The sequence below is a fragment of the Lissotriton helveticus genome, chromosome 2_2, assembly GCF_964261635.1.
Source record: "Lissotriton helveticus chromosome 2_2, aLisHel1.1, whole genome shotgun sequence".
NCBI classification, from domain to species: domain Eukaryota; kingdom Metazoa; phylum Chordata; class Amphibia; order Caudata; family Salamandridae; genus Lissotriton; species Lissotriton helveticus.
Window position 1 is genome coordinate 188,344,326 of NC_136060.1, and position 853,045 is coordinate 189,197,370.

The 853,045-nt window shown below is 46.6% G+C and overlaps 1 protein-coding gene and 1 pseudogene across 2 annotated transcripts; one reads left to right on the forward strand and one right to left on the reverse strand.

Annotated features, from left to right (window-relative positions):
• Positions 1-26,773: 26,773 nt before the first annotated feature.
• Positions 26,774-767,179, reverse strand: WDR19 (WD repeat domain 19). 2 transcript variants are annotated; one of them, XM_078678328.1, is made up of 38 exons: positions 767,068-767,179; positions 750,276-750,367; positions 733,025-733,090; positions 721,077-721,202; positions 707,386-707,501; positions 704,365-704,480; positions 700,211-700,288; positions 697,910-698,022; positions 697,643-697,816; positions 676,516-676,586; positions 663,822-663,994; positions 653,611-653,725; positions 649,701-649,807; positions 631,261-631,383; positions 623,506-623,655; positions 604,144-604,291; positions 578,177-578,381; positions 577,721-577,846; positions 540,124-540,283; positions 515,392-515,502; positions 498,700-498,809; positions 497,816-497,873; positions 492,100-492,246; positions 491,911-491,993; positions 490,604-490,687; positions 477,723-477,869; positions 398,986-399,110; positions 394,892-395,004; positions 374,318-374,386; positions 309,964-310,041; positions 265,452-265,548; positions 228,944-229,068; positions 199,019-199,100; positions 165,480-165,630; positions 106,172-106,295; positions 93,909-93,985; positions 89,673-89,797; positions 26,774-26,910 (listed from the first exon to the last, which is right to left on the reverse strand). In XM_078678328.1, exons 1-37 carry the CDS (start codon positions 767,071-767,073, stop codon positions 89,686-89,688), a joined length of 4,158 nt encoding a protein of 1,385 aa, XP_078534454.1. In that variant the 5' UTR covers positions 767,074-767,179; the 3' UTR covers positions 26,774-26,910; positions 89,673-89,685. The 2 variants fall into 2 exon arrangements, with proteins under 2 accessions (XP_078534454.1, XP_078534455.1); XM_078678329.1 differs by lacking the exon at positions 577,721-577,846.
• On the forward strand, positions 217,920-218,194 carry LOC144821780 (large ribosomal subunit protein eL43 pseudogene; annotated as a pseudogene).
• Positions 767,180-853,045: the final 85,866 nt, after the last annotated feature.

Sequence of the window (853,045 nt, forward strand, 5' to 3'; positions counted from 1 at the left end):
TGTCCCACACATAGTAGAGTGCAAACACTTGGCCCGCACATATTCGGATCGCTCTCCTGTTAGATTTCAGATAAAAGTAGATGGGATAATACGCAGGGCCCGGATGTGGCGGTTCCAACAGTATTCGCTGCTGGACACAGCGTTTAGGGAAGAGCTCTTTCAGGAAACAGATCATTATTTTAATAGTAACATTGGCAGTGTCCCCAAGATGGCTACTATTTGGGAGGCATTCAAAGTCTATATTCGTGAAGTGGTCATATCCAAACACTCTGGAGTGCTTCGGTCCATTAGGGGAAGATTACAAAAATTGCAAGTCGAAATAGCTGACCTAGAGAAGGAAACGCTGAAAGCCTCCTCTCCAGAGGTGCTGGGCCTCATTAGGAACAAGATAGACAAATACAACAAAAAAGCACTGGCAGAGGTGAACCACTTGGGTAAATATGCGACTGCCAGGGTATATGGGGAAGGTGAAAGACCCAGCGCCACCCTGGCTGCATTGACCTGAACTGCAAAAGGCGCAAACGTGTTTACTGAAATAGTTGACGGCCAAGGAGCGTTGATCCACAAGGTGACAAAAATAGCAGATAGTTTGTGTGAATATTATACAGAACACTACACATCCCGCCCCTTGACCTCAGAGGAAACAGCAGAAGAATACTTAGCATATTTTAAATTAGCTGGTTGTCAGGCGCTCACAGGGAGGGGCTATTGGCCCCTCTACGCCCCATCAGATTATTGCTGCGCTTAAAGATATTCCCAGCCAGAAAGCTCCTGGCTCGGATGGGCTCAAGGTTGCTTTTTATAAAGAGTACCAGGACCAATTAATACCACACCTGGTAAACCTATTTGAAGAAATGGCTAGAGATGGTGTTATGCCCCCCACTATGAGAGAAGCAATAATAATCACATTGTTAAAGCCAGCTGAACAGTGTTCATCTTTACTTAACACGGACACAAAATTGTATCCAAAGGTGTAGGCAAACAGGCTTGCTCCTCTGCTCCCCTTGGTGGTAGCCCCCGAACAATCAGAATTTGTCCCGGGCCAATCGCTCACCAGTAATGTACACACGATTTTTTGCACAATTAATCGCCTTGATCCAACAGTCAGAGCTGCGGCAGTATTCCTGGATGCCGAAAAGGCTTTTGATTCGGTGGCGTGGGAGTTGTTGGCAGTGCTTGCACGAATTGGGGTAGGGGAGGTGTTCATTCAACTTGTTAAGGTATTATATGCAGAACCTATTGAGCGTATACTTGTGAACAGGCTGTTCTCGTCCCCCATAAATATTACTACAGGTACAAGACAGGCATGCCCGCTTTCTTCTCTGTTGTATGCCCTAACAGCTGATTCATTATCCTGTGCCCTTAGGGAATACCATGGCCACAGCGGACTGCGGTTTCCTCTATACACATTAATAATATCTGCTTATGCAGATGATACTTTACTATATGTGCGAAACCCTGAAAGTAACTTGACTCCTATTCTACAGGAGGTGGAACGATTTGGCCACCATTCAGGCCTTAGAATAAACTGGAGTCATTTGTTAGTGTATCCACTAACTACAAATACCACCCCACATCAGGCGGACTACCCAATAATGTGGACCTCAGATCCCATACGATACTTGGGTGTGCAGATTCATACAGACCTGGAAGTGGTGGTTCGGGACAACTATGGCCGGGCCATACAGAAACTCACAGATGTGATCAAGAGATGGATCAGATTACCTTTGTCATTATTAGGGGGCATATTGCTCATGAAAATTATTGTTCTTCCAAGACTGTTATTTTATGGGAGTAAACATCCCAATCCCATTACCAGAGACATTTCTCGCACATTAGGCACCCTTATGATTACGCTTGATTGGGCTGGAAAGTAACCGCGAGTGCAATGGGAGACACTGACTAAATCATACTCAACAGGGGGGCTAAATGCACCAGACTTTGAAATATACTATAGTGCTGCGCAGCAAATGAAAGCTCTGAATTGGATACATGGCCTCCATGATGCCCTGCACCTATATATAGAAAGAGAAGAGGTAAGCCCGATTACACTGCCGCAATACCTTATGGGGAAAGCACACAGGAAGTATCATGTCATAAAACCTGTAGGAACCACACAATACCAGTTACATAAAGCGGCAAGCCTGCAGAACATCAAACTGGTATATTCCCCGAAACTGCCAATAGAGTGGTGCGAGTGGCTGCAGAACCAACGGGACAAAGCATTTATACATGCAATGCACAAGCTAAAAATAGAAACATGGGAGACTACTTCACTGAGGGGGTGGTTAATAAAGGGGACCAACTACAAGACACGACAATGGAAGTTACCCAACTCGAGAGATATCACTTTACGGGGCGAGGTTTGCACTCTGGGGGGCGCTGGGGGATAGTATGCAGGAGCCATGGAAATACGAGGTATTACCAATTTCTGCTACAAACAGGCTTACCACAGCGAGCAATATCTGTGCTATATCTATATCTGTGCTATATCTACTTATTAGATCGGGTACTAACTCTACACATCCGAAAGGCCTTACAGGAATGGCGAGACGAACTAGGGGTAGATATTACAGAGGAGCAGTGGCTATACTGCTGCACCAGCACCAAAACTGTATCACAGAATGGCAGTCATTGCCTTATACATTTCAAATACTTGCAGAGAGTGTACTATACACCGGCTAGGCTACACAGATATGAGTTGAGAGAAGATGACAAATGTGATAGATGAGGGGTGGCCGCGGCACACTTTACACACTTGGCTTGGGACTGCCCAGTAATTTAAAATATTGGTCTGAAGTTATAGGGGCATTACAGGATGCACAAGTTACTACTTGTGTAACGATATACCTGTAAGAGACATTAGTTAGTGACAGAATCCTTACCTTAGAATATCCCCAGGAATCAGACTAGATCCAGAAAGTTTTCGCTAGCAGTACCTCTGCGCGTCAGTAGGTGGCATTGTGCGGCTCCACGTCCATCGCTGGCGTCTTATGCGCCGAGATAACATCACAGAGACTACTTAGGCGCCACTCATGCGCGCTGTCAGCTCTGTATATGACTTTCTGCGCCAGGAATGCAGAGCCATGCAAGATACTGACCACTGGTGTATAAAACTAAAGCCCTAAAAGGGATGACCTTAACCCTAGAAATCAGTTCGCAGAACGGGGAGGATGGGTGGGGCGGAAAGGAATCTATCACTAACCAATGTCTCTTACAGATATATCGTTACACAAGTAGTAACTTGGGCATCTGAAAGAGACATGTTAGTGATAGATTCCTACCGTAGACTAGATACCCCAGCAATACCAACCCCGGTGGTGGGTCTGCGAACAAGATTACACCAGAAAGTCACGGAGGACAGAACGGCCAAAGAAGCCGTCTTTCCGGACTTGACTGTCAAGGCAATAATGCTTAGTAAAGGTATGCAGCGAGGACCACGTAGCTGCCTGACAGATATCCTGCAAAGGGACTCCCCGTCCCAGAGCAGTAGTGGCTGCCGTCGCCCGAGTAGAATGGGCATGCAGCCCCACAGGAGGCTTCTTCTTAGCCAAGGAGTAACAGGCTTTAATACACAGAATAACCCAGCGAGAGATGGTTCGTTTGTGCACAGGCCGACCTCTCTTGGCGCCCAAGTAGCCAACAAATAGTTGAGCATCCACCTGGAACTGTTCTGTGCGCTTCAGCTAGAACGAGCGCGCGCGTTTCGTGTCCAGATGGTGGAGCCTCTCTTCCTCTTTCGAAGGATACGGAGGCAGAAAGAAGGTGGGCAAAGTGATGGTATGCCCGATGTGGAAGGGCGTGACAACCTTGGGCAGAAAAGAAGGACGTGTCCTTAACACCACCTTGTCCGGATGAACAGAAAGGAAAGGAAAGGAGGTTTAGAAGAAAGAGTCTGGAGCTCACTCACTCTTCTGACAGAGGTGATAGCAACCAGAAAACAGTCTTTAAGGTGAGAAGACGTAAAGGGGGCTCGAAGGGAGCGCACATCAAAAAAGTCAACACAAGATTCAGGTCCCACTGAGGCATTATAAAGGGGACCGGAGGGAACGTGTGTGTAATGCCCTTCAAGAAACGACTAACATCAGGGGACTTGAAAAGAGAAGGCTGATCTGAAAGCCTTCAAAAGGCGGAAATGGCCAAGAGATAGCCCTTGATAGTGCCCAGAGCAGAGCCCTGCTGGGCCAGAGAAAGGAGGAACAGAAAAACTTCTGAAAGAGAGGCAGAAAGGGAATCCACAGTCGTCGCTGTGCACCATGCCACAAATTTATTCCACCTGCATATACCGTTTTAGTGGAGGGAAGCCCGGCTGCCAGAATGACATCACAGACTTCAGGAGGAAGATCGAAACCAGTCAACTGTCGAAGCTCAATCTCCACGCATGGAGGTGGAGGCTGGACAGGTTCGGGTGGAGGACCGTCCCCTGTTGGTGCGACAGAAGATCCTCCAGAAGAGGCAGTCAGATCGATTGCCATGCTGAATAGCTCGGGATACCAGTATCTTCGTGCCCAATCCAGAGCCACAAGGATGACTTGGGCCCGGTCGCACCGAGTCTTCTTCAGTACTCGCACCACTGCTGAAAGAGACCTTGCGCCACGTCCGAGTTCAGACGCCATTCTTTTTTTTTGTGAAAACTTTTTATTGGTTTTATAACACAAACACAAACAACTTGCAAGGAGGAAGAAAAAGAGACATCAATATACACAACGTTGCATTACATGGTGCTGGAGCGGGAAGGACAATCCAATGAGCGTTCGTTCTATCGGGAAAGAGTTATACAGTGGAGGGGGGGGGAGGCAGAAGAAACAAATTGCAATCAGTATACAATAGTGTGTGGAGGAACCCTCGGGTTACGGGGACATAGGTGCAACATCAGGGTCAGGAAGAGGAGGGGCACATATATCACCACGATAAGTGTTCCACTGAGTCCATATCTTTCCCCATTTTCGGGGGGTACCACGAGAAATATACACAGTTTTTTCTCTGAACATGCACCAGTCCATGTTTTGTTTCCATTTCTGAAGTCCGGGCGGGCCCTGAGCGCCCCACAATTGCGCAATGTCTCTTTTGGCAATCATGTTGCCCAAGGTCACCCACCGAAGCTGCGACACGGAGTAATCATTCGGTTCCCATACGTTCAGCAGGCATCTCCTAGCTTCCGGCATCGATCGCACCCCGGTAACCTCACTCATCACCTCATGCACACGGGTCCAGAATCGCACTATCTCAGGGCACTCCCAGATGATATGTAAAAAGGTGCCCAGGAGACCACAGCCACGCCGACACAAACCATCCACAGAGAAGCCCATATGCACCAGACGGGGACCAGTGACATACACTCTATGCAGGATTTTAAGTTGCACAAATCTAAGGCGCGCCTGGATGGCCACCTCTTTAGGGGAGGAGATCGCCGCCTGCCAGTCCTCATCGTCCAGCTCCAGCCCATCACCAGTCCAGACCTCTCTAAGTCGAGACAGGAGGTCAGACCTGGAGTTGATTAACTTTTTATAAATAAGCGAAATCGTACTATCAGGAACATGTCCGTCCAGTACCCTGTCCTCAAGCGGGGACGACTCCGGAATCTCCACACCCGAAGGGAAGATCGAGAGCACCGCGTGGCGGATCTGTGCATAGCGAAAGAATTCGCGATCGCTCAAAGCGTACTCGGTTTTCAATTCCTCAAACGTCTTCATTCTCCCCTTAGTCCAAACATCATCAATCCTGCTGATACCAATCAAGTCCCACCTATCAAACCCCCGGGACTGCCAAAGTGAGCCAAGTCTATCAGAGGCGTACAGGGGGGTGGCACGAGTCAATTTATCAGTCCACCCAAGCGCCATGGAAGCATGCCGCCATACCTGGACGGCCGTCCTAGTGGGGCCCGTCACGTTGCGAGGGGTGAGTTTCGAGTAGAGGGCTCTATTGTAGTCGCCCCCCGCTAACAACCATTTGTCCATCGCGAAGGCCGGATTTAGCAAAGGGCCATACATGCAATGATTTATTGCCCCCAGTTGAGACGCCCAATAATAGCGACGGATATCAGGCAAAGCAATTCCACCGTCATACCACGGGAGCGACAATTTAGCAATGGCAATCCGGGGCCTACCCCCCACACCAGTCGTCTCTGTAAACCCTCGACCTCACGGAAATATGTAGCCGGGACAACGTCAAGCGTGTTTTGCAATGCATAGAGGAATCGGGGCAGTGACATCATCTTAAACAATGCCGCTCTACCCAGGGGAGAGAGAGGAAGTTTCCCCCAGGCGACCACATCTGTCCGAAGGCGCTGAAGAGGGGGCAGTAAATTACGGTCGAACCGCAGTGCAGGGCTCAGCGAGATAAAAATGCCTAGATATTTAAATCCATCTTCCACAATCGCGATAGGACAGCCGCTTGGCAGAAGGGGGGCGGTACCCGACAGGACGTATACACAGGACTTCGACCAGTTGATGACAAGACCTGAGTTTTTGCGGAAGGACGTTAAGACATCAAATAGCACAATGAGGGATTTACGGGGTGACGTAAGATAAAGCAGAATATCATCAGCGTAGAGAGATACACAGTCCTCAAACTCCGAATTCCATCTAATGCCCTTCAGGGACGGTTCCCACCGCAACCAGGCCGCCAGTGGTTCCAAGGCAAGAGCAAACAACAAGGGGGACAGGGGACAGCCCTGTCGCGTCCCTCTGCTCAGTGCAAAGGGCGCAGAGACCCGACCATTGACCGCCACCTGGGCCATGGGACCGGCGTAGAGCAATTTGACCCATCGAACGAAGTCCGAACCGAAACCAAACTTAGCAAGAACCGCCCACAAATACGGCCATTCTATTGTATCAAACGCCATCGTAGCGTCCAAGGACGCCAAGATGGCGGGCTCACGCAGCGTCTCAGCCCGTGCCAGAACTCCATGCAACCTTCGGAGGTTAAGCGCCGTGTTACGATGCGGTATAAAGCCGGATTGATCAGGGTGAACCAGGTCCCCAATAACGGACGCCAAACGTGTCGCCAGCAGCTTGGCCAAGATTTTAGGTTCCGCATTAATCAACAAAATGGGTCGAAAAGAGGCGCAGCGATCCCGAGGTTTACCATCCTTGTGGATGACAACAATAGTGGCCAGTCTCTGGTCTGGCGGGAGAAACCCCACCTCCAAAGACTCAAGAAACATAGAGCGCAAATGAGGAGCTAGCGAATCCGGGCGCATTTTATATAGCTCAATGGGGAGCCCATTAGGGCCCGAGGCCTTGCCGGATCGGACCGAACGGACAGCAGCGGCAATCTCGTCCACAGTAGGCGGAGCATCCAGAGTATCCCTATCAATATCAGACAATCGGGGAAGTGCAATATCACGCAATAACAGGTGGGAGTCCTGCTCCGATCGATCAGACACCTGGGAGTACACCTCGCGGAAATAGTCAGCAAAACATGCGACAATATCAACAGGGTCCGTACAACACTCTCCATTCTCCGCAACAATCACAGGGACGACACGACTCGCACTTTCCCTCTTATCCAACCAAGCAAGCAGTTTCCCAGCCTTATCACCCACATCATACAGGCGTCCCTGCTGTTCCCTCCCCATTTCCTTAGCAGCGTCAGTGACCAGAGCTCTGTATTCATGTTGTTTCAACTCCAGTAGATGTAACCCCTCAGCGGTAACCCCAGATTCCAAGCCCTCCTCCAGGGCCGTTACCTCCCCCTCGAGTCGAACCGTCTCAGCACGGTTGGCCAACTTCACGCTACCAATCAATGAGAGGGCCTGGCCACGAATGACAGTCTTGTAAGCTTCCCAAAGTATACTAGGGGAGGAAACAGAGCCCACATTTTCCTCAAAATAACAATCGTGTGCTTTAACCAGCTCATCCCTGACCCTGGGGTCCTTCAAATACCAGGGGTTGATCGGGGCCACTCGGCCCGCCGAACCCTGCCGTGCATCAACCACCAGCCAAAGCGGAGAATGGTCCGAGATACCCCGTGCCAGATGTTTAACTTCCCGTATGAGGGATGCATGGGCCGAGGGCAGTAAAACGTGATCAAGCCTCGAGAGACTACCATGAGCACCAGAATGATATGTATATTGCAACTGTCCCGGGTGAAGCAACCGCCAGCAATCAGTGAGCCCCAACGTCTCCAGGAAGTCGCTCAACCAAGTCTGGGCCCTCGGCAATTCCCTGGGAGGGTGACGATCATGCATTCCCGAGACCACCGCATTAAAGTCACCCCCAACCAAAAGCAAACCCTCGGGGAGGCCCAGGATAAGTCCACTCAGATCAGCAAAGGTGGTGGCCTGGAGGCCCGGGGGCACGTACACAGAAATCAGATTAAGAACCTTCCCCTCCCAGCGCCCCACAATGGCGGCGTATCGTCCCTTATCATCCAATATGACATCATCAACGGCCAAGGGGAGGGAGGCCCGAACCAGAATGCCCGCCCCCCTAGAGCCCGAAGTGAAACCCGAGTGCGCCACAAGGCGATAACCACGCCTATTCAAAGCGTAGCACTTGTTGCCGAGCAAATGAGTCTCCTGCAGTAAGACAACATCTGGAGTCAAACGTTTCAGCAATTGTAACACCACCCTCCTCTTAATCCCATCCCCCAACCCGTTCACGTTCCAACACAATAACCGAAGTCCCCTACCCCCCATCCCCGTGCCCAACCCCTCCCCGCACCCAGAGCAACTGCAGAAAACAGGAGTGCGCCTTTCCCTCGCCTTGCAAGTAACAAGAAAATTCAAACAAACAACCCAGCCCCCCCAACAATGTCAAAACAACTATACCCCCCACCCCGCACCCCTGCTGAAGACCAAAGAGCCCCATAAACTCGCAGTGTGCCTGTCGCCCAACCACCCAACTAATCTACGAAAAGAAAACCCAGGAGGAGAAAGGACCCGTTCACCCCCCACCCACCCCCAAAAAAGACTACTACTACTTGCAAACATTAAGAACACAGCATAGCACAGTTCAAAGCCAACGGGAAGGGTACGGGGTCAAAGTCAACAGTTACTCTTGCTCCGTCGGGCCACCTTCCGCCCGATCCGACTTGCCAGAGTCCTCAAAAGGTTCATGATCCATAGGCAGCGTGTCAAGCCAGTCACTCACAACCCCAGGATGGTCGAAGAAAAAAGTACGATCCTTATGTACCACCCGCAGACGGGCCGGAAAGAGCATGGCATACTTCATTGACCTTTCCCGGAGTCTCTTCTAGACCCCCTGAAACCCCAGCCTCTGTTTCTGGACCTGTTGTGTAAAGTCCGGATAGAAGCTGACAGTAGAGTTCTCAAAGGTAATGGGACCTGACTGCCGCGAAGCCTGCAGGATAGCGTCTCTGTCCCGGAAATGAAAAATCCTCGCAATGATAGGTCGAGGGTTAGCACCCGATTTAGGTGTGCCGCCGGGGATCCTATGTGCACGTTCGACAGCGAAAAACTTGCTGAGACCCTTGGGCGCCAGGTGATTCAGCACCAGGTCTTCCACCAATAGGTCCGTCGAGGCAGCAGTCGATGATTCCGGGACACCAATCAGGCGGATGTTATTGCGCCTGGCACGGCTTTCATAGTCCTCTAGGCGCCCAGAGTAATAATCATTGGCTTTCCTCAGATTCCCGACTTCAGCCTGCAAATCAGAAACGTCGGTGACCAGGCTAGAGGTCGTTAGATCCAAGGATTTGACCTTTTCGTTTGTCTTCGCCAAGTCCGCCCTGATCAGATTGACGTCAATCGCCACCGTATCCAGTTTGAGAGTCAAGGCCTCATATTGTTGCCCCAATGAGGCCTTCATACCAGTGATGGCGCCCATGAGATCTCGCAGCGAGGGCTCGTCCTCAATCGATGAGTCCTCCGGCATTGTCGTCGAGGTTTTAGCTGCTGCTCCCGGCGATCCCTTAGCTTGAGTGTACCGGTCCATAATGTTCGTTTGCAGAGCACTCCCTCGAACGCCTGGTTTAGGCCCGCGCTTCCCACCCTCAGGCTTGGTGGCCATCTTGGATCCTGGACCCGTACGGGTCGCCTGTTGACGGGTAAAAATGGTGACTGCGGTGGCAAATGTAGGACCAAAAGGGCGAAGGTGGTGCCAGTCTCAGATCTGGAAACCGCTACAGATCGGCAGTAGGAACGGAGAGACCAAGGGTGTAGGAGTGTCCGGCCGCCCACGGAGCCAACAAAGTCAGGTTGAGCTCCGGACAGAAATCGAAACCGAAAACGATCGCCAGCCCACGCAAATCTGGCAGTCCGTTGTTGTTCACTTACTGAACGGCAAGCGAGACAAGATAGCGCGGGGCGTCACCATGGAGCAGGCCAGAAAACTGCGACAGTCTGTAGCTCTGGACCCCGAAGTCCAAAAAAGTTTGTTGAAGCAAATAAATGAGCAGTAGAACTGTGCCAATAAACACCCGTCGTCTGAACCAGGATAAAGTACAGGATAGGCGATGGAGGTGGCGAGGGTCCGGGAGCCCTGTGCTCACGCGACCATCTTGGGTGCGCGCGAAGCTCCTCCTTCAGACGCCATTCTTGATCCATCAAGCACCGGCGGCTGAGTTTGTCCGCCCTGGCGTTCAGAGAACCAGCCAAGTGTTGAACCACCAAGGTAATGCCTTGAAGTTCCAGCCATGTCCAGAGGCGCAGAGCCTCCTGACATAGAGTCCAGGACCCCGCCCTGTTCGTTGCAATACCACATGGCGGTGGTGTTGTCCGTGAACACCTGCACTACACTTTCAAGGACAGAGGGAAGGAATGCCTTCAGTGCAGGTCGGATCGCCCAAAGCTCCAAAGGTTGATATGGAGCCGGGACTCCGCCGGAGACCAGAGGCCTCTGATCTTCGCGTCTCCCAAGTGGCCTCCCCAACCCAGGAGGGACGCATCTGTCACCACTGTGTGCTCCGGGTGGGAAAGGGAGAGGGATCTGCCATTGACCCAATCGCATTTCGCGAGCCACCACTGCGATTGTCGTGCAGTGCCCTCCGCGATCTGGACAGGTTGCCCTGATGCTGTGCCCACTGGAACTTCAGGTCCCACTGCAGAGCCCGCATATGCCATCTGGCATGTTGCACTAGCAGGATACAGGAGGCCATCAGGTCCAGGAGCCGGAGGGTAATCCTGACTGAAACCCGGGATAGAGGCTGAAAGATCGGAATCATAGCCTGAATATCCCGGACTCGCTGCTCGGGAGGATAGACCCAAAACCGCATTGAATCCAGAACCGCTCCGGTGAAGGGGAGCTTCTGGGAGGGACTCAGGTGCGACTTCGGCACGTTGATAGAGAACTCCAGCAAATGCAGGAGGTTGGCCATAGTCTGAAGGTGGGAGACGACTGCCTGGGGCGAGCCCGCCTTCAACAACCAGTCATCGAGGTAGGGGAAGACTGACACCCCTGACCTGCCTAGGTGAGCTGCGACCACCGCCATCACCTTCGTGAACACCTGAGGGGCCGAAGAGGCGCACAGCAAATTGAAAATGCTCCTGGCCTACCGTGAACCGCAGGAAACGCCGGTGGGCCGGCAGGACGGGGATGTGAAAATATGCGTCCTGCAAGTTCAACGCTACCATCCAGTCTCCAAGGTTTGAGGGCAGCCAAGACCTGAGCCAGAGTCAGCATCTTGAACTTCTCCTTCCGGAGGAAGCGATTGACGTCTCAGAGGTCCAACATGGGACGCAGACCCCCTTGTCCTTCTTGGGGACCAGAAAGTAGTGGGAATAACAACCACTCCCTACTTCTAGCCCAGGAACGCACTCAATGGCCCCCTTGGCCAAGAGGGCCGTGACTTCCTGCAGGAGAAGCGCAAAGTGATCCCCCGACATGCGGTGGAACTGAGGTGGCATGGCTGGGGGGTAGACTCGAAGGGGTTACTACCTTCGGGCAATTTGCAGTACCCACCTGTCCGGAGTGACAGAACGCCAGTGGGGGAGATGATGTTGAATCCTGCCGCCAACCGGTGTGGGGTGCACCTGAAAGCTCGGACTAGGAAGGCTTTGAGGCGGATGCTGTGGGAGCGGAGGAGGACTGACCCGCACGCAGGCCCCCTGTGCCGCCACGGCGGCCTCCACACCCACGGCCATGCTGAGGTTGGGTCTGCGCAGGTTTCTGGCTGAATGAACGTGGAGGGGCGCCCCTTCCGTTGCCATGAAAGGTAGACGTGGATGGGCATGTGGTGGAGAGAACCAAGGACTTGGCTGTAGCCCGAGAGTCTTTGAAACGCTCCAGCGCACTGTTTGCCTTATCGCCAAACAGGCGAGTACCATCAAAAGGCATGTCCATGAGGGAAATCTGGACATCCCTCGAAAACCCAGTGGACTGGAGCCAGGCATGGCGACACAGGCCCACTGTCGTGGAGATTGCTCTCCCTAAAGAGTCAGCGGTGTCCAGCCCACACCGAATGACTAACTTGGCATCCATACCAGAGGCAACAGCTTGGAGCTCTTCAGGACACTGAGGCAATACCTGTGCAACCGTATCCCACACCGCGTGGTAAAAGCAGCCCAACAGGCATGCTGTGTTCACCGACCGCAGCCCCAGGCTGGTCAAAGAGAACAATCGCTTGCCAAACTGCTCCAGCTTCTTAGAGTCTTTATCCTGTGGAGCCGTGGGAAAAGCACTCTGGGAAGTCGAAGCTTGGATGACCAGACTCTCGGGCATAGGGTGAGTGGTCAGAAAAGCAAGGTCACCCGCCGCTGGGCGATGATACCTGGTGACGTTCTTATCCACAGAGGCCCCTATGGCCGGCCGTGACCAAGTGCCCAACAAGACACCAGTGAGGGCGTCATTAAACGGCAGCAGGGTCTCCGACGAAGTGGACACCGTCCGGAGCACCTCAATGAGGAGATTAGTTTTGAGGGCCACCGTAGGGAGAATAAGGTTGAGGACCTCAGCTGCCCAGCAGAGCACCATCGTGTAAGAAGCGCCCTCCTCCATGGTAGGCGGGGAGAGGCAAACCCCGGGTCAGAGGAGATGTTGAGGTCGCCGGCATCCTCCAAGTCGTCCGCCCAGTCCTGCTCAGAGTCACACTGACAAGCAAGAGGGTCCTCGGACCCCTCCCAGTCGTCCTCCACCTCCGCCGCATGTGGCACAGACCGCGGCGGCAGGGCAGGAATCGGGGAAGGAAGAAACGGCGCCGGGAACGGTGCAGAGAATGGCGCCGGTCGGGGCCAAACCGGCGCCGCATCCCAATGCAGACCCCAAGTAGGAGCAGAATTGTCCTGGAACTTGGGCATGGGTAGGACAAATGGTGCCCACTGCGGCGCCGAAGGTGGCACTGGGGCCAGAGCCGGCAGCGTTGGACCTTGTTGCGCCGTGGCGCGAGCCAACGGCGTAGGTTCCTGCAGCGCCGAAGTTGGATCCGCCGGTGGGCCGACAGGATCCTGACACGGGACCGATGGGGGGACATCGGAGAGCGACAACGCTTCTTCGACTTCTTTTTGTGTTGTCTCTTACCCGAATCCGAGGGTGAAGACTTGGAGCCCGAGAGCGATGACTGTGGCGTTCTCTGGAGCAGTCCCTGGACCGGGAACGGCGTTGGGACGAGTGCCGAACCTCCAGCAGCTTCAAGTGCCGCTCCCTCAAGGCCTTCGGGCAATGGCCCGACAGGTCAGACAGGACCGGGAGTATTGGTTGTCTCCAGACAGTAGAGGCAGAAGTTGTGGGGGTCCGCCACCGACATATTGAGACGGCAGGCCCCACAAGACTTAAACCCAGGCTTCCCTACGTGCACCAGAGTGAACCAAAAATTACAGGAGACAAAAAGTCTCAAAAAGGTAGTCAAAACGTGACTAAGGTACGTGCACTAACCTGACCTGAGCTTACTGGCGCGGAAAAAGAAAGAACTGATGTCAGCGTGCATGGGTGGCGCTTAAGTAGTCTCCGTGATGTCATATGACGCCAGCGACGGAAGCGGAGCCACACAACGCCATCTACTGACGCGCAGAGGTACTGCTAGAAAAAACTTTCCGGATCCAGTCTGGCGCCTGGGGATATTCTAAGGTAAGGAATCTATCTCTAACGTGTCTCTTTCAGATATGGCGGATACTCACATACCCAAGAAATCGCTAGTGCCCTTTCTCGGATATGTCAAGACATTACCTAAAAGCACTAGAAAACTGAAAGCATTGGGATATTAATAGTAAAAGAAGACTCGCTATGAAATGGATGAGAGGCCCAGTTCCCACACTAAGAGAGTGGTGTATCGATCTAACAATTATAATGCACTCATACCAACACAATGCAGACCACAGAATATTTGGGGACCAGGACAGCACTGGAATTGGCTAGATATAACTGTAGCTGTGAAGTCTGTGTGGGACGGGAATCCCGTTGGGGGTGGACGTGGTCCAATAGAATGTAGGGAGCCCGTCGGAAGGCAACATAATCCCACAATGATGGCGAAGCCAGCCTCTGATCTGCCTTCAGGATTATGATGGCACTTTCCACAGACTTTCCATGTCGGTCTTCCAGACATGGAAAGGTTGTCAGAAAGTGACTTTGGGGGGCGCTAGCAGGGCCCCCTTCCCCATGGCCATCCCCTATGGTGCCCCCTAAACATCCCTGCTCCATGTGTGCAGGGATGTTTACAGACATCCATTTTCAAAATGGCAGCTTGTGCTGCGAGCCTTTTCCGCCCGCCGCACAAGATACCATTGAAAGATGGCTGTTTCCAACCGCCCAAAGAGAGGTTGCATCCAAATTCTGCGGTCAGAACTGCGACCTATGGTCGGGCGGTTCCAGTCTGTAGTGGTGTCGGTCAGGTACAAGTCTGACCGACATCATAATCGGGCCCTATATTTTTGCAAATTATATTAATAACTTTGATATTTAAAAAATCTATATTGCTTAACTTAAAATCAGTATTCCTAAAGATATTCTTACTGATGATATTTCCATATCACAATATTTTGGACACAATATTTTGATATGGCAATAGTTGTTTTCTCTATATTTTGTCTAAAATACCCTTTTTGTTTGTTAGCTCCTACATACCCCACGGAGAGTTAACTGTCCACCTGTAACTCATTTCTCTGGCCAAGTTAGAATAACAATGCTTTTTTTGGGTCCAGACGGTGGATTCTCTCATCCTCTTTGAAGAGGTGAGACAAAGCAAAGAAGGTAGGCAGGGTGATGACCTGGCCTACACGGAAGGGAGTCACTACCTTTGTAAGGAAGGATGCACGTGTCTGGAGGACACGCTAGTCCGGGTAGATGGTGATGTAAGGAGGGTGAGCCAAGAGTGTCTGCAATACACTGACCCTCCAGGCCAATGTTATGACCACTGGAAAGGCAGTTTTGATGGTCAATAGCCTAAGAGGGCAATTGTGCAGTGACTCAAATGGTGCACACATAAAGAAAGTGAGAACAAGATTCAGATACCACTGGGGCATGATGAATGGCTTGAGGGGGAGCATTTGCTGTAAGCCTTTAACAACCGAGCCACAACAGGTGACTTCAATAAGGAAGGTTAGGCTGGCAACGATGCAGAAACAACTGAAAGATAACCTTCAACTGTGGCCAGAGCAGAGCCCTGCTGAGCCAACAATAGAGCAAACAGAAAAACATTGGATAAAGGTGCAGAAAGGTGGTAGAGGTTGTGGGAATCACACCATGCCACAAACGTACCCCAAAAGTAGGCGTAGACCATCTTTGTGGAGTGATGCCCAACTGCCAGAATAACATCACAGACTTTGGGAGGAAGGTCAAAAGCTGTCAATTGTCGGAGCTCAATCTCCACGCATGAAGGTGAAGGGTTCGCCTGTTTGGGTGCAGGACCCTCCCTTGCTGCTGCAACAGAAGAGCCTCTCAAAAATGGAGCCTGATTGGAGTTCCGATGGTCATGCTCGACAGCTCAGGATACAAGACTTTCCATGCCCAAACTAGAGCCACAAGAATTACCTGAGCCAGGTCATTCCTGATCTTCTTGAGAATTCTGGGCAGGAGTTTTATTGGAGGAAAGGGGTACAGGAGGCCGGAGCCCCACTTGCGACAAAAGCATCTCAGAGCGAGTCATCTTAGTAGCTCGAGTACGCAAAACTGATGACATTGTGCACTCTTGGCGGTGGGGAACAGATCTAACCATGGCTCTCCCCACTGCTGAGAGTCCTTGCACTACCTCTGGATGGAGACGCCATTAGTGATCCACTAGGCATCTTTGGCTGAGTTAATACGCCCTGGCATTCAGAGAGCCCGCCAGGTGTTAAACCTCCAGGGAAATGCCATGGCGTTCCAGCCTCATCTAAAGATGCAGAGCTTCTTGACAAAGGTCCACAACCCCATCCTGCCCTGTTTGTTGCAGTACCACATGGCGGCGGTGTTGTCCGTGAACACCTGCACCAGCCTTTCCCCTGATCAAAGAAAGAAAGGCTTTCAACACCATGTGAATTGCCTGAAGCTCCAACAGATTGATGTGGAGCTTGGAGATCGCCAGAAACCACAGTCATCTGATCTTCAACTCTCCCAGATGGCCACCCCATTCCAGAAGTTGCACACCTGCCACCACAGCCAGCTCTAGATGAAGAAGAGAGAGGGGTCTGCCACTGCCAAAATTGCTTGAGTAACAAGCTGGATGTAGGAGGCCATATGGCCTGACAACCTCAGGGTTAATCTCACCAAAAACCACAAACTACTTCTGATACCGGCATATAGCTCCCTTGGCCAAAAGAACCAGCCCTTCCTGAAGGAGCAAAAATAGGTGCTCCTCTGTCAGCCGGTTTTAGGTGGATGGCCTGGGTGGAGGGGTAGTCATGAAGGGGAGGGAGTTGCCCCTTTGTACAATCTGGAGAATCCAGCGGTCTAATGTTATCGATCTGCAGTGGCGCAGGTGATGGCATATCCTGCCTCCCAGTGGTTGTCCATGAGACCAAGAGAGCAAACTAAAGAGGTTTGGAGGCTGTGGGTGCCAAGCTGGTGGTGGGCTAGCCCGACTTAAGGCTACCTGACACACAGGGTCTCTGAGGGTACTGCATCCTCGGCCACAGTGGCTGGGGAGCTTGCGTGCCATGGTGGCTGAGCAGGTAAGTACGCAGCTGGAGCCTTTCCATGGCCATGAAAGGAGGACTGGGATTGGCGGGGGTCGTGGAAAGAGCCAAGGACTTGCTGTAGATCTGCTATTCTTGAAGTGCTTCAGCACTGCGTCCGCCTTGTCTCCGAAGAGACAAGACCTATCAAAGGGCATGTCCATAAGCGAGGCTTGGATATCCCCTGAAAAGACAGTTCTCAGCCAGGCGTGGCGCCGTAAGGCCACCGGCAAAGAAACCAATATGCATAGTGTGTTAGTTGTGTCCAGCCCACATCTGATCGTGAACTTTGTTGCATCTCTCAGGTCTGCTATAGCTTAGGAGAGTATGGCCCGGCTGCCTCCGGGACCATGGGTAGTGCTTAACCGAATCCCACAGTGCATGAGAGTAACAACCTGAAAGGCAAGGGGTGTTGATGGACTGCAGTGCCAGGCTAATGGAAGAAAACATTTTCTTCCCTAAGGTGTCCAGCTTCTTGGATTTCCTGTGCGGTGGGGTGGTAGGTAATGCGCCAGTGTTCACATGCGATGTGGGGGCTTGGACCACCTATCTCTCTGGGGTAGGGTGTTGGGAGAGGAAATTGGGGAGGGGCGATGGGGGCGGGGAATTTTTCACAAGATCCCCTGATCTGGGCTTGGACCAGGTTTCAAGTAGGACATCAGTAAAAGCTTCATTAAATGGGACACGTGGTTCCGAGGGGGTCACTCCCAGCTGAAGCACCTAGGTCAGGTTGTTGTTCTTGACTACCACTGAGGGCAAATTAAGGTCCAGGACCTTCTCACCACCACAGCAAAATAGGCTCCCTTCTCCATAGCCAAGGTAAAAGGAGAGACCATACCAGAATCTGGGGAGGTAGCCAGTCCACGTATGTCCACCAAATCCTCACACCAGTCCATGTTGGGATCTAGGGGCTGATATTTCTCAGGGTCCTCCCAATCTTCCCCAAATGGTAACCAGAAGAAATAGGGCTCAGGCTCCAGTCTTGAGTGTATGGCTCCAGTCAGCTTCCGACGACGACCCTCTGGCTGTGTGTCGGAGTCGAGGATGGGAATGTGGATGGCGCAGATGGCGGCACTGGGAGCACCAACATTGGGACCGGCGTTGGGTAAGGTCAAGATGATACGACCAGCACCAGTCCGATCCGTGGATCCAAGGAGTCTGACTGGTGCTGGGGGCAGACCTGCCGGCATGGAACCAGTAGGGGCCCCTCCCACCCCCACAGGTACCCAAGGCACACCAGCAGGGACTGACTGCCCAAAAATGAGGTGCATGGCCTCCTAAAACTAGCGCAGGTGGGCAGGGGTCACTCCGACTCCCGGAAACTTGGGGAGGTGCTGAGCTTGCCCAGGCTCAACCGTGGAGCCAGCAATGGAAATCAACACTCCCAGGCAATATATAACAGATGCAATGTGGAAAAAGAGTTCAAAGGCAAGCGTGCATGACCTCACTAGACCAATTAAAGGCCAGCTTATATAAGACGGCCTCTAACACAGGCATCTGTTTCAGTGACGCCTGCGCCAAACCAACTCCGCAACGGTAGAATACAGGAGGCTTTCATTGCCCCTAAAGGTATTTTTTTAATATAGAAGTATCTTTTTCTTTTCATTTATCAGCATGAATTAGATCAATTAAGTTCTAGCATTGCACATGTCCCCCTATTTTAGATTGCACGCTAATCCAAGGAGCCAGCATACGCTGTCCCATTTGTGCATCCATCATTATAACCTCGTCTCTCCGAGACTGGTATTCAAACCCGCGTTCCTCCCAGCTCGGAAACCATTGCGTATGCCAGGTAATCGCCAATATAATTATTTCCATCTACTTATGCAGCGCTGCCGTCTTAACTGTTACAATGCCAATATAATTGACAATCTTAGCTTACACTGTGCCTCTGTCTTCTCTTCTCAGAGTGTTTACCTATTTAACTAATGAACACATGTCACGTGTTCAGTTTGAGTCTTAACGGAAAATTAAATTCAAACGACAATTGAGCCTTCAAATAGCCGATAATATTAACTCGAAGCTTTCTACTCTGAGGCGATCGCGCCCCACAGGTATTTACACTAATACAAACCCTGCATGCTTAATGCTGCCAAGCTACAAAGTTACTCTGCCCCATAGTTTATTGTCTAATCATAGAACATGATCGCTTTCGTTACAATGTAGAAATTTTTGTTTGTTTAAACCATTAAAGTCATCAAAGACAATGTTCGAGATATAGTCCATTCGCATAAGGTGAAATGATAATCGAGAGAATAATGAGCACTTCTTTTAAAATCGTTCATACCAAGGCTGGATATCCAGCTTGGTAAACACTATATAGAGACTGTAAATTTTCCAAAATTCTCCTAAAGTTCTGATGAATACGTCGGAGTTTCGTAGTATCGCACTTAAGGTCATAGCGACCTGTGGTATTACCAGTCATTTCAATAAACTATATTAAACAGAAATATCAGAACTAACATACCACTGACATTATTAAATATTGTCGTATTTTCTATTTTGTAATTTTTTTTATGAACTATACAATAAAAAATGTACAGACAGTCACTGACATTATGAGTGCTTTAGTCAAATAGGTACCATTAAGCAAATGGGGTATGACCCAAAAAGAGTCAAAGGACCTGGGTACCGTATAGTATAGAAAAACAAAGTGGTCCTAGCCACAATTTATCTAGTACATTTCAATGCAATATTAATTTTTGCATCTAAGTAATCTTAATAGGATTCGATCCTAAAAGGAAAAGCAAAACAACAACAAGCCAAATGTGTATGCAGTCTTAGCACAAAATTATATATATATATATATATACCCCATTACAATTATTACCACACTGAGTTTTGTATGACAAAATACATTCGCATTTTATTTCATATTAATATATACATGTTTATAAAAACAGGAATAGGGAAGTTCTGCCAGTGCAGTAGAAAGTGCAAAAGAGTGTGCTCAAGTGAGACAAGAAAAATAAGGAAAGGAAATTCAAACGGTTAAAACAAAGGCTAAGGTTCTATTCTCTTAGTTTTAAGCCTGCCCCTCGTATATTGTTCATACGATTTCGTTATAATATTTCACATGGCGGGGGAAGGGGTGCAGGCATCAGAAAAGGTGGGGATCGTCGACGTAAATTCATCAATGTATATTTCTGTTTATACTGCGACTGTCGAGCGATATGATTAAATATGCATGCTTTGTTGATAGTCTATACACTAATCTGTATTTTTAAGATTTGTCTAACCTTACTAGAACAGCTGCAAAAAGGTTGTAAAAAAAGAGCAATGTATTGGAAAAATGAGTTCTAAATATTGTTTCACTTGATTTTAGGTAATTTTTTATGGTAATTTCCTGACGAAGACACCTTCAGTGTCGAAACGCGTGTCAAAGAAACCATCACTACTAATATTAAATTGTTGATTTGTGTAATGATTTTATGATATGTATTAATGAAAGTCATTGACTGTTGTTTTTTAAGTACAAATATATTTGTTGAGACAATTAAAATGTATGTTTTTTTTATATATTTTTTAACTCTTTTTCCACATTGCATCTGTTATATATTGCCTGGGAGTGTTGTTTTCCATTGTATGCTTTACTCTGTCCCAGGAATTGTATCTACTTACAGGGGGTCCTTAATATTTTCAAGTTTTTTTTTGTGGTTTTATTTTCAACCGTGGAGCCAGGCCTCGAATGACGATGCTTCCTCGTCTTGTCGGATGACTATGATGGATGGGGTAAAGCCGAAGACCTCTTTGACTTCTTGGTCTTTTCTTTTTGTGGGACTTACCCAAATGCCCGGACAACTTCGACAAAGATCGATGGATCCATGACCAATTCCGGGACCTTTCACTTGACTGGGATCGAGACCATCGCTGCAGCATCGCTCGTCAAGTGGCAAGGAGCTTGAGGGATTTTTCCCTCAAGACCTTGGGATCCACAGTGCAGCCATCAACACAGGTCTCCACTTCCTGGTTGCGCTCAGGGCACCAGCGGCAAACAAGATGCAGTCAGTAACAGGTGCCACAGGGCTTGAAGCAAGGTTTTCTAGTGGATAACCCTGCCAAACTAGGAGAAAAATTCTCAAAAGACTTTAATAAAAGGTCGAAAAAGGGTCAGTTATAAAGCGGCTGGGGTTGCTTTCTCCAGGTCCGTGCTGACTGGCGTGGAAATCAAATAACTGACTTGAGCACGCTCGGATAGCGCCTATATAGGCACAGCGCACAACACTTCTGATGCAGAGGACTCCACCTACTGGCTCCGATGCAGAGGACTCCACCTACTGGCGCGCAGGGGTACTGCTCACAAAAAATGTCCAGATCCAGGCTGACCCCTGGGGATAATTCTAAGGTAAGGAATCTGCGGCTAGAAGTCTCTATCAGATACAGGCTTCTGAAGGTTCACTCCCCACTCTGACTCTTAGGTACTGGTGTAATGGCTCTGAAATGTCCTGAGCCCTGAGAAACAGGACTCTGCATGTGCTCTGACCCTTAAAATGGTGTATGTTTTATTGGCTTGTCCCCAGTTGGCATAACCCGACTTGCTGGTAAGTCCCTAGTATATAGAACCAGGGGTAACTAGGGCCTGTTGTAAGTTGAGGTGTCTCTCGTAGACTGCAGCACTAGTGTGTACCTCCACAAGTACTATAAAGTAAAACATGGCTCCGGATCTGCCACTGCCGTCTGGAAGGGGAGTTTAAAACTGCTAACTCGACTTTGACATTTAAAGTAATGGCAAAGCCCAAACCTCCTGTAGAAAACCAAGAGGAGCCAATATAGGAGATGTAAGTGAGAGGTCTTTATTTCTAATTCTCTTGGGATATAACACAGTAAATTATAGCGTGACAGTCTTTCCTTGCTTCAGGATAGCGATAATGCAGGGCGTCCTGGATCCCTCCTTCTTCCCCGAGGTCAGGTGAGGACAGCCGTCATGGAGAGTAAAACAATAAAGAGAAAAAGAAAAAAATGGTGGTCACGCTTGGATTCTGGGCACACAACTCGAAGGAGATAGGGTGTGAGGCAGTGACACCGGGACCGTCACCATAGGTAGTGAAACGTGCATAGGGGCTCTTTAGCGCATCTTTAAACCCATCCCTCCTTCGCAGGGGGCCTAGCGCCCGCTTCCCCTTTCTTCCCCACCTCCTGATTCGAGCCAGAACCTCAGGGAGCCATACTCCTCCTCCTGGAGTGTGGCTGGAGTGCTGGCGGTACCGGATGGGATCTGGCTCCCTTCCACTGGCGTCGGGATGGTTCCTGGAGTCGGATGCTGGTCCGGCCATGTCGGACTCTCTTCCGGGATTCGTGCCGGGGTCTCCTTCCTTCGGTCTGGTTCTGGCTTCACTAGACGTTAGGCAGCCCTGGTTCCAAAAGTAAGCGACACTCTGCTGGGCCGCCTGGCTGCTTATACGGTGTTCTTCCTCCTCCTCCTCCAGCCTTCCGAGTGGGTCATGTGACCCAGTCACATGGACGGGGAAGCTGCTGGATTAAAGGGACCGCAACAGTCTGGACTCGCTAGATCCCAAGGCGACTGTAAGTAGAAAACAGGGGAGATGTAAGGGGGCATTACATCACAGTTTTCGCCCTCCTCGAGGGCAGGTTCAGGCACTCCATGACACCTCCCTTATTATTAAGGCACAGTGTCGTATGTTAAAAAGTGATACCTGTACTTTTACATGTTCCTGGAGTAAAAGCCCTAAATTGTCGTTTTTACAGTGGAAAGGCCAGTAGCTCCATTGGCAAGTATAGCATTACAGGCTGGCAGACCAGCCCTGCTAACTTCTGAATGGAACTCCTAAGATTCGTACTGCTTGGTCTGTTTGGTATTAAAAGAATCAGTACATTCAATCAGATTCAATAGTTAAATTAAATTTAATGTCACTGGTAGGCAAAGTGCAACTTTAGAAGTTGTCACTTTAGTTGCCCAAGTTTTCCAGCACCTGTTTACTGATGTACATGGGGTTTGTCCTGCAAACAGCTTCCAGCCCTCCTGTGGAGACGTGCTAATGAGACATAGGAAAGGACACAATAGGGGCCTGCATGGGAGAGAGGTGTTACCTCCCTAGTGCATCCCTTTGAAGGGCAAATGGGTAACATTTAGGAGCGGGGCACTCTATTGTTTATGCAGATAGGCTGGAACTGGGGACAAGAAATGATAAGCCAGCTATCAAACCGGTTTTTCCAGGGGTTTGTAGCCCCTTGACAGACAGCCCTCTAGGGGTGGGCTAGGAAGCTCTGATTGTCGAAAGAGGGGTCTTGCCATGTTGGGAGTGGGCAGAATGGTGCACCCTGGGATATCCAGATGCCACACTTCCCAGGAAGTGGTCATCTGGTAGACCAGTGGCTACCAAACGTATCCTACCCCGAGGACATTTTTTGAAGATACCCAGAACTCATATCTCGACTGACTTGAAAGATGTGATGAAGAAGGACTTCCCTGCTGCACCAATGAGGTCTGCTCACCATCTAAGAGAGACACTGTACCTGCCATGTCCTGCTCAAGAAAAAGCAGTCTCCAGATCCCAGTCAAGCCAAGAGAGCTCCAAGGGCCAGCTCACTGGCCTCCTGTTGCAGCACAGGGACACAAGAGATGACAAGCCTTCTGGGGCAAGTTGGTAGCCTAAAGTCTTAAAGTTGCTACCACCACCGCCGTGCAGCACCAAGGACAAAGGTCCGACCCACAGAGTTGAACGCGGGTTCGCTGAGCCTGGTAGAGCTGTCTGAGAGTTGCTGAGACCCTCATGAGGCCAGTTATCAACCCAAGTACGATTGGCCTGTGTCCACGACAACGGGTGACTGATAGTCCAGTGGGCAACTGGACTTCGGCTAGACCGGCGTGGACTTTGTGAAATATCAACGCTGCAATCAGGACACCACAGGGTCGAGGAATCCCTTCAAGAAGACCCCCGTTGATCACATTGCATACACAGTATCCTTAAAGCATCTTAAGCATTCTTCATCCAGTGCATCAGGACCACTCCATAGGAATCCATTGCACAGCAGATAAAGTGCCTGGAACTGCTGAAGGAACGCTTCTTCTGTGAAGGTAACTGTTCTTGAGGACGTTGCTCGTCTCCCTGACAAGCTTCATGTCGGAATTGGTCACCCCAAGTACTTCTACCGACTGAATTCACACTTACCTACGTTTTCCTCTGAAAAGTTTCTTAGTGTCTGAACCAGATGGGATGCAGGCACATGTACGCCGACATCAGTTCCTTTCTTTCCACACCTCCAGATGCCGATCAGTGAGCTCCACTGGTCTCTCTGAGACTGTTTTTTTCCTTCGAGCTTTACATGTTAAATTCTAGCGTCAGTGCGAGGGACATGTCCCTCAAAAGGTTTTTAGGCACTAAGCTTTGAGGCGAAGAAGTAGCCTTCTGATGGCTTACAGGCTTTTTGGACCAGAGCCAAGACTGCTATTACTGCGTTGGCACGTAGTCTGCCCAACCTGGGCTTTTGCCAGGTTGCAACGTGGGCGACTCTCCATGCGTTCACAAAGCACTACTGTCTGGAAAGCCCGGTCCGGCTAATTGAGCATTTTGCCTTTTCGGTCCTGCAAGACTTTTTAGTTTGAGCCAGTTAACAGACCCACCTCCTGGGAGGTACTGCTCAGTTAACCATTCTAAGATGAGGACTCTGCAGCTAAAAGCCACTGTCAGAAGAGAAGTTACTAACCTATGGTAACACCTCTTCTAGAAAAGAATTTGTCTAACTGTAGATTCCTCAGCGACCCACTCATCCTCCCCATTCTGTGTACTGTACTCTTTCACCTAGAAAGATCCCACTTTACGTACCTGCACACTAGTCATGACAAGTTACATTTTTTGCTCCACATCTAAGAGCGCGGAAGCGTCAGGAAATTAGATGATTCAAAAAATAGGGGTCACGTCCATTATGGGGGCCTGGTAGGACGTAATAAATTCAAAATCAGAGGGAAATTACCTGGCCACCAATTCACATTACTGCATTCTTATTCATCAGATTTTAGGATACAACACAATCTGTTATTGTACCTTACTTTACTAGTTGCATTTTATTTAAATCACCTTCAAATACCATAATTTTTCTTTGATGAATTCAAAAGATACATAATCCATTTTTCAGAAAACAATTCATCAACAAAGTAAAACAAATGTGTGCTCGATATAAAAAAAACATTAAAACATGTCAATATATTGCAAGATATGTATCTTTTGAATGCATCAAAGAAAAATGATGGTATTTGAAGGTGATTTAAATAAAATGCAACTTGTAAAGTAAGGTACAATAACAGATTGTGTTGTATCCTAAAATCTGCTGAATAAGAAAGCAGTAATGTGAATTGGTGGCCAGGTAATTTCCCTCTGATTTTGAGTAAATTAGATGATGGCAGCACGCATGGGTGACATCTATATAGGTCAACTGACATCACATCCAGAGTGGGTGATGTGATTGAAGAGCCCCAGGCACTACTTCCTAGCATGCAGGGGTACTGCTTCAATATTTTTCCAGATCCAGTCTGAGTACTTACTACTAAATGGGAGGATATTAGATAAGGTAAAAAGGGATTTAGGGAGGGATATGAAACTACACCCACCCACAAGTGTACCCACTGCGATCCACAAACACACTTCGAAAGTTACTACAGTCACAAAGGTCTCCAAACACTATTAAATGTACTCCAGTGCCGCCTTTGAGTACGTTCAGCCCCACACATGGCCTCTCAGACACTGCAACACACTCCCACACAAAATAATGGAGACAGAGGCTTAATATAAAACCAGATAGGAAAAAATGTTAATTAAAAGAATTTTGACTGACAGAAATATATTTTTGTTTAATGTTAGCAATTATGAGCACAATAATTATTATATTATAAAATGTAATATTTTTAAAGTTATAGTTAAAGATTTAAACCTTTAAAAAAAATTATACGTAACTTAATAAATTTGATTGTATGTTAAATACAAATAAAGTGCTAGAGGTATGATAAATGTTTACATTATTTTTAATAAATTACATTAATTAAATATACATTACATTAATTAATGCACATTTAAATTAATGTGCTGTTGCATTTTATTTTATGTGCTCTAGGTTTAAAAGAAATAGTACAAATATTTTATTCTTTTTTTTTAGCTATTTGTTTTAAAAGTTTAGAAAACTTTCCTTTTTACTTTATTTCACAGAGACGTCTGCCGAACTGTGAAAAATTAATAGTAGTAACTTTACACGCATAAACATTTCCTAGTTTCAGGGGTTTCGAGACCCATATGTGGACACTCGAAAATGGCAAATGGCAAACAGTAGTAAAGTGACTGCTGAGTGTTAGGATAAATTTACACATAGGTAAATCTACAAGTAATAGTTTACTTTTGTGAATAGGCCCCACGGGTTCTAGTCCCACCATAAAGGTACCTTTGTCATTTTAGTTTTACATATTTCAACAAGCCTGTACATGTCTCAAACTAACTGAATTTTTATGCTGGAAATAACTACCTCTTGTACAAGCATTAGATCAGCAATATTTTTTAAATGGCAGCAAACAACTGGCCCCAAACACCTAGTTTGGGGGAATAAATGGCAATTTAGACATAAATAAGAGGAATATTAAAGCATTTTATATGGAAAATATGTAAGCTTTAATTAAATTAATGCCATTTCTACATAATCTAACTGAATTAAATGCAGAATATCAATAAAGGTTCAACAGATGTTTATGCAACAATTTCAACAATGCCTGGAAGAGAAACAGGCTTTTCCACAATTAAAAATATACAACTTTGACTCAACACAATTGAATAGAATAGCCAATATTTTATAAATACACTATACAAATTGCATGGCACAGAAACATTTCTGAATAACCAGAAATTCAGTTACATGCATGTTTTCATCCTTTCATCCTTGAAGACTGAAATATTCTTCTTTAATGCCCAGTCCAGAAGGAATTTCTCCTAGGAAGAAAAACAGTAGTATAATTACAAACTGTGCATAAAAGATATACAACTTCCCACCTCCTCATTCTGTTCTTTTGTTTCCAACTGGTCGCACTCGCCACCCTCAGAAGCTGGGTGGTGGTGTCAAAACCTGGTAATTACCAACCCCAACCCCTGTTCTTAAAGTCAGAAATCTATTTGTCTAATATCCTTCCAACTTTCTAAGAGATTTCCAACTTCTATAGGATTCACACAAGTACATATGAACATTACATCTATACATTTCCAGTAGTATTGCAACTTTCCAAAAACTGATCCTACTGGATTTACTAATATGTGAGAAATAAGAAACACATTTTTCTTTTATCTCCTCTTTCTGCTGCAATCGCATGCCTAAAAGACACTATTCCTGCATTTAACAGGAGTAGGTTTACATGACTTTCTTGGGTGGGAAAAAGCCTGTTATAAGTATTTGTAAGTGCACTATCACCTGAGATGGTATCCTGGGTCTGAGGCAGGCGAGACCTGGCCTACTGAGGCATGTCGAGTGGGCTATTCCAAGAGCCAGGTCTTCAGCTTCCTATCTAATTCAAGAAGTGAGGAGGAGGCTCCAGGATATGTAAAAGCAAGTCTTTTCAGGTCTTGGGAGGGATGTGTGAGAAGGCCAGGCTGCCACTTCTGGTTCTGCATATGCGTGGGGTATATGGTAGAATTGTGAAGACATTGAAGAGGGTCGAGCTGAGTGAGGATTTTTGCGGTACTCCATAGATGAGATTGTGGGCATCCAGTGTGTACGGAGCCATACAGTTATCTTGCTGAAGAAGAATTGTGATAGTCTGTTGAGGGGTCATGCTTTTGGAAGCGGCTGCTGGGGACATGAAATCCTTCACAATACAAAAGATCTTTGTTGCTGTTGAAGCGGAGATTGATGCGTGGCACGTTTGGTGGCCAGGATCTGTCCGTGTTAGCGTATCAGGGTGGATTTGAAGATAGTCCAGTCCTTGTTATCTTAGGTCACTCTTCATCTGCCCTGCTGTTGTCTGCAGTGGCGTTTTGACATTCTGAGTGCTGTGTTTCAGCTGGCTTGTGGTCTGGATCTCATGATTTTGGTGGGTTTGAGGTGAGCCAGGGGGTCAGCTCAGGTGTTGATCCAGTTGTTGAGGTTGGTGATGGCATCTATTAGGCTGCTGTTATGTTCAGGCTGGTGTTCCGTGAGTAAGGTTATCTAGTCTGAAGGTTATCTAATCTGTCTCTGTTATGCTGTTCCAGGCTCTGCAAGCTAGCCTGGTGTCAGCGGCTGTATGATGGTGTGGGACAGGAATGTTGGATTTGATGAGGGCATGGTTGGTCTAGGTGATAGGCAAGAGCTTGTTGACAGGAATACTGGTGAAGATCTGGTCCAGGAGGTGTCTGGCGGAGTGTGTGGGCTTGTCACTCATTGGGTGAGGTTGAAGTTTCCTAGCTTGTCGAATAAGGCTATTATTTCTTCAGATTCATGGAGTCTACTAGGTGAAAGTTCTGATTGCCCAGGAGGAAGTTATTTGCGTTGAGAATGAGGGGCGCAATTAAGTCAGTAATGGTCTTAACGTAGTCGGTACATCACCGGGTTCGATAAGCACATCCAGTATCATCAGCAGTTTGTCTCCGAACCCAACAACTTCCCCAACAAGTAACCTATCATCAACAATATATCCCCAGATTGAGCCAAGCCAACCACTAAAGCTCAATCAGCTAGTACCATCAAGGAATGTTCAACCTCAGTCTAATGAAGAGTGTGAAGTCGATCTGGAGCGATCTCCCACCTGAACCCTCTAGCTGCAAGCCCAGAAATTTGAACACCCCCCTCGACAGCAGTAAGCAAGACCAGACCAGTACAAAGAATGGTGGTTTCAGAGCGTCTCATAGGGAAGTCAATTAAAGGAGACAAAGAAAGACCCTTGACAACACTAATTAAGAAACCCGTCTCAGTGACCTTGTGCAAAACAGTCACTAACAAAGCGGCCTCACATCCTTATAGTGAACTAGTAGCCCCTCAGCAACGCCTACCTTCAGCTCAACGGAGAATGGACCAAACTGCAAAAAAGACTGAGTCCCCCATCACTGTTACAGAGCATAACTTGGTTACAGATAGCTCTCTCACCAAACTGTTGCTAATTCGGGAGTAAACCTCTCCAGGCCCGCACAACATCTTAAATCGAGGAAACATCCTCAGACTTTTGAAATCAATTCCAGAACTCGTAACCTGGACTCTAATGACATAACTTCAATTGAATTTAAACCCTGTGACAGCAATCAAGAAACCGAAATAACACTAATTACATTAGCATCCGAGGCAATAAAGGAACTGGTTCAATCAAAGGCAGATCAATTCAACAGTTGAGGCATTAAATTAATAACTCCCAGTGTCCTATGGTATCCATCAATACTTGCAAATCCCCCGGTTCTCCCCAGTCATTGGGGAAATCCACTAAAATTGGCTTGAAGCCGCACTGTAGATGGAAATGATGATACAGCAATAGAGTGTCAAGCCACCTCAAGGGCCATCTGGACCTGGTTGCCAGCAGCCCTGTTCCGGGGTTCAAAAGATTGAAACATCACCCCTCTTGGTCTAACAATATGTTCTTGGAACATCAATGGCTTCATGATGAAATCTCATTCTGTCGATACTCTGGAATTTATAAAAAAAAACACACAACATCATATTTCTCCAGGAAACTTGGTTGGTGACAAGCATTCCAATAGAAGGCTACCAGGAATTTAGGTCTCCTGCCTCAAGACAGCACAAGTACTGCAGACCTCGGGGAGGGCTTTCGATTTATGCTGCCTGTAAACTAAACTTAAACTTCAACCAGCTAGAATTTGATGAAGACTGGATTATCTGCATCAGAGTCAGAATCGTTAATTCGACAAGACAGCTGCTCTTGCTCAACATATACATTTCTCTATATGCCAGAGAGAAAAAGGCTAAATTGGATCGTCTGACCCAGATTGTGTGTAAATTAATAGGCGAACATGGAAGCAAACCCTGTGTAATTTCAGGTGATTTCAACACAAACCTCTTTCAAAACATTACAGAGGACTATAATGATATACATACAGTGGTCCCATTACATCTAGCGGCCCAATCGAAACCTGCAGGTAACAGGCCGAGCAAATTAGGAGAATATACAGTTATACAACTTAACAGGGTGTGTTACACTATACTGAATGACCGTTTTCCCATGGATACTCCACCATCCTGTACAAGAACAAACGGCCACACCCATTAATTTTTGGACTTCACGCTAAGCAACAATGAAATGCTTCCCCTGATAGAGAATTATTTCATCGCATCACTGGGAGAGAGTGATCACCATCCTCAAATAATCAGTTTACCCCTCAATGTCACACGTCACTGGGCAACTAGTCAAACAACAACCGGAATTCGCACAGGGAATCTCAAAATGCTATAAAGGTCTGATCACTCAATCCCGGCAATAATGACAAAATGCAGAGCTCTCCTAGGAGCAAGGAGAGAAGTTGACACAGCACCAATAGAAGCATGAGAGTTGCTCTCAAACCAACTACTCAGTAAATTACTGTCAATCTCACCAAAACCGTCAACCAGCAACCAATTACGTATCTCAGCTGAGACAAAAAAAATAAAAACTCAACGTAACTTAGCCCTACGTTACACCAGGAAGAGTACAGGAGCTGATCTGTTACTTAAAATTTACCAGCAAGCCCAAAAAGCATTTGGCAAGCTATTTAACAAGATATACAAAAACAGCCAATCAGTTTTGGCTGAAATTAGTACATGCCAGCAAAAACCCCAATCCAAAGTTATTTTGGTCGCTTGTGAACACGAGGACTCTGGGCTCATGAGGGCAAACATAAGCGAAGCTAAATGGGTACTGATTTTAACAGACCACTTCAAAGAAGCCAAAAATGGAGAGGACCGATTCAGCATCTTCATACCATCTGAACCTTCGCAGCCCCTATTGGAAACAACGAGTGCTGGTAGGCAAGTTCTGCAAAATGAACCGGCTATTCACGCTCAAGTTACTAACACTATCGCTATTGTGAACCAGCAAGAAGATCTCCTGTTAAAGATTTCAAAGGCTCCGGAAGTTCTGAGATTAAAAATAGCACACATCATAAGCAACTCCCGGTCAGATGGGGCTCCCAGGCCCAACGGTCTTCTCCAGACCCTGTATAAAGCAGATCCTAAGATGTGGTCTGAACATTTAGCCCCTTTATTCTCTTACTGCTGGCTCAGCCTTCACATACCAGAGTCATGGAAAGGAGTCATTATCCACCCCATCTTTAAAGGAGGTAGGAGAGCCGATCCCAAAAATTATAGGATGATAGCTCTCCTGGACGTCGAATCCAAACACTACGCCAGTCTGTTGCTTGAAGAGATGTTGTCTTGGGCACATAAAAACCATTGTCTACCTTTTAATCAGACCAGATTTGTGGTTAAAGGAGGAACAACCAGTAATCTGCTGGCTTTATCTGTATTGACAGAGAAAGCAACAGTTCTAAGAATGCCACTCCATTGTTGCTTCGTCTACTTTAAAGCAGCCTTTGACCGGGTGCCCAAGGGTTTGCTTTGGCATAAACTGCAGAAATGGGGAATCCCTCCTGTCCTCTTAAAGGCAATAATCCAACTCCACTCAAATACTTGGCTTCCTATAAAGCTGGGAGAGGGATCTCATGTCTCAAGAAAAATACAAACCTCCTGCAGCGTCAAACAAGGATGTGTGCTGGCTCCCCTCCTTTTTATCCTTTTTATTTCTGATTTATCACAGTTGCTGGACAATGTCAACTCCCACTCTCTTCAACTTGGCGGATCCTGCATAAGGAATCTGCTATATGCAGACAACCTTACTTTACTCAGCCACACAAGGGTCGGTCTACAGAGGCATCTCGATCAGCTGCTTCCCTATACAACAAGTAATGACCCGGAATTAAACTTATCGAAAACAAAGTCAATTTCTTTCGGGAATCAGAAGCAGCCGAATGGTGGGTGGCTTTTTAATGCTAAACAATTGAAACTGTGACATTATATGAATATTTGGGGGTCTATATGGACTCAAAGGGAACTTTCTCAAAACAGAAGGAAGTGGATGAGGCAAAAGCCCTGTCAATCGAGGCAGCATTAACGAAGCTTGCGAGGCAGATACTTGGTCCAAGCTTAACTCCACTTTTAACAGTTATGAAAGCTAGATTACAAATGACCTATCTTATGGCCAAGAGATAATGCTGGGGAGCAATTTCAATATGGAGAACAAAATAATAAAAACAACTTTTAAGCGAGTACGACACCTGCCGAAATCCTCATCCCCAATCCAGATCAGAGTAGAGTTCGGCCTATTAGATCATCAAGGGGTTGGGGCTGGCGCCTTCATCAAGTTGTGTAACAGACTGCGTAATTCGCGGGAAGGATTTCTGGAGGCTAGGCTGTGGCAAGAAATATCGGCCAGCCAAGTTGGACAAAAACATTGACGGTACCTAGAACAAACACTCCCTGCAATTGCTTGACGTAAAAGAATACTGGAGAACTAACCCACCCCAGCAGGCACTAAACATATCCATTAAAAGAAGAGCCTGACTCCGGTCTTTTCATTCGGATAGGGCACAACTGGCAAAAAGAAAACATGCCTGGACGGTCCTTACGGGGTTTGAGCCCGGAGCAGAGGCACCCTATTTATCAAGCAATTACGCAGTTGCATGGAAAAAAACATTCTTGGCCCTGAGAAGTGCCAACACCGAGTGCAGGGGGAGCGGGCACCACTTGGAATCGATTGAGCATGTGGTATGTGTCTATTCTGCCTTACTCAACAACTGAAGGATTCTGCTGCAGGGCGAATGGAACAAACTCGGGGTCAGATCGTCCCGACAAGCCATCATAGCAGCTGTGAATCCAGAAAACACGATCCTTAACATTCGGTTTGCCAAATTCGATACAAGAGCAGCCAAACATTTTAGTGCAGCAGGATCACAAGTAACCCTGCTTCAGCCTGTACATTCTTGATGATACCTTTACATTTAATTTTCGAGTCTCTGAAGACAATCACCAAGTTTGCCTCCCTTTTTCTTCTCTTTTCTCTTTTTTCGTCTGTCTAACCCGGGCCTGTCCCCCCTTTTTAATAATGAAGCTTTAGTGTCTGCTGGCCTACACCCTTCATTAGACAAATGAGGACGCTGGAAAATTGTGCACATTTAGTGTCCGGGACACTATGCCTTCTACAAACTTTTTAGAAACATTATTGCTTTCTTCATAAACGGTTCGCTTTTATTAAGTTCTTTTCATACAAATGAAGTATTTTCTAATTGTTTTAAATAATCAAACAATAAAGTCAAATTCAATAGTTGGTGCATTGTCCTGGAGGTTTGGAGGTGAGGGTGCAGTTTGCGTTGAATTTGTAAGTGATGTGGAGTTTGGAGGGCAAGTGTTCCATATTGTTGGGGATTGTTTCTGAGGAGGAGGTGCAGCTAATGGTGTCCTTGAACATTATGGCAATTCTGCAGACAGGCTTGTGTTGCCTCTCCCGGCTACAAAATAGCAAGGCAGAAGGGACGTCTGTAGCAATGTTGAGGGTCGATGCAGGGTTAAGCCAGGTTTCTGTGATGATCCGCAGGTCTGGTGCATAGTCGTACAGCAGGTTCCATACACCTGTGGAGTGTTGGCTGAGTAGCATGCTGAACAGCGAGGTGTGCTGTGCTGTTGGTGGGTGGAGAATGTGGGTGAGAGGGGTGGTAGCAGCGTGGCGAACATTGGCTTTAGTTGAGAGTGGAGAGTCATGGTGGGTGGGCCAGATAGGTTTGCCTTTGACATGCCAGCACCATGCCCACTTCGTGAACCCACTACATATGCCATTAATTAAATGGGTCCTGGGAGGGTCTGGGGGCGGCGCAAAAGAGTGCACAGTGAGGCAGTCAGGAAAAAGAAGGCAAAGGTTAAAGAAAGGTATAGAGCAATGAAAGAGCAAGAAGGCGCCAAAAGTTGCAAAAAGAATCCGCAAAATACTTCACACAGAGTCAGATCCACTCTGTTTTGCGGATCCAGAAGACTGATTGATGTCCTTGGATTTGCGAGGCTTGTATCGACAAAGAGGAGTACGTGTGACAACCAGAGAATTTGCTTCTTCGGGGGCACTAGCCTGCACCCCAGCTGGGGTCCCACAAACAGGACCGGGGCTTACCAGCTGTTATAATACTTCACAGTGGTACAGTTTTGTACGCAGTAAAATGTTATCTCTTCATAATTCTTATATCTTCAATTTCTACTGAAACCATGATATTTCAAACCTCTATTCTATGTATGTTCTGCATTAGTTTTGTGTCTAATAAAAACCTCTAATGATACAAGACCAGTTTCTTGTGTGTGGTTTCTTTAGTAAAGGGGTGAAAGGAACCCAGAAAAAAATACCCATCTCTGGCAGGTTTGTCTTCACCTAATCTGTATCTTTTTCCAAGTATGTTTAGGTGTTCACGAGACACCAGTCTGTGTTCCACACTCCAAATTTTAAGTTGTTATACTTGTATTTTACTGGACGTGAGCAAGATTAGCTTGGACACATGACAGCATCACAATCTTCCTGTCACTAGACATTGCGCAGAGAAGACTTCCTTGCTTTTGATTTCAAGACGTTTGTGGTGGCCTTCAATGAACACATATGTCACTTCAAGGCAATGACAAACAATGACTGCGACAACTGTTATAAATATATGACATTTGTTAGGACTATACAGGAATTTACTTTCCAACTTACCAGATCAGATGGAAGCACGCTGACAATATTAACACTAGATACCCCTCCCTAAGATGGTCCATTTCAGTTCGTTACCCAAATTACCTACAGCTCCTGAAATGGCTATTGTCTTTTTCATGAAAATATTTCATCTTCGTAGTCCACGACAGTAGACAATCTCAGTCCATGGTACACTTCTAATTGGAAGGCTGCTTGCAAAAATTTTGAGAATCGAGAGTGGGATTTTATACAAAGGCCAACAGCAAAGCAGAGTGAATAAACCAAGCTATTGAGCAAAGCCTAATGCGTTTCATTAAGACTACTTAGTCAGTGAAACACCTTTCTTATAATTCATACTTCCACAGTGTTTTTCTGCTTTCTTTGCTCTCTATGATCACTATCCTCCTATTTTACCAAACAAAGTGATTATTGATGTCATGTTGCTGCAGTTGCTGATCTCTTTTCTGTTCTTCAGGCGACAAAGAACTTAGTGACCTCTAAGTTTACCTATCAAGCCTCAGCAAATACAATATTCTACAGTATTAATTGCCTGTCAAAAAGTCAATTTATCGTCCAAATTTTTCGTGCCTGATGTGTCCAAAAAGCATTCACCTCTGTTTTACAGTCCATTTCTTATTTTGGAGTGGTTTTGTTTATCTGCAGTAAGGATTTATTTACTCCTTAAATAGAGGATCTATACAGTCTCATGTTTATCAGATCAAGCCTGTTCTGAGGCCATTTCTGGCATGGTTTTCTGATAGGTACATCTGCCGTGTGGATTCCTCACCTTGTGAATATCCCCTTGCGTCAGCAAAATTCGGAAATTCTTTTTGTAGCTTGCGCCGACGTGGACTTGGACGTCATAGAGACACGGCATCGCACGCGACTCCGCTGACGTCACCGACGCCTACAATAGGCCCACGCCGGAGTGATGACATCAGTTCCCTTTTTTCCGCGTCGTCGACGCTAACGGTTTCGGGATACTCGGTAGCTTTTGGTAACTCTGTTACTTTTTTCTTCGTTTTCTTTGTTCTCTTGCCTCTTTGTCTCCCTATAATGTCGACAAAGAAGACTGGATTTAAACCCTGCAGGGAGTGCGGGAAAATGATGTCCGTTACGGACCCACACCAGGACTGTATTTGGTGTTTAAGCTCCGACCACGACGTGGATGGATGTTCGTCGTGCCAAAAAATGAACCCAAAGGCCCTGCGAGAGAGGGAGACCAATCTTCTTGTAGCGAAGCTGAAAGCCGATAAAAAAAGGAAGACTTCCCGCTCGAGGAAGTCGAGATCGAGGTCAAAATCAAGATCTCGAGAGGCATCGGCTTCGAAGTCCTCGTCGGATCATGCTTCGAGGTCGCATAAGAAGCACAAGAAAAGGAGGCATGAGTCTCGACGTCATTCGGGTGAGAAGTCGGGCTCGAAGTCGAGGTCGCCCAATAAGGTTAGATCAAAGGTGATCCCACCGCAAGAGACTTCAGATCGGGAAGGCGAAGCCTCACCTTCGGAGTCACAAGTTCAATCTCTGACTCCGGTTTCCAATCCGACCCCGACTCCGTCTCCGACTCAAGAAGAGGTGGAGGAAGTTCCTAATGAGGAAGAAGAATCGGCGCCTGTTGAAGAGCCGAATTCGAATCTGCCTCGAGATCAGCCTGAGGGTGATCATCCACCTTTTCCTGCACCAGGTCAGGATCCATCGGCGTTCCTGAACGCTATGTATGGGGTATTCTCGAGATCATGGTACCCCTCTGGTGCACCTTCGGGTCCCATGGGTCCAATGGCATTTAACTTGGGTGTTCCACACTCTTATGCCCCGGCACCTTTTATGCCGTATATGCCAGCCCCGACTCCGCAGTGGCAGTACCCGGCTCGGCCGAGATCGACGCCGAGGTCGACGCGGATCTTTGGAGCATCCATCTAAGCCTTCGGATTCTGTACCGACGTCGGCTCCGGCGCCGTCGGAGTCGGTGGTGGATTCGACTGCGATCCGTGTAAAGGAGAGGTCCAGGAGGGAAGCTCAACGCCTCCTGGAGGAACGGAGGTATTACGAGTCTCACCCAGACTTGGAGGAAGGTGAACTGGATGAGGATTGTTTCGAAGAGCTGGCTGATGCTAGTGGCCTTGATTTTTCCCCTGAGTGGGTGTTACCATCAGGTCCGGATACGCCTTCAAAGGATGTCCAGCCATATCACGTGGTAATGGGGAAGGCAGCAGGACTTTTAGGTTTGACATTACCAACTGTTGAGTTTAAGTCAAATCTGCTTACAGAAGTACTCCATTCACCAAGCTCAGCTGTGGAACTGTTACTCCCATTTAATGAGGCATTAACTGAACCTATTATGGAGGTGTGGAAAAAGCCTCTTTCTGCTCCTGATGTCTCAAAAAGTGTGGTGAGGAGATATAGGGTGGCTCCCGAAGACCCTGCCTTTTTATCATCTCACCCTTCTCCTGAAAGCCTAGTGGTTCAGGCTGCGTGCTCTAAAAAGTCGGTTGGTGCTTTTCCCCAAGTGCCTGGTGACAAGGAGGCCAAGAAACAAGATCAAGTGGCCAAGAAAACTTTCTCCTCCGCACGTATGGCGTTAAAGTCAACGAATGCCACTTGTCTTATGGGAAGGTATGTGCACGCACTTATGGACTCAATGCATTTGATTGATTCCTAAGGTTCCAGAGGACTGCAGGGGTGACTTTGAGGAGGTGTTATCTGATACTCAAGCGGCAGCTCGTCAAGTTATCCAGAGCGGTCTAGATACTGCAGTTTCTGTGGCACGGATCATGGGCACTGCGGTTGCCACAAGAAGATCAGCTTGGCTGAAATCCTCGGATTTTTCTGCGGATGTGCAGTCTGCACTATTTGATTTATCTTTTGATGGAGTTGGACTCTTTGGCAAGAAGGCATATACAGCCTTAGAGAGGTTTAAAGACAGCAGAGCGACTGCTAGATCTCTTGGTCTTCAAGTAAGAGGTTCAACGACCAGAAAGTTCAGAGGTTTTGGGCGCTCTTCTTTTCGTACCTATAGACAAGGTCAGCAGCAGCAACAACAGCAGCAGCAGCAAAATACCTTGTATAGGTCATACAGGGGAAAGCAAAGGGCACGTCCTCGAGGGCGTCAAGCCTCTTCCTCCTCGACCTCCTCCAACCCCCGAGCCACAGAAAAGCAGCCCTAGATCCGCCATTCAGGATCATGCGGGTCCGGTGGGGGGTCGGCTTACCCACTTTCTACGGGATTGGGAATCGGTTACATAAGATCTTTGGGTTCTCAATCTCGTAGAAAATGGGTATGCCCTTCCCTTTCGGGAATTCCCTCCCAATTACCCTCCTTGCCAAGGTCTTTGCACGGAGGAACATCTGTTGCTCCTTCAGGAGGAAGTTCAGACTCTATTAAGAAAGGGTGCGATAGAGGTGGTCCCAGAGCAGGAAAGGGGTCAGGGATGCTACTCCCGGTATTTCCTGATACCCAAGAAGGATGGCAGGCTTCGTCCAATCCTGGATCTCAGGATCTTGAATCTCTATCTGAAACAAGAGAAATTCAAGATGCTCACCCTTGCTCAGGTTCTTCAGGCAATGCTGGAAGAAGATTGGATGGTGTCGCTCGACTTGCAGGATGCGTACTTTCACATCCCCATCCTGAAGTCGCACAGGAAGTATCTCCGTTTTACGGTGGGATCGCAGCACTATCAGTTTTTGGTCCTTCCGTTTGGGCTTACTACTGCGCCTCGAGTCTTCACCAAGGTGATGGCAGTGGTGGCGGCGCATCTCAGAAGGTCAGGGATTCCTGTATTCCCTTATTTGGACGACTGGCTGATCAAAGCAGAGTCGTCAGAGAGAGTGCCCCATCATCTGCGAGAGACAACCCAGTTGTTGTACAGGTTGGGTTTTTCAATAAATGTACCCAAGTCTCACCTGGTGCCCTCCCAGCGCAACCTGTTCATAGGTGCTGTACTGGACACAACTGTATGTCGTGCATTCCCTCCTCCTCAAAGGATTCGCGACATACTGGAAATGATTCCTTTATTTTACAATGGAGCGGTCGTTCCAGTCCTTAAGGTCCTTCGCCTGCTCGGTCTGATGGCTTCATGCATTCTGTTGGTCAACCATGCATGCTGGCACATGAGGGCACTCCAGTGGTGCTTCCGCAGGCAGTGGTATCAGCACAACGGAGATCTCAGGGAGTCAGTGAGGATCTCTAGAGAAGCTGCGGCGGATCTGTCTTGGTGGGGCGTGGAAGGCAACCTGTCTCAGGGGAAGCCTTTTCAGTTGCCTCCTCCGGTGGCCACAGTGATAACGGATGCATCCACTCTAGGATGGGGTGCTCATCTGGGGGATCTGGAGGTCAAGGATCTTTGGTCTCCAGAGGAAAGGTTGCTTCACATCAACCTTCTGGAATTGCGGGCGATACGTTTGGTGCTCAAGGCCTTCCTCCCTTCCCTTCGCGGTCGTTCGGTCCAGGTCCTTACGGACAACACGACCGCGATGTGGTACATCAACAAACAGGGAGGAGTGGGGTCGCAGTGTCTCTGCAGAGAGGCTCTGCATCTCTGGTCCTGGGTTCAGGACCATCAGATTTGTCTGATGGCAAATCATCTGGCCGGAGTTCTGAACGTGCGTGCAGACAGTCTCAGTCGGCAGTTTTCGGCCGACCACGAGTGGAGGCTTCACCCGGCGGTGGTTCGTCACATCTTTCGGACGTGGAGGACTCCTCAGGTGGACCTGTTCGCCACTCACGAGAATGCTCACTGCCTGTCATTCTGCAGTCTCCAGTATCCGATGCAAGGAGCCTTGGGGGACGCGTTTCAGTTGAGTTGGGGAAATCAACTCCTTTACGCGTTTCCTCCCATACCTTTGATTCCTCGGGTTCTGAGGAAGATTCGCCAAAACCGGGCCCAAGTCATATTGGTCGCCCCGGACTGGCCAAGAAGGGTGTGGTATACAGATCTTCTCCACCTCTCCTCTCACCCGCCGATCAGCCTCCCTCTCAGGGAAGACCTCCTCTCTCAGATGGAGGGGCAGGTTCTACACCCCCACCTCCAGACATTACACCTTCATGCCTGGAGATTGAACGGGGCAACCTGAATTCCTTTTCTCTCCCGCCTGACGTGGTGGATGTCATTTTGTCGGCCAGGCGTGACTCCACTAAGTCCATCTATTCATATAGATGGTCAAAATTTGTCACTTGGTGTGGAGGAAAATCTATTGACCCTTTGAGAGCCCATTTGTCTGATGTTCTCCAATTTGCCCTTTCTCTGGCGCAGCAAGGGCTTGCTGTTGCCACTGTTAAGGGTTATCTTTCTGCGCTGTTGGCATTTCTCTGCTTGCCTGACCAGCCATCTCTTTTTAAATCTCCTGTGGTTTTAAGGTTTTTGAAGGGTCTCACAAATAAGTTCCCTCCTACTCCTTTTATTGTGCCTCAGTGGGACTTAAATCTTGTCTTGACCTTTTTGATGGGTGCTCCTTTTGAGCCTCTTCACAAATGTCCTTTGAGGCTTTTGACTCTTAAGACAGTCTTCCTCGTTGCAATTACCTCTGCAAGGAGGGTAAATGAGCTTCAAGCTCTTAGTTCCAAGCCCCCTTTCTTGACCATTCATGCTGATCGAATGGTTCTTAGGACCAGGGCTGCTTTTCTTCCAAAGGTGGTTACCCCTTTCCTTTTTGTGTTAGAAAGATTTGTTTCAATACAGTGTTCTGCATTGAATGTTTTATGCACTTTGTTTCTTCCCTATTTATTTGTTTTGTCTGAAAATGGATCTACATCCTGTTTCGAACTATGAAGTCAGGAGAAGGATGTTATCACTATATCTCAGGTGATATTTTATCTTTTTCACTTATTTCTTTATAAGCAGTAGCGGTAATGGTCCTGAGGAAGCAGCTGGATACCACGTGGATCTAATTAGTCTGCAGAAACATGTCGACCTTCCATCTTTAATAGTGGTTATTTGTTTAGACCACTACGCACTCTTTTTATCTTAGGATCGAAGAGAATCTTAATAAATATTTTTTCTCTTCTCTACCTAATTTTATAGTCTTTTTCACAACTTCACTTTGCACTTCACTTTTAGCACTGCTTCCAGTCACCATACTATACATCATCTGTTCTCCTCACACTGGGCACCACATGTAGGATTAGGCTTTAAACATCTCCCAGTCCACAGTGGGTCTCACAATCTACCTTCGAGGGTGAAGGATCCCAGATGATGAAGGGCGGATCCGAGTGGTGACTGATGGGAATCTTTTCACAGAGATGAGAGACCCTATGTGTGATTTCCACAACACACTATTAGTTTCACTCCATTTTCCCTCCATTCACCACGTAGGAATTTAACTTAGTTGCATTTGCGTTGACCCCTTGCTATTTGTTGTTGAAGTGGTTACTCCTTTCCACCTTGGTCAATCCATTACCCTCCCTACCTTTTATCCTCCCCCACACCCTTCCAAGGAGGAGGAGAGGTTGCATCGTCTGGACCCCAAAAGGGCGGTGTCTTTTTACTTGGACAGATCTAAAGACTATCGTTTGGATGACCAGCTCTTCATTGGGTTTGCTGGCTGCAAAAGAGGAAGAGCGGTCCTTAAAAGAACTTTGTCAAGATGGATCGTCCTCTGTATAAAGATCTGCTACTCTTTGGCCGGTAAGGAACCACCAGAGGGTATAACGGCTCATTCTACAAGAGCTAAGTCTTTAACCTCTGCATTGGCTAGAGGTGTTCTTGTAGAGGATATTTGTAGGACGGCAACTTGGTCTTCCCTCCACACTTTCGCGAATCATTACTGCTTGGATACCGAAGTGAGGAGGGACGGCCACTTTGCGCGCTCTGTCCTCCAGGATTTGCAGGTTTAGAAGAGTGGACGCCCTCCTCCGGTAGTGGGGACTGCTGTGGGACTCTATTCACAAGGTGAGGAATCCACACGGCAGATGTATCTATCAGAAGAACAAGTTACTTACCTTCGGTAATGCCTTTTCTGGTAGATACAATATCTGCCTGTGGATTCCTCACTGACCCCACCCACCTCTCCATTTGTCTACTCTTCTATACCAGAGTTTCTGTAATGTATTTATTTTATTGTCAAGGAGTTGTTTATTTCAAACGTTTTATTGCATTTGCTTCACACTGTGTGTGTTACCTTGATATTTGTACTGCGTATACTGTGTATATGTCTACTGTCATTGGTCCGTCCGTGTGCCTCGAAGGCACGGAAAAAAGGGCGGAACTGATGTCATCACGCCGGCGTGGGCCTATTGTAGGCGTCGGTGACGTCAGCGGAGTCGCATGCGATGCCGTGTCTCTATGACGTCCAAGTCCAAGTCCACGTCGCGCGAAGCTACAAAAAGAATTTCCGAATGTTGCTGACGCAAGGGGATATTCACAAGGTGAGGAATCCACAGGCAGATATTGTATCTACCAGAAAAAGCGTTACCGAAGGCAAGTAACTTGTTCATCTCCTCCACCTTCATCTGTCCAAGTGGATGAGCACCTTGAGTAAGAAGTTGAGGGAATAATGTGCGTTTTTGGTACACCACTGCAGTTTGCAGTTTTTAGTACACTGGAAAGTTTATAGAGTAGCAGAACAGTCTTGCAATTTATTTTCCCGTTCACTGCCTTCTGTTGTGCAGAATCATTTTTTCGAGTGAGTCAACTCTGAGTTCACAAGAATTTTAAAGGAGTGGTATAGTGTCACATTGCAGCCTTCTTTGGTTCCCTGTGCTCATGTCCAATGCAGCACCAGTGCAGAAGTTCAAACTCAGCTCTGCAGGGGGATAGTAAATTTAAGAAAATGGGTCACAGTGCTCTCTGGCAGCAAACAGTGGTAAAACAACCACTGTTACATGTCACCTCTTGATGCATTTTGTACAGTTAACCCAGATAAGCATGGCTACCAACAACTTCCTGGTCAATGGTGGTAGAGCTCAGAGCTGCGCTAGAATAGTGCGAGTCTATTACCCTTGTGTAACTGTGAGCGGACCCCCAGCCCTGGGACCGGCCTGGCCGTGGTGTTGCTGCTCTTGTAGCCCCCCCTTGCAAAGAAGCCTTTCTGCGGTGCTGGATAGCCCGACGGAGGCCTTGTGATCGAGGTGTGCCCGCGCCATTGACTCCTTTGCGGCGGGGAGCCCGGCAGACCAGAAGGGGGCCGGTGTCAGATGCGGAGTGCCCCCCCGGGCTTCTGGATAGCGACGTACCTGGGCCCAAAGTGCAATCCCTACTGACCTGGACCGGACCCGACCGGGGGGTCTCGACACGGGAGTGCCCTAGTCTGCCACACTAGCTTTGGGAATTGCCTCACCAGAGTGCCTGAGGAGAGCCCTGACGGTGTCCTGGGTGGCCTAGTTACATCTAGACCATCAGTCTGAGTACCTTCTCGCGAGAATTGGTGTAAGAGGGACACTGGAGACGGAGGGGTGAGGTCTTGACTTCCGATCCCTCTGCTGTTTGGACACCCTTCCCTTCTACTACTACACAGCGCTTCTACGCGCTTGTGTCAGCCTATACTAAACATGGGCAAGGACAGGGAACCGAAACCACAGCGACAGGGAAAAATGGACCGCTACACCAAGGTCATCACCCCGCCCCCACCCAGAGGAGCGACCGGCTGCCGGCACCAACACTGACACTCTTCTCCAGGCGAACCACTCGACCAGGACGGCACTTGAGGGGAAAATAGGTGCAATGGGCACGGAGGTGACGCTCCTGTGGCAGTATTTGCGGAATCTGGCGATCAGGGTCCCAGAATCGGAGACAAGACGGGGAGAGGCGGAAGATACCCTACAAGATCTACGTGAGGGTATGGCAGACTTGCAATCATCGTGGCAGGTAGATGATGCGGAAAACAGGGCACGCCACAATAATCTTCGATTTGTGAGCTTTAAGGAAAGAATTGAGGGATCAAACATGTCAGACTTTCTTCATTCTTGGCTCCTGCGCATATTTCCGAAGGACAAATTCTCCACCTGCTTTGTCATGGAAAGAGCCCATAGGGCATTGATGGTCCGACCACCAGTAGGGGCATAGCCACGGCCTGTCATGGCCCGCTTCTTAAACTTTCTCGATAGAGACATGATCCTTAGAGAAGCTAGGAAGCTCGGGGAGATCCGACATGAAAATGCAAGTATAATGATCTTCCCTGACTACAGCAGAGAGGTGCAGAAACAGAGATGCACTTTTGGCTCGGTGAAGGCAAAGCTGCGAGAACACGAGATCCAATACATGCTACTCTTCCCTGCAAAACTGAAAGTGATATACCTAGGCAGATCTAATTTCTTCCAGACACCGGAGGAGGCATGGTAGTGGCTAGAGGAACGACCCGTGCTGGAGTGGCTAGAAATTCCACCACGCCGTAAGCAGTCATCATCGGGAAATGCCGGGCGGTTCCCTGGCCCTCAAAGATCGTTGAGACCCCAACAAGCCCGCAAAGAGCAACTTCGGGAGGCAACCCCTTATGCAGCAAGGTATATTGGCAGACCCCGAAGACGCAGTAGCCGATCACTGGACTCTCACCTCTAGGCGGACTTGCGCACTCTCCGTCTCTCTTACCATCCGGATCCAGATACAGAAGCTGAAACCAGAGACACTACCTCCAGAGAAGAGGAGGACGATGGGCCCTCTCTGCACCCATTGGCGGCCAAAATAGTGGCAATGGAGCAAGACACAGCAACAGACGCCCTGGCTTCACACTCGCACTCGTGAGCATGGGCTTGTGAGGTTGTCCGAGGGAACAGACTGAGACTACGGAGTATGCCTGTTGGACACTCAGCCCCCCCTGCCCCCCTTGCTGCTCCACCTTCTGAAACCTGCGGAGTGTTTGAAGACCTCCACTGTACTGCGGGCGAGAGGCATTGAGTAGCCGCAGACTTGGGCTGCTTGCAGCCCTTCTTTTCCATTTCTTCCTTGCTCGTCTGTGTGTTTCTCTTTCTCCTTTCTTAAAGCAGTGCTCCTTTTTCTTTGGACCGCCACTGTTTGGGGAGAAGCTTTATCTAAGAACTTCTGGGAATGCTGCAGGAGTTTGAACTTGTGGGGTAAGTTGGGTTTGGGGAGGGCGATAGACTTCCACCACCCTAATGCTCATCCTCGAGCGCCTGGCAGGGGATGCGACATTGGGGAGGAGGGAGGTGGGGTGGGGGGGTGAGAATGGGGGGTTTTCAACAGTTGTTATTACATGGTTTGTTTTATTTTGTCATGTTTTGTTGCGCAGCAGTCACAAATTTACAAAAGCCTGCACAAGTATCCATTTCCCCCATAGCATAGCCACCCATGCTTATGTGTCCAGAAATTGCTCACAGGCACCCCGTGATTGAGTTAGGCTCTAGCCCCTCTCACTTGGAACGTGATTGGCCTGGGGGATAAAATTAAACGAGGGCTGGTGTCCTCATATGTAAAACGGATTCGCCCAGACGTGGGCCTCCTACAGGAGACCCACCTTAGGGGCACGAACTGCAGGTTTCTGGTGAGGGTAGCCTACTCAGTTACAGCGCATGTGGGGTACACCTCCGGTTCTCGGGGTGTAGCCATTCTGATTACAAAGTCCCCTCCTTATAAGGTGACACACACGTGGACGGACCCCCAGGGAACGTACGTGGGAGTGACAGCCACATGGGGGAGACTGAAGGTCACTATAGTATTAGTTTATGGTCCTCCAAATCTACAGGCAAGGACTCTACATGGGTTGACTGACATCCTCTTGGAGACACCGGGCACGACGCATATTATTGGGGGCGATTTTAACGATGTAAAGTCCATCCCCAAGGACCACTCCGGGGATCATGCTGACCCCTCACCCCCCGACTACACAATTGGCTCGACTGACGGACACCCTGGGTTTGGTGGACGTGTGGCGACATCTACATCCAGACAAACAGCAGTATTTGTATTATTATGGGGCACACAGGATTCACTCACGACTAGACTATGTCTTGCTTCCTCAGGGTGTTTTTGAGAATATCTACGAGGCGTAATATCTGGCCTGTGGACTTTCTGACCACTCACCCCTGCTTTTTAAGGTAGGGGGAGGTCTCAGGTGGGATGACGGAGCTTGAGGCTATCACCTGGGATCTGCAGAACAAAGAGTTGTTACAGGGACTACGGGCTGACACGAAAGTCTACTTCGCCCGAAAATCTGGGATTGGTACAGTCGGGTGTCATATTGTGGGAGGCCTACAAGGCAATGCTTTGTGATAAGGCCCAAAATCGAATAGCCTGGGAGAAGTGGAAGGAGCAAGAAGCGCTAGCCACATTGGAGACTTAAATCCTTGATCCTTAGAACAGCGCTATCATACATGCAAAGACCCACTGGTTCACCGACAGCTGTCAGACACGCAACAGCACTACAGGGCCCTAGTGACAGAGGAGGTTAAAGCACAGGCACAGGCGACCCTCCATAGGCTGTATGATGTGGGGGATAAATCTGGAAAACTATTGGCTTGGCTTAGTCGTAAGGAAGCGGAAGCCCGATGGGTGGAGAAAGTAGTAAATCCCCAGGGAAGGATACAGACGGGAGACGCACAGATAGTTCAGACCTTCGCCTCCTACTTCCAGAACTTCTATGAGGCCCGGGGGCTGGGAGCCACGTCGGAGATTGGACTGGAATTGGACATAACAGTATATGAACTTAAGGACACGATAACTAGATTGCGTCCTGGGAAGTCCCTGGCCCGAATGGACTCCCTGCGGAATTCTACAGGAAAGGGGCGGACCTCTTGGCAGTGCACCTCTTGGCGATTTCCCTCCTTAACATAGAAGTCAAACTCTTGGCGACTATCCTGGCTCTCCATCTCCGCCAGGTCATCACTACCCTGGAGCATCGGGACCAGACGGGTTTCCTGCCGGGTCGGGTGACTAGACTGAACTTACGCAGGACTCACAATTGACTCATGGAGGTGCAGGATCGTGAAGATCCACATATGTTCCTCTCCTTAGACGCTGAAAAAGCGTTAGACGCTGTACACTGGCCTTTCCTAGAGGCTACTCTGGTCAAGTTTGGTATTGGCCCCAAGTTTTGACGCTGGATAGGCCTCCTATATGCGGACCCTCGCGCTCAGGTTAAGGTTAATGGGCAACTGTCCGAAGATTTTCCCATCAGACGGGGGACCTGGCAGGGCTGACCACTATCCCCCCCTACTTTTCGCCCTCAAAATAGAAATAGTGGCATGCGAGTGGAGATACGAGGGTTCCAAATCACCCTGACTGACGTGGGGGAAGAAAAGATCTCACTCTATGCAGATGACATCTTATTATATGTTACCCAATCGGATGACACAATTCCCGCCCTGTTTGAGCTCATGGGCAGATATGGGTCCTTCTTGGGATATGCCATTAACTGGCACAAGTCGGTCATTTAGAGCCCAAGAGTCTTAGATGTCTGGCCCTCTCTCCCTGGGGCCCTTCAGGTAGCGCAGGCAGGGTTCACGTATTTGGGGATTTATCTCACCATGGACAGAAAACTCTCTTATCAGAATAATAACGAGCGGGTCATAACTAATTTTGCTGCCGAGGAAATTACAGTGGAAAGCACTCCCTCTCACGATCCTTGGCCGGGTGGCGATGTGTAAAATTTTCACCTTGCCCAGCTTCCAATAGGCTCTACAAAATGAGTATTTGCCCCTCTCCAGGCAGATATTCCGGGTGATAGACGCGGAATTGCGCTCTCTGCTGTGGCTTGGTAGGCAACCGAGGGTCGCACTGACCACACTACAGCGGAACCAATACAATGGGGGGACATCCTTGCCAGTTATTGAGGCTTACTATTGGGCGGAACACCTGACACCAGTGAACGAATGGATACATGCTGTGGCAGACCACCCCACTTATGGACTAGAGAGAGATACCATGACACAGCGTACATGCCTATATTTCCTATATGGAGAGCGAGGTAAGGGCCGCCTACTCCCGGCCACACAAGTCACACTGGAAGTCTGGGAGAGAGCGACTAACATAACTGGCTGGGCATGCAAACCAACAAAGCAGACGCCAATCTGGCACTGCTCCTGGTTGAAGGAGCTCCACAAACTTAGGGGCTTTGGGAGATGGGATGACATAGGCATCTCCACCATAGGAGATGTAGTGGCCAAGGGAGAACTCAAAAGTTTCAGGACATTAGCGACAGAATTCGGATTACACACTTCCCAATTTTTTTAATATGCGCAGCTAAAACATGCTTGGTTAGCTGAGAGCTCGCTCTCCACTTCACTGCCGGAATATGCACCGCTGGAAGGACGCCAGGTATTCGATAAGGCAGTCTCTCTAACAGTCTTTCGGGTTTATAAGCAACTACTGTTCACGACTAAACAAGAATATTTTTCTGACCAAATCAAACTAGCTGAAAACTCAGCTAAAGAATTATTTAAAATTGTTTGTAAATTGGCAAATCCACAAGCACCACAAGTGGTGGAGAGCCAGGAACTATGCGATAAGATCGCCAGTTTCTTTTTGGATAAAGTTGAGGAAATTTCCTCTACTTTTAATAGAGCCAATAGTAACTCTCCACTTAAATCTTGGATCGACAAGAAGACTGCTCCTCAGACTCAGAACTCCTTGATAGAATTCCCTCTGCTAACCAATACAGATACGGTTAAACTTCTGCAAAATATGAAATCAGAATCCCCTTATGACCCCTGTCCGATTAAAATAGCCAAACTGGCCCCATTAACTTTTGCTGCAGCCCTTACCCCTCTTTTTAATTTAATAATTGAAGCAGGTAGGATCCCTATTAGTTGGAAAACAGCCTCTTTGATTCCCCTTCTAAAAAAAATCTAACTTAGATCCTAAAGATGTTCATAATTTTAGACCGGTTTCCCGCCTCCTATTTCTGGCCAAAATGGGTTAACAGTCACCTGAATAGGTACCTTCAAGATGCTGAGGTACTTGACTGTACCCAATAAGGTTTTCGGGAGGGCCACAGCACTGAAACTGCCCTCTTGAAGTCCACTGATGAGATCAGGAAAACTTTGGATCAGGGGGGCAGAGCAGCGATGATTATGCTGGACCTTTCTGCAGCGTTTGACACGGTCCACCATGATTTTTTGATGGACCGTTTGTCAGCCTGCGGTGTACAGATGGCCGCCTGGAGGGTTTTAAAATCTTTTCTCTCTGACCGTCAGCAGATAGTGACCCTGGGTGATTTTTGCTCCCCTCCTTTCCAATTGCCATGTGGGGTGCCACAGGGGTCATCATGGAGTCCTACCTTATTTAATGTCTACGTATCGTCGCTGGCTCCATTTATTAGATCCTTTGGTTTTCATCTTACCTCCTATGAAGACGATACGCAGATAGTGGTATCACTTCTCCCATGATCTGAAAGGAATATAAGCCATAAGCTATACGACTGTATGGAGGCAGTCGGTTCCTGGATCACCAGCAATTGCCTTAAATTAAATTCAGGCAAGACTGAAGTCATCTTATTTGGGAATGATCCTAACCTGTGGACCCCTGAATGTTGGCCTGACTCCTTGGGGGCCCTCCCATCACCTTCTACGCAAGTGAAAAATTTGGGAGTGTACTTAGATGATAAATTGTACATGAAAAGGCAAGTTAACGCCATTGTATCATCTACTATGTTTACTCTCAGGACCACTAAGAAAATTCTTCCTTTTTTGCCTAAGGAGAGTCTGCAGACGGTGGTTACAGCATTGATTATGTCACGCTTGGACTATTGCAACAGCCTCTACTTAAACATGCAAGAGAGTCTGCTGCATAGACTCCAGATGCTGCAGAACACCGCTGCTAGGCTGATATCTGGCATACCAAAATTTGCCCCGATTTCTAATGAAATCCGCAGACTTCATTGGCTGCCAGTAAGGCAACGAGTGCATTTTAAATCCCTATGTCTGTTTTTTAAATCACTTCATAATCAAGGACCACGTTACCTGCAGGAACAATTTCAATGGTACATACCTTCTAGGCCGCTACGTTCATCGGCTCAAAAATTGGTCAAATTCCCACCTGTAAAAAAAGTTTGTTGAGGTGGGAAAAGCTTTGTGGTAGGTGCTGCAAAGAAGTGGAGCCAGCTTCCCTTTTTCCTGAGGAACAGCACTGATTTGCTGCTGTTCAGGAGAATGCTTAAGAATGCCTGGTTGTTCTAGTCTCCTCCTCAGCCTCTCCTCTCTTCAGGAAAGCAGTTTGCGCCAGGACACCCAAGGGTAACAGATGCGCTTAATAAAATAATTAACATAACATAACATACCGGACCCTGAATAACAACATGCAAGACAGACTGGGGAAGCTGAGGGAATCGTGGGAACAGAACCTGGGTACGTTGGAAAACATTGACTGGGAAGCTGCTCTGATGCACCACAGGGAGGTGGCCATTAAATCCCGCCTCTGACTTATCCAATATAAGACATTACACAGAGTATACTACGACAGGGCCCAACTCTATCGCATGGGCTGAGCCAGCGACCCAAATTGAATGAGATGTGGACAGCCACAGGGGGACTTCTATCATACTATCTGGGACAGCCCCGTCACCCAGACATACTGGGAACTAGTATTGGGAGAACTGGGCAAAGTACTTGGCGAAACACTACCCCTAGACCCCATATTTATACTATTGGGCATATCCGGAAATGTAGATTTAGGCCGCCCACAGCTTATTTTTGCAATTTTGGCGCTGGTGGTAGCAAAACGAGACATGGTCCGCACTTGGGGGGCAATGCTACCTCCCCAGCTTCGAGAGTGGAAGATGGGGATGGACATGTATATGGCAGCAGAAAGGGTCACATACAAAGCGAGAGGGTGCCCGCGAAAGTTTCGTAGGGTATGGGGTAAATGGAGAAAATATTATGGGATGGATGGAGGGCTGGGAGCCGACTAGCCAGCCACTGATTGGGAACATGCTGTATCTCTGCCGAGGTGGCCAACGGGCCTGTTGTTCAGACCCTCGGGGAAGACGCACGATGTGGGGGGGAGGCCTTTGCAAGAAGTAATAATTATAATAATCTCTCACTGGCATCCAATATTTTTGTGCATTTGTGGTACTGAAATTCTGCACCCATGTCATAAAATCGCCGTATCATGACGATTTTGGTAACATCAGACCGAAAAAGACAAGTGTAAGGTGTGCGAGTATTTTCGTCATATTTGAGTGGCGAGATCACCATGAAATCAGGGATTCCGTTCTGAACCCTCGGGTTCCATTTTGTGTACGGCAGCCATTTTGAGGTTGCCCTCACATAGGCCGATGTCTAAGGCCGAACGAGTCTTAGGGACACGTACACTTTCTGTTTGACTTCTGTGTGACCTGGGCAAGCTGACTCCACTGCCCGAAGCCAAACCTCTTCGACCAGTTCCTTTTCCAGTGGCCGATCGAGATTAGGGATCAAGCCACAACATGCCATAAACCCTGTATTGCACACAACTATGTCTAATCTTACTCACACCTGTCTCTGTTCCTTTCTTTATGGCCTGCTTTACGATGAGGAGGTGCCCAATTTTATTAGGGGTCCGTCCGATTATCTGATGAAAAGTGTTGGGCCTTGCTGGGTAATTGATTGTGGGCTGGACAAACTGAAATATGGGCTTGTCATCATGATTCTGCTTTTTCTTTGTCGTGAAAATATGTGAATGGTCAACTGTAAATAAGAAAACGAGTTACTTACCTGTAACTACGGTTATCCAGTATTGGTATCTTTCATAGATTCACATGCCTGAATCATTCCCCGTCGTCGAGGCGGGAGTCCCACGGTAAATAAAATATATAATAGCAGTGCCTAAAATTTCTTGTAGTAGGCTAGAAAAGCCTAAAGGCCTAACTAGGCCTCAAAACTTAGCAGCCTATCTACATCATTATGTAAAAAGACCTGAAATATTAGCCTCAGCCAATCAGCTGTCCTCACCCTCTAGAACCTTCCCTGCTCAGGCAGTTCTCCTCAGATTTTCCCAGCACAAGTGAGAAGTAGTATCCATAGCCAGAACTGCCCTACCGGGGAGGAGGGTGGGTGCATGTGAATCTATGAAAGATACCAATACTGGATAACCGTAGTTACAGGTAAGTAACTCGTTTTCTTATCCAGTATTAGGGTATCTTTCATAGATTCACATGCCTGAATCAGAATAGCAAGCAGTAACATCATGTCTGTCGATAGAGGAAGGTGGGAGACAAAGAAAATATAAATCAATCCCCACACAACCAGGAAGGTAATAGAGTACAAAACATGTCAACATAACATATGCATCAAAACCTTCGAATATAACAGATAGGACAGCATTACAAATATGTAAAGTTTAAAATATATAATCTTTCCAACCTTAGTGAAGAAGATGCTGCAGCACTGCATCACCAACAGCTGTGTCATCTTGAACTGCCGACTGCAGACAGTAATGTTCGGTAAAAGTGTGCACACTTTTCCAAGTAGCAGCTCGGCAAATGTTCTCTAGAGTCACTCCAGCGAAAAGGGCCGTAGAGGTCGACACTGTTCTCGTGGAATGAGCTTTGACCTTCCTTGATAAAGGTCTATTGGCCTTGTCGTGACAGAAGGTAATTGTGGAGGACAACCACCTGGCAATAGTTGCTTTTGTGACAGCTTGACCGAAGGTGGGTCTTCCATAGGCAACAAACAGTTGTGTAGATTTACGCATGTCTTTTGTCTTTTGCAGATAGAATTTAAGACATCTTTTGACATCTAGAGAATGTAAAACCCTTTCTGCAGGAGTTTTCGGATCCGGAAAAAAGGTTCTAAGTTTGACCGGTTGATTAATGTGGAATTGAGTTGGCACTTTAGGAATGAATTTAGGGTTGGTCCTAAGTGTAACAAAGTCCTTAGAGAACTGCAGAAAAGGGGAAGTAATAGTGAACGCCTGTATTTCACTAACTCTGCGAGCAGAAGTAAGAGCCAACAGAATTGCAACTTTCCAAGTCAGAAATTTCAGTTCCGCTTTATGGATTGGTTCAAAGGGCCGTTTAAGAAGTTGGGAAAGGACTACATTAAGATCCCATTCCGGAGGAGGAGGACGAACTGGAGGAAAAACTCTGAAGAGACCTTTCAGGAATTGTTTGATCAAGGAGGAAGAACATAAGGATGGTTTGTTGGAGTGCTTCCTGAATCTGGAGATTGCTGCCAGATGTACTTTAATGGAAGAAAAAGCTAGACCTGATTTAGCCAGAGAAAGCAGGTATGGAAGTATGGCTTCAGGAGGAGCCTGCAGCGGATGAACATCATTATCTCCACACCATGAACAAAACCTCTTCCACTTGAAACGGTATGTTCTGATGGTACTTTGTGCACGTGCTTGCGACAAGATTTTCCTGCATTCCGAGGGAATGTTTAGGTCTTTGAACTCTAGGAAATCAGGAGCCAAGCGTGCAAGTGCAGCGATTGAGGATCTGGATGTTGAATTTGACCGTCCTCTCTTGTCAGCATCGATGTAGTCGGTTTGAGCCGAAACGGAGGCTGTTGAGACAGCAGGAGAAGCTCTTGAAACCAATATTGTCTCGGCCAACGTGGAGCAATGAGAATGAGAGTGCAGTGTTCCCTCTTCATCTTTTGCAGAACTTTCGGAATGAGCGGAATCGGAGGATAAGCGTACGCAAACATTCCGGTCCATCTCATGAGGAGGGCGTTTCCTCTTGACCCCCGACCTGGGAACCTGCTGGCATAAAACAGGCACTTGCTGTTTTGCTGCGTGGCAAACAAATCCAGCGTTGGTCTCCCCCAAAGACGAAAGACTGTGTCTACTTGATGTTGTTCGAGTTCCCATTCGTGACAGTCCACAAACGTTCTGCTGAGACTGTCTGCTAGAGAGTTCCGAATCCCTTGAACATGCTCTGCTTTGAGGGATATGTTGTGCTGTAAGGCCCATTCCCACATTTCCTGAGCTTGCAGTGACAGGGTAAGAGATTTCGTTCCTCCCTGTTTGTTTATGTAGAACATGCTGGTGGTATTGTCCGTGCGCACCAGGACGGACGAATTCACGATCCTTGGTAGGAAAGCTTGCAGGGAAAGAAAAAGGGCCCTGAGTTCCAATATGTTGATGTGCATCTGTTGGTACTGATGAGACCATCTTCCCTGGATCTGAAGGTCCTGAAGGTGACCTCCCCAACCTTCCATGGACGCATCCGTAGTCAGAGTGTAGTCCGGAATCTCTTGGAGGAAGGTGAGGCCCTGCGACAAGTTGTGTGTCTTCGACCACCAGAGAAGAGCCTGTTTCATTTTGACAGTGACTTTGATGCGGTCGTCGAATGATCCTTCGACCTGCTTCCACTGACGAAGCAACTCTTCCTGCAACGGTCTCATTCTGAGTCTTGCCATAGGAATGAGATTGATCGCAGCTGAACACATCCCCAGAAGGGAAGCATACATCCGAACTGAAAGTGACTTTTTTGCGGATATTTGTTTTGCCAGTTTGACGAGCTTGTTTTGACGCTCCTGTGTCAAGTATGCCTTGCACTGGCATGTGTCCAAGACTGCACCCAGAAAAGTCAGTCGTTGATGAGGGTGGAGCTGAGATTTTTGAGAATTGAGGGTCAATCCTAGGTTCGAGAACAGTGAAAGTGTTTTGTTGACTGCCTCCATGGTCGAATGACTGGTGGGACCCTTTAACAGCCAGTCGTCGAGGTATGGGAACACCTGGAGTCCCAGGGACCTCAACATTGCAGCCACTGGAGCTAGGCATTTCGTGAAGATTCTGGGGGCCGATTTGAGGCCGAATGGGAGGACTTTGAATTGTTAATGGACGCCGGCCACTTGAAATCTTAGGAATTTGCGGTGGTTGGGGTGAATAGGGATGTGAAAATATGCGTCTTGCATATCCAGAGAAGCCAGAAAGTCTCCTTCGTTTAGACAATTCAGAATGTCCTTCAACGTTACCATGCGGAAACTCTGTTTCTTTAGATATTTGTTGAGTTTGCGCAGGTCCAATATTGGACGCCACTCTTCTGAATTTTTCTCCACAAGGAAGAAACGTGAATAAAAGCCCAGCCCTTTCTGAGAAGGATGGACTAGTTCTATTGCGTTCTTGTGTAGCATCTTTAAGGCTTCTTTGAAGAGTAAGCGCAGGCGAGGGGAAGGGGGACCCCTGGGCGGCATTGTTGGAGGCTTCTGCAAAAACTCCAAAGTGTGTCCCTTGCTGACTAAATCCAGGACCCACTGATCTGAAGTTATCTTCCTCCATTGATGGTAAAAGGCGGAAATCTTGGCGCCCACGGGAAGGGAAAGAGGAGTGGCCGACATCCGGCAAAGCTCATTGGCGCTTGTTAGAATCTCTCCTTTGATTGCCTGAGCGCCGTTGTCCTCCTTGCCGAGAGAAAGAACTAGAAGCAGGCTGCCGGTTAGAAGATTGGTAGTATGGTTTGTTGTAGGAAGATTGATACTGTCGATTTTGTTGGTTTGAATAATTTCCTCTGGAGGAGTAACCACGACCTCTTGCACCTCTAAAGGACCCCCTCTTGTATTGCAGGGTTCCCAGAGATTTCGCAGTATCGGTATCGGTTTTAATAGCCAATAAAGCGTCATCAATGTGCTTTCCAAACAAGGACTCACCATCGAAAGACATGTCCAAGATCTTGGTTTGGACCTCAGGTCTAAAGGTGGTAGCCTTGAGCCAACCCTGACGTCTAAGGACAATTGCTCCAGCCAGTTGTCGAAAGTTGGTATTAGAAATGTCTAGGGCGCAATCAATAATTTCTGAGGCCGCCCTTTCACCTTCCTGCACAATTCTGCGTACATCCATCTGTTGATCCTCCGGGATCAGCTCAAGATATTCCGAGAGCTCAGACCACATTTGCCTGTCATATCGAGCCAGGATAGCTAAGGAATTAGCTGCTTTAATGGATGCTGCTGCGTTTGCAGAAAATTTCTTCCCAATGGCGTCAAGCCTTCTTCCCTCCTTGTCAGGTGGCGTTGAGATGGGAGCAGAAGGATTCTTGGACTTTTGCTGCGCCGCCTGAGAAATGACCGAATCCGGTCGAGGATGGCCGATCAGACAAGCAGGTGTATCGGATGGTGCTCGATACTTTTTATCAATCCTTTGTAAAACTGCTGGAATGGAGGCTGGTGTTTTCATTATATTGAGGCCTTCCTTCCATATATAGTCAATAATAGGTATGGCTCTGATCACTCTCCGATACCCTTCCTTAAAGTCATGTAAAAAGCAGTCCGACTGCTCAACTGTGACAACCAATTGAAATCTATTAGCAGCTCTGTGCATAATATTGTGAAAACCCCCAATATCTTCAGGCGGAGAGTCTGAAGGACGGGGAGGAGGCGGAGAAGGTGTAGGGATGACATAATCCTCCCAAGGATCCACTGGAGTGTTATCCGGTAATTCTCCCTCCTCTCTACTTTCGTCACCATCAGAGGAAGAACTGTCCACAACCTGAGGAATTGGTGAAGTACGTGGCTGTGGAGACAAAGGAGCTCTTGGCGACGGAGGTCGTGGCACAGTAGCCGGAGCAGATGACCCAGCGGGCGCACCCTCAGTGGGTGGAAATCTCTGTCGATAATCTGCCAACATAGCTTGCAAGTCCTGTATTAAGGAAGTAGGCAAATGTGTTGTGTCCTCAGACCGAGGAAGTCTAGAACGAGGTGACTGATATGGAGTGGAGTAGACGTCATGCGTATATTGCTCCTGAAACTCCTCTTCATCATCCTCTTGAAGTTTAATATGCAATTGAGAAGGGTGACAGGCAACCCCAAAGGGGTCATCATCCTCTTCCCCTTCTTCTGACTCACCTTGCAGGTATGTCTCCAAAATGTGCGATGGCAAGAGCGGAGATATATGCGAATAATCCTGCCTTTTGTAAGCCTTCATTTGGAAATGAGTGAATTGTATCTTAGCTGGCGGGGAACCGTGCAGCCGATGAGCAGAAGCCCCAATAAACGGATTCTCCGTCGACGGCGCTGTCAACGCTAAAGATTTTGCCGTCGACGAGGCCGTCAAAGGTATTGTCATTGACGAGTCCCTCGATGTTGAGAGTGTCGATAACGCCGTCATCGACGAGGCCGTCATCGGCGGGTCCCTCGTCGTTGAGACCGTCGCCGGCGTCTTCGTCGACGGGTCCCTCGTCGACAGGGCCGTCGATGGTATCTTCGTCGACGGGTCCCTCGTCGACGGGGCCGTCGATGGTATCTTCGTCGACGGGTCCCTCGTCGACGGGGCCGTCGATGGTATCTTCGTCGACGAGTCCCTCGTCGACGGGGCCGTCGATGGTATCTTCGTCGACGAGTCCCTCGTCGACGGGGCCGTCGATGATATCTTCGTCGACGATTTCGTCGGGGTCGTCGATGGTGCTCTCGGCGACGACGCCGTCGTCGTCGACGTGTCCGATGTTGGCGTCTTCGTCGACGAGATCTTCGTCGACGAGGTCGTCGATGATGTCTTTGACGACGAATCATTTGGAGACAATGTTTTCGTCGACGACGGCCGTGCGGTCGTCGACGGAGCAGACGGAGCAGACGTTTTAGACGATGGAGCCTTCGTAGAGAAGGATTTCAAAGACTGTGACTTGGCTTTCGATATCAAAGGTGTAACAGACATCAAAGGTGAAGTGATAGTTGAAGTGGTAACCACAGAAGTAGAAGAGGAGGTAGAAGTCCAAGTAGTGGTAGGTACAGACACCAGAGTTAAAGTTTTGGTCTGGGTAGTACTCACATGTGAAGAAGCCGATGCACTCTTAGAGGGTTCTGAAGCTTTCTGAGAGGATTTCAACATTTTCTTTCTCTCAGGAGAAGCATTGTCCGTGGATCTAGCTCTCTTGCTAGAAGTTGAGGCTTTGTCCTCCTCATCAGTGGATGAAGACTTCAGCCACAAAAGAACCCTTGCCTCCCTATCCCTGATGGTTTTCTGAGGGAAGGTACGGCAAATTCTACATTCCTTCACCACATGTGAAGGGTGTAGACAATAAATACAATCCGAGTGCTTGTCATCCACATGGACTCTCTTCTTGAAGCAGGTTCCACAGGGTTTGAAAAGAGCTTTCCTTTCAGACATTTTAAGCTTGAAAATCCAAAAACTGAGTAGGCACTCAGGGAGACTCCCTTACACACGAAGTGCGGTGAAAATCTGAGGAGAACTGCCTGAGCAGGGAAGGTTCTAGAGGGTGAGGACAGCTGATTGGCTGAGGCTAATATTTCAGGTCTTTTTACATAATGATGTAGATAGGCTGCTAAGTTTTGAGGCCTAGTTAGGCCTTTAGGCTTTTCCAGCCTACTACAAGAAATTTTAGGCACTGCTATTATATATTTTATTTACCGTGGGACTCCCGCCTCGACGACGGGGAATGATTCAGGCATGTGAATCTATGAAAGATACCCTAATACTGGATAAGGAATGTTTGCCTGAAGCATAATATTCTGTATAAAAGGGATGACCAGCTTTGTAAAGTTGAGCAGTCGCCTGAGAATATACACCGTGTTGTACTTCTAGGATACCTGTTACTGGCTGTAGCCAATAAATTTGATCTTTGACATCACCAAGAAGTCTCTGAGTTTCTGTAGTCTGAGACAGGAGAATCCGAAGTCTTTGGGTGTGTCCCCTTGCACCGCTGGGTTCTAAATAACCCGGAACTTCATTTGGAGCCCAACGTGGGGCGATTTCAGCGGTACCGGTCCAAGCCAGAGGTTCGTGAGGAGCTTCGTGTGAAAATTCTGGAGGAAGGCCAACCACTTCATCGACCCCTGTATGTCGTCGTGGTACGAAAGTTTTTGCTGCGCGGTTCCCCGCTTTCCAACGGCTACGAAGGACTGCTGCCCTGACTATCGCCCTGTCTTGGACCCTTTGATGATTTGTAGAGCGAGACGATAAACAAATCTTCTGGTGACGCCATCGATACCTCAGTTAAGTATGAGTGGAGCGTCTCCCAGTCCTTAGTTTTGGTTCTTAGTTTTTGGGTATCCCCTTGGGATCTTTGATTTGGAACTTGCAAGTACCAAAGCCGAGGGACTCGTGTATTCACGAGACTATCGTATTCGATATTCCCTTGAAGTTTGAAGCTAGACTAGTGAGCGAAGATGCCTGGCCTTAGCAGACTTGGAAATTTGTTTTGTTGTGGTTATAATAGAGATTCCCGATTGGAGGACTCGTGTCCGGTTCCTCCGATTGGAACTCCAACCTATGAACTGTATGTGAAGCATGGCGTGGGCCCCATCGCATATAACGAAGTATGGATTCGTTACACAAAAAAGGACGGTGTCCTACAATGGCCCCGATATGGTAGTTTTGACACGGAAATTTTAGATAACCTAAAGGTTAGACTTTTTAAGAAGAAAGCCCGGCCGGCGATGTTTGACTCCTTCCGCCTATGGCGAAAGGAAGCCAAACAGAAAGAAATTAAATTAGCAAAGAGAAATAAAAGAGAAAAGGGTATCTCGATAATGCAAGCTGCTATGCAGTATAAAGATAATGAAGAAGAACAAGCGAGTGAGCAGTTGCACAGGCAATGTAAAATGGCGATTGATAAATGCTATCCAGTTTTGCCACCTCTTCAACAAGATGCAGCAAAGGAACTTGAGAAAGATCCTTTAATGTCACATCTGTTGAGTTCACCACCCCCTTATGCGCAGAGTGCTACAGCACCTCCGCAACCTTTAGCGGCGCAACCTCTTGTTGCTTTGCCTCCTGCTATTGCACAGCCGCCAGCCCCTCTTCAGCTGGCTCCTACTCCTTTAGGGCAGCCTTCTCAAGGGCCGCCGACTTTGCTACCTGCTCCGTCTTTAATTCCTACGACTTTTTCACCTGTTCTTGCTACCTCCTCTGCTACTGCTCCTACATTAGCTTCTTCTCAATCCGCTTTATCTCCTGTCAACTTCTCCTTCTGTCCGACAGAGAATGACGGATACTGTTACTAGTCTTTTGTCTCCTTTCTTTGGGTCATTAAACATGACCCCCGTTTCAGAGCGTAAAGAGTTGCGTAGCCAACTGCCTGATTCTAGAGAGAAGGGAGTATTGGATCATTTGGCGCATAAATGGGTTACCGACTCTGCAAGATATGAGTTAGAGTCTGTTATGGATGTCTTCCGCCAATGGGAAGCACCGAAGCAGAGATATGTTTTTGATAAAATGTGTGTTTTTCTTTGTGAAGAATTGGAGGATAATGATTTGGAACCCAATCCACCTGAGTTGTGTCGTGTACGGTTCGAGTTCGCGAAAGGCACGATTGTGGGTTCTGATGTTGAGAGAGCAGTTGCGACATTGTTGTCATTTAGGAGTGAGGCTATCTCTCGGTCGTTGTTTGAACCTGATCCCTCTGCTAGGAGAAAAGCGCGACAATATCCGATGAGAGAAGTTCCCCCAGTTTGGAAAGAAGGGGATCTAGCAGCTAATCCACCTGTTCAGCCTCATTTTCAGCATGTTTGGGTACATGTTCCATGGAAGCGAGCTGAAGTTTTGGCTCTTAAGCAGACCTTACCTGACCCCCGTAAAAATCCTGCAGGGTATTATAAGGAATTATCACAGACCGCAGACTCATGTGTTATGAATCGAGCTGATATAGACATGTTGTTTGGAAATGTGGTTCCACAGCCTTTATGGGGATTGATTCGTCACACGGATCATGCACAGGAGTTAGGTGATACCTGGGTTAATATTGCTGCTGCAGATGGCCGACAAGTTGGTGGTGCTAAACCTGAGCCTTTAGTTGCAGAACTCCCTGGTAGGATCGTTACTTACATGAAGACTTTAATGCCCGCGATGCGTGTAAATTGGGATAAACTGTCTGCGTGTAAGCAGAAGAAAGATGAAACGGTGTCCGATTTCTTCACTAGGTTTGAAGAGACGTTTATCGACCACAGTGGTCAAGACATGAGTACAGAAGGTGGTCAACAGTTGTTCGTTGACAAGTTTGTGCACAATTTACTTCCCGAGTTGTGTAAGAAATTGAAAGATTCAGAGAGTTCTTGGGCCGTTTCGTCATCAACCCAGATATTGGCTACTGCACAGTACTACGAAAATAGAGATAAGGATGAGAAGGATAGAGCAGACAAGAAAACTAAAGAATTGAAGACGAAGGTTCTTTTACAACAGGCGTATCCGCCTCGTGGTGGTCAGCGTGACTATCAGCAACCTCAGCAGTTTCAGAGAAACTCGCAAAGGGTTGAGTTTTCTCAACCACGTTTTCCTGTAGGCCCTAATCAATGTGCATATTGCAAAGAGGAAGGTCATTTCAAAAGTAACTGCCCTGTTCTGTTACAGCGTATGAATGGGTTTCTAGTACAAGAGGCCGAGGTGTTCCACAAGCAACTAGAGGTAGAGGACGTGGAGGGTTCCCCCAGAACGCACGTTCCTTTCCTCCACAAAATTCAATGAATAGTTTTGATCAGCAGAATAACGCGTCTGGTAGGACGACTCAGTACTATGCTGATGACTACAATGCAGAAAGTGAGAATATGGAAGGTGATGATTGCTAGGACAGCCATAGACAAAGAGAGGGAGTTGTTTCAGTTCCAGTAGATAAGAGTGGACCTTATGTTGAGGTGATTACATCAGGTGTGTCAGAACCTTTTCTGTTGGATACTGGTGCTACAAAGAGTTCTATTATGCACTCTAAACTCCCTGGCGCACCTTTGTCTGGCGAGACGAATGTTTCAGTAGGTTTTTCTGGCGTCCCGGTTAGGAACCCGATTTCTAGTCCTATGTCTCTTTCTGTTGGACCGTGTGAATTCGAAGCACCCCTTATTTTGACGACAGGTTGTGGTGAGAACTTGTTGGGATTGGATCTGTTGAAAAGATTGTATGCGACATTGTATTGTTCACCTTCGGGAGTACAACTTACACTGGGTAAGAAGGTGGTCTCCTCGATGTATTTGTCAAAAAATAAACTTCCGACAGAATTGTCGTCCCTCCCTGATATTCTGTGGGCTACTGGTCCTAATGATGTGGGTCTTTTGGAAATACCGCCATATGTTGTGACGTTAAAAGAAAATGTTAAAATGCCACGCATTCCCCAATACAAGATCTCTGGTGAAGGTGAAAGGGCGTTGCTAGCGATTATTCATGACTTGATTGAGAAAGATGTAATTGAAGAAACAAGAGGTAACGTTTGCAATAGCCCCGTTCTGCCTGTTCTGAAACGAACTGACTCTTCTCAGCCACCTGTTTACAGGTTTGTGATTGATCTTAGAGAGGTGAATAAAATAGTTGTGCCACAGTTTCCAGTTGTTCCTGATATCACTGCCCTACTGACCATGATTCCAGCTTCAGCCACTTGGTTCTCGGTGATTGATTTGAAGAATGCTTTCTTCAGCATCCCGATTGCCGAAGAGAGTAGAGATATCTTTGGATTCTGTTTAGGAGGTCGAAGCTTCCGCTTCAAACGCGCTCCTCAAGGCTATTGTGAGAGCCCATCAATATATAGTCAGACTTTGAAAACACAGCTTGATACGATTGTTTTACCTGATGGTGCTGCTCTTATTCAGTACGTCGATGATTTGCTACTCGCTGCAGATACTGAGGAGATTTGTAAAGAAGCCACCTTATCGTTGTTACGTCATTTGTCTGATCTGCATCATAAAGTGTCCCTTTCTAAATTACAGTATTGTCGACAAGAAGTGACCTACTTAGGACATCTCTTATCAAAGGAGGGAAGAAGATTGACCCCAGAACGAATTCAAGCGATTGCAAAATTGAGTGTGCCAATTACACAGAGAGAAGTGCGCGCTTTCTTGGGTATCGCGTCATATTGCAGACAATGGATACCGAATTTTTCCCTGCTGGACAAACCTTTGGTGGCATTGACCCGTAAAGATACGCCAAATCCCCTTCCGTGGTCTGAAGATTGTCAGAAAAGTTTTTCCGAATTGCGTGATGCATTGTGTTCGGCTCCTGTGTTGGGTACCCCCGACTACAGTAAGCCCTTTACACTGTATGTCCATGAGAAAGAAGGATGTACGTTTTCAGTGTTGACACAATCTTTTGGGGACAAGCAGCGTCCATGAGCGTATTTTTCGTCAACTTTGGATCCGGTAGCTAGAGCGTTGCCGAGTTGTTTGAGAGCCACGGCGGCAGCAGCTGTTTCTATTCGGCAGTCTGCTGGTTTGGTGATGAATAATACGTTGATTGTAATGGTTCCACATATAGTGGATACTTTGTTAAACAGGACCAAGACACAGCACTTAACTAGTTCTCGATTGTCAGGTTATGAGTTGACACTTTTAGCGAGTCATGTGCACATAAAGAGATGCGTCACGTTGAATCAAGCTACGTTGTTGCCGATTGTAGCAGAGACAGATGTTTCTGAACAGCATGATTGCTTTCTTAGGACAGAAGAAGAAACGAAAGGGAGAGTAGATCTTAAGGACACTCCTCTTGTGAAGTGTGATGGTACCTTATGGGTGGATGGTTCATGCTTCAAGCTTCCGAATGGTGATACGACTGCAGCATATGCTGTTACGACTTTGCATACGATTGTTGAAGCTGCACGCATCCCATACAATTCAGCCCAAGCAGCAGAGTTGATTGCACTTATGAGAGCGTGTGTATTATCAAAAGGAATGAAAGTGACCATATATACTGACAGCCAGTATGCGTTTGGTGTGGCTCATAGTTTTGGACGATTGTGGAAAGAGCGTGGGTTTCTAACCTCGCATGGAGCTAAGATACAGCATGGTCAGTTGGTGAATGAGCTTCTTGAGTCACTTACCTTGCCATTGCAAGTCGCGATTGTGAAATGCAGTGCACATAAGAAGGTTACTGACGACGTTGGTCGCGGTAATGTGTTTGCTGATGAAGTGGCGAAAGAAACAGCAAGAGATGTGATGAGTCGAATGTGTGTGGTGGGCCCTGCAAGATGGATTGGTGACGTTGGAATGTGTGAAGATACGATAGAGTGTGAAGTCTATTCAAGCTGAAGCTACAGAGAAAGAGTTGAGTGTGTGGAGAGAGAGTACGGGTAAATTAGACTCGAATGGTTGTTGGGTTGAATTGTCAGAGCATCAGCGATGGTTGTTACCCGATGCGTATGTGCTTGCAGTGGTTACGATGGCGCATGGAATGGCTCATATCAGTGTGAAAGGGATCTGTAAGTTGTTGGCTCCAGTATGGCAAAATGCTGGAATTCCTAAGTGTGCAGAGAATGTGGTCAAGAATTGTATGGTTTGTCTGAAATACAACCCTGGTAGGGGAACTCCAACTCCAGCTGGTCATTTTGCGCCTCCAACGTATCCGTTCGAGGTTTTGCAGCTAGATTTCATCCACATGGAGAGGTGCAACAACTTGAAATACCTACTCGTTGTTGTTTGTGCCTTTTCGAGATGGGTAGAAGCATATCCCCTGAAAGACAACACTGCCTTATCCACAGCTAAAGCCCTTGTCAAAGAATTTTTCCATAGGTTTGGTGAGAATGGTCTGGAGTGATAATGGGAGTGAATTTGTAGGTCGAGTGATGAAGAGAGTATGTGAAGGGCTAGGAATCCGGCAAAAATTTCACGCTGCAAATCACCCCCAATCAGCTGGACTAGTAGAGTGCTATAACGGCACGTTAAAACTGAAACTGGCCAAGATACAAGCGAGCTCTGGTCTTAAATGGCCTGACGCTTTGCCCCTAGCACTTCTATCGACAAGAATGACTGTGCATTCACGAGTGGGACTTAGTCCGTACGAGATTGTGTTTGGTCGCCCGGCCAACATATGGGGAGTGCCGAGGCCGACGAAATTCAGCGAGATTGAACACCCTGTACTGCTCGATTACTTGTATGATTTGACAGCTAAATTGCGTGTTTTACACCAACAGGTTCACGATACTCTGCCTCAGGCATCTGAAGATCCAGGACACGTCATCGATCCTGGTTCATGGGTTTTAGTCAAAAACTTTCAGCGGACAAAGAATGATCAGCCCCGCTGGAACGGCCCCTATTTAGTCCTGTTATCAACGAGATCTGCAGCACGAGTGCAAGGAAAGAAGAACTGGATCCACGGCGTACACTGTAAGAGGGTCCCTTTGCCTCTGCCGTACGACCGGTGGGTCCAGGAGGGTTTTGCAGATTCTGAGACTGAGACTGTGCCTCGTTTTCTGCCTTTCAGCAATGCACGTTTAATTGGGACAAATTCTGAGCGTGAAATCGACGATCTTCTGCAAGAAGCCGTGCCATCTGCAGTTCGATTGGACACTACTGAGCCTGACCTGTTGTTTCGAGATGAGACATTACCAGGAAAAAGCCGTTATAATTTGAGGCCGAGAACTATGGACAAATAAATAAAAATTCCTTTTCTTTGCTATTTTTGAAAGTGCAGCTCTCTCATCTGAGAAACTATTTTGATTTTTGTTTTTCGAACCACCATCCGGGTTCAGCTGTAGGGTCGCGGCGTCAAGTCTTTGGAGTGCAAGCCGAAGACACAAGGTTGACGGTTCTGGTTGGTCCTTGGGAGTTCCCTGGACTGACAGGCGCATTCCTTAGCACGGAACACCCTACCTCCGCGAGCAGCAAGGTTAGAGGGTGGAGTTTTTCGAGATGGAGAGACCTGCCAAAGAGATTAATTTTAGAGCCAAAATGTGTATAATGATGACTAGAAAACGTTTTCTGATATTATGCATTTTCATGTTGCTTAGTGTAATGATGTTTTTTATAGGATATGTTTTATTCTCTTTTCGGGTGACGTTTGCACCCACCACGCAGCCAATACCTCCTTCTACTGTTTCCTCGCATTCTTTTCACCCTCTACCTGAACATGAGTCCGTTAGAAGATTAGAGTTTATCAATAACTCCTTCGTTCAGCTTCTGCACCAACACCAACTAGTAGTGAACACGACTAACTGTTGGGTGTGTGGTCTTATGCCTCATACTACTGATAAAGGTATCCCTTATCTGGTCCTGCCATTCAGCTACAATGGTTCTGTATGGGCATACAGAACGATGTTCATCTATGCTCGTGAAGTCCAACCCCTACGTTCTGTGAAGGATAATCCAAAGAATAGTGCTCTAGTAAAGGGAATAGTTGACATGATAAAGGGAGCTAATTCCTATAAGGCTATCCCGAAAGATGAGACACTGGCGTATATTGGATGGAACGTGACTGGATATGGAGCGAGTCTGAGTAAGGACCAGCGAGCAAAAAGATCCTCCCCGATTTGGATTGTACCCCATCAGGGTCATCTATGTCTGTCAGGTAATAGCAGGAATCCAAGAGCTCATTAGGAAAGAGTATATGCACTGAGACGTACGTTTTTGCGTCCTCGATTTCCTCATCGTTCCTAGCAGCTAAGGGTACCTATTTCATCTGTTTTGATAGAGCATACACATGGTTGCCCCCTGATTTCTCGGGCACATGTTTTGTTTCGTTCCTGTTGCCTCCCACCTACACCGCAGCGGCAGATTACCACAAGACAAGGGTAGTTAGAGGTGTCTTCAGTAAGGAAGATACTGCAGGACAAGAATTGGGAGATTTCTTGAAGGGTTTTCTGCTGTTTTGGGGACCTATGGTGAACAGCAGGAACATACGGCAATTGACAAGAGTGGTTGAGTCCACCGTAGTTGAAACTGCTGGTGCCCTTAGTAACTTGACTGCTGAGCTCCAGTCGGATCGTCTTATGACTCTTCAGAACAGAGTTGCATTAGATGTCATACTTGCAGACCGAGGTGGGGTATGTAAAGTGATCCAATCCAGCTGTTGTGTTTTCATTCCAGACAATGCTTCGACAGTGTACCAGGCCATTTTCAAGCTACACAAAATCTCTGAGTCTATACATGTGGACAAAGGAGATTGGTCGTTGATGGGATGGTTCTGGGAACTGTTATCCACATGGGGATGGAAGATTCTGATGGTCATTGGGGTGATCTTAGCCATTCTTTTCCTGTTCTGTCTTTGTGTACAGTGTGCTCCTGCTATATGTGGCCTCTGTGCTACATCATGTGTAAGGAAACCTGTATCAAGAGACGAGCTAAGTAATAGGATGATGCTACAGCAACATCTCAATGATTTTATGAATATAGACCTAGACTCAGAATAGCGTGAGTGTAGGTTATTGCCTACGTAAGGGCAAAAGGAGGGTCTGTGGTACTGAAATTCTGCACCCATGTCATAAAATCGCCATATCATGACGATTTTGGTAACATCAGACCGAAAAAGACAAGTGTAAGGTGTGCGAGTATTTTCGTCATATTAGAGTGGCGAGATCACCATGAAATCAGGGATTCCGTTCTGAACCCTCGGGTTCCATTTTGTGTAAGGCAGCCATATTGTGGTTGCCCACACATAGGCCGATGTCTAAGGCCGAATGAGTGTTAGGGACACGTACACTTTCTGTTTGACTTCTGTGTGACCTGGGCAAGCTGACTCCACTGCCCGAGCCAAACCTGTTCGACCAGTTTCTTTTCCAGTGGCCGATCGAGATTAGGGATCAAGCCACACCATGCCATAAACCCTGTATTGCACACAACTATGTCTAATCTTACTCACACCTGTCTCTGTTCCTTTCTTTATGGCCTGCTTTACGATGAGGAGGTGCCCAATTTTATTAGGGGTCCGTCCGATTATCTGATGAAAAGTGTTGGGCCTTGCCGGGTAATTGATTGTGGGCTGGACAAACTGAAATATGGGCTTGTCATCATGATTCTGCTTTTTCTTTGTCGTGAAAATATGTGAATGGTCAACTGTAAATAAGGAATGTTTGCCTGAAGCATAATATTCTGTATAAAAGGGATGACAAGCTTTGTAAAGTTGAGCAGTCTCCTGAGAATATACACCGTGTTGTACTTCTAGGATACCTGTTACTGGCTGCAGCCAATAAATTTGATCTTTGACGTCACCAAGAAGTCTCTGAGTTTCTGTAGTCTGAGACAGGAGAATCCAAAGTCTTTGGGTGTGTCCCCTGGCACCGCTGGGTTCTAAATAACCCGGAACTTCACATTGACACTGCCTTGTTACTGCTCAGATTATTTTTTTTTTTGTTCAGTCTAGGTCATGCTTGCAGTGTTGTTAGTTGCAGTGCCTGTATGTTGTATTGCTGTTGAGTTTTCCATAGCCACCTTTTCTTTTGCCTGACAAGTTTTTTTATTTTAGCTTCTGCTTTTTATTGTTAGGTGGTGCTTTGTGGTTCTTGTTCCATGCCTGCTCCTTCTAAAGTTTCTGTGTTTTTGTAATATTCCTTTCTATCAGTTTTCCTGCTTCACTTCGCAAACTTGTTTTCTTAGGCCTAGTGTCATCCAGAAGATGTTGCAGTTATCACCCCTCCAGCCAACATCAGAGTAAGGTAAGGGTTAACTTAAGGGTACCACTTGTTAACGGCAGCCAGAAAGATGCAAGGTTCTCAATCATGCTTGGTGCACAAGTTACTACTTGTGTAATGATATATCCGTAAGAGACATTAGTTAGTGATAGATTCCTCACCTTAGAATATCCCCAGGCATCAGACTGGATCCGGAAAGTTTTTCGTCAGCAGTACCCCTGCGTGCCGGTAGGTGGCGTTGTGCGGTTCCGCGTCCGTCGCTGGTGTCGTAGGCGCCGAGATGACGTCACGGAGACTACTTAGGCGCCACCCATGCGCATTGACGTCAGTTCTGTACATGATTATCCGCGCCAGGAACGCAGAGCCATGCAATAAACTGACCACTGGTGCCATGAAGCTAGGGTTCTGAAAGGATGACCTTAACCCCAGAAATCAGTTCTCAGAATGGGGAGGATGGGTGGGACGGTAAGGAATCAATCTCTAACTAATGTCTCTTACAGATATATCGTTACACAAGTAGTAACTTGTGCATCTGAAAGAGAAACGTTAGTGATAGATTCCTTAACCTAGAATAGATACCCCAGCAATACCAGCCCCAGAACAAGATTATACCAGAAAGTCATGGAGAACAGAACGGCCAAAGAAGCTGTCTCTCTGGACTTGACTGTCAAGGCAATAATGCTTGGTAAAAGTGTGCAGCAAGACCCACGTAGCTGCCTGACAAAGGTCCTGCAAGGGAATGCCGCCTCCCAAGGCAGTAGTGGCTGCTGTTTCCCTGGTAGAATGGGCACGCAGCCCCACAGGAGGCTCCTTAAGTTTAGGTTTAGGGATTTATAGAGCGCGTAGCTACCCTTAGGCATCCCAGCGCTGTATGAGACATGAAAACATGCTTTGATGCACAGAACGACCCACCGAGAGATGGTTCGTTTGTGAAAGGCCCGACCTTTTTCGGCACCCACGTAGCCAACAAAGAGTTGATCATCCACCCGGAACTGTTGTGTGCACTTTAGATAGAACCAGAGTGCACGTTTTAGGTCCAGACGGTGGAGCCTCTCTTCCTCTTTTTTTAAATTAAAAAAAAACAAACATTTTTATTATTTTAATCATAACATCGGTAAGACAATCAGCTTGAACATAATCATAGGTTACAGTTAGTGTAAAACGTTCTTGACATATATTCTCAACTTTTCCCATCTGTCCCCAGCTGTCCAGAGTATAAACCAGATATATCCCTCCCCAGCCAACCCCCCTAATCCTCTCCTGAGTCGTCTTCAGAACTATCATTATCAGAATCAGGTATTGGGTCACAAATGTCCCCTCTATATGTGTTCCATGCAGTCCATATTTTAGTCCATTTCCGGGGGCATCTTCTATTAACTTAGACAGCCCTCTCAGTTAGCATATTAACGTCCATGTCTTGGCACCAAGCTGCTAACGATGGCAGTTCAGCGGCCCCCCACTTCTGTGCTATATTCCGCTTAGCTACCATAAGGCCTAATGTCACCCATGTTTGACCGTGTCGTGATAAGTCGTTAGGTTCCCATATGTTGAGAAGGCATCTACGTGGTTCAGGTAGCAAGGAGACGTGTACAGTTTGTGAAATCGTTCTCATGATCTTCCGCCAGTAGTCACTAATTAATGGACACTCCCACACAGTATGCAGGAAAGAACCCTCGTCCCCACAACCCCTAAGACAGTATGGATGATGGGTCCTGCCTATTTTATGAAGCGTGCTCCTGGTGAAGTAGGAGCGGTGCAAGATCTTGAGTTGCACAAGCCTAAGCCTTGCCGGGATACCCACCTTTTTGGGTGAGGCTAGTGCTTCCTGCCATTCTGCCTCGTCCATGTCCCCAATGTCGGCTGCCCATCTATCTTTCAACCTCGACGTGGGATCTGGTAGGTTATTCACCAATTTGCGATAGGTGAAGGATGTGGCACGTTTTGGCATGAAATCAGTGAGCAGTCTGTCCTCTAGAGGGGGGAGGCTTCAGGTATGTCAGCGTCTTGTGGTAATACTGCTAAGATTGCATGGCGAATTTGTATGTAACGGTATGTTTCAGTAGGTGCAAGCTCATATTGCTGTCTAAGCTGGTCAAATGGTATGACTGTCCCCTTGTCCCACAGATCGCCCACTGTGGAGATGCCTATGTTGTCCCATTGCTCAAAACCTCTACTGTTCCTGAGTGTCCCCAACTCCCTAGCGTCCCAAAGTGGAGTGAGTTTAGTGATGGTCTCCTTCCAGCCCAGCCGCGCCTGCGCTGTGTACCATATCATGACTGAGTGCTTTGTCGGTCCCTCCAGCTTCATTGCCTGCCTTTTATTATAAAGGGCGGCCAGTATAGTACCTGTGCCCAGTTGTGCCTGTCTGCCATATATGCCGGATCTGCCTGAGGGGCATGTATCCAGTAATTGAGAATTTTGAGATGCGCAGCCCAATAATATAATAGGATGTTGGGGAGTGCAATGCCGCCATCATACCAGCTGCGTTGCAGTTTGACTTGCGCAATACGCGCCGGCCTGTTGCCCGATAAGTGTGGACACTAGCGCTGCTATTTGCTTGAAGTAATTTCAGGGTACGGGGAACGGCGTGTTTTCTAACGCATATAGAAACCGGGGCAGGGCCTTCATTTTAAATAATGCCGCTTTCCTCAGCAGTGTCAGGAGGAGTGATTCCCAGTGCACCACATCTCTCCGAAAGCGCTCCAACGGGGGTGTTAGATTCTTGGCTGTGAAAGCCGCGGGGTCTACCGTAACGTGAATACCCAGGTATTTAAAAGAATCCTGGGACATTGCCAGTGGACAGTCCGGGGGGAGCTGCGGCATTGGTCCCTTCAGGATGTATAAAATGGATTTAGCCCAATTTATAGTATAACTGGAGATGTTCCCTAAAGCAGATTTCTAGGAGCACCGGTATAGTGTTTTCTGGATCCATCAGGTACACTAGAATGTCATCAGCGTAGAAGGAGATTCGGTCTTCCCATCCCTCCACCCATCTTATACCCCATACTAGAGGGGTCCCTCGAATCCACGTCGCCAGGGGCTCCAGTACCAGCGCAAAAAGAAGCAGTGATAACGGGCACCCCTGTCGTGTCCCTCTTGCCAACGGCACTGCTTCCGATAGGTGACCATTTACCGCTACACTTGCCATCGGCTCGGCGTAGAGGAGCCGAATCCATGCACAAAACTTCGGGCCGAAGCCCAAGTGCGGCAGCACAGCAAAAAGGTAGTTCCATTTTACCATATTGAAGGCCATTTTTGCGTCAAGGGAGAGGACTGCCGTTGGTTCCGATAGAGTGTGTCGTCGGGCTAACACGCTATGTAATCGCCTGAGGTTGTGTGCCGTGTTTCGATTTGGCATGAAGCCCGAATGGTCCGGATGGATTAAGCACGGGAGGTGCGGTAGTAATCTGTTTGCACTCTCTTCCTCTTTTGAAGGATGCAGAGGCAGAAAGAAGGTGGGCAAAGTGATGGTATGCCCATTGTGGAAAGTCGTGACAACCTTTGGCAAGAAAGAAGGACGGGTCTTTAAAACCACCTTGTCCGGATGAACAGAAAGGAAAAGAGGTTTAGAAGAAAGAGCCTGGAGCTCACTCACTCTTCTGGCAGAGGAGATAGCTACCAGGAAAGCAGTCTGCAGAGTGAGAAGACATAATGGACAGTTATGAAGGGGCTCCAAGGCAGCGCACATCAGATAGGTCAAGACAAGATTTAAGTCCCATTGAGGCATTATGAAAGGCTCGGGAGGGACCGTGTGTGTAATGCCTTCGAGGGAGCGGTTAACAACCGGGGACTTAAAAAGAGAAGGTTCATCTGGAAGCCGTAGAAAGGCAGAGATGGCCGAAAGATAACCTTTGATAGTGCCCAGAGCAGAGCCCTGTTGGGCCAAAGAGAGAAGGAACAGAAGGACCTCGGAAAGAGGGGTGGAAAGGGGATTCACAGCCTTTGCTGTGCACCATGCCACAAATGTGTTCCACCTGCAGGCGTATACCGCCTTAGTGGAGGGACGCCTGGCTGCTAGAATGACATCACAGACTTCTGGAAGAAGGTTGAAAGCTGTCAACTGTCGCCGCTCAATCTCCACACATGGAGTTGGAGGCTGGACAGGTTCAAGTGGAGGACCGTCCCCTGCTGCTGTGACAGGATCTTCTGTAGTTGGGTCTGGGGATCGATCGCCACACTGAGTAACTCAGGATACCAGTATCTTCGTGCCCAATAGAGAGCCACAAGGATGACTTTGGCCCGTTCGCGCCGAATCTTCTTCAGCACTCTGGGCAGAAGTGGTATAGGCGGAAAGGCGTACAACAGACCGCAGCTCCAATCGTGACGAAAAGCGTCGCCGAGCGAGTGCCGCCTTGGAAATTCTAACACGCAGAATTGATGACATTGTGCATTCTCTTCGGTGGCGAATAGATCTAACCAAGGCTCTCTCCACTGCAGAAAGAAACCTTACACCACGTCCGAGTTCAGACGCCATTCATGATCCATCATGCACCGGCGGCTGAGTTTGTCTGCCCTGGCATTCAAAGAACCTGCCAGGTGTTTAACCACCAAGGTAATGCCTTGATGTTCCAGCCATGTCCAGAGGCGCAGAGCCTCCTCACATATGGTCCACAACCTCACCCCGCCCTGTTTGTTCCAGTACCACAAGGCGGTGGTGTTGTCCATGAACACCTGCACTACACTTCCCCGGAGAGAGGGAAGGAATGCTTTCAGTGCACGTCGGATCGCCCGAAGCTCCAAAAGGTTGATATGGAGCCAGGACTTCGCCGGAGACCAGAAGCCTCTGACCTCAGCCTCTCCCAAGTGGCCCCCCCATCCCAGGAAGAACGCATCCGTCACCAATGTGTGCTACGGTTGGGGAAGGGAGAGAGATCTGCCATTGACCCAACCGCAATTCGTGAGCCACCACTGCAACTGCAGCACAGTGCCTTCCGAGATCTGGACATGATCAGACAGGTTGCCCTGATGCTGTGCCCACTGGAACTTCAGGTCTCACTGCAGAGTCTCACTGCAGAGCCCGCATATGCCATCTGGCATGCTGCACTAGCAGGATGCAGGAGGCCATCAAGCCCAGGAGCCGGAGGGTCATCCTGACTGAAACCCGGGATAGAGGCTGCTTGGGAGGATAAACCTGAAACTGGGTCGAGTCCAGAACTGCTCCAATGAAGGGGAGCTTCTGAGAGGGACTCAGGTGCGACTTCGGCACGTTGATGGAGAACCTCAGCAAATGCAGGAGGTCGGCCGTAGTCTGAAGGTGGGAGACAACTGCCTGTGTCGAGTCCGCCTTCAACAACCAGTCATTGAGATAGGGGAAGACTGAACCCCTGATCTGCGCAGACGAGCTGCGACCACCGCCATCACTTTCGTGAACACCCGAGGGGCACTGGTAAGTCCGAAGGGGAGCACGGCAAACTGAAAGTGGTCTTGGCCTACCGTGAACCGCAGGTAACGCCGGGTGACCGGCAGGACGGGGATGTGAAAATATGCGTCCTGCAAGTCCAACGCTACCATCAAGTCTCCAGGGTCAAGGGCCACCAAGACCTGAGCCAGAGTCAACATCTTGAACTTCTCCTTCCGGAGGAAGCGATTGACGTTCCTGAGGTCCAAGGTGGGGCGCAGGCACCCTTGCTCCTTTCCTTGGGGACCAGAAAGTAGTGGGAATACCAACCACGGCCTACTTCTGACCCAGGAACATGCTTGATGGCCCCCTTGGCCAAGAGGGCCGTGACTTCCTGTTGGAAAAGCGCAAAGTGATCCCCCGACATGCGGTGGAGCTGAGGTGGCATGGCTGGGGGTGCAGACTCGAAGGGGAAGGAGTAGCCCCTTCGGATGATTTGCAGCACCCACATGTCCAAAGTGACAGAACGCAAGTGAGGGAGGTGATGACAAATCCTGCCGCCCACCGGCGTGGGGTGCACCCCAAAGCTCGGACTAGGAAGGCTTTGAGGTGGATGCTGCGGAAGCGGAGGTGGACTGACCCACATGCTCGCCCCCTGTCCCGCCGCTGCAGGAGCCACGTCCGTGGCCGCGCTGAGGTTGGTTCTGCGCAGGCTTTTGGCTGAACGAACGTGTTAGGGTGCCCCTTCCGTGGCCACGAAAGGAACGAAAAGCAGACGTGGCCGGACGCGTGGTGGAAAGACGCAAGGACTTGGCCGTAGCCCAGGAGTCCTTAAAACGCTCCAGCGCATTATCTGCCTTGTCTCCAAACAGGCAGGTACCATCAAAAGGCATGTCCATAAGGGAACTCTGAACATCCACGGAGGGCCACTGTGGTGGAAATTGTCCTACCCAGTGAGTCTGCAGTGTCCAGTCCACTCCGGATGGAGAACTTTGCAGCATCTTCCCCCTCAGCCACAGCTTGGGAAAGCACTGCCCGAACCTCCTCCAGATACTGAGGCAGCGTCTGCACGAACGTGTCCCACACAGCATGAGAGTAACGGCCCAAGAGGCATGCAGTGTTCACCAACTGCAGCCCCACGCTGGCACAGGAAAACTGTTTCTTGCCAAACTGTTCCAGCTTCTTAGATTCCTTTTCCGGCCGGGCAGTAAGGAATGCGCTTTGGGAGGTGGAGGCTTGGATGACCAGGGTCTCCGGAATTGGATGGTTTGTCAAAAAGGCAGGGTCACCTGGGGCCCGGCGATGACGCCTGGCCACGTTCTTATCCACGGGGACCCCAGTGGCGGGCCTCGACCAGGTGCCCATCAACACATCAGTTAACGCCTCATTGAACGGTAGCAGATGCTCCATAGACCTTGTCGCCGGCTGAAGGACTTCAGTGAGGAGGTTAGTTTTCAGAGTTACCGTAGGCTGGTCAAGGGCTCAGCTGCTCTACAGAGCACCACATTGTATGTAGCGCCCTCCTCCATGGCCACAGCAGGAGGAGAAAAGAAACCAGGCTCAGAGGTCAAGGCCACCTGCATCCTCTGACTCTTCTGCCCACTCCTGTTCTGATTCGCACTGCCGTGCAAGGTGGTCCTCAGACCCCTTCCCGTCGTCCCCCTCCTCCCCTACCCGAGGCACAGGCTGTGGGGTTGGAACAGGGGGAAAAAATGTTCCAACGGCGCTGGGAACTGTGCCAGTCGGCGCCGGTCCGGCTCCATATCCCAGTTAGGGTCCCAACCTGGAGCAAAATTGTCCGGAAACCCGGGCAAAGGCGGGGTGGAATCAACGGAATCCATTGGGGTGCCGGGAACCGGGCCGCGTGAGGCACTGGGGCTGGAGCCGCCGGTGGACCCTGCGGCGCCGGAGCCACCGGCGGAAGACCCTGCAGCGCCGGGGTTGGAGACGCCTGCGGCGCCGGTAGCAGAGCGGAGCCAGCGGCAAGGGCGGGCCCCCAGGTGGGACCACGGGGCCCGAGCCCGAGACCTGAAGGGACAGTCCATGGCTGCAAGAAAAACTTTCACCTGGGCCAGAGTCGCTGACGGACCGCGATAAGGTGGGTAGGCCGCGGGTCTCACTGGCTCCAACAGAGCCGCGCGTGAGGTACTCCCGGCACCCCGTCCGCGTTTAGAGACCGACGGTGGGACGTCGAAGAGCATAAGCACTTCTTCGACTTCTTTTTATGACGTCTCTTACCCGACTCCCAGTGTGAAGACTTGGACCCCGAGGAGCGGTGATGAAGGCTCCGCGGTCAGTCCCTCAAACGACCCCTGGACCTCGAACGGTGCAGAGACGACTGCCGGACCTCCAGCAGCTTGCGGGACTACTCCCACAAGGCCTTCAGAGCCATGGCCAAACAGTCGGAACATGACCGGGAGTCATGGTCGCGCTCCAAACATTAGAGACAGACGCCAGGAGTCGAAGACTCAAAAAAGCGGAGACAAAAGTCTAAAAAAAGTTAGTAAAAAAGTGACTAGGGTACGTGCTCTAACCGGATCTGCGCTTGCTGGCGCGGAAAAAGAAAGAACTGACGTCAGCGTGCATGGGTGGTGCCTAAGTAGTTTCTGTGACGTCATCTCGGCGCCTACGATGCCAGCAACGGACGCAGAGCCGCACAAAGCCACCTACCGACGGTCAGGGGTACTGCTGACGAAAAACTTTCCGGATCCAGTCTGACGCCTGGGGATATTCTAAGGTAAGTAATCTATCACTAACGTGTCCCTTTCAGATGAATGATGCTAATAATGTTCAGTTGCTCAGGGCAAAGGCAACTAGTAAAATCCAAACCTGAGATACATGACTTGAAAAGCTCAAACTTCTAATGATTACAGATGAAGGGCGAGGGGGCACGGTTTGTGGCTTGGCTAGGCTAGACAGTGGACACACTTGCCATAGTGCTCCCAGTGATAAACTATGGTATCCTTAAAAATCTTATAATTTCAAGAGAGTGTGGCTTTCGTGAGAGGCTAGGGCTACTGGAAGCAATCATACAATCCCAGAAATTAGTGGTGAAAAGCAAGCAAAGGCACTGATGGGGCTCACTCAGCAAGCTGAGACTGATGCAGGGAGAAGAGATACCACAGTGCCAGATGGCCAGGTGGTACTAGAGTGCCGAGTCAGCCACTTCCCTCTGACACAACTGCACCCTGGTTGCAGAGTGAATCACCAGAGATGTTGGCACTTGTATGGTTGGGTGGCAAGGACTGCACAATGTTGGTGGTGTGATCCTGATGTGAGAGGGCCAGAGAGGTGCACTGGAACTGGGGGCAACAGTGTGGCACTTGGATGCCAAGCCAAACTACCTTTGTCTAAGTTGGTGCATAAAGGCTAGGCCTGGAAAAAGCAGCATGCTGAGACTGAGTTCCCTGATGCATCTTTGATTAGCTGAGTGTCTACTACATAAACAAAAAGCAAAGGGCAGAAATAAAAACAAAAGGAATGCACACTGCCCAAATGGACGAATGCTGGCACACAGCATTCACCTGACAGAGGACCCATAGGAGTTTGCTGGGGCGAACCTGAACAATGTATCAACTCCTGTCTACATTCTTTGCTTGGTCCAAGGGAACTGCCTACATTCTTTGTGGTAAAGCATGCCCATCGGCCCATTTTCCCCGCCATTGCCCCTGAACCCCACACCGGTAGGTGCAATACCACCTGACTCCCTAATTTCAAGGACTGTGTTGAACAAATTTCTTACTTTTGGTAATGCTCTTTATGGTGGACCTTGTGAATCTCCCTCCAGAACCAGAAAACTCACTGCAATAGGTCCTGAGCAACGGCAGGTGGAGTCATCAGCCTCAGTCATGACTTTCCACTTCCAGAAGACATGGGACGCATGTGAAAGAAGTCAGCTGTGGAGAGCATGCACAGGCAGCCTGGGTTGAGGGCAACATCTGTGGGATACAGAGTGGGGTGATGTAAGTGACATTGAGATAGTTTACTTGAACCATGCGCAACCGGGAGGAAATCGCTAGCTCTCGGGGTGCAATGCAGGCCTCTCTCCAGTCAGTTTCATCCAGCTCAACCACCCAATCCACCCACTTCTGGTGGAGAGAATCAAATCCATCAGTGGCATTGATGATCAGGATCCAATAGATCGTGGAAATGGCTCCCTTTCCCAGGCACCCCAGGAAAAGTTTGGCCTCAAGCGGGCTGTTCACAGGCAGCAAAGTGGTTATGGGAATGTGGGATCCGAATGCACGTTGCATCTAAAGAATTTGATAGAATTGTGTACTGGTAAGGGTATATTGGTCTTTTAAGTCTTGGAAGGACATCATGTTGTCACCCCTGCAGACATCCCCCAAATATGAGATGCTTATATGGTCCCCGTGGGTAAAGCCCTCGAGGGTGGAAAGATGCTGGAGCCACGTACCCTGCCATAGAGGAGTCATACAAATCAGGCAGCAGTTCCAATTAATAAAACGCAGAGCCGCCCTCCAGCACAAGACCAATACCCTGGTGCAAGGTGATAGTGCCCGGGGCAGCCGAGGAGGCCCTCAAAGCCAATAGGCCGGGTCATCCCACCCCTGGTATACCATTAATTAAGAGGCATAAACTGCGCCGCCAAGTAGTACATATAGATGACAGGCCAAGACATCTGTCAAAGGGTGATTCACTTGCTAAGTGGAATGCCACTCTGTGGTGTTTGCTAGCCCATATAACGGCAGTAAGTCTAGAGGTCAGGGTCTGGAACTGTCTTTAGGGGACAGGTTGAGAGAAGCTCGCCAGGACGTATAAGGAACGGAGGAAGCAAAGCACCTTGAAGAGTGCCAGTCAGCGCTTATTTTAAATGGTAGCTACGGCTCCGCAGTCGACAGCTCAGGTTGTAAGATTTCATTCAAAGCTTAGCCTTAGTTCCCCTGGGGGCAACTGTAAATCTAACACCTTTTCGTTTCTGCCTCCCACCACTGCAAAAAAAGGCACTTTTCTCAGTTGAAGCCCAAAAGCTCATTCAAACCATTTCTAGTCAAGTGTCTAAGCCACTGGCATTTTACAGGATAAGACCTAAGCCAGTTTCTGAATAATGAGAGGGAAACAAGTTGTCCACCTTCTCCTCATCGTGTTCATAGTGAAGAATATGTTCATGTCCTTGAAGAGCCAAGGGGAACCTCCATCCTCTTTAAGTAGTGCTTTGGAGACAAGTGGGTAGCAGGAGAGTCATCCTCAACTTGAAGTGGTGCCATGGTAATTGTGTAGTGCAACATGGGCCCCTTCTAGCTGCCACCGTCTCCAAATCTTTCTTTAGAGCCAGAGCGGAATCCGCAATTGGAAGCCCTGGGGCCTGGGCCAGATCCGAAACATTAACAATCGTTCGAGCCTCCAACAAGGGATTCTAATCACAGCACAGTGCTGGAGGTGGAATGGGCTGAGACCAAAGGGATCAGTCGTTGCCAGGAAAAGACTCACTTATGTAAGTCCATATGAAGGCTCTGGCAGATCTGTGGGTGCAAAAGAGCACAAGAGGGATTTGCAACCATCTTGAAAAGTTGGTAGCATGGTCTCCTGGAAGGCATTAATCCACTGTGGATCAGTGACGGCATCGGAAACTTGGGTGCATTTGTTCCAAGCTAGAATCTCATCTGAACTGGATGTCAGCTCCATGAGAGTCAATGATGAGCCTAGCTTGGACTCTATGTTTACTTTTTCACTTGTCCTGGCTTACTCATAGATGGTGAATGGAAGCAGGAGTGACCTCACATCTCGGAGCAGAACTGGTCCCTCTGGGTATAGGTGATAGGGTGCCGACAGATATCATACCGCCATTGGCGAACACTGTTCTAATAAAGTGTTCAATTATGCAAACCCTCCTGCAATTAAGGGCAAATCAAACAATTCAATTGCAAGGATGGCAACATTAAGCGCGACCTGTCAACTCTGGACAGTGCCTACTAGCACCTTCCACGTCCTCGCATACGTAAAACGGCCACCCACAGCCCCACCCACCCTGAATTGTGAAGTGTAGCTGGAAGCTGTCAAACTATGGTTTGGAGATAATAGTCAGCGGGTGTAATCAGTCTCTTATTGAGATCATCCTTATCGCAGCCTTAAGGGTGCTGCAGTCGGTTATTTGTGCCTCTGGGTGGGTGCGAAACAAATTGGAGATTAATAGGGCTTGTCTCTGCTGCACAGTTTTATGCTTAGGATTTTTTTTTTGTTAGCTGAGCTTTGGGAGTAATAAAAAAAATTAAGTGACTAAAGGGAACAGTCGCAAGATGTATGCATGGAAAAGTAAACAATACCATTTGCATACATATGCATATTTAGTGTAAGTAGGTTCAATCCACAGTACTTTTCAAAGAAAATCCTGTGAAGTAACAGGATCGCAGACACTCAAGGGTAAGACAAAACACAAAAGGCAATTAACAATGCACACAATGGGAAAAAGCACAATGCAAATAAGGACTTGTTCCCCAGTGCTCATAGAATGCTAAAGATAACTATATTGCTATGTATGTTTACATGTTCCTCTTCACTGCAGGTCACATGTGAAGTGCTAGATAGAGATGGTAATTTTCTATACATCTCATTCTGAAGATGACTCCTTACATCTACTGTCTCGTTCCAGGTCTGCTACGTAGCTGCACACTCTCCAATTCTCTTCCCCCCATTTGGCCAGTCTGAACATTAGTACTTCTGTCAGCTAAGCTGATGCAGTTGAATGGTGGGATTCTGGGAGCATACTGACTCAGAAGAATATGAGTTAGATAGCATCACGTAAATTATAGTGAATATTGCGCCCAGGGAGTAGGGCTTGGGAGTGCACGGACTTGACAAATGAACAAGTTACTTACCGTCTGTAATGTTCTTTCTGCTGGATACTTAGGCTATCCTGTTTTAGATTTAAAACTATGACAACTGATAAATCCCCACTGAAAGGGAAAAAAGCCCAGCCCTCATCAGAGTAAACATATAAACACTTGCACAACCACAAACTAAAATGCCATTCAAAGAAAGGAAAGTGGGAGAGAATGGGTCATTTTTACTTCTTTCTTAAGGGGTCAACGCAATGTAACTTTGTTATACAAGGTTGCAGCAAGAAAGACTAATTTAGGATTACACTGCTTAAGGTTTGTAGTTAAGGAATGCCACTAAAGAACAAGTTACTTACCTTCGGTAACGCTTTTTCTGGTGGATACAGTATCTGCCTGTGGATTCCTCACCTTGTGAATATCCCCCTGCGTCAGCAACGTTCGGAAAATTCTTTTGTAGCACGCTAGCGTGGACAACGTCACAGGAGCACGGCATCGCGCGCGACTCCGGCTGACGTCACTGACTCCTTATTAGGCCTACGTCGGCATGATGACATCAGTTCCACCCTTTTTTCCGTGCCTTTGAGGCACCCGGACGGACCAATGATAGTAGACATATACATATACAATGTACCCAGTACATAATTTCCAAAAATACACACATAGAATGAAGATAATGCATGAAAAACACCATATATAACATATACATATATATAAACACTTCAATGCATTTAAACATTATCATAAACTCAGATATAGAAGAGTGAACAACGGGGAGGCGGGTGGGCATGTGAGGAATCCACAGGCAGATACTGGATCCACCAGAAAAAGCGTTACCGAAGGTAAGTAACTTGTTCTTCTGATGGATACATCTGCCAGTGGATTCCTCGCCTTGTGAATAGATTCCCACAGCAGTCCCCACTCCCGGAGGAGGGTGTCCACTCTTCTATACCAGAAAATCTTGAAGGACAGAGCGCGCAAAATGGCCAACCCTCCTCACCTCGCTATCCAAGCAGTAATGCTTTGCAAAAGTGTGGAGGGAGGCCCATGTCGCTGCTCTACAAATGTCCTCTACAGGTACACCTCAAGACAAAGCAGATGTTGATGACTTTGCTCTAGTAGAATGAGCCCTTGTACCCTCTGGAGGTTCCTTGTCAGCCAGGGCGTAGCAGATTTTGATGCATAGTATGATCCATCTTGAGAGTGTGCGCTTGTGCACAGCTATTCCTTTTTTGCAGCCAGCAAATCCAACAAAGAGCTGGTTATCAACTCGATAGTCTTTTGTCCTATCAAGATAAAAGCTCACCGGCCTTTTGGGGTCCAGACGGTGAAGTCGCTCCTCCTCCTTGGAAGGGTGAGGGGGAGGATAGAAGGTAGGAAGGGTAATGGACTGTCCTAGATGGAAGGGATTTACCACCTTAGGCAGAAAAGCAGCCCTGGTCCTAAGAACCATTCGTTCAGCATGAATGGTCAAGAACGGGGGCTTCGAACTAAGAGCTTGAAGCTCATTTACCCTCCTTGCCGAGGTAATTGCGACAAGAAAAACAGTCTTAAAGACAAAAGTCTCAAAGGACACCCGTGTAGAGGTTCAAACGGAGAACCCATTAAATATGTAAGAACCAAGTTAAAATCCCATTGAGGTACAATAAAGGGAGTAGGAGGAAACTTATTTGTTAAACCCTTTAAAAATCTCAATACAACAGGAGATTTAAACAAAGATGGTTGATCTGGTAAACAGATAAAAGCCGATAAGCTGATAGATATCCCTTTACCGTAGCTACAGCAAAACCTTGCTGCGCCAATGAAAGAGCAAATTGAAGTATTTCTGACAAACGAGCTCTCAAAGGATCAACAGAATTCTCCCCACACCAGGATACAAATTTAGACCACCTATAAGAATAGATGGACTTGGTGGAGTCACGCATGGCCGATAGAATGACATCCACCGCATCAGGTGGGAGAGAAAAGGAATTCAGGTTGCCTTGTTCAATCTCCAGGCATGAAGGTGTAAGGTCTAGAGGTGGGGGTGTAGAACCTGCCCCTGCAACTGCAAGAGGAGGTCTGCCCTGAAAGGGAGACGGAGCGGAGAACACGAGGAGAGGTGGAGAAGATCTGTGTACCACACCCTTCTTGGCCAATCTGGGGCGATCAATATAACTCGGGCCCGGTCTTGACGTATCTTCCTCAGAACCCGAGGAATCAAGGGTATGGGAGGAAATGCGTAAAGGAGTCGCGAGCCCCAACTCAACTGAAACGCATCCCCCAATGCTCCTTGCATCGGATACTGGAGACTGCAGAATTACAGGCAGTGAACATTCTCGTGAGTGGCAAACAGGTCCACCTGAGGAGATCCCCATGTCTGAAAGACATGACGAACTACCTCTGGATGAAGCCTCCACTCGTGATTGGCTGAGAACTGCCGACTAAGACTGTCTGCACAAACGTTCAGTATTCCGGCCAGATGATTTGCCACCAAATCTGATGTTCCTGAACCCAGGACCAGAGATGCAGACCCTCTCTGCAGAGACACTGCAACCCCACCCCTCCCTGTTTGTTGATATACCACATCGCAGTGGTGTTGTCCGTCAGGACCTGAACCGACCGCGAAGGGAAGGGAGGAAGGTCTTGAGTGCCAGATGTATCGTCCGCAATTCCAGAAGGTTGATGTGAAGCAACCTTTTCTCTGGAGACCAAAGACCCTTGATCTCCAGATCCCCCAGATGAGCACCCCACCCTAGAGTGGATGCATCCGTTATCACTGTGGCCACCGAGGGAGGAGTTTGAAAAGGCTTTCCTTGAGACAGATTACCTTCCACTCCCCACCAAGACAGATCCGCCGCAGCTTTTCTGGAGATCCTCACTGACTCCCCGAGATCCCCTTGGTGTTGATACCACTGCCTGCGGAGGCACCACTGGAGTGCCCTCATGTGCCAGCGTGCATGGTTGACCAACAGAATGCAAGAAGCCATCGGACCGAGCAGACGAAGGACCTTCAGGACTGGAACAACCGCTCCATTGTAAAATAAAGGAATCGTTTCCTGTATGTCGTGAATCCTTTGAGGTGGAGGGAATGCACGACATACAGTTGTGTCCAGTACCGCACCTATGAACAGGTTGCGCTGGGAGGGCACCAGGTGAGATTTGGGTACATTTATTGAGAAACCCAACCTGTGGAACAACTGAGTTGTCTCTTGCAGATGATGGAGCACTATCTCTGGAGATTCTGCTTTGATCAGTCAATCGTCCAGATAAGGGAATACTGCAATCCCTGACCTTCTGAGATGTGCAGCCACCACAGCCATCACCTTGGTGAAGACTCGAGGCGTAGTAGTAAGACCAAACGGTAGAACCGCAAACTGGTAGTGTTGCGATCCCACCGTGAAGCGGAGATACTTTCTGTGCGATTTCAGAACGGGTATAAGGAAATAAGCATCCTGTAAGTCGATTGACACCATCCAGTCTTCTTCCATCAGCGCTTGAAGAACCTGCGCAAGAGTGAGCATCTTGAACTTCTCCTGCTTTAGGTAAAAATTCAAGATCCTGAGATCCAGGATTGGACGAAGTCTGCCATCCTTTTTGGGAATCAGGAAACCTTTCCTGCTCCGGAACCACCTCTATCGCACCCTTTTTGAACAATGTTTGTACCTCTTCCTGTAGGAGCAACAGGTGGTCCTCCGAGCAAAAACCTTGGCAAGGAGGGTAATTTGGGGGAAAATTCCCAAAAGGGAAGAGCATACCCATTCTCTACGAGATTGAGAACCCAAAGATCTGATGTAACCGATTCCCAATCTGGTAGAAAATAAGTAAGCCGACCCCACACAGGACCTGCATGATCCGGAATGGTGGATCTAGGGCTGCTTTGCTGTTGTAGGCGGGGGGTGGGTAGGAGAGGAGGAAGTGGAGGAGGAGGAGGCTTGACGTCCACGAGAACGACCCCTTTATCTGCCTCTGTAGGACCTGTACAAAGGATTTTGCTGCTGCTGTGGCTGCTGGGTCTGCTTATAGGTAAGAAAATTAGACCTTCCAAAACCCTTGTATCTTTTGGCAACAGAGCCTCTAGTTTGCAAACCCAAGATATTGCTGTTGCTCTGCTATCCTTAAACCTTTCCAAAGCAGCATCAGCTTTCTTTCCGAAAAGGCCTGTGCCATCAAAAGGCAAATCCATCAGAGCAGCCTGAACATCTGCAGAAAACTCAGAAGTCTTTAGCCAAGCAGCCCTCCTGGTGGCGATCGAAGACCCCATGATCCTAGCCACTGAATCTGCTGTGTCCATACCACTTTGTATGACCTGCCGAGCTGCAGCCTGCGTGTCAGATATCACTTCATTAAAGTTCTTTCTATCCTCCTCAGGATGCTTAGGAGATAGCTCTTTCACTGTATCCATCAAAGCATGGATATATCTGCCTAGCAAACAAGTAGCATTTGTCGATTTTAGGGCCATACTGCCTGACAAAAACACTTTTTTCGCATTTTGATCCTGCTTCTTAGAGTCTTTATCTCGAGGAACCTGGGGAATAGCACCTGCAGATCTTTTTGAGCAAGCAGCCTGAACCACCAAACTCTCTGGCAAAGGATGAGAGGCTAAGAATTCAGGATCTCCAGGTGCCACTCTGTAGCGCCTTGCCATTGACTTTAAAACTGCAGAAGCAGTAAGAGGTTTATTCCATACCTCCAATATGGGATCAGTAAGAGCCTCAGTAAACGGAAGAAGTGGCTCAACCACAGAAGATGGAGAATGGAGAACTTCAGTAAGAATGTACTCCACAGATGGCAAAGTCAAATTTAAGAGTTCTGCAGCCTTCTTAATTACCACATGGTAAGGCGCCACATCCTTAGAAGGAGCATCAGATACCGTGGGCAACCCCCATTCTGGTGAAAATTCTAGACCACTTGCATCATGCAACTCTTCAAAATAATCCTCCTGATCCTGAAGCTCGCCCTCTTCCATTTCAGCTTCTCCATAATTTTTCTCCTCCAAAAGGCGCTGCGCTCTACGACTCGACCACTCCATTCGAGCCAACGTCGTCAGATCCGGTAACGACTCCGATGGAGTCAGAGCTGGCGTTGAATGAGGAGCCGGAGCTGCCTTGGAATGTGAAGCTGGTACCGGCGTCGAACCTCGATTTGGATCTCGAGGTCGTCCCGGAGCCGGTGAAGCCGTGCACGGAGTCGATGACCTCGGAGGCGCCGATAGAAGCCATGGTGGAGTCGGCGTCGGCATAAACGGCAGGAAAGGAGTCGGAGCATAAACCTGCGGCACACCCAGATTATAAGCTAATGGACCCATGGGACCAGCCGGCACACCAGAGGGGTACATTGCTCTCGCATATACGCCATACATGGCGTTCAGAAAATGCGAAGGGTCCTGTCCAGGACCAGGAAATTGAGGGTAGGAACCCCACGGCTGCTCCTGAGGAGGCTGCACCGGATTGGACTCCTCCTGCACCTCTTGTTTCTCGGGATGATGTACCGGAGTCGCCGAACCCTGAGGAACTTCTTCTCCTTCATGCTCCGAAGACTGATACGGATCCGGGGACGGATTCGATTCCGGAGCCGGAGTAGGCTCCGGAGATTGCAAAGGCGTAGCCTCACCTGCAGGATTATGAACTGGAGAGGGAAATATCAAGACCTTATGATGTTTTCGTGAAGTTGACTTATTTTTCGAGTCCGACTCCCTGCTGGAATGATGTCTCGAACTGTGCTTCTTTCTCCTATGCTTCTTTTTTGATGAACCAGAAGCATGACCCCAAGCCGACTTCGAAGCCGACCTCGACCGGGACCTCGACCTCAAGCGTCTCGATCTTGACCTCGAAGCTCTCTCGGTATCCTTACCTTTCAATTTGGCAACAAGCAGTTTTGCCTCTCGTTCCCGAAGAGCCTTTGGGTTCATTTTAAAACTGGATCGACAACCCTTGACGTCGGGATCCAAACCCAGACACCATAGACAGTCACCATGAGGATCGGTAATGAACATCATCCTTCCACATGTATCGCATGGTTTAAAACCCGTCTTCCTCGATGACATCTCGACAGAAGACAGCAACACCAAACAGATACAGAAACCAGAAATCCACAAAAGTAACAAAGTTACTATCCATACAACAGAAGATCCCAAGAAACTGTTAGCGTCGACAACGCGGAAAAAGGGAACTGATGTCATCACGCGACGTAGGCCTAATAAGGAGTCAGTGGCGTCAGTCGGAGTCTCCGTGATGCCGTGCTCATGTGACGTCGTCCACGCCGGCGTGCTACAAAAGAATTTTCCGAACGTTGCTGACGCAGGGGGATATTCACAAGGTGAGGAATCCACTGGCAGATGTATCCATCAGAATATTGTTTCTTATTTTTTTTTATTGTGCATGGTTTAAAGGTGCAGGATTTAGAAACATGTTTTAGGTCGATCTAATTATTTTATACACTGTTGAGAATCTGGGAATATTAAAATTATATTTGATCTTTTGGCAGTGTTTAATTCTTTCACTGATTGGTAACATGTCTGCCTAATAAGAATCTTGGCTAATATACACTATCATCTTTACTCGCAGACATGGAATGTTTAAAACTCTTTGATACATCAACTCCTTTTCTAACAAGTCAGTATTGATAGCAAGTCATCTGCCAAACACCCCAGGCTTTAAACATTCAATGCAAGATATAGTGACTGATACCTGTGAAGAGTATTACCACCACACCCAATGGGATAGTGGCGAAAACAAGACATAAATTAGTACCATTTTATGTTTTTACTTTTGCACTGCGAGAAAGCAGTGAGGCGACCCTCCTCCGCCATAGCGGAAGAGCCGCCACTGCCCCTGGAGGAAGTAGCGGATTCTGCCTCCTACAGAGTGGGTATGTACCACAAAGGGCACCCTAAAGAGATTCTGGAGTTGTTGTTGGAATGGTGGGGGAATGAGATGGTCGCTGTCTGGGATGACCTGGTCATTGTCTGTTTGGGCCAAGGCCCAACCTCAAAACGTAAACCATTAAACCTAGGCTGTTCCACGAGACAGCTGTCTGCCTTTCTGGAGAGACGAACCAACAACTCTCATAAAGGAGAACAACGAGAGACTGCAGACCAGGGAGGGGTTCCCTCCCTCCCACAGGAAGCCACTTGGGTGTTAGCCCCAAAAGGGAGACTTCAAAGGAGAAGCTGCCTTTGAAGGGCAAATGTTTAACACTACGGAGGAAGGCTTCCCCATTGTTTAGACAGACAGTCTGGCATGGGAAGGAGAGAGGGAAAAGCAGTTGCCATTGGAGTGGGCTAGGGAGGTCTTAACACCGGGAGAAGGGTGTCGCTATCTTGGGAGTGGGCAGAATAGTGCATCCTGAGGAAGTCAGATGCCACACTCCACAGGAAATGGTGACCAGGTGGAAGGGAGCTAAGTAGCCCATTGGCTACCAACTGCACCCTACCGTCAGAGCACTTTCCAAGCATAAAGGGTCAGCAAAGGCACCTAGACATCAGAACTCAACCGACTTGGAAGAAGGAACACAGCACCAAAGAAAGACTTTCATGTGAGTCCGTCACTGAGTTTTGTTTGTGGCAATCCCTGCAGGGCTTGAATGCTGTTGGCGTTGGAGGGGAGGTGATATGCCCTTGGCACTTTTGGAAAATACAGTCTGTTAGGCTTAAGAGAATTTGATTGAGAGAGCTCTGGATCTGTATGTTATGTTAATTATATTTTTAAAACGCAGCGGTTACCCGGGGGTGTCCTGGCGCTAGTTACATCTCCATTAGGCAACTGCAGGCCTGAGTTCCCTTCTCTATGCGCCTTTGCATTATTAGCCCTGGTACACACAGTGCACATCACAAGGCACTTTACTAGTAAGGCAAACACAGTAATCATTGCCAACCAATTACCATTACATTTTACATAGGGAACACTTGTACTTTGACACTGATCAGCAGTGGCAAGTACCCAAAGCATCAAGATTGCAAAGGAGGCAGAGGCAAAAAGTCAGGGGTAATCACGCCAAGATATGCGAGGTCTAGCAGTACATATCTAGACTCGAACAGCGAGTTTGATACTTGCAAGATGCGGAACAGCAGGTGAAGTCACGGAAGAAAACCTCAGTGCCCTAAGAGTGCTATCCGAGCCAGACCTGCACTGAAGCAGCAAGAGAGGTCCATCCCCCAAGGGAAAGGATAACGAAAGCTATATGAAAAAAGTCAAAGACAACATACATAACAAGGTTAACCCCTTCGACGCTCATGACGAGCCCAGCTCGTCATGGAGTTTCCATTGACTTCAATGGAAATTACATTAAAAGCCATAAAACACCTTAGTATCCAAGTGGTTAATCACCCAACTCAAAGGTACCCCTAGTTATCGACCTCAGAATGAAGAAAAGCTGAGTCGCCAAGATATAAACCTGTGACCATAAGGTTAAACACAGGCCGCAACAATGGAAGTTTAGTCCACTAAGTCACCATACCCAAAAATAGCAACTACGGGCACAGAAGCAGTCATATCACTAGAGAGATAATAAAAAGAGGGAAAGAGTTTTATTGGGCAAAGAGTCAGGTTTTTAAGCCTTTCCTGAAAGTTAAAAGTTCCGTGGCATTTCTCAGGGGAAACGGCAAATCATTCCGAGCTTTTGCCGAACAGTGAGCAAAACTTCTACCATCCCACTGAGCTTTCTTAGTGTGTGGCACTAAGACCAACTTGGCACCCAGTGAGCGAAGTATTCTTTTCGCTATGTACCAACGATATACACCAATGGAACTGCTGTTTTAAATAGTTTGGTCCTGTACCTTGAAGCGCTCTAACCTCTTTGCTGCTTGAGTCCTTCTCCCTGCTGTGCTGGACAGCAATGAAAATGGGTGTGATCATGACGAGCTGAGCTCGTCATGAGCACACGAGCACTGTGCTGCATGACGAGCTGAGCTCGTCATGAGCATGGATGGGGTTAAAAACCAAACAGAGGGATTTTAAAAGCCCCCGAATCCTTACCGGGAGCCAGTGCAATGTTTTTATTTCCTTGGATATGGGAGAGAACCTGGACGTGCCAGTAAGAAGTCTGGCGGCTGCATTCTGCAGCAGTTGAAGTCTGTTCAAGAATCTTTGTTGTATCAGAAGATACAGAAAGAAAGGAACTGATATCAGCGTGTGGAGTGGCAAACTACGTATGGATCCCAATGCTTATTTTCTAGAGAGGATGGGCTGCAAAATATTTTGATGCTGGAGGCTGAGAAGATGGCCAAAACGTCTATGGGGAAGGATAGGGTATTTTTCAATTAATGGAGCATTTAAATAATCTACCTTTTTGGGATGACTTGAGGTAGTCAGCAACTATAGCTAATCTTTCTTAGAGTGATTCACTTCAGCCTGTTATCAATGATTCAAAGGTTGTTCAAAGGCATGGGTAAGGGGAAAACCAGGCCTGGAACCATCTCAGGAGGAACCGCTAAGCGAATGGGAGAGCTAGAAATGTGAGGGGTTAGTTCTGAGTGAGTTAGTGGTTCTATTGGTAGCATTACCTTATACAGATTAAAGCAGCTATGCAATGTAAAATAGGATAAAATATATTGGCATTTAAATAGAATAGAGCAATTATTCTAAATCTTCCCAAAAATTCAAGGCTTGTATTCATGAATGGCATTTGTCATTTTAATCTTCATTGACAAAATGGTTGATGGTGTTTTATTCCTGGTTAATATTAATTCTGCAGTGAAATATAGACCACTTAATGTCTTGTATGTTTCGTTACTGATACGTTCCTGTTGATTACCAATTAAAACACTTAAATACGAAATAAATGTTTTTGGGTAGAAGGTTGTCTTTATGCATGAAATGTATGTTTTTGTGGGAAAGCAAAATATTTAGGATCATATCCGATACTCACCTAAAAAAATCTTTTACTCTGCTTCTTCTGGCTTGAGGTATGGTGCACAGTCAATTACACGTTTAAGTTGACTTGCATCCACTTTTTCGGAACACATGGGACATACACTTTCTGTATCCAACATCCTTGAGGAAGAAACAATTGAAAGACAAGATAAATAGTGTATATTTGATCACAAACTTTTGATAATGTGTGACATCCAATCATCTCTGCTGTATATGGATCTGAAAACCATGGACTAGACTCATAGATGACTTTACAATACGCATACCGTATTTTCTGGCATATAAGACGACTTTTTAACCCTTGAAAATCTTTTCAAAAGTCGGGGGTCGTCTTATACGCCGGGGTCATTTTATAAGCTGGCGAATATAGCCCAAACCCTACATTTTAACAGGAAAAGTAGGGGGTCGTCTTACACGCCCAGTCGTCTTATACGCCAGAAAATACGGTACATCTGTCCAACAAAATACACTTTTAAAGAGAAGTTTTATATCTGAAGGAATATCCTTTGTACCATTTGCATGCAGCCATTCGGTTGTCTAACTAGTTCTGGAAGTTATCCTTCGTTAGCAGGTCCCTTGCATGAGCATATTGTCTCTTTGTACGCCACAGGACTCAGCTCAGCTTGGGACAACTCCTGGTGACCTTCCACTCTGGGCACAGCACCCACACCCACAGACCATGCACGTAACCTTGGCTTCATCCTAGACTCCTCTCTCTCGATGTCCAGACAAGTCAACGCAGTCTCGTCCTCCTGCTTCAACGTACTTCGCATTCTCAAAAAGATCTTCCGCTGGATCCCCCTCGAGACAAGAAAGACTGTCACCCACGCACTGGTCACGAGTCGACTGGATTATGGTAACACACTATACGCCGGAATCACAGCAAAATTACAGAAAAAACTCCAGCGCATCCAAAACGCATCTGCGAGACTCATATTAGACATCCCTCGCCAAGATCACATCACCGGACACCTAAATGGCTTCCCGTCAACAAAAGAATTACTTTCCGCCTTCTCACCCACGCACACAAGGCCCTCTACAATCTAGGACCCGAATGCCTCAACACCCGCCTGTCCTTCTACAAACCCACCCGCCAACTGAGATCGTCCAATCAAGCCCTCGCCGCAGTCCCGCGCATCCGAAAATCCACCATGGGTGGCAGATCCTTCTCCTTCCTGGCTGCCAAGACCTGGAACTCACTCCCCACCCACCTCCGCCTTACTCAGAACCACATCTCCTTCAGAAAAGAACTTAAAACCTGGCTATTCGACAAATAATGAACCCCTTCCCCTAGCGCCTTGAGACCCTCTGGGTGAGTAGTACGCTATACAAATGCCCGAACTTGAACTAGGACCTCAGAATGTAGGGACTGCGTCACCATACCACATCAGTATCTATGGGCCCAAATCTGACTAGCTCACGGTGCCTTACTTGCCCTCTTAAACTTTCCAGAGTAACAGGTAAATTGGCATTCTAGAACCCAATGCTCTGGTCTCCAGGTGTACCGTGGAAATAGATCATCGCCTTGCGCTTTCTCACTCGTGCAGGTCCATATTAAATAAAAGAAATGACACGAGGAAAGTTTACAATATTTATTGAAACTGTTGTGCTCTATTATGAAGCAACTGTACTGCAATGATAAAATATATACAACAGAACAGAGTAATTAGCATTACGAGTAAACTGTATACAATGAAAAGCCCTACCATGGTAGCTGGTATATCTGACTAAGACTACCCTCACTATGTGAGCACAGGTATATATTAGTGACCTTGTGAATTAGATCTGGATGGATCCCATACCTGGCATGTGTAGTTACGTGGTGTGCATCTAAGGTTGCGCAAGGCTGTCGCACCTGTTCCAAGACCTTTTCCCTCTGCTAGAATTCTCCTCTCTATTTTGCAACAGGTACGTCTCAGTTTATATGGTAAGAAGTGCCGTGTTGGAAAACAGGAGCTGCTCTTGTGTTGTCTCTAAATGTTAGAATATGTTGCTGATCAACCTCAAAAAAACAGGGCACACTGTTGTTCGACATTCTATGAAATGTTCAGACTGAATCCCAGGAAGCAGTATTGAATAATAAAAACATGTGCAGCGTATTTCTAAGATAATGTTGTAACACAAAAACAAACGTGTTATGTGTAACTGTGCAAAGCAAAGCGGCCTACAATGTGTAGTTAGGCTAAAATATAGGAGAACCAAGTGGGCCCTAAAGGGAACTTACGTGATCAGCCTTGCTCTTATTGGAGAGTTCTGATTCCAAGTGACTCTTGAGAAGGGCATGATCAGTTCCCGATAGCGGGTAGGAATCAGATAAATAAACGTTGGTGGGGTGAGGAACAGAATGTTTCGGTTGTGCATTGCAGAGTGACCATGTGAGGATTCCTTTGCTAAATGGGCAAATCCCATGTTTTCCCTATCATCCGCTTTTCACTGAATGCAGGCACTAGAGGCAAGTTCACCCAGAAGAGCACATGTTGGCAGGGTCACTAGTTATTGGGTTGAGTCAACAAGATGTACATGGAAGGATAGGAAGTTTTTTGTGGGGGGGAATGGGGAGTAGAACAGTGTACAGGTGGAGGTGGTTAGGCTGCAAGCATCTACTTAGAAGTCATTTGGAAACTCATAGATCACTCACATCACACTGGCTGCCAATCCACAAACGAGCCTTCTTCAAACTCATCAAGCACAAACAGAGCCTTACATAGCATTGGCCCCACGTACCTCAACTTACACATAATCCTGTACAAACCTACCAGACAACTCCGCTCAGACGGATTCCTGTTCGCACACACCCCTCGCGTTCTTACACCTCACTCCTAAAGTCTGGAACAACCTGCCCCTGCACATCAGAGCCACCTCCTCAATTCTTGAGGTCCCGCAAGAAACTAAACACCTGGCTTGTCATCTAGCCTCAACCCTGGCTCTGCCCATACAGTTCCCGATTCCGCTACAAATACAAAAAAAACCAGAAATAAAGAATGTGTTACTTACCTTCGGTAACGCTCTTTCTGGTGGATACTCTATCTAACCGCTGATTCATTACCTTCTGAATACTCCTAGGTGCTAGAATAGATCCAGAGATTTTTTTCAGCAATTCCCTTGCATGCCTGTAAGTGGCATAATACGGCTCTGCATCAGGTTTATCCTGCCCCAGAAGTGATGCCATGGCCACAATATAACCGCCACCTCCGCGGGTCAATGTCAGATTCTTTCTGATGTCGGTTAACGCAGTCGGACATGCAGCCTTTAATAAACAGATTATGCCAGTGCACAGATCTCTAATTAAAAACTTTAGTATGAACCAAAGGATTCAATTCTACATAAATGTGTTCTTCTGATGGATACTTTTTACAGTAGTTCCCTCAACCTTATGAACAGATACCAAAGCTGACCTGTCTGACAAGCCTGTCGGGCACTGCCTGACTGCCCGATAGGCTAGTCCTATAATGTTCTAGGGGTACAGGGAGTGTCAAAGGAATGGCTGAAAAACTTTGCAACACACAAATGTAAATACCTATAAATGGACTGTACAGATTCAGCAGTTAGGAAATCAAAAATGAAGCATATTTTTGTAACTCTGAAGTGTGATGGAAACAAGCATTTTAACAGAATTAAAACCAATCTAGACACTTTACTTGGAGATGCACAAATGATAAATATTCACAAATCCCGATTTCAATACATTATATTTTGTGTGCAATATAGTTTTATCAGTAAAACTGTATGTCTGCGCAAATATAGTGGCTATTTCAATGGAAAATGTGCTACCACAAGTTGCTTTAGTTACATTCAAATAATGCCCAGCTTCATGTCCACTAAAGCTAGGTGAGCTGCAAACATTTGTCTTTCTCTGCATTAGGTCGTGGCTCCAAAATGTTGGGGAAGCACCGGTCTAGTCGGTCAGGGCCTAGAACTATCAGGTCTTGAATTTTCAGACTTGATAACTCCAGGCCTGGAGATACTGAGAATTGCAGATTGCAAGCTTTCATCCAGAGTAATCGGTCTGGGGATAATTCCACCACTCTACATGAGGGTCATAGTGTGTAGCTTAACAAACACATTACAGATTCCAAATAGAAACATATGCGTTGATAGACTTTGATCTGGAAAAACGGAAATGTTCTACATTACCAACCAATTCCAATCAAATATCAATACATTTGGTGTGAATTTCCAGACAACAAATGTTATTAAGTATCATGCAAACTAAAATACAACTCATACTTACATTTTGAATTCAGAGTACAGAGCTGAAAAGTCACAGTGAGGGCAGACTGTCCAGTCTTCTTTGACCATGTGTCGACCCTGAAAAATATTTTTTGGATTAATATTTTTCTATTGACAACTGTCATAGATGCATCAAGGGTGCAATCAAAAAAACTGAGAAAATCAGCACCATGTAGTGTATTCAATCAAAGCAGCTCATCTAGTGCTGGCCTCAGTATTAAGCCACATCTAATAGAACAAGACAATAACAAGGTTAGCAACTGGCAACACCCCATAACACAAGAAGAGAGAAGGAGGTTAGCCACTGCACACCCCCTGTGATGGAAAAAAAAAACAACAAAGTTCACTGGCCAACTATAAGCAGGACATAGACTGTCCTCCTTAACCAGCCGCTCGGTAATGAAGCACGCCACAATTACTCGGTGAGGCTTCATCACTCAATAGAATTGGCACTTCAGGAACTTTATATGTTTTTTTATGATCCCGAATAGGGTTTTCTGCGGGGTTCCTTTTTCAAGGAGAAATTGTTTGGGGTCAAATTGGCTGCTTACAGTTGGCCAACCCACTTTTATGTGGTTTTTGAGCAACTGGCAACAACCAGCACCCCTTCACTTGCTTCAGAAATGAAGAGTTAAGTATAGTATCTGTAAGAAAACCAACATTTCTTAGAAGTCAATTTTTCATCTTAAGAAAACAATGTCCTCCTAGTTCTGAACACTCTACTCTGCAACAGAACTATAAAAATTACCATGCAATGATGTCTCTTGCACTTCTTAGATAAAAGAATTTTATAGTAAATCCCATTGTAACTTCTGAGGCAGAGAAAGTCAAACTGCTTAAAGTGGATATGCGGTTGAAAGAATGTGGAGCTCTTTGAAATGAATCATCATACTTGAACAGGAAACCACAGATGTGTATTGTTACGATCTGTGTGCAGGAGAGGCAGATTAAAAACAAGCACTGGGAAAGACTATAGGGGAAAGTCAATAGGTACCACCTTCAGGACCTATTGGCTTTGCCAATGGTTTTTAGAGTTGTTGTAGAGCATCCCCGATGCTAAAGAATACTGAATTATACATTAAGGGGCACCTTTACTATTTTTTCACGCAGCGTGGTATGCAGGGGAACTTGCTGTGCTGCATTGCATGAAAGGGAGAGAGCAGAAATGCCCCATTGTGTGCTGCCTAGCTCCAACACAGACACATTTGCACCATAGTGCAAGCGTGCCTGCGTTACAGACATACAGGGAATCCTTCCAGCACAAAAACAATCCTCAGATACCTATTCCTCTTTCTATGTGTGCAGAATGCAGAACAAATGGAAAGATGAAGTAACAGGGAGTGGGCGGTGGGGAACAACTAACAAGGTTGAGGCGAGGGGGCAACATGGAGCACGTAGGGGGAATGAAGGAGCAATTGAGAGCAAGTGGTAGAAGCAATGGATAAGCTGGCGTAGGAGCAACACAGAGTGTGAGGATGATGCATGAGGGAGAAGCACACAAGCGAGAGAGCAAGAAAGCACATGCACTCTCATTGAGTGATGAATGATACAATAAATTCCGTGAATGTGAGCAGTGAAACATTACAAGTCATCTAGTCCAAAGGATGGGAAGGAAGATATGATCCAAGGTAGGCCAAACTCAAGAAGATGAAAGAAAGCCATGGAATAAAAAGCAAGCAAATAAGAGTGACAGTAAAGAAAACAATGGCAATAAAGGGGCTGGCTCCAAGCCCACTGTGAGGTTTTAGTATGGAGCACTAGAGGTCTTTTGACAACAGACAGCTAAAAGCAGTCTCTAGGTGAGACCTCAAAACTTCATTTGAGCAGGCAGCTCTTAAAGTAAATGTAAGCGATGCAGCGATTGATGGGCCTCCCTCTTCTCTGGTCCCCAATGCCACTGCATCAGCTGCACCACTAACAGCTACGCACATGGATCAAGTAATGGCAAAGAAATGGGGGGGGGGACTTTCAATACATTAAAAAAAAACTTTTTCCAGAGAATGCACAAATAAAACGTTCTGCCAAAATTAGGATTCCAAGATGTGCAAACATTACTGCAGAAGGAGTATTTTCCTCAGAATAAAATGATCTGTCATTCAGTTTTGCAGCATCATTACATAGCCATTTCAAACATAAAGCACGAACATCATGCCATTTTCCCAATTATTACCCTCCATATGAAAAGCATAATTGGCACACCTCTCTTCTCAGTATGTAAAGTTCAATTATGATACTAGTTACCATACACTCCAGCATCCCCTTAGAGTGTAATGCAAAATGACCATACTAGTTGCCACGCATTCCACCGCAGAATTCAAAGCACAATTGTGCCAATTTCCTCATACCACTTGCCCCCAGTAGGTAAGCATTATTGTCAACCCAGCTCCAATCCTCCCTTCCCAGAGGAGCCCTAATGTCAAGACAGATTTCAGACCTAGGCCTATCCTATGTAAAATATTTTTGATATACAATTTCCAACACCCAGAATGTGAAGTGCCATTGTCATAATGAAAAAAGTTACTTACCTTTGGTAACACATTCTGCAGCAGACATAGAAAGAGCAAATCGCCATTATTGATTGTTTATGTGCAGGGAGTTGTCCTTTCCTGCACATAAACAATCACCCCTACAGCGCAGGTACCCTTGCCAATCGTGGCAGGGTGCCCCCGCTGGCTCTAGGAAGCTTTTTTTGCGCTAGCGCTAGGAGAAACATAGCGGTGTGCCTTATTCTTGTGAATATGGCGCATCCCTGCGTTTTAAAAAATGGAAGAGCTCGGTGTTGCCAAATTTGGCGCCGCACTGCGCTCTGACATTTTTTGTAAATATGCTCCTGCTCATTGAAACATTGTGCTAAAATAAAAGTTATCCTTGTGTCCGATAATCACAGATTTTCTTTTAAGGTTGTGAATACCACAATGAACTGTGTGAAACCAAAGAAATCGCAGTTCGCAGAGCGGGCGGATGGAAGGGTTGTTAAGGAATCTGCTGCTAGATCGGGTTTTTACCAGATAATGTGTTACCAAAGAAGTAACTTGTTCATCTGATAGAGACATCTAGTCGCAGGTTCCTTACTTTAGAATCAGATACCAAAGTCATACCATCCACAGAGAAGGGTCTGCTAACTGATACCATTAAAAGCCTCTTACTAGAAAAGAACCAGTCTAGACCAAGGGAAAATGACTGGACATTCATAGTAATGTAGATGAGCAATAACATACCCTATCACATAAATTCTAGTGGTAGGAACCCGAGGTACGTAAAGTCGTAAGACAGTAAAATCTTGGTAATAAAATATCCATGTAAGTATGACAAATCTGGGTCCAAACATGCATTCTCATCCCACAATAACTGTGGACAGGACCACGGTAACAAAAGTCATACAAACACTAAAAGCATGGGGAGAACATTACCCATGACAATAGGACAATTTTGCCAAATGACCCCTTGAATATAAACCCATTTGGTCTTCTATCCAGGCCCAAACCACATGTTCAATACTTGTGGAACACAGAGCAGTAGGCCATGCCACTGAACAATCCCTCTACACCATATTAATGCCCGTCCTAGCCAGAACTGCCCTGATAAATTAATAGAAGTCGAAGACAACAATATCTACTATTGGCATAGGAACAGTCTTTCCTTAGGAAAAAGAACTAGAGATAATACAAATACCACTAGGATATCCCTAATATTTATACTGACATAGAAGTAAAATAAACACCTATGCATGAACAAAAGAAAATTCCTTTATATAGATATAAATAAAAAGCAAATAATCAGCAGAGAATACTGACATAGCAGTATGGAACTATAATAGGGTCATACCACTTAGCAGAGCAACAGCCATCCAACCCGTCAGAGTAATGCACATTGCCTGAGACACTACCATTAGGTAATAGTAGTACAAAGTTGAATCTGATATTAAGTATGAAAACGAAAAACCTAGGATAACCTAGCGAAAATCAAGGTTAGTACGTGACCTTACTCTATGAATAGAGCCCCATCTACAGATGATCCAGAAAAAGTCCCCGATACTGAAACTGGAAATTTGAAAGGATTCCAAATTTAAAGAATCCGACTGATCTATTAAATAAACATCAATTTGTTCTTCTTGCCTGGAAAGTGTCAGGCAATCTAACCAATTGTCTGGACTTTCGTCTTCGGCTCTCACTCTCCTTGGAGAATCTTGGGGATCCTGGAACACACTACAGATATAATAACATCTGGAAAAAATGGTCTAGTTGGTGCTTGGAAAGGGACTTGGATCCCGTGGAGGCTCCTATCGTCAATATAGTGAATTTCCTGGTGGAACTTTTCGACAGTGGTCTTTCCTATAGATCTATTAACTGTTTTAGATCTGCAATTTCCGCAGGACATTCTCTTGTCAACGGTAAGACGGTAGGTAAGAACGTTATCATTTGTAGAGTTCTTAAAAGTATCAGGCTTAAACGGCCCCCTAGGCCTAAATATCAATCTGTTTGGGATGTTAAACTCTTGCGTGACCTTTTTTGCTCCTGGCCTGATAACTCCCTTCTTAACAGAAAATGTCTTTCAATTAAACTTGCCTCTCTTTTATGTCTGATTTCTTGTCGCAGGGTATCCGACATCAAAGCTTTAGATATCTCATACATGTCCTATAGATGTTATGACATGTTTGGTGTTAAATTTGAAATCTATAGAAGAACTAAGACTATGTCTGATTTCATTTTTTATCCTCGTTTTGATTTCTGCAAAAAACTTTGTGTAGTTGATTGCATGAAAGAATATGACTCAAGAATGAAAGACCTTCGTCCACCTGATGCAAATCAACTTCTTGTCTCCTATGTCAAACCCTTTAAACCCATTTCATCCTGCTCTATTGCTAGGTGGGTTAAGTTGGCTATGAACCTTGCTGGTATTGATCTTTCTAAATTTCAAGCTCACTCTCTAAGAAGTGCTATGTCCAGAAAATCTTTTTGGTCTGGTGGTAAGTTGGATGTTATCCTTAAGTCTGCAGACTGGTCTAATGCTTCTACCTTTGCGCATCATTACTGCAAACCTATTGAACATGTTTCTGATGCTGTTATTCAGGACTACCAACATGCATAATGTAGCCTCCTTGTCTTGTAATGAAATTGCGATTCTCCTATTAACATGACCAGAGAATCTGGATTTCATTAAAGACATAGAGCCTAACATTATCCCCCCCTTCCCTCCCTTGGATGGAGTATACTTTGGATATTTTGTTCAATTAGACATTAATAACATTTAATGTTTTAGATGTGTATTCAATTTTAAAATTAAGTTTGCTTACATCGAATGTTATCACTAACTTTCTGAATTCTCCTTGTATGTTAACGTTTCAAATTTTTGATGTTCTTCATTTTATTTTCAGATAATTCAAATTAATGGATCTTCACGGTTTTTACTTCACTTCCTTCCATGGATTTCAACATCTTCACCATCCTTGGACCAAGTTGCAGCTTGATTAGACTTCTCATTGTTCGTTTCGCATTTAAAAGAGGCAGCTCTACTCCTGCTCATGGCTTATATCGATGGCGTGATGTCATCTAGTTCTTTATTGTTCCTTTATGATGTAAGCGGCTGTTGTGAGTTGGCATTAAAGTTGGCATTAAAGAATTAATGCATAATGTTAGCCTCCGTGTCTTTAATGAAATCCAGATTCTCTGGTCATGTTAATAGGAGAATCGCAATTTGCGTATGTCATCGGGGGCCCACACTTCTCAAAGTGTGAACCCCACTAGAAAAGCAACTAGAGTTGGGTAAATGATGAAATTAGTTGTCTCCTAGAAGAGTAATGATCCTGTGTAATAGGAATGCACGTCATCTACAAAAAGTAGAAGCTATGAGGCAAATGCCTATTCCCCTCATGGACCAACATATATGAACACCTTCACACAGTAGCGTAGCAGGGTGGGGGGGATGGAGTTGAACAAGTTGCATCTGTCTACTACCACCATCCCTCCGCCTCGAGAACAAGTCGTCTGGTGGCCGCCACCCCCGCTCTTAACTGCACTGGGTGGCAAACTTAGGGTCCGTCCCAGGTGGCAGTAGGTCTAGCTACGCTACTGCCTTCATAGAGAAGAAAAGGTACACCATTAGGGACAAAGACACCCCCCCCTCTTACCTGCACCAGGCGGCAAACTTAGGGTCTGCCCTGGGTGGCAGTAGGTCTAGCTACGCCACTTCCTTCATAGAGAAGATAAAGTACACCAATAGAGGGAAATGTCCTTCAGAAAAGAAGAAAATCTTTAGTATAACGCTAAGTGTTAAAACAACCCCAAAAGAGTGAAGAATATTAAGTGCCCTTCATAAAGAACAAGTTACTTACTTTCGATAACAATATATCTGTAAGAAACATAGGTTAGTTATAGATACCTTACCTTAGAATTACCCCCAGGCGTCAGACTGGATCTGGAAAGTTTTCTTGTCAGCAGTACCCCTGCGTGTCGGAAGGTAGCGTCTGTCGACTCCACGTTCGTCGTCGTGGTCGCCGGGATGACATTGCAGTACCTTCTTAGACACCGCCCTCGCGAGCTGACGTCAGTTCTGTACACGACTTTCCATGTCAGAAGCGCAGAGCCATGCAAGACACTGACCACTGGTGCATAAAACTAGGGTTCTTAAAGAAGTCCTTAACCCTAGAAGTCAGTTCCCAGAACGTGGAGGATTTTTTGGGTGGTAAGGAATCTATAACTAACCTATGTTTCTTACAGATATATTGTTACCAAAGGTAAGTAACTTGTTCATCTGAAAGAAACAGTTAGTTATAGATTCCTTACCTTAGAATAGATATCCCAGCAATACCAACCGCGGAGGTGAGTCTGCAAACTAAGTTCTCACCAGGACGTCCTGGAGAACAGACTGACCAAAGAAGCCGTCTCTCTAGACTTGGCTGTCCAGGCATTAGTGGTTGGTGAACGTGTGCAGCGATGCCCATGTAGCTGCCTGACAGATGTTATTTAGGGGGACTCCTCGTCCCGAAGCAGTAGTAGCTGCTGTCGCCCTAGTGGAATGGGTGAGCAGCCCCACTGGAGGCTCGTTCTTTACCAAAGAATATCAGGCTTTGATGCACAGAACGACCCACCTGGAGATGGTAGTTTGTGCACAGCCCGACCTTTCTTAGCACCCACATAACCAACAAAGAGCTGGTTGTCCACCCGGAATTGTTTGGTGCGATCCAAGTAGAAGGAAAGTGCATGTTTTGGATCCATACGGTGGAGCCTCTCTTCCTCTTTTGAAGGATGCGGAGATGGAAAGAAGGTGGGCAAAGTGATGGTTTGGCCAATGTGGAAAGAAGTAACCACCTTGGGAAGAAAGGAAGTTCTAGTTCTAAGGACGACGTTGTCCGGATGGACAGCCAGAAAGGGAGGCTTGGAAGAAAGAGCTTGTAGTTCACTCACCCTGCGTGCTGAGGTGATGGCCACCAGAAAGGCAGTTTTCAAAGTGAGAATTCTGAGAGGACAGTTATGTAGTGGGTCAAAGGGAGCACACATAAGATAGGTAACAACCAAGTTCAAGTCCCACTGAGGCATTACGAAAGGAGCAGGAGGAAAAAGATGAGTATTTCCTTTAAGGAATCTATTTACAACAGGGGACTTGAATAGAGACGGCTGATCAGGAAGCCTTAGGAAGGCTGAAATGGCAGAGAGGTAGCCCTTTAGAGTGCCCAGGGCAGAGCCCTGCTGGGCCAAAGAAAGTAGGAACAAGAGAACCTCAGATAGAGGGGCGGAAAGGGGATCCACAGCCTTTGCTGTGCACCATGCCAAAAATCTGTTCCATATACAGGCATATGCAGGTGTTAGTGGAGGGACGCCTGGTTGCCAAGATAACATCGCAGACTTTGGGAGACAGGTCAAACCGCGTCAACTTCCGCAGCTCAATCTTCATGCAAGGAGGTGGAGACTGGACAGGTTCGGGTGGAGGACCATCCCCTGCTGCTGCGACAGAAGATCCTCCCAAGGATGCAGTCGGATCGGAGGATCAATGGCCATGTTGAGCAGCTCGGGATACCAGACTCTTTGCGCCCAATCCGGAGCCACAAGAATGACTTTGCGCTTGATCTTCTTCAGCACTCTAGGTGGAAAGACGTGTAGAAGACTGCAACTCCACAATAAAAAGTGTCGCCTAGCGAGTGCTGCTTTGGAGATTACAATGCGCAGAACTGCTGACATTGCGCGTTCTCTTCTGTGGCGAATAGATCTAACCAAGGCTCTCCCAAATGCTGAAAGAGACCTTGCACCACCTCCGAGTGAAGACGCCATTCGTGATCCATCATGCACCTGCGGCTGAGTTTATCCACCCTGGCGCTCAGTGAACCTGCCAGGTGTTGAACCACCTGATGTTCCAGCCATGTCCAGAGGCGGAGGGCCTCCTGACATAGGGTCCACAACCCTAACCTGCCCTGTTTGTTGCAGTACCACATGGCGTGGTGAACACATGCACTACTCTTCCCCGGACAGAGGGAAGGAAAACTTTCAGTGCAAGACGAATCGCCTGAAGCTCCAGAAGGTTGATGCCGGATACCAGAGGCCTCTGATCTCCGCCTCCCCCATCTGCCAGCCCATCCCAGAAGTGATGCATCGGTCACCATCGTGAACTCTGGTTGGGGAAGGGAGAGGGATCTGCCGTCGACCCAATCCTGGTTCGTGAGCCACCACTGCAGCTGGTGTGCAGTGCGCTCCGAGATCTGTACGCAATCGGACAGGTTGCCCTGATGCTGTGCCCACTGGGACTTCAGGTCCCACTGAAGAGCCCGCATATGCCATCTGGCATGATCCACTGGCAGGATGCAGGAGTCCATCAGGCCCAGTAGCCAGATGTTCATCCTAACCAAAACCAGGGATAGAGGCTGAAAGATTGGAATCATAGCCCAAATATCCCGGACTCGCTATTCGGGAGGATAGACCCAAACTGCACCATGTCCAGAACCGCTCCAATGAAGAGTAGCTTCTGAGAGGGAGTCAGGTGTGACTTCGGCACATTGATGGAGAATTCCAGTGAATGCAGGAGGTCGGCGGTAGTCTGGAGGTGGGAGACGACTGCCTGGGGTGAGGCCGCCTTCAGCAACTAGTCATCAAGATAGGGGAAGACTGAAACCCTTGATCTGCGCAGATGAGCTGCGACCACCGCCATCACTTTCCTGAACACCAGAAGGAAGCTGGTAAAGCCAAAGGGGAGCATGGTAAACTGAAAGTGCTCATGGCCTACCGTGAACTGCAGGTAGCGTCGGTGGCCCGGCAGGACGGGGATGTGAAAATAGGCGTCCTGCAAGTCCAACGCTACCATCCAGTCTCCAGGGTCGAGGGCAGACAAGACCTGAGCAAGGGTCAACATTTTGAACTTCTCCTTCCGGAGGAAGCGGTTGCCGTTCCTGAGATCCAAGATAGGATGCAGGCCCTTGTCCTTCTTGGGCACCAGAAAGTAGTGGGAATAGCAACCACAACCTACTTCTGGGGCAGAAACTCGTTTGATGGCTCCCTTGGCCAAGGGAGACGTAACTTCCTGTTGGAGAAGGGCCAGATGATCCCCCAACATTCGATGGTACTGACGTGGCATGGCTGGGGGTGTAGTCTTGATGGGAGGGAGCAGCCCCTTCGGACTATCTGCAAAACCCACCTGTCCGACGTGAAGGTACACCAGTGGGGAAGGTGATGGCGAACCCTGCCACCCACTGGCGTGTGATGAGCCTGAAAGGTCAGACTAGGAGGGTTTGGAGGCTGCTGCAGAGGTGGTGGACTGGCCTGCCCGCTGGCCCCCAGAACCACGGTGGTGGTTCCCACATCCCTGGCCGCACTGCAGCTGAACAGCTTGCACCGGCCTGTGGCCCTGGAAGGAACATGAGGCGGCACGCCTTCCGTAGCTATGAAAGGAGAGAAAAGCAGACTGTGCAAGTGTGTGGTGGAGAGGCCCAAGGACTTGGCCATAGCCCGAGAGTCCTTGAAGCGCTCTAGTGCACCGTCTGTCTGGTCGCCGAACAGGCGACGGCCATCAAAGTGCATGTCCGTCAGGGTGTTCTGGACATCCCCAGACAAGCCAGTTGACCTAAGCCAGATGTAGCGTTGAAGGGCTACAGACGTTGAATTCGTCCTACCCAGCATGTCGACGGTGACCTGTCCACAGCGGATGGTAAACTTCACTGCTTCTCTCCCCTCAGTGACTGCACGGAAGAGGATGGCCCAGGCCTCCTCTGGGCACTGGGGAAGCACCTGCGCTACCGTATCCCACACAGAGTGGGTGTAACGGCCCAACAGACATGCAGTGTTTACCGACTGCAGTCCCAAGCTGGAGGAAGAAAACATTTTCTTCCCAAGGTGGTCCAGCTTTTTGGATTCCCTATGGGGTGGTGCGTCAGTGAATGCGCCTTTGGACATGGAGGCTTGGACGACCATATATCTTTATGTCAAGTGTCAAGCCTCTGTCATCCTTGACAATGAGTGCTTCAACCTTGACAAGGAATTGGAGTGCAGTCGCATGAGGGAAGATCTGCAAGTTTGGGAGTGGAGGACAGTCTTGATCACACCTGGGGATGATGAGAATGATGGTGACGACTCTCTCGCCCTTGTGGTAGAGCCAAATGTACTCACTCTTCTTCCCCCATTTCGCTCCAAGGTACCCTCAGTTTCAAGCCTTGAAGCCTCCTGTAAGGAAACAACAGAGTAGCTCTGTGCATTTTTATGAAGTGCCAGTCTGTAAGGGATTGATGCCCACATCATGCTCTTCCTTCCAGGACTTCTTGCTCTCCACAAGAAAGCGATACAAAAGGGGGTGGTGATGGACGGAGCATCTGAACCAATCAAACACTCACACCCAGTCAACAGATCTGGGTTTGATCCATCACCGTTCTTTAGCCCACTCTGCCACCCCAGTTCAGACATGGCCATATGCAAATCAGTCTGACCCTGTGCCTCATGGGATCAGTCCAGCCCGAACTAACAAGCCATGCCTTCCCTGGACCAGATTCAAGCTTCCTAGGACCGGTTTCTGGCATTCCAGCCGTCTTCAGCCAGGCTTGCTTGAATCCAGTGGCAAAGTGAGCAAGGGACTCACGTCTGAGAATACCCTGCCAACTTATGGCGAACAAAGCGATACAAAAGGGGGTGGTGATCAGCGATACAAAAGGGGGTGGTGATAAGCGATACAAAAGGGGGTGGTGATACAAAAGGGGGTGGTGATGGACGGAGCATCTGAACCAATCAAACACTCACACCCAGTCAAAAGATCTGGGTTTAATCCATACAAAAGGGGGTGGTGATGGACGGAGCATCTGACAAAAGGGGGTGGGGATGGACGGAGCATCTGACAAAAGGGGGTGGTGATGGACGGAGCATCTGGCAAAAGGGGGTGGTGATGGACGGAGCATCTGACAAAAGGGGGTGGTGATGGACGGAGCATCTGACAAAAGGGGGTGGTGATTGACGGAGAATCTGACAAAAGGGGGTGGTGATGGACGGAGCATCTGACAAAAGGGGGTGGTGATGGACGGAGCAGAGTGGGCTAAAGAGCGGTGATGGATTAAACCCAGATCTTTCGATTGATTCAGATGCTCCGTCCATCACCACCCCCTTTTGTACCGCTCCACAAGAAAAGCATTTTATTGAGGACAGATGGCATAGTGAATCAGGAAACAGGCTTACGAGAGGTAACAACTTGAAAAAAAATTGAGGTAAAAAGGCATCTAGCTTAAAAAAAAGTAGTTCTAACAAATAAGATGCAAACGGCAAGAAAAATGTAGCTTTTCAATGCAAAAATAGCCATATGAAAGGCTGCTGCCTTCGGCCATCCTTGTTAGTGAGCCAAAAAAACGCATTTTCTGCCTAACTCTGTAGAGCATGACGGGAAGTTGAGGCCTCAGGAATTCTTAAAGATGTAGTATCAGTTTCAAAGCTTATGTCAGTCTACTTCTTCCCTTTATTTCTCGGTTTTAAAAAACTGGAAAGAAATACTGGCGTTTTCAAGTAAATATACTTTATGGCTTGATTTGACCAACTGGTTTCATCATTTAAAACCAGAAAAACCTTTTTAAAAATGCAGCCTATGAATGCATAATTCTTTTGTCTCTATTTTCAAATTAAAATAAAATATATTGGAAAAAAGTGTTCCATGGATCCTAAATACCCATTGAGATACTCAAAACAGTTAACAGATGGATGAAAGAATCCTAACAGGGAGAAAAAAATGTCAACTTTATAAGACAGATACTTCCAAAAATTAAAAGAAAATGTAATGTGCCTACACCGTAGAAGAATGCTTAAAGATACTTACGGTTATGATACAGTAAGGGAGATTGTTTTTACATCCCGGACAAAGAAGTTCACATTCTGGCAATTGGAATCCACAAAATGGACAAGGTGCTGTAGCTTCTTCTGCCTCTGACGTATCAGGCCGTCTACAAGGAAAGTACATTAATGTTTATGTTGGGGAAAAAACTTTTTTTGCAGAGTAAATTTGATTTATATATGAAATTAAGCCAATAAAGGTTTAATTTATCATCCAATGATGATCAGAATGTGAACTAATCTTCCATTTGCCTGAGCTTGCGACAGAATGTCAGCAATGGTTGAAACACGCTTTTACCATTTATGTTAGGTGGTACAAACTACTAATAGAAAAAGCATCTTTCAGGTGCGCCTGAAACAAATGAACCTGCAATGTCCTGTTCTTAAATCACAGTGCTGTCTACGTCTCACCTTAACTATGATGCATCTTTCTGAACAGACTGAAAACAGAGGAGCTGAACATAGGCCGGTTAAGCACTCACATTTCCCTTTGTTTTGGTTAAATGCCATGATGGAGATGGACTACAAACTTTAGAATGATCTATGCAGATCTCTCGCACAGCCAGCTATAGTGGTAGGATTTGTGGAGCTCAGACAAAACAAGAGGTTGTCAGTTTGACCATATCAGCTATGCGGTGGTATAAATGAAAAGGGAGGGAAACTGATGTGCAATGACCTCTAGAACCCTATATCTCCTCTGCATGTCAAAAGCCAGACAAGAATATCCAGTCCCCCTATTGTGCTGGTCCTATTGGAGAGGGTTTGTGTGATGGATCGTAGAGGCCAGGGTTGAACTTGACTGTTTTAATTCTGTACAGAGACTTCCTTTGACACTGCTGGGTGGTATCGGTGGGAGTGAGGGCCATATGGGATTCTTCTTTTTTGGCTTTGGTGTACTGACTGTGTTCGACAATGGGATTTGCTGCCTCTGTTATGTCTGGGGCTGGGCGGGATGGTATTTTCTCTCCTGGTGATTTCTCCATCAGTTTGCTTATAAGTCTGCTTTACCTCTCTTAGTACCATGGTGGGGAACATCTGTTCGCGGCGGGGGGGAGGGGAGTCCGGGAGCTCGCATTGGGTCGTAAGATATTCCTCCTCCGTCTTTTCCCTTCCTTGGGGTGTAGTTTAGGGGGCGACAGGCACACTGCTAGTGGGGTTAGGTCGTAGCCATCCACAGGGGTGCAGGGTGGGGGGTTGTGGTTTTTTTTTTTTTTTCCTTTCTTTTGTTCTATGACCTATCTTTTCCCTTTTCCCCTCTCCACAAGAGATGTGGCATATTCTCCTGAGCCTGTTGTTATGCATATTCGGGTGTCGAGTGTCTAATTTTATATCCTGTATCCTTGGTGGGCAGATTCTGATAATGTTTGCTTATGATTATTTGTCTTGTATTGTTTTGACCCAGCTTCGGCTGGTATTGATGCTTTCCAGAGGCCTACAATTGGATTGTATTTCTTTATTCATCTGCCCGTTCGCCACTGTAATATGTTATACCAATGATACCCGAAATGTACATTTCTACTCTTGTGTTATAATTAATAAAAATATATTAAAAAAAAGAATATCCAGTCCCCAAGTGTCATAGCCAAATGAAGTGCTGACACCAAAGGTTAAGCAAGACATATCAATTAAGTAAATTAAGTAATTTAAATTCATTAATCTCAGTCACTCACACACCCTTATTAGATCACACTATCAGGAGTACATAACAGAGCAGTATATATCCACAAAGATGGGTGCTGAAATAAATGGCAAATAGTCACCCTCACAAAACATTGTTATGGTTAAAAACATGAATTGAGTAATCACACCAGCAGTAAAATCACAAAAATAAACAGACTCCATAACTATAAGAAATGTTCAATATAACCCTGACCCATAATACAAGTGTCTTCTGGTATTTTCTTATTGTACGGTGCACCATGTCACACATAAGAAAATAAAAGGAAAAACGTCAGCAGAGACTGTACAATGTAATACAGGAACAGGAAGTAATCAGGAAAGGCAGAAGAATGGGTGATGAGAATGTTTGAGGACAAATGGGACAAAACAAGTGGGGGAACATCCTCTTACAAAGATAGTTTCTTATCAAATAGTACATCTAGAGAAGCTTCACCTTGTCCCCTACAGCCCTAAATGACTTGGGAGCCTTCAGGTTCCAAGTTCAACTGCAGTCAGGCACCATCAGATTAAAGTCAGCTTTTCCAAAGGTCATGCTCTGTCCACAGCATGACCTTTGTTCAGTGACTCCAGAAAGGTTTATACCTGAACAAAGACAGAGGGTTTCCCCTCCTTTACCTCTCAAACAGGCAACCTTTTGCACACCACTACACCTTTTCATGTGAGGGGTGAGGGATGGTGCAGGATGGTGCTCATTATCGGATGGGTCCGAATTGAGCATATAGGTCTGCCCGGGGTAGAAGAGGCGATTTGCAGCGAAGAGCAAAATTATCCTGCATTTGGGTTCCTGGTGTTCAATGATCACGCCAGGTGGCTCACAATCAGGGTGATGCCCTGACGTTCCGACCACTCTAACAGGTGTGGAGCCTCCTGGCACAGGACCCAGGACTCCTCTGTGCCCTGCCTATTGCAGTACCACGTGGCAGTGCTGTTGTCTGAGAGAATTTGTACCAGCCTCCCCTTGATTGATAGTAGGAAGGCCATCAATGGCAGATGAGTGGCTTGTAACTCCAACAGATTGATAAGTGTCAATGTTCCGATGCAGTCCAATGTCCTCTGATCTTCACCTCTCCCAGATGAGCTCCTCAAACCAGCAGTGATGCATCCATCACCACTGGCAGATCTAGGTGGGGATAGGAGAAGGATCTGCCGCTGATCAGGTTGTGGTCGAGCAGCCACCACTGCAGAGCTTATGGTGTCTTCACTGAAACCTGGATGACATCCGACAGGTTTCCTTGGTCATAGGCCCACTAAGACTTCAGATTTCACTGCCCAGCCCGCATATGCCACCTAGCGAAGTGGACAAGCAAAATAAGTGTGGCCAACATGCCAAGAAGCCTGAGAGCTGCTCTCACCACGATCCCACACTGAGGCAGAAACATGGGATCATAGCCCAAATGTCCTGGATTCACTGCAATGCATTAAAGTCTTTGAACTGCACCATTGTCTAGAACAGCTCCTCTAACAGGAAGCCTCTGTGAAGGAATCAGGTGTGACTTTGGCACATTGATCAAGAACTCAAACAATGCCAGGAGGTTTGCCATTGTCTGGAGGTGGTCTACTCCTGACTGTGGACAGCCTGCTTTCAACAGCCAGTTGTTGAAGTAGGAGATAAATGGCACCCTTGACCTCTGAAAATGGGTGGTGACCAACACCATTATTTTAGGGAACGCCTGAGGGGGCTGGTAAGGTCGAAGGGGAACATGGCAAACTGAAAATGCTCTTAGCCTACATTGAAACACAAGTAAAATCTGTAGGCCTGAAGGACAGACACATGAAAATACGTGTCCTTCAGGTCTAAGGCTACCATCCAGTCGCCCAGAAATAGGGCAGCCAGAATGTGGGCTAGTGTGAGCATTTTCAATTTGTCCTTCTAAAGGAAGGAATTGAGAGAGCGTATATTTAAATTAGAACAAAGGGCACCATCCATCGGCAGCACAAGGAAACAGAGGAAGTAATAACCCATCCTGATTAGGTAGGTTGCTAATCTGAAAGCTGCTGTGATGTGGGCACAAGTTGTAGTGGGTCAGAAGGAAAAGGAAGGGCATAGTCATGCCGTCAATTTGAAGGACCCAACAGTCGGATGTGATGGACTACCACCCTGGGAGAAAATGTCAGTTTCTCCCTTCCACAGGCTGGTTGTGCGCCAGTAAAGGCAAACAAAAGCGGATAACCCAGAGGAGGGGGATTGGGAAGATCGGTGCCTCTGGTGAACTGCACATTGTCTACAGTAGCCTTGGAAAGACCGAAACTGATGAGGGAAAATGAACTGTATGGCATAAGTCAAAAGATCTAACAAGCATACTGTGCCCTGGCATTACTTGAAGCTCTCCAGGCCAGCATGAGTTTTTTTGCAAAAAAGGGAAGCTCCATCAAAAGGCATATCCATAAGTGCTGCCCACACATCTTCTGACTAATGATGACCATTTCGCCTAAACAATTGGAAGTATCCAGGCCAGCCCAAATCATGTAATCCGCGGCATCCTACCATCTTGAATGGTTTGTGCTAAGGAGACTCTAATCTCTTCCAGGACCGTTGGCAAGATCTCGCTGGCCAAGTCCCAGAGGGCATGTGTATAATGGCCTAGCAGACAACTTGCGTTGACCAACCTCAAAGCTAGGCTGGCTGAAGAGAACGTTAATTTCCCCATCACATCAAACCTCTTAAAATTCCCGTCAGGGAGTTCATGGGGAACAAATTAAGATTCATCTTGCTGGTGGAAGCTTGTACCAGCATACTCTCAGGAGTAAGATTCTTTATAAGAAAATCAGGGTTGCCAGGTGCCGAGCCGTGGCATCTGGCCACCTGCCTTTTCACTGGTGGGCAAGTGCAAGGTTTAGACAAAGTGCTCAGAACAGTATCAGTTATGTCTTTTTTGAATGGTAGTAAGGGCTGAGTAGAAGCCGGCCCAGGCTGCAGTACTTCAGTAAGTACATGTATATTAAGCTCAGACTAAGAGAGTTGTATGCTCAGGGCATGAGCAGCATGTCTAATGACTACTGTTAGAAAGTGTCCTTTTTGTCATGGTCACCCCCCACTTTTTGCTCTAGATGCTGTCTTTATAGATCTGGAAGTGCAGTGGGGCTTGCTAACCAGGCCCAAGTGCCAGTGCTTTTTTCCCTTAAACTGTAACTGTGTATTGGCACATCCAATTGGCAAGGCACTTATCACTCCTTGTAAATCCCTTGTATATGGTACCAGTGGTACCCAGGGCAAGGGTGATAAGAGGGGTCACCAGGGCTGCAGCACTTTATCATGCCACTCAGTGTGACCTGAGTAAACGTTTGCCTGCCGGTTTGCCATTGTAGCTCTGCACAAGCAGTCTGTCTGCTCAAGAAGAGCTCTGCACACACCAGGTGCTGCAGAGCCACACCACTACCTTAATATAAGCAAGTGACTCTAAAGGTTGTCCTCATAAGCCCAGGAAGTAGAGTTCATTATATTGAAGGTGTGGATATATATGTTCATACATATATATATATCCCTACAGTAACCCTGTAAACCAAGGTTTACTGTAAGTGACCAGCGGTCCACAGAGTAACATGGGCTGGCTACAGGATGCTAGCCTGCTCCAATATGATACCACTGAATTGTGTCTGTTTGGTATAAAACACCGTGCTTTTTCACCCCCAACATGTTTTTTGTGTCGAGGGTGATCTGGCATGCACAGTAGTGCCACCCTGTGTGGGTGCCCCCGTCAGGATACAAAGATCCAGTGCCTTGGCGGGCTTCCCCAAGCCGTTTGCCGCCAAGACAAGAGTCTGACCTCCTGGTGGGATGTGCCAGCACTTCCCCAGGATGGAGGCAAAGGTCTTCGCTGGAAGGAGGTCACACCTCCTCCCTCCCAGGATGGCTAGTGTTTACAGTCATCAAGGCAGTGAGCCTAAAAGGCTTTCACCGCCCTTAATGTGTAATTACCTTGTTCACCACTCGAGGACAAAGACCTTCCTGTGTCGGTAGCTCAGGCAGGAGGGGAAATTAGTTATTAGGGAGGCGTACACCTCCAAAAGGCTAGCCACACATTTAGGTGTGGGCTGGGAGGTCTGTGCAGCCAAGAAGGGTTCTTCCCTTTTGGGAGACCCTGAAATAGAGTATTCTGGGTAGCACAGTGATGTACATTTACAGGGTGTTGCCACTACAGGGGTGGGTTAGCCGCAGGACCAGTAGCCCATTGGCCACTGTCCCTCACATCATTAACACCACCTAAACTAAGATTTAAGGGGCTCCTCTGAAACCAGAACCTCAGTTCTAATTTGGAATCAGAGAAGAGGCACAGAGAAGACGCTGTCACCGAGAACAAGTCTTTGGAACCAAAAAGCTAGTGGAGAAAGTGATGACAGTTCTGTGGTAGTTCTTTGAATCTGACTGTTCAGGAACCAGGTGCAAAGAAGTGGAGTCAGAGCTCGACCTCGGTCACGGTCGAGATGGATTCGGCTGGGGGTCGGACACCAGTGTCAGCAGAGGACCTTTCTCTAGCACAAGCGATGTTGGTAAGGGCGTAAACAAAGAAGGAACAAGTGCAGTTCCTGGAGTCCGAATATAAGTCGGCACCTGAGTCAGTGCGATACCCAAGGTGGGTTACAGGGGCTGGGATTGCACAGAGGATGGATCCACTGGCGGCAATCTGTCTGGAGGCCCCTGAGGATTCTGGGGCAAGAAGGCGTGTCAGAGAGAGCTAGAAGTGCCAAAGAAATGCTGCAAGACCTCCTTAAAGGCCTTGACCTGCTGGGGTGCTGCTGATAGCCCAGGGGACTTGGGGAGCATCGGGGTCAACAGTGAGATTGGTTTCTTAATCTGTGATTGGGAGCAAGATCGAGTGGTACCTTGACCCTCTCACGACTTCTCTTTAGATAGAGAGTGGCAGGATGGGTCGGGTTGTTCTTCGATATGGACTTTGACTTACCAGATGACCTTGCTGAGGAACTATTGTGGGATCAACCTTGACAGCAGGAATGGTCCGCACACCCGATTTAGAGTGGGAGCAGGACTTACATGGCTACTTTCAATGTTCGGTAACATACAGCTTCGAGTCATGGTCCCAGATCACCTTAGGCCGCATGAGGGCACACTCCTCACATGACTTGGAGTTGTGCACAAGCCCAAACACCAGATGCCCATCTTGTGCTTGCCCATCACCAACATTTGTTTCTGACAGTCACACCTTGGTTTGAACCCTGCAGTTTTAGGTGGAGACATTGTTCGTTTCAACACTGAAATTCAGTTTGTAAACCTCAAACAAAAGTAAAAGGGCGGGGTTGTGAACAACCGCCCAAGATGGCGATTGCAGGTTAAGTGCGCTCCTGTCTGCAGCTTGGAAAATACTCTTCATCTGTGGTGAGCAGCTCACTATCCGTGAGGCCCCAAGGCATTGGAGACCAAAGAGTGATGGGCCTGGCAGAGGTGAAGGGGGAAGTGTGCTTCCTCAGGTGAGCTCCTCACAAAGCGCACACTCGATGGTATGAGGTGAGTGACCTGGTGGAGAGCGGAGCAACGGGAGACAATTGCAGTTCACCCTCCTGCGGGCGACCAGATGGGCATTGCAGTGAGCGCAGAGTTGCAGGCTGAGCCGCTCATGTCCTATCAAGTAGCGGCACCGAGGTCGGCACTTTAAGAAAAGGAGGGATGGCCCAACCAGCGGTCCTGGCTGTATGGGAGGAAATTTGGACTTGACGCTAGATTCAGACTGGTACTGAGCATTGCATGAGCATCTTGCCACACCTCTTGGGCAACCTGCTGTTGGGGGTGACTGCGATGGGGCCTATTTTTCTGGCTGTCCGCTGCGGCGCACCATTGCCCAGGGCTTTGCCCATAACCCTGCTTCCTTCACATAGATCGGTTGAGTGCTAGCGTATTTCATCTTGCTGACCCCATGTGCCTAGAAGGCATGACAAGGGGGCCCTAGATGACTTGTCTCTCCTTATGCCCTCTGAGCAGATTGTGGACCTCTACATCAGACAGAGGACAGCCTGTCTGTGCCGAACCCACTCCTCTGGCGTGGCATCAGTAGAGGAGTGCACAGTGCCTGGCTGTCCCCAATGCATCAACGGATTTCCTCGGACTCTGAGACACAGAAATTGGTGGTGACAGGGGGTGTAGAACACTCCCGCGACACCCTTCCTGGCTAAGTGTCAGTGCACCTCCCAACTGCCAAGGGGAAGCATATGGTGGGGAGTGCGACCATCCAGCATAATCGAGGACCCATAGTAGATGTGACATTGAAGGGGTGTCTGGGTGATTTGGAGCAGTCAAGCTCCCCGGCTGAACTGCAGATAAACTCAATCCTGTACTAATGGCCATTAACAACATCAGAACTGCACTGGAACACAAATAGAAATTATGGCCCTGGACCTGGGAGTCCTCTCTGAAGACCAGAGCAAGCTGTGGAAGAGGGTGCGGTACTGAAGCTAAGTTCCTTGTTCATCTGATAGAGTCTTCTCGCTGCAGATTCCTTACCTTTGAATTAGATACCCATGCCATACCATACGGGCGGTGGTTCCGTACCAATACCTCAAACTAGAAAGTCCTGTAGGACTGAATGGGCAATATGCCCATCCTGCGGACATGGCTGTCTAGGCAGTAGTGCTTGGCAAACGTTTGCAAAGATGCCTACGTTGCTGCCTGACAGATGTTTATGACTGGGACACCCCAAGCCAAGGCCGTAGTTGTAGCCTTTCCCCTGGTGGAATGTGCCCTTAATCCCTCAGGGGGCTGCTTCTTCGCCAGGGGATAGTAGATCTTAATGTAGAGAACGACCTAGCGAGATATGGTCATTTTCTGCACTGCCCTTCCCTTCTTCGCTCCCAAGTACCCCACAAAGAGTTGGTCGCCCACCCAGAACTCTTTTGTGCGGTCAAGGTAGAACAAATACTCTCTTTTTGGGTCCAATTGGTGGAGACACTCCTCCTCTATAGAGGCATGTGGGGAGCAAAGGTGGTGGGCAATGTGATGAATTGACCTAGATGGAATTGTGTCACGCCCTTTGGTAAAAAGGTAGCCCGTGTGCAGAGCACCCCTTTGTCTGGAGAAGACATCAGGTAGGGAGGCGTGCAAGGTAATACCTGCAACTCACTCACCCTCCAGGCAGATGTAATCACCACTAGAAAGGCTCTGTTGATGGTCAGCTGCTGAAGGGGACAGGTATGTAAAGGCTCAAAGGGAGCACATATTGGATAGGTGAGGCCAAATTAAGGTCCCACTGTGGCATAACAAAGGGGGTGGGTGGAAACAACTGAGCCAACCCTTTTAAAAACCTATGTACAATTGGAGACTTAAAGAGAGAGGGTTAGTCTGGCAGCTGCAAAAAAGCGGATAGAGTAGAAAGAATAACCCTTGGGAGTTTCCAGAGCCCTGCTTGGCAAGGGTTAGGATGAATAAAAGGGCAGTGGAAAGTGAAGCAGAAAGAGGGTCAATAGACCTTTCTGTACAGTATAATACACATTTCTGCCATCAGCAGGCATATACCATCTTAGTGGAAGGACGCCTGGCTGCCAAAATAACATTACAGACTTCGGGTGGAAGGTCAAAAGCCATCAACTGCCGCTGCTCAATCTCCATGAATGGAGGCGCAGAGTTTACAGGATCAGGTGTAGAACCCTTCCATGCTGCTGCGATAGAAGGTCCTCCCAAGAGGAAGCTCATTTTCAAAAGCTCTGGATACCAGACTCTACTCCCCAATCCAGAGCCACAAGGATGACTTGGGCCCGGTCGTTTCTGATCTTCTTTTGAACCCTGGGCAGGAGTGATATGGGCGGAAAGGCGTAGAGGAGGACTGAGCTCCACTCGCGTCGAAAGGTGTGGCCGAGGGATAGCCCAACTGCTGAAAGAGACCTTGTACCCCCTCCGACTGGCGACGCCATTCGTGATCCGCTAGGCACCGATGGCTGAGTTTGTCCACCCTGGCGTTCAGAGTAACTGCCAAGTGTGAATGCCCTGCCGTTCCAGCCATGTCCAGAGATGCAAGGCCTCTCGACAAAGGTACCACATGGCGGTGGTGTTGTCAATGAACACCTGCACTAACCTCCCCTTGACAGAGGGAAGAAATGCTTTAAACGCCAACTGAGTCTCTCTTTGCTCCAACAAATTTATTTGGAGCCCTGACTCCACCAGAGACCAGTGTCCCCTGACCTCTACCTCTCCCAGATGGCCGCCCCATCCCAGAAGTGACGCATCTGCCACAACTGTGAGATCTGGTTGGGGAAGAGAGAGGGGTCTGCCGTTGACCCAATCGTGGTTCATTAACCACCACAGCAGATCTTTTGCAGTTCCTTCCGAGATCTGAACCACGTCGGTGAGATTTCCTCAATGCTGTGCCCATTGGAACTTTCAGTTCCACTGCAGAGCCTGCATATGCCACCTGGTGTGCTTTACCAACAGGATGCAGGAGGCCATGAGGCCCAACAGCCTCAGAGTCAGTTTCACCAAAATCCAGGATAGAGGCTCAAACATCGGAATCATAACCTGAATATCCTGGACTTGCTGCTCCGGAGAACAGCTCAGATGAAAGGGAGTGTCTGAGAAGGAGTCAGGTGTCACTTTGGCACGTTGATAGAGAATCCCAGCGAATGCATGAGGTCCTTAATAAGCTTTGCCAAAAAGGTACAACTAGAGATTTTTGCTTTCAGAAGATTTTACAACGACATGGGTAAAGGGGGGAACCAGTCTATTTCGTGGTGTTAAACACTTATTTTGTACGCTTGTTAACTGTAACTGGATGCAATACATCGGAAAAGAGGACCAAACTCTGAAACACCTGAAGGCACAATATTCAATTTCGCTATTTCTTGTCTGACTTTATTCACTTTAGTCGAAAAATATCTCAACAGGTCTCTGAAAGGAGTAATGTTACTTCCGTACATAATTCCCAATCAAACTGAATAGGTAATTTTTTTTTACATAATTAATGAAAATATTTTACCAAAGTAAGAATTTCTGAAGACTTTCTTTTTTTCTAGCCTAGTAAAGTTCATATATGTTTGTGTTTTTGACCACAATAGCATGATTTTGTAGTCGCATCACAGTTCTTTATCCATTTTCTTTTCAACTTAAACAGTAAAGATTTTGATTTTTGAGTTAGGAAATAAAACATTTACATTTCAAAAACTTTAATATGGGGCTGAAGCATTTAAAAGTGTATTTTGGAAATACTGAAGAAAATTTACTAGTCCACTCTTTCTGGTGATTGGCATTAAAAGAACCTATGGAGAGAACAAATTCTGCGTAAAGTGAAAAAAGTCTTCATCAGATTATTTCTCCCATGTATGATTTTGATAGGATAAGGAAGTATCAGACACCTTCTTCTTTGCATTACCTAAGTCTAAAATTTCAAAGAAGAACATTTTGTGCTCAGACCACGAAATGATATGAAAGGAACTTATCTTAGGCCTGAAAGGAAAACTAAAACTCAAATCTAGAGTGTGGCTACCATTATGGATGGCAGCAACTACTCTTTGCTTAAGGTTTAAAGAGGCCATAGTCTCAAACAAACCAAGAACAAAGGGATAATTTGCATCTTCTCTACAATCATTAAAATCCCGTAAACCAACCAGTTCCTTAAATTTAGTAATATTGGCAGCCAAAATTTCATTTAACCATGTAAAAGTCCTACTGAGCAGTTAGGAGTGTGATAAACTTAAATGATTCCTATTTTAGAATGAAAATAGGAAAAGAAAGCACAGACATTTCTATGCCTGGGGGTTGCGTGCAAGTACTTACTTCAAAAGGAAGTTTCTGAGTCAAAAACCACAGCTATTTCTCTACCTTTTATTAGATTTCAATCCTGTTTAAGTTTCACAATGTATCAGTTATAAGAAGTGCTTGCAGTTTCTTTTCTTGAATGGTCACATTTAGAAGTTGGGAATCGGCCAGAGCCGAACCATCATTATTAAAGCCAGCAGTAAGGACGGGTCAGTTTTTATTTGCATGCACCTGCCACCCATGTTAGGACCATATTTTCCCTCCTAATTGCTGGTGAAGCCTCATCATTAAGGGGATAATCGGGACAGAACAACCAAAGAAGGGACTTACCAAATAGGTTTGTATTGAGGAAACCCCAGTAAATAGCAAACACCACCTCTGATCACCTAGGCTGCAATAGGCACAGACAGGCTTGCTTTAAGCATGCATCTGGCAAGCCAATGGCCGCCCATGGGCATATGAGCAGTGACCAATACTAAATGGCATGTAGTTGCCCATCTCAAGGCAATCAGGGTAATGGCCATCCTTGTCTAAGCTATGTCAGGCACAGATAACAATAGGCAAACATAAGGTATACTGATAAATAAAACAATCAATATAATAAAGATAACACAAGAAGAAGCATATGGCTAGGTACTACCAATCAAGGGTTACAAAGGAAAACTATATATAACAACGAAAAGAAAACTAAATAAAAGAAAAGCACAGGTGGATCAGTCATACCTCCTAGGAGAAATGACACGCCACAAACCGAGCTAATGGAATGGTCAGTGCAGGGTTAAATGACAGATGCATAAGCTCTCACAACAGGTTTTATAATTTTCTGCAATGATGGGTGAACAAACTAATAGGGCTGAACAGCTAGCAGGAGTAATTGACGCTAAGTTGAACAAGGCAGCTGTCCATCGGCTAGAATAGAGATGCCATCAACAAAGTCAAAATAAGTTTCAAATCGTAATGAGGAACAATAAATATGTAAGAGAACAAGTAAAGCAAACCTTTCACAAAGTGCCACACTAGTGACGATCTAAACAGGGAAGGTTGATCAGGCAGACACCATCAGGGCCTACTCAGGGAGGGACAATATAATCTTAATAACATCAGAAAGGGATTGATATTGTCTGACTAGAACTAATGAAAGAAATTAGTCTGCAGCCTTTTCAGGAAGGCAAAAGTACTCAGACAGACACCATTAAAAATACAGGTGTGCAGCCAAAGCATTTGGGAATTGGGGTGGATTGGGGACCATTATGCAGCAAAAGTAGATCCACTCAAGAAAGGGGTGGCCAAATACTGAGTACTGACATATCAGTGTACAGATCCACCTTGCCTAGACTATGGGTGATTAGAATCGGCTGTCTTATATCCTCCAGCAACGTATGCAGGACTTTTGACAGAAGCAATGCATACAGCAAGCCCTGACACTAGTCGAACCTGAAGGCACCCCACAGCAAACCATTCAAAGGGAATTCTATGGCACAGAACCAAGGACATGTTTTACTCTAAGCAGTGTGTGAAGAAATCCACAAAAGGAAACCCAAACGTACAAAATATATCCGTTTGTCACCTCATGGTGTAGTTTCCACTTATGTACACAAGAGACGTGCAACTGAGAGCATCTGTCCTCACATTGACAGAGACGGCTAAGTGACTGGGAAGAGTTTCCGTTGTACAGCTGAATTGTTACCTTCACACTACCCTGCCTGCTCATATAAAGGGCAGTGGCGGTGCCATCTGACAGAATCATCTGGATAGATGAGCATCCCAGTCCAATAAGAAGACATCTGTGGCCAGAGGTGCATGAGCTAGCAGAGAGCTGAATGGGCGGCCCCTTAGAAAGTTGGAGTGGTACGATGCTATTAAGAACGATACATTGACTATTGGCACCATCATTTAAAACTGACTCAATTTTCTGTGCTCTCACACAGTTGCAGGATGGGGAGGGGATGTTTTCGCTCTTCATTTATTTTCGCTCCTTCCCGTGCAGAGTAAGCAGGAACATGTTGTGTTGGATGAGCGCTGGGTCATTTTCAGGGCAGAGATTGTTGTTTGCCAGAGAAACTTTCGGAATGTACAGCTCTATCTCGGAGTCAAAATACATGGGCCTGGCCAGCTTCTGTCTTGATCCTGACATAGACCAGTAAGGTCAGCTCGGTTTTCGTACCAGAAGAAAGGGAGCGAGGTGTCTAGAAACTTCTCCGCAGGTCAAGTAAAAGGTATTAAAGGCAGGAAATCTTAACGATCAGACAGGAGCCTGCTGTGGAGCAGATGTGGTGACACAGGGAAGTTTGAGGGTCCCGATCAAGACTTCCCCCTGGCTTTCAAGGGCTTCTACAGCAGAGTTGGCAAGAATGTTGAACACTCTTTTGAAGATGTATTATTTTTATTTACTTCATGAATATAAGGTACAAGTTTCTCTGCTCCATGTATATATGCCATTTGTTATGTTGTTTTTGTGCCTAAGGTACGTGATATTTGGGAATTTGCATTAACCAATATATTTTGCCTTCCTTCGAAAAGTGTTGAGTTAATAAATACACATATTTTATTTTAAATGCACCTGAATCTGTTTTCTTGCCTCATCTTGAGAGTGCTGAGTCCTTTTTGTACATGTGTCATTTAAAGGTGCAGTGATACATTTGCCTCCTCTTGCGAGGGCTGAGTTTAGGTGTGTCCTATTGCTTCAAATCAAAAGCAATACAAGGGGTCCATCCACCAGTGCAGAGACTAATGCACGTACTGAAAGACCTGTACCTGAGCAAAATACTTCTTTGGCGTTGCTATTGCCCCAACAGACACCACTGGAGGGCTTTCAGCCACAATCAGGTGTGGGGAACCTATACTATGAAAACAAACTAACAGGTGCAAGACCTGTAGGACCTAGATCCAAGTTTGAGGAAGGTACATTGAGATCATCGTCCGAATATCCACCATATTCTGATGAAAAACGATGACCCCGGACGGGTCGAACGTTCCTAAAATGGTCAATTTCGATGAAATTTTAACATTTAATTTTTTGACTGTGAATTACTGTTGGATGTGAATTATTACTTTTTCAACTAAAATCAGTGTGTTTAAAGTCATTTCTGTGCCTGAAATTGGTCAAAATTTAAGCTTCTGAGCAAGCAAAACTCTGTAAAAATTGTGTTTTTGGTCACTGTGAGGGTTTAAAAAGTGGTTATTCAACATGAGGCACGATCCAAATGACATTTTGAATCATTTTTGGTACAGTCCAAAAAATCCATTTTCTGATGAAAAACAATGACCCCCCGGACCAGTCGAACGTTCCTAACATGGTCAATTTTGATGACATTTTAACATTTAATCTTTTGACTGTTAATTACTGATGGATGTGAATTATTACTTTTTCAACGAAAATCAGTGTGTTTAAAGTCATTTCTGTGCCTGAAATTGGTCAAAATTGAAGCTTCTGAGTAAGCAAAACTCTGTAAAAATAGCAATTTTGGTCACTGTGAGGGTTTAAAAAGTGGTTATTTAACATGAGGCACGATCCAATTGGCATTTTAAATCATGCGCGCTGGGGCCGACGAGGGGCTAAATAGCCTTGCAAATGCGGAGGTCTAGAGCGCTAACCGCTCGACTCTCCGTGTGGCCCGTCTCTGCCCCGCCCTCCACACACCGCGATTGGCTGCAGTGCCGGTTCAGGGGTCAGGAGGCAGAGAAACCAGTCCCACTCTGGTAGCCTAGATGTATGCAAGTAAGTGAATATTTATAAACAGCGTGCCTCTAAATATCTGTCCAGGAGCACATTTTATACTTTTAAAATCAGTATTCAGGAATTGTAACAAAGTGCAAAATTTTTAAAACGAAGTGCAAAATTTTAAAACGAACTCGAGCTCCCTCGATAAATTTCTAAATTAGCCCAGCGTGGCTGCTCTGTGTGCGAGGTCGGCGCCAAGCGGGGTGAGAGAAGCTGCCACCAACTCCTTACCGGAATGAAAGGCAGCCGATTGCTGGCGCGGGCCGAGAGGCCCAAGGACTTGGCCGTAGTCCTTAAAGCGATCGAGCGCATGGTCTGCCTTGTCGCCAAAGAGGTGACGGCCATCGAACGGCATGTCCATCAAAGTGTTCTGGACATCGGCCGAAAAGTTGGCGGACCTCAACCAGGCGTGGCGTCGGACCGCCACCGTCGTTGCCATCGCTCTACCCAGTGAGTCGGTGGTATCCAGCCCACACCGTATTGAATATTTGGCTGCGTCCCGACCCTCCACAAGGGCTTGGCCGAGTTTGGCCCGTACCTCAAACGGACACTCTGGCAGCACTTCCGCGACCGTATTCCACAGAGAGTGGGTGTAACGGCCCAAGAGGCATGCGGTGTTGGAAGACCGCAGTCCCAGACTAAGGGACGAGAAGATCTTTTTGCCGTACTGCTCGTACCTCTTGGATTCCCTGTCCGGCGGCGCCGATGGGAATGCGGTCTGGGAATTGGAGGCCTGGATGACCAGGCTCTCAGGGGTAGGGTGGGTGGACAGGAAACATGGGTCGCCCGGGGCAGGGCGGTGGCGTCTGGCCACGTTCCTATCTACGGGCGAACCCGTAGCGGGCTTGGACCAAGTGCCCAGAAGAACGTCGGTCAAGCCCTCATTAAAGGGCAGCAGAGGCTCGGCTGAGCTTGACTGCGGTTTAAGAACCTCAGTGAGGAGGTTAGTCCTCACGCCCGCGACGGGGAGCTCAAGGCCCAAGGCCTTGGCAGCCCTCATCAACACCACACTGTAGGTTGCCCCCTCCTCCAAAGCCACGGTAGGAGGGGAGACAAAACCAGTGTCTGGAGAGGTGTCCAGGCCACTGGCCTCCCCAAGGTCTCCTGCCCAGTCCTCATGAGACTGACACTCTCGGGTCAGAGGGTCCTCAGACCCCTCCCAATCCTTTTCATCACCCATCTCCTGAAACTCAGGGTTCTCAACCAATGGGGCCTGTTCATAGAAGTGAAACTCTCCAAACGACGTCTGGAGCGGCGCCCATAGGGGCCGCCCCGACGTCGGAACAGGAACGAAGGAGGCATCGGGGACGGCGCCGCCCGAGGACGGCGCCGGAGGTGACACCTGATGGTTCGACGCCGGGGAGGTCGTAAGGTCCACCGGCGACGATCCAGACCCCGAAGAAGGTCTAGCAGCGTCCCGCGGCGCCGGGCCCGAAAGCGCCGGCGGCGCCGGCACAACTGGACCCCGCGGCGCCGGGCTTGAAGGCGCCGGCGCCGTCGGGAGAGCATGAACCTGCGTCGCAGGGCCCGAAGGCGTCGGCGGCGCCGGGGCCGAAGCACCCGATGGCGTCGGGGCCGAAGCCCCCGACCCGCTAGGGATCCCAGACGGGTCCGCTGGGCCCGAAAGCGCCGCGGAGCCCGTTGGAGGAGAGAGTTTCCCCATGGCCATGAGGAAGCGCTCGATCTCCTCCGGCGTCGCGTTTAGCCCAGGGACCGGAGGGTGTGGAGCTGAATGCGGCGCCCGCGACTCTGACGGAGCCGCATGGGCGGTGTCACCCGAACCCCCGGCCGCATCGCGCGAGCGTCGGGGGGAGTCCGCAGAGCGATGACGCCTCTTGGACTTCTTGTGCTTCTTACCTGAGGACGACTTCGACCCGGAGGAGTGCGGCCTACTCCCGGAGCAGTGGTGGCTCCGAGCCCGCGACCTGTCCCTCGACCTCCCGTGGGACCGAGACCTCTCGCGGCGCGGGACCGACTGCCGGAGTTCGAGGCGCCTGCGGGACCGCTCCAGCCTGGCTTTCGAAGAGAGGGCCCGGCAGTCGGAGCAGGCCTTGTCGTCGTGATCGACGCCGAGACAAGTTAAACACAGGTGGTGAGGATCCGTGACCGACATCAGGTGGTCGCAATCCTCGCAGTGCTTAAAACTGGGCATCCCTACGGCACCAATCGGAGTCGAAAGACTTTGAGAAAAGATCAAAAAGTGAGTCAAAAAGTGGCTAGGGTTACTGCTTTTTCCAGATCTTCCCTTGCTGGCGCGGAAAAAAGAACTGACGTCAGCACGCGGAGGCGGCGTCTAAGTACTCCGACGATGTCATCACGGCGCCCACGACGCCGACGACGGACGCGGAGCCGCAGACGACGCCTACCGACGCGCAAGGGTACTGCTACGCAAAAATTTCCGGATCCAGTCTGACGCCTGGGGATATTCTAAGGTAAGGAATCTAATACTAACGTGTCTCTTTCAGATTTGTGCATCTGAAAGAGACACGTTAGTGATAGATTCCTTTCCTTAGAATAGATACCCCAGCAATACCAACCCCGGTGGTGGGTCTGCGAACCAATAATCACACCAGAAAGTCCTGGAGGACAGAACGGCCAAAGAAGCCATCCCTCCGGACTTGGCTGTCCAGGCAGTAGTGTCTTGCAAACGTGTGCAGCGATGCCCACGTAGCTGCCTGACAGATGTCTTGTAAGGGCACTCCCCCGGCCCAGGGCAGTTGTAGTCGTCGTGGCTCGGGAAAATGAGGCCGCAATCCAACAAGGGGCTCCTTTCTAGCCAAGGAGTAGAATGCCTAGATACACAAGATGATCCACCGGGAGATGGTCCTCTTGTGTACCGCTTTCCCCTTCTTAGCGCCCACGTAACCAACAAAGAGTTGGTCATCCACCCGGAACTGACGTGTGCGATCCAAGTAGAATGAGAGCGCACGTTTTGGGTCCAGACGGTGGAGCCGCTCTTCCTCTTTAGAGGGGTGCGGTGGCGGAAAGAAGGTTGGCAAGGTGATGGACTGCCCGATGTGGAAGGCTGTGACAACCTTGGGCAGGAAAGATGGCTTAGTACGCAACACAACCTTGTCCGGATGGACAGAAAGGAAAGGAGGAGTACAAGAAAGGGCCTGGAGCTCACTCACTCTCCTGGCAGAGGTGATGGCAACCAGGAAAGCAGTCTTCAGAGTAAGAAGGCAGAGAGGACAGTTGTGAAGCGGCTCAAAGGGAGCGCACACAGAAAGGTAGCCCTTGATAGTGCCCTGAGCAGAGCCCTGCTGGGTAAGAGGAAGAAGGAAGAGGAGAACCTCAGAAAGAAGGGCAGAGAGAGGATCCACAGCCTTTGCTGTGCACCATGCCACAAATCTGTTCCACTTGCAGGCGTATACCGACTTTGTGGAGGGACGCCTGGCTGCCAGAATGATATTACAGACTTCAGGAGGCAAGTCAAATGGCCTCAACTGTCGCCGCTCAATCTCCAAGCATGGAGGTGGAGACTGGACAGGTTCGGGTGGAGGACCGTCCCCTGCTGCTGCGACAGAAGGTCCTCCCGAAGAGGCAGACAAACCGGGGGATCGACTGACATACTGAGTAGCTCTGGATACCAGTACCTTCGTGCCCAGTCCGGAGCCACAAGGATGACTTGGGCCCGGTCGCGCTTGATCTTCTTCAGCACTCTGGGCAGAAGTGGTATAGGCGGAAAGGCGTACAATTGTAGTGTAGTTCCTATTATCCCAATAGGCTCTGCGCATTGGAATAATACCTCCAATAGTATAGACCTAGACCAGACGTTAACTAGGTCTTCTACTGTCGATATTAGACTTAAAATTTTGGGTTTGCCAGCTAGCTCAGAGTTCACTAGAAACTTTCTCGAATAGACAAGGAGGAGTTGAACCTCCCTGGATAGACAAGAAGGGATTTAGTTTCTGACAACCATAGAACATGACAACTTTGCTCTCCCCTAATCAAGAGTGTATCTCTAGAGTCGTGTGAAAACAAAAGACAACTTATTTTACTCAGTCAGTACGTGCATTCTTAGTTTCACCAGATTGTAGAGAAAAGTAAGAGACGGGCGTGTTCAATAAAAGATGTTATTTATTGATCAGTCTCTTTTCTCGTACAAGAGAAATGAATCGATATTATTGCAATACTTATGGTTAAGTAAAGTGCATACAATAAAAGCAGAAGTATAAAATAATACTGTAAAAACATTGATATGGTTTCTAAGCCATACGTTATTTAAAATGGACAGAATAGATACATACATATAAATATTTGACTAATCGTACTCAACTGGTGCTTCTAACTACGCCTACCCCGGTGTACCTGACCTAAGCCTAATACGTGGGCGGGGATAGAAAGTAGTAGTTTAAGTTAAGTTTGTTTTGCCAAGTGACTGATTCAAGAATTCTCTGCAAGGGGTTATTCAGTTCCGTACCTTGAATCTAGGATGATTGAGGGATGGTATCTCTCATCTTTGGTCTCGATATTCCAGGCTGCCTGCAAGGGCTGCTCGGAAGCGCCGGAGCTGGATTTCTCGGCAGGAGAAAGGCAGCGTCTCGTTCTCAGCGCGTCAGGAAGGCGGGGCAGCTAGTGGGCTTCGCTCTCTGCTGGGCTTCGGGAAGTCTCGCTGCTCCGATCTCGTCACCACCGCGTGTGTTTGCTTAAGGCAATATCGGTAATATTTATACCTGTAAGGTGCCGAGATTGACGTAAGGATGGACATAGATACGTCAATAAGGATGTCATACGAGCTGGTCGTTAGCGCATTCTTTTACTGAAGTTCTCGGTGAAATCAAAACAATGGCCGCAGGGTTTTTCCCAGGTTGTCATAGGTTTGATTTGTTTTGAGAACTCCGTATGCGTTATCAGGGGCTGGAGGAATATTGCTTTGCCTAATTAGATGGCAAGCGTTATGACCTAATCAGATAACGCGCTCCTGTGCCGTGGTCTGGCGTAATCAGATAACGGTTTCTGCATCATGGGATGGCTGCTAGTTAACTCGTTAACCAGAATAGGGTCAGGAATAGGGGGATCGATACAGAACCTATAGGAATACATCACACCCACTCCACGCTAACTATGGCCATATTTACGAATCTAGGCATAGTAAAACATACTGTAGAGTATCGTGTATACCTTACCACCCCAAAATACACATAATGCATTTTGAAATTATGTAACATATGGGAAAAAAATAGTCATATGTACTATATGCACTCAAGCAGTAGAATAATGCTAAAATAATCACGCATATGTATACATTATTAGTAATTGAATATTAGAATTACACATGAAATGGCTCTTAATACAGAAGAAAAGTTCGAGACCACTTCATCACAGTTCAAAAATATTTATAAACATACCAGCGGGCAGCTAATGTCTATGAAGTTTCTAAAAATAGAAATTAGTTCTCTAAGAATAGTTCTTACTTTAAGCAGAAGAAAAGTGTCCCGTAAAATTTAACAAAAATATTTTGGGGCTGCTAAAAAATTGCTGTCCGTGAACTGGAGAAAAAGTCGATCTTGCTACTTTATTATTAAAGTTGAAGGCCAAATTCAAGGTGTCGGGAACGCCGTGTGCTAGCTTGTTCAAGAGTCATTATTTCTGCTCTGGTGAGAACATCATATCGTTGAGACTGCTGAAAAAGCTGTCAACAGCTTCCTGTGAGAGTTCCACTAACTCGGAAAAGGATGTAACCATGCATTCATGTGCATGATTGTCTCCATTGACGTTTTGATTAGTATTGCTGACAGAAGGTTGTACCTGATCGATGCTGCTTTCATCTTGATCTTCACTACCCCTTAATCGTAGTGGTGAAGTTTCCACGAATGCCGTCATCAGGATTGGCAGCCGTTGAGGGCAGCACAATGCATGAGCCTTTACCGGACCCAACAATGTTTCTGCATCCATTGGCGCATCCGATTGTAGCGTCAGACAGGTGTCCAACACGCATTCTTCTCCGCACAGCATGCACCTTAATACAGGTAAAACACATCTTTGCCATATCGGCCGAAATGAAAGAAACCAAGTCATGTTCAGGTCTCTAAGCCGGGTTAGTCCCAGGATTTTTGATATCCGGTCCCGGTATCCAATGGCTCGGATTGTTTCTTCCCTTGTCGCAGGTGTTTTGTCTGTGACATGGTTTGCCATAACGAAATATAAGGACTAAGAATAGGATTCCTGCAATTAGTCCCAAAATGAGGGGAACTCCTCCAAAAATCGAATGGACGAAGTCTGGAAAAATACCCAGTATGGCTTTGAATGGTGTTAATGCCATCGAAAATACTGTCTTAAATACATTTGAGACTCCACTGGTATCAGAAATATTTAAGATTTCATTCAGGATTTCTGCGAAATGTATGGGGGAATTAGTTGATAACAATGAGTGAATCTCTGCAGTCGTCCTTGCGACTAGGAGATCATACGTTTCTTTTGATGACGTGAGCCTGGTCGGCGTCTGAAGAAGCACTGTTTTCATTCTGCTTAAAGTATCAACTCGAATAGAAGTAATTTTCACGTTAGGCCATGCCCTTGCCTCCCTGTCTGGAAATGAGCTGGGGAACAATAAGCGTCCACAGCACATGACATTCGCAGTCGTACTGATGAGATAAGGAACCCCGGGCTGTAGACTACAACATCTGCGATCCACAATTAGAATGTAACTCCTGTTATAGAGTCTTTTAAAGAATGGTTCTATCTCTGTTGCAGGTGTGCCTAGCTGGTGACATGAAAGGTTATTTGAGTTCCCTTCACAGGCTCCATGCAAACTAATTCCATTACACAGAAGTGTACCGCTTAGTGACATCGCACAGTTATTGCCACTAAGAAACACTTTCTGTCCTTTATTACTGACACATGCATGTGAATAGGGCAAGTTCCATGTTGTCTTAATGTACCCTTTTCCCAATTTTTCGTACATGCCAGCCTGTATATATTTTTGGCAGTATTGAAACCTGAAAGTAGATATCGGAATATTAATTATCCCATGTATTATCCATTCAATGACAGGTCGTTCTGACATTGTCAATGGTAATCTCTCGAGTTTCTCAATGCTCAGGATTGTATAATCAGCACCCTTCTGTGCCATACTGATCTGTTTATCAGTAAGGTTAAAGATATGGAATAGTGACGTTGTGTTGATTAAACGCCAAGGCACATAGCCTGAACGCAGATTTTGTAACGTCCAGCCAAGCTGTACAATAGAACGCAATTGAGACTGACCGTGTTGTAACAACAGTAAGTCTTGCGATATTATGTCGATTGCTGATGACACAATGCTGTCCAATGAAAAGATTCTGGAGGACAGAGTCATTAACCCATTGTCCACTACAGAAAGCGATTTTTCCAAATTAATACGGTCAATTTCCCGTATACTTTCTGCTGTCTCAATTTGAGTTATCTTCCAGGCTTCGTTGTAAGCTGCATATATAGAGGCTGCTATGAAGCGTTTTTGACGCTGTTTGCATGGTCCCATAATGAAATCACGCAAGTCAGCACCATCAGTAAGTAAAGTTAGGTGTTGCTTAATTTCTGTCAGTGTGGAAGTTTTTAGCCATTGAAGGCAGAGTTTGCCCACACTGTAGGTGGTGATTATCCCTGGGTGTTGTCTGTGGGAATATCTAGGGTCTGGCCTGGTCAATGTGAACCCCTGTGTTTTGTTCAGGAATCTGTCTTGACAGTTATTAGTATCTGTGGGCCAGATCAACCATTGTTTCCAATCAGGAGTTGTTCTGTTTTGGTTTAATACATAGTTTACGTCTATCTCTTCATCTGCAGAGTTATTGCTGTTCATTGGTTTTTTTTTTGTTTTTTTTTTTTGTTAAAACCTTTATTGTGCAGAAATTGCTCACAAATACGGGCCTACAACCCATCGGGCCGGCCACCACAATTATAGAAACACATTGGTCAGGACAGAAGCTCCAGCAGGGTACCACAGTGATCCAAACGGGAATCAAAGGCGAAACGCCACAGAGCAACCACCACGAGCAGGATGAGAGAAGGTTGATTTTATAATAGAAGAAGGGGTATAGCAGAATAATGGCAATCATTAAGGTCCAGAGGGCCGTGGCGGGCCGCGAGCAAGCAGTAATACAGAACACAGGAAAATTCAAAAAGAACAGTTACATTTTAGCAAAGGCAGAACGTGGGTCCCACATTAGTAAGCAATTGCAACCGCTGCCCAGCGCCCACCCACCACTACGAGAACACACAATGATACACAGAACGGAAAATGGGCTTGCAAAACAAAGAGCCCTCCGCTACAACAACCCAGGGGAGGGAAGAAAGAAAAAAAAAAATAGGGGTGGGGGAAAAAGGGAAAGGACATCGGGAAAAAAGGGGGGAAGAAAGAACGCGGCATCACAGCATGCGCCCCATGGCTAACAAAGCACTCAGAAATAGACCGGCACAGGGAACCAGTGGTAACAGGAGTAATAGATGCGTAGTAAACCGTGACGGCAGGGAGACCAGAAGGCCCAAGCTAGCAAAAAACACCCCAGGGGGCCCACATGCAGACACCGCGTCCCGAAAAAAGGGATACATAAGAGCCATAGAACCAAAAAAGGAAAAAAAGGGGGAAAAAACAAAATGACAGACCCCCCCACCCCGCACACCCCACCCTGCACCCCTGCAGAAGGCTACGGCCTACCCCCCAGCAGCGTGCCTGTCGCCCTAACCAGAAACCCGAAATATAGAAGAGTTAAAAGTAAAGAAAGAACCACAAAGACAAAAAGAAGAAGGGGAAATAGGGAAACAACGACGGGAGAGGAGCCACATAATCAAAACCATCAGCTCCCACCCCCCCGTCCGAACATACTCAGTGCCCACGGGAAGATAATAATTACAAGGATAAGCTCCAGGAACATGAAGGAGAATCGAACATAGTCATACAGTCACAAACGGATCATCCGACCATACCGCAAAATAATAGTCCACCGAGGCAAGTTCATCTCAACCCTGTCCTCGTCTATCCAAAGCCGTAGGCATCCAACGCACCAGGAACCAGATCATGAGGAACCAGAGGCGAATAGCAGGGAGTCCAATCGTCAATCCACACAAGTCACATCGATTTCGACCCAGATGAACAGGAAAAAACGGCAACCACCGCAGGTAGTGCAGGCACAGTTCCGCCGACAACAGGAGGAAAGCCGTCTCGGCGGAGCAACCACAGGATCTTCGTTCGGCCATGCGAGGCAGAAAAGGAATGGGAGATCCAACGAGACCGGTCCGGACGGGACCCGGCCGGCGGACCCCCAGCATAGGGGAAATCACATGATGATTGAGAGCAGCGGGTATCCGTACACCCAAACAAGCGGCAGCCGCCGGGTCCACGACCTCCAGGAAAGTCCCAGCAGCACACAGCTGCGATGAAGCCGCACACACCGGGGGGGGCCCAGCCGGCCCAGCAAAATGATCATCATCCAGTCCAGCGATAGGTGCGGTCATGGAAGCACTCCAGGAGCGCAAGGCGGCGAGAATGTCGCCAAGCGTAGGCTCACCTTTACGGTATTCAGCAAACGTGCCATGCGGCGGACCAGCGTTGCCAGTCTCGGCCAGGCTGAGAGACACGGAGCCGGCCGCCATCTTGAAAGCCCGGCGGGGCCGCGGCAATCTCCAACCCCCGTCCGGCCACAAGCGGGGTCACACAGGATACAGCCGACCACAAGCAGAGGCACCCCCAGGGCAGGAAGGCGGGCCACCAGGATAAGGAGGGTCGCCGGCTCCCCCACGCCACCGGCTCCGTTCTCAGAGTCCGGGCGGAGGGAATCAAGATGGCCGGACAGGAGAACAAAGGGGAGACGAGCCACATACACGGTCAACCCCCGTCCATGGAAGGCAGCGCCTCAACACCAGGCCGCAGGATCGCCGGTCCAGGCCCGGAGAGCCGTCACCGGTCTAATTTGCACATCGGCCTCTCCGACCGAGCCCACACCGCCACCAAGGGTCGGCTACAGCGCTCCGCCCCGCCCGGGCGCCGCCGAGGAGTTTCAGGCCCGCCCGCTCCGGAGGCCCCGAAGCGAACAAGGGCGCAGCTCAGGATCCGCGGCACCTAGGAACAGACGGATCAGACAGTAAGTGCCAGCAAAATGTCTTAGTTCCATAGTCTACCAAAGAATACTTCCCGGGGCAGGATAAGACACAGGATAGACGTTCCAGGCAGGAAAGCGAACGGAGCCGAGCTAAAACGCGGCCATCGCGGACGCGAGCTTGGCTCCTCCCCCATTGCTGTTCATTGTTGGTTTTGGAATAGACGGTTTATTTAAGTCTTTGATTTTGGCTAATCCAAGACAGGTAGTTTGTTGAATAGTTTCATTCAAGAATATAATTTGTTCTGGGATCATGCAGGCTCTAAACAATGATTCTATACCTTGTACTTGCCATTCTTTTGTACCCCAAACACTTTTCACTTCAACATTTTTGTCCCAATAATCAAAACCAAATGTATTAATTTGTTCAAAAAATGAGTCCGAATATATCAATTTTGTGTTTGTAAGCATGGTTTTTGTTCCTGTCTTATTTGACAATTTGAAATAAAATGTTTCAGCATTACTTGTGTTGAACCCTGAAAAGTATGAATATTTGTCATAAAAGGTTCTTGAGCTTCCTTTTGGAGGGGTTGCACAATGTTCCCATTGATTATAATTTAAAACATTTCTAGGTTGTGCTGATTTATGTAAAAAATGGTTACCATAGTGGTTGTAGCAGTACATACTATCATAATTAGATGAACCCTGCAAATAATCATGTTTGGTAAATTTAGCAGACATCACTAGATCAGACATCATGTAATTAATACTTTCAAAGTCCCAATCATCAGCAAATGAGTTTGGTTTTACAAAGTCACTCAACGAGATCTTGATTTGGTGTGGATATTTGAGGATCTCAACCGGACCATAAATTTCATAGTCAGTATTGTCCCATGCTACCCCACCCGGTATAGGATTGGCTGTGAAATTGACTGAAGAAAGTTCTCTTTTCTTGACGTGTGAAGACGTGTGTGGCTTGAGGATCAAGTTGATTTTCTGGCTTGCTGTGTCCATTTTAGCATATTTTCCCTCAATGAAGCGTCCCAAACATAGTATCATGATGAGCCAAAGTATCAGGATAAATACACCAAAGGACACCCAAAATTCAATCCATGGAGAAATCAGATAGGTTTCTTTCAGCTGTTTCCATATTTCCTTAGCTTTATCTTTAAAAGTTTTTGTTGATGGCTGTGTCTTTGATTCACTTAGATCTTCAGAAGAATCTTCAAAGTTGATGAAGTAGCCGGATGCCGTTCTGTCTATTGTTCCAATTGCTTCAGGATTACTGTTTCTTGCAGCTTCAGCATATTCATTTGTTACTTCATTGTAGGTTGGTGTGTCTCTACTAAATGTTTTTATTTGGGTTTTCAGAGGTGTGAGTTCCATTGCATTGTTGCATAGTCCTTGTTGTTGTTCTGTAGGCGTTTCGAATGTGATTAGCCTTTTAGTTAGCACCTCTGTACTTGTAGCAAACCTCGGTGTTCTACTACTTATCGGGAGTCCACTTGGCCTACTGTTTGTTATCGGCCACATGATTGTGGTTTTACCAGGTCGATGGATACAACTCGGTTCTCCTTTTTACCAGCAAGCGGCGGTAGTACAACTGATCTTGTCCCGTTGATGGACAAGACAGGAACTGCTTTTCTGTAAGAAGGCCCAAATTCCTTCTTTACCGCGATCTTTTCTCTGACTAGATCCCCGATTTTTGGAATCCAGACAGGTCTTGCTGGGACAGGTGGTGGTTCTTCAGTGGTTGTTGGCTGCTGTTTCAACTTTATGTTGCTCAGGTCTTTTCTTGTTTCGTTTAAGTCCTGTAAAATAGCCAAACGATCTTTGATATCAAAGCTTTTTTCTTTTACCACTGAAGTCTGACTGTCAAGATCTAAGACTAGCATCCTAGTTCCAAACAGTAATTCGTACGGACTGAATCCCCTCAGAGAATTTCTTGGCAAGTTGTTTAGACTACGTTGGACACTTATTAGATGTTTGACCCACCCAGCTCCCGAACCTAATACCTTTGCTGTTATAGATTGCTTTATGTCACGTTTTTTACTTTCAACAATTCCGTTTCCCTCGGGATGAAATGGACAAGAATACCGCAATGCAACGCCCATGCTGGCCATGGCCTCCTTATAAGCTCTAGAGCTAAAAGCAGGACCCTGGTCCGAATGCAGCATGCCAATTGCGTATGTGCCGATAAAGACTCGCAAATCTTTTATAACAGTTCTGGCGTCAGCCGTTCGCTGGGGCCACATCCATATGAATCTCGTGCATGAATCCACTGCGACCAAGATATATTTATAGTTACCATCCCTTTGTAAGGGACCACAGTGGTCCAGGTAAACACAGGCTAATGGTTTATCCGAGATTAGAAGGGGCGTCTGTGCTGGTCGTCTCACTGTTGATACTTTCATTTTTTGACATATTTCACATTCTAGAACATAGTTCCTGGTTTGTCTTCTCATTTGTGGCCACCAGTATCTCTGTTTTAATAACGATACTGTGGCTGAGACGCCAGCATGTACAGAAGCAAGTCCTTCGTGTGCCGCTATGATGAGTCCTAACCTATGTTCCATGTTTGGAATTACTCTATCCCCCACTCCAGGGATTCGAGCAAATGGAACATTATTTGCATCAGTTATGTATGAGTACTTTACTGGAAAGCCTTTCGGGAGTGTTTCTATATCATCTTTTACTGTAGCGCTGACAGCTTGTAATATATCGCTGTCTATTTTTGTTTTTGACCGAGTGATGGCAGCTACGGAAGCCGTTTGCACAGCTGCCTTCGCGGCCTCATCAGCCAATGAATTCCCTGCAACGTGAACGCCATCACGTTGATGACTCAGTGTATGTATCACGTGAGTCTTTGGTAGTTCCTTTTGTAAAAGAACTACTTGTTCCCAAAGCATTTTATGCTTGATTGTGCCTCCTTTTGCATCCTTAAAACCATTCTGAAGCCAGATCTGCAAGTATTCATTGTAAGACTGAACGCAATAATACGAATCACACACTATGAGTGTGGGGAATTCTCGATCGGCATTTTCAAGCGCCATCTTGAATGCTAGTAGTTCTGCTCGCTGAGCTGTACAATCTCCTAGAGATTGTGTTTTAGTGACCGCTGGTTTGAATTTCCCATCGTGCCAGCAACCTTTTACAATCGCACACGCAGCACTGTAAGCTTGTTTACCTCCTACTGCGGGTTGTGCTGATCCGTCTGTATATATTATACAGCCGTAATGTTCTAGAGGCAGAATTTCGGTCGGCGGTGGACATTCGAATTCGTATTGGAGAAACTCTTGTGTTTTTAAGTTAGGATCAAATTCGTATGCCACGTCTGTTGCAGCAAGAGAATTAGCCCATTGAATCCATCTCGGATGGAGCGCTTTAGCATTCGGTATGCTTGCTTTTGTTACAGCCTCTAGGGCTGGTATCGGTGTAACGATTATTATTCGTTTACCTTGTGAAAGGGCTCGTTCTTTTGCTATAGCTGTCTGTGTTGCAGTAAGAATTTTTTCCGTTGGGCTAAATTTCATTTCAGCTTTAGTGTACAAGTGTGATTTGAATGCAATTGGTACCTTTTCTCCCTCATTCGAGGTCAGGTATGTGAATCCGCATCTTCCTGGGATGACTCGAATCACAAGGTTGCGTGTGTTATCACGTGTTTCTAATTTTGTTTTAATTAACATATCTGTTTGTAAGGATCTCAGAATTTCTGTGTGTTTTTGAGTCCAATCTGATTTTTTAAAATCTGGTTTTATTAGATCATAACGGGGTTTGACCCTTTCTGCGTAATTTGCAATGTATGTTCTTCCGAAATTTAGGAAGCCTAGAATTGACTGTAGGTTTTTTAGTGTTCTAGGTGCTTGGAGTACGGCACATTTCTCTAGGAAATTGTCAGCCAGGCTTTTGCCTTCACTTGATAATTCATATCCTAAGAACAGGACTGTTAGATGGGCAATTCTAGATTTTTTAAAGTTGAATTTGTAACCCTCTGCAGCGAACCCAAGTATTATGGTGTTCACTCTCTTCAAATGAGTATCCAAGTCATCGTCTGTTAGGTATATGTCGTCGACATACGATAATGCTTCGTCATCATATGTTTGTAGTAACTCTGTTACTCTCGCTGAGAATAATCCTGGGCTGTTCTTGTACCCCTGGGGTAACCGACAGAATTCTTTTTGAGCGCCATTTATTGAGAACGCTGATAAGTATCTGCTCTCTGGTGCTATATTTTGACAAAAGAATCCATTAGAGATGTCTAATGTTGTTTTATATTTTTTGCGCACTATGTTATTCATTAGTGCAGCACTATGCGAGTTTTGTACTGCAAAAGTTTTGCAACACGAGTTAAGGTGTCTGTAATCCAAAACTAGACGATATGAATTGTCTGGTTTGGAGACAGGAAACAAAGGGTTGTTCATTTGTGAGGTGCAAGTTTCAATCACCCCCTGGTATTCTAGTTGATCTAGAATTTCTTTTACCTGTTTTTTAGCTTTTTGCTTGATTGGATACTGCCTTTGTGCAGTAGGTTGTGATTTTAACTGGATTTTGTGAGGAGGAGAGTCCTCATCCCATCCTACATGATTTTTATATAAAGCAGGAGCTTGAGCTACTGCCCACTTTCTTGCAAGTGTATATTTTTTATGAATTGGAATATGATTTGAGAAGGCAGGCATAATTATTTCTTCGCCATGTGGGCACTCCCTGACGAACTCTGGTGGCCAATCTTTTTCAGCTAGAAGGATGTCATAGCCCTTGGAGAGATTATCCCAAAAAAGGCCCCTTATTTTCCTAGTCTTATCCCCTTCTATACGTAAAGTTATTTCATATATTTTGTGAGGTTTGCTAACTCTGGTGTCTGCAGTTTCCACCTGAATGTATTCATTCGGGTCCACTGTCTCCAGATGATTCATAAGGACTTTACGTGCTATGCTCACTTCTGCTGCGCTGTCTAGCATTGTCTGAGCCCACTCTCCGTTTTTCAGCTGTGTCCTCAGTATTCTCGGCATTGTTGAATACTTTAATACTGGCTACCTTCTTTTTTGGAAACTGTAATTTTTTATTTGGATGAGCAGGTTCCTTGTTTTTGGACTTGACGTGCCCTTCCCTGGGTTCCGATCGTCCTCTTCTTTCCGATTTCTGCGAGGAAGTCTGAAAAGATTGAGAGGGACGTGTATCAAAGTCTTGATATCTATCAGGTTTCTTTATGTTATCCCTATTTCTAAGGTTGTATTTTTTCACAGAGGGCTCCCTTTGGGGAGACTTGGGTCCTTGGTCCGGAGATCTTTCTCTCCGCCGAGGAGACCTTCCTCTGGACTGGAATCTCTTTTCTTTTGGATTGGATTGTTTGTTTCCATCCCAGTTCTTCTTTTGACTGTTTAGATTATTTTTAATAAATATTTTTTCAGGACTTTCAATTAGTTAGGCTTTACTGGTATTCCACCCAAACTATCTCTACCTAGTTCTTCATAGGATTTTTCTATAATTCTGGCAATTTCAGCTGGTTGGTCTGCTATATCTGTCTCTTTTAACCTCTGGCGGATCGCCACATTCGCTGCTTCTCCTTTTATGTTGGCTAGTAATATTGCCGAGACCTGCTTGAAGTCTTTTAGTAATTTCATACCAAGAGTTAAAGCGGGTTCTGGACCGTATTCGTCTTGAATTTGTTTTAGCACATCTGGTATTACTGACATGGATGGAACTCCATGTGTTTTTGTGTAAATGGAAGCAAAGACTGTACCCCAAGTGTCACAGTCCTCCACGTGTGGTGCGATTCCCATTGGAAGACAGATAGTCAGAATCCTGTGTTTATCCACAGGGGTGGTGTCTGGAAACACCGCCTCTATTTGGGTGATTTTTTGTGCTAACCAGAATGGTATTTGTTCCCGTTTAGCTGGTACTTTACCTAGGCAGGACTGTATGTTCTGTGGTGTAATTTTATTTGTGTTCCCCTGATGAGGGGTCAGCTGTGGGATTTTAACTACAGGTTGCATGGTTGAAGTCCGCATTACATATTGGACTAGTTGTCTATATATTTTAATTAATTGTTTTAGTTGTACTAAAACATCTGCTGCAGACATTCTTTCGATGTCTGGATGTGGTGTGTATCCGGCTAGGACCGGCCACGTTGCTCCTGGTCTACCTAGTGGACCGAGCCTGGTGATGTGATTATTATGTTTTAGGGCGCCATTAAACAAGAGCAGATGCTCTTGGAATTTGAGTGGTACTTCCACTTCCTCGAAAGGAGTGTAGGTATCCGGAGGTTCCTCTATTTTATAACAGTGGAACTCCTTTGTTACAGCATTTGCTGCTGGAAAGTTTATCCATGAATAGAATACCTCTGTCTGCCGATATTCGTGTGCCTCAATTACGGATATGACTGTACCACCTCTTGGTGTCAGTCCATTTTCTATAAGTTTTAACGTTATAGATCTTCTTATGTTGACCGGGATGAGTATTATATCCGGGTCTGCTTCTTGCATAGTATTATCAGCTGCTATTACTTCAGCTGCTACTCTAGCTCTCTCTCTTTCATCATCACTGTCTGGCATTTTACTGTCAGGATGGTTATTCTGTTTGTTTGCAGATCAGGTTTCTTGTGGAAACAAAGATGATGTTGTGTATTTCTATAGGTTCTGAATCGATCCCCCTATTCCTGACCCTATTCTGGTTAAACTACCTAGCTAGTTAACTAACAGTCAGCCCATGAGGCAAGAAATCCCCCATGATGCAGATACCGTTATCTGACGCAGTCACACTACGGCACAGGAACGTGTTATCTGATTAGGTCATAACGCTTGAGATCTAATTAGACAAGCGACATTCCTCCAGCCCCTGATAAGGCATACGACGTTCTCATAACAAATCAAACCTATGACAACCTGGAAAATCCGTGCGGCCATTGTTTTGATTTCACAGAGAACTTTTGCAAAAGAATGTGCTAACGAGCAAGTCGTATGACATCTTTATTGACGTACCTATGTCCATCCTTACGTCAATCTTGGCACCTTTAAGGTATAAATATTGCCGACCTTGCCCTATGCAAACACACGCGTGGTGACAAGACGGAGCAGCCATACTTGCCGAAGCCGAGAGCAGAAGCAGACCCCGCAGGCAGCAGCCCCGCCTTCCTGACGCGCTGAGAGACGCGCTGCTATCTCAAGCCGAGAGACCCAGCACCGGCGCTTCCGGGTAGCCCTCGCAGGCAGCCTGGAATATCGAGAGCAGAGAAAGAGATACCATTCCTCATTCATCCTAAATTCCAGGTACAGAACTGAATAACCCCTCCTAGAGAATTCTTTAGTTATTCACTTGGCAAAAACAAACTTAACTTAAACTGTAACTTTCTATTCCCGCCCACGCATTAGACTTAGGTCAGGTACACGGGGTAGGCGTATTTAGAAACACCAGTTGAGTACGTTTAGTCAAATGTATATGTGTATGTAAATATATTTTAATCATTTTAAACATCATATGGCTCAGAAACCATATCAATGTTTTTACAGTATTATTTTATACTATTGCTTTTAATGTATGCACTTTACTTAACTATAAGTATTGCAATAATATCGATCCATTTCTCTTGTACGAGAAAAGAGACTGATCAATAAATAACACCTTTTATTGAACACGCCCGTCTCTTCCTTTTCTCTACATTCTGATGAGACTAAGAATGCACGTACTGACTGAGTAAAATAATTGCCTTGTGCTCACACGACTCTTGAGATTGACTCTTGATTAGGGGAGAGCAAAGTTGTCATGTTCTATGGTTGTCAGAAACTAAATCCCTTCTTGTCTAATCAGGGGAGGTAATTCTTTCCTGAACATTCGAGAAAGTTTCTAGCGAACTCTGAGCTTAGCTGGCAAACCCAAAAATTAAGTCTAGTATCGACAGTAGTAGACCTAGTTAACGTCTGGCCTAGGCCTTTACTGCTGTAGGTACTATTCCAATGCGCAGAGCCTATTGGGAAGATAGGAACTACACTACATGGCGCCCAACGCGTTTGGAAAGGGCGATAAAACTAACGTAAGACATTTAGAGTAACTCAGTCGTGCTTTCTCACTCAGACCCCTTTTTCCATTATACTCCAAAGACGTCTGGAGTGGGTGAAAGGTAATATCCTCCAAAACCTCGCAGGAGGGAACTCCTATGTATGGTTCTTGGTATAGTCAACGTTGAAGGATAAAAACATTCCCAAAATATTGTGCATCTAATCTCTGTTTCCATAAGAAACCTGATCTGCAAACAAACATAATACCATCCTGTCTGTAAAATGGCAGAGAGTGATGATGAAAGAGAGGCAATTAGATTAGCTACTGAAATAGCAGATGCTGATGCTACCATGCAAACAGCAGACCCGGATATAATACTCATCCAGGTCGCCAAAAGGAGATCTATAACCTTAAAACTTATAGAAAATGGACTGACACCTAGAGGTGGCACAGTCATATTCGTAATTGAGGCACACGAATATCGGCAGACAGAGGTATATTATTCATGGATACATTTTCCAGCAGCTAATGCTGTAACAAAGTACTTCCACTATTACAAAGTAGAGGAACCTCCTAATGAGTACACTCCTTTCGAGGAGGTGGAAGTACCACTCAAATTCCAAGAGCATTTGCTCTTATTTGATGGCGCCCTAATGCATAACAATCACATTACAAGGCTCGGTCCTTTAGGAAGATCAGGAGCGACGTGGCCGGTCTTAGCCGGATACACACCACATCCAGACATCGAAAGAATGCCTGCAGCAGAGCTGTTAATACAGCTAAAACAACTACTAAAAATTCATAGACAATTAGTTCAGTATGTAATGCGGACTTCAACAATTCAGCCAGCGATTAAACTTCCACAGCTGACCCCTCACCAGGGGAACACAAATAAAATTACACCACAGAACATCCAATCCTGCCTAGGTAAAGTTCCAGCTAAACGGGAACAGATACCATTCTGGTTGGCACAGAAAATTACCCAAATAGAGGCGGTGTTTCCTGACACCACCCCATTAGAAAAACACAGGATTCTGACTATATGTCTCCCAATGGGAATCGCACCACACATTGAGGACTGTGACACTTGGGGTACAGTCTTTGCTTCCATCTATACAAAAACGCACGGTGTTCCATCCATTTCGGTGATACCAGATGTGCTAAAACAAATTCAAGATGAATACGGTCCGGAACCAGCTTTAACTCTTGGTATGAAATTACTAAAAGACTTCAAGCAGGTCTCGGCTATATTACTAGCCAACATAAAAGGTGAAGCAGCAAACATGGCGATCCGCCAGAGGTTAAAAGAGACAGATATAGCAGACCAACCAGCTGAAATTGCCAGAATCATAGAAAAATCCTATGAAGAACTAGGCAGAGATAGTCTAGGTGGAATACCAGTAAAACCGCAACTGACTACAAGTCCAGAAAAAATGTTTTTTAATAATAATAATAATTCACCAAAAAAGAACTGGGATGGGAACAAACAATCCAATCCTAAAGAAAAGAAATTCCAGTCCAGAGGAAGGTCTCCTAGGCGAAGAGAGAAATCTCCAAACCCGAGACAAAGGTCACCCCAGAGTGACCCCTCTGGGAATAGATATAACCTTAGAAATAGGGATAATATTAAAAAACCTGATAGATATCAAGACAGTGATACACGTCCCTCTCAATCTTTTCAGAATTCCTCGCAGAAATCGGAAAGAAGAGGACGATCAGAAGAGCACGCCAAGTCCAAAGACAAGGAACCTGCTCAACTGAAAAAGAAATTACAATTTCCAAAAAAGAAGGTAGCCAGTATCAAGGTAGTTAACAATGCCGAGATTACTGAGGACACAACTGAAAAACGGAGAGTGGGCTCAGACAATGCTAGACAGCGCAGCAGAGGTGAGCATAGCTCGCAAAGTCCTTATGAATCATCTGGAGACAGTGGACACGAATGAATACCTTCAAGTGGAAACTGCAGATACCAGAGTTAGCAAGCCCCACAAAATATACGAGATAACATTACGTATAGAGGGAGATAAGACTAGGAAAATAAGGGGACTATTTTGGGATAACCTATCCAAGGGCTATGACATCCTTCTAGCTGAAAAAGACTGGCCACCAGAGTTTGTCAGGGAGTGCCCTCATGGCGAAGAGGTAATTATGCCTGCCTTCTCGAATCAAATACCGATTCATAAAAAATACACACTTGCTAGAAAGTGGGCAGTGGCCTTAGCACCTGCTTTATATAAAAATCATGTAGGATGGGATGAGGATTCTCCTCACAAAATCCAGTTAAAATCACAACCAACTGCACAAAGGCAGTACCCAATTAAGCAAGAAGCTAAAAAACAAGTAAATGAAATACTAGATCAGCTAGAATACCAGGGGGTGATTGAAACTTGCACCTCACAAATGAACAATCCTTTGTTTCCGGTCTCCAAACCAGACAATTCGTACCGTCTAGTTTTGGATTACCGACACCTTAACACATGTTGCAAAACCTTTGCAGTGCAAAACTCACACAGTGCTGCACTAATGAATAACATAGTGCGAAAAAAATACAAAACAACCTTGGACATCTCCAATGGATTCTTTTGTCAAAACATAGCACCAGAAAGCAGATATTTAACAGCTTTCTCAGTAAATGGCACTCAAAAACAATTCTGTCGGTTAGCCCAGGGGTACAAGAACAGCCCGGGGGTATTCTCAGCGAGAGTAACAGAATTACTACAACTATATGATGATGAAGCATTATCTTATGTCGATGACATTTACTTAACAGATGATGACTTGGAGACTCACTTGAAAAGAGTGAACACCATAATACTTGGTTTCGCTGCAGAGGGTTACAAATTCAACTTCAAAAAATCCAGAATTGCCCATCTGAAAATCCAGTACGGAGGATATGAATTATCAAGTATTGCCTGGTTGACAGTCTTTTAAGAACTAGAAGAATTAAAAAATCTAAAATATGAAAAGACGTATCCTCTGCCAATCGACATTCTGCCTCTACGACATTACGCCTGTGTAATCTATACAGACGGACATGCTCAACCCTCCGTTTGGGGAAAACATGCATACAACCCCACATGTGAGATTACAAAAGAAGTGTGGCGCGGAGGTAAACTAAAACCTCTATTAACAAAATCACACTCAGTAGAAACTAATTCAGAACTACAAACTGAAATAATAGCTTTGAAAATGGCGCTAGATAATGCGGATCGCGAATTCCCGACACTTATAGTGTCAGATTCATATTTCTGCGTCAAAGCATATAACAAGGATTTGCAGACATGGATTCAGAACGGTTACAAAGATGACACAGATGCACCAATAAAGCAGAGACTGCTCTGGGAACAAGTAGCTCTTTTGAAAAAAGAACTACCAAAGACTCACGTGACACACTCACTGAGTCACCAGCGTGATGGCGTTCACGTTGTAGGGAATTCATTGGCTGAAACAGCCGCAGCGGCAGCCAGTAAACCGGCTCCCGTAGATCGAAAAAAGCGTACATTAAAATACATTGACGGCGAAACATTGCTGGCGGTGAAAACGTCATCAAAAGGCGACTGCTCAGCGTTACCGATCAACTATCCACTCAATTATACATACATAATCGATGCAAACTCCGTCCCTTTTGCTCGAATCCCTGGAGTGGGGGATAGAGTGATTCCAAACATGGACAGGAGAAACTTGTTAATCGCAGAGGCACACATGGGCGAGGGTCTCAGACACCTTAAATTAAAAGATTCTCTGGAAGAATTACAATCACGGTACTGGTGGCCAGGCATGAGCCTGCACTACACCATGTTTGTAAAAAACTGCCCAAACTGCAACAGAGATCGCAGTGGGGAGAGAAGCAGTTTAATACCTCGTCGTAGCAAGGCAGATAATATTACCAACAAAAAGAATGGCTTGCGATTAACATACACAGGTTAGTTCCACTTATCATGTAGATCCACAGCACTCGGCTGACGTCCGGACTATTATACAAGATTTGCGAGTCTAAATGGCATATACGCTAAGAGCATGCTACGTTCGACCATTTCTTTCACTCAGGCAATCCAGCCTGGGGAGGAAACATGGCCAAATGAGCACAGCCCAGCGGGAATCTTCTCACTTCCTTCCTGAGGGTATGGGATGGTGTAAAGAAAAAACCAAGGCAGAAAGCAATCTATAATGGAAAGGACATTAGGTTCGGGAGCTGGGTGGGTCAAACATCTAATAAGTGTCCAACGTAGTCTAAATAACTTGCCAAGAAATTCTCTGAAGGGATTCAGTCCGTACGAATTATTATTCGGAACTAGGATGTTGATCTCTGACCTTGATAGTCAGACTTCAGTGGTAATAGAAAAAACCTTTGATGTCAAAGACCGTTTGGCTATTTTGCAGGACTTAAACAAAACAAGAAAAGACCTGAGCAACATACAGTTGAAACAACAGCCAACAACCACTGAAGAATCACCACCTGTCCCAGCAAGACCTGTCTGGATTCCAAAAGTCGGGGATCTAGTCAGGGAAAAGATCGCGGTAAAGAAGGAATTTGGGCCTTCTTACAGAAAAGCAGTTCCTGTCTTGTCTGTCAACGGGACAAGATCAGTTGTACTACCGCCACTTGCTGGAAAAAAGGAGAACCGAGTTGTATCCATCGACCTGGTAAAACCACAACATGTGGCCAATAACAAACAGTAGGCCAAGTGGACTCCCAATAAGTAGCAGAACACCAAGGTTTGCTACCAGTACAGAGGTCCTATCAAAGAGGCTCATCACATTCGAAACGCCTACAGAAGAACAACAAGGACTATGCAACAATGCAATAGAACTAAGACCTCTGAAAACCCAAATAAAAACATTTAGCAGAGACACACCAATCTATACTGAAGTACCAAGTGACAATGCAAAAAACAAGAATCCTGAACCAATTGGAACAATTGAGAGAACTGCATCTGGTTACTTCATCAACTTCGATGATTCCTCTGAAGGTTTCAGCGAACAAAAGACACAGCCATCATCAAAATCCTTTAAAGACAAAGCTAAGGAACTTTTGAAACAACTGAAAGAAACATATCTGGTTTCTCCATGGATTGAATTTTGGGTGGGTTTTGGTGCATTTATCCTCATACTTTGGCTCATCATGGTATTTACCTTGGGACGCTTCATTGAGGGAAAATATGCTAAAATGGACACAGCAAGTCAGAACATCAACTTGGTCCTCAAACCACACACATCTTCACACGTCGAGAAACGAGAACTTTCTTCAGAACTTTCTTCAGCCAACTTCACAGCAATTCCAATACCTGGTGGGGTAGCCTGGGACAACACTGACTATGAAATTTATGGTCCGGTCGAGATCCTGAAATATCCACACCAAATCAAGATCTCCTTGAGTGACTTTGCAAAACCAAACTCATTTGCTGATGATTGGGACTTTGAAAGTATAAACAATATGATGTCTGACTTAGTAATGTCTGCTAAATTTACAAAACATGATTATTTGCAAGGTTCTACAAATTATGATAGTATGTATTGCTATAACCATTATGGTAACCATTTCTTGCATAAATCTGCACAACCTAGAAATGTTTTAAATTATAATCAATGGGAACATTGTGCTACACCTCCAAAAGGGAGCTCTAGAACCGTTTATGACAAATATTCATATTTTTCAGGTTTTAACATAACTAATGCTGAAACATTTTATTACAAATTGTCAAACAAGACAGGGATGAAAACCATGATAACCAACACGAAATTGATATATTCAGATTCATTCTTTGAAAAAATGAATACTTTTGGATTTGATTATTGGGACAAAAATGTTGATTTGAAAAGTGTTTGGGGTACAAAAGAATGGCAAGTACAGGGTATAGAAGCTTTGTTTAGAGCCTGCATGATCCCAGAACAAATGATATTTTTAAATGACACTGTTCAACAAACCACCTGTCTTGGCTTAGCCAAAATCAAAGATTTAAATAACCTGTCTATTCCAAAGCCAACAATGTTTAGCAATAACTCTGATACAGATGAAGGAATAGACATAAACCATATACTTAACCAAAACAGAACACATCCTGATTGGAAACAATGGTTGATCTGGCCCACAGATACAAATAACTGTCAAGATAGATTCCTGAATAAAACACAGGGTTTCAAAATGACCAGGCCAGACCCTAGATATCCCCAAAGACATCACCCAGGGATAATAACAACCTACAGTGTGGGCAAATTATGCCTTCAATGGCTACAAACTTCCACACTGCCTGAAATTAAGCAACACCTAACTTTACTTACTGATGGTGCTGACTTGCGTGATTTCATACTGGGACCACGCAAACAGCGTCAAAAGCGTTTCATAGCAGCCTCTGTATATGCAGCATACAATGAGGCCTGGAAGGTTACTCAAATTGAAACAGCAGAGAGAATACGTGAAATTGATCGTATTAATTTGGAAAAATCACTTTCTGTAGTGGACAATGGGTTAATGACTCTGTCCTCCAGAATATTTTCATTGGACAGCATTGTGTCTTCAGCAATCGATATATTATCGCAAGACTTACTGTTATTACAACATGGTCAGTCACAATTGCGCTCTATTGTACAGCTTGGCTGGACGTTACAAAATCTGCGTTCAGGCTATGTGCCTTGGCGTTTAATCAACACAACGTCACTATTCCAAATCTTTAACCTTACTGATAGACAAATCGGTATGGCGCAGAAGGGTGCTGATTATACAATCTTGAGCATTGAAAAACTAGAAAGATTACCAATGACAATGTCAGAACGACCTGTCAGTGAATGGATAATCCACGGAATCATAAATATTCCAATCTCAACCTTCAGGTTTCAATACTGCCAAAAATATATACAGGCTGGCATGTACGAGAAATTGGGAAAGGGGTACCTTAAAACAACTTGGAACCTGCCCTATTCACATGCATGTGTCAGTAACAAAGGACAGAAAGTGTTTCTTAGTGGCAACAATTGTGCTATGTCACTAAGCGGCACGCTTCTGTGTAACGGTATTAGTTTGCACGGAGCCTGTGAAGGGAATTCATACAACCTTTCATGTCACCAGCAAGGCGCACCTGCAACTGAAATAGAACCATTCTTTCAAAGACTCTATAATGGGAGTTACATTCTTATTGTAGACCGCAGATGTTGTAGTCTTATGCCCGGGACTCCTTATCTCGTCACCACGACGGCGAAGGTGAAGTGCTGTGGACGTTCTTTGTTCCCCAGCTCCTTACCAGACAGGGAGGCAAGGGCATGGCCCGGTTTGAAAATTACTTCTATTCGAATAGACACTTTAAGCAGAATGAAAACAGTGCTTCTTCAGACGCCTACAAGGCTCACGTCATCTAAAGAAACGTATGATCTACAAGTCGCAAGGACGACTGCAGAGATACATACATTATTATCAACTAATTCCCCCGTACATTTCGCGGAAATCCTGAGCGAAATCTTAAATATTTCTGATACCACTGGGGTCTCAAAGGTATTTAAGACAGTATTTTCGATGGCATTAACACCATTCAAAGCCATACTGGGTATTTTTCCAGATTTCGTCCATTCGATTTTTGGCGGACTTCCCCTGATCCTGGGACTAATTGCAGGAATCCTATTCCTAGTCCTTATTTTTCGTTATGGCAACCCATGTCACAGATCAAACTCTCGCGACAATGGAAGATACGATCCTAGCCATTGGATACCGGGACCGGATATCAAAAATCCTGGGACTCTCCCGGCTTAGAGACCTAAACATGACTTGGTTTCTATCATTTCGACCAATGTGGCAAAGGTGTGTTTTACCTGTACTAAGGTGTCTGCTATGCGGAGAAGAATGCGTGTTAGACACCTGTCTGACGCTACAATCGGATGCGCCGGTGGATGCAGATACACTGTTGGTTCCTACCAAGGTTCACGCACTGTGCTGCCCTCAAAGGCTGCCAATTCTGATGACGGCATTCCTGGAATCTTCACCACTACGATTGAAGAGTAGTGAAGTTCAAGATGAAAGCAGCATCGAACAGGTACGACCTTCTGTCAGCAATGCTAATCAGAATGTCAATGGAGACAATCATGCGCACGAATGCATGGTTACCCCTATTTCCGACTTAGTGGAACTTTCCCATGAAGCTGTTGACAGTTTTTTCGAAAGCCTGAATGATATGATGTTCTCTCCGGAACAGAAATAGAGACTTTTGAGTAAACTCGCACACGGCGTTCCCTGAATTCGGCCTTCAACCTTTAAAAATAAAGTCACATGAACAATTACAATCCAGTTCACGGACAGCAACTTTTTTCAGCAAGCCCTTAAAATATTTTTCTATATATTTTTTCCCCGGGACACTGATCTTCTGCTTAATGTAAGAAACTATTCCTAGAGAACTAAGATTTCTATTTTAGATACTTTATATAGACTTTAGCTGCCCACTGGTATGTTCACAAATATTTTATTATGTGATGAAATGGTCTCGGACTTCCTTTCTGTATAGCTATATTAAGAGCCATTTCATGTGTATTTCTCATACACCAAAAAGCAATAATGCATAACAATGCGTGTTTACTTTTGCATTTAATTCATAGCTTAAGTGCATACAATATATATGACTGCAATTTTTCAGTATATTTGAAAATTTCGAAATGCATTTATGTATTTTGGGGTGGTAAGGTATACACTATACTCTATAGTATGTTGTACTATGTTATACTATGCATAGATTAGTAGATATGACCATAGTTAGCGTGGAGTGGGTGTCGTGTATTTCTATAGGTTCTGAATCGATCCCCCTATTCCTGACCCTATTCTGGTTAAACTACCTAGCTAGTTAACTAACAGTCAGCCCATGAGGCAAGAAATCCCCCATGATGCAGATACCGTTATCTGACGCAGTCACACTACGGCACAGGAACGTGTTATCTGATTAGGTCATAACGCTTGAGATCTAATTAGACAAGCGACATTCCTCCAGCCCCTGATAAGGCATACGACGTTCTCATAACAAATCAAACCTATGACAACCTGGAAAATCCGTGCGGCCATTGTTTTGATTTCACAGAGAACTTTTGCAAAAGAATGTGCTAACGAGCAAGTCGTATGACATCTTTATTGACGTACCTATGTCCATCCTTACGTCAATCTTGGCACCTTTAAGGTATAAATATTGCCGACCTTGCCCTATGCAAACACACGCGTGGTGACAAGACGGAGCAGCCATACTTGCCGAAGCCGAGAGCAGAAGCAGACCCCGCAGGCAGCAGCCCCGCCTTCCTGACGCGCTGAGAGACGCGCTGCTATCTCAAGCCGAGAGACCCAGCACCGGCGCTTCCGGGTAGCCCTCGCAGGCAGCCTGGAATATCGAGAGCAGAGAAAGAGATACCATTCCTCATTCATCCTAAATTCCAGGTACAGAACTGAATAACCCCTCCTAGAGAATTCTTTAGTTATTCACTTGGCAAAAACAAACTTAACTTAAACTGTAACTTTCTATTCCCGCCCACGCATTAGACTTAGGTCAGGTACACGGGGTAGGCGTATTTAGAAACACCAGTTGAGTACGTTTAGTCAAATGTATATGTGTATGTAAATATATTTTAATCATTTTAAACATCATATGGCTCAGAAACCATATCAATGTTTTTACAGTATTATTTTATACTATTGCTTTTAATGTATGCACTTTACTTAACTATAAGTATTGCAATAATATCGATCCATTTCTCTTGTACGAGAAAAGAGACTGATCAATAAATAACACCTTTTATTGAACACGCCCGTCTCTTCCTTTTCTCTACATTCTGATGAGACTAAGAATGCACGTACTGACTGAGTAAAATAATTGCCTTGTGCTCACACGACTCTTGAGATTGACTCTTGATTAGGGGAGAGCAAAGTTGTCATGTTCTATGGTTGTCAGAAACTAAATCCCTTCTTGTCTAATCAGGGGAGGTAATTCTTTCCTGAACATTCGAGAAAGTTTCTAGCGAACTCTGAGCTTAGCTGGCAAACCCAAAAATTAAGTCTAGTATCGACAGTAGTAGACCTAGTTAACGTCTGGCCTAGGCCTTTACTGCTGTAGGTACTATTCCAATGCGCAGAGCCTATTGGGAAGATAGGAACTACACTACAATGAGATGCACAATATTTTGGAACAGTGTATCCTTCAACGTTGATTGAACCAAGAACCATACATAGGAGTTCCCTCCTGCGAGGTTTGGCGGATTTTACCTCTCACCCACTCCAGACGTCTTTGGAGTATTATGGGAAAAAGGGGTCTGAGTGAAAAAGCACGACTGAGTTACTCTAAAGTCTTGCGTTAGTTTTATCGCCTATCCAAACACGTTGGGCGCCATGTAGTGTAGTTCCTATTATCCCAATAGGCTCTGCACATTGGAATAATACCTCCAATAGTATAGACCTAGACCAGACGTTAACTAGGTCTTCTACTGTCGATATTAGACTTAAAGTTTTGGGTTTGCCAGCTAGCTCAGAGTTCACTAGAAACTTTCTCGAATAGACAAGGAGGAGTTGAACCTCCCTGGATAGACAAGAAGGGATTTAGTTTCTGACAACCATAGAACATGACAACTTTGCTCTCCCCTAATCAAGAGTGTATCTCTAGAGTCGTGTGAAAACAAAAGACAACTTATTTTACTCAGTCAGTACGTGCATTCTTAGTTTCACCAGATTGTAGAGAAAAGGAAGAGACGGGCGTGTTCAATAAAAGATGTTATTTATTGATCAGTCTCTTTTCTCGTACAAGAGAAATGAATCGATATTATTGCAATACTTATGGTTAAGTAAAGTGCATACAATAAAAGCAGAAGTATAAAATAATACTGTAAAAACATTGATATGGTTTCTAAGCCATACGTTATTTAAAATGGACAGAATAGATACATACATATAAATATTTGACTAATCGTACTCAACTGGTGCTTCTAACTACGCCTACCCCGGTGTACCTGACCTAAGCCTAATACGTGGGCGGGGATAGAAAGTAGTAGTTTAAGTTAAGTTTGTTTTGCCAAGTGACTGATTCAAGAATTCTCTGCAAGGGGTTATTCAGTTCCGTACCTTGAATCTAGGATGATTGAGGGATGGTATCTCTCATCTTTGGTCTCGATATTCCAGGCTGCCTGCAAGGGCTGCTCGGAAGCGCCGGAGCTGGATTTCTCGGCAGGAGAAAGGCAGCGTCTCGTTCTCAGCGCGTCAGGAAGGCGGGGCAGCTAGTGGGCTTCGCTCTCTGCTGGGCTTCGGGAAGTCTCGCTGCTCCGATCTCGTCACCACCGCGTGTGTTTGCTTAAGGCAATATCGGTAATATTTATACCTGTAAGGTGCCGAGATTGACGTAAGGATGGACATAGATACGTCAATAAGGATGTCATACGAGCTGGTCGTTAGCGCATTCTTTTACTGAAGTTCTCGGTGAAATCAAAACAATGGCCGCAGGGTTTTTCCCAGGTTGTCATAGGTTTGATTTGTTTTGAGAACTCCGTATGCCTTATCAGGGGCTGGAGGAATATTGCTTTGCCTAATTAGATGGCAAGCGTTATGACCTAATCAGATAACGCGCTCCTGTGCCGTGGTCTGGCGTAATCAGATAACGGTTTCTGCATCATGGGATGGCTGCTAGTTAACTCGTTAACCAGAATAGGGTCAGGAATAGGGGGATCGATACAGAACCTATAGGAATACATCACACAATAGACCGCAACTCCACTCGCGACAAAAAGCGCCTCTGAGCGAGTGCCGCCTTGGAAATTCAAACGCGCAGAACTGATGACATTGCGCGTTCTCTTCGGTGGCGAATAGATCTAACCAAGGCTCTCCCCATTGCTGAAAGAGGCCTTGCGCCACGTCCGAGTTCAGACGCCATTCGTGATCCATCATGCACCGACGGCTGAGCTCGTCCGCCCTGGCGTTCAGAGAACCTGCCAGGTGTTGAGCCACCAGGGTCACGCCCTGGTGTTCCAGCCATTGCCAGAGGTGCAGAGCCTCCTGGCAAAGGGTCCACGACCCCACCCCGCCCTGTTTGTTGCAGTACCACATGGCGGTGGTGTTGTCCGTGAACACCTGCACTACACTCCCCCGGACAGAGGGGAGGAATGCCTTCAGTGCTAGACGAATCGCCCGTAACTCCAACAGGTTGATGTGGAGCCGGGCCTCCGCCGGAGACCAGAGGCCTCTGATCTCCAACCTCTCCCATGTGGCCTCCCCAGCACTGGAGGGACGCGTCCGTCACAACTACGTGCTCCGGTTGGGGAAGCGAGAGGGATCTGCTGCTGACCCAATCGCGGTCCGTGAGCCACCACTGCAGCTGTCTCGCAGTGCCCTCCGAGATCAGGACGTGGTCGGACAGGTTGCCCTGATGCTGGGCCCACTGAAACTTCAGGTCCCACTGCAGAGCCCACATCCGCCACCTGGCGTGATGCACCAGGAGGATGCAGGAGGCCATCAGCCCCAGAAGCCGCAGCGTCAACCTGACCGAGACCCGGGAGAACGGCTGAAAGATGGGAATCAGAGCCTGAATATCCCAGACCCGCTGTTCGGGTGGATAAACCCGAAACCGCGCCGAGTCAAAGAACCGCTCCGATGACGAGGAGCTTCTGGGAGGGGCATAGGTGTGACTTTGGCATATTGATGGAGAACCCCAGCTGGTGCAGGAGATCTGCCGTAGTCTGGAGGTGGCTGACGACTGTCTGGGGCGAGCCCGCCTTCAACAACCAGTCGTCGAGGTAGGGGAAGACTGAAATCCCTAACCTGCGCAGATGAGCTGCGACCACCGCCATCACCTTTGTGAACACCCGTGGGGCGCTGGTAAGGCCGAAGGGGAGCACGGTATACTGAAAGTGCTTGTGGCCAACCGTGAACCGCAGGTAGCGCCGGTGGGCCGGCAGGACGGGGATGTGGAAATAAGCGTCCTGCAAGCCAACGCTACCATCCAGTCTCCTGGGTCCAGGGCAGCTAAGACCTGAACCAGCGTCAGCATTTTGAACTTCTCCTTCCGGAGGAAGCCGTTAACGTTCCGTAGATCCAAGATAGGGCGTAGGCCCCCTTTGCCCTTCTTGGGTAACAGAAAGTAGTGGGAGTAGCAACCACACCCTACTTCTGGCCCAGGAACGCGCTCGATGGCCCCCTTGGCCAAGAGGGCCGTAACTTCCTCCTGCAGAAGTCCCAAATGATCCCCGGATACACGGTGGTTCTGCGGTGGCATGGCTGGAGGATTCGCCTCGAAGGGGGAGGGAGTAGCCCCTTCGGACGATCTGCAGCACCCACCTGTCCAACATGACAGTGCCCCAGTGGAGGAGGTGATGGCGAACCCTGCCCCCCACTGGCGTCACATGGGCCTGAAAGCACGGACTAGGAGGGTTTTGAGGCGGATGCTGTGGGGGAAGGTGTGGACTGACCTCGCCGCTGTCCCCGACCGCCGCCACGGCGGTTTCCACAGCCACCACTGCGTTGGGTATTACCCCGCGGAGCGTGGCTGGCAGCACGTGTGGGTACACCCCTTCCGTGTCCACGAAAGGAGTGAAAGGCAGCCGATTGCTGGCGCAGGGCCGAGAGGCCCATGGACTTGGCCGTAGCCCTGGAGTCCTTAAAGCGCTCAAGCGCATGGTCTGCCTTGTCGCCAAAAAGGCGACGGCCATCAAACGGCATGTCCATCAGTGTGTTTTGGACATCGGCCGAAAAGTTGGCGGACCTCAACCAGGCGTGGCGTCTGACCGCCACCGTTGTTGCCATCGCTCTACCTAGTGAGTCAGTGGTATCCAGCCCTCACCGGATAGAATATTTGGCTGCATCCCGGCCCTCCACAAGGGCTTGGCCGAGTTTGGCCCGTACCTCCAACGGACACTCTGGCAGCACTTCCGCAACCGTATCCCACAGAGAGTGGGTGTAACGGCCCAAGAGGCATGCGGTGTTGGAAGACCGCAGTCCCAGACTAAGGGATGAGAAGATCTTTTTACCATACTGCTCATACCTCTTGGATTCCCTGTCCGGCGGAGCCGACGGGAACGCGGTCTGGGAATTGGAGGCCTGGATGACCAGGCTCTCGGGGGTGGGGTGGGTGGACAGGAAACATGGGTCGCCCGGGGCCGGGCGGTGGCGTCTGGCCACGTTCCTATCTGCGGGCGAACCCGTAGCGGGCTTGGACCAAGTGCCCAAAAGAACGTCGGTTAAGGCCTCATTAAACGGCAGCAGAGGCTCGGCAGAGCATGACTGCGGCTTAAGGACCTCGGTGAGGAGGTTAGTCCTCACGGCCGCGATGGGGAGCTCAAGGCCCAAGGCCTTGGCTGCCCTCATCAACACCACACTATAGGTTGTCCCCTCCTCCATAGCCATGGTAGGAGGCGAGACAAAGCCAGTGTCAGGCGAAGTGTCTATACCACTGGCCTCCCCAAGTTCACCTGCCCAGTCCTCTTGAGACTGGCATTCACATGCCAGAGGGTCCTCAGACCCTCCCAATCCTCCTCATCACCCATCTCCTGGTACTCAGGGTTAGGAAAGGATGGGGCCGGTTCATGGAAAACAAACTCTCCGAACGGCGTCTGAAGCGGCGCCCAGCGGTGCCGGAACCGGGTCGAGGGAGGCGTCGGGGACGGCGCCACCCGAGGACGGCGCCGGTGGTGACACCTGAGGGGTCGGCGTCGGGGAGGTCGTCAAACCCACCGGCGACGACCCGGATCCGGAACCGGATCCAGCGGGGCCCTGCGGCGCCGGGCCCAAAAGCGCCGGCGGCGTTGGAGCCGAAGCACCCGACAGCGTCGGGACCGAAGCCCCCGACCCGCTAGGTCCCCCAGACGGGACCGCTGGGCCCGAAAGCGCCGCGGAGCCCGTCGGAGGAGAGAGGGACCTCATGGCCATGAGGAACCGCTCGATCTCCTCCGGCGTCACGTGAGGCCCAGGGACCGGAGGGTATGAAGCCAGACGCGACGCCTGCGACTCGACGGAGCCGCGTGGGCGGTGCCACCTGAACCCCTGGCCGCATCGCGCGAGCGTCGGTGGGAGTCGGAAGAGCGATGACTTCTCTTCGACTTCTTGTGCTTACCTGACGACTTCGACCCTGAGGAGTGATGTCGACTCCCGGAGCTATGATGGCTCCGCTCCCGCGACCGGTCCCTCGACCTCCGTCCGGACCGGGACCTCTCCTGGCGCAGGGCCAACTGCCGGAGTTCAAGTCGCTTACGGGACCGCTCCCGTCTAGCCTTCGAAGTCAGGGCCCGGCAGTCGGAACAGGCCTTGTCGTCATGGTCGACACCGAGACAGTGGAGACACAGACGGTGAGGGTCCGTGACCGACATCAGCCGGTCGCAATCCTCACAGGGCTTAAAACCAGGCATCCCTACCGGCACCGTTTCGGAGTCGAAGACTCGAGAAAGGATGATCAAAAAGATCAAAAAAGTTTTAGTCAAAAAGTGACTAAGGTACCACTTTTTCCGGATCTGCGCTGCTGGCGCAGAAAAAAGAAGAACTGAGGTCAGCACGCGGAGTGATGCCTGGGGATATTCTAAGGTAAGGAATCTATCACTAACGTGTCTCTTTCAGATATTCAGTTTGTAAACCTCAAACAAAAGTAAAAGGGCGGGGTTGTGAACAACCGCCCAAGATGGCGATTGCAGGTTAAGTGCGATCCTGTCTGCAGCTTGGAAAATACTCTTCATCTGTGCTGAGCAGCTCACTATCCGTGAGGCCCCAAGGCATTGGAGACCAAAGAGTGATGGGTCTGGCAGTAGTGAAGGAGAAGTGTGCTTCCTCAGGTGAGCTCCTCACAAAGCGCAGACTCGATGGTATGAGGTGAGTGACCTGGTGGAGAGCGGAGCAACGGGAGACAATTGCAGTTCACCCTCCTGCGGGCGACCAGATGGGCGTTGCAGTGAGCGCAGTTAGCCCCCTGGAGTTGCGGGCTAAGCCGCTCATGTCCTATCAAATAGCGGCACCGAGGTCGGCACTTCAAGAAAAGGAGGGATGGCCCAACCAGCGGTCCTGGCTGTATGGGAGGAAATTTGGACTTGACGCTAGATTCAGACCGGTACTGAGCATTGCATGAGCATCTTGCCACACCTCTTGGGCAAACTGCTGTTGGGGATGACTGCGATGGGGCCTATTTTTCTGGCTGTCCGCTGCGGCGCACCATTGCCCAGGGCTTTGCCCATGACCCTGCTTCCTTCACATAGATTGGTTGAGTGCAAGCGGATTTCATCTTGCTGACCCCATGTGCCTAGAAGGCATGAAAAGGGGGCCCTAGATGACTTGGCTCTCCTTATGCCCCCTGAGCAGATTGTGGACCTCTACATCAGACAGAGGACAGCCTGTCTGTGCCGAACCCACTCCTCTGGCGTGGCATCAGTAGAGGAGTGTACAGTGCCTGGCTGTCCCCAATGCATCAACGGATTTCCTCGGACTCTGAGACACAGAAATTGGTGGTGACAGGGGGTGTAGAACACTCCCGCGACACTCTTCCTGGCTAAGTGTCAGTGCACCGCCCAACTGCCATGGGGAAGTATATGGTGGGGAGTGCGACCATCCAGCATAATCGAGGACCCATAGTAGATGTGACATTGAAGGGGTGTCTGGGTGATTTGGAGCAGTCGAGCTACCCGGCTGAACTGCAGATAAACTCAATCCTGTACTAATGGCCATTAACAACACCAGAACTGCACTGGAACACAAAATAGAAATTATGGCCCTGGACCTGGGAGTCCTCTCTGAAGACCAGAGCAAGCTGTGGAAGAGGGTGCGGTACTGAAGCTAAGTTCCTTGTTCATCTGATGGAGTCTTCTGGCTGCAGATTCCTTACCTTTGAATTAGATACCCATGCCATACCATACCGGCGGTGGTTCCGTACCAATACCTCAAACTAGAAAGTCCTGTAGGACTGAATGGGCAATATGCCCATCCTGCGGACCTGGCTGTCTAGGCAGTAGTGCTTGGCAAACGTTTGCAAAGATGCCTACGTTGTTGCCTGACAGATGTTTATGACTGGGACACCCCAAGCCAAGGCCGTAGTTGTAGCCTTTCCCCTGGTGGAATGTGCCCTTAATCCCTCAGGGGGCTGCTTCTTTGCCAGGGCATAGTAGATCTTAATGTAGAGAATGACCTAGCGAGATATGGTCATTTTCTGCACTGCCCTTCCCTTCTTCGCTCCCAAGTACCCCACAAAGAGTTGGTCGCCCACCCAGAACTCTTTTGTGCGGTCTAGGTAGAACAAAGACGCTCTTTTTGGGTCCAATTGGTGGAGACACTCCTCCGCTATAGAGGCATGTGGGGAGCAAAGGTGGTGGGCAATGTGATGAATTGACCCAGATGGAATTGTGTCACGCCCTTTGGTAAAAAGGTAGCCCGTGTGCGGAGCACCCCTTTGTCTGGAGAAGACATCAGGTAGGGAGGCGTGCAAGGTAATACCTGCAACTCACTCACCCTCCAGGCAGATGTAATCACCACTAGAAAGGCTGTGTTGATGGTCAGCTGCTGAAAGGGACAGGTATGTAAAGGCTTAAAGGGAGCACATATTGGATAGGTGAGGCCAAATTAAGGTCCCACTGTGGCATAACAAAGGGGGTGGGTGGAAACAACTGAGCCAACCCTTTTATAAACCTATGTACAATTGGAGACTTAAAGAGAGAGGGCTAGTCTGACAGCTGCAAAAAAGCAGACAGAGTAGAAAGAATAACCCTTGAGAGTTTCCAGAGCCCTGCTTAGCAAGGGTTAGGATGAATAAAAGGGCAGTGGAAAGTGAAGCAGAAAGAGGGTGAATAGACATTTCTGTACAGTATAATACACATTTCTGCCATCAGCAGGCATATACCATCTTAGTGGAAGGACGCCTGGCTGCCAAAATAACGTTACAGACTTCGGGTAGAAGGTCAAAAGCCATCAACTGCCGCTGCTCAATCTCCATGAATGGAGGCGCAGAGTTTACAGGATCAGGTGTAGAACCCTCCCATGCTGCTGCGATAGAAGGTCCTCCCAAGAGGAAGCTCATTTTCAAAAGCTCTGGATACCAGACTCTACTCCCCAATCCAGAGCCACAAAGATGACTTGGGCCCGGTCGTTTCTGATCTTCTTCTGAACCCTGGGCAGGAGTGATATGGGCAGAAAGGCGTAGAGGAGGACTGAGCTCCACTCGCGTCGAAAGGTGTGGCCGAGGGATAGCCCCACTGCTGAAAGAGACCTTGTACCACCTCCGACTGGAGACGCCATTCGCGATCCGCTAGGCACCGATGGCTGAGTTTGTCCACCCTGGCGTTCAGAGAACCTGCCTAGTGTGAATGCCCTGCCGTTCCAGCCATGTCCAGAGATGCAGGGCCTCTCGATAAAGGTACCACATGGCGGTGGTGTTGTCAATGAACACCTGCACTAACCTCCCCTTGACAGAGGGAAGAAATGCTTTAAACGCCAACTGAATCTCTCTGTGCTCCAACAAATTTCTGTGGAGCCCTGACTCCACCAGAGACCAGTGTCCCCTGACCTCCATCTCTCCCAGATGGCCGCCCCATCCCAGAAGTGACGCATCTGCCAAAACTGTGAGATCTGGTTGGGGAAGAGAGAGGGGTCTGCCGTTGACCCAATCGTGGTTCATTAACCACCACAGCAGATCTTTTGCAGTTCCTTCTGAGATCTGAACCACGTCGGTGAGATTTCCTCAATGCTGTGCCCATTGAAACTTTCAGTTCCACTGCAGAGCCTTAATATGCCACCTGGTGTGCTTTACCAACAGGATTAGGAGGCCATGAGGCCCGACAGCCTCAGTGTCAGTCTCACCAAAATCCAGGATAGAGGCTCAAACATCGGAATCATAACCTGAATATCCTGGACTTGCTGCTCCGGAGAACAACTCTGATGAAAGGGAGTGTCTGGGAAGGAGTCAGGTGTCACTTTGGCACGTTGATAGAGAATCCCAGCGAATGCAGGAGGTCCTTAATAAGCTTTGCCAAAAAGGTACAACTAGAGATTTTTGCTTTCAGAAGATTTTACAACGACATGGGTAAAGGGGGGAACCAGTCTGTTTCGTGGTGTTAAACACTTATTTTGTGCGCTTGTTAACTGTGACTGGATGCAATACATCGGAAAAGAGGACCAAACTCTGAAACACCTGAAGGCACAATATTCACTTTCGCTATTTCTTGTCTGACTTTATTCACTTTAGTCGAAAAATATCTCAACAGATCGCTGAAAGGAGTAATGTTACTTCCGTACATAATTCCCAATCAAACTGAATAGGGAATTTTTTTTTACATAATTAATGAAAATATTTTACCAAAGTAAGAATTTCTGAAGACTTTCTTTTTTTCTAGCCTAGTAAAGTTAATATATGTTTGTGTTTTTGACCACAATAGCATGATTTTGTAGTCGCATCAGAGTTCTTTATCCATTTCCTTTTCAATTTAAACAGTAATGATTTTGATTTTTGAGTTAGGAAATAAAACGTTTACATTTCAAAAACTTTAATATGGGGCTGAAGCATTTAAAAGTGTATTTTGGAAATACTGAAGAAAAGTTACTAGTCCACTCTTTCTGGTGATTGGCATTAAAAGAACCTATGGAGAGAACAAATTCTGCCTAAAGTGAAAAAAAGTCTTCATCAGATTATTTCTCCCATGTATGATTTTGATAGGATAAGGAAGTATCAGACACCTTCTCCTTTGCATTACCTAAGTCTAAAATTTCAAAGAAGAAAATTTTGTGCTCAGACCACGAAATGATATGAAAGGAACTTATCTTAGGCCTGAAAGGAAAACTAAAACTCAAATCTAGAGTGTGGCTACCATTATGGATGGCAGCAACTACTCTTTGCTTAAGGTTTAAAGAGGCCATAGTCTCAAACAAACCAAGAACAAAGGGATAATTTGCATCTTCTCTACAATCATTAAAATCCCGTAAACCAACCAGTTCCTTAAATTTAGGAATATTGGCAACCACAATTTCATTTAACCATGTAAAAGCCCCACTGAGCAGTTAGGAGTGTGATAAACTTAAATGATTCCTATTTTAGAATGAAAATAGGAAAAGAAAGCACAGACATTTCTATGCCTGGGGGTTGCGTGCAAGTACTTACTTCAAAAGGAAGTTTCTGAGTCAAAAACCACAGCTATTCCTCTACCTTTTATTAGATTTCAATCCTGTTTAAGTTTCACAATGTATCAGTTATAAGAAGTGCTTGCAGTTTCTTTTCTTGAATGGTCACATTTAGAAGTTGGGAATCGGCCAGAGCCGAACCATCATTATTAAAGCCAGCAGTAAGGACGGGTCCGTTTTTATTTGCATGCACCTGCCACCCATGTTAGGACGATATTTTCCCTCCGAATTGCTGGTGTTGCCTCATCATTAAGGGGATAATCGGGACAGAACAACCAAAGAAGGGACTTACCAAATAGGTTTGTATTGAGGAAACCCCAGTAAATAGCAAACACCACCTCTGATCACCTAGGCTGCAATAGGCACAGACAGGCTTGCTTTAAGCATGCATCTGGCAAGCCAATGGCCGCCCATGGGCATATGAGCAGTGACCAATACTAAATGGCATGTAGTTGCCCATCTCAAGGCAATCAGGGTAATGGCCATCCTTGTCTAAGCTATGTCAGGCACAGATAACAATAGGCAAACATAAGGTATACTGATAAATAAAACAATCAATATAATAAAGATAACACAAGAAGAAGCATATGGCTAGGTACTACCAATCAAGGGTTACAAAGGAAAACTATATATAACAACGAAAAGAAAACTAAATAAAAGAAAAGCACAGGTGGATCAGTCATACCTCCTAGGAGAAATGACACGCCACAAACCGAGCTAATGGAATGGTCAGTGCAGGGTTAAATGACAGATGCATAAGCTCTCACAACAGGTTTTATAATTTTCTGCAATGATGGGTGAACAAACTAATAGGGCTGAACAGCTAGCAGGAGTAATTGACGCTAAGTTGAACAAGGCAGCTGTCCATCGGCTAGAATAGAGATGCCATCAACAAAGTCAAAATAAGTTTCAAATCGTAATGAGGAACAATAAATATGTAAGAGAACAAGTAAAGCAAACCTTTCACAAAGTGCCACACTAGTGACGATCTAAACAGGGAAGGTTGATCAGGCAGACACCATCAGGGCCTACTCAGGGAGGGACAATATAATCTTAATAACATCAGAAAGGGATTGATATTGTCTGACTAGAACTAATGAAAGAAATTAGTCTGCAGCCTTTTCAGGAAGGCAAAAGTACTCAGACAGACACCATTAAAAATACAGGTGTGCAGCCAAAGCATTTGGGAATTGGGGTGGATTGGGGACCATTCTGCAGCAAAAGTAGATCCACTCAAGAAAGGGGTGGCCAAATACTGAGTACTGACATATCAGTGTACAGATCCACCTTGCCTAGACTATGGGTGATTAGAATCGGCTGTCTTATATCCTCCAGCAACGTATGCAGGACTTTTGACAGAAGCAATGCATACAGCAAGCCCTGACACTAGTCGAACCTGAAGGCACCCCACAGCAAACCATTCAAAGGGAATTCTATGGCACAGAACCAAGGACATGTTTTACTCTAAGCAGTGTGTGAAGAAATCCACAAAAGGAAACCCAAACGTACAAAATATATCCGTTTGTCACCTCATGGTGTAGTTTCCACTTATGTACACAAGAGACGTGCAACTGAGAGCATCTGTCCTCACATTGACAGAGACGGCTAAGTGACTGGGAAGAGTTTCCGTTGTACAGCTGAATTGTTACCTTCACACTACCCTGCCTGCTCATATAAAGGGCAGTGGCGGTGCCATCTGACAGAATCATCTGGATAGATGAGCATCCCAGTCCAATAAGAAGACATCTGTGGCCAGAGGTGCATGAGCTAGCAGAGAGCTGAATGGGCGGCCCCTTAGAAAGTTGGAGTGGTACGATGCTATTAAGAACGATACATTGACTATTGGCACCATCATTTAAAACTGACTCAATTTTCTGTGCTCTCACACAGTTGCAGGATGGGGAGGGGATGTTTTCGCTCTTCATTTATTTTCGCTCCTTCCCGTGCAGAGTAAGCAGGAACATGTTGTGTTGGATGAGCGCTGGGTCATTTTCAGGGCAGAGATTGTTGTTTGCCAGAGAAACTTTCGGAATGTACAGCTCTATCTCGGAGTCAAAATACATGGGCCTGGCCAGCTTCTGTCTTGATCCTGACATAGACCAGTAAGGTCAGCTCGGTTTTCGTACCAGAAGAAAGGGAGCGAGGTGTCTAGAAACTTCTCCGCAGGTCAAGTAAAAGGTATTAAAGGCAGGAAATCTTAACGATCAGACAGGAGCCTGCTGTGGAGCAGATGTGGTGACACAGGGAAGTTTGAGGGTCCCGATCAAGACTTCCCCCTGGCTTTCAAGGGCTTCTACAGCAGAGTTGGCAAGAATGTTGAACACTCTTTTGAAGATGTATTATTTTTATTTACTTCATGAATATAAGGTACAAGTTTCTCTGCTCCATGTATATATGCCATTTGTTATCTTGTTTTTGTGCCTAAGGTACGTGATATTTGGGAATTTGCATTAACCAATATATTTTGCCTTCCTTCGAAAAGTGTTGAGTTAATAAATACACATATTTTATTTTAAATGCACCTGAATCTGTTTTCTTGCCTCATCTTGAGAGTGCTGAGTCCTTTTTGTACATGTGTCATTTAAAGGTGCAGTGATACATTTGCCTCCTCTTGCGAGTGCTGAGTTTAGGTGTGTCCTATTGCTTCAAATCAAAAGCAATACAAGGGGTCCATCCACCAGTGCAGAGACTGATGCACGTACTGAAAGACCTGTACCTGAGCAAAATACTTCTTTGGCGTTGCTATTGCCCCAACAGACACCACTGGAGGGCTTTCAGCCACAATCAGGTGTGGGGAACCTATACTATGAAAACAAACTAACAGGTGCAAGACCTGTAGGACCTAGATCCAAGCTTGAGGAAGGTACATTGAGATCATCGTCCGAATATCCACCATATTCTGAAAAGGAGAAAGTACTGTGCTGTGCCAAAAACCACCCCAATAAAAGTCAGCTTCTGTATGGAAGTGAAGTGAGACTTCTGGACGTTGATGGTAAAGGCCAGGTTGAGAGGAGGAGAGCCATCCTCTGCTGACATGTACAAGGACCAGTCTCTGGGACTCAGCCTTCACTAGCCAGTCATGTAACTATGGAAATGCATGGACTCCTGACCTCTGAAGTGAAGCTGCTATGTTTGCCAGCACCTTTGTTCAGACCTATGGTGCTGTCATTCATCTGAACAGGAGGACCACAAACTAATAGTGTTGGGATCTGACTGTGAACCTCAAACATAACCTGTGGGTGGGGAGAATTGGAATATGGAACTAAGTGTCTTGGAGGTTCTCAGTTCAAACCCACCAGGACATGGCCCAGGGACTGCATACTGAAATGGTCCTGCCAGATGAACAGGTTCAGAAGCCACAGGTCTAGGACAGGCCTCAGGCCTCTGTCCTTTCTGGAGACCAAGTAGTAAAGGGAGTAAAATCTCATGTCCCTTTCTTCTAGAGGCACCATTTCTATGGCCCCTTGTGCCAACCTGAAGGAAGAGGGGTTGTCCAGTGGGGAGGACATGAAGGTAAGGGCATTGACAGATCATCAGGGCAAACCAATGGTCTGTCATGATAGCCCCCAATTTGTGACAACTGGGAGATCATCCCCTCACCAGAAGAGGGTCCTATGAGGGGGAGGAGTCCAAGGGGCTTTGATGAACCAGGGTAAGGTGAGGGATGGTGGTGATGATACTTACGACGATGCTGCCTTCTAAGGTGACTCAACAGTCTGAGATAGTTTCGATTGTTGTAACTGCATGGCCTTAGAGTAACCACTGAACATGAAATATTGTTAGTGGGATTGACATGAAAGGTAGGCCAAGACCAGAGTACCGCCAACAGACCTGCTGTTCTTGACGGTTTCCAAGGAAGAGTTGGCTTTCTCTCATAACAGCTGTTCTTCATTAAAGGTCATGTGCATAAGCCTGGGCTTTTTTTAAATGCCAGTGGAGCACATCCGAATATGTTGTCACAACATGACAGCCGAGCCCACAGACCAGACAATGGTACCTGCATAGTCAAAGCCACATTTCCAGATCTGTTTTGATGCATCTAGGCAGTCACTTACAAGATCAGAGAAAGACTTCTTCATGTTCTCTGCAAGGTTGATGATTGTGAGTTATGTGATTTCCCACAAGACATGGGAAAAGTAGGCCAAAATGCAAGTGGGGCTAGCTGTGTGTGTAGCGTCAAGCTACAGGAAGCAAAACATTGCACCAACTTTCTTGGAGTCTCTACCCAGAGGGGCCGTAGGAAAGGCATTTGTGTTCTGTTTTGAGGATGATGTCTGAACCACCAAACCCTCCAGTGACAGATGGGTGTACACAAAAACGTGTTAATCACTGGTACAGACCAGTGCTGTCTGATGATCTGACTACAACTTCCTAGGATCGAAAAGTTATCCTTCCATGCAGCATTTATAGGGTCTAGGACAGCCTAGTTAAATGGGAGCAAGGGCTCTGCGCCAACTGTAGAGAGTTGCAAGACATCCAAAGTGTTTGACTTTACTTCTACAAAAGGCAAAATCAGTTCCAAGGCCTCCATCACTTTCTGAACAACTGTTGTGAAAGACATGACCTCCTCAAAGACTGGGTTCAAAGTTGCTGGACTCACGAAACTCACAATAACAGGCCGCTCCCCAACTATTCCTACACACTGGGGAAATACTATTCCTTCAGGCCTGGGGAAATACGTCCCTTTCTGCAACCCAAGATCATCCATGGCTGGCCAACTAACCTGCCCACGGTTTAACTACACAACTAAAGGAGGGCAAGCCTTCTCCGTCCTCATCCTGCAACTGTGGAATAGGTTGCCACACCACCTTCGGTCCGAAAAAGCCCTCCTTCCGTTCAGGAAGAAACTGACGACTCTCCTCTTCACTGAAGTCTGGGCATAACACAGCCCAGTCAGGGGTCACATTCACTCGTGGGGAATGTAGCTACTCTTCTCTCAGCGCTTAGAGACCTGCTGGTATTAAGAGCTCTACAAATCACAATTAACATTAACACTCCACCCCCAAAAGGTAGCCCAGTGTTTTTTAGGGCCTTCCTAAAAAGATCCAGCATTGCTAGCCAGAGAGCCTCAACCTAAGCAGGATTGGCAGAAGGACCGGAGAACTCTGATCTCGACTTGTTAGGCGTTGGAGGCTCACCTGACGCCCAGGAGTGTAATGTCAGCGAATGGGGTCAAGACTCCGAACGGTCCATCAGAAAAGCTGTTCTCCATCTACTCCATGGCTTCTACTTGCTGTATGAGCCATGAGTGTGACTTCTGTTATCCTTCCTCTAAGCATCCACCTCAGCTCTCCTCACCCAGCAGATGTGGCATGTCCCAATATTACTATACCCTCAGCAACACTGCAGGTACCCACTGCCAGTACAACTGCCATCTCTTCTAGGTATGTCCTCTTCTGGTCTGCTCTGCACCTAAGCATACAGTGCCAAAATACAGGGAAGGGAAATAAAGGGAGCCACAAGTGTCAGAAGAACTGGCAGCACGCCTTTCCCTAACCCCTACAACATGGTCACACTGTGCTCGCCTAAGGTTTATTCAGTCACAGACATTAACACATTTTCCTGCTCATGAGGGCTTATATGCTTCTGTTTTGTTAATTCATAAGGACCACCAATGTATGTGATCTCTTCCCACCAGTCTAAGAATGTTATGTTCAGGCTTTAAGCCATACATCATTTTTGTTTACGCACATACATATAGGAGATAAAATTAGCACCATGGAAGACAACATCAGGGAGAAAGGGTGGCTTATGATTCATGGTAACGCTGCCATTTTTTTTTAAAGGACTCATTACATACCTCTGGACTATTTAGCAAACTACTTCCACTCATTATCATGTCAGCCTCCTCCAGCACTCCTCCTCTAATTTCTAGTGGAGTGGCAGTTCGTTTTTTGGTGCGTGCTCCATGCAGACACCACAGATAATAATCTATTCGCAGCCCAACATCAATATTATTTGATGAGGATCTTTGTGAGCTACGCTGAGACATTTAATTTGTTGGTTCAGTAGCAGTTATCCTTTTTTTTGTTTTTTTTAAATAAAAAAAAGCTTTTTGAATCTTTCATACACACCTACACAATGACTAGGACAACATGGAATTAATTAAAACATATATAAAGTTGTGTTTACCTGACCATTGCCTCTATCTTTTTTTTGTATTTTGTATCTATTTTATTGCGGTATTCAGGTCTCATTAACATTGCAGCAAAACTGAAGGCAGAGTTTCTCAATCCTGCTCTGTGACATTCAATTACCGTGGAGGTAAGGATTGGGACAATATCTGCAAGCAGCAAAAAAGAAAACATAAGATGTTACTGAAAATGTACATGGTATAGAGAGTAAAGCAAAAAACGAAAGGCAATGCAGCTTTAACTCACTCTCGGAACAGGGGAAGTTTGGACTCAGCCCTAATTCCAGTGTTGAGAAACACACTTTCAAATACTATTAATAGGCCAGATTACGAACCACTCTGTAAATAAGGTTGTAATAGCTCACTGGGATTATCACTACAGCCAGTTATAGAATGGACATTAATTTTTAGGACTAACTGGTGATGATGTCGTTACCACTAGTCATTTACAAATTCTGACTCTAACAGACTTTAGCTCTCAGAAGAATAGGTTATTTATCTTCAGTATTCTTTTTGGTGGGTACTCTACCTACATATTTCTCACTTTATGAATCTCCCAAGGCACCAGAAAGGATCTGGAAAATTTAAATAGCTCTTGGTGGGTGGTTGGCGCCACATTTCAAGCTCTACTGCAGTGCCTCCTTGTATGTGATGCCACTGAGCCGTATATGGCAAGGTCCCAGCACTCTGATGTCATTTATTTATAGTTTTTTCCCATGCACCAAGACTGAAGAAAATGAAAGGAATGGATTGTAGGGAACTCACTTGGAATCTTATAAAAACATGCAAGACCACTCACTCAGAAAGGGGAGTTGGCTGATTCATTGGGGGATCAGCAAGTAGACAGAGTATCCACACCAAATGATCATTACCAAATGGTAAGTAACTTATCCTTAATAAACATACTTCTATAAATTCCTCATCGCATGAATCAATACCAAAACAGCACTCCCCAGGAGGAAGGTATGGGAAGATAATTCAGTTAAAAAATCTTGACACATGGACTCATCAGGTGTCAGTCCAGGTATCTGGCGCCTTGATGCTCCTTGGAGTGACTGCTGCGCGGTACAAATGCCATTTTACATTACATTACATTACATTACAGTCCTTGCAATCCTAGGGCCAAGATACTAACATCTGGCAAAGGCATGAATCACACATTATAGTTCAACTAATGGATTAGCCACGAACACTTCTGGACAGTGCCAAAGAAACGTTTTTTCCCCCCAAGAACAACGATGTAGCAGGACACATATGTGCTTATAACTCCATGTAACTAATCTATCCAACAAAGATCAGTCAGCCAGAAAATTGTCACGGTCAAAGAATATGAAACTTAAAATTCAGAAAAGATGCATGTAGTATAGTCTCTTTCTCTTCTTTGGAATGAGGCTCCAGCTAAAAGGCCTATAGAAAAAAAGCTAAACCTAGGTTAGAAGTACCAACATGTTAGTCTAAATGAAGCAAAGCATGGATTTACAGACTACACAAGTAACACTGAAACATGTCAAACAGACATTGAGTCCAGACAATATAAAGTCATAAAATAGAACAATAACAAATTCAACTCTGCTTTGGGCCACATCATCAACCCATCAGAAACAATGAAATGTCTTGGTCCCATTGTGGTCTGATAAATGGTGAAAAAGAAGGCATAAGCCAGTCCTATCAAGAAAAGAAGGATGCCTGATCAGGTGAACAAGAAATATCTTTGCCAGCCCAAAGGTTACATGAAGCTTGTCAGCAAAAAGAAGCAAGACTGCCTCTTTAGCACATCACACGAAACAAATCCTAAGACCCACTAACATAATTTGCAGTACCAAAAGAAGGGCAGCACTAAGCCAATATCATTTAATCACCTTAGAGATAAAGCAGATAGCTCAGGTAGCCTCAGCCTTGACCTTCAAATGAAGCTAGCCTGTCTGAAGGCTAGTCTGAAGAACCTACAACTCTGCAATGAAAGGAGACACATCATAAATGGAGGTGGAAGACAAACACAGATGTGTAATAGGTCCTCGTGCTGCCCCTTTCCCAGTTGTCTTGTTGCATTTAAAATTGCCTCACATAAAGCATGACAGCAGCACACCAACATGAATGTGGCATTCGATGGACAAAGAGCCTGGCATCTTGATCCATTGTGACTCTCTGCAGGAGGAGGAGGAGGGAAATGAACCAGTCTTAATTTTGGAGCAATAAAGGGTCCGAAGTACCAGACTCTTGAGCAAAGGCTGAAAGGATAGAAATGTTGGCTCTTCTACAGGCAGGCAATGATGATGAGCAACCAGGCTGTGGACAGACTGGGAGGAGGCTAGCTTAACTCAAGCAGGTATAATAGGGTCTAGGAGAGCTTCATTAGAAAGCAATAAGAGTTCTGATTAGGAGTATATGGGCTAGAGGATTTCTGACAGTAGGTTAGTGTTTACCTCTGCAACTGGCAAAGTCAGTGAAGGACACCAACCACTTTAAATAGCAAAGTCTTAAAATAAAGAATGTCCTCCTACAGGACCTTATAAAAGTATTTACATCGCTGCCACTTCATAATATGAAAGCCATGCCCCTAGGTTAACTTCAACAGTGGATCCAGAAGTGGCACATGGATGATACTGGTACTGTTGTCAATGGCAGAAAAGTTGTCAGGGAATTCATTGGCAAAAGTCGGGCTGTTGTGAACACTGTGCAGTTCCTGTTCAAGTTTCTCTACTTCAAAGTTTTTAGCCTTATCAGGCTATACTGTTGTCATTCTACGCCTACCTTCAGACTCTCTTATCACTTTTGTAGAAAGTGTGATGTTTTCAAGACACGCATAGAACAGTTACTATCATGTCTCCTTAAGACCTAAGCTGACATATTGTCATGTCCCGTTACATGTCCCCTTACAGCCTAAGATGACATTGGGATGATGCATGTGTCGCTATGACTGTTTTAGTCTGGTTGATATTTTAGTGTTTTCTGGTCTTGCATTTGTTTCATAACATATGATTACATTGGCAATGAGATTCTATGAAAACCCAAGTATGGAACCATAGTCAGAGAAGGAATTTGTGCTAACACTATCACAACAGAGGTCATGCCAGTTTGCAGCGCTAAACAGCCTCAGTCGGAGGCGACATTGGAGAAAGCAAGAAGAAATGGCCTTCAGCCAGTTGCTCTTAAAGTCCCAAACAAGCTGTGATAGGGAACAGTTGACTTGCTATATCATAACGAAAGCTCAGATACATTAATATTTTATGCTCTAGGTAAGGATTTTAAACATAAAACATTTTAAAATACATTTTATGTTTCTTAGTACTATTTTGAGTGTGTTTTTTATTTATAAAAGGGGGCTTGGATTCCACTGTGTCTCTGACCTCATTTTGTGGCACTGATCGTTACCAGAAAACACTTCCTGCCCAGTGTTGCTTAGTGGGTTGTATATGGGTTGCAGGTCAATTGGATTTTTAATTTGCATTGGTGCTTTGAAAAAGTTCTTGCTCCAGGAGGGTTAGAAATCCAACCCTGTGGCTCTGGGGGGAAGCTTCCAGGTCATATCAGAGCTGTGAGGTTTGGAACAGGGTCATGAGCATCACCTGGTCAACCACTGCTAGGGTAGACATCACTGGTGTGTGGTGTTTCTATCTAGGACCCTAATTCGATATTCCCGATTTATGCCCTTATGTGGTTATAATAAATAATATCCTTGTAAAGGCATAAGAATCATGTCCATATCTAGTCATAGCCCGTGCAGTCCAAATACGACAAGGCTACTCCCATAGACTCCTAGAAAGCACAACGTGTTCTTTAAACAAACCAAGCCTCCAGCAGCCCGGGAATTCCCACTGCTTTTGTTTTGATTTGCACAAGAACTCCTGGAGTCCAGAAAGAACTGTTAGTTCTTAGTGACGTGTTATGTCCAACCTTACGTCAAACCCGGCACCTTTCAGGTATAAATATACCAACGTTGCCTTAAGCAAACGCACGGTGGTTTGGAGCAGAGCGACTATCTACTTGCCCGGAAGCCCAGCTGATGCGAGAGCCGAAGGAAGCCGACCCTCCCTTGACGCACTGAGAGAGACGCTGTCTTTTCTCTTGCTGAGAAATCCAGCTCCGGTGTTTCCAGTCACCCTTGCGGGTTGCTGGGAGATCGAGTCCTGAGAGAGAGATACAAGACCTCCTACATTCTAGAACCAAGGTACGGAGCTGACTAAACCCGTAAGAGATTTCTTGATTCAGATTCTTGGCAAAAACCAACTTAACTTAAACTGCAACTTACTTACTCCTTCCCACGTATTAGGCTTAGGTCAGGTGCACCGAAGGATGGCGTATATTAGAAGCACCAGTTGAGTACGTTAGTCAATGTTTTTATGTATGTATATATTTTATCCATTTTAAAGTGTCATATGGCTAAGAAACCATATCAATGCTTTTACAGTATTATTTCATAATACTCCTTTTACTGTACGCACTTTACTTTATGATAAGTATTGCAATTGTGGCAATTCATTTCTCTTGCATGAGAAAGAAGACTGCTCAATAAATAACACCTTTTATTGAAAACGCCCGTCTCTCTATTTCTCTGCACTCTGGTGAAACTAAGTACGCACGATTGACTGAGTGAAATAGTTGTCTATTGTTTTCACACGACTCTAGAGATACACTCTTTATTCTGAGGGAGCAAAGTTGTCATGTTTATGCGGTTGTCAGAAGCTAATCCCTTCTTGTCTAAATCAGCAGAGTTAACTCTTTCCTGAACATTCGAGAACGTTTCTAGTGACCTCTGAGCTAGCTGGAAAAACTAATTAAGTCTAATATAGTCAGTAGAGACCTAGTTGACCTCAGTCCCACGTCTACACTGCTGTTTATATTATTCCAATGCGCAGAGCCTATTGGAAATATAGGAACTATACTACATGGCGCACAACGTTTGGTAAGGCGATAATCTAAAGCAAGACGCTAGAGTAACTCAGTCGTGTTTTTTCACACAGACCCTTTTTCCCGTAAATACTCCAAAAGACGTCTGGAGTGGGTAAAAGGTTAATATCCGCCGGAACTTAGTAGGAAGAGATTCCTATGTATTAGTTTTTGGTTTAGTCAACGTTGAAGGATACAGTGTTCCAAAATATTGTGCACCTAATCTTTGTTTCCCTTGAAACTTGATCTGCAACAAAACTTTCTGTCAGTAAAATGGGGGAAAGTGAAGACGAAAGGGAGAAAGCTAGAATAGCAGCTCAACTCCTAGCGGATGACACAAGTCTCCAAGATGAAGCCCGAATGCTATACTCATTCCGGTAAATGTAAGAAGAACTATAACTAAAAAACTTATAGAAAATGGAGTATCATCACGAGGTGGTACAGTCATATTCGTGGTAGAGGCCCATGAATATCGGCAGACAGAGGTATTCTATTCATGGATACATTTTCCAGCAGCACACGCTGTGACACACAAATTCCACTATTACAAAATAAGGGAACCTCCGGAGGAATACGCTCCTTTCGAGGACGTTAAAATCCCACTAACTTACCAAGGGAACCTGCTCTGGTTAAGTGGCGCCCTAAAACATCAAAATCACATCACCAGGCTCGGTCCACTAGGTAGACCAGGAGCAACGTGGCCGGTTCTAGCCAGCTACACACCACATCTCGACATTGAAAAAATTTCAGACCGGGAACTTTTAGCTCAGCTAAAACAACTAATCAAAATACATAGACAATTGGTCCAATATGTCATGCGGACTTCAACAGTCCAACCAGCAATAATAATTCCACAGACCACCCCTCACAAGGGGAACACAAATAAAATCACACCACAGAATATACAATCAGCAATTGGCAAAATACCCGCAAAACTAAAACAAATTCCATTCTGGTTAGCCCAGAAAATTACTCAAATAGAGGCGGTATTTCCTGATACTACTCCTAATGAGAAACACAGAATTCTGACTATCTGTCTTCCAATGGGGATCGCACCACATGTGGAGGACTGTGACACTTGGGGCACAGTCTTTGCTTCAATTTACACAAAAACACAAGGTGTTCCGTCCATGGCAGTTATATCAGACGTACTAAGACAGATTCAAAATGAATACGGTACAGAACCTGCTTTAACTCTGGGTATGAAATTACTGAAAGACTTCAAGCAGGTCTCGGCTATATTATTAGCCAACATAAAAGGAGAAGCAGCATCTGTGGCGATCCGCCAGAAATTGAAAGAAACAGATATAGCAGAACAACCGTTTGAACTTGCCGGAATCATAGAAAAATCCTATGAAGAACTAGGAAGAGATAGTTTGGGTGGGAAACCAGTAAAACCCCAACTACTTGAAAATCCTGAAAAAACATTTATTAAAAATAATCTAAAAACTCCAAAAAAGAGTTGGGATGGAAATAAACAATCCACTCCCAGAGAAAAACGATTTCAGTCCAGAGGAAGGTCTCCTCAACGGAGAGATAGATCTCCAGAACGAGGTGGCAAGTCTCCCCAGAGGGAGCCCTCTGAGAAAAGATACAACCTTAGAGATAGGGAAAAATTAAGAAAACCTGACAGATGTCAAGATATTGATACACGTCCCTCTCGATCTTTTCAGACTTCCTCACAGAAATCGGAAAGAAGAGGACGGTCAGAACACAAGGAAGAGCACGTCAAGTCCAAAGACAAGGAACCTGCTCATCAAAGTAAAAAATTACAATATCCAAAGAAGAAAGTAGCCAGTATTAAAATAAAACATGCCGAGGATACTGAGGACACAACTGAAAAACAGAGAGTGGGCCCAGACAATGCTAGACAGCGCAGCAGAAGTAACCTTAGCTCGCAAGATCTTGATGCATCTTCTGGAGACAGTGGACACAAATGAATACATTCAAGTGGAAACTGCAGACACCAGAGTTATCAAACCCCATAAATTATACAAAATAACATTGCGTATAGAGGGGGACAAGACTAGGAAAGTAAGGGGTCAAAAGGCTATGACATCCTGTTAGCTGAGAAAGACTGGCCACCAGAGTTTGTCAGGGAGTGCCCTCATGGCGAAGAAATGATTATGCCTGCCTTCTCAAATCATATTCCAATTCATAAAAAATATACATTTGCTAAAAAATGGGCAGTGGCCCAAGCTCCTGCAATATATAAAAATCATGTAGGATGGGATGAGGATTCTCCTCCTCACAAAATCCAGTTAAAAAATCAACCCACTGTACAAAGGCAGTACCCAGTTAAACAAGAAGCTAAAAAGCAAGTCAGGGAGATCTTAGATCAACTTGAATATCAGGGGGTGATTGAAACATGCACCTCACAAACGAACAATCCTTTGTTTCCTGTCTCCAAGCCAGACGATTCATATCGTCTGGTTTTGGAATACAGACACCTAAACTCCTGCTGCAAAACATTTGCAGTACAAAACTCACACAGTGCAGCACTAATGAATAACATCGTGCGCAAAAAATATAAAACAACATTAGATATCTCAAATGGATTCTTTTGTCAAAACATTGCACCTGAAAGCAGGTATTTGACCGCGTTCTCAATAATGGGGTCGCAAAAACAATTCTGTCGACTCCCACAGGGGTTCAAGAATAGCCCAGGATTATTCTCAGCAAGGGTAACAGAGTTACTACAAATATATGATGATGAGGCATTATCTTATGTCGATAATAATAATAATAATAATAATCCACATTTGTAAAGCGCACAATCACCCGTAAGGGTCTCTAGGCGCTGGGGGCCGTCGGGAAGATTAAGCAAGCTATTGCCCAGAGTCACATGGTGCTGGGCTAACCTGCCGCCGGAGCCGGGGATCGAACCGTGATCCCCAGATTCCAGCGTCAGTCGCCCTGGCCGCGGCGCCACACCTCTCCCCTCGATGACATCTATCTCACAGATGATGACCTGGAGACTCACTTGAAAAGAGTGAACACCATAATACTTGCGTTCGCAGCTGAAGGGTACAAATTCAACTTTAAAAAGTCACAAATTGTCCATCTAACTGTCCTGTTTTTAGGATATGAATTATCAAGTGAAGGAAAAAGCGTAGCAGACAACTTCTTAGAGAAGTGTGCTGTACTCCAAGCACCTAAAACGCTGAAGAATTTACAATCAATACTAGGCTTCCTGAATTTCGGAAGAACATACATTCTAAATTATGCAGAGAGGGTTAAACCTCTCTATGAATTAATAAAACCTGATTTCAAACCAATCAATTGGACTCAGAAAAACACAGAAATTTTAAGATCATTACAAGCAGACATTTTAACTAAAACAACATTGCAAACACGCGAAAACATACGCAACCTTGTAATCCGAGTCATCCCAGGAAGATGCGGATTCACGTACCTGACCTCTAATGAGGGAGAAACGGTACCAATAGCTTACATATCACATTTGTACACACAAGCTGAAATGAAAAACTTCTAATAGCGGTTCAAACTGCTGTAGCAATAGAAAGAACCCAAGCCCAAGGCAGGAGGATATCTGTTTTAACAGCAGAATCAGCCCTTGAGGCATTAACAAGCCCGCGCAATCTAAATGCAGTGGCATTAGATCCAAAATGGATACAATGGGAAAATTCTCTTGCTGCAGAAGACGTGAAGCACTATTTTGACCCGAAAATGAAAAAACTAGAAGATCTAGAATATGAAGAAGAATATCCTCTGCCAATCGAAATTCTGCCTCTCGAATAGTACACATGTGTAATCTACATGGACAGATTTGCACAACACTACGATGTAGAGGAAAAATCCTACAACGCATCGTGCGTGATTGTTAAAGGTCACTGGCGCTTTGGTAAATTCAGACCGATAATCACCAAAACTGAATCACTCAGAAACTGTTCAGCTCAGCGAGCTGAAATAAGATCTTTAAAGATGGCACTCGAAAATGCTGATCGCGAATTCCCCACACTAATAGTGTGCGATTCGCATTTCTGCGTCAAATCTTACAATAATGACATGCAGACATGGATCAAAAACGGTTACAAAGATGACACAGGTGCCACAATAAAGCATAAAAAGCTTTGGGAACAAGTAGTTCTTTTACAGAAAGAACTACAAAAGACTCACGTGATCCATACACAGAGTCATCAACGTGATGGCGTTCACGTTGCAGGGAATTCATTGGCTAACAGAGCCACAGCGGAAGCGGTTCAACCGGCTTCCGTAGCCACAAAAAAGCGTTCTGAAAAACACATAGACGGAGAAACCATGCTAGCAGTAAAAGCCTCACTAAAAGGCGACTATGCAGCATTACCTCTCGGCTATCCACTCAATAATACATACATAATTGATGCAAACTCCGTTCCTTTCGCTCAAATCCCTGGAGTGGGGGATAGAGTAATTCCAAACACGAACCGGAGAGTCTTATTAATAGCAGACGCACATATGGGAGAGGGTCTAAGGCACCAAGAGATCGTGAAATCTCTAAAAGAATTACAATCGGAATACTGGTGGCCGGGGATGAGCCTGCAACATTACAAATTTGCAAAGGATTGTCCAAACTGCAACCGAGATCGCAGTCGTGAACCGGACCAGACTACTGCCAGGACACCTCTATTAGAAAGCATAAGGCTATCTATACGCAAAAATCCAGCAGGAGAAACGCGATCCCATAAATATTAAGACTAGATTCACTTAAAATGCAGGCCCCAGCACTCAGCTGACGCCAGAACTGTTATAAAAGATTTGCGAGTCTTTATCGGCACATACACAATTGGCATGCTACATTCTGACCCGGGTACTGCGTTTAGCTCTCGAGCTTACAAAGAGGCCATGACCAGCATGGGCATTGCATTGCGGTACTCTTCTCCCTTCCATTCTGAGGGAAATGCGGTAGTGGAAAGAAAAAACCGTGACATAAAGCAATCTATAACGGCGAGGGTATTAGGTTCGGGTGATGGGTGGGTCAAACATTTTAACAAGTGTCCAACGTAGTCTTAACAGTCTGCCAAGAAATTCTCTAAAAGGTTTGACTCCTTACGAACTATTGTTCGGCACTAGAATGCACATCCAGGATCTTGATTGTCAGACTTCAGTGGTAGAAGAAAAAGCCTTTGATATCAAAGATCGTTTGGCTGTTTTACAGGACTTAAATGAAACAAGAAGAAGTCTGAGTAATATAAAGTTAAAGCCAACAGCCACTGAAGAGAAACCACCTGTCCCAGCAAGACCTGTCTGGATTCCAAAGATTGGGGATCAAGTCAGAGAGAAGATCACGGTGAAGAAGGAATTTGGGCCTTCTTACAGAAAAGCAGTACCTGTCTTAGCTGTCAGCGGAACAAGATCAGTTGTACTACCGCCCCTTGCTGGTAAAAAGGAGAACAGAGTTGTATCCATCGACCTGGTAAAACCACAATCATGTGGCCAATAATAAGTAGTAGGCCAAGTGGACTCCCAAGAAATAGCAGAAGACCAAATCTTGCTACAATCCAAGAGGTTCAAACTGAGAGACTAATCACTTTTGATAAACCTGCAGTGAATAAAAAAGGACTATGCAACAAAGCCATGGAACTTGTGCCTCTTGAAACCCAAATTGCAACAGTTTGTCTAGAAACACCTGTCTACAACGATGTAGCCTCAGACTATGCTAATGAAACAAAGAAAAATGCAAAGACTAATGAGAATCAGGAATCAATTCCAACAATTGACAGAACTGCATCTGGCTACTTCATCAATTTCGATGACTTTTCTGATGATCCAAGTGAACATGAAGAAACGCCAGCAACAAAAACTTTCAAAGACAAAGTAACTGAACTCTTTCATCAACTAAAAGAAACATATCTGATTTCACCATGGATTGAATTTTGGATTGTGTTAGGTGTACTTTTCCTCCTGCTTTGGCTCATCATGGTTTTATGTTTGGGTAGATTCATTGATGGAACATATAGTACAATGGACACAGCAAGTCAGAACATCAACTTGGTCCTAAAGCCTCACACATCCTCTCACATCGAGAAAAGAGAACTGTCACCAGTGAACATCACAGCCAATCCAATACCCGGTGGGGTAGCATGGGACAAAATGGATTATGAAATCTATGGCCCGATTGAGCTCTTGAAATATCCACACCAATTTAAGGTTTCCTTAAGTGACTTTGTGACACCGAGTACTTTCTCTGATGATTGGGACTTTGAAAATATTAATAAAATGATGTCAGATTTAGTAATGTCAGCAAAATTTACAGAACATGATTATTTGCAGGGTTCATCAAATTATGAAGAGTTATATTGTTATAATCATTTTGGCGATCATTATTTGCATAAATCTGCTCAACCTAGAAATGTTTTAAATTATAATCAATGGGAACATTGTCCAACACCGCCAAAAGGCAGCTCGAAAACATTTTATGAGAAATTCACACACTTCTCAGGGTTCAACACAAGTGATGCAGAAATGTTTTATTTCAAAATGTTAAATAAGACAGGAATGAAAACAATGTTGACAAATACTAAATTGATTTATTTTGAAACATTTTATGACAAAATGTCTACATTTGGTTTTGAATTTTGGAAAAACAACATTGAAACAAAAACCATCTGGGGTTCAAAAGACTGGCAGATACAAGGTTTAGAAGCATTATTTAGAGCCTGCATGATCCCAGAACAAATAATACTCTTGAATGACACCATTCAACAGACAACCTGTCTTGGCCTAGCCAAGATAAAAGATTTAAACAAACCGTCTATTCCGAAGCCCATACCTGATAGTAATAGTACTACAGATGTGGAGATAGACGTATCCCATATTTTACACAAAAACAGAACAAATCCTGATTGGAAAAAATGGTTGATCTGGCCCACAGACACAAATAACTGTCAAGATAGATTCCTGAACAAAACACAGGGGTTTAAACAGACCAGGCCAGACCCTAGATACTCCCAGAGACAACATCCAGGGATAGTTACAACATACAGTGTAGGGAAACTATGCCTCGAATAGCTACAGAAATCCACAATGGCTGAAATTAAGCAACACTTGACTTTACTTAAAGACGGTGCTGACTTGCGTGATTTCATACTGGGACCACGCAAACAGCGTCAAAAACGTTTCATATACACGGGTATATACGCTGCTTACAACGAGGCTTGGAAATTGAAACAGCTGAAAGAATACGAGAAATTGATCGTATAAATTTGGAAAAATCACTTTCTGTAGTGGACAATGGGTTAACGACTCAGTCCTCCAGAATATATTCACTGAACAGCATTGTATCATCTGCTATTGATATACTAGAGCAGGACTTGCTAATGTTACAACATGGTCAGTCCCAATTACGTTCTATTGTACAGCTAGGCCGGACGTTGCAAAATCTGCGTTCAGGCTACGTGCCATGGCGTTTAATCAACATAACATCATTATTCTCTATCTTTAACCTTACTGATGATAAACAAATCAGTTTGGCACAAAAAGGAGGAGACTATATGATTCTGAGCATTGAAAAACTTGAGAGATTACCATTGACAATGTCAGAGAGACCTGTCATTGAATGGATAATACATGAAACGATTACAATCCCAATAACAACTTTCCAGTTTAAGTATTGCCAAAAATATATACCAGCAGGCCTGTATGAAAGGTTGGGTAAAGGATACATCAAATCAACCTGGGATTTACCCTACACACACAAATGTTATAGTGAAGGGAAAAAAGAGGTATTCCATAGTGGTAACAATTGTAAAAAATCACTAAGCGGTACACTCGTGTGACAAGGTATTAACTTGCATGGAGCCTGCAAAGGGTCTTCAAATAACCTTTCATGTCACCTGCATGGCACTCCTGCAAAACAGATAGAGTCATTTTTCAGACAGCTTTCCAACGGCAGTTATGTTCTAATAAGTGACCACAGCTGTTGTGGCATGGTGCCACGAAAAGCCTATCTCGTAACCGTCACTTCCAGGGTCATTTGCTGTATGCAAGTATTGTATCCAAACAGCAATCCAGACATGGAGGCTGCGTTATGGCATTCTTTGAATATCTCTTCTAATCTAATTGATACTTTAAGCAGAATGAAATCCATTCTTTTACAGACAACTGTGCCTTTAACCTCGTCCAAAGAGACGTATGATCTGCAAGTTGCAAGGACAGCAGCAGAGATCCATTCCCTATTATCAACAAATTGCCCCGTACATTTCGTAGAAATGTTAAGCCAAATCTTAAACATGACTGATACCAGTGGCATCGCACATGTATTTAAGACAATTTTTTCGGGACTGTTAGCACCCTTTGAAACAGTTCTGGGCATTTTCCCGAATTTTGTCCATTCTGTATTCGGCGGCCTGCCTCTTCTTTTGGGACTCGTAGCAGGAATTTTATTTTTGATCCTTCTGCTCCGATATGGCAAGCCAAGCCACAGACAAAACTCCAGCTACAATGGAAGAAACGATCTTAGCAATACGCTACCGAGACCGCATCATTAAAGTGCTCGGACTAGCCCGGCTAAGAGATCTAAGTGCAACATGGTTTCTTTCATTCAGACCTATCTGGCAAAATTGCATCTTACCTGTGCTTCGATGTCTGCTATGCGGAGAAGAATGCGTGTTGGACGTCTGTCTTACACTACCATCAGCAGTACCAATGGATATCGATACTTTGCTAGGTCCGGTAACGACTCATGCAACGTGTTGTCCCCAGCGGCTACCTGTTCTGATGACGGCATTCGTTGAGACTTCACCATTACGAGTAGGTGGCGGTGAAGTACGAGAGGAAAGCAGCACCAAACAGGTACAACCTTCTGTGAGCATTGCTGATCCTGACATCGATGATAGCAATCATTCTCACATATGCACAATTTCAGCCTTTTCGAACTTGATCGAACTTTCACCTGATGTTGTAGACCAATTTTTTGCAAGCCTGTCTGAAATGATGTTCTCCCCTGAACAAAAAGAATAACTTTTTAAAACAACGAGTACACTGCGTTCCCTGAACTCTGAATTCGGCCTTCAGTTTTGATAAACAAGACTACTGAAAACATTTGGAACTATTTTTTCCCCTGAAAACAAATTTTTTTTTTTTCTCCACTTCCAAAATATTTACCCTTTTTGGCACACAGTAATCTGCTTAAAGTAGAACTATTCTTAAAGAACAGAGCTTCAATTTGTAGAGATACTAGAGACAATATTTTACCTCAGCCTCTAGCACATGTATTGTATAAATATGTGATGAAATGATCTCGACCTTCTTTTATGTATTCAGAGCCATTTCATGTGTAATTTTCGCAATTCATTCAGCTGATACATATATGCATTTTTTAACTGAATGATAACACTGCTTGAAAAGCGTACAGTACCAATACTCATTTTCATGTATTTACCACATACCATTTCAAATGCGAATTATGTATTTTGGGGTGGGTTGTAAAACACACATGCATCATTATATGTTTACTATTGCTTAGTTTTTAGTAATGATTGACATAATACGTGGAGTGGGTGTTGTGTTCCGATCTAGGACCCTAATTCGATATTCCCGATTTATGCACTTATGTGGTTATAATAAATAATATCCTTGTAAAGGCATAAGAATTATGTCCATATCTAGTCATAGCCCGTGCAGTCCAAATACGGCAAGGCTACTCCCATAGACTCCTAGAAAGCACAACGTGTTCTTTAAACAAACCAAGCCTCCAGCAGCCCGGGAATTCTCCCTGCTTTTGTTTTGATTTGCACAAGAACTCCTGGAGTCCAGAAAGAACTGTTAGTTCTTAGTGATGTCTTATGTCCAACCTTACGTCAAACCCGGCATCTTTCAGGTATAAATATACGAACGTTGCCTTAAGCAAACGCACGGTGGTTTGGAGCAGAGCGGCTATCTACTTGCCCGGAAGCCCAGCCGATGCGAGAGCCGAAGGAAGCCGACCCTCCCTTGACGCACTGAGAGAGACGCTGTCTTTTCTCTTGCTGAGAAATCCAGCTCCGGTGTTTCCAGTCACCCTTGCGGGTTGCTGGGAGATCGAGTCCTGAGAGAGAGATACAAGACCTCCTACATTCTAGAACCAAGGTACGGAGCTGACTAAACCCTTAAGAGATTTCTTGATTCAGATTCTTGGCAAAAACCAACTTAACTTAAACTGCAACTTACTTACTCCTTCCCACGTATTAGGCTTAGGTCAGGTACACCGGGGTAGGCGTATATTAGAAGCACCAGTTGAGTACGTTGGTCAATGTTTTTATTAATGTATATATGTTATCCATTTTAAAGTATCATATGGCTAAGAAACCATATCAATGCTTTTAAAGTATTATTTCATAATACTCCTTTTACTGTACACACTTTACTTTATGATAAGTATTGCAATTGTGGCAATTCATTTCTCTTGCATGAGAAAGAAGACTGCTCACTAAATAACACCTTTTATTGAAAACGCCCGTCTCTCTATTTCTCTGCAGGGAGCGACATTGAGAGAAAGAAGAGTCCTCCAATCAGTACTTCTTACATGTGGTGCGGAAGTTTTTCTCCTTAAATGAATCCTTTCCTCTGTACTAGTCTTGACATTGGAAATTTTATCCAAATGAGGACAAGAAGGCTGGAATAAGGAAGGAGTCCTAGGGGACTGATGACATTGCTGAACAATAACCAGTGGGAGCCTGCTGAGCATAACCTCCATCAGACTTTGTTGCTTTAGCATACGAAGTTGGCTAGTGGGCCATTTGCCTGGACTCTAATCTTCCCATGTAACTGGGAGGCCACTGCACATGGCTGAATAAGAGTAAATACATTGACAAGAAATTCCTATACACCGGAGCAAGATATAGAGATAGGAGAATCCATTGACCCACACCAAACATCTAAGTAAGTGTCTGGCACTCAAGACCAACTACATCACTTCTTGATACCGAAGACTGACACAGTAACTCTCAATGTTTTTCTGTTACATGCCGACGAATTCCATGCAGGGATTCAAGATCACCATCTTCAACAAGTGGATCAGGAGAAGACTCCATCTCTCCAAAGGACTCAGATGGGCAGTCTCTGGCGGATCAGAGGGATCTGTAGGTCAGCCGATGACTTCGGACTTAATTATTTAATGAAGGTCAGAGTATGCGGATAGGAGTGTCATTTAAACTTTCTGCTATATTCTTTGTAATTGTTTTTACTATTCCTTCAGACAACTTCATTGTTCGAGTCGTACATTTGTGGCAGGTTTGTATGACACGCTTGCAGAGGCCGTAGATCATGCCCACACAGGAGACCATTAATCATAAATCCACACTCCTCATGGGGGTACTTAGTTCAAGTTATCCCTGGTGGCTAGCATTTGCAAGGAAACACTGTGGTTTTAAATCATTGCCCTGTATTATTGGAGTATTTCTACTGTGTTGTGAAGTTCAAAAGTCAATACCTGAAAGAGACCATTAGTTATAGATTCCCTACCTTAGAATTACCCCCAGGCGTCAGACTGGATCCGGAGAATTTTTTCTGTAGCAGTACGCCTGCGCGTCGGTAGACTCCGCATCAGTTGTCGGTGTCGTGGTCACCGGGATGACGTTGCGGTGTCTACTTAGACGCCGCCCCTGCTTGCTGACGTCAGGTTTTTTTTCCGCGCCAGCCAGGGCAGATCTGGAGTGTACTTTGCCCCTTAGTCATTTTTTTACGTAACTTTTTTTGACTTGTGTTGACGTCTTTTTGAGTCTTCAACTCCTGGTAGCACAAGGGATGTCCCATCGTCAGACTGGCTTCAAACCTTGTGACTCCTGTCACAAATTGATGTCTGTCACAGATCCGCACCTCGTGTGCATTTGGTGCCTGGAGCACGACCATGACCCGAAGTTGTGCTCCGTCTGCCGGGCCATGAATGAATCTTTGCGGGAGCAGTCCAGACAGCTCTTGGAGGCCCGGCAGTCCGCTCCGCTTCGTTCGGGGTCCCCGAAGAGAGGAAGGTCTCGGGACAGGTTGCGGAGCCACCACCACTAGTCATAAAAGTATTCGCACCCCTCGGGTAAGTCGAAACACAAGAAGAAGGCGAAGAAGCATCGTCGCTCTTCGCCTTCTCCTCGTCCGTCGGCCGATGCAACGTGGGAACCGGAGCGTCAATGCTCTCCAGAGCCCGCTTCTGGGACTGCTCCGCACTTCCCTCCCTTTCCTGGAGCCAGAGCGTCCCCTTCCCAGCTTCGAGCATTTCAAGAAGCACTTCATTGCATTTGTGGGCAGCCTGACTCCGCCGACGAGCCTTCAGGCCCCTCGGCTGAGGGCCCTGGGCCTTCGATACTGGTGACTTCGGCGCCAGAGGGCTCCTGAGGATCCAGGCCTGGATCCGGATTGGCGCTGGTCGACCTCACTGTACCTTCCCCGGTGCTGATTCCAGTGACAACGCCCCTGACGTTGGTTGCACCCCCAACCGGCGTCGACTCCAGCCTCACCCCCGACTTGGACACGGTGCTGGACTAACGTCGCCCGATGTCGGTAGTGGCGCCGGAGGGAACTTTTGTACCGCTGTTCATCCCTGGCGTTCCCTATCGCCCTTTGTGGCAGCCAGAGGAGGGTAAGGAGGACTGGGAGGTATCTGTAGACCCTTTAGCTGATCAGCTTGAAGAGCTGGACTGGCGAGAGGACCTGGGTGATGCTAGTGGTTTGGATACCTCTCCAGACCTTGGCATGCTCCCCCCCTACCATGGCGTAGGGCAGCTGAGGCCCTGGGCCTGGAGCTTCCTACAGTGGCAGTCAGGACTAACCTCCTGACAGAGGTACTTCAACCAGCAGCAGCCTCTTCAGAGCCCCTGCTGACTTTTAATGAAGCCTTCACCGATGCCCTTCTGGGCGCTTGGTCCAAGCCCAGCACAGGGGCTCCTGTGGACAGGATGATTGCCCGTCGCCACAGCCTGGGCGACCCACTTTTCCTCTCCCAACACCCTACCCCTCAGAGCTTGGTGGTCCAAGCCTCATCTTCTAAGGGCGCATTCCCTACTGCTTCCCCAGATAAGGAATCCAAGCAGCTGGACGACCTTGGGAAGAAGCTGTTTCCTTCTGCCAGCTTACCGCTGCGGTCGGTGAACCCTGCATGCCTCTTGGGTCGTTATACCCATACAGTGGGGGATATGGTTGCGCAAGTGCTGCCACAATGCCCGGAGGAGGCCCGGGCCGTTCTCACCCACACAGTGGCAGAGGGTCGAGAGGCAGCCAAGTTCACCATTCTATGTGGGCTGGATACCGCCGACTCTCTGGGCAGAACGATTTCCATGTCAGTAGCCTTGTATTGTATTGTATTGTATGGCCTACTTGTATAGCGCAAAACTGTCACCCAAAGGGTATCCTGGCGCTTGACTTGATCAGCCCTACACAACTTTATGCTACTTTAAAGACTTTACAGTGACCTGGGAAAAAGGTATGTTTTTAATCCTTTTTTAAAGGAGGAGAGGTCCTCATTGCTTCTCAGTGACAAAGGTAAAGCATTCCACAATTTAGCTGCGGTGAACCTGAAGGAGCGCCCACCCATCCGCTTTCTCATGATTTTAGGAATAACCACCAAACGAGCGGAAGAGGAGCGGAGGGATCTGGCAGGAGTGTACCAAGAGAACATCGTCTGGAGCGAAGAAGGCCCCTGGCCATGAAGAGCCCTAAAGACAAGGCATAATGCCTTAAACTCAATACGCCGGGCAATTGGCAGCCAGTGGAGATCCATGAGCGCCGAGGAAGATGAATCAAGGTGCCGTCTGGAGAGGGCCAACTTTGCAGCCATATTCTGCACCCGCTGTAGTTTACCCATTAGGGTGGCTGGCGCGCCCAGAAGTAGCGTGTTGCAGTAATCAAGACTGCTTAAGATGATACTACACACTACCTCTGGGCGGGCAGGCTCCGGGAGAAAGGAAAGGATCTTCCGTAAGGTTCGGAGCAGCAGCATGCACGTTGCCACGGTTTTGTTGACAAACGCGTCCAGCTGTAGATTGGGTTCGAATAGCACCCCCAGGTTCTGGGTGGACACTGCCACTGCCCCCTTGCTCTGGAAAGAAGAAGGCCAGAAGTCTGGTGGCAAAGGCCGAGGGACGCAATCCAAAGAGCAGTGCAGTACCTCGGTCTTTGAGCTGTTGAACTGCAGTGAATTGAGGCTAAGCCATTCTGCAGTGGCAGACATGCAGCGATGGTAAGTCTCTTGTGACACAGCATCCTTACCCTCAAACGAGAAGATAAGTTGCGTTTCATCCGCATAATTGATGACCGCAATGCCATAGGACTTGATTAGACTGACCAGGGGACGAAGGTACAGGTTGAAGAGAATAGGGCTAATGGCCGACCCTTGAGGCACGCCCTGCCCAACCCTCCTGATGTCCGAGCGGTAGGGTGGCAAGGCAACCACCTGGTGTCTGTTGCCAAGGTACGAAACCAACCAGTCGAGAGCCAGGTCGGAGACCCCAATCTCCTCTAGTCTCCTGATCAGAATGGCATGGCTGACCATATCGAACGCGGCCGACATGTCGAGCATCACTAAAAAGGCTGCTCGACCAAAGTCGACACGCGAGCGAAGGTCGTCCAAGGCGGTCACCAATGCGGACTCAGTGCCATGTGCTGGCCTAAAACCAAACTGGGCCGTATCCAGGCAGATGCTAGTCTCCAAAAAACTGGACAGATGTTTTGTCGCCAGCTTCTCCAAGATCTTAATTGGGAAGAGGAGCAGGGAGATAGGTCTATAATTCTCCGGGCAGGTAGGATCCAGTGTGTCCTTTTTCAGAAGTGGCGATACCACGGCCAACTTCCAACAATCCGGAACCTGAGCAGTGCTAAAAGACTGACAGCAGGTGGCGTGAAGAGGGGGGTAGAGCTCCTTATGGAACATTTTCCAATATTTTTGTGGCAGTGGGTCTAGAGGAGACCCCGACGAGATCCCATCCGCCACAGAACAGAAATCCTCGAAAGAGGTTAGGGGGAAACTGTTCAACTGAGCCCGCCTAACATCCGGCTCTGAAAGCCCAGAAGTAGTCCCCCCGACTGGCAGAGGCAAAGCTTGAAGAGCTGAGGTGACCGGAGTCACAAGATTACTCAGAATGAGGGAGATCTTATCCTCAAAGGCCTTTGCCAAGCAATCGCAAAGCAGTTGGGAGGCCAAGATGTCCTTAGAGGCACATGCGGGCGAGATAGATCCCTAACAATCTTAAACAATGCCTGAGATTTATTTGCCGCTGTTAGCAATGTTTCCTCAAGGAAGCTAGCTTTAGCGCACTTAATCTCAGTTTTGTAGACCGCTAGCGCTTGTTTAAAAACAGCCTTATCGGACTCAAGATATTGTCTCCTCCAACGGCGCTCAGCGCGTCTACACTGGAGTTTTAACTGAAAGAGCTCCTTGGAGAACCAAGGCATAGCACGTTTAGCCCTGTCTCTAATTTTCCGTAGTGGGACTAATTTATCCAGTGAAGTGGACATTTTCTGACAGAAGGACAGGTAACTCTCCTCCACATTGCCCCCCAAAGAGAAGCCTTCCGCTAGCAGGGTTGGCAGGCTCGACTGTTTCAGGAGCCTAGACCATTGCCTACCCAGCTATGAGGTGGCTCCTGTCGTGCCCCTCTCCACAGAATCAGCAGGCAGTGTCAGGGAGAAATGGACCAAGAAATGGTCCGTCCAGCATTGAGGAATAACGGTCCGTACCCGTACCTGACTAGCATCTGCCAGGATCATGTCCAATACATGACCCTTAGAGTGGGTCGGAGTGAGTACCAATTGCTGCAGATGGATATTGCGACAGGACTGAATCAGCTCTGTATAGGCTAGGTTCATAGATCCATCCGGCCACAAATTAAAATCTCCCAGGATTAAAAGTCTGGTATGTGAGTTGGAGAGCTCGTAAATCAGATCAATCAACTCAGGTATAGCAGACAAAGGATTAGCCGGGGGTCTGTAGCCCAGCAGCCCGGTGCACAAAACACCTCCTTGTCCTCTTAAGGAGAAGCTCATTAGTTCGCACCCCCGGACTTCTCTTATCTCTAACAGAGAGACATCTAGACTTTCTCTGTAGATAAGACCTATGCCCCCCCCTCTCGACCCAACCCGAGGCTTATGTCTAATTTTATAGCCCGGAGGGCAGGCCAAACCCAGTTCCACCGAGCTGTCTACTGTAGTCCATGTCTCTGTCATGCAGAGCATGTCTAAATCCCGAGACTCAATGAGTAGTGCGATTTCATCGTGGTGTCTGCAGAGCGACCTAACGTTAAGCAGCTCACAGGACAAAGTTTCCTGACGAGTGGCAATAGTGCAAGCCTGACCGCTCGATGTTGGAGAGGGGTCCAAACTTATGAGCTGGTCTCTCGTGTAGGTTATAATAAAGGGAGGAGGCAAAGAGGCAGCATTCCCGGCACCCGGCGCGACCAGTGCGCGAACGGGCGCAAACGGGCTTACCTCTGGCGCGCCTACGTCGCGCCCGCTGCGCGCCAACGCTGCGCGCTTGAGAGGTCGCCATCTTTTATACCGTAGAGCGCGTACGTCCTGTGAGGGCAAGCCAGTGGCGCCTCCACCAAGATGGCGCCTGAACTGCGTCGCCTCGTGTAACCCTCACCCAATATGGCGGCGAAGGAAGACGGCGCGATGCAGACCCACCCTCCCTGAAGTCCCTCTGTCCCGCAAGTGCGGGTGAACAACTATTACAGTGCAGGTGAGAGCTAACAGGGATGCCCGATATTCCTACTAAGGCAAAGTGCCAGCAAGCGTCTATGTCCAGCTATCGCGCAGCGCGGCGCCAGTGCCACGACAATTTAACAATAGGGGTTTTAAAAGCAACCAGGTGCCGGTCAAAAAGAAAAATAAATTAAAAGCAGCGCGAGTGCGCCTTGAGGTGCTACGCCTGGTTGAGGACGTTTGTTTTCTCTGGGGATGTCCAATCCACCCTTTTGGACATGCCCTTTGATGGACGTCAACTGTTCAGTGACAAGGCAGACTCAGCGCTCAAGCACTTCAAGGATTCTAGGACTACTACTAGATTCTTGGGTCTCGCGGCAACATCTTGCCCCGCGCAGTCTGCTTTTCACCCCTTTCGTAGCTACGGAAGAGGTGCCCCACCACGTTCCACCCAATCTGCACACAGGGCAGCGCAGGCTACACAGCCTCTGCATGGCCACGGACGAGGGACCAAGCGACGTGGGTCTGGGGCCAGCGGGCGAGCCATGCCATCCGTGCCCCCCCTGCCGCAGCCTCCAAACCCTCCCACTCCGACCTTTCAGGCACACCAGAGGCCAGTGGGCAGTGTCTGACATTGGGCTGACTTGCTCCCCTAGACAGCATGTGTATGGCCTTGTGTGTTGGCAGCTTGGTCATTAGGCTGGATGTGGTTATCACCTCCCACACTGGTAAAACATCACATCGGACAGGTGGGATTTGCAGATAGTCTGGAGGGGCTACTCTCTCCCCTTTGAAACTACCTCTCCCTCCATGCCACCAGCATTCCAACACATGTCGGAGGATCATATGGCCCTTCTCTGCCAGGAAGTTGCAGTTCTCTTGGCCAAAGGAGCTATCAAAAGGGTCCCTGTGCCAGAAGTAGGTTGTGGTTGTAACTCTCACTACTTTCTGGTACCCAAGAAGGGCAAAGGCCTAAACCTCAGGGCTCTCAACCGCTTCATCCAGAAGGAGAAGTTTAAAATGCTCACCTTGGCTCTGGTCCTATCTGCCCTCGATCTCGATGACTGGATGGCAATGTTGGACTTGCAGGACGCCTATTTACACATACCTGCCCTGCCAGCCCACAGGTGTTACCTACGGTTCACGGTAGGCCACGAGCATGTTCAGTTTATCGTGCTCACTTTTGGCCTTACCAGTGCCCCTCAGGTGTTCACGAAAGTGATGGCAGTGGTCGCAGCTCATCTGCGCAGATCAGAGGTTCCAGTCGTCCCCTATCTCGACGACTGGCTGTTGAAGGCGAGCTCGCCCCAGGCTGTCGTCTTCCACCTACAAACTACGGCGGACCTCCTGCATTCGCTGGGGTTCACTATCAATGTGCGAAAGTCACACCTGATTCCAACTCAGAAGCTCCATTTCATCAGAGCAGTACTGGGTACAGCGCAGTTTCGGGGTTATCCTCCCGAGCAGCGAGTCCGGGATATTCGGTCTATGATACCAATGTTTCAGCCTCTATCCCGGATTTCAGTGAGAATGTCCCTGAGTCTGCTGGGCCTCATGGCCTCCGGCATCCTGCTGGTGGATCATGCCAGGTGGCATATGTGGGCTCTGCAGTGGGACCCAAAGTTACAGTGGGCGCTGCACAGGGAAATCTTTCCGATGTCGTCCAGATCTCGGAGGGGACTGCACGTCAATTGTAGTGGAGGCTCACGAACCAGGATTGAGTCAGCGGCAGATCCTTCTCCCTTCCCCAACCAGAGTTCAAAGTAGTGAAGGGTGCGTCACTCCTGGGATGGGACGGCCACCTGAGAGAGGCGGAGATCAGGGGTCTCTGGTCTACGGTGGAGTCTAGTCTCCACTTCAACCTGTTGGTGCTCCGGGCGATCCGTCTTGCACTGAACGCATTACTTCTTTCTGTCAAAGAGAGAAGTGCAGGTGTTCACAGACAACACCACTGCCATGTGGTACTGCAACAAACATGGCGGGACGGGTCATTTACCCTATGCCAAGAGGCTCTTCTCCTTTGGACATGACTGGAACATCAGGTCATATCTCTAGTTGTTCAACACCTGGCAGGTTGTCTGAACGCCAGGGCGGACAAACTCAGCCGCTGGTGCATGATGGATTACGAATGGCATCTTCACTCGGAGGTGGTGCAAGGTCTCTTTCAGCAGTGGGGAGAGCCTTGGTTAGATCTGTTCGCCACAGAATGGGTGGCCGATTTAGGGGATATACCGGATGAGGACTGGAGGGAGGCCCCTGCCATCTCCCCGGGAGGTGGCCATCAGGTCCCGATTTCAACTTATCCAACTAAAATGACTCCACAGAGCTTATTATACTTCCACAGCTCTGGTTAAGATGGAATTCCTAACCTCCCCACTTTGCCCTCGTGACTGTGGTGCCATGGGTACTTTTTTGCATTAGTGGTGGGACTGTTCGATCCTCCAACACAACTTAAACGAGAATGTAGCCCTTATGTCCCAAATATGTCGGAAACCAATAGAACTCTCCCCAAGGTTATGTCTCTTAAACATTTGGGACGCTACAGATCTGAATCGTACCGAACAACTGTTTGTCTCTCTGGGTTGTATTGTAGCAAAGAGGAATATTTCCAGAACATGGAAGGGAGGAGTCGTGCCCCGAAGTACAGATTGGGCTGCAGATATGGACTGGTGCATGCAAGCTGAGAGTGTGATATACGAAGGCAGAGGCTGCCCGGGCAAATGGACTAGAATATGGGGCCAATGGAACGAATACAGAGGACTTTTGTGTACCCACTTTGCAGATGATGCTTCTTATAATGTAGATGGAGAATCCCTTTAGAGATCGAAAACTATGATCTGCCTATATGTCATTGTTACTGTCTATTTTAATTGTTATTGATCGCTTGTATAAGACATTTATTTTCAGTGATGTATCCTTCTTGATGATTGCTTCATTTTTTGTTGTTGTTCTTTGTTGTATTGTTAATTTTAGTTCTATAATAAAAAAGATTAAATTAAAAAAAAAAGGGTATACTTGTATTTTATTTCTAGAAGCAAGCAGGACTTAGTACAGGTAGGTAAAATATACTTTCTATTGTAAACCTTTACACAGAAATACAATTGAGGATGGATTTTCAATTGTTACAGATTTGTATCACTTTAAAATGCAGTTTGAATTACACAATAATTACTTTCAGATTACTTTTTCATTACTTTTGGATTACTTGAGAGGTGGTATGCCTAGATACCACACCTGAGGATCTCACATTACAAGGTTGGTAAGACTTTTTATACTTTGCAGTTTAGTTCTTCTTTTTCCATACAAACATCAGTTCCACAGAACATTTTAGGCCCAAAATCTCTTAACATGGGTTCCTACGGGAGAAAAATGGTTATCGGTTTTACAGGTAAGTATACGTCTTACAAGTGGGAGTTTTGGGGGTTAGGGCCAAGGTTCACCAAGTTCCAGGTAGGTACTCAAATTGCAACACCAGCGACACTAGGGCGGCAGGGTGCAGAGTGCAGGATACCAATGTTAGCCAATGTGGCTTGGGGGCAACTCGGTTGGGGGCTGCTCACGGGCAGGCCACTCGGTCGCGGGAGCCAAGCTCCTAGAGTTAAGATCAGGGCAAAGGGGTTCCCAGGTCAGCACTAAGCCAACACCACCAGTGGCGTAGGGGAGGCAGGGTGCTTAGGAGGAGTCCTGAGCCCAATGCAATCCTACAGGTGTTGCTGGTTTTGGATTTTGGCTGCACGCTCGGACCAGGAAAAATTCTGGGAGGAATCAACAGCTGGGCAGGTAAGATGGAGGGCTTAGGGACGTAGGTGCACCTCAGGTCCTCTTCTTCAGGGCGCAGGATGCAGGGGTGCCTTTTGAGGTCAGATTTCACCTTACCGGGCCACTCACGGTTGGGGTGGTCTCTGTGCAGAGGCTACAGGTGATGTCAGGGAGTCATGGGGTGGTCAACCCACGGTGGACTCGGGCTCTGGAGTCCTGAGGGACTTTGCTGGGGCAGGTGGGCCACTTAGACTCGGGCCGTAGGCGGGGCGGTGCAGTGGTGGTTCTGGGCGTTGGGTTTCTTCGTCCTCAGGAGGCTCAGTGGCTCTCTTTGGAGTTTCTTTTGAACAGAGAAGGTGTTTGCAGGAGATCCGATCTTTGTTTTAGTCAGTCAGCACTCCCAGGGGTTTTGGAGGTCACTAGCTGCAGGACAAACCGGCTTTTGGTGCAGGATGTCCGGAAACTGCAGACTGGTCGGTAGGGCTGGGCCCAAGTCCGTTCTTCACTGTAGTCTCCTCTTCTGTTCAAATTCTTCCGTCTTTCTTTTCCTTAGGCTGCAGAATCTCCCTTCTGAGTTCAGGGATGCCCCTAAATACTGTATTTAGGGGGCGTTTAGTGGTCTTGAGGTAGTAGCCAATGGGCTACTGACCTTAGAGTGACTACACCCTTGGTGTGCTCACCCCACGTGGGGGAGTGGGCACAATCTCTAATCCTGATTGGAGAGTGCCTAGCATCTGCAAGATTGCGGGCACTGAAGTTTGAGCTTCACCTCGCCCCCCCTACCTGAGGGTTGGGGTTGGCAGATGTGGGCACACGTTCTGGGCTGTTCTAATTTTTCCACCGTCTTCCTTCCGAAAAGGGAGTGAGACAGGAAGAGGTCCTACTCCTGATAGCAGGAGAGGCTGGGGGCGCGCTGCAAAGGCGGCAAGGCCTTTGAAGCTCCCCTGCCACAGATGGCTCTTCCTGACCTGGGGAGGTGTGAAAAGCTCCGCCCAGGAAAGGCCTTGTTTCTGGGCCATGGGGTCCAGAAACTTGTCTCATGGTGGCAGGCTGGTGTTTACCAGTCGGGGAACCCACCAGAGGCTGGTGGTTTTTCAGGGAGCATCTCTAAGATGCCCTCTGAGTGCATTGTATAATAAATACCACACTGGCATCACTATGAGTTTATTTTCTTAGAGGTTTGCTAACAAACTTCCCAGAAATCAGTTAAGCCATTATGGTGCTGTGAAGTTCATAATGACAAACTCCCAGACTATATACCCTTTATGGCTTTTTCTGCACTTACTATGCCTAAGAATTGACAAAGACACTTCAGGGGTATAGTGCTCATGCAACTGTATCCTCACCAGTGGTATTGTGCACCCAGCTAGAGGGGTGACTTACCTATACCAAAGGCAGTGGGTTGCAGGCAAGGCTCACAGGTATGAGACAACATATACATTGGTAATAGATAGTCTCATAATATTCAGTTGAAATACAAAGCTTTGTTGAGATTCAAAATGAACCACAATTTGAACCACACTTTCTGAAAACACAGATTCAGAATACCCAGTATTGGGCTTTATACAAATGTATTTATTGAAGCATGATCACTGAAATTAAAGAGCCCTTTGCAATTGTACAAAGCCTTTCATGGTTTCCAATAGGAGTAAGTATGCACATCTAGGGGGTCTATGTCACCTAGACAGGGCTAATAATGGTGTCTCAAAGGATTGATCTATAGGTGGGTTATACCCCTTAAGAACAAGTTACTTACCTTCAGTAACGCCTTTTCTGGTAGATACAATATCTGCCTGTGGATTCCTCACCTAGTGAATATTCCCCTGCGTCTGTAGCATTCGGGAATTCTTTTTGTAGCTTCGCGCCGACGTGGAACGACGTCACAGAGGCACGGCGTCACGCGCAACTCCGCTGACACCACCGACACCATATTAGGCCCACGCCGGCGTGATGACATCAGTTCCGCCCTTTTTTCTGTGCCTTCGAGGCACACGGACGGACCGATGACAGCAGAAATATACACAGTATACACAGTACACAAATGTCAAAATAACACACACATAGTGTGAAACCAATGCAGGAAATTAAAACATAATAAACATTTCCTTTAACAATATAAATATATATATAATACAACAACACAAGTATAGAAGAGTGGACAACGGGGAGGCGGGTGGGTCAGTGAGGAATCCACAGGCAGATATTGTATCTACCAGAAAAAGCGTTACCGAAGGTAAGTAACTTGTTCTTCTGATAGATACATCTGCCAGTGGATTACTCACCTTGTGAATAGAGTCCCACAGCAGTCCCCACTCCCGGAGGAGGGTGTCCACTCTCCTATACCAGATAATCCTGGAGGACAGCGCGCGCAAAGTGGCCCTCCCTCCTCACTTCGGTATCCAAGCAGTAATGCTTCGCGAAAGTGTGGAGGGAGGCCCAAGTCGCCGCTCTACAAATGTCCTCAACAGGAACACCCCTAGACAAAGCAGATGTTGATGACTTTGCTCTAGTAGAGTGAGCTCTTGTACCCTCTGGAGGGTCCTTACCCGCCAGGGCGTAGCAGATCTTAATGCAGAGGATAATCCACCTCGAGAGCGTGCGCTTGTGCACCGCCTTCCCCTTCTTGCAGCCAGCAAAGCCAACAAACAGCTGCTTGACCTCTTAGGGTCCAAGCGGTGTAGTCTCTCCTCCTCCTTGGAAGGGTGAGGGGGAGGATAAAAGGTAGGAAGGGTAACGGACTGCCCCAGATGGAAAGGAGTTACCACCTTAGGCAGAAAAGCAACCCTGGTCCTGAGAACCATTCTCTCAGCATGAATGGATAAAAATGGGGGCTTAGAACTAAGAGCTTGAAGCTCACTTACCCTCCTTGCCGAGGTAATTGCCACCAGAAAAATAGTCTTGAAAGACAAAAGTCTCAAGGGACATGTGTGTAAAGGTTCAAAAGGAGAATCCATCAGGAACGTAAGAACGAGGTTCAAGTCCCATTGAGGTACAATAAAAGGTGTAGGAGGAAATTTAATGGTAAGGCCCTTAATGAAACGTAAAACAATTGGAGATTTAAACAAAGACGGCTGGTCCGGCAAACAAAGGAAAGCCGAGATAAGGCCGACAAATAACCTTTGATAGTTGCCACTGCAAAACCCTGCTGGGCCAAGGAAAGAGCAAATTGAAGTATTTTGGACAAACAAGCCCTTAAAGGCTCAACGGACTTCTCCCCGCACCAAGCAACAAATTTAGACCATCTATAAGAATAAATGGACTTGGTGGAGTCACGCCTGGCCGATAAGATCACATCCACCACATTGTGCAGGAGAGAAAAGGAAATCAGGTTGCCCCATTCAATCTCCAGGCATGAAGGTGTAAGGTCTGGAGGTGGGGGTGTAGAACCTGCCCCTCCATCTGGGAGAGATCTGCCCTGTGAGGGAGACGGAGCGGAGGGCACGAGGAGAGGTGGAGAAGATCCGTATACCACACCCTTCTTAGCCAGTTCGGGGCGATCAATATGACTTGGGCCCGGTCTTGGCGAATCTTCCTCAGAACCCGAGGAATCAAGGGTATGGGAGGAAACGCGTAAAGGAGTTGCGAGTCCCAACTTAACCAAAACGCGTCCCCCAAAGCTCCCTGCATCGGAAACTGGAGGCTGCAGAATGACGGGCAGTGAGCATTCTCGCAAGTGGCGAACAGGTCCACCTGAGGAGTTCCCCACGTCCGAAAGACGTGACGAACAACCTCTGGATGAAGCTCCCACTCGTGGTCGGCAGAGAACTGCCGACTGAGAGTGTCTGCACGAACGTTCAGAACTCCGGCCAGATGATTTGCCATCAGGCAAATCTGATGGTCCTGAACCCAGGACCAGAGATGCAGAGCCTCTCTGCAGAGACACTGCGACCCCACTCCTCCCTGCTTATTGACATACCACATCGCGGTCGTGTTGTCCGTCAGGACCTGAACTGACCAACCGCGAAGGGAAGGGAGGAAGGCCTTGAGCGCTAGACGTATTGCCCGCAATTCCAGAAGGTTGATGTGAAGCAACCTTTCCTCTGGAGACCAAAGACCCTTGATCTCCAGGTCCCCCAGATGAGCACCCCACCCTAGAGTGGATGCATCCGTTATCACTGTGGCCACTGATGGAGGAAGTTGAAAAGGCTTTCCTTGAGACAGATTGCCTTCCACGCTCCACCAAGACAGATCCGCTGCAGTTTCTCTCAAGATCCTCACTGACTCCCTGAGATCTCCGCCGTGCTGATACCACTGCCTGCGGAGGCACCACTGGAGTGCCCTCATGTGCCAGCGTGCATGGTTGACCAACAGAATGCAAGAAGCCATCAGACCGAGCAGGCGAAGGACCTTCAGGACTGGAACAACCGCTCCATTGAAAAATAAAGGAATCATTTCCTGTATGTCGCGAATCCTTTGTGGAGGAGGGAATGCACGACACACAGTAGTGTCCAGTACCGCACCTATGAACAGGTTGCGCTGGGAGGTCACCAGGTGAGATTTGGGTACATTTATCGAAAAACCCAACCTGTGGAACAACTGAGTTGTCTCTTGCAGAAGATGGAGCACTATCTCTGGAGATCCTGCCTTGATCAGCCAATCGTCCAGATACGGAAATACAGGTATCCCCGATCTTCTGAGATGTGCTGCCACCACAGCCATCACCTTGGTGAAGACTCGAGGCGCAGTAGTAAGACCAAACGGAATGACCGCAAACTGGTAGTGTTGCGATCCAACCGTGAAACGGAGATACTTTCTGTGCGACTTCAGGATTGGGATATGAAAATACGCATCCTGCAAGTCGAACGACATCATCCAGTCTTCTTCCAGCAGCGCTTGAAGAACATGAGCAAGGGTGAGCATCTTGAACCTCTCCTGCTTCAGGTAAAGGTTCAAGATCCTGAGATCCAGGATTGGACGGAGCCTGCCATCCTTCTTGGGGATCAGAAAATACCGGGAGTAGCATCCCTGACCTCTCTCCTAGTCTGGAACCACCTCTATCGCACCCTTTCTGAACAGAGCCAGGACTTCTTCCTGCAGGAGCAGCAGATGGTCCTCCGAACAATAACCCTGGCAAGGAGGGTAAATGGGGGGAAATTCCCAAAAGGGAAGAGCATACCCATTCTCCACGAGATTGAGAACCCAAAGATCTGATGTAATCAATTCCTAATCTCGTAGAAAATGGGTAAGCTGGTCACCCACTGGGCCCACATGATCCGGAATGGCGGATCTAGGGCTGCTTTGCTGCGGTGGTAGGGGGCTGGGAAGGGGAAGAGGAGGAGGAGCAGGCTTGACGACCTCTAGGACGAGCTCGTTGTCTTCCTCTGTACGACTTGTACAGCGTATTTTGCTGTTGTTGTGGCTGCTGCTGCGATGTTTTATAAGAACGAAAGGAAGACCTGCCAAATCCTCTGAAGCGCCTTCCAGTAGTACCCCTGGTCTGAAGACCCAAAGATTTTGCCGTGGCCCTGCTGTCCTTGAAACGTTCTAAGGCAGCGTCAGCCTTCTTGCCAAACAATCCAGAACCATCAACTGGCAAGTCCATCAAAGCAGACTGAACATCTGCTGAGAACTCCCGTGATTTTATCCATGCAGCTCTCCTAGTGGCCACCGAAGAGCCCATGACTCTCGCCACCGAATCAGCCGTATCCAACCCACTCTGAATCACTTGTCTCGCAGCAGCCTGAGTGTCCGAAATTACCTCCTGAAAGTCCTTTCTATCCACCTCAGGAATTTTTGGCACCAACTCCTTTACGGAATCCATCAAGGCATAGATGTACCGCCCCATCAGACAAGTTGCGTTAGTAGATTTTAATGCCATACTGGCTGAGGAGAAGACCTTCTTGGCAGCCTTCAGAAACGAAGTTGACGGATCCGGAACCGACTCCGCTGGGGTCGGAGCCGGCGTCGAACCCGAAGTCGGGCGAGGAAGTGTCAACCGAGGTCGAACAGGATCCTGCATCGAAGACGTGGGCAAAAGCATCGATGGAATCGGCGTAGATGGAGTCGGCGTCGAAGGCTTCGGCGTCGAAGGCCTCGGCGGCGCCGGAAAATGCCACGGCAGAGCTAAAGCCGGCATGAAGGGCGCAGGAGCATAAGCCTGGGGAACGCCCAAGTTATACGCCATAGGATCCGTGGGACCAACAGGTGCACCAGAGGGGTACATTGCCCTTGAGTAAACCCCAAACATGGCATTCAGGAACTGGGATGGATCCTGACCTGGAGCCGGAAAGGCCGGATAAGGGCCTCCAGGTTGCTCTCGAGGAGGCGGAGTCGTCACAACGTCGATCTCCTCCTCGGGCTGCGGTACCGGGGTCGACGAACCCGCAGGCACCGGAACCTCGCCTTCACCAACCTCCTCCACCTCACCTTCATCCTCCTGACCAGAAGGATTAGATGGATTTGGAGAAGGGTTCGCCTGCTGCTTCGGTGATTCTGGCGAATTTGCATGTGAAGCCTCACCATCAGAGTCCTGTGCTTCCGAAGCCGAAACCTCCGCTTCCTTACGAAGAAGCCTCACTTGCGACTTCGGCCTAGAGCTCGAGTCCTTCCCCGAGTGATGACGTGACTCATGGCTCCTCTTCTTGTGCTTCTTCCTCGAGGACTTTGAAGCATGTGCTGATGACGACTCCGAACGCGACTTCGACCTCGACCTCGACCGCCGAGACCGAGTCTTCGAAGCCTTCTTATCTTTTTTATTTTTCAGCTTCGCCAACGAGGAGCTTCGTCTCCCTCTCCCGAAGGGCTTTCGGAGTCATCTTCTTGCAAGATGGGCAATCCTCGACATCATTGTCGGAGCTCAGGCACCAGACGCAGCATTCATGCGGGTCAGTTATGGACATAGTCTTGCCACATTCTCCGCAAGCCTTAAAACCAGTCTTCTTCGAAGACACCTTGATAGAAGACAAAGATACAGTGAAAATAACCACAGAGTAACAAAGTTACTACAAAGCTACTGTACGATCCCAGAAAACCGTTAGCGTCGACGACGCGGAAAAAAGGGAACTGATGTCATCACGCCGGAGTGGCCCTAATATGGTGTCGGTGACGTCAGCGGAGTTGCACGCGATGCCGTGCCTCTGTGACGTCGTTCCACGTCGGCGCAAAGATACAAAAAGAATTTCCGAATGCTGCTGACGCAGGGGGGTATTCACAAGGTGAAGAATCCACTGGCAGATGTATCAGAAAACCCACGATTCAATAAGGAACAATAACCAAGGATATAGGTTAGTCATGTATGGTATGTAAATGCAATTGTCAAATCAGAATTATTCTGAGTATGCTGAAAACAAAAAGTCCATATGTTATCATATTGTGGTGAAGTGTTTTATTAATCTTGAAGCTCTTGCTGATCTTCGATACATGGTTTCAAAAACAGTGAGCGCCAACAAATGTTTCAACCTCATGTGGTTTTTTCAAGGCTGTGTATAGGTTCCAGAATACCATAGGTGAATCCCATAGTAAAGTAATTTGATAACATGCGTAAATAGTGGTTTAAAATAGACAAAACGAAAAGTATCAATTGCATCATTTCAGCGCCTTTAACATATTTAATGTTTGGAAAAGAGAGTACAATAAAATTTTAAAAAGTTATGATGAACATAAATCACGAACACCATGATAGGACAAACAGAAAAAGAAAAAAGAAAAAATATCTGTATGAGCATTTAGTTATATCATATCATAATGAGAAAAGTTTGTATGCATTGGGCGTGCACTACAATCGTGTCAAAACATGCCACAGAACGTGGGACGCCGCACACTGATGGTCAATCAATATGAGTTCTAAATGATAAGGTGGCATAGTGGTGCTAGTGTCCTTGCTTGCAGTAGTCATGCATGGATAACCTCGTTATTGGATAATGCTTCATCTCGATTGTGCTTCATACAAGTGTCATTTGAGTATAACTGTATTAGGACCGTTGAACAGTATTCGGGGAGTAGAGGCCATTTAGAACTGAACTGGTCAAAAACTAAACAAAATTGTGTCGTACATACATAGGGATAATTGTCATCCTAAGTGTTACTGGTAGGAGGGTATGCCTACTGATAAAGCAATGGGTATGGATGGTTTAATATCTTCCGAAAATGGTAGGTAAAAAAGTAGTACATTATAGTATATGGCAATCAAATAGGAAAGAAGTCTCAGCCTCAGGTTCAATGGCTCAATGTTGACGTGTCACAAGAAAGAAAATAATTATAAAAGAAACAAAAATTATTTGATTTTATAGAGATTCTTTACACAGTTATGCAAAAACCTTACAGGAATATTGTGTATCTCTTTACTTACGTGAAGGGAATTTACTTATGTTGTTAGCAACACGAATTAGCATCCTTGCCCCTTTCATGTGATCACCACGTTTAACATGAATCTAAAATGTAATAATAGAAAATTATAAAAGTGTGGCAATACTGTTTAATACACAAAAATAAATGATGGTAAAACTATTTTTCAAAATGTAAAATTTCTCTAGGTAATTCATTTATTTGGCTGTAAATTACAGTTTTGAGTCACTTCCAAAGCCTAAATCTCACTTTGTAAGCACAGGTTATAGGAATGGGAACATTAGTGTATCCCCTGGGAGAAGCCATTGGGAACGTGGGTTGGAGCCATGGGAAGGTGTGGAACAATTACAAAGTGATAACTTTAATGCCATAACAGCTTTCACAATAGTTACATGTGAACAATTTTCACACCTAACTTTAATGGTAAAATAATAAAACTGTGAAATTGATTATTAAAAATGCCACCAAAGCCAAATATTTTAGCTGGTTTAGGAGAAAGGATTTTATCTATAAAAATGTTTTTCATATGGGGAAAAAGAATAAAAAGTTAAGGTACATCAGTACTTTAATGCTAAACTTGATGATGGTCTGCCATTTGAAGTTCCAACTATTTGTGTTACGCATTTTCATGAAAATCGATTTACATAGATTATATTACATAGGGGCTGATATTGAGTTGGCGGGCAGAGGGTACTCCATGAGGATGATAGAGAACAATGTTCCCACCATCCTGAGTGACCTCCAACTGCCATATTTAGACTGGTCTGCCAGTCTCACAGACCAATCTAAACATTGGTACTAACTGCTCTGACAGCGGTTCCTATCATTGTTGTAAAAGTTTGACGGACGGCTCCATCAAACATTTACAAAGTTTTTTATTTTTCAAAAAGAAAAACTCCCAAAGCAGGAGTTTGCTTTTGAAAAATGAAACATTAATGATCCCCCCACACCATCAGTGTTTTCTCCCAAGGTGACAGACAGTATAAAAAAAAGATCTTAATACCGTCCACTCTAAATCGGGTGGACAGTGTTTTGTGTTAACCTCCGATGGCCTATACTCATTCTGGCAGTCGGAGGGGTATGTCAGAAACATACTCTAAATAGGGCTGGCAGGTCTTGAGTTTGGCGAAGAGGGTGTTGCAACAGAGTATCCTCTATTCCGCCACACTGTTAAGCAGCGCCAGAGATGGAAAACTACGATTTACAACAGAATGGGAAGAGAGAGGAATCTGCGGTTGGATAGAGTATCTAGCAGAATGAGCATTAGCAAATAGAGGTAATTTGTTCTTCTGAAGGTACCTCTACCGGCAGATTCCACACCTTTAGAACACATACCAAAGCAGTTTCTCCAAAGGTGGTTCAGATTAGAGTCCTGCACGACTGAACAAATGAAATGCCCTTCCTGTCGGACCAGACTGTCAAGTACTGCTTCATGAATGTCTAAATGAATGCCCAAGTCAGCTATGAGTACTCTGCATGCCACCACGGTGATAGCAGCGTTGGTCCTTGTAAAATGGGTCCTCTATCCCTCCGGAACTAGCTTCGTGGGTAGCGCAGAGAAGGCTATCCTCCTTTACAAAGTCCTCTTCTGTACTGCCTTACCTTTATTTGCCTCAGAGAACCCAGACCTGATTGTCTACCCAATTGTCTTTGGAAAAGTTCAAAGCTCTTTTAGGGTCCAGCCAATGGAATCTCTCCTCCTCTTTTGAGGAGGAAGGCAGGGCAAAAAATGTTGGGAGATTGATGGAAGTGATGGATTGTCCAACATGAAAAGGAGTACCACCTTAGGGAAAAAACTGCATTTGTATGCAGTACCACTTTGTCTGAGAAAAATGTGGTGTAAGGTAGCTGCACTAAGGCAGCCTGCAGTTCACTCACGCAACAAACGGAAGGCACCGTGACCAGAAACACAGTCTTCCAAATCAGGGGACAAAGTGGATAGCTAAGAATGGGTTTGAATGGAGTGCACATGAGGAAAGTGAGAACCCAATTAAGATCCTACTGTGGCATCAAAGGGTTTTGCTGAAAATAAATGAGTAAACACTTTCAAAACAGGTGATTTGAACAGGAACAGTTGGTCCAGTAAGCCTAAAAGGCCAGAAGGGCAAACAGATACCCCTTTAACAGTCCACAGTTTTGCTGGGGCAAAGACAAGATACGCAAAAGGACATTCAACAGTTTGGCCTGCAATGGCTCAGTATTGCAGGTCCCACACCAGACTACATACTTGTCCCAGAGCTCGGCATACACAGACTTATTAGAGGTAGACCTAGAAGGCAGGATGATATCCACAACTGCAGGATGTTGCATGCCGTAAACTGCTGCTGCTCAGTCTCCAAATGGAGGTGAAGACTGTGCACATTCAAGTGCAGTGCCCTGTCCAGTTTCTGCATCAGGAGGTCCTCCCAAAGGGGTAGCCTGATCGAAGGTCAGATGCTCATGCCCAGAAGTTCTGGGTGCTACATTCTCATTGCCCAGTCTGGAGCCACTAGGATAACTTGAACCCCTTCATTCCTGAGCTTCAGAAGTGGAGGAAAGGGAGTTGCCATGGAAAGCATAGAAGAGTCCCATGCTTCACTCTATTCGAAATGCATCTTTGCTAGAAGCCTTCTTGGAATTCCTAAGTGCATACCTGTTGACATTACAAGTTCTCTTCAGAGGCGAAAGGATTCACCCCATAGCTGGAAGATGCCCTATGCCACCTGGGAATGCCTCCCTGGGCTGAGTCGACCGTGTAGATTGAATCCAGATCGTGTTTTGCGAGGAGCTGAGTACCGGAGAGGGCTGCAGCGGCGGCGTGTGGTGTGCGCTGTCTGCAGAAACTTCATTGAGCCCGCCGAGCCCAACGCTGAGCTGAATCGCGCTGAACTGTGCTGAACCGAGCCGCTGCCGTAACCGCAGCACACCGGTGAGCGGGGGACTGGGTCTCCCTCCCTTGCTGGCACCTCCATAGCTCCCAGCTCAGGAAAGCTGCAGTAAGCGCATGGGTCTTGTGCGTTGTAGCGGGAGTGGGAGCGGTCAGACGCGGCAGCCAGCGGCTTATTCACACCCCCCTCACGCCCCCTTAATGCAGGAGCAGAGCAGAGCAGGGGAGTGGAACGGAGGAGAGGTGAGGGTTATGAAGGGTCGCAAGCAGCCAGCTCCCCTCGGCTCCCCTAGTCCCCCTACAGAAGGCCCCTCCACGGAAGGAGAAAAGGAATAAAGCAAGGCAGAAAGCTGTGGGCCAACTCTGCCAGCTCGGTCCTCTGCACAGACACTTTGGGGGCCCCCTCCGAGCCATTGTGCCACTTGTACCTCAGTACCACCGTGCCAGCCAGCCAGCACTCAACAGGAGCTGTGGTTGGGTTTCACCGTGCCGTGCTGGACCACTCCCACTCCTAGACTCCAAGATTCCTAGACTTCAAGACCCCTAATACCCCAGTACCCCATCCTTAAGGGGATACAAAAAGACAAGGAGGTGCAGGGAAGTGCACAAGGAAGCGACAGCAGCGCAGACGTGGATTAACCAGTGGTGGTAGCAAGCGGCAAGCTGCGACAAGAAGACCCCACTGATGTACAGAGGGAATTAGGTCACACTCGCCACACCTGCCGAGGCCCAGAACTGCACACGGTTCCCCGCGGGGGAGTTAGGAAAAGCAGCAAGGAGGAAGGAGGCACGAGGCAGGGGTACAGCGGTATCAAGCAGGAACCCTAACCTCACATAGCCAAAACAGTAACTCCGGTATTATTGTGCCAACTCACCGACTCATTCTCGCTTCAGCACCCAAACTCCTTAACCCTCTTCTCCTCGGGACTGTCATGAGATCCGGAAGAGTAAGAAGATCCCTCATAAGGCTATCTCCCAAACCGAAAAAGAAGGCAGCCTTCCAGGCAAATTATGGGAGTAAAGTAGCCTTAGTAAACGATAACCCCAGTGGAATCACGATCAAGGATAGTGACACCACCAGTAAAGGGAAACCCAAGAAACGAAAGCTTGCCTAACGGTCTGTCCGAAAGACAACAAAGCAAACAGTCCATCATTTGCAACGGAGTTAAAAGGCGTAAACCAGTCAAACTGAACATCCGAAAGAGTCAAAAGGAAAAAACTGGACGAGATTGTGGACATAAACATAGGACAACCTCCAAGAAAGTCCACAAGCCTCTACCAGCCAAAAATCTATACAAAATTCACTTTTCTCAAAGATCCCGGCAATGTAATCTACTCAAACAATGACACCATAATGGGCCTACAATCCCCACTGCAACCTGATGTAGCGGAACGTCACTCACCCCAAGCGCCATTGAAAACTAGAACGGGGGACGGAGTACAAGGGGGGCAAAAAGGCAATATTGTAGAAGCTATCGAGGTGGCCTGCGGCCAAATCAACCCTCCAACACACCCAGGGCACTTGGTATAGAACTTTAGGGGGCTCACGCCCGAGACCGAGAAGGATCTAGAAAATAATCAGACCGCACATCTTGAAGACCACCCAAAGCACCAGAAGGCCAACGACCAGAGAGAATACTTACCCTCTACTCAAACTTCCCCATCACACCAGAACTCCCAGTGTAAATTCGTTGGAGCAATTACAACATTCCACGTAACAAACTGTTCCCCAAACAAGCAATTAACCACACATCACGGCACCCCAACAGCCGGGGAACAGCAAATGAGCCTTGACCTAATAACTCACCCTCCACACCTGATAAATGTGGACTCGAGGCTTGCAGACAGTGACATGACCTTCCTGGCGTCACAAGAATGGGTGGACCTCATACAACGTAAAACCTACCCTCAATAGCTCTGCAGATGAGCTCGCCTCTCCGCTTACTGAAGGGAGTAATGGTCCCACCAACATATTTTGGGTCAAATTTTAAACACAATTCAGTTGTCAGCCATAGCACTGCAGTATCAATCAGACAAATTGGATATGCAGCTGACTGTCCTCCAGGCGCTAGCAGAAGCTATCTCAGGGATTGAAAGTAAGCTTGCGGACCTTAATGGTATTATAAAAAGAGGACAAGAAGCAGCAAAACTATCCCAAATAATAAGAACTGATTGCATCTGCTCCCCGATAATTGACAACACTACCAACGATACTGGGGAACCTCCTGGTGGATTTAAAAGAAAACAAAACTGCGCACTTAACAGCAGAGGCCAAGACTAGAAGAACCGGTTTCGGCGAAAAATCACCAGGAGCTGGCAATATCTACCAAACTGCCATCAAGCGAGGGGACTTGTCCCCTAAACCCAAACACACATCAGAAGAATCCCTCTTGAGCACCTCAACCAATGAAAGGGACGGCGCTGATATACCTACGAACTCACGTGCCCGTCGCAAACAAAAAAGGAAGTGCAGGAACAGAAAGACAATAGGAGCATGTTACACAGATGAGACCCAGCCAATAACAACACCCAGGGACAAAGAAAAAAGACGAGAAACCACGAAGTTTATGGAGGGAAAAAGGTAATCTCCCCCAGACACCAAATCAACAGATACAAAGTTTCTGAAAAAAGCAGAGACTGACACAACCTAAAGAGAAAAGTGGCAAACAGACTGTGCAGAAAGACACCGGCCCAGTCAAACATAAGCAACTTACTTCCACAACAGATTCTGCATACGACATACAGAGTAAAGGAAGGAAAACGGAAGAATTACAGTCATTAGTAACATCACAAATAACACAACGTGGAATACAAGTCATAGCGCAGGCCCTAGAAGATTCGACCCACCTCACCACACACGAAACAAACACCAACCACCTAACAAACAGAGTTAATCCTCGCAAGTGACCCATCATTCAGGATCAACTGATGCTAAGCACACAAAGCAGGAACAAGCAGGACTTTGAACAAGCAAAAGAGGATCATCACGGAGTCTTCACTATTAACAACGATAAATCATATAATACTCAACCCCCTCACAGTGTTAAACAACAAGCGCCAACTGCACATCAGTGCACACCAAACCCCGGAATAAATGAGACAGACATCATTCTATTCATTCCCGAATTCAAATACAGAGGAAGAGTGGACACCCTAAATAGGGGCAATATATTAAGACTCATCCACTCAATTGAAAGTCTATCACACACTAATACAGCAGACCTGCTTGCAATTGAATTTCACTCTTCGCCCGACCAACAAGCCAACGAAACAACAAAGTCAGTATGGAAAACAAAAGACCTAGTGGGTCAAATCCAAGGGGAAACGCTTAGATTCTCCAAATGGGGAATAAAACTGGAACCGGAAAAAGACCCGCTTATCCCACTCCACTCCTAGAAGGAAGTAAAAAAGGTAGCTTGCAAAGAGTCAAATCAATTCTAAAAGGAGCACGTAGCAACTCGCCATGACCGAACAACAACTTAACACACTTGACAACTCATCAACCTGACTCAAACTGGGCAAACATACGGCGGACAATAACCGCAGGTGTCACAAAGTGACAAAGGGCATCAAGCAGTCTTCTATAAATGCTGACATCTCAAAAATTAAAATATGTATTTGGAATATAAACGGTCAGGCTAGTAAACTGGACGACCCAGAAACATTAAAATATCTAAAATCATTTGACTTGATTTTTCTCCAAGAAACTTGGGAAGAGAAAGAGTTCACCCTACAAGGATACTAAACTCAAATCCATCCAGCTACTAGATGCTCGTCTTATGGTCACAGCTCAGGGGGCCTGGCATCGCTCGCCTCAATATCTACAATCGGAATAATGGAAACGATAAAGGTAAAAACTGCACCTCCAAGTGCCATACAGGAAATAGCCCTAACAATTAAAAATAATCAGGTAGCCCAACAACTACACATAATAAACAAATACCTACACCCCAAGCAAAGATTAAAAGGGCCGAGAGAACTGGTCACCGTGGTGACAAGATTGATGGAAGAAAGGGAAATGGAGAACTTACTACTGGCAGGCGACTTTAATCTTCAACTCTTCGGAAATAAATCAGAAGAAGAAATAGTACAGGATCTTAACATCGCGTGGGGAATACCTAACCAAGCCTCAGTCATTCCTAACAAGCAAACAAGATGCTTAAGTCAGCTACTAAAAGATCTGGAGCAGTTAAACCTGAGGGTACTAAATGGTTGATTTATAGAGGATACACCGCCAGCACTTACATATTTTTCCAAAACTACCTCTTCGCACCTTGACTTCACCCTCGCAACACTCCCTCTGTTCGACACTATATGTTCATTCAAGATCGGTGTAAATGGTCAAAGCGACCATCTACCACAAAAAGTGGAACTACGTGTCACCAGTGGGAATTACCTGGATGCAAGAAAAACTGTCAGCACGGAGCACACCACCAATTTCAGACAGATAAGGTGCAAGACTAACAATGTAGAAGCATTAACAAGTAATGCAAAAACAATTCTCCACCAGATCACAAGCTTGTCAACGAACCCATTAGAGGCTTTGGAAGAATTTGTAACGGAACTCGGAACAAAAATCGCCACAGAGCAAAAAGTCAACAACAGGAGCACATCAACGTGCACAACAGCAAAAGTAACCTCACCAGAGATAAAAATCTAAAACGGAAAATAAACCAGACCCTTAGGAAGCTCTGCAAACAATCGAACAACGATGCCCCGCACAAGGAGCTGAGATCCCTAAAAGCTCGGCACAACAAGCTGATCTGTGAAAAAAAAGGCAAATCAACGAGGACCTCTGGGTGAAAATCGTATACGAATCAAAACAGAAGAACAGCGCCCGGTTCTGGAAAACAATTCAAAGCCTCCAACGTCCAGGCCACAATGGAATAAACTCGAACATATCTGAACCCGAATGGGCACACTACCTATCAACGAAATTCAACGACGAAAATCCTGAGGGGGGCCTACTCAGAGGAAAAATCCTGACAACCACGAGAAATACAAAGATTAATAGGAAAGCTACAATCAATCATCAAGCAAACAATGAAACTATTCAGCTGGAATCCTTGTGCAACCCCGTAACTCTAGAGAAAGAAGGGACAATTAGCTTTAAAGCACCTTCAGGCAGGGATGGAAAAAACATACAGTAACAGCGGGCAGGATCAAGCTACAAATATCCAAAGGGAAACTGGAAGGAGCTCCTGGCCCTAATGGAGTCCCGCCAATAATGTACAAGCACGAGGCCGACTTCTGGACCGAGACATTGGTGCCACTTTTTCGGGAAGTCAAGGAAACGGCGACATGTCCTTCAACCTGGAGAGGATCAATATTAAGTCCGATCCAATCCGCCTCATTGCCCTAAACGACACAGAGGCAAAGTACTATGCGGGACTCCTCCTGGAGGAACTAACATCTTGGGCACCTCTAAAACACATCATCCCTGTAAACCCAACCGGATTCTGCAGAGGACAGGGCACAATTACAAACATCATGGCGCTAACCCTACTGACAAACGCTGCCATGGTAGCCAAGAGCTCACTATTTCTATGCTTTATAGACTACAGTGCAGCGTTTGATCACGTAGACCGAAGCAAACTCTGGCAGAAACCGGACAACTGGGGGATACCGGGGCCACTCCTGAAGCAGCTGATATTACTCCATACCAACACCTGGGTCAAGATCAAACTTGGAAGCGGGACGCACCTTTCCAGGCAAATTATCACCACTAAAGGTCTCAAACAAGGATGCGTCCTTGCCTCCATGCTGTTTAACCTTTTTCTCGCAGACCTGCCCGGAGAATTGGACAAAACCAATTCATATGCCCCACGGCTGGGAGACATCTCGCTATCAAACCGCCTATATGCTGATGACTTAGTCCTAATAAGTCGGTCCCCAATTGGACTACAACATCTCCTAGACACTACAAACACATTTTTAATAAATAACGCCCTAAAAAGTAACTTAAATAAATCTAAAGTTATGTCAGTGAATTACAACAAAACAAAGAAACTGGCATGGTCCCTGGATGGACAGAGGTTGGACCGAGTCACCAACTACAAATACCATGGCGCATTATTAGACAGCAGAGGCTCGCTCAAACCCCAACTAGAGGCAATAAGACGGAAGGGTACTACATTTCTAAACTTGCGCTTCGGCGTTCTACCAATTCTACTTCACTTGGCACCCTGGAAAAGGAGGCCAGAAGATCATCTTTGCCGTCTTTGTAGATCAGGGAATGAGGATCTAATACACATAATCTGCATCTGCCCTAACCTGATAGACATAAGGCGCACCCTACTTCGACCACTATGGAACCAAAAAGGTATAACAAGCTTCAGGCAAGCTGTGATGATATGCTTCAAACCTGGAGAGGTTCAGCTAAATTGCAGACTGACATTGTGGCAATAAGACTTAAGAACCAACCACATGGCACAGCGATAAACAGCGTGTAACAGCTTGCTAATCAAGGAACAGTCTGCTCAGGATCAGCCAATTAAAAGGCACGTACCAGCATACGGAGTCACTTTTTTAAACTTAGAGAAGGATCACAAACAATGCAACCGAGAACGATGACTTTACAGGGTTTTTAAACATCTTTTTTCTTTTTAATAAAGTATTTGAAATTAAGCTTTAAACGATTCTAATGAGGAAAGTTTTAACATTGTGAGTTTTAATTAACTGTACAATAAAGCAATTTCTAATTTCACCTGGGAATGCAACCATCATTCGTGATCTGCAAGGTGCCACTGGCTGAGTTTGTCCACCCTGGCATTCAAAGATTGCGCAAGATAATTCCAGCCAGCTCCAGAGGCAAATCACCTCTTGCCACAGGACCCAGGACTCCACTACGCCCTGCTTGTTGCACTACCACATGATGGTCGTTTTGTTAGTGAGTACTTGCACCAGCCTTCCTTTGATGGACGGTAGACAGGTGTTCAGTCCAGATGAATTTCCTGCAACTCAAAAACTTTGATGTGGAACAGGTTTCTGCCAGAGACCAAAGTCTTCTGACCTCCAAATCTCCCAGATGACCTCCCCATTCCAGCAGTGAAGCATCTGTCACCACAGTCAGCTTGGGGTAAGGCTAGGAGAGAGGTCTGCCACTGGTCCAACTGCAATTGGAACACTGAACATCTTTTGCAGTCTCCTCTAAAATTTGAATGGAATCCGATAGGTTCCCCTATGGCTGGACCAACAAGAGTTCACGTTCCACTGCAGAAACTGCATATGCCACCTGGTGTGATCGACCAGCAGGTTGGAGGATGCTAAGAAGCTAAGAAGCCTCAGAGAGACTCTCCCGAGACCCAAGATCAAGGCTGAAACATTGGGATCACAGCCTGAATTTCCTAGACTCGTACTAGAGGAAAGGCCCAAATCTGCACCCTATCCAACATGGTTACAATAAAGGGGGACCTCTGTGGAGGAGTCAAGTGTGACAGAGGCACATTGATCCTGAATCCTGATAATATCAGGAGGTTTGCCATCATCTGGAGGAGGTCTAAGACTGCCTGTGAAAGGCCCTCCTTCAAAAGCCAGTTAAAGAGGTTGGGGAAATCTCTCACCCCGACATCAGGATGTAAAGCGCAACCACTATCATTAATTTCATGAACTCTCGAGGGGTGCTGTTGAAGCCGAAGGGAAGAACAGCAAACTAAAATTGCTCATGGCCCACCTTGAATTGCAAGTAGCAGCTGTGGGGCTGCATGAAAGGTACATGAAAGTAACTGTCCTGCAGGTCCAAAGCAACCATCCAGTCACCTGGAACTAGGGCGGACAGAACCTGGGCCAGCAGGAGCACACTCAATAGGACAAAGTCCTCTGTCCTTCTTCGGAAAGAGGAAATAACAGGAGCAACAGCCAGTTCCATACTTCCTAGGCTAGGACCCTTTCTATGGCTCCTTTAGCCAAAATAACTTGCTCTTCTTGGAGCAGGATGGACAAGTGCTCCGCTTAAAGATGTTCTGACATAAGAGGGAGGTGGGAAGGGTCAAAAAGCACTAGCAGGGCATAGCACTGCTTGATGACCTGGAGGCTCACCTGTCAGATGTTGTATTTTGTCTCCCATGGAGAAAATATTTGATTCTGTCTCCCTAACTTGCATTTTGTAAATCCATATAAAAACTGTAATCATCAAGAGGGTGGAGATCACTATCTCCTACCCACCATCATCAACTTCTTCTGGTGGTGTACCCTTCTCAGAGTCAAAATCTGAAAAGATAATGGAGCCTCTGTTGGCACGAAAACCCTGTGGAGGCATTTGGGAAGAATCAGGCTGTATAAAGACTGCTTGGTCTTTGAGATCGGGCTGTAGATGGTTTTCAGTCAGACAGAATCAGAAGCAGGTCGCCTTCCAGTACCATTGGCATCGGCGAGTAGCAATCTGGCGCAGGTAGAGGTGCCAGATTAGTCATCTGTATCGGAGATGTTGAAGGAAAAAGATGTGTTAAGCCTTTCAAAAAACAGTTAACTACCGGGACTTGAAAAAAGAAGGCTGATCTGGCAGAGGAAGGAAGGCAGATATGGCCGAAAGGTAGCCTTTGATAGTGCCCAGAACAGAGCCCTGCTGGGATAAAGAGAAAAGGAACAAAAGTACTTCAGAGAGAGGGGCAGAAAGGGGATTTGCTGTGCACCATGCCACAAATTTATTCCACATGCAGGCGTATACCGTCTTTGTGGAGGGACGCCTGGCTGCCAAGATTACATCACAGATTTCGGGAGGCAGGTCGAAAGACGTCAACTGCTGCCGCTCAATGTCCACGCGAAGAGGTGTAGACTGGACAGGTTCGGGTGGAGTATCGTCCCCTGCTGCTGCAACAGAAGATCCTCCCGAAGAGGCAGTCTTATCAGAGGATCGATGGCCATGTTGAGCAGCTCCGGATACCAGACTCTTCGTGCCCAATCCGGGGCCACAAGAATGACTTGGGCTGGGTCGCGGCTGATCTTCTTCAGCACTCTGGGCAGAAGTGGTATAGGCGGAAAGGCGTACAACAGGCCGCAACTCCACTCGTGACAAAAAGCGTCGCCGCGCGAGTGCCGCCTTGGAAATTCCAATGTGCAGAATTGCTGACATTGCATGTTCTCTCCGGTGGCGAATAGATCTAACCAAGGCTCTCCCCACTGTTGAAAGAGACCTTGCACCACCTCCGAGTGAAGACACCATTCGTGATCCATCATGCACCTGCGGCTGAGTTTGTCCGCCCTGGAGTTCATAGAACCTGCCAGGTCTTGAACCACCAAGGAAATGCCTTGATGTTCCAGCCACGTCCAGAGGCGAAGGGCCTCCTGACAAAGGGTCCACGGCCCTACCCCACACTGTTGCAAAACCATATGGCGGTGGTGTTGTCCGTGAATTCCTGCACTACTCTTTCCCGGACAGAGGGAAGGAATGCCTTCAGTGCAAGACGAATCACCGGGAGCTCCAGAAGGTTGATGTGAAGCCTGGACTCCGCCGGAGACCAAAGGCCTCTGATCTCCGCCTCTCCCATGTGGCCGCCCCATCCCAGAAGGGAGGCATCCGTCACTACAGTGTGGTCTCGTTGGGGAAGGGAGAGGGATCTGCCATTGACCCAATCTTGATTCATAAGCCACCACTGCAGCTGTCGAGCAGTGCCCTCCAAGATCTGGACGCAGTCGGACAGATTCCCCTGATGCAGAGCCCACTAGAACTTCAGGTTTAGGAGCCCGCATATGCCATCTGGCATGATCGATCAGCAGGATGCAGGAGGCCATGAGGCCCAGCAGCCTCAGGGTCATTCTGACCAAAACCCGGGACAGGGGCTGAAAGATCATAATCATAGCCCGAATATCCCGGACTCGTGGTTTGGGAGGATAGACCAGAAACCGCGTTGTGTCCAGAACCGCTCCGATGGAAAGGAGTGTCTGAGAGGGAGTCAGGTGTGACTTCGGCACATTGATAGTGAACCCCAGCAAATGCAGGAGGTCCGCCGTAGTCTGGAGGTGGGAGATGACTGACTGGGGCGAGCCCGCCTTCAACAGCCAGTCGTCAAGATAGGGGAAGAATGAAACCCCTGATCTGCGCAAATGAGCTGCGACCACTGCCATCACTTTCGTGAATAACCGAGGGGCGCTGGTAAGGCCAAAGTGGAACACAGTAAACTGAAAATGCTTGTGGCCTACCGTGAACCGCAGGTAACGCCGGTGGGCCAGCAGGACGGGAATGTGAAAATAAGCGTCCCGCAAGTCCAATGCTACCATCCAGTCTTGCGGGTTGAGGGGAGACAAGACCTGAGCAAGTGTCAACATTTTGAACTTCTACCGGAGGAAGCGATTGACGTCCCTGAGATCCAAGATAGGATGCAGGCCCTTGTCCTTCTTGGGAACCAGAAAGAAGTGGGAATAACAGCCACAATCTATTTCTGGGACAGGAACGCACTTGATGGCTCCCTTGGCCAAGAGAGCCGTAACTTCCTGCTGGAGAAGGGCCAGATGATCCTCCGACATGCGGTGGTATTGCGGTGGCATGGCTGTAGGAGTAGTCTCGAAGGGGAGGGAGTAGCCCCTTATTATTATTATTTGCAAAACCCACCTGTCCGAAGTGATGGTGCGCCAGTGGGGAAGTTGATGGCGTATCCTGTACCCACTGGCGTGTGATGGGCGTGAAAGGTCGGGCTAGGAGGGTTTGGAGGCTGCTGCAGAGAGGGGGTTGGTCGACCCGCCCGCCCGCTGGCCCCCAGAACCTTGCTGGTTGTTTCCACGTCCCCGGCCGCATAAAGGCTGGGTAACTTGCTGCGGCCTGTGGCCCTCGGCGGGATGTGACTGGGCACCCCTTCCATAGCCACAAAAGGGCCGAAAAGCAGACTGCGCCGGACAGGCGGAGAGGCTGAAGGACTTGGCCGTAGCCCATGAGTCCTTGAAGCGCCCTAGGGCGTTGTCTGCTTTGTCGCTAAAAAGGCGACGGCCAGCAAAGGGCATGTCCATCAAGGTGTTCTGGACATCCCCCGAAAAGCCAGTGGACCTCATCCAGGCGTAGCATTGAAACGGCCGCGCAAGCGTCCAATATGGCCGCTTGTGCTTGAAGCTAAGCCGGCCGGGCTCGTCTTTCGCTCCATTCCAACATGAGGTGCCCCAGTTAACGAACCAGAAAGCCCTCAGCTGATTTCCTGAGACAAAGCGGAATCAAATGATACATCCCAGTGGCGGCTGCGATGATCTGAGCCGGAGTTCCAGTCTACTGCGCACGACCGCGCCAGGGCTCTGAGCCGCGGCCCATGCCTTGGACGGGAGCTGCAGAGAGCGGATTGTGAGGTGGGCGGTCCGCTGCAAAATCAGGTACCGCTTCCCCTGCAGTTGCGCGGCTACCCTCGCCCCCACCCTCCCTAATGTGCGCATTTCACCAGACTACGGGCGCGGCGTATCTTGAACGCGGCCCGTTCCAGCACTGACAGCCATATCTGGAGACTGAGTCGGGGACAGGGCCCTCGGTCTCCTTGGTTCCTGGGGGGTGCGGTGGCAGCCCTCTTGGCTCCACGCTCGGGTCGGGACAATTGCTGGGCTGGCTGTGTGGCGCCTGCTCCCTCCTCCGCTTCTCGGACCTGCTGGATTCAACATGACTGGCTACCGGATCGGGCTGTCTGTGAGAGCCCCGGGACCCCCTTCACTGCTACAGTCGGTGCCTGGCTGGCTGGTGACTTTTTGGAACTGCGGCTGCTGCTTTACCCATTTGATACAGGCAACAACTGCACTCAGCCATAGACACTTCTCAATAATCCCTGGCACAGTTCACTGTTCAAGTGCTGCAATTTACCCCCCATCGTGGCCCCAGGCATCTGCTGCATTCATTCCCCGGAGGGCACGAGTGGATTGCTCCTGGGGGGCCGCAGCTCTTCAGGTTGCCCTGCATCTTTCCTGTTATTCGCAGGCCTCTGCAAAAGCTACTAACCTGGGTGTCACTGATCCTGCGGGGGCCATTCCTCGCATTGTTTCGCCTTGGTTGCTTTAGGGGATGGGCAGACTGTGACACTCAGGGCCTAGAGCTCTCTGGTCATTTTGGCAGGCGCACGTTCCAACCTATCAGTGTCGGATTCGGGCCGCTTCCAATTCTGGGCGATACTGGGTGGCCTGCAAGCTGATGACACTGCCCTGATCTCCATCTGCGACTGCACGGCTTGGGTGGGGTCCACTGGCCCCTGCCCACACATCAAATCCACCTGTCCTCCCTTGGTAGTGCCTCTTCACTTCCTGTGACATGGGCCGTAAAGATCTGAAGCAAAGGACCTTACCCTTTGGGAAAGTTGCAGATAACGCGTCCGATGACCCTACTGACATGGTGGACGAAACCCATGGAGCTGAAGATATGGAGGACCCTCAGTCCCCGACAGCTGCCATGCTCCAGAAGATGAGAGCAGTATTTCGAGCCCTGGAATGCAGATTTGACGCACTTAATAAAAGCCTGGCAGACATGGGTGCTAAGGTTCAGGTGCATGATCGACGGCTGGATGTGGCGGAGGCTAGGATATCGGATGTGGAGGATGGCTCAGCACAATCACGGAAGGGTCTGGACAGAGTGGAGCGAATCTTGAAGGTGGTGTTGATTAAGAACGAGGACTTGGAAGAGCATAGTCGATGAAACAAAGTTCGCATCCTAGGCGTACCAAAAACAGCCACAGCCGGTCGCATGGATGTCTTCATTGAACAACTGCTAGCGGATCTATTTGGTAAAGACTCCTTCACTCTGGGATTTGTCGTAGAACGCGCCCACAGATCACTGGGCGCCCGCCCCAATCCGGGCCTACCTCCTAGACCCATCATTGCAAGAATTATGAACTTCAGGGATCGAGACTCCATTCTGCGTGCCGCACGTCAGCGTGGTGAAGAGCAGTGGCAGGGTTCCAAACTATTCTTCTTTCCAGATTTCATTGCGATGGTACGGTGCAAATTTAATAGAGTAAAAGCTGCCCTGAGAAATCTGGGGCTGCGGTATGGAATGCTATATCAATCTAGACTTAAGGTCGATGTGGGAGGCCGTTCCCGTATATATGACACCCAAAACGAAGCGCAGGAGTTCTGCCATTCTTACAAAAAAGACGGCGGCAGGTCGGTGGCAGCAGTTAGAGTTTCATCTCCTCCCCAGAGGAGTGCCATGCTGGCTCCGAAGCCAGCATGGAACTCTTCTCCAGTACAGGGACTGGATAACGTGACAGTAATGTATGGGCTTCCTGGGTTTGATGCTTCAGCTATATGGTTTCTTCTTCTTCATTGTAGTTATAACTTGTATGTCTGGCCAGCGTGGCATTGCCACACCTCAAGGTGGATACCTGGTTTTGGTTTCTAATTGTTCAGAGATTGCGGTGCGGGTTTGTTTTATCCACTACTAGATTTGCATACTGCTGGCACCGCCAGAAGTTCCGGTGGGCATGGTTTTGCCTCACATGGAGAAGGGTGAGGTTGGGTGGTCGGGGGGACACTCGCATTATGTTCAATATCTCCAGGGAAACGTTACACAGGTCATTGTCACATGGCTGTTGGTTAACTCATCGACCCACAGATTTAATATCCCAGTTGCAGTATGGCACATTTAGGTAACTTGCCTGGTCCTTCCGGGTTGTCCCTTATGTTATGGAATATCAGGGGCCTAAATAACACCCGTAAAAGACGACAGGTGATCAACTACTTATTATTCCATAACGTTGATGTAGCCTGCCTCCAGGAAACGCACTTGTCTAAATCTGACAATACCCCAGTGTCCGCTAGCTGGGGAGCACACAGGTATTTCTAGAACTATATCAGTTATGCTAGGGGGTTGCCATTCTAATTCACAGAAGAATCCCCTTCTCACCGGGCAAAGTGATTGAGGATAGCGAGGGCCATTTTTTGATTGTCACTGGTACCTTAATGGGTCATTATGTTGCAATAATAGGCATCTATGGTCCCAATGTAGACTCCCCAGAGTTCTTCTATTCCTTACAAATACACTTGTTGACATTAACTCCCTGTTTAATTATTATGGGTGGAGATTTTAATGTACTGCTGGATCCTGTTAGAGACTGCACTTCTTCCTCTACAGACACTAAAACCAGCTCTCGCCTTGCATTGCAAGACATTTGCCAGCAATTCTCTTCAGTAGATATTGAGCGCACACATAATTCTGCCACTACTTCATATACACTATTCCGGCTACCATAACACCTGGACTAGGATTGATTACTGGTTGGTCTCCGCTGGAATAGCGGGCTGGGTCCAGGCGCGCATTACCCTACCACAGACCTACTCAGATCATTCCTCGGTGGTGCTTAGGCTTGCTGTGCCGCGTCCCGGGGGGTTTGAACAGCAGTGGAGATTTCCGAGTAAAGCACTTCAAGACCCGGTGTTTATTGAAGAAATTAGGACTGCCATAGAGGACTACTTCGAAATCAACACCGGATCGGTGGATACATGGGCGGTCCTCTGGGAGGGTTTTAAGGCATACATTCGTGGGGTTTGTATTGCCAATAATTTGGGTGTTCTTGAAGACTTTCGGAACTCCCTAGCGCGCATTGATAATGACATATTTGCACTAGACGCAGAGATTCTTGAGAATGCCTCTGCAGAGGCGAAAAGTCGACGTCTGGCTCTATTGGTGGAATTCCGGGATGACGCAGATAGGGAATTATTATATTTGGGTAAATATCGCACGGCCAGGAGATATGGTGAGGGCGAACGTCCTGGTAAAATCCTAGCACAAATACTTCGCCCCCCCTATAGCAGGGCATACATAACTGAAATCAAAACTCCCGCTGGTCAGTCAGTATACTCTAAATCCCTATACAATTCCAGATTAGATGGAAATCTAAGCGCTCAGGAAGATTACCTATCCAAAATTGCACTGGTTTATCTCGAGAAACATAGGCAGGACTTCCTGGCCATCCCAATATCCCAAGACAGTATTGTGGAAGTTCCTGTGCTCCGGGTCTAGATGGGTTCACAGCAGATTTTTACAAGGCATACAAAGACATTCTGGTCCCCCAGTTGATAGAGGTATACGCAGAAGCGCTGGAAAAACATGTCCTTCTTCCCACTTTTAGAGAGGCCGTTATTATTCTACTTCCTACACCTGGCAAGGACTCCTCTCAATGTGGCTCGTATAGGCCACTTTCTTTATTGAATCAGGAATACAAAATATTGGCCAAGGTGATAGCAATCAGACTCGCTTTGTTAATGGAGTATATTATTTCCCCTGCGCAGTCCGGGTTCTTTCCTCATCGCTCCACTTTGCTTAATCTCCGGACCCTTTTCTCAGTAATACATAGGATAGATCCAATGGTCCCGGCAGCGGCAGTACTATTAGGCACCAAAAAATCTTTCGATTCCTTGGAATGGCCATTTTTTATTTCAGTAATGCGCCGCATGGGGATGCCGGACGATTTTGTTACCACCACAGCTCTTTTATACACTAGCCCCTCTGCTAGACTGCGGGTCAACGGCACGCTGTCTCAACCCATTCGCTTGGCCCGCGGAACACGCAGGGATGCCCTTTATCCCCATTATTGTTTATTTTAGCCATGGATCCCTTGGTAAGACACTTCCAGGAACGACACCTGCACCGAGGATTACAGTTCAATATTGGTCCGTTATTGGTATCACTTTATGCAGATGATACTATCCTATATGTGCGACATCCACAGACTAACCTTGAACCAATAATTAGGGAAATTTGCGGTTCGGCCTTTTTTCGGGACTTGGCATAAACTGGCACAAGTCTGTAATCTTTGAATGACGCGCAGCACGGCACCATGGGACTGTGGGTTTCCGTTTGAGTGGTGTCACGACACGGTCAAATATCTCGGCATATATATACATATGGACACCTCTACTATAATCAGGCTAAATTATGAACGAGCTGGAAGCCCCTTGGAGGCACAGGTTGAGAGATGGCTTCGTCTTCCTTTGTCAATGGCAGGTAGGGTCGCCATTATCAAAATGATGGGTTTTGCCTACATTCTTATATCTTTTCAATAATATTCCCATTCCCCTCACTCAAGCCTTCTTTCTGCAGCTGCGCCAACACCTTATAAGACTGGTTTGGGACTTCTTTCCACTCGATTCCTGCAGCAAAATGGCCAAGCGCACCAAGAAGGTCGGGATTGTGGGTTTGGAGCCTACCTCAGAAAAATGCTGAAGAAAATTTAAATCAGTCAACATGCTAAATACACGTGTTCCTTCTGTGGCAAGACAAAGATGAGGAGAAAAGCTGTGGGAATATGGCATTATAGATCCTGTATGAAAATCGTTGCTGGAGGTGCCTGGACCTACAACACCACATCTGCAGTGACTGTGAAATCTGCCATCAGAAGACTTAAGGAATTGAAAGACCAGTAGAAAATTGCACCACCATCTGCTTGTGTACATTTCTCACTGTGCTCAATAAATATTTGGAGGATAAAAAAATAAAAAAATTAAAATAAAAGACTGGTTTGGGGCGGCGGGCGGCCTAGGGTCGTTTGACAGATCTTGACTCTCCCGTATGAAAGGGGAGGCTTCGGCGTTCCAGATATGTATTTATATTACTTAACAGCACAGTGCAGTTATGCTTATGCTTGGTATCACCCGGATTCCCAGATCCCCTTCCTGAGACCGGAGGCGGACCTAGTGCTCCCTCGGAAATTGGCAACGGTACTTCCCAAGGGGATTCCTAGAGACCCATTTGACATACAACAAGTCTCCACTACTAGCTGGGCATGAGAGAAGCTGGGTAGACTGCTGGGGCTGGACTGGATCTTCTCTATTCACCGGCATTGCCACTTCCGCAATTTAAAACCAACTTCAAGTTAGTGGTAATTTGCAATTTTCTAGAAAAATAACTTTTTTGATTTTTTCAAAGTGCCATCTGGCGCACATACATGCCCTTAGGGAATGTATGTGCGCAAAATGTGCACACATGCATATTTCAGGGGTGCAACAGGGTGCATTCTCAATTTTTGATTCTCTAATTGGTAATCACAAATTGAGAATGTCTTCCCATGCATTCCTAAGGACCTCCTAGCCCATAGAAATGAATGGGAAGGTATTCCTTATTTGCGAATCACAGTTTGCGATTAGCAAATAAGGAATATGTAGGATTCGCAACATTTTTTGCAAATCCTACATACATTGCATATTGCGATTCTCTAATTGCGATTCGCTAAAAATCGCAATTTGATAATCGCAAAACTCTTTTTTGAGACATGTGGGCCCTGGTCCGGGTGGAGGATGAGATCCGTCATCTCGAAGACTTAGAGGCAGGTGATCCCTCGCCAGAGGCGCTCCACAATTTGCAACTCAAGCGAGAGGAGTACAGGAGCATTGCCACGGAGATGGCCAAAACACTGGGGAGAGAGAAAGCCGTTAGACTTTACGGCCTGGGCGATAAAGTGGGGAAATTGTTAGCCTGGCTGGATAAGAAGGAACTGGCTAACAGGCTAGTCCCGGAATTGACGTTCGAAGGGGGGCACACAATAACTGACCTAAAGGCAATCGCAAACACGTTTGCTGACTATTATTGCTCCGTGTATCGATCCACTTCCAGCCTCTCTGTGGGCAGACTCGGAGCAACTCCTCCGAGATATCAGAATGCCGACTCTCACGGCTGACGAACGTGACGTGCTTGACAATGCCCTTAAAGATGACGAACTGGCACAGGCTAAGGGACTCCTTCCTTACGATCAGCGTTTTGCCACCCTCGTGATGATACACAAGGATGGTAAGCCTCAGACCCTCATCTCCTCATACAGGCCAATTTCCCTGTTGAATGCCGAGCCGATAATCCTCACCAAAAGGCTGGCGAACCGTCTGATACCAGTAATCTGCAACCTCATCCACCCTGATCAGTCGGGCTTTATGCCCCACCGCAATACTGCATTAAATCTGCTGCGCGTACATGGCGTTCTGGGCAGACTCAACACCATCCGAGAGATGGCAGTCGTGGTCTCGATGTAACCCCACAGTGGCATTTGATACAACTGAGTGGTCTTATCTCTTTGTGGTCCTGACCAAGTTGGGCTCTGGCCCGGGCTTCATTGTCAGAGTGCAGCTTCTGTATTCAGAACCCCTGGCGCAAGTGGTAGTCAACAACAAACAGTCTGGGACTTTTGGCCTGAGCCGGGGGATCAGTCAGGGGTGCCCTCTTTCGCCTCTCCTTTTTGCCCTATCCCTGGAGCCGCTGGCGGCATGGATCCGCTGAAGTCCCTCAATTTGAGGGCTCAAATGAACGGAGGAATGGGAGGATCGCATTTTCCTCTATGAGGATGAAATCCTTCTATTTTTAGCCTCCCGCAGGTCCTCCATACGGGTAGTACTCAATATCTTCAGTGTCTTTGGGAGATACTCGGGTTACAGAATAAACTGGAGCAGGCCTCCACCCCTGCCCCGTGACTGCCCCATGCACGTGGCAAGCTGGGGATTTCGATACTTGGGCATATTTATCGAAGCTGATCCTCGGCTTCATTATGAGCACAACCTACTTCCCCCCTTGCTTGGACTCAAACATGACGTCAAGGTGTGGGGACAGCTCCCGCTCTCGCTCCTGGGAAGGGCAGCATTTTTTGAAATTATGTCACGGCCCCGTTTTCTGTACGCTCTGCAGAATTCCCTTGATTTGGTCCCGACCAGTTATTTCAAAGAAATAGAAGCCCTGCAGAGCAATTAGATGGGGGAGGGAAGGCCTCGGATAGCACTCCAAAAACTGATTTCAGGTTGGTGTGATGGAGGCATTGGTTTACCGGACATACGAAGGTACTATTGGGCCGCGCATCTGGCGGCTATCAATCACTGTGTTTATAAAACTGAGGATGACCCTGCCTACAGGATGGATAAATGGTTGCTTCCTGCGGGCACATACCATAGAGCGCTCTATTTCAGACCTAGCCAATATCGACTCATTGGCCCGACCAAACACTCGGTGTTGGTGTGGCACAGGTGAGCAAAAGCCTTGGGTGGGATGGGAAACTCTCTTTGGCAAACCCCCTAAAGGATTCGGAGAAGTTGGGCACACTCGGCACCACCAAGGGATTCGACAGACGGGATCTTATTGGGCTCTCAACCATTGGTGACCTGTGGAAGGGTGGGAATGGTGAAGTTCGCGGACTTGCAGCATAGCCACGACATTGCGGACTCAGGGTGCTTCCACTATCTACACGTCAGACATGCACTACACTTGCATATTACTGTGGGTACTTCACTGTCGGAGGCCTCGCCGTAAGAGGACAGATTACTGGATGGCTATTTACAGGATAGGATCATAACACTGACGTATACGAAGTTGGTCAACAACACACCTGACCCCCTGGCACTCCTGAGGCAGCACTGGTAAAACAATGGGCTCAAGATAGACGATGAGGAATGGCAGGAGGCCCTGACCTCCCCTAAGGAAGTGGGCCTCTCCAAGATTGCGTCTCGTGCAGTTAAAGATCCTTCATGGGATTTATATCTCTGGTCCAACAGTGGTTAAAATGGGCAGGATGGATGAGGGTGATTGTCGGCGTGGTTGCGGACAGACTGGCTCCTTTATGCAAATAATCTGGGAGTGTCCCCTCATTCAGTCTTATTGGTCCAGGGTGCTTGAGTGTGTGAGTCGGGTTACAGGGGTAGTTACACGTCCAGAGGCAAAGCAGTGCCTCTTGAATATCTGGGGGCCCACAGACCTTAACAGCAGGGATAAATGGTGGGTCACTTTGGGCCAGATGATAGCCAAGCGGTCCATAGCACTGGCATGGGGGCAAAGGAACCACCCGGGGTGATCTCCTGGAAAAACGACATGGACTGGTGCATGTTTAGGGAAACAAACTCTATATATTTCCCGTGGGTGTCCTAGGAAATGGTCCTCCATCTGGGACAAATGGAACAATTCTCAAGGGTTTTTTTTGTGCTTCCCCCTGGACCCTGACACTTATGATCAACTTACGCCTTAACATCCTATTGGACCTCTCTGTAATATGTATGGTTGTACCTGAGATTACCGCACGATTAAAAGCTGATATATCTGCATTTCTCAATAGTGTGTACTGTCGACATTGTCGGATGTTAATAAAAATATAAATATTTTTTTAAAAGATGGGGAAAGACTGGTGCCACCGATTTCTGCAGATGAGCTGCAAACACCGCCAACACCTTGGTAATCACCAGAGGAGGCTAAAAGGAAGAACAGCAAACTGAAAGTGTTCGAGGCCCAATGTGAACCACAGGAAATGTCTGTGGGCAGGCAGGATGGAAATGTGGAAATATGCATCCTGCAAAACCAATGCCACCATCCAGTCTCCTGGGTCCAAGACAGACAGGACTTGAGCGACTGTGAGCATTTTGAATTTCTCCTTTTTGAGGAATAAATTGGGAGGGTGCAGGTGTAGGATAGAATGAAGGCCTCTGCCCTTTTTTTGCGACCAGAAAGTAGCAAGAATAACAACCAAGACCTACTTCTGACATGAGCACCCTCTCTGGCTCCCTTGGCCAAGAGAGCTGCCGCTTCCTGGAGGAGTAAGGAGATCTGGTCTTTCGTGAGCCTGTCGCAAGTAGGTGGCATGGGTGGAGGGGTAGTCATGAAGGGGAGGGAGTAGCCCCTTTGGACAATATGGAGAACCCAGCAGTCTGATCTTATTGACCTCCAGTGGTGCAGGTGATGGAGTATCTTGCCTCCGACTGGTTGCCCATGATGGCTGGAGGGCAATCTAAAGAGGTTTGAAGGCTGTGGCTGCCGGGTGGGTGGTGGTGGTGTCGGAGGGAGGGGGGAAATAGAAGCTATTAGGCCTGATTGGTGGTTGAATGTTTGAATTTTATTGAATAGGCCAAGTGGGCTTCCAATTACAGGTGATATGGGTGGTTGTATAGACGTTCTCCTGCTAAGTCTTCTGGCTTCTCATCTTCTTCTTAGTGTTCTTCATAGGTCCTAACTTGAATGACGTCTCCCCGAGGTCTCTCCAAAAGAAGAAAAGAGCGGTCAGTTGACCGGCCTATCTCTACAGTAGTTCAACCGTCACCACACCCAAAAGTGAAGGGCTTTAAAGGAACACAAAAAAAAAGGAATAGAAATGTGGCTTAGACTAATCCTCTGAGTCCAGCCAGGACAACATGGGCTCTCCACACATGGTCTGGTAGGGGATATCTTCTCCCCTAAGCAAAATAGCCGACCGGACGCCAAAACAGAGGATAATGGAAGGAAAACGTGGGAAAGAAAAACGTTTAAACAAAATAGGAGGATCACAGGGACTCTCCCTCTCACAAGAACTGTGATGATAGCTACATGGTCTTTACAGAAATATTGGGGCAAAGTCAGCTCTATCTAATTTACCGGGTAACTTATCGGAGAGTGTAGGATAACAAACACCAAAGACCCAAGGTGCAATACTGGCATAAAGGGGTTTGTATGTTATGTTTCGGTTAAGTGCACTCACCCCTTTTAACCTCCTCCCCCCCTTTCCCGGTCTGTGTCACTCATCGCATCTGCCGCAACTCTCCTGAGTTGCGGCGGCTTCACAGCGTCCTCCGGGGGCGTCCACCAATCTTCGAACGAGCTCTCCACGTCCTCCCCAATGTCTTCTGCTCCTGTAGGTGCCTCCTCGATCTCCCGGTCCTCCGGCACTCCTTCCTCCATGCGTTGATCCCTTGTCCCCTTGTTCGGCTTGGCTTCTTCCTCGTTCCGTCTCCACGCCACTTCTTCCTGCGTCATCTCCCTTAAGGCCGGTGGCCCCGCCTCTTCCGATTCGTCCCCCTCACCCATTCGTTGGGCCCTCCTTCATCCGCCGTTTCTTCTTGTAGAGAGGAGGGAGGTGTTGTGCTTAACCCTTTCCGTCCCACGATCGTGTCCGGACAGGCAGGAGCGGAAAAGGGTGAGTCTCTGTCCTCATCCCAGACCACCCTCTCACAGGAGGACTGGCCTGACCTTTGACAGACCAACCACGGAGTCTGGAAGTACCATATACTCTGCCCTGAAGAGGCTGGAGAGCTTGCATGCCATGATGGCTGGGCAGGTAAGGACGAGGCTGGAAGCCCCATCCATGGCCCCGAAAGGAGAGAAAAGTGAACTGGGGTTGGCGGGGGGCCAAGGAAAGTCCCAAGGACCTGGACGTAGCTCTGCTATCCTTGAAGCACTCCAGCATTGAATCCGCCTGGTCTCTGAAGAGACAGAAGTCATCAAAGAGCATGTCCATAAGTGAGGCTTGAACAGCCCCTACTAAGCCAGTCATTCTCAGCCAGGCATGGCGCCGTAGGCCACTGATGAAGAAACCGCTGTCAGTAGTGAGTTGGTCATGTTCAGCCCACATCTGATTGTGAACTTGCCTGCAACTGTCCCGTCTGCCATAGATTGGGAGGGTTTAGCCAGGGCCTCCTATGGGACAATGGACTGCACCTAGACAACAAAATGTTACAGTGCATGGAGGTAACCGGCCAAAAGGCAAGCGGTGTTTAAGGACCACAGTGCCCGGCTGGTGAGAGAAAACATTTTGTTGCCTAAAGTGTCCATCCTCTGGATTCCTATCTGGTGGAGTGGTAGAGAATGTGCCAGAGTTTACAGGGGAACTGGAGGCTTGGACCACCAAGCTCTCCAGGGTAGGGTATTGGTTGAATAAATTAGAGTCCCCTGAGGTGGGATAATGGTGGCTGGCAATAATCCTGTTCATAAGAGCCCCTGTGCTGTGCTTGACCAGGTCCCAATACAGGACGTCCGTAAGGGCTTCATTAAATGGGAGAAGCGGTTCGGAGGGGAGATACTCCCGGCTGAAGCACATCTGTCAAGATGTTAGTCTTGACTGCCACAGAGGGAAGGCTAAAGTCCAGGACCTCGGCCGCCCTTCTCACCACCAAAGCAAAAGAAGCTCACTCCTCTTTAGCCATGGTAGAGAGACCATGCCAGTATCTGGGGAGATGTCCAGTACACTGTTGTCTGCAAATTCCTCACACCATTCCATGTTCAGGCCTAGGTGTTGGTATTCCTCAGGGTCCAGTGGCCTCTCCCAATCCTCCCTAAGTCCTAGCCCATAGGAATAGGGCTCAGACTCTATTCTGGAGGTCAAGGCTCCAGTCAGCACCGGAGTGGGTTGAATCAGGGATGAGAATGGGAATGGCGCCGCAGGGAGTGTCGACATCGGTACCAGCATTGGGGAAGGTCAAGGTGGTATGACCAGTGCCGGTCAATATCCATCTGTGGATTCAAGGGGCCTGACTGGTGCCGGGGACGGACTCACCAGCGTGGAACTAGTAGGGGCCAATCCCAAACATATGGCGCCGGAAGGCGCACCAGTGGGGACAGGCTTCCCAATTATGAGGTTCATGGCCTAGTAACATTCAGAGTTGGGCGTTGGTTGATCTGGCTCTTGGGAACTCAGGGAGGCAAGGAGCCATCCCAGGCTCAACCGCGGAGCCAGGTTTTGAATGACGATGCCCCTTGTCTTGTCGAATAACTTAGACGGACAGGGTACTCTTTTTCTCCTTGAGGGACTTACCCGAATGCCCTGAAGGCTTCGACTACAACGAAGATTGATGGCTCCGCGACGGATCCCGGGACCTTCCTCTTGACCGGGATCGAGAACGTTGCATGTTGAGTGGCAAGGAGCTTCACCCATCTTCCCCGTTCTGCGAACTGACTTCTAGGGATAGGGACTCCTTTCTAGAGCCCTAGTTATGTGCACCAGTGGTCAGTGTCTAGCATGGCTCTGTGCTTCTGGCATGGAAAGTCATGTCAGAACTGACGTCAACGCGCAGGGGCGGCGTTTAAGTAGACACCGTGACGTCATCCCGGTGACCACGGACACAGAGTCGACCGACGCCATCTGCCGATGCGCAGGGGTACTGCTATGAAAAAATTCTCCAGATCCAGTCTGATGCCTGGGGATAATTCTAAAGATAAGGAATCTATAATTACAGTCTTTTTCAGGTAGGCGCTGCAGGGCTTGAAGCCAGCTTTCCTAGTGGACATCCCTGCCATACCAGGAGAAAGATCTCAAAACACTTTGAGAAAAAGTCGAAAAAGGCCAGTCAAATAATGACAGGGGGTGGCGCTCTCTCGATCTGTGCTAACTGGCACAGAAAGAAAAGAACCGATGTCAGCATACTGGGATGGCAGCTACATAGGCACCGCGCATGCCACTTCCTGCGTGGATGATGCCCTCAACACCACACGTAGCTGACCAACAACACCTACCGGCGCACAGGAGTACTGCTCATGAAAAAAGTCTGGATCCAGCCTGATGCCTGAGGATAATTCTAAGGTAAGGAATCTGTGGGTAGAAGTCTCTATCAGAAGTATGAGGTATTTCTCAAACACTTTAAATTCTCAGAGCAGTACATTTGTGCAGTTATTCTGATTCTACGCATTTTCCTAATTACTGGGTATTTTAAATAAGAGTGTGGATAAATAATAAGCACAAAGTCACTAATAGCTTTGGAACATACTATCTGCAAGTCCATCCTACAACACTGAAACCTGCTACAGCTTTGGAGCTCTGAATATTTTTTTTACGGAACTCCATCTTTGTGAGTAACTATGTAAATTAAATGATAGGGAATCAGAGCAACCAAGACCTGCAGAAGCCACACAAAATGCTAACCAATACAGAATCTTCCACCAAGGGGAGCCACCTTTACAGGCTATATATGCATTCAAGTGTCTGAAACACTCGTTGCCAACCCAGTTGAAAAATTAAGGGTTCCACCAATTAGAAGCCCTTACATTAGAAAATCAAAATAAAATCATGCTAGGATATTTCAGGAATCAAAACCATTCTTGTTATGACTGGCTCATGAAAGCAAGAGGTAGTTTCTGATGTCACATATTCTACTCAGCACACTGAATATAAATTAATCCATGCATGGTCCACTGCCTGTCCAAAAACAATCGGTGAAGGTAAACCACTAATACAAAAGTTCACATACAGCAAACGTGACAGAACAAAAATTGTTAATTTACAGTAAAGAGACCACTGTTTTGCTAGATCATTTCTACTCTTTTCACTCAATCACACTTTGAGGCTTTTCGGAGAATATCCATAGAAAACTGGAGCTGTTCATTGAATCAAAATGAAAAACAAGGGGGGAGGAGCTACGCTCGTAACCAAGATGGTCGCATAAGCTCCCGGCTCCGTCGACCTCCGCCAGAAGCTCATAAATCCTGAACTTTATCCTGAACTCCCGCCGGACTCCCGTGCTGGTGAACAGCATCTGATTCGAAAGGTGCAACCCCAAAATCTCTGGCGGCCCGGACGGCGAAGTTATACGGTGCGCCATTCTTGGCCTGCCTCCGATCTGACGCCGGGGCCTCGAGTTTCAACTTGGCCGGGTTGGAGTCGAACAACATCGGCTGTGAAAAGTGGGTGGATCCGGTCTCCCGAAGCGGCTTTTTTGTTTCTCCCTTATTGGATGGTGCTCCGGTGACGGCTTTACCTTGCAACTACAGTGGCCTGTTAATATCGTCTACTTGTTCAGGGATCCGCTTCCCGGAGACCCAGTTGGGCTCCCGGTGGTTCTCTGGGCTCGGTTCCTCGTTGGCGGCGACGGTGAATCTACTGTGCTGTGGACGTGCGTTATAGTGGTTTTTACAACGATTCTGCCCTGTGCCCCGAAGAAGTCGACCTCTGGGGTCCGGATACCCGCCCGGTCGCTCATTGAGGGGCGATGGAGCGGACTGAAACTACACCGTCGCTACGCACTGTAATGGCCGCCATTTTGCAGCTTCACGAACGGTTCACCGCCAACATCCAAGGGATGATCGTAACTGCAGACCGTATAAGCTCGAGACCGGATTCTGACCCTTTGTTGTTAGAAAGCCGAGATACTCCACCCAAGGATACCGTCTTTATTGGCACCGAGGTCCCCGTGCAGAGTACTGATTTGGACCCTCCCAGCAACCCTAAGATGGCGGCTATCGAGGCCGAGAGGACTGGATGTGTGTTAAGCCCTACATTGAAGCCGCCCGAGTTGGATGTGACTGCCATTGTGAAACAATGTGCCTTCTACTACGACTGCCAACTTCGACCTTCGCCTCTTTCTGTAATCGATCGTCACCGCCTTGCTGCTTTCTCACCGGTGGATAGTGGACTTGCTCTGACTTTTGAACTTTGCGTACGTTTATCCTGCTTTTCCTCTCCTTGCATTAACTTTGACACTTTACTGTTTTCTGGTATTCCTGTTGTGATGGCGGTTAGAATGGATGTACTCAACGTGAAGAATCATGGCGATCTATGTGTGCTGGAGGGGCTTTTCGTGATGGATCGTGAGGGTTTGGGCTGAACTTGATTACGCTTCGATGCAATGTCTCCTTTTGTTTTTGCTGGGTTGTATCTGTGGGAACGGGGCCGGCTGTACGTTTGATTAGCCTGGTTACTGTTTTTCTGATGTGTCTGGACGGGGTTTGCTATTTCTGTTGAGCCGGGGTCGGACGGGATGTTCTCTTCTTCTTTGTTCGCGGCTCCCCTACGGACTATCTCTTGATTTACAGCGATTTGCTATTCTGCCGGTAGGGGGTGTCTGCTTTTGGCGGGGGGATGGGAGTCTGGGAGCTCGTATCGTACTGTAACATTCTCCTCCTCCACCTTTTTCCCCATCCTTGGGGTGTAGTTTAGGGGGCGACAGGCACACTGCTAGTGGGGTTGGGTCGTAGCCATAAGCAGGGGTGTAGGGTGGTGGGTTGCGGGGGGGGTTATTTTTCTATGACCTTTCTATTTCCCTTTACCCTCTCTGCAAGAGCTGTGGCTTATTCTCCTGTTTTTCCTAGCATATCTGGGTGTCACGTGTATGCATCGTATATCCTGTATTTTTGGTGGGTGGATGATGTGGGGGGATGCCTGCGGTCATTGACGTTTAACTGCTTGCTCCAGCCTTTGCTGGTATTGATTTTTCTCCTGCTCATGACTGTATGGTGTTTCATTGCTTCGTTCGCACATCCACAGCTGCGCTGTGTTTCGATTGGTGGCACCCGATATGTGTATTATTTCTCTTGTGTTAAAATAATAAAAATATATATATAAAAAAAAAGAAAAACAAGCCTACATTGAGATATAGCGCATATTCTTTTCTTAAAATTACAGCATGATGGAAATTAAACTTTTTGCGAGTAAGTGTATTATATCTTAAAAGTATAAAAAAGATGAATGTACAATTCATTACCTTCACTAGAATGTAGCTGTGCAAAATCATCAAGTTTGTCGCCATCTCCGAGGGGATTTTAATTTTCTGTGTTCTCAGTTCTGTATACATACTGAATAGTACATCATGAGCATTCCGATAATTTCCTAAAATGGCAATGAACAGAAATTCAGAAGTTCAACTTGCATGTTACTGCACTGTATTTGTACACTGTAGGCAGTACACAATTATCATACTCTGGTCAACTCACGCTTAAATGGATCTATTCTAAGTGATTATCTATAGACCAGTAGGATGTTGGAAAGTTGACTATGTGGACCGTGTTGTGACCTGACCATCTAAGCAGACTATAATCAGTGACATGTGCAATGATGGAAAAGAAGAAGATTCTTGTGCAATGGCATCAAGCCTCCAATAAACATTCTGCTGTTCATAACGGTGTACTGAAAGCAGTAGAAAGTGCTCTGATGGAACAAAATATGGGTAGTAGAACCACAAAATGTTGTTAGAATTCCGTGAAGACGTTCCAGCGTCCTGGTGATACATAAGGTGTGAATTCTGCCACTTGCCCCCACCCACTCCAATTTGCACGCAAAATATGCATGTTTTGCAACAGCAATTGCTGTGGTACACCACTGAGAGGCTAATAAGCGGTCAAAGCTGATTCTGGAATCAGATGTTTTTAGTGATGGACAACTTTTGCTCTGTGAAACATAGCTGTGGCAGCAGGCAGGAGCAGGCAGAGTTCCTGAGAAACACAGCATGCTCGCTAGGATGCCATTTGCAGATTGTCTATTTTAGTTTTTTAAATATGCACTCTGTAAGTGCGGTCACGTCACTGTCAATGAGATGAAAAATTACATTTATCACAAGATCGTGGGCTCTAATATGCAGTTTTTTCTTGCTGCTTAATATTTTCATGCTTTATAAGACAAGGGGACCCAAATATGATTGGTCGTGGACCTAAGGGATTGCTAGTTTTAGACACCGTGGTCCCCAGACAAGGGCAATGGACAAGACAAAGGATGAATATAGATTCAATAACAGTCATATATTTAAAGGTGTCAAACCGGACAGGGATATTTTTAATATAAAAAAATTGGAACAAAAACAATAACGTGGGACACAAGCCTGTGCTATCAGAATGTGCAACATACAAACAAGCTAATCTGCATGAGCCTTATTTGTTTTGTTACTTCGGTCTGTATTTTGTTTGTGTTTCATATGTCTAGTAGGATGCAGGCTTGAGTCCCACTTTATTGTTTTTGTTCGAATTTGTGAATATTAAAAATGTCCCTGTCCAGCTGGACAGCTGTGAGAAGTTGGCCTGGTATATGATGTTCACTATGCTAGTGAGCACCTTGCACCAGTCCAAACAACCCTTATGGTGATGGTTGTAAAGCCAACCTTATAGACCAGCTATCCTAGTGGTAGCATGGACAAAAGCAGTCTTAGGCTAAACTCAAGAGGGCATGTGAAGCCAGCTGTTTTACCAAATGCAAACCTTTTAATACCAAATGAAAGGACACCACACAGGTTATATATTCAAAATATATATGTATTTATTACTAAATAAATCCCCTTAACTCTTTATGAGCACAGGAGCACAAGCGTATAACAAGAAACTTAATATAGCATACAAAAGTTGCACAAATATGGATAGGCCCTGGTGGCCCGTAAAACCATATACTAAAATAGTGGTATAAGAAGCACGTCACGAACAATGGTAAGGCCTAGGGCCTTGGGAATCGCTGGGGCTACACTGGGCTAACAGAAGTTAGGACGTAGGAGGCCAACAGGATGCGGGTGCAGTGTCTCAATGCGCACGCGTGCACCAATAGAAGTCAATGGGTGCGTAAAAATAGAAAGTTGCAGATCTGGAAGTCTTCCGACTGGACTAGAACTTAACCACTTAAAATTAGGACACTAAGGATGTAAATCTCTACAGGAGCACCATAGTACTCTCGTTACCTCACCCACAGGAAGCGGGTGCATAGGTGTCAAAGTGTGTCGGGTTTCGTCGTGGAGTTCTATGGAGCCTTGGAGAAAAGATGCTGCAGGTGACCAGGACAGAAGAGTCCGGTTGGATCCAAGGGTGGATCGAAGATGAAGAGTACCTGAAAGCAGAGGGGACAGAGTCTGGGTCACTAGCCAGTGACCAGGAAGGAACCAGGCGATGTCGGGTTGCGATCAGGTGATGTCGTGAAGCTTGTCTCCGCTGCCACGTGGACCAGGAGGTGTCGACGATGACCAGGTGGTGGACACGGACTGTCCCACGAAGGCTCTCGCTGTCGGCGGTGTCGGTCCTCGATTCGGAGTCAACAGGCCTTGGCAAATGCAACCCACGCAGGAATCGAAGATGGCTTCTGGATCAGACTGTAGTGTAGTTCCTATATTCCCAATAGGCTCTGCGCATTGGAATAATATAAACAGCAGTGTAGACGTAGGACTGAGGTCGACTAGGTCTCTACTGACTATATTAGACTTAATTAGTTTTGCCAGCTAGCTAAGAGGTCACTAGAAACGTTCTCGAGTAAACAAGGAGGAGTTTAACTTCCCTGGATAGACAAGAGGGGATTAGCTTCTGACAACCATAAAACATGACAACTTTGCTCCCTCAGAATAGGAGGGTATCTCTAGAGTCGTGTGAAAACAATAGACAGCTATTTCACTCAGTCAATCGTGCATACTTAGTTTCACCAGAGTGCAGAGAAATAGAGAGACGGGCATTTTCAATAAAAGGTGTTATTTTATTGAGCAGTCTTCTTTCTAATGCAAGAGAAATGAATTGCCAAAATTGCAATACTTATAGTAAAGTAAAGTGCGTACAGTAAAAGGAGTATTATAAAATAATACTGTAAAAGCATTGATATGGTTTCTTAGCCATATGATACTTTAAAATAGATAAAATATATACATACATAAAAACATTGACTAACGTACTCAACTGGTGCTTCTAAATACGCCTATCCCGGTGTACCTGACCTAAGCCTAATACGTGGGAAGGAGTAAGTAAGTAGCAGTTTAAGTTAAATAAAATGGTTTTGCCAAGGATCTGAATCAAGAATTCTCTTTAAGGGTTTAGTCAGCTCCGTACCTGGGTAATAGAATGCAGGAGGTCTGGTATCTTTCTCTCAGGACTCGATATCCCGGCAACCCACAAGGGTGGCTGGAAACACCGGAGCTGGATTTTCTCAGCTGGAGAAAAAGACAGCGTCCTTCTCATTGCGTCAAAAGGGAGGGGCGGCGTCCGTGGGCTCTCGTATCATAGCCGCTCTGCTCCAAACCACCGTGTGTTTGCTTAAGGCAACGTTGGTATATTTATACCTGAAAGGTGCCGGGTTGGACGTAAGGTTGGACATAAGACGTCACTAAGAACAAACAGTTCTTTCTGGACTCCAGGAGTTCTTGTGCAAAACAAAACGCGTTGTACTTTCTAGGAGTCTGGGGAAGTAGCCTTGCTCAATTTGGACTGCATGGGCTACTACTAAATATGGATATGATTCTTATGCCTTTATAAGGATATTGTTTGTTATAGCCATATAAGGGCATAAATCGGGAATATCAAATTAGGGTCCTAGATAGAAATACAACAAGACCAGCAAGGTCTGATGGGCTGCTCCTTTTCAGGGGAGCAAGGGCCAGTCTGGAGCAACCAGACCAGCGTTGAAAATTCGAAGGTTCGTTGTAACAGAGGCCACTAGCCAACGGGCAAGTGACCGGACAGACGCGTCGAGCAGGAAAATGCAAAAGGGCCCCACGCAGCACTCGGTGAGTGTGGAGAGGTGATCTTCGGTGCAAAAGCTGCTCGGGCTGGGGCTTCTCAATCCCCAATGCACAGCTTTGAGGGTGCCTCAGGAGCTGCACAGGAAGCACTTCGCTGGCTTTCCAAGATAGCCGGTCCCACGTCTCACGTCACCTCCACGGGTCTCAGCTTTGCTGTGGCTGTGGATCGGGCTGTTGGATGTCTGGAAGTCCGGTTCTTGTCGGTCTCTGTCGTTCGAGCTCCGGCGGGAGCAACAACAAAGCAAACCTTTGAGCACTTGATGGTGCCTGCTTGCACAGGGTGGTCACTCCTTGACCACAAGGGAGATTCTTCAGTCTTCTACGTCGAGTAGGATGTCGAAGGGTCCAGAGTTCCGTTTCAAAGTTTCAGTCAGGATTATCTAAAGTCTATGGATACAGCTCCTACCTTTATTCCAAATCAAGGGGCTGGATTACCTGCTAGGTCCCTCCTATGGGTGGGACCCAGGAAGGGGGTGGTTACACCCTTTTCCCTTTGCCCAGTTTCGCGCCAGAGCTGGGGCTGGAGTGCCCCAGCACCGGTTTGAACTGGGCTATGCATGGGACACCTTGTGTGCCCCAGGCAGTGTCTGGTTTCATTCAGCCCTCCCTGCCCCAATCCACTATCTCCTGTCTGGGGTGGTGCTAGCACCTCCCTGTGACAGGAAACCTACTGTCCAGGCCTCCCCTACCGGAGTTTCGGTCAGCAGCAGGAGGCCAGACTTGTGTCTGTGGCAGCAGCATCCATTTTGTGATGCTGAGGCATTGGTTAACTTTAACCGGGATTAAGGTTAGTAACATGTCTTCTCCCTCTAAAAGGGTGGAATGCTACCCCCGTCACCAGAACTGGCGAGGGGGTAGTATTCCAAAGCGTATGACACTTTACACGACATGTTTTGATAAAGCCAAACCAAAGATAGCATCTAACCGCGAGGATTATAATGCACTTAAGAGTATATGGTATGGCAGTATCCCAGAACAGCTATAAGGACATGGTTCCTAAAGCTGCAGACAGGCTCAGCTCATGTTAAAGCACCATCTCACATAAAACCAAGCACTCTGCCTCCAGGATTGTTAAGGCCTGCCATAGGAGTGACTTATAGGTGTATATGTGTCCAGATATAGGTTTAGACATAGGTATACTGTATCTAAGCAAGGGGTGATTACACGACCTTGCCCCAGCTGAGTGATCAGCCAGTTGTGTCAGTTTGGATGGCCAGCCAGGGGTGGCAAAAGATATGCTGCAGCCCCTGGTAGGCCTTGGATGCACCTATGCCCTGGGTATCTATAGTACACTGTACAGGGGCTCATAAGGTGACCCAATCCCAACTGGTGATGTACCTAAAGTACATGGTTGTGAATTTAGAGAGAGAACAGCAGGGCTGTGGGTCTGATTAGCAGGCCCACAGCCACATTAAGTCGAAAACCAGTGAAGCAAAAAGCAAAAAAAGGGGTTGACCATAGGATAGCAGACCCTACTCTCCTACAACAGCTTTAAATATATGACTAACTTTGAGTCTATATTCATCTTTTGTCTTGTCCATTGCCCTTGTGTAGGGACCACTGTGTCTAATATTTTGACAGCAATTAGTAAAGTAAAACTACAACACCAATAATACTGCTCTCCCTGAAAAGAACTAGAAACAAAAAGGAAAGGCTAGCTGTCCATATTTCGAGGCTGCTCCACAACACTATACTCCATGAAAATCTACTCCACTCTATGCCCCTCCACTAAACAACACTCTACACCACTCTACTTCACTCTGTGCCACTCCACTCTACAACACTCCACTCATACAACTCTTCAATCTGTGACACTTTAGCACTCTACTCTACAACACCCCGCTCTATGCTACCCCACGCCACTTTAGTCTACTTTACACCGCTCCTCTCTACAACACTTCACTATACGACCCTACTCCATTCTAAGCCCTTCCACTGTACGTCGCTTCTACATGGTGCACATGCATCAAAATAGAGAACAGCGATTCATTAATTGCGATTTTTAAGGAATCGCAATTAAAGAATCGCTATTGCCTATGCATGTAGGAATCGCAAAACAATTTGCGATTCCTACACATTCCTTAATTGCGACTTGCAAATTGCGACTTGCAATTAAGGAATTGATTCCCATTCATTCCTATGGGCTTAGAGGCTCAAAGGAATCAATGGGAATTGCATGCGCAATTTGCGAGTACCCAATAGGTACTCGCAAATTGCGCATGCAATTTCAAGGGTGCAGGGGTGCTAAAATGACACCCTGTTGCACCCCTGAAATTACAATTTATCCACATGTTGTAAAAACACATGCCCAAAGGGCATGTCTGTGTGTGTAACATGGGACTTTGAAAAATGCATTTTAGTGCATTTTTCAAAGAAATCGCAAATTACCATCAACTTTAGATTGATGGTAATTTGCGATTCAAATTTGCGAAATCGGCATAAAAATTGTTTAATGCATTGCATTTAAGGAATCGCAATTTGTGATTCCTTAAATTCAAACGCAACTTAAGTAATCGCACATTTTGCGAATCCTTAAATTGCGGTTTTTGCATTTGGGATGATGCATCCCAAATGCAAAAATACCAGTTGCAAAGGGGCAGATACTGCGAATCTGCCCATTTGCGAACGGATTTTAGGTTGATGCATGGGGCCTAATGCCACTAACTTTTAGCCATGCTGAACAGCAGCCATGCTGGTGTACAATATGGCTAAAACAGTTTGTCAAAACCAATAGCTCTCGCAATCGCAAGAGCTATTGGCTTTGCCAATGCTTGCGTTTATGTGACATTGTTTCCCTCCCATCCACGCACGCTACATTTAAGCTAAAGAATGGAATTACTATTGTCATAATGTTGTGCAAGCTTTGATGCTACACTGATGCGAGTCTCATCTATTTCATCCTGGGGTAGTAACGTCAGTACTGGTGTTAGACTAGGTGTATAAAACTGTACAAATATTTCAGAATATATCAAAATTAAGAAATCACAACTGAAGCACATTTCTTTTTGTAATTCTGAAGTGCTGATAAAGCAAATATTTTAATACAACCAAAATAAATCAATACACTCTGTGATGCGATTTCCACATATTATCGTTTGTGTGCTGTAAAGTTTTAGCAGTAAAACTGTATGTCTGTGTAAATGTAATTCCAAAAGAAAATTTGTTGTCTTTAATGGCAATGTGCTACCACATCATACATACTCCACTCTACGACACTCTGCGCCACTCCAGTTTATGCTTCTCAACTCTATGCCACTCTGTCCTACGACACTCCATTCTAAGCGACTCTACTCTACTCTTCGCTACTCTACGCCACTCCACACCACTTTTGTCAACTCTACACCACTCCACTCTAAGCCATTCCATTCTACATTACTCCATGCCACTTCTCCAGTCTACTCCACTCCACGCTGAAAATTTACTCTATTACATTCCACTTTACTCCACTCTATGCCGCCACTCCACTCTACATCACTTCATGCCACTCTCCTCTATTCCACTAACTATTAGACACGCTGAATAGCAGCCATGCTGGTGTACTACATGGTTAAATCACTCTGACAAAGCCAATAGCCCTAATCAGGTGCTCTCATTGCTGGCGTTAAGCTAGGCTTGAGCCTGGATACACCGTTTCCTTTTGTCACATAGTTGCAGTGTAGTTGGCATTTGTCTGAACATCAGCACTACTGCTCATGTTAGGCTAGGGTTCAGCCTGGATGGAAATATTACCTACTATTTAAGCATATGTTCATGGCATATAGTGCTGTAGATTCACAAGCTGTGATCAACTCCATTGCAAGATTGATTTATTGTATGGTGGGTTAAGATGGAATATGAAGTGAGTGTATATATATATATATATATATATATATATATATATATATATATATATATATATATATATATATATATATCCATATCATCTATGGACAGCAGGAAGCACTTACCAGGACTCTCTGTCGGGTGAAGGGCGCTGAGGAAGGCAAATGCGCCGAAATGCATTCGCCGCCACCGGACTGTGCGCTGCTGTCAATTAAAGCTGCTCTGAAAAGTATCTCCTCTGAGGTTGTCGCCTTCTTCTTTTTGTGGATGGCTGTGTGGATATATATATATATATATATATATATATATATATATATATATATATATATATATATATATTAAACACACGGACCTGACTGCATGCAATTACTCCAGCAAACATGAAGGAACGGATCACCACGCGGGAAAGCGTTTCTTCAGTGCTTTATTTCTCCAAACTGTAACATGACGCGTTTCGACCGTGTTTCCCCAGTCTTGATCACATGACATGTCGAGACCAATCGTGACTTAAATGCAATTGCACAGATATAATCTCCACCCTTTCAGTTCATGGAGCTAAACAACAGACTTTCGATTTTTAACAAAAGCTATTGAGGATCCTATAAAATACAATATCTATTGACACAGGGTAATCTTTTTTTATACATTTGTCTAATTGTCACCATATTGGACACTTCTCATTTACATCACATTGTATGCCTATAAAACATATCAGAAATATAGGGCAAGTTCCCAATTGCTCTTTGGCATCAGAAGTTTGCCAACGCAAAGCCATTAAAAATCTCATTCGTCTGTCGAAATAATAAAGTGCATAGTGCAAAATTCTAAGTCTTGATACCGGACTAAAGTGCATACTAAACCTAAAGGGCAAATAAATGCAAATTACCTATAAAGATCATAGCCAACTTGCTAATACAAAAATATAATTAATAGAATAGGTGATGCAGATGCTTAAAAAATACATCACATAAATATAAAGTGCTTAAACACAATCATGTTTAAGTGCCCAACAACCATATATCATGTTGTAATAAATAGATCACGCAAATGCCCATATGTGCAAAAAAAATTCAGCATAGAAAATGCAAATCGGATATACTTAAATATGTGCAAAAAACGCTGTGTCAGAGATCAGATCATATATACAATAAATATCGACAAAGTTGAACCATAATATACACATATATATTTGATTATTTAATCAATGGTGGAAGACCAACCACTACCGGATCCCAATACCCCACAGACACCAAATAAAAACCAGTAAAACTAGGTATCTAGAAAAACCAGTTAAAACTCGATAAAAGTAAGGCTAAAATCCTAATAAATAATCTGTTCCACATAAAAAAAAATATGTAAAAAGGTGAATTCATTATTACAGTAGCAGCAACGGTTCTCAAATGAACAAGTCACTTACCTTCGGTAACGCTTTTTCTGGTAGATACAGTATCTGCCTGTGGATTCCTCACCTTGTGAATATCCCCCTTGCGTCAGCAACATTCGGAAATTCTTTTGTAGCTTCAGGCCGACGTGGACGTGGGCGACATCAAAGAGGCACGGCATCGCACGCAACTCTGTTGACAGCACCAACACTACAATAGGCCCACACCGGTGTGATGACATCAGTTCCGCCCTTTTTTCCGTGCCTTCGAGGCACACGGACGGACCAATGACAGTAGACATATACACAGTAAACGCAGTACAAAAATCAAGGAAACGCACACAGTGTGAAGCAAATGCAATAAAACATTGAAATAAACAATTCCTTGACAATTATATAAATACATTACAGAGACTCTGGTATAGAAAAGTGGACAACGGGGAGGCGGGTGGGTCAGTGAGGAATCCACAGGCAGATACTGTATCTACCAGAAAAAGCGTTACAGAAGGTAAGTAACTTGTTCTTCTGTTAGATACATCTGCCAGTGGATTCCTCACCTTGTGAATAGAGTCCCACAGCAGTCCCCACTCCCGGAGGAGGGCGTCCACTTCTCTACACCAGAAAATCCTGGAGGACAGAGCGCGCAAAGTGGCCGTCCCTCCTTACCTCAGTCTCCAAGCAATAATGCTTTGCGAAAGTGTGGAGGGAGGCCCAAGTCACCGCTCTACAAATGTCCTCAACCGGCACACCTCTTGAAAGTGCAGAAGTCGAAGACTTAGCTCTAGTAGAGTGATCCCTTATACCCTCTGGAGGATCCTTACAAGACAAAGAGTAGCAGATTTTTATACAGAGGATGATCCGTCTTAAAAGAGTCCTCTTATGTACCGCTCTTCCTTTCTTGCAGCCAGTAAACCCAACGAACAGCTGGTCATCCATTCGATAGTCTTTAGTTCTATCAATATAAAAACTCACCGCCCTCTTGGGGTCCAGACGGTGTAGCCTCTCCTCCTCCTTGGAAGGGTGAGGGGGAGGATAAAAGGTAGGAAGGGTTATAGATTGACCTAGGTGGAAGGGAGACACCACCTTAGGGAGAAAAGCAGTCCTGGTCCTAAGAACCATTCGATCAGCATGAATGGTCAAGAACGGGGGCTTGGAACTAAGAGCTTGAAGCTCACTTACCCTCATTGCCGAGGTGATCGCAACCAGGAAGACTGTCTTAAAAGACAAAAGCCTCATGGGACACTTGTGCAAGAGTTCGAATGGAGAACCCATCAAGTAGGTTAAAACAAGGTTTAAATCCCACTGAGGAACAATAAAAGGAGTAGGAGGGAACTTATTTGTGAGGCCCTTCAGAAATCTCAAAACCACAGGAGATTTGAAAAGAGACGGCTGATCCGGCAAACAGAGAAATGCCGACAACGCCGAAAGATAGCCCTTCACCGTAGCAACAGCAAATCCTTGCTGCGCCAAAGAAAGAGCAAACTGTAGTATATCAGATAAATGGGCTTTCAAAGGGTCAACAGACTTCTCCCCACACCAAGAGACAAATTTAGCCCATCTGTAAGAATAAATGGACTTAGTGGAGTCACGCCTAGCTGATAAAATGACATCCACATCGTGTGGGAGAGAAAAGGAGTTCAGGTTGCCCCGTTCCGAACCCGAGGAATCAAAGGTATGGGAGGAAACGCGTAAAGGAGTTGCGAGTCCCAACTCAACTGAAACGCGTCCCCCAAGGCTCCCTGCATCGGAAACTGGAGGCTGCAGAATGACGGGCAGAGAGCATTCTCACGAGTGGCGACCAGGTCCACCTGAGGTGTCCCCCACGTCCGAAAAACGTGACGAACCACCTCCGGGTGAAGCCTCCACTCATGGTCGGCCGAGAACTGCCGACTGAGACTGTCTGCTCGCACGTTCAGAACTCCGGCCAGATGATTTGCTATCAGACAAATCTGGTGGTCCTGAACCCAGGACCAGAGGCGTAGAGCCTCCCTGCAGAGACACTGCGACCCCACTCCTCCCTGCTTCTTGATATACCACATCGCGGTCGTGTTGTCCATTAGGACTTGAACCGACTGACCGCGAAGGGAAGGGAGGTAGGCCTTGAGCGCCAAACGTATCGCCCACAATTCCAGTAGGTTGATGTGAAGCAACCTTTCCTCTGGAGACCAAAGACCCTTGACCTCAAGATCCCCCAGATGAGCACCCCACCCTAGAGGGGATGCATCCGTTATAACTGTGGCCACCGGAGGAGGTAGATGAAAAGGCTTTCCCTGAGACAGATTGCCTTCCACACTCCACCAAGGCAGATCCGCCGCAGTTTCTCTGGAGATCCTCACTGACTGCCTTAGATTTCCGTTGTGTTGATACCACTGCCTGCGGAGGTACCACTGGAGCGCCCTCATGTGCCAGCATGCATGGTTGACCAACAGAATGCAGGTAGCCATCAGACCGAGTAGGCGAAGGACCTTCAGGACTGGAACGACGGCTCCATTGTAGAATAAAGGAATCATTTCCTGTATGTCGCGAATCCTTTGAGGTGGAGGGAATGCACGACATACAGTTGTGTCCAGTACAGCACCTATGAAAAGGTTGCGCTGGGAGGGCACCAGGTGAGACCTGGGTACATTTATCGAAAAACCCAACCGGTACAACAACTGAGTTGTCTCCTGCAGATGCTGGAGCACCTTCTCTAACGACTCTGCCTTGATCAGCCAGTCGTCCAAATAGGGGAATACTGGAGTCCCCGACCTTCTGAGATGTGCTGCCACCACCGCCATCACCTTGGTGAAGACTCGAGGCGCAGTAGTAATTCCAAAAGGAAGGACCGCAAACTGATAGTGTTGTGATCCCACCGTAAAACGGAGATACTTCCTGTGCGACTTGGGATGTGAAAATACGCATCCTGCAAGTCGAGCGACACCATCCAGTCTTCTTCCAGCAGCGCTGGAAGAACCTGTGCAAGGGTGAGCATCTTGAATTTCTCCTGTTTCGGATAGAGATTCAAGATCCTAAGATCCAGGATTGGACGAAGCCTGCCATCCTCGGACTACTGCTTTTCTGTGGCTGGGGGGTTGGTGGAGGTAGAGGAGGAAGAGGCTTGTCGACCTCGAGGACGACCCCTTTGTTTTCCCCTATAAGCTCTGTACAAGGGATTCTGCTGCTGCTGCTGACCTTGCCGATAGTTGCGAAAGGAAGACCGTCCAATCCCTCTGAACCTCTTGGCTGTAGAACCTCTGATTTGAAGCCCTAAAGATTTGGCAGTAGCCCTGCTGTCTTTAACCCCTTCGACGCTCATGACGAGCTGGGCTCGTCATGAGGTAGCCTCCTGCTACGCTCATGACGAGCCCAGCTCATCATGAAACATGCGTTTTTAAAAATCTCAGCACTCGAGCAGAATTCCGCTAGCGCGCATGCGGTTAAATCTTTCTAAGGCTGTATCAGCCTTTTTGCCAAAGAGACCAGATCCATCGAACGGCAGATTCAGCAAAGCAGCTTGAACATCAGCTGAAAAGTCCGAAGATTTCAGCCAAGCCGATCTCCTTGGAGCAACAGCAGTGCCCATGATACGTGCCACCGAGTCTGCAGTGTCCAGTCCACTTTGTATTACTTGACGTGCCGCTGCCTGTGCGTCTGATAACACCTCCTCAAAATCCTTCCAGCTGTCATCAGGAATCTTAGGAGCCAAAGAACGCATTGTATCCATAAGGGCATGTACATACCTCCCCATAAGGCAAGTGGCATTAGTTGACTTCAACACCATACTCGCAGAGGAGAAGGTCTTTTTAGCCACCTGATCTTGTTTTTTGGCATCCTTATCTCCAGGCACCTGAGGAAACGCACTCATAGTCTTTTTGGAACAGGCTGCTTGTATGACCAGACTCTCAGGAGAAGGATGAGACGTCAGAAAAGAAGGGTCTTCAGGCGCAACCCTGTACCTTCTCGCCACACTCTTGGAAACTGCCGGTGCTGAAAGTGGCTTTTTCCATACCTCCATAATAGGCTCCATTAAGGCCACATTAAACGGAAGCAATGGTTCCACGACAGAGCTGGGTGAATGTAAAACTTCCGTTAGAAGATTGGACTTAAACTCCACTATGGGTAAAGTCAATTGCAGAAGTTCCGTTGCCTTCCTCATCACCACATGATAAGGCTGGACATCCTTTGAAGTCGCATCAGAACCGGATGGTAACTCCCACTCTGGAGAAAAATCCAGGCCACTAGCATCAGCTAGATCCTCAAAACAGTCATCCTCCAGTTCACCTTCCTCCATTTCAGGATGTGTCTCAATATATCTGCACTCCTCCATAAGGCGCTGTGCCTCCCTCCTGGACCTCTCCTTAACACGCCTCGCCGCCGGATCCACCAACGACTCTGACGGAGCCGGAAACGACGTCGGTATCGAATCCGATGGTCCAGTGGGTTGCCCTCGAGGTTGATCTGGAGCGAGCGACGCCGGTACCGGCGTCGACGACCTCGGCGGAGCCGGGTATTATCATGGCGGCGTCGGAGCCGGCATGAACGGCATGAATGGAGCCGGAGCATAGGAGTGAGGAACTCCTAAATTGAAGGCCAGAGGACCCATGGGACCCGAAGGTGCACCAGAGGGGTACCACACCCTTAAAAAGACACCATACATAGCGTTTAGGAACGCTGATGGGTCCTGGCCTGGGGCTGGGAAAGGTGGCTGAAGACCCTCAGGCTGTTCTTGTGGAGGGTTCGGATTCGGCTCTTCGACAGATGCAGAATCCTCATCCACATGAACTTCTTCCTCATCTCGGGCCGGGGACGGTGCCGGAGACGGATTCGAAGCCCGAGTCGGCGACTGTGCTTGCGACTCCGAAGGCGAAGCTTCACCTTCCTGATCCGAGACATCCATCGAGACCACCTTGGAACGTACCTTCTTCTGTGACCTCGACCTCGAGACCGACTCCTTACCGGAATGATGCCAGGACTCATGTCTCTTCTTCTTATGTCTCCTCCTTGACTTCGAAACATGGTCTGAAGCGGACTTCGAAGACGACTCCTGGATCTTGACTTCGATCTCGACCTCGCCCTTCTCGAACGAGATCTCGAAGATTTTCTTCCCTTGTCACCCTTCAGCTTCGCCACCAGAAGTTTGGTCTCTCTTTCCCGCAGGGCCTTCGGGTTCATCTTCCGACAAGATGAACATCCATCCACATCATGGTCAGAGCTTAAACACCATATGCAGTCCTCGTGCGGGTCCGTGATGGACATCATTTTCCCGCACTCCCTGCAGGGCTTAAAGCCGGTCTTCTTTGTCGACATCGTGTTGAAACAAAGAATCAGAAAAGCGAAGATAAAGGCAACAAAGTCACTAAATAGCTACTGAGATTCCCCGAAACCGTTAGCGTCGACGATGCGGAAAAAGGGAACTGATGTCATCACGCCGGTGTGGGCCTATTGTAGTGTCGGTGAGGTCAGCGGAGTCGCGTGCGATGCCGTGCCTCTATGACGTCGTCCACGTCGGCGCGAAGCTACAAAAAAAATTCCGAATGTTGCAGATGCAAGGGGGATATTCACAAGGTGAGGAATCCACTGGCAGATGTATCTATCAGAAATAAACATTACAGAAAATTATACAGATCTTCCCCAGTGTTCAGGCCATTTGGCATCTTAGTATCTAACCGTAAAATGTATTGACTCTCTATTGACTCTCTAATTGACGCCATTTTTTCTCCCCATTTCCTCCCCTTATTGATCTAGGGACTGTATTGGTTACAAAATAGCTGAGGTCATTTAGGTTGTTATTGTGCACTAATTTAAAATGACGCGCAACCGGATACGTAGAATCCGAATTGACAATCGCGCGTAAGTGCTGCAAAATACAGTTAAATACCTGAAGCTTAGTGCTTCCTATGTATTGTGGATGACAAGTGCATTCCAAAACATAGATGGCATGGACAGTTTTGCATGTATATAGGCCCTTGATCTTGTGAGGATAGGCGAAAAAGCATCTAAAAATTCTTGTTTATTTACCCCAAACTTGCATGCCCTAAAAGAACTGCACTTATAAAACCCTGTTCTATTTGATAACCAATGTCCGGTTTCACATACTTCTGGACTGGTTCTTACTAGAGCATCCCTCATCGAGGGTGCCTTTCTAAAAGTAATAGCTGGCAGAGCTGGGCAAGAGTTATGTCAGATTTTAAAATAGACCAATTCTTGTTTATGATCTTTCTGACCTGCTCCTCCTGACAACTGAAAGTAGTAATCAGCCTGACCACTGGTTTTTTACTTACCGGGGTTTGTGATCTCTCTACTGATGCCAACTCGTCACTGTATGACCTCAATGATACATTGTCTTGATCATGTATTTTCAAAACAGCAGTCTGTAAATCGCTGATTCTATAACCCCGGGCCATAAACTCCCCATAGGGGATGCTTTTAATAAGGTGTCTGGGATGGGTACTGCTAGCATGTAATATAGAATTGCCAGCCGTGGCCTTTCTATGTAACTATGTAACTTTGTATTGATAATATCGTGTTCCACATAGATCTCTACATCCAAAAATTCAACTCTTTCATTGCTTATGGTTGCCGTGAATTCCAGGTTCAAATTGTTCTTATAGATTTCTTCAACAAAACTTTGAGCTGACTCTTTCGATCCCTGCCACACCACACAAATGTCATCAATAAAACGCCACTACTTGATGACATTGTTGTAAAATGCGTCACTGTGCGTGTGTGTTCGAGGACATGCTTCTTCCACCAACTGACGTGTAAACACGCTTAGCTGGGGGAGAAGCATGCCCCCATAGCGACACGCCTCAGTTGCTGGTGCACTTCTTTGTTGAATGAAAAGAAGTTATTTGTTAAACACATTTCTATAATTTTTAACAACATCTTGTTGTGCTGATAATAACACACACTTCTACTTGAAAGAAACTGACGTATAGCATTTAAACCATCATAGTGATTGATACCAGGTGACTCTTCTCAGCTTCTCCAGAAAGTGGCCAGTATCTCTGATGTAGGAGGGAAGGCCTTCTACATGTTCATGGAGGAAGAAGTCTACATACTTAGACATTGATTCTAATAGCCCCGTTGTGCTGAAATTATTGGTCGGCCAGGCGCAGGAATTACTTGTTTATGCACTTTTGGAATAAAGTCCAAAGTTGGGATGATAGAATGGTCTGGTCACATGGGGTTATTGAAATGTCTCGTAGTCTCCTCCAAATAAGCATCACGAGGCCAAAGCACTATATTGCCCCACTTGTCCGCTTTATTCACTATGATGTTTTTGTTGTCACTGATCTTTCGAATATTGCTGTTCAACATGATTTCTGTGTTTATTTTTTTGAACCCAAGATCTGTTGAGCACCTTTAAATTCTCAATAACACAATCTCCAAATATATCAATGGCATCCCTCGGCATCATAGGGATAAACGTTGTTGGAGGGCAGAAAGGAGTTTGTACTGCACTGGCGCTAGCAATGCCCATATTTTGAAGTTCATCCTGCGTGTTTAAATGTAATGTAATGTGTAATGTAATGTGTATACTTGTAAAGCGCACTGTTGCCAGTCGGCGCTGTATACCGCTGGGGAACCCGTCCTGGCTTTCCCTGTGGGATGGTCCCTGCTGGGAATCCCCAAGGTGGAGGCAGGCATCCCCGGCGTTGATGGGGCCGTTGTGGAGATTAGGCAAGCTAATGCCCAGAGTTGCCGAGTGGGACCCCTGGTTAGAGTAGGCACCGAGGCGAGAATTATCGAGTCGGCTGACCCTGGTTCACGACCCTGCCGCGTCGAGAATCGAACCCTGGTCCCGGGCCGACTTCTGCTTCCGGGTCTGCCGCCTCTAACCAGTGAGCCACACCACTCCAAATTAGATTCATCAGAGAACCCGAATATATATATATATATATATATATATATATATATATATATATATATATGTCAAAGCTCCACTTACACCTGCCAGACGCACTCCTAGGCTGGTGCCTGCTCGCCGGGGGTGCACCCGACCTTAATATCAGCTCGACAGTCCCTCCCCGCAAATTCCGGGAATTAGGTAGCAGCACTCCGGGGTAAATTCACAGTTAGGTTTTATTATTCAAAACGCGCTTTCGGCACTCGGCCTTCGTCAGTGTTCAAAGCAACAGTACAGCGCAAAGTCTCAATGCTTTTAAAATCGTCACGTGATATTTTACAAGACACAAAGATAGGACCACGAAAATAAAAATGGTCGCCATCTTTGAATGGGTAAAGTGTGTTCAATGTTGCTTGCCGCTCCAAATAGCCGGCAGTGTACAGCCACGCATACAAAGATAAATCAACAGTGAAACATACAGAGAGTCTAAATTCATCACTCAATGTTTGCCGTTGACATAATGCCCACAAATGGGCTATATACATTCGATGCTCGTTGCACCCCCCACTCTCATCCCACGAAATCACGCCCAAGATTGCTATGATCGTCAGTGCCTTAGATGGGGTGGAAATCATGTTGGAGCCGCAGGAGGAATCGAGCAGACGAGGAAATAAAATGGCGATCCAAAATGGAAACGAAACTCAAGAGGTATGGTGATGTAGCAGACGACAACCAAGAAGAATAATAGCATCACCAAACAAAGCACGTTGCTCCAGCGGATCACCCCCATATGGCATGACCACTTCAGCCTAGTAGACGGAGCACCTGAGCATTCGGAGGCTACGGACCCGGCAGCGTCGAAGTTTACAGCAGGTAGTGAATTCACTGATAGCCGATCGCCGATAGCTTAAGATACTGCACAGCCGCCGACGCAACAAGCGACTCACATAGGAACAAAGACTAGCGGCAATCAGCGCTAAAGAGACAGCGTCAGGGGACACCGGGCTCGGAAAACAACAGACTCCAGGGACGGCTGAATTAACTATGCCTGACCCCAAAATGGCTGTTGCGAGGTCAGCGGCCCACAGGTAACACTTCTGCCGCAAGAGTGCGTCCAGAAGGGAGATCTCCGCTCGACAACGAAGTTGAGGTGCTGCATTGGGGGAATAGGACCGGCAACCTACAGCAGGCAGACACAGAGATTGGGGATGGCGGAATAGCTATCCCTGACCCCAAAATGGCTGACGCGTGGCCAGTGACCTACAATTAACTATCTCGAGTCCAAAGAAAAGCCGCCCGACATCGTGCTGGTAGCTGACCACGCCTCCCGCTCGCAGAGGCACCGATCTATTCTCACCTGGTACCCGCACTGCAGATAAGAGAACCAAAGAAAGAATGCACTGTCCTTACTTGCTTGCTTGCTCTTTCCAGCTTCTGTCCTCTGCCCTCACCTGCCCTTGCCCTTTGTCCCCACCCTGTTTCTCTGCGAACCTCTTCCCTCGCCTCCTGAGACCGAACTATTTTGTCTGATGCCCGATGGAGCTACCTGGTTTAGCTATACGGGAGACGGACCATGGATTCCCTCCTTGGTCGTCACCTACCCAGTCGGTCTTTAGACAGACTTCCTTCCGTCTCTCCAGGTTTGCTCGTCCCTTATCCTCCCTTTCTCACCTCCCCTACCCCCCTATGCCTTTCTCTCTCCTTTCTCTCCTCCCCCAATGTATTGCTGATTGTTTGATGTAATTGTTGATCTTTCTCTGTTATATTGTTAAACCACATTGTTGCACTTTTTGTCTCTCCTATAGTCTCCTCCCGCATCCTCCCTCTATTTATGTCTCTCCTTCTCTCCTCTTCAATGTATTGAGACCAAACTATTTAGTCTGATGCCCGATGGAGCTACCTGGTTTAGCTATAGGGGAGATGTACCGTGGATTCCCTCCTTGGTCATCACCTACCCAGTCTGTCTTTAGACAGACTTCCCTTCGTCTTTACTGTTGTCTCTTCCCTTATCCTCACTTTCTCACCTCCCCTACCCCCCTCTGCTTTTCTCTCTCCTTTCTCTCCTCTCCTAATTGTATTGCCTATTTTTTGATGTATTGTGTAATTGTTGATTCTCTTGTGAAGCGCTCTGATGCCTTCGGGTCTAGCTAGCGCTATATAAAACTCTTTGAATAAATAAATAAATAAAATAAAATAAACTGCAAGGATGCAGCCCAAAGAGCGGGTCTTAGCAATGACAAAAGCTAATACCGCTTTGTTCTCTCCTGCTACAAGAATGTATGCTCGGCCTGCAACTTTGGCATGTGCTTTCGCTCCAAAGCCTGTGCGGTGCCAGATCCCCACTGCGTTACCTCTGACTACCATTTCCAGTGGACTGCCTCCTCCTGCAGAGCAGCGGAGCTTCAGTGGGGCCAGGCTGACTTCTGTGGCACACCCTAGGACTTGTAGTTTTTGCTTGCACATCTAGTGTATGCATTTCAAGCGTGCTTGGGGATGTGTCTAATTACCCCTGGTTGAGTGATGGAATTTCTGAGATAATTAATTCTTGTAGACCAAGCTACAGGCTCAATATTGTAAGAAATATTTTCATTTGTAAAATGTGATCAACTTTCTCATATAAGAACTCTTGTGCCAAGAGCTCATATAGAACACTGGGGCTATAACTGCTTGAAGCATCTTGGGTTTTGGTAGGATGTGATGCCGAAGGAAGTGCCCAGCATAGAGCTCTTCTTCCAGGGATGGGATGCAGACAGGCCAAGCAGGGACTTGGAAAGCAGTACAGACGAAGTATGGAGCCCAAAAACTGAATCGTAGGATTCCAGTAAATAACCTTTTTCCTTATGCTTTCTATTGCTCATAAGTAGAAAAACACAAAATCCAGCTACGGTTTGTGGTGTAAGTCAGAAAAGCCCTACTAACCATGACGGCTTGAACAACGCAACTCAAATTTGGCAGATCTGATTCAGGAATGAAAATGGGGAACTCGGGCTTTCAAATGAGTGATCTTGCCACTTTGCTAATTGTTTGAATCCACAACTCAAAGCATGCCCAAGTAAATGGGCAGAGAATTGTCCTAGAAATCCACGGATGTTCCAATCACATCTTCATTGTTGGTCTTTGACAAGTATGATACCTCATTAAGTACTTGGTTCCTGTCACCTATCATTCACGCTACCTCATTAAGTACTTGGTTCCTTTACCCTCTCACTGAACTTTGATGACTTAAGAGATAGGGAATGGTGTCTCAGAGAAATCATCCCTAATTTTTTAAATGCACCAAAAAATGAAAAGATGGAGGTGCCTTGGATCAATTCTGTCACATGTAGGTCATATGCAGGTCAGTTAAGTTGCACACTAAGGTCAGTTTCTACACGTGGCAACCATGAAATTGTTTTAAATAGAAAAAGATGGTCAAATTTTGAAATGTAAACATATTTTGTTGCTGCTGAACAAGGGAGAAGTCTTTTTGCAAAATGTTAAACAAAAAGGTACTTGAAGAAAGTAGCCTCTGGGTCATGAATATTACAACCATGAACACTTGTAATTAGAAAGAGTAAACTAATATCCATAACAGCAGTCAGGGGAAAAATTTAACTAAATGCCGTGAGCATAGAAGAAGATTAGACAGGACACACAGAAAAGCACAGTGCTTAGTCTTAGCTGCTTTCACTTTAACAATTTTGTAGGTATTTGCTGGACCTACCACAAAGAGGCAGTAATTTCCTTACATTAGGAAAAGTTGGAGCAATAAATATAGTTTATTAAAAAAATATGTTTGATGGTGTATCATCACCTGCTAGGTATCACTACTTGATTGGCTCTGGATGATTTCTTGGATATATTAATTGTGTTTCTGGTCTCTGCTTTGCTCTCCGCTCCTCCACTCAATCTTCTTTACTGCTTCTAGTTTTTATACTGACCATGATAAACATTGAAAACAGATTACTGCAACCTCGCTTGTTAAATCTTGCTTCTTATTCGCCTTTGTGTAACCAATTTACAATGTTGTAGACTTTATTGCTCTTTTTCATTTAATCGAATAATTACTCTTGACTCCGAAGCTGAAATTTTATAGCCATTCTGTGGTTTTTCTTGTATTTAGTTTTGATGAATATACAAAAACATAGCCTAATTTCACACTGACTCATCAGATGACTCGATAAATAGGGCGCCTACTAGAACTGATTTTGCAAAGAACATATAAGTCAGTTCTCTTGATGTCGAGCAGTCTCCGTTACAGCTTTCTGCTCTTTGAATCTGAAGAAAGAGAAGCTTGGTCCTCTTTCCTTGCGTCTTGCATGTGCTAGGACTACTATGTTTCTGTAGCTAAAATTGTGTCTCAGTACCACAACTTCTATTTCTAAAAAGGCTTCTCTGCATAAGTGTACTGCTGTTTCCTGTAGTGGTTGTGTGACTGTGTCAAAAGCACCTGGCTGACTCCACATAATATCTTTTGCTCCTGGGGGCTTATGTCGCTCAGATAATTTTGCTCTTGCATTTACATCTGTCACCACATGCGTCTGGTCTACAGACATTCATGAAAAGCATGTTTAAAAATCTTCTTTCATATATACTTTCAAAATATGTTTTGCCACCATATTCGTAGCCTGATATGTGGTAATTTGAGTTTATTTGGTCACAATAAAATGTGTTTTATTTTTTTAATAGATATTTTTAATGGCACAATGCAACACTTTTTAAGCAAATGTAATAAAATGACCAGGATTGCTTCCACAGCATTATTATCCATTGGAGCGGATATTAAGGCACAACAACTGATCTCAATCCATCTGTTCATCAATGGATGCATAGGGTGGTTTTATCTATTCTAATAGGTTATCCTTTTTGTTAGAATTTTATTTTTATTGTGCCTGTTTTCGCTGCCCTTTTCCTGCCGCTGCTGCCCCCGCTGCCCTTCCCCCTGCCAGTTCCCGCCTCGAGCTGCGTTTCCCTCCCTGTTTCCTATTTAATGGCGGCCGCTGAGCGAGCAGTTCAGCAAAACCTCTGACCTCCTGGTCAGAGAACTCTGCTCTCTGCCCTAGCAGCTTCGTTGTTGCGCCACTGCCCCCTACACCTGCTGTCCAGGTTGGTGTTTGAGTCCCTCCTACACCCGCAGGCTCCTGCCTGCGCCTCATCCCTGGTGGTCCAGTGGGAGAGCCTAGCTCTTCTGCTGGTACGCTCGACCAGCTTTCTCTGTTTTGACTGTCTTTTGTCAGTCTTTTCAGTTTTTTACTGTTATTGTGCCTGTTTGACTGTCTTTTGTCTGCCTTTTCTGTTTTTACTGTTATTGCGCCTGGTTTTCTGTATTTTTTGCTATTTGTTGTGTCCTCTGTTTACTTCTATTGTGCCCTTTTTTGCTGCCCTTTTCCTGCTGCTTCTGTCCCCGTGGCCCTTCCCCACTGCCGGTTCCCGCTCCTGCCTCCCAGCTGTGTTTCCTTTCCCGATCCCTATTTCATGGCTGCCGCGACAAAGGCAAGCTCGTCTGCGCCCGTGCGTGAACCGACCACGACCCGCCTAAGCGATACTGGTAATCCGACCACCCACTACTACGAATTAGCTGCCCTCAACACACTCAACCCCAGAAGGAACAACAACTGTCAGCTGTCTACGCCGAACACCACCCACGGCTAGTTCTCCTGCAGACAAACCTTCACCAACCTCTGCACTCCCACGGCCACAGCCCTCCAACCGGACGCCAGCACACCCAAAGCCTTGAGGTGCATCCTCCTCAACGTACGCTTCCTGCACAAACACGCAGTAGAGATCTGGGACCTCCTCAACACCCTCTCGCCAGACGTCGCCTTCTTCACGGAAACCTGGACCAGCTCCACCTCCGCCCTGACATTGCTACTAACATCCCAGACGGGTACAAGATCCAGAGGAAGGACCGCCCCACCAAACAGGAGGAGAACTTGCCATCGCACACAAGAACTCGCTCCGCCTCACCACCTCCAGATTGAACAACTCCTCGTCCCTTAAGGAACACCTCCATTTCCAGATCCAGACCCAGAACGTCCCTACGCTGCACCCTCGCCTACAGACCTCCCAGACCACAAACTGCGTTCACACAACCGTCACCACTGACCTCACTGCGCCCCCCACCATCGCCCCCATGGACTACATGTTATGTTATGTAACATTTTTAATGCGCACAGATGCTCCAGCGAAGGAGCGTCCTGGCGCAGGGAAAGGCAGACACAACACAACACTAAAACCAGCAACAGAAAAGCAGAACACTTAAAACAGTGGAAATTTAAAACAGAAAGGTTTTCAGGGCCCTACGAAAGGATATTAAATCATCCAAGAGGCGGATTTCCAAAGGGAGCGCATTCCAGAGGGTTGCAGCTTTCACTCGAAAAGAGCGTCCCCCCATCCGACTAAGTCTGAACCGGGGCACAACCACCAAGGATTGTCCAAGGGACCGGAGTGAGCGAGTTGGCACATAGGGAGAGATCAATTTATTAAGTATCACAGGTGCCGACTCTCGAAGAATTTTAAAAACCAGGCTAAGGGCTTTGAAATGAATTCGCTTATTCATCGGAAGCCAGTGTAGGGACCGCAGAGTATTAGAGGTGGGGCAGGTCCGGGGCAAACCGACCACCGCCCTAGCCGCAGCGTTCTGGACTCGCTGTAAACGGAGGATCTCAGCTTGGTTCGCTCCTAAAAGGAGTGAACTAGCATAGTCCAGGCGAGAAATAATCATTGCTTGAATGACCAGCTGTCTTGTAGGAGCATCAAAAAATTTGAGCAGGGGTCTTAGCCCGCGTAATACTCCAAAACAGCAGGCCGCCACTCTCTTCGTGTGAGTCACAAAGCTTAACGTGTGGTCAAGCCATACTCCCAGATTCTTGAGTTCCAGGACAGGGGCTGGAGCTGATCCCAGCTCAGGAGGCCACCATCCATCTCCCCAGAGGTCCGCATCCTTTCCAACGATCATCACCTCCGTTTTTGTCGCGTTCAGCTGGAGACAGTTGTTATTCATCCAGCTGGCCACCTCTCTCAGTCCACTGCGGAACCTGAGGGCATCCTTCTTGGCATCCCCGCTGATCGTAACCGCCAGCTGAGTGTCGTCGGCATAGGAAACCATGGTTAGGCCCCATTGCCTGGCGACCTCAGCCAGCGGCTGCACGTACAGATTAAAAAGCGTGGGACTCAGCGAGGAGCCCTGAGGCACCCCCAGGTCCAACGGATGGTACTTGGACTGAAAGGGAGGGGTGGCAACGCAGAAGGAGCGATCACTAAGGAAGGAGCGGAACCACTGCAGAGCTGAACCACAGAGGCCAATGTCCTGCAGGCGGTGTAGAAGGATGCGATGGGAAACAGTGTCAAAGGCAGCACTCAGGTCTAATAAAATAAGCGCTGCCGTTTGACCTGCATCCAATACAATCCGCAAGTGCTCAACCATTGCCAGAAGGGCCGTCTCAGTGCTGTGACCAGCACGAAACCCATTCTGCACGGATCCAGGACATTAACTTGGGTCATATGCTCTGTGAGGGCCAGATTTACATGGGCCTCCATGACCTTGGCCGGCCAAGGGAGCAAAGATATAGGGCGGTAGTTTTCTGGTTTCGACGGATCCAGAGATGGTTTTTTCAGGATCGGGGAAACCACCGCTTGCTTCCACTTGGCAGGGACAAGGCCAGAAGTCAGGGAGAGATTAATCAGAGAACACACTATTGTGCGTCCCTGAAAGGCAGCATCCCTGAAAAGGGCCGATCTTACCGGGTCTGCAGGCGAGCCAGATTTGACTCGCAAGGCCCATTTCGCGAACTCCTCATTAGAAAGAGTTGGAAGGGAGTGCAGCGATGGACAGTTACTGGAGCCGCTCCAGGGAATCACAGGTGGCAATGTGCTCGGAAACGCCTGGTAGATTTTCTTAACTTTGTCCAGAAAGAAAGTGGCTAGGACTTCGCAGTGGGAGATGGAACTGTCCAACTGCGGAGGAACTCTCTTTGCCATCAGGTCTTTTATGGTTTTAAAGATGGTTTTGGTGGGATTGAGGCTATTTCGGAATTCAGCTGCGTAAAACGCCGCCCGGGCCCTACATATAGCTCGATGGTAGAGCTTAACTGAGGCCAGGTAGGCGGATTTCCTATCGGCGTCATACGTCTTGCGCCACTCCCTTTCTGCCCGTCTACAAGAGGACTTCATGGCACGCAGCGCACTGTCATACCAGGGGCTAGCCTGCCGGGGACTGGACTTACTGGAGATGATAGGTACCAGGGCGTCAAGCGCCCTGGTAATCCAGTTACAGAACCGATCATAGCCCGAGGTAGCATTCAGCAAAGGACCCAGAGGCTCAGCACCCATAATGCAGTGAAGTTCCACTAGCCTAAGTTTGTTCCAGTGGCGCCGAGGTATCCGCAAAGGAGGTGGAATAATAGGGTTGGCAGGGAGGGGAAGCCAAGCAGACACCAGGTAGTGATCAGACCATACCACAGGATCAACCGCCACAATCTGGACATCCGAGAGAGTCGTGAAAAACGGGTCAAGAATGTGGCCGGCCACGTGTGTAGGCTGAGAGACAAGCTGGATCAGCTGCAGGGCCTCTAAGTCGGCCAGAAAACCACTGATGGCCAGAGACTCCAACCTATCGAAGTGGAGGTTGAGGTCGCCTAAGATCGAAAAATTAGCGCAACCACTAGCCAATAGGCTCACAGCCTCCGGAAAAGCACCTCTAAAGGCTACGTCGCTGCCTGGGGGGCGGTAAACAACCATCCCTGACAGCGAGAACTGGGGGCTGATGGTAACCTTAAACAGCGCGCTCTCGCATCCAGCAATCTGCAAGACCGTCCAGGTACATGTGAAAGCGGATTTAATAAATAAAGCGATACCTCCACCTCTAGAATGGCGATTAGATCTAAAACATAGATAGCCCGGAGGACAGGCAAGATTAACTATAGCGTCGTCAGTGTCTTGAAGCCAGGTTTCAGTTAAAGCCAGCAGATCTGGTGTCTCATCCAGAATAAGATCTGCCACGGACAAGTGGTGTTTTACTAGAGATCTGGTATTAAGATTAAAAAATCGTAGACCAGATCCCAGGCTACCAGGCACAGGAAAGACACCGGGACGAGCTCGTAGAGCGGGAGAGGTAGCGAGCTCGCGAATACCTACAGGCCGGTCAAGCGACCACATATTACAGACACACTGACACGGGCCACATAGCGGATGGTATGATGCGGCAGAGCAGCGTGGGAGAGAATCCCTGATGGCTCGAAGCGAGGCACTGGAATAAACAATCATCCTATCAAACCAGAGGATGAAGGCATACAGCGATCTAACAAAGTAAATCCCCCGGCGACCCGCGCGTACTTAGCGCGGACGGGCGCAGACGGGCAGACTCTGGCTCGCCTCCGGCGCGAGTCAGGCGCGACCGCTGCGCGTCACCGCTGCGCGAGCAGAGTGAGCATTAAGTAGCAGCTCACCCGGGCTACAGGAAGCGCTAGAGCGCTCAGGCAAATGGCGGAAGGAGGCAGAGACCACCCCAAGATGGCGACCAAGCGCCACGAGGAAGCTGCAAAAAGACGGTAAGCTCCGCGCTAAACGCGGTGGGGGCACTTTTTAAAATGCAAGTATGTGGGCAAGAGAATAATACAATTAAAAGCAAGGCTCACAAGAAAAAATTACACAATGGTCAAAACAAGCATTTAAAATACTGATAATAAGCGCAACACGCTTAAATGATAGCCAGCACAGCGCGCATGCAAGCACCTTTCCCAAGAATGAGCAGCGGGAGAGCTCGCCTTAAGTAGCAGCTCACCTGGGCTACAGGAAGCGCTAGAGCGCTCAGGCAAATGGCGGAAGGAGGCAGAGACCACCCCAAGATGGCGACCAAGCGCCACGAGGAAGCTGCAAAAAGACGGTAAGCTCCGCGCTAAACGCGGTGGGGGCACTTTTTAAAATGCAAGTATGTGGGCAAGAGAATAATACAATTAAAAGCAAGGCTCACAAGAAAAATTACACAATGGTCAAAACGAGCATTTAAAATACTGATAATAAGCGCAACACGCTTAAATGATAGCCAGCACAGCGCGCATGCAAGCACCTTTCCCAAGAATGAGCAGCGGGAGAGCTCGCCTTAAGTAGCAGCTCACCTGGGCTACAGGAAGCGCTAGAGCGCTCAGGCAAATGGCGGAAGGAGGCAGAGACCACCCCAAGATGGCGACCAAGCGCCACGAGGAAGCTGCAAAAAGACGGTAAGCTCCGCGCTAAACGCGGTGGGGGCACTTTTTAAAATGCAAGTATGTGGGCAAGAGAATAATACAATTAAAAGCAAGGCTCACAAGAAAAAATTACACAAGGTCAAAACGAGCATTTAAAATACTGATAATAAGCGCAACACGCTTAAATGATAGCCAGCACAGCGCGCATGCAAGCACCTTTCCCAAGCTGCTCAGAGACCTTAATTTCCACCTCGACAACCTCAGCGACCCCAATTCCACTGCCCTCCCCAACACTGGACTGAAACAGCTCATAACTACCCCTACCTACAAGGCAGGACACACCCACTACCCCATTTTCGCAGGAGGTAACAGCATCCACCTTCAGCCACACCATGCAACCCCCCCTGGACAGACCACCACTGCATACACTTCTCTTTCGACAAAGCCACAGCTCACAAACCTACACCATGCCCTCCGCAAAGAAACTGGAGCAAAGTCACCAAGGAGCAACTCAACACCACCCTCCAACCTCAACCATTGTCAACTCTGCAGCTAACAAACTGTGCAGACAAGCTCGCCCCTCTCAGCGACCCCGACAGAAGGCTCCCCATGAAATCCACCTGGTTCACCATAGACCTCAGAGAATCCAGACACACATGCAGACGTCTCGAGAAATTATAGAAAAACAGCAAAACCTTGGAAGGACAGACCACCTACAAGAACGCCATGACAGAATACCACCAACGCATCGGATCCACCAAAGGGACTTTTATCCAGAACAAAATCCTCACCAAGTCCAGCAACTCGAAGGAACTCTTTAGCATCATTCAGGAATTTACCAAAACCCCCAGCGTAGCCTTGGACGTTACACCCTCCCAGGACCTCTGCAGCAAACTAGGCTCCTATTTCCATCTGAAAATCAAGTCCCTCTACGACAACTTCAACTAACAGATACCAGACACCGAAACCACTCCTTCCTACAGAAACGCCAGCCAGCCTACCATCTCCACCCGGACCCCGGTCACCATCGAATCCACCACCACGACCATGGCGAGAATTCACACTGGAGCCCCCACGGACCCTTGCCCACCGCACATTTTCCACGGAGCCGCTGCTGCCATAGCACCCGAGCTACGATGCAACATCAACGCCACCTTTGAATCCGGCACATTCCTCGACAATTGGAAACTCGCAGAAGTCAAGCCCCTCCTCAAGAAGCCCTCTGCAGACCCACCAGACCTAAAAAACTACCGACCAATCTCTCTCCTCCCCTTTGCGTCAAAAGTCACAGAGGGGGCGTGTCCAAGATGGCGGCGTGATCGGACGCAGGTCTCCGGTGCTCCCTGCCCGATCCCGCCATATCGCCTAGCATAGCCGCAATTCTCCGCTCTTAGCACCCGGAGGTCGGAGGAATTACTTGCCGGTGCTCAGCCGACCGAGAGGCGGACGCCCATCGCGCCTGCTGCGGTGGAATCGCCGGAGCCCGGACTTGGCGCCATAGTGCGGCGGCTGCACCGCTGGACCGGAGGGGGTCCCGTTGGCGCCCGCCGGCGACTCGCTGCCCCCCTGTGTGGTGGGACACTCCTGGTCATCCAGCGAGGCTTCGCTGGGTCCCGCTGCCGCCGCTCGGGCCCTGGGGGCTTGCCGCTACGCCAGCACCTCTGCCCGGGCCGCCCTGATCCTGACCCGGCGGCGGACTACGCAAGACCCCGGCTTCTGGCCTACTCGCATACCGCGGGTGGGCCTGTGCACCGGGCCGGCAGCAGTTCCGGAGGAGAGCCGGCCCGCCCCTTCTGCAGCGGACCTCCTCGGCTGCATCTCAGGCTGTCACGCACGTCGCCCGAAGCGGAGGCTGCCGCCCCAGCGACCCAGCGGGCGGCCCGGCGGCTGTGCACATCGAGGCCCCGGCTTTGGGCCTGGCTCACTCCCCCACCTGCCTGGAGTTCCGTTGAAGGCCGACCGGAGCCCCGACTGGCCCCGCATCCGAGGGGGCTCTGGACACTGCCCCCCTGGTTTTCCGGTGACACGGCTGTCCTGGCCTGGCGACCGGAGTCCCTGAGCACGCCGACCCACCACAGGTGAGGAGAGTGGGAAAGGGAGTGGAGGAGCTCGGGGGGCACGACCGAGTCCCCGGCGTACGGACGTCCCTGTGGGCCCCCGCTACAGAACCCTGACTGGTACCTTTGGAGCGCCTCTCTGGGGGGGTGGGCCGCACTCCACTCATTGCGGTCTCTCGCCGGTCGGGCGGAGGCTTTCACCTTGCCTCCCCCCCCCCTGGGCCTACGGTCGTCTGAGGCCGCCGGTCCCTGCCCGTGCACGGAGGTCTGGACACTGCCTTACCCCCCGCTCCCCGTCTGCCTCCTCTCCGGCCCCTCTCAGCACAAGCGCTCCAATCTTCAACTGCCTGTCGGGGCCATACCCTCTCCCGCGCCATGGCAGGACAAAGAGGCAAAAAAGGATCGCAAACTCTCCCTGAACTGTTGTCTAAATCGCAACCCAAGCCTGGCAAAGACCCGCCGTCCCCTGAGGCCGGGAAGGCGTCATCGGCAGTCAAAGATGACCAACTGCCCATCACCAAAGCCTTTCTGGAGACGCTCTTCAACTCGCTACGGGACGATTTCAAATCCCTGCAACAGGAGGTGGCGGGGGAGGTGAGGGAGCTCCGGCGGGATGTGGAGGGCCTCGGCGAACGGGTGGTCGCGGTCGAGGAGGCTGATCAAGCCAGGAGCTCCGAGATCGAACTGCTCCAGCAAGAAGTCCTGCGACTCACGGACCAGCACCTTGACCTCCAGGCCCATACGGAGGACCTTGAAAACCGTTCCAGACGGAACAACATACGGGTCCGGGGGGTCCCTCAGAAAGAAGAGGGGGCTGATGTCACTGCGTATCTGCAAGCCCTCTTCAGGAGCATTCTGGGGGAGGCAGAAGATTTCCACATCCGCATTGACAGGGCGCATCGCGTAGGACTGCCACGCAGAGCCCCAGCCCCCCCGCCGGACATCTTGGCCTTCCTTCCAGACTTCCCGCTTAAAGAGAGGATCCTCCGGGAAGCCCGGAGAGCTCAGCCCGTCCAGTTTCGAGGCCATCCCATTGCCCTTTACCAAGATCTTTCCGCCACGACTCTACAGAAAAGGAAGGACTTCAAGCCGGTCACGGACTTCCTGCGGGGAAAAGAAATCTCATATTCTTGGGGGCACCCCTTTCGAATCATATTCAAATGGAACGGACGGCTACAACAGCTCCGATCTCTTAAAGACGCTTGTGGTCTCCTGGGTCTTGACCAAGTAGATGATGAACCGGTTTTCAAGAGCTCGCAGGGCTCCTCCAGAGGGGGCTGGCAGACTGTAAGCCGCAGACGATCCCCTCCTCAGCGCTTCAGGCCCGATGCCTCTGCCATCTCCCGGGAGCGTGAGACTGCGGTGGCGGAGGTGATCAGAGAGACCTCCTCCCCAGAGTGATACTACCTCTTGCTTTGGAGATTGTGTATCGCACCTGCTCAGCCCTGACGACTGGCGGTTCGGGCGGGGGGCCCGGTGACGCTGCCATCGGAAATGACCCCTTCATTGTTCTTAACCACGATCCTGTGTGCCTTGACGGGATTGGGACTACAAGTTTTCCTTTTGTTAGGTTTGGGTGGGGGGGAACTGAGTTTGGGGTTTTGTTATTATGCCGCGGCCTACTACTGTCCTTATTTGCCTGTGCTGAGTTGCATACTTTGGTGGCTGCCGGCTGTTTCTGGGAGGGATGTTGGGTTAGGGAGGGATCCGGGGTGGGGACCAGTGTGCCTCGCTACTTCAGCTTTCGCGCGAAGAGGCCCCTCACCAGGGTGCATGTGCCGACTTGGAGTCTTCACCCACACAAACGGCTTATACCTGGACACAAACAAGGATCATACCATACACTACTCACCGAGGACTGCCACGTGCTCCCTTGACGTGCCTATGGCCCCCTCAGCGCTGCATCACACACCCACTGCGCGATGACAGACAACTCCCTTAAGATTATAACGCTCAATGTGAAGGGGCTCAACAACCCGATCAAGAGGAGAGCTGTTCTCTCTTACTTGGAAAACTCTGGAGCCACTATTTGCCTGCTACAAGAGACGCGTCTCCTCCAAAAGGACTGGCACAGAATGCGCTCGCGAGCCTTCCCGCAACAATTCTTTTCCTCCCTCCCAACAAAGAATGCTGGGGTTGCGATCCTAATCTCTAGCTCATTTAGGGGGAGGGTGGGTAATAAGGTGGGGTAAATCAAAGGCCGCCTCCTTGCATACACTCTCACCGTGGGTGACACAACGCTCACGGTCGGCACCCTTTACGCTCCAAACACAGGTCAAGAGGCCTTCTTAAAAGGCGCCATTTCCGAAGCCCTCCAGACACCACACACACCCCTACTCCTGGGTGGGGACTTTAACATTGTTATGGATACACATGCCGATCGATCTGGCCACCGCTATGGGGACGTTGGGGCCCTGTCACCTGCCGGGCATGTTTGGCTATCCGAAAGGGGCTTGGTAGACCTCTGGAGGACACGTCATCCGACGGCCTCACAATTCACGTTCTACTCGCATGTGCACCACACCTACGCCAGGCTCGATCACTTCCTGGGTTCTTCAGATCTCCTTACGACCATTGAGGACATTGCCATCACACCCGCAGCCCTCAGTGACCATGACGCGGTGGAACTCTCCCTCGCTCTCCGAGCACCTCGACGCCCTCGAGGCCCATGGCGCCTCCGCGAACCCTTGCTACAGCGCCCTGATGTCACCAAACGTATTGGGGAATGCATAGACACTTACCTATCTACCAACGACACACCGGGCATCTCAGCGACAGCTCTTTGGGGGGCTCTGAAATCGGTCGTGCGGGGCGAGCTCATAGCTATTTCGGCTGCGGAAGCTAAAGACCGCAAAAGCAAGAGGGAGGAACTTACAGCGCGGGTGGCGGAGCTGGAACGGGTGCATAGCCGCACATGTGCCCCTCGTGTGTGGAAACAGCTAAAAGCTGCTCGGGCCCAACTCGCCAGTCTGGACACGGACAGGGCGGAGTTTGCGGCTCTTCGCCTACGGCATACTTATTATGTTGGAGGGAACAAAACTGGGCGACTACTGGCCAGTGCTCTACGGGCTAAGACCCAACGGGCCAAACTCACCTCTTTGGTTGGCACCAATGGTGAAGTGCTCACAGACGATGCCCAAGTGGCTGAGGCGTTTCGTTCCTACTACGCTTCCCTGTACGGGGGGGAGGATGTCCCGTCCGGGGATATTGAAGCGTACCTCAATACTGTGGCTATCACAAAGATCCCTGAGTCTACCGCGGAAGCTCTTGATGCCCCCATAAGCCAGGAAGAAGTCTTAGCTGCCATCTCTCGACTGCGCCCCCTTAAATCCCCGGGCCCGGACGGCTTCTCGGCGGGCTTCTATAAGCTCTTCAATCGGCGTCTGGCCCCGGTGCTCGCTCGCCTCTTCAACTCTTTCGAAGGGGCGGCTTCCATACCTCCGGACATGCTAGCCGCTGAAGTGGTAGTGCTTCCTAAACCCGGGAAGGAACCCACGCACTGCTCTGCGTTCCGCCCAATCTCGTTACTGAACCTGGACCTGAAGCTTTTTACAGGCATCCTCGCTGCCCGCCTTGGTCCGTGCCTTCCTGGTCTTTTGGAACCGGACCAATCTGGCTTTGTTCCAGGCCGCCAGTGTGCAGACAATACCAAACGGGTGCTCCACCTTATTGACAAAACGCATTCTCGAGCTTCGGACTCTGCGCTTCTAGCCATCGACGCGGAGAAAGCGTTCGATCGCGTGAACTGGGATTATTTGCAACTTGTACTCCGCCGGTTCGGTCTCAGTGACCGTTTTTGCTCGCGCATAGCGGGCTGCTATCATCATCCACAGGCCACGGTTCGCCTGGGGAGCCTGCGCTCGCCCCCGTTCGAGATCCAACGGGGTACCAGGCAGGGGTGCCCCCTCTCCCCCCTCCTATTCGCGATGTATATCGAGCCTCTAGCACAGAGAGTCCGCGACAACCCGAGGGTGGAGGGCATCGACTTCGGGCGCGAACCCCATCCTATCAGTTTATACGCGGACGATGTCATAGCCACTATACACAGCCCTGCTACTTCGGTGCCTGCCTTCATGGAGGAACTTGACTCGTTTGGGGCTGTTTCAGGCTTCCGCATTAATATCGCAAAATCCCTCATCTTACCTCTAGGCAAATATGCGCGCCCGCAGGCCCCGACATTGGGTCACCTCAGCGGCCTACAGGTGGTCGACCGGGTACCATACCTAGGTATCACCCTGACTCCCTCAACTGACCTCACGGTCTCCACTAATTACGCAACTCTTGTCACCCGGATCCGCTCAGACCTGGCGAGATGGTCCAAACAACCTCTTTCTCTGCTGGGGAGAGTGGCGGCTATAAAAATGTCAGTCCTGCCGCGGATTTTATATTTATTTCAAACGATTCCCATTGTGCCTCCTGCGGGCACGTTGAAAACCTTACAAGACTTACTGTCTGGCTTTATTTGGGAGGGGAGGAGAGCCCGACTTCACAAATTGCTTGCATACAAGAGCATGGATGAGGGCGGTCTCGGAATCCCGGACTTGGCGCGGTACTTCCAGGCATCCCAACTCCGGTACCTGGTGGAGTGGTACAGGCCTGAATCGGAAAAGAGATGGCTTTTCCAAGATAGAGCTATGGCTCAGACGCCGCTGTGGCGGATTCCATTCCTGGCCAAACGCCACAGGCCCAGTTATATGTCACGGTCCCCGATCACTTGCACGACCTTACAGGTGTGGAACCGGGTAGCGCTCAAATGCAAACTGACTACTTTCCCTTCCCCTTTCACTCCCCTTCTGGACAACCCTGACTTCCCCCCAGGTGAGGGCCCAGGTGCATTTTCTCAATGGCGGGGCTCGGCGTGCCGAGCTGCGGGACATCTTTTTGACATGAACGGATTCCTTTCCTTCGACGACATTAAACAAGGATACGGGATAGAACACCCCCACTTCTTCCAATACCTCCAGCTCCGACACTGGCTCACAGACCCGAACGTCATTGCCCTGGCGGGCCGCCCCATGACGGACTTCGAGAGGTGGCTGATTACTAAGTCAACAGATAAGCGCCTCGTCTCCGAACTCTATAAAATGCTTGCCCCTTCACTCTCTCAGGCTAAATCACCTGGTCAAAGGCGCTGGGAGGCTGAACTTGGGAGGACCTTGTCATCCAAAGAATGGGGATACATCTACCATAGAGCCTCACACACTACACGAAACACCAAAGCAAGGGAAACTGCAGTCAAACTCGCCATATATTGGCACCTTACCCCGGTCCGATTACACCAGGGAAACCCGGGGCGCAGCGACCTTTGCTGGAGAGGGTGCGGGGAACAGGGTACCTTGACTCACATCCTCTGGGGGTGCCCCGAGCTGGGAGATTTTTGGAAACAGGTCCTAGATGACATAGACTCCACTTTCGAGACTGAAGTCCCGAGATTCCCAGCATACACCGTGTTGGGTCTGCCCAATGCTTTAATGTTTCCCCTCAAATCACTACGCGGCCGGCAGATGGGCATCGCTATGCAGGCAGCCACACAGCACATCTTGTCACTATGGGGCACTACCACTAAACCTACGCACACGGGATGGCTCCACAAACTGTGGTTCACCCTTGGGATGGAGCGTATCCATGCCACTCTCACCAGCTCCACAGACGCCTTTCGCAAGACATGGCTCCCCTTGCTGACCCTCTTATCCAAGGAGTTCAATGAAATCACCTGCCCCAGGTATCTTAGGGTTTTGCGTCTCACTAACACCACCGGTGACTCCCGGTGACTCTACTAATTATGGCCTCGTCTTGCTCCCGCGACTCAATGCAGGTGTCACTGACCTTCGTGGGCACACTGGTCGGGGCGGAGGGAGGGGGGATTTTGTGGGGGAGGGGGGGGGGGGTTTTGGTTCGTGTTTTCTTCCTTATGTCAATCTTTTGCTCTTCCATGCGTGACATTGCATCGCTAATTGGGCGTACCTTCCTTGCTTCATCTGATACACAAGGGAAGACATGTTTGTCTGTCCCGCCCGCACTGTACGCTCTGAGTTTACTTCTCTCACAGAACTGTCTTATTATATGCCTGTTACGAATTTCAATAAAAACACTTTTGACACTAAAAGTCACAGAGAAGATCATCAACATCCAGCTAACAAGACAACTCCATCTCAACCTTTGCCAATCCGGATTCCAAAGCAACCACAGCACCGAGACCTCCCTCCTCGCTGCCACAGACGACATCAGCACTCTCCCCGACCAGGGCCACACACTGCCCTCATCCTACTAGACCTCTCTGCAGCCTTTGACACATCTCCCACCACACTCTCACTGCCAGACTCCACGACGCCAGCATACATGGAACCGCACTCAACTGGATCTGCTCCTTCCTCACTGGCTGAACCCCAAAAATCTGACTCCCGCCCTTCCTCTCCAAACCCACAGAGATCAATTGCGGAGTACCCCAAGGATCATCGCCCAGCCCCATGCTCTTCAACACCTACATAGCCCCCCTCGCCGCCATCGTCAGACATCATGGACTCAGCATAGTATCCTACGCCGATGACACCCAGCTCATCCTCTCCCTCACAAAGGATCATCACACCACCAGACTGAGCTTCCAGGAAGGAATGAAAGAGGTCGCATCCTGGATGAGCAGCAGCTGTCAGAAGCTCAACTCGAGAAGACAGCTCGGGACAACACATGGCGGCCCACCGCCCTCAGCAACCCCCCCACTCCAACGGACCACGTCTAAAACCTCAAAATCATACTCCACTCCTCCCTCACAATGACCCGACAGATCGACACAGTCATCTCCACTTGCTTCAACACCCTCCGCATTCTATACTAGACCGTCAAATGGATCCCCCCGAATCCGGAAAGACTGTCACCCATGCACTCATGACAAGCAGACTGGACTACGGAAACGCCCTCTATGCCGGAATCAACAATTCCCTGCTCCACAAACTCCAGACCATTCAGAACACAGCGGCCAGACTCGTCCACGGCATACCAGGACATGAACACATCACCCAGCACCTGCAAGACCTCCACTAGCTCCCCGTCGAGAAGAGAGTAACCTTCACGCAACTCACTCATGCCTACAAATCCCTCCACAACACCGGACCCCAATACCGCAACAAAAGAGTTTCCTTCCACATACCCAAGAGAGACCTCTGGTCCGCCGACCTCACCCTGACCGAAACCCCGCGCATCCGCAGAGCCAGAACAGGTGGAAGAGCCTTCTCCTACATCGTGGCAAAGAGCTGGAACGAGCTCCCAATCAACATCAGTCGCTCCCCACTCTGCACACCTTCAGGAAGAACCTCAAGACCTGGCTCTTCGGCAGACTCGGCGCTGCACGCCCCACCCCCCATCGCCTTGAGACTCTCACGTTGAGCAGTACGCTTCACAAATCCCTGATTGACTGATTGATTGAGAATACATCATTATTTCTAAAATAGGATTCTATGTTTGGTTATGTCAATGAAAGAAAGGAATGATGACGTACCTGCCGATTGATCCTCCCTGGCAATAATGATGGCTGTGCGAGCAGCTTCTCTATATTGCTTTAATGCCATATATAAACGAAAGAGGTACTTGGCGTCCTTGAAGGAAACAATAATGAAATGAACTCACATTTATTCTTGTACAAGTAAAATCACAAATAAGAAAGTTAAATCGGGTATTTGAAGTCAAACAAAATGAACAGCAAATGCTTTCAACTTCATTATGATACAGCTTTAGAAAGTCTAGTCAAAAGAAATCGACATGTGAAATGTTTAATAATGGATACGCTACATGATAGGCATGGAATGGGAAAATCTATTTTTATAGAACGCTTCTAGGCACTCTTAGGTTTGTCAGATAAAAGCATAGAAGCAAAGCGAAATAAAGCATTTTCCCAGTCGCAATCCTTCAGTTTGAAGGGTTGTGCTCTACAAGTCTATCACTAAACAGAGTAATTTGCCAATTAAAATAAAAGAGTCCTACTACTTAGTAATCAACGTGATGTTAGGAATCGAGCATGCAATACATTTTCCTTTTAAGCAGAGGGGATAGTTATTTTCAGGGGACTTGAGTGAAAGCTCTTCCATATTTTATTCCAGTACAGTCCTGTGTAGAACAACTATAATCAAGCCTTGCTACAACTAACGGAATACAAGATTTTCATGACACTCTGGTTTTACTGCTATAGTTGTACTCGGAGTATAGAAATAAAAGCTACTCCAAGATTCCTTGGATCATTGTACATAAACTGAGAAAGGAAATAACAGTGGAGTCCTAGAGCCTAGTGAAAAAATGAAGCAATGTGTTGTATAAGATCAAAATATATTTAACTGGTGAGCAACCCTTGAAAGGCACTGGTCTTACATATACCTGTTAATCTCCTCTTTGTGTCACACTAAATAGACCTATGCAGTTTTGCGGGTTCTGGAATCGTCAGACACACTTGAGATCCTCTACCTCTCAAGAGAAGCGTGGCAAGATAGTCTCAAGTTACCATATCTATGTAATACATGCTCTGCGTACCAGATTCATGTACCTATCCACCAGGACTAATGTGGCAACATCTACTTATGACTACTTTAAATGACTAAACATTATCTCAATGGAGATGACAGTCAGTCAACTGTCCATAAAGAGCACTGGGTGGAATCAGTGCCAAAGAAAGGCTATCATGGTCACTTTCGAGACTCTTACTACAGCTATGCCCTCACCTGCTCCACAAAGCTCAACATTAATTGCTGGATATTATTCACTCAGGCTTTAGCCACTATCTGCTATATAAGAAAGCTCTGCCATAGTGTCAGAAATAGTTGTTCATCTATGGTTATACCATATGTTAGGGATATCTGATGGAGGATGGAATGTACATTAATGGTACCCAAGGCATCCACATGTGGTGCATTTAAAGAATCATCCATCAAGGACAAACATTCCTGTTGAGACGGGGGACGTGGCTTAGCCGGCTGCAAGATGGCCGCACCTTGAGTGGCCTCTGCCAGCCAAGTCTACAATCCACTAAAGATCCTGCAGACTCAACACTCATTGTGACCTGGAACCCTGCCATCATTTCCTACCTGACCCTTTGGAGCAGTTTGGTCATCTCCCGAGACCCTACGACCTTGTTGTGCTGGGCCCCGACACCGCATGTGTTCTGGTACCGGGCCATACAACCTGTGCGCCCTGCCTGGTTCTGCCTGTGCTGCTTGCCAGCGGCCTTCTGGGGGCTGCCCCCCTGCCCAGCACTCTGCATCTGCGACGCCGCTGTAGGGGCCGGTAAGTGCTGCTGTAGTGGGGGCGCTTTGTGGCAGGGTTGGAGCGTGCGAGTCGCATCGCCCGGCCTGCTCACACGCGGGCGCCTCCATCCTGACACTGGCTCCTGCTGCACAGGCCTTCCACTATCGGGCCTGGAGACGCGGGTGGCACGCTCCCCGCGACTCCCCGCGATTCCCCGCTGCGAGCTGCTCCCCTCCTGCTGTGGCTACCCTGCTCCTGGAGGTGTCCTCCTGAGGCCGCCGAGTCGGCGGTCGTCCTGCCCTGGGCATTCCCACTTGCCGCTCTACACTGCTGCCTGCGTGCTACGGTTGCCTTGCCCGGTGTCTTCCTGCTCTTCCTGCCAGGCCCCAACCTGTCTGCCTACAATTGCTGAGGCTTGCTATCGGTAATAGGTGTAAGTGCATGTGCTGCGGGGACTGCCGCGGCAGGGTTGAGAGCGCACGCGCCCACCACGGGGCCTCGCTTTTAATGGCTCGCATTACTTCTTCTGCTTCTCCCATAAGCCCAGTGGTTCTGGCCCCGTGGGAGTGGACCATGCACCCTCCTTGCATCCCTGCTGCCCCGTCTCCCTCGGTCGCACTCCCCTTCACGATTGCCCCGGGTGGGGGTGAAGGATTCTGCTGGAAATATAATCTTCGGACCCGCTCTGCCCACGTGGTGGCACACCTCCCTGGCTCACCTGCCTTACTGACCCGGAGGCCCTGGCTGGCGCCCCTTGAGTCGGGCGGACTCGATTACTAACACTGCCCCTGGGATCCTGGCAACCCTCCAACTCTGCCCCCGACTCCTCAATTCCTCCACCTGGGCCGCTGCTAGTTTGGACATTTTTCCTTTGCCTCCAGTCGGGCCCACTGTGCGCTCTTCATTTCGGGTGGCTGACATGGGTAAGGCTGACCCCAAGCAATCCAGGCTCACATTTGACCAGCGCAGTCAGACACACCAGGAAGGCGCAGTCGCCGACGGAGGTGACCCAACTACCCCCGCAGAGATGGCCTCCTCTCGGGAAGTTGACCTCAACTCCATCATGTTGGAGGTCAAATCTTCGGCCTCTGGCATTGCTACCCAGTTGGAACAGCTGTCCTCTCACCAGGATGTGATCAAATCTCGAGTGGATTCACACGACAATCGCTTGCTGCATGTCGAGTCGAGGGTCTCTGACGTTGAGGATGCCGCCACTCAAGACCGTCAAAAACTCCTCCAAATGGACAAAATTCCTGGACCTAATAGGCACCAAGAACGAGGATTTGGAGGCTCGCTCCCCATGGAGCAACCTCCGTATCACAGGGGTGCCTGAGTCCACCAACATTTCGCGAATGGAAGACTTCGTGGAGCAACTGGTGCGAGAACTGTTTGGTGACGTACTCTCCCCGGTCTTCTTTGTGGAAAGAGCGCACCGCTCCCTCGGACCTCGTTCGGCCCCAGATTGCCAGCCTGCCCAATCATCGCCAAAATCCAAAATTTCCGGGATTGTGATGCAATTCTCCGGGGGGGGCCAGGGAAAAAGGTGAAATCCATCATCAAGGCAACTCATTTTCATTCTAACCCGACTACACCTTGGCGGTACAGGCTGCCCGCCGCAAGTTCCTGCCTGTGAAGCGTACTCTCTAAAAACATGAGATCCTATACTCTCTTGCTTATCCGGACAAATTACGAGTCAGGCAGGGCTCTAAGACTCTGGTCTTCCCGGATCCTAAGGACGCCCTTGTCTTCGCCAAGAAACTTGATCGCACCCATCGCTCCAACCCAGCTAACTGCCAGGACTCAGGCGCTGCCAATCTGAGCGACAATGACTGACACGATCTTCTCCATTGCCTTTGGTTGTTTATGTCTGCCCCCATGATTGCCTTTTTACCTGTCTAACATGGCCTCATTGCGCCCCCTGGCCTCCTGAATATTTGCCTCATGCTGCATGCCTAGGCTCCTTTTTTTAGGTATATGATGTATCCTGAAGTCAGCTTCCACATCTGGCTTGGCTACCCTGCCTTCGCCGGCAGGGGTGTACGCTGAGGGATGCCATGCCTCCGCGGGATTATTCCCACTTTGGCTATTGACTGTCCCTTCCCAAGTTGTGGTTCCCGGGGTGGCTGCGGGTGGTTTCTCAACCTGTTTGGGGGGTTGGAGTGGGTGAAGGGAGGGAGGGATTTGGGTGTTCGCATCCTCCTTCTGAGATGCTTTTGTACTTGACTGTATGCTTTCTGCTGTGTTTTTTAGCATGTCTCACGTTGCTGTATTTCATTTTGGGTGTGGGGTTAGTGTGGGTTGGGGGGTTCTTAGGGATGTATGGCCTCTTCTTGAGCTGTTTTTTTTTTAAACAATAAAAAAAAACATTGCTGTTGAGACTTCCCTCCCACCAGGACAGCACTAAAATCAATATTAATTGCCTTCAATGGCATATCTAGGAGATGTTCGAGTCTGTTCCCTTGAAAGCCAGTCAATTTCTCAATTGTCTCAGAGTGCCCTAGTTGGAATTTATGATATACAGAGTTACCACTACCCTTATTGCTATCAGCAAAAGAACTACAACTCAAAAATGTGTTAATATGCAGGGTAAAATGTTGATCCAGATCTACTGAAAGCCATGCATCAATTATATTTGATTAGCTATACTGCTTAAAAAACAAATGTGGAAGTTGCTCATAAAGGTTTGACAGTCACCATATCTCAGGTTTTGTGCCTTAATTCTCTATATGTTGGCCACTTAGTGGCAGGGGATACTTTCTCTGGGTGGTAGTAAACACTGCAATAACACTTGAAACCACCTATGGGAGAGTTTCCATTACAACCACTGATGTGTAAGGTGAAATCCTTTGCAATGCACTGTACTGCATTTTGTTGTCCACACTGCAGTACTTGTACCAAGCAGGACAGCAGTAAAGGGCAATGAAAAAAGAGGAACAATGTCAAGGAAGTTAAGAAAATGAAGGAGAAAATTACGTCAGTATGACAATGAGTGAATGAATAAAATCAATTAGAATGACAATGTAGTAGGGAAGTTGGTCTTTACCCTTTCCATGCTGGTGAGGGAGGAGTGAACAGAGAAAGGTGGAAAAAATCAACATTTAAGAACATTAAGGTTAACAGGGAGTTTGGTCTTCAACTTCAGCATGCTGGAGAGGTAATCTAAAATGTTATATTTTTAAAGCTAAGCTTCAGTGTATTGTCTAAGATGAAAATTCTCCTTCACAGGTCTTGGTTTACTTAGTTGGTGTACCCTTGTTGTACCTCTGAAACATGATGATCCTATAAGTGAGGTTCTATATTTGGTGGGGTGTTAAAGAGACATGCTTGGAGTGGGGAAGAGATAATAGCAGCCTATCAGATAACTGTTAAGTACTGAATAAGATTTGAAGATCAAAAACAACTCTGGGATTCTTGACAGATTAGAAGAAGTTGGGAGTTCACCTACGTTACCCAGACATGAGGAAGGGAGTCATGAAGATAGAGAATACCCTGAGATATAAATTTCAGTTTTATTTTCATGTAAGGGTAGGCTGCCAGCTGACACCAGAGGCCATATTGAAGTGGATTTCATTAATGATAGCGAAAATCATTCGTGGTTCATACCACTATGCAAAAGGTAGGTTTAGTGACAAAATGGCATTAACATTACTACTCAGATGTTATCAGACATGATCTAAAAAAATGTGCATTTCTTAACCATGTTTTTGCTTCATTAACAGCATCTAACATGGAACCTTGTAAAATAGCCGCACCTTGGATGGAGAACCAAGGGGCACTGATGTCAGCAAAGACCTAGAGAATGTCATCAAGTTAATCTCCTCACACTTAATGCATAATAGCGTATGGATCTAGTAAAGGGCTGGGAAAAGTGATCTCATACTGTACTTGTTAAGGTGTTAAACCCGCTTGGTGGATGTGAGTTCTTAAGATAGGTGATAACCTCAGGCTGTCCTTTCATCAAATTACTGCTGGAACAATTCTGAATTAGGAGACTTATGCCATCCACCCCCAAAAGCACATGACATCCATGATCTCCACTGAGCAAGTGGTTTTACATTTCTGATAAAAAGAAAATCATTGAAGATCTTTATGACTAGTGTTCCCTTCAGACCCACAACATTTCATTCAAAATGAAAAATATCCCACCATGTTCATTAGATTGTTTTTGGCACATTATGCATTGTAGTCATTACCCTAGGATCATCTATATATTGTACAGAGCACACAATCAAAAGGTGAAAAATTAGAGATTGAAGGTCAAGGACGTCACACTACTTGATGTGGGTAATGTACGTTTTGGGGAACAAATCTAATCTCAGTTACTTTTGGTATGCTCGCATGTGGTTTACAGCCACTAACTATCCCAAAATCAATTCTCCATTCCTTGTGGGTTGGAGAATAATAGAGGGAATGGAAGATGGTTGGAGGATAATAGAGGGAATGGAAGATGAGTGATCAATAATGCTGATGCCAAGAGAATGACCATCAGCCTGACCACCACCAACATGTTGTGCTCCAAGCGGAATAGTACTGTGGTTTTCTATGGGCCCAATGTGTCTAAGTAGTCTTATGTTTCATGTGCCATATTTGTCTTGTTTCTTATACTGAGGCTACCAGAGAAACAATTGGATACTACTTAACATTTAGCAACTCAACACCTCCAAGACTGACATCCTTTTATTCACCAAAAACAAACAATGAGCCCACATCTGGTTCAATGGCATAACCTGGAAGGCTTCAACCCCCAACTATCTACCAACATTAAGTAACTATGATTCACCTTTGACACCAAATGCTCCCTCAAGGAACACATACGTTGACCAAGATGGCACTAAGCCAAGCTCTTCCTTATGAAAATGAGTGATACCGTTCCTCTTTATAAGCAATTTCAAAACTGCTGATCAAGTCCTTGTACTTTTGCAACTATCAGGCTACCATAAACATTCCCTCTGTAAGGCTTGGCTGACCAGCTAACCTTCTCTGGTGGACCCCAGCACACCTGCAAGCCAGCCTGCCACCCTCATGGGAGACAAAGAACTGTAAGGAAGAAACATCCAGGTAACAGGCTTTCACCACCGAGGCACCCAGAATATGCAACTGCAGCTCCTTAATGATGAAAACTTCCCCAGCTCTTGCCTAATTCAAGAAAGAACTGTAAATGTGTCTCTTCAAAGAACACTACATGTTGACACCTTAGAAAGCCCGTTCCTTTTACTGTCACTTTCACCCACTCTATAAACAATCACGGATCACAATCTTTGACCTTGGGCAGATTTGCGATACACAAATACCCAAATCGGAGTACTTGTTGTCAAGATTGGATGCATCACTGATAAGGTCGTGCTAGTTTAAAGCTTTTGGAGTTGCAACACACCAAAGATATAGTCATCTTTCTTCAATTTCTTTTTAAGTATTATCTACCAAAAAACTCTGTTTTGCAATAAAATATGTAGAGGTTTGAAATGTATATTAAGAGAAATATCGGAAAGGGGGCGGCCAAGCTATATGGTTAACAACACACCTTAAACAGAGACTCTGTGAGCCCCTGGCACATCCTGCAGCATCCTGGGTTACTCTTGGCCAATACAGTGGTGTCACCAGTCAGCACAGGTGGCGTAATGATGAGGAATCCTATGGCAGAATGAAATGGGCTGAGCAGAAACTGCACTTTCGAGCAGACAGGCATGCCGGGACGTGTATGCAGCAAGATGGTGGGCGCCGAGTGATAGTGTCATCCAGGGGTCCAAATCTGGAGCTGGCCTGCCCTGTTATCAGGCGTGGGCGCACTGAGTGGAGAGTATCCCTGGGCATCGAAGCAGGCCAAAGTGATCGAGTGCTTCCCAAGATGAGAAGTTGAAGAGTTGGACTGGTGCTAAACTGCGGGCTGCACATGGTTGAGCGGCTGCTGGCATGGATCAGCGTCCCTGGAGGTCAACGGGGCAGAAGGAGCAATCTGCTTGTCGATGAGGCTGCAGCAGAGCTTCTGCATTGGAAAGCGGAACCTGAGCCAGTCCGACGAGGGTTGGAGCTTGTTTTTGAGGCACAGAGGTGGGGCGCAGTAGAGCTGCCGCAAGTGGCAGCTGATTGCAGTGAGCTACCCATTCTTGAACTGGGTACATTACTCCTGGTAACTACCATGGTGGGCCTGGGGACACCACTCTTGAGGCAAATCTGTCAGAGTCTCACAGCAGATGAGAATGGATCGATTTACCAATTCTGTGAGGTCTGGTGTGAAGCAAGCGAGCACTAGAGCAGATCTGCTTTGTAGAAAAAGGAGGATCTGCTTTCATGGTTACCCCCATTTTTTGCTGGTGTTATCTGTTTTCTGACTAGTCTGACAGGGATCCTGCAAATCAGGACCCCAGTCACTGTGCTTCCTCCTTACATTTTACAATGGTAAGTACTTTGTTACCTTCTCAATTGACTACTGGTATACCCATATAAGTCCCTATTACATGCTACTAAGGCATCCAGGGGATTGGTACACCAGGGGCCTCCCATCGGCGGCAGCATGTATTATGCCACCCAGGAGAGACCACTCAAACTGTGACTACAGGCCTGCCATTGCAGCCTGTGTAAGCTGGTGCTAGCACTACGTACAACAGATATACAGTTCCTTATATTCGAGGTCACTGCACAACCTATAAGTTACAGCTATGGCAGGCTCTTCAGTCCTGAGGGCATGGTGCTTGGTTACAAGTGTTTGGGTGCCCCTGCATGAGTAGGGCCCTTCTACAAACCCCAGAGTCGATTTGCCAGGCTTTGTAAGTGCGGTCAGCCATTTAATACATATAGTGGTCATTCAGTCAAATACGAGATGTCTAACTATATATTGGCTGCACCGAAACCGGTCATGTTTGATATCAAACATGTTGGAATCCTACCCAAACACCGATTCCATTGTTGGGTGTAGGATCCCATGCCCTGGGGGGCTCCCCTAGGGAGGCCCCCTGTATTCTCGGTACCAGCCTTTTACGGTTTACCAGCAAGCTAGTGCTAATGCCTACCACAGACACGATTCTGCCCTCCAGCTGCTGAGCCAAGCTCAAACAGGGGAAGGTAGAACATAAAGGGCCAGATGTAGGTGGCCAATTACCGGTCGGTAACGGCCGAATTCGGCCGTTACCGACCGGTAATTGGATTTTGAGATGTAGGAGCATGCTTTACAGAATCGGTATTTTACCGATTCTGTATTTACAGATTCGGTAAAATTACCGAATCGGTAAATACAGACTCGGTAAAAATACAGAGTCTGTAAAAGCATATGTAGGTAGCACATCTTTGAGTGCCGCAGGCCTTTCAGATTCGGTATTTTACCACCCAATCCAATTGGGTGGTAAAATACCGAATCCAGGTGTGCATGCACATGTGTGCATGCACACCTGTGCCATGTGACACACAGACATGCCCTTAGGGCATGTCTGTGTGCCACATGGCGCACATGCCTATTTTTGGGGTGCCAGAGGGTGTCAAAGTGACACCCCCTGCACCCTTGCAAAAATCGGTATTTACCGATTCTGTAATTACAGAATCGGTATTGCCCATTGATTCCTATGGGCTGCAAGGCCCATAGGAATCAATGGGCAATACCGATTCGGTATTTACAGAATCGGTATATACCGAATCTTAACGATTCGGTATTTACCGACCCTGAAATACCTACATCTCCCCCCCTCTATTTTACCACCTCTTAAATACCGATTCGGTATGAATCAGTATTTAAGAGGTGGTAAATTAAAATTACCTACATCTGGCCCTAGGTTTCCTGTCACAGGGAGGTGATACCACCTCCTTGGAAAGGACTTAGTGTATTGGGCTGGGGTGGGGGCACTTGCCAGCGCCACCAGAATGCTTTGAAGGGCAAATATGGTGCCCTCCTTGCATACTATAGTTTGAGCCAGTTCAGGGAGCCATTGGCTCCCGCTCTGGCGTGAAACTGGACAAAGGACAGGGGAGTATCCTCCCCCCTGTCCAGGTCCTCCTTTTTTAAGGATCCTTAAATCGTCCCAACCCTTTCCCTTGGGTACTTAAGGGCTTACCTGTGGATGTCTCTTCAGCTTCGTCGTGGGACAAGATTCAAACCCAAAACCACTTCACCTTTAGCAGTCTGGGCACCTTGGACTTTGCCTAAAACCGAGAATGCATCAAGGAAGACTCCTGTTGCTCCTGGTCTCGTCGTCCTGCCAGTCTTCTGCGTCATCTGTGCCTGTGCCTCTCCAGGCCTGGGGCATCAAATACTCTAGAAGGAATCTCCCTTGAAGTGCAGGAGTCACTCCCCTACATCTGCAGGCACACCAACCAAGCTGACTGGTCTGCTCCTCTGGATGTCCTACGGACTCCGAAAGGCTCAGCAACACAGGTGGTGGTTCTGCAACTCCCTCGAGGCCTGCACTGCCTTGTCAACAAGTTTGAGGCCAGTATCCCTCATCGGAACTGCTGGAACAGAATCGCTGTGCACAGCGTCGACTTGCCGTTGCCAAGGCTTTTTGACTCTGTCCTCCAGAGATCTTCAGGCTGCAAGAAGCTCCAGCCTCCAACATATCTTCCTGCCAAGATCTTCGTCCTCACCGCATCCTCTGCACCATGGGCCTGCATCTTTGGTGAGATGCTCAAGGTCCTCTTGCGACTCCTGTGGCTCTGGCCTGTGGGTCCTCTTGAGAGTCTTCTTTGGCTTCAGTGGGCTCCCCTGCTTGGGCCTGCTCTGACTCTCTTGCAGTAGGTGAGTCCCTTGCACCGTGCTGGTCCAAACGCTGCACCTTTTCCTTTTGGCACATCTGTTGCTGCTGCCTAGGCTTGTTGGTGTTCCCGCCAGACACCGACCCCCTGGTTCTTGACCTCTGATGTGGGACAACTCGTGAACAGCTCCTGGTCTTCCACAATGTTGCTTTGTCCTCAGAGCTGCAGCGACAAGGTCACCATCATCTCTCCTGCATCTTCCGTCATCAGTGGTTATTGGTCTGCAGTGTCTCCTGGTCACTTCCAAGTGGCATAGGTTCTGTCCCCTCTGCTTGCAGGTACTCCTCTTCAAGAATCCATCCTTGGATTCCACTGAACTCGTTCACCTTCTTCACCAGTGGCATCTTTTCTGAAGTCCTGCATTGTGGTCTACTGCGGATTCCGACGTCAATTCACAAATAAACACCTGGCTACCTTGGTGTAGATATCCTGGTTCCTGGGGTATACATGGGTGGGGTGACTCTCCAACCTTCTGTCTTCAACAGGGTTTCTGGGAAAGGTTCTTCTTCTTAAAAATTGCAACTGTGGGGGAGGAGCCAAGATGGCGATCGGGATGGTTGCATAAACGCTCGGCTCCGCGCTCCCTCCCGCCCTGCACGTATATCCTGGCGATTATCCTGAACAGTATTTGCTAATCTGAGTAGGTGAAGGAAAGTATTCACTTACCATCTGCTTCTGAGGCTCCGCCGTGCAGTAGACCCAAAGAAATGTCCCCGACTGTTTGGCGGCCTTCGAGGTGCTGAGACCGGGATCTCGAGTGAGGAGAGTGTCCGGCCGGAAGTACAACGCCAGCGGCCGCTGGTTGCACTGGGAAGCCGGTCGGAGAGAACCTGAGATCCGCGAGCCGAAAGAGAGGATGTCAACCCACTCCCCATAGTGGGTTGACCTGCGGAAGGTGCGATATAGCTGGGCCAGAGAGAAATTCGTGATGCCCAGCTCCCCTTCGGCGAGATACCCGATCATGTTCATAGCCCACCCCGGGAACCTGTGGGTGGCTCCCGAGGAGCGACAGGGGCTTATTTAACCTTTCGGTGACTCTCCTTTCTGTTACCGGCCCCGACTATTGAGATCCTGCTGTGAATCCTGCAGTGTCCGGGAGCTGGGCCAGATTCCGCGGTGAGGTGGAAGGAAGAGAAACCGGAACAGCTGAAATGGCGGATGATGCCCTCCTGCACGCCCCTCAACCGGGCAGAGAAGCCGATGTACGAGAAAATCCCGGGGTTTGGCACCATGAGAAAACACCCACCCCCAGAGATATCCTGGCTGCATTAACAAACCTGCAGATTACCCTGACCCGGGAGACCTGAGATTTGGGGAACAGGATGGCCGCCTTTGTTGTTCCGCCATTTTGTGACGGCGCGGATCGCTCTCAAGGAGGCGCCGCTGTGTCTGCCTTTGATACATTGACGTGTTCCTCGGATGAATCTGCACTCGTGGAGACGCGGATAGCTTTGGTTCATGAGCTGGCTGTGGATACACCTGTTACATATGTGATTGTCTCCTTGGGGCCTATCTCAGAACTGCGAGTGGGGGAACGGCATTGGTCCATGGTTTGGGCGGCCCTGGCGGGGTTTCGGCGCTTCCCGCTCCGTGTGATTCCTTTTTCATGGCTGGCGGGACCGCGTTCGGACTTGAGACTGTCGGCGATGTTGATATTGTCGCGGTCCGTCTTCTGCCATGCATCATCGGCGAGATTCAGATGGCTCGTATCCTCTGGAATGACGGCACCGCCAGATCCTCCTGGTGCAATCGGACCTCTTGTACTATTTTGTATCCTGTCTGAGAAATGGTTCAACGTTGGTAATATCGACAGAAGAGGCCAGGGGTGACTTTGCTTGGGGCATGGAGGGACTCACGGATGGTTCATGGTGATTTAAGGGGCGCTTCGCGGAGCTGTAATTGATTGCGTTCTATGTGACTGTTGCTATTTGTATTTTTCTACCGTTGCTGTTTCGAAGCTTTTTGAATGCGGAGGTGGGAGGGGCCGGAACGCTGGATTGAGGGCCCTTCTCCTGTATTTTTTCTCTTTTTCTTTTCTGTATTTCGGGCCTCTATTAAGGGCGACAGGCACGCTGCTGGGGGGGGGGTAGGCCGTAGCCTTCTGCAGGGGTGCAGGGTTGGGGGTTGGGGGATGGGGTTGTTATTTTGTTATTTTTTCTGTCTCTATGGCCCTTTGCCCTTTTCTTTTTCGATGTCGTCGTCTTTCATGTCTCCCATAGTGTGTTTTCCCTTGAGGGGTTGGACTAGTTCGCCATGATTGCTTAGTGTTTATTGCGTCTCTCCTTACCCCATTGCCCCTCCCCCGTCATTCTCAATCTATGTACATCGCTAGCGTAACCTTTTGCTTTTAGTTAGCTGTGCTGGGGGAGTGTATGACTGTGCGACATTGATTTCTAATTCATTTTTTCGTTATGGCAAAATGAACCGTCTCAGATCCTTATTATTGCGTGGTAATTTACTTATATGTCATATCCTGGATGCTAATCAGCCTTCGACCTCCGGACCGCTGTATCTTATACGTTATATTACTTTTTTTCCTGATTTGCGTAGCGGCCGGCCGGCCGGATTGGTTGTAGGCCTACGGTTGTATTTTTGTGCTGAAATAATAAAGGTTCTTTAAAAAAATAAAAATAAATTGCAACTGTGACTTTTCCATTGACTTGCATTGAGAACACAGCTGTTTCCACTCTGCACACAGCCTCCGTAGGGTTCTTGGGTGCCTGCTTCGGGTGGTTCCTTGTGTCTACACTCGTCTGAGTCTTCTGGTCCAAGTACCAACTTAGTTTGAAGTTCACATTTTACTTCTTTAGTATATGGTTAGGTCTCACCCTGGAGACCAATGTGTATTTGTGCTTCCTTACATGTTTGCATTTGAAATATTGTCTGTATTGTGTTGATATTTCCGGGTAGGAGATATACCAATGTGTTAGTGAGTGTGAATAATAATTATACTTATGTTTATAACTACACTGTGTGGTTCTTTTTCATGTAACCCTCACTTTATGATTAGTTCTGGTAAAACAACCTGCTTAACACTCCTTCTGGACTAAGCCTGAAAGCTGCTCTCCACAGCTACCAATTAGAGAGCTTTCTATGGTTGTCTAAGACCCCTAAAATCACCAAAAGGATTCTCTGGATTAGTGCAAGGCGCTTCACTTAAATAAGTGTGCAACATATACTAAGCCAGCATCCTACACCCTTGAGCTTGGCAAGCCAGAGCCCACAGCAGCGCACATTATGGCGCCCATAGAGGGCTGCAATCAAGTGCTGGAGCAAAACATGGACACTATTACATTGAAAGTCAATCTTTTTACACACTGCCCTGCACAAGGTCAATCAATGTTCTTTGGAAACTGAGGAAAATACACGCAGGTTAACACTAGTAGTGAAGGACCACAAAAACAAAAGTTTGCATTCTTGCCAAGAAAATGAAGAGGTTTGACCAAAAATTGGAAGACTCAAAGGTTCGGTCATGGCAATGAAAACTCTGATTTGTTGGATTTTGGAATGTGAGGCAGGGAAGGCAACCAGGAGTTGCTTCTCGACCAGTGGCTCAGTGAGACCATGGGGATGGAGGGATTGTCCGCTTTTTTTGCAGTGGACGGAACTCACCGTAGCTCTGGTTCCCCGTTCGCCACCGGGTATTCCCCTGCGTGCTATAATTGTGAAATTCACTAATTATAGGGATAGAGATGGAATCCTTCAATGGGAGCACAAGCATTGAGACTCCAAGTTGAAAGGACAAACCATCAGAATTTTTCCAGAATAAACATGCAAAGCCCTTACTGATGGTACAGTAGAAATTGCACTCACTAAACACCCAGATACATGCTCCTCTTCTCTGCAAACAAAAGAGTGGTAGGGGGGTGTGAGGGGGGCATTCATACTTTTTTCTCAGTCCTGAAGAAGGGTGAGACTGACTTGAAAGGGGACATCAATCTGGAGAGTGCAGCAGCACTGGCTTGGATACACGCAGTAGAAGGAGCGGGAACAGATCGAGTGGTTAGGCTGAGATGAGGCACTGGGGTATGGTGGTGGGCCAGATTAGTTCCCAGATCAAGGTGCTGCAAGATGGAACGCTGACCATTGTTGAGCAATGGGCTTCAGGCTATGTAGTGGATCAAGACGAGTCCCCCTCTGACAAGACATCTCAGGATGCAGGAGAGTGATAAGTGCAAGGTCTACACAGACCTATGGAATCAATGGAATGATGAACACTGACGAACACAAGATTTCAATGATTTCAGTGAGGGACTGTATATTGATGGAGCAGCAGTGTTATTAGAACTGTGCATATGGAATGCCTCCGTGAAGCACAAGTTACTTACCTTCGGTAACAATATATCTGTAGAAAACAGTAGTTAGTGTTAGATTCCTTACCTTAGAATCTCCCCAGGCTTCAGACTGGATCCGGGAAGTTTTTGTCAGCAGTAACCCTGCGCGTCGCTAGGCGTCGTCTGTGGCTCCGCGTCCGGCGTCGTGATCGCCAGGATGACGTCGGAGTACTTAGACGCTGCCCTCGTGTGCTGACGCAAGTTCTGTACATAGCTTTCTGCGCCAGGATCGCAGAGCCATCATAGAAACCGACACTGGTGCCATGAAACTAGGGCCCTGAAAAGGATGTCCTTAACCCTAGATATCGGTTCACAGAACGGGGGGGATGGGTGGGGCGGTAAGGAATCTAACACTAACTACTGTTTCTTACAGATATATCGTTACCGAAGGTAAGTAACTTGTGCATCTGAAATAAACAGGTTAGTGTTAGATTCCTTACCTTAGAATTGATACCCCAGCAATACCAACCCCGGTGGTGGGTCTGGGAAACAAAGATCACACCAGAAAGTCCTGGAGAACGGAACGGCTGAAAAACCCATCTCTCCGGACTTGGCTGTCCAGGCAGTAGTGTCTAGCAAACGTGTGCAGCAAGGCCCACGTAGCTGCCTGGCAGATGTCCTGCAAGGAGACTCCCCGACCCAGGGCAGTAGTAACCGCCGTGGCCCGAGTGGAATGGGCGTGCAGCCCAACAGGAGGCTCCTTTTTCGCCAAGGAGTAGCAAACCTTGATGCACAATACGACCTACCGAGAGATGGTCCGCTTGTGCACCGCCCGTCCCTTCTTTGCGCCCACGTAACCAACAAAGAGCTGGTCGTCCACCCGGAACTGTCGTGTGCGGTCCAGAAAGAATGAAAGCGCACGTTTTGGGTCCAGACGGTGGAGCCTCTCTTCCTCTTTCGAGGGATGCGGAGGCGGATAGAAGGTGGACAAGGTGATGTACTGCCTGATATGAAAGTCTGTGACCACCTTGGGCAGGAAAGAAGGAGGAGTCCATAGAACAACCTTGTCCGGATGGACAGAGAGGAAAGGAGGTTCAGAAGATAGAGCCTGGAGCTCACTCACTCTCCTGGCAGAGGTGATGGCAACCAGGAATGCAGTCTTTAGAGTCAGAAGAAGAAGAGGACAGTTATGAAGTGGCTCAAAAGGAGCGCACATCAGATACTTTAGAACAAGATTCAAGTCCCACTGAGGCATCACGAAGGGAACAGGAGGGAACATGTGTGTGATGCCTTTCAAGAACAGTGGACTTGAAAAGAGAAGGCTGATCAGGAAGCCTTAAGAAGGCTGAAATGGCCGATAGGTAGCCTTTGAGAGTGCCCAGAGCAGAGGCACTCTGGGCAGACGTGGTATAGGCGGAAAGGCGTACAACAGACAGCAGTGCCGCTTTGGAAATCCCAACGCGCAGAACTGATGACATTGCGCATTCTCTTCGGTGACGAATAGATCTAACCAAGGCTCTCCCCACTGCTGAAAGAGACCGTGCGCCATGTCAGAGTTCAGCAGCCATTCGTGATCCATCATGCACCGGCGGCTGAGTTCGTCCGCCCTGGCGTTCAGGGAACTGACCAGGTGTTGAACCACCAGTGTGGCGCCCTGGTGTTCCAGCCATTGCCAGAGGCGCAGAGCCTCCTGGCAAAGGGTCCACGACCCCACCCGCCCTGTTTGTTGCAGTACCACATGGTGATGGTGTTGTCCGTGAACACCTGCACTATACTTCCCCGGACAGAGGGAAGGAATGCCTTCAGTGCAAGTCGGATCACCCGCAGCTCCAGAAGGTTGATATGGAGCCGGGACTCTTCCGGAGACCAGAGGCCTCTGACCTCCCTCTCTCCCATGTGGCCCCCCATGCCAGGAGGGACGCATCCGTCACCACTACATGCTCTGGTTGGGGTAGGGAGAGAGATCTGCCGCTGACCCAATTGCGGTTCGTGAGCCACCACTGCAACTGACTCGCAGTGTCCTCCGAGATCAGAACGTGGTCGGACAGGTTGCTCTAATGCTGTGCCCACTGAAACTTCAGGTCCCACTGCAGAGCCCGCATCCACCACCTGGCGTGATGCACCAGAAGGATGCAGGAGGCCATCAGCTCCAGGAGCCGCATCGTCAATGTGACCGAAACTCGGGATAAAGGCCGAAAGATCGGAATCAGAGCCTGAATATCCCAAACCCGCTGTTCGGGGGGAAAAACCCGAAACTGCTCTGAGTCCAGAACCGCTCCGATGAAAAAGAGCTTCTGAAAGGGGCACAGGTGTGACTTCGGCACGTTGATGGAGATCCCCAGCGACTGCAGGAGGTCGGCCGTAGTCTGGAGGTGGGAGACGACTGTCTGGGGCGAGCCCGCCTTCAACAACCAGTCATCGGGATAGGGGAAGACAGACTCCTGATCTGCGAAGATGAGCTGCGACCACCGCCATCACTTTCGTGAACACCCGAGGGGCGCTGGTAAGGCCTAAGGGGAGCACGGTAAACTGAAAGTGCTCGTGGCCTACCCTTAACCGCAGGTAGCGCCGGTGGGCCGGCAGGACGGGGATGTGGAAATACGCGTCCTGCAAGTCCAACGCTACCATCCAGTCTCCTGGGCCCAGGGCAGCTAGGACCTGAGCCAAAGTCAGGATCTTGAACTTCTCCTTCCGGAGGAAGCCGGTCACGCTGCGTAGGTCCAAGATAGGGCATAGGCCTCCCTTGCCCTTCTTGGGTACCAGAAAGTAGTGGAAATGTCAACCACGTCCTACTTCTGGCCCAGGAGGCGCTCGATGGTCCCCTTGGTCAAGAGGGCCATAACTTCCTCCTGCAGAAGAGTCTAGTGATCCCCCGACATGCGGTGGTACTGCGGTGGCATGGCTGGAGGGGTCGCCTCGAAGGGGAGGGAGTAGCCCCTTCGGACGATTTGCAGCACCCACCTGTCCGGCGTGTTGGTGCGCCAGTGGAGGAGGTGATGGTGAACCTTGCCCCCCACTGGCGTCAAATGGGCCTGAAATTCCGGAATAGGAAGGCTAAGAGGCAGATGCTGCGGGAGTGGATGTGGACTGACCCTGCCGTGGTCCCCCGGCACCACCACGGAAGTTACCAGGTCCGCGCCCGCATTGAGACTGGTGCTGCGGCCTGTGGCTGGATGGATGTGTGGGGGCACCCCTTCCTTGGCCACAAAAGGGCGAAAAGCGCAAGTTTGCTGGCGCTGGCCTAGGCCCAAGGACTTGGCTGTAGCCCTGGAGTCCTTGAAACATTCCAGAGCACTGTCCGCTTTGTCGCCAGAAGACGACGGCATCGAAGGGCATGTCCATGAGTGAGGCCTGGACATCCCCCCAAAAGTTGGCGGACCTCAGCCAGGCGTGGCGGCGAACCGCCACCATCGTTGCAATCGCTCTACCCAGCGAATCCGTGGTGTCAAGTCCACATCTAATTTAGTACCGTGCTGCATCCTGCCCTTCCGTCAGGGCTTGGGCCAGCTTTGCCCGGGCCTCCTCCGGACACTGTGGCAGCACGTCCGCAACCGTATCCCACAGAGAGTGGGTGTAACGGCCCAAAAGGCAGGCGGTGTTGACAGACCGCAGCCCCAAACTCAGAAAGGAGAACAGGCCTGGATCCTGCGGAGCCCTGCGGCATCGGGACCGGAGTCATTGACGGTGCCAGGGCAGAAGCACCCGACGGCGCGGGGTCCGGAGCCTAAGCAGGTTCCGATGGAGGACAGCGTGACCTCATGGTCGTGAGGAAAGCGCTGACCTCCGGTGTCGCGTGCAGCTCAGGGACCGGCGGGTATGGAGCTGGACGCGCGAGCGTCGGGGGGGAGTTGGAAGAGAGATGACGCCTCTTCGACTTCTTTTTCAAATGCCTCAACTTACCTGAGGATTTGAAGCCCAAAGAGTGGTGGTGGCTCGTCGAGCGGCGTCTCCGTGACCGGTCCCTCGACTTCCTCCTCGACCGGGACTTTGAGCGGCGCGGAACCACCTGCCGGAGCTCGAGCAGCTTATGTGAACGCTCCCGTCTAGCCTTCGAGGTCAAGGTCCAGCAGTCGGGGCACGACTTGTCATCATGGTCAGCCCCGAGGCAATAAAGGCACCGATGGTGGGGGTATGTAACTGACATCAGGCAGTGACAGTCCTCGCAAGGTTTAAAACCAGGCATCCCTAGCGGCACTGGCAGTCGAGGGTCGACTCGAAAAGTGATCAAAAGAGATCAAAAAGTTAGTCAAAAATTGACTGGAGTACTGCTCTTCCCGGATCTGCGCTTGCTGGCGTGGAAAAAAGAAGAACTGACGTCAGTGCGCGAGGGTGGCATCTAAGTACTCCAACGACGTCATCCCGGCGATCCCGACGCCGCCACTGATGGACGCGGAGCCGCAGACGACGCCTTGCGACGCACAGGGGTACTGCTGACAAAATCTTTCCGGATCCAGTCTGACGCCTGGGGATATTCTAAGGTAAGGAATCTAACACTAACCTGTTTCTTTCAGATACCAATGATTATTGTGTATAATATATGCCATTGGGTCTAGATGGGGGGAAACCCGCGTTAGTAGTATTGGATGTGCTGGCGGAGGGAGGTGCAATCAGTGAGCCATTGACTAAAACCCATTTCAGACTCAGTGGCCCACAGATATTACAGCTTTTATAGCCAGACAAACGGGGGTTACTTTCTCTCTCTCAGGCTAGGTCCTTTCGGGAAGCTGGAGGAGTCTCCACTCTGTAGTCTGCGAGGTGCCCCACTCGGTTGCTTGGTGCCAGGAGTGCTGGACCCCTCCTGCATTTGCAGATATACGTAGAAAGGGATTATTCAAACACATATTGTTGAAGTTCTGTTTATGACTCATTGACAAGGGGGAAGGACGGGGGTGGATCCGATTGCAGTTTTGTTGGGAAGCATCAAGGATATACAAGTGAGGGTGTTTACCAAGGGGGAGAAGCGTTAATTTTGAAGTTCCTTGGATGCTATTCTGGCGGGCTTGGTGGAACATCTATTATATAATAATGGGGTGACCCATACTAGTCCACGGACCTGGGTAATGATCGGTATAGAAAACAATGGTCCTAGACAATTTTCTTAGGAAGGTATTCATTAAGTCAACATCTATAAACATGGTACACATAGAAATCAAGTTGCATCATCAATGCACCCCAGTTATTTCTCAATTTAAGTAAGTATATCCTCAAAATGACACACAAGCACCATAAATAGCTCAAATCGTGACTGTTTAATTTCACAATTATAACAGATCACTGTAGAGAATGCTTCAAAACAGAAAAAGATTGCTCCAGGGGGAGTGTGAAAAAAGGGAGTGTGCTCGTGAGAATAGAACAGATATCTAGGGAGGGAAATCAAATAGTAATTTAAGCAATCAATTACATTTAATAATGTCCTTAGTAAACTTCCCCGACGGGAGACCTGGTGTACACTCAACAGGGGATAAATAGGCTGTTTTAAGTCTATTATACCGAGTTGTACCGGAGCAAGTTACGGGTCGCTGGGGACGCTATTGGGTAATTCTTGGCAAAAGTAGTGCTTCCGCAACTTGCAAAGACACAGGCAGACTTGCTAGGGCAGGAGATCACGCTAGGTGAAATTCGGAGTGCGGTTAAACATATGGCACGTAACAAAACGCCGGGAATGGATGGGCTACCAATAGAGTTTTATTCGACCTATGTTGATGTATTGGCCCCTAAGCTGTTGGCTGCTTTAATGAGGCGAATCAGGTTGGAATGCTGCCGCCCTCTACTCGAGAGGCTGTCATTATTACATTACTGAAGCCCAGGAAGAACCCCTCAGATAAAACAGCTTATCGCCCCTTGTCCATGCTTAAATCCGACAATAACATTCTTTGGTAGGATTATTGCAACTAGACTCCTCCCTCATATGGTGCAACTGGTCCACAGAGACAAAGAGGGATTTACCCCAACTCAGAATAGTGCCACAAGTGTGCGACGTCTACTCCGCATATTGGGTAGTCCTACCACTTCTGCTGCCGTTCTATTGGTGGATATCGAAAAGGCATTCAATAGCCTGGGATGGCCATACTTGTTCCAAGTTATGCGCGCATTTGTCGGTGGGGATGCTTTTGTGGGGTGGACAGAGATTCTTTACAAATCGGCGACAGCTCGGGTTCGGACAGGAACTCTGGTTTCTTCCTCTTGCTCTGTAGGGCGCGGTACGCTAGAGGGGTGCCCGCTTTCCCTGCTGCTATTTGCGTTGGCCATTGAGCCGTTGGCAGCACATGCTAGACTGGGACGGCACTATCTCGGGCTAGGCTTATGTGGGGTTGTGCAGTATATTTAGCTCTATGCCGATGATCTGCTTATGTTCTGGCTAATACAACGAAGGCCCTGGACGGAGCGACGACCCTTCTTCGCGAATTTGGTAGTGTTTCAGGGCATGGGGTGAACTGGGCGAAGACCTGCCTATTTCCAGTGACCCTGTAAGAAGCTGGCTCCACTCATACTAACAGCATCCGTTGGGAACCTCGGTGTTTGACTTATCTCGGAACCAACATCTAACATGCATCTGCTGACCTATTTGAAGGTAATATAGGCAGAGCGGTGCGAGGGCCTCGGGTTAGCTTAGCATTGTGGGGCACCCTGCCACTCTCAGTGGCCAGACGAGTGGCGCTGTTAAAGATGGTAGCGCTTCCCCGTTTGCTGTATTACTTTAGGACACTGCTGATTTGGATTCTGGGATAAATTTTTAGGCAGCTCTGCTCAATGATCAGAGGGTTTTTATGGGCGAATGGTAGAGATGGGTGGCACTGGATATAAAGATGCGCCCGAGGGCTGATGGGGGACTGGCTGTGTCGGACTTTGAGTTATACTACCTGGCGGCTCAATTGCAGTGGCTTACTCAAGCAGTGGCACTGGATTTTAGACGGCCCTAATGAATGATGGATCCAAAGCCATGTATTGTCCTCTATTGTTCTTCAGCAGCAGCTGCGACTTGGGACGCATCCTAGCGAGGTGCGGACGTTGCGGCTGTGCTGGAACCGGAGCCAGCATAGGGCTGGAATTGCCCGTGCATATGCCTCGGAGATACCTTTGGGTATGTGTACCGCCTTCCCACATGGGGTCGATTGGACCGCTTTGTCTGAGTGGGAGACACTGGGGATACAAGTAGTGGGTGATTTGTACGAAGATGGCACCCTGCTGCCTTATCAGGCTTTGCAGGATAGATAAGACCTCCCTCGTGGGGATTTCTTGCTACACTCTGCCCTCGTTTTGGCAATACAGCGTCATTGGAGGGAGGGTCTATTGGAACTGAGGACGGCTATGGCATGTCAGTATGTAGTGATGGCAGTAGGGACCTTCAAAGCAATTACATGCTTATACAGGCGCATGATAGATAAGGGTATAGAGCCACTGGGGGACTTGCAGCGGAAGTGGGAGGGGGATCTAGGCAAGGAGATCCCTGAGAAGACGTGGGCCCAACTAGTTAGGAGAACATGGAAAAGCACTAGGAATGCCAGGTTCCAACTAGTTCAATTCTTTATACTACATAGGGCATACTTCACCCCTGCTAGGATTAATAAATACTTTAAAATAGACACCGCCAAGTTCCCACGTTATAATCTAGAGGGTGCGGAGTTTAATCATATGATGTGGGGTTGCCCACAACTAGGAACATATTGGGAGGAAGTGGTGGACCTGCTCTGCGAGATTACGGAGCGAAGAGTAGAGCCTGACATGGGTACCCGTTTACTTCACTGGTTCCCACATACGCCCAAAACGAAGGTAACAAGTACGTTTTTAGATTTGGAATTGCTGCTGGCTAAAAGAGATATCACAGCGCACTGGAAGACCATAAGAGGACCCAACTTTAAGAGGTGGAAAGCAGAATTAATTAAGTGGGCAGCGAGCGAATGTACAGTTCGGCTTCAGCTTGCTAAATGGACTAATAATGATAAGGCACTGGAGACCGCAAGGGCATGGGAAACCTTAGTTGTGCTACTGCAAGCGCCAGAGGCAGGGTCAGATGCAAGCTCAGTGCTGGACGTGCAGACGGGGTCACCCTGAGCCGCGTAAAGGTGGAGTCAGGATTACATCCCCTCGTGTGGTGGTCTGCATAATTTCAGCGGTGAATAGAATAGGTATGGAGAAATCAATAAGCAGAATACAGGGCAGCAGTGTTGATTGTATCAGAACACTGGTAAAACAAGGCATCTCAGTAAGCCTTCGCGGCGCAGTTCTCGAGAATCAGCGCTGTACTCCTCGAGCCAAAGGTGGAACATCTAGGCAGAAATTCTATATGACACAACACAACACTCCCACTGAGGCTGCATCAGAGGCACACATGACGACCTAGATGCTGAAGAATATGTCATTCCTCTCTGTCAGGATATGAGGGGGAGGGGGGTCATCGCTAATGGTGGATTAGCATGGTCGGAGACACAAAAGTTATTTCCTGAAATGTTAGAGGCCTGCATGACTACACTAAGCGATATAGGGTACATTCCAACCCTCATGCAATACAAAGTGAGTATAGGAATGCTGCAGGAGACTCAATTAGTTCATGCAGAAGCCAATAAGTAAAAAAAAAAATGAAAAGGGCAACTGTACTCCTCAACTTATTCTACATATTGTAATTGCAATTGTATTTATATTGTGCTTACTACCCCATACGAGGTGTTGAAGCACTTTACAGCGAGTAACGCGCTACTCCAGAACCCAAGGTTAGCGGTTAATCTAGTGGTTATTGACGGCCTTGGTCACCGTGATGGGCAAACTTAGAAGGCGGTCACACAGGGGTCAGTCAGCAGTACTTATTCTGCTTGACCTGTCGGCGCTTTCGACACGGTCAACCATGGAATTTTGTTGAGAAGGCTGAGAGAGGTGGTGGTAACAGGTAGTGCCATGAAATGGTTCCAGTCTTTTTTACTGGACAGACAGCAAGCTGTGTCTCTTCCCCTTTTCAATCTTCATTCACCAATATTATGCATGGTGTCACCTATACTATTTAATATCTATATGAAACCGTTAATGACGGTCATCAGAAAACATAAGATTAACATCATAAACTATGCTGATGACGGGGGCGTGGCTTAAGCGCCGATGTAGGTGGAAGCGGGACTCCGGAGCTCCTCCACGCCCGCCTCTCTCCGTCCTATATCCTGACCCCCGGCTCGAGCCCCAGACCCCCAGGCACGCATGGGAGGATCCCGGGAGCACAGGGGAAGAAATTGATGGCCCTGGAAGCCCTGTGACTGCTTGAAACGGTCTCCCTGCACGGAGCGGAGCGACCGGAGGGGCGAGCGCCTAAGATGGCGGCTGGTGTCCCTGCCTGCTCTGCCTGACGAGGAGGTGCTGCCGAAGGTGGGGGGCGCAGGAGTACAGCAGGAACAATCCACGTTGCAGCGGAGGTCCTCCCGAGGCTGTGGGAGGTGGGAGCTTCGCCTGGCGTCGTGGTATAGGAGCGACCAGAGGGCGAAGAAATATCGGCCTGCCTGACTCCAAGATGGCGCCGCCCGCGAGGTGGAGGCTGCCCTGGCTCTAACGGCCACAGAATCCCCGGGCCATTGTAGCGTGGTGGGTTTGCACTGCTACTGGGGCGGAGACCCTGGTGCCACTCGCCCTGGGGAGAGTGCCACTGACATACTGACCAAGCCGGCGGGGCGCTGCATTCGGCGGTGGGGCACAAGGAGGCGGCAGGGATTGCCGTTCGAATCCGAGAGGCTCCCGGGCTGCTCGAGGTGGGGGCACGCTGCCTGACCAGGGGAAGTGGACTACTGGGCGCCCGCGCACTAGAGGCTGACTCGGGACTGGCGTTCGGAGGCGCCGAACAAACTACGACTCCCCGGTGAGCCCTACGCCCGAAGCGGAGATCCTGGTGGCCCCCCCTCTTCCTGGGAGTGCGACGGCCGTCCCCTGAGTCTGCTGGCGGCCTGGAGCACCGCCTTGTGAGGGACGCGAAGGCGAGGGAATGCCGGGCAGCTACAGCGGGACCGAGATAACGACCGACGGTGCTTTGAGTCCCTGGGGGACCCAGAAGAGGCACACCAGTCTTACCACTCGACAGAATGGTGAATGGCGAGAGGAGGCAAAAAGAGGGGCTTCGACGCACTGAAACTGGATGACCCGGGGCACCCCTTGGAAGTAGAGGAGCCGGCGCCTGGGCCGGGGAGCTCGACGCGCTCACGAGATCCGTCCTTGGGTGATATCATGCAGGCGATAGTAGAATCGCGGGAAGCTCTTGAAAAACGGATGGACACCATCGGGTCGGACCTGTCCCTCTTGAAGGACGACCGCAGGAAGCTGAAGGAGCGAGTGACGTCATCAGAGGTAACACTGAAGGACCTACCTGGAGATGTGGCTACTCTACGAGCGTCTCTGGCGGAGGTGGTGCAGAAAGTTTGAGTGCTGGAGCTCAGGGCTGAGGACAGTGAAGGGCGCTCCAGATGCAACAACCTCCGCCTCGTGGGTGTCCCAGAAAAAGCGGAGGGCCAGGATGCGGTCTCCTACTTGGAAGGTTGGTTGCGGACTGAGGTGGCCCCAGAGGGACTTTCCCCGTTTTTTGCCCTGGAACGCGCCCACAGAGTCCCGGCGCGCCCGCCCAAATCAGGAGCCCCGCCGAGACCAATGGTGATGCGCCTCCTGCACTTCCGGGATCGGGACCACATTCTCCAGAGGGCCAGGGACCTGCCGGACTTGCGAATTGACAACAGCAGGGTCAGGATTTTCCCGGACTTCACCAGAGACGTACAAAGACAAAGGACCTCTGTCCTGGGGTGTGGGAATTGAGTTTAGTTGATCAGGTTGGGGGGAGATGGGGGTGGGACCTGGGCGTGTCGGGGGGGTTGCTGAGAGAGTGGATGAAGCACGATGGGATCTACAATGGGACCCGACTTAGGCTACAAATGTATCACGTGGAATGTAAGAGGGATGCATACCATGCATAGGCGCCACAAAATTCACGCCTATCTCGTCAGACGGGGCATTCATTTCGCCTTCCTCCAGGAAACACACATATTAGCTAAAGAGGGCAAGGCGCTGCAACGGAGGTGGAGGGGGCAGGTCTACCACACTGATTACTCCGCATATGCCAGGGGGGTGGCCATTTGGATAAGGGCGGGGGTACCGTTCCAATGCACACAGCAACTAATAGACCCAGAGGGGAGGTATGTTATGGTGCGAGGCAAACTGGATGGGAGGGACCTGACACTGAGTTGTCTGTATGCCCCGAATGTTGAACAACCTGCCTTTCTCTCCTTGCTGTCCAACAAGCTGGCCCCGTTCTTAGTGGAACCAGTGCTCCTTGGAGGGGATTTCAATAGCGTGACTGACACTGCACTGGACAAATCGCACCCCCCCCTACCGAATGCACCGGCTGGCAAACTGGCGCTTGCGCGTTCTGCCTGGCAATGCCATTGGGATTTAGTCGACTCCTGGAGAGCGAACCACCCGTCGGATAGGGACTACTCTTTTTTTTCCGCCCTCCATGACTTACACGTCCGCATAGATGCCTTCCTATGCTCCCAGGACGTGAACGCAGAGGTGTGCCACAGTGAGTATCTTACGCGCACGATCTCTGATCATAACCCGCTCCTTGTGCAACTGCGCTGGTCGCAGCGTCGCCAACGAATCCCCGCCTGGAAGCTGCGCCCAGAGGCGCTAGACGATCAGCCCTTCCGAGCCACAATAGCCTCGAACATCGAGGAGTACTTTCAGATCAATGCGGGCACCGCGGGGTTGGCCGCGATTGAATGGGACGCCTTCAAATCGGTAGTGCGGGGACAATGTATGGCGACGGCGTCGGGGGTTAGGAAAACGCTACTGGCGGACGTTACGCGGGAGGACGAGAAACTTACGGGGGCTGGAGAGAGCAAGGCCTGAGCGGCCGGACACTCACGAGGCCCTACTTGAGGCGCGGGAGCTGGTGGCGGCGACGGTGGAGCGTCTCCGGTGCTTCGACTACCAGGCCTATCTCACACGCGTGCACTCGGAGCGTGATAAAACGGGGGCTCTTTTGGCCTGGCTGGCCAACCCAGCTTGTCGGAGCTCGGTCATCCTTGAACTCAGAGATCACCTGGGGGTGGCACGATTTGACCAGCAGGGGATCAATGAGCTATTCCACGACTACTACACGGAGCTTTATCGCAGCCGGGTCCTACCATCAGTAGACGACTTCCAGGGATTCCTGGAGGGTCTAGATTTGCCGGAGCTGGTGGCGGAAGACGTGAAGCTACTCGGGAGTAACATTGAGGAGAGGGAGGTGAGAGTCGCCATCAAGAGTATGGCAAGGAACAAGACGCCGGGTTCTGACGGGCTCCCCATGGAGTTCTATCTCACCTACGTCGACCTCCTGGCGCCCCGACTGACGTGGCTGTACAATGAGGCGAAACGGATGGGCAGCCTTCCGGTAACCACTGGCGAAGCACTTATCGTCCCATTACTAAAACCGGGCAAGCAGCCATGGGACAGGGCGGCATATCGCCCATTGTCCATGCTCAATCTAGACTATAAGATATTGAGTAAAATCTTGGCGTCACGCTTGCTCCCCCATATGTCCACGTTGATCCACGCGGACCAATCAGGCTTCATCCCGACCCGCAACACAGCGCTCAATATACGAAGGCTCCTGCATGTCTTGGAGGCTGACACCTATGACGGGGATGAAGCAGTGGTGTTCGCAGTTGACATGGAGAAGGCCTTTGACAGCCTGGAATGGCCTTACCTTTTCCATGTCATGCGCACAATGGGGCTAGGCGACGACTTCGTAGATTGGACAATGCTGCTCTACCGGAATGCAACGGCAAGGGTCCGGACTGGAAGAATTATCTCGGAGATGTGGGCGGTGGGCAGGGGCACCCGTCAGGGGTGCCCTCTCTCCCCCCTGTTATTTGCCATAGCGGTCGAACCCCTTGCGGCGCGAGCCCGGCTGGGACTGGCATATCAGGGGTTGGATGTCTATGGACAGGTACACCACATCGCATTGTATGCAGATGACCTGCTGATGTTCCTGGCGGACTCGGCTGCCTCTCTGCGAGGGGCTAAGTCCCTACTAAATTCATTGAGCAGGGTGTCCGGCCTCCGGGCGAACTGGACGAAGTCCTACTTGTTCCCGGCTCGCCCACGTAGAATGTGTCCGCAGTCTACGGACGGAGTGGCATGGGAGGAGAGGAGTCTGAGCTACCTCGGTACCTCGATCTTCCATGATAGGGCAGACATCCTTGAGGGCAATATTGGGTCGGCGATCAGGCTCACTAAGGCGAACTTCGACTTCTGGAGCACGCTCCCATTGTCACTAATGGGGAGGGTGGCGCTCCTTAAGATGGTGACCCTGCCGAGACTGCTCTATTTCTTCAGGACACTCCCGATCTGGATCCCGGTGAGCTACTTCCGCCGACTGCGGTCGATGGTGATTGGCTTCCTGTGGGGGGCGGGCAGGCGCAGAGTGGCGCACGATACACTTCTCCGCCCTAGAGCAGCAGGGGGACTAGCGGTGCCAGATTACGAACTATACTACCTGGCGGCTCAGCTGCAATGGCTGACACAATGGGTCGCGAGAGCCAGGGGAGAGGAGGATGGGTCAGGGGAGCCGGCGGGCCGGGTCCAGGTGTTATCCCAGATTGTTCTGAGACTCCCGATGGGATTCAATTTCAATTCAATTCAATTCAATTTATTTTATTATGTTTTGGCTCTCAAAAGAGGGCCACATAAAGTATACAGAATAAAAAACAAAATCAAGACAAATACATTGCATAAAAAGAAATGTACCACTTACAAAAATAAAGATTAAATACAAAACTAACATACAAAACACTACTACAGAAGATCGGAAAGTCAAAACATCACCAAGGACATATTAATAAATAGCTAAAAAACCTTTAAAAAAGTTAAAAATATGGAAGCAGAACATTTCATTAGGAGGACAGTAAAGTGCATGAAAAAAGCCATTTAAAGTGACGATGCCAAGGCGGAGACAAATAACTTTTAACCATCTGGCACGCAATTTGCGGAGCACAGGGCAAATCAGTAGGACATGCGTGCAGTCCTGAATATTCAATTTACATAAATTGCACAGGGCAGAGGAACCATACCATTTGGATAACAGTAGATTTAAAGGTATTAAGTCATAACGTAAAAGAAACCAGAATCTACGGATACCATGCGGTAGGTTCCATGTGGCGTAGGTTTGAGGTTGCTTCATCACATATGAATCAAGGAGAAAATCAACATTCCTTTTACCAGAGATTAACTTTTTATCAGACTGAAAACTTAAGTCCCACGAGGCCGCTTTTAAAACGAGTTTTAACTGTAGGGGAGAGTACGAGAACAAAACGTTTTCATCTAATTTTAGAAGGGCTACAGCTTTTCTAAAATTACAAACAAGTTGGGAAAACTCGTTGAAATTACCCAATAGTTCACTTCGGAGAAGAGCTCTTATTGTCCCTACTTTTGCTCTAGCAAGGCAGGCCACCCATCTTACAAGGGCACATAATCCCTGTACCCAGCTACTCCTGATACCAAAATCAAGCCTGCAAGCGGCCAAAGAGCATGCAGTGTTAAGAGAAGAAAGAGCTCTAAGAAGTTTCCCCTCGATCTTATGGCAAAAGTCCCAGTTTTTCACTTCTATAAGTTCGATGCCATACAGAATTGTTGCGGGGATTTTCGATCTATACACTTCCAATAGACTCAGGAAGTGTCGCTTCCCCGTTGCCTGGTATAGGGACTTTAAACCTTTACCATGGGCTAGAGCTTTGCGTGTACAGTGCTCAATATGGAGCCTCTCACTTAAATTAGCCATGATGATTTTTCCCAGGAAGGTATAGGACTTCACAACCTCCAGTTTTTGGCCCCCAATAAGCCAACCATAATCTACGGATCGGCACTTCTTTTTACCAGCTATACACATCACCTTACTTTTGGAAATATTAATCTTCATGCAATGGGCTACAGCAAAAGCATGAAGAGCATGTAACCGATTTGCAAGTCCTTTAGGGGTCAGATTAAGAATAAGGACATCATCGGCAGGATATAGAGGTCCCCCCCACCACCGGGGCGATGCCCTCGCTGGCGGCCACAACGGCAGGTAAGTCTGCCGTGTACAAGGAGAACAAAAGGGGAGCAAGTAGACAGCCTTGTTTAAGGCCATTCATAGATGGAATTAAAGAAGAGATTCCCCTCTCGCCCCCCATCAGGACCCTACACCAGGTCTCTGTATGCAGAGCCCGCACCAGCTCCAACGGATAGGATGGGAGACCAAGCGCTGCCAATTTACTCCACAGCGTTCTGCGGTCAACTTTGTCGAACGCTGTGGAGAAATCAATAAAGGCGGCATACACTACCCCTCCTCTCACCTGAACATATTTATCTGTCACTACATGCAGAGAGGTGAGGTTATCTAACGTACCGTGATCCCTACGGAAGCCCGTCTGTTCAAGCGGCAGGATATTATACTCCTCTACCCAAGCGGAAAGGGAATGTAGAAGACATTTCGCAAAGACCTTTCCGATAGAGTCGAGGAGAGCAATCAAACGATAATTGCTAGGGCTATCCCTAGTTCCCTTCTTAAAAATAGGGACCAAGATACTTCCCCTCCAAGAGGCGGGTACCATTTTAGACAGAAAACAGGCTCTATACAGGGGATACAGAATTTTACTCCACCTTGAAGGTTCCTGTTTCAGGACCGTCATGGGGAGTTCGTCAGGGCCCATTGCCCCAGAGACACGCATGTTTTTTATAGCCATCTCAATTTCTACTTCTGTGGGGTAATGAATGAGTCCTTCCAGAGTGGCATCAAAGACAATATCATCACCTGAAATCCCGTTCCCTGCATACAGATCCCGAATATAAAGAATCCATACCTCTTCTGCTATAGGGATAGGGGAGGGACTTAGTCTAGAGCCGCACCCCTTACCGATTATTGCCCAAAATTCTCTGATCCTACCCTGAACTACAGATTCCCTCAAATTTATCCAAACATCGTCCTCCCTTGCCTTTTTTATTTTTAGCTTGAGTCTGCATCTTTTTCTTTTTAGCCTGGAAATTTCATTTTCACGTTCCATGACTCTATCTACATATTGTTCACGGACTAGTTTATTTATTTCTTTATTCAGGATCCGCAATGTACTAGGGACCACTACCCTTTTACTTGGTCGAGGAGTTTTTTTAGCATAAAAGATAATATTTCGCATAAATTCTTCAAAGTATACTATTTCATTCCCATGCCACTTATTTAATACCGATAAAGTATCAGATAAAAAAATCCTGTATCCCATTAATGGCGGAAGGATTCCAGACACACCTTCCCGAAGAAATATGGAACGCAACATCACTGCCATTAAGAGACCAGGGTGCAGTGGACATGGGTTTTAAAGAAATAGTTATAAACAATATGCTGTGGTCACTCATAGAAGTAGATATGATCTTGAGATCCTGAATAAAAGGAAACAGACCATAGTCAGCGATTGCATAGTCCAAGATGGAAGACCCAAAAGGAGATTTGTGAGTGAATTTTGCAGGCACGTCGGAAGGGAATCTCCCATTTAATATAAGACCATCGACCGCCGCTAATTCTTTTAACAAAATCTTCCCTCTTTTGTTTGTCACTAACTTGTCAGGGAAGAGTCCCGATGGGAGATTTCCACCTCACCCAGGAATTTGCAACGGCCAGGAAATGTTGGAACAGATATCTCCGGAGGGGCCGTATTGCAGTCCCATACGCTCCTGAGATCCCGCTCAGGCTGTGCGGGGCACTCCCGCATGGGGGCTCGTGGCACCGATTGGAAAGCTGGGACCTACTGTGGCTGAAGTCCATGGGAGACCTTTATGAGGATGGGGTACTGCTGCCTTTTGATCTTCTGAGAGATCGCTTTGAACTGGCGGGGTGGGACTTCCTCCTACATGCGGCACTGACAACGGCAATCCGCAAGCACTGGAAAACGGGCATGACAGAACCGCCACTGTCTTTAGGGTGCCAATACGTGGTGATGATGGTGGGGACGGTCAAAGCTGTTACGTGCCTGTATAGGCGCATGGTCTCGGAGGCTATCACCCCGCTGCTGTCTCTGAAGGCAAAATGGGAGACTGACCTGATGGTGGAGATCCCTGAAGAGGCGTGGTCTAGTATAGTGGAACGGGCCCGGAACGGGACGCGCAACGCTAGGTTTCAGCTGGTGCACTTTTATGTCCTGCATAGGGCCTACCTGACTCCTGACAAACTGCATAAATATTTCCCGACTCATCCGGCGGCCTGCCCGCGGTGCCCGGCGGTCTTGGCTGATTTCCAGCATATGTTCTTGTCCTGTCCGGAGTTGAGTTCCTTCTGGCAGGAGGTAGTGGATTGCCTGAGGGAGGTTACGGAGAGGGACTTGCAACTCACCATGGCGCACTGCATCCTACATTGGTTCCCACACACATCAAAGAACAAAATTACTAGCAAGTTTCTGGACCTGGGTCTGCTTTTAGCGAAACGTACCATAACATCCCAATGGAAAGCGAGTAGGGGCCCCACTGCAGAGAGATGGAAGGCTGAACTTAAAAAATGGGCCCGGTGTGAGGGGGAGCTCCGTTTGCAGGCTGCACTTCGAGCGGGCACCTACACTGCGCTGGAGAGGGCCAGGGCATGGGAAAAATTGGTCTTAGACCTCACACTTTTGGACCTGGATGATGAAGGCACCCCCGCGCCTAGTCCTGACCTGGCGGCGGCGCCGCCTGGGGTGGTGTTGTCCTAGCCTCCCTCCCTTGTTTCCCTACTTCCTACGTGATGACTGGCAATTTTTGTTGATTACTCCTGATGGTCTGTTTAGGGTCTGGTTTGAACGGGGTGGATGCAAGCTCGCACTGGTGATACTCTGGCACGCCTGGGGGTGTTGGGGGCGGGGAGAGGGGCGGAGGGGGTAGGACTAGGGGAGGGGGGATGGGAGAGTTGGGCGGATAAGGGGATGTTGTTCGGAGAGGGAGGGGAGTGACTAGTTGGGTTGTTAAGCAATTGCGGAAATGGGGGGGGGGGTGAGAGGACCGAAAAGCATCCCTGCAATTTCCCGGACTACTGGCTGTCGCTGCACTATGCTGTCTTCACCAGCTCATAACTTTCTCCGTTCTTGCGCCGCTCGACCTCCGGGTGTGAGCTAAATGGCTGTGTGGCACGTGTACTGGAGATTCATAGTTCTGACAGACAACTGTTGAAATGGCATATGTGACCTGCTTGTACACCTTATTTTGCTGCAATAAAAAGATATGTACAAAAAAAAATAAACTATGCTGATGACACTCAGTTGATCATCTCTCTGGAGGGGGACCAGTCAACTTCATTGGAAGGGTTTCATAGCTGTTTGCGTGACACGGCACTGTGGCTTAGGGAAAACTCGCTGCAATTTAATGCTGACAAAACTAGGTGCTTTACTATACTTCGGAAAGGCTTCCCCCCCAGGTTGCCCAGCAACTTCTGGCCCTTGGACACCCGACCCCAGTGCAGCCTGTAAAGACAGTCCGTAATCTGGGTGTGATCTTTGATAGTCAACTAACTTTGGAAGCGCAGGTGACAAAAACAGTGGGCTGCTGTCTTGCTATCATTAGATCATTGAGGAAGATTTTTCCTCTGCTTCCCTCTTTGGCTCGCACTATGATAGCCCGCAGCACTATTCTCAGTAGATTAGACTACTGCAATGCCCTGCTGCTGGAGTCTCCTAACTTCTTATTTGATAGGCTGCAGAGGATCCAATCCATGGCAGCCAAATTAGTCCTTGGCTGGCCTAGAAGGTCCTCCTCCTCTTGGGCGTTAGCGGAATTACACTGGCTGCCACTGAAATAAATAGTTCAGTTCAAATCTCTTTGCCTAGTGTTCAAAGCCCTGAAAGGGTTGGGGTCTGTTTCTTTTCAAAAGAAATGTTCTTGGTATGTTCCCATGAGAACCCTGCGCTCATCAGGGGCAAAGTTAGTGAAGGTCCCTAAATTTAGGAAGGTGAGGTCAGGTGGCAGATCCTTTGAGGTGGCAGCTGCAAAGCTCTGGAATGCCCTGCCCCTGGAACTTAGACAAGCTAGTGACCTTCTGCCTTTCAGAAAAAGGCTAAAAACCTGGCTCTTTCCGAAGAGTTAGTTAATTGCTGTTGTGTGGCCATACAATTGCGTATCTCTGAAAGTGTTAGTGCCAGGATGCCTGCAAGGTGACCGTGCGCTTTAGAAATATAATAAATAAATAAATAAATAAATATTGTGAATAGTCATGTGTTCAAGAAAAAACTGCATGCGTTTACTCCAGTTATATTGCTACAGATTATATTAATACTCACCTTAGTGAGAGCTATGCAGTTTTAGGTGAATGGTTGGTAAAATAGGCTGGCAGAGATTAGGTCAAATAGGCTGGCAGAGATTAGGTAATGTTAATTTACAGGTATAGAGTTTTAAAAAGACGGGGTTGTGATCAATGAAATGAGGTAGCCAATTGCAAAGTTACAATAAGAAGGATTAAGGCAAACAGGCAAGATACTGAGATAAGACTATACTCAGAAATAGAAGGCATGGAGAGGATGGAAGGTAAGAAGAGGGTCACTCTGCAAAAAGAAATTAGAGGAATCGTGCGGGAGTCAGTGAGGTCAATTTTCCATGCAGGGTTTTAGGAGTACAGTGGAAGAAGTCATTCTGAGATAGTAAGCAATCAGAGCGTATAAGCTGTGGAAGGAAGCAGCGTTATACATAGTGTTCCATTTGTGGAGCAGGCAGCCTAAACATGTGATTCCGAGTGTACATATCATTTAAACATTGAGAGCCCTAGCCTGTTGAGTACCAAGCCAAGGCAGCCTTTTTAAAAATAGTCTGGAGTATCCAAACCTTGGTATAAGGTCAGTTCACCGCACAAGAGGATTTGGCGCTGAAAAAAAGAAAAGGTCCCATTTACAGATCATCCCTCACTATTCTGTAATTAAAGTTTTTTGATAAACTCACAAAAGATGTAGTTATTTGGCACTCACCAGTGCACAGTCAGATTTATACTCTGATTTCTCATCTTATCTCATCCAAGTGTATGTTTTGCAAGTTTGTGTATGTGGCCAGTGTAGTATATGCATATTGCGTATAAGTGAAGCAGAGTGATGGAGGCCTGTGGGTTGTGTTGTTTACCCAGATAGAGAAAATGTCAGGAGACGGCAGGAGGGAGCAGACCTAGACAGTAAAGTGAGGACAAAGGAGACAAGACTCATATAGAAATATGATTAAGTCATTTGCTCAGAGGGGCTCCTGACTAATCTTCCTGCAGCACTGCCACTTGGTGGATGATGTGGGTGAAGCGGGCTACAGTATTGTGTGATCAGAGTGTGATGGGTCTTTTAGGTGAAACCACCATTTTGTCTTCTTCCTGTATCTTTGTGGCTATTCAAAGCTAGGTGCAGATAGTTCACGTGTCTTTGTGCCTCTGTTATGGGTGCTCCAGGCTGGAGACTACCCTGTTGTGAAGAGCACCACCTCACACAAGGGCTGTCTCTGCAGAACAGAATAGAGAGGCAACTGAAAACAGAACCCACCCAAAACCAGTTGTCCTGCCTGCAGATTTCATGCACAACCAATAAAGTATACATACAAAACAGACTTTGTACCATAAACATGGGACATTTTCGAGCAATAAACAGTGCAATCAGCACAAAGGTCTACACATGAAACATTGGCGGTATTGTGTGTTTTGGTTGCACTTTCATTAGAATACAATTGTCACTTGAGTAACTGCATGTGCAAAAGCAGTGTCTATCTAGGTGACTACTAGGGTACCTTTTCAATAAAGATAGGCACATACCGATGAGGAGGATACATATATTCTGTTGTATGGCCTCCTGGATAGGGTGGAAATGTGCCCATTGATTGTATATGCCCCCAACCATGACAACAGGGCCTTCTTTGCGAAGGTACTGAATGCCCTTGGACTGCATATGGGTATTCGTCTCCTATAGGGAGGCAACTTACAATTGTATTCACAATGGGAACCAGGACAGGTCACCTGCTAGGAGTCTTACAGAGCCAGGCATGGCTGAAGCGCTCAAAGAAATTATGGCACAAGTGGACTGCATAGATTTCTGGAGGTCACTGCAGGTCACTGCACCCCACTGGCAAGGTGTTTCACTGGCAAGGAGTTAACATACTTCTCTCCGGTGCACAATATGTATGGTAGATTGCACATGGTGCTCATATCACATAGTCTGTCGAATTATGCACCACTGCTACTCATCTACACTTGGGACCGCAATAACCTGGCCATCCCTGCCTAGGTGTATTTTATGGATAATTGGGGTACAACAACCATTAGGGCCAACAAGTGTGAAACCTTGAAATTAGTCCTCTGAGGGGAATGCATCAGCGAGGTGTGTGGCAATAAGCGCCAGCTACAAAAAGACTTAGAGTCAAGAGTCACGCCTGGCACATTTGCAGCAGATGACTGTACCAAAGCTCATGCAGCATCTAAGGCGTGCGACCAGTATTAGACTAGATATCACTATACTACATTGTTGGGGTAATCCCACGTCCCAACAGTCAGAAGGTGTGATACAAGTTAGCACAACTGGGGCTATTATTCACCAACAAATGTATTGCTATTTGAAGGATGTCTACCTCATTGGTTTGGACTAGGGATATGTCGTGAAGGTGTTGACTGAGGAGAGAAGAATGAGGGAGGTGAGGGTAGACAAGCATGCAGAGGACAACTGTTTAGAATGGGCAACGATGTTGCAGAGTCTGGTGACCAGGAAGAGGCCGCCTCCCTTGTGCCGAACTCAAGTGGACTGTTCTTGACTGGTAGACAGGAAGCAATGGCTATGGGTCATGTAGAAGGAGATCTTGGTGGAGTGGAGGGAGTGAGCTGTCAACAGAGAATGCAACAATCATAGATGGCAACAGGTGCAGGCTTGTGTAGTGAGTGTCTCCACAACATTTTAGGCTGAAGGTAAGGTTGGCGGCAGAAGTTTGTAATACATGCCGGGGGAACCAGCTGGAGTGATCTGGGTAATTATACCTTTGATGAAAGGGATGTGATGAGAAATCTATAATGTGTATGCCCTGCCAGCTGGGTTCACTCTGGATTATTTGCTGAAAAAAAGTTGCATCACTGTTGTTGACTGATATCCATGCCAAAAAAATTTAAAGAAAGATTTAATACAAAAAAAGAGAAATACCAGAATTAATAATCAAGAACTTCCTAATATTGCAGATTAAGCCACAATTCTTCTAGCTATGGAATCCACATATTATTATGTGCTTTGACGAATCTAGACCATTGGATAGGTCTGGCTTCAAAGTCCCAGCTTGCTTCAGGCATATGATCTACAAACGTTTCCTCCACCAGCCTAAGCAAGTACTGGCATCTGTATGCATTGCCTGCAGCACTCACATTAAAATGTTATGGTGTTGCTTCTGTGGCTTAGTTATTTAAAAGCAAGAATTTGAAGAGCGATTCTGTGTACACCAGAGTGGATCGCACTGCAATACAGCATTGCATCATTACTCTGTTCAAGAGTTCAGTAAATGTTTTAAATGATCTTGGGTAAAAGGCATAAATGGATAATAAAGACTGTGCCGCTCATAGTGTCCTTCCTGCTCCCTGCTGACGGATTGAACTTTTTCCAATTTGCCGCATCTGTGGAAAGCAAGCCTCCCCACCGTAGCGCATTCGCTGGTGTGAGCGTGTCCTGCAATCGGCAGGACCCGATATCGCTCCCAGCTGTAATCCTGTGGGTTGAGGCTCGAGGCGAGTCCTAGTGAGAAGGGTACCGACCGGGGGACTGCGAGGACCAGCATTCCACAGTCAGCCCAGCTGGTGCCTCTTCCCCCGGCGGCCACGCCCACCGCCTCCCGGTTTCATTACCTTTCGCGACACCCGCTTCGCGGGTGCCGCTCACAGTGTCCTTCCTGCTCCCTGCTGACGATTGAACTTTTTCCAATTTGCCGCATCTGTGGAAAGCAAGCCTCCCCACCGTAGCGCATTCGCTGGTGTGAGCGTGTCCTGCAATCGGCAGGACCCGATATCGCTCCCAGCTGTAATCCTGTGGGTTGAGGCTCGAGGCGAGTCCTAGTGAGAAGGGTACCGACCGGAGGACTGCGAGGACCAGCATTCCACAGTCAGCCCAGCTGGTGCCTCTTCCCCCGGCGGCCACGCCCACCGCCTCCCGGTTTCATTACTTTTCGCGACACCCGCTTCGCGGGTGCCGCTCACAGTGTCCTTCCTGCTCCCTGCTGACGGATTGAACTTTTTCCAATTTGCCGCATCTGTGGAAAGCAAGCCTCCCCACCGTAGCGCATTCGTGGGTGTGAGCGTGTCCTGCAATCGGCAGGACCCGATATCGCTCCCAGCTGTAATCCTGTGGGTTGAGGCTCGAGGCGAGTCCTAGTGAGAAGGGTACCGACCGGGGGACTGCGAGGACCAGCATTCCACAGTCAGCCCAGCTGGTGCCTCTTCCCCCGGTGGCCACGCCCACCACCTACACGCACTTTACTGACATCACCTCCTCCGCGACACGGGACGCGCGCGGGATGGAGCTCGGGGCGAAGACCGGGCAAAGAGCGGGCCGTTTGAGGCCGTTCGAGGATCGGAGAGCCTGGCCTGGACCCCATCCCCCAGGTTCTTCAGTCCTCCTGTCAGTACACCTCCTATTCTTATTACACACTAGTTTAGTAAGCCACGTCAGAACCAACCTAGTACTATGTGCACACGGGCTAGCCGCAGCAAAGCCGCGAAGGGTGGGAAGATGGTAAATGGAACGCTGGATGACTTTATTACCAGAACAAACACCGCTATCGATCACAAAATTTCCAAAATGCAAACACGTGTTTCTCTGGACCTAGAAGCAGCTAGAAGACTGTCACAAAGCTTTGCAATGTCTAAGAAATCTTCCCTAGGTCACATAGCAACAGTAAAAAGCCCCGTGCACCCATTAATGCCTCGCCTTATTACAACGCACGCCGAGGTCCACCAAACCCCACCCCTATCGCCCGGGATGTCTGTGACCTCAAGTCTTTTCCAATTGCAAAATAGCCAAATTTCTCCTCTGCATGTTAGTGACCCGGTTCTTGCCACCCATACTGTTACAGCCCCTATCCCGATCTCCCCCAGTACCATTGAGGAGTATGCTAATCCCCAGGGTTCCCACTCGAAGGGCACAGCTCACAAAAGTAAACGCACTGTAAGGTCTGCTTACTCACGGAAGAAGGCCAAAATTGCCAGGGTACACTGCTCAACCAATGCTAACTTACTTAAACAGGGAGTAGTAGCAAGAACTGTTGCCCAAGACTTGGTCCCTCCAAGCGCTGTCGAGAACTGCCCAAGCCTGGACCCCAAAGATATTGTCGCCACACAGGTGAATACTGGGGCGCAACCAAGTGAGGTTGGGGGAAGTGATGAGGAATTTCTAAGAATAGTTTGGAACTCTCTTAAAAAGCTACTTACCCCGCTAGACCTAAGACTCTCCCGCATTGAAAACCACCTTTTAGAGGTGGAAAAAAGCATCTTAACTCTAGCAAGCCTTAGTCTTCAAAATAACAAAGGGCCCGCCACAGCCGAAGAGGACTCATCCATCACTATGCCAACTGTACTGCCCTCCAGTAAACCAATACCCAAACCACGTACAAAGGGCTTTGAACTTAAATCCACCAATCCCCCCGTTAAGCCACCTTTGCAGCCCTCACAACAGTCAATCAAACCAAACAAAGAGGTCGTTGCCCAAAGGGCGAATGACATCAAGTATAACCAAACTACCAAGCAGGGCCCACGTAATGCCGAACATTTCCGTGGGGGATATATAGATTTACCCCCGGATGCAAGGCCTTATGTGGTAGTATTAGCGGGTGTTCCCGAACTGGGGAGTCCCTACCAAGAAAATTACTGGTCCCTTAAAAACAAGGTTATCCACTGGTTGAACACTAACAGGCAGATCCCAAGGCATCTGAGAAGCAAAGTCCTAATGGTGCGTAGAGTTCCCTGGATAGGACTCTCACGGAAAACTATCCAAGGCGACTGTATTGTAGTCTCTTTTGAGGATCCACAGACTGTACAACATATTTGTTCATCGAACACTGGGGAGGTCAAATCACCTATTGCTGTAAGACCCTTAACATTCTTTTACCCCCGCGTCCTGCTTTAAATTATGGGGGCGACTGGTCTCATCCTCGCTATCCGGCTCGTGGAGGGGCGAGAGGGGACTGGCAAGGTTCCAATAGGTGGTGGCACGGAGTAGAAACCGCCAATAGATTCGGTTGTTTAGAAGAGGTAGACTGACTCCCTCTGCCTCTCAATTTACCCTATGAAGCCAAGGTCAAATTGCCACCAGCAACCATAGCTTCCCTTATCCCTGAGAGCAGCCTAACTGGGTGTAGCCCTGCTATGTGCTTAACAGTGAAGCCCGTTAGGTCACTGTCCAGCGCTCCAATTTTCCACCTTCCCAATAGCCATCCACCCGATTATCTAATCGTAGATGTTGAAGCTGACATGGGGCTGATGAGTAATGCCACCCACAAGGAAACCCAGACACTAGCTATTTCGCCCCAGTCTAACTTACCATCATGGCCACCCATACTTCCACCAATTTATAGTGACAAGGTAGTCCTTGTACCCGCTCCCACGGTAGGCAAACATTCAGCTGGGGTGGGGTCTCATCCCAAAGTGGATAACTTTATAGTAGATGTTATGTCGCCACCTGTAGTTAGGAGCCTGGGCCTTGAGCCCATTCCCCTTATAAATGTTCCAACATCGGGAGCGAGGGCTACTGGGAGCACTGTATTGGGTACTGCGCTCCGGATTCTGAGTTGGAACGTAGCAGGTCTTGTTCGCAACCTTGATATTCCCGACTGGAACACCTTTGTTGAATCCTTCGGGATTTGCATATTGCAGGAAACTTGGTGTTTAGAACCCCGTCACAAGGTGGGTTATACTACCTACTTTGTCCCTGCATTACAACCTTCTGGCACCAAAGGGCGCCCATCAGGTGGCCTCTTAATCTGGGTTAGTATTTCTCTGGGCCTTTCTATCAGGCACTTACCTACTAAATCTCCTGATTTACAGAGAATACTAGTTAAAGGCCCGGGGGGGAAAAATCTGGAAATATTTAACATCTACCTAAGGGGGGCAAGGGGTGGTGTCTCCACGTTGCCACTGACAGGTATAGAGGAAGAACTTGGAACTTGTAATGCCAACTCTTCTGTTCTACTCGCTGGGGATCTTAATTGTTCCTTCGAACCTCTCTCCAGCGAGGACATCCTAGACACTTGGGAGGAAGACACTAGGAGAGGTATCCCCTTACTAACACTCAACCCTATTAAAAAATGGTCACAGGGGGCCATAGATCTTAATGCCCTTTGTATGGAATTTGGCTTAAGGGCAACTAATGGCAGATCCAAATCTGATCCCAATGGGGCACATACTTACAATAGGGTTGGTTACACTTCTCGGATCGATTATATCCTCCTTAACCACAAGCTTTGGGCTTACCTGCTCGATATGGAGGTCTTAACAACCACTGATAGTGATCATAACCAACTAGCACTGACACTGTCCTCTCCTTGGAGGGGTTCGAAGCCAAATCCTCCCCCTCACTTATGGAAATCAACGCATGATGTGTGCCTCTCAAACTGTGGAAGGAGGCTTAAATGGAGAAAAGTTGCTACGGACGAAGGAAAGATGACCTTAGCAAATTCCATAATGTCCAACGCTAAAGCGGGGCTTGACGCCATGAGCCCTGGAAACGCGGATGTCCCGCTCCTTTTCGTTGAAACAACTAAAGCTCTGGGAGAACTGTTTACTATCGCCCCAGCAGAGGGGAGACGAAAGGAAAAAAATACCGTAAAAGGTGGAGCATCCTGGTTCTCCCCTGCCTGTCGCTCTGCAAAATGTGAACTCATCAGAGCAGTGAAATCCAAGGATGCCAACCTCATAAAACTTGCCAGGAAAAGTTATCGGAAGGCACTAACCACGGCTAGGCTTGAGCACGAAACTCAATTCTGGATTGACCTTAAAGTGGCGAGCTTCAGGAAGGACTCGAAGGGCTTTTGGGACCTGGTGAGATTGAAAAACAAACCCGAAGACTCCCTTATGACTTGTAACATTACTGGGGAGGTGTGGTTTGCTCATTTTTCCCAGCTTTATTCTCCAACTGGGGGTCCCACATCTAGCCCCATGGACCACCAGCCCGGCGCTCACTCTCACCCCAACAGCTCAGTTCTCAACGAGGCTGGCCTTTTTACCATCAAAGAAGTTGAGGGGGCAATCAAGTGTCTGGTCCCGAATAAGGCCGCTGGGCCCGACGGAATCCCAGGCGACTTATTAAGGGTCAGTACACTAGAGTGGAGCAGCCTAATCGCCGCACTTCTGAATGCTGTTCTGATGGGCGGGTCCCTCCCGGACTCATGGAAGGGAGCGGAGGTCGTCCCTATTTTTAAAAAAGGGACCCGGGACGACCCTGCAAACTATCGCCCAATCAGTCTGCTTGATTCTACGCAGAAGATAGCGGGCAAAGTAGTTCTAGGAAGGATTCAACAGTGGATTGAGGAGGAAAGTATCCTCTCGGACTATCAGGCGGGGTTTAGATCAGGCACTTGTACTATTGAGCAAACTTTCCGGCTCTTAATGATCCTCTGGAAAGTGGTTGTCCTGGGTAAGGGCAGCTTGTACCTTGCCTTCATAGACTTACGAACTGCGTTCGATTTAGTCCCACGAGACCAACTGTGGTGCGTTCTGGACACAATGGGCATTCCCCAGTATTTACTAAATATGCTCATAAAACTACATGAGGACAATTTTGCTCAGATCAGGTGGGGAGACCAGAGCCAAAAAACATCTCGTATCTCTGTGAATAGGGGAGTCCGCCAGGGTTGCGTGCTTGCCCCCACTCTATTTTCCTTATACGTTAATGGAGTGGTGGAGCATCTTCTTAAACATCCTGCTGACGCACCTTCCCTGGCTGGCAGGAAAATCCCTACTCTCCTCTTCGCAGATGATACCCTCCTGATCTCAAAAACTCCAGCAGGTCTGCAACGCCTACTCACTGGCATTAAGGACTTCTGCGACGCCAGGGGTCTATCAATAAATGTGAGCAAAACCAAGTTCCTGGTCCTGAACGCTCGGAAGAAAACTGTCATCCCACCATCTCTGGATTCTGTCCCACTTGAAAGGGTAAAGGAGTTTGACTATTTGGGCATTCGTCTCAGTGACTCAATGAGCTGGCAACCCCACCTTCAAAGGCAGGGCTGACCGACAAGAAGGTGGTAGGGGCACTTTTGAAAGAACAACGGGCCTCGGTTCTCAAACCCTTGGTCCTGTATTGGACATCTACAGGGCAAGGGGGGTGAGCGCAGCCCTTTATGGATCCGAACTATGGGGCTTCCAGAATACAGACCTTTTGTCCAGAGCGGAAAACAAATTTCATAGAGACCTTATGGGCCTGCCGCATAGCACTCCTGTTCTTCCAATCTTTCTAGACGCAGGTACTCGTCCCATAGGGGACCAGGCGAGGTTGCGCCCTCTCCTCCTTTGGGCACGCATCTGGAGGGTACCAGAATTGTCTAGCTATGCTGATGGTCTAAGGGAACTGCTCTTAACACCTGGTTGGTCCAAAATCCGTTGGCTCAAGGAAGTCAAGTGCCTTCTCATCGAACTTGGCCTTGAGGACGCGTGGGCTAATAGATCTACCCCGCCCAAACAGACATTAAAGACGCTATATTGGTCATGGGTGATGGACACCAGAAATTGTAATTCCAAACTCTGTAGAACTTCTGTCGAATTTCTCTTGATCAAGGATGTCCCTTACTGTGAGCCATATTTAGACCTGATTACTAAATTTTGGGACAGGGCACTATATATAAAATTCAGGTTGGGGTTACTGCCAGTGGGAAAACTGATTGCCAGCTGGAGGGGATCGTCGCATTTATCTTCATTTTGTCCTTTTTGTAACAGTAGGCTAGAGTCTGTGCCCCACTTACTTTTCGTGTGCCCAGCCTATTTTGCCCCCCGCCGCATCTGGCTAAAGCCTTTGTGCCGGAGTCTCGGAACTAGATCCCATCTTGAGGCTCTACGAATTTTAAGATCTGACTCCTGCCCTCTGTTTGCTTCCTGTCTTGCTAAATTTCTGGCTTGGGCATGGCGGATTCGATCATTGAGGCTATCAACACTACCCTAATAGCCAGCTGACTATCCCGTACCAATGTCCATATCGTCTTCATGTAAATAATGAAATGAAATGTTTTAATATTGTACTGAGTTTTTAACATTTAATATATATGTGTTTTTGTAATGCTTTTTAAGATATGTGCAATATATCAAAATAAAGCTTGTTTCAATCAATTCAATCAACACTTGGATGCTAAGGCTATTTTGGATCTTTAATGCAATTTCCATTGAAATCAATGGAAACTCCATGACGAGTTACCCTTGTCATTAGCATCCAAGTGGTTAAAGACTGTTACTTAAGCTCAGCCCAGGTGAAAATCCTCCCATCCAAATGAAAATCAGGCTCATTTTTAAGTGTATAGTTTAGATTGCCTTTTTCCACGATCTGGATAGAAAGTGAAAACAGAGAAGCTCAAGAGCAAGTTGTTTGAAGTGAAACTTTCTGTCCTCGGTGGGACAAAGGTTACCTTCGTATGCTCTGCAAACGTGGATGCCAATAACAGAGCCAATGTAACTCTAAACATACAACACAAACAATCTAGCAGAATGATAAGCAGAACACAGAGGACATCTGGGAAGAAAATGAAAAGATATCACAAGAAGGAGGAATGAAACTAAAGCGAGCTAAGAAGTTTCTAATTTTCAATATTCTTCAATTGTTTTACCTTAGGCATGCCATCACTCTCTCCCATAAGATAGTCTATAAGCTGGTTTGTTAAAAGTTCATCTTTCGCTTGTCCAACCTGATTGATGGAAGAGGCATGTCAACTAGGTGCATCAAACATAAGCAAACATATTACTTGAACATAAATTATTAAAACAAGCAGTCTTTACACTATTTTTCTTTTTCATAGGAAAATATAGTTTTAAAAAGCTCTAGAACTAGAATAAAAAGCATAATTGTATCTATAATAAAACACCCATTAGGAACCACAAATTGCATTCTAACATTTAAACTAACAAAATGTAATCTAAATACCTTTAAGAAAGCTAACCTTGAACACAATTTCTCAGAAATAACTGCGAATACTTTTAATGCTGCATTAGGAGTAAATCACATACTTAAAAAATAACATAACAAAAAATGAACCCTAATAAATTTACGAAATCTTGCTTTGAACAACATCTCTCAGTAATAATTAATAGTACTATATACATTATTAAACAATTATGCAATTTTAAGAAACATTCAAAATAACATTTCATGAAGCATTATGATAAAATGTATGAATAACCTTGACAATAACCTTGGAAATAGTCTTAAAGACTTTAAAAAGGAACCTTAAAATAAAATGTTCTTTTTCTCATGTATCAAGCAATGTTGCAATGTAAAAAGCCTTCATTAAATAGAACCCCTTACCCAATACTGCTATAACACACATCTCTTAGCTGAGAGGTCCATGCTTGTATATTCCACTCCTGGTAAAAATATCCACATTAAGCTAAAATATCACAGCAATGAAAGATTATAGGAGAACTCCAGTCATAGAATGTAGGTAAGCTGAAATAATAGATGCATATCTTTTCACCCGAGGCTAGGGTAATTTTCCATAGGCTTAACTGCAAACTGAAGTATATTCAAAGTTTCAGCATGCAAGATATCTGAAGATTGATGGCAGCACTATTTGTGTTATATTATGCTATGTAGATTTGTGAGCGTGCTAATCACCTATGAAGGTATGCAGGCATTTCAGCAGGAGCGTAGGCACTAGGCCCTGCAGTATTAGTCGGAACAGCCATGTTATCAGCTTCTTGCAGTATTCAAGAAGCAAGGAGAAGGCTCTGATGTGTCGAGGAAGGTTGTTCTAGATTTGGGGTGCAATGTAGAAAAATTATTGACACCAGTTCAACGTTTGTTGGTGCGAGGTGAGTGTGTGTGTGCATGCGAGTGACTGTGTGGCTGAGCCTAGGTGTCTGGTCAGCTGGTTAAAGTGTGTATGGTTGATAAGGTATGCTGATCCAATGTTGTGCAGTGCTATGTACCCGTGTGTGAGGAGTTTGAATTGGCTGTGTTTGTGTATACGGAGCCAGTGGAACTCTCTGATGTGTGGTCAGCTGTAAGGGCTATGTGGGAGGATGAGAATTAGTCTTGCTATAGTGCTCTGAATGGTCTAGATTCTGTGTAGGAACGGATTGGACATCCAGACACAGAGTGTGTTGCCGTAGTCGAGCCTGCTTGTGATGAGTGCTTGTGAGATGGTATATCTGGTATTCTGGGGGAGCCATTTGAAGATCTTCTGTAGCATGCATAGGATGTGGAAGCAAGAGCAGCTAACTGCATTGACATGCGCTGTCATGTTAAGTTTATCATCCAGTATTCTGGCCTGGTTGGTGGGTTTAGGTGTGGGTCCTAGCCCTGTCGGACCCAGGTAGTGTCCCAGGGAGAGTTCTTGTTTCCGTAGACCAGCACATCTGTCTTGTCTGAGTTGAGCGTCAGGCAATTGATTCTCATCCATTTTGCTAGCTTGATCATGCAGTTGGTGAAGTTGGTGGTGGTTGTCTTGTCTGCCAGTTAACGGATGAGTTGGGTATCGTCAGCGTAGGATATGAAGTTATGCCTTGGGATCTGATGATGATAGTGAATGGAGTCATGTAGACATTGAAAGGGTGCGACTAAGAGATGAGCCCTGAGGGACTCTGCAGATCATGTTCTTGGATTCCGACGTGGAGGATGGTAGCCTGTGTTCTTGCCGTGAAAAAGGAACCTATCCAATTTGAAGAACGGTCCTTGGACTCTACACTCATAGAGTCTTCTTAAGAGTGTGCGGTGAAAGACTGAGTTGAAGGCTGTGGAGAGGTCAAGCAGTATGAGGGCTGCGATCTCTCCTTGGTCCAGTATGGCTCATATGTCGTCTCTGGTCGTAATGAGTGCAGTTTCTGTGCTATGCTTACGTCTTAATCCTAATTAGGTGTGATGCAGAAGGTGCTGTAGTTCAAGATGGCTGGTGAGTTGTTGGCCTTCTCCAGCACTTTGATTGAGTAGGGGAGCAGTGAGATGGGACGGAAGTTGCTCAGCTCATTTGGGTTGGCTGATAGTTTTTTGAGGAGGGCGTTGCCTGATGCATGTTCCCAGTCTTCCAGGAAGTTGGAGGATGTGATGGAGGTTCTGGTGATGTGAGTAAGGGTTTTGCTGATCGGTGATCCTCCTATATTGTAGTTGTGGTGAAGGCATGGACCAGTTTGTGCCTTGCAGTGGAAAGTCAGCATGACTGCTGCTGTGATTCTGTGGTGTTTTCCATTCAATCAAGTGTCCATCCTGGTTGGTGAATGTCAGGTTGGGGATGAGGACTCTGGGGTCTGGTTTTTGTTCAATCTTACTGTAGATGTTTGCTATTTTGCTGTGTAAGATGTTTGATAACTTATCGTAGAGTTCCTGTGAGGGGGTGATGTTGTTGACTGCAGCCTCTGGGGTGGTGAATTCTTTGACAATGGAGTAGATTATCTTGCAGCTGTTGGTGCTTGCCTAGATGTATTGCACTAGTGCTCTTTTTTCGTGTTTCTTAGTTGCTGGTGTTAGCATCTGTCCTCAGCCTTGTATGTGGTTCTGGCAGTGGTCTTGTGATTGTTTCTGCATTTCCTTTCTAGCTGTTAGCAGTGACATTTAGATTCTCAGAGGTTATTTGTGTACCAGATGACTTGTTTGTAGGCTCTTTTTTGGCTGTTTGTTTTGATTGGTGCATGGGAGTCTGCACAGTTTTTGATCCAATTATTGAAGTAGGTGATGTCCTCATTGAGGTTGTAAGTGATGTGGGGTTGGTCCACGTTGAGGGAATTGAGCAAGGGAGAACATTAGCTTGTGGTGTGGTGATTTGTAAGTGGATAATGGAGTGGTCTGCCCATGTGAGCTATGAGGTGGAGTTGTATATGATCCTGTCGCTGGAGGTGAAGATTGGGTCCAGTGCGTGTCCTGCGATATGTATTGGGTCTGTGACGAGCTTGGTGAGGATGATGATGTCCAGGCTTTCAAGGAGAGCTGAGGAGCACAGGTCAGTTCGGTCCTCCAGGTGGAAAATGAGATTGCCAGATAGTATGAAGTCCCTGGAGTTGATGATGAAGGGGTCGATGAAGTTGTTGATAAGACTGCTGAAGTTGGTCTGCAGTACAGGTGGTCAGTAGACAAGGGTTCCCTTTAGGGTGAAACTGTAGATGATTTGCAAAGCAGGCTGGAGCGGATTTGCAGTTTAAAGTGCATGTGTTCTATGAGGGGGTTTTGTTCTCCATGGATGTAGAACATTTGACGTTGTCCTCCTGGATGAAGGGGAGACCTCCTTCTGGCTTGTGAAGGCAGTCCTGTTGTGCGATCTTGTAGCCCGTTGGGGAATAGATCCATCAACTCCTGAAGAAGTGAGTCATGACATAACACTAATCTTTCAAGTTCCTAGCCTAAATAATGAAGATTTGCAGAACGTGATTCAATATAAAGCAAACACAAGGAGATGATGGACGGAGCGCTAAAATGTTTCAGACACTCACCCCCAGCCACAGATCTGAATTGAATCAATCATCATTCTTTAGCTCACTTCACCACCTCAGTTCAGTCCCAGCTATATGCAAATCAGTCTTGACCCTGTGCCTCATGGGAACAGTCCAGACCGAACTGCCAAGCCAGGTCTTCCCTGAACCGCAAACAAGCATTCTGGGACCGGTTTCTGGGCAACACCCTTCATCAACCAGGCTAGCTTGAATCCAGTGGCAAAGGGAGCAAGGGACCCAGGTCTGGGCATACCCTGCCAATTTAGGGCGAACAAAGCAAACACAAGGAGATGATGGACGGAGCGCTGAAACTTTTCAGACACTCACCCCCAGTCACAGATCTAGGTTGAATCCATCATTATTCTTTAGCTCACTACGCCACCTCAGTTCAGCCCCAGTTATATGCAAATCAGTCTTTACCCTGTGCCTCATAGGAACAGTCCAGCCAGAACTGCCAAGCCATGTCTTCCTTGAACCGGAAACAAGCATCCTGGGACCGGTTTCTGGGTAACACCCTTCATCAGCCAGGCTAGCTTGTATCCAGTGGCAAAGGGAGCAAGGGACCCACGTCTCGGCATACCCTGCCAACTTAGGGCGAACAAAGCAAACACAAGGAGGTGATGGACGGAGCGCTGAAACTTTTCAGACACTCACCCCCAGTCACAGATCTGGGTTCAATCAATCATTAGTCTTTAGCTCACTTTACCACCTCAGGTCAGACCCAGCTATATGCAAATCAGTCTTGACCCTGTGCATCATGGGTACAGTCCAGTCCAGCCATGCTAGATAAAGAATACACTGAAAGGTAATGGGTAGGATGGGACATAGCTGGCGTCTAGCAAGTCTTAAGATCAAGGACTTATTACTCAGACTAGGGAAATCAGGATGATCTGAACTCTGTGTTACTGGTAATTTTTAGATTACCCTTGTGATAACATTTTGGGAAAGAAACAACCACTACTGCAGTGAGTCTCTCTCCAGGATTTCCACTAAGCACTGCAATTGACATTACGTGTGCTTTGTAAGCAGATTCTAGGAGAAGTTCCCATTTGAACTTTGCCCACATCTGTCTGGCCAGTCAGTGTGCTGTTTGACTTCCGAATCCCCACAAGATGAGCTATTGATAGACCTAAATCTCTCATCTATGAAGCAAAAGCCACAAGTTCATAGCCTCATGGACTTCTGGGTTGTGGACAGCTGATACAGGACTCAGGTGGCTTGTCACTTTCGCATGCATTTCTAAAGCACTAACTATCCCACTATCCCAAGAGGTCTCCTGGCCTCGAGTTTAATTAGCCTAGTTACCAATGGAATTTAAGCTTTGCCCCGAAGTCAGTAAGTAGATTAGTCTGTATTAGTTCAGCCAAGAAGCTAATCCAAAATCAAGGTGCTTAAAGCAAAAAAGAATGACTCCCCCATATAAACAGCCAGAATTTTGGGACTTCTAAGAAACTGCAAAGATCTCAAGCAGTTGCATGTGACCTACGTTTAGCAGAGAGATAGACAGTGGTGAGATGTGTGAGGCATTGTAAGGCCAGGCAACCTATGCTGAAACAAATAAGTGTGGGCACTGGAAACCAATAAAGAGAGACAAGTGGAAATCTGATAATCTTCTCCAAAAAAAAACTGCTCGAATCACTGCATTTTGAAATAATACTAGCTGGCCTATCAGGCTTTTCAATAGGTCTTTATATAGAGCATTACAATTTATCAGAGCTCCGATCAATACTGCTCTATTGGACAAATAAAAAAGATGGGTGTGATTTTTATTTTAGTTGGCAGAATAATAAGTTACTTACCTTCTGTACACTTTCTGGTAGACACTCTTTCTAACTGCCGAATCCTCACCTTGTGAACAATCCCAGGCTAGATTGTGATATTTTTTCAAAGATCTGCTCTTGCACGCCAGTAGGTGGTATTGTGTAGCTTGACGTCCACATTGTGCTGCTCCGGAAGTGGCATCAGAGCTGTTTATGAGAGCCACCCTTGCATGCTGACATCAGTTTCTTTCTTGACTGTCTGCACCCTCAGACGCTGAGCTCAATAACTGATCAGATGTAAGTGTGCAAATCTCTAGATTGGCACCTTTTTAAGTATGGAAAGAGAGACCACTCCACAAAACAGGGAGGTGGGAGGGTTGTCGAAGAATCTATGCTTCGATAAGAGTATCCACCAGAAAGAGCGCTACTCAAAGTAAGTAACTTGCTCTTCTGATGGATACTTCTAGCCACAGGTTCCTCACCTTGTGAATAGATACCAAAGAAGTACCTCACAAGGAGGTAGGTCAGGGGAATGGCTGAGAATAAAAAGTCCAGGAGGCCTGCACGGGTGAAATGTCAATCCCAATGGACCAGACAGTCATGACAATAGTGCTTTGTGAATGTGTGAATTGATGCCCACATAGCAGCCCGACGGATTTCCTTGAAGGCCCTCTGCATGTCAAAGTAGTGGTAACAGGTTTGGCTCTGGTGGAATGAGTCCTGAGACATTCTGGAGGCTGTCCCATAGCCAATGCGAAGTAGATATTAAAGGAGAAGGCTATCCATAATGTTTGTTTTCTGCAGTAGGGAGGAGATCAAGCTAGGGTTCTCCCCATTGCTGGCAGACACCCGTGAGACCTCGGGCTGTAACTGCCATTCACAATCAGCTAGGTGTCACTGGCTGAATTCATCTGCCCTGGCATTCAAAGATCCTGCCAGGTGGTTGACAATCAGGGAAATGCCAGGTGATCCAGCCAATTCCAGAGGAACAAGGCCTTTAGACACAGGACCCAGGACCCCACCCCACCCAGTTTGTTGCAGTATCACAAGGTGGTGGTACTGTATTGAACAAGTCTCCCCTTGATGGATAGCAGGAAGGTTTTCATCCTCAAGTGAATGGCCCACAACTCCAACAGGTTGATGTTAAGCAGGGTCTCAGCTGAAGATCAGAGACCTCTACTCTCCACCTCTCCCAGGTGACCTCTCCAACTCAGCAGAGATGCACCTGTCACCACCATCAGCTGTGGGTGGGTTAAGGAGAGGGGTCTGTCGCCGGACCAATAGTGGCCGAGCAACCATCACTGCATGTCTTTGCAGTCTCCTCCAAAACCTGGATGGAATCCGACAGGTTCCCTTGGTGCTGAGCCTACTTTTACTTGAGGCCCCACCATAAAACCAGCATGTGGCATCTGGCATAGATGACAAGCAGGATGCAGGATGCCAAGAAATCTCAGTCAATTTCACTGAGATCTAAGACCAAGGATGTAACATCAGGGTGATAGTCTGAATATCCTGGACTCGTGAACCCAAAGAGAAAGTTCAAAACTGCACCATAGCCAGAGTGACACCGATAGATGGCAGCCTCTGTGCAAGAGTCAGGAGTGGCTTTGGTATGTTAATTGAGAACTCCAAACATGTAGGGAGACTTGCCATCATCTGGAGGTATTCTATGACCGATTGGCAAGCACTCTTTAAACAGCCAGCATTCAAGGTATTGGAACGCTGGTATACTCAATCTTTGAAGATGTGCTGCGACCAATGCCATCACTTTACCGAACACCAGAGGAAGCATGGGAAACTGAAAATGCTATTGGCCTAGCTCGTATCACAGGTAATGTCTGTGAGACTGCAGGACAGTAATATGAAAGCAAGCATCACGCAAATCCAGCACTACAATCCAGTCTCCTGGATCCAGGGTAGTAAGAAGTGGGCCAGAGTCATCATCTTGATATTGACCTCTTTCAGGAAGAAGTTGAGATGGGGACGAACTAAATTTGGACAAAGGCTTCTGTCCTTCGGCGCCAGGAAATAAAGGTAACCAGACCCTATTTCTGATGCTAGAACCCTCTCTATAGCTCCTTCATCTAAAAGAGCCCTGATTTCTGCTGAAGAATGGACAAATAGTCCCCACGAAAGCTGCTATGATTTAGGTGGAATATGCAGCAGATCAGATAGGAAGGGCAGAGTTGGACTATTTGGAGAATTCACTCGCCAGATGTAATGCTCTGTCACACTTGGAGGTAATAATTTATCCTGCCTTGTATTTGGTGCCATGGTGCCACCAAGGGCAAACTAAAGCAGCTTGGATGCTGAAGAAGGAGAGACGGGATACAAGGTAGTACGCTGGGCATGGTACTTTGAATCTTATTGACTGAATCCCTGACACCAGCCCTAAAAGCACTAGGGAGCTCTCTGTTGAGGTGGTGGGTCTTGATGCTTGTTTGTAAGCCATACCCCTTCTGAAGCCTCAAAAAGGGTGATATTGATGGGGATACTGCTGCATGGGTGCAGAAAAGCGGAGGAAGCGCCCTGTGACCATGCTTTCTTTAAAGGTTTCCAGTGCTGGGTCTCTGTGTCCAAATAGACGGGTTGGTTTAATGGCATATCCATTAATGACACCTGAACATCCCCTGAAAAACCTTTGAATCTCATCCAAATAGGGCACTGAAGGTTGTTCCAGTTGGAGTGGAATTCATCAAGGAAAGCTTGATGGATTTTTCGGACCATGCCCCACAATGTATTTGAGTACCATCCAAGGAAACAGTTGACATTGACAGAGCAATGAGCTAGACTGGCTGAAGAAAACATACTATTCCCAAAGGCCTCCGTAGGTTTTGATTCCCTAATGGGAGGAGTTGTAGAACTTAGTTCAGGCTCACCCTACTTGCACGTGCGTGGACTACTAGGCTCTGAGGCATGGGATGTTAAGTGAGGAGAGCAGGGTCACCTGGGGCAAAATTATGGAATCTGGTCCCTTGCCTGTTTACCCACTGGCAAGAACAAGGCTTCGCCCAAATGCCATTAACATGCCTGTTAGGGCACCATTAAAAGGTAAAACTGGTTCTGTCAAAACCTGGCCAGGCTGCAGAACCTCTGTCGAGATATTAGTTTTGACTTCAATCATTTACAGCTACAAGAGTATAACTTTGGCAGCCTGCCAAATCACTATAGCAAGTGATGCTAATTCTTCTGTCAAAGGATGGCGGGAGAACACATCCCGGTATCAGGGAAAGTGTACAATGCACTGGCCTCTTATACATCTACAAGGAGTTTGCCATCATCACTTTGGGATGCATCCTCTCCATTGTTATCACCCAGGTAATGTTGGTTGTGCTCGGAATAGGTTGTGGAGTGTTTGTTGACCACCCCTTGGAATGACAAGGTAATGTCAGAGTCTGAATGAGGTTGTGTCAGGACTTGAGTGGAGCACGATATCAGCTGAGGTCATGATGGATCTGTTTCAGAGTCAGACAAAACTATCTAGTCCTCCAGCAGCATTGACATGGCAGGAACCAGTGTGGAACATGGAGCCAGAATCGAAGACAGCCCCAGACTCAGGCAGACCCTGCAGCAGGGTTAGGAGGGCCATATGGTGCAGAGGACAGATCTGGAATGGGGCCAAGAGGAACGCCAGAAGGAGGCGGAAGGGTTGCCAAATTTGCACATTACTTCTTTGAAAGTCTCTTTCTGTTGCAAAATTGACAACAGATCCGGGAACTCAGGGTGCATTGGGATAAGTTGGGGAATCTGTTCCTCTGTAGGAGACCTGGACCAAGATCAAAGGCGCCTTTGGTCTAGAGTAGCTGGTCAGGAAGGGAATCCTGCTTTGTTTTTTACTTTTCTTTTACTTACCTGAGGATTTAAGATCTGAAGATATTTCAGGGGGAAAGTATTAAGAGAGGGAACAAGTGTGCACGAGACTTTGACCAGGACTTGTATGCTTTCCACCCGTGCTCGGCGATATAGAGTGCTGCTTCGCAGTCCCATATCGCCTTGAGGTTCCTCTAGGGGCAGTCCTCACAAGACTTGGACCATGCGACAACCCAAAATACCAAAGACATACCTAGAGGGGATCAGTCACAGATATCTGTTTGCCCTAGAAGGCTTAAACACTGTGTTTAGGTGGAGACATATGACCTTGCACACTGTTGAATAATTTTAAGCACAAAAGCTCATCATGAACAGGGTAAAACTTTGGGAGTGAGCTCTGGATTTGCAAACAAAGGCACAGAAAGAAAGGAGCTGATGTCAGCTCGCAGGTGTGGTAAACATATGAGTCTTCGATGCCACTTGCAGGATGGGATAAAGCCAGCACAGAGCTGTCTGATGCCATCTACCGGTATGTGGGAGCAATGCTCTGAAAAACGTCCAGATCCAGTCTGGCACCTGGGGACGTTCATAAGGTGTGGTTAGAAATAGTCATTAGAAGCAACTCCTAACGACAGATTTAATTTTAGAAACCAGGATTGCGTCAACATCAAAGATAATTCCTATATTTCGAAGTCTGACCTCAGGCTGTAGGCGAGGCAAAAGATGCCTGGAGAGCTGAAAGGAGTGAGAGAAGTTCTGCCTCTTTGATCAAAGGTCATAGTTTCTGTTTTTTGGCATTGAAGTAAGTGTGTTGGAAGGTTTGATTTTTTTAAGGGGGTATAAGGAATTAGAAAAGGGTGATGATCCCACTGTTGTCTAAATTCCATTACTCAATAGCTCTAATGATTTTTCTTTATGGAAGACAACCATAAGCTCTGCTGCCCAGTTCTACTAATAAGTTGTGTGCTTACTGCTCGTGGGCTAGGTGATCAGTTCTACATCATGTTTGTCACCCAACGCGGCTCCTTCCTGACCTAACCTGAGAGCCACTGCTGATGGCTCTGTTGACTGCCTGGTGACTGTGAGATCCCTATAACTGTTAGCTTCTTGTGCATCAGTACACAGGCCTCAGACCAATCTATTTTCTACATACAAACAGCTGACCACTTTCACTCTGTGCTACCTTATTCTGAGCTGTGATAAGAAACTCACACAAGGTGTCAAGAGATAAGGTTCTCCAGCACTGCAGGACCATGATAAACCACTGCTCCAAGCCAGCAAAATGACATACAGGTTGGGGTGAAACCTTGGTGGTGTGGCTAGCTAAGGATGCTTGTTTCCAGTTCAGGGAAGACCTGGCTTGGCAGTTCGAACTGGACTGTTCCCATAAGGCACAGGGTCAAGACTGATTTGCATATAGCTGGGTCTAAACTGAGGTGGCGAAGTGAGCTAAAGAATGATGATGGATTCAACCCAGTTCTGTGACTGGGGGTGAGTGACTGAAAAGTTTCAGAGCTCCGTCCATCATCTCTTTATGTTTGCTTTGTTCGCCCTAAGTTGGCAGGGTATGCCCAGACGTGGTCCCTTGCTCAGTTTGCCACTGGATTCAAGCTAGCCTGGCTGATATGGGGTGTTAGCCCAAAACCGGTCCCAGGATGCTTGTTTGCGGTTCAGGGAAGACCTGGCTTGGCAGTTCGGACAGGACTGTTCCCATGAGGCACAAGGTCAAGACTGATTTGCATATAGCCAGGTCTGAACTGAGGTGGTAAAGGTGGTAAAGAATGATGGTAGATTCAACCAAGATCTGTGACTGGGGTTGAGTGTCTGAAAAGTTTCAGTGCTCCATCCAGTATCTCCTGGTGTTAACTGAGACAATGGGTACTGGTTAGTCCAACAATTGTTTTTACTGAAGTTCTTAAAGCCATATATGTCTTAAGAACTATCTTTGAAATTAAAATGAGCATGATGACTGTCGATGTGAATCTGCTGCGCTGTGATATTCAGAAGGTTTTGAGCCATGTCGCGGAAGTGGAATCAACCACATACAGTCTGGAGTTCAAATAGTCGAAACTAAAGAGCTAGGTGGATTACCTGACTGGCTGAACAAATTTTTAAAATATATATGTGAGGATGTTGAGGGACATCTATGATGCAATACGGTTCACTGGATGGGCTTATTTGAAGCAACTGAGTAACAGAATATAGAACTGTCCAGATTCACAGTGGAACATGCTCACAGGTTTCCTGCACTCCTCCCAGGACTTTACCACATTCCGTCACAGTAACACTACAGGGTATTACAGCTATGCCCTGATTTTCCTGATTACATGCACGCTGTAAAATATCGACAAAAGTCTTTTACTGTGAAGTACATGCTGATCTCCCGACAAAATTAGAACTGCACACGGTGGACAGGCAAGGTTCTTTTCTTCTCCAGCAGCTCCCGAATATAGCATGGTAGGCTCTCACAGCCATAATCCGGAGCTATGTGTTGGTAATGAATGTGGGGGCTGTGGCTCCCATTATGGCTCTTTGAACCATAAAATCACTGGAACTGGCTGAAGTACTACTAGGTCATGAGACAGAACGGTTCTGAACATGCATAAACAGAACAGTTTTGTCTCATAACCTAATACATCAGCCAATTTCACACGTCTGTTTCACATCTTGTTGGAAGTGGTGAATGGGAAGTCTCTCCCTTTGGTTACCCTGATTTACTTACCACGGCCTTTGACACATTGGCATGGGTCTACCTTAATAAAATACTCTGGTTCACGGATTTTGGGACAAACGTTGAAGCAGGAAAGCGTGTTATGCATGGATCCCTTGGCACAGGTCAAACCAGGGTACTAACTTCATAAAAGTGGAAGGTATCCTTTATTGCCCACCCTGTTTGTGCTTCCCATGGAGCCACTTACTAGTTCTATTAGGAGATGTGAGGTGCACCAGGAAATCTCCTGAGGAGGCATGTTGCCCCGGATTTCACTTTAAGCTAATGTTATTTTGTGTACACCAAAGATTCACCTGTTGCATGCCAATCCTCATAGGGATGTGGCTCGATCTGGGCTGCTTTAGTAACTCTATGTAAATTGGGCCAATTCTGCTTGTTCCTGCTTTGAGATGAATTGCTCCATTATTCGACCATTGATACTTTACATCATATGGCTGTACTATAAACAGGAACAACTGATATTTGGGTAACCTGACCAAGATGGTGAATGTACTTGGAGAATCTGTAAAATACAATCAATGTATCCCCCACTTGGGAACTGAGAGGGTGATCCTGGCCAAGACAGTAGTTCTCACTAGGCTATAATATTACTTTCAGTGACTTCCATCATACTAAGGGGTTCTTTCTTCAAAGACTTAAATACTATACTTTCAGATCTAGTGTGAGTCTCTTGTAGGAGTATAGGGATTCTTGTTAAGTTGTAACATCTGTCAGATCAGGAAGGCATTAGTAACTGTAGTAAGTAGCTGGGACAAGATAGTATGCCAATGTAATGTCAGTGATTCCTATCTACCTGTGCTAATAGTGAAGGCTCAATTTTTCTAGAACAGAGTAGAAGGCAGATTTCATGAGGATTGCTGAGCTGATCAGTATTCTAAAACTGATAGAGGCTGGGTTTCTGAGGGTAAACTAAACCTTCCCAGAGGTTATGAACACATTTCAGATACTAGGGCAATGCCAGACACACAGGCATAGTATGTATGCAACATACGCAGCAGGGCTTACTTGAAAATCAGTCTTTGAAGACTTGGAAATCAGTCAACGAAGACCAGGTAATGCCAAAAGCGCTCTATATACTGGATGACTAGGGTTGTGGCTGAGGGAGGGGTCTCTGATTAACTGTACTATACAGATAAACAGGATAATACTCTGGAGATAATCCATATAAAATGGCCCAGAGACCTTAACAAGATCATTTGTGATGTAGATTGGAGCTGCTTAAATACATGTATTTCAACTAATTCCACTGCGACCCTCTAAACCCATGTCTGGTTCTGATGCTGTAGAAAGATGTATCATCAGGAGAGGATCAGAAGCCTCCCTAACCCCTGCCAGCCAGCATGTCAGACTTGACAACAAAGAAACGCTGTGATGCAAAGGAGCTGAAATGAGACAACGGCAAAAATCTATATGATGTCCACTTTGAGGCTATGTTCTAAATAATACACCCTCCTGCCCCAATGCTAGATTCCCAAGTGAACTACCTGATCCAAAATGCATTAGTGTTGATAATCTGAACCCAGCAGCAACTTCAGAGAAATGGTGACGTATATCCCCTGGAGAATCCTAAGAAGTGCAAACAGTTACAAAATAGTGGAGTTATTCAAAGGGAACACGCAATGTATAGCTTCAGTGGATCAGGAGTGAATGAGTCAAAATAGGAGGAAGGATGAGAAAGGTGCAACGCAGAGCAGACTTGGAACCAAGGGAACTCTCCATCTGGAGTATGGAGAATAAGGGATGACCTTGAACATGGTCAATCCAAAGTCTATCTGCCAGATTCATCAAAGACCCGTTTTGCGAGTCTTTAATAGCGATTTATAAGAAATCGCTATTAAGGACTTGCAAAACGGGATTCATGTAGGAATTGCAAAAAATATTGCGATTCCTACATGTTCCTTATTTGCAATTAGCAAATTGCTAATCGCAAATGAGGAATAAATCCCCATGCATTCCTATGGGCATATAATGAATGGAGAGTTATTCCTTATTTGCGATTAGCAATTTGCTAATCGCAAATAAGGATGCGATTTCAAGGGTGCAGGGGTGTCCAAAGGACACCCTGTAGCACCCCTGTAATGTGAATTTACACTGATGTTGTGCACACACATGTCCAAAGGACATGTGTGTGTGTAACATGCAACTTAGAAAAATGCATTTAAATGCATTTTTCTAAGTTTTCGCTATTTACCACGAGGTTTGACTTCGTGGTAAATAGCGGTCCTAAATTGCGAATTCGCAATTTTTAAATGTTTCATGAATAGCATTTAAGGAATCTCTAATAGAGATTCCTTAAATGCTAATCCTCGCAAATTTGCGAATTCTTTATTAGCGATTTTTGCATTTGGGATGATGAATCCCAAATGCAAAAATTGCACTCGCAAAGGGCCAGATTCTCAGAATCTGGCCCTTTTGCGAGCGCATTTCGCTTGATGAATCTGGCTGTATATGCCTAAGCAGCCAAAGCGGGAAAGCAGCAGCAGGTCTGGCCAAAAATATGCAGCCTTTGTAAGTTAAATGTAGAACAGAGGAAATTACTGAACACTGTTATTTTGTGGCTGTGCCTTCATACAGGCCTTTCCCCGATTACTAATTAGTGTTAGGTGCACTAGAGTGACTTGCACTACAAAGGCAGAGTTTACTTGCCAGCAGGTTCCAGCTCCATGCGTGATGTCTGTTTCCTGGAGCCAGGTGCAGCATGTCCTGTCACCCTCCACACTGGGCACAGTGTCCATGGTGCTTTTGCCCACTACTGCAGTCCCCTGATGCCAACACTTCCCTATGACCAGGCTGTTTGGATGAATGGACTGGTTGCAATGGTATGGGGGAGGGTTGGTAGTGGGACAGTGTAAAAGCACTCAATCCTAAAAGTTTGCCTTGTGGTGTGGTACTGCCCGGTTATCACGATCTATTGGACCGACATATTACACGCCCTCAAACATGCGATTGGCTGGAAGGTGCTGCATACAATTAAACAATGCGTATTTGACCTCCTCGCCGATAACCCAAAGAAGAAGTTGTTCAGACTCTTCACAGTACTGAAGCTGATAGACGTATAGTGATAAGCTGGCTCAGCCCTAAGCCCCCTGAGCAGAGAGACTGGAGCAGGGATCTACTGGAATGAGCTGGGGCAGAAGAAGCTCATATGTGGAAAACCCAAAGAGACGAAAAGGTTGTAGATGATTTACTCTCCTGGGGAGTTATGACACAGGCATTACTGTAGCCTCCCGGTGGTGTTCACCTGGAACAGATTGGATGGGTGGAATATGAGGAGGACAGGTTGGGTGGGGGGATGTGAAGTTGCCAGCCAATACCCATGGGACATTCAAAATATATGCTCTGTGCACACGGCCTAAGCAGAGGGTTAATGATATTCCGTTAAAAGAACTCTGGTAGGCGATTGAAAGTGGGGGTGGGGGGAAATGGGTGGGGGAAGCAGTTGGATACACTAAACTTTATATTTGTTCATTTAGCATCTGCTGTGATTTATGGAACAATGCTGTTCTGCATCATTTTTTTCTGCTTTACTCCCACCAGTTAAAGGACAATGGAGATGTACCACATGTTTATAACGTGGACTGGCCCTGTACCAGAAGGCTGTGTAACAGCTCTATGCCACGAGGGGAGGTAGAGGGTATGGCTATTTCGAAAGTATGCTGAGAAGCTAAATGTATAGATAATGTACTGTGGCACTGACATACAGTAACATCCAATAATGATTGTTGCTTTTTGATCCTTATAATGACAATAAAGAAATATGTTGTCTAAAAATCCTAAACGTGTTCTCCCTTCCACAGGACGTGCAACAGCACTTAATCCTAATAGTCTGCTCCTTCTCTCCAAGTCATCTCCTCCTCCTCAATGATCTAGGCGCCTCTGACTGCAATCTGTAATAGGCATTAACCAGAAGAAGGGCATGAACATGATTTTCTGCAATCCAAAATTGATCGTCTGGCCCTTTTCCAATCCAAGCTACCACAAACTGCATACCTCTACCCAGATGTCTGGCATGACAACTGGTCAAGTTATTCCACTTGTACTAGAGGGGGCTTATCATTGGGGGCATAGAAAGCACTCAGATTCGAATATAGGCTAAAATATATACAGATTGATTCCAATTGGTACTTAAGGTGTGAAGGTAAAGTCAACCGTACTGCAACAGAGAATGTCATTTATTCCAATTTGAATAGGGTTATTTATTACGGTTTTAGCTTGGAAGAGACTCCTAACAGTTTTAGGTTGTGGTTAACAACCAAACAGATTGTCCAGGGATGGGGGCCAGTGCATTTTCCTAACAAGGGTTAGAGCATTGCTTGGCATCTTCTTTAGACTTTTGAAACAAGGAAGTACATTTCTTACATCTATCTGTAAGTGGCTGTACTAAATCACTGGTGTTTAGAACAGGAAGAGGCAAACACAATGAAACAGGCATTATAAATGGATGATATGGATAAAATCCAAAGAAGGGGAAACTCCAATAGATGAATGAGTAGGTTTGATCAGTGCAAACTCGGCCACTGGTAGTAGATCAATCCACTTATGGTCCTGTTGAGTGCAAAAACAATGGAGATATTGCTCCACTGACTGAATGGTTAGTTTGGATTGTCAGTTGCTAAGAACTGGATTACAAGCAGTCTGTGGATCTCTGTCCAGGACTAGAGAGCAATTGGGTTTCTTGAACGAACACCATTTTGACTAGTAATCCATGGGAAGAAAAGAGGTGTTGGACGTACGACTGAGCAAGAGCCCTGGCAGAAGAACCATCTGGGGTATGAAATGGGCCATCTTAGTGTAGGGATCTATCACAGTACGGATGGTGGTGCATCCTTCTTGCAAAGGAAGGTCTATGATAAAAATCCTTGAAGCAGGTATGACAGCCGCCCTTAAAATCTTTGGGTCATGGTTTTGATCAGGCACAAACCTTACAATTGTTTAAATAATGCTTTACAACTTTTGTCAGGGTTTCCCATCAGGCATAAGGAATGACAAACTAATGGGTTTTATGTATATTAAAATGCACTGTCTTGATTCAAGCAGCTGGTGTTGGCATTCCAGGTTAGGGAGCCATTCCCCATCCTCAAGAAAGTAGATCCTGTCATGGCCATATGGGAAGCATTATAGTTCTGAAAAGCTAGTCCATTCATATTCTGATAGGCTTGCAGAAGTATTTTTTCAAAGTTCTCAACAGGGCTTCTTCGTAATGTCAAAGACCTTATCCGTGAAATAAATGGAATTCCTTCGATTTCATCTTCTATTTCTTCCGCCTGGATCCATGACAAGGTATTGACTTTTGTGTTCTATGAAACTCGTTTCAAGGTGACTATGAAGTCAAAGTAAGAAAATAAGTAACTCTAACTGGACCGTAACTGATTGCAGGTTCCGACTGTATTCGGAAATTAAAGGATCTGATGGTCCGTAAACACAGTGAAGGGAAGATGTGCGCCCACCAGATAATGTCTCCTAATCCATACATGCCATTTTGATAGCTTGGAGTTCATTCTTTAATTTTTGAGCAGTTCTCGTCAGTAGTGAGTAACTTTTGTGACAGAAAAGCAATGGAAAGTAGCAGACCTGTAGCCGAGTTCCTCTGTGAAAGGACTTCTCCAACTATACTATTGGAGTCACCCTCGTGCACTGTATAGCAGGGCTCCAAAAATCCACTCTCCCACTCACATTTGTGAGCCAGATTTAATTAGGACGAGCTATTTTTACGTTCTACTCGCCCTTTCTGACGAGTAGGAAGACAAACTGACTTTTGAGCTCTGTCTCTTGAAAGCAGAGCAAATGTGACAAGATAGCAAGATTTTAAGGCATCTTTATTGCTCACAAAGTGAATGAGCAATAAAAATACATTTAAATCTTGTTAACTTGTCACATTTGCTCACAGAGGTCAAGTACATTACAGTTAGGTCGGGCAGATTTTTTAAGTTACTAGACCTGCAGGTCTAGTAATTTTTCGATTTTTTTTAGCCATTTTCCTGCCCCAAGACGCCGCGTCAATCGAGCGCTTTATAAACCTGTTTTTCATTTTTTTTCATGTATAGGATTCTTCAGGATCCAGATGCTTTTAGACGGTAAGGAGTCGGTGGCAGCTTCTCCCTCCCCGCTTGGCGCCGACCTTGCATTTATATCAGCCACGCTGTGATAACTCCGAAAATCCTGAGGCGGCTAGAGATACTGAATGATTTTAAAATTCACCTGTCACCACAGTGATTGTTTTTAAATGTATAATTGTACAATTGTGTACCTGTTAGCTGTGTAGCATCACACTGTACCTAAAAAATCCACTTACCTGCACTCATACAGGGTTTTAGAAGTGGGACTGTTTCTTCTGCCTCCTGACCCCTGAACCGGCACTGCAGCCAATCGCGGTGTTTGGAGGGCGGGGCAGAGACGGGACACACGGAGAGTCGAGCGGTTAGCGCTCTAGACCTCCGGCATTTCAGGGCTATTTAGGCGGCGAGGAGGCTGGCGCGTTTGCGGTAAGGAGTCGGTGGCAGCTTCTCCCTCCCCGCTTGGCGCCGACCTTGCATTTATATCAGCCACGCTGTGATAACTCGGAAAACCTGAGGCGGCTAGAGATACTGAATTATTTTAAAATTCACCTGTCACCACAGTGATTGTTTTTAAATGTATAATTGTACAATTGTGTACCTGTTAGCTGTGTAGCATCACGCTGTACCTAAAAAATCCACTTACCTGCACTCATGCAGGGTTTTAGAAGTGGGACTGTTCCTTCTGCCTCCTGACCCCTGAACTGGCACTGCAGCCAATCGCGGTGTTTGGAGGGCGGGGCAGAGACGGGACACACGGAGAGTCGAGCGGTTAGCGCTCTAGACCTCCGGCATTTCAGGGCTATTTAGGCGGCGAGGAGGCAGGCGCGTTTGCGGTAAGGAGTCGGTGGCAGCTTCTCCCTCCCCGCTTGGCGCCGACCTTGCATTTATATCAGCCACGCTGTGATAACTCTGAAAATCCTGAGGTGGCTAGAGATACTGAATGATTTTAAAATTCACCTGTCACCACAGTGATTGTTTTTAAATGTATAATTGTACAATTGTGTACCTGTTAGCTGTGTAGCATCACGCTGTACCTAAAAAATCCACTTACCTGCACTCATACAGGGTTTTAGAAGTGGGACTGTTCCTTCTGCCTCCTGACCCCTGAACCGGCACTGCAGCCAATCGCGGTGTTTGGAGGGCGGGGCAGAGACGGGACACACGGAGAGTCGAGCGGTTAGCGCTCTAGACCTCCGGCATTTCAGGGCTATTTAGGCGGCGAGGAGGCAGGCGCGTTTGCGGTAAGGAGTCGGTGGCAGCTTCTCCCTCCCCGCTTGGCGCCGACCTTGCATTTATATCAGCCACGCTGTGATAACTCTGAAAATCCTGAGGTGGCTAGAGATACTGAATGATTTTAAAATTCACCTGTCACCACAGTGATTGTTTTTAAATGTATAATTGTACAATTGTGTACCTGTTAGCTGTGTAGCATCACGCTGTACCTAAAAAATCCACTTACCTGCACTCATACAGGGTTTTAGAAGTGGGACTGTTCCTACTGCCTCCTGACCCCTGAACCGGCACTGCAGCCAATCGCGGTGTTTGGAGGGCGGGGCAGAGACGGGACACACGGAGAGTCGAGCGGTTAGCGCTCTAGACCTCCGGCATTTCAGGGCTATTTAGGCGGCGAGGAGGCAGGCGCGTTTGCGGTAAGGAGTCGGTGGCAGCTTCTCCCTCCCCGCTTGGCGCCGACCTTGCATTTATATCAGCCACGCTGTGATAACTCTGAAAATCCTGAGGTGGCTAGAGATACTGAATGATTTTAAAATTCACCTGTCACCACAGTGATTGTTTTTAAATGTATAATTGTACAATTGTGTACCTGTTAGCTGTGTAGCATCACGCTGTACCTAAAAAATCCACTTACCTGCACTCATACAGGGTTTTAGAAGTGGGACTGTTCCTTCTGCCTCCTGACCCCTGAACCGGCACTGCAGCCAATCGCGGTGTTTGGAGGGCGGGGCAGAGACGGGACACACGGAGAGCCGAGCGGTTAGCGCTCTAGACCTCCGGCATTTCAGGGCTATTTAGGCGGCGAGGAGGCAGGCGCGTTTGCGGTAAGGAGTCGGTGGCAGCTTCTCCCTCCCCGCTTCGCGCCGACCTTGCATTTATATCAGCCACGCTGTGATAACTCTGAAAATCCTGAGGTGGCTAGAGATACTGAATGATTTTAAAATTCACCTGTCACCACAGTGATTGTTTTTAAATGTATAATTGTACAATTGTGTACCTGTTAGCTGTGTAGCATCACGCTGTACCTAAAAAATCCACTTACCTGCACTCATACAGGGTTTTAGAAGTGGGACTGTTCCTTCTGCCTCCTGACCCCTGAACCGGCACTGCAGCCAATCGCGGTGTTTGGAGGGCGGGGCAGAGACGGGACACACGGAGAGTCGAGCGGTTAGCGCTCTAGACCTCCGGCATTTCAGGGCTATTTAGGCGGCGAGGAGGCAGGCGCGTTTGCGGTAAGGAGTCGGTGGCAGCTTCTCCCTCCCCGCTTGGCGCCGACCTTGCATTTATATCAGCCACGCTGTGATAACTCTGAAAATCCTGAGGTGGCTAGAGATACTGAATGATTTTAAAATTCACCTGTCACCACAGTGATTGTTTTTAAATGTATAATTGTACAATTGTGTACCTGTTAGCTGTGTAGCATCACGCTGTACCTAAAAAATCCACTTACCTGCACTCATACAGGGTTTTAGAAGTGGGACTGTTCCTTCTGCCTCCTGACCCCTGAACCGGCACTGCAGCCAATCGCGGTGTTTGGAGGGCGGGGCAGAGACGGGACACACGGAGAGTCGAGCGGTTAGCGCTCTAGACCTCCGGCATTTCAGGGCTATTTAGCCCCTCGTCGGCTTCAGCGAGCAGGGTGGCGCCTAGTCCTGCGTCTAAGACGAGCCAAAGACCAGCCCGTCTGCGCCCGTCCGCGACAGGACGGGGCTAGGGGCAGGAGGTTATGGCGATTCTCCCTGTCATCTCGGAGACCCCCTGCACTAAGCGGCTTACATATACTCCGCAGGCATTATTTGACTTACGTAATCACCTACCGGTTGCTTGTGACGTAAAGATAGAACCCCACTTAGAAGGACCATTTGCGTGCATGGCATGTCGAACACAGTTCTGCCTTGATGCAGAGGAAACTGGTCAACAACAAGATCCTGCCGCTAGGTTTATTACAGTGCATAATATTGTCCCTGGAATTATCAGAAAGGACAATCCCCCTTCGAGGAGCAAAAACCTGCTCTGTAATACACGATCGCTAGTAAAGCATGCCATACAGGTCTGGGATCTGATAGCTACAGAGGGACCTGACCTATGTTTCCTAACAGAAACTTGGCTCAAGCCTCACTTAGTCCCAGCAATCACGCTGGGCATCCCGATGGGATATAAAATAATCAGAATGGATCGCCCTAATAAAATAGGAGGGGGGGTGGCAATTGTTCATAGAGAGGAACTAAATATTACTATTCTGGAGGAAATCAGCACCCCACAGATGGAACTTTTAATCTTCAAACTTAGTTCCACATCTAGGGAACAGAGTAAGGGCGCTTTGGTATATCGCCCTCCAGGCCCGAGTGGGAATTTCTCCATTGCCCTCATAGAGGCCCTAGCACCATTTGTAGAGGAAAATCCGAACTTCCTGCTTGTAGGGGATTTTAATATGCACGGGGAGTTAGAAAAATGCACGGAAGTTAGAACCCTCCTAACAGATCTCGACTCCTTAGGTCTCAAAAAGATTAATCATGGACCTACACATGAGGCAGGCCATACTTTGGACCTAGTGTTCTCTAACTCACCCCAAACTACATGTACAGTACCTACTCAGGTAGCATGGACTGACCATTTCATACTAAAGTTCTACACCGATGCCATGGATAAGCCACGTATACAGACCACCTTGGCTACTAAAAGAAGACCCTGGCATAAATTAACAGTGGATACTTTCAGAGAGGTGTATAAAGCCCCCCTGCCTAATGACTACTCAGGAAATATGACCACTGAGCTCCAGCGGTTTGAGAAGACAGTTAGTGAAGCAATAAATTCCACCATCCCGCTGAAAACATACAAACCCCGCCAGGCAGATAGACAAGAAATATGGTTCTCCGAAGACCTGAGACTGCTGAAACAAAAAACCAGGAAGCTGGAAAAAGTATGGAGACAGTCTCGTAGGCTGAATGACAAGGAACACTATAAAACCTCACTTAGGGCATACCACAAAGCCATTAGGGCAGCTCGGAAAAACTACATTGCAACACAACTAACAGAGGCTGGGAAAGACTCCAAAGTGCTGTATAAAATCTTACAAACATTTACCAGACCAGCAGCATGTGAGACCATAGAGGTTGCATCCCAAGTTCTATGTGAGGAGATTGCACTATTCTTCATGAAGAAGATTGATACAATCTATGAAAAGATAGTAGCCTCGAAGGCAAGTGAGGCAGCTGAAATAAATCTTTCTCATAACAACATACAACAGAAACCAAATCCCGACTGCCTTAAAAGCTTTCCCCCTATCTCTTTAGAAGAGGTCACTGCATTAATCACTCAGATTAAGAGTGGTAGTCCTCAGGATATCATCCCAGCCCGCATTATGCCTATGTTGGCAGAAGCCCTTGGGCCAGGAATTCAACAGCTAATCAATCTATCTCTTAGTACTGGAGAAGTTCCGAGAAATTGGAAAAGGGTGCTAGTGAGACCTTTGAGGAAGAACACCGCTATTCCCTGGACTGAATTTGCCAACTTAAGACCTATCTCTCTTCTCCCCTTTATGGCCAAAATCATAGAGAAATATGTCAATAGACATTTGTCAAAATACATCGAAGAGACAAATGGAATGGACCCCTCCCAGTCGGGTTTTAGGCCAAGACACAGCACAGAGACCACTTTGCTGTCAGTTGCGGACAATCTACACAGGTTCCAGGATAAAGGCTACTCTGTTATCCTGGTTCTGTTGGATCTGTCTGCGGCGTTTGACACCGTGTCATATGACATCATGACCACCAGGCTTGTTAACATCGGCCTGGAAGACAAGGCTCTGGCTTGGTTGAGGAGTTTCTTGGCAGATCGCACCCAAACAGTCACCTTGGGTGCTTATCGGTCAGAGGAGTTGGGAATCTCGAAGGGGGTGCCACAGGGCTCTTGTTTGAGCCCTACCCTTTTTAACATCTATGTGGTCCCCCTAGCGAACATCATGAGATCCCATGGGTTTATCCCTGTGTCATATGCGGATGATACCCAACTCCTCTTTCCTTTAAATTCCCTTACGGATGAGATCAGGAACTCCTTTTCCCAGGGGATGAAGGCAGTGGCCCACTGGATGGCATCTAACCTCCTGCAATGCAATGTTGCAAAGACGGAGGTGATGCTGTTCGGTGAAGCCAAACTCTTGTGGTCCCCCGACTGGTGGCCGCAAGATCTTGGCCCAGTCCCTGAGCCCAAGCAGGTGGTTAAGAACTTCGGTGTTCGCCTAGACCAGGAACTTTCTCTCAAGCAACATACCAATCAAGTGGTGGGGTCTTGTTTCCACATTATTGGGATGTTGCGGAAAGTATTCCCTCTGCTTCCTGATTCAACCAGGAAAACTTTGGTACAGGCCTTAGTGTTGAGTCGCTTAGACTACTGCAATGGGTTGCTTCTTTCAGCTAACGAGGGAGTAATCTCTAGATTGCAGGTAGTCCAAAACACCGCTGCTCGCCTTGTTCTTAATCAGCCCCCTCGAACCCCCTCTAAACCCCTCTTGACCACTCTGCATTGGCTTTCCGTCAAACAGAGGGTGAAGTTTAAGGCCTGTTTTATTATACACAAGTGTCTTCAGAGGAAAGGCCCTATGTACCTGTCCAATAAATTCTCTCTCTATGTACCCTCGCGATCCCTGAGATCTAGTGAACAAGCTTTGCTGCGGGTACCTAGAGCAAAAAAGGCAAGACAAGGCGATAGAGCACTTTCCATTGCTGGTCCAGCGCTGTGGAACACCCTCCCACTTTCCTTGAGACTCTGTAAGGGGCACTTCCCCTTTAGGAGACAGTTAAAAACCTTTCTATTTCAAAACTAACATGTTACACTGCCAGTACTGTTTATTTGCAATAAGGCTGCCAAAGGCGCGAAGATAGTCCTTCGGGATGTGATCCTAGCGCGATATAAACCCGATATAAACGGGGGCTGTAGTAAAACACTCACTAAAAGTATGAAAGGCAGATTGATAAGAAGAGGACCTGAGATAAGACTGCATCTTTCAAATGAGCTGATTTAACTGAAGGATCAAATGTGACTAGCTATAACAATTGGCAATAATACATTTTAGTTTGGATTAACAGAGACAACTTAACCTTCCCAAAACAAACTTCAAATGGGTCACATGGAGGTCTACAGAGGAAAAGAAAAAAATTTAATTATCATCTAGATAGATCATGACATATTAATCCAAAATGTTCTGAAATATATTGTTAAAAAAGTTTTAGAAGGCAGAAGGGGAACATGTACTGCTGGTGGTGATGTGGAATGCCGGATGAACCACTAGTCCAAATTTCCCTCAATGTATTTCTGCATTATCCGATTTTCATTTTTCTGTGATAGCGTATGCTCTCCCATAGGAAAGAGAAGCTACTAAAACAAGATCTATTGCGAAATCATTTTCCATAGTAGAAGTCACGGTGTTGTTCTTCTTTGGCATCAAAGACATCGAGGTATGGAAAATGGATCACTGACATAATATCGAGGGACATAATATCGAGTAGCAAAAATATCGTTGACAAAATATCTACAGACAGAATACCGAGTTTGTATCTACAAACAGGTAAGTACAAAAATATCGAGTAAAAAATATTGTTTACAAAAATAGTTTATAAAAATATCGACTTTATTAAAAACAGTGTTAAATTAAATTAATATTAAAAATTAATTACTAAAATATACGTAAAAATACTTAAATTAACTTATAATAATTAAATAATTAATGAAAGTTATAAAAAAACAATTTTACAATCATATTTCTTAAAACATATATATATAGTAACATAATATAATAAAATAATATCCAATATTATTACCGTACAATAGCGGAAGTGAAAAAATTACTATTCCCACTCCAGAGAGTGCAACAGTAGGGAAAGCGTTGGATAGCGTAGGGGTAAAAATTACTATTCCCACTCCAGTGGGTGCAACAGTGGGGAAAGCGTTGGATAGCGTAGGGGTAAAAATTACTATTCCCACTCCAGTGAGTGCAACAGTAGGGAAAGCGTTGGATAGAGTAGAGGTAAAAATTACTATTCCCACTCCAGTGGGTGCAACAGTGGGGAAAGCGTTGGATAGCGTAGGGGTAAAAATTACTATTTCCACTCCAAATAGTGCAACAGTAGGGAAAGCGTTGGATAGCGTAGGGGTTAAAATTACTATTCCCACTCCAGTGGGTGCAACAGTAGGGAAAGCGTTGGATAGTGTAGGGGTAAAAATTACTATTACCACTCCAGTGGGTGCAACAGTAGGGAAAGCGTTGGAAAGCGTAGGGGTAAAAATTACTATTCCAACTTCAATGAGTGCAACAGTAGGGAAAGCGTTGGATAGCGTAGGGGTAAAAATTACTATTCCCACTCCAAATAGTGCAACAGTAGGGAAAGCGTTGGATAGCGTAGGGGTTAAAATTACTATTCCCACTCCAAAGAGTGCAACAGTAGGGAAAGCGTTGGATAGCGTAGGGGTAAAAATTACTATTCCCACTCCAGTGAGTGCAACAGTAGGGAACGCGTTGAATAGCGTAGAGGTAAAAATTACTATTCCCACTCCAGTGGGTGCAACAGTGAGGAAAACGTTGGATAGCGTAGGGGTAAAAATTACTATTCCCACTCCAGTAAGTGCAACAGTAGGGAAAGCGTTGGATAGCGTAGAGGTAAAAATTACTATTCCTACTCCAAAGAGTGCAACTGTAGGGAAAGCGTTGGATAGCATAGGGGTTAAAATTAGTATTCCCACTCCAACGAGTGCAACAGTAGAGAAAGCATTGGATAGCGTAGGGGTTAAAATTACTATTCCCACTCCAAAGAGTGCAACAGTAGGGAAAGCGTTGGATAGCATAGTGTTAAAAGTACTATTCCCACTCCAGAGAGTGCAACAGTAGGGAAAGTAAATACTTCATATATTATTTAAAAAAATATAAATTAATATCTTTAAAAAATTATTTAAAAGGAATTACCAATTTAATATAATATAATAATTAATCAATTAAAATGACAAATTAAAATTAATTATTACAATTACCTATTAATACAAATTAATTAAAAATTAACAATTAATAATGTAACATTTAAAAATTAATTAACAATTAATTCAAATTAAATACAATTAAATATATTGATTTATTTATTTAATTATAAATAAATTACTTCCCACCCTATTCCCCTATAAACTCACAACCCGCTACAGAAAATAAATTAGTAAAATTGACATAATTAGCAATTAATCAATTAAATAAAATTAATTGGCAATTCTAATTTAATTAATTATCCATAAATAATTAATTAACAATTAATTCTAAATAAATACCAATAAATAATTTTACACATTTAATTAATTATAAATAAATTACTTCCCACCCAATTCCCCTATAAACTCACAACCCGCTACAGAAAATAAATTATTAAAATTAACATAATTAGCAATTAATCAATTAATTAAAATAATTGCCTATTAAAATTTCATTAATGACCAAATATAAATTAATTAATTATTTAAAAATGAATACCAATAAATAAATGTACATATTTAGTTAATTATAATTAAATTACTTCCCACCCTATTCCCCTATACACCCACAACCCGCAACAGAAAATAAATTAGTAAAATTAACATTAGCAATTAATCAATTAATTAAATTATTTGCCAATAAAAATTTAATTAATTACCAAATATAAATTAATTAACAATTAATTAAAAATGAATGCCAATAAATAAATTTACATATTTAATTAATTATATTTAAATTACTTCCCACCCTATTCCCCTATAAACCCACAACCCGCTACAGAATTAAATTACGCAAAAATTAAAAAAACTAAATTCATTAATTAAAATAAATTATAACATAAATACACACTTTTCACACATATAATAACATAAAAAACACTATAAAAAATTTGATATTATTAAAAATTCTATAATTTTAATAACCTATATTATATACTTCGATATTTTAACTTTCTATATTTTTAACATTCGATATTACATTACTTACCTTAAAAACGATATTTTTAATGTCTATAATCTGTCCATTCGATATTTTGTCCATTCTATATTTTAAACTCGATATTATGTCCATTCCATATTTTGTAGTCGATATTTTGACTGTTTACCATGGAAAATACTCAGATGGAATATCCCCTAACGCAACAAAATAGTTACTTAAAAGTAGTAGTTTTGCAGCTTGAGGAGTTTTCTGGATTGACACTCTGGGGATTTGTCCTTGTTCTTGTTCTTTTTGGTTTTTTTTGTGGGCGTCATCAACCACCATTTAGTGGCGGTGCATCCCTTGTGTTGACAGAAATGCCTGTGCATGGTCGCCATCTTGAGATTTTTTTATTCTTCTTCAATATTGTTTTTCCTACCTGTTTGCTTCATCTCCCATTCCTGGGGAGGTGGGTGGGTCGCATATAAATCTAGAAAACTCTTCAAGCTTCCAAACTACTCCTACTGGTAAGTAACTATTTTGTTTTGCAGCATACTTTTCTGGATTCACATGATGTGCATTACATTATGTAGCGGTATCCTGTTCCCTGGGATGGTTGGGTTGAAATGTGGTTGTGTAGGCATACAGATGTTGTAGTACCTTCTGTCCGAACTGTGCCTCCTTGTTCATTTGGATGTCCATGCAGTAGTTTATCGTGAAGTTGCGTTGTGATGAGCAGTTTGCTGCCCTGCAGATTTTGTCAATGGGTACGTTTGTTAGGACTGCAAGTGTTGCACCCTTCTTCCTGGTTGAATGTGCTTTGGGGCACAAAGAAATGTCTTTCCCACTCTGGGGTAGCAAGTTTGTATAGTCTCCACTATCCAACGTGAAATTGTTCTCTTGGTCGCATTTGCAAAGGAGACAAATATATATATTTTTTTTAATGAAAACTATTTGTTCTGTAGATTGTACATTAGTGCCCTTCGCACGTCCAGTGTGTGGAGGGCTCTTTCTGCTGCTATCTTTGGTTTTTTACAGAAAGCTGGTATTTGCAGGCTTTGGATGACGTTGAATTGTGATACCACTTTTGGTAGGAACTGTGGCTTTGTTCTGATGACCACCTAGCCCTTATGCATTTGCAGTTATGGTTCCTGTATAGTCAGTGCTTGTAGCTCGCTGTATTTAAGTTCCAAATGGTGGTGGTACTGCTCTTTGTGGTTCAGCTCTTTTTGATCCTTCCAGGAATCTTTTAACTACTGGAAGTGTGAAGAGGCTACTTCCTGACATACCTCTGGTATAAGCTACTATGGTTGCTAGCTGTACCTATAGCGATGCGTAGGTCAGACCCCTGTCCAACACGTTTGAGAGGTACATCCTTCTGTTAACTGTGCACTATGGATATATCTGGTCCATTTTTCTGTGTAGCATTTTCTTGTGCTAGGTTTCCTTGCTTCCCTAAGGATTTCCACTGTCCTGAGGGGTAGCTGTAGGTGATCAAATTCTAGGTGTTTAGAAGCGATGTTGCTAGGCTAGTATGGCTGGTTCTGGATGGTACACTATTCCATTCTGCATTGTTAGTAGGTCCAGTTCTGCCGTGATTGGGATCATGTCCCTTCTGTGAGTCTCCAGCAGGTCCGAATACTAGGTCGTTCTGGCCCATTGTGCGGCTATTAGAATGAGCATTGTCCCTTGTTGTCTGCCCTTGACCAGTACCTGTGGGATCAGGGTAATCAGTGAAAAGGCTTATGCAAATGTCCCTGACCAGTCAAGTGACTTGGCATTCCCTTTAGATTGGTGGTGTGGAAACCTGGAGGCAAAGTGTTTGCATTTTGTGGGCTTGCAAAAAGGTCTAGTGCCCCAAACCTTGAAAATGTTATCTAGCACCTCCTGTTTTTTCTTGTCTGCTTAGTCTGTCCGCCTCCGTGTTTTGTTTCCCTAGCAGGTGAATCGTCTGTAGTGTGATTCTTCTTGGAATCGCCCACCTCCATATTTCCTGAACTTGCTTGGCCAGAGAGAAGGACTTTGTCCCCCCCCTTGTTTGTTGAGGTAGTACATAATTGTTGTGTTGTCCATTTGGATCAGTACAGTCTGACCTATTATATGCACTTGGAACACTTTCAATGCAAGAAAAACTTTCTTCATCTCCAGATAGTGTGTTTTCATGGCATCCATGGGATTCCAGAGTCCTCTGACCTTCAGGCTGCCTGTAGTGTTCCCCAACCCTTGTGGGATGCATCTGTAGTTATAGTCACTGTGGGAACTGGTGTCTTGAATGGTCTCCCTATGTTCATGTTTGTTGAGTTCCACCATTCTATATCACTTTGTACTTTTGCTGTGACAACCACTAGATCCTCCCAGTTCCCAGTGGCTTGTGATCATCTGTTGCAGATCCATTCCTAAATGTGGTGCATATGCAGTCTTGCATGTGATATGAGTAAGACGAACACTGACGTCTGGATCTGCTGCTGGCCACCATGCCCGTCTTTGTCAATTTGGCACTTTACTCATGAAGCGAGATTACTTTTCTCATTACATATTGGAAAATCACCAAAACATCATTCTTGAGCCCTGAAGAAGTCTCGACAGAGACTAAACGCGTTGGCTAAAAATAAGAAAAGAAACAAATTTTGACTATTTGGATTTTAAAAGACGTTTTTGAAGTATATCAATAAAGAAGATTTTTCTATCACAAGTGGATTGGGACCTGCTTGTGTGCTTTTTCCTTTGGACATTTGATGCTGTGTAAATTGTGGATGTTATAATTCTTCATGGGTGCTAAATCCAATTTGTTCATTGTTTTTATTTGGTTTTCCAAATAGGAAGTAAAGAGGGGTGTTCTTCCTGGTTTTGAGCACCATTACCATACTAAAATTAGCCATTTGTAATAATTAGGTGCAAGTCTTTCTTTGCCTCAACCCCTATTTTTCTTGTTGTCTGGTATGAGTAAGAAATATGATGCCATCATGACTGTCAGTTTCATGACAGTTCTCATTGTCAGAGACCGATCCCTCTGGTAAACGCGACTTTGTTCCGCAATCGCCTTGCTCTAGTCTGGACCCAGGATGCTTGTGCTGTCTTTGAGTTTAAGGTTGCTCCCAGGAACACTTTCACTTGTTCCGGTTGTGGTGAGTATTTCTTGAGGTTAATTGTAAATCCGAGACGTTGTAGTGTTGCAATCACTGTATGCAAGTCCCTGTGGATGAATACCCTTGGTGCAGATTTTATACCTAAGTGTATAATCCTAAACTGCTATTGTACCTTCTCTAGAATGAAGTGAAGATGCTTCTTGTGTCTTTAATTCATAGGTATGTGTAGGCAGGCGTCCTTTAAGTCTAAGGTGGCCATATAATACGCTTTCTTTAAGAGTGGTATTACTCCTTGCAGTGTTGTCATCTTGAAGTGTGAAATGTTGAGTTTGTATGAACTAGTTTAAATTTGGAGGTCTAGGATTGGTCTTAGTGTAAAATCCTGTTTTGGTACCAGAACATATGGAAAGTAGATCCTATTGCCCATTTCCCTAGGGGGAACTCTTTCTATGCCTCTCTTTTGGAAGAGGTCTTTGACCTCTTTTCTAAGTTGTGTGAGTTCCTTTCCAAAGAAGTTTTTTGTCTTCGGGGGCAAGTATGAGAGGGTTTAGATGAGTTCTATGCAGTATCCATGTTTAATTATGTTCAGGATTCATCTGGTGTCCGGACTTTATCGACATCTTAAGGGCTCCAGATCCGGACTGACTAATGCCTCTCATGTACAATGGGCTACTGACTTAGCAGTGGAAATTACTGACGAGCAGTGGTTATACTGCTGCGACATTACAGCAAGAATCTCTGCTAGCTGTAGACTAAAAATGATCCATTATAAGTTTCTACAAAGACTGTATTATACACCGGTGAAGAAATATAGATTTCATCTGGCTGACGATGATAGATGTGAACGCTGCCGAGCGGAACACGCAGGCTTCCTGCATCTCTCGTGGGAATGTCCTCCAGTTCAGGCTTTCTGGCATCAGGTGCATGATGCTATAGTGGCAATGATCGGTGAGCCTGTACCCCCAGATCCTTTAATGATGCTCCTGGGACACACGCCACACATTCCAAAGACCTGTAGAAAACTCATAGATATAGCTTTACTACTAGCGAAGAGACGTGTAGCATGCAGGTGGGGTCGAGGTAGGGCCCCAAAGTTTAGGGACTGGCTCACAGATGTGATTTACTGTCAGGAGCAAGCTGCTATTTTTGCACAAACACAACCGATATCCAATAGACCTCGAGACATATGGGGGCCTTTGACCGCGTATTTAATTACCCACGGGAGTGAGGGGGGAGAACCACTTGCTGAAGACAATCACGCAGGGGACACGGTACCAGCAGACACACAGTAATACCCGCTTAAGAATGGTGTGAAACATTAGTCAGTTAAATAGGACTGAGAGGTTTGTAAAGAATGAGACCTGTTGTCAACGGAGATTGGCATTGAAGTATACAACCCTGAACACGCTCTATGTGTCATATGTGCGCCTGTTGATATGTTCCATACTTCTTAATATGTATGTGGAAGAAATGACTAGATATGATACATTACTAGGATGTCATTTAGTATGCCCTTCGCTATGTACCTTAATTATTTGTTGGTATACCCATGTACTGATTTTCCTAGATATGATGATGATATACCTGAGTTGGCCCATATGTAGTACCTTACTGTATTGAAAAACTCAAAATAAAGGTTTAAAAAAAAAAAATTATGTTCAGGATTCAGTTGTCTGATTGTGACTGTCCTCTACGTTCCAGAGGAACCCCCTATTCTACCCCCCACAGGTGTTTGGTGTTGGGGCTGAGTGACAATTGAGTCCTTTGCCTGCTAAACCTCCCTATCTGTGAGGCTGACCTCGGCCTGGTTTAAAAAAAAATTATTTTAGCCAAAAGTAAAACCAGCATTAGACAAGTTACATTAGAAGTGTGGACAAAACATAGATCTATATTGTTAACTTAAACCGTAGTCAAGAAAAAGAGATGACAATTAAATCAGATATGGAAAAAAACAAAAAACAATCCTAACCAAAGTTTTGAAAGAAACAATAAAGTTTTCCTAGAAAAAAATGAAAAAAAGAGAAAAGAAAAACAGGTTGGTATTTGTCAAAGGGCCATGAGACAGAATATCGCCTTGTTACTCCCATAGTAGATCGGTCCAGATCCAACTGAATTTCAGTCAAGAGAGTGGCCCTCTAGCTTTATCCAAAGCGAGTTCCATCTTGTAGACCTGTCTGAATAATACCCAGAAGTCAGTGACACTAGGGCTGACGAACAAGTTACTTACCTTCGGTAACGATATATCTGTAAGAAACAGTAGTTAGTATTAGATTCCTTACCTTAGAATATCCCCAGGCGTCAGACTGGATCCGGAAATTTTTGTGTAGCAGTACCCTTGCGCGTCGGTAGGCGCATCTGCGGCTCCGCGTCCGTCGTCGGCGTCGTGGGTGCCGTGATGACGTCGTCGGAGTACTTAGACGCCGCCTCCGCGTGCTGACGCTTTTCCGCGCCAGAAACGCAGAGCCATGTTAAAAACCAACACTGGTGCCATTGAAACTAGGGCCCTGAAAGGGGATGACCTTAAACCTAGATATCAGTTCGCAGAACGGGGAGGATGGGTGGGGCGGTAAGGAATCTAATACTAACTACTGTTTCTTACAGATATATCGTTACCGAAGGTAAGTAACTTGTTCATCTGAAAGAAACAGGTTAGTATTAGATTCCTTACCTTAGAATAGATACCCCAGCAATACCAACCCCGGTGGTGGGTCTGCGAACCAATAATTACACCAGAAAGTCCTGGAGGACGGAACGGCCAAAGAAGCCATCCCTCTGGACTTGGCTGTCCAGGCAGTAGTGTCTTGCAAACGTGTGCAGCGATGCCCACGTAGCTGCCTGACAGATGTCCTGCAAGGGGACTCCCCGGCCCAGGGCAGTGCTAGCCGCCGTGGCCTGAGTGGAATGGGCCCTCAGCCCAACAGGAGGCTCCTTCCTTGCCAAGGAGTAACATGCCTTGATACACAACACGACCCACCGAGAGATGGTCCTCTTGTGCACCGCCCGTCCCTTCTTAGCGCCCACGTAACCAACAAAGAGTTGGTCATCCACCCGGTACTGGCGTGTGCGATCCAGATAGAACGAAATCGCACGTTTTGGGTCCAGATGGTGGAGCCGCTCTTCAGTGGCGGAAAGAAGGTGGGCAAGGTGATAGACTGCCCGATGTGGAAGGCCGTGACAACCTTGGGCAGGAAAGATGGCCTAGTCCGCAACACAACCTTGTGCGGATGGACAGAAAGGAAAGGGGGTTTAGATGAAAGAGCCTGGAGCTCACTCACTCTCCTGGCAGAGGTGATGGCAACCAGGAAAGCAGTCTTCAGAGTAAGAAGGCGGAGAGGACAGTTGTGAAGTGGCTCAAAGGGAGCGCACATCAGAAAGGTAAGAACCAGGTTCAAGTCCCACTGAGGCATCACAAACGGAACAGGAGGGAACATGTGTGTGATGCCCTTCAGAAAACAAGTTACAATAGGGGACTTGAACAAAGAAGGTTGATCAGGCAGCCTTAGAAAGGCTGAAAGGGCAGAAAGGTAGCCCTTGATAGTGCCCAGAGCAGAGCCCTGCTGGGCAAGAGAAAGAAGGAAGAGAAGAACCTCAGAAAGAGGGGCAGAAAGTGGATCCACAGACTTTGCTGTGCACCATGCCACAAATTTATTCCACCTACAGGCGTATACCGATTTTGTGGAGGGACGCCTGGCTGCCAGAATGACATTACAGACTTCAGGAGGCAAGTCAAATGGCCTCCACTGTCGCCGCTCAATCTCCAAGCATGGAGGTGGAGACAGGACAGGTTCGGGTGGAGGACCGTCCCCTGCTGCTGCGACAGAAGGTCCTCCTGAAGAGGCAGACGAACCGGGGGATCGACTGACATACTGAGCAGCTCGGGATACCAGTACCTTCGTGCCCAGTCCGGAGCCACTAGGATGACTTGGGCCCGGTCGCGTTTGATCTTCTTCAGCACTCTGGGCAGAAGTGGTATAGGCGGAAAGGCGTACAACAGACCGCAACTCCACTCGCGACGAAAAGCGTCTCCGAGCGAGTGCCGCCTTGGAAATTCCAACGCGCAGAACTGATGACATTGCGCGTTCTCTTCGGTGGCAAATAGATCTAACCAAGGCTCTCCCCACTGCTGAAAGAGGCCTTGCACCACGTCCGAGTTCAGACACCATTCGTCATCCATCATGCACCGATGGCTGAGTTCGTCCGCCCTGGCGTTCAGGGAACCTGCCAGGTGTTGAACCACCAGGGTCACGCCCTGATGTTCCAGCCACTGCCAGAGGCGCAGAGCCTCGTACACTCCCCCGGACAGAGGGGAGGAATGCCTTCAGTGCTAGACGAATCGCCTGTAGCTCCAAAAGGTTGATATGGAGCCGGGACTCCGCCGGAGACCAGAGGCCTCTGATCTCCGCCTCTCCCATGTGGCCTCCCCAGCCCTGGAGGGACGCGTCCGTCACAACTACGTGGTCCGGTTGGGGAAGGGAGAGGGATCTGCCGCTGACCCAATCGCGGTCCGCGAGCCACCACTGCAGCTGTCTCGCAGTGCCCTCCGAGATCAGGACATGGTCGGACAGGTTGCCCTGATGCTGGGTCCACAGAAACTTCAGGTCCCACTGCAGAGCCCGCATCTGCCACCGGGCGTGATGCACCAGAAGGATGCAGGAGGCCATCAGCCCCAGAAGCCACAGCGTCAACCTGACCGAGATCCGGGATAAAGGCTGAAAGAGTGGAATCAGAGCCTGAATATCCCGAACCCGCTGTTCGGGGGGGATAAACCCGAAACTGCGCCGAGTCGAGAACCGCTCCGATTAAGAGGAGCTTCTGAGAGGGGCACAGGTGTGACTTCGGCACATTGATGGAGAACCCCAGCAGGTGCAGGAGGTCTGCCGTTGTCTGGAGGTGGCTGACGACTGTCTGGGGCGAGCCCGCCTTCAACAACCAGTCGTCGAGGTAGGGGAAGACTGAAAACTCTAACCTGCGCAGATGAGCTGCGACCACCGCCATCACCTTTGTGAACACCCGTGGGGCGCTGGTAAGGCCGAAGGGGAGCACGGTAAACAAAGTGCTCGTGGCCAACCATGAACCGCAGGTAGCGCCGGTGGGCCGGCAGGACGGGGATGTGGAAATAAGCGTCTTGCAAGTCCAATGCTACCATCCAGTCTCCCTGGTCCAGGGCAGCTAAAACCTGAGCCAGTGTCAGCATTTTGAACTTCTCCTTCCGGAGGAAGCCGTTGACGTTCCGTAGGTCCAAGATAGGACGTAGGGCCCCTTTGCCCTTCTTGGGTACCAGAAAGTGGTGGGAGTAGCAACCACACCCTACTTCTGGCCTAGAAACGCGCTCAATGGCCCCCTTGGCCAAGAGGGCCGTAACATCCTCCTGCAGAAGTCGCAAATGATCCCCCGATACGCGGTGGTATTGCGGTGGCATGGCTGGAGGGGTCGCCTCGAAGGGGAGGGAGTAGCCCCTTCGGACGATTTGCAGCATCCACCTGTGCGACGTGACAGAGCGCCAGTGGAAGAGGTGATGGTGAACCCTGCCCCCCACTGGCATCACATGGGCCTGAAAGCACAGACTAGGAGGGTTTTGAGGCGGCGGATGCTGCGGGGGAAGATGTGGTCTGACCTCGCCATTGTCCCCGACCGCCGCCACGGCGGTTTCCACGGCCGCCACAGCGTTGGATATTACCTTGCGGTGCGTGGCTGGCAGCACGTGTGGGGGCGCCCCTTCCTTGGCCACGAAAGGAGCAAAAGGCACCCGATTGCTGGCGCGGGGCCGAGAGGCCCAAGGACCTGGCCGTAGCCCTGGAGTCCTTAAAGCGCTCAAGTGCATGGTCTGCCTTGTCGCCAAAAAGGCGACGGCCATCAAACGGCATGTCCATGAGAGTATTCTGGACATCAGCCGAGAAGTTGGCGGACCTCAACCAGGCGTGGCGGCGAATCGCCACCGTTGTTGCCATCGCTCTGCCCAGTGAGTCGGTGGTATCCAGCCCACACCGGATAGAATATCGTGCCGCATCCCGACCTTCCACAAGGGCCTGGCCAAGTTTAGCCCGTACCTCCAACGGCCATTCTGGCAGCACTTCTGTGACCATCTCCCACAGAGAGTGGGTGTAGCGGCCCAAGAGGCAAGCGGTGTTGGAAGACCGCAGTCCCAGACTTAGGGATGAGAATATCTTTTTGCCATACTGCTCATACCTCTTGGATTCCCTGTCCGGCGGGGCCGACGGGAATGCGGACTGGGAATTCGAAGCCTGGATGACCAGGCTCTCGGGGTGGGGTGGGTGGACAGGAAACATGGGTCGCCCGGGGCCGGGCGGTGGCGTCTGGCCACGTTCCTATCTACAGGCGAACCTGTAGCGGGCCTGGACCAAGTGCCCAAAAGAACGTCGGACAAGGTCTCGTTAAACGGCAGCAGAGGCTCAGTCGAGCATGACTGCGGTTTAAGGACCTTAGTGAGGAGGTTAGTCCTCACGGCCGCGACGGGGAGCTCAAGGCCCAAGGCCTTGGCCGCCCGCGTCAACACCACACTGTAGGTTGCCCCCTCCTCCGTAGCCACGGTAGGATGTGAGACAAAAGCAGTGTCTGGCGAGGTGTCCAGACCACTGGCATCCCCAAGTACACCTGTCCAGTCCTCCTGGGACTGACACTCACGTGTCAAAGGGTCCTCAGACCCCTCCCAATACTCCTCATCACCCATCTCCTGAAGCTCAGGGTTGGTAACGGATGGGGGCGGTTCGTTGAAGTAGACCTCTCCAAACGGCGTCGAGGAACCGGATCGAGGGAGGCATCGGGGACGGCACCGCCCGAAGACGGCGCTGGAGGTGACACCTGTGGGACCGGCGCCGGTGCGGTCGTCAGTTCAACCGGCGACGACAAGGATCCAGAAGCGGATCCAGGGGGGCGCTGCGGCGCCGGCGGCGTGGGGGCCGAAGCACCCGACGGCGTCGGGGCCGAAGCCGCCGACCCGCTAGGGCCCCCAGACGGGTCCGCTTGGCCCGAAGGCGCCGCAGAGCCCGCAGGAGGAGTGAGGGACCTCATGGCCATGAGGAAGCGCTCAATCTCCTCCGGCGTCGTGTGCTGCCCAGGGACCGGAGGGTATGGAGCAGGTCGCAACGCCCGCGACTCCGACGGAGCCGCGTGGGCGGTGTCACCCGAACCCCCGGCCGCGTCGGGGGGAGTCAGAAGAGCGATGACGTCTCTTTGACCTCTTGTGCTTAACTGACGACTTCGAACCTGAGGAGTGATGTCGACTCCCGGAGCTATGATGGCTCCGACCCCGCGACCGGTCCCTCGACCTCCGTCCGGACTGGGACCTCTCGCGGCGCGGGGCCGACTGCTGGAGTTCGGGCCGCTTGCGGGACCGCTCCTGCCTAACTTTCGAAGTCAGGGCCCAGCAGTCGGAGCAGGTCTTGTCATCGTGGGCGACGCCGAGACAGTGTAGACACCGGCGGTGAGGGACGGTAACCGACATCAGTCGGTCACAGTCTTCACAGGGTTTAAAACCTGGCATCCCTACCGGCACCGTTCGGATCAAAAAGATCTCAAAAAGTTTAGTAAAAAAAGACTAAGGTACCACTTTTTCCGGATCTGCGCTTGCTGGCGCGGAAAAAAGAACAACTGACGTCAGCACGCGGAGGCGGCGTCTAAGTACTCCGACGATGTCATCACGGCGCCCACGACGCCCACGACGGACGCGGAGCCGCAGACGACGCCTACCGACGCGCAAGGGTACTGCTACGCAAAAATTTCCAGATCCAGTCTGACGCCTGGGGATATTCTAAGGTAAGGAATCTAATACTAACCTGTTTCTTTCAGATGTTATTTATCCAGACTCTAGCGATGCATAAGTGGGCACATGCTATGATAATAGTTGCCAGCAGACTCGTATCACCAGCTGCCTCGGTTCTATCCCCAGAAATATTTCTTTCTCAGTAAGCTGGAACTTTGGGCCCAGAAGCGAACTGAGAATACTGGAGACCCCACTCCAAAACCAGTGAAAGCTTGGACAGTCGGCAAACATATGCCTGAGGTCTGCAGCATACAGATGACATTTCGGACAGAATGATTTTTTGGAACATCGGGAGGCCCACTTAGATATAATTTCAGGTATATAGGACAACATATATACTACCCGATACTGTTGGAACTTTAAATTGACGATGTTACCTCTCGGTTTAATACACCCATGGACTCCTGTATATCCTCTACCGTTATTTCAGCCCGGAGAACCCGACTTAATTTAGCCGCTGTCTGTAAATAATCATGTACAACAAGGGGTGGTGATGGACAGAGTCTCTGAATTAAGCAGAGTACTCTCACCCAGTCAAGAGATCAGGGCTAGATCCAACACCGTTTTTTAGCTCATTGCACCATCCCAGTTTCAGAACCTGGCTGTATGCAAATTAGTCTGTCCCTGGCCCAGTGCATCATGGGAACAGGGCAGACCAGACTACAAAAGCCAATTCTTACACTGGGAAGGAAACAAGCTTCCGGGGACCGGTTTCTGACATTACAGCCGTCTTCGGCCGGGCTTGCTTGAATCCTGATGGTGCAATGAGCAAGGGACTCACATCTGAGTATACCCTTCCATGCTTAGGGTGGACAAAATTATGTACAACAAGGGGTGGTGATGGACAGAGTCTCTGAATTAAGCAGAGTACTCTCACCCAGTCAAGAGATCAGGGCTAGATCCAACACCGTTTTTTAGCTCATTGCACCATCCCAGTTTCAGAACCTGGCTGTATGCAAATTAGTCTGTCCCTGGCCCAGTGCATCATGGGAACAGGGCAGACCAGACTACAAAAGCCAATTCTTACACTGGGAAGGAAACAAGCTTCCGGGGACCGGTTTCTGGCATTACAGCCGTCTTCGGCCCGGCTTGCTTGAATCCTGATGGTGCAATGAGCAAGGGACTCACATCTGAGTATACCCTTCCACGCTTAGGGTGGACAAAATTATGTACAACAAGGGGTGGTGATGGACAGAGTCTCTGAATTAAGCAGAGTACTCTCACCCAGTCAAGAGATCAGGGCTAGATCCAACACCGTTTTTTAGCTCATTGCACCATCCCAGTTTCAGAACCTGGCTGTATGCAAATTAGTCTGTCCCTAGCCCAGTGCATCATGGGAACAGGGCAGACCAGACTACAAAAGCCAATTCTTACACTGGGAAGGAAACAAGCTTCCGGGGACCGGTTTCTGGCATTACAGCCGTCTTCGGCCCGGCTTGCTTGAATCCTGATGGTGCAATGAGCAAGGGACTCACATCTGAGTATACCCTTCCACGCTTAGGGTGGACAAAATTATGTACAACAAGGGGTGGTGATGGACAGAGTCTCTGAATTAAGCAGAGTACTCTCACCCAGTCAAGAGATCAGGGCTAGATCCAACACCGTTTTTTAGCTCATTGCACCATCCCAGTTTCAGAACCTGGCTGTATGCAAATTAGTCTGTCCCTGGCCCAGTGCATCATGGGAACAGGGCAGACCAGACTACAAAAGCCAATTCTTACACTGGGAAGGAAACAAGCTTCCGGGGACCGGTTTCTGGCATTACAGCCGTCTTCGGCCCGGCTTGCTTGAATCCTGATGGTGCAATGAGCAAGGGACTCACATCTGAGTATACCCTTCCACGCTTAGGGTGGACAAAATTATGTACAACAAGGGGTGGTGATGGACAGAGTCTCTGAATTAAGCAGAGTACTCTCACCCAGTCAAGAGATCAGGGCTAGATCCAACACCGTTTTTTAGCTCATTGCACCATCCCAGTTTCAGAACCTGGCTGTATGCAAATTAGTCTGTCCCTGGCCCAGTGCATCATGGGAACAGGGCAGACCAGACTACAAAAGCCAATTCTTACACTGGGAAGGAAACAAGCTTCCGGGGACTGGTTTCTGGCATTACAGCCGTCTTCGGCCCGGCTTGCTTGAATCCTGATGGTGCAATGAGCAAGGGACTCACATCTGAGTATACCCTTCCACGCTTAGGGTGGACAAAATTATGTACAACAAGGGGTGGTGATGGACAGAGTCTCTGAATTAAGCAGAGTACTCTCACCCAGTCAAGAGATCAGGGCTAGATCCAACGCCGTTTTTTAGCTCATTGCACCATCCCAGTTTCAGAACCTGGCTGTATGCAAATTAGTCTGTCCCTGGCCCAGTGCATCATGGGAACAGGGCAGACCAGACTACAAAAGCCAATTCTTACACTGGGAAGGAAACAAGCTTCCGGGGACCGGTTTCTGGCATTACAGCCGTCTTCGGCCCGGCTTGCTTGAATCCTGATGGTGCAATGAGCAAGGGACTCACATCTGAGTATACCCTTCCACGCTTAGGGTGGACAAAATTATGTACAACAAGGGGTGGTGATGGACAGAGTCTCTGAATTAAGCAGATTACTCTCACCCAGTCAAGAGATCAGGGCTAGATCCAACACCGTTTTTTAGCTCATTGCACCATCCCAGTTTCAGAACCTGGCTGTATGCAAATTAGCCTGTCCCTGGCCCAGTGCATCATGGGAACAGGGCAGACCAGACTACAAAAGCCAATTCTTACACTGGGAAGGAAACAAGCTTCCGGGGACCGGTTTCTGGCATTACAGCCGTCTTCGGCCCGGCTTGCTTGAATCCTGATGGTGCAATGAGCAAGGGACTCACATCTGAGTATACCCTTCCACGCTTAGGGTGGACAAAATTATGTACAACAAGGGGTGGTGATGGACAGAGTCTCTGAATTAAGCAGAGTACTCTCACCCAGTCCAGAGATCAGGGCTAGATCCAACACCGTTTTTTAGCTCATTGCACCATCCCAGTTTCAGAACCTGGCTGTATGCAAATTAGTCTGTCCCTGGCCCAGTGCATCATGGGAACAGGGCAGACCAGACTACAAAAGCCAATTTTTACACTGGGAAGGAAACAAGCTTCCGGGGAGCGGTTTCTGGCATTACAGCTGTCTTCGGCCCGGCTTGCTTGAATCCTGATGGTGCAATGAGCAAGGGACTCACATCTGAGTATACCCTTCCACGCTTAGGGTGGACAAAATTATGTACAACAAGGGGTGGTGATGGACAGAGTCTCTGAATTAAGCAGAGTACTCTCACCCAGTCAAGAGATCAGGGCTAGATCCAACACCGTTTTTTAGCTCATTGCACCATCCCAGTTTCAGAACCTGGCTGTATGCAAATTAGTCTGTCCCTGACCCAGTGCATCATGGGAACAGGGCAGACCAGACTACAAAAGCCAATTCTTACACTGGGAAGGAAACAAGCTTCCGGGGACCGGTTTCTGGCATTACAGCCGTCTTCGGCCCGGCTTGCTTGAATCCTGATGGTGCAATGAGCAAGGGACTCACATCTGAGTATACCCTTCCACGCTTAGGGTGGACAAAATTATGTACAACAAGGGGTGGTGATGGACAGAGTCTCTGAATTAAGCAGAGTACTCTCACCCAGTCAAGAGATCAGGGCTAGATCCAACACCGTTTTTTAGCTCATTGCACCATCCCAGTTTCAGAACCTGGCTGTATGCAAATTAGTCTGTCCCTGGCCCAGTGCATCATGGGAACAGGGCAGACCAGACTACAAAAGCCAATTCTTACACTGGGAAGGAAACAAGCTTCCGGGGACCGGTTTCTGGCATTACAGCCGTCTTCGGCACGGCTTGCTTGAATCCTGATGGTGCAATGAGCAAGGGACTCACATCTGAGTATACCCTTCCACGCTTAGGGTGGACAAAATTATGTACAACAAGGGGTGGTAATGAACAGAGTCTCTGAATTAAGCAGAGTACTCTCACCCAGTCAAGAGATCAGGGCTAGATCCAACACCGTTTTTTAGCTCATTGCACCATCCCAGTTTCAGAACCTGGCTGTATGCAAATTAGTCTGTCCCTGGCCCAGTGCATCATGGGAACAGGGCAGACCAGACTACAAAAGCCAATTCTTACACTGGGAAGGAAACAAGCTTCCGGGGACCGGTTTCTGGCATTACAGCCGTCTTCGGCCCGGCTTGCTTGAATCCTGATGGTGCAATGAGCAAGGGACTCACATCTGAGTATACCCTTCCACGCTTAGGGTGGACAAAATTATGTACAACAAGGGGTGGTGATGGACAGAGTCTCTGAATTAAACAGAGTACTCTCACCCAGTCAAGAGATCAGGGCTAGATCCAACACCGTTTTTTAGCTCATTGCACCATCCCAGTTTCAGAACCTGGCTGTATGCAAATTAGTCTGTCCCTGGCCCAGTGCATCATGGGAACAGGGCAGACCAGACTACAAAAGCCAATTCTTACACTGGGAAGGAAACAAGCTTCCGGGGACCGGTTTCTGGCATTACAGCCGTCTTCGGCCCGGCTTGCTTGAATCCTGATGGTGCAATGAGCAAGGGACTCACATCTGAGTATACCCTTCCACGCTTAGGGTGGACAAAATTATGTACAACAAGGGGTGGTGATGGACAGAGTCTCTGAATTAAGCAGAGTACTCTCACCCAGTCAAGAGATCAGGGCTAGATCCAACACCGTTTTTTAGCTCATTGCACCATCCCAGTTTCAGAACCTGGCTGTATGCAAATTAGTCTGTCCCTGGCCCAGTGCATCATGGGAACAGGGTAGACCAGACTACAAAAGCCAATTCTTACACTGGGAAGGAAACAAGCTTCCGGGGACCGGTTTCTGGCATTACAGCCGTCTTCGGCCCGCGTTGCTTGAATCCTGATGGTGCAATGAGCAAGGGACTCACATCTGAGTATACCCTTCCACGCTTAGGGTGGACAAAATTATGTACAACAAGGGGTGGTGATGGACAGAGTCTCTGAATTAAGCAGAGTACTCTCACCCAGTCAAGAGATCAGGGCTAGATCCAACACCGTTTTTTAGCTCATTGCACCATCCCAGTTTCAGAACCTGGCTGTATGCAAATTAGTCTGTCCCTGGCCCAGTGCATCATGGGAACAGGGCAGACCAGACTACAAAAGCCAATTCTTACACTGGGAAGGAAACAAGCTTCCGGGGACCGGTTTCTGGCATTACAGCCGTCTTCGGCCTGGCTTGCTTGAATCCTGATGGTGCAATGAGCAAGGGACTCACATCTGAGTATACCCTTCCACGCTTAGGGTGGACAAAATTATGTACAACAAGGGGTGGTGATGGACAGAGTCTCTGAATTAAGCAGAGTACTCTCACCCAGTCAAGAGATAAGGGCTAGATCCAACACCGTTTTTTAGCTCATTGCACCATCCCAGTTTCAGAACCTGGCTGTATGCAAATTAGTCTGTCCCTGGCCCAGTGCATCATGGGAACAGGGCAGACCAGACTACAAAAGCCAATTCTTACACTGGGAAGGAAACAAGCTTCCGGGGACCGGTTTCTGGCATTACAGCCGTCTTCGGCCCGGCTTGCTTGAATCCTGATGGTGCAATGAGCAAGGGACTCACATCTGAGTATACCCTTCCACGTTTAGGGTGGACAAAATTATGTACAACAAGGGGTGGTGATGGACAGAGTCTCTGAATTAAGCAGAGTACTCTCACCCAGTCAAGAGATCAGGGCTAGATCCAACACCGTTTTTTAGCTCATTGCACCATCCCAGTTTCAGAACCTGGCTGTATGCAAATTAGTCTGTCCCTGGCCCAGTGCATCATGGGAACAGGGCAGACCAGACTACAAAAGCCAATTCTTACACTGGGAAGGAAACAAGCTTCCGGGGACCGGTTTCTGGCATTACAGCCGTCTTCGGCCCGGCTTGCTTGAATCCTGATGGTGCAATGAGCAAGGGACTCACATCTGAGTATACCCTTCCACGCTTAGGGTGGACAAAATTATGTACAACAAGGGGTGGTGATGGACAGAGTCTCTGAATTAAGCAGAGTACTCTCACCCAGTCAAGAGATCAGGGCTAGATCCAACACCGTTTTTTAGCTCATTGCACCATCCCAGTTTCAGAACCTGGCTGTATGCAAATTAGTCTGTCCCTGGCCCAGTGCATCATGGGAACAGGGCAGACCAGACTACAAAAGCCGATTCTTACACTGGGAAGGAAACAAGCTTCCGGGGACCGGTTTCTGGCATTACAGCCGTCTTCGGCCCGGCTTGCTTGAATCCTGATGGTGCAATGAGCAAGGGACTCACATCTGAGTATACCCTTCCACGCTTAGGGTGGACAAAATTATGTACAACAAGGGGTGGTGATGGACAGAGTCTCTGAATTAAGCAGAGTACTCTCACCCAGTCAAGAGATCAGGGCTAGATCCAACACCGTTTTTTAGCTCATTGCACCATCCCAGTTTCAGAACCTGGCTGTATGCAAATTAGTCTGTCCCTGGCCCAGTGCATCATGGGAACAGGGCAGACCAGACTACAAAAGCCAATTCTTACACTGGGAAGGAAACAAGCTTCCGGGGACCGGTTTCTGGCATTACAGCCGTCTTCGGCCCGGCTTGCTTGAATCCTGATGGTGCAATGAGCAAGGGACTCACATCTGAGTATACCCTTCCACGCTTAGGGTGGACAAAATTATGTACAACAAGGGGTGGTGATGGACAGAGTCTCTGAATTAAGCAGAGTACTCTCACCCAGTCAAGAGATCAGGGCTAGATCCAACACCGTTTTTTAGCTCATTGCACCATCCCAGTTTCAGAACCTGGCTGTATGCAAATTAGTCTGTCCCTGGCCCAGTGCATCATGGGAACAGGGCAGACCAGACTACAAAAGCCAATTCTTACACTGGGAAGGAAACAAGCTTCCGGGGACCGGTTTCTGGCATTACAGCCGTCTTCGGCCAGGCTTGCTTGAATCCTGATGGTGCAATGAGCAAGGGACTCACATCTGAGTATACCCTTCCACGCTTAGGGTGGACAAAATTATGTACAACAAGGGGTGGTGATGGACAGAGTCTCTGAATTAAGCAGAGTACTCTCACCCAGTCAAGAGATCAGGGCTAGATCCAACACCGTTTTTTAGCTCATTGCACCATCCCAGTTTCAGAACCAGGCTGTATGCAAATTAGTCTGTCCCTGGCCCAGTGCATCATGGGAACAGGGCAGACCAGACTACAAAAGCCAATTCTTACACTGGGAAGGAAACAAGCTTCCGGGGACCGGTTTCTGGCATTACAGCCGTCTTCGGCCCGGCTTGCTTGAATCCTGATGGTACAATGAGCAAGGGACTCACATCTGAGTATACCCTTCCACGCTTAGGGTGGACAAAATTATGTACAACAAGGGGTGGTGATGGACAGAGTCTCTGAATTAAGCAGAGTACTCTCACCCAGTCAAGAGATCAGGGCTAGATCCAACACCGTTTTTTAGCTCATTGCACCATCCCAGTTTCAGAACCTGGCTGTATGCAAATTAGTCTGTCCCTGGACCAGTGCATCATGGGAACAGGGCAGACCAGACTACAAAAGCCAATTCTTACACTGGGAAGGAAACAAGCTTCCGGGGACCGGTTTCTGGCATTACAGCCGTCTTCGGCCCGGCTTGCTTGAATCCTGATGGTGCAATGAGCAAGGGACTCACATCTGAGTATACCCTTCCACGCTTAGGGTGGACAAAATTATGTACAACAAGGGGTGGTGATGGACAGAGTCTCTGAATTAAGCAGAGTACTCTCACCCAGTCAAGAGATCAGGGCTAGACCCAACACCGTTTTTTAGCTCATTGCACCATCCCAGTTTCAGAACCTGGCTGTATGCAAATTAGTCTGTCGCTGGCCCAGTGCATCATGGGAACAGGGCAGACCAGACTACAAAAGCCAATTCTTACACTGGGAAGGAAACAAGCTTCCGGGGACCGGTTTCTGGCATTACAGCCGTCTTCGGCCCGGCTTGCTTGAATCCTGATGGTGCAATGAGCAAGGGACTCACATCTGAGTATACCCTTCCACGCTTAGGGTGGACAAAATTATGTACAACAAGGGGTGGTGATGGACAGAGTCTCTGAATTAAGCAGAGTACTCTCACCCAGTCAAGAGATCAGGGCTAGATCCAACACCGTTTTTTAGCTCATTGCACCATCCCAGTTTCAGAACCTGGCTGTATGCAAATTAGTCTGTCCCTGGCCCAGTGCATCATGGGAACAGGGCAGACCAGACTACAAAAGCCAATTCTTACACTGGGAAGGAAACAAGCTTCCGGGGACCGGTTTCTGGCATTACAGCCGTCTTCGGCCAGGCTTGCTTGAATCCTGATGGTGCAATGAGCAAGGGACTCACATCTGAGTATACCCTTCCACGCTTAGGGTGGACAAAATTATGTACAACAAGGGGTGGTGATGGACAGAGTCTCTGAATTAAGCAGAGTACTCTCACCCAGTCAAGAGATCAGGGCTAGATCCAACACCGTTTTTTAGCTCATTGCACCATCCCAGTTTCAGAACCAGGCTGTATGCAAATTAGTCTGTCCCTGGCCCAGTGCATCATGGGAACAGGGCAGACCAGACTACAAAAGCCAATTCTTACACTGGGAAGGAAACAAGCTTCCGGGGACCGGTTTCTGGCATTACAGCCGTCTTCGGCCCGGCTTGCTTGAATCCTGATGGTACAATGAGCAAGGGACTCACATCTGAGTATACCCTTCCACGCTTAGGGTGGACAAAATTATGTACAACAAGGGGTGGTGATGGACAGAGTCTCTGAATTAAGCAGAGTACTCTCACCCAGTCAAGAGATCAGGGCTAGATCCAACACCGTTTTTTAGCTCATTGCACCATCCCAGTTTCAGAACCTGGCTGTATGCAAATTAGTCTGTCCCTGGACCAGTGCATCATGGGAACAGGGCAGACCAGACTACAAAAGCCAATTCTTACACTGGGAAGGAAACAAGCTTCCGGGGACCGGTTTCTGGCATTACAGCCGTCTTCGGCCCGGCTTGCTTGAATCCTGATGGTGCAATGAGCAAGGGACTCACATCTGAGTATACCCTTCCACGCTTAGGGTGGACAAAATTATGTACAACAAGGGGTGGTGATGGACAGAGTCTCTGAATTAAGCAGAGTACTCTCACCCAGTCAAGAGATCAGGGCTAGACCCAACACCGTTTTTTAGCTCATTGCACCATCCCAGTTTCAGAACCTGGCTGTATGCAAATTAGTCTGTCGCTGGCCCAGTGCATCATGGGAACAGGGCAGACCAGACTACAAAAGCCAATTCTTACACTGGGAAGGAAACAAGCTTCCGGGGACCGGTTTCTGGCATTACAGCCGTCTTCGGCCCGGCTTGCTTGAATCCTGATGGTGCAATGAGCAAGGGACTCACATCTGAGTATACCCTTCCACGCTTAGGGTGGACAAAATTATGTACAACAAGGGGTGGTGATGGACAGAGTCTCTGAATTAAGCAGAGTACTCTCACCCAGTCAAGAGATCAGGGCTAGATCCAACACCGTTTTTTAGCTCATTGGACCATCCCAGTTTCAGAACCTGGCTGTATGCAAATTAGTCTGTCCCTGGCCCAGTGCATCATGGGAACAGGGCAGACCAGACTACAAAAGCCAATTCTTACACTGGGAAGGAAACAAGCTTCCGGGGACCGGTTTCTGGCATTACAGCCGTCTTCGGCCCGGCTTGCTTGAATCCTGATGGTGCAATGAGCAATGGACTCACATCTGAGTATACCCTTCCACGCTTAGGGTGGACAAAATTCTGTACAACAAGGGGTGGTGATGGACAGAGTCTCTGAATTAAGCAGAGTACTCTCACCCAGTCAAGAGATCAGGGCTAGATCCAACACCGTTTTTTAGCTCATTGCACCATCCCAGTTTCAGAACCTGGCTGTATGCAAATTAGTCTGTCCCTGGCCCAGTGCATCATGGGAACAGGGCAGACCAGACTACAAAAGCCAATTCTTACACTGGGAAGGAAACAAGCTTCCGGGGACCGGTTTCTGGCATTACAGCCGTCTTCGGCCTGGCTTGCTTGAATCCTTGTTGTAAATATTTTTGTCCACCCTAAGCGTGGAAGAGTATACTCAGACATGAGTCCCTTGCTCATTGCACCATCAGGATTCAAGCAAGCCGGGCCGAAGACGGCTGTAATGCCAGAAACCGGTCCCCGGAAGCTTGTTTCCTTCCCAGTGTAAGAATTGGCTTTTGTAATCTGGTCTGCCCTGTTCCCATAATGCACTGGGCCAGGGACTGACTAATTTGCATACAGCCAGGTTCTGAAACTGGGATGGTGCAATGAGCTAAAAAACGGTGTTGGATCTAGCCCTGATCTCTTGACTGGGTGAGAGTATTCTGCTTAATTCAGAGACTCTGTCCCTCACCACCCCTTGTTGTAAATATTTTTGTCCACCCTAAGCGTGGAAGGGTATACTCAGACATGAGTCCCTTGCTCATTGCACCATCAGGATTCAAGCAAGCCGGGCCGAAGACGGCTGTAATGCCAGAAACCGGTCCCCGGAAGCTTGTTTCCTTCCCAGTGTAAGAATTGGCTTTTGTAGTCTGGTCTGCCCTGTTCCCATAATGCACTGGGCCAGGGACAGACTAATTTGCATACAGCCAGGTTCTGAAACTGGGATGGTGCAATGAGCTAAAAAACGGTGTTGGATCTAGCCCTGATCTCTTGACTGGGTGAGAGTATTCTGCTTAATTCAGAGACTCTGTCCCTCACCACCCCTTGTTGTAAATATTTTTGTCCACCCTAAGCGTGGAAGGGTATACTCAGACATGAGTCCCTTGCTCATTGCACCATCAGGATTCAAGCAAGCCGGGCCGAAGACGGCTGTAATGCCAGAAACCGGTCCCCGGAAGCTTGTTTCCTTCCCAGTGTAAGAATTGGCTTTTGTAGTCTGGTCTGCCCTGTTCCCATAATGCACTGGGCCAGGGACAGACTAATTTGCATACAGCCAGGTTCTGAAACTGGGATGGTGCAATGAGCTAAAAAACGGTGTTGGATCTAGCCCTGATCTCTTGACTGGGTGAGAGTATTCTGCTTAATTCAGAGACTCTGTCCCTCACCACCCCTTGTTGTAAATATTTTTGTCCACCCTAAGCGTGGAAGGGTATACTCAGACATGAGTCCCTTGCTCATTGCACCATCAGGATTCAAGCAAGCCGGGCCGAAGACGGCTGTAATGCCAGAAACCGGTCCCCGGAAGCTTGTTTCCTTCCCAGTGTAAGAATTGGCTTTTGTAGTCTGGTCTGCCCTGTTCCCATAATGCACTGGGCCAGGGACAGACTAATTTGCATACAGCCAGGTTCTGAAACTGGGATGGTGCAATGAGCTAAAAAACGGTGTTGGATCTAGCCCTGATCTCTTGACTGGGTGAGAGTATTCTGCTTAATTCAGAGACTCTGTCCCTCACCACCCCTTGTTGTAAATATTTTTGTCCACCCTAAGCGTGGAAGGGTATACTCAGACATGAGTCCCTTGCTCATTGCACCATCAGGATTCAAGCAAGCCGGGCCGAAGACGGCTGAAATGCCAGAAACCGGTCCCCGGAAGCTTGTTTCCTTCCCAGTGTAAGAATTGGCTTTTGTAGTCTGGTCTGCCCTGTTCCCATAATGCACTGCGCCAGGGACAGACTAATTTGCATACAGCCAGGTTCTGAAACTGGGATGGTGCAATGAGCTAAAAAACGGTGTTGGATCTAGCCCTGATCTCTTGACTGGGTGAGAGTATTCTGCTTAATTCAGAGACTCTGTCCCTCACCACCCCTTGTTGTAAATATTTTTGTCCACCCTAAGCGTGGAAGGGTATACTCAGACATGAGTCCCTTGCTCATTGCACCATCAGGATTCAAGCAAGGCGGGCCGAAGACGGCTGTAATGCCAGAAACCGGTCCCCGGAAGCTTGTTTCCTTCCCAGTGTAAGAATTGGCTTTTGTAGTCTGGTCTGCCCTGTTCCCATAATGCACTGGGCCAGGGACAGACTAATTTGCATACAGCCAGGTTCTGAAACTGGGATGGTGCAATGAGCTAAAAAACGGTGTTGGATCTAGCCCTGATCTCTTGACTGGGTGAGAGTATTCTGCTTAATTCAGAGACTCTGTCCCTCACCACCCCTTGTTGTAAATATTTTTGTCCACCCTAAGCGTGGAAGGGTATACTCAGACATGAGTCCCTTGCTCATTGCACCATCAGGATTCAAGCAAGCCGGGCCGAAGACGGCTGTAATGCCAGAAACCGGTCCCCGGAAGCTTGTTTCCTTCCCAGTGTAAGAATTGGCTTTTGTAGTCTGGTCTGCCCTGTTCCCATAATGCACTGGGCCAGGGACAGACTAATTTGCATACAGCCAGGTTCTGAAACTGGGATGGTGCAATGAGCTAAAAAACGGTGTTGGATCTAGCCCTGATCTCTTGACTGGGTGAGAGTATTCTGCTTAATTCAGAGACTCTGTCCCTCACCACCCCTTGTTGTAAATATTTTTGTCCACCCTAAGCGTGGAAGGGTATACTCAGACATGAGTCCCTTGCTCATTGCACCATCAGGATTCAAGCAAGCCGGGCCGAAGACGGCTGTAACGCCAGAAACCGGTCCCCGGAAGCTTGTTTCCTTCCCAGTGTAAGAATTGGCTTTTGTAGTCTGGTCTGCCCTGTTCCCATAATGCACTGGGCCAGGGACAGACTAATTTGCATACAGCCAGGTTCTGAAACTGGGATGGTGCAATGAGCTAAAAAACGGTGTTGGATCTAGCCCTGATCTCTTGACTGGGTGAGAGTATTCTGCTTAATTCAGAGACTCTGTCCCTCACCACCCCTTGTTGTAAATATTTTTGTCCACCCTAAGCGTGGAAGGGTATACTCAGACATGAGTCCCTTGCTCATTGCACCATCAGGATTCAAGCAAGCCGGGCCGAAGACGGCTGTAATGCCAGAAACCGGTCCCCGGAAGCTTGTTTCCTTCCCAGTGTAAGAATTGGCTTTTGTAGTCTGGTCTGCCCTGTTCCCATAATGCACTGGGCCAGGGACAGACTAATTTGCATACAGCCAGGTTCTGAAACTGGGATGGTGCAATGAGCTAAAAAACGGTGTTGGATCTAGCCCTGATCTCTTGACTGGGTGAGAGTATTCTGCTTAATTCAGAGACTCTGTCCCTCACCACCCCTTGTTGTAAATATTTTTGTCCACCCTAAGCGTGGAAGGGTATACTCAGACATGAGTCCCTTGCTCATTGCACCATCAGGATTCAAGCAAGCCGGGCCGAAGACGGCTGTAATGCCAGAAACCGGTCCCCGGAAGCTTGTTTCCTTCCCAGTGTAAGAATTGGCTTTTGTAGTCTGGTCTGCCCTGTTCCCATAATGCACTGGGCCAGGGACAGACTAATTTGCATACAGCCAGGTTCTGAAACTGGGATGGTGCAATGAGCTAAAAAACGGTGTTGGATCTAGCCCTGATCTCTTGACTGGGTGAGAGTATTCTGCTTAATTCAGAGACTCTGTCCCTCACCACCCCTTGTTGTAAATATTTTTGTCCACCCTAAGCGTGGAAGGGTATACTCAGACATGAGTCCCTTGCTCATTGCACCATCAGGATTCAAGCAAGCCGGGCCGAAGACGGCTGTAATGCCAGAAACCGGTCCCCGGAAGCTTGTTTCCTTCCCAGTGTAAGAATTGGCTTTTGTAGTCTGGTCTGCCCTGTTCCCATAATGCACTGGGCCAGGGACAGACTAATTTGCATACAGCCAGGTTCTGAAACTGGGATGGTGCAATGAGCTAAAAAACGGTGTTGGATCTAGCCCTGATCTCTTGACTGGGTGAGAGTATTCTGCTTAATTCAGAGACTCTGTCCCTCACCACCCCTTGTTGTAAATATTTTTGTCCACCCTAAGCGTGGAAGGGTATACTCAGACATGAGTCCCTTGCTCATTGCACCATCAGGATTCAAGCAAGCCGGGCCGAAGACGGCTGTAATGCCAGAAACCGGTCCCCGGAAGCTTGTTTCCTTCCCAGTGTAAGAATTGGCTTTTGTAGTCTGGTCTGCCCTGTTCCCATAATGCACTGGGCCAGGGACAGACTAATTTGCATACAGCCAGGTTCTGAAACTGGGATGGTGCAATGAGCTAAAAAACGGTGTTGGATCTAGCCCTGATCTCTTGACTGGGTGAGAGTATTCTGCTTAATTCAGAGACTCTGTCCCTCACCACCCCTTGTTGTAAATATTTTTGTCCACCCTAAGCGTGGAAGGGTATACTCAGACATGAGTCCCTTGCTCATTGCACCATCAGGATTCAAGCAAGCCGGGCCGAAGACGGCTGTAATGCCAGAAACCGGTCCCCGGAAGCTTGTTTCCTTCCCAGTGTAAGAATTGGCTTTTGTAGTCTGGTCTGCCCTGTTCCCATAATGCACTGGGCCAGGGACAGACTAATTTGCATACAGCCAGGTTCTGAAACTGGGATGGTGCAATGAGCTAAAAAACGGTGTTGGATCTAGCCCTGATCTCTTGACTGGGTGAGAGTATTCTGCTTAATTCAGAGACTCTGTCCCTCACCACCCCTTGTTGTAAATATTTTTGTCCACCCTAAGCGTGGAAGGGTATACTCAGACATGAGTCCCTTGCTCATTGCACCATCAGGATTCAAGCAAGCCGGGCCGAAGACGGCTGTAATGCCAGAAACCGGTCCCCGGAAGCTTGTTTCCTTCCCAGTGTAAGAATTGGCTTTTGTAGTCTGGTCTGCCCGGTTCCCATAATGCACTGGGCCAGGGACAGACTAATTTGCATACAGCCAGGTTCTGAAACTGGGATGGTGCAATGAGCTAAAAAACGGTGTTGGATCTAGCCCTGATCTCTTGACTGGGTGAGAGTATTCTGCTTAATTCAGAGACTCTGTCCCTCACCACCCCTTGTTGTAAATATTTTTGTCCACCCTAAGCGTGGAAGGGTATACTCAGACATGAGTCCCTTGCTCATTGCACCATCAGGATTCAAGCAAGCCGGGCCGAAGACGGCTGTAATGCCAGAAACCGGTCCCCGGAAGCTTGTTTCCTTCCCAGTGTAAGAATTGGCTTTTGTAGTCTGGTCTGCCCTGTTCCCATAATGCACTGGGCCAGGGACAGACTAATTTGCATACAGCCAGGTTCTGAAACTGGGATGGTGCAATGAGCTAAAAAACGGTGTTGGATCTAGCCCTGATCTCTTGACTGGGTGAGAGTATTCTGCTTAATTCAGAGACTCTGTCCCTCACCACCCCTTGTTGTAAATATTTTTGTCCACCCTAAGCGTGGAAGGGTATACTCAGACATGAGTCCCTTGCTCATTGCACCATCAGGATTCAAGCAAGCCGGGCCGAAGACGGCTGTAATGCCAGAAACCGGTCCCCGGAAGCTTGTTTCCTTCCCAGTGTAAGAATTGGCTTTTGTAGTCTGGTCTGCCCTGTTCCCATAATGCACTGGGCCAGGGACAGACTAATTTGCATACAGCCAGGTTCTGAAACTGGGATGGTGCAATGAGCTAAAAAACGGTGTTGGATCTAGCCCTGATCTCTTGACTGGGTGAGAGTATTCTGCTTAATTCAGAGACTCTGTCCCTCACCACCCCTTGTTGTAAATATTTTTGTCCACCCTAAGCGTGGAAGGGTATACTCAGACATGAGTCCCTTGCTCATTGCACCATCAGGATTCAAGCAAGCCGGGCCGAAGACGGTTGTAATGCCAGAAACCGGTCCCCGGAAGCTTGTTTCCTTCCCAGTGTAAGAATTGGCTTTTGTAGTCTGGTCTGCCCTGTTCCCATAATGCACTGGGCCAGGGACAGACTAATTTGCATACAGCCAGGTTCTGAAACTGGGATGGTGCAATGAGCTAAAAAACGGTGTTGGATCTAGCCCTGATCTCTTGACTGGGTGAGAGTATTCTGCTTAATTCAGAGACTCTGTCCCTCACCACCCCTTGTTGTAAATATTTTTGTCCACCCTAAGCGTGGAAGGGTATACTCAGACATGAGTCCCTTGCTCATTGCACCATCAGGATTCAAGCAAGCCGGGCCGAAGACGGCTGTAATGCCAGAAACCGGTCCCCGGAAGCTTGTTTCCTTCCCAGTGTAAGAATTGGCTTTTGTAGTCTGGTCTGCCCTGTTCCCATAATGCACTGGGCCAGGGACAGACTAATTTGCATACAGCCAGGTTCTGAAACTGGGATGGTGCAATGAGCTAAAAAACGGTGTTGGATCTAGCCCTGATCTCTTGACTGGGTGAGAGTATTCTGCTTAATTCAGAGACTCTGTCCCTCACCACCCCTTGTTGTAAATATGTCTGTAAATAATCGTCACTGGCGTTCGCCAGAAATTTCTGATAGGCTAGACCGATAGCTCCTCGGCCAAAGCACGTATATATTCCAACCAATATTCCAGACGGGTTCGGCATTGTTAATAACTTTTTGCCTTGTGTGAAAAAGTCCCTAACCTGTAAATATTTAAAAAACATATTTTGCAACAGACCAAACTCATCTTAAAGCTTCGCCAAAGGAAGAAACCCCCGTCCATCATACAGTTGACCCAGCCGGGTAATACCCTTACATTGCCAGTCTTTCTCAATACAGTCCTGAAATATACTAGGCAGCATAGGATTACTCCATAGCAATAAGCTTGCTGGCTGAGCCTTCCTCTCTGTGAGGCTGACCTCTTCCTCTTGTTCTCACTTGAAAGGATTGTCTCGCCGTGTGTTGCCATTGATGGTGTGACATTTGTTGTGTAGGCAGGTTCATGATGCTTTGGGGCTTATGTTGTTGCTATCCCATTATGAATGCCGCCCTGCCTGGGGGCCTTCTGTTTGTGGTCCCTGCTCTCCAGAAGGTTCCTTCGAACTGGAGCACTCCCATAGACTTTGCAGTGTCACTATCGTTTTTCAGCTACTGCAGTGCATCGTCTACCGCCTGTCCGAATAGTGCTGTTGCATTTGAGGGCATGTTGATAATTGAGGACTGTACCTCTGTCTTGAATCGGGAGACCTTTAGCCAGGTGCGTCTCCTGAGTGTTGCCCCTGTGCATATCTGCACGCCGGCAGTATCTGATGCATTCAGTGTGGATTTAAGGCAGGTTTTGGCAAAATATTTGTCTTGGCCCTCTTATGGAACTCTTCCAGAGGGTGCTGTATCAGGTCCTCTATCTCGTCACATTGCTGGTGCCCATAGCATTTAAGAAGCTTGTTGGACTTTGCCGTTGGGCCTCCTAGTGATGGGGGATGCGGTGGTGGACGGGGAGATGGACAGACACCCGGCCTGAGCATTGAGACCGGTGCGGAAGTGGCTTCCCGAGTTTCTAGAAGCAACAGATCTTGTAGATGGTTGGAGGCTACGTAATCCGTCTGGGGTACATTATACACACATGTCCGTCGCACACCACAGCCTGTCTAGAATAGACTATATACTGGTACCGGCGGCCCAGGCTGCCGCGGTTCGGGAGGCGCGACATCTGGGGAGGGGGATCTCCGACCACTCTCCCGTCTGGCTCCAGTTGGAAATTGGTCAAAGTGATGTTGGTAGGGTGGCCTCTATCAGCGCATGGCACTTGAAGGACCCTGCCACCAAGAAAGAGGTCATCAAGATCACGGAGATATACTTCCAAGAGAGTAGGAATATGGTGGACTCGGCACAGACCCTGTGGGAGGCATATAAAACCACTATTCGGGGGGAGGTTTTATCGCTGGTTGCGGGGAAAAAAAAGAAACGCCAGGCAGAAATGGAGAAGGCGGAGGCGGAAGTGACGAGGTTGGAATTGGAGGTGTCCAGGGCAGCAACCCCAGAAGGTATACACCGTTTAAAATTGCGACAGGATGAGTATAGCGGCCTCACTAGGGACAAGGCTAGAGCGCAGAACAAGGATACTCAAAGCAGGGTATAGGAGCATGGAGATCAAGCCGGTAAACTAATAGCGTGGCTTGAGAAGGGAGAGTGGGCGTCGCGGCTGGTACCAGAACTGCAGGGAGCAAATTCCAATATAGTCACGGACCCACGGAAGCAGAGAACGGCCCGGGACCAGGGTTCAATTTCCGACGCGGCAGGGTCGCGGACCAGGGTCAGCGGACTCGACAATTCTCGCCTCGGCGCCTACTCTAACCAAGGATCACACTCGGCAACTCTGGGCATTAAGCTTGCCTCATCTCTACAACGGCCCCCCACAGACGCCGGGGATGCCTGGTTTCACCTTGGAGATACCCAGAAGGGACCATCTCACAGGGAAAGCCAGGATGGGTTCCCCAGCGGTCTCCAGCGCCGGGACGCTTACGGGCAGCCGTGCGCTTTACAAATCCAACACACATTTACATTACACATTACACACACACAAGCATTAGCGGATGAATTCTCGGAATATTATGGTGGGGTGTATACCTCGGTCGGGGGTACACGGAAGAGGATAACAGTGCAATGATAAAGGACATCCAGATGCCTATGCTATCGGATGACAACCGTGAGTATTTAGATTCCTCCCTCACAAATGATGAGGTGGCGCTGGCCATCAGAGGAGTGCACTCGGGGAAGGCCACTGGCCTGAACGGAATTCCCATAAAACTGTATAAACTGAGAGCTAATAAGCTAGTTATGTTTGTTCGGTCCATGCTTGAAGAGAGTAGAGAGAGGGGCCGGCTCCCTTATGACCAGCGGGTGGCAAATATTGTGGTTATCCACAAAGCGGGTAAACCCAAGACGCTCTGTTCATCATACAGACCTATCTCATTGCTGAATGCTGAGCCTAAAATACTGGCGAAGCTGCTTGCGATGAGACTAGCCAAAGTAATCACTACCTTGATACATCCGGACCAATCCGGCGTCATCCCGCGCCGAAATACAGCCCTCAATCTGCGCAGGCTGCATGGGATATTGGGCAGGACCCCAACGATCCAGGAGCCGTAGGTGTTGGTGTCACTGGACGCTACCATGGCATTTGATAGGCTCGAGTGGCCCTACCTGTTTGCGGTTTTGGGGAAGATGGGCATCAGACTGGAGTTTATTAACTGGGTGCGTCTATTGTATACAAATCCCCTAGCCAGAGTGGTTATAAATAATCATAAGTCTGACGACTTTCCCCTTGGCAGGGGCACGAGACAGGGATGTCCCTTGTCCCCGCTCCTGTTTGCTCTGGCCTTAGAGCCCTTGGCGGCGTGGGTTCGGTGGGACAGATCAATATGAGGCCTGAGGTGGACGTTGGAGTGGAAGGTAGAGGCAGCTTTTCTGGGACAGTAGGCCCCGAATAGCGTTTTCTAAGCTTACTCTCCCCTGGTATGACGGGGGGATAGGATTGCCGGATCTACGAAAATACTATTGGGCCTCCCAGTTGGCGGCAGTGAATCATGTCATATACGGGCCCCCCGGGGATCCGGGATATGCTATGGACCGCTGGCAGGTGCCTGGGGGCGACTTCACTAGGGCGCTATACGCCAGACCTCGCCGGTTTCCCCTTGCAGGACCAATGGCACACGCCGTGCTGGTGCGGCACGCGGCCAATAGACAGCTCAAGTGGGAGGGGATGCTCACACTTGCCACCCCATTATGGAGTTCGGAGAAGCTTGGAAGTTTATGGAAGTCCAAGGGATTTGACAAAGGGGATCTCATTGGGGTCACGCAGATCAAGTATGTTTGGAGGGAGGGCACGGTTCATACATTTGATTCCCTCAAACAACAATACCACCTACACGACAGTGAGCACTACCGTTACCTCCAGATTAGAAATGCTCTGCTTGCACATATCTCCAGAGACACGACGCTCCCCGACGCTTCCCCTCTTGAAGACCGAGTGTTAGACGGACACCTCCCAGAGAAGACTATCTCACTCAAATATAAAAAGCTCATAAATAATATGGAGGACCCGTTGGTACTTATCAGGACGCACTGGAGTACTGATGGGTTGGAGCTAGATGACGAAGAGTGGCGGGAGGCGGTCTCCTCTCCAAAGGTGGTAGCGATACAGATGAGGCTCAGATTAATGCAACTGAAGATTTTACTCAGGTCATATGTTACGGGGCCGCGTCTGGTTCGAATGGGTCGAGTGGAGAGTGGGAAATGTCGGAGGGGGTGCGGAAAGCTTGGGACCTTCATGCATATTTTGTGGCACTGTACGGCGGTACAGGAGTATTGGGTGAAGATCCACGATACGCTGCGAGATGTCCTACAGGTGGAGATACGACCGGAGGTCCGTGGGTGCATCGTAAACGCCTGGGAACCCACAGATCTGAATGTGTATGAGAGGCAATGGGTAACGCTGGAATGTACGGTAGCTAAACGTAACATTGCTCAGCTGTGGGGAGCCAGTCAGCCGCCTCAGGTTGTGAAGTGGGTAGAAGATTTGGGTTGGTGCATGTTCAGGGAGAGGTCAGTTTATGTGGCCAGGGGTTGCCCTGGGAAGTAGGGGAATGTTTGGGGGACTTGGAATCGATACCTTGGAGATATCTGTACCCCCGATACGTCTAGAGGCAGTGGAGGCGCATGAGTCCCCGTGATCCATCACCTATATTATGTATTTATTATCCTGAACGTATGGAAATGTAACATCGACAAGTATGAGAGCTGCTAATGTCACCTGATGTTTTTCTTTGTTGTTTTGTTAATGAAAAGATTTTTAAAAAGAAGCTTGTTGGAGTTTGATATCCCCCAATGTGTGGCTGCCTTTCTCGATCTTCCTTCGCACCAGATTAGCCTCTTGCTCCCCTTCTATGGTGGTGGCCCCATTTATTTGGGGGTATTGTTTCTCTTCCACGCGCTGGAGACAATGATGGAATCTGTAGGAACATTGCCTTTTATGTATTTGGGGTTCTGAGTGGAGTGTTTGTATTTTTTTTCCACTCAAGGCCTTAATGCTCTTGTAGTGGGAGGTTTGCTAAAGGCCTCTTTCCCCTGGTTGAGGACGCTAGGGAGCATGGGTAAGTATAAGTTAGCCTTTTATAAAAGACATCAGGGTTTCTAGTAGGAAGCATGCTTCCCCTTTCTCCTCTCCAAGCAAAAAGGCTGCATTGGCATCTGCAGCCCTTTTGATGAGGCTGTTGTACAGGGACAAGTCGTCGGATGGCAAAGATATCGAGGAATATCTTTCTGCCCCTTCCTCCAGGGGACTCTGGATTGAGGTCCTGTCATGTGTCCTCGAACTGACTTTCTTCCTTAAACATCACCGCTTCTTTGTCTTCTTATGAAATTCCTTCAAGGAGTCATCAAACTCCTTCTTTCTCATAGAATGGACGTACTTTTGACCTTGAGTTGTAATTTGTCTCACACTCTTTTTCTATGTTGAGGGCTCTCCAGGCCTTGAGTCCTTGCCCTTCTCTCTTCCTCCCTCTCGAATGCTTAGTTGCATTGAAGATCTTGTCGACGATTTGCCCCAATCTGTGTCTTTTTGTCTGTATCTGTGTCGTTTTCTTTGTTTCTGCTGACCTTTGGTCGTTATGTGCTTCAACGCCCAGGCTGCCTTTGAGGACATAGAGTCCGAGGACTTAACGTTCATGCTTTTCAGCGGTTTGATTACCTTTTGCCTTTTCTTGTTTGCGTCCTACACCGATTTCCCCGGTGCTTGTCTTTTTTCAATGTCGGTTGTGAAGTCCTTGATGTCGGACTCCCCTCCTCGTGTGATTCGGCCTCTTCAACATTCGGCTCATTGTCGCTGGATAACCTGAGATCTTTCTGAGATTCCTGTGTCTTCTGAGTGCTAGACATGGTGCAGTGTTCTAGTGTCTGTCGATGTCGTATCTTGAGTGTCTTGGGTACAAACTCAGCATAGGCCTCACAGTCTTCGTCCTTATGGTTCCACAGCAGACAAAAGTTGCAGACCTTATGAGGGTTTCTTTGCGTAAATTTGTGGTGACAGTTGGGGCAGAACTTAAAAGGGATCATTTCCATAAACCTCTACTGTCTCTTCCCTCTTCATTCTCTGTAAAGTAGATCTTACTACCAGGGTCCCCCATTGGGCCGAGAAGGCTTCCCTTCTCAGTTCCTTAGATCTTCGTGTGGTCTTCTGTGATTTTTGATTTATCTACTTGTTGGCTCACTTTTCTCTGTGTGGACAAAGACAATCTGAAGGTGGCTGTATACGGCTGTCCTGGCAGTTCCTATGGCACCCGTAGGAACTGCCAGGATGCCGTCTGAATTCACACCAGGGATGGACTTACCACCAAATGGTGGTAAAGACGCCCACAAAAAAAAAGGACAATATCGGACCCAACCACCAGATGAGGGAATAAATGCACAGCATGTGAATCCAGAAAAGGATTCATGCTGCAAAACACCAACTTCCATAAAGCGTGTAGCAACAGTAGGGTAGAAGTAGATTATTATTATTGCTTTTATAAATGTTTCCTAAATAGGAGAACAGAATCAAAGTTCATTTACAGTCTTGAATATACACAAATATTGAGCATGATTAGAAAAAAAACATGATCAATAATTTCATCAGTATTTACATTATATAGTAGCTTATTCATGGGGGCTTGGGTGGGTACAGCCTGGTTTAAAAGAAAGAATAGAGATTATAGAGAATAAAAATTAAGGTGAGAGGTCACCCATTTCAATACTTCCGGGATATTCTAGCCGTAAGTTAATAAGTTGATTAAAATAAAAGGTCTACTATATACAAGGGGCGGGGGATCAATAAGACCACTTTAACTGTTCAGCCAAACCGACATAGCGGACTAGGTTTTCCACCCCAGCTTCCTAGCCTGCCTACCCTTGCACATTTAAAGCACAATTGCTTGACTGTATATACCAATCAGTCGGGCAATCCAGGCCTGAAACGAGGGAGGCTCTGGGTCCTTCCATCTAGCTGTAATTAGAAATCTAGCAACTGTAACTGATATAAAGACAAAGTAGGTCTGGATCGCATCCAGTCTACTACTATTGTTGTGATCTAGAATCATCAGGGAGGAGCTGAGGCAGATCCTTCGCCCAAACAGCCTCTCCCAATATGACTCCAGACCACAGAGAAGAGAGCCTGTCATAGCTGTAGAACATATGAACCAATGCACCCGGGCCATCCCCGCACCTGGGACATTTATCGTCTATCCTTTTTGGCCACCCAAACATCTTGGCCGGGGTAAAATAGAGATAAAATACAGTTTTGTAGTGTTATGCCTTCAGGCTAGGGCAATCAATCTATCAATCAGAACATTTGTAAAGAGCACTACTCACCTGTAGGGGTCTCAAGGCGCTGGCGGGGTGGGGGGATGCTGCTACTGCTCGAAAAGCCAGGTATTGAGTAGTCTTTTGAAGGTTAGCAGGTCCTGGGTCTGATGTAGGAGGATGGGGAGGGTGTTCCAGGTCTTGTCGGTGAGGTGGGAAAACGATCTGCCGCCGGAGGTCGCTCTTCGGATGCGGGTGCAGAGGGCGAGCTTGGCGGAGCAGGGCTGGCGGTTGGGGGTGTAGAAGGTAAGTCGTCTGTTGAGGTAAGCTGGTCCGGTGTTGTGGAGTGCCCTATGTGCGTGGATGAGGAGCTTGAAGGTGATCCTCTTGTCGACGGGGAGCCAGTGCAGGTCTCTCAGGTGGGTGTGATGTGGCTGCGGTGAGGGATGTCGAGAATCAGGCGTGCAGAGGCGTTCTGAATGCGTTGTAGCCGTTTCAGGAGTTTGGCCGAGGCTCCTGCATAGAGGGCGTTTCTGTAGTCCAACCTACTGCTGACGAGGGCCTGGGTGACCGTTCTTCTTGTTTCGGTGGGGATCCACCTGTAGATCTTGTGGAGCATGCCAAGGGTGTTGAAGCAGGAGGACAAGACGGCGTTGACCTGCTTTGTCATGAAGAAAGTACAGTCGAAGATGAACCCCAGGTTGCGTGCGTGGTTGGTGGGTGTTGGTGCTGTTCCCAGTGCGGTTGGCCAGCAGGAGTCGTCCCAGGCCGAGGGGGTGGAGCCGAGGATGAGGACTTCCGTCTTGTCCAAGTTTAGCTTCAGACGGCTGTTCTTCATTCACTCGGCGACAGCTTTCATTCCTTTGTGGAGGTTGGTTTTCGCGGTGAGGGGGTCCTTGGTGAGGGAGAGGATCAGCTGGGTGTCGTCGGCATAGGAGATGATGTTGAGGTTGTGCAGTCGGGCGATGTGGGTGAGCGGTGCCATGTAGATGTTGAATAATGTCGGGCTGAGGGATGAGCCCTGGGGTACGCCGCAGATGATCTCGGTGGCTTCGGAGCGGAAAGGGGGGAGGCAGACGCCCTGGGTTCTGCCGGAGAGGAAGGAGGTGGTCCAGTCCAGAGCCATGTCTCGGATCCCAGCGTCGTGGAGGCATGTACGTAGGGTGCGGTGGCGGACAGTGTTGAAAGCGGCTGACAGGTCCAGGAGGATGAGGGCCGCGGTTTCGCCGCTGTCCAGCAGGGCCCTGATGTCATCAGTTGCAGCGATGAGGGCAGTTTCGGTGCTGTGGTTGCTGCGGAACCCAGACTGAGATGGGTCCATGATGCTGTTCTTCATGAGGTAGTGGGTCAGTTGTCTGTTGACGGTCTTCTCGATGACCTTCGCCGGGAACGGGAGCAGGGAGATGGGTCGGAAGCTCTTGAGTAGATTAAAGACATATACATGATATCTTAATTTGAACAGTAACATCCATGGCAGTATTAGTTCAGGAAAGTAGGCCTTTTTTGACCGCCAATTCATTAAAAGGTTGGGTTTGCTTAACCACTGCATTCCTAGGAAAACTTGAAAGCTGGGAGCATCTGTGGTAGTTGGTAGAGGTGTAATTCCTGGGTGTGGTAAGATGTGGACCCGGATGTTAAGGTAAATCCATCCACTAATGACTTCAGGTCCAGTTTTAGTATGGGTTGGGATATGTTGCTGACCTACAGACCTGGTGTCAATGAAGTTACAAGTGGCCGCACAGGCCACTAAAGGCTCTAACCCATATACCTGTGGCTAAGGAAAACCATAACATGAAAAAGGAGAGTAGAATGCTATCACAAGGCACCACAAACATTCGAAATGAAGGTCACTTTCTGTCATCTGTCACTGATATTTCGCACAGGCCTGACGACTTAGGAAAGTATAGCACTGTATGAAATATATGTTTTCTGATGTAATAACTTTGAAAATAACCATGAAAAAGTGCAAGGACATTGGGAAGCTCTGGAAGTTGTGTAAGACTGTAGAAAATACTGTGCCAAGGTGTCAGATAAAGGTGCTTTGTGTTGACCCACACAGCAGATATATATATATATATATATATATTGCAGAACACAAGGTTGCCCAAAATGAGGAGCCGCGCACGTCAGGACACACACCACTCCGCAGGCGGCAGTATGGTTGACAGGCATCACGCGTTTCAAACAGCCATACGCGTTTCGAGCAGGACGCTCTTGATCACTGGCAATTGAAGAGGCAGGAAGCGAGATTGAAGAACTGCTTTTTATTAAACAATGTGAAGTCCCGCCCCAGTGGGCGCTGCAGGCATGCTGGTTATTGTAGTCCATATTCTGCCGCAATTAGACTAGAAGTTCTCTCCCCACTGGGGAATATTGGCAACTCAGCAGCGCTGTGCACTGTTTTTCAACCCACTTGGGAAAGACATTTTCAAACGGAGTACAGAGGCACCCACTGGGGTTTTTGCACGGAGTCTGGCAACAAGATACAGCAAGTACCACAATGCTTTGCCATAGCCTATAGGGGCGGGACTCTACATTTTCAATAAAACACGTGCATGTAATAAAGCAGACTGTTTCCCCGTTTGTGCAGCCAGTGATCAAGGGCGCATCGGCGCTCGAAACGCGTATGGCACTTAGGAGAGGAGTGTGATAGGCTGTGAAGCTGCTGCCAGTGGCACGTGTGTGGAAACCCCTTCGTGTGTGGCATTCCTTCCAGGGCAACCTTCTTTGTAATATATATATATATACACACACACATGTACATTTAAAACATTCATAGTTATTTCCTGCATCCATTGCCATGCATGCATACCACCCATAATCTTATTGTTAGTACACATGTAAATAAAAGCAAACACACTGAAATACAACTAATGCCTTTGTCCAAAAAACATTCATACATAATGATGAAAATAATCGCTTTTCTGTGGGAAAAAATTTCACATTTCTAAAAATAGAAATAATTTCATTGAACACCACACATAGTAATACATGCGCTTACTGTTTCAATGGCCATTTCTATTGCAGCGTTATCTTCAGTACTTGGACATTTCAAGAAGTGCTTTAATGCCTGAAAAGTATTAAATTGGACAAATGAGCTAAGACAGTCAGCAAGTTAAATAAACTATAATTAATTAAAAAACGATAGAAAAAACTATAACATATATGACATTCTTTCTAATAGTTAATACTAGTAAAACAAGTATGTGCTGTGGGTAAATATGAACACTCAAATGTCTAGTTAGACAGTCTGTACTGTTGCAGAAACCAAACTAAGGTTCACAACTGGAGGGACATTTTAAGCTTCTGAACTTGCGTGAATCTTTGAAAATTAAGAAAAATAATATCAGTTATTCTCTTGCCTATGTTTTTTTCCTCTTTCTTTTATATTGTTTAATCTGTAATGCACATTCTGTGCACCAATACCATTCCAGGGTATTCTGGGGTTGGTGATCAGCTCTAACCCCAGTTCCAGGAAAACTGAAAATCTGTAAAGAAAGTTAAGGTTCTTGCAATTAAAGGTTACACAGTAGGGGTGAAGAACAAGGTACTCACCTTTGGTAACGCTCTTGCTGGTTGATACTCTATCCTACATTAGATACCTCGCTGTAGAATATTCTCCAGGCCCTAGACTGGGTCCAGAACATTTTAAAGCAGTGCTCCTGAGCACTGCTAGGTGGTGACGTGTGGCTCTCTGTTGGCCTTATCCTGCTTTGGAAGAGATCAGGCAAGATCTTGCTGTCAATGTCACAGAGGGTGCTTTTATAATGGGCGAGCAGGAAGTTTTCAATGACGAACCTCAAGGCTAGGCTGGCCGAAGAGGACATTTGCTTCTAAAATGCCTCAATCTATTTTGACTACCTGTCCAGAAGGGGGGGCACAGGGCTGACGGGTCATCGTAACTAATTCAGATTCACCCAGCTGGCTGAAGCTTTGAGCACCAAGTGCTTTGTAAGAAAATCAAGGTCACCAGGCACTGGTCTTTGGCTTCTGGCCACCTGCCTGTTAACTGGTGGAATACAGCAAGGTATACACCAAGTGCTCAACAGATTATCAGTAAGGACTTTGTTGAACAATGTGAGAAGTTGGCCTGGTATATGATGTTCACTATTCTAGTGAGCACCTTGCACCAGTCCAAACAACCCTTATGGTGATGGTTGTAAAGTCAACCTTATAGACCAGCTATCCTAGTGGTAGCACGGACAAAGCAGTCTTAGGCTAACACTTCAGAGAGCATGTGAAGCCAACTGTTTTACCAATAATAATCCCTTGAATACCAAATGAAAGGACACCACACAAGGTATATATCAAATATATATGTATTTATTACTAACACAACCCCTCTGCACTCGTTATGAGGCCAGAGTTCGAGATACAGCACAAGTTACTCAATAAGCATACTATAAGTTGCACAAATACAATTCTGCCCTAGGGGCCTCACGAACCATATACTAAAGAAATGGTATAAGAACCACTTCAGGAAAGGTGAATAGGCCTAGGGCCTAGAGAATCGCGGGGGCTACGCAGGACTACCAAAGGATTGGGAGTAGGAGACTCACAGGACGCGTGCAGGGTCTAAACACACACGCGGGTTACCATAGAAAGTCAATGGGAACGTAAAAGTCACAAAGTAATTGATTTAGGACACTCCAGGATGGACCACGGGAAAACCCTGTTAAACTAGGACACTTGGATAGTTACTACCCACGGGAGCACCGGAGTACCCAGGGAAGCCGGGTGCATAGGTGTGAAGTTGTGTCGGGTTTCGTCATCGAATCCTATGGAGAGCTGCAAGAAGATGCTGCAGGCGACCAGGAGGAAGATGTGCGGGTGGATCCAAGGGTGGATTGGAGTCGAGAAGAACCTGAAAGCAGAGGGGACAGAGTCTGGGTCACTAGCCAGTGACTGGGAAGGAACCAGGAAGGAACCATGCGATGTCGAGATGCAATCAGGTGAAGATGCGAAGCTTGTCTCTGCAGCCACGTGGACCAGGAGGTGTCAACGACGACCAGGAGCTGGATACGGACTGTCCCACGAAGGATCTCGCTGTTGGCGGTGTCGGCTTCCGGATTGGAGTCAACAAGCCTTGGCAAAGGCAACCCACGCAGAAAGGGAAGATCGGCTTCTTGTTCAGACCAGCAAGGTCTGGGGAGCTTCCCCTTTACAGGAAAGCAGGAGCAAGCCCAGAGCAACCAGGCAAGCGGTGTTATTTCAAGGTGATGTCTTCAGGAGGGCCACTAGCCAACGGGCTAGCAACCGCGAAGACGCGTCGAGGAGAAATGCAGGCACAGACCCCACGCGGCACTCGTTGAGTGTGGAGGGCTGAGCTTCGGTGCACTTACGGCTCAGGGTTGGGGCTTCTCAAACCCCAATGCACAACTTCGAGGACACCTCAGAAGCTGCACAGTTAGCAACAAGCAGATATTGCAGGATGTCCGGTCCCACGTCTCTCGGGTCCGCCACGGGTCTCAGCTTTGCTGTAGATGTGGGTCGGAGACAGAGAAGTCTGGAAGTCCAGAGACTGCGTCGCTAGGTCGTCGGGATCCGGCTGGAGCGTCGACGAAGCAAACCGGCAAGTTACTGGTGATGCCTGTTTGCACAGGGTGGTCACTCCTTGACTACAAGGGAGATTCTTCAGTCTTCTAGTTGCAGTAGAATGTCGAAGGTCCAGAGTTTCGTTTCAGAGTTTCAGTTCAGGATAATCTAAAGTCTCTAGACTCAGCTCCTACCTATATAATGATTTCAGGGGCTGGATTACCTGCTAGGTCCCTCCTATGGGCGGGACCTGAGAAGGGGGTGGTTACACCCCTTTCCCTTTGTCCAGTTTCGCAGCAGAGCTGGGGCTGGAGTGCCCCAGCAACTGGTTTGAACCGGGCTATGCATGGGGCACCTTGTGTGCCCCAGGCAGTGTCTCATTTCATTCAACCCACCCTGCCCCAATACACAAGAGCCTGTCTGGGGAGGTGCTCGCACCTCCCAAGGCAGGAAACCTATTGTCCAGGCCTCCCCTGCCGGAGTTTCGTCCAGCAGCAGGAGGTCAGACTCGTGTCTGTGGCAGCAGCATCCATTTTGTGATGCTGAGGCTCTGTTTAACTTTAACCGGGTAAAGCTACAACTACATGTCTTCTCCCTCTAGAAGGATGGAATGCTACCCCTGCTGCCAGAACTGGCGGGGGTGGGGGGTGGGGGGGGTAGTATTCCAAAGCGTATGACACCTTACACGACATGTTTTGATAAAGCCAAACCAAAGTTAGCATTAACCGCGAGGATTATAATGCACTTAAGAATATATGGTATGGCTATATCATAGAACAGCTGTAAGGACGTGGTTCCGAAAGCTGCAGACAGGCTCAGCTCGTGCATCTCACATAAAACCAAGCACTCTGCCTCCAGGATTGTTAAGGCCTGCCGTAGGAGTGACTTATAGGTATATATGTGTCTATATGTAATGGTAGGTATAGGAATACTATACCTAAGCAAGGGGTGATTACACGACCTTGCCCCAGCTGACTGATCAGCCAGTTGTGTCAATTTGGATGGCCATCCAGGGGTGGCATAATACATGCTGCAGCCCCTGGTAGGCCTTGGATGCACCTATGCCCTGGGTACCTATGGTATACTATACAGGGGCTCACAAAGGTGATCCAATACCCAATTGGATATGTGCCTAAAGTACATGGTATGAATATAGAGGGAGAACAGCTGGGCTGTGGGTCTGATTAGCAGGCCCACAGCCACACTAGAGTCGAAAAACCGATTGATCAGAGCAAAAAGTGGGGGTGAACATAGGAAGCAGACCCTACTCTCCTACAAACAGTATTATGGGCTCAGGAGAAACCGGCCTAGGCTGTAGAACATTTATAAGAACATTTGTTTTAACTACAACAGAAGGGAGTTGTAGATCCACACCTCAGCTACCTGTCTGTTGATTACGGCAAAGGAAGCACTCTCTTCCATTGGTGGGTGAAAGAGAGAAATCAACCCTGTATCAGAAGAAGTGTCAAGGCCATTGGCCTGTTGCAAACCCATATAAAATAGTCATCATCATAATGTGGGAGAAAATCATTCGCATCATTTCCACTGCCATCACCTAATAGCGGCATGTTCTGGTCAGAGTTGGAACTGAAAAAGGAGGAGGAGCAACTGACGATGGCTCCATGGTAGAGGAAGTGTTCTGTCAGAATCTGCTTATACAAGCTCGACCTCAGTTGCATTCAAGATTGAGTCGCGTCAAGGTTGGACAGAGTCAAGAGAGAATTCCCTCCGGTGCTGGTTTAGTTGCCCACAGCAAGAAGGCCGCACTTTGGTGATGCTCGGCTGATCTGGGCCAAAATCCGTTCATTATCCGGCAAATGGACCACCATTTATCCTGTAACAAAGGAGGAAACAAGAGACTGTAGCATACGGAATAATGCAACGGCAGTAAGGCGATTGTAAGAAGGATTGCAGATCCGGGACGCATGGAATCCAGACAAAATGACGACGCTGATGCCTCTTGGGCAGGTATAGGGGATGAATCGGCGAGATGAGACAGTGACTGGAACCATGGTTGGCAGCTCTGAAAGGAGGAAGCTGTTGCAGAGCCCATACTACACGGAGCCGGTGAGTGCAATTCACTGGGAGAACTCACCCGATCCAGTGCATATTTATTTATTTATATCATTTATAGAGCGCACTGTTACCAATCGGTGTCCTGGCGCTAAATGAAAGCTCCCTGGTCTAAACTGTGCTTACTGAACAACGAGCCAAGTTTTCAACTGTTTGCGAAAGGTCATTAGGTCTGTCTGAGTGCCAGAGGCAAGGCATTCCAAGCCTTAGCGGCACCCAGAATGAAACTTCTGCCGCCCCATCGCATTTTTCTTATCCACGGGATGGTGACCAGCCCCAGCTTTGCCGACCTCAAATGTCGACCCGGTAGATACCATTGAAAGTGCTGTATCAAAAAAGCAGGGCCCAGCCCACGAAGGGCCTTGAAGACCATGCAGACAGCTTTAAATAAGATCCGCTTCCGCACTGGAAGCCAGTGCAGCTTCACCAGCTCATGGGAGATAGCAGCAAACCTAGGAACGCCTGAGATCAGGCGAGCCGCTGCGTTTTGCAGGACCTGCAGTTTGTTAAGAAGGCCCTGTTGTGCATTAAGCAGCAAGATGTTGCAATAATCAAGTCGGGATAGAACCAATGCCGTCACCACCGTTTTCCTGCAGTCGTCAGGAATAAACGGAAGAATCTTCCTGATTGGTTTCAGCGTGAGGTGAACGGCCGACGTCATGGCATTAACCTGGGGCCCAAAGGTAAGATTATCATCAAACAGAACCCCCAGGTTCTTTACCTTTGTGACAGGAACGGGGTTGTGCCCAATCCATCCGGCCACCAAGTCGGACTCCAGAAATTGACCCTGGAGCCAAAAAGGAGAACCTTGGTTTTCGACGAATTCAACTTCAAACAGTTTCTGGCCATCCAATCACTGACTGCTGACATACACTCCTGAAATTTATTAGCAATACCTTCCTCTCTGCCAGGTAGCAAGGAGACCACTATCTGAGTCTCATCCGCGTATGATGTAAGATCGAATCCGTAGGATCGGATGACCGGGGCCAGGAAGGAGACATAAACATTAAACAGGGTTGGACTCAGGGAAGAACCCTGAGGGACCCCAAAGGGCAGCACGAAGGGACTGGACTCGAATTCCCCCAGAGCCACTACCTGAATCCTATCAGTAAGAAAGGATTTCAGGATCTTCAGGGCTTTCCCCTGAATCCCGCAGGCCTCCAGACGGTCCGCCAAGATCGTATGGTGGACCGTATCGAAGGCCGCAGATAGGTCAAGCAGGATCAGGGCCGCTCTGCCCCCCAAGTCCATCACCTTCCTGATCTCCTCAGAGGATTTAATTATTGCGGATTCAGTACTATGGGCCTCCCTAAGACCATGCATACAAAGCGCGATTGGCGAGCTCTGCCTGGAAGGGCGGAAAGTGCAGCAAAGGCGGCCACCGAAGAGAGGTGAGAGCGAGCGCCGCAGTGAGAAAACACAGGTAGGCCGCGAATCCGGGAGCCGGCTCACAAATACTTTCAGAGCACACCGTCGTGGGCCCATAGTGCAGTGGTAAACATGCCGGTGCGGCGCTTGCTGGAATAACCCGGTACAGTCACAAAGGACAGCATGAACAATATCCGCGACCATAGGTGTGGAGGGCCGATACGGGGTGATGCCACAAAGAGAACCTGGGTGCTACACTGAGGCCCTTGATGCATTTGTAGACAACAGATACCTGACCCCACAGATGTGGCAGTCCTGATGAGCTGGAGAGGGCCCTGCAGATTGCACAGCAGATGAGCATGGCAGGCTGAAAGACTAGGCCTCCCTCAGACTATCGGAATTGACAGTGCTGGAGATAAAGAGGAACTACAGTGCATGATGTGGCAGAGAGGTGACTGGTGATCGCACATCGTGCACACCAAAGCGCATGTGACACTACGACCTGGCAGAAAGGGTATAAACTAGGACACCAGTTGGGGAAGCCCTTCACCTAGATTATACCTGCCCTGAACTTGGTAGCGAGGGGGCAAAGAGAGGCAAGCAAGCAATGACAGATAAACAGCAGATGAAGCTAACATTCGAGTCCAGGCAACTCACTAAATCGCAACCCCAGATTGGGTCGCATTCTGAACAGGATATGAAAGCAGGTGGTGTCACTACCCCGGAGAGCACCCTGCTGGCAATACAATATAGTCTGCAGTCCATTGACAGTAAGATAGAAACCCTTAACTTAAGAATGGACAATACGGCGGCAAAGCTGGATATAGAGGGGGCCTGTATCAGAGAAGAAGAACAGAGGATATTCGCGACGGAGTATACCCTAGGCACTGTGCGCACCTCATGTGGGCAGATGGAGAAGCTACTAGTAATTATCCAAGCCAATAATGAACACCTGGAAGCCAGATCCAGACGGAACAATCTCTGCATAGCTGGGGTGCCTTAGTCCACCAATACTGGCAGATTGGAGCTATATGTAGAATACATGCTCAGAGACATGTTTGGAGCAGAGCACTTCTTACCGGTTCTCATGGTGGAAAGAGCCCACAGATCGTTGGCCCACATACCGGTGCTGGACACTACCCCGACACCCATTATTGCAAATCTATTGAATTACCGGGATCGGGACACAGCGCTCAGACTGGGTGGGAGTGTCACAGCATATCAAGGTAACAAAATAGCCCTGTACCCGGACTTTACGATGGCTGTGTAGCAAGCAAGACATGAATTTCAACAGGCCAAAATAAACTTGCAAACACTAAATATTCAATACGCCATGCTTTATCGAGCTCACCTCAGAATCCAGCACAGGGGCAAGTCGAAGATTTTTTTGTCACCTAAAGAAGCAATGACATTTATCAAGCAGCAGGAAAAGACAGAGTTGACTGCGCGACCTGGCGATGACAAAGACGATGTGGAATAAGTCTTTGAGACAGAGGAAGCCACCGCTGAGAGTTAACAGGCACTCTATGGGGTGAGAAGTGGGGACCACGGTTAAGGGACGCTGAACTTAAACAACAGACCGTCTGCCAGCCAGTTGAATGCTACAGGAGGTATGTCAGGTGGAATGTTGGTCACGATGACTACTAACTGGCAATGTAGGTACCTTTGCAGCATACAGTGAAAAGACATATATACATGATGGCGTGAACACTGAATTGTGCCGGACCAATTAGTTTGCACTGTCAATTCAAGACATGGTCCGAGAGAGTATCCCGACTGCCCCCCAACTACAGGGAAGTGTGACGGCCACTAGCGGCCCCCAGAGGGGATACCCTAAACGTTAAAGACTCTGAATAAGTTTTCCAGTAGTCAGGCTCCAAGTAGGTTTAACTGTTTTATAACTGTAGTGCTCTGGTTGCAAGGGAATTTCTTTAGAAGGTTTGGGATGCTAAGGTGGGTGCGTAGGATGGTAGAGGTTCAGCATTTAGCCATAATTTATTACGATCACAGTGCATGCATCAATAATATAGCTGCGATACTGCAATTCATGATATTTGACAATATCGACAGGCTGAATGGGTGATACAGCGAGGAACGTTGAGGGCTGCAATAACGTCAGGGGCCTTAACAATCCCAAAAAATCGAGACAGGTGCTGGCATATTTAGAGCAGTAGGGCATAGAGGTGGCGCTCCAGCAGGAAACACACCTCACGTGACATTCAGAGAACAAAGTGGCTGAGAAGTGGGCTGGGGTGAAGATAACCTCCTCTTACTATTCATACTCGAGAGGGGTGATTATTCTCATCAAAAAGAATTTGCATTTTGAGCTTATTCACACTGAGACAGACGAGCAGGGTAGATATATCATTGAACAGGGCAAAATGTGGGGTACATTGATTACTGTTGTTAATGTATATGGGCATAATACTGATGATCCTGAGTTCTTGGATTCAATATGGTCAAAATTCCACGCTCTGCCACCCTCTGTATGGGGTGGAGATTTTAATGTTTCACTGAACTCACATGAAGATCGTTCACCCTCAACAGGGGGAATAACTAAATAGACGACTAAGGCACTGATGGGGGGAATGAGAAAGATGTGCCTTATTGATATTTGGAGGCTGCGAAATCCTGAAAGTAAAGAGGACAAATATCATTCTTATGGTTATAACTCCTGGTCCTGACTAGACTACTGGTTAATCACAAAGTACGTAAATGCATAAACAACGACAGTTCAACATTTGTCCAAAACGCTAGTGGACCATGCCTCGGTTTTGTTGACAATGATGATTACCACATACACCCCATCGACATTCCGGTGGAGACTGCAGCCATCCTCACTACTAGATCAGGTCTTCAGGGAGGGAGTAAGACCAGCAATTGTAGAATATTTTGATAACAACATAGGGTTTGTCCAAAACATGGGAACTGTCTGGGAAGCATTCAAAGTTACAATACGAAGGACTTGTATAGGTCTTTAAGCTGTGATTCTCACATACACACGTGGGAGTCTCAAGCAAATTGAATTGGCGCTGGGGAAATTAGAGAGGACATACTAGGCCACTCATGGGGAAGACACGCTGGCAGAGATAAGAGAAAGAGTCACTGAGTAAAATGAAACAGCAGAGCAGGAGATACAACACATGTCACGGAGGTGGCGGGCCTGGGTCTTTGGTGAGGGGGGCAGGCCGTGCCGCGCGTTACCCAATAGAATTGCAGAGTCCTGGGCAAAAGCATATATAGTGAAGGTGATATCTGTAGACGGCGGCATAAGACATGATACACCGGGCATCTTGAATATGTTTGTGGAATACTAAGAGCGTATGAATGCTGCTCGTAGCTCAGCAGAGGAGCTGTAAACCGCGATATATCTTGAGGACATCGCCATGGTTTGGCTCTCACAGGGACAGTATGAATTCTTAGCCCAGCCACTCACGGTGGGGGAAGTTAAGGGGGCCATTGCCACTTTACGTAATGGAAAGGCTACTGAAAGTGATGAGCTACCCGGAGAATTGTATACAGAATACGCTTCTCTACTAGCCCCATACCAGCATGCTATGTATATAGAGAACTATCAACGTCACTGCTTACCTGACACGGTCCGGGAAGCCCTTATTATCACACTATTGAACCCTGACAAACCCCTCTAATAAATGCAACTCATACCGCCTGCTATCTCTCATAAACACTGATGCTAAGATCCTAGCGAAGGCCCTGGCCACTAGAATCAGTCTTTTACTGCGCGTTATGGTGCTACCGGACCAATCGGGGATTGTGCTGGCAAGATCAACCTCGCATGATTTGCACACATTGTTCGTGGTCCTGCACCAACTGGATCCCACGCTTCCGGCTGAGGTGGTGTTACTAGACGCCGCCAAGGCTTTTGATTCAATTCAATGGGTGTACATGCTTGCAGTAATGCATCATAGGGGGGTACCATTAGCAGGTACGCACTGGATTTGACTGATGTATACGGACCCGGTGGCTCGAGTACACCTAAATAGACACACATCAGAGACCTTTTCAATCTAACGCAGTACGCAACAGGGATGTCTACTGTCACTACTGCTATTTACAGTGGCATTGGAGCCCTTTCCATGTATACTGCGGCAGAGTCATGCAGATACGGCATTACTATTTCGTCAAAGGCCATTGGCGATATCACTATACGCTGATGATATGGTGCTTTATGTCAGGGACCCTGGAGAGAATCTAGAGCGTCTCATATGGGAATATAGGCTGGGTTACGTGTAGGCAATATTCAATTAAATATTAGCGGGAATGTGTCAGTAGTGCAACAGAAGTGAACATTGCCTCCTATTAACCATTCGATAAACTCTATTTTTTGCAGTCGCTACGTGCCCTGTCCTGAAGAGAGGCACATGTGTTCTGCTATTTTAGGTCGAAAAGTCACAACTAGTGACAGTACTAATTATCTCCCTCTAACTTGACAAATCCTGTATAACCCACTAGATTGGAGTCATTTCAGTATACTTACATTCAACCTACTGTTAACGTTTGTTGCACTATTGACATTTACTTAGTTGAGCTCTTTCTTTTACACTGCATTGCACCTATCAGATTACATCTGTATAGATAGATGCATGTCGTATATTCACCTCAATGTAAGTAATTAAGTTTGCGAAAAAAAGTTTTTCCTTGCCTAGTCCTTGCTTTGTTCTCCTATGTAAAGCTCTCCACTTCAAAACCCCCATCTACCTTGCACAAAAACTAGAACTATCCGGAGGGGTAGACTGTCAAGGAGTGCTAATTCCCTTCTCTTGAAACCACAGATCTTCCGCAAAAAGAGAACATGACAACAAGCCTTCTCTGGCTCTGCTCCAAAAATGTGGAACTCTCTTCCACCGGAAATTCGGAGGATCTCTTCCAGGATGCTTTCAAACTGGAAGCAAAAAGATTCCTCATGAGTAAGCTCTTACCTTAACATGAGGTACAATTGTTTGCTCTAAGCGCATCGGACATACCATATTATAGGTTATTATCCCTGTACAAGATTATTATTTTTGTGTTGGTTATTATTCCTGTACACGATTATTGTATTAATATGTTTTTACTCCCCTTAAGTCATTATGCTCCCTCGTCTAGCCCATTCTTCGTTCCCCCAGGTGTATAAATGTTCTGTTAGGTGTTCACCATGTGATTCAATGCCTATTAGACTCCCCATTTGACTCATGTTTTGATTATTGTTTTGATATTGGTTTTTATTCCTGTATATGATTATTGTACCTACTCCCCTTATGTCACTATGCTCCATCGTGTAGCTCATTCCTCGTTCACTCAGGTTTATAAATGATCTGTTATGTGTGCACTATTTGATTCAATGCCTATTAGATTCCCCATATTGGACTCATGTTTTGATGTGTTACCTCCCTTTCCCTCAAATTGTAAAGCGCTCTGATATTCTTTGGGATCAAGTTCACGCTATATAAAACTTTATAAATAAAATAAAAATAAATAAATAAAATAAATGTGCCTTTTGAATGGCTTTTGGTTTTGGTTATTAATTGGTCGAAATCAGTCATCTTTCCTCTGACCAGTGGCACAATACCCCATGTGCTGGAATACCCCCTGAATGGTGCGAAGACCCTGTCAAGTATTTGGGGATATGCATACATAAGGATCCCCAACTGCTAGTACAATACAGTTACGGCAAAGCAATCTCACGCCTTGAAGAGCAGGTTTCGAGATGGATATGACTCCCATTGTCCCTAGCTGACAAAATAGCCTTGATAGAAATGATAGTTCTGCCTACATTTTTATATTTATTCACTAATATCCCCATCCGCCTAACACAATCCTTCTTTACCACATTGCGCTCACTATTAATTAAACTGGCCTGGGTGGAAAAACAACCCAGACTTAGATGGGAGATATTAACACGGCCATATGACCAGGGAGGATTTACAGCCCCAGATTTACAGTTATATTATTTATGTGCACAGGCACATTATGCCTACCACTGGTGTCATGCTCCGGACCATATCCCGCAATGTAGCTGTTGAAAGTGATGGTCACAAAGGGAATCGGGTGTGTTGATCACCTTGAAAGAATCGGGGCTCCATACCATGGGAGATGTCTATCGAGAGGGTAAATGTATAGCCTCCTCTGCACTACATACAGAGGACACTATCTCCCCCATACTTCTCTTTACGTACAGCAAACTATGTGCAGCACTTCGCACACTGTACCCACAATTCCCAACTGAGCCGAGGACCCTGGGAGATCTAAAACTGATACCTACAACAAATACAAGAACCCATTTAATAACGCACCTACATAACACATCACAGATAGACGAACAATCAATGGTAGATAGGCCCTTGTCTAAATAGAATAATACCATTTACACGCAAATTTGCATAGAATACTGGAGATTATGCTCTAAACTCACAGGACAGTTGATAACAAACTGTAACCATAGAATTATACATTTCAAATACCTCCACCAATTATATTACACCCCAACACAACTGTATAAATTTGGATTACGAGAGAAGGTGGAATGCGCCCGGTATGTAGAACCAGAAGCAGATTTGATACATTTAGAGGGGCATGCCCGAAGGTGCAGGTTTATTGGGAGCAAATCACAAGTACACAAACTGAAATAGTTATGGGGCAAGTCGAGTGCAACCCGCAGATACACCTACTAGTCCTGATCAAGCTCATCCAGCTGTCAAACTATAAATTAGTGGCCATAGCCTTATTGCTAGCTAAACGGATGGTCTCTATTCACTGGGTGGTTGGGGGGAGACTAGCCCTAAAACATGAACACTGGTTGCGGGACATGGCATATTGTCGAGATCAAGTTGAATATTCTGCTGAAGAACTACCCCAGGTGTCGCACCCCCAAGATATATGGAGCCCTTTTACTACGTATTTGCTTGCCAGGGTTGACAACTGATGAATGCAAGTGTCGGTCATAAAGAAATGGATATTTTGCAATGCTGTTATCCTATTTTATGGGAAACTAGACCTATGATTTGATGTATTGAATGATTAATGCTAAATAATGATATGCAAGAACAGATGTCTATGTTGACTAGATGTTGGTATCTGAAAAACCTTAATAAACAAATATATTTAAAAAAACTTTGAGTGGGAGATGTAGCTAGAGGTTTCTTTCGATGCACGTTCCTGGATCATCTTCAGGTGCATGAGGGCACATTCAACGCACAACTTGGAGTCGCGCCCCAAGTTGAAACACCAGAGGCACATCTTGTGCGGGTCTGCCTCGGTCGTGTGTTTATGACATACTGGTCACGGAATGGTTTGAGCTTTGTAGTTTTAAGTGGGGACATTGTTCCTTTCCACATGGAAATTCAGGTTTGAAAAAGGTGTCAAACCGGTGAAAAAGAGAGCAGTGCTCTGGATCAGCACTGAAAGGAACAGAAAGAAAGTAACTGCCATTGGCGGTGAGGAATGGTGCTTACACACTGCTTGGTTCCATCACTTTCAGGGCACAACAAACCCAACACGGAGCTGCGGGCATCACCTAAGAGTGCTTGGGAGCACTGCTGTATAAACCTCAGGATCCAGTATGGTGTGTGAGGAACATGTGGTTAAAAGCATCGATTAGAAACAGTTTTCATAGTTACTTTTATCCTCTTGAAGCTTCACATTTTGTATTATTCTGGCAGGTGCGTAGGAACTCTGTAAACTTATTCACAGTGGTGTGTTAAAAGATAGCTCGTTAAAACCTGTGGTAACAGCAGATAACAACACCCTCATTATAAACGTTACATCCTACACATCCCTTCTTCCCATGACTGAAGTGACAAGGATCTTTGAGAATACACTTTAAAAGAATACACACATTGCGAAACAGACATTCATAAACACATTGTTACTCATTTAGAAAGAAATATTAACAAGAATAATAAAACACTCTTGAGGAATCAAAGGTGTATTTTACTTTCTTATTTTTAAGCACACCAAAAACAACAAGCCAGTAACCTGACACTGGGAGATGAGTGCACATCCTATAGCCTCCTTGTGGCACCAGTCACTGGCGATTTGGACTGCAGTTGAGAGCAGCACCCTCAGACCAGACAGGAACAGGTCAAACAACACAGGTAGTGCCTCATTTCCCAAGGTTGGGATGAACTACTACTAGTGTTCCAGACAAGCAATAAAGATGATACCCTTTCCTTCCTAAGTATGCCATTTGGTATACAGTAGCCGCGCCTTTTCCCTAATCTGGACACAATCAGCATTGCCGATATTACTTTGATTAGTTATACATTCAGGTTCCTTTGTGTGCATCGTGGAGAACTCAATAGTTGTAGCCCCATGAGCTCTAATGCCAGAACTCCTCCTTTTATTTTTCATATTGGGCCCTGTTAGACCTAAATCCTTGGCATGTATTCTCCCACGTTGTTTGCTTTCTCTCTTGCTTGCTGAATTCAATTTTGTTCGCTTTAGGACTTGGTGCACTTTACCACTGCTAACCAATGCTAAAGTGCTTTTGCTGCTCTCCTTCAAACAATGTAAAATTGACCTACACTTATTGTCATATTTAATGTACTTTTAAGTCCTGAGGAGCTAGTACTACATGTACCAATGGCCTGTAAATTAAGGGGGCTTGGATGTGACACGATGAGCCATCCTGACAAAGTGACCGGGAATGAGCTATACCCAGATCCACTTACACTTCGAAGGGCTTTGCCTCCTGCATCCACAAAGGAACCTGACACTAGGCCTTCTCTGCTTTCTGTCACCCCCAGACAGCTTGGAGCCCTGACAGGGGAAGAACGTTCCAGAAATCAGATTTTAGGGTAGGACAAAGAGTCCCCCGACACAAAGGCTGACACCAGGAATAAATAGTAGACCTCCAAAGCCACTCATCAGAACACTCCTGGAAATTATAGAAGAAGAACGGCCCTGCTGCTTGAAGGACTGCCTTGCTGTCTCAAAAGATAAGACTGTACCTGCTTCCCTTCATCCCAGGCTAACCAGAGTGACTCGAACGGTCTGTTGGCTATCCGCCGGTGTTAGCTACAGGGACACAACAAGCTTCAGCGGCCTCCCTGTAACTGACCTGCTGCAACTGGACTTGCCTGGAAGTGCAACTGGATCTACCTAAGCCATGTTACCTCTGCTGAAGTTGAGTCCCTGATACCCAAGACGTGCCGCCTTAGATCCTGGACCCTGGGCTGGCATCAAAGTGTATTCCTTTTAAAGAAAAGGTGAAAATACTGAAGTTTTTGCTCATGGCGAACGGGCCAGTTTCTGCTGAAACTTACCATCTGCAACAACTGCCAACGTGAAGCTCCGGTGACACCTGCTCTTCATGCCAACGACAGTTCGCGGCGAACAGCAATGCCCGACCTGCACTTGAGGCTACAGCGATAACCAGCTGTGAAGCTCAGACTCCTCGCAGCTTCCTCCAAAATGAATGGAACTCTTTGTGCTGGACTGGGAAGATAACTTTTCAGCTGGACTAACCTGGTCCCTGAATCTAACCCTTGCCCCATCATGGTCAGCCTGAACTTGTTACTTTCCCGCGGTCTAGCACAACCAGATGACTGCAAGCAACACTTTTAGGGGCTATTTTTACTTAGAACATTTAAACTGTATATCTCCGGTTCTACTGAGTCATTCTGGTAGCATTTTATTTATTAAAATGTACTCTATTTTTCTAAGTTGGTTTAGGATTTTTTCTTGTGTTGCGTTTTCACTTTATCGCCGTTTGTCTACTGCATTATTAATTTACATATTGCCTCTAATTAAGGTTGACTGCTTTTTGTGCCAAGCAACCAGAGGTTTAAGCAGAGGTTAATTGAGTGACTTTTAATTTACGCCCTGACCAGGACTGTGGTTGTTATTTGAGCGGAACTTCCACCCCCTCAACTAATAGCCCAATTTCTTACAAGCCCATTACAATTGCCACACAATTATTCCTCCCAATGTGCCTATGCTAGGGATCACAGTTTCCTGATCTACACGCTTTGTGCAATTTTCACCTTTCACATAACTAACCAGCCACTACTCAAAAGCTGCCACAGCCCTCATGGTTTCATGTTAAACTCTAATGTAATTGATGTGTGCAGTTCCTTCACTATTACTCTGACCAGGGCAGAAGAGTTTACTAAATTGTACCAACTACTGCTTAACAATATAATAATATATCTATGATATCGCTGATGGTATGATCTGGATATCAGGAATACTGTATTTCACAAAGCACAAAGTCTATGTAATGAGAGAACACCCCTCATTCGTGTATCATATACACTACGTAACAATGTTGCCACCTGAAAATGTATCCGTTTTGCTTTATTTAAAACTTAGTAAAAAAAAGAGAACATTTAAAATAACTTTCCTATAGATGCCCCACTTTCCATTCCTTATTTCCAAGAATGTAACATCGGCAGGATAAAATATTCAAGTGCTTATTTGTTAGCATGTCAATTGGGGAGAGAATGTGGTCAAACAGCTAGGGCGGTTGACCTCCAAGCTGGGGAACCGGATTGGAGTCTCTGCAGGGACACTGAACATTCTGTGATTCTGGGCAAATCACCTAATCTCCCTGTGCCTAACAAAAATGAATGTGTCCGTCTGTTACATAAAACAGTTGATGGACAGAATGCAGAACAATGTCATACATTCTCCCCAGTACAGAGATCTGAGCCCAAATCCATCGTTTTTTTTGCTCACCATGCCAGAACCCAGCCATATGCAAATCAGTCTTGACGCTGTGCCCCATGGGAACAGTCCAGCCCGAACTGCCAAGCCAGGTCCTCCGTGGACTGGAAACAAGCATCCTAGGACCGGTTTCGAGCTTTCGGCCGTCTGTAACGTAACTGGTGCTCATGTAAATCGCTCTGATACCTTCGGCGCTATATAAAACTCCACAAACAATGTATTAAATTATATTGATCATCATTAAAACTAGCTCCTCAAGCATTACGCATATTAACCTATTTGATCCGTCTTTCCTGTTCTTTCATAATTTAAGTTGGCCAAGTTAACTACTGGCCTAAATTTGCATTAGTACTTTCCTCTTACGGGCGTGGCCAGCAGTCGATAGCCTAATACATGTTTCACTCATAATAAAATCCCTTGAATTAATACAAGAGCACAGTAGCTACTTTGAGTCTACCAGGAGTCAGGAAACTGGTAATATCATAATAAGGGAACAGCCTTTAAGATGGCGCCTGACCTTGGGGTTCCTGTGAATGCACAGGCACAGTGAATGGTCTAGGAAGCACCAAGAGGCCATGGCTGCTGACAAGGGCACTTCATTACTCAATGGTTTCCTTTCTAGCAGAGCAGCAGCGCTGGACCTGTTGGCGAGGACACACTGAATGAACACAGCCTCTGTTTCCTGCTTACACACACTCAAAATGCTCTAGAAGATCTTCCATGGTTCTTCAACAACACTTGAAGAACCATCACCCAACACCCTCATCACCATCAAGCGGGACTAACAGCAACACACTCTATGCTGGCATCAATGTTTAACTGACCAGAAAACTCCTGACAATACGTAACAGCCCACAGGCTCACCCTAAACCTCCGACCCCACACACACATTACCCCACACGTCATAGAGCTCCACTAGCTCCCAATTCACAAATGAGCTTGCTTCAAATTCCTCATACCCACATACTGTCTCAACCAACATCGGCAGCATTTGCCTCAACAACCCCATAACCTTCCATAGAGCAACCCGACTCATGCCATCCCCTGCCTCAGTCTAAAAGACTGGAATGGCCTGCCCCTGCAAATCAGAGCAGCCTCCTCAGTTCTTGAATTCTACAAGAAACTGAAGACCTCCTAGCCCCAAGCCAGGCTCTGCACATGCAGCTCCTGCTTAAGAGTCAGGGAGAGGTGCGAGCACCATATCTCCTGATTTGGAGGGGGCTTTATTTCTACTTCAGCAGCTGATGATGGGCCCATTTGACCCTTCCCTTTGGCACTTATCCCTTCCCCACCTCACCTAGACACCAGCGAGAGCAACTGTTATTGAAACTATTGTGCCCAGAGGGTGGAGACGTTTAAGGGGAAAATCATCTTACTGCACTGCCAGCAAGTTAATCCCTAACTCTCTGGATGAGGTGATTTCTTCATCTCCCCGAGTTGTGGTGAATACTGTAAAGCCAATTTGAATATGGTGCTTGGGCCCAAGTCAGTGGAGTAGCCTACACCAAAGATTTTGGCTTATCCTGGGCCGAAACAGACAAACCTAAGCAGAAAAAGCTGCAATCACTTCTCTCAGCACCTATGGTACAACTAAATGGCGCACTCCTTCAGACATCAAAGTCACGAGAAATGTCCTCAGAGAGGACTGCGATACAGGCTCCCCTGCATAACTATACTGGGTGTTGCAAAAGACACTCAGGAGACACTAGAATGGAAGATACGCATGGTGTACCTGAATCTGGATTGTGAAGGGTGGATGTGAGTAAGCTGGCTGAAAGAGGAACTGAGAAATAAAGCCAATGGGCTACATTTTGGCCCGGTGCACAGGGATTATAAATGCAAGTGACAGTGTTAAAATGAAAGAATTTGGTTCCCTTAAATATTGTGCTGAAGACGTGGACAGATATTCCCAGAGAAAAAATATACAATTAATAGCCCTAACTGAAAAGTGGAGGGGGGTAACACATGGAATTGTTTTTCGAAAGATTGGTTCAGCAGGATGGTGGCACTTGAAGGGCCTCTATCACTTCTTCACAGGTTAACTCACCTGCAAGGTCCACGCCACCCTTCTGGTATCAAGGGCACCACCCTAGTCAGTGGTGGCACAACTACTTAACTATAGGGACTAACACAAGCTGTTTCAGGGGGCCTGGTAAAACAGCCCTGGTTACATGGTGACTTTGTGGAATAGTAGAACTTATTTCAAGACATCAAAGTAAAACTCTGCAAACTTCATCTCAAGTACATGCTGCTCTTCCCAGCCGAACTAAAAGTCCTAGATGAAGGTGACACATTCCTCTTCACAGACCCCGCAGAAGAAATTAATTAGAGATAAAAGTGTGCAGCTTCAATGGAGGAGACATTGACATGGATTTCTATCCCAACCCAAAAAAAGGAGACATTTGATGGTGATTGCAATATAGAGGAGGTCAGTGAAATATTATTCAAGAGACTTGCTGTAGTATCAGAAGTAATAGTGTGTTGGGGCCGTTCACAATATATACTAGGAGTTTGAGAAAATGGGCTACAACTCCTCCTCTAGGGTTGGCATTGGCGTCGATGCAAAGGGTACTGGTGCAGGGAGTAGTGCAGAACTCAATGTAATTTCAAGGGGGACATGAGGTGCCAGGGGTGGACCTGTTGGTACAAGTCCGTCTGGAAGCCCCTGTAGATCCTTGAGCCCCAAAGGCACACTAAACAGAACCAGAAAAGTGCCAAAAATGTGCTGCATGTCCTCACTAAATGTCTCCATTCGCTGCAATGTCGCCAACGGACCTGAAAACTCAGGACGCTTTGGGATTTAACTCTGAATTGACTACAATGGAGATCAGAGGGGAGATATGATGACTCCCTCACTCCCACTCTGGAATTTGAGAGTGGCAGGACGGGGCCAACTCCTGCTTTGATTGTTTATGCTTTTTCTTGGAACTACACTAAGACTTCGACTCCGATGATGATATGCAGCAGGAACAGGACCTTCTTTTCGACTTTGACCAGTGGTGGCATGGAGTCTTCAATATTTGGTGTTGTACAGTTTGGCATTGTGGTCCCCTGTATGGACTTCGGATTCTTCTGGAAGCAGTCAACCTCAAGTCCTAGAATCATACTGTGAACTTAGGCACCAATGACACAATTTGTGAGAGTCTGTCACAGACATCTGAGTGACAGTCCCTATACTGCTTGAACCCTGCTTTCTTAGTGGGGTGACATTTTCTCTTCAAGAGGTACATTTTTTAATGAAAATTGAGTCTTGAAAACCAAGGAGTAACTCAGATCGTCATAAAAAAACACAGAAAGAAAAGCAATTCTACATGGGGGCACTTAGATGTAGCTCTTCTAGTCAATTCTGGAGCGGAACAACATCACAGTAGAGCTACACAACACCACCTACCGGAGTCTTGAAGTACTGCTTCCGGATTGAATCTGATGCCAGGGAGAATTTTTACAAGGTGAGGAATCTGTAGTTATGTGTATCGATCAGATATTATAATACACAAAACTTCCCAATTACATGGTCTCTCCCACTTGCCCTTTACACTCAGTCTTCTATATTCCAGTTTCAACAACAGTGCTCTATGTACAGCACCTTCTGTTTACGATTGTTCCTCTTAGAATACAATGTTCTCTCTATAAGAATACCACTGCTTTTTGGTGCTGGTTTTCCACCTTACTAAGGAGAGACATGTGGGCAGACATCAGGCACATTTCTTAATCATTAACTGACGTACTCCTGAAATTATGTTATCAAATAAAAAAAAATTAAAAATCAATTGAACGGTTTGAGGGAAAACATTAGGTTAACATAACTACTACAGTAAACAATAAAAACATGGACATTTAGCTACCACATTAAGTACCTTGAGCTTCTTATTGATGTTGACTTTTTCTGTCATTACTACTATCAATCTATTCCAGTAGTTATGTGCATACTTACTCGAGCGTGTTGACCACAGAGTAAAAAGAACTTGCCCGCCTGAAAATGTTTCTTCTCCCCCTCAAAGTAAAGTGCAATACTTTGGTAGTCTTCAGTGGTGGTATTTTCTGAACCTGTAACCAAAGCACATTGACAGTTCAATTTCTAACAAAACAATGCATGGTTCATAGAAAGCTTTCTACTTGTACCAATCTCCGCTACTATCCTTCAATTTGTCAGGACAGCTGTAACTGTATTTCTCCTGATCAAATGGTAAAACAGGCCTTAGCAAAAGAATAGCATGGAATAGGCAGGCGCTTTTTTAAAAATAATTTGTTTTATTGAAAACGTTCTGATAACATACAGTTTGACTGAGCACAGCAGTTGCCAAATTGTTACAATCATATGTGCAAAGTGTTGTGGAAATAGCAAAACAGTATAGTGCACATCAGGGTGATAGGTTAATCAGCAAGTAATTCAAGTGCAACAAAGGCGTGGATCACAGTACAATAACAGAAGAAAACAGGCACTCAGAAGAGCATAAAAGATGCATTGGCAGTGCAACATGCGTTAAGTATGTAATCAAAAAGGCGTACACATATTATTACTGATTACTTGCATTACATCGCCATCCAAGGGCAGTGCGTTCAGCTACCATCACTCATCACCTACAGCAGATAAATTCTCCCCCTGTCTCTTAGCCAACTAGGTTTGACTGGTAAAGACCCTAATGTTTCCTGGGGCAGCTCGGGGTGAAAGTAATTCTCTACACGTGTCCGATTGTGTGTTTCAGTATACCATATCAGCATTCCAATCCTTATGGTCGGTAGTGGGCCACAAGCCCAAACGTAGTCACCCGATGTCTTGCAAGCAGTAAACCTCCCAATCAATGTCCCCATCATTGCTAGCATCAGAGTAAATTCTAATGATGCCCCAGTGATGTTCTCAAGCTCACTAAATACCGCCTGCAAAACTCATGTACTATCGGGATGTGCAAGATGTGGAAATCTAGCTACACTCTCTCTGCATCGCTGACACTCCGCGGTATCTCGTAGTCCATATCTGAATAGTCGTTCTTAGTCCATATCTGAATAGTCGCTCTGGAATGTAATATACTTGGTTAATATATTTCAAATGTATCAACCTAAGTCTACCATTCAATGAGATAGTCTTACCTACAGAACAACAGTATTGCCAGTGTTTGTCACTTATGCCTGTATCGAGATCCTTCTACAACTCACGCCGAGCCTTATTCAACCCAGGTTTGTGCACTTCTGGAGAAAACGCATAAAGTCTCGCCACTAGCCTGATAGGGACGGCAACCTGCAGAAGAGAGGACGGTGCTTCATAAGATCGTCATCCAACAACTTTCATCATGTGTGTCCAGCTCTGTAAAAATGGTAGCAGGTCAGAGCCTTTGGCCCATCACTCAGTTTCTGAACCAACTCCAACTTGCACATTGTGCCATCTTGGAAGAAATCTCCCATGGAGCCAATCCCGAGCGTGAGTAAGGCTTGCATCGCTGTTTTCTCCCGACCCATAGGAACATGTGATGAATACAATATGGAACCGGCTTGGCACTCCAGTAGACTATGCCTAGTGTGTACTGTAACATTTAAGGAATCTAAAACGCAATGCTGCGTGTCGGGTTACAAAACAACGTTTGAGGTAATGTGCAGGGGTCTGAGGTGTCCCTTTCAAGATCCAGGTGTGGCAAATCACATGGACCATAAGAGCAAACATACTATGTGCTGCTTTGTAGTATGTCTCCAAGTCCGGAGCATTCATGCCACCCACATCATAGGGCAGAGTAAGTATCTTCCGGCATACTCTCAGCTGTTTTCTTACCCAGGCTAATTTTATCATGAGGGACCGTAAATTGTCAAACACTGTTCAGGATGAGAGACATCAGAATATTATGATACAGGAATAAAAATCTGGGTAACACTACCATCTCCATGATGGCTATGAGCTCAATTAGGGATAACAGCTATTTAATCTAGCGGTCAACCGTCTCCAACAGTTTTTGTGCTGCCCTGCACTAATTATCGAGGAGGACCACAGCTCTGTGTGCACCTGAATCCTCAGGCAATGCACTGATTCCATCAACCACAGAAAGGGATATTCAAGTGTTTTTGGCGTCATGGCTGGGGTGAATGGAAAAATGATGTATCTGTCCCAGTTCACATGGAGGCCGGAGAATCCTCTGAAATTCACTACCTCACACAGTACAGAGGTGAGATTACGCTCAGGATGGCGCATGTATAGCAATGTATCATCCACGTACACTGGGAGTATCAGGTTGTAACCTGGGAGGCGCAAGCCCCGATGTCGATGGTGTCATGAAGAGCAGACATCAATGTTTCTGCCACCAATGCATATATGTCCCTATTAAAGCCTGGCACATGGATGTAGGTATGATGCCTGTCTCCACCATGTCCATGTACAGTGTGACCAATTGAGAAACCAGTAGATCCTAGTAACCCTTGTAAAAGGTTACCGAAAGCCCCTGTGCCTGGCACTTTTCTCGATTGCATACACTCAAGTGCAGCTCGTATCTCGGTCGGTTGCAGCAGTCCTGGCAAATGATCCCTATGTTCAGTGGTAAGCCAGGTTATATCTATATGTGTTAAATAATCAGTGGTTGTGGCATCATCGTGTGGAGGTCGTGACTGGTATAAGTCAGTATAGTATCTACGAAATCTGTCGGGTATCTGGTCTGGGTCGCTTAAAGGTTGTCCTTGCTCATCATTTATTTCTAAGAGTACATCAGACATCCTGCTGAGGTGCAGCAATGCAGCTAATGTAGCACTGGGGCGTTCTCCCTCACCATAAGTGCATACAAAAGCATATTTTCCTAAGTGATGAACTTTACTTTTGGCTGTCTCGTGGAACTCGTCCAACTTTACTTTAAAGCTGCCCAGCAGGAGGTCGCCAGCGGAGCTCTGATGTCTCCGCTCCAAATCCGATATCTTCCCTTCGAGGTGAGTCAAACAGCCCCGTAGTGAGCTAAGGACCCCTGCATGTTTAGATAGCGTACACCTCTGATATCGACCTTGTAAGTCTCCCAGACCATTGCAAACGTATTTCTCTGTATCCACGTTAATACGGAAAAACTTCTCAATGGCTTGGGCTAATTCAGCTCTGTATGCTGAGTCTAATAGGGAATAGGGGGTAAGTGGCAGGTAAATGCAGTAGCTCTTTGGGTTCAGCGCTCACGTTCTAACAGCACAGGCGAGTGATCAGAGTAGGTACGTAGCAACAGTTCACATCAGTTGACTCGAGACACCAATCCCCTCCATATAAGGCAAAAATCAATTTGTATGTGAATGACATGCTCTGTGGAACAGTGAGAGTATCCCGTACTGGTGGGGGACCTATGGTGCCAGATGTTAAGGAGGCCTTCTCTGCCAGCAATGTCTGAGAGCCCGCGCTGCCGTCAAAAGGTAGACGCTATTATGTAAAGGCCATGAGCTGTGTGGCAATACTCAGGTCTAGCAGAAACCTGCATGCCAGGACCCTGGGAAAATTGCCAGGGATCCCTCTTGCACTGTAGGGCTTACAATGAAAAGGGACCGCTGAATGTTACCCTGCTTCCACTCTGCATGAGGCAGTAGCCTCAAGTGCTTGCTTCCTTGCAGAACCTCCAGAGAATCAAATTTTAAAGGCCGCACTGAGAACAAAATAACTCAAAACAATCACACATCTCAATGGGCACAACATCCCACATTGGAATGAATTGGAAATTCTATAACTGCAGTTCGCTGAAAGTATAGGACAATGAAAACCATCTTTTATCTGAGTACCTATTTGAAATAATCTCAGTAATTGGGGATCATTACTACACAAATCACATACTGCATGGCCCTCTGTCTTTGACACACATGATGGATCTATTAGCCAATAGATTAAGCATAGTAAACAGACTGGTTTAACCACTTACTAACAACATAGAAATGAGCTTGAGACAGTTCATAAGAATCAGTGACATTCGGTAGAAGGCAAAGCTGATAAGTAGCAAAAAGCATGGGAACTGCAGATGCACCATGCATGATGAATCCATTAACAGTTTGCAAAATGTTGCGGCGCTAATTAACGCACTAAGTAGCACTCACCAATGATATCAGCATAAATCTCCATCTTGTTATGCTGTTGAGCCAACTGGAATGCTTCATCATTACATTTGGACATGACCAGAAACTGAATTGCTGAACCATAATCCCCTAGTCGTAGAAAGAACCTAACCAGACAAAGAAGTGTTGTTAGAAGTGGACTAGAAAAATATAAAAACACACACAGGATTATTACACAACAAAAACTACTACAACAGCATTTACTGACACATCGTATTAAAGGAAAAGATGCAAGCTAAGCAGGTGGCTATAGCAAGGGGTCTAAATACTTTGCATTAATACACTGTTATGTTACAATATGCTCCAGTAAGTCTAAAGAAATACATCAACTACTTTTGACATTGTGAACATACACTTCCAAAGAACTCATGACTTTCAGCTACCAGGTACGGATTCTGATTGTTTGGTAAGGATATATTGGCTCTAAAACCCCAATGTTAATTGTTACCCAACTCAGTGGCACTCACTTTATTCAACCTCAGAAGATGAAAAGCTGAGGGGACCTACAGGAATTCAAACCTATGACCACATAGATTCATGCATTAGTTTACCACACCCAGCTATGTCCTTGTTTGACAAAAAGTTGACGACACAGCCTAAGTATTTTTTTAGGTCTGAGTAAAATCTTAGGCCCATTCTAACATTTAAGCTGTGGAGACATCTTTCTGACAGTCAAGTAGTACCGGCAAATAAGTTGTTTGATTCACACAAAAATCCGAATCTAACACTCTGAGATAGTGTCTTTTAGCACATGATCACGAATGATCGTTTCATGACTTTTTTGTCTGTTGCGAGCATCTGCCGTAAGAGTTCACAATCCCTAGGAGATGCAAAGCATTTTTGTAAAGATTTCTAGGAAAAATCCACTTCCATACTGCTTGCACTTCCAAAGATAGTGGTTCTTGATCTGGTGTTTCCTTGTTTACTTAATAGTACATGGTAGTGGTATTGTCGGTTTGAATTAGTATTCTGTTTGTTGCCAAAGAATACAAGAAGGCCTTGATGTCTAATGGACTGCCCTGGTCACAGGTGTGATAAATAAATTCCCACTCTGACCATTAACCTTGCATTGTGGGACTCGCCTGTGTTTTATGCACCTTAACAGGAAGGTGGCTGAGACTACCATTTGGGACAGTAGATCTTGATGAAATGGAACTTCCTACCAAAGTCTTCTTTGCCGGCACAACAGGGGTAGAGACCGTCTAACAGCTTGTAAGAGACAAAGCTTGTCTTCATGTATTTGTCTAATTGGCTCCACTGATACTCCTGACACTGGTATAGAGGTCATATGCATATTCATTCAGGCATTTGGTAAAATGGAGCTCAAGAGGGCTGACATTTGTTTTGCTGGTGGACTCTGGCTTTCCTGTCGTTGGGGATACTTCTTACCGTTAGTTACAAGTCTCTCCTCTGAAACAAACCTTTCCTTAGCATATATCTATGCTTACAAAGCGACTGGAGTGGAGGAGAATTTCAGGAACCTGACCTGAAGCCCCTGGTGCTTAAGGTGTTGTGTTGTGAAAATCACTGAAGGTCCTTTCGTAGATTGTCAGCTGTGATCTGCAAGTTGTCTAAGTATCATTAGAAGAATAGTTTTGGCTTCCATGGTTGAACAGCCACCAAAGCCATGCATTTAGAGGAGTTCCAAGGAGCAGATGTATGACCGATGGAGAGAATATTGTATTGAAAATGCACGTTTTTGAACAACAGGTACCAGTTACATCCAGAATGTTTGAGGAAATACACATCTAGTAGATTTACTGCACACTCTCACTTTGGGTTGTGGGGCTATCTGATGGAACACTCATTTGTGAAATGGTTCCCTTCCGATTCTCTTGTTAGCAGTATTTTGCTTGTTTTCATAGTTCTAGAATTGGCCTGTATTCTTTCTGTGGACCCTTTTCTGGACAAAAACTATCTTGATACACCCCTTTCCCTATGTGAAAGAGGGAAAGGCTCTCTGACTGGTGTTTGAAGGGGATAGATGTTGCTTTGAATAGCAGCTCCAGCTGAAATGTGTGTGATTTTCTTGGTGGACTAGCTGATAGTGGTGGCTAGTCATTTTGCACAATATTCAGCTCCCATTTATCTTTGGTTATGTTCCACCAAATGTAACGCTGCAGTGTGACACTGCCCCCTGCTGGAGTGATACACTGGGGCAGGGCTGAGGGGAAGTCATGGTCTTCAGTGCAGGGGGCTTCCCTACAGAAAATTATTCTTTTTTTGATCCTGCAGCTGTGGTACTCCGCCCTAAATGATGCCCCCTTTAAGTAAAGCTGATGGTTTTGTAGCTGAAAATATGATTAATGAGTTGTTTTTAAGCTCTGCAAGTGATGTTGGTGGTATCCCCAATCTCTGTTTGTTTTGAGATTTTAATTATTTTCTTCTCTGTAAGACCTACAGCTTTCAGCATCTTTGTCTCACCCTTTATGATGTGACTCTCACCTCTTCTTCATGAGGATCACACAATGATATCTTCATGATTTTCAACCGAACGTCATGCCTGAGGGATGTTAGTCATAACCACAGGGATCCTCTTGATGCCATTCCAATTTAAAAAATCACCAGGCCTGCATACTTAATAGAGGAGCTGATCACCTGATTCCTCAGTGACTATCTTACAGAAGTCTTGTATTTCTTCTTTGGAAAGTTCTTCAGTAAACCTCTGCATGGTTTCCAAAGGGGCCGGTCATATCGCCCCACAACAGCTGCAACTCTTGACGTTTTCATGGCTTTTATAGCTGCACCATATATTTTCCTTCCCATTGCAACCATTTGCTTTCTGGGTCTGAGGTCTGCATGTCTATTTCATACAGCTAATAATAATATGCCAGAGACCAGCTTTTGGTCAGAACAAGGGATGGAAGGATCATTTGTATTTTAAGGCTGCCTCAGGGAGGTTTTACAAATCAATGTTGAAGTGATGAGCGGAGGCCTTGAGAAACAACGATCAATAAATGGCGTAGTATGAAGCAATGTCGCGTGGATGGACACTTGAGTGAGCTTTGCCATCAAATAGCACTTTCGCTTTGCCATTGTGTCTAACAAATAACTGGTTCTTGACAGAGAGCTTGTCTAGACCATGCAGGTTTTTGAGGGCAAAGCATCTAATGGCGAATGAGAGTGGTGTGAATGTCAGGCATGTCAATATTTCTTGTGCCTCCCCTCTCTAGGAGTAGAAAGCTGGATAGCAATAGAGAAAGCAAATTGGGTATCAGTGGAGGAAGCCAATTGGGTAGCAATAGAGGAAGTCCATTGGCCAGTATCTCTATTTTACTCCTATACTCCAAGTTCCACTCCAAGGGACCAACACACAAAATCCACACAGACTGCCATTGCAGGCTGCGTGACATGGTGCGGACCATGAGTAAAAACATGGCATGACACACTCCTGTGTGCCATGCCAAAGTCACTGCATCTAATATATGTAAGTCATCCATACAGCTGGCCTTTAAGCCCCAAGGCAGGGTGCATTATATTTTATGTGAGGACATATATGCATGAGCAGATATGCCCCTGTGATGCCCAGTTCTATTACTTGACATTACAAGTGAGCAAGCCATCTTAAGGTATGTACTGGGCACTGGTCAAAACGAGTTCCCCAGATACATAATGGCTTCTCTGAAACCTATGCAGTTTGGTATCAAACACTTCCTATTAATAAACCCACATTGTTATAGTGATGGATTTAGTCATACATTCACCCAGAGGGTACCTTAGAGGTACCCCCTGAAACCTACCAGCCCTCTAGTGTCCTGGCTGACTGGTACAGTCCAGCCTGCCACAACAGATGAGTTTCTAACCCCCCAGAGTGAGAATCCACACACTCAAGAGGTCAGGAACAATGGCCGCTCTGGAAGGAGGAGTTTTACACCTACTCCAAGAAGGCTGATACATAAGAACTCCAAGTCAGGGGGTTCAAAGAGCTAACCGCCTTTGGTATGTCAATCTGGCTCCCTCTCCGACCCCCAGACCAGGACCTATTTGGCACCAGGTCAGGTGGGAAAATTGGTAGTCAGAGAGACATGTCCGCCCTCATGCTAATTCTGTCCCTGAGGTGGGCTACCTGATGTGGATACAAAATGTAATAGTCTGCCATCTTGGTGATGGTAGAATGTTATGCCCACCTCCTACAGGAAGTGGTCATGTAGGGGGCATAATGACCCCTGGGGTAAGGAGCCCAATGTCTACTACCTGAACACTAGATAAACAATGTGGACTAACCCACTATGTGATAGTTTTAGTCACTGTTTTCGTGGCCTGAAACTGGGACCCATTTGCTGCTTTCCTGCATCCTGCAGGCACTCAAAAATAACTGTGAGGACTCAGGACTGCTACAAACCCCACACCCAAAAGCACCACTGCATTTGTGCCCCCTAACCCAAGTTGAAGTTGATTAATGGTGCCAGCATGGTCCCCCGACTCTCCAAAGACAAAGCCAACCATAGGTTTGTGGACAGTGTACTCACCATCGCCACCTGCACCATCGCCACCTGCAGCCTCTTTGTGCAGGCCCTCTCTACCACTAGTGTCTCCACAAAAACCCGATGCCTCAAAACATCTCTGCACCGAGCAGCCCTGGACCGAGGAGAAGAGGACCAAAGGTGTCCCTACGTCCCCGAGCATCACAAAACCTGAGCCCCATTGTTGGTTCAGCCTGAACAGGTTTCCCAGTCCCAGCTGGCAGCCTCTTTGCAACCAGACTATTCCCCATTAAAATAAATAGGACACCGATGCTGTAACACACCTCTGCACCTGGCCCCCCAGTGCGGCCCGAAGTGACCTAAAGATACTGCCTTGGACCTTGCCCCATACTTACTTTAAGTACAGGAGATTGGTCCCATAAATCGCTGTGAAGTGTCTGAAGGCAGTACATGCTTTCCCCCGTAGGATAACATTGGGTACCCGACGCTGAAAAGCTCCTCTGCACCTGGCCACCCTAGTGCTGCCTGAGGTGACCAGTTTGTGCTGCCTTGGACCTTGCCCCATACTTACACTAAATCCAGGAGATTGGTTCCATAAGATGCTGTAAAAGACCTGTAGGTAGTGCATGTTTTTCCTCCGTAGGATAACATTACAGCTTCAGAAATTGCTCAGAGTCAATTTTTTTAAATTGTAAAAATTCATACCTCGAAAAGTACTTACCTGATTCTGATGATCTTGGTATTTAACGTCATAAAAAAGTATGTGTTATTTTTATAAATCGGTGTTGGATTTCTTTATTAAGTTGGGTCTCACTTACTGCCTTTGTGTGAGCAATAAATGCTTAGCACTACCCTGTGATAATATATGCCTAACTACTCGCCCACACTACCACATAAGAGACCATTTGGGGTGTCATTTGTGCCTCTGCAGTTCCTTTGGTGTTTGCCTGGACTCTTAACACACCATACCTCTTTTTGATCCACTATATAAAGAGCCAGTTTCCCAGTGCCTAATTTGTAACATTGCTGTCAATGACAGTACCAAAACAACTTCTAACAATCATATTCTTCTACGCCCCAAAGCTGTAGGAATAGCTTTGACGCAATGCACTAGTTATTTGTAATCAATTTTGAATGAATAAACAACTGTTGTTGTGCTCATCTCCAAATCAGACAACAGCGCCGCCATGGGGCAGACAGCCTTAAGTACTGGTGTTGACAATTAAGTGCTGGTGCCGTGCAACAGAAACCACTGGCACAAATTAAGCACTGCAGCTTCTTACATTCATCATATGAAGCCACAAATGTTTTGATAAAAGGAAAAAGTTCCCTAAAAAGGGGGTGATCAAAACCCAAACAAAACAAGAACAAAACAATGAGGCTGTGAAGCTGCAAAACATAATATTAAATGGACAATGATAGCTCCTTACAGAAACACACTGTATATTTTCCAACTTTTCTGTGGATGCTGCCTGTTTGGCTGCATGTGTCTGGGTATGCCCAGAAGTGGGTCCCAGGCTCACTGTGCCACTCGGTTCAGGCTAACCTGGCTGATGAGGGGTGAAATCCCGAAACTGGTCCTATGATGCTTGTTTCTGGTCCAGGAAGGACCTGGCTTGGCAGTTTGGGCTGGACTGTTCCCATGAGGCACAAGGTCAAGGCTGATTTGCATATGGCCAGGTCTAAACTGGGGTGGCATGGTGAGCAAAAGAACAATGGATTTAACCCAGATCTCTTGACTGGGGTGAAAGTTTTGATTTGTTCTGCATTCCGTCCATCAATTGTTTGTCTTTTGTGTCTAATTTCTAGCATACTTATTTCTCTACATTTCCATAGGCTGCAAAGTAGATTTTGTTGATAATTAGGTTTTATTCTAGAAAAGAGAATGTATAAAATGTGGAACATTTAGCTTTAGGCTGAACTGCAACAACCTTGGGCAGGAATTCAACAGGGTAACTGGGATGTTGAAAGCAAGCACATCCGTTGGTACATGGAAAGCCTAGTCTTATTGATTTATTGCACAAGAGCCCTGTTATCTTATTAGAGCACAGGACCTGTGATTTACTATTTCCTGAAGGATTTAGGGTTTTTTGCCAATTCCTTTCCACACAGTCCCTGAAGAAAGAACTATTCCACAGAATATCTGCTTTTCTGAAAATATACTACTCTAACCTAACTGACTACTTCGCGAAATTTAAGTAAAGAGCTTGTTTCCATATGATCTCAGACTTTTCAACAAAAGCAAGGTATGGTGGATCGCTAAAACCTGTTTTGGAACAGTAAGAAAACTTATGTATGCATGTCATCTAGTTTATTGGCACATCTAAAAGATCAGAGCGGAAGACTCCTTACTCCTCTTCTTATGCACGCCCAAAGATTTTAATAGAGCCTGAAACCAGACTTAATACATTTCTTGCTCTATCTGGTCACTCAAGCTTTTTAAATTTGAACACCTTACTTTTCCTTTTCACACTCACCATTGTTGATCACTGATCACTACTGTTGTAACCAGTGGTTTACCTCCGGGTGGAGGAAGCATAACAACTAACTTGATGATGAGGCTGCCACGTACCATTTAAAGGCGGAGAACCAAGATATACCACCATCCGAACCTTGGCATGTGATTGAGGGTTTTTTATTGGTATCGTGAAACGACAAACAAAAAAACCCTGGTGACCCAGGACAAGTGATCCGTTCCCTCTCTGATTTTTTTTAACCAAGTACCAAGGAAGCTGAATGGATCACAACGACTTCCTTCTCCCTCCTTTTTGATTTGATACATCTCAAAGAACACAGAGGGCCTGATTACGACCTTGGCGGATAGGATACTCCGTCAAAAACGTGACAGATATCCTGTCCACTGTATTAGTCCCATAAGATATAAGTAATTGTAATACTGCGGACAGGATAGCTGCCACGTTTGTGACGGAGTAACTCTGTCCGCCAAGATCGTAATCAGGGCAAGAGATCAGTGATATTACTTGTAGTGAGTGATATTTTGCATGCTTCTGTTTTTTGGCTAAATGTCAGACATTCTGTGTTGTAAGTGAATTATGGGTCTGAAACCATTTTAGGATTAATTAAACGCACCCACTATTTTATATTGATAGATGGCAGTTGAATTCATGGGAATTTAAGAATCATGAGACTGTTGGCAGTCTGCAAAAAACTACAGCTCACTAGGTTAAGGAAAATAAGGTCTCAGTCTAAGAGATTGGTATATTTGGGGAAGCATACAAAAGGGTACTTAGTAGGCACACAATTGCATAGTTGTACCATATAAGAAAGATGGCATCAGGGGGTCAGTTCTGTTGAAGAAGCTGTTGAAGAAAACCTTTTGAAAGTGGAAGAGGCACTATGGGAAGCCCAACTACTCCATAGTGTGTGCCTGCTTACCTGCACGTGAAGAATTTAAGAATTAAGTGATGTAGCAGCCAAGGCACACCATGGTATTACAAAGGGAAAGCTCTATAAAATTGATGACACGCTGAGTACCTAAGAGCATGGCCAAGCAAAAGGGACTAGAAATACAGATGGGTTCTGGTATTCAGAGACTGTATGGGGACTGACAACCCAGATGATAAATGTTTACTGAATTATTCAAGGCACTGTATCAAACAAGGTCAGAGAGAGACATTGTTGTAATAAGAGACCTGCTTAATGTGGTTTGGATCTTGAGCTTTACAGATGGCGGCAAACGAACAAGTTACGTACCTTCGATAAAAACCTTACCTGGTAGAGACTCTACCTAGCCGCAGATTCCTTACCTTAGAACTATGCCCAGGCATCAGACTGGATGAGGATATTTTTCATGAGCAGTAGCCCTGTGTGCTGATAGTTGGCATCTTTCAGCTACGCAAGGGTTCTTTTCACGACTTTCCACACCAGGAGCGCAGAGCCACTAAGAACACTGACTACTGGTGTGGAAAACCAGAGACCTGAAAGGGGAACAGCCTTGGCCCTAGAAATCTGTTCCCAAAGCGGGAGGATAGGTGGGTTGGATCTGTGGCTAGATAGAGTCACTACCACGTAAGGCATTACCGCAGGTAAGTAACTTGTTCATACAGATTTCTACGCGCATATTCCTTACCTTAAAATAGATATCCAAGCAATACCTTCCTGGAGGTTGATCTGTGAACATGATTTAACCCAGAAAGTCCTGCAGGAGCGAATGGGCAAAGTGCCCATCTCGATGGACCTGCAGGTGCAGGCAGTAGTGTTTGGTGAACGTGTGCAGGGAGATACACTTTGCTGCCTTGCAGATGTCTAGGGCTGGAACTCCACGTGCTAATGCAGTGGTCGCAGACTTTGCTCTTGTAGAATGAGCTCGCAAACCCTCTGTGGGTTGCTTCTTTTTTTTTTATTAAATCTTCTTATATATGTACAATAAACAACAATACAGATAGCACTTAGTACATTCTTCAAATCACTTTGATGATGAAGTGGAACTTGGGTCGACCTTTTATAAATAACATATCTCTTGCTCAGAGCAACCTGTCTCGCTACGAATCTAAGTCTTCTTGGGACGCTTCCGCTGGTAAGCTGGGTGGAGTACGTATGTTCCCTCTGTAATCATTCCACTTGCTTCACATTTGTACTCACTTCTTCGGGCACCCCCTGGATACGTATACTGTTTTCTTCCAAAACATGCACCAATCCATGTCTTTTTTCCAGTCCCGAACTGTCGGGAACTCTCTTACTCCCCATTTCCTCGCTATATTCCTCTTAATCACAATTTGACCCAGCGACACCCATGTTCTCTCCTTACCAACCAGATCTGTTGGCTCCCACACATTCAGTACACATCTTTTGGCCTTGGGTATTAGTCTATTCCCCAGCACCTCCCCCAAGCATTTCACAGCCCAATCCAATATCTACCAACGTGTGGGCACTCCCACATAATATGGAGGAATGTACCTTCCCGACTGCACTGCCTCCTGCAAATAGGGTCTTCCCTATATCCCATTTTGACCAACGCTAGCCCAGTGACATATATTCTATGCAATATTTTTAACAGCACTAGCCTCAGTTTCGATGAAATCGCCACCTCTTTTGGCGATGCCAGTGCCTCTATCTAGACCTCCTTCTCCAGCCCTGCCAAGTCACTCTCCCATTTTGCAAGAAGCTGCAGCAGGGAATCCGGGGAATGGTTGACTAGTTTTGAGTACGTCAGGGAGATTGCATTTTAGGCATGTACCCATAAAGGAGCATATCATCAAGGGGAGAGGCCTCAGGAGGGGTCTCTCCACTCCGGATCACCGTCCGCAATGCATGACGTATCTGCAAGTACCTGAATCTCTCAGTCTCCACCATTTCATATTCTTGTTTTAGTGTCTCGAATGGCACCACCACCCCCTTTTTCCTAAGGTCACCCACCTTACTTATTCATTATCCCATTTGTCGAACTCTTTCGTCCGCCAGAGGGAGCCTAGTTGTTCCGTTTCCCATAGTGGGGTGGCTAGTGTTATTTTTTGCGTCCAACCCATACTCTTGTGTGCCGTATGCCACACCTGGATCAACTACTTTGTGGGACCTGTCAGGTTCATTTTCCTGGGCTTTGAAGAGAGCGCACGGGTGTGATTACTCCAAGGCAATAGCCATCTGTCGATTGTATATCCGGGGTCAGTCGGAGATCGATACATGCAATGGTTGATGGCCGCTAGCTGTGCAGCCCAGTAGTACTTTCTGATATTAGGTAATCCAATACCCCCATGATACTAACCTTTGACAAATTTTGAGATTGAAATTCGCGGTGGACGGTTTTCCCAGAGCAGCGCCCTCTGTGAACTTTCTACTTCAGCAAAATAGGACGCGGGAACCGGGTCTGGCGAATTGTGTAGAACATACAGGAATCGAGGCAGCGACAATCAATCAAAGCATTTATATAGCGCACTACTCACCCGGAGGGTCTCAAGGCGCTAGGGATGGGGGGGGTCCGCTACTGCTCGAACAGCCAGGTCTTGAGCAGCTTCCTGAAGGCAAGGTGGTCCTGGGTCAGGCGGAGGTGGGTCGGGAGGGAGTTCCAAGTCTTGGCGGCCAGGTAGGAGAAGGACCTTCCTCCTGTGGTGGCTCTTCGGATGCGGGGGACGGAGGCGAGGGCATGGCCGGTCGATCGAAGCTGGCGTGTGTGGGCGTAGAAGTTGAGGCGGCTGTTGAGGTATCCTGGGCCTTGGTTGTGTAGGGCTTTGTGTGCATGGGTGAGGAGACCGAAGGTGATTCTCTTGTTGACCGGGAGCCAGTGCAGATCTCTCAGGTGTCCGGAGATGTGGCTGCGTCGGGGGATGTCCAGGATGAGTCGTGCAGAGGCGTTCTGAATCCGCTGGAGTCTCTTCTGGAGTTTGGCGGTGGTTCCGGCGTAGAGGGAGTTGCCGTAGTCCAGACGGCTGGTGACGAGGGCCTGGGTGACAGTCTTCCTGGTCTCGGTGGGGATCCACCGGAAGATCTTACGTAGCATGCGCAGGATGTTGAAGCACGACGAGGAGACGGCGTTGACTTGTCTGGTCATGGAGAGGGAGGAGTCCAGGATGAAGCCCAGGTTGCGTGCGTGGTCTGTTGGTTTGGGTGCGTTGCCCAGGGCGGGGGGCCACCAGGAGTCGTCCCAGGCGGAGGGTGAAGATCCCAGGATGAGGACTTCCGTCTTGTCCGAATTCAGTTTCAGGCGGCTGTTCATCATCCACTTGGCTACGTCTGTCATCCCTTCGTGTAGGTTGGCTCTGGCGGTGGCGGGGTCGTTGGAGAGGGAGAGGATCAGCTGGGTGTCGTCGGCGTAGGAGATGATGTTGAGGTTGTGTTGGCGTGCGATGGCTGCGAGTTGGCTCATGTAGACGTTGAAGAGGGTTGGGCTGAGCGAGGAGCCTTGGGGAACGCCGCAGATGACTTCGGTGGCTTCTGATCTGAACGGGGGAGGCGGACTCTCTGTGTCCTTCCGGCGAGGAACGAGATGATCCATTCCAGTGCCTTCTCCTGGATTCCGACGTTGCTGAGGCGCCGCACTAGGGTACGGTGGCAGACAGTGTCGAAGGCCGCGGAGAGGTCTAGGAGGATGAGGGCCGCTGATTCTCCGTTGTCGAGCAGGGCTCGGATGTCATCGGTGGCTGCGATCAGGGCGGTCTCGGTGCTGTGGTTGGCCCGGAAGCCAGACTGCGAGAGGTCGAGGGATCCGTTCGTCTCGAGGAAGGCGGCCAGCTGCTTGTTGACGGTCTTCTCGATGACTTTTGCAGGAAACGGGAGCAGCGAGATGGGGCGGTAGTTCTTGAGGTCGGTGGGGTCGGCTGATGGCTTCTTTAGTAGAGCGCTGAGTTCGGCGTGCTTCCAGCTCTCCGGGAAGGTAGCGGTGTTGAAGGAGGTGTTGATGATGTCCCGCAGGTGGGGTGCGATGACAGCGTCGGCCTTGTTGAAGACGTGGTGAGGGCAGGGGTCGGTCGGAGATCCGGAGTGGATGGAGTTTATCGTGCGGATGGTGTCTTTGGTGCTGATCGGAGTCCAGGCGCGGAGGGTGGTGGTGGGGGGCGGTGGTTCAGTCGTGGCGTGCGTCGGTTGAGTGCTGAAGCTGTTGTGTATGTCCGCAATCTTGTTGTGGAAGTAGGAGGCGTGGGAGTTGCAGAGGTCTTGCGAAGGGATGATGTCGTTGTTTCCGGCGTTGGGGTTAGAGAGCTCTTTAACGATGTTGAAGAGTTCCTTGCTGTTGTGTGCGTTGTTGTCCAGTCGTTCCTTGAATGCAGTTTTCTTGGTGGCGTGGATCAGTTGGTGGTGTTTTCGGGTGGCGAGCTTGAGGGCAGTCATGTTGTTCGGTGTTGGGTCTCTGCGCCAGGCTTTCTCGAGTGCTCGGCAGTTCTTCTTGGAGCTCTTGAGTTCGTCGGTGAACCATGGGGCTTTCTTGCTGCCGGGTCTGCTAGGCGGGGTCTTCAGAGGGGCGAGGACGTCTGCGCAGTTGCTGATCCACTTCGTGAGGTTGGTGGCCGCCTGGCTTGGGTTGGTTGCGCTGGTGGGAGGGTTCATACTCAGGGAGGTCGCGAGCTGGTCGGATGTAATCTTGTTCCAGCTTCTGCGTGCAACCTGCTGTTGGTGGTGGTGGATAGTGGTCCTTCTGAAGCTGAAGTGGATGCAGCTGTGGTCCGTCCAGTGGAGTCCGGTGATGTGGCTGAAGGTGATGTCCTTGCTGGATGAGAACACGGGGTCGAGTGTGTGTCCGGCGTAGTGGGTGGGGGTGGTCACCAGCTGCTTGAGACCGAGGTTGGCGAGGTTGTCCAGCAGGGTGGTGGTGTTGCGGTCGTTGTTGTTCTCCAGGTGGAAGTTGAGGTCCCCGAGGAGGATGTAGTCAGTGGAGAGGAGGGCGTGCGGGCTGATGAAGTCGGCGATGTCTTCGCTGAATTGTGTGCGTGGTCCTGGGGGTCTGTAGATGAGGGTGCCTCTGAGGGTGGTCTTGGGGTTGATGTGGATCTGGAAGTGCAGGTGTTCGGCGAGGGTGTCGTCGGTGTTGGTCGTGATGCGGATGGTGTTCCTGTGGATGATGGCGATGCCTCCTCCTGTCTGGTTGATCTTGTAGCCGTCCGGGATGGCGATGGCGATGTCGGGCGCAGAGGAGGCGTTCATCCAGGTTTCCGTGAGGAAGGCGACGTCTGGGGCTGTGGTGTCGAGCAGGTTCCAGAGCTCGACGGCGTGTCTGTGGATGGAGCGGGTGTTGAGCAGGATGCACTTGAGGTGGTTGCTGCTCGGCTTGGTCGGTGCTGGTGTAGTGCAGGTCCGGATGCAGGTGAACTTGCAGGAGTGGCAGCAGAAGGGTCCGTCGGTGCGTCTCGGGGTGGCTCGATAGCAGCCCGGGATTCGGCCGGTGTTGAGTGCGTAGAGTTCGGTGGCGTCGTAGGTCCGGCGGGTGGGCTGGTGTCTGCGGGAGACAGAGGTCCTGGCACTGGGCGCGGGCCAGGCGCTGACGGGCACAGACGGGCTTGCCTTAGGCGCGCCTTCGGCGCACCAGCAGCGCGCCCGCTGCGCGCGTCCGCTGCGCGGCCTCCATATGAGTGGGAGAGGGAGGGAGGAGCAGCTGGGAGGTGGGAGCGGGGCGGCCAATAGGGTGTGAGGGGGCGGAGCTACGGGACGCGGCGGCGGGAAACGGGCGGCGAGGGGGAGACGCGGGGAATGACAGAAGAAAAAAAGGGACACAATCTGGGCACCAAGGAAAGGGGAACAATCAAGGCAGCAACATACACAGGTACAGTGGGGGAGAATCACTCACTCGTAGGTACAGAAGAGAAGGAGGGCACAGTCACTCTGAACGCAGGCAGACACAATGCAGCAGCGGTCAGTGGTCACACAGGGAGCTGTGTGGCGGTGAGGGGAGCGACCTGCCTGGTAAACAGGGTCAGAGGTCATTTTGAAGAGTGCCGCCCTTCCCAGTAGTGATAGCGGAAGACACTTCCAATGCTCTACATCCTGTCTGAGTCACTGCAGAGGTGATGACAAATTACACGTATAATACAATTTGGGATTTCTCCTGATGAACAGCCCTGGATACTTGTATCCCTCTGTGGCTATTGTCACCTTGCAGCCCCTCGGTAAGGCGGGTGGGTTCCCGTGTAATACAAACACAAGCGGTTTTGACCAGTTGATATTGTAACCGGAGTAGGTACCAAAATTTGTAAATATATTTAACACCCTGTGTAGAGATCTCTCTGGCAAGGCCCGATACAATAAAATATCATCAGCGTAGAGTGAGCTACGGCTTCCCAATCCTCCGCCCAACGCAATCCCCTTATTATTGGGTCTTTGCGGATCCAGTAAGCAAGAGGTTCTAAAGTCAGTGCAAATAAAAGTGAGGGCAGAGGGCAACCCTGCCCTCTCCCTCTGTGTAGCGTAAAGCCGGCTGGACTTTTTGTTATTAACTACCACTTGTGCAAGAGGGTCAGCATAAAGCAGTCTTATCCAGCCGATGAATTTTGGACCGAACCCTAGTGCTTCCATGATGGCAAAGAGATATGCCAACTCCATGGAATCAAATGCCATGGCAGCGTCCAGAGACACCACCACCGCATCTTCCCTAATAGTGTCTAAGTGCCCCATGACCCCATGCAACCGTCGCAGATTTAATGATGTGTTTCTGGACGGCATGAATCCCGATTGATCTGTGTGGACCAACCCAGTTATGACCCGGACCAGCCAGGAAGCCAATAGCTTGGCCAATATTTTGGCCTCTGCTTTTAACAAAGATATCGATCTGTAGCACGATCATTGATTTTTAGGTTTAACATCTTTGTGTATCACTACCAGAGTTGCTATTCTCTGATCTTTCGGGAGATATCCTCTCTCTAAGCATTCTTCATACATTCTCTGAAGGTGGAGCGCTATGCCACTAGGCCTCAGTTTGTAGAGTTCTATTGGGAGGCCGTTCAGGCCCATTGCTTTCCTGGATTGAAGGGTTTGTATGGCCTGTGCAATTTCTTCCTGCATTAGGTCAGTATCTAGCAGAGCTTTATCTTCCTCAGCTATCACTGGTAGATGCATTTCAGACATTAACACCTTCACTTCTATTTCCTTCCTATTGGTTTCAGAAGCATAGATTAGATCATAGTATCTAGCAAATTTGTCTGCAATTTCTTGCATGTCTTTCAGCTTGTCTCCTGATTCTGATAGTAGTTCTGTAACTAGTCGGCTCGACTGCTCCCTCCTATCTAGCCATTCCAACAGTTTCCCAGCCTTATCTCCCTTCTCGTATATTCTTCCTAATTTGTGTCCGTATAGTGTTTTCGTCATGTTTCACGCCTCACTTCTATTGTGTTCTTTTTTTAAGTTAAGAAGGTGTACGCTGTCTCGATCTTTTGTTCTGGTAAGGTCGCGCTCTAGTGCTAAGATTTCTCCTTCTAACCTAACTAGTTCTGCATTCTTTTCCTTTTTAGTTCCTGCTATCTGGGACATCGCATGCCCCCATATTACTGTTTTGAAGGCTTACCAGAGGATCTGGACCGAGTCTACCAATCCCTCATTTTCTCTAAAATAATTGTCTATTTCCTGAATGAGCTTCTTTTTAATCTTTGGGTACTGGAGATGCCAGGGGTTTATTGGCGCTATTTTGGTCCCGCTACCGTTACCAAATTCTACATGCATCCATTCTGGGGAATGATCAGAAATGCCCCTCGCTAAGTGCCGGATCTCCTTAACATATCGTACCTGATCTGCCGGAGTAAAAATATAATCAATTTAGGAAAGACTATCATGGGCCCCTGAATGAAATGTGAAATGCGTGTCAGTCGGATGACGGACCCTCCATACATCTACAAGCCCCATTGCATCCAGAAAGTGCTGGAGTATCATCCGCGATGGTGCTAGATCTCGTGGGGGATGTCGGTCTAATCTCCCCGACATCACAGAATTAAAGTCTTCCCCTAATACCAATTTCCCCATTGGGAACAATAGTATCACTTTTCCCAATTCTCTTAATGCAGCCTCCTACAGGCCTGGTGGTGCATACATTGATATTACAGTCAAGGTTTCGCCCTCCCATATACCAGACACTGCAGTGTATCTACCCAAGTTATTCATGCATTTTTTGTTCTATTGTCATGGGGAAAGATCGTTTCTTCACTATACCCACACCCCTGGAACCTGTGGTGAACCCCGAGTGTGCCACCAGTCGATAGCCCCATCTAGCCAGGGCCTTGCACATGTTCCTTACGAGATGTGTTTCCTGGAGCAGTATCAATTCTGGGGCATGTCGCTTAATGAATTGCAATACAATCCCTCGTTTTAATTTGTCACGTAATCCATTTACATTCCAGGGAAGGAGTCTGAAACCTTTATCGCCTGATGTGACCCTATCTTTGCTCATAACTCTCCTTCAAGCTGGCAGCCCATCCTTTATCTAATAGCTTTGGTGTCCAACCAAAGGGCTGGATGTGTTCGGCAGGTTCCACTGATCTTACACCCCCTCCCAACCTCCCTATCTCGTCCCTATTGCCATTTGTGCAGCTGTGACCACATAACAATTCTATTATTTCAAAAACCCCTGTACCTACTTCCCTGCACTCTGGGCTTTAAACTGCCCATGTCCCCAACTATGCAGAGTGCCTGTCACCCCATAATCACTAACTATAAGTAATATTGGAGGGGACTCCCTCCCTCCAGGCTCCCCCGCTCCCGCCCCTCTACTTGATATGTACTCATGTCTTTAAAGTCTAATATTCAATGTCAATGGAGGTACTCTGTGTTCTATACTGAACTCAATCCAGCAGAAACATCAGTTCAATAAGTCTTTTCCTCCATATGCGTCAGTCTCCTCCTTTGCCTTTGCCAATGGATTGTTCCGCTCACCCTGCTGTGAATCTTTGTTGTGGTAAAGGTGTTCTCTTCCTTTGCGGTGATTGTGTTCTCGCTACAGTCTCCAGCCAGTCTGTCGCTGCTTCTGGCGTCTTGAAAAACCAGGATCTTCTCTCTGCTTCAACTCAAAGCTTTGCTGGGAACAGCATCGAGTATCTCATACCTTTTTCTCTTAGTTGTTTCTTAATTTCCAGAAAAGTTCTCCTTTTTTCTGCACAGCAATAGTAAAGTCCGGATAAAAGGTAATTTCGCTATTTTCATATTTGACCATTGGGGAAACACAAGCCATCTGTAGTATAATGTCTCGGTCTCTGAAATGTATTAGTCTCGCCAACAGGGGCCTGGGAGGGGCGCCTGGTTTTGGCCTGCCTCCGGGAACCGTGTACGCCCTTTCAACCGTGAAAAAGGTAAAAAAATATTTTGGTTCCAGATAATCGTAAATTAGCCTCTCTACAAAGAGGTCAGCTGCTGCCCCCTCAGCCTTCTCAGGGACCCTAAGATCCTAACATCATTCCTCCTCGTTCGGCCTTCATAATCGTCCAATAGCTCTCCATTTTCCTACTGGCAACTTGGAGTTCCTTAATGTCCTGTTTCATGTGCTTTGTACCCTCACTTAATTCTGTAGTGATCGCTTCCATGGTCTCGACTTTTGCACTTATGTTTTGCATATCTGCTATCAGGAGCGTCACCTCTGTCGTTATCATATCCATTGTACTTTCAAGAGACGTGCGCACTCCCATTATGGCCTCCATAATGTCTTTTAATGACATTATGGAGTCGCCTTCGACGCCCAGGTCTGCGGCTTCTCCTACCTTGTTTGGGCCGTCGGGATCAGTATGTTTCTGCAGCGTGTATTTATCCAATTTGGTTTGGAGGGAGCCTTTTGCTCCCTTGCCCCAGACATGTTGGCCAGTCAGTTGGTGACCAGTTGGAATTAGTGTAGGTATTTATCCTTCCCAGACCTTTCGTTTATTTGCTTCTCTCTATTATTTTTCTCTGGCAACTAGTCAACACCAATGTAGATCATCCTGGGTAGATGTAATTGCCACCAGAAAAGCCATCTTGATGGTGAGGAGCCTAAGAGGACAGGCATGAAGTGGTTCAAAGGAAGTGCACAGTAAGAATATGAGAAGCAAATTGAGGTCCCATTGAGGCATAACAAAGGGAGCTGGGGGTAACGTGTTGTAGACTTTTAAGGAATCTATTTACAATAGGGGTCTCGAAGAGAGACAGCTGATCAGGCAGCCGCATAAAGACAGAGATGGCGGATAAATAACTCTTCAAGGTGCCCAATGCAGAGCCCTGCTGGGCTAGGGTAAGGATAAATAAAAGAACTTGGGAAAGGGAAGCAGATAAGGGATCAATCTGTTTCTCAGCACACCATGCAATTTATTCCAACGGTTGGAATATACAATCTTGGTGGAGGGACACCGGGCTGCAGACTTCGGGCAGAAGGTCAAAACTGCCAACTGTCGCCACTCAATCTCAACGCATGAAGGCGGAATGTTGACAGGTTTGGGTGGAGAACCCTCCCCAGCTGCTGCAACAGAAGATCCTACCGACGGAGCCGCCTATCGGAGAACCAATAGCCATGCTCAAAAGCCCGGGATACCAAACTCTCAGAGCCCAGTACAGAGTCACAAGTATGACTTAGGCCCAGTCATTCCTGATCTTTATAAGAACTCTGGGTAGGAGTGGGATGGGCAGAAGGACGTCTAGGAGGCCTGAGCTCCACTCGAGACAAAAAGCGTTGCTGAGGAAGAGTGCCTTAGAAACTCCAGCACACAAAACTGTGCCAATTGTGCATTCTTGGCAATGGCGAACAGATCTAACCAATGCTCTTACCACTGCTGAAAGAGACCTTGCATCACTTCCAGACGGAGACGCCATTTGTGATCCACTAGGCACCTTCGACTGAGTTAGTCCACCCTCAAGTTCAGCGAGAACGGCAGGTGTTCCCATTGGCTCCTCATTGAAAAGAGAATAACCTTCAAGTTTCTCACCCACGCCCACAAAGCCCTCCACAACACCGGACCAGCCTACCTTAACTACTGCCTCTCATTCCACACCCCTCAGAGATCCCTCTGCTCAGCCCATCTCTCTCTAGCTATGGTGCCACGCATCAAGAAAATCAGAACAGGAGGACGGTACTTCTCCTTACTTGCACCAAAGGCATGGAACACCCTCCCGCTCCACCTCTGGCAGACACTAAAACTCTCAAAGTTCACGAAGGACCTCAAGACCTGGCTCTTTGACGAACCTTAATGAACATCCTGGAGCTCCACCCACGCCCCCCCCCCAGCGCCTGGAGACCTTACGGACGAGTAGTTGTGCTTCCCCAACCCTTGATTGATTGAGGTGTTGAACCACCAGGGGTATACCCTGACGTTCCAGTCATGCCCAGAGGCGAAGGGCCTCTTGACAAAGGGTCGACGACCCCACCCCACCCTGTGGGTCAACGACCCCACCCCATCCTGTTTGTCGCAGTATCACATGGCAAAGATGTTGTTCGTGAACACCTGCACTAGCCTTCCCTTGATGGAGGACAGAAAGATTTTCAATGCCAGCCTGATTGCTTGGAGCTCCAATAGGTTTGTGGAAAATTAGTGCGTTTTGGTGAACATTATCTGCGCCATCTTGCCTCTTCCCCTGATGCCACACTTTTGTCGTACGCGCCCGCCATTTTAAGATGCCCCGATCAGAACCAACCCTTTTGCATGCCGCTGGCCCCTGACATAGCCCTTTGCCTTCGCTAAGCCTGCCCGCTGACCACCCCCCTGCTTGCACCTGCCTGGAGTCATAAACCCCTCTTCGGCGCTGCTCTGCCCCCGGCCCTCATCCTGTTCCCAGCGCGACACCTCCCTGCTTTCCTTTCATGATCTCCGGCCCTTAGATGCAAACCCCCTTTTTCCCCGTGTGCCCGTTTTGTCCTCCCCGTTCCCAAGCCGACACCCAGCTCTGCCGATACCACCCTCGCCCCTCCCCGTACAATAGAAAGCTTCCCCCATCAAAGAAAATCCCCGGGTTGATCAAAGCCCCCACCCCATGAGATCCAATCAGACTCCCCTCATCCCGTGAATCGGCGGATTATCCAGCTGCGCGATGCTCACCACCTGTTGTGATTAGGGTGGGGATTTCAACTGTAAATGTGTGTGGGAACGGGCCCCAAAGGGGGATTCCGGGTATGTCTTTCCGTATATCAAAGCTTTGTCACATATATGTAAACTGCAATAAAAACCATAAAACACTGTATATAAGGGGCCAGGCCTCAAACGTAAGTTAGAGCACCTCAGAACGATACCTTCTGTCCGTTTCGTTGTGTTCTCCTCCGGAGAGAATAAAAAAACCTTGTTTCCTGCCTTCCAGTCTCCAGCGCCTGCCTCTTCAATGGTTTAACTTCTTTGTGGGTTCAAGAGGCGACATCGCCGGGCAATAATTGAGGATCTTATATTCTGGTTGGTAGTGCCCCCCCCAGTTTGTATTTTTCCACAATTGGCGTCCCAAGCGTGGGGCCCATCAGCGACTCGTGGATCCAGTGGGAGAGGTCCCGACGACAGAGTGAACGACTGCAACGATCGGGAGAGCTCTTGCCCAATAGACCCTCGTCTGGCAGCCGATCATCCGAACTTCACTAGTTCCGAACAGACCTCTCTCGAGTGATCTACGGTCCTGACTGGGAACCATCAGGAGTGCCGTGAGAAATACGAGAAAAAGAGGACGATCGGGCGCTGGATTCGGAAGACAAGAAACTGTCCACATGGTCCGGGTAAGGTCGTGTTGCCACGACAAATTGCGAAAGAATTTGTTTTGATTGATTGTCAAAAAATACTAGTATTGCCTTGTTTATTTTTATTTAGAGATTCACTGTCTGCAAACGGAGAAGCAACAGGCTCTCTCTCCCTTTGCAAGCAGTGGAGGATAAGTAGGGTAGCAGCCGTGCTTGTTCTTTTTCTCCCCCACTCAATAATTGCTTGAAACTGAACTGTTGTTCACAAACTATTGTTTCCTGGAGATTCTCTGTCTGCAAGCAGGGAAGAGACCATCCTTTTTGCAGATAGTGAAAAGGGTAGGTGACGCAGATCTTTGCGGTCCTACTCATTCTCCCCATTGTTATTTTGTTGGTCTATTGGTTTTTTTGGGATCCATGAGGTATTCACTGCCTGCAAACAACGTAGAATAGAAATATTCTGTCTAGTCTTTGCACCTAGTGATAAGATAGGCAGTGCTGACTTTTTAGTCCCTCGTTACGAGCCGTCATGTCTGTCTTCTCCCCATTGATAAATAGCCTGTTTAGCCCGGACCGGGTGTTAGAGGTGGACCATATGGCTCCACTAGAAGGCACCCCTAATAAGGACATGTTCATAAACTATGGGTTAGTTACCATAGCTTATAATAAATTATGGCACAGGTATACCGAAGATAGCCAAGACAAACAGTGGCCACTGGCAGGATCCTTCGACCTTGATAAAATAGAAACGTTAGAAATAGCCCTTCGAAATAATAAGACGACGCCAATTATGCTCGACAGTCTCGGTATGTGGCGCAGAGAGGCTACGAAACGACAGAGAAAAGACGAGGATAAACCAAGTAGGGAAATATACCGACAGGACAACCCCAGGACACCGCTACCCACAACTTACCCCCCGACACTATACCAAGGACGACCAGACTTAGGGTCAGACCAATGCGCTTTTTGTAGGTATGTCGGACACTGGAAAGCCCAATGCCCGACTCTACTGAGCGTGAGTAGGAGCAGAGGACCGACAGGAACGACAGACCGACAGTACGAGAAAAGGCGCGAGACAGAGAAGAACCCGACTTACATAGACAGGCCAGACAGAACCACCACGTTTGATTATGCCCGATGGCACAGATTTCGCCAGGAAAATCTCAGCGGCATGATCAAGTTCTCCTAGGTCGGGCAATGTCAAGACGGGAACCCAGCCTCGTTTAAAAACTTACAGACGGAAAGAGATAATTATGACCGATAACTGTTTTTATATTTGTCTTGGGTCTTTGTATGTCGTACTTGTACTGTCCCCCGTCTGAGTTCGTGTGTATGTAAATGTACAAATCTGCGTCACCCCTCTACACGTGTTTCCGTGTTACTCGACCCCTGTTAGCAGAAACTTAGCATAAAAGCAACCTGGAAAGAAAGAAATGATAAAACAAAATCCGTAGAACATTAATAAACTTGAACTTTTAATTTAACACAACAAACAAGGAATAATAACGATAAACTGTAGAAAATGGAAGTCAAACAGAACATTCGCCCCCCCCCCCCATTCTGGAACCTTCCAAAATAGGGCAGGGTTACGGCTACGCCCAACCAACGGCAACCCATATAAGGCGAGCCCCGCCGCCAACTCTTGGTCAGGAAATCTTAACGTATGGGGGAGCCGGAGAAGAGGCGGGAGCCCGCAGCCTGGGCATTTGCAGGTAGTCCCGCCACATGTCTCTTTGGCCGGCCGCAACGGGCCTGGAAAGACTAAGGTAGTCCCGCCACATGTCAAGAGGAGAGCGAGGCACCTCTTCCTTTTCTCTTCCGTCACGGCCGCAGCAGTCCTGGACGGCGGGATGTCCTGCACGTACCTCCACAACAATTTGTCCAAGTTGGGCTGGGAGGGAGAGGCGACGCGGACGAGCCTCTCCCACCTCCACCGGTAGGAGGTTTCCCAGCCCCCAGCCCGGCGCCGAACACCCCCAGTCAGGCGATGGTGCCCATACTTCCACAGCACCGGACACACCATGGTGGCACCCCAGTACTTGCGCAGCACCGAACACACAATGGTGGCACCCCAGTATTTGCGCAGCACCGAACGTACAATGGTGACGCTTGGGGAACACCGGATGTGGAGAGGCCTTCATGCAGGGCGATGAAAAGGAGCGGCATGGAGTGCACCGGGAGAAGGAGACGATGTGAACGAGTCTCCCTCGCCCCCCCAGGTGGGGGCATCACAGCTGCACCCCAGCTGAACGTCCCGCTCTCACGAAACAGGGACCTCTTCCCTTCACTCCAAAGGGTCTCTTCCATTCTTGCAAACTCGACGAGAGTGGCCCCTGTAGGGCCTCAAAATGGCGTCTGGATCCGCTGGAAGGCGGGCCCCGGCCACTAGAGTAACTTTGGCCAGCCATACAACTCGAACATTTGTCCCATGGAGCACGAGCCCCCATCTCCGACAGCATCTCCGCAGCCTTGAAGATCATGCAAAGGTCCCCGGCGGAGCCTTCGGCCTTAGCAGGTTTCCGGTAAGGGACGGCTGCTTCGATCGCCAACGAAACAAACATGACATTGCCACACCTTCTGTTAGCGTGAATTCTAGAACTGCCGAAAAGGACTCTGGTCCAGAACCGCCGAAAAGGACTCTGGTCCAAACTGCCAGTAATGGAAACATTTCCCCCTGATGCTGCTTCCGGACTGTGCCGGCCCCGCCCAAAATGGCGCTGGTATCAATCGGAACTTACGAACACCTCGTGGTGTTCCTTCGCACTAATATAAACTTGATGTTCTGAGATTTTTGTGATCCTTTGTACACTTGGCTAGAAAAGACAAGGAGAGCTCACTCGACGAACAGTATGAAAAGATCCCCGTTACAAACGTTGATTACGAATATACAATGTATTATATTTTTATAACTGATGTAAACCTCATTTACGATACATGCGTACGGTATGTATATAGGAAATCTGATTACAACTGTTATGATTATGTTTCTAAATTATGAAAATATATGCCCCCGAACCCCCGGCCAATTAATAGACATTTTAGTCTCTTACAAATGAATGAGTAAAACTTTCCGATGTTTTTTACTGTCGCAAACGACGCCCCCCACTGTACGCACTTTAGCCATTGCCACGACCGACCAAATACGACCACACCCCCCTAATCCATATGCTGAAATGAATTTGCAAATTAAAGTCTTTGAAACTATGGACGGGTATTGCATGTTTTATTTTAAAACAATATGGGATGGGTAGGAAAGTTCTTTTTCTGTGCACGCTACTCTGCTCTCTCTTTAAGGTTAAAGGAAGATGGTTGCCCGGCCTTGGAGGACGGATCGGATCGACAACCCGACGCTCCGCATTAAAAGTACGCGACTGACTCATGAACTCTCGCGTAGAGGAAGACCGTGACTTCCAAGGATGGGTAAAACGAATGGTGTAAATGAGGGAATGTAAAAGGAGGGTGAAATGAAATAATGTAAATATTGTAAAGTACAACGTTCCGAAGTAGCAGGGACCCAAGAACCGAAGAACTTTAGAACGCCACGGCGTCGAAAGAGGTTTAAGGATCCCGATAGTGAGATATATCCTTTGACTAGATACCTCGCACTAGGCACCTCTGGTTTCCTTTTTATGTTTCCCCGCACACGCCCTACATGAACACACTACCCCCCCTCGACTCCGAAAACCATATCCCCGGGGACCCTGCCCCAAGGAGGAAAAGACGAGTAAGAGGTAAGTAAAGGACTTATGAATCCATGTATTTGAATGCGCGCGAATGCTGTCTCCCCCACTTCCCCTCTTTTCCTCCCTCTGCAGGTTACGTCAGAAATTACAGCCGAGGTGTGGCGAAGATCTGAGACCTTGCCATGTCCAAATACACGAAACGGACTAGCGCCGCAGGGTAGTGCCCAAGCACGCCTGCAAACTACTCACGTATCGAACAAGCCCGAAAAATTAGCACAACCTGATAAAAAAGTGACCACCCTTAAACCAGACCGGAAGAATGAACCCATGTCACGTATGATGCGAAACTGTGAGGGAATGTGTGTGTGTGTGTGACTGAAGCATTGACCCAACTGGTCAAAGGACCGAGAATGCGAGAAAGTGCGACAAAATGGTACCTCCTTTTTTTCTTCTTTCCTTTTCCCAAAGCACGTCCCCTCTACCCTGTCTAATGCTCAAACTGCATGATTACAAGATTCTAACGTGGACTCGTGAATACCCTTTACTGTGTAATGCACTAAATAGCCTTTCTTGAATGCACTGCCGCCCTCTCCGTTGCACGTGCACTATTTAGCCTGCCGTTGCACTCTCTCTCTCTCTCTCTCTCTCTCTCTCTCTCTCTCTCTCTCTCTCTCTCTCTCTCTCTCTCTCTCTCTCTCTCTCTCTCTCTCTCTCTCTCTCTCTCTCTCTCTCTCTTTTTGCACTACCACTCTCCCGAGTGGTTAGCCCCGAAATTGGCAGATCGCCACCCCTAGCACACCACCTAATTGGCTTCAAATACCGTCAGTATTTGCACAAACATTTGCCTTTAATGCAATCACCCTGAGGCCGCGTCATTACCTCTCCTTTTCCGCTAGAAGTCAATGAACCCAGGTTGGGCCGTAAGGGAAAGGACAGGTAAGACAACAGAGGTTCCCTAATCTGGCCCGAAATAAGGGAACTACATGTCAACGGCTCCTATAGTATAAAACAAGGACCTCAGAATACGCGACCCTCCCCTCCCCGAATCGTCGCAATACCGAAACCAGAAAAACGATCACCCCCGTTGCCTCCCCTGTCTATGTCCCTGGTTGTTTCCCATAAATCCCCTGTCCTTCCTAGTTAAGTAACCGGGCGGTAAAAGGTTACGTAGGACCCAGAATGATGTTTTACAAGGTTAACAGACTAGAGCAAGGTAAAAGAAATCGTCAAAATGAACCTCGCAGTAGCTGAAAAACAGGATGCGCCGATAGAAAGGAAATGTTTAGCCATGTTCGTCTCTCAGCAAAATACCTGTGTAGTACCATGTTGACGACTCACTGTACCCTTTTGTAAATGTGAAACTCTAGAGAACGGCATATCTTTGCCAGATTTGTCTCCCGAAGGTGGGTTACCATCAGATGAACCGTCATGCCTGTAATAAATGATTATGAAGGAAGGTCATAGTAAATCCAGCAGGTCCGCCACCGGTCATTCATATGCCAGTTGTGAACGTTAAAAATGACGGACATTTTCATTCTTTGCCTGGAGCTGGGAGAGAAATAGACTTTTTTGATTATCTTCATCCGAAAATTTTCTAAAAAAAACTGTCTTTTCAAACTTGTTTAAGGGTACTGCTGTTGGAGGAGAGAAGGACCGGATGTGGGAGCACGAGGCCCGACCGCAGACTAAGGGACACCTGCGACATTAGCCAAGGCGAGACCACGACTGAAAAGAGCTGCAGGACGAGGCACTGTTTTCGACAGCATGAAAAGAAAGGGTCGACCTGATGCCCCTGCTCGACGTCCAGTGCCTGTCGACAAGTCCCCGCTCTCCGAATTCCGTCACACGCCCGCCTATTTGAAGTCTCTCGTTCCCCTAGTTTGTTCCTAATTTGGCCTTGCTCCATCCCCCTTTTTCCTCTGACCTACCCTATGGACTGTCTTGAACGCTCTTCTTCCATCGGAACTTTCTGACAATCACCTCAAAGGACACGGGGCGAAAAGGACCTTTCCGACCAGAAACGCGAGGAAAGGGTCGTGCCCTGCAACGCAGAATTTAGAACAGAGCCGGACTTGTAGCTCCACCGCCGGTGCTCAACAGCGCTAACGAAAGACCACAAAGAACAATGAGAACTCGTAAACTTCGAACATTTGACATCCTCAAACCACCGTTTTTTTTCTACGCCTCATTTCTCTCCCAGCCACCATTGTATTGATCCTGCTCCAATCCGAATCCGAAATATGTATTAACCTGCCAGTTTATGTTATGATATGTACTTGCTGCTCGCCGTTTTTTGTATTTCATTCCTATGACTTTCCTGCTGAACAAATTTATCAAAGTTCATCAAATAGGTGCACCTCCTAAAAACTAGATCTTGGGTTTCCTACCGTTTTCTCTCTCATGCTCACCACAATAGACCCGAGTAGAAAATGAACCAACAAGATGTCTTGAATATGTTAAAGGAGGGACTGTGGAAAATTAGTGCGTTTTGGTGAACATTATCTGCGCCATCTTGCCTCTTCCCCTGATGCCACACTTTTGTCGTACGCGCCCGCCATTTTAAGATGCCCCGATCAGAACCAACCCTTTTGCATGCCGCTGGCCCCTGACATAGCCCTTTGCCTTCGCTAAGCCTGCCCGCTGACCACCCCCCTGCTTGCACCTGCCTGGAGTCATAAACCCCTCTTCGGCGCTGCTCTGCCCCCGGCCCTCATCCTGTTCCCAGCGCGACACCTCCCTGCTTTCCTTTCATGATCTCCGGCCCTTAGATGCAAACCCCCTTTTTCCCCGTGTGCCCGTTTTGTCCTCCCCGTTCCCAAGCCGACACCCAGCTCTGCCGATACCACCCTCGCCCCTCCCCGTACAATAGAAAGCTTCCCCCATCAAAGAAAATCCCCGGGTTGATCAAAGCCCCCACCCCATGAGATCCAATCAGACTCCCCTCATCCCGTGAATCGGCGGATTATCCAGCTGCGCGATGCTCACCACCTGTTGTGATTAGGGTGGGGATTTCAACTGTAAATGTGTGTGGGAACGGGCCCCAAAGGGGGATTCCGGGTATGTCTTTCCGTATATCAAAGCTTTGTCACATATATGTAAACTGCAATAAAAACCATAAAACACTGTATATAAGGGGCCAGGCCTCAAACGTAAGTTAGAGCACCTCAGAACGATACCTTCTGTCCGTTTCGTTGTGTTCTCCTCCGGAGAGAATAAAAAAACCTTGTTTCCTGCCTTCCAGTCTCCAGCGCCTGCCTCTTCAATGGTTTAACTTCTTTGTGGGTTCAAGAGGCGACATCGCCGGGCAATAATTGAGGATCTTATATTCTGGTTGGTAGTGCCCCCCCCAGTTTGTATTTTTCCACAGGTTGCTGTGAAGCTCGGATTTTGCTGGAGACCAGAGGCCTCTGATCACCACCTCTCCCAGATGGCCGCCAAATCCCAAAACTCATCTGTCACCACTGTCAGATCTGGTTAGCGAAGGGAGACGGGTCTGTCGTTGACCCACTCTCAGTTCATTAACCACCACTGCAGATCTTTGCGGTGCCCTCAGAGATCTGGACTATTACAGAGAGATTCCCTGATACTGCACACACTGGAACTTCCTATCTTAATTGCTACCACATATGTGGTAGAACTGCTGTTGCCAACTCACATAATTCCCTGATTAAACGTGCCGGCTTACGCAGTGGCTGTCAAGCTCTCTTTACGTTTTAAATAAGAAAGTATTTCTCCCCTGCTGCTTTTTTGACATCCAGGCACCATTGGAAGACTTTGTTCTTGACGAAAACCTGTCCTTGGTGAGTTGAGGACCGTGACTTCACAGTCGTTTTTAAATGTTTTTAATGTTTCAATTACAGAACATCCCTTTAATTATTACATAACATTTCTTGATTTTTTAGTTTCACTTGGGGACCAGCAAGAAATTACTCCTTGTAATTTTTGCTGTATGTTAAAATTTTGAAAGATGAGCAATTTGTTGCCTTCTCAAATACATCTTAAACAATATGCGAGATACAGGTATCCCACTTATTGCACAATCTTGTTTTTATGTATTTTGGACAAATAGTTATGGGTACTTGTGGATCTGTGTTGTTGACTACATTCAGGCTTTGAGGAGTTCTTTCTTTCCTTAAATCGTACAGCATTAAGGTGAGTCATCATTGGCATCCTCCTTATATTTGTTCTTTTAACACAACACATGTTTCTCATGTGATGTTTTATCTCCCCTACAAGCTGTCCATCTCTAGTCCTGAGGAAGACCCACCATGATGACTAACTAATAACACATAGACCTTATGTCGAAACGTCAACGGGAATCCTATTGGTTCATGTTTTCTGTCAATCATGTGTTTGTTGAACTTTAGAGATGAGAGAGAACAAGCATGTTTTGTAAGAATGTCTATATATATCATGTTAAGATCAGCATGTGTTTGCACTGTGTAACGTTAAACTTATTTTCTTCACTTTGTATCACTTTACCACCAAGTCACGTCATTTGATATATTTTCTCGTTTCCGACAGCCTTATATGAGAAAGAGAAATTTGAATATTATTTAGGTATATGACTGTGAATGTACTAAATAAGTATATTTGTTGTTGTTTGTTTTGTTGATTTGCTTTTGGGGGTGTAAAACAATGGTCAGCATAGGCCCACACTTTCCCAGCAATTTGAAGAACATACATTAGACCTAAATCTGGTATTTGTAAAGAGCAAACTAATCACCCCTAAGGGTCTCAAAGAGTTGGGGGTTGTCGGGGAGATTAAGTGAGCTATTGCCCAGAGTCACATGATGCTGAGCTGCATCCAGTGTCGGAGATCGAACCGTAAGCCCCATGCTCTGGAGTCACCCGCTCTGGCCGCTGCACCACACCTCTCATTTGATCGATCTTATATAGGTGTGACATTCCAACACCTATTTTTCATGCAAAGAAATTGTGACATACAACAGAAAACATTGTAGCTTATAATAATGGAACGTCAGGTCACACTGCCGAGCCTGCATATGCCGATGGCCATGTGTCACAAGCAGGATGCATGAGGCCCAGCAGCCTTCAGAGACTCTCGTAACCAGGGATAGAGGCTGAAACATCGGTATCATAACTTGGATATCCTGGACTCATCGTTCAGAACAGCTCAGCAAAAAGGAAGTGTCTGAGAAGGGGCCAGGTGTGACTTCAGCAAGTTGATACTGAACTCCAGAGAGTGCAGGAGGTCTACCGTAGTCTAGAGGAGGGAATACAACTGCCTTCGATGAGCCCGCCTTCCACAGCAAGTCATCGAGATAGGTGTAGACTGTCAGCCCTGATCTCCGCAGATGAGCTGCAACCACCGCCATCACCTTGGTGAACACCCGAGAGGCGATGGTAAGGCCAAAGGGTAGCACACCAAACTGAAACTGCTTGTGGCCTACCGTGAACCACAGGTAACATCTGTGGGCAGGCAGGACGGGGATGTGGAAATAAGCATCCTTCAAATCCAACGCTACCATCCATTCTACCAGGTCCAAGGCAGACAAGACTTGTGTGAGTGTGAGCATTTTCTTTTCTCCTTTTTCAGGAAAAAATTGAAAGGGTGCAAGTCTAATATAGGACAAAGGCCTGTGTATTTCTTGAGCATCAAAAAGTAGCAGGACTGCTGTTGTTTATTGGGGAGCGACACCGGTCAAGGAGGGGATTGGTGTTTTTTTTTTGGCAGGTTGTGCGCAGCGAGGGGGGAGGGTTACTCACGCCATGGTACTTAGTGTAGGCACGTGGAATGTGAAAGGTATGAACTCCCCGCAAAAGCGTCAGAAAATCTGGAAATACGTGCAGGACCAACATTTAGATGTGGTGGGTCTCCAGGAGACTCACCTAGCGCGCAAGGACGAATTGCGCTTCAAACATAAAAACTTCCCCCTTATATATAGATCCTCGGCCACCTCGAAGCATAGGGGGGTTGCCCTTCTCTTCCGATCTACTCTTCACTTTCAGCCCTTAGATGTGCGCAGCGATAAGGAGGGACGATGGCTGATGGTCAAGGGGTTGTTATTTGATAGGATGTGCTCCTTTGTGGTGGTGTATGCTCCGAATGTGGGCCAGAATAGCTTTTTGCGGGATCTACTGGGGAAGGTGGAAGATTTTGTGGAAGGTGCCCTGTTTGTGTTGGGTGATTTTAACCTGGTTTGGTGCAAGGATGTGGATAGCTCCCACAGTCAGAGATCGGACACTGGGGTATTCTCTGCTGCTACTCAACGGCGGGTGGGTGACCTGGGGCTGGTGAACGGGTGGCGCTCTTTCCATCCCCTCTCCCGAGATTACACTTTCTTTTCCCATGTCCACCACACCTATTCCCGCCTGGACCACATTTTTTTAAGCCAGTCCCTTAGAGGAGATGTCCGCGACGCACGTGTGTTCCCGCTCTCGGTTTCTGACCATAGCTTGCTAGTGCTAGGCCTCCACTGGGCAGCGAGGGGGTATGGCCTCCGCAAATGGTATTTTCCGGCCCCGCTTGTCCGGGATGACACCTCTTGTAGGGAGCTGCGCAAGTCCATACGTGAATTTTTCGATCTTAATCCCGTGTCTGACACGTCGGTGTTTACAATCTAGGACGCCTTTAAGGCCTCCACGAGAGGCACCTGCTTGGCCCTTAACGCCCAACTTAACAGGCTGCGCCGTAAAGAACGTGAGGATTTGGAGAGCGAACTCTCCGTTCTTGAACAGAAGCATAAGCAGAACCCCTCTCGACTGACCCTTCGCCCATTAACGGCGGTCAGGGGGAAGCTTAGAGCCCATTATAATAACAGGGCGGAGTTCACCCTCTTGAAACTTCGCCGCCTCTCCTAGGCCCAGGGGAATAAGGTGGGGAGACATTTGGCTCGTCAGCTTCGAGACAAACAGGAGCGGGACTATGTGGGGGGGATTCTGGATTCGGCAGGGACCCTGCACCATCGAGATGAGGCCAAGGCTGAGCTCTTCGGCCGTTTCTACGAAGCTCTTTACAGGGGGGAGCCCTCTGACCCTGGTGCCCAGCGGACCTATTTGGGGGAGCTTCCGCTGCTCCGAGTCTCCGCGGAGTGGAATGGATTGTTGGAGGCCTGTTCACTAGAGAGGAGGTACTGGCTGCTATTGCCAAATTAAAGCCCCACAAGGCCCCTGGGCCGGATGGCTACACCGCACTCTTTTACCAGACCTTTGCGTCTGAGATAAGCGACTATCTGGTATCCCTCTTTAATACCATGGCAGACGCTGGGGAGACACCGGGCTCCATGGCCGAAGCCGTGGTCTCCATTATTCCGAAGCCGGGGAAAGACCCATCCAAGTGCTCCTCCTACCGGCCGATTGCCCTCCTCAACATCGACGCCAAATTGTACTCTTCCATCATAGCAGGGAGGCTCCAGGACCTGATGCCGGCTCTCATTCACCCCGATCAATCTGGCTTTATTAAGGGGCGCCAGACCCATGATAACACGAGGAGGATCATCCATCTAATTGAGAAGGCAGATTCCAGATTCCGGCGATCCTGGTGGGTCTTGATGCCGAAAAGGCCTTTGATCGGGTGGACTGGGGCATTTTATTTCACACCTTGGAGGCCTTCGGTTTTTCAGCTTAATTCATCTCGATGGTGAGAGCAAACTACAGCGCCCCCCACTCGAGAGTTGCGGTGAACGGTCACCTCTCGGCCTTTTTTTCACACTCGAGGGGCACCAGGCAGGGCTGTCCCCTCTCCCCCTTGCTCTTCGCCCTCAGTATCGAACCGCTGGCGCTGGCGATTCGTGAACATGAAGAGATACGGGGCCTCCCATTCTCCGGGGAGCAGCATAAGATCACCTTATTTGCGGATGACGTCCTCCTCTCTATTGAGGACCCGGCCCGTTCCCTCCCACACGTCCAGCGAGTTCTGCTACTTTTCGAGGGCGTGACCGGCTTCAAAGTTAATTATGATAAATCCTTTATCCTTAATCTTACACTCTCCGAGGGAGAGGTGGACAAACTACGGCCCTTAACGCCCTTGGCGTGGGCATCTCGATCTCTCCTGTACCTTGGGGTCCGGCTGACTCCCTCGATTGGGCAGCTTTACGCCGCTAACTTTCCCCCGCTGCTAGCGCAGACTCGTGCAGAGCTGGAGCGCTGGAAGCCGAAGTACATCTTGTGGCTCGGTAGGATCCATGCCCTTAAAATGGTTCTTCTCCCAAAGTTTTTATATCTTTTCCAGGCCCTCACTATACCGCTTGAGGCTGATTTCTTCCGTCTTCTTAAGACCCAGATGCTGCGGTTTTTGTCTGGCAAGGAGGTAGGGCACGCTTCTCTTTTGCCACTCTTCGCCGACCTTCGGAAGGAAGGAGGAGTGGGCCTCCCTGACATGCACTTATATTACAAGGCTGCGCAGTTGAGGGTATTGGTGGAGTGGTCCCAACAACTCTCGGAAAAGCACTGGCTGCACACGGACAGGTGTGTGGCGGGTCGCTCGATTTGGGATTTGGCATGGAAGCCCAAACACAACAGGCCCAGGAATGCGTACATTAGTACACCCACTAGCACTACTTTAAAGGTTTGGGACACGGTGACTGGTGATGACCGCTGGACCACATTCCCCTCTCCCTTCACTCCAATACACTTTAATCCGGCCTTCCCTCCGGCGCTGAATGAAGGACCCTTTGATGTCTGGCGGGAGGGTGGCTGTCGCGCTCTCACACATCTGTTTCATGGCCACGCTACTCTCACCTTTGACAATTGTATGCGAGACTATGAAGTGCCGCGATCCGAGCGCTTCCGCCATGTCCAGATGCTTCACTGGGCTACGTCCCCTGCGGCGGCCACGAGACCCCCCTCCGTCTTTGAGGCCTTCCTTTTGCGCACCTCTTCTATGAAGGGAGTCATTTCATTCCTCTACAATCTCCTGCTCACTTCCGCGGTGGCGCCTCGGCCCCGTTATATGAGTACCTGGGAGGACCTCCTGGGTAGAGACATCTCGGATGCTGAGTGGTCGAGTTTATGGCGGGACATTGCTGCGCATAACCATTCCGTGGAGCTCCGGGAGGCCCACCTTAAGACTCTCATGGATTGGTCTCTGCACCCCGCTCGCCTACATCGCATCTTCCCAGCTGTTTCTGACAGGTGCTGGAGGGGCTGCGGCCTTCTTGGGGATTTCCGCCACATTTGGTGGGATTGCCCGATTATCCGACCGTACTGGGAAGAGATCTTGTCCCATATCAAAGACATTCTAGGTTACCCTGTCGCTGACTCCATGGCCCATGTTCTACTGGGTCTTCGAGACCCTGCGCTCGAACACCAGACCCGAGCGGACAAACGAATTCTATGGTTGTGTATCGGTGCTGCTAAACTCACCTTGGCGGCAGCGTGGAAGAAATTAGAGGCCCCGGCGATCTCCCTGTGGCATGCGCGGTTATGGAAACTGCTGAGCATGGAACGGGTGGCGGACAGCTTCCTGGGTAACTTCAAGAACTTTATGTTTCGCTGGGGACCCTTGGTGCGTTTCCTCTCCAGGAGACTCCCGTCCGCTGTCTGTCCGGCCACGTTTCGAGCCCTCTACCTATTCCAAGTCTGAGTGTTGTGTTTTGGTATGCCTGCTGAGATGAATGCTGTCACCACCACTGGGGGGAGGGGGGAAGGGGGTTTGTTCCTTGATCTCTGTTATCATGCGTCACATCTCGTAGCATTGGCGGTGGACTTACGCACTGCACTATCGGCTACGATGATTGCTGTAGCCTACCCTCTTATATGACTGCCCTGCACTGCCTTGCCTTTGCTTTATGCCTCTCTCTTCGGACATTGCTGGGACTGCCTAGAGACCTCCAGTTTCGGCCCTTTGATCTGTATGATGTGCACTCTGTTGATAGTAATGCCTTGCGCCCTAACCACTATGATTACCTCCTGTGTGAGGGGCTGTGTGGGATTGTCGCTGATGATCTTTTTCTTTCTTCCTTCTCTCTCTCTTTCTTTTTTTCCTTCTTAAAACGAAAAATAGAAGTTTTACAACAAAAAAAAGTAGCAGGAACAGCAACCACAACCTACTTCTGATGCTGGCACCCTCCCTCTGGCTCCCTTGGCCAAGAGAGCCGCTACTTCCTGAGGGAGCAAAGATAGATGCTTCTCTGCCAGCCTGTCGTAAGTGGGTGGCAAGGGTGCAGGAAAAGCCATGAAGGGGAGGAATATTGGACAATATGGAGAACCCAGCAGCATGATGTTATTGACCTCCAGTGGTGCAGGTGATGGCATATCCTGCTGCCCACTGGTTGCACATGACAGTCAGAGGACAAATTAAAAAGGCTTGGAGGCTGCAGCTGCAGAAGGGAGAGTGGATTGGGCTGACATATGGATGCCTGACCCACTGGGTATATGGGTGCTGATCCTCGGCCACGCAGGGGCTCGGAAGCTTGCAGGCCATGGTGGCTGGGCAGGTAGAGACGCAGTTGGAAGCCTGTTTTGTGGCACCAAAATGAGCGAAGGTAAACAGGGGTTGACGGGGAGCCATTGAAATGCCCAAGGACCTGGCCTTAACTCTGCATTCCTTGAAGCGCTCCGGCATTGAGTCCGCCTTTTCTCCATAGCGAGAGGGCCATCACAGGGCATGTTCATAAGTGAAGCTTTGACATTCCCTGAAAAGCCAATTGTCCTCAGTCCGGCGTGGGGCTGTAAGGCCATCAACGAAGAAACCACGCGGCTCAGCAAGTCGGTCGTATCCACCTAACATCTGATTGTGAACTTAACTGTGTCTCTCCCATCAGACATAGCTTGGTAGAGTATGGCCCAGGACTCTGCAGGGACCACTGGCAGCACCTGCGCAACCAAATTCCAAAGGGAATGGGAGTAACAGCCCAAAATACATGCAGTGTTCGCAGCCAGGCTGGCGGAAGAAATATTTTCTTATTCAAGGGGTCCAATCTTTTGGATTCCCTATCCGGTGGGGCAGTAGGGAATGCACCAGGATTTAATCAGGAAGTGGAGACTTGGACCATCAAGCTCTCTGGTAGTGTTGGCTGAGGAAAGAGGGGTCCCCTGGGGCGATGGCAGCAGGTAATTGTTCTGTTCACAAGAGCCCCTGTTCAGGGCTTGGACCAGGGCCTGAGCAGGCCATCCATAAGGGCTTCATTAAATGAGAAAAGCAGTTCTAAAAATGTGACTCCTGATTGAAGCACCTCGATTAAGACGTTAGTCTTGACAGCCACAAAGGGCCAACCGAAGGTCGAGGACTTCAGCCGCCCTGCTCACCACCATAGCAAATTTTGCACCCGCCTACATAGCCACAGTAGATGGAGATACAAAGCTAATACCTGGGTAGTGTCCAGTCCACTACCATACGCCAATTCCTCACACCAGTCCATATTTGGGTCTAGGGGCTGGTATTTTTCAGGGTCCTGTGGCTCCTCCCAAACTTTCCTAAGTTGTAGCTCATAGGAATAGGGTTTAGGCTCCGGCCTGCAGGGAATGGCTCCACTCAGAGCTGGAGTCTGGGTAAGACAAAGGCCCTCCAGCTCTGTGTTGGAGTCTGTGATAAGAATGGGGACGACGCCACTAGAGGGCACAGGTGGTGCTGGGAGCGTCGACAGTGAGATCGGCATTGGAGAGGGTTGAGGTGGCATGAGTAGCGCAAGTCCAGATACATATGTCCCTGAGGAGGTTTTTCCAACTGCTTCCGCAAGCGGCGAAAGAGACGATAGTCTGTGCCTTGATTCTTTCGCGCTTAGATTATGCAAACGCCCTTTACATCGGCATTCCGGCTTATTTGCTCAAGCGTCTCCAGGTCGTGCAGAACACAGCGGCCAGACTGCTGATAGGCCTTTCGTCTAGGACCAGTGTTCAACACCATCTGCACTCTCTTCATTGGCTCCCCGTGGCGCACAGAGTCAAGTTCAAAACTTTGGTCTTGGCACATCGTGCCTTACATAAGCTTGGTCCTCTATACCTGCAGAGACGCTTCTCTTTTTATCTGCCTACACGGGCTCTTACTCTCAGTCCCTTCGCCTGGTTGGAGTGCCTCGTTATAGGCTTCAGCGGCTTGGAGGCAGTTCCTTTACCGTGAAGGCCAGTGCGGTCTGGAATGCTCTCCCTCTCGAGCTTCGTTCCATCCAGGACACAGTTTTGTTTAAACGGAAACTGAAGACCTATCTGTTTGTCTAATCTTGTTGCTCTGTTCTTTTTCTTTTGATCTCTCTTTCTCTCTCCTGTAGCATCGCGCCGGGACACTCAGGAGTAGCTGTGCGCGTAACAAATTGTAATAACATAACATAACATAACATATGTGGATCCAAGGGGCCCAACTGGCGCAGACGGCGGACCTGCTGGCGGTGAACCAATAGGAACCCCTCCCGAACCCATGGGGCCCGAAGCTGCTACAGCAGTGTAGGCTGCCCAAATATGAGGTGTATGGCCTTACAGAAGTCTAGCAGTTGGTCGGGAGTCGTTCTGGGGAACTCAGGGAGGTGCTAAGACAGCCCAGGCGCAGCTCAACTGCAGAGCCAGGCTTCGAGTGAGAATGCTCCTCGCCTCGTTGGATGACTTCGATAGACGGGGTGAAGTCAAAGACCTCTTAGACTTCTTGCTCTTTTTGTGTGACTTACTGGAGTGGGACAACTTTGACTGCGATGAAGATCTATGGCTCAGCGATTGTAGTGCTAAAGGCATGCCTATGGTTTGAAACCACGTGATGACCTTTGACTACCATCATTTTAATTGACTTTTGGTGTTTTATTTTACCCCAGCCTAATTGTATGACATTATTTTTCCCTGGATGTGCCTTTCTTGCCTTGAAGATTTCTTTCGTATCTCTTGTAGTTTTAAAGTGGGAGCTATCACAGAGTTGAACAGTTTGCCAAGAACAGAACAAGTTGAATGTGCATTTGAAAGCATGAGAGAGAGAGAGGTGTGGAATGTACTTTTTGGTCTCGAAGTGCAGTGTTATGAGCAGTGGTGCTCAAATGTGCATTATGTTGCACATTGGGAGATGACGTGTGCAGTGCTATAGGCAGTGGGCACAAGTGTGCATTGTGTTGTACATTGGCAAGTATAATGAAGTTCGTATTATTGGCTTTGACATGCCCTCATGTCATCCTGAATTCTGACTCTGTCTTGCTTGAGCATTTTGCGTGCACGGGCAGGCCCCCAGATTGCTCAAGTTGTTTAGGTTATCCATGTTCAAGGTTGCTTTGTTTTTTGATGATTGTTGAATTGACTGCCACAGACTTTCGTAAGCTTCGTTAAGATAAAGGCTGGAACACATGGGAATGCAGAAGGAACGTGGAAACTCCTTTGGAATGCTTGCATGGAAAGTGGACAATTCCAGTAAGTTTCCTTGGCGCAGACGGAAGGCCTCCCGGAACCTTCTAGTGTGTTTTGAGATTATAAAGCTGAGGTTTGTTGACTTGGAAACTGGAACTGCTTGAGCCTGAACGGTGGACGCATCGTCGGTGCAGGCATCTGGTTGCTGAGTCTCTTGACCCCCGGTGTGAATCCCCCAGTCGGGAGTGGGCCAGGAATGAAGTTTGCACCAGGTGAAGTGTTTGATTTTTGACTGTTGCCACTGTGATATGTGGCTGTTTGTGTGCATTTGCCAAGTGTGTTATTACTTCATATATATATATATATATATATATATATATATTCAATGAAAAAACCATAGGTTTCAGGCCTTATATAGTTAGGAATTAGCATTTAAAAAACCTTGCAAATTCACTTAAAAAACCATAGGTTTCAGGCCTTATATAGTTAGAAATTAGCATTTAAAAAACCTTGCAGATTCACTGAAAAAACCATAGGTTTCAGGCCTTATATAGTTAGGAATTAGCATTTAAAAAACCTTGAAAATTCACTGAAAAAAACCATAGGTTTCAGGCCTTATATAGTTAGGAATTAGCATTTAAAAAACCCTGCAAATTCACTGAAAAAAACATAGGTTTCAGGCCTTATATAGTTAGGAATTAGCTTTTAAAAAACCTTTGAAATTCATTTAAAAAAGTATACGTTTTAGGGGTGTTATAGTTAGCTGGACATTTCACTCATACAAAACCATTGAAATTGCTCCTATATAGTTAGTTGTACTAACTATATTTCGCGCACCCGTAATCCACTGCTGATGATGTCACATATTAGATCATTCATGACATGGTCAGTGATATCACTGATGACATCTCAAATGACATCACTGATGACATCACTGATGACATCATCCAGTGAATGTGGTTTGGTTCGTTATTTAAATAGGCCTTATGTAGTTAGGAATTAGCATTTAAAAAACCTTGCAAATTCACTTAACCACTTGGCTGCTAAGGCACCTGAGGCACTTCCATTGACTTTCCATTGAAATCAATGGAAACTCCATGACGAGTTACCCTTGTCATTAGCACTGAAGGGGTTAAAAAACCATAGGTTTCAGGCCTTATATAGTTAGAAATTAGCATTTAAAAACCCTTGCAAATTCACTGAAAAAACCATAGGTTTCAGGCCTTATATAGTTAGGAATTAGCATTTAAAAAACCTTTGAAATTCAGTGATGTCATTTGAGATCTCATCAGTGATGTGACCATGTCATGAATGATCTAATATGTGACATCATCAGCAATGGATTGCGGGTGCGCGAAATATAGTTAGTACAACTAACTATATAGGAGCAATTTCAATGGTTTTGTATGAGTGAAATGTCCAGCTAACTATAACACCCCTAAAACTTATAGTTTTTTTAGTGAATTTCAAAGGTTTTTTAAAAGCTAATTCCTAACTATATAAGGCCTGAAACCTATGTTTTTTTCAGTGAATTTCAAAGGTTTTTTAAATGCTAATTCCTAACTATATAAGGCCTGAAACCTATGGTTTTTTCAGTGAATTTGCAAGGTTTTTTAAATGCTAATTCCTAACTATATAAGGCCTGAAACCTATGTTTTTTTCAGTGAATTTACAAGGTTTTTTTAAATGCTAATTCCTAACTATATAAGGCCTGAAACCTATGTTTTTTTCATTGAATTTCGAAGGTTTTTTAAATGACAATTTTTAAATGTATTAATTGTTATTTTTTTTTATACTGATTTACTACATTTTTGCAGGCAGGTGTTCAGAGGGCACGCCCCCTTTTTACAACGTTCTGCAGCGCAACCCCTGGCGCGTTTGCAGAGGAGGAACTAATTCCCCTTGCATACTGGGGGTCCCTGGGGGTCAACTAGCCCACCAGGAGCCTCCAGTATAAGCCAGGGAGCTGCATTACAGAGAGGTGTAATGAGGCCACACCCTTTTTTACACCTCTCTCCAACGCAGCCCCCGGGCGTGTTTGCAGAGGGGGAACTAATTCCCCTTGCATACTGCGGGTCCCTGGGGGCCAACTAGCCCACCTGGAACCTGCAGTATGCGCCAGGGGGCTGCATTGCAGAGAGGTGTAATGAGGCCACACCCTTTTTTACACCTCTCTGCAGCGCAACCCCTGGCGTGTTTGCAGAATAGGAACTAATTCCCCTTGCATACTGGGGGTCCCTGGGAGCCAAGTAGCCCACCAGGAGCCTCCAGTATGCACCAAGGGGCTGCGTTGCTTTGCCCCGGGGCGGCGGTCCCCGTGGCAGTGTGGGGGGATTGTGGACCTCCCACACTTCTTTATCACTATGCCGCCTCGATTTGGTCCCCCCGGGGGGTAATTTTTAAAAAAAACAGACCAGGTTTAAAAAAAAAAAATCTGGGCCTTTTTTGTCCTTGTGGGACCACCTGGGCAGGCCTAGGGGGTCAGGGTGTATCTACCCTGCCCCCTTTTTGTGTTCTTCACGTTTGTTTTTCTGTTTCTTGTGCCTCGGTCTATCTACACGCACACATATACACATATATATATATATGCATATATATATGCATTTATATATATGTATGTGTATATATATATATACATACATATATAAACATATATAATCTGCATATCTATATAAATACAAATATAAATGCATGCATACATATACATATATGCATACATATGCATGTTATTTACATGAAAGTTAGAAAAACACTATTAAAAGCAAAGCTAAAAAGCCACCTCATTACAAACAGAATGGCTTTAACTTAAACGAGGGCGAGATCTATTGCATTTTCAATGCTTGTTTACTTTGGTTCCATCAAGAAGGCATTCCGATGGGTCACACATTTGCCATAAATTCTGAATGTTAGCACTCTAGTTGCTCATTATATCACTGTAGTAAATCTACTGCTCACCAGGGAAGTCTGCTACTGGTATTCAAAGTGCATGTTTCAGTCTGCATGTCAGAATCTTTTTAATGAAATAGAAGAGGATTTGAGAATTCACTCAAAATGTGCCCTAATTTTTCTTTCTGAAGCACTAATCATACTGTCTATGGCAAAATGAACCCCCGCATTTTGTTTCTTTTTAAATTAAATGTTTTCAGACTTACCACTTCATTCCAATCAAGATGGCTTCTGGTGTGCCATACTTTTGTCATGAGTAAGACTGTTAGCGCTCTAGTTGTTCTTTAGAACACTCTGGGACATTCTGTCATTGGGCTATACTTGGGCTACATCTGGGTGCTATTTGGGCTACATTTGGGCTCTTTTGTCTCTGGTGGCCATCTTGGGAGACTGTATGTCAGAATTTTTTTTAATGAAATAGAAGAGGATTTGAGAAGTCACTCAAAATGTGCCCTAATTTTTCTTTCTGAAGCACTAATCATACTTTCTATGGCAAAATATACCCCCTCATTTTGTTCCTTTTTAAATTAAATGTTTTAAGAGTTACCACTTTATTCCAATCAAGATGGCTTCAGGTGTGCCATACCTTTGTAATATATAGGATTGTTAACGCTCTAGTTGTTCTTCAGAACACTCTAGGAGGCTGCAGTAGAACACAAAGGAATCAACTGACAGTCTCTGTACTTGTTGTATGTACATGTTCTACTGAGAATGTCAGACTTCATTCTCACATGACTGAGAAATATAATGTGAATTTACAGAAAATATGCATTCAGTTTAGCTTATAGATCCCCTTCCAAACCACTGTGGGAAAAGCATGAGATAATAGTTTTCTTTCAAACATGATTCATGATATCCCAGCAGAAGGCTTTTTCACATGGTAAAATCACCTTAGAACACACCACAATTCCTAAAATGAGTATGGTACCATCAACAAATGATTTATAATGTAACTAAAGTCCTAAAACCTTCTATTAACTGAGGTGCTATCATGTATATTGGTCCCAAGATGGCTGCCAACACTTGGATGAAGAATTTGAATTTTGAAAACAACTTTTTTTTTTTGCCTTGGGGTCCTTGTGTGGAAAATGATTATTTATCGTACAGTTATGTCCCATCATACACCCTCTTCCATCATGTCCCCGAGCTCAACATGCCAAAACACGAGCACACGAGAACACGAACACCTGAGAACACGAACCGATCAAGCGCTGATCGTGCGCCTCATGTAGTCACACACGCGCTCTCCTTCCCCAAAAAGTCAAACGCTCATCCTTATGGTCAAAACGACTCCGAGAACCAACTGCCTCACTCAAACCGTGCATTACTGTGGTTAAGCCGATGCCGAGAACAAAACCCCCCCATCTGTAACCATTTCCCTATAATCGGGCCAATTCCGAGAAATAGGCCCCATTCTGTTAAACCACGATAACCAATTCCGAGAAGAAGAGCCCCGAATGCTGAAACACGACAAACAGACATCCTGTCACGACCGCCTCTCCCTTATCTAAGGAACCAGCCTAGTGTTATTTCTCCACACCTTCGCCTCTCTTGTGCTTCCTCATTCTAAATCATGACTCAGCCTTATCTCCTCTACCATGTCTTCACTCTTTTATGACGCTGCCTCCTTTTTTGGTCATGACTGCTGTTCTATTGCAACATATGATCCGGGCCTACATGACTTCTGTTTTTTGTTTACGTATGATCCGGGCATGCATTGAAGGGAAGCTCCTTCCTCTTTTTCTGTTATAAATACTATGTGTTCAGACAATAAAGTTAGAGATTCTTCCGATCCTCCTCAGGTGACGGAGCTCTCCCTTAACTCGAGTTACTGAATAAAGACCTTGAATTTGAACCGCCACGGACTCTGCTCTTCATACTTGACCTTATTGATATAGAAATTCTGTTCAAGGTAAATTACTAAAATATTTACCACAGCAAATTGGCGCCCGAATAGGGACTTCCCTTTCTCCCCACACGCCGGTGATGCGGACCTAGACCGGTCTCTTCAAGACATCGACGGACTTCCAAGTGCACACTGCAGGGTGTTCCTGCATGAACTCCTTCGTGTCGAAGAGGGGCCGAGCCACGGCTTAGCCATCCATACGAGGCGGTGAGGACGACAGCGGAAGTCTCGACCCAGAGCCCGAAACCTGTGAAGATCGCCGAGTCCGAGGTCGTCTGAAACCCGACCAGTCCCTGTCCACGAGCGCTGCGTAATCAAGTGTCCAGATCTTCCAGATCTTCATGTTCTCTGCACCTCGGTGAGTACAGCCGGGGGTGTATAAAGACGGGTTCTGAATTTTCAGAACACGGTAAAGACGGGTTCTGAGTTATTCAGAGCACGGTAAAGACGGGTTCTGAGTTATTCAGAGCACGATAAAGACGGGTTCTGAGTTATTCAGAGCACGGTAAAGACGGGTTATAGGTTTCTAGAAAACGGTATGTTTGTATTCTGATACTCAGAATATATCGAGTTTTTTTCAAGTGTAAAGTTTTTATTTGTATCTGATACAATGCCTTTGTTCTCTAAGCTGTGTAAACTGGGTACCCGGAAGGGGTTACTGGAACAGTCTGTACCAGTCCCCCCGAAGGATACTCCTGGTTACTTTATGTACACAAAGTATGGGATTGGTGCCATCTTGTATTTGGATCTTTGGGAAAGTTATACCAAAGAATTAGACATTGAGATCAGATGGCCAAAAAGTGGCACCTGGGATTTAAACCGTATCATGGCAGTTGAGAAAAGATGTTGGGAAAAGAAAGCGAGACCCTCGATGTTAGAAAGTGTTGATATATGGCGAAAGGAAGCACATCGAAGGGAACAGAAAGAGCAAGGGAAAGTTGAGAAAGCAAAGAGAATGTCGGAAGAAAGTAAGGTGAAAAAGTTACAGGATCAAGATGATGATATTTGTTCTGAACAAAAGAAAAGGGAGGTCTCAGCCTCAGTAACCGGTATATATCCTGTCCTCTCACCAAAAACAGGGTCCGAGATTAACTCAGATTCTAGTACCCCTACGGCACCTCCACGTCCTAAGGTTCCCTCTGTACCCGACGACTTTATCACTACTTACTTGATGGAGCCTCCTCCTGCTTATACGAATCAGGTAACAGCCAGACGAGTAGTTACTCGGACGGAATCCATCCCTGACACTTCGGGTGGTGTTCCACCTATGCTAGAATGTGACTATGACCCAATCCCAGGGGAAGGTTCACAAGCAGATATTTCCCTTCGCTTATGAGAAGCTCTAGAAGGTATACGAGAAGTACCGAATGTCACAAATTGCCTAAACAAAATGTATGAAGCACTTCGAACAGGAGAAAATTTAGAAACTCTGTAGGAAGCTATAAAAAATAGACCCATAGCACATAGAAAATGCCTCTCACGATTCATGATCACTTGTTTTATTAGAATGATAGCTAGTGCAGGAAAAAGAGTTCCTGATGATTTACTACAACTAGACCAAGCAGTAGTCGCAGGGAGTTACAATAAAATAAAAGAAATAGATCTTTTTATTCCACTCTTCATAAGCAAGGTTTCCGATTCCCATCACAAAGATGCCCCTACCCAGGGAACTGAGAATGAGAGTACGAGCAAAGATAGGGACGAAGGAACTGTTTTTCAGGGTGCAGTACGTCCCCCGTATCTCTCGTTCTCAGAATAACGGACAAATCAAACTTAGAACTAAGAAATTATCAGCCCCCACAGATAGGTTGTTCCAACAAACGCAAGAAGCTCTAGATGATTGGATGGACGACGAGCCTCCACTCACCACACAAGAAAAAGAACTCGCTAGATCAAGCACCCATTGGGTATCCCAGTACTCCATATATGGCTCTGATATAGTTGCTCAAATGTTTTTATCGATCCCTTTAGCCTCTCAAAGACTAGCCAGCATCTATATGGTTCAACACCTCATTACAATGTACGAAGACACTGGTTGCCCACCAAAAAGGTTACATCCTCTCTTACGAGACTGTTTAGAAGGGAGGTGGGTGGCTAGGGGACAAGAATTTCTTAATATCTTCCTTGAACTACGAGAGCGGTATATCCAATGTTTTACAGACAGTTATGATACAAATCCCCATCCCTATGACCAAGGACAGTTCCCCCTCCCAGAAGTACACCCCGTTGCAGATTCCGATGGAAAGTTGCAACAAACATTTGTGTACACTCCTTTGACGAAACTCGAAATACTCGAGATGAAGAAAATGGTCCCTTCCCACGAAAAAGACCCTTCGGGTTTCCATAGGGAACTCAAAGACATTCTTCAAATGGGTTCCTTTACCTATAAAGACCTCAATATTCTCCTTAAAGTCCTGTTACCTCAAGGAACGTACGACAAACTAAAGGGAAAAGATTGGGAAATTGAAGGGAAAAAGGTAACATGGGCAGACTTAGAGAGAGAAGATGCCACTCGTAATCCCGGACAAGGTCTGGGACCTCTAGTTCAGGAACTCCCTCGCTGTCTCCCTAAAATACTGTCTCAGTTGCTGACCACTAAGAAAGAAGATTGGGACGCTATCTCTGCATGTAAACAGAAACCAGATGAGGATATAGGGGACTATTATACCAGGTTAGAGAAATGTTTCCTCATCAACAGCGGCCTCTCCTCCGGTGGAGATGCCTATAGTCGATTATTTGTTTCCAAACTCGTAGAAAATGCCTTGCCCACGATCAAAAATAGAGTCCTTAAGGTAGAAAGTACGTGGCAAGCAAGCTCCCCCTCACAAGCCCTTCAGATGCTCCAATATCACCAAAATAGAATTAGGGATGAACAAGAACAAGAAAAGAAGAGAACAAAAGATACTAAAATGAAGGTATTAGTAGCACAAACTAATACGATCCAACAGACCCCTAAACAACCCCAAGTATCACAAGAAAAAGTTACTTGTAATTACTGTAAAAAGCCACGACATTTCGTACGTGACTGTCCAGTATTACAACATAATATTGCCACTGGGAAGACACAACCTCGCAACTACCCCCCTCGTTCTTCTGCTCCTCCAACTGATGCTAAAAATGCCACCCAACTCTATCAGTACCCAGTGTCATCCTATCCTGAATTCCCCACGATCTCATGAAACAGCTGGGAGGAACACGATAATCGTCCACTAATACCGGTCCCGGTTGACCAAGAGGGTCCCTATGTACATGCTAAACTCCTAGGTAAGGAAGCAAAATTTCTGATTGACACCGGGGCTAGTAGGACGACCGTGCAGCACAACGAAGTTCCCAAGGTACCCCTCTCTGGCTCAAATAGCATTTCCTTGGGTTTTTCTGGTACACCTGTCATCAACAAAGTTTCTGAACCAATTTCATTTAAAGTTGGTCCTCTTACAACTTCCACCGATTTAGTGCTTACAAAGTCCTGTCCCGAAAATCTCCTTGGCATCCAGACACTAAAAGAACTAGGTGCTATAATATGTTGTTCCCCAGAAGGAGTCCGACTATTCCTCCGAGATTTTAAAGGTCATTTCACCTCACGAGAACTAGATGTCAGACTAAGAGACATTCCTGTTACACTATGGGCTACTGACCCCACAGATGTAGGATTCATGGATATTACACCACACTTAGTGACACTGAAGGAAGGCGTTGTTCTACCTCGCATCCGTCAATACAAATTACCTCCAGATGCAGAACAAGCCCTTATTCAGATTATCGATGACCTGATACAAAAAGGAGTAGTCAGAGAAGTACCTTCCAACACATGTAACTCGCCAGTCCTGCCAGTTAGAAAGAAAACTGATGATGGTGCGCCACCAGTCTACAGACTCGTGGTTGACTTACGTGAACTCAATAAATGTGTAGTACCACAATACCCTGTGGTCTCAGATATCAGTACTCTGTTAACAGCCATAGATCCTGAGGCTACACATTTTACTGTAATCGACCTGAAGAATGCTTTCTTTAGTGTACCCATCCACCAAGACAGTCAGTACCTATTCGGATTTTCCCTACAAGGTCGTAGTTTCTGTTTCACAAGAGCTCCCCAAGGATATACAGAAAGTCCCAGTATCTACAGTCAGGCACTCAAAAGACAGCTAGATGACATTGTTCTGCCCGCCAACACGACATTGCTACAATATGTCGACGATCTACTGATCACCGCACACTCCGAACCAGAATGTGAACAAGCTTCACAAATTGTACTAATGTTCCTTGCACAACATGGCCACAAGGTGTCACCCTCAAAATTACAGTTATGTTTACAGCAGGTGGCCTACTTAGAACACCTGCTGTCAAAGGAGGGTAGGGCACTCACACCTGAAAGAATTCAACTCATTTTTAACATTCCTGTCCCCAAGACACAGAAAGAAGTCCGTGCTTTTATTGGTCTCACATCCTACTGTAGACAGTGGATTCCCCAGTTTGCATACTTGGCCAAACCCCTGATACAGCTAACGACCACAACCTCTTCCCCATTGCCATGGACACCTGAGCACACTTTTGCTTTTGACACCCTCAAACAAGCATTATGCTCTGCACCTGTTCTAGCTACACCTGATTATGCCAAACCTTTTGTCCTCTTTGTCACAGAACGGGAAGGTACAGCCTTGTCAGTACTCACACAAACACAAGCTAACAAACACCGTCCCTGTGCTTATTTTTCTAGCACTCTTGACCCTGTTGCACAAGGTTTGCCGGCCTGCTTGAAATCTGTTGCAGCTACAGCTCTAGCAATACGACAAAGTGATTCCATAGTACTAGGACACTCCCTTGAAGTACAAGTTCCACATGCAGTAGAATTGCTTTTGAATAGGACACAGACACAACATTTAACCATAGCTCGCCTCACAGGTTATGAAGTCACTCTGTTCCAACCCCATATTATCATCAAAAGGTGCAATATCCTCAACCCAGCTACGCTACTACCTACTGTCAAAGTTGACAACCAAATTCATGACTGCTTAGAGGTAGTCGAACTAGTTACAAAACCCCGGTCTGATCTTACAGATGTCCCTCTAAATACACCAGAACACACACTGTTTGTAGACGGTTCCTGTATGCGCCTCCAATCAGGCGAACTCTCAGCAGCCTATGCTGTCACTACAGAAAACACCGTCCTTCTAGCAGCCAGAATACCTGTACATTCTGCACAAGCAGCAGAACTAATAGCTCTCACCCAAGCATGTGAATGGTCCAAAGGAAAACAAGTCAACATCTACACCGATTCACAATACGCATTCGGGGTAGTTCATAATTTCGGCATCCTTTGGAAAGAGAGAGGTTTCCTGACCTCTCATGGAACCAAGATCCAACATGGAGACCTTATCCTCCAGCTACTAGAGTCAATACACAAACCCACAGAAATAGCCATACTGAAATGTAAAGCACACACCAAAGTTGTAGACTCTATCACCAGAGGTAATGCTCTGGGCGTCGCCACAGCTAAAAATGCTGCTCAGACAAAATCACTAAACACCGAAACCACCATTAGTACTATCTGTCCAGTTATCGATCCGACCAAGGATGTAGTAGACATCCAAAATCAAGCCACAGAAACCGAAAAGAGAAAATGGGAAGAGGAGGGAGGTTCACACACAGATCAAGGTTGGGTAACACAGGACAAGTCCAAATGGTTTCTCCCTGACCTAATGGTTCCCATAATGATAGAAACTGCTCATGGTCCCGCACATCTAGGAGAGAAAGGAATGTTAGACAGTCTGAATCTGATATGGCACAACAAGCATCTGCGTGCAGCAGCCAAACAAAAAGTACGAACCTGTATGATTTGCTGTCAGTTCAATCCCGGGAAAAGTGTATCCGTTGAACAAGGAGGGTTCCATCCTCCAGATCACCCCTTTGAAGTCCTACAAATGGACTACATACAGATGGAGAGATGTCGGGGATATAAGTATGTCCTCGTAGTAGTCTGTACCTTAACTCGATGGACTGAAGCATACCCCGTCCCAGACTACGGTGCCCAGATGACTGCCAAGCAATTGGTGAGGGAATTCTTCCCTCGCTACGGGTTGCCAAGAGTCGTTTACTCTGACAACGGACAACCATTCTCCTCAAAATTGATGGAAGCTGTCTCCTTACTGCTAGGATACACCTGGAAGTTCCACTGTGTTAGGCATCCCCAAGCAGCAGGCTTAGTTGAACGACACAACCAGACATTAAAAACAAAATTAGCAAAAATATGCGCTGACAAGCAAATAGACTGGGTTACAGCTCTTCCGGTTGCCCTCTTCTATATGAGAATGGTGGCACATTCCCGGACGGGTCTGTCCCCCTATGAAATTACATTTGGGAGGCCCCCGAATATCTGGGGTGTCCCATCTCCTAAAAAGTTGATTGACATTGATGCAAATGTACTGACAGATTACTTGGCTTCCTTGATGTCTGCACTACGCTCTTGCCGTTCACAGGTGGCTGCAGCCTTTCCAGACAAGACCGCGCCCGATGAGCACCCCCTTCAGCCTGGTCAATGGGTGCTCGTCAGAAACTTTGATCGAACCAGCCCTCTGGAGAAAAGGTGGACGTCCCCCAAGCTGGTGCTGCTGACGACAAGGACCGCCATCAAGGTCGAGGGACGAAAAGGATGGTTGCACGTGTCGCACTGCAAGCCCTTCTACGGACCAACTCCGGACACTGTTGCTAATCCTGAGACCAGAGACATTGAAAAACCAGATTTTAAAGACACTGAAACGACAGACTTTATTTCACCCCTTCCAGAACTTTTACGCCAAGAAGAGTACAAATCGCGGCTGCGATCCTACCCCTAACAGACTTGAGACATTTGCATTTGAATCCGGCCTGCCAGTGGCTATTTAAGCCCAAGACGGACGCTTGGTGAAGCGGTTGCTGGGAAGAGTCCGGTTACTGGTGCATTTTTTCCCTCTCAAAGACTAAGCAGCCCAAAATTATGAAGATAAAGACTCATTGTGCGAAACTGTTACATGACAAAGTTCCCCTTTTCCTTTCTATCATGATTCTTATTTTCTGCATCATGGCTTGTCTAGGTTGGTTCCTTCATCTAGCTTTCCCACCGTCTTCCCCCGCGCCCTTGAACAATACTGCTATGCATTCACACGTAGATCTTCCTCCACATCTCATGAACAGAAGAAAAGAGTTCTTCAATAACACATTCATCTCCACACTCCACCAACATCAGTTGGTGATTAACAAAACAAATTGTTGGGTCTGTGGTTTAATGCCACATTCTGTGCACGGAGGAATGCCTTTTATTCCTCTCCCTTTTGGCTATGCTGGATCTACCTATGCACTCTCTATGATATTTTCCGCCTCTGTTAGGAACATTCCTGAGACCCCGATCAAAAACACTAGTACCTGGAATGAGATAAAAGCAAAAACAGTACGAGCCGTCGCAAGGATGGTAACTTTCACAACAACATGGGGACGAGCAGACATTAGTGAAAACACCAGTTATTCCCTCTTTAATGACACCACCTCCTTTAGGGAGACATTTTCAGTCCAGAAAAGACAGACAGACCAGGGAGGATGGGCCGTGCCCCACCCGGGCCTATTCTGCGTAAGAGGAAAGGGCAAGGGTCAGAAAATGGGAGATAGTGAATGTAACAGGACCTACACTCTACCTGATCCAAATTTCCCAACGATGGCCACTGCCCCTAACACCTACTTTATCTGTGGACCTCACGCGCGCACTTGGCTACCTCAAGGCTGGTCTGGAAAATGCTACATTGCATTCCTCCTTCCCCCTACCTACACCGCCCCAGCAGATTATCATCTCAGTGACCCTCCGACCGTAATTAATAGACGGCGAAGGGGGGCCATAGATGCTGAAGATACAGCGGGTCAAGAGGCTGGCGATTTTTTTAAAGGAATCATCCCATTTTGGGGGCCTATGATCAACAGCCGCCACATAAGACAACTGACTCATGTAGTCCAGGGAGCCATAAACGAAACAGCCGGTGCATTAAGTAACATCACCGCTGAGATGGCTGCCGACAGACTCATGACGTTACAAAACCGTATGGTCCTAGACATCATATTGGCTGACCGTGGTGGTGTATGTGAACTGATCGGGTCCAGCTGCTGTATATTTATCCCAGATAATGCACCCTCGGTGTATGCCGCTATTTCCCGCCTTCATATACTTTCCAGAAAACTAGATGCAGACACTGGTGCCTGGTCCCTGACGGGTTGGCTCTGGAGCCTCCTGTCCTCATGGGGATGGAAGGTGCTTACAGTCCTAGGTCTTGCTCTAGCTACTCTCTTCACTTGCTGCCTCTGTATTCAGTGCGGTCCAGCACTCTGTAATTTCTGTATCACTGCCTGCATTCCCAAAACCCAGTCCAGAAAGAAAGAAAGGGAAAGAATCATGTTACAGGAACAAGTAAACGACCTAATGAGTATAGAGGTGGATTAGAAAAAGGAGAAGAATTTTAGAAGGGTATATTATGGGACAAGGAGGGAATGTGGAAAATGATTATTTATCGTACAGTTATGTCCCATCATACACCCTCTTCCATCACGTCCCCGAGCTCATCATGCCAAAACACGAGCACACGAGAACACGAACACCTGAGAACACGAACACGAACCGATCACGCGCTGATCATGCGCCTCATGTAGTCACACACGCGCTCTCCTTCCCCAAAAAGTCAAACGCTCATCCTTATGGTCAAAACGACTCCGAGAACCAACTGCCTCACTCAAACCGTGCATTACTGTGGTTAAGCCGATGCCGAGAACAAAACCCCCCCATCTGTAACCATTTCCCTATAATCGGGCCAATTCCGAGAAATAGGCCCCATTCTGTTAAACCACGATAACCAATTCCGAGAAGAAGAGCCCCGAATGCTGAAACACGACAAACAGACATCCTGTCACGACCGCCTCTCCCTTATCTAAGAAACCAGCCTAGTGTTATTTCTCCACACCTTCGCCTCTCTTGTGCATCCTTATTCTAAATCATGACTCAGCCTTATCTCCTCTACCATGTGTTCACTCTTTTATGACGGTGCCTCCTTTTTTGGTCATGACTGCTGTTCTATTGCAACATATGATCCGGGCCTACATGACTTCTGTTTTTTGTTTACGTATGATCCGGGCATGCATTGAAGGGAAGCTCCTTCCTCTTTTTCTGTTATAAATACTATGTGTTCAGACAATAAAGTTAGAGATTCTTCATATCCTCCTCAGGTGACGGAGCTCTCCCTTAACTCGAGTTACTGAATAAAGACCCTGAATTCGAACCACCACGGACTCTGCTCTTCATACTTGACCTTATTGATATAGAAATTCTGTTCAAGGTAAATTACTAAAATATTTACCACACTTGTGGGACCCCCTGAGCAGGCCTAGGGGGTCAGGGTGCTTCTACCCTGCCCCCTTTTTGAGTTCTATACGTTTGTTTTTCAGCTTTCCTGTGCCTCAGTCTGTCAGAGCCCGTCTAAGCGCCTGCATTACAGCACTGTGCGGTAGAAAAGACTGCTTTCATTTTCTATGTAGGAAAGACTACATTTCCCAGAGGCCTCGGCTGAGGCTACTTCAGTCTGTGTGACACGCTTCCTGTTGCGTGTTATCCTGTTTCCTGATCTCGAGCCGGAGAAGGGAGGTCGCGTCTTGCTGCTTTGCTTGGGGCCCGTTTTGGACGGCTGCAGTGGTGTATTCTGCTTTCAGGTAGGAGCGGCCCCTCGCCTCTCGTTAATCCGCCATTGAGCGGAGCGCTGTGGTGCTCCCACGCGTTGCCGTTTCCTGAAGCGCGCAGTGAAGTAACTGCCGCGCCTTGAACTTTGTTTTGGATTTCGCTGAAGAGCGGAGCGGAGTGGTAAGGCGCCACACGCTGCCGTGTCTTCTTCTTCTCTTTGTTTATTATTGTGGCCATACTTGTTTCTCGACTACCGAGAGTAGGTGGTGCGCGATGGCGGTCGCAGCTCCGCGTATCCAGAACAAGCGCTTGTGGTTGTTCTTTGTATTGGACCTTTGGTTTCTATTTACTCGTGGAGCGCGGTGGCGGTCGCAGCTACGCGTTGCCGTGAGAATCATAGGCACGTCTAAGAAGGTTGTGTTGTTCTGGCGTAGCCTGTATGTTTACTTATCAACAACCTTCAATCATTTTTTACGTTGAACTCTTCCTTTGTTTGGTACCTGAGGACTGCCTTGTGTTTTGGGAGTACTTTTCCCGACGGAGCGGAGTGCAGTGGTTCTTGCTTCCCACGCATTACCGTGTCCTGGATGTTTGCACTTTTACTGCTACATTGTTCCCTCTCTGTCCTGTTATTCTTTCATGGTGGTAACTCCCACCCGGAATCCCTTATTTGTGCAGGCTTAGACTATGTTTCAGGTATGAGAGGAGGTATCCTGCCTGGTTCATGTGTGTGTCAGTAGTTGATATCAGATTGATGTTAACCTACGTATGTTCCCTATAGGTCTCAAGCTTGTCGATCTAAAGGGGGAACAGAGAAAACCTATAGAAAAGTCCTGCCTTTTTCCCCACAGGTATTTAGTCTACTACAAAGTGCTTTAGATATTACGGTGTTGCACGAATGGTGGTCTTACCCCTGTATGTTCTGTCATTTCAGGTACATCCCTTTCCCAGCTGTTCCCTTCCTTCCCTTCCCTTCCCTGTTTATTATTTTACTTTTCCCCTCGCCTAATGGCTCAAATCCTCTGTTGACAAGTTTATCAGAGTGTTTGTGACGTTTGGAGGTGGGCCTTATATTCGACATCCGGATCCTGTGGAGCGTACCTGACACAGTCTGCCGAGGTACAAGATGGCTGCCAACAATTTCTGTTTTGGAGTGTTGACAGACATTGGCAGCCAATCAGAATGCAGCTCGTACTCAGGAAAGTACAGAGTACAGTAAGCTTATATAGATATATATGTGTTTTTGAAGTTAATTTTCATAAAAACCACTGGAGCAATTTTCACCAAATATAGAAAAGGCACTTCTGCGTACCAGTCCTACAATTTTGCAAAGTTTGGTGTAATTCCATTCACCGGTCCGGGCTGTATCCTTGTCTATTCGTCCTATGGAAATTAACATGGGGAAAACACGTTTTGGGACCCCCCTTTTTTCTCGGCCCCCACATGACGAATCCCCCCGAAACTTCCAGGGTATTACTTTTATCAGGAGGACCGGCGGCACCCACTTGGGGAAAACAGAAACTACAAAGACCAAGGGGCAATGCGCCTGAGTGCCGTGCCCACGCCCAGAAGGGTGGAACTTTGAGAATAAGAAGACACGAGTCATTTGCTGCTGGTGTTCTCGTATTAGTGAGCCTGTGAACAAGGACGAGCGGATGGAAACTGACACGCTGCAGTCTTCAATAAAGAATGGAACTAATTCCCTGTGAGTGGCGTTTTCATTGAGGGCGACCTTGAACTGTGTGGATATATATATATATATATATATATATATATATATATATATATATATATATATATATATATTACCTACTGGCGGTCGCCAGTAGGTATATATAGTTAGGATTTTTTCTCTATGGGGTTTTTGAAAATTCTATGTCTAATAACTTTGGCGTTTGTGGACGGAATTGGCTGAAATTTTCAGGAAAATGGCACATTTTGTTTCTGAGCAGCCCCTGAAAATTGGGGGGGGGGGTTCGTCCAGGGGGGGTCGAGAAAAAAGGGGGGTCCCAAAACGTGTTTTTAACTTTGAGTTTTCCATAGGGCGGTTGGCCTCACTTTTAGCCCGAACGGCTGAATGGATTTGCACGAAACTTGGCAAAATTGTAGGGACTTGTAGCCCGATGTGCCTTTTGTAGGTCTCAATATATGTGCTACAGTGGATTTTGAGAAATTAACGTTTAAAAAAAGATATATATCTGTAACAGCGGACCGGGCAGCGCTCCAGGACGCGTACTTTTCGCGCAACGGAGCTTTGTGAAGCGAAGCTGATTGGTTCTCCGGCGTCTGTCAACATTCCAAACAGTCCGTAGCGGCCGCCATCTTGTCTCTCGGTAGGATCGAGAGACAAGAGGAGGCCAAAGCGAAGGGGCAAATGACCATAAGGGGGAATAGTAGATCCTCGCTGACCCCCTAGGTTTGATGTGGAGGTTTTAAAAGGGCCCCGCGGGGCAAAAAAAAAAAATAATAATAATAATCGAACGGCTGAATGGATTTGCACGAAACTTGGCAAAATTGTAGGGACTGGTAGCCCGATGTGCCTTTGCTAGGTCTCAATATATGTGCTTCAGTGGATTTTGAGAAATTAACGTTCAAAAAAAGATATATATCTGTAACAGCGCACCGCTTCGCGTACTTTTCGCGTTACGGAGCTTTGCGAAGCGAAGCTGATTGGCTCTCCGGTGTCTGTAAACATTCCAAACAGTACGTAGCGGCCGCCATCTTGTCTCTCGGTAGGATCGAGAGACAAGAGGAGGCCAAAGCGAAGGGGCAAATGACCATAAGGGGGCATAGTAGATCCTCGCTGACCCCCTAGGTTTGATGTGGAGGTTTTAAAAGGGCCCCGCGGGGCAAAAAAAATAAATAATAATAATAATCGAACGGCTGAATGGATTTGCACGAAACTTGGTAAAATATTAGGGACTGGTAGCCCGATGTGCCTTTGCTAGGTCTCAATATATGTGCTTCAGTGCATTTTGAGAAATTAACGTTCAAAAACAAGATATATATCTGTAACAGCGCTCCGCTTCGCGGAGATAAAATTATATCTGTATTACCTAGCTGTTGCTAACACCAGTTAGCGACGGCTAGTAGGAGATAGCGACCATCTTGGGCCCCACTTTGCATGTGAGTGATATTTATCACTAATGACATGCAAAGTGGGCATGCCAAGATGTTAGCGACTGGAAACAGTCGCTAACATCGCTATCTCCTATTATCAACTTTTGGAAATATTCGAGATAAGCGCGAATATCTCCAAAAAGTAACAGCTGCCCTGAGCAGTTCTTAGCCATGTTATCCAATGGGAGGTGGATAACATGGCTAAGAGCATTAGCTCGGTAATGCATGAATAGCGCTGAGTTTTCAGCGATATTAATGCATTGCGGTCGTTATTTTATCGTATTTGCGATAAACCTTGATAATAGCAAGGTTTATCTGCGATAATTTCTGACGGTAAAAAAATCTTTGCAATGCATCGTTAGGGATAAATATCGCTTAACTTTGGTAATATGCCCCAACGTCTGTTAACGTTCGATTCGAAGGAAATCAGGAAGTGTTGAAAAACATTGTCTGCGCCATCTTGTCTTTTTTCAAATGCCACAGTTTTGTCGTGCACGGCAGCCATTTTAGATGCCTTGACCAGACCCACTCTGTGCACGCTGTCGATCCTTAGCATGGCTCCCCACCCTCGCAAGCATCTCACCCAGGCAGTGGTCACCCCCGCTCTCTGTCTTATGCATGGGTAATAAACCTCCCCCCATCTGCGCTGCTCCTCCCTGAGAATCACACCCTGTGCCCGCCCGACACCTCCCTTTCGCCCTATTCACTACCGCACCCTCTGACACTCCTTTTCCTCTGTGTCCGATTGTCCAGGCCGGTCCTAGGCTATCAGCTAGCCCTGCAGATGTAGTTTATGGCCACAGCTGTAAAGAATCACCCCTCTTCAAAGGAGTTATAGTAGATCAAGGCCCACACTCGATGAGATCCGTCACAGCAGAAGCGTTGCTATTATCTGAAAACCATCCTGTATTGTGATTGGGGAGGGGACCGAGCGTGAAGCGGAAGATTCCAGGGATGACTCTTTGTACATCAAAGTTTTTACAATTATGTGTCACATTAAAAATATATAGCACTCCGACAAAGTAGTAAGATTATAAAACTTTAATAATTTATAAATATATACAAGAAAACAAAAATAGTAATAACATATAAACATTTTTAGGGAAAAACAACGAAGTAGCGGTCGGCTGTGCGAATAGTCCCAACGCAGCACAACGTCCAGATTTCCGGCGTGGGGCGTCGCGGGGGGTGGGTCATCAGTAGCAAACTGTTGTGCGAATAGTTCCAAGGCAGCAGAACGCGCCGAAATCTAGATGACACGAAAGTGATGTCTAGTAAGTTGCCACCCAGCAAATAACGGCGTGGGGCGTCGCGGGGGGTGGGTCATCAGTAGCAAACTGTTGTGCGAATAGTTCCAAGGCAGCAGAACGATGGCACACAGGTGATGTCCAGTAAGTTGCCGCACTGGTTTTGGTATCCTACAATGCTGCTCCGAATAACGGCGTGGGGCGCCCCGGGGGAGGCGGCGTGAACGGGCCTCTCCAGGTGGAGTGTCATCTGTTGTAGTGGGGCGCCCCTTTACCGTTTCAGTTGCCATTCCGTCCGTTTTTGGTCCACTGTGTCAAAAGCCGCAATTCAGCTGAGTTGCGCCAACTCTTGCGGTGCAGCGATAGGCGGCTGTCACAGGACTCTCAAAATGGCGGCAGGCTCTTTCCTTTTTGGGCCTGGTCCACTGAAATGGCCCTGGGACACCTTGGAAATCGGACGCTTGTCTGCTAGGTCTTGGACCCCATTCTCGAAAGCGTCCCCTCCGCCTTGAGAATTCATCAAAAGTTTTGGGGGCCCCGACTCCTGCAGGCTTCTGGTGGGGAGCGGCTGCCATGATTGCTCGCGGAATGACCACGACGGAGCTACGAGATGGTGGTGCTCTCATGCTGACGCCAGTTTAGTCTGAAACATCCAGAAACAAGGTGGGGCTTTCATCGTTTGGGAAAAAAAAAAAGTTTTCATCCAATGAAAAGTGTTGTTTTTAGGTCATATGATCAAGCCTTCCATCATTAGGAAACCAAAAGTAAAATGAACCAATGAAAAGTTTTATAAACAAGTCAAATGACCTGTTATGCGGCATAGGGTATAAAATGCGGAGAAAATACGTTGGCACGTGAGGCGGCGTCAGTAGCGGACCGATGTGCGAATAGGCCGAAGGCAATACAACGCGCCAAGATCCGGATGGCACCGAGGTGGTGTCCAGCAAGTTGCAGCACTGGTGTGGCCATCCTACAATGCTGAAAGTCGGCGTGGGGCGCCCCGTTGGCCTGTGAGTTTGCGTCAGTAGCGGACCGATGTGCGAATAGGCCGAAGGCAGCACAACGCGCCAAGATCCGGATGGCACCGAGGTGATGTCTAGTAAGTTGCCGCACTGGTGTGGCCATCCAACAATGCTGAAAGTCGGCGTGGGGCGCCCCGTTGGCCTGTGAGATGGCGTCAGTAGCGGACCGATGTGCGAATAGGCCGAAGGCAGCACAACGCGCCAAGATCCGGATGGCACCGAGGTGGTGTCTAGTAAGGTGCACTGGTGTGGCCATCCTACAATGCTGAAAGTCGGCGTGGGGCGCCCCGTTGGCCTGTGAGTTTGCGTCAGTAGCGGACCGATGTGCGAATAGGCCGAAGGCAGCACAACGCGCCAAGATCCGGATGGCACCGAGGTGGTGTCTAGTAAGTTGTCGCACTTCTGTGGCTATCCTACAATGTTGAAAGTCGGCGTGGGGCGCCCCGTTGGCCTGTGAGATGGCGTCAGTAGCGGACCGATGTGCGAATGGGGCCAAAGGCAGCGCAACAATATTTTCTGACTGACACCACAAGGCACTGAGATGCCAAGATCCGGATGGCACCGAGGTGATGTCTAAGTTGCGGACTGATGTGCGAATGGGGCCAAAGGCAGCGTAACAATATTTTTTGTATGGAAGATACCACTAGGCGTTGAGATGCCAAGATTCGGATGGCACCGAGGTGATGTCTAGCAAGTTGCTGTACTGGTGTGGTCATCCTACAATGCTGAAACTCGGCGTGGGTCGCCCCATTAGCCTGTGAGATGGCGTCAGTAGCGGACCGATGTGCGAATAGGCCGAAGGCAGCACAACGCGCCAAGATCCGGATGTCACCGTGGTGGTTTCATAGTTGAGAGGCACTTCATCTGCAGTGGGGCGCCGAGATCCGGATGGCACCGAGGTGATGTCTAGCAAGTTGCTGTACTGGTGTGGTCATTCTACAATGCTGAAACTCAGCGTGGGTCGCCCCATTAGCCTGTGAGATGGCGTCAGTAGCGGACCGATGTGCGAATAGGCCGAAGGCAGCACAACGCGCCAAGATCCGGATGTCACCGTGGTGGTTTCATAGTTGAGAGGCACTTCATCTGCAGTGGGGCGCCGAGATCCGGATGGCACCGAGGTGATGTCTAGCAAGTTGCTGTACTGGTGTGGTCATTCTACAATGCTGAAAGTCGGCGTGGGGCGCCCCATTAGCCTGTGAGATGGCGTCAGTAGCGGACTGATGTGCGAATGGGGCCAAAGGCAGCGCAACAATATTTTCTGAAGAGAAGACACCAAAAGGTGCTGACATTCCAAGATCCGGATGGCACCGAGGTGGTGTCTAGCAAGCTATGCAGTTGAGTTGTGTGCGCACTTGCGGCGAATAGGTCGAAGGCAGCATAACAATGTTTTTTGAATAGAAGACACCACAAGGCGTTGAGATTCGGTTACCACCGAGGTGATGTCTAGCAAGTTGCCGCACTGGTGTGGCCATCCTACAATACTGCTCCGAATAACGGCGTGGGGTGCCCGCAGGGGGGGGGGAGCCGGCGTGAATGGGCCTTCCTAGGTGGAGGCTCGTCTGCTGTAGTGGGGCGCCCCTTTACCGTTTCAGTTGCCATTCAGCTGAGTTTCGGCTGCTCTTGATGCTACAGCGACAGGCGGCTGCAAGAGGACTCTCAAAATGGCGGCCTGTTCTTTGGATTTGGGCCTGGTCCACTAAAATGGCCCTGGGACACCTTAGAACTCGGACGCTCGATTTTTTTTTCCTTTCCTGTACATGCAAAAAAAGGTAAATGCCCGGTACGTTACACGCTTCATCTGCCACGATGAACTCTCCAGAGGAACCGAAAAAAAATATAGTTGTGGTAACTATACCATGCATCGTCATATGGAGAGGTGGCACCAATTAATTATAGTGCTGCATAAAAGAGAGATTTGGAGGAGAACCCCTGACCTGCTAGTACATTCATCAAAGAAGTGGCACTGAGAGCTTCAGAGGCAAGGGAAACGGTCCCAAATATTTAGAAGAACTTTGGAAAGATTAAAATGACATGTTTAGATTGTGGCAAATTAATTTCATGTGGACAGATGAGTGTTACTCTAATAAATACAGCATATGAACATCATCATAGTCGATGGTTGGTAGAGACATTTTGACTATATCCTGGACCTGCCCGTCCTCGCCCAAAATGGCGCCGGAATAAATGGGACTCGTAACTCCTTGTTGTGTACTGGTTGCAAAACCTTGAACTCACGAGATACGTATGCAGTTTTGAAGCACATGGCGGGCGGGGACGAGAATTGATTGAATATTTCGACATCCCTATTGATATTAAGTTCTGATGTTTTATTGATTACTGTACTGTTGAAAGTTCGAATTAACGTCACCCATGGTACTTGCCCGCAAATGTATATCTAGATAATTTTATTGTAACTGGCCCTGTCGTATTTTAATTATAAAATGTACGTCCACCGATTCCGTAACTGTTAGACACCTTAGTTCTTGCAACCTAATGGCCCGCCCGTTACGTTCCTCTACAGTGTAAATGTCTATTCATCATATACGATTACAGTTTGCTCCGTGGCAGGCCCACGTGGTTATAGGCTCGTATTTGTATAATGAAATTTTCACAATAAAGGTTTTTAAAAGAAAACATGGTAGTAGTATATACATTGGTAAAGTTTTTAATAATAGTGACTGTTTTAGAATCATTAAAAGGCAAGTGAAATAAAGCAGACCAATTACATGAAGGGTAAAAGGTATAATACGAAGGAACGCAGTAAAGATAAATGGTCAAGGGCTGTTGTATTTTCTATTCCTGCAACATAAAGTGATCGATAAGAATCTCCTATTCAGGCGTATCGGCGACTAAGACAGCAGGTCGACCCTCTTTTGCTCAACGGCTCCGTCATGGGACGAAGAAACGCTCTTTTTCTCGAAAAAAGAATATATTTTACTTGCAGGACAGTTGTAAAATTTCCGGGAAAGTACATTAGCCTGGAACATTATAACATATATTTAAGAAAAAATAATGTTCGGAAGTAATGAAAAGCGTAATTTTTAGGTCATATGACCAAGCCTTTCATCATTACAATAAGAAAAGTAAAATGAACCAATGAAAAGTTTTATTAACAAGTCACATGACTTGTTATGCTTACGTTACGCGCTGCGCGCCCCGGATGACTTCCGGATGCGCTAACGCGGCGCGTCATATGACGCATTACGCGACAACGCAGGTACAGAATATAGTCAAAATGTCTCCACCAACCAGCGGTCGGAACACAACCCCTTTCAGCAGGCTAAATAGTTCTGTTAAATGACAACAGAAGGGACAGGCAACAAGAACCATCAGTCAAAGAGGGGAGGGCTAGTTCTTCTCTACCGGGTTACATTGGGGCGCTACCGGAACTGATCGAATTGGTAGTCTACAGTGTTTCTGGATGTTTCAGACTGAAGCTGGGGTTAGCATGAGAGCAGCACCATTTCGTAGCTCCGTCGTGGTCATTCCGCAACCAATCATGGCAGCCGTTCTTTATCGTTATTTTGGGCGGGGTGGGTGGCGGAGCCGAGCTGTTTTGCAGCCATCATTGTGTGGAGTTCAGTTCATCTCACTAGTTTTGTATTTGTCATGAGGGGTTGTTCCTAATGTTTCTATTTTAGCGAGGTCAAAAAGAGATCCCATTAGTGGCCTACTGATTTTGCTCGATTCCTTTTCTTTTTTTTTACACGATTTTTCGTTATCTGCAAAGACTAAACAGAGTATTGCGACTCTGTGTTTGTTTGTAAATAGAGAATGAACCAAAGAGAACTAATTCTAAAACAGTAAATACTTGGATAACAATCAATCAAATGGAGAGAGAAGCAGGCACGACGGATTACAACGGGGGCAAAGGCCTGCGTTAACTACCTTTCACTATCTGCAAAGAGAGAGTACTCCTAATAGAAATGAGGGTGGGGGGCACCATTCAAAGCAGATCAGTGTGCATAAACACGAAAATGTTTTCACTTACCACATACTTGACATTCGACAGCTTATGATATTTGCTATTAAAAAACCATTGAAATTCACTGAAAAAACCATAGGTTATAGACCATATATAGTTAGGAATTAGCATTTACAAAACCTTGAAGTGTGTGAGTGTCTGTATACACTGAGTGTATCTAAGGTTATATTAGAGTCTGAAGAGGTTTATCGTATTAGCACAAGAATGATGTCAAATGAGATGTCATCAGTGATGTCATCAGTGATGTCATTTGAGATGTCATCAGTGATGTCATCAGTGATGTCACTGACCATGTCATGAATGATGTAATATGTGACATGATCAGCAGTGGATTGCGGGTGCGCGATATATAGTTAGTGCAACTAACTATATATGGAATTTCAATGGTTTTGTGTGAGTAAAATAAGGTTTTTTAAATGCTAATTCCTAACTATAAATGGTCTATAACCTATGGTTTTTTCAGTGAATTTTCAAGGTTTTGTAAATGCTAATTCCTAACTATATATGGTCTATAACCTATGGTTTTTTCAGTGAATATATATATATATATATATATATATATAGAGAGAGAGAGAGAGAGCGAGAGAGGAGAATGCCTTTTTAAATCACTGTATTGCAACACTTGATGCCTGTGAACAAGGAACAAGGACCAAAGGCTCTGAAACGTGTTAGGCGACGAGAATAATCTGAAGTGCAGCCATGCAGGTGTGCTGTTAATGAGCCTGCTATAGAGTGCGCTTCCCATCGAGGATAAATTGGTTTAATAAAATATGGCGGCTGTCCAGCCGCAAAAGCTGCACCACCCCAGGAATGAAGGAGGGGGCCGCGAACGCCTGAACCTGTCCTAAGCTCAATTGTGGACTAGCAGACTGCTTAAATTTACCGATAAACTGTAATTTGGAGGCCCACTGGAGGCAGAAGCAATAAATTACCAAATGTGCAAACGCTGTACCTACTAAAGGGAACAATAAACTTTTGAAGGCACTACAAGTACCAGCAAGCAATACTTATTGTATCTACTATAAAGGCCCCCTAGAGGGCTCCAGAATCAATAAATATATGGAGAAGAAAGCCTTCTTAAATCACCGCGTTGCAACAGTTGATGCCTGTGAACAAGGAGCAAAGGCTCTGAAAACGTGTTAGGCGACGGGTATAATCCGAAGTGCAGTCATGCCGGTGTGCCTGCTACAGAGTGAGCTTCCCATCGAGGACAAATTGGTTTAAAAAATATATATATGTGTATATATATATATATATATGATGCTCCGCTGCTTGAAGGCAGAAAGGACCAGCACTCACGTCAGTTTCAAATCCACTTAGGATTTATTCCTGCAACAAATAACAATATATATATATCCTCCTACAAGCTGATCCAAGAACTCAAAGCGCACAGCAGCGGGTGCTCTACGTAGGGGCCGGATCCTGGCCCAAAATTCAATTTTCATACAAAATGACGCGGCACTCCAGAGGTAGGTGATGCTTATTTAATATTCACACAGGTCTTCAACCAACACGTTTCAGCTCTGCCACAGCCTTTCTCACAGAAAGGCTGTGGCAAGTCTACAAAAAGTTGAAAAAAGGTCAGTCAAAAATGATTGAAAATAGCTCTCTCCGGATCTGCGCTGACTGGCATGGAAATAAAAGAACTGATATGAGCACACTGGGGTGGTGTCTATATAGGCACTGCGCACTTCACATCCGTGTGGGCGCTGCCACGCGGACCTGAATGACGCTACCTAGCGAAGCACAGGAGTACTGCTCCTGAAAAATGTTCAGATCCGGTAAGACGCCCGGGGATAATTCTAAGGAAAAGAATCTCTGGCTAGAAGTATCGATCAGACATAATGTATCGGTTATTCTCTACGACAATGACCTCACACAAGCCATTATAACCCTAATAAACAAGGATGGAAAGCAGGTTAGTGACTGATTATAATGGACAAAATATTAGCCAAGGAGCTGGCCAACAGACTTCTTCATGTGATGACTTCCCTCATACATCCTGACCAGTTTAGCTTAATGCCCTTTAGATCTGCTAGACAAAATCTATATAGATTAAATAATTGCAAGGAAAAGGCAGGGAAAGATGAAGAACACTAATTCATTCTGTCTCTGGATGTGGAGTGGTGTTTTGTTTTCAAGATGTCAAATAAACTGCGGCTTTAGATCCTAGGTAATGCTGCTTTATGCAGAACCTATCTTATGTACAATAAAACTGGTTTCAACAGTTATTCCTCTGCAGAGAGGACTGGCAATAATACCTTTCATGAATGCATTTCGCTAATAAGAGTATCTCTGCAGCAGTGTTTTGGCAAGGGTGCAACAAGGGCTAATGTAAGCAAGGAAAATGGCACAAATATTAGGCTCTATGAACAGCCATAATATGGGTGTTGAGGGTCCCTTCGTCTTCTATCCATGTGCTATTGTACCTCCTGCACCATGGAAAGATGTGTCCATCTCTATAGCCTTCTAAGGGCAACTTACAGAAGGAAGATTATGAAAATGTCTCTGAGCATATGGTATAAGATTAAGAGTTAGCAGCTGTTCAAATGGTTTCTACCAGAGGAAGAACACGAAGAAGAACAGTACAACACTCACCCAGTGTTTTGATATTAACAGGAAACTTCAGGTTTTAATAATGAGAAAAGAGAAATGGAATATCTAGAATGTCTCTCAGCATGACAATAGCATTATTATTCACCACCTACTTACCTATCTATCTACCTACCTACCTACCTACCTACCTAGGCCTGTGCTTAGCAGCTACTTCAGGGTAGGAATACCGCACCCCTTCCATGACAACTCCCAACTGATCTCTCTCCTTCACTGAAAGAAATACTCAATGTCTACCACCATAGATTCTCAAAATCATCTATTCACGGACAAACCAGCAGGGACAACTTCATTGCAAATATTAGTGAATAGTCCAATCACAGGAAAATCCACCAGTTCGTCTCCGTAAGCTTCACAGTAAGACCAGTCTCACAAGAGACTGAGGAGCAATGCATGGATGATTTTGGGCATGGTCTGTGGTGATGATGATGACTGCTTGGAAAAAGACCTAGTAGCGAGCAAAACCTTGCAAAAGAAGGTTTGGGGACACTACCTTATGACAGAAACAGTTCTCTCCGCAAACCCTTTTGGGAACTCTTCAGCAAATGTAATTGCAAAATTCCACTCCTTAACGAAAGCTCTTCTGCTTAATTTGATCTCACTATAATATTAACAGGAATTCATATATGTATTATACTGAAAAAAGAGAAAATCTATGAAATCAATAATATTTTGGCCATGTATGAGCAGAAGTTGTTTTTTCAATGAAAACCTATTCACACTTTTGACTTAGTACAGTGAAGAAGAGCAGGTTTTTTTACATTCCGTAATACTTTTTTCTGGTGGGTACTGTATCTACCTGCAGATTCCTCACCTTTTGACTATCAAAAGCGTCAGTCTGGATCTGGCAACTTTTTGACAGCTCTCCCAAGCCGGTAGGGAGTGCCGGCTCCATCTTGATGCTGCACGTGACCCCTCGTGACATCACTAGAGCCATAAAGCGCTCCAGTCAGCATGCTGACGTTAATTTACATCCACTTTTTTAGCTTGACTTCAAGGCAAAAGAATGAAATCAACATCTTACTCTATTAGACACAGTTTCAGTAATATTTAGAGCATGTAACAGGACAATTGGTATTTGCAGCTATGTAACATGGAGGTAGGAGGGTTGGTGAGCAATCTGCAAGTAGATTCAGTATCCATCAGATTAGGCGTTATAGAAAGTAAGTAACTTGTTCTTCTGATGGATATTTCTACCTTCATATTACCTACCTTTTGCATACATTCTCAAAGCAGTCCCACACCCGGAGGCAGATGCATGACTGGTTACACCAAAAAATCCTACAGAAGTGAACGGGAGAAATGCACATCCCTCCTCATTTCGCAATTTTCAAACAGTTCTATGTTAACCCATGGAGGAAAACAACAATGCGGTTTCACGGATAAGTCCCCAACTTACAGTTCCAGTCTTCAGGGTTTAAAGGTCAGCAGAGGGCCAGGTTCAGGTAAGCACAAAGTCTGCACCACCAGGTGTACATTGGTGGACGGGTGCAAATTTGGAAATAGGCCTAGTGTGTTTCAATGGAGACTGGGGGTTCTTGAAGCCATGCTGCTTGCGGTTAAGTAAATTGGTTGCAGGGGTCAAGCTCCGGGGATTAGAGCATGCACAGGGGGTCACAAGACAGCACCAAACATACACTGCCAGCGGCACAGAGGCAGCCAGGTGCAGGGTGCAAATAAAGCATCAGCTGCCTAATGATTTTCAATGGAGAAATTCGGTTGGACAAACAGGCTGCAGGCGTCAAACTGGGGGCTGCACGAAGGAAACCAGCATCAGCAGAAGTAAGTTGAGTTGTTGCTGGTCATAGGGATACCATTGCTTGAGCTCCCCAAGTCCCACAGGCTTCAGGTGCAGGGGTGTCCTTTGACGTCGGAAATTATCTTTCCAGAGCCGGTTGCAGACGGTGGGAACCTTTGGATTCACACTGCAGGCATCGTCGTGGAGTCTAGGAGGGGTAAGCTAACACTGGACTTGGACTCAGGATTGCTGGAAAACCTTTTCTGGATTGGTGGGCCACCTAGACTCAGGCCGGAGGTGTCGGGTGCAGAGGGGCCAAGGATCGCAGATCGGGAGGGCACCAGAGTCCTTGGGGTTGTTTTTTTTGTGAACAGAGCCACTGTCCTCGGGAGTTCTGGTTTTCTGCAGAGGCAGGCAGGCAGTCCTCCCAGGGTTTGTGGAGGTCGCTGACTGCTGGAAAGGTGTTGTTTCTTCACAGAGTTTTCGAGGGCTGCAGACAGGCCAGTAGGGCTGGGGCTAAGTCACAAGGCGTCATCAGTCTTCTTCTGCACAGCGTCTTCTTTATCCTTTTTCTTCTTAAATCGGCAGGAACTAGTTTCAAGGTCTGAGGGAGCCCCCTAAATACTAGATTTACGGGCATTAAAGGGGAGTAGCAGGTAAGGGCTGATGGGTGCCTTACTTGAGGTGACTACACCAACTATTATACAACCCTCCTGTGGGAGGGGGCATGATCCTAGCCCTGATTGGAGGAGTCTCCCGACCTTCAAGATGGAGAGGACTGAAAGGTATACTTCGCCTCTCCCCTTCACCTTAGGGGTGGAGTTGGAGGAGGTGGCCACACCTCCTATTCTTAATAGGCTTTCCTGATAGTTTTCCCACCCAAAGTGGGGGTGTAAACCAGGGGCTGCCTCCTGCTGCTAGTAGCAGAGGCTGGGGTCATATCACAAAGGCAGCAGGCCTTTCAAGTTTTCCTTTCGAGCACTGTGCCCATCATGGAGGAGGAGGTGTGACACTTTCGTCCAAGAGGTGCTTTGTTTCTGGTCCCAGAGAGCAGAGGCTCTCGACTAGGGTTCCGGAAACATGTCTGGTGGCGGCAGACTGCGTAAAGCCAGTCTGGGGACACACAAGGGTTGGTAGGCTTGGAGCGGGCACCTCAGAGGTGCCCTCTGAGTACATGTTTTAATTAATACCAAACAGGCATCAGTGTGGGATTGTTGAGAGGTGTAGTTTGGTACCAAACACTCCTGAGTTCAGAGAAGCCATCATGGTGCTGGGGCACTCAAGTTGTCGAGTTTCCAGCCCATGTACCCTATATGGCTTCCCTGGCACTTACAATATGTAAGAATGGACTTAAATATTGGAGAGGCATATCTGCTCATCTAGATATGCCCACACTTGTGGTAAAGTGCACCCAGCCTTAGGGTTGTTAGGCCTGCTAGAGGGGTGAATTAGCGAATACCTTAGGCAGTGCTAGTTGGCATGGCACACAGGCAGTGTGCCATGTCGACTTTGTCATTTTGTCTGCATCAGGCCATCCATACAGCAGTGGCAGTCTGCATAGCCTAGGTGAGGGGCCCCTACGGGGCCCTCTTCAGTCCCAACGTCCTAGGTACCATTTGCTAGGGACTTACAGGAGCCTGAAGGGCTAATTGTGGAATAGTTTTAGGGAAGCAGCACTGGCACAGGGGACCGGTTTGGCAGGGACTCTGTGCACTACAATCAAAGCCACATCAATTTCCAGGCAAAACACTGGAGCTAACCATGTAAAAAGAGGCACTTTCTCACAGATAGGTAAATAAAAACAAAAATCCTGACTCATGCCAGGATCCAAGCTAGGGAGCCAGCAGAAGCTTTTGGGGCTCCCACCTAATCCCCCAACTATATCTAAACTATGGGTGTCCTAGGTGGGACCAGGACCCCAAAGAAAAAATAATGAGTGTCAGAAGCCATTATTATTATTATTATTCACTTCTCCATCCCTGAAGTGCCCCATAATGCACTTTAAGGGCTTATGTACTTAGTTTTCTTTGTTTTGTGGCACCCCAATCTGGCCGGCACCACCAACATCTTACTAAGACATTGCAGGGGACTTCAACAACCACAATCGTGTTTCTTTTTCTGTTTTGGGGCACCCACCTGAATCCCATTTTCAAAAACCCCTTACCTCCCTTTATCTCTTCCTGTCATTGAACCCTAATAACTCCTCATCTCCCTTTCCATAAAAATCCCTTATTTGCCTTTATCTCTACCCTCCTTTGAACGCTAAAAACCTCATGCCTCCCTTTACCTCCACCCTTGCCTTAAACTCTAAAATCCCCTTACCTCTACCCACTATTGAACCCTAAAATATTCTTACTTCCCTTTACTAATACCCTCCCCTGTACCTTAAAAACCCTGTATCTTCATTTACTTCTACCCTCGCTTACATTAACCACTCAGATCTTTTACCCATCGCTTACCCCTCAAATCCTCTATTTGTAAATCATACAATAATTCTGACATTTAAAGTACCAAAAAAAGGGTTTGCAAAGTACTTATCTGGGTGATAACGTCCTGTGTGGTAAAGACATGGAATACAGGCTGCACACATTATCCTGCAGCTCACAAGTCTGAGACCGCCAAAAGCAAAACTCTTTAGGCTTTAAAGGAGTATGAGTCATGATGAGCCAGCATAAAGCTGGCAAGATTCAGTGGCAGAGCTCCTTAGAACTGATGGCGCTTTCTACATACAAAACTAAGATACAGCTAATAGAACTGCCAGATGGATCCTTGAAGTACACTTCCTGCAAACAGAGAGAGGAAACAATAACCTTCTCAGAAAGACAGTAATTTGGGTCAAGATAACCATCTTTGATTTTCCATGAGTGATGTGTTTATTGACCAATCTGAGACAAAGGAAAGGGCGTAAACCTTTGTGTACTTTGGAGAACAGAAAATATCATTTATACAACACTACAGACATTCAGCTTTAATGAAGAAGTAGATGGAGAAGGAGAGAATTCCTCAGGTGGCTGTTATAAACAAAGCAGTGGCCTCCAGAAAATAAGGGTCTTCTGAATAGCTTGCAGCCTGTGATCGAAGGAGAATTTTGCTCGACTGAGGAGACCGGGTACTCAATGGAGATGCGGTTCTAAAGGATTCATCTAATTGTATTAAACTAGGTCCAGGAAAGCTTATTGTTAGGCTCTAGAGGAGGTGTGGCTCGAATAACATCTTTAAACGTGACAGCAGGTTTTATAAAAAACACGTAAAATTACTGTTTCTTGGAGACCATATAGAATGACTGCTTGCTGGACTTGAAAAGTGATATCAGAAAAAAACACATGGTAGATATGATTAATATTTGCGTCTTAAGTAGTATAGCTGAAGTAAAATACTGTGAAGCATAGCTCCTCTATACCACATTGAACCATGGCACTTATGGTGGATGTTTGTTAATGTTAATTGCATTCATAAAGTGCTGCTGCTACCAAAAGGTGTCATTGTGCTAGGGTAAACTACCTAATGAGGGAGCTGGGAAATTAGTTATGAAAGCACCTGCAGGGGGAGGAAGTTCCAGGCTTTGGCTGCATTAGCGAAAAAACTTCGGCCGCCCCAGTTGTCTTTTTTCATCCACGATATAATAACCATTTTGGCATCCGAAGATCGGAGAGTTCTTTTAGGCGAGTACCATCAGAAATGTTTTTTAGGAACTCTGGTCCTGTTCCATGCAGTGCCTTAAAAACTAGACACAAGGCCTTGAACTTGGTACGTTTCCTCATAGGCAGCCAGTGGAGCTTTTTGATCGATCCTGTGAGAGATGCGTATTTAGGCGTTCCAGTAAGGAGTCTGGCAGCTGCGTTCTGGAGAATCTGAAGTTTGTTCATTGGGCCTTCTTGTAACTTGAGGTAGAGACTGTTACAGTAGTCTAGTTTAGACATTACTAATGCCGTTACCACCATTTGTTGTGCTTCTTTAGGAATAAGGGGCATGATTTTTTTGCAGGATCTCAGGGTGAATGTGGTAGAAGATGCCACTGCGTTCACCTGGTCCTTGAAACTAAGAGTGTTGTCAAACCAGATTCCCAGGTTTTTCACATTCCTGGACGGGACTGGCTGTGGTCCTACTGAGTTCGGCCAGCAGTTTGGTGTCCAGAAAGGGGGGTTGTTCCCAAATAGCACCACCTCGGTCTTATTGGAATTCAACTTTAAACAGTTTAGTGCCATCCAGTTTCCTACCACGTACATGCAGTCCTGAAATTTGGCAGCAGTGTCTTGTGGTTGTTCTGGTTTAATAGCCGCGACGATTTGGGTGTCGTCAGCGTACAATGTCAAATTAAAACCATGGGATTCAATAAGGGGGGCAAGAGAGGATACATAAACGTTAAAAAGTGTCAGGCTCAATGAAGACCCCTGCGGGACTACACATAGTAGGGTGAAGGCCTCCGCCTCAAATTTGTCTAATTTGACAGTTTGGGTTCTTTCTAGAAGAAAGGATTTCAGGAGTGTTTGGGCCTTGCCCTTAACTCCTAACTCATCTAAACGGTCCACCAGTATTGCATGGTGGATACAGTCCAAACGCTGCCGACAGGTCCAACATAATCAGGGCGGCCCTACCACATTGATCTAGAACGGCTTTGATCTCTTCCGTTGACTTAATAGGAAAATGCTACTTACCAGTATGCATCTGGTCTTGGCATGTAGGGCTGCAGAACCTCACACTATTGCATAGATCACCATCTGGTGGTGGGCCCGGATGATTACACTTTGTTTTTGTCTTGGAAGAGTCTTTGTCTGTTGGATGACTCCTCCTGTAGATCGTAGTGCGCATGGGCATCGACTCCATCTTCAGATTGTTTTCGCCATTGGGAAAATGATGGAGTTGTATGACTACAGAGAATGATGTCCATGTCTTGTGTATCTAATTAAGATATTACTGGAACAGATATAGGTAGCTGGGGAGGCGGTGGGCGTGTGTGGTTCTGCAGCCCTACATGCCAAGAACAGATGCATACTGGTCAGTAGCATTTTCCGTTCGAGGCATATGGGCTGCAGACCACACACTATTGCATCGATTGCACAGCAGTTTTCTCCCTTAGCGGCGACCACCTGTATCTGTTGCAGTAGTTTGAAATAATGTTTTGAGTACATCCTGGCCCACACTAGCTTGTTGTTTTGCCTGCACATATACACAGTAGTGTTGTGTACATGTGTGCGGTGTAGACCATGTAGCTGCTTTACAGATATCAGCTAGGGGTATATTTCCTAGGAATGCCATAGATGCCCATAATTTACAGGTGGAATGAGCCCTAGGGGGAATGGATAGAGTGCATTTGGTTTTTTGGTAACAGATTTGAATGCATTTAACAATCCACCTTGCAATGCCCGATTTTGAAATGGGATTACCTTTGTGTGGAGGAGAAAAGAACACAAACAGTTTTGTTTTACGAAACACTTCTACCATATCAATGTAGTAGAGGAGCGCTCTTTTTACATCTAATGTGTGTAGAGCTCTTTCCCCAACTGTTTGCGGTTGAGAAAAGAATACTGGCAACTCAATAGATTGGTTGAGGTGGAACTGTGAAATGACTTTTGGAAGGAATTTTGGGTTTGGTTTAAGAACCACTTTGTTGTGATGGAGTTGTATAAATGGTTCTTGAATTGTTAATGCCTGGATTTCACTTACTCTTCTGAGTGAGGTAATAGTAATTAAAAAAGCAACTTTCCATGTAAGGAACTGTAACTCACACGTATGTAATGGTTCAAATGGAGGCCCCATAAGTCTAGTGAGAAGAATATTTAAATTCCATACCGGAGAGGGTGGTATTCTGGGAGGAATTATTCTTTTGAGTCCTTCCATAAACGCTTTGATGGCAGGTACTCTAAACAATGACAAATGCTGTCTGTTTTGAAGGTAGGCTGCTATAGCAGCAAGATGTAACCTGATTGAGGAGTACGCTAAATTACATCTTTGTAGATGGAGCAGGTAGCATATGATGTTTTGTATGGAAACATTTAATGGGTTAATGTTGTTATTTGGGCAATACACAGCAAACCTTTTCCACTTGGCTGCATAGCATGCTCTAGTGGTGGGGCGTCACGCTTCTTTTATGACATTTATGCAATCAGCCGGAAGTTTGAGGTTTCCAAATTCCAAGACCTCAGGAGCCAAATCGCTAGATTGAGCTGCATTGTGTCTGGATGCATAATCTCTCCATGGTTCTGAGTTAGTAGATGTGGAGAGAGTTTTAATTGTTGATGTGGTAGTACTGAGAGCTCTAGTAGTGTGGTTACCACGGTTGTCTTGCCCGCGTTGGTGCTATGAGAATCAATGTGAGGGAGTGTAGCTGTAGCTTGCGTACCACTAACGGAATTAGTGGAAAAGGTGGAGAAGCGTATGCAAATTTGTTTGACCAACTCATCCATACTGCATTGCCTTTGGACAATGGGTGTGGGTATCTGGCGGCGAAGCTTGGGCATTTGGAGTGGCGGTGTGTGGCAAACAGATCTATCTCTGGTTGGCCCCACTTGTGAAAGAATGGTTTAAGAACTTGAGGATGAAGTTCCTACTTGTGTATCTGTTGTCTTTGACGACTTAACAGATCTGCAACTTGAGTGTGAACTCCTGGTAGATATTCTGCTAACAGAAAGATTTTTTGAGGAATGGCCCATCTCCATATGCTCTGCGCCAACCGGGAGAGCTGTAAGGACTGTGTTCCTCCTTTTTTTTGATCTAATACATGGCTGTCATATTGTCTGTACGGACTAGTACAGCCTTGCTTGACAGGTAATGTTGAAACGATTTTAGAGCTAGAAAAATCGCTAACAACTCCAGATGATTTATGTGGAGTAACTTTTGTTGCGGTGTCCATATACCCTGTACTGTGTGTTCTTCCAAATGCGCTCCCCATCCTGTGAGAGATGCGTCTGTGGTTAGCACCACTTGTCGAAGAGGCTCTATGAACAGCCGGCCCTTGGAAAGGTTTTTGGTGTTCCACCACTGCAGAGAGCGATATGTCCGGTCATTTACCAACACCAGATCTGTTATTTGTTGCTGAGCCTGATTCAACTGACTTGCTAAGCACTCTTGTATGGGGCATTTGTAGTCTTGTGTATGGTACTATGAAAATGCAAGATGCCATCATTCCGATTAATTGCATGAACACTCGAGCTGGTAGTGAGTGTTGTGGCTGGAATCTTTGTATAAGAGCTTGCATTCTTTGTATCCTTGTTAGATTGGGGAATGCAATTGCTTTGGAGGTATCTATTGTGGCACCTAGATACTGTTGAGGCACGGATGGTTGGAGGTGTGACTTATTTTGATTTACTGTGAATCCTAGTTTGTGCAACAGGCAGATGGTCTGATGCATGTGCTGTACACATTGGTGGTATGACTTGGATTTTATTAACCAGTCGTCTAGGTATGGGAAGACATGAATTTTGTCCCTTCTCAAGTGTGCTGCTACTACTGATAGACACTTTGTGAACACTCAAGGTGCTGTAGTTACTCTGAAAGGGAGTACTTTGAATTGGTAGTGTTGACCTTCTAGTACAAATCGTAGGTACTTTCTGTGAGATTGATGGATAGGAATGTGGAAGTAGGAGTCCTTGAGATCTAATGTGGCAAGGAAGTCGCCTTGTTTTAACAGCGGCAGAGCTTGTTGTAGTGTGACCATATGGAATTGGTAGGATTGTTTGTCCAGGTTTAGGGGCCTTAGATCTAGTATAGGTCTGAGGGACCAATCCCTTTTGGGTATGAGAACGCTTAGGGAGTAAACTCCTGTGTTTTGATGGTGTTTTGGGACTGGTTCTATTGCATTCTTTTGCAGTAGAGATGCAACCTCTTGTCTTAGGAGTATGAGATGTTCCTGTGACATGGGACGCTGCCTGGGTGGTATTGTTGGAGGAGTGGAAGTGAGCTCCAGGCAATAACCTGACTGAATTATTTGTCTTACCCACCTGTCTGTGGTGATGGAGTTCCAGACAGGTAGGACTGTTGTAATCTCCCCCCCGACAGGAGTGGAATGGTCAGGGGGAATGGAAGGGAAGTTACTGTTTGGGAGTAGAGGCATTGCGTTGTTGGTGCCTCTGCCTCTGCCCTTGTTGTTACCTCTGTATCCTCCCCTGAAATACCCTCTACTGAGCGAGGTTTGGGTGGGCGCTTTATAAGAAAAGGATAGAGAGGGAGAGACGGTAGTGGTGTATCCAAAAGGAAAGAACCGCACATTCACTATTAACAATGAGATATACAATAAGTACTGGAAATGTAACAAATCTTCAGTTACGAAGACGGAGTGCTGCACAGACCACTATCCCCCACTACCAAGAGAGATTAAATGACAATCAAAAATTGGCAAAATACAAATGAAGCAAGAGGGTCCAATCTAGCACATTCCTAACATCCAAATATACAAGGGCAAACTATTAAGCCTCCTGATCATTTCTTGATAAACAAAAAGTTTTCCAATAACAGTGACGGTAAGTCTTTAGTACTTACTCCTAGTACTGACAAAACACGTGTCGGCTGTTTTTTGGTCAAGCATACTTCTATGGAATTTTGAATAAAGAACATGAGAAACTGAACTTTTTGCCATTTATGATGTCCAACCGTCACTGTTATTGGAAAACTTTTTGTTTATCAAGAAATGATCAGGAGGCTTAATAGTTTGCCCTTGTATATTTGGATGTTAGGAATGTCCTAGATTGGACCCTCTTGCTTCATTTATAAGAAAAGGAGGTGTTGTCAGTTTGAAAACACTTAGAGGCGCCTCTATATGAGGAGCGATGAAAGGACGCTCTATGGGTCTGAGTTTGTAAAGCTCCCATGGATTTTGCCATATCCGTATTTTTTTTTACTTATCTAGTGCATTATCAACTGTTGGACCAAAGAGATGTTGCTGGTCAAAGGGTTGATTTAAGATACTGGCCTGTACTTCTGGCTTGAACCCTGAGATGCGTAGACATGCATGTCTACACAACAGTACTCCCGTATTTATTGCTCTAGAGGCTGTGTCTGCAGTGTCTAATGCACAGAGGATTGAGGTATTTGTCATAACCTTGCCTTCTTGTATTAAGTCAGAAGCCCTGGTCTTATATTGCTCTGGCAAATGTTTCATGAGTGATTCTAACTCATCATAATGAGCTCGATCATATCTCGCTAACAAAGCTTGAGTGTTAGCAATTCTCCAGACATTGGCTGCTTGTGAGATGGTGCGTTTCCCTGAAGCATCTGAAAGCTTGGACTCTTTATCAGGGGGTGGAGATGCTCTGTTGTTTGCGAGTTAGCTCTTTTCCTCGCATTTGATACCTCTAATGAGTCCAATGGCAGTTGGTTGACCTTTGATGTATGCTGGGTCGGTTGGAGCAGCTTTATACTTTTTTTCCAGTCTGGGGTTACCCTGGCTCTGGCGGGGTCTTTGAATACCTCTGGTGCATGTCTCACCACTCCACTAAGTATTGGTAATGTGGTAGTGGTTTTATGTGATGAAAATAGTGTATCCATGAGGAAGTCCTCTTCCACTGGGTCTGTGTGTAAATCTACTCCATGAAAAGTGGCTGCTCTGTGAATGAGCTGTGTAAACCCAATAGTGTCATCTGGGGGAGATGGTCTAGAAGGGTATGCGTCATCTTGTGGCAGATCTGGTGCATCTGGCGCATTATAATCCTCCCAGGGATAATCTGATGGCCCAGAAATTTTGTGATGCTCACTTTCTACCCCCTGTGAATAATTGTCTTCATCATCATCATCCTGTGGTATAGGGCTATGTGTGCTGAATGGTGAGTGTACAGGAGAAATATCTGTTGGCATCTCTATCAATGGTGAAGGAATTCTTAAGGGGGAAGTTTGTGCATGCTTTTTGAGAGGAACTGGAGGTGGTTTGGGATAGTCCATTTTCCTCTTTTTAGGCACTGTAATGACATGTCCAGTCTTTGGATTAATACGAAGTGTTTTTTGCTTTGGGTCTGGGTGGAAAAGCTCTTCTGCTGAAAAATCCTTTTTCTGTGCCGATTTATCCTTTTTGGGACCGAAATGCTTAGGTTTCACAGTGTCTATTGTCTTTGGAGCAGATTTTGGCTTCGGTTCCGAAGACTTGGTATCATGCTTCTTTCTCGGGTCTGCGCTTTTTGGATCCGGAATTGTTGTTCCCAAGTGCGTTTGGAATCATCGACCATCGGAGCCGAAGTGTGTTTTGATGCCGAAGCAGGCTTCGGGTCGACTTTTTTCGGAACCGGAGTTGTCTTCGGTTCGGTAGACTTGGGAAAGTTTTTCGGTGCTGAACTTGTTTTCGGCTCGACCAATTTCGGTACCGATGGCTGCTTCGGTGCCGGGGTTAATTTTGGTTTGAGAACCTTTTGCTTGTCGGGACCGACAGACCGACCGACTCGAGCCTGAGTCGACTGGAGGCTTCATTGGAATCTTCGTTGCCGAGCCAGAAGGCGGGGCGTCGGAAGGTTTTGGTCGGTGTGCACCTGGACCTGGAGGTGGAGGTGGAACCGAAGCCTGTTCCGGTATGGGGGGTGAACAGGGTCGATGCTTGTACAAACGACCTGTTGACCAGCTGGAAGAAGATAGTCGCCTTCTGATTGATCCTCGGCTCCGGAAGCTAGATTCTCTGCTTCGGAAACGATGTCGTCCTGCTGTTGTTCTTCGGACTCTACTTCGATCGGAGACTCGTCTATGATGAGGTCTGGTGTTGATGAAGATGACTACGCCATGAATGACTCTTCGAGCTCGACGGTCCCTGATGGTCTTCTTGGACTGGAATGAAGCGCAGGCCTCACAGTCGCGACTCTCGTGCTCTGGAGACAAGCACAGATTGCAAACCTCATGAAGATCAGTGTGAGGAAATTTGTGTCCACACTGAGGGCACTTCTTGAAGGGTATTCTTTCCATGAGCCAAAGGCCCAGTGGCGCAGTTGGGCCCGACAAACGCTGGATTTGAGAAGCGCAAGCCTTTCTTCGACGCGGGTAACTGAATTACTGTCAAAGACGATACCGATGGTATGTTGTAGGACTGGAAGTCGAAAAGAGATGGATAATAGGACCGAACGATAAACACATCCAAGCCCGATGGTGGAAAAAAACAATCTGAAAATGGAGTCGATGTCCATGCGCACTACGATCTACAAGAGGAGTCATCCAACAGACAAAGACTCTTCCAAGACAAAAACAAAGTGCCTTGAACAGAGCTGTTTCCGTACTATGGCTTTCTCTAAATCCATAGTTGGGTGGGGTCAAGCGCCTGAGCAAGTTTAAGAAACTGGTTAAGCTGATTATCATATCTTTCTCTATTATTTCTGCTGGAAGGGGAAGTCTAGAAATGGGCCTGAAGTTATTAGCGTCAGTGGGATCCAGGTTGTTTTTTTTTTAGTAGTGGCAGAATCGAAGCCCGTTTCCAGTCCCTTGGAAAGTATCCATCTTTGTACATAAGGTTAAAGATAGAAGTGAGTTTACATGCCACAGTGTGCCCAGCTAGTTTTAATACCTCTATCGGGCAAGGGTCATTGGGGGAAACTGATTTGGTTTTAACAAAGAGATTGTAAGTGTCCCCTTCAGAGAGGGGGCTGAAACAGGTAAGTTTGTGATTAGACTTTTTATTTGAGTCTGTCCTTGGGCGGGTAGCGGGGTCAGATGTCATTCCATTGGATGAATCTAAAAAAGTTGAGAAGATGACATTAACTTTATCAAAGAAGAATTTAGCAATTTTATTGCATAGGTCTTGGCTTGCCGGGATAGCAGGGGCTGTAGGTTGGGCAAGGAAATTTATAGTTTTGAAAAGTACTCTGGGCGAGTTTTTGGCCTCAAGGATCTTGTCCGTGTAGTATTTTTGTTTAGTGTTTTGCAGCATCTGTTTATATTGAGCTAAACTTACTTTATATTCCTTTTTGTCTTTGTCCTTGTAACACTTTCTCCAGTTTCTTTCTAGGTGTTTACAGATAGGTTTCTGGTCTTTGAGCTCCTGTGAATACCAAGGTGCGGAGGGTTTTGTTCCATGGAGTCAAACTGTTTTTAAGGGGGCTAGAAGAACAGGGAATAAGCCCCTGTTCTTCTAGCCACTTTGAGGAGGCTTTAGTAGCGTGATCCAGGTTCGTGGGAGATGGGGTGTCAGTAGATGTTAGGAGGCTGTGTATATCCTCCGCTACTATGCTTTTCCAGGCTCTGGATTCAACGTATTTATTAGAGGGTTTAGGGCCCGAGTGGTTGGGAATGGTAAGCTTGAAAAGTATTTTTATTGCCGAGTGATCCGATGATGTTTGTAGGTGGTGGAATCAAGTATACCAAGAGAAGGCTCAGTGCAGAATAAATATTTGTGCAGTTGAGGATATAAGTCAATTCTAAGAGACTGGCAGCATTGTTACCTTATAGTAGAATATACATTACAGGTGTCGACATTATCTGTAGGAACTCTAGGCTTAGCTCTGTAGTTGCAAGTACCAAGGAGGCAGGGGAACCAAAGTAAGAAATCACTATAGAACGGAGCGACTTGAGATTACCAACGTATGAGAGTTTGAAAGGATCAAACTACTTTGATGTAGCAAAGTGCCAAGACAATTAAAATGGTCTTTAAGTCACTGGCCAGCTACTTGAAGAGGACAATGATATCCAAAGTGTAACATGCTAGGGTAATGGGTAGGAAGCATGGCATAAATGGGATAACTGTAGCTTCTCCTTGATCAAACTTTGTGGTTGAAATTTAGTATTGAAAGAAAAAAATCTTTTGTTCCAATGTGCAAATATGTTTACAGACAAATCAACTTTTGATTTAGAAACTGAAGCCACATTTATCTTGCTATTCTTGTGAACTCAGACTTCAAACAATACAAGTAAAGTAACATTAAGGACCGAATTTAGAGTATGGTGATAAAAGAATTCACCAATTAATGAAGGAACAAGCTAAATTCAGAGAAGTATCTAACGGCTGAATTTTACTCCACCATATGCATAATGTGGTTGAGCAAATTGAGGCCGCGACTTTTCCCTTTGGATGAATAATGTTTCTAAAGAAATTAAAGGACTACAGCATCAATAGTAGGTTGAATTTACAGTCAGATTAAGAAACATGTATACAAAAAGCACATAAATATATTTCCTAAAACATTCAGTGACTATATCAAATATCAGTTACCTCGCTACCATTTTGGCTCCATCAAGAGACTGAGTTTCCCTTACTATACCAACAGCCTTTTCTGGATTATTAAGGTGATCGAGATGAATGCGGATGAGGTTGTCCCAGTCTTTAGCATTTTCATAAGCAACAGCTGCTTCCTTGTATCTGTACAAAACAAACACAGTTTCAATTCATCAAAAGACCACTGTGGCAACAGTTTTTCGGTTCATTTTTAATATTTAATCCCATATAAATTACCATGGCATTCTGAAATGCTGCATGTTATTAACATCCAATGACACTCAAACAGAAGAGTCAGAACATTGTGGGAGAAGCGAAAGGAGCTATTACTATAAACATTCTTACAGTATTGAGAAATACTCTGGCCTACAGCTACATCCAAAATAAACACTTTTGAGAAGGAAGGGTTCCACCAGCATTTCATGAAAAAGTGCTACCAATAAGAGAACACATTATTAAGATCATGTTGATACAAAGAAATCAGGATCTGAATAACAAACTCTCAAGAAGGCAGCTCTACAGTCAGATTACCACCATCACTGCAGTGAAAGACAGCATGTAACAAACATAATGAAAATACAAGGTATCATCCTAAAGGTATACAACTTCTAAAAGACGCAAGCCGCTGTATTCACAGGAGGTATTGTTATGAAAATGGGGCATCAAGGGGACTAATAGTGTTTATGATTCTGGGGGCAGCCACAGTTCTCGAATATCGTGCCTTCAATAAACATATGCTTATCCATTCTCTGGGATCATTTCCTAATAGCAGACACATCCTTATGGTGCCAATTCTGCACAGTGCATCTTTTAAAAAAGAAGACGACTAGGTGGATAAATGTTTTAGTATGTATGTTTGCATCCAAAACCTCAGCTTGGTGCAAGTGTAATCATAGAACTACAGACAAACTTCTAAGAGACCTTCTGCCAAAAAGGTTGAAAAACGCTGTAATATGATGCATGAAATCACCTTGCTTAGTGTGACAACATGTATCCCATTTATCACGCCACAACTGGGACTCAATAAAGAACATTCTATACAAACAATTACATTCAATTAGGTGGTGTCACACCAAGATAGTTATTTCCCAAGGTGTTAGAAGTTCTTTCCTCAAGTCCCCCTAGCTGAAGTCCAATCAACTTCTTGTGAAAGTTACAGGTAAATAAGTACATCAGATGAATTAATAATCAATGTCTTTGAAACACCGTTTTTTTTACTGTCCTACTTATTAGTTATGAGATTAGCTTCCAGAGGATTGAGATGCCAAATAGTACTTTTTCTAATTAACATATTTGCTCATAGGAACTTCTGGTACTCCTCATGGCCATACAATTAAACAAACTTGAGCCACTTACATCTGAAAAAGATTTATTGTGATCATGACAGTTTTAAAGGGATTAAAAGAAACTTGGGAAGGAATACTAATTTGATGAACAGGTTACATACCGTTGGTACAATTGTTTCTGATGGGCAGGTCTACTCACATAGATTGCTCCCATTACCAAGCGGGAAATGAGACATGGAATTTTTTTCATGGACCTCCCCTTCACCGGAGTCATTGGAGATAGCAACGCTATTTCAGCGGTGTCTTACAACTCAACTGGTAGGGAAATTCATAACCATAAAAGACACCATGTATGCCTATGCAGTTAGTTCCATCTATTTGGCATGCATCAGATAACATAAGTATGTAAAATGATGGAGCACAAAACTTAAATATAATAAAGGCAGGGAGGATGGGAGCACGCAAGAAACCTGCAGAAGTAATCATATTATCAGAAATAATGTTACCAAATGTAACTAACTTGTTCTTCGAATAGATATTAACTGCCGAGAATGCTGACTTAAACACTCCCAAAACCTCATTCCTAAAGCAAAGGAGGAAAGACCAGGACAGAGACCAAGCTAGTCCAAGAGGACTGTAAAACTGCCTTACTAAACTGAGACTGAGATAGACAACCTATCCCATCTCCAGACAATCATTTTGAGAAAGAGAGACGAAAGAACCAGACGGTAGCGTTGGAAATAAAGTTCATGTGAACATCCCTCAAAAGAGCTAAAGTTGCAGAGATGCCCCCGAGGAATGAGACCCACATCCCTATGCAGGAGCGCTCTTAAATAGTTCAAAAATGAGCATGACAGCAAACAACCTTCTACGACAAATAATCTGCTTTCTAACAGCATATCCTGCCAATAATCATTTAAAGGACATAAATAAATTAACACTGTTCTGAAAATCCCATGTTCATTGGATATAAAAACGCAAAGCTCTTTTATGATTCAACTTATGAAGCCTCTCCTCATCCTGGTTAGGATGGGATTGAAACAAGAAAGCAGGCAATGAACTAAACTATGATGCATGCAACTCTGACACAAACTTGGGTTAATAAAAAAAGGTTTGACCTGAAGCACTATTCTATTTTTCTGGAACACTGTTAAAGGAAGAGAAGCAGATAAAGCTCAATTGGCCTAGCAGAAGTGATCAGTACCAAAATAAAGCAATGGCCTTAAGAGAAACTTTAGATCATAGGAACGTGTTGGCTCAAAAGGGGAAGTCATATTATTTGTCGACACCACTTTTAAATGAAAGCTGGAACAATTAAATAAAATAACTTGTGCTCACATGAGATTCAGAGAATAATTACTACACACCAAGCAACAAACAAAGACCACCTACTGGCACACACTGCCTGTATCAATAGCCTACGTGCTGCCAACTAAACATCTTTTTCTTCTTCAGGAATCATAAAGCAGATGAAACTACCTTTCCAGGTAGAATGCATCTCCCAAAATGCCCCCATGGAAACTCTTGGGCTCCACTTCCTCCGCATGGGACGACTCCTGGTGGCCAGCAGCACTTGGAGCCCCCCCCACCCACACCCACTGACCACACATGCAATTGGCATCATCCTCAACTCCTCACTCTCTATGAATCACCAAATCAATTCCACATGCTCCTGCTTCCACATGCTCTGCTTGCTTCAGACGATCTTCAAGTAGATCTCCATAAGTCCAGGAGAATGGTCACCCAGGCGCTCGTCAGTAGCAAGCTGGACTACGGCAATGCCCTCTACTCCGGCACCACCCAAAAATTCCAAAATAAATTCCAATGCATTCAGAGCTCGTCTGCCAGACTTATCCTGGACATTTCCCGCAGCAGCCACGTCTTCAGTAACCTGAGAGATCCTCAATGGCTCCTGTTCAACAAATAAATCAGCTTCAAACTCCCCACGTCCCCTACAAAGCCCTCCACAACACCAGACCCAAATATCTCAATCACCGCCTCTCCTTCTAAACACCGACCAACATCTCCACTCTGCCAATCCAACGGATCTGCAAGAACTCGGCTGGAGGAAGATCCTTCTTCTACCTCACAGCAAAGAGCTGGAACTCCCTGCCTCTGCATCTCAGGCAATCCCTGTCACTGCGTCAATTTAGGAAAGACATCAAGACCTGGCTTTTCGAATGAACTGCAGACATCCCCCCCGAATCCCCTCCACCGCTTTGATACCCTTACAAGTGATTAGCTGCACTCTACAAGCGCCCTGATTGATTGAGCACAACCGGAAACCAAGTGACTTGTTTTTGTGGCAAAATCATCTATATGCAAAAATCCACCACTGTGTGACTCATGAGTCATTAGTGTCGTCCTTCTCAGACAGGCACGATCTCATTCTCCTTCCCCACCAGATGAACAGCTGACAGTCCAATCTAAACACAACTGTAGGAGACTTGGGGTTTCCAAGCATAGAGGACAAGAACCCAGACCCTCTTGCTTGTTTGGGTACAAAATAGTATTGAGGTTTTCACAGAATACAAGCACATGCTTAACTGAAGCAGTGGTAGAAAGACATTTAATGTTAGACACCTATGTCCAAAACCATTATGGCAGATTCTTTTAGTTTGACCACAAGAAATTGAACGTTGGATCTTGAAAGTGAGCACCACAACCCAGAAGACTTGCATTTGTCACCAAAATCAATTCCAGCCAAGGAGGATGAAACTGCTCCCCCTTCTACCTTTGGAAGGTGTTTTGCACAGTCCTAACACTTGAATACTGAGACAAATTGTGTCCTTCAAGTTTCCAAAGAACAGATTCCACTGGGCGTTGAGATCTCAGTAAAGGGACTGCATCTTCAGATAAGTCTGCAGGACTAGGATGCAGAACAGACTTGGATGGCCAGAAATAGTTGCCTTAAAAGCAACAGAATCTCTTGAATGGACCATATCTTCTCTGAAGGGAGAAATACCTTCATAAGACAGGTATCCAAGACTGCTCATAGGTACCAAATCATCTGAGATGGAACAAGAAACTACAAAAGGGTGATTGTAACCAACAAGCTCTCTGTACACCAAAGAGGGAGAATTGGCTTTGATCAACCAGTTGTGCAGGTAGGGGTAGATGGAAATGGACTTACGTCTCAAATGAGTTGCCACTACTGTCATGACTTTGGTAAACACTCAGCGGGGCTAGTATACACTTTGAACGAAAATGAATGAGGAAGTCATGCTCTTCTCAACTGCAGTAGAAGAGTAAAAGTAGAAGAAACAACAAATCCTTAAAAATTGGCCAACGAAGGAGACTTGAAGAAAGAAAGCTGATCAGGGAGTTAAAGAAAGAGAAGATAAGGCAGCCAGGTAGCACTCAACAGCAACAGTAGAAACTAAAATGCTGCAAGGGAAGAAAGCAGAAAAAAAATCAGACAGATGAGCAACAAAAGGACCCAATTTATTTTGCATTACACCAACACCAAACATGTCCCAACAGCCAGCATAAATTGACAAGGTGGAGGACTTCCTAGTAAAGATAGCATCTAATACCTATAAAGGTAGATCAAAGACATTCGGCTGACCTGGGCCAATCTTAACATATAGAGCATTAACGTCCAAGGACTGAGCTGGAAGGCATGATTGCCCTCATATGACAGAGTATTTACTCTGTTTGGAAGTTGAGAATATATAGAAGCAGGATGGGGGGAACTCATGTAGAAAGCCTTGTTCCAGAAAGAGGTATAGTGGACAGCAGAGTACAAAGGTCAACAGACAGGTCTTGTTGAGCTACACAAACAGGCCAATGCAAGTGTACTCTATGTGTGAAATTATAATTTTTGCCACCTTGGAATGAAGTTCCTAGTGGTCTTCCAATCCTGACCTGTTCAAAGGAAAAATCCAATTCTCCAGGAATGACTGCCACAGATGTAAGGCCTCAGAAGAAGGAGTCTTCAATACGATTACCACTTGCATGTCCAGATATTAGGCCGCTATAGTGTTGTCCAAGAGAACCTGCACCACCGGACCCATAACACAGGGTAGAACGGCCTTCAAGGAAAGGCAGATGGCCTGCACCTCCAGCATCTGTATGTGCATGTGCTGTTATGCAAGTGGCCAAAGACTGTGAACCATAATGTCCATCAGGTGACCAGCCAAGCCTCAGGAGGAAACACATCACCACATTAGTTTGTGTCAAGGAAGGACAAAACTGCCTACTTATTGTAAGATTGGAGGGTAACATCCACTATTCCAGAGCCCAAAGCACCACCATAGATATCCTCAAGGTGGCAGAAAGACTGACTTGGTGCTGTGAACACTAACTCGGGAGACACCATTGGAGAAACATCACCCTCTACCGGACATGAGAAACAAGTACGCTACACAAGGCCATGAAGCCCAAGTGAGGGAGCACTTTCAGACCAGGTAGAACTGTTTGAGTCTGGAACATTATGATCATATCCCGAATGTGCAGGATCCTCTGAAGTGAGGGAAAGGTCCTCACACAGACTAAGTCTAGGTTTGCTCCAATGAAGAGGTGGCGCTGCATTGAAGAAAAGTGTGTTTTCTGATGCACTTGCCTTCTGCAGCCTGTATTCGAAGTACAGCAATATGGGGATTCATGATCTGCTGTGGAAAACGACCACCACCGCCAACACCTTGGTGAAAACATGAGGTGTAGTCATCAGGCCTAAATGCAGCACCATAAATTGGCAGTGCTGAGAGCACTCTATGAAGTGATGCTAGGGCTGGTATGACTTGGATGCAAAGGTCGGCGCCCAGGAGAGTCACCCAGTCCTGGTAGCTGTATCCCAAAAGGACCTGTCTTGGGGACACCATTTTCAAACCATGAGACGCACGCCCTTGAAGGACAAGAAAGTAGCAAGCATAAAATTCTGCTCATCTCTCTTTTGGGGAACATTTCTATTGTTCCCCTCTGTAGCAGGGCATGAACCTCTCCTCCAAAATCAATGGATGATCGCCAAAGCATTGCTGGTTAAAAGGTAGGTGCTAAGGCCGTGTTTGTTTAAAACACTCCAAGGAAGAGTCTGCCTTCTCCACGAACAGTCTTTTTCCATAAATGGGTATGTTTATGAAGGAAGTCTGCATGTCTCTGGAGAAGTCAGCAGTGAGCAGTCAGCCATGCCTGCCAAAGACCATTCCTGTGGACTTAAAGTATGCCACTGTACCAGCAGCATCAAGGCCATATTTCAGTATCTGTTTGGAGGCATCAAGCCCATCATGGACTAACTGGGGATACTGTACCCTTTATAAGTTCAGGAAGGCTATTGGTAGCCAAAATGCTATTCTCCAGGGGGTGTGGACATCTCTCTCTCTCCAAGACACAGGTGTTATATGCAGAGAAAGGCTCTCTGACGCAAAGAACTTCCATTTCATGACATCTAGGAATTAGGATTCAAAGTCTGGCAGTGTGGGGAAAGCATTTAGATTCAGCTTTACAGAAGATGCCAGCACTATCAGGCAGTCTAGTAAGGTTTGGGGTGACAGAAATTATGAGTAGGCCAGTGCAGGCCTGTGGTGGTGTGCCATCTGTTTATGGAAAATAGGCTCAAAAAGGTTTCTCCTAAGCTACTAAAACAGAGTCAAACTGTATTTCATTAAAGGGGAAGAAGCGTTTTGAGAGTCTTGGAAGATAGTTTCAAGATTTCTGTCAGGAAATTTGAATGTGTTTCAACTGCTGGCAGAAGCAACTCAAGTAATTCTGCAGCTTTGTGCACTATAGTGGTGAATAAGCAAACCATTTAGGAAAAAAAGGACCTGAAGGGTAATGAATGTCCTCCTCGGGTGTGTGTCCACACTGCTTGCATACAGGCGGTCCAGATATTTAGGCCAGCATCAGTATAATGTGGAGGAAGGAAGTTATAGGCTCCGGTTAATCCTCCTCAGCACCCTGGAACTCCATGTTTGGTACCTACAGTATCCAAGACTAAGACAAAAAGCTAATCTATGCGGGCAAATCTCTGTTAGGGATTCCACCAATGGTTGGTTTTCAATGGATGCCTGGACTTTCTGTGTATCACAAATGATGAAGAAGCAAAATGAACGAAGAAGGGTGCAACTTGGCCATTGGAGACATTGACTTGAGAGAAGACATCAAAAGCACCATGAAAGTTTAGCTGACAAGCACCAATAGTGGCGTGGCCAGGTCCGCAAAGATGCAGTGATGAGAACAAAGCCTGGAACAGCACAGAGCTGGGAGGCAATAAGGAGAAAGCCATCAAAAGCAGCAACCCTTCAGGACATGTCACACCTTGGGAATTTGAGGGAGCCTGCATGGAGGTGGGCCAGACGTGAGTACGTCTAGCATAGTCAGACAAAAAAAACTCCACATTATAAGCATCAGCTGACATAGGCAGAAACTCTAGTCAGAGCTTTTTTAGAAGTGGAGCCAACTTCAAAGAGGAACATGAAGGTGTGGTTTGGTGAATGGTAAGATCTGAGCAGGACCTTTTTCCTGCATATCTTTTTGTTTTTTTTATGGGAAACCCCATTGGAGGTCTGCTTTAATCTAGGGACTTGATGGGACATAAGGACCCTTTAGGGGTCTGCTTACAGGTCCTAGTCAGGAACAGCTTGCCCTTCCACTCCCTTAAATCCTTCAAATACAATGAACCACACAACTCCATGAATTAAGGATCATGTTCTGGCCCCAATCACCACATGCATATGTCATGGGGGTTAAAAAGAAACGTGTCTCGCAGCATTGGCAAAAAGGTTTCAACCCATACACCTTAGGAGATATCATTTGACCATGAAGTGGCAACAAATGTTCATCAGCAGTAAAGACCAAATAGGAGCACCAGACCAACAATGGTTTGGCTTCGAAAGTCAGGAATTTGGACTAGAATGCGAGGCATGCTATATGTAGGCTGATGCCAGTCATATCTGGGAGTTGTGTGTTATAAACCTGGTGATGCTGGGAGGAAATTGCTTGAAGAGTATTTATGATCAACGCTAGGATATTCGTAAGGTAAGGAATCTGTAAGAATAAGTACGCATATGCTTTGGTGGTTTTTGATGCACTTTTAGGGTGTAATTCTCTGGGCTCTCACTTTTACAGTCCATCAATAAACCCTCTCCCGGAGTCCTTCTTACACATTATCCAAGCTGTACCCTTCACTCAGCCCTGTCCATAGCTTACTATGGAGTGGAAAGTGCTGGCTACCGGTCCTTGGCCATCTCATAAGACCCCCCCCTCACCTTTGCAGGCTATGCATTCCCCTCTAACTCAGGAGGAGCTTTGACTCAGACTTAATCCTTTAACTCCTACAGACACCAGATAAACAGGACCGGTACAATCTGGTAAAACTCACTTGTGTGGGATATCCCCCCAGTTCCCAGGAGATAAAGACACACCACTCTTTCTCCTGCCTAGTGCCTAAACAGGGAATGGACTCTCTTTAGATACAGCAGAAGTGTACTTGAAAGCAGCAGATTTCCAGTGTTCCATCTGGAAATGGGCAGATTCACAAAACGTTCTCCATGAGTAAAGTAGACCGGCACCTATAGCAGGTTTTAATGTTTGTATGTATGACATGTTCATGGTTCACAAAGATACATTGAATAGGCATTATAATTGGGTGTACTCTAAACAATGTTTGTGCATCACACATGTAATTTCACCTGGGTATGTAAAAGTAGATATTCAGACAGAAGTGCTAAAAGAGTGGTGGAAGGAAATGCCTCTTTTTGTATGGTCACCTCCAACTATTTCGACTGATGCTGCTAATTTTATGACTCTGAGAGTGAATTGAGGCCTGCTAACCTGACCTCAGTGCCCTGACCCTAAAGTGTATTTCGAATTGGCTATACACAATTGGAAATGGCTAACGTACCTGAAAGTCCCTAGTAAATGGTACCCTTGCACCCAGGTCATGTAAGTTAGAGGGGTATCCTAGGGCTTGCAACACCGATTGTGCCACCCTGGAGGTCCTCCAAGTAAAAGAAGTCCCAAAGCCAGCCACTGCAGACTGATAGCACAGTCAAGCACTGCTAGCCTGACTTTGCCATTGAAAGCTATGGCAAAGCCACTACTTCCCCTGGACATGTGTGTAAGTCATCCCTCTGGCAGTTCTACCAAGCACCTATACTATCACACACAAAAACACCTGGGTCTTAGGGAGGTACAGAAAGAATGTAACCGAGCTTATCGGGGATATTCCTTTTTAAGGATGAATTCCCTCACCCACCATAGGTGGCAAGCTTTATCACTGGGAATCTCCTTGCACAGTAACAGCTATTCACGGTGTGGATTAGAACTTCCTCACTAAGAAGGAGCAGCTCTTCAGATGTTTTCAGAGTGTAGAAGAAACCCTGTAGTGCACTAAATGGTGGTGAGGTATGCATATCGTGAAAAAAGTGATATGGTGATTAATACCGACTTCAAGACAAGCGTACAACTTTATTCATGCGCTCCTGGGTATGATTTAAAAGAAAGACACTGTAGAGGTTGATTACCCCATCTTAGGTGAATCGCTTAGAGTAGGTCAACATGTTTCTGCCATTTCAACCTTCAGAAGAGGTTTATTGGTATTCGGAGGCACTGAGAGTATGGCAAGGAAGCCTGACATGGGGATGGTACTCTCTGTGCTCGAGCCCCACGCCAGGTTCCCTCGAGCTGAGGCACAAAACCTGACGATTCCGGGCTGTTTGACAGTGGATCCTCTTTTTTTTAATCTGTTTTTTTAGTTTCATTAAGAACTTCGGCAGAAAAGTCAGGTTATACAAAATTACATTTTACATTCAGCATACATAACCACAGTAGCCACTCATGTTTGATGCCTTTACATATCTGTCTGATCAAAATCGATTCTTCAGGCATTCCATGAAAACTTGTCGTAATACATACATTATTGCTCATCTTCAGAACTTTCTTCATCACAATCTGGCGGTGGCTGACATATGTCCCCCCGGTACCTATTCCACGCTCCCCATATCTTGCTCCATTTCTGGGGACTTTCTCGATTGATAAATACCGTCCTTTCGGCCATCATGGCCAGGTCAATGTCCGCACACCATGTCGCCAATGACGGTAAATCTGCCGCCCCCCATTTCTGTGCTATATTACGTTTAGTTATCATTAGCCCCAGTGTGGCCCATGTTTGTGCTGGACGTGTCAGATCGTTTGGTTCCCATACATTTAGCAGGCACCTACGCGGTTCTGGAACTAGTGTAACCCCCTCCGTCTGCGACATTGTTCTTAGTATCTGTTTCCAGTAATCAGTTATCTTGGGGCAGTGCCACATAGTGTGGAAGATGGTCCCTTCCTCCCCACATCCTCTAAGACAGTATGGATGCTGTGCTTTGCCCATTTTGTACATAGTGCATCTGGTGTGGTATGTGCGGTGGAGTATCTTGAGCTGTACCAGTCTAAGTGGTGAGGGTACAGCACCTTCTTTGGGTGAAGCCAATGCCTCCTGCCACTCCGTTTCATCCAGGTCTCCTACGTCACCCACCCATTTCTCTCTTAAGGAGGTTGTAGGGTCCGGTAAATTATTGATTAGCTTACGATAAGTGAAAGATGTGGCTCGCTTTTGCATATAGTCCGTTAGCAGTCTGTCCTCCAGTGGGGAGGCCTCAGACACCTCCGTGCCCTGCGGCAGAGCTGCGAACAGTGCATGTCTAATCTGTGTATAACGGAAGGCTTCTGATGGTGCAAGCTCATACTGTCGCTGAAGTTGTTCAAACGGGATCCCAGTCCCTTTGTCCCACAGGTCGCCCACTGTGGAGATGCCTATGGTGTCCCACTGTTCAAAGCCCTTGCTGTTTCTGAGTTGTCCCAGTCGTTTAGTATCCCAGAGCGGAGTAAGCCGGGTAATGACTCCCTTCCATCCCAACCGTGTCTGTGACTGTGTGCTTCGTGGGCCCTATCAGCTTTAAGACCTGGCCTTTGTTATAGAGGGCCGCTAGTATATTACCTATTCCCAGCTGAAACCTATCGGCCCTATATGCCGGGTCAGCCTGGGGGGTATGTATCCACTGATTAATGACTTTTAGATGTGCCGCCCAATAATACAACTGGCTGTTAGGGAGTGCCACTCCTCCGTCGTACCATCCCCGGTTCAGATCGCCTGCGCTATACGTACCGGTTTATTGCGCCATAACAGCGTGGAGACCTGTGCGGCAATTTGCTTAAAGTATTTCAGAGGTACAGGATGGGGCGTGTTCTCAAGAGCATACAGGAATCTGGGCAGCGCCATTATCTTGAACAGTGCCGCCTTCCCCAGCAATGTTAATGGAAGTGATTCCCAGTGCGTCACATCCCTCTTCAGACGCTCCAATGGGGGCGTCAAGTTTTTGGAGAAAAATTCATCAGGGCTGGTCGTGACATGAATGCCCAAATATTTGAATGAGTCATGTGAAATTAAGAGCGGACAACCGGCGGGGAGGTGTGGTGCGGGGCCATGTAGTATGTACATAACAGATTTGGACCAGTTGATGGTGTATCCGGACATCTTTCCAAAGCATTTACAGATCTGAAGGAGTATCTGTATAGAGTGTCCGGGGTTAGTCAAATACACTAATATGTCGTCTGCGTAGAGGGAGATGCGATCCTCCCACCCTTCCGTCCACTGAAGGCCCCGCACCATTGGCTCCCCTCTAATCCATGCTGCCAAGGGCTCCAACGCCAAAGCAAAAAGTATCGGCGACAAGGGGCATCCCTGGCGTGTTCCTCTCGCTAACGGGATATTTTCAGAGATGTGCAGTGTATCCTGTTTTAACCTAACAGCGGACCACTGATTGGTTTAGTATTTTCCTTCTAATAGTACCCTTCTCACAAGTCCTGATGAAGCCCACTAGGACATAATTGTGGACAAGTTGAGTAAAGTAATTTGTTTATGTTTACACAGGGAATGTGCAAGCCCACTGGGACATGATTTATATTATTATTAACTCTTTGAATGCTGAATATAAATATCATGTATCATGTATCATGTATAATCCCACTACTGCATAATTGTTGACAACTTCAATATGAAATGCGAAACCTTTGTTTTACTTGGAGCAAGTAAATGACAAATATGAAGGGTAAAATGTTTGTAAACTAAATATTCGTACAAAATATGACTGAAATTAACGAATACAATGAATTTATGTTGGCACATGAGATGGTAAAAAAAAGCACAATGAAATGTGACCGCAGAGTATTTTGTTTATGTTCATACAGGAAATGTGCATATGAACACTTTAAATACAACCCCAATAATGATGATGCTCATGAGTAAGCAAGCCTGCATGAAGGTCGAAATGGGGAATTGCCTTGGTGTGCTGGCATCTGGTTTCGTATGGAGGTGACCAGAGAAGGAGGATCAAAGGATAACAACTGCTCACAGTATCTTTTTTTGATTCTCTGGTAAAGGAACAGGTGTACACTTCAAAGGATACCCTGAAAGGAACCAATGACATTAAGATCTGCATGGTTCACCCACACAAGGTGAGGACGTTTTTGGATGTGCAAAGTTACTTTCTGGGTCAATGGAGCAATTTACAGCTGGTAGAATCCAAGTGATGCATAAATGCACAAGGGAATCGTCATCAGGGTTATCCCTTTCATTAGGGCCTGCTAGAGAGCAGCAATGAAACTTACCTGCCATCTGCTTCCTTTGATTTGGCATACTGCAAATGAATCTTGGGAGATGTAACATGAGGGAGTAGCTCACCAACCTTTGCCCTAAAAAACATAAATGTTTGCAAAGTTATACAGCAGTACCTGGTATAAATGCAACAACTAAATGTGAAGCACAGAGTGTCACTAAATAAAGCATAGGATGCAAAAACGCCTTTTTGACAACTGATCTTTAGGAATATATTGTTGGATCAGAATTGCAGATTGCGGGATAGATGAAGGCTCAATGAGGAAGGTTAAGAATTTGTCCAGCTCAACAATGAATCTACAGCATTTCACTTGAATAATGAATCTGCTCTTATTTCATTAAAAACCATTACTATGTGTTTACTGGATAGCAGATTTATGTACAGAATGATACTGGCAAGAACTGCACAAGGTCAATAGGTAAGGGCCTTTGAGATGGTAATTTCCTTTTGAGATGGGCTTCCTAAACAATCACTAAGTTCTTATTTGAACCATTTTAAAAGCAGGATCATTTGGTTATCATTGAAAATATAGACACTTCCAAAAATGACTTTCATTGTGAGAACTTGTTTGTCATGTGCAATGGAAACATAGCAAGAGAATTATTTCTTTATAACTGAATTCAATACTGACATATAAAACATTGATTTCTGTACTAAAGACATGTGCTGGTAAGCAGCAATAAAGAGGATAACGTTTATGGTTAGAGACTGTGTAAACATACAATCAGATTTTGCTTTCTTTCTGGAAATACATTTTTTAACTACTTAATTTGTCAAGATGACTATTTGTATTACATAGGGTGAGGGATAGTAATTTTATTTTTTAATTAAAGGGCCTTTACTATGGAATCCTATTATTTTGTGTTTTGTGCCCAACATATACATTTTATGTTCCTCTAGTATAGTTGATAATGCCAACAAAATTCCATTTGAAAAAAAAACAAGTGACTGCTGATTGTGTAGTAGATTCTTCAATCTTGAAAATATGGAATGATATTTGGTATCTCAGCAACTGTTAATAGAATCGCAACCAGGCTGTGTTTAGACATACCCAGTAATGCTCTGCTCCACCATACAGAATAACCAAAAGCAATGATGCCAAGAAATGTCCTAGCTGTTCATGTGCACTGGATTCTTGAACATGTATAATAAGTGATGTGCTACGCAGGGAAGTTAGTCTCATCAAGTTACTACAAATGATTCGAGCAAGCTATACAAATCAATGAAGTGCCTATTTATAAATGTGTACTTATTAGAAATATAAACAAAGTTAAATTCGCGTTAGACATATAGACTTACCAATTTTTACAGCGGATATATACAGAGGCTGCTTTGTCATAATATTGTCCCTTCTCATATAACTGGGCTGCTTCTGAAAATTGCTGCAGGAGGGAAATGTGTACTTCTTTTTTAATAATGTTCTTTTTTTATTAAGTATTCGTTTTTATTTAACAATCACATTTCTCAAATACAAAAAAGTGCAAAGACCTTCATGCTCTCTAAAATGGCTCCACAGTCTTTTTTCAGCAGTCGGCTGGGGTGTTTGATGGCCTGGTTCACACCTCTACGGATATCACCCATTCGTATTGACATACGTGCTACTCCAGCTAGACAAGCTTCATCATGTTCCAGAAACTGGTTTTTAGAAATGAAACCAAAGAAAACAAATTATCTTTAAGCAGTAAACAGATCTATTTTTGGACACTATAGATAACATTGTAATAATCTTTTTTAGTTTTGAAATTCACATCAAAAGATTCAGATGAAGATTTCTATTTACTTTCATAGCAGGCGAGCTCAAGAAAGTGATTTGCACAGCATAACACAGTATAACACACACATAGGGACGTCAATCATCTTCACTTTAGACTTGAATAATTAACCCTCATGAAGATAAAAAATTGACACTGAGAATGTCTCACTTGAATAGATTTAATTTAACAAAATACTACTTTAGTGAAGACAGACTAGACAGCAGTGCCAGACATGGAGGAAATATACCTTTATTTCAAGTAGAAGTGGAGGGAGTTGTTGCTACATGGAGTTAAACACTGAGGAGCTAAATCAAGGTAAAGAGGAAAATCAAATATGTAACATTTCATGTATGACTTAAGATAGGTGATGGAGTTTGCCTCTATATCACAAAGAGGTCAACATTGCATTATTTGTGTGTCTTCGAAACAAACTTCTAAAACAGAGGGCTGTTTTTGAGAAACAAAGAAATCATTATTCTTGACATACAGTAAGTTCTCTTACTGTTTGTGGGAGCCATTGATTATTTTTCCTGCCTGAGACTGCGGTCTAAGGCACGAACAAGGTACACTGGAAACTCTGCAATAAATAGGGTGGGTCTTCTGGGAATATAATGGTGGTCCTGCGACAGATTGGTCACCAGGTCATAGGTTTCTGATGTGAAAGCCAGCTGAGGCTCTCCTGTCAAGAACCATGTGGTTTCCCTGCCTCTAAAGCATACAGGGGAACTGCAGTTCTGGAGGGGCTCCCACTCTTCCAAATTAAATATTACCATGTTAAACCTCTTTAAAGATCAGTGAAAAACCTGTCCAAAAAATTTTTGGGCCCATTGGGAAACACATACGTGAAGGTCAGAAGTAGAAGATTTAACAAGCACCTATATTATGGCAAAAAGGAATGCTAAACCCCCTAGCTTCAATGAAGACCACAGCAATACATCTGAAAAACTCAAAACGAAGTGCTTACAAGATTTGAACAAAAGAAGAGCAAGGAAATTTGAGAAACTTCCACAGATCAAATAATCCTATTCCTGAGAAGCTAGAAGGAAAAGAAAAGATCCCAGGTCTAATACTACATGCAAAGGCACAGTACTATATATATATAGATACAGCCAATGCCACTAATCACTGAAGGATGCTGCTCAAAGCCAAACAACAGAGCACAAACCCAATAAACATGACCAAAGACACTATATTATACCCTTCAGGAACGATTTTCAAAATTAGACTTAAGGGGAAAAAATCACAATGAAAGGCTATCTTTCGAAGATAAAAAAGTTCAATGCGTGTGACTTCACCACTACTTTTTTCTCCACATCTGCCTCACCAGTTCTCAGTTTCTGCTTGTGTTCTTTCACTAAACAAACCTCTCATCCCTGTCAGGTTACACCATTAGCTCAAAGTTGTAAATTATTATCAAAGGAGAATATAAACTAATACCAGACCCCTAGTTGGTAGGTCTAACACATTCCTTTTTAGCAAGAGAAGATGCGTTTCAAGTGTCTAAGGCCAATCAGTGAAGTGATTTTCCCAAGAATGTAATACAAAACAGCAAACATAGCTTAATGTTTCCCCCCTCACCCTCCCATTGCATACATGAATGGGGACACTGTTGTATTTATTCACAAATGAGGAACACTTTAGGAATTGAATGTTCCTATATGGTGAGAGAGAGGCATTCTAAAAACCGGAGCTGAAGTATAGGAAAAAGAATAGGAGGCATCTCTGTAATTTGCTTACAGCAGGTTTCAACTTCAAAACACTTACATAGATTTAGAATTCTAAAAGTATCATATTGTGGAAGGTTTGCAAACTTAAAACTGAACATCTATGTGGGAGGGTTGGCACCACAATGAGTACAAGGTTTCTCGGCTAAAACAAAACTAAATGGGTGCACAAGTATACACAAATTTTATGGCATGGCAGGTACACAAGATGAAATAGTTACTTACCTTTAGTAATACTCTCCCTATAGGATACTCTAACTTACCACATATTCCGCACCTTAAGAATATCCACAGGTGCCAGACTGAATCTGGAGAATGTTCTTAGCAATGCTCTTGCATGCTGGCAGGTGGTGGTATGGCCCCACAATTGACAGAGCCCCATATAAGCACCACTTTGGATGCTTATGTAAGTTTCTCCTGGAGGATTGCCTTCTGAAATGATGCTCTGTTGCTTCTGCTACTTCCATAGACGTAGGGCCTCCTAGCACAGGATTCAAAATCCCATTCAACCCTGCTTATTGCGGCACCACATGGTGGTTATGTTGCCCCAGAGAACCTGCACTAACCGCCCCTTGATGGATGGCAGAAAAGCTATCAAGACCAGAGGGATCAAAAGGAAGAATTGGAGCGGGCCAGGAGTAGGGGCCTCTGACCTCCACTTCTTTCATATGAGCTCCTCCACCAAAGCATTGACACTTATATTACATTGGTGAAGTCTGGGAAAGTGAGAGGGGCCGCCACAGTTCAGGCTGGCGCTTGTCTGCCATCACAGAAAATCATTAGCTGTCTTCCGTGATACCTGAGCTCAGTGGGAGATACTGATGATTTACCCCTGCTGGGCCCGCGTACACCGCCTTGGAGTTGGAATGAGAAGGATGCACAAGGCAAGAAGCGCAAGAATCCTCAGAGCAGCCTTCTCTGAGACTCAGGATTGAGCCCCATACACAAGAATCATGACCTGAATGTTGCAGACTCGCTGCAATGTTGGACGGGCACTGATTACTAGTGTCTAGGACATCCCCTGTGAAGGGACTCCTCTGCTTGGGTCTCACAAGGGACTTTAGCACATTGATAGAGTCCCCCAAAGATATCAGGAGTTTGGCCATTTTCCGGAGGTGGTCCATGACTGACTCCATGAGCCTGCCTTAAGCAGTCAGTTCTCAAGATACAGGAACATATTTACTCGTGACTGCCAAACATGGACAGCAACCATCATCATCACTTTTGTGAACATCCGAGAGGCTGAGGGGAGGCCAAAGGGGAGCACCACAAATTGGAAGTGTGCACCAGGATGATCTAGTCTCCTGGTTCCAGAGCAAAAAGACTTTGAGACAGTGGAACATTTTTAATTTGTCTTTCTGCAGAAAGTAATTCTAGGGTCAGAGGTCCAGCAAAGGCCGGAGGCCTCCATCCATTTCTGGTAGGCGGAAGTAGGGCAAATGTCACCCCCTCCTCTTTCAGATTCTAGCACCCACTCAATGGCACCCATGACAGTAAAAGGTTCACTTCTTTCATCAAGATGGTGGCGTAATCTTTCAAAAGTTGCTCTGCTGTGGAGGTATGATGAGGTAGAGAGGAAATGAAAGGCAAGGTGTAGCCCCTTTAGATGCTTTGCAAGACCCATCTGTCTAACATAACAGACCTCCATATTGTCTGCCTACTGGCTGAGTATGAACCGGCAAGGGCAAGTTAAAGCAGCATGGCAGCTGCCGCAGTACAGGACAAAGAATTAGAGAAGAGCTGTCCCTTCTGCTTCTAACAGGCTCGTCCATAAACATGACATTACTTCTGCCCTGAAAGGACTGGGCCTGCGTCTGCTACACAGTTTGAGAGGCCTGGTGTTGACTGTACACCAGCCCCATGGAATAACCCCTATCCTACTTGTACTGCTGGTGAAACTGTTTGGCACAGAGCTTGTGCTGTAGATCAACTGCCCTAAATTGTACAAGCACGGAGTTAGACTTGTCCCCAAACAATGTAGTGTCATCAAAAGAAATGTGGATATGGAACTCCTGAACATCCCCTGAAAACGTGGATGAAAACATCCAGGTGTACCTTCTAAGCGCTTTTGTAAATAGCTCTTCCAATACAGCAGGGGTGTCAAAACCAACAGGCAGGACTTACTTCAACGCATCCTAGCCATCATGTATCATATGACCCAGCAAGGTCCTCGGGTCTACCAGGATGGCCAGCAAGATTTTGCGGCCCATTTTCCATTTGTGTGCATCTAGCCACAAGCCACACTGCGTTCAAGGACCTCCCGGCCAAACTAGCCAATGCGTTTCTACTCTCCATCTCGAGGATTGGTCGGAAAGGATTTAGGATTTACTTTACTCATTGATGCCTTTACCACCAGTGCCTTGTAATAATAGTGGATCATCAGGGGGTGCAGCATATGTTGCCTAGCAAAAGGTCAACTGACCGGAGGCCCTAATCATGACATGAACTAGGTTGCCATAAGAGTGTCTGTAAGAACCTTGTTGGATGGCAAAAGTGGCTCAAAGTAGTTGGGCCTTGATGCAGGATTTTAATGTTTGCTTTGGTTTCTTAAGTAGCAACTTTAAATAAGACACTTCTGCTGCCCTTCTCACAACTGCTGAGAAAGAGTCGCTTTCTTCAGTTAGAAGCCTAGTGGCGAGTATTCCAGAGAGGAGGTATGGAATGGCATCGGAATGGGCCCAAAAATGGGAACCACAGCATTAGTTGGGGCAGAAGGAAGGCAGGCACGGAAAAAAAATAATCAAAATGTTTTATGTATCATTTATCACGACCATATGATGTGTGCAAGGACTAAATGTGGGTCGAGATAAGAGTCAGAAAATGCTTGTGGGGTATTTGTATTTGTAGTTGAATTTATAGGGCGCGCGGCTACCCACATGGGGTCTCCCGGCGCGTATGATCGTTAGATGGTGATAGCCTGATTTCGAGTGGTGTGATGGGTCAACTACCGTTTAGCTTTCTTGCACTTATGGCATATCTTTGACTTACAGGAAAACTTGAATGTGAACAGGATGGGACTGAATCATTGAAAGGCAATGCTGATGGCTTCGCATCTTGGCACAGGAGTGTGATTTATTTTTCGACCGCAAATTCCTCTTATTTTTGGTGACGCAGAGTTTTACCTTCAGCCCATGGATAACTTTTGGGTGCATAAGGGCACATTTATCACACACCTGTGAATCGTGAATGGTATCAAAGCACCAAAGGCACACATCCTAGGAGCCATGACCAACATAGGCTTCCTGCAGTCATGGCTTGAATCCTAAAGTTTTCAGGGGAGACATCGTATTAGGCAAATATGTGTACTTTCTGGAGTTGTTCGAAAACCAACAAGTTGGGAGTGGAGCTCCAGATAAGGATCAATGGGTGTGGAAAGAAAATAACCAATATCAGTGTGCAGGGCTGACGATTACATGCAGCTCTGCCCTGTCACTCCTGGGGTGGTATGATGTCACCTATTGGCACGTGAGAGCATTGATGAGAAAATTCTACAGATACTGATGCAAGTGGATAAGGTGAGTAATCTGCTGTTAGATGGATCCATCAGAGTAATGTTTAGTGAACCATTGGTATTGACATGCTTCACAGAACCTGGCATTGCCAAGTGTATTTAGGGACCAGAATCAATAGTTTAAAAGTTACCAAAATATTTTTTTGTCTATAATTTTTAGTTGTTACATCTGTTCTTGAACACAGACAGTCCTTTATCATCATCAATACAATTACCTTATTGTCTCCTGTGATTCCCTTTTCATAATGAGCCAGAGCGTTAACGTAATCACCGCTGTCAAGCCAGAACAACAAAAAAAAAAATCAACATTTTTATGTATTATTCAATTATGACTCCACACTAGCAGAAGAAACATCAGCAGAACAGTTATAAAATAAAGGACATAACATATGCAGTAATAAACAGGTTACAGCATACACGAGAAACAAGAGATCCCAAAAATAAAAACTACCAATACCTTACAACACAATAACAGGATGATTTATTTTTTCTCCTGTTGCAACTGGAACTTTTTCTATCCCCAATATAGGCGGTAAGAAAAACTGAATTCAATGTTTACTTTAGCCCTCCTTCAGGGGAATGTTATTTAACATCTACATTTGAATAGTCTCATGGCTGTAGGATCCCAGAACGGTATATATACATACATTTATTAAACAAAAACTGGACATTTTCAAAATGCAGATCAATTATATAATAAAGTCTATTCTAGACTATGTTTGCTGGATTTAGGTTTGTCTTTTACTTAACTGTACTTAATATCGCCAGTTAAACCTAAAAATTATTAGACAGATGCTTATATATACAAACATATACATACATACAAACACGCGTATATAGACACAGTTATCATAATTGAGATTACGATGCAAAATCAGGAGTCACATAAAATAATTTCAAGCAGGGGGCTACATGTGTGTATGGGCATAATCACTCTTCCGAATCTATATCTGCAGAACTGTAAGGAAAGCATTAATTCTCAAACAAACAACCTGATATCTCTGTGTAATGCTTTACGCCATGGTCTAAATAATTAAGATGTGCCAAGAATATCAGTTTTTTATGAAAATCCAACACACGTTAACCGCCAAGAACCTACGTGAATTCAAGTTGCATGGCATACTCCTTTGATATGAAAGAAATCTGGTTGGGAGCCAGCCGTTTTGCCAGTTGGAGGGCACTATCCCAGTGCTGCAGATCTCGCCTCATCTGAAAAAAAGATAACGGAGTTGTTTATTGAGTATGGAAAACCAACTCTGCAAAAAGAAAATCGCATAATGCTGTACAAGAAGTTCTATGTGCTCGCTAAAAGAGCTTTTATCAGATGGGCTGAGGTAGACATTTTTAAAGTGACTGAAAGAGACATTCAACAAGATGTCAAGACACTCGTTTCATTTGTATACATGACAAAATAGTATTTTACACCACCATAATTCTACAATGATTTTCAGTGTTAATCTAATGAGGCACATGTTCATGCTGCAGCACCAGCATGAACAAAATATGCCTATTTACTGGATGCGTAATCCTAAAAGCCCTACAGCAAATTAACATTCCCTTTAGGGTGACTTTTTTACTCTAAGTTTGTAAACGCTTACACATTATCTACCTTGAGGCTACTCTGCCACTGAGTGGTCAGACCATAGAGTGTGTCAAAAGCTGTCAACATTTGATTTAATAGCAACATGCATTGCAGTTAAATAACCAGATAAATAAAATACCCTCCACTTGTATCCAAATGCCACTGAGCAAATGAGGCGTGCAGCCTGGCGCTCATTCGGGATTTGCTTCACCCAAAGGGAATTTAGAAAACAGTGGGCCCATGTAGGAAGCTGACTCTCTATATAGGGCACCTCAAAAGATGTACACTGTGCAGAGAGTCCAGTGAGTCCCCAACTTGTTTGCAGAGGCAAAAGTAGATAATAGTAACGCTCTATTTGTGGTAGTGGGGGGGCAGTTAGGTTTAACAGTGGGTTGTTCTAAGCATTTGTTGTACTCACAGAGGCAATACATGAGACGCGCAATCGAGAATAAATCTGAGACCAATTTATATAAATAACAAGTCTTTTTATATATATTTTCAAACCAAAAACTATGTTCACAGGTAAGTACTGTATTTCCTATGAAATTCTCAAAGTTACTAAATAGTTCAAAATTGTGTACAATTACGCACCACACAGTTCTATGGGAAGAAAAAGCAGGTAAGTAAATGTCACAGATAGTTGGCACATTTCGTGCTGCAGCCATTAGGGACCCTCTTTAGGTCCCATACCCTAGATACCAGAGGTACCGCTTAATAGGGACTTACAAGGGCCGTAAGTTTGACCAATTATGGAAAACTGTACAGGTTAGGGAAAGAACACTGGTGCTGGGGACCTGGTTAGCAGGAACACAGCACACTTTCAGTCGAAGTTGCACCAGATACCAGGCAAAAAGTGTGTGGGGGGGGGGTACTGCAATAAAACCCCAGTTGCCTACAGCCCTATTAACAAAAGTAAATTTACATGTGCAGATTTACTAATTTGGCTCCTCCCTATCTTCCTAAATCACGTACATTTTTTTTACCAAATATTCTCAATTTTCCTGCTACTCCCCCTCACATTCACTACAAAAAAGTATGTCTATGTGTGTAGAGATCTCTGCGTATAAAATATAGGAGATACTGAGGTCTCCACATTTAGGCTTGTGAATAGCATTTTGTAGTATGTGAGTAGTACTATTTTAACACTACTAAATATACTATCAAGTGCACTTTGTGAATAAGCCTCAATGTGGAGTGACAGTTCATTTTACACCCCACCTGTCACAGAATTTTAGCAAAAAGATAGAGGCTTTCTAAGTAGCTCTGTATGGACACACATGAAATATTCCCATTTGTCAAGTCCTACTACTGTGGCCACCCATTCATGCTTATTTATCTCTCTTTCTATCCATCTAACCACCCATCTATCTATCCACCCTTCTCGCCATCATTTTTCTGCCTTCCATCCATTCATTCACCCTGCCTTCCTCCGTCATCCTTTTGACTCATTTCCTTGCTTTTATCTCCATCCTTCGATCCATTTTTTCCCTCCTTTCTTCCTCTCTCTATCCATCCATTAATCCTTCCTTCTCTTCATTCACTCTGCCTTTTCTCCACCTCATTCTACCTTCTTTCTCCCCATCCATACATACATCCCATTCGCAGTCCACCCATCCATTTGTCCATCCGTCCATCCATGCACTCATCCATCACGCCATCCGTTCTACCCCATCTTTCCATGCTTCTGTCAAGGCATCCATCTTTTTCTCCTTTTCCATCAACTCATCTACTCATGGATCTATATCTCTACATCGCTCATTCTCTCCATCCATCCATTCATTGTCCCATACCCCATCCTTCTCTCCAACTATCCATCTATCCTTCTCTCCAGCTAACCATCCAGTCATTCTTTTCTATGTTCACACAGCGGGGAGGCATGGGTGGGGCTGTAAGGAATCTGCAGCTAGATAGAGTCTCTACCAGATAATGCGTTACTGAAGGTAAGTAACTTGCTCATCTGATAGAGTTGGTCGTCCACCTGGAACTCTTGAAAGGTCAAGGTAGAAAGACTGAGTTCTTTTTGGGCCCAGTCAGTGGAGACGCTCCTATTTTTTACAGAGATGCGGCGGAGCAAAGAAGGTGGACAACGTGATGGATTGACCCAGATGGAATGGGGTCACAACTTTTGGAAAAAAGGAAGCCCGGGTGTAAAGCACCACTTTGGTCGGAAAGGACATTAGATAGGGAGGCAAGCAGGATAACGCCTGCAACTTACACCGTTCGGGCCGATGTAATCGCCACTAAGAAGGCTGTTTTGATGGTCTACAGCCGGAGGGGACAATTGTGTAGAGGCTCAAAGGGAGCACACATTAGATAGATGAGGACCAACTTAAAGTCCCACTGTGGCATAACAAAGGGCTTGGGTGGAAACAAGTGGGACAGCCCTTTTTAAAATATTGGTAAAATAGTAGACTTGAAGAGAGAGAGTGGGTCAAGCAGCAGCAAAAAAGCAGACAAAGCAGAGAGATAATCCTTGAGAGTTCCCAAAGCAGAGCCATGTTGGCCAAGGGTTAGAATGAAAAACAGTACAGTAGAAAGAGAAGCAGAAAGAGGGTCAATAGACCTTCCTTACAGTATAATAGAAATTTCTGCCAACAGTAGGCATATACCGTCTTAGTGGAGGGCCGCATGGCTGCCAGAATAACATTACAAACCTCAGGAGGAAGGTAAAAACCCATCAACTGCCTCCGCTCTATATATAAAAATACAAGTTTATTACAACTGCCTCCACTCAATCTCCATGCATGGAGGCGCAGAGTTGACAGGTTCGGTGGAGAACCCTCCCCTGCTGCTGCGACAGAAGATCCTCCCAAAGGGGCAGCCTGATCTGTGGATCGATGCTCATCTTCAGAAGCTCTGGCTACCAGACTCTCCTCACCCAATCCGGAGCCACAAGAATGTCTTGGGTCTGGTCACTCTTGATCTTCTTCAGACCCCTGTGCAGGAGTGGCATGGGTGGAAAGGTTTACAGCAGGCCTGAGCTCCACTCACGATGAAAGGCGTTGCCGAGCGATAGCCGCCTTGGAAACTCCAGCACTCAGTATTGCTGACACTGGCCGTTCTCTTTGGAGGCAAACAAATTTAACCGGAATGGCAGACAGCGTTGATGTCCCCCAGGGAAACAGCGATCAATCATCGCTTCCGGTTGATCCAGCTGAAAGACTTACATAGAGCCTATATGTCTGCTCCCCTCTTGGCTAGGATAGGTAGACGTCCTGATGACCTATGTCTTCGAGGATGTGGACTAACCGGCACCTTTTATCACATCCTGTGGGACTGTCTTGGGATCCAGCAGCTATGGGAAAAAGCGACCCGGAAAATGAAAGATGCACTGGGGAAACCCATCCCTCTGTCACCTAAAGGGGGGATCCTTAACATTGGGACGCCACAGATTTGACTGACGTTGAGCTTCAATGGGTGGCCCAGGGATACTTGCTTATAAAACGCGCAATAGCGATGCATTGGGGCGCCTCTCAACGGCAACTGTTAGTTGGATGGTTAGCTGAAATGGATAGATGTATGCTCGCTGAGAAGACCGTGTATAAACTATGGGGCTGTCCCAAAAAATGGGACAAGAAGTGGGGACATTGGAATACCTATAGAGGTGAGCTTTGTAGTTCCCCCACAGCTGACATGGCCATGGACAGGGCTGGACCCCTACAACGAAATAATCACTGATAAGCTACGTTTTTATTGTATAATGCCCATTGTATTGATTCTGCTATGTATCGCAATGCTATATAATGATTGACTCTGCTCTCTTTATTTCAATAAAATGTAATTATAAAAAATAAAAAAAAATTTAACCAAGATTCTTTCCAATGTTGAAAGAGACCTTGCGCCACCTTTGACTGGAGATACCATTTGTGATCAGCTAGGCATCGAAGGCTGAGTTGGTCCGCCCTGGCGTTCAAAGAACCTACCAGGTGTTGATCCATCAGGGTTATGCCTTGCTGTTCCAGCCATGTCCAGAGCCCCATGACCTAACGACAAAGAGTCTATGACCCCCACCCCGCCCTTCTTGTTGCAGTTGCACATGGTGGTGGTGTTGTCCATGAACACATGCACTAGCTTTCCCTTAACAGAGAGAAGAAATGCTTTCAATGCCAATCCAATCGCTGGGATCTCCAACAGATTTATGTGTAGCCTTGACTCCACCAGAGGCCTGTTTACCCTGATCTTCACCTCTCCCAGATGGCAGCCCCATCCCAGAAGTGACACATCTGTCTTCACTGTGAATTTTGGTTGAGAAAGGGAGAGGGGTCTGCCGCTGACTCAATCGTGGTACGTCCACCACCACTGCAGCTCTCTCGCAGTTCCATCAGAGATCTGGAATATGTTGGTGAGATTTCCTTGATGCTGTGCACAATGGAACTTCAGGTCCCACTGCAGAGCCTGCATACGCCACCTGGCATGCTTTACCAACAGGATGCAAGAGGCCATGAGGCCCAACAGCCTCAGAGTCAGTATCAACGAAATCCAGGATAGAGGCTGAAACATCGGAATTATAACCTGGACTCGCTGCTTGGGAGGAGAAGCCCGATACTACACTGTGTCCAGAACTGCTCCGATGAACGGGAGCATATGAGAAGGAGTCAGATGTGACTTTGGCACGTTTATAGAAACAAATGCAGGAGGTCCGCCATAGTCTGAAGGTGGGAGACGACTGCCCGGGGCGAGGACACCTTCAATAGCCAGTCGTTGAGGTAGGGAAAGACTGACACCCCTAACCTGCGCAGATGAGCTGCGACCACCGCCATCACGTTAGTGAACACCCAAGGGGCACTGGTAAGGGGAGCACGGTAAACTGAAAGTGTTAGCAGCCTACGTTGAACCGCCGGTAACACGTGATGCCTGGCAGGGTGGGCATGTGAAAATACGCATCCTGCAGGTCCAACGCTACCATCCAGTCTTCTTGGTCTAGGGTAGACGAAACCTGAGCTAGAGTGAGCATCTTGAACTTCTCCCTCTTGAGGAAAAGATTGACGGTCCGAAGATCTAAACCCTATGCTCTTCTCCAGAATCAGAAAGTAGTGGGAATAACTACCACTGTCTACTTCTGAAACCAGGACCCTTTCTATAGCTCCTTGGCCACGAGAGCTGTAACTTTCTCTTGGAGCAATTTCAGATGATCCTCTGTCAGCCGTTCCGGATTTGGCAGAATGGGAGGAGGAAAAGAAAGGAAAGGCAGAGAATATCCCTCCTTGAATGATCTGCAAGACCCACTTGTCTGATGTTATGGATCTCCAGTGGGAGAGATGGTGATGTATTCTCCCGCCAACTAGGGTATCTGCAAGACCCACTTGTCCGATGTTATGGATCAACAGTGGGAGAGATGGTGATGTATTCTCCCGCCAACTGGGCTAGTGTGGTCTTGCAGACTCAGACTAGAAGTGCTTGAAGGCTGTGGCTGCCGGGGGCAGGATGGTCGATGACTTCTGGCCTCCATTCCTGGATTGGAATGCACGGCGTCCACGTACTCGCACGTCTTGGGTAGTCTTTGCAGGACGGTGGCTGGGATAGGGCTGACGCTGCTGGAAACCCTTCCGTTGCAACGAAAGGAGTGAAAGGAAGATTGGCCACGAGGAGCAGAGGGAGGCGCTATGATCTGGCCATAGCTCTAGAGTCCTTGAACCTGACCAGGTCCGAATCTGACTTTTTCCCAAAAAGACGAGTTCCCTCAAAGGACATATCCATGAGATTGGCCTGTACATTGCCCGAGAAGCCAGTTGTCCTAAGCCAGGTGTGGCGCCTTAAGGTCACTGTCATTGAAATCGATCGGCCCAGCGAATTTGTCTATTCTAGGCCACACCGAATGGTGAATTTTGCTGCATCTCTCCCATCCTTGACTGCTTGGGACAGCACAGTCTGGGCCTCCTCCGTGACTTGAGGCAGCACTTGCACAACTGTCCCCCTAAAGGGACTGGGAGAAAAGGCCCAATAAGCATGTAGTATTCACCGAACGCAATGCCAGGCTGGAGGAAGAAAACAATTTCTTCCCAAATGCATCCAATCTTTTGGATTCCCTGTCCAGGGGGCAGGAAGGGAACGCACTCTGGGAAGTAGAGGCCTGCACCAATAAACTCTCTGGGGTGGGGTGTTGGCTGAGGAACTTCGAATTACCAGGTGCTGGGCGATGGCGGCGTGCAAAAATCCTATTCACAAGAGCCTCTGTGCTAGGCTTGGACAACGTGCCAAGAAGGACATTTGTAAGAGCCTCATTAAAGGGCAAAAGGGGTTCAGAAGTGGAAGGCCCAGGTTGAAGCACTTCGGTCAGGAGTCTAGTCCTTACCTGCACTAAGGTTACTTCTAGCCCTTGGACCTCAGCTGCCCTTTTGAACACCATGTCATATGATGCCCCCTCCTCCATAGTTACTGTTGGTGGAAAGAGCATTCCAGTATCTGGAGAAGTGTCCAATCCACTGGCTTCCACAAGTTCCGCATACCAGTCCAACTCCACAGAGTCATCGTGGTGTTCCAGAGAGCCCATGGACCCCTCCTATTCCTCTCCTGAGCCTAGCACATCCTTAAAGTGCTTAGGCAACAACATAGAACCCCTGGGTTCAATTGACGTCTGAATCGGCGTCGAGCAACGTCGTTCCGACTCTGTGTCATCAGGGATGAGGATGGGGCTGGCACCACCGATGGGCACTGGTGACGCTACAGGCACAGAGTTCGGGTCCGACGACAGAGGAGGTCGCGTTGGTACGACCAGCGTTGACCCGCATCCGGGATCGGACCTTTCCAACGCCGTGGCCGGAGCAGATGGCGTTGAACCTGATGGGACCTCTTCTGACCCCGCAGGGCTCACCAGTGGGGTTGGCCCGCTCAAATACACGACGCATGGCCTTGTAAAATTATTTTATCTGAGCGGGGGGTCACTCCGGCTCGTGAAAAGGGAGGGAGGCGTGAAGTCGACTCAGGCTTTGGCTCGTCGAAACCGTGCCTAAAGCGTCGGTGCTCCTTACCTCTCTCGTCGACGGACGACAGCCGAGGTGAAGATGAAGCCCACTTGGACTTCTTCTTCTTATGTCTCTTCCCGGAGTGTCCCGAGGACCTCAAATGGGACGAAGAGGACTTAGGGCTCTGGGAGCGGTCAAGCGACCTCCTCTTCTTCGATAGGGACCGGGACCTCCACGGAGTCTCGCTTGATGGTGTCAAATGCCGAGCCGCAAGGATCATCATTGCCTGCTCCCTCAAGGCCTTTGGAGCCTTGGCACGGCAGTCGGATCACGACGTTGAGTCGTGATCGCGCTGGAGACACCAAAGACAGACGAGGTGGGGGTTGGTAACCGACATCATGCAGTGGGACTGCACCGCTTGAAACTGGTCTCCCTCTAAGACATCCCTCGCACACAAAGATGGACAAAAGTTTTAAAAAACTGTCAGAAGCGGCAGAGGAGTAGCTCTTCCCAGATCGGTGAATAACTGTCGCGGAAAGAAAATAACTGACGTCTGCGCATCTGGGTGGTGCCTTTATAGGTACCTCGACATCATAACCGATGCTACCGACGCCGATGATGTCACGCGGAGCCGAATGGAGCCACCCAACGGTGCGCGCTGGGGTATTGCTCAGCAAAAATTTCCAGATCCAGCCGAACGCCTGGGAAATTCAAAAGGTAAGGAATCTGCAGCTAAAAGTCTCTATCAGATTATTTTTGACACCTACCACAGACTTAAATCAAATTAAAAGTGTGGTCCTTTCTGCCAAGGGCTTTCTGACCATGCACCTATTGAACTTAAGTTATATGGTAAACCCATGACTAGCCCCTAAAGATGGTGGATGAGCCCCCGGTGACTTAAAAACAAGAAGGTAATGGACTCCTTGGAAGAATACATGTCACCGTATTACAAAGCGGTAAATCAGGGTAAGATTATTAGCATAGTATCACACCAAAAGAAAGTACACATAGTACAATTGGTGGAGGAGGTCCTTAGGGCCGTGGGGGAATACAGAATAGCAATTACACAAACTGCAAAGTGCACCTTAAACAAGTTAGAAAGAACCTGGTCTATATGCCATGGTTGGCTAGGAATGGAGGAGGAGTCTAGATACATTCACCAGATATTAGAAAGGGATAAGAATCTCAATACACAACCAGATGAATTAGCAAACAAATTTGAACTCTATTATCGCTCACTATATTGGAAGAATACCACAAGCCAACTAGACCACCTATATGTCTATCTGACCTCTACATCCATGCCAAAACAATCCGCTACAGAATTGACTCAAGTTGAGGGGCCTGTAGCCATATCACAGGTTATAGAAGCTGTCAAACAGATAACCTTAGGTAGATCCCCACGACCAAATGGATTCCTGATCTAATTCTATAAATGTCTTGTACCTCCTCCTGGAGCAACCAATTCTGGATTTGTTTTGAGAGTGCCAGAGCCCAGGAGAGTCTCCCATTAGAACTAAGAGAGGCACACATAGTAAATATACTGAAACCGTAACCCCTTCATAGAGGAGAAACTCACATAGAGCAATCTCCCTGATTGAAACAAATGCAAAAATCCTTGCATAGATTATGGTAATGGGCCTCACTACAATTATATCTAACCTGATTCACCCTGACCAAGTGGCTTTATGCCAAACCGGGCAACTGGGCAGAAATTCCGTCAGACCTCTGATTAGGTCAGAGGCTGAATGAGCCCCTTGCACTTCAATCTAGAAAAAGCCTTTGACAGTATATCATGGGATTACCTTTTCACACTTCTGGAATACATAGGCTTTGGATTACAATTTGTTCCTATCATCTGCACACTGTACTCGGGGCCATATGCCTGTGTCAGGGTGGGGGTGGACACTATTGTCCTCCTTTCCATAGGAGATGGGGGCGAGACAAGGATGTCTCTTCGCCCCATTATTATTTGCAATTACAATAGAGATCAGAGACCCTGAGCAGGTCACTGGGTTTCGATGGTAGAGAACTTAGAGGACAAAATGTTACTCTAAGGTGAGAACCTCCTTATCTATTTAAGGAATCTATTAATCTCAGGCCCTACTGTAATGCAGATACTGAATTAATTTAGTTAATATTCAGGATTTAAATGTAACTTTATCCTTTGTGTCCGGAGGAGGCATATGGACCGTGGGTCAATGAAATTGAGATCAGAGTAAACAGAGTACAAAATAAATTGGCATACTTCTCACTCATGTAGAAGGGTTGCAGGAGTTAACAATATCACCCTTCTGCAGGAATGCGTCTGAAGGGATTCACAAACCTGAATGTTTCTCCCTTTATCATGATGGGAAGGATCCTTCTGCTGAAATCACCCTTCTTATAATCCTTTACACACTACAAAACTATGTATACACCCTTTTTGCACGTACACCCTGATTTCATTTCTGGAAATAAATTCATGGAAAATACATTTGTGGAACACAGTAAGTAAGTAAATAATTTTATTTGTGTGATTAATAAAAATGATTACAAGGTTCAACATAAAACAATACAGTTGAGTATAAAAATGAGAGCAGTTTCGTCTACACAAAAGGCAGGGCTTGAAGAAGCATGACCTAAACTAATTCAAACGCTGTAATTTTTTAAGAGATACCTTCCATACAATCCTGGGAATGCGGTCTTAGGATGACCCTTTCAATTTCTCTGATGGCTAGGTCAAAGTATATGACCAATCTGCTAATTAGCTGCATGTAATTGCCCAGAACACTGGGTGGAGTTGCTTCTTTTATTGCATGGAAACCCAATCTCAAAAATCATGTCTGAAGCAATTCAACATAAAGGTCTAAAGGGCAGGGACAAATACATAATATTTAAGGAAAGGATTCAGGCTTCTCACCACATCCTCTATACATCATTTGCAGCACATAAGACTTTGGGATGTCCAACTAGCTCAAAAATCTGCTACGCAAGAAGTTGGAACCTGATTTGCATGAATTCCATTGTAACGGATGGTTTCAAATTCAATTACATGTAGTTCTAGGCTGCAAATGAATTAAATGTCAACAACAACAGAATTGATAAAGACTCTAAATTTTCCTGAAACAACATCAATATCGTTGACCCTTTAGCCTTTTTTTGAAGAAATAGTAGTTTTGGTTGTTGTTACATTCCTCAGTCAATCCCAAACATAATCAAGTATTCAGGTGTGGTTGAGAATACAGTTTGTGAGTGTTTTTGAATTGTCACAGAGCTCCTTCTAACTCAAATAATAAAAAATAAAAAACAATGGCAGACTTTTTCAGACAAAAACAGTACTTAATACATGCAGATTGGCCAAAGATCTCAGGTCTCATTTGCCAAATGATGCAAATCAACAGGAATGTTTGGCTTAGCAATGCTCGACCCCATGTCTTATTATAGTGCTGCAAAAATTTGATTTATGTGAACAAATGCATCCACTTACCCCAGATTTTTTTAACACCAGGTCCAATTTATGTTGCCAAGCTGTGGGCCTTGGCACAGGGGCTCTGAAATTCTATGTCTGTGTGGAAAGACATTACCCGCTAGAGCCGGACAATAACTAAGGGGCTGGTGGAAACAAAGAAGGCCTACAACAACAAAATGGTTGGACTGCAAAGCTGAAAGACCAAACTCCTTTGTAGATCTACAAAGGAGATTTGCCCTTGGTGACTTCCCTCAAGGGCTTTGAGGATGGGCTGACCTGGGGATGGAAACACAGGAAGATACAGTGACTAGATGTTATTTGTATCCAAGAAACACATCTGCCCTGGTTCAAGAAACACCTGCTAAATCTTAAAGGGTTTGAGCTTGTGGGGTGTTCAACGCAAACATCCACGATTAGGGGGTGGCCATATTGACTAAAAATAACCTTGGAGGGTGTAAGCGCTCCCTACGTTTGGGGTAGATGGGCTATAGTGGAATTAAATATAGGAATTACCCTTTGCACAATCTATGGCTCAAACCAGGAGGAATCTGATATATTCGATATATTGGAGCTAGAACTACTAAACTGGCCATACCCACTCATAGTCTGCGGGGATTTTAATATTTCCGCGGATTTTACTGGAGGAGATAATAACACAAGCTATGTTGGCCGTAAATCTAAGGTGTTTAGAGCTTTATCAGCATTAATCAACACCCATAATATGCTGGATGTTTGGGGCTATAAGGAACCACAGAACCCAGGCTTTACCTATTTCTCATGCCCCTTAAAAAAATACACCAAGCTCAATTATTTTTTCATTTCCCAAACGGAGGCAGGAAGGATAGGGATTCGCAAAATGCCCAAAGTGATATCTGACCATAGCCCTCTGATTTTAATGTATGAAAAAGACAATCTAGCTACTCCGCCATATAAATGGACGTTTGAGAGGAGATTACTAGTTGACCCTGAATTCGTAAATCATCTCAAGAATTGGGCACAGGGTTACTTTGATACAAATAGGTATAGTGCCTCTCACAACAGCGTTTGGGATGCCTTTAAGGCAGCGCCAAGGGGGGAGACTATTAGTTTTTCAGCATGTCAAAGGAAAAAAGCACGAGGGATCCATGAATCTCTCCTGGCTCAGTTAGCTCAGGGAGAAGAACAACACCTAAGAGATATTGTACAGGGGAAAGATGCAAACGAAAGTTTATGCAAGATTCTAGCCATTAAGGCGGAAATTTACAAGGCAGATGCCCAGAAAAGTGCGGATGATTTCCAGGTATTTAAGGGAAAAATGTACGAGACAGGGGAACAGGCCGGCAAGTTATTAGCCTTGAGGATTAAGCAGGGGGTTAGTAAAAATCAGGTAGCTAAACTTCAGGTGGATAACCAGTTGCACACAGATCCAGTAGGCATCAGAGGGGTGTTTAAGGAGTTTTATCAAAACTTGTACCAAGAAGAGGCCAGGGCGGATCCCCCTAGATTATCTTTTGAGGATTTTGGACATTCTCTGTCTCTTCGGGAGGGGAATGTACTAGAAAGGGACATTGAAATGGACGAGGTCATATTGGCTCTTCAGAACTCACCAGCTGGCAAGGCCGCCGGGCCTGATAATATCCCAGTTGAAGTTTATTTATTTATTTATAAATAAATAAATAAATAAGTTTATAAGTGTTTACAAGAAGTTTTGGCCCCAATATTACTGGACTTATTTACTGGAATAGTATGCACCGGAGTTACCCCAGATTCATGGAAGGAAATGAACATCATAGTCTTCTACAAAAAGGGTAAAATAAGGGAGGACCCCGGGTCGTACCGTCCAATATCCCTTATAAATGCAGACACGAAAATCTATGCTAAGGTCTTGGCCAATAGGCTGGGAGGGGTCATTGGCGGACTGGTCTCCCCTTGGCAGCATGGGTTTATCCCGGGCTGGGGCACAACGGACCATATAAGATGCGTCATTACGCTGTTTGACGCTCTTGCTGCTTCGGGGGTCGGATCGCCATGATCCTTCTCGATGCCGAAAAAGCCTTTGACCGCGTCACTTGGCTGTATTTGTGGGGGATATTAGAACGGAGGGGCTTTGGCCCTAAAATAATCAAGGCCATTAAGGCAATGTATGTTGACCCGTGCGTCAGGATCCAGTTAATGGGAGGAGCATCAGATAGAATATTCATCTCCGGGGGACCCGTCAAGGGTGTCCCTGCTCCCCAATCCTCTTTGCTTTATATATAGATCCGTTAATAAGAAGGATTTTGGGAAGCGGGGGTATCAAACCAGTGATACATAGGGGATTCGAGACCAAGTTGTTAGCTTATGCGGACGACTTGGCAGTCCTAACCCCAGAGCCTGATGCCGCAATGTCCGTTCTGGAGGCAATCACCGCAGAGTTTGGCCGATGCTCCGGATATCTACTTAATGTAAATAAGACCCAGATAGTATGTTCAAGTAACATCATAAAACGGGATAGTAGATATACAGATTCGGCAACCTATCTGGGGGTTAGAATCAGTCCCTCAATGGAGTCTATCGTTAAAGAGAATTATGAGCCACTGATAGACTCAGTCATAATGGAGCTAAAGCGGATAGATCCCATCCATCTTTCATTAATTGGGAGAATTAATGTTCTAAAGATGACTATGGTGCCGAATTCTTGTACCTTTTTCGTGCGATTGCGCTTATGGTGGGGGAGAGTGTGCTTAAATCCATTGAGTCAGCGTTTAGTAATTTCCTGTGGCAGTATGGAAAGACAAGGCGCTCATTAAAATACTTAGCGTTACCACAGGAAAGAGGTGGTTTGGGGGCCCCTAATATTAGGTGCTACTTATTAGCTTCACTGTTTAGCCAAATGGCGATATTGTTGGGTAGTACCCCAGTATATGTTAACAGGCAACCAGGGAGCATCTTTCCACCGTCTATTTATGAATTACTGGTGGGGAAAGAGGCAATGGGGTTATTGCTGCGTAATACAGACCGGCCTTACTACAATAAAAAAAGATACAAGGTATTGGATAGCGCGTGGTGGGTGTGGAAAGAAGTTAAGAAGGCATTAGGAATCCTGAAATTTAATTATTACACACCCTTATGGAATTCTAAACTCTTCCCGTATTTGAGCTGTGATGGAGGGGGGTCAGTTTGGGAATCACAAGGAATTAGTAGAATAGGAGATATATAGGAAGGGGCTGCCCCGATGGGTTTTGCTGGGCTTCAATGGAAATTTGGGCTGGAGATGAAACATAGTTTCAAGTTCATGCAAATATACCAAACTTTAATGTCATCAGACCCCGGATCAGCCCAGGAGGAAGAATTAAGATTCTTGACTATGTTTTGGGTGGGGGGACCAGGATTGGTATGATCTATGGGGCCCTTTCCGATACATGGCAAGATGATATGGAAAAGTTCGAGGCTTCATGGGCGGTAAAACTCGGGGACCCAGATGTGGATCTGGATAGAGCGTTGCAGATGGCAAGCAATATATTCGGTCCTCAAACCTTAGGGCACAACATTATAAAACATTATTTAAGCTTTATTACACCCCAGCTAAGCTCTTTGAGTGGGGGAAAAGAGACGATGATAGGTGCCCCAGGTGTTTTGGGGGGCCGGCAAATTTAGTCCATATGTTTTATGACTGCAGCGTTCTGAAAAAGCTTAGTTTGGAAATGGAAAAATTCTGGGAGGGGCTGCTAGGGATTAAAGTTACCCTATCCCCGGTCCTGATGATATTTGGAATAGACGCTAAGCTAAGATTGAAAAACGAAGAGGAAGCCTTTGTATTTATTTATATTTCAGTTTTAAAAATACTGTTGGCGGCACGTTGGAAGGATCCCACGGCCCCCTTATTACAGATGTGGTTATCCAGATTGCTAGGCATCCATAACATGGAAGCCTCTTTAGACTCTTGAAGGGGCAGAAGGATGAGGGAGTTGAGGCAGAACATCTGGGCCCCTTTCAAAAGCTGGAGGGATGCTATAAAGCCATAAACACGGTCCTTCTCTTTTTTAGCTATAACTGGGATAAATATTGACTCAGTCTTAATCACGCTATATTTACCTATTTAAGATATTTATGATGAATTAGTGGTAACCTTTCTAAATGATGTAATGTGTTGTATTGGAAACTGTGTTTTAACTGGGAAGATGATTTTTGTATACACCTGATTTCAATTTAAAAAAAAAAGGAAGATACAGTGACTTGGGTTACGTTTAAAGCCTCCCCTGAAATTAAAGACAAATTTGGGATATTTCACATTAAGGGTCTGATTTGATCTTGGGCGGTCAGGTTACTCCATCAAAATAGTGATGGATATCCTGTCACTGAAATATAAATCCTATTATATCTTATGGGATTTATATTTCTGTGGATGGGATATCCATCATCGTTGTGATGGAGTAAACCATCCGCCAAGATCTAAATCAGGCCCTAAGTTCTACTGATATCTGACACCCTTATGCCCTGATTAAGAGACCTTAGGGATGTCTTTCTCTAGAGGCTAAACTTACAATTTCTTCCCTCACTTCATCAGGGAAGATCTCCGGTCTCTCTAAAACATGGATCATAAATTACACTGAAACATGTAACAAACTTAGGGAGACGGACATCAGTCACTTCGAGGGTGAGGAATGGGCCATTGCATTTATAAGTCAGCAGGGAGTAACAATTACGAATAGGCTCCTCCTGATTCAGTTGAAATACCTGACCCCCTAAAGACAGTGGCATTTCTGTGGAGGCTCTGGGCCTGATTGTTTGAGATACCGGGAACGGGGGGGAGACATCACCCACATGGTAGGGGCTTGCCCAATCCTCAAGACTCTTTTGGGAAGGGCTTTTTAATACTTGTTGTGACATACTGAAACGGCCAGTTGAACTGAACCCAAACATTGTTCTACTGAATATATTGTAAGATGAGGGCTTCACTGAGAAAAATCTTCTGACATTAGTGTTAATGCTGGGGAAAACAGTCATTGCACTGAAGTGAGTGAACCCAACAAACCCCAGCGTGGCCGGATGGAACTGCAGCAGAAAAGGTGCCGCACATAATCTTGAGGTCCATATGTACAAGGCTGCGGGTTGCCCCAAAAAGTATAGTAGTTTGCTAAGTAGACGCTTTTTAGGATTCAACGATCTAAGAACTTGCATGCTGCTGCTCTCCCATGGCTTGTGTTTATAACTGATCTTTTGTGTTCTATGAAAAAACATTTAAAAAAATAAATTAAAAAAATAAAATACCAAAAGAAAGCCCCATCATTTTGGTACAAACCACTTGCAAGCCTCTGTAGCTTCCGTTAAAAACAATGGCAGTATCCTGATCACTGTAGTCCCAGATTCAGCTCTGAAAAGCATTCCGTGCAGATGAATGCCTCATCAAACAACCTAAGAAATGTATCTACATATTAACCACCTCGAAGGGCAAACACAGGTTGCCTTCCAAGCCTGCATAATATGTAAACATGCTGCATCACATACAAATCAATAGCAAACAGCACATCCCTCCTAATCATCTGGTAGAAACGTTGCATAGCAATAGCTGTCAATGCTTCACAGGAAAACATTTCATCTGCAGAGTGCAAAAAAAGCTGCTAAAATACCTGAAATAACCCTTCATCATATAAGTACCCATATCTGGAACACTTTCTTGCCACATCCCAGACTTGCCCCATTACTCCTGCACTTCAGGAAAGCTCTGAAGGTATACATCTCCAAGGAGCATCTATTCATAGGATAAAGGACACTATTTCCCTTGCACTCTGAATGATTAAGCAACCTTTTTGCTCCCTCAACCCTCTGATCTTGAATAGTCTCCCTTCCCAGTTCCTGTATTTTGATGCCTCAACATACAGCGCTTTATCAACATACCTCAAGTGCAGCAATAGGACACGTAGATGCCAGGTATAGATCCTGTGCCAGATTGAAATCACCGGTAAACATGGCAAGGTGACCGGCTATGAGGTTGTGATCTTCTATACCCTGTTAACAGAAATACTGAAGTAAGAGTATTTCTAAATTCTGATTTGTTCAGCTTTGCAAACACTCATTTTCAATTTTACATCGTTGTATGTTTATTTATTTATTTATGTTACATGTTATGGCAAAAGCAGATTTAGTTCTAGGGAAACAAGATGGTAGGACTGCAGACAACAAGAAAATGGGTAATCACAGAATGAAACTGAAACTATAACATGTTTCACAACCTAAAATGCATTGTGATGTTGGGAGTAATAAAGGAAACCGAATTTCACAAGATATCTAACATTCGTAACATTTTATAACACATAGCGTCTTGAAAATCTTGAATGTTTTTCTTGAATATTCTGAAATTATTAAAGTTTCAAAGGGCATCTCATTAAGTAGGGTATGTCTATGCAGCACACTGACAGATTTCAGTATATGGCGTTCTTGGTGTTAGGAACTGGAGCCTGTGAAAGAGTACCTGAGCTTAGTAATTTCAAGCAGGTACAATTATTGTTCGGTTTAACATGTGACTTTTTGGTAGATGGAAATAATGTTTGTAATGTTTAATTGTTTTAATTCCTAAACAAAATAACTCGTACATTATACACTTTAGCAGCTGATTGGATGCTTGTAACATATATGAGAGTTATTGATATTGCTCTACATCACTGTATAATGAACATATGACTGGCAGAGGCTAAAAGGTGCGACAGCACTATTGTATTTGCACACTGAGAGACACTACTCCCACTGTTTTGCCATTCTTCACAATGTAGACTTGGTTATCAAAAAGGTTTATATTATGAATTAATCACAAGTTCGCAATTTCAATGGTTGCTCCAAAGTGAAAAGGTGAGTACGGTGCTCGAGGTAGTGCTCGTGAAGGGATGGGGATGTGATAGTAAAAATAAAAATGCCAATATTTACAAAGATGAAAGCGATCTGCCTAACAACGTATCAAAAGACTCACTAAACAACCCAAGTAATGGGATGCCATGAATGCATAATGAGTTCTCGGTTTCTGAGCTGAATGGTTAAGTACAGGCCTGAATGTAAGCAAAGTTGACGTTTCAACCCCAGAAACTAGAAGAAGGTAATTTGTTCCTTACAACGGGGTCTTCATCAGGACCATTGGAGAATCAACCTCAGTAGAGCCCTGCCCCATCGACAGAAGAATTTTTGTGATGGGGCCAAGTGGCGCCAGGTATATGAAAATGTAGGACACTGCAGGTACAGAATTGAAAGATAGAAAGGCTTCACAGCAATTGGTGAGGGTAAGCTTTGGAATTACTCAGGCATAGAGGATTGAAATCAACATGTGTGAATATGTGCTCAAAAATTCAATGCAGTGCAGGATAAATCAGCATTAATCTGGTCAAGATCGATGAGTCAGCTCGGGTGTCTCGAAGCACCATACTCACCTTTTCACTTTGGAGCAACCATTGAAATTGCGAACTTGTGATTAATTCATAATATAAACCTTTTTGCTAACCAAGTTAACCTGGTCATTTTTCCATTCAATTATTGTGGGTTGTTCTCTAATTTTGTTTTTCTCCTTGAGAAGTTCACCTGTCAGTTGGACCACTTATTGTACGTACTATTATTGGCCCTGGACCAGCTGGGTAGTGGGTATACCCTTTTGACATGTAACAAACACATTCTTCACAATGTGGCAATGAGCCATATACCCACACTGCACCATGACCCAGCAGTTGTCAGACCCTAAACACGGCAAGAGAAACCCTAATAACAGTACGCCGTCCTGTTGTCAAGCAGTTTCCAGACTACCTTTTCATTTTAAAATAATGCATGCACAACAAATGACTTCAGTACAAAGAACTTTGAAAGTGATTCCACTTTTGAAGTGTGGCCAGTGCTGTCACCCAACTGAGGTACGCTGGTTGGCTAATGCAGTATGACTCTATCCCTCACCTAGGGTCCCCTGAACAGTGATATGTGTACTTTCCTAGGTGAGGCTGAGGACACCATATCAGCATTTGCTGATTATGTTTATAGGAAATTTGCAGGATTAACGGCATTTACTATTTCATGGAAACCAATTCATAGAAGCTCTTTTTTCGAAATCGGCATTTGCATGCCTATTTTATTTTAAGGTGTAAATGCAATGGTTGCAGGTCTTACTTTCAGAAGCATTTTCGTCTGAGATATTTATTTCAGTTCTTTACCTCAGGGGACATTATTTCAGATGTATATCTTTTACATTGTTATATGCTTTTAATTCACTGACCCCTCACATCCCCTAAACACAATTTATTCCTGACTCTTTCACAACCCCTAAACACCATCTACCCCCGCCCTCCACAAACCTTCCCTACATTTAAACTCTACCCATCCTTGTAGAATAAAAAACACATATCACACCTAAACTACACTGTAAGGAGAGACGGGTTCTGGGGTGAATTCCATCATGGCTGGCACCATAGGCCATAACCATGAGATCAGCAGCCCCTTTGTGCTTCTAGGGAAGGAGACAACGGAGTGGCCGCACCCCCCTGGGGTTCAAAAGGAGAACGAGGAGAACAGCAATCTCTCGGAGGATCTAAGCAGAAGAATAGACGCTTGCAGATCGAGACCCGGTGGATCAGCTATGGACGAGGAACGTGGGCAGAAGGACAGCAACAAGACCGAAACTGCTGCTTTCAGAATCAGCGGAGCAGGAGGAAAAGTTGGAGAGGTGACAGTGGCGGAAAGGGATATCAATGTGGTCAGACTTGCCTGTCGAGTAGAGGACGCCCCAGGACAAGACTGTTCAAAGGAAGCAGTCGGCTTCCAGGCTGAAATTGGAGGGATGGAGGCATCGGACGACACAGTGCTGCAGTACACTGCTACTATGCCGGGCAGCCAGGAGAGTGACACAGACGTCCCAGGTCTCATCGCCACAACCTCGGAATACGGGTGACGGGCATAAATTTATTTTGGTGGGGTGCACGAACGATCAAATACATGGGGAGTCAGCGATTGTACCATGGTTATCTACTTAATATAGGTTCATGCGGACAGCCTAGGCACAACCTCATAGTGATGGTTGAACTGTTGTCAGGTGACAAAAATAACTGAACTGATCCTAGTTTGTTTGGGTTTGATTTTGAGGAGGGATGTGTTGTGGTCAGGATGCCTTGGGAGAGGATCCTACACATACCTACGAAGTTATCATGGTCAAGAGTAACCTGAGAATCTTGTCCTGGATACATCACTAAGACTTGACTGTTGCTACCTTGTTCTCAAATCCTTACAAAATAAAAGCCTTAAAAAACTCCCCTTAGTTGGATCTTAACATTTTCACTACTACTTTCACCCATCCAGGATGCCTAAACTCCACTCATCACTGAACCCTAAAACCCCTCAATATCCTTACACACCATCCATTCCTGAATCTTAAAAAAACCTTTCTGCAGCCTAACCAGCATAACCTTAATCCCTAATAAACCCTCACTACCATTGAACACCTTCTATCCAAGAGCCCTAAAAAATACCCCACCACTCTTAAACTCCACCCATCCAATAACCTTAAAAGCCCTTTTTACATCTAAACACCACTCATCCTTGAACCTTTAAACCACTCTCCGCCCTAAACTCAACCCATTCCTGAACCCTAAACCTATCTCTGCATATAAACTCTACCCATCCCTGGCCCCTAAAATCCCTCAACACCCCTAAACCAATCTCCTTCTTGAACAAAAAAATCCTTACCACCCATAATCTCCACCCATTTGTGAACCCCTAAAACGCCTCACCACCCCTACACTCCACCCATCCCTGAACCCTAAAAACCCATCACCACCCCTAACCTACACCCATTCCTGAACCCAAACCCCCTCACTACCCATAAATTCCATCCAAGTTTCACGTAATTTTGGATCTTTTTCTTAAATTGAAATTTCTTTTAAAATGTTTCCTTTACTTCTTGATTTATTTGTTTTTCTGTAAAATTGTCTTTACTTAAAATTGTTTTTGCACAATTTAATTTCCTCCAATGTGATTTCTTACTTTTAATTTTTCAATTAATTCACATTTATCATTATATGCCACCTCTTCCTGCTCAATGAAGAAGAGTCCATAGTACTGACCAAGATAAAAATTTACAAAATACTTTGCACATCACTGAATCAAAAGTGATGGCAACACTGTCCCAAGTTGAGCATTAGCAGGAAAAGGCTGCTGGCATTTAGTAGCCTATATGAGCAGCCAGTATGAGTTTTTTTGGGATTTTGCAAACTGTAAACGGAAGAAGAGCTAGTGAACTTGGACTAGTAGTTTCTAAACAAAGATATCCAGGGTCCCACTCAGAACAAAAGTGTTTACGGTATTTTGAAATACCACAACAGGCACTGGTAGTACTAACCTAACAGAAAGCACAATGACAGTACTTGATATTAAATGGTAGACCAGTAAGGGACATCAATATCACAAGAGAACTAGACAGCACTGTCCTTTGTCACCTATTTTATTTGCAACCTTTACCGAGCCTCTTGCAAGTGCATTAAGATCAACATAGTTGATTAAGACAGCTGTGCTGGGAGGAGCTACGCTAGCAACCAAGATGGCCGCGTAGGCTCCCGGCTCCACCGACCTCCGGCTCCCGCCTGAAAATCCTGTCATTTATCCTGTTCTTGCGCCCAGCCACCATGTGTATGAACTTGCCGTGACACTAACGGTGCTATCCTGGGATTTCTACCTGTTCGGCAGACGAAGATATGTCGAGTGGAAGTTTGTGGCCTAGATCTGCTTGGAAGCCGGGGTCTCGAGTACTGGCCCATCCGGGTTACAGTTCAACAACATCGGCTGTGGTGGTGTGATTGGGTCCGGTCAACTGAGGAGGAAATTTTTTTTATTTTTATTTTTTTTTTCTTCATTCTTTCGGACTGATGTGGATGACGTTTGGCTGCCTTGGTGAAAGTCGAAGGAGGAGTGACGACCTACAATTGCAGCTGTGGACGGGGGTCCTGCCTGGTGACCCGGTAACGGGCCCGCTGGTGTTCGCTGGGTTGGGATCTCCGCCTACGGTGGCGGACCCAGGATATTGTCGAAACAACCGATAGGTCCACCTCTGCTGTCGTCTGTTCCCTATTCACCTGTCCCCTCTGAGAGATCGAACTCACTGGGGAAGCCATTATGACCGACACCGAGCGAAGAGCGGAGGCACTGACCGAGAGTGAACCGTCCCTACGAACTGTGTTGGCAGCCATAGAGTCAATTCATGTGTACGTTGAAGGCCGCATTAAGAAGATGATAGTGCGCTTGTCTGAGACTGTACAAATTGGAACGGACCCTACTCCACCACCAGAAATGGGAAAGACCGAGATACCCAAGATGGCCGCATTGATGGAGGAAGCAGACCCCGTACTATGGGATGTGTCGGTGTCTTTGACAAGTTTTTTGGGCGATGAGACCAAGCTCGATGCCACAGGTGGATTGTTAAGCCTACGATCGTTGCCGACAATGGAAGGACTAATTGATGTTCCCCCTCCAGAGACTTTTGATGAGAACTGTAATCGGACTCAAACTGCGTCACTTCCCTATACATCGGTGCTGCTAAGATGGCAGACGGCTCAACGTCGGGAGTTCATAACGGAGAGGGGAGTCTCTAGACCTGACGATGTTCACTGCACATTTGTACTTCTGCTGGGTCCTGCTCTGATTGTTATTACAGTTTCTTTGTACTCAGACTGTCCTGTTGAAGAAGGGGTTTGTCCGGAGGAGGCTCACACGTTCGATCAGAAGGGGCAAGGTTGAAATTGAAAAACTGGGTTTGACTTAAAGTAATATGGACACGGGGTCTGCTAAACTTATGCTTTCGGATGGCTGGCGGTGTTTGAAGTTTCCCTTATTGCGATAAATATTCCTTGTCAGGTAGATCTTGACTTCATTCTGGGGATTCTTGGTTCTGGCGGGAGGGAGGGGTGACCGGGAGCCCGTACGAATCTGCCCTCCTCCACTTCTCTACCTTTGTAGGTCTCTTCTTTTAGAACTTAGTTAGTTGGGGCGACAGGCACGCTGCTACTGGGGGTTAGGCGATAGCCGTTTGCAGGGGTGCAGGGTGGGGGGATGGGTTTTTTGTTTTCTTTTTGTTATCGCCCGTATGTTTTTTTCCCTTTCTCTCATTTTTTTTTCTTAGCCTTTCCTTTACTCGTAATCTTTGCGCAATCTCCTGACTTTGGTCCTTAAATTCTAGTATCTGGTTGCTATGACTCTCCTGTTGCTCTGATTTAATGGGTGGGACGGTTTTGAGGATCCGCATCCAAAATGTTTCTCGATTATACGGATGCAAATCTTATTTTGTACACAATTCCGTGGACCTCTCGAAGATTCTCTGTTGCTCTACGAATATCCTGTTATTGTACCAACCCACCCTATTATCATTGTATGTATGTATGGCACCGGATATGTCTGTTTATTTTCTTGTTTTAAAAATAATAAAAAGATTTATAAAAAAACTAAAAAAAGACAGCTGTGCTGAGCCCCCCAAGCTTAAATTGTATACAAACTATATAGTTGTATTTTTAGATTCTAATAGAGCTCGATAAAGGCCCTGCCAAGGCATGTGGAAAAAATAAGCATGAGCAAAACTAGATGCTTTTGTTGAAATGGGCATTTCTATCTCTATCTCAGGATACCAGTTGTATTACATGAGGACACATTCATTTTTGTTAGGCACGGGGAGATTAAGTCATTTGCCCAGAATCACAGGATGTTCAGCGTCACTTCCGAGACTCGAACCTAGTTCCCAAGATTCGAGGTTGACCGCCCTAGCCATTAGGCCAACTCCTCCCCCCTTCTTACGGAGTGCTAATTGCGCCCTATCTATTGAGAAAGGCAGGTCTCCTTTCATCAAAATCGACCCAAAACTTGGAGATGTGGACTCTTCAGAAGCAGGGGTGATTGGGCAAGGGGGGCTTGTTTGGTGACCTGATACCTGCCAACTCACATGGTGTCACCGTGTGACCAATGATATATGCTCCTATCACACGTTCGCCCGGTGAGGAGCCAGTGTCACACAGTAGCATGGAGCACGAGCTAAAAACCACAGTAAATAGTCGTTTTCCCAGGCTTTGAACAGCCGACGTCCATTAAGGGGTGTGAAAACATCCCAGGACATCGGTACCAGCCTAAACAAGCTTTTTCTTCTTTGGGAGGGATGGCTTAAGGGTGGTGTGGGGTTCAAAAGTGCCTCTTAGGTACTTCTTGGCACAAGTCCCCGCTCCCTCCTTACACTATAGGATTTTTAGGTCGAAGCCTAGCATAAGACTGTGCATATGCGCAGTCTCGCTGGCAAGATTTAGTGATATTGGGTTGCTTACACTAGCGGGCTTTAAGCCCCGCCCCTCTTTCCCCTTGGCCGGCGTCACCGTTTATGCTAAAAGATGGCCGACCATTGGGAAAGAGGTTAGTGTGACATACACTTTTCTCATTTTCTGCCGTCCCACTTTGACAGACTGCCCTCACTTCCTGCTGGCGTAAAAGGTTTGTTATCTTTATGGGGCTAATAAAAACCTTTTACGCCAGAATGAAGTCCGGGCTGTTGTCCAAGTGGGAGGGCAGAAAAAGACAAAAGTGTATGGCACAACCGCGGCTGTCTGGTGAGCGCTTACAGACTTGTCTACTTAGCTGGTCGGACCCACCCGAATTCGACAGAGGAAATGGAGTTGAGGTAAAAGGTTGAGCGCGAGCTGCATGACAGAAGCGCAGAGGTACGTATTTTTCTTGGTTCCAGGCTGTTCTTTGCCATCTTCCTCTGGGCTTTGTTTAACTGGCTGCCAGGAGGAGGAGGAGGAGGAGTGTCTTGCGTATGCAGGCAAGGAGGTCTGGCCTATCAGTTTCTTTGTCCCGGCTGTCGGAGAAGACTGTGGTGGTTACAGCTGGAGGCTAGAGAAGAAAATAATGTCGCACAGCATCCTTCACCACCTGCTAACAAAACCTATGGGCCTTGCGGGTGCATGCTTGTTTATGAAATTATAAATGTGTATTGATGATTTTTTCCCTGTCAAGTTTTTGTAATGTATTCCAGTGTGTTTTATTTATTTTTCATTGCGCTTTCTTATATTGTAATTTTATTTTCCTGTCCTTCATGTAACTTCGCCTCTAGATAGTATTTAAGAAGCAAATTGTGTTTTTGTGTGTGTAAACGCCACTTCCTTTTATTTTTATTCAAAATTTGAACTGTTTAAAGCAGCGTTCCAGAGTGCGGTATCTGTGCCCTGTGCCCCGGTTGAGTCACGAGGTCTGTGATTAGCGCCATGGGTGCTGTAGGGGGCACTGAGCCAGTACTGTGGTAAACGCATTAAAGTGCTGCCTAAGAGAAGGCCGAGGAAGGGCGTCTTAGGGATGAAATCAAAATAAAGGTCTAGCAGGGGGTTGTGTTGGAGAATAAAAGGGAGTCTTTACCTAGAAACATGAGGGTGGGCCGGGGTGCACCAGTCTGCCACTCTTCTAGTGATGACCTCCCGTGCCTTTGATCTCGCCCCTCGCCAGGAAGTGACGAAAGGCGGGATTGTTCCTCCCTCACGCAGAGTGAAACTCTCGAGTTTGTAAAATGGAACTGATTGGCTTTGAAATGCTGAGCGCACCCTTGGAGTAAATTGGGGGTCAGCGCGGCCTCATTGTCACTCAAACAGCACTCGCCGGCCTCACCTTGATAAAATGCTTCCAGGGAGCCTTCCCCCAGGCCCAGGACAAAGGGCCACTGGTGTGAATGGCTCGCCCCGGGGGTGTTGTTCGAGCAGGACCCTACTATGGGCGGCATGGGATGAGGCGCTGGTGTTTGAGGCCTTTGTCCCCCAGGATATCTTATGCATGTGGAGAGACTCTGCTATTGAATTACCCAGACTGTTTCACTGCTGGGGGAGGGGCCAGCAGTAACCGGAACCTGGCCAGGTCTAACAGGACGAAACTTGGGCCTGGTGCCTGGCATGCCAGCACTTGGGGTTTCTGTCACGTGGCAGCTTGCCTCCTGCTTCCCACCTGGTGTGCTCCCCATCACTTATTTGGATTGTGTTTAGCAGTACTTAGTATACCACCGGTGATTAGTTCGTGTCTGCCTGCAGAGTGACCCGTGTTTACGGGCATTACCTGCAGTGTAAACTATAGATGGGAGCTGCATTGTCTGCAGTGTGGAATGTAGTGTCGCAACACCCTTCAGTTCTCTTAAACCGAGCTGACCTGGTAGCGCACCTCGCTGTGCTCCTTTTAATTCACTTGAGACAAAGTCTTAATTGTTGGCTGGAGGCGGCCTCCGTGAAAAGGTATCTGTTGGCCAGTGGCTCTCACTGCAGGCAGAGCCATGGTGGAATCGGGCACATGGGCACTAGTGAATCCATTAAACACACACTCTTCACTCTCTCTTTATGGAGTTACTTGAGTGTCCTTGCTTGGAGTACTGAACCAGACCACTCCGTGTTCTGTTCTGCTGCTTCCAAGCCCTGTGCGTTCTGGCCCACATCCTGGAGCAGTGCTGGAGCTGCCCTAGGCAAAGGACCGCTGTCCTCTCCACCACCCCGTACACATACATCTGATGCGTACAGGGGTATTGTGGGGCGCCACAGACCTCTTCAAGGACGCCCCATGGTGCCCTAGAGTCAGCCCTGCACCGCAGGGCTTCACATCCGTAGTGTGGTTCAGGCAGGCCGGGTTAGCTGCTTTCAAGGGCCCTGTGATAGGGCTGTGGAAGGATGTGGTCTGGGCAGGTATTGGTGGTTGTCTGTGTGACCACCTCCCGCCAGGTAATTGCAGACTCTTTCCATTTCGTGCCTTTTGTTCATTGCTTTAAGGCATTCTGGGTGTTGAAGTCTTGTGTTGCTTCTATTGAACTAATTAGACTATCAGACCTGATCCCCCGTGATTTGAGGGTGAAACCTTCAGAGAAAGGGTCGGTGTCAGTAATAACCTGGAATGAGGCGGCCACCCTGTTTTCAAAGGAGAGCACGGGGAGGGGCTCTGACGTGTCCTGGGTCTGTCGTTCAAACTGAGACCTTACCCACGGGGCTGCGCACCCGAGGTGCCGCTCTGGCCTCGGTGCGCTCCTCGCTGCAGCTTCGAACGGTGATTAATGACGGGAGCGGAGTAATCTCTCTACTACTCACTCTCTACTAATCTCTGTACTACTCACACTCTACTCCTCACTCTCTACTCTACACTACTCACTCTCTACTCTACTCTCTACTACTATTTACTCTACTACTCTCTACTACTCACTCTCTACGACTCTCTACTACTCACTCTCTACTAATCTCTCTACTACTGACTCGCTACTAATCTCTCTACTACTGACTTGCTACTAATCTCTCTACTACTCACTTGCTACTACTCTCTGCTACTCACTCTCTACTCTACTCTCTACTCTCTACTACTATTTACTCTACTACTACCTACTACTCACTCTCTACTACAACTCTCTACTACTCACTCTCTGCTACGACTCTCTACAACTCACTCTCTGCTATGACTCTGCTACGACTCTGCTGCGACTCTCTGCTGCAACTCTACTCCTCACTAGCTACGATTCTCTACTACTCACTCTCTACTAATCTCTCTACTCCTCACTTGCTACTACTCTGTACAACTCTCTACTACTCACTCTCTACTAATCTCTCTACTACTCTCTACTACTCACTCTACTAATCACTCTCCTCTACTCTCTACCTACTAATTTCTTCTACTCACTCTATACTAATCTCTACTACTCACTCTCTACTCTACTCTCTCTACTACTCTCTCTCTACTCTCCAATACTCTCTCTACCTCTCTCTACACGCACACATATGCATATGCATTTATAGATATGTATGTGTGTATATATATATATATATATATATATATATATATATATATATATATATATATATATATATTCACTTAAAAAACCAAAGGTTTCAGGCCTTATATAGTTAGGAATTAGCATTTAAAAACCATTGAAATTGCTCCTATATAGTTAGTTGTACTAACTATATTTCGCGCACCCGCAATCCACTGCTGATGATGTCACATATTATATCATTCATGACATGGTCAGTGACATCACTGATGACATCACTGATGACATACCCCGCGATTTAAAAAAAAAGAAAATTCCCTTGGGGGTCTTTTTGGGACCCCCTGAGAAGGGCTAGAGGGCTGGGGGGTCTCTACCCTGCCCCCTTTTCGTGTTTTCCACTCTTGTTTTGGGCTCTCTTGTGCCTCAGTTCTCCTGAAAAACAAGATGGTGGCCAACACTTCCTGGTTGGGACAGTTTGGAATGTTGACAGTCGACTGCCAGCCAATCAGAAACTCGCTCGCGCACGTAAGGGTACGCGTACCGCACGCGTACGGTGCGCGTACGGTGAGCACATATAGATATATAATTTGATCCAATTCAATTTTCTCAACAACTACTGGAGGGATGTTCACCAAATATAGAAAAGGCACTACTGCATACCTGTCCCTACCATTTTGACAAGTTTGGTGTAATTCGTTCAGCCGTTCGGGCTGTAGCCGTGTCTAAAGGTCCCATAGAAAATGCCATTTGAAAAATTTCAAATTCCATTTTCTCAAGAACTACTGGAGGGATTTTCCCCAAACATAGCAAAGGCACATCTGCATACCAGGCCCTACCATTTTGCCAAGTTTGGTGTAATTCCATTCAGCTGTTCGGGCTGTAGCCGTGTCTAAAGGTCCCTATGGAAATTAACATGGGGAAAACACGTTTTGGGACCCCCCTTTCGGCCCCCGCTTGACGAATCCCCCCGAAACTTTCAGGGAAGGAGCGGAGCAGAGCTGGCCAAAATTCTGGAAAATTACACACAGATTCCTCAATCGGCGCCAAAGTTATTCCCAATAGAATGTTGAGCGCATATAGATATATAATTTGCTCAAATTCATTTTCTCAACAACTACTGGAGGGATTTTCACCAAATATAGAAAAGGCACTACTGCATACCTGTCCCTACCATTTTGCCAAGTTTGGTGTAATTCCGTTCAGCCGTTCGGGCTGTAGCCGTGTCTAAAGGTCCCATAGAAAATGCCATTTGAAAAATTTCAAATTCAATTTTCTCAAGAACTACTGGAGGGATTTACACCAAACATACAAAAGGCACTGCTGCATACCAGTCCCTACCATTTTGCCAAATCTGGTATAATTCCGTTCAGCCGTACGAGCTGTAGCCTTGTCAGAATGTCCCTATGGAAATTAACATGGGGAAGACACGTTTTGGGACCCCCCTTTTTTCTTGCCCCCCGCTTGACGAATCCCCCCGAAACGTTCAGGGAAGGAGCGGAGCGCAGCGAGGCAAATTTAAGGAAAATTACAGGCAGATCCCTCAATCGGCGCCAAAGTTATTCCCAATAGAATGTTCGGAATTTCCTATGGTAACTAGGTCCTAACTATATATACCTACTGGCGACCGCCAGTAGGTAATATACATACATATATATACATCTGTATAGCTATTTAAATACAAATATAAATGCATGCATACATATACATATGAATGTTATGTACATGAAAGTTTGAAAAACACTAATAAAAGCAAATCTAAAAAGCCACCTACTTACAAACAGAATTGCTTTACCTTAAACGAGGGCGAGACCTATTGCATTTTCAGTGCTTGTTGTTCAGGTTGGCAGGTATGTGACCACTCTATTAAAGAGTTGTTGAAGTTCGTAACAACCTTTACTCCCTTGGTCACGGCAATAAGGATAATTTTTGCCCCAGGGTTTTCTTCAAGTGGCAGTCATGGCAGAAGGCACTCGACTGGCTATTCCCTCTTTCAAGACCCTGCAAGAGGCCAAAGCTCCCAACGTGCCCAGAAGCAGGATCAGTCAAGATTTGGGGGATTCTCCCCCTCCAGAGGCTTCTAGCGTTACTGAAAAAGCAGAGGCAGTTTCTGTGAAAATTTGCTAGGAATTATTTGCGGTAAAAGTTCTCCCTTTTTCTCAAATAAAAGTAGAAGGGCAGATGGCACATTTCATCCACAATTGGAGGAAACTAACATCCGACGATTGGGTCCCTTAGACGGTCAAAGGTTTTCAAATAAAGTTCTATGGCATGCTGAGGCAAACTCAGAAACCATGCCACCTCTCTTTTTCGGATCAAGAGACTTCCTCCATCACATGAGAGGTAACACATTTTCAAACAGACAGCGCAGTTTCTGCAACCGATATCCAGCCAAAGGACTGGTAAGCCATCTCTTTTTAGCAAAAAAGAGGGATGAGACCCGTCATCAATGTCAAGGAGTTCAACATGTGACTGGTTTACCACCACTTACAGATGGAGGGCATCCACCATCTCAGAGACTTCCTGAGATCACACCACTGGATGGTGCATGTGTATTTCACAGTATTGATTTATCCCACCCATTGACGGTTCCTACAATTCATCTGGGAAGGCAAGACGTATGACTTAAAAACACTTAAGATCATCCTATCGTTGGCACCATAGTGTTGTACCAATGTGCTGCATTGGTCTATGGAGAATCTTCACTCCCTAGGGGTATGTCTGATAGTGTATCTGGCCGAAATCTTCTTGTTGAATTAATGTCTGAAGAAACTGTTGGAATAAATTCAGGTGATGGCGAACCTTCTGGAAGGCTTGGGGTTGTTCTTCAACGAGGAGAAATCACTTATCACACCAGCACAACAGGCAACATTGATGGAATTTGTAATAGCCTCCAACAACACTATTTTAAGCTCCACTACAGGGCCTTCCAATGGGTAAAGATGTATCACACCTATGTAAGACTCTGAAGTACTCTGAGGTGGTCCCACTGATTGAGGACACCAAGGAGGAGATGCAATGTTATGTTAAAATCATTTATGTTATGTTTTATGTTAAAATCATTTGTAAACACACTTACACCAAATGGTTTCATGGCGCTGTGAGCAGAATGAGCAATGAGATGGTGACAGAAGCTTACTCGTATGCCTGTGAGAACAGAAGTGTTTTAAGAAGAGTTCTGAACTGAGTGTAGGAGGTTGCTGATCTTAGTTCGGTGGGAAGGGAGTTCCAAAACTGAGGGGCCAAGACGGAGAATCTAAGGTCGCTGTGTTTTTTCGTTTAACAGAGGGAAATATAAGCAAAATCAAGTGGGAGGAGCTGAGTTCACAGATAGGAATACAGCGATGTATCAAGGAAGAGATAAATGCCGGTCCATGGCCAGCCAGGGCTTTAAAGATAGGACATCCCAGTTTAAATATACAACTTTTAGCCACCGGGAGCCAATGAAGGCTCCTCATCAAACGGCCGACGTGTTGGTATCTGGGTTGGTGGAAAATAAGCCTGGCTGCTTGGTTTTGTACCAGTTGTAAGCAATGAAGTTGAAATGCTGGAATGCCAACGCAAAGTGAGTTGGCATAATCAATCCGGGATATGACCAGAGCAAGAAGGATCAGAGTTAAAGCTTCGGTAGTTAGGAATCTACCGATTTTCCGGACTCTTGTATCTGGTGATCATGCCAATCTGAGATTTCATGGACAGGTCCTTGCTTATTATAACCCCTATACTTTTTACAGATTCAGCTGGGCAAGGTGGATTGCCTAAGAGAGGAGGCCAGAAGTTGGAGTTCCATGGATTGGAAGTGCTTCAAGTCAGGATCAACTTAGTCTTATCAAGGTTAAGCTTAAGTTGGCTGGCATACATCCAGTCGCCAATGAGGTTCATGGTGGATTGAAAGTTGGAAACTGAAGTGGTGGAGGAATCAATATCAAACACCAACTGAAGATCATCGGCATAGTTGAAGGCAGAAACTTTACTGTTGCGAAGAGACCAGATCAGAGGTGACATATATATATTAAAAAGAAGGGGTGAAAGAGAGGGCCCCTGGGGAACTCCACATGCCAGCCTAACTAATGGTGGCTCATGCATATGGAAGCTAGGATTAGGAGAGAAATCCCGATATCGCCATAGACTCGGACACCAGCAAAGGTGGCTGGGATGCCAGGTGTGTTGAGTTGTCCTTGGGAGGAAAGTGATCAGAGTAAGAGCAACAACTACAAATCAAATGCCTGAAACTACTGGCAGGTTCCTTTATAATACAATGTTGGACCAACATAAGGAACAGGGTTGCGTACTGCCAAAGATGGACCTCTTCTCAGTGTGTTTCATCAAACATCTGGGGCAGGGAGTCACAATCGAAATCCCAATCAGAATTGTCCATGAACATCTGCCACTTTTGCCTTGACAACAAGATCTTTGTAACAGCAGTATACCTCCGGCGCAAGGGCAACAACATGGCAGACTGGCTCTCATGCAGTGCACAAGATATGAGCCTATGGAAACTGACACAAGGATCTTCAAGGATATAGAAAACAGATGGGACCTTTTCACAGAAGTCCTGTTCGTCTTGAGGCTGGACCATCAGGTGAACAAGAACTTCATTTAGAGGTCAGATCTGCAAGCTTTGGCGATGGATGCCTTCCTTCAAGACTGGACTGAAAAGGCGGGGTATGCTTTTTCCCCATACGCAACGATCACAAGGTTGTCAACTCAAGTCAGAAAACAGAAGGCGAACTTGGAGGTCATCACATCGATCCAGGTCTGATGGAACTTTCTTAAGATTCTCCAATTCATCTTGCCTGGTTTCAAGAACTTTTCCTGGATCCTCTAAGGAACCCACACCACCTTGTGGTGAGTGGCAGACCACATCTGATGCCATGTTAGATTACAGGGAATGATGGAAAGTCCCTGAACTTTCATGAGAAGCATAATGACTTCTGTGAAACGCATGAGCAGATGGAAGAGTTAAGCAATACAGAGCCGCCTGGCCAAGATGGATGGGCTGCTGTCTGCAGAGTGCCATGGATCCAGTGGGGTCTGAAGTTGTGCGGATATTGAATGTCGAGTCGCTCTTGGCTTCTGAAGGAATTGCTTATAAATCAAAGAATATGTCCCGGTCAGCCATGAAGAACAGCCCAATAGAAGGATCTCCAGTCAGGGAACACCGTTTGGTAAAGAAACTGATGAGTGGAATACGTTTAGCTCTTCTCCCAGAACCCAAGTATTCATCTCAATGGGACACGAATAAAGTCCCTAATCTTTTTCTTTCCTGGAGGATTAACACTTATCTCTACAGAAAGGAGCTTTTGGGTAAGCTAGCCATGCTGCTGTGTTTTATCTCCTGCAGAAGAGCCTCCAACAGTGCTTAATTTGTAAAAGACCTATGTGCCAGGGCTCTCTTCACAACATGAATGCCCCTGCCATGCTGCCAATGATAGTAACATCACAATTGCTAACCATCACACTTCTATAAGTGTGACAATTCGGACTGTTTCTGGCCCCCAAAGCTATAAGAATGGCTTGAGCGACAGGGAATAGTCATTTTTAGGTCTCGCCTGAGCCACCGCGCTTGCGTGGAGGCATTTAGTAAGGGCTTTAAACTGGAAAAACACACGCTTGTGCGTGTGCTTTTTTTTAAATCTCCCGCTATTGGCCTTTGCTTGCGTCTTTCTAAGAAAGAGAGCAAGCAGTTGACCCAAGGCGGTGCATGTCCCGCCGTCTCTGTCCCCTGGCCTAGGATGCTCAGGAGCAAGCAGCAGCGTGGCCAGGTGCCAGCTGCATACCTCGCATTCCTGGCAGTGCACGCGCACCGCGCTTGTTGTTTTTGGGAAATGAAGCTATTTCCTGATAACCATGAGTGTCACAAATCGTATGCAGTCTAGCGACGTCTGATGATTGATGCAGCTCCTACAGTATTATGACATTGCAGGCATTTAAACCACAATCATCTTCTGAAGTGCTGACCCTTGCATGACACACTATGAAGTAATCATCTTTGCAGACTGCTTGGTTTTCTTATATGCTCAGGGTGTTTGAAGTCCAATATGAAGTTGTACTTCTGGGGGGGGAGGCATAAGCTTGCGATTTATAAGAAGATAATCACAAATGTACTTGTTTTCTCTTGTTCTACCATACTCAGACGGCCGCTTTTAATTTTTTTTCCATTCCTTCTTTCGCGCTATTGTTTCGTTTTCCAAATTTTGAAGTGCCTACGCTGGTCGCATTCTACAAGCTTGGATAATCTTTTGTCTGTCGCTTATCTCTAATTCAGAACTTTTACTCTGCATTGCTTGTGGTGTCCCCAGCTCTGCTTTGGGGGGCATAGTTTCCCATAGCCTTTGAAGATCTAAGCTACAAAGTGCCTTACCAACATGGCTATGGCATCACAGATAACCTACAGTGAAATTTGAAGTTTATATGTTTAATTTTCTGCACTTAAACGTAACACGCGGCTAAAAATATTTTTTAAGCACACTGTGTTTCTGTTCTGTATTGTGAGCAATATTTTTTGTTCTTGATAACACCTCTTCTTAATTTGCCCCTAGAATTATTTTTGTCTATTGTCATGATATGGTTTGCTTCATGGACTCTCCTGAATTGTTCACTCAAGTTTGTCTTGTTTTTTTTGGGGGTGTCGCACCCTGTAGTGCCTGGTGTCGCCACTCCCCTCGCCCCACCAGATGTGAAGGAATGCCCAATGGATCCATAGCAGGCCTCCAGCCCGTTCTCCTTATCTTAAATTCCCCCTCCAGGGCAACCTTGTAATTAGACCCTTCGCTGCCTCTTTCTCAAGCTGCCGAAATGAGGGCCTTTGCCTGCCCCCCACCCGCTGCTCCCACTCATGCGCACTTTTGTCTCCCTCTAACCCGACTCCAGTACTAAAGCATTTTACATGAGCATCCATTGAGTTACACCAGAACAAATTCCTTTTTGTGGTACTCACGGGGAGATAAAATAATTTCCCCAGGATGATGAACTATGCCGAAAAACGAACCTGATTCCTCCACTCCAAAGTCAGCAGCTCTGAGCATAGGGCAGCTCCCTTCCCCCTAAATCCCGCTATTGTCTTGTGTAATGACCTTGTGCTCCTGATCGTGCCCAACCCCCTCTTCAACCATACTCACTGTGCCTATTCCGATTCCCCTGGTGCCCACCCAAGCTCTACCTGGCAAGGACACAACTCCTTACTTATGGTTTCAACACAAGCTTGTGGCAAGCACCACAACTCTTGCCCTCCACCACCTAAAGAATGCGCTCTTTCCCAGAGATCTCCTGTCACCCTGTCCGCAACTTAGAGCCCGGCATGTCATATCGTGCGCTTGTGTTGTGTGTTTTTCAGATTTTATGTCGACAGCATTTAAAAACGTAAACATCCTGAGCAGCAGACAGACCCGTTGAAGACTCCACCCTTTGGAGGTCAGACCTGTGGATCCTGCCCCCCTACCGTGAGTATGTGTTTTTTGAAGCTTCGGGGGTGGGATGGCTGGTGTATTCTGGGCCAGAGGCAGTAAACGCCCACTCCCATGTGACCCTCTTTCAACCTCACTTGGTTGCTCCGGAGAACACATCAAGCTGTGAAGAGAGTGCACTGCAGAGTAAATATTTGTCCCTTCTGTGCACACAAGCCTCCTGCCCGTAGTCCACGCTCCTCCTGCCCTGTCCTTCTTAAAGAGCCCCGCTGGGTCGCAGACATATTGCACAAGTCCAAACATGGATAATCCAGGTCACCAGGGGTTTAAGTGGGATGCAAAAAGTGTGGGGAATCTTTAAAACAGGCAGGGCCTATATAATTAAGGGCGTGGCTTAACCATATACACAAAAATGTGCTTAGAGTGCCACCGTACCTACACTTTTGCATAGACTTGCAACTGCAACTGGCATTGGATGAGCACGTATTCTGAGCATCTTTTTGACAGGCACTGAGAGAAACTCACACTGCCTTCAGCCAGAACTCAGTTGCACCCTGTTGTAAACACATGGAGGCCACTACGTTCGAATTATGCACCACAGGGCTTTAAGTGGTCGGAGTCGCTCCGGGTCTCAGACCCGGTAGTATTTTAAAACGGACATTGAAATGGGTCTCTTTCGGGACCCTGTATTCATGTCCTTAACTCTTAGTGAAAAAGGCACTGATCTATTTCTGAACAAAGGAGGTAAAAAATGTAAAAGCATTCCATGTCGCCCTGCCTTATATATCACATCCTTTAATTAAACTTGCATTCGCTGTGAGTGTTTCCTTATCCACGATGCTGTGTTACTTTGTTTTTTCTCTGACGACATATTACTCTGGTGCATCAGGGCTTTAATTGCGATGAAAAAAGTGGGGGTCTTTCAAAGGGGTGTGGCCTGTATAATTCAGGGTGTGGATTAAAAACACTTAAGCTAAAAAAAAACTGTGCTTGGCAATGTGTGCCACCCAAATGGTATTTTGCTGTTTCAGTCAATGCATCCAGATATATAACACAGCAAGTAACATTATACCTACAAACCAGGACTATTGGCTTTGTCAGTGGTTGTTAGCTGCATAAGATATTTAAGCAACACCTATGGCTTTGTTGTATAGAATATTGAAAATGCTTCAGTTTCGAAATGATGAGACTATGAAAGAAATTCAAAGATTCCATTTGAAGTTACCCCAAAGGCAGTGAAGAGTGGTAATGCTCCACAGTTAAGATTTTTAATTTCAATCTGAGGGTGAGGGCAGAAATGGAGAGCCCGATAGCGACCTGTCTCAGCACCTGCTTTTTAGAACTGCCGGTAGGACCCGGCCCATTTGTGCACCGCCGAGACCCAGAGCAGTGCATTGCCACTTTCGTTCCATTAAAACAAATAGCATGTCCTTTTGTTGAAGTTGCAGCAGTCCACTTTGTTTTGTTTGTTTGTAAGGACAAGGTCTCAGAGACTTCAGTGCAGCAGCGAGTCCTGAACACCGCTTGATTCATGCAAATGCTGCTGAACATTTGGGTTTCCCAACCTCCAAACCTCCCCCCCCATACAATGAAACAAACTATAAAGAGTTGTGGAACAGGCAAGAAGTTGCCAGCACTGCAAGGACAAAAAACTAGATTTTTTTTTAATATTCTTTCTTTAATAGGGTCGTTCGGATATACATAATGTCTTCTTGGTTATATTTAAAGTAACAAAAATGCTTATAGCACTTTTATATTACACCTTTTCAACAAACTGCACAGTAGCCACACTGCTCTACAACATAGCTTAAAAACATTGGCAAAGTCAATAGCTCTTCCTAAACACTTATAAGGTCCCACAGGTGAGACCTACTGGCCATGCCACTGCTTGTTATGTATAGTGAATTAATAATTAACTGTTTTTGTAGTCATCTCAAAATTAGCCAAACAGCCCCCCTTTTGTCAGACTGTAACAAGCGGCGGTGTTGACGATTAAGTGCCGGTGCCGGGCATCGGAAACCACTGGTTCAAATTAAGCACTGGTCCCCAATGTCAGGACCCTGGATATTATAGATAGAGTATTTACCCCTGATGGGGTTACTTTCATGCTTCTAGAAGAACAAAACGTAATTCCAGGATCAATTGATATCCAGGCTTTAATGACACCCCAGAATTGTGTGTATTTCGGTTTATCAATGCCTATGAAGACGCGACTATTGAATTCTGTCCCCCAAGTGAGCCACAGTTATTGCTTTCAATTTGTATGCCTTTCAAGGAGGTTTCATCTGCCAATATAGCAAGATGAGGCAGGCACTGAAGTCTCAGTTTTAGGGACACACTTTGACAGCGGAAACATGGCTGCAAATGCCTTCTCCTTTGGGCCTCATCTGGAGGATATTTTGAATCCTGCTAATTTGTCCACGGACTCTACCATTAAAAGGTTTTACTTTAAACTGGTTTTGGATATGGCCACCTTGGTAGTAAGTAAGCTTTGAACGAGCATAATCCTCATCTCCGGCCTGACATAGGAAATATCACATTCTATCTTTCGAAAAGGAAGCTTTCAATTCTATTAAGGACACAAAGGCAAGGATTATCCCACCAACAATCAAAAGGAACAGTATCACCACCCTATCATGATAAGGAATAAGAACTGCTGGATTGTGTCAATGCATATACATAAGAATTTGATGACTTTTTGTACCTGTCAACATCTTATGTTTAAGAAAGTTCTTTGTACATTATATGATGCAGGATAAAAATTATGAAATGTGTGCAAAAGGTCAATGTATGGTTATATAACTGACACTGTTCACTGATGGATTGGACCAAGGTACATTAAAGGAGTTTACTGTTGTAGGAAACAAAATCTCTAAACAGGAGAAATATCAGGCACAAAGAAGGCCTCGGTTGCATGCAGAAATCGGGCATACGAGTTGAAAAAAGACTGTAAAGGACAGCAAGCTCTGTGATTGGATAATAGTTTGTTTCTTCCTTTCCCTGTAGTTTCTGGTTATATTAAGGATGCTGGACATTAATGAAATAAAGAAAATTGAGAATAATTATTACCTCCATGTCCTTAATAGAACTGGAACCTCCATTAATAGAGCTGGGAATTTTACACTCCACAAATTCTCCCATGCTCCCAAGCCCTGTACTACATTACAGATCGAAACAAATATCTAAATATTTTGGTTATTCAAAATTATGACTTTTATAAATTAATTTATGATCAGTTAATTCAGAAAATTAGATGTTAATTAGAAAGATTGAGCAACCTTCGTTTATCAATCAAGGGTAACATTTTGATTGTTATAATTATTATCATCTTTACTTTACTTACATTTTATTTCTCTACACTCACTGTCATTTTGGAAAATATCGCTTGAAAAAAAATGAAGACATGATTAGTAGCTTTCTATGGAGCAAAGGCCACCCTAGAATGATTTTGAAAAAATTATACTTCCAAACAGAAAGAGAAGGGCTGGCCATTGTAGACTATTAGAACTGTTAATTATACGCGTATTTAATGGCGTACCCTTTACAATGTATTAAAATTAAAAACCTTTGATAATTATTTTCTAGATATAATAAAGGAGATAAATACTAATTCCCACCTTTGTAAAAAATAGAGGATCTGAAATCCCTAACTTGTACAATATCGTCCTTTAGATCTCGATAAGACAATACGTATTTCATTCTTTACAGATACCCAATGTACATGTAGAGACAGCATTAAGAACAATCTGTATAGAACTGTCATCAAGGGAAAGAAATCACTGAGAAACAATAGGCTTATGCAATGGCATTTATATCTTGGCAATATGTAAAGGAATCCGGAAGCAAAAATAGGGGCCATTTCAATTTCCCTATTGTCAAAAAAGCAGGATGAAACATCCAGAGCCACAGTAGTCTCTTTTTAAGGTGGGCCCAGTGCAGCAGTGGTTTGGCCACTGGGTTCTACATTTGAAGAAGCAAAAAAACACTAACGTGCTGATTTAGAAAGTGGCAGAATTAAATCTGGTTAGTGATTAATTCTAGAACTTGGAGTGAGGCATGTGAGTGTAGTTTAAACACTAACCATAGGAGGATGTGCACAATGTCTTATTCTACTCCTGCTTATTTGTATAAGTGTACTCCAAACTTAATGGACCAATGCCATAGGTGTGAATCAACTAGAAACTGGGTGCATATGTTATGGTTGTTTGAGCTGCTAAGAGATTTTTGTGGTAGTGGTTTTCAAATGTATAATGAACTGTTTAGTAATTCAGGTAACACTAGATGATGTCTCTATGTTCAGTTGCATTCGAACTTGGGAGCAACCTGAAGCGGCACGCCGGGAACTCAGGGATATTCATGACAAGATACCTGCATTATAAGACATAAAAAGGAGTGACTGTTTCGTTATAAGGTTGGCGCGTCGCACGGACTGAACCCCAATGTGGGTTGGAAATATCACCACATTTCAAAGAATACGGTTTTGAAGCTTGAGCCTTGAGGAAGTCGCGGGCCAGGCCCCCCGATTGCGACGAAACACGTGTTGGCTGTTTTTGACTACCGTAAAGAAAAAAATTATGGAGTAAACAACGAATAACTAATAACCGATTGGAATTGTCAACAAAATTATTTTACTTGTTTGAGCATGATTATGTGAACTGTTTTCAATTACAATAGGGAAACCCTTTAAGATAAATTTTGATGTGTGCTGGGGAGTGTAACAATTTGTATTTGAGTTTAGGCTCAGGGTTTATAGAGTTTGGTGGTTCTCTATACCTTTCAGCACCGTCCCATACAAGTATCTTTACCAAATACATATGTGTGAATTCCACCTGTCAGCGCCGATTACCTAGGATTAATACCACAATTCGAGATTTGATGTTTCTATGTTATCAGGCTGTACAAGTGACATGGAAATTACATCAAAGCTGTGTTACATTGATGTTTTTCAGTAATTATGACAGCAATATCAGGGATAATACCTCCTGTCTTCCTAAAGATCCTCCACATTTTGATATGTGGGTTAACAATGTCTTTTAAGTTTACAGCATGGAAAAACATATGTAAAGTGCACTGGTGCTCTAAATAACTTTGATACAGATATCAGAATTTTATACAAATGACTTAACTGGTTAAGTATACATTTAATATTTAAAGCATGACATTTTTGTTACATTTGAAAAGGAAAGTTGCATTTTGAACTTAATTGTACCAATTGGGGAACCTAATAAAAAAACAAATAAAAAATGTGTTTTAACCAGAGACAAGGTAAGATTTACATCTGAAGATTTACATTTAAATTCGGATTTAATGTAGCATATTTTCCAATACTATTTGCCTAATGTGATGTTCTATAAAGCTAAATGTTTCAGATAGGTTTTTGCTATTTGGAGTAGAAAATGCTTTCCACGTTTTTATATTTCTGAACTGGTAAGGAATGCTGAACCTGTTGCCTACATTATCAGGAATTTCTATTATGCCTTTTGTTTAGTCTCTTTTTAGCAGAGCTGCATTTATTTGGTTTTACTCAAAACTCCTAGCCTGGCAAGAAGAGATTCTGGGCTAGGACTAGCCAGACAAGTTCTGCAACTTAGAAATCATCCTAAAAAAGACTACACTATGCACTGGAGTGAGAGCGATGTTTTGGCATCTATGAAGGTTGGCTTCTACCTGCATTCATCAGTATTCAAGATGTAACCCTTTATTTTATGCAGGAGGTCAGAGATATTCTAATCCAAGAGTAATTTAAATGTAGAATTGTGAATCTGAACTAAAATCATGTTTTGTTCCTACCCCAATTTATCCTGTATGTTATACGTGAACAAACCGTGTTATTTGGATGTTCATTAGAATGTTTCAGATGTATATTTTGAGTGTGTAGGTGAGCAACATATATCAAGTGTATATTTTTACACAGATACTGGTAAGTTTCAACTATTTCAATGAATAATTGTAAGATGTGTTGAAACTCAAAGACATCTAACCATGCTGTGGTATGGAGATGTAGATGCAGGGGTGGGGTGATGTGCAGATTGTTATATATATTTAGAATGGTTTATGATACTCTAAAGAACAGCATTTCATTTTTTTTCTCTCCATAAACTGTACTCAAATAACCACACTTGGTGACATCGCAGAGACTGAAGTTCACTCTAATTTTCTTTATTGAGAGCTGATAGCGTATCACAACACTCAACATGACAGTGGACTATCTACAGAGAACAAGTAAGTACTTGGTGAGAATACATATTTACAGTGAATCTTTTCATACAAGTTTAAACTGATTTGATGTTCTGTTACTTTGTAGCAAATGCTGCACAATAACACCCCACATTTCTGAAATAATATGGGAACCAATAAAAATAAATGGCTCACATATGGACATTAATGCATCAACATAATTACAAATTACAAAGAAATTTTGCTTTAAATTACATATTTTTTGCCCATGCACAAATGTATTTTTACCTTGATCTGTTCCAAGGACATCACCATGCCAACATTTCCAATTGTCCGGTAAACACGTACTGCAAACTCTACCTCCATGTGGTGAAGGCATGCTCTGGCCAGCTCATTCCAACCTGATTGCTCATTTCGAATTTTACAAACTTCCCAGGCTTCCGAAAACCTAAGAAAGAACAAGGTGGCAGCACTATTTTATTTTTATTTTGATTTATTGAGAAGAATTACATTTTTATTTTGATATATTAAACAGATAAATGAGATATGAAATGGAAAAATTTAGATAGTAAGAACATCTCATAAAGTTTTAGTTTATTGGTATTCTGCATCATCTGATCTCACTGGCATCTGTGAGGAGATCACTGCCGATCCAGGCCTTAGACTGTAAAATCAGGTTGTTCTACAGTTTACTACAGCACTGCTCAAACTAACCTAGAGTAACACTTGTCAGTACTGCAAACTGGGTTTGAGATGCCACAGTGACCAGTATGTGATGTGCAGATAGGCCTGGCCTCCTGGGAATCCAGCGCGCTAGTCATTTTTCACATCTCTAAACAGGTACCGGCACACAGACGCTTTGTAGCCTTAGCGCTGCTACTGGCGAAAAGATGTATAGCTATGCACTGGCGATCTCCGGAGGGTCCCCCCATAGCGGCATGGACAGGAGCAGTCTGTAAGTGGGCAGCGGCCGAGGAAGATGCCTTCCGGGAAGAGGAGGCCAGGGGCGCACGTAAACATCCCATTTCTATGGAATGGGCCATGCTCCTCCATAGCTTCCGGCAGTCCTTGCGCACTGATGACCCGCCTATGCCCCCCCCCCAACACGGGCTCTGACTATCCCCCCCCGCCCACTCGAGTGAGCTCATAGTCCTTGACTGATGCCCTTTTTGCCTGTGTCGAACCCCGGTACTCCACGCCCCCTCGTCAACGCCCCGTCCCCCATGTCGACCGTCCCGTCACCTACATGCACGGGACGCCTCCACCCTCTGGCCGCTCTACCTCACTGTGAGCGGATACTATGGACCCCCTTGCCACCCATCGCCCGACACCCGTCTCCTCCTGCTATGCTCTTGCTACCACCTACATGCTCCCTCCCACAGTTCTGTCCCCCCAGTTACCTGGCACCACCACTATGCGAAGTATACAGGCCCTGATCTAACGACCCCTATGGCGGGGACTCACATGTCTACTGTTCATCTCCTTTCTCCCTTGCGGAGTTCCTGTATCCTAGCCTGAATACTTGTTTGAGTGGTCTGTAATGTTCAGTGGATGAAATGCCAAATTACTTAGGTTTATGTACAAAAAAGTTGCGCGCATGGCAGGCCACGGCTGAATGTTGACGCCACGCCCGCAGATGATTTACTCTGTTCTCCTGCTTGATGATGCAACAATAAAAACAAATTTAAAAAAAAAATGTGATGTGCAGATAGGGTCGAGAGCATAGATTTGATTGGAAAGTAATTAAAAAGTGTTCATCAAATAGGTTCCTATCAAATAGGTTCCTATTGAACCCTACATTCATGTACTGTACAGCAAAGACTGTAGACAGCCTTGACGTAAGCAGTAACAATGCATATTGTACTTATATAAAAAAAATGGTGAAACTTTTTTAAAACAATATGTTTTTTTTTATGCTGCATGTCTGTAGTACTTTCATCCTATGTGAAATGAGTCGCCTCCAGGTGTCTAGGTGAGTTCTGGTTGTGGGTGAGTGTTTATGACTGCACAAGTGAGAGCTCTGAAGATGAGGCTGAAGATAGTATGAATGTCTGACAGTGCCTGATAGAGGGTCATAAAAGGATCAGACTTCAAACACATGCAATCATTAGCATCTCTGCAAAGCGCATAGAGCAATGGTCACTTATGTGCCAATTGAAATTGTGGTTCTAAAGTGGGTGAAAGAGGTACACATTTGTCAATATATTGACAGCACCAAGGGACAATAAAATGTAGTGCTTAAAGTTGGTGGTTTGTGTGTTGGGGGTGGTGAAGTCAAAGAAATAAACAGAAGTATGTGCAGAAGAAGTGGCAAGATAGATGTAGGAAGCTGGCTCGCTATATAATGTAACAAAATGAGGTGCACTGTGCAGAGTTTAGGTGCCCCCTTATTAGTGTACATGGGATTGCTTTGACAATCCCAAGGTGCTCTATTTGTAGTAGTGTGGTTGAGCAGCCTTAGGCTTATCTTAGGGAATTGTTAGGCATTTTTTGCACACACAGAGTCAATAAATGAGACACACATTCAATAAGGAAATCAGACACCAATTTAGAAAAACATCTTCGATTTTTATATAAATGTAGACACCAAGATCTACAAGATTAGGTAAGTACTTTTTGAGTTAGCGATTATCCAACACTTAACATAGATTTTTATATAAATGTAGTCACAAAGATATATGAGATTAGGTAAGTACTTTTTGAGTGAATGATTTTTAAACACTTAGAAAATACAGCTGTCAGATTTGAGGCATGAGGCTCGAACACAGTAATGTTATTCTATGGGAGAAACATACAGTCAATAGAGCCACTGAGCCACTTGCAAACGACTTACAGGACTGTTCTTCTAGACTTAAAGTAAGTAGGAGCCAAGGTCCTTAGAACCACCAGCAGTTTGGGTTTACCTGCCCAGGTGTGTCTGAGTGCAGATGTGCTGGTCGCAAGGGTAGCCTTGAACGCTACCGCTGAAATCTATGGAGAAACCTCTAAGCAAAAAAATGTCAGTCGGAACCCAAAGGGGGGCTTGGTTCTTGAAGGTCTCTGGAGTAATAAATGTAGTCACAAAGATATATGAGATTAGGTAAGTACTTTTTGAGTGAATGATTTTTAAACACTTAGAAAATACAGCTGTCAGATTTGAGGCATGAGGCTCGAACACAGTAATGTTATTCTATGGGAGAAACGTACACTCAATAGAGCCACTGAGCCACTTGCAAACGACTTACAGGACTGTTCTTCTAGACTTAAAGTAAGTAGGAGCCAAGGTCCTTAGAACCACCAGCAGTTTGGGTTTACCTGCCCAGGTGTGTCTGAGTGCAGATGTGCTGGTCGCAAGGGTAGCCTTGAACGCTACCGCTGAAATCTATGGAGAAACCTCTAAGCAAAAAAATGTCAGTCGGAACCCAAAGGGGGGCTTGGTTCTTGAAGGTCTCTGGAGTAATAGTGCACTGTCGGTAGGCTCAGACTCGGGCTGTGTGGGCTCGGGTGTAGATGTGTTTTGTCCGGCGGGCAGCTTGCATTGTAGGGTCTCACTTTTGGGGTCAACCTGGTATGGAAACAGGAAAGCTGGACTACTCTCAATGAAGTCCTCTCTGGCGCTGATGTCCCACGTCGGAAGGTCGTTCTTGGGGGTGCTGGTGTCCAGGATGGACACTGAACAAGCCTTGGCTACTGCAAGGGGTCCAGTACCTGGGGTATTGGTGCAGGGCAGCTCCCCGGGGTCCTAATGTTTCGAAACGTGGTGGGCACACTGATATGACACCCTGGAGCTCCGTGATCTCCTCCTGGGAGGCTGCTGCATCTGTGGAACTAGTGGTCATCAGATCAGTGACCCGGATGTTGCAGTCAGTGCCTGCAGGCAAGTGGCTCCTCCACTTCAAGGGAGATGCTGACAGGTTGGCGAAGTGCTAGCAGCCCTCCAAGGCTTTTGGAGGATGTACAGCTGCAGAACAAGTCTGGTCTTTGCAATTGTAAGGGCAGGAGCAGACAGGCAGGGTTTGGTGCCAAGTCCACAGCTAGTCCACAGTTCTTGCGTTCTTCGTCCTTCTTCTTTAGTCAGGTGAATCTGAGTTCCTGGTGTCAGGAACTGAATTTAGGGGAATGAAGGGTAGTAGCCAATGGACTACTTACGCTTGGGGTGACAACACCCCCTATATGACCCCTTCCTGTAGGAAGTGGGCATAATCCTGAGTTTCTAATTCCACCAAAAACAAAATGGTGGAACCCTTCTTTTGTCAAGCACATCAGGCAGCCCACCGTAGGAGTGTGACTAGCCTGGTGGTGCAACAAGCCTACTTGCATAGCTAATCTCCCATCTGTCTTGGTGCCAAATGGGCCTCTCGCAGCGAGTGGCATCTCCCAGGTGTGGGGAAAGCCAGGGTAGCATATCAAAGTCAGCAGGGACGTTGAAGCCCCTGGCCTTAGTATGCAGATTCACTAGCCATCCTACTGGAGGAGGTTTCAATACTTTCCTACAGAGCAGGCATTGTTTCTGGTGGACTCGGAGACCAGGGGCTCTGACCTCCAGGGGTCAAAAACCTGTCAGTGGTGGCAGGCTGGTCGATACCAGTCAGCCAGCACTCTAGAGGACTGGAATGGTTTCAGAGGGCTCTTCGAATTTGCCCTATGGGTGCAGGTCATAATAAATCTTGTAAGGCATCAGCTCAGATTAATAAGACATGGTCTTTGATACCAAACACCATAGGTTTCAGTAAAGCCATCATGTAGCTGGGGAACTCGTAATTACCTGAGCCAAGTACAAATACTTAATATGGCATCCCTGTTCACTGGATCCATCTAACAATTGAACTAGACAGCACAGGGGCATATCTGCTCATGCAGATATGTTCTCACATGTAATATAATGCACATTGACTTAGGGCTACAAGGCCTTTTGTAAGGATGAATTACATAAATTACATGCAGTAACTTTGGCCTGGCACACAGTGAGTGTGACATGCGTGTTTTCACTCACACAGTCTGCAATGTCAGGCTGTATGCAATTTGTATGGAGGTCACCTAGGGTGGCATAATACATATTGCAGTCCTTAGGGACCCTCTTTGGTACCCATGCCCTAGGTACAGGGGTACCACTTACTAGGGTGCCAAAGTGTGTCCCAACTGTGTTACAATTAGAACCTTTTAGCTTGATTAAGGGAAAGAGCACTGGCATTAGGGTCTAGTTAGCAGGCCCCGGTGCACATCAGTCGAAAAATATCAGTACCAGTGGCAAAAAGTGGGGGTGACATGACAAATAGGGGCACTTTCCTACAATAGTGTATGAGGAAAATGATGTGTAAGATACACAGACAGAGACTTTGAGAAAGATGTGGGGAGTAACTGTCTAATAGAGTGAGAGATGGCAGAGGAAAGTGGTGTGAAGGGGAACAGAAGTGACTGAAAGAGTTTAGTTTGAAGACCACCTCCCCTTGCACAGATATTCATAATGTTTAATTCAGTTACAAATTTTGAGAAATGAAACATTTTTAATTCTAATTAGTAAGAACAAAATCCTTGTTGTTACTCATTTATTTGATACTACTAACAAGCATTGTCAAAGCTAATAGGTCTGGTTTGTTCTAAGCATATGTCCCTTGTTGTGTTATATGTCTGGATGCAACAAAAAAGCTCAAAGAAAGGCTGCCAAAACTGGTCAGGGCATGCTTTGTAAACCACATGATTTTAATGTTCATGTTTTAAGCCACATCCTGAATTATGTAGGCTATAACACTTGAAAAGAATTCCTAGTCACACTTGTATGTCTATTCCCCTTTTACAGATCCTCCATCCACCTTTTTAATCACTCTTAAATGATGAACACATTCATCTGACCAATGCACAGCATTGAACTTTTACACCACACTCAGGCTATTGTGTGGCACTTGAAACCCAGTGCTTCAGGAATTAAAGTGGACTCATTTTTTTTTAAACGTTATTTTCATTTTGCATACAAACTGAAATCTAGACAATCATCACATTTAAGGCAACAGCAAACCTAGTGGTCTGATAACAATATAACAATTATCTCTTGGTTACAACCATTTTGTTTGGTACATTTGAAAGTTTTTACACACACCTGGTTACATACACGTTGCATTTTGGAAACCACAGCACATTTTTACTTCTATAAAGAGGCTAAAGGCCTAGTCCCCCATACCATACAGTGTTGATGACATCAGTGGTGTGTCTCCATTATTTATATGTTGGTTGAGTCAACCGACCCCTGTCCTGTCATGTTCTTCCCCTGAACCTATGGACGGTGTATGACGAGTAAGATAGGCCTTGAATGGGTCCTATATATCTTTTGGCTGACACCTGATGGGCATAAGAGCATTGACATTTTAAGACTGTGTATTTCAGTATAAAAGGGGGTGGTGATGGACGGAGCATCTGAACCAATCAAACACTCACACCCAGTCAAAAGATCTGGGTTTAATCCATCACCGTTCTTTAGCCCACTCTGCCACCCCAGTTCAGACATGGCTATATGCAAATCAGTCTGACCCTATGCCTCATGGGAACAGTCCAGCCCGAACTGCCAAGCCATGCCTTCCCTGGACTGGAAACAAGCTTCCGAGGACCGGTTTCGGACATTACAGCCTTCTTCAGCCCGGCATGCTTGAATCCAGTGGCAAAATGAGCAAGGGACTCACGTCTGAGCATACGCCATTCCTGCAGAGCCTTCGCATGGACAGAGCTTGGACCTGTGCTGGAGAGCTGGGTTTATGACGTGATAGCGCCTGCGAGGAGTCCCACACAGAAACTGCAGTAGTGTCAAGGGAAACACAGCCTGTCTTTCAAAGTGTATTTGCGGACTGTCCAGTGGACCATGCAGCCATAAGTGAACATGCATCTGTTGCGCAGCACAATAATAAAGTTCAAAATCAGGGGCATTGCGTCTGCCTTTAGCATAAGGTTTGGTCAATATGTCCCATGACACACATGCTTGTTTGCCTGCTCAGGCAAGGTGGATCAGGAGAGAGCGAAGTGTACCAAACAACGACCTGGGCAACAAAATCGGGATGTTGGCAAATAAAAACAAAAATCTCGGGAGTACTATAATTTTCATGAGTGAGATTTACCCAAGCAGTGACAATGGTAACCAAATCCATTTATCAATCGATTCCGAAAGTTTCTGTATTGCTCTGCAGTATTTCTCTCGAACCACAACCTCAGGGTCAGTGTGCATTTGTATGCCCAAGTACCTGGTGGGCTCTGATGTCCACTCAATAGGGAATGTACTCGCTACTGGAAGCGTATTAGGGGTTAGTGGAAACGAGACAGTTTTGTTCCAGTTAATACGAAGACCGGAGTCAGTGTTGCCCAAATCGATCTACTGTTAGTTTCTGCGCTGGTTCATGAACATATAAAAGAGTGTCGGCAGCTTAAGCCGTAATTATTAAGTTGTACTGCGGAAAGGGTATGCCTCGGAACCAATGGTATTCCCTCAGCGCACATGCAAGATTTTCCGCGCCCAAAGTATACAGCAAGGGGGTCAGAGGACATCCCTGTCTCGTGCCTCTAGTAATAACTATTGGGTCTGAGAGAAGCCTATTTACGCGAACATGTGCAGTAGGCTGTTTATACAGCACGTCCACCGATTTAATAAATATCTCGCCCACTCCCACCCATTTCAATACTGCCCTAAGAAAGCACCACTCTAGGGAATCAAAAGCTTTCTCAGCATCAAGAAAGACCGCCGCAGCACGCACCTCAGGGTCTATGCCAGCAATAGTTCCAAAAAGGGTCAGCGGATTACTAGTCAACAAGCTTGTGTTTACAAAGCCCGACTGTTCAGGGGCCACCACGAAGGGGAGCAAAGGAGAGAACCGGTTTGCAAGTATTTTGGCAAACAATTTGGTATCTGTGTTTAACAACAAGAGCGGCCTGTAGGAAGAACACTGTTGTGGGGGTTTATCTTTTTTCAGAAGCGTTATCAAAGTGGCCTCTCTCATACTGGGGGGCATGATACCATCCGTGGCCATCTCCTCGAACAGGCTGACCAGATGGGGGAATTTAAGTTGACTCTTAATGTAGGTGTTACCTACTATAGAGTTGGTTTTCCTCTGTCTGAATCCCCTCATGTATATAAGAAGTATCAGACATAGTATCTGCATGTCAGTGATTTTATCTTGGTGCTGTCAAGTCCTAACAAAATCCGTCTTTGTTCACTTTCAGTTGGTTCATGTTGGGTCTTTAAAGCCTTCAGCACTGCACAACTGCTTCTCTTAGGCATTAGTTGAACTGTTACCCATTTGTCTCTCCAATGCAACAGTGGATCACTTGGCCACTATGTGTGGTGGTTCTAGATGTACCCTGAGAATAGCAGCACAAACAGATACACTTTACTGACAGTTCATTAGCTTCCTGATGATTAGTTCTTCTTAGGTCTCATTTAGGATTATTCTGAAACCCTAAAAATAATGAATGCCTCGATAAATCAGGGCACATGGTTAACACAATTGCTGGAGTCACACTCATGTGATGTTAATACTAAAATGTACATGTCAACAACATATTAAACACCATTCTGAGATGGTTCACTCCTATTCTTTCGGTGTTGAGCTTCGCGCACTGGCCAAATCATAGTGTCACATAAAATACATCATGTTTATAGATATGAAATTTTCTATTGCTGGTGAATGACAGTCACTGTGTAGTATCAGAGATTTGGTAACTGTGCTTCCCCATCATAGAGATGTATGGCACGCCATTGCCCAGGTAGTAGGGTAAATGCCCCACAAAGTCACTAGCTACTTTTTACAGCTCAGCATGTGCACAAGGGGAGTAGCTCCAAAGCAAGCAGCATCAAGTTCATTTACACACATTCATCTGGGAACACATGCATACTCACACACAAGTTCCATGTACATATATATATATACCACATACACAAAGTGACTGTTAATCCACCCATACACAAACCTGTCCATTATCCATGCTTGCACAAATACCCATCAATCCACAGACATTTTCCTTTCATATGCATTCTCCGCCCACAGATATTCACCATTTGTCTACTCATCCACGTAGCCACACAAATTCAGCATCCTTCAAAACATAAATTCATTAGCCAGCTCATCTGCCACTCACCCAAATTTCCACAAGCTCACTCCACTCACTCACTGATGTATCATTACAGATATTCACCTCTCCACACATAACACAACATGACATATATATATGTAAAGTGCACATTCACCCCCGGGGCATCTTGGTGCTGAAATGACAGATGTTTGTATTCCATCATACATACTTAACCATTAACGTGCTCAACCGTCCATGCACTTACCAATCCACACAACCAAACTGATACATTTTTGGGGGGAAAATGTCTTTATTTGCATTTTAACAAACATGATTGCATACAAATCTTAGCATGATCAACATGTTGCATATCTGTTTCGACATATGGCCAGACTGTCAACATACCGCTGGCTACAGATCCAATACCATATGTGGCAGATACAGGTAGTTCTAAGAATATACAAAAAATACATCAGGCATCAGGATCACATATTTATAAGAAACTTTCTATAGTAGAAACAAATACTTTTGCGATAACTCCTCTACCCATTCCCACCCTCCAGGCTTCCATCTAGAGATCAGTCATCAGGTATACAATCAGAGATCAGAGCTGGCTGGTCAACCAAAGCAGGTGCATGTCCTGAGGATAAATCTCAGGCTGTTGGGAAATTCAGGGAACCGGCCAGGGCTCCTTATTTGGAAACTTGTTCCAGTTTTTGAAAGTGTCGATCATGGTTTGGTAAAATAGTTTTTTTTGTTAGTCACTTGTGGCTTCCTCTATTAGATTGGCTAGAGCTTGTGCCATTAACCCAGAAGAGAGTAAATTTTCCGTCATCTAGTCATCTCGTCTACCGCATGTGGGCCTCTTCTGCACCCGCCCATTCCAGCAAGTAATTTCTCCAAGCCCATGTTGTAGGGGGTCTGGTACTCAACCATCCTATTGCAATACATCTCTTGGCCACTACAACGCCTAGAATCGCAAACTGACTGCTTAATTTCTTTTTGTGATTCTTCGGGATCAGGCCCAACAGACATTATTTTAATATTACTAGTGAACTCCCACTCAGTGATGGTTTTAATATGGGACAACACCTCTGCTCAGTACATTGTAATGGCTGAGCAGTGCCACACAACATGAAAAGTCACCATTGGCGCAACCACACCTAGCGCATTCAGAAGATCTATCAGGATATATACTGTGTAATCTCCACGGGGAGAGGTAGGCGTGGTGTATGCAATTATAATGTATTAGTGTGAACCAAGTGTTTATGGAGACCCCATATACAGTCTCATGAATTTTGATCCATTCCCTAGAAGTTAGTGGTTCCTCTCAGGCCTGATGCCAAAACTCCTCTAGTTGGAGCAGTGCTACCTGCTGATCTGCATGGAGTTCCGAATATATGTGTCTTATGTATTTACGACCTCCACCTTGGGAGAGTATAGTAATCATGGTTTGCGTAGGTTCTGGGGCCCCCGGGAATGATGGTCAAAGCTGCCTAGCTGTAGCTGCTATCTTGGCATACTGTAGAAACTGCCCTTGCCCAACGCCCAAACGACTCAGAGGCGTCTTGTATGGTAACAAAATGGCCCCCTGGGTAGAGGTCAGAGAGCATGAGACATCCACCCTCCTTCGATTTTTCCGTTGACATAGCCTGGGCAATCTGTGCAAAGGGACGCACAATCCATAAATCTAAGTCTGGGGAGTAAGGCGCCCGTTGTAGCACCCGCCGCATTGTCCATTTCTCATAGTCGGCATAACAGCCGGATCACATGTGTCAATGAGTCACAGACATTTTTGCCTCTCATCAGCAGCACACTCAATTGGATCTGTGCCCATTGTGCATACCTGCTAGGAGGGACCTCTCCCAGTTATCATCATCATTGAACCAATGAATGGCATTCTGAAGGTGTGCCGCTAAGTTGTACAGCTAAAGGTCTGGGACCTCCATACAGCCCTTTCACTAATCCCATTCAAGAGTAACTAGGCTAATCCTGCACCTTTTCCCAGCCCATAAGAGTTGCACCAGCACGCCATCCGGCTCCTTAAAGACCCGGTGTGGAACCTCGTACATGGCTCCCTGCAGAACATACAATGGGCAAAACTAATATTTTGATATGTGCTATCTTACTCATAAGTGACAGCTTCAGAGAGTTCCAAAATTCTATTAAGGACGGAGATTACATATTATCCGTCCTAGATTTAGCTTATGGGCCTTTTGCTGCCCTTGTGTGACATAAATACCCAAACATTTGACAGTATCAATTTTCCATGGTATACCCTTCTCTGGTAGCTGTGTAGTGGGTAATCTAGTCAAAAATCCAATTGGGAAAAGGGGCCACTTAGTATTATTAATGAGCAGGTCCGAATATTCACTGAAATCTTTCAAGGCCTTAAATAAAATTGGGACTGGTATATCGGGTTTGCGCAGGTATAGCATCGCATAGTTAGCGCAGAGCAAAATTATGTGATCTGTGTGGCCAATACGTACACCTCAATTAAGGGGTACATTTCTAAGAAGACACAATAGAGGCTCCATTGCCAGAGCAAAGATCAAGGGTGACAACAAACATCCCTGTCGTGTGCCGAGTTGTAGTAGAATCTCCGCAGAAACATATTGGTCAGAGCACACTCTCGCGATGGTGTGCTCACACTATAGCTGAACACATTTTATATAATTGCGACCTTGTCCTATCTAATCCAACACCTGCCAGACATAGTCCCAGCTGACTGATTCATAACTGCTCTATCTCTAAGAAGGGGTCTTCCACCAGCTGGGGCGCATGGAGGTCATAAACTAGGCAACAGAGGTTGCATAAGGTATTACAGCAGGGAATGAAACCTGACTAATCAGTATGCATTAGTCGTGGAAGGGAGGGCAGTAACTGTGCCGCGAGTGTGTGACTGAGAATTTTTTGATCGACATTCAGCATGAATAGCGGACAGTGCAAGCTCGCTTCCTTTGGCGCTTCCCTCATAGTGTCTAGCAGGGCCTCTGTTTCCCATGCCTCCAAGTACACAGTCAGGAGTCTAAACCCCGCTGGTAGTCCTTCATGCCCAGGTGTTTTAGAACGTTTTTGCAATTTCACTACCCCCAATAGTTCTTATTTGGTCAATGGTGCACCCAGAGACTAACAGTCCTTAGGTGTGAGACGTGGCATGTGGAGTCCCCACAAATAACTAGGGAGGGTTTGGAGATCAGGGTCATGTGGCATTGTATACCCTGCCCGCAAATGACCCTCAAAGACCCTATTCATCGCATGTTGGGTGTTAGCAATATGCCCCGTACAATCTATCAGTGCCAATATAGGCTAAGTCGAGGTCTCTGACCGTATAAGGCATGCCAGTAGATGTCCCAAATTGTTTCCTTCCATGTATAATCGCCTACGTCCAACTAAGCGTGTAGGTCTATTTAGTTTATCCCTCAACGTGCATACCAGGTGCCACTGCCTATCCCATTCTGCCAGGACTCCGGGGCTGTTAGAGAGTGATTGTGCTAGGGTTCTCGGTATCTCCACTCCCTGCGTCAAGTCCCTCTACAATGTATGCCCACCGTCATCACTCTATAGCCCTATTGCCCGCACTATCTCAAGTAGTCACAAAATAGCTATCGCTAACCTCCATAATGTGTTGGAGAAAACTGGATCTGTGAGGGCTTCTACTCTGATTCACCACAGTGGTACCTTGGAAGGTGTGCGAAGCAGTGAGTATGTTAACGATAAGGGGGAATGATCAGAAATGTACTGTCCCAAATAGGTCGGACCTAGTACACACTGTGAGGTAGTCGATTAAATAAGAAAGTAATCCAACATGCTATGTTTTTGTGTCACCAGGTGAGAAGGTGCGTGTATAAGGGTGCTGTGTCCACCATATGTCCACCAGTCCCATACCTGAGCGCAGCTGCGGAAGGGCCGACGTCATTTTTGGGCTTTGTGGCCTGGTGTGGGGGGGACCTATCTGGCTTTCCATCAATTACACAATTAAAGGTGCCAGACAGGATTATCTCAGACTCCAGGTGCAGCTGGGCTGCCGCCAATACCTTGCCAAGAACGTGCCATCATCAAGCATACGCATTTATCAAACATAAGTCATGGCCATCCAGTGTCCCCGCTAGTATAATACAACGGCCATCTGCTTCTACCTGTACTGATGACTTTAGAAAGGACACTCCTGGGGCACTCGATATCAGGATCCCACGTGCATACCCTGACTTAGGTGTGGCGTAAATTATGATCGCGCCACCTTCTCTTCAAGCACCTCCCCACACGTGTCTCCTGAAACAAGGCCACCGTCACCCCATATCATCTTAGGTTTGCATATACCCTGTTCTTCTTTTCAGGTTTATTTAGGCCTCCCACATTCCAAATGACAAATTTGTATTTGGTCCCTCTGTCTGCCATAGTGCACTCTAGTATCACCACTAAGTCTCTAAATGTCGTACATTTGACTGCAATCTTGTGAATCGTGCCAATCAATGGTGGAAGCCCCCAAACAACAACAATACTAGCTGTATCTTGGTTCCCCCAATTCCCTCTCCAGTCCTTTCCATAGGCAGGACTAACAGACCCCGCCCGACACAACCCGTGGCAAGTTGGGTCCCGATTCACGCCCCACGATTCCACCCCCTGTATCCCAACTAAACCCTTATAAAATTGTAAGTGTAGATATTGTCTGAGACACCTACACCTCAAAGAATAGCCAGTCCTGGGAGTGGTTCTCAGTGACTCAGAGGAAATGTAGCTCCCAGAAGCTACCACTCATGGAGTAAATTTTAACATTTGTTAGCATTTTGTCACAGAGGCGCTACAGAATCAAAAACAGTAACAATGAAAATGTGAACTGTGCACTAAGATACCCAGTAATATCCAGCACTTCTCCCTTTGAAGTGTGGAGCATACAACAAGCACAGTTTAGAAAGTCCGTTGTTACCTGACAGTTTTTACCAGTTTAATATCTAGCACATAAGTAGACTCAATCAGCATGCATCCATGCTTTCGCTAAGGACGTCCAGAACAATTTGTAGTTGTGAAAAGGAGTTTTCTGTTGCTAGGTCTGCCGTCTTGTTTTTTAGGGTCCCACCTTTACAATTTATATTTACCTAGGCAGACCAATATACGTCCACTTATCTACCCAGCAAATTCCCAGGAGTGGTCCCTCTGTTGCATCTTATTCCTGTTGGAGCTGCGAACTCCCTACCGCGTTAGTTCATGCCATTTTGGAGTCTGATGTTCTTGAGCCAGTCCTAAAGTATCAAACTAGCCAGCCACTGCCTGGGGTGACTCGAAGAATTGGACCCTACCATCATGCTGAACTCTTAGCTTGAATGAGATTATTAGACTGTGCTTGATGTTGTGTTCTCGTAGGAGTTTTTTAACCGGTACAACGTTTTTACGTAGGTCTTGGTCCTTTCGGGTAAATCAGGGAAGATGAATATAGTCTTGTCCTTGGATTGTGGGGGGCTATGGGTGCCCACATGCTGAAGTATCTCATCCCGATCCCTGTAGTTGAACAGGCAAGCTAATAAGGCACGGGGAGCAGCTGTTCGAGGCTCTGCCACCAGACTGTTCAACTGTAAAAAAACTTTAAGAGGCTTTTAGATTTGAGCATATTGACTAACCAATACTCCAAAAACAACTCAGGAAAGGCCCTCTACCCACACTGGAAACCCTATGAGGTAAATGTTATTTGTTCGTGATGGCTCCTCTGCATCTTTGGTGCGATCTGTGTAATGTACCACCCCTGAGCTCTGCCACAGTGGCTCGAAGGGACTCGATTTCTGTTTTTAGGGTGGTTATGTCATCTTTAGTGCCTGTGACACGTTTGGCCACTTTCTGGAGGTCCAAATGCAAATGTTTAAGGTCAATAGCTATACTGTCCATCTTGGCCTCAGTGCGGTCCTGAAACCCTGTATGGCCGCCACAATCTCAGTAGTGGCTGGGGCCTGGGCCCCAGGCCCAGGTATTGATCAATTTTATTTGATTGCGCAAGTTTAATGCCTTTGTCTTTTCCCATCATTAGCTCTGTTTCACAGTACCAACAGCAGGTTTCACCTCCAACATCACTAGTGGTGCAAACAGCTCAGGCCGGCAGCGTCCCCAGCCCCCTCCCCCCCCACCCAACCCAGAGTCGCCCCCTCAGAGCCAAAACTCTTTTATGTTCCAATGCAGGCAATACAGGTCAGAGCCTATCCATCACTGCACATCGTCGCCCTCTCAGATGTTATGTTTCCAGAGGTATCTTGTCTACAGCATTTAAGGGGGAATATGAGAGTCATGTAGTTCACAGTGTCCCCCACATCTCTCTTATAACTGCACATTATTGGTGGTGGTAATGGGACTCATCAGTGACAATGCCTGTGTCAAATGGGTTGGAAGGGGCAGTAATAGCAATAGAAGTCCCTGTCCTCAGCCTCAGGAGGCACACAGGCCAGTCAAATGCAGCCTCCACAGTTGCACCCAGCCTGTATCATACATTACAGGAAATTCATTGGACCAGCTTTTTTCAGTAGGGGAGGGAGAGGAGGCTCCACACAGCAGCAGGCCACCTCAGTGGGCCTCAAAGCCCCTCTCTGCCCTGCAAGAGACTATGGCTAAGATCCCTTCAGTTATGACCATGATGTGCCAACAATCAGGGGTGGTGTTAATGGGCAGTGTAACCCCAATGTGGTCTGAAATTCAGGATTCTCAGATGGCCTTTTCAGCAGGGAGTCGAGCCCAATCTGTCCATAGCGTGTCACGGGGGAGCAGCCCTTGCGCTGCCTTCAAGTGCATGTGAGTCAATGGAGGTTATCAGCCTCTGTTACACTCGCCATGGCTTTCCCCAGTGCAAGGATCAGATCAATGTGGGGGGTCTCACCTAGTGGGCCTCAGTCTACCAGCCCCCACTGCCCCTCACCTCGCCGTCCAGTTTCCTCCGACACACCAGGCAGTCGGGAGTTTCAGCCTCAGCACCCCCGGTAACAGCAGGGACAAGGGGATCTCAGCAGCAATTACAGGCAACGGTCCAGCTGCACATAGCACGCCAAAGCTGCCTCTACACAGTCTATTATCTTTGTTCGTTCATCAGTTGGATCCCAAGCATTACTCTCACACCATTCACCGCTCTCACCTCATCCAAGCAAGCGCTCCAGTCAACACCGCTGATATGCCTGAGGTTGCCACCAGGCCCCTGACACTATCCCAGTCTCCAGCAGCTTCCCAGTAAACGTGCTGTAATCACCCTCTAATCACCAGCAACATTGTGGGGAGAGCAGATTCTGCAGATGGGCTCAACACAGGTGTGGCTAGCTTCACCCCCACTCATCTCCTAGGGCTGGGTAGAGCATCCCCAAGGCGCTGCAGACCCCCCAGAGCCGATCCCTCTGTATTTGGGCAGGAGCAGTACCTGGCAGCCTTCGTCTCCTCCTGTCACTGTGGTGGCCCATCGGTGAACACTGCCATGCCTCGGGCCGCGATCTGGGAGCCAATATGCTTTCAGTTTGGCACCTATGAGCCCGTCAGGGGACTATACCACCGCCCGCCCCAGCAAGGAACCAGATGCCACGGAAAATAGGGGTGCTGCAGGATTGCAGGATTATGTAAGATTCTTTTTTCCACAGCGGGAGCGGTAGCAGGGCACGTCTAGCCGGCCATCTTGGCTGGCCACACCTCACCATACTGAAACATATGTATCAAATTGCCAAGAGGATTTCAGCACATCTGCTGTAGCTGTTATGTGACAGAGGAGGCGCCACTGATACTTCCTAAGCTTTACCTGTTCTGCAACAGAATAAAGCATGTATTGCTATAAGTGTTGTCAGAAGAGTGGCTTCCACTGCTGTGTCCATTCCGTACCTGTTCTGTGACGGAAGGAAGCATGCACTTTTTACCATGCTGTACCTGTTGCATAAGAAATTGGAGCATGCACTGCTGATGCCCAACAGTACCTGCTATGTGGGGCATGATGTGGGGCATGATCAGCTGATTCAAATAGTGTACCTGTTCTAAGCGAGTAGGACACTTGCACTGCTAATGTCATGCTGTGCCTGTTTTGTGAGTGACACTTTTACTGCTGATAGTGTGCTGTTCTTCTGTGAGGGAGAGAACCTCCTTCACCTGTCTCACTGAAGCTACTCCTCTAATGTTTCAGGAGTATTAATCACTCCCACTGTTGTGGACCTGGCTATTAGTGTCATTGAGTTGAATCTGGCTGTTGGTTGTAAACATGACTGTGAGCATCCAGATGGTGTCCAAGGTTGCACCAGTCTCAGTAAAACTACTGTTCGTTTCTGTGTATTCTGAGGTTATGGGAGGACCAAGATTTGGTACCTAAATTGCAGATTGTGTAAAATAATCTATATTCTTTTTGTTTAACATCAATTCTGCCTTGATTTGTATTAAACAAATTTAGGAATTCTCTAGTAAGGTCTAGACTACTTTGGACCTGTTGTCATCTTGTAGTTACTGTTTTATGTTAATATTTTGAGGGGGAAATACTGTACTTAAATTACAGCTTGTGTGAAACATAATGTTTCCTTTATTTACATTAAAAAGCTTTAGGAATAGTCTAGACTGCTCTATAATACTTCTGATATGTTATTATTTTGAAGTTGCTGCTTTATGTTTATAATTTAAATGGGAAATATACTAGATTGTGATTTTCATGATTTTTTATTACCTAACTTGGCATTAAAATACTGGTCAGATAAATGGTCCCAGTTTCAATCCTCTTTAAGTAGCTTGTATAGTTAATGTACTTGCACCAAAGCATTCCATGTAAAGTTAGATCTCACATTTTTTGTCTAAGTAAGATAGTATAGAGGGGGTAATCCTTTGTTACAGATACCCTTAAGTAAACACCTCCTAGCTTCCTTCCGTTTGTGTCTACCTAAAACCTCCCCATCGTTCTGATGCAAAGTGGGTAGAGGTGGGGTTGATGATGTGGACTTAGTGTCTCCCATGTCCTTCCTGCCTCTGCCATTTTCCATCTACCCTTTCTATCATTATCTCCCTTCAAATTATCGCATTGTGGTGTCCTGTATCATATATATCAAAAGAGGGAGTGGAGAGGAAATGCGTCTGTACAGACACAAGGGGCGGATTCAATCTCCCCAGTTACAGTTAATAAATAAAGAGAATCCACCCATAAAAGATAGGTGAAAGACAAGACAAATAAGGGGGTGTGCCTCCTACGATGGTGGTATGCACACAGTGTTCTTTAAATACCCCTCACACACCAAAAGGGCCCTTGGTGTCATGCTTCATCACAGGGGTCTTCGCGCCCCTCTACGGAACGCGGCGTGCTACTGACCAGCGAATACGCGGGAGCACTGATATAATCGCTATGTGTAGTGTCTGAGGGTAGTAAAGGTAGGGTCATAGGTGAATGCTAAGTGAATGTCTAAAAAATACCTGGCAAGTGAGGGCTATGAAGAATTTTAATATACCTCTGTGCTGATATTGTTAACAAGCATTGGCATAGCCAATAGGTCTCGCCTTTGGGACCTTATGAGTTTTTAGCCAAGCAGCACATTACTCTTGGTGCTTAATATTTACAGGTTTTACTACGTTTAGCACTAGGTGGCTATGTGGGTGGTATTAGGCAGATTGCAAGCAAAACAAACGTACGCCTGTAGGCTACCTTTCATAGCATTGTAGGTTTTGAACTGCTCACATATGTTAATGGCGACAGGAAACTGCTTCACCAGATTTAAAGTCTGCAACAGTAGCTTTAAAACCACGCCTGCTGTTGCTAACATATATGTTATGCAGTATTATCCTTCTTTTATTGTCGGAGCAATGATATCAGAAAATAAAACGCTAAAAATTCAGTAATTATGACAATTTGTTAAAACTAACGATTCACTTTATCTAAAAAAAAGTTATTAAAAAAAAAATCGAAACAACACTTGATGGGTTTATTTTTATACCCTAACAGATGAGAGACAAATAACTAAATGACGAACAGTAATGCGATCTTCTTTTTCCCAGCAGAATCACATGTACTTTTGAAGTATCACAATACACATCCCTTCATAGGTTGTGTATAATACATTTTATAAAAACTGTCACACAGAAGTCTCTTTTGGTACTTTCAAGCTGCCCTGTTGTGCCGCATTAATGACCCAGACATCAATGCAAAAATTAAAATAAATATTCTTTCTCTGTATCACTCCCCCTTAAAAAAACATTTTTTTAAAATTCCCACTGCATGCATCACCCGCTTGCACTTCTATCCCAGCTGAAATACCAGAGCAAGGCAGAACGTCTCAAAAACAGGACTTGGTTCCTAATGGTTTATGATAATCATTTATTTCAGATGCTTTGAAGCGGTGTAGCAGAACAGTCACGTCCCCTGTGTGTATTGTGTTTACTGCGAGGAGGGTTGGCTGTGCTATTCATTGCGGCATGAACAAAAGCCAACATTTCGACTTGCTGCAACTGGAAGCTAAGAAATATCAACATATTGACAGGAATACCTTTCCTACGTGATCTGAATATTAAAAAATACAAGAACTATAAAAATAAATAAATCCGCATTTGTAAAGCACAAACTACTCACCCTTACGGGTCTCAAGGCTCTGGGGGCCGTCGTGGAAATTAAGTGAGCTTTGCCCAGAGTCACATAGTGCGGAGCTGAGCTGCCGCCAGGGATCAAACTGTGAACCTTGTGCTCCGAAGTCAGCTGCCCTGGCCGCTGCACCACACCTCTCCACTGGCACAGTAAAAAAAAAATGATTTAACAGAATCTCAAAACTTGGTAAAGTGTGAGAGGCCGGATCAGAACTCGGATCACATGCAGATGGACGAAATGCCGAGCACCGAGCTGCGCTGAGAGGAGGAGAGAGGTGTGAGAAGAGAGGAGCCCACTGAAGGGGGTTTGAGTGGAGCGGGGCCGGCAACGCCGCGGTGGGGAACGGGGGCGCGGCTTCGAGGCTCAGTCCAGGGTTTGAGTGGATCGGGGCCGGCAACACCACGGTGGGGAACAGGGACGCAGCTTCGAGGCTCAGTGCAGAACCCCAGAGCAACCTAGTGCACGAGTGCACCAATTGAAGAATTTTTTTTTAAGGTAAAGTGCAATATCGCGCGCTTTGAAAACAAGTACTTTGCTGAGGAACGGGTGGGAGGGGGGGGAACAGACATCAAAGTTAAAAGAAAGAAGAAATGTGTGGCCGCAAAAGTGAATGCCATCTGTTTCCAATTCGCGGGACAGGCCAATGTAAACAAGCGCGGGCGCGATAATTGGAAACAGATGGCGCAGCTGCTCGCTCCCGAGACACATAGGCTATGGGAGGGGACATTTAAAGATAAGGCAGGACATACTCGAGCCTTTGGCCATTTGCGTGCTTTCTTTTGTAGAAGCATTAAGCAATTGCCAATCAAACCCGTGGCAGTAAAAAAAAATGAAAAAACGAGGAAACGCTCTGGGAGTTGGAAGTCCTTACAATAAGCCTCGCTGAGTAGCGCATGAGCGCAGGCTCAGGCGAGACCTAAAAAGGGTGTTACATAGCCCTGAGAACCTTGGGGAAAAAAGTCCAGAATGCGAACTAAGAATATGCAGATACTGCTGAACCGAAATACATATTTGGCAGACACTGAGAATCGACGACCACTGCCAACAGTTTCATTACGAGAACAAAGCAAACATTTTCTTTCCATTTAAAACATTACAGGAATGCTTTGCCTAATTGGCCAAATCATTGTGTATTTAAATATGGCGAGTACATTCACTTTAGCAAAGGTGAACACACATAAGAAAATATTTTATATTGATACAAATCTTTATACCCTTATAAAAATGATTTCTTTATTCTTTCTTTAAGTTTTATATAGCGCAAACTTGACCTGAAATCAGGTATCAGAGCGCTTTACATGAGCACCAGTTGCGTTACTTGAGGACACATTATTTTTGGGTAGGCACGGGGAGATTAAGCGATTTGCCCAGAATCACGGGATGTTGAGCATCGTTGCTGAGACTCCAACCCGATTCCCCAGATTTGAAGTCCACAGCCCTAACCGTTAGGCTACATCCTCTCCCCAAATTTGCTTGAGTAATGCTTCTCAACGTCTTACCATTAACGTGTGTTAATACCAACATGAAATAACTTCTGTAAACCAATCTCAAAAGGACAGTTTTAAAAACTCTTAAGTTATCAGGGGTGCGATCTGTCCCAGCCAGAGGTTGTGTATTAATTTGGATAAGGGAGTGCAACCCCACTTCTCTTTTCCAGTCACTCCAAGGGCCTGAGGTGAAATACCGTGGACATCCATGAAATACTTCTACCCACCATTGGTAAAATGCTAGGCCTGGCATTAAGGTATTACCTCTTGGCCCACAGTAGCTATCCATGGCAGGAAGGTGTATACCAATCAATTTCATAAATGTTGACCCTGGGAATATAGTGGTAATTCTTGCCAAACTGTGGGCATCCATTCCATGAGGATGCCCTCTCCTGGTAAAATCCCAGCTCAAGCATAATACTCCTACTTACTAGAATACTGTGGACATCAATGCCTAGATAAAGCCTCCCCTCTCCTGGTATACTGCTTGATTTGCCATGGTTTTATCAGATTCCATGGCCCGATAGTGACCACCCCTGGTGTAATCTTGCCCTGACATGCTAGTAATTCAGAAACTGGGCAACCACAGCAATGTATTTCCCCACCCGCTTCAACGCCTCGTCAGGGGTAGTAAGTGCTATATCAATGCAATTACAATGCAATACCGTTTATATAATACCCTAGCATACCAATGGTAATTTGTTGCAAATTGTGGACATCACTGGCATAATAAAGCCTACCTAAGATAAAATGCTGTCACTCACATCTTAGTAATTCCTGACATATTTCATATCCATGGCCTCATTGTTCCTACTCCCAGAATTAGGGTTGTCCTGGCATAATGTTATTAGTTCCATTCAGGGGAGTCATGAACCCCCTACTTTAGCAGATACAGCAGGGGTGGTGTTCTTTATGGGCCTCTTCTGTGTGCAACTCGGCAGACAAAGGCTCTTCATTAATGCTGGAATACAGCGTCAATAGAAGAGCAAGCAGAAGCAAGAAACAAAATACACTTGGGTATATAGCACAGGGAAAAAAAGAAGGAATATTGGAAGGAATGGTGAAAAGAAGGAAATATGAATGAATGAGGGGTGGATGAATGAAAGAGTGGGTGAAAGGATGAGTGTGTCAAATGTGTATAATTAAGTAGAAGAATGGTAACGTAGAGGGATGGATGGATGAGTGAGTGAAAGTATAGGTGAATGAACAGGTGAAAGGATGGGAGAGTAAAGGGATGGATGGAAAGAAGATGGACAGGCGAAAGGCTGGCAGAGTGAATAGTTGGGAGTGAATGGATAAATGGTTGGACAGGCCAAAGAATGCCAGAGTAAAGGGATTGACAGAGAGGTGGATGAACAGGTGAAAGGATGACAGAGTAAAGGGATGGAAGAGTGTGAAAATATGACTTAATAGATGGCAGAGTGGATAGATAGAAGGCAGAATGGAGGGGTGGATGATGGATAGAGGCAGGATGAATGGCAGTGTAGCTGTATGGAGTGGATGGATAGATAGAAGCATGGAAGGATACAGTGGGTGGATAGATGGCAGAATGAATGGATAGCTGCCAGAGCAGAGGGTGGCTGGTTGGATGAAAGGATGAGTGATTGGATGGATGGATGGATAACAGTGGATTTATAAATGGCTGAGAATGGATGGCAGAGTGAATGGATGGATGGATGGCAGAGTGTACAGATGGATGGGAGAGTGTACAGATGGATGGGAGAGTGTAGGGATGGATGATTCGCTGAGTGGATAGAAGGCAAAGTGGGTGGACGGTAGAGTGGATAGATCGATGGACGTCAGAGTGGATGGATAGATGGGAGAGTGGATGGATGGCAGAGTGGATGGATGGAAGGATGCAATGGAAAAGAATGAATGATGGAAGAAAGAATTAATGATAACAGAATGTAAAGGTGAAATAATGGATATGAGCAGATGGAAGGGTGAAATAATAAATGGTAGATGCATTGATGAAAGAGACAAGGAAGCTGTTCTAGGGAGGGTTCAGCTCACTTGCTTCAGTTGCTTGGTGGCTTAAATTCAAAGTGGGGGCGATTTTAAGTTTCTGGCTACTCCTTTGATTCCAGGCATATCTTGGGCAGCCACAATGGAAACCTCCACAGTGTAATGCACAGCGTGGCATAATTATGATTATTCTTGGCTTACTTTAAAACATCCATGGTGTGATAATGCCCAAGAATAGTATAGTTTTGGTTGTGGCATATTACAGGTAGATAAAAGTAAGAGAAGTATAGAAGGGGAGATAGACAGATGCTTTAAAAATGAACAGTGATATAACATTGAATGTTGTTTGTTGCCTTGATCGCTTATGGCTTTTTTGACAAGTCATAGGAAAATTATGCCAAAATATGCACCAAGTATTCAACAAAGTCTTATTGGTAGATGGACCTTCCTTCCTCACTCTTTGGGAGGGTCAGACTTGCTTAGCACATCATAAAAGTACTGGAATATTTCTTGAGTGCCATTTCAGAACCTACAACTTTTTCAATCAAATCAATCAAACAGGGCTTATAAAGCGCGGCAAATCACCTGTAAGGGTATTCAGGCACTGAGAAAATGCTGTTTAGGAGGGTTCAGTTGAACAGCCAGGTCTCAAGTCCCTTCCTAAATTCCAACAGAGGGTATGAGGTCGGAAGGTGAAAGGGGGGGGGGGGTTGTCCATGACTTCACAGTGAGGTAGGAGAAGAAGTATCCTGGACTGTAGCTTTGGTGGATGTGGGGAGCGTGAGTAAGGGAGGCAGAGCACAGGTGTCTGGAGGGTTGGTTGAAGTTCAATCGGTAGTTGATGTATGCTGGGTTTTGTTGTGTAGGACTTTGTAGGTTTGGATCAGTATTTTTAATTGGAATCTCTTTTGAAATGGGAGCCAGTGGAGCTTCTTGAGGTAGGGGGAGATGTGGGTTCAATTAGGGAGGTCGAGGACGAGTCTGGCCGCTGAGTTCGGTATGGTTTCCAGTCTCTTCAGGAAGTGATTCCTATGTAGAGTGCGTTGCCGTAGTTTAGCCAGATGGTGACTAGGGCTTGAGTAACGGTTCGGTTGGTGTTGACGGAGAGCAATTTGAAGATCTTACGAATCTTTTGAGGGAATATAGCTTTAAATTGCGTGAAATGCACTCTCCCACCTCATTTTTCAATGTTTTCTCTGACTGAGAAATGTCTTGGGAACCCTGGGAGGAAATGGAGCTCACTTGCTTCAATTTGTGACCAGTATTATTGCCCTAACATGTTCAATGATCACCAACAGTTAATGGCCCCTGTCTGTACATGCCTCTTCCAAAAAGAACATTTTCAGAATTTTTCTGCTTTTAATCCAAAGAACAGTGGGCAAATAAATGCCTTAAAGTGGCTCTGATAAGAATTATAGCGCAAGTCTGTAATTTATATTTTAATGATGAGTCAGAAAGGAGAATGGATAGGTGGAGTAGAGAGACAGTAAAAATAAAGGGGAAAGTACAACGAATGGGGGGCAGGAGGCAGTTAGTGAGAACAGATGTGAAGGATAAAAAGCCCCGCACAGAATGAACATATGAATACGGAAAAGACGAGTGAAAGGGGGGTAGGGGGCGGAGGACGGGTAAATTGAATGACAGAAAGGATGAAATGACGGAGTAGTTTGAAGAATGAACTTGGTCACAGAACAGGTAGGGCTGGGAACGCACTTTGGGGGAGGCAGAGAGATCAGCTTTCCCGAAAAAGGAACGGAAACAACACGGTGCTGAGCTACAGAGTTATCAGATACCTGGCGCGGCAAGAGTGCTCCCCGAGAAGGCGCACACTTACATAAACAAACTCTCACAACATATACTCACCTCCACGGTTTGGCCCAGCTCCAGGTCAAAGCCCACCACACAGAGACAGTGCAGCCAGGCAGAGAAGCGATCCCAGGGCAGGCAGAGTGAGTCCTCTCCAGAGGAAAGCAACTCTGACAGCCTTCGGGCCAGACCGGTGCCTGGCCCTCGGGGCTCCGCTCCCCCAACCCAGCACTCCCCCGTAAGGACATCACGGATCAAAGATCTAGCAGAGTCAGCACCAGCACCCAAGCATCCCACTAACAACACCGCCGGGGACCGGGAGCTCTGCGTCAGCAAACAGCGATTGCACCACGAACCAGCTAGGTTAAAAGAAGGACTACGACTGAAAGCGGCCACTTTAAGCTGCCATATTGGAAAGGCTCAGGGTCCCTCTATTCGCAAACTCTGTTTACAGTGAACCCAAGATAACTGTTCAACAGCAATGGATAAGAGCAACATAAATTTCACACCCTGGCTACAAATGAACTATATGTGCATAGGTAACAGTTTTACATGGAAGAAGGGACTTTCGCCTACCCAGTCTTTTGTTGGGGGAGAGCATACCTTGCAAGTTTTCAGATTACTTATGTATGCCATTGCTATGGTTTCAGTCTGCCGCAGGAGACTTTCTACTGTCAAGTGTGCGACATTTCGAGTGACACGGCCTTGAGAGTACATCAACTGTTATGGAAACAGTATGTCCAGCGAATCCTCTTTTTTAAACACGTGCATATTAAGTATCATTGGGTAGTTGGAGCATTATGTATGTGTATGTGTGTGTGTATATATATATATATATATATATATATATATATATATATTAATATTATATATATATATATATACACACGTAAGTGGAAAACAAGCAACAAACACGAGCGCCTCGTGCGGCGGGGATGTGAGGAGGGGGACGGGCGTGATTCACTCGCGGGAGAGATAATTGGGACCAGATGGGCCGCGCGCTCCCACGAGTGAATCTCCTGACGTGCACGCGTTGCCATTGAAGGCAATGGAACGCGTGCACGTGCTTGGCTGAAAAGCCAAAGCGACGGCAAAAGGTCATTTGCCTTTGCAGCGCATATGCGCTGCGAAGTCGAGACCTAAAAAGGGGTGTGATGGAGGTATAGTGTAATTAATGTGCATGACCTCCTGGGTGCATCAACATGTTTCGAGGCATAAAGCCTCGTCTTCAGGACGGGTGCACAGATCCCTACCTTACTCACATGTGAAAGTACCATACTGTTCAATCATAAACACTTTTTATGAATGGAATAAAGCCTAGTGTGCCTACTATGGTACTTGGCCTTGAGATGATTCCTCAAAACAATCTGTAAAAAGAACACAAAGAGAACGGAAAAAGAGCAATTCAAGGTGGCACTCACGGATAGTGGTCGTGACCTGCAAAAGGTGACTCATATAGTGTCCTAACACAATTATCAGTCTATGAGTGCAGTGTCTGTGCCCTGTAAAAAGAAAAACGTACAATGGACATAACAAACATATAAAGCACACACTCTAGCTAGGCCCACACAGCCATTGTCGAACCTCCATGCTGATGGTAAGAAAAAACACTGAGATATAAATGGTAGAATGCATACTTGCTAAAATCAAACCAATGGCATCATGAGCCTGTGAAGGAAAAGACCCTGTGCTCAATGGCACTCTGTACGAATAAAATAGAAAAACAGCGTTGGAGATACTCACTAGGAGGTGGATACCTTAAAACCAGCTGACAAGGCGGCTATGCCGTACTTACAAGCGGAGAGTTGCTACCTACTGCACACGTCCCTTCCCCGACTCCGTGGTGATATGAGGAGTCGGGAGAAAGCCGTAGATATACTCTATATAATTGCCTCAAGATCCGCCCCACCTGGGAAGGTTATGTGCAGAGTGGATACAAGTCGTAAAAGAGCCAAGGAGTGCCGATACTGGGGATCGAGACCCGCCATGGTTTGGAGGCAGTAACGAGACACGCATAGTGGCTGCACTCGGCAAGCCCGGCTGATCTCATGGGCATGCGTGTAGCGGTAAAGGGTAAACAACTAGACCGCTGCCTACCGGGGGTTGATGCGGCTGCGCACCCAGGCCCGTTTACTACTTCGAGCCTAATAAAGATATTGTTGATGGTTTAAGAGGGTTGATGTGGCTGCGCAAAAGACCCGAAAAACATTCAATTATTGATAAAGTTATACACGTTGGTTTGTTGGAAGACAAAGTACTTGAAAACAAAATGTGGGCCCCCAAGGATGCAGGTTATGATGAGGCCATTGTACATAAAAAAGGAAAGGGGGGACCGCGCTGATTCCTTAACTAACTGTGGTGAAACCACTGAAGGTTAGGTTGTAGGGCAAAGAGACACGCATTTGTGATGTTCCCTCGTAATAATACCCAACTAACTTACAGAAAAAAGGGGCAGTAAAAAAAAACAGGGGTAGGTGTCAATATATAAAACCCTGGGGTAAATCTCAGTGTGACACCCCGGTCTCACATGTTCACCCATAGAATGCCTGCTCATCTAATTTAGTTGCTTTCAAGGGATACTATCATTAAGACCAATGGTGTCCGTGCCAAGGCGAAACACCCAACGCTGTTCTTTCTCCAATTGGGCAGTTTCTGATGGTAGCTGTTCAATGACCGTCCCCTGCAGGTCATTAACTGTGTGGGTTTCCGATAGGAAATGTGAACACATTTTCATCGTGTCCTTTTTACATCAAACATTACTTTTGTGTTCCCTGACTCTGATCTTGGCTGGTCGTGAAGCCATGCCAATGTATTCAAGGCCGCAGGGGCACGTAATCATGTACACCATGTTGCGGCTGTTACAATTTGTGAACTTCCTTTGTTCCCAAGTGCTGCCATTCCGGAACTTAATCCATCTACTCTTTTTGGTCAAGTGACACGAGCTACAGTTACCGCAGGGATGGTGGCCCTGGATTGGTTGTAGTGTAGGATTGTTCGTAGGTGTTACTGTGCCTGTGCGTGGTCATGTGTGGACAAACATGTCCCTGAGATTTCGGCCCCTCTTGTGTGCGAACAAAGGTTTCTCCAGGTGTAGGCCACCACAGACCAGGATTCTCCAATGCTTGTTCACAATTTTAGAAATCATATTGGAATGGGTGTTATAAGTAGTCACGCAGATGGGTCTGGCATCAGGATCTTTGTGAACTTTATCTTCCAGTAAGGCTTCCCTCTTGTTATTGCGTGCCCTTTTCATGGCCCTATCAATAACGGGCGCCAGGTAATTGCAATGGGAGAGTTTTGTTTTTAGGTCTGAGGCGTGTCTCTTATAGTCAGAGATGCTGGAGCAGTTTCTCCTGAGGCGAAGAAACTGCCCGTAGGGGAGATTGTCACGTAGGTGGCGTGGATGGAAGCTGTCGTACAGCAGCAAACAATTCTTTGACGTAGGTTTAAAGTGTGTGGTTGTTCTCAGTAGACCGTCTTCAGGGTAGATATTGAGATCCAAAAAAAACAGTTGGACACGGGATGCTGTGCTTGTGAATTTTAGGTAGGGATTTTGTAGGTTCAGCCTCGAAACATGTTGACGCACCCAGGAGGTCATGTACATTAATTACACTATACCTCCATCACACCCCTTTTTAACAATACCAGGACAGAGGTATATTACAATTCTTCATAGCCTCACTTGCCAGGTATTTTTTAGACATTCACTTAGCATTCACCTCTAACCCTACCTTTCACTACCCTCACACACTATACATAACGATTATATCACTGCCCCCGCGTACTCGCTGGTCAGAAGCACGCCGCGTTCCTTAGAGGGAGGCGAAGACCCCAATGATGAAGCATGACATCAAGGGCTCTTTTGGTGCGTGAGGGGTATTTAAAGAACACTGTGCATCCCACCATTGTAGGAGGCACACCCCCTTATTTTTCCCGTCTTTCACCTATCTTATGTGGGTGGATTCTCTTTGTTTATTAACTATGTCCTGTATCATACCAGTGGCTGAGGAAACAACTCCCAGGGCCACAATCAGCTACAAGCCATCCAGAAGGTTCTGCGTTTGCCAGATCAGTAGTATATTTATCTTAAGCCACACTACAGAATAGTAAATATTAAATACTATTCCCATCGCACAAGTTACTTACCTTCGGTAACGATATATCTGTAAGAAACAGTAGTTAGTATTAGATTCCTTACCTTAGAATATCCCCAGGAGTCAGACTGGATCCGGAAATTTTTGCGTAGCAGTACCCATGCGCGTCGGTAGGTGTCGTCCGCGGCTCCGCGTCCATCCAAGGTATCGTGGGCGTCGTGATGACGTCGTCGGAGTACTTAGACGCCGCCTCCGCGCGCGGACGTCAGTTCTTATACACAGCTTTTCCGCGCCAGAAACGCAGAGCCATGATAAAAACCAACACTGGTGCCATGAAACTAGGGCCCTGAAAGGGAATGACCTTAACCCTAGATATCGGTTCGCAGAACGGGGAGGATGGGTGGGGCGGTAAGGAATCTAATACTAACTACTGTTTCTTACAGATATATTGTTACCGAAGGTAAGTAACTTGTGCATCTGAAAGAAACAGGTTAGTATTAGATTCCTTACCTTAGAATAGATACCCCAGCAATACCAACCCCGGTGGTGGGTCTGCAAACTAATGATCACACCAGAAAGCCTGGAGGACGGAACGGCCAAAGAAGCCATCCCTACGGACTTCGCTGTCCAGGCAGTAGTGTCTTGCAAACGTGTGCAGCAAGGCCCACGTAGCTGCCTGACAAATGTCCTGAAAGGGGACTCCCCGGCCCAGGGCAGTAGTAGCCGCCGTGGCCCAAGTGGAATGGGCCCTCAACCCAACAGGAGGCTCCTTTTTAGCCAAAGAGTAGCATGCCTTGATGCACAACACGACCCACCGAGAGATGGTCCGTTTGTGCACCGCCCGCCCCTTCTTAGCGCCCACGTAAAGTAACAAAGAGTTGGTCATCCACCCGGAACTGGCGTGTGCGGTCTAGATAGAATGAACGTGCACGTTTTGGGTCCAGACGAAGGAGCCACTCTTCCTCTTTAGAGGGATGCGGAGGCGGAAAGAAGGTGGGCAAAGTGATGGACTGCCCGATGTGGAAGGCTTTGACTACCTTGGGCAGGAAAGAGGGTCTTGTCCGCAACACAACCTTGTCCGGATGGACAGAAAGGAAATGAGGTTTAGAGGAAAGGGCCTGGAGCTCACTCACTCTCCTGGCAGAGGTGATGGCAACCAGGAAAGCAGTCTTCCGAGTAAGAAGGCGAAGAGGACAGTTATGAAGTGGCTCAAAGGAAGCGCACATCAGGTAAGTCAAAACCAGATTCAAGCCCCACTGGGGCATCATGAAAGGAACAGGGGGAAACATATGAGTGATGCCCTTCAAAAATCTGTTAATAATTGGGGACTTAAACAAAGAAGGCTGATCAGGTAGCCTCAAGAAGGCGGAAAGGGCAGAAAGGTAGCCCTTGATAGTGCCCAGAGCAGAGCCCTGCTGGGCAAGAGAAAGGAAGAGGAGAACCCCTGAAAGAGGGGCAGAAAGGGGATCCACAGCCTTTGCTGTGCACCATGCCACAAATTTGTTCCACCTGCAGGCGTATACCGATTTTGTGGAGGGACGCCTGGCTGCCAGAATTACGTCACAGACTTCAGGAGGCAAGTCAAATGGCCTCAACTGCCGCCGCTAAATCTCCAAGCATGGAGGTGGAGACTGGACAGTTTTGGGTGGAGGACCGTCTCCTGCTGCTGCGACAGAAGGTCCTCCTGAAGGGGCAGACGAATCGGGGGATCGACTGACATGCTGAGTAGCTCGGGATACCAGTATCTTCGTGCCCAGTCCGGAGCCACAAGGATGACTTGGGCCCGGTCGCACTTGATCTTCTTCAGCACTCTGGGCAGAAGTGGTATAGGCGGAAAGGCGTACAACAGACTCCACTCGCGACGAAAAGCGTCTCCGAGCGAGTGCCGCCTTGGAAATTCCAACGCGCAGAACTGATGACATTGCACGTTCTCTTCTGTGGCGAATAGATCTAACCAAGGCTCTCCCCACTGCTGAAAGAGGCCTTGCGCCACGTCCGAGTTCAGACGCCATTCGTGATCCATCATGCACCGACGGCTGAGTTCGTCCGCCCTGGCGTTCAGAGAACCTGCCAGGTGTTGAACCACCAGGGTCACGCCCTGATGTTCCAGCCACTGCCAGAGGCGCAGAGCCTCCTGGCATAGGGTCCACAACCCCACCCGCCCTGTTTGTTGCAGTACCACATGGCGATGGTGTTGTCCGTGAACACCTGCACTACACTCCCCCGGACTGAGGGGAGGAATGCCTTCAGTGCAAGTCGGATCGCCCACAGCTCCAGAAGGTTGATGTGGAGCCGGGACTCCGCCGGAGACCAGAGGCCTCTGATCTCCGCCTCTCCCATGTGGCCCCCCCAGCCCTGGAGGGACGCGTCCGTCACAACTACGTGCTCCGGTTGGGGTAGGCAGAGGGATCTGCCACTGACCCAATCGCGGTCCGTGAGCCACCACTGCAACTGTCTTGCAGTGCCCTCCGAGATCAGGACATGGTCGGACAGGTTGCCCTGATGCTGGGCCCACTGAAACTTCAGGTCCCACTGCAGAGCCCGCATCCGCCACCGGGCATGATGCGCCAGAAGGATGCAGGAGGCCATCAGCCCCAGAAGCCGCAGCGTCAACCTGACCGAGACTCGGGATAAAGCCTGAAAGATCGGAATCAGAGCCTGAATATCCCAAACCCGCTGCTCGGGAGGATAAAACCGAAACTGCGCCGAGTCTAGAACCGCTCCGATGAGGAGGAGCTTCTGAGAGGGGCACAGGTGTGACTTCGGCACATTGATAGATAACCCCAGCAGGTGCAGGAGGTCGGCCGTAGTCTGGAGGTGACTGACGACTGTCTGGGGCGAGCCCGCCTTCAACAACCAGTCGTCGAGGTAGGGGAAGACTGAAACCGCTAACCTGCGCAGATGAGCTGTGACCACCGCCATCACTTTCGTGAACACCCGTGGGGCGCTGGTAAGGCCAAAGGGGAGCACGGTAAACTGAAAGTGCTCGTGGCCTACCGTGAACCGCAGGTATCGCCGGTGGGCCGGCAGGACGGGGATATGAAAATAAGCGTCCTGCAAGTCCAACGCTACCATCCAGTCTCCTGGGTCCAGGGTAGCTAAGACCTGAGCCAGTGTCAGCATCTTGAACTTCTCCTTCCGGAGGAAGCCGTTGATGTTCCTTAGATCCAAGATAGGACGTAGGCCCCCTTTGCCCTTCTTGGGTACCAGAAAGTAGTGGGAGTAACAACCACACCCTACTTCTGGCCCAGGAATGCGCTCGATGGCCCCCTTGGCCAAGAGGGCCGTAACTTCCTCTTGCAGAAGTTGCAAGTGATCCACCGACACGCGGTGGTACTGTGGTGGCATGGCTGGAGGGGTCGCCTCGAAGGGGAGGGAGTAGCCCCTTCGGACGATTTGCAGCACCCACCTTTCCGATGTGACAATGCGCCAGTGGAGGTGGTGATGACGAACCCTGCCCCCCACCGGCGTCATATGGGCCTGAAAACTCGGACTAGGAAGGTTTTGAGGCGGATGCTGCAGGGGTTGGTGTGACTGGCCTCGCCGTTGTCCCCGACTGCCACCACAGCAGTTTCCACGTCCGCTGCCGTGCTGAATAGTAGTTTGCGGCCCGTGGCTGGCAGAACGTGTGGGGGCGCCCCTTCCTTGGCCACGAAAGGGGCGAAAAGCAGCCGTTTGCTGGCGCGGGGCCGAGAGGCCCAAGGACTTGGCCGTAGTCCTGGAGTCCTTAAAGCGCTCGAGCGCATGGTCTGCTTTGTCGCCGAAGAGGCGACGGCCATCGAACGGAATGTCCATAAGTGTGTTTTGGACATCAGCCGAGAAGTTGGCAGACCTCAACCAGGCGTGGCGACGAATCGCCACCGTCGTTGCCATCGCTCTGCCTAGAGAGTCAGTAGTGTCCAGCCCACACCGGATGGAATAACGCGCCGCATCTCGACCCTCCACAAGGGCTTGGCCGAGTTTAGCCCGGACCTCCAACGGGCATTCTGGCAGCATGTCCGCGACTGTATCCCACAGAGAGTGGGTGTAGCGGCCCAAGAGGCATGCGGTGTTGACTGACCGCAATCCTAAACTCAGGGAGGAGAAAACCTTCTTTCCGTATTGCTCGTACCTCTTGGAATGCGGTCTGGGAATTAGAGGTCTGGATGACCAGGCTCTCGGGGGTGGGGTGGGTAGACAGAAAGCAAGAGTCGCCCGGAGCCGGGCGGTGGCGCCTGGCCACGTTCATATCCACAGGCTGACCTGTAGCGGACTTGGACCAAGTGCCTAGAAGAACGTCTGATAAGGCCTCATTAAACAGCAGCAGAGGCTCGGCCGAGCTTGCCTGTGGTTTAAGGACCTCAGTGAGGAGGTTAGTCCTCACGGCCGCGTCGGGGAGCTCAAGGCCCAAGGCCTTGGACGCCCTCATCAGCACCGTGCTATAGGCAGCCCCCTCCTCCGTAGCCACGCTAGGAGGGGAGACAAAACCAGTGTTGGGCGAAGTGTCCAGACCACTGGCCTCCCCAAGCTCTCCTGTCCAGTCCGCAGAAGACTGACACTCATGTGCCAGAGGGTCCTCAGATCCCTCCCAATCCCCCTAGTCACCCATCGCCTGGTACTCAGGCTCGAAGGATGGGGTCGGGTCTTAGAAGTAAAAATCTCCCATCGGTGTCGAGAGCGGCGTCGAGCGGCGCCTCTCCGACGCCGGACCCGAATCGAGGGCAGGACCAGGGACGGCGTCGTCCTGGGACGGCGCCGGGGGCGACACCCTTGGGGCCGGCGCCGGCGAGGTCGTGAGGTCGCCCGGCGGCGACCCGGATCCAGTGGGGCCCTGCAGCGTTGGGACCGAAGTCGCCGACGGCGCCGAGGCCGAAGCACCCGGCCCGCGTGGGGACCCAGTCGGGACCGCTTGGCCCGAAGGCGCCGCGGAACCAGACGGATGAGCGAGTGACCTGATGGCCATGAGGAAGTCATCAATCTCCCCCGGCGTCGCGTTCTGGCCAGGGACCGGCGGGTATGGAGCAGGCCGCGAGCGTCGGGGGGAGTCAGAAGAGCGATGGTGCCTCTTCGACTTCTTGTGCCTCTTACCTGAGGACTTCGAGCCCGAAGACCGATGACGACTCCCGGAACTGTGGTGACTCCGGCCCTGCGACCGGTCCCTTGACCTCCTTCCGGACCGGGACCTCGAGCGGCGCGGGGCGGACTGCCGAAGCTCGAGTCGCTTACGGGACCGCTCTCGTCTAGCTTTAGACATCAGGGCCCGGCAGTCGGAGCAGGACTTGTCGTCGTGGTCCGGGCCTAGACAGTGCAGGCACCGGCGATGGGGGTCGGTAACAGGGCTTGAACCCGGGCATCCCTACCGGCACCGTCGGAGTCGAGAGTCTTCAAAAGTAGATCAAAAAGGATCGTAAAAAGTTATTAAAAAATTGACTAGGGTACAACTTTTTCCGGATCTGCGCTTGCTGGCGCGGAAAAAAGAAGAACTGACGTCAGCGCGCGGAGGCGGCGTCTAAGTACTCCGATGACGTCATCACGGCGCCGACGACGGGCGCGGAGCCGCGGACGACGCCTACCGACGCGCATGGGTACTGCTACACAAAAATTTCCAGATCCAGTCTGACGCCTGGGGATATTCTAAAGTAAGGAATCTAATACTAACCTGTTTCTTTCAGATACCATCATATGCACTGCACTGATCAAACCAAACACAAAATGAACCCTCAGTTCTATATAATGGAGGCCTAACTGGAGAAAAACTCACCTACCTAGAATGCATTCTTTTAGAGGACAGTTTCCCTCACCCACGAAGGGTGGCATGCTTCATCATTGGGGAACCTTCTTGTATCATGATGTCTAGTCATGATACGGGCTACAACCCCCTCACTGAGAGGGAGGAGCTCAGGGATGTTTTTGTACTAAGTGGAGGTATATACTAAATACCCAATGAAGGAGCTTTTTGATATAGTATATACCTCTACCTATAAAATGTTGTGTTTGGTTATTCAAATCTGAGGAGCAAACCCTTGCAGGTCTTTAAATCTCTTTAAATCTTATCTAACCCCTCCCCCCTTTTGTGAATTACTGCAAAGATCAAAGCCATGCAATTATTTTAAGTGTACCCTGCTCCCTCAGTGGTACATCCTTTCAAGTCATGCTGATCGTTTAAGTCCCATTGACAAATGATATTCTGTGATCAACCTACATATGCATTGTAAAAAAGTTACATTTAACCTACCACATTCACCAACGCTTAGAATGGCGCGTCTTGCAGGCACGATTCTGAAGACTCATCAGAAGTGATTTATCTCACGATTGGAGAAAGATTCACCCCTGACTTTAGAAGAGGTGACCGCTGACCTGGGTAGTAGCGTTTCGCACATGGCATGAGAATTCAGCTACAGTGTTGTGCACAAGATTTGAATGAATTTTGAAATTTATATTTTTCGACAATCCTTGAAATTTGAGGTTCAGGACTAAAAGAGAACCAATTGTGTTTTGATAGGACTACCTAAGAGTGTACTTCCTTTATTGAATAGGTGGACACTCCTCCCCCCCCCTTTTTTTGTTTTGACCTATTGGGTGAAAAGTGAAAAGGAATGATTTTGTATGAATATTGTTAGTTTTCACTTGTCTTTTATATATAAAAGTTGTATATATGTGTATATTTATATATGTGTATATTGTGCGCTGTAAAATAGTACTATAAAAATAAGGATGAAGTATCTCACTGGATTACTATAATTAAAATATGTAATCTTGATTTCAATGGTATGCGATGGTTTCTTTTTCAAAAAAATAAATTGAATTTTAGGACATTGTATAGGGAATTGATAGTCCCCTAGTACTTAAAGATCATCACATATTGAACTCTCCGTGCCATTTTGTGTATTTACCAGTAGAATGGCATCAAGGCCATAATTACAAAAGGTATTTCACAGCTTAACTACCGTTTGAAGCCAAGCAATTGTCCATCTGAGCAGAACAAAACAAATTGCAATGTCCTTCAGCACACAAAACCATGAACATAATCTTCACATCTGTAAACTTGTAATACCATTTCTACATTACCTACAAGAGAGAAAGAAAGAGGGATCACAGGTTACTACTGTGAAGATCACAACAGTGCACAAGTTAGATTCAAATTTTCCTTTTCTGGAGTTTTAAGTGCCTTATGCCATTGGACACTGATAGGTATTTGCAGTATTCTCTATTATTTTGCAGCTTTCACCTTGCCCTTCCAGATAACTCTCTTGTGAAAGGCCTACTCTCGCTACCCACTGTAAATTTGGTCTTCTGGTGATAGGTATGGGCTTGGCTCTCTGCCGTACATTGCTGTGAGGAGGAACTGGGATAGGATGGAAAACACACAGTCCTCAGACTATCTCACTGAGGTCTTCTACTGACTGAGCTTACTTTTTCAAATAATTAAAAACTAATGCCCCTAGCCCTTTCCATTACCACATCCAATGGCACCCACCTGCCATATCATTGTTAGTTGGGGTACACTGCCACACACCTTTCTAACATTATTGATTAAGCTAAGACCCTTCCCTTAAGTTGTATGGACCATTAGCAAAAAAGAAAAAAAGTTTTCGATCATTGCCAAAACAGCTTGCACTATCACCGAGCGGAAAATGGGAGGAGTCTGTCTGCCCTACGATATCAAACTGAAAAAGAAACAGTTACTTACCTGAAACTGTATTTCTCCAGTCCTGGTGTAGAATCACATCCGTGCATTATTCCCAAGCATCTATAGTATAGTACACATACACTCAAAATAAAAATGAAACGGCCATGGACTATCATTAGCCTATCCACCTCATTTCATGACCCAGACTCTAGCCAAAGAAGTGCAGAGGCTCAGAGCTCCAACTACCAACAGTATACTCATTGTCAGATTAGATTTTCTGTTTATTTATAACACATTTTATTGATTTTGTTACAGACATAACCATCATCCATGTACTGAAGCTTATATATTACAACATTTAGGACTGATAAAATAACAACTGTTTTTCGGGTGAGTGTTTGTTTACAGCAAAACAGACTATATTACCTCCTGGAGTCGCTCTGTCCCTCTCTCAGACAGGTGTCTAATTGCCATACGTTCTTACTTCATCATCCAGTGTTTGTGATAGTGCCCCCCTTCCCTATGTTGGCAGCATTTGGAACATATTTTGTAATTTTTGTGTGGGCAGACCCTTACCGCATAAACCTACTGTCAGATTTTCACAGTTTGGCAAGTGTAACAATTGGTTGCCTCATGAAGAGGAAGGAGTTTGCATCATAAACTACAAAACATCAATGAACAGTACTGCTGTTAATACACAGCTTGTTTCAGATCATTTTAATGTGTGGTGTACTCAATGTCAGTCCTTTAATGCAATGAGTGCGATTTTGTCTCTCTGTTTCTAGGGATCATTCTAATTGATTACTTCTCAATCTAGAAGACTGCTTGAATGCCATTGCACATAACAAAGTGTGCATTTTAATTGTATTCCAAACAACCTTCAGATGGTTAGATTGCCAAATTTTCTTCCATCAATGATAATTTCACTCAGATTCATTACATTTTCTAATTCTTAAATTCCTTTTGCTAAAACTTTTACTTGAATGTATATATGACATTACCACTCCACTGATCCCAATGTGCTCTTCCCTCTTTCTGCAGGTTACGATTGTTATATTAGCCTGGACTAAGGTCAACACTGACTCCCTGTTTCTGACTGGACCCAATCTGGGAGGTGAGGAGCAAAAGGTAAAGTCATGTTAGCTCATTGGAGAAGGGTGGTACCTCATTTTTCAAGCCCCATCTCCTTTAAAATAGAGTGACTTCCCTGTTCTGATCAGTGAAGGCAGCATGATGTTTTCCATACTTTTCACTGAGGAGGCCAGCTTGGTTCAGTCCAGGATGGAGGATGGCTAGGAGACCTACTCCCACTGTTCACTGACATAGAAGGTTGGCTTGTTTCCAAACTCACCCGTAAGCACTACTGTCTGTGGGAGCCGGCCAGCTCAGTGGAGTCCTTGCCTTGAAAGTAGATGCTACATCCTGAGCCTGTGTGGAGGCAAAGAGGTGCTGAACCCTGGTCTGTGCAGGAAGCCCTCTACAAGACATATGTTTAAAGTGACTGTCAGCAATACTATCTGATCCACTTTTGGTGCAACTTATGTAATATAAACTGGGACTATGACAGGACTCAAATTTATTGGAAAAATATTCTGTATAGTGACAATTGATCTTACGCTCTCCTGCTGTTTTCACAATTGTGGATAGGGAAATGTTAAACACTTGAAAAATTATACACATTTAAAGGAGTTCCTTTAACTGATCGGTAATGCCACAGATGTACTCAGTTGCTTTCATCAACATCAATTGTGGTCATTTATTATACAAATTAAATCATAAGACATACAACAGCACAGAACAAGCTTACCTTTTTAGTGTTAAAGTCTGTGTCAGCATCTGTTTCAGGTCATTAGATCCAGACTCTTTTAAATTGCCAAGGAAACTGTGAGTGTTCAAATAGAAATGGTTTGTTTTTCCACTCTGTGTCTGGCAGGTTAACTCCCCATTATGTAGCATCAATGGTTTATGTGAAAATGGCAATTTCGTCCCTCCGGCCAATATTACTTTCGATCCTGTGAAAAAAATCAAACGAATGAAAACAAATTAGCAAAAATAAATGTTCTGTATTTTTTTTTTATGTTCGCTGGATGGTCTATTACAAATGAGTGGCATTATGTATAATGTCCTGCATTCACAAATTCAGTAAAGATAATTGATAAGTGATAGCTGTTTTATCAGTGCCTGTTTATAGAATGGGCAAGTTGGTTGTGTTTATTGAGATGAGGGATCATAAGGACATATAGAACCTGTCATTTAAGATGTCAGCCACCCAACTCACTGATTATAGTACAGCTCATAAGTAAAGATCATTTAAGATAAATTAATGCCTTCAGGGAAAGTTAAGCGGCTCTACAAACAAAAATAGTGCACCACACACTACTTAAGGGTATCTTGAATCTCTGTTCTCAGTAGAGATTGGATGAAACCCATTGGAATTTTTTATAATGTCTCAGCCGACTGATCATCTGTTCTCAGTTCAGCGAGGTAGGAATGCTAAAAGAAGCAGTATAAGTGAACAATTCCCAAAGCCCCTGTGAGACCCTAAGACCCCCAACCTAACAACAGGGCAGTTTGGACAGTTAAAGGCGAAGTGTAAGTCGATTCATTGTGACTACAAGGGTTCCATCAGAGGACAATACTTTCCAAGTTGTTGGACCCCAGACTCTATCCATTATTGCGAAACTGTGAAGTACTCTCATGAATTACGCAGAGGACTCAGAAGCATTGAGGGCAAATGAGTTCCCTATATTTTGTCAACAGAAGTGTCAGGAAAGATCCCCGGTCAAATTCAAAGGATTTGAATCTATGCTCCAGGGCGAGCGTACATTTTCCAAGGCTAATATGTCCCAAAGACTAGCCATCGATTCTCTCAGAATCCGGACTGTCTGCTTTCCACCAGATGTGCAAGGGTGTCTGGTATTCCACAGCCTCTCCAGCATTCGCCCTCTTGTTTTTATCTCACAAACTCTCTTGGGTGTGGTACTAATATGTGAGTAGCATCTGTTGCATTTCTTTCCCCTTGACAATAAGCATGTAAATTATGTCATATTGTGAATCCTCTCCCATTCTCCATCATTGAGCTCACTCACCTTCTCTTTTTCCCATCTTTTAGTGACCAGGGTTTTCCTCTCAGGCGTCACTTCCTGCAGCATCCTATACAATGCTGATATTATGTGGGTATTGTAACTCCTGTCTTTCAGCAATTTCTCAAAGCTAGTTAGCTGTCTGGAGGCTCCACTTCTGACCTCGGGTTGTAGACCCCAAGGCAGGACTTGTAGGCGGTGAAAACACGTAGTCTCTGGTAGGCCATATAGCTTCTTAATCATTTCCTCAAAGGGCTTGATGGTCCGATTTGAATGAATGAGTAAATGAATGAATGAAGTAGATTTATAGACAATTCAACTACTCAGAGGCGTCCTGGTGTTTGACCAGAAAGCGAAGTTAGTCCAGAAACAGCCAAGTTTTCAGATTTTTTCTGAAGAGAGAAAGGTTTTGAATGCTACAGATTGAAATTAGAAGAGAGTTCTAGGTTTCGGCAGCAAAATAGGAAAGTGATCTGCCTCCAGTCTATTTCTAATATAAAGAGATACAGAATTGTGAATAGTAAGGAACAAAATACAGGGAACCTTCTCGCTTCTTGACTGGCGCCAGTGTTAAGCCAGAAGTTGGGGTTCACAGGAAGGAATGTTCAAAAAAATCCTCACAGCAGCATTTTGTACCACTCAAAGTTGGTACTCCTAGTAATAGGTGTAGAAAATTGCTCTGCATATACTATATCAAAAAGAGGTATAGTGTGCATAGAGTCCAGTAGGTACTCAAAGGCATAGCAGAGGATAAAGTAAATAATACCTTACTCTCAATTTTGTGGTAGCTGGGCTGAGCAGGTAGGCTTATCAGAGGGCAGTGGGAATGCATTTGTTATATGTACTCATATAAGGGACAAACACATACCAAGGGCCAGATGTAGGTAATCCCAATTTACCTATTCTTAAATACCGAATTTTACCGATTTACCGTAAGAATACGTAAATGGGATGTAGATACATTTTCGGTAAAAATTACCGAATCGGTACGATTCGGTATTTATCGAATCGGTATTTACCGACCGGTATTGGGCTACCTACATCTGGCTCTAAATTACTAACTACAGGCCAACATTGGTAAAAATATTACTTTAGTTACTTTTATTTTAGGAACCAAGTGAATTCAGTTATAGGTAAGTAAACTTTTCAGAACTGCTATACTTTCAATTACAGTTGGCAAAGGTTTGTATAAGCATAATTGTTTTTTACAGGTACATGAAATGTGAAAGAGATGCTTTGTATTATTCTCAGAATCAACACTTATTGCAATACAGAGAAAACCCAATGCAGTCCTGTGGGAGGAAAGACAGGCAAGTAATTTCAGGTAAGCACTCGACGTACAAGTTCAGTCTTTGAAGGGTTTGACTAACATAAGGCAAGGGTCGGACCAAGGTAGGTACTGCATCACCAGCTGCAATGGGGGAGCAGGTAGAAGAGGTCACTGGGCCCAATGTTAGCCTGTGAGAGGTGGGAGCACCTCAAAGAGGCACCGATTGCAGGTAAGTACCACTGGTTCAGGGACGCAGGCCATGGGGGTGGAGGTCAGCACGGAAGCGGTCACCAAGTAGCACCAAAGCTGCACCACCAGTGATACAGGGGCGGGCGGGTTGCGGGGTCAAAGGAGGCATCGGGTGCCCTGAGAAATCAATTGAGATCCTTGGCAGAAGAAAACAGCTGCAGGCTCAAACCAGAAGACTGCCTGATGAAATCCAGCGACTGGAGTGGTGAGTTGGATAGTGGGGAGATGCAAGGACACCATTGGTTGGGCACTCTAGGGGCTGCGAGTGCAGGCATGTCTTTAGGCGTTGGGTTTCTCTCACAAGAGCCGGGCGCGGTGACCATTCAAGTTGAGGCTGAAGGCGTTGTGGGAAAGTTCATGAGAGGTTGTCCAATGTTAGATCCCAGGTCAGGATCGCCGGGGAAACGTTACTGGATCATTGGGCCACCTGGACTTGGGCCAAAGGCGATGGGTGCAGAGTGGTGCAGGGGTCGCGGATCCGCTTGAATTTGGAGTCCTTGGGTTGGTTTCTTGTTGGACAAATCCGGTGTCCACGGGAGAAAAGAGTCTTTGTCGAAGGAAGGAATTTTTTAACATCACTTATCACCCCCGACCCTACTGACACTCACTCCCATTCACTCACATAGCACCCACATTAAAAAGGTGCTCCGGCGTAGTCGCTTGTTGCAGCACTGCCCCGTCCGGCAGCCGGGCGGGAAGACCCCGATGATGAAGCATGACACCAAGGGCCCTTTTGGTGTGTGAGGGGTATCTTAACACATCTAGTGTATTCCAACAACAACAGGATACACACTAACCTTCTCGGAGGTGGACCTTTTTGATTACCAGTATCTTGACAAGAGGAGGGCGAGCCCACCTCGGTGCAAAACCAGCACCACCTCTTCCTTCCCTCCTTTTTTGATTTCCTTAATTTGTCGAAGGAAGCTCAGGCCTCTAGGGTTCTTGGAGGTTACTGGCTGCAGGACACGTCTGTTTCTGCAAGCAGGGTCCTTGAAAAGGGAGACAGGCCGGTAGGGCTGGGGCCAAGTCAGTTATCTTCTTACTCCTACGGCTCTTCTGTCCTTCTTAGGACGACGCTGAGTACAGGCTATTTAGGGCGAGCACAGCGAGGGGGCAGCCTGGTAAGGTGTCTTGTGGCTGGAAGTTGTTTAGGCACCTCGCTGCTGGTCGCGCTGGTCGCACGCTGCTAGTGCGCTGCACTGCGATATTTTAACGGCCCGTTTTGTATTTCTTTTAATTAAATTTTTATTATCCCCTGCTTTTATCTTTGCTTCTGCCCCTTACCTTGCACTATAATTCGGAAGGAATATCCACCGCTGCTTGGCGGGTCCGGTTCCGGGGAGGCTGTGGGTGGTGAGTGACATCTTGCTTTGGGAAGGGTTATTGAGCGCCATCTTGGAGCGTCCATATGATCGGGGACGCTGAGTACAGGCTATTTAATGCTCGCCCACTAGCGCGCAGCGGTAATCGCGCAGCGGAAGCGCCTTCACAGCGCCTTAGTCCTGCCCGTCTGCGCTCGTCAGCGTCTCGGAGGCGGACGAGGTAGGACCCTGGCTCTTTTTCACGGTTTGTCTGTTTGCCTTTTGTTGCTCTTTGGCTCAGATGGTTGTGTATAGTTCTGTCGAGCTGCGTGCTCTACGTAATCCCTCCCTTGGATGCCAACATGTTTTTCCTGGAGGTCGCTCCTGGAAGAAAGGATGTTCGCTGTGTGGCTGGCGGCCAGATCTTTCAACGGGGAGGACATCGTCATCTCCCAATCAGTACTGTCAGTGCGATCTCCTTAACACCAGATCCCTTGCCAGACACTCCACTGACATCTGAAACTTACTATCTGGCTCTAAAATATCCTGCCTGTTCCTAACCGAGACTTGGCTTGGGGAAGGCTCTGGCCCTGATGTGGCTAGTGCCTTACCGCCAAACTATACCATCTTAAGGAAGGACAGAGCTGACGGTAGGGGCGGGGGAGTGGCCCTCATTGTGGATAAGGGTCTAGTGTGTTCTACGTTCCCTGTTGAAAACATCTTTGGCTGTGAAGCACTAGGCTTTTCGCTCGGCCTCTCACCTCGTCAGACTTGCACTGGGCTCCTTGTTTATAGAGCGCCGGGACCCATTGGCTCGTTTTTTGACGATTTACAGGCAGCGCTCTCTGTGCCCTGAATGAGATCAGAGCACTGTATGTTACTGGGGGATTTAAATCTGCATATGGACATTGTGGCGGATCCGGATGCTTCTAAGCTGCAGGATATTACTGCGCTGCTTGGGCTTGTTCCTTATATCGACAGTCCAACCCACAATAAAGGCCATACAATTGACCAAATTTTGTCCACCAGGCAGATTGTGGTGTCTTTGCCACTGCCAGTGCTATGATCGGATCATTTTATAATAAATTTCTGCATCCCTTACGTGGCCATGGGAGGCCATAGAGTGCAGAAAGATTTGAAACAACAATCAAGGCCATTTCATTTAGTCACGGCGGAAATCTTTTCTGATGCTCTCCGTCTTCATCCTTGTGAACTGAAAGATGATTTGGAAAGAAACCTAGATTTGGTTCACAAGTGGTTGTTAGACAGATTTGATGAGGTGGCTCCAGCTAAGCCAGCGAAATCTGTATATAGGCATGCTTCGGCCCCCTGGTTCACTCCGTTGTTAAGGAAAATGCGCCAAGATTGTAAAAAGGCCGAAAGAGTGTGGCGGCGCAAATACGACTCAGAGGATAAATTAAAATATCGTGATGCAATTAAGATGTATCATAAGTACATTTCTGAAGGCAAAAAGGATTATCTTGAGTGCAGAATCGATAAGGCGGAAAACAGTAGCAAAGAACTCTTCAGAGTGGTGAAGGAGTTTGTTTCCCTGGCTGCATGCGCGCCTTCGCTTTCACACTCCGAAGCTTGGATTAGCCAACTGGGAGACTTTTTTGTACATAAAATAAAGACGATTCAGGACTCGTTTTGCACTACGGATTTCAATCCGACGGTTAGTGTACCGATCTCTCCATCGGCATCTGCTGAAGAGAATTGTCCTGTACTATCGGTCTTTCCACCTTTGTCCTGTGGCTCCTCCTTGGATCTTTTGTCTGGGCTTCGCTCTGGCTCTCCATTGGATCCTTGTCCAGCGTGGTGCCTGGGTAAGGTGGCGTCGGCAGTTAACATCCTGGCTAACCCTTTGCTCAATCTTTCCTTGAGTACGGGAATGGTCCCTCTGGCATGGAAACACGCACTGATTCTGCAGCTACTCAAAAAGCCAACTCTAGATCCCCTGGTGCATGCTAATTATAGGCCAATCTCCCTGCTCCCTGCTCTGGCGAAGGTGGTTGAGAAACATTTGCAGCTCTCGATTACCAATTTTATCGAGAGCAATAACATCTTCCATGATTCTCAATCTGGCTTCCGTGCAAATTATAGCACGGAGACAGCCCTTCTTGAGGTCACCGAAGCTATCAGAGAAACTCTCGATCTTGGGGGAAAGGCTATCTTAGTCATGCTGGATCTGTCGGCGGCCTTTGACACCGTCCCACATGACGGTCTCCTTTCAAGACTCTGGGAGACCGGGTTTCGTGGGACGGTGCTGGACTGGTTTAAATCTTTTTTGTCCGGTCGTCGGCAGGTGATCTGGGCACCCCCGTTCTCCGCTGAAATGCCGCCGCTAGAGGTGGGAGTTCCACAAGGGTCTATCTTGAGCCCCACCCTTTTTAATATCTATATGGCCCCTTTGGCGGCGGTAGCGGAGGCATTCGGTGCCCAGATGATATCCTACGCTGATGACACCCAGCTCCTGTTTACCTGCAGGAAGGGAGAGGCTTTTGAGGGCGATAGGATCAGAGAGTGCCTGGGGGCGGTCTTTGCGTGGTTTCAGCGGCATAGCCTGAAATGCAACTCTGATAAGTCGGAGTTGCTTTTCTTTGGGTGTGCACCTGATCCATGCTGGAAAACCTGGTGGCCTCAGGATATGTTCCCTCCAGATAAGGTTGCGACACAAGCTAAAAATCTGGGTGTGCTGTGCGACGTCAGTCTTTCATTTAGACCGCAGATTCTGGGGCTGTCGGGGAAATGCTTCGGCATTCTGAAGATGCTGCGGAAGTTTCTCCCGCTGCTATCTTTGCAGTACAAAAAAACCATTTTCAGGCGTTAATTGGATCACGATTGGATTACGCCAATGCCTTATATGCAGGATTGCCTAAATACTTGATGGCCCGCCTGCAAATTGTGCCGAATTCGGACGCAAGAGCTATTTTTGGCCTTCCACGCAGGGCAAAAGCATCTGAATTGCTCATGCGGTTGCATTGGCTTCCCATCTCGAAAAGAATCACATTTAAGATTCTGACCCTGGCTTTTAAGGCCCTTCACTCTGTGGGCCCGATTTACATCAGGAAGCGCATGGCCTTTTATGCGCCTAGGAGGACTCTGCGGTCGGCTGTGCTGGCCAAGGCTGATGTCCCATCCATCAGACTTGCGCGGATGGGAGGACGGTCTTTCCGTTACCTGGCGGCACGCTGCTGGAATGAGCTCCCTGTCACCCTTTGGAAAGTCAACAGTCTCCTCTCCTTTAGAAAGGAGCTGAAGACTTGGCTTTTTTCTGCATGATTCTTCTGACCACTATGAGTTGCGGTGCCTTGTGTCTTTTAGTCTCAGGTCTCTTTGCCAAAGCGCCGGGACACCCCTCGGGGTAGCCGTGCGCTATAAAAGAGCTTGCACATAACAGGACGTCGAATCTGAGGGACAAGATTCAGGGGAGCCCTCAAATACTAATTTTAAGGGCATTACTGAGGTTGGAGGGTAGAAGCCAATGGCTACAGTCCCCTAGGGCGACTATAACCTTAAGGTCCCCCCTCCCTTTGGAGAGGGCCACATCCCTATTCCTATTGGAGCTAATTCTCCAAATCAAGATGAAGAATTCTCAAATGAGGGGTTTACCTGGGGGACGCTAGAGAGCCCGAAGCAAGACGGCCGCACATTAGTGCAGCTCCGCCGGCCAAGGGTTTAAAATCCACGCAATATCCGTCCATCCAACATCCCCTTCACTTTGAATAGAGGCGAATGCATGCCACGGAACCCTGAACCTACCGAACTGCCCGGAAAGACGTACGACAGCTGCGGTGTAGCTGTGACCGCGGCGGGCCCTGCCGGACCCGAGCTAACGTGCCTGACACGAAGCTGACTCTGGGAGGTGAGAGCGTAATAGACAAGCCGATCCTGCGGGGGCGACCTTGAGGTACAGCTGGCCAGCGGGAAGCGTGATAATGACTGTCTGTCATTAGGCGCAGGCCGCAGAACTGGTTGATCGATTGAGGCCCGCGGCGCCGCAATGCCGAAGGGGCTGGGCCTTGCGGAGCTGGGATACACCAACGTGACAGCGGCGCAGCTGGAGTGGCTGCGGCGGGGACACACACTGTGGTTGGGCAGCTGCTGGCAAAGAGAACCACACCGTGGGTGCGGGGCGACCTGATGACACCACTGTCGGCCAGCAAGTGGAGGCGCCATATTGTCAGCTCACGGTAGGCTCAGCCCAACACGGCGGCGGATTTCAGTGATATTGCTGGGTGTTCCCCCCCCACCCCCTCTGCAGGCAGGTTCGCGGGAGATGCAGGGTCTTCCATACAGCACGACCCAGACTTGGAGGGTGAGCACCGACAAGCGAGTAGCCTATGTGCATGAACGGGTCTAGGCCTAGAGAGTGGGCCGCAAGACGTTGCTGGTCCAGTGTGCAAGCTCAGTGCCCTGTTTCAATAAATCCCCTGCTTTGCTCTCCGGATATCCCATATCGAGCTGTTGGAGATAGTAAGCCTGGAACTGTGCAAAGCCAGACATCGTGCCCCTGTCTAGCCGACGCTTGCTGCCACTTTAGCTGTGAAGGTGATTACATTGTGACAAGATGGGAAAACCAGATAAAGGGTAGCCAAGGCCCACTTTTGAAGCCAAAAAACCACTGCGCTCAACACGAGGGGACTAGGGGGACGCTAAGAAAGATCCTGCCGACCGACTTTGTGTCAGCCAAACTGGACAAACAGGCCTCCAGACTCTCAGAAGCGTTCAACGACTGTCCACGGTGGAAGATGACATGCAGGCCACGACGAACAGGTGTTCTGAAATGGAGAAGCTAATCAGTGTCATCCAAGCCAAAAATGAAGACTTGGTGGCGTGTTCTCATCGCAGAAACGTGCGCATAGTGGGCATACCAGAGTCCACGAATACAGGCAAAATGGAGTTGTATGTGGAACATATGCTCACTTAGATGTCTGGCCAGGAAAACTTCTCATCTGTCCTGGTGGTTGAGCGTGTCCACAGGATGCTTTTTTGTTGTACAGGAAGGTAACAAAACCCACCGAAACCATAAGGCAGCTCCTTGTCCCTCTTTCCTATCACAACCAGGTCCTCTGCCTAGCCCACAACCACAAAAACTGGAATGGCATGGTGAGCAAAAAAACGATGGATTTAGGCCCATATCTCTGTACTGGAGTGAATGTATGACATTGTTCTGCATTCTGTCCATCAACTGTTGTTTTTGCATTTGTCACCCCGAGTGGTAAGGGTATGCTCAGACGTGGGTCCCGTGCTCTCCATGCCACTGGAATCAAGCTTTCCTGGCTGAAGAGGGGTGAAACCCCGAAACCGGTCCTAGGATGCTTGTTTCCAGTCCAGAGAGGACCTGGCTTGGCAGTTCGGGCTGGACAGTTCCCATGAGGCACAGGGTCAAGACTGATTTGCATATGGCTGTGTTCAAACTGGAATGGCATGGTGAGCAAAAAAATTATGGATTTAGGCCCAGATCTCTGTACTGGGGTGAATGTATGACATTGCTCTGCATTCTGTCATCAACTGTTTTTGCATAGCCCACAACCAGGCGGGCGGGGGTCACTATGGGCGAGAAAAGACAGGCGTACCTTTTACGGTGGTTCTATTGTCCGGTTGTCTTCACTGACATCAGGAGGTATTACGCGGCCTGTCCCCGATGTCACCCACCGCATGTTCCTAGGGCACCCCATTGTCCCCTCCCGATAATAGAGGTCCCTATTTCCATGGTGGGGATGGACCTGATAGGACCCCTCGTTACCTCAGCAAGAGGTTACCAATACATCCTGGTTTTGGTCGACTACGCAACACTATATCCCGAGGCCATCCCTCTTACCAGCATGACCAGTAGCAGAGTGGCACAGGGTCAGGTCCCCGCGGGAGCTACTGACTGACCAGGGAACACCTTTCATGTCCAGGTTGATGGCCCAAATATGTAAACTTGTAGGTGTACACTAAATACGTACCTCTGTCTACCACCCCCAGATGGACGGTTTAGTAGAGAGGTACAATCACACCATCACAAACATCCTCATAAAAACTGTCTCAGACACAGGGAGGGACTGGGACCAACAGTTTTACCATTAGCCCTCTTTGCGATCCAAACGCATGCCCAGTCTTCCACCGGTTAGAGCCCCTTTGAGCTGGTGTTTGTGAGGAAGCCCAGGACCCTATTAGACATGGCGGCGGAAAGATGGGAGGAGGAGGAAGACGAAGGGAGGGCTCTCCTTGACTTCGCAGCCGATCTCAAGGACCGACTGCCTACCCTGTGGGAGGAAGTACGACAGAATCTAGACACAGCCCAACAAAAGCAAAAGAGGGGATATGACCACCATACTACCCTGAGACAGTTCCTGGTCAGGCTAAAGTTCTCCTCCTTCTTCCCTCCTCTGTTAACAAACTCTTAGGCCAATGGCAATGCCCCTATATAGTGCTGGCCCAGGTCACAACTGTCACCTATAGAATAGCGATCCCACGCACAGGGAGGATGGGGCAGATATTCCACGCCAACCTCCTAAAGAAATGGAGAGACATTCCTGTGGCGAATGCAGTTCCCCCACTAACCTATTGATATCCGACAGCCAGCCCTTAGCCATTCTGTTTCCTCAGGTTGATGCAGTTGATGCGGTCCTTGACTACAACCAAATCCCCGGGGGTTCCCAGCTACTGTCGGAACAAGAGAGCACCCTCCTGTCAGTCGTGAACGACTTCCGGGATCACCCAAGTCAAGGAGAACCCCCCTTGTACAACACGACATCAAGACTGATGGGGCCAGTCCAGTAAGGCAAAGACCATATAGTATACCAGAAGCCAGAAGGTGGGTGGTGGAAAAAGTGGAGGACATGTTGAGCTGCGATATTATTGAGCCCTCTCACAGTCCCTGGTGCTCCCCGATAGTACTGGTTCCGAAACCCAACGTCACGGTGAGATTCTGTGTAGATTATAGGTGCCTGAACGCCATCTCCCGCTTCAATTCCTATCCAAAACTATAAGTGGATGAGTTGATAGAAAGGCTAGGTACAGCCCATTACCTGACAACCCTGGATCTAACAAAGGGATATTGGCAGATAGCCTTGACTTTCACAGCACAAGAAAAGACAGCATTCGCCACTCCTTTGGGCTTGTACCATTTCAAGGTCTTACCCTTTGGTCTCCATGGTGCCCCAGCCACTTTCCAACACCTCATGGATGTGGTGTTACGGTCACACCATGCCTATGCCGCCGCATACCTAGATGATATTGTGGTATTCAGTCGTACATGGGACCAACACACCACACACCACATAGCCCTATTGAACAGCCTTCTAGAAGCAGGACTAACAGCAAACCCTGAGAAATGCATGTTGGCCACAAATGCCATTCGATACCTTGGGTACCATATACAGGAAGGCCGGATACGGCCCCAGGTGGGTAAGGTGGATGCCATCAGGTCGTTAACAGCCCCCTTTACGAAGAAGGGCATCAGGGCCTTCCTGGGGTTAGTTGGTTATTACCCCGTTTCGCGGAAGAGGCTGCCCCCCTCACAGACATGTTGAAAAAGACATGTAAAAACACCACCAAAGAATGGACCCCTGCTCAGATACAAAGCTTCAATATCGCAATCCGGTCCTTATCTGTCCGGATTTCGAGAAAGACTTCACCCTACAAACAGACGCATCGGACAGGGACCTTGGTGCTGTCTTGTCCCATGATCTTGGCTCGGGGGAGCTACATCCCGTGGTCTACCTCAGTCGCAAGTTGCTGCCCCGGGAGGTCCGATATTCCACGATGGAGAAGGAGTGCTTGGCAATCAAGTGGGCTGTCTGTAAGAAAGTGACTGTATATACTGGAACAAAGTAAGGTACAGTGTGTACAGAGACCACAGTCCACAGAGGTTTGGCAGAGGCTAAAGTTAGATATAACCTTACTCTCTAAAGTGGTAGCTTGGTCGAGTAGTAAGGCGGTATCAGAGGACAGTGTAAAGCATTTGTTGTACACACAGTCAGCAAATGGTCTCACACACTCAAGAACTGAACTCTAGGCCAATTGTTTTGTATCAAAAGATATAGTTGTTTTATTTTAGAACCAACAAGGCATCAAAATATACTTTCTCAGAATGAATTCCTTTAGTTAAATACGTTTCAAATAGGCGATAGACTCTTTGAATACAATAGTGACAGTTTGCTGCGATAGGCAACACAATTTCAAACACAATGCAACATTGAGCTCAATGGGAATTTCTAGTTAAATGCAATTAGTTACTTTGTAGATTACTTGGCTAACCTCAAGACTGGATCCTAGATTCAGTCCTGGGACATGTCCTGTAAACAGTTAAGTAAAAGTGTTTGGTTACAGTAGTGATTTTTAAGGAATATTATTGTATTTTAAAATTTGACACTTAGAAACTTTTTCAGTTGAAATTACCAATGTTATCCTATTGAAGGAAATTCAGTTTGCAGGTAAAGTATGTTTACGTCACTTTTGTAATCCATTGCTGAACTCCTAGGTTCAGCACTGAGACCTCTATTTAAAACAGGCAAGTAATTACGTTTCTATCTTTGGCACGATTTTTAAAGAATATTTGTAAGTTTCAAAAATCAATACTTAGAAACTTTTTCAGCAAAAAGCAGGCAATGATATCCTATGGAAGGAAAATGAAGTTACTGGTAAGTACGATTAGAATTACTTTTCAGGGTCAGTACTGGGCTAAAAGATGCAGCACTGAGGTCTCTCCTGATAGCAGGTGAGTAAATCGAAATTCGTTGTTCGGCTGATTTGAGATGAATATTTTAAAGTTCCAAAACTCCACACTTTCCAAGAACTTTCCAAGAATTTCCAAGTGAAACCAGTCAATGTTAGCTTATGGAAGAAAAGTGAGTTACGTTTTTTAGGTAAGTACCCGACTGGTAGAGTTAAGCTTCTGGGCATAGACTCAGGGGTCTCCCAGGGTCAGGTAGGTACAGTTGGTACACCCTCAGCGGCACAGGGGCAGCCTGTTGCAGAGGTAGTTAGGCCCAATGTTATCCAATGAGGGGCAGGGGGCCTTCGGTTGGTGGCTGCTGGCTAGCCGGCCACGCGGCTGTGGGAGCTGGGCTCCTGGTCACTTGCTCAGGGCAAATGGGGAAGTAGGATAAGACAATGCTTGCCCTGCCTGGGGCACTCGGGTGGCTGGGTGCAGGGTGCTTTTGAGCCGTCGGCGCTCAATGTTATTCAATAGGGATCTTCAAAAGTGAACAAAGGCTGCAGGCTCGGGGACGGAGGATCTTCTGGAGCGACCAACACTTCGAGGGGTAAGTTGGGATCTTGGAGGGTAGGTAGGCACCCCAGAGTTGGGCACAGGGGTCCGGGGGCACTGGGTGCAGGGGTGTCTTTTGGCGTTGGGAAATCTTACCCTCTGCTGGTCGTGGTTGGGGGTCCCTGGTTCTGAGGCAGCATGCGTTGTCTGGATCATCAAGGAGGGTCCTTGGGCACTGGATTACAGGTCAGAATCGCCTGGGGGACGTCCTCAGGTTCTTTGTCCACTCAGGCAAAGGCCGGGCTCGGCGGGTGCAGAGTGGGCCGGATTCGAGGTTCCTGGCTGGCACCAGGGGTATTGCTGTGTGAGCAGAACCACTGCTCATGGGAGTTCCAATCTCTAAGAGGGTCAAGGCAGGAAGGTCTTTCGGGGTTCTCGAGGTTGCTGTCCGCAGGAGACGCCGGGATTTAGAAGGAAGAGGTTCAAGAATCAAAAGGCCTGTAGGGCTGGGGCCAAGTCAGTTAGTGACGTCCTCTTGTTAGCAGCTGCACGGCAGGTCTTCTTCTTCTTGGTCTCCTTTCTTATTTCGAAATCGGGATCTGAGGAAGGATGTTTCAGGGTGCCCCTAAATACTAAATTTAGGGGCATTACAGGTAGGGGAAGGGCAGGGACCAATAGGTCCCTGTCCTGGGTTGAGTACACCCCCTATCCTGCTCCTCTCCTGTGGGAGGGGGCAGGAGCCTATCTCTGATTGGGCAGGGCTACCCATCCTCCAGATGGCCGGAGCCCGGAGTTGTGCTTCACCTCGCCTCTCCCACCATTGGGGTGGAGTTGGCACAGGCTGGCACACCACCCTTTCCTGACATAGGGTTTCCCACCAGTCTTCCCGCCAGAGTGGGGGTCAGAAATAGTGGGGGCCAGTTGCTGAGTACAGCAAGTGGCCTGGAGAAGCTCACAAAGGCGGCATGCCTTTGAAGCTTCCCCCTGCCCGTCCTGGGAGATGAGACATAGCACCTCGCCCAGGATGTGCATTGTTGCAGGCCCAGGAGAGCGGGGGCTCTCCACCCAGGGGTCCAGCAACATGTCTGCTGTGTGGCAGCCTAGGCAGCCTCTCAGACAAGACATGGATTGTAGGTTAGGTTTCAGGGGCCATCTCTAAGATGCCCTCTGTAGTGCATTTTACATTAAATCCCACACTGGCATCAGTGTGGGTTTAATGTGCTGAGAAGTTTGATATCAAACTTGTCTGTTTTCAGTGTAGCCATTATGGTGCTGTGAAGTTCGTAATGACAACCTCCCAGCACCATATACTCTTAATGGCATCACTGCACTTACAGTGCCCAGGAATGGTCCTGGGTACTGTATGGGCACAGGGCTCGTGCACATGTGCCCACACCACTGGCATAGGGCACCCAGCTAGAGAGGTGAATGATGTATTCCAGGGCAATGGGTTTGTGGGCATGGCACACAGGGATGTGTGCCATGTTGACTCTTTGTTTACTTCTGCACCAGGACACTCAGCCTGCAAAGGCAGTGTGTGTGTGTGTCAGGGTGCAGGGCCCCTAAGGGTGGCACAATAAGTGCTGCAGCCCTTAGGGGTCTTCTCTGGTCACCATGCCCTAGGTACCTAGGGTACCATTTACCAGGGGCTGACATGTGGCCGGAGATGCCAATTGGGTTTTAGCTTCAATACAGTTTTAAAGAAGGAACACAGGCCCTTGGCACCTGATTGGCAGGAGCCCAGGGCACACTCAGTTAAAGCACATTAGCAATTCAGCAAAAAGTGGGTGCATGCCATGCAAGAAAGATGGCACTTTCTCACACTGTCCAGGCCCTCCAATACTATTTGCTGGGTCGTCCTTTCCTGCTCCTGACTGACCATGCCCCTCTGGTTTGGCGGGCGCGGCATAAGGATTCTAGTGCCTGTGTTCTTTGCTGGTTTCTTGCATTGCAACCCTTCTCTTTTCAGGTGTCCCACCACCCGGGTTCCCAGCAGGTCAACGTGGATTACCTTTCCCAGTACGCTGCTCTTCCATGGCCCAATCGGCCATGCCTGGTGAGGAGGCTCTGTGGCGGGGCACCCCCAGAGGATGGCCATGTGTGCTCCAGGGGCACCGGAGAGGAAAAGCCACAGTTGTCACTGCTGACATCAAGGGGGCGGAGCCTGGATACAAAGAAGGACCCGGAAGCGGAGTCAGTAGATGCCGGAGAACGCGAGAGGGAAAGTAGGAGCGGAAGACCACAACCGGAGGAGGACGGGACGAAGGCTGAAGGCGAGGAGGCAGAAGAAAGCGACGAGACGAAGGACGCGAGAAGCTCAGAGGACAACGGACCACACAGTTATCCACGGGAGGTGGCGTCCCCAGAGGAAGGCTCCCAGGGACGAGGCGGCCACGGCTTCAGGCAAGTGCTGTGGGAAACAGGCGCATGCTGGGAGGGTGGATCTGCACACAAGAGCTGTTAATGGGTCTGTGAGGGGAGGGGAAAGAGCAAGGTACAGACAAAAGGGGAAGGGCTTCCTCTTTCATTATTTTGCTGAAATATTCTGCTATGCTTATAATTTAGTTTTGGGTTACAGGGAATCACAGGGTTACCGGGTGGGCTGACCCTGACAAAGGCAAACAGGCACAAAAGCTAGGGGACACCTGAAGCAAAGGCTCCCCAGGGTTAGGTGTTTGACCTTCCAAAGTGTTGTGAGGAACCTCAGGGGCATATCCGAAGAGAAAAGGACGGGAGAAGGGAGGGTGAGTGCAGATACTTAGGAGGCCTTAGAGGAGCAAAGGGACTTCGTACTGACAGCCTCTCCTTCTTGTCTTCTTTACCAAGGGAACAGCCTGTGTCTAAGAAGCCAGGAGGAGAAACTGAAGACTGAAAGAGGAGACAATGGGAACCAGACACTGCGAAGAGAGCCGAGTTGAGCCAGAACAGCAGCTAGCCCTCTTGAGGCACTGTATCCGACCCAGTTGACCCCAATAAAAGCCTCTATCAAAAACAGTACAGTTGTCCGTGGTCTTTGGGTTGGTGACAGGCCCCTTTTCTGTTTCTTGGCTCTGGCTGTAAACAACTTAGCTTCTCTTTCTTTCAAGGCCTTAGGTCTCATCTGTCTACACAATGAACAAGCCTCGACGTCATGCTCCGATGACAAACACCAGAGGCAATGCTCATGCCGGTCATTAATAGACATTTGACCACCGTTGTCCCAACACGGCTTAAAAGCCTACTTCCTTGGAGAAGACATCTTCAACAGCTACTAAATTGCAGTAGGATATCCCGAAGAAATCTCCCAGAAATGGAGAGACTGGAAAAAACAGCTATGCGTCAACAGCGTGGAAAAAAGGAAACTGTTGTCAGCACAGTGACGAGGTCCTCTTATTGCTCTGATGACATCTCGCGCAGATCCATGTGGAGCCGATACATTGTGACTTCCTCTTCGACGTGGGAGAGCTATGGAGAAATGTTTCAGTGGAATGCTGTGCATTGGGGTAATTCAATAGGTGAGGAATTCCTAGGCAGATGTATCCATCAGAAAGTTCAGTTTTACCTGCCTTGGGTTGTCTGGGTACAGAAGTGCTTTCAGCAGTGGTCGGCTCGGACGCTACGTGCTGTAGTCAATAGGAGAAGTACCTGTTGAAAAGAGGCTGCAAGGAGGGACTAGGGAATCGGTCCGACTGTCTGCTATTAAGGGACACAGGGACACCGCCAATCAGCTCGGCCTTGGGTGCAGAGGTGTTTTAGGCGTTGGGTCGCCACTGTTAGAGACTCTCACGTGCTTTGTCGACCTGGAGAAGGACAGCAGGGCTACTTTGAGGGGTGGCCTCTGCAATGCAGACGTCCCTCATCGGCTGGTCAGTCTTTGCTGTGTTGGAGTCTGGATTGGACTGCAAATGAGCCTTGGTTGCTGCAACGGGTCCGGTACTCTGGGTATTAGTGTTGGGCGGCTCCTGGGGTTCCCGGCATCTCCAAACTTGGTGGGGAGAGTGATCTGACCTGCTGGAGCACAGTGATTTCCACCTGGGTGGCTGCTGTGTCGATGGACCCAGCAGAATGGTGAATCAAACGTAGTGTTGGTGCCTGCAGGTTGCAGGGGAGAAGCTCCACCACTTTAAGGGCTATGCTGGCTGGTCTGCGAAGTGCTGGCAGCCGGCCGAAGCTCTTGGAGGATGCACAGCTGCGGGATTGCTCGGGATGTCGCAATTATCAGGACAGGAGCAGGCAGGCAGAGTTTTGCCATATACAAAAAGCCCTTGTTGCACAGTACACATCAAGTCCACATTTTTATGGCTCTCCTCTTCTTCCTTTTGGGCAGGGAGGTTCTAGTACCTACTTATGAACCAACCCATATGTGTGTTTACTTTAATAAGATTAAAGCAGGTCCGATGGAACATGGTAAATCTTACAAAAAGTAAGAAAAGTAAAAAGAAAATTATATTTAGGAAGTGCCTCACATAAGCAAACACCAGGGAGCGATGGGCAGGTTCTCAGCAACTTGCTCACTCTCTCATCATCAAAGGCAGGAGAGCTTCTTCCTCACAGGCATTAAAGAGTTAAAGATTAGTTACAAAAAGGCAAACTGCATCTGTCGTTACTCTGTAGTGCCCACACTCATAATTAAAAAAACCATAAGAAGTTTAGACTATTTTAAACTCAACGGCTGACATGGTTCATTGCTACTTCACTTTTTGGCAAATTCATCGTGCACAGGGACCCAATTCTACCTTTAAGATGCACCAGACCATGTGGCTACTAGGTGGGAGCCTGCCAGCATCCCACAGGCAGAAACACTGGGAAATGTTTAGACCCAGTCGCCACCAGGCTCGGCCTTTCCACATCTGAGCAACAAGTTGCATCTTAAAGGTGGAATGTGGTCCCAGTACCTGATGAAGCTGGTATGGATTTTAATCATGTGTGCGAGCACTACAAACAAAGACAGATGCAGTGTGCCTTTTTGTAACTAATTTTTAACTCTTTAGTGTCTGTGAGGAAGAAGCTCTCCTCCCTTTATGGTAATCCATAGGGAACACAGATGTTTAGATGTGTTCCACACATAACTAGTAGTTTTTAGGTTGCACACACATATATTCTTCCACACAGGTTTTCGGTGTTGTGCCGTTCCCTTTTTTGGGAAAGTGTTGATGATGAGAGGGTGAGCACGTTGACAAGAACCTGCCAATTGCTCCCTGGTGGCTGCTTACGTGAGGCACTTCCTAAATATAATTCTTTTTACTTTTTGTACGTTTGTAAGATTCATCATGTTGTCTGGGACCTTCTTTATTTTTTTAAAGAAAACACACATATGGGTTGGTTCATTAATACATACTAGAACCTTCCCCGCCCAAAATGAAAAAGGTGAGAACCCATACAAATCTTGACTTGATGTCTTTTTGTATATGGTATTGATGTTGAGTGGAGCCTCTAAGGCTCCTCTTTGTTGAATAGGCAGAGTTTGGTACCAAAATCCACAAGTAGTCCAAAGTTGTCGCTTCTTCGGCTCTTCCTTGTCCTTCTTCTTCCTTAGTCATGTGACTGGAGTTCCTGGTGTCAGGGAGCCATCTAAATTTTGAACTTAGGGGCATTAAGAGTAGTGAAGGGCCAATAGGCTACTTACCCTTGGGGTGACCACATCTCTTGTATGACCACTTACTGTGGGGAGTGGTCATACCCCTGTCCTAAAGTTCCTAATTGCAGCAAAATCAAGATTGTGGAACTCTTCTTTCATGGAGCACATCAGGCAGCCCACCTGGTAGTGCAATACGCCGTCTTGCATAGCTAATTTTCCACTTATCCTGGTGCCAAATGGGCCTCAGGACAGAGGGTGGCATCTCCCATGTCTTGGGGAAGCCAGGGTTGGACATCAAAGGTGGCAGGGGTTTTGAAGCACCCTGCCTTGATATGCTAAATCATTAGCCATCCTTTTGGAGGAGGTGCAAACACCTTCCTCCTGAGCAGGCATTGTTTCAGGCCTCAGAGAGTGTGGACTCTCACCTGCAGGGGGGGCAAAAACATGTCTGCTGTGATAGGCTGAACAATACCAGTCAGCTAGCATACTAAGAAGCTGGTAGATTTTAAGGGAGCACCTCCAAGGTGCCCTCTGGGTACATGTTTTAATAAATCCACTACTGCCATAAGAATGGATTTATTAAGACAACGTGATTGATACCAAATTCCATAGGTTTCAGTAAAGCCATCATGTAGCTGGGGAACTCGTAATGACCAGTACCCCGTACATATTCTTGAGATGGCTTACCTGTTCACTTGTATCTAGTAATTGAACTAGACAGCACAGGTGCATATGTGCTTGTGCAGATATATCTTCACAAGTAATATAATTTAGCCTAGGGCTATTGGGCCTGCTGTAGGATGACTTCCATATATTGCATGTAGTGTGGGTGGGCATGGCACACAAGGTGTGTGCCATATCGTCTTTTCACACTTGTTTGCACCATTTCACGCAGCCTGCAATGGAAGTCTGCATGAGTTTCATGGTGGATCCCACAGGTTAGAACAATGCATGCTTCATGCTTCAGCCCTTAGGGACCCTTTTTAGTACCCATGCCATAGGTACCAGGGGTACCATGTCCTAGGGACTTCCAGAGGTGCTAGAGGTCTTGCCAATTGGGGTACAATTGAACAGTTACCTTGTTTTAGGGAAAGAACACTGGCATTGGGGACCTGGTTAGCAGGAACTCAGTGCACTTCAGTCAAAATTGGATCAAAAACCAGACAATAATTGGGGGTGACCATGCCAAAAAGGGGCACTTTCCTACACCATCAAACTATAAAATATCATGTATAAAATATTTGAGCGTAGCAATGTTGGTAAAGACCTACTCTTGCATTATCGAGTCAACCAGGCCTTCCCCTCTCGAGGGGGGATACTCTCCTACCTAGATTGGTCAGTAGGTAGACTTCAGCATTGTGGTCTGATACTGTGTTTCATGAGTCCCTGAATGCATTTGCAATTTCTTTTTCGTCTATCAAAGGATCACCCCACCCCTCACAATGCAAACCTTCTTACTACTTGTTTGGGTTTTCAGTTGTTAGCTAGTAGCCTACCAGCCTGATTCCCAAAGTTGTAGTTTTCTGCTTAATTCTGGGAATGATGCACTCAGCCCTACCCATATTTAGGGGTCACACTTGAACTCAATGTGCTATTTTCCTCTACAACATTTTCAACAAAGTGTTCTTGTGCATTCCTTTTCAAAAGGCCATCACTGATATTAAATTACCCCTTATAACAGTTTTGGTGCATTCCTGATATTGGCCATGAGATTTCCCTGACTCCTTCTCTACTAGGTACTATTTAACCCTTTATCTAAGTATGCTCAAACTATGGGGTCGAGCAGAAGGATCCCAGTCGTGGGGGGCATGGTGCTTTGATTCAGTGCATGATCAGGCAATGCGATGTGCACAAGAGTCTTTTACCTGGGGCATAAGAGTGGAATTTGCCCAGCTGCACATATGTAGCAACTGCACAGGGTAGAGATGTAGTCTACCTCCACTCTATATGCGTCCCTCCAAGAATAAGTCAGGCCCAGTCTGTAAAGTGCTGGGACGCCGCCTTGTAGTGTCCAGCTCTTTGATGTGAGCGATCTTTGGTGCCTTCCATCAATATGTAAAGATCTCCAACCAAAATAAACTCCCACTCAGAATATGGGAAAATGTCAGAGAAAGAAGATTTAAGAAAGCTTTCTTGCTGTGTGTTGTGTGTGTAGCGTGTTGATATTGTGTGCATGTTAGGGCACAGCTCTATAATTAAGCTCAGAACACTCCCTGCCTTGTTTGATAATACAATCTTGTATTGTATTGTATTGTATTGTATATAGTATTCATAGAGCGCAACAAACACCCTACGGGTACCCTGGCGCTAGAAGAAACGTGAGATGCAGACCAGCAGAAACAGAAGAGATGGCTAAAGAAGGAATGCAGCCAACATGAGCAATGTTACGGCCCCGCGGAATTAATTTCTCGGGAACAGCCATGTTTTAATTTTTTTCCTAAACAAGGACAGAGTGCTGCATTGTCGAATTTCCAGCGGAAGCTCATTCCAAAGTTTTGCAGCCGCCGGAGGATCTTCCACCCAGTCTGGCCTTGTGAAACCTGGGTACACTTGCCTGGTAGGCAGAGGAGGAGCGAAGACTCCGGGTGGGTGTGCACCAGACCATTTTCTTCTGCAGTGGCCTAGGGCCAAATCCATGCAGTGCCCTGAATCCGATACACAATGATTTAAAGAGTATTCTTTGGTGTACTGGAAGCCAATGCAGATCAGCTAGACACAATGAGGCAGAAGAAACCCTTGGTCTGGAAAGGGCCAGTTTTGCTGCTGTGTTCTGGACACGCTGCAATCTCTGGATTAAATATTTAGGAGATTCTAATAGTAAGGCGTTACAGTAGTCAAGTCTACTCAAAATAACGCCTTGAATAATCAAAGCTCTAGCCATCGCTGGGAGCAATGGAAGAATCTTCCTTAGGGCCTTCAAGAGGCCAAAGCAACATCCCACTGTCTTGTTCACTTGAGTCTCCAGTGACAAGTTGGTGTTGAACATGACACCCAAGTTACGCACCGTCGTGGATGGCGTTAGGGGGGTGGAAGTATCCAAAGGCCAGAAGTTACAAGGAAGAGGCCGGGCAGCCTTCCCAACTGCGCAGTGTAAAATTTCGGTCTTGCCCGAATTGAATTGTAAGGAGTTGTCACGTGTCAGTGTTCTGCATACATGCATGAAAATCTTCTAGAGCATTAGAGTGGGTTCCATCCAAAGATAGGAGGATCTGAGTATCATCAGCGTAGTTTACTACCTTCACATTGTAGGAACAGATGGTTTTAATCAGAGGGCTCAGATAAATGTTAAATAGAATTGGGCTAATAGCCGACCCTTGCGGAACCCCGTGACAGATACTTGTGAAGGCCGATTGAAATGGGGGAAGGGCCACTGCCTGACATCTGTCAGATAAGTAAGATTGAGCCAGGCCAGGGCTGTACCCACTACTCCCACTTCCTCTAGACGCGCCAGCAGAATGTCGTGGCTGACCGTGTCAAACGCGGCAGACAGGTCAAGCAATACAAGTATTGCTGATTGTCCCCTGTCTGCCATCTGACGCAGATCGTCCATTACGGTCACCAAGGCTGATTCGGTTCCGTGCTCTGGACGGAATCCGAACTGTACATCTGCCAGGCAGCCAGAGCGCTCTAAAAAAGCTGACAGAGATTTACTAACCCTACGTTCCAGTACCTTCACTGGATAAGGGAGGAGCGAGATAGGCTTATAATTCCCCGGGCAGTTGGGGTCAAGGGTGGCCTTCTTCAGGAGTGGAGTGACTATCGCCCGTTTCCAGCCGGATGGTATTAACCCACTGGAGAGTGATTGGTTACAGATCTTTCGGAGCCTAGGGAAGAGCTCTGATGCCAATTCCTTCCAGATTCTATGTGGAAGAGGGAGCAATGGGGAGCCCGAGGACACACCCATGGCCAGCCTATCAAATTCCTCTTCCGAAAGGGGCTCAAAGTGATCAAGAGAGCTCATTATAGCGGGCCCATCATCACTCAAGGGGTCTTCATGAGGCACTGTACCCATGCTAGCCGTTGGAATTGCTGCCTTAGGGGTCATACCTTCTCCCCTCCCAGACCTGTCATCCTTTAACCCAGTGATAATGGTGGTGATTTTATCCTGGAAAAAAACTGCTAATTTATAACAGAGATCTTGGGAAGGCAGAGTCTGATTGTGTAGACATTGAGGATTGGCAAGATCCTCGACAAGTTTGAAAATACATTTGGCCTTGTTGGGCGAATTCAGAATAACTTCAGCGAAGTACTCCTGTTTGGCAGCAGCAATTTCTTTTTTATAAAGGGAGATAGCCACTTTCCAGGCTAGTTTATCCTCGTCTGCATAGTGTTTTCTCCACTTTCTCTCTGCCTGTTTGCATTTCAGTTTCAGATCCTTAAGTTTTTCATTGAACCATCTAGCGGAGGGTCTACCTTTGTTTTTACATACTTTTTGGGGAGCAATTTGATTAACAGTGGCATTTATACGATTACAGAAGAGCAAATAGTTCTCCTCCACTGAGCAATGTACACCAAAATCCTCTTCAGAGGAGGTCATTAGGGACCGAGTCGTTTTTTCCAAAAGTCTCTTCCAGTCCCTACCGAGAAAGCTTCCAACCGTCCTCTTGACTATGCCCCAGACGTTAGTGCCACACAGTAGAGCCTACGTGCCTTTTTCCCAGGCCAGATGAAAAGAACTGCAGAGGGAATAATTTGAAGTGGAATCTGGAGCTGTCTTTTTTTTTTAACAGTGAAATTACTGTCGGAGGCAAATGTCTCCCCCCACTTTGTTGAAGGAGGTTAAGGACTGCGTGTTATTTTGCTGGTGAATTATGCACCTTGACATTTAGGATCACTATTTTTAAAAATGTCAATCAATCAGGGGGTCCATATACTTAGCGGGTCCATTCCATGGCATCACATCTGACACTTGGACCATGGCCGTTGTGGACTCTGCACTTCATATCGTGCCCCAGGTGAGAGCATTAACCTAGTCACCATGCCCCTCCCTTGAAACTAAATGACCTACCCCCCTAAGATCCTCCCCAAACTCCCTCTTCCCTAATCCGAACAGACTTGCTCCACCCCACTCCAGACCAGTGTTGGTCATCTCAATTTCCTTTGTGTAACATCTGCCCTCCTTGAAATGAGACCGTCGTCAGCAAACTGCTGCTTGTTATTGGATTTCCAAGGGACAAGTCAACCTAGGGTTGCTCCTCTACTTTCTCTGGCTATGCTTTACAGTCTGCCTAATTTCTGAACTTGTAGCACTGCCTCAAATTTGGCCGTCTCAATCTCCCTGGGGAGGATGTTTTCTTACATCTACTTTGAACAACCCTCCATTAGCCCAGTGGGGCTTCCTTAGTCTCATGACATAACCCATGTTGGCAATCTTGGTCTAACTCCTTGGCAATTCCCAGGATAGTGTGGGTGTCTTCTAGTATCCTGGCGAAACACTTTTGTTGATAAGAGATGAAGATCGGCCTGAAAGGGTGCACCCACTGCTCTGGTATGTACCATCTGGTATGTACCACTGTCAAAGGAGGTCAGTTGTTTGTCAGTGTAAAGCTTGTGGCTTTATATAGCACTGCATTGCACATAGATAGACTTTTCAATGAGTCCTCCTTGAGGCATTAATCCAGGATTGTGCCTTCGCCATGACAGCACTGGCACATTCATGTCAGTGTTTGTCACCTACTCTACCTATGTGACCGTAGGTGTGGCTTGGGCATATAAGTCAAATGAACAGTAATAACGCTTTCCAAAGCCAGTAATACTACATTAGCATGTACAACAGAATGTCAGGAGAAGACAGTGGAGTCATCCTGTGCCGCATGCAGCCAGCAAATAACTGCAGGGGTTTTGCTGGCATGATTTTAAACATGGCTACATGGGAAGAACTGGAATGATGGAGTGGTAATGATGCAAGCACTTTCATATACTAATATCAGTCTTATCTTTAGAGCCTATGAATAGGCGACACTCAAAGTGTGGCCCAGGGTCCGCATGCAGCCCTACTGAACTTTACAAGCGTCACCGTCCTCAAGAGCAACACTGGGCTGCTTTTTTACATGACTCAACACTAACATCCAGTATATAATAAGTAAACTGTCATGCATTTATTTAAAGGGTAATGAAGTAAAAGAAAGGAAGTCCTGAACCGCTGAACTTTAGGAACACTTTGATTTTTAAAGACATCTTGCAGCAAAAGTGTTAAAATATGATGAAGTCGCTTCAAAATTCATAATGTGCATTTCATTAACATGCAGAACCGTTTCACCATAGTACATCAGATTGTATCAGTACATTGAGATGTACTATTTTTTAAAGTAATAGTTTTCTAACATGAATTCAGAAACATTCAGTCCCCCTCCCTCCACCCCTACCCTGACAACAATGCCAATAGTGAACAAGAGGCAAGGCAGTTGTTATGTGCACTCTTTGGGTGGTGTGGGTTTCTATAATACATCAACAACATTCTAGTTTATTAAATCGCACACAGGAGAAGGTTATGTACAGCGCAAATTCGGAAGTCACGTGTTTTGGATGTCTTCTTATATGTGATAATGAAGAAAAAGTAAAAGAAAACAACTGCATAGGATCACACAATGTGGTTAAATCGGGAAGCTGGGATTAATCCCAGGTTTTCTGGTTTCACACTGTGCAATTAAGCCACTAGATGTATATGCTTCACTTCCCCTACACCCACTTTACCACCAATCCCCTTCCACAACCGCCACCTTGGCTGGCATCAATACAGCCCTTGGTCACAACACTGACCAACTTTTTGGGTCCCTGGGAAAATCTTTGCGAGTACCTATACTATAAATGATTATTTATTTTCCCTTATCCTCCCTATGCCCTTTTGGCCCGCTATCCAGGCCTATAAGTCAAGTGAGGGTCAAGTAATAGATTGATTCTAAGGTCAACAAAGCCATGTTGTTAAATGCTACTTTAAGTTTGACTGCTGCTTGTTTTAAACATAGAGGCAGTAATAATGATTACAGCCTTTAAATTATTTGTAATACCAAAACACTGGTTTTGCCAAATAATAATGCATATAAAATGTGTAAGTCATTCCAATTTGAAAGAGGTCTCATGAGTAAACATCATAAGTAGTGCAAATTAAGTACCTTGTATTGTGTCCTTATGAAATGCATAAGTGTAAATTTTGTCGTCGTCACAGGCACAGAAAACACCTTTATCCGTTGGAAAGTTTTCCCACAAAATACCTTTTATAGATGGTGATAAATTTGGAATCTCATACACACTGTCATTGACCTACGAGACATAAAAATTAATGCAGCAACTTTAAATGCAAATATATATTTGAGAAAACTGCAGTGACAATTGATATGTGCCTATGTAACTCAATTATACAAGGGAATTCAATTTCTCACTCAGTGAAATCTCCAAAGCTCTTCCTAGCGCTGCATCTAAGTGACCAGAGATTTCTTTCATAATTAAATACATCAACATTTGTTTAAAAAAAACACTGACTCTTACATAAGCTAACGTTTCAGAAACAGTGGATGACATCTCAAATGTAGAATAGCTGGATGGCAGACGACTATACATGCTGTAAAGAGGGTTCTTTTAACCTAAATTAAAATGAGAACCTGAAGAGTGTTAAACATAACCAAGTCGTAGTTAAGTGCTGGATGCAGTGTTTTTGGCTCCGCCGAGGAGCAGAGGAGGCAACACTCCTTCCCCATAACCACAGTTTCTGACCAGGACAACCAACTACAAGCTACTGAAAGGGGCGAAACAAGGTGCAAAGGAAGAAAACGTTCACAGGGCAGAAAAAATCCTAAAAGCAAATATGAACAACAGGAATTTTGGGAAGTGGGATATGGGACTACGAGAACCAAGATAATTAGCATGGCAAATTCAAAGAATCAAGTTAATTGGCCACTAACTTTTTATTTTGCTGATAAAGGAATCCTATTCAGAACCAGAAACAACAAATGTGACATCATGCCTAAGTGTCATCATTTTGGACATGATTCAGGTGAACCGTATATCACACCCAACAAGAATCACCTGTCCCCACTCAAAGCCTAATCTACAATGCCGGTCTTAATCCTAATTCAGTTCATGGTTCTGTCCTCTAATGCATTCCCTATTCACCCTCTTCCTTATGCCTGCCCTCATCTGGGAGTAATCCTAGTTCTCTTCCAGGGGTATCCTCATCAAAGTCATAAGCATTTGAATATTCCCGCCCATATATATGTGCCCCACATATATATATATACTCATATATATATATATATATATACACATATATATATAAAAACATGCAATAGCAGCCAAATCACATCAGAGCTAGAATATGCTGTGAAGAATTTCCACCATACATGAATAATATGCATTAGACACATGAGAAACAACACAAAAGATTGTTTAGAAACTGTTTTAATGCTTAGGCAGCAGCAGAAATTCTTATAACACCCTGAAAGCATAGAAAGCTCCCAGGCTGCATTGCAAATACACAGTCTAAAAAGACTGAAAAGCTAACCTGTAGCTGTATACAAAAAAACTGACACCGTGCCTTTAAGGCACCCATGACCCCCGGTATCCCATCATGCCTCAGGGGTGACAGTTAGGTCAGTTGTTCTTTTCGGAGACTGAAACAAACCCAGTAACAAAATAGGTTAACAATATCTCCTTATTAAAGAATATCCTTTGCCCGGGGAGGCGGGAGGGTTGCTTATGACTTTGATGAGGATACCCCTGGAAGAGAACTAGGATTACAGGTAAGTAACTAATCCTTCTCTTCCAGGGGATCCTCATCAATAATCATAAGCATTAGAATAGAATAGCGAGCCTCTCCTAATCCCTGCGGGCAAAGGAATGACAAGACAGTAATCTTATCAACAAGCCTGAGCAGGCTATAGGCTACCCAAACAGATTTCTCAAGGAGGCTTGCCCTACTTGAGTATCGGCCCTGGAATCAGATTCGAGACAGTAATGTCTCGTAAAGGTATGAACTGATTTCCAGGTTGCAGCCTTACATATTTCTGACATCGGAATGTCATGTAAGAAAGCTACTGTAGCGGCTTTCCCTCTAGTGGAATGCGCTTTGGGTGACACCAATAAAGGCTTGCCTGCAAGCTGATAGGCCAATTTAATGCATGAGACAATCCATCTGGAGATGGACCTCTTGGCCGCTGGAAAACCCATCCTCATTGAACCATAGTTCACAAACAATTGATCCGTTTTCCTGATCCCTTTAGTCTTTTCCAAATAGAACTTGAGCACTCTCTTAAGATCCAAGGAGTGCAGTGACCGCTCGGCTGGGGTCGTAGGATTTGGAAAAAACGAAGGGAGGGAAATGGACTGATTTATATGAAAATCAGAAACCACTTTAGGCAAGAAAGATGGATGAGCCCTTAGGACTACTCTATTGTGGTGGAAAACAGTATATGGTTCCTTCGCACAGAGCGCTTGTATCTCGCTTACTCTGCGCGCTGAGGTAATCACCACCAAAAAGGCCGCCTTCCAAGAGAGATGTTGTAAAGCGGCCTTGTGGATGGGCTCGAAAGGAGGTGACATTAATGTGGATAGAACCAGGTTCAATTCCCAAGGAGGAGAAGGATTTCGCACAGGGAGATAAACTTTTTTCAACCCCTGGAGGAAGTCCTTAACCACCGGAACCTGAAAGAAAGAGATCTGATCAGGTGATTTCCTGTACGCCACTATGGCTGACAAATGCACTCTAATGGAAGCATATTTCAAACCAGAAGTTGCCAAAGAAAGGAGGTATGGCAGGATTACCTCCTCCTGCCCTTTTAGTCGGATCTAAGTGATGATCCCTACACCATATGTAGAACCTTTTCCACTTGAACGCATAAGACGCTCTTGTGGAAGGCCTCTTAGCCTCCTTTAAAATGTGCATACATTCAGGAGGCAGATTCAAATGCCCATATTGCAGGACCTCAGGTGCCATGCTGTCAGGTTCAGTGATGAGAGGTTGGGATGTAGTATCCTCCCGTTCATCTTGCTCAACAGGTCCGGTTTGCAAGGAAGTCGTTTGTGTGGACACACAGACAGATGCAGCAGGTCCGGGTACCACCACTGTCGTGGCCAATCCGGAGCTATCAAGATCATCTCCATGTCCGACCTGAGGAGCTTGGAAACTACCTTTGGAATCAGAGGCAGGGGAGGAAACGCGTAAGCAAATGTTCCCGACCAATCCATCAGGAGAGCGTTCCCCTGCGTCCCTGGCCGGTGGAATCTGGACGCGAAGGCATGGCATTTTGCGTTTTCTTCGTCCGCAAACAAGTCTATGGCTGGACGACCCCAACAACGAAAAAGCTCTTCTACCACTTCGTCGTTTAGCACCCAGTCTGGCTGATCTTCGAAGTGCCTGCTGAGTGCATTTGCTTTGATGTTTAACTCGCCTGGAAGGTGCACCGCCACCACTGAAAGGTTTCGAGAGAGAAGCCAGTGCCAGATGGTTTGAGCCTCCCGGGAAGAGAGGGTGAGATTGTGTGCCTCCTTGTTTGTTCAGATAGAACATGGTAGTTGTATTGTCTGTCTGAACTAAGACTGAGTTGGACTTGATCGCTGGAAGAAAAGCATTGAGAGCTAGAAACACCGCTCTGAGCTCCAGCATGTTTATGTGGTACGTCTGCTCCTGTGCAGACCACTGACCCTGAATCTGTAGGGGACCCAAGTGCGCTCCCCAGCCTTGTAGAGAGGCATCTGTCACTATAGACTGGGTGGGTAGTGGCTGATGAAAAGGTACTCCCACCAGCACATTCCTCGTCCGAGTCCACCATTTGATGGCATCCTTCGCTGTCTGGGAAAGAGTGATACGATCTTCCCAACGCCCTGTCGCCTGGTCCGACTGGTCTTCGAGAGCCTGTTGTATAGGGCGCATTCTCAGCCTGACTTTCGGGATGAGAAAAATGCAGGACGCCATGGAACCCAGCAGGGAGGCTACCTGTCGGACTGTTGGAAGCCGAGACTCTAATAGAATCCCACACTTCTGCCTCATGGAAAAAAGTCTCTCCTCCGAAGGAAACGCTTTTCCCAATCTTGTGTCCAGAACGGAGCCTAGGTAGTGGATGGACTGTGTCGGCCGCTTGACTGACTTCTCCAGGTTCACATGGAGACCGAGCCTGTGCAACTGGTGTAGACAAAGTTGCAGATCGTGCGTCACCTGTACCGGAGACGGGCCCTTTAGGAGCCAGTCGTCCAGGTATGGGTAAATGAAGAGTCCCTTTTAGTGAAGAAAAGCCGCCACCACTGCCATGCATTTGGTGAAGACTCGTGGTGCGGACATGAGACCGAAGGGTAGCACCTTGTACTGGTAGTGTTTGCTTCCTACGACAAACCTCAAGTGCTTGCGATGCTGCAGAGCAATCGGAATGTGAAAGTATGCATCTTGCAGATCCACCGAACACATCGAATCTCCGGCTTGAAGATGTGGGCATATTTGGTGAAGAGCTAACATGCGGAACTTTTCTCTGACTATGACTTTGTTTAGGAGACGTAGATCTAGTATAGGCCTGAACTTGTTGTGAGAAGTTGGCCTGATATATGATGCTCACTAGTTCTAGTGATCACCTTGCATCAGTCCAAACAACCCTTATGGTGATTGGTTGTAAGTCAACCTTATAGACCAGCTATCCTAATGGTAGCATGGACAAAGCAGTCTTAGGCTAAACTCTTTTGGCATGTGAAGCCAGCTGTTTTACCACAATATAACCCCTTGAATACCAGATGAAAGGACACCACACAGGTTGTTATGAAAATAAACAGTATATTTATTAATAACAACACCTCTGAACTCTTTATGAGGTCAGAGGGCTAAGCACATGACAATCTCTTACGAAAAATACGACAAGTTGCACAAAATTACAATGGTGCCCTAGGGGCACGACAAACCATATACTAAGTAAGTGGAATGTGAGAGTCGATAAAAGGAATGGAGCTGTCCAGAGGCTGTAGGATCGATGGGACCACGCTACACTAACTTCAGGTAAGTAATAGGAGGCCCACGGAACGCGTGTGCAGAGTGTGAACTCACACGCGAGATGCGTAACAACGTCTATGGACAGTACAGTTCAAGTTAAAGGTAAGTACGGACGATCCTGACTAGGTAGGACAACAACGACTGTGGAATTGGACACTAGGACAGTTAGACTACCCTTGAGCACCGAAATGCTCTCGTTACCTCACCCACGGGCTGCGGGTGCATAGGTGCCAAAGTGTCGGGTTCTCCCGTTGAAGTCAATGGAGCCTGAAAGAAAAGATGCTGCAGGCGACCAGGAGGGAGATGTCCGGTGCGATCCAAGGGTGGATCGGTGAAGAAGAGGACCTGAAAGCAGAGGGGACAGTGTTCAAAGTCACTAGCCAGTGACCGGTGTGGAACCAGGAAGGTACCAGGTGCTGTCGTCGCGATCAGGTGAAGAGTGGACGCTTGACTCTGCAGCCACGTGGACCAGGAGGTGTCTTCGACGACCAGGATGGAGGCACGAGCTGTCCCACGCAGGCTCTCGCTGTCGGCGGTGTCGGATCCGGAATTGGAGTCAACAGGCCTTGGCAAAGGCAACCCACGCGGTGAGTGGAAAAGACGTCTGGTGCGGACTAGGAGAGTCCGGGGTGCCCCTCTTTTGGAAGGGAGCAAGGGTCAGTCTGGAGCAACCAGACCAGCAGCAAAGATGCAAAGGTTCGTCGTCTAGGAGGTCACTAGCCAGCCGGCAAGTGACCAGACAACGCGTCGAGCAGCAAACAAGCAGAAGGGCCCCACGCAGATCTCGTGGATGCTGGAGGGCTGATCTTCGGTGCAGGGGCTGCTCGGGGCTGGGGCTTCTCAGTCCCCAAAGCACTTGGTCGAGTTTACCTCGGGAGTCGTGCTGTAAGCGAAGTGCAGTTTCTTTCAAGATGGCCGGTCCCACGTGTCTCGTCGCACCCACGGATCTCAGCTGCGCAGCAGATGTAGGTAGAGGTCGGAGAGGTCTGGGAATCCGGGTCTCGTCGGGCTCTGAAGTCTGGATCCTGGAAGGAGGACGACAAAGAGAAGCCGCTGGACGCTTCATGGTGCCTGCAGTTACAGGGTGGACACTCCTTGCCCACAAGGGAGATTTTCTTCAGTCTTCTGTGGAGCAGAACGTCGAAGTCCAAGGTTTCTTCTTGTAGAGTAGTTCAGGATTAATCTAACTTGGAATGGGACCAGCTCCTACCTTTATCCTGCTAAAGGGGGCTGCACTACTGACTAGGTCCCTCCCCTGGGTGGGACCAGGAAGGGGGGTGGTTACACCCCCTATCCTTTGTCCGGTTTCCAGCCAGAGCTGGGGCAGGGATGCCCCAGCAACTGGTTTGAACCGGTGTATGCACAGGGCACCTTGTGTGCCCCAGGCATGTCTCATTCCTTTCAGGCCTATCCTACCCAATACACAAAACCCTGTCTGGGGTGGTGCTAGCACCTCCCAAGGCAGGAAACCCTTTGTCCAAGCCGCCCTCGCTGGAAGGACTCCCAGCAGCAGGAGGTCAGACTTGTGTCTGTGGTGGCAGCATCCATTTTGTGATGCTGAGGCGCGAGTTAACTTTAACCGGGGTTCACAGTTACATACATGTCGTGTCCCTCTAGAAGGGTGGAATGCCACCCCTCGTCGCCAGAATTGGCGAGGGGGTAGTATTCCAAATCGTATGACACCTTACTCGACATGTTTTGATAATGTTATACCAGAGTTAGCATTTAACCGCGAGGTTGATAATGCACTTAAGAGTATATGGTATAGCGTTATCATGGAACAGCTATTAGGACTTGGTTCCGCAAGCTGCAAATGGGCTCAGCTCATGCCAGAGCACCATATCACATAATTCCAAGCACTCTGCCTTCAGGATTGATAAGGCCTTCCATAGGAGTGACTGATAGGAATATATGTGTCCATTTTAGGGTTAGATATAGGTATACTATATCTACAGCAAAGGGGTATTACACCACCTTGCCCCAGCTGTCATGCAGCCAGTTGTGTCAGTTTTAGATGGCCAGCCAGGGGTGGCATAATACATGCTTCAGCCCCTGGTAGGCCCTGGGTACACCTATGCCCTGGGTACAGGGACTAATAAGGTGGCCCAGTACCAATTGGTAAATGCACCTAAAGTACATGGTTGTCAATTTAGAGAGAGAACAGCTAGGCTGTGGGTCTGATTAGCAGGCCCACAGCCAGGGAAAGTCGTAAACCAGTGAAGCAAAAAGCAAAAACCAGGGGTGACCATGGGATTGCAGACCCCACTCTCCTACACTTGTCCTCCTGATCTTTTTTGGGGACAAGAAAGTATCTTGAGTAGACTCCCTTTCCCCTTTGAGAGGGAGGAACTTCCTCTACAGCTCTTTTTTGTAGGAGGACTGCCACTTCTCTGCGGAGCAAGCTCAGCTGGTGAGGGCAAGAGGTCTTTGGCGGAATGCTTTTCGGGGGCGCCCGGAAACGTAGCCTGTATCCATTGCGCAGTATATTCAGCACCCACTGATCTTTTGTGATGCTGACCCACTCTGTCAGGAGTTGCGAAGCACTTCCTCCCACTGGAGTGGGCAACGGCGCCAGAGGAAGCCACTGATCAAGCCTTTCCTCCTCTCGTGGTGGTAGAGGACTGCTGGTGACCTCCTCTACCTCTGTTGGATTTGCCTCGGAACTGGGATTTTCCTTGGTTCTTATTCTGGGACCACTGAGGGGTTTGAACCCTCTGTTGAGCCCCTCTCCCCCTGTTGGTCTTAAAGCGGCGTTTGAACTCTTTTTTCTTCTCCAAACCCACCGCTTTCACCGTATCCAGTTCAGTCTTCATACGGGTCATCTCTTCATCTGCATGTTCTCCGAAGAGAGAGGAGCCCGAAAAGGGAAGATTAAGGATGCGATGCTGAGCATCCGGCTTCAGCCCTGTGAGGCGCAACCAAGCCGACCTTCTGGCACAAACCCCATGCGAGTAGGAATGTGCCGCAAGCACTGCACCATCCGCTGCTGTGCTTATCAACTGGTTCGCCACCAAACATCCTTCTGTCATAGTTTCTTCGAAGTCCTTCTGATCTTCCTTTGGCAGTTTGGACTTGAACCTCTCCATGGAGTCCCATAAGGCTCTGTCGTATATACCCAGCAGTGCGGCCGCACTGGAGACCTTCAGCGAGGAGGCAGCTGAATTGCAAACTTTGCGACCCCACGAATCCTGAGATTTGCTGTCCTTATCTGGTGGGACTGAAGAGGAAGCAGCAACTGCATGCGTCTTCCTCGCCGCTGCCACTATCACAGAGTCTGCTGGAGGGTCAGATTTTACAAAAACTGGGTCAGAAGAAGCTGGTTTGTATTTCTTCTGTATGCGGCTGGCACCGCTCTGATGGCTGCCGGGGTTAGGAAAACGTCCTTGACCGGATCCATAATTCCCGGGACTAAAGGCAGCAGTGGACGAGAGATAGATTTTTTGTGCAAAGTTTAAAAAATGACTGTCGTAGTAACCTGGGGGACAGACATTTCAATGCTCAGTTTCTGAGCTCCTCTTTGCAGGACATCCAGATAAGTACCGATGTCATCGACTGGAGAGGAGCTGGAAGTAGGACTATCCGTCAACGTGGGAGAGTAATCCCTTTTGGAAGACCTGGTCGAAGAAGTAGAGGAAGTAGACGGAGTTCTTCGATGTTTACGGTGAGCACCGTGCCTCCTCTCACGTGACCTTCTTGGGTGCTCTTCCCTTCTAGGAGAGCGAGATCTAATCGGATCCTGTCTTCTTGGTGAACGAGATCTGACAGGATCTTCTCTGGGAGATCGGGATCTCACCGGATTTTCCCTTCTGGGAGAGTGAGATCTGATTGGTCTTCTCACAGGTGATTTTCTGGGAGGACTACGCCTGTCCACTTCATCCACCAGTCTCTGGAGAGGAGATCTGTGCTGCGGATTGGCATACTCATGCATTGTGAAGTAGAATGGCGTGAAGCTGACTCCGTAACCATGATCACAGAATTGTTTGACGAGGATCGAGCCCTTTCCGAATGTCTCGATGTCGAATGTTCTGGCGTCGTACGTTTTTCTCTCGACGCCGAATGCTTTCGGTGAGTCGGCGGATCCAGCAATCTCGACCTCGAATGCCTCGACGGCGATCGATGCGAGGATCTATGGTCTCTCGACGTCGAGTGGTGATGACCAGCCGTCGACGGAGCCCTCTGTCTCGACGTCGAACGGCGATGACCAGCCGTCGACTGAGCCCTCTGTCTCGGCGTCGAACGGCGATGACCAGCCGTCGACGGAGCCCTCTGTCTCGACATCGAATGTCTGTGCGACGACGGCGGAGGGGTATTGGTCACCCTCGACGCCGAACGTTGACGAAACGTCGACAGAGACTGCGTCCTCGACGCCGATCGACGTTTTACTGTCGACGACGGAGGGGTCTTGGTCCTCGACGCCGAACGTCGTTTTTTAGACAACGGCGGAGGGGTCACACTTCTCGACGCCGGTCGCCGCCTGGATGACGACGGCGGAGGAGTGACCTCCCTCGACGCCGATCGTCGCCCGGTTGACGACGGCGGAGGGGCCTTGGATCTTGACGCCGACCGTCGCCCGGTTGACGGCGGCGGAGTCACATTTCTCGACGCCGGTCGTCGCCCGGTTGACGACGGCGGAGGGGATTTCGACGACAGAGCTGGATCCTTCGACGTCGTCGACGTACCTGGTCTTCTTTTCGACGGCGAGCCCGCCGTCTACGGTAGTTTTGACGATGAATGACCCACCGGTGGCTCTTTCCTCAGCGCCAAGCCTGACGCTGAAGCTGAAGGGTGAGAAGACTTCTCTTTTGTAGATCTTCTAGCCTTCTTGGAGCCCTTCTTCACCGGAGACCTTCCTCTGGATGACCTGTGAACCAGGCCATAGATGCGAATTCTCTCCCTGTCTTTGAGAGTTCTTCCTGACAGGTGCTGCAGTGAGGACAGGTGCCTGGATATGTTCTTCAGGCAGACACAGGATACAAACTTCGTGGTTGTCTGATTTTGCCTTCTTGTTGCCACAAGAAGGGCATTTGTCAAAAAGTGAAGGCATTCTCAGCTAAAAATGCTCACTAAACTGACTAAAAAAGACAGTTTATTACTTGACTTGATGTAAAATGTCAAAGTAATTAGAGAAAGTTGTTAAGATGAAGTAAATTTCTGTCAGAAAACAGAAAATTAGTGGAGCTGTGTTACCAGGATCCTTCCTGAAGGAGCCGGAAAGAACAACTGACCTAACTGTCACCCCTGAGGCATGATGGGATACCGGGGGTCATGGGTGCCTTAAAGGCACGGTGTCAGTTTTTTTGTATACAGCTACAGGTTAGCTTTTCAGTCTTTTTAGACTGTGTATTTGCAATGCAGCCTGGGAGCTTTCTATGCTTTCAGGGTGTTATAAGAATTTCTGCTGCTGCCTAAGCACTAAAACAGTTTCTAAACAATCTTTTGTGTTGTTTCTCATGTTTCTAATGCATATTATTCATGTATGGTGGAAATTCTTCACAGCATATTCCAGCTCTGATGTGATTTGGCTGCTATTGCATGTTTTTATATATATGTATATATATATATATATATATATATATATATATATATATATATATATATATATATATATATATATATGAGTATATATATATGTGGGGCACATATAATATAGTGTTTCCGGGTTCCCGCGCATGGGCGGGAATATTTTAATGCTTATGACTTTGATGAGGATCCCCTGGAAGAGAACTCCATATACTCTGCTTCTTGCAACCAGCAAATTGGTCGTGGTCTACAGACTCATTGACACTACAATGCCACACCATCCACTTTATCTTCCTTCTTTATTCAACCCTGCTGAGACATGGCTTCATTTTGTATACGGACTTCCCACCATCTTTATTTTCATTTTCGTAGTTCATCTAGAAGTTTAGTCTCTGTGTTGTAGTCTGTGCTTTATTGCTGCCAGAGCATGCAGAATAATGGACTTTGAACTGAGAAATACTGTGGACAAGAAACAGTTCACCGGCAATAGACACAACTTGTCCACTTGTACTATTTAAAAAATGGCCACAGTCGTTAACATGTTAAGAATGTTGTTCAGAATAACGAATAAAGAAAATGGTTTCAAAACAACAATGTCACCACTGGTTTCAGATGCTAATCAATTTACTACACCCAGGGAAGAAACAGGGAGCTACCGGATCCCTCCTCCATCCACCTCAAGTTGAGAAACACAGGGTACAGGCAAACAAGCAAAGGTTTCAATTCCATGATCTTGGACACACTTCATAAGTCCCTGCTCCTTTATCTTTTGAGAGAATTAAATGGAGAGTTTCAACTGATATGCCAAAATAACGCTAATTTTTCCAGAATAAAACTAAATAACCATTTGGATAGACATATTTACAGCCAGGAAATGCAATGAGTGCAAAAAAAATCAAACACCAAGAAAAGAACATTGAATGAGCTAATCGGAAATTACACTTTGGTAATTCAACTGACACATTAGGAAAATGCTAGTAAGATTTGGGTTCAATGGGTGGATAGCTGGAAGGGAAACAAATGGACTAGGCTTGAGTTTCTTAAAGGGTCCAAAATGTCAGGCTGGTGCGGGGTGGGGTGGGGAGGTTCACAACATGTGAAGCTTTGTACAAGAATCTATCCCTGATGAGGTGTCCCAAATTGAAATGCAAAATATAGATCATAATATTTTATCTGTAGGGCTTCTTGGCGAATACTTGCACTTAGGGAAATAAAAATTTGGCAATTGAGTGCAATCCTAAAAATGTAGCATTCATCATACAAGAGGGGTTTCTTTTTAACTTGCACCATTTTATGGATATTTTTGATACTGTATTGGCTGGAAAGAGATCAGTGGAAGTCCAACCTTCCCAAGAGGGTAGTGAAGGCCAATAGATATGGCTGTATATCTGCATAGAGGTTAAAATCTTTGCCATCATTAATACGTTCATCATGCCTGCTGCCTCCTCTAACAACATCATCCTCATAAGACCATTTCAAATGCTCTCAGAGTTCTTCTGTAACAAGATCACATCCACAAGCAGCAACATTGACCCTCAACTAGACTCAGTCACCCTCGCTACTTATCTACCCAACTTGTCCGCAGAACTGACCCTAACCACGTGATTAACAGTCTCCACAAATGTGATTGTTACTACCATAAAGTCCATCTACTACGGGGCCACATCCCACCCCTGGCCTCACCATGCCTTCACCAAAGCACTCAGAGCCATCAGTTAAGCTCTTCTCGGAAACATGCCACAATCACTACTCTGCTCAAGAAACCTTCTGCGGACCCAGCCTCTATCACCAGCTACAGACAGATCTCTCTCCTGTATCCAGCAAAGCTCCTTAAGAAGCTAATCAACAGATGCCTCACCGGTCACATCATCCACCACCAGCTCCTTAACACCAAGCTGTCCAGTTTCAGGTGCAACCATAGTACAGAAATAGTACTCATTGCTCCCACAGACGGCATTCACATGATCATGGACAGAGTAAACACGACAGCTCTCATCCTGTAGATCTCTCTGCAATCTTGAAAAAGACCTTTCAGCCCATTCCCACCAGACACCAGATTGGCATCCAAGGACCTGCTCTCTGGTAGCTCTGCTCCTTCTTGACAAACAGAATGCAAGCTGTCAACCTGGCACCATACTCCTCACAAGCCCACAAACTCATCTACAGAGTGCCTCAAGGTTCATCGCTCAGCCCCAGCCTCTTTAACACTTACATGACCCCACTGGCCAATGTCATCAGTGCACACAACATCAACATACTCACCTACACTCAAGACATGAAGCTCATACTATCTCTCTCTGACAAGACTGCCTACACAAGGAACCAGTTCACCACCTGCTTTGCCGAATCAGCCCTCTGGATGAAGGCCAACTGTCTTAAATTCAACACCAATAAGAAAGAAGTGGAGATCTTCAGAAAGAACACCTTGCCATGGGACACTACCTGCTGACCGGCCGACTTGGGACCCACACCAACCCCCAGCCACCAAGCCAGGAACCTTGGGATCATCATGGACAACAAGCTGGACATTATGACAAGGCAAATCAATGATGTCACTGCATACTGTTTCCACCCCCTAAAGATGCTGAGGAAACACTTCAAATGGCCCCCAAACAACACTTGAAAAATATCAGTCATACCCTCATCGTCAGCAAGCTGGACTATAGGAACACCCTCTAAGCTGGAATCACTAAGCAACTCAGATGACCACAAACCATCCAGAACTGAACAGCAAGACTCATCCTCATCCTCCCATGCAGAATACACATCACATCTCATATCAGAGGGCTCCAGTGTCTCCTGATGCACAAACGTGCTTAGCTCAAACTCCCCACTCACATTTTACTGCGCAACATTGGCAGTGCCTACCTGAACAGCCACATCTCCTTCAATCAACCATCCAGAAACCTCCTCTCCTCCAGAATCCAAGCATCCGCCGAAACAAGGCTGGAGCTGGACCCTTCTCATACATCACCCCTGAAGCGAGAATCAGCCTCCCACTACACATCAGAACCTACTCCACACTTCTTGAGTTCCGCAAGAAGTTGAAGGCCCGGCTTTTCAAAAAACCACCCGCCATAGGCAAGTCTTGGCACACACACCTGCCCAGCACCAGGATATCCTCTTATGTGGTAGTGCACTTTACAAATGACCTTAACATAACATGAGCCAGCTTCACAGTTGGCAATATGTCAATCTGTCCATCAGTCAGCTTAAACCAGGGCTTACAGTATGTAAAAAAGTGCATCTTGCTGCCTGGACAACTAATGGGGCCACCTCACACTCTTCCTGGGAGCACAAGAACAGCCCCACCCTGACCATTGTCATTCTGTAAGCCGGCTAATTGATACATACAGAATGACAATGGGGCAGTCTGGGCTGTTAAAGCATGTGGTAGCCTCCTCCCGCCTCAATGTACAGCAGAGCATTCTGTCAGATGGAGAAAAGGTAAAATGTCCATGCTGCAACTTGAGAATACAGTTTATATAAAGAAGTCTGTAAAACAGGTAAATAAGAACGTGCTATAGTTCTTTCGCTGTCTCATCATTTTAGAACTGACACATTTTCAAATTATATTCAACAAAGCCACGATTGCTGTTTTTTAGGTCTCGCCTGTCGATGCGCATGCGCATCGAGCTTGCGAGACTATTAGGGCTTAACCACTCTTTAACTAACTTGCAAGGAATCGTGGCGATTCCTTGCAGTGCCTGTGACTTTTAAGCTCAATGCGCATGCTCATTGAGCTTAAAAGCGCGTGCACATCAGTTCCCTCAGCCGCACTCCAGTCCCCTGCTGCTTTCACACCCTCTCCCCGCTCCGCCCCCTCCCCTGCCCGCCGTGTCGCATTTCTCCTCCCCCTCCCCTTATCTGCCTTTCCCTCCGTCTTGTTTTTTTTTTTTAGCCGCTCCGCCCCCTCCCCTGCCCGCCGTGTCGCATTTCTTTTCTCCTCTTTGCTCCTCCAGCAGTTCTCTGTCACCTTTCCTTCTCTCCTCCCTTGTCCACCTTTTCATTGTTTTTGCCCACCTCTCCTCCAGTTGAACTCTGTCACTAGCTCCTTTCAGCCCCTTCTCATTCCAGTGTTTTCGGGTCCCATCTCATGCTTGGGGTTAAGCTCCCTTTGCCTGCAAATGCACGGGAAAACGGACAGACACGCACCAGGAAACACCACACAGACGCAGTACAAGCATTGATTAATCACTCGCACACATCACGTTTTACTCCTTTGCTAGTGTTCTCGTTGTTTACATCAGAAAGAAACAGACCTTAAAACGATTGAATAATTGACAGAATCCTCAAATATTGTTAATTCCATTGAAGTCTAGTGAAAACGCTGCTCGAAGATGATATGTTGCTAAAATTACCGTAACAAAATCAATCCACTCACTGTAATATTCTTAATGTAATTGTATGTGCTAGCACCAGAAGGTATGGAGTGAAATTACTTAACTTGTGAGTAAACATATTTGTTCACACACTCTCCCCGCTCCGCCCCCTCCCCTGCCCGCCGTGTCGCATTTCTCCTCCCCCCTCCCCTTATCTGCCTTTCCCTCCGTCTTGTTTTTTTTTTTACCCGCTCCGCCCCCTCCCCTGCCCGCCGTGTCGCATTTCTTTTCTCCTCTTTCCTCCTCCAGCAGTTCTCTGTCACCTTTCCTTCTCTCCTCCCTTGTCCACCTTTTCATTGTTTTTGCCCACCTCTCCTCCAGTTGAACTCTGTCACTAGCTCCTTTCAGCCCCTTCTCATTCCAGTGTTTTCGGGTCCCATCTCATGCTTGTTATAAAGGGGCTGCCAAAATGCGGACACTCCTCAACCCTCTGCTTCACATGAGACTCTGCGGCTCTCCTGGGACAATAAACCACTCCAGAACAAACATGGAGTTGTCATACGCGGCCATCTATCTCAATTAAAGGCCACATAGCTTCTCTAACCTCTAGGAAAATCTAGCCCTGCTATTTAATTTTGGTGCGGGATTACTGTGTAAAGAAGGTTTGCATAACGTCTCATCTGACTAACTAGTGCTTTAGTTTAGCATTGTATGTGTTTTCATAGGCTTGTGTGTATGTCCTTTAATGCATGTGCATGCTTGTCTTTTTCTGTTCAGTTCCCGTGTCAGTGTGTGCTTACCTGGATTTCCGTTTGTCTAATTTATGTGGCCTTTGTCAACGAGGCAATCCGCTACTCTGTCCAACGTTTATGAAGACGAGACACTCAACCACGCAATGCCACTCACACACACAACGCCACTCACACACACAACGCCACTCACACACGCAACGCCACTCACCCACGCGACGCCACTCACCCACGCAACGCCACTCACCCACGCAACGCCACTCAGCCCCGCAACGCCACTCAGCCACGCAACGCCACTCAGCCACGCAACGCCACTCACACACGCACCGCCACTCACACACGCACCGCCACTCAACCCCGCAACGCCACTCAACCACGCAACGCCACTCAACCACGCAACGCCACTCAACCACGCAACGCCACTCACACACGCAACGCCACTCACACACGCAACGCCACTCACACACGCAACGCCACTCACCCACGCAACGCCACTCAACCACACAACGCCACTCACCCACGCAATGCCACTCACCCACGCAACGCCACTCAGCCACGCAACGCCACTCACACACGCAACGCCACTCACACATGCAACGCCACTCACACACGCAACGCCACTCACACAGGCAATGCCACTCATCCACGCAACACCACTCACACATGCAACGCCACTCAACAACGCAACGCCACTCAACCACGCAACGCCACTCACACATGCAACGCCACTCACACACGCAACGCCACTGAAACAACAGCGCCACTCAAACAACAGCGCCACTCACACACGCAACGCCACTCACACACGCAACGCCACTCACACACGCAACGCCACTCACACAAACAACGCCACTCACACAAACAACGCCACTCATCCACGCAACGCCACTCATCCACGCAACGCCACTCATCCACGCAACGCCACTCATCCACGCAACGCCACTCATCTATTTGCAAAACGAAAAATGTTAAACTCTTCTATTGCGAGACCTATTGCATTTTCAATGCTTGTTATTTTAAGCAACTAACAACTATTGACGAAGCCAATAGTCCTGGCTTGTTGTTGGTGTAATGATACTTGCTGTATTATACATCTGGATGCAGTGACAGAAACAGCATAATACCAGTCAGGCGGAACACTATGCTAAGCACAGATTTTTAGCCAAGGTGTTTCAAGCCACGCCCTTAATTATATAGAACAGCCCCTTTGAAGAGACCCCCCACAATTTTTTTTACCCCACTAGAAGCCCGGGAAACAACACCATATCACAGTCACCTCACGTCCTGGCACTGTGCATCGTGCATGACTCATGACTTCTAAGTTTTTAGATTGCCTATGTGCAGAGGCATAGTGAACCCTCCCCCACCCCACCCCTTGCTTTAGGAACTACAGTGAGGGTGAAGTTCTTGATGGGGCTCTTCTGTCTGCAACTCTGCAGACAAAGGCTCAACTCATAATGTGAAAAGGTGGGTGAGTAAATAAGTGAAGGAATGTGTGAATGGCTGGATGGATTAGAAAAAGGATGAATGAAAGGGTGATAGATAATGAAAGAAAGGATGGATAGATGAGTGAGTGAGTGAGTGGAAGGATGGATGAGAGAAAAAGTAAATAGATGGATGCATGGGTGGAAGGGTGGATGGATGGGTAAAAGGGTGGATGGGTGAGTAAAAGGATGGATGGATGGATGAGTGAAAGGGTAGATGATTGGCAAGTGAACTGTTGGATGGATGAGTGAAATGATGGATGGATTGATGAATTGATAAATGAAAGGATGGATATGGATGGATGGATGAGTGAAAGGGTGGATGTAACGATTGATGAGTGAGTGAAGGTGGTAGAAAGAAATGATGGATAGATGAGTGAAGAAGTGAAAGGGTGGATGGATGAGAGAACGGATGGATGAGTGAAAGGATGGATGAGTAATAGGGTCAATGGATGGATTCATGAGTAGATGGGTGGGTGGGTGGAAGGATGGATGGATAAGTGAAAGGGGGATGGAGAGAGAAAGGGAGGATGAATGATTGAATGGGTGGAAGGATAAGAGGCTGGAAGGATGAGTGAATAGATGGATAGGTGGAAGAGTTGATTGATGAGTGTACGGATGGATGGGGTGAAAGGGAGGATTTATGAATAATGGATGGATAAATGAAAGGGTGGATGGAGGGATGGATGAGTGAAATGATGGATGGAAGGATACATGGTGGATAGGTTTTCAAATGGTTGAATATGTTTGGATATATATGGGCACACAGATGGAAGGACAGAATGAATGGTGAAAGACCGAATGATAGATAAAAGAATGATTACACCTTGTGTAGCACCCATTATCTTAAGTAACATTTCCTTTGCATTGACTTTCACATTTATATGAGTCATTGCCTCGATATGTTGTGTGTGTGATATAACGCACTCCGACACCCAGCCCTACATACTTGGGATGAGTAACACTATAAAAGAAATTAAATACACATGAGAGAGGGCATATGTGAAAAGGAGGGTCACCAATAGAAGGTGTAGCAAGGCCGGACCTGCCGGATCGGGCATCGGATGTTTCCCTCGGAGGCTAGAAAGCGGCGGGGCGGTTTTGTTACTGGTGGCTGGCACTGCAAAGTTCCTTGTATATCCAGTAGTTTACAATCAACAAGCAAAGCGGCCTCACTTATATTCAGGTGTGATTCACCTTTGTCTGGTGACTAATACCTGCTGGAGTGAGATGAAAGTTTTGAATCGTCTAAGGTAGCAAGTTGTGGGAATACTGAAAAACCATGAAGTGCACTATTGTCTCAACCTAATATGAACTTATTTTGACTTGCACTTAAGTGGTTGTCTATATACTTACTTTTATACTATTGAGCGACCTCCTCTGACGTGTCTGTAAAACGTACCTTTTTACTCGAAGTTTTGTCTTGAATTTTGACCTCCTGTTCTGAATTTCTGTCCTGAAGTTTGACCCTTTGTCTTGAATTTTTACACTCACCATCCTGAATTTGCACCCATGCCAGTTGGTCACCGTAGAGCCACTTCCTAAAGAGTAGTGAATTCCAAACCTCTGTTGTGAGCCAAGGTAAGGGTTTTGGTTGAAAGGATTCTACTTTCTATCCTTCTTCTGTCATAGGGAGCTGTTCAATGGTATTTGAGTAAGTGCACACTGCATGTGCAACTGAATTTTTCCTGTTCCAATCAAACAGTATGCACATCTGAGTAGCCGGATAGACGGGTGCCTCATTCAGAAACTGTGCGGGAACATTCCCCATCCACGATAAAATTGCCATTGTCAGCTTTTTGTTTTATTTATTGTAATTGTATATGTTGAAATGTAGTGCCTGCACACTAAGGCAGTTACTGGCTTATCTCATCCCATGTAAACACTAGCCTTGTCCCTGAGTATTGCTAGTCATGTCAGGATTATCACATCCATGTGCAGCAACATTGACCCTCAACCAGACCCTGTCACCCTAGGCGTGGGTTCTCACCACATAAATGTCCCTCTTTTCCTTTGAAGATCCCAAAACTTCGCTTTAGGGATAGATACTGGCAAAACAGAAATAAAGTAGTCTAGGAACTATGTTGAGATGTGTGCCCTTTTCGAACATGTTGGCAAAAAGATTGCTCTAGTATTAAGATGCTGGCAAGCTTGAATTCGTAATAAAATGACTAATTGCTGAAATAATAATAAAAAGATTTTCGAAAAATACATTTCTGTTCCCATTAAATTTATAGTTTGCGATAATTGCATGAAAATTTCAAAGTTTGAATTTATGAAGGACGGAAATAAACAGTTAGAATTAGAAGATTCTAAAAGTGGCACATAGCAAAATATATATTACATACATTGTACAACTAAACAACATGCATTGGAAAATACAGCCTAGCTAGACCATTACAAAAGACATGACAGCTTTAATTGACTCGTGACTTACAGGACAGTAGACAAAGCCATCACTTTTTTCATCAATGAAAACTAATCTGGTCCCCGAGGGATCTGGGAAAACTTTTCTCACGCCAACCGTATGCCGATATTCATTCACATACTGCCAGTCTTCTATGTAGAAATACTGAATAACTCCAGTCTTATGAAAAAGAAAAGAGATACATCATATTAAATTAACACATAGAAAAGATGGGAATACATGCCACACAAAAAAAACTTGGAAACTAACCAATATAATGTCTTAGTTTTGAAAAGGGGTTATTTAAAAAAAAAAACACAAAAAAAACATGTCTGCTACAAAATAGATTGTATCGAGAACATATTGATAACAAATCCGCAAGTGAACATAGTTTGATACCATTTAGTTCTCCTAAGAGTCAGAATAGTTAAGGCCGCTGTTAGCAATATCTAGTGAGAAGGTACAATTTATGCAGGCCATCGAAAGGCTATTAAAAGTATTTAGAAGAGTAACAGCTGAAACATCCGGCTTCCTGCCTGCATCTGTAACTCCAGACCTGTTCATGAGCTGCAGAGGAGGCACACTGCAGTGCTCCCTGGCCGTTGGCCTCCCTATAAGCAAGTTCTTTTGTAGTGGAAATGACGGTGTTTTACGTATACTCAAGGGCAGCTGTAGGCGAGCGGAGAGGGAGTGGCGGAAGGTGTATGACAGCGGGAAGAAGGCTGTGTATCTCGCTGCCGTTAAAGCTTACCACCGTGCTATATGTCGGGCCCGGGCAGCTTTTTACGCGGCGGAGTTTGGCAATAGCCTTAACCCTTCTAAAACCATCTTTAAAGTGGTAAAGGACCTTGTGGCAAAACGAGCCCCGGCCATAACAACGAGTTCCATCGTGCATTGTGAGGCCCTTGCCCGGTTCTTTTTAGGAAAAGTTCAAAACATCTATTCAACTTTTTCGGATACTAGGTTACCGGCAGGTACTCCACGCAACTTTGGCGGACATTTTCTGCTTCAGGTGCTACCCCTGTTGACACCCGAGGGCTTTACCATCTTGGCGCAGCAGGTGAAATCCGGGTCGCCCGCTGATCCGCTTAAGCCAGCCCTTTTCAGAGACCAGTTGTTTGTGGGGCGTACCTCGGTACTCTCCCTGATTAACATCTCACTGGCCTCAGGTACGGTTCCAACAAGCTGGAAGCGGGCTGTGGTTTCTCCTATTTTAAAGAAACCCTCTTTGGACCCGGAAAAGCCGGAAAACTACCGGCCTATTTCCCTGCTCCCCTGGCCGACCAAAGTCGTAGAGGCCCACGTGAACAAGGTTCTTTCCAACCACCTCACTTGCGCCAACATCTTAGACCCCACCCAGAACGGGTTTCGTGCTGGGCACAGCACGGAAACCGCCCTTCTCACCATGGCTGAACATCTCCGCACAGTGATGGATGCAGGACAGACGGCGGCGCTGGTATTATTAGATCTAAGCGCCGCCTTCGATACTGTCTCTCATTCCATCCTGTTGCACCGCCTGGAGGAGATTGGAGTGGGGGGGTCCGCCCTCCAGTGGTTCCAGTCCTTCCTCGATGGTCGTCTCTTCTGCGTGGCGATTGCGCCGTTCCAGTCCAGTTTCCATCCTCTGAAACAGGGAGTGCCGCAGGGATCCTCGCTGAGCCCCACGTTGTTCAATCTTTACGTGAGACCGCTAGCTGAGGTTGTCAGGCAGTGGGGTATGACAATGGTGTCATACGCCGATGACACCCAGCTAGCGGTTACGATCAACGGGGATGCGGACCAGGATGCCCCCAGGTTTCAGAGTGGACTCAGAGCGGTGGCAAGGTGGATGAAGGCCAACTGCCTCCAGCTCAACGCGAAGAAGACCGAGATCATGATCGTCGGTAGAAGGGCAGATCTCTGGGGGGACAGGTGGTGGCCTTCGGAGCTTGGGCCGGCCCCCCGTCCGGTGACAGAATTAAAAAACTTGGGAGTGTGGATGGATCCCACTCTCAGCTTTGTGGGGCACACGAAGAAAACAGCAGCTTGCTGTTTTGGAATTCTCCGGGCTTTGCGACCAGTTCTGAAGTTTTTCGATTCTAATACACGGCAGTTGGTTATCCAGGCGACTGTTACATCGCGCCTGGACTATGCCAGCTCTCTACTGGTTGGCGCTAACTTGGCCGAAGTCACCCGCCTCCAACGAGTGCAGAACGCGGCTGCCAGAGCCATCGTTGGTCTTCCCAGATCCTGCCCTGTTTCCGGCACTCTGAAAGCGCTGCACTGGCTGCCGGTCAGAGCAAGAATCCAGTTTAAAGTGCTGTGCCTGTCTTTTAAGATCCTAAAGGGCACGGCCCCTCTAACTCTTACGGGTCTTCTGTCCTGGTATGTCCCCACCCGTCACCTGAGATCCTTGGGCCAAGCTCTTGCCATCACTCCGCTTTACAAGCTGTGCCGTATTGGTGGTCGTTCCTTCCGGGTCAAAGCGGCCGAACTCTGGAATTCTCTCCCGGTGGAGATTCGGCTGTTGGAAGACCTTCTTTCTTTCCGCAAGGCGATAAAAACTTTCCTGTTTTAAATCTTATTTTCCTACTTTTAGCTGTTGTGTTTCCTGTGGTTGTTGCGTGTTACCTTGACATGCGCCGGGACGCCCCTTGGCTGGGGCAGCTGTGCGCAGTACAAATTCACGTAACATAACATAACATAACATAGTACTGCCGTGCTCTCTATTCAGCTCTCGGCCCCCATTTTGGAAATTAGTGCAGCAGCACTTGTTGTTTCAGTGCCCAGAAAGAGACGGACCTCTGAAGATATTTTGTAACAGAGCAAGATAGTGCTCACTTTTTAGGTCTCGCAAGCGTTGCTCGCTTGCGAGATGCGTTGCAGCGCATGCGCTGCTCGCTTGCGAGATCTATAGACGTTGGTTTTCTGTCCGGTTTCTTTGGAAGTGGGGTTGGTGACCGCTCTGTCTCACTTAGGCCCTACCCCTTAGGTCTCGCCTGCGTTGCAGCGCATGCGCTGCTTGCTTTTGAGATGCGAGGAAGTGGGGTTTGGTGACCGCCCTGTCTCCCTTAGGCCCCGCCCCTTAGGTTTCACCTACGTTGTAGCCTATGAGCTGCCCGCTTGCGAGATCTATAGTCATTGGTTTTATGTCCGGTTTCTTTGGAAGTGGGGTTGATGACCGCCGTGTCTCCCTTAGGGCCCGTCCCCCTAGGTCTCGCCAGCATTGCAGCGCATGCTCTGCTCACTAGCAACATCTATAGTCGTTGGTTTTCTGTCCAGTTTCTTTGGAAGTGGGTTTGATGACCGCCCTGTCTCCCTTTGGCCCCACCCCTTAGGTCTCGTCTGCGTTGCAGCGCATGCGCTGCTCGATCTATAGTCGTTGGCTTTCTGTCCGGTTTCTTTGGAAGTGGGGTTGGTGACCGCCCTGTCTCCCTTAGGCCACGACCACTCGCCTTAGCGTTGCAGCGCATTCACGCCGCGTCTCTTCACGTTGTGTCCTTGTCTCCAGTACCCCATAGTATAATATTAATATGCCCGTTGTCCGTGGTTTTTTTGGACCCCCATCCCCCTGCCAGCAATCTGCTGTCCATTAATTTTCGCACCACCCTCCCCCCGCCACCACTCCGCTGTTCGTGCATTGGGGTCTTTTCACGTTTCCCCATTTTTCCAAAATGGAGAGCTTTTGGAAACTGGCACTTTACAGGAATTAAGTATTATATGCACAAGCACTGGCAAGGTCAATAGCTCTGGCTTTGTTATATTGCATGCACACAGAGACTAACAGGTACACTGCAGGGATGTTGAGATTATACATACAGGCACACGCCCACCCCTCTGCCGCCCTTGCGACCCCTGGCACCAGCTTGCATTGCTGCAGACGTAGCACCTTCTCCGAAGCAGACCTCACACTGACTCTCCCAGCAGGGGCGCTGTAACCTGGCAGACCTCGGAGCTGCAGCACCCCCTGATAGCCTTCGAGGAGCTAAGCTGGATAATATAAGTCATGAAGAGGCCCTGGCTGTAAATTTCTTGCAACACTTTCTGTATTTCAAAGACAGGGTTTCAAATGTCGGTCTGACTCCTGTGATTAACAGCTTCTAATTTGTCTAATGAGGAGGACTGTGTTGTCCCTTCACCATCATCACAATAATGTCAATTCGGTTTCATGCAATCTTTTAAATCCATAAAAGTGCTTGGCACACAAGAGTCAGACATGGGATTGTTTACGGTATGGAAACGTTTTCAAACACTTGTTAAAAAACCATTTGCTTAATTTATTAGCGCATCCGGGAAACCGACTCGACAGAAAGTAAAAACCACACAACAACACTGAGCACAACGCGGGAGCTGAGAGCACAGCAGTGTGTGCAACAGCCCGCCTAAGTGCCAGCGCACTTCACGCCTCATCATCATCCGAGAAGGGCTGACTTGGGAAGTGGGTGGACAGGGTTCACCTCCTGTTTAGGGCAGTATGAACCAGGGTTCACCTCCTGTTTAAGGCATTATGAACCGGGGTTCACCTCCTGTTTAGGGCAGTATGACCCAGTGCCTCTGTGCACCTTCTCCGTTTGCGACCCTGACAGTCTCCTGGTTACTTTCAGAGTATTTTATGTTTAAGGCTTCCCTTCATCTTTCCTTCTGCTCACGGCTCTGTTTGTTTTGCACAGCGGGCAATTTCATTGGTGATACTACTGTGTGATTCATTGTCCCTCAGCTGCTGTGTGAGAGCCTGGCCCTGGTCACTCAGTCCTGTCTCTGGGGTGCGTGGGTTCCTTGTTATAAGCAGGCTTTCAGGAACAAAGCACTCAAATGCTGTCCTCAAAACAACTTAATCCAAAGTGTAAATTAATGAAACAACAACTACACCGTCCTCATTATTACCCACTGTAAGAAAACAACAACTATTGGGGAACCCCGAACACCCAATCTTATGAGAAATAATGAGGGAGTGAAGCCTCAAGTTTACACTCAATAGAAGAATGAGGTCATGCAGCCACTGTTCATTGGTCACAGCTCCTTTGGATGGGGAGGTTTCATCGATTGGTAATTCCACTTTGGCTTAAGCTCTCTTACAGACCACAGGAGCATCAGCCTTTATACTCACTCTGATGTGCAGGAATGAGCCCTTACTAAGGCTAGGGCTGAGGTTTCCTCTTCTGTTGTTGAGGTACCTAAGCCAGGGTACTGCTGTCGAGGCACTTACGTCCAGGTTCTGTTGTTGAGGCACTTAGGCCAGGGTTCTGATGTCGAGAAACCTAGACCAGGGTTCTGCTGTTGAGGAGCTTAGGGCTGGATTCTGCTGTTGAGGCACTTAGGCCAGGGTTATGCTGTCGGGGCACTTAGGCCAGGGTTCTGCTGTTGAGGCACTTAGGGCTGGGTACTGCTGCCGAGACACTTAGGCCTAGGGTCTGCTGTTCAGATACTTAGGGCCGGGTTCTGCTGTTGAGGCACTTAGTGACCGGTTCTGTTTTAAGGCACTTTGGGCCATGTTCTGCTGTTGAGGTACCTAGGGTGGCCATCACGTCAGATGCAACCAAGCCGCCTCTTACAACCATGTAGCAAAGACAACCCAAAAAGCACGCACTATATGTTTTGGAAAACATACGCGCGTGGCTGACAAGTTTTTACCCATTGTGCGACTTTGCAATTTTTCACTGTACTAAAGTGTGACATTTCAGTGCCTTTTTCATGACACACTAGGGGAAACATCGTATTCCCATAAAATGAAGTAGAATCAAAGTTATTACTATTTTAAATTACCACCGTTTGTGACACTTGTGAAGTAGAAAGACCCCTAAAACAACCCTTCCCTTGACATGCCCCCCATTTCAAACAGAATGGTTGTGGATAATTTTGTGGAATAACAACAAATAAAGCATCTAAAACCAGCGTTTAAATGTGTCCTGAATCACTCATGGTATAAACCTTATCCACAAAAATTGCTTTTCGCGCTGCTCAGAAAGGCTTTGCAGGGCTGTCCGGGCCCCACTGGGTCTTCACAGCCTGGGTAAATACAACTCTGGGCACCGAATGTACTCTTGTTACCAAGGCTGTATGACTCACGACTTAGGGGTAGAGGCTAGGCTGAGAGGCACTGCCTTTGGACATGGGGGTGGTGAGAATTAAACTTTTGGTACCTTTGTGTGGTGGCCCGAGAGACCGAGGGAAAGAGAGAGCCAGTGTGTGTGCAGGTTTTTTTGATTTGTGTTATTTTTTTTATAGGACTGTTCTCAACTTTAAATCGTACAACCAATTGAAACATTTACACAAGCATTTGCAATGCAATAGGTCTCGCATTTACATGAGTTTGAGCTAGTGGCATTGTAAATGACAATACCTTTTACTTATGTTTTTGTTTTTAAAACATAAATAAAAGGCATTGTCATTTACAATGCCCACAGCTCAAGCTTGCGTAAATGCGAGACCTATTGCGTTGCAAATGCTTGTTCTTCTGCTCTTTGGTGTCAGTCTCTGTAGAGATGAAGGCTCGCAGGGACAACCTGGAAAAATTAAGGGGAACACCACGCTGGCCCACTAGGCAATTTCTTCCCAGTGGGATTTCCACAAGCAGCAAATTATATGCTATGTGTGCCCGGTCACAGCACCACACTTCTCTCAGTTTTTTTCTGGCCCCAATAGGCCATTTAAATCGATAATGGGCTCATTTTGCTCATAGTGGCAAGCTCCAGAATTCATTAGTGGCCTCTATGCCTTTAACCTCTCTTTTGCGCCTAGGAGTTACTTTCTTCTTTGCTCCTCCTCCACGGAGAAAGAGCTCAGGGTCTGCCTTTAAGTTCCTACCCATGACATACTTCTTGTTCAGCACCTGGTGTTCTCTTCAGACTGGAGACACCTCCAGCTGCACCCCACAGGGACAATACCCTTCCTGTATGCACTCTTCGGGTCTCACGGTCTCATTCGTACAATATGAGGGGCACTGAAGAGGGCTACCCCTCAAGGGAATTCTTCTCCTCCAGGTTCCTATAACAGGTCCAAACCTCTATTGCCCCTCAGTGGGTGCAAAGGGGCCAGTGCCACTGGCCCTGGGGAGTTAGATTCACGGAGTCCCATTCTTTCCTAGTTCAGAGTGTCCCAGCTTTCCAGACAGGGGTCAGGTCTTCTTCAGGGTCCTGCAAAATCCATTGTTCCTCTCCTTTGTGCAGGGGGTTTTAAGGGAGAGTTGAATGTTCCAGAAGGTGGGCACCTTTGACCAATCTTGGGATAACACATCATCACTCTACCCCTTTGCCACCCTTCTGAACAGCATTTTGGGACATTACAATATGGCGACTGGAAGTTGTCTGTTGAAAGACTACTCGTAAGACTGTGAAATCACAACCCTAGCTGCCGGGTTCCTTCCTCCAAAAGACAGAGGGGAAGCCTTCCTGTGATTGACTCCAGAGGTCTTGCCTTCTGCACACTAGTCCTACTCGCTGAGCCCACACGTGCAAATGCATGTGTTCACATATAGTCAATCCTCATAGAGGTCAGCTGCAAGAGAACAGCGTGGACAGTGCTCCACTGGGATGACTTATCTTTTACAACCACATTAACTCTAATAATAGAAACAAAACACGTGCCCAGAAACAAGTCCCTGGAATGCTAATGAAGTACAAATTGGCAAATCGAAGCATCAGCGTGATTCCTCAAGTTAGCTAGAGGGTTCAGAGATGCCCACAACAAAGGAGCCAAATGCATCAAGTCTCATTAGGCTAAACTGTACAAACATTAAAATGGAAAGGGAAGATAGGATAAATGACACTTGTCACAATTTATCACTTCATACGTTAAGAAAATGCATACATCAGTTCCATAGATGAGGAAGTCACTAGTTAAAGCATGACACCAAATCCGACATTTATCATCAAGTGCTGGGAAGAGGCGCGTCTCTCGTTCTTCCTGACTATCCAATCCTTCACTTTCAATCTGCAAAAAAAAGATTAAAATTCATAGTGAGTCACGGTAAATGAATACTTATCAAACAGAAAAGATCAGCCCGCATACAAACAAAGCTGCAGCATGGTATAAAAACTACAAAACATCTGTCTTTGACAATGCATTTCCAGACCCAGAACAGAGTCTTCATTCGTTTACAATAGCAATGTCTCTTGTAGCTCTGAAGGCAGTGTGGTAACAAAAGCCTACAGATAAGCATAAATCAAGAAGGTTCATTCATATATAGAGTTATAAGGCTGCACCATCCTAGGTATAAGTGGCTCGCCCAGTGCCATTTTGTTTTGCATTCTGATACTTGTAGCTGTTCATTATCTCAACAGAGGACTATATATACACCAGATTGAACTGTTAAGGTAAGTTCCTCAGACATTTATGATTAAGAGCCTAGTCATCCCTACATCATTGGAGAAACACAACTCTGTTTTTTAAAGTTGTTGGTTGTTTATGCCTGTTGCAGGTGCAGTTGAAAGACAACAACATTAATGAAATGGGGACAGACCTTCAAAAAAGGATGAGGCATATTCTACAAATTTCAGGTAAGGTATAATTGGTTCTTGCAACGAATCAGGCCTCAAATGATCACTATATTACATAGGATTAGGCACATTGGGCTAAATAGATTAAAATCAAAAGAAGTCTGTACCGATATGGGATGAGTATCTGTTCCTTACTATAGGAAGCTGGACTTCTTTGCACATGTCCCCGCACTTCAAGTGCTAGATGCTGTTTTTTCAGCTCTCACAGTGCTCTGAAGTCGGATAATCAGGCTCCATTGCCAGTGTTCATTCCCCTACAACCGAAATGTCTAATTGAAACCCAATTGGCAAGGACTTTTTCACCCTTGTAAGTTCCTATGATACCCAGGGCATGGGTACCAAAGAGGGTCCATATGGGCTGCAGCAGTTATTACGCCACTTAAAGGGACCCCCACAATAATGACATGCAAAATGCCATTGCAGGATGCGTGAAATGGTGCAAGTCCTACTGAAAACACAACATTGCACACAGCCTGTCTGCAATGCCAAAGTAAACTGCAGGTACTATATGCAAGTTACCCCTACTGCAGACTTTAAGAGCCCTAAGGCAGGGTGCATTACAGCACATGTGAGGACATATCTGCCTGAACAGATATGCCCCTGTGATGTATAGTTCTATTACAAGATATTGCAAGTGAACAGGGAAGCCATCTTATGGTATGTACTGGGCACTGGTCATTACGAGTTACCCAGTTACATGGCTTCCCTGAAACCTATGGTGTTTGGTCCAATTTTCATAATATTTTTGTACTGATGCCAGCACTAGATGTATTATGACATGCACCCAGGGGGCACCTTAGAGGTACCTCCTGAAAACTCACCAGTCTTCTAGTGTGCTATCTGACTGGATCCTTCCAGCCTGTCACCACAGATGCATTTCTGACCCCCAGCAGGTGAGACCCCATGCTCTCAGGAGGTTAGGAACAATGCCTGCACTGGCAGGAAGTGTTATCACTATTCATAGCTATGAAAATAGCTATGCAAGGAGGCATGTTACACCTCCAGGCTAGTCACACCCTCTAAGGTGGACTATCTGAAGTGTACACGGACATTAGGATTCCACCATCTTCATTTTGGTGGAATTAGAAACTTTGGGACAGGGTTAAGCCCGCTCCCCACAGGAAGTGTTCATATAGGGGGTTTAGTGACCCCAAGGGTAAGTAGTAACCCATTACCCTTCACTCCCCTTAACCCCCCTAAATACAGTATTTAGAAGCCCCCCTTACACCAGGAACTCAGATTCCATTAAATGAAGAAAGAGGACAAACAGCCGAAGAAGCAAGAACTGCGGACTGCTGGTGGACTTTGGAGCCAAACCCTGCCTGCCTACCTGCTCCTGTCTTGATAATTGCAACACCACGTCTCATCTTGCAGCTATGCATCCTTAAAAAGCCTCGGAGGGCCTCCAGCACTTCGCCAAGCCATCAGCGTCTACCATGAAGTGGAAGAGCCACTTCCCTTCAGCCTGCATTTACGACCGCAATGTCCGGTTCACCATTTTGCTGTTCACTAGGTTCACCAACACAGCAGACACCCAGGAAGAGGACACCTCACTCCTAGATGTCAGATCCGTCTCTCCACCAAGTGAGAAGACACCAGGAACAACCGGAGCCGCCCGCACTAATATCCAGGGTACCGGAACCCTTGCAGCAACCAAAACTTGTTTGAGCCCAATCCAGACTCCAACGCCGCAGAGACCGAGCAGCCGACAAGGGACATCAACACCATAGAGACCGGCACAGAGAGTGGCCAAGTCGTCCTGTTTTGTCTCTCTTTTGAATGTCTAACAGAGACTCATTGGGGCCTTTGATGCACAGGACCAGCCAATCTAAACCCTCTGTACCCGAGCTTCCCGGCCCAGGTTCACAACAACCGACGGCGTTCCCCTGCTCCCAGGAGCCCTATTAAGCGAGCCCCCTGTTTGGAGCTTCTGGACTTGTCCCCAAGTCCCTCCCACCCGCAGCCTGTTTCTAGGTGGGCCCCTCTTTGCCTACAGTGTAGCGTGCAAGGCTACCAACCCGTCCAGCAACTCTGCACCCGGGCACACTCCATGGTAGGTAAACTTGAACTGCTGGCGGTACTTTGGACCGTTGCCCCTTAAGTACTTAAGGATACCTCTGCATACCATTTGCAAATGCCCGTAAGCAGTATATGCCTTTCTCCAAAGGAAAGGATTAACGCGTATAAACGTATTTGAGTGAACTTTCTTACTTACCTACAAAAACTGATAAACGGAAAAGTACTTAACCCATAGCAAAGTTCTTGGTGTTTCTAAATTGGTCTTAAGTGTCTTCTTGAGTGCATGTCTCATCTATTAACTCGCAGGGTGTGAGCAACAAATGCATTAATACCTGTGATAAGCCTGAAGTGCTTGCCCATGCTACCAAAAATGAGAGTTCTGCTTGGAGGCCCAATATGTGTTTCGTCCAGGAGCTGGCAAGTACTTAACCCATACCAAAGTTCTTGGTGTTTCTAAATTGGTCTCGAGTGTCTTCTTGAGTGCATGTCTCATCTATTAACTCGGAGGGTGTGAGCAATAAATGCATTAACACTACCTGTGATAAGCTTGAAGTGCTTGCCCACGCTACCAAAAATGAAAGTTCTGCTTGGAGGCCCAATATGTGTTTCATCCAGGAACTGGCACCGTTGAACAAACCTTATATCTTCTCAAAAGTTCAGGAAAGTACGTCCAAACCAAGGGGGGAGGCCTTACATTTGGCGTTTATGGACATCTCTATCGCTATTGACTTGGTGGACAGGGAAAAGTTATGGCTGTTGATGGGAAAAGCCAGGATTGAACCGGCTTTGATTGATCTTCCTAAAAGACTCAATTGGAATACCAAGGCTAAGATGCATTTTGATAAAAATTTAAAAAAGGCGATTGTACCGACCCTTTTTTATTCCAGCAAGGGTGTAAGACAAGGTTGCATCCTAGCTCCTTTTTTATTTCTTTTCTGCATAAATGCTCTAGAGGGAGTTAGGCGGCAAGTGGGATAGATCTATCCAGGACTGGGAACCGTACCGGCCCCGTTTTGCTTCACGTGGATGACGTGGTCTTGTTCGCTCGTACAGTAAATAGTCTCCAATTGTTACTTGACATTTTTCCAGACATTATGGGGGAACACAATCTAATAAAAATCAATCATTCTAAATAGTACTCTATGATTATTGGGCCTGAAAAAGACCAGCACTCCCCCGTATAAGATAGCTGGGTTCTACATCACGAGAGTACATAATTTTAACTATTTGGGGATCCTAATGTCAAGTGATTTAAGTTGAGACAAACCTTTCAGCCAAAGAGTAGGTATATATTGAGAGGGCTATAGATGCAATTTTTAGGTTTCAAAGCGGCTTAGGCATAAACCGATTAAAGAACTTAACACACTGTTTAGAAGCAAATACCTCTCTCAGGGAATTTATGGAGCGGGTGTTTGGGGTTACACCGTGCCAGGAAATCTCCAAGCGTTTAAGTACAATTTTCTGTGCAAATTTTTGGCAACGTCTACGAATATGGCCATCTTGGTTACACACCTGGAGTCTGGCCTCCCCTACTTGGGAGATTTAATCCAGATTGCCCTGTTACTGTTGAGGCTCAAAGTGTGGCTTTCGCCGTACACGTCTTTTTCCCAACATATAATTAAGGACTGTTTAATGCAAGATCATGCTGTGTCAATTTCTTGGCTGTCATATGTCTATAAGACTGTAACAAATTTAGGATTGCCAAACATCTTTTTTGCCCCATATGAAATCAATGGAAGTGCAAAAAATAAGGCTAAAACTACAGATTTTTATTATCGCCATCAAAAGAGAATTTAAAAAAATCAAAAATCAAACCCTCTCCACAGTTTGTCATTATTGGAATTTAAAACAAGTAGATGGTCCTGAACCTTATTTTCTTTGTGTTCAGAATTCTGAACACAGGTTTTACTTAACCTGTCTGCGATTTTTGGCAGCCAACCCTGAGCAAGGGACATAGATTCACACCCTTCCCCTTCGCACTTGAGATGGCTCCTCTAATCAATCACTTGTGCATTTTATTTTGTATGTGGCTTTTATCTCTGTCCCAGATTGCGCCTTTTGCAGCCATTGCTGCGCTCTTCTGGTTTGAGTCCTCATCATGAATGTTTTCAACGCCTCCTACTTTTAGATTCTTAATTCAGGTCCTTAGCTGTCATAAGTTATGTTCGCCAAGCCCTCAGTATTAGAAAAGTCATGAACTAAATTAAAGAGATGGCGTCTGTTTTTATCTTTTATCTATTATTTTTTAATGATATTAAATAGCTTTTTTTAAATGCTTTATTGTATTTTATGTGCATCTTAACTATTGGATTATGTATGTGTTGCTTTTGTCTTTCATGGCTTTGTGCCAAATAAAGCTTTCGAATGACTGACTGACTGACTAACTGAGAGCATTTGGGATAATTAATTTAAGCCTTGTAAGCCAATAAGGGTTGTCTGGGCGCTCTACATAGTATACTTCATTTTGGTATATTACACAAAAAGCCAGTTTCATATACTTACATCAGGAACAGTTGTATTCTATACAAGCAGGAACTTTTTATCAATCAAATCTTCCAAGCATTTTTTGTGTAGGAAAGTATGATGAGATTGAAGACCTCTTGTTTTAGTAATGTTAGAAAGATAAACCAGTAAACACTCTTTATTTGTAAGGTCTGTCCTCCAGCTAGATCTTTTCATGCAGTATAGTTGGGAGTTGAAAAAAGCCCACACAACTGACTCCAATAAAGCATGGTCCCAAATGGCATAATAATGAACTCTGAACTAATAGCCTGCAACTGGATCCTGATTGGCAAATGCCTCATTTGACCAGATTATTCCAGTACTGTTCTAAGATTACTGAATCAGTTGCTGCGTACACATCGTTTCATATACAATTTACTTGATAGGTCCCCGGTGATTTCCATGTCTTTCGATGTGTCTCAGATGTATCTCAAAAGAGGAATACACAAAAGATGTGGGATTTGTATGACCTTTTGTCACACAATGTGCCAAGCAATTTATCACAAGTCTTCACAGTAATGCTCAGTTAGATTGAATTATGATTTCTTACAGACTTCACATTATGACATGTTTCTGTTGTAGTTTACTTTGAATGAGCTGTTGGGTTGGGGGGATGGAGACACTTGCAACTCATTACTACAGATATACATGTCTTTTCATTCGTTTGGGTGTCTGATTTTCCATGGTTCTGAGTGGGAAGGCTGGAATTGAGGTGCAGCTTTTGATGTGGAATCACTGTTAGTTCTAACAGTGTGGTGAACCATGGATCACAAGCCCATGTGAGAGCAACTAAAATCAGTGTGAGTGATGTGTCCCTGAACCAGAAACGGAAGGAGAGGAAGAGGTGGAAAAGCGTAAGGATATATCCATGACCAGTTCATCCATACAGCATTACCTTTGGATAGAGGCTGTGGAAACCTGGAGGCAACGTTTGGGCATTTTGAGTTGTCTGCTATGGTGAACAGGTCTATTTGTGGGAATCCCCATTATTGGAAGTATGGAACAGAACCTGTGGCTGAAGTTCCCATTTTTTTTTGTTGCTGCATCCTGCTGAGGAGGTCGGCAATTTGATTGTTCACACCTGGGAGATGCTCTACCAGAACATGAATTCGGTGAATTGCCCAACGCCAAGGGCTCTGAGAGAGGCGTGACAGTTATAGAGAATGTGTCCCCCCCCTGTTTTCGTACATAGTACATGGCGGTCATATTGTCCTTGCGGACTAGGACAACTTTCCCTTTGCGGTGAGGTTAACAGCTTTTAGTGCTAGATACACAGCTAGAAGCTCTAGGGAGTTGATGTGGAGACTTTTGTGCTTGTTCTCCCATAGACCCCGAATTGTTAGAATCCGTAGATGGGCACTCCAACCTGTGAGAGATAGTATGATCTGTGGAACAGGGTCGATGAAGGGAAAAGAGCGATGGGTGCGGCTGTCTACCAATACTAGATCTGTTAATTGGCCCTGTGATTGATTCCACTGACGTGCTCAGCATTCCTATAGGGAACGCATGTGTAATCCTGTGTGAGGCACTTTTGCGATGCATGATGCCATCATCCCAGTAGCTTCCTAAAAGACCTGACTGTTAAGTATTTGTTGGTTTGAAATTGTAGTAACAGAGTTTGAAGATTTCGAACCCTGGCTGAATTGGGAGAGGCTAGAGCTGTGTGACTGTTTAGAGTCGCTCCAAGATAGGACTGTATTTGTGAGGGTTGAAGGTCGGACTTTTGCATATTGACTGTAAATCCCAATTGATGGAGATGGTGTCTGAGTGTGTTGCAACCACTTTTGCTGTGTACTGGCTTTGATGAGCCAATCGTATGGATATGAGAAGACATGAATTTGTTGTCTTCTGAGATGTGCTGCTACTACTGCTAGACATTTTGTGAACTATCTGGGTGCAGTAGTAACTCCGAATGGGAGTACTTAGAACTGACAATGATTTCCTACTATCACAAATCTGAGATATTTACCATACATAAAGTCACCTCGCTGTGTGGACATAAAGTCGCCTAGCTGTAGAAGTGGGAGCACTTGTCGAAGCGTAACCATTGGGAAATGTTCTGACAGTATGTACAGGTTTAAAATACTTCTAATATTGGTCTTCGGGACCCAGCATTTTGGGGATTCGGAAGTACAGTGAGTAAACACCTGACACTTGGTGTTGTAATGGAACTGGTTCTATAGCTTATTTCATTAAAAGAGCTTGTACTTCTTGTTTGAGGAGCTGTAGGTGCTGTAACGAATGTTTGTGAATGCGAGGTGGAATATTGGAAGGATTGCTGATAAGCTCCAGGCAATAACCATGCTGGATAATGTCTAATATCTATTTGTCTGGTGTTATTGATTGCCAAATGGGAAAAAAATTTTGAAGTCTTCCCCCAACAGGTGTAAACTGATCTTGGGGAATTATAGGTAAGTGACTGCTTATTGGGAGATGGGGAGGTACGTTTTGGTGTGCCTTTACCTCTACCCTTGACATTGTTTCCTCTGTACCCACCTCTATAGAAACCTCTAGATGGAGAGGGTTGAGTGTTAGATTTATATGAGGAGGCATTAGGGTCTGAGGAATTACCTTTGGATCCTCCTCTATAGAATAAGCGACAAAAGGAGCATCTGTTAGATGGAGACTGAATTGCTCCCATAGATTTTGCTACCTCTGTCATTTTTCATTTTTTCGAGTGCCTCATCTACTTGAGGTCCAAAAATGTGTTCTTTGTAAAAAGGAATATTGACAATAAATTGCTGAACCTCCAGTTTAAACCCAAAAGCCATGCATGTCATCTGAGGAGAATGCTGGTGTTAAATCCCCTTGCTGCAGTGTCCGCAGCATCTAGAGCACATCTAATGGAAGAATTAGAGCACATCTAATAGCTTACCTTCTTGCACTAATTTCTGTGCTCTTTTATGCTCATCTGGGACATATTGGAGCAGGTCTTCCATTTCGTCCCAGTGGGCCCTATCATGTCGGGCAAATAAGCCTTGTGTGTTGGCAATTAGCCATTGGTTAGCGGATTCACCAGCTACTCTTTTACCAGATGCATCTATTAATTTAGACTCCTTGTCTGGAGGAGGTGCATCTGCTGAAGTCTTTGAATTTGCTCTTTGAGAGCATTAGATACTACTACAGAATCTAAAGGTAATTATCCCTTAATAAAAATGGGATCAGATGGTGGAGGTTTGTATTTTTTATCAACCCTAGGTTTTAATACACGTGCACGTACAGAGTCTTCAAATATGTCATTGGCATGCCTCATTATGCCTTTTAACATAGGCAAACTGTGACTTGTTCTATGTGTCTAACCTAGTGTCTTAAACAAAAAGTCTTCTTCTAAAGACTCTTTGTATAATGTAACCCAATGGTAAGATGCTGCCCTGGAAATCAACTCCTGATATGCTACGTTGTCATCAGGAGGAGATGGTTTTGCAGGATATAAATCAGGGTCATTATCCATTGGTGGATCGATATTATATGAAGAATGTCAATGTGCAGTTCCTAATTGTGAAGGAATGTTCAGATATGTTATAGAGTGCCCTCACACACCCCGGAGGATGTCATGCTTCACTCGTCGGGCCGGCGCTGCAATGCACAACGGGCACCAGCGAAGGGGCTCTTTAGCGGAGATCTTTTTTTGATGAAGCCGTTGGGTGTGTGAGGGTATGTGGACAAGGTAGCGTGATGAGTGTGCAGTGTAGTTTAAAATAGGTCTAGTGCTGCCCTTGTCATTAACTTTATTCTGGGTGTGCACTAACCTAACTCAAAACTGTGAGCCTTGCCTGGAAACAATGATCCTGCAGGGTTTATCTGGTGCAAGTGGTCAACCTGTTTCTTGCCTAAAAAAGCCCCCAGCGGGTCTGGTGTCAATTCATCAGGACCATGGTAATAAGGAGGTGATCTCGACTCTTACACTACCGCAAAGCTGGTTCTGGACGTCACGATGTAACCAGTGTTGCTGTTTTTCACCAGGTCGATTGGCCTGGAGTTCTGAGACCTGAAATGAGAGTGGTTAGGATGCAAAGTGTTCAAAACAATGAAACGTGGTTGGGATGTTGGGTAAGCCCATATGGGTCTCACCGACCTCCTAGTGAGAGGAAAAAGTGATGACTAGACTAATCCCTCATGATCGATATTATAGTCATCCCATGGGTCTGTTGGCAGTGGACTATGGTCATTATCATCATTCCCCCTATCGGGCTGCATGTGTGGAGAAACCTGAGGTGTTATGTGTTCAGGATCTGAGCCTGATAATGGTAGTAGTGGTGAAGATGGTGGAGAGGATTAGGGTAGATGGGACTGGTAGCCATGTCCTTCTTCTTTTTTAGAGGAATTTTGTAGCTAGTGCCCTCTGAGATAATCTTTCTTTTGGAAGGTGTCACACCTTTAGCCAATGTATGTCCAGTGTCTGGATTGATAGACATTTTCTTTTACTTAGGGTCCAGATTCTCCTTCATAATGTCCAGGATAGGTTCCGGAGGCTATTGAAGGGTATCTTTTATTTCGGTGCCAAAAGTTTTGGTGCCGAACCAGACTTGACCTTTTTGTTTTTTGCAGCCGAAGGTTTCAGTTCCAAAGATGTCTTTTCTCGACTCAGTGCTGAGCCGGAAGGCTTGACTGACTGTTTTGGTGCCGAGCCTGAGGGCGGGACGTTGGAAGCAGAGCCTCAGTGCTGACTATGGCCAGAAAGCAGTGGTGGTGCCAATGCCTTTGGTTTAATCGAAGAGAGTTTGAGGGGCAAGGGGGCTTTGTTACTCGCTGCACCCTGTCCTGGTGTAATGTGTTTGGACTCTAACTCGATTTTCAGGTCGGAGTCTGATTCTTGTATAGAGAAGGCCTCCTCCTCTTCTGCCGCCGACCCCTCCATCTCTTCATGTTCGGTGTCCCCCCTGAAGATATCCGGAGTTTGTTCAATGTTTAGTAGTTGCATGTCCCTTCGTCGAGTCTGACTATCTGGCAAAGTCTTTTTCGATCGGAATGATCAAGTATCACAATCCTCTTCTTTGTGCTCCATGAAAGGCACAAGTTGCAGACTTTATGCAGGTCGGTGCGCTGGTAATTGGAGTGGCATCGAGGACAGAATTGAAACGGAGTCCATTCCATCAGCAGAAAACTGGCTAAGACGGAAGGCAGTGGAAGTCAACAGACGAGTCAAGGCCCGAAGGCTGCCCACGAAGTCTTCTCGATCGAAGATGGAGAATGTTCCGATTTATTCGATACACGGAGAATAGTGAAACGTGTACGTGAACAATGTTGATGAGGGAACAGTGGTTTGCGCACTGAGAGGAACCTGAAGGACGGTATCGGACCGGAGCACCGCAAATCACGTCTGAAAGCGATGGTAGAAAGAAAACAATCTGACAATGGAATTGATGCCCATGTGCAATATCACTGAAAGGGAGAGTTACCTTACCTCGTAACTAGAAAAGACTTCTTTGAAGAAAAACAACTTGCAAACATCCAGACCCAACACCAGATGGCAGTAGTATGTATGCAAAGCTTGTGTATCTACAGCACACATTCCTCGGAGGGCGAGGAAGGAACTACAGGGCGGGGTATAAAGGCGCAGAAGGGATTTGGCTGGTGAGATCCACTGGGGATGTTCACCATCGCAGTACTGTTACCCACAGAGGGGAGAGACCCACCAGGTGTGAAGCAGAAGGGGATGGGTGGCGCTGCCGGTACAGACAAACGGTATAGTGCAGATGGGACTGTGAGGAGCAAAAAAGTGGGTTGTCAGGCATGTGGAGAGGGGTTGTGGAAGAGTGCAGCTACATAGAAGACTCCGTATGCATGCAGGAGACACAGAGGACATGTGGTTAAGCTGTAGCCTAACTAAAACCGGCAGCTAGCACCTATGGAGTGGCCATGCAACAATAATCGCCCAGATCAAGTAGCTCCATGTCCCCTGGGAGAGACCATTGATACCTCTGCTGGGGTGATTTACCCAAAGGGTCACTAGGTGTTATTCCTGAATACGCCCAGACGCGCACAACGCTACAGTGACAGCAGATGGGCAAGCCTTCGCTGGTGGCTCTCTCAAATTTGCGAGGCCACTAATGAAAGCTGGACTGTGGAAGGTGCCATTGGTGAAGCCCAGGGGTCACTCTTTTTGGCATGCAGTTAGGCCGTGAGTGTCTGCATATATATTAGTCGGCCCATGTGTGGGAGAACTGTTTATGGATTGCCCTACTAGGTTGCGCGGCATATATTGCCAAAGTTGCCCTCCTGTGGAGCGAAGTCCAAAGATCAGGACTTGGGGCCAGTCTGAGGTCGACTCATACTCAGTAGCGGTACGTGGGTGCCACAACACCCTCCTCCCTATTCTCCCCGTTCTTCACCATAGAAAGGGCTTATCGCATTCCAGGCAGGATACCGGCCCCAGGCGCAGCAGCAAGGCCGCTTATCTTCAAAATGCTACATTACAGAGATCAAGATATGACTGAGGTCAAATTTGAAAACATAAGGGTTTTGCTCTTCCCGGACTACACAATCAAAGTCCAGAGACGACGGAGATATTTCCTGCAAGTCAAGTAGAAGCTTCGGCAAAAGGACATCTCGTATTCACTGCTCTTCCCAGCAAAAGTGATCTCTGCTGGGAAAACTAGATTTTTTGTAACGCTTCAGGACGTCTGGGACAGGCTGGAAACCACAGGTCAGTTCTCAGGGCCACGCCGAGCTGGCCTCACAGGCACCAGAAGAGGTAATGCTAGTGAATGGAATCGTCGTGATGCCCTAGAAGACAAAGCCGCAGCCTTCGAGCAGCACCAAGACCAGACCAAGTACGGCAAGAGAGACAGAAAGCTGTTCAAGCCGGAGGAGCAAATGACTGAAGAGGTGGAAGCAGTCAGTAAAGAAGGCACCCCACCCCACTCTTCTGAAGATGAAGGCTTGTCCGCAGCCGGGCTATCTGATGCTGTGTCATTACTGCTGCCCGATGGCACACCACAGACTGCAGATGGTATTGTATGATAACTGGGGGGGGGAATGTTTGTACTACGAGCAATACTACAGGACTTCAGCTAGTGGACACTTAGTACAGGTACATTGACTCTGTAGTACATCCTTTGTGTTATGACCATGGAGTATTGTGTCTAGGCTCACAGGTGGAGCTTGGGGGTAACTATTTATTACATATACCCTTATACGCATAGACATGCTTCATCTGGGGATAGTGCAATGTTCTGTCCCAGAGGACCTTGCCTCCCTCCCTTTTTTTCTTGTAAGGGTTTGGGTAGCGACTGAAGTTTCTGGGAGCCACTCTTATAATGCTTTTGTTTTGCCCTGTTGGCATCTTTACTTTTTCATTAGTGGAAAGGGTCAGTTTGGGGGAAAGGGGTGATAGCTTAATGCACCTCTGCCTAACACATACACCTGCATGCAGGGTCCAGCTTACCCCTTATTGATGCATAATGTAGAACCACGATGGAAGACACAATTCTCACTTTGAATGTTCAGGGGCTTCGTACACCTTCCCGTAGGTACGCAGTCTACTCTTACCTGAAAAGACATAATGTGCGTATTGTCCTCCTACAGGAGACGCATTTAAAATAAAGCAAACACCAGGAGATGATGGAAGGAGCGCTGAAACTTTTCAGACACTCACCTCCTGTCACAGATCTGGGTTGAATCCATCATCATCCTTTAGCTCACTTCACCACCCCAGTTCAGACACAGCTATATGCAAATCAGTCTTGAACGATGATCGATTCAACCCAGATCTGTGACTGGGGGGTGAGTGTCTGAAAAGTTTCAGTGCCCCGTCCATCATCTCCTTGTGTTTGCTTTGTTCACACTAAGTTGGCAGGGTATGCCCAGACAAGGGTCCCTGCTCACTTTGCCACTGGATTCAAGCTAGCCTGGCTGATGGGGGTTGTTAGCCCGAAACCGGTCCCAGGATGCTTGTTTCCGGTCCAGGGAAGACATGGCTTGGCAGTTCCGGCTGGACTGTTCCCATGAGGCACAGGGTCAAGATTGATTTGCATATAGCTGTGTCTGAACTGGGGTGGCAAAGTGAGCTAAAGAACCGTGATGGATTCAACCCAGATCTGTGACTAGGGGTGAGTGTCTGAGAAGTTTCAGCGCTCCGTCCATCATCTCCTTGTGTTTGCTTTGGACGCATTTAAATAAGAGTGAGATAGCCAGGCTTCAAAGAAAATGGAAGGGTAGTGTATACGCCACAGAGTATTCCTTGTTCGCAAGGGGGGCCCTGATCTGGGTACACCATACAAGGAGTCCCTGGTTGATAGGGAAAGTAGATATGTGTTTCTAAAAGGAAGATTAGAAGGGCATCATATGTTATTAGGCAATGTATATACCCCCAGAGTCAGTTCTTTCGCACACTATCCCAAACACTGACAAAGTGGTGTGATGTGCTGTGGAGGATTGGGGGGGATTTAAATAGTGTCATAGACCCAGGACTAGACAGATCCTTTCCCTGCTAAAAGGTACAGCAGCTATAGCCAAATCCAAAGCACTGAGAGAGTGGCTGCACGGATGGGACTTCACTGATATTTGGAGGTGCCGTAACCCCGAAGAGAGTATATTCCTTTTACTCCGCTCCCCATGATCTGTATGTGCGATTGGACAGAATTCTGGGCTCCCCCTCTTTACTCCCTTATAGAACTGGCTCGGATTACTAAGGCCGTACACATTCCGATCATAATTCACAGTATGTCACGATGGTGTGGGAGGGTGGAGTTCCCGGCATTCCTATGTGGCGATTACAGCCGGCGATGTTGGAGCACCCAGTTTTCCGAGACTCGATCGGGGAAGCTAATGGGGAGTATTTCAGGCAAAACACTGGGACTGCCTCGTCTCTGGTGTTGGAGTGGGCAGCTAGGAAAGTTACAATACGGGGACAGTGCCTAGGGCTGGGCTGTGGCCTGAGAGGCAGGAAGAAAAGGAACTGACGGAGATGGAAAAAGCTTTACTTCCGCTTGAAACTCAGGCATTAGGGGGGTATACCTGGCTCTGCTTCACTATTGGAGGCACAGAAAAAGCACACTGATCTCCTAGAACGTCAGCACTGCCTGAACTTCGCTGCGCACTCAGAGTTGACACATGCTCAAGCGGACCGATCTGGGTCCATGCTTGCGTGGTTGGTCAAACAAGATCATTCCACCGGGCCCATTACCGTGCTCCGGTCATCAGACGGTAGAATGATGTGTAAACAGCATGAAATTCATAATATATTGACCGGGCATTTCACTTGACTGTACAAGACAGCCCTACATGCCCCAATGATGGAAATTTGTTTCTTCCTTGATGGTCTAACCTTTTACACCCTTACACCAGAGCAGCATAGAGAATTAGAAAACCTGTTAACGCTAGAACAAGTGAGGGGCACCATGAGAGCACTGCCGTCTGGCAAGGTTCCTGGCCCGGATGGCTTACCCCACGAATTTTATAAGACGTATGCTGACCTTCTCAGTCTGCAATTACATAAGGTATATATGGAAGCAATCGAAACTGGTATGCTTCCAGCTTCCTTGACATAGGCCACTTTGATTAACCTTCCAAAGCCAGACAGGGATCCTACACTTACAAGTGCTTATAGACCTCTAGCATTGCTGAACGGGATTACAAAATTTTGGCTAGGATCCTGGCGGGAAGACTGGCACAGGTCACTCCTCATCTGGGTCATGCTGACCAGAACAGGTTCGTCCCCGCTCGAATTACATCCCTGAATATTCATAGACTTTTCCGAGTAATGCGTAGTGCTACAGGGATCTGGCCATCAGCAGGCTGTCCGGTTTTGGATCAGGAAAAAGCCTTCGAATCTGTGGAATGGCCTTTTATGTTTGAGGTACTATGAAGGTTTGATTTTGGTCCATACTTTTTAAGCCTTAATAAATTGTTATAAGGGGTGCTGGCGATTTGTGTTTGCTTGGGTTATCTGTTCTCTGAGCCGATATCGATACAGACGGGTACTAGGCAGGGATGCCCCCTTTTCCTGTTAACTTTCTCACTGGCTATAGAGCCCTTGGTGATGGCACTGCGCCAGTCAACACAGGGATAGGGCATGCACTTAGGGGAGGGAGCTACATGTCGCATCACTTTACGCTGATGATATCCTGTTCTACATCAGAGATTTACGGGCCATACCCTAGATCATTCCCGACACCCTTAAATTATTTGGCTCGATATCAGGCCTTAGTGTGAAGTGGGGGAAGTCCTGTCTGTTCCCCTTCACTGATGGTGCAGAGGATCCTCAGCTGGTGGTGGATGGGGGGTGGTGACCTGGCAACCGGTTATGTGGCGGTATTTGGGTATTAAAGTGTATCACACGACCGTGATCACCTGGAGGGTAATCTTTCACGGGCAGTCTCGGGTCTCAGATCTCAAATGGAGTTCTGGTAGACACTGAATCTTCCAGTTGCAAGTCGGGTGGCTCTCATTAAAATGGTAATGCTGCACCGTCTACTTTATTACTTTGCCAATTTCCCATTATTTGTACCTGCATCCTTTTTTCGATCATTGGAAGGCATGGTTAGGGAATTTATATGGTGTAACACACGCTACATGGTAGCGTTAGCTAAACTATATCTACCACAGGAGCGGGGTGGCCTGGCTCTGCCCAATATGGAACATTACTACTTGGAATCCCAAATATAGTGGGTGGCAAAGTGGGTGGTAGAACTATATCTTGAGGATACAGCTGAGAGTAGGCACCTGTATACATTGGACAGGCTCCTCTACATCTTTCATCCATGTACCAACCTGCGTGCAGTGCATCCACTTTTGGTATCTATTGTGTTGAAGGGCTTTCGCAGGGTCGTCTAGCTCACTAGAGTGGTAGCGCTATTTGCACCCCCTGTCCCATTGTTGGGTATGCCAAGGGGTGGGGGGAGCGAGTTGGCATGGCGGAGCTAGTAGACGGGCATGCTGCTGACATACACACACTGGGAGACCTATATGTAGATGGCGTGTTGCGCCCATTTCTCTCACTGACTGAAGAGGATAAAGTTTCACTGGGGCATTTCTTAAATCATGCCTCCTGGCTGGCATGATGGGGCATCGCTGGGTAATATTTCACAGGAGCTTCCGACACATCTTTTGATGAAGTATGTCCATGTGATGGATAGAGGATGACACCTTATAAAATTGTTCACGGAATCTATCTGCGAGCATACCTTGACAGACCTCACGCCACTGCAGGCTAGATGGGAAGCAGATATGGAAAGATCCTACACACCTCAAGAGTGGGCATTGCTGTTAGGAAGTCGAAGACAGATCCCAAGGAATGTCAGATTTAGGCTCATCCAATTTTACATAGTCCACAGAGCATACCTTTCCCCTGACAAAATTAATAGGCATTTTCATAGGACAGACGCCTGCTGCCCGCGATGCAATGTGGTGGATGCTACCTTTTTACATATGATGTGGTCATGCCCTAAATTGCAAAGCTACTGGCTGGAGGTGACACAAATTGCAGTCCAAATGCACTGACAGGGCATTGCCAACAACGCGGACGGCATTTATTACAGGAAAAGCCTCCTCCAGATTCATGGATCTGGGTCTAGTGGTGTCCAAGAGACTAGTGACACACCGCTGGAAAGCCGTAGATCCCCCATTGGTAAAGGCCTGGACTCAGTCTATTGTTGAACTGGACTCAGTCTATTGTTGAACTGGGTTAAGGAGTAAGCACTATCACTGGCAAGAGAGGACGCGCTAGGATTACGTAAATATCCCATTGCAGTAGCTTGGAACACGGTCCTTATAGCCCCTCCAAGTGGCAATAATCACAGAAGACCCACCTGATACTACATAAGTATGGACTGTTTATGCGTGACAATACGACACAGTTTTAATGAGTACTGGACTGTGCACCGTTTATCATGTACATTAGAATAACAATGTAATACTGTGGGGATATGGGCACTGTGTTTTATACAGTAAATGTGGCTAGATGTAGTGGATTTAAATTACCTGCTTCTCACTCTGACTCACTCTGCATTATTTTCACCTCTGTTCCTATGAGGAGTTGTTATATATGTTATTGTTTTCTCCTTTTTTTTCTGATCTGTTTGATCGTTGACCCTGACAATGTGATATTGCTAACATGACACAAACATAGTACACATGGAATGCTCATGCTCATGTGCTGGAATCTGGTGATTGGGTTACATATTGAAATAATAATAGGTTATGCTTGAAAAAAAATTGTGTAGTGCCATAATTAATGTTTGTTGCATTGATCAGATATAGACTGTGAACACATGTATTACGTTCAAAATACTAAGCAGTTTTTGTAAACTCTGATTGTATATACCTACTCGTTCTTCAAGTATAATATGTGCTGATCGGATGTACTGTATATGCAAAAGTGTAATAAACAGATCAAACATAAAAATGTACATGCCTTTAACAAGCTTCTTCTTAATAACGACTCGCAAACCCTATTTTGTGATTCGGTAATAGGTTACTGACTCGCAAAATAAGGTAGGTACATGTTAAAAGTCTATTTAGCAGTCACAAATGGCCAAATTCTCCATTTGTGACCGCTAAAACCTTTTGTAATTGGCCCCAGTACTTTATAAATAAAAACAGCTCACCCTTCTTATATAAATACATATAATACTTTTTTAGGCGTCATTACATGTTTTGGGCGACTACTGTACTGCATAGAATGGCAAATGATCCCGTTAACTCTACGTTAGTACATATAAACTAGTGAGAAAATGTGCAATGTCGTAAAAAGAATAACAAGACTAACCACTTTCAGAACTAAAGAGTAGGTTGGCTTGAACTGGAAGCAAACATGAACTTAAGTTAACATAACACACACAAAAATGTTTGTAAATGAGTATGAATGCACTACAAAAAATCTTGGATCTTGTTGTGACAAAATAAAAAAAATGATAGAATTGGGAAGAAGGTATGGGGTACAAGTGAGCAGTACACCTAGTATCATCATAGGGACCAACTCTTAAAGATTGCTAATGGACACCAATTGCCTACATATATTTTTATAATGTGCTGCATTTATTGCCAAAAAATAAGAAACAATTAGAACCATCAAGTAACTTTATGAAGAATCAAGAGAATCCAGAAGATGCGTGTCCAACGTAGGTACACCAGAGATGGATTGCTCTAGTGATGTATACCACCGAATGCTATGATTTCATGACAGTTTGATACCACGGTGTTCTATATTTCTGTTTTAATACTGTATTTTTATCACAATACATTTTCTGTTATGTGTTTTTGTAATAAACCAACAAAATTGAACCTTACCACATGAAGCTGCACTTTGCCCTCAAACAAAGCAGCAGCATAATCTGAGTTAAGGCACATGCTAGCCACTGTTCCAAGATACTCAACATCCTTAAGTGTTTCTACACCTACAAATGTAATCAGAAAAGAAAGATAAACTGTTGGAGTACAATTCTGACTTTCATATTCAAAAAACAGTTTTCACATACAAAGCACAATTCTTTTAAAGTGCAATTTTACCAGAGATATTGTAGGATACTAACACAGAGTGTGTCCCACTTAAGTATACAAGTAGCTTTACAACAAAGTGGTTTGGTGCTCAAAAGAATATAATTTTCATTAAGTTATATGATCTGTTTCGTTTCTGTACACAAAAAATCTAAGGTTAGAAAGATAACACAACCATTGAATTCTCATTGGGAAATTATTGCAGCTATTGATGGCTTCACCCTGAAGCTGCTCACCACAGCACTGACCTTGAAAAAATTACTTTAAAAAAAAAGTATTTATGTAAGCAATGCATGCATGCAATGAACCAAAATAGCGCATTTGAAAATTCTACTTCTAAGTATAAACATCTTCAGTGACAAATAGGAAATGTCAGCTAAAGACACCAAACGAGGTCCAGGTATTATGGTACAGTGGTATTCATTCAGGATCACAACACTGGAGGAATAAACATTTGGAAAGAAGACTGGACATGCATGGCAAAAATGAGATGGAGAGGAGAACCTAAGTCATCCAAAGAAATCCATGGAATACCCTCCACTGAGTTTTAAAGAATCCCTCTAGAAGCAGATAAGGCAATCAAAGTCTTCTTCAAAGCCTGAACTTGATGGTCTGATGGTTTCAGACAGATGTGGTATGGAAGGCTGGAGAATGTTTGATATAGGAGAAGATAAACAGGAAATAATTTGACTCTGTACCAAGGAAATCTACAGTGGTATGGAATGCTGTATATCTCCTTTCATTATTCCTTTTTTTTGTATGCAACAAAAAAATAAAAGATGTTCCCTTTTCCTGGTCGTGGATGATAGAGCGGACTGCAATATACAGCCCTTCTATCACTGCGTTTAATCAGCAGCTCGGGGGTATGATCAGGTTTAAAGCGCACCACACAGTAACAAATTTACAGGGGAACTAATCAGTATGGATCATATTCCTTTCTTACTTAAACATGCATAGCTATAACAAAATTCAGGGATATATGAGTGGTAAGACAAGAGGTAATGCTCAAATAATAGAGGTTAGGTTGATTTAAGTCAGTATATTTATTTATCCCAAAATTGATATTATACATTTTATTAACATTTCATAAAAACAAAATATCATCCATTTTATATAAAAGCATAATCATAAAACATTTTCTATTAAAAATTATAAATAAAAGAAAAAGCACAATAAACTGTCGACGCGGCGTTTCGGTGAATAAGTTGAACACCTTCTTCAGGACAATGCTTTCTATGGTTAAAAACAATTTTGTATTTTATAAGGCAGGGTTTTGTATATCTTCTCTGCTGTTGAAGTTATTTCTCAAGCTGCTGGTTATTCATTACCAAATGTTAGCTTTGATTAGACAAACTTGGTCCTAGTTGGTATTTTTTCTTTTTTGAGTTGAACAGAACTCAGGTGCAGCCCAGACACAGGACGGTGTGGAAGTAGCTTTGAGGAAATTTACAAAATCCCTGAAAATATAAAAGCAGGGAGATCAAGAAGCTGATCAACCAGAAAAGGAGAAGGTTGCTCACAGTTAACAATCAAAAGTTACCTGATGCTTAAACCACACCCAACCTGTTAAAGACCCCTAGCATAACGTACTAGAGTCCAAAACAGAACAGATAAATATCTTAATAAACAACACAGAAGGGGGATTTTCTGTTCAACTCAAAAAAGAAAAAATACCAACTAGGACCAAGTTTACCTAATCAAAGCTAACATTTGGTAATGAATAACCAGCAGCTTGAGAAATAACTTCAACAGCAGAGAAGATATACAAAACCCTGCCTTATAAAATACAAAATTGTTTTTAACCATAGAAAGCATTGTCCTGAAGAAGGTGTTCAACTTGTTCACCGAAACGCCGCGTCAACAGTTTATTGTGCTTTTTCTTTTATTTATAATTTTTAATAGAAAATGTTTTATGATTATGCTTTTGTATAAAATGGATGATATTTTGTTTTTATGAAATGTTAATAAAATGTATAATATCAATTTTGTGATAAATAAATATACTGACTTAAATCAACCTAACCTCTATTATTTGAGCATTACCTCTTGTCTTACCACTCATATATCCCTGAATTTTGTTATAACTATGCATGTTTAAGTAAGAAAGGAATAGGATCCATACTGATTAGTTCCCCTGTAAATTTGTTACTTTGTGGTGCGCTTTTAACCTGATCATTCCCCCAGCTGCTGATTAAACGCAGTGATAGAAGGGCTGTATATTGCAGTCCGCTCTATCATCCACAACCAGGAAAAGGGAAAATCTTTTATTTTTTTTGTTGACTATAAACCCATTCCCTTTTCGCCACAAAGGGTGACTCCCTAATTATTTTGTGGTTTTTTTTGTATGAACATTCACAGAGAAAAAATGGTTTGCATACTATGCATACTATTTTCTTTATAACCCTGCCTTTCATTTCCTTATGATACACTTTGTGAATGGAGGTTGCAAAGGCGGAGTCTGAGCTCTTCCACGAAGTTGTGATCAACAGGCACTCAAAGTTTGGTACAGGATCCTTGACAGAGGCTTGCTCAACCTCTGGAATAAGTAGCGTGGCTGTAGGGCTACATACATTTTGGGGAAATTTGACTTTGAAGTGTCATTCACTTAAAAAGGAATGTTTAATAGATGTGGCTGGTTGACACCAACATTTTATTTTTATTATAGTTTAGAAATAGGATTTCACAATTCAGAAAACAAATTAATTAGATAATGCCAAAGAATTGCAAAATACAACTTTAATTCTCTTTATAAAAAAACACGGTCTGTGAGTTCCATGTTTTAAGATTTGGAAAATACAATCTGAGGGAGTCTGGCCACAACAAATTTAATGGGAAAATGTAAATTTATCCACAGGATTGTGTTTAAATATTACACATTTGCTCATAGAGGCTGCTGAGTAGATGCACGAAAAATTGATTTCTTTTACAGCCTTTAATAAAAAACAGTATCCTAACAAAGTATCAACAGAATGGTCTGTGCTGGAGTCAGGAGGTGTGCCTTTTCAACAGAAACACTCAAAAGATTAAACAAAAAATACACGGCTCATTTCTCTGTGGAGGCTTAAAATGGGATACTCCAAAAACCAAATATTTGGGGTTTTGCACACAGGAAAGCACCATTCTTACAGGTAAATATTGCATTTTTGAGGAATCTGCTGGTGGTGCAAGAAGGGGGGACGCAGTTCTACAGATATTTAGTCAGGTCTCCAATGACCCGTGTGCGTTATGGATAGTACTTTAATCTGAATTCCAGGGGCCACAGAATTAAATCTAAGCCCCGCACAGGACCCATAGATCTGTTTTCAACAAAATAGTGCTAGCTACAGCGCAGTGTGTGCATTCACAAACTCAGTAATTATGAGAGGTAGTGCATGCTTTGCCCATCGGTGTATGCCTAAATGAAGCATGTTGGAAGGTTACGACAGGTAGGGAAAGAACCTGGATAGCCACAAATATGTTCAGACCTCAAATTTAGTGTTTGACAGTTGTTATGACTCCAGCAACTAAAGTAAATAGATATTCGATGTGTCCCAAAGAAGGTGGTTAGTTTGTAGGAGTAAAAAACACATTTTACACAGTATCTGAAAGGTTTGGTTCAGACACATATTTTGTGAATTACGGCAAAGACAGAAATAGAATAACAAGTAAGCCAAAGCATCTTTTCATCAATAGCCCACTGAAAAATTATTGAAAGTATACTCACCATTGTCTGCAAGTGCATAAAACCAAGCACGATTATTCATTCCCACGGCCATATGAAAAGGACCTACAGCAACAAAGCTGGGTTCCACTTCAACCGAAACCGTTATTGGTTGTTCCTATAGAAATATTAAAGCTGTAAATGGAGAGTCTGACATAGCCAAATCTCTGAGCATGTGCTTTTGTCCTAAAAACATAGTTTTGAAGTGATTACTGAGGAGATTAGGTGAGCTTTCTACAAGTAAGCTGTGAGCAAGTATGTGTTCAGATCTGCTGCATGAAGTGGTTCGAATTTAAGTACAACTACCAAACTCTTTCAAACATGAACTTATTTAAGAGTTCTCTTCTGGGGAAATGCAAGCATATAGTCACTAAATTTGTAATGACATCGGTAAAAAAAACTCAGTAGGCTTGGTGACCATAATGAAGTATAACGTGTCCTTAAAGTTGTTAGCTTCTATCCCATTTTTACTGAAAGTGTTGTTAACCAGACATTGGAAATTCTTTTTTTATCTCATAAATCCGCATAATCCGCTCATACTAATAATTTACCAATGTTTCATACATTCTATTTCTTCCTTTATCCGTGATTCTACATTCCCTTAAGCTTGAAGTAGATTCTTTGTTGTCTTATCTTAAATTGTAAAATGTTTTTATAAATTGATTTCTACAAGTTATTGTGCATTATATATAATTGAGATGAAAGTTCATATATTAAATGTAGGACAATTAATATTCAAAGTAACTTTTTTTCAAATTAAAAAAGTAGCTCATATTTTCAAACCTCCTTATATAAATGGAGAAGCTAGGAGATATGCATATTGTGAACAGCTTGCATATATGTTTTGTCTCCATGTGCTGCTAAGGTAATGGGAAAAAACTGGAAAGGAATACCAATTTGAACTGAGCTCCTCTGCCCAAAGATAAATGATCAATGAAAACCAATGTATAAGCTCCCAGTCACTAGTACGCAAATGTTTCTAACGCTACTTTTAACAGACAGTTTAATGTGCCAGTTTTTCTGCCCTCTGCCTCCAGAAACAAGACCAGCCGGCTCTAATTTATATGCATGCCTTTCAAACGTCTTCATAATAGTGAACAGCAATGGCCCCATTGATGAATGAGCTGCTATGAAGAGCAATAGGTAGTGTGCATAAAGGAAGATTCCTTTCTCTGATTCTCCAAGCCAGTTGTATCCTTTTGTTGAGGGACAAAAGGTGTCCAGGCTGCTAGGTACACCAATGACAACAAGAGTGATATAGGAGACGAGGTATCCCTGTCTAGTCCAATGCCCCAGGGGAAGGATTTTGAAATTTACACAAACGCATGCATTGCTGCAGTTTGATACATTTAATGAACACTGGCCTACAGTCTGTTCTACAATATCTTAGGCTTTATCTAAGTCAAAGGTGTTTCAGAGCCTAAGAAACCCACGTTCGTTTCTCTACTGTGCTTTCTGCTAATGTCAGGAAATAACAGACCACATTTTAAATTACAGTCAGTTCAACTTTGTTAAACACAAATGCAACTCGGTAGGGTAGTAATTCAACACTCCAATATCTGAACAAACCAATGTGCTAAAGCTTGTAGGAGAATTCTGACCTATGTGTTTTGAAAGGATTGAAATTATGGGGCCCACACGTCTCAGCAACAATCTTCTCCTAATGAAAAGATTCTTAGATCAAATATGATCAGCAGCAACTATATAATTAGTAAACTTGCTCCGATATGTCTTGAAAAACTGCAGAATAATGTGTGGAAAATGAAAATGTATATGTACATAAGCGGCGTTCATTTGTGTTCACCCTCACCACTGTTGAAGTTAAAGCGAAAGTCACGGCACAGTGGCCCCGCCATCTTGTCTCTTTTCAGGTCCATGCGTGCGCGTAAGCAGCAGCCATTTTGAATGCCATGGTCTCTCTGCCTACTGCCGATAGCCAGCGCGTCTCACCCCCTCCCACCCCGGCTTCGCAAGCACACACCCCCCTTTTTCCTTTGACAACCCCCGGTCTCTCCTACTTGGGCCCTAAACGCACCTCCAGCGCGACCCTGCCTCCGAGCCACATCCCGTTCTGAACGCCACACCCTTTCATCTCATTCATAAAACAGGCCCTTTTGATAACCTCTTCCTCCTTGCCCTATTGTTCGGCCTGATCCCAGGCCATTACTAAGCCCAACAGATGCAGTTTATTGCCCCTACAGTAAGACCTCGCCTCACTTCAAAGGAGCGGGGATTAATCAATGCCCTCACACCCCTAGATCCGATCGATCGCCCGCATTCCCGTTCCCAGCGGAATGTCCAGCTGCGCGATAGCCATCACGCTGAGATTGGGGTGGGGACTCCTACTGTAGATATGTGTGGGAACGGGCCTGAACCGGGGATTCCAAAGACGCCTTTTCCGTACTTCAAAGCATTACCAAGAATGTGTTGCATGTAATAAAGTAATAAACCAGTGTATAAGAGGCCAGGCCTCAGAGATGTCGAGAGAGCACCTCGAGAAGATACCCTGTTGTCTGATTTGACGTGTTCTGTTCCGTCGGAAATAAACTCCTGTTTCCTGCCTTCCAGTCTCCAGCGCCTGCCTCTTTATTTGGTAACCGTTAGTTGGGTGAGAAGCGGCTAACGCCGGGCAAACCTGGAAAAGGGGTATAACGACCTGATCTGCCTGAACCCTTTTTTCATCAATTGGCGCCCAACGTAGGGCCCATCAGCGACACGTGGATCCAGTGAGAGAGGTCCCAACGACAGAGTGAACGACTGCAACGATCGGGAAGAGCTCCTGCCTGATAGACCCTTGTCTGGCAGCCGATCATCCGAACTTCACTGGTTCCGAACAGACCTCTCTCGAGTGATCTACGGTCCTGACTGGGAACCATCAGGAGTGCCACAGCAATTACGGAGAATAGAGGACGATCGGGCGCTGGAAGCGGAAGACGAGAAACTGTCCATACGGTCCGGGTAAGGTCGTGTAAACGCGACAAATTGCGAATTGATTGTTTGATTGTCATTGGAAAATACTAGTATTACGCATTTTTGATTGTTTTGTCCTGAGAGATTCTCTGTTTACAAACGGGGAAGGATAGGAGTATGCCCCCTTTGCAGATAGTGAAGGGTGGGTAGCGCAGGCTTTTGCCCCCGTTGTAATCCATCGCGCCTATTTTTCTCTCCATTTGATTGATTGTTATCCAAGCATTTTGTGTTTTGGAATTGGTTCTCTTTGGATCATTCTCTATTTGCAAACAAGCACAGAGTCGCCATACTCTGTTTAGTCTTTGCAGATAGTGAAGGATAGGTAACGCAGGCTTTTGCCCCCGTTGTAATCCGTCGTGCCTATTTTTATCCCCCACTGATTGATTGTTTGACCGAACATTGATCGTTCGGAATTGGTTCTCGGAAAGGATCTTCTCTGCCTACAAACAGAGAGAAACAGGAAGACCTCTCTCTTTGCAGATAGTGAAGGGTAGGTAGCGCAGGCTTTTGCCCCCGTTGTAACCCGTCGCGCCTATTTTTCCTCATTTGATTGATTGATTGTTTGTCCGAACTTGACTGTTTGGATTTGGTTCTCTCTTTGGGTATTCCCTATTTGCGAATACTGTAGAATAGAAAATTCTACCTAGTCTCCGCAAAATAGTGAAGGATAGGTAGTGCTGACTTTTGTCCCTGTTGTAACCCGTCATGCCTATCTTCCCCCCATTGCTCAGTAGTTGGTTCAGCCCGGACCATTTATTAGAGGTAGACCATCTGGCTCCACCGGAGGACACCCCTAATAGAAAGGACATAATAAAGAAAATGCGGATTAGCCGCTGTATCGTGCTAGCAAATAAAGGAACATAAAAATCGTTAGGATAAACAAAAATAATCGAGTAAAATCAGTAGGCCACTGATGAGATCTCTTTTCAACCTCACTGAAATGGAAGCATTAGGAACAACCCCTCGGGGAAATATGAAACTAGTGAGGAAAACCGAATTCAACGTCATGATGACTGCGAGACAACTCGGCTCCACCGAACACCCCGCCCAATTAACGACAAACCCTAGACAAATATTAGAAATGTACAACACGACAGCAAAATAACAGGTTAAAACGTTTTTATTTGAACAAAAAAATATTAAACAACTATTCACATGTCAAACGGCTGCAACAACAAACCCACAATGCATTTCGCCGTCTGCTTGACGCCGTCCCTGCCCCTCCTCCCCCAAAGTAGCAATGTTGGGCTACTTCCTAGTAGATTTTTGGGCGTCAGAAAGTCTACAAAAGCCGTCGGCGGCGGCCTGGTGTGGAGAACCATTACGCGAATAGTCCGGAGACGACACCACGCGCCAAGGCCTGTCCCCAGGATGAACCAAAGGACCCGTTCCTGGGGCCGCGGCAAAGAGCGGCCAGCTTGCCATCAGCCGGAGAAGCCGTGGGGTGAATGGCCCTGCCCGGAATGTACTAGTCTTCCCATTCTCTTCTTCTTTCGGCGCCTTGCAGGCCACGAGGGGTGGATGTCTTGCATATGCCTCCGACCTTCCCCCCCCTCTTCATCGCCTGGTCCGGCCATAACAAATGTCAGCGAGACGCCGTGGGGTGCACTGGGAGGGAGAGGCGGCGCGGACGATCCTCTCCCGCCTCCCCAGGTGGAGGCCCCTCAGCTGCACCCCCAACGCTCCACGCACCCGACAAAGGGTTCGTCCACTGTGGCGGTATAGGGACGCTCCACGCGCCCGGCAAAGGACTCGTCCACTCTTGCGGTGCAGCGACGCTCCAATCACCCAGCAGGGTCTCGTCCACTGTGGCGGTGCAACGACGCTTCGCCCGACAGGCTGGAGTCCGTCTGCTCTTGCAACCCAGTGACTGCCGGTGGTTGCAGATCTCCTAAAAAGGGCGGTCGACTTTGCAGGAAAGGGCCTGGCGTGAAAAGTTGGCCTGGTCGCCTGTCAACCAGAAAATGGGCCCCTGTCCAGAGGCGTTCTCCCAACTTTGAAGATTCTACGAGAGCTGCGGAGGGCCCTCGACCTCCGCGAGCCCCCGACCGCCCCCCGATGAGAAATGGCTGCCATGATTGCCCGCAGAACGACCAAGACGTAGCCACAAGACGTTGGCGCTCTCATGCTGACGCCAGCCTCAGTTGGAATGACCAAAAATCCTGCAGACTACCGATTTGATCAGTTCCGGTGGAACACCAGTATGACCCGGTAGGAAAGATTGTTGCCCCCTCCCTTTTCTTTGATTAATGGTTCATGCCACCGGTCCCTTCTGTTGCCCCTTAACGGAACTTCTGGACTGCCGAAAGAGATTCTGGTCCAACCCCGAGTTGGGGGAGACATTTTGACTATACTTGGACCCGCCTGACCCCACCCAAGATGGCGCCGGTACAAACGAAACTCGCAACTCCCCGTTGTGTTCCGGATGCTCAGACTTGATATCATGAGATGTGTATGCAGTTTTTGAAGCACATGGCGGGAGGGGATGAGTATTGCTTGAACATTCGGACAATGAATTGATATTAAGGTCTGACGCATCATTAATTACAGTATTATTGAAAGGTCGATTTTTCAACACTGATGGTACTTGCCCACAATGAATTTCCGATATGATTTTATTGCACTTATCGTACCTTGATGAAATGAAATGACCACCGACTCAGTTATGTTTTCCTCAGATAAATATGCCCTCATGTACATTCCCAGTCTGCTCCGTGGCTGGCCCACGTGGTTGTATGCCCGCATTTGTACGTCAACATTTTTAAATAAAGATTTTGTGAAAACCAAATATAATAGTAGCTCTTGGATTGGTAAGTTCGAATACATAACCATTGTTTCCGATCTACGTAAAATACAGGCGAAATAAAGCAAGTCGGTTACTGAAAGGTCAAAAAGCAAAGTGCCCAGAAATAGTGAAAATGTGAATGATCCAAGTCTGTTACGTGTATTTTTACTTTTGTGCAGCATAAGGCAATCGATAAAGGTCCCGGTGTTCTGTTTTTCCTTGTATGCCACATATCTCAGGGAAATTGTTTCAGATGTCCCTAAACCAGACCCGGTATCACTGTAGACCGCCCCGCCTCCTCGAAGGAGAACACGAGTTCAACCCCACCCTACACTGACTGCCCTTTTGTGTCGAAGACCCCCCCCCCACACAAGATCCGCAATACCACACGTGGACGATCTATGCAATGTACAGTCCATCAATGATTATGCCCCCCTACACTACCAGTCCCTGTAGGCTTAAAACGCCGAGATGGAAGGGACTGCACCCCGGGGAGATAGGTCGAGTACGCGGTAAGTAAAAACCTTTTTGGGTTTATGCGCGCGGATGTGTCTTAAAACGCTGCCCCCACCCCCTCTTGTTCCCCTTCTCACTGCAGGTCACATCGGAACATCGACTAAGGTATGGAGAAGACCTAAGCAACGAGCCATGGTTCCACGGGAAAAATGATACATTATCCATGGGGACTGCCCCTGAGGACATGACGACTTTGGGTGATATGAATGCACGCGTGTATGACCGGATGTGTATAACTCGACAGGCTATACGTTGCACGCGTTGACTCGATAAGAGATGTTTTTGTACGACTTGAGTGATGATCGAACGACCGATGGAATGGGGAAAAAGGGGGTTTGAACATGGTGCCTCTTTGTTTACGACGAACGAACATAGATATAACCCTCCCTTACTTAGAAACGACTCTCTCTCTCTGAACCCAACGACTGGAAGGGGAGGCCGAAACAGAAACTTGACGGATTACTGCAGTATGACGAAAATATGACGCCAACCGGCCCCCGAATAATGCAACCCAGAATGGCTTGCACCTACGAGTAGGAACATGCGATAACTAAATAGGGGAAGGTCCAGGGCTATTCCAGGGTGAGGTTTACCCATGTACCCTCCTCCTGGAAGATTAAGAAAACTGTCAAGGTTTAAGATTTACCACCTCCTTCTTGCACCCTCATAGACATGAAACTCAAAGCTACCCATTGTTCCCCCGACCGACACCCTCCGTTGCCTCAGCCTGAATACCCACTCGCTAATAACGATTCAAAGGTCCCACCGTAAGTACTAGCCCGACCAGGTTAGTTCCCGAACAATTGACGAAAGTGTAAGTATCTGCAGCAGAGGCCATCAGCCAATGACAGCCAAACAAATTAAATAGGATACAAAGGATGTGCAGCATGCAGGAGGAAATATCTTTGGCAAAGTACTGTTCTATGTGTTGTCCTGAGTTCTGTGTATAATACATGTACCACCTCCCCGCCTGAATTCATGTGTACGTGGTGTATGGATTTACGTTGTCCCTCAGTCTGTGTTTCTATATAACTTGACCCTACTGTTTTGTGTTGTGTGCGCATTAAATGACCTATTATTGTACACGTTTTCCTCTCACTCTCTCTCTCTCTTCATGTTGTACGTGTACCGAGTAGTTCATTTAAAATGCGGACGACTCTCCCTCCGAGGGTCCCCCTGTTCCCTCTTCCTCCCCCCCTTCTTCATGTGTGGTAACGTTGTGCCCCGCCGGCACAAACTAAATTGGTTTTCCAACACATAGGTGTTCGGCAAAATTGACAGCAACTAAACAAATTGTAAAACTGCCATGTTACTACCTCTCCTTTCCGTAAAATGATGAAACTTGAATTGGTTAAGAAAGAAAGGACAGGTAAGACGACTGATGTCCCCCCATTTGGCCTTTTATAAAGGGACTATATGTCAGTGGCCTTCTGTTCTCAGTCCGTTAGAAAAACAACACCCAATGCTTAGGCTGCCCCACCCCTCTGCACCCCAGAACAGATGTCCAAAACGTCCTCGTTTCTCCCGATCGACCCCAGCTCCATGTCCCGAAGTGTAACTGATGTCCCTGAGCAACTATTGTCCCCCGAGAATAGAATGTTTAGCCTCTGTTCCTCTCACGAGGACAGAAGACTGCCAGGGCTTGTGTTAGAAAGACGAGCCTCTACTGTAGGACCCGATTTTCGAGATTGATGAAATGATAGGTCTGTTTTCTCTCCAATATACGTCATGAATGAACGCCAGATAGACTTAGAACAAACCCGGTAGGGATGTCCGCATACATACTCCATAATGATAACTTCTGACTGTGACCGATGAACGTATCCCCAACTACTTAAGGTTGAGGGTGGAATTAAAATGAATAAATGTACCTCCTGCCAGTTCTCTAAAGCTTGTTTTGTACCCATTCAAAGATACACAACCACCGGAGGAGAGGGGCCGGACGAGACGCACAGCCTAGCCGCAGATCATGAGACACGTGTGACCTCGAACAAAGGTGGAGCTGCAGAACTACGAGACGCGGGACAAGGCACCACCCGTAAACGTGGGACATGAAAGGATAAGAGAGCTGTTTTGAAGCCCTCTGCTCGCTGACCCACGCGTGCCAGAAGTCCACGCCCCTCTTAGCCCGATCGATGGGCCTGCCTGCTCGTCACCTTTTGCTCCCTTGATCTGTCTTAAAGATCTGATCCCACTCCGCCCTCTCCTCCCTAGATTATCCGACAGAACCCCTTCTATCCTTTCCACATGGATTGTGACTCCAAGAAAGAAATACAGGTGCCCAGCATGAGGCACCCTTTAAAAGAGACTAACAGGACTGTGACCTAACGACAAAGGACAGATCACACCCTGCGACGTGTAAAGAAGGACCAGAGCTGGACTTATAGCTCCACCGCCGGTGCTCAACAGCGCCAACGAGAGAAAACGAACTACCAGAGCTTACCAGTGATGGCTCGCTACGGAACTTTCTGCAACCCCTTGACTAAATTGCTGGCATTGGACTAAATTCCTCCCTCGACCACTTTTTTTCCTGTAAAATGTTTCATCGGTCACTTCTAAAATACGACAAATGTAAATTTATATGTATTCCACCTTGTATGTCGCCTCAACTGCACACGGTTATATGCAAATTCGCCAGTATTGGCAAATGCTATTCCATTGACAAACATACGACTATATGTACACCCCGTCAGCTATGATAAACACACAAATGACTAGACTTATGTTAAAAAGCGGCGACTGTGGAAAATGAAAATGTATATGTACATAAGCGGCGTTCATTTGTGTTCACCCTCACCACTGTTGAAGTTAAAGCGAAAGTCACGGCACAGTGGCCCCGCCATCTTGTCTCTTTTCAGGTCCATGCGTGCGCGTAAGCAGCAGCCATTTTGAATGCCATGGTCTCTCTGCCTACTGCCGATAGCCAGCGCGTCTCACCCCCTCACACCCCGGCATCGCAAGCACACACCCCCCTTTTTCCTTTGACAACCCCCGGTCTCTCCTACTTGGGCCCTAAACGCACCTCCAGCGCGACCCTGCCTCCGAGCCACATCCCGTGCTGAACCCCACACCCTTTCATCTCATTCATAAAACAGGCCCTTTTGATAACCTCTTCCTCCTTGCCCTATTGTTCGGCCTGATCCCAGGCCATTACTTAGCCCAACAGATGCAGTTTATTGCCCCTACAGTAAGACCTCGCCTCACTTCAAAGGAGCGGGGATTAATCAATGCCCTCACACCCCTAGATCCGATCGATCGCCCGCATTCCCGTTCCCAGCGGAATGTCCAGCTGCGCGATAGCCATCACGCTGAGATTGGGGTGGGGACTCCTACTGTAGATATGTGTGGGAACGGGCCTGAACCGGGGATTCCAAAGACGCCTTTTCCGTACTTCAAAGCATTACCAAGAATGTGTTGCATGTAATAAAGTAATAAACCAGTGTATAAGAGGCCAGGCCTCAGAGATGTCGAGAGAGCACCTCGAGAAGATACCCTGTTGTCTGATTTGACATGTTCTGTTCCGTCGGAAATAAACTCCTGTTTCCTGCCTTCCAGTCTCCAGCGCCTGCCTCTTTATTTGGTAACCGTTAGTTGGGTGAGAAGCGGCTAACGCCGGGCAAACCTGGAAAAGGGGTATAACGACCTGATCTGCCTGAACCCTTTTTTCATCAAATGCACAGTGATTATTTGTAAAAGCATGTTCCGGTCTTCTTTCGTTCTAACCTGATTAAAGTCATTAATATAGCTCTAACAATAGATTAACATTGAATGAAAATCAAGAATTATTGAAAGCAAATCTAAAATATAATCTTTACTATTATTATTCATTTTTAAATTGCAAACATTTTCTACTCACATATTTGACATCAGGATCGCTACGTAAGTTATAATGATATGTGTGAGTGTATGTATTTGTAAAATAAAGGTACTAAAAGTTTCTTACTCCTTCAATGTAGTTGGCCACGGTGACTTCGAGGAGAGAGGTGAGATAAGCAATCTTTGTTCCACACGTGTCACCAAGTACTGGAAGTTTTGTTAAGAAGACGTGCAGTGAACCTCTTTGTGTAGATACAGCCAGTAATTGCCCATCATCTGTCCAGGATAACCAGTCTAAACCTGTAGAAAGAGAACACACTAACTGTTGTAAAAATGAAAACGATCACTACTTGGAAGAAAATCAATATGCCAAAAAAAGTAGTTAATTAATTCAAGCTACAACAGATTGTGCCTATAAACACCAGTTACTGTACATGCATAAACTCACCAGTCCTTTAGATATGAGACAGTACAATATTTTTCTACTCAACAAAGTGAATGGTCAAGTTAGTGGAAAAGTAGGTTGCTCTATTCTAAGACTCAGTTGAGGGCACGATTTGAGTCTTATATCCTCCATACCACAATTACATCTTGAACTAATTTTATAATGTTTCTGTTTAATCTAACACCTCATTTATATCTAGTATGTAATCTTGAGCCAAATGAAGGGGAATGACTCCCTGGTGTCCCTGCTGGGAGAGAAGGCCTTGTGGCGAGACAGCAGATGGTACTCAAGTATTGATCCTTGTAATCCTAAAGGTACTCAGTCCCCAAGTAGTGGGCCTCCTGTAACTGGTGCATAGGCCCACACCTATTAAAGACCCCCCCACAACTGACTGATCAAAATGACCTGCTGTGTTCAGAGAGGAGGTGAAGTATGTGCCTGGCTATCGCATTCCACCATGCTCCCAGCCTAGGGCTGTTGTGTTTGTTTAATTCTTGCTACCTGGAGAAACAGGAGGACAAATAGGAAGTACGGTTAAAAGGAGCTGCCATAGTGCAGTTGGGTACCAGTTTCCCACTTGAATTTGGTGTGGATATCTGAGTCTACCCTAAGAAAACAGGATCCTTAACAGGAGGGGCCTTTTGAAGAAATATAAGGCATACAAAGTGGGAAAGCTGGCTCCAGGAGAGGTGCATGAATAGTAAAGAAAAAGGCCCCAGAGTATGGGCGGTGATTTAGGTAGTGGTGTGCAGATACTGCAGTCCGAACAACTGAAGGAGAAACTCCTACACATATTCACAACTGAAAGGTTAGTTCAGTTCAGTAGTTGGACAATAGGCTGATTAGTGTTACTGTTGCTGCCACTACTACAACTGACCTCTTCCTTTGTAGTGCAAGTATACCCTCAGAAAAAAACCCTGTTAGATTGAACTTTACTCTTTTACCATCCAGCTTGATTTAGCACTTATTGGATGTCATTGAGTGCAAGCACTCAGTACTTCACTGAAAGAGATTCTTATCCCACTTTTTAGTGGATGATGGTGGGCAATCACTGTACAGTGGGTCTCAACTTTCACTGAGAAAAAACATCAATAGGTGGATTTTCAGTCACAGAGAAATTTCATGGTTGGAGTATGCCCATATATCTAGTAAGTGGTTATATGGTGTATCTATGCACTGAAATCGTATAAAGAAACCTACGAGGAGGTGATTTAGACATTTAAAAGAGTGCTTGTGGATTGGCCCCCAAGTTGTCAGATAAAAATACTTTTTAAATGGCTGGGTCACTATATTTAACCTGTTACTTTTTTACACATAGAAGGTGCTGCCTGCTTCTCGATGAAAACAAGAACATCTTGCAAGATTTTTCATGACCAAGACACTCAACTTCCACTAATGAGTCCTCGGGGAACATCCTGCAATGTGCTGGAAGAATGGGTGTTGTCGCAGGGTTTCTGTACTCACACAGAACTGTGCACAGAGGAGTGGAACCTCGGCAAATTAGGGTGTCCCAAAACTTACCTCAGCAACCAACTCACCCCTTACCGAGCTAGCTACAGTGTCTCATTGGACATATCAAACTTCCAATGTTTAGACAAACCAGAACATGAACTTACAGTACCTCAGGGTACGTGGGACTCATGAACACTCTTTCGTTATAGTATCATTACAAACCAGAACATGGAGTAAAGAAGACACATGTGCATTTGAAATGTTTATTTACTAATGCCGTCTTCTCAGGCGCAGTATCCCAGATAATACAAGTATACTTATTATCAGTAGCAAAATTATCAGCATAGTTACTAAGACATAAAAAGCGAATGGTGACAGCATGTTAACATGCTGTAATGAATAAGAGTTAACAACACTTATATCTCACCCTCCCTAACACATATATTATATTATTAGCTAAGAAGGTCTCTTTGGGTTGTTTTAGGGCGGGCCCATACCTTAGTGTCCTAGCATGAAGGAATCACATCAGCATACACCAGCTCTCTCTGCATGTGCACCGCATCAAGTGTGTTAACAAATTCTCGTGCAAAGCAATATCAATCCCGCCTCAAGCCCAAGTTGGCAAAGGCTGCACTTGTGTTATGACTATGAAGGCGTGGAGATCAGACCTCATAACAATTACTTATCGTGTTGCTCCTGAAACTTCAGCACTCTCCGTGCAGACATGGTTTATTAAACAAAACTGATATCAGAGCAATAACATATTATTCTCACATACACCACGGCAAACCACTAGGTTGAAAGCTAAGTCAACAATTAAGGGTCGTGTGCAGAAGTTGCAAGAAAGGAAAAATGGCGTTTAAATCTTAAATGTACCTATGCTAACTTAACACGATATAAGGATATATAGGAGCTATACAACACCCCCCCATGATCCGAGAACGGACTAAATAAGATAACAGAAGTGCCATCACATGAGAGCAGAATCCAACAATAAACGAGCATGAATAAAAATTCAATTATAAAAACTAATGCTAAAAAATAGCCCACAAGTATAATGTGGTTCAAGCCAATAGGCAAGCAAAAATAAAATGTCTTGACCAAAAGTCAATAAAATCAAGGAAATGCTATCAATCAGCATGTCAATTTGAGGCAGTGTTTATGATAAGACTGTATATGAAAAGTAAGCTGCAACAGCCTCCAGGAGGAAGTCACTGTCCTCATCCGAAAACAGTTCAGCCATCCAATTTAAAAGATGAAAGGAACATACGTGATCTCCCAGCACCGGATCCTCTATAACCATCAGAGGACAGCTCGGTGGGTTTTCAAGAAAACTTCGTTCCAATAAATTTTGCGCTGCCGACAACACATCCCAGGGACCCATTAGTCCATGTGCCACCGCCAAGGCCATAATCCTTTCGTCAGAACAAACCAACTCGTGAGCAATGATAGGACTCATCAGTTGATCAAAATCGACGTCAGAAGAAAGCGGTCCGCAGAGACACAAATCAATGGCCCAAAGGAAATCACAGGTCAGGCAGCGAAATACAGGCTGGACACAGGTAAAATAGGAGAACCGAAAAGATAATCCACACGCCGTGCTTAGAGTCGCCAACGGCAGTGTGCCATAATAATCAAGCATGCGGTTGCGAAACCGCGTCAGTAGCACTTGCGCGTGGTCTTGCACAGGAAGGGCATCCATATTTAAAAAGGCAGAAAACCACCAAAGCGCCAGCCGCTAATGCAAGGAAAAACGGGAATCCTCCAAACAAGGATGAAAAAATAGAATGGAAGAAGGCAGGGATGACTCCAAAAATCTTCTCAAAGGAAGTCACGAGACCACTGCTAACAACTTTAAAAAAATGTGCTAGGCCCGTTGTGGAGGATGCGTTAAAGATAGAACGAACCATGGCTCCGAAATGCAAAGGCAAATCAGTATTTAAAAGAGCCTGAACCTCCGTACGGGTGTTAGCAATGTGAAGCACGAAAGTTTCACGGGCCGAGCTCAAGGCCACCTCTTTCTGGGACAATAGAGCTCTTATTCTAGCCATGCCGCTGAATTCTGCTCCCAAGGTCGGTATCTGTGGCCAAATGGAAGACTCCCTATGTTCACGTGTGGGAGGATAAAGAACATTCCTGCAGCAAATAACTCGCTCACTTACTGTTACTATGAAAGCTATACCTTTAATTAACCCACAACAGTTTTCATTATTGAGCATTAAATAACTACCATTCTCTAACAATTTAAACGTGGGGATGATAGCAGGAACTGGCGTGCCCTGTAAAACGCAAGCCATATTCGGTCGGTCCTTGTTACATGAACCGTGTAACTGTATGTGTCTGCACATTAAAGAATGATCTGGCGTCTCAGTACACTCATCCCCTGTTAGATAAACTTCCTGTTCATCCTTGAAACATCTGTATGTGTATGGGAGTGACCAGACCTCATGAAGAAAACCGCTACCTAAGGGTTCAAAACGACCTATTGGCACATATTTCATACAATTTGAAAACTTATATAAAGCAAAAGGCAGTGTTATTAAACCGTGGATAAGCCACGTAGCAGCAGTGGCTTCTGCCACAGAAAAAGGTAAAGATTCCAACCTTTCAATATGTAGCATAGAAAAGGAAGCATCACGCATTGAAAGCAAGCGTTGTTTGTCTGTCAAATTAAACAGTGCAAATAAAGAGGAAACGTTCATGTATCCCCAGGGAACTTTACCCATTTTCAGAGTCTGAAGTGTCCATGCAAACTGCATGATTGACCGTAATTGATTTTGACCATGGTATAATACTGACACTTCATCATGCACAATATCAACAACAGACGACACAATATTATCTAATGTGTAAATTCTAGAGGAAAGCACGTTAATGCTATTGTCAACAACTGCAAGCACTTTCTCAAGATTCGCCTGATCAATAGCCCTAAGGCGTGAAGCAGCCTCAATCTGTGACAGTTTCCAAATTTCATTGTAAACCCCATATAACCACCTTTTCGACCTGCCACTAGCTGGGCCTTTAATGAAATCATTCAAATCCACGTCTGCATTCAGTTTGGAAAGGTGATACTTAACCGCAGGTAAAGTTGAATGTTTCAGCCAAGCTTGACACAACTTGCCCACAGAGTAAGAGGTGACAGTATGACTCAAATCAAACCGGGGATCAGATCTAACAGTCTTAAAACCGTCAGTTATATTTAAAAATCTTTTTTGGCAAGAATCACCACTACGGTGCCAAAGCAGCCAACCCTTAGGATTCATACTGGAAATGTTAAAGGAGGAATTAAGAAGCAGAGCCTGTATATCTTTAATGGACAATTGAGTAAAATTACTCCAATCCTCATATTCCTCCAACTCCGGGAAAGACGGGGTGTTTAACCTTTTAGATGTAGCCAATCCAAAGCATGTGGTCTGGGAAATGGTTTCATTTAAAAACAACATATGATTCGGGATGAGACATGCACGGTGCAAAGCCTCAGTGCCTCGTACCTGCCAGGACCTTGAACCCCAAACCGATTTAAGGTCTATTGTTTCCTTCCATAACTCATAGCCCCCAGTAACTAATTGATCTAGGAAGGCCTTCGAATACAACAATTTTGTATCGGTAAGTCTAACCTTGGACAGTGGCTGTTTGTGAAATTTAAAATAAAAGGACTCGGGATTGGACTGATTAAAGTCAGTGAAATAAGTATACTTTTTAAGAAACGTTTCTGAACTCCCTTGTGTAGGTGCCGGGCAATGTTCCCACTGAGTAAAATTAACAGCATCCCTTCGGGAAGATGTTTTGTGTAAGAAGTGATTGCCATAATGTTGGTAACAGAACAATTCACCATAATTAGCAGATTCTAAATATAAATCCTCAGCATCAAAAGCAGAATAGTATTTCAAATCAGAAAACAAACTTTCCACAGCATTAACATCCCAATCATCAGACCGAATGTTTTGTTTCACCACATCCCCCATATTCACTCTTAGTACATTAGGAACATTAACGACTTCCGTTGGGCCATGAATCTGAAAACGAACTGCATCCCACGCTATTCCATCCAGAACAGGCCATGCTGTGATGTTAACCAAAGTCAAGTCCCTTTTTAATCTGTGTGTAGAATGTGAAGAGGAAAGTGGGGCCAAAGTTCCATTTAAATGAGTAATGCAAGTTCTCTCCTCGACATAGTGTCCATTCATAATTCGAAAAAAATAAAACACAAAACCAATTGACATAAAAAGGTAAACCGAAAAAAGGACCAGCCAAATGTATGTCCAAGGAGGTATCAAAAAATGTTTTTTAAACAGGCTAGCATATACTGCAATTTGAGAGGGTTTTTTCGAGGCAAGGGAAGCAGAGTCAAATGAAAATCTGGATTCCGTGGCTAAACGAGCTTGCAGGTCAGGCATGGACAAATCAGTGGGGTATGTATAGTCCAACTCATCAACGTTAGTTCCGGGTAAATTATTTAATAATGGACTGGAAACAGCAGGTAATTCGATGGCCACTTCAGGTTCAATATTAGAAGCAGTGGGCATAACTGAATTTCTCACAATGGAAGGACAGGAAACAGCCGGTGTCATGCTAAGAAGAATCGGCCACTCTGTGTATCTTGACATTGTCAATTGAAATAAACCTGTTTTCCTTACGACCAGGAAGTGGTGGTAAAATGACTGTTCTTGTGCCCTTCACTCCAAGGACGGGAACCGGAGCTCGATAGGAAGGACCAAATTCTTTCTTGTTATCGATCTTCTCTCGAACCAGTTCGCCAACTTGAGGTAACCAGCCAGCTACCGGGATCTGCAACGCATCATCCGACGTGGAGGGCAAATGTTCCTTTGCAAGACTGTCTCTGGTCTTTTGTAGATTCTGTAAAACATTGCAATGTTCATCTGCGTCAAAGCAAGTGGCGCGAACCACCAAGTCTAGACCGTCAAGGTCAGGGACGTACATCTTGATGCCAAAGAGCATCTCGTATGGGGTCCGCCCACCCAGAGACCTTCTAGGGAGATTATTAAGAGCACGCTGCACGCCATAGAGGTGAGCCAGCCAGTTTCTGCCAGTGCCTATAACTCGGGCTGTCAAAGATTGCTTTAAATCACGGTTCATTCGTTCAACTACACTATTACCCTCAGGTCTGTAGGGTGACGAAAACTTGACTTGGACCCCCATCGAAGTCATGGCATCCTTATACGCCTTAGAGGTGAAAGCTGGACCCTGATCCGAATGGAAGGTACCACAGGCAAAAATCCCTATAAAGATACGCAAATCTCTAATGACAGTCCGTGAATCAGCGCTGCGATGTGGCCATACCCACACAAAGCGTGTGCATGAGTCAACTGCTACTAAGATGTACTTATATGCAGTATCAGATGAAAAAGGACCGCAGTGATCTAAATAAACACAGCCTAGCGGTTTATTAGAAATGTACAACTGAGTCTGTGGCGGACGCGTAGCAGGTTTAATCTGCTGGCATATGTCACACATAAGGACATAATCACGTGTCTGTTTGTACAGTCCCCGCCACCAGAAACGTAGTTGTAATTGAGTTACATTGGCCGAGACGCCCGCATGCGCAGACGCCACACCTTCATGAGCCGCTGTAATCAAGTCTGCTCTGCGATCCGAGTTGGGAATCAGCCGTTCCCCAACATCAGGAATTGTCACAAAAGGAACCTTTTCGGGACTTAAGTGGTATTTATACTTCGAAGGGAATCCCGCAGGATGTTTACTTCCCTTCTCAGAGGCAGCAATCGCTGCCAAGATGTCGCTATCAATCTTGGTTTTAGACCTAGTAACTGCTGCAACTAAGTATGTAGATACTGCTGATTTCGCTGCTTCATCAGCAAGCGAGTTGCCAACAGCGTGAACTCCTACGCGCTGATGACCGAGAGTATGAATAACAAAAACGAGTGGCAACTTAGCCTTAAGCTCTGCCACTCGAACCCAGATCATTTTATGTTTTATTGTGCTACCCTTGGAATCATGAAAATCAGTTTGAATCCAAAAGAACAAGTTTTCATTGTAAGACTGAACACAGTAGTAAGAATCACTTACAATCAGAGTTGTAACACTTGGATCCGCGTACTCTAACGCTAGTAATAGAGCACGAAGCTCTGCCAATTGTGCGGTGCAATCGCCCAGGGGCAACGTGTGCACCTCCCTGGAAATGAACTCATCATTCAACATAGCACCGACCACAATGGCGCATGCGGAAACGTAGGCATGTTTAGAGCCATGCGCAACCTGCGCCGACCCATCAGTGTAAATGATGCAATGGAAGTCCTCCAAAGGTCGCATAGCCAGAGGAGCAGGATGAACGAATTCATACTGCAAGTACTCTTGCGACCGTAAGGAGGCGTCAAAAATAAACATGACATCCGTGGATGACAATGACGCAGCCCACTGAATCCACCGAGGGTGCAAAGCTTTTGAATTTGGTACACTGGCTTTCGTGACTGCCTCCAAATGAGGACAGGGTGTTACCACTAGCATGCGTTTCCCCTGAGACAGTGCTCGTTCCTTAAGAATTGCCATCTGTACAGCAGTTAAAACCTTTTCCACTGTGGGAAACCGCAACTCAGCCGAAGTGTACAAGTGCGACTTGTAAGCAATAGGTACTGTGTCACCTTCATTAAAAGTGAGGTATGTGAAACCCACCGTCCCAGGAATTATTCTTATTACTAGGTTGGTGTGGTTATCACGAGTCAGTAAATATTTAGAAGCGAGCAGATCAGCCTGCAAGGATTGCAAAATGGCTGAATGCTCAGGCAGCCAGCATGATTTTGAGAAAGTTGGTTGTATCAAAGCATACAACGGCTTGATACGCTGGGCATATTCCGGAATGTAAGTTCTGCCGAAATTCAAAAAACCCAGCAAAGACTGTAATTTTTTCAGTGTTGTAGGAGCGCGCAATTGTGCGCATTTCTCCAAGAAGTGAGGAGCCAAACCTCTACCTTCATTGTTCAGCTCATAGCCGAGGAACAACACCGTGTGTTCTGCAATGTGCGATTTTGCAAAATTAAATTTGTAACCCATATCAGCAAAGGTACAAATTATGGAATTCACTCGACACAGATGCATCCAAATCTCGTCGTCTGTGAGATAAATATCATCTACATAAGAACATGCATCTGGATCGATTCCCTCCAACAGAGTGACTATTCTGGAGGTGAAGACTCCAGGACTATTTTTGTAGCCCATTGGGAGTCGCCGGAAGCGTTTTTGCACCCCAGCGGACGTAAAACTTGTCCACTGGGAGCTAAAGTCATCCAGTCTGTGGGCATAAAAACCATTGGAAATGTCAAGCGTTGTCTTGAAGCGCTTACGCACTAGACTATCCACTAGGGCAGAGCCGTGAGTATTCTGTACTGCACAGTTACGGCAATGCGAGTTCAAATGCCGGTAATCCAATACCAAACGATATGATCCGTCAGGTTTGGTCACAGTAAAAAGGGGATTATTCATTGGTGACACACACGTTTCAATAACTCCCTGATATTCCAATTGTTCAAGGATTTCTGCGACGGCTGCTTTAGCTTCACGCCGTATGGGATATTGAGGCTGAGGCTGCGGCTCAGACCGCAAAGGGATTTCGTGGCAAGGGGACAATTTGTCCCAACCACATTGGTTGCGGTAGAGAGCCGGTGCAAGAGCCCGAGCCCACTCTTCTGCAAAATGCTGCGCATGCTCAGTCGAGACAGTGTGCGCGAAACTGGGAAGGATTACCTCCTCCCCTCGCGGCGCTGCGAGCACAAAAGGTGGGGGCCAGTCAGCCTCGGAAAGCAAAATGTCGTACGTAGACGAAAGGTTCTCCCAAAACACCCCTCTGACAGTACGCTGTATGTCACCTTCAATTAACAGGACAATTTCAAAAAGTCTTTCAGGGGGAGCTAATCTCGTATCGGCTGTTTCTATTACAACAAACACTTCAGTCGCTGTCACCCTCAGTAGTGGACGGAGCGCCTCTCTGACTATGGTAATCTCCGCCGCGCTGTCCAGCAAGGTCAGAGCCCACGTCAGATTCCGAAGCCGCGTTCTCACTATCTGTGGCATATCTATGCGCTGTTAAGGCTGCGACTTTCTTTTTCGCAAACTGCGGACGCTTAGGCGTAGAATCCTCCTGCTTCACTGCGCCGTCCGTCTGGCGGGACTGACCACGTCCTTGTTGGCCACCACGTCCACGTCCACCCCCTCCTCCTCCACCGGTCTTCGGGGCCGATGTTTCCTGAAAGGAACGAGGAGAGCGTTGATCAGAACCCTGAAATCGATCAGGTGATTTAATCATCGCGCGATCGCGCAAATCATAAACTTTATCTGTCGGCGCAGGTGCTTGTACTGCAGGGAAAGAATCCTGAGTCTGTGTATTCTTCTTCCCCTGTGTCTGTTTCTTAGGCCAATTTTGTTTTTTGGACTTGGGCTGGACATCTGTCACTGCAGATTGTCCCTGAGGTTGTTTTTTCTCCTTTACTGGAAAATATTTCAGACCTCTACTTGTGCGGCCAATTGTCTTATAAGCGGCCACCACAATCTTTGCTAACTGGCGGGGTTTGTCGGCATCGGGCAGAGCAGCCAAAGCATTCGACACCTGAAAGTTAACTGCATCTCCTTTAACATTGGAGAGAATGAGATCACTTACAATCTCAAAAGAACCACACAGGCGCATACCCAATTCAACCGCTGCCTCTGGACCGTGATCATTCTGAACACGTCTAATGATTTCAGGCAGGGCAGTCATAGACGGGGTGCCGAAGCACCTTGTATAAACTGCCGCAAATGTTTTTCCCCAGCTTTCACAGTCAACAAGTTCAGGAGTTATATCCTTCGGTAGAGTAATCGTTAACATTCTATGTTTATCAGCAGGAGTAGAATTCGGAAAAACCGCCTCGAGTTGATCAAACTTCTCCGCTAGCCAGAATGGGAAGTCATCGTTGTCAACTGGACGCGCACTAAAAACCGAATTAACCATCACTGGATTGAGACGCATTCCGCCTCGATCCACGGGAGCGGCCGCACCCCCCTGGGGACCACCAGGAAGATGTCGACCGATGTATTGCACTAAAGCACGAATCACGGAAATGGAAACAACATGTAGCCTGCGAATTTCTGCTAGGGTACAAGCCCCGTGATTCGGGTGCGGGGTAAAGCCACCCAACGCAGGCCAATTCGTACCTGGAATTGAGAGCGGACCTAACCTCGCTGCGGACAAAGAGTGGGGGAGGGCGCCATCAAACCAAACTCGATGCTGCCAATGATCAATAGGTATTTCCAATGCCCGGTACGGCGTATACTCAGCCGGGACATCCGAGGCGGTGTAGGAGTGGAACAAACCAGAATTAGCGTCCACAGCCGGAAACGTAACCCAAGAGTAAAACAACTCGTAAGGAAACGCCGGATCTGCACATACCACGAAAATCACAGCCATCCCATCTACTGGGACCTGGTACGTCTGAAGATGGTTGCGAACCGCTACGCGACTATGCTGCGCAATAGCCACCGCCGCCATGACAACACTGGAAACAAGAAAACACAAAGAATACTTTGTAGCACAACTGGGTAGTAATTCAAAGAAACCGTTTAAGAAAGAATCAAGCTTGAATAAAGACCTATTTCAAAAAATAGGTAGGTTTCACCGACACCCCGTTTTCCGGAAACGGATGTGAAGGGGTTAAGGCATGAACGATAAACTACTCGAGTGTCATGATATAAGACCACCGAAACCGTTGGGCGCCATGTCGCAGGGTTTCTGTACTCACACAGAACTGTGCACAGAGGAGTGGAACCTCGGCAAATTAGGGTGTCCCAAAACTTACCTCAGCAACCAACTCACCCCTTACCGAGCTAGCTACAGTGTCTCATTGGACATATCAAACTTCCAATGTTTAGACAAACCAGAACATGAACTTACAGTACCTCAGGGTACGTGGGACTCATGAACACTCTTTCGTTATAGTATCATTACAAACCAGAACATGGAGTAAAGAAGACACATGTGCATTTGAAATGTTTATTTACTAATGCCGTCTTCTCAGGCGCAGTATCTTAGATAATACAAGTATACTTATTATCAGTAGCAAAATTATCAGCATAGTTACTAAGACATAAAAAGCGAATGGTGACAGCATGTTAACATGCTGTAATGAATAAGAGTTAACAACACTTATATCTCACCCTCCCTAACACATATATTATATTATTAGCTAAGAAGGTCTCTTTGGGTTGTTTTAGGGCGGGCCCATACCTTAGTGTCCTAGCATGAAGGAATCACATCAGCATACACCAGCTCTCTCTGCATGTGCACCGCATCAAGTGTGTTAACAAATTCTCGTGCAAAGCAATATCAATCCCGCCTCAAGCCCAAGTTGGCAAAGGCTGCACTTGTGTTATGACTATGAAGGCGTGGAGATCAGACCTCATAACAATTACTTATCGTGTTGCTCCTGAAACTTCAGCACTCTCCGTGCAGACATGGTTTATTAAACAAAACTGATATCAGAGCAATAACATATTATTCTCACATACACCACGGCAAACCACTAGGTTGAAAGCTAAGTCAACAATTAAGGGTCGTGTGCAGAAGTTGCAAGAAAGGAAAAATGGCGTTTAAATCTTAAATGTACCTATGCTAACTTAACACGATATAAGGATATATAGGAGCTATACAACAGTGTTGAGTGACCAGTTGTCAATATCCCAAACTACTGACACATGTTGACTTTCACAAAGATCACGTTTTTTGTATCTGGACATTTTTACAATCAGATCTCATGAGGAAACTGTCTAATGAGAAAGAAAACCACAGTACAGTCACAGAATATACCAAAAAACGAGTACTTTTATAGGGAAATCACCATCCACTTTTTAGGTTAATTGCCTATGATAATAAGAAACGTGTGATTTTCTTTGATCAGAAAATGTTAAAGGAGGGTTTATTTACCTTTTGTTTCATCGTCCAGGTTTATAATGGCATACATTTCTTTAAGTTCTGAAAGATCGTGGATCTTGATGCTAAAACAAAAACACAAAGCATAAATGTGCTGCAGTTTGCACTTTACAGTTTCTGTTATTCTTGACTGACCTCCAGGCCTTAGAGCCTCCCTATGGCTGGTTACATTAGTGCCACTCACATTCAAAGAACCACAATCTAATTTGTATTCATCTATTAGTTTGAGAATAAAAAGGAGTTTCTTAGAGACAAGGAACAAATGGCTAATCTTGGCACATTACATGCAATCTGTGAAGGCAGTCTTTCACATTATAGACGCGATTCACAAACTGTATTACTACAGCTAAATTACTACAATTTCGGTATTACTTCTCATACAACAAAATGCAATTCACAAACCTCTGGCCGGAGATTTCTAAGTATGCCTCTCCTATTTTTTCTGTGCAGAGATCTCGGTCACTGTGGTGGTGATCTCCGCAGACATAGGTATAGAAGTTAGTAGTTCATGTGGAAGGGCCCAGGGAGAGGAGTGGCAAAATGGGGAATAATAACTACTAAATGGGAGGAGTTAGGGACATTTAAGAAGGTATTTGGGAGGGACATGCTAATATGAAAAATATATCCACAAGAGAGAGAGATAATTGCAATTCATTGACTACAGTTCTAAAGTTACTATGGCAATATATGTGTCAAAATAGGCTCTAATGTACTCTATGCCATCCTTGAAGTAATCTAATCAAAAGGGAGGGAACACACCTAAAAGGAAGATGTTCTGTGTTGCACATCCACCTGATAAAGGAAGCTGGCTATCTAAGCAGTGCACCAATGTAGGGGAACATTATGCAGAGAATCCAGGAGACCCTTATTGGCTCACGAGGCTTAAATTAGTAATCCCAACACTCTCTTTGTGGTAGCGCTGGCGAGCAGTTTAGGCTCATCAGAGGGTAGTTGGCGATTACAGAAAATACAACTGCCAGATTTGATGCATGAGTCTCAAATGTCGTAATATTATTCTATAGGAGAAACATTCACTGCAGGACTGTTCTTCTGGACGTAAGGTAAGTAGGGGTCAAGGTCTTTAGAACCACCAGCATTTTCGGGTTGCCGGCGCTCCTGTGTCCGGGTGCAGAGGTGCCGATCGCAAGGGTGACCTTGAACGCTACTGCTAGACTCAATAGAGAAAGGTACCTTTAAGAAAAAGGCTGCAAGTGGGGACTGGGGGACTTGTCAGGCAGAACCCACAGGGGGCTTGGCTCTTGAGGGTCTGTGAAGCAAGGGGGCACTGTTGGTCAGCTTGAACTTGGGCTGTGGGGCTCCGGTGCAGAGGTGTTTTGTCCGGTGGGTCGCTCTTGTTAGCGGCTCTCACTTCTTGAGGACGACTTGGTGAAGGGGAGCAAACAGAGCACCAGGGCCACTCTCAATGAAGCCCTCTGAAGTCCCTTGTCAGTAGGTCTGGGTCAGAGTCTGGGGTGCCTGGACTGGACATGCAACAAGCCTTGGCTGCTGCAAGTGCTCTGGCACCCAGGGTATTGGTGCTGGGCGGCTCCTAGAGATTCTGGCATCTCCAAACTTGGCAGGGAGATGGATCCGACCTCCTAGAGTACGAAGACCTCTTTCTGGGGTGCTTCTCCTTCGGTTGACCTGGGAGTCGACAGTACGGTGTACCAGGCAGATGTGTTTGGTGCCTGCAAACAAGTGGCTCCTCCACTTTAAGGGAGATGCTAACTGGTTGTCGAAGTGCTGGGCAATCCTAGCAGCCTTGGAGTGGCTGCACAGCTTCTGGACAAGTCGGGTCTTTGCAACTGTCGAGATTTCAGCAGTTAGATAGGATTTTGCCCCGAGTTCGTTGTCAGTCCTCTATTCTTGCGATCACGGCTCTTCTTCTGTCCTCTTTGGTACTATGAAGTCGAATCTTGACTTGATCTGTTTTCCTGGTGGCAGTGGGCCACCTAAATACTCAATTTAGGGGAGTTAAGGGAAGAGTAGGGTAGTAGCCAATGGGCTACTTATCCACACCCTATATGGACACCTCGTGTACACAGTGGGCATAACCCTGTCCCACAGTTCCTAGTTCCACCAATAACAAGACGGCGGAACCCTTCTTTTGTGAAACATGTCAGGCACCCCAACTTAGAGTTGTAGCTAACCTGGTGGTGCAACACGCCTACCTACATGACATCCCACCTGTCCTAGTGCCAAACAGGCCTCGGGGCAGGGGATGGGTTCTCCCAGGTCTGGGGGAAACCAGGGTCGCATATGAAAGGCAGCAGAGGCCTTGAAGCTTCTAGCCTTGGTATGCAGATTTACTAGCCAACCTACTGGAGGAGGTTTGAACACCTTCCTCCGGAGCAGGCATTGTTTCTGATCTCACAGAGCACTGGCTCCCATCTCCAGGGGGTCAGATACTCGTCTTTGGTGGCAGGCTGGAGGATACCAGTCAGCCAGCACACTAGAGGACTAGTAGATTTTCAGGGGGCACCTCCAAGGTGCCCTCTGCGTGCATGTCAGGACCGGTCCGATACTGGCATCAGTGCGGTTTTGTTACATATACATAAGATGGCTTCCCTGTTTATTTGCAATATCTAGTAATAGAATAAGACATTATGGGGCCTCTCTGCTCATGCAGATATGTCCTCACATGTAATATAATGCACTCTGCCTTAGGGATCTTAAGGCCTGCTGTGGTGGTGACTTACATATAGTGCTTGCAGAGTATGGACAGCGCACACAGGCAGTGTGCAATGTTGAGTTTTCTGAGGGCTTGCACCCTTTAACTCATTCTGCCTTGGCAACCTGCCTGTAAGTTTTGTATGGGTCCCTTAGGCTGGCATGCTGCAGCCCTAAGGGACCTTCTTTAGTACCCATGTCCTAGCTATCCAGGGTACCATTTGCAAGGGACTTACAAGGGTGCTAAGGTTTTTGCCAATTGGGTTACAATTGAACATGCCAGATTTTGGGGAAAGACCACTGGCACTGGAGCCTGATTAGCAGGCTTCAGTGCACTGTCAGAGTAAAAACACTAGCATCTAGTAGTTCAAATAGGTGCAGCTTTCTATAACCAAGACATCACTTTTAGTTTTTAGTATTAAATCCGTTTTCTTGACAGAATAAAAGCAGTGAACAAATCAAGTCGCCTACAACCCAGCGGACAGGCAGAGTAATTTTCAGCTGTGCAAGGAAGTCGAGGCGGAGGTTGGGACTTTCAAGTATTACACACAGCAAGCCGCCTACAACCCAACAGGGCCGGCCGCGTCTTAAGAGAGATGGTAACTGGAAGACAATGCTGTGGGCAATCGCCCAAGGGAAGTGTAGGGCAAGAGGTCACAGGTGCCATATGGCAACCCATGAGGCAGTAGTCTCTGTGTGGAATGTCAAATTCCAACATAAAACGGAACCAAAATAATGTAAAACAGTAAAGAAATCAAAACAAATCCCTCACCCTCCCCCCACCCAATTTCCTCAGTGAGCCACTCAAAAAGGGAAGAAAAAAAAGAAGAAGCGATATTAAGTCTAGGTATCCTGTATGCTACGGCAAAGCCACTGGGTCAGAAAGCTGAAGGGGTGGTCGATGTCATATATACTTATGGGATAATCGAGGTGTTGTCAGGAATCAATTTGAGGATGCAGGGATATTGTGGGCAAGTCAGCTCCAGAAATTCTGTGAAAAGAATAGCCAAGAAAGGAGGCCAGGTTTTGGCATAGTCTGCAGCCTTTCCAACGGCTGCCATGGAGAGTTTCTCCATCGCTAAAAGGTTCCATAGCTGATGTACCCAGTGTATGTGTTACGGAGTTGCGTCTGATTTCCACCGTGCTAGTATAACTCTGTGTGCAGTGTTCAATTCAAGCGCCATTCGCCTTCCCCTAAAACGAGTGCAGGGGAAAAGATATTGCATTAGGAAGGCCCAGAAGGGTGTAACAGGGAGATGGGGTATGAAGATGTTGAATGCACTGTCAATGTCATCAGGTATCGGGTCCCAAAAGCGGGTTAGCTTGGGGCAGTGGCAGAGTAGGTGGAGGAGAGTCCCTGGATTACCACATCCCCTCCAACAGAGGCCATCGCACTGAGGTTGCCATTTGGAGACCCTATCGGGAGTATAGTACCAGTAGGTCGCGATCTTGAAGGCCGTTTCCGTGTGTCTTGAGGAGTAAGTAGTGTGGTGAGCCTAGTAAAAAACATCCTACCACTCCTTTTCAGATAGTGTATGGACTAGTTCCGTCTCCCATAGTTTCTGTCCAGCTGTGCGCACCTTGGGAAGGACCAAAGTGAGGAAGGCATAGATATCCTATATAATGCGTTTATCATCTTTTTTGTTAATGACCCATTTCTCAAACTGCAACATAGGGCAGAATGCAAGGGATCACGTCTCAGGCCCTGATATCCAGTGTATCATTTGGGAGTGCAGCTAAAGATCAGACACAGACAGATTATAGTCCAATTGGAGTTCCTTGAAAGGGATCAGCCCCCGAAGGTCAAAGAGATGGCCAGGGCGTTTACAACCTCCCTCAATCCAGCGTGAAGCTGCCCATTATTCACACCCGGTGGAAAAGCGGGGTCAAGGGGGAGGGGAAGTTGGACAGATTAGCTCTCCGGGAAACCCTATCCCAGGCGAGCATCGTGGGATGCGTGACAGGAGAGGAATATAAGCCCCATGCCCGAGCCGGTCGCGGCATCCAGCAAATGTGGTGGCCCGCTATGGACTGGTCCAGGAACACCCAGTATTTCTCGGGTCATGGGGCGATTTCACTCCACCAAATAACGCAGATGGGAGGCGTAGAAATATCGAGTAATATCAGGGAGGGCCAGGCCTCCAGCTTTCTTAGGTCGTTGAAGCTGTGTTTTCCGTAACCGGGGCGCAGTCTCGCCTTGAACGAACCCTTCAATTGCGGACTGTATCTGCCGAAGGGCATGCAATGGAGGTTCAAGTGGCAGGGTTTGGAATAGATAAAGAGCATGCAGTAGAACATTCATCTTAACCGCGGACAATATCCCGAACCATGTCAGAGGCAAGTGGCGCCACCGGTGCATATCTGCGCGAATCTGTTTTAGCAAGGTAGAGTAATTTATCTCTGCAGTTTGCACTAGCATTTTGTGGAGGACCAGCCCAAGATACATGATGCCGCCTGGTACCCAGTCAAAGGCAAACCGGTTTCTGAGAGTCTCCACCGTCTGAGGAGCAGCCGTGAGATTGAGCACCAGTGACTTCTCCATGTTAATTTTGAAGCCCGAAAACAGGCTAAATTCATGGAGGTCATTTACAGTAGCTGGCAGAGAGGATAGAGGTTGTGCTGCTGAGAAAATAAGGTTGTCTGCATACAGACTTATAAGGTGCTTATCTAAGCCGAAAGGATAACATGTGCAAGAGGGTTGTCTCAGAGTCGCTGGGCCAATGGTTCAATATATAGGGCGAAAAGCAGGGGAGAAAGGGGGCAGCCCTGCCGTGTTCCCCGCCCTACTGGGAAGTGATCAGAGAGGACACCATTGACCCAAACGGCAATCCAGCATCGGAATCGCGGCCCCAGACCAAAGCGTTCCAGAGTCACAAAGAGGTATGGCAGTGTACAAGGTCAAATGCCTTCTCCGCGTCAAGCACCAGGAGAAGGGCCTCCTCCGTTCACCGGTGCACCTCGTCAAAGAGGTGACAGATGCGTTTGGTAATATCCACACATTGCCTAACCGGGATGAAGCCAGACTGATCTGGATCAATAAGACCCGGCATATGGGGATTTAGTCTGTGTGCAAGTACACTAGAGAATAGTTTGGCGTCTATATTCAATAAGGAGATCAGCCGGTAGGAGCTGCAAAGTTCTGAATCTTTACCCGGTTTGGGGATAACCGATATAGAGGCCTGTGTGGGGACCATGTACATAAAGGATTTCCAGTCTACGTCGCTCCCAAGGCCTCCCTCGCGGAGAATCACAAACAGAAAATATCATTCCAGTGAGTCTCATGCTTTTTAAGCATCTGGAAACACTGCCGCTGGTGGTAGTGGAGGGTTGATTTGATGCATTATCACAGAGTGTCCAAAGATTGTGGAATGTGATGGGGCAGGGATAAATCAAGTCTGATTTGGAAGCACCAGACTAATAGGAACCTCAGACTAATAGGAACCTCATATATTTTGCCAATATGATTGTGTCAATAATGTTGAGGGAAATTGGTCTGCAGGAAAAATTGGTGAAGGTTTCTTACCTTTTTAAGCACAGTAGATATTTCTTAAATTAAGGTCATAGGCAGGCTCCCCAATTCTCTTTCTTTCTCAAACTCAGCTAGGAAATGTGGGGCAATCATTTCACTTTACTGTTTAAAGCATTTCCTCATCAGACCATCAAGCCAGGGTGTACTGACCCCCCCCTCACCATGTGTTTAATAGAATCTTTATTTACAAATGTCCTTATCAGATACATTAAGGGTTCTTTTTCATGCTTTTCCAGCCACACCGTTGTAATTCTAAGAAAGATACACTATTTGCATCTGTGGTACCTGAATGACCAATAGAGAGGAGTATAGTATTTGATGAAGACTTCAAGGAATTCAAGGTCAATATGTACTGCTCACTATTTCCTGCTCAGCCCACTGCAGCTTCATTAGTCTTATAAGGGTTCCACCTGATCTCTCTCTCTCCCCATACTGTCCGTCTATCTTATATATATCCAATACCCTCTATCAGCTTACCAAGGAAATTCTAATAATAATTTATTTAGCCGTCAAGTATGTCCACTTAAGGTATCAAGATACATTTACTTTCCAGTGCTCTAACTTCACCATCTAGTTTAGTAAAAGGGGCTCAAATTAATTTGAACACTCCAGATCGTTTTGTAATATGAACACCCCAGATGTAGGCCTAAAGAACAAGTTACTTACCTTTGGTAACGCTTTTTCTGGTAGATACAATATCTGCCTGTGGATTCCTCACTTTGTGAATATCCCCTTGCGTCAGCAACATTCGGAAATTCTTTTCGAAGCCTCGCGCCGACGTGGATTCGGACGTCATAGAGACACGACATCGCTCGCGACTCCGCTGACGTCACCGACGCCTATAATAGCGTCTTAAGAGAGATGGTAACTGGTAGACAATGCTGTGGGCAATCGCCCAAGGGAAGTGTAGGGCAAGAGGTCACAGGTGCCATATGGCAACCCATGAGGCAGTAGTCTCTGTGTGGAATGTCAAATTCCAACATAAAACGGAACCAAAATAATGTAAAACAGTAAAGAAATCAAAACAAATCCCTCACCCTCCCCCCACCCAATTTCCTCAGTGAGCCACTCAAAAAGGGAAGAAAAAAAAGAAGAAGCGATATTAAGTCTAGGTATCCTGTATGCTACGGCAAAGCCACTGGGTCAGAAAGCTGAAGGGGTGGTCGATGTCATATATACTTATGGGATAATCGAGGTGTTGTCAGGAATCAATTTGAGGATGCAGGGATATTGTGGGCAAGTCAGCTCCAGAAATTCTGTGAAAAGAATAGCCAAGAAAGGAGGCCAGGTTTTGGCATAGTCTGCAGCCTTTCCAACGGCTGCCATGGAGAGTTTCTCCATCGCTAAAAGGTTCCATAGCTGATGTACCCAGTGTATGTGTTACGGAGTTGCGTCTGATTTCCACCGTGCTAGTATAACTCTGTGTGCAGTGTTCAATTCAAGCGCCATTCGCCTTCCCCTAAAACGAGTGCAGGGGAAAAGATATTGCATTAGGAAGGCCCAGAAGGGTGTAACAGGGAGATGGGGTATGAAGATGTTGAATGCACTGTCAATGTCATCAGGTATCGGGTCCCAAAAGCGGGTTAGCTTGGGGCAGTGGCAGAGTAGGTGGAGGAGAGTCCCTGGATTACCACATCCCCTCCAACAGAGGCCATCGCACTGAGGTTGCCATTTGGAGACCCTATCGGGAGTATAGTACCAGTAGGTCGCGATCTTGAAGGCCGTTTCCGTGTGTCTTGAGGAGTAAGTAGTGTGGTGAGCCTAGTAAAAAACATCCTACCACTCCTTTTCAGATAGTGTATGGACTAGTTCCGTCTCCCATAGTTTCTGTCCAGCTGTGCGCACCTTGGGAAGGACCAAAGTGAGGAAGGCATAGATATCCTATATAATGCGTTTATCATCTTTTTTGTTAATGACCCATTTCTCAAACTGCAACATAGGGCAGAATGCAAGGGATCACGTCTCAGGCCCTGATATCCAGTGTATCATTTGGGAGTGCAGCTAAAGATCAGACACAGACAGATTATAGTCCAATTGGAGTTCCTTGAAAGGGATCAGCCCCCGAAGGTCAAAGAGATGGCCAGGGCGTTTACAACCTCCCTCAATCCAGCGTGAAGCTGCCCATTATTCACACCCGGTGGAAAAGCGGGGTCAAGGGGGAGGGGAAGTTGGACAGATTAGCTCTCCGGGAAACCCTATCCCAGGCGAGCATCGTGGGATGCGTGACAGGAGAGGAATATAAGCCCCATGCCCGAGCCGGTCGCGGCATCCAGCAAATGTGGTGGCCCGCTATGGACTGGTCCAGGAACACCCAGTATTTCTCGGGTCATGGGGCGATTTCACTCCACCAAATAACGCAGATGGGAGGCGTAGAAATATCGAGTAATATCAGGGAGGGCCAGGCCTCCAGCTTTCTTAGGTCGTTGAAGCTGTGTTTTCCGTAACCGGGGCGCAGTCTCGCCTTGAACGAACCCTTCAATTGCGGACTGTATCTGCCGAAGGGCATGCAATGGAGGTTCAAGTGGCAGGGTTTGGAATAGATAAAGAGCATGCAGTAGAACATTCATCTTAACCGCGGACAATATCCCGAACCATGTCAGAGGCAAGTGGCGCCACCGGTGCATATCTGCGCGAATCTGTTTTAGCAAGGTAGAGTAATTTATCTCTGCAGTTTGCACTAGCATTTTGTGGAGGACCAGCCCAAGATACATGATGCCGCCTGGTACCCAGTCAAAGGCAAACCGGTTTCTGAGAGTCTCCACCGTCTGAGGAGCAGCCGTGAGATTGAGCACCAGTGACTTCTCCATGTTAATTTTGAAGCCCGAAAACAGGCTAAATTCATGGAGGTCATTTACAGTAGCCGGCAGAGAGGATAGAGGTTGTGCTGCTGAGAAAATAAGGTTGTCTGCATACAGACTTATAAGGTGCTTATCTAAGCCGAAAGGATAACATGTGCAAGAGGGTTGTCTCAGAGTCGCTGGGCCAATGGTTCAATATATAGGGCGAAAAGCAGGGGAGAAAGGGGGCAGCCCTGCCGTGTTCCCCGCCCTACTGGGAAGTGATCAGAGAGGACACCATTGACCCAAACGGCAATCCAGCATCAGAATCGCGGCCCCAGACCAAAGCGTTCCAGAGTCACAAAGAGGTATGGCAGTGTACAAGGTCAAATGCCTTCTCCGCGTCAAGCACCAGGAGAAGGGCCTCCTCCGTTCACCGGTGCACCTCGTCAAAGAGGTGACAGATGCGTTTGGTAATATCCACACATTGCCTAACCGGGATGAAGCCAGACTGATCTGGATCAATAAGACCCGGCATATGGGGATTTAGTCTGTGTGCAAGTATACTAGAGAATAGTTTGGCGTCTATATTCAATAAGGAGATCAGCCGGTAGGAGCTGCAAAGTTCTGAATCTTTACCCGGTTTGGGGATAACCGATATAGAGGCCTGTGTGGGGACCATGTACATAAAGGATTTCCAGTCTACGTCGCTCCCAAGGCCTCCCTCGCGGAGAATCACAAACAGAAAATATCATTCCAGTGAGTCTCATGCTTTTTAAGCATCTGGAAACACTGCCGCTGGTGGTAGTGGAGGGTTGATTTGATGCATTATCACAGAGTGTCCAAAGATTGTGGAATGTGATGGGGCAGGGATAAATCAAGTCTGATTTGGAAGCACCAGACTAATAGGAACCTCAGACTAATAGGAACCTCATATATTTTGCCAATATGATTGTGTCAATAATGTTGAGGGAAATTGGTCTGCAGGAAAAATTGGTGAAGGTTTCTTACCTTTTTAAGCACAGTAGATATTTCTTAAATTAAGGTCATAGGCAGGCTCCCCAATTCTCTTTCTTTCTCAAACTCAGCTAGGAAATGTGGGGCAATCATTTCACTTTACTGTTTAAAGCATTTCCTCATCAGACCATCAAGCCAGGGTGTACTGACCCCCCCTCACCGTGTGTTTAATAGAATCTTTATTTACAAATGTCCTTATCAGATACATTAAGGGTTCTTTTTCATGCTTTTCCAGCCACACTGTTGTAATTCTAAGAAAGATACACTATTTGCATCTGTGGTACCTGAATGACCAATAGAGAGGAGTATAGTATTTGATGAAGACTTCAAGGAATTCAAGGTCAATATGTACTGCTCACTATTTCCTGCTCAGCCCACTGCAGCATCATTAGTCTTATAAGGGTTCCACCTGATCTCTCTCTCTCCCCATACTGTCCGTCTATCTTATATATATCCAAAACCCTCTATCAGCTTACCAAGGAAATTCTAATAATAATTTATTTAGCCGTCAAGTATGTCCACTTAAGGTATCAAGATACATTTACTTTCCAGTGCTCTAACTTCACCATCTAGTTTAGTAAAAGGGGCTCAAATTAATTTGAACACTCCAGATCGTTTTGTAATATGAACACCCCAGATGTAGGCCTAAAGAACAAGTTACTTACCTTTGGTAACGCTTTTTCTGGTAGATACAATATCTGCCTGTGGATTCCTCACTTTGTGAATATCCCCTTGCGTCAGCAACATTCGGAAATTCTTTTCGAAGCCTCGCGCCGACGTGGATTCGGACGTCATAGAGACACGACATCGCTCGCGACTCCGCTGACGTCACCGACGCCTATAATAGCGTCTTAAGAGAGATGGTAACTGGTAGACAATGCTGTGGGCAATCGCCCAAGGGAAGTGTAGGGCAAGAGGTCACAGGTGCCATATGGCAACCCATGAGGCAGTAGTCTCTGTGTGGAATGTCAAATTCCAACATAAAACGGAACCAAAATAATGTAAAACAGTAAAGAAATCAAAACAAATCCCTCACCCTCCCCCCACCCAATTTCCTCAGTGAGCCACTCAAAAAGGGAAGAAAAAAAAGAAGAAGCGATATTAAGTCTAGGTATCCTGTATGCTACGGCAAAGCCACTGGGTCAGAAAGCTGAAGGGGTGGTCGATATCATATATACTTATGGGATAATCGAGGTGTTGTCAGGAATCAATTTGAGGATGCAGGGATATTGTGGGCAAGTCAGCTCCAGAAATTCTGTGAAAAGAATAGCCAAGAAAGGAGGCCAGGTTTTGGCATAGTCTGCAGCCTTCCCAACGGCTGCCATGGAGAGTTTCTCCATCGCTAAAAGGTTCCATAGCTGATGTACCCAGTGTATGCGTTCCGGAGTTGCGTCTGATTTCCACCGTGCTAGTATAACTCTGTGTGCAGTGTTCAATTCAAGCGCCATTCGCCTTCCCCTAAAACGAGTGCAGGGGAAAAGATATTGCATTAGGTAGGCCCAGAAGGGTGTAACAGGGAGCGGGGGTATGAAGGTGTTGAATGCACTGTCAATGTCATCAGGTATCTGGTCCCAAAAGCGGGTTAGCTTGGGGCAGTGGCAGAGTAGGTGGAGGAGAGTCCCTGGATTACCACATCCCCTCCAACAGAGGCCATCGCACTGAGGTTGCCATTTGGAGACCCTATCGGGAGTATAGTACCAGTAGGTCGAGATCTTGAAGGCCGTTTCCGTGTGTCTTGAGGAGTAAGTAGTGTGGTGAGCCCAGTAAAAAACATCCTCCCACTCCTTTTCAGATAGTGTATGGACTAGTTCCGTCTCCCATAGTTTCTGTCCAGCTGTGCGCACCTTGGGAAGGACCGAAGTGAGGAAGGCATAGATATCCTATATAATGCATTTATCATCTTTTTTGCTAATGACCCATTTCTCAAACTGCAACATCGGGCAGAATGGAAGGGATCACGTCTCAGGCCCTGATATCCAGTGTATCATTTGGGAGTGCAGCTAAAGATCAGACACAGACAGATTATAGTCCAATTGGAGTTCCTTGAAAGGGATCAGCCCCCGAAGGTCAAAGAGATGGCCAGGGCGTTTACAACCTCCCTCAATCCAGCGTGAAGCTGCCCATTATTCACACCCGGTGGAAAAGCGGGGTCAAGGGGGAGGGGAAGGTGGACAGATTAGCTCTCCGGCAAACCCTATCCCAGGCGAGCATCGTGGGATGCGTGACAGGAGAGGAATATAAGCCCCATGCCCGAGCCGGTCGCGGCATCCAGCAAATGTGGTGGCCCGCTATGGACTGGTCCAGGAACACCCAGTATTTCTCGGGTCATGGGGCGATTTCACTCCACCAAATAACGCAGATGGGAGGCGTAGAAATATCGAGTAATATCAGGGAGGGCCAGGCCTCCAGCTTTCTTAGGTCGTTGAAGCTGTGTTTTCCGTAACCGGGGCGCAGTCTCGCCTTGAACGAACCCTTCAATTGCGGACTGTATCTGCCGAAGGGCATGCAATGGAGGTTCAAGTGGCAGGGTTTGGAATAGATAAAGAGCATGCAGTAGAACATTCATCTTAACCGCGGACAATATCCCGAACCATGTCAGAGGCAAGTGGCGCCACCGGTGCATATCTGCGCGAATCTGTTTTAGCAAGGTAGAGTAATTTATCTCTGCAGTTTGCACTAGCATTTTGTGGAGGACCAGCCCAAGATACATGATGCCGCCTGGTACCCAGTCAAAGGCAAACCGGTTTCTGAGAGTCTCCACCGTCTGAGGAGCAGCCGTGAGATTGAGCACCAGTGACTTCTGCATGTTAATTTTGAAGCCCGAAAACAGGCTAAATTCATGGAGGTCATTTACAGTAGCCGGCAGAGAGGATAGAGGTTGTGCTGCTGAGAAAATAAGGTTGTCTGCATACAGACTAATAAGGTGCTTATCTAAGCCGAAAGGATAACATGTGCAAGAGGGTTTTCTCAGAGTCGCTGGGCCAATGGTTCAATATATAGGGCGAAAAGCAGAGGAGAAAGGGGGCAGCCCTGCCGTGTTCCCCGCCCTACTGGGAAGTGATCAGAGAGGACACCATTGACCCAAACGGCAATCCAGCATCGGAATCGCGGCCCCAGACCAAAGCGTTCCAGAGTCGCAAAGAGGTATGGCAGTGTACAAGGTCAAATGCCTTCTCCGCGTCAAGCACCAGGAGAAGGGCCTCCTCCGTTCACCGGTGCACCTCGTCAAAGAGGTGACAGATGCGTTTGGTAATGTCCCCACATTGCCTAACCGGGATGAAGCCAGACTGATCTGGATCAATAAGACCCGGCATAGCAAAACCAAATTCTTTCACTTATTTATACATCAAAATGTGCATCAATATTTTAGAAACAATATTTTAGAAACAAGTGGGTACCATTAAACATTTTGAGTCGAGACTGACTGGCTTTGCCAGTGCCAGTTTCCTATTGTTCCAGCTGCTAACTTAATAACCATATTCCTTCCATTTATTCTATTGGGCCAACTGCTAGAAAAATAAAACCTATTCAGAAACAAGTCAAAGAATAGGATTGGGAAAAGGATCGATGAAGATAGCAACGGCTGACAGGAGGTCTAAGTAAATAATACTGTGGAAGCTTTCATTTCATTCATGCCCGGCTGACAACAGGTCCAAGTCTATGATTGTACTGAAGTTTTGATTTCATTCATGCCATTATCACTTTGAAATCACGACTGCTGTTCTCACAGTAACTTAAATATGTTTAAACAAAGAATATCATGCCTTGAGTAGGAGGTCAGAGTGTGGAAACTAGCAGAAATCGCTATTTTCATGAGCTGAAGCCGTTTTGTTTATGGCAGACATTTTAGTTAGCCATGTGCTTCTCCCGTCTTCACTGTTGCCTGCCCTTGTATTTCGTTTGCGTCATCAACTATAATTAACACTTTCAGCACTGAGCCAGAGCCTTGCGCATGCTCAGAAAGGCCTGTAGCTGCCAGAATGCATCTGTCTTAGTGTGTAACTGTCAGGCTATTCCAACTGATGTAAGGGTTTTTGTTACTCCTCCCACTCTATTGACTAAGTAGTTTCCAGTTGTCCATATATGTGAATAGCTATTCTTGTGTATACTTGCACCGCCTCTTTTTGAGTCTTCATGCTTACTCAGCTATAAGCTGGCCATTAAAGGCCCATGGTTTCTGTACTCCTCATACAATGGCCTGAGGGTACTGTATTGACGTAGTCTCCCTCACGAGAGGTTAATAAATCTATTTTCTTTGATATTACAACTTCCGTGCCAATCTCTATTTTGTTTGTCTAAGGACTTAAGGACAAAGAAGGGCGAACCCCTGCACCAGTGGGCCCCTGAAAAGGCTCACTCCCACAAATTGGCGCCCGTCACGTGGGGCTCATCGGAGATGCGGTCGCCCAAAAGAGTGGTCTAGACGGACGTTTGGAATCTCGCTGAGGATGGAGACCCTTGTCATTGCAGACCAAAGTGCTTTTCCGATTTTCCCGATTTGACCCTCCAGGTGGTGACCGGTCCCCGACTGAGATCCCTTTGGCATTCGTCTCACAGTGCGCATTAGGTCGATTCAGAGCTTGGCAGTGAAAGATGGAATCTTTTGTTTAGTAAGGTAACAATGCAACACTCTTGTTTTGGACTAGCTTGGCCAAGATTCTGGTTTGTTTGTTTGCTGCAGCAAATAAAGGCAGGTGATGAGGAGATTTTTCTCTACTTTTGGATAATTCTCAGAATAAATAAGCTTTGATTATAATATTATATTGCATTGTAATATTTTGGACATGCCTGCTCCTAGCACACTTCGTAGAATGTGTTGCTGTCTTGGGGGCACCAATATGGATTTAGAAAGTACTCAGCTGGCTCCCCTAAAGGGGATACCTAATGGGTTTATGTACATTCAATATGGTATTTCTTCCATAATGTATAGTACGCAGTGGAACAAATACACCAAAAAGGATCCTGATCTATGCACTTAGTAAAATTCATAAATGGTGATACGCAGCGCTTTTGAGTAGTCCGCCAGCTCCATTGGTAATTCTGTGTATTTTGGAAAAGGTCTGGGGCTACAGCCTGTCTTTTTGAACATGGCACAGTCTTTGGGCTGTTTACTTGTCTTGGTGCGGTTTCTGTACTATTTTTGGGAGGATTTTCGCTTGTAAATATGATTTACAATGGTATTTACAAATGGTTTGGTATGAGTACAGTCTGAGGGCTGCCTCTTTTGTCCTAAGTGTTGATTTGTGGGTTGATTGTGTGTTTGAGTATCTATGTGGTTTGTGGATTGAAGTCGGTGGTGATGCTTGTGAAGTACTTGTTTGAGTGACTAGCGACTGTGCTCTTTGTGGAAGAATGGCTTGCCTTAGCAAGCAGTGTTGTGTGTTATGAGCGTGTGGCCCCTTCTTGAAAATGTCTGGAATGAGCTCAATTTGGTTTGTTGTTGTCATTGTGTTCTGCAGATGCCATTGGAAGAATTACACTTTAAAATTCAAAGGATAAATTATATAACATATGCTAAATTGTTGCATGCTACTATTAAAAGTAAAGCAGTAACAAAGTATAGATGTCTGAACCTTCAATTATTATATCGCCCCAGTGGCAAAACACAAAATTAGAATTAACATTCAATAGGGAAAAAATAGGCCTCACAGAAATAGAAAAAAACGAATTTGTGTGCTTTACACAACTAGGATTCAATACAAAATTTTACAGCATTATCCTTAGATATATTATATTAAATATTAAAAGGCATTCACATTATCTGAGTAGTTGGTTGCTGCTAAAATAAAAGCATCCATTTTGTACCACATTGCAAAACGATAGATTTTGACTGGCTTGGAATGCCTGAGTTTTAAATAGCATAAACCGTGCTCATTACCGGCACTAGAAAGAGAGCTTTTAACACCTGTTCAAAGCAGTCTGTCAGAATAGACGGAGGTAATAAATGGTTTATCAACTTTTTGGGTTTTCTGTGAGGACGTTAGAATACAGCAAGGCCCTTTTCTCCTGAAAAAGTGTAGAAGCTAACGCCTGCTGGTTGTGAAACACAGCTGAGTAAATAACACATGACTCATAAGCTACAAATAAACGCTGTGGCAACTAGGTTTTAAGTTAGTACAACATGGTATGAAGGCACGTGCATTAAAGACTACTGATTTCGAAAGTTAGAAATACAGCCTCATTATTTTGGATCAAAGAGAAAGGATTCAAAGTAAGGACTTTCTTTCTTGTTGCTTTCCTAATAAAGCACATATGTGGATCTGATGGTAAATAATTACTGCCCTCTAAAAAGTGATACAAACATTTTATGTTTCAGTAAAGCTTCTGTGCTTAGTGTTATAAATAAATGCATTTAAAGGTAAAAGGAAAGAAATAAGGCTTGCTTTTCATATGTGGAAACAACAAAAGGGTTAATGATCATTATTAAAAAAAAAACATGACTACATGAAAAAATTGTTAAGAGTCATTGCACTAAAATCGTTTTTGTTTTATCATGATCTCTATACTGTTTAATAACATTATTGTGAAAATGTAATAGTATTTAGCACTTTAGGAAAATTACCCAGTGCAATGTATGTATTCAGATTTCAATGTGCACATTAAGATTTCTATCTCCAACTGGTTAAAATATGTTGTTGCACCAAATTACAAGGGTCAATTTTAGTTTACCTAACAACGCCAATATTACTGTCTCATAGTGACAAACTCAAAATGTAGTATGGCCTAATGGCTGCAGTGTCAAATACAAAGGCTATTAAAAGTCATGCAAAGAGTAGTTGTACAGACATGTGAATTACATTGAGCGCCTTAATGCACGATAGTTCTGAGCGAATTATGGCTTTCTGAAAACTGAAATTTTGATCCAATTTTTTAGGTGCTAGAACGCACAGTGCACAAGAAATAAATAAACATTAAAGAATACCAGTTGCATCCTACCTTTAAATTATCAGCACAGAGCAGGAATGTCCTTCAGTTGTGCTTCTCGAGAGTTACTTTGAATTGTAAAGGCCACGTGGGGATAGCCTTGCACTGACAATGGACAGCAGGTTTAAGGGTCAGAGGTCGAGTTCTGTATTTAGCAAACTAGAGGGCTAAGGGTAAGGCTTGTTCTGGCACTTCGACATTGGAAAAGATTTTGAAGGAGGGGATGACAGCGCAGAGAGAGAGAGAAGCTTTGCTTATTATTTTTGGCAAAAGACCAGGCAGGTTCTACAAAGTCACAAGAGAGAAGGAGAGGCAGTAGCGTATGTGGGTCCTATGTAGAGAACAGCTCTGCCATGCATATAGAAATAATGGTTTTAGTTTAAAGATTACTGTGCAAGGGCTAAAATAAGGAGGCAATGAAATTCAGTTTGCATTCATGTGCCCTCATGTTAAACTAGTACAATTGCTAAAGGAATTTGTAGTTGGTTATTAATGTTTTCTAGTTAGCTCAATGTGCTTGTACAACAAAATTTACAAAGTGGTACAGTCCAATAGCATTGGATAGGGCCTCCTGGATAGGGATTCCCCTAGCCATTTACCTCCTACAAGTCTGTTTGGGCCCAGTTGCCAAAAAGAGGGGTAAATATTGTCAACAGGAGGTCACCTGCTTAGGTTACCTACTGTCGAAGGGGGGAAAAGAGACTAGCTACAGGGCAAATTAAGGGTAAGCAAAATTAAGTAACACATTGTCCTTTTTCTTGATGTATGTGCTCTCTCTCTCTCTCTCTCTCTCTCTCTCTCTTTTTCTCACTCTCTCTCAAGCCTGTTTAAGCGGTCTAGGGACGGCCATAAGACAATTGGTTGGGCTTGCTTTATTCATTCATTCCACAGGATGCTGTGAATATGTTCTTGAATCAATAGAGACAAAGCACCTCACCAGTGCACGTCTAATTGGCTATTCAGTAATATTGTTTTTAAATTGTTAGAATGAATAAAATGAATACATAAATACGCCATGTTACTGCCCATCCTGTCTGTGAACTGATGAAATTATGAAGGGATGGGTAGAATAGACTGATGCTCCCTTATTTGACCTTTAAGGGGAACTTGATGTGGGTAGTTTTTGTTCTAAAATTCTCAGGTGATAACACCATTATTGTTTATGTTATTCTCATGTTATATACAGTTTTGCAAAGGCATCACTAGTCTCTTATTAGTTAGTGTGTGTAATTGAGCTGACAGCCCTTATTAAAGCTGGTGAATAGGTTTTTTCACTAAAAATGATGTTACATAGTCCAGATCGCGAAAAGTAGAATGCACAGGGTTCACAATGTTAGGAAAGACACCCGTGTGATCCTCAGCAAACATTTTGAAGGAAAATATTGCTTTGTAGGAGTTTGTTTACCACAACAAGTTCGGCTGGAGAAATGCATGTACCCAATATGTTGAGGTTTTGTTAGTTATTTATGTAGTAAGGATCCCTGTTAAATTAGCAGTTTTTAGATTTTCCCGCCGCGCCTATAACTTGAGAGCATGGTCCTAAGCGTAAAATGTAGAAGTTTTTATGTAACAAAAATAATTTTAGAAGTGCCTGCAGTCCTGTACAAGTAGTAGAAGGTTCATAAGTAGAAGTGTAGTGAACTACATGACTTATGAAACACAAGCTTGTTAAGACAAGAAGCACAAAAGAATGCTTGTTCTAAAAATTCCCTTTCTTGAGGTTCTTCAGATGAATAATATAGGAATACACAAATGTAAGGATTCAGAGTATGTCCATATTGTTTTTCTTTTTCCCTCAGAATTTAGTAATTAAACACAGACTTCTTTGGCTGATAGGAAGAAACAAATCAAATCGTGTAACGTTTTACTCTGGTCAGTTCACCATAAGTTCCTTTATACTCGCTAATAGGTACAGGGTGTTTTTTTTTACTTTCAGATACATGAAGTGGTTCTTGGGTGCCCTGCTAATGTATAGGGCGCCCCAAGACTAAAGAAGTTTTCTGAAATAGAGTATCCTCTCTGTTGATATATTATTTGTATGCCTTGTCTATAGATCTTTTGTACTGTCCACCAATAGATATCTGCTGCCCTACAACCATTGCGAGAGGGGCCCGAACATCAGATCCAGCCTGGGGAGTCAGCTCCATCCCAGCTTGGAGCTGAGGGAAAGGGAACCAGCACAAGCGTTGCTGGCAACTAGGACCGCATTGAAAGTAGAAGGCCAGAAGCACTGGACCCATGAAAGCTACGTGAAGTGTGTACCCCTGCCACTGTCTTGGACGAAAGACGGGGTCACAAATCAAGACGGAGAATTCTTTGTGTTGATCCAGTTTTTGATGCCCAGTTGAAGAGTCACAGACCGACAAGGACGGCAAGGAGGTTTTGCTTGAGGTGACCCCCCTTTGAAACAAGAGTTGCTTCAGATACTCCAGCATCAGGCCTATGAGTCCTGGTCCCTAAGTGAATGCAAGTCTGCACCTCTGTTTGATGAGCAAGAGGTGCCTAGGCATACCAGGTACAATCTGTGGCTCCGACAAACGAGCAGTGCGCCAGTGCAGCAAAACAGGAGTTAAGGAAGGACTTGAGTTCAGGGTACAGGTGCTGTGCCTTTGGTGCCTGTCAGATTAAAGTGAAGAATACTGGTGCACTGCCTGAGACACTGAACAGGATTGTTGAGGGTGTTTGCCCTGGAAGGTGATTGCCCTATCCTGAAAGAAGAAACTTTTCTCTTAAAACTGGGCCGTGATTGTTTTCTTGAGTTGCAATTTGTGCAGCTCCACTGTGGGAGAAGTGAACACTTGATGAACAATAAGAGCCTGCCTGTGAGACTCAGACGGACACAGGGAGAAGACTCCCCTCTGGCTGGTTGTACAGCGGCTTCTATTCTTCAAGTACTTTTTAGCAATGTACCCCTTTGTTCGTCCCATTTTTGAGGAGGAGCAGCCCTTTGCGGCTTCTCGTCCTAATTACCATGGCCCCGTTTGGTCCTCCTGGTCTCCTGAAGCAAAAAATGTTTTTGTGATAGTCTGTGTATTCTTTTTAGTACTAGTATTTGCATTACTGTTTATTCTGCAAGAGAAACGTTTTGTGCACACTTTGATAAATGCTACTCTGCCCTCCTCCTGAACATATCATTGGTACCCTAGCACTCATAAAGAAGAACACTGGAAGCTTTAATAAAAATGTTTTTATGTAGACATTGCATCCAACATGTGCTGTTGGCTATTTCCAATCGACCTAAAACAAACACTGAAATTCATCCCGATATAGGAACTTAGACTTTAATTGGCTGGTTAGGGACATTGCTTGTTACTTGGGGCTGGAAACTGTTGACAATTCTATGCATATTCTTTGCGATCCTACTGTCATGCTTTGTTCCCTTTGTGTTTCTACTTGTATACCTACCAAGCACAACGTTAAGGAAGTGAACGCCCAATATGTATTAGACCAAGAAGTTAGCAATATGATAAGAATAGATATGTAAGATATTTTCTATATTCCTTGTAGATCATAGAGATGTCTTCAGCTAATGATAAAAGGGTTGTCTGTGGAAACTAGCAGAAATCGCTGTTAGCATGAGCTGAAGCCATTTTGGTTATGGCAGCCATTTTAGTTAGCCATGTGCTCGCCATGTGCTTCTCCCATCTTCACTGTTGCCTGCCCTCGTATTTCGCTTGAGTCATCAACTATAATTAACTCTTTCAGCACTGAGCCAGAGGCTTGCACATGCTCAGAAAGGCTTGAAGCTGCCAGAATGCATCTGTCTTAGTGTGTAACTGTCAGGCTATTCCAACTGATGTAAGGGGTTGTGTTACTCCTCTCACTCTGTTGACTAAGTAGTTTCCAGTTGTCCATATATGTGAATAGCTATTCTTGTGTATACTTGTACCGCCTCTTTTTGAGTATTCATGCTTACTCAGCTATAAACTGGCCATTAAAGGACCATGGTTTCTGTACTCCTTGGACTACCTCCTGCAGTGGCCTGAGGGTACTGTATTGACGTAGTCTCCCTCATGAGAGGTTAATCAATCTATTTTCTTTGATATTACAGCTTCCGTGCCAAACTCTATTTTGTTAGTCTAAGGACTTAACGACAAAGAAGTGGGCCAGTGGGCCCCGGAAAAGGCACACTCCCACAAGAGGATGACTCCCACAAGAGGACGACTATTTTGTAGTTTCAGTGCAGAATATTACTGTTACTTACCAACTGTCCCCACATGAAGCCGCTTTGTTAAGTGCTTGAGAGATGGAAATGCTTGTTAGGTTGTCATTATGATTGTGAGCCTGGAAGAGCTCTTGGCCAATCTCTCGAATATGTGTAGAAATGACCACAAAAAATCCTTGTGAAAAGCCGATCATGATGTAGCCATCACCATACCTATATGAGTAAATACAACATGCAAATTTAAGCAAATCTAGAATGTGAGGAATTAAACATATTCACATTTGTAATCAGGTATTGTTAACTCACCACTTATAGGATATTATGGTGCCATAACGCTGCTGAAATGCCAACTCAATTGGATTGTCAGGATCGTTTAGATTAAACAGAAACAGTGTTTTCTTCCCAACCACCACACTTATCTGTAAATGTGCAAATGGAGTACAACAAATTCATATTTTTAATTATAAGACATTCACGTCTACAGAAAATTAATTACGGAATTCATCAATGGTCATTCTGGTCAACCAGCAGCTGAAATAAGTCAATCCATGTGATATATCCAGGACTACTTTTTCAGGAGAAAGCTTTCTTTAAAAAAATATTTTTAAAGATTTCCTAGATCAGCATAACATTCTCTTTACTATATATAAATATCTATAATGACAATTAAAATCTGGCTTAAAAATATTATGCTAGCACTCCTCAATTCTTGCCTTACAAACTGGTAAAAGCAAATAAGGTAAGGGAGGCCTCACTGAAGCGCAATTTAACCTTGCTACTTTGGAAGCAGCATGCACTAGAATCTATAATGCAGTGCAGTGGAACTTTTAATTTTAAGTTAAATTTGAAAGCTATGCTACAGTAAAGATGTTCATACTATCCAAGTGTCTTCCTCGCTTTATAGCAGATGTGGGGGAATTGTTGTTAATGTTCATAAACACTAGAATCGAATGGCAAGTCTATACCCTGAATAGGAGTAGTGAAGCACCAATAAAAATAGAACACGTGAAATAGTAAGGGTAACTTGAAATACACAGTTGTGTTTGTGTGGCGTTTTCTGTGTAGTTATGAATTTACAGCAAATGCCAAGCACAATACTATCCCAAAAAAATAACTGCTTCTAGCTCACATGGATACAAGTAATTAAAAAATAAAACTGAGCCAGGTGCGGTACAGCTCGGTCGCAGACATTTCGCAAATGTTACCCTTTCGTGTTTGAAATGTTGAAATCACTATTTAAGTATTAAGCTTGTACTAATGAGCTCCACACTTTGCCCATACTTTTAATGTTCCCACCTGATGAACAGAGAGGTAGTTTTTGTCTGCATTATGAAACAATCCTGAAAATTCAATCCTCTTCTTTGGCATGAAAATGTCCAAACTCATGTTACACCACATGTACTATTCTCAGTAGTTGTTTCAAGATGCACTCACAGTACAGAAAAAGCTTACTTTTTAAACTTCTCTTATGTAGGTTTGAAAGCTGAAATCATATAGTACCGTCAAAGTGAGACATTTATATTATACATTTGAAGGCACAGTGTGTGGACACAGAGTAAAACCAAAAAAGAAATGAGTTCTAAAACATAGCTTATATAAGCTGTTACATGAAAAAATAATGAGAAAAAAACTGCCATGGAACGTGCTGTATAATAATCCTTTGAGTGGCCAGGAAAACTGGGAAGAAGATGCATCCTTAGCTGCACTGCCTTTCAGAAGATTTGTTCCTTTACTCTGTATGTGTGGGTTTTGCCAAAACTGTAAATTTAGAGTGCTTCGAAAGATACGATAGTAGTTGATGCATGTGAGTAATTGTTAAATGCCCAATGAACATATGCCAAATATATTTCCTCATGGAGAGTGATTAGGTTTGAACGGTGTCCTGGAATCCTACAAAATGTATGTTTGCCTGTCTGTTAATAGAAATGTGGAACATTGATCCTCCATGTCTGAAACTCTCTACTCCAGTTTAATGATTCTATAGGAAAACACAGCAAATTTATCATCTAGGTTTTTAATCTATGAGTTCAGAAGCGAAGCAGTTGTAGTTTGGTTGACCTCTTTAATCTTTTTTAAGATACACCTGAGCATGACATTGTGCTGTAGTTTGTTTTGCAATGGTGGTTCTTTGCACCATTACAAAATATAAACATATAACATGTATGTCTATATTTGTGTAATTTAATCTATTTATACTTATAGTTTGCAATAAAAAAATAACAAACTTTAGATAAGTAATGTGTACCTAGATAGGCTATATTGCACATGATTGTATACCGAAAGAGCAGAAATATAGCAAAAATCTGTTCAGAATGGTTTTAAATTCTAATAAAGTTTACAAATGTCAGAGCAGCATAGCCTTCACCTGCCTGCAGAAAAAAAGGTGCAAAGACGACATAAGAAGAAGGCAAAGGGTTATGGCTCTATGGAAAGGAGGAGCATGAACAGCCTAAAGATAGGACAATCAGTGGACTACTGTCAAACTGACGATTCTGACAATGTAGCATTCTTTAACATTTATCAGTTATGAACTTTCAGTTTCACTAATGTCACAAACAGTTTCACTAAGGTCACAAACAATGTAGATAATTCTTTGAATTGTCTTACTGTACTTTCTCCCGCTGATCTCTCATCAGTTTTCATCACAGAAAATTGAATGTCGCTAGGCTCAGCTCTCACAGTAGTCTACAGAAAAAAAACAATGGAATCTAAAGATTTCTGACAGATTTGCAAAAGATTAAAACCTGACAGAATGAAACGCTTGAAGAGAGGGCAGTAACTAATGGCACAGTATAAAAAAACAACACATTTTAGTAACACTACACAGAAATATGTTGATCGACACAGTGCATATTCTCTTGGCGCATTGTGAGTTTTATGACATGCCAGTCCTGATTGAAACTATATGTATTACAACTTTAAACTTTTATTCCAAGGTACTGAAAATGGTAAAGAATTAAAGGAACAAGAGTTTGAAGCTGTTCTTTTGGGTATAGCAGGTAGTAACTGAGGTAAGCTGCTGGTTTGCTGAGAGCCACTTAGATGGCACTGCCTCAATCCACCCCTGCAGCGGTTGAAACATATCCTACGCTTGTTTCATCCTACTCAGACAAATGCTCCTTCCTTCCAGTGTCTACTTCACATAGCACATCAGTGCTTTGACAGGAGCCTATGTATCACAACACAAACTCTTTCATATGCTCCCGCCATTCCCCTACTAGGCTCCCCATGCAACCGAGGGTCAATGACACCTGCTGGTCTAGAGGGCTAGTATGCCGGAGGAATGACAATCCTAGGCGATCTTTTTCAGGATGGCAATTTAATGCCCTTTGATGAGCTAACAGACCAGCTTAACACTCCCAGGGAGCAGTTTCTAACCTGTCATGCATTATGAATCAGCAGGAACATCGAGGCGACAGAACCTCCACCTCACGCTGTAGTACAATATCTCCACTCCATGAGCAACAGTCACAGGCCTATCAGCTGGCTGTCCAAAGCTATTGGGGAGTACACCTAGATGTTTCTCACCGGCATTCCAGAGAGATGGGAAACCGAAAGAGAGTGGGTCTTTCCCTGTAAGGAATGGGATAGGGTGCTGGTGTACCTGGCTGCGGTATCTAAAAACGTAAGGTTCAAACCCATCCAATTCTTCACACTGCATAGAGCATATCTACTTCTCACCAATATTAACAGGTTTTCCCTGTAGCGAATGCCTGCTACCCTCATTGTTAAGTTCCTAACATTAACTTGCACCATATGAAATGATCTTGTCCATCTTTGTCCCAGTACTGGTTAACAGTTACTTTGCAGCTCACACAAATGACTGAAACTATTCTTCACAGCTGGTAGGTTTGCATCTTGGGTTCTATCCCAAGCACCACGATAAACAAAACAATAGCATGCTTTCTCGATTTGGCTCTGCTCTTGGCCAAGCCCACAATCACGCGCTATTGAAGGCTCTTCTTCCCCCTGCCGTATTGTCATGGCAGGATTCACTATTGCTTTGGTCTGGGGCAGAAAGTACTGCCCTGAGAATAGAAGAGGCTAGAGGCCTCCGGAAATACCTCATCTTCATGGAATGGGATTACCTACTACTCAGCTTTTAGGTGCTGACCAAATATGATTCTCTTCCCCATGGATGTGCCCCCAACTTAGCTTTCTTAGACTGGCGCTTGCTGGCTGGGGGGTTGGCCCCAGCAGACAATATGCATGAGGTCTTAGGTGTATACATAGACTAACATTCACCCCAGGATCCCGACAGTGTGAGTAGAGATATCTACTTTCTTGCCTTTCATTGTATGCACATGCCCCAATAGCCTGCGTATATTTTTGTTACATACTCACCCCCTCCTTTCTTTACCCTTTGTGTTCATGGACGCTATTTACGCATGCCCTAGCAGCGGTAATGCTGTACTAAAACCTACTATCTTGAATGTAACTGCTTTTCCCCGTGGGTTGCTATCCCTATGGACGCAACAATGTACATTGCTACTGCACTGCTTGAACTCTACTGTAAAATTACAAAAAAGCAGGTAATAACTATCAACACTGGTTACAGTGCAAAACAAAGATTCCTAAAAAGATCACATATGATGAAAAGTAGTTTTAGATTGTTATCCATCCTTCTTACATAATGTCTCATTTCAGTTATCTATTAACAGATTTCATGGAATGATGACATTGGCCAACCAACCAGATTGCCCGAATTGGGTTAGTGACTAACATTAGCAACCATAATGTAATGTTAGGATCTGATCAGCCAAACAAAAGACTATGACTGTTGTCTATGAATGTCAAGAAACAGCAAAAAAGGATTAACGGCTGCAAATGTTGGCACCACAGGCAAGATTCAACCCTGTTGCTAATTTCTCTTGCCTTATGTGATCAGGTAGCTACCTCCTCCTCCCACTAATCTCCAATTTATGGCTGTAGGCTCTTTCCCCTATGGGTCTTGGCCAGAAAGTATCAGGGTGTCTGGTCTGCATACATTCTATGAGGCAAGAGACCTTCAGAGAAATGCTGCCACCCTGGCAGCATCAGGGACAGGAGCAGGAAGAAGTGAGTTTCAAGTGAAGGATGAGGGAGAACATTCAAAGAAGAGAAAGCAGTTCTGAGCTAAAGAGTATGTTTTGGGTGGGGATGAGAGTAGAGCTGAGAAAGGTAACAAGAGGGTATGAAGCACAAGGATCTTAGTGAGAGCAGAGCAGGGAAGACCAGCTTGGGGTAAGAAAGGGCACACTGAGACTTGATTTGGAGATTGCATTTATATTGCTAAAAGTATTATCAAATGGATATGTAGGTAATAACACTCTAAATCAGATCGCCCATATCCTATGTATGGACCACAGATGACCATCAGTAGTGGATGGGAAAATGTGAGAGAGGACAGGTGTGTGGGAGAAAGAGATGGTAAGATGGATAATGCTACAATGATGGTCTTACAATGATGGGGTAACCTAAAATCCCCTCAAGGGCAGCCGAGTACTTATATGATCACACTGGCGAGCCCCAAAGGGAACTAAATAATTTGAGCTTTATTTCTTTGCCCTATAATTGGTTAGGATCAGTCCCTAAAAATGATTCAATCCTTTGAAACGATTCAATAAGTCAAGTTAGAGTAGACGTCTTAAGGCTGTATACAAGTCCTTTATTAATTTTTTAAGTGGTAGTTTTCCAACATGAATTTAGAAACATGCATACTCACTTGCTCCCTCGCCCCGACAACAAATCCAAAGGTGAACCAAGAGGCAAATCAGTTATGTGCACTCTTGGGGTGGCCTTTATACTTGCACAACATTAGAACTTATAAAATCAACCATAGGGTAAATTTTTGTACAGCGCACATCGCTACGTCAGTCATGTATTTCGAGATCCTCTTATATGTGATAATGAAGTAAAAGGAGGGAAAGTAAAATAAAACAATTGCCTAGCATCACAAAATTTGGTCTGAATGAAGAAACCGGAATTGATCCCAGGTTTTCTGGTTCCACATTGTGAATTTCAATTCAGCCACTAGATGTACCTGCTTCGCTTCCCCTACACCCGCCTTACTCAACCCCCTCATCTTACCCCCCACAACCACTCTGTTGACATCGGTGTGGCCCTCGGTTACACCACAGACCAAACTTTTTAGACCCTGGTAAGATGTTTGAGAGTACCCATGTTGTATAAAGAGGAAACATTCATCTCCTCGTGTCTCTCCTGAAGCTTCTTTTCAGCACCATTGTAGATGGCTTACTTTATTCAACTAGGTCCTATGAATTTATCCTCACTTTTCACTTTGAAGTCAAAGTGCAAATAAAATTTTCTGGCAAGCAAAGGTTTAATAATAGTAGTCACATGGTTGTTGAGTCAATTTATGTAACCAGCCTTCAATCAATATAAAATGTATATATACTTTCAGTTTAAAAGTTATTGCCCCCCCCCCCCATGTATATATACACACCATTAACATTGGCTTACCTGGCATGCTCAAATCCTCAATATAGATCTAAGCTCAAATATCCTAAAAGCAAATATATCTTAGAATGCATATGCATAAAGCTAGCTTAGAGGCAGTTTATATGTTGATAAGCTGAGTGCCCTTTTCGAAAGTAAACAGACATAAAGGTGAACAGTGAACAAAACAATCAACTTGTTTCTGTTTTAAAGTTTTTAATAGTATCTGATCAATTTTATACATTTCTATCATCAAGTTTTTTTTTGATTTTGTTAAAATCATACCTTCAAGAAGTGAATATGTACAGGTACTTCTACATTACCTGTCTGACCGTGTCACCTTCCTGGTTGCTAACAGTTATAACTTTGTCTTCACTTCCCAGTGCAAGAAGATTTTGAGAGCTCCAACAACCACATGTTATCCGCTTAGTATGTTTACCTAAAATAAAATTAGAAACATTAACTGATGTAAAAGAACAGAAAACCAAATTTAAAAATATATATTCACTACAGATGTCCCTACTGTATCATTCAATAATTATAGTTGTCTATTATATGAAAATATTGATTTTATACCAGTCACTTTACATAATCAGCTAGTGTAGTGCTAGTTTATGTTGAGGTGATAGTTAATATAGTATTGTATTAGGTTAGGGTGCCTTCATATGTTCCATTAGTTCTTGCAACAATCGGTGCTCTTTTGCAGGGAAGACAATATCTGTATTTTGTCATGGAAGACCATATAGGAATACCAAATTTTGCTGTTGGAAAAAAGCAGTACCAACGTTGGCCTACTAAATATACTGGTATCTGCTGCATTCATTTCTACACAGGGAAAGGGGTAGAACACAGTTACAATATGTAATACAGTGATAATTATCAGGTTGCTGCAAATTAACATCACATGGTTAAACATTTCTATCAAACCCAGGCAGCATCTGGGTTCCTCATCTCCTTCCGACCTCTGTTGACTTTACACAAACCTTAGATGTGGATAACACCAGAGCTTTACTTCCTGCATTACAAGCTCTTACTGTAGCTCACAGCCGAAAGTTTTACACGCTTGCCCTTAATTCTCATATACCACATCTTCTAATCTTCCAAACCGGGCCAAGTGGCTGGTCAGATGGATTTGTCTTTTCGCGCCGCTCTGGAATCGGGTTCTGCCAATCAGATTCAGGGTTCAAGAACACAACTGTGTCGTGGGCAAACACGGTAGTAACAGTTGCCGATTTCCAAAGCAAATGAATTTGCATCTGCTCGCCACTCGAGCACTGGCCATCACGTCAGATGCAACCAAGCCGCCTCTCACAACCATGTATCAAAGACCACTCAAATAGCATGCACTATATGTTTTTGAAAACATACGCGCGTACCTGACAAGTTTTTTCCTATTGTGCGACTTTGCAATTTTTTCGCTGTACTTAGATGTGACATTTCAGTGCCTTTTTCGTGACACACTCGGGGAAATATCTTATTGCTGTAAAATGCAGTAGAATCAAAGTTATTACTACAGACATTTCAATTACCACCGTTTGTGACACTTGTGAAGTAGAAAGTCCCCTAAAACAACCCTTCCCTTGACATGCATCCCATTTCAAACAGGATGGCTCTGGATTATTTTGTGGAATAACAACAAAAAAAGCATCTGAAAGCAGAGTTTAAATGTTTCCTGAATCAGTCATGCTATAAACCTTACCCACAAATGTTGCTATTTGCGTCGCTCAGAAAGGCTTTGGAGGGCTGTCTGGAACCCACGGCGGCAGCCCGCTCTTCACGGCCTGGGTAAATACAACTCTGGGCACCAAATGTGGTCTTGTGACCACGGCTGTATGACTCACCACTCAGGGGCAGAGGCCAGGCTAAGAGGTGCTGCCTTTGGACATGGAGGAGGTGAGAATTAAGCTTTTGGTACCTTTGTGTGTGTGTTTGTGTGGTGGCTCGAGAGACCGGGGAAAAGAGAGAGCCAGTGTGTGTGCAGGTTTATCTGATTTGTGTTATCTTTTTTTCTAGGACTGTTCTCAACTTTAAATCGTACAAAAATTGAAACATATAGACAAGCATTTGTAATGCAATAGGTCTCGCATTTACAGGAGTTTGAGCTAGTGGCATTGTAAATGACAATACATTTTATTTATGTTTTGGTTTTTGAAACATAAATAAATGGCATTGTCATTTACAATGCCAATAGCTCAAGCTTGCGTAAATGAGAGACCTATTGCATTGCAAATGCTTGTTTTTTAAGGCAATGTGCTCCTTGAGGGTGAGGTTCGTGTCCAGGGTGAATCCAAGAGATGAGGTATTCTGTGAAAGATTGGGTTTGAAGCGGTCAAGGTTCACACCACTAACAACTTTAATACTGTTTCTTGATTGCTGTTCTTGGCAAATAACATAAATCTGCTTGGTTCGGTTGAGCTTCAGGTAATCACTCGACATCCAGGTCTGGATGATGTGCAAGCAATGTTTAAGGCATTGGATGACAAAGCAGAGGAGACATTCAAGCAAAGATGTGTGTCATCATCATATGGATGAATCTTAATGCTGATAAATATGATGAACCAAGGTTGGTCATTTCTTCGCCATGGAGAAGATTACTTCCACTATGCGACAAATTCCATATACGTTTACAAAGCTATTCACTTTGCCTGTCAAACCTCCAAAATAATCATAGCTAGAAATTCACACAACTTTATGTGTCCACAATTTGTCTCTATGGATATAGATTTTCTGAACTGGAATTTCATTACATATTTAAAGGCCCTTTCCCTACAATTTAGTATACTTAATATTATTATTATCTTCAAGAAACGACAAACATCAATAAAAAAATCAGATGTAAATATACAAGGTACACACATAAAATTGCAACCAAATTGGCAGCCACCATGTTTACTGTGACACTGTGTTACAAAAAAGTAGGTCTTATTTCGGCTAATTATTTTTAGAAAAATCAATGGAAGCAACCTTGTCTATAGCTCTAAATTGTTCTCATTATGAAAGCTCAGCTAGTTAAGTGCCGGCTGCTGCAACTTGTGGGTTGAATGCCAGTGAGAAGTTTGTCCTTCCGATTAAATAAAATGGAGTTAGATAAAAACAGTGATATTTGCAGCTCTTCAAGGATGTCATAATCATACAGTAAGCACTAAAAAATAGCATTTTGATTATATTATTGTTATGACTGTTGTTATCATTATAAGGGATCAAAAACTGATGAGACAGTCATCTGCATCCTATATACAAGCATTTGATACATTGTATCCTCATATATATCATATATATCCTTTTCATGCCTTGAAAGCGCTGAATGAAAAGATAAATATGGAGTGGTGACTGCTATCACTTACCAAGCACCGGAACTTTGCGAGAGGTTTGAAGGTTATAAATCAGCAAGCTGCCTCTAGATGTTCCAACGGCAAGCAAAGCCCCAGCTTTCGACCAAAGCAAGAAAGACATCAGATCTCTGAAAATAACAAAGTCTTATGAATCATATCACTTTTTATTAATCCTTTTAAGAGATATAATAGGCCTATTTTCTAAGTAAATAATAGTGAAAAATGATTTTTGCAACTCAAAAAATTTACAATGAATTCAGGTGGAATGAATCGAGTATTTCAACAGTTGTTACATAATATTCTTGACTTCAGCATTATAAACTCTTAACTGGTAAGCCTGGGGTCATGTATACCATTCGGGTAGTTACAAACACTTTTTGCAAAGCAACTTGTGCATGCTCATCAGTATCAAAACCAAGGCTTACATTAGGGGCAAATAAAGCTATCTAAAAAACGGTGACTCAGGAAACCAATGCTAATATGAACAAGCATTTACAATGCAATGGTTTCGCCTTTGGCACAGAATAACGGGACATTTAAAGAAGTACCGCTATTTTTAATTTGCTTTTTTGCTTTCTAATGAAGTCCCACTAGTTTACTCTTCCCCTCGCCTGGCAACAAGTCCTGCACAAACACACCCAGCAGTGACCGGCACTCCGTTGTGCCCTCCCACCACCACCTTGCAGGCGCACTATTGCGGGCTGAGGTGTGGGTGTCAGAGGGGATCCTTCCTCGGCCCTGGCTGCCGGGAAGTCCGAGGCCTGTCCCGGTTCAGCTCAGAGCCCCCTGCCCGCTGCACCCCAGAGACGCTGCCCACCCCAGCAGCCCGTGCCATGCTGCACCCCACTTCTGCTTACCTCTCCAGACCTGAACGAGGCAGGCGAGAGCCAGGAGCAAGGGCGCGGACGAGGCCATGGTGACCCGGGATGGAAGGGAGGCGGCTCCCGGCCAGAGGTCCCCTCGGAGGGAGCCGGAGGCACAGGGTTCAGGGTGACACTTAGGGGCAAGCTATGAGGAATGGCGACAGTGCACTGGGTGACCACTGGGAGGGAGGGGCTGTGGAGAGAGAGCGGGGCGTGGTTGAGGAGGGGAGAGCCTCCACGGAGGGGAGGAGGGGCCCCTGCCCGTCAGCAGCTGGATGGAAGGAGACAGAAGGGAAGGAGGCTGCGAAAGACGGAGGAAAGTGAGCTGATGAGAAGTCAGCAGCAGCGGGTGGAGGGACGGATGGGGAGCGGGAGGGAGCCAGCTTGGAGCCTGTGCACAACCTCTGTGGAGGGAGGGGGGGTGCTATGAGGTGAGGCACAACAAAGAGATGAGTGGCTCCGGACGAGCCGCTTTGAAACGGAAACCTGCCACCTCACGGCGCCCCTCGGGTCACTGACGTTCCCACTGCAGAAATATATACGTCCCTTTTTGCACTTTTTTGTATTCTATGTCTTAGTTCTGCTGAAAGCGTGCACATCGCAGGGGCTTTGTTACCGGCGGGTTCACGTTGTTTATCTAACACGTGCACTATGGTAGGCGCTATTTTAAAGGCAAAGCTCGAGTCTACCGTCTTTAGACGGCTGCTGCCCTGCAGACACAGGGAGGGGCCGTCGCATGCACAGCGACAAAGGAATTGCTACAGCGGCGGGGAAGATGCCTCCTCTGTAGACGGCGGAGGGAAACTTGCTGTGTCAGGTGTGATTAGTATACCCCTGCACCCCCACCCCTCGAGTGCTGAGATATGGTGTGCCCAAATGGTGCATGCCTGGTGGGCAGCGGCAGGTTCCTGTCCAGACGCCGCCTGGTGCACTGCTGCAGACTGCCTCACGCAGGGACACACCCTCCCATCCTCAAGGAAACGGGAGATCTGCCTTCAGTACGGCGAGATGATCTGTCGACCTTTATCTGGAGGCGACGATAGCATCCAGTTTCGAGCACCAGTAGCCTCGAGACATGTTATGTGTGTTTTAGTTTTTGAGCATTGCTTCCACCAGTGTGACACATTATTTAGCAACAATAATACATCAGGTCCCGGGCCGGCAGCCAATCACAGCGCGGCCCGGGAATGACGTCACGGGGGTGTCCCGGGCCGGCAGCCAATCGCAGCGCGGCCCGGGACAAAGGGGCGGGGCTTAAAAAAAGCACCAGAAACGCCCCCGAATCGCGTTTTCAAGAGAAAGCGCGATTGACAGCCTCTGTCTCCCAATGGCTAGCCTCCATTTATGGAGCTAGCCAATGATAGACAGAGGCGGGTCATCACCCGACATAGAACTCAAGAGGTTTTGCTAGCGCATGCGTACTTTGTACGCATTGCTAGGCAAAACCTAAAAACGTGAATAAAAAACAAACTTGAAAACACGAGGCACATCTTCCGCTATGCCCAGGGCTAGCACACCCGACTGGATAAGGGTCCTCTCTTCTGTACATCTATCCCCATGGGATGTAATTTATGACAGGCGCCCCAAACTGCACAGACTGAAAGCCTGCCTCATAACCTAAACTCCACCTCCTATTCCCTGCTGTTTGTTCTATCAGGCATAGTCTAAACAGGTGGAACTGTGATTAGTCAAGTTATTATTTGAAATCACCTTCTTTCTTTCAGTCCCTACACTACGACAGTAGTGGCCTCCTTTCACTAATATATAGGGGGGTTTCCCGGTCTCATCTACAGTTTAGCCCTTGTACTTATACCAATGACGTTGGCAGCTCCTGTGCTCTTCTAAAGCTTGCATCCTGTATGTTCTATTGGCATAGCTTCATCACTGCACATACATTCAGTCCACCTTCCAGTTTAAAACTAAAACTTGGTAGGTGCTCGGACAGTCACAGGAGTAATAGGGAGGAGGAGAGCCATTATCGCTTTTTTGAAAAATACAAAAAAGCCATAAGGGAATACTTGAATTAATCTCAGTCACTGATAATTAGTCGGGGTAGCATTTCATACCATAATTTATTTTTTTGCCCACCATAACACCTCAAATCAGACCCCACCACATGCAATTCAGCCTCAGTACTGAGGCAATAGGAATAGTCCAGCTTGAACTGCCAAGCCAGATCCTCTTTGAAATGGAACATAAGCAACCCAAGACCTGTTTTGGCCCAATTTGACCTCTTCAGACGTGGGTTCCGTGCTCACTGTGCCACTGAAACCAAGCCGTATTTTAAACAAGGGAACCCGTGTTAGGTAGCTAAGGACCTCGGTTAATTAGTAAATTTATCAAGAACAACGGTTCTGAGCTCAACAAATACTTCGGTAAAATAGCAAGCATAGACTTTAATAAGAACTATGGCTTAGTTTCCAATGTCCAGCCGGACAAGGATTTATTTATTTTAGTTTTTTTTTGGAAAATTGAAAAATACATAAGACACAACATGAATCTACAAAACTGGGCACAAGCATGTACCAAGTCAGGGGAAAGAATAGAAAGAATAAAGAAAATTTAAACAGGCAACAGGGTTGGAGCATGTGGCGGCTTACAATACAATGTAGTCTTGTGTAAGCGCGCACAAACAGTTACTGCACTTGATATATACATTAGAAACATGCAGTTCTGTTACAACAGTCGACGTGACGTTTCGATCCCTAGCTCCAATTATAAACTGGGATCATCTTCAGGACTAGTATTTATGCTATTGCCTGAACTGTTAGAAGCCTGTGGGAATAAACAGGAGGAAAGGGGACAAAAAGGTGTCAAGCGTTTTACAATTAAAAATTGAACATGTCATCCATTTACACGGGATTTCATCACAAATAGTGACATGGTGCTCAAGTGAACTTCAGGGCAGTGATGGCTGTAAGGTCAGCGACGATACATCAAGTGATATGTGACTAGGTGGGTTTTAGGCAGACCGTGTGGGGAGGATCGAATAGAATTATTGGAGGGCTAGTGCTAAGTACGGCAAGTAAGTAAACACTCAGTGCAGCGGAGAAGTATTGTAGTGACATTCATAGCTGTCAGGGGTTGCAAAAAGTGCGCCGCTAACGTCGTGACTATAGTGAGTGCGGTACTAACCAGCCAGTTGGGCGAGTGAGCTTCTGCGGGCATCCGGACTCGGAGCCTTAATCATAGGTTCGTCATGTGAGTGAACGCTCAGTGCAGCGAGAAGTGGTGACATTCCATAACTGTCAGCGGTAGCATGTGGAGCGGCGCTAGTGTCGTAACTAGAATAGTAGCGGTACTGACCAAGCCTGGTAGGCAATTGAGCTTCGGCGAGCATCTAGGGTCGAAGCAATGCTTGTAGGTCCAGGTACCTGTAGATATTAAGGGGGTGGTTTTTAAAAAAAACAGGGTTGCGCAAGCAAGGACGTGCCAGAGACACAGAGGCAAGGTCTGGACTCATTTACCTGTGGTGTCTTAGAGGAGCCTGGGACGGCTTCTGCACTTAGTGGACGGGACGGCAGTTGTTAGATTCGAGGAGCCTCGTCCTCTGGCGGGTGGCCTATAGAGTTTAAGGCGGAGAGTGAAAAAGGTTGTTTGGGGTGGAAGTCGAATCGCTGGGGCGGGGGGGCGGGGGCATGTGGGGACGGCGAGTTACCTTGAGCTTAAGTCAGTGGTTCAATTGAATGGTGAATCCAGCATGGCTTAGGGATGGCGGCTGTCAGGATAGGCAGTCCGCTATCGTTTTTCTCCTGTTGGGAATAGGAAATGGGGGAATTCAGACCCAGGGCAACCAGAGGGAACCGTTTAGGGGGACAGCGGGCCAAGATAAGTTACCTTAATAGGGTTGCGTGCTTTGCAGAGTCCCGTCCTTCTCACTCGATGGTGGAAGACTCTGTGTCCGGCAACGATGCTCTTATGTCGGCGTTTACCATGCCGAGGGTGGAAATGGACAAGGGACTGGTATCGATCGGTGAACTGGCGTGTGGGCGCCATTTTGGAACAGTGAGGCGTCCGCAGTGTGGGCGCCATTTTGAAGGGGTGAAAGGGTGAATGGGAGTGAAGGGGTGGAGGTGCGGCAGGCACTTTAGGGAGGGAGTGAAGGGGTGTTCTCAGTGAATTTGTGAGGCACAGTACGAATACAGTTTGCAAGACAGTAAAATACGAAAACCATTTCAAACATATGCGGTTTAGTTTACATTGTTTTTGCGAAATAAGGGGGAAGGTCCAGCGAGGTGGTGGTACATTGTCTATAGTCATACGCAAGTTAGAGAGCTGTTTTTTTCGCTTACTGGAACCAAAGTGGAAGAGCAGACACTATGGTGCAGGACCAGCTAAATAACGCGTCCTACAGCAGATTAGTCCAATCTTCCGATCTGTTTAGTCCGTTTTGAATGGAGTTGACCTGAATGATTGATTTAAGTTCCTCCTTGTTCAACAGTAATGTCATGTTGCCACCCCGCGGCGGTAATTTAAGTACTTTAAGGACTGTCCATTTTAAAGCGTCCTCATTGTGTCTCATAGCTGCATAGTGTTCAACCAACGGGGCATTCAAGGTGCCGCATCGAATACGGCTCCTATGTTGTCCAATCCTGGTGCGAATCTTTTGTGTGGTCTGTCCGATGTATATTTTAGGACAAGGGCACTGAATCAGATATATCACATTTTGAGTATTGCAATTAGAAAAAGAATGGCTGTGAACAGTGATATTGTCAAATGTAAAGCTTTTACATTCAATCGTCAAGTTGCAGTTGTTACATCCCCCACATTTAGAGTGACCAACAATGGGGGACAGACCCCATACAACATCAAGGGTGGAAGCTGTGGTTGCGCAAGGTAATGCTGCCCTGACGAGGTGGTCTTTGAGGTTCTTGCTTTTTTTGAAAGCAAAGATGGGTTTGTCAATATCAAGGATGCCTGAGTTGATAAATGGCCATTGTTTGAGTATTGTTTTCCTCAATTTGTGTGAAACGGGCGAGAATGTAGTTACACATGCAATGCATTTCTGGTCTTTTTTTGGCCACCCGCCAGAGGACGAGGCTCCTCGAATCTAACAACTGCCGTCCCGTCCACTAAGTGCAGAAGGCGTCCCAGGCTCCTCTAAGACACCACAGGTAAATGAGTCCAGACCTTGCCTCTGTGTCTCTGGCACGTCCTTACTTGCGCAACCCTGTTTTTTAAAAAAACCACCCCCTTAATATCTACAGGTACCTGGACCTACAAGCATTGCTTCGACCCCAGATGCTCGCCGAAGCTCAATTGCCTACCAGGCTTAGTCAGTACCGCTACTATTCTAGTTACTACACTAGCGCCGCTCCACATGCTACCGCTGACAGTTATGGAATGTCACCACTTCTCGCTGCACTGAGCGTTCACTCACATGACGAACCTATGATTAAGGCTCCGAGTCCGGATGCCCGCAGAAGCTCACTCGCCCAACTGGCTGGTTAGTACCGCACTCACTATAGTCACGACGTTAGCGGCGCACTTTTTGCAACCCCTGACAGCTATGAATGTCACTACAATACTTCTCCACTGCACTGAGTGTTTACTTACTTGCCGTACTTAGCACTAGCCCTCCAATAATTCTATTCGATCCTCCCCACACGGTCTGCCTAAAACCCACCTAGTCACATATCACTTGATATATCGTCGCTGACCTTACAGCCATCACTGCCCTGAAGTTCACTTGAGCACCATGTCACTATTTGTGATGAAATCACGTGTAAATGGATGACATGTTCAATTTTTAATTGTAAAACGCTTGACACCTTTTTGTCCCCTTTCCTCCTGTTTATTCCCACAGGCTTTAACAGTTCAGGCAATAGCATATATACTAGTCCTGAAGATGATCCCAGTTTATAATTGGAGCTAGGGATCGAAACGTCACGTCGACTGTTGTAAAAGAACTGCATGTTTCTAATGTATATATCAAGTGCAGTAACTGTTTGTGCGCGCTTACACAAGACTGCATTGTATTGTAAGCCGCCACATGCTCCAACCCTGTTGCCTGTTTAAATTTTCTTTATTCTTTCTATTCTTTCCCCTGACTTGGTACAGGCTTGTGCCCAGTTTTGTTGATTCATGTTGTGTCTTATGTATTTTTCAATTTAAAAAAAAAACCTAAAATAAATAAATCCTTGTCCGGCTGGACATTGGAAACTAAGCCATAGTTCTTATTTAAGTCTATGCTTGCTATTTTACCGAAGTATTTGTTAAGCTCAGGACCGTTGTTCTTGATAAATTTACTGAAACCAATCCGCCTCGACTGAAAGGTTACTTGTGTTCCTGTATTTGGCTTGGCATTTCCGGATGGACTGTTCCTTTTGGAGCAGGATCAAGGTTGATTTGCATAGGGCTGGGCCTAATTTAAGGTAACCTGGTAGGTAAAAAATGATAGACTGGGATAGACTGGGATGCGGCCACAGGTAATAACCAGTAGCTCAGATTAATTGGTGCGTTCCACCCATCACTTTTTTGTTTACTTTAGTGCAATGCTGCAAGTGTGACAGGTATGCCCAGTCATGGGACTTGTGCACACTGTGGCACTGGAACCAGGATGTGCATGACTAAAGAGGCACAAATAGGGCAAAATCGAACTTCGGTTTGTGTTCTGCTTCAGAGAAGACCTGGCCTGGCAGTTCAGGCTGGACTGTTCCTTCTTAAGCACGACCAAGGACGATTTGTATATGGCTGGGTCTAATCTGAGGCAGCATGATGGACAAAAGAACAATACATTTGGAATGCAGCCCGAGTAATAATCAGTGGCTGGGATTAATTTGAGAATTCCATCCATCACTTTTGTATTCTTCTATACTAATGGTTGAGGGGCAGAAACATACCTGCTATCAATGGAACAATAGGGAAGATGAGACATCTCAGAGAAGCAATGTGTAACTAATGAAGCACTACATTCCTGCAATGAGTGGCAAGAAAGTGAGATACCCCAAACTAATTGAGGCTTAGGTGACTGGTTACAGAAATGTATGCAACTAGGAATAAGAGAGACAACCTATGACAGACAGGGAGAAAAATGCATAACGGAAACGTAAGCGGAATAGAAGAACTATACTTCCAGCTAATGGTCACAGCGCTATCACAGCAGGTAGGTTGAATGGGCAAAGATGCCTCCGAAACTGATGAAGAGGAAGACAAGCAAAGCATTGAAGAACAGATGACAGAGATGTATAGGAAAAGAAAGATGTATAGGCATGCTTGGAACGAATAGGAACAGACACTTTTCTGAAATTAAGTGAGAATGAGAGCACAAGACATCTATGTAATAAGGATCGAAAGAAACATCCTAAGCAAGTGTCGAAGTATAGTGATAGGCCTAAAAAAATGAAGTGTAAATGAGACATGTCTAAAACTAATATTAAGGGAGCAATACAGCTGTTCTGATTTTTCCCGCCTATCTTCCTGCCGAAAAGGGGGTGAGACAGGAAGAGGGTCTGCTCCTGATAGCAGGAGAGGCTTGGGGTTGCATAGCAAAGGCGGCAAGGCCTTTAAAGCTCCCCTGCCACAAATGGCCCAGCCTGATCTGGGGAGGAGTGAACACCTCCGCCCAGCGAAGGCTCCAACCCCAGGGGTCTTGTTGTGGCTGGCTGGTGTTCACCAGTCAGGAATCCACCAGCAGGTGGTTTGGTTCAGGGGTCCCCTCTAGGAAGGGACCCCTGAGTGCAGGGAATGATAAATCTGACACTGGAATCAGAACAAGTTTATTATTCTGAGATGTTTGATACCAAACATACCAGGATTCAGTAAAGCCATTATGGTGCTAGGAAACTCGCAATGACCAGTTTCTAGAACATATACTCAGGATGGCTTTACTGGGTACTTCTAATATTTAAGAATGGCCTTAGATATTATAGAGACCGGTCTGCTCATGCAGATAGGTCCTCACATGAGGTATAGGGCACCCTGCCTTAGGGGTGAGTTACCTAGGCCTCATGCAGTGCTGGGCAGGCATGGCACACAGGGATGCGTGCCACGTCGAGCCTTCACTTTTAGCTGCACTACAACATACAGGCTACATTGGCAGTGGTGCCGGTCTCTGAGGGTGGGATAATACATTCTGCAGCCCTCAGTGGCCTTTCCTTGGCTACCATTACCATGGTACCAAGGGACTTGCAGGTAGGCCAGAGCTGTGCCAATTGCGGAAACAATGGTACAGGTTAGGGAAAGAACACACGTCCTGGGAACCTGTTTGGCAGGGACCCAGGACACACTCAGTCAAATTGCATCATGTAGCTGGCAAAAAGTTAGGGGACAACCATGCAGAAAGGGCACTTTCCTACACAGGTGATTCATTATCTAGGGACAGTGGTGTACCAGAAAGTCAGTGCCAGCCATTAGTTCCCTTTTAGTCATAAGAAATAAGAAATAACACTCTAAACATGGCTCATTTTAAAACTGTGCTTTCCTTGCTACTCAAATTTGGTAGTGAGTCTGTCTCAAACTTCTCATTAAAAGATAAAGGAGCAAAGGCATTGGGACAACTAAGGGTCAGGTGTACTATTACATCGCATAAAGTAGTCTCAATTTGTGACCAGTGTTTTTCCTACCTGTGTGGACACAAACTATGTACAAATACCAAATCTGAAAGAGTCACAATTAATATTCATGAGGTAGGTCGCAAATAGCGCCTCGATTCGATGGGACACAATCACAGAGATAATGATCTGCAAGTGCCAGCAGACCACCAATATCTCTGATAGCTTTTCAAATGAAGATTATTATTTTATTTTTAAATTGGCCCATTTTCCTTAAAGTAAACAGGGGTGAACTCATATCAAATGGGCTTTTGAAAGGGACACTCCCAATATGCCCTTACAAGTACTGAATTGATATTGAGTCCAAACCCATTTTATAAGCCATTAAAATATTAGGGATTCCCAAAATGGGTTTAGTAAATAGCAAAAAAAACATTTCTGCGGATGTACACAGCTATTTGGACTGCTTGCGACCATAACAACTTTTATAAAACTTGCTTCATTTCTGCACAAGATAAGAGAGTTTGGTGAAGCTGAAGAACCAAAACTATAATTGTTACTTGTTCCCAGTATCTCGGCTTTCCCACTACATTTGATGAGTAAACCAAAAGACTGGATTCAGTCATCAAAGACATAATATCCAATGAGCATGTGTTGAGTTCCAATCTAGTTTTATTATCACACACTTCTACAAACTCTAAGCTAAATTCAATTTTTGTCCCATCTTGTAAAGATAACCAAAGACAGAAAATAATTGTCTAAAATTACACAACTTAGTCCCATTCGGAGACCAGGATTAAAAATCATTCCCCCTGGTTCCACAGTATCCAAAATGCCCACTAGATTACGGATATGGGTGTGGTTCTGATAGCAAGATGCAAAGAAAACTGTCCCCAGGGATAAGACACTGTTGGCGGCCAAGCCCAGATTTAATGCAGCTTTTATTATCAGCATATTTTATTAAAGTGGTAACGGCGTGGTTAGACGTAAAATAAAAAACTTTCTATATCCTTCCCTCTTCTATTCCTCCACTATCATTTTCAATCCAAATAACAGACTAACATGTCCACCGCTCAAATTAATTTCATATGTCCCCAGACTAATTCACCACTAATTATTTTTTGGTTCCGGAGTAGCGTGCTACTCGATTAAAAGCGCTTCAACGCCTCATCAGGGGTAGTGAGTGCTATTTAAAAACAATACAATACATCCCTACCACTAATGCAGAATAAAATAGATATCTCTAGTCCTAAAAGGAGGAGGAACAATCATACATAGAGCTAATAAGGGAGAGAAATATTATGGGTACTATGAGGATGAGTTAAAGTCCAGTGCTTAAATTACACACCTAAATATTAAATTAAGAAAATAGGTGACATGCCTCAATTTTTTGTCTTAGGAGCCAACAACCAGCACTGCCAAATGCTTGGGCTGCCAAATACCAAGGCTACCTTATGCAGATTCTACCTCATACCTCTTTCATTTGTCACCCTAAACTTCCAATATCTTTATCTTACTCTTGCTTGGTCTTTTTCATACCAGTTTTCTCCCATTGTGGTTGTTTTCCTATCTTTCCTTTACCCCTACTTTCTCCCTTTTTTGCTCTTGCTCTGGTTCAAAGTAGGACGATGAAAAATAGGTCTATTGCCCAAAAATGAACACCGACGTCTACCACCTGCAACTGCCTTCACAAATTATGCACTGAGAAAGAACATGCTATTAAAGTGGGATATAAGGCAAACACAAAGAGGTGATGGACGGAGCGCTGAAACCTTTCAGACAATCACCCCCAGTCACAGATCTGAGTTTAATCCATCATCGTTGTTTAACTCACTTTGCCACCCCAGTTCAGACCCAGCTATATGCAAATCAGTCTTGGCGCTGTGCCACATGGGAACAGTCCAGCCCTAACTACCAAGCCAGGTCCTCCCTGGACCAGAAACAAGCTTCCTGGGACCGGTTTCGGGGTAACACCCGTCAACAGCCAGGCTATATAGAATCCAGTGGCAAAGTGAGCAAGGGGCCCACGTCTGGGCATACCCTGCTAACTTAGGGCAAACAAAGCAAATTAGACCCCACTAGCACGCTATTAAGACAATAACCTCAGTGTCATTGCCTATGCTTATGGTATAATGCACTCCTTGCTGATTTCACCTGTCCTATACACTCCCTTGCTTGCACTGTAAACTGTTTGCAGTTCTGGTTCAGTTCAGAGTGAACAACATTATTTTTGCTGTCGTATCAAGATGAGGATCAACCGTGATAGCTCACAACTCATCCTGATGTTAGCACGATATGTTTATAAAATACATTTAAAAAAATGCCCTGTTGGCATTGTCAATCTGCAATATGCTTACTTCAAAATACAAATAAATATTTTTTTTAAAACATAAGTGCTGCACACCCTGCAACATCCTAGGGATCATTACTTTCTATATTTTGTAATTTATTCTGTCTTAGAAAGTAGGTAACTACTGCTGAAGTGAACTGAAGATTAACAATGTCATCCTCCATCAGCCCTTCTCTTTTTGTGAATAATGGATGACAAAAGGTTTTGGCGGCCCCATTCCTTTACCACATTCTTTTCATGGGCAGAGCTTATAAGGAGAAGCAAAGACATAGTTATTTATTAACTATTGGTGCACCTTTTAAAGACATCTTACATAAAGTATTTTGTGTGATATTAGATACTTGAAAGCATTCACTGAGATATGGAGGGAAGAGACGATGATTTCTAAGAACTCAACTGAAACAATATCTTATTTTTAAGATGGGCCTTGTTACCACAGAGCAACAGTTTCATGTGGTTGTAAATAACACTGGTGTCATGATTACCCAATCAGTGTGCTCAGAGAGAGAGATAAAGTGTGTGAGTAATTGAGTGAGGGACTGACTTTAGGAGAGAGAGAGACAGGAACGTAACTGGGATTTAAACAGCCCATGTACAGGATCCTGTGTGGAAAGGCCAAATAGCACAAAAGTGTTACTTAGAAATGGGATGAAATGCGTTCCTTCAAAGACCTTCAAACAAGACACTCACCGCATCCTTTGCAGTTCTACAGATACCTACAGTTGCGATATGCTCTTCACGCACACCTCACGACAAGCACACTGCTTCCTGACCATAGCCCACCTGAGGCGCAGGTTATGTTGGGGGGCCGGGGAAGGGTGGCATCTCCCGCATCTACCGAACATTGCTCAAAAACACCCATACTTCCTTAGATCGATTACATGCCCAGTGGGAGGAGTGGGTAGGCACTCTGGAGGAGGAAGACTGGTCTGACGCCCTTATGGCCCCCAGGACGGTCACCACCTCCACCAGGCTGCATATGGTACAGCTCTACTATTTACATGCAGCCTACCTCACCCCTGTGCGCCTTCATCGAGCAGGATTTAGCCCGACCTCCGCTTGCACTAGGTGCGGCCACGAACCAGCTGATTTTCTCCATATGGTATGGGCCGCTCTGCGCGGTTCTGAGGGGACATTGAGGAGGAATTCACCGAAATACTGGGGTGGTAAGTCCCACATGATCTAAAACACACGATCCTGGACATCACTGACGGGCTGGATGGGTCTAGAAACGAAAAGTTGTTTTTTACTACAGCAATGGTGCTGGCTAAAAGGGACATAGCGGCCTCCTGGAAGTGCCCTGACCCCCAAAGTGTCGGACGCTGGAAGACCAGGGTCGATTGTAGTGCCACGCAAGAAAAAAACTTGTATGAGGCACGTGGGTGTCCTAAGAAGTATCATAGAGCCTAAGGTAAATGGTTGGGGGGAATGGTTTAATTTTAAGGGGAATGTATGCTGCTTTGTATTAATTCGCATTTGTAGATTGGGTCTCGCAGATCATTGATTATACTCCTGGGTTCTCATGGTGTCGTGATGAATGGCTGGTGTATTTTGTCAAATCAATAAAAAAAATTGTTTAGCAAAAAAAAATGGGATGAAAATAGCACTTCTTTGCACAATCTCCAGGAAAAAATAGCAGCATGCTTCACCTTTTGTCCTGGAAATCTGCTCCCCTAAAAGACATAACTTCACAACAGCACCAATAGTTTCTAATATACTTGACTACCCTGTAAAAGGAAAGTCACATTTGCATCTTTATTACAAAATTCATAAGCATGCATCGCGAGAGGAGACTCAACACTATAATAAAGTTTATGATGACCACTTATTTTTGACTAACACGGACATTCTCTTTTTGACATGTTTCCAGCTACTGAAAATGAAGACACACTCACCATTTACACCCAAGTAAGATGAGGTCTAAAATGACCACACATTAAATTTATTTCCACAATAAATGTATGCAATGTATTCTTTGTCACACTTTAATTTTCTTACCTCATGCCACTGTCCAACTGACTGGTTTTACTAGTGTTGGGTTCCCACAAGTAAATAGAATTTGTTTTGTCAGCAATAATTGCAAGGGTGTCTCCATCTTTGTCCCAATCCATGCCAAAACAAATCCTGAAAATAGACAAGGTATCAGCAGAGGCAAGAAAACAAGAATTGTGTGCTGCAATTTGTCTGCAAACTAAACACTGACAGGTATAAAAAGTTAAAGACTGAAAGAGCCATATTTTAGGAATTTAAACATTCCCATTGATGTTTGTGGCTCCAGTTTCCTCGAGTCACCTGAATTCAATAATGTTTTGACCCTGATAACTTTAAGATCCACACATAGACAAAAAAGATTATTTAACTCCGATAAATGTACGACTTGTGACTTAGAGTGAAATTGTAAAATTCAAGCTACATTGGGCTTAGCATCGGTCTCCATACAAGAGTCAGTATCAGTAAAGATGACCATTCAATTGATGCCTATTAAGAGCCAGCTAATTCCAGTTTTACACCACAGAAAGTGCTGATGTAGTGATGTCAGAGTATCTTCAGCAGAATACTGGGGTTGAGCAGAGGTCAGTGACCTCCTCAAGAGGAGGATAAGTGAAGGAGACCAAGGCTTGACTTGACGGAGAGTGAAAGGGAAGACTCTGGCTTATGGAAGATGGGTGGCAGTGCGGATAGGAGCCTGGAAGAAGTTCACTCTGGAGGTGAAGGTGCTTTTGGAGATGAAACCTTAGACCGGCAGGATGGCGGCCTGCACCAGGATACAGAAGCAAGAGGGAAATGAAAGGGGGGGGCAGATCATGACACAACTACATTCAAATATTAGGTCTGCTCGGAAAAAGGAGAAAGCATCATCACTACATTTACGGTTGAACCCATTAGGCAACCAAGAGCTTAATTTCACCTGCAAAAGAAGCCAGCAACTGGTTCAGAAGAAGAGATGCCTCCTCATAGCTCTTCTAAATCGAAGCAGTCTGTCAACTGGATCTGATCTGGCAGCCTGTCCCAGAAATTCCTCAGGTGAGTAGGAAGAGATCTTTCCCCAGACTTAGCAAGCATTATTTTGCATGCAGTCAGCAGCTGTTTTACACTGGAACATCATTCTCAATTTGTATGAAAGGTGAAATATGTTTTCTGATATTGCGGACCATTGCAGAAACTGCCTTATGTGTCAAGGTAAGCACCTTGAACGTTTCCCTCCTTAGCACTGGCAATCTGTGCATTGTTTTCATGCAGAAGTATGATGTTTTTATAGGTAAAGACTAGTGTTTAGCTTCAGAACAGATTTCTGCAAAACTTCAAGTATGACAAAGTTCCTTTTTGTTGTCACTACCAATAGGGCATTACAGCAATCTGTGTTTGCGCCAATGCTAGACTGCTTTATTTTATCTAGCAACGGTCTAGCTCTACACAGCAACTGTTGGTTTCAGTGTTTTAGTATCATAACCATGAAAGACAAACATCATATGATTAAATGATGAGTGCAAAATAAATTATAATAATTGCCCAAATACTTTTCCACATCACCACCAAATGTTCAAAACAGGTATTGTATTTCAAAATGCTGTATGTTGCAATTTAGCATGACTCTACAGTTGTGGCAGGGGTTGAGTTAAGTATTGATGATAGGAATGAAAAGAAAGAAGAGAAAGGGGACATTAAAATAACAGGGAGACAATCAACATATACATTTAGCCTGACTCCTACTTCTACAAAAAGTCCCCTTGTTCCCTCTTCCCCAAGCTCAACGTCATGTGGCTCTTGACAGTGAATGGGTCTGAGTAATAACTCAACAACCTAGAAAACCAATAAACGCTAACCAACGAAAGAGTCCTCATCCGCCTCTGGGAGAGTCCTTTTTCAGACCATCAGAAAAGGTGGGACGTAGGAGTTCTATTTAAAATCAGCTTACATTTCAGTGGGTTTCATAGGAAAGCCGGGTTGCTCCAGCCTAGGAATTCTTTTTAACCCAGCATGAATTGTTTCCTCATCATCTCAGTTTACATTGTTGTATGGAAAAATAATAATTATTTTGTTCTCTACCTTTAGCTCCACCTTTAACCATGCTGTATTCCTCAAGATGGGTTGCTTAAAGTCCAGTAAAGCCACTTGTTTAGTGTCACTCTAGCTATTTCCTCCAATGAACTGGATGCTGTAAAGGGTAGTGTGGACTCTCTTTTTTTATTGGTGTCTGGCCAGGGTGGTCCAAGAGGGAGGATCTTGGGGGAAGTCAAGTGTTCTGCAAAAAAGGCTGGCATCACCCCCGATACTGCTACTGTGGTTTCTTGAGTTCTCCAACAGCTCAATCCTGTTTTTCAGGGTGAGCATTGGACACACCATCTCAGAATACCACTGGGTTCTTATGTTAGATTCAGCTGCCAAAAAAAACGTTCACTTGTCTGTAGTTTCTCTTCAATCAATGCACTGCATTCTGGACCCGAGCCAAGCTGTATTCTATTTTCCCGATCGACGTCACAGATTTCTCTACTTTCTCATGTTTCATCAAGATGGAGACGCGAGCCCACCATCCTCTCTTTCTACCACCTCAACCCTTTTCCAGATGCCCCATCTTTATTTTCTTCTTACTCTGTTTACTTCTTCCTCCTCTTGTGAGGCTGGAAGAAGTCTTGCTTCACTCATTGAGATTGGCTGTCTGTCATCTCAATCCCCTATTGTCTTCAATACTCTGTCAGATGGCAGCTTGGTTTGGCTATGGGACCGTTGTCACTCAACCACCTTGGTAGGTCTTCTTCCTCCATCCCCCTGCCAATCTGCACAAGAGATGCCTACATTCTGGCTCCACTTAGGCTGGCGCTCCCTGAGGTGAATCAGAGGGTGCCCAATTGCAGAGATTCTCACTTCACCAGCATAATGCTTAACATGGAAAATAAAGGGAATGCACACCATGTCTTAGAGACACAAAATGTTCTCCTACCTTAACTGAAGGGGAGTGCAAATAGCCCTCCTCCAGGAAACGCATCTAACAGCAAAGGAAGGACAGACATTACAGAGACGCTGCCGCTGTCAGACATACTACACTATATACTCAACCTACTCTAGGTGGGTAATGATCTGGATACGAGTGGGAATACCCTTTCAACTCATAGACACTTTAGTTGATCCAGAGAGCCGATACATAGTGGTACGAGGGCGACTGAAGGGGAGAGTCCTGAGTACAGTTATTGTATACACCCACAATGTTGATCCGATTCATTTCTTGACCCAACTAACCCGAATTTTAGCCCCATACCTCAGTGATTGTGGGAGGAGACTTTAAAAGCGTGGTGGATGTAAACCTTGAGAGATCCCACCCGCAACTACGAGATTCCCAAACAACAGGTACTGCAGGGGCTTTTAAAGACTGGCAAGGACATTGGGGGCTGGTACACTGCTGGAGCACCGTACATCCCTAAGACCAAGACTACTCATACTTGTCTGCGACACATGAGTTGCATGTTCAACTAGACACATTTCTGTGCACATCGGATATCTACTGTAAGATCCGCACGGTTGAATACCTGGCCTGAACGATCTCGGACCAAAATCCAGTCCTATGCGGACTGAAATGGAAGCACCCTAACCCCACAATCCCCACCTGGAGACTAAGTCCGGATGTGCTGGAGGACGGGGTATTTAGGCATGGGATCCGGGAGAAGATTACACAATATTTTCATGACCATGACAAAACGGCTACCTCCTTGTTATCTGAATGGTACACCTTCAAGGTGATCCTGAGGGGCAAATGCATAGCAAAGACCACAGGAGCCAGACGTACGCTCATGACAGAAGTCCTGACAGCCGAAAAAGGTTAGAAACCCAGAACAGAGACAACCGGGATGCCCAGAGCTACAAACGGGACTTCAAGACGCTAGGGAGAAGGCAGCCCAGCAGACTGAAAGGCTCTGATGTTTCGATCACAAACAATATTTAGACTGCACACCTGCCAAGAGGCACAAGTGTGGTTCCTTACTGGCATGGCTGGCCAATTCAGCCAGCAGAGGTTCTCCAATAGTTGAGATGGAGATCATGATGCAAAAGGATGATATACACAAGGGTCAACAAAATATTTCCCCAGTATTATGCTAGTCTATGCCGGGGGGGCTCCCCATGCGAGGAGACTGTAGTAAGAGACTACATTGGAGGACAACGGCTACCGTGGTTAGAACTAGGGGACGCAGAGGAGTTGGGAGCTGACATTTCCCTTCACAAGTTGAAGGTGGCCATTAAGCACATGGCTCATAATAAAACACCGGGAACAGGCAGATTACCGGCTGAATTTTACTCGACCTATTCAGGGGAGCTAGCTCCTTGACTGGTCTTGATGTATGCCGCAGATCTCGAGATGAGTACACTACCTCATAGCGCCAGGGAAGCACTTAAGCACTTACTATTCCAGTGTTAAAACCAGGTAAGCTGGCACATGATCGCACAGCATATAAGCCACTGTCCATGCTGAACATAGATTATAAAATCCTGAGCAAAATACTAGCGACTCGACTTTTGCCATACATGTCCAAGCTGGTTTACTCTGATCAAGCTGGATTCTTTCCAGGGAGGAAAACAGCCATTGATATAAGACGATCATGGCCATCTTAGATGCAGAGCACGCGGTACCGACCGCATGGGGGGAACTGGGCCGGTCTGGACGACTGTGGAGAGGCCGGGGCGACTGTGATAGGGACCTCTTTTGGGACTCTGAGATGCTGCCTTTCGAGGACTTTAATGCAGAATTTGACCTGCCTCAGGGCCTCTTCCTGCTGCACAGAGCCCTCTGCACAGTGTTTAAGAAACATTGGAGCTCTGGATCCACGGAGCCGCATGCGTTGGATTGTTGTAGGTATGTGGCCCTGTCGGCAGGTAGGATCAAAAGGATCTCATGCATCTATAGGGTGATCAGGAATGAGATACAGAGACCCATGGAGCAGCTAAGGCTTCATTAGGAAGAGGACTTGGGAGTTCCGATTCCGGAGGTGAGTTGGAGTGCCATTGTAGAAAGGACCCCCAAGATATAATGAAATGCGCGGTTCAAATTAATAAGCTATTATGTCCTACACTATGTCCTACACAGAGCGTACCTTATGCCGGTGCGGATCAGAAGGAGACAGCGGCTTGCCCAAGATGACGGGAAAGAGAGGCCCATGTGCTACATATGTTCTGGGACTGTCCCAATCTCCACACATTCTGGGAAGAGGTACTAAGCGTCATAGAAAATATCATAGACTCCACACACACCAAGACACGGTTTACTGAGCTGGTCCCCACACACAGCCAAAACGAAGGTAACAGGGAAATTCCAAGACCTTGCACAGTATTAGCCAAACTGGAAATCACTAGAAATTGGAAGTCAATGAGGGGACAGAGAGGAGTGGCATGGTAGAGAGAGCCGGAAAAGTGGACGAGCTCGGAAGGCAGAATTCTGCTGAGAAAAGCAGGGCGTGGTATAGGTACACGGGACACAGCAAGGGGTTGGGGGAGATTAGTAGATGATTTACGGACAATCAACTCGGACAAAGCAGCAGCAAATCCCTCGCGCTCTCGATACAGCAGCAGTATTCGCAGTAGATATAGAAAAGGCTTTTGACAGCCTAGAGTGGTACTTTTTATACCAGGTACTGGGCAAACTGGGACTGGATGGGGTTTTTTTGGGCTGGGGAAACTATTATACACGAACCCGAAGGCCAGAGTCTGTACGGGGAAGGTTATTTCCCCAAGACAAAACGTGGAGAGAGGTACACGGCAGGGATGCCCCCTATCTCTGCTACTAGTCGCCATGGGCATGGAGTCTCTGCAGTGTTGCAAGAGGCTAAGACGAGATTACAGAGAGCTGAAGGTGCAAGGTATCCAACATCACATAGACCTGTACGCGGATGACCTACTGCTCTTTCTCCAAGACACAGAGGGGGATCTGAGAGGTGCCCATAATATGCGGGACGGGTTCGGCCGACTCTTAGGACTGTAGGTGAATTTGCAGAAATAGAGACTGTTCCCCATGACAACTGATAGGCCCCTCCTGGGTGAGCTGGGATGCCTGCATTGGGAACCCACTTGCCTGGAGTATCTGGGAGTAAAAATATATCACAGAGCAGCTGACTTATGGAGGGCAACATGGGCAGAGCAATACGGTCCCTCTGTTCCTCCATGGGGTTCCGGGGTTCTCTGCCATTGTAGGTGGCAGGTAGAGTGGCCCTCTTAAAGATGGTATCCCTGCTGCGCTTGCTGTATCTCTTCAGTACTCTCCCAATTTAGATCCCAGGCATGACATTTCGAGACCTGAACTCGCAGCTTACAATGTTTATTTGGGGACTGAGCTGCAGGCGAGTGGCATTAGCCACGATGCAGCGCTCAAAGGTGACAGAAGGACACTAGTGCTGGACTAGATATATGCAGCGTCCACTGCCCCTGACTTCCCCCTTGAACTTCTGCGGTACCGACCGCATGGGGGGAACTGGGCCGGTCTGGACGACTGTGGAGAGGCCGGGGCGACTGTGATAGGGACCTCTTTTGGGACTCTGAGATGCTGCCTTTCGAGGACTTTAATGCAGAATTTGACCTGCCTCAGGGCCTCTTCCTGCTGCACAGAGCCCTCTGCACAGTGTTTAAGAAACATTGGAGCTCTGGATCCACGGAGCCGCATGCGTTGGATTGTTGTAGGTATGTGGCCCTGTCGGCAGGTAGGATCAAAAGGATCTCATGCATCTATAGGGTGATCAGGAATGGCATACAGAGACCCATGGAGCAGCTAAGGCTTCATTAGGAAGAGGACTTGGGAGTTCCGATTCCGGAGGTGAGTTGGAGTGCCATTGTAGAAAGGACCCCCAAGATATAATGAAATGCGCGGTTCAAATTAATAAACTATTATGTCCTACACTATGTCCTACACAGAGCGTACCTTATGCCGGTGCGGATCAGAAGGAGACAGCGGCTTGCCCAAGATGACGGGAAAGAGAGGCCCATGTGCTACATATGTTCTGGGACTGTCCCAATCTCCACACATTCTGGGAAGAGGTACTAAGCGTCATAGAAAATATCATAGACTCCACACACACCAAGACACGGTTTACTGAGCTGGTTCCCACACACAGCCAAAACGAAGGTAACAGGGAAATTCCAAGACCTTGCACATGTATTAGCCAAACTGGAAATCACTAGAAATTGGAAGTCAATGAGGGGACAGAGAGGAGTGGCATGGTAGAGAGAGCCGGAAAAGTGGACGAGCTCGGAAGGCAGAATTCTGCTGAGAAAAGCAGGGCGTGGTATAGGTACACGGGACACAGCAAGGGGTTGGGGGAGATTAGTAGATGATTTACGGACAATCAACTCGGACAAAGCAGCAGCAAATCCCTCGCGCTCTCGATACAGCAGCAGTATTCGCAGCAGATATAAAAAAGGCTTTTGACAGCCTAGAGTGGTACTTTTTATACCAGGTACTGGGCAAACTGGGACTGGATGGGGTTTTTTTGGGCTGGGGAAACTATTATACACGAACCCGAAGGCCAGAGTCTGTACGGGGAAGGTTATTTCCCCAAGACAAAACGTGGAGAGAGGTACACGGCAGGGATGCCCCCTATCTCTGCTACTGTTCGCCTTGGGCATGGAGTCTCTGCAGTGTTGCAAGAGGCTAAGACGAGATTACAGAGAGCTGAAGGTGCAAGGTATCCAACATCACATAGACCTGTACGCGGATGACCTACTGCTCTTTCTCCAAGACACAGAGGGGGATCTGAGAGGTGCCCATAATATGCGGGACGGGTTCGGCCGACTCTTAGGACTGTAGGTGAATTTGCAGAAATAGAGACTGTTCCCCATGACAACTGATAGGCCCCTCCTGGGTGAGCTGGGATGCCTGCATTGGGAACCCACTTGCCTGGAGTATCTGGGAGTAAAAATATATCACAGAGCAGCTGACTTATGGAGGGCAACATGGGCAGAGCAATACGGTCCCTCTGTTCCTCCATGGGGTTCCGGGGTTCTCTGCCATTGTAGGTGGCAGGTAGAGTGGCCCTCTTAAAGATGGTGTCCCTGCTGCGCTTGCTGTATCTCTTCAGTACTCTCCCGATTTAGATCCCAGGCATGACATTTCGAGACCTGAACTCGCAGCTTACAATGTTTATTTGGGGACTGAGCTGCAGGCGAGTGGCATTAGCCACGATGCAGCGCTCAAAGGTGACAGAAGGACACTAGTGCTGGACTAGATATATGCAGCGTCCACTGCCCCTGACTTCCCCCTTGAACTTCTGCGGTACCGACCGCATGGGGGGAACTGGGCCGGTCTGGACGACTGTGGAGAGGCCGGGGCGACTGTGATAGGGACCTCTTTTGGGACTCTGAGATGCTGCCTTTCGAGGACTTTAATGCAGAATTTGACCTGCCTCAGGGCCTCTTCCTGCTGCACAGAGCCCTCTGCACAGTGTTTAAGAAACATTGGAGCTCTGGATCCACGGAGCCGCATGCGTTGGATTGTTGTAGGTATGTGGCCTGGCGGCAGGTAGGATCAAAAGGATCTCATGCATCTATAGGGTGATCAGGAATGGCATACAGAGACCCATGGAGCAGCTAAGGCTTCATTAGGAAGAGGACTTGGGAGTTCCGATTCCGGAGGTGAGTTGGAGTGCCATTGTAGAAAGGACCCCCAAGATATAATGAAATGCGCGGTTCAAATTAATAAACTATTATGTCCTACACTATGTCCTACACAGAGCGTACCTTATGCCGGTGCGGATCAGAAGGAGACAGCGGCTTGCCCAAGATGACGGGAAAGAGAGGCCCATGTGCTACATATGTTCTGGGACTGTCCCAATCTCCACACATTCTGGGAAGAGGTACTAAGCGTCATAGAAAATATCATAGACTCCACACACACCAAGACACGGTTTACTGAGCTGGTTCCCACACACAGCCAAAACGAAGGTAACAGGGAAATTCCAAGACCTTGCACATGTATTAGCCAAACTGGAAATCACTAGAAATTGGAAGTCAATGAGGGGACAGAGAGGAGTGGCATGGTAGAGAGAGCCGGAAAAGTGGACGAGCTCGGAAGGCAGAATTCTGCTGAGAAAAGCAGGGCGTGGTATAGGTACACGGGACACAGCAAGGGGTTGGGGGAGATTAGTAGATGATTTACGGACAATCAACTCGGACAAAGCAGCAGCAAATCCCTCGCGCTCTCGATCACCTCAGAGAGAAGGGAATGGAATGGGTCGGAGAGCATAGGAAAAGGCAATCACCAGCCTGTACCTTAACTCACCTTATGACTTCTCCAGAACAGACAGCACACCCGAAAGCATAACCATACATCCCTAGGACTGACAGTCAACAGTGAAGCAACTCACATTGGGGGGGTGGGTGTGGGAGTTGGGTCAAAAGTATTAACAGAGAGGTGATGATGATAATACAAGAATGTTTATGCATGAGAAATATTGAAAGCAGACGTGTGTACTATGCTGAATAAAACCCAAATAAAATCGGTTTTAAAAACAAAATAATTTTTTTAAAAGTAATTATTTGTAGAAGAGTGGTTTAGGGTAAACGGGCCCTTAAACAAATGTCTGTGCAAATTTTTGTCAATCAAAAAAGTGAACAATGTATCTGAACTTAAACCACTGCCACAAGAGTCACACAGAATAATAATAGCAAAACAAATGAATTATAAGGGTTATACTCAATTCCTCATACAGCTTAAAGAAACTGGTCATTTGTTAACAGTAATACTTTGAACTACTGTTGGCCCACTGAATGCAAAAGGGCAGCACTTCAGAAAAACATTTAGCTGAGTCAACATGAAACTGCGATTCTTGGGAATAAAATACCGTTTATGTTTTCAGCCACCTTTGGGATTAACACCATTTGCAAATCCTGGCACATCACATACCTGAGAGGAACTCAGCAGTGGGAAGACAGAAAATCAGACAGAATCACCAGAGTGACCAGCTACTTTGAGACCGTGAGTAAAACCGAGGCAGACCAGGGTGAGAAGCATATCCAGTAAAATGAATAAATGACTGGGAGGACCCCTTGGGGGAGTACTCTGCGGCCAAACATGTTAGCGGGCAGGGAGGAAATGATACGGTTACACAGAAGTTTTCTTCTCGCTTTCAGAGTTGTCTCAGTGGTAATTTATGCCACGTCTTTGGTGAAATGACAATGGTATTGGGAAGTCAGAGGGAGTAGGAAAACGTTTGAAGTGTACTGGTACAGAAGGTTGTAACGCTTACAGTTCTCCATGGGCAGCTAACTCCTATTCCTATTCATTATCATCAATCTATGGTTGTGTGGGGTACTGGATGAAACAAGAGAAGTTGGGGGCGACAAGGTATGCCTGAGGACCTGCATAGTATGTTAATTTACTAGCACTTGTACAGTGCCATCAACAGTGAAGCATCACAGTCCTAGATGTATTTATTTATTTATTTATTTACTCATTTGTAGGGCGCAACAAATCATCCCCAGGGGGATCTCTCGGCACCTGGCCTGGTCTAGTTGACAACTGGGAAGGGGATGAGGCGTTTCCATAGTTGAATGACAGTAGCACCAGGATTGTCATGGAGACAGGGGTAAGGAAGGTGCATCTCCATGCAAGCTGTACCTAAGGATGGCATAATATAGAATAATAATCTGTGATGTCATGGGTGTCAATTACAACAAAAGCCTCGACACATAACATGTGAGTAGCATGGGGACAGACGCTACTAGGCTGTAGGAAACAGGGCTGAACGAAGAGAGAAATGGCAAACTGGAACGAGGAGGGATGGTATGTTCTGAGCTTCATACAGAAACTTTGAAAACATGCATTATAAACAGGGTGGCTGGAGTACTCTCAGACAGGAAGGGCAGACTATATTATTAAGAGGTGTGTTAAAAAAGAGGCCAAATGGCATGCCTGATAAATGTCTATGCTTCTGCTGTGAAACTGAATCACAATTACACTCTTCTCTAATGTTGTGGGGAAAAAGCTGCAAGTAATGGCAAAAGCGTCATCTGGGGGGGGGTGCATATTAAACTTCACTGTTGACAGGATGTCAAAACTCATTAGTCAACAATCAAAGGCATCAATGTTTCTGAGAAAAGTACCAAACAGCCTTAGGCTATGTAAAGTCCGGAAAAGTGAAGGTCTGGAAAGTGAAAGAGGGAGTAGCAGGGTCAAGAACACAAAAATGTGCTTATGTACAGATGTCACGCTTTCTAAGATTACAGTATTTGCTTAGGTGCACTTTCTAGGAAACAGTTTTTTTGGGTAATAAGATTGTGCACTGCAATGATACAAAGACACTCAAATACACATATACCCACAAGCAAGCGATAATAGCAGACAAACATGTGATGTCACCGCTGAACGCCAAAGGTGCTTGACATCATGGACATAAGAGACACATGTTTATCCCTTCATCAATCATTGCACCAAACATCGATCACTGATCTCAAGCTCTTTGCACATTTCTGGGGCCATGAGTGAAGCAATTATTTAGCAGAAGCCCTTGAGTGGGCTTATTTAACAGCCAGCGTCTTACTGCTGGCCGCTTGAACAGTACACTTGGGTGCATTTACTTCCCAGGAGATGCAGAGTTCATTTGGAGCAAGGGTTCTGATAGAGTGTGGAATCCCTTTAGAAGGCTGCCATTAACTCCACTAGCATCATATAACACCATTTGTGGTTAGGGGAGCAGGTCTGATCACAATATGAAAGGTGGCACTTAATGCAGCTGAAAGTCAAGCAGCATGCACTGCAGGATGGAGGATCCAAGGGCACAGCAGCAATTTCCAGATCAAGAGGTGCTGTTCCCCCACCAAGACCTCTGATTGGATAGTGGTCGAGGAGGAGTAACAGTGGCAGTTGTGACACTCGCAGCAGGCAGCAAATGTCAGTTAACACAGAACTTGCTTCCCACTTGTAGCTAAAGTGAAAATTAAATTAGCATAAAGTGCAACACAGTCATATAGTTACTAACCCTGGTAAGTTAATTTCATCTTTCTTTTGTCCATGGCGATCAAAGACTTTTACAGTGTGATCAGCGCTGCAAAAAAAAAATACAACACACATGAATACTTTGTTGTATATTGGCAGATGTGTAGTATTTGTTGATCTTTATTTTTCATACAGCAACACCAGAAACATAGAACACTGGTCAAAAAAGTAGTAATTCGCATTTGAAAAACCCCAACAAGCCTTTTTGGGATCTACCCTCCAACCACCCTCTCGCCCCTATAAAATGCACCCACACGTCACAGATATGGGTCTTTTGCCAGGGATGCGGCATAGGAAAGGACCGCCACTTCGGCATCCCGATCGTAAAAGAACCTTCATTTCTTCCAAACTTTTTCACATTTTCTAAACATCCCCACCCCTCATAGACCGCACTCTCCGCTTCCATGCATCTATTCATACCCCTTAGCCACAAACTTGTACTTGGTGTTTGCATCTGACACAACATTTGGGCTTTATTACATTTAGCAACAACAAGACTCTGTGTACAAAATACCAGCTGTGACCTAGGGATATCCACATCCCACAGTATACCCAATAAGACAAACTGTGGTGTGCTGGGGAAATTTATACCCAGGAGCCCTCATCTTTGAACAAGTCCAACTCATGTGGATACAAGCACCCTCCTCTATGTAGCATTGTACACATCTGGGGCTCGGGCCCTTCCCATTTTGAATAACTTGTTCTTATTATAATATATCCTATGCAAGATTTTGAGTTGTATTAGTCTCAGTCTTAGTCTCCCTAGGATGCATCAAAGCCACTTCCCCTCAATGCATTCCATTGGTCCCAGGTCGGTCTCCCATCTGCTTTGGTGTTTGCCTGAAGTATTATTAAGGGTAGCTCAGTAAATATGAGACAACAGTTTCTGCGTAATCGCACCCATCAGGACCCAGTTTTTCATGGGTTGTACTCTAGAATATCTGATCTTCTGAGCCCTTCAGTGCAGACAACAGGAGGCAGTTGCACATACGCATATCTTTGAACGGGCAATAGCTGAAATTCGTTCTGCAGTGCCTTGAAGGGCACTGCAGAACGAGTCACCCCCTCCAACACACGTCATAAGAAGTTGATTCCAAAGTGCTCCTATTGTTTAAAACCAGACGGTTTTCAGACCCCCTTAAGCAATGTCCCATTCCAGAGTGTCAGTCAGTCAGTCAGAATATCTTTATTCGACTTATTACAAGTCATACAAAGAAACAAAACAATAAAACCCTGAGAAGGGATACATACATGAATGACCCTTCAATTACCTAAAAACATCAGTCTGAATGAATATTATAAATACTATATACAAGAATAAATAGAAAATGCATTTTACAATTCATATCAAAAGAAAAAACATAGCAACTTTAAAAGTTTTTTAAGGCGAGATTTAGCCCCCCATTTTTACCCTCGCAGCGGCCACTAAGAAGTTAGCGATACAGAAAGTTGTACGGGGATTTGTCAGGAGTTGTAAATACATCAACGCCGGACGCACCTGAGTAAAACCCACTTCTTTCAGAATAGGGAGCAAATATTTTTTCCTCTGCTCATGGTACAGGCTACAAAACATAATAAAATGCATTGTGTCCTGCACAGAAAAAAGGTCACAACTGCATGGGGGGGGCTAGGTCTGGCTTCTGCCAAGACTTGAAAGAACCTAAATAAAAATGTAACAGGTTAAACCTGAATTTAGTTAGTAAAAACCTGTGATAAGGGACTGTAACAAAAGTGAGGTAAGGTGCAAGGGAGTGTTCGCTCACCAAAAGATTATGTGCCCTAACTGCTGGCTTCTGCAGTTCAGCTTCCTCACGGCGCACTTCCTTCATATCCCTGAATGACTTTTTTATAGAATCTATGTCCAGAGCCCTAATTTTATCTGGGCTTAAAAAGAGTTCTGGACGGCCCAATTCAGTAAATGATTTAATTAGATAGGCCAGCCATGGGATACTACTATATTTATCAAGTGATAAGACATCCTTCAATATTATGTGGTTCAGAGGAAGATCTTCATTCAACCACATTTTCAGCCACAGGGTTAGGGGTGCTAAACTCAGTGAGTCTGACAGGTAGGATAAACCCACCTCTTTATGTATGGAATAAGTCGGAGTTGACTGGGGGATAGAGAGAAGAGATCTTATGAATCTATTTTCTGCCCTTTGAATGGGGTCAAGATTTACATACCCCCACAAAGGGGATCCATATAGTGCAATAGCCACAGGCTTGCACTTGTAGATTTTTAAGAGGGCTTCCATGGGCCTGGCTCCCAGCTTGCCAGCAAAGCCCAAGAGCGCTGAGGAAGATCTAATAACCGCCAGCCTCTTTGCTCTAATCTGTGGCCCCCACGTTCCATTCTGGTCAAACAGTACACCCAAATAGGGAAATGTGGTTACCTTAGCCACCGGGGCCCCTCTGCAGAAGAATGATTTATGTCTTTTTTTGAAACGCTCACGCCCCATAACCATCGTATGTGATTTGGAAACATTGACCTTAAGGTCCAGATTATCCATGAAGGAGCCAAAAGCGTCCAAGAGGCGCTGCAGACCTACACCAGTGCGGGCGATCAACACGGCGTCATCCGCGTACAGGAGTGCCGGGATATGGACATCTCCTGCACGTGGCACATCCGCATCCTGGCCTCGCAGGTGATCCCCCATGCCATTAATATAGATGGTGAAAAGCGTGGGGGCTAAGATGCAGCCTTGCCGAACCCCTTTTAAAGATTTAAAAAGTGGGGTGCATCTGCCATTGTTTGACACTCGGACGGCTGCGAAAAGCTCCTGATGCATGGTGGCCATAAACGTAACCAAAGCTTCATCAATACCCATCTCCAAAAGAATTGACCAAAGTTTTGCCCTATTAACGAGGTCAAAGGCCGAGGAGAGGTCCATAAATGCCAAAAACACAGAACCCTCCTTGGCCACCGTATACTTAGAGATGAGTAAATGCAGATTAATACATTGTTCGATGGTCTCTTTTCTCTCCCTAAAACCATATTGCAGGTCAGACAGCCCACCACAGCCCTCAACATTCTCCCTCAATCTAGATAAAAGGACTCTGCCCAGGATTTTTATAGTTGAGTCCAAGAGGGATATGGGCCTATAGAACGCAGGGTCGTCCCGCTGACCTTTATTTTTAAAAATGGGTACGATGGTGGATCTGGCCCACGAGGCGGGAGCTGGATTACCATTAACTGCATTAAACACATTTGACATAACCTCAGCCCACAGTTTAGGAGAGTACATAAAAAAGTCAGCAGGGACTCCATCGGGGCCTGGTGCCTTGTGTTTGGTGGTTGCCAACAGAGCTTTCTCCACTTCTTGGGGATTAAAGATGATGGGATGAACATCCACATTAGTTGATGGGCCCTTTTTAATACCCTCTTCATCACCCCCATAAACATTTTTGAAGAAAGACAACCATTTTTCATCTGTGATCACGCAGTCCATGGGTGCATTGCTGTCATCAGAGAATAGGGGCTGTTTGATGATCTCCCAAAATTTCCTGCTATCCTTAAGCACTGCCGCTGAAAGAAGATTATCCCATGTTTCGCGTTTGATGGTGTCTTTACGATTCTTAATGGCTGCCCTATAGGTTTTCCTTAATCTCGAGATTACTTCTTTATCCCTTGGGGCATTTTTTAGGGCTGCCAACAGTTCTCTATGGGCTTTCGAGCATACAGAATCGAACCATCGCTTATGTCCTTGTACTCCCTGGGTTGGTTTTGCTAAAAGGTCCTTGGATACCTGGTTACAGATTGCCTCATAAGCTGCTACTATGTGTTTACCTTGCGTGCCCGGGTTTTTACAAAGCTCCACCTGGTCTTTGATTTTAGGGAAGCATTTTCCATAAAAAATTTCCGGAATCACTTTAGCCCACTTCACTCGTCGATCTTGATCAGTGGTCCTCAGGAGATGTGCCGGTTTTGCTGTCATTGGTGGCGCCCCCATCTTGGCACCCCCGGCCACTTCGAGTAAAACTGGGTTATGGTCACTATAGTGGGTTGCAACTGTACGGTAAGCCATGGTCCGATTTAAAATCCCTGGTGAAACAAAAATGTAATCGATCGCTGTGCCATTTTGGGCGCCGGTAAAAGTTGGCGACCTCAGGCCGCAATCAGGTTCATATAAGTCATAGTTGGCCAATAAATCTTCAAGCTCCTGGCCCTTCTGCAGAGTGTTCAAAATGAGGTCCCTGTAAGGCCACATCATCAAACTCGTTTCTACCTCTTCCCTTACATGCTAAATTGCATAAATGAATATTAAAATCGCCTAATAAAATGAACTCAAAAACTAACTCGATATTCTGTGCTGCTGTATTTAAAATGTTATCCAAACTGGAGATGTTGCGACCGCTATAATAACTGTTCCCTGAATTGTAGAAATTTACATATAAAGTCCTGCTTGTTTTATTAATCACCCTTTCAACCATTAGGATGTTGTCAGAGTCAGTACTGATCTGCCTGTAGCTTCCCACTAAGTCTAACGCGAACAAAATCACCAATCCACCTTTTGCTCTGCCCGCCCTGCTAGCCACTGCGGGTTTGGTAAAGCAGGTGAACCCATCCCACCAAAGATTGTTGGATGTATCCCAGGTTTCTTGCAAGGCGATGATATGATGCTTAGTAACAAAGCTCAGCCAAGCATGATCCTGACGTTTTGCAGTTAGGCCTGCTACGTTCCAACTAATGATCTTACAGGAATCAGTGGATAACCTTAGTTCGTTTACATTCTCTAAATCACCTTCAACTGCTAGTTGCGATAATGGGCCTTCGCTGATATCAGCTTGACACAGGCTCTGTATGCCCTCTCCCAACGTACTCGTATTTACAAAAGCCACAGTCCGAGATGAAAGCAGTTGCTGTACAGGATTAATTGACGCTTGAGACTCTGGTGCTACATTGGGGACAGAATTGATCAAGTGCTCAACGGTATTTAAATCTCCACATTTTACTATTGGGTTGTTCAACACCTCCCTTTCCAGATCAATTCCTGGTTCGAGTCAATCACAGGTGTTCAAGTCAGATAAAGGGCCAAACCTGTTTCCTGTGGCAAAGCCCCACTCAAATGGAGTAGCCGCCTGACCCTGTCCATAAAGAGCTGGGTTCCACATAGGTTGTGGGGTATTTGGGCGTGTAAGAAACTGATCGTTTCTCAACCAATGAGTGGGCCTATTTCCCCGAGCACTATGTTCGTAGCCCATAAGGCCGGAACCCCAGCCATTAAACCTTGGCTCATGTGCAAGGACAGGCCTGTTATTTAACTCTTTCTGGTAGTTGAATCTTCCTGGCTCCCGATGTGCTATAGGCTGAAACCAGTCATTAAAATGTCGAGATCTGGTACCCCCTCCCCAGCTACTGGGATTAACGTTTCTTTTGTAACTGGGAATAATGGGTATGGTTGCAAGCGGAGTCTCATCATAAAAGAACTTGAGAGTGAGAGGAACTATAGAGCCACTACGACGTTGGGGTGGGAAAACATTGCTCAAGATTTCTGGAAGGACCTCGGCATTGGCAAAGTTTAGGATGACACAGTCCCCCTGGAACTTTTTTGGCTTACTGCCAATCCAAGAAGCCCTCCTGGTCATAACAATATCCCCTGCCAGTTTGTCGAGCCCTTGTTGAGCCATATACATATTGTTAGAGAGCCAATGTAACGCTTTATCTTTTAGATCCTGGTTGGACTCTTTTTTATCTTGTGATAGAACAGGGACATTTGCCAGCACCAGCACTACCGGCGAGGCTTCCACTATGAATTGGGCTGAAACGTCCTCTTGTTGCGCAACCACTATAGGGCCAGTAGTGCTGTTACGGGCGTCTCCAGCATCTACAACAGCATCCTGACCAGGAATAGGTACTGACGGTAACGCTGGCAAAAGCAGCGGCCCTTGTTGAATGGGCTGTAAATTACTTTCAATTGGGGTAACCTCCACGTCCGTGGGTGTTAGATTTGTGACGAGGGAGGATAGATTCTCTACCTCATCTACTAGTTTACTATGTACCCCACCCAGTTTTTTGACCTCAGATGTTAATTTATCTAGTTTCCCGATCAGGGGTTTGATTATAGTCCTAATCTTGATGTCTATAATTTCTTGAATCCTATTAAAAAGATCGTCATCGATAATGCGTTTAGACTCTATGTCAATATCGGAGTCTACATATTTCCCCCCCCCGCCTAGAGGGTGGTGTGGCGGGTTTTTTCCTTCCTAGTTGTTTCCCCCCCCTCTTTACTGGGAGTCTTCTACAGGCTCTAACAGCCCGTGTAGAAGGCTGCAGGGATTGTGGGTCATCGTCCGTAGCAGCTAGCTGTTGGTTCACATCAATAAAAACACTATCTGATAGATCTATTAAGTCTGTTCTATCTGTTGGAAAGTCAACGTCAGCAGCAGCAGCTGCCTCAGTGCTATTGTTTTGAGGATTAGAGTCTGCAAGATCTGACGTCGGTTTTTCTGTGAGTGAATCCGATGTCGCTGTACTTAAAATACTTGTAGAGGGGCTGTCTGTAGGCAGAATAGGTGATTGGCTTAGGCCAAGAGATTGTCTTCTCTTATTATTGATGTTACTGACCACTTGTACAAGATATGAATCAATAGTATTCACTGTCTCAGCTGGGGCAGGAACCAGCTTTTTCCCCATTATTGAAGCGGTAATTATAGACGGCCTTTCAAGGCTCAATTCAGATGGATACAGTCGATGTTGGCAACGATATGCTATGCAAGTCAATCAGAAATCCAGTAACGGAATGGGAGGCCAATGCTTCTATGAAAAATTATATCAAATAGAACTAACTGGAGACAGTACCTTATAATCCGTGTGAGAGGTATGGCCTTGTCGTGCCGATGAGGGCCGTAGAGGGCCCGCCCTTTGCCCGGGCTTAGTCCCGGGCGTCCCGCTCGCGTCCCGCGCCGCGGGTCTGTGTGCCTCTTAAGCCGCTCTCGCGCTCTCCTTGCGCGTCACCCAGCGCGCCGCCGCGTGGCCTGCCGGGTATTGTGGTTCCCGGAGCGGCGGCGCGGTTACAATGGCGTGAAGACTCTTGGCGGTGTCGGCTTCTCCTCAACAGGACGGCGTGCTCAGGTAAGTGATATGCAGGCTCCCCCGCTTTGCCGGTCTGTGTGCCTCTTAAGCCGCTCTCGCGCTCTCCTTGCGCGTCACCCAGCGCGCCGCCGCGTGGCCTGCCGGGTATTGTGGTTCCCGGAGCGGCGGCGCGGTTACAATGGCGTGAAGACTCTTGGCGGTGTCGGCTTCTCCTCAACAGGACGGCGTGCTCAGGTAAGTGATATGCAGGCTCCCCCGCTTTGCCGGTCTGTGTGCCTCTTAAGCCGCTCTCGCGCTCTCCTTGCGCGTCACCCAGCGCGCCGCCGCGTGGCCTGCCGGGTATTGTGGTTCCCGGAGCGGCGGCGCGGTTACAATGGCGTGAAGACTCTTGGCGGTGTCGGCTTCTCCTCAACAGGACGGCGTGCTCAGGTAAGTGATATGCAGGCTCCCCCGCTTTGCCGGTCTATGTGCCTCTTAAGCCGCTCTCGCGCTCTCCTTGCGCGTCACCCAGCGCGCCGCCGCGTGGCCTGCCGGGTATTGTGGTTCCCGGAGCGGCGGCGCGGTTACAATGGCGTGAAGACTCTTGGCGGTGTCGGCTTCTCCTCAACAGGACGGCGTGCTCAGGTAAGTGATATGCAGGCTCCCCCGCTTTGCCGGTCTGTGTGCCTCTTAAGCCGCTCTCGCGCTCTCCTTGCGCGTCACCCAGCGCGCCGCCGCGTGGCCTGCCGGGTATTGTGGTTCCCGGAGCGGCGGCGCGGTTACAATGGCGTGAAGACTCTTGGCGGTGTCGGCTTCTCCTCAACAGGACGGCGTGCTCAGGTAAGTGATATGCAGGCTCCCCCGCTTTGCCGGTCTGTGTGCCTCTTAAGCCGCTCTCGCGCTCTCCTTGCGCGTCACCCAGTGCGCCGCCGCGTGGCCTGCCGGGTATTGTGGTTCCCGGAGCGGCGGCGCGGTTACAATGGCGTGAAGACTCTTGGCGGTGTCGGCTTCTCCTCAACAGGACGGCGTGCTCAGGTAAGTGATATGCAGGCTCCCCAGAGCATTCCAGAGTGGTGTGGCATCTGTTCTCTTTCCCTGCAATCCCGGAGCTTTATTAGTGATATCTCATGCTTCACCATCAAACGTTTTCTGTCTCTGTGCCCACAAATGCGATGTTTTACCTGTCGGGTTCCATATAGCTGTTCCAGTCGGGTCCCCGGCTCAGCATGTGAGTTGAGCCTCCACTCGCTAATAACCTGAAGTTGTGATGCCCAATAGTATGCCCTAACATCTGGGTGAGCAATACCCTTGTTGTAGCACAAGACATATAGAGTCGGCAGAGCTATCCTCGGGTGACCACCTCCCCCGCCACCCAAGGACCAGAGAAACGTCTGTAGTGTTTTAGCCAACCTGTCAAAGTATGCTTCTGGTATCTCATTGGGGTCATTCTGCAAGATATACCATAGTTTGAGTAGAGTAACCATTTTAAAAATGGAGGCACTGATCATGTGTGATAAAGGAAGTTTACTCCACCTCTTTGCATACTCTTGAGATTTAACAACGGCCCAACTCAGATTCCACTCCAGGAACCTATCTCTGTTCGCCATTATGACTATTCCCATATACTTGGAGCTTGTTCTACCTACCCGAAAGTCCCCGCTCACACAGCTCAGTCTCTCATCTGATACAGGATCGATTTGTCCCAGTTGATATATTATTCAGAGTAGGTTTCAAAGTTGCAGAAGACAGTCAGGAACATCGGGAGCAATGCCTCTGGGTCCGTAAGATAGAGGCAACATCCACATATAGATATAATCGCTCCCGCTAATTGACCACTTCTGGAATTCCCAATATATTAGCTCTCTCTGTACCCAGTACGCAAGCGGCTCCAGGTAGAGCACATACAGTAAGGGGGACAATGGGCATCAATGAATTATGCCCCTCCCCAAATCAAGCTTATGAGAGAGGACTCCGTCTATCCTTATCACCACAGTCGGCGCCTTATCTAGCTGTTTCACCCACCTACAGAAGTTAGGACAAAATCCAAAGCATTTTAGGGTGAAATGGAGGTACCCCAATCAACTGAGTTGAAAGGTTTTATGACGTCTAACGATAATATGGCGTTGGAGTCCCATTTATCTTTTGTTTGGTTGAACCAGATCTGGAACATCTGAGATTAAGACTTGTTGCGCTTCCCGGCATAAACTCCATTTGATCCTCGTGGACAAGGGAGATGATCACCCTGAATAGTCATGATGTCAGAATTTTGCCAGTATCTTACTTTCGGTGTTCAAAAGTGAATTGGGCCTATATGATGCGCAAAGATTAGTAGGTTTTTCCTTTTCGGTGATCAGCACAACAATAGCATGTTTACGGTTATCAGGAAGTGCTTCCGCCCATTTAGTTGTGCGGAAGAGATTCAAGAGATGTGGCTAAAGGGGGAACATCCTTTACAACTCGGATGTTACCCCGCAGTACCGATACAACGCGTCTTTTACAACGCAAGTCGTAAGCACGACTTGCGCTGGAGGGCGCTCAAGGATAAGGTATAGTAGATTTACTATTCCAACACCTTCCCTACTGTACGTAGGCTGGTGTTGGAATAGTAAATTTAACTATTCCTAAGTCCGCACCCCTACAGCGCAAGTCGGTGTAACGACTTGCGTTGTAAAAGACGCGTTGTAACGGTATGCATGGTAATACCACGCGTTGTACCGTCATACATCCGGCTAAAGGAATGGCGTCAGTCTTTTATATAACTCCACTGGGAGAACATTTACTCCCAGTGTTTTCCCTGATTTCAAAGGGATCAGGTCCTTTTTGATTTCTTCCAATGAGAGATCATTCTCGCAGCCCTCCCTGTCTACTTGTCTCAGGACTGGAAACTTGAGCTCACCAAGAAATGCCTCTATGTCTTTCTGAGGGCAGGGTTGCCAACCTTTATAAAGGGTTTGATAATATTGTGTGAAGGCTTGGACTATCTGCCAGTCAGTTTACACAGTCTCTTCACTCTAAGTTTTTATCTCGCCCCTCCTCTTCTCTCCTTTCTAGCCAAGATAGGAGGCTGCCTGTCTTATCCCTAGTTTCATACAACTTCTTCTGCATCGAGAGATAATGCTGTTGAGCGGCATTGTGAGTGAGGTTTCCGTACTGCTCCTAAACTGCCACTAGTCACAAGTATGTTGCCTGTGCCCCAGTCTACAACCAGGCAGACTCGAGGGACAATACTTTGTCCTCCAGTACCTTCACCTGTCTGTCTATGCTCTTCTCCATAGAAATTATCTTTTGGGATTTGTCCCATAGCAGGGTTAGGCCTCCCAGAATATGATTGGAGAAGCCGTAGATTCCTCCTTTTCCTCAAAATACAGTTGTAAGTCTACCTGCAGGGCTGTGACGACCCCCGTGTCCTGCAATGCCCATGAATCAAGCATCCTGGAATGGGGTTTCCCCCAAACCAGTCCTCACAGTGAGGTGTAGAGATAACTATCAAGAAGCTCCATCTCACGCACCCACCGACCTCATCTCCTGGGACAAATGTTACTCAAATATGAATTTACCTTGGAAAAACAAAGACAAGAGGCGTTTGGCAAAACAGGAACAATTGGTTTAAATAAACACTGCGGCTGGGAGTACAACCCACAGAAACAGGTCTGAAGACTGTCTCAAACTACAAGCAATTTATGCGGGCTTATACACAGTTTTGGGTATAATAAAAGTACTTCTGGCTATCCTTGTTTGGTGAAGGAATGTGGGCTTTGTCTGTGGAGTCATAAATAAAGGGCCTTTGATAAAGAATGCAGGTGGCTCGACCTTGTGTGAACACATGTGGGCCAGTGGGTAGTATGTCCAGATGTGTGGCATGAGGGGCACATGATCTGTGCGTGTACTGTGTCCTGATTGACTGTGTATTCCTAACTCCATGTGGCATCTAACTGTATGGCGTTCCTGGGAATTCATGCGCCTCTCTGGCCACCTGTGCTTTATTGGGGCCAATTTCCCTGGACCATTGTGATGTTGCTGCGTTTATCTGGGGACGGACCTGAGTTTCCTGTTTGCACATTTGTCTGCCAGCTACGTGTCACCCCACCTGTGACCTTTCAATCAGTTACCGTGGGACTGGGTTGCAGTACCAGCTTGATTGTGTATTGTCTAGTCGGAATTGATGGAGAGTTCACCACAGCCGAATTTGACAACAGCGATGCGATTTAATTCATATATGCGAGTGTACCCTCATAAGCATTAGTATCATTCTTTCAATATCAACACAAACAAATAGTCCAGACCTGAGGCGGTCCTGTGGATTTCTGAAAGAAAGTAATATTGTCTGCCCGATGGATGCCAGAATCTCCAGGTATCCATGAGACTCAAAGCATGTGTGAAGCGCAACAAATCCTTAGGTCATATGTTGTCGTCATGCAAGTGGCAATCATCCCTATCCCACTCCAGTACATCATTGTAGTCTCCCCCCACCATGTGCAATCAGACCCCGCCTCATTCAGTATAGGAATCAACTTGTCAAGGAGCCTGTGCTGTAATTTGGGAGGCTCATGGACGCTGGCTACTGGGGTATCCCATCTGCCCCATTTTGTCCTAAGGGCTACTTAGCAACCCTGATCATTCACCCAGCATTGATCTATGGATGTTGTTTCTGGGCCCCTGGAGAAACCTGCATGCGCCAGTAACTATATTGGGCCAGGTGAAGGCATTTGCAGTTATTACTATGAAGCAGGCTTGAAAAATTAGGGGGACCCCTAATCGTGATATATTCACTACCAGTAGGGACTAACAGAAGATTTAGTGGGAAAGGAGCAGTAGTGAATTACAATAAATTTAACGCCAAAACCTAGGGGATTCAGCAAAAAATCTTAAATATTGTGACATGTAAACATTATTAATAGAAACCAAACATGATTTGTATAACAGGATACTGTTTTTAATTTATTTATCTTTTTTTCTTCATTTTTTGGGGATATCCAGTTTAAAAATACATATTCCAGTCCTGGTTAACTGGAGAAAATCTAGCCTCATTGGCCAGGGCCACCATTGGCATCTGCAAAAAATGTTGGGTCACCTTCACAGAATACCAAGAATTGAACCTACAGTTGTAGCAAGCTCACCCACTGACAGCATGATAGTCAAATATTGTAGAGTCTCAACTAGCTATGAATAGACAATCTGAAAAATTCCAAACCTCAACAATGATTTTTAACCCCTTGGGTGCTCATGACGTGCTGAGCTCGTCATGGCACACAGTGCTCGTGTGCTCATGACGAGCTCTGCTCGTCATGACACCCACCCCCGGAAATCCCTCTGGTGCAGGCACCAAAGGGATTCCCTTTTCTCCCCCAAAGCCTCGGGAGCTGGGGAAGAGCTTCACCAGCTCCCAAGCCCCCCATGGTTTCCCTGAAATGACGATCAGCTCGCACCTTGCGCTGACGTCATTTCAGTGAAACCGAAACTGAAATTAGCCGAGAGGCTCATTTCAGTTTCCCTTTCTACGTGCTCAGGGGGCTATCTCACCCCCTGAGCACATAGAAAGACGGAAGAGGTATCGTTGGAAAGGGGAGAATCTCCTCTTTTTAATGGTACCCTGCACCAGTGTATCCCTGCTTGGGGATCACCACAGGAGGGCGATCCCAAAGCAGGGATCCACCCACTAGACACTAGGAAGGGCATTTGCTCCCCCCAATGTTATTTGGCACAATTTAGTCTTTTTGCCCCCCCCTGGGGGGCAGATGGGGGCAGTAACCCCCACTCTGCCCGCCCCGGGGAGGGGGGGGGGCAAAAAGCCCACTAGACACCAGGGAATTTTAAATACATGTAAAATAATGGTGGGAGCATAGGCATGCCCGTTTTGAGGCAACATCAACATTGCCTATCGAAAAATGTTTTGGGCCCCTGCCTGTCGCAGGTAGTTAGGCCTCCCACACAAGTGAGGCACCATTTTTATCAGGAGATCTGGGGGAACACTGGGTGGTAGGAAATTTGTATGAGCCCGGTGATGCCACACTTTCCCACACAAAACGGTGTGAAAAACTGTTTTTTTTCAGCTAAAATTGAGGTTTTGCAAGGGATTCTGGGTACAGGAACGTTGGGGGATCCATGCAAGTGATACCTCTTTGGAAGCCCCTGGGTGTCTACTTTTCAGAAATGTGTGGGTTTGGTAGGTTTCCCTAGATGGCCGTTGAGCACAGGGCCCAAAAACCCAGGTGACCCCCCCTTGAAAAAGCAGGTGGTTTTGAGATAGGCAATTTTGATGTCGCCTTACTAGGTTTGGGGCCCTTGCTTGTCGCGGATACTTGCGCCTTCCACACAAGTGAGACACCATTTTTATCAGTAGACCAGGGGGAACGCTGGGTGGTAGGAAATGTGTGTGAGCCTGGTGATGCCACACTTTCCCACACAAAAATGTGTGAAATAACTGATTTTTTTCAGCATAAATTGAGGTTTGCAAGGGATTCAGGGTAAGGAAACTTTGGGGGATCCACACAAGCCATACCTCCTTGAAAGCCCACGGGTGTCTACTTTTTAGAAATGTATGTGTTTGGTAGGTTTCCCTAGATGGCCGTCGAGCACGGGGCCAAAAACCCAGGTGACCCCCTTGCAAAAGCAGGTGGTTTTGAGATAGGCAATGTTGATGTCGCCTTGGTTGAGGCAGTCAAGTCACCCCATCCTGAATTCCCCTGGGTGTATAGTTTTCAAAAATGTATAGGTGTGCTAGGTTTACCTAGGTGCCAGCCGAGCTAGGGTTAAAAAACTACAGCTAGGCACTTTGCAAAAAAAGGATCATTTTTCACTGCAAAATTGAGGTGTGACCACGTTGTGTTTTGCGCTGTTCCCTGTCGCAGGCACTAGACCGACCCACACAAAATTTGTGGATACACACAGATTCCAGAACTTTCCACCACAGAAATGTGGGGAAAATGTGTTTTTTTGGACAATTTTATTTAGGTTTGCAAGGGTTTATGGGTAACAGACCCTGGTGGGAGGCAGTCAAGTCACCCCATCCTGGATTTCCCTGGGTGTCTAGTTTTCGAAAATGTATAGGTTTGCTAGGTTTCCCTAGGTGCCGGAAGAGCTTGGGTTAAAAAACTACAGCTAGGCACTTTGCAAAAAAAGGGTAATTTGTTACTGCGAAATTGAGGTGTGACCATGTTGCGTTTTGCACCATTTCCTGTCACAGGCACTAGGTCGACCCACATAAGTGAGGTACCATTTTTCTCAGAAGACTTTGGGAAACGCGGGGTGGAAGGAAATTTGTGGATCCACGCAGATTTCAGAACTTTCCACCACAGAAATGTGGGGAAAGTGTGTTTTTTTGGACAATTTTTTAAGTTTGCAAGGAATTCTGGGTAACAGAACCTGGTGGCAGGCAGTCAAGTAACTCCATCCTGGATTCCCCTGGGTGTCTAGTTCTCAAAAATGTATAGATTTGCTAGGTTTCCCTAGGTGCCGGCAGAGCTAGGGTTAAAAAACCACAGCGACACACTTTGCTAAAAAAGGGTATGTTTTTATTGTGAAAATGTGGTGTGTTCACCCTGGGTTTTGAGCCCTTTGCGGTCGTGGACACTATGCCTACCCACACAAGTGAGGTACCATTTTTATCGAGGGTAATTCAGATATGTAAAGCAACTGTTATTACCTATTGAGTTTTGATGCATTTCTGCCTTCCAAATGAAAGACATTGTATAAAAAATAAGTCATTTTGAAAAATGACCAATAATTCTCATGCTAGTATGAGTATTCCCAATTTTGAAAATGTGCAAATGTGTACTGTTTCTAAACTCTATAATTTGTATCCATTTCAGAAATACATAGGTGTCTTTCATACCGATTTTTCCATGTATACATTTTCACACAATAATTGCTATATACCCGGTACATAATAAAAAGCCACTGCAAATTGCTACTCAGTTTTTGACTCTGGGTTCGTCTGATTCTTGGTGAACCTACAAGTCCTATATATCCCCACAACCAGGAAGGTCCAGCAGATGTAACGGTATATTGCTTTCAAAGAGCTATCATAATTACAAGAAGTTACAGGTAAAAACGTTGACACAAAAGGCTGTTTTTTCACACTAATTTTCAATTTTTCCAATATGTAACTGTTAGTTTCTATAAAGAAACATTGATGGATCTACACAAATCACCCCTTTCTGAATTCAGAATGTTGTCTACTTTTCTAAAATGTATAGCTCTCCAGGATCCATTATTGCTTTCATACTCATTTTTACCATTAACTGGAAGGAGGTTGAAAGCACAATAAATGGGCTATTTCCCAGAAAAATGCAAAAACTCGTGTAAAAAATGTTGGTTTTCTGACAAAAGACTGTCATTTCCTAAAAGCTGGGAAAATGGTGATTTCAGCCTCACAAACCCTTTTTTGATTACATTTGCAGGGAAAACCCCAGACACTTTCATTTGTAGCCCATTTTTCCCCCATTTTTCTGAAAAAAAACTACATTTTGCTGTATTTTGGCTAATTTCTGGGACCCCTCCAGGGGAATCCACAAACCCTGGGTACCTTTAAAATCCCCATGATGTTGGAAGAAAATGACGCAAAATTGGCATGGATACCTTATGTGGTCAAAAAGTTACAGTGTCCTAAGCGCGCACTACCCCAAATAGCCAAAAAAAGGCTTAGCACAGGAGGGGAAAAGGCCTAGCCACGAAGGGGTTAAAGGTACTCTACCAGGATGGACCTACATTGGCAAACAAGAATATGGCCTTTTACAACCAGCAGCAGCACACAGGGATATGAGCTGGGTGCAGGCTCCCAGAACCAAACTGGTAAACTGGGGAACAATCTTGTTCAGGCTGCTGGGGTCAGACAGGGGAAGAAACTCTCGCTGGGCCTCTGAAACTTTGGCCGCCTGCTACATTTTAAGCAGTGCTGGACAGGCCATTTATTCCACATGGCTTTTCCCCGATGGGCTGGAGTCGTTGGAAGCCGGTTGACTCAGGCCCGCTCCTAGGTCCTCTGTCACTCTGACCAGTTCCATCAGGTTAATAGCAGCAGGGAGGCTTAAGGAAAGAGAAAGAGAGAGAGAGAGAAAGAAAAAGAAAAAGAAAGAGAAAGAGAGAGAGAGAGAGAGAGAAGGTTGGGAGAAAGTGATCCGAGAGAGAGAGAGGAGAGAAGGAGAGAGAATGGATGGATAGAAAGATAAAGACGGTGGAAGGAGACAAAGCGAGAGAGTCTGGTTTGAACATTTTTGCCAGAGCTGCTTTTGGTTCCCCATTCCAGCGCCAATTGTAAGAATATGTTGCCAACGTGTTTGTCTTTGTCTCCTTCTGGTTCCCTCCAGGGGTGTCAGGTATGCACTAAGCCTGGATACCATAGAGTTTTTGGAGCCTGACATCATACTTGAGTGACTGATTGAGAAAAAGCATAACCAATCTAGTTCAGTTGCAATGTTTTATTCCATGTCATTGTAAGCACAGATAGAAGTCCCCCTTTTACCTGTCTGACGAATTAACCATTTAATGTTTTTCCAGACATCCTCACACTGCAAGAGTGGACTGTGTTTAATACATATCTGTCTGGCTTGAGAGTGGTGGATGTGAAGAGGCACCTCACTAAAACAAGCAAGCACTAACAGGACAAAATGTGGGCCCACAGCTGCAAACCCTTCCAAGATGAACCAACACAATATGGTGTCTTGATAAAGCAACATAAGTTGGAGAGCTCACATGCATAAAGGATAGTGGAGGACAAAGGTTGAAACCACCACCAGAAAACAATAGTGAAATGCAGCTTGGCAGTAGCTGACAGTGATAGAATGATGTCTGTGGACGGCACAGCCTAATGTCAGGCGGATAAGTGAGCTAGTGATGAGACAAACACTGTAGGATAAAAGTGCGTTTCAGAGGCCTGATCAGATCTGAGAAGAGCTAGTTAGTTAATACTTTGCAACCGACCCGTCTCTGGAGAGAAGCAATATTCAGAAATGGAGTTCCAGAAGGAAACCACAGCAAACCTCATTGTACTGGCACAGATCTAATTACACTCGTGCTACTTAAATGGGTCTAATGAGGCCAATAGAAATGGAAAAAAGACAAGGCTGCCCTGAGCTTCCACTAGTCCAGTGCCCTAAGAGCTCTGCAGCAACCTGATAAGCAGATATTAGCACTAAACCCATTTTGGAAACATAATATATTTGTGCAGTATTCAAAACATTCAGTAAAAAACGAGGTGTCATAATTCGAAATCATAGTAACTTACCCTGTAACACAAATATAATTTCCTAGACTTTTCTGCCAGATGTACTGGATAGGAGATCCAAGCAAGCCTTTCTCTGACAAAGTGAACACCCTCTAAAAAGGAGAGAAATGCCAAACTATAAATAAACACACCAAGACATAAATGTATATATCATTTATTTATTTAGTTATTGGTAATATATAGCTCAAACCAAACCTTTGCGATGTCAGCACGCTTTATGAGTGACAAGATGATGCAAAACTATAGAATAGGTGCAGAACAATTACAAAAATGATACAATATATAAAGGTGAAAAGTCAAAATTACTACTGAACTCAAATACCGTATTAACAACTCATGGTAATAATAGCATGTGGGCAACATGTCAGATTTAAAATGGTGTTTAGACAGAAGACATTTCAGATCTTTTCGAAGTACTTTATAATAAAGGTAGGTCAAAATCCATGGAGGAAAAGAATTCAGGATCTCGAGTGCACTGTGTAACATGCATTAGCAAAGCCAATAGGTCTTGCCTATGCAAGAGCTACTGGCTTTGGTAATGTGTTTTAGCCATTATGCACACCAGTGTGGCTGCTCTTCAGAATGGCTAAAAGTTAGTGGGGTGGAGAAGAATGGAGTGAGGTAGATTGGGGTACAGTCGAATGGGGTAGATTGTTGAAGACTGGCGTAGAGTGGAGTGGGGGTACAGTAGGGAAGAATGGAGTGGGATAGATTAGAGTGGGGTACATTGGAGTGGGGGAGTTGGGTAGATTAGCGTTGTAGATTGGAGTGGAGTAGATTGAATTGGGGTAGAGTGGAGTAGATTGGGGTAGATCAGGGTGGGGTAAATCAGGATGTACTGGAGTATAGTGGAGTGGGATATATATTGGGGTAGGTTGGAGTGGGGTGCATTGGAGTGGAGTTGGGTAGATTGAAGTTAGGTAGATTGGGTGGAGTATAGTAGGGTAGAATGGAATGGAGTGGGGTAGATTGGAGTGGGTTAGATGGGGGTGGGGTAGATTAGAGTGGTGTGGGATAAACTGGGGTGGGGTAGACTGGAGTGGGTTAGATCAGAGTGGAGAAGATTGGGGTAGATTGAATTGGGGTAGATTTAATTGGGGTTGATTGGATGAAGTGGAGTAGATTTGGTGAAGTGGACTAGATTGAGATGGAGTTGGGTAGATTGGAGTGGGGTAGACTGGAGTAGGCTAGATAGGGGTAGAGTGGAGTGGGATATATTATGGTAGATTAGAGTGGGGTAGATTGGGGAAGAGTGGAGTGGAGTGGGGTAGACTGGAGTGGGATAGATTGGGTGGATTATGGTAGGGTAGATTGGAGTGAGATAGGAGCAGGGTAGTTTGTAGTGGAGTAGATTGAAGTGGAGTTGGATAGAGTGGTGTGGGGTAGATTGGAGTGGGATAAAATGGGTTAGGGTGGGGTAGATTGGAGTGGAGTAGATTTGATTTGAGTAAAGTGGGGGTAGATTGGAGTGGGATGGATTGGATGGGGTAGATTGGAGTAGCGTCCTTGGGGTGGAGTAGGGCAGGGTAGATTGGAGTGGTGTGGAGTACATTGGACTGGAGAGGGTAGATTTGGGTGGCATGTGGTAGATTAGAGTGGAGTGGGATGGAGCGGGGTGGGTAGATTGCAGTGGGGTGGAGTGGGGTAGAGTGGGGTGGAGTAGATTGTAGTAGAGTTGATAGAGGTAGATTGTAGTGGGGTAGACTTGGTGGGTTTCATTGGAGTGCGGTAGATTGGAATGGGGTGGAGTGGACTAGATTAGAGTGGGGTGGGGTGGGGTTGAATAGAGTGGAGTGGGGTAGACTGAGTGGATTGGAGTGTGGCAAATTGGAGTGGAGTGACGTACATTGTGGTAGATTGGAGTGGGGTAGATTTTGGTGGAGTGGGAAAGACTCAAGAGGAGTTGGATAGATTCCAGTACAATTTGGAGTGGGGTGGGGTAAACTGGAATGGAGTGGGGTAATTTGAAATGGGGTAGATTGGAGTGGAGTGAGGTATATTGGAGTAGGTGGATTGGAGTAGGTGGATTGGGGTAGACTGGGGTGGGGTGGATTGGAGCAGAGTGCGGTAGAGTGATTGGAGTGGAGTAGAGTGGAGTAGATTGGAGTGGGGTAGATTGTAGAAGAGTGGGGTAGATTTTAGAGGACTGGGGTAGAATGGATCGTAGTGGAGAGGATTGGGGTAGCCTGGAGGGAGTAAATGGGTTAGAGTGGGGTAGATTGAAGTAGGGTAGATTGGAGGGGGAAGGGGTAGACTGGAGTAGGGTGGGTAAATTGGGTGAGGTATAATGGAGTGGAGTAGACTTGAGTGGAGTGGGGTCGAACTGAATGCAGTAGATTGGGTGGAGTAGATTGAGGAAGATTGTAGTGAACTGGGGTGGGGTAGATTGGGGCACACTGAAGTGGAGTGGGATAGAGTGCAATGGGATAGACTTTATTAGAGTGGGATAGAGTGGAGTGGGAAAGTGGTGTGGAGTGGAGGAGCTTAGAGTGGAGTAGCATGTTGTGAAGTGAATGGTGTAGACTGGAGTGGCCTGGAGTCGAGAGGAGTGGCATGTTGTGTAGTGGAGTGGAGTATCGTAGAATGGATTGGTGTGGCATAGAGTGGGGAGTGGAGTAGCGTAGTGTGGAATATGCATGGTGTGGTAGCACACTGCCATTACAGAAAAACACATTTTCAATTGAAATGACCATTACTTTTACATAGAAATACAGTTTTACTGCACACAAACGATAATGTGTGCAAATGTCATCACCTAGTGTATTGATGTGTTTTGATCATATTCAAATATTTCTTTCCACTACACTTAAGAATTACAAAAGAAGTGTGCTTTATTTGTACTAATTCTGATATATTCTGAAACATCAGTGCAGTTCTTTTGTTTGTGTGTGCATGCTAAACAAGCACTGGCGTTGCCAATAGGTTTCGCATTTGGAAAGTTGGAGCTATTGGTTTTGTAAATGACATTTTATATTTATATATCGTTATTGGCATTGTCAATAACAATATATAAATATAAAATGTCATTTACAAAACCAATAGCTCCAACTTTCCAAATGCGAAACCTATTGGCAACGCCAGTGCTTGTCTTTTCTATGCAGTTAAAATTCTAGACGAACCCTTGAAACGTTCTGTACGAGAACCAGTAGGGGAGACGGATTTTTAGACACATACTCATGTTTTTTTTAATTCATGATAGTAATCCAGTTTACTTGTTCCAATCACTGGCAAAGCCAATGGGTGTATCTACCGTTTGGAGTCCTAGCTAAACGATTTAAAGCCTACAGCAGGGATAAAAAAAAAAATTCTGTATACAACGTGTTCATGAGACATAGATGTAATGTTTTTGGTATACATTGGAGATGTAAAACACTCCCATGTACATTGCAGCGCGAGCTCGCCATAGGAAGCAGGATTTTCCACCAGAATTATTCTGAGCAAATCCCTTAATCTCCATGTGCCTAAAAAAATGAATGTGACCTCGTGTAATGTGACAGGCGCTCATGCACCCAATACCATTGGCTCGAGTTTGACTTATATTAAAGTGCACAAATAAAAACATATAAACTCCTGTGACGTGCTCAAGACCACGGTGCCGTGAGAAAGCCGACTTTCATTATCACTCCAGCGGCTAATCCGTTTACCACCACAAGGAGGTGTTCAGGCGCCCGGGTCAGGTCAGGCTGGCCCTGAGAACCACTGGTAATCGCAGCATAGGAGACGTGCAAATGTGAAACCAAACAGACGGGGTGGGGGAGTCGAGCTGCAGAAACATTTCACGTGAGTGCTAGAATGGCTTAGAATACAGGGGCATCTGCGAGCGGCTGCGGGAGCCACAGACAAGGGGCATGTGTTCGGCTGTAGTTCACATGCATGGGAGTCCTCGGCGTCCCTAGGTACTTACTGTGAAGAGAGGCTGGCTTGCAGTGAAGAAAGGGAAAAGGCACACGAAGGCTGCAAGAAGGAAAGGAAAAAAAAGGGAGGAAACCAAAGGAACGAAAAAAAAACCTTCGAAAAGAAAGAAAGAAAGAATCTTCAAAAGCGCTCCGGCATGTTGTGTCTTGCGTGCTACATTACGTACTGGTGAGAACAGGAGTTGTTAACTGATTCTTTGTTTAATTTGAAGTACATTTTATTTATGTCTAAGTTTCGCCTTTGTGTCCATGTAAAGGCAAATGGCCTCGCAATGCTGGCAAATGGCCGGAGGGAAGCCGGATGGGGGCGGGAGAGCCTGGTGGGAGGGCGGGAATGCGAGCGAGGGGAGAAGTGTGGCAGGCGGATTAGGGAGATGCGCGTGCTTGTGTGGTCACGTGACCCGCTTTTGTGGTCACATGACCCTCACATGCACTGTGGAAAACCGCAGTGGTTTGACGAGTCGAACGAGCCCTTGAATTTTCGCCTATTACATTCGCAAGCGAATGATAATAGGCGAAACCTAAAAAACATTCTACACCAAGCACCAAACGAGAACTTGACATTTGACCTCTGCATTTGAATGCACAGCAAATGTGACAAGATAAAGAACAAGATTTTAAGGCCTTTTTCAGGAAAGTGAGTTTGTGGAAGAATACAGTAAACAAGGTTTTGGCAATGGGAGGGATGAACTCAAGCTGGACAGCCTAAAGCAAATAAAGATAGCAAATAGAATGTCAGAAAATGTGAGTTACAAACCACAAAGCAAATGGTAAGCAATGGGCAAAATGCATTCCTAGATCAGCTTTCTGAATGTCTCCAAGATGTCTTTAGCAACCCGGACAGCCTAAAAAGGACAGGGTTAAGGGCCTCTGTGTTTTTTAAACTTAACTGAAGATATATAAATATATATATATATATATATATATATATATATATATATATATATATATATATATATATATATATATATATATATATATCTCCATGGAGTTCGTCACGCGCTGCAGAAACGTACTGCCAAGTCACCCAAATGACAAAGAGTCGACCCAAAGATTGCTGGTGCAAACGTGATTTATTTAGTTGATGCCAGCGCTGCCGCCATGACGCGTTTCGCCTCCAAGGAGGCTTGATCACATGACATATGTATATATTCCACAATACGATCCCTTATACTCCACGCGCTCATCTACTGGTGCTCTGCATAGGGGCTGGATCTTGGCCCAAAACGACAATTTTTCAGCAAGAGATGCGGCACTCAAGATTTGGGTTTTTTCATTCCAGTTTTATTACAGCTTCAAGCTCGACCAACGCGTTTTAGCCTAGCACAGGCTTTGTTCACGATCTTGAGTGCTGCATCTCTTGCTGAAAAAAAATATATATATGTATATATGAACAAGGACACAGCCTCGTGTCCGAAACGCGTCTGAGGCATGCACCGTTCCACGTATTTAAAAATGAAATAAAGAAATCTGATTCCGGCTTACTATCAAGTCTGTCAGGCATGGATGAAATAATTTGAAGCTTCATAGATTAGCCACAACTGCTCTTTCCTACTGTAAATGTCAAATGCCAGTGTGTTGGAAACGTAAAAAAAAAATCTATTTGGAAAACAGCTTATAAGTGAGGTACGACACACAAATTCATAATTTTCTACCATGGGCCTTTCAGAAATACTCGTTTTGGGGACATTTTTCAACTGTTGCAATAGGGAAGAAACCCTTATCTAAGAGGAGCTGCGAATCACTAAGTTGGCCACTGTGTTTTCAGCTTGAAAATATTTAAAGATGAAAATGACTTAGCAAGAATTCGAATCTGTGCCCCTGGTTCCTATCTTGAATATACTTTGCCCTCAATGGGGCCTATTCACAAACATAAACTTACACATGAGTGAATCTACACTGGTACATTTACTCTTAGATTGTAGTAAATGCAGTACTTCTGCTTGTTCACCGTTTGCAAGTGCAAATTCACTACAAGGTGTAGACTTACATGTACTCACCCCCTGAATTTGGGTGGGTGGGGTGGAGACTAATTTACGAGTGTAAAGTTACTACTAGTAACATTTAACATGTAGGCAGAGAGCTACACTATCGGGGCAGAGATCTCCTTATTGTAAAGTATGGGAAAAAGTAAAAAAGTTTAGTGAATTTAAAAAAAAATAGCGACAATATTTTTATGATAAAATGTTAATGTAAATTAATTTTATTTATATATTATATACATTTAGAACACACTAGAAATTGCTACCACTATGAACTTGAGTTTGAATGACATATTTCAGTAATTTAAATCTACTAAATTAAAATTAGCTTTTCAAAGATATTTTAAAAAACTCTACCTAAAGTAAAATGTTTATATTTTATTATATTTATGATAATGTATTATTGGACGCCGAGAGAAATGGCGGCGTAGAGCTTTTCTCCTCCTGTGGCGAATGTCCAAATACGAGATTGGAACCTCTTCCGCCGGACCAAACTCAGCGCCGACAATAGATCCGCGGATCGGAATGTGAGCGGTATGCAGTGAGCACTCTTACAGGCGTGGAGGTGACCGAGAAGCACCGCAAATTGTGAAGATCCGGAGCGCGCCCGCGCCCGGCACCGGAGAGCGAGTACACGGCAGCTTCAGCCGACTCCTACCGAGGGCCGAGTGATCTGTCCACACGCACGGACCTCATGAGACAGGGTCCATCAGAGACTGTGGGACGCATCTGGGCTTTCGTGGCCCACGAGTGAGTACACCCCACCTGTATATCCGCCACCATTAGTCCGGCCCAAGTGGAACATACACTACGCACGGAGCATATTCAAAATGGCGGGCGCAAGAAATTATACCCGCGAAACGGGCATTGCAAAGCGTAAATTGTGTAAGTGAGCAGGCATACGGTGCCCCCGCATCACAGCTGGGATAGAATCAGCCTAGTGCCTAGCTCTTATGAGCACTTCTAACCTCGAACATTACATTTGATATCGGGATTGTACGAGTGACCAGCGGCTCCCGAGGAAGATTTGGGGTACCTACCACACCCATATTTACACGCCATACCAGAGCCCGTTATCACTAATGCCACACTTTCACTGACGCATGTCCTGATGCTGTGCACCGTCATTAGGTCCCGATCACTGCAGCCGAAAACGAATGTTCACAAAATGGCGGGCGCTAGTCACCCTAAACGGAAGGACGATCAAAATGCAGCGTAGCCACCACGTGTGACCGCCTCTATCGAAACGCTCACCCACTATCTACAATGCTGTCTGTGCCATCGCTACGGGGCCAATAAATGTATCTTCAGAGCTGACCTATAAAGACGACCTGAGGGCTGGTCTTCTCAATCAACGAGCGTGCACTTCCCGTTTTACATGCCCATAATGTGTAGTGATCGCTGAGATGGTAATAGTGGCCACAAATCTAATCTTTTCGGATACTCCACACTTGTTTGGGTCACTGTGACCACCTCCTGAGAGACAGTAACCGCTTCGCCATACCAGCAGTACTCTGACCTGCGCCCATCTCTTGCACGCACGCCATGATAGTGACTTTCAAACTGGGGCCCGGTCATTGCCTGTGACATTACCTGTGACCTTGTCTCTGAAACACTGTTCGCCAGATATCTACGCTGTGGTACATCTACGCGCTAACCGGGAGAGGGCCCATACATCTGTTCACGTTGCCTCACGACCCAATTGTCGCTGCTACCCACCTGCTCTACATTTAGACGATAAAGGCTAGAAAACAGTAATCATGGGGGACAAAGAACAATCACAAAACCTTAAAAGGGTCAAATCTGACCACTCGAACCCAGGTTCACCCATCAAGGGCAAGAAAGACAATAGTGAAGCCATAGAAATGATTCTAAGCAGATTGGAAGAAGTAAGGGACTTGGCCAAATCTACTAAGGAAGAGGTAGTGGCGATCAGACAGGACATACGTGACACCAACGAACGGTTAACTGAAACGGAATCTAGGATTAGCAGACTGGAAGATACAGAAAGCAAAACCTGTGGAGCACTCAAACGCCTGACCATAGCCTCGGATCAAATAACAAGGAGATTGTCCGAATTGGAGGACAGAAATCGGAGGGGAACCTCCACATTTTTGATATACCGGGGGGATCCGAAGATTCGCAGGGTTCCTGTGTACTATTTTTGGAGTCATGGTTCACACAAGCCACCAACATGACCTTCCACCAACCTCTGGAGTTTGATAGGGCCCATAGAGTCCCGGGTAGGATTACCAAAAACCAGAAAGGTCCCAGACCCATCGTCTGCAAACCATTGCGTTACCAACATGTAGAGCAAATTCTAGCCTTTGTTCGAAAAAACAACCACATACTATGGAAAAACGCCAAAATATACATCTCGCAGGACTACAGCAAGGAAACGGTGGATGTGAGAAAGGCATTTCTAACACTTCGTCCACAACTTAAATCAATGGGATATCAGTATGGTTTTATAGGGCCAGCGAAATACAAAGTGATCATCCAAGGATCCCCACATATATTCACGGACCCTATAAAGCTCAAAAGACTGCTAGGTGGTCACGAAGAACAAGACATGGACACCAACGGCCCAAGCGCGCAGCTGCCTCAACATCCGGTTACGAATGAGTATCCTTTGCTTAAAATTATTTGTTTACAAGACATTTTTCCTGATAATGTTGTTGCTATTGATACTTGGTCGATTTTTATTGGTGCCTCGATATCACCTTCTGTCTAGTCAAGATGACGGAATGGTCACCATGTTATAGTCGTGCTGATGCCTATACATGCTATGTATCATGACAGCTTAAGTTCACTATACTGACACGTCCTACTAATGTGTCTCACGATACGTAACGTTTGCTCCTGGTAACTGCCTATCTAAATGGGTGTGTTGAAATACTGCACTGATCTTTATGCGTTATACTACAGTCTGTAATTTAAAACTGTTGTAATTGCTTCGGTTATGTTGACCCTGTCAGGTACTGCCACATTCTATGCACAAACTCCCAGGTCGGGAGCTATACACCTCTCTAGATGTGATGCAGAGTACAGGCCTATCGCACTGAGCTGACCCAAGGCACAAAGTTCGTTACATATTCTTTACTCGGAGGGGCTTCTGCCTCAAATTTCATGTGTTAGAAGTTATGATGTTAGACTACATCTCTTGTTATAATTGACAAACGTTCGATTGACGATTCAGTTCCAATGTTTACTATGATGTTAGTGGAGCCATGGGAGGAAAATGCTGCGATTTTTCTCCAGTCGCCATGCCTATTGCTTATTTTTGGGGAGGGCTGGGTGGGGGGGATGAGGGGAGGGGACGGGGACGGGGACAGGGTTTGTGTGGGATGTTTCCTTTTATTCTTTTACTTTTTGTCCTGATATTGTTTGACTGCTACATGTTGCGTTTACAAGCTGCTGCTACTACTTGCTATCTAGGTGGGTCTGTCACTGTACTGGGCAGGACCCTCAAGAATGTCACGGCAAAAACACGAGGGCACACGACAACATTGACATGGGAATTAGAGGTCCCTTACGGGCATGGGCACTGGTATGAGTTGCTGAAGCTCCTGGCGCACGTCTATCTAGCTATGGGGTATGCGGATTATGTAACGATTGTGATATTTTCAGATGGTGCACTCCGCAATTAGTACACCGCTTGGTGTGTCCATTATGGACAAATTAAAAATACTATCCCTGAATGTAAAAGGCCTGAACTAGCCTGTCAAGCGACAAAAGATACTAGACTACCTGCGCAGACAGAAGGGGGATATTGTCCTCCTGCAAGAAACTAAAATTGATGCTAAGCGGTTTTACACACTACGGAATAAATACTACTCTGAGGTTGTGGGGGCTGAAGCGATGGGGGAAAAAGAACGGGGTACTAATGTTAATAGCGAAAAAATCAAAGGTTGAACTGCTTTCATCCACGGCAGACAATAAGGGGAGGTCGGTTATGGCTAGGCTAACCAAAGACAATTAGGAATTCTATGTCACAAACATATATTCCCCAAACACCAGCGACCTAAAATTCTGGTCCGACCTAGCCAAACAACTTGAAACCATCCCAGACTCAGCCGTTCACATATTGGCTGGAGACTTTAATCACCCCATGGATCCTACCCTCGATAGAGACTCCAGATGTCCCTTTAGGCCTAACAAATCCCACAAAGCCTTTACTAACCTATGCAACCGCTTTCACCTTGTTGATTCGTGGAGACTGCAAAATCCCACGGGCAGAGAGTACAAATTCTACTCCTTCCTGCATGATTCTTACTCTCGTATCGACTACCTCCTTATTACACAGAATGGTGTCCCTAGAATAGAAGATACGTCAATAGAGCCAAGAGTTATGTCTGATCATTCATCCATCTCCCTATCCATCACCAATGTGAAGCCCTCTTCCCGACAAACGTCTTGGCGGTTGAATGACGAAGTACTGGACAAGGAGCAGCATCGGACTGCTATCCAGTCTGCTATCGAGTCATATTTAGAGCATAATAAACAAGGAGATACTTCTGAAATCATTAGTTGGGAGGCCCTAAAAAGCACTATTAGGGGAGTGTGCATTAAGATTCGGTCAGCAATGAATAAAGATCATAATATGAAATTGGAAACCTTGGAGCGTGAAATTTTGGCCTTAGAAAACAAACATCAGACAGACAGGGAGGGTACAATGCTAAATGCACTGGCCAACAAGAAGTATGAATATAATAAGATAGTGAGCGAAAGAGCTGGGGTGTGGTTGGATAGACGGAGGAGGATTAAACTTTGTGAGTCTAACAAAGCGGGTAAGAGCCTGGCCGCATACTTGAAATTCAAAATACAAAAGAACACAATTAATGTCATCAAAGATGCTTTGGGGGTCGCCCATTCGGAACCAGATACAATAGCGGAGGTATTTAAAGACTTCTACGAAGCTTTATATGCCAAGAATGAATCGGTAGAAGAGAACAAAATTAAGGATTATTTAAACGAATGTGACCTTCCAACGCTCTCATCAGAAGAGCAGCTAAACCTCAACGCACCGATCAAGGCCACGGAAATAGAGGTAGCGATTAAATCACTGAAGTGCGGAAAGGCCCCAGGCCCGATGGATTTACGGCTAAATTTTATAAAGATTTTCCCTCTCTGCTGGTCGAACCTCTTCTACGCCTCTTTCAGGCAATAAATGACACAGGGGAAGTCAAAGGCACACTGTCTGAAGCCATAATCGCGGTGCTTCCAAAAGACGGTAAAGATCCTTCTTTTCCAAAAAACTATAGGCCCATTTCCCTCATTAATCTTGATTGTAAAATTTTGGCCATGATCCTCTCTGCTCGCCTACAGCGAGTCCTCCCCAAACTAATTCATCCCTCACAAGCGGGCTTCTTAAAAAATAGACTGTCCAGCGACAACACCAGGGTATTGGCGCATGTTCTGGAAAAGGCGAAACTCCTAGACACACCCACAGCGGCAATAACCCTGGACGCCGAAAAGGCTTTTGATAAAGTCGACTGGACTGTCCTGGAAGCAGTCCTAAAAAAACAACGTTCACGAAACTAGTAATGTCCCTTTATTTCTGCCCCACAGCGAAGGTCAGGGCGGGTGGCTCTTTCTCCTCCTCATTGTGTTTACAACAGGGGGCGAGACAAGGGTGCCCCCTATCCACCTCCTTGTTTCTGCTGGCGATCGAACCATTCCTTTACCACATAAGAAATAACGATGCTATTGCGGGTATTCCATTTCAGGACTGTAATATAAAACTTACCGCTTATGCGGATGATGTGCTCGTTATGTCAGAGAAAGCAGGTGAAGCCATCCCTGCGCTCATGGCAACTATCGAAGAATTCTCCCGGGTCTTGGGTTACAAATTGAACAAGGATAAAACGGAGGTCAAATTACTTAATAACATAGGCAATAGGGATGTCCTTGGAAGTTCAGGTCTCACTTGGCAGCCACACTGCTTTAAATACCTAGGATTAGATTTTGACAAAGATCTACTCTCCACACTAAAAATCAATGAAACGTCAACCCTAAAAAAGATCTCCACTCTACTGGACGGATGGTCACCCAAGTTTCTTTCCTGGTGGGGCAGGGCAGAAACCCTTAAAATGATGACCACCCCGTTGGTGAATTACTTGGCCAGCATGCTACCTATGACATTCACTGATGACTTCATCACCAAAGTAGACAAACTGTTTGGGGGTTTTCTGTGGCAGGGTAAGAAAGCCAGGATATCACTGAAAAAGCTACAACTAGCAAAAGAAAAGGGCGGTCTGGGTCTTCCCTCTTTTAGGAACTACCAAACAGCATTCCTCTGCAAGCAGGGGGCACAGTGGCTGATTGACACCCCATCTTATGTCCCAATGTGGATAAATATTGAAAAATCTATCATCGAACATTCACCATTACCGACCCTACTTACCATGGACCTTTCTCACTTGCCTCACTCCAAATACATTATGTTGAACACCAGGCGTGCTCTATTAAGATTAGACCAGACCCACAAATCTACCCTAAAAATTAGAAAGTCCACGTTCATGGCCTTATGGAGGAACCCTTACTTTAAATCTGAGGGCAAAACCCTCTATTGGGAATCTTGGTCCAAGAAGGGCATTAATATGGTGACAGACCTTTATGACGGGTCACAACCCCTCCCTTTCTCTTCACTACAGGCAACACATGATTTAACTCCCATGGCCTTCTACGAGTTCCTGAAATTGAAAGCCATTATATCAACACGTAGCCTTAATCCTCTCACACCCTGGCTCATATCCCAATTGCCACGTCTCCTAGCGGCTGGTCACTTTGTGTCTAAAGTGTACAAGCAACTTCTTCCTTTCCCAGGAAATCACACAGGCAAGTTGAACTCAAATGGGAATCAGAACCCAATTCCACAGGTATTGCGATTGACTGGGATACAATCCACAGGAATGCTTTCTCCAACAAAATATCACCAATCCTCTCCCAGACAGAATACATGTTACTGAATAGAACATTCTGGTCCCCGGATAGACTCTTTAAGTGCCAATTGAGAGACACCCCCACGTGCTGGAATTGCCAAACTGGGTTTGGCGATCTAGCCCATATGCTCTTCCACTGCCCCTCCCTACAAACCTATTGGGGGAAAATCTTTGACTGCATTCAACATGTTTTCAAACTGCATCCGGTGAGGGAATTTGTATACGTCATACTGGGAACTCTTGAACCAAACTTGCCAAACGCACAGGACCGCCAGCTCTTAGATTTGATGCTCACACTGGCGTGTAAGGTGGTTTAATGTAAATGGAAAAATATGTCAGAGGTTAGCTTTAAAATTTGGCGAGATTGGCTTTCCTTTCTGAGAGGAGCTGATAATCCGGCGCTGCACTCTTCCACCTGGCGATCCTCCAACAAGAGACTCTGGAAAGCACTTGACACGTCTTCATTTCATTTTGATCCCCCGGGATGTATCGTCTAATGCTGTATATCTTCACGGCGCTCTTGTATACTACGGACTCCTGTACCTGATCTAAGTATAGACAGTTTGGATTTACATGTAACTGTGCATTTCTCTATTTATTTATTTGATTTGTTGATTTATATCCATGCAGCCCGGCTTCCAGGCATCACCAGACATTTGTATTTTTGGATTTATTTCAGTTTTTGTATGGTTGTCGACCAACTCATTTGATTCAATCTCTGTATCTGAAGCCTTATTGTATTGTATTTCTTTTCTTTTTCCTCAATAAAAACGACTTGAATTAAAAAAAATATATTAAAAGTTATGTACAGAATACATTTAAATGAATTCAATTATGTTTATATATATTTTTGAGAAGTCGAAACAAAACAATGCATTTTAACATTATTTTATTAAGTCTCTGCCTCCATTACTTTCTATTGGAGGGTGTTGGAGTACCAGTGGCTGACCATTTGTGGTACTGGACCTACTCCAGGCTGAGCTATAGAATATTTACTATTATTTTAAGATCAGTTTTGCTTTAGAGCACAGTGCTTACTCTTTTGGGAGTGGGTGCATGTCCGTCCCTAGAATCTTCCTTAGTCCTCCCTTATTTTCTCCTTACACCTCCTAAAACCCCTTCCATTTAGTAATTACTACCCATTTTCTAGCCACCGCCCTGTGCCTCCCACATTTACAACTAAACTGTAGGCAGACATGTGCAGAGAATTCCGCACAGAAAAGATAGAGAGGCAGAGACATCTGCACGCAGGTTTGTGAATAGCATTTTGTAGTATACGTGAGCAGTATAACTGTACTATTGTACATTTGTGACTAGCCCCCATTTATAATTCAGATGGAATAACATTAGCTTCTTGCACCTTAGTTTCCTCTTTTTGCAAAACGGGGAGCTCTTCAACAACAGATAAATACATGTACAGTGTAATCAATAAGTAAGCAATTTATTTATTGTCAATATATAGCTCAGCGAGCTTTGCAATGTGCTCCACAAAAGTGTGCATTTGATGTGTGAAAATCTTTAGGCGGACCTCCCGACATTTGGTCTTCCTGGTAATGGCCAGAAGAATTGAGCTAGCATCCAACACTTTCAGATTTTGCATCCTGCAACCACTAGCTCAAATTAGGCACTGAATAACACCATATCTTTCTGGCCTCCAGAAATGTGACAGCCACCTACAACATCTACAGAGATCAAAAACCTATGAGTGATCAATTTTAAGCTCTTACTTGAATCCAAAATAACAAACTGACATGAGGCTCCGTCTATATGATAACAATTCAACATATCTTCTTCTACACTCACACAGGATAGAGGCCCCTCTCAGTTGTATCTTGTCTGAGCTGTGCAAACGGATTCAAAAGAATTTTCAAACTACAAAGAATTTTAAATGCAGCAGGATAACAAGTAATAAATTCAAACAGACAAGTCCACATTACTCCTGTACCAGTGGCAAAAAGGTATTCTTCAATTCACTTTGCATTGTGCACAGTGTGATCCATGGGACAGGACAAACCTACTTACAGTATAAAGTAAGGTCATGCAACCAAAAGATAAATAAACCTTAGCTCAAATATGTCCCCATGCCTGAAAGACCCGTAGCTGGGAGCCTTCTAAATAAGTTGGGGAGGGAATACAGTGCCAAAGAGGATAAGGACCCTAAAAACTATCACGAAGTTAGAAGAAAAAACATACCTAGCTGGACCCAATCAATTACATGCCACAAACATAAGCTGCACACCAAGTCTGGAGCACACTATCTGGGCTCACACACTACACCGAAACTCAACCAAAGTAAGTCTGGCTACTAACAACACCCTTCTCTTCCATTCATGCACTAAAGGTGCAGTAATTACTCACCACATACCACCAAAGATCTTAGACGCCTTGACAAGAAGTAGGAAAGCACTACAGAAATATTACAATACAATACAGTATGTCTCTCTTTTGTGCTGTCTCAATTCTGTATCTCTCCTTCTGCTACAAGGAACAAGTTGTTCAACTGCTGTGAATCTAATTTTCTATCATTCTAATGCAGTGCTGAAATAATGTTTGAGTCAACATTCTGGACAGGCATGGTCATGTGTTTGCATTCCATTTTTAATAGGTGAATAGTGCTATCCATGTATGTTTTGTTGCATGGAATGTAAAAAAATAGACAAAAAAAGTACGGTAGAAACTGATTCGAAACATTTGTTTGCCAAGTGCTTGTATGGCTTTGCATTTTTAATTCCATGTTTGCAGATGTAGAATTTGGTAAAGATGCAAAAGTATCTTGCTGTACTGCTCTCAAGGATGCCAGTTTTGATCATGATATGTGTTTAAACTCGCTAATACAAATCAATGACTTGATACTGGGACAAAAATAGTAGGCAATGGATGCTTTGGGTGACAAATATTTGCAAATAATGGAATCTGATGTTATTCAAAATGTGAGCCACCGGGGTACCTAGTGTTAGGCTTGAGCACTACCATTGATCAGTATGCAGGAAACACTCAGCTTCATTTAAAGCTGTTGTCTTTGGCAGATGTTCACCACTGAAGACAGGATGTTCCAAGAGATTCGTGTTAATGAATTAAACATACTCTCCTCCTTTCAGTCATTTAATACACCTTGCAGCTATTGCCATTACCAGACTGGTTGGCGTTGATTACTTTTTTTTTTTTACAGAATTTCATGTTTCTGCTTTGGCTCCAATAAAAGCTGATTTTTACACCAATAAGCAGTGAAAGTCTGAACACTGGATTGTATCACCCCAATTCTTTATAATTTACTCTGGATTCCTTTAAGGTATGGAATTCTATTCACTCAAAATTGGCTGCTTTACTTTTTTTCTTAACTTATCATGTGCCAGGCTGGTAACTTAGCATGGAAGTTGTGGATTGCAGTCAGTTGCACAGTCATGCTGAGCCCATCATGTTTACATGTCCCAAGATTCTGACATTTAAGATACTGTAAATAGTCAATCACAGTCACAGCTCTACGGCTGCGAGATTTCAAGCAAGTTGAGATTCTTAGCATGCCTACTCACCTATTATATAAGAAGGGGTTATATCAGCACTTTAGTAGACAGACTTTCTTAACAGCATTTTTATGATGCCTTGACAGGGGACAGGGAGAACTAGTTGAGACTGTCGAACATTGCTTTTGACAACTCTAAAAGCGCTGCAGTGACGATCGCCATAAACAATCACGGGTGTAATAAACAATGGTGGTAGGGCAAGTCCCTAAGTACTAACACGAAATCTTATGTTCAATGGGAAATTTAGTATGAGTTCCCAAATGCGAACCACAGTGACCAGCTGCGGTCTGATCACATTTTCCTCAGGTTTGCCCGCTTGCCAACTGGTGTATCACAAAAAATAAGGAGCGACGTACGGCAGACGTCCCTACCAAACCAGAACACATGCCGCTGTAGAATTCCGGTTCTCTAAACACCGTTCAAGAACATACCTTCATCTTCTCCCAGGTTCGGGCCAAGATGTGCAATAAAGGCAAAGCGCATGCGCATCACCATAGTAATCCCACCATGCATCGGGTCTGAGGCGTCTGTTGTCGCCATAGAAATGGGAAAGGAGGCGTTTTAGCCAATGAGAGATCACCTGCTACTGTGCAAATCGTCACAGCACCGCGGCAGCATTCGTAACACTGTGGCGAGCAAGAACACAAAAAAAGGACACGCTTCTTCACGAGTCCGCCATCTTACAGTGGTATTTTCGACTAAAGAGAATTCTAGTAGAAGTAGAGCAATAGAAGCAGCGAAAGCCTACAATTTTCCCGTTAAGTCACCTGCGATTGCTATTACCCGCAGCCAGTTCGTTAGAGAAATCCATATATATGAACTCGCTTAAGGATGTATCTTATTGTTTATGTTATTTATGTTATATATGCCTGTTTATGTGAGCTAGTCTAACCTACGTATAATTAATATTATTCGTATTAAGGGAATGCCCATCTGCACTTTTATGTATTTATTTTATTTAATGCACTTTTATATAGCGTGAACTTTACCCAAAGGTGTCAGAGCACTTTACAAAAGAACCAGGTAAGTTACAAAAGGTACACAAGATATACTGAACATGCTAACATATATACAGTTACAATTATACAAAAGATAGGCTGATCACGTTTAAAAGTTACATATATGCAGTTACAACTCAACAAGTTGCATATTTATATTGTAAAAAATAAAAGGTGTCAGTGTTAGGCATAGCTGCCAAGGTTTCATTTGCTATCATGCCTGCCAAGTGTCACGCATCAGGCGTGACACTAGCGCATTTCAGTGTGGTAATCCGCATTACCGCACTGAAATGCATTGTCACGCATATGCGTCGTGTCTCAGCACTCTGACTGTGAAGTGCTACCAGGGTAGTAGAAGCTGTGCTCCATTAAGAAAAGCAGCATGAGCCTAGTGCGCTGCTGGCAGCATTCAGTGGACAAAGTATGAGCTATCTGACCTCCGCCCGCTGCACCCCTCTCAGCCCGGCCGTGGTACAGCCTTATGTGACAACAAACGGGTCGCCAAACGGACAGCGTCCAGGTAAGTGTACATTCCGGGCTAAGCTGGGTGCTGATAAATAAAAGCGAAGACCGAGCAGCTGTTATAGTGTGAGGCTGTTTATCAGACGCACATGTGATTCCACAGCTCTTGTGTTCAGGACACGGCGAAGTTTATTGGGTTTGGAGGCGGCAGTTCTCTACTTGTTTCTTGTGCCCTGTAGTCCACGTCCAGACCAAGAGACAATGCGTTGTGGCCTTTTCTGTAACTGGTGTTCGTGGGCTTTATGCCTCCTTAGCCAGTGTGATGCCGGGTATTTTGGTATTGTGCATGAGGTGAGGTGAGCTGCTGGATTTATTTCAGTATTTTAATCAGTCTCCCCGCTTCAGCGGGCGTGGAGAAGCAGCCTGAAGTTCAGGCGGCTCCTTGGCACAAGTGGAGCTTGCCCGGTGAGTGAGGCAACAAAAAACACAGGGAGAGCAGAGCCGAGCCCGGGCCGGCTCTGACTCTAGGAGTCTGTACACGAGCGAGCCTTTCAAATATTTGCCACATAAATCATGCAGCAGAGAGCTATTCACAAACTGTGGGACTCGTTGCACAGGACTGTTTTTCAACAAATGCGCATAACTGTGACACTAATAAACATTTGCATATATAATTAAAAAAAAACTGTAAATATTAAAATGAGGAAGAAAGTAAGGAAGGGAAGTGACAGACGGGCATTAGGGACCGTAAGGGAGAAGTGGAGGGATGAAAGATATACGGAAAGAGCATAGAAGAAATGAATAGCTCAAATACAGAAGGAAAAAAAGGTAATGTTAAAGCAGCGTTTGTTTTTGAAAGTTTCTGAGTGTCATGTGCGAGTTTTCAGTATTGAACTGGAAGTTAACAGATGCTGTTTTGGTCACGCATGGCACTATCACGGGCAGTTCAGAGTCTGGTGAAAAGACCACACTCCGATTCATCAGTGCATGCTTTCCTAATGATTTGACTGTGTGTATGTGTGTGTGATGTTATTTATTTGGTTGTGTACAGTTGTGTTTGTTAGAGTAATTATGTGTGTCAAGACAAGTGTTTGGCAGAGTGAGATAGTGAGTGCTTGTTGCACTTGCCAAGTGTGGTGGTAATAAATCTCTGACCTTCTTCGCTAATCCTCTCTTTAAACTCAGGAGCTAAAGATGGGATGCTAAGGCCGCCCGTCAGGTGGGTGACGCGTTTCTCAGTAGTACTTACTTTCCTTTCTTCTATAGGTTTATGTCAACTGACATATTACTTAAGAATTGGAGTGCGGAGCAATAGAACTTAGCCATCAGTTCCAGTACATACTCTGTCAGCATTATATCTCATCCAGCACCCCCAGCCAATGCTTAATTTGAGCTGGTGGTTGCAGATGGGGCCCACCAACACTAATCTTTGGAGGCCAGCACTTATTTTTCTTCATCATGACTTTGACCCAGCGTAAGAGAGAGAAAAACACACAAGGAGATGCTTCCCTCGTCTTCATTGCTTGTTTTGCATTGAATTTAAGTGTCACTCATAGTCGTTGAAGTGTCACTCATAATTACACTTAAATTATGAAAATGTCACACATGAGCAATCTGAAACCTTGGCAGCTATGTGCTATGTGTGACATTTTCATAACTTCAGTGTAATTATGAGTGACATTTCAACTACTATGATTGACACCGTCTTGCAAGCAGAAAATCAAGCAATGAAGACGAAGGAAACGTATAAACATTTGAAATTAGACTCACTTGAGCATCGAGAATCTTTAAGAAGATCTTAAAACTGCTGCAAATGCCTGAGATGGCTGACTCACAATTACAACTAAATTATCAAAATGTCACACATAGCAATCTGAAACCTTGGCAGCTATGAAAGAGGGTGGGCATCACTTCACATGACAAAGCTTTGAAGACCATGCCCATACTTACATATTTCATAAAAGTGTCGATAGAAGTATGGGCTTTATTCTATTGCTATTTAATTGATTCCCTTGTATAATGCTGGTTGTATAATAAACTTTTGAATTTTGGATAGAATAATATATTAACTAATAAGGAAAAAGGGGAACATTAAGCTAATTTGGCAAAAATAAAAGATAAGGAGCATGTTAAAACTAGGAGAATAAAACAAATCACTTTTACCATGGGGTAGCTGTTGTCCAAGACGGGATCATGCAAAAAATGAATGTGATGAGAAAAGGTTTATCTCTTGGCCTGGAGTGAAGGGAGTCGGTAAAACTGCCACTGCAGGGGCCACCTTATTCATAAGCAAATGCTGTAATCTGGAAAGTAAGACTTTTCAAGTAACTACTAATATCAGCCTCAGATGGCACCACTACAAAACAATAAAAAGAGGACATCTAAAAAATAGGCCACATGGCTCTTCTAAGAATTAATAGCAAAAAGAGAAAGGACTAGCGTTTAGACTGCAGAACCATGTGACCCTAAACCCGATGTGATGGCCCTAACACAGAGCTGAGCTCAGCTGCCTCGGGCCTATACCATAAATTAATCAGAGTAAGCTGACTCACGGACTCCAGCCGCTGCAGTCCGCACATGTGTTACAGCAATGATTGCTGGGCAGGCTTCAGGAGAGGCTGTGAGACACACACAGCTGGCTGTAGTATTTCCAAATGCCACACCAGTATAGTGAGAGGCCCCGGGGTCTGGTGCACCGCCCCCTACACAGTTAACTTACTTGGACGAGTTATTAACTTAAGTGAACTGCATGTACTCTTTAGCAGATAGAAACAATTTATGTCATTTTAAACAGACTTACTGCATTTATGCTTTGCAGTCGGTTTTGGTACAGACAAGCTTCTCACGGATCACCCTGCAGCAGAGCCTCTTCCTGCTGCAGAGTACATCCTCTCATCCACGCTGTCAAGACAGTCCACTGGGTACGTGCTCTCTGATCTCTCCGGAAAGTGAAAGTCCGCTGTCTAAACAGAGTTGACTCATTAACTTAATTATTTATTCTTTTAGCAGCACTAATGCTGCACGGTGACGGACTACTGAGTAGTAAACTAACTTCCCTGTGTAGGCAGGCCATACTGCTGCACGCATGTACCAGGCGATGTAGTCAGGTCAGCCTACCTACGTAAGTTATGTAACACAAGCGAAACACTGTCCAATCAGGGTAACCAGCCTGGTACCATCAAGCACAGCAGAACTCGCATTGGCTTCTGTGCACTGCCTGCGTTGTGTTTCCTTAAAGTTTAACCATACGAAATATCGGACTCTACGAAAAAAGGAAAACCGGTGGTACACTCAGCTTTTAAGAAAGCTGACTTGCATGACAATAGTTTTACATGTGGCAATGTGGTAACCTAACTTAAAATGTGTTAGTTTACCACGAGATGTGTGACACATGGCAGGACTGGTTAGGTTAAAACAGGAGTAAAATACATATTTACAAAGTTGACCTCATGAGAGTGCTAAATGGCAGTAAGGGTCAAGACATGGGTTGAAATATTCCAGGAAGGGCCTTTGGAGGAGAAGAGTTTTAAGATCTGTTTTGAAGGTCCGGAAATTGGTGGTGGTTTGGAGGTATGAAGGAAGTGAGTTCCACATTCTGGGCGCATTAGCAGAGAATGATTGAGCCATAAATCTTTCCCTTTTAAAGATAGGAGGTTCGAGCAGTAAGTTTTCCGCATTGCGTAAAGGTCTAGAGCCTCCTGAGATTTTGAGTGTATTAGCCAGATAACGTGGGGTGGAGGTGTGCAAGGCTTTATGGGTGATACAGGCAGTCTTGTAGATTGACCTTGCTTCGCTAGGAAGCCAGCAAAGAGACAATAGTATGGGTGTGATGTGATCATTTCTTTTAGCCCCATATACGAAACGAGCTGCTGAGTGGAGGATGGATTTTAGATGGGAAAGGTGGGATTTGGGGAGGCCAGCAAGGAGAGAGTTGCAGTAGTCCAATCTGGAAAGAACCAATGATTGGACCAAGGTTTTTAGGTCTTGTTCAGGAAAGAAGCGCCGAACTCCCCAGAGAAGGCGCAGTTGGTAACGTGCATCCTTGGCGATGGTATTTATATAGGACTGTAAGTTGAGCCTGTGTCTAGGATAACGCCTAGAGATTTGGCACTGACAACAATGATAGGCTTGTTGTTGAGAATGTTCAGATTGTTCATCCAAGATTGGATAGGAGGAGGAGATAGTGAGGTCGAGAGTAGAAGGAATTCTGCTATGGAAGAATTCAGTATTAGTTGATGAGTAGACAGCCAGTGGTTAATGGACTTGAGTGGTGTTGAGGATTGCAATGTCATGAGTTGAAGATACCTTTAGGTAGAATTGTGTGTCATCTGCATATAGGTGATAATGGATCCCAGATGTTTTTAGGATATTACCCAGAAGTTTAATGTAAAGGTTGAACAGTGTGTGGGGCGAGAATCGAGCCTTGAGGGATGCCTTGTCCAACAGCCGTTGAAGTGGAGAGACAATTAGCTATATTGACCATCTGGGATCTGCCGGAGAGGAAAGATTCAAACCACTTGAGCACTGTGCCTTCAAATCCTGTGGTATATAAATAAATAATACCGGATCTATTTTTGGATGAATGAATGAATAACAGATAGCTCAATAAAATAAGAGTCAAGATTCGAGGTAGTAGGAGTTTCTGCAGGTTTATTACAGCATAAGGACAGGATCAGGACAACCTGCATAGAACAGAGGTGACAGGGCCCAGCAGGACAACTGGGGCCCAGCAGGGGAAAAGAGGCCCAGCAGCTGCTGGGGCTAGGTCTGGGATGAGCGCGCTAACATTCAATAACAAAACACAGGCATATATACATAGCGCGAACACATAGCATTACATTGCAGTAGGCGTAGCAGTGGGTGGAGCAGAAGGTGTGACGCGTAGCAGTCGCGAAAGATAACAGTAAAAAGAGGTGTAACTGGGAGTATACATAGACATGTGATGCAAACGTAACAGAATATGTCATGAATGGGCGGAAACATAGGAGGGGGCTACCTAAGGAGCCGGGACCTCTAACCTAATGGTGCGCGAAAACTAGCAATGACGTGTTACTAGGAGAAGCTGGGGGCTACGAACTCTGTGCTAGGAGCAGAGACTAAAGTCTGGAGGGTCGGAGCGACATGTACCTAAACCCTATCTGGTATCTAATGTTTAGGGAACATGTTGATATAAACTAGAAGTCATGAGGGGAAAAGCTAACTTGACTCTAAGACTGGACCATGCATTATTCTACATGAAGTGCGTGATGAAGAATACTAAATGACCATTAAATACAGTATTTCTCTAACGTGGAGACGAGAAGGCTAGACAATGACGGAAACTATTGATGCAGTTCAGTAGCTTAGGAATGCAGAGGAGGAGGACTGAACTGATAGCTGGAACTATAACATACTTTTGGCAGACTCAGAGGCAGAGCCAAGCTGCACCGGGCACTGCGAGGCAGGAAGTAAGTGAAGGGTCGAGGATACAGGTGGGGGCTGTATCGCTCCTCAGCGAGGCTTTCAGGAGACAGGAGCTGAATCTGTGGTCCGGGCCCTTTTGAGGCCTGGAAACGGGGACTTTATAATGGAATAACGTGCACACTGGGAAACGTGGCAACATTACTTTACATAGGCCTGATATTCGTAGTATTCACGAGGACTGGAAAATAGCATACTAGAGGTGGACACAACTGGAATTGCGTCATTAATCGGACATGGGGAATAACATATGCATATTGGTCATGCACACATAACATATGATGGATGAGGCGTAGGGACACAGAACATGGCAAAATTTACTTTTCCACATTCCCTCCTTGTCACTACGTTTCCATCAGGAAACATCAATTTTCATGATACCATCTATCATTTCATACAGTACCATTTGCTCGTCTCGAATTGTCTGGGAACGGGATTTAGAACGGGGCTTGGGACTAGGAATACAAGAGGTAGCACACATGCTGCAAATCGCAGGGCCACATTGTATACAGAGGCAGCAGCTGAATATAATCGCTACTGCAATACCTAGAAAGGACAGGACTTTCCATCCCCATGCGGAAATTATATTCCAGAACCAACCGGACCATGTCCAGGTGCCTGGATCTTGATGTAACAGATGGGCAATTTTATGGAGTCTGGTTATAGCTGAATAAACAGACGGCGCGTTATTTGGAATGAAAATGCAGCAACTAGATCCGATGACTCTACAGGCCCCGCCCCTATCGGCCAGTATGACGTCAAGGACGAGACGATTTTGCAAAACGACAAATCTCATAGCAGATTGTTCTTCGGTTAGGTTACCTAGAGCAGAGGCAGTCTCATTAACTACAGCTTCAAGGGTTCTTGTTAACCTACGGATCAGTTTACTATTCTGGACAGGTCCTACAAAGAAGAAGAAACCTTTATTGAAATCTGTATACTGTTCTAGAGTAGTTTCAGTATAATCGACAATTGGGGACTCCCTTCTATGTCTAATGTGTACTAGATGTGTGTTTCTGTGATAATCAGATGGGGCTAGAAAAACAGGTGGCAGTAGGAAAGCAATGTAACAGGTTCCCTCCCAATCGAGGGGCAGACGGACATATGCAGTTTGACCACAAATAAAATAAGAATGACGTGAAGCTTTGAAAATAGATTTCCCACTGTCACTATACTGGATAACAGTAGTACATTCACTATGACCTACATGTACAGAACCATAACTACGGACACATAATTCGCCTTTGACAGGTAGTACTGAAATAGCAGGTAAGTCTGGAGTAGTATCAGACTGAACATTCAGGACCATGAAATTCGACGAATAATTACCTAAATTATATACTTCGTTTTCTAGATCTAAACCTGTTCTGTGGGGAAGACCTTGCTTGTCTGGAAAACATGTACTGTTAAGAAAAGACATATCTGTTGAGGATGACGTTAACGTGGACCATGCTCCACACGAACCATTGTGTGAGAATGGATAAGGAAACAGTGGCAGAACTCCCTTCGGTGTCTGGAAAGGGGGGAGTCGACCACACACCCAACAATTAGTGGCATTGCTGGTCTGGTGTGAATAATGTAACATACGGATGAATGTGTTGTTGCGCATAGCAAGGCGGTAAGAATATTCGTGAGGAGGCAGATCACTAAACGTGTGCTCTACTGTAGCATTAGTAGACATATTTACATGAGGAACTGGAAAACACAGGAAAAGTGCGTAGCTGGTGCAAGAAATCATTATGCTGATAAATAATACGAAACTCAGAAAAACGATACATTGAAGTGAACTTCGACTGACTCTCTCACTATGGGGGTCTATTTTATACATGTCAGAAACAGTCTAACCGTTTCACCTAGGGGAGGACTTATACAATCAAACTGACTGACTTATTTTACTAGACCTTAATTTGAGCTTATACTCCTGTTGCGGAGTTTTCTCTAACAAGGGAGGGGTTGTAATAATGTCTTGTGCGGGACAGTCCTTTAAAACAATGTCTTGGCAATCTTTCGAATCCTGGCAATCCTTGGAAATGTTCTTGGAGACTGATTTCAATTCATTGAAAAGTTTTACATGAGAGAGGTGGACCCACCCCTTCCTGCCTTCCAACTTGACGGCAGTTCGGGTGGTCAAGAGGACCTGGCGTGGCTCCTTCCAACGTGGTTCCAGCGGACTTGATCTGTCGAAATTTCTGACCATCACAAGGGAGCCTGGAACGATGTCGTGCGGTGCCACCTCTGTATTGTCTGGAAATGCGGCGGCAACCTGTGAACGACATGAGTTGAGGGCAGACATCAAGGAAGCTAGGTAATCTGTCAGCATATTACATGAAACATCGGTAATACTTCGGGGTCTAGGAGTACCCCACATGTTAGGGGGGCGGCCGAATACGACCTCATACGGGGACAGACCTGATCTGGAATGTGCGACCATGCGCATATAAAATAGAGCGACTGGCAGAGCTATTAACCAGTCCACACCTTTGTCCTTACAGACTTTTGCAATACGGATTTTCAGAGTCTGATTATGTCTCTCTACGAGACCGGCTGCTTCAGGATGGCGTACACAATGAAACTTCCACTGGTACCCTAACAAAAGGGAAACGTGTTTCATGAGTTCGGATGAGAATGGCTGACCGTTATCAGAATATACGACTCTAGGGAGTCCGTATCTAGGGAAAAATTCACGAACCAACTGCTTGGCAGTGGTCGCGGCTGTGTAATCTGGGACTGGATATGCTTCTGTCCACCTGGACAAAGCGCATACAACTACAAGGACATACTTGAAACCTCGACATCGCTCCATCTGAATATAATCCATCTGGAGGACCTCAAAAGGGTGGTCAGGGGGCTGGAAACCACCTTGTTCCACCGGGACACTTTTACCTGGGTTAAACTGACAACATATCATACAGGTGCGGACTTTCTGCTTGGCTGCAGCTCGTAAATGCTTATTGAACCAAATGTTCTGGATACTGTCTAACATAGCTTTTTCTCCTAAATGTGCTGGACTATGTGCGGTATTGATAATGACTTGAACCATAGAGTCGGGGAGAAACCATGTGGCTCTACCCTTCGTTAACCATCCTTGATCTGTCTGGACCCCTCCTTGTTCAGACCACTTCTTGATTTCATCGGGAGTAGCATGTAACTGTATATCTATGACATCCTGTGTAGGGTCCTTAACTGTCATGCATATAATCGGATCTGAAGTATGTGTCATGTTAACTGGAATGTCTGGAGTCTGTGCTGTAAGCTTGGCTGTGCGGTCTGCTAGATCATTACCTTGGGAAATAATGTCGGTGACTTTCGTATGTGCTTTGCACTTCATGATAGCAATAGATGTCGGTAAATGTATGGCATCTAACAGGGCTTGAATGAGGAGACCATGCTGAATCTTGGTTCCATGAGAAGTCATGAAACCTCTCTCCTGCCAGAGCACTCCGAAGTCGTGTACAACTCCGAATGCGTAACGTGAATCTGTGTAAACATTAACCTTCAGGTTCTTGGCATGTATACAGGCTTGTGTCAGAGCGACTAGCTCTGCTGCTTGAGCGGACAGGGTGTCAATACGGTGTGTTTCAATAACTTCAGTGTCCGTAGTCACTGCATACGCGGCTACTAGTTCTCCTGTACTAGTTCTCATACATGAACCATCCACATAAAGTGTCAGGTCAGGATCTGATAACGGAATATCTGTCAGGTCTTGTCTTGGCTTAGTCGTAATGTTAACTACTTCCACACAATCATGTGGGTCAGAATTTGAATTAACTGATGGTAACAGTGTAGCAGGATTCAGAACGTTGCAGCGTCTAATGTCTATGTGTGGCTGGAACAGTGTTAATTCATAACCCGTTAAACGTGCAATTGTCAAGTGCTGAGTTTGTGTTCGGTTTAAAAGAACTTCTACGGAATGTGGAACTTGTACTGTCAGAGAATGTCCTAAAACTATGGAATCACTTTGTCTGATAGCTAGTGCTGTGGCTGCAACTGACTTGAGGCACGCAGGCAACGCCTGGGCGACTGGATCTAATGTGCTAGAAAAATAAGCACAGGGCTTGTATTGACCTGCTTGATCTTGTGTGAGAACAGATAATGCTGTACCTTCCCGTTCAGTAACGAAAAGTGTAAAAGGCTTACTGTAGTTCGGTGTAGCTAGAACTGGAGCTTGACATAGGGCTTTCTTTAACTCGTTGAAACTAAGTGTATGTTCAGATGTCCAAGGGAGGACAGTCGATACGGCTGCCTCCTGTGTCGTTAACTGTATCAGTGGCTTGGCTAGAAATGCATACTGGGGAATCCATTGTCTACAATAAGAAGTAAGGCCGATAAAGGCACGTACCTCCTTCTGGGTTCTGGGCTGGGGAAGACTCGCTATTAACTGGATACGGTCGGGTGTCAACTGCCTACCCCTCTTGGACAGCAAGTGTCCTAAGTATACCACTTGCTGGACACAGAATTGAAGCTTCGAAGGTGACACTTTGTGCCCCATCTCGGCTAGAAAATACAGAACTGTAAGTGATGCTCGCTCGCAAGCACATTCAGAACGGGCTGTGATCAGTAGATCATCGACATACTGGAGCAGGGCAGTGTCAGTTGGCATGTGAATGTTGTCTAGTTGTCTCTTGAGTGCTTGACTGTAAATACTAGGGCTTTCTGTGAAACCTTGAGGAGCGCGTGTAAACATATAGCTCCTTCCATTTAAACAGAATCCGAAAAGAAACTGACTGTCTGGATGAATTGGAACACTAAAAAATGCATTCTTGAGGTCTATGACAGTGAAAAACATGGCTTCGGAATCAATGGCTGTTAACAGGGAAGAAATATCTGGGACAACTGGGTACTGAGGAATAATACATTTATTAAGCTCTCGTAAATCAATCACTAATCGATATACTGGGGGTGCATTTGGATCAGTACGTTTCATGACTGGAATGATCGGAGAATTACATACATTGGAGTCAGTTTCTACAACTACTCCTTGAGCCATGAGCTCGTCAATAATTTTGGATAAGGCTGCTACAGCCTCAGGTGGCAATCTGTACTGCCTGATTCGTGGTAACACTACACCTGGCTTGAGAGTCACACGATGGGGTGTGATTTGCATGTAACCTACATCAGTTGGACCTTGCGCCCATAAATGCTGCGGAACATTAGACAATCTTGAATCAAAATCTCGTAATACATAGTGACCCTTAAAGTCACGTAGGAACAGACGTATTCCCTCTGGGGAACAGCAAATAACTGCACCTAATTCTTTCAGTGTCTTAATGCCTAACAGATTTTCTGGACATGACTTAGTAAGTAACAGATCAGTAGTACGGGACAATGGACCTACTTCTAGAGTGACTGGCTTAGATATCTCATTAACTATTGGTTTTCCTGAAAATCCAAGGGAAACATTTCTTGAGCCTGAGAGCGGAGCCCCTGGAACTTCGGCATGACTAATTGTGGTCCTACTTGCCCCTGTATCGATCAAAAACTTTCTGTCTTTCCCTAATACTTGACTGTGAACATAGGGACCTTCTTGATCTACAGGTATCTCGATGAGAGGCAAGCCTACCTCCCTCTCTAGGCTGTTTCATGAATATGACTGATACTCTGGATACTCAGACTGTGCATACTGGTACATCTGTGATGTAACGTGCTGTGTTGCAGCAATAGGCTGCGGTACTGTAACTGTCTGTTGTGCATTCTGTGGCTGAGGAATCTGTGAAACTTGTTCTTGTCTAGGCGGACGTGGTCTTTCTTTAGTCTTACCAGTAGCTATGTTGTGTTTCAGAACTGCACACTCGTTTATAAAATGACCTGGCTGTTTACAATAATTGCAGTTCCCTCTAACGGGAGCTGCAGGATGACTGGCTTGATTCGGACCCCTCTTCTGACTGTCTTGAGGAACAGATTGTGCAACTAGCACTTTCATTTTCGTGTCTTTCATACGTTTTCTCTCGTGTTCTTGCTCTTCTCTGATTCTATTCTGGTGATACTGGAGCATCTGGAGCATCTGGGACGGGGTATTCGCTTGCCAGGTGCTTTCGACTTTCAAAACTCGATTTTTAATTTGCGGACTTGAATTCTCGACTAATTTGGTGATGAAAAGATGAGGGTATGACTCACTACTTGTCTTGAGACCACTATTAATACTAAAACATTTTTCAAACCTAGAATAAAAATCACTAATATCTTCATCTTGTTTCTGTTTACAGGCTGAGATTGCATCCCAGTCTTCTTTCCTAGTTGTTAATAATCTGGGTAAAACTTGAATCAATAATTCTGGTAATTCTTTACATTTATCTCCAAGACCGGTACCTGGTACTCGTGCCTTGTCTTCAGCTTCTAGAGCTGCCCAATCGATCTTTTTCTCTCCCACCTCCCATTCTTTTTCCTTTAACTTTTCATACACCCCTGCGGGTAACAGGACCTTTAACATTTTAATGATGTCTGGGTAAGTGTATTCTCCCATACGGAGCATGTCTTTTAATTCTCTATGGAACCCTGCTGGATCTTTGTCATGACAGGGAATTAATTTCTTCATTTCAAGAAGTTCCATCTTTGAAATTGGAGTGTATACAAACACTCGATGCATTACGCCACCCGCCCCTTGGACTGGGTGGACTTCTCGTAACGGATTCTGTCTGTCTATGTAGAATGGCTTACTTTCTGGGGGTGAGACATGAACAAAATGCGGGTTCAGAAACGTTCTATATTTGTGGCGCTGTTCTAGAATGACACTAATTAAATCGGTACCTAGACCTCTCCATCTATACTGGAGTAACTCGTTCAGGATATCATGTAACGGACCTGGATCAGAGTGTTGACCCTCATACAGAGTAATGAGGTACTGGATCATATACATACCCACCAGTCGTTGCTCGGCTGGGGGCAGTTTCAGAAACATTTGTGCCACTATTTCGTCTGGAAAAGTGGTAGAATCAGTAATCCATCGGACTGCTGATCGGGCTAGTTCTTGTTCATGCATGGTACTTAATTCACTGTAACCGACTCGTGATTTCAGAATGTGATCGGTAGCTTGAAATACTTGTTCTAGAGAACCTTGTTCTGGTGCTAGATGAAAAATAGACTTGGGTTCTAGACGTAAATGGCGATCTGGAAATCTGGATTTTCCTACATACGCTATTCTGGCGGGATTCTCGTTCTCTTCCTCTTCAGGATCAGAGATACTTTCTTTCTCGCTTACTTGTGCTGCTTTACGCTGGTCGTGTAACCTTATTATTTCTTTACGAATTTTCTTGTACATACTCTCCATGGCACTGACGGTCTTGTGCTTACCCTCGGCTATATTATCACTCCACCTTGTCAAGATTCTCATTTCGGCGGGATCTTTAGACGGGTAATCTTGTTCTCTTATTAGACAATTGATCAGGAACTTTAATATCATAAGCTGAATCTCGGCTTTCCTTTGAGACATAATCTCGCCAATACTTTCTGGATCATCCCCTGTACGGATGAAACGATATATTCTGTCTAGATCTTCTTTCATGTTCGGCAAGGTGACTAGATACTCGGTCACTCTCCTTACACGTAAGGAATATAAAACCATAGTATATTCGCCTGGAACTGGATCATAAACACATTCGTTAAGGGCTTGCCTGATTTCTGTAACAGACTTATTACTTTTAGGAGTACGCTGTGATGCTTGAGCATGTAATTCGAGTGCCGATAAACGCTTGTGTGGCGGCGGGGTTTGAGGAGTAGCTCCTCCTGCGGCTCCTAGACTGGAGTCGTCTACTGAGGCTCTACGTCCTGGCAGAGTGGGAAATGGAACTGTAGGCTGGACCGGGGGTACCGTAACAGGTACTCCGGTGTCTGGAGGAGCGGGAAGTGCCTGATTTACAGGGACTAGCGGAGCGCGAACAGGATTTGCATATTCGGGGACTGTGTCGTCCAAATAGGACGAAATAAAAATATCAGCTGCGGTCGGTTTGTGACGTAGCTTGGTCGGAATTAATGGTGGCGGGAAATTACTAGATGCCTCTGGGGTCGCTTTTGGCAAGCCTTCGGCAAGGAGAGGATACATACCCTTAATAAGGGCATGCCTCTGTCTGTCTGACTGTTCGGCTTTGACTTGTTCACCTATCTCGATTAATTCTCTTTCTTGGGCTCGTTCTTGGGATTCTCTACTTAACTCTGACTTTCTGACTTCCTTTTCCGTTCTTCTATGAGCTTCCTTACGCCATAACTCGATGGCATCTTTCTGTGACTGTCTGGCTTTCTTTTTCCATAATGCTTCTTCTACTCGCATGATACATTCGGCATCCCATGTACCCGATACGGGCCATCTATACTTTTCTTCTAACTGTTTGGTATACCCTACCCATAAATCTAGATATAATATGGCGCTTATGCCATGTTTCTGATACATAAAGTGACCTGGACTGTCCCTAGGCGGGACAGGAACTGCTTCCTCTAATAAACCTTTTCTAGTTTTTAACTGACGTAACTTGGAAAATATAGGCATGACTGAACTGTAATCTGGACAAAATACAATACACAATAAAAACACGAAATCACATCGCACTCATACCACAACAGTAAATTACATGAAGAACATTATAAATAACAGTTCGAACAGAATATTACCTGGAATACTGAGAACAGAAATAGAACAGATTTTCTCGAGAACGGAACAGACTAGAGTTACTGGATGCACTGCTGTAACAGTACGGAACATACCGGTCCCATAAAGGGACACATCAAGACCCGTATCCACCTAGGTGAACACTTCGTTTGTGAGTCTGGGCACCACCAACCCACGGACCAGGAGTCAATTTAGATTGGTCCTGTCTAGATACTACCCCAGCAATGGTACTCACCGGGCAGCACGGAACGGAAGGCCTCGGACTGGACTGGACGACGGACGACGAACTTCGGACTTCGGACTTCAGTTACAGGTGGGCCTCCGGATACCTCGGACCTTGGACTCTCGGCTTGGGCTCTGGTCGGGACTCGCCGCGTTCCTCCACCGTCTCGTTCGGATGCTGGACCGCCTCCTCCGTCTCCTCCGTGGGCCTGAGGGATACTTGAGCAGAAATATCTGCCACTGCGCAGAAGAGTTCCGTCACGACTGCAGAGGGTCAGGGGGTCGGCGTGGCTTCACCGACGCGTGGGGAAAGGGCAAGTCCCTGTTCGGGCGCCATTATGTGGTATATAAATAAATAATACCGGATCTATTTTTGGATGAATGAATGAATAACAGATAGCTCAATAAAATAAGAGTCAAGATTCGAGGTAGTAGGAGTTTCTGCAGGTTTATTACAGCATAAGGACAGGATCAGGACAACCTGCATAGAACAGAGGTGACAGGGCCCAGCAGGACAACTGGGGCCCAGCAGGGGAAAAGAGGCCCAGCAGCTGCTGGGGCTAGGTCTGGGATGAGCGCGCTAACATTCAATAACAAAACACAGGCATATATACATAGCGCGAACACATAGCATTACATTGCAGTAGGCGTAGCAGTGGGTGGAGCAGAAGGTGTGACGCGTAGCAGTCGCGAAAGATAACAGTAAAAAGAGGTGTAACTGGGAGTATACATAGACATGTGATGCAAACGTAACAGAATATGTCATGAATGGGCGGAAACATAGGAGGGGGCTACCTAAGGAGCCGGGACCTCTAACCTAATGGTGCGCGAAAACTAGCAATGACGTGTTACTAGGAGAAGCTGGGGGCTACGAACTCTGTGCTAGGAGCAGAGACTAAAGTCTGGAGGGTCGGAGCGACATGTACCTAAACCCTATCTGGTATCTAATGTTTAGGGAACATGTTGATATAAACTAGAAGTCATGAGGGGAAAAGCTAACTTGACTCTAAGACTGGACCATGCATTATTCTACATGAAGTGCGTGATGAAGAATACTAAATGACCATTAAATACAGTATTTCTCTAACGTGGAGACGAGAAGGCTAGACAATGACGGAAACTATTGATGCAGTTCAGTAGCTTAGGAATGCAGAGGAGGAGGACTGAACTGATAGCTGGAACTATAACATACTTTTGGCAGACTCAGAGGCAGAGCCAAGCTGCACCGGGCACTGCGAGGCAGGAAGTAAGTGAAGGGTCGAGGATACAGGTGGGGGCTGTATCGCTCCTCAGCGAGGCTTTCAGGAGACAGGAGCTGAATCTGTGGTCCGGGCCCTTTTGAGGCCTGGAAACGGGGACTTTATAATGGAATAACGTGCACACTGGGAAACGTGGCAACATTACTTTACATAGGCCTGATATTCGTAGTATTCACGAGGACTGGAAAATAGCATACTAGAGGTGGACACAACTGGAATTGCGTCATTAATCGGACATGGGGAATAACATATGCATATTGGTCATGCACACATAACATATGATGGATGAGGCGTAGGGACACAGAACATGGCAAAATTTACTTTTCCACAATCCCACTCTTTGCTTTAAAGTGTTCAAAAGAGTGTTGTGATTAACAGTGTCAAAGGCTGCAGATAGGTCAAGAAGGATCAGAAGACAGGATTCACCCGAGACATGTACTCGCAGGGCATCATCGATCACTTGAAGTAGGGCTGTTTCGGTACTGCAGCCGTGGGTAAAACCAGATTGGAATTTGTCAAGGAGGGAATTGACCTTGATATGTAGGGAAAATTGCTTTGTCACACAAATTTCTGTAATTTTAGCAAGAAAAGGAAGGTTGGTGTTAGGGCAAAAGTTGTTGAGATCTTTTGCATCAGTTAAGGGTTTCTTAAGAAGTGGGGTAGCCTCTCCTGTTTTAAGGTCAGCAGGCAGGGAGCCTTGGTTGAGGAAGAGGTTTATCATACTGGTCCAGTAAAAGAGTGTGTGGATGTAAAAGTCAATGGCAATGTCACTGGGGATGGGGTCAATGGAATGGTTAGAGGGTGTTGTTTCTAGAATGCTTTCAAGGAAGGCCGTTTTGGAGATGATGTCAAAGTTCTGCCTTGGAACTAGGTATTTGCTGTCCTCAGGGGTTGTAGGATGGGTAAACTGATCCACAAGTAATTTTACTTTTTCATCAACGAATACTGCAAATTCTGCCACTATCTTGTGGGTGGGGGTCATCAAATATGGTGGGAGAGGGAGTGATGTTGGTGTTTTTTATGAGGTTGAATAACTTTTTAGGTCTGTTTTTGGCGGAATCTAGGAGGGTTCTGAAGTGCATCGCTTTTTCACAGAAGATGTGTTTGTGGTAACAAGATCTTGCGAGGCGGAGATTGGACAGATTGGTGGTGGAAGGAGAATGTCTCCATAGTTTCTTAATGTTCCTCAGGTGTTTTCTTTCTTCGTAGAGGGATTCATTGAAAGTCAGAGCAGAAGGAGTGGTTCTGGTCTTTTTACTTTGAGGTGGAGCAACATTATCAATTTCAGCTGATAGACTGGTGAGACATTGGGCGGTCAGGTCAGTGACATCAGAGTAGGGGGGTCTAAGATTGGAAGAGAGCTCATAGCTGTGTTGCACAAAATGTCCAGGTCGATGTTTTTGGTGTTGTGGAAAAAGGTAGTATATCTTTTAGGTTGGCCAAGAGTAACAGAATGAGATAGGTGAAGAGAGAAGGGGACGAGGAAGTGGTCAGACCAGTCTACTGATATAGGATCAACAGCAGTTAGCATATCTACTTTGGAGGTAACAAGGTCAAGAATGGAGCCCTTAGAGTGCATCAGTTTTGTGTTATGTTGAACAAGATCGTTTCCTAAGAGAAAAGTGGCAAGCCTGTTGGCCGCTGAGTCTTCCAGATTGCCCCAGTGAAGATTAAAGTCTCCAATAAAAATCTGTTTGTCGCTTTGCGAGTATTGGTCGCTCGCAAAGTCAGTGAATTCTTCTGTGAAGGCCGAGCTGTGACCAGGCGGCTAATAGATGGTATGAAATCTGACTGGGGAGTTATGCTGTATTTGAAGCTCCAGAGAAAGGCATTCGAAGGAGCGGAAAGAGCTTCTGGGAAAAGGGATGAAGGGATTTCCTGAAGATAACTGCTACACCTCCCCCGACTTTATCTTCTCTATCATTCCTGAGAATGGAATAGTCAGTGGGGAGCAGAAGATTGAAAGAAGTATGAGAATTGTCGTTGAGCCATGTCTCAGTGAGGAAAAGTATATCCAGGCTGTAAAGATTAATGATGTCTGAAATTTCCAGCTTGTGTTTGTTTGCGGATCTACAGTTGTGTAGCAGACAACAAGCCTCTAAGATTACTGTTTTCGGGACGAGGGAGTCATGGCTTTTAGGGGTGATAGGGATAATATTCCTGAGAATAGGTGACTGGATTGAAGACAGTGGAGGTTTGGTGCGGCTGAAGAAGATGGTTGGTATAGCATAGAGATTAGTGTTAGCTGGCGAGGAGAAGGTGTGTGGGTTGGAGTTGAAAGAATTGTAGCTAGCCAATAAGTTGAAAATGTCAGATAGTGACAGATTGTGTGAGGCCTTTTTGGGACGTTGGAGCAGGGTAATCCTCCGAGTTAGGGGATGTGCGTACTCGCCAAAGGAAGTAGGGAGTTGGGAAGAGCGGACATTTTAGTACTTAGGTAGGCGATGATAGTTTCAAGCTGGAGATAGAAGAGATGAGAAGTCCTAGTTTCTTTTCTAAGGAAACCAGAGCTGGAAACTGAATGTTAAGTTGTTCAATTGGTTCAGGGTGGGGTTCAACTTGAGAGGGAGAGCATGTAGAGGGGGTGGATGTAGGAATATAGAATGGAGGGAGATTCATCAAGAGATGTTGATTGGAAGTAATTATCGGTGCAGCTGAGGAGGAGAGAGAATTAGCTGGGCATACATTGAATAAAATAGAAGTATTGACTTCTAGCTGAGGAAGAGAAAGGTGAGGTCTTTAGTGGGAGGAAAGGGGGGAGGAGATAGAAGTGGGTCATAGGAAGGCAGAAAGTCGGGGGAAAGAAGGAGAGGCGGAGAAGATGCACAGGCTAGGTGTAGTGGGGCTAGAAAGAAGAACAAAAAGGGTGGTAGCCCTGACTGATGAGTATAGAAAGTGTAAAGTTCTGCTAGATTAGGGGAAAGGGTTGGAGGGAGGTGGTTGTCATAAGGGGATCGTGGCTCAAGCAGCAGTTCTGGAGTGTTGGGGGTGGAGAAAAATGAAAGGGGTTTGCCCAGGATTCAGAAAAAAAGGAAGTGGGGGAGGGGAAGAAGGGAGTGGAGGGTAAGAAGGGAGAGCATAAGGTGGAGAAGTCACTGTGAGAGTGGGGAAGTCAGGATGTTGGAAAGATGTGTTGGATAGGGGTGTGGTTAACCTGGCAAAGGGGGGAGATTTCTGCGTAATTCCAAGCTGGTATAGGGGTGTAGATGAGGGAACAGGCCATTGGCCAGGAAAGAGTGTTGAGGGTAGCATTCCAGATGGGAAAGGTGGGATTGGGGGAGGGGAAGCAGGGGTGGGGGAGGTGAAGCAGGGGTGAAGGAGGGTAATGGGACTGCCAGGCTGTGCCCCAAGGGAGGGCTGCAAACAGGTGTCTTGGAGGTTAAGGAGAGGTGAGGGAGAATTGAGGGAGGCGTTAGATGAAGGCAGAGAAATGGTGTTCCGGTGGATAAGGGGAGGCGAGAGAGAACTGATGGAGATGTTAGGAGAGGAGACTGGAGGGATCGGAATGCCAGAGATGGCCAGCAGGGATGGAAATAGGTGGTCGAAAAGAGAGAGCTAAGTGTCCTTGGCTTGGATCAGGACTGCCGCTGTTGTAAAGTGAGATAGTGAGTAAGCCATTAAAACAAGCTGAGGGGGAGATTTTTAGTTGGTGCCCATGTGGGGTTGAGGAGGAGGAAGCAACATTGAGAGAGTGATTGAAAATGGTGGTCCAGGATGAGATGTTTCAGGTGAAGAACATGCGTTTGGTTTTGAGTCTTCCATAACGACCACTATGGTATTGGTCAACGAAAAGGAAATCTGAAAATTGTTCAAGGGTGTTGTATTTGAACCTTGGTGCTGATGGTTTGGACAAATGGGGGGGGGGGTATGATCTTGAAACAGTTGGCTTCAGCCTTCTCTCGTATGGATGATATATTTGTAAGATGGAGAGGGTGAAGTGAGGGAGATGTAGAGTAAGAATAGAACGCTATGAATGATGTGAAGGCAAGTAGCAGCAGAAGGAGGAGAGGGCACATTATTCAGAAAAAAATAAGTAAGAAAGGTTATTGGAGAGTCTGGGCGAAGAGTAGAACCCATTGAATATAAGGGTAAGATGATGTAGCTGAGCCTCCAGGGCAAGAAACGTAACAGTTGGGGTAAGTTGCATCAGCAGAGGGTTTGCAGGGAGAGTCTTCGGGATAGACCAATTGAAGCTTGTGACGGTACCGCATAATGTGCCAAGGTGGGAGGTCACAGCGTCCTTTTAACAGGGATGTGCAGTGAGAGGCACATACTTCTTGTGGTGGTGTCTTGAAGGCTATATGATCACTCTAGTGAGGGTTTCTAGTTTTCTCGCAAACAGGGAGGGGAGGGGTTTGGCCAACAAGATAGCAGCGAAGCAGGATGCGGTGAAGGATGGCTCAAAGGTTTGTATTTTTTACTAAAAAAATATGCCTGCCATTTGTGGGATGAGGAAAGACCCGAAAGTCATCAAGGAGATGATTTAGGAGGGTTCTGACAGTTCTACATGAGTTCCAGATCGATTAAGAGTTTGTTACCCGACAGAATACATTTATATTTTGAAACCCTGAAGTGGCAATGACGTTTTGAAGTAAGATGAGAGAATTATGAGCATATGGAAAAAAGAGGTCCTGCCTATGCCCAGACTCTTGAGACGAGTTATTGGATAGTAATGATTAGACCTGTCTCTCAATATCCTAATTCTGGCCATGAGATAGCCAAAACCAGTGTAAATTATGCTTTTGAAACTATTCTTGGTGTTAATTTGTTTATTGGTCAATTAAAACCATGAAAGTGAGGGATAGGGTAAGGGGTGCGTCCTTTTCCCCAAATAGATATTAGACTTAAACAATGTGGACGGACCAACTATGTGTTTTGTAAATTAATGACTGTATGTAGTATATACATTGACCCATTAGGTGCTTTTAAAAGACCCCTCACACACCAACCTAGTTGGTATCATGCTTCATCATTGGGGTCCTAACCCGGCGGCCGAGTGCCCCCCGGTTGTGCTACGATGCCTGATTACAGCAGAGCTAGTGTGGTGCGTAAGTGTGATGTGTGGTGATATTTTACAGTTAAAAATATCTCTGAGAATCCTTGCCTTTAATTTTAATATTGGCGGCTCAGGACATATTAAAAATAAAATAAGTGATGCAGCTATTCTGGAGTTATTACCATTTAGTTGGATATGTAAGGCGGTCTACATGTTTCAGCCCGTGAAAGATATTAAAAGGGCTGTCTTCAGGACCAGGTGAGTGCAAAGTGAGTGACAAAGGTGAAGGATGCCATGTGAAACCTGTGCTGTACCTACACATGCGCTAAGGTGTGTGGAAAAAATGTCAGCATTCTCACTGACACTTGAAAAACGAAAAATTTCTGTTGGGGAGAAAAAGACAAGCAAAACATTTAGTATCGCAACATAAAATGCAATCTTAGTGACATCTAGTTGTTGTAGTCATTGTCTGTGTAACTACTACAGTGATTGGCTATGTGGCCCATGCCAGTGGCAACATGCAGGAGATTCTGTGCATGCAGCACCTATCTGTGCTACACCTTAACACCAACCAAACTGACAGTCCTAGAAAAAGGACTCGGATTTGTACCCACGGCCAGATTAGATAAATTCCATCTACACTGCGAGCTAGCGGCTTTCTTCAGAAAACTCGGACTTAAAGCCTTCTTTGAAAACACATCACCTCAGACTACTACTGCGCAACAAGGAGATACCCCATTCAGAGCCAAATCTACCTTCATGCCTCCTCCCAATACTATTCCTCCCGAGGTATCAGTCTATTAACAGGCCGTCTTCAAAGACATTGAGGAGCTCAATGAGGACCACACTTTCCAGAACACTAGCACAGCTGAGCGCGCGGCCACACAATCACTCAGATGTAACCGATCCATTTTCATAAAAACTGCTGACAAAGGTGGAGGAACAGTCATCATGAATACATAAGACTACCGACAAGAATGTGTCAGACTTCTCAAAGACACTAAGAACTATGAAAAAATCAATGAAGACCCTAGCGAAAGTCTGAAATCACGTATCCAAACACTAGTGGAAGAAGCAGAAACAACAGGACTAATCACGCCAGCACAAGCCAAATTTCTCACCACAACAACGGGCAAAATACTGTACTTTTACATAGTACCAAAACACACATAAACACACTACTCCCCCAGGGTGCACCATCGTCTCCGGCATTGGCTCCCTACTAGAGCCTCTGTCCCTATACTGTGACTTCTTCCTCCAACCCATGGTCCAAGCCACGTACACCTACCTACAGGACACAAAGGACCTCCTCAGACTACTGAACAACATGGCTTACAACCCAGAGACCTCATTCCTAGTAAGCCTCGACGTGGAGAGTTTCTACACAAGTCTCCCACAAGACGACACCCTCTACACAAGTCTCCCACAAGACGACACCCCCAGAGTCTTAGAGATGGCACTGGACACAACAGACTGGCAATACCAGACCTCCAAGAGATTTATTTGGGAATGTGCCAAACTTGCACTAAAAGACAATTTCCTCGAATTCGAAGGCCAACTGTACCTCCAAAAATACGGCACTTCGATGGGGAGCGTTTTTGCCCCCAGCATAGCGGGCCTCTATGTACATCATTTCAAGACCAAGTACATCTTTACCAACAACATGCCACGTATTCCTGAAATCAAATTCTATAAACGATATATAGACAATATCTTACACATCTGGGAAGGAAACACAGAATCACATAACACCTTCTGCCAGTGGCTCCAAACCTGCGACCAGAATCTCAAATTTACCCACAGCTTTGATCACCAAAAAATAACATTCCTAGACCTGGGCATTGAGGCCGTTGCTGGCTTTCTCAAGAGCAAAACGCATTTCAAACCCACTGCACGAAACTCACTCGTGCATTTTTCCAGTTTTCATCCCAGGACCCTGAAAGAAAACCTCCCTTATGGCCCATACCTACGGTTACGAAGAAACTGCAGTAATGTGGCAGACTTTAAAGATCAAGCCAAGGATTTCAGCAACAAGCTCCAAGACCGTGGTTACCCCAAACACATCACTGAAAAGGCCAAGAAAAGAGCGAGAAACCAAAACCGGGAAGGACTCATTGAGATACTCCCCCGTGAAGCAACACTGATACCACTAACTTGCGTCACAACCTTCAACACGCCCTCCAACAAAGTCTCTGATATCATAAGGAAACACTGTAAAATCCTAAAGACAGGGAACTTCAATTGGGACCCCCCACTATTATCACACAAGAAAGCCAAATCCATAAAGGACGCACTGGTTTCCACCAGACCGAACCAAGAACGAAAGCAAGGGAACACTGTCCTTAATGCATGGGGGCTTCCCAATGTCACTGGCCATTTCACCTGCGGCAATTGCAGTGTATGCCACCTAACTGCAACCACTAAAAACCTTCAACTAAGCAAGCCTGGTACAGGTAAGCATATAAATACTTTTCAGTAGTAAATTACTTGTATGAACACAGTTCAAAATGGCAGTGTAACTTGTACTGGTTTTGGTTACAGTTTTAAGAAAGCAGTTTGCAACACAATGCAGGTATAGTACATTCAATTGAACAGGCTTTTTAAGTAAAATGCAGTTCATTACTTTTCAGATTACTTTTGCTAACACAGGACTGGATCCTGGATTCAGTCCTGGGACATTACCTGAAAACAGGGGAGTAAATGCATTTTGGTTAAAGGTACGATTTTCAAGGAATATTATTGTATTTCAAAAGTTGACACTTAGAATCACCAATGTTATCCTATGGGAGGAAATTCAATTAGCAGGTAAATTAGGTTATCGTTACTATTTCCCACTCAGTGCTGGATCCTGGATTCAGCACTGGGACATTTCCTGAAAACAGTTTAGAAAATGTGTTTTGGTTATTCGGCTGATTTGTAAGGAATACTTGCTGTTTTCAAAAGTCGACACTTAAAAGCTTTTTGGGAGAAAAAGTGTCAATGTTATCCTATGAGGAAAAATTAGTTATCGGTTTCAAGGTAAGTAATCAGTCTTTTGATTTAGGGTTCTGGGGTTAGACTCAAGGGTCTCCCAGGGTCAGTGATGCACTGTTGTTTCACTCTCAGCGGCACCCGGGCGGCTGTGTGCAAAGTGTTGAGGCCCAATATTATCTAACGGGGGACAGGGGGACTCCGGTTAGTGGCGGCTGGCAAGCAGGCCACAGGGTTGTGGGAGCACAGCTCCTAGGGTAAAGCTCAGGGCACGTTGGGGACCAAGTTAGCAGCAAAGGGGCACCCTCAGCGGCGCTAGGGCAGCCGGGTGCAGGGAGCTGTTTTGAGGTCGGGTGCCTTGTTGATCTCAATGGGATATCTCCGGGAAAAAGAAACACTGCAGGCTCTGGGATGTGAATCTTCCAGGAGTGACCACCACTTTGAGGGGTAAGTTGGGATGTAGAGGAATGGTTAGGCACTGCTGGTTTGGGCACACAAGGCCGTGGGGCATCGGGTGCAGGGGTGCCTTTGGACGTCGGATTTTCTTACCCGCTCTGGTCGCGGTAGGTGGGCCTTCTGTATTGAGGCTGCAGGCGTCGTCTGGAGACTTGAGGCAGGTCAGGGGTCGCCGGATCTCGGGTCAGGTTCGCCGGGGGGACCTCCCCGTGGTGTTTGTTCACTCAAACACGGGCCAGGCTCGGCAGGTGCAGAGTGTGCTGGATTCGTGGTTCCTGGTTGGCACCAGAAGCTGCAGTTCAAACATGTCCGGTGTTCACGGGAGAAACAGCTTGGGAAATGAATGCAGGCAGGTCCTCCAGAGTTTTTGAGGTTGCTGGCCACTGGCCACTCCGGGATTTTGCAGGAGCAGGTTCGAGGGGAGACAGGCCTGTAGGGCTGGGGCCAAGTCCGTGGGTGTCGTCCTCTTATTAGCTCTGCACAGCTTCTCGTCTTTCTTCTTTTCTTGTTGTTGCTGGATCTGAGGAAGGAAGGTTAAGGGTGCCCCTAAATACTAAAGTTAGGGGTGTTACAGATAGGTAAAAGTCAGGGACCAATGGATCCCTTCCCTGGGGTGGGTAAACCCCCTATTCGGCCACTCTCCAGTTGGAGGGGGCAGGAGCCTGTATCTGGTTGGCTGGGTCCTCTATCCTCAAGATGGTGGGGACTCGAGGTTGTGCTTCACCTCGCCTCCCCCACCCTAGGAGTGGAGTTGGCAGAGGTGGGCACACCTCTCTTCCTCACTTCCTCACTTTGTTTTTCCCGCCGGGTCTACAGCCCAAAGTGGGGGGTAGAACCAGTGGGGACTAGTTGCTGAGTACAGCAAGTGGTCTGGAGAGGCTCACAAAGGCGGTATGCCTTTGAAGCTTCTCCTTCGTGAACCCTGCCCATCCTGGGGAGGAGGCTTGGCACCTCGTCCCAGGATGTGCATTGTTTCAGGCCTCCGAGAGCGGCAAGCTCTCGACCCAGGGGTCCAGAAACATGTCTGGGGGTGGCAGCCTCGGCAGCCACTCAGTCTGGTCACTGGCAGTTGGTCGAGTTTCAGGGGACATCTCTAAGGTGCCCTCTGTCGTGCATTTTACATTAAATCCCACACTGGCATTAGTGGGTTTAATGTGCTGAGAGGTTTGCTACCAAACTTCTCAGCCTTCAGTGTGGCCATTATGGTGCTGTGGAGTTCGTAATGACAACCTCCCAGCACCATACACTCTTAATGGCAGCACTGCACTTACAGTACCCAGGAATGGCCCTGGGTACTGTAGGGGTACAGGGCTCATGCACCTCATGCACCTGTACCCTCACCACTGGCATAGGGCACCAGCTAGAGGGGTGACTGATGTATGCCAGGGCAGTGTTTTGTGGGCATGGTACACAGTGATGTGTGCCATGTTGACTCTTTGTTTTGTTCTGCACCAAGACACGCAGCCTGCCAAGGCAGTGTGTGTGTCAGGGCACAGGGCCTCTAATGGTGGCACAATAAGTGCTGCAGCCCTTAGGGGGCCTTCTCTGGTCACAGTGCCCAGGGTACCATTTTTCAGGGGCTGACATGTAGCCAGAGATGCCAATTGGGTTTAGGCTTCAATGCAGTTTTTAGGGAAGGAACACAGGCTCTTGGTACCTGATTGACAGGAGCCCAGGGCACACTCAGTCAAAGTACATCAGCCATTCAGCAAAAAGTGGGGGCATACCATGCAGGAAAGAGGGCACTTTCTCACAAGATCCAGCTGAAAGATTATCTCTCAAGGGTTGCACGAAAGACCAACAATTTTGCAGTTAATTAAAACAGTATGTCCTTGGTGAGCCAAGTGTTGCAGTAAAGCCGTGGTATATTGCAAAGACGCCTCATAAGAGGGAAATTAAAGCAAGGGATCATCAATATTCCGTACAAAGCTGGACCTGCAGGTAAAGTGAGGAGGGTGTCAATGTCTTTTCAGGGATTATGAGGAGAAGACTGAAGGTAATTTAGTCTATCATTGGATCAATCTTGTTCATGTGTCCTGGTAACCCCGGTGGGTAAAAACAAATGAATACTATCAAGATGAGATGAGGTGGTACGGAAAATAAGCCACACACAAAACAACAATACTCAAACAAGTGGAATCCAGAGGAACAGAAAAAAACAGTAGCAAGGTTTGGAACTATAGGTAAAGATGGAAGGGGTACAGCATTAATAGCTAGGAAGTCTTGCACAAATAGGTGAGTGTCCGCCAGGCTTCTTCACAGGAAGCACACATATATTTTTTGTAGGAACCATCACGATCTGTGGTAAAAAGGAGGCAAGGACAGGTGCTATACAATGTTCACCCTCTAGGGCAGAGCTTTCCAAACTGTGTATCCCGACACAGTACTGTGCCGCCTGCAAATGGTGGGTGTGTCGCGGGATGACACCGGTATTAACGGGCACTTAGCACATAACTGCTGCTAATTAAGAGGCATTCCTTTGAAAGCTTTGTTCTCACTATGCCTCATCCATTGCATAACGTGTCCAGGTAAATGGTCTTTTAAAGACCTGTGAAGTACTCGGGTGCGGCTGTGTGTGTGCCCGGGAAGCTGGGGTGACGTGACAGAGGGTCACAGACAGAGGGAGACAGACAGAGGGAGATAGAGGGAGGAAGACAGAGGGAGGGAGATAGAGGGAGACAGAGGGGGGAGACAGAGAGAGAGGGAGACAGAGAGAGAGGGAAACAGAGGGAGGGAGACAGAGAGGGAGGGACAGAGGGAGGGAGACAGAGGGATGGAGACAGAGGGAGACAGACAGAGGTAGGAGGGCGACAGAGGGAGGCAGACAGACAGAGGGAGGGAGGGAGATAGATAGAGGGAGACAAACAGAGGGAGGGAGACAGAGAGAGAGGGAAACCATGGGAGACCGAGAGAGAAGGAAACCATGGGAGACAGAGAAAGAGGGAGACAGAGAGAGCAGGAGATAGAGAGAGAGGGAGACTGAGGGAGGGAGATAGAGGGAGACAGAGGGAGGGAGTCGGGGTAGACAGAGGGAGGGAGTCTGGGGTAGTCAGAGGGAGGGAGTCCAGGGTAGACAGAGAGAGGGAGAGGGAGACAGAGAGAGGGAAACAGAGGGAGAGGGAGACAGAGAGAGAGGGAGACAGAGAGAGAGGGAGACAGAGGGAGAGAGAGAGAGGGAGAGAGAGGGAAGGAGACAGGGTGGGAGACAGAGGGACGGAGACAGAGGGAAGGAGACGGAGAAGGGGAGACAGAGGGCGACAGACAGAGGGAGACAGACAGAGGGAGCAGGGTGACAGAGGGAGGGAGACAGACAGAGAGAGGGAGGGAGATAGATAGAGGGAGACAGAGGGAGGGAGGAGACAAACAGAGGGAGGGAGACAGAGAGAGAGGGAAACCATGGGAGGGAGAGGGAGAGGGAGACAGAGAGAGAGGGAGACTGAGGGAGGGAGATAGAGGGAGACAGAGGGAGGGAGTCGGGGTAGACAGAGGGAGCGAGTCGGGGTAAATGTAAATGTAAATGTAAATGTATATGTATTTATATAGCGCAAATCACCGACCCGGTATCTAAGCGCTTGCTTAGGGAACCCGTCCTGGTATTCCCCTGTGAGATATCCCGGCAGGGTATCCACAAGGTGAAAGCCAGGCATCCCAATGCGAGGGGCCGTAGTGGAGATTGAGCAAGCTATTGCCCAGAGTCGCAGAGTGTGACCCCGTGAGTTGAGTAGGCACCGGAGCGAGAATTGTCGAGTCCGTGGAATTTTTGAGCCCGAGACCCGCCGAGGCGGGGAATCGAACCCTGGTCCGCAGCCGATCTCAGCTTCCGGGTCTGCCGCCTCTAACCACTGAGCCACGCTTCTCCACCGGGTAGACAGAGGGAGGGAGTCCAGGGTAGACAGAGGTTGACAGAGAGAGAGGGAGACAGAGAGAGAGGGAGACGGAGAGAGAGAGAGAGAGAGAGGGAGACAGAGGGAAGGAGACAGAGGGAGGGAGACAGAGGGAAGGAGACAGAGGGACTGAGACAGAGGGAAGGAGACAGAGAGAGGGAGACAGAGGGCGACAGACAGAGGGAGACAGACAGAGGGAGGGAGAGAGAGAGGGAAACCATGGGAGACAGAGAGAGGGAGACAGAGAGAGAGGGAGACAGAGAGAGAGGGAGACTGAGTGAGGGAGATAGAGGGAGACAGAGGGAGGGAGTCCGGGGTAGACAGAGGGAGGGAGACCAGGGTAGACAGAGGGAGGGAGACAGAGAGAGAGAGAGAGGTAGGGAGACAGATAGAGGGAGACAGAGAGAGAGAGAGAGAGACAGAGGGACGGAGAAAGAGGGATGGAGACAGAGAGAGGGAGACAGAGGGCGACAGACAGAGGGAGGGAGACAGAGGGAGGAGGGTGACAGAGGGATGGAGACAGAGGGAGGGAGACAGGTGGAGGGAGACAGATGAAGGAGACAGAGTGAGGGAGACAGACAAGAGGGAGACAGACAGAGGGAGACAGAGGGAGAGAGAGGGAGGGAGAAAGAGAGAGAGAGGAAGGGAGACAGATAGAGGGAGACAGAGAGAGAGAGGGAGACAGGGAGAGAGGGAGACAGATGGAGAGGGAGACAGAGAGAGAAGGAGACAGAGGGAGAGAGAGAGGGAGACAGAGGGAAGGAGACAGAGGAACAGAGAAAGAGGGAAGGAGACATAGAGAGGGAGACAGAGGGCGACAGACAGAGGGAGACAGACAGAGGGAGGAAGGGAGAGAGAGAGGGAAACCATGGGAGACAGAGAGAGAGGGAGACAGAGAGACAGGGAGCTAGCGAGAGAGGGAGACGGAGAGAGAGAGGGAGACAGAGGGAAGGAGACAGAGGGAGGGAGACAGAGGGACTGAGACAGAGGGAAGGAGACAGAGGGACTGAGACAGAGGGAAGGAGACAGAGAGAGGGAGACAGAGGGCGACAGACAGAGGGAGACAGACAGAGGGAGGGAGAGAGAGAGGGAAACCACCATGGGAGACAGAGAGAGGGAGACAGAGAGGGAGGGAGATAGAGAGAGAGGGAGACTGAGGGAGGGAGATAGAGGGAGATAGATGGAGAGAGTCCGGGGTAGACAGAGGGAGGGAGACCAGGGTAGACAGAGGGAGGGAGACAGAGAGAGAGGGAGGGAGACAGATAGAGGGAGACAGAGAGAGAGGGAGACAGAGAGAGAGAGAGGGAGACAGAGGGAAGGAGACAGAGGGACGGAGAAAGAGGGATGGAGACAGAGAGAGGGAGACAGAGGGCGACAGACAGAGGGAGGGAGACAGAGGGAGGCGGGTGACAGAGGGATGGAGACCGAGGGAGGGAGACAGGTGGAGGGAGACAGATGGAAGGAGACAGAGGAAGGGAGACAGAAAAGAGGGAGAGAGAGGGAGGGAGACAGCAGAGAGAGAGAGAAGAAGGGAGACAGATAGAGGGAGACAGAGAGAGAGGGAGACAGGGAGAGAAGTATCCTAATAAAAACCAGAATGAACACCAAAAATGTGTTCTAGTTTTTTTGTTTATGGAAGGAAGGGGGCATTGGGGGGAGTGGAGGTGCAGGGAGGAAGTGGGTAAGGCGAGGGGGAAGTGGAGGTAGAGGGAGGGGGTGAGTGAGGGAGGTGGAGGGAGTGAAGGTGGGAGAGCGGAGGTGGAGTGAGGTGGGAGTGGAGGGAGGGGGAAAGGAGGTGCAGGGAGGGAGGAGGGAGTGGAGGTGGAGGTGGGATTAAAGGTGCAGGAAGGCAGTGTGTGGGGCGAGGGGGAAGTGGAGATGGAGGGAGGGGGTGAGTGAGAGAGGTGGAGGGAGTGAGTGAGGGCGGAGTGAAGGTGGGAGAGTGGAGGTGGAGGGAGTGGAGGTGGAAGTGGAGGGAGGTGGAAGTGGAAGTGGAGGGAGGGGGAGAGGGAGATGAGGTGCAGGGAGTGAAGAGGGAGTGGTGGTGACAGACACCCTGATATCTGCTGAGCTCCCAGACACCCTGATATCTGCTGAGTTCACAAACTTGCTGAGATGCTGAGCTCCCAGGAACCCTGGCATGTTTAGCTCCCAGACACCCTGAACCTCTGAGCTCCAAGACACCCCAACATGCTGTGCTCCCAGACACACTGACACTCTGATATCCCAGACACCCTGTCATGCTGACCCCCGACACCATGACATGTTCAGCTCCCAGACACCCTACCATGCTGAGCATCCAGACGCCCTGATATCTGTGGTGCTCTCAGACACCCTGCTGTTTGCTAATAGAAAGAGTTCACATGAAGGTGTGGGTAAATTCAATAAAACTCTTTCTGCCTCACGGCCCTTCGCTACATCACGCGTAATAAACGAAATTGTTACAGGGTAATTCCTGGAAACCTTTTATGAGCAGACCTCATGTTTGTTCTGTACGGTACAGGAATTTGTGTTATACAAATCTGTAATACTTGTTTTATGAACCCCAGAATAATGAAGGGTTGACTGGGCCCTGTTGGTCTCCGGTGATATGCGCATTGTGCACACATCTCTAAAGCACATGCATTAATCCTCCAAGCTATCGTATGGCCAGGGACTGCCGGAGGACCCTCACCCTTCTGTTAACCAACATTATTAACAGGACATGAGTGGGATTTCTTTGGAAGGCTGGGGGGTCTTTCGACCCCCCGGCCGTATTTATTAAAACATATTTACACAATTACGCAGAAAACGTTACAATTGATATGTACAGATATCAGAAGGCTAACCTTAACATACTTCTAGTACAAGGTATTTCCTATCCGAGACTAACATATCAATCACATTACACAATATATATTTTCTGCGTACCTATTTGGGCCTACGGCAAGGTCAATAACTGGTGTCAGATCCTTATCACTAAACCACGTCCTCCTGAAGGAGTGCTTATGCTCAGAGGGCACATTTACCGTGGGGGTACATCCCCTCCCCGGTTACCCCCGTACGCCCTATTAACCACACCCTCCTGTCGGAGTGCGCATGCGCAGAGGGCCCGTTTACCGTGGGGGAACGCCCCCTCCCCAATTACCCCGTACGCCCTATTAACCACGCCCTTCCGTCGAAGTGAGCATGCGCAGAGGGCCCGCTTACCGTGAGGGTACTTTGGCCCCCCGGTTACCCCTGTACGCTCTATTAACTCCATTAAAGGGGGCCCTTGCATCTCTACGTCGTTTACTGGCGTCATTGTGCACATGGGGGGTGACCAACCAGCCTAGAGAAAGCGTGACTCTCCCCTCCCCCGCACCTATGTAGCCAACAGGCTGTAACTGCCCCTGGAGTTCTAGGAGAGACCACTTGTCTCTCCCTTTGGGCGACCCCATTCGAGAATGGCGCCGCCCCCTAAGGACCTTAAATTAACTGCTCACCAATCATGACCTTACCGCCTGACCAAGGAATAGCAATAAATACGACGATTGATGGCCTGAAAACGGGAGAAAGTTCTAAGGAACAAAACGTATTAAGTCAGACACTCTTGTCATCCATAAACATTGGTAACAAAATTGTGAAAACCTTCATAACACACAATAACAATCATCTGCTTCAGGGGATGGTGGGTGGGGAAAATAATTACAGCCTCCTAGAGGCTGGAAGGGCAGGCCGTGGCGCGCAGGAGTCAAAGAGGCAGACTCTCGCGCTACATGGCCATTTAACCCCTCTTCGTCCAGGCCGGCTCTAACCAGCCTGACCTTTGTTCCCTTCGTGACCCGGAAGTGACTCAATCACTTCCGGGTCACCAGGGGACCCGAGGCGGATGGGGGCCGGTGCGCCCCACCCTAACGGCGGCAGGGCCGATGTCGGCCCCACCTTTCCTTATAGCCAGGGACTGCCGGAGGACCCCCACCCTTCCATTAACCAACATTATTAACAGGACATGAGAGGGATTTCTTTGGAAGGCAGGGGGTCTTTCGACCCGCAGGCTGTATTTATTAAAACATACAAAATAAATAAAATATTGAAATAAACAATATTTACACCATTACGCAGAAAACGTTACAATTGATATATACAGATATCAGATGGCTAACCTTAACATATTTCTAGTACAAGGTATTTCCTATCCGAGACTAACATATCAATCACATTACACAATATTTATTTTCTGCGTACCTATTTGGGCCTATGGCAAGGTCAATAACTGGTGTCAGATCCTTATCACTAAACCACGCCCTCTTGAAGGAATGCGCATGCGCAGAGGGCCCATTTACCGTGGGGGTACACCCCTTCCCCGGTTACCCCCGTACGCACTATTATCCATGCCCTCCTGTCGGAGTGCGCATGCGCAGAGGTCCCGTTTACCATAGGGGTACACTACCTCCCCGGTTACCCCTGTACGCCCTATTAACCACGCCCTTCCGTCGAAGTGCGCATGCGCAGAGGGCCCGCTTACCGTGAGGGTACTTTGGCCCCCCGGTTACCCCCGTACGCTCTAATAACTCCATTAAAGGGGGTCCTTGCATCTCTGCGCCGTTTACTGGCGTCATTGTGCACGTGCGGGTCGGCCAACCAGCCTAGAGAAAGCGTGACTCTCCCCTCCCCACACCCATGTAGCCAGCAGGCTGTAACTGCCCTTGGAGTTCTAGGAGAGACCACTTGTCCCTACCTTTGGGCGACCCCATTCGAGAATGGCGCCGCCCCCTAAGGACCTTAAATTAACTGCTCACCAATCATGACCTTACCGCCACAGGCCAGCATAGTTGTCCGACTATCTGCCCCCCCCCCCCAACCTCCTATACTGAAAGGTCATGCCCTGTCCTTAAAATTCCCTTACCTAGCCCACTCACTGCAAGATCCTCCCTATATACCACTAACTAGGCAAGAAGAATCTCTGAGATGATTTCATTTCCTGATGTGGACAAATGGCTGCCGTCTTTTAAGAAGCACGGCTCCCCCACAGATGCACTCCTGAGCTATATTCTGTAAGCGTCAAGCCCTAGCTAGTCTCAATTGTTTGTTACCAGGCAGATGTTTCCCCTTGGCCCCATGGCCTCACAAACTTGCCCCCTCATATTGGAAGCTCTGGATCAGTCATTCCCCACCCCACCTAAGTGCTGTCAGACTTCGGGAGAGTGGGCATACCGCCATGGGGCCACTAAATGGGCTACATTGATGGCATCACGCTGTGCCCGATAAGACACCTCACCCCAGACACTGACATTCATTGTCAGAGTAATTGAAAGGCTACTAAGGGACCCACAGGAAAATAATTACAGCCTCCTAGAGGCTGGAAGGGCAGGCCGTGGCGTGCAGGAGTCAAAGAGGCAGACTCTCGAGCTCCACGGCCTTTTAACCCCTCCTCGGCCAGGCCGGCTCTAACCGCCCTGGCCTTTGTTCCCTTCGTGACCCGGAAGCGACTCAATCACTTGCGGGTCACCAGGGGACCCGGGGCGGGTGGGGGCCGGTGTGCCCCGCCATAACTGCGGCAGGGCTGATGTCGGCCCCGCCTTTTCTTTCGCGCTGTGACTGACGTGTGTTCCCATCTCATATCAGCGAAAACCTGTTCCATCGTGAATCCGCCTGCCAGAGCCCTTTGGAGTGCCCCGGTGGAGGGGGCGACACGCAGGATGAAAGGAGTGGACCCTGTCAGGTGGCCGGGCTCCAGCCGTGTCCGACCCTGAACAACCCATCTTCTCCTCCCCCCCGCCGCCCTCCCCCTCCTTCACGTCTGCACCCATGGGCTACCCTTCAGGCCATCTGAGGAAGTGTCCCGAATGTAAACACCAAGAACAAACTCTACAAATCTATCGACATGCGAGGATTTCTAAAGCTCCCTCGGCGCACCTGGGGCGTAGTGCCAATATCGCCCCACTCACCAGCCCGCTCGCAGCAACATGCATGTCGCAGAAATAAGCAGACAAAACAACTTTTTGTTGGAGAAAAGTAGCTGCAGGTTTATTAGCATATACACATGCCAACAAGGTGGGTTATCTTACAGACGATCCAAAGGCAAGCCGCCCCTCGCGACCTACCACTTTATGGGCCAATTTGCAACGTGGCCTTAGCCAATCGTTGCTTAGCGGTTGTGGTGAGGAGATAGCCCCTCCCATTTCCGGTGAACCATTGGTCCACCCTCCTGCTCACGCCCCCCCCTACGAGGGGCGGAGCGTTCAAGCGACCCCCGGTTTTACAGGTTTCCAACCGCCTGTAGGATAGCGGGGCGCCGTCGCACCCCAGGGTCCACCGCACAGACTTTCTGGGGATATTAGGCCTCAGCATCCTATTGTGCTCCTGAAGAGGGTACTCCCGGGTACCTTTCCGCCTCTGGATCGCCCTGTAACTCCGCCTGCAACACAAATGAGAAAAGATTAGAAGACATTTCCCCCCCACCCTGAAAGCGCCGGGTATGCGGAAGGGAGGGAAACGGCATCAGGGTGAGGGGACAGCGGACAAAGAGGCCGCTCGGTGGGCGGGGGAGGAATGTATACTCTCCCCCGCCCACACCCGGCCGGAAGTGACGCGCGGGACCCTCCGGGGTCTCAAAGCGCTGGGCTGCACCGTGTGCCATCTTGTGGCACTACGGTGGCCGCCCTCTTACTTGTGTCCCCTGCGGGGACGTGTCAGTCGGCCTGCATAGTGCCAATATCGGCCCACTCACCAGCCCGCTCGCAGCAACATGCATGTCGCAGAAATAAGCAGACAAGACAACTTTTTATTGGAGAAAAGTAGCTGCAGGTTTATTAGCATATACACATGCCAACAAGGTGGGTTATCTTACAGACGATCCAAAGGCAAGCCGCCCCTCGCGACCTACCACCTGATGGGCCAATTTGCAACGTGGCCTTAGCCAATCGTTGCTTAGCGGTTGTGGTGAGGAGATAGCCCCTCCCATTTCCGGTGAACCATTGGTCCACCCTCCTGCTCACGACCCCCCCTACGAGGGGCGGAGCGTTCAAGCCACCCCCGGTTGTACAGGTTTCCAACCGCCCGTAGGATAGCGGGGCGCCGTCCCACCCCAGGGTCCACCGCACAGACTTCCTGGGGATATTAGGCCTCAGCATCCTTTTGTGCTCCTGAAGAGGGTACTCCCGGGTACCTTTCTGCCTCTGGATCGCCCTGTAACTCCGCCACAGCCCTTGGTGTGGCGACCGTCGCAGCCAGGGACCCCCACCAAGGCCGGCATTCTTCCTATTATTTCTAGCGTGTTATTTCTAGGGCCTCTCCCCTAACCAGCCAGAACCAGTCCAAGGTAAATCGGGCAGGAGTGTAAAATTATCCTCCCAAAGCCCCTTGCGCTTGGCGTAAGGTCTCCAAGTCTAATGACGCCCTGTCTCCTCTGCCCCTTGAATTACACACAGCGCAGGACTTCCTGCGCATTGGCTCCAGCGCCTCCCCTGACTAGCGCCTTGCCTACAGAGATGGAGACTTGTCTGACCACTGAAAATTACCTGTCCCCCACTGGTGGCAAAACCCACCGTAGGTTCAATGTGGTCGTTCTATCCTGTGCCATAACATGCCGTGATGACCAGCGCACAAATCGCGAAAGATCCTTGGTGCACACACCAGAAGTCACGTTCAGGATTGGGGAAATAAGAGTAATGGGTCCGATCATGAAACACTGCAAAATTTTGCAAAGTGTCAACCTACGCTGCTTGCTGAACCAGGGACTGGTCACAGATGCCTGGCCCCCGCTAACAGCATGAGACCCTGATATATACACCAGGATGGTGTCGAATAGAAAATTAGTGTGTCAACAAGGTTCCCTGTATGGTGGACAGGGAGCATCCGCTGGAACCCGTCTGTGAGCGTGTAGAACATGTCTGACCACTGAAATTTACCTGACCCCCATGAGATAAATGTGGTCATTCTATCAGGTGCATAGCATGCCGTGATGGCCAGCGCAAAATTCGTAAAAAGATCCTTGGTGCACACACCAGGTGTCACGTTCAGTATTGGGGAAATAAGAGTATAGGGTCCGAACATGAAACACTGCGCAAATTTTGCGAAGTGTCAGCCTACACTGCTTGCTGAACCAGGGACTGGTCACAGATGCCTAGACCCTGCTCTAACCGCTAGAGACTCTGAAGAATACACCAAGGAGGTGTAGACTAGAAAGATAGTGTGTCGACAAGGTTCTATATATGGTGGACAAGGAACATCCGCTGGAACCCGTCTGTGAACGTGAAAAACAGTGACACGCACCTCAGTCCGGCCAACCCATGCCTGATCCTGAAAAGGCACCTAGCGCCCAGAACCCCCAGACTGAGTTTCGCACACTATCACCACCACAGGATCTAGCTAAAGATTGGCTACCCCTGACCTGGCAAGGCCTGTCGGAGGCCAGCCCCCCCCCCTTAGTTGACTCCTAACCCTGGGGAAGAGAACTTTCAGTAAACCCGCAGGGGGGTCAATGACCGAAAACATGCCAGATAAGAGAGCAGGGAGATGCCACACAAGCATACTTCCAGCAAAATGTGCCAAACTAAGTTCTCCCCCCATGCTCCCCTGAACATAAAGCACCCCAACTAAGCAAGACAGTTGGTCGCGTGAGACAAAACCTGTCTAAAGGGCAGGACTTGTAGACTGTCTAGGATGATCTAGATGAACTATTTCGTGGTGCAAGCCTGCACTTCCCACAGCCCATCTGTTGACATAGACAATGCTGCTTAGTTGCAGAAGATAAAGAAGTCACAATACAAGCTTTCCTGCATAGCCGACCACGAACTGGCCACCCTATAACAGGGCTACACGGGTAAAATTGCTATGTGTAACAACTCTATTAGTTCAGTGCACAAAGAGTGACATGGTTTTTTTCCTGTAGTTTGTATAAATACTGATCTTACCTGCCCCTTCTGGGCCCTACAAGTACGTCAAAATACATAAAATACGAAGTGCCTCATATGGTGCCTGGTGCCCAATAACATTAGTTGGAAAACTCACATTGTGGCCGCAAGCATCTCCATCATGCGTGAAAGGCCGTACTGAGTTTTGCATAGGCAACATCCCTTTAACACTGTGTAAGGTATCTCCTCATATTTGTCAGTAGTACAAAACGTCCCCCTATGCCTGTCCTACGTTGGACCCTATGAAGCTTAAAAACAAGCAGCTTGTCCAACTGTGTATACATGTAGTGCATCTAGGGGAACTACTACTTCCTTACATTACATCCTGGCCTGCGAAACTGCAAAAAGAAACTCTACTTCGGTACCTGAAAAAACCACTAAATGAAATACTGTCAGGTAACAGCCTACCCGTGGACATCGCCACGGGCCCTCCCCGCGTCCTTTCACGTAAAAACAGCTAAAGCAATCGTCTACATGGGCGCATAAGTGCCAACATGTGACCCACGATATAAACACTAAGAGGCTATAAAGTAACAGCCTGAACCACAGTGGAGCCAGAGCAGAGAGGTCTAGGTGGGATCAGGCAGGAGGGCCAATGTGTGCCAAAGCAGGCCCAAACATCTGTGCAAAATGACAATGCATCACCCTAATGCCAATTTGCCGGGGTATAGAAAACTGGCGAAGCTGGGTACAACTAAGCGGGTGTCTTGGCGTGGGCCAAAAAGTATGAGTTATATGTGTGGCAATGCAGGCACAACTACTCTGCAGGGCTACACAGCTTGCTCAGGCAAAAGTGCTGAGAAATGCTTGGTAATTGTCCGCTACGCCAATGCCTCCCTATCTTAACTTACAAAGGGAGTGCTACCATACAACAAGCCCATCTGTTGGTTTAGTCAATGCTCCATGGTGCATGAGATAACTAAGCCACAATTATAGCTTTCATGCATAGCCAACCAAGAAATAGCCGCCCCCATCCATAGCTACCAAGGTGTCAACTGCTATGTGTGACATGTCCATCATTACCGTGCACTATGGGTGATATAAAAGACCTGAATAACATTTTCTTGCCAGCAATCGAACAAAGAAGCTGAGTGAGACCCAAAACAGTAAAGACACCCAATTGCCCGTCAAGGGACTCTAAAAGGCCACGAAAAAAGGCTGCTTTTGTCAGATAATCCCGAGCTAGAAGAGTGCCTGTGTGAAACAATAACATAAAACTCTACTTTGGGAGTCAAAGTGCCAGGAATGGTATGAGACTGCGTAACTCAGAAGGAGCAGGGTAACACAAACATACACAGTCAGTCTGAAATACCTGGCACCGTAATACAGGAGAAGGGCAAAAGCAAACTATGCCTTGCGTGAAGACACCCTTGCGCTGCAGGGGAAAAACGGCTGGCGCCAGCTTCGCCTCATCCTGAGCACGCCAGCCCAGTCTAATATTAGCAAGACGCCGACCAAGTCCAAGTCCCTATATAGTCTTCTCAACCTGTGAGAGCGAAACCAACACCAATGGTCGCACTACCGACCCACAGCGTATAGATAACCGAGCCTAGTATGCCTCCCTGCAAAGCTGCACGCTGCGCCACCAGGACAATGTGTTCTGCTCTTATAACATCACTAAAAGGTTTCTATTAGATCAAAATTGAACCTCCAAAGGAAAGTTGGAAGAGTCACCAAAATTTCCAATAATATTGGTGAGCTGCTGCGTAAACGTGTTGCAAACAAGAACCATCCCCGAATAATGTGTGGAAACACATTCTGAAATAGAAAAAGTATGCCCGGGCACTGTCAGTACTCTTCCCAAGGAGGGCAAGAAAGAGCTGGACTGTATCAAAACGGGCATAATACATATCGGGGCGTAAAGCTCCTGGTGAGAACCTGGGTGTCCCTTAGCCTAGCTCACTGGACACAGTGTGTAAGACCCTTCTACCTGTTGATAGTTCGGGCGGCCCCCAGGAGAGAGGGCGGTTCTCCAGCACGGTACCTGTATATGAGACATAAAACAACGATTATAAGCCCCGCCCCCCTTCATGTAACATTATGAAATCTTTACAATGAGACTGGGGCAACTGCCCCCTTGCTACCAGGCAAAGCCTGTCAGTCAGTTACGAGAACTGATTATTCCAATTACATTGTCGTAGGAGTTGGGCGGGGCAAAACATTGCGAATCTACAGCGCCTGAGGCAATAGTTCAAATGCTAAGCTTTGCCACAGGGGATGCAAGATCTGCCCACATTCTGCCACTGCTTACCGAGAAACCCCACCAATCATTGTCCAGTAAATCAACCAATTGCCCAGACTCATCATATGTTAAAACTGAACATCCAATAATCCACAGGAGCTACCTGCTCTGCTCAGACCCACCAGCTGACTACCAAAGACCCTTCTATCTGTTGATAGTTCAGGCAGCCCCCGATGTGAGTAGGGCGGTTCTCCAGCGTGGTGCCCGCATAGAGACACTTCCCCACCCAAACCTAGCCCCACTAGAAACACAGGAGAGCCTAGTAAAGCGCAGTCCATACTTAATGGTAATGGAAGTGTCCTCCCAGAGGTACCAGAGGTTGAGAGGGGCAAGTAATGCCGAATTATCCTTCTTCCTGATAAATGATAGTTAAGTAACCTGCACACTACGCTTAATTCGAAACACACTGGTAGCTATCTCATAAATCGCATTTGCGTCCGGTACTCGCACAAGTGCCACAATTGCCTACGTGGCGTGTGTTCTTGTACATAACAGTCTGCCAAGTCCAGCGGGCCATACTTCTCCCTGAGAACTGCGACTACAGAGTGATGCGGGGCGCCAAAACAATTCTGGACCCCGCTTGCCCCACCACAAGGCCGACGTTTATGCGGTACGCCCCCTCATCCTCCGATAACCAAGGGTACCTAAAACGATGCCCTGTCTAGTCCGAGTTGCCTCCAGGACACTAGCTTACTTACTGTAACACAAAGGCATGCAGCCAGGTGCCGCTGACACCGCTGGTACCTGCCCGGACCAACTCTCGCCGCAGAAAGCAAACCCGGGCCTCCGTGCCTGCTTTATCCCAACCTGGCCGCTAACCGCTGCCTTACCAAGAGAAAACACCCCCGCTGTGCTACAACCTGCGCAGATCAAAGCTCGACGGAGCCCCCAGTGCACCCAGGAAATGGTACCTGAGCCTTTCGCCAAGCCTTAGACAACAACGGCACAACCACGTGCTCCGAAATGAGCGAAGCAAATGCACTAATAGTCGCGACCTGACGAGGGAAATGGGCGATCGTTGCGCCAAAAAGATACATAGCCAGCTCGCCTGCCAGGCGCCCGCCCTCGTTCCCGCCACGCACATGCATAACCTGATCCAGCTCATGACAATGCCGAAAGTGCATTGTCACTAATGGCTACCCGCCATTATGAACACGTGCATGTAGCGGAGCACAGCGTGCCACTTTCCTCCCGGAAACTGCCAATCCGTGGCACCAATGGGGAGTCGGGCACCAAAGTAATGCGGACTTCCCAACCATGACGCATTGCCACGTCCACGGTAGTAGTTGGGTCGCAAACACCATAGAGGGCCACTGAGACAAACGTGACTAGATTGTGGTAAATAAATAAATAATACCCTATTTTTGACTAGGCTTATAGCATAACAGATAGCTCAATAAAATAAGAGTCAAGATTCGAGGTAGTAGGAGTTTCTGCAGGTTTATTACAGCATAAGGACAGGATCAGGACAACCTGCATAGGATGACCCGGCAGCTGCTGGGGCTTGGTCTGGGATGAGCGCGCTAACATTCAATAACAAAACACAGGCATATATACATAGCGCGAACACATAGCATTACATTGCAGTAGGCGTAGCAGTGGGTGGAGCAGAAGGCGTGACGCGTAGCAGTCGCGAAAGATAACAGTAAAAAGAGGTGTAACTGGGAGTATACATAGACATGTGATGAAAAACGTAACAGAATATGTCATGAATGGGCGGAAACATAGGAGGGGGCTACCTAAGGAGCCGGGACCTCTAACCTAATGGTGCGCGAAAACTGGCAATGACGTGTTACTAGGAGAAGCTGGGGGCTACGAACTCTGTGTTAGGAGCAGAGACTAAAGTCTGGAGGGTCGGAGCGACATGTACCTAAACCCTATCTGGTATCTAATGTTTAGGGAACATGTTGATATAAACTAGAAGTCATGAGGGGAAAAGCTAACTTGATTCTAAGACTGGACCATGCATTATTCTACATGTAGTGCGTGATGAAGAATACTAAATGACCATTAAATACAGTATTTCTCTAACGTGGAGCCGAGTAGGCTAGACAATGACGGAAACTATTGATGCAGTTCAGTAGCTTAGGAATGCAGAGGAGGAGGACTGAACTGATAGCTGGAACTATAACATACTTTTGGCAGACTCAGAGGCAGAGCCAAGCTGCACCGGGCACTGCGAGGCAGGAAGTAAGTGAAGGGTCGAGGATACAGGTGGGGGCTGTATCGCTCCTCAGCGAGGCTTTCAGGAGACAGAAGCTGAATCTGTGGTCCGGGCCCTTTTGAGGCCTGGAAACGGGGATTTTATAATGGAATAACGTGCACACTGGGAAACGTGGTAACATAACTTTACATAGGCCTGATATTCGTAGTATTCACGAGGACTGGAAAATGACATACCAGAGGTGGACACAACTGTAATTGCGTCATTAATCGGACATGGGGAATAACATATGCATATTGGTCATGCACACATAACATATGATGGATGAGGCGTAGGGACACAGAACATGGCAAAATTAACTTTTCCACATTCCCTCCTTGTCACTACGTTTCCATCAGGAAACATCAATATTCATGATACCGTCTATCATTTCATACAGTACCATTTGCTCGTCTCGAATTGTCTTGGAACGGGATTTAGAACGGGGCTTGGGACTAGGAATACAAGAGGTAGCACACATGCTGCAAATCGCAGGGCCACATTGTATACAGAGGCAGCAGCTAAATATGATCGCTACTGCTATACTTAGAAAGGACAGGACTTTCCATCCCCATGCGGAAATTATATTCCAGAACCAACCGGACCATGTCCAGGTGCCTGGATCTTGATGTAACAGATGGGCAATTTTATGGAGTCTGGTTATAGCTGAATAAACAGACGGCGCGTTATTTGGAATGAAAATGCAGCAACTAGATCCGATGACTCTACAGGCCCCGCCCCTATCGGCCAGTATGACGTCAAGGACGAGACGATTTTGCAAAACAACAAATCTCATAGCAGATTGTTCTTCGGTTAAGTTACCTAGAGCAGAGGCAGTCTCGTTTACTACAGCTTCAAGGGTTCTTGTTAACCTACGGATCAGTTTACTATTCTGGACAGGTCCTACAAAGAAGAAGAAACCTTTATTGAAATCTGTATACTGTTCTAGAGTAGTTTCAGTATAATCGACAATTGGGGACTCCCTTCTATGTCTAATGTGTACTAGATGTGTGTTTCTGTGATAATCAGATGGGGCTAGGAAAACAGGTGGCAGTAGGAAAGCAATGTAACAGGTTCCCTCCCAATCGAGGGGCAGACGAACATATGCGGTTTGACCACAGATAAAATAAGAATGACGTGAAGCTTTGAAAACAGATTTCCCACTGTCACTATACTTGATAACAGTAGTACATTCACTATGACCTATGTGTACAGAACCATAACTACGGACACATAATTCGCCTTTGACTGGTAGTACTGAAATAGCAGGTAAGTCTGGAGTAGTATCAGACTGAACATTCAGGACCATGAAATTCGACGAATAATTACCTAAATTATACACTTCATTTTCTAGATCTAAACCTGTTCTGTGGGGGAGACCTTGCTTGTCTGGAAAACATGTACTGTTAAGAAAAGACATATCTGTTGAGGATGACGTTAACGTGGACCATGCTCCACACGAACCATTGTGTGAGAATGGATAAGGAAAGAGTGGCAGAACTCCCTTTGGTGTCTGAAAAGGGGGGAGTCGACCACACACCCAACAATTAGTGGCATTGCTGGTCTGGTGTGAGTAATGTAACATACGGATAAATGTGTTGTTGCGCATAGCGAGGCGGTAAGAATATTCGTGAGGAGGCAGATCACTAAACGTGTGTTCTACTGTAGCATTAGCAGACATATTTACATGAGGAACTAGACAATACAGATAGAACGCATAGCTGGTGCAGGAAATCAAAATGCTGAGAAATAATATGAAACTCAGAAAAACGATACATTGAAGTGAACTTCGACTGACTCTCTCACTATGGGGGTCTATTTTATACATGTCAGAAACAGTCTAACCGTTTCACCTAGGGGAGGACTTATACAATCAAACTGACTGACTTATTTTACTAGACCTTAATTTGAGCTTATACTCCTGTTGCGGAGTTTTCTCTAACAAGGGAGGGGTTGTAATAATGTCTTGTGCGGGACAGTCCTTTAAAACAATGTTCTGGCAATCTTTCGAATCCTGGAAATCCTTGGAAATGTTTTTAGAAATTGGTTTCAATCCTTTGAAAAGTTTTACATGAGAAAGATGGACCCATCCTTTCCTGCCTTCCAACTTGACGGCAGTACGGGTGGTCAAGAGGACCTGACGTGGCTCCTTCCAACGTGGTTCCAGCGGACTTGATCTGTCGAAATTCCGGACCATCACAAGGGAGCCTGGAACGATCTCGTGCGGTGCCACCTCAGTATTGTCTGGAAATGCGGCGGCAACCTGTGAACGACATGAGTTGAGGGCAGACATCAAGGAAGCTAGGTAATCTGTCAGCATATTACATGAAACATCGGTAATACTTCGGGGTCTAGGAGTACCCCACATGTTAGGGGGGCGGCCGAATACGACCTCATACGGGGACAAACCTGATCTGGAATGTGCGACCATGCGCATATAAAACAAAGCGACTGGCAGAGCTATTAACCAGTCCACACCTTTGTCTTTACAGATTTTTGCAATGCGGATTTTCAGAGTCTGATTATGTCTCTCTACGAGACCGGCTGCTTCAGGATGGCGTACACAATGAAACTTCCACTGGTACCCTAACAACAGGGAAACGTGTTTCATGAGTTCAGATGAGAATGGCTGGCCGTTATCAGAATATACGACTCTAGGGAGTCCGTATCTAGGGAAAAATTCACGAACCAACTGCTTGGCAGTGGTCGCGGCTGTGTAATCTGGGACTGGATATGCTTCTGTCCACCTGGACAAAGCGCATACTACTACAAGGACATACTTGAAACCTCGACATCGCTCCATCTGAATATAATCCATCTGGAGGACCTCAAAAGGGTGGTCAGGGGGCTGGAAACCACCTTGTTCCACCGGGACACTTTTACCTGGATTGAACTGACAACATATCATACAGGTACGGACTTTCTGCTTGGCTGCAGCTCGTAAATGCTTGTTGAACCAAATGTTCTGGATACTGTCTAACATAGCTTTTTCTCCTAAATGTGCTGGACTATGTGCGGTATTGATAATGACTTGAACCATAGAATCGGGGAGAAACCATGTGGCTCTACCCTTCGTTAACCATCCTTGATCTGTCTGGACCCCTCCTTGTTCAGACCATTTCTTGATTTCATCGGGGGTAGCATGTAACTGGATATCTATGACATCTTGTGTAGGGTCCTTAACTGTCATGCATGTAATCGGATCTGGAGTATGTGTCTGATTAACTGGAATGTCTGGAGTCTGTGCTGTAAGCTTAGCTGTGCGGTCTGCTAGATCATTACCTTGGGAAATAATGTCTGTAACTTTCGTATGTGCTTTGCATTTCATGATAGCAATGGATGTCGGTAAATGTATGGCATCTAACAGGGCTTGAATAAGGAGACCATGCTGAATCTTGGTTCCATGAGAAGTCATGAAACCTCTCTCCTGCCAGAGCACTCCGAAGTCGTGTACAACTCCGAATGCGTAACGTGAATCTGTGTAAACATTAACTTTCAGGTTCTTGGCGTGTATACAGGCTTGTGTCAGAGCAACTAGCTCTGCTGCTTGAGCGGACAGGGTGTCAATACGGTGTGTTTCAATAACTTCAGTGTCAGTAGTCACTGCATACGCGGCGACTAGTTCTCCTGTACTAGTTCTCATACATGAACCATCCACATAAAGTGTCAGGTCAGGATCTGGTAACGGAATGTCTGTCAGGTCTTGTCTTGGTTTTGTCGTAATGTTGACTACTTCCACACAGTCGTGTGGGTCTGGATTTGAATTAACTGATGGTAACAGTGTAGCAGGATTCAAGACGTTGCAGCGTCTAATTTCTATGTGTGGCTGGAACAGTGTCAATTCATAACCTGTTAAACGTGCAATTGTCAAGTGCTGAGTTTGTGTTCGGTTTAAAAGAACTTCTACTGAATGCGGGACTTGTACTGTCAGGGAATGTCCTAAAACTATAGAATCACTTTGTCTGATAGCTAGAGCTGTGGCTGCAACTGACTTGAGGCACGCAGGCAACGCCTGGGCGACTGGATCTAGTGTGCTCGAAAAATAAGCACAGGGCTTGTATTGACCTGCTTGATCTTGTGTGAGAACAGATAATGCTGTACCTTCCCGTTCAGTAACGAAAAGTGTAAAAGGCTTACTGTAGTTCGGTGTAGCTAGAACTGGAGCTTGACATAGGGCTTTCTTTAACTCGTTAAAACTAAGTGTATGTTCAGATGTCCAAGGGAGGACAGTCGATACGGCTGCCTCCTGAGTCGTTAACTGTATCAGTGGCTTGGCTAGAAATGCATACTGGGGAATCCATTGTCTACAATAAGAAGTAAGGCCGATAAAGGCACGTACCTCCTTCTGGGTTCTGGGCTGGGGAAGACTCGCTATTAACTGGATACGGTCGGGTGTCAACTGCCTACCCCTCTTGGACAGCAAGTGTCCTAAGTATACCACTTGCTGGACACAGAATTGAAGCTTCGAAGGTGACACTTTGTGCCCCATCTCGGCAAGGAAATACAAAACTGTAAGTGATGCACGCTCGCAGTCACGTTCAGAACGGGCTGTGATCAGGAGATCATCGACATACTGGAGCAGGGCAGTGTCAGTTGGCATGTGAATATTGTCTAGTTGTCTCTTAAGTGCTTGACTGTAAATACTAGGGCTTTCTGTGAAACCTTGAGGAGCGCGTGTAAACATATAGCTCCTTCCATTTAAACAAAATCCGAAAAGAAACTGGCTGTCTGGATGAATCGGAACACTGAAAAATGCATTCTTGAGGTCTATGACAGTGAAAAACATGGCTTCGGAATCAATGGCTGTTAACAAGGAAGAAATGTCTGGGACAACTGGGTACTGAGGAATAATACATTTATTAAGCTCTCGTAAATCAATCACTAATCGATATACTGGGGGTGCATTTGGATCAGTACGTTTCATGACTGGAATGATCGGAGAATTGCATACATTGGAGTCAGTTTCTACAACTACTCCTTGAGCCATGAGCTCGTCAATAATTTTGGATAAGGCTGCTACAGCCTCAGGTGGCAATCTGTACTGTCTGATTCGGGGTAACACTACACCTGGTTTGAGAGTCACACGATGGGGTGTGATTTGCATGTAACCTACATCAGTTGGACCTTGCGCCCATAAATGCTGCGGAACATTAGACAATCTTGAATCAAAATCTCGTAATACATAGTGACCCTTAAAGTCACGTAGGAACAGACGTATTCCCTCTGGGGAACAGCAAATAACTGCACCTAACTCTTTCAGTGTCTTAATGCCTAATAGATTTTCTGGACATGACTTAGTAAGTAACAGATCAGTAGTACGGGACAATGGACCTACATCTAGAGTAACTGGCTTAGATATTTCATTAACTATTGGTTTTCCTGAAAATCCAAGGGAAACATTTCTTGAGCCTGAGAGCGGAGCCCCTGGAACTTCGGCGTGACTAATTGTGGTCCTACTTGCCCCTGTATCAATCAAAAACTTTCTGTCTTTCCCTAATACTTGACTGTGAACATAGGGGCCTTCTTGATCTACAGGTATCTCGATGAGAGGCAAGCCTACCTCCCTCTCTAGGCTGTTTCATGAATATGACTGGTACTCTGGATACTCAGACTGTGCATACTGATACATCTGCGATGTGACATGCTGTGTTGCAGCAATAGGCTGCGGTGCGGAAACTGTCTGTTGTGCATTCTGTGGCTGAGGAATCTGTGAAACTTGTTCTTGTCTAGGCGGACGTGGTCTTTCTTTAGTCTTACCAGTAGCTATGTTGTGTTTCAGAACTGCACACTCGTTTATAAAATGACCTGGCTGTTTACAATAATTGCAGTTCCCTCTAACGGGAGCTGCAGGATGACTGGCTTGATTCGGACCCCTCTTCTGACTGTCTTGAGGAACAGATTGTGCAACTAGCACTTTCATTTTCGTGTCTTTCATACGTTTTCTCTCGTGTTCTTGCTCTTCTCTGATTCTATTCTGGTGATACTGGAGCATCTGGAGCATCTGGGACGGGGTATTCGCTTGCCAGGTGCTTTCGACTTTCAAAACTCGATTTTTAATTTGTGGGCTTGAATTCTCGACTAATTTGTTAACGAAAAGGTGAGGGTATGACTCACTACTTGTCTTGAGACCACTGTTGATACTAAAACATTTTTCAAACCTAGAATAAAAATCACTAATATCTTCATCTTGTTTCTGTTTACAGGCTGAGATTGCATCCCAGTCTTCTTTTCTCGTTGTCAATAATCTGGGTAAAACTTGAATCAGTAATTCTGGTAATTCTTTACATTTATCTCCAAGACCGGTACCTGGTACTCGTGCCTTGTCTTCAGCTTCTAGAGCTGCCCAATCGATCTTTTTCTCTCCCACCTCCCATTCTTTTTCCTTTAACTTTTCATACACCCCTGCGGGTAACAGGACCTTTAACATTTTAATGATGTCTGGGTAAGTGTATTCTCCCATACGGAGCATGTCTTTTAATTCTCTATGGAACCCTGCTGGATCTTTGTCATGACAGGGGATTAATTTCTTCATTTCAAGAAGTTCCATCTTTGATATTGGAGTGTATACAAACACTCGTTGCATTACGCCCCCCGCCCCTTGGACTGGGTGGACTTCTCGTAACGGATTCTGTCTGTCTATGTAGAATGGCTTACTTTCTGGGGGTGAGACATGAACAAAATGCGGGTTCAGGAACGTTCTATATTTGTGGCGCTGTTCTAGAATGACACTAATTAAATCGGTACCTAGACCTCTCCATCTATACTGGAGTAACTCGTTCAGTACATCGTGCAACGGACCTGGATCAGAATGTTGACCCTCATACAGAGTGATGAGGTACTGGATCATATACATACCCACCAGTCGTTGCTCGGCTGGGGGCAATTTCAGAAACATTTGTGCCACTATTTCGTCTGGAAAAGTGGTAGAATCAGTAATCCATCGGACTGCTGATCGGGCTAGTTCTTGTTCATGCATAGTACTTAATTCACTGTAACCGACTCGTGATTTCAGAATGTGGTCGGTAGCTTGAAATACTTGTTCTAGAGAACCTTGTTCTGGTGCTAGATGAAAAATAGACTTGTGTTCTAGGCGTAAATGGCGATCTGGAAATCTAGATTTTCCTACATACGCTATTCTGACGGGATTCTCGTTCTCTTCCTCTTCAGGATCAGAGATACTTTCTTTCTCGCTTACTTGTGCTGCTTTACGCTGGTCGTGTAACCTTATTATTTCTTTACGAATTTTCTTGTACATACTCTCCATGGCACTGACGGTCTTGTGCTTACCCTCGGCTATATTATCACTCCACCTTGTCAGGATTCTCATTTCGGCGGGATCTTTAGACGGGTAATCTTGTTCTCTTATTAGACAATTGATCAGGAACTTTAATATCATGAGCTGAATCTCGGCTTTCCTTTGAGACATAATCTCGCCAATACTTTCTGGATCCTCCCCTGTACGGATGAAACGATATATTCTGTCTAGATCTTCTTTCATATTCGGTAAGGTGACTAGATACTCGGTCACTCTCCTTACACGTAAGGAATATAAAACCATAGTATATTCGCCTGGAACTGGATCATAGACACATTCGTTAAGGGCTTGCCTGATTTCTGTAACAGACTTATTACTTTTAGGAGTACGCTGTGATGCTTGAGCATGTAATTCGAGTGCTGATAAACGCTTGTGTGGCGGCGGGGTTTGAGGAAGAGCTCCTCCTGCGGCCCCTAAACTGGAGTCGTCTACTGAGGCTCTACGTCCTGGCAGAGTGGGAAATGGAACTGTAGGCTGGACCGGGGGTACCGTAACAGGTACTCCGGTGTCTGGAGAAGCGGGAAGTGCCTGATTTGCAGGGACTGGCGGAGCGCGGACAAGATTTGCATATTCGGGGACTGTGTCGTCCAAATAGGACGAAATAAAAATATCAGCTGCGGTCGGTTTGTGACGTAGCTTGGTCGGAATTAATGGTGGCGGGAAATTACTGGATGCCTCTGGGGTCGCTTTTGGCACTCCTTCGGCAAGAAGAGGATACATACCCTTAATAAGGGCATGCCTCTGTCTGTCTGACTGTTCGGCTTTGACTTGTTCACCTATCTCGATTAATTCTCTTTCTTGGGCTCGTTCTTGGGATTCTCTACTTAACTCTGACTTTCTGACTTCCTTTTCCGTTCTTTTATGAGCTTCCTTACGCCATAACTCGATGGCATCTTTCTGTGACTGTCTGGCTTTCTTTTTCCATAATGCTTCTTCTACTCGCATGATACATTCGGCATCCCATGTACCCGATACGGGCCATCTATACTTTTCTTCTAACTGTTTGGTATACTCTACCCATAAATCTAGATACAATATGGCGCTTATGCCATGTTTCTGATACATAAAGTGACCTGGACTGTCCCTAGGCGGGACAGGAACTGCTTCCTCTAATAAACCTTTTCTAGTTTTTAACTGACGTAACTTGGAAAATATAGGCATGACTGAACTGTAATCTGGACACAATACAATACACAATAAAAACACGAAATCACATCGCACTCATACCACAACAGTAAATTACATGAAGAACATTATAAATAACAGTTCGAACAGAATATTACCTGGAATACTGAGAACAGAAATAGAACAGATTTTCTCGAGAACGGAACAGACTAGAGTTACTGGATGCACTGCTGTAACAGTACGGAACATACCGGTCCCATAAAGGGACGCATCAAGACCCGTATCCACCTAGGTGAACACTTCGTTTGTGAGTCTGGGCACCACCAACCCACGGACCAGGAGTCAATTTAAATTGGTCCTGTCTAGATACTACCCCAGCAATGGTACTCACCGGGCAGCACGGAACGGAAGGCCTCGGACGGGACTGGACTGCTACGACGACGGACGACGGACTTCGGACTTCAGTTACAGGTGGGCCTCCGGATACCTCGGACCTTGGACTCTCGGCTTGGGCTCTGGTCGGGACTCGCCGCGTTCCTCCACCGTATCGTTCGGATGCTGGACCGCCTCCTCCGTCTCCTCCGTGGGCCTGAGGGATACTTGAGCAGAAATATCTGCCACTGCGCAGAAGAGTTCCGTCACGACTGCAGAGGGTCAGGGGGTCGGCGTGGCTTCACCGACGCGTGGGGAAAGGGCAAGTCCCTGTTCGGGCGCCATTATGTGGTAAATAAATAAATAATACCCTATTTTTGACTAGGCTTATAGCATAACAGATAGCTCAATAAAATAAGAGTCAAGATTCGAGGTAGTAGGAGTTTCTGCAGGTTTATTACAGCATAAGGACAGGATCAGGACAACCTGCATAGGATGACCCGGCAGCTGCTGGGGCTTGGTCTGGGATGAGCGCGCTAACATTCAATAACAAAACACAGGCATATATACATAGCGCGAACACATAGCATTACATTGCAGTAGGCGTAGCAGTGGGTGGAGCAGAAGGCGTGACGCGTAGCAGTCGCGAAAGATAACAGTAAAAAGAGGTGTAACTGGGAGTATACATAGACATGTGATGAAAAACGTAACAGAATATGTCATGAATGGGCGGAAACATAGGAGGGGGCTACCTAAGGAGCCGGGACCTCTAACCTAATGGTGCGCGAAAACTGGCAATGACGTGTTACTAGGAGAAGCTGGGGGCTACGAACTCTGTGTTAGGAGCAGAGACTAAAGTCTGGAGGGTCGGAGCGACATGTACCTAAACCCTATCTGGTATCTAATGTTTAGGGAACATGTTGATATAAACTAGAAGTCATGAGGGGAAAAGCTAACTTGATTCTAAGACTGGACCATGCATTATTCTACATGTAGTGCGTGATGAAGAATACTAAATGACCATTAAATACAGTATTTCTCTAACGTGGAGCCGAGTAGGCTAGACAAGGACGGAAACTATTGATGCAGTTCAGTAGCTTAGGAATGCAGAGGAGGAGGACTGAACTGATAGCTGGAACTATAACATACTTTTGGCAGACTCAGAGGCAGAGCCAAGCTGCACCGGGCACTGCGAGGCAGGAAGTAAGTGAAGGGTCGAGGATACAGGTGGGGGCTGTATCGCTCCTCAGCGAGGCTTTCAGGAGACAGAAGCTGAATCTGTGGTCCGGGCCCTTTTGAGGCCTGGAAACGGGGATTTTATAATGGAATAACGTGCACACTGGGAAACGTGGTAACATAACTTTACATAGGCCTGATATTCGTAGTATTCACGAGGACTGGAAAATGACATACCAGAGGTGGACACAACTGTAATTGCGTCATTAATCGGACATGGGGAATAACATATGCATATTGGTCATGCACACATAACATATGATGGATGAGGCGTAGGGACACAGAACATGGCAAAATTTACTTTTCCACAAGATTACCGAGCCAAGCGCCGCTTCCGACTTAGCTGGTTATGCGACACAAGCCAGGCAAATCCATGAAATGGCCAGCGCCGAGCCCAGGAGCAAAACGATCTCGCTAGGGGGAGCACAGGAAAGAAACACGGACGTAATGGAAATACGGCTGCCAATCTCCATACAAAAACCACGACCCGTTGATCCCGTGTACAGGGTAGATAGGGGTCACGAAACCCAGACAGGGGATACCAAGGCAAACGGGACTAGGGTACTGCACCAAGCACGACATGGCTGAAAAAGGCAGCACTAATCAGGCGATAGCCCGAACAGGCCGGAACTGAAAATCAGAAGCAAATCCGACTCGCTCCGCTCCCGGAGACATGACATAAATAGACTGTTGTCGTGCGACCAGACCGGTCCCCACACCAATGTGGAAAATGTCCAAAAGTGAGCCCACGAAGAAAAGGAGGGACACCTAGTGACATCCAACGACACGGGAGGAAGACGCGAGAGAAAGAAACATCCTGATGAAGAAAAACCCCCCGAAGAGACTAGGTATACCCGCGATACCCTTCGGTAAATGGGGGGGTGTTAGACCTGACACCTTTTGGCGTGATTCTTCCCCCATATTTTGCCTCTGACTCATGTGTTTTGATGCTGTGCTGGATTTCGTTTTTGCTGATTTAGATGCTTTGGACACTCTGCCACTGCTGATCAGTGTCAGAGTGTAAGTGCTCCTTCTGTAAATTGTGATATTGATTGAGTATACCTAATTGGCATATTTGTATCACCACGAAGTCCCTAGTAGAGGGCACTGTGTGTGCCAGGGCTGGTGATGACAAATGCTACTAGTGGGCCTGCAGCGCAGATTGCGCCACCCACATGAGTAGCTTTAAAATGGTGACTCAGGCCTGCCAGCGCAGAGCCTGTGTGCAGTCAGTGACTGCCATGTCACCCCGGCCAGTGTCCCCACTGGCTAGGCCTAATCCTTCCCTGTCTGTGCACATCAGACACCCCTATAGAAGGCTCAAGGTACCCCCCTGGGCAGGGTGCAGTGTATGGATAAGGTAGAGCATGTGCTAGTGCAGGTACTATGCTCTGGTAGTGGGCTGCAGCCATTTTATGTGCTCACTGCTGTAAGGCTATTTTGCTCCATAGAGTAACATGGAGGAGGCTGGGCCCATGTGATACCCGCCTATCTCCCCATAGGAACAAGATGGGACATAAGTGAAAGATATCCCTGGACTCAGAATTTAATGACACATCTTTTAGTGAAGGGTGTTTTTAAATCCTGTGTTGGAGAATAGCACTTTTAGAAAGTGGCTGTTCTCTTGTCTAAACCTTTCTGTGTGCCTGGGTTTGTGGAATGTCTGCCTGGTCTGGATGTGACAGGGAGGGGCTGCAGAGCCCCAGAGGAGAGGGTCGGAGCCATCCCGGGGATGAAAGGGCACATCTGCCTGCCTGGGAGGAGGGAGGAAGGAATGCCTGATAAGTGCTGGGCTGCGCCTGCCTACCTCCCCCACGTTAGCTCTCTCCTGGTGGTCAACGGACACCACTGGCCCTGAAGCTGACAGGAAGAAGAAAACCAGAGACACCTCAGTGCTCCGCAACCCCCAGAACTGGTTTAGACTGGAACCAGGGCCTCCATGCACAAAGAACTTCAAAGACATTGAGGGGTATAAGGAAAGGACCCCTGTCTACAGAGATGCAGATTCTGAAATTCTACAAGCAAGAAGGAACCTCGGCTGTAAGGAGGACGGCTGGAGAACTAAAGGAAGATTGCCTTGCTGTGTGCTCTAAGGGCTGACCTGTTCTGCTGTCTAACTGGAAGCTAAGGAGGAGAAAGGGACTTTGCTGTGTGCTGTGACCCTGCCTGCTTGAAACTGCCAAGACTCTGCTGTGTGCTGTGTCTACAACTGAATCTCCAAGGGCCTGAGAAGAGCTGGCCTCCTGTTGGGAACCCAGGGCTAAAGGTTCCTAAAGCTTTGCCCGAAAACAGCTGCAAAATCGTGCTGTTGTGACCCAAGGCGTGTGGTACTTGACTGCGGAGCGTGAGGAAGGGATCGGTGTGCTCATCGGCACATTAATAGGGAGGGTCAGAGGCCTGTGGCGCCTCCCCTCGTGGAATCCGCTCCAACGTGGTGGGGAGGTCGAGAGGGGGGTATATCCGTGACCAGCGCCCTTGAAAACCCTTTGCCGCCAAGTCACCCTCGTGGCCCGGGCCAGGATCACCCCTAGAAGCTGCCGTTCGTGACCAGGAGCTGCGGGGCCGAAGACCGAAGCCGCCGCGCTCCCATTGGTCGAAGGAGCCGAGCCCCCTCACCAACGCCGCGACGGGATTGGCCCGTGCGGCGCGGCGTCACCAGCGTCCTCGTGCCGTGATTGGCTGGGAAGCGGAAGCGTCACGACAAGCCGTCCCGGGAGCCGCACTGCCAGTGGCTGACTCCCGGGTGTAAGGGGGGCTCGTCTGGAGAGCCGCAACGGGATTGGCTGCCTGGGCGGAGGCGGCTGGAGGAGCCGAAGAATCACCGCGATCACCGCCGGGCCCGGGAAGAAGTGACCTGACCCCGCCGAGGGACTCGGAAGCGTCCCGCACCCCTGGCCAGCCGTCCCCCCCACAAGGTGAGCCTCACCGCCTCCCCCGCCGCTCGTTGGATTGTCGAGAGCGGGCGGGAGAGGAGAGGGGACCGGCCGGGGCGGGGGACGCGTGCGATCTGCACGGCCCAGGGCGCCTGTCTCAGAAGGAGCGAGGCTACACCCGGGAAGAGAAATAGTCCCAGAAATAGTCCCCGAGCCTCACAAAGAAGCGCATTGGCAGCGCTTGGAGCCCCCAAGTAAGATGACACGGGGGCAGTATTTGTAAGGCTCGCTTTGAGAGCCTATTCTGTCCAGAACAGTCAGTGTTGCTTATTCTGAATTATTGATTTGAGAGACCTGAGACTGTTTTGTTTTTGGTTCTGAGAACTGCCTATTAACAAGTGCAACCATTAAGAATTAAGTGCAACCCTTAAGATCAAATGCTACGTTTGCTAAAGAAGTGATTATCATGCAACTGCTTCATTTACATGCTGAAACTAGATAAAGCTATATATTTTTATAAAATATACTTACCTGTGTGGTCTCAGTTTGTGGTGGATTGGGGATTATTGTTGTGTTAAGTGCAAATGTTATCCACATTGCCTCTGTTTAGCCTAGACTGCTCGCGCCATGCTACCTAGAGGGTGAGCAGGGGTTATCTCAGAGGGTCATTCCTTCACCCTGACTAGAAGCAAGGGTCCCTACTTGGGCTAAGGTACTTACCTCTGCCAACAAGAGACTCCCGGTTCTAACAGGGGGCAAGATGGCCGGGCCCTGGCGCCTTTGGCCCCAACAGGCAGGAGGATGCTCGGGTCGCCAAGATGGCCGCAACCAGTCGCCCCTGCCCACGAGAGCAGTGGACAAAAGCTGCCCTGATCCCTAAAATGGCCGCAACCTTGCACCCCTGCTTACGTAAGCAGCACCCCAAGGCTACCCTGAATGCCAAAATGGCCTCTACCTAGAGTCAAAACTGCATGGTAATGGTGCAGATCCCCGGGTGTCCAGGCCGCAAAAGACACAGAAAGAATTTAAGGCTGCCCATTTAATTTCTCCGAGTGGATAGGAGGCTCGAACCCTAGTTGACCACACCTAAGTCGGTACACTTACCCGCTAAGGCACATCCTCACACATTCGCTAAACAAGACTTCCCTCGGACGGTCCCGCAGCGCGACCAGGGCAGGGCCGGGGGATCGGCAAAGTACCCCGGGGAAACAGCACGACCTGCACACCAAGGCTGTTAATGAATAAAATGGACAATCGGTCCCCTGTACCCCTGCGCATCCCGCCAGATGCGCCGCCCGGACCCCGGGCAAACACACCCCCCCGAAACAACAAACAACAGCGCCCCCCGCAACACGAGGCCAACCACTGCTCAAAAGCACCCGAACGGGGGGAGGTACTGCAAGATTGCGAAGAATAACCTTCAGGCGTAAAGGGGGTGCCAACAAAAGTTAGCATCGGTCTAAGTGGCTGTAGTCCGAGTACATATAAAATACGAAAGAAGCGTGCGACCATGGAGAAAACCTATAAAATTGCTGTCTATACAAGCCTTCAGTAACCAGCTTTCAATGTCGAGCCACCTCATTGCGCCAAAAGAGAGCTCTCCAGGCCCGAGAATCGAAGCTAGATACCCCTTAACTCCGGCCCGTGGCAGAGGGGCTCTGCCCTAAATACATACAAAACACTGTGGACACTGGAGGATTTCAACACTGCAGGCCATCATAAACACTGCAGTCCACGGAGCGGAACATAAAAGCACGAAATGCCAAAGCTGAGAAATCACAAATTTACTGTGTAACACATCGCTCAATCTCAAGCCCGTTTGACTAAAGGAATATAGGCAAACATACTAGGGGCCTCCTACTCCACAAACTGCGCCTTATTCCCCATCCGATCACACGTTAACCGCATGGTGATAACACAACATCCATGGAGTCAAAAGCCCGGCAGCAGTCCCCGAACAATGAATCGGAGAATGCATCAAAACCCTCCGGCAGCCCCACGGCCTTACAGCGAGGAAAACAAGATAATGAGAAGGGATCAACACGAGTGATCCCGGAACCTAAAATGCCGTGGCCGGGCATAGCGCATACTGCTATGCCTAGTCACTCCGTAGTCCCCTCACCCAAAAAGACAAAAACACAGAACCATCCCGAGGGGGATGACTCACCCCAAGTAAACGAGACACCGTCGCCAGACAAGGCCTCAGGCCGAAGCACTCGAGTTCCCCCGAAACGGCATCAGGGTGAGGGGACAGCGGACAAAGAGGCCGCTCGGTGGGCGGGGGAGGAATATATACTCTCCCCCGCCCACACCAGGCCGGAAGTGACGCGCGGGACCCTCCGGGGTCTCAAAGCGCTGGGCTGCACCGTGTGCCATCTTGTGGCACTACGGTGGCCGCCCTCTTACTTGTGTCCCCTGCGGGGACGTGTCGGTCGGCCTGCATTGTTGCGCTATACAATGATTTGTGTGAAACACGAACACATACACACACCGAATCTATTGAAAGTTACAAACAGCACGCGATAAGATTCACAGCTGGAACATTTAACTTAAGAAAACATTACGAAAATACAGTTCAATAAAATGATTTATACAAGTGTGTGACCAGAAGCAGAATACGTGCAAAAACATAAACAGGCATATATCACATTTATAAATCTGCAGTCAGTAAATTGCTTCAAAGAGTAAGCCATGTGCCTTGTTTCAGTTCTTTAGTGTTGAAGGTTTATGGGCAAACTGAGCAGTTTTGACATTTGTAATGGCCTATCACTGGGAGTAACCTCCAAGTCTCAGTGGTAGATCGGTACCGGGATGTATCTTTGGCGGTCCACGTCATGGCATGTACCAGTGGTCCTATATATCATAACACCAATCTCTGCTTTACACATTTCAATAATTGGATCGGCAACGCAAAGCTTAGGATGTAAGCAATAGAACTTTACCTTTATATAACTTGCCCATGCAGAGAAACGCTTCTTGAAAATATACCTCATGTATAAAAACATTCATCATTTACTCCACCATTAGGACCCGACTTCTGTAACCATGCAAGCACACTTTCATTCTCACAAAATCCCTTATACGTTTAATTTCAACCACCCATTTCCAGATGCTAGCTAGCACACAAAATGTAGCTCTGTCTTGCACCAGACGTTAGGCCAAAGCAGAAAAACTTCACAGGTACAATTCCGGTTGCCACATTGCATACATTGAGCGAGTCTAAAAAAAATCCTGCCAAACAAATGCACGGCAATTGAAACTTTACAATTTAAGGAAAACTCGTTCAGAATAAGTAATGTAATTCCTTGTTACCATCCTAGAAAAATGTATTGGTTTGCAATTTTTATATTTCACAGTTCACCGGCAGCTCGGCAGGCTTTCTTCCACTGCTTCAATGGTGCTACTTTTAATTTTATCCTCCTTAGTCCTTGTAAATAAAGGGATCTGCAGTGGCATCCCAAAGGCTTTGACACTGCCACAATCCTCCGAGTTCCCAGTTTGCGCACCCAGCTCGCCCTCCACCCCGACCAGACTTCTGCTTCTAAGGCAAAGAAAAGAGAACAAGCATTTACAATTCAACGGTCTCGCCTTTGCAAAAGTTAGAGCTATTGGCATTGTAAATGACAAACTTTTTATTTATGTGTTGGTTTTGAAAACAGATAAATAAATGGCATTGTCATTTACAATGCCAATAGCTTAATCTCTTGCAAATGCAAGACGTATTGCATTTGCACCCAAATAGAGCCACACACACGCACAGAGCCACACACACACACAGAGCCACACACACACACAGCGCTACACACACAGAGCCACACACACACAGAGCCAAACACACACACAGAGCCACACACACAGAGCCCCCCCCACACACACACAGACACACACACACACACACAGAGCCACACACACACACACACACACAGCGCTACACACACAGAGCCACACGCACACAGAGCCAAACACACACACACAGAGCCACACAAACAGAGCCCCCCCCCCACACACAGAGACACACACACACACACAGAGCCACACACACACACACACACACACACACACACACACAGAGCCACACACACACACAGAGCCACACAAACACACACACACAGACACACACACACACAGAGCCACACACACAGAGATCCACACACACACAGAGCCACACACACACAGAGCCACACACACACACAGAGCCACACACAGAGCCACACACACACACAGAGCCACACACACACACAGAGCCACACACACACAGAGCCACACACAGAGCCACACACACACACAGAGCCACACACACACACAGAGCCACACACACACACACACAGAGCCACACACACACAGAGCCACACACACACAGAGCCACACACACACACACAGAGCCACACACAAACACAGAGCCACACACACACACAGAGCCACACACACACACAGAGCCACACACACACAGAGCCACACACACACAGAGCCACACACACACACACACACAGAGCCACACACACACACAGAGCCACACACACACACTCTTACCCAATATAGTCGCGGAGAACAGACCAATCAGCGAAGAAGCACAGCACCCGCAAACATACACAAACCAAATCCGCAAAACAAAACACATAATCTCCGCAACTCCAAGTAACACGCATTAACAATCGAACAATTAAACGAACACAATAACCACTAAACAGGAACGGCCACGAGTATTGTGTGGCAACACTGGAGGTCCGTCGGAGCCATAAGACTGACGACGCCTAAATAGTGTCGCCCAAACACCGACTCTTGGCGGGGACAACCTGCGCCATGCAATAGAAGCCGAGGAAAGACTACCGGCTCGGCAGCTCCGCTAATGTCAGGACAATGAAAGGGGAATGACACTGCTGCAAAGTACATTTCAACCGAACTAAGCAGGATGCTGAAGTGAACGTTCCATCTTTCCACCTGCATTTTGAAGTACGTGCACCCCCACCCCCGGTTCACCCCCCCCCCCCGCACCAAACCCTCGCCAATCTACAGTAAGGTTCAGACGGGCACATTATTTTTAATCTGAACTCCCCCCGGATCAAACGGTCAGCAGGGGATTACTGATTAAAATGGTCTCCCTCGCACTGCACTTAAATAATGGAGGTTTTATGTGTGCAGCCTGGCACACAGTCTCCCCGCGGCGACGCCGGGATTCTGTTTGTACATGTCGAAAAAAGCACTGAACTACGTTTCTCTAACCCTTACTGAAAAAAAGAAAGAAACTGTTTAACATCTGCCCCCTTTATATTATTAATATTATCATTGTGTATAATAATAATAATAATGATAACAAGCAACGAGGGGGGAGGGGTTGAGGAGCTCACGCACACAAGCAACGAGGGGGGAGCGGGGTGAGGAGCTCACGCACACACAAGCAACGGGGGGAGGGGGGTGAGGAGCTCACGCACACACAAGCAACGAGGGGGGAGGGGGGTGAGGAGCTCACGCACACACAAGCAACGACGGGGGAGGGGGTGAGGAGCTCACGCACGCAGAAGCCACGAGGGGGGGTGAGGAGCTCACGCACACAAGCAACGAGGGGTGAGGGGGGTGAGGAGCTCACGCACACAAGCAATGCTCACCACCCTGCCGCAAAATGAAGGTCATTTGAGATACTGAGGTATGCCTCGGGAAGCTTAATGCCTCGTATTGGAAAGAGCATTTGACTTTTGTGTTGTAACACAGTGGCCATTTTGCCCCGAACAGCAACACAGCTTCACAGCACATTGTTTCTGGGGGCTGAAGTGCACAAAAACAGGCTGGATGGAATTAGTCAGGCTGTCTGAATCCTGCTGGCAGACCGACACCGCCAAATCCATCTTCAGCGGGAGAGATGCAGGCCTGCCCACCCCTCCCCCTCCCCCCACATCACAAGGCCCGAGAGGTATATGCACGCCGGCGATAAGCCACATTTTCTCTCAATATTGCAGGCATCACGGAGCCTCTTAGGATAATAAAAAAAAAGAGCGGGAGAAAAGTGAGCGGGAGAAAAGTCCTTTTTCCGTCCAATCAATTCAATTTCTATTTAATGTCCAAGGGAGGCGCTGTTAAAGCGGTAATGACTGTGGAGAGATTGAAGTCGGCCGAGCTGGCCCACTCTATGGCGAGTAATAACTTAGGAGAGAGCGGCGGGAGGGACAGGGGAGGACAGTCCCCGCGCCTAGAACACTTTGCCACATCCAATGCCTTAATCTCGCGCTCTTTACGACATTAAAGTGGGAAGGAAGGCGGGGAGGCAGAGCAGGCTGTTCTGGTCCAATATGGGAGAAGACAAGACAGCGGACTGAACCATTCCAGTGATGGGGGAGCGAGCTGTACCACTGCTAAGGTGAATAGCTGGGGGGAAATGGGCCTTGTGAGTAAAGAATGCAAGTTGGCCCATGCAAGCGTGTTCAGGAGAGTGTGGATGGAACCATTGCAAGATTGGTTGGTTGTAGTAGATTGGGCTATTACTATGTACAATGAGCGTAGGCTGATTTCCAATAGGGCCCGACCAGAGCATGAAAGAATAGACCAGTCCATTGGTGGGAGTGGCTGTTTCATTTAAGACTGATCAGTTCTAATAGCTACACCATTGCATACGCGGGGGAGAACTGAGTCCATTTGGATTGCGGACGAGAGGAGATAAAGTCGAAAAGGATGGCATTAAATACAAGTGACGTACATGTAATGTAAGCCACACCGTTGCAGCCACAACTGTCAATCACTATTCCTGAGAGTTGTGGACCATTAAATGGCTCATGTGGAATCAAGGAAAGAAAAAACCTCAACAAATGGCTCCCTTTGGCAAGTTGGTTAAAACCAATCAAAGGCCTTTTAACAGATGGGTGAAGGACTGGTGGTGCTGCGTGTCCAGTAGAAAGATTCTTTGGGAGATCACGGGTACGAGAGAGCTGGTAACCTCTCCTAATGGAAAAAATTGAGCGAAACCCATTGTATGGTATGGGAAAGCAACTGGAAGAACAAAAACAGGTTGCTTGGTGATGGAGAGCCGACCTCCGCAGCTGGAAAACAAAATAAGAATCGTGTGGTATGGCAGAATTGTCAAAATCCTTCCAGTTCAAAGACTGAAACACGACAGTTTGCTGGGTACGGGAGAAGTGGCTAGGAGAAATACCTAAACACTGCAGTCAGAAGAGCAAAATAAGAACATTGCATAGTATGGGAGAGTTGACTAAACCCGTATAGTTTGAAGACTAATATAAGAACATTGCATCGTATGGGAGAGTTGTCAAAACCTATCTGATCGGAAGAGGAAAGTTGGAATATTGCATGGTATGGCATGGGTTGAGAAACCCCTCCCAGTCCGAAAACCAAAACGAGAACATTGCATGATATGGGAAAGCAGAAACCAGTCAACGGGAACAACAGTCTGCGACGTCATTGGAGCTATTCCTGAAAGGACTGGCCTACAGAAATAGGGCGCACCCCCATGCACCCACTATGCACAGGCCTGTCCACCTTTGACTCACCCTGTCTCGTTGGTGTGCTGTTGCGCAAATGATTTGCACCATTTTTAAATATCCCCGGCTCTCTGGGCAGGAAAGGACAGAGAGGGGAGGCTTTCTTTTCTATAAACTGCCCTGATAATAAACACGAGGGATGATTTTAGCGATATAATTTTTCAGCCACTGACAGCCTTCCCCTCTGCCCCTCCCACCTCAAACTACTCACTCGCCACTGACATCCTGAGCGGGGGCCATTTCCGAGGCTAAAATATTTATCAGAAATGTTAATGAGGAGCTATTTCATGCGACAGTAATGCGCTGTCTCGGTAAGGTAGTTTACATAAAGTGCACACGTCTCCGTGTCTCCTACCTCCATTATTCATGCCTGAACAAGGGCACGCGGCGCCCCCCTTCCCCCAATCCCATCCTTCGGAGAGTCCCCGTCCAGCCGGGTCTGAGGCTTGAGGGAGCGGTGGGCGACTGGGGAGAGGGAGCTCTGGCTCGCAGGGTGAGTGAATGCTGTAAAGTGAGGTCTGGCTCCCAGGGTGAGTGGTGGCTATAAACTGAGGCCTAGGTCGCCGGGTGAGTGGTAGCTAGAAACTGATGCCTGGATCGCCGGGTAAGTGGTGGCTTTAAACTGGGACCCGGCTCGCCGGGTGAGTGGTGGATATAAGCTGAGGCCTGGCTCGCTGGGTGGGTGGTGGCTATAAACTGAGGCCTGGCTCGCTGGGTGGGTGAGTGCGGTAAAGGGAGGCGTGACTCGTCTTGTGAGCGGCACTATGAGGCATCCCAGCCTCAGGGGAACCAGCGGACAGGGTCCCAGCGCACTATGAGGCGTCCCAGCCTCAGGGGAACCAGCGGACGTCGCGGACAGGGGCACAGCGCACTATGAGGCATCCCAGCCTCAGGGGAACCAGCGGACGTCGCGGACAGGGGCACAGTGAAGCACGAGGCGTATCCTTCTTCTTCGAGGCGCACAGGGGTACGCGGCGCACACTGTGAGACAGGCAGGAAATAAAGAACGTTGCGGGCCCCGAGCCCGTTGTAGAATCTTCTGAAGGCGTACTTGGCAAGCGCACACCCAGTCGACAGTTGTCCATCGATGCAGGGGGACGGGTCACAGGCTCCGTGCCGCCCTAAGGAGGCTGCGAAACAAATTCTTAGTGGAACAAAGACACGGACAGCGGGAGGGGGGACTGACAGTGGGAGGGGGGCAGGATACAACCACGCGGGACCAGGACGAGGTTGGCAATGAGGAAAAACATCCGTGTAAAAAAAAAGTAAACGCCCACAGTGGCCCACCTCTTCATGACGGCAAAAAAGGGGCGGGGCTTAAAAAACACAAAAACGCCCACGAATCTGCTCCAACACTGATTGACATAAATCTCTTCCAATGGCTAGGCTCCATTTATGGAGCTAGCCAATGGAAGAGAGAGGCGGGTTCAACCCCAGTACTAGGAGACATAAGATCTCCCCTGCGGACTGCGCAAGCGCAGCCTTCGCAGGCTTCGACCTAAAAAGGACGAGAGTTTCATTTCACAAGAACAACAAAATCAAGCCTTTTCAATATTCAACTTTAGCTAGTGTGCTTTTGGTCGCCTTTGTGTATTAAGAAGCAAATAAAAATGGCTGCCCCTAGGAGGTCCCTTTTGTTCTTGCCGCAAACATCAATGACTGTAAGAACTTGCGATGCTGTCAAGATGCTACCAGGATAACCATACTATCAGGGCTCGAGTCGGGGTACCACGCGGGTGGACGGCGGTCCCCCCCACTTATTTTACCGGGGAGACGCCGTCCCCCCTGCCAAACAGCTGGACTTCACTCTTTGGCCTGTCTGGGACAAGGAGCTCGGCATCTTTCGTGACGTCACTTCCTGTCGTGACGTCACTTCTGGTGACAGCGTCGCCCCACTTCTTTTTTTACGACTTGTGCCCTGCATACTATCATGTAATCTATCACATTATGTACAAAGCTTATAAATGAAAAATGCATGCAGTACTAAGAAATTCTTCAGCCGCCTATCAAGAATGCAAAAAATATATTTGACTCCACTTGAAAAATATTCAACATTTTTGTCTTTAAAGTCAAAGTTAGTCATTCTTTTTGTCTGCTTCTCTTATACAAAATCAAGATTTTTTTGTTGTGCTCCCCAAATGGGAAAAGAAGAATAAACAAAAAATAAATGGCATTCCACTTACAAGTGACAGGATGTTAAAATTGTAATACCGATTATAGCTCACACTGAACATGGCTCAAAATTGTATGTGACATTCCCGATTATATCTTTGATCACCCTAATGGATAACATTTAGTCTTTGCGACCAGACTGGAGACGTGCAGGCCCTAAAGGCAGGGAGCAGTCTGTGACTCGCCGAGTAAAGTTTGCATCACAGTAACAAGCATTGGCCGCGTGGCAGTGAAAGTTGCAGCAGGGGGAGGCGGCATGGGCCATTTCCTTTCCGGAGCGTGCAACCATATGGCGCCGCACGCTCCCGAAAGGAAATCGCCAAGATGTGCACACGTTGCATTGCAAGCAATGCAATGCGTGCACTTCTTTACTGAAAAAGCTCTGGCGATGGCATTAGGTCCCCTCCTATGCAACGCATGCCCGTTGCGTAGGACGAGACCTAAAAAATCCTATGCAGAGGTGAAAACAAAATTGAGAACTATGAATCTGCAATATATGTTGCTCTTGCCCACCCGCTTCAAAGTGATTTCCCAAGTTAAAAGTCACTGAAGCAGAGGTCAGACCCGGGACCAGGGTTCAATTCCCGACGCGGCAGGGTCTTGAGCCCAAATATCCACGGACTCAATAATTCTCGTTTCGGTGCCTACTCGAATCACGGGTTCACACTCTGCAGCTCTGGGCATTAGCTTGCTTAATCTCCACTACGGCCCCCCCGCGGCGGGATGCCTGGCTTTCACCTTGGGGATGCCCAGTACGGGTATCTCACAGGGAAAAAAGCCAGGACGGGTTCCCAAGGCAAGCACCGAGATGCCTACAGGTAATCGAGCGCTATATAAGAACGCATAATAATAATAATAATTTTGTTCCTCACCTGTCCGGTGAGCCTTAGAAGCCTATGCAACCTCCCTACCAATGATGGGGGAGAACACCCATTAGACCTCACTACTATATTATGATTAGGACATTGATTACATGGAACGTCCATGGGCTAAACAACCCTACTGAGAGATACCTGTTGTACTTATACTTGGGGAGATATAGGGTACAGGTGGCAGTCCTCCAGGAGACCCATCTACTGAGGGCAGAGGCCACACGCTTTGGGGAAGATATGGAGGGGTCATCTGTTTGCAGATACATACTCCAATTAGGCTCAATGGTTCGTGACATGAATAGCCCATGGGTGCTATGTTATTGTTGTGGTGACACTGGATGGGTTAGGCACTTGCATTGTAAATACCTATGCACTCAGTGTGGATGACAAACTGTTCTATACATACACATGAGACTTCTGTGCACTGGGTAAATAAACTGTGTTGGTAATTGGAGTCTGGACAGAGCTCACAGAGCTCCCCCTAGACAGAGGCATAGATCTCACATTGAATCCTCTCTGAGGGAGGTGATGAAGAACCTCCACTTGTTGGAAATCTGGATTTCACCACCATTCAGTTGAAAACAGATTTTCATATGACTCTCCTGTGCAGGTTAGATATAATGCTAAAGCAGGGAGAGGACATAGATCTGTTTAAGAATTCAGTCTATCTCAACCATTATCGGACCACTCGCCACTACTTGTAACGCTGCTCTCTTGGAGGACCAGGCCTAAAATCCCACTTTGTAGACTCCGTATGGAGGTGCTCCAAGATGAAGCATTTCTGGAACACATGAAGGAGTTCACCACACACGGCTTCTGAGAAAACTCCAATACTGCTGATAATTGGCTGACTGAATGGGAGGCTTATAAAGTGTCACTGAGGGAGGAATGTATGGACTACATGCATGGGGTGCCTGCGCAGCAAGGGCAAGAGCTCACTGATCAGGAGCATAGGTAGACGGGCTGGGATAGCTGCACAGTCCAAGATCCTAGCACCTGTCATGAGCTGGTACAGATCAAGTGCCAAATATAAGAGACTTTTTCATGACTGGATATATATTCACGTACCCAATACAGACAAAAACTGTTCCAATAAGGCAGGCAGGTTGTTGGCATTGCTGTTAAAGAGAAATAGGCCAGTCTCACATCATCTCACTGATGGGGAACATGGGAAGGTTATGGTGGCTTGCAATCAGATAAATGATGCCTGCTCAGGCTATCTTCATGATGGCTTTTCTCAGTCACCATTGGCAGCTGCTGGTGTTCTGAAGGATTATCTCCAGACTTCAGAACTGCCTAGGCTGATCTAAGAGCACCACAAGCTCCTAGAGGTAACCCCTGGATCTGGAAGAATTGAAGGAGGCACTGGTGGAAATGAAGCAGGGTAAGACCCAGGGTACTGATGGCATTCCGGTGGAATTATATCTGATATCTGATACTGCCGTCGCGGTCTTAGTGGCGAGAGAGAAAGGGGAGCTACCCCAGACTATAAGAGAAGCAAAAACAGTGCTCATACCTAAAGGAGGGAAATATTCTGCTGAAGACTCCTATAGGCCCCTCCTCCTGCTTAACACAGACCCAAAGCTACTGTGTAAGGCAGAGGTCTTAAAACTAGGGGTCTTAATTGATCTCAGGGGGCGGCAGGCACTGCCCAGGAGAAGCATCAGTCATATCCTGTCTGGGAGTGTGCGTCAAAGGAGAAGGGACTCGAAATACTCTTAAACCCCCACCTCCTCCGTTTCTGATCAAGAATCACACTTTTACACCTTTGTACTTGGATATTTTTACACCTTAATAAGGCCTGACTGACCAGAATAGTATATAGGCAAACGTGTATTTGATTACATTTTTAAAGGGTTAGCTGAACTTAACTGGAATGTTTAAATATGGTTAGATACATTTAAACTGTTTCAGTTTTACAGAATAATTGCAAAAAATTGTTTCGATTCTGGGGGACCCTAATGATTTGTTCTTTTACAGTGATGCCAGGGAGAAGTGCAATGGAAGAGCTGAGCAGATTTGTGGATGTCTTGAACCTACACACAAGCAGAGCTGAGTCCAAACTATTTACTCTGGCCAGACCAGAGTGAGCGGACACGGTGCTCCTGCAGGAACTGGGGTTCCAGTGGGAGCGAGACACTTTGCGCTACCTCGGGATCTGGGTCAGGTGATGCCCTGCAGCCCATTATGACATTAATGTGGGCAGGATGCTTAGGGGCTGGCTTGGTCCATTGAGTTCTTGGAAATGCCCGCTATCCATGATGGGAAGAGTCCAAGGGACTGAAATTGTGTCCTTGCCACACTGCCTGCATGTGATTCAGAGTGCAATGTGCCCGATCCACATTTGTACAACTGGATAAGCTGCCAGGGCACTGGTATGGGAGGGTACAGTAAAAACTAGGTAAAACTAGAAATGCTAAAACTACCTTGGAGGGAAGGAAGCCTCGGTGTACCTTATCTCTTCTTATACTACGCGGCTATGCAATTACACTATGTGGTGCAATGGCTTGATGAGGTCCCAACCTGGGGAAAGCTCTCCTGGCAGGTACGTATGACCAGCACACACTGCTACAGGTCTTCGTGATAGGGAAAAACAGCCCCGAACTCCCTCCCATACTTTACGTTTTAATTAACTATGCAAATAAAAATGTATACCTATTTATAACTTCCCATACTTGTTGCAACAGATGGGTCAGGAGTGGCAGAGAGTAGTGGGCAAGGTTTGCGAAGAGTGCCCTATGCACAAGATCTGCCCCTGTGGGTTTTGAAGCCATTTTCTGCTCTTCTAAAAGATATGTCCTTTGTGAGGTGGTGGGAGTTTGGCTGCATTAATGCAGGAGATCTATATCTTAAGCGGTTCATCTCCTTTGAGCAGGAGCAGCTTGGAGTGAACAATTCCTACAATAAGCTAGGTTGCCTCAGTGAGCTCTGGACCTCATTTCCGGAAAAGCCGCAGGGACATGCAGTGATGAGACAGCTGTAGAACATGACAGGCTGTAGAAGATTTATCTCACACCTCCATGTAGCCCTACTTGCAAAGGGGCATAGACAATGCACAATGATAGGTGGTGCGTGGATTGTGTAGATAAGCAGACGGATCCTGAATAGAAGAGAGAATGTGAGCAGGTTAGGCTGGTATCACCCAATGCCCACTTCAAGCTTATCCAGTTTAACTTTCTAAAATATATCTCGAGACCCATGTGTGCAGTGTATGGCTGGTAGGCTCCTGGATGGAAGTGGTTACCACACTGCCCCATATAGTTTTGAGGGACCCTGACGGAAACAGTGAAACTTTTTGATGGGAGTGCTCCCGCAAGGTAGGGTAATGAAAATGCCGGCCCGGATGCTGGAGCTTGGGGGGGTTCTGGTGCGGCAATGGATCGTTTTCTACTAGAGGGCACCCCAAGAGCCGGAGTTCCCAACTTGGAGGCGATATCTACTTGAATGGGCATTAGCGAATGAGCAGCAGCACATCAAACATACCCGCAGGGAGGATAAGGTAGTTGAAGATTTAGTGACCTGGGGGGATATGATTACGAAAAGAATCGACCCCCAGATACGAGGCCACCATAAATGTGGCAGTGGGAATGCACACACTTGTTGTGGATAACCAAATGGTTGAACATATGGCGGGCTGGATTTAGGGTGGAGAGAATTTCTGAGAAATTTGACTAAAGAGATTTGAAACTGTATGTTTTGTGGAATGGTTGCACTCGTGACATTGTTTTGTTGAAATCGTCATTTGAAAAGGCTAATAAACATATTTCAAATAAAATAAGGGAAGGCTATGCACAAGGAAGGGAGAAAGTATGTTTCAAGCAAGTCACAGCGCAGAACAAAGACTCAGTCTAAATAAATCACTCATCATCCCTCCTGCTGAAACTATAGCCAGACGAAATAGCAGATGTTGGAACACTGACCTTAGGTGTGGTCTTGATCAGATCGCTGGTTAAGTCCAAAATGAGAACATCTTTTACCTATTGTTGGTGGACCGGGCTTGCTCAGAGGATCACTTGAGCAACTTACACCATGGACCCATAGTCCTACAGTCAATCCAAGTCAACCCACATTCTACACGAAAATTGTCATAAAGCCAACTTGGACTCAATCAGAATAACATTTCTGGAGCCTTGGATACCAGCCAGGAAAGTTTATTCTTCATCAGTCAACATGATCGCAGGAGGAGCTGGGCAAGAGGTGTCTGTGCACAAGTCCGAGGTCCTCTGGTGTTGATAAAAGCACTTGCTTATATACACAATACACAGCCAATAGCAGCATTCTGCAGCATTGATCTAGTGGAACCTGGATACAAGTATCACTAAACAGGCAGGCATTGATTTTGCGTTACATGACCTCTAACAGGTCAGCCAGTATGAGCAAAACGTGTTAATCGCTGGGTAGCAGTACAATTTACCATATTAGGCATTGTGTATTGTTAGCAAATTAAACAACTGGGATGGGTCACCTGTACAGAGCTAAATTCCAGAAAGTCAGTTGAAATCACTCCCTAACCTCTAACCATAGGTTAGTTTTCTGAGGACAATTGTTTAACTACAATGTCATTATTTGCACAGCTTCCTGCAGTTTACATACCGCTTGCCACAGCCTCCAGTGGCCTCTCTACTTGTGTTTGTACTTCATCTGTTATTGTACGTAGCAAAACTCTGACCTGCCAAAGCCTCCAACATCACTTTTCTGTCATTCTACAGCGTCTATCCACACAGTCCCAAGTATTTCATCACTGTCTTAGCAGTTGAGTAGCTTGACCATCATCAGGCATGGGGGGGGGGGGGCACCCAAAGCAAGCTGGGGTCCCAGAGATTGGTGGGCTCACTCGACGAGAAAATCCGTGGACAAATGGGATTTCTCATGTACAATAGAAATCATTATTTCCAGGAAATTTTCCATTTTACCTGTTTCGGCTCTCTTTTAGGTTCACCGTGCATATGATGTTGTCGCGGACATTCCTCTCCAGGACTTCATCTTTTTAAGTAATCTGATTGAGCTTCTTTTCATTTCGTTTTTTAAAGTTAAGACACTTCAGCCAGTGCAGTCATAATGCAGGGGGCACACTTTGCAGTTGCCCGGGTGCCCCACGAGTTTAGGGGCCGCATGCAGACCAGAATTTGGCACTAATGAGTGAGTGGTTGTGTAGGCAGGGCCCAGTGCACTGCGTTGCCCGGGTGCCTTTAATGCTATTAAGTCGGCCCTGACTGCAGCCACAAATTCCCCCACCCTCCCTAACTCGTTCCTCTGTCTAATGGGCGTGGTTGGATATCTTGCACAGTCATAATTAGATGCGGTCACCCTTCCATCAAGTGAGTTGAGTTTGGTGGATGTGAAAACATGGTTGGCCATCACTTAGAACGTTAATGTCAATAGCGTGCTTTCACTTTCAGGCTGGTTCCATGATACAGGCATGGGCACAGTAGGAACACATTCATAGCTGAAAGGGGTTGTGTCCTAGACTGGATAACTACCAATGGCTTCCCTGCGTGGCACTGTGATGACTGCTGACGGTACACTTAAAGTACAATAAACAAGCATTTGCAATGCAATAGGTCTCGCATTAGTGAAACTTTGAGCTATTGTTGGTGCAAATGCTAATGTTTTTTTTTTGTTAAAAAATATCTCAGCAGCAAAAAAATATTTTCCACGAGCCAAGGAAAGGGTGCAGTGCCTCAGGCTGTTACTAGGTGTCCCTGTGGAGTTGTAAAGGGACCTCTATTAGCTCCATGATCTACTGCACCCTTAATGCAACCATAAAGAGAAAGATTGCAGCTGAGCTCTCTACTTGTGTTTGTACTTCATCTGTTATTGTACGTAGCAAAACTCTGACCTGCCAAAGCCTCCAACATCACTTTTCTGTCATTCTACAGCGTCTATCCACACAGTCCCAAGTATTTCATCACTGTCTTAGCAGTTGAGTAGCTTGACCATCATCAGGCATGGGGGGGGGGGGGCACCCAAAGCAAGCTGGGGTCCCAGAGATTGGTGGGCTCACTCGACGAGAAAATCCGTGGACAAATGGGATTTCTCATGTACAATAGAAATCATTATTTCCAGGAAATTTTCCATTTTACCTGTTTCGGCTCTCTTTTAGGTTCACCGTGCATATGATGTTGTCGCGGACATTCCTCTCCAGGACTTCATCTTTTTAAGTAATCTGATTGAGCTTCTTTTCATTTCGTTTTTTAAAGTTAAGACACTTCAGCCAGTGCAGTCATAATGCAGGGGGCACACTTTGCAGTTGCCCGGGTGCCCCACGACTTTAGGGGCCGCATGCAGACCAGAATTTGGCACTAATGAGTGAGTGGTTGTGTAGGCAGGGCCCAGTGCACTGCGTTGCCCGGGTGCCTTTAATGCTATTAAGTCGGCCCTGACTGCAGCCACAAATTCCCCCACCCTCCCTAACTCGTTCCTCTGTCTAATGGGCGTGGTTGGATATCTTGCACAGTCATAATTAGATGCGGTCACCCTTCCATCAAGTGAGTTGAGTTTGGTGGATGTGAAAACATGGTTGGCCATCACTTAGAACGTTAATGTCAATAGCGTGCTTTCACTTTCAGGCTGGTTCCATGATACAGGCATGGGCACAGTAGGAACACATTCATAGCTGAAAGGGGTTGTGTCCTAGACTGGATAACTACCAATGGCTTCCCTGCGTGGCACTGTGATGACTGCTGACGGTACACTTAAAGTACAATAAACAAGCATTTGCAATGCAATAGGTCTCGCATTAGTGAAACTTTGAGCTATTGTTGGTGCAAATGCTAATGTTTTTTTTTTGTTAAAAAATATCTCAGCAGCAAAAAAATATTTTCCACGAGCCAAGGAAAGGGTGCAGTGCCTCAGGCTGTTACTAGGTGTCCCTGTGGAGTTGTAAAGGGACCTCTATTAGCTCCATGATCTACTGCACCCTTAATGCAACCATAAAGAGAAAGATTGCAGCTGAGCATATGTTTCCATTTGTTTTTATTGGAAGTGAGATTTCTGTTAGCAAAGAGTTTTTGTCACAGGGTGGTGTAGTGTGGCCAGGGTGGGGGAGCACAGAAATGAAAAACAGAGGCAGAGCAGATGGTGGGAAAGTACGGAATGCAATGAAAGTTCATGAAATGGGAGAGCACATGTTGGGAAGCATAGGGCATGAGAACACTGCATTGGAGAGAGAACTGGACTAAAGAAAGTAGAAGATGGACAAGAAAGCACACGCGAAAGCACCGGATGGAGAGCACAGAGAGGTGGTGTGGAGATAAGGAATGGGGACACATATATGGAAGGCCGTAGGTTGATTCAGCTCACAAAGGAGCCCAGTAAGAACAGAATGGAAGAGGCTAGACTAAATGAGTTAATTGGAGGAGAACACACAATGGAGGAGCACAGAGCACTAGATGGAAGAAAAGAGAAAGTTAGACAGAGAGAGAAAGACGCACCAAAGTAGTGAGCACAGGATAAACAAGAACAAGCTGTATGTAGAAAGACAACAAGTCCGGATAATATTATAGAGGTAAACAGCACGGGCAAGCGCAGACAAAATCCATCTCATGTAAATGCACACATGCATCTTTCGGCACAAAACATACGTTGCCTAAGCAGAACATGAGTGCCAGAGCTGGAAACTCTGAAGCCAAGTGCACAGTACTCTTTCCCATCCGTTAGAGCATGCCAGCCATCAATGCCAGCTCGACTCCTCTTTCCTGTCCTTAGCCAAACAGGAAATTGCCTCTTTGGTGTGTGCTCGGACTCTGCCAAATGGAGGAGGGGGGGGGGGGGTTATGCAGGCAGTTGCCTAGGCGCAGGGACGGTGTAGCAATACCAGAAATATTAAAATGTAAAAAGTTTGATCGCAAAGGTATGCCCTGGCGATTTGCCTGTAGAAAAGGGACTAAATGTCCCCCCTCTTCAAATAATGGCACGGATGGTGCCTCACTCCCTGCACAGGGAAAGGGTGGCGTGGGAGAAACACTACATTTGTGCTCAGTGGGTGGGGAGAGGGCTCAACATGAATCAGGAGGGTGAGAGCGGCCCACTTTGAAGCTCCGAGGTGAGCTCCTGTGGTGCCCACCTCGGCATTTGAATTGCAATAAGTCTCGCATTCACACGATTTTGAGCGATTGGCATTGTAAATGACAATGCCTTCTATTTATGTTTTGGGTTTTTGAAACATAAATACAAGGCATCGTTATTTACAATACTTATACCTTAAAGAACGCAATAAACCTCACCATCTGTACCAACAGAAAGGGCGCTTTAGATATATCAGGTGAAAGAGCAAACATCCCGAGTGGCACAGATGAAAGCCCCTCAGAATGCACCTGCTGTAGATCTATGTGTTTTAACCTGCTGGTGACATGTTCAAATCCTATTGAGAAAGCTCAGTGGGTTAACTTATCACTAAAGAGATATCTGTAGGCACTTAATGCGTCACAGGTGCGAATTAGCTCTACGTCCTTCCAAGGTGATAAAATAAGTACCACTGAATTGGTTTAATATTAAACTTGCTATTTAAAGGACCGAACCTACCGTTCTTTCGCAGTAAGCACGTTTTAATTTTTATTTTTGAACAAATGGACTAAATTGTGTTTTGCTGGAGAGTTAACCCTTTTGGTGGCGGGTTCACACGTATGGGTCATGATGATTTTCAACCCCACCCTCTTTATAAGAGTGCATGGCACACAAGACACAAACAGTACTTAATTTGTAAAAAAAAGAAGTGCGGGTGCTGAAAATTTTGCCAAGGAGGCCACAGCTCACTTCTTCCTCCGGTGAGCCCCACTTTCAACACTCTCACTGCCTCAGTCTCTATCTTCTTGCCTTGATCTGTTGTCTGTCCCCTAAGTCTTTGCTCTAAGAGTCTATCCTCTCACCTCTCTAATTGTTTTCTATCATCTTTGTCACACCTGGTGTGTTACCTTATTTCCTGTATTTCTGATTTGCCCTCTATTCATTCTAGCCCTGCCCTTTTTCTTCTTCACGTTTATCCATGCTCTGCTCTCTCTCCCCTTGATCTTGGCTCTTTACTATCACTCTTCTAGTAGTTATTAGCTGTGTCTCCATGTTATCATTTGTCTGCTTTTTTCCTCTGTCCTTTCTCTACATCCTTTCGTTCTATCTTCTCTCTTCTTAATGCTCTCTTCTTCACATCATGGCTGCTCTCTCTTTGTATCCGATTTGCTCTCCTTTTCTTCTACTTAGCTCCGTCTTATTTCTCTCCTCTCCTCTTGTTTCTTTCTCGACTTTACTCCTGCTCTCTCTCTCATTTATAACACTGCTGCTGCCTGTGACCCCTGTCGGCAGCCTGTACATGTCCTTGCTATTTTGATCTCTGCGTTTTCCAGTTGTTTTTCCTAAAGAAGAGGAAGATGACATGTGTTTTATTTTCTTACCTACACCGAGTGCAAAACCAAAATGTACACAAAATAAAAATGCTTTTTTGCGTATATTAATCAGTGCAGTATAACTGGGTTATATTTCTTAACAGGTAGCTGCTCCAGCATAGCAGGTGATGTCACTGCTAGTGCTGCCTGTAATTAGTAGGTCCAGGGATGGCAACAGCATCCATCCACTGCTCAGCTTGCTTTGACCCTGCCTGCTACAGCACAGGCATTGTCCCCAGCCGTAATGCTGCCAATGCCGGTAAGTATGGCTGTGGTGCCTACTGGACTCACGCTCAGCAATTACCATGCTGGGGTGCAGCGCTCAGATTACGCCATGGCGCATAAAGGTTGTGTTGGGCCACAGCCGCATCAAGCACGTTGAGGATAGCAGCAATGCAGGGCTGCAAGATTTGCTACTCTGGCTACACAGCAAGTGGAAAGTCCACGCTTACTTTTGTTTATTTTTCCTCAAGAGCCCTCACTCCCAAGTTCCAAATGCGCTCTTGCACCTTCCTTGCCTCAACTCAGTCATGAGCCAGCTCCCAGCTACAATTATCCAATGGGAGGCTTAGGCTCAGGCAGTGGCAGGGTGCAGCAGACTCAGAGAATAGAATGCAAGACATAGATTGTCGATGACTTCTTGGATTTGTGATCAGCCTGATGACAATATTACTAACGTGGTGATATACAATCATGCCTGCCTGGAAAGGCGTATGCTGGCCTGTCTATAAACATTTACCAGCCAGTCACCATGCAATGTACGTTATTCTTTTTATTTTGAATTTGAACAATTAATATTTAGACCACCACCTGCAGGGTCAGAAATTGTAACCCCGGCCCTGTTAAAGAAGTGCCGCTGCTGAGCACCTGCTCAAATTAAGCACTGGACACAAAGCCCCCCGAATAAGGCTAAAATCTAAGCCGGGATAGATTCACATCCATATCGTTCTGGGATTTGCAATGCTGCGTGAGCCCGTGCTCCCTCGCAGGATTCTTAACTAGTGTGGGTTCGAACCACAAATTCTGCGAGGGAGCCAGGCACATCATGTGATCCTGGGCAGATCAGCTGGTGCATAAAACTTGTTGCTGCCCATAACATAAGTGTAGCTGCACATTCACCCCTTGCCTTGGGTTGTCTTTGTCGCTTAATAACAGAGGTGTATTGTTAACCCCTTCACAGTTCTCATTTTATCGACTTGGAATGATGAAAGGCTGAGTGGATCTGCCTGCATTCGTACTCGTGAATTCGAACGTACTTAAGTCCTTACCTTGTCCATCCCTGAGGACTCATTGGTACACATCTCATAGCATTTTAAACAGCCCTGTGGGAGCCGAGGGAGGGGGGAGGTACACGTGTACAATCGAACCATTTCCCACCCGGATTCACAGAACAAAACGACTCGCACGTCTTCAGAATCTGATAACTGAGCTCTTGCCAAGCCTCGCTCAGTAAGTAATGTTACACTGAGTGGCACGTGCCCACGACTCCCCTATCTTGGAGTTGCAGGGCCCAGAGGTAGAGCGCCATACCAATATTTAAGCAGAATTAACACACATCCTACATCCCAGAACATCTCAGAGGTGTCAAGACTAGATATATTTGTCCCGCATGCGTCGTGTCTCTTAAAGCGCATGGAAGCTGGGAACTTCTCAGTGGGACATGCAAGCGTTGTAGCGATACCACACATCACCTCAGCTACTGTATCAACTCCCTGTGCCTGGCTGACACCCTGTGTCAGCGGCTGGACCTCAGACACCAGCTGTGCTCTCGGACCCGCGCCAACAGCTTTATTGATTGGGGAAGCATCCGAGCCTGGGAGGAAGGCCAGCCAGGGCGCTCAGAATGAGGCTGCATGGGCCCTGGGCAGGCTGTCTGGGCCTGCTGCGGTGGAGGGGTCCCAGGAAGACCCTTAGGGCTCGCATACTGGGGCTCTGGGTGCTACCATGGCTAGATGAACCTCGTGATCTGCGTGGGTCGCTCTGTAGGGGGTCTGGCTTGAGGCCACCCCGGGGGATCAAAACCCAATTACATGAATGTGTTTTATAGTGGGGCATGCGGACGCACCCAGTTTGATATTCAACTTGATGAATGGTCTCCGGATGAAGCCACTCGGAGAAGGAAAACCTAGGCTGGATCACCCCGTCCCCTGGGAAGGATTCTGCGCGAAGGTTTACCTGCACTGAATGCATGCATGTGCCCAGGGAACGCACACAACAGATATGAAACAGAAGCTCTGTTTAGGCGGTTGGAAAAAAAATACACAACTCCACTACTTTAATATGACAAAGCAGAGTGATGAATATACTTATGCAAATTTGCAATGTCCTTTCTCTCGCCCTCTCTCTCTGCAAAATGTAACTGTAAGTAATGTTCCTTGGCGAAAGTAGAAGCTCACACTGGTCCGGTTAATTTGTTTCGGTATTAGCTGGCCCTAACGATGCATACAAACACACACTGTGGGCTGCGAGCAAGATTTATGGTGCAGGGCCCGGCTGGAGCTGTAAACAAGGAGAAAAGGCACGACTCGGCTGGTCTGCGCCACTGGGGAGCTTTTAAAAACAAGACAAGTAACAGATAGCCTACCCTAAAGATAAGTGCTTCACGACAGCCGTGAAGCAAACAAGCCTGTCCGAATGGGCCGTCTGAAAAGGAGAAAGGGCAGCGACAAAAAAAACCCCATTTCCAACGGTAGGCAACCGTTTAGCATAAACAGTGACGCAAGCCAATGGAAATGAGGGGAGGGGCTTAGAGCACCCTTCTAAAATCTGCTCTCCAACTAAAGGTCTCGCCGAGCGAGCATCGCATGCGCTGCAACGCTAGGCGAGACCGAAAAATGAAGCAGCGCGCTGAACAAAAGGAAAAAAAAGGAAAAAAAAGGAAAAAAAGATGTGCGGCTGCCGCATTTATTTACTTTTGTAGCAATCATAGCATGCCATGCTTTAACTTCAAATGTTTAAAGCTAAAGCGTAGCGTGCTGTGATTGATACAAAAGTAAGTAAATGAAAAACAAAAGCAGAGGCGGTGTGCTTTGTAAAATCTATTTATTTACTTTTGTATGAATCGCAACACGCCACGCTTAGACTTAAGATGTTTAAAGCTAAATTATGATGTGCCGCGATTGTAAGAAAAGTAAATGAATAGAAAAAAAAGGCACGCAGCTGCAGCATTAATTTTCTATTTATTTACTTCTGTAGCAATCACAACACTTCACCCTTTAGGTTGAAATGTTTAAAGCTAAAGCGCGGCATGCTGGTATTGCTACGAAAGTAGTAAATGGAAAACAAATGCAGCAGCCGAATGCTTTTTTCCCCAATTTATTTATTTTTGAAGAAATCGCGAAGCTAAAGTGCGGCGCGCTGCGAATGCTAATAAAATAAATAAATATTTTTTAAAAAGAATAACTTTGTAAATTTAATAGTAAAGCACACTTTAAACAAATTACCTCCTCTGCAGTGTCACAGGTTGCAGAAGTGGGATAAGATGTCATGCTTCGTACAGTAACTGCAAACGAGGGCGGGATATAAAAGCCAGACAGCATGTCATGCCTGCTTCAGCAAGACATTAATTAACTAAATAGTGCTCACTAACTATTAATGAAACCTAGAGAGTAAGGACACATGTAAGAGGAGCTGTCCTCATGGGAGGTAACAATTGAAGAGAGGGAGGTACTAAGGAGGGACTACTAAGCCTCTTCACAAATCAAAAGGAACGATTTACAAAGGACAGTAATAGGGGCCAATTGAAAAGGTGGGCAGAAAATGGGCAGAGCTTAAAGCCCAATACAGCACAGTGGGCAGGCCAGGAATCCCGCCGTCGGCTCATGAACACTACAACCCAAGGCCACAGCCAGGATACTGCCCACAAAGATAATATAAAATGTTCCAGTTCCAACAGTTACTTCTGTTGAAAGGGAACAGAGTAACTATCAATTCCGGAACTGTGGAAAGAGGGGACCACAGCCCAGCCCAGGGCTCTCGTGGCACAGCAGCACATGCAGATGCAAACTCGAATGAACCAGAGTAAATAAGTCTTAGGCAGCTCCAGCAAGGTTCATGCACCCCAGTAACCCGAGGTGTAGGAGAGAGAGAGAGAGAGAGGGGGGCCGGCCTCCAAAGGGAAGGATCAATCCAATCAGAAAATCTAAAGAGCAACCCTAGAGGGAGGTATACTGATGATCTGACGAACAGTAATATGCAGGGAGACTACACCACCAAGCAGCAAGACCTGGTTCAGACAGAGTGATCTTAAAATATTACTCCCCACTTTCAGGTGGATGATGTTCACAGCCCAGCAGCTTCATCGCAGCAACACATCTGGCCAGCCTGCCAGAACCACTTGCCGACAAAGGACAGCACTAGGCCAGGCCAAGGCTCTTAGGTACCATCAGGCTAATGAAGGGCCGGCCACTCTCTTTTTGTATTTTTGGAGCATGAGGAAAAGCAGTCAAAGGAATTTGCTGAGATGGTGTGGGCAAGGTGGTACCAGTCTAGAGCAGGGATGTGAAGGCTTAGGGAAAGTTATTGGAGCACCTTGCAAGTGTAAAGATCAACAGTTTCAATCTCAATGCTCATTGTAGGTTTGCCTCCACCCCAAGAGGGTCGCAGCCACTGTCTGCATAACGAGTCAAACCCTGGCTGCAACAATTGTCAAAAAAGGTCAACACAGAGGTGGTTGAAATGCCCCCCTACAGTCCCAGAGAACAGTCACAATGTCACCTAAATTGGTGGGATGGGAGCAAAGTGGCAGGATGGGTGAAGATACACCTTACTAAGCTGGAGTGAGGCATTTACTGCATCTGGTTCACACTGATACATCAGGGTGTATTGTTTACTGGATGTGGTAAATACTGTATAGTCTTAGTTTTTCTCTGGAAAATGGGAAATTACATGCAGGATTAGTATTTTTCTCGCCAAAGGCAGCATTTATCAGAATTTACAACACAGTTTACCCAGTATGACCTGATGAAATTTACTAGGGGAAAATTGTAGGGTACACTTATTTCAGCATTACTAAGAATTCAGATCCATGTGATAACTCCGATTACACACTTATCTCGTAATTGAAAGAAATCAAACAACACTGACATTAAGGGGTCGATTCCGATTTGTGAAAAACCGCTCCGAATAGCTGTACGGAGCGTTTTTCCCGTACGAATCGTACCCTGCAACGTCCCCCGTACGTACGACGAAGTACGATTCATACCAGGAGCTGGATTCCGTATGAATCGTACAGAGACCGTACGAATCAAATCCCCGTACAAACCTCCCTCGGAACCCGCTGAACGAGACATCCGTACGGTTCGCGGCTGGTTTTTCCGACCCTGCAAGTACGATTTGTGTCAGGTACGCACCGTACGACGCTTTTTCTACGTGAGCCGAAAACATCCGGAGAAGCAGAGTTCGCCTCGAAACAGGTACGGAACGCCCCCCCCCCCCCGGGTACGGTCCGTACACCCCATGATCGCAGGGGTACGCACCGTAACCCTGCGATCATGGGGTGTACGCACCGTACCCCGCAATCATGGGGTGTACGCACCGTACCCCGCAATCATGGGGTGTACGCACCGTATCCGCATCATGGTGTGTACGCACCGTACCCCATTTTCGCTGGGTGTACGGTGCGTACACCCTGCGATCGCGGGGTACGGTGCGTAGGGCATGTTTACGATTCGTACGGACAGGGCTCCGGATACGAATCGTACGGACTTTTTTTTCTAGGATCGGAATCGACCCCTTAGTGTCTGGATATGAAACAGTGTTTCTAATGTTGGAAAACATCTACAAACTGCTAATGTCTGCCGCTTTCCAACTCCATATTCGTATAGGATGCCAAAACCTTCAATCCTACCAACAGATATGAGCACAGCAGTGCAGACGCAGGGACTCCCCTATGTAGGCAGAGGAAGTGCAATACTTGTAGGCCTTCCCAAATCCACAATTGCACCTCTCAAAGCCATCCTTCATGCTGTAGCACACGTGGTCACAAGCCTACCACTTCCCTGTTCCCCTTCCGCTAAGCAGGTTTACAAGGTTCCTTAGCGCCGGGACGCCTCTTTGCCGGGGCAGCTGTTTGCGCTTAACCAAAAACATAACATAACATAACAAGCTCACCTTTTGATTGAAATAAAGACTAAACAGGATTGAACTTTTTACTAAATAATCTTTATTTACTGTACTATAACAGCTATGGTATCAAATAAAAGAGAATCCATTAAATGTTCCTTTCAGGGTCAAAACAACAATAAATATAGATTGCACAGGTATTCACACACACACACACACACTCACATTGAGAATGTGCGCAAATACAAAACCTTTTGAGACTGAGGAGGTTAAACAATACTTCTTTCAGGACATTTAAAAAACTAAACATCTTCCATTGTAAATAATTAGCAACATATTTACTTATTATAAACAAAATACACAAAGCACAGAAAGGAAATAACGCAATTCAAGGAAAGAAGCCAAGCATCCAAGTAATTTAAAAAGAACAGTTTGCCAAAGACAAAATGAATGCAGTGAATGAACATGCAGTGCAGAAATTCAAATATGTAATTACAAAACATATTTATGCAGTATAAGTGCATATTCCCTTAATGAAACTAAGTCAGGTATTCATTTGAAATCAAAGAATGCATTGGTCCACATATACATTTGCCTTCTCATTGTTAATAAGTAAGTTACTAAGCTTTCTGGTGACATCTTTCTTTCATAGCTTTCTCAAAATCTATAGTATGTTTGAATTTGTCGGATATTGCTATTGATTTGGATGATACATTACTCATAATTTCACTGCTGTCAATTTGACTCTATTCTAACTCTTAAAATATGGGGATTTTAAAAGCATATTCTGAGTAATAAAAAGTGAAAAATAAGTAAAAACCAACAACACAAAATTCTGACATTGATGTATGTGAAGTATTTCCTTTATGTACAAACGCACCTTCAGATATTTAAAATAAAAGGTAAGAACATGGTGGAGAAATAAAAATTAGCATGTTGACAGGTATGAGCGCCAAACAATCACAGGTAGTGGGCTAGGCCCAAGTGCATGACAAAATGCAAATACTGCCAACTTGGATAAGGTCATGAAATACAGAAAGTGTGACAGACAATGGGGATGGCACTATGCTTGCTCTGGTGTGGAAGTGTGTGCTTACTGAGGTTTGAACAAAGGAATATTGGGAAGGTTTTCCCAAATTTGATGGTATAAAATAAGGTTACAGGATCCATAAATACGGAATACAGTTAACATCTTTGGTCATTAATAGGCTTTATTAAGCCTCTTAGAATGAAGTAAAAGATCTGGGCATGGGATTAAAAACACAACCCAATTGGAGACTAACATTAAAAGGTTTTCATATAGTGCTTCATACTAAAGTTCTGCTGTTTTAAGCACTGTAAATAACAGGTGCCCCTATTACCTAATTTCATGGAACTCCACGACCTTCAAAAATTAAAACCTCTGATCTGCACTCCGCACATCATAACAGATGTCATAGATGAGTGTTAACTTACTGAGCTATTGTGCACGCATGAATCCACTATTTTATTGTCTGCATTCTTGGAAAAGCTCTTTAAGTAATGTGTTTTGTGTCCTCGCCCTTAAAACTAACTATGTCGTGATGGTTAAGGCTTGCAAAGATTCAGCAAAAGAATAAGTAATTTTGGGGGAGGGTCTCGGAGCACATTCCAGATAGGCGGTACCAATTAATGCTGTTTAAAAATAAATGAAAGCTGGTTATATTTTATAATACTTAGATTTCGTGATCCTGTGCTTGCATCCCTCCACTGTGACTTTTTCTCTGTATTACATACCCACCTGTATTATCAGTTTCTTCTGCCCACGAAGAATACCCAGTAAAACATGTGGGCACTGAAACTTGAAGTGAGATTGATGTCCAATAATTTGAGCCGGGTTACACACTGAATAAGGATATACTAGCCAAGGTGAAATGTCCAAGCATTTAAAGCAGAGGACAGAGGAGCAGGATTCGGTTTCAGGTGTAAGTAATGCTTCTGCGGACTCCGGGGACTTGTGTGAGGGAGAGAGGTAGAGGGTAGCAGTCTGGAAGGTTAGATGAGTTGAAGTTGGTCGTTGAGCTATGTTGGACCGTTGTTGTGGAGGGCTTTGTAGGTGTGGATGAGCAGCTTGAATTTGCAAACTTTTTGGATGGGTAGCCAGTGTAGTTTAGTGAGGGAGGAGAGATGTAAGTAATTCTTGGGGCGTATAGGATTTTTTTAGATGATCTGGAGTCTTTGTGTGAGCTGGTTGGACAATGCCGCTGTGGAGCCCGTTGTCATAGTAGGTAGAGGGATCAAACCGGGTTCAGACGGGCGTACAACTGGCAAGTACACCTGCTGTAGTGGGCCACTGTACACGTTGTACCCCCCCTAAGCAGGGAAGTCCATCAAGGTATTGATTAGGCTACGCTGGCTTCAGGCTGGCAGGGAAGTTGTGTTGGACCGGACCCTTTCTACAGGGTTATCCTCCATCCTCCCCCTATTTTTCTGACCCTCTTTTGTTGGCTTTAGGATTCTGGGCACTTTACCACTACTAACCAGTGCTAAAGTGCATATGCTCTGTATTCTAAACATGGTAACATTGACTTATCCACAATTGGCATATTTACTTTTAAGTTCCTAGTAAAGTGCACTATATATACCAAGGGCCTGTAAATTAAAATCTACTAGTGGGCCTGCAGCATGGATTGTCCCACTCACTCAGTAGCCCTTTAAACATGGCTCAGGCCTGCCACCACAGAGCCTGTGTGGGCAGTTGTAGGCTGTCATTTCGATCTGGCAAGTTAAATTACTTGCCTGGCCCAAACCTTCCCTTTTAATACATATGTCTCTCTTAAGGTAGGCCCTAGGCAACTTCAAGGGCAGGGTGTAGTGTACCTAAAAGGAAGGCCTTTTTTTGTAAGCTTTTATGTCCTAGAAGTGAAATACTACTAACTTCGTTTTCACTACTGCAAGGCCAATCTTTCCCAGGGGTTAACATGGGGATTGCCTTCAAAATTTTAAGTGTAATTCTGATTGGGAGAAGACAGCAAGTTGGATTTTGGCATCTCTAGACTCGCCATTTAACAACACATTTTGGTAAAGTTTGTTTTTAAATTGCAGGTCTGAAAACTTTTAGAAAGTCGTCATTTTCTTACTTTAACTATCTTGTGCCTCTGCCTGTCTCTGTTAGAATGACAGCTGGGCTGTGAGCATTCCTCCAGACAGTCACACAAAGGGAGCTGGGGTGTGACATGTGCATCCTGATGCCCCATCACCAGGCTGATGGGCTTTCCAGAGGCAGACTGGGAGGGAGGAGCTGACATTCACACCTGAATAGGGCTGTGCCTGTCCCCACAAGGAGTGCTGAATACTCCCCTGGAATGTGACTGGATCCAGGAAAGGAAGGGCAGGTACAAAGGCCCCTTTTGTTGTTTCCCTCACTTCAAATACACATTTTGCTATAGCTACTGGGCCTCTGACACCCCTAATTCAGTTCACTCTGGGATACTGGGAAGACTCTCCAACTAAGAGGAGCTGCCAGGAGGGACTGCCACTACTCTGCAGTGTTGGCCTGCTACAAGCAGATTGCTGTGTTGACAAGAGGGACTGCCACCTTGCCCTGTGCTCTGCTGTGTTAGCCTACTACCTCTGTCCTTAGGGAGGAAGAATCCTGCGCTCTACCTCCAGTTACCCCCAGAACTCCGAGGGCTTGTCCAGCTTGCCTCCTGTTAAAGGCCTCAGGGCCACAAAAGACTTCTCAGTGCTCAGTCTGTGCACTCCCTGCAACTTAACCAATGGGATTTGTGCTTTCTACAAACCTTCACTAACAGCTGCACTCACGCTCTATAATTGGTATCCTTGAGTGCAACTTTGCCCAAGCCACACTCTCTGCTTCCTACAGCGGCAACTCCTTTCGCAGTTTTAGCCGGCAAGCTATGCCCTTGCAGTGAAGTTGCTGCTCAGTGTTTGGAACACCCGCAGGACTGCAAGCCACATACGAGTGTGCACACTTTGCTGGGGAAACCCAGGAAATCGCCCTACAGAAGACTGATACCGCCTCCCTACCCAGAGTGCCAATCCCGAGGCACGTTGCTGTGTCGAGCCACCTCAGTGCTGAAGCCTCTCTCAGTGCAGTCCCCTTCCTTCTGCAATCGCAGCTTAGACATATCACCGCTGCACCGTCCTCAGCACACCCCTCCTTTTCTGCAGGACTGTGGTCTATGGCTGCTGAAGGGAATCTATTGTGAAACCCTAACCCGGGAGCCTCCGCGCAATGCTGGTGATGGATTTGTCTTTCCCTCATGGAGCAGAAGCGGTCCCGGTGAGAGTTGGGGCCTTATTGTTGTCCCGCAATAATGAACCAACAGATTGGGACACTACTGGGCACCCTTTATTTATTTGCAAAGCGTTCCCGATGTGCAAGCATGGCTAGTATTCCCCCAGCTCAGTCATTGAACTCATGTACCTTGAAGTCAGACCCGTACGGTCCCCGCAGCGTCATGGTGCACTCTCAATAACCAGGGAGGATTCCTGTTATATTCTCGCAACGCTTTACCTTAAAATTTAGAGTCCCAGCACTCCCCTGAACATTTGACCTCCCAAAAAGGTTTGAATACCTAAGTGGTAAGCAAAAGTTACTGTACCGACTCTAAACGAAGCCCAGTTTAAAAACACTGCTTTTTGATCTGATTTACTTATCAGCACATTCCTTGTGATTAAGTTTATTAAAATAAGTATATTTTTCTAATCTGGTGTGAGTTCGTTTTGTGTGCTGTTTTCACTGTCTTACTGTACGAAGTGTTGCACAAATACTTTACACCGTGCCTCTTAAGTTAAGCCTGACTGCTCTGTGCTGAGCTTCCAGAGGGTGAGCACAGGTTAATTCAGGTTGTGTATCGGATTTACCCTGACTAGAGCGATGGGTTATGCCTGGCTTAGGTGCAAACCCTAGCC

Excerpts from the sequence above, each read along its gene's own strand:
- WDR19 (XM_078678328.1), bottom strand. Across the intron at positions 663,995-676,515 it reads CCTGGACGATGAAACAAAAG|GTTTAGACTGGTTATCCTGG; the intron begins GTAAATAAACCC and ends CTCTTTCTACAG. Across the intron at positions 395,005-398,985 it reads GATTTATGCTGATATCATTG|GTTCAGAAAATACCACCACT; the intron begins GTGAGTGCTACT and ends CTTTGGTTACAG.